The 937,926-nt window shown below is 39.8% G+C and overlaps 5 protein-coding genes, 2 long non-coding RNA genes and 2 pseudogenes across 17 annotated transcripts; 4 read left to right on the forward strand and 5 right to left on the reverse strand.

Annotated features, from left to right (window-relative positions):
- Positions 1 to 5,029: 5,029 nt before the first annotated feature.
- SLC25A13 (solute carrier family 25 member 13) lies at positions 5,030 to 208,160 on the forward strand. 3 transcript variants are annotated; one of them, XM_019927685.3, is made up of 19 exons: positions 5,047 to 5,192; positions 6,958 to 7,078; positions 37,165 to 37,218; positions 49,788 to 49,930; positions 94,830 to 94,945; positions 116,268 to 116,407; positions 131,839 to 131,985; positions 134,254 to 134,392; positions 135,150 to 135,243; positions 135,470 to 135,554; positions 138,898 to 138,985; positions 139,466 to 139,624; positions 152,451 to 152,503; positions 153,867 to 153,947; positions 177,359 to 177,499; positions 195,469 to 195,607; positions 206,399 to 206,557; positions 206,649 to 206,739; positions 207,012 to 208,160. In XM_019927685.3, the coding sequence occupies exons 4-19, from the start codon at positions 49,821 to 49,823 to the stop codon at positions 207,190 to 207,192; spliced, it is 1,923 nt and encodes a 640-aa protein (XP_019783244.1). In that variant the 5' UTR covers positions 5,047 to 5,192; positions 6,958 to 7,078; positions 37,165 to 37,218; positions 49,788 to 49,820; the 3' UTR covers positions 207,193 to 208,160. The 3 variants fall into 3 exon arrangements, with proteins under 3 accessions (XP_019783228.1, XP_019783237.1, XP_019783244.1); XM_019927669.2 differs by lacking the exon at positions 6,958 to 7,078 and having other exon boundaries at positions 5,030 to 5,192; XM_019927678.3 differs by lacking the exon at positions 6,958 to 7,078 and having other exon boundaries at positions 5,031 to 5,192; positions 138,901 to 138,985.
- A 4,876-nt stretch (positions 208,161 to 213,036) lies between these two features.
- Positions 213,037 to 244,937, forward strand: LOC109548720 (uncharacterized). Its single transcript, XR_002174860.3, has 6 exons — positions 213,037 to 213,470; positions 217,993 to 218,107; positions 229,003 to 229,102; positions 231,497 to 231,591; positions 237,429 to 237,620; positions 241,922 to 244,937. It is a non-coding gene; the product is annotated as an uncharacterized lncRNA (long non-coding RNA).
- Positions 223,993 to 612,671, reverse strand: DYNC1I1 (dynein cytoplasmic 1 intermediate chain 1). Of its 4 annotated transcripts, XM_073809694.1 has the most exons (19): positions 604,440 to 604,479; positions 603,944 to 603,999; positions 591,936 to 591,972; positions 530,496 to 530,612; positions 522,671 to 522,785; positions 519,855 to 519,945; positions 504,351 to 504,410; positions 468,535 to 468,650; positions 361,697 to 361,786; positions 355,320 to 355,482; positions 353,223 to 353,322; positions 345,527 to 345,652; positions 309,428 to 309,574; positions 305,371 to 305,484; positions 302,754 to 302,887; positions 298,962 to 299,106; positions 250,380 to 250,520; positions 246,196 to 246,321; positions 223,993 to 226,841 (listed from the first exon to the last, which is right to left on the reverse strand). In XM_073809694.1, exons 3-19 carry the CDS (start codon positions 591,936 to 591,938, stop codon positions 226,731 to 226,733), a joined length of 1,899 nt encoding a protein of 632 aa, XP_073665795.1. In that variant the 5' UTR covers positions 591,939 to 591,972; positions 603,944 to 603,999; positions 604,440 to 604,479; the 3' UTR covers positions 223,993 to 226,730. The 4 variants fall into 4 exon arrangements, with proteins under 4 accessions (XP_073665795.1, XP_073665796.1, XP_073665798.1 ...); XM_073809695.1 differs by lacking the exons at positions 603,944 to 603,999; positions 604,440 to 604,479 and adding an exon at positions 612,655 to 612,671; XM_073809697.1 differs by lacking the exon at positions 504,351 to 504,410 and having other exon boundaries at positions 604,440 to 604,480.
- Positions 612,672 to 613,993: 1,322 nt separating this feature from the next.
- Positions 613,994 to 765,669, reverse strand: LOC117313534 (uncharacterized). 2 transcript variants are annotated; one of them, XR_004528017.2, is made up of 4 exons: positions 763,989 to 765,669; positions 631,963 to 632,091; positions 628,517 to 628,580; positions 613,994 to 614,137 (listed from the first exon to the last, which is right to left on the reverse strand). It is a non-coding gene; the product is annotated as an uncharacterized lncRNA (long non-coding RNA). The 2 variants fall into 2 exon arrangements; XR_012333966.1 differs by lacking the exon at positions 763,989 to 765,669 and adding an exon at positions 734,491 to 734,626.
- Positions 698,687 to 698,787, reverse strand: LOC117313708 (U6 spliceosomal RNA; annotated as a pseudogene).
- PDK4 (pyruvate dehydrogenase kinase 4) lies at positions 723,957 to 736,850 on the forward strand. The gene is made up of 11 exons (XM_004322932.4): positions 723,957 to 724,325; positions 725,724 to 725,865; positions 727,048 to 727,119; positions 727,881 to 728,065; positions 728,234 to 728,320; positions 728,778 to 728,855; positions 730,387 to 730,463; positions 732,686 to 732,784; positions 732,985 to 733,095; positions 733,282 to 733,395; positions 734,580 to 736,850. Exons 1-11 carry the CDS (start codon positions 724,211 to 724,213, stop codon positions 734,721 to 734,723), a joined length of 1,224 nt encoding a protein of 407 aa, XP_004322980.1. The 5' UTR covers positions 723,957 to 724,210; the 3' UTR covers positions 734,724 to 736,850.
- A 14,586-nt stretch (positions 765,670 to 780,255) lies between the features above and the next one.
- ASB4 (ankyrin repeat and SOCS box containing 4) lies at positions 780,256 to 902,277 on the reverse strand. 3 transcript variants are annotated; one of them, XM_073809698.1, is made up of 9 exons: positions 902,141 to 902,277; positions 898,053 to 898,198; positions 897,227 to 897,366; positions 864,579 to 864,622; positions 863,188 to 863,330; positions 834,848 to 835,147; positions 799,819 to 800,309; positions 783,369 to 783,482; positions 780,256 to 782,458 (listed from the first exon to the last, which is right to left on the reverse strand). In XM_073809698.1, exons 3-9 carry the CDS (start codon positions 897,275 to 897,277, stop codon positions 782,270 to 782,272), a joined length of 1,332 nt encoding a protein of 443 aa, XP_073665799.1. In that variant the 5' UTR covers positions 897,278 to 897,366; positions 898,053 to 898,198; positions 902,141 to 902,277; the 3' UTR covers positions 780,256 to 782,269. The 3 variants fall into 3 exon arrangements, with proteins under 3 accessions (XP_073665799.1, XP_073665800.1, XP_033718943.2); XM_073809699.1 differs by lacking the exon at positions 897,227 to 897,366; XM_033863052.2 differs by lacking the exons at positions 897,227 to 897,366; positions 898,053 to 898,198; positions 902,141 to 902,277 and adding an exon at positions 881,514 to 881,571.
- On the reverse strand, positions 793,640 to 794,420 carry LOC141279606 (leucine-rich repeat-containing protein 27-like; annotated as a pseudogene).
- A 163-nt stretch (positions 902,278 to 902,440) lies between the features above and the next one.
- Positions 902,441 to 928,244, forward strand: PON2 (paraoxonase 2). Of its 3 annotated transcripts, XM_019927639.3 has the most exons (11): positions 902,441 to 902,579; positions 904,098 to 904,189; positions 904,927 to 904,993; positions 910,517 to 910,587; positions 917,383 to 917,438; positions 921,077 to 921,242; positions 921,779 to 921,905; positions 923,355 to 923,555; positions 926,122 to 926,203; positions 926,926 to 927,054; positions 927,626 to 928,244. In XM_019927639.3, exons 3-11 carry the CDS (start codon positions 904,953 to 904,955, stop codon positions 927,782 to 927,784), a joined length of 1,032 nt encoding a protein of 343 aa, XP_019783198.1. In that variant the 5' UTR covers positions 902,441 to 902,579; positions 904,098 to 904,189; positions 904,927 to 904,952; the 3' UTR covers positions 927,785 to 928,244. The 3 variants fall into 3 exon arrangements, with proteins under 3 accessions (XP_019783198.1, XP_019783187.1, XP_033718944.1); XM_019927628.3 differs by lacking the exons at positions 904,098 to 904,189; positions 904,927 to 904,993 and having other exon boundaries at positions 902,445 to 902,579; XM_033863053.1 differs by lacking the exons at positions 902,441 to 902,579; positions 904,098 to 904,189; positions 904,927 to 904,993; positions 910,517 to 910,587 and adding an exon at positions 910,728 to 910,959.
- The last annotated feature ends 9,682 nt before the right edge of the window (positions 928,245 to 937,926 follow it).

The following is a 937,926-nucleotide window of genomic DNA, read 5'->3' on the forward strand; positions in this document are numbered from 1 at the left end:
TTTTGCAGATGGTGAAGGAAGGTCGTGAGCCAAGAAACGTAGATGACTTCTAGAAGCTGAAGCAGCAAGGAAATGGATTCTCTCCTGTAGTCTCCAGAAAGCAACATAGCCCTGCTGATACCTTTATTTTACCCTTTTTTGGCCTTCTGAAATATAGAACTGTAAGATAATAAATTTATGTTGTTGTGGTTTTTTTAAATTGAGTTTTGTTTATTTACAATGTTGTGTTAATTACTCCTGTACAGCAAAGTGATTCAGTTATACATATATATATATTCTTCTTTTAAAATATACTTTTCCATTATGGTTTATCATAGAATATTGACTATAGGTCTCTGTGCTATACAGTAAGACCTTGTTGTTCAAACACTAAGTGTGTGGTAACTTATTATAGCAGCAATAGGAGACTAATGCTGCTCCTGAATACAAGTTCATGTGCCTGATGCACAGTGAGGCCAAACAAACCAAAACATTGGTGTTTGGAGCAGAGAAAGGTTTACTGCAGGGCCAAGCAAGGAGAATGGGTGGCTCATGCTCAAAAACCCCTAACTCCCTGATGGTTTTGTGGGAGAAGTTTTTAAAGGCAAATCTGGGGTGAGGGCTGCAGGGTGTGTGACTTTCTTCTGACTGGTTGGTGGTGAGGTAACAGGGAGGTGCTCCAGGAATCTTGTGCTGAGCCTGAAGTTACCATCTTCCACCTTGGTTGGGGCCTTAGTTCCTACAGGAGAACTCAAAGATATTGTTATGTATATTCCTTCAGGAGGAACTAGGACTGTGTTCCAAAGCTCTACAACTGTTCCTTGACTGCTCCTCCATTGTTTCTGCATTCCCTCCCTTCTCTGATTAACAACTGTTTATTATTTTTAATAAATAAATGAATAAATTTCTTTATTTTTGGCTGTGTTGGGTCTTCATTGCTCTGCATGGACTTTCTCTAGCTGTGGGGAGCAGGGGCTACTCTTTGTTGTGGTGCACAGCCTTCTCATTGCGGTGGCTTTCCTTTTTGCGGAGCACGGGCTCTAGGCGCGCAGGCTTCAGTAGTTGTGGCTCGCGGGCTCTAGAGTGCAGGCTCAGTAGCTGTGGCGCCCAGGCTTAGCTGCTCCATGGTATGTGGGATCTTCCCAGACCAGGGCTCAAACTGGTGTCCCCTGCATTGGCAGGCGTATTTTTAACACTGCGCCACCAGGGAAGCCCATTAAATTTTTTTTTTTTTTTTTTGGCTGCATTGGGTCTTCATTGCTGTGCATGAGCTTTCTCTCTAGTTGCGGTGAGTGGGGGCTACTCTTTGTTGCGGTGTTTGGGCTTCTCATTGCGGTGGCTTCTCTTGTTGGGACTTCCATGGTGGCGCAGTGGTTAAGAATCCTTCTTAGCTTCTGGTGGTAGCTGTTGACCCTTGGTGTCCTTTGGTTTGCACCTGTGTCACTCTAATCACTGCCTTTATCGCGTGGCTTCTCCTGGTGTGTTTCTGTGTCTTCTTATAGGAACACCAGTCATAGTGGATTAAGGGCCCATTCTACTCCAGTATGACCTCATCTTAACTAATTACATCTTCAGTCTCCAAATAAGTCACATTCTGAGGTCATGGGGATGTTTTTGGGGGGGACATAACCCATAACATGGCCCCTTCAGTCAAAATTCAGTGCCAGCTACTTTTAAACGGTAGGGAAGAGGGTGGTCTGGGGACAGGAAGGACAAGTATGACATAAGTCACTTATTAGGAGGGCACCTAAGCCTGGCAGGACAAGACAAAGTAGCAGGTGCCCAGCCAACTTATACTTCATCCTTTCAGATGATGTTTCACATTGTTTATAGGTCATGTGGAAATCAAGGAGCATCCTTCCTATTTCAGGGCTTTTGACAGTTTAACTTTTCAAAAATTTCACATTTTGAGGAATTCTAGAAGGAAGAAGAAAGCTTAATTAACTGAGTCTGACTCCAAATGTAGGTTGAAATACACTTTTATTCATATGTGGTTACATTTGCATCCATAGTGTGGTAGGTTTGGTGGGTGGACTAATGGCTCCCCCCAGATGTCCACATCCTAATCCCTAGAGCCTATGAATGTTACCTAATATGGCAGAAACTTTTTTGCAGATGTGAATACGTTGTTCATATGGAGGTGGAGAGACTATCCTGGCTTATCTGGGTGGACCCCAAATGCCATCATAAGTGTCCTTATGAGAGGGAGGCAGAGGGCTATCACAGACAGAAGAGGCAATGTGAGGGAAGCAGAGTCAGAGAGCGAAGATGTTATGTATGCTGGCCTTGAAGATGGAGGAGGGGGCCATGAGCCCCTGGAAAAGGCAAAGAAACAGATACTCCCCTAAACCTTCTGGAGGGAGCACAGCCCTGCCGACACCTTGGTTTTAGCCTCTTAAGACTCACTCTGAAACTCTGACTTCCATAATTGGAAGAGAATAAATTTCTGTTTTTGTAAGCCACCAAGTATGTGGGTCACTTTTTGAAGCAGCCATAAAAAACTTACATACAGAATGTGATTCCTTGTATTTAAATTCAAATATGACTCTCTCTACATACCCATATGAAGACATCAAGACTTGAAGAAAACAACAGTAAAATGTTAACAGTCGCTAACTGGTGGAAGAAATGTGAGTGATTTTCTTGTCATTGCTATGATTTCCTGAATTTTCCAAGATTTCTAGAAAACATTTACAGACTCTTGATTCTTTTTCTATAAAAGTTAAGGGAATATTATTCAGTCTTTAAGAGTCTTGCAATTCTGACACATGCTAAAAAACAGATGAACCTTGAGGACACTATGCTAAATGAAATAAGCCAGTCATAAAAAGACAAACACTATATGATTCCATTTTTATGAGGTACCCAGAGTAGTCACATTTATAGAGACAGAAACTAAAATGGTGGCTGCCAGGGGCTGGGGGGAGGGAGGAATGACAGTGGTTGTTTAATAGGCTTAAAGTGTTAGTTTTGCAAGATGAAAAGCGTTTTCGAGATTGGCTGTACTACCATGTGCATGTGCTTAACACTACTGAACTGTACACTTAAAACTGGTTAAGAGAGTAGATTTTATGTCATATATATGTTTATCAACATTGAAAGTTTTTTTAAAGTTCATTTATATTATAAAAGGAGAGCTTCAGTGATACCCTTAAAAATAGATATGCAGTATACGATGTGATCTTGGTTACATGAGGTGGTATTTTCTCTGCACCTTTTAAAATCCTTTATAGCAGCCAGGGCTACCCTGTAAGTGAGCTTTAGACTTGTCCCGCACTATCCTTTTCTTTATCAATTCTCCTGTTTTTGCTTTTGTCTTTATTCTTTCACTCCTTTCATGGTCTTTCTCTGCTGCCTATGAACACATTTGAGGCTTTTGGGTCTTTGTTAGACTTCTTGAGAGTATGTTAACAAATCACTCCTTTTTGAAATGCTTCTTTCTTTGGATTTTACAACGTCATTTGTATATTTCACATACACTCTCCTTACAGAGAAGAGGCACACACTTCAAAACACTCCTCCTGTATTACTGATGGCTGGAGTCTTTCTAACATCTACACCAGAGGCCACTGTGCAAGACTGGGTGAGTTCCTTTCTCTCTCCCACCCCCACATATAATCAGGCACCACGCTGACTAATTTTACGTCCTATATGTTCCTCTAGCCCTATCCCATCTCTGGTTTCAGGCCTTCAGCCTGTCTTATCTGAATATTCCAATAGTTTGGTCTTACCCCATTCTCTACACTGTAAGCAGAGGGATCCATCTATACTGTAACCCTGGCCACGCCACCTCCCTTAAAGCCCTTCAGTTAAGGTGCACACCCTTCACATGGCACCCAACATCCTCCAAGACATGGTCCCAACCTGCCTGCTCAGACTCTACTTCCACCAGTTCCACAGCCTGTTACCTTTCATGACCAATCACTTTCATAACTTGCTGTGTTTCCTCAGCAATTTCTGGACCTCCTGCTTCCCCTCCTTATTTTCTCTGGCTGGAAAACCGTTCCCCTCCACTTCACTGGACTGATGCACATCCACAGCTTAGGCATCCTGTACTCTAAGAGGCTTCCCCAGTCCTCAGCATTCCCATAGTGCCCTGGGAAAAGGTTGTTGCCTTAACAGTTTATATGGACATTAACTGTGTGCCCGCTTTCCCACTAGCTCTTTAAGGGCTGGGACCATCTCTCAAGTCATTCTGGGGTTCCAACTCCTAACACAGTGCCTGGCATATAGTAGGCACTCAGTCAGTGTTAATTAATTAAAATGATTAGTAATAAACACTTTTGTTGATAGGTTATATCCATAATCCACAAAACATTTAAAGCCCTTTTCACTGACCACCATTGCCTTAATTATAAATTTTGGTAGCAGGGACAAATGAATGAAATTCTTATAAAGAGGAAGAAGACCTCTGGGGATTGATTATACATTCGATTTTTCGATTAAAATTTTGACCTGTTTATTTTAGTAGGGACTATTTTGGGGCGTGTGTCTTTGACTTCTACAGCCCTACTATGCAGGGCTGAAATGAAGGAGCTCCATGTTCTGCACTACATACAGTCGAGTTTGCCAGATCTGACCTAAAAGTAGACTTGCCAGAGACATTATTTTGCTATTTCCGATAGACCAGTCAATGCTTCGGGATTCCTTATAGCAGACAGGAGCCCCTTTGAGAGGGAACACCTGGCTACACATGGCACCAAGTGTAGTTCTCAACTTCCCCAGGCTGTGTGCCCCGCCTGTGGGTCTCGAGGGCCCTGGAGCAGCCCCTAGAAGCAGCCGAAGCCAACAGCTTCCCTCGTGAGGCCACCTGATCCCAAGAGACAGGCTTGCACCCCGCCACCCGCCCTCGGCCCCACCACAGAAGTCGCGGCTGCTGGACAGCGGAGCCGGGGTCACGTGCGCGGGTCCAGTCTACCGCCCCCAGACCCGGGCCCGCCCCGGCAGAAGGGCAGAGGCCATCGGGATCACGCGCGCCCCGGCGGCCCTGGCCGGGCCCAGCCAATGGGCTGGCGGCGCCCGCATGACCCGCGCCGGCGGGAGGGCGTGGGGAGGCAGGCCGGGCGCGCACGCTGCCAGGCTGTATCGCCGCTCCCGCCGCCGTCGGGACTGGAAGTGAGCGGCCCGGGCCCGCAGCGCCAGCGAGCCAGTGAGAGCGTCCCGCAGCCTCCCGCAGCCCCCCGCACCCGGTGCAAAGCATGGCGGCCTCCAAGGTAAGCGTCGGCCCCTTGGCCGGTTGCCCCGGGGGGCGCGAGGGGCCCGGGCGTTCACGTGCCGGGCTGGTGCAACCGGGAAAGCAGAAAGAAAGGGGCGCGGGGCAGCTGTTCCACCTTGCAGCAGAGGGAGGAGGGAGGTGCCCGCCTCTCCCGGGCAGCCCAGACAGCCGGTGCGGAGAACGGGGACCGGGGCCCGACCTTGCAGCAGGAACTTTGCTGGCTGGACCCTCCCACTTGGCCCGGGCGGGGAGTCAGTGCCGAGCCAAAGCCGGTGAGCAGGAGCGGACACGAGCGCGTCCCGGGGCGTGGGAGTGCTCGGGGTCTGCAGGTCCGTACTGCTACCCCAGCGCACTCGCGCTCCTGACCCTGGTAGTTGTTGACCCGAGCTGCTTCCCGGGGGTCACAGCCCGCGCAGAAGCCTAATCCCATTCGGTTTCAGAGGCTCCGCCCTCTCACGGGTGGGGAAGTCACCTTAACTTCCGTTTTGGAGACTGCTTGAGAGAGTTGGCCTGGGCGTGTGTGCGTAAAAACTCCAAAGCACCCGCATCCCCCCAGGCCCCCCGCTTCTCGTCCTTCTCTCCGCATCTGACAACACTTACATACCGGCCTCTAAGCGTTTGAGAGGCTTCTTTTTAGAAATGATAAAACAGATTGCCTTGGGAGCCTGTAACTCCTGTGAAGTTCTACTTAAAAGGAATTCTGCGTAAGGTGACTCATTAACTAACCCAGAGGAAAGGGAACTCCGACAGCTTGACCTTTCCTCTTTTACCATTTCTTGAAACCTGGACACCATTTCAGCTTCTTTGGACTCCATTTCAACTTTTCTGGCAGAATACCATATTTAGTCCCAATCACTTGAATCATTGGAATTTATTGCTTTTAATTTTAAGTTCATGAAGGCAGCCCTTTAATCAAGCCTGTACAACTTCTTAGCTCATTTTAAGTGCAGTGAACTTAAATATACCCAACATTTCAAACATTTGTCCTTAATCAAAACTCTGTGATAACCCTCAAGAGGAAAACATGGCCAACACATCATATTCCTATTTATTTGAGCAAACTAATCACATTTGCAATGGAAATTGTAAGCAGACAGATATATTTAAATGCCGTTCTATGACTTAAGTTTCTCCGAGCGTCCCGAAATCTGCAGGCTTTTCGGTGTTCCTAGATTATGTGGCCTAAGTGGCCTTTCTCTTTTCCTTAATGACTCTGAGTTCCATCCTAAGGAGTGTGCTCTGGGTATGCATGTGCAGACACATGGGTATGTATATAACTGTTCTAGTTAGATTCCCTGAGGATCACTGGGATTCATTTTTGGAACCTACATTAGCCCTTTCAAACCCAATAGCCCTTGACCTTTTCTTTGCATTAAATTTGCATGCAATAAGTACAAGTCACCCTCAAGGTGACTTCTTCCAGGAGAGTAGGTGGGAGTAGATACCCATACTTTACTGTCATTTTTATGTCTATAGATGAGTTAAATAATTTTACTTAATTTGGAGATAAAGTGAGGAACTTAAATTGAGGAGTATGCATGTAAATGGAGTATAAGACTGATTAACTAGTTTGAAATAAAATAAATGACATGAAGGAGGTTTAACTTTTTGGTTGTATTTTTATTAAACTGTCACTTCATATCAATAAGTGCAGTTGAATTTTAGCCAAGTAGTGAGAGTCAGGGAAAATGAAACATTTCATTTTTATTCTTTGGGAACTTGTGTTTTTGTTTATTTATTCATTTAAACTTGCCTCTTTTCAGGATTTCTGATGGCTCATGTCATATATACATATATTTATAAACCAACAAGACATATCAAAATCAAGTCAAAGTAGATGAGAAAAACAGGATAAAGGGAAAATAAGATGAAGCCAGGACTAAGGTTAGTGGAAAATAAGGATGTATGTACTTGCTAGAGGTGACTGAATTTTCTAGCAGCCAAAGCAAAGAGGAAGTGATCAGTGAGGTCAGTTACTTGGGAGAGAGGTCTCCTTTTTCTGCTATCTGAGGGCAGTTTCTCCCCATCTTTTTTTTTTTTTTTTTTTTTTTTTTTTGCGGTACGCGGGCCTCTCACTGTTGTGGCCTCTCCCATTGTGGAGCGCAGGCTCCGGACGCGCAGGCTCAGTGGCCATGGCTCACGGACCAGCCGCTCCGCGGCATGTGGGATCTTCCCGGACCAGGGCACGAACCCGTGTCCCCTGCATCGGCAGGCGGACTCTTCAACCACTGCGCCACCAGGGAAGTCCCCCATCTCTTTTTATATCCAGTGAGCAAACTGCATTCAAAACTACCTCATGACCACAAATGTATGTTTGTGGATTCCATAAGGCCATTTCTTATAGTGTTTCTCATTTTAGCTCAAGGGTGGTAAATGTAGGTCCCCAAATGAGCTGTGCTGGTCCACCTTAGTCCAAGAATACCCCTTATTTAGTTGCCTTTGGACTCTGATTAGGGTGAGGTGATTCTGTCCTCTATTAGGCAGTGCTGGGCAGCCCCAATTCAAGCCATGCTCTTTGCTTTTTCCTGGAGCACAGATATTCCATATTGAACACAGAGCCATAGGCTTAGCAATCTTAATCTGGGGGTAGGATTGACATCCCCTCTTAAAACTTGAGGAACCTGACGAGAAGAGAATCCCATCTCAGTGGAGTGCCTAAGATCCTGGAGTGCCCAGAATCAGAAACTGGTCTTTTATTTATTCTTTTTTTTTGGCCACACTGTGTGGCTTGCAAATCTTAGTTCCCTGTTCAGGGATTGAACCCAGGCCCTCAGCAGTGAAAGCGCAGAGTCCTAACCACTGGACCTCCAGGGAATTCCCTTTTATTTATTCAAACGTAAGTAATTTTTCATGTCCCTCTTCCTTTAAATAGTATAATAGGAAGGCTGAGAATCTGTTCTTTGGTCTGCTTTTATTTTGATTTCTGCTTGATGGTTACTACTTAATGCAAAAGGTATTTGTTTTTTCATGAAGTAACATTGATCTGAAACTTGGTGTTTTGAGATGAACTTAGAAAACTTCAATTCTCTTGCTGCCGCCTTTTGTAGGAATAATCCTATGGTTTCCCTTGGTAGATGGTAGATGATAAGTGGTCTGCCTGTACTACTAGTGTTATTTTGAGTATTTCTTTAAAAAACTTCCAAGCTGTATTGAAATGAAAATGAGTTTTTTAAATTCTATTTTATATATTTCCATAAAAAATTCATTTTTAAAAAGTAGTGTTAGAGAGGCTATCCTTTTCTTGTAGTTGTAGTCAACGTTCCCTTTTCGTCACAGGTTGAGTTTATTATCCATTAAGAATGACGAAATTAAACTAGGCAAAACTGTTAAAAGAGATTGCTCACTGGAGTTCAGGTGTGAGAGATGTTCAGGTATAAAACTGGACTCCAATAATTTGGGTGAAATTAACCTAGAACTAAAAGAAGAACATTTGGAGACAAGCTAAAGCATTCATAATCATGAAAATTTGGTCTGTAGTGCTAATATACTTAGTATTGCTATTCCATTGTTGACTGAGTTGTTGCCGTGATCGTTTAGAATTGTGTGTATTGTGTTCTTTCTAATGTTGCAAACGGGAATAAACTAAGGGTATGAAAATGAACTGGACTCCGTTTGGACCTTCAAGAAAACCACAACCATACCACAGGCTAAATCCTCTCATGGAAGTGCCCCAGGTAGGGTTAGTGCCATAACAAGGGCTTATGGGAGCATCAGGGAAGGAGCCCGTTTCTGTCAGGGGAGGGGAGGGAGCATCTGAAAGGTAGTGGTATTTCAAAAGGAATAGTCAGAGGAAGGGGGAAGACCATTCCAGTGACAGGAAACAGCAAGTGAAAGAAAGAGAGGTGAGAGCACCTGCTGCGTTTAGGGGATAGCAGGTAATAAAATCAACTGGAGAGTAGCTAACACTTACTATTTACTAGATGTGAGATTCAGTTCTAAATGCTTTTCATTATTAACTCGCCTAATGCCCCTAACAGTCCTATGAGTTACATACTATAATTTCTGGTTTATAGATGAAGACTCAGACACCAAGGGGTGATGTAAGTGGCCTAAGATCTGATAATTAAAAAGTGAAGAAGCTGGGTTTCAAATCAGCCAGTCTGGCTCCAGGGTCTGTGCTCTTACCCTGTCCACCATATTGTCTGCCTGGTAGTTTAGCATAATGGAGAGTAGAGTTTATGGGAGAAGGGGGAGATGGCTTGGGAGGGGAAATTAGATGCCTCTTATTTAAGACATTTATTTAGGTCTTGTAACTGTAAACCAGACTTTTATTTTTGAGAAACACTTACACAGTGCTTACTGTGTGCGAGGCACTTTCCCAAGTGCTTTACAAATAATAACTCCTTTATGTTTCATAATACCAAAAGTAGGTGTGGTCTATTTTTGTCCTCATTTGACAGGTGAGAAAACTGAGGTCTGGAGATGTTAAGTAATTTCCTCACGGTTATATGGAGAATAAGCAATACAGCTTGGATTTGAACCCAGCCAGTCTGTGCTCAGAGTCTCTGCCTCACCTGCCCAGGCCTTAAAAAGAAGTTCCATTTGCAGAGGTGCATGTGAGAATTCACATGTTATCAGTTATGGGCATGTGTATTTCCTGATCATTCCAGTCCAGTAGTTTGTATCTGTAGAATGCTTTGACACTCAGTATATGCTTCATTGTTAAGTGGTTTTTGAACCAGATTGCACAGGCCAGAAATTGTCATATACTTTTTTTTAAACAACTTTATTGAGATATAGGTCATATGCCATAAAAGTCACCCATTTAAAGTGTACACGTCAGTGGTTTTTTGTATATTCACAGAGTTGTGCAACTATCATCACTGTCATTTACCTTTGTAAAAATTTTAACCCAGTGTTCACCAATTAGGACTTGGGCTATATATTTAACCTCCATGTTTTTCATGCTTCTCATCAATAATAATACCCTCTTCAGAGGTTTGTTACTCAGGATAAAATGTGATTGAGTTTATTAAGGATATTCTTCAGGTTGAAGGTGTTCTCTCCCATATGGTAAAAATGGCTAGGTATTTGATGGTATAATAATAGTATAATAAAACAGATTAGTTTTTTGTACTGGACAGGAAGGAAAGAATGTTTGAGTTGTTTTTATGCAGCCATGATGCTGGTAAGTTTCTGTGCTTCCACTGATGTTTGGATTTAGGGTTTCTTAAATTGATGGTGCTGGATGGGCCTTGGGGTTTACATAACACAATGTTCCTCACTCCTCCCTTCGTTAATCTTGTTCCCTTTTACCAGGTGAAGAAATGGAGTCCTAGGAAAGTTTGTAATTGGTCCAAGTTCCCTTGAAACCCGTTTGCTTTTTGCACTATTGTAGTCCAGGGGTTCTCAGCACATTATAGTCCTCTGGACTGGTATAAAAGTGCTGATGCCTGGGTCTCACCCAGAGGTTCTGATTTAATTGGACTTAGGTGTGGCCTGAGCCTCAAGGTTTTTGAAGGCTCCCCAAGTGAATCAAATCTGCTTCTGAGGTTGCCAGCCACTGCTCTAGGCGGTTTTCCTGCTCTTTGCTTCAGCTGATCCTCTGATGGTTCCTTCTTGGAATAAGGAAGGAATGCAGTGAGATCAATGCAAGTCTCTGGTGTGTCAATTCAAAGGAAGGATACATAGGGGTCCCTACAAGTTGTCTTCTTTCTTGACAATTTCTTTACAGTCCTTCTGCCTCGTTTCACCTTCGTGCTTAGGCATCAAGTTTATATAGTTTTGTAGTTATCCTAGAATATGGGTTTTATCACCAAATTGATTGAAAGCTCCTTTTGTCTTCTGTAAGTCTCAGTGGTTTTCTGTATCAGTGTAGGTGCTTGAGGGGGGAAGTGTTGCAAAGAGCAAGGTAACCCTGGTCTTGCAGCCTTTTCCCTGGCTAACCTAGTTGGGTGCCCATGTGTTGTCAATGTTCCCCAGTTGGGTCACAGGGCTTTACAAGTGTTGTTTAGCAAATAGAGAACTGGGGGTGGGGAGAGGGATGGGAAGGGTTGAAAGCCCTGTAGGGTAAGAAAATCAGGGAGCAGGTCTTCCTGGATATCAAGTTCTTCTGTAATTGCTGGAGTTGCTCTGACTCCTTCGGCCTCTTTGACCTTTTGTCCTACGACTGGCCTCTGCCTTTTTTTTTTAGTGGAAACACATTTTTAAAAAATTTTATTTATTTTTGGCTGCGTTTGGGTCTTCGTCGCTGCATGCAGGCTTTCTCTAGTTGCGGCGAGCAGGGGCTATTCTTCATTGCACTGCGCGGGCTTCTCATTGCAGTGGCTTCTCTTTTTGCGGAGCATGGGCTTTAGGCACGTGGGCTTCAGTAGTTGTGGCTTGCAGGCTCTAGAGCGCAGGCTCAGTAGTTGTGGTGCATGGGCTTAGTTGCTCTGCAGCATGTGGGATCTTCCCGGACCAGGGCTCGAACCCGTGTCTCCTGCATTGGCAGGTGGATTCTTAACCACTGCGCCACCAGGGAAGCCCCAGCCTCTGCTTTTGTTGAGTTCTTAGATGGAGGCATTCCTTCCTGTGTTCTCCACTATCTGTGAGGATTAGCTCTGCTGAGCGTGGTCCATTCCTACTCACCCTGCCCATCATTGGCTGCTTCATAGCACTTATCCTTCCCACCATGTTTTCTTGGATCCCTTTGTGTGAATCTGCTGGTGTGGTTGCTTCTGCTTGGGATGTGCCCTTGTCACAGTGATGTAATTCCCTTGGCAAAGTACTTAATAGCAACTGAGCAAACCCTGTTTTTCATGGCCTGTTTAACCAGACCCTCTTGTTAGGTCAAGTCAACCCCATCAATGGTGGCTCTGGTCTCTTAGCTCAGAATTATTCCCAGTGGCTGATTTGTAGAGTGGTGGTCTGGTTTGTTGGTTGGAAACGTTTAAAAGATAGTGTACTCGAACTCACCATTTCCTTTGGAAATTTGCTTTGTAGTTGCATGAGTGAATATAGGCCTGGTGATTTCTTTTGACTTTAGGTGCTGACAACATAGCAAAATTACCAGTGTTGAAATTCTTAGCAATTCAATGTAAATAAACCACTCTATTTAATGGCTGTTATTAGGCTGGTAGCTTTGTCTTGATTTCCACATGTAGTCACAGTTTCCACATGTTTTCCATGAAAACTGTTGACTTGATATGAAAGTCAGATATTTCAATATACAATTACTGTTTTATGGTAAAATGTCTTTTGCATAAGACATAAGACAGTAAAATTTGTAAGAAAATTGTCTAAGTAAGTGTAGGGGAGGAAAAAGTTTCCCTCAACTCTCTTAGGGTCCCTGGCTGGGTCTGAAAATTAAAACGACAAAGGCAGATTAACAAAAGAAAAGTATACAAATTTTGCTGAATTTTTATGTGTACATGAGAACCTTCACATGAGAATGAAAGTGACCAGAGCAGAAAGCTTTAAAACCCTTTGGACAATGAAAAATAAATTTGTAAAGAATTGACAAGACAAAAGGGAAGTAAATGGTGAAGAAGTAACTAGGAAGATAAGGGTGGGTTTAACAAGGTTTGTGTGTGCAGGGTTTTTGGCCCCAACTTCCCCATCTTTGGTGATGATTGTCTCCTCTCCTCCTGGAACAGGGATGGTACCTTTTGTAGGGGAGTTTATGACCTGTTTCAGGAAAGAAGGTTGGGGCTGTGTGTGGGGATGGTCAGGGTGACCTTCCTGTTGCTGCTGTTTTCTTAAACTCCTTCAGCTTAAGATACTGAATATGCCAAGGTGCCGCATTTTGGGGTAGCATGTCCTGAACCTCGTCGTAAGCCTGATTTGAACAGGTTTTTAGACCTGGGCTCATATTCAGTAGTTTTCCTGAGTTAGACATGATTTGTATCTGTCTGATCCCAGCCACAGTTGTAGTCTGAGATGTAGAGGACACCCAGCACCCCTTTCTCATGTGGGAAAACGCTTCAAGAACTTTTTTTTTTTTTTAATTTTAAATTAGTAGCTCTGGTTTAGTGAAAGAGCCCTGGACTAGAAGGCAGGAGAACCTGGATTACAGGTCCAGTGCTTCCACTGATGGTGAGAACGTGGACAAGTCTGACTTCTCTGGGCGCTCAGAATCCCCGTGAAGCAAACAGGGCCTATCTGTGACGTCTGTGATGAGCAAATGAAGTATAACATGGGAAAGCACTTTGGGGATTATGAAGTGCTATAGGGACTGTCAAGTGATGTCTGTTGGAGACTGTGGGACGTTTCTACCTAACTGAAAACTAGGGACATAGGTATTATTTGACCTACCTGAACAACAAATGGTGTGCTTTTCTTAAGCTCATGATCTACTAAATAGTCACCATAATGGCTAGACAGTCTGGCTGCTTCAGTAATCAGATTCTCTGAGTGGTGTGGTCCCTTCCTGGAGCCTTGCTATTAGAAGTTTATGGTCCAAGGACCAGGAACATTGGTTTTACTCGGGAGCTTGTTAGAATTGCAGCATCTGTAGACTCATCCCAAATATTCTGTTGCATCAGAATCTGCATTTTACATAGATCCCCAGGGGATTGTAGACACATTAAAGTTTAAAGAATATTGGTCTGGAACTCTCATTACTGTGTAATTAAATGTAGCTGCCTTTCTAAACTGAGGGTACAGTACTTTTTGATTTGGTTGTAAGTCAGTCCAACTTTCTGCAGAATTAAATACATAGTGATAAAACCCAGTATAAATTTTAGGATTCTTCGGGTTAATTTTGATTCCATTGGGGCCAGGGTATTATTTTGGATGGTGTCTCTGAATTATTATTTAAGGGTTGTACTCGTCTCCATTTCTTTACTACCCACCTGTACTTAAAATTCCTGAAAATGAACTTATGCCTATTCTAGTTTTTGACATTCTCTCCTTTGGGTCACCAGTAACCTCTGTTCTGAAACTGTTGGCCCGTCCTCCTTATCTCTGGCCTCACAGGACCCCGTGTCCCACTCCTTCCTTCCTGGAGCACCTTCTGTCAGCTTTCATGATGTGCCCTCTCCTGCTTGGTCCCTTAACTCATACTTATTCTCCTTGGCCGGCTTCTTTTTGTCCTTCTGCTCTCCCCTGAAATGTTGGTGTTCCCCAGGCCTCTGCCTCAGATCCTTTTCCTTCTGACAGGTGATACTTCATGGTACTCCCCTTTGGGCAGCTCTCTCAAGCACTGGCCTTGCGTTTTTGACTTTTTGTTGGAAATCTCAACTGGCTTGTCTCAAAGATATTCCAAACTCTGTTTACTAGAATTGAATTCATCTTCTTGGTCATTCCTTACTTTTAGCTGCAGTTTAACTTTCCTACCAGTTAAAGTTTCTGGTTAGTTCACTAAGTACTTGGGTGGGCAACCAGGAGAGACACCATTGGCAGGAACTTGGATATGGGCAAAGAGATGGGTCAGTCAAACCCTTCTCATTCCCTGGAGCAGGTGTGTCCCATCTCCTCCATTTATGTTCAGGTCCTCATTCCTTTTTAGGTCCAGCACTGCCATAGCTCCAAGCTGGTTTTGCCTTTGGTCTCTTCTCTGCACTTTCCTCTCCATTCTGCCCAGAACTGTCAAAGGAAGCCTGTAAGATTGGCCCTTGTGTCCCTGTTCAGAGCAGTCCTTTGTTCATGAGCACAGCACTTAACAGTTTTTAAAAAGTGCATTCAAGTGTGTTATTGATTCCAACTGCATGCCAGCTCCTATACTGAGTGCTGGGCTTCCTCAAACGAGTAAGCTATTGGATTTGTTTTCAGGAACTCCCAGTCTACAGAGATTAAAATGACCAGATAATGTGAAGACCCAAGCTTCATTATCTGATCTTTATAATCATCTGCAAGACAGCAGGGAAGGTGTCATAACCTCATTTGACAGAGAAACTTAAGGTTCAGAAAGGTTACGCAAATAACAGTGACAACAGCAGCTGACACAAGCCAGATACTGTTCTAGGCACTCTGTATGTGAAGTAATTTAATCTTCACAACAATCCCACGGCATGTAAGTGCTATTATTGTCTCCATTATACAGATGGGGAAACTCATCTGTACAGAGTGGTTAAGTCTCTTGAGGCACAGAGAGATTCCATGACTTGCCCAAGGTCACACACCTTTCAAGTGGCAGAGCTATGACTGGAGCACACGCAGCCTGGCTGCAGAGTCCATGAACATAACCACTGAACTACATTGCCCTCTTTAATCTACCTTGCTGCACAGTGTGGCTTCATTATGCCTAAAGAATAATATTTAATCTCATTAGTCAGTTTATGCCTCTTTGGTCTTGACTGTTGTCTAACTTTTCCAGTATTACCTCATGCCCATTCCCTTCTCATATCCTTCACAGCGGTTTGTAAATGTGCCATGTCCAACCCCTGTTCAGATCCTGTGCCATAAAGCTATGGCAACAGTGTAGCAGGAAAAAAGGGAGCCTGTTTGTTTGTTTCACTTAGAGCTCAGTCAGAGACAAGAATGTTTCTTGTCATTCCTCTATATTGGTGGGCGGATTTTGTTTGTTTTTTTAGTTCTTTCCTTCAGTTTTAGGGAAAGCGGTCTTAGTTTTATTCCCTCATTCCTTGAAGTATCTGTAAGGATGTTAAATCCCATGTCCTAGTTTTTATAGTTGGTTTGTTCTAATCAAGATTCAGACACAGTCTGCACATGGCATTTGGTCGATATTGTCTTTTAACTCTTGTTAATCTATAGGTTTGACTACCCATCTTTTTTTGTGTTTCCTTGAAGTTTATTTGATGAGTGAATTGGGACATCTTTCCTGTAGTTTCCCACAATTTGGAATTTGCTGATTGCACCCCCCTGATGTTCGTCTGTCCCTAGTGTTTCCTGACAATTGATAGTTAGGTCTGGATGCTTGATCAAGTTTAAGATTTTATTTTTTTTTATTTTTTGTCTTTGGCTAGAATACTTCTTAGGTGGTTGCTGGCTGCCTCTCTCAGGTTACTGGATCCTTGGTACTGGATACGCCCATCAGGAGGCACGTAATTCCTGGTTGTTTCCTACGTTGTTATGTTTGGTGAGTGGGTTTGGATGTTGCCTTTCTGCTGCACCAGCGTTTTGCGTAATGGTTTCTTTTAGTTGGCTACGTTTTCAGATTCACAATTGTTCTTTGTGGTGCATTGTGTTGTTCATCCTTTAAAAACACACACGTGTGCCTGTGTGTCTACACGTATGTATGTATATATACATATATATTACAATGAGTGTGTATCACAGTGACAGCAAATAGGGGCTATTAAAATCAATTGGATATTAATTAGTGGGCACAGAGTTTGTGTTTGGGATGATGAAATGGATAGTTCTCATGGTTGTACAACATTGTGAATGTCCTCAGTGCCGTTGAATTGTACACTTAAAAATGGTTAAAATGTTAAATTTTATGTGTTTTATCACAATAAAAACAAATCAATTGAAACTGGATTGTAACATACTGAATTTTTTTAAAAAATTAATCATTCCATGACTATTATTCTTTCCCAAAAAGAGTCCAAGTGAGATGGAGGTGGGGAAGTAAAATTCTTACTTACTGAAGAATCAACTAATCAAGTAGAAGGTATGATAGAATTAGAAAAAGAAGACAAATTATTTGGCAACCTGCAGGTAATTGATTCAGGCACGTGTCCTCAGTGGATGCTAAAACCTTCAATAAAAGATTGTTGGAATTCTCCCTGTCTCAAAGTATCTCCCTATAAATTACTAACTACAAAGGGGAAAAAGTACCGTTATAAGGGAGGGCTCGGCCTCAATCTGTGATCCAATTTAACATCATCAGAAGGAGGGAAAAGCTAGCATGGCACACCCACAGGTGTGATGCCATGAGAAGTATACAACGTGACCTTTAGAGATTTCTTGCCAAAAATGTTGACTCTGAATCTAATCATGAGGAAACAATTAGACAAATCCAGAAAATAGGACGTTCTGTAAGACCTCTGGCTTTAAAAATGCCAGTGTTATGAATGAAAAGGCTAGATTAAAGGAGGCTCCCGAAGAGACATGACAACCAAATGCAGCGCTTGAACGTGGATCCAAAATAAATAAAACAATGGCCCTGTTGGAGCAACCTGAATAAGGAGTTTATATTAAATTATACTGTAATAGTTGGCTAGGGCTGCCATAACAAAGTACCACAGAATGAGTGGCCTAAACGACAGAAATTTATTTTCACGCAAATCTAGAGGCTAAAAGTCCAAGATCAAGGTGTTGAGAAGGTTGGTTTCTTCTGAGGCTTCTCTCTTTGGCTCATAGATGGCCTTTGTCTCTGTGTGTCTTTACATGGTCTTCCCTCTGTGTCTGTGTCCTAATTTCCTCCTCTTATAAGGACACCAGTCTTAAGGGATTAAGGCCCACCTTAATGACCTCATTTTACCTTAATTACTACTTTCAATATCCTATCTCCAAATACAGATTCATTCTGAGGTACTGGGGGTTTAGGGCTTCAACATATGAATTTTGTGGGGACACAGTTCAGCCCATAACAGATATTAAATCATTTTTAAATTGTCTTGGGTGAGATAGTGATATTGATGTTCTGAAGGAAAATGGTCCTTGCTGTTTCTTATATTTTATGTTTTCCACTAGATTTTAAACTGATGACAGGGACCTCAAAGTACCTGTTACATAACATTCAGACACCATTTGTTGAATCGTTCGTTTACTTGGGGGTGCCACCCATGGCAACGTGAAAGCGAGCAGATTTCTGCTGCATGCGTGTGGTTTGTTGGAAACTTCTCTTTTTCTAATAACCATTTTCTCAAGCCCCTCCATCCCTCACTAAACTAAAAAAACTAATAATTTGGAATACTTGAGGAGTTGTGCATGGGTAGCCCCCAGGAGAGCGCATGGTGGAGAATCATAGCTGCGGAGTAAACCTCAGCAGGGGTTGGGCTGTTCAAGGTAGCTGAATCTCCATGACTACAGAGAAGCTGCTTCAGAAGGACGCTCCTGGAGAAATGTGCTTCCTTTTGACTAAGAAGGTCCAGCTGCATTATAGCGAGACATTCCCAGCAGGTCCCAACAGTATGTCTGCTGATTCAGACCAGCTGGTCCCAGTAGCATACTGCACCCTCCAGGTGGCTTGACAGGAAAGGCTGGTGATATATCCGGTCTCTTATCTGACTCTGCCAGGCCCACTGGCAAGGACTTTCATCCTTGTGTGTCTTCACGAACTTATTTTATTGCAGGTTGATGTTGACTCTGCGTTTCAAGATTCCACTTTCTTTCCATTGTGAACTGAGACGGGCATCTCAGTTCCAGAGTAAAAGCCCAGCTCCTGGTTTCCTTATGGTGCTTCTTGGAGGTTTTTGTTAGCCCATTTTGGTGTCCACCAGCAGTTTAAGAAGAGCCTGGTCTTGACCTTTGCCCAGCTTTCCATTGGGTTATTTGCCTTCTCATATTGACTTGTTCTAAGAGCGCTTTTAAATTAAGAACCTTGGCCTTTTGTCCTGTTACACATTATTTATATGTTTATTTTTTGCAGTTGTTTGGTGTTTAATGGGTTCATACGCACTTTTGATTTTTAGAACTTTTTATGTTACACATTAATTAATCTTTTCCTGTATGGTTTCTGCATTCTGGCTTGTCTATCATGTTTAAACACAGCTTTCCCTCTTAGCATTACATAAGAAACCACTCATGTTTGATGTCAGATGAAAGGTAGGAAACCAGTTTAATTTTTGTTGTTGTTGTTCAATCCCAGGAGGTCATGAACCTTCACTAGTGCCACTTCATCAGCCAGCATGACCTACTGCCAGCTCAGCCCAGACCCTCTGCTGGCTCAGATTCTTAAGAGGAGCTCTGATTAGTTCAGAAAGCCAAGAGAGCCTTCCCTTAGGGCTCAGCTGTCCACTGATGACTCAGTCAGCTGGGCCGCTATGAATATGGAAAGGATACAACGAACTGGCAAGCAAGGCACTGCTAGATTCTGTCCCAGAGTATGCTACTTTCATTCAATCCTGATTCTCATTCACTCTCTCTCTGTAACAGGTGAGAAAATAGGAAGTCATATTGCTGGTTAGCAGTAGAGTCAGAATTCAGACGTCCATTTGCAAAGTCCATAAAAGGTGTAAATAGCATTCTATGAGGGAAACCTGGTTAGAGAATCTGGAAAATCTTCCAGGAGGAATTGGCATTTGACTTAAGCCTTAAAAAAATAGTAGCATTTTTTAAACTTCTCATTATGGAAATTTTCCATAAAAAATTAGAACAGTGTAACAAACTCCCATGTCCCTCTCTAACCAGTTTCAGTAATTATCAGTTTATGGCAGATGTCGTTTAATTTATACTGCACCCTCTCTTGTCCTCTCATCGCTCTGAGTTTTTCAAAGCAGATCCCCAACATCATATCTGTAAATATCACTGTGTATCTCTAAAAAAGATTTTTTAAATGCACAACCAAAATATCATTGTCACATCTAAAAAAAATTTAGTGCTTCCTCAATATGATCAAATATCTATTCTGTACACATTTTACATATTTCCCCTATTGTCTTACAATTTTTTAAAATTGTTTTCTGAATTGTCATCTAAATAAGGCCCAGGCAATGCAATTGGTTGATATGACCTAATTTTCTTTAATCTCTAGGTTCTCTGCTTTCTTAATCTCCTGTTCTTTCTTTTTTCCTTCTGAAAGTCATGATCCCATATGATTAAAATCATGGACTCTGTTCAAATTATGGCTCTGGGCAAGTTACTCTTCCTCTGTCTACCTCAGTTTCCTCATCTGTAAACAGGGCATGATTGTTTTTACTTCCCGGGTTATTGGGAGGGTCAATATGCTCATGTTTCTAAAGCTCAGAGCCAGGCCTGGACATAGTAAGCTTTACAGAAGTGTGGGCTTCCAGAGGGGTGTGGAACCAGAGCACTTGCTCAGAGTCATGTTGAAAATCGTGGGAGAGGAAAGAGGAGGGGTTGCTCCGGTGAAATTGTGCCCAGTCTTTGGGACGAGGATCCCGGCTGTGCAGAGGGCTCCTGTGCATTTTCTTTTAACTTCCTCCCGGGTTCTTGACTATTCTTCAGTTATATGATGTTGATGCACAGCAGAATTTTGAACAGGTGAGGTATTATTTAGCGAAAGCAACTTTCTGTTGTCCTTTGATTTGCTGCTCTCTCTTCTCTGCGTCTAATAAGTTAGCTATTCTCTCAGCCATTTTACCTTTCTGTGGCGTTATCTGGGCTCCAGCAACTTGTGATCTCCTAAGTAGAACCTTTCAGCCCTTTATAAATATGTCATATACTTTTTATATTCCTTTGTTCCCCATCAGGAACATACACCCCAGTCTTCAGAACAGCACAATCAGTTTTTATTCATTTAAGGAGCAGTAGTAATTTGACACTTGCTAATGTGTAACAAATTATATTGGGAGTGGTAATTACAATTGCAGCTGGTTGCTAATTACACTGTAACCTTGATGCTTTAAAAAAACTGAGATGAGTTCAGCATATAATACTGAGAATAATGTTCTCCATTAGGTAAATCTGGCTTCCACTGAACCACGGGTATTTATGTATAATACCAAATCAGAAAAACTTTATTTTAAGTGGCTTTCACCTGTAATGTTGTCCAGTAGCACCATTCATAAGGATAGCTTAAAGTCCCCATCTTTGATTGCCAAATTCCTGGCACATCCTCCAGGTAGTACAATTAGTATGAAGATGACCTGGGCTCTAGGGTTATTTTTGGCTCCGTGATTTACTACTACTCATTTAAGACTAAGTGTCTTACATGCCACAACTTCCTCATCTGGAGACTGGGATGTTAATGACTTTTCACCTTGAATAGTTTTAGTAATGTTTAAGTGAGATCAGGCATAAAGCCTTTAGCACATGCCTAGCATAGAGTTAAGGGCCCAGTAAAAGTTAACTGGTCAGTGTGAACTGCTGTAATCAGTAATAAATAACCCAGCTCCAAGACCTTACCTCTGCCACCCCTGACTCCAAGAGCTAACCAGAGTTAGCACTCTGATTTGTGATAGCATATAGCATCACACACTTTGTACCAACCACTCATTGATAAGTCTGTTGTTCCCCCTCAGGGGGCAGGGTCTCTGGCTATTTGGCGTTGTCCCCTCAGTGCCTGGTACATTGGAAGCTTCCCATAGGCGATCGTGTTGCATGAACGAGCAAGTGGAGTGGCACTGTCTCAGGCAGTGGTTCTCCCCTGGGGGCAGGGTAGTTTTGCCCCCAGGGGAGATTTGGTAATGTCTGGAGACACTGTTGGTTGTCATATCTGGGAGAAGGGGTTGCTACTGGCAGCTAGTGATTACAGACCAGGGATGTTGCTAAACATCCTACGATGTGCCCGACAGCCCTCTATAACAAAGAATGATCTGACCCAAAACAGTACGGCCAAGGTTGAGAAGCCCTGGTCTAAGGCAACTTGACTGTATTAGGTTGTGGCCCTGGGGGAAAGACATGGGGCCTGGGGCCCATCAGCTCTTTGACCTGCAGTTTTCTCAACTACAAAGGGAAAGAATCCAACCTACTTCAAGGATTCAAAGAAAGGGAGATTATACAGATGTGTGCCTAGTGACTCTCCCTGCTTAGTTTCATCTTGATGGTCCTGGCTACCCATGATCTTTTTTAAAAATAGACTTTATTATTATTGTTTTGGAGTGGTTTTAGGTTCATAGCAAAATTTAAAGAAAGGTTCAGAGATTTCCTGTACTCCTCCTGGCCGCCCCCCGCACATGCATAACCTCTCCCGCATTATCATCATCCCCCCATCAGAATGGTACATTTGTTACAACTGATGAACCTACAGTGACATATCATTATCACTCAAAGTCCGTGGTTTACATTAAAGTTGACTCTTGATGTTGAACAGTCTGTGAACACATTTTATAATGATATGTGTCCATCATTATAGTTTCATACAGAGTCTTTTCACTGCTCCAGAAGTCTGTGCTCTGCCTGTTTTCCTTCCCTATTTGCCAAACCCTGGCAACTACTGATCTTTTTACTGTCTCCATAGTTTTTCCTGTTCCAGAATGTCATATAGTTGGAATCATACAGTATGTAGGCTTTTCCGATTGGCTTCTTTCACTTAGTAATATGCATTGAAGTTTCCTTCATGTCTTGTCATGGGTTGATAGCTCATTTTTTAGTGCTTAATGATATTCCATTGTCTGGGTAAACCACAGTTCATCTGTTCACTGACTGAAAGACATCTTGGTTGCTTCCAGCTTTTGACAGTTAGGAATAGAGCTGCTGTAAACATCCATCCATCCAGGGTTTCGTGTGGATGTAGTTTTCAACACCTTTGGCTGAATACTTAGCAGCATGAATGCTGGATCGTATGGTAAGAGTATGTCTAGTTTTGTAAGAAACCTCCAATTTGTCTTCCAAAGTGGCTGTGCCATTTTGCATTCTCATCAGCAAACAGTGCAAGTTCCTTTTGCTTCACATCTTCACCAGCATTTGATATTGTCAGTGTTCTGGGTTTTGGCCATTCTAGTGGGTATGTAGGGGTATTTCATTGTTGTTTTAATTTGTATTTTCCTGATGACCGAAGATGTGGAGCACCTTTTCATATGCTTATTTGGTATCTGTATAACTTCTTTGGTGAGGTGTCTGTTAATGTCTTTGGCCCATATTTTAATCTTAATTGAGTTGTTTGTTTTCTTATTGTTGAGTTTTAACAGTTCTTTGTATATCTTGGGTAACAGTCATTTATTGGCTATTCTTTCTTTGTTTTTGTTTTTGTTTTTGCGGTACGCGGGCCTCTCACTGTTGTGGCCTCTCCCGTTGCGGAGCACAGGCTCCGGACGTGCAGGCTCAGCGGCCATGGCTCACGGGCCCAGCCGCTCCGCGGCATGTGGGATCATCCCGGACCCCGGCACGAACCCGTGTCCCCTGCATCGGCAGGAGGACTCTCAACCACTGAGCCACCAGGGAAGCCCCATTTATTGGCTATTCTTGTGCAAATACTTTATCCAAGTGTTGGCTTATCTTTACATTCTCTTGACAGTGTCTTTCACAGAGTGGAAATGTCCATTTTATTGAAGTCCAGCCTATCATGGATCATGCCTTTGGTGTTATATCCAAAAAATCATCATCAAGCCCCAAGGCCATCTAAGTTTTCTCCTTTGTTGTCTTCTAAGAGTTTTACATTTAGGTCTGTGATCCATTTTGAGTTATTTTTGTTAACGGTGTAAGGTCTGTGTCTAGAATCATTTTTTGCATATCAATGTACAATACCATTTGTTGAAGAGACTATCTTTGATCCTTTGTCAAAGATCAGTTGACTGTATTTATGAAGGTCTATTTCTAGGCTTTCTATTCTGTTAGATTGAGGATTATTATGTCTTTTTGGAGAATTGACCCCTTTATCATTAAATAATGCCCCTGTTTATCCCTGTTAACTTTCCTTGCTTTAAAATGGGCTCTGTCTGAAAGTAATATAACTCCTCTGCTCTCTTTTAATTAGTGTGTGCATGGTATATCTTTCTCCGTTCATTTATTTTGATCTCTATGTGTCTTTATATTTAAAATGTTTTTTTGTAGATGGCATATAGTTGGGTCTTATGTTTTTGATGCATTCTAACAATCTGTCTTTTAATTAATTGGGACGTTGATGTTTAAAGTGATTTTGATTATCTTCATTGGTGTATCTGATCTTTGTGTATCTGTGGTTTGGTATCTGACATTGATTGGGTGGAAATTCTGAATCATTATTATTTCAGATATTCCTTCTGGTCCTTTCTTCTCCTTCTGGTATTCCCATTACACGTATATTACACTTTTTGTAGTTGTCCCATGGTCTTGGATATTGTGGGGTATTTTTGTTGTTGTTTTGTTTATTTGTTTGCTTTCAGTTTTTTTTCTCTTTGCTTTTCAGTTTTGGAGATTTCTATTGAAATATCATCAGACTCAGAGATTTTCTCCTCAGTTGTATCCAGTCTACTAATAAGCCCAGCAAAGGCATTCTTCATCACTGTTACAGTATTTTTGATCTCTAGCATTCTTTTTTAGTTCTTCCTTAGAATTTCCATTTTTCTGCTTACATTGCTGATCTCTTCTTGCATGTTGTCTACCTTATCCATCAGAGCCCTTAGCATATTAATCATAGTTGTTTTAAATTCCTAGTCTGATAATCTCAATATTCCAGACATATTTGAGTCTGGTTATGATGCTTGCTGTGTCTCTTCAAATTGTGTATTTTTGCTTTTTGGTATGCTTTGTAATTTTTTCTTGATAGCCAGACATAATGTACTGGATAAAAGGAACTGCTATAACTAGTCCTTTGGTAATGTGGGCATAAGGTGTGGAGGGAAAGGAAGTGTTCCTAGTCCTATGACTAGGTCTCAGTCCATTAGAGAGCCTGTGCCCCTGGACAGTGTACTTCACAAGTGTTTCTCAATTTTTTCTTCCCCTCAGGTGGGAGAGGATGGCTGGAGGTGGCTGGAGTTGGGTATTTGCCTTCCCTGTGGTCAGCTGGCTCTGGTATTACTCCAGTGGCTTAGACTCCTCTGAAATAACTTCTTCTGAGGCAGACCTTCTTATAAAGAACAGAATGCTCTGATGCATTTCACCTTGGTTCCTTTTCCTTTCCTCCTACTGGAAATGCCAGGTGATTTTTCTCTGACATTCACTGAGAACCAGGTTGAGTTCCAGGAGGTAACATTCACAAAAGTGTGGGGAATCCACTATGTCTAGGTCCACCTAGAGTTTTTTAAGTCTTTTCTTGTCCGCACTGAGCCTCCAACAATTGGTCATTGTGATCCTCTGGTTCTCCCTTTCTGTTTCTCCATGTTGCGGGCAGTGGTTTGCTTGTTGACATCACTCCTCTGATGGATCTGGGGAGAGTAGTTGATTTTTCAATTTTTAAGCTTTTTACTTATTTTTAGGACAGTCTGGCAACTTCTAAGCCCCTTACATGCTGGACTGGAAACCAGAAGTCTCCCCATCATCTTTTGACTACCTTTCCTATAATGGAGAAAATCCCCACATTACAAGGCCTGCCTGCTAGAACATATGAGTCAAAACTCAGTTCCCATCTTTCCCTGCAGCTAGGGCACAAGCATGTGATCTAGCTTTGCCAGTTGGATGCTCATGTGTGACTTTGATTTGGAAGACGGCAACACAAGGAAGCAGCTTGTGTGTGAAATTTCCATTTCGGCTGACATGATAGGCAGCCTAGGCAACCTGCTTTTGTTGTGGGATTGGAGGTACGTTTCTCATCAGGTGATTCTGGGATAGTTTTGGGCATCACTGGTGGTGCCTTAGCCTTAAGCTGATTCTCCAGGCTTCCCAACATGACTGTCATCATCCAATAGAATTTTAATATACTGTTCTTCTCCTTAGCCTGTTACCTTTTATTGCTTATTTCTAAGTTGGATACATGTTGGACCTACCTCCTCGTCTTCCTTTCGTATTGGGGATTAGAAATATCATATAACTGTGTTTACATTTTTTAAGAGTAGCTATTAATCACTACCAACCTTATGTATCATTTTAGGATTCACAGAGCACTTTTTCTTCATTCTGATGAATCCTTAAGATAACTTTATGAAACAGATACGTAGATTTTGTCATTTTGCCCTTTTTATAGATGAGGAAACTAAAACTTGGAGATGTTAACTGACTTGTCCAAGATCACCAAGTTAGCAATATATTGGAACCCAAATCTTTACTCTAAACGTGGTGATGTTTGCTTATGACAGGGTGAGCAAGCATCTTTTTCACCATAAGGAGTTGAAAATATAAACAGACAAATGTCTATTTCAGAAAAGACTTACACTGCCTCTTGTCAAATTTTTAGTCTTGGGAACATTTACTGGAATGTTAGCTTTAGCTTAATAACAATAATAATAAAATCTAAAATTAGAGCATTTAAAGTTATTTTGACCTAACAGAACCCACAGCTAAAATACCACCATTCATTTCTTAACTGCTGTACTCTTCTTCATACAGAATTTTAATGGTGATGGCTTTATTACTGTTTAATGTTTGTCTACAACATTTTACAAGCTACTGAATCGTTCTGATAAATATCTCCAGCATCCCTGAAATTACCCACTTGCATAATTACTCAGCAGGTTAACATTTGTGGTGTCTGGTGCTTTATAAGTAAACTGTTGAGTGATATGGACATTTGAGAGTTGATTACACAGTAAGGTTGTGCTTTGAAGAATGCTTAACATGGCATTTTGTCTGTATATTAATTTATATTTCAGTAACTTTTTTATAACGACTGCTCTTCATTTATTTATTTATTTTTTAACATCTTTATTGGAGTATAATTGCTTTACAATGGTGTGTTACTTTCTGCTTTATAACAAAGTGAATCAGCTATACATATATCCCCATATCTCTTCCCTCTTGCGTCTCCTTCCCTCCCACCTTCCCTATCCCACCCCTCTAGGTGGTCACAAAGCACGGAGCTGATCTCCCTGTGCTATGTGGCTGCTTCCCACTAGCTATCGGTTTTACATTAGGTAGTGTATATATGTACATGCCACTCTCTCACTTTGTCCCAGCTTACCCTTCCCCCTCCCCGGGTCCTCAAGTCCATTCTCTACTATGTCTGCATCTTTATTCCCATCCTGCCCTTAGGTTCTTCATGACCATTTTTTTTTTTTTTAGATTCAATATATATGTGTTAGCATACTGTATTTGTTTTTCTCTTTCTGACTTACTTCACTCTGTACGACAGACTCTAGGTCCATCCATCTGACTACAAATAAGTCAATTTTGTTTCTTTTTATGGCTGAGTAATATTCCATTGTATATATGTGCCACATCTTCTTTATCCATTGATCTGTTGATGGACACTTAGGTGCTTCCACGTCTTGGCTATGGTAAATATAGCTGCAATGAACATTGTGGTGCATGACTCTTTTTGAATTATGGTTTACTCAGGGTATATGCCCAGTAGTGGAATTGCTGGGTCGTATGGTAGTTCTATTTTTAGGTTTTCAAGGATCCTCCATACTGTTCTCCACAGTGGCTGTATCAATTTACATTCCCACCAACAGTGCAAGAGGATTCCCTTTTCTCTACACCCTCTCCAGCATTTATTGTTTGTAGATTTTTTGATGATGGCCATTCTGACTGGTGTGAGATGATATCTCATTGTACTTTTGATTTGCATTTCTCTAATGATTAATGATGCTGAGCATTCTTTCATGTGTTTATTGGCAATCTGTATATCTTCTTTGGAGAAATGTCTGTTTAGGTCTTCTGCCCATTTTTGGATTGGGTTGTTTGTTTTTTTGATATTGAGCTGCATGAGCTGCTTTTACATTTTGGAGATTAATCCTTTGTCAGTTGCTTCGTTTCAAATATTTTCTCCCATTCTGAGGGTTGTCTTTTGGTCTTGTTTATGGTTTCCTTTGCTGTGCAAAAGCTTTTGAGTTTCATTAGGTCCCATTTGTTTACTTTGTTTTTATTTCTATTTCTCTAGGAGGTGGGTCAAAAAGGATCTTGCTGTGATTTATGTCATCGAGTGTTCTGCCTATGTTTTCCTCTAAGAGTTTTATAGTGTCTGGCCTTTCATTTAGGTCTTTAATCCATTTTGAGTTTATTTTTGTGTATGCTGTTAGGAAGTGTTCTAATTTCATTCTTTTACATGTAGCTGTCCAGTTTTCCCAGCACCACTGATTGAGGAGGCTGTATTTTCTCCATTGTATATTCTTGTTTCCTTTATCAAAGATAAGGTGCGTGGGTTTATCTCTGGGCTTTCTATCCTGTTCCATTGATCTATATTTCTGTTTTTATGCCAGTACCATACTGTCTTGATTATTGTAGCTTTGTAGTATAGTCTGAAGTCAGGGAGCCTGACTCGTCCAGCTCCATTTTTCTTTGGGTATTCTCAAGATTGCTTTGGGTATTTGGGGTCTTTTGTGTTTCCATACAAATTGTGAAATTTTTTGTTCTAGTTCTGTGAAAAATGCCATTGGTAGTTTGATAGGGATTGCATTGAATCTGTATATTACTTTGGGTAGTATAGTCATTTTCACAATGTTGATTCTTCCAATCCAAGAACATGGTCTATCTCTCCATCTGTTTGTATCATCTTTCATTTCTTTCATCAGTGTCTTATTTATTCAAAGGTATTTTATTCTTTTTGTTGCAGTGGTAAATGGGAGTATTTCCTTAATTTCACTTTTAGATTTTTCATCATTAGTGTATAGGAATGCAAGAGATTTCTGTGCATTAATTTTGTATACTGCTACTTTACCAAATTCATTGATTAGCTCTAGTAGTTTTCTGGTAGCATCTTTAGGATTCTCTATGTATAGTATCATGTCATCTGCAAACAGTGACAGCTTTACTTCTTCTTTTCTGATTTGCATTCCTTTTATTTCTTTTTCTTCTCTGATTGCTGTGGCTAAAACTTCCAAAACAATGTTGAATAATAGTGGTGGAGTGGGCAACCTTGTCTTGCTCCTGATCTTAGTGGAAATGGTTTCAGTTTTTCACCACTGAGGACTATGCTGGCTGTGGGTTTGTCATATATGGCCTTTATTATGTTGAGGTAAGTTCTCTCTATGCCTACTTTCTGGAGGATTTTTATCATAAATGGGTTTTGAATTTTGTTGAAAGCTTTTTCTGCATCTATTGAGATGATCATATTGTTTTTATTCTTCAATTTGTTAATATGGTGTATCACATTGATTGATTTGCGTATATTGAAGAATCCTTGCATTCCTGGGATAAAACCCACTTGATCATGGTGTATGATCCTTTTAATGTGCTGTTGGATTCTGTTTGCTAGTATTCTGTTGAGGATTTTTGCATCTATGTTCATCAGTGATATTGGCCTGTAGTTTTTTTTTTTTTTTTTACGTTACGCGAGCCTCTCACTGCTGTGGCCTCTCCCCCCACGGAGCACAGGCTCCGGACGCGCAGGCCCAGCGGCCATGGCTCACGGGCCCAGCCGCTCCACGGCATGTGGGATCCTCCCGGACCAGGGCACGAACCCGCGTCCCCTGCATCGGCAGGCGGACTCCCAACCACTGCGCCACCAGGGAAGCCCTGGCCTGTAGTTTTGTTTCTTTGTGACATCTTTGTCTGGTTTTGATATCAGGGTGATGAGGGCCTCATAGAATGAGTTTGGGAGTGTTCCTCCCTCTTCTATATTTTGGAAGAGTTTGAGAAGGATAGGTGTTAGCTCTTCTCTAAATGTTTGCTATAATTCGTCTGTGAAGCCTTCTGGTCCCGGGCTTTTGTTTGTTGGAAGATTTTTAATCACAGTTTCAATTTCAGTGCTTGTGATTGGTATGTTTATATTTTCTGTTTCTTCCTGGTTCAGTCTTGGAAGGTTGTGCTTTTCTAAAAATTTGTCCATTTCTTCCAGGTTGTCCATTTTATTGGCACATAGTTGCTTGTAGTAATCTCTCATGATCCTTCGTATTTCTGCAGTGTTAGTTGTTCTTTTTCATTTCTAATTCTGTTGATTTGAGTCTTCTCCCTTTTTTTCATAAAGAGCCTGCCTAATGGTTTATCAATTTTGTTTATCTTCTCAAAGAACCAGCTTTTAGTTTTATTGATCTTTGCTATTGTTTCCTTCATTTCTTTTTTCATTTATTTCTGATCTGATCTTTATGATTTCTTTCCTTCTGCTAACTTTGGGGTTCTTTTGTTCTTCTTTCTCTAATTGCTTTAAGTGTAAGGTTAGGTTTTTTATTTGAGATGTTTCTTGTTTCTTGAGGTAGGATTGTATTGCTATAAACTTCCCTCTTAGAACTGCTTTTGCCACATCCCATAGGTTTTGGGTCATCATGTTTTCATTGTCATTTGTTTCTAGGTATTTTTTTATTTCCTCTTTGATTTATTCAGTGATCTCTTGGTTATTAAGTAGTGTATTGTTTAGCCTCCATGTGTTTGTATTTTTTACAGATTTATTCCTGTAATTGATATCTAGTCTCATAGCCTTGTGGTCACAAAAGATACTTGATACGATTTCAATTTTCTTAAATTTACCAAGGCTTGATTTGTGACCCAAGATATGATCTATCCTGGAGAATGTTCCATGAGCACTTGAGAAGAAAGTGTATTCTGTTGTTTTGGATGGAATGTCCTATAAATATCAATTAACTCCATCTTGTTTAATGTATCATTTAGAGCTTGTGTTTCCTTATTTATTTACATTTTGGATGATCTGTCCATTGGTAAAAGTGGGGTGTTAAAATCCCCTACTGTGGGTTGAGAATCTGCCTGCCAATGCAAGAGACATGGGTTCGAGCCCCGGTCTGGGAAGATCCCACATGCAACGGAGCAACTAGGCCCATGAGCCACAACTAATGAGCCTGCGCGTCTGGAGCCTGTGCTCTGCAACAAGAGATGCTGCGACAGTGAGAGCCCCACGCACCGCGATGAACAGTGGCCCCCGCTCGCTGCAACTAGAGAAACCCCTCGCACAGAAACGAAGACCCAACACAGCCAAAAATAAATAAATAATTGATTTTTAAAAAATCCCCTACTACGATTGTGTTACTGTCGATTTCCCCTTTTATGGCTGTTAGCATTTGCCATATGTTTTGAGGTGCTTCTATGTTGGGTGCATAAATATTTACAATTGTTATATCTTCTTCTTGGATTGATCCCTTGATCATTTTGTAGTGTCCCTCTTTGTCTCTTGTAATAATCTTTATTTTAAAGTCTATTTTGTCTGATATAAGAATTGCTACTCCAGCTTTCTTTTGATTTCCATTTGCATGGAATATCTTTTTCCATCCCCTCACTTTCAGTCTGTATGTGTCCCTAGGTCTGAAGTGGGTCTCTTGTAGACAGCATATAGATGGGTCTTGTTTTTTTAACCATTCAGCCAGTCTATGTCTTTTGGTGGGAGCATTTAATCCATTTACATTTAAGGTAATTATCGATATGTACGTTCCTATTACCATTTTCTTAATTGTTTGGGGGTTTATTTTGTAGGTCTTTTCCTTCTCTTGTGTTTCCTGCCTAGAGAAGTTCCTTTAGCATTTGTTGTAAAGCTGGTTTTGTGGTGCTGTGTTCTCTTAGCTTTTGCTTGTTTGTAAAGGTTTTAATTTCACCATCGAATCTAAATGAGATCCTTGCTGGGTAGAGTAATCTTGGTTGTAGGTTTTCCCTTTCATCACTTTAAATATGTCCTCCCACTCCTTTGTGGCTTGCAGAGTTTCTGTTGAAGGATCAGCTGTTAACCTTATGGGGGTTCCCTTGTATGTTATTTGTTTTTCCCTTACTGCTTTTAATATTTTTTCTTTGCATTTAATTTTGCATAGTTTGATTAAATGTGTCCTGGCATGTTTCTCCTTGGATTTATCCTGTATGGGACTCTCTGCACTTCCTGGACTTGATTAACTATTTCTTTTCCCATATTAGGGAAGTTTTCAGCTAATAATCTCTTCAAATATTTTCTCAGTCCCTCTCTTTCTCTCTTCTTCTTCTGGGACCCCTATAATTCGAATGTTGGTACATTTAATGTTGTCCCAGAGGTCTCTGAGACTGTCCTCAATTCTTTTCATTCTTTTTTCTTTAATCTGCTCTGCAGTAGTTATTTCCACTATTTTATCTTCTAGGTCACTTATCCGTTCTTCTGCCTCAGTTATTCTGCTATTGATTCCTTCTAGAGAATTTTTAATTTCATTTATTGTGTTGCTCATCATTTTTTGTTTGCTCTTTAGTTCTTCTAGTTCCTTGTTAAACGTTTCTTGTATTTTTTCCATTCTATTTCCAAGATTTTTGGATCATCTTTACTATCATTATTCTGAATTCTTTTTCAGGTACACTGCCTGTTTCCTCTTCATTTGTTTGGTCTGGTGGGTTTTTACCTTGCTCCTTCATCTGCTGTGTGTTTCTCTGTCTTCTCATTTTGCTTAACTTACTGTCTTCGGGGTCTCCTTTTAGCAGGCTTCAGGTTTGTAGTTCCCGTTGTTTTTGGTGTCTGCCCCCAGTGGCTAAGGTTGGTTCAGTGGGTTGTGTAGGCTTCCTGGTGGAGGGGCCTAGTGCCTGTATTCTGGTGGCTGAGGCTGGATCTTGTCTTTCTGGTGGGCAGGTCCATGTCTGGTGGTGTGTTTTGGGGTGTCTGTGACCTTATTATGATTTTAGGCAGGCTCTCTGCTAATGGGCTGGGTTGTGTTCGTGTCTTGCTGGTTGTTTGGCATGCGGTGTCCAGCACTGTAGCTTGCTGGTCGTTGAGTGGAGCTGGGTCTTAGGTTGAGATGGAGATCTCTGGGAGACTTTTGCCATTTGATATTACATGGAGCTGGGAGGTCTCTGGTGGACCAATATCCTCAACTTGGCTCTCCCACCTCAGAGGCACAGGCCTGACGCCCAGCCGGAGCACCAAGACCCTGTAATCCACACGGCTCAGAATAAAAGGGAGAAAAAAGGAAAGAAAGAAAAAATAAAGTTATTAAAATAAAAAATAAAAGATAATTATTAAGAAAAAATTTAAAGTAATGAAATAAAAGAAAGAATGAAAGAGAGAAGAGACCAAGCAAACCAAAAAACAAATCCACCAATGATAACAAACGCTAAAAACTATACTAAAGAATCCAAGAAAAACCAAAAAAATGGACAGACATAACCCTAGGACAAATGGTAAAAGCACAGCTATGCAGACAGAATCACATGCAGAAGCATTCACATACTCACAAAAAGAGAAAAAGAGAAAAACATATGTATATCGTTTCTCCCAAACTCCACCTCCTCAATTTGGGATGATTCGTTGCCTATTCAGGTATTCCACAGATGCAGGTACCTCATGTTGATTGTGGAGATTTAATCCGCTGCACCTGAGGCTGCTGGGAGAGATTTCCCTTTCTCTTTGTTCACACAGCTCCCGGGATTCATCTTTGGATTTGGCACCGCCTCTGCGTGTAGGTCGCCTGAGGGCGTCTGTTCTTCGCTCAGACAGGACAGGGTTGAAGGAGCAGCTGATTCGGAGGCTCTGGCTCACTCAGGCCGGGGCGGGGGGGGGGGGGGGGGGGGGGGGGGGGGGGGGAGTGTACGGAGTGCGTGGCGAGCCTGCGGGGGAGGGGCCCGTAGTGCGCGGCGAGCCTCTGAGGGAGGGGCACGGAGTGCGGGGCGGGTCTGCGTCGGCAGAGGCCGCCTTGATGTTGCACCAGCCTGAGGCGCGCCGTGCGTTCTCCCGGGGAAGTTGTCCCTGGATCCCGGGACCCTGGCAGTGGCGGGCTGGAGAGGCTCCCCGGAAGGGAGGTGTGGAGAGTGACCTGTGCTCGCACACAGGCTCTTTGGTGGCGGCAGCAGCAGCGTTAGCGTCTCATGCCCGGCTCTGGGGTCCGCGCTCTTAGGCGCGGCTCACGCCAGTCTCTGGAGCTCCTTTAATCAGCGCTCTTAATCCCCCCCTCCCCGCGCACTGCAAAACAGAAAGAGGCAAGAAAAAGTCTCTTGCCTCTTCGGCAGCTCCAGACATTTTCCGGGACTCCCTCCCGGCTAGCCGTGGTGCACTAACCCCTTCAGGTTGTGTTCACGCCGCTAGTCCTCTCCTTGCGCTCTGACCGAAGCCCGAGCCTCAGGTTCCAGCCCCGCCCGCCCCGGCGGGTGAGCAGACAAGCCTCTCGGACTGGTGAGTGCTGGTCGGCGCCAATCCTCTGTGCGGGCATCTCTCCGCTTTGTCCTCCGCACCCCTGTTGCTGTGCTCTCCTCCGTGGCTCTGAAGCTTCTCCCACCCCTCCGCCACCCGCAGTCTCCGCCCGCGAAGGGGCTTCCTAGTGTGTAGAAACCTTTCCTCCTTCACGGCTTCCTCCCACTGGTGCTGGTCCCGTCCCTATTCTTTTGTCTCTGTTTATTCTTTTTTCTTTTGCCCTACCCAGGTACATGGGGGAGTTTCTTGCCTTTTGGGAGGTCTGAGGTCTCCTGCCGGCGTTCAGTAGGTGTTTTGTAGGAGTTGTTAAACACGTAGATGTATTTCTGATGTATTTGTGGGGGAGGAACGTGATCTCCACGTCTTACTCTTCTGCCTTCTTGAAGCTCGGATCTGCTTTTCATTTATTAGAATGTAGGGAAACTGTAGGATGAGGAATGAGTGACTCACTGAAGTCAATGAAGAATTATTTTTCTTAAATGTGATGAGACCTCTCTTTCTTTTTTTCTTCTCCAGTTAATGGTAACTGTGTTTGGGGGCAATTTCTTTTAGAGTTACTGATTGTATCAGTCAAGGTTCACTTGCAGAGCACAGAATTCACGCTTTATCTCTCTGGTTTTCCTTGCCATACTTCCCACTGCCCCCCTTTTAAACCAGTCATTGAAGTTATGTTATTTTTGGCTGTTTTTATTTTTGTATTTGGGATGTACCTAGCTAGTATATGTGTTTTGCAAATGCTATTGCTGTTATTTATAATGTTTCTCTTATCAAAAATTTTACATATTCAGTGTTCTTCAGATTCTGCCCCGTGGAACATAGGTTTGGGGAATTGACCTGAAATTTCTATACTGTCTTTAAACAAAGGTTAACTTCTCCCAGTTTATGGAAAAACGTATACTGCATAGTTTTTCCAGTTCTCCCCCCCTTCTCCCTTAACCTCCACTTGGTGTGAATGTTATGTGCTTCTGTATAAAATTCTCTATTGAATTAAGTAGTAAATGGTGGTAATTCATAGTCATCTGCCAATAATCCTTTTTCTTCTCGGTGATTTACTCCCTATGTTTGAAAATTACTTTATTTAAATCTCTTGATATAAATATTTTGTTTTAATGGTGGCATCTATTCTTATAAACGCAAATTCAGAAGAGTAATGATAAAGCAAATCAGGCAATCAGATTGTAAGAATAGTATCTGTAAATATTTACATGCTGTTAGTATATGAGAAATATATACATGTATATAAAACAATGAAAATCAGCCTTTTGGAAAAAATCTAGAGTTTCGTGAATCTTCTGAGAAGCCCAATGAACTAAGGATTGTCAGGTGATGCAACGTGCGCTTGCTGAGCAGGTGTTCTGAGTTGGCTTAAAAAGGGAGGCTACGTTTCTTGGCTCCCTTTTTCCAGTTCACAGAACTTGCTAGCTCCTGGTTTTGCCACCAGGTAGACTCCATCTCAGTACCCCTTCAGAACGCTGGCATGTCTAACTGTAACTTAAGTGTAACTGTAACTTAACTGTAACTATGAAGTGTTCTGTACACATCAGGTGACCTGACTTAAAAGTGCTGGGCCACTATATGGATTGTTTTCTCCTGTGCCTTCCACCCTGGGAGAGTTACAGAGTGAAAGCTTTCTTTCTCTCACAGAGGTGTAGTCCTGGTGGTGCATTTTGGGATTAGTAAGTAAAAGAACGCTGTGGGAATTTAGGGCGGGGGAAGTTCACTCTGAAACTGTGTTGCCCAGGGAAGGCTTTATGAAGTATGTGGCATGGTGAATTAATTTGATTTTAAAGGATGTGTTATTCAGATGGAGCAAGAATAGTTCACTTTGTGGAAACTTACCTTTGCTTTTTTAAAAGGAAACCCAATTAAGTGCTGAGGGTCACCATAGGCCTTTTAAAAAACTGTTACGGTCTTGAGATGTAGAACTTGAAGGGAATTTCTTTGCTCTTAAAGGAGAGGATAGAGGCATTTCATGCTGGCTCATCTTCTCCAATAGTGTTTGTCCTACGCCACCTTTCTCAGAATATAGACCCAAAGGGAGGGGATCTTCTGAGACTCTTAGCACTATCATCAATCATAGGTTGGTTAGCAGTCTCTTTTCTTCTCGTTAATTGAACAGCAAAGAACACTCACTAATTGAGGATTTTAAAGAGATTACAAATTCTTCTGGATAAAAATAGCATTGGTGGTTACAAGTACTCAGCTGAAGTTAAGAGTTATCAGTCTTGCTTTGGGAAACAAGGTGACCAACTAACTGGTTTCAGGAAAACTACCTCTCCTATTCCAGTGATTAGTTAATAAAATTATTCCTGACAGTGGCAGGCCAAGAAGCTCAGGCAGTTACATATTTCGAGACAGAGAACCCATTGTCCAAAGGTCTCAGAAGAGCCTTTGCAAACACACAGAAAGGATTTAGAACAATTTGCATAAATCTCCCCATGGATAGCGACATGGCTCCAGTATTGGGGTGGTTCCAGGAACCCCTCCTTGGCTGTATCGTGGGGTGACGCTGTGCTTGGTGAGAACTCAGTCTCCTGACGGTTTTTGCCAGCAGGATGGGGTGATGGGACGCTGAATAAGCCTACTGTTTGGTTCCACATAAGGACTCTTTTGTGTTGGCCTGGGGCAGCCATATTCAAGTTTGTCTTCTTTTTCCCCAATGATGTTTTTGGACTTTGTGGGCTGGAGAATTAAGCACAACACCTATTCTGAGCTAATCTGTCAGACTTTGCTCTGAAAGCTAACCATAGCCCCTTGTATTCTAGAATGTGGTAAATAATAGTCATACATATGGAGACTTAGGCTTTTTTTTTTCGTTGAAGTATAGTTGATTTACATTATTAGTTTCAGGTGTACAGCGTTGCTATTCAACATTTTTTATAGATTATACTCCGTTTAAAGTTATTACAAAACAGTGGTTATATTTCTCAGTGCTGTATAATTGGAGACTTCTGGTTTCTTAAAAGTAGGGGAGAGGAGGAGACTGCTTGGCATGACCAGATAGCTGGGCATTCACACCTGTCCATTGTGGAACTGTGGGAAGTAATTCCCTTCTGTTAATATTGTTTGCCTTGCTCACTAACTTCTCTAAGAACTATGTTCTCTTACATAGTTAACGAACAAGTTGTACTTTAATATTGGCCTATGAAAGGTGTGGGTCACTCTGGAGTGTAGTTTAAAATGCCAGGTGGTTACAAATCTGTTTCAACTTTTCTTTTTTTCTTACTCATTTTGGAAAAACAATGGTATATATTAAACACTACATATTAGGAGCTTTACTGGTTTCTTGCACGGAATGTTATCATTCTAGAAGCCACATAAGGAGTCTTAATTTAAAATCCAGAGAGTAGTTTATGCACTGGGGAAATTTAGTGCTTTAAGTGTAAAAATGAAATCCACTGATTTCTAACCTGGAGTTTATTTTCTTTCCGTCTGCTAGCTTGATTTCTCAGCTTTGTTCTAATAATACAAACATTTTTATGTTTATTTATAGGTGGCTTTAACCAAGAGAGCAGATCCAGCCGAACTTAGAACAATATTTTTGAAGGTCAGTATAAAGGAATCTATTTTGTTTTTTGTTTGTGTTCTGTAACTTTGAAGATTATTTTTGAGCAGCTCTTAATTTCATTGTTATATTTAAAAAAAAATCCCGCAAAGTATCTTAAGACGTGTAAAAGAGATCCTTTACAGTTATATCTATTTTTAAAAATGTATCAGGTACTTGTAGGCGACTGTTTGTGATGGCTGCATTGTTTATGTTTTACTTTCTTTTGTCTCACACGGTATTAGGTATTGAAACAGAGTTGCCCGGGGTGGGGTGGGGGGGCTGTTCCGGAGTGGGGAGGGATTTAGTCTCACAACCCATTTACCTTTCCAGGGTTGACTTGTGCAGTTTGATGATACTAATACTTTTCCTCCTAAGAAGTTTAAAGCTCTTCGTAAACATCTTAGTAATCCTTCTTCCATCCAAAGGGGACCAGCCTTGTCTCTCCTTAGATAGAGCATTGTTGTTGCTCTTATCATCATCATCTTCATCATATCATTTTACTTCAACTGTGGTGCCCTTGAGGAGGCCCCAGTATGAGTAATAGTAGATACTACATCACAACAGACAGCACACAAGTTTACTTCCTCAGTTTCTTACGCTTGCACCTACTTTGTGATATTAGGCACTGAGTGATTAATACTCTAATAAAAGCCTACCTCAGGTTCCAAACACTGGACCACTTTTAAGGTTATTTAACTGGCAATGAAGTACTAAAAAAAGAAAGAAAAGGCCACTCTTGTAAAGAAAATTTTAAAAAATATATATGTGGACCTTTTCTAAACATGGTGAAAAGGTAGCTGTGCTATATATAAAGAGGATCAAGCCTTCAAGTGAGGAACTTATTATACTGCTGTGTATCAGATATATGGCTTAGGAAGTTATTAATTCTGTGAGCATCACTTTCCTCATCAAACTGTGTCACTATTAAAAAATTGAGGAATCAAGGAATTTGAATACTGATAGGATTATTTGATATTAAAGAATTGTTATTAATTGATTTTTTAGGCCAGGTAATGGTATTCCGAATATGGGAACTATAGAGTCTTTTTCATTTAGAGATGTACACTGAAGTATTTACAGATGAGATTATGATATCTGAGATTTGCTTTTAAATAACCCAGTTTTGGTGAGGTAGGAGAAATAAGTGGGCAGTATGATGGTAATTTTTGCAATTGAGAAATGGAATATTGGGTTTATTATACTATTCAGTCTACTTTGTATATATTGATATATGAACATTTTCATAATGTCATAAAAATTCGTAAAGATTAAATGAAAAAACTTATTTGAAAGTGATATGCATTAGATATGCACGTGATGTGCATCAGATATCGATTCAGTAAATGCTTGAAATTAAATAATTCAAAAAAAGAGACGGACTCCAAGAGAAAATGGTTAAAAATATGAGCAAAATATGAGAAAAAAATTTATAAGGTGGATTGTATTATATATAAGAAAGCAGAATTCTTTATAAATTTGTTTTTTGCCCAGAAAGGTCAATACAGTGTAGAGATTCTAAGGTGGAAAAGAATTCTGGATAACGAAAGTCCAGAAAACAGAAACACATTTCTTTCTCACCTAGACTAGTGTTTGTTGCTGTGCACGTTGGGCCCCCCGTGATTGGGCTGAGGTGTGTATGAGTGAACCATAGACATTTTAAAGGTGTGTATTTAAGGTCTACTCTCATGAGGTAATTCTGGAAGACCACTTGCAGAAGAGCACGTGAGTGGGTTGCTAAGGAGCCTAGAGAGATGCATACAACTGGTTAACTCTAGCTGGCAAAGTCATCATCATTCCTTGAACTCAGGATCTGTGTACTTCCCATCTTCTAAACCAGCAATAGCTGTGGGCATCCTTCTGACGGGAAATGGGAACAACTTAGAGTGTCTCAGGAGATGGTGCATCTTGGGTACTTACTGGTCTTTTGATGTGATCCAGTGCAAAGGTTCCGTGTAAAAGCCGTGCCCACCCTTTGATGGCACGTGGTGGCTGGTGAGGCTGGGTTAAGATTCTGCTTTGGAACAACGTATCTTTTTTCCAGCTGCCACATCTCAGTAGCAGGCAAGCCTTTACTGCAGACAAATGAGATTGGTCAGGTAGACCCAAGGAGGGTAGCAGTCCCTGCAGAGTTCTGGAGAGCCACCTGTGGGGCTTCTGCGTCAGCGGGCCGGAAGGCTGGGCTGGAACCTTTGGGACCAGATAGGGGAGTGCTGCCTTCTCTTGGCGTGGCTGGGACTACGTGGCTTTTGAGTGAGAGTTCCATATGACTTAGAGTCCGAGAGGATGATGTGGGGCAACTGTCCCCGAAGAAGACAGTGGTCAGCAGTTTCTGGAAGGGATTGTGGATCTGGCAGAGGTTCGGGTGATCTCATCAGGCTTGGGTAGTGTGGTACCAACACAAATCCACCTTGGCTCCGCACGCTGAGGAGCTCTTGTTTACTCTCTGCCGCAGACGCTGTTATGGGGGAAGAATAGGGAGAGAGGCGCCTGGGGGCTGGACCAGGCGTGTCTCTGCTGGGGCTGGGCTTTTCAGTTAATCGCGGATCAGCAGTGAGCATGCTGTAAACCTGACTGCTTTGCTGACTTTCTATGACTCTTCCTGACTTTCCTTATTTATAAATATCCCAACCTTCTCTCTGCTAAACTAGTTAGATGATTCTTCTGTAGCTTAGGGGAGGTGGAGAGAAGCTTCACTGTACCCTTTGGACCAGATGTGCTGGTAACAGGGGAGTGGCAGCTGTGAAGAGCAGAGAGAGCTAGCAGAACCAAAACAGATAAGGAAAGAGGGGTCCTGGTGGGCTAAAATGGGCCCAATTCTGGCTTATTTTAGTTTTTTGAAAAGAATTAAAATCAATTCCACTTCGTTTTTTTGAAGCTGCTTACTGTATGTTAAGTACAGTGTCAGGTGTTGGGGATATAAAGATGCATAAATCATGGCTCCTGCCCTTAACTATCTCACTGTGTGTGTGTTTAAGTGTAAAAAAATAATATGGTTGATCTGCATTATGTAGCATTAATTAGCAGGGAGATGATGTGGGGCTAATTACATCTTCCTAGAGAGGGTCATTAAAAGTTGCGGGAGGTGGTGATATCTGAGCTGGTATTTATCAGATGGAGAAGGTGGAGGAGGGTTGTGGAGCAAAGGAAGACTGTTCCAGGCAAAGGCAATAGCATGACCAAAGCAAAGAGCTCTAAGAGCTCCAGGTGTGTCAGTGGCCTGCAGCCTAGGGGCTTAGGCAATGGTACTAGAATGGTAGGCAGGGTGGAACTTGGCATAAAGCATCCCCAGCCTAAGGTGTTTGAATTTTTTTATGCAGGCTTTTCTAGTGATATGTGGCGGGTAATGTTTTGTCTGGATGTAGAAGTTGAGGTCTAGGTGTAGTCAGTTTTGTTTCTAACCTAAACGTTGACGTGGGGTTTTCCTCTGCCTAACACTTTCCGTGCTGTTTCATGTTAAACAGGTGTGTATTTGAGTGCTTACAGTTTAAATAAAACCCCATGGAAATTCGCAGTGAGTGGGATGTGCAGAAAAAGGAGACCAGATTTACAGGCATGCAGAAGGTAAAAAAAATCTTAAGTCAGCACAGTCAAGGGTCACTTGTGTGGTTAAAGCAAATGCCACAGGAAATGGGAGGAGGGAGCAGTCCCTGTGGTGGGGAGAGGTCAGAGAAGGCTCCTTGGAGAGGGAATTTGTGGAGCCCCAGGGTCGCGTGGGAGCTGGGCAGGCACTGAGGAGGGCAGCCGAGGCTTCTGGGAAACAGGACCACATTGGAGGGAAGGCCTGGAGGTGGGTTTGGGAGCAAACAGCCTCCAGATTGAAGGATTCCTGCTCATTCTTCAAATGTTTATTTAAATTCAACTCTGTGCCAAGGAGTCTGCCAAGTATTACAGTGTGTGGGTGACAAAATTAGAAAGAGAATTGGGAGTTTGCTATTTCTGCTAAACAATAGGAAGCCATTGAAGGTTTTCTGAGTTATCCAGCGACATGGAGTGTGGGTCTGAGATTTGATTGGTGCAGCAAGACCATGGGTTAGGCAGCGACGGATGTAATTGTGGTGTGAGACCCTAATAACTTGATGAGGGTTTTGGTAGCAGGGAGAATGGAGAACGGGCAAGTTAAAGACATTTTGAAGGACCATTTGGTTGAAAATGACCGATCTTTTATTCTTTGTCAACAAAAGCATAATATATACTTTAAAAAATGTTTGTAGGCAAAATTGGAAAAATAATTCCTTCTTTGAAAAACTTTTTTTCTTATGACAAAACAGTTCCTATGTTTTGAAAATTTAAAAGGCAGATGTGTATAAAGAAATGTAACTTGTGATCCATATATATTTATGTCTATATGTTTATATAGACATGTATCCATTTCCCTCTCCCTGTTTCTTTGTCTCTGTATATGAATATAATTATTTTCCTTAACAGGAAATACCATTTTGTATCCATTTTTTCCCTCACCTAAGATGTTATGAATACCTTTTCCTATAATTGAAAGCATTTCTGCATTATTTTTATTGCTATCATATTACTGTATATGGCTGTTTTACCATAATTTATCTAGCCACTCCCTATTATTGGATGTTTAGTTGTCTTCTCTGCTCTGCTGTCATTAACAGCACTGTAATGAATACCCTTGAAACTACATTTTTGCATATAGCTAGCATTTTCTTAGGATAAATTCATAGAAGTGGCATCGTTGGATTAAAGAGTGGGTTTACAACACTTTACAACACTTTAAGGCTTTTGGTTCTTGGCAGACTGCCTTTCAAGAAGATTGTATCAGTACACGTTTTTGGGAGTATGGAAGTTTTCATTTCTCCACATTATGACGTCAACTCAGATTATTTAAAAAAATACAGCAGCAGCAGTAAAAAACCTTTCTGCCAACTTGTTAGTTGAAAAATTGTATCTTTTAAATTTTTATCAACAGTAACATATTTTTCTGTATTAACTTTGTGATAATTGTATTTAAAATTTTTTGTTATAATTTACAAATATACAGAAAATAGAGTAGTACAGTAAACACCCACATAACCACCACTTAATTTAAATTAATATCTGTCATATAGTTTCATATATGTATTTAATGCTATATTTCAGTGTAAGTTAGCTGTCACCATGATTCAGCCGAAATACTTTGGCATACAGCTCCAAATAATAAGAACAGTTTCCCTCATGGCCATAATATATATCACTGTGCACTTAATGAAATTAATAGTAATTCCTTAATAACATAAAATACTTGATCCATATGCAAATTCTTAATTATACTTTATTCCACCCCTATAACAGGGAATCAGGGTGAAGAATGGTCAGACGTAGTGATCAGGTGTGCACAGCATTTCTCTGTGGCGAGAAAACAGTCAAGGAGAATTTGCCCTTCAGCCCTCAGATGTGAATGATTTGTGGCAAACATGGGTGGCTGGATGATTATAGTTCTGGTGTGTTCACAGTTGATAGACTATTTTGTTTAACCAGTGGTGAGCAGGCCAGTTAGGCTCCCTGGCCTCTGAGCATACAGTGTAGTGACACATTCCTTTCCTTTGCTACTGTATTCATTGGGTGTGGTGGTGCGTCTTCATGTTGACAGTTGGCTTATTAGTCAGGGTTCTCCAGAGAAACAACCAGTAGGAGATATCTCCATCTCTAGCTATTTATCTATCTAATGAGATTTATTGTGAGGAATTGGCTCACACCATCCATTTTAGAGGCTGAGAAGTCCCATGATATACTGTCTGTGGGCTAGAGACCCAGGAAAACCTGTGTTGTAATTCAGTCCCAGTCTGAAGGCCTGAGAACCAGGGGAGCTGATGATGTAAATCCCAGTCTGAGGGCCAGAGAAGACAGGTCCCAGCTCAAGTAATGGGGAAGGATAAAAGGTGTGAATTTTTCTTTCCTCCACCTTTTATTCTATTCGGTCCCCAATGGATTGGATGAAGCTCATCCATATTGGGGAGGAAAATCCACTTTACTGAGGCCACAGATTGAAATGTCACTCTCATCCAGAAACACCTTCACAGACACACCCAGAAACAATGATTAACCTGGGCACCTGTTGGCCAGTCAAGTTGACCCATAAAATTAACCATCACAATTAGTATTATACTAGGTTGTGCAAGGAATCCTAAAAGCCTTCCCATTTTATAAGTATATATGTTTAATCATATTAAAACTTCCAAAAATTGTAAGGGAGAGAAGCTTCAGGTCATTTGTAAAATCTATTACCAAAGAAGGATTAAATAACATTTCAAAGATGTGGTAGCTGTAAGGTATAGTCCACTCCCCTGACAGGGACCCTCTTTCCATCAATCTAAGGAAAACCTTTGACATGTTTACTTTAATCACAGGCAGACCACCCCAGCCTTGGTGATGAGCTGATTTTTAAAACTGCAGAAAACTGTGTTCTTTGTGTCCAAATTAACATGTTCTTACATTTAAGGGATGACTTATCACCTCTAAAAAAATGAGGCAGGTAAAATATCTGAGATTTTTAAATGTCAGCTGTTTCTTGAGGGTTAAGTGTAGTGCACAAATCATAAACGTACAGCTCCATGCATGTTCACAAAGTGAGTACACCCAGGTGCCCGGCACCTCAGAAGCCCTCTGACGCCCTTCCTAGTTAATACCCGCTCCTTCCAAGAGTAACTAGTTGTCCGCCACCGTATATTAGTTTGCCTGGTTTTCAACTTTATATAAATAGAATAACACAATATGTATTCTTGTGTCTAGTTTCTTTCACTCCTGCTTTATTTGTAAGATTCATGCATGTTGTCGTGTGTAGTTGGTATTAATTTATTCCATTGTGTGAATATACCACAGTTCATTTAAATATTCTACTGTTGACATTTGAGTTATTTTCCATTTCTTCACTATTCAAAATAATGCTGCTGTGGGGTGGGACCAGCTTAGTGCTGTGGCCCCGATCCAACCCCTCTGGCCCCGATCCAGCCTCTACCCAAGGTACACACATGGGGGAAAGAGTGAAACCTGCACAGAAATGCACCCCTAAAGCCCTCAGGCCCTGGCCATGTCCCAAACCAAGGCAGAGACTGCTGTCATACCCAAGAGAAACCCAGCTCCCACCCCCAATAGAGCTGTGATGACCACTGAGCGGAGAAGCCCTGGCTTGCACATGGCTCTGGCTCTAGCCCCTCCAACTCCAGCTCCACCTCCTACCAAGGCGGTAGCTGCGAGTACACCCTGGAGAAGACGCAGCCCGTGCTCACATCAGATCTTTCTGTCCCACCAAAGCCACTGGGCACGTGCAGACTGCATGTGGATGCTCCAAGGACACGCCTTCAAGGCCAGGAGAGGTAATTGTTTCACCTAATTTCATAGAGACAGAGAAAGTTAAACAAAATGAGAAGACAGAGGAAAACGTTTCAAATGAAAGAACAAGGGAAAAAGCCTGGAAAAAAACACTAATGAAACAGAGATAAGTAATTTACTTGATAAAGAGTTCAAAGCATTAGTACTAAGACTCTTAACGGGGGAAAAGAATAGATGAACACAGTGAGAATTTTAATAAAGAACTAGAACATATAAAAAAAGAACCAGCCAGCACTGGAGAATATAATAACTGAAATGAAAAAAAATACACTGGAGGGAATTAACAAGAGATGAGGTGATATAGAACATATAAGTGATCTGGAAGATAGAGTAATGGAAATTGCCCAATAAGAACAGCAAAAAGTAAAACATTGTAAAAAGTGAGGATAGTTTTAGGAACTTCTGGGACAACATCAGGTGTACTAACATTTGCATTTTAGGGGTCCCAGAAGGAGAAAAGAGAAAGGAGTAGAGAGGGTCTTTGATGAAATTATGGCTGAAAACTTCCCAGATATCCAGGTACAGGAAGCACAGAGGGTTCCAAACAAGATGAACCCAAAGAGACCCACACCAAGACATACACTTAAAATGGCAAAAGGTAAAGGTAGAGAATTTTAAACGCAGCAAGAGAAAAACAAAGTCACATTCAAGGGAACTGCCATAAGGCTGTCAGCTGATTTTTCTGCAGAAACTTTGCAGGCCAGAAGGGAGTGGCATGATATATTTAAAGTGCCGAAAGGGAAGAACTTACAACCTGGGATACTCTACCCAGCAAGATTATCATTCAAAATTGAAGGAGAAATAAAGAGCTGCTCAGACAATCAAAAACTAAAAGAGTTCATCAATACTAAATTGACCTTACAAGAAGCATTGAAGGGTCGCCTTTAAATGAAAAAGAAAAAGCTCCAATAAGAAATTACAGGAAGGGAAAAATCCCACTGGTAAAGGCAAGTATATAGTAAAGGCTGTAGATCAGCCACTTAAATAAGCCAGTATAAAGGCTAGAAGCCAAAAATTGTAAAATTAACTAAACTACAATAAACAGTTAAGAGACAGACATGAAGATGTAAGATATGACCTCAAAAACAAAATGTGGCAGGGAGGAATAGAAAATGTAGATCTTTTAGAATGTGTTTGAACTTATATGACTTAATCAGTTGAAAACAAGTAGATATAGTTATAGGTCAACATATATGAACTCCATGGTAACCACAAATCAAAAAACCTACAGTAGATACACAAAAACTAGAGAGAAGGGAACACAAATATATCCCTAAAGAAAATCATCAAACAACAAGGGACAAGACTAAAAGAAGAAGAAAAGAACAGAGAACAACTATAATACAAAACAACCAGAAAACAAGTAACAAAATGACAACATACTTATCAAAATAATATTGCTGTGGACATTAAAATGCTAAAGCATGGGGTTTTTGTTTTTTTGGTGTGAAATTGCTGGGTCTCTGCTTACGTGTATGTTCAGTTATAGTAGATATTGCCAAGCAGTTTTCTAAAGTGCTTCACCAGTTACATTTGCTTCACATTTTGCAAACATTGGTTATTTATTTTTAATTATCTTGTGTATGAGTAGTGGTATCGCATTGTAGTTTTAATTTCCATTTTCAGTGGAATTTTTTTTGGGGTCGGTAGCTTGACAGTGATTCTAAAGATCATTTGGGGAAAAATCAAAGAGTGATTATGGCCAAGAAGACTTGCAGGAGAAAAGTAATGCAATGTTTTCTTAATTTTTATTGGAGTATAGTTGATTTACAGTGTTGTGTTAGTTGCAGGTGTACAGCAAAGTGAATCAGTTATACATATACATATATCCACTCTTCTTTTAGATTCTTTTCCCATGTGGGTCATTACAGAGTAGTGAGTAGAGTTCCCTGTGCTATACAGTAGGTCCTTATTAGTTATCTGTTTTATATATAGTAGTGTGTATATGTCAATCCCAGTCTCCCAATTTATCCCTGCCCCCGTTCCCCCCTTGGTAATCATAAGTTTGTTTTCTACATCCATGACTCTATTTCTGTTTTGTAAGTTCACATTCATTCGGCAGATATTTATTGAACATGTTTCACTCTCTGCCAGGCGACAGTCTGGAACTTGAGGATATAGCAGTGAGAAAGGAGAAAAGTCCTGTCCTGGCAGAGCTTTCCCTCTAGTTATAGCAATTAAGATGCATGTAATCTTGCAAGAGTAGACAGGTCAATGCCTAGGATAGACCTGAAACATTTCCTGCTGTAGTGATGACAGGAGTTGTCAGCCCATCCTGGCATTCTCCCATGGAGTTTGGTCAGAGTACATCTTGACCTTAGGAAGCCATTGACGACCGATCAGAAGTGGTACTGAAGATGGACTTGCTTGCCAAGCCTTTCCCTGGTGACCATATGATAATTTAGTATGTGGTAAACATTACATCCTAAATGGGGGAAGAGAGAATGATTTGATGTATGATCCTAGGACAACCAAGAGAGTAAGTAGAAAAGACTCAAGGTGGAGGATACTTTTTCAGACCACATAGAAAAACAAAGTACCAATAATGTACTGAAACTTAAAGGTAAAAGATAAACCTATTCAAGAAAAGCTAAGAGAAAACGTGGGTGAATATTTAGTCTTGAGATGAGGAAGAACTAGTTTCTAAACTTAGAAGTAATGGAAGAAATTGCAAAGGAGATAAAAATCTACAGCCTCAATTATATAAAAATATTAAACTCGAAAAATATTTACAACAAGTATGATAGACAAAGGGGGAAAAGGCTATGTTCTCACACTGTTGGTGAGACTGTAATTGATACAATCTTTCTGGAGAGCAGTGTGTTAATAAGTATCAAGACCCTTAAAGCTGCTCTCCTTTGACTCAACAATTTCTCTTCCGGGAGCCTAGCCTTTGAAATTTGTCAGGAATTTGCACAAATGTTACATACAAAGCTGTTACCTTAGCTTTTTAAAAAATACCCCAAACTGGAGATAATCCAGTAATCTAATAATGTCTACTGATGGGAGAAGAGTTAAACTTTTTAAAATAAATTAAACTGTTTTTAAATAAATAAATTATTCACTACTATAAGCAAACATAGGTATAATTCTAAATCATAGGATTGCTGTAATTAGAAGTGACATTTCCTTTATATTTCAGTCTTATTTTGCCTCAGTTAGGAAAATCAAAGTACAATCCTTCTACGTTTGCAAAAAGCCAAATTCATTGCTAACTGAAGAATAGTAGGATTAGTGGGCTGTCTTTGAGCTTTTCTTTTGTACTGTGCTAAAAAATGTTAAACAAAAACCAATAATCTAGATCATTTATAAAATACCTGTTGTGTGTAGGGCATTGTGCTAAGTGCGTTACATGATTGTTCATTTATTTCTAGTATCAACCTTAAGAGCAGGTAGTGTTGTTATCCCCATTTTACGGGTGAGGAGCCAGAGGCCCAGAAAGCTTTAGTTACTTACCTGAGGCCCTCCAGGTGGTTAGAGGCAGAGGCAGAAGCAGAGCTCTCTGCAGCCCAGGCCCGACAGACTCTAAAGCTCATAACTGAGTATCTAACCAAGAGCTTATCCCACATTGGAATGACTGAAATGTAGAAATGACAAGTGACTTTTTTAAAAATTAATTTATTTTTATTTATTTTTGGCTGCATTGGTTCTTTGTTGCTGTGCGTGGGTTTTCTCTAGTTGTGGCATGCGAGCTTCTCATTGCGGTGGCTTCTCTTCTTGTGGAGCATGGGCTCTACGTGCGCGGGCTTCAGTAGTTGTGGCTCTCGGGCTCTAGAGCACAGGCTCAGTAGCTGTGGCGCATGGGCTTAGTTGCTCCGCGGCATGTGGGGTCTTCCCGGACCAGGGATCGAACCCATGTCCCCTGCATTGGCAGGCGGATTCTTAACCACTGCACCACCAAGGAAGCCCTGACAAGTGACTTTTTAAAACAGTTTTAACTGGGATTAACTGCAGTTACAGAGGGAACAGAGATGCTATCATTGCACCTCTGTTCACTGTGCTCTCCCATCACTGTGGCTGCTGTCACCCAACTAGCTCTCTTCTTGTAGTTCATGGTCCTCATCTCTCCACCCCCCAAATCACTGTTTGATCCCAAGGATCAAGAGGCCCTCCCCTGCTCCACAGGGATATGTGTGACCCCCATGTTGTTTCTCAGCGTTTCCCACAGCCCCCGGTCCTCCACAGAACAGAAATGAGCAGGTTCCACCTATGTGAACTGGAACGTCTTGCAGGCAAGACCTGGGGGGACGCTGTGAAAAAGCATGACATGCCACCTTAATCTCTTTTTTTTTTTTTGGCCACACTGCGCGGCACATGGAACTTCCCTGACCGGGGATTGAACCTGTGCCCCCTGCAGTGGAAGTGTGGAGTCTTATCCACTGGGCCACCAGGGAAATCCAACCACCTTATTCTTGTTAACCATTTCTGCTGTAGAATGGAGAGGACACTAACCACAGCAGCATTTCTTACCTGCTTCCATAAAATCTCCCAGCAGCCATGTTGTTAACAGTTTGCTCTCCAGCTTATCCTTTTTTTTTTTTTCAACGTTATTGCCTTTGAAACAGGAAAGGGGGCAAAAGAATTGGGTTGTTTTCATTCATGATTTCAGAATTCTACTTTTTTTTAAAAAAAACAACTGTATGTTCTTGCTAAAGAACAAGACAAAATTTGTCCTTCTAAATTTCTGTAAACCTGGGTTTCTCAAGCTCAGCGCTGTCGACAGTTGGCTGGGTGACTCTGTTATTGGGGTGGAGGGTCGTCCTGTGCACTGTGGGTATTTAACAGCATCCCTGGCCTGTACCAAGTACATGCCAGTTTCTGCTTCTGCCCCTCCCCCCAAGTTATGACAATCAGAATTGTCAGCAGACACTGCCAGATGTCCCCTGTGAGGAAACGCGAAAACAGAGGCAGCTCAGAGCTAGAGAACTCCACCCCAGAAAGTCAGGTAACGTACAGAGAAGACTCGTCCTTGTGCGTTGTGCTTGGCTATTGGGGACATTGGTGTATGTAAGCTGGACAATCAGGCTAAGCTGCCTGCAGTTGAGAACCGCTGGTATAAAAATAAAACTCAGCAAACTTAATGGGGTTTTGCTTTTTATTTGGAGCGATGGGAAATAACTGTCCTTGTAAAGAGTATATTGTCATGTCTGATATTTTATCCATTGAATATTCTCCGCTTTTTCACATATTGGTTATATACTTTTGAGAACAAAATATATTTTCTCTCTCTTTTTAAACAGTATGCAAACATTGAAAAAAATGGTGAATTTTTCATGTCTCCCAATGACTTCGTCATTCGATATTTGAATATTTTTGGAGGAAGCCAGCCTAATCCAAAGACTGTGGAACTTTTAAGTGGTGTGGTGGATCAGACCAAAGATGGGTATGTTTATTTTTAATTATCTCGTTTAATTGTTTTTTGTTTGAAACAGCTTTCTGTTGCTTTAATGATTAGGAAGTCAGTGTTTACCTTCCCATCTCTTAAGAGCATTTTCTCTCCCTATTACAATTAATACGTTATTTTAGAAATAATACCCTTAACATTTCCTTCAGTGTTCTTATCACAGTTGGGGATTCTATGTGTGTATTTCTTGACATAGTTTAAACAACTGTTTATAGTTTCACAACTCTTGCAGTTGAATGGTGTGAAGATGTACTCAAGTGTATGTAGTATATTGGTATTTTTGAAGGCCGCTGTAAAAATTGTGAGTAAATTTAAAACATAGCTCTGTGAACTTTTCTACAGTCTTTCTCTCTGCTCAAGTAACTTTTAAATGTCACATATGATTAAATGCTCGAAATCTAACAGACAGAATAATGATTCCAAATCCCCAAGAAGGGCATTCTGCCCAAGCTGGAAGAGAGACACTGGACCATCTAAAATTAAATAGGACACTTTGCAAAATGCCTTTGGATTTTTTTTCCCTTACCAGTCTTTTCTGTTTACATTTTTAAAAATGAGTCATTCCTAAGTTGTATAAGAATGCAGTTGGGGCTTCCCTGGTGGCGCAGTGGTTGAGAGTCCGCCTGCCGATGCAGGGGACACGGGTTCTTGCCTCGGTCCGGGAAGATCCCACATGCCGCGGAGCGACTGGGCCCGTGAGCCATGGCCGCTGAGCCTGCGCGTCCGGAGCCTGTGCTCCGCAACGGGAGAGGCCACAACAGTGAGAGCCCCGCGTACCGCAAACAAAACAAAACAAAAAGAATGCAGTTGGCTTTTACCATTAAGTGCAAAATTTTGGACTCTTGAAATATTGGTAATACGACCGCCAGTGTCCCCTAATAACCAAGTATAATATATAAAAAGTAGCCTTCTGTATATAAACTGTAGTAGATCCAGCCATCTGGCCTTGCCACGTGCCAGCACCCGCTTTGATAGATTAAACCACCTGCCATTCTGGGGTGGTGTTCTTTAGCTTTGAACATTCTCTGTCGGTCCTGTGTCTGATTTTCCCGCATGCGTGGGTTTGAGATGCAAACAAAGTAAACTCCAGCGCTGCAGTGCGAATGCCCTCAGTTTTACCAGCACCTTCCTTTTCTTGCTTATGCACCTGTTGTTCCATCATGCATGGAAGTAACCTCCTCTAAAGTGAAGGTCTTGCAAAGAGGGGAGTGCGGAGGAAATTGGCAGTTATACGTCTTGTAATATGCTGGCAGATTGCTGGATTATATTGTCTCTGTTCCAGTAGCAGTTACTTGGGCTACTTCTGTTTTCTACCCCCCCAAGGTGGGATTCTTTGCTTGATAGGAAAATGTCATGTATGAGCAGGTCTTCCTTCCCTCACAGGACCTCTCTGGTGAGGTGCAGGGTGAGGCAGAGGTATATTTCACAGTAGTCCATTCAGGCTAAAGCTAGACAGAACATAGATTTATTCTAGCAAATATATATATATATATATTTTTTTGAGTAAAGTTTGGTTGCTTCCACATACTCTGTGCTTACAAGATTCAGAAGAAGTGTGACCAAGCTCGTGTGCAATATGAATTATCAGACTCAATGTTTAAGATCATTTTTTTCTTATTTGATAGTTAAAATTTTTAAGCTACAGGAAATTGAAAGAATTCAGTGAATGCCCAATAGATACCTTTGATCTAGATTGACTGTTAACTATTTTTTTTTTTTTTTTTTTTTTTTTTGCGGTATGCGGGCCTCTCACTGTTGTGGCCTCTCCTGTTGCTGAGCACAGGCTCCGGACGCGCAGGCTCAGCGGCCATGGCTCACGGGCCTAGCCGTTCCGTGGCATGTGGGATCCTCCCGGACCGGGGCACGAACCCATGTCCCCTGCATCAGCAGGCGGTCTGTCAACCACTGCTCCACCAGGGAAGCCCGACTGTTAACATTTTTAACACCTGTGTGCCTTTTTTCTTTTTTTACACATACACTTTCTACACATGCACACACATTTCCTCTTTTGGCTGGACCATTTAACTATAAATTGCAGGCATCAAGATACTTCAGTGTTTGTCTTCTAAGAATAAGAACATTCTTCTTACCATTATCATACTTAGGAGGATTAACAATGGTGTGAAATATATAATATCCAGTCTATTTAAAAATGTACCAGATCTCTCCCCTCACTCCCCACCTCAAATGGCTCATTGCTTTTTGTTTTTTAAATCCAGGATCTAATCAAAGTTCTTGTATTACATTTAGTTGTTGTATATCTTTTAATCTAGAACAGAGCCTTGCCTTTTATTGTTCTTTCATGAAATTGACTTAAAACCCAGGTCCAGTTATTTCGTTGAAGGTCCCGCATTCTGGACTTGTCTGATTGTTTCCTCATGACTTGGATTCATGATAGATTTTGGGTGCAGGTTAGGAAAGATTCTACTACCTATTGTATCTCCTCAGGAGGTACCTCGTCCCGGCATTGATGACACCATGGGTATCCTGTTTTCCAAGCAGCCTTTGACCCACTCGTTTTGGCATCCATGGTGATCCTTTGCTGAATCAGTTATTACATTGATGTTTGAAAAGTAGTGATTTTTCTAACTCTTTGTTTGTCCTCTATTTGTTGTCTGCCATTCTTCAGTAAAGAAAAGCTTTCTTCCCTCCACTCCCTTTTCTTTCTCTCTTAATTTTTTATATCAGTATAAACTCATGGAATTCTTTATTTTAAATTCAGTCCATTATAATCTATTACTGTGTTCTCTGAGTTGTTCAGATTGTCCCAGTGAGGTCAATGGGAGTCCCTTTAAGCTGGCTTGTACCCTCAGCCTTTGAGTACTCTTCGCTTTTGGTAAATAAGATGTTCCAGGCTCGCTTTGGATTTGTCCTGCTTCTGACCGGGAAATTACTCTTTTCTCAAAGAAGTCCTGGTTCCTTTTGTTTGGGACTGGTGCTTGGAAACAAGGAGCTGAGCACTGGCTCGTTGTTACCAGGGTAACTTTTCAGTGGAAAGAGCTGGGAAATATACTTTTAAAAAGTTCATAATGGTATTTCCTATTTAAATTTAACATTTACAGGAGTTTTCCTTCTCTTCTATTTTGTACCTCTTTCTCTCAGTGAACATTTTGGTTCCTAGATGCATTAATTTTGTATAATTGTAGTATCTTGTAATGTACTTTGCTTCCTTTCCATCCCACCCCCATTAACACACATGCTTTTCCTATTTCTTTTTACATATACTCTTCAAAAATAGAGGCTTAAATTCATTAGACGTCAACAATGTAACATGCATTTAACATATATAAAGTAACATAACATGTATTTTTTTCAAGAGTTTATAACAAATATGAAACGTTAGCGTTCTTTTCCTGATTTCCCAGATGAGAACTGAGGGATCAAGCAGTTTGCTACCAAAAGGTGCCCAGGCTTGTTTGGCTCTAGTCCTAGGCCTTCCCAACTGTTCTGAGCTGCCTTTTCTCTCATAATCTCACAATCCTCTTTACCTTGACATTTTCTTTGTGATTTTTTATTATCTTAAATCTTAGCATTTTACTGTGACAGAGAAAATCTTAAATGGTCTCAATCCTTTGCCCTATGACTAACTTTTCTTTCTTTCTTTTTTTTTTTTTTTTTTTTTTGCAGTATTGACAGTGCATAGCTCAGGGAAAAGGGAAAACCATCACCCATAACCTTCTCAGCTTCCCAGATATTTTGAATTTTTTAGTATCTTCCATAATTTGTTAACCTGTATCAATGCTTTTCATAATTTGAATTCATTTTAATTGTAATTCTCTTTTATAATCTTTTCGACTGTATCAATTTTCCTATTTCCATATGCTGTTCATATGAACAGTGTTAAATAGCTTCATCATTTTCTATCAGATTAATATACCATACTTTATGAAATCATGCCCTTATAGAGTTATTTCAGTTTCTATTTTCTATAATAGATGCTATTGGAGTGAATATCTTCATGTATATGACATTTTTCCCTCTGTTTAATTACTTCCTTAGAAAGAACTAAGAGAGGGATTCCTGGGTCTAAGGGTAGAAATATTTTATAGCTCACCGTATGTATTGTGATAATTCTTGCCAAAAGGACTGAGCAATTGAAGAACTTGTCTCCGGTATTTAAGCTGACCGAGCTAGTAGCATAGGACCACTGTTTAAGACCCATGCAGATATTCCTGTGCTATTTTCCCTAACCCTGACACGCAGCTCCACAGTATTTACTTCAAAAATAGATATAATCATACATCTTTTCTCAGTGTAAAATGGTGAATGCCCTCATTTCCCCTTCCTTTACCTTTCCACAAGTCACACATCATCCTCCCAAATCAACTACTGTTCCTTGAAAAAATTACATGACAGAAGCCACGCAGTGGCCCACAAAAGCACAACGGCACACGCTGAATGAACAATGAGGAAGTGCTGGAGGACGTGCCATTGGTCTGGTCAGGCTCTTTTGGGGTGTGATCTCCTAGCTTGACTAGCCAGAGGGATTTTAGTGTATAACTTTATTAAAATTTAAAAAGCTATTTGTAAATTGACAACTTTAGGATTTAAAAATAATGACAGCTGTGCTGGCCCAGATGTCATGGTGATTTGAAATACTCATTTTTAGTTAAGTACTGGTCCCCCAGCTGTGGTTTCTTGAGTCCAAGGTCCAGGTCCTGCATATTTTACTATCTCCGGTGTCTAGTCCAATATCTGGCCTCTGTTTTGCATCAATTTGTTGACTAAACTTAGGTAAATGTCCTGAGAAGTTTTTGCCCCCCTTATGTTATGAAAGCCCAGGAGTGTTGGGAAATGGAAGCTTTAGTTCAGATTTCTAGGTTGCTCATTGTGGGAGGCTGAATTATGGCCACCTGAAGATACCAAGATATCATAATCCCTGGAATTTGGAAATGCGACCTTGTGGAAAAAGTGTCTTTGCAGATGTGGTTAAATTGAGGATCTTGAGATGAAGAGATTAGAACACAACACTGGCAGGGGCAGGAGGCATTGTGACCACAGAGGCAGAGATTAGAGTGATGGGGTCACGAGCCAGGGAACACCTGGGGCCACCAGAAGCTGGAAGAGGCAAGGAATGCTTCTTCCCTAAAGAATCTCCCTTTGGATGGAGCATGGCTCTGCTGACACCTTGGTTTCAGATGTCTGGTCCCCAGAACTGTGATAGGACGAATTCCTGCTGTGCTGAGCCACCCACTTTGTGGTCAGTGATTGTAGCAACCCTAGGAAATGAGTACCCTCACATAGGTATTTTCTTTGGGTAATGAGAAGGCCTGTAGTTGCGAAGAATTTTGGGGGGACAGAGACCAACCAGCCTAATACCAAAAGGGAGCATTTTTTTTCAATAGCTTTTGGCTAGAACCAGGCATTTTCCAGGCAGAGACCCCTGCTGTAGACTGTCTCCTTGAGGGATGGCCCTTTCCGGAAGGCTTCAGCTCTGTTTAGTGTTGGGCTGAGCTTTAGCGTGGAGGTAAAACACCTGTGCACTGCATGAACTTACGGACTTGTTGGCAAAGGGACCTTGTCTTTCTGGAGCCCTCTTGACACTAATTTAATGACTCATGAGGTTGTGGCTTGGTCAGCCTTCCACGCTGGGAGAATCTTGTGGAGGCCTGTCCACTCAGTCATTCAGCAGCTGTTTGAGAACCTCATCTCTGTGCCTGGCACTATTCTGTATGTGCAGGATACCATGTCAAGTGGGAAAAAGAGTGCTTGCCTGCTTGGTGCTTCTAATTTAGTGCGGCAGACAGGTGTTAATCAGAGAACCACAAATGTGAACTGATGTTGTGATGGGTGCTATGTAGGAGAGACATGGTGTGAGAGATAGCAAAGGGGGCTTCATGCCAACTGGGAGGTCAGGAAAGACTTCCACCGAGTGACATTTGAGCCATGGGAGTTGGGAAGGTGACAGGAGGTGGGGGACAGAGGACAACATTGTAGACAGAGGGAACAGTGGCTGCAAAGTCACATTCTGAAATGCAGGGGCTGGCAGGCCTGGAGCATGGAAGGTGCAGGGCATGGGGGGCGGGGGTTGGTGGTAGGCGGTGGCCAGACTGTGTGGGAACTTGTACTTCATATTAAGGATTGGGGGTCTTTGTCGTAAGAGCAATGGAGAGCCATCAAAGGATCGTGTGAGTCTGGGGATTGGCACGATCTGCCTCTGTTAAACGTGGTCCTCGCTGTTCATATTCTTTGATTTCACCAGTCCTTACTCTCCCTTCTAATAGCCTGTTGTGTTTAGATTTCCCTGCATTCCACTGTTTTAATAGATTTAATATGAGTGTAATCAGTTTGTGAAGTTCCTGGAGGGTGCCCAGGCCTGGAAGCCTTTTGTAGGTGGACCTCTGGGTGAGGAGGATTTTCTGAGCCTTGGAGGAGGGAGATGTTGGGTTTGTCTGTATAATTTTTGAGATATCTTTTACGTTTGGTTGTCATTACGTTTTTGTTTAAAATGGGAATGAAGCTTTTTTAACTGCAATTTTAATACATCGTTCACATAGCTATCTGCTAAGAGCAAGGGAAAAATAAATTGTGTGTGTGTGTGTCCCTTTGAGCTTCGCCAACATGTTTGTTTCTAGTTGTTGTTCATTAACTGAAGTCTCATTAGAGAGGCTGGGGCTCAAAAGCAATTTGACTAGTACCTGGCCTCACGTGGAAAGACTAAGCATGGCCTGAATAAGCCGGAGGTGTTGGCTGCCTGGCCTCTTGGGCTCAAGATGCTCTCTGCCTGTTACAGGTCCGACCCCTGTCTGTGTGGGGTGGGCACTGGGCAGCTCTGGTATCTAATTTGTTTGCTAGGATTGCTATTTTCCATCTCAAGTGTGGAATCTCTTTGCACTCCACGCAAAAACAAAAGTTGGTTCTTCTTTTGAAAAAGAGAATTTCAGAAATCCTGATTTCTTTGTTCTTTTTCTCGGACATTTTAATTATGAAAAATTTCAGTCATACACAAAAGTGAAATCCTGATTTCTTAGTGACAAGCTGACGCATTCAACTTAACACCTTGTCAGCCCCTATTCCTCATTGAATCAAAATGATAATGTAATCGTCATCCACAAATAAGTCTTTTTAGAGTACAGAGAATCAATCCTGGGACAATTCCCATTTTGAGGCATGAGGAATAAGGGTGTCAAAGAAGAAAAGAAAAAAAAAATCTCAGGTTTTAAAATGTGTGGCTATATAAAGTGTGTTCTCTGCCTTTCCTATGTTCGCTATTTATCCTTCTGAGAAGGAGAAAAAAAAGCTCCTTTAAATACTTCACAAGGTGAAGGAGGATATAATAATGTTGTTGATGATAAAAGCATTTTTATATACCTGTTTTCACTTTGCGAGGCTGTCGCGATGAAATCCAGGCCTTGGCCGCATGCTGGGAGTTAATGAGGTTTACAATTGGCAATGCTTAAAGAGTATTAGGATAATGTATTTAAACATCAGCAGTTCACAGTCTGAAATGCTCATCATCTGTCAAACACAATCCAGAATCAATAAGAGGAGGTCTTTCAGTCTGCTAATGAGGAAAGTTTTCTACACTACTGGGGTGGACACAGAGTTCAGATAAACACCTGAAATTCATAAACTGTAGAATTAAGCAAAGGCATTTCTTTAATTAAAAAAAAATTGGTACTAATCAACAGCAGTCACCTGAGAAGCTTAAATTTTCTTCTTAGTCATCAGACTCCCAAATTAATCTCCCAAAACAAAAAGCCTCATTAGCAGCTCTCGTTGAATCAGTGTCATTTTTTTCTTTCTCTCAAAGTGTCTGATTAACCCCCTTTCTTTTTGCATTACTCACTTTGTGTTAATATTTGATGTCTGAAATCATGGGGGGGGGGGGCGTGCAATGTGGTGGCTAGACGCTGTCTGTGCAGAGTAAATTAAAAAGAATTCTTAAAAAGGTTTGTATTATGTCGCTGGTATATTAGAAAACCTTTAGGAGTGTCAGGTGCCTGGATTTATTTTTCTTCTTAATTCCAGAAAGCATTGATTAGTGAGTAGGTGCTGATTTCACTCCTCATTCATATGTAGGGATAGCCCTCCTTCTCTTTCCCCTTCTCCTACTAACCAAGCCAGGCCCTCATTTGGAGACTTGATTTCAAGGGAAGGTGAGAAATGGGCCATAGCTGGAGGTGGAAGGGAGGTGAAAGGGAGGGTCTTTTTAAAATGGATAGAGGGCAGTGTAATGCATGCTGATGGGAATGACTACAGAGAGTGGAGAATTGACAGTGTAGGAGAGAAAAGGAGGAAATTCTGATACATTCTGAGAGGGAGGTGGCCTCTTGTGGTAACATGGAAAGTTCATCTAGAACAGCTGCTCTCAGAGTGTGGTTAGTAAACCCCCGGGGGTCTCAGAGACCTTTCTAAGGAGTCCGTGGGTTCCAAACTGTTTACATAAAAATACTAAGACATCATCTGCCTTTTTTTGTCCTGTTGTATTTGAACTGATGGTCTTAAAAGGCACGGTTTATAGAACTGCTGGTTAGCACCGATTCAGCAGCGACCCCAAGCCCAGCAGTATGAGCGGTCATCGTATGCTTCACTCACACGTGTTCACAATCATGGTAGGAACAGTGATGCCAATTCTGTTTCAGAGTGTCCTTGAAGAAGTAAAAATGACTGATTTTTTATTAAATCTCACGCTTGAATACATGTCACTTACAGATTCTGAGTGACTAAGTGCGAAGTATCCATAAAGACTGCTGGTTACTGTCCTGTGATGGTTGTCAGAGGAAAAGCAACTCAGGTGCTCGCTGAGTCAGTCATTTTTTAAATGGAACACACTTTTTGAGAGAATTAAAATTTTCACGGGACAGCCTTCTGATACTTAAAGCCTTTTCCGATATAATTAGTGGTGATAGTAATAATGTGGTTTTTCAATATAGTATAATGCAATGTGCCAGCGTTTGGAAGATCTGCATAACTGAGGGAAACATCTTTTCCAGTTGACCAGTACATGGTGTTAGAGAATCATGTATGAGTCAAAGGTCTATTCAAAGTGCAAGATAGACCCATGGATTTTAATGTAACAAGTGGGAAAAGTTCATTGGTACAGTTTCAGATTCCACATTGCAGCTAATCTTTAAGAAACTATCCCTTGTTGGGATGTGGTGTTGTATCATAGAATATCCACAAGTATCTAAAAAGGCTATTAAAATGCTCCTTCCTTTTCTAACTGTGAATCTGTATGAGGCTGAAATCCTTCGTATCCTTCAACCAGAAAAACATATTACAGCAGATTGAATGCAGCTGTCTTCCATGAAGTCTGATATTTAAGAGATTTGCAAAGACATGATACTGCTTTTTTCTCACTACGTTTTTTTGTTTTAGAAAATAGTTATTTTTCATATAAATATGTTATTTATATTGCCATATAATAGGCTTATTCACTTTTTAATGAATTAATATTTTAAGAATTTATCAGTTTTAATTTCTCACACAGTAAATATGATAGGTACACCCTAATAAATAAAAGCCCCTTGGGATCCTCAATAATTCATAAGCACGTAAAGGGGTCCTGAGACTTGAAAGTTTGAAAAATACTGAGCTAGAAAAATGGAAGATAAGGTACTATATGGGGCAGAGGTGTTGTATAGATGTGGTGGTGGGATTTGGGGGAAGTTTTCTTCTGATCTCCTTGGTTTTTCTCTGGGAGATAGATGAGACGGAGGATGCAGGTGAGGTATTGTCAGTTTGAGGAGAGAGGAGAATATACTACATATTCATTTAGAAGTGAATGGATAAAGGAACACAGCATGGCTGCTGGGTTGGACCCACTTGAGGTCCCACCTGAGGGCTTGTGGTCGTGAAATTCAAAGTGAGACCAGTTCGTGTGGCTGTTTGTTTTCTAGCTACCGAGGCCAGCTGCTTACCTGCTGGCATGGAGCGGGAAGTGTTGGCTATGACCGAGGTTGGGGGCTTGGCCGTTGATTAACCCAGAGTAGGTAAGGGCATGCAGGGGAGCAATTACAATGATTGACTATAGATTTAATCTGGATAAGGGGCAAAGAAAGGACATCGGAATAGCAGGCAGTGAGAAGGTGGTAGGCTCAGTGAATTGTTGATTTCAGTGAGATTGAAGATTGTTGAAGTTGGGGTATAGAAGGGAGTGAGCAGGAAGGCTAGAAGGTAGTGGCCAAAAAGTGAGATGCATGAAATTGAGAATAAGGAGGTACTGCAGTTGCTGGTGATGGCAGAAGTCTAGAGTCTCACTGTCGGACTGAGTGACCGAGAATGGATGGAGAAAAGATCATTGGGTGTTTCAAATTATTGAAAATATTGAGAATTAAGGTAGGAGTAGGGTTGGAGAGCATGTCAATGAATCAGGAGTTAAAACATGTTAGGGAGGAGGTATGAATCTGGAGTTATTAGGTGATAGAAACAAGTTGGGGTGCTGAGTGCTAGTTATATGGTGGGAGTATTTAAACTGGGGGTTAGGAAGGAAGGATTGGGGGATGGTCTGGGAGAGGCAATGGGAAGGAAGGAGTACACCTCCCCTGCTCGTAAGCTTGATGCAACCCAGGACTGCAGAGGAAAGCCCCTTGCTGCTTCAGGAACATGGAAGAGCCAGGTGTTGGTTACAGCAAACAGGTGAAGGGATATTTAGAGGACTCCTCTGAGAGGAGTTCCCTTCAGAGATGGGATTGAGGATGAGATTTTGCTCACCGTGTGCTGTGAATTCTAGAGGGCACAGTGGGGAGGGGTTTCTGGGAGATGGTGGGTGACAGAATAGGGAAAGTGCAGAGCCCCTGTGGGGATTAGGTGTGGGTGTTAAAGGGTAAACTGGGAATCTGGGGCTGCTGGCGGGCTGCTGTCGACATGTACAGGATAAAGGGCACAATGAGATTAGTCTTGATGAACTCCAGATTGTGCCTGCTGGGAGATAGGGATCTTTGTAGAGAGGCAAGGAAGCTTGGGGAGGGGCAATCTTATTACTTGAAGAATTTTTAAAGCAAAAATATTCTGTGGGATTAGAGCTCTGCTGATGTTTTTATCCTAGATGGTTAGATTAAAGGATGAAAGAAGCAAAGAGTTACCGAGCACATATAGGGTTCCAGATCTGGTGCTAACAGTTTCCACCCTTTCTCTTATTTAATCCTCATAACAAGTCCTTAAAATAGGTACTTTTACCTCTGCCAACCCTAACCTTACAGAGAGAGGTGCAGAATCATAAAGTTTAAATAATTTTCTTGAAGTCATATATCTAGTGCTGGAACTAGAATTTGGACCCAGTTCTCTTTGGTTTGTGCCCAATCTGCTCTGGAACTTTGTGTGTTTAGAGAAGAATATTAAAAATGGAGCTTTGGGGCTTCCCTGGTGGCGCAGTGGTTGAGAGTCCGCCTGCCGATGCAGGGGACACGGGTTCGTGCCCTGGTCCGGGAAGATCCCACATGCCGCGGAGCCGCTGGGCCCGTGAGCCATGGCCGCTGAGCCTGCGCGTCCGGAGCCTGTGCTCCGCAAAGGGAGAGGCCACAGCAGTGAGAGGCCTTCGTACTGCAAAAAAAAATGGAGCTTTGAATGAGAACTTTGCATATGTCTTTGCTTAGAAGTTGTGATTCCCTTTGCAAAATTCTTAGTCCCTAAGACTGATTATTTGACCAACTTAAGGTGGACCTAAAACCTTCATGAGAGCTATCCCAGCTATCATCCACACCCACAAACTTAGGGAAAACTGTCCTCACATTCCTCACATTTTTATTTTTTAGGCCAGGAATACTTTTTGGTATACTCTTCCCCTTTTATTTCTCACAGACTGAACCTTGAAAGTACCAGTGCACACCGTATTCTCAGAAGGCTCACCTTTATTATGCCAACTGAAAATACCAACCCTTCTTCCCAGCATGTCAGGATGCTCAGAAAATGTTTGAAGAGCAAATACTGTTCCTTCCCTCCCCCTTGCCTTGTTTGGTTGTCTGGTTTTGCTTTACCTGTACCATAGGTGTTTAAAATTCAAATCTAAGATTTTAAAGGAAAGGAAATCAAATGTAAGCTCTGTTTCCTGGCTACTTGCAAACATATTTCTCTACAAATGTCAGTGTCATTGACACAGGATGTGGCTGTTGCTTAAATTAAAAGTCTTGCCTTAAGCTGTGAGGAATTCCTGAAGTGAAATGTGAGGAGATAGTGCCTGTTAACTTTCCCTTTGATTGTGGCATAATTGTCAATGAGTCACTTCCTAATAAACAGAGTGAGATTCTCAGACTTTAATGAAGGTTTTGGAGGGTAAAGCTTCCATAGCAATCTGATGTAGAGATTTGGGGATCTTCAGTCAGGAAAAATAAGAGGTAAAAGAAGATAACTGTTTAACTTTCATAGAAATTCTAGAGAAACTTTATTATATTATTTGTTTATATTATTTATTATAGAGTCTCTGTAATAAAGGATATATGATAGCGTGGCTTTGTGTTCTATACCTGAGAGAACCTTGATACTTTAAAAATATGTCAATTTCAGATTTATTAATTCATTTAACAAATATTTATTGACACCAACTATGTGCCAGGCACTGTTCTAAACAAAACAGATAAACATTGCAGTCTTATGTAGCAAATAGACAGCGTAAACCAATAGACATATGTGATAGAGAGGCAGGTGGCTGTATCTATTTGTGCAAGGGAAGGAGATGGTGAGTGGCCATGCGCTCTGGGGTACTACAGTCGATAGGGTGGTCGGGAAGACCTCTTTGTTTTTGTTTTTGCGGTACACGGGCCTCTCACTGTTGTGGCCTCTCCCGTTGCAGAGCACAGGCTCCGGACGCGCAGGCTCAGCGGCCATGGCTCATGGGCCCAGCCGCGTCCGCGGCATGTGGGATCTTCCCGGACCGGGGCACGAACCCGTGTCCCCTGCATCGGCAGGCGGACTCTCAACCACTGTGCCACCAGGGAAGCCCAAGTGTGCTTGTTATCTTTGAGATAAGCAAGGAAACCAGTTTGATTAGAGGCTGGTAATGAACAGGAAAGTGGAAGAAGTCAGAAAGGTATCCAGGAGCCAGATTATAAAGGTACTGTAGTATTTTATTTCAAGTGAGGGAGAAGTCACAAGAGAGTTTTGAGCACTGACTGACGTGATCAGAATAACGGTTTGAAAGGATCTCCCTGGCTGATTTGCAAAGAATAGAATGAAGTGGGCAAGAGTGGAAAAAAGAAAAAAGATAGTAGGACTAGAGGGCTAGTTGTGGAGATGATAAAAGTGATTGGATTTGGGATTTTCTTGATAGATTGGATATGAGATATAGGAAGGAACAATCTAAGTGACTGAGGGGATTCTGAGGGAGGAACAGGTTTGGAAGCAAAACTAAGCATTCTTTAGGACATGATAATATTCGGGTGTCTATTAAACATGTAATTGGAGACAGAGACTGATAGATGTTGGGATCTGGATTAATTTTAGGGGAGAGGTCTGGGTTAGAAATGGGAGTCAACCAAATTAGTTCCTTCATCTGAGCCAATTTTCAGCATCAGGAGTTGATGTTGTAATAACTTCTGAAGGTTCAAAGAGTTGTGTGTTATTTTTTTTGTGGGAATGGGGGCCTTTTTTTATATTGAGTATTATGAACTCAAAGGGCTTTTGAGCATTTGGTATATTTTAAAAATTGAGGTATAGTTAATTTATTATGTTGTGTTTGAAGTGTACAGCAAAGCGATTCAGTTACACATACATATGTATGTGCATATATATATATATATTTAGATTCTTTTCCATTATAGGTTATTACAAGATACTGAGTATAGTTCCCTGTGCTGTACTGTTGGAACTTACTGTTTAATTATTTCATGTTTAGTAGTGTGTATATGTTAATCACAAACTCCTAATTTATCTCTTTCCCCGCCCTCCCGCCCCCCGCCCCCCCACTATCCCCTTTGGTAACCATAAGTTTGTTTTCTATGTCTGAGAGTCTATTTCTATGTTGTAAATAAGTTCATTTGTATCATTTTTTTACATTCCACAAATAAGTGATTTCATATGGTATTTGTCTTTCTCTGACTTACTTCACTTAATATGATCTCTGGGGCAATCCATGTTGCTGCAAATGGCATTATTTTATTCTTTTTAATGGCTGAGTAATATTCCATTGTATTTGTACACCACATTTTCTTTATCCATTCACGTGTTGATGGACATTTAGGTTGCCTCCACATCTTGGCTATTGTAAATAGTGCTACTGTTTACAATAGTGAACGCTGAGGTGAATGTATCTTTTTGAATTAGAGTTTTCTCCAGATACATGCCCGGGAGTGGGATTGCTGGATCATATGGTAACTCTGTTTTTAGTTTTTTAAGGAACCTCCATACTATTCTCCATAGTGGCTGCACTAATTTACATTCTCACAAACAGTGTAGAAGGGTTCCTTTTTCTCCACACCCTCCCCAGCATTTATTATTTGTAGACTTTTTAGTGATGGCCATTCTGACTGGTATGAGGTGGTACTTCACTGTAGTTTTGATTTGCATTTTTCTAATAATTAGTGATATTGAGCATTTTTTCATGTGCCTGTTGGCCATCTGTCTGTTTTCTTTGGAGAAATGTCTATTTATGTCTTCTGCCTATTTTTTAATTGGGCTTTTGTTGTTGTTGTTGTTGTTTTGATATTAAACTGTATGAGATGTTTGTATATTTTGGCAATTAAACCCTTGTCAGTAGCATTTTTTGGAAATATTTTCTCCCAGACTGTAGGTTGTCTTTACATTTTGTTTATGGCTTCCTTTGCTGTGCAAAAGCTTTTAAGTTTAACTAGGTCCCATTTGTTTATTTTTGGGTTTTTTTCCCATTACTCTAGGAGATGGGTCCAAAAAGATACTGCTGTGATTTATGTCAAAGAGTGTTCTGCCTATGTTTTCCTCTAGGACAGTGGTCCCCAACCTTTTTGGCACCGGGGACTGCTTTCGTGGTAGACAGTTTTTTCACAGATGGGGGGTGGGGGCTGAGGGTATGGTTCAGACGGGAATGTGAGCGATGGGGAGTGGCAGATGAAGATTCACTCGCTCACCTGCTGTTCACCTCCTGCTGTGTGGCTCAACTGTTGGGGACCCCTGCTCTAAGAGTTTTATAGTATATAAAAGTATATAGGGGCCTCCCTGGTGGTGCAGTGGTTGAGAGTCCGCCTGCCGATGCAGGGGACACAGGTTCGTGCCCCGGTCCGGGAAGATCCCACATGCCTCGGAGCAGCTAGGCCCGTGAGCCATGGCTGCTGCTGAGCCTGCGTGCCCAGAGCCTGTGCTCCGCAACGGGAGAGGCCACAACAGTGAGAGGCCCGCGTACCACAAAAAAGAAAATAATAAAAAAATTTTTAAAAGTTTATATATATATATATATATATAAAAGTATATATGAAGTATATAGTTTTATATTTAGGTCTTTAATCCATTTTGAGCTTATTTTTGTATATGGTGTTAGAGAATGTTCTAATTTCATTTTTTTACATGTAGCTCTCCAGTTTTCCCAGCACCACTTGTTGAAGAGAAGTGTTGAAGAGTCTTTTCTCCACTGTATATTCTTGCCTCCTTCATTGTAAAGTAATTGATCATAAGTGTGTGGGTTTATATCTGGGCTTTCAATCCTGTTCTGTTGATCTATATGTCTGTTTTTGTGACAGTACCATACTGTTTTGATCACTGTAGCTTTGTAGTATAGTCTGAAGTCAGGGAGCCTGACTGCTCCAGCTCCATTCTTCTTTCTCAAGATTGTTTTGGCTATTCAGGGTCTTTTGTTTCCATACAAGTTTAAAATTTTTTTTCTAGTTCTGTGAAAAATGCTATTGGTAATTTGGTAGGGATTGCATTGAATCTGTAGATTGCCTAGGGTAGTGTGGTCATCTTAACAATACTGATTATTCCAATCCAAGAACATGATGTGTCTCTTCATCTGTTTGTGTTGTCCTCAATTGCTTTCATCAGTCTCTTACAGTTTTCAGAGTATAGTTCTTTTGCCTCCTTAGGTAGGTTTATTCTTAGGTATTGTATTCTTTTTGATGCGATGATAAGTGGGCTTGTTTCTTTAATTTCTCTTTCTGATCTTTCATTGTTAGTGTATAGAAATGCAACAGATTTCTGTGTATTAATTTTGTATCCTGCAACTTTACCAAATTCATTGATGAGCTCTAGTAGTTTTCTGGTGGCATCTTTAGGATTGTCTATGTATAGTATCATGTCATCTGCAAACAGTGACAGTTTTACTCCTTCTTTTCCAATTTGGATTCGTTTTATTTCTTTTTCTTCTCTGATTGCTGTGGCTAGGACTTCCAAAACTATGTTGAATAATAGTGGCAAGTGTGGACATCCTTGTCTTGTTCCTGATCTTAGAGGAAATGCTTTCAGCTTTTCACAGTTGAGAGTGATGTTAGCTGATGTTTGTCACATATGGCCTTTATTATGTTGAAGTATGTTTCCTCTGTGTCCACTTTATGAAGATTTTTTATCATAAACGGATGTTGAATTTTATCAAAAGCTTTTTTCTCCATCTATTGAGATGATCATATGGTTTTTATTCTTCAATTTGTTAATGTGGTATATCACATTGACTTGTAGATATTGAAAAATCCTTGCATCCTGGGATAAATCCCACTTGATCAAGGTGTATGATCCTTTTAGTGTATTGTTGGAGTTGGTTTGCTAGGATTTTGTTGAGGATTTTTGTGTCTGTGTTCATCAGTGATATTAGCCTATAATCTGCTTTTTATGTGTGATATGTTTGTCTGGTTTTGGTATCAGGGTGATGGTGGCCTCATAGAATGAGTTTGGAAGTGTTCCTTCCTCTGCAGTTTTTTGGAAGAGTTTCAGAAGGATAGGTGTTAACTCTTCTCTAAATTTTTGGTAGAAATCACCTGTGAAGCCATTTGGTCCTGGACTTTTGCTTTTTGGGAGTTATAGAATTACTGATACAGTTTCAGTACTGGTAATTGGTCTGTTCATATTTTCCATTTCTTCCTGCATTCAGTCGTGGGAGATTATACCTTTCTAAGAATTTGTCCATTTCTTCCAGGTTGTCCATTTTATTGGTGTATAGTTGCTTGCTGTAGTCTCTTATGATCCTTTGTATTTCTGTGGTTTCGGTTGTAACTTCTTTTTCATTTCTGATTTTATTCATGTGGGCCCTCTGCCACATGGGCCCACATGAATAAAAAGAAAATAGTTTTTTTCTTGATGAGCCTGACTAAAGGTTGATCAATTTTGTTTATCTTTTCAAAGAACCAGCTTTTAGTTTCATTGATCTTTGCTATTGTTCTTTAGTCCCTATTTCGTTTATTTTTGCTCTGATATTTATGATTTCTTTCCTAAGAAAGAAACTAAGTTTGGGCTCTGTTTGTTCTTCTTTCTCTAGTTGCTTTAGACGTAAGGTTAGTTTGTTTATTTGAGATTTTTCTTATTTCCTGAGGTAAGCTTACATCACTATAAATTTTCCTCTTAGACCTGCTTTTGCTACATCCCATAGGTTTCAGTTTGTCGTCTTTTCATTTTCAGTTGCCTCTAGGTACGTTCTGACTTCCTCTTTCATTTCTTCAGTGATCCATTGGTTGTTTAGTAGCATACTGTTTAGCCTCCATGTGTTTGTGTTTCTTTACAGTTTTTTTTTTATCCTGTTTCTAGCTTCATAGCATTGTGTTCAGAGAAGATGCTTGATATGATTTCAGTTTTCTAAAATTTACTGAGGCTTGCTTTGTGGCCCAGCATGTGATTCATCCTAGAGAATGTTCCATGTACACTTGACGAGACTGTGTATTCTGCTGCTTTTGAATGGAATGCTCTGTAAATATCAATTAAGTGCATCTGGTCCAATGTGTCATTTAAGGCCTGTGTTTCCTAATAGATTTTTTGTGTGGATGATCTGTCCATTGATGTAACTGGGGTGTTACAGTCCCCCACTATTATTGTGTTACTGTTGAATTCTCGTTTTATGTCTGTTAACATTTGCCATATATATTGCGGTGCTCCTGTGTTGGGTTGTATTTGGCATGTTTTAATCAACTGTATGTATCTCATCTTTGGCCAGTGGGAACCTTTTTATATTTTCTCCTTTGTCCTTTTTGATAGGCTCCATCAGTATTGGAGTATTTCCTTGCTTTGTGGCAAAGCAGGATGTTATTCTATGTATTTCCTGCTCCAGACCTGGACTCAGCCACACATCCATGGAGCTGTATTCTTTTTCATGGGCAGCTATATATAGAGACCTGCTTTGAGGCTTTAGTGGATAGAAGGAGGAAAAAGTCTTCAGTTTATACTGGTATTTCAAAGTTAAATGGACAAAATTAAAGTCAAAATATGTTTAGTCTCTGATTTTTTAAAATTTATCTCTATTCTTTCACTGAAAATCTTGATTACCAGCAACATCACAGAATTACATATTTGCAATATGTAGGATATATTCAAAATAAAAACACCAGTATTGATGCTGACAGTTAGATACTGAGGGAAGCTTAAGATTTCTTTTCAACTTTATTTGTTCTTAGACTGCATCCCACTAAGTATATACAATGAAAATACTGTGTTCTAAGGTTATTTGAAATAATTCATTTCTCTGTGCGGTTTTGCCACCAACTTGATGTATATGGTTAGGTTCATTCATTTCAGTTTGTTTTCAATTTTTAGGGACTGCTTTTTTTTCTTTTAGATCTAATTTAATTGTTGCATATATAAAACAAATGTTTCCTAAGTCACAACTATATAATAGAGGCAAGGTATACTCAGAGAAGTCTGGCTGGAGATGCCTGTCTTCTTCCCCCTGTCTCCACCCTCCCCCTTATAGCTTACCCTTTTTTCCTTTAGTTTTTGTATTTTTCTTCCACAGGGTGTTTCTCCCCCAAATATAAATAAATTGGTATGCATGCATATTCATGTTCATATTTCTCTCCCCCTTCATACCCCAAACCAGCCATGTAAACTCTCACTATAGTGTATATATACTGTAGTATTTGAGTTCTTTACTACTGTATATGCTACAGTGTATATAGTATATGTGCATGTGTGTGTGTTTTAGTTAGGATTCTCCAAAGAAACAGAATTAATAAAGCATATCTGCAGTTGACCTTTGAACAACACAGGGGTTATGGGCACTGACCCTCCTAACAGTCGAAAATTTGAGTATAACTTATGGTTGGCCCTCTGTTCCTGCGGTTCTCCCATATCTGCAGTTCTGCACCCTTAGATTCAACCAATCTTGGATCATGTAGTACTGTAGTATTTACTTTTGGGGTGGGGGAACTATGTATAAGTGGATCCTAGCAGTTCAACCCATGTTTTGTTTTCGTTTTTTTTTTTCAAATAAAAGTCTCTCCAAATTCGTTACTTTCAGGCAGTAACAGATTGTCACATTTAGCAACTGTCTTATATACACTAAAGATTCCAGAGAAAAAAACAATTTGAAAAACTTTAATAAACGGAAAGAGAACTTTTCCCAGTTACCTTATACCATTTCTAAAATATGAACAGTTACATAGACTATAAGAGTAGAAAACAGTAGAAAATTGTAATGTATTGACTAAAATTATTAGTTCAGTGAATGGACATCTCAGTTTATCTAGATTATCTAAAATTCTTGGATCTGTGAAATATATAGAGAAATTTTTCACTATCAAGGCCCCCCAACATTTCACTGTGTTATTCAAAAAATTAACTGATTTTTCTTTTGTAAAAAATTGGATTTTTGAATCCTGATACTAGCAGATTTGCAGAAGTTTATTGGGTTGAAAAGAAAAGAAATTTTTTTAAAAAGCCAATTTTTTTCTGCTATTCCACTCAAATTTTTTTTTTTTTTTTTTTTTTTTTTCGGTACGTGGGCCTCTCACTGTTGTGGCCTCTCCCATTGCAGGGCACAGGCTCCAGATGCGCAGGCTCAGCGGCCATGGCTCATGGGCCCAGCCGCTCCGCGGCATGTGGGATCTTCCTGGACCAGGGCACAAACCCGTGTCCCTTGCATCAGCAGGCGGACTCTTAACCACTGCGCCACCAGGGAAGCCCTTCCACTCAAATTTTAAATTGAGTTTTACATTGTTTCTTTTTTTTAATTTTTTTTTTTATACAGTAGGTTCTTATTAGTCATCAATTTCATACACATCAGTGTATACATGTCAATACCAATTGCCCAATTCATTACACACACACACACACACACACACACACACACCCGCCGCTTCCCCCCTTGGTATCCATACGTTTGTTCTCTACATCTGTGTCTCAATTTCTGCCCTGCAAACTGGTTCATCTGTACCATTTTTCTAGGTTCCACATACATGCATTAATATACGATATTTGTTTTTCTCTTTCTGACTTACTTCACTCTGTATGACAGTCTCTAGATCCATCCACGTCTCAACAAATGACCCAATTTCATTCCTTTTTATGGCTGAGTAATATTCCATTGTCTATATTTACCACATCTTCTTTATCCATTCATCTGTCGATGGGCATTTAGGTTGCTTCCATGACCTGGCTATTGTAAATAGTGCTACAATGAACATTGGGGTGCATGTGTCTTTTTGAATTACGGTTTTCTCTGGGTATATGCCCAATAGTGGGATTGCTGGATCATATGGTAATTCTATTTTTAGTTTTTTAAGGAACCTCCATAATGGCTGTATCAATTTACATTCCCATAATGTTCTCCATAATGGCTGTATCAATTTACATTCCCACCAACAGTGCAAGAGGGTTCCCTTTTCTCCACACCCTATCCAGCATTTGTTGTTTGTAGATTTTCTGATGATGCCCATTCTAACTGGTGTGAGGTGATACCTCACTGTATTATTGATTTGCATTTCTCTAATAATTAGTGATGTTGAGCAGCTTTTCATGTGCTTCTTGGCCACCTGTATGTATTCTTTGGAGAAATGTCTATTTAGGTCTTCTGCCCATTTTTGGATTGGGTTGTTTGTTTTTTTAATACTGAGACTGCATGAGCTGTTTATGCATTTTGGAGATTAATCCTTTGTCCATTGATTCGTTTGCAAATATTTTCTCCCATTCTGAGGGTTGTCTTTTCATCTTGTTTATGGTTTCCTTTGCTGTGCAAAAGCTTTGAAGTTTCATTAGGTCCCATTTGTTTATTTTTGTTTTTATTTCCATTACTCTAGGAGGTGGATCAAAAAAGATCTTGCTGTGATTTATGTCAAAGAGTGTCCTTCCTATGTTTTCCTCTAAGAGGTTTATAGTGTCCAGTGTTACATTTAGGTCTCGAATCCATTTTGAGTTCATTTTTGTGTGTGGTGTTAGGGAATGTTCTAATTTCATTCTTTTACATGTAGCTGTCCAGTTTTCCCAGCACCACTTATTCAAGAGGCTATCTTTTCTCCATTGCATATCCTTGCCTCCTTTGCCATAGAGTAGTTGACCATATGTGCGTGGGTTTATCTCAGAGCTTTCTATCTTGTTCCATTGAGCTATATTTCTGTTTTTGTGCCAGTAACATATTGTCTTGATTACTGTAGCTCTGTAGTATAGGCTGAAGTCAGGGAGTCTGATTCTTCCAGCTCAGCTTTTTTCCCTCAAGACTGCATTGACTATTCAGGGTCTTTTGTGTCTCCATACAAATTTTAAGATTTTTTGTTCTAGTTCTGTAAAAAATGCCATTGGTAATTTGTTAAGGATTGCATTGAATCTGTACATTGCTTTGGGTAGTATAGTCATTTTCACAATATTGATTCTTCGAATCCAAGAACATGGTATATCTCTCCATCTGTTGGTATCATCTTTAATTTCTTTCATCAGTGTCTTATAGTTTTCTGCATACAGGTACTTTGTCTCCCTAGGTAGGTTTATTCCTAGGTATTTTATTCTTTTTGTTGCAGTGGAAAATGTGAGTGTTTCCTTAATTTCTCTTTCAGATTTTTCATCAGTAGTATATAGGAATGCAAGAGATTTCTGTGCATTAATTTTGTATCCTGCAACTTTACCAAATTCATTGATTAGCTCTAGTAGTTTTCTGGTGGCATCTTTAGGATTCTCTATGTATAGTATCATGTCATCTGCAAGCAGTGACAGTTTTACTTCTTCTTTTCCAATTTGTATTCCTTTTATTTCTTTTGCTTCTCTGATTGCCATGGCTAGAACTTCCAAAACTATGTTGAATATTAGTGGTGAGAGTGGACATGCTTGTCTTGTTCCTGATCTTAAAGGAAATGCTTTCAATTTTTCACCATTGAGAATGATGTTTGCTTTGTCATATATGGCCTTTATTATGTTGAGGTAGGTTCCCTCTCTGCCCACTTTCTGGAGAGTTTTTATCATAAATGGGTGTTGAATTTTGTCAGAAGCTTTTTCTGCATCTGTTGAGATGATCATGTGGTTTTTTTCCTTCAATTTGTTAATATGGTGTATCACATTTATTGATTTGCATGTATTGAAGAATCCTTGCTCCCTGAGATAAATCCCACTTGATCATGGAGTATGATCCTTTTAATGTGTTATTGGATTCTGTTTGTATTTTGTTTAGGATCTTTGCATCTATATTCATCAGTTATATTCTGTAATTTAATTTTTTTGTAGTATCTTTGTCTGGTTTTGGTATCAGGATGATGGTGGCCTCATAGAATGAGTTTGGGAGTGTTCCTTCCTCCACAATTTTTTGGAAGAGTTTGAGAAGGATGAGTGTTAGCTCTTCTCTAAATGTTTGATAGAATTCACCTGTGAAGCCATCTGGTCCTGGACTTTTGTTTGTTGGAAGATTTTTAATCACAGTTTCAATTTTATTACATGTGGTTGGTCTGTTCATATTTTCTGTTTCTTCCTGGTTCAGTCTTCGAAGGTTTATACCTTTCTAAGAATTTGTCCATTTCTTCCAGGTTGTCCGTTTTACTGGCATAGAGTTGTTTGTAGTAGTCTCTTAGGATGCTTTGTATTTCTGCTGTGTCTGTTGTAAGTTCTCCTTTTTCATTTTATTGATTTGAGTCCTCTTCCTCTTTTTTTTGATGAGTCTGGCTAATGGTTTATCAATTTTGTTTATCTTCTCAAAGAACCAGCTTTTAGTTTTATTGACCTTTGCTATTCTTTTCTTTGTTTCTGTTTATTTCTGCTCTGATCTTTATGCTTTCTTTCCTTATGCTAACTTTGGGTTTTGTTTTTTGTTCTTTCTGTAGTTCCTTTAGGTGTAATGTTAGATTGTTTATTTGAGATTTTTCTTGTTTCTTGAGGTAGCCTTGTATAGCTATCAACTTCCCTCTTAGAAGTGCATTTGCTGCTTCCCATAGGTTTTGGATTGTCATGTTTTCATTGTCATTTGTCTCTAGGTATTTTTTGATTTCCTCTTTGATTTCTTCAGTGATCTCTTGGTTATTTAGTAACGTAGTGTCTAGCCTCCATGTGTTTATGTTTTTTATGTTTTTTTCCCCTGTAATACATTTCTAATCTCACAGCGTTTTGGCCAGAAAAGATGCTTGATATGATTTCAAGTTTCTTAAATTTACTGAGGCTTGATTTGTGACCCAAGATGTGATCTATGCTGGAGAGTGTTCCCTGCGCACTTGAGAAGAAAGTGTTATCTGCTGTTTTTGGATGGAATGTCCTATAAGTATCGATTAAATCTATCTGGTCTATTGTGTCATTTAAAGCTTCTGTTTCCTTATTTATTTTCATTCTGGATGACCTGTCCATTGGTGTAAGTGAGGTGTTAAAGTCCCCCACTATTATTGTGTTACTGTCGATTTCCTCTTTTATAGCTGTTAGCAGTTGCCTTATGTATTGAGGTGCTCCTGTGTTGGGTGCATGTATATTTATAATTGTTATATCTTCTTGGATTGATCCCGTCATCATTATGTAGTGTCCTTTCTTGTCTCTTGTAACATTCTTTATTTTACAGTCTGTTTTATGTGATATAAGTATTGCTACTCCAGCTTTCTTTTGATTTCCATTGGCATGGAATATCTTTTTCCATCCCCTCACTTTCAGTCTGTATGTGTCCCTAGGTCTGAAGTGTGGGCCTCTTGTAGACAGCATATATATGGGTCTTGAAAAACAAGTACCCATTCAGCAAGCCTGTGTCTTTTGGTTGGAGCATTTAATCCATTCATGTTTAAGGTAATTATCGATATGTGTGTTTCTATTACCATTTCCTTAATTGTTTTGGGTTTGTTTTTGTAGGTCCTTTTCTTCTCTTGTGTTTCCCACGTAGAGAAGTTCCTTTAGCATCTGCTGTAGAGTTGGTTTGGTGGTGCTGAATTCTCTTAGCTTTTGCTTGTCTGTAAAGCTTTTGATTTCTCCATCGAATCTGAATGAGATCCTTAATGGGTAGAGTAATCTTGGTTGTAGGTTCTTCCCTTTCATCACTTTAAGTATATCATGCCACTCCCTTCTGGCCTGTAGAGTTTCTGCTGAGAAATGAGCTGTTTAACCTTATGGGAGTTCCCTTGTATGTTATTTGTTGTTTTTCCCTTGTTTTCAATAATTTTTCTTTCTCTTTAATTTTTGCCAATTTGATTATTATGTGTCTCAGCCTGTTTCTCCTTGGGTTTATCCTGTATCGGACTCTCTGCACTTCCTGGACTTGGGTGGCTATTTCCTTTCCCATGTTAGGGAAGTTTTCGACTATAACCTCTTCAAATATTTTCTTGGGTCCTTTCTCTCTCTTCTCCTTCTAGGACTCCTATAATGTGAATGTTGTTGCGTTTAATGTTGTCTCAGAGGTCTCTTAGGCTGTCTTCATTTCTTTTTATTCTTTTTTCTTTATTCTATTCTTTATTCTGTTCACCATTCTGTCTTCCAGGTCACTTATCCATTCCTCTGCCTCAGTTATTCTACTATTGATTCCTTCTAGTGTATTTTTCATTTCAGTTGTTGTGTTATTCATTTCTGTTTGTTTGTTCTTGAATTCTTCTAGGTCTTTGTTAAACATTTCTTGCATCTTCTTGATCTTTGCCTCCATTCTTTTTCCAAGGTCCTGGATCATCTTCACTATCATTATTCTGAATTCTTTCCTGGAAGGTTGCCTATCTCCACTTCATTTACTTGTTTTTCTGGGGTTTTATCTTGTTCCTTCATCTGGTACATAGCCTTCTGCCTGTTCATCTTGTCTGTCTTTCTGTGAATGTGGGTTTTGTTCCACAGGCTGAAGGACTGTAGTTCCTCTTGCTGCTGCTGTCTGCCCTCTGGTGGATGAGGCTATATAAGAGGCTTGTGCAAGTTTCCTGATGAGAGGGACCGGTGTTGGGTAGAGCTGGCTTTTGCTCTGGTGGGCAGAGCTCAGTATAACTTTAATCCATTTGACTGCTGATGAGTGGGGCTGGGTTCCCTCCCTGTTGGTTGTTTGGCCTGCGGCAACCAGACACTAGAGCCTGCAGGCTCTTTGGTGGGGCTAATGGCGGACTCTGGGAGGGCTCATGCCAAGGAGTACTTCCCAGAACTTCTGCTGCCAGTGTCCTTGTCCTCAGGGTGAGCCACAGCCCCCCACCTCTTCTGCAGGTCACCCTCCAACGCTAGCAGGTAGGTCTGGTTCAGTCTCTCCTGGGGTCACTGCTCTTTCCCCTGGGTCCTGATTCACACACTACTTTGTGTGTGCCCTCCAAGTGTGGTGTCTCTGTTTCCCCCAGTCCTGTCAGAGTCCTGCAGTCGAATCCCGCTAGGCTTCAAGGTCTGATTCTCTAGGAATTCCTCCTCCCGTTGCCGGACCCCCAGGTTCAGAAGCCTGACGTGGGGCTGAGAACCTTCACTCCAGTGGGTGGACTTCTGTGCTATAAGTGTTCTCCAGTCTGTGAGTCACCCACCCAGCAGTTATGGGATTTGATTTTATTATGATTGCGCCCCTCCTGTCGTCTCGTTTTGGCTTTTCCTTTGTCTTTGGTTGTGGGGTATCTTTTTTGGTGAGTTCAAGTGTCTTCCTGTCAATTATTGTTCAGCAGTTAGTTGTGATTCTGGTGTTCTCGCAAGAAGGAGTGAGAGCACATCCTTCTACTCCACCATCTTGGTTTAGGCTCCTCTCAACCCATGTTGTTGAAGGGTCAACTGTATAAAGGGATGAGGAGGAAAGGGAGGGGAGTTGGGGGTGGGGAGAGAGGGAGAGATTTATTAGGAGGAATTGGCTCATGCAATTATGGAGGCTGAGACCTCTCACTGTCCACCATGTACAAGCTGGAGACCCAGGCAAGTCAGTAGTGTAGTTCATTCTGAATCTGAAAACTTCCATGCCCTCTTCAGGCACACCACCCTCCCAGCCCTGTCATGTGCTCACCAACCTAGAAGCTGCCTGAACCCTGTACTTTTGAAATTTTTATGGAGGCCTCATGATCAGTTATTTAACTGCATATCTAACCCCTCCCCCTTTTAAAAATTGGAGTATAGTTGCTTTACAGTGTTGCGCTAGTTTCTGCTCTACAGCAAAGTGAATCAGCCACATGTATACATATATCCCCTTTTCCTTGGATTTCCTTCACATACAGGTCACCACAAAGCATTGAGTAGAGTTCCCTGTGCTATACAGTCTGTTCTCATTAGTTATCTGTTTTATACATAGTAGTGTATATATCTCAATCCCAATCTCCCAATCCATCCCACCCCCCCATTTCCCCCCTTGGTATCCATACGTTTATCCTCTACGTCTGTGTGTCTATTTCTGCTTTGCAAATAAGTTCATCTATACCATACTTCTAGATTCCACATATGTGCGTTAATATACAACATTTGTTTTTCTCTTTCTGACCTCACTCTGTATGACAGTCTCTAGGTCCATCCATGTCTCTACAAATGACCCAGTTTTGTTCCTTTTTATGGATGAGTAATATTTAGTACATCTTCTTTATCCATTCCTCTGTTGATGGACATTTAGGTTGCTTCCATGTCCTGGCTATTGTAAATAGTGCTGCAGTCAACATTGGGGTGCATATATCTTTTCAAATTATGGTTTTCTCTGGGTATATGCCCAGGAGTGGGATTCTTGGGTCATATGGTAGTTCTATTTTTAGTTTTTTAAGGAACTGCCATACTGTTCTCCACAGTGGCTGTATCAATTTACATTCCTGCCAACAGTGCAAGAGGGTTCTCTTTTCTCCACACCCTCTCCAGCATTTATTGTTTGTTGATTTTTTGATGCTGGCCATTCTGACTGGTGTGAGATAATACCTCATGTAGTTTTGATTTGCATTTCTCTAGTACTTAGTAAACATCTTTTCATGTGTTTGTTGGCCATCTGTATGTCTTCTTTGAAGACCTGTCTATTTAGGTCTTCCACCCATTTTCTGATTGGATTTTTTTTTTGTTATTGAGCTACATGAGCTGTTTGTATATTTCGGAAGATTAATCCCTTGTCAGTTGCTTTGTTTGCAATATTTTCTCCCATTCTCAGGGTTGTCTTTTCTTCTTGTTTATGGTTTCTTTTGCTATGCAAAAACTTTTAAGTTTCTTTTTTTAAAATAAATTTATTTATTCAATTTATTTTTGGCTGCATTGGGTCTTCGTTGCTGCACGTGGGCTTTCTCTAGTTGCGGTGAACGGGGGCTACTCTCTTCATTGTGGTGCGCAGCCTTCTCACTGCGGTGGCTTCTTGTTGCAGCGCATGGGCTCTAGGCACGTGGGCTTCAGTAGTTGTAGCATGCAGGCTCAGTAGTTGTGGCGCATGGGCTTAGTTGCTTTGCGGCATGTGGGATCTTCCTGGACCAGGGCTCAAACCTGTGTCCTCTGCATTAGTAGGCAGATTCTTAACCACTGAGCCACCAGGGAAGCCCTGCTTTTAAGTTTCATTAGGTCCCGTTTATTTTTGTTTTTATTTTCATTACTCTAGGAGGTGGGTCAAAAAAGACCTTGCTGCAATTTATCTCAAAGAGTGCTCTGCCTATGTTTTCCTCTTAAGAGCTTTATAGTGTCCGGCCTTACATTTAGGTCTTTAATCCATTTTGAGTTTACTTTTGTGTGTGGTGGTAGGGAGTGTTCTAATTTCATTCTTTCACATGTAGCTGTACACTAACAACAAAGATCACGAAGAGAGATTAAGGAAACAATCCCATTTACCATTGCAACAAAAAGAATAAAATAACTAGGAATAAACCTACCTAAAGAGGCAAAAGACCTGTACTCAGAAAACTATAAGATGCTGATGAAAGAAATCAAAGGCAACACAAACAGATGGAGAGATATACCATGTTCTTGGATAGGAGGAATCAACATTGTGAAAATGGCTATACTACCTTTTCCCCTTTCTAGAGAATAGGGGATGCCCTGAAAATTTCAAGCTTCTAATCATTCCTTGGCCTTTGTGGTAACCAGTTCCCATCCAGGAGTCCACCAAGAGATGCTTAGTAGAAGACTCATCAGATTGATTTCTAACATAGAGTCCATGTTCAACCTACACCAGAAAAGTTGGCAATGAACCAGCTGCTGGTAAAGATGATTAAAAGGGGAAGCAGGATAGCAAGTGTACATACTACTGTAGTTCTGCTTCATTTTATTTTTATTTATTTTTAAATATTTGTTTTATTTATTTATTTTCCTTAATTTTTTGGCTGCATCGGGTCTTAGTTGCGGCACTCGGGATCTTTTCATTGCGGCGTTGGCTCTTCGTTGTGGCGTACAGGTTCCTCTCTAGTTGTCACGCGCAGGGTTCAGAGTGCTCGGGCTCGGTAGTTGCAGCGTGCAGGCTCTCTAGTTGAGGCACGTGGGCTCAGTTAGTTGTGGCTCGCGGCATGTGGGATCTTAGTTCCCCGTCCAGGGATCGAACCCACGTCCCCTGCATTGGAAGGTGGATTCTTTACCACTGGACCACCAGGGAAGTCCCTGCTTCATTTGAATTTTCTCTGCAAGTTCATCTAAATGTACATTTTCAAAAAGAAAACTATATTAAATGAGCAAAAAGAAAAAAGGGAAAATATTAAAAGTGTCACTAATTCACCCTGTAACGGTGCAAATTCAGGCTCAGCACAGCTGGTGATTGGCACATGGCCCCCAGGTGGCTAGTTCTGTGGATTCATTCCTGGTGAATAATTGAACTCCCAATAAAGTGACTCTTCATTTTACATGATTTAGGTCTTTTGATTCCATTTGTAGCATTATGGAGGGATGTTACTCTGTATCTGGAAGGTGACCACTTCTTACCACCTTTGCTGAGAGGCATGACCATCCCTCGCTGAGATTATTGTAATGGCCTCTTAACAAGTCTCCCTGCGTCTATTCTTGCTTCCCTGCAGTCTGTTCAGCACAGCAGCCAGAGTGATCCTATTAAGACCTAAGTTGGGTCGTGTTACTCTCTGGCTCACACTCTTTTATGGCTCCCCATGTCACTCCAAGTAAAAGCCAAAGTCCTTACTGTGGCCAGCAAGACCTTACTGTGCCCACTCTCTCCTTCCCTCACCCTTCTACTTCATCTCCTACAATTCCTCTCCCCACTTAGTCTGTTCCAGCCCCAGTGGCCTTCTTGCTGCACCGTGAACACACCATGCTCAGTCTCACCGCAATGCCTGCGCACTTCCTCTTCCCCCAAGAAGTAGGTCTTCGTGCTGATGACAGCTTCTTAGGAAGGCTTTACCTGAACGTGCTGTTTTAAATTGTACCCCCAACATGCCTTTCTCCTTATAGGGCAGTGTATCTCATGGTGGTTATCTGGTCACATAAGGATTTTATTAATTGGTTTATTGTCTCCCCCTCTGCCTTCTCACACACACTTGGCTGAAGCTTCAGGAAGGCAGGGATTTTTGTCTATTTGGCTCACTGCTGAACCTGCAGATCCTAGACAGTGCGGCTGGCACACAGGAGCACTCTGTATTTAGTAAATGAATTTGAATGGATTGGACACATAAAGTGCTATGAGTGTGGGAGGTATGATTATCAAGCTGATAGGGGGATGGAATTCTCAGGCTGTCTTCTGGTTCCATATTGAAATTCAACATATTAAAACACCTGGTTTTCATTTTTTCCTAGGAACTCTATGACATTTTATGCCATCTCTCTCTGTAACAGGTGCTGAAACTTTTAGCTAATCTTTTTTCTTATCCTGTTTTCACGTTTATCCTCTCCAAATAGGCTGGTACCACAGTAGTCTGGGGTCATTCTTGTTTTTGTAAAATTACTGTGAGCGATTCTTTGTATTGAGAAAAACACCCATATGATTAGGTTCTTGATCCTTTTGAGACTCCTGCCCCTCCCCTTCAGCACCCTGTGAAGGCCAAAGAGTTGGCTAGCTGGGGACCGTTTGTCTCTGCCTCTCTCTTCCCTGCTTATGGTCTGGTGAGTCACAGCTTTCTTCAGCAGAGTCGAATAAATGCAGCCACGTCTCTCCTCTTTTAATAGATTTTAGTTCACACCATTCTTCCAGTTATTAACTTAGAATACAATTTTTACAAATTCACTAAGGGGGTTGCATTTCCATCTAGGGAAAACCTCCCTTGAAAGTACCTGGGATTCGCTGAACATGGAAAACCTCTTTTTGTGGCTTTATGATTTCCTGATTAATGCTTTCTTCTAGAGTTTTGTTTTGTTTTTTAGTTTAAATCAGGAAATAAAAGTTACCAATTAAGGAAAAAGCATTAAAATACTGATGTTGCTTTTCCACAATTAGCAGTAATTGTACCTAGAAAAAGCAAAAGAGTCTCAAAAGTCTTGTAGCTGAATTTGCTTTTGCAAAAATATAAAAGTACTCCCAACAGTTTCTAATTTTGATTATTATTATTTTTTTACAATTGCTCTTCTGTGTTGTAATTGCCTGCTTAAAAAAAACTTGCTATTATTATGAGACCTTTATAAATAGGACTTGTTAATGAATGCAGAGATAGTATAGAATAGGATGGGGCAACATATTGGACAGAAAATTTTTCTTGCCTTTTTTTTTGGAATTTATATAGGTTCTTCCAGAGAGTAAAATAAACTATAAACCTAAGTAGAGCAGGCTTACATAGCTATAATAAATGCTTTTGGTTATTTTAATGAGAATCTACGTTCATGGGTGGCCTGTGTTAATAGGTGTATTTATTGTGTTTTGTTAGTGATTATTTGTATAGCAAAACATAATTAAATATGAAAAACTTACATTTTTCTTTACCAGATCTTGTGCCAATTCTTAAGTGAATTATGTTCATGTAGTAAAATTTAAATTAATCTGTATCGAGGATAGGGGTGGAAATAGCATTCTGTTTATTGTAGGTATTGGGTAAAATCCAGAACTACTACTTAATCAGAATATTGTAAGCAGAAAACGCTTTTTGTGTCAATTCTCATTAGTAATGTTTCTTAAGTTTTTAGGCTACTTTTCTCAGCAATGACAGTTTATACAATTTAGTTTTAATTTTTAAGTTTCATTTGAAATCCTAGAGTGTCTTAGATAATCATTTAGAACATGAATCGTTATAGAGGCATCAGAGATGTGACTGAATCTGTACTGATCCCAGTATATCTTGAACATATTTTGCTTAAAGATTTACCTGTGCTATCAGTTTGTTTCTCATGATTTACCTCATTTCAGAGCAGAATGTTGAAACCAAAATGGGGTATACATTTAATATCAAATAACTTTTTCCTTGCCAACCACACCTCAGCCCCTGGACTGAACATAGTGTTTGAGGTTTTATTCAGTTATGTGAGTATTTGTGGAGCAGTGGGAGGTGTAAGCATGGCACCTGAGGCTAAGTCATTCCATTTTGTGTGGCCATTTCTTCCTCATTTTGAATTAGGAAACAGATGTGGGAAGGAGAAAAAAGATCCCAGTTCATCATCATAGTTCTTTCTGGTACCTCAAGCCTCACAACTAAGAACTTATTTGTTCTTGGCCGAGCTGTCTCTTTACTCTTAGGTTGACTGAGGACAGCTTTGGGGCTGCCTTCTGAACCTTACTTGATCAGTACCCCCAGCCCCACTTCCAGCGTTTTGGAGCCTGCCTTTCTCCTTTTCTGGGAAAGGTGAGAAAGCACGTTAGAGATGGCCGTGCCATTTGATGATTCATTTTCTTTCTGCATGTGTCCTTTAAAATTAACATTGCAGGGGCTTCCCTGGTGGCACAGTGGTTGAGAGTCCGCCTGCCGATGCAGGGGTCACGGGTTCGTGCCCCGGACCGGGAGGATCCCACATGCCGCAGAGCGGCTGGGCCCATGAGCCATGGCCGCTGAGCCTGCGCGTCCGGAGCCTGTGCTCCGCAGCGGGAGAGGCCACAACAGTGAGAGGCCCGCGTACCGCAAAAAAAAATTAACATTGCAGATTTAGAGGCCCTTTGTGATGCAGGTGATAGAGGACAAGTTGTTACTGTTTACAGGCTGAGAGATTAGGCTTACATGGAGTTGTGATGTGTCTCAGAAAATCGTAATTCCATGGTTTAGGAGCGATAATCTGCTTGGGAATGTGGGTGGGGAGGAGGAGACTCGAAGCATTGAGACTATGTTTGTGGGGCCAAGTACATTGTTTTTCTTAGACAAGGATGCGTATTTGGGGCGGCATTGGATGGAGGGCTGATGGAGATTATTGGGGACAGCTGCCATTCTTCATGCAGGCATTGCTCTAGAACATGCTGTATAAACTGCATATTACCACTTCTAAACTATAGAACACATCAGTAAATTTTTAAATTTAAAATATTTTAGATAGTGCATGATTTATCCCATACTTTTTCTTTCTTACTATGTGCCTTGATTTTAAGGATCTTATTCTTTAAATTAATTTTGTTACCGAACTTGAGTGCTTTCTCTCTCCTTGTTAGAAATGAGAGTAAAAGTATTTGATGGTCTGAGATGGAATTGATGCAGTTATTTTACAACTTTGAGTAAATTTAAGGTAAAATTTAGAAACCTAAGCCTTCTTTGCTTGCACTGAAATATTATGACTATATAGATGAGAAGTGTTGCCCCTGAAACTTGGTCTGAGTTCTCTTGTTAATATAAGAGAGATTTCTGCAAATTCAATTTGGAATCAACACGTAGGCACTTTTAAGATTTCTTTCTCATGGTCTTAAATACAGAAAACCATAATCTATTTTAAGCTTCTTATAAATGAGGGAGCACTTGTTTACATGTGTAAAATGACTCTATCTAAGTAGTGTATTGAAGTTCATGTTCATGTTTGCTATTTAATGACACCTAATGATATTCAACGAAGGGTTATGCTAAACCAAAGAGAAAATGTGTTACCCAGGCAACTGCCTCAGGCAGACTAGAGATTCAGGCATATGGCTCTGTAGTATACATTATTTCAGCATTTTTAAGCGTAAAGAACCACACATGTAATTGACTGTGAAAAATTACTGCTCAGTTACTGTATTGTATGGTCATAATAGAAGTAAATGAATACGTCATTGTTATTGGAACAAGTCTGTTGGGAACCACTTGTAGACTCTACTATTTAAGAAGCAAAAATACAATAAGAAGAAAATAGCTGGTTTAATTAACATGTAAAATTGGGTTAATTTGAATTCAGCTGGCACAGCAGATATTAATGTTGGCTTTTTTTGTGTGCGTGTGATATTCTGGCTTAAGCCTATGTACTTCTGTTTCTTTTGGCCACACCATAAATAATTTTATTTAAAAAAATATGATAAAGGCTATTTCAGTCATTGAATTTTTGCTTGCTAAGGGCTTATGTTCTGATCACATCAAAAAAGGTTTTTGCGTGTATCCATAATGTAAGTTTTATAAGTGAAAGAAAATGTTAAAATATTTGAGTATCTGATAATGTTTTTTCAAAGGGCAATCAGTGAAACTTGATTTCATGTATTTTTTAAAAATTTAGTTTACTGCTTTTTAGTCAGAGTGCCTAGCTGGACAGTTACTGCATTGGCAGATGCGAGACAGTAGCACATTTGCTCTTGTCACTTTTTGTGTGTCTGTGCTTATTTAGATGCTTCTTACTTGTTTCCGAATATCATTTTAATCATCGTCACCTTGCTTCAGAGTTTCAGAAAAATGCATTGAGAAAGGCATTGTGTTCCGATTACAAAATGATTTAACTCAATCAATTTTTTGTGTTTTAAAATGCCATTTGGGCAAAGAACACCCATAGATAGTACGGGCCTGCGAAGGTTGTTCCTTGAGCTGTCTACTGTGCCGTGGGTACTCACATAGTCTCTGGAGTGCAGGGCGCTTTTGTGTTTTTCGGCTTTAAACTAATCAAACTGGAGACTGAAGTCAGATATGCAAAGGGTTTGGCAGCATGTACTCGACGGGAAGCATTTAAAGTATGTAACTGGTTTCTAGTGGCAATCTAACAGCTAACCTGCTACTTTATGCAGTGATAGGCCAGTGTACGGTGGTCCTTAAAAAATGCTAGTTAACAAATTTACTTGCCTGCTGGCTTTCCAGTTACTGATTTATCGGGCTTATCTGCAGTTTATCTCCCTGTTATCCTTCTTCATTTGCCATTTTATTTATTTTCATTTTTATTTATTTATTTGTTTTTGGCTGCTCTGCACAGCATGTGGGATGTTAGTTCCCTGACCAGGGATCCCATGCCCCCGGCACTGGAAGCATGGAGTCTTAACCACGGGACTACCAGGGAAGTCCCTTTTTTAAAAATTTATTTTTATTTTTATTTTTTGGCATTTGCCATTTTAATAATGTTGAAAGCCTTCTCATCCAGCCTTGAAAGAATAAGGGAAGATCTAGGAAACCTAGATTTAAAAAAAAAAAAAAATCTACTTTGCTTACCCAAGTGGATTTTCCAGTATGGTTTATAACTACTTCTCCCTTTTTTCACCACTGGTCTTTCTCCTTTTCAACTTTTTCCCCCATTAAAGGCAATCCCCAATTTAAAATGAGTTGCTCATAGTGTTTTTAGTAACTTTGTATACATTTTATTTTTATAGTTATTATAAAATATTGGCTATATTCCTTGTGTTGTACAGTATATCTGTGTAGCTTAATTTTTACATGATAATTTGTACCTCTTAATCCCCTACCCCTATATTGCCTTTAACCCCTTCCTTGTCCCCAGTGGTAACCACTGGTTTGTTCTCTATATCTGTTGAGTCTCCTTCTTTTTTGTTATATTCACTAGTTTGTTGTATTTTTTATATTCCACATAAGTGGTATCATACAGTATTTGTCTTTATTTGTCTGATTTATTTCACTTAACATAATACCCTCCAAGTCCATCCATGTTGCTGCAAATGGCAAAATTTCATTCTTTTTTATGGCTGAGTAGTATTTCACTGTGTATGTATATTTGTGTGAGTGTGTGTGTGTGTGTGTGTGTATATCTCACCTCTTCTTTATCCATTCATCTGTTGATGGACACTTAGGTTGTTTCCGTATCTTGGCAATTGTAAATAATGCTGCTATGAACATTGGGGTGCATGTAACTTTTCGAATTAGTGTTTTCTTTTTCTTCAGATATATAACCAGGAGTGGAATTGCTGGGTCACATGGTAGTTCTATTTTTATTTTTATTTATTTATTTTTTTTGCGGTACACGGGCCTATCACTGCTGTGGCCTCTCCCGTTGCGGAGCACAGGCTCCGGACGCGCAGGCTCAGCGGCCATGGCTCACGGGCCCAGCCGCTCTGCGGCATGTGGGATCTTCCCGGACCGGGGCACGAACCCGTGTCCCCTGCATCGGCAGGCGGACTCTCAACCACTGTGCCACTAGGGAAGCCCTATTTTTAAGTTTTTGAGAAACCTCCGTACTGTTTTCCACAGTGGCTACACCAATTTACATTCCTACCGACAGAGTACACTTTTCTATTAACAAAAACCCAAGTGTTTGGATAGATCTCAAAATGCTGTTTACCCCATGATGTAATAAAGAGTATCTGTGGTACATATTACTGAACTCAATATTGATAATTATTCAGAATAGGAACAATGTAATATAAGATAGCTTTTTTTAGGTACTTTTTTACAATAATGATATATTGAAGAAATAACAGTATAGAGTCTTATGGAGATAGAGAATCTGATTTGTTTCTAGTTTTAAAAAGCCTGTGGTGGTTCTTTTCCTTGATGCAGCCTCACTCTTGTGGGGATTGTTCATGATTAAAGCTTTTCTATAACTCAAAGTTAAAAGATGGGAGGTTGGGGGAGGTGGCTGGACACAGGGACAGATTCTCCTGAAGTTCTTGGGCGGTATTATTTAACAGGGAAGGAAAGAAGCAATGGGGTGTAGAGCATGTGTAGGTGAAAGACACTTTTCAGTGTGTAACTGAGAGAGCTATTAGCAAAAGTGAAGTAGAACGGGGATGGATCATACTTGCTCGACATGTTTGATCCCGCTGATAAGGAAGAAAGTATTAGAGGTAGAAGAACACCCTGTATAAATGCCAGCAGTTGGCACAGTCCGCCTTGGGCAGCTCAAATACTGTTTGAAATGAACTGCAAAGCAGTGACCAGACAGGTAGATCTGGAAGCATGGGCATATCACTCACCGAGTTAAGCTCGTAATTACAAGAGCCTTTATATTTATCTTCTTTTGGCAATATGGGAGCAGTGATATATGCAGAGGTGGTATTTATAAGCTAAATTTATGATAACAATACAGTAAAATTGCTAATAAAATCTTTAATAGGTTTTTAAAGCCAGGCAGTAGCCTGCTTGTTTGAACAACATTCAAGCTGTCAGATTTCATTGGAGCCATTGAATTTAAATAGCCCCTTGGCGAACGCTGCAGTGAGATTTGAACCTGAATGCATGGTAGGGTTGAGGAACCCAGCTGGCCTCAGGACAGATGCACTCCTGGGAACGCCAGGCCGGTGCCGGAGCCAGGCTGGACACGGATCCTCCCTCTGACTGAAGACAGAAGAAAATGGGATTGTAGCGTGAAAAGCACTGGAGAGAGCACCTGTAAGAGATCAGGAAAGGGGGTCTGTTCCAACTTGCCCAGCAAGATCATGCTGCCCGTTAGGCAAGGGAAAACTACAACTCGAGCCTCTTTCTACCTTATTACTGATGGTTTTTAGAATATAAAATGAGGTAATAACTCATTGTCTCTTTCTAGAATGTGTTAAGAACAGTTGCGTTAAATTTACATGATTAGGGCCGTTGAGGCTTAGTTTGTTTGCTCACTGACCATCAACTGGAATATTAAATAAAATCTTTATTTATGACCTCTTTCATCATCTGCCTAAGTAGCGGTTTTTGTAACCTCAGTAACTTCGGGGCCTCAGAGTCTCTGCTTCTCTGGCGGCTGCAGGCACCAGGCATCCCAAGGGCACACATGATGTGCTCCTGGGCTTTAAAAACTGTGTGCTTTGACTTCTAGGACAAGCCCCCCAGCTCTGTCTAGAGAGCGTATCCTGGATTTGATCACTTCTGTTTTTCTCTCTCCTGCTATGACCCCGGTCCCACCAACTGCAGCCACTTCCAACTGGACTCGTGCTCCAGGGTTTCCTGAGTGTTCTTTCCAGGAGCTCACATCACCTCCCTGCATAAAACCCTCCAACATGGCTGTTTCCCATGTGTGCTTGGAATGAAATCCACACAGCCTGTATGCCCTGCACCCTCCTTCATCCCCGTCTCTCTCCCTGCCCCCCACCCCTGTACTCTCCAGCCACTCAGGTGTCTCCCTGTGCCATGGAACTTGGCAGGGTTGGCTGGTCATAGGTCCAGACCTCACACTGAGGTTTCTTCCACCAGAATACCCTTGCTCCAGATCTTCCCGTGCTTCCTCCTTTTCATCATTCAGATCTTAATACCACCCCCCAGAAGGCATTTCCTCACCATCTATGTCCATCATTCTCAAGTTTGGTTGGGTGGGAAGTTAAAAAACAACAACAACAACAAAAAAACCGGATGGTTGCTCTGATCCCTCCTCATACCCATTAAGTAGGCTCGCTGGGGCTAAGAAGCACTATCTTAATGTATTTCTCAATTTTGTCCTCCACACAGCAGTTATCTGATCTAGAACCATCTCATCTTTATGTAGGTATGTTTGAGCTCATTGTCTGCCTTCTCCACTGGAATGGAACTCCTTGAGGACATGGATTCTGTCAATCTTATTCATTTTCATAGTACCCTTAGCGCCTAGGGCATTGCCTGGCGTATGCTAAGTGCGGGGTACATATATGTTTGGGGCCCTGAACAATGAATATTTCCAGGGCATTTGGGAGGGAGATAAAAGAACTGGAAACCCCCCAAAGCTATTAAAGATGTTAAAGTCATGGAGGCCAAAACTGTTTTGATAAACTGGCCATCACAGGAGAGACCAGTTCTGTTTTTGTTTTTTTTTTTGTTTTTTTCGCTTGACATTCACACATACTTGAACCTGGGTGGTCTGGTGGTTGGAGCCCAGTTTTTGGAGTTAGATTTTACTTTCATCTCTGCCATTATTCCTGGACAGCTGTTTGGCTTCTGTTGTAACACACGGAAGAAGGTTATAAGGAGAAGTTATTTTTGTGAAGCACTCTTATGGTTAGGAACCTTAAGTAAAAGTGGTAATTGGATTTTGAGATGCTGCACTGTCTATTACCAAACTTCCTAAAGTCTAAACAGATCAGCTCCTTACGTGCAGTTGTTTAAACTTTCATAGCCACGGGAGTTGGCCTGGAGATAGGAGCCAGGCGGGAGATGAGAGGGACCACACAGGGTACAAGCCATTGCTGAGCGAGAGTAAGCAACAGCAGGGAGGAAGAGAACTGGAGCTTATCCACCTTGGATGGCCAGAGTGAGTGGGAGTCTTTCAACTGTTTGCTTCTTTTTTCAGCTCTCCCTACCCCCACCCATTTTGTTCAGTCCTTCTGCCACTACCCAAATTTAAGGTGCTTGCTGTTTTGTTTCATAGAAATTTTTATTCTCTTTCTTACTACACAAATAATTCAATATGTGTGTTATTGAAAAGATTAGAAAATGTGGACAAGCAAAAAGAAAAAACCTTAAATTTCTAGTATTTTAACTACCTGGAGATACACCCATGACTAACTCTTTGGTGTTCGTCCTTCAAACTCTTTGTGTGTGTGTATAAGATACGATTTTTGTCTATTTTTCACAAAATAGGCTTCTTTTCTACATACATTTGTGTAACTGATTTTGTACTTAATAACATGAATTTGTTTATTGCAGTTTGTAGTGGTTGGACAGTTGTCAGTGTCTGAATGATCCTTTATTTAATCAGTCATGAATTGTTGCATATTGAGGTTGTTTTCACTTGTTTCACTGTTATCAACAATGCTGCTTGAACATTCCTGTAGAGAAAAGAAAAGTTTGCACACATTCACTGATGATGTTTTAGGGTAAATTCCTGGAAGTGCGACTGTGGTGTCAAGGAGTGTGGGCGTTATCAAGACTCTTGCTGTATTGTTGGATTGTCCTCCGGAGAGTGTAGTGCCATAAACTTCTATCCCCGTGTCGTAAGGAGCCTTTCTTTCTCCTTCAGATCTTCATGATTCTTCCCTGGATTCAACCAACAATCTCCCCAACTCCAGGCTCTTCTCCCTCCAGTTCATTTAACTCTCCTCTGCCAGGTTGAAGGGTCTGAAGCCCAAATTCATCATGTCACTAAAAGTTCTAGATTTTATCTGCCATTAGGAACTCCATACCTTCCTTTGTGCTTGCCCTCCCTCCAGCACACTTGCACTTCTTGTGCCTCTTCATCTCCAGCCTTCCTTCCTTGGTTCCTGGCTCACCGTCTACTCCCCCAGACCTCCAGTTGTTTGGGGCAGAAATTGCCCTTTTCATCTATGTGTTCCCAGCACTGGCCTGTGCTCAGCACATAGAGCAGGTGCTGAATTGGAGTCAATGGCCTTTCCTTTCCCCACCTGCCATCTCTACTTGATCATCTCCCCTCTTTTACAAGACTGATGTTACATGACCACATGGTCACATCTTCCCTCTGATGTCACGTGTTCCTAATTTCACAGACTTTCTCCATCTCCTCCTTTTTCTCAATATAACAATAATCTTTCCCTCCTCTGAATTCATGGAGTAATTTATCTCCAGTTCTCTTATATTACCTACCATTTTTTCTATAATATCATAATTTTCCGTCTATATTCTCTGTTATAAGTCTTTCCAGGCTGAGAGCTTTCCCTTGCAAAGTTGAGAAGGGGCGGGGAAGGAAGCCTACAGTTATGCTAATGTAAAAAGCACTGACATCATTTTGGTATGTATCCTAGTATCTTCCTCTGTCCATAGTAGACATGTAATCTTACATCATCCTAAGCATAATGTCCAGAGGCACTCCACTTTTAATCCTTTCCTTCTTGGCTCAGTATGTGACTGCAGTATGTACTGCTGTAGCTGTTTTACCGAGACTTTAAAGGACTTGTAACATAGCTGCTGTTATAAATGTCTTTCAGAAGAACAATAGCTCTGGTGGTTTGGAGAACAAAAATGACTTGCTTAAAAAAATCTCTGCTCGTGTCAGAACCATGAAATAGAGTAGCTGGAAACCTACTCTCCCCTAATCTTTTTTTTTTTTCCACTGGTTTGTGCACTTTCTCGTAGATGTACTTTTTTTTTTTTAACATCTTTATTGGAGTATAATTGCTTTACAATGGTGTGTTAGTTTCTGCTTTATAACAAAGTGAGTCAGCTATACATATACATATATCCCCATATCTCCTTCCTCCTGCATCTCCCTCCCACCCTCCCTATCCCACCCCTCTAGGTGGCACAAAGCACTGAGCTGATCTCCCTGTGCTATGTGGCTGCTTCCCACTAGCTATCTGTTTTACATTTGGTAGTGTATGTATGTCCATGCCACTCTCTCACTTAGTCCCAGCCTACCATTCCCCCTCTCCGTGTCCTCAAGTCCATTCTCTACGTCTGCGTCTTTATTCCCGTCCTGCCCCTAGGTTCTTCAGAACCATTTTTTTTTTTTTTTTAGATTCCATATATATGCGTTAGCATACGGTATTTGTTTTTCTGTTTTTAACTTACCTCACTCTGTATGACAGACTTAAGGTCCATCCACCTCACTACAAATAACTCAGTTTTGTTTCTTTTTATGGTTGAGTAATATTCCATTGTATACATGTGCCACATCTTCTTTATCTATTCATCTGTTGATGGACACTTAGGTTGCTTCCGTGTCCTGGCTCTTGTAAATAGAGCTGCAGTGAACATTGTGGTGCTGTTTTTGAATTATGGTTTTCTCAGGGTATATGCCCAGTATTGGGATTGCTGGGTTGTATGGTAGTTCTATTTTTAGTGTTTTAAGGAACCTCCATACTGTTAGTTGCTGCAGGTGAGCATTAGTGTCATATCATGACTGTTCCTCTTAGACGCTAGATGTAGAGCTCATCAGAGTTGTGTGATTTATTTTAGAGGGCATCTAACATTGTCAAAGAAGTTTGGGAAGTTGAGGGCAGAAAAGGAACTAAGTGAGCTCACCAGCCAGGTCTGAACTTGATTAAGCTGGTATCCTTTGTTGTAACGTACGCTAATACCCATTAAATCTGCAAAGCAAGACTGGAATACTGTTTACACAAAAAATATGTATACCTATGTAAATGTTTTTAGATATCACGCTGTAAATGAATATAGTACTATATAATTATTCTGATAGCCTTCTAGTCAGATTACCTTGAAAATCCAAAATGATCTTGATGAACAGTAAAACATTATGATTTCATAGTTCATCTGTATACCTCCTACATAGATGTATAATACTTGTGTCTAACAGGATTACCAAATTACATACCTTTTTGGTATCTGTAACATGCCTAAAATACCAGAGCATTCATTGGCCAGTTACAGTTATGAAACCACAGTGACATTGCCAGAGGAGGATTTGTTCACCGATATAGATGGCCTTCAGGTTTCTCATACCATTTTGAGAGAGATGAGATTCTCTTTTTCTGGTATTTAAGCCTTCCTTTATTCAGATCATTACATTTAAGAAATGTCCTGGTTCTACATAACACGCTGTGTGATTCGCCTTAACTCACCCACCGTCTATGCAGAGATAATTTATCGATTGATACACTGGCAGCAAGTTCAGCTGATGAGTGTGTGGCTGTATGGTTGTTGGTGCTGCTCTGAGGAGGTCCTGGGGTGTGAGGAGTGGTGGCGAGAAGAAAGCAGCCAATCAGAAACACATTTCTCCTCTGTGCTGCTGCTTCAGTGGTCTGGAGCTGGGCGAGCATGCATCCCTAAGTGAAATGGTTCTGGGCGGTTTCATTCACAGCATTAAGTAGCCTTTGTTTAAAAACTCCTAGTTCTGTGTTTCCAATCTTGGCCTGTGTATTAATATTAGTTTGCTAGGGCTGTCATAACAAAGCACCACACACTAGGTGGCTTAAAGAAAAAACAAAGAATTTTATTGTCTCACAGTTCCAGAGGCTGAGATCAAGGTGTTAGCAAGGTTGCTTCCTTCTGAGGGCCTGTTCCATGCTTCTTCCCTAGCTTCATTCGGGTGGTTTGCTGGCAGTCTTCGGCATTCCTGGGTTTGTAGAAGCATCACCCTGATCTCTGCCTTCATCTTCACGTGGCGCTCTCCCCGTGTGCACGTCTGGGTCCAGATTTCTCCTTTTCATAAGGACTCTAGTCATTTTGGATTGGGTGCCCACCCTACTCCAGTAGGATCTCATCTTAACCAATTACATTTGCAACGATTGCATTCTGAGGTTAGGACTTCAACGTGGATTTTGGGGGGACATAGTTCAACCCCATATTCACCTTTTTCCTGAGGTCCACACTAGTTCTTTTGGCTTCCTGCTGGATACCATACTTCACTGTTCCATGGGTATCTCCAATTTAACACGGTTAGAATTGGTCTTACTCTCTCACAATTCCCTTCTTTTTCCTTTTTTATTTATCTTTGGTGGTGGTGTCATCATCCCACTCAATTATCTAAGTTAGAAGTCTTGGAGTAACTCTTTTCTGGCTGTCAGCCTCTGACCTCCAGTTGCTACCAAGTTTTGTCATTCCTGCCTCAGTTGTATTTCTCCACTTTTCCCCTTTCTCCAATCCTAGTGTTCCGGCTCTGGTTTAGACCCCTGCTGTCTCTAGCTGTCAGGCTGTCTCCCCACGTCTCGTCTTTCCTCTGTTAAATTCATCTTCCACAGCAGTTCCTTTTCTAAAATAAAGATATGAACCTGGTATTTATTAACCCTAAAAACCTCCAGTGACTTCTCACTGCCTGCAAAAAAAAAAAGGTCAGGATTCTATAACTGGCCTTTAAAGGCCTTTACAGGTGGCTGGCATGATAGCTCAACCACTCTTTTACTCAGCAGGACCATTAGATGCAGGGTCAGTAACACCTTTGTCCTTCTCTAAATACAGCACAGCCCTCTGTACTTAGTTCTTTCCTCAGTGTGGATCGTCCTCCCCCTACCCTTCTCTCTTCTCTCCATCCTCCCATACCGATTGGAATTCTGTCTCGGTCAAATGGGAACCAGGACACTTGGTTTTCAGGCCAAAATGCCAGAAGCCAGTTGTTTCACTGTGCATGAGCCATAACTTCTAATAGTTTTCTCAAAAGTAAAATGAGGAGGTGGAAGGAGTTGATCTCTAAGATCTTTTCAGCTTTAAAATTTGTTCTTTAAATGCCACAGATTCGTGGAGCATTCCTTAATTTCCTTAGATTTATTCCTTAATTTATTATTTATTTATTTATTCCTTAAGGAAGAATAAATCACTTCTCCTCTGTGCCCCTTGATACTTTATCTTTTACTTTTGATACTCAGCTCGTGTTCTGGCAGGGTTACATGCACGCGACTACCTCTCCTTCCCCCAGCAGGCTGTCAGCTCCTTGAGGCCAGCCGGGAACCTTCCACTCATATGTGTTTCCCTTGCCATCCCCACCTGCCCCTGGTCCTGCTCACACACACAAGATTCTCAGTGAGACAGACTCTGTAGCCGAGGAGAAAATGTTCTGGGTGAGTGTTCTTCTGTAATACGTGCCGTTCCTGAATGTTCCCCTGCGTTCGGAAGGATGTGTTTTTGGATGGTGAATGACACAGAGACCATGTAATGAACACACCAGAGTTTTCCTTTCTTTGTGGCATTATTATAATCAGGTGACATTCTGGGAAATAGCTAAGTTAACGTTGTAGCACTTACTTTCTATAAAAATGTGTTCTCTCTATAAGATTTTAAAAGTAATTAAGTGTTCTGTGAAACATGGGAAAGCACTTCTGTTTTCTTTCTCCTTCTATATCCTCGAGACTTGGACTATCCCAATGTATCATTGAAATATTTGTACATTTAAAATACAAAATAGTGGCAAAGAACGTAGTTCTAAGACAGCCTTTGTGGATTTATTTACTCCTTGGAAGTCAAAACATCTGTGGCCTGTTCTGCACCTCCTAATGGATAGATGTAATCATACCATGACCTTGCTCAGGAACTTGTATCTCTGAACGTCTGATCTCATTTCACAGTGTTCTCTTATGTACTTTTCTGTCCAGATAAAATTAGTTCCTCACATTTTCCTTGCACACTCCCTAGCTTTCTTGCACCTGCCTTTCTGCAGGCATTTCCCCTGCCTAAGGTGACCCCCTTTCTATGCCCATTACTGCATACCTGTATTTCACTAATTTTTCGAGACCCAACTCACATTCCATCTCTGCCACAAAGCTTTCTTTGGTTTCCTACCAAAATTCTGTTATCATCATCTTGGTTCCTGTCTTATGATTTGTCTTTCCTGTATAATATTCTAGACTAGTGTTATCTGTCTTACCAGACTAAAAGTACCTTGGGGTCATATTTCGTGGCCAGTTTATCTATATTCTATCCCCTGCCCCAATATCATCCTTTAGTTCAATCCTCATGTGGTCAGTGGATATCAGTAATGAATGAATCTTTGTGAACCATTTTTACATGGTGTAGGAAGGTATTAATGAATGACTGAGCTGGTCTGTTTTGTTGTTAGCAACCATATATTAATCTAAAGTGTCTAAGCTTTATTTTTAGAATTAATGTGTCACCATATCCTCAAATCTGTCGTGTCTTTTAGATTCTCTGTGTTATTTCCGTCCACTCTATGTAAAAGGAAATGCTAAGTGTTTATACATGTTTTTAGGTTTGAATTTTATTTTTTGACAGTGACGTTTTATTTTTTTCCCTTAGTGTATATTTGTGTATGCTTTTATCTTCCACAAGCTACTGACTTTATGCTTTGTGCTTGTTTTGTGTTGCAGATTAATATCCTTTCAAGAATTTGTGGCGTTTGAATCTGTCCTGTGTGCCCCAGATGCTTTGTTCGTGGTGGCCTTCCAGCTGTTTGACAAAGCTGGCAAAGGAGAAGTCACTTTTGGTAAGGGGCGTGAGTGTGTGCACACCTAAGGAAGTGCAGACCTGTGTGAGCGGTTTGGGTTTTTTTCCCAAGAATGAAGTGTATGGAAATGGTTTTAAGAAGTTAGCCTATCCCTTTTAACAAAGATATCTCGGTGTTTTGAGGCTCCAGTTCTTGAAAAAAAAGTCTCCCTTCGTGAAAAATTAAGTTTCTGGCTTAGTAGTTTAGATGCTCTGCTTTCGTTGTAAGGTGAGGGAGGATGGAGCACGACTGAGTCACAGGGTCGTAGAAGGTGAGAGACAGGATTTGACCGTCCACCTCATTCCCTTCACAGTCAGTAGTGCTTTCCAGGATTAGAATGAAGACGTTAATAAAGTGCCTAAGAACAGAAGGGATTCATGTTCCCAGTACCTTGTGTCCTTACCTTGTCCTCATGGAGTAGCTGGAGTCCAGAGGCAGCGCGAGAGATGGTAATTTGGAGCGGTACGTGGAGAACCCTGTTCTTCTCAATAACACGTTTCCCTCTGGCTGGGCTGGCAGTGTCTGCTGTGCTGCCCCCGCCTTTATTGGGGGACGCAGCACCATCTTCATGGGGCTCAGCCGCCAAGCTGCGGAACACCCTGAAGTCTCCTAAGCATTAGGAGAAAGGGAAAACCAGGACATGGTGGGGCAGTGGTATGTTCTTGTTTAAAAGTAAACTGGTTACTGAAGATACATTGGGCAGAAGACACCACATTTCCCTCGGACTGTGCCGTGTCCAGCGTATGTTATCTGTGCGTGTGAACCTGGTGTAGAAAGCATTGCTGTGGAGAATTTTGGAGCCCTTTTGGGGCACACAGATTGTGCATTTCAGGGGAAATGGGTAATGTACCCATTTTAAATGTCTTTGTTCCTTGTCTCTAATTTATTCACACTTCTTGGTCTTGTCTTACCTGTACGTCGTGAGGAATGTACAGATGGGGGAAATACAGATGGTGTAATAGAGCACCATCTGTTCTGGATGGTTCTGGAATTGGAGAGACTTAGCTCCTCCCAGCTCTGCCATTTTTGTCTCTGAGTCAAGTTAATTATCCTTTCAGGTCTTTATTTTCCTTATCAGAAATGAAGATAATAACTACATAAAGTACAGGTAAGGCAGCCTTCCCCTCCCCCACCCATTCCTCAACGTTCACTTGACATGACTGTTATTTAAGGCTAGATCAGCCAGGGCAGAGGCAAAAACACATATATTTACCTGGTTTTCTTTCATGTATTCTAGAAGCTCAGATGCTTTCCGTTAATACTTCACGAGGATTATTTGATATTTTAAAATCCCTAGAATAATTTTAGTTTTTGCCTCTCCCATCACCCAGTTCCTCTAGTGGGAATACCAATAAAAATGTTCCCACTAAAACCTCCAAATAATAAATGAGCAGCTAGCTCATGGTGGTGTTGATTTACCCGGTGGAAGTCAGTTTGATGAGAACGTTATGATGACGTTTCCTCGGGGTGAACAACAAGGGGAACCTGTAAGTTTGCGTGAGCTCAGCACGGGTGTGCTTGCTCTCTCGTCTTCCTCCTTTCTGCAGCAAATCTGGAGGGAGGGCTGGAAGAGAGCTGGATTGGAGATGGGGGGCTGAGGAACGGGTTTCCGGCGTTTTCCCGACTCCGATCAGTCTTCCGTTGTGGGCATAAAGTGGCGGGGCTGATGTTACCACCAGCACACCACTGGCCTGGCGGAGGAAAGAAGCAAGAGACTTTGCCAGTGCTGGGAGGGCTGTGTGTGTGTTAGTGTGGTTAGGAGAAAAGAACAGGTAAAGCAGCAGAATGTGGGAGATGGGAGTCATCTGTGAATTGTAGAAAGAACGTGGCATGACAACTGTTTCTGCTTCTCTCTAGCTGTTGGTTAATGGACAAGTCATTTCCGATTTCTGAGCCTTATTTTCCTTATCTACAAAATCAGGGTAATAACCTACCTTCCAGGACTATTGCACATAAACGGGCCATGTGGAAAACAAAGGCCTTTATAAAAATAATATTACTAAAAGAAATAATGTGAGAGAACAAAGGAGGATTTCCTTTTTTTTCTCCTTCTTTTTCTTGTTCTTTGAGAAGCCCTTTATTTTAACTTGCAGTTTAACCACTGGTCAGGTAGCTGGGAATTTTGCTTACTATCTGTGCTGTGTTGAACACTGTCCCATCTCTGAAGACATACGAGAGTGCGTAAGACATCAGGGCTTCCAGGGGGCTACGATTCTGCTTCTGTCCTCAGCTGCATGTGACTGTGGTGGAAGAGTGCATAGCCCATCTCTCGATACCCTGCCTTCTGCAGGTAATTTATTCCAGAATCTTCCTGTCTCACAAAACACAAACAGGGTATGTCCTGTATCTGTTTATGAGGAGCCAGTGGCGTCCTCACCCTGTGGGTGTAATAAAATGTAGCCTGGGCTTTTCTGAGCTGTTAATCCCCATTTAGGATTAAACTGAAAGAGCTATTCATAGTACAAAGAAGATACTCAAATGACCATCAAATTGCAAAATGATAGCTGACTTAACATTTTTCATGAGGTCGGGTAGAGTCATTCAGTGGAGGTGAGTGCTGTGTACAACAGGCTTTTGCCAAGTAAACACAATCATATGGGAGGTGTGGCAGCCTTAGGAGTGTTTTGTCAGCAGGTACCTTTAGAAGAAGCTAACAAATAAGTACATTTTTCAGGAAACTTGTAATGGGGTTGAAGAAATTTTTAAAAAAATGGAGTTGGGCAGAAAAGTGGACTTTCCTAGTCAATCCTGATCTCATAGCCCACAGTATTATAAGGGAATCCAGATCTGTGCCCTGGCTCTCTGTCCATATGAAGCTGTTTGAGAGACACACAGTGGCACTCTTTGCTCTGATTACTTCCTCAGCTCCCTGTAAATCCTTCACTCAAGAGTGACCCTTTTGTATATCAGAAGGTTGCCCTCCTGAGTGTGCATCTTTGGGAGGAGTAGGCATGGAGTGGCGAGAGAGGAAGGGCTCCTTTTTTAACCTCCCAGGTTGGCATGGTCAGCTGTGGTCACGGGGCGAGCACTGCGCTTGCACTAAACAGTGGGTCATCTGGGGCCTTCCCATGGGCTGCAGGGAAGGCTGGCAAGTGGCCTCAGATCCCCCATGCCTCCTGGCTTTGCATTTCATCCAGAGGAGAGCAGTTACACTATTTATCTGTATACATATTAGGTTTCCACATAAGAGCTCATCTGAAGCAGGGCTTCTAGGACTAAGTCCAGTAAGCACCGGTATTTGTCAACAAGCCGGCAGTGTCAGTGCTCCCACTAATGCTGATTCTGATACACACTAAACAAAAATCAGATGGAGCGTTTCAGTGTCGCATTTCAGTGAAGCCTTGCCCCCTGTTCTCTGAGGCCTTGTTTATGTTTACCGTATTTTCATGTCCTGATCACTCCCTGTGTTTGCTACAATGAAAAGATCTTGATGAGGCCAATTTTGTTCCTTTGATATCTAGTTCATTATGTTCTTCTGTTTCCTTTGAGGGAAAACATATCTCCACTATTCTTGTTCTCACCATGTTTTCTTATTTTGATACCCGGTATTTGTAAGTGCATTTTATGATGCCAACAGGTGTATAACATGATATCAGTATAAGTAGAAAATTCTGCTTAGCAATTTGCAATTCTGTGTGATTGGAGAGAAAAGTATTTTGTTCTAAATCTTTTCATTTGCATTTTTAGCCTATTTTATATGACAGTGATTTTTTACTCTTAATTTTTTCAAGTGTACTTTATTGAAGTAGAGCATACATGCAGAAGGATGCACGAATCCTAAGTGTACATTTTGATGACTTTGCACAGTGTACATACTTGTTTCACCACCATCCAGATCAGAAAGAGAATGGTACCAACACTCAGTAGGTCTCTTCCCAGTTACTGTTCCAATGGTAGCAAGGGATATTTATCACCGTCAATTGATTTTGCTTGCTTTTAAACTTAATAAAAATGGAGTGATACAGGATTTATTCTTTCATTCTCACTTTTGCTCAAATTTTATTTGTGAGATTCATCCATGTTTTTGCTATGTGTATTTTTATTTTGTTCTTTTTCTTTGCTGTGTAGTATTCCATTGTATAACTTTACCCTAATACGTTTACTCATTCTACAGTTGATAGACACTTGCACATTTCCAGTTTTGATTGCTACAAATATGCTTTGAACATTCTTTTATGTATTTTGGGGTGTGCATATGTGTAGGCATTTCTAGGAGTAGAATTGCTGGGTCGTAGAGAGCTTCCCTGGTGGTGCAGTGGTTAAGGATCCACCTGCCAATGCAGGGGACATGGGTTCGAACCCTGGGCCGGGAACATCCCACATGCTGCGGAGCAACTAAGCCCGTGTGCTACAACTACTGAGACTGCGCTCTAGAGCCCACGAGCCACAACTGCTGAGCCAGTGTGCTGCAACTACTGAAGCCCACATGCCTAGAGCCCGTGCTCCGCAACAAGAGAAGCCACTGCAATGAGAAGCCCGTGCACCGCAACGAAGAGTAGCCCCCACTCGCAGCAACTAGAGAAAGCCCACGCGCAGCAACGAAGACCCAACACAGCCAAAAATAAATAAAATAAATGAAGAAAAAAAAAGAATTGCTGGGTCTTAGAAAATGTATATATTTAGCTTTCAGTAGGTCTTACCAAACAGTTTTCCGAAGTGGTTGTACCAGTTTACATTCATACCATCAGTGTATGAGAGTTCTAGTTATTCTACTTCTTTGCAAACACTTGCTGTTATCAGTTACTTTCATTTTAGTGATATCTCACACTGTGACTTTAATTTGCATTTTTCTCATTACTTATGGGTTGTACAACTTTTAAAAAACTGTTTATTGACCACTTGAGTATCCTTTTTTTACTATGTGTCTATTTTCTAGATACAAGGGCTTTGTGGGTTGTATATTTCCAGATGTTTTTACTCTGTGACTTGCACTTTTACTCCACTTCATGGAGTCCTGAGGAATGTAAGTTCTTAATTTTAATGTAGTACAAATTACCAGCATTTTCTTTTATTGGTAGTGCTTTTTAAAAAAAAAATAATAATTTTTTCATTTTTGGCTGTGTTGGGTCTTCGTTGCTGCGAAGTAATTGAGTTGGCTTCTCTTGTTGTGGAGCACGGGCTTTAGATCAGGGACAGCAAAGTTCTTCTGTAAAGCGCCAAATAGTAAATATTTTGGGCTTTGTGGGCCATAGGATCTCTGTCACAACTACTCAACTCTGCTGTTCCTATGGGTGCATGTGGCTATGTTCCAATAAAACTTAATTTGCAAAGACAGCTGGTGGCCAGTGGAACATAGTTTGCTGACCCTTCCACCAGAGTATTAACAGGAGCATACACAAGTTGATGATAAGACTAGGGATTAAGACACTTAGTAGAATGGGTAGGTTGTGGTGATATTTGGATATTTACAATGAGCTATGAAACAAAGAACGTTCTCTTCTTTGTGTCTAATATGGTTTGGTTAGCTTCATTGAGAAAGTGACTTTTGAACACAAATTTGAAAGAAGTCTAAGGCAATTGATCATATAGAATAAGGAAGAAGGAGGGGAAGAGACTGTCCCAGGTGAAAGGAATGGCCTTTGCCCAGGTTGGAAGACTGGAGTGTTCTTGGCACATTTGAGGAACAGCAAGGAGGACTCATGAGAATTGAGTGAGGCAGGGTGTCCTGGTAGGAGAGGAACTCAGAGAAGTAATGGATCTGATCAAGGAAGGCCCTGTAGGCCAAGGTTAGGACTTGACTTTGATGGTAAGTGAACTGGGAAACCATTGCAGGGTTTTTTGTTTTTGTTTTTGTTTTTAGCAGGAGATTGTCATGATCTGGTTTATATTTTAACAGCATCATTCTGGCTGTTGGTTGAGAATAAACTATAGAAGGGCAAGAGCAGGAAGAGAGAGAACAATAATTCAAATGAGACATCATGGTGGCTTGGGTGGGAGTGAGGTTAGGGATATATTGAAGAGAGAATCAATAGGGTTCTCTGATGGGTTGGACATGGCCTGTGAAAGAGAGAAGAGGCAAGAAAGATTCTAAACTCTTTGGCCAGATCAACTGGAAGGGTGGAGTTATCAACTGATAACTTGGAGGACTGAAGGCTTGGGGATGGTGGGGGAAAGAAGAGGAGCTCACTTTTAGATGTGTTAGTTTGATGCCTTTAGATATTTAAGTGAAGATGTCAAATAGGCACTTAGATATCTGAGTGTGGAATTTGGGAGATAGAAATTTGGTAGTTATCAGAAAATAGTGTTTGAAGCCATTTAACTGGATGAGTGAGTTAGAAGAATAAGGAAAGATAGGGGTGTCTATTGAATGCTTACTATGTTGTAGGACTGGAGATATAGCAGTGGCAAGACTAAAAAGTCCTGATCAGATGTTTTAGGGAGAGAGACAGTAAACAAGTAGAACATGACATCATACTATATATTCTCTATCTACAAGGTAAAACAGGCTAGGTAGAGAGGAGGGATAGAAGCTATCCAAGCAGACCTGGAAGAGTCTGTGCACCAAGGTGACGTGATACAGGCTGTGTATTGCAGGAGATGGAGCTAGAGGGTCTGGAGGTGATGGTCACTTGAGAGGTGCTTCGACAGTCTAGGCAGGGGTAATGCAGGCCTGGACTGGACCCCACCAGGGCCATTCCAGAGGGTGAATCCTATATGACTTGGCTCCTGACGGACTGTAGTAAAAAGGAGATCAAAGGAAAGAAGAGGGACCCAGTAGTAGCTACTGAGTTTGTTCTGTTCCAATGACATGTGGTTTTACATGATCTCTTGAGAGAAGGGATATAGCTGTCATTTTAATCTTGAAGTTTATTGATCACTTACTACTGAACTCACCCTGAGCTAAGTGCTTTATATGTAATTGATTATTTAACCCTCAGAACCTAGGAGGTCTGTACTATTATAATTCTCATTTTTCTTATGAGGAAATGGCCTTGGGGAGGTTAAGTAACTTGTCTGTGGTCCTGGAGTTGCCTGTGGTGGAGCCAAGGTAGCAGCCAGAGGACGGCCAAGCGTTACTCACTGTTCCACACTGCCTCCCTCTGGTGATGGCTGTGCTCTGTGAGGACGGCCTGCCTTTGTAATCTAGATAGGTGCTGATTCATCCTTTGTGGTTTCAGTCTTTTTATCAGACATTAGAGGGATTTAATAATTTTTCATGAAGAAGTAAAGAACAATACACGAATGAATTAAGATTTTGTTTATATGACCGTACTGGAAAGTAATTATAAGGAAGAATGTACCTGGATTAGAGTTCTCAGTACATGTAGAAATTTGCCTTGGTTACAGAGACGTCCAAGGAATTTGTTGAAATGCACTTGTTGTGAGCTTTACCCAGGAGGCTTTATCTTTTGATGTGAGCAGAATTTTGAGTGGAGGGGGAATGACAGAGTGGTGGGAGGGGAAGGAGAGTTGGCCTTTGTGCAGGTTGAGGATAGTAGAGGAGACCCTTGATTGAAATGTGGGTGCTGGGAGCCAGGGCCCCATGTGATGGTGCACCCACCACAGCCCTCTAAGCAGGAGTTTTAATTTGATAGGAGAGGCAATTGGGAGTCCTGCAGGGTTGTTGAGAGGACAGGGACGGGATGCGAATGATGCTTGGAAAAGGTGAGTTTTGTTGCATTGGTTGGAGTGGGGCAAAGCCAGAGGCAGACGTGTCTGTGATCCTTGTGTAAGCTTCCCATACCGCTGTGAAACAGGCAAATGGGTGATCACTCCCATTTTGTGAGTGGAAGAACTGAAAGTCAGGGTTTGAAAGGACTTACCTGCCCTCTGAGCAAGTTGGTACAGGGTGGTTTTCCAACACTTCCATTTTCCCAAGTTTCTTACTTGTTGATGCTGGGAAAGCAAAGCATTATTGTTAGGAATTTTAAGAAAGTGTGTGTGTGTGTGTATTTAGTGAAACTGTTAATCTGATATATTTAGTGTACCCACCAGTGATTGTTTTTTTCATGATGCTAATTTAACATTAACTATTCCTATTTATGAATATTTCTTCAGTAGTTGTGTCTGCAGTAGGCGCCAGTAATAGCCTAACTCAATAGTAGTGGAGGACCTGAATCTTACCTTTGTCTAGCGTAAGTCACAATTGACCTTCTGAAAATTCAGAGTATGTTGTATACCAGAATACTTCCTCAAGTGGAAATATAAAATTTTTATTTGCTTAATGCCGTCACATGTTTTTCTTTTCCTTTGACTTATCTTTTTCATTACTCTTGAACAAAATTTCATGAAATGTTTTATATGCAGTTGTAAAGCTTCCATTCTTAGTATGTGAACATAAGCCCCCAGTGTCATTATTGTGGTGGTGGTGGGGTGTGTGTGTGTGTGTCCGCCTGCAATTTTTCATTGACCTTTAGCAACAGGGATTCTCAACTTTCTGGTTCTAGATAAGTGTTAGGAAGTCCATGAATGGCCACAGTTGTTAGTTGTGTTTTGTCTAAATGAGCATTTGCCTTTAGCAAGTCTGAAAGGAGTCCTGCCAAAGGGTAGGAACTGCTTTTTGAAGAGGGACAGCTGAATGAGTAGACATATATCTTATTTAATACTTTTCTAGCATTGCTGTTTAAAAACTTCAATTGTAAAATAGTCTTTGCCCTGAGCTACCCTGGGAGAGTTGGCTGCCTTGCTCCTTCGGCTCTGTCAGTTGGCCTGGAATCCAAAAGAAACGAGCACAGTATTGATTTTGCATTATAAGCTGCTGTGGCCTCTTGTCCTTTAATCTTAACTATTGAGTGATATTGTGAGTTTGGGTGCTTTAAAGTGGTGTCTCCTGTTAACGTTGTGTGAGAGAGGATTCTCCTATTAGACAGTCATAAGGCCCCAAAGTTTTAGTCTACGAAGGCTCTGAGAAGTCCTGCAGAAAATGTAAATTAACTTTGACAAACTATTTGAACAGAACCTACCTTTCTTTTGTATGTGAGACGTAAACAGAATCCACAGAACTAATGAAGCGATTTCTAATGTCCTTCTCTAGTTAATTCTTTGACGTGTATATTGGTGTTTGGAGGGGCCCTTCCTGGGTTCACAGTTGGATTTTGTGCAGGAACACCTGCTGTGATGAAAGTGAATTGGAATGCTCTGGGAAAACGGACAGGCTAGATGACACAAGGAACTATGTGGAAACAACCCGCTTCAGTCATTCTGATTCAAGTTGCAGAAAATGATGAGAGCTAGAAGTACGCAGATAAGTTTTGAAGGTAGACACTCAAATTTAATAATAAATGTAAAAAACTAGAGGAATGCAGGTATCGGAGTAGAAGAGGACAAAACTTTAGCCATAATTTTTGAAAGCTCACTACGAAGAAGGTCATTTATTAATACCTTTGTAAAGACACTTGGAAAATGAAATATTCAAAACGATAACTGAGGGGAAAATGGTTCTGAGAGTCAGAAGGACCAATTATTTGAGCAAAGTTCTTTGTTAATATTCATTCTGATTTTGATGTTTCACAAAAACAACAGGTTATTTTGGTGAGAGGACGTTATTGCCCGATAGTAGATTTTATTTCATATTTTGGGGGGGACCCACGTATATTTTCTTAAGACACATTCCAAAAGAGAATGAGAATATTGAGTAAGAGCAGTGTGAGTTTTGAGAGGAAATAACCTCAGCATTGATGAGGACTGCGGTGTGCCCAGGGACCGAGTGTCTTGTATGAGATCCTAGAGACTGTGCAGAAGCTGTTCCAGTTCATTGGGTCAAAAATCTACTACTTACGAAAAGCTAAATACGGATTTGCACGATTGACCATAATGGCTTCAATTTTGAAAGATAGTGGTATCAGAGAGCACTTTCAGTTGGTGGGATAATTTGAGAATCATCTATGCTCAAATGGCTAAAATAGTGTACTTTTTGCTACTTCATCACCCCATTTTAAAAATAGGGAGTGGGGGGGGAAAAGGCCTGTTGAGAAGGTGGAGGAATGTCAATTGGAGAGAAAATCACAATAACCATGTGAAGCCACTCCTTAGTGAATAACCGCCTGAAGGTTAAACGTTCTTTAGAAGACTGTCGGTATGGAGAGGTCGAATCAGGGGACGTCTGCCCCTGGGGGGGGGGGGTGGTGTGTGTGTGTGTGTGTGTGTGTGTGTGTGTAAGATGAAGGGAGAAGAGAACTTGTGAATAGGAAAGAAGGTGTGGAGAACAGAAAGCTAACGGTAAATCCTAAAACTTGGAGCACTGGGAAAATTTGACTATTTAAACAGTACTGCTCACTTAAAAATAGTAAAATTATACCATTATTCTTTCAGTATAAGAGGAGATAAAAATATAGTTTTTCTAAATTGGAAAATTTGCTGTAATCTTGCTGCTAATGACTGATTTCTTCCAACGGTTGCAAGGCTGTTTTTGCTCTGATAGGTTGATAAAGGAAACAAAATCAAGAATGTATTGGAAGTTCTCAGAGAAAATTACAGTTTAGGTATATGTTGGGGGTGGATAGTTAGACATTTTAATTGAAATAAAACAGTTTTATACTAATAAGGGATCACTGTGGGTGTACATTTGTAGTACATTTGCTCTTGAACATTTAAGTAGGGTTAAATGTATGTTAATGCTTTTGCAAGAAAATTATTTTTGATAACATCCGTCTAAGGAAACTAGCTTAGGAAATTGGTGTTTTAAACAATAGAGATATTATACTTGCATTTAGGGAATGAATTAGGATTCTTTGTACTGCTTTAAAATTTTCAAAGAGTTGGAGTCTTTTGGTGTGTTCCTCTCTAGTGGTAAGGAAAGTTAACAGTAATTAACACAACAGACGATTAAAGCAAGCTTACACGTCTGCACAGTGACCGCAGTCTGCTGTATACCTCCAAACACCATTTTAACTGACCTACTTTTTTTGTTTGTTTGTTTTGGTTTGGTTTTTTGCGGTACGCGGGCCTCTCACTGTTGTGGCCTCTCCCGCTGCGGAGCACAGGCTCCGGACGCGCAGGCTCAGCGGCCATGGCTCACGGGCCCAGCCGCTCCGCGGCATGTGGGATCTTCCCGGACCGGGGCACAAACCCGTGTCCCCTGCATCGGCAGGCGGACTCTCAACCACTGCGCCACCAGGGAAGCCCTGACCTACTTTTGATTTTATGAAAGACTGCTAATGATTTATTCTGTCCAATTGAAAATAACTTTTTTCTGGCAGATAGATTGAAAACATCTCAGTTGGCCTCTCTTGCTGTTTGATTTAGATAGTGCATGTGATAGAAGATTAATATCGAACGCTAAGTAGCTGCCAGCCTGTAACGTTTTTCATTGTTAACCAGCATTCACTATGATGACTTACATAGCGAATTAATCTTGAGGATTTATAGATCCATTAGGCTTTAGAATAGGAAGGGTTCTTATCAATAAGGCAGAGCACGAGTTCTCGTTGCAATAACATGGAGGGGGGGGTGTTCATGACAACTGCAGGCTCCCTGGCTCCATCGCAAATCTGCTGAATCAGAGTATTTGGGCGTGGGGCTTGGGAATGTGTTTTGAACAAGCTCTCCAAGGGAACGCGTTTCACACTGCAGCTGAACAACGGCTGGTGTCATTTATGGCTTTATTTCATGGATGTGGAAAGAGGCACAGAGAGGGGACGGTGACTGGTATCGTAGGAACCACAACTTTGTCTTCCAGCACTACTAGATGGGTGATGTTCTGTTCTAGAATGCCACGTGACCTCATATCAGGGTAGTCCCATCCCTCTCTACATACAGAACTGGAAGAGGTTTAAGTTAGCCCTAATTTCTACATGTACCAACACCATATATGACTTCGAAATAATATTCAGCTCAGCTCGACTGTGTGTGTGTACGCAAGCGCTGTGTCTGCCTGTGTGCTCATTTTTTTGAAAGATACTTATCACCACTGTACCCGCATGTTCAGAATGATAGTAATAATAATACAAAGTTTACAGGGGCTTATAGAGATCTCAATTTAATGAGAAGAGCTGAGTGTGTGAAGTACTTATTCTGTACTTACTCTGTTTTAATGGCACCCATTTTCCCCCTAGAACTTCCTTGAGCAAGTCTGAATTGTAGCCAGAATACTTCTTTCCTCTTCAGACCCTTAACTGTGATTAATAGAAAAAGGCACTTGTCAAAAGGGTTTGAAATGGCAAACCTTGATATTGGCCCATGTGGCAGTAGAGATAGGTCTGTATCCACTTACTCCATTATGCTATTTAACTTCCGAATTCAACAATTTGTCTTGTGCTCCCTGCTTAAAAGACGATGGCTGTATAAGCTGTTGTTAACCATATCAGCAGGGTGAAATATTATTTCCCTTCGAACGAAACCACAACTTTCTTTGAGGATTTAGCACACATTAGAAAAAGCACCCCAGTGAAGCTGCTGAAGAATAAAGGGCACTGTTCAGCAACTCTCCCTTTGCCTCTGAGAGGGATGGATTACTTTCGGGTTTAACTGAAACATCCTTTTTGTGTTTATTGTATTAATGAAATTTTTAGGATCCATGAGAGAGAGATTGTGGTTCAGTGTTTGAAATAATGTAGCTTGATGAACCTTTTTTATTTTAATGGGAAACTTGTTTTCCTTGATTTGCAGCTTCAAAGAGTGAATCTTTTGGAAATTAAAGTGCATTAACTTAGTTATTCTGTATGGAAACAAAAACATAGAAAGTAAAAATTTACATAAGTGAAGACCTCGATGATTTCAGATTATAGTGTGGTAGAGGTTAAGGAATAAGAGGCCATAGAATTTGTAAAAACAAATTCAGTCTAACCACTTAATGGCATGTGCAAGTAATTTGCCAATTAAATATTTCTAGTATCTGAAAGATCTTCAAAGTAAAGAGTGGTGGTTCTTAATCTTTCTTAATTTCATACTTTCAGAAACATAATGGAAAATTACTTAGTTTTTTTATCACTTTTCATTCAGAATTTTAATATATGAGCTAAAAGAGGATGATTTTAAGTATTTGAGGAAAATTACTGCTTTTTGAGATATGTGTAAACTATGATATTTCCAATCACTCTGTGCCTGATTCTTTTTTTTTTTTTTTGTATCTTTTGTAAATATTTGGTGCCCAGATAACAATCTTCATTATAATTAAGACGTTAGATTTTGGAATTTTACCATTTTAATGGTCACCTGCTATGTTTAGAACATTGTACTGGGCACACTTGGCTACAACCCTCGAGTTATTTTACTCCCGTTTTACACATTGAGAGAATGGAGTCAGGGTAAGTAATTTGCCTAATATCACTCATTAGTAGGAAGCAGATTTGAGGGTTCCAGGTTATTTTTAAAAACACAGCTTTATTTAGATATAATGCACCCATTTAAAGTGTATGATGCAATGTTTTTTCGTCTGTTCACATATTTGTGTAACCATCATCAGTTTTAGAATATTTTCTTCACCCCAGCAAGAAACCCCGTACCTTAGCAATCCTCACTCCCCAATCCCATTTTCCCCTAGCCCCTCCAGTCCTAAGCAACCACTAATCTACTTTCTGTCTCTCTGGATTTGCCTTTCATATACATGGAATCATACAACATGTGGTCTTTCATGACTAGCTTCTTAGTATAATGTTTTCAAGGTTCATCCATGTTGTAGCATGTAATAGTACTGTATTCCTTTTATTGAGGATGTCACATTGTTATAGATATACCACATATTGTTTATCCATCCTTCAGTTAATGGATATTCTGGTTGTTTCCACTTTTTGGCTATTGTGAATAATGCTGCTATGAACATTTGTGTACAAGTTTTTAATGTGAACATATGTCTTCATTTCTCTTGGATATATACCTAGGAGTGGAATTGCTGGGTCACATGGTAACTATGTTTAACTTTTTGAAGAACTACCAAACTCTTCCAAAGTGACTGTGCCATTTTTACATTCCCACAAGCAGTGTATGAGGGTTTCAGATTTCTTCACATCCTCACCAACACTTGCTACTTGTGGGGGTAAAGTGGTATCTCATTGTGATATCTCGTTTGATTTACATTTCCTTAAAGGCTAATGATTGGAACATCTTGTCATGTGCTTATTGACCATTTTGTCTTTGGAAAAATGTCTGTTCAAATCCTTTGCCCATTTTAAAAATTAGATGAATTGTCTTTTTGAGTTGCAAGAGTTCTTTATATATTCTAGAGTTCTTTATCAGATATGTGATTCGCAAAACTTTTCTCCCATTCTGTAGTCTGTCTTTTAACTTTGTCGATGGTATCCTTTGGAGTACAAAAGTTTTCAATTTTGAAGATGTCCAATTTATATATTATTGTCCTTGGTTGCTTGTGTTTTTTTGTTTTTGTTTTATTCTGTTTTTGCAGTATGCGGGCCTCTCACTGTTGTGGCCTCTCCTGTTGTGGAGCACAGGCTCCTGACGCGCAGGCTCGGCGGCCATGGCTCACGGGCCCAGCCGCTCCGCGGCATGTGGAATCTTCCCGGACCGGGGCACGAACCCGTGTGCCCTGCGTCGACAGGCGGACTCTCAACCACTGCGCCACCAGGGAAGCCCCTGCTTGTGTTTTTGATACTATATCTAAGAAACTATTTTCCAATCCAGAGCCATAAAGATTTATGCCTACGTTTTCCTTTAAAAGCTTCACGGTTTTAGCTCTTATATTTAGGTCTTTGCTCCATTTTTAAGTTAGTTTTTGTATATGGTGTGAGGTTGGGTCCCACCTTACTTCTTTTGCATGGTTGTCCCAGCACCATTTGTTGAAAAGACTAATCTTTCCCTATTGAATTGTCACCCTTGTTGAAAATTAACTGACCATAAATATAAGGGTTTATTTCTTGACTCTCAGTTCTATTCTATTTGTCTTATATGTCTATCTTTATGCCAGTACCACACAGTCTTGATTACTGTAGCTTTGAGGTAAATTTGAAATACAACTTTTTTCTTCTTTCTCAAGATTGGTTTGGTTATTCTGGGTCTCTAGAATTTCCATATGAATTTTAACGTCTGCTTGTCAATTTCTGCAGACACCAGCTGGAATTTTGATAGGGATTACACTGAATCTGTGTATCACTTTGGGGAGTATTACCATCTTAACAGTATTAAGACCTCCCATCTATGAACATGGAATTTGGATTTATTTAGATCATCTTTAATTTCTTTCAACAGTGTTTTATAGTTTTTAGAGTACACGTTTTGCATGTCTTTTGTTAAATTTTTTCCTAAGTATTTTATTCTTTTTGAGGCTATTGTAAATTGAATTGCTTTCTTAATTTCATTTTTGGGTTGCTTACTTCCAGTGTGTAGAGATACAGTTGATTTTTGTATATTGATCTTGTATCCTTCAACAGTGCTGGACTTAGTAGTTCTAATGGTTTTTACGTGGATTCCTTAGGACCTTGAATACGCAAGATCATGTCATCTATGACCCAGCTTTTAAAAATCACAACTGTTTCCACTGCAACCGTACTGTGTAGCCTGGGAAACTTATTGGGGGAAATCAGTTGACTTTTTGAGGTTATATTTAGGTAAGAAACGATTACCACTTTGTAATTATCTTTTTATAATCTTAAAAAAAAAGTGCAGCAGACTTTCAGGCTAGAAACATTTGTGGAGAAAGCAAAGTCCCCAAAAATAAACCCAAAGGCTCTTTGAGCTTATTTGGTGAAGTCTTGCTTTAAATACTATCACCATTATTTGGTGATATTATGGGAACTATAGACCTTCCAAACATAGTTTGTTTGGCACATATTGAAATAACAATGATTATACTTTGAGATAAGCACTCTAATTTGTTTTTACTTTCAGGAGGAGTTGGCTGAGCTAAGAAAACTATGATTTTAAATATCCAAAATATATATCTAGTGCTTCATTTATATTTCATTGCTAATTCAGTTTTGCTTCTTTGCCTACATGACCTCAACCTGGGGGTAAGATTTTAAGACCTTGTGCTTTAGACTAGGAGAGACCTTCTAATTTTTTTAAGTTAGTAATCTGCCAAGTGATGCTTATTTGAAAGCCATCAGCAGGTGCGTTATGAATTATAGTCGTATTTATTTGTTTATTAATTTGCTTATTTCACAGAACCAAGGGACCAAAAAGCGTAAAACATTTTTCTCTTTCCTCTCCAGGACTGCAAGTTAGGAAGTTAGGTTTGAAAAGCTCAGGGAATGGTAAAGATTTAGTGATAGGATGACCCTAAGATGGACTCCTAGAGTCTTTTATGGTAAAGCTCATGGAATTTTCCATGAAAGTGAGAGTACAGAGCAGTTTTGAAAATCACTTTGGTTTTTAGTTTCTGATTTTCCAACTATATGATGGAAGGAGTACTCTTACCTCTCATTGTCTCACCAAGGCATGGAGAAATCTTAAAACAATCAAATGTTAAGTGAGAAAGCTATTTGAACCTCCTAAAAGGAGAAGAGACTATTAACCTGAGATGATATTACAGTGTCTTCCAAAGTGAGGGGGGAAGTTCCAGAACCCATTGTGACTATTGGGCTTAGAGATGTTTGTTTGAATGTTTGAATGTACAGGAAATGTTTGAATGTACAGGAAAATGTTGAGGCCAAGCATTTCAGAAAATCAGTGCCCCCGAATGACTTCTTGTAGCGGGATGAAGTATTCAGACTTAAGAATCTATAAAATATTTTCAGAGAAAAAATGTGAGATTTCCAGAGTGACAAAATTTAATATTTTAATTTCTTAAAAGAGTTGATTAGCCTTGAAAATGACTATAGAAATATTGGTAGTTTTCCTCTTTATCAGTAATAATAATGCTCATATCATTTGGATGGTCCAGTTAGAATGACTTGGTAATCTTATGATATTTGAGTATTCAAGCCTCTGTTAGGTAAGTTAGGAGAGTGAAAAATAAATTTTGTAGAGATTGTATCAAGTGGTGAAAAACTCCAGGTCTTATTTTTCTGCAGAATTCCATGACCAACTGTTCTTCCCGTAGCAACCTTTTCTTCACCACAAATGTAGCATCAAGTCCTTAGGGTTTGAAAATAATATTTGCTGCTGGCAGGTGATGCCAACATCTGTAAGTGCCTAGACCAGGATCTGTCCTGTCTCAGTGGCTTTGGTCCAATATGTTTTGATTGGACCCTTAATTCACTTCAAAAGAAATGAACCCTTCTTCATGCTGTTGCTCTTTACTGAAAAACTCCCTCACAGGTTCATCTGAATAAATCCTCCACAGCCTTTAGGACCCAGATCAAGTTTTACCTTCTCCAGAAAGCTTTTTTTTCTCCCACTGTTGTAAATGCATCCTTCCTTAAAATTGTGTTTCCTTGCCAAGAGGAACTGTTGCTGTTTAGCACTTAATCCAGTATACTGTTTGGATGTGTTGTTTAGTTAGTTCTTGTGGATTAGACTTGGATTCAGCACCGTGTCTTCTCCTGCCCTCCTACTTCCCGCAGGACCTAATACAGTGCTCCCAGCTGTGCTGGCTAACTAAGGACTGACATTCTTACAGTGGCCAGTGTGTTAGAACGGCTGAGAACTGAAAATGGACCTCATTCTCAGGGTTGTGTAGTTTGTAAACTGTCCAACTCCAGGGAGCACTGGTCACATAGGCCATGAAGTGAATGTCAGTCACTGGATTGTACAACTTGCATGTCCCCTTGGGTCTACAAGGGGCCTGTGTGTACACTTACTGCATGACATTAGGTCTTCTGGAGAATCTTTCCTACCTCCTTCCTTTCATATTTTTTTGTCCGTTTCAGTGGGGAGTTTAAAAACGCTTCTATAAATCTTTAGAACAACGTTTTTCAAAATGAGGTTCTGGACCCTTGAATTAGAAAAACCCAGGAGGCTAATTAAAGTGCAGGTTCTTTAGTTCACTTGAATCAGCCTAGGCCTGGGGCTGGAGACATTAATAAGGAAGACTGACAATTCTTTGTACTTCACTAAAATCTTAGGAAATGATTGTTGAAATGGCTTTTCAGTAGGGTGGAAACTGTAGTGCCTCAAAGGGTTAATACCACTGTCCTTAACCTGTTGCACTATTGTAAACCTTTTCTTCCTCATTTAAGTTCAACCACAACTTAGTGAATAGTTGCTCTATGCCCACCATTGTGCAGGCACAAGGGGAGAAGCAGATGTGAAAAATACGGCCTTTGTTCTGAAGGTGCTAATAATCTATGTAGAAAGAAAAGATGTATAATTAATGTGTATACTCACGCAGACCTATCTGCATACCTATACAATACTATATAGAGATATCTTTTTAAAAACACATCAGTAGTTCAGGTCTGTAGGATTGACAGTTTGTACAGTTGAAACGTGTTTTAGAGATCACATATAGCTCTATACTTCAGGGGGACTAAATTTCAGTACTTCAGGCAGGCATTTGCATAAGAGAGACAAGCTCTCATGGAATAGTGGAGAAAGCTCTAGACTTAAGGTTCAAAGTTCACAGTTTTGAATTAAAGTCAGAGCTCTGGTAAGCAGTGAATGATAGTTAATTATAGGAAAAATAAGATTGTTGGTTAGAGTCCGTCACATTTTAAATTCATTTACTAAGTTTTGAGTAACCTAAATTTATTATATATATTTATAGTTTTATACCATATAAATATTAAAATGGATAATAAATGCCTTAGCTTTATATGCCAATATTGGGTTAATACCTTCTGTTACTTTTCTTTGTATTAATACATGTAATTTGCATATATTTAGCCTAAAACACATTTTTACTACTTCCAGCTGACACACCCTTTTTATAACATGCCTGCTTTTGTAAATGTCTCTCATCTTGCTTACGGTGGTAGCAGGAGATACGGAGGGTCTTTTTGGGTAACTTCCTCGTCACTGCTGTGGGAGTTCCTGTTGCTCATTGTAATAGTTTGCTGGGGTTGCCATAACAAAGTGCCACAGAGTGGGTGGCTTAAATGACAGAAATGAATTTTCTTACAGTTCTGGAAGCGAGAAGTCCCAAGATCAAGGTGTTGGCAGGATTGGTGTCTTTTGAGGCCTCTCTCCTTGGCTTGTAAATGACAGTCTTCTCCTTGTGTCTTCACGTGGTCTTCCTCTGTGCCTGTCCATATCCTAATCTACTTCTCTTATAAGCATGGCAGTCATATGACATTAGGCCACCCCCCCCGCAACGACCTCATTTTAACTTATCTCTTTGAAGAACTTGTCTCCAAAATATAGTCATATTTAAAGTCCTAGGGGCCATGGCTTCAACATACAAATGCAACACAGCACGTAGATCTCATGTCCTGTCACCTCTGAATTCTTCTATTACAACATACCAAACTTCATCATGAACTTCCGTCTTTCCAGCTCTATCACTAACTTCATCAAGGTTTCCAGTGTTGGACTTTTTGTTCTCCAGAGTCATCATTTCTTTATGACTTTTACTTAACCTTCCATCTACCCATGTCTCCAATACTGGGTTAACACCTTCTGTTACTTTCTATAGGATGTTGAAGGAAAGGTCAAGAAAAGGAAGGACCTCGTTTTTGACAGCTATCCCATGATTATTGCATTGAAAGGTTATTTTACCAGAATGCTGGGCAGAGAGGAATCTTTATTTCACCAGCTTGGCAGAAAAATGGCCACCAAGTCATTTTTGTTTGTATATTTCTCTAAAATTTTATTATAGTATAGAAACATTTTTTTATAGAGTAAAAAATTGTGTGTTTTTTTTTCTTTTGGTCACATCTTTGTCATTTGAACATCGTTTCTCATTAGATCATTTATTGGTCTTGATTAGAAGATTGATTAGAAGATTGTGGGCCTTCCTTGAATCTATCCTGGGCCTGCTTCATACAGAGGCATAGAAATTTAGAATGGGAAAGGAGCTACAGGTTATCTAGGTTAATATCTATTCTATCACATATAGCCACTAGAATAATACCTAGCACATGGTAAGTGCCTAAGAAATGTTAGCTACTATTAGTAGTAGAATTTAAACCCAAGTAATTGGACTTTCAGTTCGGTAATTCCTTCTCAGAGGTTTTAGAGCCAAAAAGAAACTTGCTGAGTCTCCTCCTACTTAGTTCATTTCATTCATCACTCCCCACTCAGATCCTCAATTCTTGATTCACTTCATTTTTCTTATGTCCTTTCTCTCTTTTTTTTCTCTTTTTTCCTAAAAGTGGAGAAGACAGAATAAATCCAAAGAAATTGAGGGTTATGCTTAAAAACTTCTTATTTTATTATCCTTATCAGGGCCAGCCTGAGGTTTTCTGCCATCTTTTATAAAATTTATGCCTGGCATAATGCTGATTTTTTACTGCATTCTTCGTGCAGATACACACCCAATCTTATACTGATGACAGCACTACTGTTTCTTCATGGCAAGACTTTTAAAATTTCTGGAAACTTTAAAAGCATGGAATAAAAACTTGTGAGTGTAAGGGTGGATGGAAGTAGGAAATTTGGGGGAAACCGTGGAAACACGTGCCAAGGTTTTTGGCACCCTTTAGAGAATTAAAGAATTTACCTCTTTTTTTAAATAGTTGCAAAGGGAAAAAAACAAGGTAACAGGCACAGTTTGCTCATAAAAGCGAACAGGGTTGGTAGATATATTTAAAGATGTGAAGGCCAGGACAAATTCATTAATATAACTTGTGTCCCTTTACCCTCCAAGCATACACTCATGTTGGGAGGCAGAGAGACTAGTAAATAAGAACGTGAAGCTTTAGAAAAGTACGGTTTTTCATATTGTTGTTTTCTGTTCTCTGTCAGTCCTCTTACAGTTTTGTGGTAGAGGCTAAAAAGAGGGGAAGAATCAATACTACAGTACATTTGGTAGCCCATCTTAAAAGCGGATTATTTGGACCATTTGAGAACGTCTGTCGAGCCAGAGTGTGCAGGATAAAGTTAAAGGATGGGGCTGTTGGCTGTTCTTCCCGTTACCTTTAAGTGTGGCCTGATGAACAGTGGAACTTTTTACAGCTTAAATAGAATCTTAGTGCGGTTGAATATATGCTTCAAGATTTATATCTAACTGATTTCTAAATCCTCAAAAACATTTTAACAGCTTGTTGAGGAGGACTATATTTAAGACTTGTGTAGTGTTCTATGTGTGTCTGTATGTATATGTGTGTTTCCTGCCACTAAAGATTGAATTATATCCCCTGTGCCTAGAAAATAATATTTGTTGAAACAAAACAGATGACGATATGAGATTTAGCTTATTACTTTGGTTTGTGACTGCCTTTTAGGGCTTTTTGTGTGTGTGTAACTTCTTGATTTTTTCCTTTTATTGGGTGGCATTATTAACTTTGACTTCATGAGACTCCCAGTTCTATTTCTGCCATGATTTTATAATCTGTATTTTTAAAGTTGAGTTACTTTTTATACAAAGAAAGTAGCAATATCCATTTAATAACAGGTTTTATAAGGAAGAACCCGATTTGCTTTGTTTTAATCAACCTTTCCTTTCTCTTTTCAGAGGACGTTAAGCAAGTTTTTGGACAGACCACAATTCATCAACGTATTCCATTTAACTGGGATTCAGAATTTGTGCAACTACACTTTGGAAAAGAAAGAAAAAGACACCTGACATATGCGGAATTCACTCAGTTTTTACTGGTGGGTCTAGCCCTTATAAAAAGCTTAAAAGAGTGAATAGGTAGAACTAGGATCGTGATGCACATTTGCTAACCCTGGCCAAACCATCCTATTTGGAAGTATTTCTTTATTAGTATGTAGAAACTATAGGATTAGATAGACTCTTACAGACTCTGCAAAACCCCTTCCTGCTTAAATGGAATACACATTGAGGACCCAGGAAATCAAGTGATGTGCTGAAAGGTCACATAAATCAGGAGGGACACAATCAGAACCTGAACTCTCGGCTTATGGCTGGTTCCGCCACTACTTACCAATATTTTGTTTTCCTTTGGGAAATGGACAGGTGTCATCATCAGCATCTAACCATAGCATCATTTCACCTGAGGCCTTTTTATAGCCAAGACACTGGATCTAGACCTTGACTGCATATTGGAATCACCTGGGGAGCTTTAAAAACTATTGTTGTTTGGGTCTCCCATCTCTAGAGATTAGAGAGAGAGAGAGAGAGAGAGGGAGAGAGAGGGAGGGAGAGAGAGAGAGAGAGAGAGAGAGAGAGTGTGTGTGTGTGTGAGTGTGTGTGTGTGTGTGTGATGGAGGGCAGGGAGGGACTGCTTGGGCCTTGGGGTATTTAAAGCTTTTCAGGCACTTCTATTGTGTTGCCAAGTTAGAGAATCACTGTTCAGAGCACTAGCTGTCCGTATCCGGGGTTCAGCTCTGTGGGAGTTATCTACATCTCTGGGACGCCCCTGGCCCAGTCCCTCCTGACTTCCTCTCTTCCCTCCCTGCTTCGTGATAATTTCACTAGGCCACTGATGATACTAACAGAAGGCTAGTAACAAAATATGATCATAGTTTAGTTTTCCTCCTGAAGCATAATTTTAAGACTGTGTTGATTCGGATATTGTTTAGTCACTAGAGATCAATATCTAGATAATGTGTAGGTCTATGTGATAAACCACTCTTTCTTTCAGATTTTTATGCATTTGTTTTGCTTCTCTAACAATTTTATTTTATTAAATATAATATTTAAAAGGCTTGTTTAAGAGAATTAGTTTGCTGTGTTTAAGTCGTGGGTCTTGAGGAAAAATTTGCCAAGGAAACCATCTTTTTCTTCTTTTTTTTAAAAATTGAAATGTAGTTGATATACAATATTATGTTAGTTTTAGGTGTGGTTTGACATTTGCATACATTCTGACATGTTCACCATGATAAGTCTGGTAACCATCTTTCCCCATACAGAGTTATTACAATATTGACCATATTCCTAATGTTGTGTATGACATCCTCGTGGCTTCTTTATTTTATTACTGTAGGTTTATAGCTCTTCATCTCCTTTGCCTGTTTTGGCCCCGCCCTCCCCGATCTGCCTACCCTAAACACTTCTCTTCTTTGTTACTAGTAACATCAGCAGTGGGTATCTTGGTGGCCCTGCATCCTTCGTGCACCTGTGACCTTGCCAGAGTCTTCTGAGGAGTGGTTGGAAGCACAGCTGTGGGGCGGAGGTGGTGGGTACAGGGACACACGTGCACCGTGCCCAGTGCTCGTTCACTCAGCATTTTGTGGTCTCCATTCTTAGGCACAGTGTATGTAATAGGTTGACTTTACTAGGTGCCTTTCTTTTTGACTTTCACTGGTATCGTTATGATATCTAAAATTTGTCACGCTTTGTAGTTTGCTTTTATTTTCCCAGTCTTTGAAAACTTAAAAAACAAGATGTCTTAAACATGCCTTTGTATTTATTTTAAAATGTGTTCATGTCTATGAATTCCCGTTTGCAGTTCTATATAAACATAAACCTGATTAAATAACTCAGGTGGAGAATGGAGTTGTTAGGTTTGTGCTCTTGTTTATACAAGACATCGCGCTGCAGTAGGAGATGGTATTCATTTTGATGAGGAATAATTACAATAATGCTATTGAGACAGATGCCTCCAATTGACTTTATGGAACACAGCCTAATTAACTTTTAGTCTTAATGGGATGTTAGCAGTGGTAAGGATGATCAGGTTTCCCTTTAAGCAAATATCAATTATGCCGAATTGAGTCAGCTGTAATCCACTCAGCTGCTTCTAGGCCTTCCTCAAGATATGGACAAGCCAGAGGCAAAGATGAGATGACTCAGGGATTACTGATTAGGTTCCCAGCTGCAGCTTGTGGGGCATTTACTTGTACTGGACTCCGTTCTATACTGGTGAATACGCTCATCCCTCAGTGTCCGGCATGGGACAATTTTGACTTTGTAGCCAGAACGCAAGTGCTAAACTTTTACTAGATTAAAACGGTCTTGGTAGGTAATTAGGGCTTTGCTTTTGTGTCCCACTCCAGGCCCAGAGTTAAAGGAATTAATGGATGTATCATGATAGACTTGCTATGAATGCCGATGAAATGCCAGTTTTGGTGTCTACCATTGGGTCACTGTCCCACTGCCCCCATTCAAATGCTTCCTTTGCTTCCTTTGAAGTCTTTTCTGAATGAAGGTAGAGCCTCAGACCTCAACTTCAAATACTTCGTTCTTTGGGGCTCTTTTCTGGATGCAGGGACCTTCTTAAAGATGTAAGTAAACGTAATCTCCTATGTTTGGGGCTCTTGCTTTATCAAGCATGTGCCCTCCTTTCTGCTGGGGAGCAGGGCTCAGAAACACAGGCACCAGCTCCCTGGCTGGTGCCAAGGTCGTGAAAGAACTGCCACCATGCATGCCACTTGCCTGCCACCTGAGGAGGAAGAGGAGCAGCCAGCCGTAGGGTCAACTTCACAGTGCTTGTGACCTCAAGGAGCCTGTTGTCGAAAACACCGGTCAATCCCACTGAAGGGCCTAGAAGGTATCAGCCTCACACTCTTGTGTGTTAACCTGTGCTTATGTATGTGCACGTGTTTGTGCCTGGTGAGCAGTGCAATTCTCTGCAAGGTCAGTTTTTTTCCCCTTCATTTAAAAAATATTTTATTTTATTTTTAATTAATTATTTATTTGGCTGTGTTGGGTCTTCGTGGCCGCGCACAGGATTTTCTCTAGTTGCAGTGAGGGGGGGCTACTTTTCGTCGCAGCACATGGGTTCCTCGTTGCGGTGGCTTCTCTTGCTGCGGAGCACGGGCTCTAGGCACGCAGGCTTCAGTAGTTGCAGCACGCGGGCTCAGTAGTTGTGGCTTGTGGGCTCTAGAGCGCAGGCTTCAGCAGTTGTGGCACACGGGCTTAGTTGCTCTGCGGCATGTGGGATCTTCCCGGACCAGGGATTGAACCCGTGTCCCCTGCATTGGCAGGTGGATTCTTAACTACTGCGCCACCATGGAAGTCCTAAAAAACATTTTACTATACGGAAGCTGGTGTGAGTTTGTTATAAGCCACCACGTGGCTGTGAGGGCTCCACATGTTCACATGTTCGTCTGGGTACTGTCTGAGGTGGTTGGTGCCGGTCGTGGGCATCTATTGGATGCTGAGCTGGAATGTTGTTTTCTGTGCTTTGGTTATAAAATTCATAAAGCGGTGAATCAGTTTGATATACTTGGAGCTAAATTTGTCTTGTTTGTATCTAAATGATATTGTTGAAGCAAGTAGCAGGGATGCAAAGGCTCCCTTGTAGAGTCTTGGTAGGGAAGGATTTCAGAAGGGAGTGGAACCACAGTCCTGTTACCCCCATCCTTAATACTGTTGCATCCACTGCTGCTATCTTTTTTGTGCCGGGTTCTATCATCTCCACTTAACTGCATGAGTGATGGTGTGTACGTGTAAATGTGAATATAGTTTTATACGTTGCAGTGTATGTGTGTGTATATTAAAATAGTCTATAAGCCTTTCCAACATATCTGTACTCTCAGCTCTTAGGGCAAAGCTCTAATTTTATGGTTACTAGTTGAAAAATGGATTTTAATATACTGAAAACAGTATATTTAGAAAACAGTTCTGAGAAATTTTCCTATTCTATACCTGCTGGAACTCCTGTTCATAAATGATATTAACATAGAACTCTCTACCCTGTTTTGAAGTATTTTTGTGATTGTTACTCGCATGAGGCAAGCCACCCAATGCATCTAATGTTTGCTGAGGATATGGGATTTGTCAAGAGGCCTTGTGCAAAAGGCTCAGAGGTGCAGAGGTAACAACTTTTGAAATGCTTATAATGTACAAGTCTGGGCGCGTGTTCCTATGTTTATTCGCCTGACAGCTCAAAAAGCACAACTGCAAACAGATATAAAATGTATGCCCTATGAGGATGCTCTTCTATACAAAAATCCTTAAGGGTTTGTAGCATAAACCCTTATGGCAGGTGTAAACCCGAAACCAACATTCAAAGTGTGGTTAGAGCAGCCGTCCAAAGTACAAAATTAAAGGGCCAGATACTACTATAAGGTCTATTTAACAGACCCGTTTTACGGATGAAGAGTCTGAGGCCTTTTACTTTAGAGTCTCTTAGCAGTATCTCATTTGTGATTTCGATTTGCATTTCCCTAATGACTGATGATGTTGAGCATCTTTTCATGTGCTTGTTGCCACTTGTACGTTTTCTCTGGAGATGTGTCTGTTCAAATCCATTACCTTTTTCTTATTGGATGGGAGTCATAGGCAGTTGTGAGCACAGAGTGAAAGAAAAGCCTCTTAAGTTTTTATGCCAAATTATTCTGTAGAGTCGGTACTGAGAGTCACTCTCAAAAAAAGTCATAATAGCAACAACCTTTATAATTTACAAAGTGGTTTTAAATATCCTGTTTCTGATGCTAGCATCCCCCAATACCCTGAGAGGTAATTATAGTTATTTCCTATTATATACAAAAGAATAAACAGACTCTAGGGTAAAATTTTGCATTTACAGGTAATTTTACGGGGAAATGCTCATGGTTTTCAATGGGGTCCCAAAGGAGTACCCCAAAAGAGTACAGACCCGCTGTTCTAGAGCTTAACTTCTTCCATAAGATCACAGACATGTGAGGGATTAAAAAATATGATGCCATTACCACTATACTCCACTATGTTGTCTCCAGGGCCATGGCTATGAAGTTAGTTTCTCTTCCTGGAAAGGGCCATGTTTCTGAATGGGGATGTACAGTCATGCATTGCTGGACATTTAGCATTCCTGATCCCGGCCATTAATTGCCAGATATGATTATAAAAAAGCCATAGTAGGGGGCTTCCCTGGTGGCGCAGTGGTTGAGAGTCCGCCTGCCGATGCAGAGGACACGGGTTCGTGCCCCGGTCCGGGAACATCCCACATGCTGCGGAGCGGCTGGGCCCGTGAGCCATGGCCGCTGAGCCTGTGCGTCCGGAGCCTGTGCTCTGCAATGGGAGAGGCCACAACAGTGAGAGGCCCACGTACCGCAAAAAAAAAAAAAAAAAAAAAAAGCCATAGTAGGGGTACCTGTTACGGTTGTTTCCAGTTTTATTTTATTATTATTTTTTTTTTTTGGCCACACCGCACGGCTTGCGGGATCTTAGTTCCGCGACCGGGGATCCAAGTGTGGAGTCCTAAGTGGAGTCCTAGCCACTGGACCGCCAGGGAATTCCCCTCCAGTTACTTCTTGATAATGGTTTATAATCATGGGTATATATTTCACATATAATTATTACATTTTAAAAATCATCTACACATAGGAGTTTCTAACGGCTCTGGTCTCAGGATAGAAAAGTCTCAGATTACTTCCCAATGCGATATGCTTGTTAACTAGAAAACTGTTGCTGTTAACTACCTCTCCTGTAGCATTTTCCAGCTTAGAAAGTGCTTTGGCTTGTGTTGGTCTTTACAGTTGCCTTAGGTGTTAAGCAGTTGCTATTGTTTCTGTATGAAAGATGAGCATGTAGAAGCTTGGAGGAGTTTTTTGTTCAAGATGAGACAGGTGGAATAGAAGTTGGTTTTACTTTTCCTAAATCTGTAGCAGTGTTTTCAAATTTTGTGTAAAATGTTTCTGAAGTGATTTTAAAAGGTGGTGCCCTGGGCCTCTGTCCCCACCAAGGGTCTGATTCAGTAGGTCTGGATAGGGCCTAAGAAATAGCCTTTCAAACAGGCGTCCTGAACTGTGATGTTCCAAATGGTCCGAGGGCCCCATGTTGAGAAACGTTGGTCTAGATGACAAAACCCTGACTGTTTAAAAGCACAGAATCTGGTGTTCAGGTCTCATCCTAAGGCTGACGGGGAGCTAGGAGAGGCAAACATGATCAGATTGGTGTTTCAGAAGGACTGCTCTGGCTGTTGTGTGGACAGTCAAATGGAGAGGGATCTGACTGGGAGAGGGAGACCATCTGGCCATTCTCCAATCCAAGAGAGAAATGACTATGGCTTGGGTTGGATGGTGATGGTGATGAGCTAAAGAAAATGGGTTCAAGAAAAGTTCAAGACATGGGCCTGTCCAGGCTTGGTGATCTGTTAGGATGGGGACAGTAAAGGATATGCAGAACTCATGGTTCGCTCCTGGATTTTAGGCTTGGGCAAGTGGGAGGATGGTGGTGATTTACCAAGACTGGGAGCACAGGGGGATGGGATGGAGGACATGTTGGTGAAGGCCTGTGAGGAGCGCTTTGCATGTAATCACCACTGATCATTTCATGGAGCCAGGAAATTTCTTCTGTTTTCAGAGCCCTTCCTCCTCTTACTGTAGGAAGAAGAGTCACGCACAAATCAACCACTCTCTAAATTGGTGACGAGGCCAGATTTTGAAGGTGGGATTCCATTAGTTAGCCAAGAAATGAGATAGCTGGCTTGGGAGGGAGTGGGACTAAAAATCCTCTCTAATATCTTCTCATCAGATAGAGTTTAAGGGGCTTCTCTGGTGGCACAGTGGTTGAGAGTCCGCCTGCCGATGCAGGGGACACAGGTTTGTGCCCTGATCCGGGAAGATCCCACATGCCGCGGAGCGGCTGGGCCCGTGAGCCATGGCCGCTGAGCCTGCGTGTCCCGAGCCTGTGCTCCACAACGGGAGAGGCCACAACAGTGAGAGGCCCCCGTAAAGCAAAAAAAAAAAAAAAAAATAGAGTTTAAGAATGAAGTTGTCTGATCCAACAGAAAGTCCTCATCACAAGGGTGTGAGTGTTTTACCATAACTTTATTCAGGTCCTCCTTTCGTCGGGAGATGGATGATGAGACCCAGAGAGGTGAATCGTAGTTGGTAGAGCTAGGAGTAGAACCTGGGACTCAGAGCTGTGTCTGGTGTCCCGACCAGCCATTCATATTTGTTAGGACCCTTGTCATCAGATCACGTGAGCCCCAAGCTAGCCCTGTTGGATGCCAAAGCATATGCATGCAAATAAGGCAACTGAACAGTTTTGGTTCTTTTCGTTAAATCAAACCAACCAGTATTTTGGCCTATGGGTCAACAATGGCATACAGACCAACCCAAGTCTTTTGTGTGAAATGGACATTTTGGTTTTCAGGTTCTGCGTCTTAGAGAGCAGAGTTCTGTAAGTCAGCAGCCCCAGGTGCTGGTGGTGTCCCACCACCAGCGTGTCCCTCTGAAGGCCAGAGATTTGCTGCTCCTAGTAGTGAGCTGTTCTGAGTCATAGGGTTGCGACTATGTATGTCAGGGTATCCTGGTTTAAGGCAAAACTTTCAGCACAAAAGCCTGTGTTGTTAAAAAAGGAATTGTTCCCCCTGCCAGCCCAACATCACCACCAAACAAAAGAAAACAGAACCTTCAACCATGGCAACATCAAATTCTCAAGCTTTGGAATTGAAAGAGCATTTCAGGTGTTAACAAAAAACAATCCTTTGTAGTAGAACTTGCTGAAGCCACAATTGTTTTAACAGGTCAGTGGACCACTAACAAAGTCCTTACTTAGGATTGAGTAACCCAAGCCATTTGTGCCGCCCCCGCCCCCAGGTACCCCAACTTGCCATCTGTATTAGTTAAAATATCTAGACCCTGGATCTTTAGTAGCCAGAGACCATGATTATATTTGCATTCTTAACATGGGTGTGATTTTTATGTTGATTTTAAGTTGGACCAGATGGGGTCTGTGATACAGCTTTGGTACTGCTTCATAAATACAGTACCACTTGATGTTCCAAAGTGAAATAATGAGTAAAGGCAGCTAATGTTGTTTTGCCCTCAGCTTCTCCAAGAGATGAGATTGTGTTTTGTGTCCAAATGGAAACCACTGCTAGTTTGGCGCCGAGTGACCAGAGATGGGGGAATAGCCTGGTCACTTGGAGAATTAGACACAGGATTCATTTCATTCGCACCGCACTTTCTGCTCTCTGGGCAAAGGAAATCAGAATTCATTGTGCTTTTGTGTCCGTGGTGTTCATCGGCTAGCTGTTTTGTTGAGTAGCCTGTTGTGCAGGCTTTTACAGTAACATCCTGGTGAAAATGAACACACCATATAGCTGTTACCCACTGTGAAGTTTAACGTTGAATCAGAAGAGCAAGGAAATTGAGATGGAAAAGCTCTGTAATGGTTGTTGTCAAGGTGTTGCTGTGTGTGCAGTGTCACGTGCGGCACTGGTACTAAAGACCCTTTTAATTAGAGACCCCACCCAGTGAATTGGAGATGAAATTTCACGCTGAACTCTGGAAGTCTGACTGCATAGACTGAATGTGGGGAGCACAGAAAAATGTTGAGAATGGGAACTACTTATCTCTCTACCTATTGCATTGCCAAGTTCCATTTTTCACTCAGTTTAAAAATATGTGGATCTTTATTTTAACTAGAATTTTTTCCTCTAAATTAGCATAGGATTATGAAAATGATACTTATATATTAAATGGTAGAGGTCCTGATACTTGATGTAATATAGAATTTATTTGAAATAGGGCCAAATATAATAGCATATTTTATAAGCAAACCTTCTTTATACATTTTTATTCCTCATTTTCATAAATAATTACCTGCATTTTCCCCAGAATTCTTCTACCACCACCCCTAAAAAGGAATTCTTTTGAATTATATCTTTGTTGATAACCCGTTATTAAAGTTTTAGATATGTATTTTTTAATTTCAAAACTATACAAAACACAAAAATGCAAAGTAGTCAGGGGTGTTTTGTGGTGTTCTTGGCTTTATAATATAAGTCTAATATAAATCATCTGGATCTGCTGCTTGTTTTGAGGGTCTGTTGGTCTTTTTTTTTTTTTTTTTTTTGGTTCCTGATAAATTGTTTTCAGGCTGAAGCACGAACTTGTGCGTCTGAATAAAGGTGGAGAGAATTTTTGCATTCAGAATGTACCCACTTGAAAATTGGAGATTATTAAGGAAATGACAGGCCTGGAACTCTTAGAAGCATGAATGTTAAACCAAAAGTGGTGTAACCCCTATATATGTGTATTTCTGTACAGCTAGCAACTCTGAAGAGTTTGATTTTTTTTTCCCCCTCCTGCAGCATTCTGAATGGATGTGTTAGAGTAGTTGGAAACTGCTACAGTAGAAGCCTAGTCCATTAATCATCCCGTACCGGAATAGAGGGAACAGAAAACAGCTCACTGGCAAATGTAAAGAGAAACTGGGCCTCCTTTCACGTGTTGGAGCCTTAGAGGTGGCCGTCCAGCTCCTTGCTTTGTGACCTCCTGGCCTTAGGTGAAGGAGAGCCCTTTCTCTTTACAGTCCTTCCTGGCTCCATCAACAGCGTTTAGGAAGCGCCCTGTGGCCTGTTACTGATAAGAGCTCTCTCGGGAGAGCCATGCCTTCATTCCAGCTCTCTGGGTTTTCCACAGGGTCTCAGGCCATCGATTTTATTGTCTGTACTCATTTAGGTATTGCTTCCATTTTTGTCATCTGCCTGCTCTTCCTATGCATTGTAGGATGATCTCATCCATTTTTACAACTTTTTTTTTTTTCCCTTTTGGTTTTTGGTAGGCCTTCCCCTAAAAGGAACGGGCAGTCCACGTAGGATAAGGATATGGCTCTGGAGCCAGACCGCCCGGCTGCATATCCAGTTTCATCCTTAGCGTCACGCGACCCTCAGCTGCTCTTTACCTAATTTTTCCATCTACAAAATGGAGGTGGTGGGTAATCCCACCTTATAAGGTTATTGAAAGATGAAGCAGGAAAATGCAGCTGTCCCTGGAGCATAGCCTGCGCTTAACAACAGTAAATGTTAGCCTTTGAGGGTTTTTTTTCCCCCTAAAATCCTGTTGTCTGCATTTCTCAGATTTACATTTCGACCTGTACCTCTGGCTTTCTTTTGTTTGTAGCTGGAGGCAAAGCTTATCTCACTCCAAGTTTCTCCCCGTGGTCAACTACCTCATCTCTTTCCCCTTAAGTATTTTCTTTTGTGGTAGATTCTCCTATCTCTCCCATCATCCAAGGTGAGAATTCTTTAAGAAACTCTTGTTCCATTTTTATATATAAATCACCACCCAAACTTTTCTTAAAATCTCTTTTCCAGTTATCTGTCCAGATCACTTATGATCCCCTTGCTTATGGTTTTACCCATGGCAGCATACGTTAGTGGTTGGAATCCGACAATACTTTGGTAGAGATCTCAGCCTCTCCCACCTCCTAGCTGTGTGACGTTGGACTAGTTACTTAACCTCCCTAAGCTTCGGGTGCCTCTGGGAGATGAAGGTGTTATCACTTCACAGGATTGTTGTGAGGCTTGAATGAAGTCCTGTCTTTGAAGTTCGTGGCAGAGCCCCTGGCCTGTAGAAGTGTTCAGGCACTCAGCTGTTACTGTTATCCTCCACCCTAACTGATCTTTGTCTCTGTTCCTGTTGTTGGTTCAGAATGACTTAGCAGAACTGTTCCTTACCTACTAGGTGATTTTTTTAAAGACTCCAAGAACTTATATTGGAACTGACTTTAGAGGTTTTTAAACCATTCACCTTGACCAAAATCAAAGCTACTTTTTATTAAGTGCCGGTCGCACGTGACGTCTAGTTTTTACCACTCGGTGCAGTCAGGTGTTGCTGAGGCTCTGAGATATAAACACACTTCCCTAAGCCCTCCCAGCAAGGAGCGCCATGACTGATACTTGAACCCTGCCCATTCCTGTCCCAAACTTCAGATTTGTCATTATAACAGATTGCTTCCACAACCCCTTGTATAAAATGAAATAAAATAGAATATGAAAAAATTAAAAAAATAAAATTCCTTGACGTATGTTTCTCAGCCAGTAGTTGAACAGGTATTTCCAGTGACTGGGAACCCCCTACTTTGCAAGGTAGCCCATTTCATTGCTGAATAGTCAGGTTAAATACTTCTGTGTTTTGTGCTGAAACCTGATCCCTCTATCTTCTCTCCATTGATTTTTTTTTTTCTTTAAGAAATACAGAGAACCAGTCTAACTTCTTTTTTACCTGATAGTCCTTTAAACCTTTAAATATTTGAACGTAACTATTGCGTCTCCGTCTCCCATTGTTCTCCTCTCCCCCGCACGAAGGACGAGTTTCTCCTTTCTGGTCCCTTTCGTTTTGGAAATGAACGGTAACTACCCATGCTCTAGACACCATGCATACCAAAAGCTCGCGTCCCAGCTTTACCCCTCTGGGCTCAGATCTAGGATGCTTCACTGTCTTGGTAGCCCTGAATAGGGTTAGGTTTTCCTTAAACAGCTGTAGAGGTGCCAATGGAGAGCTTTGATGTTAAGTCAGTCTACCGTGAGTAGTGAGCCTGGCTCTTTGTTTCAAAGATCATTCATTCTTGAATTAAGTATTTATAGAGTACCTGTATGTTAGCTCCCCCCCAGGCCTCCTTATTGGTCTTTCTCCTCCTCAATCTCTTGAGGTCGTGCGCAAGGCTGGGAGAAGGCCGTTTAGATTTGGTTTCTCTCCTCCATGGTCTCTGCTGTTGTTAGGAGGACAATCCTGGTGTTTGAGAGCGCATCAGAGACTTTTGCCTTAATGAAAAAGTTTGGGGAATTTTATTGTTTTCTCGTGAAAATAGGCTACAGAAAAATCTAGAGCACTGGAATACTTTAAAAGCAAATTGAATGTTTATCTTCTTATAGCTATGAAGACTCCTATGTGTCAAATAATATTTTGTAATGAAATTCCTGACAGCAGCATTATCCAGGCTTCCCATGCAGTGTAGTGGGGTATTAGGAGCAAGGTCAGTGCAGCGGCACTGCCTGGCTTTGAATTCCAGCTTTGCTGCTTCCTGTCAGTGAGACGTTCGTTTCCTCAACTGCTACAGTGGGGTTAATAATAGTTCCTGCCTCATAGGGTTGCTGTGAGCATTAAATCAGTTTATCACTACAGAGTACTTCAGAACACTGGCAGGTAATGTATGCTTACAAAATGCTGTTATCGTGGCTGTTTTATCATTTGAGGTAATAGTTTTCATTTCCTCATCCAGAAGAAGAAATAGTCATGACATAAACAGATGTTCTTCAGAAGGCAACCCCATCTTCAGTAAGCTACTTTTAAGTTTGGGGAGACACATAACTAAACGTTTTTACTATACTCGACTATTAGAGAACTACCTGGATCCACCTTGTTACTCATGGAATTTAGTGTCCCCAATCTTTAAGAACTGTTGGAAATGTGTTCTCAAGTTGTCCTTTGTTAGGGTTAGAAGTGCTTTTGTACCGTGATTGCGGGATTCCTGCTACTAGATGTTTAATCGTGCACAGAAGTGCGTAGTGATGCCACTTGTCCCCATTACAGACTCACCCCCTGTCCTGCAGTGGGAGCATCATCCCCACTTGGGTTTCTGTTTCCCAGTTAGACATTCTGGATGGATTGGTCTTAGTGTTCCGGCTTCCTGCTCTCTGAGGAGTTGGAGTGACCACGGAAACTGATACTGCTTTTGATATAATGTTCTGAGGAGCCCCGAGACTATTTCAGTTATAAACTAGGGGAAGTGGTAAATAACTGAACGCACTTTCTGGTATTGTTGAGAGTAATCTTGGCTTGCGATAGCTTTAGCAGTGGGTCTAGCGATTCAAAGACTGTGTTCGTTTACTTTCAATTGAATACATACTGTGGTCATTTTTCACTACAGGGTGTTTAACAGTTGGTTTCATCCTTCCTTTTAAATTGGAGACACTTGTACAGAGGACCCCTTTTTGTTCAATACATTGTAATTTGTCCACTCAGTTGGTTTTATACAGTACCTGTCACTGAAGATTATGTCCATGGTTTATTGAGTACCTGCTATATGTAAAGCATTCTGCCCACACCGTAAGTAGGATGAGCAGGACACAGTCTCTTTTTCCTGGCAAGGCGGGGGAAAGACAGGAATGTAAATAACTGATTATAATGTAGGATGGAGTAAGACAAGCCTTATAATTGCGGTTCAAGCAGGAGGCCGCATGATCAGATCAGTTATTTTCAGTTAGGAGGCCTGGTTATATTTACCTAAGTGGTGGCATTTGAGCCACCAAGTGGTAGGATTTCAGGAGCTAGAGCAGAAGGCTATAATCTCCGCCAGGTGGAGGGGAGAGTGTGGACAAAGGCCCGGATGTGTGGAAGTTTGTCCATGCTGGGCATGGGGTGCCCTAGACCAGGCTGAGAGTAACTCCTTGTAGGGTCTGGAGAGCCTTGCTTTGGAGATAGATCTTTACGATGAAAGGTTTCAGCTGAGGGTGACTGAAGTCAGATTTGAGATGCTGAAAGGCAGCTGTTGATGTGTGCAAGGTGGATGCAGAGGTCAGAGAGGAGTGCCAGACTGACAGTTGGGCCCATGGTGGCCATTCAGCCGTGGTCTGAGGAGGCCTTGAACCAGTGGTCAGGAATAAAAAGGAAAAGATGCATTTGACTGAACTTTCAAAGGTCCAAGTGGCTTAATGTAGTAACTGGTTTACTCTGGGGGAAAGGAAGCTGGAAAAATTGAAAATGACAGGTTTCTAGGGTAAGTGACCGGGAAAACAACATGCTAATAATTAAGCTTTGAACATGAGAGAAGGACCAGGTTTGAGGGCTGGGTGGGAGACATATAGTAGCGGATTTAGCGACGTGTAATTTTATGGCCTTTACAAGATACCCCCATGAGTATATTCACTAAGCAGTTAGAAATTCTGGCACAGCAGATAGGAGTGAGAGGCTTGGATCTGGGAGTCAAGCCTTATAAGAAATCTCATAAGAAGACCTAGCGGGGGAGGTCTTTGCCTAGGAGAGTTGAGTGAGAAGACCTGAGGACAGAGGGCTGACACGTGCCTCCTATTTAAGGAGCGAGTGGAAGAAATACTAGAAAGATGAGGGTCCCAGACGAGAGTTCCAGGCCGGATCAACACTGGCAGATGCTATAACCGAGAAGAGGCTTTTGAATAGGATAAGAACTCTGATTCTTATTATTGTTTTGTCTTTAAAAATGTTTTATTGTAGACACTTTCAAACCCCATAAAAGTAAGGATAAAGATATGATGACCCACTGTGTTCCCACTATACAGCTTCAATTATTATCAATATAGTCTTCCTTTATCTCCCCACCTCTCTGTGGGAAGAGAAGGGAGATAGGGTACTTCAAGGCATTTTCAGATTCATGTCATTTCTCCCACACTTTAGTTTGCACTACTTCATGAGGACAGTTAGTTTTCATAAAACTGTAAGTCATTATCTCACCAAAGTTAAAAAAAAAAGTTAATTCCTCAGTATCATCTAATAAAACTTTTAAATTTAAATAATTTAAAGTCCCTGAAAGCCACATCCGGGATGCCTTTTAATTTCATAGACATTAGATCTCACTCTAAGGGCCCATTTGGGAAATGGACAGAGTGTCTTGAGGAAGAGAATATAATACTCTCTGCAGAAGGGATGCTTCTCCTACATAGCACATGATGGGTTTTGACGGGAGACCGTGTTTTATTTTTTGATACACTTATCCCCTGAGAATAGCAATAGAAATCTAAGGTTGGGCTTCCTGTCCTTAGATCATATGAATTAAAACACATATCCAATGGCACTGCCACAGTTTTGCCACCTCTGATGCATGTACCATCCAGTCCCTAATTCTAGAGTATTGGTCCTCAATCGGGACATATGGTCCTCTCTGGAGACATTTTTGATTGCCATGGCCTTGCGGAAAAGGGGCTACCAGCATCCAGTGGAAAGAGGGTAGGGATGCATAGGACAGCCTCCATAACAAAGGCTTAACCTACCCCAAATACCAACAGTGTCGAGGAATGGCATATTCCTGAGCAGAGCCACCCTTTTCAATCTGCTGTTACATCACATGTGTGTGAACCAAGTTACCGTTAAACATTTTTCTCTGTTCTTTGGAGAGAGGTTAATGTCCCTGTAGGTGTTTTTCCTTTGATCATCTGCGTCCCCTAAGCAAGGTTTGTCCAGACCTTTGAGCCTGCCAAGCTTCATTCTAGGTTTTATTTTCCTTGTGTCTTTGGACTAGAGCAGAACATGGAAGTGATTTGGTTTCTTTGGGTAAGAAATTGAAGGAATGTACTTTCTCAAGACATGTTCACCAGTCTGAACAAAGTTCTCTCTTTGGAAGGAGATAACTTGGGAGTGCTATTGAACAAGTGTGGGGCTTAGTAAATCAAGATATAATGTATATATTTCTTCACTCCGATTTGAAATTGAGCAGTCATTGGTAGTAAATGGGAAACATAAATGAAGTACTTCACCTTCTTTGTTTGCAGGAAATACAGTTGGAGCATGCGAAGCAAGCCTTTGTTCAAAGGGACAATGCCAGGACTGGAAAGGTCACAGCCATTGACTTCCGAGACATCATGGTCACCATCCGCCCTCATGTCTTGACACCTTTTGTAGAAGAATGTCTTGTAGCTGTAAGTTGTTTTTTAATTTCTATTGGAGTATAGTTAATTTACAATGTTGTGTTTGTTTCAGGTGTGTAGCAAAGTGAATCAGTTACACATATATCCACTCTTTTTTAGATTCTTTTCCCACATAGGTCATTACAAAGTACTGAGTAGAGTTCCCTGTGTTATACAGTAGGTCCTTATTACTTATCTATTTTATATATAGTAGCGTGTATATGTCAATTCCAATCTCCCAATTTATCCCTCCTCCTAGGTTGTAACTTGCCATAATGAAATAGCTTATTCTACCTGGTGTAAGCTCAGTAAATAAGGGATTGTAAGAGCAGGTCTTACAGATTATGTTTAAACACTAACATTTTTTTATTTTCTTAGTGATATTGCATCCATTACCAAACTTACAGAGAGTGCTTTGCCAGTTTTAGTGGGTAGGTTAACTTGTTACCTGGATGATATGGACTATCTTAAAGAAATGTATTAACTGGCTTTTTTAAAAAGGAAAAACAGACATATAATCGCATATTAATTTGCTTTATATTTTGAGGTATGTCAAATGCTGATCTTTGCTTTTACCTGTTCTCCAAGGCAAAGTGGTTTTTGTAAGCAGGTAGTGCGCATAGATATGTTTGAGGTGTCAGCAGAACAGGAACTCTAACCCTTGGATTCACTCATTCATTCAGCATGTGTGTGGAGGCGACACTGGCACATGCAGTGGGCGGAGCCTTGCTGTCCTGTGTCGTGGAGCTTCCCTCCTAGTGGATGTCCAGCCACTCTGCTCCTTCATGGACCCTGAGGGTGTCCTGGAACATTCTGTGGTGGTGGTTCCCAAGCCTTGGTCACGGAGCTTAAGAATCATCAGGGATAGTTATTAAAAGTGCGGATTCTGGGCTTCCCTGGTGGTGCAGTGGTTGAGAGTCCGCCTGCCAATGCAGGGGACACGGGTTCGTGCCCCGGTCCGGGAAGATCCCACATGCCGCGGAGCGGCTGGGCCCGTGAGCCATGGCCGCTCAGCCTGTGCGTCCGGAGCCTGTGCTCCCCAACGGGAGAGGCCACAACAGTGAGAGGCCCGCGTAACGCAAGGAAAAAAAAAAAAAAAAAAGTGCAGATTCTGAGGTCTCTTCCAAGCCTACCCATTCACCATCCACAGGTGGTAAGGTCCTAGAATCTAATTTCTAATTTCTGAGGCTTCCTAGGCAATTGTGATGATCCCCCAGATTTGGGACCCTTATGCAATGGTAACTCTTCCTTTGTTAATCCCAGGGAGAGGACTTTTTGAGTGTTTTCACCATCACCTGAGTTTGCCCCAGTGCTTACCATAAGGGGAGCTTTTCATTTTTCCTCTTTTTCTTTCTGGTCTCTCTCTTTGGAGATGCGGTGATCTGACGAGGCCTTTTCCACTCCGGCACTGTTGTTAATCTCGCTCCTTTTCTTGGCCCCCCCTTCGCTATCCCAGCTCTCACATCAGCTATTTCAAACAAGTAGTAAGTGAAGATTTATGTGGTTGTTACCTTATAAAGAAGTGCTTTCCTAATAAAAATATTTTGCCTTGTTAGGGAAGGCAAGATATTTGAAACCTCAAACTGAAGTTCCATTCATAATGGACATGCTGTTTTCCTTGTCCCCGTGAAGAATTATGGTTTCTTACAAATTCTGATTATCAGAATTCTGACCAGTCTTAACCCTCATCAAAGCGTATGACATCTCATAATTTTACCATAATATGCTTGTTTGCTAGAAATCCTACCAATATAAAGTCTGTACTTAATGCTGATTTATTACTACTTATAAGTAACATGACAAATCATGATATTAATGTTAGATTGACCACTTCTCTTAGTATGTTTGTGTTGGTATAATAGAGTTTTGCATGTATAAGTATACACATGTGTGCATGTGTGTAATAGAGTTTTGCATGTCTAAGCTTTTAAGGATTGCTCATTAGATGAAATAAACAAACTTATAAAACATTTCCAATTGAAATTTGAACTCTGTAAATTACTACTGGTTCTGTTGTTATAATCCTACACATGTATTTAGTTTTCTAGGACTTTGTGGAGAGTACAAGTTCTGGTCATGATTAGTTGCAGTTACTTCTAAAAATCATTTATAGCTTTTTTTTAATGTGAAAGAAAAATGCTTATAAACATTTCTTTCTATACATGCTTTCTTGATTACTTCCAAAACTAGCATTTGATGTACATACTTCTGAATCTTCTTCATTCTATAAATGCTTTGTTTATTTTTCTTCTCCCCCCTCTTATTTTCAACTTATTTGAGGCTGCTGGAGGTACCACGTCCCATCAAGTTAGTTTCTCCTATTTTAATGGATTTAATTCACTCCTTAACAACATGGAACTCATTAGAAAGATCTACAGCACTCTGGCTGGCAACAGGAAAGATGTAGAGGTGACTAAGGGTAAGTGAGAATCTGAATTCTTGCCTGCAACTATCTTGGTGAGTTATTATTAGGGTAAAGAAGACAACTAGGAGTTTATGTTATAAATTTTTCTGTCCCACTGACACATATTAACCATATGGTACATGTGTGTTCTCCACCCTTAGATCAGACAAAACAATCTTCAGCACATTTTAAATAAACCCAAGACAGTCTTTGAATGGGGGAACCATGTAAAGTTTCTTAAATGTTTTCAAATCTTACTAAAACCTGAGCTAAATTGGCATCCTCTAAAGTGACCTTCAAAAGTACACAAGGAATTCCATAAACTTACACTGCTGACAGTGTGTGTTGATTGACTATCTCTGATCAAGATATCAGCATTTTAATGAGATTTTTTTTTTTTTTAAACAGAGAATTCCCTTCGGAATTCCACAGCTTCATTAATATTACGTCCTGGGACCTATGCATATTGAGTTTCATATCTCCTTCCTGGTTTTCCCTGACCCGCAATTTGAATGGCTTCCTGTGTCATTTATTCAAAGCCTTTGGATGACACCAAGCTTTTAGAGTCAATATTAGAGAAACTATTCTGTACACTTTTTCCAGATAAAGGAAAGAACTGCAAAAATTCTTACCCTGTTTGGATTGACTTGAATTCTGCGACTGTTAATAATAAAGTTTGGTGATGTTCGCTCATTCCTGTGCCTTGAGTTAATGCTGCATTTAGCGGCTATTCCTTCTTGAATCTTTCCCTTTTAACTCTTTTTCCATGCAGAGGAGTTTGTTCTGGCAGCTCAGAAATTTGGTCAGGTTACACCCATGGAAGTTGACATCTTGTTTCAGTTAGCAGATTTATATGAGCCACGGGGGTAAGTTGCTCTTTTTTTTTTTCTTTTTTTTTTTTTTTTTAATTAGCTTAATAAAGGGAGGTTAGGAGGTGGGGTAGGAGGACCGCAGCAAACCTGGAGAAAAAGAAGCCATATTAAAGATGACTCTGAAATATGGGAAACAAGAAAAGAAACGTTTTAAAATTCCATAATGTAAATTTTAATAAATTTGTATTTTGTTGTTGATTGTGCTCGCTTTTCCCTCTAGACGTATGACGTTAGCCGACATTGAACGGATCGCTCCTCTGGAAGAGGGAACTCTGCCCTTCAACTTGGCCGAGGCCCAGAGGCAGGTGGGTAAAAGGGAGCACACTTTCTTCCTGGTGTTTCTTTGATAGGGTCACCCAACCCCTTTTCACGTGCAGTTGCCTTTTGGACACTGGTCTCTGACCTACCATTTCTTTGTTTTGCACCAAAAATCCAGACCATTTCAAAAGACTGGAAAGAGAAATTACTTAGAGATATTCTGAGAAACAGATAATTGGCATTTGCTTTTCCTGTGAAAGATGGGGTGATTTCTTAACCGCCTTAGAAGCCTAACCCTTCCAAAAGAGGCAGAAGATCTTCTTCCCTCAATCTTGTGCTGGGAGAGGTGGGACTGGAGTCCCGTTTTGGTGTCACCGTCCCAGCGTCGTGTTGTGAAATGAAAGCTGGGCTCTGCCCCACAGAGAGGTACTTCATCAGGGCATCGCCCAACTGCCATGCCTGCCGGTTTTCTGAATATCAAAATGAGATAATTTTGTTTAGTCTGGAGTCATAGTTTGAAGGCTTTTAGACCTATTTTCTTTGTGAAAGGACTCATAAGTTATGTGGAAACAATTTGAGGAATGCTAAATTTTATTTTATGGTTAACAGAAACCAACCTCTTGAATTTGTGGAAGTCAGAAACCGAAGACCTGGGACCTCTTACATTTAACTCTTACTCGGCTTTCTATAGGTCAGGGTTATAGAATAAAAGCCTCCAGAGCATGTGTTGTGCTTACATGGTGTTTGTAAAATAAATCCGCTCACAGACGAGCATCGTTTTAGAAAAATACCTCCTTTAAGGCAAAGCCATCTCCGAATCCTGTGAGACTTAACAGTTTTTGGCTGGGAGCTCCGGGTCTGTACAGAGACGCCAGTTTGACCACAATGGGTTGATGCGGGCTGCATTTTTAGGACGGGCAGGCCTCGGGCCAGGACGCCCTCCTTTCAGCTCTTTCCCACCCGATGGCAGCGGCAGGTTTTGTGTGCAGCGTGTAACTCAGAACGGTGGGTGTGCACTCAGTAAACCGTAACTAGGCACCTCTGGAAAACCAGCTGGCTGCCGTTAAAAGAGGAAGCCGATTTCCCTGAGTGCAGGAGAGAGAACTGTATAATCACGTGCAGAGGTGGAAGCAGCTCCGCTCTCCCCCGCTTTGATTTTTAAACACTGCTTACCAGATGATGATCTCTTTCGTCTCTGCTACTATCTCCTGTAGAAATTTGGGGATTAAGAAAAAGGAGAGAATTTTTTTTTTTTTAAAGATTCCTCCTGTTCTTCAGCTGGCAGTGGTATCCCACAAGTTTTCCTCTACGTACTCTGCAGCTTTTGAGAGTTTCAGATGATGGGTGCTTGTGGATCCTGGCCATGAAAGGGTTAGATGAGATTGATGAGATTTATAGGAGGAAATGATTGGCTGCTGCTTAGAGGTTTAGAGCAATTCACTGGGGGCTTGCCTGGAATACTCTTTACTATGTGAACCCCAGTGGGCCTGACAACATCGACACTCTCAAGCAATGGAGGTCATCTACCTGGTAGGCTAGGTGCCAACATTTATCCTCCACAGAGTGCAGGAGGAGGAGTCTGTCTTGTGTCGTTTTGTGAGCACACCACATTTCTAGCTTTAGAAAAGTTAAATGAAAGTCTGGGATTTCATTTATTTTGTCTTTGGATGAGTTAGAGATAGTGGTAGGTTCCTCTCCCCACCAACCTATTATTTTCAAAGTATTTTCACTCACTGTTTTGATGCCAGCACCTTTCTAAGTACTGCATATTTATATCCATGTAAATAAAACAGTGCCTTTCCAACGGATGCTTCTGTCAAAATGAAGTTACTATGGTTAACAGATATAGATGGAAATCATCCATCTATACGGAGATAGCGTTGGATGCACCCCGTGGAATCTGCAGAAGAGATGTTTTACTTTCTTAAAGATGCATATTTCTATGTAAAGCTGTTTTCAGTTAAATAACTTTGAAGGAGATTCCAAATTATCTCATTGTATTAGAATTGTGCTACATTGACAGCAACTAAAACTCAGTGGGTTGATAGCTGGGATTGGTCATTATTTTCATTGTTCACTGATCTTAATTATCGTGGCTTTTGAAAAAACAAGTGTTACTGAATGTATTTATTCATTCAACAGGTATTTATTAAGCACCAGCTACATGCCACCCTCATGTGACAGCTCTGTGTGACATAAAATTGTTATTTTATTTATGTAGACAGAGAATGGAAATACTCTGAAATGTTCTGGCATCAAAAACACTGTAAGAATAATAGGTCAAAAGAACAATCATAATACAACTGACTGGCCTGAAGTATGAATTTAGAAAAGATGGACAAAAAAGGGGAGAAAGTATCAAATCACCACCTAGTAGTACAACCACCTAGTTGTAGCCACTGTAAACATTTGGATACCTCTGGGTGATGAGATAGCCAAAATGTTAGTGTTATTATTATATGCATATACATACCAAAATAACTTTTTAAAAAATAGCATATTCACACACAGTCTTTAACATTGGTTTTAAAAGATTATCATGAAACATTTCAAACATTTTAAAAGGTAAAGAAAATCATACCATGAATACCTGTCTACTCACCATATTCTTTTTAGCCTGTTTTTGCTTTATTATACCTTATGAACACTTTTTCTGAGCATCAAATATCTTTTACAATATTGCTTTTTAATGACATACAATTTTGTTTTAAAGCTATAGCATTATTTTTAACCAGTCCTCCATTATTGGACAGTTAGGTATTCTCAGAGTTTTTGCTCTTAAAACAGTACTGCTTTTTCATATTCTTGTAGCTTGATCCTTGTTTATATATATGATTATTTTCTAGCCTAGCTTTTTATAAGTAGAATTGCAGGGTCAAAGTTCAGGTACATTTTAAGGGCTTGGGTGCGTATTGCCAAGTTTCCCTTCAGTTTATGCTCGATTAAATGGCAGATTTGAGAAGCTCTGTTTTTTTATCATCTCTTACCAGGTTGGATATTGCCATTAAACAAACAAACAAAAAAACCCCAAACCTACCAATTTGACAATTTGATTGATGAAGAATGATATCTCATTAATGTTTTTAAATTTGTATCTCTTTGATCACTAATGAGAATTGAACATTTGAAAATGGGTTCATATTCATAACATTTTGGGGGCATATAACAGCTTTTATTATATTCAAAGTTGATTTTAAAAATTAATAGCAATAATTACTTTTTATTAATAAGAACTTACAAAATCTAATCATACCTTCCTCTTTGACATTTTAGTTGTATCATGAGTTTAGAACCCAGTTGTAACTTTTAAAAAATAGTATGTGCTCATTTTTGTTCTGTCTTCCTTTCTGTCTCCTGTTTTCTCACTCTGCAATTCCTGTGCGTGCAAAGAAGAAGGCCTCAGTCGATTCATCTCGACCAATTCTCCTACAAGTTGCAGAGTCGGCCTACAGGTTTGGTCTGGGTTCTGTTGCTGGAGGTGAGTCATGGATGAGTGCAAATTTTTCATTTTTGTTATTCCTCTTTTTCCTCTGATTTTCCACCTTGAAATACGGAAGGACAAAGCCTCCTCTGGTCTTTCCCTGAGCTAGTTACCAGTCTGTATCTGTGTGATAGGATAATAGCAAAGGGAACTTTTTCCTCATACCTACATCTGATCAGGGACTTAGAAGTGACTTTTTCTCTTATTTATCTGCAGACAGGCTTTCTAGAGACGGGTTAATAATGAGGTTAGGCTGTAGTGATGTGCATTTTAAAATTTGAACTGTCTGTGATATCCTTTTATCGGGAGAGACTTGAATGAAAATCCAGTTATTTATTAAGGGTGTAGAGAGTTTTAAAACTTGTATATACAAAATTTGTTTTTTTCTTCCATCCACATCTTCTCTTTGATGTTAACCAACTCCCCCTTTCCTCTGACCTTAATTTCTTCTGAAATATTGTTATTCCTTGATTTTAGCTGTTGGAGCCACTGCTGTGTACCCTATCGATCTGGTAAAAACTCGAATGCAGAACCAGCGATCCACTGGCTCTTTTGTGGGAGAACTTATGTATAAAAACAGCTTGGACTGTTTTAAGAAAGTGCTACGCTATGAAGGCTTCTTTGGACTGTATAGAGGTTAGTGCCATGTGCTAAATTCATGAAAGGGGAAATAGTAGTCAGAGGTTTGGTTTTTCCATCTGAATGCCTGAAATGTATTAGAGAGACTGTGTTAAAATGGAAATACAGCAGATTCTCAATTATCCATGCTAATGGGCGTAGGCTGGAGGCATCTAGGGCATGGCTAATCAAAACAGCCCATAATCTGAAAGCCATTTATATTGCTCTGCCATATGTTTTATTTCTTAAAAGTAATTATTTTCATAACCATCTCTAGTGAGTTTTTAAAAGGCTTGTATTGTTTGTGTTCTTGAACTAACTCTACTCACCACCTAACAGGGAAAGGCAGCTGGGGGACAGGACAGAGCCTACTTGGGACTAATGATTCTCCTCGAATATTCCACAAAAATGTCTATCAGGCCAGTACCCAGGGGTTCAGTGCAGCGCTCGTTCCTTGACTGTCTCTTTCTGAGTTAAGGTTGCCCCTTTCCCTTCCTCTGACTCTGAACCCAATGAAGTTAATTCACATACCACTCTAGCCAGGCAGTCCTTCTCTATCCAGCTGCTTCTGTAATCACCTAAGGCTCATTAATCAACAAGAACAGTAGCAAGAAGTATGTCATCACAAATGGAAAGGATCCCACAGACCCTGACTGCTTGCCCACCGGCCTAAAGGACATGACTTAACTTCCCAGCCACTCCCTCTGTGATTGCCTTCTACAGAGAGAAGAGAAGTAACTGTGTTTGCATCAGCTAAAATCCAGTATCGTGAGGCAGTTCCAGCTAAGCCACTTTGCCATATGGCGACTGCAAAGCTGACGGGGTCTTCCCTCCCTTCCCCTACCAGGAGATAGTATTTAGTACTCTGCAGAAACAGACCTTGAAGCCGTGTAAGCAGCCGTGTGAGCCCATGCCTCTAGGCCTCTTCTGCCATCTGCTGATTCTAGTCTTCCTCTTAAGCACCCAAGTTAAAAATAAAACAACAACAAAGACCCCTCTTGAAATCTCTCACCTTAGCAATGAGGAGGTTTCAAACCCCAGAGAAGTTCCATTTTGCAGGTTCTTTTGTGTAGGGAGATAACCTCCATCAAAGGCCTTTTGATCTTTCCTCTGCCCTCTTTCCCTCACCCCCTGCGTCTTCTCACAATTGGGAAGGTCTTTGACCCCAGGTGATTGATGATGACCCTTACAGGGTCACTGCCTTTCATTTGAAATACTTTTCCCTCCTGGTGACAACAAACCTCGCAAGTGAAATGTCTCCCGAAATGTCTCCCCGAGTAGTACAAGGTTAATGTCACAGTTCCTGCTTTGCAGTGATTCAGGCAAAGGCTACTGCTACCTGTTCATGTGGGTTGTTTTCTGTGGGCAGAGCTTTGAGCCTCAAAGCGGACAAATGTCTCAGCCTTGGCATTGCTTCACACACTACTTTTATGGGCTTCCCTTGGTGTTGGATTAAATGTCAAGGGTGCCTTTAGAATTGTGAGACATAATGTTTGTCCTGCTGAATGCCTTTAACATGCTTGTTTTGACCTGATTTGTTTGAATTTTGAGTCCCTTCTCTTTCCTCTTTGACCACACCTGGTGGGTTTTGATTCTTGGTCGCATCTTGAATTCCTTCCTCAACCTATCCTTTTGACCCCATGGACAAAACAGCTTAAAGCGTACCTGAGTAGTGAGCTACTGTGGGCCGTCCGGTAAACCTCATGCTGTTTCAGTTATATCAGTGAGACTGGCAGAACTGGTTTTAACTCCTCAGGGATGGGGAGTAAGCCGGCCTGTCAGGCAGACGTGGAGGCTCCCTTTGAACACCAAAGAGGCAGCCCCTCATCCTTTTCCTGGTTTAGAAAGAGCCATTTATCTAACCTGTTTTGGGTGCCTGATCCCTAAGGCGTTCTCTTGTCAGAGGATGATAAGTAGAGTGTGAATATAAGATGATTAGTGCTAGGAGTCACCTGTGTTCATTTCTCCCTGACTTCTTATCTCTTCTAGTAGACAATTTTAGAGCAAAAGATGTGCTATAAAGCTTTGTTTAGTTTCTGTTTCATAATTTGGATCTTGAGAGCACAGAGATTGGCAGTTTAGGCTTTTGAAAAAATGATATACGGTCTTGCTTCATAAATGAATTATTCCTATTCTTGATTGGTTGGGGACTAATTCCCTTTAGTGCCTTGCACATAGTCATTGATTAGTAATTGTGTGTAACTGTATATTTGTAAATGCTTATCATTGGACAAGAGAGGGATCTGATGAAAACGGGAAACTATCATTACCAGCCAAAAATTATAATAGAAACAAAAAAGACCCCAACTACTTCTGAGAATCAGTATCCTAACCTTCGTGTAGAAGGTCAAGATATAAAACACCCAGCATGTGATTCTTTGACGATAAATTTCTTATTAAATGTAATTTTGTTTAAAATTTTAATATTCCAGGGGAAAACAGTTAAATTTTAATTCTGAGAATTTAGAATTGCTGCTGTTCACACTCCACCTAGCAATACTTGAGAAGGTGACAGAGTACATCTCTAATTTATAAACATGTTTCAAAATATTGAGCCTATTTTTTCCTGTTATGGAATTTTGCTTAACATGTAATTTTTCTGCATCAAGACATATATAATTGCTAATGTTTCCCGAAGAGTATAATTTGGGAATGTTGCATAAGTAAGTTTTCTCCCCTATTGTAAAGCTATCTTTATGTATATTTGGAGGAAAAGTTGGCAGTTGGCCCTGAAAGAAGGTGCTTGCAGCATGCATCCTTATTACAAGGTTAATGTAGCATCGCTCTCCCTCTCTTTTTTTTCTTTCTTACAACAAGAATACGGAACTCTAAAGGAAGCGGTTTTGTATTTAGAAATAGTTCCCTGTGGAGCTCTGAGAGCGAAGGCTCTTTTTGAAGAACTCATTCGGCGCGAGTTGTTTTCCTCTGTCCTTTCTCTGGCAGTTGCCAGCATCTGTGCGCGGTCCTGGAAGTTATCCCATCATAAGCAGGGACCACATTTGAATCACGGCCCCGTCATCAAAAGGTGACTGATAACAGCTATGGGGATTTTTAGCACTGTCTTCAGTTGATGCTGAGTCCTAGGTATTTTAGTGTTGTGAGTTGGTGAGGTCTTCTCTCCATGTTTCTGTGCAGCTCCCTGCTTCTTTGTCTCTCAGAGCCTCTTATCTTTGGGGGGTAAGTTTGGTTGTTAGACGTGATCCCCTTAGAAATCCTATGAGACTGACTCTGCAACCCTTCTCTATAATGCAGACTACTTTCTTTATAAGAAAATTATTGATTTTCCTAGGTTTTTCTGTAATTTTTGAAATTCAGACCCTTTAGGCTAAGTCTATCTGTATCACAGGAAATAACACCCAAGAAAATCCAGATCTCCCTGAAGTCACTTGTAAAAGTCTTCCTCTATTTCCTCCCCAGTCTCCAGATTGATTTAATGCACTCAGGTGTTTAAAATCCTTAATGAATTACCTGACAGCTCATTTGGTTTGAATGAACTACATGACCAAACGAGTCAGTTATTGGCTAGCTGTAGACTTGGCATATCAAAGAGAAACAATTGATTGGGTAATCATCCATAATTAAATGCTCTTAACGTTCCAGGAATAACTAATTTCTGCCTCTAAATTTTTGCTACACTCTCCTCTCTCAGATGCTTCAGGTAATGAGATGAGTACCCTTAGAAACTGGAAAATGTTATGGGGAGGGAGGACCACGGGGAGAAAGATGGATTCAGGAGAAATACTTCCTAAAGGAAGGTTTTAGTTTTTATTTCTGTTCATGGGAAAAAAAGAAAATCTGCCAGAAAGGGAAATTAGATCACTTTGTGAATTAAACTTAATTTGGAGTACTACTTAGTCTTTGAGGCAGTTGGCAAAAAAAAAAAGAAAAAAAAAATTTTTTTTTTTAATCAGCCCATTGACCAGGCTTGCAGAGTTTTAAATGTGTCTATTTCGGGTTGTCTGCGTGATGCAAAAGCAGTCGTCTTCCATCCTGGAATGTTCTCAAGGTGACATCTAGAGGATATTGTGGTGATATCTCAGGAAGTTTTGTCAGATAGCTAGTTTAAGCTATGTCTCTTGGGTGGTTAATGGTTCTGTAGAAGGCAGTATCCAAATTATGTGGATCCACAGTGAGATTCCTTCTTGCTTAATTCTTGTAGATAAAAATAAGTTTAAAAATTCTATCACCAAAATAGAGCACTTGGAGGTTGTACAGGTCTATTTTGCATAACTTAAGAAGCCATGCATCTTGGCACAAACCACAGTGAATCTGTACACTTCACTGAGTCATGGTGTCCATTCGTGTCCACCAAAGCTTCTAATGAGTGCAGAATGGTTTGGTTTGAGTCGTATTTTCTTGGCCATTTCTGCACATTTTCATTTAGGGTGTTAAGCTGTGAGTAGATCAAAAAGCAGATATTTGGTTATAGAAAATCAAGTGAAAATGAGCAAAAGACTTGGACAGTTCCTGAGCTGGGTAATCAAATCTCCAGAAATCTCCCGTGAGCACAAAGCATTAAAAGGGGAGACTGAGGTGACACAGACTTGGAACTAAAGTGGGTGGGAGTATCGTCAGAGGCTTGAGAGGGCCGAATGAGAACAATGATGAGCTTAGAAAATTGGGAAAGATGGAACTAGACGTAACCTGGAGAAGAGAAGATTAATTAGTGAACGAATTAGTTCTAGACCTCAAGAATGATCATTTATTACCAGCTACTGCCAATGCTGAGACTGAGACAAGGGAAATAGATTAAATCTCAGCAGCAAGGAAATTTAGATAGAAGAGAAGATAACCAAGACCCTGAAAGTTGCCATATACCAGAGTGAAAACCTGAAGGAGGAGAGGGTATGATTCTTCTTCCCAATGACCTTCACTTCTAGAAATCCTCCAAATAGAGGAGTCACAGGAACCAAGGTTTTTCTAGACCATAACAGTATCATTCCGTCATGCTTTAACAATCAGTCTCCCAAAGGCATCTCCTGAGCCATAGCTAAAATAATAGATGGTTCTTGACATTTTGAGCAAAAATATTTAACCCAGATAAACAAGCATTTAAATCTTAATATCTGCTATGCCCCCAGCTCCACTGTACGCTCAGCTTGGAGTGATATCCTGAGAGCTGGTGGAAAACTGGATAGTAATGAGGGCCATGAAAGGGGATAGTGTAGTTGGGAGAGGAGGGGCGTGCCTCGTGCTTGGGGGCTGTGTGAGTCAAAAGCAGACAGACACAGGGGAGGGGCGGGGCGGGGAGGGGGGAGGGGGGAGAAGAAAGCTTGAACAAGTGAAGAGAGAAGGCCATGGAAATAGGAGCAGGAAGAAAAGCTGTGAGGCAGGGCACACAGAGTGCTGATAGCTCCAGAATGAAGGTTAATCTGATGTTGAAAGCAAGGAGGGCTCTCTGGGAAGATGGGGACAAGTGTAGGGGCCTCCACGGTGAGGTCAGGAGGCTAAGAATTTAACATCGGAGGGGTTGCCTCTGGGTTGAAACTAGATAACATAGAAAAGTGCTAGATGTGGTTTCAGCTACAGCAGTAGGAGTATTTTATGCATTAATATCCCCTACCAAGCTCTACTGCCTGTCTCTGCCCTGGATGCCTTGGATGCTGTCTTACGTGCTTTAAGCTACCTTTCTCAGGGCTGGGCTGGCCACTCTTGAACTTGTTTTCTGTCTGACCTGAGACAGAAATGCTGCTTGAATGATGGGTTTCTCCCTTGCTGTGGCCCGACATCATCTGTGCCCCTCCGTGTCTTGTCCAGTGTGGTCTGTTGGGACAGCTGCCGCATGGCGGTTACAGTTGTTTGTGGACCCTCAGCCCGGCTTCTGACCCGCTGCTTTCTCTGAGCCTCGTTCCCCAGTTGAGCCCTGACTCCCACTTGTCCACCAGGTTATAGTCTGCAGCTCAGCTCTGCAGGTCAGTGCCTTCTCCTGTGAGAGCCTCATATTCTCTGGAGAGAGAGACGTGGAGGCAGATGTACGTGCCCACCACATAGCCGCCCTCCTCTTACTGTGTGAAAGGGCCCAGCCCTGCAGCCTGCTAGCCCAGCGTGAGCCGGCTCCCAGAGAAAAGTTTCAGAACATTCTGGGCTGGAAAGAAATGCCTTTTTTGGCGCCATAAATCCACTAGAGTGCACAGGAAAAAGCTGAGCATTCCAGGGCCGAAGGGCCCTGCTTTGGGAGGCATCACGGACCCGAATTCAACTCAGTGCCACAGCACGGTCACCAAATGGTGAGGGACTTGGGAGAAGCTGCTTAGTCTCTCTAGAACCCAGTTTCCATGGAAGAAGGGGAGGATAGTGATGCTGATGAAGGTGAAGAACAAAAAGACACCTCTGTAGTACTTACTATGTGCTTGGCACTCTTCTGAGGGTTTTGTGTATATTAACTTGTTTCATCTTCGAAACTACCCCATGCACATGGTACTGTGTTTATCCCTATTTTACAGATGTGGAAACTAAGGTACAGAGAGGTTGGGTAACTTAACCACAATTACCCAGCTACTAAATAACAGTCAAAGTTCAAACCCAGCAGCCTGGCTCCAGACTCCATGCTCTTAAATCGCCCTGCTCTTCTACTCCTCAGGAGAAATTACATGGTAAAAAGTTGCTTATCATCAGAGGTTGAGAACTGTTTTAGTTCTTAACTGAAACATTTTATTTTAGCTTGAAAACATAGTTGAAGGTGTGGTGTTATGTCTGTACTGCTTCCTTATCTTTGCCTAAAGTAAGCGGTGCTGCTAGACACTGTCAGACCGCGTGTGCCCTCGCTGCTTGGCGACGGCTCTTCTAAGGATGGGCATAATGCCATGGCAAACAGCACTGTACTCCTAACCTACTTCCCTAGTTCCCATACTGCCATAGTCACCTAATTCCGGGCTGTGAGCGTTATTCAGGATGAATTGCCTCTTGTAAGCAAGAGGATAATCAAGAGTATGCCTTGAACAAATAGGTAGAAAGAAACTTTCATCACCTGTTTTGAATACATAATATAGGTTGTGAACAGTGTCTGGCTCCTTGTATACATTTACTGATATCATTTTCATAATAAACCGATGAGTCGTAATTGGCATCCTTGGTTTACTAATGAGGAACTTCGAGTTCAAAGAATAATGTCCCCAAGATCACTCAGCACAAAAGAGGTGCAGACCTAGGATTCCCGCCCAGGTCTGTCTACCTCCGTGGCCCGTGCTCCAAGCCATTCATTTTGCTGCCGAGCCACTGGAAACAAATAGCTTTAATTAGGCCAGCATTATTAATGAGTCTCTTTCGTAGTCCCTTCTAACTCTGAGATTCTAGAATTATATTTCTAAAAACGTAGTAGCCCTCTGATCAGCACACTGCTCTCGGGAACTTCCTTTTGGGGGTTCTGTGTGAAGCCTACAGTGGAGGTTCGTGGTATGGGCTTAGTTCCCACACCTCCAGCTCAGTGCTTTCTCATTGGGTTGCATGAAGGTTGGGAATCAGAGGGGATAGTGTGATTTATATCTCAACCCCATGAAATCTCAAGACAAAATACTGTATTAATATTGTACCCTGTAAATCTTTTCTCACATTAGCAGCCTTCTGGTGAAGTTTGCCAAGGAAGCATTGCCATATGTGCTGATGGAGCTGAACTAAAATGAGAAGATTAGAAAACTAACCACACTAATAAATTTCATTTGAGGCAGTTGGAAAACAGACTGCTGTTTTGACAAGTTAGAAACAACACACACATCCATTCTCTGTTTCTAATGGTTAAAATGAATTTCCAGAATCCAACAGAAACATCTTGTATTAGAAGCCTAATTTTTCTGCTGAGTTACCCAGACGTCAAACATACATGTGCTTTAAACTCCAGTGTGATGGCGTTGAAGTGTCTTCACCAGACTGGCTGTTTTAAGGCATTACCGGACCACACTACCCTTCCTCCCTCTGAGGTCAAGGAACCGGGAGGTTTATTGAAATTCCCACCTCTCTGACTTTCCTTGTCCTGCAGGTCAGGGCCCCTCCCCTCCCAACGGGCACTTGCCAACAACTAATGGTGTCAAGGCCCACATCTCTCCTGGCTCTCAGATTGTCATCCACAGCTACCCTTTGCTCCCTAGTTTGCCAGGGTTGTCACCACAAGAATGGTACTTAGCCAGTACCTCACTGAGTGCCAGCATCTGGCCCAGGTCTTAGGAATGGATTTGTACTTTGGTTTTGTTCTTACTGGGTTGAAGTTACTCACTTAATACAGTGGAACTCAGGGCCTTAGATTAAATTACTTTAACCTCCTAATTACTCTTCGTGCCTTGGGTCTCTGCCCTTACCGTCTGTCCTTCACCTGCCTCCAGAACTTTTTACTTTTTGAACTTGACTCTTTAAAAGTCACCCCATGTGTCTACAGAATTTTTTCCAACCCCCTTAGTGTGGCCTGGGGAGAAGCAGTGCAGTATACCGGCCAGGAGCGCCCCCTTAGAGCCAGACCACCTAGGGTTGAACCCCACTGCCCCACCTAACAGCTGAGCAACCTTGGACGAGCTCGGAGAAGTCTGCCTCAGTTCCTCATCTGTTGATGGGATAAAAATAACATGTGCTGAGTTATTGTTATTGACTACTTGTGGTATAGATTACATGTGTTGATTCATAAAGCGCATAGAGAGGTGCCTGGCATGTACTGGCTGTTGTCCTTATCGCCGCTACCATTGTTTATTACAATGTCAGTGATCTCACCACAGCCTCCAGTGACCTTGCCCTCACCCTGACTGTGCCACGGTCTTGAGAAATGTTGGTGCCTTTTCACGCTCTGTCCCCTCTGCCTGGATCACCTTGCCCTCTGTTCTACTCATGTCTCTCTTCTCCAGTGAACCTCTGCTTATCCTTAAAGAATCAAGTTAAGTATCTCCTCTTCTTTGATGCTTTTCTCCCTCCTGCAGGCAGAATAACTGGTTCTCTCCACTGTGTTCCCATAGTACTTTGGTGCCCCGGGGCTGTGATACTCAGCACTCTGTTTCTAGGTGGTGTGTCTCCTTTCTGGCACACAGAGACACCTAGGGCTCCCTTTTCTTCTGAACTGACACCGGCTCCAGGGGATGCCACAGACCTTACTATGTTCATCCCAGTTTCTTCCAGTACCAGGCACAGAAAGCATTTGGTAAATGTTTGCTGAACAAACAAATATTTGCTGCCCTATATATAGTCTTAAAAGCAGGGTTTTCTCTATTGTTTTGTTTTGCTCTCTGCTGTTCACAGTGCATTACTAAATTTATAGTGAGAAATACAAAACTCGATAGCTTAAAAGGCTGGCTGAAGTGGTTGCATCTAACGCTGTAGTCACTTGGCTCTGTGGGCTGTTTTTTATTAGTCATTTAAAAACACCATCACAGGGTAGTTAAAGAGACGGGAGATCATCATTTAAATCACAGTGCTATCAACCCATCCATGGCTTGGTCTACAATTTAATGATGAGAGTAATACATCTAGCAAGTAAATATTTAACTAAACATTTTGGTACTTGACCTGAATGCAGAGAGTAGAATGGAAATTGTAAATGTTAAGATGTAGTTTAACCAGCTTATCCCTGGATTTTACTGGTAGAAATTAATGTTGTACTTTCATAAAGTAATAATAAAGCCTTTCTCCTCATAGATGTTATCTCATGGTATAAGCAAAGGATTAATAAGTGAGCATAGTTTAGGAGGAGAGAATTCTTACTTTGAATAAGAACGTTTGCTTTGCCCAGATGGTTCCATATTCACATTTTCTGTGCTGTTTCGGTTCATTTAGATTAAAAAGAGTATAGCCCCCGGGCTTCCCTGGTGGCGCAGTGGTTGAGAGTCCGCCTGCCGATGCAGGGGACACGAGTTTGTGCCCTGGTCCGGGAAGATCCCACATGCCGCGGAGCGGCTAGGCCTGTGAGCCATGGCCGCTGAGCCTGTGCGTCCAGAGCCTGTGCTCCGCAACAGGAGAGGCCACAGCAGGGAGAGGTCTGCGTACCACAATAAAAAAAAATTTTAAAAATAAAAGAGTATACCCCATACTCAAGCTAGCAGAGTCATAGGGGAACTTTTGGTAAGAGTTCACATGAGAGAGAAGGAAATCCGAGATCTCATAGGGATCCCAGGGCAGGAGTTTCACTGGAATCTGGCCTCCGTGGGACCGGAAGATGGTCAAGGCCGTCCCTCCCACCTGTGCACCTTTCATGGGCTGTGTGTTTTCTCTCTCTCTGGTGTCTCCATTCTATTTGCTACACATTTTCTCCTGCCAGTCTTCTTCCTTTTCGTGTCATAGTTGCTACTTCCTTGTGGCATTATCACACATGTCTTCAGCTGGCCACTTTCCCCACTCCATCTGGCACCGTCTCAGTTTGCTCCTTTGTGCTGACTGACTCATCACCTTGTCACGCTCCTGGGAGAAGGGTCCTGACTGGGCAGCTCTACTCTTGGTGCCGGGTCACAGGGCCCAGGTTGCTGAACTCACTGGCTGTACATCTTTTAGGTGTCTTGCCCTTGGGGATGAAATAGGCTCAAAATATGGCTGCCTAGAGAAGACGTTGCAAACCCAACTGTTTATAGGATCCAGGCAGCTTAGTTATATCAGTGAACAAATGAGGCTGGTTGTGAAAGGCAAATACACATTTGCCTGTCAGGCAGAGGACAGAGTTGGGTGTTGTCTAAAGGCATAGACTCTTGAGGAAGATGGCTTAAATTTGAATCCCAGTCTCACTATTTATCATTTGGGTAACTGAGAACAAATTACTTAATCTCTGTATGCCTCAGTTTCCACTCTACAGGGTGGTTTTAAGGATTAAATGAGTTAGTAAAGTGCTTAAAATGGTGCCTGACACATAATAAATGATACGTTGGCTGTTTTTAGAGGAAATTTTGATTAGAATCAGCATCCTTATCATTTAGTTTTACGATGAAATGAGCTTTCTCCAATTCTGCCTAAAACATGAAGCTGTCTTGGTCTATTTAGTTTCTCCCTTTTTGTAAAGCCATAAGCCCAGAGAGATATTTCTCTATTGTGAGGATATCAACAGAGCAAGAAATGATGAACGATAATTGGCACTTGTCCTTATTGCCATGCTGGCATTAGGGCGTGGCGGGGACCTTGCTGAATTGATGCTTGGGTCCTGTCTAAAGGGCAGAGCCTCACCCAACTGGAGGTAGATTGCTGTGATGTCAGAAGGAGGCCCAGAGCTGTCACATCCATTAATCAATCAGTTGATCAGTCTAGTCATCCATTCAGCCATCTATCTATCTATCTATATAATCTCAAATTATGTTTAAAACCTGTGCTACTCAGCAAAACACATCTGCAAGCTGGATGCACACATCCCTCGAGCTAGTGACTTTTGGCTGTAGGCTGTTTCTTTAAGAAGATGATGTGGGGCTTCCCTGGTGGTGCAGTGGTTGAGAGTCCGCCGATGCAGGGGACACGGGTTCGTGCCCCCGTCCAGGAAGATCCCACATGCCACGGAGCGGCTGGGCCCGTGAACCATGGCCGCTGAGCCTGCACGTCCGGAGCCTGTGCTCCGCAACGGGAGAGGTCACAGCAGTGAGAGGCCCGCGTACCGCAAAAAAAAAAAAAAAAAAAGAAGATGATGTGGGCAGAGCTGGTCTCTCCAAAGAGGCTGAGGGTGGACCTTTTAATATAGTGAATTAGGAAAGTGTACTTACTGGTGACGTATAACACCATGAAGACCCTCCCAAGGACAGCAGCATGACACGGCAACAGTAGATTCTGATCCTTGGGGTTAGCTTACTGAGTGTTTCCAAGGAAAGGCATCTGTCTTTGATTTGATTTTCTTAGAACAGATGAAAAAGGTAACTTTTTTTTTTAGTTCAAATATGTAGGTCCACTACTGTCATAACTGCCTTTCCTAGAAGTGGCCCTTTCCTGTCAAAGACCACACCTCCTCCTGTGCCCTGATTCTTAATTTCCACTCCACCTATCGTGTCCAAAACTGAGCTCGGCCGTCTTCATCTGTACCAGGTGTTAGTGCTAAAAACTGAGCTCTAGCAGTCAGAGCCAGTTACACACACACACACATACACACACACACACACACACACACAATCACACACACACACACACACCCATCACTATACCCTGTTTTCTGCGCCACAGAGTGGTCTTTTGAAAATATGAGGTAGCACATCACTCTCCTCCTAATGGAAACCCTTCTTACCTAACTTGGAATATATCGGGCTTCGGGGTCCGGGTCTGCAGCGTGGCATCGGGCCCCACCTATGCCTCTCCCTGTGCCTGCCTCCTGCGAGGTGATGTACTGACACTCTCCCTCATTTTTGAGCACACCAGGCTTGTTCCCACTCTGCTGTCTTTGCCCCGTCTGTTCCCCTTCCCGAAATGCAATGCATGTTTCCCCAAATTTTTCAGCAAGGCCTCTCCCTTCCTTCCATCTGAGACCAGTCAGAGGGAGCCTCGTTTGTCTTGAGCTTGTCACAGAGTCGTAGTTGCTAAATGTATGAATGGCTGAACCGTGGGCAGTGTGTTGGGGGGGGAGGAGCTGAGAAAGGCGTTAGAGAAAAAGAGTATTTTCACTAAAGTCCACTGATTTAAGAGGCGGGAGGGAAAAAAGCAAATCTGTGGAATAATGAGATCTCCTGTATCACTAATACTGTTGATTTACCCAATGTGCAAACGATCCAGAACGTGAGGGGGAATTTACTCAGGCCTGATGTAGCTCTTAGACATTAGTACCTAAACATTCCATTTCAAGTGTTCTCGTTCAAGGTAAGAGCAGAAAGTGGCAGCAAAGATTGCCCCAGTTTTTACACTGTGATCCCCCTCTTTAGAGCTGTTGATGTGTTTAGTTAATGTTAATTTACTTAATATGCTTCTACTTTTTGTTGTTTCTCAGGTCTCTTGCCACAGTTATTGGGAGTCGCCCCAGAGAAGGCCATAAAACTTACAGTAAGTCTTTGATTTGATGCTTCCGATGAAGGGAGTTTGCACACACTCAGGAATCTAGCAGAGATTATTATGTGAAACAGCAGGTCTGTGTTTCCTCAGAGGCGCTAACTGATTTGAACATGGAGGTGCTCACCACACATAGCTTTTTATTATTCCCCATTTAACAGTGAACATCTGAAAATGTGATAATATACTTGAACAAGGTTTTGGGTGGTTGCCACCACCATCATCATTGTCATCATCACTATAGTAGTGGCAGCAACAGCAGCTAAATTTCTTTCAATACCTACCATATTAGGTGCTTTCCATGTATTATCTGTTACTGTTTTAATCTCAAGCAAGGTGTGACCCACAGTTTACAAGTCAGGAAAGTGAGGCCCACGGGGATTAAGTATTTACGTGTGTTTGCACAGGTCGTTAGTAGGAAGACTAGAATTCAAAACCAGATTTTTTCTGACTCCAAAACATATTGTTCAAGTACACATGCTATTTACAGAATTCGTGTTCGGGGTGTATTCTGTACACATTTGCCGAAGTGACATGTTTAGGGGTCTGAGTTCTAGTTTAAGTTGATCCTCCATCATATTGGTTCTCCAGTGCCTGACTCCTGTCTGACAGGTGGTAAGTATTCAGTATGTATTTGTGCAATGGATAAATAATTGCATTTTCATCACCAAGGTCATAAAGTCCCAGAAAGTTAAACTTCACTTTTGGATTGGGCTGTGTAGCATTGGTCCTGAAATTCTTCTTTTACCATCTTATTATGTGACCTTGGGACAGCTAATCTTTTGATTGATCCTTAAAATTGCTTGTAGTACATACCCTTTTGAGAATGTTATACTTAATTAATTAATGAATGCTCTTGATGTTCTCTCAGAAGCCTTGAGAAATTTTTTAAATACTGAATTTCTACTAAGCTAAAAGATCCGCTGAGCCAAATTTGTCTCGATGATGCTGTTTTAGATTAAATCTTGTTGGAAAACTTGAAAGTGATTTTTTAATCAAATCCTATAAAACAGTTTTTAAGTTATAAAATGTATGTTTTAATTTTGTCTCTGTTGTTAATATGTCTCTCTTTTTATGCTATTGTAATGGCAGGACATATTTGAATTAAGCTTGTAAGCCACCTCTCTTAATTGTTTTCTCCGTGAAACATCAGGAATACGTATTTATATATTTTACCTTTCAGTAACTATGTATATGCTATTAAGAGCAAACTCTTAAGATACTTCATTTATTCAGTTTATGATTACTCCAATACAGTGACAGAGAAAAGTAACATTTATTTACAGTTATATATTTATATGTGTTTAATGGCTTTCTCTATATTTTTCATCAGCTTCTGTAAATATTTTTCTTCCAGGTGAATGATTTTGTGAGGGATAAATTTACGCGCAAAGATGGCTCAGTCCCACTCGCAGCAGAAATTCTTGCTGGAGGCTGTGTAAGTACCTTTTGCGGATATCTACATTGAAAAGACTTGTTTCACATACATATCATGACCGTGCTACACAAGTGTGGACTAAGGCTTCTGTTCACCACAGGTCCCGTTCAAGGGCAGAGTCTACTAGGGCACCTCGGCTTCTCCTAGACAGGCGGACCACTCCTGAGGTGGAAGGGTAAACGTCTCTGGTCTTACTGCCTGTTAAGTCATGCCTGTTAAATTCGCCATTGCTAGCAGTTGGTTCTGCAGGAGAAGCCATTTGTGGCAGAAGTGTTTGACCTTTGAACAGATCTTTGCTAACCTATTTTAGAGTTTATTTTTCATACATTCTTTCCTCATGGCACCCTCTGCTGGGTCAGGCACTGAAATTTGTAGTTTGAAGTCAGCAACCATAGCTCTCTGCTTTGCTTTACTTCACAAATGCCAGCAACTCTTCAAGTTCCCCAGTGCTTCCAGGAGAAGGATGTGGGAGGTGACTGGCTGAGTGCGCTCCGCATTGTCAGAAATGCTTAGAACGAGTATTTCTTTATATGGATGAACAACCTGCATCTTGTTCTTGAGCTCAGCAAAACGTCATGTCTTGTTTTATTTCATGTACAGGTTTGTTCACGTGAATGTAAATACCTTATGTAAGTTAAACTCTTATACAAAGACTGGTGCTATTTAAAGATAAGGTTGGTTAAATAAATGGTCTTTGATCACTAGGGCAATAAAAATTTGTATATTTTCCATCTACACCTGTGTTTCTTGTACAAAAGATGAGGTCACTTTTTTTTTTTTTAAACTCACTTGTTCTGTGCAGGAAATGGTGTTCATAAAATGATCTTTTCTTGAAAAGTCCTTGAGTTTAGAAGTTGGGAAAACACCCGAGAATATTAAACCTTTGTCTGGAGAGGGCTTATTGTCCTAACATTGAATGGGGTTCCCTGAACGTAGCAGGAGCTACAGAGTCCTAGCTCCTGGTAATTCTTAAGAGATGGACGGAATTTGGCTACAGCCTGACTTTCTGTTTGATCACTGACCTGTCAGAGACAGCCAGGTAAGATCCCCTTGTCCTGTAACTTTAGGAGCATTCAGGGTGGAAAAAGGGAGCCTTTAATGTCCTAAATAAAAAGGGCACACAATAATAATCCAGAAGAATATTAGGAGTTGCAGAAATGGCGCTTGCCGGTAAGTACTCGTCCTTTAAAACAACTGTAGTTTCCAGTTGAATAACTAGATTTTCTGATTTTCAATAGGCATAACCATGGGCTATACCTAAGTCCATCCTTGAAGCTATTACAAGGGTCCCGAGAGAGTAGGGCATTTCAGTAGGTCAGGTGGGTTTGTTTTTTTTTTTAGAAGTCAGGTTTTAAACTTTCTGAAAAGACATGATTACATATCTCTGTAAGAATTTAAAATGGAAAACTAACTATATGATACTACTCAAGATTTTGGCAATAATCTTGAGGGTTATTTTCTTTTTAATGAAAGCATTTTGCCTGCACACAGCCCTGGGTGCCAAGGAGATTGGTCATGGCACGTATCGTCTGCTGTAGGTGGTCTTGTTTTCTCGTATGTGGTCGCCCATTCCAAACACAAAGCACCGATTGGCATCAGACGCGGTGCCTCGTTATTGCAAAGTGGTGCAGCCCTTTTCAAACCTGATCTAAACACAGGCTTAAAATTAGAGCCACTGGGGCTTTACAGCTACTTAAAATATCTGTGAAATGAGGTTTGCCATCCTTCATCTCAAAGGTGGGGAGTCAGTGGTCCTCAGTGTTTCAAGTCTCCTGTTTTTGACTGCCCCCTACTCCTCCCTCCCCCTGAGTCATTGCTTTGAGAAGTAAGAGTTTATTTTTCAGGTAAGCAATTCTGTTGGTGGCAAACAATCCAGGTCCTTTAGATCTCTGAGTAGTGGGATGGCTGGTGCCATTGCAGCATGTGTTTTTAAAGCAGTAGCAGCGTCTTTCTCTGCAGGCTCTGGCAGAGTTGTTGTCCCTGTCGTTCAGAGCCAGTCACACACCTCCTTAGAGAGTCCTTGTGAGTACCTCTGCCTCACTGTCCAGTTAGGACTACAGAGGGTTTAAAAGGTAGTGTTGCATGGGCAGTTCCCCTTAGTTCACCCAAGCATTGCCAGGCATTGCCTTTTAAGTCCCCGGGGAGCTCACCTTACTTTATTATCACCGAGAATTAGGAATATGGCTAACTTTTGCACTTATAACCTCAACTGCTGATTTCTTTGAAGATGGCTTTTTTGTTTATTTTATAATCTGTTTTCTACAAAAACAGGGAAAAGATGCAAGGAGGTCCTTGTCTGCTAACCTTAATCGTCTCCTAGCTAAACTAAGGCCTGTTTTATTATTTTTTTTCTTTAGAAAAACAACAAGAATGATAGTAAATTTGAAGGAAAATGTTGGAGGAAAAAGAATAAAATTGATCTCATTCATTAATTTTTGATATAATGAAATCTGTGACTGAAGAGCTTAAAAAACTCTTGTTAAATACTCTTGTTTCATTGGTGTATGTAAAAGGATGAATCTAGCATGAAACTTACTTTTTGCACTAGTTTAGAGCACTGTTAAAAATTTGACCAGTTTTCTGAGCATTTTTGTAGATTGACACTTAACAGTGGTGATATATTCAGCACAGCTCAAGGCTGCAGTAGGTGCCAAGACTGGGGTTTATAAACTCTCATTCTGAAAGGTGTCTTGTGGTTTGTGTTTTCTACATAAGTTGGTTTTCTACTTTCTGAATTAGACTAGGAGTTTTAGGAGTTTTGACAACTTGTTTGACAACAGTTTTGACAAGTTGTAGGAGTTTAGGTCTTTGACAAAGACCTGGAGCCTCAGGTGTCCCTGCACAAGAGCTCAGCCCTGGAGGGAGATGTGACTTAGGGTGGTCACTGTCAGCAACGGTGGAGGCTCCCAGTAAATGGGGCAGAGGACAGAGGGCCTGTCACCACTACCCATCTCCAGTTAGGTTCCCACTGACTTTAAACCTGACATGTTACCTCTGAGTACGTTGTTGTGATTGCAGTGTTGCTGCTACTTTAAGAAAAAATAACATATGTAATACCATGTGGTCTGTAGGTTACAGTCCTTAAATTCTACAAAGTAAGTCTTCTATGCCTCTAGTGGAATAGAGGATTGAACTCCTGGGGGCACTGGGATCTTTAGTTTTTGATCCTTTGATCTTAAGGTTGTCCAATAAGGAAATACAAATGGTGCCACGACTGGTTTCAGGGAAGATATAAATATGATTAATTTATTTGGCATGAAAATCTACATTGAAATGAAAAGAAAAGAAATGATATTCAGTGGGTGGAAAAATATGTCAAAAAAGGATAAACCTCTGTCTTATAAAGCTTGTATTTAGTAAAAATTATTTGTGTACCAATAAAAATTAATAGTATTCCATAATAATTTTTGGAAACACAAGTCAACATGCTTCCTGAACAATAGTCCTTTGATAATGGATCCACTGTATTTTTCTTTCTTTTTTATTTTAATTTTATTTTGGAGTATAGTTGATCAACAATGTTGTGTTAGTTTCGGGTATACAGCAAAGTGATTCAGTTATACATATACATGTGTCTATTCTTTTTCAGATTCTTTTCCCATTTAGGTTATTATAGAGTATCACGCACAGTTCCCTGTGCTATACAGTAGGTCCTTGTTGGTTACCTATTTTAAATATAGTAGTGTGCACATGTCAATCCCCAATTCCCAATCTGTTCCTCCCCTCTGGTAACCATAAGTTCCTTCTCTAAGTCTGTGAGTCTGTTTCTGTTTTGTGAGTAAGTTCATTTGTATCTTTTTTTTTTTTTTTAGATTCCACACATAAGTGATATCCTATGATATTTGTCTTTCTCTGACTTACTTCACTTAGTGTGATTATCTCTAGGTCCATCCATGTTGCTGCAAATGGCATTATTTCATTCTTTTTAATGACTGAGTAATATTCCATTGTATATATGTACCACATCTTCTTTATCCATTCATCTGTTGATGGACATTTAGGTTGCTTCCATGTCTTGGCTATTGTAAACAGCGCTGCAGTGAACATTGTGGTGCATGTATCCTTTCGAACTATATTTTTCTCTGGATATATGCCCAGGAGTGGGATTGCTAGATCATATGGTAGCTCTATTTTTAGTTTTTTAAGGAACCTCCATACTGTTCTCCATAGTGGCTGTACCAATTTACATTCCCACCAACAGTATAGGAAGGTTCCCTCTTCTCCACACTCTCTCTGGCATTTATTATCTGTAGGTTCTGTGATGATGGCCATTCTGACTAGTGTGAGGTGATATTTCATTATAGTTTTGATTTGCATTTCTCTACTAATTAGCAGTGTTGAGCATCTTTTTATGTGCCTCTTGGCCATCTGTATGTCTTCTCTGGAGAAATGTCTGTTTAGATCTTCTGCCCATTTTTTGATTGAGTTGTTTATTTTTTTGATATTGAGCCGCATGAGCTGTTTGTAAATTTTGGAGATTAATCCCTTGTCAGTTGCATTGTTTGCAAATATTTTCGCCCATTCTGTGGATTGTCTTTTCATTTTGTTTATGATTTCCTTTGCTGTGCAAAAACTTTTGAGTTTCATTAGGTCCCATTTGTTTATTTTTGTTTTTATTTCCATTACTCTAGGAGACGTATCAAAAAAGATATTGCTGCAATTTATGTCAAAGAGTGTTCTGCCTGCGTTTTCCTCTAAGAGTTTTATAGTGTCTGGTCTTAAATTTAGGTCTTAAATCCATATTGAGTTTATTTTCGTGTATGGCGTTAAAGAATGTTCTAATTTCATGTTTTTACGTGTAGCTGTCCAGTTTTCCCAGACATTTATTGAAGAGACTATCTTTTTTTTCCATTGTATAGTCTTGCCGCCTTTGTCATAGATTAATTGGTCATAGGTGCTTGGGTTTATTTCTGAGTTTTCAATCCTGTTCCATTGATCTATATTTCTTTTTTTGTGCCAGTACCATACTGTTTTGATGACTATAGCTTTGTAGTTTAATCTGAAGTCTGGGAGCCTGATTCCTCCAGCTCCGTTTTTCTTTCTCAAGATTGCTGTGGCTGTTTGGGGTCCTTTGTGTCGCCATACAAATTTTAAGATTTTTTGTTCTAGTTCTGTGAAAAATGCCATTGGTAATTTTTCCATCGAGATACATACATGTGCATTTGGGTGTGGGTATATGTGTAAATATATCTAATGCTTATGGGAGCTTATATTCATTTTAAGTGGGGAAAATAATTGACATGCTCACATCACTGGTTCTGAAAGGGATTGGTGAGAATATCACCATGGAAAAACATGGCATGAAGAGCAATCTTAATTGCTCTCCCTTGCAAGTAAGTGTGACCCTAATATTGTGGCCTATGTTCCCATTATTGTGGTGATTCTCATACACATGGTATTTTTTGCTTGTTTGTACAGCCATGTATCAGATACCATTTTTAAGGAACTTTTTTTTTTTTTTTTTTTGCGGTACGCAGGCCTCTCACTGTTGTGGCCTCTCCCATTGCGGAGCACAGGCTCTGGATGCACAGACTCAGCGGCCATGGCTCATGGGCCCAGCCGCTCCGCGGCATGTGGGATCTTCCCGGACCAGGGCACGAACCCGTGTCCCCTGCATCGGCAGGCGGACTCTCAACCACTGCGCCACCAGGGAAGCCCTTAAGGAACGTTTTTATAACTCATTTTTTTTTCTTTTGCATTACGTTCAATTGCAGTTAATTTTTATGATTTTTGAAAAACAAAAAGACAGACACCATGTGCCTGCCACTTAGCTTAAGATGTCAAACTTGACAAATGCAGCCAGAGGCCCTCTTGTGTTTACCTGTCCCAATAGCTTTTTCCTCCCTCATTTCCCAAGAGATAAAACTATCCTGAAATTGGTGTTTTTTTTTATTCTCATGCCTGTTTTTTTATACTTTTTGTGACATCTGAGTGTATCCCTAAGCAAGATGAATGTTTGCTTTTGGATGTTTCATTCTGACCCAATGCTACAGGAACATAGACCCAATGATTCCCATACTGATGCCTTTGCATTTTTTTCTTACTAGTGCCTTGCTTGGAAGAAAAGAATAGTAAATGGGAATATCATTTTCAAATGCTGTAATGTGGCTGGCATACAGTGAGTATGTCTTATAGATGTGTGGATTTATATGATTTTATATAAATATAGTTGGAATGGCATATTTATTTAACCAAGTTTTATGTAACTTGGAGTTTCTTGGCTAAAGTCATTTCTTCAATCCTACCATTTAAACTCATGACGAATACTGAGTAAATTTAAAATTGTAACCCTCCCCACTGCCAATACACACACTCCTTACCTGCCTTACTGTCCCCGCTCCTCCTCTTCTCCCTAATGGGAATATGATTTCAGCGTTTCTCTATCACTGAGGAGGAGAGGTGTTCTAGTTATCTATTGTTGTATAACAAGTCATCGAACAACTTAGTGGCTTCAAACAGCAATTTATTATTATCTCTCCTGGTTCTGTGGGCCGACTGGGTTCACCTGGGCAGTTCTCCTTTGTGATCTCCATGTGGTGATAGGCAGACAGCAGCTGGGGCTGGAATCATCTGAAGGCTCCACTGGAATAGATGTCCAGGATGGCTCACACTTGAGCTGGCGGTGATGCTCACTGTTGCCTGGGAGCAGCTGGGGCTGTGTTGCAGAGCACCTACTACGTTCCTCTATTATGTACCTTGAACTTTTCAAACCTCAGCAGCTTGATTCTAAGAGAAAGCTTCCCAGAAGCAAGCATCCTAAGAGTCCTGGGCAGAAACTGCAAAACTTGTTATGACCTAGCTTTCAATAGCATTTCTTCTGCATTCTACTCGTCAAACAAGCCACTTAGCCCAGCCCGGATTCAAGAGGAGAGAAATTAGACTCTACCTCTCAATGAGAAGAGTAGCCAAGAATCTTTAAACTACCACTGGAGGGTTCAATAAGCAGCGCTCTAGGATGGGAACATCCTCATTGCCCTCCAGTTTATGAAGATTTCATAGTTAATCACATGTCTTCTCCAAGGAGAAGACATGTTGCTGATTCTGGAACCCATTCCTGTCCCACATTGCTCTTGGTTGAAGGGAGCAGAAACTCACTAAAGAAAAGCAATAACTAAATGAAAGTCTCCCTGAAGGGTGTACATGAAATGAAATCAAAGGCGCTTGAGAATTGAGGCAGCTCTGTGCACTGGCAACTTTCTCTATTTTCTCTGGGCCTTCTTGGTCTCTCTCACAGGGACTTTGCATCTCTCTGCATATTTTTTTAAGACTTTACTTTCTTAAGAGCAGTTTTAGATTCACAATTTTGAGAGAAAGATACAGAGATTTCCCGTATACCCCCTGTCCCCACACGTGCATAGCCTCCCCATTACCAGCATCCCCACTAGAGTGGTACATTTTTTTTACAGTTGATGAATCTACATTGGCACGTTAGTCATTCAAAGTCCATAGTTTACCTTAGGGTCCATTCATGGTGTCATGCATTCTATGGGCTTGGACAAATGTATGACATATATCCATCATTATAATATCATGCAGAGTGTTCTCACTGCCCTGAAAATCCTCTGTGCTCTGCCTCCCTGCCCCACCCCTGGCAACCATTGATCTTTGTACCGTCTCCATGGTTTTATTTTTTCCAGAATGTCTTATGGTTGGAACCATACAGTTTTGTAGTCCTTGCAGATTGACTCCTTTCACTTAGTATTGTGCATTTAAGGTTCCTCCATGTCTTTTCATGGCTTCGTAGCTCATTTCTTTTCAGCACTCAGTAATATTCCTTTGAGTGTACCACAGTTTATCTTTTCACCTGCTGAAGGACATCTTGGTTTCTTCCAAGTTTGGGCACTTGTAAGTAAAACTGCCGTAAACAACCTTGTGCCAGGTTTTTGTTGAAAACGTAAGTTTTCAGCTCCTTTGGGTAGATACCAAGGAGCGCAATTGTTGGATCTTACTGTAAGAGTATGTTTAGTTTTATAAGAAGCCTCCGAGCTGTCTTCCAAAGTGGCTGTACCGTTTTGCATCCCTACCAGCAGGGAACGAGAGTTCTGTTGCTCCACATCCTTGCCAGCATTTGGTGTTGTCAGTGTTCTGTGCATCTTTTTACTTCGCTGATCCATTTCTTCTCGTCCTCATGGTGTTCACTTCCTCAAGAATTCCCGTGATGTTTTTACTGGCCAACTGGGCTCTCACCGTACAGTATGATCTTCAGCTTCTTTTCATCCTCAGCCCTAGCTAATTGCCCAGTTTTGTTTTTCATTTAATTTTTGAGAGGAAATTTGATTGGCAGTCCTCATCTTTGTGTGCCCGGTTGTAGAGCAGTAGTCATGACCCACCCAGATATTAATAACTTTGCTTAACAAATCCATTTGGTTCAACTATTTATAAATGTGTTCAAACCCTTCTTGTACCATTTTGGTTTTAGCTTGAATTCTGTAAGTATCCTGTGAATAGTAGTTTAGGTACTTTTGTTATAAAATATACCCAAAGCCTTATTCCTTATGTCTGAGCTTGAAATCACTTGAGATTTCAAACGCAGTCATATCAAACCAGGAAGAAAATTTCCTCATGTAATGAACACATATGCTCTGGCAATCAAAGTGTGTGAGTCAGAGTGCCTCAAGTGGATTTAAGTCGTACTTTTGTGATCTTTCTCTTCCCAGGGCTTTCTGTGGAGATGTGGCTTCATGGTGTAGTTTTCTTAGGGCAGAATTTTAGTTTCTCTGTGAAAGTCTCTGTGCACATATCCTACTTAATAAATATAGAATGATATGAGACTCAGTCATTAAGTTGAATTTCTGTGAGGTTGCTGCTGTGTAACGTGTCAAGTAGCCATGATTTATTATGTGTTATAATGATGCTATGGAAATAAGGTTATTATTTTTTTAATGCATAACATCATTATAATTTATTTGTAGTTTAATGAAAAGCTAATGGTTAGTTACATTGTTTTCAAATTTGTTATTATTATTTGGAGTATCTCTGGGAGATTTTTTTGCATACCCCCAAAATGTAAGACCATATTGTAAGGGGTTTTTCCCCCCAGTGGTAATATATAGTTTAATAGATGACTTCCAACAAGATTCTAGTGAATTAAATTATCCTTGTTTCATAAGCTTTACATTACTTAAAATACTTTTCATTCATTTCTGTATTTTTACAAACGAAAATAGTGCCAAACATACATATTTTATTTTATTTATTTATTTAATATGTATTTATTTATTTGGTTGCACCGGGTCTTAGCTGTGGCTTGTGGGCTCCTTAGTTGTGGCTCACCAGCTCCTTAGTTATGGCTCACCAGCTCCTTAGTTGCAGCACGTGAGTCCCTTAGTTGCGGTTTGTGGGCTTCTTAGTTGCAGCTTGCTGGCTCCTTAATTGTGGCATGCAAACTCTTAGTTGCAGCATGCATGTGGGGTCTAGTTCCCTGTCCAGGGGTCGAACCCAGGTCCCCTGCATTGGGATCGTGGAGTCTTAACCACTGTGCCATCAGGGAAGTCCCCAAACGTACATATTTTAGTCAAGATCATATAAACATTTTCTGTCTTTCAACATATGTTATAATTGTGATTATTAAGAAAAAAATAACCATATTAAAGCTAGGGTAGAAAACAAAGCAAAAGAAACTGCCCATAATTCTTCAATTCTCATATCATAAGTTTTCTTAATCTGTACTTATGCTTTATCCCTGACTTCCAGCTCTACTGACTGCAAGGCTTAGAGACTATATCAGGTATTATGTATGACTTGTTGTCTTTGTCACATGTGGTCCTGCTTTGCCACTTGAGCTTTTCCTTTGTAACTGTGCTGAAAGCTAATTGTATCCTGGGGACCTTGGGTAAATGTTGACAGAACTGAGACATCTATCAATGTGCAGGACAGGACCCCTGTCTCACTGTTATGCTCTGTATCTAGCCTGTGTCTGACACATGGGAGAGGCTTAAAAATAGTTGTGGAATGAATAAATGCTTGACTAGAAGGTGTTGGTGATGAGGGCAGTAAACGTAGGGTAGTCATTTGATACACTCTGTTGCTGTTACCTTCGTTACAGATGGGCAATGAAGACACAGTGCCTCCAGGGATTGCAGCAGAGCATAGGAATTGATGGACCTTAGGGAATAGCTGTAACATGCCTACATATGTACATACCCAGGATGTTTCACAAGTAATGTTTTCATTGGTCACTCAGGAAAGGAGCCAAAAAGCTTCTATTTATTTTATTTGGCTTCATTTCTAAGAATGGTAAATAAACTAACACACAAATATATGCAGAACCTTAAGAACAGGATGAAGACAAACAACTTGGGGCTCTTGGTATAACTTATTCATTATTGCTTATGGTCTTAGTAGAAAAGATTTTATCGAATGGTTAACGTGAAGTTATGTCAGAATCATGAAGGAATCGTTAAAAGAGTGGCTTTAAAAAAAAGACTAACAACAGTGAGATACCACTATACACCTTTTAGAATGGGTGAAATCCAGAACACTGACGATATCAAAGGCTAGTGAGGATGTGGAGCAACAGGAACTCTCATTTGTTGCTGGTAGGAATGCAAAATGGTGCAGCCACTTTGGAAGACAGTTTGGAAGTTTCTTACAAAACTAAACATACTCTCATAGTAAGATCCAATAATTGCATTCCTTGGTATTTACCCAAAGGAGTTGAAAACTTATGTTTTCAGCAAAAACCTTTACAACTGCTACAAACTGTATGGTTTGAACTATAGGACGTTCTGGAAAAGGCAAAACTGTGGAGACAGCAGAAGGATCAGTTGTTGCCAGGAGTTGGGGGGAGGGAGGGATGAATAGGCAGAGCACAGAGGATTTTTAAGGCAGTGAAAATACTCTATGATATTATAATGATGGTAATATGTTGTTAAACATTTTCCTAAACCCATAGAAGATGCAACTCCAAGAGTGAACCTTAATTAAACTCTGGATTTTGGAGGATTATGAAAATAATTTTGCTCCATCATAATTTGCCCAGTAAGTCTTCTGGGGGATAGGACTAAGGCACTGGGCTGCGATAAGAATTCTGTGGCCTGCCTGCTTCTATGAAAAGTTCTTTCTTCACACTTTTACTTGAACTTGGAGCAAAAATACAAGGTATCTGGTGACAGTAAGGGTTCATAGCACTGGCCTCCCTGGCTAAGGGCTGCCTTTGGTGGCTCAGAAATGTCATCTTACTAGAAGCAAGCCCGTCTCGTGATAGACACTGAGCCAGCCAGATGTCTCTCTTCTGTTTTCCTCCCTTCCCCTTCTTTGTGAAGGTCTCAGAGTTATTTGACTCAACACAGTTCAAACGCTGAACCATCCTTCTGGTTTTCTAATGAATAGGGGAGGGGGTTGTTACGATATGAAGGTATGAACAAAGATTCGGTCACAGCTTTCATACAGTTAAGATCCTTTAGATATTGAAGGTCTGTAAATCATTAAGAAATTCTGGTAGTAGTAGTCAAAATAGACACGTATAACAGGCAGAGCCCAAATGTGAACGTATTTGACAGCTCTGTAACTTAATTACTTTTTAATGTCAGTCGAACAGATTCCACTTTGGTTTCTTGGCCAGGCTTCTGTAGGCCTGTTAAAACCCTATGAAGTTGAAAATTTGAAACTTAGTATTCGTAAAACACGTAAACAGAGTACCCTTTTTCTGTCTTACCATGTAGTTAAGAAATTAAGAATAGGACATTTTATTGTGGTATCTGTCTCAAAAACAGTTAAGTGGTGAGAATCTATTTTCAAAGTTCTGAACAGTCAAGTCACAGATTTTTTTTACTTAAGAGCTTAATTTATACATCAAATCAAAGGAGAAAATCCCATACTGCCTTGTGTTTAGAGGCATGCATTTAGTCAGTTTAACTAGGTGTATTAGTTTTCTAGGGCTGCCATAGCAAAATGCCACAGGCTGCATGGCTTAAACAACAGAAATTTTTTTCCTCACACTTATAGAAGCAGGAAGTCCAAGATCAAGGTGTCTGCAGGTTTGATTTTCTTCTGAAGCCTCTCTCCTTTGCTTGCAGGTGGCCATTTTCTCACTGTGTCCTCACATGGTCACCCCTCAATCTGTGTGTTGTCCTTATCCTGATCTCTTCTTCTTCTAAGGACTCCAGTCATGTTGAATTAGGGCACACCCATATGACCTCGTTTTACCTTAATTACCTCTTTAAAGGCCCTGTCTCCAAATATAGTCACATCAGAAGTACAGGGTTAGGTCTTCAGCATATGAATTTTGGAGGGACACAATTCAGCCCATAACACTAGGGGTTAAGATAAAGATTCTTTTCTCAACTGCAATAAGGACTCAAGTTCTTGACTGAAGCAGGGTGATGACCCCTCGTGAGGGCACTGGGTCTGACACTTTCCCTTCAGAGCTTGATAGAGTGAGTGGCATCTCGGCCTCATGCCCCATTTGCCAGCTTCTCTGTGAGGTTGCTGAGCGCCTGCCTGTCTTCAGTGTTTGTGAACAGTAGCTGAGTGCTGTTGGGCACTGTGTTTTAATTTAATTCACCCACTGGTATTTGCGGAATATCTGTTTTGTACATGTGATCTTTATAGACCATGAGAATACCCGCACTGCGTACAAATTATTTTCATGTCTCCATTTAACATTGGAGTAGAGAGTAAATGGAAAATATGTTGAAGCTTAGATTTCTCAAGAAATCTTTGTTTTCCAATTTATTCAAATATCACATTCCATTATCACTTGAGTATTCATTTTGTATGTAATGTAAATCATTAGACATTTACTAGTGTAGACCTTTTTTTGTAGTTACAATTTTATTTGTATCAAAATAATCAAAATAAAGTACTTGGGTTTTAGTTTAAAAAAAATTAAATTCCATATCTTCATATTAATCTATTTTTGACACATTTAAGCACACATTTTAGAATGTCACTGTGCAATTAGATATTCTTAGCACATGTCACTTGTGAAAAGCACTTTAAATCTAAGTACATTCAATTGAGCATAATTAGAATATCAAGATACATATTCTTCGTATACATTTTGCCACTTAATTTTTTAAGTAGCTATAAGTATCTACCATGTGAATTCAAATTAAAGGGAGGTGATTAAATTACAGTTATAGTTAATGCTTTTAGTTTAAAATATAGCAGGAATAACACTATTTTTAAAAAAATACGCTGCTACGTTTTCTGTGGACAGCAGATTGATGACAGAATGGATTTGTTGTTGTTGTTGTTACATGCAAGACTGTTAGTATTCTCTGCATATTCTCAAGACTGTTGCCGAGAATGGTGGGGGAGGGAGCAGGCGTCATAAGGGCTTTTCCATCTTGTGAGTTCTTTTGACTTGACGGCCCCCCCAGTCCCTAGAAAGAATGTTCGAGGATAGTATCTTGGTTGGTAAAGAAGCATTAGAGAAAGGCTTGTTTAGTTCATAACAGGTGAGAAGAAATGGATTATAGGGAAATATGAACTGGGGTTCCTGAACAGATCTTTTAGATCATGTATTTAGGCTGCTGGTATGTCCCGTGATTGTAATAGTGAGCAGACGGCCTTGGCAAGTCATTTTTAATTTCCATGTAACTTTTTTTTTTTTTTTTGGTGGGGGGCCATGCCACGTGGCTTGTGGATCTTAGTACCGTAGCCAGAGATTGAACCTGGCCCTGGCAGTGAAAGCGCAGACTCCTAACCACTGGACCGCCAGGGAATTCCCTAATCCCATGTAACTTTAAAACTTACTTGTTCACAGTCATTGGACCTAAAGTATGTTAAGATCATTTTTGTGAAGATCACTGTTCTTGGAATACTTAGAGAAATTGGGCAGTACATTAAGATTCTGGATTATGTTGCCTTTCTAAATATTTGATTTCTTGAAATTCTCCTTTTAAGAAAGAAGTATCACTTCCCTCAGTAAAGTTAACTATGCAGAATCAGAAGTGTTAACGATGAAGTTAATCATTACATAATATGGCAAAAGGAATTTGGGTGACAAAAGTGGGAGATAGAGAAGAAAAAAATCAAGCTTACAGAAGCACCTGGGCACTGAGCAAAAGCTATGATAGAAGCCACGTTTCAGGTTCTTTGCAGCCTATCTATCTAGCCCATTAGGGGTATTAGAAGAAAAAACCTATATTTTACTTCAAGCCCTGAAGACCATGTCATGTGAAAAATTCGAGCATTTGGAAAGAGTGATGCTTTGTGTTGATAGAGTGCCATTCACCTGAGAAGCTTGGTGCTCGGACTTCATGCTGACATAGTTGTAGCTTCCACAGCCCTGCTTCCCTTTCCGGTTGCTCTCAGCCCTCCTGGATGCAAAGGTGAATTTATGAAGACCATGGACTTTAGGCAGGACTCACACAGCTAGAACTGTCATATGGAGATGTGCACTTTCATTTGTACTGGTGGCAAGATGAGGTGTCTAGCATCCACTTGGGATAGTTTTAAAGTCCAAATACTAGGACTTGATCTGGAACGTTAAGGGTGATTATGTTACCTTTTCCTTCTAGCGGTCGTATTACCTGGTTAGAAGGAGTGCACGGTGCGTCATTTTCAGCAGTGGGGAATCTTCTGTACTGTATCCTATCTAGTCTCTCTCTCGGTCCCTTTTGTGACTAGCAGTGCACATTTCCAAAGTGGCTTGCCAGTGTCGAGGGCAGCCCACACCTAAATGGAACAGAGATCAGTCCACAAACATGGTGTTGTAAATGATGCGGGTTATCTATCTGGCCGTTGTCATTTTTACCGGAACATGATTATTAACCATTTCTCAGTAACAAATTTTCAGAATTTAAAATACCCACAATTTATTGAATGTCATCTTGAATTTAATTAAATAAAATTGAATGAATTTAAGTTAAATAAAAACCATCTGGTTATGTTGAGCTCTACGACATCACCCATCACTGACTTACGTGAGTTCTTCTTTTTTTTTAATTAATTAATTTATTTATTTTTGGCTGTGTTGGGTCTTTGTTGCTGCACACGGGCTTTCTCTAGTTGCAGCGAGCAGGGGCTACTCTTTGTTGCGGTGCACGGGCTTCTCATTGCGGTGGCTTGTCTTTGTTGTGGAGTGCGGGCTCTAGGTGCGTGGGCTCAGCAGTTGTGGCTTGCAGGCTCTAGAGCACAGGTTCAGTAGTTGTGGTGCATGGGCTTAGTTGCTCCACAGCATGTGGGATCTTCCCGGGCTCGAACCCTTATCGCCTGCATTGGCAGGCAGATTCTTAACCACTGCGCCACCAGAGAAGTGCCACGTGAGTTCTTTTCTTCCTTTTTTTTCCTTTTTTACCTGATATAGCTGCTTCCTACCAGTCTTCAGTGTGACTGTGCTTTCCTCAGAAAGAAAGTTTAATTTGCAAGTTTCTAGGGAAAGAAAAATTTGAAAACTCAATTGTCCTGGCTTTGAAGGAGTTTGCTAAACTAAATTCACCTAAACAGAGTTTCGTCATGTATTTATTAATGGTAATCAGTACTCCTGATTGAGCACTGTGGTGTGCTAGACACTGGAATCAGTGCTTTATATACTTGTTTCCATTTACTCCTCACATAATCCTATAAATAACAGCTAGAATATGGGCTCCCTGAGGGTGGGGATCTTTGTCAGTTTTGTTCACTCCTATATACCTGCCTCTGGAGTTGGCACATTGAAAGCATGAAGAGCATTAATGTCCCTGTGTCCATTTTACAGGTGAAATAAGTTTGGAGTGTGTAGGTTGAGAAGTGTGTCAGAGCCTAGGCTGTCAACCATGGGCCATACTGACTCCCAGCGGTGCCCCCCATTTCTCAAGCAGCTGCTCTGTGTCAGGCACTGTGCTCGCTGTGGTACCTGCTACTTTATTTAGTCCTCACAATGCGTGTGTGAAATGCTTTCATCTCTTTGGTATAAATAAAGAATCTAAGTCTGAAGAATTTGTCCAAGGTCACATACAAGGAAATTATGAAGCCTGAATTAAAATCCAGGTTTCTCCGATTCAGTTGCTCCTATGCTGAACCACTGTGCTATATTTAGGTAAAACCCACACTAGTGTAATTATTTTCTGAGCCTGTTTGAATAAAATGGAAAATAGGTCACTAGCTATACATTTCTGAGTCTGAAATATTCCTCAAGGATTCAGATTTGGCATGACTGGGGGATTTTACCTCCTGTTGGCCGGGCTTCCTCGTGAAAAACTTGATGCGTCTGATGAAAATCAGTGATATTGTACCTGGGAGAAAACCTCTCTTACATATTTCTTGATGGACTCCAGTGTCTCTGAAGCATTTGCATATCTGGATCTTTTCATTTCTCTAGTCTTGGCTAAATTTTAAAAGTTACCGACACTGTAAATGCGTGTTAATGTGGCACAGGACTCTCCACGTGACTTTTTGTTCAGAATATTCCTATCTTCAAACATCTTCATGAAACCTGGTTGGGATTTTATTTAGGAAGACTGCTCTGAATTTTAAATTAGTTTATGAAAAAATTGACACTTTTACAACCTTGGACTATTACATTCATTTATAGGAAATTGACATTTTTTACATTTGCATTTAAAATTAATTTACAGATCAAATGACACCTTTATAACATTGAGTCTCCCAGTTTAAGGACAATACTTGTTTCTCTAGTATTCAATCTGTATGCCCTTTGTATTTTAAAAATCTATATTTTTTTTCATTTCAGTTCTATACATCTCATATTAGGTTATTTCTTGTTAATGCCACTTGTTAAAAAAGAAAAAAGTTAATGTGTAAGGTTTTTTGTTTGATGTAGCAGTTTCATATTTCTCCTCTAAAGATATATAATGTTTTTGAATGTCGGGCTCTGTTTTGTTTTTTTTTTTTAATGCTACAGAATTTTTTGTCACACTGATGCAGGTATTCAATACAAGTAGGCAATAAAATATTCTTGTTCAGTACCTGATAATAGCCTGGGTAAGAGTCCACATGGCGCCAAACTGAATCATTGCTCACCTACAGTCCTGTGCATACAGTCGGCTCTTAATAGAGAACCTAGAGAACCACTGTGGAGCTGCCCATGGCTCTGGGTACCCTGGGGCGGGCACAGATAAAACAGCCTGTTTTAAACACTGTTTAAACACGGGCTGCGTGCTGCATCTAACAGCCTGTTTCGAGTTGAGGGACAGAAGGCATGAGCAATTGCATTGGGCTCATCCTTAGACGTCATTGGCTGCTTCATCCTCTTGTCTGTGTTGCAAATCAGACTGACTTCACCCTAACTTCTACTTGAGAGCCAGAGTATAATTTTACTGTTGCTCCTGAGGGCCCTTTTGTTGTTGATTTGGTTACGCTTCAGAACTTTAGTTGTGGTTCCTTATGCCAAATCCTGATCCATTTGATTCTATTTTCTTTATCTTTGAAGCCTGTATAGTAAGACTAAGACTAATAGTTTCTGCTCTGAAACAAAATCATCCCACAGCTCTGCATGTGTCATTAAAGCAGATCTGCCAGCTTTACAAAACTGTCTTCCACTCTTCCTCTTCCTCCACTCAGAACTTGTGCTGTTTTGCTTAAGCGAAACACAATTATCCCCGGTTCTGTTTATCTTTTCACTCTCCGTAGATCTTTTCTCCTTAATTCCCTAAATTTTCATTCTACTTTGCTTGCTTCCATAAATGACTATCATTCTCTCTTTTCCACTTCCCTGGAGAAATGTGGCTTACAGGAGCTCTCTAATTACTCAGCATCCCATCCCCAATCACAGATCACCCCGTATGCTGGGCTTCACCTCCTCCTTGTGTCAGCAGCCGTTGTTGGCCGCCTTCTCCCTTTGGGAAGCCCCTTTCTTGACTTCTGAGCCTGCATCAGTGTGCACTGTGGTGTATAGCAGAAGACTGTCATCACTTCTTAGGTCTCCACTCTTGCTGTTTTGTCTTCGTCCCACCCCGTGTAAGCTCCCGCCTTCAGTTGGCACATATGTGGGGCGATGCCCTCATCTGCGTCTCAGTCCTTAATTCCCAACTCACCCTTCTATGGCCTTCTGGATGTGTCCTCTCTTTAGGTTCTTTTGTTCCCCCCTTTTACATATATGCAAAAACTCTGTTCCTTTCTTCAACCCTACCCACTCCTTTTGCCCCACATTCAGCATCCAAGCCCTGCTGATCTCTGTTGCATCCGCCCACCCCCTACTTCATTACCAATGTAATTGTTCTAATTCTGGCCTTCTTTCGCTCTCACCTAGTCTGCTAAAACCCTAATTTTTACCCCTGCCCCAGGGCTCTCCCTCCTAATAAACTCTCCCCTCTGCTGCCCGGTCATCCTTCTGAGACATAGATACTAGTCACAGCACCCTCCAGCTCCTGAGCGTCATTTGCCAGCTCTCTTCCCACCACAGGCACACACAGAGGCACTTCCCCGGAAGGCGGCCCCATTCCCGAGTGTAGCATTCCAGGCCTTCCGTGGTTTGGCCCCCGTAGTCTTATTTTTCACCATCCTCCTTCATACCCCTTCCAGGCCATCTGAAGCAATGATTCTTCCATGCTGCCACGATAAGCAGTGGAAATAAATGCTCAGGCTCTGGCATCCAGCAGGTATAGCTTTGAACCCAGGCTCCACCTTCCTAGCTGTGTGACGACCTCAGGCAAGTTACGTAACCTCTTTTCAGCCTTAGTTGCTCACTTATAAAACTGGAATAATATATTACCTACCTTACGACATTATGAGGACCAAAAGAGAAAATCCTTACAGAGCTCTTAGCACGATGCCTGGTACGTAGTAAGTACTCAGTAAATGCTACGGGATGATAATGTTGATCTCATCATAATTATCATTCTAATTAAAATCTCTTTGGGCAGATGTGGTGCTGGGTCTCTTTACCCTCTAAGTGTAGCAAGCTCTTGTCACTGTCGCTTTGTGTCATTCCTTGCCTGGATCACCTAAATCCTAATTGCACTTCAGTCACCAGTTGATGCATAATCTCCCCAGATTATCCAAGTCAGCAGAAATCTCTCCCTCCTTTGAACTGCCATGGCAACGTGTCTGGACTTTAGCTCTTATCTCACTTATCTTTTCTCACGTGCCATTTTTTGTATTCATAAGGAGTCTATTTCTTGGACTCAGTCTTTCCTCTGCTTGCTGGTTGTGTAGCCCTAAGGGTAAGTTGCTGTATTAGTTTGCTAGAGCTGCCATAGCAGATATACCACAGACTGGGTGACCTAACATAGTTTATTTTCTCACATTTCTGGAGGCTGGAAGTCGAAGACCAAGGTGTCAGCAAGGTTGGTTTCTTCTGAGGCTCCTTTTCTTGGCTTGAAGATGGCCGCCTTCTTACTCTGCCTCACATGGTCCTTTCTCTGTATATCTCGGTTTCCTCTAGTTGTAAGGACACCAGTCACGTTGGTTTAGGGCTTACTCATAGGATTTCATTTTACCTTAATTACCTTTTAAAAGGTCCTATCTTCAAATACAGTCACATTCTGAGGTACTGAGGGCTAAGACTTCAGTATATGAATTTCGGTGGAACACAGCGCAGCCCGTAATAGTTGCTTTAATCTTTCTATGCCTCAGTTTCCTCTTATGTAAAATCTGGAAAAACATATGTTTTGAGTAGACTGAAGATATGTATACATGCAAAGCAACACCCTAATAGCCTATGATGGATGCTTAAGGAATATTTATTATCTCTACTCCTGTTTCAAACTCCTTGAGAACAGGAATTCTTTCTCACTCATCTTGTGTCTTTATTGTTGCTAGGACAAACTTTGAACATGATTGCTATAAATATTTGGTGGATAAATATATGAACGAACGATCAAGTAGGAGAAGTGAGCCTGCAATAGGTATATGTGTTTCTCTTTAGATGCATCCAGATAGTGGATAGCAACTAAGATTTCAGTCACAAAGACGATACTGAGAAACCTGAAGACAAGTCAGTCTCCCCACTGTAAACATAATATGCCACACGGAGCCAGTTCCTGTATGGAAAATCGTCACCTGGCCTACTTGTCACAGACTCCAGAAAGTCACAGGGAAATGATTTGTGACAAAATTGCCCACATACAAAAAGCAGTGTCTTCACACAGCCAGAGCCTTCAAGTGATGAGGGACACAGAGACGTCACGTGCACAATAGGTGTTCCTGTCCACTGTCTGCAGATTCAGCTCTCTTTGATCTCTGCAGAGGAGGGACGTGGGTAAGGTACTGTGAATGGATAATAGACCAGGAGACTGAAGAGCAGCAGTAGTGCACTGCTCAGCGATCAAGTCACGATGGTGCCCAGACATCATGCATCTGATGATAAGCATCTTCTCTTGGTGCCTTGGAGTCTCTCATTTCCTTCCAGCTTGACTCCAAAGAGCCGATTCATCTTCAGCCCCTCTCCAATGTGCCACTTTGAGTCTGTAGGTTCTTTCTTTCTGAGCCCACCAGAGGTAACTAGTGCGACATTATTTTTTTCGTAGTATCACTGCACTCTTTCTTCCCACTGCCTCTGTTCCCTGCAGCTCTCTGAAGGGAACTTTTGCCTCATCCTTAGTGATTAGACAGACTTCACTGTGCGATGCTAAAAGATTGGTATCTGTCAATTGGCTTGGAGTCAAGGGAGTTGAGTATAATTTCTTGTTTTATTGTATATAATATTAACTTTTGTGGGTATTAGTTATGATATCAGATAATGAATAAGATAGCAATTCTATACCTAACAATCATACCCTTTAATAATGTTACCACTTGGAGATGTATAAAAGGTTTGTTACGAGGTCAGATGTAAAACATACAAATGTTACCCTCTGAAAGAATGTAGAAAACTAGAATTAGAAATCACAGCTTTAAGCCCTTTAAGCAGCCTCTCAGAGTTGAAAGGCAGCCTAGAGACGATGCAGTGAAGTAAAATGATTCTCAACTCTCACCACACGTTTTAATCACATAGGAAGGGGCAAATGTAGAAATCTTATTTATCAGGAGTAAGATCTAGAAGTCACTATGTTTGAAAAGCTCTGCAAGCAGTTGTAACATGCCACCAGGGAGGAGAGCCATCAGTTTAGGAGCTAGAGGAGAGGAAACCAATGTGTTTGAGCCCCGTGCTGGCTGCTGTGCATTGGCCGTCTCTTTGATCCTCGTAACAAGTGAGATGGTACGACCAGTAGTGACTGAGGATCACTTGTCACATGTGATACTCAACTGCCCCTTAGCTGCTGTTGGCAGCACTTGGTGAGTGTGCGTTGCATTCCTGTTCTGTTCTTCAAGAAGATCCATATATGTTTACGCTGACTGCTCGCCATTCTACCCGTGGTAGACACGGTCTTACCCACTTTTGAGCTTTTAAAAGTCAGCCTCAGGTTAATTCCAACTCAGCGAATCTTTCCCAGCCCTTCTGCCCCATGAAACAATTTTTAAAATTGTATTCATTTTCACAACATGAGAACTCAGGTCCAGAAGCACAGACATAATCCTTACTGTACCCTCAGTGCTGTTACTAGGCCAGGGCCTTTTCATCTCTTCATTATGGCTCCCATCAGCAACCCCCCCCCCCGTGTCGCTTGGAAAGACGCAGGTGCCAACTCACAAAATACTCAAGGGCTGCAGGGGTTGGTCTTCCCACCTGCCTGTGGGTCACAGCAGCCTGGGAGCAAAGCATGGCTCTTCTGAGCCCTGGGAGCAGTGGAAGCAGAATGGCTTCGTGTGGACCAGAAGAACACACCAGCCTCCCCTTCCCACTTTAGAAGGGCCTTTTGTGGGCCTTTTCGTGAATACAACCCAGGTTTTTCCTACCACTTCTGTAGAGTCACTCAGGAGAGATGAAGGTGATGGGTGAAACATGATTTAAGCAAGTACAGAGAGGGAGTCTGTGGCAGTCTAAACACAGGGGAATACTGCCTTCTCCATAGTTTGAATGTGTGGAGAGAGAGAAAATCCTAGTCTGTTTTTAGGAACAAATGTGTATTGACTAAGGTATCAATTTGGTAAAAATGGAAAAACGATTTGATTGAGAGAGTTAAAAGGATGAACATTTTTCTTTGTTTTTTTTTGGTTAACGTTGCTTCTCATATTAGATAAAAATGAATACTGCTACATGACTTCTTTATAGAAGTAACACATGATCTATGCAGAAGAAACAAAAAACACAGCAGAAAAGAAATCTGTAACCCTACCACCTCAAAAGCACTACATTGGTGTCTCTCTTCTACATGATGGTCAGGGATAGCAGCGGGAGAGGCGTACGTGCATTTACGCATCTGAGAGTTTTTACTTCACGATGTGTATTGACCATTTCCCACCTTATTTTTATTGGCTGCATAATATCTCATTTCAGGAGCATACTCAAATGCATTTAATCTATCCCTTCCCAGTGCATGTTTATGTTTCTAATTTTTATTTCCAGGTATTAAACTGTACTTTAAAGACCATCCTTACAGCTGGTTTTGATTAGCACAAGCCATTTTGTGAAGGCACGCACGTTGGTTGATAGGATCAGAGGATCTGGCGAGAAGTAGTTTGGTATGATATTGACCCAAATTGTGCATGTTACCATGATAGCATCTGCTAAGCTGTCAATGTCAGCACCATGTCTGTGGTCTGGTTCGGTGACGTCGCTGTATAATGAAGATTCTGAAGTACGTTCTGTGTCAGCCTTAGTTTAGATGATATAAAAATATATTTGAGACAAGGAATAACAAGTTGAAGTACAGTAAGAATGTAATTGCTTATAATAAATATAGGCTTAGCTTCAAAATAGCTAGCTTAAAATTCCCCTTACAGTGTGCACTTTAGAGATTTCCACTGATGATCTTAGAGGTGAGGCTCCCAGCCATTTGCTGGAATGAACACACATTGTTCACAGTTTGGGCTGTAATTGATTTAATGCATATTTTTACTACTTTGACATTTATCTTGTATGAAAAGAGCAATTCTATACACAGATAATATGTAAATATAATACGTAAGTCCATAAAACGGTGTTTGATGAGCGATCTGATTTTTTAAGAGAAGAAAAAGTAGCTTTCATCTAAGTTTGCATGTCCTCTGGCAGTTGTTGGAATATTGACAGAGTTATGAAGTACATCATGCGAGAGCCTGTGTCCTCTCTGCCCCCCTCCTGTTCTGACAGGCAGATTCGTGTCTCTTTATTTGGATACCACTTGACTTTCATGTTATGGCTGCCTTTGTGTGCTTGGCTTTGAGTCCTGTGGCGGCGGTTGATTGTGCTTCAAGGAATGTTTGTCATTTTCGTGTGAGGACTTGGGTGAGGCCAACAGAAGCCTCTCCGTGTTGGGCCAAGTCTCTGGTCTTTGCTCTCTTTCACCCTCCACATGAAGGAAATAGAGCCTGATCCAAGTCCTCCCAGGCAGTAACTATGTTTTGATTCAAACTCATAATCACTGTTTTAATTGATGGGACAAGGATTGAAACTACAGTCTGTTGAGAATAGAATATTCTGAGCTCCTTTGAAGAGAATCACTCATCTCTTACTGAACCACCCCGCGTTATACTAAATCTTTTCTTTTTCTCCCTTTTAGGCAGGAGGCTCCCAGGTGATTTTCACAAATCCTTTGGAAATTGTCAAGATCCGTTTGCAGGTGGCTGGAGAGATCACCACTGGTCCCCGAGTCAGTGCTCTGTCTGTCCTAAGGGACCTGGGCTTCTTTGGGATCTACAAGGTAACTCTTTTCAGTCATTTATTTGAGTATATGCTCATCTCCTAAACTAGTAACTGCTCATAGGCATGAAATTGATTCCTCACATTTCTATACCTAGAGAAGATCTTCTGCCGGAGCTCATAGGGTACCTTCATGCCAGTTAGAAGGAGGTGTCCTTTCCTGCCATCTGCCAAATAACTGTCCTTAGAAAACATAAATCAAGGATGAGTATGATGACATGACCCCCACAGACACTGTTCAGTGCACAGCTCTTTGCCGCAGCATTGGGTGGAGTTTTGTTTGGGTCTGTTACTGATATAAAAACCTAATTCTCAGTGCTGTTGTCTATGAAAGATAGCTGCCAGGGTCACAGGGCACCATCTTTCGGGAGATGGGCTGAGCTCGGTTTACCCACGCGCACGAAGCCCATACCAGATCAGGAATTTATGTTCCGATCCTGTACGTTCCAAACCTATCCCTATGTGTGCCTTTTCGTAATTATTCTGCATCTTAACCATTTATCATTTAGAAAACAGTTTTTCAGAATGATCGCAAAACCAAAATTATAGAAAATTCTTGAAATTTGTCATTTACACTCTTCTACCAAAGAAGTTGTAATGAACTAGAATTAGCTTCACATATGCCCTGTTATAAGGCTTCATCAGACATTAGGTGTTCACCAATTTTCAATGAGAAGATTAAAAAAAATGTTTCATGGCCAACTTGAATAAGTAAACCTTTAGGGATATAGGAAGGTAAGTCAAACAACTGCTTAAAATGTTGGTTTTCATTTATTTACACATAGATATATAAAATCACATTACATAAAATTAATATTGCTTTTTTCTATACACACATATCAAGAAATATTTTATTCAAGTTTCTCATGTGAATTTTGAATCAGCGTCTTGATCACCACTTAATTCACATTTTAAATCAGCCATTCACGTGGTTTTGGAAAGTCCATTGTCTTCATTTTCGTTCCAAGCTGTCAAGAGGAAGTCACTTCTGGACTCTGGGCAATATTGCCCCTAGAAATTTTGTCCCACAGACACATAACATTACAACAGTTGCTTTCTTTCTTTTCTATTCCCAATTTATCCTGAATGGATATATAATGGTCCCATATGTAACATATTGCTTTTTAGAGTGAACTTTAAATGCCTTGCTCTGACATTCAGCACAGCATTTGTAAAAGTATTCCCCAGGAATACTTTTTTACCCTTTTCTTTTTAACTCAGTTTTTTAGGTGACCTTGGTGAACATCCAGTGTTAGTAATAATTGAGGTTGTTTCAGGTAAATCTGCCTTCCCCAAATAGAGCTCTGTACTTCTCAAGGTCAAGTGGTTGGAAGAGTACCCCAAGATCTGAGACTCTGTGAGGATCAAATATTATGTGACACCCTCTTCTCTGAGGTTAGTTTTCTGGGGAACCTTGCCTTAGATTTAGGCATCTTGTAGCGTTTAGGAATAAGCATGCTGATTTTTTAAAGTAGCACTTAAAATGCTCAAGGTGATTGTGCGGTGGAACACAACACGATAGCTGTTTCATTTACCAAATTGTTATCCAGCTGTAAGAAATAAACAGTATTGTCATGAGGCATAGCATTCATCAATTTGAAGGAAAATCCTCTTCTGTTCTGCATTTTTAGTCTCTTGCAGACTATCACACGATGTCGCAGCATGTCAGTTTGACAAGCTGCCAGGCAGTCTTTCAGTGGGTTGTCTGGTAAAAAGCACTTAGGTACTGTGGCAGTGACTGCTATCGAAATGTCTAGATGGATAAAATGGTAAAAACTTGTTTGCTGACACAGAAACAGAGACTGTTAAACTACCTGCAAACGAAACAAGACTGAGTTTTAGTCCTTTTCATCTTCACAGTGTTTCATAATCTTAATCCCCTTTAACACCCCTTGGAAGTAGTTGGTCTCCTAATTTTGTAGTTAGGAGAATAGAGGTGCCAACGGTGGTATCTGAGCTGAAATTGAGGCTCAGAAGTTTCTTGTTTCCACTTTTGCACTAAAATGGCTTTCCTGAAATGAGCAGGATTGCTCAAGTTTGAGCAAGAGACCTCTCCCATATAAAGTTAGTTTAATTACTAGCCTGGTGGTTTAATCTAGTTCAGAGGCATTCCACAGGCCTGGGTGCTGCCTTTCAAAACACTGCTTTTGGTGTATTGGTAATTACCAGGTGAAGTCACTAACAATTTGAGCTTTGAGCTTCTGGAAACTTGATTGCATTGCGAGAGAGTGACCTGGCAGGCAGTCTCCTCCGTTCTGCTGGCCATTGGTATCATCAGCTAAACTCCCTGAGACCTGCGAGGCTGGACTTGATTCAGCAGAGTTCCCCTCTCCACTCAGTCTGATTGGTCTTGTATTACCACCCTAGCTTATCCTCATTTGTTTTATCCCACCTTCCAACCTCAGCTTTTGTAGTTTATCCTCATTCGTTTTATCCCATCTTCTAACCTCAGCTTTTGTAGTTTATCCTCATTCGTTTTATCCCACGTTCTAACCTCAGGTTTTGTTTCTTGTGAGTTTCCTTTCTCCAGGCTCACCTACCTTGCCCCACCCCTCCATGGTCAGAAATCACTTTAGTGGTTCTAGATCCCACCTTTTAGGGGCATCACAGCTTTAACATTGCTATGTAGTTTACTATGTTGTTGTTGTTGTTGTTGTTGTTTTTCCAGATAGCGCTCTTCAGTGATAAAGCTTTTCTCTGTTTCTAGTCTTGGTTGGGTAGAAAAATGCGAATGACCTGTGGTGACTAATACTTTTAAATCTGGTATGTGTCCCTCTGGGTGGGTCTTGAAAAAGAGAACTTCTATCCTAGTTTAAGGTGGGACAGGTAATCTTCATTTTCCCTCCCTTGGACCCTTTGTTTGCTGTTGTTAACATGACAATGCGGGACCCAGGAAGGGTTGAGTGTAGGCTCTGTCTGTGTGTTTAGACCTGCAGTGCTCAACCTCACTTAATTGGACTTAACCAGGCTTTCTGTTTTTCTCCTAAATTGACTTGCAAAATACCCAACTATTCTGCAACTTTCCAGTAAAAGGTAATTAGAATACTTGCTTTAGAAATACATTTACAACTGAAAAAAAAAAGTGGATGTGGTAAACATTTCACATTCCTAAAGTTAGAAATAGTTTAGAGCAGAAAGAGTGAACTCTGTAAACAAAGTACCCCCCATTATAGTGACATTGTTATAGCCCAGAGTAGGCAGGTGATTGAAGTAAAGGCAGGATAATTAATTGCCTTTGAAAGAGCTGTTTGAATATAATGTAGTTTTTTAAAATCTGCAACAGGTACTACTTTTCTTAAGAATATGTGAGGTGGTATTTCCCTTTCACTAGGTAACTTTTGTTTTATTACATAAGCCCCTAGAGTATAAGTAAAATAAATTCTTATCTAAGAAAGTGTTACACATCTACTTTTGAATGGTACCTTTTCCTTAGGAGCCAACAGAGCTTCAATGAGAAAGATTATACCTTCTGAGTGGAATAGAACTTATTTAACATTAAATGGCGGCACAGCTAAGATAGACTAAATGGTGCATGCATGCTTCTGAAGCAATGGAGTAGTTCGTGGCTATTTTTAAGAATGAAAAATGGTCAGTGAAGCAATAGTGGCAACAATCCATCAAGCTTTGTTGAAAATGGTTATCAGGTTGTGTAATCACAAATTAAACATTTCCATGTAAAGCATGGAAGGTCACCAAGGAATATGAGCTCTGTCCACTGTTTTCGAATCAAAGGCCTCTGTCCCACTGCATTTGACAGAGAAAGTCATCCCTTGGTACCCGTGGGGGACAGACGCTCAAGCCCCTTCTATAGAATGGCGTAGTACAATGAATAAGTTGGCCCTCCATATCCACAGGCTTCACATGCAGTTGTATTTTCATCCACATACGTGCGTGGTGTGTATGTGTGTTCATTCATCGTGTGTATATAAATGAATCATTGGAGCTACTGTTCATAATATCAGAAAGCAGGTGATGACACATGTTCTTGATTATTCTGCTAGTTATCTCACAGGGATATTGTTTGGTCTTTTAAAGTAAAATACAAGTTTATGTTTCAAAACAATGATATAATTCAGAAATGTCTTAAAGTAAAATTTTCTCTTTACCCCTTACCACCCTATTCTCTCTTTAAAGGATTACCACTGCTTACATTTTTTATATATCTTTAAGAAAAGAAAACCTTTCTATTTAAATCTGTATTTATTTCTCTCCTCCCTCTCTCCCTTTTCTCTATCAAAAATTGTACACACACACACACACATCAATGGTGTATCTGTGTTTTAACAAAAACAGAATCCTCCTAAACACACAATATATCTTAATTCTCTTTTCTCATTTTATTTAATAACTGTATATAAGTTTCTTTTAAGTTTGTTTGTTTGTTTGTTTTTAAAGCAGTTTCCTATTGATGGGTATTTAAGTTGTTTCTAGTTTGGGGACATCACAATGACAGGGTGAACATCCCTGCATATAGTGTGACATACTTTTGTGAGTATATACAATGAGTTCTTAGCAATCCCTGCATATAGTGTGACATACTTTTGTGAGTATATACAATGAATTCTTAGCAATGAACTTGTTAGGTCAAGGGGCATGTGCATTTTTTGGTGTTAGTAGATTTTGTCAGATTTCATCAGTTTATCACTTTTATCTTGGTAGCATACAAGTACGTAAGAATAATTTCTCAAGATAGCAGCTTTTAAAAATACCTGCTTTTATGAGCTCATGGCCCCATATGAAGAAAACAATTGTTTAGTCATGGCTTTGAGGACATCGTGCCATGCTAATTTTCTATCACTAAGGGACACTACATGGTTTTACAACCACCCGAGTGGCGGTTCTCTTCTGATTCATCCACCTTTCCCTTTCACCCAGACCTCTATGAAAGCCTCCTCATGGGTTTCTCTATTTTGATTCTTGACTCCGTCAGATCCGTGGTCCCCACAGCAGCCAGAGTGATGCAGTTAAAATGTAAGTCAGGTTAATTCAGTCACTGGATATACGTCTCTTGAGGTCTGACTGTGTGCCTGGCACTGGTCTAGCCATTTAGAATGTCACTGTGAAAAGCCAAGCCCCTGCTCACTTTGGTGGGTAGAAGTCAGCCGTCAAGAAACCAAATATATGACATCAGGTGGAGCTGAGAACCTTGAAGAAGAAGGAGGCAGGGTGAGGGGATGGAGAAGGGCGGAGGCTGGATGGAATTGGGATGTTGCCTTTTAATAGGGTGGCCAGGGAAGGCCTCTCTGAGGAGATGATATTTGAGTAGAAACCAGAGGAAATAAGAAGCTAGTGTGCCCTACAGAAACTGTGTCTCTGGTGAAAAACTGTCTAGCAGTTAGACTAGAACCTACTGCGCTTAGACTAGAACCCCAGCTCCATCCCTGCTGGCCCCGTCCTCTCCACCCTCCATTCTGCACCGCCCCCCTACTCTGCGAGCTATGCTGGCCACCTTTCCTTTTCAGATACTCCAGGCTCATCCGCTCATTTTCAGTTGCCTGAAGGCTCTTCCCCTCACATCTTAGCTCAGCAGATGCCTGTTCAGAAGGACACCAGGTCACTCGCTGTCACATCCCCCTCTTCCAGGTCTCTATGTAGCACCCATCACCATCTGATAGTTCCGTCTGTCTCTGTCTCTCCCTCATCCAGAGTGAACTGTGATACCAAAGACCTAGCTTACTCACTGCTTCTGGCACATAAGTAGACATTTGATAAATATTTGTTGAGCAAATAAATGGTAAGCAAAAGCCAGGTGTTTCCAAGTTACTAGCAATGATATGAAAGCATGGAGAGAGAATAAGTTGACAAGTAATGACCACAGAAGACCAGGATACTGGGGAGGTCAAACATAAAGGAAACAGCCAACTAGATGAAAGATCGCTTTCCCAGGTTCCGAGGCCTCCATTTATTCACCTGGAAAGCTCTGCCCTGGGCACTGGGAAAATGAAAGTGAATTATAGTGCATGTTTTTATAAAGAGTTTACCATCTCATGGGGGCGGTCAGACAAGTAAAGAGACCCTTGGAATACAACACATGCAGTTGAGAAGGGCTGTCAGAGTGCTGCGCACAGAGTTCTAAGAGGGATGGAGCAGACTCATAGCAAGAAAGCCAGGGGGCTTTGGAAGGGGAGATGGCATTAAAAGATGAGTCATAGTTAACCAGGTAGAAGGCAAAGACAAATGGCATGATAGGGTTTGTGTTTAAGGAGGGGTAATTCAGCGTCAGTGTGGAGAGTGCCACACGGGAGAGCAAGACAGAAGGCTGGGAAGCCAGTTAGGAAGATACAGACTGGGGATGGCAGGGAGGAGGGATGACCGTGACCTCAACCAGGGCGTCACGGTGGGGAGAGGCAGTAGGGGGATATATGTAGAGGATGTGCGAGAGTTAGACTCACAAAGTCTTGGAAAGTGATGAAAGGTGAAAAGAAGAGGAAGATTAAATCAGCCCAGATTTCTGGCCTGAGCACCTGGATGGACTGTGATACTGTAAATTTTATAATTTCATAATATTTGAGAAGCTGCAAGAAACTTAAAAGACCTTCTGTCTGGTGTTACCTTTATAATTGAGGAATCGAAGCCCAGAAGTCTTAGGAGAATCAGCTAGGTGATTGGTAGGCAGGGCACAGCTAGGCCTGACACTGTCTCCTGACACCCTGTCTGGTGTTCTTCTTACTCTGCCCTGTTGAATGTAGGACTAGAGCCTTGTCAGAGGGATGGGAACTTTAGACGGTCTTTTAAGGGTCATCCACCTGCATGAAGCTATGGGAGTGGGTAAGATCCCCAAGCTGATGGGACACCAATGATGGAACTCAAAAACTACCCTCATTAGGGTGGCAGGAGTTAAGTGAGTATGGGGGAGAAAAGAGCAGAAGCAGCTGTCAGGTGGAGAACCAGAAGAAACAGTGCTGTGGGAGCTGGTAGAGAGCTGAGATGTAAGCGGAAGAGGAAGAACTTGAGTAGTATCTAGTGCTGCAGACCAAGGGGACTGAAGTTCAAGAAAAGGCCTTTGAATTTAAAGATGGAGGCCACTGGTTATCCTTAAGAAGTCAATTTAAGGAGAATGGTAGAGGCAGAAACCTGGTTGAGAAAATATTAGCCGATACAGACCATTCAACCTAAAGGTTTTACCGTGAAAGAAACAAAAGTGAAAGCATACAGCAACTGGAAGAAAAAGTAGAGGCGAGGGATAACGTTACAGGGGAGAAGAGGCTGAGAGATTTGTGGTTGGTTTTAATTTGTTGGAAGAACCATGCCTGTCTGTAGACAGAAAAAAGAGTCACTGAAAAATGGAAGGATTTGAAACATCTGAAGATATAGCAAGATCAGATATGGTGCTAGGACTTTTAGGAGGGACAGAGGCAGGGTCCAGGCTTAGAAGCGTGTGTTTGTTCGCATGGGCGTGCAAGCTCGTTAGAGCTAATGTTTGATGAGGGCTCACTTTGTGCTAGGCCCCATGTTTAGAGCTGTATACACTTTACATCATTTAATCCCTACTACAGCCTACTGATGCTGATAGTTTTGTTTTTTTGTTTTTTTAGCTCCAAGTTACAGTTGAGGAAAAGAAGGCTTGATGGGTTTAGGTAATTTTTCTAAGGTCATATACCTTGTAAGGAAGTGGGAGGCTGGGTTTCAAACTCAATGCAATCTCTCTTTGAAACATGAGTTATCACCTAGAGATATCTTGAGCCAGATGAGAGAGAGCATGTGTCTGATAGATAATTCAGGGAAGTTCAAAGACAAGGTTCTATGCTACCCACGGATATGGAGCAGTTGGCAGTTTTGGTGTCATTGTTGATGCGAGCGTGCTAGGAAAATGGAGATGAAAAGATTTGAGAGGATACCAAACAGCACGAATGTGTGATAGCTTAGGTCAGGGTAGTTATATGATCATTTTTTCCTCATTCCTTTTAGTACCCAATACTTTTAAAAAATGTTAGTTAGAATGGCTCAATTTTGCTTTGTTTTGTTTTTTAGAATAAGCACATGTTACCTTAGATCTGATATCAACTCTTTAAATTATAGGAATTAAAATGATTTTATCCATTGCGAGGCAAGAGGGCCCTTCTGTTTCCTTAACTCTTGCATTAACCAGCATAGCAGTACAAACCTCACGTGCCCTGCAGAGAGCCACATAACCTGACAGTGAGCCAAGCTGCTACCCAAATGATAGCGATTTGTGTTCTTTGAAAAATAACTTTGTGGGGCTTCCCTGGTGGCGCAGTGGTTGAGAGTCCGCCTGCCGATGCAGGGGACACGGGTTCGTGCCCCGGTCCGGGAAGGTCCCACGTGCCGCGGAGCGGCTGGGCCCGTGAGCCATGGCCGCTGGGCCTGTGCGTCTGGAGCCTATGCTCCGCAGCGGGAGAGGCCACAACAGTGAGAGGCCTGCGTACCACAAAATAAAAAACAAAAAAAAATCTTTGTGCCTTCCTGATAACTTTGTCATAAATATCTGCTGTAAAATGAACATTTGGGGCATTTTGTCTTATTAAAAGACAGTTATTTTAGAAATTAATGAAAGGATATCAAGTACCTCAAGCGGCCAGGTTTTATATCTAACATGGTGTGAACTTGTGACTAATATTGGAAATGATGTAATACTGTCCCTATTCTGCTTAGAAGTTTGCATTTTAAAAAAAAAACTGAAAAAAAAAAAAGACTTAAAAAAACCTTTCTGTCCCTGTGTTTCAAATGCATTATTGGTAAAAGAGGATAGTAATGATACCTACATTTGGAAGAGCAAATAAAAGGAGACATCGTGAAAAATGTTATTTTTATTGAACAGTGCTGGAAGAAATGGAGTGTGCTGAAGGGGGCTGGAAAATATTCTTTAAAATATTAAAAAATAGTTAATTTTTTATCATTCTCCCATTCACCCAGCAAATATTTGTTGAGGGCTAACACTCTGAGGTGTGCTGAGTTACAGAGATGAGTATGGCCTTATTGCCTTCAAAGTGATCAATATTAAGGGAGGTGAGAGAATAATTCTAGTGCCATAAAGTTCTTTCAAAAGTTAATTTTAACAGGTAGTATAGCTTTTAAGAGAAGAAAATTCAGATATAAAAAAGTATGTAATAGTAAAACATTAGCCTCCTAGCCTCATGCTGTGGGTAACCTTCTAGAGGCAAACATTTTTATCCAGTTAGTGTTTTGTTTTGTTGTTGTTTTGTTTTTTGCTAAGTGCCTGCAGGATTGGTTTCAACAGCTCTTTTTTATTTTAGTTCATCTTTTGGAATATAATATGCTGTTCTTTTTTGTTGTTTTTGCGGTACGCGGGCCTCTCCCGTTATGGAGCACAGGCTCTGGACGCGCAGGCTCAGCGGCCATGGCTCACGGGCCCAGCTGCTCCGCGGCATGTGGGATCCTGCCGGACCGGGACACGAACCCGTGTCCCCTGCATCGGCAGGCGGACTCCCAACCGCTGCGCCACCAGGGAAGCCCTAATATGCTGTTCTTTATATTTAGAAGTATTGAAAGTGATGCTCCTACTCCACTGTTCATAGAGGGCTCTGAATATATTTTCCAGAAGTGATAGATATATTTCTACTAATCTGTCCTTATATTTCTCTGGTTTCTAATTGTGACCAAGTTCTGTATTTAAAAGATGGCTAATTTGAGAAATGTTCATCTACTGTAAAGTTAAGGAGATATGTCTTGTGACAGCCATAGTCCCATGTGGAGTATGATCAGTTTAGCAAACTAGTTTAAGCTTACTTGATAGGATTAGGTCTTCTGCCAAATAAAAGATTTGCTCTTAGCCTGATAAATGTAGAGCTCTCCTGTGATTCAGGTATGAAACCATATAGGAGTCACACTCCAGCTGCCAGTTGTTTAAAGACTATATCAGCTAATTCTGTTTTCCCCTCCGACAGGACAGTGTGCTTTTCGTTGATAATAGTAATTGTCTTTATATCACCACTTTTTATTGAAGATCCTTGTGCTAGGTATTATACTAGGTACTTTATATTCATCATTGAATTTAAATTTAATTCTTATGTCAGTACAAATATTACTCACTTTCTTTGGAGAGGAACTTGAGGCACAGAGATTTTAAGAACTTCGCCCAACATCAGGTAGCTAAGTGGCAGAGCAGTAATCTGAGCCCAGGTCTCTGACTCCAAAGTCTGTATTCTTGCTCCTGCAGTATCCTGTTGATGTGGAGTGGCGGAATTCAGATATAGATCCATATTTAAGATGATACATTTTGACACATATGTGTGTGTGTATATATATATATATATATATATATATATATAAAACTGAATCATTTTGCTGTACACCTGAAGCTAATACAATATTTAAATGAAATGTAGTTCAATAAAAAAATTTTTTTTAATGCTCCCTCATACTACCTGGACAGCAATGAAAATTGCTTTGTTTCTGAGTGGAGGGAGAGGGAAGGGGGAGGGGAAAACCCACCCCTAAGAATCAGGAACTCCAAGCTTGTCTCACATAGGTTTGCAGACTGAATTTATATTTCTTGAGTGATATGAAAACTCTCAAGCTGGGAATTTATTTTAAATAATCTTGAATTGGTAGTGCCTCCAGCTCCCTGGCAGAAGCAAACACAAGTTTCGTTAAGAGGAACCCACCTTCAGCCCAGATGTTAAAGAATTTTCATAGATAATGTTCCAAGGAAAATGGGCAGCTCATAAACAAAAGTCTCAAATCACACAAGGAAACAAGGCACTTTAAAAAGAGACGGCAAAAACAACTGACAGCATTTTAAACCTCCAAAGATTTAAAATTTAAAAATTATCATAGCTCTAAAGTGAATGTTTTTGTTTTAAAAATTTAAAAGGTGAATATATTTATGATGATTGAAATTTAAAATTCAGCATTTCAAAATTCTTGCTTTAACAGCAGATTAAACACAGCTGAAGAGAGAATTAGAGAATTACTCAGAATAGAGAGACAGAGAGTGAGACACAGGAAAGTGTGAGGAGGTCTAATGGGTATAAAAGAAAACCAGGAGGAAAGGAGAAATGATGGCTGGAAATTCTCCAGAACCATTGAAAGCTATCAATCCATAGGTTCAAGAAGTACAGCAAATCGCAAGCAGGATAAATAAAATTAATTCAGGCTAGACAGTCAGAATGAGACTGTTGAACGCTAAAGCTGAAGAGAAGCTCTTAAGTGGCTAGAGAGAAAAGCAGATTGTCTTTAAAGGGGAACAGTTGAACTGATGGCTAACTTAGAAACAGGAACCGTGGAAGCCAGAAGTCATTTGAATGGTATCTTCAGTGTGTAGAGGAAAAAACCTTTCAACATAGAATTCTATACCCTGTAAAAATGTCTTCCAGGAACAAGGGTAAAACAAAGACAATTTTTAGACCAGCAAAACTCAGAAGGCATATCACTGGTAGAACCGTACCAAAGGAAATTCTAGAATGTATTTCAAGTAGGAGGAAAGTGATTCCAGATGGTAGTTTGGAAGTGGAACAGGGGATGAAGAGCAAAGAAAAGTGGTAAATATTTAGTCTAAATAACATTGTCTGAATTTAAATGTATGTGTGTGTGTGTGTGTGTGTGTGTGTGTATACACATACACGTATATGTATGCATGTATGATGGTAATTACAATGCTTAATGTTATCTGAGCTAGAATTAAAGTCCATAACAATGGTAAGATGGAGGGGTTGCTTCTAATTTAAGTAGTCTAATGTGCAAGTATTATATAGGAGGAAGGTAAAGATAACAGACTGTAAGTTAAGTATTTATAGTAAAAATTTCAGTGTCTAAACCTTGGGACTAGAAACAAACCATGCAACTTGCAAATAGGTAGCAGGGAGAAGTTGGGGGGAAAGACAGCAAGAAGGGAAAGAAAAGAAAAATGGAAAAGATGGGACGTTTTTTACAGATTAGCTTTGTGAAGGGGACAAAGCTTCTCAGAGACCAAAATTCCATGTAATAAAACTCTGAGCCACTTACTGGATTTCCAGTCCGTCTAAATGATGAGCGTCATTGATGGCAAAGCAACATGTAATAGTAGAACAGTAGAGAATTAGACCTGGCACAGGAGTGGCATTTCCTAACAAAAAACCTTGAGTTACCAAGGTGCTTTTGTTAGAATTGCAATGAAATTAGGGAGACACCAATGATCTAAAAGTCCCTGGACTAAAGAAAGCAAGTAGTAGGCATTGATATTTTATATTCAAATTGAAGTAACTTCAGTGTCACTTACATGGAGTCTCCAATTGTTGACTGGTTGATTTGGCTTTAACGCCAGTGACACAACATAACGGAGCTTGGCACCAGTAATGTTTCTCAGCAAGATACTGAAATGCACCCTGTTCAAATCCCTAACTGTCCCTTGCCTGGGCAGGAGAGGTGCTGCCAGGCTGTGTATACAAGGGTTAACTCGCTTGGGAGAAACGAAGAGGAATGCTAAGGGATCAAGACATGACATGCTGCCCATTGTTTGTAGCTCCAGGATCAAAATATACAATTATACATGCCAAATAAATTCTAAACCTGTAAGGTAGGAAAAGAGGGGTGGCTCTGACTACAGGTGCCAGAAGCATTAAATAACCTTCCCAGACAAGGTGCACCACTGTTGTCTTGAATGCTGCAGGGTCCCCCCCGGTCTGGCCTTTTCCCCCATGCTAGACAATGTGCATTCACTGCAGGAGTCTCTGTTAAGCCTCTGTCTCCCAGACCTGCTGGCTCCTGGTGCCCAGCCCTGACACAGAGGTGCCTTTGTGAGTGTAATTACCTTCCCCTGTATTAGAAATAGTCTGTTTCAAGCTGTATTTGCAGGTACAGCTAGAGTAAGCAGGAATTAGCATGTGAAAAGACCTGCCCTGGCCCTGACTTCTTTATCAACCACCATCCTTCAGGATGGTTTTTTTCCCTCAGATTGATTGGGCAGGTGTGATACCATCCAAGATGAAGAGCTTTAAAAGAAGGAAAAAGACACTGGAGTTAGCAGTGTATGTGTGTAAGACACAAATCCTGTTGTGTTTTATCTTTTGACAATTTCATGCCAGACAGAGCTGCCGGAGTCAGCTTGGGTGGATGGTTCCAGCAACTTAAGAATTGATTAAAGCTCCTTTGGGCTTTCACCATAGTGTCCACATCCAAAAAAGCATGAGAAGTAAAGCAGATATTTCCTTTGCCATGGCGATACAGTGGCCAGCGTCTCTAAACACGTCTAATTGGCCTGTGTGCACCATGGACCACTGAAGTTAAATGAAGTTCCTAGACGTTAAATAGAATGGTGACGGAGAGACTTTGGAGGGATATGGAATTGGAACAGAGCCAGAGTTGATAATTAAACTAGATCTGAGTTTTGATTCAAGTTTATTCACATATAGGTCTCCCCTGAGATGCCTTTTATTGTTCCTGTCTGTTATTAGTGGGCCTTTTATTAAAAAGGAAAAGAATAATAATAATAATTTCCCCTTTTTGGAGAAAGAGTGCTTTAACGAAGAGTAAGAGATCAGATGATTGCATTTTTCATTTATTAATTTCCCCCAAGTGATTTTACTGTGTATACAAAGGAACTTCAGGGCCAACCGGGGAATGTCCAAGGGCAGGGCTGCCTAGAGCAGGGAAATGTGGGGATTTTTCTTAAGGAGAGGAACTTTTAAAGATTTATTTTAGGTGGTACACACTTCGTCATTTATTAATTTTTTAATGGCCAAAGTACTTCTTTTTGTGTTGCTGACGCAGGCTCTTGGGCAGCATGGAATGTTCCCCTTTATTATAAAGTTGCCTGTTCAGAATGGCTGATCACTTGGTAAAAATGGTACGTGGGGCAAGTAGAATTCAAGTCAAACAGGTTTATGTTTTGATGTAGGACTGGAGGATGGGTGTTCACTGAGAAGTGAAGGATTTATCAAGGAATCTGGGGAACATTCTCACTGTTGGAACTTTAAATGCCTTTCTCACATCCTGTCTCCCTTTTCATTGTGCCAAACTGGCACCTGCCTTTGTGCCTTAGGCCTGGAGGAAGTCGGGGGTGGGGGAGGAGGGGGGGAGGAGAGCAGGAAAATTTAATAAGCCTGTGCCTTTTTCTTCAACCCTTTGCAAAGTTAGCTTTCCTTGGGAACTGGGCTTTGATGCCTGGGGTGTGAGAGACACCTCATGACTCAGGAGAAGTGATGTGCTGCCGGGAGATGCCTGAGCAGGTGCTGGGCTGTGGGAGGATGCAGGCTCCAGGAGAGGCAGGGACCACAGACCTGCTCATCCCCACCGGCCCTCACGCTTGTCCTGGACTTGATACTTTACATGGGACTTTAATAATTATTTCCTCGTGTAGTCCTAAACCCCTGTCCCCCTCCCTGCCCCGAAGAAGGCAACCTTTGGCCATTTTGACAGGAGAGGAAGGTTCAGAGCTCTGTTTCCCCCAGTGCTCTTTCATTACACAGCCACACAGCCATAGAGGGGAGGGTACGTCTCGCAGGTCCCAGGGCTGCTTCATACGTTGCTCGGTGGAAATTAGAGTTTCTAAATGTTTTCACTTGCTGGCTAGATGGTCCTGCCTCTGTGAAGCAGAGATGGTGGCCATTCCACAAGGTAACTTTCTTCCTTCACTTTCCCTTTCCTTCCTGTTTTTCAGGTAATCAGAAACCAGAAATGTCTTACAGAGTCTCACCTTGGCTCCAGCATCCATAAATTATTTAAGCACATTGTCTGATCCCTGGTAGGAAAAATGCAGCATATTTCTGACCAGTGTAGCTCCGCCTTTTCCTTAGATGTGGTCTTTCTTTGTTTGTTTGTTCATCTGTGTTTTGATCAAGTCATTTTTCTTCGTAGTCATCTGGAACTGTTCTCAGACATCTCTTAAAGCATATCACACCTCTTATTAGGCTCCTATTCTCACACTGATACATGATTTACTGTCATGATTTCAGGAAAGCAGAGTTCCTTCTTGGGAGAACCCAGCTGCTGCTTCACTTGGCCTTACTCTTCTTGTGTCACAGGGATGTTTCTAATTTCAGGTCACATATCAGTGTATCCCGAAGCCTCTCATTTCTCTCTTTAGTTGTGGTGTTTTCTGTGGGAGTTGGCAAAGCCAAATCAGTGTCACCAGGAACATGTCTTAGGCCCTAACAGCCCAAGATTTTGTTGTTTTCTAAATTAAATCAGGCAGTAGTTTCTGGCTCCTGGTCGCCTACACTCTGAAATAGGCAACGCTGACGTAGGCAGATCTACAGCACTGAGAAAGTGTGGAGCCATGTGGAATCTACTCCTTGTCTATCTTCTACTTACTTGGAAAGGGTGGTGTTTGGGTTGAAATGAATGAAGAGGAGGTATTTAAGAGGTTGATGTGCCTAGCTTAGCAGTTATCAAAGACGAGGTAGAGTGACACGTGTGCCTTGATTGATCAGATGAATGGGGCATCGAGTAGCTTTACCTGAGAGGAATCAGGCTGACCAGGAGAGGAAAATGGGAAAGTGAGGTCATTACAGAGCTTTGACAAGGGTGGCAATACTGGGCCTAACCCACAGGACAGCCAAGACCATGATGATGGTGGAGCTTTTCAAACAGTGTATAGAAAAGAAATTTAGGCAGTGTGGCTGAGGAGACGTTAGGCCATACCGCCCCCTCACCCTCCCACAAAAAAGAAAACCAAAACACTGGACAGCATGAATTTAAGGAGAAGAAAAGCATAACTGAACCACAGAAGCATGACCCCGACTATGGAATGGTTGATAATATTACTGTTGAAGGCGATGCTGCAAAACATATATGGTGGTTGCAGTGTTTATCTCTTGCTGGTGAAAATTAAGGGCAATTTAAATTTTTAATACTTTACTTTGTCTGTGATAGGCACTTACTGTTTTCTAATCGGGGGGAAGAACATGTTAAACGGAAAATATTACCAGCAAAAAAAGAAAAAAAAAAAATGAGCAGAGCATCTAGACTGAAGTTCTGTAGATGCAGAAATTTGGGAGATGAGGTCCGTAGTAAAAACTAATAGATTTAGTTAAAAGCAGGATTCGTGTGAGGAGGAATTTTATCATCCTAAAAATTACTCCTAAGTGATTTGTTTAGTAAGTCAGTAATATGGCAAGTTTTTTTTTTACTATATTGAAGGAGCCAGACATGAAGAAGATTTAACTGATCTTAATATGAGTTGGTCATTTGGTGTTTAATTTGAATATCTCCTGGACAGACTCTGCATGTGAGCAAATAGCGAACAGAACTTATGGGAAGGTTTGTAGGCAAAATAAGGAAAAGGAAGTAAAAATAGACAAACAAATGAGTGATAGTATTACCCTTACACAGTAACTCCCTGGATTATAACTTTTTGAAAAACAAATCATCAGGAAAGGATTGGACGCTACATGGATACTGGTGCTATACTGTACTTTTTCCCTTTGAAAAAACTGGGAGAGGTGGAAAAAACTCGAGCCTCCTGAGTTTTGGACCTGTCTCTGGCACTGCCTCCAAGGAGGTCCCTTAAGCAAGCCAACAGCAAGGCCCTTAATAAACCTGCGATTGATAGGTTAACTGTCCTGGGCACCAATTTGCACATGTATAAAATGAGGAATTTGGGTGTGGTGAATTTTGTAGTTCTTCTTTTCAGTTACGCATTTAACAGTTTGGGTGTTAACAGAAGTGTGGGCTGATTGGCCATACGTGATGGGGGATCTGTACTCAAAGTGGCCAGAGGCAGCTTAACACATCCATGGGTGAGTTGATTGAAGAACAGCCAACATGACAGAATCCAGATTCCAAGCATTTGTTCTGGTTGGAAGGATGGGCCAAACTAGGATGAAGTTTAATAGGATTAAACACAAAGCCCTGCTTATGTTACTTGTTTAGGACAACTAATTAAGTTACAGTAGACCTAGGTTAATAGCGGTTCATATGAAAAAGACTAAGGGCTTTATTACCCGCAAGCTCAGTGTGAGTCAGGAGTGTAATGCGGGTGTCAGAAAAGCAAAGGCTGCAGTAACAGATGTGTAGTGTTAAGGAACTTTGACAGATTGGAGGCTGGCATCAGGCAAATACCCGAGAGCCAACATCACTAGACCTCAATAAATGTCGCTGGGCTTGGCTAGATCTGTGGAATCTGGATGGATTCATTATTTTCCTTGAAGAATCTCTAAATTTGATGAAAATTTTTAGGCATTAGAAATCTGTGAAAGAAATGGTATTAAATCGTTAAGTATTGAAAAGGGGGGCTTCTGAAGGTAGGTGGGTTTAGCCTGCCTAAAACACGGTATATGTCTTGTGGTTTTCATTAGAATTTTATATCGTATTTCTGGGCATACATCAATTTTCAAGCCCTCCCCATGGCATTATTTTGGCACCAGAAATTATTTGGTGAAGAGTTTGCCTTAGTTGCTAATTGTTCTACACAGAGCTCTTAAATATATAGGAATTATTATAAACATTTTAAGGCTTTAGGACAGGCATTTATCAATGTTTCATAAACCCTGGGGCAGTCGGGCTAAGTATATGAATAAATTGGGGGAATCCATGAACCCCTTGAAAAGGTGTCTAATTTTTTACATATGTGTAATTTTTTCTGGGAAAGAGTCCAGCATTTTCATCAGAGTCTCAAACAATGTGAAAAACAAACCCCTTCCCCTACCACCTTCATAATTTGTCCACTTCCCAGTGTGTAAACACAGAGGTATCTTGGTTGTTGTTGCCCATCTTCTGAGAACAGATCCTCCTTGAAATGCCAGCGACCTGCCATCAATTAGGGATTTAAAAGGATGTGGCAGGCAGAGTTCCGAAAATGTTTTCATCGAAATCTTACCATTAGAATAAACAAGAACTCTCCCCTCTCGCTTATACCACACAGTAAAATGTTTTATTTTAAAATACAAGATTCTGATTTATTACTTGCAGAACTTGGGTTATATATGTTTTTTTCTGTTCCCCTTTCAACTTGTTAAGTACAAATTCGGTCTTCTCCAGAAATATTTTGTTCTGAGGGAAGTTCCAGAGAAGCTTGATCTTCTGAATGGGATATGTGTTTCATGTGGTTTTTCTTCCTTTTCAAACGTACAGGGTGCCAAAGCGTGCTTTCTGCGGGACATTCCTTTCTCGGCCATCTACTTCCCATGCTATGCTCATGTGAAGGCTTCCCTTGCAAATGAAGATGGGCAGATTAGCCCCGGAAGCCTGCTTTTCGCTGGCGCCATAGCCGGTGAGTGTCCTCAGAGCTCTGTTCCCCCTGTGCCACGGCACTGGAATTTTTGCTTATCGCTGTCGACAGGGTACACGTGAGATGGCTTTAGATGGCTTTGAAGAGCTACTACAGTGAAAGGGAAAGAAATGAATCTTACTTCTGGCAGGTTAGACTATTAGACAAGCTTAATTTCTCAACTCCAAAAAAAAGCTCGTTAAAAGTTGGTGCGTTTGTACTATTGCTGGATTCCAGTTCAGGTTCCATGTCATTTCATAGTTTCACTTCATGGTGTAAGAACAAGAACTGTTGAGTCAGAAGTTTTTAAAAATGTTAATACTTGTGCCTTAAAGGTGTCTAACCAAAATAGTACATAAAACTTGTCCAGAATTTAAGCAGTAGTTATTGTCATTGAGAGAAAAGAAATGTAATAGAACTAGAAACAGCTTGGGTCTATTAGATACCTGATTCCTGCTAGCTGTGTAAGGTTGTAAGATTCGGGGTGGGGGTTGTATTTGAATCTCAGAGAGAAATGACTATCTTCTATAGTGCTACAGTGAAAGTATCAACAGAAGAAAATAGATGCAGACGTTGGCTTCTACATTCCCAGTGTAAATCCTTAGAGGAAATTTGATTATAGCCCCAGCAGGAATGAGTTCATTCTTTGATGCTTCTCCTTGTTTAGAGACCCTAAAGGCTAGAACAATCTGGATTAGCTCTCCAGGTGGTGACAAACATTTAATGAGTTAACAGACCCTAAGGCAGTCATGGGGTGCCTGGGTCCAGACAGTTTTGATACAGGTGTTGTTCTCATCAGACATGTGGCTTGAGCCTCTGGAGAACTACCCCCTGCTTTGAGAAGTTGTTTGCTATTTTGTGAGCCCCGTGTCCTGCCTGTAGCCTGGGGAGCCCTGGAGGCGGGAACCCATGGAGCTCCTCTGTAATTCTTGGTGAATCCCTTTTCTTCAAAGGTGGTGATGTTGGTGTATGAGGCAGGGCTGTCCTTTCCTGGCTGCTCAGGGAGCCTGGTATGAGTAGCAGTGAGACCACTCTACCTAAATCATAAAAGCATGATCTCAAGACTCAACCATAGAATTCCCTGTTTTAATCCCAGTTTGGCTGTTGACTCACTCACTGTGTCCTTTATATGTCATTTACAGATGTATAAACAATAATATCTTTTGAATCAAAAGGGTATAATACAACTTATTTCCAGTCATTTACTTGAAATCAGGTAGGACCTACTGGGGAGAACTAACATACCACTTAGTAGTATGTGACCTTGGGCAAGTTACTTAAGCTCCCCGGGCTTGGTTTCCTCAGCCATAAAGGGAGATGGTAATTGTACTGACTGGAGAGAGTGGTTGTGAGGCTCTAATGAGAGCACCCATGTGGAGGACTTAGCCTGTAGCCTGGCAGAGAGTAAATACTCAGTACATGTTATCCATCATTACGTTGAATCCAAGAGAATCTGTCTGTAACTCACTCCAAAACTCAATTGCAACATCAGAAGATAAAGCTCAAAGTCTAGGACATTCTCCAAGCTTTGTTTTCTTTGAACCACAAAAATATTGCTTTTAACTCTTCCCTTGGAGAAGATAGCTACCCAGACATAATTTTTGTCTCTGGGTACAAGTTTTCCTGGGTGATCCGTGCTGTCAGAACTGTAGAAATTATGAGTGGATTTTTTTTCTCTTTTAAAGTTTATTGTCTTCTATTTTTTGTTGGATTATGAAAATATTGACCATTGTAAAATATTTGGAAAGTATCGGAACACGTAAATAAGATAACAGTATCCATTATTCCATGACTCTAAGAAAATCACCATTTAATATTTTTGCTAATTTCTCCCCCCCTTGGACGGTTTTTAACACATTATGGGTATGTGGTTTTCACTTAGCATCGTTTCTGAAGCATTGTTCACCATCACTGCAAAATGGTTCATGGCATGTGCTGTGGGGTCAGACTATCCGGGTTCAAATTCCAGTTTCCCTGCTGAGAACTGTATGACCTGAATGAGTTACTTAATGCCTCTCGGCTTGTTTCTCCACCTCTATATGGAAATAAGAATAGTCTTAGTCTTGTAAGATTATTGTGAGGATTAAGTGAATTAATGGATATAAAGATCCAGGAAAGCACCCGGCACATAATAAGTATTTTTAAATGTTCAATAATAATGTTAATTTTCTTATGTCATTTAAAACTTTGGAAACAAAATTTTTAATTTGCTGCATACTTACATCACCTTCAATCTTAGAAAACAAACTTTTTTTTCAAAAAAAATTTAAATACATGGTATTGTTAAAAAACATCTTTGTGCATAAGGCTTGTCCCCCTATCCTGGATTGTTTTCTTGGGAGAAATAAATTCTCTGAAGTGAGTTTGCTGGTTAAAAAAAAAAAAAAAATTTATGATTGTTTTTAAGGCATTGCCTTGTCCTTCTTGAAAGTTTGAACTGCTTTACATCCCCATTCTACTATTATTTTAGCCCTCTAGCCATCCTGTTGTCTTTCAGAGTTGTTTTCCACATACCTTCTGTATTAGTTATTTGTTGCCACGGAACAGGTTACCCCAAACTTAGCAGCTTCAAACAACAAATGTTTATTATCCCAGTTTCTGTGGGTTGGGAGCAGCTCATCTGGGGACCTGTAGCTCGAGTTTGTCATGAGGTTGAAGTCAAGACGTCAGCCAGGGCTCTAGAAGGCCTGACTGGGGTCGGAGGATGCACTTTCAAGATGGCTCAGTCGCACGCACGGCATTGGCAGGACGCACAGCATTGGCAGGACCGTCAGTTCCTTGCCACAGGGCCTCTCCATAGGTCCTTGGGTGTCCTCATGACACAGCGGCTGGCTTCCCCCAGAGCAAGACCAGAGAGAGAGGGAGGAGGGAGAGGGAGGGACAGGGCAGGAGAAGTTGGGGGAGGAAGGTGAGAAGAAGAGGAAGCAAATAGAAGCTGCAGTGTCTTTATGAGCAAGCCTTGTAAGTCGCACTCCTTCGTTTCCACACCGTCCTATTAGTCCTACTGATCAGCCCTCCGTAACGTGCACGAAGACGATGCGGAGGCAGAGGTGTGAACACCAGCAGGTGAAGATCACTGAGGCCCCTTTGGGAGCGAACTGCCACGCTGACTATAGAACGTTTACTTTCATTTTATTGCCCATCTTCCCCTTCCCTGTAAGACAGGATAACATAAGACAGACTTTGTCATTGGATTTTTCTTGAAAGGACAGATAAGCCACAAAGCTTGATGGTCTTTATCTTCCACAAACCTGTATAAACTATGTAATGAGAACTAAGCTACTTTCTTAATTTCATAACAGATATCAGAAGCAATGGCAACTGTCATAACCTCTATTCTCATTAAAGTTAGGGATGTTTCTGTTATCCAGTTTTTTAGCCTTATTTGGAGGTTCCAGTCAATGTGGTGAATATGAAAAGGAAGAAAGAGGCATAAATATTAGAAAAGAAGAAATGAATCTATCGTTATTTGAAAATGATTGCTTACCTGAAAATCCAAATTAAAATGCCTAAAAATGTATCAGAATTAATAAGGAAGATTAGTAATTTTTTTTTTTTTAAGTAAGATAAACATAAAAATGTATATCCAGTGATAAGCAGTTAACTGATGTCCTGGGAGGAAGCAGGGCCACCATCTGCTGAGTGTAGAGCCTTGCAGGTGTGCTCAGCCAGGGAGCTGAATTCAGTATGGAAAGGGCAGAGGACTGTGGTCAGAAGCGTGCCCAGGGCAACACCATCAAGAAGGGCAGTGAGCACAAAATGCACCACACATGTGTGGGCTGTTGGTTGCAAGCCAGATCAGACCCCCATGTTCCTCTTGTGGATACCAGGGGAAGAAAGGCATTTCCTCAGGAGAGGACACAGTGATGGGGTGGGTATGCACAGAAGCCCAGGAGGTAGGTCCAAGGGCCAGAGTGATCTTTGTTGTCATTAAGAGAAAGGAGAAAAGCTGATCTCAAAATAAGCTACGAGGAACAGTAATTGACTTAACTAACTTATTATAAGAAATGTCTTAATGCTATTTTTATATGTTATATAAAATACACATTTTAATATAAAATATGATTTTTATATTTTATATTTCAGTTTATCTCTTACACAGGATACTTTTGTTGTTGTTGTTGTTGTTGTTGTACGCGGGCCTCTCACTGTTGCGGCCCCTTCCCCTGCGGAGCACAGGCTCCAGACGGGCGGGCTCAGCGGCCATAGCTCACGGGCCCAGCCACTCCACGGCATGTGGGATCTTCCCGGACCGGGGCACGAACCCGTGTCCCCTGCATCGGCAGGCGGACTCTCAACCACTGCGCCACCAGGGAAGCCCAGGATACGTATATTTTTTGTTGAACAATACTATTATACGTAAGATGGATCTGGGTTCAGTGAACATGATTTTACCTTTTATGTTTTGACAGGAATTTCAGTTATTCAGTAAGTATTACCTTACTTTCTCCAAAAATTTGATTTGATTTAAAGTTAGATTGCTTTAGTAATATACAGCTTTTTAACAGGTGGTTGTTAGTATCTTAAAACATAGAGAATATTAAATTTTTTTAGGTCTATGTATCTAGTGATAAACTGGGAAGATCTTTAGATGCTGGGAACATCTCCATTAATTCACAGGATCGAGTTAAGACCAACAGATATTTAAATTTATGTTCATTAGCCGAAGTGCCTCATGTGTCAGAAGGTGAGGGTTGAAGCAAGGGGCCTGAAATTAAGGAATCAAATTCTGACTCACTCTAAGTGTTACTTTTTTGATTAATGAAGGGCAATGCAATATGGTTTATGGATAATATCAAATGAAGGATATCTAATACTTCTCAAATGTTATAGAGTGACCGCTCATCCCAGATGATCTTGTCAGAGGGGTGAGGTAGAGGAACAAGTCAGACTGCAGTGATGGTCGTGTGATCTTGTCTTTGAATTAATTAGCTTTAGACTAAGTAGTAATTCAGGAATATCTGTTTTTTTTGTTTTGTTTTGTTTTGTTTGCGGTACGCATGCCTCTCACTGTTGTGGCCTCTCCCGTTGCGGAGCACAGGCTCCGGACGCGCAGGCTCAGCGGCCATGGCTCACGGGCCCAGCCGCTCCGCGGCATGTGGGATCTTCCCAGACCGGGGCACGAACCTGTGTCCCCTGAATCGGCAGGCGGACTCTCAACCACTGCGCCACCAGGGAAGCCCCAGGAATATCTTTAAAAGAGTTATGTGTGTGACTGATCATGATGCTTTTACAAATGTATTAGAAGAATTAAGTTAGGAGAAAAGTACCATTGGCACATAATTATATAAAATGTAACAATTTTTTAATTATGTGGACATAAAGCTTAAGATAATTTAAAAGCAATTCTTAGATCCTTAAAAAAAAAAAAGTAATGGAGAGGTTGGATCAAGGTAATGGACTGAGCATGTTGATCCATCTCTCCTCCCAAATACCTTAAAATGGTAGAAAATACATGTTAAAAAACTCCTTATTGGGCTTCCCTGGTGGCGCAGTGGTTGAGAGTCCGCCTGCCGATGCAGGGGACACGGGTTCGTGCCCCGGTCTGGGAGGATCCCACATGCCACGGAGCGGCTGGGCCCGTGAGCCATGGCCGCTGAGCCTGCACATCCGGAGCCTGTGCTCCGCAACGGGAGAGGCCACAACAGTGAGAGGCCCGTACCGCAAAACAAACAAACAAAACTCCTTGTTAGCACCAGCCTTCAGAAGATAGGAACCAAAACCTGAAACAAGTGAAAAATGCCACAGCCCAGAACACCGGCAGGAGAAATTACTTTTATTAATTTAAGAGCAAAACCAGATAATTTTAACCTCAGAGTGAACAATAGATAAAATGCCTTGAGTGTTGGGGGAGGTTTTAGGGTAAATAATTAACAAGAGTTAAGGAACTGCATTTACTGCGGGAAGGTCGGCTTGCTCCTCTCTCTTCTCCTTTCTATATGGAACTTCAGGCAACATTTGAACGGAGGCTAAAAGCCCAGAGCTGTATTCTAAAGGGAAGGGAACACTTGCCTGGAGAGGGTGATTGTAAAGAACTGAAATAAATCAGGGCAAGGCTTAATGGTAATTCCAGACCTTTACCACAGATGCAGGGGGGGAAGAAAAAAATGAACTAATAGCAGCTCTTCCAAAGAGGGGTAGAAAATAATTCCTTCTACCTCCAGAGTGAAGCACCCCGCATTGCAGGATTTGGAAGGTCCCTGCCCTGCCAGCCTATCTTAGCCCCTGCATGCAGTTACGGGCCTCACCCATTTCACAAACTCTCTCCATTCAGGAGAGAGGCCTGTGGGTGAGGCTGGCCCAGAGTGCGGTGGAAAGCTGTCCACAGCACAAATCAGCCTGTCCTTTGAACTTGAATGTCAGTAGACAGCCAGGGGTCCCCTCAGACAACAAGGAGCAATAAGGTAAGTAAATAGAAGAATTACAGAGAAAACAGGCAATTCAGGGAACAGAGGAGAACTTTTAAGAACTATAATTAGGGTCCTCAGATTTGAAAGAAACACTCAGTAAGGAGGCTTTCTTGAAAGTTAATAAAAAGATTGCCAAACTTAGAAATCCATAAAAAAAAAAACAAACACCAAATTTGACACATGGAAAATAAAGTCATGGGAGAAAACAAACAAAAAGCTCTAGAATATGGATCACAAATACATAGATGAAAAATAACAGAAAATTTAAGAGATATGTAGGATGAATCCGAGAGGTCTAACATCTGTTTAATAGGAGTTGTCCAAGGAGAAGCAATAAGAGAAAGAGGAGAGAAAACCAATCAGTAATGGAAGATTGGCTTCTCATCTGCGGTGCTGGCTTCCGTCAAAACGCCGAGGAGAGGAGGTCTTGATATGCAGTTACGTTCCCAGCAGGCACGCTTGCCTTCAGGAGCAGAGGCCAAAGCAGGGTAGTCCCTCCCAGCCAGGACCCACAGGTACCCCTCACAGACCTCTCGGAGGCAAAATGAAAAGTGAACTTACGAAAGAGGACACTGTGGGATATATGAAACAGAGCAGATAAAAGTTAAACCCAAGAGTCGGTCTGAGTGACTGCTAACCTTGGCTTATGTGTTTTTGTACAAGAAGCGTTGTTGGGAGGCAGGTAATAGAAAGGGAGACAAAGGGAGGGGGCACCTCAGCCTGCAGAGATGTCAGTGCTCATTCGTTGCACACACTGTAACCCACACCTGTGTAACAAACGCTTATGATATTTAGACAAATTGAATTAGTCAGGAAAGGGTGGAAATCACAAGGGAAACACCTAGAAGCAGAGAAAATGAAAACCGTAACTAACCCAGAATGGCAGAAATCAGTCTACGAGCCACAACTGAATGCGTTCAGTGCCGCTAGTAAAAACAAACACTTTTAGCCAAGTTGTGAAAGAAAATCTAGTCATCTGACATTCGAGGAAACAGTGACATAGAAAGATGGAAAGAGAATGGATTGAAAAATATGTACCAGGCAAATACCAACAATAAGCAAGTGTAGCAATATTAATGTCAAACTAAATGGAATTCAGGGTTTAAACATAGCATTCAGAAGCACAGAGGCATATTTTACACTTAGAAAAGATAAAGTTCACTAAGAAGCCTCTCTGTATTATCAACATAATATCGTCTTATAAAACCTCAAGTTAAAAGTATGACAAGAGGGCTTCCCTGGTGGCGCAGTGGTTGGGGGTCCGCCTGCCGATGCAGGGGACACGGGTTCGTGCCCCAGTCCGGGAGGATCCCACATGCCGCGGAGCGGCTGGGCCCGTGAGCCATGGCCGCTGAGCCTGCGCGTCCGGAGCCTGTGCTCCGCAATGGGAGAGGCCACAACAGTGAGGGGCCCGCGTACCGCAAAAAAAAAAAAAGTATGACAAGAATGTGGTATTTTCTCTTTCTAAATGAAAATCTTTACACTTTTCTTAGAAACTGATACATCAAGTAGATAATATAGATGAGGGTGCAAAGGGATTCTGGCAAACTTAACCTTGATCCAAAATACATAGATATTAACTCTGTGTCCCATAAACAGAGAAGCACATTTTTTTTTTGCAAATACTAACAGGATATTTGTGAAAATTAAGGCTGACTTACCCCAAAGTTGTATTTTTAGTCATATCTGTTCATTGGTCTTTGCTGGGTTGGGTTTTTTTTTTTTTTTGAGGTACAATATTATATAAGTTTCTGTTGTGCAGTATAGTGATTCACAGTTTTTAAAGGTTATGTTCCATTTGTAGTTATTGTAAAATATTAGCCGTATTCCCTGTTATACAACATATCCTTGTACCAAAGCTGTGTTTTGCCAATCATGCTTTCTTTTTGTTGTAAATGACCTTCTACTCTCTAGCTGCTGGGCACCCCCTTAAAGAGTTATAATTTTTTTATTGGCTGGAGAACACCCAAGTTGTTCCAGTCACACAGGTAGCAGGTGGCCCCAAGGTCTCACCATTTGTCTCATCTCTGAAGCACCAGCTGGGCAGCAGTCCCCTTCCTGTTGAGGAACCTAAAAGCTGCCTCCCTGTTGCCTAGCCTTGTCTTGTTCTCCCATCTTTGGGGAGAGAGAAAACTTGACCTCTTTTTGTTGTTGTTGTTCTTGTTTTTATTTGGTTGCACTGGGTCTTAGTCGTGAGACGTGGGCTCCTTATTTGTGGCATGCGAACTCTTAGTTGCGGCGTGCATGTGGGATCTAGTTTCCTGACCGGGAATCAAACCCGGGACCCCTGCATTGGGAGCATGGAATCTTAACCACTGCACCACCAGGGAAGTCCCAAGACTTGACCTCTTGCTCAGCATTGTCTTTACCCTTTTGCAAGCCGGAAGAGACCAGGCAAATTGGCTCAGAGTCTTTGCCATCCCTGACCCCCCAGATCAACACACCTCCAGTGGCCCAGCTCTTCCTGGTAGGTGCTGCTTTCCTGGCCTTGCTCTGGAGCAGCCTGATGCTGTCCTCCAGGTGAATTTAGCAAATCTCCACACCACAAATCCCCTGTCCACAGGGATATCCACAGTCCCTCCGAGGCCCTGGCAGCTGGCCTCCTAGGAGAGGTGGGAGCAGGGGGTGGAGAGGATGAGAGTCGTGCGCAGGCCGCCATGTTTCCAGTACCCCGCCCCCGCCAACACACACACCAATCACTTTTTACCAGACAACTTGCTAAACATCTTACACGTTTCTCTTGGCATTTTTATTTCACTGATCAATGTCCTTCCTCCCTGCCCTCCCCAGTACTTCTCTCTTTTTTCATAACAAGTAGCTATTTATGAAACCTGCCCGAACTGAAGGAAACCTTTTACCCATTTTATCGCTTGTGTGTCTTTCACATTCACACTCTGACATGCCTGCCCGCCGTCGTAAGGAGGATTTTATTGCGTGTCTAAAGCAGACAGCCTTGCTAAACTCTTTCTAAACCAGGAAGTGAAACAAAATTGGTGGTGTGAACACAGTGGGTTTCTAAGCATTTTTCATGTTTCCTTCCATTATGTTGGAGGATAAATTCCTGGCTCAAAGTTGAAATAATTCCTCTAAGCTAATAGGAAATTCAGTCTGACTTATCCAGTGAAGCAGTGGATATAAAGTGGGCTTTCTCACATGCAAAAACGTGATGCATTTTATAAAAACGGTTCAGATGAATGTTTGAGGAGCTTAGTATAGATGGAAGAGGAAAAGATACAGCTTAGTGATATAAATGCAAACGTGTACTCTGCAGATTTCCCCCGGGCACATACGCACACACTGTAACTTTAAAGCTGTCTGTTAGAAGGATGAGATGGAGTTGTGAGCCAGACCACGCTGGTTTGGACAGAAATTCTTACAGAATTATTAAGCCTTAAAAAAAGCAAAGGAGATTTATGCATCTGCATTTGACCAATTTGGTTTGGAATAGGTTCATAATGGAAAAGTAATAAAACCATAAGAGACAGTGTCTTCTGAGTACAGTCTCGCTTTTAAAAACTCTAAACATGGGCTGCCCCAGTTTGGATAAAATGACTGTAGAAAAATTTCCCATTGGTAATTTTGGGAGGGTTTTGTTGTTGTTGTTGTTGTTTCTTTTTCATTGATTATCGGCCAATCTAAATTTTAAGCTTTCTGTCATATGTTTTCTGGAGATGTCAGTCATAGGAAAGAGGAATCCTGAAGTGTTATCTGTGGGCGCCTCCCCTTCAGGTCACTCCACACACACACACACACACACACACACACACACACACACACACACACACACACACACACACACACACACACACACACACACACACACACACACACACACACACACACACACACACACACACACAGTGTTTGTTTAGCTGTCAGTAAAGTCTTTCTCTGATGTAAATGAAGAGGTGAGGGTTTGGAAGGTGGGGGGTGGTTGAGTGTATGTGACAAGGCACCTCCAGTGACTGCCAGAAAAGCAGGAAGAGGAGACGGATAACAAGCTTTACCTCTGAAAACTCAGACCTGGTAACTCTGATTTCCACGGGAAAGCAAAAGAAAAAACAAGCAAACAAACAAAATCTTTCTCCGTTTGTTCTCAACCACTCGAAGTCGCCGTCTTGATAATTCCTTCAAACTATTTAAGAATATAAGCGTAACAAACGGAGGTTGGTGATCTGGAGATGAGGCGTGTGCTCCTCTAGGTGTGTTGGAGCCTCCTTCACTGCGGACGAGAGTCACAGCTGTGCTTCCCAGAGGGGACAGCAAAGAGGCATTTGATTTCATCTGATTCTTAACTTTCTTTCCACGGCCGGCAGTTCAAAGCACAGTTCTTTTAATATAGGGAGAATGTGACCGGACTGCGAAGGTGTTGTCTTTCCTGCAGGTATGCCTGCGGCATCTCTAGTGACCCCCGCTGATGTTATCAAGACTCGATTACAGGTGGCCGCCCGGGCCGGCCAGACCACTTACAGCGGAGTGATAGACTGCTTTAGGAAGATCCTTCGGGAAGAAGGCCCAAAAGCTTTGTGGAAAGGAGCTGGCGGTATGGAAATAATTTGCTCTTAACTAAACCTTTGGTATCAGGTGAATTTTTAAAATCTAATTGCATCTGTTATTTCTTATTTCTTTCAAAGCTCGTGTGTTTCGTTCCTCCCCCCAGTTTGGTGTAACTTTGCTGACCTATGAATTGCTGCAGCGATGGTTCTACGTTGACTTTGGAGGAGTGTAAGTATCCTGCTAAATTTCAGCTGCTTCTGATACTCTGTTGTCATTGAGAAAGGTATGTCTGTTTAGTCCCTATGGTGAAGTAGAAAAGATGTAGGAAAATACTGAAGTCATGTTATCAAACTCATTTCAAAAGGGAATATACAGCTAACTAGAATTCCACAGTTCCTCTCTGATCCAGACTTCAGCAGTTTTTGAGCATTGTTTTTACCAAGTTAAAAAACAAAACAAAAACTCAGATTCTCGCTCTGTTTTCTCTCCTTTCCTTTTAGGAAGCCCATGGGAGCAGAGCCAGTTCCTAAATCCAGGGTCACACTGCCTGCTCCCAACCCCGATCACGTTGGGGGCTACAAACTGGCAGTTGCGACATTTGCAGGGATTGAAAACAAATTTGGGCTCTACCTACCTCTCTTCAAGCCATCTACCTCACAAGCCGTTGGTAGAGGCCCGTAGGACCATCCCTGCGCTATTGCTGTGGCTTTGTTGTTACTGCAATGAAGAATGCCCCAGCTTGGATTGAAGCAACACTTCATTCCTTTCACTTCCATCTCCTGTTTAAATTCAAGTCGAGGCTTTTTATAAGGTGAAATCATTTATTTTCCGTGTGGTTTCATAACCTAGATCATTGTGAAATTTTTCATAATTATTCTTTGGGCCTCTGCTCACAAACCTTTGTGTCTGACATTTGCTGGGATTTGGTCAACACTAACCGGATTTGGAGGAAGAAGCAAGTCTGAATACAAATTAGAACCGTTCTCCTTAGGATTAGGATTATAGTCCCAATGAGGCTATTGAGAGGGAATCATGGTGCTCAGAGCAGAAGTGTTCCGTGTGTCTATTTAACCTGGTAGGAAACTGGGTGCATATTTGTGAAAGTAAAAAACGCTGGAAGAAATGAAAACATTATCAGAAATAGGCAGCCTGGCTTCACGTTTTAAGCATGCACTAATTCTGTCTCTGGATTACATTATGAAGCTTTTATGTGAAACATGTTTTTTTGTAATGAAAACCACATTGAAGATGTTTAATAATCATATTCTGTTACTGGTACTAAGACTACTAGGGAGAAGTCTTTTGTGCTTTAGCGAAAGTACTGTTGGCACTGTACTCTCTAGATGGAGAAACCAGGATATGCAGCATCTCTCCTCATTTGGGGGAACCGCTCATATGAAGCACATGTGCTGACTGCTGCCTATTTCAATAAACACTGTAGAAAAACGCGTGCCTCCCTGTTACTGGTACCTACCCTCGCCCCCTCCCAGTCCCCTGTAATTGGCATCCATTTGCTTTTAAAACCCATTTTATCTTGAATCATGGAAGAAAACTACATTGCAATGTAAGTTTTTAATTTGTGGTGCCTTGCGCAATGGTCAGAAGGCTCATGTGTTTGTGAGGAAGGAAATAAACTATTTTTAAAGCTACTGAATTGTTTGCTCTTGTTATGTCATGTGGCGAATGACCGCAATAATTGTCATCATTGGACTCTCTGTGTTTCATTTTGAGGGTGATTTGTTCGTAGTGGCGCGGATATGTCCTCGTCTTTCAAGGTGACGTGTACCCTTGTCTTCGGTATGCCAGCGTTCAGCGTGAATAAGGGAAACTACACTTAACCCCAGACGAGCGAGGAACCTAGCAAACTGACACTTGTTCTAGTCGTTCTCGGTGCTTTTGGCAGTTTCTTACCGTGAGAATTAATGTAAAGCTTCACTGGCAGTTGGGCGTGAAAACTGGTATGAAATGGCAATGGTATTTTCTCATTTTCTCTGACTCTTCCTCATACCAAAACCATATACCACTGTGTCTGACCTTTGGTAATATTTGGCCAGCACTGTAATGACTGGTGGAAAGGTGTTAGTCTTGAACAGACCTCAGGGCTCTCCTTAGGCTGCAGTCGTGCTCCTGAGGAAGCTGCTGGGTAACTTATCAGCAGTGAGTTGGAACTTTCTGTTTCTCCGAAATTCACCTCCAGACGGCACAGCCATTTCTCAGTCTCCTGTCTTGCTGTAGATCAGCAGGTTGGCATTCAAAGTTATTGTTCAAAATTGGCAAGTGTGGACACCATCCATGAGTCTGTTTTGTTTTGTTTTTTTCAGTGAACAAAAGCTTTGCTATACTCACCAGAGACAGGACACATACACACATGGCTCCCTCATGGTTTTGGTTTGGCGAACACCAAAGAGAAACCCCTCCGTCTCCCTGAACTCACCCCTAATTCCTGCTCAAAGTGACAAGTGGTATTTATATTTTAATCTCAAAGACCAGTCACAAGACTCCAAATACGTCTTAGAAATTTAGGTGGTGTTACAATAACAAAGCACTCAAGCTTTGGTATTTTGAATGTGGAGAAAAGTCCCCCAGTGTAAATCACTGCATTCCTTTTCTTCACGTGCTTGAAATTTTATAGAAGATCGAATTTTCATTGTATAAACACTGACCCACGTCTCAGACGTGGTGCACTGCCCTGCCTGCTTCTTTAAGAGATGCTGCATTTGTTGGGAGAGTGTCCTGGTTTCCCTTAGACGTACCTGTAGCTGAGGGCGATTCTCTTTAGTACATGAGAAACCCGAGGTACCAGGAAGCCAGAGGAGATAGGGCCACAGGACTGTGTTTCTTTAAAATCCTCGGCTCACTCTGTTCAGGGATAGGCAGTGACTTGAGACACTTTGAAGGAGGCCTAATTTCCATCTGAGTTGTGCTCAGTGGGTGGTGTGACTGTGACATCCTTGAATAGAACTGCAATCACCGTGTGGTGAAAACCACGTCAAATTTGTTCTGGGTTTTTCTTCTTCCTGAAGTGACAGCACAATACGTTGGCAGTGCCGTGGCTGCCGTTTCTGCAGCTGCTCCTTTTCCTCAATGCTGAGGAACCGAGAGCCGTGTAACTCCCACCCATGGGGACCAGCCTCCCCCCCTGCCCGGCCAGCGCGCTGGAGTGTCTCCCTCTGCCCTGGGTCCACCTCATGATTGCTTGGGGTTGGGGAAGAGGCCTGACTTTTGTAGCAGCTTTTTTTTTTTCTAGGAGGGGAAAAAATGTGGAGCTGACCACAGAATGAACACACTGATTCTTGGGTTCCAGTCGTGGCTGGGTTTCTTGAGGCTGGGTGGCATGCTGTCGCCAAGCTCATGCTACACCTCATAACCCACAACCATTCGCTGTGCTCCCTGGGGTCGCCTTAATCCCAAGCAGCCGGGGTTGCACAGGGGAAAATAAGAATTCTGGCACAGAAAGGAGTCATTTAAATGCTTATTGCATTTCAAGCTTCAGTTTTTACTTAGCTAAAATATTTACCATTGCTGGAAAACAATGTTTAAAATTTTGTGCTTATATGTTATTTAATGGTGTGGCCTATGTAAACCTCAGGATGCTTACATTTTGACAGTCTTCTGGAAATGTTTAACAGCACATAACTCAGTGAGCAGGGAATAAAAACCGGGAACAAATTGTGCTTGAAACTTTGTAACCTCCCCTGGCTAGGTATTCGGCAAGGCACCTTGGAATTCTTCAGGTAGAGGCAGGGAAATCTCCAGTAATGGAATTTGGTGAATCCTGTCTTGTGGCCCCATTTGTCAACCTTCTGGATAAACCCTAAGGGTCATCATGTGCTTTTTACCGCAGAAGCCATCCTTGTGGGGATGAATTTGTGTCTTTGCCACTGAGCAGAATCCCGTTTTAAATTCAGGGTAATCAAACGCTTTCAGGATGTGGATTTTCCCGAAGATTTTTAGAAGACGCGTTCCCTGGTAAGAGCAGTGAAATGTTCTTTCCACAAATGGTACTGCCCACAAAGGGGGCGTGCCTTTTGTTTTACCTTTTGGGAATAACCCAACCCTCACCAAAGGGTTCTGTTTTTGATGTTATGAGGACCACGGTGGGGGGGGAGGGGGGTGTTTAATGGTTTCATTTTAAGGTCTGAGGCAGCAAAAAGCATTGCCACTTCTATCTTTTAAAACAGTGGCAGTCTTCAGCTTGAAAGCCCAGATTGGGCTCCATAAGGGTAGGGACTGTGCTTTGATGCTAGTTCCATAGCGCCTGGAACTTTTAGTAGACTCTTATTATTTGGATGGATGGATGGATGGATGGATGGATGGATGGATTTTTGAGAAATGGGTTTTTTTCCCAATGAGTAATCTCTATTATCTTCCTATTTTATAGGCCTTTTCAGTAGTGGTTTTAATGGCTGGAGTTAAAACCATAACTGAAAACAATTATAGTCTTATGTATTGTTCAGTTACTTTAGAAGTCATAAGTACTTCTTTTATTAGAGCAACTACAACTATTTATTTAAATTGGTCTTAATTAGTTGGTTACTTTGAGTCAGGAACTTTCATATAAACTATATGATATTTAAATTTCCTGGTCATGGTTAAAAATAAAGAGTTAAAAAATCATATCCTTTGAGATTATTGTTACATTAGGGTTGAGCTATATCATTAAAAAACAGTTTTTATCAATAAGTGTTAATTATTTAGAACTCATTCTCTGTTCTTCGCTGTCTTGACGTTTGTGTCCTTAGGAGCACCGTGGCGCGCTTCCCTTTAGAAGCTGCCGAGGACAACGGGAACTCTCTTTCGGAAGGGTTTGTTTTTAGCTAATGCATTAATTGACTCCGAAAAGTCCAAATGGAACACTCTGCTTTCATCTGCTGGGGTAACCTAATAAAATAATGTTGTTTGTTTTTAGATTCCCGGCTGTTAAGGGGGGTTAGCTCAAGGCAAAACCACAGTCCCCTCGAATAACTTTAGAAGGAGAGTTAAGAAGACACACTAATTGTGCCTGTCTGAGGTTTGCTCCTTCGAGGGCCCAGACACACCCCTTGCACACTGGTCTGGCCACCAGGGCTCCGGTGCCCACTGCTGAGTTGATTCCATTGGACAGGGCTCCTGCCCCTTTGGAAGATGCTTGATTTTGCTGTGAGCAGTTCTTAAGGGGATTTAAAAATGGACTAAGCTCTCGGAGCAGACTTGGGCAAGCACGCTGTATATGCTATCTGTCTGTCCTACAGAATGGAGAAAGGGAAACACAACTTAATGAAAGAAGACTGATTATAACATGCTCCTTACTTCCCATCACCCCCTCCCCCATCCTTTGCTACTTAGCCAAGCTCTTGCTCTGGTGTCTTATTGGGCTGCTTTCAAATGAGAAGGGGACAAGTAATCCTGTGCCCCCCGCCCCACCCCGGAGTTCTTTGGCCAGGAAGAACTCACTAAATATGAGTATTACATGCCAGGCATGCTCTCATTAAATCCTTCACACGTCCCTTGAAGTAGGTACTATTCTTTTCCCTGTGTCACAAATGAGGAAACCAAGACTCAACAGACGTTAAGTATCTTGCTCGTGGTCTCAGCTAGCAAATAAGAATGCTAAGATTTGAATCCAGGTCTGATGGCCCCCCAAGCCCTGTTCCATATGAGGATTTCTCAACAAAACTCAGTACAGGAAGTTTTTATGATAGTCTATGCCCAGAATTTCTTATTGTCCCCTGGTTCTCAGTATCAGATGTATCATTCCTAGCTTAGAGTAGAAGGGAAGGGTGATCTCAGATTATTTACCATTGTAAGTGCATTTGCTATCAGAGAATTCCACAGCCTGAGGACCTGGTGAATCCTGACAAGCCTTTTGAGGTTCATCTTAAACTATTTTACAGCCTATTAAAGTCAGTAAAGAGAGAATTAAGGTAAACTTGAAGTATTTGCCCCACCGGTTTAAAATTGGAAGGTAACGTGGAAAAAGCAGAGATAAATTTACAAACTGTTACAGTGCAATGTGATATGACGTGAACTGAATTGGACCATCTTAAAAATCTCTACTATAATTAGAAAATGACGTTCTTCAACAAAAGTTGGAAATAATGGAAAACCAACTTAAAAGTAAATATCTATGGGTACTTGGCTTCAAAGTGTGTCTGGAGGGAATGGAGACAGTTTACAGAATGTGGGATTTGCTGGAATTACTTTTGGACATAAAATCTCCATCACGCCTAATGGTGGAAAAGCCTTACTCTATTCCCAACAAGTTACCTGTTATCCCTAAAGTTAAAGGCGGATATCTACCACTGCGTTTTGCTGCCCCCTCACCCATTCTTAAATAAATGAAAGCAAATTACTGACTAACCCACACCAAAAATTTATAGCATTTTTTCTCCTGGACAAAAGGGATAAAAAATATATATATATATATATAAAATATACACATATAAATACATATATATAAAAACATAAATACATATACATGTGTGTGTATATATATGTATAGTGTATTAAAATGTCATATTCCTTTTTCAAAAGACTGATATATTTCAAAATGTGAATTTCTGTTTTGAAGCAGAATTTACCTATGTAAGTTCTAAGTATACAGATATGCTTTATCAGTTTGAGAATTTATGGAGAATTAGCCACTCCATGTAAGAGGCTGCTTTTTTTCTGATGACCTCTTCATTTGGGCCAGCTCCAGTGTTATAAAAAGCTTACACTCTGTTAGAGTAACATAAGAAATAAGAAAGATTGGGGATAGCGGAAATTGAAACAGGCATTCTTTTTTCTTCTGAAGACAGAAGTGAAGCGATTGCCCATGTTTGTTGAATTTTATTACAGTGAAAGCAGAGATTTCTCCACACTTTTGGTCTCAGCCTTTGTCCAGCCTCACTATGCAGTGTATGCATCACCTTCTGAACTAAAGAAGCAGTTCACACTTGACCTAGAACTTCAAGTTACCTGTGACCACTACTTATAAAGTAAGTGACTTCTTTCTTTTTTTTAAATAGTTTGTCTGAGAGTGAAAGTAGAGAAACCATCATTTCTGTCCTTTTCTGGGACTTGAAATTAAGTGTGGCATTTTTTCCTTTTACTCCATTTAGAAAGTGTCTTGATTGGCTTAATAACTAACCCTTCTAACACCACACATATCTGGCTAAGTTATTACAAATTATAATGGCATTTGACATGAGTTGGTTATAAAGGATAACCACTATCTTTTATCAAAGCTGTCTAACAATAAATTTCAAAATAATCATTATTTTCAGGGCCCTGAAGTAATTATTAAATAAATGCTTTAACCTCTATAGACAGTAAACTCTAGTTTACTTTTTTCTACCTTAAAAATTATACCTTTGGGAGATTTCTGCTTCTGGCCATGATGGAATAGTAGGGAAAACTAGAAAACTGGGTGAAACATATGACACAGTAGTTTTAAAACGTTAAATATGAGGCAAAATAGGACTGTGAACTCTGAGGTGGGAAAGGAAACACACAAGATGAGACCTACCATTGCACCAGCTTACTGCCTGGGCGCAGGTTCCAGACACTGTGCAGAGAAGGGGAACCAAGACAGGGCCCAGCCGTCTCCCCGAATTGAAAAGCTGGAGCTCAGAAATCAGGGGGCCAAGATAGCTAGAATTTTAAGACAAACTACCAAACAGGAGGGAGCTGCTCTGAGAGCTCTGGAGTTTTGCAGAGAGTTCCCCAATCTTTGAGTACTGATCTGTGCATTTGTGGGAGGAAACGATAGCAAACTTGGGAAAAAACCACTGGAAAGGAAGAAGCAGAAAAATTCTGGAGTTCACAGAGAAGAAAGAGTTTGTGTTCCCACCAGCAGGAGTAGAAATTCCTCCATAATACACAGAACATCAGGTAGAATCCACAGAAAAATGTCATATTATGAATAGCACTAAATAAGAACTACGATGAAGGCGGCTCTGCCCTTAACAAAGCTTAAAAGCAGACCTCACAAAGATCTGATTCCAAGTAATTTAACTGCTTGTCAGAACACAATTTGATACTAATTCAAACAATATAACAAAAAAAGCCCACAACCCACTATAACAAATTTAATTAAAAACTCACCTATCATAATAAGGAAAATATAAACCATAAAAAAGTGAAAAAATCAACCAACAGAAATGTATATCATGATGAAGATGGTGAAAACAAATGATAAATAGAAAATCTTAAAAGTTGCCAGAGGAAAACATCCCATAACCTACAAGGAAGGATGATAATAAGAGAAGATTTCTACTTGGGAACTATTTAAGACAGAAAGCCAGAGTAACATCTTTAAGGTATTTAAAAAACAAGGCCAACCAATAAATCTACACCCAGTGAAAATATCTTTTGAAAACAAAGGCAAAATAAGGTAGATAACAAGTAAGAGAATTCACCGGGCAGCTAGAATTGCACTAAAGGAGATGTTAATGATAGGTCATCAGGCAGAACCAAAGTGATATCAGATGGAAACTTAGATCTATACAAATAAATGTAGAGTTCCAGAATTGAAAATAAATGGATAATTAACTTTAATTTTTAATTCCTTTAAAAGATAATTAAGTCTTTAAAGCAAAATCAATAATGATGTATTGTGAGTTTTATAGCATACATAGCAGTAAAATGTACAAAGAAGTAAAATGTAAAAAGAAGAAAGGAAAATGAAAATACACTGTCAAAAAGTTCTACTACTACTATACATGAAGTAGTATACTATTATCTGAAGGTAAAGTGTAGTAAGTAAAAGATGTATGTTATAAACCCCAGAGCACACTAGAAGATGAAAACCAAACAGATTTAGTTAATAAGACATTAGTGGAAACCTTAAAAAAAGAAAAATCCGAAAGAAGACAGGAAAAGAGGAAAAAGTAAATAAAAAAACAGATGGAGTAAATAAAAAAGAGCAAGATGGTAGATTTAAACCTAACCATATTCATAATTACATTAACTGCAAATGGCCTAATCACTCCAATTAAAAGGTAGAGATCAGATTTGAGGGGGAAAAAAAAGCAAGGCCCACCTATATGCTATCTAAAGAAACTCACTTTAAATATAAAAACACAGATAGATGGGAAGTAACTTGACAGAAAAAGATATGTCATGTAATCACAGATTTCAAAAAAGCTAGAGTATGCTATGTTGATATCAGCCAAAATATATTTTAGAAAGAGAACTAGTAGTAGGGATAAAGAAGAATATTTCATACTGATAAAGATGTCAATTTATCACAGAGACACAAAATCCTAAATGTATATGTACCTAATAACAGTGCTTCAGATACATGAAACAAAAACTAACAAAATTAAAGAATAGAAGAAACACAATTTTACTTCCAAATTTCAATACACTCCTCTTGATATAACAGGTAGAAAATCTACAGTATATAGAAAACCTGAACAAATTTATCAAATAATTGACCTTATTCATATTTATAGAACACTCCACTCAACATCAGCAGAATACACATTCTTCTTAAGTACACGATAAATTTTACCAAGATTAACTATAATCTGGGCCATAAAACAAGTTTCAATAAACTTAAGAGGATTGAAATCACACACATAACCTTCTCTGGCCATGACAGAATCAAACTGGAAAGGAATAACTAAAAGATACTTGGAGGGGCTTCCCTGGTGGCGCAGTGGTTAAGAATCCACTTGCCAATGCAGGGGACACGGGTTTGATCCCTGGTCCGGGAAGATCCCACATGTCGCGGAGCAACTAAGCCTGTGCGCCACAACTACTGAGCCTGTGCTCTAGAGCCCACGAGCCACAACTACTGAAGCCCGCGTGCCACAACTACTGAAGCCCGCACGCCTAGAGCCTGTGCTCTGCAACAAGAGAAGCCACCGCAATGAGAAGCCTGTGCACCACAACGAAGAGTAGCCCCCGTTTGCTGCAACTAGAGAAGAGCCCGCGCACAGCAACAAAGACTCATCGCAGCCCAAAATAAAAATTAATTAATTAAAAAAAAAGATACTTGGAAATTCCCCATATATCTGAAAAATATATAGTTCCAAACAACACTTGAGTCTACGAAGAAATCACGAGGATAATTAGGAAATATTTTAAACTAAATGAAAAGAATATAACATATCAAAAATTTTACAATGAAAAAAATATTTTACAATGCATTTAAAACAGTGCTTAGAGGGAAATATATACTATTAAGTGCTTACATTAGAAAAGATGAGAGGTCTCAAACAATTATCTCATTTTCCACCTTAAAGCAAGAAAAAGAAGAGCAAATTAAACCCCAAAGATGCAGAAGATAATAAAAAGCAGAAATCAATGAGATAGAAGACAGGAAAACAATAGAAAAAAACAGTAAGATGAAATTGTTTCTTTAAAAAAATCCCCAAATTTAGAAACCACTAATAAGACTGATCAGAAAAAGACAAAAACAAAATAACAACAAAAATAACTAATGTGATTAAAAGGGAATGCTATGAACAAATTTATGCCAATAAATTAAACTACATAGATGAAATAGATTTCTTGAAAGATATATACTAGCAAAGTCACTGAAAAACAGATACTGTTACTAACTATTTCAATAATCAAATTCTTAGTTAAAAACTCTTGTCCCAAAGAAAAATCCAAGCCTAGATGCACATAAAAGGGACAATCCCTTATGACCAAATAGGGTTCATCACCAGAATATAAGTTAGGTATAACACTAAAAAAATATATACTATACTGATTAAAAAGAAAAATCATGATTTAAATTAGATTCAGAAAAAGAATTTGGAAAAATTCAACACCCATTTAAAAAAAAAAAACTCACAAGCCAGAAATAAAAAGAAATGTAATCTGATAAAGGGCATCTACAAAAAAAAAAGCTATAGCTAATATGATACTTCACGTGAATGATTCAATGCCCTAGGCAGTGCAACATGATAAGAAATAAATAAATAAATAAATAAATACACTGGGGAAAAAGAAGTAGAACAGTATTCAACTGCATATGAAGAAAATTTTAAGAAATCTACATAACATTAATTAGAAGTAGTAAATGAATTTAGCAACACCACAAGATACGAAGTCAGTATATAAAAATCCACTGTATTTCTATATAGTACCAACAGTATCTGAAAATAACATTTTAAATATTTAAAAAATGGGGAAATAATAGTCTTTTCTACAAATGTTGCTGGAAAATTAACTATGCATATACATAAAAATTAACCTTAGCCCACAACCACAGCATACACAAAATTAATTAAAGATGCATCATACACATAAATATGAGTTTAAACTATAAATATTTCATAAGAAAACATAAGAGAAAATCTTTATCTTATCTGTCAAAAAGTTCTATTTTTGCCTTGGATTAGGCAAAAATATTTTAGATGAGTCAAGATTTTAGAAAACATTCTTAATGAAGAAAGCACTGTCAAATTGGAATTCTATATCCAAAAAAAAAAAAACCTTCATAAACAAAGGCAAAATAAAGACATATTTAGACACACAAAAACTGAAATTATTCTCTTGCAGAATCTTACTACTGGATATGCCAAAAGAATTTCATTGGTTGAAGAGAGATAACATGAAATGGAAAGCCCAGATCTCCAGAAAGAAATGAAGAGAACCAGAAAAGAAAAATGTGAAAGTAAGTAGTTTTTAAAACCTTTTAGAATTATCTTTATTTTATAAATACTTTTAATTCATAAAACACTATTCACTGAAGCAAAAATAATAGTGTATTGTGGGATTTATAGAAAATACAGAAGAAAATACATGACAACACAGGAACAAAGGACAGAGAGAAGGTAAATGTATTATTCTGTTACATCATTTGAAGGTAGTCTGTTAGTAGTTAAACATGCATACTGCATTCTTGTGAAACCACTAAAAAGAATAAAGGTCAATAGATGAACTGTAATGCAATACTAAGAATTATTTGGACCATCAAAAAGAAGGCAGAGGGGAAGAATAGAAGAACAAAGAATGAATGGGATCAATAAAAAACATTTACTAAAAAAAAAAATAATAAAAAACAATCACTAATACAAAATAAAAAATTAACCATGCCAAAAATTACATTAATTGTACGTGGACTAAATCCTCCAATTAAAAGGCAGAGACTATTAGACTGTATTTAGAAAAAAAAAAAAGAAAGACCCAACTTTAAGCTGTTTACAAGAAACACACTTCAAATATATAGACTTAAAAAGATTAAAAATAAAAGGGTGGGAATGACATCAGCCAAAATGGCAAACTAAAAAACTCCAAATTCTGCCCTTCCATAAAAGCAATAAAAAACGGGCTGAAAGTCAAAATCAACTCTTGTTCTTGAACTCTGGAAATTAACCAAAGACTTGCATCAACTAAGGGAACACTGACTGAAGAACAACCCAGATTCTCTGAAAGAATCATGAACTTTGTGTCATTTTAACTTACTCTAGTCCCATCCCCCCTCTGTAGTCCAGCAGCAGCTCTGAAAATAACAGCTCACATTCCCAGTACGACAGGAAGCAGAAAGTACTTCATTCACAAAGGATTCTAATTATTTGTTCTGACCTGTCTGGTTCCTCCCTGGTAGACAAAATACATGTCTTTATTACACCTAACTTGGAACTGGTGTAGTACTAAGGCTGCTTCCTGATGCGGGGGTATTTGTCCAAAACATTCACAGGCTGATATCCTAGTTGCTGCTGGCTGAGGTAATAAATAACAGTTAAGATAATCAACAGACTAACAAAAAACTTGAGAGGACAGGCTAGGGAATGAGATCTTTGAGGGCTATGAATAGCTCTGACATACCCCTGGGAATCTGGACGAACACACACACACACATACTCAGAACTGTGCACATGCTCAGGAAAGTCCTAAGAAGGCCCTAAGATCTCACCTCCTGTTGTCATTGAGGCTCTGTAGAAACCGGAAGTGAAGGCCAATGCAGAATTGTAAACTGCCTGGCTGATAGGTGACGATGCACCTCAACAGAGAGACATACAGAGTCCTTTGCCATAGACTAGAAGAGTTTTTTGGCTCCAGGCATGTAAGGAGCCAATCATTAGCTAAACATTAAATTAACAGAGACTTCAGAGGCTGCACATACACAGAATACAGACTGCACAGAATTAGTTCAGAAAATTTGGTAAATAAACAACAATTACAATAAGCAGCAACAACAACAAATCCTGTGGAGGGAAAACATCTGATTTCCAGAGTTGCACATTACAGTATTATAATTACTGGATATATTACAATATTAAGTTTTCAACAACAAAAAAGTACACATGCAAAAAAATAACGAAGTATGGCATATACAATGGGAAAAAGTCAATAGAAACTGCCTGAGAAAGCCCAGATATTGGATTTTTCTAGACAAAGACTTTAAATCAGCTATTATAAATATACTCAATGAATTAAAGGAAACCATGTCTAAAGAATGAAAGGAGGGGACTTCCCTGGTCGTCCAGTGGTTAAGAATCCTCTTTCCAATGCAGGGGACGTGGGTTCGATCCGTGGTTGGGGAACTAAGATCCCACATGCTGCGGGGCAACTAAGCCTACATGCCGCAACTACTGAGCCCGCATGCTCTGGAGCCTGTGCGCCACAACTAGAGAGAAGCCCGTGCACCACAACGAAAGATCTCGCATGCCGCAGTGAAGATCCCATGTGCCACAACTAAGACCCGATGCTAAATAAATAAATATTTAAAAAATAATAAAAATAAATTAAAAATTTTTAAAAAAAGAACGAAAGTATGAAAATGATGTCTCACAAAATAGAAAATATCAATAGATAGATACTATAAAAAGAAGCCATGTAGACATTTTGGAGTCAAAAAGCACAGTAAATGAAATGAAAATTTCAATAGGGAGCTCAATAGCAGATTTGAATAGGCAGAAGAAAACATGAAGAATCAATTGAAAGTATGCAGTCCAAAAAACAAAAAGAAAAAAGATAGAAAATTTAAGAGACCTGTGGGACACCATCATGCATGCCAACATACACACAATGGAAGTTCTAGAAGGAGGAGACAGAGAAAGAGTAAAAAGAATGCTTGAAGAAATAATGGCTAAAATTTTCCCAAATTTGATGAAAAACATTAATTTATCCATTCAGGAAATTCCATGAAATCCAAGTAGGAAAAACTCAGAGATCCACACCTAAACACATCATAATCAAACTGTCAAAAATCCAAAGCTGATGAAGGAATCTTAAAAGTTACAAGAAAGGGCTTCCCTGGTGGCGCAGTGGTTGAGAGTCCGCCTGCCAATGCAGGGGACACGGGTTCATGCCCCGAGAAGATCCCACATGCCGCGGAGTGGCTGGGCCCGTGAGCCATGGCCGCTGAGCCTGCGCGTCCGGAGCCTGTGCTCCGCAACGAGAGAGGCCACAACAGTGAGAGGCCCGTGTACCACAAAAAAAAAAAAAAAAAAAAAAAGTTACAAGAAAGAAGCAACTCACTTTATCTGGAAACATAGACACCAAAAGGCAGTGGGATGAGATACTCAAACTGCTGAGGAAAAAAAAAAAAATTGTCAATGAAAAATTCAGCTTCTGACAAAATTATTCTTCAGAGATAAAGGAGAAATTAAGACTTTCCCAGATAAGCAAAAGCTGAAAGTTTATCCTAGCACACCTCCCCTACAACAAATGCTAAAGGGTGCCCTTCGGGCTGAAATGAAACACTAGAGGGAAATTTCATAATAATAAAAGGGTCAGTTTATTAAGAAGATATAATAAACTTAATATGTATGTACCTAGTAACAGCTTCAAAATGCAAAAATAAAAATGGAGAGAACTAAAGAACAAGTAGGCAAATTCAAAACCATAAGTGGATATTTTAATATCTCCTTCTTGGTCACTGATAGAATACATAGAAAACAGTAAGATTATAGAAGATTGAAACAATACTCTCAGCCAGTTTAATCTATTTGACATTTTTAGAACCACATACCCAACATACAAAGAATGCACATTTTTTCAGGTGTACATGGAACATTGCCTAAGTTAGACCATATCCTGGCCCCTAATGGCACGTGCTAATTCTTGTAACTCTTTTGGTGTCTAGTCTCTTTACTCCTTAATAGGTCACATGTCCCCAGCCAGGTTATGCTGGGAGAGCCATCAGAGAGTGGTGTCAATCTGACCCGAAGAAGGTGAGAGGGAAAGAAGGGAGGGAGGAAAGGAAAGGAGGGAAGGGAAAGCAAAGATTAGTCTTAGACTGAAGTACAGTTCCGAGAAAGTTTTAGCAATGCTGGCAGGGAGTCCTTGAGAACTCCTTTGAGTTCTCCTCGGAGAACTCTTACATCTCCCAGGAACAGGCCTGCCTTACTATCCCTGGTATGCTCAGGCTTGGCTGACAAGCATGACATTGGTCAAACATGCTGGTGTATTTTAGAGCAAAGCAGCTGGAGCTGTCAGTCAATTATGTTCTTTGCAACGAGATCTTAGAGGCAAATTGTCATGGCTACCACATTCCATCTGGGACATCAGCTGGGAGAACCTGAATGGCTGTGGGCTGCCTGGGTATCTTTCTCTATATTCACATGGCCACTCTGTGATGAGCTTAGGCCTTTGTACAGCCTAGAGGTCTTAGGGTAGTTGCCCTTCTTACACAATGGCTTGGGGAATTAAGAGTGAGTGTGCCAAGAGACCCAGAAGGAAGCTATGTCTTCATATAACCTTGTCCTGAACCCCACGTAGTATCACTTCCCACATATTCTATCATTACACAAGGTCATCCCAGGTTCATGATGGGGAAACACCACACAAGAAGTGGGAGACTGTCTTGGAGACTAGCTACCATGGTGGGATATACCCATATACAAGCTCTTATAATTCTTCATGTGCCTATTACAAGTGACTGGCCTTAGCACTTCATAGTCCTCACTCACTGAATCATTCAGACTTTGGTCTATAACAGCTCATGGCTTATTGATTTGTTCTAAGGTTCTTTAGCATATGTTTGAGAAAATTTTTTTCCCAGTACTTTTCATTGGATTGCTTTTTAAAAAAATTTTACTAGAGTATAGTTGATTTACAATGTTGTATTAGTTTCTGCTGTACAGCAAAGTGATTCAGTTATACATATACATATATTCATTCTTTTTTAGATTCTTTTCTCATATACGTTATCCCAGAATATTGAGTAGAGTTCCCTGTGCTGTACAGTAGGTCCTTGTTGGTTATCTATTCTTATATGTAGTAGTATGTGTCTGTTCATCCCACACTCCTGATTTATCCCTTCCCCACCACATTCCCCCTTTAATAACCATAAGTCTGTTTCTGTTTTGTAAATAAATTCATTTGTATCATTTAAAAAAAAATTAGATTCCACATATGAGAGATACAATATGATATTTGTCTTTCTCTGACTTACTTCACTTAATATGATAATCTCTAGGTCCATCCATGTTGCTGCAAATGGCATTATTTCATTTTTTTGTGGCTGAGTAATATTTCATTGTATATATGTACCATATCTTCTTTATCCATTCCTCTGTGAATGGACATTTAGGTTGCTTCCATGTCTTGGCTACTGTAAATAGTGCTGCAATGAACATTGAGGTGCATCTACCTTTTGGGATTATGGTTTTCTCTGGAGATATGCCCAGGAGGGGATTGCAGGATGATATGGTAGCTCTTTTTTTTTTTAATTGGAGTATAGTTGATTTACAATGTTGTTTCAGGTGTACAGCAAAGTGAATCACTTATACATATATCCACTCTTTTTTAGATTCTATTTCCATATAGGTCATTATAGAGTATTGAGTAGAGTTCCCTGTGCTATACAGTAGGTCCTTATTAGTTCTCTGTTTTATACAGTTGTGTGTTTATGTCAATCTCAATCTAGCTCTCCCACTATCTTACCCTGTGGTAACCATAAGTTTGTTTTCTACATCTGTGACTCTATTTCTGTTTTGTAAATAGGTTCATTTATACCTTTTTCTTAGATTCCACTATAAAAGCGATATATTTGTCTTTCTCTGTCTGACTTCACTCAGTATGACAATCTCTAGGTCCATCCATGTTGCTGCAAATGGCATTATTTCATTCTTTTTAATGGCTGAGTAATATTCCACTGTGTATTTGTACCACATCTTCTTTATTTCTCTCTTTATCTATTTCTATTTCTCTAAATGTCCGTCGATGGACATTTAGGTTGCTTCCACATCCTGGCTATTGTTAATAGTACTGCAACGAACATCGGGGTGCAGGTATCTTTTCGAACCATGTTTTTCTCTGGATATAGGCCCAGGTGTGGGATTGCCGGATCATATGGTAGCTCTATTTTTAGTTTTTTAAAGAACCTCCATACTGTACTCCATAATGGTTGTACCAGTTTACATTCCCACCAACACTGTAGGGGGGTTCCCTTTTCTCAACACCCTTTCCAGCATTTATTGTTTGTAGACTTTTTGATGATGGCCATTCTGACTGCTGTGAGGTGATACTTCACTGTAGTTTTGATTTGCATTTCTCTAATAATTAATGTTGAGCATTTTTCAGGTGCTTTTCCTTTTTTAAGATTAGCCATTTGTTTTTTTGTTTGCTTTTTTTTTTTTTGGCTGCGTTGGGTCTTAGTTACAGCACGTGGGATCTTCATTGCGGCATGTGGGATCTGTCATTGAGGCAGGCAGGCTCTTCGTTGTGGTGTCTGGGCTTCTCTCTAGTTGTGGCATGCGGGTTCCAGAGCGCACAGGCTCAGTAGTTGCGGCGTGCAGGCTTAGTTGCCCCACAGCACGTGGGATCTTAGTTACCTGAGCAGGGATCAAACCCACATCCCCTGCATTGGAAGGCGGATTCTTTACCACTGGACCACCAGGGAAGTCCCTCGTGTGTTTTTAGACCATCTGTATGTCTTCTTTGGAGAAATGTCTGTTTAGATCTTCTGCCCATTTTTTGATTGGGTTGTTCTTTTGACATAGAACTGCATGAGCTGTTTGTAAATTCTGGAGACTAATTCCTTGTCAGTCACGTCATTTGCAACTATTTTCTCCTAGTCTGTAGGCTGTCTTTTCATTTGGTTTATGGTTTCCTTTGCTGTGCAGAAGCTTTTAAGTTTAATTAGGTCCCATTTGTTTATTTTTGTGGTTTTTTTTTCCATTACTTTAGGAGGTGCATCCAAAAAGATGTTGCTGCAATTTATATCAAAGAGTGTTCTGCCTATGTTTTCCTCTAAGAGTTTTACAGTGTCTGGCCTCACATTTAGGTCTTTGATCCACTTTGACTTTATTTTTGTGTATGCTGTTAGAGAATGTTCTAATTTCATTCTTTTACATGTAGGTGTCCAGTTTTCCCAGCACTGCTTATTGAAGAAACTGTCTTTTCTTCATTGTATATTCTTGCTTCCTTTGTCATATACTAATTGACCATAGGTGCATGGATTTATTTCTGGGCTTTTATACTGTTCCACTGATCTATATTTCTGTTTTTATGCCAGTACGATACTGTTTTGATGACTGTAGCTTTGTAGTATAGTGTGAAGTCAGGGAGCCCAATTCCTCCAGATCCGTTTTTCTTTCTCAAGATTATTTTGGCTATTAGGGGGTCCTTTGTGTCTCCATGCAAATTAAAAAATTTTTTGTTCTATTTCTGTGAAAAATGCCATTGGTAATTTGATAGGGATCGCACTGAATCTGTAGATTGCCTTGGGCAGCACAGTCATTTTGACAATGCTGATTCTTCCAATCCAAGAACATGGTATATCTCTCCATCTGTTTGTGTCATCTTCGATTTCTTTAATCAGTGTCTTATAGTTTTCAGAGTACAGGTCTTTTGTCTCATTGGGTTGCTTTTAAACGTATTTTAGATATTCATATTTTAGCTTTAAAAATTTAATGTTTTTAAAGAGTTTCAATATTAACACACTGTATAGCACTTAGAGAAAAGCATATCATTATTTCAAAATTAAAAGAAATCTCATAGCTCAAGGAATCCCTACCAACAAAGCACCATGGAAATTCTCTTCCTAAAAAGCCAAAGACTGTCTTCAAATGTTTTTCATGACTCAGCCACTATTTATTTTCATTCTCTCTAGGCAAGAAATGACCTTTTGAAAAAACAAAATCCTATAAAGTTGTTTAGACATATTTCCTAGTCCAACAGTAATAAATGTAATTTTCTGGTATATATTAAAAAATAATGAAATGTGTGGAACAGTTGGTATTTGTTCATCTTAACCTGTTCTTCCTATTCCCAACACTTGAAATAGTCTTTGGGTTAGAGTGGCTCTGGCGAAGGAGACAAGAAAACGCTTTCCAGAAATAGCACACACGTTCCTTCATAAAAATAAAACCAGAGTCTTGGTTTAAGTCCAGCCAGGTTGGCTGCCTATAAATTCATTATCAATCTTTAACATAGCCCTAATGTATCTCCCCTACCCGCTGGCCACAGCAGAATTTTAATCAGGCAGTTCCCAAGCAAAGGATTTATCCACACTAGAGCAGACCTGGTTTGGAACATTTTATTGGCAATACTGGTGTCATATTTAGGAACCACAGACTTTTGTCAGACTGGGTTAGCTTGAATGACAAATATCAATGATCAACTATATTTGAAATATTGTTAAAGTACCTAGAAATAATAGGCATTAAAATTCATTCCATTCACTGCAACAAACCTCTAAAGATTTCATGTCCTCAGTGGAACCGGCATACTGTAATTGTTATTTGGAACTTAATGTAACCTCAACAGCAACAGAGAGACAATGCAGTCCTCTCATTATGCACATGCTCTAGGATCGTTTATTTTAATGCTTTCAAATAAATATGTTCCATGCAGCACACCACAATAAATAAGGAGCAGCAATGTTCTTCTAGTAAATCCATTCATAATGTGAGTCACCGTGTAAAACGCCACATCTCAAGTCTTTGGCCCTGTACCATAGCATGACACCACATCTGCACCTAATCATATCTGGCTTCATATGGATTTAATAGGACTATGCCAGAAGTGCGTGTAAGCACAAATTTAACCAGAGGTTTCCAGCTATTAAATACAGCTACTAAGTAGTTAAAAGGCAACAACTCAACGCAAAAAGGCTCCTACCTCCCCATCCCCACTTTTGAGACAGAAATATAAAGACAGAAATGCTCTGGCGAATTTCAGGTCAGTGGACAGTATACATCTGGAATACTTGGAGCAAAGCTGGCACAACATGGCACCCAAACGGTCACGGCAATACTGATACTGAATGGACACTGAATACAAGCGGACTTGATGACTGCAGATGCTGAGCTCTAGAAGGTCAAGGTGGGGACGGCTCATTTCCACTAGGCAGATAACTCAACGGTGCCTTCCTCCTCGCTGTCAGCTCTGTTCGCACGAATCTCCACGAGCGTCCTGGCAAATCGGGTCCACTCATCATTGTGGGGAACTGCAAGCTGCAAAACAAATTAACGGAAAATGGTGAACAAGATATCTTTCATGCTGAAAGCCTTGAAGCCTGCATGATTGTTCTTCTTGAAACAGATGATTCCCTTGGAATGTAAGGAAATCAGATAGTCTTCCTTGAATCAGATCTCTGAAGCGTTGCTCTTAAACTGGTAATTTAAGAGAATAATGTCACTCTCAAAAGCAAAATCGCACGTGGGATTTATAAAACATTAAAAATTTATGTAAACTATATAGTTCATACAGTATCCAAGTTAAAGCACTTGCAGTAAGAAGACCAGAATTACAGCGAACATGACAAAAACTGCATTACTAGGAATTTGAAATAACGGTGGTATTGTCTTCCTAAGTCGATGCTATTGATCCTTTTCTAAAAAGTGTTGCTAACGTGCCAATATATACATGACAAGAGTATAACGTACATATTCAAAGAAATCTTACTACTATAATATGACATTTTGGCTTTTCCAGCAAGATCGTATATGATGATGCCAATGAATAATAGTAACTAAGATTTACCAAGAGTTCTGCTCTAAGTACTTTACATGTATTCTACTTATTCCTCACAGCAATCCTATGTAGGATAATATTAGCATTTACATTTTACGAAAGGAGAAATTGAGGCACAGAAAGATTAACTCATCTTGCCAAGGTTGCATAGCCAGCAAATATCAGTGCCAATGTCATCTGGTTCCAGTAATTACAGGCTTAGCCAGTATGCTACACTGAATCACCAAAAAGAGGGATTATAAAATTTCCCCAAAATGTCTTCTCCTGTGCACAGTTCAGTAAGGAGAAAATTAACCCCACCTGACACAAACTGCATGTATGGATTTTTGTTAGGTGTTTTAAAGGATAATGATTTCTCTACATGGCATCTAAAAATGAATTGTCTAAAGGTATCATGCAAGTGTTTGGAATAAAAAAGAATTATTTGAAGATGAGAAGCAGGATCAAGTACAAGTCTGAATGGTTTTCATGTAATAAAATTTGTTTCGACTGTAGAGCCATTTTCTTGGAAGACTACCCTGTAAGATGATGTAATCCATCTACAGATACTAGTGCTACACATGCTATCCATATATTCCATAAACATTAATAACACACAATCATCCCAGTCAATATACATTTTCCAAAATAAAAAAGCAAATAAATCCAAACTTTGAGATCACTTTTACAGCTGAAAAATTTCTTACTATATCAAGCCAGACATTTAGGACTTTTTAAAATTTAATTTTATTTATTTATTTTTGGCTTCATTGGGTCTTTGCTGCTGTGTGCGGGCTTTCTCTAGTTGTGGTGAGCGGGAGCTACTCTTTATTGTGGTGCGCGGGCTTCTCGTTGCAGTGGCTTCTCCCGTTGCAGAGCACGGGCCCCAGGCACGCAGGCCTCAGCAGTGGCGCAGGCTCAGTAGTTATGGCTCGCAGTCTCTAGAGCACAGGCTCAGTAGTTGAGGCGCACGGGCTTAGCTGCTCCGCAGCATGTGGGATCCTCCCGGACCAGGGCTCGAACCCGTGTCCCCTGCATTGACAGGTGGATTCCCAACCACTGTGCCACCAGGTAAGCCCCTAGAACTTAAAATTTTTATTACAGTTGATGATATCGTCAGATACGATCTATCCAAGAAAACTTATTGGAGGGTGGCATCATCATCCTACAAAGTACCGTCCTTCAATTAGTGCTCTGTCCTGAGGTTAAATGTTTCAAGGATTTAATTCTGGAAATGATATACAGGTGGGAGAAGTAAGTTTTTTTTTCTTTTAACAACTTTTTTTTGGGTACTTCTTTGTTATTTCTTATTTGGAGAAACGGAGTACTAACAAGAACTCTCATTTAGTCGTATGAGTGAGTTCTGGATGGTTAAGTACTTCCCTAGTTATTGAAATGAATCCAAATTCCTTTTTAGACAGTGACACAAGTTCACAACAGTCTTGAATGGCACTGTTACCCCTTTGCTCAGTTCATTTTCTCTACTTTGAGTTATTTTCCTATGCTCCACTATTCATTTTTCTCTTCAATTTTACAAAATACTGCACTGGGGAAATGAAGTCCTCAAATTATACAAAGAGCTAACAAAAAGTATGAGCAGGAAAAGGTTGGCAACGTATTTATATGAAAGAATAGGTCCACCCTTTCTTGTCTTTCCTCCAGCTCCTGACCAAGCCCTCCCAGAAAGAACCACAAAAACAAAACAAAAAGCCCAAGAAGATACAAAAGCGAATCCTGATAACATAACTTTTTCTCATATAAGGTGAGAATCAAGTTAAATCTAAAATGCCTCGTAACTTCATGTAACGTTAAATATTGGGGAAAAAAAGCAGATCTCACTAGTAAAAGTGATATACTCGAGGGGTTTGGCTTCTAAACGTTAACACTGTACTTATTATTGGTTAAAATGGCACAAATTTAAGTTACTATATGATACCATATGTAATGTTTTATTGATAGCAATGTATAGAAACTATACTAAAACAAAACAGGTCAATGTGTTTACATAGTTTCATGTAGTGGTAATGGCAAGACTTAAGAAACAACTCTAATAAAAATTATGAAACATTAAGGGTTGAATATGTGTCCAGATACAGTCTGGGACAGAACTGAGTATCACTGATGACATATAAAATTGCACATCTAACTTTTCAAAGAAATTTTTTGGAAGTCTCGTTCCTTTATTTGTTAAAGAAATCAAAGTAGTAATTTTAATATTTACCATTAATAAAACAAAATTTAAAGGCTTTTGTAAGTAAAATCTTTGAGGTTTTTTAAAAAAATTGAAGTATAGTTGAGTTAAAAATTGTTTCAGGTGTGCAGTAAAGTGATTCAATTATATATACTTCAGATTATTTTCTATTTTATATTACTACAAAGTATTGAATATAGTTCCCTGTGCTATTCAGTAAATCTCTGTTGCTTATCTATTTTACATATAGTAGTTTCTGTCTGTTAATCCCATATTCCTAATATATCTCTTCCCACCCCCATCTTCCCTTTTGGTAACTGTACGTTTGTTTTCTATGCCAGTCTGTTTGTTTTGCATCTACATCCATTTGTATCATTTTTTAGATTCCACATACAAGTGATACTATGATATTTATCTTTCTCTGGCTTACTCCACTTAGTATAATAATGTCTAGGTCTGTCCATATTGCTGCAAATGGCATTATTTCATTATTTTTTATGGCTGAGTAATATTCCACTGTGTATCTACACCACATTTTCTTTATCCACTCATCTGTCAGTGGACATTTAGGTTGCTTCCATGTCCTGGCTATTGTAAATAGTGCTGCAATGAACATTGGGGTACATGTATCTTTTCCAATTAAGAGTTTTCATCTTTTCCAGATATATACCCAGGATTGCTGGGTATGTGGATTGCTGTGTGGGATTGCTGGATCATATGGTAGCTCTAGTTTTATTTTTTCTCAGGAACCTCCATACTGTTTTCCATAGTTGCTGCACTAATTTACATTCCCACCAACAGTGTAAGAAGGTTCCCTTTTCTCTACACCCTCTCCCAGCATTTAGTATTTTTTGCCTTTTTGATGATGGCCATTCAGACCAGTGTGAGATAATACCAAGTTGTGGTTTTGATTTGCATTTTTCTAATAGTTATGGATTTTGAACATCTTTTCATGTGCCTGTTGGCCATCTCTATGTCCTCTTAGGAGAAATATCTATTTAGGTCTTCTACCCATTTCTTTGATTGGGTTGTTCAGTTTTTTTTTTGATACTGAGTTGTATGAGCCGTTTGTATGTTTTGGATTAGCCCCCTGTCAGTAGCAGCATTTGTAAATATTTTCTCCCATTCCATAGGCTGTGCTTTGCTGTTACAGAAGTTTAGGTCTGATTTGGTCCCATTTGTTTATTTTTGCTTTTATTTCTTTTGCCTTGGGGAACTGATCTAAGAAAATATTGCTATGATTTATGTCAGAGGATGTTTTGCCTATGCTCTCTTCTAGGAGTTTCATGGTGTCATGTCTTATATTTAGTTCTTTAAACCATTTTGAGTTTTTGTATATGGTATGAGGGATATTGTAATTTCATTGATTTACATGTTGTCCAGCTTTCCCAGCCCCACTTGTTGAAGAGACTGTCTTTTCTCCATTGTATATTCTTGGCTCCTTTGTCACAGATTAATTGACCGTAGGTGTGTGAGTTTATTTCTAGGCTCTCTATTCTGTTCCATTGATCTATGCCTGTTTTTGTGCCAATACCATTGCTGTTTTGATTACTATTGCTTTGTAGTACAGTCTGAAGTCTGGAAGGGTTATGTCTCCTGCTTTGTTCTTTTTCCTCAGAATTCTGGGTCTTTTGTGGTTCCATGTACATTTCAGGATTTGTTCTACTTCTGTGAAAAATGTCATGGGTATTTTGATAGGGATTGCATTAAAGCTGTAGATTGCTTTGGATAGTATGGCCATTTAACAATATTAATTCTAATCCAAGAGCATGGATATCTTTCCATTCTTTGAATCACTTTCCTTTATCAGTGTTTTATAGGTTTTATATAGCATATACGTGTTTCACCTCCTTAAGTTTATCCCTAGGTATTTTATATATATATTTATATTATATAAATATATTTATTTATATATAAAATAAATAAATAAATATATATACTTTTTTTTTTGGCTGCACCCCACAGCTTGTGGGATCTTAGTTCCCTGACCAGGGACGGAACCCAGGCCCTCAGCAGTGAAAGCACAGAGTCCTAACCACTGGACCACCAGGGAATTCCTGGTAGGTATTTTATATTTTTGATGCTATTTTAAATGGGATTTTTACTTTCTCCTTCTGATATTTCATTGTTAGTGTAAAGAAATGCAACAGATTTCTATATGTTAATCTAAGAATGAATTTTATCAAATTTAAAAGTTTCTGATAAAAATATACCCTACTGTGGAACTACTGCAATACATTTGACCTTTTCCATGGTGATGGAAATAATAGTACTATATTTGTCCTTAAAAATACAGATGCACCCTCAAAAAATGTTTCACAGTATTCTAACATATCTTGTCTTTTTGATCTGTGAAAGTTTCATTTAGGTTGGGAAAATATTAGAAGTTTGTTTTTTCTTTTTTAAATTGCTCTGCATAATGTTAGAAGGTGAGGTGCACACTGCCCCATTTTTAGAGTTAAATATCACCATCAGGAAGCACTTTAAGTATAATCTTAGCTTGAATGTGTATTCACAGGCTGTTTCCACACCCAAAGTAATAATTTTTGGCATCTGAATTACTTGTAGGTAAGACCAAACAGGTATCCTAACACACAAGACCACCACTCTTTTCATTTTACATCTTTGGCCGTAAACAGCATCTGTTTGGACAGAACTGTGTCCTTCTTACCCTTGGCAGTTCCCGACTCTTCTCACCTGGTTCTCTCTTATTAGAAATGTCTAGAAAATAAGTTCATGAGCATAAGTGCACCTGAAACTTTCTCTAGGAGACTTTTAATCCAATTTTACCTTAATCATTAAGTAGGATTAAAAAACTCTGCTCTTTTCTTTAAGAGAAAGACTGCTGTCATGCCCTTCTAACTAGCATATATATATCTATTCAATACTGATTTAGTCATCATGGACTTAGTACCAGCTATATGGCAGGCACTGTGGTAGGACTAAAGATACAGTGATGAATCATTTTGGCATATGATGACTATAAATATTAATTATGGTGTTTTCTTAGGTCAAAATGTGTGAATACTGGCGTAGGTTTTTTTTTTTTTTTTTAAACTTTACTGATATTCAGAAAGTGAGTAGAGTAACCTAAAATTTACCTTCTTACAGTGATAACTGCAACGTTTCCTGGTATGTGTTGTGTGTCAAGCGAGTAGCAGGGAAGCAAATGGCATGTTAATGACATGGCTTCAGCATCTCTTCAGGTTTCTGTCAAGGCATTAAGGCTAAATCTAGACCATCACTATGGATTTTTTTCCCCCTGAAAATAAGTTTAGAATAATTTTCAAACAATTTAAATTTCTGATAGGAAGAATATTCACAAGTGTCTAATGGTGATGAACAATTTCAATTAATTTAAAAAACATATTTGAGAAGCACTGTGAAGGAAATAGCCCATAGTTATATCAAGGGACTACCATAAAAAAGGGCCCAAAAAAATTGACCAGTATTGTCCTGAGTCAAATTGGATCTGGAAACATTTTGGGCCTTCAGATTCATCCACCAATGTCCACATCCTAGGTCAGAGGTGACTCAGATTCTTCTACTGCTTCACCCAGGGTTCACCACTCGCCAGTTTACCACCCCCCTTCGCAATTGGATGATTGTTTTCTAACTTTTTGCTAACTGTATAAAGCATTTTTGTGTCAAAAGCACTCAGGGAGCCAATTCCTGAGATAACAAAGTCTTAGCTCTAAAAGTAGGTGCCTCTTATAGATATGATATGACCATACATTTACAGCCAAGGGAACTAAGGCCAAAGGTAGTTTGTGAAGCAGTAATTTGGCCCTAAGGAGGAGGTAAAATGAGCCTTAGATTTGGACAGGAAACTTAAGTCCTGCTTTCATCTTGGTTACTGGCCATGGTCAGGCACTTAACCTCTCATTGCCTCAATTGTAAAATGGGGATGATGGTGTCTGACCCATTTATCAAAAGAGATGTGGAGAGGATGAGAAAGGTAACCTAAGTGAAGAAAGTACTGTGAGTTCAACACAGAATAGTCATGCATTCTTGTTCTATGAACAGTTACTCAGATTGAACATGTTCCTAAAAATCACATATGTGAGTGGCATACGTATCAATTCGATATCATCTTTGTGGTTTTGCTTTAAGAATTAATTCTAATTTTGCTATGTGAGGACATTAAGAAGCAGACCTCTCTCTGACAGACAGGAAACAGAAGGACAGGGAGCTGAATGATTTGCTCAAGACCATGTAACTTACCGCATGTCAGTGTGGGCAATCAGGAGCCTTACCCCTTTAGGAAATGCCAGCATACCATGGCAGGCAGGTAATGTGTTTTGAGTCACCTGCTAAAAGATTCTAAATATTTTTAATCTTCTAAGATTCCTGGAAGATGTAAAGGTCAGAAATAAAAAGGAAACGTGCAAAAGTTGTGGAAAAATTCATGAAAATTGATCGTTTTCATCCTCCCCCTTCATCCCCCTAGTGCTGAGGCTGTGTCATGGGTCTGCCTCCCACCCTCCTGAATGGAATGGAGTATGCCCCTAGATCCTGCCCTACCCCATCGCCAAATAACTAATTAGGCTAACCACTGGGTGTCCTGCCTGGGCTTCCTGGGCTTCTTGTGTACCTAAAGGGAGGCACAGATCGCACGATAACTAGATTTTGAGAATGGAGCCAGGGTTGACTTTTGTCCACCTCAGACAGCACCCAGATGATATGGTTTCTTTCACAGCTCTGCCAATAATTTCCTGGGTGTCCTTAGGAAATGTATGTTTTAACATCTTCACTTCATTTGTGAGAAAAAGGAATTTTTCCACTAACTCCTAGGGCCATTGTGAATATTAAACAAGATCTCCCCCCAAATATAAAAAGCTTAAGCTCAGTGTTTGGCACATTATAAACCCCAGATAAATGATGTTGTTCACCCTATATTTTTCCTTCTTAATGTTAATTCCCTCTCCTCCAATTTTTTTCCTTTTTTCGCTTCCTTACCTATTTTCTTTCTTCCATTTTCTTCTTTTCACCTACATAGAGCACTGCATTTTTTAGAAGTACACCTTAGATTTGATCATATTTGCTTTCTTAAGAACCCATACAAATCATTTCCTACATAGCTATTATTAAATGTATGACTGAGTTTCACGAACTGGGTGTGGGGAAAGGGTTCTTTCAGATCACAAGAAAAATCCTGTCAGAGGATGTTTTGTTAATTTAAAAATCAAATTCCAAGTATAATTATTCCTTGTAAATATACACATACACATGCATCTTTTTCATTTTTCAAATATGACCAATACAGCTTTGTCAAACTATTTAATTTTTTTTTATAAATTTATTTATTTACTTATTTATTTTTGGCTGCATTGGGTCTTCATTGCTGTGCATGGGCTTTCTCTAGTTGCAGCCAGCACGGGCTACACTGTGTCGTGGTGCACAGGCTTCTCATTGCAGTGGATTCTCTTATTGTGGGGCATGGGCTGTAGATGCATGGGCTTCAGTAATTGTGGCACGTGGGCTCAGCAGTTGTGGCTCGTGAGCTCTAGAGCTCAGGCTCAGTAGTTGTGGTGCACAGGCTTAGTTGCCCCGTGGCATGTGGGATCTTCCCGGACCAGGGCTCGGACCCGTGTCCTCTGCATTGGCAGGCGGATTCTTAACCACTGCGCCACCAGGGAAGCCCAAGCTATTTCCTTTTCATGGCACTTTCTATGGTGGGAGTCTACATTTTTAGCTCAAGTTGTAAGGCCTTGTAACCACTGAACATGCTGTTATAAAAATCAAATGACTTTTTATAACCAGGGTTAAGCACACAAATATCATGCATGTGTCCCTTTTTATAAGCACATGGCTAACCATTCTAAACAGTCCTCAGTCAAGCCTCCCTCATTTGTTAGTAATTTTAAAGGGTTTATAGTACCTAGCAGCTGATTTTAAATAGCTGCATTATCTGCAGTAACTCCTACCAGCCCAATGCTGTATTTTTTATGTTAAAAGTATCTGTCTCAGGCACTGCCTAGTATAAAAGCAGGTTACTTTTTAAAAATATCTTGGATAATTAAGACAGAAAGGCATTCTGTAATTTCAGTGTGCCACGCTTAACGTATCTGAGAACCCAAGCAAATTGAAATGAGTAGGACTCCAGGTTTCAGGATGAATATTCCAGGATGTGTGGTTCGGCAGCATCTTTGTCATCTTTCAATTAAACGGAGTCATTAAAAAAAAAGTCTGAGACAATTACGTTAACCATGGATTCCAAAGAGATACACAATTCAGCTCCTGTATTAACCTAAAAATGAAAGTTTTCTTTAAAACGATATCTTACGAATTACCTTTTCACTGTAATGCACACTGATTTTGTTGTTCTTGTTGCTAATGCATTTAAAGAAACCGTGGACGTGAACATGGGTTTCCACAGAACAACTGCTAAACCCTTCTAAGCTCTAAAAGCTTTTTAAAAAGTACAACTGTTAATGGCACCCCAATTCAGGAGATTGCGAACTTACCGGTGTACAAACACACATTTGTGTTCAGAGGAAGCCTGTATTTTTTAGGACACTTCCCTTTGCCACACACACAGAAGGAAGCAAAGCGGGAGGTCATAAGCAATGAAACAGCTGCCAGAACAGAACGAGACCAAGCTCCACTGTATTTAACTCTTGGGAGAGTCTAGCATCACTGGTAACAATGGATGAAACCACGAACCAAAATTCCAAGCCAGAATGCAGTATACAGAGCGCATAAGTATACTACAGTGCTCCACCACGAAAAGATATACTGTGTGGTAACTTAGTATTTAGAGAAGTCCAGAAAGTAGAAGTTACATTAGTCTCCATTCTGTAGCATCTGCTGTTACCAGTCAGTAGGTCAAAATTTCTGTGAAATTTAGCATCATGCTAAGCTACGGTAGTCTGATGATATCTGATTATTTTTTGGTTAAGAAAGAATTTCTTTTTTCTGAAAATCCCATCTAAGGGAACCCTCTATCCACCCATGAAGCTTGAGATCTTTCTGCTAAAGTTCTCTTCCTAGTATCTTTAAATGAGTGTTTGCCTTTATAGCATGTTTGTTAGAACAATACTTTTAAAAAAATCCATTACCACCCAATTAAGGAAAAAAATTAAGTTAGGACATAAAAGTCAAAAGTAAACAGTAACAAATACGAGTCTATATCAATTTCAATAAGCCAGCAAACACTGAAGGAAATAATTTTAAACATTATTCTTAAAAAGTGAACATTTAGAACTATTCTTCATGTTAAAATTTAGCATCATGGGACGTGTGGCAAAATTCTGAAGTTTTTACCTGAGGGGGGAAAAACCCACACAGCTGAAAAAGAGTTAATTCACTATGGCTTAAAGATGACCTTGTTCACATCTGTATCAAAATCTTGTCACTCTCTTTTCTTTAGAAATGTCTTCAGCATTATTTTTCTATTATTTAGAACAATCTATTTCTCTGTCCAAAAGATGGAAAAAATTGCTAAAAACTTTGGCTGGTGGGCAACAATGGAAAATAAACTTTTTAAACTTCACTACCATTCTTTGTCCATAACACAAAAGATCAAGAAACTGACAGGGAAATGAAAAAGCATATGCTACTCAAACTGATCTCTCATACCAGCTGACTAAACATATATCCTTTCTCTTTCTGATATTTACTATAGGTTTTCTAGTAAATTTCTAGCAACCACTGCATCTAAGCAGTTTTGACAAAAAGAAGGCTTATTGCTAAACATCTTAAAAACATTTACCAAGGTAATAAAAGAAATGTTATTCCCTCCTACTGAATGTTTGGGCATAAAAGAGGTATTTTTATAATGTAGTTCATGATTTACCATATCTATAGTGTCCAAAAAAAGCAAAATGAAAAAGAAGCATTTTTCCAGTGGTTTGACGACTATTTGAATAAACTGTTCCTCTTCTGTTACCTCTAGTGACCAACTGCTCACTTTTAAAAGCAACGGAGGGGCTTTCCTGGGGGCGCAGTGGTTGAGAGTCCGCCTGCCGATTCAGGGGACGTGGGTTCGTGCCCCGGTCCAGGAGGATCCCACATGCCGCGGAGCGGCTGCACCCATGAGCCATGGCCGCTGAGCCTGCACGCACATCCGGAGCCACACAAAAAAACGGTAAAAGCAAAGGAGGGGAGAGTGACTGGGATAGAGACTGGAGAGGAAGGACAAGCACTCTTTTCTAAATATATTTTCTATGTATCTTTTACCATGCAAATATAGTCAAAGGATTTTTCCTGTCCATTCATCTATAGCCAATGTGGAGGCTGCCCTCTGAACGCTTCACACCATTAAGCTTTTCCTTAACCTTCAACTTTCACATGTGAAACATTCATTCACCGAATTATTTACTGAGTGCCTGTTATGTGCCAGGCACTGTGCTAGGCCAGTTTATCCTGTTCAAATAGACAACTGGCAAGTACCTATGTTTCTGTGGATGTGGCACTCTAAAATCAGAAAAACTCTACTGAGGAATGTGATAAGCCAAAGGAGGGCTGCCAGACTGATTTTTTCCCCCTCAGTCAAAGGGTGCCTAGTTCTTAGGATACTAGAAGATGTTCAGTTTTTTCCTAAGGGTTTTTAATGCCAAGACAAATAAAAATAGAAGATCCTGTCTAAATGTTGAGGACAAAGATCTCGGGGAATGGACCACGATCAGCTTTATCGGCCAGCCTAAAAAGTAAGAGTGCAAACTTTCTTCTACAATGTTAAGCTCTGACATTCCCTAAATGGTTGATCAATAATTCATGTTTTAAAATGGGAAAGATGTTCTGATAGCTGACATTCTCAAAAATTCATGCAGACCTTCCTTGAAAGTAGAATAGAATGATTCATTCACTTCCTCCCTTTGCAAGTCCAGCCTGTATGGCATATAAATATTTATACATCAACATGTATAGGCAGATATTTGATTTCATATTCTATTTTAGATATACCAATAGTAACACACATACTCGCAGAAGAAACAAATAACTTCATTTCTATACAGGCCAGTGTTAATCTAGACTCACATATGATTGAAGCAGCTTCATGCTCGGGCTGGTCTAAGCTGTGATTTGAGGCTACCGTTCTAAGCAGTAATTTTTCAAGATAAAGTTTAGCAGTTTTGAAATTCTAAAACTAAACACAATTTTGTTAGATATAAAAAAAATTAACACTATAATTAATGACTGCTTCAAAATCCAAACTGCTATTGAAGACGACAGTTTGAAACCACAGAAGAATCATAAAGATGATTAATTATACAAACTGATACTTGTTTTAGAAGGTTTATAGTCAAAGACCATTTATCACCAAAATGGGAATATATTAATTTCATTGAATATTGCAGATTACTCTGCACACATTTGGTTTTTATAAAATTAGATATTAGTGTTTTCACTTAATCAACTACTCCATAATATATGTCATTAAGTATTATCAATTCAGAAAAAAGTGGCTTGAAAATATATTTAAATCCATTTTTATACACTAATGCTACCTGAATAAGCACACTATTTATATAATAATTAGTTTAATCATGGTCTTTTACATATGTAATTATCAAAATAAAAGCCACTGTGACTACATTCACTATAAGATAATTATAACATTAATTGGAATAGCACTTTTCTTTTTACAACACTTTTCCTAGAAGAAATCAAGTTAATACTAAAATTATAATCGTCCATTTTAATCAGATTATTTTATTTCAAATATAATTTATTACGACATGGAAATGAATATATTATTTCAAAGTAGCTTATTTTATATAATTATATTTATTAGCACCCCAAATCTGCCCATGCAAATATATGCCTTTGTGCTTTTGACTTAACTGCACAGGTCTGTGGCTATGATAATAAAAATTCAGGTTAAAAACTGAAAAGTCCAGTTGAAAAATCCCAAATGTTTTGCTTCTATGTCATCAAATATCTAGATATTACTGGCAGAACTAAGTATCTGGATTTTCAGTTTTTATCTGGATTTTGGCATCACAGAATAGTTTATGCCAAAGTCTTTGCAATGGAGGGAAAAACCAAAAGAAGTGTTTAGTATCAGCAAAAGATAAAAATATTGTTTATCTACTGAAGAATAAGCTACTACTTAAAAGACCTTCAGGAGTCTAGCAACTTATGGCCACACTCATTTAATGAGAAACACAAGTGTTTTGGGTGATTATAACTGGACTCTGGTAAGCTGAGCCTAGCTCTGCCCTTCTCTTCTGGAGGCTCCCAGAGCTTAGCTATGCTATCAGGCTCGTCATCAGCAGGGGATAATGGCTTTCATAGAGCACAATAATTAAACCGACTGATTTCGAGTGCAGTTCTTTTTCATTAAGGAACTCTTATTTGAATCAACCCCCAAATTTCACTTTAACTTATTTTGTGTTCTGCATTCCCCCCTTCCCCACAGAGGGGGATTATTTAGAGCACAAATTCCTGTGGAAAACTGATGTAGGCACTCTCCTACTGGAAAACATGAAATCGTTCCACAAAACAAACAATTATTGCCTCCGTGTAATCGACTTAAAAACCATACGTGTATTGTTATTTATTTTGTGTTTTGCTCAAACCCTTTTTGACTCCCAGTACTTCCAGTTTATCAGGTGCTCCTACGTAGAACTGCTATTTAAGCTGCACGGAAAATGGCTCATGGAATCTCTTTGCTTTTATTCTTATTCTAGCCGGCTATGAGAATGGTTTGAGGCACATTTTAATAGTCCTCTTACATTATCATACCTTGACCATCATTCTAAAGTATATTGCACAGGTCATTTTTCCTATTGGGAATCCAAGTAAACTTTTCATTCTGATTTTTAATTTCAGCTTTAAAATATATTCAAATGAACATTTAGCAACTAAGATCTGATGCAGCCAAAAGTAAATAAATAATAAATAAATCTTTTTAAAAAATGAACATTTAAATTCATGCTTACGGGTTTAGCAGTTGCATTTGATCTCTCGTATTCTCCTGCCTTTTTCCTTTCTAAAAAATTTTCAAGGCCTTTTTAACACATTGACAAATGTCAAATTTATTGTATTTATTAAAATTTGTAATAAAATGACTGCCATTCTTTTGGCCCCAAAGAGTCATATCAAACAAGCTATATGAAATGTTGCCAAAGCTCAGGGTTAAACTTTAGAGATTAATACACATTTCCTTAGGTAATTAGTGAATGGGATACCAAGCAAATAAAGCTGGGACGATAAGATTTATTCATCTCCCAAATTAGTTTTTAAGTTGCCATTTTATTTTTCAGATTCTACTTTAGGCTGAAATGATTTTGGAATTTTATCATTTGACTACTGTAAAAACAATCAGGGATTTGAAACTTATGAGTATTCATCACAACTGAAAACAGTCTTCTCTAGAAGAGGTTAATGGAAAAAGAAATAATAGGAGGTGGAAGATAAACTGCTTCTTTCACAACTGGTGCTGCAAACAGCATTCTAACTAATTCAGATAAGCAGCAAACATAGTTGTTAGGGGATATTTATGACAGCTGCATCTGTGTGACAGCAATGAAGCATTAAAAATGGCAACGGGCTTGCTATAAAACACATCTGCAAGAAAGACAGGTAGCTAGGCTGACGATCAATCATCAGGACACGTGAATAATTCTATACTCACTGGCCCATGTGCTGGTAAAACCAGCTCCGTACGTATATATAAATAGAAAAGCTCGCTATTCGGTAAAGAGCCACAGCAGGGAGTAATTTTTATTTTTAATTCTTAAGAATATGTGTGTTCACACATCATTTTTAAAAATCCAACAATGATGAACAGGTCTCTGAGTGTATTCTGAAGAAGAATACACTCAACATTTTCAGGTTATATTTGTAGTTAATTTCTGACTTGTTATCTTACCCATCTTTCAATTAATTTAATGGGATCATACAGCTCCAAAACAAACAGATTGCATCCCACAGTTTGGGGAGCAAAATCCTGGAAACGTATTCAAGAGCTAGGCTCATTTTCAAGTGTAGATCTTAGAAAATTTAAATGGTGCATGCAACCACTGTCTATTTAAGTAACTTTTAAGATGCATGAATAGAACTAAAATTATAGCCAAATAATAAAAGGGGTCTTCTCTGTCTTTCACTGAATTCACATAACTTCCATTTACGCTAATGGGAGTTAAGCACCTGCTCTGCAAAGAAAATAGACCCCTATCTGTGAAAATAAACGTGTACAGTATATTTTCCAGATACAATGCTCAAATCAAACAACCAAAAATGTATGCTATATAAACAAAGCATCATGTGGCCTACCTGAAAACACTTGTTTTATATTTTACCTCCTTAGTCGTAGACCTTGAGATATTACTCATGCCTTTGCTATTTAAATGTACCAGAAAGAAAGAAAAAAAAAGGATGGACAGACTCAGTCTGATGGTTTCAGTGAGCTCATACACAATCCTCTGTTTACCCCTTCAGAAGTTCATAATAAATTGCATCAGTAAATCTGGATTCGAGCCACTGCTCTCTGCCATCATCTTAAAAGTCACGGAGGACAACTGTACATAAGAGGAGGGCATGATCATGGGCGCACTGTGCTGGGACTCCCTGCAGCAGCTGCAGCCTCGGCTGGGACAGGAGATGAGGCAGACGACTGTTAACGACTGTGACACCAGAGTCCCTTTCTGCAGCGCCCTTCTGGCTGAGTGTGAGGTCTCACAGGAAGGCACGTCTACCTGGACTTGAATGGAGCTCTCTCCATTGGCAGTCACAGGAGTCACAGAACCTCTATCAGGAGGTTCTTGACACCGAGGTGGACAGAGAAAGGCCGCCCCTCTCGACTCCACCTAAAGTAGGCATCATAGAGATCTTTCCCAAAACTCTATTATACTTTCAGTTAAAATTATGATGTGATCAGAAGAGGGTTGTGGGGAGGTAAATTAGAATATCCACCAAATATCCAAATATGATACTTAGAATATAATGTCATTGCTATTCTCATCCAACATTTTTGAATAGTCTTAAGGAATAGGTAATAATAATATCATATGGCATGCACTACATTTAACCATAGCTCTATAAAGATTTCTCCTTCTTCCTAATTGTCTAGGTCAAGGCCAAAATTTTAAATTTCTGATCTGCATTGTGAGTGGTATTGAAAGCAATACTCTTGTGGACAGGAGGGAATACAGAATTTGAGGGGCCCAGTGCAAAATGGAAACATGGAGCACCTTGTTGAAAAATGTCTTAACAATTGGAAGACAATGACAACAGAGCATTAAACCAAGCTCAGGGCTCCTCTGCACGGGGCCCTGCAAGACGGCACAGGTGGGACAACCATGAAGCCAGCCTCGCTCTGAAACAGGACCTTACAAAAGATAGCCTGCTGCCCCCTCCTCCCTTCTCCTCAGCCTAACAGAGGTCTCAGTCAAGTAAACCATGGGAGAATGAACGTGAGATGTCCTCCGGTAGACAGAGTTCTATGTACTGAGGTCCCGAGGAAAATGGAGCAACAAAGTGTCCTCTAAAAACTACCATTTACTTCCTTATACAGATTGTATTGTAAGGCTTATCGAAAAGTGTTCCATCTTCTTCCTAGAGGGTTCCACAAAGCAAGGTTTTCTGTCCAAAGGCCAGCATGACCCTGGTGATGGGCTCTGTTTTAATGGGGCCTGGAGGACTAGTTTTGGATACAGATAATGGTAGCACTGTCTCCTGGCAATCTGATCCTCAGTGACATATTTTTTCTTTCTCTGTATTTTTTTCCTTTTAAAATCACTTCCTGTTTAAACCCCTTCCCTCTCGTCAGTCGTGCACCAGCGTTGGATTTGACCTCAAATTCTAAATGGGCCAGGTTGCCGTGAAGGCGCTCCACCTGGCTTTCTGCAGTGTAGGTGATTAGGAAGGCTGGGGAAGCACTGTTTAGGGGGTGCCCTTCTAAGGACAGCTGTGCTCTGTCAGGTCTAGGTTCAGTGAACCAGACAATAGTAATTACAGTAATGGCAGCATCTGCCTATGAGCTACCATCTCTCCGAAGTGGGCTTCAGCTAAACTCAGCTGGAGGAGTTGTCTTTCCTTCTAGGAATGTGGAACCTCTACAGAGTTGGTCTTCAGAGAGTTAGAACAGGCTATAGAGGCAAGCAAAGAGAAACAGAAAAGGACCCCTTTATTTCTCCCCCAAAATACATATAAATATTTTTGTAAGGTATTTACAAATTTAAGAGAAAAACTATACTTACAACAAAATTATCTTGTAAAGTCTGAGTTTTTCTGAGCTATAGGTTACTTTTTAGGATCAAACAATACAGAAAGAACTGTTCAAACGTATAAGCTTATCCTGATTTTCGGTCGTTCAGAAAAGGGCTCGAAGATTATAATATTACCTACTCTCAGTAAAAGAGTATATCCCCCCCCCGTTTTTTTTTTCCCCCTGGTAGTGAATTTGTAGGGATAAACAACCCTACAAATTTGGGGGCCTATTATATGTCACAGAGATTTTTTTCTATAGCCTGTCTAGACTCCAGACAATAGGCGAGACTGGCCTAGAGTTGCAGACATTTCCATAGTCTGTAATGTCCCTTAGAAAAGTAAGGGCAATAATACTAAAATGAAAACCAGCCTGATCTGCTGGTACGATAGGAGAAATATGAGTATGACAACACTTTACAACTTAGAAATGATGACAACAACCTAGGAAGAAGTTTTAGCAGCCATATATCAGCCAAAGCAACTTCTACAAAATCATACATACTCCCCCAGTATGAGTCATATTCAAGTAATGTTGTCCAACGGCTATAAAATCACCTTATTGCAGAAAATTCTGTATATATGTTATGTTGTATTTTCTTATTGCCTAGAGGTGGTGTGTGTGAATGTATATTACATATATATGAATATATGACCACAAATTATTTGTGGTCAGCATACAGATTTTTCAAAATGCCTTACTTTAAATAAACCAGATTGTTAGACTATTCTGCTTTTCAGCCCTCTTGGATAAAACAATTAATGTTGCATATAATCTTAAGAGAATTAAGGGACGTTATGTATAAGTAAGGGAAGTGGAGAAAAGAGTTTTTAAATTTCATCTATTTTCTACCATTTCGTCTCTGAGCATGTCTCCACATACCTATTTTCTCTCCTACAATTGTACTTGTTCTAAACAAAGGAGAGGAGGAGAGAAACCTTTTGTTTCTTTATATTCTCCTTCTTTGCTACCTTTTAAATTTTTAAATAAACGAACCAATGTAGAATAAGTGTTTTTGTTGCTTGGTTTTATGATGATGAAGACCATGAAAAAGATGCACTGATTTTAAATATTCATTGAAGAAAATATTGCTTTAAAAATATTGGCAATATTTTTAATTCAGAGGGTATTCTCTTTCTCAAAGACTCCAAACTACGTCAGTAGTCACTGGACCATTTGCATCTTCACCACTGGGGATGAATATTAACAGAGTCTTTGTCACTGTTAGAATGACTCAGCTTATGACATCAGGAGTAGTTGAGGGGCAGCGGGGGGACGGCGGGGGGGGGGGGAGTCTAATGAAATAGACGGCATGCAGTGAAAACAAGAGATTCTTCTAGCTGTTCTCCTTAGAGTTGTACATCCCCAAACAGAAGACTCCCATCTCTGAAGTCATTTAGTTTCTGTCTCTGGCCGAATTAAAACACATACGTACACACACACACACAAACACCATCCAGCTTGTTTCAACACAACCAACTCTACCATAGAGCATCATCAAAAGTTCCATTGTAGAGCAAACCATCTAGGATTGCCAAAATTACAGAAAGCTCATTGATGAAACCATAAAGAACCCTTCGCAGTGTAATCAGCTATGCCCATCCACCAGGCACTCAAAGAGCACTCCCAAGGTCTAGGACATTATATACACAAATGCAGTATATTTTCCCCCGGAATGCAAATGTTAGATTCATATTACACGAAAACAATTTACACAACACTCTTGTTTTGCTTGAAAGTTCAATATTTTCTTTGTCTTTAAGAAAAAAACTCTTTAACCAAAATGAAGGTTTTTGTCAATACTTTCTCATAGAGTAAAAACAAACAGATATGCTTCTGTAAAATTGACTGATAATGTAACATTAAGTATAGTATGAATATTCAAGGAGATTTATATGAAAAAAAAATGTAGTTTTTTCTTTTGATATGTACCGTGATATTCAGAATGACTTTACATGTCATATAACAGGATAAACCGGAGAAGTACACACTGCACATAATAACTTTGAATACCATGAAAACGATATGAAGTTCTGATTCCCCTCAGCTTTTTTAATTGGCTACTTTTAATTAAAGAGTAATAGTATATACCTTTTAATTGAACACACCAACTAAAGCTTGACTTTTCAAAGTAAACAACAAATTCCAAATTCAATGTTCGCATGATGAATTTGGCAAACTTTTCATTTTCATGACGCGGGGGGGGGGAGTGCCATGCTCCATCACAGGATGGCTGGGAATTCTACAGCGCTCTGAAAGCCCGATCGCTAACTGACGCACGGCCCTGCACGTGGACGCGGAAGACCAAATTAGGCCCTGAGGAAGTCTCACTAAACTCCCACCGAAGTCAATGGAAATTTGCAAACGCACTCGAGAGGGCTCTCAGGGCCCACAAGGTGCTGTCAATAATTTCACTAGGTCTTCAAACCAGATATACAAGCAAAAACAAAACCAAAAAAACTGAACAACAAAAACAAAATCAACACCCAAACCAAATAACATGTACCTCTCCGACGTCATAGATCCAAATACGGCCTTCTGAGTCCCCAACGGCAACTTCTTTGCCACCTTGAGCCCAACGAACACGGTTTAGGGCGGATGCCCCCTCAATGGCCACACTTGCTGTTGGAACCTGCCAAAGGGGTTACGACAAAGAATCTCTGAATATGAACTTAAATATACGAATTCACAACGATACGTTTAACTGGATGAGTCACCACTGCCTGCATGTGCATTAAGTACTATATATCCCTTGTGCAGGAGTGAAAAGGATTCATTGTTCTTAAATCATATGCTCCACTGAATTAAAGAGTAGAGAGAAGAGACACTTGCACAAAAAAAGGAAAAGAGGGAGAGTCTTTTTCCACAGTCAATGGGCAGTGAGTGACATAAATATTTCTTCCGATTATGCAGGGTGCACAAACAACATACAAACACAGCAGCTAAATGTGATACTTCTTGATCAGGTCATGATTTATGGATCAATGGAGGGGGAGATTTCAGGATTTACCAAGATTAAGGATACCCTAAAAGGGGGAATGGGGTATATGGTGGGGAAAAAGTCATATTAAGGGTCTTCAGGGGAAAAAAATGTATTGATCCCTCAAAACCTCATCAGGGAGGGGATGCTCAGAAGAAGAAAAAGCAAGCAAAACTGCAAGTTCTCCTTTCTTTTTTCTTTTCTCACCCCCCCACCTTTTTTCTTCCTCCTAGCAATACCAAGGTATAGGAAGTTCTCCATAACTCTGAAAATGTCCTCAGGGTGATATCCTGATAGAATGTAGCACTTACTTGTAGAAAAGGCCTTACATCTCCTCTAATAAACACCTGAAATCTGACAATGTTGATAATTACAATATTAATCATTATTAAAGTGAACCAGAGGTGCTGAAATGGAACCTGCAGTATTTGTTACAAGAACCTTAATATTTGGAAAAAGAATTTTAGTGGGTCTGCCCCTCTTTTCATCATCAGTTGTGTAAACACTCATCTTGAAGGTTGGAAGTTTATAACTGATAGATCAGATCTCCAAGCCTTCTACAAGAAAGTTGAATAGGAAATGACAATAGCCCATTAAAAATGAAAAAAGGTAAATGTTAAAATAAAAAAGGAAAAAAATATATAGTGAAAAGAGGGCCACCAACATCATCTTATGCCACTGTTTTAAGACCTGTGTCTAATAAACATGTCCTATTAGGATGGAAACACCACATGTACTGTGCCTTAGCTCCCCTGGCATTCTGCTATTCAGGGAATTGAAACCATCTGTTTATATGATATTATTGACCCAATACCTATCTTTAAAATAGCAATAAAAACTCCATCATATGTAAGAATCTATGTTTAAACTTAATCTTGAAATCAATAAAAATTCTTTTACCTGCTTAAATCACTGTATGTCAATTGACAGCAAAAATGTCAAAAGTCCCCAGCTCATTTTTTTTTTAAATACACAATTTCTACAATAAAGGAACCTGCTGTGCAGTGCTGGAGACTGAATTTTTAACCAAACTTTTTAAAGGCCAAAACAATGTGAATTTAGTTTGGGCCATAATTCTGTCAATGCACTTTATTATTAGTGTGCTACTCAGCAAAGAAATCTGCGATTCAGCTATAGAGTTTCAGAGTTAACTTTTAACTCCATAACTTAGAGAGATCATACAGGATCCTACTTTCTCTAACGCTAGTTAATAACAGATTTTATCTGTGAACAATCTCAAAAATTGAATAAAAAGTATTTAATCTTAATATAATACTCAAAAGAAAGTGATTTTTTGATACATTTTAAATTATGCCTAAAACATTTTAAAGAATTTTATTTATTTGGAATTAAGTAAAGTAGCAAACTGGAACAATTAATATTTTAACCATTTAAAAATATCTTTTCATAGATACTATAAGTGGTTAAAAAAAAAAGGCTATCACAGTCTATAACATGTGCTAAAAGAATTATCAAATGCATGAAGAAAATGACAAAAATATATTTTATTAGTTTGACCAGTAATGAGCTTTCAGAAGTTGATGAATCTACAATGAAAATAATCCATATATTGTCTCTGGCTTTCTTACTCTTGTATCTCAGTTTCAGATATATTTTCATATTTTTTTTAAAGACTCAATCATTTTAATTGCAAAGACAGGATGTATATACATAATTTACTACATTGTGTAGAGGTGACACTGAAGTAGGTGAATATGAACTATCCTTGCATAGGAGCGGTCGGAATAACCTGGTTTAAAAGCACAGTATTTTGAACAAGGACAAAGAAACACTGAGACTTCAGTTTTTTTTTTTTTTAACAAATCTAATTCCTAATTGGACAAATATTTGAAAAATGTTATTCAACTTGATAGAAGGCAAAAATGAGTGTTTTAAAAAGTGTTCAGTTCACTACTGGATTTGAATCAGACTCAACGTATCTACTATTATTGTGAAAGCAGAACTACGATCACCGCAAAACTAAACGATCTGCATGCCAAGTAACCATTTTTAAAAATGGTTAACAATAAAACACTTATGTGGTTGTCTCTTGATACCTAGAGCGAGGGAAGGGAAAACACGTTTGGCAATGCTCAGATATTAATTTTGTTTTACCTAAAAAGCCGATTAAAACACAAAACTAAACGAGAAGAGTTACAGAGGAATTACTATGGAGTTGGTAGAACACTCCATTACATCATAGTTGAGTATCACCTGAACTCACTTCTACTAAATCTGATTTCTGACTGGGTCTCCTAAATCAATCTGGAAAATGTGTTTTTGGTTGTTTAGAGTGAATTGAGTTTATTCTAGCAGATAGAAACAATATGATTTTAATCAACGGTGATGAAAGACTTTGGGAAACCATCACATCGTAGAGTAATAACACCTTTCTATAAAAGCAGTAATGTTATAAACATTTCAACATCTGAAATGATGGGCACTGCACATATTCACGCCCTTTATTTCCAAAGATGCTTCATTACATAACTCTTGTCCTTGTCATACACTTCTGGTAGCCAAAAGGAAAAAATAGACGTAAATGGAAAGTTTTTTTTAAAAGACAACTATTTGGCAGTGGTTTTAGATGTATACAATCTTGCAAGATACAATGACTCAATAATAACACCTGAAGGATATTTCCCTGCCCCCTCCCAGAAAAAATACTAGGGGAGCCTGTTCCTCCTCATATCCTCCAGCTGTAGGCTTCCTAATTAAAAAGGCTGAGCTGTTTCCTGCTCAGAACACTTCAAAAGACCTCTCTCTCGTTCTCCACTTGACATGTAGTTTTCAGCACTTGTTCTTCTTACCTGTCCATTCTTATTGATGGAGAGCTGCCCTGAATCACAGACCAGGAGACGACGACGAGACCATTTTATTGTATTAAACTGAAGGACATTTAATATTCACGTTTAAAAAACCCAACCAAAAACTCTGCTACCTGAATTAGCACCTCAATAATTTTGAGAAAGTGTAAAAAAGGAAAAATATACGTGGCATAATTTTTAAAACATTAATATATATAGCAAAAATTTTTTAAAGACTATTTCCTAGTGTTAATTGCTTTTTGAAAACATTTTTCACTTGTGAAGGACTCTAAATGTGACATGTTAAAATCTCATTAAAAAATACTGAGTTTAACATACATGTTCAGAGTCTGAAACTTATAAAAGTCTGTCTGTGAGTTCGGTATCTTAGTCAAGGATTATTCACCTTGTAAATTTCAAATGGAGACTAGATCTAAACATAAACGGTCAAGAGAATCATCTTTTATGGATTTAAAACAGAAATTGTGCAAGTAGCAAACACTGGCAAATAGCCCTTTTTAAAAGCCCAATCTCAAGTCAAAGTCCACAAAAGCTTACTTTTCCAAGTGTTTGCCAATAGAGTTATTTCAACACCCTGAAATATGCCCGAGTGTCCTTTCCCGCAGTAAAAGGCGTGAACACGTATGGTTTTGCTCTTTGCAGAGAAGGGTCGTCAATTGTCCAAGATTCCGCCACGGTTTAGGGATGAAGTGAGATTAAATGATTTGGGGCCAACGCATCTGCCAATACCCTGCACAGCAGCGGAGAATGGGGGGTCGGCAGCCCAGCTGCAATTGGAGGGTCTGTCCAAAAAAGGCCATTTCAGAGAGAGGGGGAGACGGAGAGAGGCCGACGGCTCCCCCCTCCCAGCCCGCCCGGCCCGGCGCCTGCGCCGCCGCTCACCTCGGTGTCATTGTTGAGGTTCCAGAGGTCCAAGCGCCCCATCCCGTCCACGCAGGCAAAGAGCGCGGGATGCACGGGGGACCACATGACATCGTACACATAGTCTGCATTGTCTTCAAAGGAGTAGAGCGGCTTGTTGTGCTGTAAAGCAGAGAGACCGTGAAGACTTTGTGGCGCTGCGGCTGCCTCGGGCTGTCTAGCGAGCCTAATTAAAAACTTTGCACATTCACAAAGTGTCATAAAACTTCCCGAGATGAAAGTCCTCGAGAAGGTGGACCGCAGCTTTAATGTTACTAGAACTGTCCACTGGCATAAGTAAATACGGTGGGGGGAGGGGGGCGGGGGAGGCGGGGAGGGACTCTTAAGGGGCTAGGGGCTGGGGGCTGGGACGGGCGGGGGAAGGCGGTTTCAGACACAGTCGTGCGAGACATTCCAGACAGGTGGCCGGGGCTGCCCAGGAGCTCGGAGATCTCGCCGGGCTATGCTCTACGAGTCGCTCAGGGCCCGAACCCAGGCGTGCTCTGCCTGCCGGGATCAGACCCGCGGGGAAGGATCTGGAAGCCCCGGCGGTCCCGGAGACCCAGAACCCTTGGCATTGAAGGCAACGCCTGCCACCTCGCGGTCGTTTTCTGTAGCTGCAACTCTGCCTCCAATCCAACTCGAGGCCAAATTTATACTTTAATGGCTCCTCTGCGGCGGGGATGGGGATACATACTTTAAAGGGATTTGTAGCTCTTCTGGGAGGTGAAAAATCTCACGGTTCTGAGTCTCTGGTCTCTCTCTCCAGGGTCAGTTCACCCAAATCAGGTGGACTGGCGGGGCTCAATGCAATGCCCCTGAACCTTCGTAGGAGGCGGACCACGTTTTCTAGATTACTCAGTATTTCTAAGAGCCCTGAAATCGGTGTTTTTTGCGGAAAATGCACTAGCACACCCCTACTGCCTACAAATGCTTCCCCTTCGGAGGGATACAATAAATTAAAATGGCACTCTTGATTTCCTGTGAATATTGTCACATCAAAATAGCAGAGAAGTCAGAGGCAAGTTTGAAAGTACACCAGAAATAAAACGTAATTGGACTTCATGAATTATTCATTCCATCTGGCTTGTCTTATTCTAATTTCTGCATAATGGCTTTACTAATCCCTGATCAATTAATGTAAAATGAAATTTAAATGATAATGAAAGCCCTAGAGATAAAAGAAATTAAGCATTCTTATATCCTCTGACAGAAATCTAAACAATGGGAGTTTTTTCCCCCAATGTCTTCCTCATCCAGTCAGCTGTCTGTACTCCTTTCATGGGTTCAGCTGAATGCCTGTACAGGCCAGAGTAATAAGATCAAAAAACGGTAACATACAATATGAACAATCAAATACTTTCTGCAGAAAATGTTCAAAGAATGTATCTGTGGGGAATCAGCTCCAAATATTCGAGCAAACTCCCCAAATGTACTGTGAGTGAAAATAAAATGCACAAAATGCATGTGCTGAAATCAAGGTGAGAAAAATCACGGGAAGACAATAAACTCCCACAGCCTAAACCTAATGCAAAAATTTGTTAAGGTAGTGACTATACGTGATTTCTCTTTCCAGGAATTATCTTGCTTTGGCGTTGCTGAGACGTGAACACAACTGTAAGACTATTAAAGCAACGGAAGATTTTAGATGGGACATTGTATGTGTGGGGCGGGTGGTGTGTGTGGTCTTATTTTTAGTTTAAGAAGTACCTAAAACAAACTTGTGACATTGAGATCTCAAAAAGAATTAAATGGACATTTAGCCTTATAGTTTTGTATTTTAATACCCTATACCTCTTTTATGCCAAAAAGTTCATGATATCCCATATGTGTACTGTAATTTGGAGCTAAGATTATCTGCCTATTTGCTATTTATGTAGCTTTTTTCCTTCCTCTCACTGCTTGGATGAGGTGATTCAAACTACCTTCCTTCAGCAAATCTGAATACCCAATGACCTTAAATTAATAGGATTATATCATCTTTTTTCCTTATTAATATAAAAAAAGGCAGGGTGGAGTAGCTGCTCCTTCACTGACTACTTGTGAATATTAAATCCTAAGTCTTCATAGAAGATTATTCCTGCCCCAAATTCTTGATTTTGTAGCTAGCTAGTCACTATTTGTTAGAGAATATGAGTAACGCATTTTTCTTAAAATCAAAGAGTAGAAAAGACTTACACATGCTTTAAAAAGTCAGTTCTCAGTATCTTCTCTTAGTAACCCAGCTGATAGTATAACTGAGTACACAGAGGTCTAGACATAGATGCACGCATACATTCAATACACATAACTCATCTTCAGTCCTTGCTTTGATCAATTAGAAAACCATCTAGCTTTAAACAGTCATCTTCTAAGGAGTTGATATTATTCAATATGTTAATTCTCTCAAATTACGCTGCTAATCTCTAGTGTTATTTCTTTCCTTTTTTCTTTTGGTGTCTTCCTTTTGAAGAAACTTGGTCAAAACTCCAGTATATCCTGGAGATTTTACTTTTTAAACATCTGGAAATAACTGCCTTGTTCATCTTACCAAAAACCAATTTTCTCGTGTTTAACAGTATTGTATTGAAATGCTATTATTCCCTAGGTTTTCTTCAGCCCCCTTATCACCTCCCACCTCCAAGACTGAAGTCACTGTGCAAGTTAATGCTAAGCTACAGATTGTGCATGTTTGGGGCAGAGAGAAGGATTTATATTTTCAAAGGCTTTGCTCTAACCTTGATAAATTCACAGGATGAAGAAGTCTTGGTAGAGATTGAAGGCATTTTTAGGGTACCAAGGGGACCGACATCTATGAAGCAACAGTTCCCACGTTTAGAACGGCACATGCTATAGGCATAGGCTAATGCCACTCTTACAATAGTAAGCAGTGCTATTCTGAATATGAAGTGCAGTTTTTTCAATAGAGGAGTTTTCCATTCTATCTTAGTTGGGACTCAGAGGGTAAGCCGAAAACCTCATTGAAAATTTGTCTCAAACATTTAATATAAAACATTTCATAATTTACATATATATCATGAAATATTAACAAAATATATCAAAAGCATTAGGGTCTAAAGATTCTGTTTTTGAATTTTGAAACATATGTTTGTATCTACAAAGTTGTTATAGCTTGCTATTGCATTATCACCGATTTTAGAACACTACAAGTTTTGAAAAGGTGGAGCGTGTAGGGGCAAATGTGACCAATGATTTTTGAGGAGGATCCTATAATATCATTTATATATATTAAAGATACAGAAGCTTGGTGATTTTAAATATTAACCCTGCAAAATACTCAAGGTCATTTAGTAAATTAAATATCATTCCACTATGTGTTACCGTAGAAAGCGTTTTTTAAGACAATCAAATTTCACTAGACACAAACCCCTTCACTTGCGTGTTCTCTTTTCTGATGCCCTGTTTGGTATCAGAGACCCGTTAGAGAACAAAAAGGAAAACTGCCTTGTAACGCAGACTACGGCATGTGTGACACATGCCAATGAAATAAAGCTGCGACGCCCTGTGTTTTAGACGGGTTTCCAGAACTGTGCCAAAATGTTAAAATATCCAGACACCGACCAGTGTGATTTTAATGCCCTGATTCTCAGACAGAGCGGAGAAGCAGGCTACCAGTCACCTCCCAGACAGACTTGAAGGGCAGGAAAGGGTACATTATTGGGTGCTTGCGTGTGCCTGACTCTATACACACATTGTCTAATTTAATCCGCATAAAATCTCTGTAAGGTAGACGGTATTTACAGAAGAGAAAATTATAGTTCAGGAAAGTTAGTAACTTTCCCAAGGCCACGAAGGTTGTAAGTGGTGGTGTTGGATTTGGTTCTCGGGTTTTTCTAGCTGTTAAGCACATCCTCTATATGCCGGAACCGTGTGGTCCTCTATGAAACACAGTGAAGGTCTTCGGTCTTTACAGAAAGAGCAAAAGATCTGTTACCTCTCCACTTCGCTGTCCCCATCAATTCAACCAGTACTTACTAAGCTTACTAAGCTTACACTGTAACTTGTAGAAAGAGTTCAAAACTATCACATGCACAATGTTTCATTTCCTGAATCGGTTATTAATAATCCTGAAGATGTTACCCATACAATTCCAGGCACCCTCAGCACCCTGTGACACTAACAGAAGTCTTTCTTTCCTGAAAACTAGGAAACAGGATGGAAATAGGCCTTTAGCCAGCAGAGATTAAAGCAGGCCATGCATTAGAGAGCAGAATAAAATGATGCTAAGAGGCAAAGATCCGGGTTCAAGTTCACTGAATGTCTATACAACTTTGGGTGAGGGACTCATCTGATAGATGGGGATAACACAAGGAGTATGGAATAGAAAAGGAAGCAGGAGAAAGTGGAAAAACTACAGACGTTGGGAAATTGAATTTAACATTCTTGGATCTGAAGTTTATTTTTCATCTGTAAGACGGAAAGCTAGAGCAATTGACCTCAAGGGTTCCCACTGGCTTTGTGATTCTATGACTCTGTTCTGTGGTAAGGGCTGAGTGGAATAAAGCATGTGAAAGTTTAACAAAGAGTTATTCAAAACTAAGTATTATAATTAAAGCCATCTTCCTTGATGTTCTGTGGAATTCATATCATAGTGATTCTTTTTTACTTTGTATTTCACCAAAATACACAAAGATGTATGAGGGTAGTTTTCAGTGAGAAAAACTGAAATAATAAAAGAAGACCTCCTATTTGACCAGAGAAGGGGTAAAGACTATTAAATTTACAAAAGAGAGGCAGGTAGTGAACTCTGTTCAAAAATGAACTGTTAGGGACAACATCCATCAACGTTTTACCATAAAGACGATCTCTGGATTGAGCTTTGATTTTATAAGTATACTTCTGACAATGACTAGAGCTGCGTATTTTTCCAATCAGTTAACTGTAAAATGATTTCATGAGAGGTGAATTTCTGTTTCTGACGTTAGAAATGTACCAAAGTCACATCCAGGGAATATAGTGTTTGTTTTATTTTCCTCTATATGATTTTTTTTCCCTCCTATCAGGCAGCTCAAGGCATCCTAATGGGCTTTAGTTTTTTTTGCAGGTTGGTGAATAGGAAGATTTGTGTTAAAATGCCTCCTAACACCTCCAAACACTGTGGTTCTTGAGGTTGCATTTGCCTGTAAATGATTAGCTCTCAAAGCCAACTTAGAAATGCCTGCCCAAACCATGGACCTTTCTTTTGGTGACGGGGGAGTGGGGAAGGGGGTATTTCATGGGTAGGTCAGGTCGGGGTGGACAACTAACAGTAGAATTTCTATGTATTTATTCTGAAATAAAAGGAAAACAAATGGAATCTTACCTTGAAAACTCTATCTTGTTGGGGAAAAAATGATGACCAAAATACTAAACAATGAGTAATAAGAAAATGTCCTTCAAAAATTGTCATGTGGGTTCCTGTGAAGTAATTAAATAGCCAGCTAGTTCTTCCAGGAAACATTAAAATGTGAGACCACAATATCACTTTTTAAAAAACCACCAAAGGACCCCCAGACTTCAAGCTCACACAAAAATGGATGCTTCTACCATAAAAAGAAAGTGCTTAAACAAACAAACCAACCCAAACTCACAAACCAAACCAAACCAAACCACCAACTTTCTTGGCCCAAAAGAAGTGCTGCGAATTTGGTACTATGGCTGGAAAACATTATTTGCAACTTAATGTAGTGTCTTTCTAAAGCACAAAGTATCCTGTATTTATCTTAATTTCTGTGGCTAATATTGTAACAATACTCATGATACCCAAATCCTATCTTTACCTGCTTCTACCATGGTCAGAAATTCAGAATCAGGCATAAACACTTTGGATGAGCTATTCTTAACAGAAGATGTACAGTGGGTCTGTTTGTTGTTTGTGTACATTAACCAAAAATACATTTAAGGACTTTAACTTGAATTAGTTAAAAGAATTACAAAGAAGGTTATAGAAATCCAGGAATTTAGCATTTGCCTCTCTATAAATGTAGAAGTTTTGCTAAGTAAGTACTGAAGCCACATAAAAGGTGTTGTTTGCTGCACTACCTTCCTCTACGGCTTATTTGCATGGAAGAATCCTTCTAATCCAGGAGGCGCCAGCAATAAAGGGGATAAATCCATATAAAAGAATGGATACATATTCACAGGTTCTGACTAGCGTTTGAGTGTTTCAAGCCACGGAAAAAGCTACCAGCTTTGCCTCCCTCATTCATAAAAGGAGTTATTTCCCCACACTGGCACGAGTTTTATGCATATCAGCTCCACCTAAAGGTTCTCCTTTAAAACAGGCATTTTAGTGAAACAAATCTGTACAGAATCCTTGTGAAGACACTCAGCAAGCAGGGGTGCTCTTCTGAATTGAGCTGTTTGCATTCACCTCAGCTGCTAGGGCTCTTTTGGTAAGTTCTGCCTCCGGGCTTATTTGAGTGGAGGCAGGGCAGAGACGGTCACTCGACAGTTGGCTCATTGGTACCATGTGGGTGGCCATCCTCTGGACTGACTGTCTGTCTCTGACAGACTCTGTGGCTATAGAAGGAAGCAAGCAAGTTCAGAAGAGCCCCTCTTTGGTTACTGCTGCCCCAATTCTACTGCTACCACGGCCAAGTGGTTTCATATGCAACATGACGTTAGAGAAAGAAACATTCGATATGAAGATAACGTTCAGGTGGATGAGAGCCTGTATTAGGAGGCAGGCGGGACGGGATGGAGACTGGTGTGAAGGATTAGCCGGTGCAGAGGGCTGGACCTAGAAGCAGGGCTGGACCTAGGGCTGGACCTAGAAGCAGCTAGAAGTGTGGTTGTAGCCGTGCCTTGAAAAGTTAGAAGGCGGAGCCAGTATAGACATATTTGCAGGCTTAAGCAGCTTTATTTATTTGTTCCTATTGCGGGTTAAACTGCACAACTGCATTTTATTAGTGGGTAGATTAAGTGGCAGAATATTTCCACTCTGGTCCTTAAACTGTCCACCTCCATCCACTCTAGCATCTGGCTTATAAACTCTCTCCCCATTGTAGACAAATTTATATTTAATATATATTTATAAATTATATACATACATATATATATAAATATATAAATTTACAAACATATAATTCTTAAAAATTTAAAAAGATAAAGTTATAAACCTAGATCCATGGATTACACCTTGATTCTCCCTTCATAACTTATGTCTAAATTCCCCAGGTAAACACGTGCCAGTTCTCAGAGCTAATCTGACATTAGTGGTCGCACTACATTTAGTAAATATAACATTTAGACAAATTTCATGTCTTTTTTGAATTTTATATACACTAATATGTATAAAATGGATAATAAGAACCTGCTGTACAAATTTCATTTCTTTTCGAGAAGTCACATACCAAAATACCCAGGTTTAAAATCTAATGGTGGGCTTCCCTGGTGGCGCAGTTGTTGAGAGTCCGCCTGCCGATGCAGGGGACACGGGTTCGTGCCCCGGTCCGGGAAGATCCCACATGCCGCGGAGCGGCTGGGCCCGTGAGCCATGGCCGCTGAGCCTGCGCGTCCGGAGCCAAAACAGGAGAGGCCACAACAGTGAGAGGCCCGCGTACAGCAAAAAAAAAAAAAAAAAAAAATCTAATGGTAAAATTGTCTAAGTAATTAAATACTTCATTCTACTTGCTCAACAATCGAATGTATATCGTATACATTCAATTGTTATATATGTGTCCTACCTACATGTGAAGGGCACATTTTCAAAGGGTCAAGGCAAGTTTTTTGTGGGTCTGCACCCGAGTCTCCTGGTGTTAAATGCAATGTATCTTTTATATTATATTCAGGAGTAGGATAGCTGACAGTTGTGTTTATTTTAACGGTGGAGAGAACTGGCACAGAGAATCCCACATAAGCAGAAGTTCAAAACATTCAGTTCAGACGTGGAATACATTTGATATGCTTCCTGCTTTGCAACAGATTTGCTTACCTTATTTTATTTTGCCTAAACCAAACTGAAATTAACTTCTATTCAAAATGGAAACACCAGCTAAGCATGAGGTGAAGTGATTCAGGATACTAAAGATGGGCATGGGAAAATAACCTAGTATTAATTATGAACCCTGGACGATTTGCAAGGCTAAGAGGTCATATGAGGCTGCCCAAGACGGAGCTACGTTGGTCTGATGCAAACACAGCTCCTTTGGGGAACAGAGATGAGTTTTAATTTACCTTCCAACATCAGACATGACATGCGGGTTAGATCAGGAGGCGGGGGTGGAGGTATCTTTGAATCTCATAACTGTGTAGATAGTTGTATCTGTTATTTGTTATTCTCATTCTCTCTTCAAACATTAGTGCTTAGAAGGAGAAGGCTGGGGAGGGCAACTCACGCAGCATAGCCGTGAAATGAAAAGGCAAACATTTCCGCTCTGGTTAAAAGAGCAAAAGAAAGGATTCAGCAAGCCCTTCTCGCACAACAATAAAGCCCAGTCAGCTGGGTGAATTTTAAGTCTCAAAAGTGTTTGCACTTATATGGATTATTCACACATGGCTGTATAAATATTTAGCAGCTATAGTTACGTGTTGGTGGGTGAATGTTTGGCGGGGTAGCGGGGGGCAGCTCAGGTTGGGGCAGGGGTAAAAGGACAGGAAGCATGAACACAGGCTAAGTCTGGCTGTGACTTGATGATTACATTCTTGTGGTTTCTTTCAAAGTTAAAGTATTCTCCCTGGGTGAGCTTAAAACAGGAACCCCCTTCTTCCCCCCCAGCCCCCGCCAAAAAAAAAAAAAAAAAAAGGGAAGAAAAGAATCTGGTGACTGGCACAGGTAGTTTATTGAAAGCCGATTTTAATGTTTGCTACCTTATATTAGGAAGGGGGAGTGAAAATGAGGATAAGGGAAGAAAAAATAAGTCAGACACCACCTGAATGTCTTGTTTACCACAGAGGCAGCTAGCAGGGCTTTGGGCTTGTGGGAAAAAATGCACTCTGTCATCGGTCAGTGTTAATGGCAGTAAACTATTGATTTCATTAATCTTCTTGCTTGTGTTAAGTGTTATGCTTAGATACTGTAATAGCCAAATCTTTAACTTTTGATTTTTATTGTGTTTTCCTTCTTCTGATATTTTAAACATTTAACAAAATGCTAGCAGAAATAGATATACTCAGGGCCCTTTGTTAGAATTATGTAATTTTTAGGAAGTGTTTCCAACACAGCTTAAAATAATCTAACCTACCTTAACAAAGTACATTATTTCACTTAGGATATCTAAAAGTATTGATTCATCAACAATGATTTATTGAGGACCTGCCATATGCTTCCTACTTTGGGAAATCAATAGAAATACAAGATCTGGCTGTTCATAAGGACTTGAAATCCAGGTAGGAAAATGAAAATTATGAAATAATAAGAAGAAATTGTTCACTTGGGAGCCTATTTTCTCGTTTTGTTCCAAAAGGACTTATGTTGTCTTACAAGTTAAATATACTGCAAAATTAAGAATAAACACACAACAGAGGCAGATAGAATAGACAGCTAATACTAGGATCCTGACGATTACAATCTGGTAATGAATCAGCTCTAAATTTCCTGATAACTAAGACATAGGGGAAAACACATCGTGTCACAAGGAGGTACGTAGATTTCCCCATATGAAGAAAGAAAGAAAGAATATAAATTCCTCCTCAAAGACACATTCTTGGGAAAAACTCAAGGAGGAATTTACCATGTCTGTGAATCCCTGGAAGAGAGACTGGCTTTCTGGTTTGTTTATACCAAAGAAAGCAAACAAGTAGGTAGCCAGGTGCTAAATTCTGTGGTACAGATGTCAGGTGCCAGAGGAATTCGGAGACTGGAGGGATGGCATGTTGGTGGTTACCTTAGTCTGATGTGGTCAAGGAAGGTATTATCTAGGACAGGTGATGGGACCGGCCTTGAAAGATGCATAGACTTTGACAGATGGTAAGGAAGCCAGTCGGTGGGGAGGGGTTGGGGAGAAGCAAAGCATACAAAGACCTGGCTGTGGACATCAGCATGGAATTCCCAGGTGGAAGGTGAGAAGTGGGGACAGCCCAGTGGACTCTGAGGATTTGTCCTAAGGAATAATAGGCAATAGTTTTGGTTTGGATAGAGTCGGAGGTAAGGACATGTTATGAATAGTCTTGAGTATAGAGTTAAGACTTTTTAATGCAATAAGCTACTCATTTATTAAATAGGTACTGATAAACGTGCAGAACATTGTGCTACGTGCTAAACAGGTTCAGAGATGTCTAACATTCATGCAAGCGTTTTCAATGATAGAAAATAGAAGCAGCAGCAGAGTAGGGGAGGAAGATCTGATTTGTATTTTAAACATGGTACATTTGAGTCTCTGGAGATGACACTTAAGCCGGCAGCCGAAGTGTAGGTCTGGAATTGAAACAGGGGCAAGCTTGAAGCCTGTGCCAAACAATCATTGATGAGAGGTGCTGAGGGAGAGGAGAGTGTGCTGCAAGAATGAGTAGCAGACAGTATGATACAAGATGAGTACTAAAAAGAAGCCAGCACACTTGAAATTAGGGGTTTACCAATGGTCTTGGAGAGAGAAGTGTCAAAAGGCTAAGACGGTAGGTTGAGGAGTGGCTGGGAAATATGGCAGTGGTTGGTCTGGATGCATGTTGGCTCTTCAAGGGGCTTGGCAAGCTAATCCAAATTTTTGGACATGCCGGGACTTCCCTGGTGGCGCAGTGGTTAAGAATCCACCTGCCAATGCAGGGGACACGAGTTCGAGCCCTGGTCCGGGAAGATCCCACATGCCGTGGAGCAACTAAGCCTGTGCACCACAACTGCTGAGCCTGCGCTCTAGAGCCTGTGAGCCACCACTGCTGAGCCCGTGAGCCACAACTACTGAAGCCCACGCACCTAGAGCCCGTGCTCTGCAAGAAGAGAATCCTCCGCAGTGAGAAGCCCGCGCACCGCAATGAAGAGTAGCCACCGCTTGCTGCAACTAGAGAAAGCCCGTACGCAGCAATGAAAATCCAATGCAGCCAAAAATTAATTAATTTTTTTAAAAAAGAAACATTTTCGGACACGCCTGTGATACTTTAAGCCAACCCATCCAATCACAAACTACAAACCTCTAAGAGGATCCTAATATTACTGGTGTTTGAATCTAGATCTGTCTTCTTTAAGACCACCCACTTGCCATTTTGATGTAACATCCTTGACATTTTGGACAATCTCTTATGTGGCTTTATATCTCACACGTGGCATTGAGCCTGGCAAACACTGCATCTTGAGGTAGACAAGATGCACTGAAAGTGGATGCTGAAGCAGGCAGCATCTGGGTGCAGTCCCATCTCTGCCTGACACCTTTGAGCAGAGCCTTGAACTTCCCCCTGATCCTTTGGGCTTATGATTCTTTTTTAGTCTCCCCAGGGCTGAACCTCCACTTTGCCTGATGGGTTTTTGATTCAGCATCCTCCTTCGGCTCTTATTCTAGCATGCTACTTCAGTTTAAACCTTTCCCCCCACTCTGCTACCTTAAATGTAAACTCTAATGAAGACTACCCACTCATGGCAAAGGTTTCAGCATGTTTGTAAACCACTGGCAACGAACCAGACATAGGGGACTGTTTTTGTGGAGGAAGGTGATATGAAAAAGAGTAATAAAAAATTAGTCTTGGACAGTAGGAAATCTAGTCAGGCCTTCCTGTGTATTATAGGAACAGGGTATTGGGAATTGAATGTCTGATGAATGTTACCTCATTAAAAACAAACATGGGCTTCCCTGGTGGCGCAGTGGTTGAGAGTCTGCCTGCCGATGCAGGGGACACGGGTTCGTGCCCCGGTCCGGGAAGATCCCACATGCTGTGGAGCGGCTGGGCCCGTGAGCCATGGCCGTTGAGCCTGCGCGTCCGGAGCCTGTGCTCCGCAACGGGAGAGGCCACAACAGTGAGAGGCCCACGTACCGCAAAAAACAAACAAACAAAACTTATCCTGGGACGTAAAATATTAGTATGTACCTGAGATTCTTTTTAACACATACATACATTTCAGTTGGTGTGTGTGTCTGTGTGTGTGTGAGAGAGAGAGGAAAAGAGGAAGAGCAAGAGAGAGATATTGATCTTAGAAGGAGATTAACATGCTTTTTCATGGAATATCCTTACATGTTTATTTGTCTGGAGAAGAAGAGTGATGCCTGAAAACAAGAGAATGCTGTACTGACCATAGAAAGCCTGAATCCAAATCAGCACCACACAGTGACTAGATACCCTGCACCAGTTAATAAACGTATTCTGAACACGGTGATAATGATGAAACAGGTCTTTGGATTCAGCATCAACAAACTTATTTCTCTATAGAGCTACCATATGATCCAGCAATCCCACTCCTGGGCATATATCCAGAGAAAACCATAATTTGAAAGGATACATGCACCCCAATGTTCATTGCAGCACTATTTACAGTAGCCAAGACATGGAAGCAACCTAAATGTCCACTGACAGAAGAATGGATAAAGAAGATGTGGTACATATATACAATGGAATATTACTCAGCCATAAAAAAACCGAAATAATGCCATTTTAGCAACATGGATGGACCTAGAGATTGTCATACTGAGTGAAGTCAGTCAGACAGAGAAAGACAAATATCATATGATATCACTTATATGTGGAATCTAAAAAAGGGGTACAAATGAACTTATTTACAAAACAGAAATAGAGTCACAGATGTAGCAAACAAACTTATGGTTACCAAGGGGGAAAAGGCGGGGGGCTAGGGATAAATTGGGAGATTGGGATTGACATATACACACTACTATATATAAAATAGATAACTAATAATGACCTACTGTATAGCACAGGGAACTCTACTCAATACTCTGTAAGGACCATATGGGAAAAGAATCTAAAAAAGAGTGGATATATGTATAACTGATTCACTTTGCTGTACAGCAAAAACTAACACAACATTATAAATCAACTATACTCCAATAAAAATTAATTTTAAAAAACTGCAGAGATAACTACTTATGTTACTTCTGAGCTGTGGAAGAAGCTTCTATGCTATAAATCCAGGCATTTAAAGATGAATCTATTAATATAAGTCCATGATTTTCATGCAAAAATCACATTCACAAATGCCAGCAACTGGAAATTAAATGTATTAAAGTCCTGCAGGAAGCAAAAAAACCCCCACAAAACCCCAAAACAAACACAGTTACTTCTCACATTAACCATAATGCATCAACTGTTCCTGCAACTTTCCCTCAACATCCACGGGTCCTTCAGGGCTTTACTGCCCCTGGGAGCCAGCCTTGGAGGGACTGGAGTCCTTCAGGCACTAGGGGTGGGGTGTGTGTGAAAGAACCTCAAGAAAAGCTCATTACTGTTAACTTCTCTGTCCATAACCAAGGGTCAACTGTGATAATGAAATAACCTTAGTTTTTGTTACAGGCTGAATTGTGTTGGCCCCAAAAGTCATACGTTGAAGTTCTAACCCCAAGTACCTCAGAACGTGACTATTTTGATATAGCCTCCTTAAAGAGGTTATTCAGGTTAAATGAGGTCATATGGGCGGACTCTAATCCAATATGACTGGTGTCCTTTTAAGAAGAGGAGATTCAGACACAAATATGCACAGAGGGAAGACATAGGGAGAACACGGCCATCTGCAAGCCAAGGAGCGAGGCCTCAGAAGAAATCAACCCTGTCGATACCTTGATCTTGGACTTCTAGTCTCCAAAACGGTGAGGAAATAAATTTCTGCTGTTGAAACCACCCCATCTATGATACTTTGTGATGGCAGCCCTAGCAAACTAATATAGCTCTCAAAGGAAAAGAGAAGGAAGGCTCTCTTTCTCCTTGGCTTCTAAGGCACACCCACATGGGCACATTTACCCTACGATTCTGCATTTATGGAATTGCCCCCAAGAGCACAAGGCAGAATGCTGTTTCTTTTGCAGTCTTTTGTGCTTTACTGTGTCTTCCACTGGAAAGGGCCTGTGGTGAATATAAAGCCTCTCTGGAGGCAGCAGAGCCTCTTTTTAATTTTCAACTTCGCTTTACTTCGCACCTCCAGTTCTGCAATGTTGTTGGGACAACTGAGGAGGGCACAGAGTGGAAAACTCGATGCTGCCTCGATACCAACACGCCCAACCACTGCAGGGACCCAACTGAACGTGAACCAGAAATGACAATTCTGCCTGATTCAGCCCGTCACTTTTGCCTGGATAGAGAGCTGTTCCCCCCCCCCCCACCCCGCCCCCGAAACAAAGTCTGCTGTGCTTGAGATGAGAGTTTATTTTGGTTTAATTTTGTCACCCTCTGCAGGCTCCGTCTCGAAGTCCCTTTCTTTTAGAAAAGGTAGCTGGAGGGTGAGGTGCGGATGGGGTGAGAGGGCAGGAAAAGGCGAGGCAAGCAGGCAGGGTAGCTGAGCACGACATGGGTCCAAAAGCGGAGCCCTCTTACCCAGGGCCTGGGGTTAACCTTTCACCTCCAGAGCAGGCAGGCCCCTGCCGAGCTCTCCTTATCAGCCTCCTTAAAGGCTAATTCCTGCTGAATGGGTTCCTGAGGCTGGAGAAATTTCAAAGAATTTTTGAATACATCTCTACAGCCTCTTCTCTTAACAATAGGATCTATCAAACAGCAGGGGAAGGCTCTGTTTAAAAGCACCGACAGGAGATCACAAGAATGTGTTTGATTGCCAAAGTGACTAATTTATTTTTACACAGTATTAATGATGCTACAATAACTAATATCTATAGCCTGGTTTTGACAGCTTATTGCAAGCGTTCCCATTGTTTAAGAAAGAAGGAAAAGGAAGCAAAAAAAGAAAGTACGAAAGAGAGTGTTTTATTTTGCTACATTTCCATTTGTTAACAAAACTCTCCATAAGCAAAACCAGAGGTCATTAGCAAACAACCAAAACATGCCTGTCTCCAGAAGAATACAGTTCCCTTCATCATTTAAAATACAGCTCTGCTGAAAACCCGAATCAGGACAAATCCTTCACATGAAAAATTCAGTGCAGACGTGAAACCACCTGACTTTACTTTGGGTTTGTGCTCCTTAAAATTACCTAGAAAATACCATAATCTTCTCTTCGTGCGCTGGATGCGGGCCAGGGCCCTGGCTCCAGAGGCAAAGGGTAAAACTAAAAATCATGTCTGAACAGACAGCTCCACCCTCTCTCCCAAGTCCACTTGGCCTCCTGACAAAAAGTGACGTCTGAAGCACATTCACCCAGGGCCTGGGGTTTTGGCCAAAACTCAATACTCTTATAGGACAAACAAAAATGAAATCCAAAATGTTATCGCCCTCGCCTTTAGAAGTCAAATGAGCTTAAATGATTGTACTGCATACGGCGAGTGGTTCCCGTTTGCTATGTAATAGGGAACCGATAGAAATGTATTAAATTGTAGCTTTTTGTTTAGGAAAAGGATCCCTAGCTGAGAGTTTAAATTCCAAAGTGTTTTTTGATAATAATTGTGTGTGTGTGCAAAAAATGAGATAGAGAGAAATTGAAAGAGAGAGAGAGAGGAGAGAGAGATTTCCATATGGAACCAAACACTTTGGATTAAAGGTCAACTATGGGGGTGGGGTGGAGGGCACAGGGACCCCATGGTGGGGTGGGGCTGCTTGCCTGGCACGGGTGCCCCAGAATGTGGGTAAGCCTCTCAATGCCCTTCACTCTCCCTCACTGAACGCTTCAGCTTTTAAGGACTCTCCCCAATGCCCACCCACTCTGACACCCCTACTCTCCCTCACGCTTTGGATGGGTGAGAGCCAGGAGAGACTGTCAAGTAATTTTTACCTCCTGCTGAGCTAGTGACAGGCTCAGTACAAATAGCTACATCAAGAAAGTACCTCCACGCCACAGATCCCAGAGCCAGGGCTCTAACAAGACAGTCCGGGGCTATGAATACCACCATCTGATCCCACTGGGGCAGATCAGTGCTGAAACGGCAGGACCACGCGTTCCAAATGTGCTTTCCCCCTCGTCCCCTAATCAAAACCCTCTGCTCCAGCCAGTCGGCTGGGTTCACAATCCCCGCTGCACACTGGAACCCTTTTGCCCTTCAAGCCTTTACTCACGCTGCTGCTTTCTATCGCTGGAGAAAGAATGACCAACAAGGGATTAACCTCCAAAATATTCAAACAGCTCATGCAGCTCAATATCAAAAAAACAAACAACACAATCAAAAAATGGGTGGAAGATCTAAATAGACATTTCTCTAAAGAAGACATACAGATGGCCAAGAGGCACATGACATGATGCTCAACATCACTAATTATTAGAAAAATGAAAATCAAAACTACAATGAGGTATCACCTCACACCGGTCAGAATGGCCATCATCAAAAAGTCTACAAACAATAAATGCTGGAGAGGGTGTGGAGAAAAGGGAATCCTCCTACACTGTTGGTGGGAATGTAAATTGATACAGCCACTATGGAGAACAGTATGGAGGTTCCTCAAAAAACTAAAAATAGAGCTACCATATGATCCAGCAATCCCACTACTGGCCATATATCCAGAGAAAATCATAATTCAAAAAGATACATGCACCCCAATGTTCACTGCAGCACTATTTACAGTAGCCAGGATATGGAAGCAACCTAAATGCCCATCGACGGAGGAATGGATAGAGAAGATGTGGTACATATAAACAATGCAATATTACTCAGCCATAAAAAAGAATGAAATAATGCCATTTCAGCAACATGGATGGACCTAGAGACTGTCAAACTGAGTGAAGTAAGTCAGACAGAGAAAGACAAATATCACATGATATCACTTATATGTGGAATCTAAAAAAGTGGTACATACGAACCTATTTACAAAACAGAAATAGTCACAGATGTAGAAAACAAACTTATGGTTACCAAGGGTGAAAGGAAGAGAGTAGGGATAAATTGGGAGGTTGGGACTGACACAAACACACTACTATATATAAAATGGATAACTAATAAGGACCTACTGTATAGCACAGGGAACTCCACTCAATACTCTGTAATGACCTATATGGGAAAAGAATCTAAAAAAGACTGGATGTATGTATATGTATAACTGATTCACTTTGCTGTACACCTGAAACTAACACAACACTGTAAGTCAACTATATTCTAATAAAAATTAATTTTTAAAATATACCTTTACTTCATTCCTGAAGTGTTTGGTTTTCCACATATAGGATGGTTTTTTGTATTTGTGTTTTTAATTTTAGCTATTAGAGCAGTTTTAGGTTCATGGCAAAATTGAGAGGCAGGTGGAGAGAGTTCCCGTATACTCCCGCCCCACAGCCTCCTCCGTTATTAACGTTTCCCACAGAGCAGGACATTCGTTACAATCGATGACCCTATACTGACGCATCATTATCGCCCAAAGTCTATAGTTTATCTTAGTGTTCACTCTTGGTGTTGCACATTCTATGGGTTGTGACCAGTGTATTACATGTACCCACCATTGTAGTAGCAGAGTAGTTTCACTGCCCTAAACATTTTCTGTTAGAGCAAGGTTGGTCAAACAGTCCTGGAGGGCAGCAGATTTAATTCTTGGTGGGGAGGGATGGGGGACTCCTTGGGGTTCTCATTCACTGCTGGTGGGAACGCAAGATGGTACAGCCACTTTGGAAGTTTCTTACAAAACTAAACATATTCTTACCATACAATCCAGCAATGATACTCATTGGTATTTACCCAAAGGAACTGAAAACTAAGGCCCACACAAAGATCTGTATACGAATGCTTACAGCAGTTTTATTCATACTGGCCAAACCTGGAAGCAACAAAGATGTCCTGATGAAGTGATAAACTGTAGTATATCAAGGCAATGTTATTCAGTGATGAGAAGAAATGAGCTATCAAGCCATGAAAAGACTCAGAGGAACCTTCAATGCGTTTTTACCAAGTCAAAGAAGCTAATCTGGAAAGGCTATGTATTATATGATTCCCAGTACAGGACACTCTGGAAAAGGCAAAACTATGGTGACAGTAAGAGATCAGTGGTTGCCAGGAGTTGCGTGCGGGGAGGGAGGGATGAAAAAGCAGAGCACAGAGGATTTTTAAGGCAGTGAAATACTCTGTATGATGTTATAATTATGATTGTATGTTATACTTGTACAGACCCATACAATGTACAATACTAAGAATGAACCTTCAACTATGGACTTTGGGTGAATATGAAAAAAAATTCTAGACTGTTATTACATTCTTGCATGTTTCGCAATGATGACATGTAGGTTGATATGTAAACATTCATGTGTTCATGTTTGTACAACTGATTGGACAGAAGGGGCAAAAATCAATGGAGTAGAAAAGAGGTGATAAGCGGAGAATGCGATTGTCAAAAATATCAATTAAGAATGGACAGAGGTGTCTTTGCAGGTCCATTTGTGTTTGGGGTGCAGTTATGTTTCAGTCACTGGGGCACCTGAATGAGGATTAAAATAAATTTGCAGTAAATATAAAACTTCAGAGTTTATCCTATCATTCATCAGCAACATTACTGCTAGTGGCTTAATTTAATTTATATGTAATTGCTCAATAAGATAATCAGCCTGTGTTATATATTAACCATTTACTAGTCTGACTGAAAGCTGTGGGGAATATAGAATAGATGTGAACTATGACCACTGACCTCAAGAAGCTCATAGCTCAATAAAAAGAGGGAAACAACAAACAAATACATTAAAAGACATTTACATTATTTTAAAGTGCTGGGTTTTTTCCTGATGATTAAAATTATTTTATGAATAGCTTTATGACAATAGGGTGAGGCATCATTAAGCAAGAGAAAATTGCAAGATATTCCAGCACTACTCAAATAAAAATAGGTGCACAGGAGGAGGAACCAAGACGGCAGAGTAGAAGGACGTGCTCTCCCTCTTGCGAGAACACCAGAATCACAACTAGCTGCTGGACAATCACTGACAGAAAGACACTGGAACTCACCAAGAAAGGTACCCAACATCCAAAGACAAAGGAGAAGCCACAGTGAGACGGTAGGAAGGGCACAATCACAGTAAAATCAAATCCCATAACAGCTGGATGGGTGACTCACAGACTGGCGAACACTTATACCACAGAAGTCCACCCGCTGGAGTGAAGGTTCTGAGCCCCATGTCAGGCTTCCCAACCTGGGGGTCCAGCAACGGGAGGAGGAATTCCTAGAGAATCAGACTTTGAAACCTAGTGGGAATTGATTGCAAGACTTCAACAGGACTGGGGGAAACAGAGACTCCACTCTTGGAGGGCACACACAAAGTACTGGGCACATCGGGACCCAGGGGAAGAATCAGTGACCCCAGGGGAGACTGAACCAGACCTACCTGCTAGTGTTGGAGGGTCTCCTGCAGAGGCAGGGGGTGGCTCTGTTTCACCACGGGGACAAGGACACTGGCAGCAGAAGTTCTAGGAAGTACTCCTTGACGTGAGCCCTCCCAGAGTCTGTCATTAGCCCCAACAAAGAGCCAAGGTAGGTTCCAGTGCTGGGTTGTCTCAGGCCAAACAACCAACAGGGAGGGAACCCAGCCACACCCATCAACAGTCAAGTGGATTAAAGTTTTACTGAGTTCTGCCCACCAGAGCAACAGTCCCCTCTACCCACCACCAGTCCCTCCCATCAAGCCTCTGAGATAGCCTCATCCTCCAGAGAGCAGACAGCAGAAGCAAGAAGAACTACAATCCTGCAGCCAGTGGAACAAAACCCACATTCACAGAAAGATAGACAAGATGAAAAGGCAGAAGGCTATATACCAGATGAAGGAACAAGATAAAACCCCAGAAAAACAACTAAATGAAGTGGAGATAGACAACCTTCCAGAAAAAGAATTCAGAATAATGATAGTGAAGATGATCCAGGACCTTGGAAAAAGAATGGAGGCAAAGATCGAGAAGATGCAAGAAATGTTTAATAAAGACCTAGAAGAATTAAAGAACAAACAAACAGAGATGAACAATACAATAACTGAAATGAAAACTACACTAGAAGGAATCAATGGCACAATAACTGAGGCAGAAGAATGGATAAATGACCTAGAAGACAGAATGGTGGAATTCACTGCTGCGGAACAGACTAAAGAAAAAAGAATGCAAAGAAATGAAGACAGCCTAAGAGACTCTGGGACAACATTAAATGCAACATTTGCATTATAGGGGTCCCAGAAGGAGAAGAGAGAGAGAAAGGCCCAGAGAAAATATTTGAAGAGATGCTAGTTGAAAACTTCCCTAACATGGCAAAGCCAACAGCCACCAAAGTCAAGGAAGCGCAGCGAGTCCCATACAGGATAAACCCAAGGAGAAACATGCCGAGACACAGGGTAATCAAACTGGCAAAAATTAAAGACAAAGAAAAATTATTAAAAGCAGCAAGGGAAAAACAACAAATAACATACAAGGGAACTCCCATAAGGTTAACAGCTGATTTCTCAGCAGAAACTCCACAAGCCAGAAGGGAGTGGCATAATATACTTACAGTGATGAAAGGGAAGAACCTACAACCCAGATTACTCTACCCAGCAAGGATCTCATTCAGAGTCGATGGAGAAATCAAAAGCTTTACAGACAAGCAAAAGTTAAGAGAATTCAGCACCACCAAACCAGCTGTACAACAAATGCTAAAGGAACTTCTCTAAGTGGGAAACACAAGAGAAGAAAAGGACCTACAAAAGCAAACCCAAAACAATTAAGAAAATGGTCATAGGGACATACATATCGATAATTAAACGTGAATGGATTAAATGCTCCAACCAAAAGACACAGGCTTGCTGAATGGATACAAAAACAAGACCCATATATATGCTGTCTACAACAGACCCACTTCAGACCTAGGGACACACACAGACTGAAAGTGAGGGGATGGAAAAAGATATTCCATGCAAATGGAAATCAAAAGAAAGCTGAAGTAGCTATATTCATATCAAATAAAACAGACTTTAAAATAAAGAATGTTACAAGAGACAAGGAAGGACACTATATAATGATCAAGGGATCAATCCAAGAAGAAGATATAACAATTATAAATATATACGCATCCAACATAGGAGCACCTCAATACATAAGGCAACTGCTAACAGCTATAAAAGAGGAAATCGACAGTAACACAATAATAGTGGGGGACTTAACACCTCACTTACACCAATGGACAGATCATCCAAACTGAAAATAAATAGGGAAACAGAAGCTTTAAATGACACAACAGACCACATAGAGTTAATTGATACTTATAGGACATTCCATCCAAAAACAGCAGATTACACTTTCTTCTCAAGTATGCACAGAACATTCTCCAGGATAGATCACATCTTGGGTCACAAGTCAAGCCTCAGTAAATTTAAGAAAATTGAAATCATATCAAGCATCTTTTCTGACAACACTATGAGATTAGAAATGAATTACAGGGGAAAAAAACATACAAAACACAAACACATGGAGGCTAAACAATACATTACTAAATAACCAAGAGATCACTGAAGAAATCAAAAAGGAAATCAAAAAATACCTAGAGACAAATGGCAATGAAAAAACGATGATCCAAAACCTATGGGATGCAGCAAAAGCAGTTTTAAGAGGGAAGTTTATAGCTATACAAGCCTACCTCAAGAAAGAAGAAAAATCTCAAGTAAACTATCTAACCTTACACCTAAAGGAACTAGAGAAAGAAGAACGAACAAAACCCAAAGTTAGCAGAAGGAAAGAAATCATAAAGATCAGAGCAGAAATAAATGAAATAGAAACAAAGAAGACAATAACAAAGATGAATAAAATTAAAAGCTGGTTCTTTGAGAAGATAAAATTATAAACCATTAGCAAGACTCATAAAGAAAAAGAGGGAGAGGACTCAAGTCAATAAAATTAGAAATGAAAAAGGAGAAGTTACAACAGACACCGCAGAAATACAAAACATCCTAAGAGACTACTACAAGCAACTCTATGCCAATAAAATGGAAAACCTGGAAGAAATGGACAAATTCTTAGAAATGTATAACCTTTCAAGACTGAACCAGGAAGAAATAGAAAATATGAACTGAGCAATCACAAGTAATGAAATTGAAACTGTGATTGAAAATCTTCCAACAAACAAAAGTCCAGGACCACATTGCTTCACAGGTGAATTCTATCAAACATTTAGAGAAGAGCTAACACCCATCCTTCTCAAACTCTTTCAAAAAATTGCAGAGGAAGGAACACTCCCAAACTCATTCTATGAGGCCACCATCACCCTGATACCAAAACCAGACAAGGATGTCACAAAGAAAGAATACTACAGGCCAATATCACTGATGAACATAGATGGAAAAATCCTCAACACAATACTAGCAAATAGAATCCAACAACACATTAAAAGGATCATATACCATGATCAAGTGGGATTTATCCCAGGGGATGCAAGGATTCTTCAATATACACAAATCAGTCAATGTGATACATCATACTAGCAAACTGAAGAATAAAAACCACATGATCATCTCAGTAGATGCAGAAAAAGCTTTTGACAAAATTCAACACCGATTTATGATAAATACTCTCAAGAAAGTGGGCATAGAGGGAACCTGCCTCAACATAATAAAGGCCATATACGACAAACCCACAGCAAACCTCATTCTCAATGGTGAAAAATTGAAAGCATTTCCTCTAAGATCAGGAACGAGACATGGATGTCCACTCTCACCACTATTATTCAACATAGTTTTGGAAGTCCTAGCCATGGCAATCAGAGAAAAAAAAAGAAATAAAAGGAATACAAATTGGAAAAGAAGTAAAACTGTCACTGTTTGCCGATGACGTGATACTATACATAGAGAATCCTAAAAATGCCACCAGAAAACTACTAGAGCTAATCAATGAATTTGGTAAAGTTGCAGGATACAAAATTAATGCACAGAAATCTCTTGCATTCCTATACACTAATGAAAAATCTGAAAGAGAAATTATGGAAACACTCCCATTTACCATTACAAAAAAAGAATAAAATACCTAGGAATAAATCTACCTAGGGAGACAAACACGTGTATGCAGAAAACCATAACACACTGATGAAAGAAATTAAAGATGATACCAACAGATGGAGAGATATACCATGTTCTTGGATTGGAAGAATCAATATTGTGAAAATGTCTATACTACCCAAAGCAATCTACAGATTCAATGCAATCCCTATGAAATTACCAATCGCAATTTTTAAGGAACTAGAACAAATCATTTTAAGATTTGTATGGAGACTCAAAAGACCCTGAAAAGCCAAAGCAGTCTTGAGGGAAAAACACGGAGCTGGAGGAATCAGCCTCCCTGACTTCAGACTATACTACAAAGCTACAGTAATCAAGACAATATGGTACTGGCACAGAAACACAGATCAATGGAACAAGATAGAAAGCCCAGAGATAAACCCATGCACCTATGGTCAACTAATCTATGACAAAGGAGGCAAAGATATACAATGGAGATAAGACAGTCTCTTCAATAAGTGGTCCTGGGAAAACTGGACAGCTACATGTAAAAGAATGAAATTAGAACACTCCCTAACACCATACACAAAAATAAACTCAAAATGGATTCGAGACCTAAATGTAAGACCAGACACTATAAAACTCTTAGAGGAAAACATAGGAAGAACACTCTTTGACATAAATCACAGCAAGATCTTTTTTGATCCACCTCCTAGAGTAATGGAAATAAAAACAAAAATAAACAAATGGGACCTAATGAAACATCAAAGCTTTTGCACAGCAAAGGAAACCAAAAACAAGATGAAAAGACAACCCTCAGAATGGGAGAAAATGTTTGCAAAGGAATCAACAAACAAAGGATTAATCTCCAAAATATATAAACAGCTCATGCAGCTCAATATTAAAAAAACAGACAACCCAATCCAAAAATGGGCAGAAGAGCTAAATAGATATTTCTCCAAAGAAGACATACAGATGGCCAAGAGACACATGAAACGATGCTCAACATCACTAATTATTAGAGAAATGCAAATCAAAACTACCATGAGATATCGCCTCACACTGGTGAGAATGGACATCATCAGAAAATCTATAAACAATAAATGCTGGAGAGAGCATGGAGAAAAGGGAACCCTCTTGCACTGTTGGTGGGAATGTAAATTGATACAGCCACTATGGAGAACAGTATAGAGGTTCCTTAAAAAACTAAAAATAGAATTACCATATGATCCAGCAATCCCACTACTGGGCATATACCCAGAGAAAACCATAATTCAAAAAGACACATGCACCCCAATGTTCATTGCAGCACTGTTTACAATAGCCAGGTCATGGAAGCAACCTAAATGCCCATCGACAGACGAATGGATAAAGAAGTTGTGGTACATATATACAATGGAATATTACTCAGCCATAAAAAGGAACGAAATTGAGTCATTTGTTGAGACGTGGATGGACCTAGAGACTGTCACACAGAGTGAAGTAAGTCAGAAAGAGAAAAACAAATATCATATATTAATGTATGTATGTAGAACCTAGAAAAATGGTACAGATGAAACAGTTTGCAGGGCAGAAGCTGAGACACAGATGTAGAGAACGTATGGACACCAAGGGGGAAAGCTGCAGCGGGGCGGGGATGGTGGTGTGCTGAATTGGGAGATTGGGATTGACATGTATACACTGATGTGTATAAAATTGATGACTAATAAGAACCTGCAGTATAAACAAACAAACAAACACAAACTAATACTAAACTTTCTTTGGGTTATTTGTATGGAAATATGTTAATATAAATGTTTCAGACATTACATGAAATTTCTAAAATCTTATATGTTCTGGTATAATGTAAGTCATAATTCTAGTTATTACTTTAAAATGTATATCTCAGGAACAACTAAATTTCCTTGTCAATTGCATTATTATGAAATTTCATCAAATCTTTAACCGTGGTCATTTTTAAGTCAATTTTAAGATTCCTGGACTGAATGTCAATATTATGACATAGTACGAGTGTGTTTCGTGTTTGGTAATTGCAATCATTGTTGCTTTTGTTGTGGTCATCCATTTACAATGCTTGGTGTCAGTTTATTTATCTCTTGTACAAATAAAATACAGTGTGTGTGTGTGTGTAAAAAGAAATAGGTGCACAGTTCAAAATGTTAAAATCATTTTTTTTACATGCACTTATTTCTAACTGACTCAATTCCAATCAATGTGAGGTGGAAAAAATATGCAACTAAAAGAATATCTAAATCACTTCTCTCTACACACTGGTTTTCTTTCCTGTAATATTAGGGAATTAAATAGGGGGTCTGTAAAGTACTCCTCAGGTCTGATTTCTATGACTTAAGCCATATTTTCTTGTTGCTCTCCTTTCTTGTTTCCCGCCCACGGACTTTGGTTCTATAAAGGACATAAAGACTGTTTATAAGAAAATAAGTGGTATATTTATTTAATCATTATTCCAAGTGGTGCTGGCATCGTACCTGTCTTCATGGAAAGCTCCTTGCATAGCTTTCAGAGCCTGTCACGCCTCCATCTCTAAATACTATTTCTGGACATTTAATTCTTCCTTCCTTTCAGCCTCTCTCTCTCTCCCCTCTCTAGAAATTCAAGTTCATTAATATCTCTATACTTACTGATATTTTTATTTAATTGTTTGACATTATTACTGGAAAATGCAAATTGGAAAGAGTGCATTTAGAACTTGCGGGACTAATGGGTAGATGCTTGTCCAAGCGAGTGGAAAACCATGAAATGCAGGTTGAGGTGTTTGAAATGATTAGGAGAGCAAGTAGAGCGGTGTCCATCAGAGTTTCCAAAGGTATGTTCCAAGGAATACTGTTCTCCCACTATGCCTGGGTAAAAATGAGTCCCATACCCAGATGAGTTTGGGGACCTTTGCATGGCAAAAATCAGCCCATTCCTGAAGGATAAGTTAAAAAGGCCTCTCCGATAAACATACTTGTTCACTTTAACTCTTTCTGTATTGCTTTTAAATCATGGAACCTCTTCCCCTGCCTTTTTAAAAAAATGCCTGTTAAGATTCCACAGAATACAAACACTTACGTATTGTAGGAGATTACATAATGAAAGGTGTGTTTTATTTTCGGAAGAGGATTATGTAGGAAGAATGAGCATGGGGAGAGACCAACCTCAGAGAAATAGGTAAAAAATTTGTCATAGGGGCTTCCCTAGTGGCACAGTGGTTGGGAGTCTGCCTGCCGATGCAGGGGACACGGGTTCGTGTCCCGGTCCGGGAGGATCCCACATGCCGCAGAGCGGCTAGGCCCGTGAGCCATGGCCGCTGAGCCTGCGCGTCCCAAGCCTGCGCGTCCCGAGCCTGTGCTCCGCAACGGGAGAGGCCACAACAGTGAGAGGCCCGTGTACCGTAAAAAAAATAAATAAATAAAAATTAAAAAATTTGTCATAAATTTGATAAAGAAGACATGGTCATTCTCTGCTCTCAAGGAACTATTTTTTCAAATAGCCTCCTCTGGGGGACTGGGGAGGGCATTCTTAAAGGAGCGCATGCCTGTTCTAATTTAGTACAGATCTAGATACACACAAAATACTTTAAAAAGAAGAAACAAGATCACACACACACACTGACAGACATATAAAGACACACACCTTTCATGTTGGCAGTCCATGGATTGCAATACTGAAAAAACGGTCTTAACAGCAAAAGACTAGCAAACCTCAGTTCATTTACTAAATTTTGTTAAAGGAGGGCAACTGAGAGAGAGAAAAACCAAGCCAATCAGGCATAAATTAGGTTCCATAGGTGGGTGGAAGCCAAGAGTCTAAAGTATAAGCCTCCTCGATTGGGGACCCATTACAGCTCTTAACGCAGCTGGGCCTGGCAGAGTGGTAAAGGGGAAATCTGGTTTAAAAGTTACGTTTTTAATCATTAAGGAAGGTCCTAAGTGAGAAGGAAAATGACAACTTATAAGAGGCTTCTGACTTTTGACTTGGGTTTAGTTCAAGCCAATGAACAGAGGACAGGAGAGAAAACTATTTCACTCTACCGCCAATTCCACAACATTCCTCTCCAGAAACTTCCACAGCACTGGTGAGCTTCCAGTAGTAAACACTGAGGTCTGTTTCCCCAGAATTTATGAGAGGGCCTGTTACTCTACTTTGGAAGGAAAAATGAGAGTTTCCAAAGATTAATTATATTTATTTTTCCTCTACAAAACTTTTATTTATTCTTTACAAAGTACTACAAGAATGAGAACAATCTCCCAATTTGTATTGTCCCAAGTTGATACAGTAGTAATTTGTCCTAATGGTCAAATTCTACTCATCCTATATTGTGTGTAATACTGGCAAACTAACATATATGAGACACAGGATAAGGATGACCAAAGAAATATCCTTCTCTGAGAAAGAGTGTATCAATACATACTAAATAGACAAGTTAAAGAAATAACCCAGAAATTGTAAAAGTAACTGATATTAGAATATACTAAGAAAAATCCTCACATGTGCTTTCTTTAGCTTGCCATATTTAAATCACCTTTGAGAGGTCAGGACTCAGTGGGAAGCAGGGGACAGGTGTGAAAAGACTGTGGTGACAGGGTAGTTTGGAGCTAAGAAGGACAAGGACGAGAATGTATACTTGGCTCAAAAATTTAAAAACAATAATAAGTTGGTAAAAAGAAAAGTCCAGTTGAAGATACCACAGAGGAACAAGTAAACATCAAGCTAGCAGAAAGGTCAGATGAGACAATTAAGGGGTCACGTGGCAGTATGTTTACAAAAATATACTTAGTATTACCTGATATCACTGGTACAATGCCAGTCACATGGAAGTATGCAGTTGAATGCAACTTCTATTATTACGATGATTACTACCATTATAGTCTTTATCATCATGATTGGGCTTCATCTGAATATTTCAGTGTAGTAGTGAATTGGGAGGGGAGTCCCATGAAGGGCTGCAAAAGTAAACATTCTGGTCACTCGAGGTGCTACTACTGAATGTGGTAGAATGGTGAGAGTGTATATTAATAATTCAACCAACTAATGTTGAGATAAGAGAGATCTATGGGCTGAATCCAGGGGTTAATGTGAAACACAAGTATTGCTGGTAATCTGAGGAAGCGGTAGCAGATGTAGAACATGAGGTTGACCCTGTGGTTCAAAATCCTGAGGGGAAGGTGAGATGTCTTTACTGCCCAGTCTCACTCAGTATGACAACAAGAGGCAATGAGGCCCCACTTTATAAGCCATTGCCCTTGTCATTTCCAGAAGAACGTCTACACTCTATCGCATGGCACCACAGACTGCCTTTCATCCCCGCTTTTTGCCTCAATTGCTACCCTTTCATTATTCCCTTCCAGTCACCTTGAACCCACTGCTCCAGTTCACCTACACTTTCATATCCAAATAACAACAATAGCAACAATAACACTATTTAATAGTAATGACAGTAGTGCTACTTCTTTCATAGTGTTTACCCTGTGCCTGGCACTGTTCTAAGAGCTTTATGTATACTAACTCATTTAATCTTCACAAGTACCCTATGAGATAGGTAGTATTTAAATCCCCATTGGATAGATGAATAAACTGCAGCACAGAGAGGTTAAGTAACTTTCCGAAAGTCACACAGCTAGAGTGTCAACTATTCCATGCCTCTGACTTTGAATACTCTGTTCCTTTGCTTGGATTCCCTTCCCTTTCTCCCTTTACCTAAGTCCTTCAAACCTCACCTTGGATGTCACCTACTTTGAGAAGCTTCTTTACTGCATTTCCTTCTCTATCCCCTCCCCACTGCTTTAGTTTGAGTTAGGAATTTCTCTTATAAACTATGATTTAGAGAAGAGCTGAGCCCCCTTCTTTTGGAGAGAATCACTTCCCATAAGAGTCAGACTTTCCCAGAGGTATCTTTAGAAAGAGTGTTCCTGCATGTAGCAGTGAACCAAGGGACGACTGTCAGGCTTGTTTGGGAACCTCTTCCCTTGATCACCTGAAGAAATACTCACCACCTTGAGTGAAAGGGGTGGGTAAGGACACACACTCTGGTTGCCCCTCTCTTCGGATCATTCTTACAAACTAATTGGAATTCTAATCACCTACTTTGTAAGAAAAATATTAGGAGGTCACTCTACCCCTAGATGGTTGCCTTAGATTTTTTCCCCCAAATTATAGTTTCTTAAATATTTCCTAATAGGATTTTTAGGGCTTAACCTCAGTTTTCTAATTATTATATTTATAAGTTATGGTTATGAATTTTACTGCTCAAAACCACTGCTAACTAAATATTTGCTCCAGTATGTCTTTAATGGACATCTTTAAAAGATCCAGGGATTATTCATCCATGTATTAATTCAATATTTTATTAAGTGCCTTAGCAGGTGCCAAGCACTATGGGGATACAGATGGAATAACACGGGTCTACTCTCAAGGAGCTCACGGTCTTAGAGAGAAAGGGTAGAAATTCGACACATACTAAACGGGACTCAGGGAGCAAGACAGCTGTTTTTATCGTTGCATTATCTACAATATAGCCACATTTAACATTTATTATAACACCTAATCATTGTTAACGAATCCATTTTAAAGGTAATAACCAATGTTGTTCCTTAGAAACAAAATTTTTCCTATTTCTTTTACTCATGAAAAATTAAAATGATCATCCCTCTCTAGTAGTTAGGAGGGGAAAAAACCCAGCCAAGATAGTCATCTTATATTTTAACCCTGGCAGAGGATGTAAATGTGAAATAGGTGATATTTATTGATTTCACAGGATTGCTTGAAAATTGAAGATTATCTTTCAAATTTGTGCAAAGTCATCACCCTTCAGTCACTTAGAAAATTTTGTTCTCAGAGTCACTGCTTCGTTAAAAGCTTAGAGGACTGAGACGTATGTAAACTGCTAGGACAGATTATACAATGTCAAGATACACTCCGAGGAAGTCAGTGATTTCCATCAATCAAATGTGTGCCCGGAAAGGTTCTTGGATGATTGCACCCCAGGGTGCTGTCCAGGATCCACATCAAATACCAACATACTGACACATGGGTTAAGTCAGGCCCTACACCTGACCAGTCAACATAAAGGAATTGCATTTTAGAGACCAAAAGTTCTAGTGCAGGAAGGATTTAGAGAATATTATCAACACAAGTGACAGAAACGAGACCTTTGAGGTCTAAAGGAAGGGGCTGACCTGGCAAATACACGAATAGTATCAAGAACCCAAATCCTTGTGAAGCTGTACCAGGACCAAAATAAATATTAACACAATGTTTAACTGGAATCCACTGAAACTTTCCAAACTGGATGCAATGACAAAAAGTCCAAAGACTCATAACTTGTCCAGCCCCTAAACTACAGTACAGGAAAAAAATTATCCTAAACCTCAGCAAACAGAAAAGCTGAGAGGAATAATTGGATGTTTTAATCCAGCCAAGAGTTCATACTTTATTTCTAAGCATCAATTCCAGCATTTCTTGATGGATGGGAAATTTAATGTGCTAAGATACAATAAAAGGTAGGGGTTGATAGTCAATAGAATTATTCAGGCAATGCCTTTTTTTTATTGTTTAAAAGGATCATCAGGATAGACTTAAGTATACAGTTTTTTACTGTTCTCTTAAAAAGAGCTTCATTGATATATTTAAAGAAGAATTTTCCAAGGGACTAATCAACATTATTGAAACAGCAAAGTCATGAAAGGAAATGAAAATGGCAAAATGACCTTGGAACAGGCAAAGATGTCGGGGCAATCTGAAGGAGCAGGTTTGCTGGTGATCATGGGCATAAAGACAGTGTAGGAGGTAAAACTGCAGTTTGGTAGGAAAAAAAAAGGCAGAAGATAAACAGGATTGGAAAGGGACAACACGGTCAAAGGCGGGTATCTGTGTTTTGCTTTTTTTCCCCCAGTAAGCTGGAGGGAAGAAGATGTCAGGCATATAGAGAAAAGGGACACGATGCTAAGTGTGGGAATTCACATGGGAAGATCTCCCATGGGAGGCCTCCCCATGGAGAGGTAGAGCACCTACACTCTGTATCTTCCAAGCCCTGTCCCACACCCTGGCTGGGACAAATCTGATTGTTTGTTCTACTATTTATTTGGACTCTTCCGTCCACTGCCTATACGGTAGCCGACCATAACAAAACTATTTACTACACATGGTTGTATTTCTACGCTTTATCCACTGAGGCCAGGGTCATATAGTTTATTTCCTTTACCCCTCTTACAAGGGGTTAAAATATGTTGATAATTAAGGTGATAAACAAAGCTCCTCTCACTACTAAAAATGGTTGCATTCCTATGCTTTAAAAAATGTGCCTTTAATTATATTGCCTTAAATTTCTGATCAAAAAACCCCCCAAAACCCAAAACCCAAAACCGTCCAATGCCTCTGTCACTAACATGCAATTACAATTGACCCTTGAACAACACAGGTTTGAACTGTGTGGGTACATTTACACATGTTGCACCTGTATTTTCATTTTACAGATCTTTCAATTAACTAAGTGTGGGGAAAAGTTTGTGTTCAATTAGAGATCACAATATGTAGAATCTAAAGAACTAAGGTTTGAGTCCTGATTCTATCCAAACTTTCAGCTTTCTGCCCTTGGGTGAGTCATTTATCAAAAATTCCTTTTTTTGTTTTGCTTTGAGGCAGAGATAGCAGTCCTCAGATTTTCAACTGCGAGAGGGGTGGGTGGCCCTCACCCCCATGTTGTTCAAGGATCAACTGTACTTATTTTCTCTTAGTAAGTCAACTAAGCTAATGAAACTAGAAAGAATCGTTTAAACTTTTCAAGATTCTATAAGCAATGTGGTTATCTGGTGTTCATGAGCTAAATCACTCTTTGGGGGAATGTTTACTACTATGCTTTTTTTTTTCTGTGGTACGCGGGCCTGTCACTGTTGTGGCCTCTCCCGTTGCGGAGCACAGGCTTCGGACGCGCAGGCTCAGCGGCCATGGCTCATGGGCCCAGCCGCTCCGCGGCATGTGGGATCTTCCCAGACCGGGGCGTGAACCCACATCCCCTGTATTGGCAGGCAGACTGTCAACCACTGCGCCACCAGGGAAGCCCTGGGGGAACGTTTAGAAGCCCAAACCTCCAAAAATATGCCATATAATGTTCTTTCTTTAGGCTTTCCCCCAAATTTAAATAAAATCATAAAGTTAACGGGAATATTAGTTTTTCAAATCACAGAGTTGACAATGACTGCATTTTCCTCCAAATATACTTTTTAATTTAACTACAATATTTCTAAAATCGTGTGCAGAGGAATTTTATTTTTTAGTCTTGATCTTCAAAATCATAGCTTCTTCTAAAAGTGTGTGAAGTGCTATTGTCTCTTTGGCAATCACATTACTTATGCAAAGTGAATTGATATGGACTTTGCTACAGGCATCAAGATTAGATTCATTTCACTCAGGGTGCTAATTCCAGCATCACATTCTCCCCTGGAATACAGATTTTCTTTGCTAATACTATCTTTGTGTTAGAAATATAAATTCTTGGTCAGTAGAATGTACAAAATGCATGTCTGTGTTGCCAAATTTCCCTGTTGTTTGGTTTTCCTTTAAACCTTTTTTTTGGGGGGTATCCTTTATGAGCTACACGGTACTTATTTTTATGCACAAAGTATTATATCGAAGCCACTTTAAAAATCTGACTTAAGGATTCTTCCTTATGTTATTTAATTTGCAATCTGCTATGGTCTGAATGTATCCCCCCAAATTCATATGTTGAAATCCTAATCCCCACACATGATGGTATTAGGAGGTGGGGCCTTTGGGAGGTGATTAGGTCGTGAGGGTGGAGCCCTTGTGAATGGGATTAGAGCCCTTTTAAAAGAGACCTCCACAGAGCTCCCCAGGCCCCTCCATCAGTGAGGACATTGTGCTGGCTATGAACCAGGAAGGGGACCTCACCAGAATGTGACCATGCTGGCCCTTAATCTTGGGCTTTCCAGCTTCCAAAACTGTGAGAAGTGAACTTTTGTTGTTTATAAGCCACCCAGTCTGTGATATTTTGTTATAGCAGCCTGAATAGACTAAGACACGATCTTCAGTGTGAGGGTACCACTGACTCGATTATCGAGAAAGCCTCCACCATAACCTTCTTCACCTTTGTTTAAATGATTAAAGAAGTCTAAGTTATCCAATGAGTTTAAAATAAAGATTAGCAAGGTAACCATTATTGTCAGAAGGAACTAAAAAATAATTACCCATCTTATTTCTTTCTCTGCTCTACACCTATCTGAAAATTCTCATTGTCAACAAGAATTTTAAAAAAGCAAAAACCAAAAGCCTTGATTTCCAGTATTTTCAAAACAATATTTATATTTTCACTTTGCTCTTTTTATTAATATAAAGAAGGTTATGTTCAGGCATAGTCTTGCAAAAGTGACTAGTAATTTTAGGAGGTGTTGCTACCGTTTCCTTTAAATTTTATGTGTGCTCAGATTATGAAGAGGAGAAAAGACCCTACCTAATGCTGTCAAGAGTATCAAGTGTAACCATTGTTCCCAGTACATCACCACAAAAGGTTATGATTAATTTGGGGTTTCAAATATATTTACAGTACAAAGCTCTGGGCAGAACACGTAAGGTACTAATTATATCATGAAACCTGGCTGGGAAGTGGGAATTGGTTTTCGCTCTCCTGCCTGAATCCTGAACTAGCTCTCTAGTCCCTAACACAACCTTGAAGAGAAAGGAGAGACCCCTGAAAATAACTGAACTGCCCCCTCACGCCCCCTCCCTGGCTCTGCAGGATAGAGAATCTGAAACAGAACTTCATATTGGTTTAGAGCACAGCTCTTCAAATTTTAGCAGCATCAGGATCTCGTAGAGGGTTAGTTACAACACAGATTACCAGGCCTCACTCCCAGAGTTTTTGATGCAAAGTTCTGGAGTGGGGCCCAGAGAGTTTGCATTTGTATTAAATCCCAGCTAATGCTGATCAAGGGGCCACACTTTGAGAACCCTTGGTTTAGAATTGTAGACAAGTGGTAGATCTCCCACTCCTGAATTTGTCAACCTGCTATGGTAAGTTGGGGACAGGTTGGGGACAGTTACGAACGTCAGAGTCAGGAGGTTTTTGAAGACCTAAGAGATTCATCAACGACAATTTTCCACAATTCCTAGCATTCTTGTAAAACTGAAATTAGACATCACCTGTGAAATGCAATGACATCCTCTGGAGTCAGGGCCCTGTCTCATCTCTCACAAGACCTGATCTAAACCTTCCCGCTCTCCCTGCCACATCTCACTTCCCATCAGAGGTAAAAGTGTCTCTGACTTCACCGGAAAATAGGGACCTTCTGTCATTCTGCTTCCCCCTCCGCTACCATTACCTAAATCTATCCATAAACCTTTTTTCTCCAGTCTTCCCGGTGCCCTGCCTTTTCTCCACACCCCAACCCTGCATGGGCACCTGATATCACCGTTCTCGATTTTTCAAACCATCCACTGTTGATCTATACATTTCAATGGCTCCTTCTCTTCAGGCCACAAACATGCTCAAGTCTCTCAAAAAGAATAATAACCAAATCCTTCCTCCGCCCAGCCTTCCCTGCTGGCCACCACTGGATGTCCTTCAGTTCACAGCCTAATGGCTGGAAGAGCAGTCTGTATTTTCGATGTCTACTGTCTTCCCTCCTCACTCTGCTGCCACCTACAATCTGTCCTCAAGGATCCACTGAAATTGCTCACTGAGCTCCACACCACCTTCCTCTTGCCTTTTTTTTTTCTTTTTTTTTTTTTTCTTTTTTTTTTTTTGCGGTACGCAGGCCTCTAGCTGTTGTGGCCTCTCCCGTTGCGGAGCACAGGCCCCGGACGTGCAGGCTCAGTGGCCATGCTCACGGGCCCAGCCGCTCCGCGGCATGTGGGATCCTCCCAGACCGGGGCACGAACCCACGTCCCCTGCATGGGCAGGCGGACTCTCAACCACTGCGCCACCAGGGAAGCCCCCTCTTGCCTTTTTGATCTGGGTACTCCTCCTCATGCTGCAGCATCATCAGCTCCAAGGTTACACCCTTGTCATCTTCCATCCACAGTCTATTCAAAATTTTCTCCCTTGGAGTAAATGACTAACTATATGCTGATCACTGTCATAGCTGTAGTTTTAACTCCACTCTTGCCCCTGAGCTGCTGTTTTTGCAATTACCTTTGAGAAAGTTTCAGCTAATTTTCTACCCCAACTGAAGCCTGCTTCTCCTCCTCTATTTCCTGTCTCAGTCACTGGCGCCACGGTTCTTTCACTCAGATGCCAAAGGCAGAAACATCAGGATCGTCACTGACTCCCCTGTCAAGTCAGTTGGTCATTACGTGTGCTTGATTTTCTCTCTCAGACTCGTGTTCTCCTGCACAGGCTCACTGTTTCTGCCACTGCCAACATCATGGCTCTCACCGGGATGATCTAACTAGCCTTGTAACTGGATTTCCTGTCTCTAGGCTTAGTATGCTGGTGTGGAAAAGGACATGTTAGGGGGTCACACAAACCTAGGTTCGAATCCCAGTTTCCCCACTTTCTCACTGAGCACAGCAGGCATGTTATTTAAGCTCTGCCTTTTTCCTCTATAAAATGGAATAATACTGTCTACTCATAACTTTACTGTGAGGACTTTGTGGACTAACGTATGTAACACTGTATGTAACATTTAGCACAATGCCTAGCACACACTATGACCTCAATAAATGTTGGTCCCTCCTCCCCGACCCCTCCGAATCACCTTCCATCGAAAACTCCCTAAAATTAGATTTTGATTCATTCATAAAGTGAGGTGTCACTGTTTATAAAATAAAAATAAATCTACACAATCAAGTAGACACTGATCTTCCCAGCCTCACTGCATGTCATTTCCTAACCGGATACCTGCTTTCAGCCGTTTAGGTGAGAACAGCTGCACATTTGTTGATCCAGCTCCCAGGAATGCAACCTGGTCCACGGTTTGCCAGGTAAACTACTCCAATGAAGCTTCTGCTTCAGTGGGAAGCCTTCCCTGTCTGTGGTTTAAAGATGAAACTTGGTGGGGGGAGGGCAATGTAATGTGTTTTAATGCCCTCTCCCTTCATGCTATCCTCACTAGAATGTGCAAAATTAGCATCCTGTTTGGAATTCATTTTTTTCATCCTTCCTCCTCATTCTGGTGGTCTCTCTCATAGCATTTTCTAGAAATCTCTATTAGTACTTATTTCACCTGAACCAACCACTCACTGCTCCCCCTCTTTTCCAGATGTTTCCACCATGCCCTCCGTGTCTCATTCCGTAGTAAAGTCATGTGCCTGCATTCTCAGCCTTCTCACTGAAAACTCCCTTGACTGCCTGTCTCAAACCCATCACCTCCAGTGCCGTTTCCTCAGGTAGAAGCTGCTCATCACGGCGTATTCTATTTCACAACAGTGAGACAGACACTCAGCTTCTTACTTGCTCTCCAGGGCTGTTTCATGGCTCTTCAGCCCTCCAGGAAAAAGTCCTGCTTCTTTTAAGCTCAGGCCACTTGTCTGTACCACCTTTTACCTCTTTTGATCTCTCTTCCTAATTCACTGAAGACTTTAGCACCTGGGTCACCATCTTCTTCTCTATTCTTATTTTGCCATTATTATCCTGGCCCACTTCAAAGCACACAGCATACTAGAACCCTGACCTTTTATTTCCGTGACTACCTCATCTCCAGAGAACTACAACTTCACTGGACTTCAGCTACAGACATGACCACATCCTGGACCCTTTTTTTTTTTTTTTAATCACTTGGAATTATTTCAGTTGTGAAATGTTAAATCCAAACATCCCATTTTCTAACAATTTACTAATTCTAACAATTTCTAAAAATTTACTAATTCTCTTACCCAATTACTGTCTTCATAATGTTCTTTGATCTTATAGGGCCTTCCAACCCCCCTAATCCCTTTACTTTCTTTTTTTTTTTAATTTATTTATTTTTGGCTGTGTTGGGTCTTTGTTGCTGTGCGTGGGCTTTCTCTAGCTGCGGCGAGCAGGGGCTACTGTTCGCTGCGGTGCGTGGGCTTCTCATTGCGGTGCCTTCTCTTGTTGCGGAGCACGGGCTCTAGGCACGTGGGCTTCAGTAGTTGTGGCGCACGGGCTTAGTTGCTCCGCGGCACGTGGGATCTTTCCAAACCAGGGCTTGAACCCATGTCTCTTGCATTGGCAGGCGGATTCTTAACCACTGCACCACCAGGGAAGTACTACTTTCTTTCTCTTTTCATTTCCTTCCTGCTCCAGCTTAGAATCCTTAGTCTAACATCAAACACTGTCTTGTCCACATCTCCAAATCCTATGTTCTGTTGTCCTTCCATCATATTATGGCAAAGCTCCAGCCCAGGGTCCAACTAACTGTCCATCTCATCCCTGTCCATATTTGTGCTGCCAAGCTCTCTCAGAGGAAGTCAGCCCTGAAGACTGATGCCACTAAAACATCCTGGTCTCCAACCCAACTGGGTCCTCCACACTGCCCAAGTCCATCTTTGTTTCCCTCATCAGCCCTTTCTGTTCTCTTCTGTGACCAACTGAAACCTGCTCCCTTCAGCACCTCCCTTCTGCTCCCTTCAGCACTTCCCACTCAGCAGAACACTTCATCTCCTACCTCACTGAGAAAACAGAATCAATCGAGAGTTCTCTCTGCTTTCATCCACCAAACCTACACACCATGTATATTTGCCCCCATCCTTTCCTGTTCCTCTGTTACACCAGAAAAAGGTGTCACTGCTCAAATGTAAAACTCACCCCCTGCCTATGCTATGCATCCCATTCACTCCAACATTTTTGGGATCCTCTCTCTGCCTTATGCTTACAGGTTTTTTTCTACTCTTTTTCTTTACTGGCTCTTCCACAACAGCAATATCCTCAAGAGTCTCTACAGTCTTAAAAAAAAAAAAGGAAAGAATAGAAAGAAGAAGAAAAACCCTCTCTCCACTTTCCATCTTCCTCTCCCTGTAGCCAAGCTTCTGGATTTTTCTTCAGCACTTCCTGTTTTCCTCTCACTCCTTACCTCCTTAATCTGTGTTCCACTCTCAATGCACTCCAATGGGACTGTACTTGCCATGGGCACCAGTCGAGTTGCTAAATACAAGGGACATGTGACAGTCTCGATGCTACTTCTCTCAAGTATTTGTTACTGTTGATCACTCCCTCCTCTTTTGCCTTCTTAGTTTTATTATAGAAAATTTCAAACATATTTAGAAATAGAATATCCAACTTCAATATTTATCAATACATGGTTCATCCTATTCACCTACAACCACAAGCTCTCCCCTTCCCAAACGATTATTGTGAAGCAAATCCCTGACATCATGTAACTTCTTCTGTAAATATTTCTGTGTACCTCCTTCAAGGTCAAACCACTTAAAATGATCACAATATCATTATGACACCTACAATAATAATTCATCTCTATCAACAAATATTCAGACAATATTCACATTTCCCTAAAAGCCTTCTAATTTTTTAATGGAATGTTTGCTTGAATCAAGATCTTACACAGGATCCATATTGTGAGACTGGTTGAAATGTCTCAAGTTTTGTTTTGTTCTATTTTGTTTGGGCATATAGCTTCCACCTCTATTTCTTTCTTTTTCCTTGAAAAAAATTTTTTGGTTTTGTTGCTGAAATGAGATCAGTTGTCTTACAGATTTCCCCAGTCTGGATTTGGCTGACTGCATCCCTGTGGTATTATTTAACATTTTGCATCTGTATCTCCTATTGCCTCTAAATTCAGAGATCTGGTAGATTGATAAGATTCAGATTTGATCTGGGGGACAAGCCTACTTCAAAGGTGGTATTGTATACTTCCATAATTATGAAGGTGGTTTCTATTTTTAAGACGTTATCAGCAATACCCATTGCTTAGATCATTAGTGGTTGCAAAATGATAATATTCAAATCCTATCATTTCTTCTTCCCATAATAGCTGGAATATGTCTATAAAGAAAAACTACTCCCATCAACTACTTAGTAACCCTGCAACACAAATCACAGAAAAGACAGAACAAATCTTTGACTCTTTCAGAATGACTGATTCTTTGCTTTAGTTATTAGTGCTTTGTTTTGTTTTTTAAAATAAATTATTTATTTTTGGCTGCATTGGGTCTTCGTTGTTGGGTCTTTGTTGCTGCACGCAGGCTTTCTCTAGTTGCAGTGAGCAGGGGCTACTCTTTGTTGTGGTGCGTGGGCTTCTCATTGCAGTGGCTTCTTTTGTTGCAGAGCTCGGGCTCTAGGCACGCAGGCTCAGTAGTTGTGGCTCACAGGCTCTAGAGCGCAGCCTCAGTAGTTGTGGTGCATGGGCTTAGTTGCTCCACAGCAAGTGGGATCTTCCCGGACCAGGGCTTGAACCCCATGTTCCCTGCATTTGCAGGCGGATTCTCAACCACTGCGCCACCAGGGAAGTCCCTAGTTATTAGTTTTTAAAATAATCAGTTGGTCTCCCTGATATTCTCCAAAGATGACCAATGAGGTTTTATTTTTCTTTTTTCAGTATCATTATGAACTCAATCTATTACTTATAGACAGTAAAAGCTTATTCAGCTTGGCTTTCAAACTCTTTGACAAGAAATTCATAGCGTTTGCTAGCTTCCTTGTTTTCTATCATGATGAAATATTCCAAGCTCATTTTCTACATTTCCTGCTCCAGATCTAGAATCAGTAATTTCTTCCAGGATCTCTGGTTTCTTTTAGTGGAACTGGTATTTAGAAAGCACAATCTGGACCCCAGAAGAGTAAATGCCATTGGATTGGTCATTTGTTTCTAAACCTTTTTGGTAGATAGAGCTGTGAATATGTATTCTTTTGGATTTAGAGGTAACACACACCATGAGTTCTTACTGACAGGTCCAACTCCAATTTAGGATTATGACAGAGTTTTTACCTAACTTTGTGTATTTGCATCTCCTTTCAACCCTGCTGTTAATATGAATTCTCAATGACATCAACTCTCACAAACATCGATATCAAGATACAAATGCAACAGTATAAGAGACAGTAACAATATGACCGTCAGCAATATGAGTACTAGAAGTAGTTAAAGATTTTTGAGGGGAGTCCTGTTTATCCCTAAAATATATCTCGTTTGGAATGTAGAGTCAAAAATGCAGGGTTTTGAAGTCATTTAGAATTGTCCCACACTGTAAGGTTCTGCATCCAATCTGAGCCACACCTAAGCTGATTTCATGTTACTTCAATGAAAAAGAACCAATTGTAAAACTTATTTTGTTTTATAACTATGTAAAATATTTACATAGTTCTCAAACCAAACTGCCAAGGTATATTCAAAGAAGTATGACTGTTCATTTCAGCCTCCAGTCTCTAAGTAATCATTTGTGTGTGTGTGTGGTTCATCTTTCCAACTTTTAAAAATGTATATGTAGATATTTAATTTAGTGAAGGAGGCAAGATAGCAGAATAGAAGGACTTGAGCTCAACTCCTCTCACGAAAACACCCAAATCACAGTTGACTGAACAGCCATCAACAAAAAAGACTTGAACCTACCAAAAAAGATATTCTACACATAAAGCCAAGGAAGAAGCCACAGTGAAATACTAGGAGGGGTGCTTTCACAGTATAATCAAATCTCATACCTGCCAGGTGGGCAATCCACAAACTGGAAAATAATTATACGGCAGAGGTTCTCCCACAGGAGTGAGAGTTCTGAGCCCCATGTCAGGCTCCCCAGCCTGGGGGTCTGGCATCGGGAGGAGGAGCCCCCAGAGCATTTGGCTTTGAAGGCCAGCAGGGCTTGAGTGCAGGAGCTCCACAGGACTGGGGGAAACAGACACTCCACTCTTGGAAGGCACACACAAGGTTTCATGTGCACTGGGACCCAGGACAAAGTAGTGCCTTCATAAGAGCCTGGGCCAGACCTACCTGTGGGTCTTAGAGGGTCTACTGGGGAGGTGGGGATCAGCTGTGGCTCACTGGGGGGGCAATGACACTGGTGGCAGAGGCCCCAGGGAAAATTCATCTGCATGAGCTCTCTCGGGGGTCACCATTTTGGCACCATGACCTGTCCCCACCCAGCAGCCTGCAGGCTCCAGTGTAGGGATGCCTCAGGCTAAACAACCAACAGGGTGAATACACAGCTCCATCCATCAGCAGACAGGCTGCCTAAAGTTGTCCTGAGCCAAAAGCCACCTATAAACACACCCCTTGACATGGCCCTGCCCCTGTCACCAGAGTGACAAGACCCAGCTCCACCTACCAGTGAGTAGGCACCAGGCCTTCCCACCAGGAAGCCTGCACAAGCCCCTGGACCAATCTCACCCACCAGGGGGCAGACACCAGAAGCAAGAAGAACTAAAGCCCTGCAGCCTGAGGAACAGAGACCACAAACACAAAAAGTTAGGCACAATGAGACGGCAGAGAAATATGTTCCAGATGAATGAACAAGATAAAGAACAACTAAATGAAGTGGAGATAGGCAACTACCTGAAAAAGAATTCGGAGTAATGATAGTAAAGATGATCCAAGATCTTGGAAAAAGAATGGAGGCACAGGCTGAGAGAATACAAGAAATGTTTAATAAAGAGCTGGAAGCTTTAAAGAACAAACAGAGATACAATAACCAAAATGAAAAATACACTAGAAGGAATCAATAGCAGAATAAATGAGGCAGAAGAACGAATAAGTGAGCTGGAAGACAGATCGGTGGAAATCACTGCTGCAAAACAGAATAAAGAAAAAAGACTTAAAAGAAATGAGGAAAGTCTAAGAGACCTCTGGGGCAACATTAGATGCACCAATATTTGCATCATAGGGGGCCCGAAAGGAGAGGAGAGAAAAGACCTGAGAAAATATTTGGAGAGATAATAGCTGAAAACTTCCCTAACATGGAAAAGGAAACAGTCACCCAAGTCCAAAAAGTGCAGAGAGTCCCAGACAGGATAAACGCAAGGAGGAACACACTGAGACAAACAGTAATCAAACTGACAGAAATTAAAGACAAAGAAAAAATATTAAAAGCAACAAGGGAAAAGCGACAAATAACATACGAGGGACCTCCCATAAGGTTATTAGCTGATTCAGCAGAAACTCTGCAGGCCAGAAGGGAGTGGCACAATATATTTAAAGTGATGAAAGGGAGCTTCCCTGGTGGTGCAGTGGTTAAGAATTTGCCTGCTAATGCACGGGACATGGGTTTGAGCCCTCGTCCGGGAAGATCCCACATGCCGCGGAGCAACTAAGCCCGTGCGCCACAACTACTGAGCCTGCATGCCACAACTACTGAAGCCTGCTTGCCTAGAGCCCGGCTCCGCAACAGGAGAAACCACTGCAATGAGAAGCCTGCGCACCACAACGAAGGGTAGCCCCCGCTCGCTGCAACTAGAGAAAGCCTGCGTGCAGCAACGACGACCCAATGCAGCCAAAAATAAATGAATTAAAAAAAGTAAAGTGATGAAAGAGAAAAACCTACAAGCAAGAATACTCTACCCATCAAAGCTCTCACTCAGATTTAACAGAGAAATCAACAGCTTCACAGACAAGCAAAAGCTAACAGAATTCAGCACAACCAGACCAGCTTTGGAACAGATGCTAAAAGAACTTCTCTAGGCAGAAAAGAAAAGGCCATAACTAGAAACAAGAAAATTATGAACAGGAAAGCTCACCGGTAAGGGCAAATATACAGTAAAAGTAGGAAATCATCCACAAACAAATATGATATCAAAACCAGCAATCATGAGAAGAGAAAACAAATGTGGGATATTGGAAATGCATTTGAAATTAAGAGACCAGCTACTTAAAACAAACTTGTATATACACAGACTGCTATATCAAAACCTCATGGTAACCACAAACCAAAAATCTACAATAGATACACACACACGAAAAAAGAAAAAGCAATCCAAACACAACAACAGTCATCAAATCACAAAAGAGAACAAAAGAGGAAGGGAAGAAAAAAGACCTACAAAAACAAATCCAAAACAATTAACAAAATGGCAATAAGAACATACATATCGATAATTACCTTAAACATAAACGAATAAGTGCTCCAACCAAAATACAAAGACTGGCTGAATGGATACAAAAACAAGACCCATATATATGCTGTCTATAAGAGACTCACTTCAGATCTAGGGACACATAGAGAGTGAAAGTGAGGAGACGGAAAAAGGTATTCCATGCAAATGAAAATCAAAAGAAAGCTAGAGTAGCAATACTCATATTAGACAAAATAGACTTTAAAATAAAGACTGTTACAAGAGACAAAGAAGGACACTACATAATGATCGAGTGATCAATCCAAGAAGAAGATATAACAATTGTAAATTGTAAATACATATGCACCCAACATAAGACCACCTCAATATATAAGCCAAATGCTAACAGCCATAAAGGGAAAATCGAGAATAAGACAATAATACTGGGGGACTTTAACTCCCCACTTACATCAATGGACAGATCATCCAGACACAAAATCAATAAGGAAACACAGGCCTCAAATGACGCATTAGACCAGATGGACTTGATATTTATAGAGCATTCCATGCAAAAGCAGAATACACATTCTTCCAAGTGCACGTGGAATATTCTCTAGGATAGATCAAATGCTGGGCCATAAAGAAAGCCTTGATAAATTTAAGAAAACTGAAATCATATCAAGCATCTTTTCTGACTGCAATGCTATGAGATTAGAAATCAACTACAAGAAAAAAAACTGTGAAAACCATAAACACGTGTAGGCTAAACAATATGCTACTAAACAACCAATGGATCACTGAAGAAATCAAAGAGGAAAATTTTAAAAATACCTAGAGACAAATGACAATGAAAACACAACAATCCAAAACTTATGGGATGTGGCAAAAGCAATTCTCAAAAGGGAAGTTTATAGCAATACAATCTTACCTCAGGAAACAAGAAAAATCCCAAATAAACAATCTAAACTTACACCTAAAGCAACTAGAAAAAGAAGAATAAGCAAAACCCAAAGTTAGAAGAAGGAAAGAAATCATAAACATCAGAGCAGAAACAAATTAAATAGAGACAAAGAAAACAACAGAAAAGATCAGTGAAACTAAAAGCTGGTTCTTTGAAGAGATAAACAAAATTGACAAACCTTTAGCCAGAATCATCAAGAAAAAGAGAGGGCTCAAATCAATAACATTAGAAATGAAAAAGGAGAAGTTACAGCTGACATCACAGAAATACAAAGGACCATAAAAGACTACTACAAGCAACTATATGCCAATAAAATGTACAACCTAGAAGAAATGGGCAAATTCTTAGAAAGATACAATCTCCCAAACTGAACCAAGAATAGAAAGTATGAATAGACCAATCACAAGCACTGAAATTGAAACTGTGATTAAAAAACTCCCAACAACCAAAACTCCAGGACCAGATGGCTTCACAGGTGAATTCTATCAAACATTTAGAGAAGAGTTAACACCTATACTTCTGAAACTATTCCCAAATATTGCAGGGGAAGGAACACTCCCAAACTCATTCTATGAGGTATCACCCTGATACCAAAACCAGACAAAGACATCACAAAAAAAGAGACTTATATGCCAATATCACTAATGAACATAGACGCAAAAATCCTCAACAAAATATTACTAGCAAACCAAATCCAACAATACATTAAAAGGATCATACACCATAATCAAGTGGGATTTATCCCAGGGGTGCAAGGATTTTTCAATATCTGCAAATCAATCAGTGTGATGCACCACATTAACAAACTGAAGAATAAAAACCATATGATCATCTCAATAGAAGCAGAAAATGGTTTTGACAAAATTCAGCACCCATTTACGATAAAAAGTCTCCAGAAAGTGGGCATAGAGGGAACCTACCTCAACATAATAAAGGCCATATATGACAAAACCCACAGGTAACATCATACTCAATGGTGAAAAGCTGAAAGCATTTCCTCTAAGATCAGGAACAAGACAAGAATGTTCACTCTTACCACTTTTATTCAACATAGCTTTGGAAGTCCTCTAATCACAGCAATCAGAGAAGAAAAAGTAATAAAAGAAATCCAAGTTTGAAAAGAAGTAAAACTGTCACCATTTGCAGATGACATGATACTATATACAGAAAATCCTAAAGATGCTACCAGAGAACTACTAGAGCTCACAAACAAACTTGGTAAAGTTGCAGGATACAAAATTAATACACGGAAATCTCTTGCATTTCTATACACTAACAACAAAAGATCAGAAAGAGAAATTAAGGAAACAATCCCATTTACCACTGCATCAAAAAGAATAAAATACCTAGGAATAAACCTACCTAAGGAGGCAAAAGACCTGTACTTTGAAAACTATAAGACGCTGATGAAAGAAACTGAAGACGATACAAACAGATGAAAAGTTATACCAAGTTCTTGGATGGGAAGACTCAATATTGTCAAAATGACAATACTATCCAAGGCAATCTATAGATTCAATGCAATCCCTATTAAATTACCAATGGCATTTTTCATAGAACTAGAACAAAACTTTTTAAATTTGTACGGAAACCCATGAGACCCTGAATAGGCAAAGCAATCCTGAGAAAGAAAAACGGAGCTGGAGGAATCAGGCTCTCTGACTTCAGATTATACTACAAAGCTACAGCCATCAAAGCAGTATGGTACTGGCACAAAAACAGATATACAGATAAGTGGAACAGGATAGAAAGCCTAGAAATAAACCCATGCACCTATGGTCAATTAATCTACGACAAAGGAGGCAAGAAAATACAATGGAGAAAAGACAGTCTCTTCAGTAAGTGGTGCTGGGAAAACTGGACAGCTACGTGCAAAAGAATGAAATTAGCACACTCCCTAATACTGTACACAAAAATAAACACAAAATGGATTAAAGACCTAAATGTAAGATTGGACACTATAAAACTCTTAGAGGAAAACACAGGCAGAACACTCTGACATAAATCTCAGCAATATCTTTCTGGATCCACCTCCTAGAGTAATGAAAATAAAAACAAAAATAAACAAATGGGACCTAATGAAACTTAAAAGCTTTTGCATAGCAAAGGAAACCATAAACAAAACAAAAAGATAACCCACAGAATGGGAGAAAGTATTTGCAAACGAAGTGACCAACAAGGGATTAATCTCCAAAATATACAAATAGCTCATGCAGCTCAATATCAAAAAAAAAAACCAATCAACGCAATCAAGAAGTGGGCAGAAGGTCAAAATAGACATTTCTCCAAAGAAGACATACAGATGCCCAAAAACCACATGAAAAGATGCTCAACTTTGCTAATTATCAGAGAAATGCAAATCAAAACTACAATGAGGTATCACCTCACATCGGTCAGAATGGCCATCATCGAAGTCTACAGACAATAAATGCTGGTGAGGATGTGGAGAAAAGGGAACCCTCCTACACTGTTGGTGGGAATATAAACTGGTACAACCATTACGGAGTACAGTATGGAGCCTCCTTAAAGAACAAAAACTAGAATTACCATATGATCTAGCAATCCCACTCATGGGCATATATCCAGAAAAAACCATAATTCGAATAGAAACATGCACCCCAATGTTCACTGCAGCACTATTTACAGCAGCGAAGACATGGAGGCAGTCTAAATGTCCATCAACAGAAGAATGGATAAAGAAGATGTGGTACATATATATACAATGGAATATCAGCCACAAAAAAGAGTGAAATAATGCCGTTTGCAGCAACATAGGTGGACCTAGAGATTATTATACTAAGTGAAGTCAGAGAAATACAAATATCATATGATATCACTTATGTGGAATCTAAAAAAATGATACAAATGAACTTATTTACAAAACAGAAACAGACTCACAGAGTTCAAAAACAAATTTATGGTTACCAAAGGGGAAAGGTCGGGGGAGGGATAAATCAGGAGATTGGGATTAATGTGTACACACTACTTTATATAAAATAATCAACAAGGACCTACTGTATAGCCCAGCTCAATATTCTGTAATAACCCATATGGGAGAAGAATCTGAAAATGAACTGAATCACTTTGCTGTATACCTGAAACTAACAAAACATTGTAAATCAACTATAAAATAAAAATTAAATTTAAAAAATATATAAGTAAATATTAAATGGTGACAACATACTATTTACGTTTCTCATTTAAAAATATAGTGACCTCTATATTCTAGAGATCACTTCATAATAAGCATATGGACATCTTCATTTCTTTTCTACATCTGAATAGTACTCCTTCATGTGGATGTATCATACTTTTGATTTGTCCAGTGTCCTATTGATGGACTTTTGGGGTTTTTCCAATGTTTTGCTATTCAAGGTAGTCTTTGAACAAATATCCCTCTGCATAAGTCTTTTTCTTATTTATTGCTAGTACATCTTTGGCATAGAATCCTAGAAGCGGGAATTGCTGTCAATGAGCAAATATGCATTCATCATTTTTAGATATTGCCAAATTCCCCTCCATTAGCGTTGTATCATTTGCATTTCCAATGACAATGTATTAGAATGGTTGTTTTCTTTTGGTCTCCTCACAGAGTATGTTATCTTTTGGATTTGTGTCAGTCTCACAGTTGAGGTTTCTCAGCTTGGTTTGAGTTTGAATTTCTAAGTGTGGTTGTTTTTCATACAGTTAACAGCCAATTCTGTCATCTTGACACAGTCCTCTCCATTAATACCCAGGAAGCCCTATACGCAAACAATTCTAATTTTTTCCTATTTCTTGGGTTGTTACTTTTTAATCTTTTTTTTCTACCTCCATTTTTCCTGTTTATTTCCTAAATATTTCTCTTTCTCTGCATTGGGTTTTAGCATTTCTTTTAAAGTCCACTCCTTGGACTTAATAAACGTTCTGATTGCAACTAGGTCCGTATGAGCAGCCCAAAGCGCTCCCTCTGCTTCTGTCCCAATTATCAAACTGCGTAGTGAAGGCTGTGAATTGTGCCTCCCAGACACCTTAAATACGACCCGTACATCACTCCTCAGCAACATGCACCTCCTTGGGTGTTCTCCACCGCAATGAATGCCACTACAGATCTCCAGTTGCCCCAGTCTTAAACCTGGGTTTCTTCCTGCTGACTCCCTCTCTCACCTTCCTTGTATCAAATCAGTCACCAGTTTCTGTGGCTTTTACCTCATAAATGATTCTCAAATCCATCTACGTCTCTCCATTCCAAACTACTGATCTAAGCCACTGTCATTTCTTCCCTGGACTACTGCACCTTCCTTCCAGGTGGCTTTTGCTAGTTTTTCTTGCTCCCAAACATGGTCAGAATTACTTGTGAAAGCACAAATAGGATGGTGCCATTTACTAGCTTAAAAACCATCAACAACTCAAAAATAACCCAAAACCAAGAAACCCAAGTCCCAAGTCCTGTATTTCCATAGGTACAGATGTATGTGAGTAAGTACTGCAATGCTCTGGACACTCAACACTAAACTGATAGCAGAGGGTACCTGGGATGGAAGGCAATGAAGGCGATGTCAGGGGCAGGCTTAGTATTGGTGAAGGAGGACTTGTTTTATCATTATTTGCATTGTTTGAATTTTTACAATTAGAGTGTTCTCCAGTATTACTTATATATGTTAAAATAGATAAAACGGACTGAGAAAGTGAGGCTTAACTAGCTCTGAGGCAGGTCGGATTCACCAGAAGGTTGTACAAATTCCTAATGCCAGGTCTCCTGGAAGAGACTAAAGGTTCCCTACAACTACTCCCAAGAGACAAAATTGTCCTCTTCCCCTATGTATTTCCTGGGAATGTAAATCAAGGTTTTCTTACCTTTGTGGTCCACAGTTTGACGGTCCAGTCGAACGACGATGTGACAAACAGGTGTGAAAAGTCGATTGGGCCCACTGCCATGTGGCAGTTAATTCCTGTCACTGGCCCTTGGTGGCCTTCGAAGACTTCCCCAATACCTGCTTTGCTGCACAAAGACCACACAAGAGCAGAGTTTCAGTGACCTTCGCAAAGCACTGATTACTTTACAAAAACCAGGCTTGTTTCTGCGTGATTACTTCTCCATGATTTAGCACAGCCATAAACCATCAGACATGAAACCACTTTCGGTTACCCTGAGAGAAATAAATGCTAAACTACTCTTAGTGACTAAAAAGACAATATGGGGTGATACCATCTTTTTAATCTTCAGAAGTTAGTATCAAATTTTTATCATTTAACCCTTTTTCAGGAGTGCCTCAAAGCCCATCACTGTGGTTGCAGCTGCTTTGATGCAAAACACATACAGCCGGTCCTCTATGACCGCACACACGGAGCCCGCGATATGGAAGTCTGACTGTATTGTGCCGTTTTATAGAAGGGACTTGAGCATCCTCGGATTTTGGTACCTGCAAGGGCTTCTGGAACCAATTCCTCGTGGATTCGGATGCCAGGGGACGACTGTACACTCAGATCTCAAAGCTTTCATATTTATAATAAGATGATTCTACTCTCGTGGTGACTTTGACACAACTCCCATTTTAACTCCTTTCAGGGAGCCTATTGGCTATAAAACTCCATATATCCTTGAATACATGCATTTACCCTTTTGAGAAAAAGTTCTTAAACTAAGCTGACATACCTGAAAATGTAAAACTTTGTGGAAACCCTTGTCACCACAAAATAATAGGCAAAATAACTTAAATGTCATATGGAGAAAATGTTTTCACTGAAAGCAGAAGAGTAATTTACAAATCCGCTAAATGTAAATTCCGTAAGGGCTGGTGGCCTTGTTTAGCATGCAGTAAGTGCTCAATAAACATTTGTTGAACAAAACAGCAAAGAAAGAGGCAAACTTACGCCTTTTTCCCCAACAGGAGCACATTTGAGAAATGGCGATACAGTTTGAAAGTTATCCACAGACATATGTCGTTTATTTAACTAAGCTGGGATTGTTCCCAGCCCCTATTATCCCACAATAGTCTGCACACAATCACACCCAATTAGAAAATATACCAAAATGCTGTATTTTAAAAATTCACGTGCACAAGGTTATAAATATGACAAATACAGAGGGATTGTGGAATCCATATATTATGTCACAGAGAGTGAGAATGCATTAAGTTATTAAAGAATGTAGGCTTCTGGAGCACCAGTAAACGTCAGTGTGCTAAGGAAAATTTGAAATCATGAGCCAAGTGCTGCAGCATGTGTTCCATGTAACAGGCACTCAAAAATTATGCCTGGTCAAACTGCTAACAGCAGTTCCACACGTGATCATTTACATTTGTCCTAGAGAACATGAGGAACTGATCTTTGAAGTGGCCCCTGGTGAGACTCCATTTGCTCTTAACAGCATCCTGAAAGGGTTTATAGGGTGCAAAATAAAGAACTTATTTAATTTATGGAAGTGGATTTGCACCTTTTCCATGTTAGGTGAAACACAGAAATTTCGCACCTCTCCCCTGTAGCCCTAGGTAACCCACTTAAGATCACTATGAAGCCCAATGCCTACGACTTTACAACTCTACTGAGATCTGTATTTTATATTTCAGATAGATGGACCAATGTGAAAAGCAAAATCAAGCTCACTGTAAAATGATTTGTGGTTTGTACCTTAGGTACCCTTCCTTTGAACCACAGTGCATCTTCTGATTGTGTTCGAAAAGGACAATAGCCACAGAACAAAAATATTCACCATGTAAATGGTTATTCACATTAGAGAAAATTTTTTAAAATCTGAAAGTTATCAATGAACATGTTCTATAGCCCTCACAGATAATTAAAGCCTTGGGCTAAGTCAACTGAACCTGTGCCCTGTCGATTCTAAAAAGTATGTAGATAAACCTGTGAGTCTGTCTGGCCCACTGTTGCTCTCTGTGCCTCTCTCATGCCACTTACGACATTCTACCCGTCTTGCAGATGTTTGTGTGCTTACCTTTCCCACCATCATCAGTTTCTTGAAGATAGGAACAGGTTTAAATGATGTCTGCATGCCTGGCAACATCTAGCAATGCACTTTGCTGAGAGCAGTTGTGCAGCGAACGTTTCCATGAATGAACAACTCTATCAGATCTTTCTATGCTTTCATAAAACTGATGTGTGGTTTTAGCCAATACTTATGAAGTAGGACTATTGGGCATGGAATTATGAGGCACATCTTCCTAGTCATCTTTTACTCATGTGAGCAGGGAAAATACTGCTTGTTTCTGTGGAGAGCACAGTAGGAACTTCACAGCCTGTACTGTGTGAATGGAAAAATATAGCTGAGCCACGGATGCCTGTTATTTCTACAAATCACAAATACACTGGAGTATGAACCTCGAACAATTTCTGGTTCCTCGTTCAATCTAAATAGCCTGTGGTGAGTGCAAGAGATGAAAAATCAATTGAATTAGAACTACTAAAGTGAAAGAGAAATAACACACCAAGGTGAACGCAGTGAACCTTTCAAAAGCTGTGAGTCCATTCATTAAGTCTTGCATGTAATTTTATAACCCAGTCTAAATTATCGAGTTCCACTTTTTCCTGAGATTTTTCCAGGAGCATCTGCCAATCTCTCAACCAAGACAGGATTCTTATCACCTGGAATCTTCATTCTGCCTTATGTATCTCATACTATTTCAGCCTCTGATTGAAAGGAAGGGCCCTAAGGCACTTCTCTATATTATTTGGTTGTTGTCATTCTTTATTCCCCATATAAATTTTTAACTCCTCACTTACTATGTGCCACACACCAGGCAGGAAACCAATGACGAAATGGAAATAGTTTAGTAAGAGAAAAATGGCAGATGACTGAATAGTTGAAATAAAATGGGATGAATGCTAATGTAGAAGTGATACGAAAATATATAAAACAACAAACCTATCTGACAGCTTGTAGTCCTATCCCATTTATTCCACTTTAATTTTCTCCATAGTACTTATCATCTTACACCACATATTTACCTGTTTATTATTTTACTGTCATTCACCCTCAACCAGAATATGAACTCCAGGTGTTTTGTTCCCTACTGCATCCTTATGACATCGTGGTGCCTGGCACACGGTAGGTTCTTAGGAAATATTCCTTGAAAGAATGAATGAATAAAGGGAATGAAAATGCTACGGAAACATAAAGAGCGAAATGATTTTCTTTGTCCAAGAGAGTCAAGAGAGGCTTCAGCGTGGAAAGACCTTTGTTCTGGCTCTTGAAGGGTGAGAAGGAATTAACCAGGCCAAGATGGGAGAAATACCAGACCCAGCGGGAGAAACCGAATGTACAAACTCACAGAGGTGTGGTGGGATCAGCCATATTGGGGGATGGGTGCGTGGCTGGAGCCTGAAGGCTGAGGCTGGGAAGGGGCAGGTAGTCAAAGGTAATCAAGAATCTTCTATGATATGCTAAGAAGCTTGGACTTTTTTCCTTCAGGCAATGTGAACCATCAAAGGCTTACAAATGGCTAAAGCCTTACAAAGGCTTACAAATGGCATCCTTAGAGCAGAAGGATGCTATAAAATCGTGAAGACCTGAGGCTGTGATTTGCATTTCTTCAGAAATGCCTTTCTCATAACGCAAGGTGGTTATAATCCAGAGAGCGATAACAGACTTTTGGAAATGAAGAACACGTCATCGGTAAGAAAACAGAAACTCACCTTCCATGACGACAGGCCGTGTAGACTGTACCCTCCTCGCTGCCAACCACGAAGTTATTGACGTCTCCCGTTGGGAAAGCCATTCCGGTAACAGCCACAGGCTTGGACTTATTGTACACCAGCTCCATGCTCTCCTACCAAAACATGGCGTGGTTACATCCCCTCTGTCAACTCCTTGCCATGCCAAAGATAGCACGGAAAAATCATTCGACTAAATCGCCTGTTTGCTTTTCACACAGCGTTACAAAAGACCCCGGCTGTGCCAGAAACCACGCTTTACTGCCCCTGACATTCATGCTTCTGTGTATCTCTGGTTTCAGGCCGGCTGTATTTCATCAGTGTGTGTGCTGCTTCTGAAGTCAGGCAGAGATGACAGGTGAGAATTTTGAAACTAATGGTGCAGAAACTAAAGATAATACTGTAATGGTTACACTTGTCAGCCCCAGGCTCTAATACAACACACAATACCCTTATATTTACAAACATTTTCAACATCAATTGTTCGTGAGAATACACTTGTATTAATATCAGATGTACTAAGCACGTTTGTCAAAGCAGGAGTGTGTGTCCTCCATGGACTGAAACCAGAAAGTTGTCACTCAGGTCATAAAAACCAGATTTCAACAGGGACTAGATTTCATGAAGGGCAGACACTGGGTGTGTAGGCTCTAAGCCTGCAAAAGACAATGTTTAAATAAGTCTTTAAAATGGTAAATGAGAGTCTTTATTTTATCTAAAATGATTTTCAAAATTGGGAATTCAAGTGTATTTTAAAAGACATTCTGCTGAATTAAGTTTAACGACAGTGAAGAACAGTTAAGTATAACTAACATCCTTGAGTATTTCTGGCTATTTACATCAAACAGCCTGCTTTGTGCACCTAAAGTAACTTTAAAACAACATTCTAGGGGATCATGTCATTCTTTTTGGAAGTTTAGTCTTTTTTTATGCAAACAAATAAACCTAGTCATCGCAGCTAAGGAGTCCATAAATCGGAAGCACATGCTAACAGTCTGGGAAGCGCAGACCACGTGGTCATGTGACATGCCTGCAGTTTGTGAGATCCAGACGCAGCGAGTGCTTTAGTGAGGGGATGCTGTGACACTGTAATACAGAAACCTAGACCAACCGGGGGTCTGCTCCATGGCTAAAATTAGCAGAGGGAAGGTACAGTCTCTTGGTCACCCACTTGGGACAGAGAGGGAATAGGGCAACTGTTGTCTGTTCCCATGTCTGCCTGCCATCCACAGCCATGCCACGAAATGCTCCATCTCTGTACAGAGACAGGCATCTGCGGGCATGCCAAAACTAATAAAAATGGTCATGTAGCCCCCGTACGACTGGCTTTAACCTAAACAAACACACATTTAATCAGCAAAATGGGCAATTAAAAATTCCTAATTAGAGGGTGCACTCATATCTGTTTGCTTTTAAAAGAAAACAACATATTGCTGAGAAATTTAAGACAAAGCTATAAAACACCCACACACAACTCCCAACTTGTATAAATGTTAAAGATCAGCAAAAATAGAGGAACTTAAATTGTAAGGAACTTATTAGCTCTCCCCCCACACTAAAATTATAAAAAGAACTTCTTTAGTCTTAGTATTCTCTTCATCTGTATTTTGTGGAAACTTATAGCGAGGTTCCTTTCAGCTTCCACATTTCCTTATGTATCCTGAAACTTCTAATGTCTTCCAAAATTGTGACAGAGACATTCCAGCATCGTTATTCCAGGAAAGGGAATAGGAATGTTAAAATTGAGAAGTATATCCTAGATATCTTTTACAATTTTCTTGATGTTTCCTCACATTGTCAAAGGCTATAACAGGAAATTCTTCTCTGTTTTTAGCTGGAGGACAGTGAAGTACTTTTTTCCCAAGAAATGTGGAAAGAGTGTGGATATGTGTGTATTTATCTGTGGATATGAGTGGTGTCTTCCGTGTGAGTGTACATACATATATTCTGAAAGTTGCACTTAGATGCCTCCCCCCAATGGTCTCTTGCACTTCTGCTCCTTTGTTTAGCTCGCATTACTGTAATCAGGAGCAGTTTGGAAACCTTGGAACTTTTTCATTTTCAACTTCTTGTTTTTTGAGCAAGGAATGGCAGGAGCCCCCCTAAGAAACATTCCAGAGGAGAAAACAGATGGTTGGACAAATTCTTCAAACACACAAGGCAGTTGTCTAGGCTACAGATACAAGCGAGATCTTGGATTTCTGTTTTGCTGGGATACCTTTTCTCCAAGGCAAGGACCCATCAGGGATCGCTCCGCGGAGTTCCAACCCCGTTTATATTTGTTTAACAATGCTGTAGGGTAAGTACAATTCCTACCACAGCCAACTTCCATAATTACTATGCTTTAAAATGGATTATTTCATTTTCACTTGAAACTGACCTAAGGATTAACGTATTACAATAATTACATGATTTGCGGTAAAGGAAATGGGTTTGGCTTCAAGAGGAGGCTGCTGAAAACAGGCACCACTCTTTCAAGTGCACACATTGATTTTAGGTCCTATAGGATGTGAGAGTTTGGCTTTTAGGAACTCTGTTCCATTAGGCAGGTTATCTCTTTTAACCAAGATGCTTTATGTGTAGGGGAAAACAAACCCACCTGTGGAGTGGAGAGCATGTCCAGGCTCCAGGAACACATTTTACCATCAGTAGAGACAGTGATGAGGTTATGAGCATTCTGGGTCCCAACAACATTTACACAGTACACGGGATGCTGCAGAAACATAAACATGGAGGATCAAACCCTGATCCAAGAGGAAATGCTTACATCTGAGTGTCAAACACATTACTCTAAAACAAGGATTAAGGAGTGACATAATCCCACAATAATACAAGCCTCAGGTCATTTGCCACTTTTGATTTGAACCTGATTTCTTTTTAAAAGCTCTGGCAGCAACACGTCGTAGTGGAAATACTCAGAAAGCTTCACCTTGCTCGGTCAGATGCAGTACAATGGAGCTGAAGCAAACGGGAGCAAATGAGGATTGATGGGACAGAAGGTGCACGGGGAGGTGAATGTGTATTACTTGAATGAGGCTCCACCACATAGTCTGGCTTCTAACCTCACCATGAGTGACGGAAAAAGACAGTCTTCAAAAGGGTAGAACAACTGCCTTTTGGAAGGAGTGTTAACTAACTCTGGAGTTTAGTGCGTTATAGCCACAGTGCCAGACATTTGTTAACATGCTTTATAAAAAGTGGTTAATATTCATCAGCCTCTTTGATTTGAGGGAGAGATACCGGTGGTGGAAATTATTGGCACAAGGAACCTAGTAAGATTAAATTACGTTTCTTTATGTTGCTGTAAAACCTAGGATAATGATAGATTTATTTCTCAAAATATTGTTTAGGGTTGTACGGAGGCTTAGATTTGGCCAGGGCCTTGAGAAAGGTCCCTTAAACATCCCAGGAATCATAAGCAAGATGCTCTAACCTTTTGTCATAATGCAAGAAGGTTATGCTACTCTGTAGAATCCTCAATGGTAGGCTAAAATCATTTGCAGCTGCACATTAAATACTAAATGCAAGGTTAGCAGAAGCACAACGTAGCAGTAATTTGGGTTAGATTTCAGGCAGCTTAGCCATCAGTGGCCAAACCACAACTTAGTCGATGCTTCTCTGTGCAAATAGCTGACAGTCTGAGTCTTTCTCTTGATGAGTTACTGTCCATAATACCTAGCCACAACAACAATGAAACAATCTCTAATATTGCAAAGTTGGTATTATATAAAGGATGGTTCCCAAACTATTATTATCATATAAACTCCTGGTCAGAAGGAACTGTAATAACCATAAGTATAGCTGTTCATCTGCCTCTCCCAAGAGGTGGTCCAAACTCTGCTTAAACACCTTTCTTAGCCAGTTTTAGCACTAATTCTTGGGCAGTTCCTCCTTCTACCAATGGGGATGAAGAAAGCTCAAGGAAATACTTTCAGTGAAGTGCCCTCTGACATCATATACATCAAGTCAAATAATACGTACGGGTTGTTCTTATATTACCCCTCCTCCCCCCAGTCTTGTCTTGCTCTGACTAATCATCACCAATTCCTTCAAATGCGCTGAGGACCTGGTTTTCAATACCTTCCCCAATCTGGACACTCTCTTTTGAATACGCTATATTTTGTCCGAGTTCCCCTTCCAGTGAAGTTCTGAGAATGAAACATAACCGTCTATGTACATTCTGACAAACTGAATACAGAAATACAGGGAGCATTGAATTGTCACTTCTCATGTGATAAAAAAAAATGCCTGTATTAATGCATCTTAAGATTTACACTTGTTTTGGCAACTGCATCACCTCTTTTACCCATGCTGATGGAGAGTCAACCAAGTCCCTATGTCTTTTTCACACCACGTTCCTGCAGAAACCTGGACAGTGGTAAGTACGGCAGAGATCTGGAACGAAATATTCTTCTGATCAGGTCTCTAAATACCAAAAGGACTGACTGGTTGGGGGGCTGTGGACAATGCTTTTTCCCAAGTCTCTGGTGTATGTGGAACGTACAGCAGAGTACAAACTCAAGGGTGAGTCACATGGCGTTCTAAGCTCTGCACGCAAATAAACTGGAAGAATGGATGAGACACATTGTCGCCTGAAAATCGCAGACTCAGGAAACTGAAGAATGAGAAAGCAAGGTCCAAACATTGTTATGAGCCCCAAATCTGCCTAGTGTTTTTTAGCAAGAGTCCAACAGGGTTTCTTCTGTTAACCACAGAGCATCAACACAGATCTCCAAAACCCTAATGGATCGGGACTCCTAAGGGTGGGTGTAGTAGGGAAAGAAGGCATCTAGAAGGATGTAGAGAGCAAATGCCCTGAGAAGGAATGTGTGTGGTAGCCCCTCCCTGGCTTTAATCAGTACTACCGGCCTGTGCTTTCAGGAGCAATAAAACTCAGTTTAAAAGAAAAGAGAGATGTAAAGAAACCAGAACAGAAGCAGACACGTGGGCATGCCTACTTATACACACACATAAACACACATCACTCTGCTTAATGGAAAGAAAAAAGCAACGGTACTGCTCATTTTTCCAGTATAGAAGCCAGATTGTTTTTATTTATTTTAGGAATAAACTTACTGTGTGCCAGAAGGTTTTTGCTTTAATTAGGATTTCCTGTTGTCCCAAATGCATATGTGTGGTGGGTGTGAAAGGAAATTAGTGAGTAATCTGTGGTGGGACTCTCTTTCCTTAACCACTTTTGATCCTGGTACCAATGAGCCAAGCATGAGTGGAAGTTGAAAGACAAGGCACACAATTAACTGTGCTCTTTGAGCTGTGGATTCAACGAAACACAGCAAAAGAGAAAAAAACTGTTATTTTATTTTCTAACAGAAATAATGTCACTCTGTTTGATAATAACAGTATTTTCGTTGTGAAGATCACATCCTAAGTTGCTTGGAAAAGAGATGAATACTTTGGAAGAGCTCCTGCAGCATTTGGATTCTCCCCAAAAGCTTCGTGCTAAACGTTCTGATACCTGGATTTATAACTTTTTGAAATTTCAGGAGGTATGCTTACAAACGCACCAGATATACACACAGGGCCAAGAAATGGCTTCATGCTCCTTGAGCAAACACCTGCATCAAGCCCGTCTCCTCTTGGGTCACAATTTTCTGTTATTAGTTTGGAGAAATGGGGTAGGCAAGAGCAATTTTCCCAGATTCCCAAGAACTAGTTTCACCTGCATGTGGGTTAGGCCCAAGTCAATCAGAATTAAGGCTGACTTGGTATTTGTCATTTCCCATCGTCGATCTTACAAGAGTGGAAGAATTTTCCTCTTCGTGGTCTCGGCTAAAGCAGCTAGCAGTTCTTTTTCAAAGCTAGATGGTTTTGAGGCCAGCAGATGAAACAAATGAGGCAACCACATTAAGGAAATTGAAACAATAGCAGAGCTGTATCCTTGGGCATAATTTGGGCATCTCAGAGAAAGGACATCAATTCCCCTGAATGTCAGGGTAGCAGAGATTGATGGAGACATGCCTGTCTTCTTGTTCCTCCTAACAATTGCTAAACACACCTGTCATTCTCTTAAAGGAAATGACAGACTAGTTGTCTTACGAACACTATACTGAAACTCTTCTGCTAAATTATGGGTAATGGTTTTGAGATGTTGACTTTTAACCCTAGGGATTATACTGTCACTGTAGACTTTATCGTTGAGACTTACACCATGCATTCCAGAATTTAAAGTCACAGCACTCCCTCAAATCACAAGTGGAAAAGGCCTATTGGCAAAAGTCCCATATGCCATCCCTAGACAGAAAGTGCTTACTCTTTATGGTCTATTTGAAAATATGAGTTTCCACCTTATAATGTAAATGTGAAGAGTTTCTTTGGGAAAACGATTTCACAGATGCTTCTTCCAAGGTTTCTTCCTGTGGCATTTTTTTAGTTTTAAGCTATCCTCCCTGTAGCTTTATGGGACATCCAAAGAGATCCTTTCTATGTGTTAAAACCTGTAGACCGTTAAGAGTCCTCTAAACCCAGTGCTTCCTTCATCTACTTTCCACTCGGCTTTCCTTTAGTCAGTCAGAAAGCAATCACTGTAAGTTAGATACTTCGAAGTTGGAGTTGCTAACAACAGCCGTACTTCTGTCAGTTATCCCCTCTTTCAGGGCTTGGATGGCTGACCGGGATGTGACAAAAGCTTGACTTACTGTGTGTGCAGCAGCCGACAAGGGTGTCCGCTGGACTGGCGTCCTCCGATGACTGCGATTATCCCACAGGACAATCTGGCCCGAGTAAGTCCCACCAACTACCAAATTGGGATGGAAACGAGCAAAGCAGACTGACATCACGGAGGACTGGGGGAGGGAAGAGGAGAAAGGTATCGTGTGAAATGGTTAGAGGAGGCTTGTTTCTTCCTGAAGAAAAAAAACTGCTCATCACACAAACTCAGCACATCCTGGAAAACACAGAGCAAATGTTAAGTGCAGAGCGTGTAGGACATTTTGTACACAGACGCAGAATTTCCCTGGAGAGGTTAGCCGATGTTTACTCCTTGAAACTTGAAATCTGAAGTCTCGGCCACGTCATCAAATAGGCAAAACCCTATCTTACGTACATCATGTTTTGTGGTCTGTAAAGCTTGGGTTTGTGGATATTTCCCATTTATCAATAAAATCACATCAGAATTAATATTAATTCTCCATTAGTCTTTACAAAACAATTCTTTATTTAGGGCATGTCTGCATCCGTGTACAGTGCTGGCCAGGCTCTGAGGACTCTGAGACTGGGTACTTTTTTTTTCTTTTTGGCTTAATGTAGACTTCTAGGAAGTGTACTGATCTCAGACTGATCCAACTGGTTCCGCCCCAAATTCCCTCGCCTCCCATGGGCATTCTCCTGACCTTTATCCTGCCCACTTCAGACAATTCTTAATGTTATTCTTTGCCTATTTTAACAGTCAGAAACGGATTTCAGTCCAACTCTGCCATGGCCTGTCATAGCATCATGAATGTGGTTTCTAAAATTCCACAGAAGACTACCGGGCACTACATTTTATAGGAAATTACTTAGCTGAGCAGGAGCCATGATACATTTAAAATCAGACAAGCTGGCTGTTCCACATTTGCTAAGAAGTCCACTGTGACTCCTGTTGTGCTTTACATGGTTGCATTTATACACAGAAGTAATTGTTTTTAATAAACACATTTCACCCTTTCAGTTAAATTCAATGAGTGATCTTATGTATAAGGAAGGCATCGTACCAGGCATGATGAGAATACAAAGGTAGTCACTGCCCTCGACAAACCCGTGCCCTAGGAAAGAAAACTAAAAAGCATGCGTTCGGTGAACATGCTGCCGCTGGTCCCTACATGCTAGTCCACACCTTTGTATGGAATAAAAAAAGGTGCCTCTCTGCACAACATAGTCACGTGGGCGTGCGCCTTGGCAAGTGGGGAGGAAGGTAGATTTTTGTCCTCACTTGTCCCTTGGGTTTGAGATGCTTATGTAGGTCACAACTTGCACACACAAGCAGCAGCCCTGAAGGTGATATGGGCCATGACTAGGTCATAGGAGCGTGTGTGTGTGTGGCGTGGAGCGGGGTGGTGAGAAACGTTTGGTTTAGCTAGGAGAGGGGAAAAAAGAGGGGAGCGGAAAGGGTGGGATGGTTTAGAAAGACCTCATGAAAGGGAATGCATCACCCTTGATGTAAATGTGGAATGTTCAGCAAGCGGAGAGGAAAAGAAACAGTGATCCCTGAGAGACGGGATAATGGGAAGACAAGACTGGAGGCTCCAAAGCAGAGGCTGCTGAACAGCCACAGTCTGGTGTGGCTGAGAAGGAGCATGGAAGAAGCAGGGAGTAGGAAATGTGACTGAAGGGTTCACCTGGGCCGGACAAGAGTGGACCTTGAATGGCAGGCACTGTGTGGACTGTTTCCTGTGGGCAATAGTGAGAAACCACTGCTTTCTGAGCAGAGAGAGAGAGAGAGACAGAGACAGAGAGAGGATCAACGGTTTAACTGTTACGCCAGTAAAGCAAAGAAGTCATTGAAAAAGAAACGATAACCTCTTTGTGACTGGGAAGCTAACTGTCCATTAAAAAAAAAAAGTCAGATCTACTATCAGCCTAAGGCTAGCTCCTACTCAGAGTCTCAGATTCTCTGAAGTACAATAAAGAATGTAGACTACTTTTCGATGTCATGTTTTCCTAGTTTGAATGATTCTCAATTCCAATTCCTTGAGCACGATTCAATGGGGAGCATGCTTGTGCCCCAATCTGGTTTTCATAAAGTTCAAGAATAACTCTCAATAATGGTACTGAATTAAAGAAAAAGAAAATAATGCTGGTCAGCTTCTTGTTTTTACACATCTCACAGAAACGATTCTGAGCTTTCAATTGATGAAATTCTTTTTCTGCTTGAGCTATGTTGGAGACATTTTCTTTGAAACTTCAGAAAGACTTAAAATTATCCAGGTGGTATCAACAATTGAATTTACCAAAGCTCTCCAATGGATATAGATAAACGAATGTCATTAAATTTGAAAAATCCAGAATTAAACCACTTAATTGCTTTTGTGTTTCACTTAAATCTCAGCACATACTGCTCCAAACCTTACACAGTTTGTTAAGAGACTAAACTACAGAAAAACAGTGGAGGTATTTCTACAAAACAGAAATACATAGTTGGTGATCAACCAGAATCCAACACCACAAGGTGAGAACTTAATTCCTACTTTTTCATTCATTAGTGTGTCCACTTTGCATTCATTCATTAAACACACAGTGCTAAGTACTAACTAAATCATTTCAAAAAACGTTAAATGTCAGAAAAGCACCCCCATCTCAAATTCAGAATTCTCTTTACATTTGATAAAAAATCAAATTATTATGAAACAGAAACAGACTCATAGACATAGAAAACAAATTTATGGTTACCAAAGGGGAAAAGGGTGGGGGAGGGATAAGTTAGGAGTTTGGGATTAGCAGATACAAACTACTATATATAATATAGATAAGAAACAAGGTCCTACTGTATAGAACAGGGAACTACATTCAATATCCTGTAATAAAACAATGGAAAGAATATGAAAAAGAATATATATATATGTATAACTGAATCACTTGCTGTACACCAGAAACAAACAACATTGTAAATCAATTATACTTTAATTAAAAAAGTCAAATTGGTGCTAAAAAAAAAAGAGTAACACCACTTTGGAGCATCAGAGTTCTGCCATTAGAGTCTACTTTGTTTTGCTGAAAACCAATCTTTACGATACCTCCATGAGGAAAAAAGAGTAGAAATACTTATTTTATTTTATATCTGAAAGATTAGAAATGATGGAGAATTTGTGATTCACCAATTGCACTTATTTTTTTAAGCTCAGTATGTTAATTATAGTAAATATTCTATGTATTATAGACTATGTATAAATGTTAAAAATAGATCTCTAGGGTATGCCACATTTGACATAGTATTATTCATATGGAAACGCTAAGGCAGTATGATCACAATTATCTACATGTAAAGTTTAGAATTTAGTCATTTCTTGAGATGTTTCAAAGTACCCTGATGTTTGATTTAATGGTAGCAAACACTTGGTTGATTGACTGAATTTTTAATTTTTCAGCCAAATGTTTAGGTTACTTTAGACACATGGGAACAGTCCCCCAACTACAGTCCTGACAGAGACAGCTCCTCTTCTAATTTGGAAAGTCTGCATCAAACCGCGACTAGTAAAGTGTCTTAGAAAAATCCCTGCAACCTTGCACTGTTCATACAGCTACTGATCTAGTTGTTGTTGCCAATTGTCATAGAATTTATTGACTGTCAGCATAAAGAGCAAAGGATGATATCATCCTGTCAGTTATATCTATTGGGTAAAGAGTAAAAAAGCATTCCAGAAAAAGTGACTGACACTACTAAAACATGTGGCTTTCTGTTGTTCTCATATTTAACAGTTGTTGTTCTATGTTGTTCTCATATTAATATTTTCTGAAGACATATTCTATGAAAAACATTAATAATACTAATGCTATCTTAAAAATTTCATCACTCTCCTGGGCATTTAAAATTTTGTATTCAGTTATTCAGTGTCATAAATAAAGCATTACATGATTAATACAATTTAGACAAACAAATTGGAAACAAGAAGCTTCCCTACCCTTGTTATTCTTGGCTCTGTAAGAATACATATCTATATAGTTTGCAGTTTTAACTTTTTACCTATTTTATTTTTTTCTTTAAAATATTAGAGCCTTGAGGCCTTCCCTGGTGGCACAGTGGTTGAGAGTCCACCTGCCGATGCAGGGGACACGGGTTCATGCCCCGGTCTGGGAGGATCCCACATGCTGCAGAGCGGCTGGGCCCGTGAGCCATGGCCGCTGAGCCTGCACGTCCGGAGCCTGTGCTCCGCAATGGGAGAGGCCATAACAGTGAGCGGCCCGCGTACCGCAAAAAAGAAAAAAAAAAAATTAGAGCCTTGAAATTATTTTGGAAAATAACATATGGCCTTTAAACATTCAAATCAAGTAGTTTACATAAGTGGAAAAATAATGATAAAGATGATGAGAATTTTGGGACAATGCTGACTGTTTAATCAAAGTAAGTTTTCCCAAGACTACAGTCGAACTGTTTTAACACAGCTAGTGATTTCATTTACGTGGCCATGTTGATGGTCAAATCAGGCCCCAGAAATAGGATAAGCTCCTATTAAAAGCTTCGTGTAAAAGTGGTGAGCTTGACCGTCTATATTCCAATACAAGTAACACAGAGACATTATTACACGAGGAACCACTATTTCCAATAGGACGAGCATGCCATTTTGATTATTTTACATACTATAGTTCCCCCAAACCAGGACAAGCAAGGTGGTGAGACTATGTCTGGAGGATCAGGCTATCTCTACTGACAGTTTCTGGTGTCCTCCGCAGACGTGGGCACCCAGAGGCTCCTGAGGAAACTGTTTATTTTCTAATCTTGTACAGACTGCCTGGTGCAAAGGCAGCCCTCCTCCTTAACCATATTGCCACATGGCCATTTGCACACGAGCTGACCCACTAGAACAGGGTCCCACGCTCTCGTCATCTATTTCGAGACCAGGCAGTTAATTTCACCCCACTCACTAAGGGAATTCCACAGAGACGAGCCGGGCGGAGGCTCCATTCTCCACGTCTCCCTCCTCGCACTGCACACCAACTGCATTCAATTCCAGTCGGCCCCGAGCCCTCTTTAAGTGGCTGTGGGGCTGTTTTCTATTTTATAGAGTTAATCCAGGCCAGCTTAAGGATGGTACTTTCCCTTAACCACAGACCCAGATGCCCAGGGCAAACAGCCTTTGGTCACTGCTGGTTGGGCAGCTGGTGCCGTAGGTTCACATTTGATCTGGTCGCCCGGGTCCTTTTGTGTGTAGCACTCTGCCCGCTCCCCAGCCATCATGCCTGGGCAGGAGGGATAGGGGCCCTGCATTCAAAAGCATCTCTTATTTCAAGTACCATCTCTTCTGGGGAGAAGTTAATCCTTGAGAGGGAATTGCCATATTGTTGCCATATGCTGTTTAATGGTGGCTGACATTTTATTTGCCTAAAAGCTAATGCTTAGCTGTCAGAGGGTTGTGAGGCAGACAGATCAGATGCTTCTGGCTACTAGTGAGCTAGTATATATTTCTGCAAGTACCTAAGAAACCCTCAAAGATATTTCTTATGTTAATGGAAACAAATGTAATTGGAGAACACTGCTGTCAAAACACCTCTTACAGGCAATCAGGCAGCACCAGGCATCTGACAATGTAGAAGGTTGTGAAGGTGGAAAAACCAAGACATGAGTCGTGAGTTGGGCATTTAACTTTAATTGAGATGAAGGGAAAGGGTCTTTCCTCTTTCAGAGCTCTCTTTTCCTATGCCTAAGTCTCTATCCTAGGGTACACACGTCACTCTTCTAAACTCTACGAGTAACCATCTATGAAAGTTACCACCCCATTAGTAATGGGGTGGGCAGGAGCAAAAGCTGAATTAGCCTGCTTGCTACTGCTTGACTCAGTTTGTATTTTAAAAAAATTAATGTAAAGCAGCTGATTCTAAAATCTGATTTCTGGGAGATTAGAAACCACTCATTCCAATGACCTTTCTTCAAATCCCTTGGAATTTTCGTGCATCTCAGTATCGTGCGTCCCTAGACCTGGGCTGTGTGCCGAGTACACAAAAGTTAGTGCGCAAACCACAATGAGGTGCCACTTCACACCCTCTAAGATAGCTATAATTTTTAAATGTTTACATGTCAATTATACCTCAGGAAAGCTAAGGGAAGAAACAAACAAAAAAGGAAAATCATAATTGTTGGTGAGGCTACGGAGACATTGGAACACTCATACAGTGCTGGTAGGAATGTAAAATGAGGCAGCCACTCTGGAAAACAGTCTGGCAGTTCCTGAAACCATTAAACATAGAGTTAACATCTGACCCGGCAATTCCACTCCTAGGTATGTACCCAAGATAACCGAAAACATGTAACTACTCGAATTGTACATAAATGTTCATAGCAGCATTGTTGATAACAGCCAAAAAGTGAAAACAACCCAAATGTCCATCAACTGAGGAATAAACAAAATGTGGTGAAACCATACAATGCAATATTATTCAATAAAAAGGAAGGAACTACTGATGCGTGTTATAACATGGATGAACCTTGAAAGGACGCTAAGTGAAAGAAGTCACAGAAGTTCACATATTGTATGATTCTATTTATATGAAATGTCCAGAAGAGACAAATCCACAGAGGCAGAAGGAAGATTAGTGGTTGCTCAGGAATGGGGGTTGGGGGAGAGTGGGGAATGACTACTAATGGGTCTGGGTCAACTTTTTGGGGTGATAAAAATGTTCTGAAGTTAGACAGTGGTGATGGTTACACAACTCTGAATACACGCAAAAAACTGAATTGTACACTTAAAAATAGTGAATTTTATGATGTGTGAATTATATCGCGATTTTTTAATAAAATTTTTTTAATTAAAAACTTCTAAAATTTAAAAATATATATACATTGCTTATATGTGGAATCTAAAATATGGCACCAATGGGACTTCCCTGGTGGCACACTGGTTAAGAATCCGCCTACCAATGCAGGGGACACGGGTTCGGGCCCTGGTCCGGGAAGATCCCACATGCCGCGAAGCAACTAAGCCCGTGCGCCACAACTACTGAGCCTGCACTCTAGAGCCCGTGAGCCACAACTACTGAAGCCCACGCGCCTAGAGCCCATACTCTTCAACAAGAGAAGCCACCGTGATGAGAAGCCCACGCATCACAACGAAGAGAGTAGCCCCCACTCGCCACAACGAGAGAAAGCCTGTGCGCAGCAAAGAACACCCAACACAGCCAAAAATAAATGAATGATTTATAAAAAATAAAATAAATAAAATACGGCACAAATGAACCTATCTACAAAACAGAAACAGACTCACAGACATAGAGATCAGACTTGTGGTTGCCAAGGGGGAGGGGGCAGGGAGAGGGGTAGACTGGGAATTTGGGGTTGGTAAATGCAAACTGTTACCTTTAGAATGGATAAACAAGGTCCTGCTGTATAGCACAGGGAATTATATCCAATCTCCTGGGATAAACCATAATGGAAAAGAACATTAAAAAAAGAATGTACATATGTGTGTAAAACTGAGTCACTCTGCTGTACAGCAGAGATTGCCACAACACTGTCAATCAACTATCCTTCAAATAAAGAAAGAAAAAGAAAATTAAAAAGAATAAAAATTCAATCCATAATTAAAACTCTTCCAACAACAACAACAGAAGAGTCGGTGTGCTGACATGATCCTTATCTCATGAACCTTAACAACCTTATTTCTTATCTTCAGGACAACTGTCTGGACTACTTTGACCACTCTTTCCTGAAATAATTATTCTCTTTACTTCCCCCGAATAGCTTCTTCAGTTTCTACTCCCTGAGAGGTTCTGGAGGTGGAAAGGGAGGGTTGACACACTTGGAATCTCGAGACCTGACTTCCTGCTCTGATACCTACTAGTTGTATACATCCTCTAAGCCTTAATTTTTTTGCACATTTGCAAATTATTTATTTATTTTTAAAATTGTGCTGAAATACACGTAACATAAAATTATTAGCCATTATTAAGTGTACTGTTCAGGGGTATTAAGTACATTCACATTGTTGTGTAGCTATCACCACCATCCATCTCTAGAACATTTTCATCTTCCCGAACTCAAACTCTGTATCTATTAAACACACATCCCCCATTCCCACCCTCCTCTCAGCCCTTGGCAACCAGCAGTCTACTTTCTGTCTCTATGAATTTGACTACTCTAGGAACCTCATGTAAATGGAATCAGTGACATTTTGTGACATTTGTCATGTGTCACTTAGCATGTCATAAAGGTGTTATTATACCCAGGTAGCACTACTATTAGTGCATGCATGCTGTGGCATATAACAGAATTTCTTTCCTTTTTAAGTCTGAATAATATTCCATCATATGCATATACCACATTTTGTTTATCCATTCGTCTGTCAATAGACACTTGGGTTGCTTCTACTTTTTGGCTATTGTGAATAACGTTACTGTAAATATACAATATTTACAAATACTGTAATTGTATACAAATTATCTCTTCAAGATTCTGCTTTCAATTCCTTTGGGTGTATACCTGAGAGTGGAATTGATGGATCATATTCCATTTTTAAATCTTCGAGGGACTCTCATACTGTTTTCTATAGTGGCTGCACCATTTTACATTCTTACCTGTAATGCACAAAGGTTCCAATTTCTCCACACCCTTGCTGATTCATATTTTCTGCTTTTATTTTGTTTTATTTTATAGTAGCCATCCTAATTAAAGTGAGGTCTCATTCTACGCCTGAATTTTCAATTCATGGCAGCAGCACGAGAGTTCTTATCCTGCCTAGAAACAGGGCATTTTCTTTGCCTCTCTTCCCTCGGGGCCGTTGCAAGATTTGAATTAAGTAATGCAGTTTAAAGACGATAAACAATATTGCATGCCCCTATATAGACTTAGAAGTGACTTCTGTGATTTGAAGAAACACTTCCAGAGAAAACAAAGGTCCAGAGACGTTTTCATTTTGCTCAACCAATCTTTTCTAAGCAGTTCTGATAGTAATGCTAGGTCCTGCCTTGATGATCTAGGTTGAGAAATTGTCTCCGAGAAGTTTTACTGCACCTTTTGTTACATGTTTTAACTCTTTGGAGTCCTTATTTTGACAACCCTCTGCTCCTTCCTGGGACACTGAGTCTCTCTGGTTTAATGGATCTTCATGCTTGGTTATAGCTCCTGTTGTTGATGGCAATTCTAAGTCCTGACAATTTGCTGACTTTGGGTAATGAGGAAGAGGACGAGGAGGAAACTGTGAAATGTTAGCACCAGAGATAACTCTACAGTGAAAGCCAAGATGAGATTCATGCCACATTATTATTCAGGCATACTCATATTGCAAGCACTGCCAATTTAGGAAAATTTAGGCTCTGAATCTTAGTCCTTTCGGTGCAAGAACTTTTGAATACAACAAAATTCTAGGGCAATGGGATAATCTACACGCTGATTCCAGAAAGATTTCTGAAATGGGATTTTTCTTATGTTAACATATTTCACTTTTTTTTTTTTTTTTTTTTTGCGGTATGCGGGCCTCTGTTGTGGCCTCTCCCGTTGCGGAGCACAGGCTCCGGACGCACAGGCTCAGCGGCCATGGCTCACAGGCCCAGCTGCTCTGCGGCATGTGGGATCCTCCCGGACCGGGGCACGAACCCACATCCCCTGCATCGGCAGGCGGACTCTCAACCACTGCGCCACCAGGGAAGCCCCATATTTCACACTTTTGAGTCGAGCTGGGACTTACTTATCTGTGATGTGACTTTACATCTGATTATTATTCATCATTTGCAGGTGCATGGACCCCTCAAGCTATTTTCTAAGTCAGTGTTACTCCAAACTTGCCTGTACCTTAGCATCATCTGAGGACCTATTTAAAATTCCCCAGTACTCAAGCCACAAACCATACCAATTAAATAAGAATTTCTGGGGGTAGGACCCAGGCATCAAGACTTTTTAAAATTGCACAGGAAGTTCCCACGTGCAGTCAAGTGAACAGTACTGTTTTAAAGCAATGGTTCTTGAACTTATCTGAACATAAGTACTTAGTTTATTAAAAACACAGATTCCTGGGTCCCAGCCTGGATCTACTGAATCAGAATTTGAAGAGGCTTGGAGGTCTGTGCTTTGTGTCACTGAGAAATCTGGAGGACCTGCAAACAATGAATTAGTTGAGTATGGCTGAAGGTCACTGTGAGATGAATCTCCTTTTGCATCCATGTAGGCCATGCCTGGGATGTTTCCTTCATGGGGTCATGCACCCATTTGCACAACCTGGCCCACTGAGACACATATGATACAATAAAAGTTCCTCTGCCAAAGTGCCATTGCTTAATTTCCTTCAATTTGACTTGCTAGTTTTTACATCTCTCCTGGCTTCCCCTTCCCTCCTAAGTGATTAGGCTCTTAGAAAGAGATCACTGAGAGGGATACTAAAGGTTTAGGTCCCAAGTTCCCTTCAGCATCATGCTCCAAGCTGACACTGAACACCTGAGAGTTTTCTTGTTTAGTATTAGGAGGGCTAATGAACATTATCACTGTCACACTAGATTACATGGTTATTTACTTGTGGGGGCATTCCAAATTTTTGAGCACCTACAAAGTGCCAAGCACGCTGTATACATCTCTCTATCAGTCCTATTAGGTGGGTAATTTTGCCTCTTTTTCTTCAGATTAGAAAACCCAGACTCAGGCAAGTAACGTCATGGGCTTAAGTGGCAAAGCTCAAATCTGCTATGGCCTGGCTGATTTAGAAGTCAATATACTGTGAAACCTTGCATCTGAACTGAATGCAGGTGCACTTTCTCTTGGAGATATACAATCCTCCCCCTTCTGACTTCATGCCATGGGACGTGGGACTCGTGATCACAGACGACCTCATGCATCCCTACAGGGCAGAGAGGGCTTCTGGGCTCCCGTCTGCCACAGTGGCCTTGGCGTGGAGTCTCCAACCCCTTTCCAGCTGGACTTCTGTTGCCAGTATAGAGATCGACCACCTGACTCAACAGAACTAATTAGCACCAATTGTGGTGAGACCTACCATGAGGTGGGTTCTTCCTGCTGAGAACTGATTGCGACCAAATAATCATTTCATGGGAGTCTACTGAACAGCTAACAGCTGGAAACCAGTTGGGTCACTACTAACAAGCTCTGCATTCACTGTCACTGCTTTGGGAGAAAACGCTTTGTTTTCACCTTATCACTATGCAGCCAGATCAAAAATGCCATTTCAATACAACCTTCTTAAATGAGTGTTTATACCGCTAAATAATTATGCGAACTGTTATTAGCTCTTGTGAAAAGGGGAGAGTGCCCCCATGTGCTTTAACGAACAAAAGAGACTTCCTACCTAGAGGCACAGACACAGGAACCCATTCTTCTCAACTCAGGAAATATGAAATACACATACATTTTTAAAATAAGAGGTTCCTTAGGAGATGGGATCCTCTTGGGTAAAATGGTCCCATTTTGGAAATGAAAGGTAAGGATCGTGCTAAGTGAAATAAGTCAGACAGAGAAAGACGAATACTGTACTATATCACTTATATGTGGAATCTAAAAAATACAACAAACTAGTGAATAAAACAAAAAAAGAAGCAGTCTCACAGATACAGAGAACAAACTAATGGTTACCAGTGGGGAGAGGGCAATATATAGGTAGGAGGAAAAAAGGGTTATTATGGGATTATATGAAATCATCTGTGTGAAACTTCTAAAAACTGTAAAGCACTATAGATTTTAAAGAATCTTTCATTCAATAAAAAAATTTAAAAGTTAAAAAAAAAAGAGAAAGGGATGCCCTGTGTTAAGGAAAAAGTTCAGAAACAACAAATCAGTGAAAATTTTGAGATGTATTCCATCCTCACCTGTACCTGGAGAGTCTCTTAAAGATCTATACAATGCAAGACACATACAGAATGGCCACCTTTAAAAAGTCGACAAAAAAATGCTGGAGAGGGTGTGGAGAAAAGGGAACCCTCTTATACTGTTGGTGGGAATATAAATTGGTGCAGCCACTATGGAAAACAGTCGGATGTTCTTCAAAAAAACCAAATAACAGAGTTGCCATATGATCCAGCAATCCCACTCCTGGGCGTATATCCTGACAAAACTGTAATTTGAAAAGACACATGCACTCCTATGTTCATAGCAGCACTATTTACAGTAGCCAAGACATGGAAGCAACCTAAATGTCCACTGACAGAGGAATGGATAAAGAGGATGTGGTACATATATACAATGGAGTATTACTCACCCATCAAAAAGAATGAAATAATGACACTTGCAGCAATATGGATGGATCTAGAGATTACCATATTAAGTGAACTAAGAACGAGAAAGACAAATACCAGATGATATCACTTATATGTGGAATCTAAAATACGACACAAACGAACGTATCTATGAAATGAAAACAGACTTACAGATACAGAGAACAGACTTGTGGTTGTCGAGGGGGAGAGGGGAGAGAGAGGGATGGACTGGGAGCTTGGGATTAACAGATGCAAACAATTATATATAGGATGGATAAACAACAAGGTCGTACTACAGAGCACAGGGAACTATATTGAATATCTTGTGATAAACCATAATGGAAAAGAATATGACAAAGAATATATATGTATAACTGAGTCATTTTGCTGTATGGCAGAAATTAAACACAACATTATTATAAATCAACTATACTTCAATAAAATAAAATTTTTTAAAAAAGCAAGACACATACCAAAAATTCAAGGTGAAAATGAGACCTATACACACAATTTGTGTGTGTGTGTACATTCCAGCTAAAAAACTACCCAACAGCAAGATGGAGAGTCTTGGTAACAAGTTCTTCAAAATGCCAAGCCACTCTTAGGAAGTAACTGCTTCAGACTATCAAACACAGTGGTATTGAAAACCTTCCTTGTGCCAGGTGCCAGACTAGATATGACCCACGTGTTACTTTGCCAAACAGCTAGGAAATTTCTATTTCCTTGTTTGTAAAAGGAAAGTTTATTTCCCATAGAAACTTTATTTGTAAAAGGAAAAGTGTTTCTCACTCCTATGTCAATCCTCACAGCTAGTAAGAGTTCTGTAGAGAAATCAGCACAAAAATTATCATTCTTAATTTTTCAATAAACTTTTTATAACAGTTTTAGATTTGCAGAGAAGTTCTAAAGATAGTACACTTCCTATGCACCTCACAGGCTGTTTCACCTAATGTTAACATCTTCCCTGTTGCTACATTAGTATGAGTACATTTGTCACAACTAATGAACCAATATTGATGCAATATTACTGAAGGCCAAACTTTATCCATAGGTTCTTCGTTTTTACCCAATGTCCTTTTCTTATTCCAGAATTCCATCCAGGACACCACATTACATTTAGACATCATGTCTCCTTAGGTTTCTCTAGGCTGGGACAGTTTCTCAGACTTCCCTTATTTTTGATAATGTTAACTTCTTTGAGGAGTACCGGCAGTCAGGTATTTCCTAGCATGTCCATCAATTTGGTTTGATTTTTTTTTCCTTGTAATTAGGCCTAGACATAGATATTCTAGGTCTTAGAGAACATTTGAACAACAACAACAACAAATCCAAGAGTTTGAGATCAGTTGGTGAAAGGGGATTATAACACACCCACATTCAATTTGTATACATTAGGTTATTTCAAAACTTTCCTGTGAATAAAGCAAGGTGGAGAGATGCACCATTTTTTGACAGTAATGCTCAATGAAACATGCTCAGGTCAAAGAAGCTTTTTCAGTCTAGACTTCCAAACATTTACTAACCATTTAGCGTCTCCTTTTCGGGAAATATGAAACCCAGGTTGCTATGCCTAAACTGGAATAGGGGCGTGGTGTAAGCTGAAAGCAAAATTTTGCTTTATAAAAGGGACAAAAAAGAATAGGAAGAGATGAATATATGGTTGTTTAATATGTTAAAAAGCACCAGCTTTCTTCAAATCAAATGTCTAAATCCTGCCTAATTAAAAAAGGAAATTGATATTTGGATATGGCATGTGTTGACATCTACGCCTTTGATTTACATGAGTATGAACTAGAGAGAACAGATTATTCAAGAGAGAAGAAAAAGAGTTCCAATTTGACAGGAAAGAGTGTAGGCAGCATCAGCTTTAGTGCTTGTTAAAACATGAAGCATTAATAGCAAAAAGGGAGGGAAGAATTGTGACTGTTTCCAGTTTAGTATCTTCAAAAATGCTTGGGGTTTCTGAGAATGGCTCACCCAACCACATGAAAGTGATGCTAAGGGATTCAGCCACACGACTTCTCTAAATCCAGGGCTGGGACTGCTCCACTTTTACCATCAAACCATCTTACTTAAAGTGTAGCCACAAATTAAGTTTATTTTCTCTCGAAAAAGTACTAAGTCCTTTCGAAGGGGGCAAACACAGCATTCAGGAATATGGGTCTCCCCCCGCCCCGCCCCTGCTTCCTGCCTCCTACTCCCTCCTCGATAGAGTAAGTCACGAAAAAAAAAAGAGCCGGCTTCTTAGTCTATGAATTCTTCCTTGGCTATATAAAAAAGTCAACAATGGCTTTCAGCTGTAAAATTCAACAGAATTCAGTTACCAGGTTTTTTTTTTTTCTTTTTACAAACAAACAAACAATAGGCTAATCGGATTCAGAATTACTGTACTGGCAAGAAGGTCTAAAAACAATTGCATGACAGATCTGTGTCTTGCTTTGTGGGCAATTTCTTTCTGAATTTGTAGGATTCAGGTTTTGTGCTACAGGAGGTCCAAAAATGAGGAAGAAAATGCAGTCTCATACGTCACTCGACAACCCCCTGCTGATAAAATAAATCTACATTTGGAGGATCCACCCAAGGAGTCATGGGACATCCCACATTAGATCATTACCAAGCCACTTAGGTTAAAAATTACAGGGGGACCATTAAAAAAAAAAGACTAAAGTGTTCCACTACGCAGAGGCTCTTGACATGGTTTTTTTTTTGAGTTACTGTGGTGGTTTTTTTGCCAGCTGTGATGGTTCATGAAATCAGTTGGATTATTCTAAATTTAAGAAGGTAAAAGAATTTGTCAAGAAGAGGTGCTTGCTCACATTGAAACTATATGGTGAATACAGATCTCAGGGAAGCAAATGAAAAGTGAGGTCCTACAGCCAAGAAGCAATGTGGTACAAAGGCAGAAGCTGTCTTTGTCTCTTTTTATCTGCCTGGAATTACTTAGATATGCTTATGCCTAAGGCAGGGAGATGAACCAGATGACCTCTTAGGACTGTGTCTAGCTTGCTGGTTCTATTGATAAACTGCTACTTTGAAGTACTGAAAAGGACTAGAAAAAAACTGAGTTTAAGTGCTTGCTAAAAGATCAATGCAAGAGACAAGGGTAAACTGATTTTTGTGACTGTCACCCAATCCCAAGTCTCACCCATCCCCCAATTTCTACACCAATGCTTTTTTCCACTAAAGATTCTTTGATGTTTAACAAGAAACCCAACGACTGAGAGTGAGTAGAGTGTGGAAAGGGACAGAAATCTGTCCTGGTGGTTCATTTCTAAGCGGAGATAAATCCTCTTTTAACATAACATTTATGTATACTTAGAAGACCAATGGATAAATGGGTATCAATTCCCAATTGTTCAACCTGAGCTAGTTTTTCAAAGACGGACAAATAATAAACAAACCCACAGACAAACAAAAACGTATGAATAAAAATTCCTTTGGGATCAAATGATTAAATTTACAGCACTTGAGATTTTTCTGTCCTTTTTGTCCCCCAGGGGGAAAATCCTATCTCTCAAGACTTAGAATGCGCAAATTAAAGGCCATTTACATGGAGTTTGAAGTTCTCAGTTCCGGAATAAGAATCTGGAGGCACAGTCAAAGCCTTCTGTCAATAGAATTCTGTCTGAACCTTGTCCTTCATTGAATTCTATGGGTGATAGTACTGGTCAGCTAGAAGAAATGTGATCATACTTCTCAAACACATACGACAGAGTACACTCAATGTGTGTGTCAGTCAATTATCACAAGTGTGTAAATAAAAATACACAAGGGCTTCCCTGGTGGCGCAGTGGTTGAGAGTGCGCCTGCCGATGCAGTGGACACGGGTGCGTGCCCCGGTCCGGGAAGATCCCACATGCCGCGGAGCGGCTGGGCCCGTGAGCCATGGCCGCTGAGCCTGCGCGTCCGGGGCCTGTGCTCCGCAACGGGAGAGACCACAACGGTGAGAGGCCCGCATACCGAAAAAAAAAAACAAAAAAAACCCAAAACACAAGGACAATATATTTTCTCCTTTTCCCTAAAAAGGTAAAAAAGAAATGATTTTATGTGATGAATAGGAGCAGTTTTCACAGTAATCTGAGTTTTGTTTACAGACTTGTGATGATGAGTATTTTGACTTGGGAACCGGTGGCTCTAAGATTCACACAGTACCCAGTGTACTTTTCCAAGAGTTGAAAAACGAAAGGTGTCCGTCCCATGGTCCTGGAGAACCAGGAACAATATGAAACCAGATAATGAAGAGTTAAGAAAAGCTTCTCAGGCTGCTAATGAACTCCATCCTGCCCTGGTGAGACCACCCTCCTTTTAAGTAAGAGGTAATTTAATATGCATCTAACTCAGTTGTGTTTGGGCTTCATCCAATCTAAGAGTATCAGTGTGATAAATTATAATGAATTGTCTGCAGTACTTCACAAAGTGACTATAACAGACCTGAAAAACAAGATCTCTAAGCCTGATTTTCCAGCTCCCTTTGAATGCTTTTCGCCTGATTCCTTTCATATGCACCACTCCAAAACTTGAGAATGCTTCTTATAGCTCCTCCACGCGGAAAAGTTATGTGCTTCTGGCCCCATTTGATTAGATCCACAGTTGTTGGCTGTCTATTACACTTGAACATGACACCAACAGTGAGACCCTCCAAACACTGCAGCAAGAGCACCTTTCCTTTCCGAACAGTTTTTCTATGTTAATTTCCTTTCGTAATCCACACAGTGCGCTGGGAAGTCACTTAGTGAAACAGACTCGATTCATAGTTCAGATTCTGAAAAAGCAGCTGGATCTAGGCACCCTAGAGTCTGTAAGGAAAATGGGCAGAGACTGAAAAAGGGGTCAGGAAACTCAAGTTCTAGCAGGGCCTGGGACTATAGCTGTGTGACCCACCTCCTTTCGGAAGTAGTTTTCCTCATTTAGGTTAGCAGCCACTGCCCTAGAGAAAAGGCCACCTCCACTTCATTTCCTGACTTTAGAGAGTCCCAGCTCTTCAGAATGCAAAAGCAGGACTGTTATTCTATAGAAGATCCTTCACAAATAAAAGAGATTAGATTGGGGTTAAATGGTTTGCTGTGCTGGTCAGAGGACAGCAGCCTGTAGGGTAACACACAAAACTTGTGTGGGAGGGGCAGGATGGGATTGTTTTTTTCCTATTCATAGGATACAGATGTTGTTGTGTAAAGATCCATGGACTGGTAATCAAGATGATTTTCTGTGAAAATCACGTTAATTCTATCAGGCTTCATTTCTTCATGGGCAAAATAAAATGGGCATGTTGAACTTGTAAGCTTCACTCCCAAGGGCAGGGGATGTGCTTCTCTCTTCTGTGTTGTGCTTTGTGCCCAAGGCACTTCCTGAGGACTAGGAGGTATTTGTACTTGTTTCCTATTTTGCTGCTGTAACAAATTATCCCACATTGAGTGGCTTAAAACAATACCAATTTATTATTTTAGAGTTCTGGAGGTTGGGACTAAAAATCGAGGGGGAGGCAGGGCTGCATTCCTCTCTGGAGGCTCTAGGGGAGAATCAGTTTCCTGGCCATCTTTCCAGCTTCCAGAGGCAGCCTCACTCTTTGGCTCATGGCCACCTTCCACCTTCAAAGCAGCAATGGCTGGTTGAGTCTTGCTCACATCTCATCACTTTGATTCTCCTTCCATCATCACATTTCCTTCTAAGTCTGACTCTCCTGCCTCCCTCTTTCATTTATAAGGACCCCTGTGATTACACTGGGCACATCCAGATAATCCAGGACAATCTCCCCTTCTTAACAGCCTTAATTTACCACATCTGCAAAGTCCCTTTTGCCATGTGAGGTAACACACTCAGTTTTCCGGTATTAGAAGGTAGCCATTATTCTGGCTACCACATTGTTCAATAAATATTTGATCAACCTGTAAATATTTTGAGAAAATGGTAAGCTGAACACTTTGAATTATTTATAAGGTTAGCTAATTTCCATGGCTCATCACTAGCCAAAGTCGCGGTCACAGGTATACTGGACATTTCTGATCCCTCCCAGACACGCAACCTTCATGTTCATTCAAGTTTATGTGCACTTCACCCTGTTTTGGCTGTAAAAACGTACTGTGGTTCTATCCAACTCTCTTTCACCTGGTAGAGAGAACATAATCTGTTGTGACAGATTTTTCCCAACCAAGTTACGTGAATTGCTCACTGTCACACAACGATATAGCCTCTCCACTTCCCTTGCATCCCATTTCATACTAAACTCCTTTCTCCAATTACCATTTCAGACAAATCAACCAACAAAAAAGAGGAGGTGGTAATCTTCAGGCAGGAGTAAAGATGCACAGAGCATACTGGAATCCTACTAGGAAAAACCCAAGCTCTGTCATTATTAACACCCTGAGTCACGCATCTTCTTCCTCCAAAATGAATCCTTCAAATCTAAGTCACGATCAATGAACTACTCTCCCACTAGAGGTGCTACCAGCCATCATATCAAGATTCAGACACCATCTGTCAAAACTTTTTCAAATTTGTCCTCACAGCATTAAACATATGACAATAATCTACGTCCAACTGTCACCCAACCCTCCTCCCCCAATGCAGGTCAAGTTTCAGGGTGATTTTGGCAGGTTATCTAAAGGAACTTGAGTGATGGACAATTACATATTTTCATTTTGAAGTTTTTCAATTGTTTTAAAGCAACTGACATTTTATGCCTGTTAGGCTATCACTTGGGCAAACTTTTACCAGTTCTTAATCAAAACAATTACAGAAACCCTGTCATCTTTAACTTAACTGTAGCATTCAGAAAGAGATGACAACTCAATATTTGCCCTATTCCCAGTTCTATCAATGTATCATATATAACTGGTGTTAAAGAGTAATTGGGAATAATTGGAAATCAAACACTGTACTTAAGCATGTTGATAGAAAGATAAGTATTGAGAACTAGATTGACGTGAAACAACACTTCAGAATTTGATACCCCAGACGTTCTCTTCTTTTAAACCTGGCAAAGATACCAAATTATATCAAAGTCCACAGATTTACTTACTGATTATCTTAAGTACAAACAGAATGTCTCTCTGTGGCCTAGAGGAAATAACTGCACAAGACTCACAAGACGCAAATTCTCCTGAGCAATTTTTCCTGCAGTTCCAGTAGGTCATTAAAGATTTAGCACCAGGACTTCCCTGGTGGCTCAGTGGTTAACAATCCGCCTGCCAATGCAGGGGACACGGGTTCGAGCCCTGGTCTGTAAGATCCCACATGCCACGGAATAACTAAGCCCGTGCGCCACAACTACTGAGCCTGCGCTCTAGAGCCTGTGAGCCACAACTACTGAAGCCCGCGTGCCTAGAGCCCGTGCTCCGCAACAAGAGAAGCCACCGCAATGAGACGCCTGCTCACCGCAACTAGAGAAAGCCCTGGCACAGCAACGAAGACCTAACACAACCAAAAATTCATTCATTAATTTTAAAGAAGATTTAGCACCTACTGTTTGCACACTTAAACCTCCGGAGGTTGGTTTAACATAGCACATAGCTGTCACTGAAGAATGTGAATTTCTATGGGAAAATCTAGTTCAAAGGTAAACCAATCTGTAATACATTTTCTTTTTTCCTTAATTCCATATTCTTAAACACGAGCTTTAAAATGCAAAGAAACTGGGAAAACTGATATACATTTACTCTCAAGAAGCAAGACAAACACAAAATAAAGTTGAATTTCTAAATAAATAGCTGCTTTAGAGTCCGAAAATGTCATAACTTGGTAGCAATAATACCTTTCATATGGCAAATACAAGGTACTGTGGAAAGTTCTGCGTCTACATTTGCCAGGTCAAATGCAGAGTTGAAGAAATTGGTTGAAATGCCAAAAGAAAAAAAATTAAACTTTCTTCTAAGGCAATCAGACCGAAGAGGCAATAGGAGTTTCATTTTCCTGTATAATTTGAATAAACGACTTCAGTTTTACACACACACACACCCCCTTCCAAAATGTAGACAAGGGCTATATAGCTACCAACAAGTTGTCACACATCTGGAAGACTATTTTAAAACACATTCAAAATGTTTTGACTACATGATGCCAAGCATCTGGCAATACAAACTTCTCTTAGGAACTTTTCTTCTATAGAATTCAGTCTTGTGTATAGTCATTGTGCCAGATTTTGAACTACACGTTTTATTTGTGGAACGACTGTGTGTATATACATACACACACATATATGTGCAAAAATATATATACATATATTTATATGCAAAGGCAAGGTTTTCCTTATGATTTTGATTTAGGTAGATTTAACTTAAATGATGTTAACAGAGTTGCTATTGATTTTTGCGTTACTTGAACTACTCTCTAGCTGTGCCCTCCCCCTGCCCCAAAAGCCGTTCAGTGGCCTCTATTGGTCAGTCCCTCCCCAGGGTCATTCTCTCCCAAATGAACAGCACTCACTCCCTTGTCTAAATAGTAACTGACTTTATTGGTTTCATTCCTCAGCAAGGATGAGGAAAAGCGAGGCTTCTAGCTTTCCCTGTCTAATAGGAACCAGCCTTAGGAATACCTGTGGTTCACCAACCATCCCCAAACCATCTGCAGGATCTTGAGGTAGGAGGTAGGTATTCTTCATGTGAGGTCGCCTCCCTCCTCAGGCGAGCTAGCTCAGATTTCCAAAGGCCTTTTCCACACACTAACCTAACCATTCCTATCTCCACTCCACTTTCAACCTTTCACACTAAGTCCTAAGTCGGGTGACACCACGGTGGGAGTGTTCTGAGTAAAATATGCACCAATTATTTCAGTTTTGTAGATTGCAATGACCTCAGATCACTCACTTTTGCTTCTGACCCAGGCGAAGAGGGATAAATTCCTCATAGGCAGGTTACATGGTGCTAGGCATGATACGTGTCTGTTGAATTCTTCTGCATAAAAATGCAGACTGTCCCATCATTGAAGTAAAGATGACCGTACTTCAAACTTGAAATAAAATTAAACAGGTGGTCAGGTTTCAGCCTAAGCAGTGTTCACCATTTGGGTAGTTGTGAATAGCAGATTAATGGGGACAGGTTCACCAGAACTCTATTGGCATTAGGGTGCTACTGGTAAAATACAAAGACTGTATGTATGAGGAACTTTGGAGAGAGTGGGGTACCAGCTTGCCGTATTTAGGCTTCCTTGACACAAAGAATACACACTTAGGGGAGAAAATCATTCTGTCTCCTTCTTTACGGAACATGCCCTGACCTGACGGGCTTCAGTTCTAGAAGTCACTGGACTGTTCAGGGCCCTGAAGCATGGCAGCAACAATGATGCTGCAGCAATAGAAACCAGCACATGGTTGTGAAGCTCGCGCTGGAGGGAGTGAGGGCCACCCCTGAGATGTTTGATGGGGTCAGAGCATAGGGGAAGGTGGTGGGGCCTGGGTGCTGGAGCTCCAGCCAGCTGCCTTCAGCATCACAGGCAGTCCGTGGAACCTTATTCATGCACATACTTGCAACTTCTAGAAGCTTCCAGAAAAAAAGTGAGAGAATTTGAAGAACCTGGAAATCTCAAATTGCAGATGGGATGAGAATTATAGAAATACAGTTTATATTATAAACAAGACCTCATTTAACCAGTCTGGTGTGGCTTAGAAAAACCCGGGATTTGATAGGCAGATAGATTAATACACAGAAATAGGGACAATGAATTCGACGACATCAAGCAACATAATATATTGCTACTTGACAATATATTTAATAGCATAAGATATTGCTATTGCACTTTAAAATATAATCTAAATCAAGTTTTTGAAGGAGTTTCATGATCTGAAAATATACCTGAGAAAAATGTAGAAAGCCTCCTTAAAGGGTTAAAATACATTCTTCACCTGGGAATTATTAACTCAGAATTCCTCACGAAAAGCAGCCTTCGCTGCAGGTTTTACAAATAACAGCAGTTGGTGGCTAATATTTCTAACCTTTAGTCAGTTTTCTGTTGATGAAAAATCAGAATCAGGGATTATTACTTTTACAAAGAATGTTTAGACATCCCAGTGACATGATCACTATATAAAATATAATTCAAATTATCTCAGTTTAAACACTGACTTTGACAGTTAGTAAAATCATTTAATTTTCTGCTATGGAAACTATTTTAATAATTTTAACCACTTTTTAGATTATATCAATTCTTTGAGATGAAGCACGACGGAGAATGAAAATAATCTTTGTAAATTGAGCTCTATTGCAAAAAATGATTTCCATTCTGCAGCAGGGATATTAACGGATAACCTTTTGAGTGCCTTTTCCTTGTATTTCTCTTCTTCCTCTACCTCTCCTGTCTTCCACAGCTCAAAGAAAACCTAGCTCATGAAAACAGACTCTACTTAATGATCCCCTTCCCTCTGCCATTCTCTTTCATTCACATTCCCAACTTTGCATCTCTGTTCTCATTTTCCTTTTTTCTTTCCGGGGAATGACCACCTCAAAGGATTAATTCAGAACAGGCAGCAGAAAATGGTAACAAGAGTGGGCAAATCAGGATGTGGATTTAAAATCAAGAGGTATTTTAAAGGAGGAGAGTTACTCAAATTAAACATATGTTAAAAATATGGGTTTGTTGTTCATGGCATACCTGCTGCCTGCGATCCCACCCTCATCGGATCAGCCTTCAAGGGCAGAGCATTCCCTAGTGGAATAATAAATAGAGCGGCTTGAGTGGATACGGATCTGAGCAGCCCAGCGAGCTGCCTTTCCTCTTGGTCTGACGTCACTGTTGGAACACAGGTGGTAACTGAACTAGCTGAACTAGTGAAATGGATCATGGCCCCTCAGGCTCACTGCCAGAGAGAGAGAATAGAATTCAGGCTCCAAGTAATCAGGCTTTGGGCATAAAAAATTCTAATATAGGTCTTAGCATTTATACCAAACTTTGTTTTAACTGATATTGCCTGTTTTCCAAGGGATCATCTTTCTTACCTTGATGCATGTGAACTAGGCAGCAAAAATCCACTAGTCTTTTATTTTTTATTATTTTTATTTTTTTATTTTTTTATTGCAGTACGCGGGCCTCTCACTGTTGTGGCCTCTCCCGTTGAGGAGCACAGGCTCCGGACGCGCAGGCTCAGCGGCCATGGCTCACGGGCCCAGCCGCTCCGCGGCATGTGGGATCTTCCCAGACCGGGGCACGAACCCGCGTCCCCTGCATCTGCAGGTGGACTCTCAACCAATGCACCACCAGGGAAGCCCCCACTGGTCTTTTAAAAAATATATGCTGTACAGATGCTTACAGTGCTATAGTGCTATTCTTTGGGCTGACCTGTCATCAACTGAGGGGTGTGGCAAATTGTATTCTGCAGGTAAAAACAAAAAGACTTGCCCTATTTCTGCACTTTCATTCTCCCCAATGTACCATACTTTGCAGCTCTCTGCTTTCTCAGAATTATGCTCCCAAACATTACGGATATGAACTACCCACATCTATACTCATTAAAGGTTTTCAGTGGAAACTATGTAAAATAGCAATATATGATTTTCTCGCTCATTTATATCCTTCCTTGCTGTAGAGGAGTTTTGAAGTTGAGAGCAGCAATGTAAGATACTTATGGGTTGAATTCATTCCACTGATAGGCAAGATTCAACAGTCTTGAGTCTCTAAGGATAAGTTTCCATGATATGGACAACATATCCGTAAGGGTTTTGAAATAATATGGGTCTGAGAAGACATTGTTTCTAGAACACAAGAACTACCTAACTAGCTGTGAAATTATTACAGAATAATAGAGGCTAACTGGTTTCCCTTTATACTGTCTATGAAAAATACTACTTGATAATGAAATGAATAGTGTGGGGTAATAAACAGTTTCTAAGTCCCTCAAGCATTTCATATGTGCCCAATATAAACCATCATATACAAACAACAAAACCTTTTTAACTGTTCATTAAAGCAATCAGGCCCCCAATGTTTGTTTACTAGTTCAGGTTATCACATACAGAAATAAAAATATATTAACACCAAGAGTAACAATGCCCCAAATCAGCAGATATCATATCAGAGGACCTAATGTATATGAAAATTACTATTTGTACAAAGGATAGTTTGAAGGGTATGATTATTTGGTTTTCAAAAAATGCATTTAGTTATCCAGGTCTCCTCTAGCAAGCCATATCTGATTTAAGAACTGGCCTCCTTTCTCCAAGCTGTCCGAATTGGTGATGTTTTATAGAACTTGGCTCAAATGTCCCTCTTACAAAGGGGAGAACATATTGTAATGTTCTGAAGGCAGGAGGTCTGTGTTAAGCCTGTTACAGCAACTTTCGCTATCTAAAGGGGAAAATCAGGTGAAATCGAGTTCTGAAATTTAGCAAGTCCTCACAATTTGACCATATTAAAGAAAGTGCCGTGGGGCTTCCCTGGTGGCACAGTGGTTGAGAGCCCGCCTGCCCATGCAGGGGACACGGGTTCGTGCCCCGGTCCGGGAAGATCCCACATACCGTGGAGCGGCTGGGCCCGTGAGCCATGGCCGCTGAGCCTGCACGTGCCATGAAACAGGTATAGGGCATGATCAGAAGTGTGGCTTGGCAGGTGGGGGAGGTGGAAGGAGGTAGAGCACAGGTACAACCCGGTTGGTGGGCAGCAGGGAGAGCTTTTCCTAAGCACCTTCCTCCAAAGGGAAGTCTTTTCAAGAATTTTAATGGCAATAAGATTGACACATGTTGTCAATGTCTTTGATGACACGATGTGAAAGGAAGCAGGTGAGGACAAAGACGGAGAGACACATGAGAAGGTTGGGGCAGGGGGAGGACAGGCAGTATTGTATTTAAGTGCTTTCCCACTCCCAAAGCAACCCAAAGCCTGCTGCCCCACTCCCGGACTTGCTCCCCTTGACATTCCAAGGTGATTTTGCCTGTCTGTGATGAGCAGTCCTTTAGGGTGGAACGTCATTCTGCAGCAAGCTCACTGGGAAACTGCAGCACTGGCCAGAGACGGGGCGGTCTGCCCTGGGTCAGGAGCGTGAGCCATGTTCAAGCAAGGCAACATGATGACTTGGCAGGGGAAGAAGGAATCATTCAAGAGAATTCAGGCATGAATAGGTGGCTGGTCCAGAAAACCATGAAGGTATCTCCAAACCGTGAGATTCTACAATTCTACATATTGCTAGATCTCGTGGACAAAATATTAACTCATATGAGAAACAAACACCCGAAAAACAAAATGAAAACCAATCCCCTCCCCACCCAATACAGCAGAACACGGTTAGCCTATCTTATAATGGTAACTGGACTGAAATGGAAAGGCAAATCCCAGCTATTTAAAAAACTATTAGAAGGGCTTCCCTGGTGGCACAGTGGTTGAGAGTCCGCCTGCCGATGAAGGGGACACGGGTTCGTGCCCCGGTCCAAGAAGATCCCACATGCCACGGAGCGGCTGGGCCCGTGAGCCATGGCCACTGAGCCTGCGCGTCCGGAGCCTGTGCTCCGCAACGGCAGAGGCCACGACGGTGGGAGGCCTGCGTACCGCAAAAAAAAAAAAAAAACTATTAAAAGATGAAACAAAAATACAATCTCTGGTTCCAAATATTGAGTGAGTATGGATGCAGAACCCTGGATCAGTAGTTAAGATTGGCTAATACAATGTCTCTGTTACTAAAACAAAGTTAAATTAATTGTGAAAATCTCCATGAGCCCACACAGATTCTGTTCACAGGACCTGCCCACTCTCCCCGACATTTTTCTTTGTATGTGTGTATAAGGTGTGTGTGTCTGTGTGTGTATACTTTGCGGCTAAAGGAGCACATTTGCTTTGATTGTGGAGCTCTTTGCAGACATTAAAAGCCACAATTCTAGTTTTTATACCTAGAAAATGCCAAAATGTGTTCCTTTCTGGGGGAATGAAACACTGAGCCCCCTTTAAGGGCAAGCCCTTAGAAGCCCATCAACTGTTGTTTGAAAACTTCTGGCTCTATTTTTGTAGAAACTTTGTCCTGTATTTTCTGAAAGGCTCTTGGATGAACATTCTTCTAGTGCCAATTTTAACACAGCTGAATGCTTTTATTTGTGCTGCAGGTAGCACACATGGTAACAGACATCACTAAATGAATTTCGTTCCCACACAGAAGTTCTTTTCCAGAAGTTGTTTGCCGGCTGCCCAGCTGTGGGATCAGAGGGTAGGATACTGCTGATTTTAGACATAAGGAAGCGGACAGTAGGAGCCGGGCTTTTAGTGATGGAGCCTTTTGGGGCCCTGGGGTAACTGTTACACATCTCGTGCCAGAGAACACAGTGTGCGACATCACTGTTCACAGAGTCCCTACCAAGATTAAAAACCACATATACAGCAAAATACTTTACTATAATGTAGACCACGAGTACTTTCCTTTAGAAATAGTACGTGCAGGGGGAAAAGCTGAGTAAGCCCAAGGGAAAACCTGTGCATAAGCTGCTTATCTGTTACTCTTAGCAAGGTGAGGGGATCCTGGCCACACTTTGTGGACTCTAAGGACATTTTGGTCTTTCTCTGCATCATGCTCTGGAATTATTTTCTCCATTTTTTTTTCATGCTGCCTCTGTAACACAACCTCTTTACATAGTTTATCTCAGGAAATGACAATTGGCTGTCGAATCCCATACAAATTGATTGGATATGACAGCTTAAAGGAATAAATATTCTGCAGAGAAGAAAAGTTTTTCCTTAGACTCTTGTATTTTCAATCTTTTTTATTCCTTCTTAATTTTATTATTTCAATTAGATCATTTAAAAAATCAACACATCACATACCAACCTCCCCTAAGAGCAATCATAAGATTTGATGATTTTTCTGATACACAGGCTAGGGTTTCAAATTTGCATTATTTTATCTACTGAATTAACTATGAATTCTAAACCAAACTAATGCTGCCATGTGTTTTTAAACATCTCTAATCCAAACCATCTGGAGAGGCATGGTTTTGCAAAGGCATCCCTTCCAGGACACTCTGTGGATTTTGTCACTGCTTGAGGTTTTGGCAAACCATCAACATTACTATAATTCTCTTTTATAAAATATAGCTTTTGACTAGGATTTTAGAGTCTTGGGTGTGTGCGTGCAGACACTTTTTGCTCTTGTCCCTTTCTCTTTCCAGAAGACCATATTTAAAACAAACTTATTTTAAAGAAATAAAGGTTTTTTTTGTATAAGGAATACATTTAACTTCAACTATGCAACATAATGCTAGACAGCGTTCTCAAGAAGCAAAGAACACACCTTATTGTACATAGATGCTGGAAATACTTTTTAAAACAAGTCAAAAGGAGAAAACTTATCAACTTTAGAGAAGAGCAACTACAAAAAGTATAAATATAAAATGATTATGGCAACAATGATCTGTAGCATGTGACAAACTCCATGCATTTATGAGATTACAATAAAAAACTGACTAAGCTAAATCTTTCACCTAAGAAAAGCAACATCTCGTTTAATTCTTTGGCTACTAATGAACACATCATTTAAAAATTATACATCAGGGACTTCCCTGGTGGTGCAGTGGTTAAGAATCTGCCTGCCAATGCAGGGGACACGGGTTTGAGTCCTGGTCCGGGAAGATCCCACATGCCACGGAGCAACGAAGCCCATGTGCCACAACTACTGAGCCTGCGCTCTAGAGCCTGTGAGCCACAACTACTGAGCTCATGTGCCACAACTACTGAAGCCTGTGTGCCTAGAGCCCGTGCTCCACAGCAAGAGAAGCCACCGCAATGAGAAGCTCACGCACCACAATGAAGAGTAGCCCCCGCTGGCTGCAACTAGAGAAAGCCCGCGCGCAGCAACGAAGACCCAACGCAGGCAAAATAAATAAATTTATTAAAAAAAAATTATAAATCAGATGTAAGCATGCTAAAAGCAAAGGGTGGACCACTTGTCACAACAAACGTTAAAAAAAACTTTCCCCGGAAGTAAGGATGATTCTCCTTCCACAAATTCTCTTTGATAATAATGCTTTCAAATAATTTCAAAAGTTAAAGAATGGAAAGGTCAGCTTTTTTGTTGAGCCACTGTCTGAAATAAATTAGACACAAAGTAGAAGGTTTGGGGCAAGTTTATAACGGGGAAAAATGTCTATTCTTTAGAAGTAGATGGCCTGAAATCCAGAGTGAGTCTGTGCCTAGAATGTAAGGACGCCAAAAAAACGCACAGGCACTCACTCAGAGGTGGTGGCATCCTAGGACACTCCTGGCAGATGCTAACATGATCTGGGGTACCATGAGAGTCCACTCCTGGCTTCTGTTTCCTTTCCTAGAATGGGTTCCTCCACACCCACACCTCTGAGGGACAGGGCTGCCTTTCTGAGACTTCTTTCCTTTTAGACCACCTGGTATAATTTAAACCTGCTCCTGCCTAAAATGTAGGATAAAGGAAAAGCACAATCTGAGATTTCAGAGGATGGAAGATGGAAGCCCCACCTGGGGGGCCTGGACCCAAGTCTTTAGGAGAGAGAGCTCTTAACAGAGATGCTAATCTAGTCTTAGCTGCAAGTAGAACACTGGTCAGCCCCATCTTCCTTACTCTTGCTTCAAGGTCTACAGAGTGAGTCCAGCGTGGCAAGTGGCCAGCGAGTCTATACAGAATTCAGTGCAGCCATGTGAGCTATGTTAGAGACCCGTGGGTTCCGTTATGTAGCCTGTGCCTGAGGCAAACAATCAGTGTAAGTAATTAAGGCACGGAAGCAAATGCATCTGTACCCAGTACACGGTGGAAGCAGAAATAGCAAGGATGCTACTTCAGCCATGTGTACCGATACAACAGTACCAGTTATCAAAATACTGAGATTATTTTGTACTTGTTAGAAAACAACTAGGGCATGGCAGGGATGGGGGCAAACTGAAGAGTTCTTGTGGAGAGGGGACAGCCTCTTCTCAGCTCTAGCCTATTGTTGCTTGAGGACCTGGCCATACTGGGTACCCCATAAATGTCTGTTGAACGAATGAATCTAAGTTAGGTGAAATTGCTTTGCAAAATACTCAAGCAAGGAAAATAAGAATACCAAAGTTTAAGCTTCCTGCCATGGGATGGACTAAAATGCGGTAATAGGGAAACAACCAAATGTAAAGAGAATACTTTTATCTTTTCAAAGCATATTCACCTACTGCTACGCACAGAATTATGTTCCCCTAATCCCCAATGTGATGGTATTTGGAGATGGGGCCTCTGGGAGGTAATTAGGTTTAGATGAGGTCATGAGGGTGAAGCCCCTGTGATGGTATTAAGACATCAGAAGAGCTCACTCTCTATCTTCATGTGAGGACATACCTAAAAGGCAGTGGTCTGTAAGCCAGGGAGAGAGTCCTTACCAGAAACCAAAATGACTGGCACCTTGATCTTGAACTTTCCAGCTCCAGAGCTGTCAGAAAATTATTTTCTGTTGTTTAAGCCACCCAGTCTATGATATTCTGTTATGGCAGCCTGAGCAGACTAACACACCTATATTATCTCTTTTATCCTCACAATAATCCTAAGAGGTAAGGAGAACCCCATTGGTATTCAACCCAGACCCCTGAAAACACCCATTTCCCTTAGACCAAGCTCTTGTGACCTCAGTCAATGGCCAGGTAGCAGGGTGGTGAGCACAAGGGGAGTGACAGGCCGGAAACCTTGCTCATGCTGCTGTCTGGAGCTCGATGCACAGCACCAATAATTACTGGGCAATTCCTCGATGAAGCACAACCACAGAAAGCCCAGTTCAGACCGTTTTAGCACAGGGCACGGCAAGAGGAGGGAAGGGCATTTCGAGAACTGAATAAAATCTTCAATGTTGGGTTCTGTGCCTCCAACTCCCTTGCACATTAATGGGGCAGACCAAACGCTCTTAAGTCTTAGGTAGCTTTGTAATAATGTTAAACTTCAGCTTGAATTTAAAAACAATGTGTTCAAAGGTGGACTCTCATGGCATCCCCTGCATCTAATAGCTCACTTGGTCACGTGTCAGGTACACAGCTCCCTCACTGCTATTTCCAGATGAGGACTCGTCTCTGATACAACCTGTTGGCTGTAATGCTGCTGCTAACTCTAATCTCCCTAGGTGTGTCCCAATGATCAGTTTTGCTTCTTCTTAATTTTTGGAGAAGATTCTAGAAAGCAGGCAGATAAAGAATGAGAGCTGGCAAGGCAGTTTCTCTGCTTCCAGCTTCCTGAGCCAAAACAGAAAAAGAAGTTCCTGCTGTTTGGTTTAATAACAATCAGTGTCTAGCTCAAGCCTCGCTCGTCGGACCAGTCATACTCAATCGGCATAAAAAAAAGTGTTTCCGAGTGTCTGCATTTCATTTCAGCATGTACGTGTAAACTCCCTTTTCTTTTTTCCTAAAGACGCAAAATAGCCCTGCTGTGCTGCTCTTCTTGTCTGATCCATATAACCTGCATCTTTTATGTAAGAGTTTAATTCTACCTTTATTGTTGCATGTATTCCTTAATTATCCATAATTGTGTACTTTGAAATGTGTATCACAATCTATACAACAACAGTGAGGTTTCCTCTTTTGGGTTTCTCCATCCTGCAGTCCACCCAGCATTGCCTTTGAAAACTAGGTCTTCCATTACTTAGCACGGCCTTGTCTGTGGAGTTTATTCCGCAATTACTAAGCACCTATCACGTGCCCTCACTTTGTCATCCCAGGAACTCATATTGAATACATAACCCTAGTTGTCAAAGAACTTTCCATTCATTCATCCCTTCTCTTTTCCGACCTCTACGGAGTAACCACTCCTTGCCACATTGAAAAGAAAAGCTTAGAAAATGACTTCTTAAAAAAAAAAAAAAAAAAATCAGTCAAGCCGTAAGGATGTCACCTGTCCTTTAATTTAAAAAGAATCCTCAGGGCTTCCCTGGTGGCGCAGTGGTTGAGTCTGCCTGCCGATGCAGGGGACATGGGTTCGTGCCCCAGTCTGGGAAGATCCCACATGCCGCGGAGCGGCTGGGCCCGTGAGCCATGGCCACTGAGCCTGCGCGTCCGGAGCCTGTGCTCCGCAACAGGAAAGGCCGCAACAGTGAGAGGCCCACGTACCACAAAAAAAAAAAAAAAAAAAAAGAATCCTCAAGTCAAATTCTAACACTTCGCTGGTCATAATATACCTAGGAAAATTCATTTAATTTATATTTTTGTGTCCATAGCTGTTCTGTTCGTTTAGATTATAGCCCACAGTCTGAGCCGGGGGAGGAACAAAAATTGATGGGAGAAGAAATCAAGTTTAATGCAATAAACCTCACAGTTCCACCAGAGACTAGGGGAAGTCTTCTCTCCACGACATGACAACAATGCCTCAACAACTGTCCCAGGGTCACTCAGCAGTGTGGTCAGCTAGGAACAGAGCTGCCAGTCCTGCCTTTCTGTCCACTCCCCTCACCAGCAGCCCACATTCTCTCCCGGGTTCCCATCACTCCTCACAGCAAGGGTGGGGATGATGAGGTCAGCAGGCACTTCACACGAAACCGAGCACTGGATGGCTAACGCTGTAGCTGCAATCTCACCTGTAACCTTTATAGAATCTTAATGAGAAGCGAAGCCACACATGGGGGGAAAAGTCAGCTGAGGATTTTAAACACTGGCACAAATGAGGCTCGTTCACTTCACATTCTGCTTCCCACCCACCCACCCACCCCCCAACCCCGCCCCCCGCCCCCGAAATCAGAAGAGCTGCAGGTCTGTGTCAGTTTCAGGTCATTGTCAGATAATCCTCAAAAAGCCAATGCCAAGAACAAAGAAACCAAATCAGGAAAAAAATAAAAACCTCTGACCAAGCCAAGCCTCTAAATATAGCTTTTCCACTTACCTCAATGCAGATAATTCTAAGATATATATTTCTGATTCTATCCATTGCATTTAAAAGAGAAAGACCACACCAGGGTAAGCAATGCAGGGTGGTCAGACACATAATCTAATGACAGTGTGTGGAAGCCACTACAGAAGACAGCAGGAGCACTGCCAGATGGTGCGGTGGGGCTGAGTGGCTGATTTCTATGCAGAGTTGCCGATGTTTTCCAAGTACGGATGGCTCTCATTGAAATGAAAATAGAAAATGCAGGACCAGAGCCCACACTAAACATTCAGTTTAGTAAAGACAGAAAACTGCCCACGAAAGTGGAAGGTACTTGGCCTTGCTATAGTCTCAGTAGAGAGAGAGGAGCCTTCCTCCTGCAATCTTTTTACCGTTAGGCTAAAAGCCTGTCAGTCTTTGCAAAGGAAAACGGAACTGATAGCTGCGTCTTGTGCGTTTGTTTTCTAGGGCCTGAAACGATGCTTTTCTGAGCCATAGGATTTGTTTGCAACTATACACTTGGCGAAAAATATGAAGAATCAAGAGATCAGCAAGAAATGGCTAGCTAATGTGATCCTTCCAAAATGATAACATCATAAGGCACCCGTAGCTCCTCACCTCCAGTCCTCTTTCTTACTAAGAAAACGAATTTTGAAATTATTGCAACATCATAGGAGAATGTGGCAGCACATTCATTCTACCCAAGTTCAGGGAGATAATGTCTGGAAAGGACCAATTGTAGTAAATAAGCTTCACCAACGAACAGGAAGGATACAAGAAGAAAAGTGATAGGTCAGTGAGCGGCGGTTTTGGTTTTTCTCATGTCTATTTTAGTTCTGTGGGCTCTCCAAATTCCCCCCTGCACTACCATGGTTAGTGCACGGTAACCAAACTGCTCTTACTACTTTTTCCCTCCACCTCACCAACATCCACTAAGTCACCTACATCTTCCCTGGCTGCCTAAGTTATCCCTGCTTTGGCCTCCCAACAGCTCAGTCATACTCGGTATCACGGCACTTTTGTTTTCTTTTGGCAGCCACTGATGTTTACCTGGAGGTGATCCGAACTTCACGGAGATCAACTACAGCAAGGTGTGTCATTATCCCAAAAGAAAGGGCACTGTCCAATGCACGTTGGTCGTGTTCAATGGGGTCTTGAGTCCACTCCTGGAAAAACAACTCTGGGTCTTCTGACCACCACAGAAGCAGATCCCACCAATAAGTGAGCTCAAGGAAATAAGTATGTGTGGGAGGAGGGGTCGGGCGTGGAGGTCTCCACCTCCTCCACGTGAGGTGAAGCGGGAGGGGGAAGGGAGTTGGTAGGAAATTTCTCAAATAGGGTCAGGTGGGAAGGCATCAGAGTAACAAAGGCAAAAAACGCCACTCTAGTTTGGGCCAAAGGGGAAAAAGGAATGATGGCCATACTTCCAAATAAAGAAGCCAACTAGGTTCATCACCTATCATCCCCTTTCTTCATCTCTCCTCTACATTCCAGTGGTTTTCAACTATTGCTGCATCTTCAACTCACTTGGGAGCTTTGTAAAAATGACCAGACTGTGCCCCAGATTAATTAAATCAGAATCTCTGGATGAAACGCAGGCATCAGGAGGTCTTAAAGTCGCCCAGGTGACTGCAATGATCAAGTAAGATGGAAAACACATCTCTGTTCCACTTTTCTCTCTTCACTTCTCCCCAGACCCCCATGCCACACACCTGCGTGGTGTTAACTGGCTGAATTCCTGACTAGTGCAGCAGAAGGCAATACACAGGCTTCAGAGTAAATATGAGCTGACTTCAATCCTGGCTTTGCCATTTACGGGCACCTGCCCGGGTTCATGGCCTCTCTGAGCCACAGTTTCTCACCCGGGGAGTAATGGTAGCTTACCACGATGAATGTAGATTCTTAAAACATGTAAATATGTTTTTTATTTTCAGAGATCAATGTCACAGAGACATTCCCCATGTCCTCAAACTATTGTTTTTTTCTCACCTCTTAGGAAAGCTCCCACTCAAGGTCTAATAATTTCAAAGTTGATCACTCCAGGTATATTTGCTTATTAGCCCAAAATGATCTGAAATCAGTAGGACTTTAGGAGTTGTGAAAGCAATCTCCTGGATTGCTCTGAGGTGAAATCCAGGTATGATGCTTAATTTTATGTGTCAACTTGGCTAGGCTACAGTCCCTAGTTTTTTGGTCAAATACAAGTCTAAATGTTGGTGTGAAGGTATTTCGATGTGATTAACATTTAAATCAGTAGACTGTTCCTTTGCACATGTCACTTAACCCCAAAGTTTAGAAGTATTAGAATTCTCCCCTTTCTCAGTGAGAATGCTAGTAGAGTTTAGAACCCCCAGCTGCTTCTGGTCACCAGATGAAGTGAAGATAATAGTAGGAATCTGGGGAATACAGAGATAGTTTAGTCAGCATCTTTTGTTAGGATATTCAGAGTACTTCTGACTCTAAAAAAAAATCAAGGGTATATCTTCTAAAACACATATATTGGAGCATTTAAGGGGGCAACTAAAAATAAGGTTAAATGCATTTTGGTGAAGCTTTTAGTAAATGATCCCAAAGATACCAGGAGATGAAAGAATGCTCCTTTCAGTCAATACTTGTATTAACCACTGTGTGATAAAACAGATAATTTGAAAATTCCAGTTAATTCCGAAGACTTTTCTAAGTTGCCTCTTCACTCAGCATTATTAGTTCCTACTGACCTGCTGCTGTGCAGTGTTATGGACATTAAGCACATGATCGAATTGTTATTACCACAGGCTACCTTTCGTCAGTTAATATAATAAAATATTTAAATTATGACAAACATTATGTACTTCGACCAAAACAATATAGTGTCACTTCTTAAATTTAAAAAAATTCAATATATGCTTTATACAATACCCAAATAGCTTAAATGGCACTGTTTTTCAAAAAATGTGCTTCTGCTTATCCCATAATCCTTTTAGTATTTTCTTGGTAATTCAGCAAAACTCTTTAAACTGAATAAAATTAGGATTTTGTGCTTCTATGTTTACAGAAAGAGCATATCAGACTGACAAATTTGATAATCTAAAAAAAAAAGAAAGAAAAAACTGTTCTTATTTCAAAGGTTCAAAAAATAAAGGTTATTTACTATGCAGACCAGGACTTCTTGTTTTTAAGATCGCAAATTAGAAAAACATGGTCAGAGTTAGAGGTTACTCAATCAGGTTGAAGCTGGGACTTTTACTCCAGCAGCTCTTGTTCCCCAAATTATACCTGATAATGTTCTAAAGTCTAAACATATTTTAGTTCAAAAAGATACTCAGCTCTTAGATATAAAATGGCACTAAGCTTCCAAATATCAACAGGTTTACCCACCCTCTTCAACTAATGTATCTGTTTTCAGAGTAATCTGCCACTCAGGACCTCTGAATCATAATATTTGAGGAACTGAAACTTTGAGCTAAACCGTTTGTTTGCATTTTCCTGTGCATAATCACAGGAGAGGGGCATTAACAAAGGGGTTGGTGTATTGGCCACTACCAAGGCCTATTATTTCAGCAGAGTCATGGCAATAGGGCAAAGCCGAGTGTGTGCAACTGTGACATAATTTCAGCCTGTATTGTGTTGAATGGAAGAGAAGACCAATGTGTCAGCAGATACAAGCAGTAAAATATCCCAGACTAGTTGCAAACCGGAAACAGTATCTATATTTCTCAACAATTCAAGAAAGATAGTGATAAATCTTACCTTAAACTGGCTACAAAAGTATTATTACCTGTAAAGCAAGATGGTACCCGTAAACTTAAAATTGGCAAAATCCCATTGAACTGCATTTCAGAGAGAGGAGGGAACTTGAAATGGTACTGTTTTGAGGGTGTCCACAAGCGTGGGCAAGCATACGTTCCTGCTAAGCAGAGGAAGTGGTACACCCGGATTTCTTCCTAAGTGCGAGGTCTTTAGAAACTCATCCTCATGGGGGCTGTTTTAAACGGAAAGAAAATGACACACAGTCCCCAACTAGGCTTCTGAACTGTTTGCAGAGGGTTGCCACTTTCCCCAGACATTAGGTTACTGTGGGGGAATTTTCCAAAGTTGTCAACAATTCCATTTTTAAACTCAGTTCTTCCTCTCCACATAAAACAGATGCGAGGCAGCATGAGCTATATTTGGTCTAACAGGAGATACAAGGTTTTTTTACATTGCTGACTCCTACCTGACAGTGGAAGACGTATTCTGGTGTGGTTTTCTTAAACTTCATGTTCCAAACCAAGGCCACTCCATCTGGTTCATGGGGAGCATCTTCGTTGTTGTTGTAGGAAGCGACCATCAGCTCGGGGTACTGGATGGAAGAGGTCACAAGGATGGCTTATGCCAAGATGACAACACAAGGAAGACATTCTTATTCCAACAGACACATGCTATATTACATACTTTCAATGGCACTTTCTTTTTAAGCTGTGGCATACTTAATACCAACCTCACGTCTCAACCCACTGCAAGCTGGTTTCTACTCCCAACAAACGTTCCACGTGTGCTGCCACACTCACTAATGACCACTAAACTGCATGCTCTGCTGGATCTCTCTGGGTCATATGACATTTCGGCTACTCCCTCCTTTCTCCTGTGTTGGCTTCCAAGACATCTTTCTCTCCTGATCTTCTTCCAAACCACTCTTTTCAGTCCCTACAGTTTCTTCTATTACCTATATTCCAAGGGGGGCTGTGTTCTGCCCTTATTTGTCTCTATCGACACACGGTCCCTGGGTGAACTCATCAATAGCTTTAATAAGCATTAATACATTGACAATGTTCAAATCTTTATCTCTAGGCTTGATTTCTCTCTGAGGCGCAGATTTTACAGCTACTGGGGATTTCTCAAGGCTGTCCACAGACACGTCAGATGCAGTGCATAAGAAAGCGAGCTTGCTACCTTCTACAAAAACCTACTGCTCTTTCAACATTCCCTCTTCCGACATTCATCCCTTTAGTGCTTTGCACTGACATTACCTAGCTGTCCAGGCCAGACACTCCACGTTCATTTTTTACTCCTCCCTCTTTCTCATCTTCACACACTGTGTTTCACTACTTCCTCAATGGTAATTCAAATGCATGTTTTCTTTCTATCCTTAAGATCAAAGGGCTCCTAAATGAATTTCTTGTCTGGATGAAAACAGTTTTTTAAATGGCTTCCTGCTTCCAGGCTCGCCATGCCTTACCCTCACCTACTCCACTCTTCATCCTTTGTCAATATGATTTTACAAAACATACATTTGGCTAAGTCACTCCTCTGCTTAAAATACTTCAATGGCTCATCATTACTTTCAAGATAAAATCCAGGTCATATAGGATCCTTCATCCTCTGTTATTTTCTACTTTCTCTGCTTAATCTCTTACAACCTTCCCTCCCTCCTCCCAACCCCACTCTATGACCCAGCCTCACTGGGCTAGTTCTGAGGTTCATAGGTACAGCCTCTGTACCACGAGTCTGATACTCACTCTCATTGGAATGCCTCTTCTGTGTTGGTTACATCATTAACTTATTCGTTAAGACTCGATGCAGGCACCAAGTCCTCCAGACAATCCTATCTAACTATCCACCACCCCTCCTTGCCTCTCAGCAGCTCCCTTAGCAATTACGTGTGTCCCCCTATTAAAGCACCTGTCAAACTGTATTACGGCTTCTCCTGGTCTATGTCTATTACTAGATTGTAAGCTCTTTGAGTATAGGGACTTGTTTTTATTGACCTCTGAATCCAGAGTACAGTAAGTCCTAGCACAATAAACTTGTGCCAAAATCTGTTGAATTACAAATGCTCTTTCTTATGTTAGTAACCCTGTGCTCCGCGGCAAGACCTTATCTTTAATCCTTTGTTGTTAAATAACACCAACAATTAGAAGCTCAAGTAAAAGAAACACAAGTAGTAAAATAACAAAGAGGACTCTACAGTGAGTAGAAATACCTACTCACTGTACATGAACTCTATGCTGAGTGTTATAAATAAACTGAGGCTGAATCTCATGGCAGGTACTCAGGAGTTAGAGTACATTTCATGAAAATGTCATTCCTACCTGGGATTCCCATAAGGCAGCTCCGTTAAAAATAGCATCAGGATTATAGCAGATCATATCAGTCTTTGCTCACAGGTAATTTTTCCCTTCTTTTTCACTACACTGCATATATTTAACATAAGATTGTCTGTATAAATTTGAACATCAACTTTTTTTCTATCAAAAATAATTAAACCTAAGTCTTCTATGTGATTGTAGTCATTCTTTGAGCTCCCTCAACTTAAGAAAGCTGCAGAGAGTTACAACTCGCCAGTTGGTACAGAGAAAGTATAAGCCTACAACGACACACACGTATGTGGCCACCAGGGGAAAGTAATCATTCTTTATTAGAAAACACTCCTCAGCGGATGAATCAAAGGCCTGTTAAGAAAGGCCTTTGATTCGAAGCCCATTCAAAGAAACTAACATCCAGATAAACACAGAAGTCTCCAGACTGCCCATCTGAAGTTTAACTATGTCACATGTGAAAAGGCAACTCTATAAACATCAACACCACTACCACAGTGGCCAATGGACAGCCAGATGTGTCTGGAATAATATCCCACAGCTTCACATCTGGGTCTCATCGCTGGCTCCCACTTGCAGTTCTTCTTTTTTCATTAAAAAAATATTTTACATTATTGGGTTTAAAACTCCTTTAGAAAACAGGGAGAATTTCTGTAAAATACCAGTGAAATGCTTTTGGTGAAATATCTATAACTAGGATCAAAAGGCCTAAAGATACTGATTAACTCTTATCTCTTGAAAGTGTTTGTGATTTCAAAGTCTCCTCTAGTATGTTTGTTTGAACATGACTAATCATATTTTCTTATTTTCCAATAAAAAGTAGTAAATCTCTGCACGATTATTTAAACTTTAAAGGTTAAAATTATTACCTTAAAGGGAATATTACCTACTAGGAAGTTTGTGATTACTCACGGGGCTGAATTATCTAATATTTAACCTAGGAGAATTTTACCCGGAAATTACCAGATCTGCTCTCAAGCTGCTTTTTCTTATAAAGAAATAAAATCTGACATTTATTGGCGAGGAAGGAACCAACATGTTTTAAGTGCCATTATGTGCCAGACACTGGGCTGGGGAACATGTTCACTCATTTGATCCTTACAATTCTCTAAAGTAAGCAATGGTTTTCCCACTTCTACAGACAAAGAAGCCAAGGGTCCCTGGGTAAGGAACTTGTTCCAAGTTAAGTTGCTAATAAATGATAAAGTGAGACCCTGCTTGAAGTCTATTTGGTTTCAAAGACCATGTCCCTTCCAGCCCACTGTGGCATGCGTCAAGTGCCCCCTCCCCCCATGCATATGAGAGGCACTGGTGCCAGGTAAAATGGGGGACATGAATTTCAACAGTAACATGCTTTGCTTTATAGGAGCTCATCACTTAGCAGAGGGAGGTGAGACACATGTATGAATAACTACAACACAAATATAAAAGCAGAACATGCTAAGATGGAGATACAAAAGGAGTTCTATCAAAGCACAGAGGAGAAAATAACTACTTTAGTTGGAATGGGGTATGGTAGGGAGAGATATTGGAAAGGACTTCTGAGAAGAAATGAGACTTGACTGGGCCCTGTTAAATGGCTAGGTGATTAGGAGAGAAGTGAGAGGAGAGTACAGACGAGGGTAAATATTGTATAGTCAGGTAAATATTGATGCAGGAAATCTCTCTTGGGTGTCTGCCTGGTTCACAGTGATTCTCCCAATCTTTGGAGATTACCTCAATACACAGGTGTCTAACTTCCCAGGGCCAATTAATTCATTGCAGGGTTCATACCTGACCCAGCTGGGGCAATCACATTCTCTAGCTTGGCTACTGTAACTTTTGAGCTGAGACACAGAACCCATGGGCTGGCAAGTGAGTCAGCTTATGACAGCATCTTATTGGTGGAGCCTCTCGAGCTGCCCAGATTTATACTCCTGAGCCCCCGTTCTTCATCTCTTCCGTGGATTCCCTGAGCACCCTAGCAGCTCTCGAATAAATTTCCCTTCTTCCTGAAGGTAGCCAGGGGTAAAGTTTTCTTGACTAATGCAGTGGAGAACATATTCAGGAGACAGTAGGTTGTAGCACCTGGCTGGGAGGCAGGTGATACGAAGAGATGAAAAAGATACAAGGGCTGCAGATGCCTCAGGGCATCCTCACAGAAGTCACCGAGTACAGGCTAATGATTTTAGACTTCACTCTGGGAGACATACTCTGCAACTACTAATAGTACTAATTCTACTACTACTTTAACATTTATTGAGTATTTTTTATATACTAGACAGTTTTAAAACTCGAAGTGTTTTAAATACATTTACTCATTTAATACAATAAGCATGTGAGCTAGGTATGATTATCATTTTATGAGTGAGGAAACTTAAGCCAAAAAAAGTCAGGTAATTTGCTCAAGGTGACACTGAGAGCAAATAAGTAATCTTCACAAATAGTAAACTGGAAAAGTACTTACAATGACGCAACAGTGTAGAGAATTGAGGCAGGGAGACCAGTTAGGAAGCTATTTCCTAATATAAGCACAAAGTGGAGGCCATGACATAAAGTAGGTATCAACTCCACATGTAAGTGGATTTGAATTGATCGCAGTGGGGGTCTTTTTGCTACCGTAAATTTGATTGGGTTTTGCAATTAAATGAGTTATCAAAAATTACTTGAAGAGGGATGGGGGAGGAATGGAGTAGGAAGTTGGGGTTAGCAGATGTAAGCTATTATATAGAGAGTGGATAAACACCAAAGTTCTACTGTATAGCACAGGAAACTATATTCGATATCCTATGATAAACCATAATGAAAGAGAATATAAAAAGAATGTATATATATGCATAACTGAATCACTTTGCTGTACAGCAGAAATTAACACAACATTGTAAATCAACTTTACTTCAATTAAAAAAAAAAATGACTTGGCTTTGTATCTTGGATGACTCCAAGGTTAGAGGATGCAACTTACATATGAGAGGAATATACATGGTGGGAGTGAGATCGTAAGTCTGGTTTTGTATATGTCTGCCAAATCTGTCATGTGATATGTGGATAGTATTATTGACCCCCTGTGCTAAACAATATTCAGTGAATAGCAAAGTTGACATAATTCCCCAAGCACCCAAATGTCTTCCAAGGAATAATGTTTGGTGGATATTTTGCAAATATCGCAAAGTTAAAGTGTTCTTGTTTAAGAAGTACAAGAGGTCACAGCAAAGCTATGCAGGAATCTTACCGTTTCTTCCTTTTTTCCCCTCTGTTCCATTCTGTTCCACTCATAATCATCCTAAGCATACACGCCTCTACTAGACGCTAAGACTATGCCTCTATCCTTTTCTTCTTTCTTAATATCATTGGATTGCATGTAGATTCACTCAGAAAGTCTCTTCATTCCATACGTATGTCAACCTGGTCCTCTGAACCCCAAAATTGTTATGACGTAAGGGCTCTAATTCCTGTTTCTTATGCTCCAAAGAAAATACATTTTTCAGAAATGCAAACCCCTTCCCCACAGTGTAGATGGCAGGTTACACAAAAATGGGGAAAAACAGATGCAGTCTCTCTATGGAGGAGTTTCTGCCCTTTCCAGTTTCACCTCCTGCAACAAAAACGACACACAAGATCCTGTGTGGAAACAAACCTATCCACAGGCAATAGGGCCCACCACACGCTGAGGCCAGGCAGGGACCAGCCCCACGGTGAGCCCCCTGCTGCCTCCTCAGGGAGAGTTATCAGTGAAACCTGCCTTTGAGGAATGTGTCAGATAAGGTTCCTGTGTAATTTCCAGACTCTGAACGAGTGAACAAGCCGAGCTAAATGTCTCCTCAGCCATGGAATCTGCTTTCTGCACACACACCCGCGCGTGCTCACAGAGCACCCACGCACTGGCGGGAAGTGGCTGGGCACACCCTGCCTGTATTAGCCTCTGCACGACCATGCCCCGCGTGCTCTCTCATTTGGATGTAAAAAGAGATTCAAGGGGAGAGATCACTTGCCCACTTTGTGGCTGCTGACAGTCTGGTTGCAGGGATTTACATTCCTCTTCAGTGTTCCTGTTCTCAGCATGACTAAATGGGGCTCTTCACATCACCTGCTTTACTGCTCTGCCTAGAACACACTCTTCTCCCCTCCATTTGTCTAATCCCAGTCTTCTAAGATGCCCTGTCCAACCAGAGACAGACTCCAACCTCCACTGAATCCGGAAAGCACTTGCTCTCCGCCCTACGTCACTCAGCCCTTAGAACCTCTTTTGGTTTCAGATTCATAAGTCCTTTGTGGGAGGCACTGGTAAAGAGCATATGCCTGGAAGTGCTGAAAGACTTGGGTTCAAAGCCCTGCTGTACCACATCCTAGCTGAGTGACAGTTAGTAAGATACTTAGTTGCTCTGAGCCTCAATTTCTTCAGCTATAAAATTAAAATAGTAACAGTGGCTGCCTCACTTGATGTTGTGAGGGTGAAATAAGACAATGCCTCCAGAGCAGCTGGCACAGTGCTTAGTATATAAGAAACACAAATTAAAAGCTAGCCATGATAATTATTCCCAATAAAAGCATAGACTATAAGAAAACAGAAACTGCACTGTGTATAAATGCCCAGTACTTATCATCCCTATTTCCCTCATTGCTATTATGTCATTGTCATTACAGGAGGGGACGCAGCATGGTGATCAAGAATGTGAGCTCAGGAGTCAGACCACCTGAGTTCATATTCCGACCCCACCACAATTAGGCTGTGTGCCTTTATGTGCATTATTTAACTACTCAGTGCTGGGTAAATTATACACTAATTGAGTAGGCCATTCAATTGGCTTTTGGTAAATCTGCCTGCTTTCACTATGAATGCTACGCGAGGGAGTTTAGATTTTTTTTTTTTCTTGCAGGCAATAGGGAGTTTTAATCCAGGGAGTGAAGTGATCAGATTTGCATTTGTAGAAATATTATTTGGCTAGATGTCTACAGGGAAAACTATAGGTGGACAAGTTTGGATGTAGAAAGAACACAAGAAGGTTAGCAATACTACAGGTGTAAGATGATGAATATATGAGCGGCGAAACGGACAGTCTTGGTGACAGACCGGGTCTAGGAGATAAGGGAGAGAAAGTTTCTATAATGACGAAAGTTTTGCTTTAGGTCCTTGGGTATATTGTGATGGCTTTAACATAGAATAGAGGAAGCAAAAAAGGATTTCAGACATGTGGAAATAATGAGTTAGTGATTAGTTTGAGATTCTATGGGACACCTGAATGGATCTGTCTGGTGTGTAAAGTGGAATTCAGGAGGGAGATTGGGTGGGGGATAGAAAAAGGCTGCCCACGTGGTGGTTGAATCCATAGCAGTGGAAGAGATCTCCCACAGAGAGCATGTCGAGAAGCGTAAAGGTTGAGGGCATGACCACGAGGACCACGAGGGTAGGAGAGGAAAAAGAAGTCTTGGAGGAGTTCGAGAACTGAAAGAGAGTCGAGTTGTGGAACTCAGTGGAAGGATAATATTTTTAGAAGTATGGGGAAGTCAACAAAGCTGGATGACAAAGAGAGGTCAGGGCAGATTAAGGCTTAAAAATATTCACATGGATTTGACAAGTAGCAAATCATTGGTGACCTTAGTGAGAGCAGTCTCATGGACAGAATGGCCTGGCTCTTCGTCTGGTCCCTAGTAAGTACTCAATGTGTATGAATAATAGAGTGCAAATTTTAAACTGAAACTTCAGTAACATGAGAAAGCAAACCAACAGGCACAGAAAAAAATTGCAAGTTAGTGAACACATCCAAAATAGTGGAGCAATTCTCTCTTATTTTTTTTAAAATACAAATGCCATGAGAACACAAGTCCAGTTTGTCCCATCCCAGCAACAATTCTTACCTGGAGAGACCAGTCCATACAAGTGACTACTCGGTGCTTGGACCAATGCTCATCGTAGAACTGACGATTGAAAGAAAGGTTGGCTCCAGCCTGGACATCCCTAGGAGGGTTTAAACATCAAAGACAAATATGATGCTTCAAAACGGGGCTTTATCTCTAGTGCTCATACTGAAAGAATGAAATGGCAAGAGCATGGCGCACAATACTCTCTAAAGCCAAAGCATCGATCTAGACAGCAAACTCTGATCATAAATAAACTAAAGGTGATCTCCTTTCTGCAAAGCCCTCTCTAACCTGGCCCAGAAAAGGTTCCCACATGTTGTTCCAAGCCTGGTGTGAAATGTCAGATTTGTTTCAGGTTCCTATCTTGAGCAGTTCTAAAGCATTCTCCTCCCCCTAACAAGCTCTGCCTTGAATCAGAGTTTACAAGAAATTCCCCAGCTCGCAAGGAAGCGCAGCACATTTGGAGAGTCTTTGGTATCTATATCACCTTATCTGGCCTTAGACCAGAAATGATATGCATGTTTCTCTTTACCTGTAATTTCTGATTGAAGGTGGCAGTTGCCTCCTTGCTCAATAGCAAGTGAAAAGTTCCACCGTGAGACAGGCCTGCCGGGGAGTGAGGGATTCACCAAACACCTTAGATACTTAACATAGACCAAAACATCACCTGGGTGGAGGAAGATTACACTTTGGCTACTGTTTACCTGCCTGATATTCAACTGGCTGCAAAACCTCCTCTGAAGAACTCTGCACTGGTCGTGCATTCGCTCCACAAGACCGAGTGTTTAAATTGAGTCATACTTGTTCTGTGTCAGCATCTATGGGATCTGCATAAAAAGCTGCCTATACTCCTTGGGCTTCAGTTCAGGAATTCTTCCACACTCACCCTTTTTTTCTGTTCATTTGCTTCATTCCATTGCTTTGCACCCTGTATCACTTGTCCTATATAGTTCTTGTTCAGACTGGGTGACTTGACCTCAGATTAGGTACTTGGGCTCCAAGCAGCTGACTTATCATGACTTTTTTCCCCCCTGCTAACCTTTCCTCAGCTCCACCACTGCAAACTCAGGCAAGAGGTACGTGCACCCAAATATCTGCCAGGAACCCAGTATAACGCTGTGCCAGACACCCAGAGGGAAAGAGGACTCAGAAAACTAACTGAGCCATAGAGTAATGGCTTTTTAAAAGAAAACAAATAGAACACATATATTCCAAATATTATTCTCTTTGATGGAGTCTAACGATGCTGTCGACTGTTTAGAACATTTTTAGAACTCCCTTTTGAAACTGTTTTCAGAGCCACGGTTACATTGCCTTGAGCATCTTGAACGATGACAGGTTGGCCTTTGACAATGTATTTGAATTTTAGAAGTAGTAAAATGTCAGGTCTAATGAAAAAGGCAGGTAACCTCATCTTTTCATGTTGTTCTTGGCCAAAAGAAATTGGTGGCTAAAAACCAGCTCTATCTCTCACAGAGCTCATAAAGCGCCTCCAATTATCCACACGAAGATGGCTGACAGCCCCTGCCGAACGTAACACATATGCTGCAGTCACGGGGCAAGTCATTTGGGGCCATTTACTTCTAATGGTTAGTTGAAAGTAAATGGCACTTGTATTTCCTAAAAGGCATATACACATAATCTTATGGCATCAAAAGAGGAAAGAGTTGCCAGTCTCTGTTTGCTGTCTCCCACATCAGTTAAGGTCTCCCATATCTCATGTTTATTTTCTTCGGCTTCCTGTTTGCTTAGACATCAAAAATAGATCTACGGGATATAACACAAATCTCCTTTTGCTGCTTATGTTTTCTCAGAGGACAATGTACATGACTCTGCCAGTCTCTATCACCTGGGCTGTTCCCCAGATATCAAGTTCAAAAGCATTTCATGGAAGCACATGATAATTACAAGGAAACTCTAAGCCAGAAGTCATAACCAAAGCCCTTAGTCGAAGCTGTTCAGCAAGATCAGCTCTGGAATTTCATACTCCTCTGATTTGTTAGGCTTGGAACTTGCCTACTCAAAACATAAGTGAATTTAGAATCAACAGAGAACTTATCACAGTATTTTTTTAAATGCACACAAGAAACTAACCCATCTTTTTCCTCTAACTCTCGACCACTATAGTCAAAGAAGATATCGGAGTCTTCTGCCAGCGCTCTTTCAATTACCCGTATTGTCCGATCAAAAAAGATGAGAAATTCCTCTGAGTGAAGGATCTGCTGTTTTTCTTCCTCTGTCAGCTCCCTTGGAGGAGCTATTTATGTAAAAGAGATTGTTGGGAAAGAAAAAAAAAAAGGGATAATTAAAACATTTCAAGAGGAATCCAACTCTTGAAAGGCATTGCTTATCAAAAGAGTGATAAGACACAGTGAAATAAACCATTGTTAATATTAATTCTAAATTACTCTTAAATTCACATCAAAGGTTTTTGCAGATGTCTTCACTGACAATTTTACAAAAAGATTTCATATCTGGACTAATTACTATTTTGAAGAGTTGAAAAATATTACAAATGAAAATGATTGGTGTGTTTTAACAATGAGTTCTGAACATTATTTTCTTTAGAACTGAACTTGAAAAACAGCTCAAATAGTACATAATAGAGAAATCTATAAAACAATGTATATCAGATTGTACAGCTGCGCATACCAAACAATTAAGAACTATCTATAATGATCTAGATAGCACCTTTCCTCTTTCTGCTGATAAATTCATTTTATTTTAGATAGTTACTTGATAAGGCTGATTGACTGTTACATAGATTCTCCTCAAAAACTGAAACATGTCCTTCCACACGCACCTTTACCCAAGATATCTTCTGCTTTTAAACAAACACATGGAACAAATAAATGCTATAAGACACCTCATAATTGTTATTATGCCTTACTTTTCCAGCATGATTAAGCTTATAAGACTAAATTTGAAGATACAAAATAAGGCAAAGAGAGATTAAGTAACTAGCAATATGTCATAGTGTCTGAAAGTCAGCTCACCTCAGAGTCACGATTAGGTTATATAAACTGTTCCTTCAGTAGCAGGGTTTACATAAAACTATAGAGGAAGGATTAGGAACTCCCCCAGAGTGAGAAATCCCTAAGGGCAGAAACTGTCAGCTGAACCTTTGTGGTTCTTCAGGAACCCCAGTTCAACTTTTGTGCAGAGAGACTTCAATAAATGTTTGATCAATTACCCTTCCAGTAGGACCAGAAGCTCCTGGAGTTTAAGCTACAAGAGGAGGGTAGTGCATTAAAACCATAGGGGTCCCTGGTGGAATGACTCACCCACAGGATTTCCTAAACACTTCCACAACCACCCTCATAACCAGGACCGATTTCTACCTGGCCACATGGTCAGAGGAATGAATCATTTAGGTATAGCCACCTATAGCATAATGTTTTATGGAAGTGTTATTTGATTTGATTAATGGTATCTTGAAGCCACTGTCCTGAGAAATCTGAACCGTCAAGAAGCCCTCCTGCAGAGCCATGGAAGTAGATCTCAAGCTTTTAATGTTCACAATGTCTCTCCCCTTCTGGCCTCCCCTCCCCTGCCCCAGACTGAAAGGCAGAGAGGTCTGGAAAGACTCCAGGGTCTGTATTTGTACAAGAAATTAGAATGATTACGACGTAGTTGATTCACACCTTGAGAAGTGGAAAAACATGATTCATCCACTACAGCAGAAGATTATCTCCAAATACAGCTCACCCCGGTGTTTCTAGCAGCCCTAAATATAGCCGGAAATATTTCTTTGTTGCTGAAGTTTCCAGAGCCCTAAATGTGCCCATGTGTATTGGAACTCTCCAAAAACCTCCATCAACATCTGCTGAGCAATGCTGCACAGACACTAGTTTGAGAAATGGTGAAGTGGGCAATGTGTAAACTGTAAATAACAAGAACTCTACAAAACCAACCTGGAATCCAAGAGTTACTCCGCCATTTGCTAGCTTGGATTCTTTTATCAATGAAAGCTCTCTAAGCCGCAGTGTTATCCATAAAATGAGGCAATGATACCTAAACTTTAAGTCTGGTTTAAGACTTAAATATACTGACAAATAGTTCAGCATTCAATAATTAGCAGTTATATATGACTAGTCTACTTTCTAAAACACCCATAAATTAGGCATTTGAATTTTTTCACCCTGATATAAGTTCAAGAAAACAGTAAAACTACTAAATGTAACTAGGTAAAGGGGAAAACGCTAGGGTCCTTTTGTTTTGGTCAGTACTGTTATATAAATAAATAAACTTCACTAAACAAGGATGCTACAGGACCAAGAAGAATGTCTTACTTTAAAACCTTCACTCGGCTTTTGTCACTGCTGATGTATGACTTGAGACACACTTGAAATTAAGCAGAGAAATAGGAATTTTTTCCCTTTATTCCTGTTTTTACATTTTAAAAATACCTATTCTATTCTCTGTTTATCTTTTTGAGCTACTTGTATTCCACCTGTATATTTCCTTACAGGTCCATTACCTTGAATAAAAAACAGTTCCTGTGTAATTTTCTGTAATCTTTTTCTTCCCTGTAGCTTACTGTCATTTTGATCTCAGCTTTCAAGACATACAACTTCTTCTCTAAGAGAAACATAAATGGCTGATCAAAGCGTATTTGCAGAGGCCAAGTTCAGGTAAGTGAAGCAGTAGCGTCTCCAGATATTATGTTTGGCAATACAATATTTGGCTTGAAATTAAATTGCTACTGAAGCAAAACAACATATTTTATATTAAGCTTTGATGTCTAACAGGGATCAAATGACATGATTTGTTAGCACAAAATAATAAGATGCATGTGCAGATGAGTACTTTTTAAAAGTCATAAACAATATTCAACTTAGGAGTTAAACAGAGCTATAGTTATTTTCGCTAAAACCCCAAACCTCTCATATTTAAAAGTCTTTAAATTGATGTGTTATTACAATGTAATGAAAACATAATGGAGTATCCAGGAACCACAACCAAAATCTGTATTTGGAGGTAAAACCTCTGCAGACATCATATTTCATGAAAAAAAAATTAGTTGATTAATGGAGTCCACAAAATTTAAAATATAAGCATAAACAATTAAAATCAGAATTGTATTACCCCAAATTCTCCCTAAAATCTCTGTTTCTTCAGCTTTTCCCTATCCCTGGAACCTAAAGAATTATTTTCAACATCTTCTCTGCATAAAAAGGTAGGAAGTAATTTAACAGCAACAGGCCTAACAGTGCAAAACAAGGGCAATGATAATGTTTGATTTTTCTTACAAGTTAAGCAGAAATTGCTATTATAGCAGGTTTGTTGTTTGTTTTTGCAACATGGAGTATTTCTGCCAAGAGCTAACAATATTTTATGCATTTAAAGTGACCTTTTTTAAGAAATAAAGATTCTTCAGGAAAAGTAGTACACATGGATATGACTTACATATGAGCCAATGACAGCACAATTTTCAAACTTACCAAAATTTACCTGAACAGTTATATTTAGCTTGAATAAGAAGTACGAAAACAATGTACTAGAGTCATGAAACTCAAAGTTTAGAGAACTGCCTAATTCTATGAATTCATGGCCTGCAAAATTAAAATCTAGTATGAATTTTATTTTAGGGTCTCCTTTTAATTCTTTTTATTATAGAAATGTTAATTTGTCTTGGTACTGTACATGAAAATACTTTTTTATGTGTCTCTCATGTTGATTCTATCCTATTTGCTATGCTTCTTAAGTTTTCTTATTGACCTGAATGTGTACTTTTTCAATTTCTTTTTGATTTACTCTATTTACTAGACACTATATCTTTTGACTTTTAGAGTTCCTGGATGTTTTTTCTCTGTAAAAATGTAAAGTCTGTAATGGAATCCACAATTTATATTGAGTATCTTACAATCTCATCTTTAGGTCAAAAGTAATTTTTAAAATATCCATTTCAGAAATGTCTTGCCTTGTTTCAATGATATAGCTTTAAATTTCAATATAAAAATTACATCTTTTAAATATTTTTCAAGACTATGTCAAAAAGATTAAAAAATAAATAAGTAAACCCACATAACTTAAATATTCAATCAGATTAAATAGGGACAGTAGCTCTTACTGAATTTTACAGTGAAATCAGTTCAAAAACAAGAGGAAGAAAACGAAACCAAACTAATAAAGAATGATGTCCTTCTCTGAAGTTAATGTGAGGTTTATGAGTTAATGTGCATTTACAAGAGTCACGTTTCCAATTCTGTTGCTTTAAATCTCTAAACATGAAGATACTAGGACACTCACATATAGAAATTTCCTAAAATTTTATTAAAAGCTAAAAGCTACCTGCTGTTTTCCCTACTCTGATGTGGAAAAAAGAGTGAGAAGAGTAATAAATCAAACCCATATTTCTTTACTGTTTAATGCATTTTTGATGTCACATGGGCAAAAATGTCAAAAGCTAGTGAGCACTGATTTTTTTCCCATCTCCCCCTCAGCACTTTTTTTTTTTTTTTAACTCCAAAAAAGGCCAGATTTCTCAAAAATGTGTTCCCTGGTTTGAAACTGTGTATGTCAAGTTTCAGCCCAGAGCAAATGTTTATGGCTAAGTAATAAAGCCCTGAAACTCAGGGTTCCTATGGAAGTGCTGACACAGCCCTGACTACCATGCAGCTGTATGAATGGCGCCACGATTGTATCTGCTAGAGATTCTTTAAAAAGTTTGCAAAATACTGTCTTGCTTTAAAAAAAAAAATAGCCAGAGAGAGTTTGATGCCAACATAAACATGCTTTTAACCCATTATGTGCTAATTTGCAGAAAAGCCATTAATAGAGACTTAAGATGCACGGCGCGGCAGTAACAGGAAATGCGCTTTCAAACTTCTCTTGGACTTTTAACAGGACTTTAATCAATTCCATGAAGCATGAGTGAGAGTTAAAACTGGAGGGTGTTTTTGCTCAGAACTTAAGAAGGAGGTTGCAATGCTTTGCCAGAGAAGAGAATTTGGAGATTGGGGTTGGGGGGCACGAGGGAATCCGTGCCAAGACACACAAAATACACCCTGGCTTCTTATCACCCAGTACATCTTAAGGATATTTTGCAAAAAAAAAAAAAAAAAAAAAAAAAGAGGGTGAGGGTATTTTAGTAAACTTTGACTTATTTTGTCTCTTGCTACACCTGTGTTAATGATATTCTATTCACCAGCTTAAATATATACATGTTCTTAGTAGGAGGTTTAAATGTGAACTTGCTTCAATCAAATCCTTTTAGAATCTCTCAGAAAGAGGAACTTGTGCCCTCTGTGGACGCCACTGTTAAAGGTGCTGAATCTACTGCCTGCCTACAGCCGTACCCTAGAACTTGACAGTAATCCACCTCACTCAATGCCTGGGCAGGTTGAAGTGAGTCCCTATGACCACTCCTACAAAGTCCCCGGGGACAACCATGTGCCATGCACTTCGCCAGAGCCACGGGCAAATCGAAAATTTAAAAATCAAATGAAATTCTAATTAGACTTACGTTGCTCTAAACTTGGGACATTTAGTAGGAAATATGGAAGAATCTTTTTAATCTACACTCCATTCTCATGGACACTCCATTTCTCAATACGAATGACAATCTCAAAATTCTCTTTTTCTCCATAGGCTGAAAATCTCAAAGGGACACAAAATCAGATTTTTAGGGAAACATCAGCTATAGTATTTCTTGCCTTTCCCTTTCTTTTCTTTTTTCATGATTGCTTTCTTGGTTTTTGAAATCCAGTGCTATTACAGGAGGATGGCTTTGTGGGCAAGTGTATAGGCTTTGGAGTCAACTCCAAATCCTGGATCGTGTACTTACACATTATGTATCCATGGGTACATTTTTAAGCCTCCCTTTTCCTATTTCTCTACCTATAAAATAGGGAAAATAATAGTATCTGCTTCAAAAGGATGTTGCAAAGGGTACATATTATCTCTGGAGTGTTAAGGAGAGAGCCAAGTACCTAGTAAGCCCCTAATAAGTACTAGTCATTGTTATCACTGGAGCATGTAAAGGCTGCTCCTTCTGATATGGGCAGAGTGTGGAGGAAAACTTGTAATAGTATAGTTAATAGTGATGATCACGGTTAATGTTTCTCTGTAGATCACAAGAATAAACCTCAGAATTTAGTGACATCCTTTACTGTTATCATTAGGAATATATGATGGCGTGAACTAGATAACATGTCAATTGATAACAAGTGTCTTATTTTACTGCTATTTAGTAATAATTTTACTGGAAATGTGACTGGACTTGTGGATGGTTCGTGTTTTATTTGCTTCTGTCAGTCAAAAAAATAAAGGATTACAGTTTATGTTGCTAAATGTAATGTATTGATCAATCACAGAAAACCTTCCATGCAGGAGGTGTATGTTTAATTTTTACTTACCTCTATAGTCCCTTATGTTGGTTAAAAAGACAGCAATAAAAAAAATAAAAAAAATAAAAAAAAAAAAAGACAGCAATAAAATGATGATGCAATTTAGCTCCCACACCATACCTTCCTTCACCTCCTGTTTTTTGTCTTGATTTTCCAGTTCTGAATCCTGGCCAACTTTAGGTTCTACCATTTCCTCATCATCCTCATCCTCTAGAAAAAAGAAAGAGAAAAATGCATTATATTCTTTCCTTCAAATCAAAGTGTCTGGCTGATGGTGGGAGGTAGGGGCAGAGGGTAAAGTTCCAATCATTTAGGGCGGCTTCTAAGTAAATCAGTCCACGATGAATGCCCAAGACAGACGTTCATGAATACATGAATACATTATCTCCAAAAAGGGCCTCTTTGAAAGTACCCCACGCTTCTGAGAAAACCGCCCCGAGTCGGCACCTGCTACATCCATCTCCAGGCCCTCACCACATGGGATGTCTTGGAATTGCCTCTCTGACCTCTGAAGCTTCTTCGGAGATGGGCCAGGAACAGATCTTAAAATGTTTCCACCTGTAGCACATTCTCCACAGGGGACACCTGCTGTACAGACGACTCATTTCCAATTTCACTCTCACCAAATTAATTTGGTTTTGACCTACAGGAAAGGGTTAAATACAGGTCTGACCCCAGGTCAAATGCCACTGGCAAGTAAACAACCTGGGGTAGGGCCCCAAAAGTCATTGCCATTGGCCTGGAAGAAAGCAACCAACCTGAAATGGCATTTACACATTCAGAGCAGTTCATGCATTAATGTGAATTTAATGAGCACTAACAAACGGTACCAGTCGGCCACCACCACCAGATGTTACAGTGCCCTTCCTGCCCTACGCAAATGTGCTCCTACTCTCTCTCTCCTCCCAAACTGCCTTTCTTGGAGGTCCCTTTCAGTGCAGAGTGCTTGAAATCATCAGTCACAGTGTAGAGGATGGAGGGGCAAGACAAAGTGTCACAAGAAAGTCCAACTTAATGGAATAAAACAGTATAAAAAATTAAAACTTGCTTCCATGGTTTTTAAATACATTACCTTCACTCAAGTACTATATTGATTTCATTGGCTCAAATGGAGTTTAAAAGAAATGACTTCACTTCCTCCACCCCCATCATTCATTCATATATCCATTCATTCAACAAATATTGATATTTATAGATGTTCTATAAGATCCAAAGCTCTATGGAGAGTCCCATTTCCATCACAATAAATCCTGAGATTTATAGTAACTCAAAATTTCAGCTCTAACCACTTAGAGAATGCATTATATATGCATATTTAAATGCCCAAACAAATATGTATAGCCTGAAAAGCAGCTGTAAAAGTTGATTATATTAAGCAAGTGATTTGTAGAAGGAATATCCATTTTAAAAATATGGGTATGTAAATATAGTATTGCAATTTAGATACTGAAATACAGTAATCTACATGCATGTGTGTAGATTGTGGAACCAACATCATTACTTTATAATCACACTAAATACATATTGGAAAGAATGTAAAACACTTTTGAGGAAAACTGTCATTATTATTAACACATTAACACAGTTATTACTAATGCATTATTACTAACACATACCTGTGAGACAAAAATGTGCGCTTAAAATTTTGAAAAGTACACTGTTACCCAGACCTTTAGACAAATAGACCTTTAACGTGTTAAATTATAAATAACACATCTAAATCTTTATATATAAAGATATTTCTGCTATCTTCCCATTAAAAGCCAGCTTGGAAGGTCCTGAACAAAATATTCACCTCGACATGATGTATCTTCCTGACCCAAAGACCTAACACAAAGCCCAGTGAGGCACTAGCGGGAGGGAAGTTTCCTCTTCTGGTAAACCTTGGATGGAGACGCAATTTTCAGAAGACCACTAATCTGCTGGGAAGTAGCTCCATCTCTGAACCTTCTAGAGACAAGTATTTAAATCCAGTGGATTCAGCAGCCGTTCCCTGGCACTTACTAAATACAAGTAAATACAACAAATGCAAAGGTGACAAAGCCCACGTTATGGGTTGAACTGTGTCCCCCTCCCCAAATTTGTATGTTGAAATCCTAACCCCCAGTACCTCAGAATGTGACCTTATTTGGAAATAGTGTCATTGCAGATATAGTTAGTTAAGATGAGGGCATGCTGGAGTAGTGCAGGCACCAAGTCCAGCATGACTAGTGTCTTTATAAAAAGGGGAGATTTAAACACAGATTCACATGCAGGGAGAATGCCATTGAAGATGAAGGCGAAGACTGGGGGATGCTTCTACAAGCTGAGAAGTGCCAAGGCTGGCCAGTAAACCACCAGAGACATAGAACAGATTCTTCCTCATAGCCCTCAGAAGGAACCAACCCTGCCAACATCTTGATCTTGGAATTCTAGCTTCCAGAACTGTGAGACATTCAATTTCTACAGTTTAAACTGTCCAGTTTATAGGACATTGTTATGGCAGCCCTAGCAAATTAATAAAGTCAGTAGCGTGCCTTACCTTCTATGATCTTATAATCTAGTAGAAGAGATAATGAGATATACAATAATAACAACTAAAGCAGTGACGAATGCTTTACTTGTATCATCTAATTTATTTATCCAAACTTGGTACTACCCACCTAATTTTATAGGTGAGGAGACAGTAATTCCCCCCAAAGAAACTCCCAACCGTGTTGAGCTTCAAGGTTTGTCTGGCTCTGCATGTTTTGATCCGATCTGATCTTTAACCATTACGCACACTACCTCCCTACCCGCAGCTGTCATGAAACAGAAATGTCGTGGAGAAAAGCCTGAAGCACAGCAGGTGCGCTGCTCAGCTGCAGGGTAAGGAGGGGTGTGTGGAGGCTCTCAGAGGTGGACATCGCATGGTTCACTCTCCCAATTCCCGGAGGTCAGCGCATGTAACACTCAACTGAGGAGAAGTCAGGTTTCACACCCTTGAGAGCTAAACAGATGGGTTGCTTTATTTATCAAAACTATATATGCTACACCCACACTCTATTCTTATTTACTTTGTGGAATACACTCTCCTGAGACCTGACCAGCAACATTTACTACAAAGCATTGCTGTATTCCTTCAGCCAGACAGATTCGCAGCTTGCGTGGGAGCAACATTTCCAGGGAAGTAATTGGTCTGAGTTCAAGGCTGGAGTCTACCACTTGCCAGCCCCTGACTTTACATAGTTCGTAGAAACTCTCTGAGGCCTTTTTCCTCATCTGCTGAATTGGGATAATAACCCTGTCTTAAAACACAAATTTATTGTGAGAATAAACAAAAGTATTGATGTGAAATTGCTTTTTAAACCACCAGGAGAGTTGCAAACATCCATACAGAGAAACCGTCAAACAAATGTTGCCTTCGCTTGTATGTCAGAAAATATTTACTGAGCCCTTACTATGTGCCAGGTGCCAGGTGCCAGGCACAGGACAGGGAACAAGACAGACAAAAAAAAAAAAAAATTCTGTGCTCATGTCACGGAGCTTCCATGAGTTAGGGGAGAGAAACTGCAAACAAACAAATAAACAAACATACACTGTGTCAGGTAAGTGGGATGGGGACAGAGAAAGCTGAAAAGGGACATCTGGCATGCTGATAAGGGGAGGAAGAGGTGAAATTTTAAATAAGAGTGGTCAGGAAGGGCCACACTGAGCAAAATCTTCAAGGAGTTAAGGCGTGAGCCACGGGAAGATCTTGGGGAAGCAAAACTAACAACAAATAGATTCTTCCATCTCACTCCATAGACCCAAAGGGTGGAATAGGTCAAGGTCTAAATTACTTTATTATCAGCCCGTTTGACTATGGAAAACAATTGTGCTTTTTATTAGAACCACCTAGTTTGTACATTCACATTTTCTAGTTCTTAAAACGAAGTCAGTTTCACCAAATGACTTTGGCTAGTCAGCTTTAAATAGTATCAAGCTCTCACCTTTTTCAGCTATAAGGATTTTTGTTTTAAAAAATCCTGGAAGAATCAAAAGCAACATCATGACAGAAGCGCCCCTTAGAGCTTTTAGGAAACATATTATTCTATAAGGGCCTGGCAATAAAAAGGGCTAGACTGTGATAGAAGTGTGTTAGTCTATTTTTGAAGTAGGTGGGGAAATAGCAGGTTATCTAATTCTTTAAATACAAAATACTTGCCCAGAGAGTATGTTTTCAATGAGTTCTTTTTTTTTTCCAATGAGTTCTTAAATGAGTTCTTATAATATGTGCAAAGTCCCATAATGAGATACTGTGAATAAAAGAGAAATAAATTTAAAAAACAGTACCTGCCTTTTTAAAGTAGTTACAAACCAGTTGTAGGCATTAATTTTGAGTGGCCACAGAATTCTTTGTCTATCATCCTTTTAAAGACAGAACGTGAGTGTTTCAGTGGATTTGTTAAGGAAATAAAACACAAGAGACTGGTTTGTTTCTCTGCATACTGATATGTTTGCCTTGCTCAGCAAAGAGAGTATATTTTTCTTTAAGACTCTGGTTTCCTTTCTGGTGCAATTGGAATTACTTCTGTTGAAACCATTTTCAAAACAGTTAAATAACTTTAAAGAAAAGGATTTATGTAGAACCGCTACAGACTACTGATATATGAGTTGTGCTACTTAGTTCATACCCGGTTACATTTCCTCTGAGATTGGAGGGAAAAAAATCACCACCCATGTACAGTTTCCTGTACCAGGTACACAAGAGAAAATAAACTACTGGCAGAAGTTAATTGCCTGTCAGCCCAAGGGGCTAATTTCAAACAACAGCATCTTTTAGACATTATTTTATTTAGCACCCAAATTCTACCATCTGCAGTTGTTGCCTTCTTTCTCTCTAGTTGGAAAAAAGTTTGCTCATCACTTCTCCTTCCTTAAGGTTTTCTCAATGTCTAAACACAAGTAATTGCATGCCTGGCAGCAATTACACATAACACACTTAGTGCAAGGCCTCACCCCTTATATGAGCTCCCAAAAGGTTAGTTTCCTCCACCAGTGAGTGGCTGAGAATGAAGTCAATGTCACCCATTGGAATACGCCACAGTCCTCTGAGTGTTGAGCTGCTCTGATGGCCTCACACATTTGAGACTTTGGAAAGGAAGTGCAGGGGACCGTTCGTCACTGTTGGCAATACAACATCAAAATCCCTTTCTGTCTTGTGGGGGGGGCGGGATTCCCCTTGCACTACTGTTGTATTGGCGCCTTGCTGGACCCTACTTTATTCTCCTGACGTCCTGGGGAGACATTTTCCTGCTCTCCATTTCCTGGTGACCAGGACACAGGCAGGATCTGGGCAGTGTCCTAACAGGGGCTTTGCTCCTAACAGGGGCTCTGTCTCTGGAGCCAGGAGGCAAAGCTGAGGGGACAGTTAGGATTAACGAGGGGCAACATGCAGCAGTGTCTGACATCCTGGCCAGACTACTCCAGAGCTCCACGGTCTGGGTTCCCTTGGTCTTGCCCTTTTCCAAACCTGTTCCTTCTGCCTCCTGTTGATTCTGTGAGCACCAGATTTCCTTCCAATAAATCTCACTAGAGGTGGTGTCAGCACCAGATTTCCTCCCAATAAATCCCATTGGACTCGGTGCCTGTTGCTTGCAACCAGAATCCCGGGTGATATGGGGTGGCCCTCTGTGAAGAGAAGGGCTTGGGTTTTATGAGGTCAGTGGGTTCTCGCTTTCCCTGGCTCTTTCAGGGCCTGCAAAACCCCAGGATAAGAGGGTTCGAGTGCCTGGCCTGAGCCCTTGACACCCTGCTCCTGGCTTTTCACAAGGGGGCTGTGGCCTCATGGAGGACCGCTAAGTCAGGTCAGGGGGAGAAGGACAGCAGGGAGCAGAGTGGGCCATTTCACTACATCCTTCTCGAAAGGGGCAAGAACAAAGCAATTACCATATGACTTCGAATCGAACAGGCCAAAGACTGTAAGATACACAATTACTTTATGCACCACTAAGAAAACTGATTACTGCTAATTAAACTATAACATACATCAATTCTAATGTGAAAAATTGTGAATGTTGAAACTGATAAAATAATTAATGGCTTAGAAATGAATAGAACGCTAGCTTCCAAAAGATAAAAGGGATGGCAAGAACACAGAGTCAATTCCAAATCAAACTTACTACTGTGCTACTGTTGGTGAACAGACTTGGCGAGATACAAAAGCTCTTTTTTTGTTTTTTGTGTTTTAGATGTATTGCACTTAACTTACGAGCAAATGACCTAGTCACTTTTATATAAGTCTATGTATGACTATTTCAGATAGGGATTCTTTTTATAACATATTTAAAATTTTTTATAGAAAAACACAGTTAATCTCTCAAATTAAAATTTATTTTCGATTTAAAAAATAATTCACCTTAATGAAGATATTCTTTACAGTTCTGTCTTTGGCTTCATCTTTTCTCATATCAAATGCCACTCTGGATAATATTTACATCTGTCTTCCATCATCACCCACAAATGGATGTCTCCTGCCAAGATATCCTTTCTAAGCTTCAGATTCTGTATTGTACATTCCAACATGAATGTCCCCCAGGCACCTCACACTTGACATGTTCAAAGCAGAACTCCCACCTTCCACTGAGATCTGCTCCTTTGACTACATTCTCCATCACACCTAATGGTACCACCTTACACATGGGTTCACAGTTGTATATCACAGTACCACCTTTAATTCATCTTTTCCATCAGAGCTTATGGGGTCTCTAAGTCCTCTCAATTCCTCCTCCAAAATCTGTCTTAGGGCTTCCCTGGTGGCGCAGTGGTTGAGAGTCTGCCTGCCAATGCAGGGGACACGGGTTCGAGCCCTGGTCTGGGAAGATCCCACATGCCACGGAGCAACTAGACCCGTGAGCCACAACTACTGAGCCTGCGTGTCTGGAACCTGTGCTCCACAACAAGAGAGGCCGCAACAGTGAGAGACCCGTGCACCGCGATGAAGAGTGGCCCCCACTCGCCGCAACTGGAGAAAGCCCTCGAACAGAAACGAAGACCCAACACAGCCAAAAATAATATAAATAAATAAATAAATAAAGTGTGACTAGTGTGGCTAGGGAACTGGATTTAAAAAACAAAAAAAAAATCTGTCTTAAATCCACCTCTGTCTTTTCTGCACTGCCCTCATCCAGGCCATTGCCATCTCTCTCCTGGAGTATTACAATAGCCTTTTGACTGTTCTTTCTACTACTACCAGTCTTGCTCTGGATTTCTAGTAGTTTCATTTTTATTTAAAATATACACCTGTTTATCCTCTCTCCACCAAAAAAAATTCTGTAGTTTCCTATAAATTTCAGTATAAAACCCCATAACTTCTTGTCTCTTCTACCTCAGTTTGCATTTTGGACAATGCACAATCACCCAAAATCCCAGTAGGTATATGCCTCAAAGTCAATGCGCGTTATTTTTTTCTGCCTGTCCTGGTCTTCCCTCCAATGTCCAGGAGGTGATTATTACTAACTCTTTGTGACGCATCTCTGGAGCTTTAACACTTCCCCGCAAGCAGATCTGTTGACCCCTTCCATTGTTCCACACATTGACCCCTTCCACTGTTCCCCCTTGTATCCCTATGATAACACAGCCAAGACCACTTGAAATTAGGTTTCGCATTTATCTCCAGAACCAGACAAAAAGTCCCTCAAAGACCCACGCTTGTTTGTATCATCAACGTCAAGTATGAACTCTAGCAAGAGCAAGATGGGTGATTGTTCTGGAAAGGGAGTGTGAACCACACCATGTAGGACCTTGAATGACAGAACAAGTTTGGACTTCTTTCTGGAGATCAGTATCCCCCCTTTTTAATAAACATACACCTCATTTAATCCATAAATATTATTTAAATTTTCAAAAGGAATTCAAGGCACTGGAGATGCTAAATATGACTTTTGAAACCTCACTTATCTCCTTCCCAGCCAGCTCTTTATGTATATTCTAGTATATCTAAGGGGCGGTCTGACCTTTGATGAAAATTATTGCTGCCATCCAGCCCTGCAGAGAAACTGGAGGCTTTTAAAAATTCAAGAGACAAGGTCTGATTTTGTTTAAGAATATGGAGGCTGGAGGGGAGTGGGAGAGCCTGGAATGAGGGGGACAGTTAGAAGGTAAGCTATAGCCATAATCCAAGAAACAGATGATAAGAATTTGGCTTCAGTTGCCGGTAGGCGTGATGAATCGTACTGTGAATGTAGACATGTGTTTGTACAGCAGACAGCGAGGGCTCCCGTACAGAACTCACTCAAGTCACCTTATCCTTGGACCAGCTTCATGTACAGTTTGCCAATTTCACCAGGAGTCCAAGGAGAGGCACCCTCCCGATACGTATCACGGCGGCCAAAATAAAGTATAGCATGCACCACTGAATGCTTACACAAACCAAGGTGAGCGCCTCCGTACTTCAAAAATATGCGGCAAAGACATATTTTGTGGGATTTTCAGTAAGCACTTTGTTAAATATACTACATGCTAATATTTAAAAAAACCTTCACTTTCTGGTCTAGAAAAATCTGGCCAGAGTAAAGAAAACATACATTTCTCATCGTACAGAGCACTCCTGTTAACACTCTAGGCCACATCAGTTCTCTCCTAAGGCTCTAACATGACAGTACTTGGAAAGTTTACTTCCCAATGGAATGTCACACAAGGCATTGCAAATGGGAGGAAATGAAAGAAAATATTCAAAACAAGAGAGGAAGCCAGAGAATGGTACTTTTTAGCAGCTGTTTCTGAAACTTGTAACTGTGCTGATATATAATGTGTGTGCAGTAAATATGTGCTGAATTGAGTTGATGCGGATTAGTCAGCTTGCGTGGAAGGACAGAGACCAGGAAGGGAATGCCCTTCTAGAGATGTCCAGGCAGGAGCCCATGGATAACTTCAGCATTTGATGTTTGTGGATGGGAAGATGTGATTGATCTCTATTTCCATAAATTTTCCTGCTTAAAAACCATCAATGGCTCCCTATTTCCTAGAGCATCTCAACATTTAAGGCCAATTACTAGCTGACTTCAATTAATTCTCCAGCACTGCCCAGAGCAGAATAGTCCTTAGCTCACCTGTGTATGAAATAGGCCAAATTTGTTGCCAGAAACCACCCCCCGCATCTTTCCTCCCTTTATTCTTTGATATTTTCCAGGTCCCCATCTCCTAAGCTTTCTCAGGAAGTCATGGAGCTTTCAGCCGTGATCAGTTGAGTGAACTAATTCATACTAATGGATTAGAGAATGGTAACCCCAATAAATTAATGGTGCAGGAGCTGGCAGGAAGATTTTCAAACAGCCAAGTCACTCCTCAAATCGGTCCTCTGTTCTGCATCCTTGGAAGCAGAACCATCATTGCACAACTCCAGAAAGAGCACTCCCATAGTACTCTAAGTTAATAGGGACTCCTTGACTTGTACAGGGCACGGGTTCTATATTCTATATCTAGGTTTATTTGTATAGAGGCATAAACACACACACACACACACACACACACACACACACACACACACATTTTGGGCAATAATTCAAAACACTAGAAAATGCAATTCTTGTCTGCTTGGAGAGGGAGAAGGAACTCCTAACTTTCTTTTCCAGACTTAAATCCCTTTTGCTGCCTACTTTTGATTTTGGACAATCCCATACCCTTTTCTTTGTTTCCTCTATCACTTCTTCAAATGTGCAATTTTGCACTTCCTCTCAGTGGGAGCATGGCTTGTGAAAAAGAACACTGGGGTCACAGGGACAGGGATGTCATCATACCTAACTTTCAGCAGCAACTATAGCTATGTCCCAGAAAAAAGTAAATCTCAAGGACTCCAGGTACTAAAATGTCTGCTGTGTTATTCTAGCTAGTAAAAACAGAGTAAAATAAGTAGAAACCATTTAGAAACATTATTTTGCTTGTAAAGAGACTGTTCATAAGGAAAACATGGTACCTTTCATCTTTAAGCCTGTCAACTCTGACATTTAATGTCAGAGCAGTCATCACATCCACCACCGCACATAGATGTCATCCCACTATTACATGTTCTCTAAGTGACTCAGTTATACACACACACACACACACACACACACATATTCTTTTTCATATTCTTTTCCATTATAGTTTATCCCAGGACATTGAATATGGTTCCCTGTGCTACACAATAGGACCTTGTTGTCCATCCATTCTATACGTAATAGGTTGCATGTACTAACCCCAATCTCCCAGTCTATCCCTCCCCCTCCCGCCCCCCCAACCACAAGTCTCTTCTCTACGTGAGTCTGTTTCTGCATTCTTTTTGTTAACAAGAGAATCAAATCTTGTTAATTCTACCTCTTTGTATCCCCTTCACTTGCACAACTGCCTCTGTCCTCTCCATTTTTCTCCCTCCTTCTCTTTGGTAAAGGCACCATGGTTGTTCATGTGGCTTACTGTCAGGTCTCCTAGCTAGCATTCTTACCTCCAGCTGCTCTCTATGCCTACCCTTGACAGTGTATGACAATCTACACTGTCAGATTAATGCTCTAAAAACAGAACTCTGCTCATATAAATTTCCCAGTGAAAGCCCTTGATAGTTTCCATGACACGCAGAATAAAAGCTGGATTCCTTGGCCTAGTCTCCAAGTCTTCCAGGGTCTGACTCCAACGTGTGTTTCCTGCTGAATTGCCTCTACCATGTTAACCCCCTCTCACCCCTGTCAGTACACACACTCCAGTCAGCTGACACTGACACTGTGATTGCTGAACAAACTACCACATTCTATCTGTCCTTTGGTTCATGTTGTTCCCTCAGGCAGACTCTTTCCCTCCCTTCCCTTTACAAAATACGAGCACCTAATACGTGTCAAGCACTATTCCAGGTGCTGGAATTAGAGCAGTGAACAAAGCAGACAAAACCTCCTGTCTTCATGGCACTTGCATTCTAGTGGTGGAGACAGAAAATTGACAAGATAGACCAGTAAAGTCTACAGTACGCTAGAGAGCTGCAAGTGCTAAAGAGAAAAGTAACATGGGGAGGTGGTGGGTATCACAATTTTACATAGGTAGCTGGGAGGTCCTTACTGAGAGGTGGCATTTGAAGAAAAGACTCAAGGAACTCAGAGGTCAAGCTACATGGATAGCTGGAGAAAGCATTCTAGGTAGAGGAAGCAAAAGCACAAGGGCAGGATTTTGCCTGGAATATTCAAGGCCTTGAATACGTTTGTATCTTCCCCGCATGTAAAATCCATCTACACTTCAACCCAGCTCCTCAAATCTCTCCTGTTCACCCTTGTTGTAAGGGATTTCTTCCTCATTTAACCCTTCATAGCACTTGAGTCTGTCTTAACAACTTTCTTTATCCAATCAAAGAACTATCATGTTTAAAAGTATGACATTTATCATGCTCTACTCTATGTATATGTTTTTATGTTAAGCAAAGCACATCCCTGTACATGTCTGAGCTTTCTTCTCCATCCAAAATTCTGATTCTTGGGATTAGGATGCGTTAATTATTCCTATTTATTTGCCCCAATATGGGTGTTAAGTAAATATTCTTGGCTGTTTTAAATGTTAATAATGTCATTTCCCCAGTGTTCTAAAAAGCACATTTTCTCAGTGGTTTCTCCAGTGTTTTAACTGGATCACAAATCTCTTCACTCAATTTCACATTTTAAGGTTCCTGTCCTTGATCACTAGGTCTCATCATCATTGCCAGCAACTCTTCTCTAAACTTACCCAGCGAGTCCCTACAGTCACTGTGAGGCTCATGGTCCTTTACTTTGTTTGGTGTCCTGATCACTGGTCACTAGGTATTTGCTCACTACCTAATGTATGCTCAGATCTGTTCTAGGCATCATGGAAAAACAACAGTTAACAATTCACTGAATCATATATGCCAAGCTTTGTGGTAAAGGTTTTATTCCATTAGCTTATTTAATACTCCTAACAACTCGTGTATAGAGTTCTCTCTATACATGAGGCTTAGAAAAGAAGATGGTCAACAAGGTTAGAGCTAGAGGAAGAACAGAGTCAAGATTCAAACTCATGTTTTCCAACTCCCAAACTTCCTTAACTTGCTGCTAACTTGAAGCAAACAGTATAAAGGAAGAAAAGGGAACTGCAATGCATGTTGTGGCTCTGACCACCCAGAACCCACCAAGTCACATCTTTGACTAACAGTCTCTCTATTCTTCTTTGGTGGACCCATCCCTCCCCACTCTCAGCTAAGCAAATCCTTCCTAAGATTTAGAGGAACACTTTGTATCTGAGGCAGTGACCAATGAGACTGAATCTCAGTATTTCTCTTTGGACTATCAGCAGAGTGACCATAACATCTACTGTCCAAATTGGGATACTTCTCAGAGGGAATGGCGGTACAATTACTATTTAAGCAGGACTGGCAGGTGTAAACGAGGACAGTCTGGGCAATCCAGGATGTGTGGTCACCCCTACCACAAGGAAGTGGACTTCTCTGTTATACTGCACTGTGACTGTTCTAGCCAAAACAGGACACGTGGTTACTCTAACCATCAAGGAAGTGGACTCCTCTCCTCCATTGGATTGGGTGTCATACTAACAATGGAACCAAAGCTGTCCTGGCTCCCCATATGGAACTTGAAAAGAATCAATAAATAAAGCATGGGGACTTCCCTGGCGGTCCCGTGGTTAAGACTCTGTGCTTCCACTGCAGGGGACACAGCAAGCTGTGTAGCGCAGCCAAATAAATAAATAAATAAAGCATGGCCAAGAGATGGATAGTGGTAACAGTTTGAAACCTAAATTGAGCAGTAGCTGAAGCCAGCATGTCCCTAGAATCTAGGGCCTAGATTTATCTTCATTAAGAGCCAACAAACATTTTTTCAGCTTAAGTAATTTGGGGTTGGTTTCTCTATCACTGGCAACCAAAAAAGTATGATTGGTCAGGAACTAGTAACTACTGACTACCTACTTTGTAGGTACTCTCTATTTCTCTTCATGATCTCTTTTAGCATGCACACTAGCCTGCAAGGTAGCATAGGGTTAAATGCATGAGTCCTGCTGCCATGCTGCTCAAGTTCAGATCCTGTTCCTACCATTTAGTAGTAACCTTGGACTACTTACTTAACCCCTTGTGCCTCAGTTTTCTCATCTACTGATTACAAATTGTCCTCCTTGGTTAATGATGATTCTTTCATGGCTTAAGACACTTAAAGAACATTTTATTATTATTGACGAGGAAACTGAGACTCAAAGAGGTTAAATAAGTTTCTGAAAGTCAGACAGCTACTAAATTATAAAGGCAGATTTTTTAACCCAAGTTTTTTGACATACCAAATTCCATTCTGTTTCAACTGTGTCTACACTGTCCCAGTTGCTTGGACTAAGCTGTGAAGGATGGAGATGTCTCAATGGGTTTGGAGGTAAGAATAAGCATAGCCAGTGGAGAGGAAACGTCGTGGAAGAGGCAAAGCAGTTCTGGAGCACAGTTGCCACCCATATTCATTCACACAGACCCCAGCTTCTCTTGCCTATCCCAGTTTCAGTATTGTTTTCGCACAGTGAGTGGGTTGCTTCACAATCCATGTGTAGATTCAGAAGTGTTCCCACCTACTGCAGGGAGGTCTACTTGAACAATCTCGTTTCCTCCAGTACGAGACTATGCCTACAGGATGTGCCCTGCTCCATCTCTTACTAAATGGGCTACTCTGCCCTTTGCCAACACTGCTTCAACTGAGCTAGCTTTCTAGCTTTTCCTGATCTTGCCAAGAACTCTCATATCCCATAGCTTTTATACTTGCTGTACCCTCTACCTGCAATACTCTTTATCCAAATATTCACACGTCTTTCTCATGATTTTCTTAGAGTCCCTGTTCAAATGTCACATCGACTGTGAGGGCTTTCCTATGCAACCTACATAACAGAGCAACATGCCTCAGCCCATTCTGAACTGGCACACGGCACTTGTTTTCTCCTTATCCTAAGTTTTAAAAAACATCATAGCACTGATAACTATCTGATTTAGTACATTTATTTATGTACGTATTTATTGTATGTCTCCTACTACTTAGCACGGAAATTCTACAATGTCGGTGACTGTGTCTCTTCTTTGCTCTATACAAAGCACTTAGAAAATAGCTGGGTAGGTGGTAGGCGGCAATAAATACGTGTTGGACCATAAGATGACTGAATGCACAAAAGGACAGCAAGGCAGCACTGCATGTTGAAACCAACAACATATAATTCCTTAAGCCCGCAGAGTGATGGCAGTCCCTGTAATGGAAATCAGGGACCCCCCTCCCCCGACCTTGTTATGGATGCTTACAACCCCACAGATCTGGTTCCCTGAAATGAGAATTTTCTATCTCTTTAGCACTTTCATTCTCTAGAAGATGAAAAAACGGATCTTCTGAGTGCTCTTTGCTGACTTCCATTTCAGCATTTTCTCGTTCTGGTGTCCCACCCCCACCCCCGAGAGAACTGATATATTTTCCATCTGGAAATACATCAAAATTCATCACAGTCCAATTCTCAGGGAAGATCATTAGCACATTTGTTTGCTTTTATCCTGGCATTAACAACTCTATTTGGGGCTAAATTATTTTCCCTGGTTTCAACATCAAGTTTTCCCATTGGCTCAAATACGAAGTCCCTTGTCTGTCAATGTAATAATTTTCTATTAATTATGAAAGAAGAAAGCTAGCAGTTTGAGAGTCTTAAGGGAGGCATTTGCCTAATCCAAGAAACTGATTTTTCCAGTTACTTGGACTAAGTACAACTCTCAGTTGTGGTCAGATTCACAGATTTCAAAGTGCCCCTTGTTTTTACTTTCTGGTCAGTCTAGACAGACATGGTTCATTCCTTCATTTTTCAAGCTGTTGAAACATCAAGTTGGTCAAAAGAATCTGAATCTCTCGAGAATGAACTGAGCAGCACTTCACCAGAGACTTCATAACTTTCTATTGAATATCCCTTCAAACAGAAGAACCAACTCAGTGGTACTAGGAGAGATTTCACTTCAAAGGCTCAATGTGAGTGTGAGATTGAAAGTGTGACAACAAAAATAATGACCATTATTGTCCTATCCAGAATGGAAAAATAGTCTAGTGTTTAGGACATGCAGTCCTGAATTTTTTTGCCTGTTCTCAGCTATTTCAGTTTCATCTGGGTGTCCTCACCCAACCTAAACTGCCCCCTTTAATAATAATGCTTCTATTCGTTACAATTGGGCACATGCTCTTGAGAAGCTACCACGTGCAAGGCATAAGCTCCACCTTATGGGGCCACAGAAATGAATCAAGAGAGATGCTTGAACTCAAGGGTCCGGCATTTGGGCAGGGAAATGGCCACTGTATGTAAATATCTATATCAGAAGAGAGAATGCTTGGAGATCTGCTCTGGGAATTCCACAGGGGTAAAGTTATTCTCGAGGGAGAGTATGGGCAGGGAGAGACGAAAGGGAAGCAGCTTTTTCAAGGAGTTTAATTTGAGCTGGGTCTTGAGGAGTGGTGAGGTCTTCACAAGGATATAGAGATGGGAATGCAGAGTATCATTCCGGAAGAAGAAAGAGCATGTATGAGTACAGAACAATGGAAAGATGGGCACAATGGCAGGAAGTTCAGTAGAGGAAGTAATGGAAAAACCTTAAATACCAGGATAAGTACCAGGATAAGTAGAGTCACACACATTTGCTATTTGATTCTCAAATTGATTCTCAGCTCTGTTGAGAAGCAGCATTGTGAATTCACGTTGCTTTAGCTCATGTCAAAAGAGGCTTTTTAAGGATCCCTGGGTACTTAGCAGTGTCATGACTCAAGCGAACAATTTTCCCATCAGAAATTTTGCAGCAGGTAAATTACCTACATATGTTCCCCAGAGATAGCATAGGGAAAACATGGTCTTATTCATGACCATTTGCTATACGATAGGTGAAAGATAGGTTAGTTCCTTGAAGATTTATTTTCTCATCTGTAAAGCAGCGATGCTCATTTCTGTGCTACTTATATAACAAAGTTGTCGTGTGGAACAATGATATAATGGAGATAGAGATGTTTTGTCAGTGGTAAAGGGCCATTCATTACATGTTAGTTATTAAGGTAGGGTAATTGTAGTAATAATTACAGCTTCTCGATGGCACAAAAATGTGTGAGGTAGGAAGAAGGTTATGAAACAGAAAAAAGAAGGGCGACATTCCAGTTAGGGCTCATCATAGAAACAAAGGGCGGGAAAGATCCACAGAGACAGTTATCGCTGGGTTGTGGCAGAATTGGGGGATGCGTGTAAAGCAGCGAGCACAGTTCAAATAACAGAATACAAAATAAGGGCTCAAGTTGCCAAGGCTCTAAGTCTTGTTGACACTAGACAGACAGCACATGTAAGCTACGGATCATTAAGCATTTAGGTGGAGTCGGTGCTTACTGCAGGCATGATCTTGGCTTTAAAGGACAGGTAAGAGTGTGATGGGTAGGGGAAAGGGTGTTAGCATCTATATTATTTAGGTTAGGTGTTCTGGGCTCCCACTGCACCCTGTACTTCCATCTTTAAGGGTACATAAACATGGGAGCATTAAATTAAGTTCTCTCTGAACTACCAGCTCTCTGTCTAATAATTCACCCATAAAGGGACTCCTTACTTGTGTGTTGAATCAGGCTAGGTACATGATGGAGGGTGTAAAGTCAGGAGATAATGAGCACACATTCAAGGGTAAGGGAAGAAAAGCCATGTGAGAAGGGAGCAAGGGACAAGAGTGGTGGCAAGGCTGGAAGATATGTGATAGATACCTTGGAAGCGAGGCTAAGGCCTTGAGTTTTGATGGAGCAGAGAGAACAGGATAACAAATTGAAAATAAGTAATGTATGGTAGCCATGTACTGGACATGCTACTGCTTCAGCCCTAGCTGTAATGCAGTCGTCAGGTGGACCAACCAGGGGGAAAAAACCAAAACCATGACCACCACGATTCGATCATGGTATTCCAGTGAAATCGATTTTTCCACCACACATGCCAATCCCTACTCCTGTCCTCGGTCACTGTTGAGGCAGCCTCAAGGTTTTAAAACATTACCTCCTATTACACAGGAAAAGTTTGTCTCCATCTTCTGCCATTCCGTTTTATTCCTAGAGCTTTCACATTAACTCAGACTCATAAAATCATACAGCTGAAAAGATCCATAAAGACAGCTATGGAAGTATTGTGAGATTTAAGGACGGTGTGTGTAAACCACATAGCACGATGCTCAGAGAACTAGATTAAGAAAATAGGTAAGTAGAAATTTCTTCTTTTCCTCCTCTTCCTTTTCCCCCTCCTCCTTCTCCTCCCTCCTAACGATCTAGTGTAGTCTTTTCACCTAACGGATGCGCTATTGCCATCCATATAGTCGAAATCTCCCTAAGTTCACACAGCCAGCTAATGGCCAGGCTTGGATTAGAATACGGATTTGCTGGCTCTCTTCCCATTGCTCTCCCCACACCTCATGTTGTGGCAGCAAGACTGTCCCAGAGACAAAGAAAAGCCCCAGTTCCAACTAGACTTGAAGGAGAAATGTGTTTCAGCAGCGGATTATCTGACATGCCCTCAGCAAGCTTCACCTGTCAAGATGGCTACTACCTCATTTATTTATTCCATTTCTCAACTCCAAATCTCTCTTTCTGAATGAAGTCATTAAATTATGCAAAGTCATCAAAGCACCCTGTGGCTTCTGGCCAAGCCACTGCGGGCCATCCAACCCTCCCTCCTAGGGCCCATGCATGGCAGAGGGCAGTCTGCTAGCACAACTATGGGCCATCAAAATTCGAAGGTTCTTTTCGGGACAGGCTAATTAGACCAAATCACTCCAACAGGTCTAGACGGTGCCGAACGGAGTTCAGTAGCTGGATCAGAGCCTACTGTGCTCCCACGGGCTTGGCCGCTCCTATCCACTTGCAAAGGCACGTCCTTCCCTTCTTTGCAGTGTTGAGTGTTGGCCTTTTAAGGCAAAGTGAAACCTCCTGGACACACATTATCTGCAGCTGTAGAGAACAACTAAGAAAAAGGATATTTCATGCTGATATGCTTGGAACACCTCAAGTGGCTATCACTGTTTTACCTCCCCTTTACATCGAAGCAAGCCAATCAAGTTGACAAACTGAGTTTTCAATACACTTAAGAGGGAAACCAGAATAAAGAAGGCCGGTGGGAACTTTTCTACCCCCCCTTTCCTATGGTGTTAGTTCAGCCCTTCCAGACTGCTGCTGAAGTGATTATTGGGACATGAATACTGGGACATATCATCTCCCTGCTTAAAATCCCAGTATCTCCTCATTCCCCACACAGGATAAAGGCCAAACTCCCTAGCCTGGCATATACAATCTCCTGTGGTTTAACCCTTGCTAGTTTGCTCTCCTTATATCACACCACTCCCCTCGTGCAGGCTATATTCCAACCGTTTAATCTAGGTGCACTTGCCCCCAGGAGGCAGTATATTAGAATGGTTAGGAGCACAAGCTCTGAACTGAGGTTGGACTGCGTGGACTCAGGGTTGCTGCGCTGCGTAAGTCCCGAAGGACACTCTGCACACTGTTGCTAACATTAATTGACACTCACTAAATGCTAGGCATAGTTTTCCTGGTGGTCATCTCATTTCAACCTTATAATAACCTACCAAGTAAGTACTGTTATCAGCCCTCCTTTAAGATGTGAGGAAGCCAAGGCCTAGAGAAGTTGAGTCCAAGCAAGTTCATGCAATTGGTAAACAAGAGAAATGGGATATAAACCAGGTCGAATTTAATTTCAGAACTCAAGGTTTGAACCAGGCCATCATGCTGTTTCATTGTTCTCTCCCCCAAACCTCTCTTCTTCCTGGATTCTCTTATCTTTGGGATTGAGGACCAGCCACTGAGCCACCTTAGCTAGAAGCCTGAGATCCATCAGAAACGTCCCTTCTGTGTCAGGTTCCTATCTCCAATCAGCTGATAGATTTGATCTGCTTAATCTCTAAAAGATCTCCTCCCCCCACTCCCCATTAACCATGCCTTGATTTCGGTCCCTATTAATTTCCTCCTGAATTACTGCTGCTGCCTCCTAACTGGACTCTCTGTTGCTGGTCTGAGGTCTACAATGTTGCTGAAAGGAGCTGCCAAAAGGCCCTGTCCTGCCCCTGCTAAAATTCTGCCAGTGCGTCTCCACCGTGGCTTCCAGTTCAGCACCCAAAGCCCTGCAGGTTGTGGTATGTACTCTCTCACTTCACTTTACATTCCTGCCCCATAGGATCTCTTTGCCCAGGCATTCAGAGCCTCTCATAGTTCTCCATATTGTGTGGCTTCATCTGTCTGAATCTTCATACACATCGCTCCTTCTGCCTGGGGTGTCCTTGTTCACTTCTTCTTCCAGTTAACTCCTATTCATCCTTCAAAACATAGCTTCATAGCTTCAACTTCACCTCCTCTAGAATGCTTCCCCTGATACCTGATGTAGCTGCTTCTCCTCTGTGTAGAGCAACTTAGCCATGTATTATTTGTAATTGATGATTGTATGTCTGCCTCAATTATGCTCTAAACTCCTAAAGGAGAGTAATCACGTTTTATTTGTCTCTGATTGCCAATGCTTGGTCAAATGCCTGGCACATAGTAAATCCTCAATAAAGATTTCTGCATGTTGAATTAACAGACAAGTCTTTTATGGTACATTTTAGGACAGCGTCAATATTAATTTCTACTCATGTGTTTTTAATATGATTTATCTTCAGGTTCTCTATATGGCAAGAACTGTCATTGATCAGCTTAGAAAATTTATGTCTAGAGAAAAGAGTTTGATTGCTTTGTTTAGAACTCAACTGTGTCTCATACAAGTGAGTGCTTATACAATATAAACTTTTTGGTTATGACATAATGTATACATTCCTTAATCATTTTCCCAGAGACTCCTAGAAGAAAGTTACTGAATCTTACTGAGAAATGGCGGCACATCTGGAATCCTATGAGTGTCTCCATATGGTAGTGGTTCTCAACTCAGGGTGTTTTTGCCCACTGCCCGCCCCCCCCCCCCCCCGCCCCCAGCCCAGAAGACATTTGGCAATGTCTGGAGATGTTTCTGGTTGTTATCACATCTGGGGTCAGTTGCTACTGGAACCTGGTAGACAGAGGCCAGGGATGCTGCTAAACATCCTGCAATGCATAGGACAGCCCCCCACTGCAAAGGCTTAATCAATCCAAAATGCCAGTAACGTCGAGGTTGAAAAACTCTGGTTTATGGTATCCAGATCCACTCACTCTTTGAAGATATCCATCTGCAATTGTGATGAACTGGGTAACACTCAGACTACACTTCTTTCTCCCGGTAGAAGCTCTCATGATTGGTGATATTTGATGTGGGTGTGAATGTGGCTTAGAGACCAAGGCCAGAAGGATGAGTTCTATGATCTTGAGGATGGAGAACTTCACTTCTTTCAGCACCTACTCCTCTATGTGTCCTTTCCCGTAAATTCCATGATTAGCAAAACATTTTGTTGCTCAAAATGAGCCTCCAGCTCCTGACTGCTACAACCAGATGAAAGCTTCAGGCTGCAAGAGTCATTTCCCCATTCTGACACCTCCGGTTCATGCAAGGTAGTGGGCAGAGAGAAGACCCACATGTTTGCAAGGTTTCAGCTTCCTCCTTTCTTGGAGTGATAGGGCCCCCAGTCAAGAACTCCCAGACAAGACCCGAGCCCCCACGAGTGGGAGCTTCTGGATAATGAATAACTCTGAAATCCTGAATCAATGAGTAAGCAGCAGCAGACAATAAACAGCTTGAACAATTAATTCTTTGGGGAAAGAGTACTGATTTTAGGGGGACTTCTGTGAATCAAAGAAATAAAGGAGTGGGGTGAGGCAAACAGATTGCACTGAGATTCACATTCCAAGTACCAGGTTTTAGGAAGTTGCCACCGTTCTGAAAATCTAAGCAGCAACTCCCAACTTCTTCTGACACTAGAAAGTTTTACAAAAAGGTCCAATGAATACTGCCTAACTGCTGGCAGTAACATTTCATGCAGTAATTGTTTTAGCCTTGTTTCATAGTATTTACAATCATTTGTCCATTAAATCATCTCTAATGCAAACCAATATTACCATTTTAGAGGTAAGGAATAGCAATAACCCAGAATAAGGGTTTTTCTGGTTATGTAACAAGTCATTGACCTAGCTGGAACTTAAACTCAATCCATCCAGGACTACGGAACAACTAGATGAAGAAAATGTCAAGGTAGTAATTTGGTAGCACACTGAATGAACTAAATGACTGAGCTGCTCATTAACATGTGTGTCTTAATAGCATCTTGTAGTTCCAATAGCCAATTAAATGTGTACTCTTAATTGAGCATTCACTGTGCAAGTTGAGGAAGATAAAGGTGGCTGAACATAACTCCTTTCCTTGGAGAACTCGGGGTGCAGTCAGAGAAGCTAGCAAATAAGCACTTAATGCTACATATTATTTACTTAGCAACTCAACATGCATGTGCCATGCCTGTTGCCACATGCATGGTCTTTCTGCCGAGTGCACTGAGGTGTGACCAGGTACTCAGGGATGGAACTAGGACAAGGCTGAGGATCCTCTTGTTATAAGGTATCAGCTCACATCACAGAGAAATGTCTCCTTTGTGCTGAGATATCTCCTTTTTCAATTCAAATGCTGTAATACTTTTCAAATAGTAGTGACTGTTCCCAGCTAAAGCACAAATCTTCCCAACTTGGCCAAGTGTAATAAACAAGCACCACATTACTCTCGGTAACAGGCACCCGCTCCCCTTCTTCTGGTCTAAGCTCCCTGAGATAGAGACGGTTATACAAAAAATGGAGCTAGATTTACAGAAAAGAGCATTCAGCACTAACATCCTTAACACACATTGAAGAGTGAATGAGAAAACTACTACAGATTATGTTCACAGTTACGCCAAATAATTACATATTTAATATATTTTTTACTCTGAATTGAGCTTTTGCTCCTTTCATTTAAGCTAGTCCTGTCTGAAATTCTTAGATGAACTGTGTTTCCAAAGGCGAAACTTTTCATACATCTTTGCTTCTTAACTCTGTGTGGTGAAGGGCCAGTTTCTTTTGTGTGTGTGTGGTACGCGGGCGTCTCACTGTTGTGGCCTCTCCCGTTGTGGTGCAACAGGCTCCGGACGCGCAGGCTCAGCGGCCATGGCTCACGGGCATAGCCGCTCCGCGGCACGTGGGATCTTCCCGGACCGGGGCACGAACCCTGCATCGGCAGGCGGACTCTCAACCACTGCGCCACCAGGGAAGCCCGGGCCAGTTTCTTTTTTAAAAATTTCTATTCTGTCGCAGACCGATCTTTTCATAAAATACAATCAAGATGAATGACTGGATGTCGCAGCAATGCTGAATCCTTACAAAAATGTCTAAATGCATATTCTCAGTTTCTCTCCCTCCCTCACTGTAGATTGATAACTAACAGTTTGTGGACTAGACCCTCTGGGAAGCACATGTTACAAGGCACTGATATATAGATATTCAAAGACATTTAAGACAGCAAAGAAAGTAATTATCCATGCATCTTTAACAGGAAGATACAAAATCAGAACATGCGAGATGGAAACATGCTTAAATTGTAGCATCCGGCTCTTACTGCCTATATCTTTTAAGTATCTGATCAATGTAAAGGTGTCGAATGGCTAGAGACCAAGAGACATTCTACAAACACCATCTACACCAGCACTGGCCAAGAGAGATTTCTTGGCCATGGTGATGGAAATGTCCTGTCTGTGCTGTCCAGTGCAGTAGCCCCGAGCCCCACGTGGCTATCGGGCACTTGGAGTAAGGTTACTGAAAATGGAGGAACTCGATTTGAAACTGTATTTAATTATTTTAAGTTTAAACAGCCTCATGTGGCTAGTGACTCCCAGTCTGGACAGCGTGTACGTGTAGCTGACTTTTAAATGACCAATTTTTAAAAAGAGGTGGCATGAAAAATATGAAAAGAGTGGAACTGCTTCTTTCTAGAAGCATGACGCATCTGAATCCACAAGCCCTACCACTCCCTCCCCCCTAATCAGCTGCTCCCTTCTAGCCCTCAATGTTCTGGCCCTATGACTGCCTTGGAGTTCATGTTTTCTTTCCGCACCCACAGTGCTCTTGCCCTCTTGCCAGCCAGAGAAGTGAATGGTGACCAGAGAGCATGTGAACCCCTTTTCTTTGCAGTAGCTCAAATTAATGGGCTCTCTGCTGCTCTCAAGACAGTCAAGGCCGCCTGGCCGAAGTGTTGAACCTAGGTGTTTGTGCTTGCACAGAATTAAGTCACAAGTAAAGCACTTATGTCTGATGGCAGATTTATAAGAGGAAAAACTCAGCAGGAATAAAGAGTTGGAGACCCCAGCCACAGGCTTTTCATAAACTTTGCCTTGATTTAGTGGCTCAAACAACCAGCAAGAAAGGCAAACTGCAGAGGTAATCCTATCATCTTTTCTCCAACCAGCACTACTCCATCTTCTTGGCTTCCTCACGCTGCTAACGTGAATTCAAATCATCTGTGTTTAAAGTTAAACTCGGTGATTGACAGTTCTTTATAGTCTCAGTCCTATTGAAGATTATTCTAGATATCTATCAGTTATTACTACAAGCACAGTATGATATTCAATGCCGACAGTGAAAATTGTTTTTAACAGTGTAATGTCTGATCTGTTTTGAAAGCGATTTTAAAATAAAGAACTAACCATAACCAGGTGGTGAAAATCCAAACATGTTTCTTTTTTCTTTTTCTTTCTTTTTTTTTTTTTGCCTTTTTTTTTTGGATAGGGGCAAGGCAATGGGGAAAAGAAGAGAAAGTAAAACACATACTGCAAGAAGCTGTTCCACTAACGTAAAAAGAGACAAAAGTATTTCACTTTAGTTTTGCAGCATTTATTGCTTAAAAAAAAAAGATATATAAAATTGAACAAAATACTCACAGCCACTAAAACTTTTGGGATTTTATTTCTAAAAGATGTTAGAGTCACTTGTAAAAACTGCCATTGCCCAAGAGATTAGGAAAATGTATTGTAACATGTGAAGATCTGTGTGAAAGGACACTTGTCTGCTTTGTTCTCTGCAGTGTTCTCAAAGCTAGAACAGCCAGGCACATGGTACGTGCAAATATTTGCAGAATGAATGCATGAACTTGTAAAGACATGGACCAACTGCTATAATTCATGCTAGTGCTTAACAAAGGCCATTGGCTGCTCTGACCAGCACAATTCTGCCCCGTGGAGACCAGAGTAGTTTTGCGGCCAGGCTTTAAACAGAGCTCTGCTGGACGAGCAGACCCTGAAGGTATGATGTGATCAATCATTTCGTAAGCTTGCGCTCTGAACTCAACCACACACCTCAGCAAGGCCAAAACTGAAGAAAGGGCAACACGATGACTAAAAGAAGGACTGAGGAGGAAGGACGGGAAAGAGAAATAGGGCTGCAAAGTGGAAATACACTGAAATGTTGGTTTTTTTCTTTAAAGCTTATTATGTAGCATCTACAAATTTTATATCTCCATTTACATAAAAAGGTTTTTTCCCTGGTAGAGAAATAACATAGCATTTGCTTCAAAACAGTCTGCTAGGGAGAGAGCACTGAGCGGGGTAGTGCGTACCCCTGGGCTTGCGGAAGGTTTTCAGCTAGAATCTCCAGGTCAGGACATAGAAAGAGATTACTCAGGTTTTGCTAGTAAAGTGGGGATAAAAGGAGTGGAGGAGGGGACATCTAGGGATCCGGGCTTGAATGCACGTCTTCATCTTGATGAGGCATCTCTTGTTGCTGAGCTCCCAGTGGCATTTTCAAGATTCCTCTAATCACTAGTTGTCACTCTCCGCCATTAGTGAAGGAAGGGAGTTGCAAAGGGGAGGAAAATATAAGCTAAAAAAATCTACCACCTTATGTCAGAAGTGATAAATGCATTTACAGCGATTGGGAACAAATCTGAGAGTCAGAAGGATGAAAAGATTCCATCATGAGGTAAAGAACATAAGTGGGCGATCTGGGGGCAAACTGGCCTTAAAACAGCTAGAATGGGGAAGGAGGAAAGGAGACAAGGAAAGAGAGAAATGGGAGATGAAAGGAAAGATGAAAAGGAGGGAGGAAACAGTAAGAAAGATTCTTATGCTCTATTATCAGACTCACTCAGTTGGAGCACAGAGCACCATTTCAGAATCAAATAGGTGACCAATTCCAATACCCTGTTTGTCAATTTGCTTTTTTTTTTTTTTTTCCAATTTCAAATAACGAAACATAAATGATTCTGAGGGAAACTGAAAGGAATATGTTCCATGAGGCTGTGGAGAAACACAGAGAAACATACACAGAAAAAAAGCATCAGGGTGGGGTCCTTCCTGACCTCCGCTCGGTGTAGTCTCCAAGGCGAGAAGCATGAAAGCACGTACACAAGGAACCCTTCAGAACTGCAACTCTTTGCTGCACGAACCCACAACACAGAGAAAATCTGCTGTGTAGGCGTGCAGTCGATACTGCCATGTCACGGAAAGATTTTCCTTCTCATTTTGTGAGCTGGAGGCATTTGAAAAGTGGGTAAAGCATGAGCTTAAGACTGTGTCGTAAGAAAAGATATGTTAAACCTAACCTCTAATAAAAAGGTTATATTGGATGCATTGTTTAAAACTGTAAAAGACAAGTACTGGTAGTGAGGAAAAGGAAAAAGAAAAACAAAACAAAAAACCTCGCGGGTTCCAAGCAAACTTTCAAAAGCCAAATTCAGAGAAAACTACCCCATATTGATCCTCAGTTGGACCACCCCCTGGTTTTATCATAACTGTAAAAACATAAGCATCGCTGCCTCTCCCATAGCACATCTTAATTAGCCTTTGTAAATACTGTCCATGACCTTTAAAGCCTTAACAGTTTTGTGAGAGGAAAGCCAAGGCTATGTTAAGGACGAGATGGAGAGAAGTCATGTTTTCTTCACCACAGATTTGGGGCGGGCTCTGGGGGGAGAGCTGGAGCCTCACTGAAGAAATATCAAATATGCTGCTTAGCAAAAAAAAAAATCAATTTCAATTATATCACAAAACTTCTGGAACTGGTGCTGTCTACTGAGCAGAAAATAATGATAACAGTAAAGTGCTAGTTATGAAAACTTTAAAAGGTATAATCATTGTCACCAAAAAACACTGGTCTATTTTATTCAACCCCGTTCATTCTTAGCTCCATAGACCATTTTATTTTGAAGAGTTATGAGACAAGGCTCAGGGAGAGAAAGACTAGAAGAAACAGTGATGCTTTGCAACAGGTAATGAATTTTTCACATACCCCGAGGTAGAGGCGATTTGAACCTTTATTGTGTCACGATTATTCTATATTGGGTTAACTGTTATGGCCTTTATTGCTGGCCATTTTTTTTTGGTTTGCTTTTGTTTTGGTTTCTAGGCTGAACTGGTCCTGATTTTCACTTCTGTTTGATGGGTGTAGCTGCATTGGTACCCTTCCCAACTGACCAAAGCCTTGCTTCTTTATCCTTCACTTGTCTCTTCATCTGAGTCTGACCTGTTGACTCTCTGGTCATGACTCTTAATTCAGTTTTGCCAAAATCTGCTGTGACAGCTGCAGATGTCAGAACAGAACAATAATAAAGGAAACTCATGGCTCATCATTCTTTACTGGCAACATAAGCTACTTATTTATATAAGACTCAATGGCACATATTGAACAGGTACATCAAGAAGCATTTTCATTGATTTTCCCGCACGAAAGTATATTTTTGGTCAAAAGAATTAGATGTGGATAAGTTAATGCAAATCCATTCATGTTCACGGGAAAAAAACAAGTAAGCAAATGAAACCAAACACCAAAAAAAAAAAAACCCAAAGTGAACCAAAGCAAAACAAAACTTTCAAAATATGCCTGAAAAGGGTGAGGAGTAACATCTTCATATTCTAAGGATGGCAAGTGTTTACCATTATATGTCCCTAATGCTCTTTTAATAAGCATCCTTGTAGAAATATAAAAGTCTCACAGGACTCTTACGTTTTCTAAGCAACCATTTTCCCCATTTCCTTTATGGGACACTTCTTTCTATGACAGAAATAGCAAGTTGCCTAGGAGTGTGATAAACATTTGCCAAGGGGGAAAAAAAGGAAAGAATTCAAAGTGAGCACATCTAAAAATCAAGGATTTCTAACACGCCAGTTAAAGTATTTTGTAGAAAAGATTAGTGAAAAAAGAAAAGAAAGGTGAGAGATTAATGGCAAACCAGTCCAAGGCCCTTTATTAATCCTCAGGCCAAAAGAAAACTAACAGGTGCACTGTTTGTGGATTTATAGAAGACATCTGTCCATCTGGATTTCCACTATTCAGGTCCACCTTGGTTAGGATGGATGCAGGTTTTTAAAAGAGGAGGGTATTTATGTCAACTGAAAAAACTACATCTCCATCTCTTACACTTACCTGCTAATTATAGTTCCTGGCAGTAGTATAGAACAAGAACAAAAACCTCTTAAATCCTCTCTGGTGAGAGCTCCATGCTAAATGACTTTCATCTTGGCATTTAAAGGAAATCCAGTCAGGCTAGTGAACAGACCTCATCAACCAGTTCTAACAATTCCACGGAATTTGCTTTTCCCTTTTCCAACAATCTTAAGAATTTTTCTTGCAGGAAAGCAGTTCCTCATTAAAAGCCAGCCACTCTTGGGAGTCAGGCTTAAGTTAATGGCCATTGAAAGCCAAACATTCAAATGTGCAGTAAATTAGCTTTCTCCAAAGATGGTGTTTCCAGAAGGTGTATGCACCACTCCCCAACCCTTCAGCAGCCCCACCTAGGGCAGTAATGGGTAGCTAGTTGTTCTAAGGATTAGTGCACTTGCATAAGTGAATATATAAATTCCGAAGAAGAGTTATATGCACACTATAAGACCAGATCCTGAAATGGATCTCCAGAGCCACATTTTATGCCTAAGTACAATACAAACACCTGCTTTAAACACAAATTCTTTTACCTTGACCACATTCTCTTTTTGGTTCACCTCAATTTGATCTTTACTCAAATGCAAGCCTCATTTATTTCTCCACAAAGCCCAAGTTGTTCCCAACTTTCATCATCATCATATCTCACTCTTGCCTGGAGTGGGCTACATACCCTCCCATGCAGAGCAGAATTGCAAAGACAGAGGAAGACCTAGGACCTGAGAAGAAATGAACTGGGAGACTTTATGGTCCAAAAGGAAACATTAGACAGATGTAAATGAAATTACATCATCATCCTATCAGCCTGACGCAGACACTAGCATCTGTATAAAGCTAACAGCTATCTGCTATTAAAGAATGGGAGAAAATATCTGCAAATGACGCCACCGGCAAGGGATTAATCTCCAAAATTTACGAACAGCTCATGCAGCTCAATATCAAAAAAAACAAACTACCTAATCAAAAAACGGGCAGAAGACCTAAACAGACATTTCTCCAAAGAAGACATACAGATGGCCAAGAGGCACATGGAAAGATGCCCAACGCTGCTAATTATAAGAGAAACACAAATCAAAACTACAGTGATATCTCACTTCACACCAGTCAGAATGGCCATCATCAAAAAGTCTACAAACAATAAATGCTGGAAAGGGTGTGGAGAAAAGGGAACCCCCCTACACTGCTGGTGGGAATGTAAATTGGTACAACCACTATGGAGAACAGTATGGAGGTTCCTTAAGAAACTAAAAATAGAGCTATCATATGACCCAGCAATCCCACTCCTGGGCATATATTTGGAGAAAAACATGGTTAGAAAGGATACATGCACCCCAATGTTCAATGCAGTGCTGTTTACAATAGCCAAGACATGGAAGCAACCTAAATGTCCATTGACAGAGGAATGGATAAAGAAGATGTGGTACACAAATATAAAGGAATATTAGCCATTAAAAAGAAGGAAATAATGCCATTTGCAGCAACATGAATGGACCTGGAGATTATCATACTACGTGAAGTAAGTCAGAGAAAAACAAGTATCATATGATATCGCTTATACGCGGAATCTAAAAAAAATGATACAAATGAACTTATTTACAAAAGAGAAATAACCTCACAAACTTAAGAGAATGAACTTATGTTTACCAGGGGCAAAGGATGCAGGGCAGGGATAGACTGGGAGTTTGGGATTGACATGTACACACTGCTATATTTAAAATTGATAACCAACAAGGACCTACTATAAAAAATTAAAAATTTAAAAAATTAAAAATAAAAAAGAAGATGTGGTGTATACATAGCTACAAAGGAATATTACTCAGCCATAAAAAGAATGAAATACTGCCATTTGCAGCAGCATGGATGGACCTAGAGAATATTATGCTTAGCGAAATAAGTCAGAGAAAGACAAAAACTGTCATCATTTATACATGGAATCTAAAAAATAATACAAATGAATGTATATGTAAAACAGAAACAGATTCACAGATATAGAAAGCAAACTTGTGGTTACCAAAGGGGAGAGGGGAGGCAGGAGGGACAAATTAGGAGTGTGGGATTAACAGATACAAACTACTATATATAAAATAGATAAGCAACAAGAATTTACTGTATAGCACAGGGAATTATAGCCATTATCTTGTAATAACCTATAATTAAGTATAATCTGCAAAAATACTGAATCACTATGCTATACACCTGAAACTATTATTGTAAATCAACAATAATAAAGAAAAATGGAAAACAATTGCTGAATTGGCTGCTTCTTCAACTCCCATTTCTCCTCACAAAATTCCCCCTTAGTTCTCTTATTTATTCCATGTGTTCCAGTTTCCTAAAACCTATACTTGGGTCAAATTATGCCTCCTCATCAGGAACAACAATAACAGTACTTACCTCAAAGAGTTGTGAGAACTAGATGACTTAATGCAGGTAAAAGCCTGGCACAAGCCTTTCCTCACACCATATACTCAATAAATGTTGGCTTTAATATTATAGCTAAATGATGTATGGCCCTGGACACAAATAGTCCAATCACTCCCTTTCTGTTGTAAGGAATCAAAGATGTTGACTCAAGACCAAGCCAGTGAATTGTTGAAGTTAACTAAGCCATTCCCACTGGGCCACTGCTGAGTGTGGTCTTGGGACCTCAGCAATGCAGTTTGAGAATATGCTGAATGATAGGAGCACTGGTCCATCCAAGGACACTGACAAATATGGACATCTCCTGTCTGCTGTATCCATCATCTGGCCCGCCCAAAGGCCCTCTCAGAATTTCAGTTTCAGCCTGACTTTCATATTACCATCCCGAGAGTTCAGAGTCTTTGTTGGAATGCTGTCCAATGCAGGTGTCATGCACATGTGCTTGTCAACTGAGGTTATCCTCCTCCTGAAGATCAGTATACTATTGGCTTGCTACGCTCAATGCCCTTGAGAGACTTTTGAGAATTTCTCCAGGATGAAGAGATGGTCATCTCTGGCTCCCGCTGCCGGCCTCTGCAGAGTTCTTTCTCCCCCTACTATTAATCACAGGGCTTTTCATTCATTTCTGCCCTGATGTTGACCCTCAAATGGAACTCACCCCTTTTCTTTAACTACTACCCAAACGAAGCCATATACAAGGACCTGTTTTGTAGAAGACTTTATTGAAGGTTTCAGGAGATGAAAAGAATTTGTAATGCAGCAATGTAAACTTTTGGTCTTTTCTGTTCTTAGAAGATGCTTTTTGGTCTTTTCTATTCTTAAAAACTTCTAAGCCACACTGCCATAATACTTGGAGAAGTGTTCTTCTACATTCTTTTCTCTCTTCTCTCCCTCTCAGGTGTAAACCCCCATTCTGCTCCTAAATTTCTCCTATTCTTTTATGTATAGCATTTCAGCTGCCTTAGTTCCTGTGCCTGCCTAAGCTGGAAAAGAAGAAACTGGAGAGTGAGATCAGGGTTTAAAGGAGTACAGAATGGAGAATTTGGCCCACCCCCCTTTATGGAGGCATGAATTTCCTAGGGATGGATGGAACGGAGCTGGTCTGGAGCCCTCTTGAGCATAGCCCACCCCAAAACCTGCCATCTATAGGAGAAGATCTCAGCAGCAGGAGGCTCTGGGGTGGACTAAGAGTGGCAGGACCTGAGAAAGACAAGTGAAGCATGAAGACATGCTTCACGTAGTTGTTGTTCATGGATATCTTTACTGTATAACACAGTTGGTTGCCTTAGTGTTTTCTGTAGCACAAATTTGGTAATGACTTTGGCCTTAGTGCTTAAAAGACACATCACCTTCAAGGAAGAGAGACTATAATAATGCAGACAAGCACATACATCAACATGAACAGACATTTACAAAAGAAAGGCACTGAAGACTGACAGAGCACTCACTATGTGCTGGGCTTTTTGCGCACACTATTTCATTTAATCCTCATAAACCATCCTTCCCTACTGTACTGTTATTTCCATTTTGATCACAGAGGAAACTGCAACTCAGAGAACTCAGTTATCTTGGGCTGTCCCTCAAAGACACTAAGATTGCTACCTGCACCTTATGGTGAGCCTTTGCATCACCACTGCTTGGAATCATTCCCTCCAGTAATCCAGGGCTGTCTCTGTTCCTTTCTCCATGCCTCCGTTCTAACTTTAGCAGATGAGTGATGTTTTTGCTATCTATCGTATACAAAAGAACACCCTCCTTCCATCTGGCTTTCTCTAGCTCTATGTCTTTTACTCTGTTCTTTTCTCCTCTATAACACCCAATCACCATCTGACATACTCTACTTGTTTAACTTATTTATTGTATTTCTCCCCTTTCCTCCAACCAAGATGTAAGTTCCTTGAAGGCAGGGGCTGTGCCTGCCATGTTCACTATAGTGTCCTTAGCACCTAGAATAGGGCCTGGCTCGGGGTAGACACTTACTAAATATTTATTGAATGAATGAATGAGTCATACACCCCATTAATTCTTCACTAAAAACAAAAAAATAAACATCTACTCCACTAATTCTCCACTATGAAAAGACGTGTTCATTTCTCATGTATTATATGTCTCTTGGGTTACAAGATACCTGACGTTTAATGTTAAGAAAAAGAACAGTGCCAATTTAATGCTTTGGAAACGTGTCTATTTCCCAAAAGTATCTTTTAAAATGAAGAAAAAAAGGATATTCTGAAGTGAGTTTACCACATGAGACAGCTAGTCTTACATATGGCTCCTTCAGAACACTTACTTAAAAGGAGTGCAATTTCTCCTTTATAATCAAGACTCAAGAATGACAACAAATATGAATTTAAATTGAAGAAACAGTTATTGCAAAATTAGGAATCTTGAGTAGAGACTGAAAATGCTTTAAGTTTGGCAGAAATACTTTATTTAGAAGACTTTATTATTAAACTGCTATTGCATTTTACAATAAAATAAAATCCCTTCCAGATAATAAAATACAGAATAAACATTAATTTTCATTATAAAATTTTGTAAGCATACCTCTTTTTTCCCCTCTACTTCCAAATATATACAAATTATTTACAGTGAAAGGACGCTATCTGAAATGCATCTGATTAAGATCCAACTTTTATCCACAAGGAACTTGTCTTAAAATATAAATGTCTCAGTAGGATTACGCACTACTAATATTTCTCCTGCTATCGATACTATTACTATTTATGCTATTGCTACTAATTCTTGCTACTGCTACAACCCACATCTCCCCCACCATCACTAGCACTTTATAGTTGACAAAAAGCTTTTAATATAGACCTCATTAAATCCTTATAACAGATCTATGAGATTTCCATACATACCTCAAGATTCGTATTACAGATGAGAAAACTGGGCAGAGAGAATCGTAACTTGGCCAAGGTTAAAAAGCAGCAGAGCCATTATTTGAAGCCGAGTCTATTTGATGCCAAGTGGCCTTATTTAAAATGAGGATATTACAATAAAAATATTCTACATCCCAAAGCCATAAATTGCCATATGTGATTATTCCACATTTTCCCTAATACGCTAACCACCCCCTTTACCCCCAGTCTTTATCTTTTCACTATGAAAAGCAATCCTTTATTGCATTAGCTAAACTGCAATGTAGCCGCAAGCAATCAGCTTCTGTCTTTGGAGACTCAGAAACCTTATCAAGTTCACCACCACCATGAATGTTATTATAATTTGAGAAATAGGTAATTTATCAGATTAGCCTGCTAAATAAAGTATCGGTGAGCAAAGACATGCAGCCAATTTGTTATGTGTAAGATCTACCAATCTAGATAAAAATGCTCTTTGCCCTTCTAGGCTAATGTAAATGAGAGAAAAATGTCATTGACAGCATATATGATAAGAAAACATAACAAACTGCCAATGTCTCACCAAGAGGGAATTCAGACATACTCTAAGTTAAGCACACTTAAGGAAAGCCTCAGGCACAAGGAAGAAGAGGAGTACCCGAGTAATAACAAGTAAAACTCCTTTCACGAGAGATGAGAACAATAAATTACAGTTCATGCATACAATGCAACGCTATGTTCAACCATCAAAATGATATTATATGGTCAAGATGTTTAATGTGAAAAGACAATATATTTATATTACTAAAACAAAAATATGTATGCGTGTTACGTATGTATACATATGTTATAAATATATTAGTACATAATACATACTATAAAAGCTATATATACACATAACACCAAAGTGTTAGCAATGCTGGGGTAAGTTGTATTTATGGTTGTTTGTAAACACTCTTTTTTTGTTTTTCCACATTTTCCATCTCTTCTACATTGAAAATGGATTGCTGTCACAAAGAAAAAGTAAAATGTAATGAAAATTTTGCCTATTTTTGTTTTAATATTTTGCTGAACCTTTTACAATGTTTCAGATATCATCACACTTTCCTAATTCTTAATTCCAAATTACTTCAGCAAGCATCTCATAAAACAAGCACATTGTCCTATTAACCATAATACCATTACCACACCAAAAAAATTAATAATAATATCCCAATATTGTCTAATATCCAATCTATATGCATATATCTTTAGCAGTCCCTCAAATATCTTTCATAGGGCTTCCCTGGTGGCGCAGTGGTTGAGAGTCCGCCTGCCGATGCAGGGGACACGGGTTTGTGCCCCAGTCGGGGAAGATCCCACATGCTGCGGAGCGGCTGGGCCCGTGAGCCATGGCCGCTGAGCCTACGCGTCCGGAGCCTGTGCTCCACAACGGGAGAGGCCACAAGAGTGAGAGGACCGCATACCGCAAAAAATAAAAAAAAAAAATCTTTCATAGCTGCTTTCTTTTGGAACCAGGATCCAATAAAGGTTCACACACTGAATTTGGTTGTTATGCCTCTTTAGAATCTTTTAACCTAATAAAGCCCTATCCCTAATCTTTGTTCCACCCCTCCCACATATACCTTTTTTAAAATAACAGTCACTTTTAGTAGACACTCCCATTCTTATAGAATGTTTCATATTCTGGCTATGTCCAATTTTTTCTTCATGGAACTACTGTATTTTTAATTTATAAAATTCTTTCTTGTTCTCCATGCTTTTTCTCACATCATCTTATTCTTATTTTTAGGGTAGAATGATGTCTTAGTGCTCAAAATCTATTACTTATAGCACCCTTTTTTGGTAATTTTCTTCTGTTGCTTGAATATCTTTTTCCTGCAGATTATTTTTTTCTATTTGTTTTTGCCTCTGCTTTGGGTATACGTTTTTTAAACACACCCCATTTCACCTGAAAAACCAGCTACAGATGAAAACCCATCCTTCTGTGGTTGTCTCTATAAATCTGGACACTATCTTAATGCCAACTTCCCAGAGTCTATGAACATTCCAGTATCTTATTTTTAAGAAGAACTGTTTAGCTTGTAGCCATCTGTGACTATTATTGAGGCAAGTCCAGGGAAATAATTTTGCTAACAACTTAGCTACCATTTTGGCATTCTGGTGTCCCAACCAATTCCCTTTCCTTCTCAGCATATCAGCCATGTATATACTCGAATCATTTTCGCTTCCTTATTTTATACAGCAAACACATATACTTCACTAATTTCACAGTAACTACTTCCCTATAATAACTTTTTATTGCACATACACCATTCTTGACTTTAATATTTGCTTGCCTATTTAGTAACTGGAGAAGAGCATCATGGCAAATTTGGAGTATATGTGGTCACATCTGATTAGCTCCTTTAATGGGGAGGACGAATAGATTATCTGTGATATTGTATACTTCAGCTGAGATTTTTTTCAAAACACAAACAAAAAAGAACTTCAGTTTTTTTTAAACTTTGAGACGCTATGTGTACTTTTTTTTAATTGTAGTTTCATGTATATTTACCTTCTTATATTTTTCTTATGCTAATATTAAAAAGGGTGTGTATTCTCAAGTGACGGTGTGTGGTGAAGGCTTTAAAATTCAAGGAGTGGCAAGGGGAAGTCAGGCTGGGATTTTAAAAATTTATAAGTAAAATCCACCAAGTGGACAATATTTTTGATGATATTGGCATTTGACTAGGTGACCTTAAAGTCCCTTCCAGTTCTGGGGGTTCTTCGTTCTACGACTTCAGTATTTGATTCTATAACTTTGGTTTTATTCTATGAATGGTTGCCTTCATTCTCTGTCTACAGGTAGCCAAAACACCATAATTGTGTTCATAAGAAAGAACTATTTATCAGACCATTTTATTTGTGGACATATAACTGATTGGTTTTCAATGAGCTGTTTCATTATTTTGTATGTTCAGCCAGTTTTAAATAATGAAGCCTTACGAGTGTTGTTCCTCACCCTACTAAGAAGAAATTCCTACTTGCATGTTGATTACGGTTTGTTTGCCTTGCTTTTCCTAGTAAGGGCTATAATTTAGGAAACAAAGCTCTTGTCTGTAATTTAATACGTACCCCCTAATACCTAATAATGTACCTTACAGGAACTCTAGAAATACTTAGTGACCATCTATTAATCTGACAAAGTGTCCAACGTTGTTTCACGTCTTCCAGTCACTGAGACTAACCATAGCTGGTTGTTTTCAGTCTGTTTTCTCTGTCTCCACACGGTTTCTAGGCCAAGAAACTGAATAGCAGAGTTTGCTCTAGTCATTTCCCTCTTTTTCTCTATTCCAAGACAACCAGGCAATTACTACTGGCACTTAAACAAAGACAATTATCAGTGGCAAAAATCTCTTGTGTTCTACTGTAAAGAATACAGATTGTGACAGTTTTCTAGGCAAATCTTCCACTGGCACCAATGGTGACCCTAGACTGAACTTATGAATTAAGAAATAGGTGGTTCTGAGTATTGGGTATTTCGTATTACTTCTTTTACTACCACCAGGCTCAAAATAAATCTAGCTAAGAATAATGAAGAAAAGGCCATGAGAGGCTATAGCAAGAGAAACTTAAAGGTGAGAGTCTCGTCAACATTAAATATTTGCCTGATTTTATTATGTGAGGTTTAAAAAAAAAAGTGTTTGCTAAGTGAAAAAATTAGAGAAAGACAAACGTTATATGATTTCACTTATATATGGAATCTAAAAAACAAATGAACAAACATAACAAAACAGAAACAGAGTCATAGATACAGAGAACAAACAGGTGGCTGCCAGAGGGGAGAAGGGTGAGGGGGATGAGAGAAATAGACAAGGGAATTAAGAGGTACAAACTTCCAATTACAAAATATATGAGTCATGGGTATGAAATGTACAGTGTGAAAACACAGTCAATAATAATGTAACATCTTTGTATGGTGATAGATGATAACTAGACTTATTGTGGTGATCATTTTGGAATGTGTAGAAATATTGAAACACTATGTTCTGTAACAGGAACTAACACAGTGTTGTAGGTCAATTATACTTCAAAACAAACAAACAAACTCATAGAAAAGGAGATCAGATTTGTGTTTACCAAAGATGGGGGATTGTGGGTGGGGGGAGGAAATTGGATGAAAGTGGTCAAAAGGTACAAACTTCCACTTATAAGATAAATAAGTACTAGGAATGTAATGAGCAACATGATAAATATAATTAACTCTGCTGTATGTTATACAGTAAAGTCGTTAAGAACTCTTAACAGTTCTCATCACAAGGAAAAAAAATTGTTTTAATTTTTCTTTTACTTTGCAACTATATGAAATGATGGATGTTCATAAACTTACTGTGTTCATTTCATGATGTAAGTCAAATTATTACGCTGTACACCTTAAACTTATACAGTGCTGTATAATTATATCTCAATAAAACTGGAAGAAAAAACAAAAATTAAACAAACAAAAACCCAACATTTCACTGCCTTTAGTGCAGTTTCATGTCACCTCTGTAAGAGCTTAGATCCAAATGGTGTGTCTATTATGAACACAAATTGTGACATGTTTGAAAGACATGTCTTTGTGCAAATGCAGGTTTTGCCAGATGTTGGTGTCATTTCTAAGCTGCCAAAAATGTTAATTCACATGAGCATCAACTTATTTTTGCTTTACTAGAGGAAATGATTTCCTTAGAAGTCTAGAAAATATTATGTTTCTGTATTGGATTAACCCTGAGTCACATCAATGTGCTAAAATGACTTCAGCTGAGGATATCTATTTCTTTTCCAATGAGACCTTAATGTACACAAACAAAGGGCTTGACATTGTCAGGAACAAGAACTTCCAAACAGTTTAGGCCACGGATCAGTTTGGACTCTTTTTTTGTTGTGATGGCCAAAGGGATGACACCTAACATTTTATCAGAAACAAAACTACTGTCACATGAATTTTCAGTCTTAAATCATGTATTTGAAAAGCCTACAAATACAAATACGCTGTCAAAGTATAAAACCTACCAATGATGTGCTGCTGTAAGTCTTATTCTTCCTGAGTTTTGAAAATCAGGTATTTCACTTCTAGGTCACTGGAGTTGGAGTCAGTGGATAGGCTAAGTCATGATCAAAACCTACTACTATGACCTTGAATAAATCACTTAACCTTTGTGGGGCTCAGTGCCCTCATCTAAAACTGAAGGGGCTCATTTTATCATTGTAGAGGTTCCTAGAAGCTTGATGTTCAATGGTTTCATATTTCTAACACATACACCGTAATCTTGACATTTTCTCAGGCTACAGTTCAAGTGAGGGCAAGCTTACAAAACACCCTACCTAAGGACACTTCTAATGCCCTCTTATGTCGTTCAGTTCCACTCAGCCTTTTCCCAGGGTAGGTACTGCCTAGCAATGGGAAACATAAAACATCTGTCCTGAGTACTGCCCACTGTCATGTTTTTTAAGTCCCTGATCAAGTTAATTCACCCCCCCTTTCTTTTACATTAGCCATGATTACCATGCAACTTCTCTGTTGTGAAAATGTGCTACTATATTGTGTGTATGACTTTCCAGTATGGGTTGGGAAAAATAAAGACTTTTTTTGCCAGGTTTTATCGCTGCATTCTTGGACCTAGTCTGTCATACAGAGTGAAGGAAGTCAGAAAGAGAAAAACAAATACCGTATGCTAACACATATATATGGAATCTAAAAAAAAAATAAATGGTTATAAAGAACCTAGAGGCAGGACGGGAATAAAGACGCAAACTTACTAGAGAATGGACTTGAGGACACGGGGAGGGGGAAGGGTAAGCTGGGACAAAGTGAGACAGTGGCATGGACATATATACACTACCAAATGTATGTAAAATCGATAGCTAGCGGGAAGCAGCCGCATAGCACAGGGAGATCAGCTCGGTGCTTTCTGACAACCTAGAGGGGTGGGATAGGGAGGGTGGGAAGGAGGGAGACGCAAGAGGGAAGATATATGGGGATATATGTATATATATAGGTGGTTCACTTTGTTATAAAGCAGAAACTAACACACCACTGTAAAGCAATTATACTCCAATAAAGATGTTAAACGAAATAAAAAATAAAATAAAAGGACTAATTTCTGCTGGAAAAAAAGGAAAAAACTGAAAGTAAGCCCCATGTTCACCAACAGAGGGTAATAAAATAAGTTTAACTCAGTCCTACTATGGACAATATGCAACAGGTAAATAAACATTATGAGATAGAGCAACATGTCTTGATATGGATGACTGATCATGAAGGCAAATTGTTAAATGAAAAAATGTGAGGAATAGAACAAATGTGATATGTGATACCATCTATGTAAAAATAAAATTATATGTATATATGAACACTGCATATAAAATTCCTATTACTCTAAATATATAAAACTGCTAAAGAAAAAATATCTACTACAGGGGTCAGCAAACTTTTTCTGTAATGGGCAGTTAGTAAGTATTTTAGGCTTTGTGGGTCACATGGTCTCTGCTGCAGATGCATGACTCCGCTATCACAGTGTGAAAGCAACCAGGGACAATATGTAAACAAATAGGTGTGCCTGTGCTCCTATAAAACTTTATTTACAAAAACAGGCAGGGAGGGCTTCCCTGGTGGCGCAGTGGTTGACAGTCCGCCTGCTGATGCAGGGGACACGGGTTCGTGCCCTGGTCCAGGAAAATCCCACATGCCTCGGAGCGGCTGCGCCTGTGAGCCACGGCCGCTGAGCCTGCGCGTCCGGAGCCTGTGCTCCGCAACGGGAGAGGCCACGACAGTGAGAGGCCCGCGTACCGCAAAAAAAAAAAAACAAACAAACAGGCAGGGAGCTGAATTGGCCCTTCGGCTATAGTTTGCTGGCCCCTGATCTAGCATCATACATACTAACTAATGAAAGGATTATCTACTGGGAGGAAACCAGAACTGATGAGGAGTAGTCAAGGGGATATTTTTCTCTAACTGCATTGTTAGATTTTGATTTTACATTGAGAATGTATTCATGAATTACTTGTATAATTAAAGACATTTTAGAAGAATAAGAAAAATAATTAAAAGAATAAAAATCATTTCACCTGCCACTTAAAGCAGCAACACTCTGATTTGGCAAACTTTTCTAAGCTCTTCCCAATAAACATCCCATGAAGCAATCTTCCTGCCAAGGCTTTGTTCTCTTATCAGCTCTCTGGGGCACATTAAAGTATGGCAGCCCAGAGTCTGCAGAGCTAAAGGACAAAGAACACTGGGGCAGAATCCCACTCTAAAGAGCTCACGGAGCAACCAACCTCTGCAGTAAATGAGGACAAGCTGCCCTGTGTTATGTTTCCTTTTCAAATATTTCTTTTTACATCAAAAACACATTGCCCGGGAGTGAAGACTTCAGGGGCATCCTACAAAAACAGGCTGCATAATTCTGATATTGAAAGCCAGCCACGTTTTAATTGACTGCCAGTGCTCAGCCACGTCCTTGAGCTCGAGATAGCCAATAACAATCTTGTAATTTCTGAATGTGAACGCCACTCAGGTGGAGACCAAATAGCGAAGGTTTCAGCTTACCTCTTCAAATGTAAACATGAAATTTCAGATATCCATAGCAACGAGACCTCCCTCCGCCTTAGACACTTTCTTCAGAAAAAAAAAAAAAAGGGAGGAAAAAGCATTTCTGTGGTGGGTGGCATGTAGACAGTTGCCCATTAAAACGATAACATCGAAATATAAACAACCAAACCTTTTCATCATTTATTGACAAATGACTTATAAGACTGCTAGTGAAATCCTTTCAAAAACCTTTTCAGACATGTTGGAAATTAAGACACCAGCAGCAAGTTAAACTGACAAGTAATTACAATTAATGCCACCACAATCATTAGTAAAACACATTTAGCTATATATTTGTATGCCAATATTTAACAGCAAAACAGAATCCCAGGAATGCCATCCTGCCCAAAAGTGCCCTATCTGATTTTTACCAATTTTGCAACCAGCTCGGTTAGAACATAAAAAAGAATTCATGAGCAGCCGGGAAACCGAGGTATCCTGCTTCTGAAAGACCTTGTCAGCTCTGGAAACCAGGAGCCTTTAGTCACTGCTGTTTTCAAAGGGTGGGAAATCAGGGCTGCCTTTCTAGCATTCATAAATTTAACCTTCTGTCCTGTCATCCCTTCCTTGTGAAATGTTTCTCAAGAGGCAGACATCCGTATTCGAATTAGTTCACAAAACAGTTACTTTCAAGTGAAACTTCGGCAGCAGAATGAATAAATAAACAGGTTTACACAGTGGGATACTATATAGTCGTGAAAGAAAATGAAACACAACCAAACACAACAGTATGAATGAATCTGAAACATAATGTTAAACAAAAGAGCTAGCCATGAAAGAGTACATACTGTATGATTACATTTGTAGAAAGTTCATTCAGGCAAAACTAATCTATGATGTTAGAAAGCATGACAGTAGTTAAATCTTGGGGGAGCAGAGACTAAAGGTGAACCTCTACATTTCTCCTAATTGTCTCCTGATATTACTCCTAAGACTTCATCTGGAGGCTGGCTGCCTGGGTATGTTCACTTTGTAAAACTATCAAGCTGTATACTCTTGACGTGGGCACTATTCTGTATGCTTATTCTGCTTTCAAAGAATGTATAAGAACAACAAACAATCCCGATACAACAGGTATTGAGCAGCGTATGCTGCAACTAGGATAACTATAATAATCTCTATCCTCCAGAAATGTAGAGTCAAGTAGGGGAGATGAGTTTAAAAAACAAAACCATATTACTTGGTATGGCCCGGGCTATTAAAGAGTTAGGTGAACGGCACTACGGGAGTGATTTCCTCTGCTCTCAAGGTGAGGGGCATCCACAGAAGGTGACACTGGGCCAACCTTGAGCGACGAGCTCAGTCAGCACTGAGTAAAGGGCAAAGGCATTCTAGGCATGGGTACCACTGGCGCTCAGGGCCTGGGAGGATGATGGAAGAGCAGGATACACATCATGTTAGAAAACAACAATCACCCCGCCACCCGGGGTGCTCATCTTTATGTATTCGCTGAGTAATTCACAGTTTTTCAAGGAGCACTTTACTCATATCCAATTGCAAGGCTCTCATCCTCAAAGGAGCCGTATCTCTAAAAGACAGTTGAATCAACTATGCAACACCAGTTAGTCTGGGGAAGGAAGAGAAGGAGAAAGGACAGAAGCCAGGCTGCAAACATTAATACTCATGACAAGCACAACAACAATGGTGATAACCACCACGTACGCTTCCTACTTGATATGCATAGTCTGATACATTTAATTCTGACACCAACTGTACGAGCTGGGGACTCTCATTATCTCCATTTAGTAGAAGCTGAAACTGAGGCTTAGTGAGGCTCGCTAACACCCGCAGCTATATAGCCACTAAGCAGCAGAGTCACTATTGGAACCTGGCGGGTCTAACCCTGAGGCCTGTCTGCTCAGTGAAGGTCTTTGCACGGGGACCAGCCTCGGTTGTCAGGCACCGACTCTCTCCTCACAGCCTGTGCAGCACTGGGGCACAGGGCAGGCTCAAGACAGCTGCAAACCCACCTCGGTCAGGACTGCAGCTTCTCTAGTGACCAAGTGACCACCCTGGAGATACTGGGAGAGGCTGTGGATGATTTCCTTCCCTCCACATCCTGTCTTTCCATGCTTCCCAGCCTGAGCAAGAGAATCAACGTCAGTGTTTCTGCTTCCTGGAGCTCCCAGGTGGGAGCAGGGAAAGACGGGGGACTGGGCACACCTCTTCCCCGCTGCCGCTCTTAGCTCCTCGAGCTAAGGTGGGGCTGCTTTCCTCTCCTGGAACATCCTCACTCTCACTGTCCTCACACCCTGCTGAGGGATCTTTAAATTTGTAGCACCCTGGAAAATGTGTTTCTTGAATAGAGGTGGCTTGCGACGGTGAAGTATGTGAAGAGCTCGGGTCTGAGCCACACTGAGAAATTACCTGGAGGACATTATCTGGAGACCAGAGGTGAGGACTTGGCATGCTTTTGCTGAAGCTCCAATTTAATAATGATGACAGGGAAGGGACTGGAGTGTCATCTGGGAAATGTCTTTAAAGAAATGTGTGCTGGGCTTCCCTGGTGGCGCAGTGCTTGAGAGTCCGCCTGCCGATGCAGGGGACACGGGTTCGTGCCCCGGTCCGGGAAGATCCCACATGCCGCGGAGCGGCTGGGCCCGTGAGCCATGGCCGCTGAGCCTGCGCGTCCGGAGCCTGTGCTCCGCAACGGGAGAGGCCACGACAGTGAGAGGCCCACGTACCGCGAAAAAAAAAAAAAAAGAAATGTGTGCTATCCTGAGGGAGGACGCAAGGCAACATTCAAATGGAAGGCAGAAAGCTTTGTTTTCTAAGTCAGACTCTCCATTTTCTTTGTCCTGTTTGTTTTTTCCACAAGGAAGGGTCTGATAGCAAACTGCTCAAAGCAGCCAAATGTGGCTGGGCGGGCACGGCTTCCACCCCTCCACACGACACAGCCCTCCTGCTATTTCAGGCCTCGGGTTCCGCAAAACAGACGCCGCTGCCCTCCATCCTGGGTTGTGTGAAATTATGCGGTGGTTTGGTGAAGTCAACAAATAACTAGAATGAACCACATTTTGGGAAATAAAAAAGCAGCTGGCATCAGTTCTGGTCTTCAGAAGGCAGTAAATAAGGACAGCTATCCTCTGTTGCCTCTTATCTGAAATCTGGCTTTTGAAAAACTTTTTATTGAGAGATGATTTCAAAGGAGCGGATACGTTGCAAAAATAAAAATAGTACAAAGAACATCCATATGCCCTTTACCCAGATTCATCTACTGTTAATATTTTATCCCATTTACTTAATTATTTGTGCTGTCTCTGTCACCTCCACCCCTGCCACATACTTGTGTATTTCCTAATTAAATAGATATACTTGCACATACCACAGAACAGTTATCAAATTCAGTAAATTTAATATTAATATAATATTTTAAACTAATCTAGTATTGGTATGCAATTTTATCAGTTAGCCCAATAATGTCCTTCCAGCCCAACACAAATGCTACCTCTGCCATGATCCTATTCCTAACATTTCTCTCTTCTTTTGTGATACTTCTTTAGCACTGAGATTTCCTTTTCATGAGACTATTATGTCCTGCCTTGCACTGTATGGCCATTTACCTCTTCTATTAGACTGTAAGCTTCTTGAAGACAGGGCAAATATCTATTGGATGAATTGCTAGGTGTATATATGTGTGTGTATATACTAATATAAATGGCTGTAGAGTTAATTAATTTGTATTAGATGTTTCAAGACTTCCATGTCGTCATTTAAAAAAATGAATACCTTTTTGCTTCTTAGCCTAGAAAGATTCACACACAATAATAACCTTTAAAAAGAACCATTAAACTACAACAGTCTGTTTGTGAGGTGAGTTTGTGGAAATACTTTTACAAAAATGTCATAGTACTGTCACATGTTTTGAGCATATGAGAGGACAGATTACAATTCCAAAGCACCATAACAAATGAAAGAAGTATTTTGAACAGCACAGTCCATATCTGGCTATGCACTGAGCAGTCAATTAAAGATAGTATGTCAGGGGAATGATGTCAAATAGAATCTACATTGAAAGCATGTCAGGAGCGGGTGGGTGGATCATTATGATCATAAAAGATCAAGGTCAACAAGGTAGCTATTAAGGCAACTACTAGACAGAAAAGTTGGTTTGAATCACAAAGTAATTCCTTATATCCCTCGCCTGTGTTTTATCCTTACTACAATTTTATGTACCTTTTATTCATCTAACCACATATAGAGGGAGGAGGAAAACTTGAATATACTCAAAAAGAGTTTCAGGAAACTGTCTATGACCCAAAGTCGTTGCACCTTCTCAAACAGAAGGAATAAATAGATTTTTTTAAACCCTCACAATTCTAACATCCAGATATAACTACCATTAATACTCTGGCATAATCATTTCAGTCTTCCCTCTGCGTATGTATAAAATAGATATTATTTTATCAGTATCAAATCACATTCACATACATTTTTTAACCTGTTTATTTTGTAACCTGTTTTATTTATTTTTTTCCTCACTTAAAAGTATATCATAGGCGGGCTTCCCTGGTGGCGCAGTGGTTGAGAGTCCGCCTGCCGATGCAGGGGACACGGGTTCGTGCCCCGGTCCGGGAAGATCCCACATGCCGTGGAGGGGCTGGGCCCGTGAGCCATGGCTGCTAAGCCTGCGCATCAGGAGCCTGTGCTCCGCAACGGGAGAGGCCACAACAGCAAGAGGCCCGCGTACCGCAAAAAGAAAAAAAAAAAAAAAAAAGTATATCATAAGCTGTCATTTTTAAGCTAAATAGTGTTTCATCATATGCAGGCATCTTAATTTATGTAACTAGTTCCCAAGTAATAGATATTTCTAGGTTTTTAATTTTGCGATCAGGAAATTTAAAAAAGCAGCTGGCATCAGTTCTGGTCTTCAGAAGGCAGTAAATAAGGACAGCTATCCTCTGTTGCCTCTTATCTGAGAGCTGGCTTTTTAAAAATCTTTTTATTGGGAAATGATTTCAAATGAGCATGTAAGTTAAAAAATAAAAATAGTACCAAGAACACCCATATGCCCTTTCCCCAGATTCTTCTATTATTAATATTTTAAACAATGCAGCAGTGAGAATTCTTGTAGTTTAGTTAAATCTTTTCTCTCATTCTTGATTACTTCCCACAGGAATAATTCCTAGAAAGGAAACTGCTCAGTTTGTACATTGTTTTAAAGCTCATAATGATAAGTATTACCAAGCTGCCTTTCAGCAATACTGTGACAATTTTAAATCCTGAAGCAATGCCAGAGAGTCCCTTCAACCATACCCTTGGGAATTATCTTTGACAATTAAATATGTGCAGTGTTGCTCCTTGTTTAAATTTGGATTTCTTTGATTTATACATCAAGTTAAACATCAAATAACTTAATTGGAAATTTGTACTACCGTTTTATGAATTTGGGGTCATAAATATTTAAATGATAAAAAGAAAAACTAAAGAAGATAAAATAATATTCAAAGTATATTTCAAATCTAGAAAAATGCAATTCCACTCCATGTAATAAAACAGGCATAAGAAGAAACAAGGAGGGCTTCCCTGGTGGCGCGGCGGTTGAGAGTCCGCCTGCCGATGCAGGGGACACGGGTTCGTGCCCCGGTCCGGGAAGATCCCACATGCCGCGGAGCGGCTAGGCCCGTGAGCCATGGCCGCTGAGCCTGCGCGTCTGGAGCCTGTGCTCCACAACGGGAGAGGCCACAACAGTGAGAGGCCCGTGTACCGCAAAAAAAAAAAAAAAAGAAGAAACAAGGAAGGTATGTTCCAAGTGTAAGCACAAATGTCACTTGTGAATACAGCTCTTGCTCTGCATCTACGAAAGATCAGATCATTTCGTAAAGTGCCTGTCAAATTTTGGCTATTTTCTATTTTCTAGAGAGCTGAATGTTAAAAATCAATAGAAATGTTACAGCATTCATGCTGCCTTTAGAAGGGTTAGACAGACCCATGCCCACAACATTCAAAGCCATTTCTGTTTAGAATCTTGGGAAGGAACCTATTCCAAACTTCCAGAATCACAGCTGGCAGGCTATAATTTAGAGTTGCATACAGGATAATGTGTATTAGTCCATTACTAAGCTGTAAGTTGACACCAACCTTTGGAATTGCTTTCTCAGAGGAAATGTTGAAGAACCAATGCCTCAATCATTTCCAACGGGGCTGGAAAAAACATTCAGACAACCCATTAGATCCTTTCATCTCACATTTTGATGATTTTCATCAAAAGGGAGGTGGAAAGGGGGTGATTAGACACCAATTTTCACTCTGGTGAAAATCCAAACATGTATTTTTAAGCTCAAGACATTGATAACCAATTGGCAAGTTCTTTTCCCCACTTATGTGAACCCTAGCAGCCACCCAGAATATCCTAATGGTAATGAACATGTTCAGAAAGAAGGGATGGGCAGCAGCGTCTAAAGCAAATATTGCAATCCATATTGGACAAGCAAAGGGCATTTTTGTGAATACCAACAGAAACCTTAAGTCACCAGGGATTAGGTTTGAGACTTTCATTTGCCAAAGTCTAAGCTGAATTGCACTCTAGCTGTGAGATCGAAGGGCTGTTCTTTGATGATGTGTAAGAGTCTGCAGTGGTCACACGGGTTTGGCTAAGGCTGCATTAGAGTCAACTGAGGGACTCAGAAGAGCCTGCTTTGGAACAGGTCAAAGATGTAGGCCCTCTTCCTGCCCACGCCATCTGGGCTGATACTGCCACAATTCAGGATAGGACAGATACCCCGGCTCCAGACGCTACAAGCTGAACCACTGTGCCGTACTAGCTTTCCCCAGCAGCTAGCTCCAAGTTTTATCTTTGAAACAACAGAACTTGATCTAAATCTAAGCCTTCCATCAAAATGAGCTGAAATTTAATGAACACTGAACATTTTTTTCTGTCTGACCTAATGCGTTTCTTCTTTCCTCATTCTCATCAAAAGCAGAAAAATGATGTTATTCTCCGACCCAGCACTATCCAATAGAAATACACTGTGAGCCACAGATGTAATTTTAATTTTTTTTGTAAAACTTTAAACAAAATTAAAAACAAAAAATTTTAATTAAAAACAAAAGATGAAATCAATTTTAATAATATAGTCTATTTAACCTAATATATTCACCATGTTATAATTTCAGTATGTAACCAATGTAAAAATTATTGAGATAGTTTCCATTTTTCTCACTCCAAGTCTTCAAAATCCAGTGGGTATTTTATACTTAGAGTGCATCTCAATCTGGTCTTGCCACATTTCAAGTGTTCAATAGCGCCATGTGCCTAAGTGGCTACTGTATCAGAAGCAACACAGATCTAGAGATTAAAATGTGGATCAGGACCACCAAAGCAATATAAGGACAATTCAAGATGCAAAACACAGAAGACTGATCTCATGACGACTATGCTCACTTCATAAACACAGCAATGCAAAGAAATGGGAGATGCTCTGGAAATCATCCATTCAATGCCCACGTGTACTCTCTAACAAGCTTGATAACACCGTATTCTAATGGGGAAAATTTTTCTCAATAGTAGCCCCCAAATGCAAAGCAATGAGCCTCTCTTGTTTTTCCTTGGCAAACAGTTGTAAAGTGGTGCCCAATGTGAAGAATGTAAAGGTGAGGAACATATAAAATTGTTTCCATGCCATCCTGGTGCCAATTCCTGATAGCCATCATGCCAACCTTAAAAGTTCCTATACAGGGGCTTCCCTGGTGGCGCAGTGGTTGAGAGTCCGCCTGCCGATGCAGGGGACACGGGTTCGTGCCCCCGTCTGGGAAGATCCCACATGCTGCGGAGCGGCTGGGCCCGTGAGCCATGGCCACTGAGCCTGCGCGTCCGGAGCCTGTGCTCCGCGACGGGAGAGGCCACGGCAGTGAGAGGCCCGCGTACCGCAAAAAAAAAAAGAAAGTTCCTATACATAACTGTCATGCACAACCTGAATTAAAAATATATTAGTAATACTTCATTATAATTTCCCCCTTCACTCAAATGTCATTTGTACAGTGAAGTTACACAATTTCCAAATGTGTGCATCTTGTTCAAGGCAATTTAAAAAATGATGAACAGATATGAGAGTTTAAATTTCTTCCCCATAATGGCATACCATTGTTTTAACTGTGTAGAGAACCTTTGCAAATAAGCTATAAAATGCTGTTACCCCACAAAAATTATTCTTCAAGCACAGTCTTCCTCCATATAACACAACCTATAATTTAATAATAGTAATAACACTTTACAAGTGGATAGTCCTTTTCTGTTTACAAAGCATGGTTTACGCTGTCTCGTTAAGCGTCACAAGAAACCTTGTGAGGCATAGATGGCAAAATAAACAAAATACAAGTTCTTTGTCACTGGCTTTCTTCCAACATTTTACTTCCTTTGGGTACACTGACTATTTACAAGGTCAATGTAAGGAATTTCTCTTTAAAAAAATAAATACTATTAATGAATCTTTCAGATTGTTTGATAAGCTATGTCCTAGTAGTCATTTGGTTTTCACACTGAATAAGTCAAAGTTCTTGTCCTACTCAATCTTAGTCAAATAAATTCTACTCAAATCTCAAATAAAGCAATTCCCTTACTATTCAATTGACTCTAAGTTTTAAAAAATGGTGGGCTGGGGCTTCCCTGGTGGCGCAGTGGTTGAGAGTCCGCCTGCCGATGCAGGGGACACGGGTTCGTGCCCTGGTTCGGGAAGATCCCACATGCCGCGGAGCGGCTGGGCCCGTTGAGCCATGGCCGCTGAGCCTGCGCGTCTGGAGCCTGTGCTCCTCAACGGGAGAGGCCACAACAGTGGGAGGCCCGCGTACCACAAAAAATAAAAAATAAAAAAAAATGGTGGGCTGAAGTCTTGACCCAAACACAGATTTACCTTTACGTCGCACTATGTACAGACCTGCCTGGTGTAGGAACAGCTAAGCCTCTGAACAACCGCCGCCCCTCCCCCTGACCCAATCAAGAAAAAAGGTGTGAAAATAAAAGGCCTCTGAAGAAATTTAAACTCTGAAGTCAAAAGACTAACTTAAACTTTAAGAAAAATCTGCTATGAGATTAGAGTCAAGAGAGAGGTTTGATGAGAAGAAATAAAAAACTCAAACGGGAGCCTTTAGACACAACAGTGCTCAAGACCCGATAACGCAATCTTATCGTCAGGAAAGAACACATATAGGGAAACGAAGAAGGCTTTTAAAATGATAAATTAATTAATTAATTAAAGCTCCACTTTTTCTAGGTATTTAAACATTTTTCAGAACCTGGAGCCCCGGCTTGCCTGGGTGCTGCTTTTCTACACCTAGAAATCAAGGAAGAAAATTGGAGGGAGCGTGTTCGTGCATGGAATGAAAAATAGACCATCTTGTTAATTATATATCTATCTGCTACGTATGTCCCAGCTCGCTGTCTTACACATAAAATTGTGGGGAAAGTCTGGGTATCCCGAAAATAGCCCCTCTCCCCTAGCATGGAAATAGGAAGGAGTGAGAAGGGCCTGAACTTCATGTGTGGCTCCTACTTTCTCTTGTTGTAAAGGCCACACATGGAGTGCAGTAAGAACAACAGGCCAGGCAAGATAGGTTTTGGTTTCCTTAGTTAAACAGCTCAGTAGACTTGGCTGTTCCCTCATGCCAAAGCAAGCTAACTGATCAGTCCTTCTCTGAAGAGTTTTGCCTTCTGTGTCTTATAGAGATATAAAGGTTACTCACTTTGGAGGGACATTTGAAACACGTTTCAAAATAGACTGGAGCATGTTTAAGGAGCTTTTGGAATCACTGAAACCACCTTTTGACCGACTTATATTGAAAAAGAAAAGAAAAAAATTCCTGAAGAAAAATTTGATTTGTCATTTGATTTGAATGAAGATTAAAAATATAACATAGCAGCTGTTCAATTCTGTGTCATTGAAATTCCCATTTCATATTTTTTAATTGCTACTACGAAAAATTCTTTGATTGCACTTGATGAAATTAAGTTTTGCCTTTTTAATGATTAAACGGGAAAATTCAAGTGTGTTCTAGTTAAGAATTTAAATTATTGTGTGTGTTTAAAACATGAAGTTAAATCAAGGATTTACTGGGTTAAAGGAAAGGAAACTGTAGGATCACAATGCTCATAACCATATTGTGACAGGGTTGCTTTACAGATGGCAAATGACATATTTGTCATCAGTTGTTTTGTGACAACCCCGTGAGTCACTGGTCAGTTAACACACTCATAAACATGGTGCACATTCTGCTCCTGAGATTTCATTATGGAAGATGACCAAGGTGTTTGAAGACAAGAGAACAACCAGGGAGCCCACGGGCTGCTCAAAGGCTCCCAGATCCCATAAAGATTTTAAAGGATGAAACCCAGACCATGTGTTTATTACTGTAGGCAGAAACCCTTGTCCCAGTCTGCAGCTGAACGCTAAAATGGGAACAGTGAAAGGCGGTAGCCTCTGAATACAAAGAAGATAATGCATGTGAAATGGGACCACTGGACCACACAAAAGAGCTCTCCCAGAAAATGCCTCTTTGTCCTACAGGTGTATGGCATGTTTAGAGATGTGTAATATAGTTGAACTTTTTGCAGTCACAATAGCATGCTATTTATAGTTATGACATAATAAAGCCTCAAAATTTTTTGATAGGTTTATCAATAGCCACGATAAATTTTACATCTCTTATGAATAGTTACAATGTGGGGATGAAAAATTCATTACTTCATCTCAAAAAGAATATATTTTACTCTCTTTGAAAACACTGTACTTATTAATGCAAGAAAATACAGTGCAATTTTGATAATGACTATAATATAAACGATTTTTTGAAGGTAGCTATCATATTAGCAGGGATTGTGCAGAGAATGAGAGAGACCGTTTGATTATTATTATTTCTAAACGATCCACTGAAAATTATCTAACTCTTGACTGAATGCTAAAGTGGCCCCTCACCACTAAGTTACTCAGAGTTCCCTCCCCTGTGGGTGGTCATGGTAGTCCTAACTATGGAGAGCAAACTTTCTCATACCTTGGGTCCCTAATAAACACTTTTCATAAAGTAGAATATTGAGTCTTTTATAAGCAAAGGCAATCATGATATTCATAGCTCCACAAATGGCACCTTTAACAATTATAAATACATAAAGTAGTAAAGCTTGGAGAACATGTTTTATCCAATTTAAAGTCATCTCTTAAAAATCAACCCAGAGTTAGGAAAATAATTACATTGAGATGTAGGGCTAATATATGAAAATAAGGATTACTTTTTTAAAAACTTTACATTTCAAAATAGTTTCAGTTTTACAGAAAGGTTGCAAAGATAGTAGAGAGTCTTCTCGGATACCCCCAACTAGTCTCCCCTACCGTTAACTCTTACATCAATATGTCACTTGTCACAACTAGTGAACTAATCTTGATACATTATTATTATCCAAAGTCCACTCTTTATTCAGATTTGCTTAGTTTTTACTTGACGACTTTTTCTGCCCCAGGATCCCATCCAGGAGACTGCATTACATTTAGTCATCATGTCTCCTTAGGCTCCCCCAGACTGTGACAGTTTCACAGACTTTCCATGTTTTTAATAACATTGAAAGTTTCGAGGAATAGGGTCTGGTATTTTGTAGGATGCCCCTGAAATTCTATGTTTTTTCATGATTAGACTGGGATTATGTGTTTGGGGGAGGAAGCCTACAGAAATAAAGTGTCATTCCCGTGCTATCATAGTGGGGTACATGCTATCAATATGATTTATCACTCTTGGTGTTGACCTTGATCACCTGGCTGGGGTACTACCACCCGCTCCCCCTCCACACCATACTCCCTGGAAGAAGGTTACTGTGCATAACTGGCGATGAGTGAAGGGTTCCTCTCTACTTCCTTGAAGATGTAGTATCTACAGAAATTATTTGGGATTCTTTTGTATGGGAGATTTGTCTATTCTCCCTAATTATTTAGTTATTCCATCACTTATTTATATCGTTATGGATTTGTGAATAGGTATTTTATACTTTGAGTTATAATCCAATACTCAACTTTGAGTTATGAATCTAATCCAATCCAATCCAACAATTTACTATTTATTTTGCTGCTCAAATTATTCCAGCTTTGGCCATTGGGAGCTCTTTCCATTCCTAAATGTTGCTCCTAAATATTACTTTTTAAAAATGTAACTACATCTTCCCTGTTCTCACCTAATAGTTTTCCCCAAATTATATATGGGAAGAACATGCCAATTTTCATATTGATTTTCTACTGTTTAAAATGTCAAACCCAGATGCTTAACTTTGGTTTCGATGGCTCACACAAACAGGACATTGAGTTTGTTCCTTAGTTGGTAGACTATCAGATTCTTGCCTGGAGCCCAACTACTCCTCAGAATGAAGACAATGGACCATTCCAGCTTTTCTTGTAACTGTCGTAACTTTTTCTCTTTTACTTTGTTTTACATATTTTCCTGTGGAGTGTTGGCTACGCAAAGAAGCTGATTTTTAAATGTTTACAAATATGAAACTTATAAATATGAAACCTAATTAACCCTTTGTTTGTGGAATTAACCTGTATTTGTAAAAACAGAATGGAAATCACGTGACATTTAGAGCTGAAATGAACATGGCCTATTTCTAACTAGACAATCCAGAACTAGCTTTTTTCCCTTTCTTTGGAAAAAAAACCTCTAGGTTGCTGACATTGGGTCAATAATCAAATTCCATGTCTGGATTTTATTTTACTTCTTTGGGATAGTGTAACTTGTAGAAAATACTATTTAGGTATTTTGGTAGAATTAATTGCTAATTAAACAAGAATGTATGGCCTTATATAAATATATAAGACTATATATCAAAATTCTGAGTTTACGATTGAAAAAAAAATCAGCCTGAAGTAATTAAATTTTCATTTCACGAATATTTCTGGGTTGCCTGCACTATGCAGAAGTAACAGCTTTCTCAGTGTCCCACCACTTTTTTTTTTTTTTTTTTTTGCGGTACGCGGGCCTCTCACTGTTGTGGCCTCTCCCGTTGCAGAGCACAGGCTCCGGACGCGCAGGCTCAGCGGCCACGGCTCACGGGCCTAGCCGCTCCGTGGCACGTGGGATCTTCCCGGACCGGGGCACGAACCCGTGTCCCCTGCATCGGCAGGCGGACTCTCAACCACTGCGCCACCAGGGAAGCCCCCACCATTTGGTCTTTTAAGGCTAGAGTAAAAAGGTTTTAAGAGCAGTCTCTTTAAGAAGATCTCCCAAGATTTAAATTCTGGTACATTGCCTATTAAGATGGAAAAGGCATGAACTCAAGGAATTCTAGGCTGTCCCCCAAATGAAAACATTTATGGTATTTGTTTAAAGGAAAAAATGTGAGAGTGGGGAGATGGCAAACAAAAGCTTTGTCCTAACAATGAAGAATTTAAAATAAGCAATACAAAGGAGCATAGAGAAAAATCAGCTCTACGTAAATGTCCCCCAAGGCCTCAGAAACCTTCTGTTCACCTCTAGATAGTTCATTCTTCTTCCTAAGGAATTTTTTCAGCCTGACTGCTTTTAACGGTGCCAACAGCAGCAAACCATGACAAAAAAGCCAACTGCTAAAAGACACACACACACACACACACACACACACACACACACACACACACACACACACACACACACACACACACACACACACACCCCTGCTCCTGCCTTTCTCCATCCACACCTCCATAATTTCCCTCATGAACCCAGAGCTGTTCTATCTCCACCAGGAAGGGTGGGAGCACCTTAGACCTCTCCCTGGGAATCAATTTAGATTGATTCTCCTACGAAACAGAAAAGTCAGGTTTTCTGCCTTTTTTATTTTTTGGTTTGAAGAAAGGGAAACAGAGGCAGAAAGGTCAGTTGACCTTCTGAACACCACCCAGAGAGCCTCAGCTTGGGCCTCAGCTTCTCTTTAAAATAAAGGTTTACTTTAGATACTCAAATAGACGTTTTTTAAATGTGCAGATCTAATACCTCAACCACTGGACCCATGTTTACAGTTCAGGATTATACAAATTTCCCTTGGTCTTCTGAGGCCTCATCTAAGGGACTTGACTGATGCTCTCCTGCAGCCCCAGGACAAGGGGCAGGATGCTTCATGGAGAACACAGCCGTGAGCTAATGGAAGACATTTTTCATCCTGTGGAAGGATGGTCGACGGCAGCCAGCTACAGGGCCAGCCAAAAGTGGCACCTGCCAGCTATGAAGGACAGAGAGTCCCAGTGCCCATATGGCAAAGAAAAAACACATTAAGCAAAGTTCAGGTTCACCAAGAACTTTAACAGGATGTTTTGACACTGGCTGACACCACCGTAAAGGTGAATCGCAGATGTGACTACGGTGGCAGTTCGATATTTTCTATTTCTCCATAACATCTTAAACATCTTGTGAAAGTTTCCTGGTGGCTGGGGTGAGGGGAGGTCCTGCAGAAGATACCTATGTAAGTGTTGGAGGTTCTAGGATTTCTTTGCCGTAAAAGCTTAGATATAGCATTTTCTTTGGAAGGAGACTAGGGAGAGAGTTGGGTAGAAATTTTGACTTGAACCTGTGTTTGCATAGCAGTTTATAAAATATCGAGGGACTGTCAGTAGTTCATCTCAAAGGATGAAGGTGCTGGTGGAGAGGTAAGTCTCTTCCCAGATCACTCCTGAGCATGGCCACTGTGCGTAAGGGGGCGCCCCCAGAAGACAGAATGCCTCTGAGTCTACAAGATCGTGCCCTCCTCCCACTGACCTCTCCCTATCAAGGCCTCCAACCCCCTCCCCAGTCCACACCCTGGATGGCCAAGGTGGCACAGATATTTCCTCATCATTGTACCAGGTCAGGGGATAACTGGCAAGGCTAGTTGGCAAGTGAAAGTGTAAACAGGTTCTTATTTTCCCCTTCTTTTGGCTCTCTATGAATAGAACGTTCACATAAGAACCTCAAGCTGATGGAAAAATTAGATAATCACACCCGGCTGCCCTGAACTCATCCTTACGGTGGGTCAGCTAAGGGCTCTGTAGATGTGTGAAGGAAAACGAATTGCCCACTTTTATTGATGCCTTTGGGGAGATGAGATGGCAAAAGACATGAAGAAACAATTTTGACAAATTTAAGACAGTTTTCTCATCTTGATTACTTTGACTCAAGAAAAATAATTTCCATATATGTTTTTTAAAGTGCTGAAAACAGGCAGTGAGCCGTTTTCTTTAAAAAGTAAGCCAGCAACGCCCTCTGCTGGCTGTTTTTCTGCAGTGTCCAGGATCTAACACGGGGCAACGCGGCAAAAGTGGGTTTCAGAGACACAGGATAATGTTCAAGGGAACAGTACAGACATGTTTTGGAAAATGATCCATACTTGCATATTGAAGGTTAACTGTGAAATTGTAGCTGTTTCTAAATGTTCAAGTAAATACCATAAGATACAGGAAAACTAGACCCTTAGAAAAGAAAATACATAAAGAAAATGGATAACAACGTATTTCTAATAGAATACAAATGTCTACTGATTATTCTATCGTTTTTATAAATAAACAGATCCAAATATTAAACAAAATTTTCTCCTTTAGAGGAAACTGTACAAATAAACACACAGCGATATTTATGAAATTCACATAATTTGAGCCAGTTTTTCCACTCATATTTAAGCTCTGCTTACATACTCCAGTTTCAAATTTAAGGCAAAGAAAAGCTCGGCAATCAGAAGCTTTTATTGGCCATAGAAATAAAGTCCCAAAGCCCACAGCTAACTGACTTTATATGGGAAATATTTGATTTTGAGAAATGTTTTTATACTTGAGAAAGATAATTTTTAGTTAGAAACATTTCCATCTGCGGCTTGTTTCTTTTAAATAAATATTTAAAATATGGGGACCGGTATGACTTCTAAGTGTTCTTTGTTAGGCAGTTCAGAGACAATGTTATAGTACTGAGCATATAGTCCCAGAGAAAAATCAATTCCCAAAGCTTAGCCCACTCACTGATTCTTACAGTGGGGATAACTGGCTATTTACTCTAAGGCAAATCAATCTCCTTTCGCAAATCAATCTCCTTTCATTTTGGTGAGTTCACTGTTCTCTGTTGTTGAACACACACTAATGAAGAGACTACCAAGCACAGTTTGTTTCTCTGCCTGTGAGCTGGAATGCGGGGGGAAATCACCTTTTTATTGACACATGCCAACTTAAAGCAAAGAAATATTCTAACCTAACTGAAAAGCAGACAAGTACAAATATTCTGATTTTGTTAATGTGGGGATTAGTCTTATATAATTTTATAGGCTTGTAAAGTGAAACTTTCTGATCTCATTTCATTGACAAAAAGGAATTCTGTTCTATGAATGCACTGATCTTACTTGACTGCAAGTTGCCAGAGGCCAGTAGACAGCAGGCATTCAAGAACATACATTGAATGTTTTGAAAGTTTCTCGGGCAGGTCGGTTTATATAATTTTACAGTCGTAAGGGCACAAAAGGATTATCTGGTCTAACCCGGCTCCTTCAGAATGTGGCTCCACTTAGCAGCCAATATATTGTTTCAAAAGTAGCTTTTTCAGAAGTGTATAGAAATAAAACATAGATACTCATTAATAACTTAAAATACAAATTAAATCGAAAATTAAAAGCTTTGGAGATATATGGAGTTTCAAATCCCAGCATCACAACTCTTTCTAGCTATGTGACTGTGCATGTTAGTTAAACCTCTCTGATACTCCAGTGCCTGATCTGCAAATACTTGTCAGAATCTTTGTATTGGAGATAACACGTATAAGCCTTCTGGCACGTAAGTGCTCAATGAATGGTAGCTGTTACTATATCTGTTATGATCGTGTGTGTGTTCTCCTTGGCTCTCTTTGTGACTCTGCCAAAATCTCATGCTCTCTGAATTAGGAAGAGCTTAACCGTCTAACTAACATGGAAGGAAATGATAGCACACAGGACAGAGTGCATTCACTTGTCTCATTCAGGATATAACTGAGCTCACTCATTTCAGGGTCAATGTATCTCAGAGGGTGAAGAGTAGCAAATAAAATGCTGCAAGATTTTCCCTTGAATCAAAAATCTCATTCTGATGAAAAAGAAAACAAGTGAGTCACTTTAAAAGAAGTGCATGGGTGATTTTATTTGCTCAGTTTCCCTTTTAAGATGTGATCACCAGACTTCTGGCTGCTTGAACAACACTGCTATCGGCTACAAAACCACATGCCGCAGGCAGGCACAGCCAGCACCCAGAGGACAGAATACAGAGTAGACCTCATAAGGAATCTAAGGAAAAGAGGAATTAATGCACACACCAATTCCTGACAGGCAGACTTCATTCTCAAATTGCACACCAGTGGACACACTCATAAATTATCAGGTATCTTCATTTTGAAATGCTAGTCCAACCTTAATGTGACCATATGATGTTTTCAAAGGGATAATTATCATTCTCATCTTGCAGATTGATCATCACACTTAAAAAGGAACATCATTTCATATTATGACTAATATCATATTCGGTTGCCAATGTTAATAGGTGAAAATATTCTGTCTGCATACAAAAATGACATGACTGACCCAATATTGGCAAGGTGTGTGTATACAGTTTTCTTAATTATTTGCTCCCTCTTTTATCCACAACCCACACAAAGGATTTCAAGTGCCTTATAAAAAGAACCAAATTACAAAACCAGGGAAGTTCTAATGAAAGGAAATAATAAAGCCATGGACAAGAACAGCGACCACATCCTATCCAACCGCTAGAAGTGGCTCAGAGCTTCCTGGTGGGTTAAGGAAATAAAACATGATTCACAGTGGCCGTAAGATAAAATGTACTTTGATTTGTTTTTTTCCAGGAGTGACAGGTCAGCTGCTTCTATCAGCCTTCTTACCTATCAAGCCGGTGCCGCCTGGGTTAGTGTATATAGTTTTGGCCATGACATAGTCAAAGCCGAAAGGCTGGAAAGTGGATCCGATTCTGCCCAAGATCAGAGCTTCCTGGCTCATGTGTGACTCACAAGCATGTTGTGAGCTACTGACCTCCTCAGCCTGGGATGAAGATGGGTTACCTCCTCCCTCTACCCCAGTGTGCCACACAAATATTGTAATTTTGATGTGAGAAATACCGGGCAGCACAGCTCTAAACAACTGAGCTAATAAACCATCGCTTTATTTGTGAATAGAGTGAAAGTCAAACTCATCACCCCAAAGATCGGCTAGGATACTGTTCCCTTAATTCTGTGTGTTGGCCATGCTTGACATCCCTTATGAAGCTCTTTTTCATTACTCTTTTTCATTCCCTCCCTTTCAAGTTCTCACATCATAACTGCTTACTTGGAGGCAAGGGTCAGTTACGGAATAAAGGTCAAGGTTCAACTTCAAAAGAACTCACAAATAATATCCGTCTATTTGCAAAACTCGTTCTCATTTCGTGAACACGGGGGAGTAGTTATTATTTCCAAGGATCCATGAAACCAACCCATGGCCACAATAGGAACACACAGGAAATCCAGCTTAGTCTGTGCCCCACAGATCTCCTGCCCTCAGGGTGATCCTCCCACTTTTCAGAAGCTGATCCAAAGGCAGAGGAAGGACAACAGCTGTGGGATGTTAGCCCCTGATGAGGGCTGGTGCCAATGAGAGTCTTGACATAGACAAAGGCTCCTGCCTCCAAAGCTGGCTGGCACCTCACTTCACACAGGTCCAAAGAGAGGGGCAAGATCGTGTGCCTGGTTAGGACAGTTCCTTCTGCTGGAGAGCTGCCTGAGGGAGATGTTCTGGTGAAACAATCTTCACAAGATGAAAACAAGACTAGTCTCATTCTTCTGCACTCTTCACACCACTGCAAATCAAGAGGCAGGAAAGATGCACTTTCCAACCCGAGCCACAGGCATGGCACACCGTGAACAGGAGGGATTCCGTGTCACCCGTAGGCACACGTCTTCACGCTACGGGGTACAGAACAAACCAAAGTAACACCTTCATTCTAAAACTGCCTCTCCGCTCCTTTCTCAGCATCAGGATTTCCAAATGATGAGCGCAAAACGAGAAGCCTTAAAAACAGCCTGGATTACGTGTTCATGGAATTTGCCCTAGAGATGAAGGCTATCCTTTAGAACCTCTGAGGTCTCCTTATAGATGATTCATAACTAGTTTCAGTGGCCTTGAAACATTAGCTATATATATTTTTTCTAATTTTTCTTAATGGTAGTTTAGTCCCCTCTTAAGAGTATTGGTTCTCAAAGATCAGCTCCACCTGGCAGCTTATGGGACGGTCAAAGGACGGGACCAGCAACCTGGTTCTAACAAGGCCTCCAGGTGATTCTGATGCTCGCTCGAATTTGCTTCAGGGTATTCTTTCCTGTTTTACTTACGGCTTCAGATTACTTTGCTTTGGTCACTGACAAGTTCAAACCTCCAAACCTGTGAGCTTTCCCTAGCTTCAAGATCCCGCCGGGTCCTAATTTTTTGACAACTGTGGGATTATCTAGTTTTGCTTGCCTGCTCTTTATACTGTGTCTGCCCCCATAAATCTAACTGTTGGCTGAGCTCCAGCTGTACCCAACACTTGGGTGAGACCATCTGTCCTGATGAGACCTAAGGATGAACATCAGTGGGCCATTCTGAGAGCTAGAGAAAGGGTACGTTGGGTGGGGTGAATCAGGACAAGGGCCGTGAGTTGGGAAAGGACTTGGTGCATTCAGGAGGAACAGAACAGCAACCCGTGAAGATGGGTGATGGTGAGCAAGGGAGAGAGAGAGATGAAATAAGGATGGAGAGCAGAGCTCTGATCGGGCAATGCAGGCCTTCAAGGACATGGTAAGGAGCTTAGATTTGATTTCAAGGGCAACTTGAAGTCATGGGCTGGGGGCAAGGGGGGGTGGTAAGTAAGAGAGTGCTGTTATTTATTTATATTTATACAAAGCACTCCAGCTGCACCTCTCCTTCTGCCAGTTCCTGGTCGTTCTCCTTCCTCTCTTGTTCATGGTTCAGCATCCAAATTCGTTCACATTCCAGGACAGCAGAGAATGTGAGCGTGTCAGTATTACCCACCCTGTGTCCCCAACTCCCACACAGGGAGGCACGTAGAAGAGGCTCAATAAACACGTATTAAATAAATAAGGAACAAACTGAATCTGCACGTATCTTTGTCTTATATACAATCTGCAATGAGGTTCTTACAGCCAAGGATGTGGTTAGAAAACATCCTCATTCCTACTAGAAAAAAAAAAGTGGATATTTTTAGAGCTCGACTCCCCCCACCCCAAATGTCCCTAGAGTTTTCAGCTGTGCTCACTTTGCTGTTTTGTTACTGAACTCCTCTTCTCCTCCCTACGAACCTTTGTCCTGCCATTCTTTCCCTTTCACTTAGAATTGTTTTTATTCCAAGTCTCTTTGGTATTTCATCATTCCTTGCATCATCCCTTTTCTTTCTGTTCCCGTAACAGCCCCAGTCCACTGTCTGGAGAGCTGTGCCCTACTCTTTAATTTTTTGCCCTTGCAGTGCCATAGACCTTCCCTCAACCCCTACTCCCTCTCTTGTAATGCAGTTTATGTCTTGTCTTAAAAGAAGTCTTTTGGTTTTTTAAAAGTCAAGGTCACATTTAACAAGGTACATTTTACTAGTGACTCTTGATAGTGCAGAATGCTAGTTTTCCAGTACTACTCCACTGGGAGTCCCCTGCAGCTCACTACGTTATTTAACCCTGGCAGACTCTTTATAAGACAGATACCAAGGAGAATCACATCCAGGAATCCTAGATTCCTGGGCTGCTTAAGAACCCTCAAGGGTTGTGGATGCCCTCCTGTATCTGGGTGTGGAAGAAAACCTTTCACCCCCTAAAAGAGGCCGGATCACTGGCCTAAATCCTACAGATCAGTTAGAAAATTGCTACAAACATCAGAGTTGAAGAGTTGTTTAACCAGTAATATTTAGCCATTTGGTGTATTACTTCCTTCTGTGGAAACACCATGAGTCAGTTATTTTTTTATTGCTTTCTGACACAAAAGGCTGCGTTATTTTCCCCAAAACTCCTTTCATTATCTCTCATCGATAGTGCCTACCAATGCTTTTAAAATATTAGATATTTAAGGTTATAATATAATATGGATAGATGCCAAATCTATTTGTAGATCATTATTTGGTTGCTAAATGCTTGCTTTTAGGCTGAAGTGTGGAAAAATAACTTACTTGCTGAACTAGAGTTCTCAATGATATAGTCCAATAAACAAATACTTTTTTGTTTTATGAAACTATACACAAAAGTGTGTACATTCATATTAAAACTTCAGAAGAGTTATCAGAAACACACTCTCCCTGCGTGTGGTTGCTTTAACAAGGTTGGAGAATATTTCATTATTTTCTTCCTTAAAAATAAGATACTCAGGGTGGGATAGGGAGAGTGGGAGGGAGGGAGACACAAGAGGGAAGAGATATGGGGATATATGTATATGTATAACTGATTCACTTTGTTATAAGGCAGAAACTAACACACCATTGTAAAGCAATTATACTCCAATAAAGATGTTAAAAAAATAAAAATAAAATAAGATACTCAGACTGTTTAACTGACTTGACCCAACACCATTCTGTATTCATTAAAATACAAATTATAGAAAGTAAAAAATATTCCACCATTACAAAAATCTCCAGATCACATTTATTTGAATTTTTTTACTTGCATACTTTTCAAGACTGCTTTCATTCCTTTTTTTTAACTCTTCATCTTAAGCATATCTTGTTTAAAAAAACTGAACTCCATTTGCCTATGCTTTTCTAATTTTCTACCTGATAATTCTGTTAAACCATATTTACTGAGTGTTGAATATAGAAAACATTTCCTAGGACAAAAAAGTTAAAGACACATTTTTCCTCAAGTAGACTACATTTTAATTAAGAATTCACAGAACAAGGACCAAACTGACACAGTCATGGTGAAAGCCAGAGAACAGGGACATGAACTTGGACTAGGGAAGACTAGGAAATCCATGCGAGGATATAGGGCTTGGGCTTTGAGCAATGGAATGATTAGAGTTGGGGAAAATTAAACAGAGGGAAAAGCAATGGAAGAGTTGGGAACAGCAAGACCACAGGCACGGGAAAAAGAACATATGCCGACTTGAGTGAAGAGGCCAGACTAGCTGGAGCACAGGGCTCACGTGTGGGAGTTGAGGGGAGGTTAGGCAGGCAAACTGCAGAAGGTTTTGAGTGCCAGCTCACTCTCCTGGACGACAGAAGGCCTGCCATTTCTTCTCAAAATGCAGGGAGTCATGCTGGGAATCATATGATGGCTTACGAAAGCACTCATTACATGACCTTAACTCATTATCAGATATTCACTTACGTAACCTCATGAGAACAATGTCCCTTAAAACACTAAGACGTGGGGCAAGAACATGTGCTTTTATCCAAATATTTTCCACTGTTCTTGCATTACCTGAGAAGAATGGGACAAGATAAAGCAAGTAGCTCAGAGATCAACAGCCCTGTCTCTGAGTGAGCTGCAGATTTCAAAGGAGATGCTCTGCAAGCAGATCTCAGTAAGGAAGCTGGGAAGCACAGCTGCTTGGAGAGCTTAAGTGATTTAGCTTAATTCCTCTGTAAACTGTATTTTAAATGACTATGAAACCACATTTCTGTGACTGGTATTGTTTAAGGGGATGGAAGCCCAGCTAAAAGTCTTTGGTTTTCTTTCATAAATATTCAGGCTTATTCTACTGAGACTTCCTCCCACCCCCCTTAGTAGTCTCTGAGAATTAGCCCCTTGCAAGTTACGGAAAGACTGGATTGCCCACTGTATGTCTTAAGGGCTCTGTGTTTGGCACATGCATCTTATTTTCTTGGAGATCTAGTGGACTGTGATCTTTCAGGTTGCTTCATAAGGTGGTTTTCTATAAATAAAAGAAAAAAGAATGAATTCATTTCACCCCGATTCCCAAAAAGATAAATGTTACCCTGCCCACCCCCCCAAATATAAGCATAAAGCTTAAAGGTCTGTTTCTTACATAGGAATAAGTAGAAGATAAATCCTTCACCATGATCAGAGACCCACTGTGAGCACATGTTGGAAAACCTCTAAAGAAAGTGTTTTTAAAACCATCAGAAACTTTTCAGTAAAATAGAAGAGGAGCTACATCTGTGTGAAAAAAACAGGAGAAGGCATAAGAATTGAGCTTCTCTGTATCAAGTGATCAAGACCTTTTACCTACCTCTCATTTAATTTTCATGGCTATCATATGCAGTTTTCCCACTTACAAATGTGGAAACTACAGCTCAAGGAAGAAGATTAAGTAACAAGCAGATTAAGACATAGGAAGATTAAAACACAGCTTATAAGAGACAATATATTAATACTGAAGTGAGTGGTGGAGACTACAAAGTGATCTAGTTGAGAGAAAGGAGAGGTCCTTTTACACTGGGCTGGTCTGTGGAGAGGCTGAAGCAAAGGTGAGATTGGGCTTAACATTGGAGGATGGGCAAAATTTTAACCCGCTCACAATGCTGGCAGGATGATGAAATGTCATCAATGAAAAGGAAAAGACTAGGACACAATGGAGCGTTAGCAGGAGTCCAGTCCCAAGATCTGCCCTTAAGAAAGACAGAGCCCCCAGAGAATGACTCAAGCAATGAAGTGGGAGATAAATCCTTCATATGATCAGGAACCCCATGAGACAGCGAGGCACAAGTCAGACCAGAAGCAGGGCCAATACTAGAATGAATCTCTGAATCTATAGTTGCTAAGCCTGGGAGAAAAAAGAAAGTGGCCTCTTTAAGAAAAAGGGCCCAGAGAGTATGGGCCCACAGCTGAGTAGGTCTACAACTCAAATTACAGAACCCTTCAGCACTCAGAGTTTTAGTCCTGGGAGCTATCCAAGGTACTGACTGATTCCATACTAATTTCTGACCCAGTGGACCAAGGTCTGTCCTACTGTCTCTGCACATGTAACACATGAACCTCTTTACTTCAACCACTCTCCAGCTAACTGCTATTTGCAACTTCAGTTACTTTCCAAGCCAACTTACACCCTGTCTGTTGCCTGCCATGGTTTATGACTCTAGGCCATCAACTTTACACTCCTGTTGTCAATCCACTAGGTAAAGAAAATAGTGGAGCCATTATAAGCAAAAATAGCATTTTAAACAAAGGTCAGAAACAATAAATTGACCTATTTAAATAGTTTAAAACTATTGACTTTTATAGGGAAACTGTAAAAATGAACCTTGAAATGTAGGTTGAAAGTAGTTTATGAAAAGTGCTGATTTCAATGATAAGAAATTTTGCCTTGTCAAACGCAACAGGCAATTTCAAAGTTCTGAAAGTTATTGAATAGGACATTGATGTGACAAAGAAGTGTTGGGGAAATCAATGTGGAAGTGTCATGCCAATGGATTAAAAAGGAAAGATTCAAGAGGTAGGCAGATATCTCCTTCTTCGGGCTGAAATACTTTTTAGAATATGTATACACACACACACACACACACACACACACACACACACACATATACTGTATATACATATATTCCTAAAAAAGTCTTTTCAGGGATTTAGGATTTTAAGAAAATGATTTTCCAAAGATTAAAGATCACATTGAATGCTTCTGTGTACAAAAAGTACATTCCTGAATCTAAATCTAGTTAGATTTAATCAACTTTTAAATCCAAAAAGAATGTTCTGTTGTATCTGGTGCCTGTCACTGACTGATAATGCATCTTTGCATCTTCCAGTCTCCTGCCATTTTTCTTATAATCCAACCAATTTCTCAATGCTGGATATCTGTCACTACTGTTTGCAAAATTCTCCCCAGACAAAGCACATCGCTTATGGCTCATTGTTGTATATTCTTGAAACATTACTTCCTCCTCTTTCCAGCAGTCCATTGGGCAGTTGCCATTAAACCCAGGTGGCTCCATCCTCCATAGATGGCCAGGGAAAGAGGACCTGGGGATCAGGAACCTAAGGTCTGGCTACAGTCCAGGTCCTTGTTAACAGGACTTTGGAAGTGATATAGTGTGGATTCGGACGTTTATGACACTGTACCATAAGGTAGTTGCCAGATGTGGGGCAGCCTAAGTCCTATACATACTTTAAAATAAAGGGCTAACCAAACCCAGTTATCAGCCAAATAGTATCTATGTCTCCAGTATAGCAAGGCAAAACTGGACCCAAAATCTTTCATACTAGCCACAAAATGTTGCCAATCTGTCAACACGTCCTCAGGACCTCGCTGCTGCCACTCTCCAGCTGCCTTTGTCTCTAGGCAATTTGGGCGTTGCTTTCTGCCCTAAGTCAAATTCTCCCACAGGAACTGCCACTACTGCCTTGCATTCTGACATTCAACTAACTGCCCCTTGCCAAGAATGCATATTCCCATTCTTCACAGTCAAACAAAGAAGGATTCAAATTCTGCCTCTACTATTACTGGTTGTGCTCTTGGACAAGCTGGGCAACCCCACTAGGCCTCAGGTTCTTATCTATCAAAGAGGAGTGATCAGACTTACCAAGTTGTTGCAAAGATAAAAATCAAATAAGGGATACGAAGCACTTAGCGAGGTCTGGAAAAGGGACGCACACAATAAACTGTGAATTGTGGTGGGAATAAAATGCTATTTCTTGTTCTGACAGGACATTCACAGGAAGGCCAGTTTTCCATGGGCTGCAACACTTTAAACTTTTAAGTCTCTCCTCTAGTCTGCCTCCTTGTTTGTGGTTCCACCTTTTATCATAGCTCTCTATCTTTTCTTCATCTTTACTTCATCTGGGTTCCAGCCCTTGGCATGGATTACTCCTCAGCTAGAACCAGGTAGGACTGGCCTTGCCACTCTCTGCTGGGGGTAGATAAGAATGCTTCAGAAAATACAAGGTGCCTCACTCTTCAAAATGAACATTTCTCCATACAGGTTTAAAGCATCAAGGTAAAATAGGGCAAAGCACTTTGGAAAGACAGTTTGAACAAAGCTCAAAAAATGTGAAAATGAGACAAGGTAGATGTGTTCTTCTTTCCCACCTTCAGTAGCCTTACTACCAAAACACTAACTATTAATTAAATTGTCCCACACTTCAAGTTTCTTCTCAGTGGGGGTAAAGGTAGCAAAGAATACTTGCTACCAAGATATGGCTGTGGAATATTTTAATTTTGTACACTACAAGTGGGACTGCGCCACTGGGATATCTCATGTCCGTTAACAATTTCAGAATGCTCCTGACATAAATGAAGGTCCCTGAGTCAGCCTGGAAATAGTCAGTGCTTTTTTATAAACAAAAACACCGAACCAACTAGAAAGATAGCTTTCATACTGTTCTCCATGAAGGAACAGTGCGGTAAAAATTTCACATGTGAATTCAACCAAACTGAAATAAGATGGCCCATTGTTTGAATAAACTGAGGGCATGCAGCTGGGTTTTTCCTTGGCAGTAATTCTAATAGCCTAAATAAAGAACATGTTGAACTACCTACTTTGGGGAGAAAGCCCCTGGAATATTTCCTCAGGAAGAGGAGACAAGTGGATTTAAAACATATCATGTTTTTAGAAGACTAAGTTTCCCCTGCATGGAGGCACAGTATAAATATTACTTTAAAAATGCCATGTTTCTTAAAATGCGATGGTTTCCCCAATATATAATATGAATGTAAACAAGATTCCTGTCAAGCATGGCTATAACATACTGCTTAACACACCAAACTTATAATATGCACCTATTAGAGGCTTGGTTCTCTTAATGAGAGGAACTAAGGACACTGCATAAATTCTTCAACACATGTTTCATTTCTCCAGCTGCCTTGTGCTGTAGAACATCATGTTAACAAGAAGTGATGCTAACAAGAAGCTAAAACCAGTGTAGCAAATGGGGCATTTAAAATATATATAAACATACTGGCCTTCACAAAGAAAGGAGCTATTTGGGGGGAACTAAATGGATCCCTAGACAGACATATTTTAGTTTAATATTCCATGTATTTTTCTACATGCTAACCATGTCAGTTCTTCTCAATGGCAGAAAAATATTCTGTGAGAGAACAAGAAGCCAGCATGCAATTATCCCCTGGGCTCATACTCTAAACACAATCATTTGGGGGGAAGGGTAAAAGGCAGCCACCTGAATTTCACCAACTTTCTTTGGTGACTTTAGGGCCATTTTTAAATACCAATATTTGCAGACAGCAGCTAAAAAAACCAAAGCTTGCACTGCTTATTCTAAACAAACCACCTGGCAGCTTGCATGGATTCAGAGAAGCTGGTCATTTTATGCACTGGTCCACCAGAGCTGGAGAATCAGTCTAGACTCTCACTGCTTACTCTCCTAAATGCTCACCAGGGAAATCAGTTCTCATTGTTCACTGAGGCCAAATCTATATAGCAGTAATTTCTAGTATAAATTCAGAATGAAGAAATGACTGGTCTTTTAGCCCAAATCACCCAGGTGTTTAACCAACCCTGAAGCAAATGGTGGCCCTCATCTAACCATGCAAGGCTTCATTCGTCCACTTGTGTCCTCCAGGTTCCACAGCCTCCATCAGTAAGCGCTATCAGTAAGCAACTCTGTTGCAGAGAATGGAATATCTTCAAAATGGTATCGTTTGTCAATTAAAGCCAGCTTCATATTAAGAGGAGGATATGGGGTCCATATAGAGGCAATGTAATGAAAACAGTTCAAGAGCAACTGCTTGATGAGGGGTGGCGGCTGCCCGGAAAAAAAGTATAAACTATTCGTAAAATGAAATGACTGGTTGAACTTACGGGCTATTAGAAGTGATGTTGAGTATATATCCTACTTCAGCCTGAAGACTACTGAAGACTATACAGTAGAGCTCTCATTTGTTTGTTATTATTCTTTTGTACGGTAGATGAAACAGCAAACAGATGCAACAGTACATTCTATTAAACATTCAGAGAACTCTGTCCCTTTGACTACAGCCTGTATAATACCTCAGGCTCCAGGAAACTAGTCTGATTTTGGCCCAGCGCTCCACTGGCAGTCAAAGTTGGTCTGAACAGGTTCCAAAAGAACTCTGCTCCAACCCGACTGGGCATTGGTCAATTACTGCAGAGCACCATTTAAGTTGAAAGGGATAGTTATCTAGGCCTAAAATCAGCTGGAAACGGAGCTGCTGCCATGTCAGCAGTCTGCCTTTCCCGGAGGCTCCAGCACACTTAGGCTGGCTCTTTTGTCACCAGTCATCTGCATCCAACCTGACGTGGTTGCTTAAAAAGAGAGGATGCCAAGTTTGTTTGTCACACTTCATTTCTTTTTCTCCCTCCTCTACATCCAAGAAACAACCAAAGAGGAAATTAAAGACTCTTTTAATATTTAATATTTTTATACCAATTGAAAATGGGGAAAATAATACACTCAGTTTCTCTGGAGGGACCCAGAGTGAAGTATAAACTGATATTCTTTTAACAATGTACAGCTCATTCCCTATATGTTTACATTGAAATTCCCATGGAAGATACATGGTATGAATAAAACTTTTCATTCCATTTTTACTAGGATTTCTTTTAGAAATGGAGGATGGATGGCAAAGATTAAATACCATAGAACCTGCTTTCCAAATAAACCAAGACTTTAAGAAAAGCCCAAGTCTGTTTTGGGATTAAAACCCTTGTATTTTTCCTGCTCTGATATCATTCAAAATGAGTTTTATTGGTGAGCGGATAGCTTCCACGAGGCAACCATTTTCCACACAGATTTCCAATTCCAAATCTCCTTAGCAATGACCTCAGCTTGACTCCAAATTTAACTGTACACATCTAACCTCAAGTGCAGCTTCTCCAGCAAACCCCAGGTTGTCCTTATTTTGCTTTCTAAAGCAATGTGTGTATTGTAACTGGTCCATGATGATGGTGATTATTATATTAATAAAGCTACTGTTCCCTGGAGATGTGGCTTTGTGGTTTACAAAGAGCCTCCTACCCTAGCCAAAAAGGAGGCAAAATTCTTGTATGGGTTGTTTTGCAATGGTTTGTGGCACAGAACAGCAGAATGTCATAAGAAGGAAACAAGAATTAAAAGGGAAGGGAAATTTGAAGAAAAACACAAACTAGGATTCCTTTTCAGTGGGTATGCTGAACACAGGCTATGGAGTACTACTAGAAATAAAGTAGGATAACCCTCCCAATCCATGTAGCCTCAGGCACGCTCTATAGATGAATTTCCCAAGCTCGTGTCCAGAGAAGCCAATGGAAACGCATATGTACATTCTTTCTAGGTCTTTGTCAGAGCAAAATCATGTGCTCTGTGGAACAGATATATTCTGTGTACATACTACAGATGAGCCCTTACCATGAAAAAAGTATATCATTTACCTGCTATTTCTGCAAGCTGTTCGAAAATCAAGAACTTTCGTGAATAAGAAAGTGAGTGAGATACAGAGGTGGAGCAGAGGTCAGATAATAATGAGGAGTTAGAAATATCTGGGGGATATTCATAGAAAAAATAGAATATTCAAAACTTGCTCTAAGGAAGAAAAAAAAAAAAAAAACTAGTGATGTAGTTTTTCTTCCCTCTGCCCTGAATATTCTAACACACTGAAGACCTCAGATGAAAGCGGTAGTTTCTAACACACTCCGCATGTCAGGTTATCCTTACCTGTGATTTTCCTTTGTGTGTGTGTAGTTTATATTCCATACTTATTAATAGTGGACATCACAATATATTACATTGGATTTTAAACAATAACCTGTGTGTTTCTTATGATATACTTTTACAAAAACGAACAGAAAAAAAGCAGGCCAAAATAAGCTTTTGTTCTAGTCTCACAAAAGTGAACTATCAATGGAGAAGAAATGCCTTAAGTACAATAGCAATGGAAACAGATACCATGAGCACATCCCAGATAATATTGTCATCTAACTTACAGCAAGTAATTCCATTTGTTCTTCTTTTGCTAGGTTATTTTAAATTTTAAGTGATTTTTGTTTAAATTATTAGATGTCAGTTTTTAAAGATGATTAATATTTAATGACAGGATAAAATAGAAAATGGAGTTACAAGCTTTTCTCATTGACATTTAATGTAAATTGTACACTAGCCACATAGCATACTATCAAGTGATTTTACGGTAGAGATCAATTTTGGGGGGAAAAAAATAAAGTCATACTCTTTTTTCTTATCTTTGACTCCCTTCACCCATTTATCTCAAACCCCTGTCCCCCACCTTTGGCAACCATCAATCTGTTCTCTGTATCTATGAGCTTGGTTTTTTTGCCTTTTTTTTTTAATAGATTCCACATATAAGAGAGGTCATATGGTATTTGCCTTTCTCTGTCTGACTTATTTCATTTAGCGTAATGCCCTCAAGGTCCATCCATGTTGTGAATGGCAAGATTTCATTCTTTGTTTATGGCTGAATAATATTCCATTATTCATATATATATATATATATATATATATAATTGTGATTATATATCACAATTTCTTTATCAATTCATCTATCAGTGAACACATAGGTTATTTCCATATCTTGACTATTGTAAATAATGCAGCAATGAACATGGGGGTGGGGGCATATATCTTTTCAAGTTAGTGTTTTTGTTTTTTGGATAAATACCCAGCACTGGAATTGCTGGATCATATAGTAGTTCTATTTTTAATTTTTAAAGGAACCTCCGTACTGTTCTCCATAGTGGCTGCACCAATTTACGTTCCCACCAACAGTGCACAAGGGTTCCCTTTTCTTCACATCCTTGCCAACATTTGTTATTTCTTGTCTTTTTGATAATAGCCATCCTAACAAGTGTGAGGTGATATCTCATTGTGGTTTTGATTTGCCTTTCCCTGGTGATTAGTGATGTTGAGCATCTTTTCATGACTTGTTGACCATCTGTATGTCTCCTTTGGAAAAATGTCTATTCAGATCTGCCCATTTTTTAAAATCAGATTGCTTTTCTGCTATTGTATTGTATGAGTTCTTTATATATTTTGGATATTAGCCCCTTATTAGATATATGATTTGCAAATATTTTATCCTATTCAGCAGGTTGCCTTTTCACTTTGTTGATGATTTCCTCTACTGTGCAGAAGATTTTTAGCATGATGCAGTCCCATTTGTTTAGTTTTGCTTTTGTTGCTTTTGCCTTTAGTATTAGATTCAAAAAATCATCACCAACACCTATGTCAAGGAGCTTTACTGCCTGTGTGCTTATGTTTTCTTCTAATTGACCATATATTTGTGAGTTTATTTCTGAACTCTCTATTCTGTTCCATTGATCTATGTGCCTGTTTTTTATGCCAATGCCATACTGGTTTGATTACTATAGATTTGTAATATAGTTTGAAATCAGGGAGTGTGATGCTTTCAGCTTTGTTCTTCTTTCTCAGTATTGCTTTGGCAATTCAGAGCCTTTTGTGGTTTAATACAAACTTTAAGATTATTTGTTCTAATTCTGTGAAAAATGTCACTGGAGTTTTTATTAAAATGTTGCACTGCATCTATAGATTGCTTTGGGTAGTATGGACATTATAACAATACTGATTCTTCCAATCCATGTGTACAGAATATCTTTCTATTTATTTGCGCCTTCAATTTCTTTCATTAATGTCTATTTTTTTTAATTGGGTTATAGTTGTTTTACAATGTTGTGTTCTTTCTACTGTACAGCGAAATGAATCAGAGTTCCCTGTGCTATACAGCAGTTTCTCATTATTTATCAATTTTATACATATTAGTGTATATATGTTAGTCCCAATTTCCCAATTATTCCCCTCATCCGCTTTCCCCACCTTGATGTCCATACGTTTGTTCTCTACGTCTCTGTCTCTATATCTGCCTTGCAAACCGGTTCATCTGTACCATTTTTCTAGATTCTACAAGTATGTGTTAATATATGATATTTGTTTTTCTCTGACTTACTTCACCCTGTATGACAGACTCTAGGTCCTTCCACGTCTCTGCAAATGACACAATTTTGTTCCTTTTTATGACTGTGTAATATTCCATTGTATATATGTACCACATCTTCTTTATCCGTTCATCTGTCAATGGACATTTAGGTTGCTTCCATGACCTGGCTATTGTAAATAGTGCTGCAATGAACATTGGGGTGCGTGTATGTTTGTGAATTGTGGTTTTCTCTGGGTATATGCCCAGTAGTGGGATTGCTGGGTCATATGGTAATTCTACTTTTAGTTTTTTAAGGAACCTCCATACTGTTCACCATAGTGGCTGTATCAATTTACATCCCCACCAACAGTGCAAGAGGTTTCCCTTTTCTCCACACCCTCTCCAGCATTTGTTATTTGTAGATTTTCTGATGATGCCCATTCTAACTGGTGTGAGGTGATACCTCATTGTAGTTCTGATTTGCATTTCTCTAATAATTAGTGATGTTGAGCGTCTTTTCATATGTTTCTTGGCCATCTGTATGTCTTCTTTGGAGAAATGTCTATATAGGTCTTCCGCCCATTTTTTGATTGGGTTGTTTTTTTAATATTGAGCTCCATGAGCTGTTTGTATATATTGGAGATTAATCCTTTATCCATTGATTTGTTTGCAAATATTTTCTCCCATTCTGAGGGTTGTCTTTTTGTCTTGTTTATGCTTTCCTTTGCTGTGCAAAATCTTTTAAGTTTCATTAGGTCCCATTTGTTTACTTTTGTTTGTATTTCCATTACTCTAGGAGGTGGGTCAAAAAGGATCTTGCTGTGATTTATGTCCAAGAGTGTTCTTCCTATGTTTTCCTCTAAGAGTTTTATAGTGTCGGGTCTTACATTTAGGTCTTTAATCCATTTGGACTTTATTTTTTGTATGGTTTTAGAGCGTGTTCTACTTTTTTTTTTTCTTTTTGCGGTACGCGGACCTCTCACTGCTGTGGCCTCTCCCGCTGCGGAGCACGGGCTCCGGATGCGCAGGCCCAGCAGCCATGGCCCACGGGCCCAGCCGCTCCGCAGCATGTGGGATCCTCCTGCACCGGGGCACGAACCCACGTCCCCCGCATTGGCAGGCAGACTCTCAACCACTGCACCACGAGGGAAGCCCGAGAGTGTTCTAATAGTATTCTTTTACATGTAGCTGTCCAGTTTTCCCAGCACCACTTATTGAAGAGACTGTCTTTTCTCCAGTGTATATCCTTGCCACTTTTGTCATAGATTAGTTGACCATAGGTGCGTGGATTTATCTCTGGGCTTTCTATCGTGTTCCATTGATCTATATTTCTGTTTTTGTGCTAGTACCATATTGTCTTGATTACTGTAGCTTTGTAGTATAGTCTGAAGTCAGGGAGTCTGATTCCTTCAGCACCATTTTTTTTTTCCCCTCAAGATTGCTTTGGCTATTTGGGGTTTTCTGTGTCTCCATACAAATTTTAAGATTTTTTATTCTAGTTCTATGGAAAATGCCATTAGTAATTTGATAGGGATTACACTCAATCTGTAGACTGCTTTGGGTAGTATAGTCATTTTCACAATATTTATTCTTCCAATTCAAGAACATAGTATATCTTTCCATCTGTTTATGTCTTCTTTGATTTCTTTCATCAGTGTCTTAGAGTTTTCTGAGTACAGGTCTTTTACCTCCTTAGGTAGGTTTATTCCTAGGTATTTTATTCTTTTTGTTGCAATGGTGAATGGGATTATTTCCTTAATTTCTCCTTCTGATCTTTTGCTGCTAGTGTATAGGAATGCAAGAGATTTCTGTGCATTAATTTTGTATCCTGCAACTTTTCCAAATTCACTGATTAGCTCTAGTAGTTTTCTGGTGGCATTTTTAGGATTTTCTATGTATAGTATTATGTCTTCTACAAACAGTGACAATTTTACTTCTTTTTTTCCAATTTGTATTCCTTTTATTTCTTTTTCTTCTCTGATTGCTGTGGCTAGGACTTCCAAAACTATGTTGAATAAGAGTGGCAAGAGTGGACATCTTTGTCTTGTTCCTGATCTTAGAGGAAATGCTTTCAGGTTTTCACCATTAAGAATGATGTCTGCTGTGGGTCTGTCATACATGGCCTTTATTATGTTGAGGAAGGTTCCCTCTATGCCCACTTTCTGGAGAGGTTTTATCATAAATGGGTGTTGAATTTTGTCAAAAGCTTTTTTTGCTTCTATTGAGATGATCAGATGGTTTTTATTCTTCAATTTGTTAATATGGTATATCACACTGATTGATTTGTGTATATTGAAGAATCCTTGCATCACTGGGATAAATGCCACTTGATCATGGTGCATGATCTTTTTAATGTGTTGCTGGATTCTGTTTGCTAGTATTTTGTTGAGGATTTTTGCATCTATATTCATCAGTGATATAGGTCTGTGATTTTTTTTTGTAGTACCTTTGTCTGGTTTTAGTATCAGGGTGATGGTGGCCTCATAGAATGAGTTTGGGAGTGTTCCTTTGCAATTTTTTGGAAGAGTTTGAGGAGGATGGGTGTTAGCTCTTCTCTAAATGTTTGATAGAATTCACCTGTGAAGCCACCTGGTCCTGGACTTCTGTTTGTTGGAAGATTTTCAACCACAGTTTCAACTTCATTACTTGCGATTGGTCTGTTCATATTTTCCATTTCTTCCTTGTTCAGTCTCGGAAGGTTATACCTTTCTAAGAATTTGTCCATTTCTTCCAGGTTATCCATTCTATTGGCATAGAGTTGCTTGCAGCAGTCTCGTATGATGTTTTGTATTTCTGCAGTGTCTGTTGTAACTTCTCCTTTTTCATTTCTAATTTCATTGATTTGAGTCCTCTCCCTCTTTTTCTTGATGAGTCTGGCTAAAGGCTTATCTATTTTATCTTCTCAAAGAACCAGCTTTTAGTTTTATTGATCTTTCCTATTGTTTTCTTTGTTTCTACTTTTTTTATTTCTGCTCTGATCTTTATGATTTCTTTCCTCCTTCTAACTTTGGGTTTTCTTTGTTCTTCTTTCTCTAGTTCCTTTAGATGTAAGGTTATATTGTTTATTTGAGATTTTTCTTGTTTCTTGAGGTAGGATTGTATTGCTATAAACTTCCCTCTTAGAACTGCTTTTGCTGCATCCCATAGGTTTGGGGTCGTAATGTTTTCATTGTCATTTATCTCTAGGTATTTTTTGATTTCCTATTTGATTTCTTCAGTGATCTCTTGGTTATTTAGTAGCATATTGTTTAGCCTCCGTGAGGTTGTGTTTTTCTACAATTTTTTTTCCTGTAATTGATTTCTAATCTCATAGCGTTGTGGTTGGAAAAGATGCTTGATACAATTTCAATTTTCTTAAATTTACTGAGGCTTGATTGGTGACCTAAGATGTGATCTATCCTGGAGAATGTTCCATGCACACTTGAGAAGAAAGTGCAATCTGCTGTTTTTAGATGGAATGTCCTATAAATATTGATTAAATCTATCTGGTCTATTGTGTCATTTAAAGCTTGTGTTTCCTTATTAATTTTTTGTCTGGATGATCTGTCCATTGGCATAAGTGAGGTGTTGAAGTCCCCCACTATTATTGTGTTACTGTCGATTTCCCTTTTTATAGCTGTTAGCATTTGCCTTATGTATTGTGGTGCTCCTATGTTGGGTGCATATATGTTTATAATTGTTATATCTTCTTTTTGGATTCATTAATGTCTTATAGTGTTCAATATACAGGTCTTTCATGTCCTTGAATAAATTTATTCCTAGGTATTTTATACTTTTTGATGCAATTGTAAATGGGATTATTTTCTTAACTCTTCTTTCTGATAGTTTGTTATTAGTGTATAGAAATGCAACAGGTTTTTGTGTATTGACTTTGTAACCTGCATCTTTATGGAATTAATTTATTAGCTCTAACTAATGGAGTCTTTTTTTAATGGAATCTTTAGGGTTTTCTACATATATCGTGTCATCTGAAACATAGTGACAGTTTTACTCCTTCCTTTCCAATTGGATGCCTTTTATTTCTTTTTGTTGCCTAACTGCTCTGGCTAGGAGTTCCAATATTACACTGAATAAAAATGGCAAGAGTGGACATCCTTGTCTTGCTTCTGATCTTACAGGAAAAGCTTTCAGCTATTCACCATTGAGTATGATGTTGACTTGTCATATAATGTAGATTTGTCATATATGACTTTTATTATGTTGAGGTACATTGCCTCTATATCCACTTTGTTGAGAGCATTTATCACAAATGGATATTGAATTTTGTCAAGTGCTTTTTCTGCATCTACTGAGATGATCATATGATTTTTAATCCTTAATTTTGTTAATGTGGTGTATCACTTTGACTGATTTGTGGATATTAAACCATCATTACTTTACCTGTGATTTTTCAATTGGTTTGTTGTTTCATCTCACAATGTGCCTAAGAGAACAGTTCTGCTCTCTCCACCAACTGCTGTTCCCATCTTCATTTTTCAAGTATTGTTTGAGAGCCTCAAATTTACAAATTAAAAACATCCTGAATGATTTCTGGCTTGGTGGGACCAACAGATCAGACCCAGCAGTCTGGGGTGGAATAAGCCTAGGATTCGATCTCAAGGGTGCCTGGTGTGTGGAGAGGCTTACATCAGACATTCACATCATTTTAGCTGAAGAATAGCCAACAGAAGATTCTGATTTAATAGCCCAAGGAGGGAATTCAGGCATCAGGTTTTCATTTTTAAAGCTCCCTTGGTTATTCTAATGCACCAGTAGGGTTGGGATCCCTTTTTCAGAGAATGGTTGCTATGACTGGGGACTCTGTGCCTCCAGATATAACATGGTCCCTTCTCCATCACTTTGACACTTTCGAAGTCTAAAGGAATTCATTCATTTATTTAATGAATGCTAATTGAGTATCTATAATTTGTAAGGCACTGTCCTAAGTGATACAAATAAGCAATGAACAAAACAAAGTTCCAGACTTGTAGAGTTTACATTCTTGGAAGGTAAAATATTTTAAAAGTGCTTGGAGAATCACAAATTTTAAAAGCCTCCCTTTACTTGGGGACAAAAAAAAAAAGCATATTTGTAGCCAGATTGTTTTCAATAAGAAATAATTTTTTAAAAGAGATTCCCATTCCCAGGATGAAATCTTAGGCCCTAATCACCAGGATAAGAGAAACAGTCCTTATTGTTCAAGGCATTGAATTTAATCAATCTCCTTTTCAATTCCATGAAAGTTTCTTCTCTTTTACGTGCCTCAATATGAAAGTAGTCATTTTAAAAAGAAGATACATTCACGAATTAGAAGTAAATAAATAATTCACTCTGTGTAATCTCAGACTGAGGCAAATCAGGGATTCTTTCCTTTGCAAAGGCAGATTTTTTTTGGATTTTTCTTTCAGATATAAAACAAAACAACAACAAAGCACAATGTAGATCCTTCCACTGCCTACTGTTTTACCCACACCCTGAATTTTTGTAGCTGTCCTGGTCCACAGATCTGTGAGCAAGTGCCTGCTAGGGTATAGTATAGAACCACTCATCCTTCATACCCAATCACCTCAAGATGTTATATGTAAATAGCTCATGATCATGAAGCACAGCAAAGATAGAGAAATGGGTTTAGGAAAATTCAAGAATTTTAGTCATGTTATCTACACCAGGGACAGATCAGAAATACCACGGAGTCTTAGAATAAGAATCCAAATTAAACAGTGAGACCATCAGTTGAAAACTCTGTGGGACATCCTAAATTAACACAAAACCCAGAGCCCCCAGCAGGTGGCCATGTTTGACGTTTAAATCACTAACATTTTGTATGTGGAGTTTTTATTAGGACAAGTTTACCACATGATAGACAACCTGTGTATATTTGCAGATGTGTGCATGGCCGTCAAACCTGCATGGAGAGGATAATTCTCAGCAATCTCCACCTGACTGTTGTTGAAGGCAATGTCCAATCAAAGTACAGAGCTCAGCGAATAAATGAGTTGCTTTGACAGGAAATTCCAACAGCAATTTTAATTCTGATCAGGCTTCAGGAAATGGAAAGAATAAAAACACATCAATTATAGTGACAGGAAGTTTTAAATCACATGGCGAGCAGCTGCTGCCAAAAGACGTGTCTGCCAGCTTTGTTAAGGAGCCTGGTATTTTGGTGTGACCAAAATTTTACACCAAAATGTTAGAGGCTGACATCACTGCCTAATTGCACGTTATCTCTCTACAAGGGTAAAGAAAATGACACGCTACTGAAAGCATATTATTATTACAGGGAAAAGAAATCAACTTAACTGTAAGGGTTTGGAATGCATTAAAAAAAACGGACACATACAAATATATTCCTCTGCACAGAAAGCAGATCTGCCTGCCAATTAAGTCACAACTGTCCACTGCTAATTAAAATCTTGTTTAATCAACACTCAGGTATAAGTATTCATTTCATTTCATGACAAAGAGCTAGATTCTTCTTTCCTGCCCTTTGGGTCTCCTTTCTCTTTATAGTGTATTTCTTAATACTTTTAAGCTAGGTCACAGGGAAAGGATGTAGAGAAGAAATCATGAGCAAGAAGCAAGTCCACCCAGAGTGGTCCATACAGCTTGTCGGGGGGGCGGGGGAGAGGTGATTTTCTACACAGTATATCAAACAGGCTCTATCTTCAAAAGAGTTTTAACTCAGTCACTCTAGACAAGTTATAACATAAATTCATTTTCCTAGGATTTATAAAGCGCCTTTCTATAAAGTTCAAAGGGGGCTCAGAACTTTCTCTGGTTTGTTGCCTTTCCTGCTTCCGGCTTAGGAAACGGGATAGATGTTAATGACTGTGTGCTCATAAATGGCCCATGGAAGAGGTTATAACTCAAATTCTACTTTTCTTCACTCAATTAAAGGCTTCCCTTTTTCCTAAAATTTCAAGGACTCTGGCACATTCTTCCCTTCTTAACTGATAAAGTCCTGGTGTAGCCACCTCCATTAATAACATGAAAAAGTTACAGATTCTCCATATTGGTCTTACAAGTTAGAAGCAATGGCATCAGACACGTATTTCAAAATCCAACTTCTAAGTAATTTTCAATATTCTCAGTATGTTATACCAGTACAGTCAGTACACATAGCAATATTTACTAACATTTGACATATGTCAGGTTTTAGAAATTTAAAAGTAAGACCTTCAGTTGGATATAAACAAAGCAAACTTTACTTTTAAGGTTTTGTATAAGGCTAAATACAACAAACAGAATTGATGGGAAACATCGTGGATTGACATTCTAGGTTCCTGGAGGGTAGGTATAATAACTTACGGCCATTGGTAGTAACCACCACCTGTAGCAACCTATTATGAAATAATAAGCAACTTGCTTTCTGATCTCTCACTGGCCTTTCCTGTGTTTGTTTACAGGCCATATGATTTAGTGGAAAAAGTATGAGATACTGATTCAGACCGAGCTGTGTGCGAACCCAGTTCCAAGTGTTTAGTAGCTGTGTAACTTCAGGCAAGTTTCTTGTTTTCTCTTTGTCAGCTATCTGATTTGAAAGTGGGAATAATAATGGTATTTAACTCATAAGGTTGCTACGAGGATTCAATGAAACACTGAATTTAAAGTACTGAGTATAAGAGCTAACATATAGCAAGTATGACATTCGATGATATTACCACATTTATTGTTATTAATGTTGATATTAACAATCCCATCCAGTTTACCTCTTTGCCTCATATTTTGCTGTGAGGTTTATGATGTTCTCTAACTTGGAACACTTCTCCATGAACACCTTCCTTTTAGCTAAAATGACACTAGTTTAGGGCTCAGAGCTCTTCACCGGGCAATTCTTAGCCAATGGTCTTCCTGTTCTAGTCTCATCTAAATCCCCTACATGCTGTGTCTGGAACTGCCGGAGAAAGCAGCCCCCTGCAGTTAGCAAACTATTGCCAGCCCTAGTTTTCCTGAGGTGGCCCAGCTTCTGCTATAATTAGCACAGCAGCCAAGACTTCATAGACTGTGGAGGCTTAGTGCCTTCTGCTGGCTCTTCTTGCAAATCACTGCCTTATGAAGGGGAGAGTGCAGAAGATGGTTTCTCTAGCCTCCCTCTCCAGCTGACTCTGAACTTGGAGTCCTTCTCCAGGGCCAGCCAGCCCTGACTTCATTATGAAGCCCTCAGGTCCTAACTAGAATAAGATAGGATTCTTACATCATTATTACCTAGAAGAATGTCTGAAGAGATGGTCACTGATGAGATTTAGAAGAAGAGGCATACTTGTACACCCTATGCTTGTAGTGCTAAAAATTTGGGGTCTCCAAGGATGCTGGGTCTGGATGGATAAGGGACAGGCAGGTAGTCACAACATGTTAAATAGTGAGCAAATTTCTTCACGTGCAACAGCAGAAGACAAAACTCCAGGCTTCATCAGACATTCTACATTATTTGGCAAATGGTTATCCACAGAGGCACCAAATAAATTTTCCTTTCACTTCAAAAATCTTTATTTCAACCCTTCATAGGGCAGACTGCTTCAAGAGATTCCAAACCCAATTCTCCAAGTCCCAACCCAGTCAGCACATTGCTGTTTCATGTAATATTTTTGTTTCCTGTTCTTGCCACTTGGCTTTGTTTGACATCTGTCTATATTAACTATATTCTCCATTGATATTACTAGCTTTGGCAGGTCAAAGAAACAAATCTTTTGAGCCTGGCTGTGCTATTCTTCGGTATTTCCTAGATCTCTAGGTTTTGCCCCATCAGCAGTCTTTGATACCTAAATCTGTATGCTTGGAAGCTGACATTCATGGAGTGCCAGCGATGTGATGGACGCTGGACAGAAACAGGAGTAAAGCTCATATTCTTAGCTAAGCCAATTTATGAGACTCTAAAGCCCAGGCAACTTTTCTTATTACACTGAACTTCAAGGGAGTTATTGGGAGTAATGTTTCTTATGTGTCATTTTTAAACTCTTCAAGGACTAGACATTTACAAACCCAATTGTCTGATACCCAAAGGACCCTTTCATATAGTATCACTGATATTTCTCCTAAACAGACATCATGTACTGCCCGTCCTTCCCTGCTGATTATAAAACCAGTGAAAAAGGTCAAGAAATGAACAAGACATTCTCAAGTCACAAGTCCATTTGTAAGTGCTAATTAATATACTGCCTTATACATAGTTCTCCAATTATCTTCATATAATAGGTGAATTTTTTCTCTGAAAATCATAGTCCTTAAGGATGAATAAAGGTAAGTTACTTTGGAAATTAGCCTGCTATGAGAGAGTTCTAAAATATGCTAGTGTTTAGTAGCCAAAACCAGGAAGTTATTTTTTTAACCCTCCCTTTTCAAAACTCACTGTGCCAAAATATATAAAGATTATTAAGAAACTAAGAAAGGGTGAAACAAATTCAAGCACTTTTTTTTTTTGGTGGTACACGGGCCTCTGTTGTGGCCTCTCCCGTTGCGGAGCACAGGCTCCGGATGCGCAGGCTCAGCGGCCATGGCTCACGGGCCTAGCCGCTCCGCGGCATGTGGGATCTTCCCAGACTGGGGCACGAACCCGCGTCCCCTGCATCAGCAGGTGGAGTCTCAACCACTGCACCACCAGGGAAGCCCTCAAGCACTTTTATGATTACATTTCTCTCTGTTTGCTTCTCTTACTTTACTGCTGGTTCTGATTTTTCCTTAGACCAAATACAAAATGGTAAAATAAGCTTTCTAAATAGCTATTCCTTTTTGAAGTACACCATCTGTATTAGTTTGCTAGGGATGCCATATCAGAGTACCATAGACTGAGTGGCTTAAACAACAGAAATTTATTTCCTCACAGTTCTGGAGACTAGAAGTCCAAGATCAAGGTGTCAGCAGGGTTAGTTTTTTCTGAGGCCTTGCCTTATAGATGGCTGTCTTCTCCCAGTATCTTCACCTGGTCTCCCTTCTGTGTGTGTCTGTGTCCAAATTTCTTCTTCTTATAAGTACATTAAGTCATATTGAATTAGGGTCACCCCAATAACCTCATTTTAATTTCACTGCCTCTTTAAAGACCCTATCTCCAAATACAGTCACGTTCTGAGGTTCTGGAGGTTAGGCGATTTCAACATCTGAATTTTGGGGGTGACACAATTTAGCCCACAACACCCATTAAAAAAATCTTTTGCAGGTGTACCTTCTATTACATTATAGATTTGTTTCTTAAAGCTATGTTCAGGTGGAATTTTAATAAACAAGAAGTTCTCAACCTAGCAGCATCAACTTCACCAGAGAACTTGTTAGAGATGCAAATTTGGGGAACACACCTCAAATCTCTGAATCAGAAATTCTGAAGGGAGTAGGGGCTGAGCAACCTGGGTCTTAACATACCCTCCAGGTGATTCTGATGCATGCTAAAGTTTGAGAACCACTGGAATTAACCAAATGACAATTTAAACATACTATAAGAGGTATTTTGAATGGAATACTGCAGTAGATTTTTTTTATATAAAGCAAAGATCCTTTTTTAAAATGTGAATCATCACCTGCTAATTTTGGATTTTGGAAATTCTGAATTTTAATGCTAGCTTTTTTTCATAGGAAGGTACATTAGTATTTTACTTCATTAAGTCTAAGGCAATTATTTTTAAATATATATATATATATGTATATATATATGTGTATATATATATACATATATATATATGTAAACATGTATGTGAATATATATATATTGCTAACCCATATCTTTAGCTTATTAATTTCTACTAGGTTCACTAGTTACTGTCTCTCGTGTGCTGTTTCTATTTATTCAGGTCAAACTCCAATTGTAGCTCCCTCCAACTACTGCTCCCAAGCATTTCTCATTCCTTGAAAGGAGATCTCCCATGCTGAACTGAGCACCGATCAAAATTCCTTACATCATATTACCTCAGAATTACCAAAATTACAGATTTAAGTGGAGGTCCTTCCAGTTTTTTCCCCTTACATTCTAGAATTACAAATCAGTTCAATTGAGAAGACAGATGCTTTTCTAGCTATGTTGTGCCCAGGAATAGAAAAATTACTTCTAACAGCTACTAAGTCATGTTTTGATTGCTGTTGTTTTAGTCCTAAATATTTCAGCAACAAATAATGAAACATAAGAAACTCAGAGGTGGCCCATTGAAATTAATTTTATCCCTTTTGCAGACAACCAGGTCTTTGGCAATTTTTGGCCAAGAAAAACTATATTTTGGCAAAACACTCATACAACACACACACACACACACACACACACACACACACTCACTCATACATGCATGTGAGCACTTTTCTTGTGTGAGTTACTGGTGGACAATGGCAGGGCCACTATTCTTTTATCATCTAGTCAAGCTGGAAATTCATACTTTTCTGACTAATAACAAAAGCACCTTTAATGTGATTTTATTTTTTATTTAAAAAGTATTTAATCATCCAAATGGCAGATGCTGTGCTTTATTAGTCTTTAGACTAATGATAGTTTCATGAAGGCATTCAACCTAAACAGAGCTGGGTATTCCAAAGCTATGCTAGCATGGCAGAAAGAGAAATGAAACATTAGTGAACAGCAAACGGGACCACTGTCATCACCGCATGCTGAGTTAGGAAGATTTATTCTCTAGAACAGTAAATCTTAAGTCAATGGATCATAGATGGGTACCTTTGATACTCTGATTAAAACCACGGAAGCTTTCCTGAGAATAACACACCAGGCCCATACACCATTCTAAGTACCCTATCGGGGGCTCACAGACTCTAAAATAAAACTTTCATTATTATGGGATAGACCTTGAGTCTAGTCTCGGACTCAACACAGACATCATCAGAAACGGGAGGATGATGTTAACTCTTTTCTCCAAGGATCTGTGTAAAGATTTTTTGTAATATTTGAAATATATGTATTTAATTTTTAATTAAGACTTCAGTGCAAAGAAATCAGTAAAACTAGTTTCTGTTCATGAAGAAGGGTGATAGGAGGTTTTGATAGGAGATATAGATGCTATAATAGGAGCACAAGCACATTTTGTAAAGAGTTTAAATGAGAGATGTCATTCCACTAACGTGGACAGGGGGTAAGAAAAGCTTCAAGGCATTCGAGAGGGGCCTTACAGGATGGGAAGAATTTAAAAGATGTAGTTGTTCAGAAGAGGAGGTGGAAGGGAAGAAGAGAGAAAAGGTACTTCAAGAGAAGGGAAAAACCTCAGGAAAAAGAGTCGGGAGGCTGAAATAGTTTTCAGAATCTCCTTTGATTAGAGCAGTGATCCTTAATCCCAACTGTGCATTGTAATTACCTGGAGAGATTTTAAGATCCCACCCCAGACCAATTAAATCAGAATTCCTGGGGGTGAAGCCCAGACATGTGTATATTTTTAAAGCTCCCCACATGATTCTAACATGCAGCCAAAGTTAGGAACCACTGGACCAGAGCATGGAGACTGAGTTGTGGAGGGTGGGAGATGAGACTGACTAAGTAGGTTAGTGTCATATTCTGGAGGGCCCACATAGCATTTGCACATAGGCAGAAGTCATGGAAAGTTCTTAGGCATGGAGGTGGCATGATCAGAGCTGTCTTTTTGAATTATGTTTTGTTGAAAGCTGCCCTGTCATAGACATTCAACACTTACAGACTGAGTAAATAGAAATGGGCACTCTCTCCTCCATGTCTAGTTTCCATGGAAACAGGATACCATCACTCATAAAGGGCATGTTTCCCACTTGTTCTTTGTGACTATTGCTGCTCTCTTCCATATGTTCTTCAGTGAGACCGAGGTACCTTTTTGCCTATCATGCCTCAATTGTCTGGAGTTTCCTCAACCTTTTTTTCTACTTTGCCTTCTTGGCGAGGGTTTGGGCAGTCAGTCAAGCAGCACTGTTGGTCAATTCACTAAAGTCAACATAAGACAACCCTGAAAATGCCTTGAAAAAAATGCGTTTTCTTCAAATGGAAAGAGGCTATCTGGTTTGAGGCACAGTGATACCACGGGAAGAAGCTTAAAGTTAGGAAGTGCAGAGTATGAGTCCTGGCTTGGTTATTTGTCCTCAAGTTAAGCTCTCTGAATCTTAGTTACTTTATAAAATGTAGAATAATGCAATCTGTTTGGCAGAGGAGCGAGGACTGTAGAGAAACGATGTGGAGAGCATGTCATGCTTAGCAAGTTGGAGGGGCTCAATAAATGGTAGCTGCTACTATTAATTAATGTCACCCAAATCTTAAAATTAGGATTCATAATATGACTTTTGAAAGCTCACAGAGAAATTATTTTCATAAAAATTAGGGGACAAAATGAAGTGCAAGGAATAAATAGTTTTTAATGTCTTTCTTCCTATAACTCAACGAGATTTTGGAAAGAGATACGGCTACCTAAAAGGATTCTAGTTTTGAGAAGCTAAGACCAGGTGTATGTCTCAGAACAAAAATTCTAAAATAATATGCCATTCAGGTCTGGAGAAAATAAAGGGGTTCTAGAAGTGAAAGAATATTTGGTGATATTGAATAAATGTGTGAAATATTTCACGGAAACATTAAGACATCTAGTTAGAATGTGTGAAAATGGTAATTTTTAAGCTAAGATTTATGAATACTGATAACAAGTATTGTATATCAAGCATTTTGGATGGAATTTTATTTTTACATGAATTACATCTGATCTTCACTACAACCCTATGAGGTTTCTTGACTTGGAGAAACTGAGGCTCAGAGAAGTAACAGAGGACAGTGCCGTGTATGCAGCCTGTAAGCTGTTTTTGCCTTTATTATCCTTTTAACCTCTCTTCACTGTTCATGCCAACTGTCCATTTCATTGACTTCTCAAGAAACCACAGTCCTGGATTCCCATGGTCATGGAACCACTTCCTCTCTGCAATCTTACAAAGTCTTCTAACTGCGGTCCCTACTGCGTTCTACAAAATCATCAAACATCTTATTATGTATTTAATAGAGATGATATAAAAGACTGCATTCCTCAGTAGTATTTTACCATTTTAAAGGACTAAACATGGGGGGGACAATGGGTCAAGATGAGTGTTCTTCCCTGCCTTTCTCTTATCGTTACCATCAAAAATCAATTTCCAGAATCAGAATTTGAGTCTATTAAATCTCAGGGCTTCACTGACACCCTCCATAAAATTTTATTAAACAATTCATTCTTGAAAAATATTAAGAAAATGCAGATGCCTTTATATTTTAAAAAGACATTAAATACACAAAAAAAGACATTAAGTTCTATCATTGAAAATCCTCCAGCATTATGTTTAAAATTGATGCTGAGAACCTTCTTTATATATAATTCTTATTTGTTAGGGGAGAATCACTGAAACCACTTGGCCAAATGAACTAAATTTTAAGAGGAAATTCCATAATGGCCGGTATTTTTTTATATACTTCAAAGAATAATACATACAGCAGATCTCCCAAAGTGTTGCCAGATTTGAATTTCTTAAAAATCTTTCACTGTGAACATATTGCTGGTGTTGAAATACAACCCATGTCTCTCACAGCTTCAACAAACATATTTAACACACTTATGCATACATTAGTTAGTGTAAACATGACTCACTTAAGTAGAAAGGGTTTTTTTAAATTTTAATATTTCATCACCATGTCATTCCACGGAAACTACCTTGGGGCTACTATGAAGCAGTTTCAAACCTCTCTCATATAAAACATCATTCCACATTAGCAGAAACTCCATTCAGTCAAGAAGAATGGCATACTGGCTACAGGCAACTCTATAAACCGCATACAGTTTTAATTAAATTCATTAGAAATGCTATGTCTCTCAGTAGATTTGAGGGCAGATAGAACCACTTAACAATAGCCAAGACCTAATCCAGTTTGTCAGAACTAATAATAACACAAATGCAATTTCTCACACAGGGACACATCCAGAAAGTTCACGAATGAGCAATTGTGATGCTATTTTTTAAAGTAATATTTATAAATTATTGCAAGATGTTGCCAGCTTCAGACCATGGTTGCAATGTCTAATTCCAATGAGCTGATAAAAGGTGCTATTAATAAAAAGGCACATTTTGGGCAACTGACATAACTAATTGATCAAGTAATTTGAGTAAAAATACAAGATTTCACGAGGAAACCCGGACAGGGATGAAATCACTCAATTTACTGAAAGCCAGAAGGCCTTGAAAAAAGAGGAGACCACAGAACACTTTTATGTCTAACCAAAACCAAATAAAATGATCCCAACATACAAATAGGCTTCAGATGATATAATATGACGAGAGATTTCAACTATGTAGGCAAACCTTTCATTTTCTTACCCAAATATGCCAAGCCAAAGATTACCAAAATAGAGAGGGAGGGGAAAAGTCCCATTTCCTCAGTCTCTGTAAGAGTGGCAAGGAACATTTTTTCCCTCCTTTTCAAGTTTCACCGTACCTCACGAAACTAATGATCAACATTAACACTTGGATCTCAAGATCTGGGTTAAATTAAAACAAAATGAGATAAAATGGACCCAGATGAACGTGAATTTACCTAGGCTGACACTTCTAGTAATGGTTACTGGAAGACGCATCACCACCAGCCCACCCAAGAATCCCTCCATCAGCCCAAATCACTGCTTGTCTGGAGCACCTGAAGATGACTGGGACACTATGTAGTTCTGCTAGATGACTGTGCTGAGTTTACCACTGCACATGAACTGAGGAGAGAAGGAAACAGCTGCTCAAACTCTCTATTCAGGTGCGCTAAGAAATATGGAAACTCTCTCTGTCCTCTTTTTCTTGGGAAAACAGGCACATCCCCAAACTCATCATTATTAAGAAATCCCCAATATTGGCCAGAACACTGTCCTGGTCCATTTTAGGAGGGGAGAATTGGTATCATATATATATTCCTTCAGGCCTCCAGCAGCAAAATCAATGTCTATCACTGAAATAATAGTTTAAGGAAAGGCATCGTCCAATCATTTTCTCATTTCATCTTCATAACATCCTTTTACGGAAAGGGCTGAAAGGAGATAGGACTTTTTTGATGTCCAAACAAATTAAAATGGTGGTTTAAGAGAAGGACGATGCTTCTGTCAGTAGAGGCTACCATGGAGAAAACAGGAATGGGAGGAAATTACAATGGTATCCCTGAAGATAGGAAAACACATGCTAATGTGGGCGTCCTCAGCCAGGTATGGAACCAATGGGAAGTATAAGATCCATGATGCACAAAACAGATCTTACCCCCTGTGAACAGTTAATAAATTACAAACTCATACACATTTCATTAAGTTCACATACATTTCATCATATTTTGTGTCTTGCCTCGAACTGATTTTATCCAGTGTACCATGCATGCATGACCACATGCCTGTCCCCAAATGCTTACTTCATCAGGAAGTGTGAATGGGCTGCCAGCACCTGCCAAATGACACTAGAGAACAACCAGGCAGAGAAGATTAAAAGTTATCCTCACTTTCTTTGAGCCAAGGCTCAAGCCTTCTTCCCAGTACCAGAAAAAAAAAAAAAAAACCCGTCCTGAGCCTTCAGTATGCTAAACTCACAGTGAGAACAGCCACTTGCACTACTGACTACAAGAAAACAAATTTCACAAGTTTCAGGCTGTTAAATGAGATCGACTATTCTCCCACAGTCCAAAAGTGGCCTTATTTTATGAAAAGGAAAGGTTCTCCATCAGATACATGTTTTCCTGCAACAAAATCATCTGACTTGTTATCAAAACTGGAATCCTGTGCTGACAATTTTATAGGAAATCTTATTTCACATTAGGACTCTGTGATAATAATGATCGGGGTTTTGTGTTGTTGTTTGTTTTTTTTAACAAGTCATCAAGCATAACAACCTCCCTGGATCCCTGCCTTCACAAACCACTTTCTAATTTGCACGGTTAGTCCTACCACACTGGTCCAGCACTGACACACATTTATGGAGAATTAAAAGAAGTTCAGGGGCCAACATTAAGTTGACTTTACTACTGGTTCCACTCTGACCTTGAGATCCACTTCTATAAATGAGCTCTTTTCTCGTAGCTAGAAAGTAAACCTCTCCCCTTAACATCAGTTACTCTTTTTTTGTCTAGCTACCTACTATCATTAATATTATTTTCAGTACTTTGATCACTCCAGAACTGATACCTTGCCATGATTTTCCTAATACTTGCTGAGCTTCTTAGAGGACTGAATAAATTGCACCCAAATGAGAAATAAGGCAAACGTAACAATGGAGCGAGGCCAAAGTAACACTTTCATCACTGATGAAGACTGAGTGAGAAAGCTTACTGAGAAAGCCAAATGGACCTGCTAATTGATCTCCTAAATTAGGCAGATTTATTCACCCACTTACAGGTAAGACCAGACTTGACAGGCCTCCCCAGAGGAGTGCGACTCGAGTATGACCAAAGGCGCAGAGGAGCAAAAGGTAACTTGTATGCTTACAGGTAAGCTTGCTTCCCCCAAAAGAGAGAGCAGCTGGCTTGAAACAAGTCACTGTACCTCCTCTGGGGATGGAGGCTGGGGGGCGGGCAGGGTGAAGTGAGTAAAGGGGTGGCAAGAGGCCAGGAGTATTATACTAACTGAGCTTCATAGTGAAGGAAACATCAGATGTGGGCAGGAAATGCATTCAGTTGATGGAATTCTCTTATGTGGGAGGCTTGGATACGATTTTGAGGCTATGTACCAAGATGTTGGGGTCTTGAAGGGTCAGATTAATAGCACCACTCTTTCCTGTCCAAGTTCTGAATTAATTGAGAGATAAAACAAGAGACAAAACAAATAAAGCCCAAATTATCATCATTAATACTGATAAACGATATGTTGGCAGTTGTAACCTAGGTGTAACTTGCTGCACCTTTCCCCCAGATTCTAGACCCTGGGACAGTTCACATCTGACAGAGCCAGCACTTTTACATACGTCACTACCTCTAACTGGTGTGAGGATGACAGTAGTAGGAAGAGGTCAAATTTCCCCTCCTAAGGACCACTGATAAATTAGTTCCATCCAATCAAGAAATGTTGGCCAATTATTGTCCACCAACCTTCCTACAATTCTACCTCTATTAGGAGAAGAAAAGAAAGGCACAAGAATCAAGAGTTTTGAGGGAAGATCTTTCTTCCTGGAAACCAGAAAAGGGAAAGGTGGGCATTTCTCTCATACAGTACCTCCTCCCTCATGAAACCCAGTTCATATGGTTCAATTTCTAATGCCTTCAACTGGATGTCCCAGATTTCAACCCCTCAGCCTGTCTAAAATGTATGGGGACCAAATGGAGCTCTCTTGCCCCCATTTCCATGCCCTTGGCAAGTTATTTGTTTACAACTTTCTTTCTTGCTTTATGCCACGAGAGCTGACCATGCTTCTCTTTCTACTTTTTGGTCACTTCCTCTACTTTTGCAGCTCCTCTTCCCTGAAATTGTTTTTCCCTTCCTCACTATCCCCCAAATATAAGTCTCCTCTTCATGCAGGAGTTTTAATGCTAGTTACTGTAGACCATAGGAAATCAGCGAAGGAAAATAATACATAGGAGAATTTCTTTAAATAACAAGGTAGTCAAAAGAGTTATTCCATAGCCTATATATATAATAAAATGTAAACGATAACAACTCTGAGATTCTCATTGCCCCAGTCCTGACACTCTTTAAATTTTAACCAGTGTTTGCCAAAAAAAGGCATGCTGACTTCCCATCTCACGCCCATAGAAGACTTCTTTAATTGAGATGAGGTAGAATGGAGTCTCAGAATCCTTCTCAACACAGCAATCCACTTAGTCACTACCAACAGATTTCAGTTGACTCTCAAGATAAAACATATTTCTATTTTGGATAACTTCATACTGTCATTTTGAAAGAACTTTTCACCTCCCTTCAGACATTCTTGACACTATGCTACTTTCACAGGCCATATTTTCTGCCACCTTAGGATTTTCTCCATTTTTTTCCCCCTACTACTTTCCCAATACCTTTTTCTACTGCAAACTACATTTTCCTCCTGGTGCTATAGTCCACCCTGGGACATCTCTTTGCAGGCCACTGCATTATCTCTTTTGGTTGTAATTTGCTTGCCTGTACTGCTACTACATTCCGCTATCACCCGCACTTGTCCAGTATCTGTATCTTCTCAGCCAGGACCCCTATGGGTCCATATCTGGCAGATTTGGTTTCATCAAGGTGCCCACACCCAACCCCATCCCACCACTCACTAATATACTACAGTGGGATTTATAGATGACATTTTATTTTTGTCTTCTGTATGTCTTATGTCATTTTTTGTTCTTCTATTATTCTCTTATAGTTTTCTTTTACATTAAGTGAATATTTTCAAATATAGCACCTTAATTTTTAATATTTTTCCCACTAAATTTTTTTAAAGTTATTTCCTTAGTGGTTGCTCTACGGCTTACCATATGCATCTTACCTTATCAGAGTCTGCTTCAGATTTATACTAACAATTTCAATGAAATACAGAAATGTTATACCTATATAGCTCTATTCCCTTTCTCCTTTCAATGCTCTTATTGTTACATATATCTATATATGTTATAAAGCCCACAATGCATTGTTATAATTATTACCTCACATGACATTATATATTTTAAAGAAGTTGAGGGGAGAGCAATGATATACTTAGAGCTTTTGTTATTTAACCTTCGTATTTGGTTCTCTTCATTTCTTCCTGTGGATTCAAATCACCATTTGGAGTCATTTCCTTAGGCCAAATGCAGCTTTGCAACCTACTTCCTTTGTGTTATTACTAGCAAATATATTACATTTCCATATATTATAGGCTCAGCAATATAATTATATGTATAGTACTTTAGATAATGCTACTTAAATCAGTTAATGAAGAAAAAGAGGAAGTATACACCTACACTGTCATTTATGGTTACATAATTATCTTCACCTGTGCTCTTGGTTTTTTCCTGTGAATTTGAATTACTATCTGGGTTCAGTTGCCCCTAACCTGAAGAACTTCCTTTAGTGTTTCTTATAAGGTGACTCTGCTAGCAGCAAATTCTCTCAGTGCTTGTTTATTTGGGTATGTCTTTATTTCGCCTTCATTTTTTGAAAGAAAGCTTTGCTAGGTTCACATTTATTGGTTGACAGTTTTTTCTTTGAGAACTTTAAATATGTTATCCCACTGTCTTCTGGCTGCCATGGTTCCTGATGAGAAGTCAGTTGTTAATCTTACTGAGTTCCTTGTAAGTGAAAATTGATTTTTCACTTTCTGCTTTCAGTATTTATACTACGATCTGTCTTTTCTAGAACTCCTTACATTTATTCTACTTGGAGTTTGTTGAGACTCTTGGGTTCGTGAATTAAAGTTTTCATCAAATTTGAGAAGTTTTCAAACATTATTTCTTAGAGTATTTTTTCTATTTTTTCTACTCCTTCCTCTCTCACCTCTCCTTCCGGCACTCCCATTATGTATGCTGAGTCTTCTAATGGTATCCCACATTTCTCTGAGGATCTCTTCATTTTTCTTTTTTTGCTGTTGTGCCTTCTAATGAATCTTTCTTTTCAGTTTTTGTACTTTCCAAATCCTGAATTTACATTTGTTTTTGTTTTCTTTAAATAATTTCTACCTCTTTACTGATATTCTCCATTTAATGAAATATTGAAGTTTTTAATCTGTTTTCACAGGCAGTTTCTTTTGCCTTGTGAAACTGGCTATTTTAGGTAATACACTGTAGTGAGTCTGGGTACTGGTTGATCTCCTTTCCCTTCCCTAGGGGTTGGTTATTGTTACTTGCTTGTTTATTTGTTTAGTGACTGGATTATTTTGGTGAAGTCTGTTCTCTCCTCTCACCCCATAGTGTAAAGCCTCTGATATTGCTCCTCAGATGGTGCAGCCTTGGGCATCTGCACAGTCATCTTGGGAGGACAGTATTTTGCAGTCCCTTTAACTGTCCCTGTCCTTGACCACACCCAGCAGTTAAGTTCCATTAATTGCTGGCTGATTGCTCTGTTGTTGTCAACAGTGCCCTGGGACACAAGTTTCTCCACAGATTGATCCAATTAAACTCAGGCTCCTTTATAGAGATAGTTTTTGAGTTCAGTTTTTGAGATTTGTCTGATCCCAGGAAGGCTCTTCTTAGTTGTCTGTCTCCCTGGCTCTGGCAAGTAAACTAGCTGGCCTGTGACTTAGCTTATATCTTGTATGCATCTACCACCAGTTGACTCTGAATTGCTTTATAGCACAACCTCCATTGTTTTGAGGATGTCGTTAGGCTTGAATATCCCCACAGTCCATTGCAAATGAAGTCAGCTTCTTTGGGAAGAGATTCTAACCTCTCTGTTTTATGGCCTACTTCTTCCTCTGGGCCAATGCTCTGGAGCTGGGGGAGGGGACAGTGGCATACTTCTGAGTGACACCTATGCTTTTGGAGCTGGGTGCTTGGCAGAGTTGGGTCCTGCCATAGCCTCTGGTGTATCTGGCTTGCCTCTCCCTGAATGGAACCTCTGCTTTACACATGAGCTGGTGATTAGGGCCCCGGTATTTTTAGCATGCTGCCCCCAAGGTAAAGTCCCTATTTCTCAAGTCTGGGCTAGGCTGAAGAAGAGAATATCCGCCTCTCAGTTGCACTTGCTTGAAGCTTAGGCTCTGTAACTGGTATCTGGGGGCAGAAACGGAGATTGTAAAGTCCTGCCCCTCCCAGGAAGATACAGTAGCCCTCCAACTGGGAGCTGGGAGGACAGGCAGCTCTGTGTTCTTTTCTGCACCCACCTGAAGAAGAGTTTGCTCCAAGCTGAACTGGGAAGAGGGAGCATAGGAGTAGGCTGTGGTTCAAACACCGCAGACTCTTCCTGTTCTTACCAAGTTTTAGTTAAGTTTTCTTAAATAAATGTTTTTTCATTTGTTGTATGCCATTGGTACCATTTCCAGAGACTTGAGTGTTTTGGTTTTGGTTTTTTTAATATTTTCACTAATTTACTGGGAAGCAGATCCACAGAGCACTCCATGTTGCCATGCTGGAAATGGAAACTTTATATACTTCTTGACTTAGTCAACATATCAGTTGTATTTCTCCAAGGAATAAAAGGCTTGTTATACACTGTAATGTTCCTTAATCCTGATGTCTCTTGACTCTATTATTGATCAAGAGTGATGAACAAAAACAATATCCTGTTCATTTTGATGAGCAGTGAGAGTTATGTTTGAAAAGTATTAATGTGCTTTTCTATTTTTCTTTCTGAACATAATAATCTGCAGCCTAGTCTACCTAGGGCATTCATTTGCTAGTAGAGACTTTAGAATTTGATGCAGAATGAAAATAAAATGGCTAAGGTAACATTCAGCTCCCTTCTCAAAAACTGGATTTTGGAACCCCACAGGACGATGAGAGTCAGGATTAACTGAGGGAGAAAAGCCATTCCAAATTTCTTTTCCTTACCATTTAGAATATCAAAAAAGAAAAACAAACAAACCCATAAAGATCCACTCCTTCTGTCCACTTCTTTCCCCAATCTATGGGGGAAGTTAAACATGGGAGTTTATTTTTAGATAAGTGGCAAGAAAAGGAGCATTCAGGGAGAAGAAGAAGAGATAAGTTTTCAGATACATCTGGATTTCCACTTTCTGAGGAGAAGCATTGGGAAGGAGGAGTGTTAATAAACCAAGAAAAAAGATGAGCACAGGAACCACGGAACCACATTCCTTATTTGGGAATCTACGGAGACCACTATGCAACAGGTCTCGTTCACCACAAGGCAACGACCCAGCTTTGTTGGGAGTGGTTGGCATAAAACAGAAGAACCAGTGAGTGCTCCCAAGCCTCCATCAGATCATCTGAGGCACGGAAACTCAATGGAGAGCCAGTCTGCCACAGGGTCTGCTGTGGTGGATAAAAGGACTACATGGCCTGGGCTGGACATGGACTTCCCGGCCAGGGGTTGAACAGAAGGCAGGGCATTGACTCAAGTTCTAGAAACAATGAAAGCTGAGAAGAGACCAAGTCATCAAGAGCAAAATGGCCCATGCTTCCTGGAGACATTGCCAAGCCAAAAGAACAGAAACGGGCTTCCCTGCTGGCGCAGTGGTTGAGAGTCCGCCTGCCGATGCAGTGGACACGGGTTCGTGCCCCGGTCCGGAAAGATCCCACATGCCGCGGAGCGGCTGGGCCCGTGAGCCATGGCCGCTGAGCCTGCGCGTCCGGAGCCTGTGCTCCGCAGCGGGAGTGGCCACAGCAGTGAGAGGCCCGCAAAAAAAAAAAAAGAACAGACACAAGTTCACCAGCACTGGGTGCCAGTGCCCAGGTGGATAAAGGTCAGGGCAGAGAGAAGCAGATGTCAGCCAGCATACTGCCAAGGACTTGACCGAGGCCAGAGTCCCTCTCATCCCTCCCTACTCCACCAAGGCCATGAGATCATGTAACCTCTTCTCTCTCCCCTCCAGTTTGGCCATGATCTCAGGGAGAAAAGCAGGTGAGAGTGAGGTTCTATGAGGGCTGGAGCGCTCCAGTCAATTTTAACTGAACATACCAACTGAGACTGTTTACAGTAAGAGACTGCACTCAGGTTTATTGCATATCTTTTTTCTATTTTCCCCTAATAGCGAATAGTATTATAGACAGCTGAAGACAAGATAAAGGAGCTGCATTGTCTTTGCACTTCAGATTTGTAATCTGAGTAAATTCTGTAGCAACACTGCAAGAACAATAATGTTTATGAGTGCCCTGGGCATATAACACATACAATTTTTCTCTTTACCTCCCCTTTTTGCTTCTCACCAGAGTAGGCACTTTTCAAATATATATTTTTGGCTGCCCAGCATCCAAACACCCTCTTTTAGAGCAGGGTATACCAAAATAGATCAAAGTAAAGTCATGGCCTCCCCTAATATTATGGAAGCCAGGCTGGGCAGTTATTCCTCTGCCTGGCCCTCACAGCTAATTCAGCGCATGTAACCGAGGCCTGCCTAGTGGACCCCTTTAAAGCTCAAGGGAGCACCGTCAAGGTGCAGGGAGAAGTAGAGGGTTTCAAGGCAGCAGTGACAACAGAATTTAAATCCTGAGCCTAACGGCAGTGCCCAATGACAGGAAGTCCAGGAGGTCCAGGTCGCCTTTATCAACCTGATCAAGTTCAGAGGCATCACCTTGCCGTGTTAGCTGCTGTCTGTCTGCTCAGACTGCCACAGCAAAATGCCATAGACTGAGAGGCTTAAACAACAGAAATTTACTTTCTCACAGTTCTGGAGGCTGGGAAGTCCAAGATCAAGTTACCAGCCAATTGAGTTTCTCCTGAGAGCCCTCTTCCTGGCTTGCAGAGGGTTCCTCACTGTGTCCTCACATGGCCTTTGCTTGGTGCATGCACATGGAGAGAGAGAAACAGACCTCTCTCCCTTCCTCCTCTTATAAGGCCTCAATCCTATCAAATTAGGATTCTGCCCTGATGACCTCATTTAGCCTGAATGATGACCTCATTTTAGCCTAAAAGCCCTATTTCCAAATATAATCACATTGGGGGTTAGGGCTGCCTTCTATTTCTGACCTAATCCTTTAACTTTTAAAATCCATTCTATGAAGTATCTAATATCTTTCCAACAAATCCCTTTTCTGTTTAAGTTAACCAGAGTTCGTTTCTATTGTCGGCAACCATGAACCTAGACTGATCAGAAATTAGTATCAGAAGACAGTCACTCAGGAAATTGGTGTTGGTTATTCGCCCTAATAAGGGCTAAAGAAAATGAAAACTCAAGAGTTCAGGAATGGGAAGCTGTCAGCCGTAACAAATCGCTAGATAATTTTTCTTCTGCAGTGATCTTTAATGAAGTGTCCACTGAAAAGAAGGATTTAAGGGATCAAATTATCACTGCCATTGAAGAGTGTGAACGGCCTGAAGAATTTAAAGACGCTATAGGGTGAGATGGCTGCTTCTAATGAGACTGGACGGCTTAAAGAAGAGAGGACAAGCTCAGATCTCTATATTTTAGCTCAAGGCATAGACCCAGGGCATTTCTCTGGTTGTGATAAATGTCTTCATAAATGTCTGCAAAACTCAAATGAAAATTTAAAATTCTGTGGATGCCTGGATAAAGTCCATTGAATTTCCAGCCTTACCAAGTCACTTATGTGAAAGTGATAGTACTGATCAGGAAATGATGAAAAATTGAATATACAGGAGAATACGGAGGCCTGGAAGTACCCCCCCACACACACACACCAAGCCACACTCTATACCAAGCCTTGCTTCACAGCCAGAGAAGACCCACCTCATTTCTCTTTGCATCTTCAGCATCTTATATCAGGGTTGAGCCAGAGAGCTGGCTTTACCTACAGGCCTTGATCGTCTCACCTTCAGCACAGGGCATCATGCTAGCAAGACCTGAACAGTAAGCTGGATTGGTACCTTCAATACCTTGCTAAGACACAAGTAGGCTACAGGATGGGAGAAAAGTACTTGAAAATATAGAGATCTGCTACTTCAGGACAGTTGCTATGGGTCTAGTGATCATAAACTTCAATGTACATGGCAAATATCTTGTTTCTCTAATAGTAAGAGTTGTCATACTTGGTGGGCCATTCTGGCTTTTGCAGGTAACATATTCAACATTTGCATGTACTGAAACCCATTTACCAGGTGACTCAAAAGGCTTCTACTTTAAAAAAAAAAAAAGGCTTCTACTTTTAAATGGCTATATTACCTAGAAATTTTGGTCCAGCAGATCCAATGATGCCCAAAGGGTCTGTGGAAAATCAAAGAGCTCTAAAAGGGAAGCACAAAACAGGTCCCTAGATTTTAGAGCAACAGTGTAGCCCCTTTACTATGTTACTAGCCTTTTGAGGGATAGGTGTTGGTTTGCCCAACAAGCAGACCCAAGTAGAGATACCAGGTGACTACGGAAAATACGCATTATGAACTGGAGCGCTATCTGATCCACCTGGCCAGAAAGTCAGGTGGATCCACCGCTAGCTCGCTCATTAATGAGGACTATATACTGAGTTGTGACAAGCAATCTCCCTGAGCCCGCTGCTCTCACTCTCATGTTCTTACTCCTGCAGCAATGCCACTCCTCCTGCAGCCTAAAGAGAAGTGTTGGGTGACTAGCTGTCTGAAAACATTTGAGCCTGGACTCTGGAAATTTCTAAGTGATAGGCTGGCAAAAGCCAGAGGTGGACAGCTGACAGGACACCTCCATTTAGGCGTAGGCCTAAAGTTCAGTGGAAAAGAAAAACCACTACAATTCCACTTGGATGAAAAGAGTTTTGATCAGCATATCTCGTTTCCCACTTGAGCTGGAAGAGTAGACCGAGAAAACACTCTATCTAAAACTAAGCCATGAGCAATGACTGAAAGATCACACGTAGAGGCTACCAATGGCAAAAGATTTAGGAAAGAGGTATATGGTGGGACCTTTCAACATAGACTGACAGTGACAGAATATTTATGTACAATCAAAAATTATGCACTGTGTAACTAATAACGACCGACTGTATAGCACAGGGAATGCTACTCAATATGCTGTAATGGCCTAAATGGGAAAAGAATTTTAAAAAGAGTGGATATATGTATATGTATAACTGATTCATTTTGCTGTATACCTACAACTAACACAACACTGTAAATCAACTATACTGCAGTAAAATTTTTTTTTAGAAAATTTATGCACTGTGAAGGAGGCTTCTAATAATCAGGCGGAAGAGTTGATACATTCTATTCTACAACGCCAGTCATTCTCCTGTGTCCAGCTGCACAAGTACTTGCTCAATGGACTCATAAAGTATCTATAGCTACAAGTATGTACAGCTAGGCCATACAAGGACACAGTTGCCCCAACTCAAGATGCCTTGGCTACTTGCCCAACCAGAGATCAACTGAAACTCCCAATATTGAACCAGCCAGGTTGATCACATTTTTCTATTGTGTAGTGGGGAATCCAATTGTCTTCACTAGAAGAACTGCTTATCCTGGATGTTTTCCCCCTGCTTGGCATGCTTCTCCTAGGTTCACTGGTCACAGACTTACTGAAAATATTACGTACTGTAAGTTTGGGCTATCTTCTTGACAATTAGCTTCTCTGCCTGTCTTCTGAGCCTGCCTTTTCAACCTTCAGGTTGATTCTGTGATTTACATAATATCCTTCTACTCAAACTCTTTCCTGCTTAAGTTAACCATAGTTTATAGTGTCTGAAACTATAAATTCTGGCGCAGCTCCTCCCAGGGTCTTACTCTTTGACCTACTTCTCTTTCATTTCTTCCATCATCTGGCTCATAAGGCGAACAGTTGAGGCAACTCTATGACCTAAGCCAGGTCATCCATTCATTCCCACACCAAACATTAGGCACTATGCAGGCACTGGTGATACACAGAATCAATGTGTCTGTTACCAGGGATGAGGACCTATGAGAAGGGATGCCTTGGAGATCAAGGAAACTGGATACGTAAATGAACTTGGGAGAAGCAATCAGTGATCTATGATTACATATTAACTTGATATTAGGTCTATAATTTGGATATTAGTTCTTTTTTTAGTAAAACGTGCTTAGATCATCTACCTGCAATGTGTGAGCCTTGGAGTCAGACAAAAATCTCACAGCCCCTTTTGTGTTAATATGAGCTTCCAGGTCCTTAGCTTCAGTTAAGCTTCTTATTCATCTTCCTGCTCTGAAGAGGTTTTTAAAGATACCTTCCAGTTGTATGAAAAACTAAAGGGATGGAGTCATCGAAACAATATTAGAAGGACAATGTTTTTATTTTATGCAAAATCTTTCACTTCTGAATGCCATGAGTTTACAAAGCACATTAACCCTTGGTGGCCTAGAGATTGCGATATGTTGTTTAATTGATTCACTCATGTTTAAACAAAATTCTCAAACCATCTTCCTAAAATATAAGTTTGTTTTCTAGTACAGTACTGTAGCCAAGATATAATCCTATATTGAGCCTAAAGTTCACAGGATGCTCTAGGGCTAGTCTTCTCAATGGCCCTCCCCTCTCTATAGACCTGTAGATTACAGAGGTATAGTACATAAGACAGTGCCCACCGGCAGCAAGTCTTGCTCTGCATTTTATCTTTTTATTACATTTCTGGTTTCATTTTGAGTTGTCACGAAGCACCCTTTTGTTTTTTTATTAGAAGGAATATTTAGGCTAAAATGAGCTTATTTGACTGAGATTTGATTGTACCATCTCTGGCACTCTCACTAAGTACTTTTTAAAAATAAATTAACTTTTAGCCTGAGGCTTCTCTTCTGGAATATCAAGACCAGCTACAGTCTAAGCCAATATCTATTTTAGTGTCTAATATAAATCAAGAACTAAACCATGAAAGCTCTCCTGACCAATAGCTAGAAAGGTGGCTGAGAGATAGAGAAAACAATTTTTTTTAACTAGAAAATTTTGTCTATTTGATACAAATAATACTTAAAAAGTAATGTCTGAAATGTCTATGTTCCTTAGATCGCCCCCCACCCTTTTTTTTTTTTTTTTGTCTTTCAAGAGTCTTGCCAAGATGATATGAGATTAACATTGTTAAAGAAAACTAATATCCCAGGAGAGGATCTTGAAATCCCTGATCTTGTTAACAATGGGCCTGGAGGCTCTACAGTTTGTTCTGAGAGAGGATTAACACTTTAACCAAGTGTCAAAAGGGAAATAGCAGGCACATTCTAAGGAAGCAAACTGTGGCAGATGTCACTATCTCTCTGGAATAGTGTCAGTTCTTATCTTAAAAACAGAAGCTAAAAATAAGATTAGGTGTGTCATCTTCACTAGGGAGTTTTAATTTGCATTCAGATGCCACCATGGATTGTCACAAAACACATGGTGGTTCTTTAAATAGTAAGTTCAGAGAAGTGTGTTAAGGTCCCGGAAACTGATATCCAGTTGGAGAGTCAAGGTTATGACACCATACCCTGTTTTCTCCCAAGTCATCTCCAGGTGTTTCAGGATTGGCTTCCATTGGGAAATTATATCTCTAAGAACTGTCTGATTTCAAACTTTAGGTTCCAAATAAAAATTTCCACTTAGATCCTACAGTAGATGTCTTTATTGGGCAATTTTGTATCAAAGAATTATGTTCTTGGGACCACCAAGGTGTAGGAGGCCTTAGAATTCAACTATCTGCAGTTTAGAACTCAAATCTTAATTCTGATCTCTCATCACTTCATGCAGAAGGACAGGGGAGCAGCAGAAGTGTAGATAACTAACAAGGAGGTCATACACGGTCTTTAGAAGTCCTTTGGGCAGCATGAAGACAGGGTAGAAGGAGTGAATATTCTAGTCTCTAAACTGCGGACCATGAAGGGAGAACCCAGAGGGGTTCTCACAACTGCCTCTAATATGACAGGATGAGGCTTATTGGAGGACTTACCCTGCTGGGGGTACAATTTGGATTCTGTCCAATCATCTAACGCTTGCTTGGACACGGCTGACTTCACAAAAAGGAGGAGCATCTACAAAGTCATCATTTACCTAGAGGAGTTCTCTACACGTCAGGGAGGTCTCCTCACCCAAGTCCCTCTGCCCAGCCGGAGACCAGCCTGGCTTGTGGGTCTCAGCATCTGACCTGCATCATGAGGGGTCATGGTAGACCTGAGCTGTCCAATTCAGGAGCCACTAACCCCCTGCAGCTATTGAGCACTTGAGATGTGGCTAATGCAACCGAAAAACTGCATTTTAAAATTTAACTTTAATTAATTTAAGTTTAAACTTAAAAACAAATATTTGATACAATTATTGAACAGCTTTCAAATATGTTTGGAACAACAGTGGTATATGAACTTACTTTTTCAATTGTCAATTTTATGAAATCTTATTACACTTCAAGTATTTCCAAGGGAAATTTAGTGTTTGAATTGGGATATGCTGTAAGTGTCAAATACAAACCAAATTTTGAAAATATAATATAAAAAAAGAATGTACTATATCTCACTGATAATTTTTATATTGATTATATGTTAGAATAATAATTGTTAAACATACTAGGTTAAATAAAACATTACCAAAATGAATAATGGCTCATTATGTTTTTATTGGGCAGTGCTGGACTAGTTTATCCTGGGAAACTATCTCTATATTTGCAGCATCTATATTGAACATATGCCAGAGAGGATGGGAAGCCAAGGTAGAAATTCACCTGTTCCAAACTCAAAGTACTTTCTAAACAGTATCTCTGCACAGTACAAACTTGGTGACTGCTTTGCTCTTTCCTGGGCCAAGCCAGGTGGCCTTGGTGACTTTCTCCTTCAGTTCTCATAACTGTGTCATGTTGACGGCAGTAATGCCTGCACCAGCCTCGGGACGGAAATACAGGCCTGGTGGAAATAGAAACATTGAACTCCCCTCCTTACACACTCTCATGACTTTTCCTTAAAAACCCCATAAAACCAGTGCAGCCTTAATGCATGGATCATATTCCATCCTCCCCAGAATACAATGAGCATTTTCTCTTCTTTCTTATTCGTCTAGAATCATTTCATTCTTCATTTCTTCCACTGATATCTATTGAGCCCTTTCTTTGTGCCAGGCACTGTGTTGGGCAGGGAGGTAAAGAACACACACCTTCTAAATGTCCATCGATGGAAGAATGGATAAAGAAGATGTGGTACATATATACGATGGAATATTACTCAGCCATAAAAAAGAACAAAATAATGCCATTTGCAGAGACATGGATGGACCTAGAGATTGTCATAGTGAGTGAAATAAGTCAGACAGAGAAAGACAAATATCATATGATATCGCTTATATGTGGAATCTGAAAAAAAGGGTACAAATGAACTTATCTACAAAACAGATACAGAGTTACAGATGTAGAAAATAAACTTATGGCTAAAAATATTTTAAACGTAAAGGTAAAACAGGGAGGGATAAATTGGAAGATTGGAATTGACATATACACACTACGATATATAAAACAGATAACTAATAAAGACCTACTGTACAGCACAGGGAACTCTACTCAATATTCTGTATTGAGTAGAGAATGGCCTACATGGGAAAAGAATCTAAAAAAGACTGGATATATGTATAACAGATTCACTTTGCTGTACACCTGAAACTAACACAACATTGTAAATCAGCTACACTCCAATAAAGTTAAAAAACAAAACACACTGGCTTCCCTGGTGGCACAGTGGTTGAGAGTCCACCTGCTGATGCAGGGGACACAGGTTCGTGCCCCGGTCTGGGAAGATCCCACATGCCGCAGAGCTGCTGGGCCCGTGAGCCATGGCTGCTGAGCCTGCACGTCCGGAGCCTGTGCTCCGCAACGGGAGAGGCCACAACAATGAGATGCCCACGTACTGCCAAAACACACACACACACACACACACACACACACACACACCCCTTGTCCTCAAGGAGATCCAATCTAAAAGGAAGACATTTAAGTAACAATTAAATATATTAAATAAATTAAATAATAGCTTGATAAGGGGAAGATGGACTATGCCCATGGTATGAGGAGAGACGTCAACCATAAGTGGAACTACCAAGGAGCTGTCCCTTGGTTTTGGTCTGGAAGGAAGGCAAACAGGAGAGATGGCATTCCAGGCGGGAGACAGTAAGTACAAGCCTGTGGAGGCATGAGGCTGCAAGGCATGAGGTGCCTTGGAAAATGCAAGTGGGTTGGTCTCTCTTGGATGTAAGAAACAAGGCATAAGAGGGAAGTCAAGGGAGGCGGGTGGCCAACACGGGGCCACTAAGTTCCCATTTATAAGATATCACGGGGGCTTCCCTGGTGGCACAGTGGTTAAGAATCCGCCTGTCAATGCAGGGGACATGGGTTCAATCCCTGGCCCGGGAAGATCCCACATATCGCAGAGCAACTAAGCCTGTGCGCCACAACTACTGAGCCTGCGCTCTAGAGCCCGTGAGCCACAACTACTGAAGCCTGCCTCCTAGAGCCCGTGCTCCACAACAAGAGAAGCCACCACAATGAGAAGCCCACGCACCACAATGAAGAGGAGCCCCCCTCGCCGCAACCAGAGAAAGCCCGCGCACAGTAATGAAGACCCAACGCAGGCAAAATAAATAAATTAAAAAAAAAAAGATATCATGAAGAGAAGAGGAAGATCAGAGAACTCTTCAAATGATCAACAGGTTATGTAAGTTTCCTCCTCCTCCCTCCAGATTGGCTTACATTTTTCCAGCAAGTTAAGAAGTTCTCATTCTCCTAGGGGTCACTGCAGAACCTGGCGTTTCTAAGATGTCTGGCCTCATCCTTGTCATTCAACAGCATCTGTTGGGAGCCTAGTATGGGTCAGTCACTTTCCCACTATAATAAAGATGCAGAAGACTGGCTTCCTAACGAACCTCAGGACCTCACGGTCAGTCCAGCGAGATATTACTAACACAAAGCAGACGTAGTTTGGAAGGGAACCATTATTTTTTTCCTTCTTATGACCTGGGAATAAGAAGCACGTGTTTAAAGCGTTTTGGAGATAGAGATATCCTGCTCCCCAAATCACTGTTACCTATTCTCAGCCTTCTTTCTCTGCAACTAATGACCTAAGCAGAGAGGGAAGATCTAAACTTGTACTGAAAAACCAGTGTTTGTGCGGACCTCATTCCTAAATCTCCAGGGCTTAAATCATTCTCTGGACTGTTTCTCATACATAACAGGTCATTACGATCGCAAATTAAGAGAATGTTCATTATAGTACATAGTGGAGAAGAGAAGCTTAAGCTTGGGCAAGTCCAAAGTACCTTCCCTTTCATTTTCAAGAGTAAAATGAGAACATGTCAAAAACTGAACGCATAAGAACTCCATTAGATGTAGAACAGATCAATGCTCTGAGATCAACAGTTTGAATATTGTTAAATTTTCCATAGTCACATAATGACTTCAAAAATGATCAGCGTTCCTTCATACACCATGGGCAATAATGAGCTAAAACAGATCTTACACGCACCACAGCTTTACGTATTATCCATCCAAGAGCCTCATTGTGTCATGAAATTCAGTAGTTCATTGTTTCCTGACCCTGAACGCCTGCAGTCGTCATGAAAACACTGCCATGGCCCAAGCTCCCAAATTGGGAGCCAATCCAAACCCGCCACGTGGTAGAGCCTCCCCACTTCACTCAGCAGGTGAAAGGCAAGCGTGGGGCACCCACCCCCGCTGGACGACACCAGGCAGCCAGAGGTCAAGGAATCATCTGTGCTGAGAGGACGATTTGCTGAACTCAAATCCAAAGTTCTTCCTGTCTAAACCCATCGGGGATTGCTTTACTGTCTAGAGCTACGGTAGCTCACTTTGAGTTCAAATCTGTATTGTGGAATTTGAACCGTCAAAACACCCATCACCATAAAAACCCTCTGTGAGTCCTGTTAACAAAACAGAAAGAACTTCTGCCAAGAGCTGAGAAATAAATTCCTTCTTTCATGCTGCTTGGACCACAGCATAATGAGGGCTCCCAAGCTCTCTCTGCAGTAATAAAATGGAATGCCCAGGCTTCTCCTTTTGATGTGTTCCAGTTTAAAAGTTTAGAGTTGATGCCTTTTCATCCTTAATTTATCTTCCCTTGTAAATATTTCTGTACCATTTCCAATATCTAAAGGCTACACGTTTCCAAAAAATAATTCACTCCTTCTCCTATTTCAGTTGTATAACTTTATGTTATGGGTCAAATTTGGGGCTAAATAAACATACCTCAGGCTACAGCTCTGCAAATACCTCTGGCAGCAAATTAACTCAAACAAATGTTTTGGTTGGGTGACGAGGTTATTTTTAATGATCTTCCTGATCTGCCTAGAGGCCCAAGGATAGACTAGGTGAACTCCCAAAGGCTTTTCTAACTTTGCATTTTCTGCCACATTAATATACAGTTCTCAAGTTCATTGAAATAGTTGGTTTAAAATTTCACCACCAGAGGGTGCTACTTGTTTGCTTCTAAAATTCATTTCTTATCACGTGAAAAACAGAGGCCCTGCCACCAAAGAATCATCACCACGCCAGACAGCATTACCCAAGAAAGGTTTTCAGAAGGCCTGTAGACAGCGCTCTACTTCAAGGAATCCAATTTCACTTGTCTTTTGATGTTACGTGTTTAAAACCAAAACTGAAAAGCTCTGTAACTTGCACAAACCAAAGTGCACTGACTTATATATGCTGTAAACCAAGGACGGAATGCGAATCATTTCTCATTTTCATGGCTTTTGTTCAGTATTTACTACACAACAACAATGAACCCAGAATGCTAACATCCTCTTCACCACACCAGACAATACAATAACAAAGTAAAAAGAGAATTTGCTTAGCTATAAAAACAGTGCTATATTCTCTAACAATGCAACCTTCACTTATCCTATTTTAAGCGCACACATCTCCTGCTTCTGCTTTGGAGTAATTTTGCTTTGGTGTAATTTCTGACTTCTAGGAAGCATTTCGATTGATTAGCTTCAACTTCTCTTATTAGTGTATTTTCACAATTTATTGGGATTTGCACAAACATTTTCCACTTGATATTTTCAGGTATGCACGAAGGAGGCATGGAGTGAATTCCCATTCACGCACACGGAGATCGCACGGAAAGTCTTTTTAAATCGTGGTAAGAAATTCTAGCGTGTTGCCATCTGAATTGGCAAAGCAAGTCAGGGGTCAGCAAAGTTTTTCTGAAAAGTACCAGATTACGGTAAAGATTTCAGGCCATGTGAGTCATAAGTACTCAACCCTACCACGTAGCAAGAAAGCAGTCATATAGACACGCAGGACTGGATATGACTGTATTCCAAAACACTTTAATTTGAGGAATAGGTGGTTGGCTACAGTTTGCTGACTCCTGCAAATGCTGAATCTTAATGTACACTCTTCTTATCAATAAAATTCAGAGAAGTTTCTATTACATTATCCTTCGGTGATTTTCCCCCTCCTCACACAGTGTTGACAAACTGTGGCCTCATTAAGTTATCCATTTTAAAGTTCATGGGTCCTTTGGAGGAATATCACTGGGTTTCCTCTCCAGCGTTTCCAAAACCAGAGTCAAAGGAGACTTAAGCTTTTGGTGTGTCATTATATTCGTGTCCTGTGAAGATGTCTTATGGTAAGACATGAAATCAACAAGAAGGATGTAACTCCCTGGCAATTTCTCCAGAGATCATATGGAAAGTGAACAAAAGACATAGTTTACCTTCAGACTGATGTGTAGCCAGAGGAGTCTGGGTCTCCTTGGAGTAGGACACTACCTCCCTGGGCAGGAAATCCACTTGGGTAACCTTCGACACACCCAGCTTATGCAGTCTTCGTCTAAAAGTAACAAAGGACAAACGCTTAGAGAGGGAAGGCATTCCTTGCGGAAGATCTATCAGGAATAAAACAAACAAACCCCAAATACCCACAGCTTCTCAGTACAAGGGGCAGCGTCATGAAGTTGAACTGGCCCTGGGCTGCAAGTCTGGACACTGGGGTTTTGGCCCACTTTGCCCCTGTGCTGCTGGGTGGTGTCAGATAGGTCCCTCAGGCTGACCCTCAGCTTTTCTATCTGCAAAACCAGGTCTTGTCCACTTCAAATGAGACCCCTCCATTCTGAGCAACTCGGATTTTTCTTGATTAAAGGTTATAAAGGGAATTTTCATTTGTAATACAGGATTCTAGTCCCTTAGGCAAGAGGGACAGAAGAAAAGTAACGCTTCTCAAATCTGAAGAGAAAAGAGATGATTAGTGGAGTAATTTGTTCTCCATAATAGTAATGAGAGGATGATATTCCAAGGGGGAGTATAACATCTCCCATTTCTCCAGAAAAGAAACTAATACAGATCAGCATGTGAATTTGTTTAAAGATACGTTGACATAGCACAAATTGAGTGAAAAGGGTACTGGGCTAAGAGTGATAAAGTTTTAGTTTAGAATTCCCAAATGAGCCATGACCATGTAAAAAAAATCCTTTCTGAATATTTATGGAGCACATCAAGAATTTTCAGATGTCTTTCACATCCATCATGTCAACTGTCTTCATGACACCGCTATGAAGCTTCTGGGCAGATTATCACCATCTCCATTTTACGGATGAGGAAAGTGAGATTCAGTAGGAGACATTCCCAAGTATATGCAACTCGTAAATGGCAGAACCAGGGAGGAAATTCTGTTGGCCTGAGTCCTGGTCCAGTGCTTTTGCCACCAAGTCAAACTCCTACCTGAGGTTCTTAATGGCGAGCTCTGAGTTACCCCCCAGATCTGAAGTGCCTCCTGCGTCACCCAGGAAACATCCACTCCTGGAGGCAGCAGAGTGGTCGCTAATCACAGAAGACTAGCCCACACTTACCACTATGTGTGTGATCTTGAATAAGTTACCTAATCTCTCTGTGCCTCGGTTTCCTCAACTGTAAAATGGAGATATTACTAGTTCTTAGTACTAGGATTAGTATGGGTAATGTCTATGTACCACATACATATAATGCACATGCCACGTATATGTTATATATACATATGTACACAATTTACACACATATATATTTTAAAAGTTTCTGAAACATTATTTTAGTATATAGATTTAGTATCAGTATCAGACATATTTTACTATATTTCTTTAAAATTTCCAGGAAATAGAGTATATGTGTGTCTCTCTGAGAGAGAAAGGCAACATAACCATTTAGCCACAATTCCACATTCCCTAGCTCTCTAGGATCAATAGAAGCATACCGTTTCCATATTACTTTTTAAATTATTACTAGCAATGGCACAGACTCAGTGTATTTTTTTCAGTAGTAGTAATAATAAAATGAAAGAAGATGCATACCACAGCTGGGAATTGCCATGTACAATTTCCTAAGCATTCTAGGAAAACAAAAATTTCTTCCTTTCTATGAATCACTAAAATTGATGTAAAACCTAATATGAGCACAGAGTAGATACAAACAAACTAAGGCTGGTTTAGAAACAAGCCCAGCTGGCTGTCTCTGCAGCCCCACTAAGCTCCACTCAGGCCTGGGCCATGTGGGCCTCACTCACTCAGATGTCTGGACCACAGAGCGTACACGAGGGTCAGGCTGGGGACCCAGCACTTCCTCCAAACCTTCTCACACAGAATTAGGGGAAAACACACAAAATATACTAGAAACAAAATTACCAAACAAGGTAAAAGGCTCAAGGTTTCAAAGCAAGAAATTCAGGTATTATTTTAAGTCCTTCTTGGGTTAAAGAAGTATGTTTTTCTTCCTGAAATGGGTCTCTCTTGAAGCATCTGAAAAAGAAAACATGACTAGACACCCCAGGACTGCTTGAGACAAAGCCCCCTCTGCTGTTTAATAGCCTGGAGCATCTTTCTGAGGCCCCAAGAGGTTCATCTTCATCTTAGGCAAAGAGATGGAAAGGAAACATGGGCTGGTAATGTACCACCACCAATTCAAAATGGGGTCACACCCGGCATGGAGAGATCACCCTGGAGTTTAGACTTCCATGGGCATCCGTGTGAGGCCCAAAGATCTCCACAGTCCAATTAAGAAATACCTATACCTGCAGCCAGGGATTCCAGCGCCTCTTGCTAATAAGATGCAAGCGTAAGCTGTAGGCCTATCTTGCTGGGTGACCAGCCATAGGCACTGGACAACGGGAAGCTGATCTGTAATTCGATAATCCACAAGGCCAACTGAAACCAACTAGTGAGGCAGCATAGCATAATGGTTAAGCCACGTGCTCACACAGAAACTGGGTTCAAATCCCCTCTCTGTCATTTACCAGCTGAATGGTATGTAAAAGCTTTGGACAAGTGACAAACCCCTCTAAGCCTCATGTTTCTCATCTATAAAATGGGTACATATCATTGAACTGTTATGAAGATTAAATGAAGCTAATACTTGTAAAATACTAAATTTAGTGTCTGGCACATAGTAGGTAGCTCTACTTCTATCTTTTTGACTGATTATAATAATGCTTATATTTGTTTCAAAAAATCAGAGAAGGCAGATTTATGAATGCTCTAAACTGATTTTCTAAAACAGTAGATTCGAAGATTATCTCTGACAGTAAAACATAAGAATCACACTCCTAATTTCTTTGTATGGCACACGGGTAGGTTTTGGCTGCCTGGGAGAGTCCATTTGGTTTTCCTTTAACTTCTCGGTTTTCAAAACTTTGCTTAAAGTGGTGTGAGTACCACACAACTGTTCCCAGCCCTAGCTGTTCCAGAAAGTCTGGCAGAAGGTGGCGCCCTTCCACGGCAAAGACCTTCCTCTTAGGTGTGTTCTCCAACTGTGTCCCCACTTATGGGTCTCTCCCAGACCAGCCTTAGGGTCTGCACGTCTCAACTGATCAAGGATCTATCCATTCATACAAACCTGTGATAGAGACTTTGACCGTCCCTAAGATACTTCTACAATTTTATCATCTGACAAAATTATCATATAACTATGTCTACAAGAGGAAATATATAGTAGTTATTTTCTTTAAAAGTACAAACACGGGGCTTCCCTGGTGGCGCAGTGGTTGAGAATCTGCCTGCTAATGCAGGGGACACGGATTCGAGCCCTGGTCTGAGAGGATCCCACATGCCACGGAGCAACTAGGCCCGTGAGCCACAACTACTGAGCCTGCTCGTCTGGAGTCTGTGCTCCGCAACAAGAGAGGCCGCGATAGTGAGAGGCCCGCGCACCGCGATGAAGAGTGGTCCCCGCTTGCCACAACTAGAGAAAGCTCTCACACAGAAACGAAGACCCAACACAGCAATAATTAATTAATTAATTAATAAACTCCCACCCCCAACATCTTCTTTAAAAAAAAAAAAAAGTACGAACACTGAGCATTGTGTTTCTTATTTTTGCTCAGTCTTACCAGCTCATAATTCTTTTATTCAAGGGTGCAAATTAAACTACTTAGCAAAGGAGGGGGGGAAAAAGCCACATTGTATTGTAGAATTAATGCTAGTCTAATTCCTTTTCCTTCTAATTAGGCTCTAAATTTCATGCAGGCTCTTCTGTTCTGACTCTGGGATACCTTCTCCGCTGTCCCACCATCCCTCCTGCAAAGCTCATCCCTCCTGCAAAGCTCATCCCTCGGCACTACACACACACACACACACACACACACACACACACACACACTCTCTCTCTCTCTCTCTCTCTCTCTCTCTCTCTCTCTCTCTTTCTTCCACTATAGCCCCTGTTACATGTCACTGTCCTCTTCTCATGTCTGACTTGACTGAAACTTACTTATTTATCCCTGAGTTATCTCTGTACCCTGGGGCTTAGTTCTGTGTCAGGCACAGAGCTGGCACTAAATAAATGTTTGAGGAAGAAAGGGAAGGAAGAAGAGAAGAATGCAAGGAGAAGAAAGAAGCCATGATGCAGAAATGTAAATTGAGAATTCAATTATCTACGCCATGGCAGCCATGGTATTACTATTAAATTATAGGGTCCAGCAACTTGTGTTTTAATTACCCACCCCCACCTTCCCCACCGGTGATTCGGACACTCACTAAAGGCTGAGCACCACTGATTTAGAAATATTAGAGTGTAGACATAGAAGCTTCATTGTTTCTAGATTCACTTGGGCCTCTCCATCCTGCAGCTTAGAAGATGAGGCCTCAGTCCCACAGAGCAGAGATGATATCTCTTGACCAAGCTTATAAAGTTCTATGAGACAGGCTGGGAACAAAGGTGAACAAAGATGAGAGGGTAAGAGGATGAGTATCAGACTGCAGTGTGCAAAATATTAAGGGCCTGGCACAAGGGTCTTTCCTAGATCTAAAACTAAAATGTCAGGCAGGGGATCCCAGAGACGCTGGGCAATGGAACCACGGATCCCTTACTCGCTGACCTGGCCTGGTCCTAAAGTGACATGGGGCCCACATCTCCCTGGGCCAGGGCTGGACTCCCCACTAAAAGTCCCAGAGGCTTCTTCTCCAACTGGTCCTGTCAACTTGGCTGAGCAAGCTGGCTGAGCAAAGCCATATTGCACCAAAGTTGAAATGTTTCTCCCGAAAAGAAAAATCAGGTCTTGATAAAGAACAAAAATGGAAGGTATCTGAAGTTTGAGAAGGTTATTTGCCAGGGCTCAGGGTGTTGAGATTTATGATCCACCACTAGCATAGCCTAATTCACTCAGGTTTGTCCACCTGCCCTCAGTTAGACATTATGCATCACAAGAAGAAAAAAACTCCCTTACATGAATCACTGTCTCCATTCCCCTTTCTGGTTTACTTGTAATGTCTTTGCCTATCCACCAGAAGGTTAGCGTGACTTTCCTAGCTACTTTCAGAGTTTCATTATCCAAGGAAGATGAAGCTCAAAACGTGACTTCATCATGGTCTATGATGTCTACCAACGTGGAAGAAAGTTACGGGTTGTACAGACTTACTCCCAAATAAAAGGATGAGAAACATATACATAGCAGTTGGAATTCTAATAAATAGAAACTCTTTGGCTCTTCTCCCATTTCAAAGATGAAGGAAAATTTAAGAGAAACCTTACTGACATTTTAAAATGCAGTTAATATTTAAACATTATTTTTAATAATACAGAGAATAAATACTTGCAAAGCATAGATTTATCTACCAAAGTGGGATACCCTGGTTTTGTCCCTATTTTTGAAAAGACCTATATTCCTTGAAAGCCATGAACAACAGAACTTCAGCTTCTGATGTCACTGCATCTGTGACCTGAAAATATGCAGTCACTGTTTCATGTGCAGTGTGCTAAAAAAAAAAATGTGCGTACATGTGCAGTGCTAAAAAAAAAAAAAAACTAGATTTCAAAGAAACTACTGTTAAGCTGCCTTTAAGAATTAAATAGGAAAATTTTTTTTTTTTTTTTTTTTTTGCAGTATGCGGGCCTCTCACTGTTGTGGCCTCTCCCGTTGCGGAGCACAGGCTCCGGACGCACAGGCTCAGCGGCCATGGCTCACGGGCCCAGCCGCTCGGCGGCATGTGGGATCCTCCAGGACCGGGGCACGAACCCGCGTCCCCTGCATCGGCAGGCGGACTCTCAACCACTGCGTCACCAGGGAAGCCCAGGAAAATGATTTTGACACGACAAAGATATGGGTGGGGGTTGGTTTGGGATGGCAAGGATCAAAACGCAGAGCTCTCTGATCAGAGACTTAAGATCAAGGCTGTCTTAATTTTTTTTAATTGAAATGAAATTTACATACTGTAAAATCTCCCCTTTAAAGTATACAATTGAGTGGTTTTTAGTACATACACAAACTCGTATAACCTCACATTTGTAATTGCACAAACTTTTCGTTACCTCCAAAAGAAATCCTGTACTCGTTGGGAGTCACTCCCTCAATTCTCCCTCCTTCAGCCTCTGGAAACCACTAATCTACTTCTGTCTACTTTCATATAAATGGAATATTACAGTATATGACCTTTTGGGTCTCACTTCTTTCACTTAGTTTGTTTTAAGGTTCATCACATTATACCATGTATCAGAATGTCATTCCTTTTTATTGATAAATAATATCCCATTGTATGGATATACCACATTCTTTTTAATCCACCCATCAGTTGGTGGACACTTGGGTTGTTTCCATTTCTGTCTATTAAGAACAATGCTGCTATGAACACTTGTGTACAAGTTTTTGTGTGGGTGTACGGTTTCAATTCTCTTGGAATTGAATTCTTTTTGAATTGGTATATATCTAAGAGTGGAACTGCTGGGTTAGATGGTAATTCTATGTTTAACTTGTTGAGAAACTGCCACACTGTTTTCCAGAGTAGCTGGACCATTTTACATTCTCATTAGCAGTATACAAGGATTCCAATTTCTCTACATCCTTGTCAACCCTTATTATTATCTGTCTTTTTGCATTATAGCCATCCTAGTTTGTGTGAAGTAGTATCTCATTGGGATTTTGATTTGAACTTCCCTGATGGTTAATGATGTTGAGCATCTTTTCATGTGCTTATTGGCCATCTACATATCTTTCTTCAAGAAATGCCTATTTAAATTCTTTGCCCATTTTAAAATTTGGTTATTTGTCTTTTTATTGTTGAGTTGTAAAAGATTTTTATATATTCTGGATACTAGACCCTTATCAGATATATTATTTGCAAATATTTTATCCCATTCTGTGGGTTGCCTTTTCACTTTCTTGATGGTGCCTTTTGAAGTACAAAAGTTTTAAATTTAATGAAGTCTGATTCATCTATTTTTTCATTAGTTGCTTGTGCTTCTGATGAAATATCTAAGAAACCACTGCCCAAGGTCACAAAGATTTACAGCTACGTTTTCTCCTAAGAGCTTTATAATTTTAGCTCTTACATTTAGTGAATTAATGTTCCATATATGTGAAGTAGGGGGGTTCAACTTCATTCTTTTGCATATGGATATCCAGTTGACATGCTTAATTGTTCTTAATGTTCAGTGACAAGATTGAGCAGGGGAGCAGAGAAAGGCTTTGTCATGAATACTACTCCTTGGTGATGCCCATGGGCCCCAAGCAGGAGCCAAATCTGACTGTGGGAGGATAGATTCAAGAGGAGGCACCTCATCACCTGAGAGCTTCCCAGGGGTCATGAAAGCCTTCAGAGCACCTGAGCATGTCATCCATCACTGGCATTAGCATCATCAAATTCTTCCCGAATCAGTTAGACACAACTCATATTCTGATGCTCTAATTTTGGACCACAGTGAATTCTATACAGCAAACTTGATGTTCCTGCATTTCATACTCAAATAAGTGAAGGAAGCTGCACTAATATTACGGTACTATCTCTATTGGACTCATAAGGGAACCCAGTAATATCGGAGATCTGGCTCCAGACTACTAAAGTGTTAAGCAAGAGGCTGCTGTGGAGATTTCAGATGCCATCAGCTGATCCTCACAGATGCATGTGTATCAGAGTGGATGATTCATCTTCTAACCCATCACCAATACTGGGACGCTGACTACCCTCACACTAGAATTTCTGTTTTAATGTCACAGTACAAGAGCCTATGTGAAGACAAAGAAAAGCCACAATAAGAATATACCAAGCATAAGAAACTCTTCCAATTTTACAAATTGAGAATCACGAAGACTCTCAACAATGGTCTCTGAATAGCAGTCTCATAGTGTTCAGTGACTGGAAATTATAATGTTGAGGATACACTGGTTAAACCTGGTGGCAGAAGTGTGGGCCGTAAGGTGGCAGAGTCAGGAGCTCAGATCAGAAGCCAGGAAACAACAGGGGTCGTTGTACTAATGGGCAGTCTCTGGAGCAAGGAAGAAACCTGGAAGTCAAGCAGATAACACCAGGAGCAGATGTTCCCAGAGACAAGGAGTTATTTGGCCAGATGCCAAAGTAGGTCAAGGCCAAGGAATAAAAGAATGTCTGCACTGGGTCCAGATTCAACCCTGCTGGGTTTTATTCCTGCTTATTTGCATATGAGTATTTCATCCCCAACACACATTAACGGTGCTGCCAGTGACTTTCTTCTCCTGGTGCTGCTTATAAAATTCCTTGAGGTTTCTCAAAGAAGAGCCCCTTAAGACAGTGAAAGTGATAATGGTGCCACTTTCTTCGTTGTCCAAAAATTTTATGTGGGTACCCACAAAGGACTTGACAACTGGCACAGGAACTACTTCAGCCAACATCTTTATCAGCAACCACAAACCATTTCTGAAGCACAGAACCATGCCAGATCCTTACAATAAAGAGAGGATGAGGAGATTGAACATATACAACAAAAAGCAAATAAGAATGAAAGGTAATAAGAGCCAACATGAGCAATTCACATGATCAGTGGGACAGGAGAGTATAATAGGAAGATCACTATGTGTCTGGGTAAATGAAGCAAGTTTCACTGAGAACCAAAGGCCTGGTGTTAAGTCTTGAAGGATAGGCAGAACTCAGTCGTAGAAAGGAATGAGGAGGGTGCTCCAGGGAGGAGGCGCTATATATGCAAAGATCTAAAGACTGAATTCACATTTTATGCCTGAAAGACCAGGTTTTCAGAATAGAAGTTTTACACTGAGTAGCAGTGGAAGATCAATTTAGAGAGGTACACTAAGGCCAGATGATTAGAGGGCTTTAAATCTCAGGCTAAAGATCCTGCACTTTATGCTGTAGACAATGAGGAATTACTGAAAGTTACTAACAAGCTGACGGCTTCAAAGAGACATTTAAAGTGAGGCAACTATGTGAAGAATGGAGCCTCAGTCTCTCCCTTTGACAAACGAGCGACCAGAGTCTATGCGTGGGGCCTCAGAAGCTGAGGTGGAGAAAAAGGGGAACTGACAAAGGACCTACAAACAGAGGCCGGATAGGTTCAGTAACTAAACAAAGAATCCAGGCAAAGCACTAAATCAAAGTGGGAATGACTACTGGATTTGTGGAAACGTGGTCCCGGGTGATAAGAAGGCACTCAGTGGTGATGCCACTGGGAACAGAAAGAAAATGCTGTAGTTTGGTGATGTTGGAAAAGAATTAAAGCAGTTCATTTGGTATGGAAGGTGAAAGAAAAGGAATAAATTGGGGATTATATCAAGGCTTCATGCCTTATGGGAAGAAAGTAAGTAGTGTAACTGGAAGACATCGGGGAATCCCGAGAAAGTTCTGCTTTGGGATAAAAACGAGTACCTCGGTGGATGAGTTTATAGTGAGGAGTTTTCCAATTGTATGAAGTTTAAGACCAAAGCTATGAAAAGAAGACAAAGCAGAAAATGTGGTCCTGGCAACCACCCACCTAGAGCCACATGGGAAAATACTGCATCCATAGAAGAAGGGCATATAGAGACCTAAGGACATAGAAACTCATGAAATATGAAAGAAGTTTTTAAAAATGACAAAAGGTCAACTTGTTTTCCCAACACTGTATACTGGTGTAATTAGGTGTGACATACTGAGGACTGGCTCCTAGATTCGAGAATGGGACACCACACGGAGGAAAGGTGGAGACGGGGTACCACACGCAGGACGTGAGCCTAGCACTGAAGCCCCTTCACACACAATTTATCCCTTCTGTTCAGAGTGGGTGCTTTTCTCCAAGGCCTGAGAAGCAGCTTGATGGTTGACCTTTTCCAATTACCTCAAGGAGGATCAGTTTCCATTTTCTATGTTCACATTTAAAAAATCATTTGAGGAAGTATTTATCTCATTTCGATGATATTTGTCTCTTACTGTGCAGAGATATTAGTCTGGCAGCTAAACCATTTTTCCTGAACAGAAGCAAATGTCAAGTCTGGCTCAGTCAACAGGCACAGTTAAAGGGTCTGCCTTAAACTTCATCACACAAGTAAATCTTGCAAACTCCCGGGATGAGAGAAGAATCAAAATGGTCATGGTTATAACAGAGCTTGGCAATATTGGTGGGAGTTCTGCTATCAAGTGCCCACTTTACAAAGGAAACTGAAAGTTCAGAATTATAAGATCAGAAGTTACAGAAGTGCGTTTTCTCCAGTCTTGCATATAAAGGACAGCAATGATATAAAAATTTTGTAGATTGGCCTTTTATTGACTTGATATTTATGAAAAACCTTCTGTAGAAGTTGTAACTTCTAACTTTATAAAGCTATAAAATTACAGAAATCTTTAAGTCACTGAGTACCAAACTATAAGCATACATCCCTCCCAACTGACCATATTAATTTTTCTGAAACGGAATAATAAAAGGAATATTGTTTTATGAAAGTCCAGCTGCAAGTGTGGAACAGAAAATATCCCATAATTCCTTATTCAAGGTTCTTGAGGGTAGAGAACAAAGTCGAGCAGGTAACAGCTCTCAAGAAATGTTTGGGGACTTGATAAAGGAATATTATAAGAGGTAAACAAAGTGTTTTCTCCCTCTCTTGTGAAAAAATTTTTATTGGATCTGTTAAAACCAATTTATTGAAGTTTTTCATGGGTCAGAATTCATTCTATGCTTAAAGATTCCAAAATGCATTTTACCATTACCTTCTGATACATACACACACACACACACACACACACACACACACACACACACACACACACCCCCAAACTGCTATTTCATATTTTAATTTCTGTAGAAAGTGTGATTAGGTGTTATTGAAAAGGCAGAGATTGTCAGTTTGATAAAAATACAATCCACATCATTCTCAAGAAAATCGCAGGCACTGTGTCCATGGGAAACCTTAAAAATTAATTGAAACCAGAGATCTAAACATAATGCATAAGAACATTTGAAAAAACATGGAGAATAAGCCAAAGAGGCCTACTTTATCAAAGGCTAATGAGATTATTACTGTTCTGCTAGGCAAATGAAAATAACCTGAAAACATGAAAAGACCTCTAGAACTGGCAGGTGAGACTTTCTCAAACACCTACCACCATCTTGAAGGATATGTGTTTTCTCTGGTGCCTTTAGAGAGTTGGTTTAACTTCTATTCTTAACAGAGTGATCACTCTGTTCTGCCACAGCAGTATGGGATGGTGCGTGGTGGATTCAGGAGTAATACCCTCTCTTTCAGCCAAAACAAGAGGCAGAAGAGAAGGCTGAGAGAAGAAGAGGTCACCACCACCTTCTAACAAAGTCTCCCAAGGACTGAAGGAACCTCTAAGTTCCTCCTTGAGGGAAGGAACAGCCAAGTCCTTCACGGCTTCAGTTTTTCCTCATTCTCGCTTTGCTTCCAAATATTTCAAAAACCCTACTAAGGGTTTAATATACTAAGACATAGAGGAAATATAATTGTGAGGCTTCAATAAAATCAGAAGCCACTAAATATTCCTATATGTTATTGAGCTTAACAATTTGATGTGAAGGGCCACAAAACACTCTCATTACTCACTGATGTCTGCTCATCATTGAGAATCTCTGTCTCCCTCCCCGACTCCCCTTTTGCTGACTCAACACATCTCCCTAAAGACCGACAATCTCATGGTGGCATTTGCCCGTATGTTCCCTTCATAAGACAACAAAAAACATTTGAAATCTAACCCTTTCCTCAAACTTGCTCATTGCAACTCCAAATTTCAATGACATTTATTCACTTCCCAGTCAATATAAACTTTCTATCCCATGATCTTTTAACTTACTCTTTTTATCTCATTATTTCATTTTTTACTTCTACCATCTTCAATTCACTCAATCATTATAACAGCATAAGAAATAAAAGTATTTTGGGTACTTTCATAAGCAGCTGCCTGGTGAAAAATGAGTTACACTTGATATACAATTTTCTTGAAGCTATTTTTTTTTTCGCCCTAATTTCTCTATGTTACCACTTTTTTGCTGATCACATAGCTAACATACAAAGCATACAAAAGTGAAACATTTGTGCTCCTGGCCAAGATGGAGTAACAGAGACCAGATTTATCCTCCACCTGAAACAATCAAAAAAAAGGACAGCAGTTTGAATGAAACAACAGTTTGCAAGACACTAAAGGTCAAGCAATGAAGTAAAGGGATACATGAGAGCAGGGAAACGTATGATGAGTCCTATAATTCCCCATACTCACTGCACTGAGAGTTTTAAGGCCATCTGTGATGCAGGGAGAGAACCCAAGTGAAATCCAGCAGACTCATTAAGCTGAGGAGACAGAGCTAAGAGTCCAGGGAGACCACAGCAGCTAGACTTTACAGTACAAAATAACAGAGAAAAGAAAACTCACAAAGAGAAAACCTACACCTTCAGAGGATACCCCTGAGGATTCAGCTTAGTACTGATCAGTACATGTATCTGAGGAAACCACCTAAGGCCAAGGGAAGAACTACCTGAAGGAATTAGAGGTAACAGTTCTGGGCACTCACACAGGAACAGGAATGTGCCTGTTCCCACCCACCTGTTCCCAGGCAGGAAAACCTCAAGATGTATGGGGCACTGTATAGAATGCACATAAGGGTCTTGCCTCAATAGCAGAACTAATTAGCCATAGACTGAGTACTGCTCCAGTCCCAACTAACAAATCATAAAAACAAGACTTGAAAGAGTTTCCAAGTGAACTGACTGTATCTCAGAACAAATCTCAAGATGTATAGGAATTCAAATATATCTAACACCTAACCAAGTAATACTCACAATGTCTGACGTCAATCAAGAATCAGCAGACATGCAAAGAAGAAGGAAAACATAACTACAATGAAGAGAGAAGTCAATCAATTGAAACTGATCCAAAACTAATACAGATGATGGGACAGCAAGTGAGGATATTAATTAATAAAACTGTATTTCATGTGTTAAAAATTCGAGCAGAAACAATGCAAGATTTTTTTTAAAAGACACAAATAGAACTTTTAGAGATGAAAAGTACAATGTATGAAATTATAAATTTACTGAGTAGGCTTCATGGAATATTAGAAATTGCAAAACAAAAGATTAGTGAAGACAAAATATATCAATAGAAACTATCCAAAATAAAACACAGGTAGTAAAGGAAAAGTAGATGGAACAAGTTAACTGTGGGAAAACCTCAAGTTACCTCTTATATATGTCATTTGAGTCCCCAGGAGAGAATAGAAAAAAATTCTGAAAAAATTATGGACCCATTTTTCCATATTTGTTGAAAACTATAAGCCCAATGATCCAAGAATCTCAATGAACCCCAAGCATAGGAAGCATGAAGAAAACTACATCTAGGTATATCATAATCAAATTGCTCAAAATCGATGAAAAAGAGAACACTGCAAAAGCATCCAGGGAAAAAAAAGACATTATACTCAGAGAAATAAAGAAAGGGATGAGAGCATATTTCTGGTCAAAAACAATGCAAGTGAGAAGACAATGAAGCAACATTTCTGAAGTACTGGAAGAAAAAGACTGTCAACCTAGAATTCTATACTCAGTTAAAACATTATGTCAAAAATAACGATATAACAAAGACGTTTAAGACATAGAAACTAAAAGAATGCCTTAACAGAAGATCCTAACTATAAGAAGTGTTAAAGGATATCTACCAGACAGAAGGAAAATGATGCCAGATGGAAATCTGGATCTACACCAAGGAAGGATATCAGAAAAGTATTGACTACATGGGTAAACACGTAAGATATTTTCCTTATTATTTAAATCTCTTTCAAAGATAACTGGCTGGGAGTAAGGGAAGATGGCGGAAGAGTAAGACGCGGAGATCACCTTCCTCTCCACAGATACACCAGAAATACATCTACACGTGGAACAACTCCTGCAGAACACCTACTGAAGGCTGGCAGAAGACCTCAGACCTCCCAAAAGGCAAGAAACTCCCCACGTACCTGGGTAGGGCAAAAGGAAAAAAGAATAAACAGAGACAAAAGAATAGGGACGGCACCTGCACCAGTGGGAGGGAGCTGTGAAGGAGGAAAAGTTTCCACACACTAGGAAGCCCCTTCGCGGGCGGAGACGGCGGGAGGCGGAGGGGGGAGCTTCGAAGCCGCGGAGGAGTGCACAGCAACGGGTGCGGAGGGCAAAGCGGGGAGATTCCCGCACAGAGGATCGGTGCCGACCGGCACTCACCAGCCCGAGAGGCTTGTCTGCTCATCCGCCGGGACGGGCGGGGCTGCGAGCTGAGGCTCTGAGGCTAGGGTTTCGGTTTCGGACGGAGCGCAGGGAGAGGACTGGGGTTGGCGGCTTGAACATAGCCTGAAGGGGTTAGTGCACCACAGCTAGCCGGGAGGGAGTCCGGGGAAAAGCCTGCACCTGCCGAAGAGGCAAGAGACTTTTTCTTCCCTCTTTGTTTCCTGGTGCGTGAGGAGAGGGGTTTAAGAACGCTGCTTAAAGGAACTCCAGAGACGGGCGCGAGCCGCGGCTAAAAGCGCGAACCCCAGAGACGGGCGAGAGCCGCGGCTGAAAGCGCGGACCCCAGAGACGGGCGCGAGCCGCGGCTGAAAGCGCGGACCCCAGAGACGGGCGCGAGCCGCGGCTGAAAGCGCGGACCCCAGAGACGGGCGCGAGCCGCGGCTGAAAGCGCGGACCCCAGAGACGGGCGCGAGCCGCGGCTGAGCGCGCGGACCCCAGAGACGGGCGCGAGCCGCGGCTGAGGGCGCTGACTCCAGAGACGGGCGCAAGCCGCGGCTGGAGGCGCGGACCCCAAGGCGGGCGGGAGACGTTGGGGCTGCTGCTGCCGCCACCAAGGGGCCTGTGTGCGAGCGCAGGTCGCTCTCCACTCCCCTCTTCCGCGGAGCCTGTGCAGCCCGCCACTGCCGGGTTCCCGGGATCCGGGGACGACTTCCCCGGGAGAGCGCACGGCGGGCCTCGGGCTGGTGGCCGGACTTTGCCGCCGCAGGCCCGCCCCGCATTCCGTGCCCCTCCCTCCCCGCCGCCGGCCTCCGTACGCCAGAACCCCCGAATCAGCGGCTCCTTTAACCCCGTCCTGTCTGAGCAAAAAACAGACGCCCTCCAGCGACCTACACGCAGAGGAAGGGCCAAATCCAAAGCTGAGCCCCTGTGAGCTGTGAGAACAAAGAAGAGAAAGGGAAATCTCTCCCAGCAGCCTCAGAAGCAGCGGATTAAAGCTCCACAATCAACTTGATGTACCCTGCATCTGTGGAATACATGAATAGACAGCCAATCATCCCAAATTAAGGAGGTGGACTTTGGGAGCAAGATCTATGATTTTTCTCCCTATTCCTCTTTTTGTGAATGTGTATGTGTATGCTTCTGTGTGAGATCTTGTCTGTATAGTCTTGCTTCCACCATTTGTCCTAGGTTCTATCCGTCCATGGTTTTTTCTTAAAATTTTTTTTCTTAATAATCAATTTTAATTTTAAGAACGTTATTATACTTTACCTTCGTCCTTTCTTTCTTTCTTTCTTTCCTTCCTTCCTTCCCTCCTTTAGACAACGAATCATCCCAAATTGAGGAGGTGGTCTCTGACAGCAAGATTTATGATTTTTCCCCCTTTACCTCTTTTTGTGAGGGTGTATGTGTACGCTTCTGTGTAAGACTTTGTCTGTATAGCTTTGCTTCCAACATTTGTCCTAAGGTTCTATCCGTCCCTTTTTTTTTTTTTTCTAATTAAGAATTTTTTTAATTCAATAACTTTATTATACTCTATTTTATTTTTACTGTATCTTCTTTCTGTTTTCCCTTCTTTCCCTCCTTCCTTCCTTCCTCCCTCCCTCCTTTCGTTCCTTCTTGCCTTCTTTCCTTCCTTGCTTCTTTCTTTCTTCCTTCCTTCCTTCCTTCCTTCCCTCCTTCCTTCCCTCCTTTAGACAACGAATCATCCCAAATTGAGGAGGGGGTCTCTGACAGCAAGATTTATGATTTTTCCCCCTTTACCTCTTTTTGTGAGGGTGTATGTGTACGCTTCTGTGTGAGACTTTGTCTGTACAGCTTTGCTTCCAACATTTGTCCTAAGGTTCTATCCGTCCCTTTTTTTTTTTTTTTTTTCCAATTAAGAATTTTTTTAATTCAATAACTTTATTATACTCTATTTTATTTTTACTGTATCTTCTTTCTGTTTTCCCTTCTTTCCCTCCTTCCTTCCTTCCTCCCTCCCTCCTTTCGTTCCTTCTTGCCTTCTTTCCTTCCTTGCTTCTTTCTTTCTTCCTTCCTTCCTTCCTTCCTTCCCTCCTTCCTTCCCTCCTTTAGACAACGAATCATCCCAAATTGAGGAGGTGGTCTCTGACAGCAAGATTTATGATTTTTCCCCCTTTACCTCTTTTTGTGAGGGTGTATGTGTACGCTTCTGTGTAAGACTTTGTACAGCTTTGCTTCCAACATTTGTCCTAAGGTTCTATCCGTCCTTTTTTTTTTTTCTAATTAAGAATTTTTTAATTCAATAACTTTATTATACTTTATTTTATTTTTACTGTATCTTTTTTCTTTTTGTTTTTCCTTCTTTCCCTCCTTCCTTCCTCCCTCCCTCCCTCCCTCCTTTCGTTCCTTCTTGCCTTTTTTCCTTCTTTGCTTCTTTCTTTCTTTCTTCCTTCCTTCCTTCCTTCCTTCCCTCCTTCCTTCCCTCCTTTCCTTCTTTCTTTCCTCATACGTCTACTAATTCCCTCTACTTTTTCTCCCTTTTATTCTGAGCCGTGTGGATGAAAGGCTCTTGGTGCTCCAGCCAGGAGGCAGGGCTCTGCCTCTGAGGTAGGAGAGCCAACTTCAAGACACTGGTTCACAAGAGACCTCCCAGCTCCAGATAATATCAAACGGCGAAAATCTCCCAGAGACCCCCATCTTAACACCAGCACCCAGCTTCACTCAACGACCAGCAAGCCACAGTGCTGGACAACCTGTGCCAAACAACTAGCAAAACAGGAACACAACCCCACCCATTAGCAGAGAGGCTGCCTAAAATCATAATAAGGCCACAGACACCCCAAAACACACCACCAGACGTGAACCTGCCCACTAGAGAGACAAGATCCAGCCTCTTCCACCACAACACAGGCACTAGTCCCCTCCACCAGGAAGCCTACACAACCCACTGAACCAACCTTAGCCACTGGAGACAGACATCAAAAACAGGAGGAACTACGAACCTGCAGCCTGCAAAAAGGAGACCCCAAACACAGTAAGATAAGCAAAATGAGAAAACAGAAAAACACACAGCAGATAAAGGAGCAAGATAAAAATGCACCAGACCTAACAAATGAAGAGGAAATAGGCAGTCTACCTGAAAAAGAATTCAGAATAATGATAGTAAGGTTGATCCGAAATCTTGGAGATAGAATGGACAATAGAATGGACAAAATGCAAGAATCAGTTAACAAGGACCTAGAAGAACTAAAGATGAAACAAGCAACGATGAACAACACAATAAATGAAATTAAAAATACTCTAGATGGGATCAATAGCAGAATAACTGAGGCAGAAGAACGGATAAGTGACCTGGAAGATAAAATAGTGGAAATAACTACTGCAGAGCAGAATAAAGAAAAAAGAATGAAAAGAACTGAGGACAGTCTCAGAGACCTCTGGGACAACATTAAACGCACCAACATTCGAATTATAGGGGTTCCAGAAGAAGAAGAGAAAAAGAAAGGGACTGAGAAAATATTTGAAGAGATTATAGTTGAAAACTTCCCTAATATGGGAAAGGAAATAGTTAACCAAGTCCAGGAAGCACAGAGAGTCCCATACAGGATAAATACAAGGAGAAATACGCCAAGACACATATTAATCAAACTGTCAAAAATTAAATACAAAGAAAGCATATTAAAAGCAGCAAGGGAAAAACAACAAATAACACATAAGGGAATCCCCATAAGGTTAACAGCTGATCTTTCAGCAGAAACCCTACAAGCCAGAAGGGAGTGGCAGGACATACTGAAAGTGATGAAGGAGAAAAACCTGCAACCAAGACTACTCTACCCAGCAAGGATCTCATTCAGATTTGATGGAGAAATTAAAACCTTTACAGACAAGCAAAAGCTGAGAGAGTTCAGCACCACCAAACCAGCTTTACAACAAATGCTAAAGGATCTTCTCTAGGCAAGAAACACAAGAGAAGGAAAAGACCTATAATAACGAACCCAAAACAATATAGAAAATGGGAATAGGAACATACATATCGATAATTACCTTAAATGTAAATGGATTAAATGCTCCCACCAAAAGACACAGACTAGCTGAATGGATACAAAAACAAGACCCTTACATATGCTGTCTACAAGAGACCCACTTCAGACCTAGAGACACATACAGACTAAAAGTAAGGGGATGGAAAAAGATATTCCATGCAAATGGAAACCAAAAGAAAGCTGGAGTAGCAATTCTCATATCAGACAAAATAGACTTTAAAATAAGGACTATTAAAAGAGACAAAGAAGGACACTACATAATGATCAAGGGATCGATCCAAGAAGAAGATATAACAATTGTAAATATTTATGCACCCAACATAGGAGCACCTCAATACATAAGGCAAATACTAACAGCCATAAAAGGGGAAATTGACAGTAACACATTCATAGTAGGGGACTTAAACACCCCACTTTCACCCATGGACAGATCATCCAAAATGAAAATAAATAAGGAAACACAAGCTTTAAATGATACATTAAACAAGATGGACTTAATTGATATTTATAGGACACTCCATCCAAAAACAACAGAATACACATTTTTCTCAAGTGCTCACGGAACATTCTCCAGGATAGATCATATCTTGGGTCACAAATCAAGCCTTGGCAAATTTAAGAAAATTGAAATTGTATCAAGTATCTTTTCTGACCACAACGCCATGAGACTAGATATCAATTACAGGAAAAGATCTGTAAAAAATACAAACACATGGAGGCTAAACAATACACTACTTAATAATGAAGTGATCACTGAAGAAATCAAAGAGGAAATCAAAAAATACCTAGAAACAAATGACAATGGAGACACAACGACCCAAAACCTGTGGGATGCAGCAAAAGCAGTTCTAAGGGGGAAGTTTATAGCAATACAAGCCCACCTTAAGAAGCAGGAAACATCTAGAATAAACAACCTAACCTTGCACCTCAAGCAATTAGAGAAAGAAGAACAAAAAAACCCCAAAGCTAGCAGAAGGAAAGAAATCATAAAAATCAGATCAGAAATAAATGAAAAAGAAATGAAGGAAACAATAGCAAAGATCAATGAAACTAAAAGCTGGTTCTTTGAGAAGATAAACAAAATAGATAAACCACTAGCCAGACTTATCAAGAAAAAAAGGGAGAAGACTCAAATCAATAGAATTAGAAATGAAAAAGGAGAGGTAACAACTGACACTGCAGAAATAAAAGAGATCATGAGAGATTACTACAAGCAACTCTATGCCAATAAAATGGACAATCTGGAAGAAATGGACAAATTCTTAGAAATGCACAACCTGCCAAGACTGAATCAGGAAGAAATAGAAAATATGAACAGACCAATCACAAGCACTGAAATTGAAACTGTGATTAAAAATCTTCCAACAAAGAAAAGCCCAGGACCAGATGGCTTCACAGGCGAATTCTATCAAACATTTAGAGAAGAGCTAACACCTATCCTTCTCAAACTCTTCCAAAATATAGCAGAGGGAGGAACACTCCCAAACTCATTCTACGAGGCCACCATCACCTTGATACCAAAACCAGGCAAGGATGTCACAAAGAAAGAAAACTACAGACCAATATCACTGATGAACATAGATGCAAAAATCCTCAACAAAATACTAGCAAACAGAATCCAACAGCACATTAAAAGGATCATACACCATGATCAAGTGGGGTTTGTTCCAGGAATGCAAGGATTCTTCAATATACGCAAATCTATCAATGTGATAAACCATATTAACAAACTGAAGGAGAAAAACCATATGATCATCTCAATAGATGCAGAGAAAGCTTTTGACAAAATTCAACACCCATTTATGATAAAAACCCTGCAGAAAGTAGGCATAGAGGGAACTTTCCTCAACATAATAAAGGCCATATACGACAAGCCCACAGCAAACATCATCCTCAATGGTGAAAAACTGAAAGCATTTCCACTAAGATCAGGAACAAGACAAGGGTGCCCACTCTCACCACTCTTATTCAACATAGTTTTGGAAGTTTTAGCCACAGCAATCAGAGAAGAGAAGGAAATAAAAGGAATCCAAATCGGAAAAGAAGAAGTAAAGCTGTCACTGTTTGCAGATGACATGATCCTATACATAGAGAATCCTAAAGATGCTACCAGAAAACTACTAGAGCTAATCAATGAATTTGGTAAAGTAGCAGGATACAAAATTAATGCACAGAAATCTCTGGCATTCCTATATACTAATGATGAAAAATCTGAAAGTGAAATCAAGAAAACACTCCCATTTACCATTGCAACAAAAAGAATAAAATATCTAGGAATAAACCTACCTAAGGAGACAAAAGACCTGTATGCAGAAAACTATAAGACACTGATGAAAGAAATTAAAGATGATACAAATAGATGGAGACATATACCATGTTCTTGGATTGGAAGAATCAACATTGTGAAAATGACTCTACTACCCAAAGCAATCTATAGATTCAATGCAATCCCTATCAAACTACCATTGGCATTTTTCACAGAACTAGAACAAAAAATTTCGCAATTTGTATGGAAACACAAAAGACCCCGAATAGCCAAAGCAATCTTGAGAACAAAAAAAGGAACTGGAGGAATCAGGCTCCCTGACTTCAGACTATACTACAAAGCTACAGTTATCAAGACGGTATGGTACTGGCACAAAAACAGAAAGATAGATCAATGGAACAGGATAGAAAGCCCAGAGATAAACCCATGCACATATGGACACCTTATCTTTGATAAAGGTGGCAGGAATGTACAGTGGAAAAAGGACAGCCTCTTCAATAAATGGTGCTGGGAAAACTGGACAGGTACATGTAAAAGAATGAAATTAGAACACTCCCTAACACCATACACAAAAATAAGCTCAAAATGGATTAAAGACCTAAATATAAGGCCAGAAACTATCAAACTATTAGAGGAAAACATAGGCAGAACACTCTATGACATAAATCACAGCAAGATTCTTTCTGACCCACCCCCTAGAGTAATGGAAATAAAAACAAAAATAAACAAATGGGACCTAATGAAACTTCAAAGCTTTTGCACAGCAAAGGAAACCATAAACAAGACCAAAAGACAACCCTCAGAATGGGAGAAAATTTTTGCAAATGAAGCAACTGACAAAGGATTAATCTCCAAAATTTACAAGCAGCTCATGCAGCTCAACAACAAAAAAACAAACAACCCAATCCAAAAATGGGCAGAAGACCTAAATAGACATTTCTCCAAAGAAGATATACAGACTGCCAACAAACACATGAAAGAATGCTCAACATCATTAATCATTAGAGAAATGCAAATCAAAACTACAATGAGATATCATCTCACACCAGTCAGAATGGCCATCATCAATAAATCTAGAAACAATAAATGCTGGAGAGGGTGTGGAGAAAAGGGAACCCTCTTGCACTGCTGGTGGGAATGTGAATTGGTTCAGCCACTATGGAGAACAGTATGGAGGTTCCTTAAAAAACTACAAATAGAACTACCATATGACCCAGCAATCCCACTACTGGGCATATACCCTGAGAAAACCGAAATTCAAAAAGAGTCATGTACCAAAATGTTCATCGCAGCTCTATTTACAATAGCCCGGAGATGGAAACAACCTAAGTGCCCATCATCGGATGAATGGATAAAGAAGATGTGGCACATATATACAATGGAATATTACTCAGCCATAAAAAGAAACGAAATTGAGCTATTTGTAATGAGGTGGATAGACCTAGAGTCTGTCATACACAGTGAAGTAAGTCAGAAAGAAAAAGACAAATACAGTATGCTAACACATATATATGGAATTTAAGAAAAAAAAAAAAAAATGTCATGAAGAACCTAGGGGTAAGGCAGGAATAGAGACGCAGACCTCCTAGAGAACGGACTTGAGGTTATGGGGAGGGGGAAGGGTGAGCTGTGACGGGGCGAGAGAGAGTCATGGACATATACACACTAACAAACGTAGTAAGGTAGATAGCTAGTGGGAAGCAGCCGCATGGCACGGGGATATTGGCTCGGTGCTCTGTGACAGCCTGGAGGGGTGGGATGGGGAGGGTGGGAGGGAGGGAGGCGCGGGAGGGAGGAGATATGGGAACATATGTATGTGTATGGCTGATTCACTTTGTTATAGGGCAGAAACTAACACACCATTGTAAAGTAATTATACCCCATTAAAGATGTTAAAAAAATAAAATAAAATAAAAACATACTTGATGTGAAAAAAAAAAAAAAAAAAAAAAAAAAAAAAAAAGATAACTGGCTGATCAAGAGGGTGGAGTAGAGGGATGTGGAACTCACCCCACGCCATACACACATCAAAAACACATCTATATGTGGAACAATTCTCACTGGAAAGTAGCAGAAAGACTCCTGTACAACAAAGGCTGTAAGAAAGATGGAATTGGGTAGGAAAAGAAGAGACGCCATCAGGTCAGGACCTGTACTCCTGGGAGGGGGCTCAGAGGACAAGGGAGATTACATGGGTGGAGATCCTCCCTGGGAGTGAGTTCTTCAAGCCGCATGTTGGGCACCCCAGCCCTGGGGTCCAACACAGGGAAGATGAGCTCCCTTGGCTGGTTGGAGGGCCAATGGGACTGGCAGGAGGGCTGTGGGAAGCACAGACAAGTGAAGCATGAGGAGCACACGCACGAGTGCTTACTCCCAAAGCAAGGTAGAGAAGGCGTATTGGAACCGCGCAGGCAGCTGACTGGTTTACTGCAACTACCCTGGGTGCCTGCCCCTGCCTGAGCCAAGCTAATGCTCCAGCCCCACTTACTTCACAGGCAGCTCCACACTGGAGCGAGGGCTGCCACAGCTGAGGAGAGAGTTCAGCCGTCAGACACGGCGGTGGCTCAGACCTGAGGCAGCGTCTGAAAAGGGCAGGGGCAGCCATTACTGGCACTCGCACAGGCAGCGCATCAGAAGCAGCCCCGACCTCTGGTCATGGCCAGACCACTGCAGCCCATGACCTCTGGTCATGGCCAGACCACTGTAGCCCATGCCGCAACACATGTGAAGGGCCCACACGGGCACTGCCTGCCCTGCAGCACAGCTCCACACCAGGGTGGCAGTGGTACAGACTGAGGGAAGAGAATGGACGTGAAGGATAAAGAAGACTCAGACCCCAAAGCAGGGTCTGAGCAGGGTGGGGGCAGCCAGTACTGGCAACTGCACAGGCAGAGCGTCAGAAGCAGCCCCAACCTCTGTATGGAGCCACACTGCTGCAGCCTGTGCCCCATCACACCGAAAGCCTGCGCGGGTGCCTCGTGTTCCAGCACTGCTCCCCTCTGGGGCAGAAGTCCTGGTGCTGGGAGCAGGAAGAGCTCACACTGAAAGGGAACAGAACCAGCACAGACCTGACCCCTCAGAGCTTCTGCCTCAGCAAGTTGGGACCTGACCCTGCTCCCAGTAGGGTGGAGACAACCACTGAGCAAATGGTAAGCCCGGGCTCACACCTGACCCCAGCCAAAGCCCCTTTCTCCAGCTCCACTTCCAACCAAGGTGATACCTGCCAGCACACCGTGAGGAAAGACATAACTTGTGTTCACATCGAACCTAGCTCCCAACCAAAGCTACCGGGCACACATAGACAGTAGAGGGACACACCCACATGAGGACACCCCTTCAAGACTACAATAGGTAACTATTTCACCTAATTTCATAGAGACAGAGAAAGTTAAGCAAAATGATAAGACAGAGGAACTGGTCTCAATTGAAAGAGCAGAAGAAAAAACCTGAAAAAAATAAATAATGAAATAGAAATAAACAATATACCAGGTAAATAATTCAAAGCAGTAGTAATAAAAATGCTAACTGAATTAGGGAAAGGAATAAACAGAGTGAGAATTTTAACAAGGAACTAGAAAGTATAAAAAAGGATCAGAACTGACGAATACAATAACTGAAATGAAAAACACACTAGAAGGAATGAATAGCAAATTAGGCAATACAGAAGAATGCACAAGTGATCTGGAAGATAGAATAATGGAAATCACCCAATTAGGACAGCAAAAAGAAAATTAAAATTAAAAAATGAGAAGAGTTTAAGAGATCTCTGAGATAAAATGAAGCATACCAACATTCACATTATAGGGGCCCCAGAAGGAGAGGAGAGAGAGGAGGGGATCAAAACCGTATTTGATGAAATCATGCCTGAAAATTTCTCAAACCTGAAGAAGGAAACGAATATCCAGGTACAGGAAGCACAGAGGGTCCCAAACAAGGTGAACACAAACAGACACATACCAAGACATATCATAATTTAAAATGACAAAAGTAAAAGAAAAAAAAGGGAATTCTGAAGTAGCAAGAGAAAAACGAAGAGTCATATACAAGGGAACCCCCATAAGACTATCTGATGATTTTTCTGAAGAAATTTTGCAGGCCAAAAGGGAGTGGGGCATGATATATTCAAAGTCCCGAAAAGGAAAAACCTGCAATCTAGAATAGTCAACCCAGCAAAATTATCATTTAGAATTGAAGGAGAGACAAAGAACTTCTCAGACAAGTAAAAGCTAAAAGAATTCATCAATACTAAACCTACCCTATAAGAAATGTTAAAGGGTATTATTCTCTAAGTGGTAAAGAAAAGGCTATAACAAGAAGAATCTATAGGAAAGAAAAAAATCTCACTAGTAAAGGCAAACATATAGTAAATGCTAAAGATCAAACACTTAAATAAGCTAGGATAAAGATTTTTAAAAATCATTAAGTATAACTACAATAAACAGTTAAGGGATAAACATGAAAATGTAAAATATGACATCAAAAACAAAAATGTGGGAGACAGGAGTAAAAACAAAAATGTAGATCCTTTAAAATGTGTTTCAACTTAAATGACTACCAGATTAAAACAAGTACATATAGTTAAAGGTCAGCATATATGAACTCCATAGTAATCACAAATCAAAAACTTACGATACACAAAAACAGAGAGAAAGGAACACAAGCATACAACTAATGAAAAGTATCAAACCTCAAGGGAAGAAACAAAAAGAAGAACACAGAAGAACTACAAAGCCAACAAGAAAACAAGTAATAAAATGGAAATAAGTACATACCTCTTAATAATTACTTTAAATGTTAATGGACTAAATGCTCTAATCAAAAGACAAAAGGTGGCTGACTGAATAAAAAACAACACCTATCTATATACTGCTTACAAAAGACTCACTTCAGAGCTAAAGACAAACACAGACTGAAAGGGAGAGGATGGTAAAAGATATTTCATGCCAACAAAACTCGCAAGAAAGCAGGAGTAGCAATATCCATATCAGACAAAATAGACTTTAAACAAAGTCCATAAAGAAAGACAAAGAAGGACGTTATATAATGATAAAGGGATCAATACAAAAAGGATATTACACCTGTTAACATATATGCCCTCGGGCTTCCCTGGTGGGGCAGTGGTTAAGAATCCGCCTGCCAATGCAGGGGACACGGGTTCAAGCCCTGTTCCGGGAAGATCCCACATGCTGTGGAGCATCTAAGCCCGTGAGCCACAACTACTGAGCCCACGTGCCACATCTACTGAAGCCCATGCGCTCTACAGCCCGTGCTCCACCACAAGAGAAGCCACTGCAAAGAGAAGCCCGTGCACTGCAATGAAGAGTAGCCCCCCCCGCTCGCTGCAACTAGAGAAAGCCCGCGCACAGCAACAAAGACCCAACACAGCCAAAAATAATAAATAAATTTTTTTTAAAAAACATATATGCCCTCAATATAGGAGCACCTAAATATACAAAACAAATACTAGCAGTCATAAAGAAAGAAATTGCCAGGAATACAATAATAGTAGGAGACTTTAACACCCCACAGACATCAACAGACAGATTTTCCGGACAGAAAATCAACAGGGAAACATAGTCTTAAATGACACACTAAACAAGTTGAACTTAATGAAATCTATAGGACATTCCATCCAATAACAGCAGAATACACATTCTTTTCAAGTGCACATGGAATGTTTTCCAAGATAGATCACAACCTAGGCCACAAAACTAGTGTCAACAAATTTAAGAGAATATAATTATATCAAGCATTTTTTTCTGACCACAATATGAAACTAGAAATCAATTACAGAAAGAAAATGGGAAAAAAACAAACACAGGGGACTAAATAACATGCTACTAAAAAAAAATGGCAGGCTTCCCTGGTGGCGCAGTGGTTGAGACTCCGCCTGCCGATGCAGGGGACACGGGTTTGTGCCCCGGTCCAGGAAGATCACACATGCTGCGGAGCGGCTGGGCCCGTGAGCCATGGCCGCTGAGCCTGCGCTCCGCAACGGGAGAGGCCACAACAGTGAGAGGCCCGCATACCACAAAAGAAAAAAAAAAGGCTCAATGAAGAAATCAAAGAGAAAATCAGAAAATACCTTGAGACAAATGGAAATGGAAACACATGTTCCAAAATCTATGGGATGCAGCAAAATCACTTTTATGAGGAAAGCTTATAGTGATACAGACCTTCCTCAAGAAACAAGAAAAATCTCAAATAAACACATAACTTACCATCTAAAGGACTTAGAAAAAGAACAAAGAAAGCCCAAAGCCAGCGGAGGGAAGGAAACAATAAAGATCAGACAGGAAATAAATAAAATAGAGATGAAGAAACAATAGAGAAAATCAATGAAACCACAGGTTGGTTTTCTGAAAAGATAAACAAAATTGATAAACTTTTAGCCAGACTCATCAAGAACAAAAGAGAGAGAACCCAAATAAACAAAATAAGAAATGAAAGAGATGAAATAACAACCAACCACAGAGATAACAAAAAAATCGTAAGATATACTATGAACAGTTATATGCCAACAAACCAAGTGTTGTCAAGAACGTGGAGGAACTGAGGCTCACATACACTACTAGTGAGAATGTATATAACGGTAAAGCCACTTTGAAAACAGTTTGACATTTTAAGTTAAATATACATTCTCTATACAATTCAGCCATTATACTTTGTGATATTTCCCCAAAAGAAATGAAAGCATACTGCATAAAAATATTTCTACATGAATGCTCATAGCATTTTTATTTGTAATGGGGAAAACTGGAAACAACCCAAATGTACACCAAAAAGTGACCGGATAAGTGGAACCAGAGAGTTGGCACCGCACGCAATACCTTTGTGGACTGTGTGCTCCTCGAGGACAAGGAAATCAAAGCAGAGCAAAGTGCCTGGAACATAAGGTCTGTGCTGTTTCTCATTCGAGTCTGGATTTCTACCCACCAGAGTTATACAAACCTTAAAATATAAGATTGAGGTATTTATGCCTTGTGTCTTTTTTGTACCTTAATTCACTGGCAAGCATCCCTTGTACCAAGTTGACAGCCATGTGGCTGACAGGGTCTTGGTGCTCCGGCCGGGTGTCAGGCCTGAGGCTCTGAGGTGGGAGAGCCAAGTTCAGGACATTGGACCACCACAGACCTCCTGGCCCTATGTAATATCAATCGGTGAGAGCTCTCCCAGAGATCTCTGTCTCAACCCTAAGACCCAGCTCCACTCAACGACCAGCAAGCTCCAGTACTGGACACCCCATGCCAGACAACTAGCAAGACAGGAATACAATCCCACCCATTACCAGAGTGGTTGCCTAAAATCTTACTAAGTTCACAGACACCCCAAAACACACTACCAGATGCGGTCCTGCCCACCAGAAAGACAAGATCCAGCCTCATCCACCAGAACATAGGCACCAGTCCTCTCTACCAGGAAGCCTACACAACCCACTGAACCAACCCGATCCACTAGGGGCAGAAGCCAAAAGCAACAGAACTATGAACCTGCAGCCTGCAAAAAGGAGACCCCAAACACAATAAGCTGGGCAAAATGAGAAGACAGAGAAATACGCAGCAGATGAAGGAGCAAGGCAAAAACCCACCAGACCAAACAAATGAAGAGGAAATGGGAAGTCTACCTGAAAAAGAATTCAGAGTAATGATAGTAAAGATGACCCAAAATCCTGGAAATAGAATGGAGAAAATACAAGAAACATTTAACAAGGACCTAGAAAAACTAAAGAGCAAAGGAACAATGATGAACAGCACAATAAATGAAATAAAAAATCCTCTAGAAGGAATCAATAGCAGAATGACTAAGGAAGAAGAATGGATAAGTGACCTGGAAGATAAAATAGTGGAAATAACTACCACAGAGCAGAATAAAGAAAAAAGAATGAAAAGAATTGAGGACAGGGCTTCCCTGGTGGCGCAGTGGTTGAGAGTCCGGCTGCCGATGCAGGGGACATGGGTTCGTGCCCCGGTCCAGGAAGATCCCACATGCTGCAGAGCGTTTGGGCCCGTGAGCCATGGCCTCTGAGCCTGCACGTCTGGAGCCTGTGCTCTGCGCGGGGAGAGACCACAATAGTGAGAGGCCCATATACCGCAAAAATAAAAAAGAATTGAGGACAGTCTCAAAGACCTCTGGGGCAACAATAACTGCAACAACATTCAAATTATAGGGGTCCTAGAAGAAGAAGAGAAAAAGAAAGGGACTGAGACAATATTTGAAGAGATTATAGTTGAAAACTTCCCTAATATGGGAAAGGAAATAGTCAGTCAAGTCCAGGAAGCACAGAGAGTCCCATACAGGATAAATCTAAGGAGAAACATGCCAAGACACATATTAATCAAACTATCAAAAATTAAATACAAAGAAAAATATTAAAAGCAGCAAGGGAAAAGCAACAAATAACATACAAGGGAATCCCCATAAGGTTAACAGCTGATCATTCAGCAGAAACTCTGCAAGCCAGAAGGGACTAGCAGGACATTATTTAAAGTGATGAAGAAGAAAAACCGACAACCAAGATTACTCTACCCAGCAAGGATCTCATTCAGATTCAATGGAGAAATTAAAACCTTTACAGACAAGCAAAAGCTAAGAGAATTCAGCACCACCAAACTAGCTTTATAACAAATACTAAAGGAACTTCTCTAGGCAGGAAACACGAGAGAAGGAAAAGACCTACAAAATCAAACCCAAAGCAATTAAGAAAAAGGTAATAGGAACATACACATCAATAATTACCTTAAATGTAAATCGATTAGATGCTCCATCCAAAAGACACAGACTGGATGAATGGATACAAAAACAAGATCCATATATATGCTGTCTACAAGAGACCCACTTCAGACCTAGGGACACATGCAGACTGAAAGTAAGGGGATGGAAAACGGTATTCCATGAAAATGGAAATCAAAAGAAAGCTGGAGTAGCAATTCTCATATCAGATAAAATAGACTTTAAAATAAAGAATGTTACAAGAGACAAAGAAGGACAGTACATAATGATCAAGGGATCAATCCAAGAAGAGGATATAACAATTGTAAATATTTATGCACCCAACATAGGAGCACCTCAGTACATAAGGCAAATAATAACAGCCATAAAAGGGGAAATCGACAGTAACACATTCATAGTAGGGGACTTTAACACCCCACTTTCACCAATGGACAGATCATCCAAAATGAAAATAAATAAGGAAACACAAGCTTTAAATGATACATTAAACAAGATGGACTTAATTGATATTTACAGGACATTCCATCCAAAAACAACAGAATACACTTTCTTCTCAAGTGCTCAGGGAACATTCTCCAGGATAGGTCATATCTTGGGTCACAAATCAAGCCTTGCTAAATTTAAGAAGATTGAAATTGGACTTCCCTTGTGGCACAATGGTTAAGAATCCACCTGCCAATGCAGGGGACATGCGTTCGAGCCCTGGTTCAGGAAGATTCCACATGCTGCAGAGCAACTAAGTCCATGTGCCACAACTACTGAGCCTGCGCTACAGAGTCCGCGAGCTACAACTACTGAGCCTGCACGTCACGACTACTGAAGCCTGCACGCCTAGAGCCCATGCTCTGCAACAAGAGAAGCCACTGCAATGAGAAGCCCACGCACTGCAACAAAGAGTAGCCCCTGCTCTCCACAACTAGAGAAAGCTCGCACACAGCAATGAAGACCCAACACAGCCAAAAATAAATAAATAAATTATTTTAAAAAAGAAAAGAAAATTGAAGTCGTATCAAGTATCTTTTCCAACCACAACACTATGAGACTAGATGTCAATTACAGGAAAAAAAACTTTAAGAAATACAAACATATGGAGGCTAAACAATATGCTACTAAATAACCAAGAGATCACTGGAGAAATCAAAGAGGAAGTTAAAAAATACCTAGAAACAAATGACAATGAAAACACGACAACCCAAAACCTATGGAATGCAGCAAAAGCAGTTCTAAGACGGAAGTTTTTAGCAATACAATCCTACCTCAAGAAGCACAAAAAATCTCAAATAAACAACCTAACCTTACACCTAAAGCAATTAGAGAAAGAAGAACAAAAAAACCCCAAAGTTAGCAGAAGGAAAGAAATCATAAAGATCAGATCAGAAATAAATGAAAAAGAAATGTAGGAAAGATCCATAAAACTAAAAGCTGGTTCTTTGAGAAGATAAACAAAATTGATAAACCATTAGCCAGACTCAAGAAAAAAAAGGAGAAGACTCAGATCAACAGAATTAGAAATGAAAAAGGAGAAGTAACAACTGACACTGCAGAAATACAAAGGATCATGAGAGATTACTACAAGCAACTCTATGCCAAGAAAATGGACAACCTGGAAGAAATGGACAAACTCTTAGAAAAGCACAACCTCCCAAGACTGAACCAGGAAGAAACAGAAAATCCAACAGAGGAATCACAGCACTGAAATTGAAACTGTGATTAAAAATCTTCCAACAAACAAAAGCCCAGGACCAGATGGATTCACAGGTGAATTCTATCAAACATTTAGAGAAGAGCTAACACCTATCCTTCTCAAACTCTTCCAAAATATAGCAGAGGGAGGAACACTCCCAAACTCATTCTACAAGGTCACCATCACCCTGATACCAAAACCAGACAAAGATGTTAAAAAAAAAGAAAACTATAGGCCAATATCACTGACGAACATAGGTGCAAAAATCCTCAACAAAATACTAGCAAACAGAATCCAACAGCACATTAAAAGGGTTACACACCATGATCAAGTGGGGTTTATGCTAGTAATGCAAGGATTCTTCAATATACGCAAATCAATCAACGTGATACACCATACTAACAAATTGAAGGATAAAAACCATATGATCATCTCAATAGATGCAGAAAGAGCTTTTGACAAAATTCAACACCCATTTATGGTAAGAACTCTACAGAAAGTAGGCACAGACAGACCTTACCTCAACATAATGAAAGCCATATATGACAAACCCAGAGCCAACATCGTTCTCAATGGTGAAAAACTGAAACCATTTCCACTAAGAGCAGGATCAAGACAAGGTTGCCCACTCTCACCGCTATTATTCAACAAAGTTTTGGAAGTTTTAGCCACAGCAATGAAAGACAAAAAAGAAATAAAAGGAATCCAAATCCGAAAAGAAGAAGTAAAACTGTCACTGTTTGCAGATGACATGATACTATACATAGAGAACTGTAAAGATGCTATCTGAAAACTACTAGAGCTAATCAATGAATTTGGTAAAGTAGCAGGATACAAAATTAATGCACAGAAATTTCTTGCATTCCTTTACACTAATAATGAAAAATCTGAAAGCAAAATTTAGGAAACACTCCCATTCACCACTGCAACAAAAAGAATAAAATATGTAGGAATAAACCTACCTAAGGAGACAAAAAACCTGTGTGCAGAAAACTATAAGACACTGATGAAAGAAATTAAAGATGATACAAACACATGGAGAGATATACCATGTTCTTGGATTGGAAGAATCAACATTGTGAAAATGACTATACTACTCAAAGCAATCTACAGATTCAATGCAATCCCTATCAAACTACCACTGGCATTTTTCACAGAATTAGAACAAAAAATTTCACAATTTCTATGGAAATGCAAAAGACCCCAAAGAGCCAAAGCAATCTTGAGAAACAAAAACGGAGCTGAAGGAATCAGGCTCCCTGACTTCAGACTATACTACAAAGCTACAGTAATCAAGACATTATGGTACTGACACAAAAACAGAAATATAGATCAATGGAACAGGATAGAAAGCCCAGAGATAAACCCACACACATATGGTCACCTTATCTTACCTTTGACAAAGGAGGCAAGAATATACAGTGGAGAAAAGACAGCCTCTTCAATAAGTGGTGCTGGGAAAACTGGACAGCTACATGTAAAAGAATGAAATTAGATCCCTTTCTAACACCATACACAAATGTAAACTCAAAATGGATTAAAGACCTAAATGTAAGACCAGACACTATAAAACTCTGAGAGGAAAACATAGGCAGAACACCCTATGACATAAATCACAGCAAGATCCTTTTTGACCCACCTTCTAGAGTAATGGAAATAAAAACAAAAAATAAACAAATGGGACCTAATGAAACGTAAAAGCTTTTGCACAGCAAAGGAAACCATAAACAAGACCAAAAGACAACCCTAAGAATGGGAGAAAATATTTGCAAATGAAGCAACTGACAAAGGATTAATCTCCAAAATATATGAGCAGCTCAATTATCAAAAACACAAACAACCCAATCCAAAAATGGGCAGAAGACCTAAATAGACATTTCTCCAAAGAAGACATGCAGATTTCTAACAAACACATGAAAGAATACTCAACATCACTAATCATTAGAGAAATGCAAATCAAAACTACAATGAGGTATCACCTCACACCGGTCAGAATGGCCATCACCAAAAAATCTACAAACAATAAATGCTGGAGAGGGTGTGAAGAAAAGGGAACCCTCTTGCACTGTTGGTGGGAATGTAAATTGGTACAGCCACTATGGAGAACAGTATGGAGGTTCCTTAAAAAACTACAAATAGAACTACCATATGACCCAGCAATCCCACTACTGGGCATATACCCTGAGAAAACCATAATTCAAAAAGAGTCATGTACCACAATGTTCACTGCAGCACCATTTACAGTAGCCAGGACACGGAAGCAACCTAAGTGTCCGTCAACAGATGAATATACAAAGAAAATGTGGCACATATATACAATGGAATATTACTCAGCCATAAAAAGAAACAAATTGAGTTATTTGTAGTGAGGTGGATGGACCTAGAGTCTGTCACACAGAGTGAAGTAAGTCAGAAAGAGAAAAACAAATACCGTATGGTAACACGTATATATGGAATCTTAAAAAAAAAAAAAGGCTCTGAAGAACCTAGGGGCAGGACAGGAATAAAGACGCAGACATAGAGAATGGACTTGAGGACATGGGTAGGGGGAAGAGTAAGCTGGGACGAAGTGAGAGAGTGGCATGGACTTTTATACACTACCAAATGTAAAACAGATAGCTAGTGGGAAGCAGCTGCATAGCAAAGAGAGATCAGCTTGTGCTTTGTGACTACCTAGAGAGGTGGGAGAGGGAGGGTGGGAGGGAGACGCAAGAGGGAGGGGATATGGGGACATATGTATACATATAGCTGATTCACTTTTTTATACAGCAGCAACTAACACAACAATGTAAAGCAACTATACTCCAATAAAGATGTTAAAAAAAGAAAAAAAAGGGACCGGATAAACAAACTGTGGTATGTCCATAGAATGAACTAGTCAACAAAAATAAGGAATCAACTGCTGATACACACCTACATGAATGAGTCTTGACATAATTATTCTGAGTAAAAGAAGTCAGTCAAAAGAGTACCTACTGCATGATTTCATTTATATAACATTCTAGGAAATGTAAAGTAATGGACAGTGACAGAAAGCATATCAGTTGTTTGGGGGGTGGAGAGAAGCAGGAGCGAGGATGAAAAAGGCACAGGAGAAAACTTTTGGGGGATGATGAATATGCTTATTATCGTGATTGTGGTGATAATTTTATGAATGTGTATACATTAAAATTTATCAATTTGAATACTTTAAATGTGTGTCATTTCTTTAATATTAATCATACTTCAATAAAGGTGTTAAAAAAAAATCAAATGACAGAGCCCGTTAACCCCATGCCAAAGAGCAAGAAGAGGAAATAAAACTGTCACTAGAAAACTCTTGTCGCCTGAGGTAAACTTCATAAAAAAACTTCATTAAAAAAAAACTTCACAAAAAAAAACTGAGTTTTTGCCGGGAAAACAGATATAAATAGGAAAATTCCTAACTGTTCCACGCAAGCAAGTGTAATTTACCAGTGTCACAATCTGTCTAAAAAATCTGTTAATTTAAGTGCATAAGGTAAAGTCTCTGCCAGTTCTAGCCCTTTTTTTAGAAAAAACACAATGAAATATTGAAGAACTACAGTCTGAAATTCTCCTGAATAGTAACATACTATGTATTCAGGGTTTTTTACCATGATTTAAGCCATACTTCTTGGTTATTTAAATAATACAAATGGAAATAAAACATACAATGAACTACATAACTAAATAGCCAGAAATTTAGTAGTGTGAAAAAAAACAGTGTAGTTACCTGAAGTGTTAGGATATTACCTTGCCTTAGCAGTGTTGTGAGTCTGCAGAGAACTTTTGCATACATAGAAGGACACAGGCAGATGGCATTTAACCTAACATATAGAGACCCTTCAACCTTGAACGCCTACAGTAGGCACTGAAATTGATAGAAACCCATAGATACATGCCCAGGAATCTCAGAAATTCAAAATAAATAATAAATAAATAAACACCCACTTCAGGATTCATTAGGTTGTATTTAGAAAGAAACGTAATAGCTTCAGAAAATACTGTAATAAAATTTTTCACATACTGAGGTACCCAGTGGCGTGTTGGTAAATGTTCAATAACTGGCTTGAGGGAAAGGGAGCAAGCCCTGGTTTGCAGCATTTGCCACTTTTTGTGGTGTAAATACCCTCACCGTGGCTGGTTTCGGGCTGATCTGAATTCACCAGAGCAAGCTGAAAGGAGCAGCACACAGTCGGTGCTCCTGAGCTTGAGCACAGCTAGGACAAGCACCCCACTGGAAATATCTCAAGTGTGAATATAAGCTAACTCCAACCCTATAAGACAAATAAACTACGTTTCTAGGAAATGCCTGTGTGTTTTATTCTTTGTGGATGACTTTTCAATTCTGAAGCTACCTTTTAACACGACTTCCACTTGAAAAAAAATGATCTTTAGGATGCAGGAGACATTACCCATCATCAAATATTTGACATTTCTTAATACTGAGGCATTGAACAAATCTGCTGTTTCTTTAACAGGAATCTTTACACATTCAAACTTGATTCAAATTAAATGCTAACTGTGAGTCCCCGAAAAGTGAAAAGGAAACAAGATACAACATTTTCATACTGATTTTAGACAAGGATTAACTTAAGGTAACTTGTTAGTCAAGGGGAGGATGGTTAGGATTAAGTTAATCATCTCTGCCGTCGCAGAACTTGCGTGCCCCACCTTGCAGCAGAGGTGTGGGGATATGTTTGTCATTTTTGTTTTGGGGGAGGGCTGTTTTGCAATCATAGGAATTAGAAGGGCCATCTTTTTGTGGTGTTTTCCACAAAGAGACTTTCTTCAAAGCATAACTTCATAAGGAAAACTAACAGAAGGAAATAAACTTATCAAACTGGAAATTCAACAAAGAGGGAAAAAGCAAGAGCAACAACAGCTCCAGCATTTCAACACAACTGTAGCAAAGAAATAATAAAAGGAGTAACAAAAGAGCAGACATATACCCAAGTTCTGAGTCTGACTGCAGCTGGAGCACTGAGGGGTCTGTGTCCCACTGCAGGGTCCTAATCGTGCAGCACAAAGGAAAAAAAGAACACAGAGAATTAACAAAAGGGGAGGGAAACAAACCAAACCAAACCATGTCATTCATCAAGGCAATGGCATATACAATGTATACACAGAACATCTCCCCACTTTGTCACCCTGACAACCCCCAGGAGCCAGGAAGACCCCGTGAATATCAATTGACAAGAGAAAGTGAGGGGCTGTCCTTTCCTTTGAACAACTGTTTGATATTGGAAGCTATGGTTGTTTTCATGGAAGGAAGCCCAGAACTAAATATTCAAATATTCATCCACTCACACACACCCTTTTTGCTTTTGTTTCATTCTACACTGGAGCCTGATTGATTTCAGCATGTAAACTGCTTCATGTATACCCCAGAGCCCAGTCACACCTGGGAGCAACAAGCATCTCCCATGCAATGATGAGAATCAAATGCAAGGGTTCGAATGGGCCACAGCAGGAGCATCTGGGGAAGTCTGCCCAGGTAGAACACGACTGCAGAACCAGGAGAATAACTGGCTTCCTCGGGTCAGTTACTGCAAATACAACGCATTAGATTTCGAGGCTCATGGGTATTTTGTTGTTTCTTATTTATATATCACACCAAGATGGTGACCAACAATAATACCATTTGTCTCTAAAGATGCCAGGGATATCTTACACCTTCTAAATATTTCACAAGAGATAGCACGAAGTATCAATAGTTACCAAGGTTACCAATAATTATCAATTTCCCTTGTTATTTCTCCATCACATAAAAGGAGATAAGTAGCTCTTCCATGAACAGACTGCACACAAGGACCTTTCTCAGGCAGGACCTTTAAAGTCCCTGCACGTTAAGTAGTTACAGGTGAGTCAGGCATAAAGTTACCTGGTAGACAACCGATGGACAGTAGGGACTTTGGGGTCAGGCATCTGAGACTCAAATTGTGCCTCTGGGACTTACCAGCTGTGTGACATTGGACGTGTTGCTTAAGTTCTCAACCCCTGCACCCTTTTACTTGCTCTGAGTGTGGCCCACAGACCAGGAGCATGAGCGTCTCAGGGAGTTTGCTGGAAATGCCAAGACTCGGGTCTCACCCAGACTCACTGACTCCACGCTACAGTGTAATAAGGCCCCAGGTGATGTGATTTGTGGGCACCTTGAAGTCTGAGAAGCCCTGCTCAGTTTCCTTGTCTGTGAGGATTTCCCATGACTTATGAGACAATTCGTGACCTGGCTTGTAGCTATCTCCCCAGTTTATCTCTAAGTGCTGCCCCCTCCCTCACTGCGTCTTCCCTGATGTTCTTCCCCCAAAGAGCTGCGTGGCTCGTGCCTTTGCTTGTTTCTGTCTTTTGGCTCAAATGTCACCTGCCCAGAGAGGCTTTCCTTCTCTCACCACGCTACCCCAAGCAACACTTCCTTGTCACTCTTCATCCCGTTCTCTTATCCTGCTTTACTTTCTTCATAAAGTATCTTCACCTATGATTTTATTATACATCAGTTTATTTATGACTGTTTGTTGTTTAACTCTGGACTTAAGCCTCATAATGACAGGAGCAGCTATATCGCTACATTATAGGGATATATGCCTAGACCCATGCGTGGCATACACGTTTATATAATACAGTATTAGTTGAATGAATGGATGGATGGATGGACTCTCTCTGGATTTCTATAGGGACTACATGCAATTATACCTATAAAATACAAAGTAATTATTTGATAAACCGTAGCTGCTCTTACTATACCACATCCACTATAACTACTCCCAATGTTTCTTTGAGTCAGTGCCCCACGCATGTTAAGATCCCACCTAAGCTCCTCCTGTAGAAGTATCGGAATGCAGTTTCATAGCTTCCCTTATTAGTTCTGGTCATGCTCTTGTCCTCTTACCTAAATGCACTGAAAGATGACACCTGAAGTGAGAACACAAATTGGCCATTGTTTCTTCGACCAATGCTTCTCAAACTTTAATGCACAGATATCTGGGAACATTGTTAAAAATGCAGACTGTGATTTAGTAGGTCTGGGGTGGCCTGAGAGTCTACATTTCTAACAGCTCCAAGGGATGCAGATGCTGCTGGTCTGTGGACCACACTTCGAGTAGCAAGGTCTGGACTTAGATCAGTAGTTTTCAAATTCTAACATGGATCAGAATAACCTGGAGGGATTGTTAAAATACAGATGCTGATCCTCTAGCCCAGGAATTTTGGTTTCAGTAGTTCTGGGGTGGGGCCTGAGAATTTGCATTTCTAACAAGTTCCCAGGTAATGCTAACAGCTGACCCTGAAACCACCTTTAGAGAATGACGGGGCTAGACTATTGCTTCCATTAGTCAGCAGGCAGAAAGCATCACTGATCCTCAAATACATCAGTATCTAAACCAGTGATTAACTCAAGACTGGCCTAAGGCCCAGGCCGTTTTCAAACCAATTAAATCAGAATGTCTCTGGTGGGACCCAGGCATCTGGATTTTTTTAAACTCTCCAGGTGATTCTCATGTGCAGCCAGCGGTGAAAACTACTGCTCTGCACTCATTCTCTGTCCAAGGAAAGCAACTCTCCCTGGCTCTGCACGCTGATTCCGTCACCTCCTTTCAAATCGGGGAAGTAACCGAATCCATTACAGTGATTCGTCCTTGCTGTTCACGTATCACTGGGGATCAAACCTTTTATCTTTATGGATATTTCTTTGGCTATAGACAGAGGAGCAGCCTCTGGCTCTGGATCACTGTGAGAAACACTCCCTCATAAGGAATGGGATCAGCTCCTTTGCCCTCAGGTTTCTGATGGGACAATTTTATTGGCCTTTTCTCATTCCTCCTAGGCAGGTGAAGAATGTGGCAGCTCCCAGGTGGTCACAGCTATTCTGTTATTTATCCGACGGCTCACCTGAACTCACTGTATCCTTAAAGAAGTAAAAACGATGATTCTCTCAAATCACTCACTTCAGAAGTCCACCGATTCGCAGTGTGGAGTTTGCATTTTACTCAGCCAGAACAACAAAGGTGGTCTCTGGCACTAACCCGCAACAGTCCTGCCCGCTACCCCCGTCACGCATGTGTTCCCCAGTAAAAGAAATCATAGTCGTTGCCAGTAACGAGCAGTGTGGTAAGTAGTCAAGCCGAGGATGCTATCAAGTGTGCTAATTTTTTCTTCTCATTTTTCCCATTATTATCTGTGGAGTGGTCAGACTTACGCAGAATGCATTTTTTCTTTGAAAAGGAACTTAAAGTCAATCCACTGAATAAACAATGTGTTTCTGAGGGTAGCCTAGGAATGTGTATTAAACGTTTGCTGAATTCCTTCTGTGCAAACTTGCAGAAAAACTTCCCTGTAGGTAGCAGCACCTTGGAGAGGGCCTCATCTCAGCCTAGGGGTCCTGGCTTGTGTTCTGGGCTCGGCTCCACTGTGTGTCATCAGGAAAGGCTGCTGTCCTTAGCAAAAGGAGGGTGCAGGCCTAGAGGCCCTTTAGGGTTCTTTTCTGCCTGATATGTTAAAACGTCAGATGACTATTAAACTGCCCTTCTGCTTTCTCTTCTCCAGCTGGAAAACTTTTCCTTAACCAACTGACATAGTTCTTACTTTTTAACCATCTTATCATCAACTTACTGTATCATTGAAAGTAAAATGATGGTTTCCCCACAGCTTCTTGGACAGTTTGAAATCTTGCCAGGTAGTTTATTTTTTAAATGAAAGAAGTAGTAAAATTGTAAGTAAATATATGTGAACTTAATATATTATCACAAAGTATTTTCATACAGAAATCACCCTGTTTACTACAGTAATTAGTTCTAGTTATCAGTCCTCTCTGGAATGGACCAATCAATGCATGCAGGGACAGAATATTTTTATAAAAATATTCATTTAATTGTTCAATAAATTCCTATTAAGAGCCTAATATGTAAACTACTGTGCTAGAGGATTAAAAGAACTCCTAAGGAAACTGCAATTCTTATGGGGAGATAAAACATATAAATAGTTTCGCGGAACAAGGCAGAAAGTAAAACAAGCCCTGTAAGCACCACAGTCATGCTGTGGGACATGAGACTTGCACTTAAGAATCTCACATTTTAGTAAAGGAATGAGACCTATGAATATTTATACCTAATGATATGCATACTGATAATATATACAAGGAAAAAAGTAGTTCCAATCACTTGCCCAGGGCCTGGCAAAGTTTAAAGTTTCAGTCAATGTTAGCTGAAAAAAATAAGGAAATGCCATAAGAAAGATTAATACTAATGATAGCTATGATTTCCTTTCAATGAGTGTTTATTCTGTCCCAGCCAGCCAGGCACTGGACTACACTTTCATTATCCTTTGGAGGCCAGAGCAGGGAGACACCTTCCCTCTTGAAAAGATCAGAGATTCCATTCGACCGGGTTTTTGAAAGATGGAGCAGGACTGGGACATAAACTCATTTTTCATCAGTGCCTCGTTTATTTTAGGCAGCTGAGTTAGTCTACTAGTTCTAATAAGACTTCTAGATCTAGTAAGTTGTATTTTAGATGCCGATGTACCAATCTGTCATGAGAACAATAACTGACTGCCAGGCTGAGCAATTATACAAACCTGACAAAGTCTTCTCCCCTTGAAGACCAGCTTCCTGGGAAGCCAGGCAACTCTAGCAGCATCTTTAGAATTAGAACACGTGAAGCTGAACGTTTAACTATTACGGCTTCTCCCTGTCCTACGCCCATGTCCACATTCTTCAGCAACACCAGACATACCTCCCTCACTTCTGCCAGAGCCTCCATTTCCCCCAATTTCTTGGGATCACCAACAGAACCTGTTTTGATGAATGTAATCTTTCTTTAATTCTGTCAATCAGATTTTGTTCAGTGTTCCTGTCTGGGAAACCATCTTGGTTTTGTTTGCTTATTTTTAAGAACTGTATTTGTCTGCTCTGATCAATTGTACGTTGATGTCTTAGGTTAGCTCTCTGAGGGCCCAAGGGAGGATCTCTTTCATATGGAACCTGCAATTTGCACAGATCCTGAATAACCCAATAATTCCTTACCTAATCTGGCATCATCATGGCTCTATGGTCCCATGGTTGGATCGGCAGTTCTGGACACACCGTTTAAGGTCACATTTCCTAACTTTGTTTCAAAATTCTAGGTACAGGAGCTTCCCACACCATGGAAAATAATCATTCAACTATTTGATCCTAAACATGCCACACAATGTAGGCTCTGGCATCTCATCTAAAAAGGCCTACCATGTAACAGTTAGTTTATAATTTGGGGAAAATTTGTTTTTCAATATTTCTTTAAAAAAAGAATAAGCGAAACGCCAAAATTCTTCAAACTCGCAGTGACCTATGAAAAGACTAACAGAACTTTATATTTTAAACCTTTTAACAATTCGTCACTATCCAGCTTCTTAATAAAATTCTCCCTACATTGGCCCAATATTATTTGCTCAGTTTCAGTTTATTGGATAGAGGGAAGTGAAAATTCAAACGAAACAAACAAAACAAAACAATCCCTGGCCCTCCGCTGAAAGTATAACTTAGGAGTAAAAGACATGATGTCTGTTTTGTGTAACCTTGTTCTCTGATGAGTCGTTAATTTCTTCCTGTTCAGCAGCAAGTTAGTGGTTTCTTCTTCCCATCTTTTTTAGACTCCAGAGTAGACAGCCTTGATATTCTTCCCTTAAAGAATATCTTTGCTCTTACATTTTTTTTTTGGTTTTGGTTATAAGAAAGAGATGTCTGATAAATACTTGGAAGGCAGTAGTAAAGAACTGTCATTTGTAATGATAGTATTCAATGCGGCTGAGGCACGCTCATATACTGCTGGTGGCATTTTAAATTAGTACAGTTCTTTGGGAAAGCAATATGCCAATATGGAGCAAGAATCATAAACACAGAGTTACTCCAGGACTCGTTTCACTTCCAGGAACTCAGCCTACGGAAATAAAATAACACAAGCAATAATAACAAAAATGATGACGATGATGATAACAATGACCTCCAAATTATCAAATCCCAAGGCTAATTCTTCTTTCTCAGCCTTGATCTCTATGATTCTGGTGACTAGTTTCTCCTTCATAGCATGTTATTTCTTTTAGTCTTCCTGACCCTAAAAATCTTGTTTCTTTTCCTCCTCTCTCACTGTAACTTTGGAAGGGTCCTTATCCTGTCCATCCCCGTAAAGACAGACATTCCCCAACCAGGGTTATTTCTTCTCCCCTCACCTCTATGCTCTAACTGTAGGTGATCCCAAAGATGTTCATCTATCTTCAGCAAAAAATAACCCCAACGTCCTCATCACCCTTGAACTCCAAGTCCCACCTTTTCACATGCTTTTTGGACATATCCATCTGTAACACCAAAGCCATTTCACCCTTCCTTGTCTCATCTGTCTTTCCTTTCCTTCTCTATCGCCACAGTCCTCATTCAGACCTTCGGTCCTTTTTATCAGACCAATGGTTCCCCCAAACTCGTCTGCAAATCTTGAAAGCATTATAAAAATGCAGTGGCCCAGATCTCAACTCAGACCTGTGCCCTAGGTATCTGTGTTTTTAATAAGCTGCCATGTAAATTCAATAGATAGCCACCAGATATGGAAGCCAGGAATCTGAACTATCTCCAAGGCCATACTTGCCCCCCAGACTCTGATCTCTTTTCATACTGCCTCCTTCACATGCATTCTACATCCCATACTCTTCCTTCCCCCACCATTTTCCTTTGTTTTTGCCTCTCCCATTATCTGGAATGTCCTTTCTCCCACCTCTACTTGTCCAAAGCATAGGCACTATTTAAGGCCCAGCTCAAAGGCCTTGCTCTCTAAATATATTTGTCCTCAATAACCTCATTCACAAATAACTTGTCTCTCTATGAGACAAGAACGGAGAAATACCTGCACCTCTTATTTCAGTTCTCTTTGCCAACCTACAACCCATTTGACTCAATAGTAGCCCTGTACCACGCTTTAAGGACAACTCTGAAGATGGTCTAAAGGATGTAATATGCACTGTTACAAAGCCCAGGGGCCTCAGCATGAAGACAAACACACTGTTAGTCCTACCCTACCTTTTTGCCCTGATCCTAGTAATTGAATTTCTGCCTTGTTTCTGTGAGAAATCCTCGCCTTGTGCCTCAGTCCTCTAACCACTGCCAGTGGTTCCCCTTGAGTAAAGTCCACCTTCTGGCAACTAGCCCAGCAACCTTGAACTACCTTGCTATTACCTGGGTCCTCATCTCTCCACTCATCCTGCACCCATCCTATTCAGTTTTTTGCAAGCTGTGCAAGCGTGCACACACGTGCACACAAACACACACATCAATAAACATTTACCTAGTTCCTAATATGTGTCAAGACTCTAGGTAGGATAGTAATGAATCAAAAGCACTTGTCCCACAAGAATATACAAGCTAATTATAGATGATCTGGGAATAATGCTTTATGACATTATTGCTCATCTCTATGAGTACAAATATTTAAGAGCTGTAACTACATAGAAACATTTCCTTAGATGGCTTCAAATTAAATATGTCAATTTACTGGAAGTGGGATCTTTAGAAGTAAGAAGAATTCCTCCATCTTTGTATTCCTTGCAGGACTAGCATTTATTGTGTGTCATACAATAAATTCTCAACTATTTACTGAATGAATGTGACGAATGAATGAACAAATGAATGGTCTTTTGCCTTTTCTGCAGATGGGTGTGAATTGTGAGGGCAAGCTGATTCCCAAAGAAATAGTTTTTATTTTCTTTATTAAAAAATGAGAGAATAAATCAGGGCATGTCTGCCTAACTCCCTTCATCTCTACCAAGCCACTTACACAGAACTCAGTCTTGTACGGCATAATGTCACCACATGGTGCCAGGAGAATTTTCAGGCTCACTTCCACACTGAAGAAGGACAGCCTATCTTGAAAGTGCTGACCTCAAGGCATGAATGGATAAAGAAGCTGTGGTATGCACACATATATATATAATGAAATATTATTCAACCATAAAAAATGAGGAAATCCTACTGTTTGTGACAACATGGATGGACCTTGAAGACATTATGATAATTGAAATAAGTCAGACAGAAAAAGACAAAACTGTATAATCTCAATGATAGGTGGAATCCAAAAAAACCAAACAAACTCATAGAAAAAGAGATCACACTTGTGGTTACTAGAGGCAAAGCGTGGGGGAGCGGGAATTAGATGAAGGGGGTCAAAAGGTACAAACTTCCAGTTATAAGATAACTAAGTACTAGGGCTGTAACATACAACGTGATGATTAAAGCTAACACTGCTGTATGATATACAGGAAAGTTGCTAAGACAGTAAATCCTAAGAGTTCTCATTGCAAGGTGAAAATCTTTTTTCTTCTTTCTTTTTTTCTTTCTTTTCTTTTTATTGTACCCATGTGAGAAGATGGGTGTTAGCTGAACCTATCGTGCTAATCATTACACAATACATGTAGATCAAACCATCATGCTATGCACCTTGAACAGTGATGTATGTCAATCATTCTTCCATAAAACTGAAAAGAATGCTGACCATAATGCTAGTCTGTGCTGAGAATGAAAAGAAGTCCAGCTACCTTCTCTACCAATTGAACTTAGCAACTTTTGTTAGTCCCTGAAGCAACCACCTTGGAGCTCAAATTGTCATCTTCTTCTTTTCTCTTTAAGGTGGAGAGACCTCTCGAGGGCAGAATACCGAGCTCCCCTGAGTCCCACAGTTTCTCTGGACTCTTGTTCACATGTCTTCTCTTTCAAACAAATCACTCGTCACTAATCAGATAAAGAAAACAGTTTGGGCCAATGTGAGCACAGTGCCAAACAGAAAATCTCCAGTGAATGTCGTCCCCAAATTCTTCCTCTAAGTGCCATTTCCAAAAGTAATACAGTGAATAATAAGGACATTTTAAAATCCATCACATCACTCAAACTGTCAGAATCATTAACGTGATGTCAACTAATTAAAAATGACATTTAAATAATGAGTTAATGTTTTACTTCCCAGCCTCAATGATTTCCTTACTTTGGTCTAGCAAGGACAATGATAAAGATTTTTTCCAGTGTCAGCAGTAAAATTGGAACAGTGCAATACACACTCATACCAGGCTCTTTTTAAAAATCCTCTTTCTTCATTTACTGTGTGAGAATCTTCCCTCTGTTGGCTAAAGCCCTAACATGGAGCTCTGATACAGGCCACACTAAGCCATACAGGGAGTCCATCTGAGCTGAATTCAAAAAGAAATGCAAGACTTCCCAGCACAGAGCAAGGATGTGTTTTCCCCAAATCTTACACAGAGGACCTGCTGTCAAGCAGGCAGTCTCTCTAGAAGAAATCTCAGCAACCCCTTGATAAAAATAGATGTTTACCCTATAACTATAACCAGATGGGTATATACAGCACTCTCTGCCTGAGACAGAGTGACAGGATATCAACAATTTTTAACTAATCAGTCTACGTGCCACATAAAGAGAAAACCCTAGAGTGTACACTTTATTTTGATTTCCAAAGAGACTGACTTTTAATCAGCCTCAAATCAGTGATTTCAGTCTCCCTGAAGTCCAACTAGCTGGTAGCATCCTGTCGGCTTCTCTTTACATAATGATCATTTAAGGAATTTTGGATGCACAAAATCTTACTCGTCTTTATTAAATTTCCCCCAAGGTTTTGCATTATTGAATTGTACTTTTCTACCTTTACTAAAATTCCTCCTTACAGTCTTCCCTTTAGCTTCTGATTCATCAGGGAAAGATAGTGATGTTTTCACCAAAAAGAGTTAAAAATCCTTTGAGGTTCAGGTAGTGCCAGGGAATCCTATGGAGTTCAATTGTGGATGAAGTTAAAAGTCCTGAGGATTGGGCTTCCCTGGTGGCACAGTGGTTGAGAGTCTGCCTGCCGATGCAGGGGACACGGGTTCGTGCCCCGGTCCGGGAAGATCCCACATGCTGTGGAGCGGCTGGGCCCGTGAGCCATGGCCACTGAGCCTGCGCCTCCGGAGCTTGTGCTCCGCAACGGGAGAGGCCACAACAGTGAGAGGCCCGCGTACAGCAAAAAAAAAAAAAAAAAAAGTCCTGAGGATTTTCTGTCGGGCATTAAACCCATGTGGTCCCTGAGCACATTTTCCTCTCCTCAAATTACAAGAGAAAAGTGGTGACCAGGTGCAGCCAGCACAAGCTGACCATGAATAAATTATTCTAATTTCCTTATTTGTGAGTTCAGAGTTCACTAGGCAGTAAGCAGATCAGGGAAAGGCAGAGTTTATCAAATATCTGAATTTTACCCAAAGTATTTTGTCAACATCATACTTAATATTAACTATATAGAGACCTAATGTTCAAACTGAACAGGAGAGGATCTGCAGACATCTGTCCCAGTTCTGGTCTGGAGTCCACATGAAGCTGGAAGCCTGAAAGACCTCTAATCCACTCTGTACCTTTGTTCCCCTGTTCTTCTGTTGCTACATCTAAGGTCCCCTTGGGAGGGGCTTCACCTCTCTAGAGAAAATCTATGGACATAAGCGTTTTGGTTAATAGGTGCTGATGGCTGGAAAGACAGGCATCAATTTTAAATATAATGGGATTATGCTGGGAGCAACTGGGGAAATTTGAAGATGGTATAGATACTAGATAAGATGAAAATGTACTGAAATGGAAAAATAGAGATACCTGAATAGAAAAGTAAGTTCAACAGTTTGTACAGTATGATATCATTTATCGTATATATGATGACGTATATATTGTGTGAAAGAATATACACTAAGGTATTAAGAGTGCTAATGCATAGTCTCTGTAGGAATATGATTTTTTTCTATTTTTGCTTGTCTATATTTTCTAATTGTATAAAATGAACTGATACTGTTTTCTATAATAATAAGAGATTATTAAAAATAAAATGCGGTGGTACTTGAGTGTCCTTGATTGATTGGAAAGTAGAACTTAGTGATGGTGTTAAGGCTACAGAGGGTCCAAAAGGAAGACAAAAATCAACTGTATTACTATCTGTCCACCCCATGTCACTTGTCACAAAAGACAAGCATGAATAATCTCCCCTGGGACTGTTTTTTTAAGGAGGTTACGGGATGGGTGTTATTGTAACAAGAGATTGCACAATACGTTATCACACTGAGACACGTTTTACCCTTGAAATCCTTTTGAAAGTCTTCCTCTTGAATCAGGCTTGGGACAGTGTGTAGCCTATGCTCTGGTATACAGTAAACTTTATGATGTCAATACTCTCCTAGTTGCCACAGGCCAGTGCAGCCTCTAATTTAGTTTTGGAATCTCAGCCAAACATGAGAAAAGCCCTGGTGCAAAGTCCCCTGTGAGCCATCCATGTGAATAAGAATAAATGTGGGCTGAATGATTCTTACTTAGATTCATTTCTGGTTGAATACCTGAAGGTTAGGGATTAAGGGCTGGGCTAAATCAAAGTACGAAAAAAAGAACAGTAATGGCTAAAACTCACATATACTTAATATATGCCAGCCTCCTTTCCAAGGGCTTAACAGATATTTATTTGTTTAATCACAGTAACCTAACAGAGTAGGCTGTGTATCACTTTTATCGATTGTCGTTAGAGCTGATGTAGGGTTGAGGTATAGATTGTGGAAACTTGTATCATCCTGCCCAGGGTCAAACATAGCACTGTAGCTATGTCCTGTGTGAGCTTGAGAAAATTACTTATTCTCTCTGTGTCTCAGTGCCCTGATCTGTAAAAAGCAGGAGGATACTTGATTCATTCAACATTTAATGAATACCTACTATATGGATACAACCACAAATATCACTTACTCCCTGCTCTCAAGGACCTGACATTCCCTGAGGAAGAGAGACATGTATTCAACTAAGTCATTCTTGTTTAAGAGCTATAAAGTGCTACTGCTTCACTTGCATGTATAAAGGATGTAAGCTGTTGGTTTGAAATTAATATTCTTTATCATATTGAGAAAAATATTTCTATTCCTAGTTTACTAAGTTTTAAAATATGGGACTAGATGTTTAAGTTTTGCAAGTACCAATTCAGAATATACTGCAATATTTACTTTTCCCTCTTTGACCTTTTCCTAGGCTGAATTATGATAACATGTTTTCCTATACTAAAATATCCTTGAATTATTTAATCGATCCCAATTTTTGAGTCAATATCCCAAGCATAACATTGTATCCTTTTAATATTGTGTTGGATTCCAGTTGCAAATAGTATGTTTAGGATTTTTTTCATCTACTTTTATTTGTAGAACTAGTCTTTTAAATTTTTTATTAATAAATTGATTTTTTTGAAACCCAAGAGCTTGTTCTTTTGTCCAGTATATTTAAATGAGCAATGATTAATTGGTTCTACAAAAACTAATTAAGAGAAAGAGAAAAGCACCACAAATGTAAGTTGTAAATGAGAAGCAGGCCATAATAACAGAAGCAGAAATTGGAACACAAATAATGACACTGTAAGTTTAAAAATTAAATCACACTAGTATAATTGAAAAATTATTAGATATATCTATCTATTCACTCAATTTAGAAAATTTACTAAATCAATAAAAGAAAATTTTGTTATACCTGATTTTTTAAAGCACTATTCTAACCTTCTCTTTATAATAGGGTACATTAAGTATGCCCATTTCCAAATTAACCACTTACAGGGCTTATATAAGAAATGTTTCCCAATTTTGGCTCTGAAAAGAAAATTGTAGTTTTGGTTTGAAATGTTGGCAAATGAATGACAGAATTTATGTGCCCCTTTAGGTAGGACCAGATATGTTGATTTGACTCCTAAGTTATCTTCTGAAAGATTTTCCATTTCTCAAAAGGTCCAAATTCTACACAAATATGCAAATTTATGACTATAGAGTTACATTCTTAGGAATTACCAAGTTTTTTCTCAGCCTCATGTTTTATGAAGTGTTAGAGTTAATAGTAACTGTTTTCAAAAGATGTTTCTTCTACAGAAAAAGACATTCCAAGTGGAATTTTAAAAACTGAAATATAACATTCTTCTGAAATTTAACTCTCATATATATTTCATGGAAGCAAAAACATAAATTTGGGCGGAATGTTCCTAAGTTCAAAACAAGGGCAAGGGGCTTCCCGGGTGGCGCAGTGGTTGAGAGTCCGCCTGCCAATGCAGGGGATACGGGTTCGTGCCCCGGTCCGGGAGGATCCCACATGCCGCGGAGCGGCTGGGCCCGTGAGCCATGGCCGCTGGGCCTGCGCGTCCGGAGCCTGTGCTCCGCAACGGGAGAGGCCACAACAGTGAGAGGCCCACGTACCGCCAAAAAAAAAAAAAAAAAAAACAACAACAACAAGGGCAAGATTTACTAAGTTATTCCTAATGCCGTCTCAAGCCAATTTTATCCTTAGTTTTTCTGAAAATCATCATTTCCTCAATGCCAGTTTCCTTGCATTTCTATGAAACCTGCACTTAGCAAGGGAGATACTCATTGACTTCTAGTTGCCTACGCTTGCCAAAATGTTCCTATAAAGAATTGAAGCTAGTTGGAGTTTGTGTGGGGTAGGAGTAGACAGCACCTCTTCCAAAGTGATTAAGTTAAAAAATCATGTAAGAAGTGGAAAGAAATGAAATGATGTTCTCTCAGAAGGAATAACTGCTGCTGTCCCCAGAGTGCTAACAGCATAGGTCAGCTTTCTCTAGAAGTTTTCAAAAGGGCTCATCAACTATGAAGTCAGTAACAGTATTTAATGCTGCCAACTGCACCCGTTGACACTAAGCATCACTGACACAACACCATCGTTGTACAGAAACAGGCAAATATATTAACTTAATGACAGGCCAACGACCCCCTAAGGAATGTGATTATATTGTGCCTGCTCTTGTATAAATGTTAGATGGTACATGCTGTGTTATTATTACTTTTTTTCCCCCTCAAAGACCTTTTGAAGTGTTCAAAGCAAAAGATGAGAGAAGACGTGTGCTACCCCAAATCACAAAGGCTAACATAAACTAACATAAACCAGCCTGGTGCCCACAAAAGTCTCTACTTTCACTTTTCTCAAATTGAAAGCAGTATCCACTGGTTTCAAAAGGCCCTATCAAAACAAAACACTCAAGTCCGAAACACACCAACAGGCAGATATTGGTGAGATCAATTCAGTCTTACACGTTGGTTTCAGAAAGCAAAAAACAGGCCTACAGCACAGGCTAATACTATTCTCATTTCCATAGTTTTCTCTACCAAAATTGCCTACGCTTTTCTGGAAACAATGGACTTTCAGAACATAATGCTTGTGATAATGTGTTAACAGAGAAAAATGCAAAATTGTATACCTCTCCTCCAGGAACATAATATGGTAGCAAGAAATGTACACAGGTAGACAAGGATTGAAAGGTACATTGACAAGGCAAAGGCTGATTTCTCAGAATGGTGGTGTTGTGGATGACTGTTTCTTTTATTTGAAATTTTATTAAAATATTTCATGATTTTTAAAAAATTAAGAGTCAAAGAGAGAGGTCACAAACTGTCAACAAGATCTAGCCCACAACTACTTTTAACAAAGTCATTAACAGTTAACATTTAGGAGACTGTTGCACAAATACTTGAATTTTTAGCTTCTCATGAAAAACTGAAAGATGTGGAAGAACTGGGTCCATGTTCCCACCTGAGCTCAACCAGCCTGAGCTGTGAGGAGACATCTGACCTTTATAAAGGGAGTGCCTGCTAACCAGCTGCCACGGGCCATGTCTATCACCTGCCACTCATGTCTATCACCTGCCTATAGGCACCCTCGTGGGAATCCTGCTGAAGGCACCTGGATTAAGAAAGTTTCCATGACTCCATGCATATTAATGAGCCTTCTCCTTTCTCTCGTTACATCTTTACATTTTGGATGTCCCCTCAGTGGTCAAATTAGAGAATGTCTATATCCGCTTTGAGAAGCTAATTACATAATCTTGGAATATACCTAGTGTAATAAAAATTTGGCAATTGACAAAATCAGAGCAGTCAATCCTGATGATTATAATAATTAGTAATGATAATAAAAACACTTTGGGGACCCAGTTCTCAAATTAATCAACTCTATTAAGCAAATAAACAAGACTTTTGAAAAATTAAATTTAGGGTTAGAACATCTCAGTGTTCTAGTCGTAAAGATTCTCATGGAAACCAAAACCAAAGTGGAATAAGAAGAAGCTGGATATATATTCCATTTGTCTTTGGTCCTTCCCTGCTTTCTTGTAGGCCTAAGCTAATACATATGTCTGTGTTTGTGAAACAAGGTACATGGTGCTAAATTAGCCCATTCACGGAAGGATAATATATAAGTTTATCATTTCTAGGGTTCAAGTTCAATGCTATGCCACCAAAAATAGTAAGCCACCAGAAACGTAAACATAAAATGACTGATACGTTGAAGATGCATGCACATTTAACCATGTACAACGGAATGATGTGGTTTTCAGGCCTTTTTTTTGGCCGGGGTGGGGGCTTGTATTATTGACACCCCACCATGGCCTTTGTAAAGGGAAAATTCTTACCTTGTCAATGGTCCCAGGTCGCCTGAGTCTTGGCTTCCAGCTTCACTGGGAGTGCTCACTGATTTCGAGGAGGGAGACATAGGGGTTGGGACTAAATAATGAAAATAACAGGTATCCCATGTTAAAAAATGCAGCGACTGCACTGGGGAAGAGCAGCGTCAAACAAATCAAAACAAATGGGCCCAAATTAAAGTGGTTGTATGGCCAGGAGAGATTGAGATGGGATAAGGAAAAAAAAAAAAAAAAAAAGGAAAGAAAAGAAAAGAAAAGGAAGAAAGTCAAGTGAATTTTTCATATTTTGGAAATTAAAATTTGAAATGAATTTAGACAGAATTAACTTAGGGATTCTAAGGCCATGTCCACCTTAACAAAGTAACATGGAGAATCAAAACAGTTACCCAGATAATTCAAGTCAAATCTCTCTCTAGCATGAACTATCCAGATACTTCTAATTCTCCACTTTATTTTGTTAGTATAGATGTGACCTATTAAAAAATAAAATGAGGTGTCTATAAAACTTTAAAAGATTATAAAATAAGTGATTCTGAATAATTTTAAATGGTCACAGGGAGTCAGAAAAGGCTGTTGTATGTCTGCACTTGGAGGGATATCTATTGTCCACGGAGTATAAACTGCATTTGCTGTGAGAGACTAAGTGACAGATAGAGAAAGGGTAAATGTTGAACCTGGTAATTTAAAAATCTCTTTCAAAACAAAGCAAAATGCCAGGCTGCTTTATTTTTACACTTAATTAACAGTTCCATCCCGTTGTAATGTTTACTGTGTTTGTGAATTGTGTTCCTTTGCTTCTGGCAGCTCTAGAAAGCACTGCCATGTGCACATAAGCAAACTGCCGTTCTGCAGACAGGAGAAGCAAGTTCAAAGATCAAGGTCAGTGCAAGCTGAAAGTCTGAGAGCAAGGATAATAAAAGAAAAAAACTAAAGGAAATGCAAATGTATTTTTTTCTCTATCCTTCAGGTACAAGCCAAATGTCCTTCAGATAGAAGCTGCCCCAAATAGCCAAGGTGGCTGCAGGCCAGATGAGAACGGGTTCTCAGTATCACACATGCCAAAGAAGCCATATGGGCAGAAAGAAACTTCAATACGTAGTGTAGATTCCCATTTGGTTTCAATCATGTGCAATTTCCTTTTATTTATTCAATAAGGTAAAGGGTTTAACTATTTTGTCCAAATCCTATAACACAATGGCAGATCTGTCAAGTAACTAGGAATTTTCACGTGGTTCTACAATTAATTCACTGATTACCCTCTGCAATAAGTCAGAGGGTCAGTCGGAGACATGGATGAAAATTGAAAATGGAGTCCACCCTTGCCAGGGCCCTTTGGCAGGGATGCAGGGATAGTTCAGAATTTGGTCATGGTTTAGGGATGTTTAAACTGTTTTGCTCTTAAGGTTTAATTGCTGGCTTTATGCAGGTTAGGGGAGAATAGATATTCTACTATTGGGTTTAACCAGTGTTCACATTGCAGCAGAACTTCAAAGGCTACTTTGAGGCAAAAATATAATTGCAAAGTGTCTAATATATATCATTTGTCAACTAAGTAATAAAAAAATCTGTCAGCTCCTCAAAGAAGGTCCATCACTCAAATATCCCATAGTTTACCTCTTTCATACCACAAAGAAGCTAACAAAATAATCAACGTCTTATTGGGGTTTATTATATCATTGTTAGACATATGATTTTACCTACTACAAACTGAGGTTGAGTATAAAATGCCTTTTCATGGTGTTTTAGTTTTGTGTGTATTAAATTATATTCAGCAATACTTAATAATTTGTATGCTTATGATATATTGCTCTTTTTCTTATTTATAGTGATATAAACACTTGCCATTTTGTTGTACATGGGATATTTTTTATTGTTAAGTAATTATGGAAATACATGAAAATTTATTTTAATATAAAACCCAATGATGGAAATAAAAGAAGACAAACCACTGATAAAAGGAGACCTGTACTGCATTTATTTATATGTATTACTTTTAAAGTTTTTGTTTTACTATATTGGATATCACGTAGTTTTACAGACACCCTAGGATTACTCTAAAATGTATGGAAAGCAAATGGATAAAGAAAAATAAAATAACTTATCACATGAGTGATATATAGTTAAGTGACAGAGTAAACACATTATGTACAAGTTACCTTCAACACAAATAAAACAAATAGTTGAATATCCAAACCCTGGATAAAATGAGGTCATGGATAATTAACTAGGAGTGAATGAGTTGGAGGAAGGGTGCTGCAGTAAAAATGCCGATGAGCAATGAAACCAAGATATACAACAGAGTCAAAGAAATTTAAACTTGTTAATTAGCTGCTAATCTGTCACCCTTCTAAGTTTTCCTTCAAATTTACCATCGAGCATTCTATTTTCATCATGGAATAACTGTGTCTGTGGTGGTTATGAAATTCATAACCAGATTCACAGTATTTAGGTTGGCAGAGAGAGGCAGGGATTCAGCAATGAAAATGAAGAACAATTTTTTTTTCTTAATTTCGAGATTTCTTGTATTTACCATGTGGCAACTCATTTAACAAATAACACACAGTGGAGAAGGTTGACTGCAGAATCAGCCAATAAGCAGCAAACTGCTAACAACTCTACAACCTGTCCTCCTATTTCCTTCCAGCCCCCTCAATTCCAAAAATAAATACATCTGACCCATAAGCCAAAGCGTTTCTTACAAAATAAAAACAAAAATAGACGTAAAAGAATAGTAAATGCTGGACATGGTATATCCCACACAAGTCAAATCTGAGGAAATAGTAACACAAAGCACTTTTAAGTACCTAGAGGGGGCTCCGGCGATATCCCAATGCTTTGCAGCAAAGCCTCTGTCTCTCGGCGTTTGCGATCCAGGTCAGAGTCATCCTGAACTGGTTCCTTCTTCTGCTGCATATCAGCCTACAAAAAGTAGATGCCAGTAAGAAAAGTGAATAACAGAGTTAAAGGTATGCTTTTCCTGGCTGAACCTGGTAAATGCATGGCAGAAAACACCAGGCAAAAGCCCTAAATAGATATAATCATGTGTATAAAGGATGAAAAAACACTGTAACTGCTCCATTTAATAATCACTAACCCAGTACTTTCTCCTTTGGTTGAAGGCTTTTTCCTGTCTCTATCACAGGGTATAAAAGTTTTACTCACTCAGTTTCGGAAGAAACCATCACGGCAAAATATTTCTAACTGGGATGTGATTTTAAAAAAAATTCTGTCTGGTTTTTTAAACCCCCTTGTCCCTTCTGGGAAGACATATGATCAGTTCTTGATGAGTGTGTTTGTAATATTCATGGGTCATGTTTGGAATTATGCAAACAACGAATTATTGGGATCTGACTAAAAAGTAAAGCTAGTTATGAAAATCTGTTACTGTACAATACACTATTATATCAGTAATCTAAGTTTACCATGGTTTAAATAAACCAAGCTAAAATGTTTATTAAAGCATGTGAACAATACTGATGTAAGTATTGTTGCTTAATTCTGATTTTCTTTTTTTTTCTAAATATTGACATATGTCGTGAAATTTTTAAATTTATTTATTTATTTATTTATTTATGGCTGTGTTGGGTCTTCGTTTCTGTGTGAGGGCTTTCTCTAGTTGTGGCAAGCGGGGGCCACTCTTCATCGCGGTGCACGGGCCTCTCACTATCGCGGCCTCTCTTGTTGTGGAGCACAGGCTCCAGACGCGCAGGCTCAGTAATTGTGGCTCACAGGTCCAGTTGCTCCGCGGCATGTGGGATCTTCCCAGACCAGGGCTCAAACCTGTGTCCCCTGCATTGGCAGGCAGATTCTCAACCATTGCGCCACCAGGGAAGCCCAATTCTGATTTTCATAGGCTTCCATTATACATATTAACTCAAAGGAGAAAATTATCGTGTAGAAAAATACAAAACAAAAAATCATTTAGGAGAGAGACATTCTTTCCCCAAGTTCTATCTTAAAAACACATCTTATCTGAGCCTCTTATAGTCAGATCCAGTTTGTCTTTTTATAGGATAGCAACAAGTCAAAATACAGGTTAAAGAAGGTTAGTGGTGGAATTCTGGGGGGAATTCTCGGGTCTCTTTTCTTTTTCATAACACAATTACTACTTAAGACAAGGCATTTGCCCCACATCTGAAACACGATAACATCCTATTTGATGTGCAGCTACCTCCAAGGCTTTGTGAGTTTACAGGCATGAAGTTGTCTTAGAGCTTGTCAAAAGCCAATTATCCAGTTATCAGACACACCTTTCTCCCCAGGGGCAAGCTGGGCTCCCTAACAGACACATTACCTCTTTCAGGAGTGCAAAGTACATTTCAAAGCAGTAAGCATAATTTCTGTTGTGGCATCTAAAGCAGAAAGAGTTCATGCAACCTTGACTTACTCCCAGATGGTAACCTACACCCCAATTATAAGTAAAATGCATCTTTGCACATAGTGCTAGGCTCAAGGCTTCTGTTATTATTCGCCTCAGGCTTAAAATGCAGTCATATGTTTGAAGTCTACCTGTCATCAGAGGGAAAACTGCCATTATGGGGATCGATAAGGGCTAATGAGGATACTAGAAGATTCAGGCACTCTCATATAACCCAAAATTCTGAAGCGGCAGTTTAATCTTGGAAGATATCAAAGTTCACGTTCTTTCCCAATTTTAACATTTAAACTAGCAAGTTCCAAAGCTTATGCATACAACAGAGGCAAAGACAGAACTAAGATAAGAAAAAGGACCTTGCAGAGTGAGGATCTATATCAGTATTCACATACCATAAAGTTAAAAAAAGGACTGAAGGAAAAGGGGGAAATGAGAGAAAAGGGAATTATCACTGCCACTGCTAAAATACAAATGAAAAAATGAAGATAAGCAAAATTCATCTCAGGAAGCCAATGCAGAATAGCATGGTTTTACAGTGAAGAGTTAAGCCATAACTAGACTGTCAGCTTCACTGAGAGCAGATAACGTGTTTATTTTGTTCACCACTGTAACCACACATCCAGTTCAAGGCTTGACACAGTTGATGCACAATTATCAATAAAAAAATGTGTTGAATGAATGAATATTCTGCCTTTGGTAATTGCTCTTCTATAGCTATAGAATCTAAGAATTACACACCATTCAGAGCAGTTTCCACCAGCTATAGTCCATTCAGTAAGCCCCTTTACACCACCACTGTGAGGAGGAGTCATCTAAGTTTCCAGTGACCCAGTGCTCAGAACAAAGCCACTTTTCCTCATCCTTTCAACAAAAACTTATTTAAGGACAACGGAGTGCCGGTGGTGATGAACGCGAGAGATTCTAATGGAGCTTATGTACAGTGAACAGAAAAAGATCCATCTAATCTTCCTTTGAATAAACTTAGGGCATAATATCTATAACCTTCTGTCATGTATGTCCTGTGCAGAAAGGCACAGAATCTGTTTTTTTTTTAATTTATTCTAACTTTAATCATTTAAAAAAATAAATTTATCTATTTATTTTTTTATATTTATTTTTGGCTGCGTTGGGTCTTCGTTGCTGCACGCAGGCTTTCTCTAGCTGCAGCGAGAGGTGGCTACTCTTCATTGCGGTGCATGGGTTTCTCTTTGCAGTGGCTTCTCTTGTTGCGGAGCATGGGCTCTAGGTGCGCGGGCTTCAGTAGTTGTGGCGCATGGGCTCAGTAGCTGTGGCTCACGGGCTCTACAGCGCAGGCTCAGTAGTTGTGGCGCACGGGCTTAGTTGCTCCGTGGCATGTGGGATCTTCTCAGACCAGGGATTGAACCTGTGTCCCCTGCATTGGCAGGCGGATTCTTAACCACTGCACCACCAGGGAACTCCTAACTTTAATCCTTAAGCATTCAAAAAACATATTAGAACATAAACTGCGTGTCAACATGCATGGCCAGACACTGTGCAAAAATAGCACACCCAAACTCCACCTCCAATGTGTCACTCCCACGATACAAGGTGTCTCTACAACTCATTCTCTGCCTTCTGCCTTTTTTAATTCTTAAGGAAACAGACAATATAATGACAAATATTAGTAAGGATAAATGTCCATCTAGACGTAACAGAAGCTTAGGAAAGCTATCAACACTCAAAGTTGACCAGGAAAAATGCGAAGTTAGGTAACTGTGACTTATTGGAAATAAAGGCAGTTCCTAACTGTTACCAACTAGCACCTTAAACTAAACAATGTGTTACTTCATCCAAGGCAGTTATACCAAGCCCTAATCATGAAACCTCTGGTTTTTTCCAAGTAAATACTACAGAGTCCTAATACATTTTAATGACTCAACAAGGAGTTTTTGCATACTAGTGATTTAAAATATGCTCGGTGTCTCTCCCAGCAAATGGTATTTCTGTTTGTGAAGAGGCATCACAGCTGAGACCCAGAGAGGGTATGTGAAGAAAGAAAATTTGTCAGCTGAGAATTGTCAGTCATTTTTCCAAAAACAGCTGCATAGCTGTTAGACGAACAAGTGAGGAAAGGCCGGGAAGCCTCTGTCCATCTTACCTTGCAGCAATTTGGCAGACGGCCAAGGACAGGACGAAATTTCAGGGTGGCCTCATTAAGCACACCTCATTGCTTTAAAGCCAATTTTTCATGACATTGGCTCTGTGTCGTAAATGGTGACCACTATATTTATTTTAAAATCAGATTTCATCCGTAATACCACAACCAAGCAAGCAGTTGACATCCAAAGACGCAGAGAGTGTAATGTTATACATGTACACAGTTTTCTGGATTCTGCAGAGACAACCAACCTGGGTGGTCCCAATTCACACTAGTTTTCAGTCATGGCAAAAAACTGTCACTCAGATTAGCATTAAAGAGCATTTCGTTTCCTTTTATTCTAAACTTGTTTTATTTAAAATATAAGTCTAAATAAAGTTGGAAAATATCAAACTTATAAGCTTAAGGCTATTTCTAACTCTCTACAAACAACACAAAAACTAGAAAATCTTAAACTTAGGAGTCAATGACCGTGGCCAGTTAACTAGAGCATTCCACAGACTCGGGATCTGAAGCTTCCAAGGAAATTTGCAGAAAAAAAATTCCGGTCCTTGGAAAGAATGTCTGTGACCAGCATCTCAGACCTGCCCTAACTAGTTTAGGTGTTCATTCATTCATTCACTCGTTAATTCTATAACCCTTTATTGAAGGCCTACTGTGTGGCAGGATCTGTACTGGACATTGACTCAGTAATGAAAAAATACAACCCTGTCCCCAAAAGCTTGTGCTCTATTAGGAGAAAAAGACAAATGAACAAGCAAATGGTGCTAAATAATTTGATAAGGTCAAGGATAGGGTATAGGACTAACTCAGTCATGTGTTAAGAGAAAGGTATTAGAGAAGGCTTTCCAGAGGAAGAGACATCTGAGATGAGAACTGAAAGACATATGGTTAACAGAACAGCAAAAGCCAAGGGAAGAGAAAGTTCATAAACTTCCTGTCAACAGAGAGCATGGCCCATAAGGTGTAATGTAAGAAGCTGAGTCTGCCTGTAATGTGGATTTAGGGAAAAAGGAGATGGAATGGAAAGGGGAGAGCTACTGTGCCTGTCTAGGACCCATGATCAGTGTGAGCTGGAGAAGGGGTGGTGAAAGAATGACCCCAGGTTTCTGATTTGGACAACTGGCTTGGCTGGAAGAGGGGGTCCTTCCTGAGACTGGAGATAAAGGGGGACCACTTCTGAGGCTTAGCCCCCAGGGGCATAAGAGCATTTGAAAAAGAAGGATCAGAAGAGATTACTTCCAGGTTTCTTTCAGCTACAAAATGCCATCATCCCAGGAAACTAGGGGCCTTGAATTATAAGACCCTTCTAATAATGGGGCATTTTTGAATAACGGCCTCCCTAGCACTGATCCTGACGAATGTATGCAGCCGTTCTACGGGCCCCATTTAGGGCCCATCTCAGGGGCAGAGTAACAGCTGTTTCTCACCAACCAGATCCTCTGCGTCTTTCACTGCTTTACATCATCTCCTCGGATCCTCACACAACTCCATGAGGAAGGACCCACTCTTCTCTCCATTTTACAGAAGGGAAACCAGGTTCAGAGAAGTCCCAAAGTCACTCAAGGCCATTCTGCAAAGGGCAGAGCCAGGTTTCCTAGCCACATTCAACTTGAAAGCCTCTGCATAACCACTGAGTTCTACTGCCTCTGCCTGACAACACTGGCTTCTCAGAACAAACCAAGTCATCATAGTCTGACCGAAGGAAAGATCTTTTGTGGAGGAGATGTGGCTGTAGAGGGACAGGACTGAAAGCCAGGACACACCTTCAGGATGCTGCAGTGCAGTGGATCCCAAAATCTGGTCCTATTTAGATATTTCAAATCAAGAGACTCTGGGGAGGGGAGGCTGGGATTCTACATTGCCATGGGACTCCAAAGAGCAGAGTCAGGCCTCAACCACCCTGTCAATTTAGAAATGAGGAAACTAAGACTATGTAAAACTTTAATTCCAGAACTAGGTAGAGGCCCAGGAAGGCCCAGAGTCCAGGTGTCCCACACTCTCCACCACCTGCCGTCCCCAGTCTGCCAGGGCTCTGTCTGTTGCGTAACAAGCTAAATCCCCATCAAAGCTGCGTGGTATAGGAACAAAAAGGGTGGCCTGTTTCTACCAGTCTTGTTTGCCTGTAATTTCCCCCCCAAATGTGTAAAATGATGAGGATGAAGCAGACAGCATAATTTGGAACCAGATTTCCCATATCACTTCGCATTTTGTGGTAATTCTTTGGAATTCAAGTTGGATATTAGAATGTCAGTTTAAAAGGAAACCGGTTATTAGTAAAGGATAACAGGTGCTTTAAAACTACAGTAAGTGTTGACATCTGAAGGAAAGGGAGCATAATAACTTAATGCTTTTTTTGGCTTTGCATGGAAATGAATAGCCATTCCTTGTCAATTCTCACCTCTACTTCACTCAAGACTGCATATGTAACAGCAAAGATCTGTGAAGGAAAAACATTACGCTCGCTGTCAAGGACAAATAAACTATGACATCAATCAAAGTGTAATGGTACCAAGAGAAGCAAGATACCAGAAGGCTAGAGAACAACTTCAATTATGTTTTACTTTGTTGGAAAATAATTGTTAGAAACCTTTTTACCTTGTTCTCCCAGCCTTATAGTGTGAAATAGCACTTAGCTTGTAAGGCATCAAAACACATTCTTCTTTTCGCTTAAAGAAAAACTCTGGGGCTTCCCTGGTGGCGCAGTGGTTGAGAGTCCGCCTGCCGATGCAGGGGACACGGGTTCCTGCCCCGGTCCGGGAAGATCCCACATGCCGCAGAGCGGCTAGGCCTGTGAGCCATGGCCGCTGAGCCTGCGCGTCCGGAGCCTGTGCTCCGCAGCGGGAGAGGCCACAACAGTGAGAGGCCCATGTACCACAAAAAAAAAAAAAAAAAGAAAAAAGAGAAAAACTCTGAGTAGGGAAGCAGCTCTGGTTTGTATTACACACAAGCATATCACTCTGTATGTAGTTTCCTTCTTAGAAAACTACTCAAAAATATCTGTGGCATCTGGTTTTTGTACAAGATGTGGGCTATTTCTACACCACCACAACAAACTGGAGAATTAAAAATAAACTATTTGTTGGATTCTGACAGTAGAAAAAAACATGATATGGCAGCAAGGCATTGAACTGGGAATCAAGGGTCCTGGATTCGGGTCTAGCAGGCAGAAAAGCTACATTTCACCTCTGGATTTCTGCTGCTTTGTTGGCATAAAGAAGGGCCTTAGTGGAAGGGCTCTAAAATCTCTTCTAGATTTAACATCTCACATAGCGGGGTCTACTATACTATCCACCCCCTTAACCAAAGGAGAAGAATGCAGCTTTCCCTTTACCAGACCTAGGATTCTTGTTTACCCTGAAAAAAATATACATTTAAGAAATCATGGTAGTGGGATGAATTGGGAGACTGGGATTGACATATATACACTAATATATATAAAATAGATAACTAATAACCTGCTTCATAGCACAGGGAACTCCACTTTGCTGTACAATAGAAACTAACACAACACTGTAAAACAACTGTACTCCAATAAAAAAAAATTTTTAATAAAAATAAATAAATTGATGGAAAATACTTTTAACTTTAAAAAAAAAAAAAGAAAAGAGATCATGGTAATCCACTGGCATCATTGTCTATCTTTCTCCTAAAATGTTCTGGCCAGTAGTTTTTTTAAAACCTTCCCTTGACATTAACAATTATTAAGTAGTAACTATATCCTAGGTATTGCTAAGTGCTTTATAAGATTAACTTTTTAAATCCTCATGATCAGACAAAATAAACACACTGCTATTCCCATGTTAAGCACAGGGAACTGAGACACAGAAAGGTTAAGGAATTTCTAACAATAGCGATATCACAGGCCACTTTCAGGGTTCTATTCAAGTCTGGGGTAAACCAGGGGTTCGGGACCTCTGGACCAAATGCTATCTACCGTTTATGTGGTGCCTGGCCACTACATGGCAGATGTCAATGACTTTACTACTCTTCAGTATGTAGACATCACTCATGTTATTTAGGTATTGTAAAAGCATTCTTTTACAGGGTCCTCTTTATCCGTTTGACCAGCCTCTCGGAATCAAGTGATTCTCCTTTCCCCCTACCCCCCAACACCCCAGCACCCAGTACTTACCTCTTTCTTTTTCCTCTCCTCTTCCTTCCGTTTCTTCTCTTCTCTTATCTGTGCTAAGCGCTGCTTTTTGCGCTCTAGCTCAGCTTTTAAGTCACTTTTGTCAGACATGTTGGTTTCCTTGGAGCAAAAGAGGAAAAGAAGTGAATACACACAAACAACTTCTCTCTATTATCATCGCAAAAATCATTCAAAAGGAAATCAAGCTTGAAAATAGAACTTTCTGGCAATAACAGATTGTATACCTTAGCCTCTGCTGATGAATCAAATAAGTCAGATCTGGTCTCCCTCTATATAAAATCTTCCCTTTTCACGTATACATAAATATTTGAAAAATTACAGTGTTATAGTCTATTCTGGTCTGAAGAATAATAGCAACTTACTTCAGAATAAGTAACACATTTTCTGTACAAGTTTCTTAACAACTAAACAAAAAGTTAATAAGAGAATCAAAAAAGAACCATCACCATGACTTCCAATTTAGACGACAATGGACCAATTCATCCCCACACTGAGAAAAGAAAATAGGCTGTCATAAACTCTTAGACACATGCCCTGCTCAAATTTCTATGGGCTCAACAAACATTCCTCCACTGAGACTGGGCACATGGAGATTTCATTTTGCCTAATATTATATGCATCAGGGAAGACAGCCACTGAAGACCTAACATGTTAATCTTCTTTTCCTGTGAAACTCCTCCTGAACTGTCACAATTAATTTCATCTCCAGTACAAACCTATTTCTATAAGACTTTCATTTGCATACTGAATGCAACATTGCTTATCCTGGCACTTCCCCTTTTCAAAGCAAAAGATACTTGTGAACACATGAATGAGGAGACAACACCATGGCAAGTTCTTGGGACCATTTATCTGAAGAAGATTTTTAACGTTAATGGTGATGATGATCCTAGTGGTGATGGTGCCAGAAATTTCAAATAAAACGAGTTTGGAGAAGATTCTCACCAATCACAATGATTATATTTGCCTCTTTTCTGCTCCCAACTGGAAACTAAGAAAATGGAGACACTGAGACATGAAGAACTCCTCTCTGACCCAAATTCCTAAAATAAAGTAAAAAAAAAAAAAAAAAAAAAAACTAACCATAAATGTCACGAGTATTCATTTGCATATTACTTGTATGCAACTATGATGAATATATAATGTGTCCCTGAGTAGATGACAAAACGAGGGAAGGCAAAAAAAGGCATACAAAGCAATGAAAAATCCTCAAACTTACTGTCACTGTCTTTACAAGGTAATCAAGAACCTGCAGTCACCCTAAGACACTTTCAGATGAATACACACAGTTGGGAAGTGTACTGTGTTCCTACTGTCCTACCATACACATTCTGGCTCATAATGTGATGGCAAAGATTTGTGAACTAATAGCAATAATGCTCATGATAATCAATCTCTGCTATTCACGATCATGCTCTTCATTTTTCAACAAATATGTGTTGAATGTCTAATCTGTGCTAGGCATTGTCTAAGGTATCGAGTACAAAGATGAGCAGAGCCAGATTCTTTCCTTCAAGGAGTACATAACTCAACTTTGTGAGCATGTGGCGTGGCTGGAAATGCTCCTTGAGAGATCGGCTTACTGAGTGCCAGATACTTTACATTTATTATCAAATTTAATTACAACAATCCGAGGAGACCAATATTATTATGAATGCCTTTTTCACAATTCAGATAAAGGAGACTCAGCAAGACCTAAGACTGCACAGTCCATACATGGAAGGACGTCAATTCAAGCACGTCCGTGCTCTGCACCACTACACTCCACTGATCGCCAAGGTTCAAGTTCAGAGGGGATGCAGAACAAGAGAATAATCAAGATCTGGTGGAGTGGGCGAGGGTGAGCTTTAAGGAAGAAGTGGAATTTGAACTGGATATGGAAGGAGGTCAGGAACTAGCACAGGAAAGGGAGATAGAGACACACAAAGGCCTGCAGAAGAGAGAACCAGCAGGCTGTGTACAAGAGACGCAGATGAATCCAAGTCAAGAAATACAAACTTTAGTTGGTAAGAATGGACCTGTGGAGGCAAGTGGCAAAGACTTGAAAATACAGAAGAGTGAGTTCCATTGGGTGTAAAGAGGGTTGGGAAATCAGCAGAGAAAGTGACAAAACAAACACAGAATACAAATTTGCCTAAGCCTATTCTTGTCCCTGCCTGGGAAACAGATAGGAGCAGAAACTAGAAATACGCAAGCTGCGGGGAGGCTGGTGCCAACATCTATCTGGGTCGACTGCACCTGCACCGGGATGGTAGGTGAATGTAGAGACAGAATGTGCTGGGAATGTGGACTGAAGAGAGCCCAGCCAAGAAGGAAGACGTGACTCCTGGTAGCCTTTAGATGTGGAAGCACATGAGAAAGATTCAGTAACAATTCAACTTTGAGACTGTCAAGAGGATGTCAGTGAAACTGGGAAGAGAAGGCAAATAAGGAAGTGATGAAAAAACTTTCACTGTTTCATAATTTAAGTGTCAACAGGACTTCTGAGCAGAAAGAACGCAGAGATACAACACTGCAGGTGGGTTGAGAAGCTGGATGGGGACTGGGGCTGTGGAATGGAGCGTGAAGTCTCCTGCCAAGGCCTATTTAAACCTGAGTCACAAATTCATTGTCCTTACAGGTGCCAAGTAGATAACTGAGGAAACAAAGCAGTGGCTGAGGCCAGCCAGAGAGGAAACATTCTGCCTGTGGGAAGCAGTTCTATTCGGTTCCAATCTGATGGCTGACATGGAAGAACATGGACCCAAGCAGTTAGATCTGATTTTTTCCCCAAGAGAAGCCATACAACTGATAAAAGTAACATTTACCACTAAAACACTGTTAGCCAGTAATTTTCAACACCAAAAAACCTGACGGGAGAAAACTAGAACCTAATTCCAGAAGGCATCTGAGAAGTTACATATATTCTTCCCCAATGGGGGCCAATCTGATCTATGTTTTTGATATTTTTCTGCTGTCAAAAACGAAATGTCTGATCAGAAAAATTACTGTTAAAGCAATAGTTGTGTCATCCTATGTTGAAAGCAGCCAGTGGAGACTTCTTAGAAAAACTTTAGAATTCTCTAAGAAGTTTCCCTCTCCTCCACATTCCCTTTTATCTCCCTTTCCCAGTCCATCAAAAGTATCTGGCATGACTTCAGTTACATATTATGGTTGTTAAAGAGCAAACCATGTAATAGAACATCGTGTATTTGTTGTGATTTTCTTGCGAAGGACTTCATTCAACAGTGGGAAGTAAGGTGTATTCTCAGTACATTTTTGCAAAGGGCAAAGGTCTTCTTAAAACTGATAAATTTACCTGACAATGTTGGTCATTTAAGTTGGTGTTACCAGCCATAGAGCCAGTATTTTAAAAATAAACAACAATAACACCAAGGGAACTTTAAAAAAAATTATGTTATATAGTGACGTTTCAAATAACACTTAACTTTTTAAAGGCAGTAGAAGCACAACATTAAAAGACAGCTACAGAGTACCTTCCACTTATTGACTTTTGGATCTATTCCAAACTGGACACTTTGCATCAACACCTGGGAGAATAAGAAATCTCAAGAGAACACCTTGTAAAGGGTTTGGAAAGTACACATTAGAGTCAATGAATGGGCTTCACACACAGTGAAATGGCTCAAATAGTGGCACTAAATGCAGTGTCAGCACTGAACTCCACAGGCTTTCCCGGGGGGGGCTTGCCAGTCTGACCCACTAAATCTCCCTGCACATTAAACAAAGCAAATCGAGGAACGAAGAATGGAGGACATGAGTTATAGAGCTTCCTGGGGCTAATGTAGGTCATTGCAAAGGCAATTTTGGTGCTCGCAGTTTAAGAAAATAAGAGTCGAAGCTACCTGCTGTTAATTATTGCTCCCTTGCTGCACACACATAAAAAGCTGGTCTCTTTCATTTACAAATGGCAAGGGGTCAAGTAGATAAATCCAACCCACCTCTAGGTGTATATCGCCTCCCTGTCTGATCATCCACCTACTCTCCCACCCACCAGCCAACTACAGCTCAACTCTACCCTGGCTTAGGAACACTTACAGCTGTCTCGCCCCAGCTCCATCCATGGCGGGGTCAGCTGATGCACTGTTTATGATGCCTGCCCAGCTCTCCTCCTAGCAGAGTCCCATGTTCTGAATTTGCTTTCCAGGGTGACATTCCTTTTGCCCACATTCTCTCACAACCTACCTGCACTTGCCCGATTCATGCTCCTATTCCCTCCCACGTCTGCATCTCAGCTCTCCCCCTCCTGCAGGTTCTCCAGCTATCACTGAGTACAATCCAATGTCACCTCTTTTTTTTTCTTTTCTCATCCTGCAAATTACCCCTAGCTGACAACAGAAATCTCAACAGCTACTAATCTCAATTAGGGTATGGACTCCATACCCTAATTCCCAACTGTAACTTTTTTCAAATTTAAACTCCCTACTTCTGATTTCCCTCTCTTCCCCTGGTTCACCTTATATCCCCTTGTTCACTATGACTCATCTCCATCCAACCTCCCAAGTGTTTCAGTTCTCACATCTTTTGTTTCAGCCCATCTTTGAGCTCAGTAAACTGCCATTGTTATCATCCGAGTAAATGAATCAATATAAGTCAAGAGCTTAATACTGTGCCTGGCAAATATTAAACACCTAAGAAAAGTTGTTTGTCCTCTTCCTCCTTCTCTTTCTGCCCCTCTTCCCCTTCTGCCTCCTCCTCTTTTTCTACTATTATTATTAGCATTACTATTTTTTTGCCCAGCAAACTCTTTCCCCCAACTCCACCCTAATTCAATATCCAAAACCATCCCTCGAAATTCATTGCAAAGGATCTAAACCTAAAAAAACTTTAACAAGAAACAAACAAAACAAATCAAGCTCATAGACACAGAGAACATATTGATGGTTCTCAGAGCTGGGGGTGAGGGAATGAGTGAAATGGGCGAAGGTACAAACTTCCAGTGAGAAAACAAATAAATCATGGGGATGTAACATACAGCATTGTGACTATAGTTAATAACACTGTACTGCATATCTGAAAGTTGTTAAGAGAGTAGATCTTAAAAGTTCTCAACCCAAGAAAAAAAATTATATAACTATGTATGGTGACAGATGTTAAACCAGACTTATTGTGATCATTTCACAATATGTACAAATATCAAATGATTATGTTGTACACCTGAAACTAATATAATGTTTTATGTCAATCGTACCGTAATAAAAATAAATTAAATATTAAAAAGTTACAGTGAGAAATACATTAAAGGCATAGCATGCTTCTCAATCTAAATGGGTTATAAAATGGAATGCACGTGGTTAAAGAGATGTGACTCAAAGAAAAAAATATTTTTGAACAATTAAATGTAGTCATTTAGTAGTAGTAAAATTCTTCTCCATTTTTCTGTTGAACATAGGGATTACGTATCAAGCTGTCCCAGGCAGGCATCCTCCCCTATCTTACCCACTTCCCCCAGAGGATGGAGAGGCACATGGAGAAATGGTTTCTTCTCTAGTTAAGAAGTTGGTTACAGGGAGGGTCACTCCTGCTGTTCCATCATAAAAACGTCTCACGGTCCTAAGCCTCAAAGAGGAAAGAACGTAGAGAGGAAGGAAGGAGGAAAACACGAGAGAACACTCAGGAAGGTAAAAACAGAAGTCATCTCACACCTGCCCTTTTCTTCTCAATTCACCCTGCATCTCCTTCACATTTCTTACTCCACACACATCCATAAAGAAAGGAAAATGCTCGACTTTTCTCGAACCCAACAATGCGACCCATCACCTTCATTTCCATTTCTGCACATATGGTCATGGGATGGTTTGATCCTGTTTAGAACCAAGCGTCTAACAGAGGAGAAGCAAAGGGTTTAGCTCTGTTTACACAGCTGCCAAGCAACAGAACCTCCTGAGGCTTAGCTTTTCAACCGTCTAGATCTCTATTTCCTTTCAGTTGTCTAAGTTGGCAGCAGTCTGAGATTCCATTTCTAATGCTGGCATATGCAAATGTATTTTTAAGCTTAAAGTCAGAATCCTAGGAGGTTTAAGTCATTGCCCAGCTGTTTTCAGATGCATTGAAAAAACTACCTAGAAACAAGTTCTCTTTTCCTGCTTAAAAACAGTTGTTCCTGTCAGCTCTTCACTATCAGCTATTGAACTTTTCATCTGCCACTAGGTACATGTAAGAAATTTGATCTTTCACAACGTCCTTGCACCTGCCTGGCTTCTTATACAATATAGCTGCCTCCTTCCACTTGGATGGGAGGCCAAGGGATGAATGGGACCACAACCATTTTTACAGCTATATCACACTGTCAATAAAAAGAGGGTGAGAGAAATCTCAGGACTTGGCTGGTGAAAGATGTGGGAGGGTTATATGCTAAATTTGTACAGCCATCAGTATACTGGGAAAACAAACATTTTGATAAAATCCATCTCATTGGGGGTGCCCAGGCCTCGTCTACTCATATTGTAGATGAGTTCTCAAACGTTTGGTCTCAGCATCCCTTGGGACTCTTAAAAATTATTAGTGACCTCAAAGAGCTTTTGTTTATGTGGGTTACATCTATTAACATCAACCATGTTAAAAATTAAAACTGCTAAAACTTTAAATACCTAATAAGTCTATAATAACAACACTAACCTTTTACTTAACATAAAACTTTTATGAAAAAATAGGCACACTTTCCAAGACCAAAAAAAAATCATAAGAAGAGGGTATTTCTTTTATATTTTCACTTCTCTTTTTAATATCTAGCTTAAAAGAAGTCAACTGGATTCTTACAGGTGTTTGTGCATTCAATCTGCTGTGATGTGCTATTTTAGTTGTAAAGAAAATCTGGTCTCACATGAATGTGTATTCTGAAAAACAATGAGTATCTGAATAGCCTCTCAAAGTAACTGTGGATATTCTTTGATATTACACCAAAAATCAACAAATGGCAGTTACCAAAAGTTCAGTTGCAATCTTGAAATCACACCAGTCAATGAACTTTTATGTACTGTTACATTAAAATCCACTGGTCTGTTTTAAACTTTGAATGAATCTTTTATTCATGTATGATTTTATAACATTATGCATTGATTATTTAGAAAATTATGCAGACTTCTCAAATATCGACACATTCCATTGTACAACATCCAAAAATCACATTTGGTACTATCATTACCAAACTCTTCAGAAGGGTCTTTAGGTATGGTAAAGCTGTACAGCTCATGGTGGCAGATATAAGTTTCCCAAAACTCTAATTTTTGCTTGAAGCTCAAATTTTATCATTAGCAACAAATATTGTCAATTGTGTTCTTGAAGTGGCAAGCTCACGTCATTGATTTTTGAGAAAATTTCTGCCAAATAACCAAGCCTAAATAACCATGGTTTGTCTATGAATTGTAGTTTCAAGTAAAAAATAGTGTTTCTTGAAAAAAGGCAGCTAATTTAGCTCACAACTCAAACACTGCACAAATGCTTTTCTCTAGAGAACCACTGGACTTTGGTAAGCAGCAGAAGTGCCTTATATGCCCCCATTTGTCACACAGAAAAGATGTGTGCTCAAGGTTAGAGATTTAATGTAACTAGTATTTTTTTCCGCTTCATGAAGGATACTCTTAAGTGAAACTATTTGTCTTTTTAGCTGCAAGTGTGTGGCAGTGAGGTGCAACACCACTACTAGGAGTTTGGTGCCCTGTCTCAATTCATGCTAAGGTACTAGCAGTTTGACCTACCATCACTTTCACACAGTCCTTGCAAATGTCAATACAGTGGAAAAGACAAAAAACATTTTAGCATTATGAAAATAATTTTGACCTTTACAGACCCCTGAACACATCTTGGGATTCACAGGGATCCTCAAACCACACTTTGTCGTAATCTACTTCTGATAAGATGGAGTTGATTCTAAAGTCTATAGAGACATTTACTTAACAAAATTTTGCTAAGAGTTTATATTGGCAACCTAAACAGAGGGGGTTAGAGCTCTTTCTTTTGCAGAAAAGAAAAAGTAAAAGATAACAGGAATAAAATCACTGAGCACAGAAAATTCAGATTAGAGTCAAGAAACTACAATGATTTAGAAATATATTTATAATGATTTAAAAATACCAGGAAGATCTAAGACATCTGGATACATCATTAGAAAGACTGGATTTAGGGAGATGAGGCCTTGAAGAAAAGGTTCCATAAAACTTTGTGTGAAGGATTTCTTATTCCTCACTTGCCTACACCAGGTAATAGGTAAGGAAGACAAACTAAGAAGCCTTCTCTCACTCCCCATCCTCCTCCCCCCATAACACACACACACACACACACACACACACACACACACACACACACAATTAATGGGTCTTCTTCACCTTGCGAAGTGAACTAAGATGGTTGTTAATAAAGTGAAGGCTTCTCTGTTATATGAAAAGTTTTTATTCTTTTAATTTTGCTGCTTTCACAATTACAATTACACATGTTTCTTTCAAGATAAGAAACTTTAACGATTACATAATCCAGTACCAGTATTTTACCCATAAACAGGGAAACTGAGCTGCATTTATCTAAAGTGTACAACTATTAAGTGGTCGAGTCAGAACTGGAAACACCAAAACTCTTTATTTCTTGAATATTTTTCATTAAACAATGCTTCCTTTTCAGGGTTTACTTATTCAAGATTTCACTCCCTTTAGTCACAAGAACGCTCTTCTTAAACAAAAGGCACTTACGGTGGATCCTGATCAGTCTACTTTCGATCACTCTCTATCACCACCTGGTGGCAGCAAATGTAAATTGCATGGGAGAGCTGACAGGAGAAAAGACTTTGCCTCTGAAATTCCCAGCCAGACCTCTAAGCCAATACTGGGTAGTCCCAAGCACCACAAGAGCTTCATCTACATAGGAAGGATCTATTTATGTTAATAGAGAACAGGTTTGGAGGGAAAAAAATCTTCGTATATACATATAGTTAAATATTTATGTTGAGTTTTCGAGGCTCCTCTTAATTTTATTCATATTGGGTTGGTTCTTGACTAGGAAATCAGGCAATATTTCCACAGTAAGCTGTTAGTATCTCTCTTCTTGGGTTTGTGAGCTATATTTAAGATTGTGTTTGCATAGTGTCTCTAGCCCTACTTCCATCACTTCAAGATTCTAAGCTACCCAAATTGTACTGCCTCAGCTGTACCTTGAGCACCGGCAACTGCAGCGCATTAAACAGGAGAGCCTCTCCAGCACTCAGCACAGAGGCCCATGATGCTAGAGAGAAAAACCAATCCATAGGGTACCTGCCCTGTCATCTAGTTAACAGAATAGAGACGAGGGCTCTTCAATTTTAAAGGACTCAAAACCCATTGTCAGCTTTGCCAAAAGTTCTGGAAAATTTTGAGTCATTTCTGACCCCTACAGTGCATTCCATCCATTTAAAGACTCAACGTGCTTCTCTTTGGAAAAAGAATTGTTCCTCAATTAAGAGATTCACTCATTCATTTCTTAGAGCATCTTCCCTTGGGAAACGCTCAGATGATATCAAACGCTCAGGAAATGAGCATTTCAAGGACCATCCTTGAAAGAATATACAACTAAAGATGGAACAGTTAGGACACTGGAAGAGAAATATTTTGGCATTGGGTCCCAAAGAATCTGGGCAGAAAAGGGACTGGAAAATAGAATCAGAAGAAAGGAGATGGGAGCCTTCTGGACAATATCACAAGGAAAACTAGAGTGAAGAAAGAAGTGAGGCCTTACACAAAGGATTCTGTAGAACACCTAACCTCAGGTTAGGTTAGATGGGAAAGATGTATCACCTGCCTAGGCCAGGTACCAGTAAAGAAGCCAAACAAAGAAGGCTACCACCACTACTACACTTTATATGAGGTTATGTATCTGTGCTCCTAGGGGTTCGAAAGCACTTCAAAGCAAATAAAAACGAGCACTCTCAGGGAGCACGTGCAAAGTGGCAGCTTCTCCACAGACCCGATGTGAGCTCCCTTCAGCACTTGCACAGTGGCTCCTCAGCCTGCAACTGAGCTCACAGTAGACTTTCAATAAACACTTGCAGCTATATAAATGGGTTAAAGATGGCCCCTGTGTACTGGCCTCTATGTTGTTCACTTCTCATCAGGCTAGGACCACTAGATTTGAGCACCCACCAGCATCAAACACAAATTCTTACACGTCCAATCGCTTTAAATATAGCTCAAACGAGCACATTTTTAGCCACTTAGAGATCTTCTGCTTTGCATACCCTGCAAAGTTGCACCCACTATCTGCCAGTCATAGATAGGACAATGCTGTGGCTATGAGAGACCTTTAGCAGCCCTTCGGCGCTCTCGGATCCACAGGCTCCCCCGCTTGCTCCAAGCAGCATCACCAGAACACATGGCCTCCCTCTGATTCCCTCTTCCCTTTGTGGGTGGTGGCCCCATGCTGCTGTCCCTGGAGGGTGTCCTTCTATCAGGGGCAATCCCCTCTCATGCAGTCCCATCCAAGTGCTGCCCATGTTGTGCCACAATGCCACCTCGTGATCCTGTTTTTCCCTCCATCAGCCCTGAAATCCTTGAACTCACCATACCCCGCCCCCAGCCAATTTTCACCAGTCCTCCCAATTTTACACCTAGTATTTCCAAGCCTGCCCTCACCTATCCATGCCAATCCACACAGCCCAATGCCAGGCTTCACATCACTCGTCTGACAACTGCAACCCTGTCTCCGTGCAAACCTTGCTCCGCGATGACCCTCCCCATCCTCCACAGGGAGTCAGAATGAGCTTTCTGTCATTCAAATCTGATGAGTACACTCCCTTGCCTAAAACATGTCCATGACTCCCTTTTAGTTGCAAAATGTGTCCCAGCTCCCCATCACGGCCCTTAAGATGCTCTTACTGCCCACCTCTCGATCCACAGAGGCCTCCTCTCCCTATTTCACATTTTACTGGCACGTACCAAGCTGTTTCCTTCCTTTGTACCTTTGCAAATTCCAGAAATGCTCTTCTCACCATTCATTACATGATGATGCCTATTCATCTTTCTCTCTCGGCTCAATCACATCCCCTCCAGAAAGACCTCCTACGGTCTCAAGACTGGGCCGAGCACTCTCCCTGGCGGCCCTAGAGCACCTGAGGCTGGCCTGCTGAGACATGAACCACAGGTTCCACCTATGAGTGCCTCTGTTCTGTTCATACGATGCTCTCCTCCTGTTACACCAACAGCTCCTCTAAAGGAGGGGCCACATCTAATTTATCTCTGTACTTCTAGTGCCCAGCAGTAAGTGCTCAAGAATATCCCTTGAACTGCTAAATTACCATTAGACAGAAGTGTGAGATTTTCCACAATTTCACTATTGGGATTTTTCTAATCATCAGTATGTTGGGTGAGTGCACTAAGGTTTTCAATGATCCAACTCAGAAAAGTTCTTCCTTATTCTGCAACAAATCTTTATTTCCATGGGCGTGGGGGTGGGAATTGATTTTTTTCATCCATTAGGACACGTGCATCAAACCCACAATCCTAGCATTGCCTCATCCATTGTACCATCATTTCCTAAATCAGTACATCATATACCCATTGATATAATGTTCTCCTGCCTGGCTTACATTTTTAATCTCTGTTTTTTGACTCTAAAAGGATTATTTAGCAAAATCCATTCAATTTATAATTGACACCCTCCATTATCTCAGCCAAAAACTCAGCAATCTAGAAGCCCAAAATGCCTTGAGGATAAATCATCATGCTGATAGTTGGGCTTTCTCCTTAAAAGTGATGTAAAAATATCAGTGCTTAGAACAGAGCCATCCATTGCACTTGAAGTTGTATTCTCTGAGTTGCCAAGATGATAAATGAATGTGTCTAAAAATAAACGACTCTCGGGTAACCTGTGGGGCTGATCTTTAAAATAACTGATAACAAGCAAATCTTCAGACATGACTAACTTTAGCTTTGACTCCTTGCCTACCATCCCTATAAAGGGGCCAGATGTTCTGCACAGCAAAGTTAAATCAAGACAGCCCTGGCTGCAGAAGACCTAAATAGACAGTTCTCCAAAGAAGATATACAGACTGCCAACAAACACATGAAAGGATGCTCAACATCACTAATCATTAGAGAAATGCAAATCAAAACTACAATGTGGTATCATCTCACACCAGTTAGAATGGGCATCATCAAAAAATCTACAGACAAATGCTGGAGAGGGTGTGGAGAAAAGGGAACACTCTTGCACTGTTGGTGGGAATGTAAATTGATACAGCCACTATGGAGAACAGTATGGAGGTTCCTTAAAAAACTAAAAATAGAACTACCATACGACCCAGCAATCCCACTACTGGGCATATACCCTGAGAAAAAGATAATTCAAAAAGAGTCATATACCACAATGTTCACTGCAGCTCTATTTACAATAGCCAGGACATGGAAGCAACCTAAGTGTCCACCGACAGATGAATGGATAAAGAATATGTGGCACATATATACAATGGAATATTGCTCAGCCATAAAAAGAAACGAAATTGAGTTATTTGTAGTGAGGTGGATGGACCTAGAATCTGTCATACAGAGTGAAGTAAGTCAGAAAGAGAAAAACAAATACCGTATGCTAACACATATATATGGAATCTAAAAAAAAAATGGTTCTGATGAACCTAGGGACAGGAAAGGAATAAAGACACAGACGTAGAGCATGGACTTGAGGACACGGGGAGAGGGAAGGGTAAGCTGTGACGAAGTGAGAGTGGCATGGACTTATATACACTGCCAAATGTAACAGTTAGCTAGTGGGAAGCAGCCGCGTAGCACAGGGAGATCAGCTCGGTGCTTTGTGACCACCTAGAGGGGTGGGAGAGGGAGGGTGGGAGGGAGATGCAAGAGGGAGGAGATATGGGGATATATGTATATGTACAGCCGATTCACTTTGTTATAAAGCAGAAACTAACACACCATTGTAAAGCAATTATACTCCAATAAAGATGTTAAAAAATGTTATATAAATAGAAAAAAAACCCATTAGTCTATATATATATAGACTAATACATATATATATATATATATATATATATATATGTGTGTGTGTAAAGGTCACTACTTTAGGTGAGTATCACTTGTCCTACATACTAAAAGGTCACTGTGAATTTCATCACCACGCATGTTGGTGTCTCTAAAGATTGTGCACTCATATCTTTACCTGTTAAAATGAAATGACATCTATTTGTTTCAGATACATATATTATCATTTTTCAAATATTCATGGAGGTAGTAAATTCATATTTGTTTAAAAAGAAAAAAAAAAAAAAGACAGCCCTGGCCAATAGGGCTGCCTATTGAGGGCACTCTATCCTGATAGAGGATACAGGCAAATTCAAGCTGCCCAGAGGCTCTTGCAACTCACAAATGAGAACGAATTTAAACTATCATACTAAAGGAAATAAAATAAAGACACATTGATAAAAATAAGGGAAGGAAAATTTTAATGCTTAAATAATAAAGTCAAAATAGATTTTTCTCAATATATATGTTCACAAAGTCAATTTGTTTTTAATCTTCTAAAAATATAAGTTATTAAGATATCTCTACATCTTCAAACCACTTCATTCAATACCCTCCCAAATTAACTACAAAATACAAATTTGTAATTAAGCCTACCTAATTTTAAGGACGACTGATCTTGGTTGAAGTTATGATGAGTGGAGAAACTCACATAGAGAGGGACCTGCTAAGTAACACTCCACCCTCCCACCAAAGCAAACAGCTTGACACGTGAAAAGCCAAGATTCAAACCAAAGTCTCCAGTGGCTCTTAACTACTGCCTATGCCCACATCTTTATGTTTTTCTCGTCTTCCCTCACCCCACGCTATTGGCTTTAACATCTGTACTGGTTTATTCTATTTCCCTTGTATTCTTTCTCTGCCGTTGTCATCCACTTTATGTCAGCAGTTTCCCTTCTCACGTTTGTTCTACAGGTGATAAAGAATAAGACGGCTGAGAAAAACACAGGACTACTAAAGATCTTACAAGTCAACATAGTCTGTAGCACTACTGTGCTCACAAGAAGGCAATAAGAAGGCTCCACAGAGTTGGTGACTTAACAAACCATCCCAGAGGAAAACCAGACCTGCGGACAGCAGAAGGTGAGGGGTGCATCCCAGGCAGAGGGAAGCATGGACAAAAGCAGGGAGATAGGAAAGAGAATGGCCAGTCTGTGGGACAAGTAACTGGATATAAATGGGACACTCAGCGCAAAAGAAGATGGAGGAAGATGAGGATGGATGTGGATCTCACCTCTCAGAGATGAGATCCCAAAGGCTGAGTGACCAACTGTCCCAGTTTGCACAGAGAAAAGGGAGTTCCCTGGATGCAGGACTTTCAGCACTTCAACCAGGAAAGCCCCAGGCAAACCTGGACAAGCTGGGCACCCTACAGCCAAAGACCTGCTATGCCATACTTTAAAGAGGTCTGAACTTCTCTGTAGGCAGCAAGGAATTACCAAGGATTCAACCAAGTACAAAACTAGATCATTTATCCCTAGCGTGTAATACACACAGCCTTTTTAAACATGGGTTGCAACCTACTGATATGTTACAAAATCAAATTCGTTAGTAGTCATAGGGAGCAGTGTTTGTGATTAACATATTAGAACTACTAGAATGCACACTGCACATAGTAAGGACAACTATTGTTTCATGGAACTTGGTTTTGGACACACAAACATGCACTGTGACATATACATAGTATTTTTTTATTGTCAATTGGGGTTAAAAGAGACTGAAATATATTGGGCTACATCAATTGTAAAATCAATAAACTTTCAATTATAAACTTGTCTCTACCTTTGTCTTTTCTCAGCCAATATTTTGCAATGGCATGACACCCACAAATCATGGTGATGTTTGCACAGTACGCTGAGGTGAACAGAGAAAGCTGTTCACTACCACAGGAGCCTGACCCGGGCTCTGACTATCATGAGGGCCAAGAGATTAATATCTGGGTGCACATGCAACCTGCAATCCATTTGCAGGGCCCTGGAGAGGAAGCACTTCCACAGAAGGACCAAAGCAAGCTCAGCAATATTTGAGTCTACCAGAGGAAGAAAGTGAAAAAGATACCAAATAAATTCCTGCGTGCTTCAAGGCACAAACACATCAAGGTGGACGTACTTAGAAAGATTAACCCGCTTTTCCAGCTACCCTAGTATGCCCATAAGAGTGCAGAAAATCAATACTGTCGGGAATGCAGGACCAGGGCATATTTCCTGCACGCCATGTCAGCACAAATGCTGACTGACCCTAGGATTTGGGTGTCTGCCATTTGTCTCATCAGCACAACCTTTATATTCCTTTTAGAAAGCAAATACCCATCTGAAAAGCTTGGCTGCAGAGTCCCCAGCCTGGTCTGCACACAGCATTCTGCACATGAATGGATAACTCAGTGGAATGAGGCAGTATTCAGAACAGATTTCTCAACTAGTCCTTAAAGGATTAAACCCTTCTGATACTCATGTGCATTTTTTAAATTCAAGACTTCTTTTTTTTTAATTTAGCTAGAGTCAGTTTCAACCATCTGTCTCTTTGAGTGAAAATAGGAGTCAGGCTTGTATATATGAGCTGTTGAAGAAAACCAATTTTGGCAAAAAAAATTAAAGTGGAAGAAGAATTATATCTCCATTTTCGAGACCATGCTAAGGAGTAACAAAATATCCAAAGTAAGGAGGAGCTTACATGAACACATCTATCTCCTTTTCTGCCTGTTAGGCTGCCCCCATTCCTGACCGTTCCTTGACTGAACTTCACTGCAAGTAGACCTCTGCCCCCCAGTCATCGCCTTGAGAAGTAGCAGAGTAGAGACATGAAAGGGATTTCCTGGATTTGAGTGACAACATTTAGGGGTGTGGGAGACAATAATGGTAGGTAGTCCCCAAGAATTTGGAAATAATGGGACTAGAGCATGATCACTTTCTGAAAGTTAAACTACACCTTATCTTTTTTTTTTTAACTTTAAATTTTATATTGGAGTATAGCTGATTAACAATGTTGTGATAGTTTCAGGCGTACAGCAAAGTGATTCAGTTATACGTTTTCCCATTTAGGTTGTTACATAATATTGAGCAGAGGGCTTCCCTGGTGGCGCAGTGGTTAAGAATCCGCCTGCCAATGCAGGGGACACAGGTTCGAGCCCTGGTCTGGGAAGATCCCACATGCCGCGGAGCAACTAAGCCCGTGTGCCACAAGTACTGAGCCTGCACTCTAGAGCCTGTGAGCCACAAGTACTGAGCCTGCACGCCACAACTACTGAAGCCCACACACGGAGAGCCCATGCTCCACAACAAGAGAAGCCACTGCAATGAGAAGCCCACGCACACTGCAACAGAGAGTAGCCCCTGCTCGCTGCAACTAGAGAAAGCCTGTGCGTAGCAAAGAAGACCCAATGCAGCCAAAAATAATAAAAAAATAAAATTTAAAATATATATATATATATATTGAGCAGAGTTCCCAGTGCTACACAGAAGGTCCTTGTTGGTTATTCATTTTAAATATAGCAGTGTGTACATGTCAATAAACTAGTCCTTATCTTAAAAGACAGGACATCTCCCAAGTCGAAACGTCACACAGTGCCAGAACATCAAAGCTAGGATTGACCAAAGGTAATGCAAAACCACCACATAAATTAGCAGTGAACAATTGTAAATCTGTTACAGTTAAAGGAGAATGAAGTCTTAAATGACAGGAAAAGGGGGTGTGAATTTATCAGGTTTTCTCTAGTGCATCCAGGGAAACAGATGCTCTGACCAGTCAGTTGACGTCATCATTCCCGTGCATCTGTTAGGAGAGTCACCACGATGGCGCCAGGCTGCTACACTGCAGCATCAGCTGTGACAACTGCTCCCCGTGCTCTGGCCCCATGTACATCCAACCTTCGGTCTTCCACACTCCAGTTAAAGGCACCTCCAGCCTTCCAGTTAACTCAGACCAAAAATCTTGGAGTCATCCCTGTTTTCCCTTTCTGTCAAATCCCACATCCAGTTCAGTAGCAAATTATTTGGGCTCTACTTTCCAAGCATTTCCAGAATCTGTCTACTTTTTGCCACCTCCTCTGCCATCACCCTATCCCAGCCACCATCATCTCCCATCATATTATTGCAAAAGCCTCCTAAACGGTCTCCTTGCTTCTACCCTGGGCCTGTCCCCCCCGCTTTACAGTCTATTCTCAGCTGCAATGGTAATTCATTAAAACACAAGTCAAATTATGTCACTTCTCTGCAAAAAGCTCTCCAACGGCTCCCATCTCAGAGTAGAAGCCCAAGTCCTGCCATGGCCTCCGTGGTCCTACCCAATCCAGCCCCATCAATTTTCTGATCTCATATCCAGGCACGCTTCCCTGCTGTTCTTCAAGCATGTCAAGTACACTCCTGCCTCAAGGACTTTGCATCTACTATTCCTTCTGCCTGATGCACTTTTCTTCTCTAAAAATCCAAAAGATTTGCTTCTTCAAAACTTAGCTCAAATTTCATCTCGAGGTCTTACTTCGTCACTCTATTTAAAAGGGCAAACCCCTCCCCCCACTGCACACGCATCTCCAAGTCTCCCATTGCCTTATTTTTTTCATTATGTGTTATTACCACCTAACATATCCTATAACATATTTAAATATTTTTCATGTTTTCCCCTTCTCCTAGCTCCAATGAAGGCAGAGATTTTGTCTGTATTGCTCACCAATGTGTTGCCAATACCAGAATAGTGGCCAGTACAGAGTAGACAACAAATAGCTGTTGGACGAATGAACGAATTTGGCTTCAAAAATTGCCTGAGTGAGCTCCTTCCTTGCCTCCCATAAAAAGGGTCAAGGTTCCACTGGCTTTGAGATTCTCCTATGTCTGCTCCCTGACCCTCCCTCTCAACCCTTTCGCTGTGATCTGGTGTCCTCAATGGCTGTATCATTGCCACACCCAGATTCTACCTCCCTTCCTGGTCCTTTTGAATGTATTACATAATTATACCATCTGCTTGATTTTTCAATGCCCATATTACCTCTGGACTTAACCTTCAGGATAACCCTTAATGCCCACAGGCTAGTACTGTCCCAACCATACCCAGCTCGGACCTCTGAGTCCAAAGGCCTAAGAACCCAAGTTCTCAGGAGACTGCAGAATACTAACCTATAAGCAAGGACACAGTGATCCCATGGGAAGAAGTTAGGTTTCTCCTGGCAAGTCAGTAAGTTGGCATTTATGTTTGTAGCCTACTACATAACCTACGCTTGCATTGGGTTGTGTGACGTCGTCACTAAGTTGCTGGAGGATTTTGGCTACATAAGAACAATCTAATATCTATACCCACAAAACTGAGATTCAGACCTTAATCCTGCCTCTCCGTCTGTCTAGCTGATTGCTGGCTGGCCCTGATCACACCTCTGTCCCCACAGCTGCAACATGACAGGTGACTACAGATAAGAATGTTGGTGCCCACGAGTGTTGCCTGCTCACGTTCTCAGCACGTGAGCACGCACCCACACATATGCACACACAATCATCTGACCCCAAGTTCCTTCAGTAGATCAGAGCGTGCTTCTCCCCACCGCTGCAGCCCATGTTGCATAGTGACCATTTGCAGGAAAGAAGTAGGGGGCGGAGGGGAAGGAAGGGGGATGATTTACCTGATCGAAGGGGATGCGAGAATACCTTGGGTATCTGAGCAAGATCCCCATACATTTGTAAAGGAGGGAGAAGCACACTGATCAACGAAATTTTCTAATTTGCTAATAAGAGCCAGGAAACCCAAGTAGTTGGCTCCACGAAATGCATCTTTATGTTAATGCAACTTAATGGGTACTTACTGAGTCCCTATAAAGTGCAAAGTGCTGTTCTGCCTGCTGTGGGACTTACACAAATGATTAAGCGGAAAGTGACCAAAAGGTACAGACTCACAGTTATAAGATAAATGAGTACTAGACTACCGTTAACACTGCTATATAGTAAGGTTGTTAAGAGAGTAGATCCTAAGAGCTCTCATCACAAGGAGAAATTTTTTTTTCTTTTTTTATTGCACCTGTGAGATGATGTATGTTAACTAAACCTATTGGAATCATTTTACAATGTATGTAAATCGAACCATCATGCTGTACACCTTAAACTTATATAGTGATGTATGTCAATTATTTCTCAATAAAATTGGGGGAAAAAAAATCCCAGAGGCGAACACTGGGCTAAGTTGCCAGGCTAAGACACCCTCCCTGCTGGGAGTGTTTGGATAGGTAATACCAACATTTACCACGTACCTCTCCCTTCTTTACGCTTTCAAGGCTAACAAAGGGCACGTCTGATTTTTTAGCTATATTAATCTATGCAAAAAGTTATAATACAGCCTTTTGCCCTGGAAAACTACCCTTTGCTTTTGAGACAACAGGTTAGCAGTAAAAACAGTCTTATTTCCAGGTTCTCAGAGGATTTATTAATGTAGTGCCCTTGTCAGGTAATAATAAAAGTAACATATTCCTAATTGAGCTCTTACTATATGCCGGGCACTGCTGTAAGTCTTTTCCATGCGTTAACTCATTTAATCTTTTTATTAGTATTCCAGTTGGAAGAAGCAGGACTCAAGCCCAGGAAGTTTGGGTTTTAGACTTCCTTAACCACCAGTAGTCAACTTTCCTTAACTGCCATTATACTAATATGTAAAAGAAGAAAACAACAACAAGAAGAGCCTACGAATTTAATTTTTTCTATAATAAATATGTCTAATTTCTATAAGCAAAGGAAATCTGCTTTTAAAGGTTAACTTTTTGACTGCTTGTTTATGACCTGTCCCTCTTTACTCCAAATCAAAGTCCCTTGAGAGCCGAGACTTGGGCTGTCTTGGTCACAGCTGTATCTCTGGTGTCTGGAACAGACTTAGGAAGCGTTCATTAAATACATTAGCCATCCTTCTGTTTCTTCCTATTTTCCATTTTATTTCTTTTGAGAAAAAAAGGGCAGGGTCATGATTCGTACAGTGAATTATATGATCAACCTATCCATAAATATTTGTTGAATGAATAAATTATCTGAAAAAAAAAAAAGAGTCTGTCTCAAAAAGCTTATAATATGGTAGCTTCTGAAAACACTAGCTCCACCGCAAGGGAGAATGGAGCAAGTACAGGATAAAGGTTTAAAGCACAAAGGACAGCTTGCAGGAACCAAAGCACACAGTGGGCTTCAAGAAGGAGGGGCCACGAGAGCTGGATATGGAAATGTGGGTCAGATGGGAACTGGGAAAGCATTTCCTGTGGAAGGAGAGTGAGCATGAATGAAATGACAGGGGCAAGAAGCAGCAGCCGTGTTTGGGGAATGGCAAACAGTTCAAATGGACTGTGGTGTATGGTCAAATGGGCCCAAGGCAGCAGGGGTGCTACGGGAAACAAGCTGGAAAGATGTGTGTTTGGTGCAAAACTCTCAGGTCTTAACTGACCCAGGTCAGCCGTTTCTGCCCTTTGGTCTTTCCTCACTTTAGAAAAAAAATATTTATTTTTAAAATATGTAAGGGTCTTGAAAAAATCAAACATTTCCATGTTAAACCGAGCCAATCTATTCAAATGTGTTAAGTAATGCAAACAACGAGAATTAACACTTTCCTTGCGCATCACACCTTTGCTGTACATAATGAAAAAGTGAGAAATTAAGCGCTCAAAATAGGTACCTTAGCGTTTGTAATACATCCTTTGCATAAGATAAGCGTTCAGGGTGGAAACTATTCCCCAAGTAAACGCGTAGTTTTCTGTTCTTCACACTCCAAAAGGAATATGGTAGTTGGGGATTCTGGCAAATGCCTTTGAATGGACATATTTATCTAGGCTCTGCTGGCAGGATGGCTCAGACTTGGAACATCATCAGGGTACATTAAGAGATTACTGAAAGAACAAATAAATGAACAAATGAAAAACTGAGCCCTCACATGCATGATGATGTGGCCAGCTTGTGCAAGCGTTTTTTGTTTGTTTGTTTGTTTGTCTTTAATGGTTGTCACAAGCTGTTACATTTTCTTCAACCTGGCCTCACACTGCTACAGCATTCCCAATGTCTGGCAGGAGTTTAAGGAATATCTGTTAAATGAAGGAATGAATGAACGAATGTTACAAGTGGAACAGTTATGTGGGAAAGGAAGTAGACAGAGATTGTCGTATTTATTTTTCCAGTCTGGCACCTGCCGTCTTATTTACGCAGGCCCCAAGGGAATGGCAGAACCTGGCCAGAGATGAGAGTGATGCAAGGCTCTATCTAGTATACAAAATCAGAGCTTCTTAAATTTGGAGAAAAAATAATGTAGAGCTTACCAGAGGAATCTCTGGTCTGACCTCTCATTGGTGCAATAATCCCGTCACAGAAAATCTGCACTGGAGGTGGCACGTTTGAATTCTCCTGGGCATTGGGAACTCACTACCTTATAGGCAGCCCAGTTCTTTTCTGAACAGCTTGAATCAATCAACGGTTCTCTCCATTATGCTGATATGAACTCTCCTTTGGGGCTGCAATAGATAGGTGTCCTCATACCTACTTACCAAAGACAGGGTCCCCACGCCCATCCCTTCACCTGCTTACAGCCCAGAAGCTCTCAGCGGCACCACCTCAAATTCATCCACTTTGTATTCAAGGAGTAGTGGGGGAAGAGGAGAGCCAGAACAGAAGAGAGAGAGGGTGTGAACTGGCCGACATGAGCCGCACAGTCTCCCGCCCACCACACCCAGCCTCTAGCTCACCAAGCTTTTACCTGTGGTGCTGGCCCCAAGCACATGGACCTTTTAACTTTCTGGACTCAAGCAAGCAGAAGGCCTCCAGGATTTAGCCACAGTGGATTTGTATCACATTCGCATTTAATGTAACGTGACTTTGGAGTGGTGGAGGTAATCATGGGGTGGGGGGAGTTTAGAAACGTGTCCTCGGCAGACCTGAATTCCAAGATCAGAATAGAGGTCAACTTCTCTCAAGCTGCTTCCAGTGGGTAGAATAGGAAAGCATCTTTCCTTCGTGAATATATGTCATCTGGTGAAGAGAAATGGGTGTGTTTCTTGTACTTGAATAAGACCTGTTGTCTTTGTTGGTGAACTCACAGGTGCAGGAGTCACGTCTCTGTTTATGAGGCAACCACCACTCTCTGCTCTGCAATTCAGAGCAAACGCTGTCATAACCCATGTGCAGGTAGGTGCTCGGTAGCAGCTCTTAGAGACGAGGCTGAGTTAGAGGACCTCAGGGCTGAAAGGACCGTCAAGGTCAGCTGGTACCTCTTCCTCTCTCATCATGCTGTGACCCATGGAGGGTGACTTCCGTTAAAGTTCATTTGAATAGAGAATTAAAATAGGCACGTGAGAGTAATTAATTAAAAACTCACATGAACATAGTAGCCCCAAACAGAAAACAAGGCAAATGTCCATCAATAGGAGAATGGATAAACAAAATGTGGTATGTTCATACTTGGAACACTATCCAGAAATGAAAAGAACAAGTTACTGATTAAAAAAAAAAAAAAGAATAGAGGCCAACTTGATACTCTACAGGTCTCTGGACTAAGGTTGCCTCACAGGCCAGGAAAATGCTAACTGACCATCTGGCCCTTACACCGTACTCACCCTGATCTATTGAGCACAGAAAGAAATGCTCAACGTGATCCGGACTCAGGAAGGTAAGACTTCCAGAATCCTAGGAATTATCAAGCACACATTCATTCTGGGCCCAGACACTCAACAAGTGACACATTTCAGGAAGTCAGTGTTTGTACTAAATGCACCAAAATGATCCAGGGGGAAGTATTTAAACCCTATAAGAAATGTAAAATTAAGTAGTATTTATTCTTTCCAATCTCACCACAACACTAGGAAGTAGGCACTGTTATTACCAGTCCTGCTGCACAAATGAAGAAAATGGGGAACAGGGAGGCAAAGTAACTTGTCAAGGTCACGCAGCTAGTAAGCAGTGACACCGGGATTTGAACCTTGGCCCCAGAGGTCACGCTCTCGTACTAGCTCTTAATCACTGTTACAATTTGTTTGGGATCAAACCAGGCCCAAGAACAAAAGAGGAAGAATGAAGATAACACATTAATACTCATGGTTTTGCCTGGTTAACACTGATGTCTGGTCAGCCTACACATTCAAAGAAGTGATTATTCACTTAATTATTAACAACTTCCCTTGTCTGAACCTCCATTACACTGTTATACTTCTATTAGGTATTTACCACATTTTACCTTATACAATAACCATGTGATATATGTGATGACATAAAACCCTATGTTACGGATATTAAACTTTCCTATTTTTCTCGGATTAGACATCAGCCCCTTAGGTCTATACCTTGCTCATCTTCACGTGCCTACGAAGCACCAAGTCTGGCTCATGGTTGCCCCTCCCTAAGTACTAAAGAATGTTCCAGACTAGAATTGAAAAACTACTGAAGGAAGATACATTTCACCCCTACACATATTTATTTTATGCGTTATCATAAAATCTAGACTTCTAAGCCCACTGATTCCAGGACCCTGTTATCACTCATGATGCTGAAACCATTCAAATGCACTTTATAGTCTAAACGGGCATTCTTTCAGGTGCTACTGAAGTTGGGTGTTGCAACCACTACACATGTGATTGTATCTCGGCGAGCTGCCTAGGGATGTGGTCAGCAGCACGAGTAGGCAGAACTCCGGCAAGCCCCTCCCTTCCAGTCATTCGGATTAATTACAAACATTCCTATTCCCCTCCTCCAGGACCAGGCTTAACAACCCCTGTGCAGTCAAGGACAGCCATCTGATCTGCTCTGGCTAATGAAACGTGAGGGACTAGGGCACACTTACCAAGTGAAACCTCTCTCAGCGTAAGTCTCTGAGTGAACGTGGTCACCAGGGCCCCTTACTGACCCACACTAGACATGTAACACGAGTGAGAAAAATCTTTCCTCGTGCTCCTCCGCTCAGGTTTGGGAGTTGTTTTTTATTGAATCATGATGCAGCCTAACCCTATCAGTGCACTCCCATGGCCCCAACACACTCCAATGATCCAGCATTCTGGTTACTTTTCACCTTCCTTGATTTGGTGTTGACAGCTTCCAGTACCCTCCTTTACCACCCCCCACCCAAGCCTGCTGGGGACTGCCCTCTGAAAAGGGTGTCACAAAGACTAGACTCTGTCCTTGACCAAAGCCTAGACAGGTTCCTCCGAGTGGTTTTCAACTAGGCCCAGTCTGTGGGCATGTTCTCAAGAGCCCAATTTTAGCAAGAGTCCTGAGAAGTCAGTTTAGCCAGAATCCCTCCCCCGCGATATCTGAACACCAGCACCTGATTGATATCTGATGGGATTCCTCACACGCCACCACCTCCCAAGTGATAGCTGATCACCTTGGCCTGCCTTTATCAAGAATCCTATTAGGTTCGTTCAGCCTGAATCCCTGCCCTTATCCCTGATGTTTCCTCTTAATAACTTTCCATCCACTGATCCCCACCCGGCTACTTGGCTATAAATTCCCAACTGTCCTTGTATTCAGAGTTGAGCACAATCTTTCTCCCTGTTGCAAAACCCCATTGCAGTGGTCCTAATATCTATCACGACACATAGTCCCCCTGAATAAAGCCTGCCTTACCATTTCTTTAACAAGTATTATGAATAAATTTTTCTTTAACAGGTGTAAAGACTAAGAAAGCACTGTCATTATTAAACATATGGTTGTCAGAACACGTGTCCTGGTTAAAGTAACTTTCATTCTGAATTTTCCCCAAAGAGTTTACAAAATATTCTTTTCCACTTGCTGCCCAGATCTACCTTCCCAGTGTTTAGGAAGGCAATGGTGGGGTTGACATTGTCAAGGGGTGTTAAAAAAAAAGAGACAACAAGCCCAAAATTGAGTCACCTGTGCTAAGTCTATGTCACCAAACCAAAACTTGATACCTAACTTAATTAAAGTTTCAATCCCTCCCAGGAGCAGAATCTGAAACTAGTCAATCTGGAATTACCTGATCGGCACTAGTGAGGTAAGTGGGATGCAGCCTGATGCATGAATTGTTGAATAAAGCCAATAAGATCTTTAAAATTTACTCAGTTGAATTTTCTTTTTTAACAGACTTGGTGGCGGCAGTGGGATTCAAAAGAAACTTTTCACAGCTTCAGGGATGATGAGAAACACAGGCATGGTACCCACAAATCCTCTGAATTCTCTTGTTTCTCATCATCTCTGAGGGCTGTAAGTTCCTCTCAGTTCTCAGCTCTGCTGTCTTTGTGCAGAGGTCCCAATCTAACTGACTTTCCAGTCCAGGGCTTAGCCGGTCACCTTCAGCTGGCAGACAGTTCCGTCTGGAACCCAAGTCCCTACCCTTGCTTCAATCCACATTTCCCTATTTGACTAAAATCCCTAGTTCCATGTTGGGAACTGCTGGTGATTCAGTCTGCAATTCCTCATTTATTTGGAATCCTAGTCCGCAGTCACTATCTGTTGGGGTCTGCTGATTCAGTCCTTTCCCCAGTCTCCAGTATCACACTGAGAATTGCTGGTGGTACACACAAGGCCAGTCCACAGGAACATGTCTTTGGTGCTGCTGGTGTGCTAATGCGCACGTTTGTTTATCTCGTTTATACAGACAGAGGCTATTGCTAATGGAATCTCAGAAGCCAAAAGGTGCAAAACTGGTGGGCCTGGATTGAGAACTTAAAAGCTGTTAGAGTGCTCCCTTACTCTAAGACTCCTGTGCTAGATAAGTTGGTCACAGAATGGCTAGACTGACACTACTAGGTCACCCACTAAACCCAAGAAAATTTTCATCCAACAAGGTACATTGTAAAACACCACACAATCCCCGGTCTACCAGCACATCCCTCTTAGGTATTAATTTGGCTCAGAGAGACCCAAGACCTAACTAGTTTAAAAAAAAGGGGGGGGGGGATCTTTAAGTGCCAGAGTTGAGCATGCCACCTTCTGGCACACCTGCTCACTTTCTCTAAGAACTATAGTCCTGGAAACTGTATATATCTACAAAAATTGCAAAATCTTACTAAAAACAACCTAGAATTACAATGGCCATGATAGGAAATGTTCCAATTAGATTGACTGTTCATTTAAGAAGTACATTTGAAAGCAAGAGTTCCCAAATCAACAAACAGAATGGGATACCTATTTCAATTGGTATGCAGAAGCTTCCAAAAAGCTTCAAGATTCCAAAACAGCATCATTAAAAAATTCATTGCAAAAGGGTAATTAAAAATTTTAAAAGATGCAAGAGGTACCTAAAAGACAGTAAGACACGCAACTCCCACCGCTCCCCTCTATCCACCTTTACCTGAGCGTTCATGCTCTCTAATTCTCTATCTAAACTGCCTTTCCACCCTGGACAGTCACCTTTTAAAATAAACCACCCATCCAAGGCTGCAGGAGATCCTCCCCAGGTATCTTTCACTCCTCGGACAAAGACCAAGCTAAGGACCATAATTAAAGAATTTCCTAAACCCACGAGGATCCCCAAAAGTTTTCTGAAGTATTTAGAGTCCTCATTGGAGCCTATGATCTGGGGCTGCCAGATCTTTATCAGCTCGTGCACATGCTGGTAGGACCTGGTGAAGCCCAAAATTGTATGTGAGAAGCAGGATGGCGTAACCCTACTGATGATATTTGAGATCCTCGATCTTCATCACGGTCCCCTTACGGAGCAGAAAAAGCTTGCAAAATGCAGCTGATCTTCTAATAGCCATTCCTAGAGTCTTCCTTGCCCGCGATGATTGGCCTGTTATTCAAACATGCAAACAAAAAATGAATCTGTGGCCGACTTCAAAACCCAACTGGAAGCTCTCTTCCTAAGGCATCCTGGGTTCCATACAATATATGATGTCACCCAACCTGCTCTAGTTGCCCAACTTGTAAATGGATTATCTCCTGAGATTAGCAGATTGATAAAAAGGCAGAAAATAGGACAGGAGGCCACTGGTTTGACTGAACTCATGACCACTGCTGAGCACTTTGAAAGGACTTTGGAATAAGACCGTAAACAAAAGTCTGCCAAACTATTAGCCTTTACAACTACAATAGTTCCAAGGCCAGAGACCTAAAATAATACCTGGGCCTCCCACACTGCACCCTCCAAGAGGGTCCATCATCAAAACATTGGCCTAGGGATCCATGTCTCAATTGTAATCAACTGGGGTACTGGAAAAAAGATTGCTCTCACTGATCCTGTAAAAATTCTTCAACATCAACTTAAATTCTCTCATATCTTCCCCCAAAGCAGGGCCCTCATATGGGCCCCCTCCAAGAGTTGACAGGACTCCGACAGATTCTCTGGTAAACTGCCACCAGTAATTCCTTTACATAGCCACGGGGAAATTAAAATTTAATGGGAAACCTTGCCAAACTGTGATAGATACCAGAGCTACACTCTCTACTTTAAACCCCAGAGGACAACAAATGTTTTGGAGTGAAAAAGAAGTTTCCACAGTGGGTATCTAATAAAATTCTATCTCAATCAGTACAAATGACTCTGGGACCTTTCACTGAAAAACATTCCTTTTTGCTATGTGATACAGTTGTAGTCAATCTATTAGGTAGCAATCTCCTTTCTAAATTAAAAGGGCTAATAACAAATTTTGCTTCTCATAGAGACCTCACCTTAGAATGTCCTGACCAACCGGAACCTGATCTTTTATGTTCTTTACAATCTGTCCTTGATACAGAAGAGGAGGAATTCCAGCAAAAGACCTCTAACTTAATCGAGGTGCCTGAAAATATGTGGGCTACCTCTAACACTGACACTGGGAGAATAAGAAGTGCAGAGCCTATAAAAATTGGGAGAAACATAACTAAACCTCTTCCTAAACTGCCTCAATATCCATTAAAACCTAAGACCACACAAGGCTTCGTACCAATAACAGAAGACCAATTCACACAGGGGCTAACCATTCCCTGTACCAGCCCCTGTAACACCTGGTCTTATCAGTCCCAAAACCTAATGGGTGGGATGGCGATCTGTCCAGGACTTGAAAGCTATTAACGAGATTCCCCATTTTCCAGCTGTTCCATTCCCCAAAATCCTTTGTCACAAGTTCCATCAGACTCAAGATGGTTCACCGTTGTGGAGCTTTGTCTTCTTCAGCATCCCTGGGGACCCCAACAGCCACTATCTATGCATCTTTACTTGGAACAGTCAACAATATACCTGGACAGGCATGCCTCAAGGGTTCACTGAGGCCCCTTCTGATGTTTCCCAAGTGCTCCACCAAAATTTATGTACCCTCCAGGTTCCTAGGAAATCGACCCTTCTACAGTAAGAATATAGATGACCTTTTGCTATATTCAGTTACCAAAGAGGCATCCATAAAGAATTCCACTTACTTGCTACAACAGTTAGCTAAAAAAGGACATAAAGTCTCCAAGGAAAAATTACAATTATCTCTAGACACTACTCATTACCTAGGTCATGATCTAAGCGCTGAAGGAATCCAGCTGTCTCCAAAAAGAATTAAGCTAATCCAAGAATTCCCTAGGCCAACACCTAAGTGACAACTTTGTGGATTCCTAGGCCTGGCTGGTTATTGCAGACTATGGGTTCCTAATTTTTCTCTCGTGGCTTTCCTGCTCTATGAACTCACTAAAAACTCAGTCCCTGAACCATTTCCTGGGGAAGATAAACATGAGCAGGCCTTTATCAAACTAAAACAAGTGCTGCAAGAACCGCCTGCCCCAGGGCCACCCAACTTCAAAACCTTTCCCCTTATTTGTACATGAGAGAGAGAACCAACCCCTGGAGAATGCTCACACAAGAACACGGTAAGCACAGGCCTAGTGTTTATCACAGCACACAATCTGATGCAGTTGCTTGTACCTATCCCAACTTCCTAAGACTGTAGCTGCAAAGTTAGCAGAAGCCTCAGCAGATTTAACCCTAGGAAATGACATTTATTTACAAACTCCACATATCGTCCAAGGTCTTCTTAATTCTGAATTGACTCAACATTTCTCTGCAAAGAGACTAACCTCCTATGAGATCCTTCTGCTTTCACCACCTAAATTGCATCTAAACATTATAAGGTCCTTAATCCTGCTACGTTACTACCCCCACCTGAAGAAGGTGAGCCCCAAGACCTCGAGGTAATAACATCCCATTTCGTGACACCACGTCCTGTCAAGGAGAAGCCATCACAATGAGAAGCCCGCACGCCGCAACGAAGAGTAGCCCCAGTTCACCACAACTAGAGAAAGCCTGCGCACAGCAACGAAGACGCAACGCAGCCAAACTAAATAGATAAATTAAAAAAAAAAAAAAAAAAGAGCCCTTGTTCCAGACTTTTGCCACCCTGACATCCTTGCAACAGGCAACAGCCTGCTTCTGAGTCAGAGAAATCACGATGGGCAAACAATGGTTGTAAATTCAATGACCGGTCAGCGCTACAGGAAACCCAGATGGTGCCTGGCTCTTCCTGACTCCCTGGCAAACCCCATTTTTCGGTTTTTGCATTCCTTCACCCACCATGGTGCAAGTAAGATGACTGAAATCAGGAATAAACACTGGTGGAGGGCCTTCTATAAAATTATGAAAACAGTTTACCACCAGTGTCTGACCTGTCAGGTCCATAATCCTGAAAAAACTATGTCTGTTCCCAGAGGCCACAAACCTCCTCCCTCTGGACCCTCTGAACACCTGCAGCTGGACTTCATTCATCTGCCACCTAGCATGAGTTATCAATATGTTCTTCTTACTGTGTGTGTGTTTTCTGGATGGATTGAAGCCTTCCCCTGCTGCAAAGCCGATGCCTTCACAGTGGCAAAGAAACTGTTAGAAACCGTGTTTCCCACGTGAGGTGTACCTTCCACAATCTTCAGCAACTGGGGTAACCACTTCACTGGACAAATCATATAAGCTTTAACAAAACCTTGTAAACTTCTTGAAATAGTCACTGTCCCTATAACGCTCAATCATCAGGCAAGGATGAGAGAAGTAATGGATCCTCAAATTCAAAACCTCCAAACTTGCTCAAATTGTTAGAGTCCCTTGGCCTCAGGTATTGACTCTGGTTTTGCTGACTATTCGCAGTACCCCTTTTGGGAAACATAAACTTACTGCGCGTGACATAGTCACCAGCAGGCCAGTGTCTACTGTGTACAAATTTTCTGTTGCTTCCTTGTTATATCACATTAACATGACCAGCTATTGTAAGTCTTTAATGTCTTCTGCTGAACCTTATCACCAACAGATTAAAAAAAAGCTCTCCCAGATCCCAATTCAAAGGATCCTGTTGGCCACAGTATGGAGCCTGGTGACTGGGTATTCTGGAAACATCATCAGAGGAAGACAGCTCTTGAACTCAGCTGGAAGGGATTTTACCAAGTGCTCCTGACTGCTGACACCACTGCAAAACTAAAAGGCACTGATCCCTGGGTACATATCTCAAAGCTTAAGAAGGCTCCACCTGATATCTGGTCCTGTACAAACACTGGAGACCTGCAAACCAAACTGACTAGGAAGAGAAGTAGCCAACATCAAGATAGACTGCTTCTACCAAACACCAGATCAAGCCTTCATACCCCTTTCTTCTTCCCTGTCTTTCCTTCACTCTGGCATTGGCCTGGAAAGATAACGCCACCATCTGTTATCTTCCGGGCCATTGTGAAGGGGGATAATCTTTCAGACCGTTGCATTTGTCATCAGAATCTCTGATCTGTCCATGATGCTAGAGACCCCCTAGTCCTCCCTGTGACCAATTATTCTTCTATTCCCAACGTCACCACAAACTATAATTGACTCCCCTTAGAAGGCACTTACAGAGTCCAACTTTTATAGCCAGTGCTTGTTTTAACTTTCTCCACTGATAACTCTACTTGACCAATTAGGCATAAACACCTACACAAACTGTAGTACATTTGCACACTCACATTCTTATGATGATCTAAATCAGATCTTCCCCCAATGATGAAAAGATCTCACCAGCAGCACCCATTTTTGCAAGGAATTTAGAGCAACTTTTTATTTCAGGTTAGGAGATTTACCTCCCAAATGCACTGGGAACCTAACTGACCCTTGTCTTGAATGGGTAAATGCAACAATCCCTTCGAATGAATTCATCGACAGTGCCACGTTAGCGGAAGCGCTTTGTGTCCCCTCAGGATTTACCTTTGTCTGTAGTGGTTATTATTCTCCTTGGGCCTACGAGTGTCTGGATGGCTGGCATATAACTGGGTGATACCTCTTAAGTAACCTAACTGTGCCCCTAACTGTTCACAGGCTGACACAGCTCATTGGTCACCTCTCCTGAATTTACATCATTGAGTTAGAAAAGACCTACCAGAAGGTGCTCATGATTCTGGATTTGCTTCTGTTGGCAGGTCCCTACTTCCCTGGTTCAGAGTGAGTACAAATGAAGCTATGATTAAGAATCTCTCCTTGACTCCTGAAAACATTGCAGAATCCACCTCTAAAGCAAGAGCTGCCCAAGAAAAATCCTTAGACTCTCTGGCCAAGGTTGGTCCTGATAATAGGATAGCCCTTGATTGTCTTTTAGCTGAACTAGGTGTCTGTGCTATGGTCACCACCACCTGTTGTACCCGTATTCACACTTCTGGGGAAGTTGAAACTCAGCTATACAAGATCACTGAGCAAGTCAGTTGGCTTAAGAAAGTGACTACTTCAATGGGGTCTTTCTTTGACTTAACAGATTTTGATCAGTTGGGTCTTGAGGACCATGGCTCCGAAGTGCACTCCAGACATTGGGAATCGTCCTGTGTATAATAATCATAGTAATCTCCCCGGCATGACGCATTCTCACAAAAGCTTTAAATGCATGTTCGCAGCAGCCAACCACCAAGCAAATGATTTCTCTTAAGACTGGAATTTCAGAAAAGAAGCAAAGAAAATGACCGATGTAAAAAATGTGAACTTGAACTTGTGACCTGTGAATACCACAGAGAGGATGAGCAAAAACAAAACATGAGAACTTCAGAGTGGTAGCTGGGAGTGGTGCTAATGCCTTAAATTTTGATCACATCTCTCAGTAAAGCTAAGAGTCTGATCAAAAGGCAGGAATTGTTATTAAAAAAGAGAGAGAGAGAGAGAGAGAGACAACAGGCCCCAAACAGAGTCACTTGTGCTAACCCACATCACCACACTGAGTCTTAATACCTCACTTAATTACAGTTTCAACCTCTCCTGGGTGTAGAGACTTAAACTGGTGTATCCGGAATTACTGATCAGCACTAAGCAGGTAACCTGCCTCACAGACCCTGCCATCCCCTAAAGGAACGTGACCTTGCCACAAACAATCCACTCTTTCCCTAGTAACTTCCTTGTCTTGCTCCCTTCTGCCTACAGCGGTCTTTCATTTTGTAAAGCTCTTCAGAGCTCCTTTCTATCTGCTAGATGGGATGCTACCCAATTCATATTTTGCTGAAAAAAACCCAATATGATTTTTTTTTTTTTTTTTTTTTGCGGTTCACGGGTCTCTCACTGTTGAGGTCTCTGCCGTTGCGGAGCACAGGCTCCGGACACGCAGGCTCAGCGGCCATGGCTCACGGGCCCAGCCGCTCTGCAGCATGTGGGATCCTCCCAGACGGGGGCACGAACCCGCGTCCCCTGCATCGGCAGGAGGACTCTCAACCACTGTGCCACCAGGGAAGCCCCCAATAAGATTTTTAAAATTTACTCAGTTGAATTTTGTTTTCTAACTGAGGTGATGTTTCCAATACCCTCGCCCATCTCCCAAAGCAAAGTTCTACCCAGTTTACTGAGGTAAATGGCTCTGTCTAGGCACAATGTACTTGGGAAAGGGAACATTTGAAGAGAGTATCCTTCTCCTCTCCTATAACTGTTTTGTAACCCAACTTTTCTATCTACTTTAAACTGAAATCTACAACTTGGCCTTCAAATTTTAGTAATTCATATTTCTTTATTTTGAAAAACAAAGGGCTCTCAAAGGAAATGAGTACAATCCCCCCCTTTAAAGTTCATGGCAAAAGATATGAGATTTCATCCTTGCTTGATATGCCAATTACTTTTCAGCAGCATTCGAAAAATATTAAAAAGCTTAAAAGAGGAAGCAGGAAAATCTGTATTCAAAACCTCAAACCTGGCCTTTACAAAGTCCCTGGGTGGTCCATATTTGCATTGGGAGATTTAGTTTGGCATTTTAACTTAGGTAAATAGACTCTCACTTTCCTCTGAGCCTGAAAACATTCAAAGACAGAGGATCCTCTTTCGGAGCCAGTGGTAACCTATACCTTCTGAAAGTGAACAAAGTCACACTTTTCAAGGAAACAAGCAGAGAAGTTTTCTGTTATTCTTTCTCCCACAAAATACACACCAATTCCCACAACCCCTTGCTATTTTGATACTAATGGGGGGGATGGTGAAACAGGAGACACGCTTCATTTTAAAAGGGGACACTGTCAAAACACACATTCCCCACAGGGCCTTCTACCCTTTCAGCCACCCAAACCCAGCAACGACTAAAATCCCACAAGCTGATTCTGAGACAGAATCCCATGATCATCCTCTCCACATGGGCCCACTATAACATTCAACAACTCGATCAACTTTTAAAGGCTTACATATGTGTACAACAGGATCTAAACTACTTTCAAAAGGAGAGAACTTCATTCCGTTTCAATTACTAAAACCTCCAGCTTGTCAAACAAAGAAATGGGTACTATTTCAAGTTAGAGCGGGAAAATCGTACCCTACAAGGGAAACCATAGGCAAAGGATATAAAATATTGTCATCATTTATTCATTAGAGCTATTTAAAATACATGTGTTACTCTTGGTTTCACTCTAGATATTAGCATAAAATAGAAATCTGACAAATGTATCAAAATTTCCCCTCCCCCTCCCAGAAAGGAACCCAAGTACTGCCCTGCTCAGAGTGTCAGATCAAAGCCAGATCAAAAGAATCAGACCAAGGGACTCCTAAAGGAAAACACAAGACTCAAACCATCCTACAAGTCACTTCTAGAATGAAAGATTATTTTCCTCAAGACTGCCCTGCCCCCAGCAGAAATGTTCAATGTGATCCTGATTCAGGAAGGCAAGGCTTCCAGAATTCTAGGCATTACCAAGCCCACGTCCATATTGGGCCCAGACGTGCAATTGCGGCTACATTTAAGGAAGTGAATGTTTTACTGAACACACTAAAATAATCCACGGGGGAAAGAATTAAATCTTATAATAAAAGGAAAATTAAGTGGGATTTATTCTGGCTAATATTTCAGGTCAACAAAGCTCGTTGAGATCTACCACGTGTAAGACCCTCTGCTGAAAGATACAAAGGATGCCTCAGGGAGCCCAGTGTCTTGAAGTGGAAGGAGGCAGGTACATAGCATAATTCACTTGTTAAAAGCATACCTTTGGTTCAAAGCAGGGCAAGATCACACAAGTCCCTGAGAAGAGAAGGCTAGAGAGTGAGATCATGGCTGTTGAATAATAAAAAGTATCTTCCACGCATTGAGCATGTACCACATATTGGACCCAGTACTCTCATTATCTGCAATCCTTACAATAATTTTGCAAGCCAAGTATTGTTATCCCCATTTCACAGATGAAGAAACTGAGGCTTACACAGGCAGTCAGTGGAATAGCAGGCTTTTTCTTTCCTTTCCCTTATGCTGCCTTTTAAGTGTTATGCTCTTCTTATCTTGTAGAAGACCAAAGAAATGGACTTAAATTACAGCAGGGAAGATTTCAATAGAAAACCAGAACATCTAAAGCAGGGCTTCTTAACCTGGGCTGTTCTGTGCATTGTAAGCTGTCCAGCGGCACCCTGATCCTTCCCACTACAGATGCCTACAGCCACCCTCTCTCCCCAAATGCGATAACCAAAAATGTCTCCAGACATTGCCAAACGTCCCCTGGGAAGGACAATCACTCCTGGCTGAGAACCAGTGATCTAAAAACACTGGAATGGACAGATCTCTTCCTGTAAATCCCTAAACAGAAGAAAGACAACTATGCATACAGTCACCTGCCCGAGGGCAAGAGATGGGACCAGTGGCTCTGCTGTTCTTTCTGGCCCTGCCACCTTGAGTTTGAGCCACACGGACGAAGGCCATGGACCCGACTCCCGGCACTGGCCCCGCAGTGACCTGTAACACACAGCACCTGTGCTAGATAAATATGTGCTCTTCAAACTGGCATTGTGTGCCGCTGGCATCCATGAGGCTTTCTAAAGAGCATGCAGGAATGTTGTTATGAGCTAATAACATCGTAATTTCGAGATCCAGAACTTCTGTCTGTAGGCTTTCCAAAAACTGACCAACCAGAGAACACACCTGTGGTTGTACGATCATTCAGGGCCTCCTTTCCCACCTCCATTACCAGGGGAAAAAAAAAAGGAAACCCAAATCTTACTGTGATGCTTGACCACAGGGTATAAAAATACCCTTTTGTTGAAGAGCTTCTTCAGGTACTTTTTAAACAGAGGTTGGTATAGCACTTAGATTTTAATTTGGATTCAAAGAATGATGTCATCGTTTTATTTTTAAATGTCAAAGTTTACAATATTATGGAAATTACATTCATTGTGATTCTTTAAACTAACAATAAAAATGTTAGATACCAACCTAAAATGTGTGGGGGTGAGGGAGCAGTAAACTTTTTAAAAACCTTCAGAGGCTACAGGAGAGAAAAAAGCTTGAAGCATAATGAAGCACCCTGGTGTCTGTTCCCAGGCCAATCTGCTGATCAAAGGCAGCCATCCTCTACAGTGCCTGAGACTCATTTTTATTATAAAGAATGCTCTTGACTCTAACATAAATTTCTGCTTTATGTGTTTGCCACACTGATGGCATTAGCTGGTCTGTACCCAAAAATGGATCGCCGGATTGACACGAACCGAAAACTAAAGGACACGTAGGTCATCTGGTAAAAAGAGGTCCCCCCAGGACTAAGTACCAAGTTAGTGTTCCAGATCACGACGCAGCCACTATATCAAGTAAGCCCCAGAACACCGCATAGCTTACAACTCAGCTCTGAAGTAAGTTCATTTTTGCAACGAATAACGTCTTGCAGCTACCCCGGCAAAACCAACCAATCAATTCTCTGGGCTTGGGTGCAGACTGCTATGCATTTGCTGCTCAGCAAGATACCTGGGCACACCTGAGAATCAGATGTGTGGGGCATGAGCACACACCTCAAGGGAAAGCAGGGCCCACTTATCCTCTGCCACGCTGAGAAATGTCTAATTTTCTTGTTCCCGTTTGATAACACATTTAGGCTTTTCCTATCAGCATGGGAGAGTGTTCTTGAGGAACTCTGTCCTGCCACAATAAAAAGCTACACTAAACAGTACTTTTTGGCGTCCCACATAGAGAAACAATGAAATATGTCGGGAAGAGAATAAACAGGCTTTGGACTCTGGCCAACCTACATTTGAAACCCAGCCCTTCTACTAACTGGCCTCATGTGGCCTTGACCGAGTGGCTTAATGTTTCCAATCATCTGATTCCTTGTTTGTCAAATGCAGATAAAAATGTCAGCCTTACAGGGATGTTGGGAAGATTCGATGAACCCTAAGTGTGAAAAGGCTAAGTGCCTAGTGAATGGCGAGCAGTGCTAGGGCTGCCTGAGGTCCTCGAGACCTCACCTGGTTGCAGCATGCATGAGTATATGTTGTACTTGGACCTGGGCACTCTAGCATGCCTCTGTAGCGAAATACCAGCAATGTCCTGATAGCCAAGAACATTTTTTCTTGGCTGGTTCTAACAGGATAGTTTGCCTTGTTTCCAACGCATTTCAGCAGAATGGCCTCTGCTCCTCCCCCTTCCTAAGCAGTGCACTTGAACCAGTGGTTCTTAATCTCTTTTTAGTCACAAATACCCAGTCTTTCCCTAGAAAGCTGCATTTAGCACAAATGCATAAAATTTTGCATCAATTATATCGGGTTCGATGACCACCTGAAAACTCTCATATGCCTGCCCTCCATGGTGCCTATGACTCCTGCTTAAGAAGACCCCTCTAGTGCTTCCCTGGTGGCGCAGTGGTTGGGAGTCCGCCTGCCGATGCAGGGGACGTGGGTTCGTGCCCCGGTCCGGGAGGATCCCGCATGCCGCGGAGCGGCTGGGCCCGTGAGCCATGGCCGCTGAGCCTGCGTGTCCGGAGCCTGTGCTCCGCAACGGAAGAGGCCACAGCGGTGAGAGGCCCGCGTACCGCAAAAAAAAAAGAAGACTCCTCTAAACAAAGACTCAGGAGATGCTTTATAAACATGTGGCTCCTCAGCTGGCACCTGGGTAGTGGCGTCTATGTTACAGTGTAAGCTTCACGCTGACAGCCTGGTGCCAGGCTTCCTAAAGAGAAGCAAACGAAACAAGTACTGGGTACCAACGAAGAGCTCCCAGTCAAGAGGACTCATTTTTTACACGGACCTGGGCAATGGTTTATAAATTTCAGAGTAAAGAGAGTGGAGTTAACTTTAGTTAATTCTCAAAAGAAGTGAACCCTAGAAGTTCACGGTCCCAGCAAAGTCCCCAAAAGAACATACTTTCTCACATTTTCTAGGGAATGTAGAAGACGCAACAGTTTCTAGTAAAAGGGATCCCTGATCAGTGGAACAACTATTTACACGGTATTTGAGATCCACAAAGTATTATGGGGAATTACTAGTTTCATTAAGGAGACAGAACGAAGGCAATATCTGACTTCAAAAGAGCTATGGTCCTACTCTGGTTTTGCCGTATCATCCACGCCTACCAATCAACTGGCAAAAAAGTATGGCTACACTTAAGGCTTCAAAGAAACTGCAATGGCTCACAAGGAAAATGGGCAACACACCCAAAAGAAACAGACAAGCTCAGCTTTTTCGTTTCTCATAGGGAACGCTAGCTAAAATGGATGACTACTGGTTTTAGAGTCAGACCTGATTTGAATCCTACCTCTGCTATGTATTAAGTATATCACTTAACTCAGTTTTTCATCATATGTAAAATATGGATAATAATGTCTACTTCATAAGATTAATATAGGGATTGAAATGAGATAACATAAGAGCCTGGTATTCAATATATGAAAATTAACCAATATAAACTGTCCTATAGAAGAGTACAGGCAGATTGCCCAGGTTCAAACCCTGGCTCTACAACTTATTAGCCGAGCAATTTTCAGAAAGTTACTTGACATCCTCGTGTCTTAGTTTCCTTGCCTGTTAAATAGGATTACGAATAATATCTACCTCATCAGGTTTTTGTGAGGATTAAAGAAGTTAATACATGAGAAGTAGTTTAAAGTGCAATGCCTGGTCAAGTGCTCAGTACATTTTAGTAAATGTATTGGTAATGTAATACATTCAGCAAAGGCAGTGCAATACATTTAGGAAATGTACTGAGCACTGCTAAAGTGCTCGGAATATTATTATCAACCTTTGTTTTATTTGATGGGGCGAAGTATCGGGAGAACAAGGTGATGAAAGAATATACTTAAGTTTGCAATGCATGTGTGTGACCTTTACATTTGATGCTATTAGGTGACAGAAGGAAACAAGGTGACCAGGGAGGATGAGTGGCCCACTGATGTAACTGTTGATGAAGCCTGTACACATTTGTCTGTGCTAAGAGACGTGGCTGGGTTTAAAAACTTGGCATGTATTTTACAAGACTCATCTACATGGTTGTTTTGAATATGAACAGAGCAGCACCCAGGCTTTATCTCCAAGAATTACTTGACTCAGCACTGGAGTCAAGGAAAAGGCTCATTTATTAAATGTAGACTCTGGAAGGAATCTTTGGGGAAGTACGAGGGGTGGGAACAAAGTTCATAGAGCCCCCTCTTAGACATGAAACATGATGAGAAATGCCTGATGACTTCTTCTTACTATCTCAGTTCATTAGAAACTAGGGGCCAGGGACCACCACTTGTGACAACTCTGCTCCACTTTTCTGTCGGTTGAGTTTATCTTCTCTGCCCATATCTCTAGCGGTGATTGTACCTAATGATATAGACCTGTAACACCAAAAAAGCTTCAGGACTTATTTCTAGTAGGAGAGAAGGAAAGGCTGGGTGTGGGGAGGGGCTGAACCATCCCTCTCCTCCAGGGCACTGTGCAGGAGCTCAGCAACCCTGAGGTCCAAGAGAGAGGAAGCAGGTGCATCAGTGCCTGACACAGGGAAGAAAAAGAGAGATGTGGAAGATGTTATGGGCCAAAAATGGGGCCCAGAGCTGCACAGGCTGAAAAAAGCCTGCATTGGGCCCCCAACTATATTAATTAAACATACCAATGATGATGCTAGAAGATTTTTTAAAGAAATGGCTCTTGGAGCACTGGATCCTCAAACCTTAAGAAAGACTGGGAGTTGGCTCCTATGAAGAGAACATTTGATGACTTAGTGGTAGCAATGTACGATTTTATTTTACTAAGAAACATAGTGAGAAGAGCAGAGTTTGGGTCCTTTTTTTCCATGCCGAAACTTGCACTGAGTGCAAATTTCAAATTTACTAATACTGATCAACGTGTTTCTCTATAATTTCCGCAGTGAAAATGTATACAGAGGCAGTCACCCCTATCTGTGCTAATATTACCCATATGATGTCTTCTGCAGCTACCATGCCTTACTGTTGGTTATGCTTTCTGCTAATCTGGAATATTCAGAAGCAATTTTGCACAACCCTGAACTACAATAAGTCTACAATGCTCATTTGAAAGGCATTCCAGGCAAGAAAATGGCTGGCTACTTGTTCTGCCCCTTACCTAGATGCGGGCGAGTCCAGGATAACGAATATATTCCATCTGCTGCAGTTTGTTGAGCCTCTAATTTCCTAAGTAATTTCCTGTCCTGATCCTGGGTTTCTGTTCATCCTTATTACAAGTCATGAGACTTCCCGCACACTCAGTTCCCATCAGTGTCGCCAGGGTCACTGACCTTATGATGACGACGCACGGATTTATAAGGCCAGAGCGATGCGGTAGTGGGAGTGGGGGAAGGAGAGGCACGCGGCCGCGAAGGTGTTTACTAAAACACATCCCCCAGCCACACTTTTTTTTTGCAGCAGTGAGAGAAACTGGCACCTTCTTGCGTGTGTTTAATTAATGCCTTGCTGGAAGTATATTCGCTTCCTTCGACTTGGAGGATAGCAACAGCATCTAAGAGCTTTGCAGACAGCTTAAAATGTACTCAAACAGCATCCATTCCCCTCCCTCTGCAGCTCCCCCCTCCCTCGGGGGCCGTCAGCTGGTTGCCCTGAGGGGTGCGGATTTCACTGCCGCTAACCTTCTGCTCCCCAGGAGAAAACCGAGGCGGGCGCACTGGGACGCCCCTCCCAGCCCACAAGGTGATGACACCACTACTCACTCTTTCTCATCTGCCCTCACCTCCTGGCTCAGCCGGGAGAGCCGCAGCAAGGGGCTGCCGCTGCCGGGGGAGGTGGGGGGGGCGGGGTTTGGCCGCTTTCGGGCGCCGCGGAGCATGCAGGAGCCCGGGGAGGGGGCCGAGGCCAAGGTCCGGCTGCGGCTGCCGCGGCCGCACTACTGCCCAGCGGCTCCAGAAGCCGACAACCCGGGGGCGGGAGGGTTGAGGAGGGGCGCGGAGGCGCTGGCCCAGGGAGCGCGACCCCCCCTCCCGTTTACCTGGACGCGGTCGGCGGCGGCGGCGGAACTGCGCTCGAGAGCGCGGCCACGGCTCCCCGGCGGCGGCGGCGCTCGTGCGCTTCCCGAGGGCGGCGGTCCCGGCGCGCGCAGGATGTGCTGTCTCACGCTGCGCCGGCCGCTCGGCTCACGCTCCTCCGGGACCTACAGCACTTCCTCCCTCTCCGGAGCCTGACACTGACAGCTCCCTGCGAGCTCCCAGTCTGCGGCTCGCCCCGCCCCCGGCCCACGCCCTCCACGCCCCGCGCTCCTCCCGCGGGAGGGCCCTCCGCACCCGGGATCGCGACGAGCGGGGTAGCTCCGGCCCAGAGGCTGATGGCAGCAGCGGACCTGGGGAGGTCTATCCGTCTACCCCTGTGCCACCGGTAGGACTCGCCTAAGTGGCTGCAAACGGAAGAGCTTCAGTGTTGTGAGAGCTCCTGCCGACATGGAACAACTTTCACTCCCTGACAACTACTTTAGGTTATTTAAACAGAAATAGAGAAAGCTCAGATCCATCTGTTACGCACAAAGACTTATAGATTTAGCCTTAATTTTTCCCAGAGGAAAAAATATATATTCAGTTTGTCTCCACAACATTGCTTCTTAAAGTCCTAGCTTTTTAAAATCTGGATAGCAAAATATCCTCCATATGCTAAGTGAAATAAGTCTGACAGAGAAACACAAAGACTGTGTGATATCACTTGTATATGGAATCTTAAAATTACGAGGAACTAGTGAATATAACAAAGGAGCAGACGCACAGATACAGAGAAGAAATTAGTGGTCAGTGGGGAGAGGGAAGGGGGAGGGGCGTTATAGGGGTAGGGGATTAAGAGGTACAAACTATCATGTATAAAATAAGCTGCAAGGATATATTGTACAACACAGGGAATATAGCCAATATTTTATAACTGTAAATGGAGTATACCTTTAAAAATTGTGAATCACTATATTGCACACCTGTAACATAATATTGTGTAACCAAGCAGAACCGAACGGGGCCTTCCCAGGGACAGACCCTTCCCCCATATCCTCTGTTTTAGCTCCTCTGTGAAGTGCCTAGGTAACAGTATCTGATGCACATTTCCTGAGTTGTTTTAGAGATGCTAAAACCCCCAGGTGGAAGACATTAACTAGTTAACTACTCAACGACCAAGAGCACGCAGCCCCCAGGCCTATTGGCGCCTAAGGACAACCTCAAAACCGAAGGTTAACCCCTGTGACACCGCCCTGTTACCTCACCATTAACCAATCAGAGAATTGTGCACGAGCTGATCAGGTACCCTGGGGCTCCCCTCCCTCACCTTGCCTTTAAGAATACTTTGCTGAAACCCATTGGGGATTTCAGGCTTTTTGAGCATTAGCTTTCCCAGACTCCTCGTATTGTGCCTTATAATAAACGCTGACCTTTCTTTCCTTCACCACAACCAGCTGTCAGTAGGTTGGCTTTACTCTGCGCGGGCAAGCAGACCCAAGTTTGGTTCAGAACGATTGTATACCAACTATACTTCAATTTTTTTAAAAAACACATATGAAAAAGAAAAAAAATTTAATAAAAATCTGGGTAACCATTCTTGGACTCCCCCAAAGCTGCCATAACAGCCGAGTTTTAAGGCCCAGAAATGGATTAGGGGATTCAAATTGATGCAGGTTTGGCACCATTTTTAGGTAAGCTTTTCATCATGTTTCTTAGATATCTGTGGGGTCACTGTACACATTAGAATGAAAGTAGAGAGCAAGGACTATATCTCATTCACTGCGGTATCCCCAATATCTACAATGTTTGATGCATAAACGGGTGCTCAATAAATATTCATGAATTTATTTAATTGACAAGTACTACAGTATTTTCAAAATAAATATAGATCTGATTGGGAATACGATATCATACCTATCTATAAAATGGCCTTCCTTGTTCCAATTTTGCCTTGCTGACAAATGATTGCGAGCATAAGTATGGCTAAAAAAAGAGAGTTAAGATGTCTTTAGTTAGAAGGAATTCAAACTATTCCAGAAGAAAAATTCTATGAAACAAATACTTGCCACTGCCGTGTATTAGACACTTAACATGTCAAACTCTACAGATATTTTCCTTTAAAATTTTTCAGTAACGCTAAGTAACAGATACAGTGCCGCGCCCACAGGAAAGGAATCTGAGTCTCAAAGAAGTTAACTACCTTGCCTGAACTCCACAGCTACTGAGTGATTCACCTGAGGTCAGAATCCGTGTCCACCTGACTTCACAGCTTATACATTCCCACTTGGTATTACTGTCTCTCCACTATGAGGGTTGATGAATGTCCACTACCTGCAAAGCATTGTGTTATGTTAGGAGTTTCAGATGGTCCAAAAGTGAGGAGAATATAATCCCTTTTCACAAGTAAGGTTAAAATCCAGTTGAAGGTGGAAAAAGAGATAAAGACAACATATAATTAAAGACAAACCATAAGGAAATGGTCAAAGCCGTACAATGTGTTAAGAGTACTCAAATAAGAGCCCATCTGGTATGAGTGGGGGAGATTGTAGGAGGAAATTAGAATTATGAATATGGATAATATTTGAAATGGGTAGGTAAGGTTTTTAACAGTAGAAATGAAGAAGGGAGAACATTTTCAGGCATAAACAAAGCTCCAAAGAAGAGAAAGCACTATGTATACTTAGTAAATGTTGAGTGAGCCAGCTTTTTGGAGCATAACAGACTCATAGGGGAGCAGATTTGGGCCTTAAGGGATGCTGAAGAGCAGACAATGGAGTACCACAATTACAGATATTTGAGCAGGAAATGACGCTTGAGGAGAGTCATCTGAGGGTATCTAAGTATAGGGGACTGGAACAAGCAAAGGCTGAAGAGACCAATTGGAAGTTCATTGTAAAAATCCAGGCCAGGATTAAGAAGGTCTAAATTTGTCAATCGTATTCATCACGAAGAGCTTGAAATACATGCCTGGCACAAATTAAACCCTCAGTAAAAAGCAGTTGTAATTATTTTTATTATGTACTCAGGCATAGTACAGATATTGGGTGTGGGACTGGAAATGAATAAGAAATAAATGGTCTCTATATTCCAGAGACTCAAAATCTAAAGAAAAGACACCACTGGCTTTAACACCAAGCAGACTAAGAAAAGCAGAACAATTAAAAGCATTTGCCATGAGAGATCGAGAAGGAGAAAATGCATTCCACTTGGGAATTTTTGTTATCTGGAAGGTCTTGTTGAAGAGGTTCTGGGTGTTTGTGTTTAGTTAGATGCAAATTTTGACATATGGTGATATGCACTTGAGAATGAGGTTAGAAAACAGGCACAAAAAAAGGTATAGACCTTATGTTTATTGATAGATCTTAATTTTTTAGAGCATTCTAGGTTTACAAAAAAATTGTGCAGAAAGTACAGAGAGTTCCCACATACCCCTGACAAATTATAAACTGGTCATTGCAACTAACCTGTTTCACCTCTTAATCTAGCTATTGCTTCAAAGTTTGAAAGAAGGTCTTCAAGAACAGATTAAATGGCTACCAAAGAACATAGTGGGCAAATTCCTAACTTGCTATAGCCATCAGGAGATTGCTTTAGTGCCTCCAGAGAGACAGTGGTGTGGCTAAGCTCCCCAGTTCTGGAATTAGACTGTCTGGGTGTGAACTTGTCTACCACTTACTGCTTTTATATATTTGTACACGTTACTAGACTCCTCGAAGACCCACGTCTCCTAGAAGGAAAAAAGGGGCAATGAGTTAATCCATGTGAAGCACTTGACACAGTCCCTAGCATGTAATTATAAATGCTCAATAAATCTTAGCTATAGTTTGCCATAATTAATCTAGCCTGCATGAAAAGTACAAAAAGTAGAGCTTTGTACCCTCTAAATTCAGTGTCCAATCTTGACATAACCAGACTTGAGGTCAGACCTTAGAGTCACTACTAGCCTTCAAGACAGATTCCTTTGCCTTTGTGCACCTGTCATTCATTAGTGCTGAATACAGGCAGGGTCCCTCAGCTGGCTCCTTTGTCTGACTCACTCTCCTAGGGCCCCACTTCACACTGGTTCCAACGGAACTTTTGTACACCAGATGCCCTCACATCTGCCAGAGAATCTCCTCTGGAAGTTATTCCTCAGTTAATTATATCTTGGTTGCAGGAGATAAACTGAAAATCCACCTCAGTGGTCCAAAGGCTCTAAAAATACAGAAAAGAAATGAGCCATCCGAATCAGCTATTAAAAATGAAGGGGTCCCAAAGGAGAAAAAATGCTTGAAAATGTTCTCTAGTTAGGATGACATGTGCTCTACATCATGTTCAAAATAAAAACCTGTGAGGAAACTAAAGCACTGCCCAATGTCATACACAGTTTTGTATGGGATATATACCAGGTAGGATATATTTTATGTATTTTTCTATTATATGACTGAAGTTGGTCTGTTTGTGCCAAATCAAAACAATAATAGATGTCCCGAAACAGGTGCATTATTAGTGTCTGAAGATTTATTAGAAATTAAAGAGTGACTTATGGGGAAGTCAGTGATTCCAGTGTCTAAAGCAACTCCTGCTTTTTGTCTTCTGGACACTTTTCATCAAGGGACATTGCTTATGTTTTTATATAGTAGGTGCAAAAACCCTGCAATAAATAAATACACACACAAAATCTGCCTTCAGTTTTGGAAGAATGAATTCAGAGGTGTCTGCTGTATAGCTTTAGATTTCTCTAAATGCTTTTTGAATAACTTCCAAGTACAACACCAATTCTACTATAATTACCTATATTTGTAATATAATTGTATTATAATCACCCATACTTCCACCTCCTTCACTGTTGCCACCATGTGTCTTTGCCCCTCCCCTTCCTCCTTACATTTCCTTCCATCAGCTTTTCTTTTGAGGACGATGCTAAGCCAAAATGCATATGTTTTTAACAATCAATCATTAAATACAACCATGAAAATATCTGTACAGAAAAAATAGAAATCTTTGGATCTTAAAAAAATTGTTTTAAGCACTTATATGTATGGAGGAAAATCCAATGATTATAAAACATAAATTATTTATGTCATTTTAAATTCACATTCCATCAGTGTCTAAATATAAATCTTTATTTTTTCCAGCTGTGAAATCAGTATCTACATTCTTCCTTGTGTTCTACCTCGTTACATGTTATTTCAAATTTCTATTTCTAGGAATCAAATAACCTACCTTGCCAAAAGAAATTAAACCACAATTTTGGTAAATTACATCTCTAGATTATTTCCTAGAAACATATTTTCATAGTTCTTGTAATTGCTCCTTGGAAAGATTGATCCTAATAGCTCTCCCAACGCTTTAAAAAAGTCATCTGTGTTTTTTAAAATAAATAATTACATATGTATAATAATTACAATGTATCAATATACATTGATACTATGTGCCTTTAACCAGAAAGTCTGAGCATTTTTTACCGGTGCTTCATTATTTGTTATTTCTCATGTGCTAACTCTGAATATCAGGACCATTTGAGAAGTGAAATCTAAATATTTTATGTATTTTAGAATACAAATTTCGTATATTACGTTTCTCACTCCTCTTCCTTCATATGCTTACTTCATTATAGAGTTATACTTTAAGAAGGATTATAAAACACACCTTATAAAATACAATTTTCTAGTATTAAAGGCATGTATAAATCAGATTACATTGAAGTCAAGAACATAGGCTCTGGAGTCAGGCATACCTGGGTTAAGACTAGTGCCTATGATTCACTAGCTGTGTGATTCTGTGCAAATTGCTTAAACCTTTAAGCCTCAACGTCTTTACCTGTAAAATGGGCATCATAGGGCCCATCTCTTAAGATTTTAATAAGAACTGAATGTGATGATGCTTATAAAGAACTTGGTATAGTGATCAGCACCAAGTAAACACTAAATTAACGTTAGACATTGTTATTATTATGTGGATGCGCATAGAAAAAAGACTGAATGGTTACACACAAAAAAAGTTAACAGTGGCTATTTTAGATGATAAGATTATGGACTTTTTTTCTTTGGAATTTATCCTTACTTTCTAAATACTCTATAATGAATATGCATTATGTGTTCCAACAAGCCTGTTAGATACCAGGGATAGGCCAGTAACAGCATTCAGTCACTTAAAAGAATAGAGGTTTATATTATAACCTTCTTCCTTTTGAAATTCCCTAAAGGTACTTGAAATCTTATCATCTGGCAGTGGGTATGATGTACAATTTAGACATTAGAAACAATAAGCTGTGGATACATGAAGTGCTAAAAAAGGAGTCAGGATAAGGATGGAGCGAGGATGGATAGAGATGATTGTGCCCTCTCACTTCCTGGATAAATACCTACTATCACACACTGCTCTTCCTGCACACCACTTCTGGCACATACCACTTAGGTGGTTATTGTGACGCTCTGGTTCCACTGAGATGCAATGAGCCATGAAGGAATCCTTCCCAAGGGATCTTATAATGATATGCTACAGTCTTCTCTGGAACTGAAAATGTACACTGCCCTTGTCTATCCTCCAGGAAGGTGTCCCACATGGTAGGGATGACAGGATAGAGCCATGTGGCCAGTGGGTGCCCTTGTGACCTCCAGGTCCTTGCTCTCCTACATTTGCTAAGTATTCAGATTAAATTCTTTGTAGAGGGTATGTTGGAGGAGGTCATTGAGAGGACATGACTGCCTGTTGACACAAGAGCTGAAGGGAGGGAATCAGGCAATGGTAGGTTCCTCACCCAGTCCCTTGTCCTTGGAATGCATATTCTGCTCACTGTTCCCACAGTGGGAGCCATTTCAAGGACACAGCCTTGAGAGAGCAATGTATTGTTGAGGCCATCTGGACTGAATATGTGACCGAATCCAGTTAAGGGCTCTATATCAGCTTTTAAGATTCTGCCTGGTAGATGTGGAGATCTACTCATCTTGTGGCCACCAGGACAAATGCCATATGTAAGTTCCCTTGCTTATTAAAACTGCCACCTGCCAATCTGGAGTGGCCTCTGTCTTCAGTCTCTCCTTGCGCTCTGTGTTTGAGGACCAGTTTGGAAACAAAAGGATAATACAATTCACATTATTGGCCAGACTATTTCTAAAAATATGGCCTAACTGTAAAATATGGGAAGGTAGTGAAAGAGATCATCTTCCACTTAATAAGTTTTTAGCATGAAAACCAATTAACACATTAGAAAGCCTTTAATGTTTTAATATTCTCCTATAAGAACAAGATCTTAAGGTTCACGTGGAGCATTTCTTTGCCTCTTGGTTGTATCTACCATATTTTGAAAGATTTTCAAATTGATAGTTTGAAGCGAACTCGTTATTGTTGCAAATACACATGTATGTGTATTCAAATATTGAATAACAGTCTGAGGTTGATAAAGGATGATTCATAAATATTTTAAAAAGTTAGCTGTATGTCCATTTGTCATTGAGCCTTGGGGTCATCTTTCTGCTTTGCTTTTCTTACTTTGCATGAAACTATTTAACAACAGTAATGAATACATTTTTTCATAGTATTTTGAAAATTAGACTTCAACTTTTAATCTTTTGTTAGTGAAATTATATTTAACGGTCGCTTTTTAAAATATCTTTTCTTGTTAAGGTTTTCTTACCATATTGACTAAAAGTGAGAGAAGATAAAATATCATAAGCTGCCTAAAGCTATAGTATGTCTTTCATTACTTTGACATTCTTAATATTATATCATCATTTTTAAGTCAAACTTTCCCCCTCACCAAAGGCTCAGGTTGATGGAGATAAATTGCTGAACTGTTCAAATAGTTTCATAACATTCTAACTTGTCAAGTAGGAGTAAGGTCATACAAGAGCATGCTAAATGGGATGATTAGCCATTGTTAACAAGAGTCTGAAAATCTTTCTATTTTTCTTTACAGTCAAAGAACTACAAATATAGATAACTATGTGTATTTTGAGAAAACTCTTTTGAAATATTTCAGGTCAACAAATAGGCATCCAAGTAATTTTCAACAAAGCCAACAAGTAATATATTTCATGTTTCATTTCTGTAGTGGAGTGTAAAAAAAGAGAGACAGAAGATTTCCCAGAAAAGTTGGAAATTTGACAGAAGTTCCAAAGAATCATAACTAAAGAAAACAAAAGAAAAAAAATAGAGACAGGGAGTCAGTAAACTTTGAGATTAGCTCTTGTGTAAGATAAAGTACACAGCCACTTATTATTTCAAACACTTTTGTACATTGGATAGATGTTAATTGGCTTACTAACAGTTTTTAAATGTTCCCATCTCCTTTGGGAAGCTTATGGTTTGCTTTTATTTTCAAACATCAAGATTCATCATTAAACATTTTCCAATGGAATTCCAGGAATTTTACCCATCTGTGAAGAAATAACGTGGAGTTGACACATTCACGAAAATAAAAGTGTCCTGTTCAAGAATTTACTAGATACATAGCCTCAGTGGCCCTTTGAATTTCACAGTTCTTTAGGTTTCCTTTTTTTTTTTTTCCTGTGTGAAATCCTACATAGACGTCTCATACCACAATGCCTAAGGTCAGAATCAGAACCAACATTTTGAGCCATTTTCTCCAAATCAGATATAGATTTTTTTTCTACAAATATTCTATCAGGCATCATTTATGGATGAACATTATTTAAGGCAGGAAAAAAATTGGGGAAATCAGTATTTTAACCACTATTCATAAATTGCCACCTATTCTTTACAGCTTTGGCTATCCTGTAAATGAGCATGCTACTTGTGGCAGAAGGGAGAAAGGGAGACCATTTTCATTGGTTGAAACATAATCATCAAAGCAACAGCAGTGTATTTTATGCTTTAGGGATATGATACATTCATAAACCTCAAGTGTTGGAGAAATGAGGCGGTGTTGAAAGAGCAAAAAGGCAGTCAGGCTTGGCTTTAATAAATCACAATTTTGCTCCTCTTGTCACTATGTGCTGTTCTGTTATGGCAACTGACATTCAACAAGTATCTTCCAAGCACCTACTATGCGCTAGGCTCTTTCCCATGTGTTAGATTTCATCATCATCATTCCCAGACTCAGTGAGGTTAAGTAACTTGTTCAAGCTCTCACAGCACGTAAAGAGTAAAGCCAGGACCCTAAATCAGGATGTTTGATATAAGAACCCAAGTGCTTCACTTGCAATATAGCCTCCGTGTATCTTACTTTGGGGTTTTATCAGGACTGCTATGACTGGATTTTGCACGCAGACTCCTTAAAATTAGAATTTGGGCCAGGGTGCCTAATCATATAAACATTCACTTGACCTTGGACAAGTTACTTACGTTCTCTGTGCCTCAGTTTCTTCGTTTGTCAAATGAGGATATTAACAGTACCTACTTCACTGGGCAGCCCTGAGAATTAAATGAGTTAGCATGTATGAAGCATTAGAGAAACGTCGCATACATAGTGAGCTTTATTATTAAATCTTCTGAACTATTTATGATTTCGAATTATGTTCTTAGAATTGTGTTCTTATAGAGTTTCATGTCTACACGGATATTTGGTTTTTGTCTTGTCTTGCTTGGTTTTAATTCTCTATTTCTGATGTTGGGAGATGGTGAATAAGACAAAACAGTAGCAGCTGTTGAGCTGTTAGTGTTAAAGGAAGAAAGCTGCACAAAAAGGCGATGGGAAAACATAATTACTTCAAGAGATACCAAAAGGAAGGGGAAAAAAAGAATAATATCCCATGTCAGAAGGAGAGTTCCTCAAAACGACCCTAGAGTAACACACACACATGCATGCACGTCCTGATAATCGTCTCTATAGAAATCAAAACTTGGGGAGTTGCTGGTACAAATCACATTAAATCCAAGACAATAAATATGAGGGGTTGGGTAAAATGAGCAGAATATGATAATACACTCGCATCCTCAGAGGCCTCCCCTGCACTCACTCCCAGCCATTTCCTCCCTGCCACCTGCTCCTGTCCCTGAGACAGCCTGTTAGGGGCGGTGCTTAGCTGGGTCTCTGACCTCCCACTACCACATCTATATGCCGCCTGCAGTTACCCTCCCTCGCCGTCTAACTCCACCCCTTGCTTTACACTGGCCCTTTGAAGGTTTTAATCAGGCACCGATGCTGAAGTTTGTTATTCTTACCAATGGTGGTGATCAAAATCATGGGACGTACTCTGAATCCTAAACATGGTCAGCTTTGCAAACAATGTTTATGGACTCTTTTGTAGCACTGAGTGTTAAGGAAGAAAAACATCCCAATCCTATCTGCAAATTGCATGAGACTGGTTATGAATGATTAACCATTGCAAAGACAATGGAGAATGTGCTCAGACTCTCTAGAGGCAGTGGAAATTAACCATTAAAAACGGCCTCTTAGCAGAGGGCTACTTTTAACTTCACTCTACGTTTATTTTTTCAGTTTTTATTTTTTCATTTGTGTGATGAGCTTTGACCTTTTTATGCAGAGTTTTGATCATTCTCTTTAAATTCCTAACTATGGGGGCCTTTCCTTTCCACGTGAGAGTGTGTGTGTTTGTGTGCACCTCCCCCACATGTACATGCCCTTGGTAGGGGCAGGTAGAAAGATAATGACACTCTGATACATATTATTGAGCAAATTTTTGAGATCTTGGTTAGGTCACTTCCTCACTGAAGGCAGTATATTTCTTTTATCACTTTCAGAGCCAGTTTATATAATTTTTAAAAATATGAAGTATAGTTGATTTACAATGTTGTGTTAGTTTCCGGTACATAGCAAAGTGATTCAGTTTTATATATATATATATATATATATTCTTTTCCAGATTCTTTTCCACCATAGGTTATTACAAGATATTGAATACAGTCTCCTGTACTATACAGTAGGACCTTGTTGTTTCTCTATTTTATATATAGTAATGTGTATCTGTTAATCCCAAGCTTCTAATTTAATCCTGCCCAGGTTATATAATTTGATGGTTCTATGATCTGATAAGAGCTGTTCTCAAGATTCATAGAGGTGCTAAGCACCTCTACTCAGTTTCTGACTATAAAAAAATTTCAATGTCTTTGTTAAACTGAAAAAAATATATAGTCAATCATTTAGGTTACTAATTTACAAATAAAAAATCAGAGGAAAGTAAAATTCCCACCTGCCAAGTCACTCTACTTGGTGACTGTGTTATAAGCTTGGTCAAAGGCTGAGGCAGTAGAACCAAATGGTTCCAAAATACTGTGGTTTAAAGACAATGGAGGTATATTAATCTCACATTATATCTGTAGAGTGAGCACTCCAGGCTGGGGGGCTCTAGGTAGCTCTGGTCAAGGTGCTTACTCAGAGACTTGAGTTCCTTGCACCCTGTTGCTTTGTCAGAGCAGGTCTTCATCAGCAGAGTGGAAGCTGAGTCACAGGTGAGGGACCTATAGCTTGCAGGAAGTGAGAAAGTGACGTGCAAGTCCACTGTCTTAGGCTCAGATGTTGAAACGGCACAGGTCACATCTATACACACTTCACTGGCAAGAATTCAGTCACATGACCTCACCTAGCTAAAAGAGCAGCTAGAAAAAGTAGTCTCTAGTAGGGCCCACGGGAGGCCAGCCACAACTCTATTGTATAGAAAAGAGAGATTAGAGTTTGGGGGACAATCAGCTGTCTATGTCACATCCCCTTAGCTTCTAAAGCTAGAGTTTGGTAAATTTCTAGATATTATGAACCATATTTTTACATATTCAAAAATAGAATCAAATAACTGTTTTGGAAAAAATAATAATACCAAGTGTAAGATGTAGGATGACAGGAGCTGTATAAACAGACAATCTCATATACTCTGAAGGGTAAAAGCATGTTTTGTATCTTCTGTTGGATATCTGGCAATTATTCCAATACAACTTCCTTAATAGTGGAAGTAGAAGCGACACAGTCAGTTATTAAACAGCTGTGCTGCTTGGTTGTCAAACACACACATAGACTGAAAAGAAATATTCTGTATTTCACATTAACGCTGTATCTTCCAACACCATAGGAATCCAGAGGAGTACAGGAATTTGGAAGTGGCTCCTTTACGCTCTTCTATTTGTCCTCACAGCTACTTAGTATATTTATGATCTTTTATCTAGGCTGACAGGGCTATCCCATACGCCCGAGCCTTAATAATCCTTGGGGAAAACATCTCTCTTTCTATCCTCCTTCAGTCAGTGATTTGTAATTTTTACCTTTTTGACCCCTTTTCCCAGAATCTGGTTCCTTTAGCAAAGCAGACTGTCAATCATTCGGGTTCATCCAGATCCACTCTGGATGAGGTGAGGCTGAGTGAAGTACTGCAAATGGAGTACATGTGAAAAATCAATCAGTTTATACTGCCATATTGACCTCATCTTAGCATAACTCTTTTTTTTTAATTAAATTTATTTTATTTTAGCTTAACTCTTGTTCATGGTTTTGCTTTTAAAAAAGTTTCCTTCTCTTCCTCTGCGTTAGGTCTGACTCAAGGTTTAGAAATAGGTGAAGGAAGAGGGTGCAGAGTGACCTCCAGAGGCATACCCAGCTTATCCTAGGTCAGATTAGGTCTCGCTAGATTTCTTTCTGCCCCTTACAGGGAGCTGTCCTTTGTCCTCTGCTTCAGAATCGGAACCACCAACCCATCTCCAACAGTGCCCCACCTTTTTCTTTGTGCTTTTCTGCATCACACTGATTAGGTCCAACAAGTCTAAATTTCAGCAGCTTGAAATTTAGATCCATGGAAGAGGCCTGGCCTCCTCTCCTCGCTGGGGTGATAGTTATACCATCCTTACCCAAGGTTGAGCGTTCATGGTCCCCACATCACTCTCACCTTGCTCCTTGATACCATTCCTCTTCTAACTTCTCCTCACAGAGGTGAGAGGGGCTCCTCTTTGGCCTCACCGAGAGTGTATCAATTCTGTTATGGATGTTGGTGTCCTGAAGCCAGGTATTTTCCCTCTTTATCAACTCCCGCAGGGGTAAGAAGCGTCTATATAACAGACTGCACTTCAACTTTTACTTGTTAACATGGATTCTAATTAGTTTACTGTTAGGGCTCTCTCCTAGCAGTCAGGTATGCCCACCTGAAATCTTGGCACTTTTCCTGGATGACCAGGTATTTGATTTTCAGTGTTATATAGTCCTGTAGCAACCTCTTGGGGTTTTCTCTTAATTTAGTTATATACGAGAGTGAAGTTATTATTTTGTTCCCTTGTCATAAACAGAGTTTAAAGGAAAGCTGGTGCAACTTTAAGAAATTGAAAAGGAAACTAGAGAAATAGCTTCTTAGTAGCATTGTTTTCATGAACTAGGAAATATATTTATGAGTTTGTCTTTTTTTTTTTCCTGGATGAAGAGTTACTGTAGTTTTTTGGTCTTTGAGACTCTTTGGAATGATGAAGGCTAAGCTTGACCCTGGGGTACAACCTTGGATATGTTGTCTGCTTTCCAGTGTTGCTGGAAGCCTGCTCGTGATCTGAGCCAAGGTCTTTAACTTTCCTGTCAAATCTGTGAGCTACATAACAGAATTGTAATGTATATATTCCCTTTTTCTTCAGTTTAGCCAAAGTTCAGAGGTACAATCACCATGCATTTCCTAAGTACCCTGAGGTGATACTACTGAGAAAGTACCAGTGCTTTCCACAGCCCATTCACAAGGCATTCCAATACCTTCTAAAAACCCTCATTAGTGTTAATTTCTGCCATTCCCAGAGTAGGCTTCTGGCCTTTAGAGAAGATTTACCGTTTCCCCACTTGAAGACTCCACTACTTTCTGTCACCTTGAATCTTTTTGCTGGGCTCTTGGCCAGACTTCCCCTCTCATTTGGGATGACTGTCAAAGTTTTAGGTTACTGAATTCACGGCTGCTGATAGATACTACAATCTTCAGGATGCAAGTCTTTCCCATCCCAAATGGCAATAGAGAGAGTATCAGAGATTTGAGCCCAGCAGTGCAATGGAGCACCTACATTTCTGTTTTTCAACTTTGACCAATCGTAAGACCAAAAAGTTCAGTTTCTTGAGCTGCTATCCATTGCTGTCTATTCATGCCCAATTTGGCACTCATAAGGACATTCACAGCGGTTTGATATACATCTATACTATAAAAGGTATCGCAATTCATATAAATCTTAAACGTTGACTGCCGTATACTTCTTCACATCTAAGAATTTTAATTTATGAGGAGGTAGCAGATATAATTGTCAGGCTGGATCAACCTAGCTAATTCTTTGGTTTTTTCTATTTGAAGGTACTGCTGTTCTGAGACCACTTCAAGACTTCTAAATTGGCATTGATGTGAAATATTGTTAGGGTTGAGAAAATTCAATATGTAACACAAATGCTCAGAATGGCTGCTCTCAGACCTCTTCCCACCTCCCTTGCTGAAGGATCCAGAGGCTCTCAATATTCTGAACTCAGAAATCTTCCCTGGCTCTGGGCTTATCCCCAGTTGAGAAACAGTGGGTTCCTCATATGTCACAAAGTTGCAGCAGCAACTTTATCAAGATCAGTTCCAACCCTGCTCCTCCAAAGTCCTTCTGAGGACATCAGAAGTTTCACATAGTTTCTATCCCCTTCTGCTGATGAAAGGTTGCTGGGTCTTGGAAATACCTGAGTCACTCTCAAGACTGGAAAATTCTACCAGACATGAATTCTCTCTTCTCATTATTCTCTGAATTCATGAGTATCTGACAATAAACTTATATAAAACCAAAGATCCCAGCCAGCCAGTCTGTTAAATAAAGTACAGTTTATTGGTTAAGCTTTTGTTCAGTTCACGATATCTACCAAATCCTTATTTCTCCAGAGTTCATGCAAACCGTGATGATTAACTCTAAAGATTTCAAGACATGATTTTTCTATCTTTAATTAAGAATTTAAAGATACGATATCTTAAATCATTTATCGCAGGATGATTTTTCTAAAACGAATTTCCTATTGTGTTGCCCTGTTTTAAGTTCCTATACTGTACGTTTTCTCTTAGAGTGCAGGTTTAACTTTAATAATTTCCTGTAATTCTTTGGGCCCCAAGGAATTACCAAGGACAAAAACATCTAAACTAATGTCTGAAGGTCCTTTACAGATTCCCCGCCTCTACGTACCTTCTATTTGACTATAAGCACTAGTACACAGAACAGGTTCTGAGATTATGCTAACAACCAAAATAGGCTAACACTGAATGACATGTGTCTCAGCCTGGCTTTACTAGAAAGCAGAGCCTGAGAAAAAGGCTTATGTGCCAATACCTTATTGGAGAGTATGCCCCAGGGGGCAAGAATGAGAGACAATGGTAATAAAGCAGGAAGAACCAGAAAAAGAGATGCATCATTGAGTTGGCTCTCCCCTATGTGTGACTGGTTGCTCAATCCCGTGGGATCACCTAAAATATTAAATGTTAAATTTATTTTAATCTGATTCAATTTAAATGTTAAATTACTAGAGAATTTATCCTCTAGCCACAATGATACTAAATTAAAAATCAAAACAAAAACTGGAAACAACTCAGATATCCTTCAATGGGTGAATGGTAAACAACCTATAGTACACCCATGCATTGAACTACTACTGAGCAATGAAAAGAAACAAACCAGGGACTTCCCTGGTGGTGCAGTGGTTAAAGAATCTGCCTGCCAATGCAGGGGACACAGGTTTGATCCCTGGTCCGGGAAGATCCCACATGCCGTGGAGCAACTAAGCCTGTGCACCACAACTACTGAGCCCACGCTCTAGAGTCTGCGAGCCACAACTACTGAGCCTGCGTGACACAACTACTGAAGCCCGCGTGCCTAGAGCCCATGCTCTGCAACAAGAAAAGCCACCGCAATGAGAAGCCCGTGCACCGCAACGAAGAGTAGCGCCTACTCACAGCAATTAGAGAAAGCCCGCATGCAGCAACGAAGGCCCCACGCAGTCAAAAATAAATTAATTAAATTTTAAAAAAAGAAACAAACCATTGACACACAATGACTTGGATAAATCACTAGATAATCATGCTAAGTGAAAAAACAATTCCAAATTTTATAGACTGTATGATTCCATTGATACAACATTCTTGAAATGATAAAACTGTAGAAATGGAGAACAGATTAGTGGCTGCCAGGAGATAAGGAGTCTGTGGGTGAGAGAGGGAAGTGGATATGGCTGTAAGAGAGCAACATGAGGTATCCTTGTGGCAATGGAAATGTTCTGAGATTTGACTGTGACAATGTCAATATTTTGGCTCTTTTATAAGATATTACTATTGAGGGATAAAGTGTACATTGGATTTCTCTGTGTTTCTTACAACTTCATATGAATCTACATTGATCTCAAAATTAAAAACTCAATTTAAAGACATGACAAAAAAAAGGCCTCTCCACAATTCATATGATTATCATTATTCCACTACCATTCAAGTGCTAAAACCAAAGTATCATCCCCCAAATCTTACTTTCCACCTGTAACTAACTCCATTAAATCACAGATGAGAACCTTAGCAATTAAAATGCCACTGGCTGCCAGAGGTTATCACCATGCCACATGGTGGCATACTGGTTCCCCAATATACAGAGTCTGAGACAAAGCTTAAATGCCAATACTTACTGGGGAGTGAGATCCAGGAAGCAAAGGTAAGAGACAGCGAGAGCAAAGCAGGTAAAGATAGAGAGCTAACACAAAGATGGATTATCAAGTTGGCCACCACAATGTGTGACTGGTTACATGGCAGTCAGAATTCTAAAGATGTTCCTCTGAACACCCACCCTCTGATTATTCAGCCAAACACTAATCTAGGTACCACTGTGAAAGGACTTTGCAGATGTAATTAAGACCAATCAGTTGCTTTAAAATAGGGAGATTATTTTGGATTATCCAGGTGGGCCCAATCTAATCACACATGCCCTTAGGAGCAGACAACTTTCCCTGGCTGGAGATGGACAGGAAGAGGTTAAAGAGGTGGTGAAAGGTCAAATCAGGGAGATTCCAAGTGTGAGAAGGGTTCAACGTGCTGTTACTGTTTCTGAGATGTAGGGGCCCCTATGCAAAGACTGGAGAGAGGCCACAGGAGGTAAGAGAATCCTTCAGCTGACAGACAGCAAGGAAATGGGAACCTCAGTCCTGCAACCACCAGGAACTGGATTCTTCCAGCAACTTGGATGAGTTTACATTCAGATTCTCTCCAGAACATACAGAAAGGAGTCTAAACTAGCTGATACCTTGATTTTGGTCTTGTGGAGCCCAGGAAAGAGAAACCCACCAAGCCAAACTGGACTTGTGACCTACAGAACTCTCAAGACAAAAAATTTGTGTTGTTTTAAGTCATTCAGTTTGTGGCAATTTGTTTCAACAGCAATAGAAAATGAATATAGTTTGCTGCCTAAAACGCAACTCAGGACTATCTCCCTAGGGAAAGAAAGAAACACTTATCCACTGACTCCCATCTCATAATAGTGAAGGTCACTTATGAGTTATACATGCATGAAGGTCCAGCAGTTTCCTACCACCTTCCTGCAGCACAGCATCAATAAAAAGCCCTTGAACAGGAAATGGTTAAGTATGAGGGGCAGGCCTGAGGCAAGGTGCTGCCAGGCTGCACATGTAAGAAGTGGCCAGTATCAAAGTTGTTCTCATGCTCACTCCATAAAAATGAAGACCAAAGGGGAGAAAGAGGAACAGCTTTCTTTTTCTGGGTGCCAAGTTTATAATATATCCAGCTGTGATTCTAATATACCCAAAAGCACTATATATGCTAGCAGCAGTCCCTCTTAGGTGGCATAAGGCAGGTTGGTGGGGTCAAGAAGGCAAAGGTTCAAGGTGTTTGAAGGGTCATTGTTATGGACTGAATGTCTGTGTCACTCCAAAATTCATATGTTGAAATCTTAACCCTCAACATGATGGTATGAGGAGGTGGGGCCTTTGGCAAGTGATTAGGTTATGAAGGTGGAGTCTTCATGAGTGGAAGTAGTGCCCTTCAAAAGAGACCTCAGGAAGCTCTGTCACTCCTTCCACCACGAGAGGACATGGCAAGAAGAAGGCTATCTGTGAACAAGGAAGCCAGCTCTCACCAGACACCGAATTTGTCGGCACCGTGTTTTTGACTTTTTAGCCTCTAGAACTGTGAGAAATAAATCTTTACTGTTTAAACCACCAGTCTATGGTATTTTTGTTTTAGTAGCCTGAACGGACTATGACAGTCATCAAAATAGATCCCAGAGTAATTAAGGTAGATAGTGGGACATGGATGAAGAGAAACCTGAGCCAAAGAGCGACACCGTTTGGGCCCTAGCATGGAGTAGAAGACAGGGATGTTGTGAAGGTGGTGTCCTTACTGAGGCTGGCTGCTGGTGCCTGGCGTGCATTGTACAGCAGCGTCCATACCCTTTTTGAAGCACTGTGAGGTCAGGCCGACTTCCCTGGGCCCTCTGACGCATTTTGTTTCTTGTTCTTCCGCTTTGAATCCCCAAAGAAAGGTTCTTACTTGCGCCTCTTCTTTGACACAAATGTGCACATCTATGTCCATACAATGGGCTAGGTCCTGAGACCTGGAAATCCCCAGCCTACAGGAACATCATCTTTGGAAGGTAGATTGTCCTCTCCTGTGTGGTGGGGGGAGATACTTCATTGCTTCTCCTTTCCAGCCTTACCCTCATTTGTAGACTCAATGGGCTCCAACCCCCAAGTATTATGAACCTCCTTTTTCTTCTATTTACTATCCTAGGTCCATCATTTACTGGCTGGGAAATCATGGGTCAATCATCTGACCTTTCCTTGCTTCTGTTTCTTCATTTACAAAATGATGATAAAAACATAATTTATAGGGCTGTGGTTTGGCTTAAATGGGTTAATATAAGTAAAGTGTTGAGAACAGTGCCAGACCTAGAGTGTCTGCTATAATGACAACAACAATAATAACAACAATATTGCTATTATTAGATGGCAAAAGATCAACTCAACCTAAAATATGGAGAATTTATTAAATTAACTATAATAGAGCCATAAAATGGAATATCATGTAGTTTTTAAAAAATTAACAAGATTTATAAGATATATTAATCAGGAGAAGTTAGAGAAAAGCTTGTATAATACAGTGTAAAACAATATGGCAAAGTAATATATACTTACATTTGCTTGCATATGTGTAAAATTGCTTGGGGAAGATACACAAGAAGCTAATAGTAGTAGTTTTTCTGTTTGGGTCATAAAACCTTGGCAGATGGGTGACAGTGGTAGAAGAGAGATTTTTCAGTGTACATTTTTATACTTTTCAATTTAAGAACCATGTAAATGTATTATCTAGTCAAAAATACAGGCAATGCCTTAAGAATGAAAATATAAAAGAGAGAACTCAACTAATTCATTGGCGCTGGGGAACTCTAACCTATGTGTGAGAGTCGTGATCCTGAAATCTAGACTGCATAAAGGGCATGATCAGTCTTTTTTCTTCAAGAATTTCTGATCAGTTACACTACTGAGAGATGAATTCTGAGAGCTCAAAAGACCTATCTGGTGGCAAGGGTGACACCTGCAGGACAGACTGAGAATTTGTCGAATTATTTATCTTTGCTGAGCAGAACATTACACCTGGGGCATGGCTTAAGGCGGCTGATCATGGATTTCTCATAGGAATTGCTAGACAAAGAAGTTTGCATAAGTACCAATGGAAATACTGCAAACAAAAGCATTTTTATATAGGGAATCTAGGAAAGTCACTTCCGACTCTCTAGCTGTGTCTTTCAGCAAAGCCATTTAACAGCCTCGGAGACGTGGTTCCTTCAGGTGTAAAATACGGAGAATGAGGCCTATTTTTAAGAGTTGTATGGATTTGAAATAGGTATGTAAAGTTCATTGTTCAGCTCCTGGCACATTTTAAGTGTTCAGTAACTAGTATCTACTGGTATTGTTAATAGCCACTGTCCACTGGACTGATTCCTTCAGCCAAACACCCAGCTTGCTGCAAATCAGCCCCTTCACTACCTTCCAAATGAATCCAGTCACACTAAATACAACAAGAGTTTTGAGGTTATACTGCAGAGCCACAAACCAGATCACCTGGGCAGTGATAAGGATCCCATCCAGGGCCTTTCTCCCTTGTAGCACTTGGCCTCTGGAACTCCTGTGTCCTTGCTCCAAGATTTCCCCTGACACAGCAACTCCCAGTCTTTGCCTCCTTCTCTCCCTTCTTACTTATGCAGATCAATGTATCTCTCCTACTTTACACTTCTGTCAAATAAAAAGCAAATTTGGGGCTTCCCTGGTGGCGCAGTGGTTGAGAGTCCGCCTGCCGATGCAGGGTACACGTGTTCGTGCCCCGGTCCGGGAAGATCCCACATGCTGCGGAGCAGCTGGGCCCGTGATCCATGGCCACTGAGCCTGCGTGTCCGGAGCCTGTGCTCCACAACGGGAGAGGCCACAACAGTGAGAGGCCCGCGTACAGCAAAAAGACTATTGCAACAGTGAGAGGGAGACTTTGCAATAGGGAGAACAGAGCTCCTGACCCTAAGATCTATAAGCATCTCAGTGGTCAGGGAGAAAGATGTGTTTGTTTTATGGGGAGGCATAAACAAGGCCAGAAAGGACAGGAACTAAGGGAGTAGATGAGCAGGTGGCATGATCAGACAGTTAAGCAGGTGATGTCGTTAAGGAGGAATTATTCCACATTCCAGTGCGCAACCCCTGGGGCCAAATTTCAGGGCTCTGGGGAAGGACAGAAGCCTAACTAAAGTTTGGTTGAGGTAAGTTAGTGGGCATTTTGTTCAAATTGTTCAGTGGGGACAAACAGTTCAGCAAATCTTTTATGACAAAGAATGGGAATTTCGAGGGTTTGTGTCTGGCTTTGTCCTAAGTAAACAAGGCGGTGGTGGGGGGTCATCTTATTTAAGTCATATGGGGAAGGGTGTTCTTTGCAGTAAGTCTTTTCCCAGAACACGAGAGGATGAGAGGATTTCTTAATCTGCAGTTTTCCGGGAGCACAGAGATCAGGTAAAGGGCAATGTTATCATTTCCAAACGAGCAAGTCACATCTCACCTCCACTGCTGGCAATTTGGGGTCATTTACTCACCATTCTCTGTCTCTGTTTCTTCACCCATCTGTGTTTTCTAGGAAAAAAGTAAATTATTAAATATCTATATCTGTACCTCCCTTTCTCTGACAGCAAGAGAAATTTATCTATAAATCATAGAAAGTCGCATACATCACACACTTTACCCTGAATACTTCAGGATGCCTTTCCTAAGAAGAACATTCTTCCATATAACCACAATAACACTAGTCCACCTAAAAATTAACATCAATTTTATAATATCTTCTAGTATCCAGTCCACATTCTCATTTTCCTAATTGTCTTCCAAATACTTTTATTACTCCCCCACCCAGACCTCTTGAAACAATATCCAACCTAGGTTCACAGGTAACGTTGTATTTAATGTCATTTTAGTTTCCTTGAACTTTGCGACTCAAAGCGTGATCCATGAGTCAGTATTATCAACATCACCTGGAAAGGAGTTTGAAATGCAAACTATCAGGCCCTGCCCAGACCTAATCAGAAGCAGCTTTTGAACCAGATCCCCAGGTGATTCAAATGTGCCTTAAGAATTGAGAAGCACTGCTCTCGAACAGTGTTTCCACTTTCTCCCCATGATACTGAATTTTTGAAAAGTCTAGATCAGTTGTTTGTTTTTTTCATTACCACTTTTATAGTCACTTATCTGAATATAAATTCACTTACATCCATTCTAGAAGGTTTGGAAAATGGTGGTTTTGTTTTCTACTTCATACTTTTCTGTGTCTGAGTGTGCTTTAGTATCTTAAAAGCATCTTTTTCCTTTTTCTCCTTTCTTTGGATCATGTAAGCAATAAATGAATGAATTTTATGGTAAAACTTTACATGATTTAGACATCTACAAAGAAAAGTCTACATCCTCCTTTATATTTCCTATCAGTTTTATTCCCCTCCTCAGATGTAGCTACTATCAACTGATTTATATGTATCTGTATCATTCAGGGTTCAGTCATGGGAGCAGAACCATGATGCACATTTTGGAAAGAAGACATTTATTGCAGGAATTAGACCTTACAAAAATGCTGGAAGTGAGGAAGTGAAAGTCTGGAAGGGGAGTCAGAGATCAGGTGCCTGGAGCAGGGATGGGGAAGCCAAGCCCTGGAGCTTGTAGGGAAAGCTGTGAAGCCAGCCAGACATGTCCAACCCGCAGTGTGGGCTCAGGAGGGGACTATGGGAGGCTATTCCCTCTGTGTAACTCCTTCCCTGTGGATCCGTAGCCAAGCATCTTCTGAACAGCTCAGAGCTGCTATTAGACATAGGGCCAGAGATCAGGAATACCAGATGGACAAGGAGCTTTGACCCACAGTTCATCAACACATCTGACCACGGTGACCTTCTCAGAGTAATGGCTGCTGTTTTGCTTTTGCCTCCCAAATCTTATATAAGCTCCCTTATGGACAACTATAACCTGGGTTGGAAAAGAAGGCATAATCCAGCCCAGCATTCTACCCACCCTCTTTAAATAAGTATATATGCATACTCATTCTTTGTAGAAATGGAATCACATGGTACATATTGTTTGCCACTTTCACTTGTCACTTCAGTCTTTTGAGGTCTGTCAGTACATATTGCACAGTACACCAAACCACTTCTTTTTAGTTTGTGCAACCCCTTGAGGCAGCTTTTTTTAAAACCACTGGTGGCATCCCTTAGTGGTTCATGGAATTAACTACTGTGTCAAAGCACCATTAAAAAGTATGGGATAGGACAGAAAATATCAAAGTGCATCTCCCTCTGTAAAGATAACTACTGCTTTGTGAAACATTCATTTCAGTTAAATACGTGTTTGTGATGTGGGCACAGCCTGAAATATATAGCCTTCTGTGGGTAGCAGTGGTTAAAAAAAACATTGCCTTGGGATTTTGCTTTTCTTTCTTTTTTTCCTCTTCCACCACCTCTCCATTTTTTTGTTTGATTATTTATTTTGACTAATAACCTTAGTTTGGAAAAAATAGGGTGATATCTGGGGCTAAGGGTTTTTGAAATAGAGGGAGTGAGACAATTAAATTCACCTTAAAAAATTATGCTATGGTTATAAATAGCATCTTATCTATTGCCAGTACAAAGTTGCTAGCAAGCATTAGAAGAAGATGCCTCTTCAGTAACATGAATGAGAAAAGATTGATATGGTCAGAAAATCAAATTATGTTGCCTCAAAAGTGTAAAAAACCTTCAGTTTGTGAACTTCCGCAACCAACAGTAAAACATGTTCATTTGTTTGGTAACAGAGACCTCTAGAGAGCTCATATTAGAACTGTAGCAAAACCTTTTTAAAAATTATTTATTTTTTATTTTAAGAGCTGACTTTGGTTGATATCATAGATTTTTGGAACACAAAAAGAATTTAGAGATCATTTAATTCCATATACTTGGATGCTCCTAAGACTTATTACTTACCTTTTATATGCCAAGCACTTTTATAAATAATATCTAATTCGGTTTTCACAATTCTGTGAGGTAAGTATTACCACTTTCAATTTGGTTTTTAAAATTTATCTTTAAGTTTATTTTTAATTTAATTTTTATTTTATTCTTATTGAGGTATGATTGACAAATAAAACTTGTATATATTTAGATTGTACATTGTGATTTTTTTTTTACAGTGTATTGAAGTATAGTTGCCAAAGTGTGGCACTTTCATTTCATAAATGAAGAAACAAAAGACTCAGGAAGTAAAGTGACATGTCTAAAAGCAGAAAGCTAGAAAGTGGCAGGGCCAAATCTAAAACTCAGGATTCTGGATTTTCAGGCCAGCAGTTTTTCTAATATACTACAATATCAAAACAGTATATACTTTTAAAGTGAAGAGGACTTAGCATTTAGTTCATTTTCTTCATTTCTAAATGGAATGAAAGAGACACAAAAAGAAGAGCAAATTGTCTGGGGTTACATAGCTAGTAAAGAGCAGAGCCAAGGTTAGTATAAGTGAAACAGCTGGAGATTGAAGACCAGGAGACAGGCGTGCTAACCTGGTTTTCAATCTCCAGCTGTTTCACTTATACTACACGGACAAAATACATCCTACTTAATAATGTGGAAAGACCCATTTCTAGCAAAATGGCAGAATGGTTTAAAAAAATCACTTATTAGAAATTATTTAGGGAGGGTAAATATATCCATATGCACTCAAGTGAAATTAATTTTCTATAAATATGATTTTTTTCGTATGTAAAAGAAAATATATCTCAGAAACTGAAATGACAGAATAAAATAAGTGATTAAAGTGATGATATTGATGTGCATTGTTGATCAGTAATTTATTTGTTAAAATATACAAGTGCTTTTTACAATGTAAATTTGCCATTCAGCTTGAACACATACTATGGGCAAAAGTCAATGTACATGACTGGGAATGAAACTGAGAGAGGTGTGATTTTTGTCTCCCTGGACTTGCAGTCTTTGAGAGATATTTTTTTAAAAGCGCTCAAATAGCATTTAACTAATTGCAATTTTTGTAAATGCTATGAAGTAAAAGTGTAGGATACTATAGTTCTATTTTTAAAAAATCACTTCTTAGGAAAAAACTCTAGATAAAATATTAAAAAATAAATATTTAGTTCAGGAGAGTTAATTTCCTGAAATTGAAAGCTGAAAATTTTTAAGTGAAGGCAGGAAAGTATCAGAAAATTTCAGAGAGCAAAAAGGAGTGGAGAGGGTAATTAATCAAAGAGGTGAGGAATTCAGAGGCTCCAGCCTGCTCAAAGGGCACCTCAGAATTACGGTGACCTCCAGCTTTCTGGCTGGTGGTCTCACAGGACATCAGAGCAGGAAGCAAACCTTCAGGACTTCCTAAGATGGAAATTCAGACAGCACCCCCACTGCATTAAGCTGGGACCCCAATGGGTAAATCCTCAGTTGGAAGGGTGAATTGAAAAATCAAAGTCACTCCACAGATGGAAATAACGAAATAGTTTGCCTTTTTCAAACTTGGGGCTGGGTTGGGGGACGGGAGGAATGCCTCTCAAGGGAATTTTGTGTGTGTGCTTACTTTTGTGGTACGCGGGCCTCTCGCTGTTGTGGCCTCTCCCGTTGCGGAGCACAGGCTCCGACGCGCAGGCTCAGTTGCCATGGCTCACGGGCCCAGCAGCTCTGCGGCATGTGGGATCTTCCCGGACCAGGGTGCGAACCCGTGTCCCCTGCATCGGCAGGCAGACTCTCAACCACTGCGCCACCAGGGAAGCCCCTGTGTGTGTACTTTTTTTTAAAAGTCAGGTTTATGGAGGCTTAATTTCTGTGAAGTAAAATTCACTATTTTTAGTATGTAGTTCTATGAACTTTGATAAATGCCTACAATCTTGTAAGCACCACCTTAATGAAGATGGAGAACACCTCCATCACCCCCCAAATTCCCTTGTGTCACTTTCTAGTCCAACCTCCTCCCCTACCTCCAGCCTATGCCACCACTGATTTTTCTGTCCCCACAGTTTTGTCTTTTCATGAATGTCATGTAAATGGAATCATGGAGTATTGTAGTTTTTGAGTTAGCTTCTTTCACTTAGCCTAACGCCTTAGAAGTACATCCACATCATTTTTTCAGGAGTTTGTTCATTTTCAGCGGCATCCTGCTGCATGGATGTAACATGGTTTGACTGTGCAGTCACAACTGAAGGCTATTTGGGTTGCTTCCAGTTTTTGGTGATTATAAATAAATATTATAAACATTCATGATTAAGTTTTGTGTGAACATAGGGGTAGGACTGTTGGATTATGTGATAAGGATGTTAAACCTTATAAGAAACCATTAAAATGTTTTCCAGAGTGGTTATGGCATTTTGCATTCTCACGACCAATGATGAGAGTTCAAGTTGTTGTGCCTCCTCCTCAACACTTGACACAGTCATTTATCAAACGTTAGCCATTCTGATGTGCATGTAGTGATATCTCATTGTGCTTTTAATGAGTACTTCCCTCATGACTAATGATGTTGAACATCTTTTCATGTACCTTTTTCCCATCTGTATATCTTTATGGATATGTATGTTCAAATCTTTTTACCATTTTTGATTGGGGAATTGGTTCAATTATTATTGAGTTTTGAGAGTTATAATTATATATTCCTTTGCAGTTAAACTTTTATTTTGAGGTAATTGTAGATTCACATGCAGCTGTAAAAAGTTATAGAGCTCCTATGTGTCCTTTACTTAATTCCTCCGATTAGAACATCTTGCAAAATGTTACTGTATAATACAGTAGAGTAACCAAGACATTGACACTGATACACTCAAAATACAGAACATTTCCATCAACAAAAGGACCCCTTATATTGCCCTTTTATACCCACACTCACTTCCTCCTGCCTGCACCCCCTCCCTATTAGCCTCTTTTAACAGCTAATCTCTTCTTTTCTAAAATTTTGTCATTTCAAGAATGTTATATAAATGGAATTACACATTATGTAAACTTTTGGGATTAAGTTTTTTTTCACTTAGCATAATTTCCGGGAGATTTATCCAAATTGTTCTGTGTATTAGCAGTGCTACTTTTGTTTCATTTTCTCTATTGTTTTTCTGTTTCCAATTTTACTGATTTCTGCTCTTATCTTTATTATTTACCTTTCTCTGCTTCTTTATTTTTCTCTTTATTTCTGAGTTATTGAGGTGAGCTTAAATTTGATTTAAGTTTTTTCTTTTCTGATTTCTAATGTATGCATTTAGTGCTATAAATGAGGTTTGTTTGATGAGCCAGGACATTTGTATGTCTTCCATGTGCATTTAAAAAGAATGTGTATTCTTCTTTTGTTGTTTGGATTGTTCCTTAAATGTCCACTAGATCTTGTTGGTTGATGGTGTTGTTGAGTTCTATATCTTGCTGATTTTCTGTCTAGTTGTTCTATCAATTGTTGAGAGAAGTGTGTAACAGTCTGCAGCTATAATTGTGGGTTTGTCTAGTTCTCCTCTGAGTTCTTTCAGGTTTTGTTTCACATAATTTTCAGCTCTGTTGTTTGGTGCCTACCCATTTAGGATTACTATCTCTTTTCAGTGGATTGACCCTTCTATTGTTATATAACCGCCCCTCTCTGTCTCTGGTTATGTTCTTTCAGAGGAAGTCTATCTTATTTGGTATTATAGAGTCATTCCTGTTTTCCTTTGATTAATGTTTGCATAATGTATCTTTTATGTTTATTCTTTCAACCAGTCTGTATCTTTATATTTGAAGTGAGTTTTTTGTAGACAGACGATAGTGGGTTATGTTTTATAATTCACTCTGTAAATTTTTATCTTTTAATTATATATTTAAACTATTTACTTTCAATGTAATTATTTGTATGTTAAGATTAAAATCAGCAGTTTACTCTTTTTTTCCCCTTATTTCTGTTTTGTTTCTCTATTTTTTTCCTGCCTTCTTGTGAATGGAACAAATTTTAGAATTCTATTTTGAATTATTGATCATGTCTTTGAGTGCATCTCTTTTGGTATACTTTTTAAAGTGGTTATTCTAGATATTACATTATATGTATATAACCCATCATGGTCTACTGGCATCATCATTTTACCAATTCAAATGAAATATAGAAAACTTACCTCCTTTTGTGTTCCCTTTTCCTCTCCCATTTATAATGTAATTTAAAAAATATATTTTCTGAACATAGAGGACATATCAGACAGTGTTATAATTTTTGCTTCAACCATCAAACAGTTTAGAAAACTCAGTGGAGAAGAAAAACCTATTGTATTTACCCATATATTTGTTTACCATGGGGTTTTTTTGTTGTTGTCCCTCTTTCCTAATATTTGAAGGTTCTTTTTTATCATTTCCTTTCTATTTAGAGAGATTCCTGTAGCCATTCTTTTAGGGTAGGTTTGCTAGTGGCAAATTCTCTTAGTGTTCTTTCACCTGAGAATGTCTTGATTTCCTCACCATTTGAAGGATATTTTCACTTGGTATAAAATTCTGGGTTGGCAATTCTTTTCTTTCAGCACTTGAAATGTGTGGTGCCACCTCGTTCTGGCTTTCATGGTTTTTGATGAAAAATCCACTATCATTTGAATGTTTTCCTCCTGTAGGTATGGTGACATTATCCTCTGACTGCTTTCAACATTTTTTCTTTATCTTTAGTTTTTAGAAATTTATTTATGATGTATATTGGTGTGAATTTCTTTAGGCTTATCTTGTTTGGAGTTCACAGAACTTCATGAATCTATAGATACACGTTTATTGCCAAATTCAGGATTTTTTCAGCTATTGTTTCTTAAAGTACTTTTTCAACTCTGCCTTCCTTATCCTCTCTCTATATAACTCTGTTGGCACAAATGTTACCTCTTCTTTTATAGTCCTACAGGTCCCTCTGACTCTGTTCACTTTTTAAGTCTACTTTTCTCTGTTGTTCAGTTGGAGTAATCTCAGTTGTTCAATTCACAGATCTTTCCTCTCTCCTCTCCACTCTAGTGTTGAGCTCATCCACTGAATGAATAAAAATCCACTGAATTTTTATTTGTTACTGTATTTTTCAGTTCTAACAATATAATTTGATTACTCTTATCAATTTGTATTTCTTTGCTGAGACCATCCATTTCCTTCCTGAAGCTTTATATGTTTTTAAAATTTATTTTAAGCAGTCTCATGATTGCTTGTTGAAGCATTTTATCATGGCTTTAAAAATTTTTTTTTCAGACAGTTTCAACATTGCTGTCATATTGATGTTGACAACTATTTACTGTCTTCTTTGCATTCAGTTTGAAGTCTTCCTGATCCTTATCTGACAAGATTTTCGATTTATCTATTTATTTAATTTAAATTAAAGTATAGTTGATTTACAATATTATGTTTGTTTCAGGTGCACTGCATAGTGATTCAGCATTTTTATAGATTATACACCATTTAAAGTTACTACAAAATAATGGCTGTAATTCTCTGTGCTGTACCATATATCCTTGTTGCTTATCTATTTTTTAGATAGTAGTTTGTATTTCCAAATCCCATACCCCCTCTCTTGCCCCTTCCCACTTCCCTCTCCCCACTGGTATCCACTAGTTTGCTTTATATATCTGTAAGTCTGTCTCTATTTTGCTATATAATTTACTTGTTTTACTTTTTAAACAACACATGTAAGTGATAACATACAGTATTTGTCCTTCTCTGTCTTACTTATTTCACTAAGCATAAAAAATACCCTTCAGGTTCATCCATGTTGTTGCAAATGACACAATTTCATTCTTTTTTATGGCAGAGTAATATTCCATTGAATACATATACTATATCTTCTTTATTTATTAATCTCTTGATGGACACTTGGGTTGCTTCCAAATCTTGACTAATGTAAATTGTGCTACTATGAACATTGGGGAGCACGATCTTTTCAAATTAGTATTTTCATTTTTTTTTTCCAGATATTTACCAGGTGTCGAATTGCTGGGTCAAACAGTACTTCTACTTTTAGTTTTATGAGGAACCTCCATACTGTTTTCCATATGGATGCACCAATTTACATTCCCATCAACATTGTACAAGGGCTCCCTTTTCTCTACATCCTTGCCAACATTTGTTATTTGTGTTCTTTTTGATGATGGCCATTCTGACAGGTGTGAGGTTATATCTCATTGTGGTTTTGATTTGCATTTCTCTGATGATTAGTTATGTTGACCATCTTTTCACTGTTGGCCATCTATATGTCTTCTTTGGAAAAATGTCTGTTCAGCTCTTCTACCTATTTTTAATCAGGTTGTTTGTTTTTCTTTGAAACTGAGTTATATGAGCTATTTATATATTTTGGATATTAACCGCTTGTAGGTCATATCATTTGCAAATATTTCCTCCCATTCAGTAGGTTGTCTTTTCATTTTTTCATGGTTTTCTTTACTGTGCAAAAGCTTTAAGTTTAATTAGGTCCCATTTGTTTACTTTGCCTTTATTTCTTCTGCCTTAAGAGACAGATCAAAAAAAAATATTGCTACAAGTTGTCAGTGTTCTGCCTATGTTCTCTTCTAGGAGTTTTATGGTTTCAGGTCTTACACTTAGGTCTTTAAATTATTGTTCATTTATTTTCGCATATGGTGTGTGGAAATGTTTTACTCTCATTCGTTTACATGTACCTGTCCAGTTTTCCTAGCACAATTTATTGAAGAGACTGTCCTTTTAAAATTACATATTCTTGCCTCCTTTGTTATAGATTAATTAACCATAGGTTTGTGGGTTTATTTCTGGACTCCCTATTCTGTTCAATTGATCTATATGTGTCTGTTTTGGTGCCAGTACCATGTTATTTTGATTACTGTAACTTTTTAGTACAGTCTAAAGTCAAACAGCACGATACCTCCAGCTTTTTTCTTTTTTCTCAAGATTGCTTTGGCATCCCTGTCTTGTTCCTTTAGAGGAGAGGCTTTTCGCTTTTCACTGTTGAGTATGAAGTTAGCTTTGGATTTGTCATAAGTGGCCTTTTTTGTGTTGAGATATATTCCCTCTATACCAACTTTGATGAGAGGTTTTTTTTTAATCATGAATGGATGTTGAATTTTGTCAAATGCTTTTTCAGCATTGATTGAGATAATCATGTGATTTTTTTTATCCTTTGTTAATGTGTATCACACCAATTAATTTTCAAATATTGAACCATCCTTGTACCCCTGGAGTAATCCCACTTGATTATGGTGTATGAACCTTTTCATAAATTGTTGGATTTGGTTTGCTAATACTTTGTTGAAATTGAGAATTTTTTCATCTATATTCATCAAAGATATTGGCATATAATTTTCTTCCTTTTTTTACTGCCTTTATCAGGTTTTGGTATCAGGATAATGGTGGCCTTATAGAATGAATTTGGGAGTGTTCCCTCCTTTTAATTTTTTTGGAATAGTTTGAGAACAGGTTTAAGTTCTTCTTTTGTGTGTATGGTAGAATTCCTCAGTGAAGCTATCTGTTCCTGGACTTTTGTTTGCTAGGAGTATTTTTACTACAAATTCAGTTTCACTACTAGTGATCAGTTTGTTCAAATTGTCTGTTTCTTCCTAATTCTTAGCATGCTGTATGTTTCTAAAAATTTGTCCACTTCTTCTAGTTTATCCAATTTGTTGGCATGTGACTGTCGTAATAGTCTCTTATGATTTTTTTGTATCTCTGTGGTATCAACTGTTATTTTCCTCTTTCATTTCTTATTTTGTTTATGTGTGTCCTCTTCTCTTTTTTTTAAATGATTATTTTTTTAAACCATTTTTTTAAATTAATTAATTTATTTATTTGGCTGCATTGGGTCTCAGTTGTGGCGTGCGGGCTTAATTGCCCTGTGGCATGTGGGATCTTAGTTCCCCGACCGGGGATCAAACCTGTGTCCCCTGCATTGGAAGGTGGATTCTTAACCACTGGACCACCAGGGAAGTCCCTCTCTTTCTTCCCTTCTTGATGAGCCTGGCTAAAGATTTATCAACTTTGTTTATCTTTTAAAAAAAACAGCTCTTGCTTTCATTGATCTTTCCTTTTTTTGTCTCTATTTTACTTCTTCTTATCTCTGATCTTTACTATTTTTGCAATTATGCTGCCTTTGGGCTTCATTTGTTCTTCTTTTTCTAATCCCTTTAGATGGTAAGTTGTTTATTTGAGTTTTTCTTATTTCTTGAGAATAGGCCTGTATCACGATAAGCTTCCCTCTGAGAATTGCTTTTGCTGCATCCCATAGATTTTGGAAAGTTGTGTTTCCATTTACATTTGTCTTGAGGTATTTTCTGATTTCCTCTTTGATTTCTTCATTGACCCACTGGTTTTTTAGTAGCATGTTGTTTAGTCCCCATATGTTTGCAATTTTCCCATTTTTCTTTCTGTAATTGATTTCTGGTTTCATACCACTCTGGTTGGAAAAAATGCTTGATATAATTTCTAACCTCTTAAATTTCTTGAGACTTGTTTTGTGGCCTAGCATGTGATCTATCCTGGAGAAGCTTTCATGTGCACTTGAAAAGAATGTGTGTTCTTTGCTATTGGTTGGAATATTCTTTATATATCTATTTGGTCAACTTGGTCTAAAGTATAGTTCAAGTCCAGTGTTTTCCTGTTGACTTTCCGTCTGGATGATTTATCCATTGTTGAAAGTGGGGCACTGAATCCCTACTATTATTGTATTGTTGTCTCTTTCTCCCCTCAGATCTGTTAGTATTTACTTAATATATTTAGCTGCTCCAATCTTGCATGTGTATATATTTACAATTGTTATATCTTTTTGATGAGTTGATCACTTTATCATTAAATAATGACCTTCTTTGTCTCTTCTTACTATTTTGGCTTCAAGTGTAACTTTAAGTATAGCTTACATAAGTATAGCTACCCACACTTTCTTTTGGTTCACAGTTGCATGGAATATCTTTTTCCATCCCTTCACTTTGAGCCTATATGTGTCCTTAAAGCTGAAGTGAGTATCTTGTAGGCAGCATATAGCTGGGTCTTGTTTTTTAATCCATCCAGCCACTCTGTGCCTTTTGATTAGATAATTCAATCATTTACATTTAGAGTAATTATTAATATGTAATGACTCACTAATGTCATGTTGTTAATTGCTTTCTGGCCATTTTGTAGTTTCAGTGTTCCTTTTTTCCTCTCTTGCTGTCTACCTTTATGAATTGGTGATTTTCCATGACGAAAATTCTCTTCTCTTTATCTTTTGTGAATCTACTACAGGTTTTTGCTTTGTGGGTATCATGATGCTTACACAAAACATCTTATAGATTAACATTCCAGTTTATTCTGATAGCAACTTAACTTCAATTGTATATTAAGAACTACCCTTTTATTCCCTCCCCTTTTATATTTTTGACATCACAGCTTACCTCTTTTTATATTGTATATTTGTCAGAAATTATAGTAGCTATAGTTGTTCTTAATACTCTTTTTCTTTAACCTTTATACTATAGTTCAGTGGTTAACACACCATCATATTACAGAATTAGAGTTTTCTAAGTATGGCTGTATATTTAAGAAAAAGAAGAGCAAATTAAATCTAAAATAAGTAGAAGAAAATAAGTTATTAAAGTTAGAGCAAAAATCAATACAATTGAAAACATAAAATTAATAGAGAAAATAAATTATACCAGAATCTGGCTCTTTCAAATGTTCAATAAAACTGATAGGCCTCTGGCCAGGCTCACTAAGAAAAAAGGAGAAAGGAAAGAAATTACTAATATCAGAAATGAAAGAGGAGACATAACTACAGAGTGTCTTGATATTAAAAGAATAATAAAGGAATGCTATAAACAACTTTATGCCCACAAATTTGATAACCTACATGAAATGGATAAATTCTTTGGAAGCTTCAATCTGCTAAAACTCACACAAGAATAGACAATACGAATAGGCCTGTTTCTATTTAATCAACAATTGATCACCTTCCAAAAAAGAAAGCACCAGGGACAGATGGGTTCACTGGTGAATTCTTTCAAACGTTTAAGGAAGAAATTACACCAATACAATCTCTCTCAGAAGATAACAGCAGAGGGAATACTTCCTAACTCATTTTATGAGGCCAATATTTCCTAATACCAAAACCAGATAAAGACACTACAAGAAAGGGAAACTACAGACCCATACCTCTCACGAACAGATGCAAAAATCTTCAGTAAACTTGAAGATAGATCAATAAGAATTACACAATCTGAAAAAGAGACAAAAAGGCAATTGAAAAAAATGAACAGAACCTTAGGGACTTACAGGACAATAACATAATGTATAACATTTGTATCATCAGAGTCCTAGTAAAAGGGAGGAAAACATGTTGGGATGAGAAATTTTTTAACCAAAACGGTGAAAAACTTCCCAGATCTGGTGAAAGACATAAACTGCAGATTCAAGAAACTGAGTAAACCACAAACGAGATAAACCCAAAGAAGTTCATTTTAATACACATCATGATCAAACTTCTGAAAACTAAAACAAGGAAGAAAAAAATCTTAAAAGATCCAGAGAGAAATTACATATTTTAAATGACAATTCAAGTAACAGAGAAATTCTCATTAGAAACTATAGAGGTCACTGCTAATCCCTAACTCCCATTATAGCAGAGGCAAACTGTTATATATAGGCTGGATAAACAACAAGGTCATACTGCATAGCTCAGGGAACGATATTCAATATTCTGTGACAAACCATAATGGAAAAGAATATATATACAGTTATATGTATAACTGAGTCACTTTGCTGTACACAAGAAATTAACATAACATTATAAATCAACTATACTTCAATAAAATTTAAAAATATGTAAATCAACTATACTTCAATAAAAAAAAAAACCCACAGGGGTCATCAGGAAGTGACAAAATATATTTAATTACTAAAAGGAAACAACTATCAACCCTGAATTTTATATCTAGCAAAAATACCTTTCAATAATAAAAGGTGAAATAAAGACATTCTCAGATGAAAAAAAATAAAAGAATTTGTTGTCAGCAGACCTGATCTAAAAGAATTGCTGAAAGAAGTTGTTACAACAGAGAGAAAATAGTAATAGAAAAAACCTAGAACATCAGTAATAAAGCAAGAACAATGAAATGGATAAATATAACAGAATATCATTCTTCTTATGAGTCTTTAAAATTATTATTAGTTGAAAGAAAAATTATAATGTTGTCTAATATGTAAATATCTACTTAAATAACAGAGTAAGAAATTGGATAAAAACTATAACTAACTAAGCTATATGCTATTAACAGGAAATTCATTTTAAATATAATGATATAGTTAGGTTAAAAGTAAAATGATAGAAAAAGTATACCATTCAAATACTAATAAAAAAATGGGAGTGGCTATATTAATATTAGATAAAGTAGACTTTTTAGATAAGGTAGACTTCTGAGCAAAGAAGAAAGAAGTGGTACATTACACAATAAGGAGGGTCAATCCACCAAAAAGACATCACAATTCTCAATGTGTTTTCACCAAACAACCAAGTTGCGAAATACAAGAAGCAAAAACTGACAGAACTATAAAAGAGAAATAGATAAACGTACAAGTGGAGACTTCAACACTCCTCTCAGTAACTGGTATAACTAGTAGAGTGAAAATCAGCAAGGACATAGGAGAACTGAAAAATGCCATCAATCAATGGGATCTAATTGATATTTATAGAATACTCCACCCAACAACAGCGGAATACAAATTCTTTTCAATTACACATGGAATATTCACCAAGACCATACCCTTGGTCTTAAAACATGTCTCAACAAACTTAAAAGTACTGGAATCATACAAAATATGTTCTGTGGCTATAATGAAATCAAACTAGAAATCTATTAGAAGGAAAAGAGAAATATCTTCAAACCCTTGTAAATTTAACCACATGCTTCAAAATCATCCTTGAGTTAAAGAAGAACCCTAAAGGGAAATAAAAAATTACATTGAACTAAATAAAAATATCCAAATGAATGTGTGGGATGCAGCTAAAGAGTGCTGAGAAGGAAATTGTTAGCACTAAATGCTAATATTAAAAAAGAAAACAAAGTCTCAAATCAATAATTTTAGCTTCCACTTCAGGAAGCTAGGACAGAAGAGCAAAATTAACTTAAAGCAAGCAGAAGAAAGAAAATAATTAAGACAATGGATATCAATGGATTGAAAACAGAAAAACAGTAGAGAAAAATCAATCAAATAAAAATCTGGTTGCTTAAAAATATCAATGGAATTGATAAAGCTCTAACAGGACTGACAGAGAAAAAGGAGAGAGAAGACACAAATTACCAATATCAGGCATGAAAAAGGGAATATCACTACAAACCTTGCAGATATTAAAAGGATATTAAGGAAACCCTACCATTGGCTGTACACACATAAATTCAACCATTTAATGAAGGGAATCAATTCCTGGAAAACCACAAGCTACAAAAACTCACCAAAGATGAAACAGACTATTTGAAGAGCCCCATAATTATCAAATAAATTAATTTGGTAATTAAAAACTCCAGAAAAAAAATCTGCAGGCCAAGATGTTGTCTGTGGACACTGCTCCCAAACATTTAAACAAGAATTAACACCAATTCTATACAATCTTTTCTAGAAAATAAAAAAAGAGAAATCATCTCTCAACTCGTTTTATGAAGCTAGTATTACCCTCATACCAAAATTAGACAGACAGTACAAAACATGAAAACTACAAACACAAAAACCGTAAAAAAATATTAGCAAATTGTATCTAGTAATATATAAGAATTTTGTATCTTACGTACATAAGATATGTATATAAGCTATTTATAGCTTATGTGTATAATAATTGTGTATTACAACTAAGTAAGATTCATTCCAGAAAAAAAAAGGTTAGTTCAATACTTGAAAGTGAAAGTAATTCAATATATTAATAGGTAAAGAAGAAAACCCACACAATTATATAAACTGGTACAGAAAAGCATTGAAAAAATTTTCAACACCGATTCACAACAAAATTCTCAGAAAACTAGGAATAAAGAGGCATTTCTTGAACCTCATGAAGAGCATCTACAAAACCCTACAGCTAACATCATAGTTAACAGTGAAAAACCAAATGCTTTCCCTCTAAAATTGAGAATGAGGAAAGAATGCTCACTCTTACTGCTCTTATTCAACATATTGCTGTAAGTCCTAAGCAGTGTAGCTAGGCAAGAAAAGGATGTTAAAGGCATACAGGTTATAAAAGAGGAAATAAAATTGTCTCTATTTGCATATTACATGATTGTCTATATCACATCATAACCTTGTCAGCAACCTTTTTCTGAAAGGGACTAGATAGTAAATATTTTCAGCTGTAAATAGGCATAATGGTCTCTGTCACAACTTTTCAACTTTGCTATTGTAGCATGAAAGCAACCATAGGCAAAACATAAACAAATTAGCATGTTTTTATGAAAGTTTATTTACAAAAACAGACAATGGGCTGAATTTGTCACACAGGTATAGTCTTTAGAGACCTAGTCTACATTAAAAACACCCTATAACTAATAAGTGAGTTTAGCAGGTTCAATGGATATAAGGTCAACACCCAGAACTCAATCATATTTCTATATATTAGTAATGAATAAATTGGAGACCAAAATTAAAAAATCAAAACCAATCAAAATCTCTCAAAAAATGAAATACGAGGCACAAGTCTAACAAAAGAGTTACAAGACTATATGCTACAAAGTACATAATGTTGATAATATAAGAGAAGCACCAATAAAATGAAGAGAAACACTATGTTCATAAATTGGAAGCCTCAATGTAGTAAAAATGTCAGTTATTCCTAAATTTATCTATTGATTTGGTGCAATTCACATAAAAATTCTTACAATCTTTTTGTAGACATAGTCCAATCTTAACAAAAAATTCATATGGAATGGCAAATGAACTGGAGTTGGCTAAAATATTTTTGAAAAAGAAGAATAAAGTTAGAGAAATCAGAATACCTTGATTTAAGACTTACTGTATGGCCGCAGTAATCAAGACAAGTTTTTAGAAGTATAAACACATAGATCGTAGACCAGAATAGAGAACATAGAAATATACCTACACAAGTACGGCCAACAGATTTTTGACGAAGGTGCAAAACCAATGCAATGAAGGAAGGACAGCATTTTTAACACATTGTGCTGGAACAATTGAACCCTCATAGAAAGAAAAATGAATTTTGATGCAAACCTGTCACCTTATGCAAAAATTAACTCAAAATGGAACATAAGTCTACGTGTAAAAAGTGAAACTATAATATTTTTAGAGGGAAACTTTCAGAAAAAAAATCTTTGTGACCTAATGCAAGCAAAGAGTTCTTAGATATAATATCAAAAGCACAATCCATAAAAGAAAAATTGATAAAGTGGACTTCACCAAAATTAAAAACTTTTGCTCTGTGAAAAACCCTGTTAAGAGGTTAGAAAGATAAGCCACCGATTGGGAAAACATATTTGCAAATCACATATCTGACAAAGGTCTTGGATCCAAAAGATATAAAGAACTCTGTGAGTTTACCAGTAAAAACACAAACAATGCAGCTAGAAAAACAAAACAAAACCCACCAAATCCAGTTTGAAACAGACACGTAACCAAATAGGGAATATGGGTGCACATAAGCATATGAAGAGATGTCCAATATCACTAACCATGCTGAGTGAAGAAAAGCCAATATCCAAGGGTTACATACCATATGATCCCATTTATACAATTTTGAAATGACAAAATTATAGAGATGGAGAACAGATCAGTGACTGTCAGAGGTTAGGGAGGGGGTATGATTATAAAAGTGTAGAACAATGGAGGGTCTTTGTGTGATGGAACAGTTCCATATGTTGACTGTGATAGCAGCTACCTGAGTCTATACAAGTGATAAAATTTCATAGAACTGCTGTATAACATTGTAAAGAAATTATACTCCAAAAAAGATGTTAAAAAAAATCTGGTAAAGCAAAAAAAAAACTTCACAGAACTATACCCACACAGAAAAAGATCAGTACATGTAAAGAGTGATGCAGTCCAAGTAAGTTCTGTATCGTCAGTAGTATTGCGCCAAGATCAGTTTCCTAGTTTTCACATTGTACAGTGTTACTATTGGGGGAAGTTGGGTGATGGGTATACAGGACCTTTTTGTACTATTTTCGCAACTTCCTGTGAGTTTATAATTTTTTCAAAAACTTATCAAAAAGGAACCACTGAGATGCCATGACTGCTGCCACCTCAACAACAAAATTTTATGCCAATGCATTTGAAAACCTAGATGAAATGGTCAAATTTCTAGAAAAATTTCCCACAATAAAAGCACTGAATAAATTCTACAAAACTTACAAGAATAAACTTTATTCAAGGGAATAAAACTGTGACATTTCACAACTCAATGTGAGTAATGTCATTAGTACCAATTTTGCCTCTCCAATAGAACTATATATACTGCTAAATTGATTTTGTTTTCTCCAATATCTTGTAATTTCTTAATTCTGTCTGTTCCAATGACTCATTCAGAGTTTGGTGTTAAGGGATACTTCATGAATTCCAGTAAGGCAACAAGCTGGTGTTAGATCTCATTTGACCAAAACTCCTATTGATGTGGTTCTTCCAAACATTTTAAATCTTATCTTTTTCCTTTATTTATACTTGGCCATTTTTCCTGAAACTGTGGAATATTTTTCCTGATATTTTTTGATAATTTTTTTATAATAATTTCCTGATAATTATTCTGATTTTCCAGAACATTTTTCCTGATACCTGTGGTCACGTATCTAGTAATCCTAACGTTTTTAGTTCAATTACATTTTAATAGATTAAATAGAAAAACATTTTCTCTTTTTTTTCTTTCTTTTTTTTGCGGTATGCGGGCCTCTCACTGTTGTGGCCTCTCCTGTTGCGGAGCACAGGCTCCGGACGCACAGGCTCAGCGGCCATGGCTCACGGGCCCAGCTGCTCCGCGGCATGTGGGATCTTCCCGAACGGGAGCACGAACCCGTGTCCCCTGCATCGGCAGGCGGACTCTCGGCCACTGCGCCACCAGGGAAGCCTGAAAAACATTTTCTAATATGGGAAGATAAAACAATGCCAAGTCTCTAGTTTGGAGCTCTAGGTTTGCTCTTTATCCTTGTTCTAAGCTTTTCCCTGGTCTCTTTGATTGTGATAGTTCATTCCTTCTCTCTGGTTGTTGGAATGGCAGAGGCTCTTTGTTTTGTGGCTGCATGACAGCCATTTGTCCTTACGTGGTCTGTTGTTCTGTCTCAGGGGTTGCCTGTCCATAAGATAGATATAATGCTTTTCACGTCCGTAATAAAGTCCGCAGTGGGTGTGTGTGGGGTTGTCTTTCTATACTTTTCTCTTCTTGTTTTTTTCTTATCTTTTCTTGTCTTGTCTTTTCTAATAGATTTCTTATATGCTTTTTTCCTTCTATTTCTCTAAGTCTACTCTGGTACGCAATAATCTCCACATCTTTCAGCAGTCTGTGTCCTAACTGTGCCTATCTCAACTGGGATATCATTACACCCCACCTGTACTTTTAGTTGCTCCCAAAATTGTAATTATTTCCTGGGGAGATCCTGCCTTATAAATGTTCTGCTCTTCATTTCATCTCTGCTTGTCTGAACAACAATTTATTTTACATGTATTTTTTATGCCCAGGCTATCCTAGTTTCATCAGTATTGTTTTGCTTTTCTATAATCTTTCTGCAGTTTAGCTCTTAAACTGTTGTTTGGGGTCACCTAATTTTCCATCCTGTAAATACTGATTTCAGTAATGACTGTTTCTGTCTAGTGACTTTTATGGTACCTGAATGTCAACCCTCACTTTGTTTTTAACTTCAGTAATATCAAGGAACACGATATCCATATATGGCCATGTGGTTTATGATCCTCTAATTTGATGCCTGAATTCTTTAGCAATTTTTATCATTAATATCAATATGATATATTACTACTATATTTGCTGTATTATGTTTTCATTTTTCTGTGGTTGAGCCTATTTTATGTCCACTACAGCATAGATTTTCCAGTAATCATGACTAGTCACTCTCTGTAATTCCCGTCATCTGGAGTGTTGCAATGCCTCTTTAGAGTATCATTTGACCAGCCCAGAACCCCTTGGGTCATTAGCTTCATCACAATATTTATGACATGCAGCACCATCTGCTTGGAAACATGATTCTTTCTACCCTTGTTTTCTCTTAATTCTTTCTGGATCCTGCACTACTTCAATCATAATCATCACATCCTTTACTGTCTAGTTTTCTCTTCTCTGGTTGGTCTAAACATCATGGGAGCAGGGAATTACCCTCCTTCTATTTTAGGCTTAAACATAACTCTATATTTATTTTCTTTAAATAATCATTCCTGCCTAGTTTGTTACCCTAGTAAATATTTCTACTTACTGAATTACAGAACCTTTAAAATATATTCATAGTATAAAATTACTAATGAATTTCTCTCAGCTCTTGATCTCAGATTCTATTTTGCTTTAGCCTTACACACATACGAGAGCATGTCACTCTAAAAATGTGGTGCTGTGCATATAGACATAAGGCCAACAGAGATTCCGAAGAACCTTTATACCCTGAAGGTGAGGAAAGGTCAGGCTCAAGTTTAATTATGGTCCCGAAGGAGAAAATGTCATTTTATTACGTGGATAAATACATGTTAGTGTCAGTTAGGTTAAAAAATGTTTAAACATAATTCGTAGTATTTTTCCAGAAAAATGAAACAGACACACCAAGAGTTTAAAAAAATGACCCCAAATCATGAGTGCAGTGAGGAGTGGGGAGATGAGGCTATGCAGGTTTGATATTAAGAGATTCAAGAAAGCTAAATTGTGCTTGGTGTGATGTGCTTGCTTATGGAAAGTTGAGAAAAGCTGAACATGCATCAAAGTGGGGAGTGCGTTGAAACAGGGTGAGTCTTATAGGGAGGTCAGCCTCGTGAGTGCAATGACAGTGAAGGATACATAAAGTACAAGAACACACTGGCTACTGGCTATTAGAACTATGTGCCGGGCCCCATATCCACACATTACATGTATTCTTTCTAATATTACTCTAACTGTGCAAAAGGGCCAGGTTTGTGCGTATGAAGAAACTAAATATGTGAAGAAACTAATGCTCAGAGAGGCTGCAGTTCATTTACCTAAGGTGACACAGAGAAAACATTAAGCCACGTGTATGAGGCTCTGCAATCTGTACTTATCTCACTACTCTGCACTTCCTACCTGGTGTGACCTGTGTAAATACGTCTTTGAGATAATTTCATCAGTCCTTATTAAAACTTCTGCTTAGCTCTTCCACTGGGGGCTCAACATTCATTCCTTCCAAGCTTTCTCAGAGAAAAACTGAAATTGACAAACCAAAATTCTCAGTTTGTCCTGTAGGTGCCACCGTAACCGTAGAATGTCTCTTTCTTGCTCGTCAGCTCTTATTTCTCAGGGCTGCGATAGACCAGGAATTCTAGAAAAGAGAAGAAGTCAATTTACGTGGCTGATAGTTCATATTGGTAAGCCCACCCATGTGTTTAGAGTTCTGTAGCTCTAATATGCATTTTTTCCTTGTTTTAAAAGACTTTTCTAATTTTTTGAAGAGAGAATATTTTACATGATACCAAGATCAGAAAGTATAAAAAGGTACATAATAATCTCCCTCCCACTGCCACCCCCATCTGTCCAGTTCTTATTCATGACCCCTCAAAGCAGGTAACCACAGTTATTAGCCTCCTGTATCATTCCAGAGAGTTTTCACACACACACACACACACACACACGCATACACACACATAAATTTATAATCTTCCTTCTTTTTATTACACAAAGGGTAGCATATTATACAGACTATTATATAGACTATTCTGTACTTTGGGTTTTTTTCCCACATAAACACATATATAGGAACTTTCTATAGCAGTGCATAAAGAGCTTCTTTACACTTTTTAAACAACTGTACAAATGTACAATTTAAACACTGTACAAAGGTACAATTATTTATTGATGGGCATTTAGGTTGATTCCAGTTTTATTGTTTATTATCTTTTATTAACAATAATAAAAATAGCAATCTATATTTGTTTTTTGAGGCCGCCATAACAAGTTACCATAAACTTAGTGACTTAACTCCATTTATTATCCACAGTTCTGTAGCTCAGAAGTCCAGGTGAATTTGACGGGGTTCTCTGCTCAAGGACCAACAAGAACAAAGTTAAATTGTTGGCCCAGTGGGGCTTTTACCTGGAGGCTCCGCTTCCAGTCTTACTTGGGTTGTTGGAAGAATTCAGTTTCTAGGGGTTGTGGGACTAAGGTTCTGGTTTCTTCGCGGGCTGTCAGCCAGGAGCCACTCTCCGATCCCACATGTAGCACAATTCCTTTCACATGGCCCCTCATATTCCAACCAGCAGGGGCATGGCATCAAGTCCTTCTCACTCTTGGAATCCCTTTGACTTCCCTTTCTGCTATCAGCAGGAGAAATCGTTCTCCTTTTAAAGAGTCATATGATTGGATCAGATCCACTCAGATAATCTCTCTACCTTTTAGAAATTCTTCTTACCACACTATCACTCATCTTGCACTTATAACATTTTTCTCTGTGCTTTATTTATATCAGCTCACGTAATCCTCACCACAATCCATTAAGTTCAGTTGTTATTTCCATTTTACAGATGAATAATCTGAGACAGAATGGATAAGTACTTGCCTTCGGTCACAAAACCGTGAGTGATGGAATCAGGACCCAAATGCAGGCACTCTGTGACCAAACCTGTCCTCTGCGCACTTCCCCCTACTGCCTGTTGCAAATGGAGCCATAATGAATAATTCTTTGTTAGTCCTTGCATCAACCAGAGTCCTGCAGGAAACAGAGGATATGTTCAAAATTAACTGCTGAGAGTGTAATGAAGCAATGATTTACAGAGGGACGGGAAAGATTAAGGGAATCTGTAAGGGATGGTGAAGATCAGATATAAGCTAAAATCCACAGGAGGTTGTTTTACCATCCCTAAGCTTGACGTGAAAGAGAAGAAAACTGTGTTACTTGAGGCTGGCAAGAGCTGGAGCTGGGGAAGGTGGCTCCTTGCCAGGAGCTGTGACCATAGAGGAACATAGGCATTTCCAAAATCACAGCTATGCAGGGAAGGAGTAGGGGAAGGCAAGGATAAGCCCCTCACCTCCCTCTCCTCCTGACTTCCAGTGTCCTTGCACTGGTCAACTCCAAGTGGAAGCCAGAGGGCAAAAGGAAGCCTTGGTGATGCACTTAAAGCTTAAGTGCTTGGGCTCAGAGTAGGGTATAGAAGAGTAGAGAATGGTTATGAGTCAGGGGATTGGATAACATAGCGTCTTGGTGTCCTTTGGTCAGAAATTCAGTTTCAACCAGGGACCAGTAGCAAGCCAGGAGTGTTTTTTAAATGGATAATAGGTTGTGACCAAAGAGGCTTTCATTCAAAACCCTCCAGATCTGCCCTGTGATGTCAGGTCTTGAAGACCATTCATATAGCATCCCTATCTGTCACTGTCATGTACTAGTGGGTCTGCTGGACGGTAAGTCCCAAGAGCAAGGCAGTTACACCTTAGCCTTGATGTATGGTGTGCTGGATCTAGCTCATACTGGCTGGTGAGAACCAACATGTAAATTTTCAGGAATTTTGTGAGCTAGCTGATGTCACTTTGGTAGCTCAGAATTAGCCGTGATGGGAGTACTTACACCATAAAAGGTAGCAAATGCTACAAATCAGGCTTTTTTGTTTTTCTGGAGAGCTGGTTATTAAACACTGACCAGTACGCCACTGGCCTTGGCCTTGACCATCTCTTGCTCTAGGCCCCAATAAAACTGATGGTCTTATGGGTTACCCAAAAAGGGGGTCTGGAGCAATGCAGCCAAACGTGGAATATCTTGGCACTAAATTTCAAAGAAGCTCACTATATATATATATATATATATATATATATATATTTGTGTGTGTGTGTGTGTGTGTGTGTGTGTGTGGTACACGGGCCTCTCACTGTTGTGGCCTCTCCCGTTGCGGAGCACAGGCTCCGGACGCGCAGGCTCAGCGGCCATGGCTCACGGGCCCAGCTGCTCCGCGGCATGTGGGATCTTCCCAGACCGGGGCACGAACCCGTGTCCCCTGCATTGGCAGGCGGACTCTCAACCACTGCGCCACCAGGGAAGCCCAAAGCTCACTATATATTGTCCCTATTCATTTGCAGTGATGTTGCCAAGTGTAACAACTTGTATCTCACACAGATGTCCAGACCAGTTAATGCTGGAAACTTCATCCATAGAGCAGGCTTCTGTGCTTTCACGGGGTTTATCTCCTACTCTATGTTTTACTGTATGGCACCAGGTATCTTCTAAGGTACTTATAGTGCTTGCTACTTCCTCTTTACCAGCTCCAACTAGCCATGATATTTAATGGATCTATGAGTCAAAATATTCTGATTACCACCCAGACCCTGTGACTTATTAAAGTAATCATTCCCATTTAATCTCTGATGGTCAAGCAGAGCCACTTGGCATCTACCATCCCAGAATCTTCTTATTCCCATTGAAATCAGCACCAATTCTATAGATGCATATCTCATCATTATAACATGCCTACTAAATCTTTAAATAGTGCTTTTTGCTTTTGCACAGCAGAGGAAACCAATGACAAAACAAAAAGACAACCTACTGAATGAAAGAAAACATTTGCAAATGATATGACCAATAAGAGGTTAATATCCAACATATATAAAAAGCTCATACAACTCAACATCAAAAAAAAAAACAACCTGATTAAAAAATGGGCAGAAGAACTAAATAGACATTTTTCCAAAGAGGAAATGTAGATGGCCAACAGGCACATGAAAAGATGCTCAACATTGCTAATCATCAGGGAAATGCAAATTAAAACCACAATGAGATATCACCTTTCACCTGTCAGAATGGTTATCATGAAAAAGAACACAAATAACAAATGTTGGTGAGGATGTGGAGAAAAGGGAACCTTTGTACACTGTTGGTGGGAATGTAAGTTAGTGCAGCCACTGTGGAAAACAGTATGGATGTTTCTCAAAAAACTAAAAATAGAACTACCGTATGACCCAGCACTTTCCTTACTGGGTATATATCCAAAAAAACCACCAAAAATACTAATTCAAAAAAGATACATACGGGATCCGGAGGGAAGATGGCGGAAGAGTAAGACGCGGAGATCACCTTCCTCCCCACAGATACACCAGAAATACATCTACACGTGGAACAACTCCTACAGAACACCTACTGAAGGCTGGCAGAAGACCTCAGACCTCCCAAAAGGGAAGAAACTCCCCAGTACCTGGGTAGGGCAAAAGAAAAAACAGAGACAAAAGAATAGGGACGGCACCTGCACCAGTGGGAGGGAGCTGTGAAGGAGGAAAAGTTTCCACACTCTAGGAAGCCCCTTCGCGGGCGGAGACTGCGGGAGGCGGAGGGGGGAGCTTCGAAGCTGCGGAGGAGTGCACAGCAACGGGTGCGGAGGGCAAAGCGGGGAGATTCCCGCACAGAGGATCGGTGCCGACCGGCACTCACCAGCCCGAGAGGCTTGTCTGCTCACCCGCCGGGGCGGGCGGGGCTGCGAGCTGAGGCCGGAGCGCAGGGAGAGGACTGGGGTTGGCGGCTTGAACATAGCCTGAAGGGGTTAGTGCACCACAGCTAGCCGGGAGGGAGTCCGGGGAAAAGCCTGCACCTGCAGAAGAGGCAGGAGACTTTTCCTTCCCTCTTTGTTTCCTGGGGCGTGAGGAGAGGGGTTTAAGAACGCTGCTGCTTAAAGGAACTCCAGAGACGGGCGCGAGCCGCGGCTAAAAGCGCGAACCCCAGAGACGGGCGCGAGCCGCGGCTGAAAGCGCGGACCCCAGAGACGGGCGCGAGCCGCGGCTGAAAGCGCGGAATCCAGAGACGGGCGCGAGCCGCGGCTGAAAGCGCGGAATCCAGAGACGGGCGCAAGCCGCGGCTAAAAGCGCGGACCCCAGAGGCGGGCGGGAGACGTTAAGGCTGCTGCTGCTGCCACCGAGGGGCCTGTGTGCGAGCACAGCTCACTCTCCACACCCCTCCTCCGCGGAGCCTGTGCAGCCCGCCACTGCCGGGTTCCCGGGATCCAGGGACAACTTCCCCGGGAGAGCGCACAGCGCGCCTCAGGCTGGTGCAAAGTCACGCCGGCCTTTGCCACCGCAGGCCCGCCCCGCACTCTGTGCCCCTCCGTCCCCGCCGGCCTGAGTGCGCCAGAGCCCCCAATCAGCGGCTCTTTTAACCCCGTCCTGTGTGAGCAAAAAACAGACGCCCTCCAGCGATCTACACGCAGTGGCAGGGCCAAATCCAAAGCTTAGCCCTGGGAGCTGTGAAAACAAAGAAGAGAAAGGGAAATCTCTCCCAGCAGCCTCAGAAGCAGCGGATTAAAGCTCCACAATCAACTTGATGTACCCTGCATCTGTGGAATACCTGAATAGACAACCAATCATCCCAAATTAAGGAAGTGGACTTTAGGAGCAAGATCTATGATATTTTCCCCTTTCCTCTTTTTGTGAATGTGTATGTGTATGCTTCTGTGTGAGATCTTGTCTGTATAGTCTTGCTTCCACCATTTGTCCTAGGGTTCTATCCGTCCATGTTTTTTTTAAATTTTTTTTCTTAATAATTAATTTTAATAACCTTATTATACTTTACCTTCATTCTTTCTTTCTTTCTTTCCGTCCTTCCTTCCCCCCTTTAGACAACGAATCATCCCAAATTGAGGAGGTGGTCTCTGACAGCAAGATTTAGGATTTTTCCCCATTTACCTCTTTTAGTGAGGGTGTATGTGTATGCTTCTGTGTAAGATTTTGTCTGTATAGCTTTGCTTCCAACATTTGTCCTAAGGTTCTTTCCGTCCCTTTTTTTTTTTTTTTTCTAAATAAGAAGTTTTTAATTCAATAACTTTATTATACTTTATTTTATTTTTACTGTATCTTCTTTCTTTCTTTTTTCCTTCTTTCCCTCCTTCCTTCCTTCCTCCCTCCCTCCCTCCCTCCTTTCTTTCCTTCTTGCCTTCTTTCCTTCTTTGCTTCTTTCTTTCTTTCTTCCTTCCTTCCTACCCTCCTTTCCTTCTTTCTTTCCTCATACTTCTACTAATTCTCTCTACTTTTTCTCCCTTTTATCCTGAGCCTGTGGATGAAAAGCTTTTGGTGCTCCAGCCAGGAGGCAGGGCTCTGCCTCTGAGGTAGGACAGCCAACTTCAGGACACTGATCAACAAGAGACCTCCCAGCTCCACATAATATCAAACGGCGAAAATCTCCCAGAGACCTCCATCTTAACACCAGCACCCAGCTTCACTCAACGACCAGCAAGCCACAGTGCTGGAAAACCTATGCCAAACAACTAGCAAAACAGGAACACAACCCCACCCATTAGCAGAGAGGCTGCCTAAAATCATAATAAGGCCACAGACACCCCCAAACACACCACCAGACGTGAACCTGCCCACTAGAGAGACAAGATCCAGCCTCATCCACCACAACACAGGCACTAGCCCCCTCCACCAGGAAGCCTACACAACCCACTGAACCAACCTTAGCCACTGGAGACAGACATCAAAAACAGGAGGAACTACAAACCTGCAGCCTGCAAAAAGGAGACCCCAAACACAGTAAGATAAGCAAAATGAGAAGACAGAAAAACACACAGCAGATAAAGGAGCAAGATAAAAATGCACCAGACCTAACAAATGAAGAGGAAATAGGCAGTCTACCTGAAAGAGAATTCAGAATAATGATAGTAAGGTTGATCCGAAATCTTGGAGATAGAATGGACAATAGAATGGACAAATTGCAAGAATCAGTTAACAAGGACCTAGAAGAACTAAAGATGAAACAAGCAACGATGAACAACACAATAAATGAAATTAAAAGTACTCTAGATGGGATCAATAGCAGAATAACTGAGGCAGAAGAACGGATAAGTGACCTGGAAGATAAAATAGTGGAAATAACTACTGCAGAGCAGAATAAAGAAAAAAGAATGAAAAGAACTGAGGACAGTCTCAGAGACCTCTGGGACAACATTAAACGCACCAACATTCGAATTATAGGGGTTCCAGAAGAAGAAGAGAAAAAGAAAGGGACTGAGAAAATATTTGAAGAGATTATAGTTGAAAACTTCCCTAATATGGGAAAGGAAATAGTTAATCAAGTCCAGGAAGCACAGAGAGTCCCATACAAGATAAATACAAGGAGAAATACGCCAAGACACATATTAATCAAACTGTCAAAAATTAAATACAAAGAAAGCATATTAAAAGCAGCAAGGGAAAAACAACAAATAACACATAAGGGAATCCCCATAAGGTTAACAGCTGATCTCTCAGCAGAAACCCTACAAGCCAGAAGGGAGTGGCAGGACATACTGAAAGTGATGAAGGAGAAAAACATGCAGCCAAGACTACTCTACCCAGCAAGGATCTCATTCAGATTTGATGGAGAAATTAAAACCTTTACAGACAAGCAAAAGCTGAGAGAGTTCAGCACCACCAAACCAGCTTTACAACAAATGCTAAAGGATCTTCTCTAGGCAAGAAACACAAGAGAAGGAAAAGACCTATAATAACGAACCCAAAACAATTTAGAAAATGGGAATAGGAACATACATATCGATAATTACCTTAAATGTAAATGGACTAAATGCTCCCACCAAAAGACACAGATTAGCTGAATGGATACAAAAACAAGACCCTTATATATGCTGTCTACAAGAGACCCACTTCAGACCTAGAGACACATACAGACTGAAAGTAAGGGGATGGAAAAAGATATTCCATGCAAATGGAAGCCAAAAGAAAGCTGGAGTAGCAATTCTCATATCAGACAAAATAGACTTTAAAATAAGGACTATTAAAAGAGACAAAGAAGGACACTACATAATGATCAAGGGATCGATCCAAGAAGAAGATATAACAATTGTAAATATTTATGCACCCAACATAGGAGCACCTCAATACATAAGGCAAATACTAACAGCCATAAAAGGGGAAATCGACAGTAACACATTCATAGTAGGGGACTTAAACACCCCACTTTCACCCATGGACAGATCATCCAAAATGAAAATAAATAAGGAAACACAAGCTTTAAATGATACATTAAACAAGATGGACTTAATTGATATTTATAGGACACTCCATCCAAAAACAACAGAATACACATTTTTCTCAAGTGCTCATGGAACATTCTCCAGGATAGATCATATCCTAGGTCACAAATCAAGCCTTGATAAATTTAAGAAAATTGAAATTGTATCAAGTATCTTTTCTGACCACAACGCTATGAGACCAGATATCAATTACAGGAAAAGATCTGTAAAAAATACAAACACATGGAGGCTAAACAATACACTACTTAATAATGAAGAGATCACTGAAGAAATCAAAGAGGAAATCAAAAAATACCTAGAAACAAATGACAATGGAGACACAACGACCCAAAACCTGTGGGATGCAGCAAAAGCAGTTCTAAGGGGGAAGTTTATAGCAATACAAGCCCACCTTAAGAAGCAGGAAACATCTCGAATAAACAACCTAACCTTGCACCTCAAGCAATTAGAGAAAGAAGAACAAAAAAACCCCAAAGCTAGCAGAAGGAAAGAAATCATAAAAATCAGATCAGAAATAAATGAAAAAGAAATGAAGGAAACAATAGCAAAGATCAATAAAACTAAAAGCTGGTTCTTTGAGAAGATAAACAAAATAGATAAACCACTAGCCAGACTCATCAAGAAAAAAAGGGAGAAGACTCAAATCAATAGAATTAGAAATGAAAAAGGAGAGGTAACAACTGACACTGCAGAGATAAAAGAGATCATGAGAGATTACTACAAGCAACTCTATGCCAATAAAATGGACAATCTGGAAGAAATGGACAAATTCTTAGAAATGCACAACCTGCCAAGACTGAATCAGGAAGAAATAGAAAATATGAACAGACCAATCACAAGCACTGAAATTGAAACTGTGATTAAAAATCTTCCAACAAAGAAAAGCCCAGGACCAGATGGCTTCACAGGCGAATTCTATCAAACATTTAGAGAAGAGCTAACACCTATCCTTCTCAAACTCTTCCAGAATATAGCAGAGGGAGGACCACTCCCTAACTCCTTCTACGAGGCCACCATCACCTTGATACCAAAACCAGACAAGGATGTCACAAAGAAAGAAAACTACAGGCCAATATCACTGATGAACATAGATGCAAAAATCCTCAACAAAATACTAGCAAACAGAATCCAACAGCACATTAAAAGGATCATACACCATGATCAAGTGGGGTTTATTCCAGGAATGCAAGGATTCTTCAATATATGCAAATCTATCAATGTGATAAACCATATTAACAAATTGAAGGAGAAAAACCATATGATCATCTCAATAGATGCAGAGAAAGCTTTTGACAAAATTCAACACCCATTTATGATAAAAACCCTGCAGAAAGTAGGCATAGAGGGAACTTTCCTCAACATAATAAAGGCCATATATGACAAGCCCACAGCAAACATCATCCTCAATGGTGAAAAACTGAAAGCATTTCCACTAAGATCAGGAACAAGACAAGGTTGCCCACTCTCACCACTATTATTCAACATTGTTTTGGAAGTTTTAGCCACAGCAATCAGAGAAGAAAGGGAAATAAAAGGAATCCAAATTGGAAAAGAAGAAGTAAAGCTGTCACTGTTTGCAGATGACATGATCCTATACATAGAGAACCCTAAAGATGCTACCAGAAAACTACTAGAGCTAATCAATGAATTTGGTAAAGTGGCAGGATACAAAATTAATGCACAGAAATCTCTGGCATTCCTATATACTAATGATGAAAAATCTGAAAGTGAAATCAAGAAAACACTCCCATTTACCATTGCAACAAAAAGAATAAAATATCTAGGAATAAACCTACCTAAGGAGACAAAAGACCTGTATGCAGAAAATTATAAGACACTGATGAAAGAAATTAAAGATGATATAAATAGATGGAGAGATATACCATGTTCTTGGATTGGAAGAATCAACATTGTGAAAATGACTCTACTACCCAAAGCAATCTATAGATTCAATGCAATCCCTATCAAACTACCACTGGCATTTTTCACAGAACTAGAACAAAAAATTTCACAATTTGTATGGAAACACAAAAGACCCCGAATAGCCAAAGCAATCTTGAGAACGAAAGAAGGAACTGGAGGAATCAGGCTCCCTGACTTCAGACTATACTACAAAGCTACAGTCATCAAGACGGTATGGTACTGGCACAAAAACAGAAAGATAGATCAATGGAACAGGATAGAAAGCCCAGAGATAAACCCATGCACATATGGACACCTTATCTTTGATAAAGGTGGCAGTAATGTACAATGGAGAAAGGACAGCCTCTTCAATAAGTGGTGCTGGGAAAACTGGACAGGTACATGTAAAAGTATGAGATTAGATCACTCCCTAACACCATACACAAAAATAAGCTCAAAATGGATTAAAGACCTAAATGTAAGGCCAGAAACTATCAAACTCTTAGAGGAAAACATAGGCAGAACACTCTATGACATAAATCAAAGCAAGATCCTTTCTGACCCACCTCCTAGAGTAATGGAAATAAAAACAAAAATAAACAAATGGGACCTAATGAAACTTCAAAGCTTTTGCACAGCAAAGGAAACCATAAACAAGACCAAAAGACAACCCTCAGAATGGGAGAAAATATTTGCAAATGAAGCAACCGACAAAGGATTAATCTCCAAAATTTACAAGCAGCTCATGCAGCTCAATAACAAGAAAACAAACAACCCAATCCAAAAATGGGCAGAAGACCTAAATAGACATTTCTCCAAAGAAGATATACAGACTGCCAACAAACACATGAAAGAATGCTCAACATCATTAATCATTAGAGAAATGCAAATCAAAACTACAATGAGATATCATCTCACACCAGTCAGAATGGCCATCATCAAAAAATCTAGAAACAATAAATGCTGGAGAGGGTGTGGAGAAAAGGGAACACTCTTGCACTGCTGGTGGGAATGTGAATTGGTTCAGCCACTATGGAGAACAGTATGGAGGTTCCTTAAAAAACTACAAATAGAACTACCATATGACCCAGCAATCCCACTACTGGGCATATACCCTGAGAAAACCAAAATTCAAAAAGAGTCATGTACCAAAATGTTCATTGCAGCTCTATTTACAATAGCCCGGAGATGGAAACAACCTAAGTGCCCGTCATCGGATGAATGGATAAAGAAGATGTGGCACATATATACAATGGAATATTACTCAGCCATAAAAAGAAACGAAATTGAGCTATTTGTAATGAGGTGGATAGACCTAGAGTCTGTCATACAGAGTGAAGTAAGTCAGAAAGAGAAAGACAAATACCGTATGCTAACACATATATATGGAATTTAAGAAAAAAATGTCATGAAGAACCTAGGGGTAAAGCAGGAATAAAGATGCAGACCTCTTAGAGAACGGACTTGAGGTTATGGGGAGGGGGAAGGGTGAGCTGTGACAGGGCGAGAGAGAGTCATGGGCATATACACAGTAACAAATGCAGTAAGGTAGATAGCTAGTGGGAAGCAGCTGCATGGCACAGGGATATTGGCTCGGTGCTTTGTGACAGCCTGGAGGGGTGGGATGGGGAGGGTGGGAGGGAGGGAGACGCAAGAGGGAAGACATATGGGAACATATGTTTATGTATGACTGATTCACTTTGTTATAAAGCAGAAACTAACACACCATTGTAAAGCAATTATACCCCAATAAAGATGTTAAAAAAATAAATAAATAAATAAAATAAAATAAAATAAAAAAAAAAAAGGAAAATGGAATACAGTAGGAGCACTATAAGCATGTGCTAGAAAAAAAAAAAAAAAAAAGATACATACGGGGCTTCCCTGGTGGCGCAGTGGTTGAGAGCCCACCTGCCAATGCAGGGGACACGGGTTCGTGCCCCGGTCCGGGAAGATCCCACATGCCGCGGAGCAGCTAGGCCCGTGAGCCATGGCCGCTGAGCCTGTGCATCTGGAGCCTGTGCTCCACAATGGAAGAGGCCACAACAGTGAGAGGCCCGCATACCTCAAAATAAAAAAAATTAAAAAGATACATGCACCCCAATGTTCATGGCAGCATTATTTACAATTGTCAAGATATGGAAGCAACCTAAGTGTACATCAACAGGTGAATGGATAAAGAAGATGTGGTATATGTACATATCACAAAGGAATAATAGTATAAAAAGAATGAAAATTTGCCATTTGCAGCAACAGGGATGGACTTGGAGGGCATTATGCTAAGTGAAATAAGTCAGACTGAGAAAGATAAATATTGTATGACATCATATGTGGAATATGAAAATACAACAGTGAATATAACAAAAGAAGCAGACTCACAGATATAGAGAACAAACTAGTAGTTACTAGTGGGGAGAAGGAAGGAGGAGGGGCAATACAGGGGATTAAGAGGTACAAACTATTAGCTATAAAATAAGCTACAAGGATATACTGTACAACATGGAGAATATCGCCAATATTTTATAATAACTATAAATGGAGTATACCTTTAAAAATTGTGATCACTATATTGTACACCTGTAACATATAATATTATACAGCAACTATACTTCAATTAAAAAAATAAATCAGTGTTGCTTTCGAAGATGCTGATGCTCCCTTCATCAAGGCATTCCTTAATGCTTCAGTAAATAAATGTCTTCTAGTTCTCTTGCTGCTCATGATTGAGGATGGGAGGTGGTTCTTCAACCTATGTATAAATACAATAGATCCACTTCAACATTCTCATCAACTTAACCTTTGAAGTCTGCCCTGTACATCTTGCTCAAAAATTCCAGCATCACAGCCTCATGGTAGACCCATTGCCAAGGCTTCAGAGAACCACATCCAGGTGCTTGAGCCAACACACTAAACCACAAATCCTTTGTGAGGATTCATATCAAAACATTTGACCTGAAACAACCTTATGTTTCATCTAACACACTCAGAAGCAATACCTGTGTTTGTTTCCTAGATTCCTGCTAATACAAATGGAAAAGTATACTTTATCTCCTCCTGCAGAAGACCTTACTCTTCTCTCTTTGAGCTGTCCTGGCATTTAACTCTCACTATGGATCTGGAAGTAAATAAGGGATGGTGAGGATGGGTGGGGGAAGAGCTGGCTCCCCTTGTGAGGTGACTGTCCCAAGTTAAGTCAACATAGGAAATTTATGAAAGGAAAGCCAAGCTTCCTTGGGAAAGAGCTGGGCTGCTTACTCAGACAAGGAAGATCCAAGGAGATTTCAGTGTTCCAAATTTTCAGCCTCATGTCTAGTTTTCCAAATATTCCTATTCTAGGTCTCAGAATCCCACCCACCCTCATTAACTACTGCCTTGGGATAACTTGAAGAGGCTGAACATTTAAATAGTGCTATTTCTCTGTTACACATATGGTTAGTTTTTGGACCTAATTTTTGGTCATGTGTGCCCTGTAGGCCAGCATTGAGGCTTTTTGATTTTCTTCTTGTTCTTCGACTTGAAGGTTTAAGTCTTTAGGCTTGAGACTTCCCTGGTGGCACAGTGGTTAAGAATCCGCCTGCCAAAGCAGGGGACATGGGTTCGAGCCCTGGTCCGGGAAGATCCCACATGCTGCGGAGCAACTAAGCCTGTGTGCCACAACTACTGAGCCTGAGCTCTAGAGCCCACGAGCCACAACTACTGAGCCTGCATGCCACAACTACTGAAGCCCGCGTGCCTAGAGCCTGTGCTCCGCAACAAGAGAAGCCAGGGCAATGAGAAGTCCACGCACTGCAACAAAGAGTAGTCCCCCGCTCGCCACAGCTAGGGAAAGCCCACGCGGAGCAACGAAAACCCAACTCAGCCAAATAAATAAATAAATTTATATATTAAAAAAAAGTCTTTAAGCTTAGATTTTTCCTCCTTTTTGTAACCTCTCCAAGGCAGTCAGGAGCAGCCAGGCCACAAACTATAAACACCATCGTTGCCAGAGCAATTAAGAGCCTTAGTCATTTGATCTTGCCATCCACTTGTACTGCAACCTACAACAGCGCTATCTTGAGTAATCATGATATTGCTACATATCAGGGATTACTATTATCCTACTTTCCCCTGGGAGAGGATATCTGTGAGCTTATCAAAGATATGGGCAATGGAATCTCGGAATCCCATTTTGAGGGTTTGTTTCCTTGAGCCTTTTTTTTTTTTTTTTTTTGGTGGTACGTGGGCCTCTCCCGCTGCGGAGCACAGGCTCCGGAGGTGCAGGCTCAGCGGCCATGGCTCACGGGCCCAGCCGCTCCGCCGGCACACAGGATCCTCCCAGACCAGGGCACGAACCCGTGTCCCCTGCATCGGCAGGCGGACTCCCAACCACTGCACCACCAGGGAAGCCCCTCCTTGAGCCATTTTTAAAAAATGTATTCTTTTTTTTTAATTGAAATACAGTTGATGTACAGTATTATATAAGTTACAGGTGTACAAAAGTGATTCACAATTTTTAAAGGTTATACCCCATTTATAGTTATTATAAAATATTAGCTATATTCCAGGTGTTGCACAATATATCCTTCTTGTTTTTTAAAATTCAAGCATTATTCATTGCAGCACTATTTACAATAGCCAGGACATGGAAGCAACCTAAGTGTTCATTGACAGATGAATGGATAAAGAAGATGTGGCATATATATACAATGGAATATTACTCAGCCATAAAAAGAAATGAAATTGAGTTATCTGAAGTGAGGTGGATGGACCTAGAGTCTGTCATACAGAGTGAAGTAAGTATGAAAGAGAAAAGCAAATACCATATGCTAACACATATATATGGAATCTAAAAAAAAAAAAAAAAGGTTCTGAAGAACCTAGGGGCAGGACAGAAAGACGCAGATGTAGAGAATGGACTTGAGGACACGGGGAGGGGGAAGGGTAAGCTGGGACAAAGTGAGAGAGTGGCATGGACATATATACACTACCAAATGTAAAATAGCTAGTGGGAAGCAGCTGCATGGCACAGGGAGATCAGCTCAGTGCTTTGCGACCTAGAGGGGTGGGATAAGGAAGGTGGGAGGGAGACGCAAGAGGGAGGGGATATGGGGATAAATGTATACGTATAGCTGATTCACCTTGTTATACAGCAGCAAATAACACAACAGTGTAAAGCAATTATACTCCAATAAAGATGTTAAAAAAAGAAAAGAAAAAAAATTCAAGCATTAAAAGATACAAACATGAATAGCTTAGAAATGTGAAAGTTCCCTCATAATCCAAACCTCTGCTGATAATCACTGACAGCCATTTAGTATTTTTCATCTTTGCTAGTCTAAAAGAGCTAAATAGTATCTCCAGTTTTCTTTAATTATCCTTGAACCATTTTTGATACCAATTACTGTATTAGTCAAGGCCCCCACAGGAAAGAAATAGCATACTTGAGGGGTTTAACTGAAGAGGATTTAATGACGGAGATATTTTAAGAGGGATGATGTATTAGTTAGGGTTCTCCAGAGAGAGAGAGAGAGAGAGAGAGAGAGGGCAAATATATAACCCTAAGTAATACATCATCCCTCTTAAAATATGAGAGAGAGAGAGATATTTTATTACAAGGAATTGGCTCACATGATTATGAAGCCTGGCAAATCCAAAATCTGTAGACCCAATATCCCAGTTTGAGTCTGAAGGTCAGGAGCTGCTGTAAAATGAGGAAGAGATGATCTTCTATTTCGAAGACCTTTGGCAGGAGAATTCTCTTACCTGGGGAACAGGGTCAGCCTTTTATTCCATTCAGGCCTTCAGCTGGTTGGATAAGGCTCACCCACATTATAGAGGGAGTCTGCTTTACTCAGTCTACTGATTAAGCATTAATTTCATTCCAAAACACCTTCACAAAAACAGCTGGTGTAATGGTTAACCAAATATCTAGCCATTCTGTGGCCCAGTCAAGTTGAAGCACATTAACCATCACAGATGAGTAGAGTTAAGGGAACTGAAAAGAGATGGTGGATACCCAGAGATCAGCTGCAGCAGAAATGTGTTATCAGCATTTGGCCTACAGGGACGATGAGGAAGAACTGATGGCATCAGACTCTGGTGATGGCCATAGCCATGGAAGAGGCCATTTGATATTAGTGGTGGTGACAGAGAAACAAAAGCTCTTCCAGAATCACTCTTGTCAAAACAGGAGTCAGTGGAATGCATACCTTGACCTCTCTCTTCTTTCCTTTCCAATCTCTTGCGGATGGTCCACTCATACATTAATCCAACCTAGAAAGAAGTCAGAGGGTAGAAGAACCTGTGTGAAGCATTCAATAGAGGTCAACCTCTATTGAAAAAAAAAGAGTGAAAATGGAGATGAGGTGCAGAAGCAAACAAAGAATAACCAGAACATAGGTCTTTCTCTGGTACAAGTGTATGTTTACAATAAATTCATAGAAGTGGACTTACTGGGTCAAAGGGCAGAGGCATTTATAATTTTTATAGATTTTCTAATCTCCCCACCACTTAGGGATTGTAGCAATTTACATTCCCTCTAGTCCTACATGTCAATGACTTTTATCACACAGCTTGTCCAACCATGTGCTATCAAAAGTTTGGATTTTTGACAATACGGTAGGCGAAAAGTGTTGTCTCTGTCTAGTTGTATTATGTATTTCTTTTTTTAATGAATGAATATATCATCTTTTCATATAAGTTTATAAGAACTCATTCAAATTCAAGTGGTAGAAAACTCAGCTTAATCTGGTTTAAGCAACAGAGAAGAAATAAGATTCACATAAAAGTCAGTGAGTATATCTAGAGACATGCCTTGATCCAAGGACTCAAAGGATGTCATCAAACCTGACCTACCCCTCTGTCTCTGTCCCTCTGTATCTTTCGCTCTCAGTCTCTTTGTCTCTGTCTCTCTCTCTCTGCACTTTCCCTTTGCTTGGCTCTATTCTCAGACAGTCTCTCCTCTTGTAGTGGCCCCAGGCAGCACCAGGCTTTCATCCTCAAACTCCAAACTCAGCACAAATACCTATGTCTGACTTTCACTGAATTCAGTTGTATTATGTACCTGTCCTTGAGCTATCACTGTGGACAGAGGGATGTCCTGCTCCATTTGCCCAGGCCTGAGTCACAGGACCATACACCCTTCTATCCATGCATGTATCTTTAAAGACACCCATATCAAAATAATGCAGCTATACCAATCACAGTAAAAACTGTACTCATCTTCATCCCAGAAGGAGATGAGATAAACAACCTCAAACTCATAAATAAACTAGTTATTGCTCTAATCCAGAATCTCTAGGTTATGAGTATTCTTCTTGGTCGGGTCCTAATATGGCTTTTTGTAGTCCAGCAAACTGTGATTAAATGAAAACCATAACTCACCATTATACACTTATAGGGAGAGATAATGACAATTGAAATAAAACCTTCCATTTGAAAAAGAGGAAAGTGGGAAATTGCCCACAGTGGTCTCTGACCTGGAACACTTTCTAAGACCCCTGACCCTAGAGTGAAGTGAGCTCGTTAGTCATAATGTGGCCACTCCGGAAGGTTCTCTTTTCTCCTTATTTTCCTCGGCCCCATTTGAGGTGGTGACCTTAGGCAAGGATGCCCCTTCTATGGGTTGCATTTGTTTAGCATCTCATTTCCTGAAGGATTAGGTTCGAGGGCCTGGAATGACCTTGGAGATTGAACAATGGCAGGCTACTCTTTGTTGGGTTTAAGGTTTTTCTGGCTGTGAATCTCTCTTAAAACGTTATGAGGCAATAACCCCATAAGGTAAGTATTATTATTCTTATTTCATAAGTGTAAGTTCTATTGCTCAGAAATGTGAAGTGGCTTTGCCCAAAGCCATACAGCTGGGGAGTGACAAAGCCAATATTTGTAGCCAGAAGAGTCTACCCTTATCCCTCTATTTCATACTGCTTCCCTGTGTACCTTATATTAAAATAGTTTTGTTTGCAATACCTCTATCATTATTAGCAAAACCTTCATATCTAGAAACTCTAGTGGGAAATTCATTCTCACTGCCCTTCCTCCATGCACTACTAAATTTCTGTCAGTAGGAAGAAAATAATGAAAAACAAAAGAAAAATGGAAAAATTCTCAGTTTGTCCTGTAGATGCCACCCTCATCATAGAACATCTGTTTCCAGCTTTGCAGCACAACTCTCAGAGCTGCAATAGACTCAGACATTCTAGAAGGATTCAAGTTGCATCCAATTTATGCAGTTCAGTGCCAGCATCCATAACCTGTTTTTATTGTTTTGTATGTAGCTCCTGGGTTCTAGTTAGGACTTTTTCAATTTTTAATTCATTTAATTTTTGAACAGGTAATATATTTATAATGGCTCAAAAACAAATAAAAGTGTAAAAAGAATATAGTGGAAAAAACTTCCGTTTCATCAAGTCCATGCCAAAAGTTACCAGTTATTAGTTTATTTTGTACTTCCAGAGTATGTCTTATTCATATACAAGAAAACATATTTTTAAAAAACTACCTTGTTTTATTTTGCATGATAGCACAGTATAACATTTTTTCTCCATCTTGATTATTCCATTAATACTATATCTTGGAAATATTTTAAATCAACACATAAAATTTTTCTCTCTCTCTCTCTTTTTTAGAGCTTCAGAGTATTCTCACTGTATGGACGCACCTAAATTTATCCACTCAGGTCTCTAGCGATGAGTATGTAAGTCAGTTCTTTTGCCAGTAAAAATAATGCTAAAATAAGTAGCTTTGCATATAGTTCATTTTGCATGTGTATGAAGATATCTGAAAGTATTTGAGGATATATGCATTTGCAATGCTTACCGACATTTCCAAATTGCCCTCCACAGGGCTCATACCAGTTTATGCACCTGCCAGCCGTGTATGAAATTGTCTATTTCCCCACAGCTTGGCCAACACAGTGTGTTTTGGATTTTTGCCAATCAATCTGAGAGTGAAAAAAATGGTATCTCAGTTTTACTTTTTGTTTCTTTTATTATAAGTGAGTTTGAGCCTCTTTTGGTTTAAGAGCAATTTAAATGAGTTAGAATCCTTTTGATTGCAAGTGATAGGAAACCCAACTTCCATGGCCTCGGCAAGAAGATGTTTGTTTTCTCATGACTAAAAAGTCTGGAGGTAGATGTAGAATTTCCAGTGGGCCTTAATCCAAAGGCATAAATGTTACTGAGGCCTGTGATTTCTCTCTCTCACTCTCTCTTTTTTTCTCTTTCTGTCTTGCTCACTCACTTGCTTCCTTTCCCTCTTCCTCTCCTGCTTCAGTTTCCTTCTGTCTTGACCCTCTCCTCAAACAGGCTCTGATTGCCCCATGCTCACAGACCTGCACTGGACAAGGGATGCAGTGCTCTGACTGGCCAGGCCTGAGTCATGTGACAGAGCCCAAATCCCCCCAAACTAGATGGATTGAGTGAGAGGTGGGGATTCTGGCTGTCCAGTGAAAGGTCAAAGTGGTGTTATGTGGAGAAGAATCGATAGGCACTGGCTGGTGAACGTTGCGGATTTGTGTGGTAATCCACTCCTCTGACAGCTCAACATCCACATACCCTTCTATTCACACACACACACACACACACACACCCCTTAAAAAACAGCCATGCTGTAATTGTGACGAAGCCGTAATTTCATGCTGTGAAACTTCACTCACCCCCTTCCCAGAGGGAAACCGCACAGCAACTCATGTGGTTATTGCTCCAAGTTCAAGATTTCTGGGTGATGTGCAGTCTTCTTGGTCAGGTCCTGATGTGGCTCCTCCTGGCCCAGCAACCTGTGGTTCCTGTATAACCAAAAGGCACACATGAAAGGACAGAGAAAGAACAGAGTAATAACAACAAAACGCCCATTTAGTAAGGAGGAGAACGGGAAACAGCATAAAGTGGTCTCTGGTCCAGGATGCACAGGACAGGAAGAGCAAGGTGTCCCTGACCTGGAGGTAATGTGAGCTCCTTAGCTAACCTGACTGCTCTGGCCTGTTATCTGGAATCATCACCTTTGTCCTGTATTTCCACAGCCCCTATGAGTTGGAGACTATGGAGGAGGAAGTCCCTTCTGTGGGGTACATCTCATAAGCATCTCTCTCCCTGTTGGAATGGGCTTGGGGTGTTTAGGTTTGCCTTAAAGATTAAATAATCACAGGCTGTTGTTTGCCAGATTTTGAGTTCCTCTAGCAAGATATGTCTCCTAAAACACCGTGAGGCTCCTGGGCATATATTGGGAAAAAACTATAATTCAAAAAGATACATGCACTCCTATGTTCATAGCAGCACTGTTTACAATAGCCAAGACATGGAAGCAACCTAAATGTCCATTGACAGATGAATGCATAAAGAAGATGTGGGGGCTTCCCTGGTGGCGCAGTGGTTGAGAGTCCGCCTGCCGATGCAGGGGACACGGGTTCGTGCCCCGGTCCGGGAGGATCCCACGTGCCGCGGAGCGGCTGGGCCCGTGAGCCATGGCCGCTGAGCCTGCGCGTCCGGAGCCTGTGCTCCGCAGCGGGAGAGGCCACAACAGTGAGAGGCCCGTGTACCGCAAAAAAAAAAAAAAAAAAGAAGATGTGGCACATATATACAATGGAATATTACTCATCCATAAAAAGAATGAAATAATGCTATTTGTAGAATCATGGATGGACCTAGAGATTCTCATACTAAGTGAAGTAAGTCAGAAGGAGAAAGACAAATAACATATGATATCACTTATATGTGGAATCTAAAATAATGGTACAAATGAACTTATCTACAAAACAGAAATAGAGTCACAGATGTAGAGACCAGACTTGTGGTTGCCAAGGGGGAGGGGGGAGGGATGGATTGGGAGTTTGGGATTAGCAGATGCAAACTATTACATATAGAATGGATAAACAACAAGGTCCTACTGTATAGCACAGGGAATGATATACAATATTCTGTAATAAACCATAATGGAAAAGAATACGAAAAAGAATATATATATGTATAATGGAATCACTTTGCTGTGAAAAAATTAATACAATATTGTAAATCAACCGTACTTAAATAAAATAAATTTAAAAAACACCATGAGGCATTAACCTGCGATATATATAGCATATTTCTTCTTTTACAAGACTAAATACTATGGCTCAGAAATGTTAAGTGCTGTTACCAACAGCCATACAGCCGGGGAGGATCAAAGAGTGAGTGACAAACCCACTATCTGTAACCAGCTCTTAAGTCTAAGCTTTCAATATGCTTATATGAAAAATTATGCTCACAATAACTAGCAACTCTGATGAGAAAAATCACCATTCCTGCCCTGTGCCCTGTTAAACTATTCTGATATTCTCCCACCCATCCCCTCCTCCTCCCAGAAAGCACAAAGAAACAAACTGAAATATTCTGTTTTTCCTGTAGGTGCCGCTACTAACCACAGGGTATTTCTTTCCAGCCCTGCAGCCTGATCTCTTAAGGCTGGAAAGAATCAGAAATTCTAGAAGATGGAGTCCAGTCTACATACAATTCAGTCTAAGGACCCCCACTCACGAGTTTAGAGTTCTATAGCTCCAACATATAAGTTAGGGTTCCCTTCTCCTGAAATTATATTTAGTTCGTTTTTGAATAGCTTATACATTTGTAGGTTTCAAAAATTTAAATGTACATAAAAATCTTATTTGAAAAAAATCTCCCTCTATCCCTGTCTCTTATCCACCAATTTCCTCTACATAGCATTTATGATGGTATTCTTTTTTTGTCTATTCTTCTAGAGATTTTAATATGTATGCAACTATGAACATAGATTTCTTTCCCCTCCCTTTTTAATGCCAGTTATTCACATTCTTCTGTTCCTTTTTTTTTCTTTTCTTCTACATAGCTATATATTATAGAGAGATTTCCATTATCAATTCCTAAAGAAATTTATTCCTTTTAAGAGAGAGTCCTCCACTGTGTGGATGAAACTGATTCTCCTTTGAGGAACATTTAGTTTGATTCTTATTGTTTGAATTTCCAAACAATGCTGCACTGAATAACCTTGTCCATGCTTCATTTTGCAGGTGAGGATATGTATCTGTGGGACAAAGTACACAATAGTGTAATTACTGGGTCAAAGATACATGTATTTGCAGTTTAACAAATAGATTTTTACCTTCTTTAGGGATGATTAAACACATTCTCACTAGTAAAATAAAATATTTCCTCACAGTTCAGCCAACATAGTATGTGATCAATTTTAATTTAATTTTTGTCAATATAATTGGTGGAAACCGCTATCTCACTTTAAATTCATAGTTTTATTATGAGTGAGGTTGAGCAACTTTTAATATGCAGCATTAGAAATGATTAGGGGTCTTTCAATTACAAGCAAAACAAAAACAAAAACCCCTCAATCTGGCTTTAGAGAAAGGGATTTATTGTCTTTACAACTGAAAAATCAGGGATAAATCAAGAGTTTCCAGTATGCCTGGACACAAGGATTCAAACGGTGCCCTCACTTGCTTTCTCTCTCTTTCTCTCACTCTTCCCCTCTCTCAATCTCCCTCTCTCCAGTCTCCCTTCCTTTGCTGGCCAGGGGGGCTCGAGGACTGCATTCTCATAGCCTCTTCTGTGGGCTGTATTTATTTAGCATCTAACCTCTGTTGATGCAGGTTCAGAGGCCTGGGGTTGCCTTAGGCATTGAGCAACCACAGGCCATTTGGAGGGCAGCACTGATATTCCTGAGGTGACACAATTCACTTAAAATATTAGTAAGCAACAATATAACAAGGTCACAATCATCCACATTTTACAAGTGAAGAAACTATGGCTTTTAAAAGATATAAGTGCCTTTGCCTAGAGCTATGCAGACAGTAAATGATAGGGGCAGTATTTATATCCATGTGTATCTGACAGTAAATATACAGTGATTAGTAAACTGCTTTTGTTCAGGAACTCCAAGGGAAAATCAATCACCACCTCCATTCATGCTCGACCACCAACTCTCAGAATAAAAAAAAAAGAAAGAAAAAAACAAATGAAAGGTTCCGTATGTGTCCTGTAGGTGCCACCATTACCATGGGATATCTCTTTTCAGCTGTGTAGCACAGGTCTCTTTAAAGCTGAAGTTCTAGAAGGTGGAAGAAAACCTTCTCTTTCAATTTATGCGACTGACATTTCACGCTGGCACCTCACATATAATTTAGAATTCCGGAACTCTGCTGTGTTGTTATTGTACCTTTCTTTCTAAAAAATATGCATTGAAAACATTTGTGAAGAGTTTATGTAGTTCCGAATTTTTTTAAATACAGTAAAATAAAAGGTATACAGTGATAAAATCTCCCTCCCAATCTTGTCTCCTAAATCCCATGTTCCACTGCCCCTTCCCCATGGATGACTACTCCTCTCAGTATTTTTTCTCTTTCCTGAGACATCCATACACATACAAGCAAATATGAAAAGATATTTCCTTTCTCCCGCCTGTTTATATATATTACACAAATGTCTGCACTTAAAATTTTTTTCTTAACATATGTTGAAGATAAGTTTGTATTAGCCCAAAAAGAAATTCCTCATTCTTTTTTTTTTTTTTTTTGCTGTACGTGGGCCTCTCACTGTTGTGGCCTCTCCCGCTGCGGAGCACAGGCTCCAGACGTGCAGGCTCAGCGGCCATGGCTCACGGGCCCAGCCGCTCCGCGGCATGTGGGATCTTCCCGGACCGGGGCACGAACCCGTGTCCCCTCCATCGGCAGGCGGACTCTCAACCACTGCGCCACCAGGGAAGCCCTCCTCATTCTTTTTTTACAGCTTCATATATTCGCCTGTTTGGCTGTACCATATTTTTTCATTTATCCAGACCCTATTGGTGGACATTTACGTTGATGTTTTCCTATTACAAACCATGTTGTAGTGAATAAATGTTTCTTCATTGTATACATACAAGTGTAGTTGTAGAATAAATCCTAGAAGTGAAATTGTTGAGCTAAAAGGTAAATGCATTTGTAATTTTGATAAACATTTCCAAATTACCTACCACGTGGATTGTATCATCTAAATACTCCCACCAACAAAGTATGATAATTCCTGTTTCTCCATAAATTGATCAATTACAGGGAATTATCAAGATATTGGACATTTGCAAATCTGATAGGTGAAAACTTGTATGTCTGCGTGGTTGTATTTCCCACATTTTAAGTGAGATTAAGCAGCTTTTCATTTACTGAAGACCCAGTGTATTTAGTCGAGAGTTTTTCACTTGCGAGGTTAGAAATCCCAGCTCACGGAAACTGAAGCAAAAGGAAGAAATTCGTTATTCACATAACTGGACATGGATATTCTAGGATTTCGAGATCTCTCTCTCTTTCCCTCTCCCCCAGCCCTACCCCGCCCTAGCTCCTCTCTGTCTTAGACAGGCTTCTTTTATGTGGTGACCCCTGGCAGTTTCATACTTATAACCTCACAGCTCCAAGTTTAGCAAAAAGTTCTGGACCAGGGCTTCCCTGGTGGCGCAGTGGTTGAGAGTCCGCCTGCCGATGCAGGGGACACGGGTTCGTGCCCCGGTCTGGGAGGATCCCACGTGCCGCGGAGCGGCTGGGTCTGTGAGCCATGGCCGCTGGGCCTGCGCGTCCGGAGCCTGTGCTCCGCAACGGGAGAGGCCACGGCAGTGGGAGGCCCGCGTACCGCAAAAAAAAAAAAAAAGTTCTGGACCAGATCCACTTATTATTAAGTTGAATTGGATTATATGTTCATATTCTTGGGTGTAAAGATTACAGTGTTCTGATGGTCCAGGTCTGAGTCAATTTTTCTTTTTGAGCCAGAGATAGAGTCAACTTTACTCACACTATGTGGATTGAAGTTTAGGGTTAAGGTTCAGAGATTAGGGTTATGCCTATCTTGAGGAAGATTGGAGTTGTACAACAAAAAGGAAAATGAATGAGTACTGAAATGGGTATGCAGCGTGTCCATACTTATCCTTCTTCCCATATATACATCTTAAGAAATGCTCATATCTACAGAAAAATCTAAAATCACTCATCCCCTTGCTAGAGGAAGGCAACCTAATTTTCACATCTAGGATATCTAGGTCATATGCATTCTTGGTCGGATCTAGGCTTGGCTCCTCCCAAGAATTATAGTAATTTATAGTGAATAATAAATTATAGTAATTTATAGTGAATAATTATATTTACTGTACATAAAATATTATAGCAATTTATAGTAAATCATAACATCAATCACCCTCAAGAAATACCCACACTATTCACTGACAGAGAAAGGACAATATAATTATGATTAAAAACTCCACTGTAAATGCAGAAAATGGGAAACACAATAGTGATAACTAGAATATTACCCAAATTATGTCTTAGAGTGCCTTAATGAGATAATCTGGCCGTTCTGGTTCTTTCTTCTAGAAAGTTTTTCTTTGTTTGACGTGGTCTTTGTTGAGCTCAGTTCCTGTTGGAGTGAGCTTGGGGGACCTGAGATTGTTTTAGGGGTTGGACATCACTGACCTGTAGCAGGTGCGAGCTTTAAATGCAACACATTTATAAAGATGGTAATATTATCTACAAGCGAGGAAACTAAGGCTTGAAGAGGTTAGGGACTTTTGGCATGAGTGACAAGGAGAGCATCAGAATCCAGGTATATTTTCTTCTTCAGCACACTGCCATCTCCATCTGCTCTCTATAAAGTGGCTTTGTTTGCAGTGCTTACATCAGTAATTATCAAAATTTTATTTCTAGCAACAGCAAAGAGAAACCCCAAGCATATGTTCTAAACTCTTCTCCCTTTAAAGGGGGAACAAAGTAACAAAAAATTCTCTGTTTGTCCTGTAGGGGCCATCTTAATCAAGGAATATTTCTTTCGGGCACTGCAGCCCTGATCATTCAGAACTGCAATAGACCAGAAATTCTAGAAAGTGGAAGAAGCCTGATAGGACAATATATATCATCAACCGTTCAGTGCCAGAATCTCTACACACATCCTTGTTCCGATAAATTAGTTACGATGCTATTATCTTCTTTAAAAGGAAGTTACCGAAGTTTTGAATAAGTAATATATTTATATGGCTCCAAAATAAAAAGAATAAAGGAATATTCAGTAAAAAAATTCTCCCTTCTAACCTTGTCCCCCATCTGCTAAATTCCCATGCCTGCTCCTCAAATATGTAATGACTCATTAGGTTCATGCATATCCTTCCAGAGATTTACATATATATGAATATATATTCTTCCTTTTTTACAGAAGCAATAGCATAAAATTAATTGATTGGCAAAACAACGTACCTTAGAAATATAACACGTCAAAATAAAAATTCTAGAATTTTTAAAAACATCTTTATAGTGTTCCACCATATGGATGTGCTATACTTTATTTAACCTCTTGATGGGCTGATTCATATTTCTCAAGAGGTTGATTCATATCTCTTATTGTTACAAACAATATTGTAATGAATATCTTCATCATATGATGTTTTTCAGATGTGAAAATATATTAATAGAATAAATGTCTAGAAGTGGATTTGCTGGGGCAAAAGTTCACACATTTTTAATTGTAACAAATAGTCCCACATTGCCCTTTGTAAACATTGCAAACACCTTATACTTCATCAGTAATGTATAAGGGTACCTACTTCCTCACAGCAGGTCCAACATAGCATGCTATTGAATGCCTGGATTTGTTAATCTTATAGTTGAAAAATGGCATGTCTTTCCATTTCAATTTGTTTCTCTTGTTTTGAGCAAGATTGAACAATCTTTTATAAGTTTTAGAGGCAACTGAAAAAGCCCTAGCTTTTTCGATTGACAGTGTCAGAAAACCAAACCCATTTGGCTAAAAGAAAAAAATGATTTTTTGATAAGTCCATGTAGATATTTCATTTTACCTTTCAGATTTCTGAGGCCTTGACTCTAGGTAAAGGAGACCTCTGGGAAGCATCTAGGTTCGGTCTACCCCTCAGCCCCTGTGCTAAAGGACAATGATGCCTTCTTGATCTGGGGTTGCTGTTCTCCCAGATATTGATGGTCACCACCAATGGTGTGACTCTGGGGCAAACAGCTTTCATGGAAGTTTGAGAATGAGCTTCATACATGACTCATTCCACTTAGGAGTGGATTTTTCTACCCTTTCCTCTGCTTCTCCTCCACCTGTAGAGGAAATTCCTTGCAGAGTGAATATACTCAGTCCCAGGCTCCAGTTCAAGATGGTTGCTGTAGTCACCTTGCCACCCCAAGATAAGGTTTTCTCTTTATCCTGAACTGAGCATAAGTAGAATCCACTGAAATTTTTCTATTTCATCTGTTCTCTTCCCCAGAATATGGTCTTCCTTTCTTTCTTTCTTTTTGGTCAACCATTTCTGCACTCATCTCTTCCCTCCATCCACATTGTCTTGCATTTCTTTTCAAAATCACCACAACATACATTTATCATCATGTATATGCTGTTGTATTTATTACACAGAACCATCTCCACTTGCTTGCTTTACTTATCTAGTTCCTATAGCTGCCTGTCCTGGTGACCTATAGTTCATCTTTTGTGTAATTTGAGGAAGCAAAGCACAAGAAAAGCCACACTTTTAAATTCCAAGTCCAAATGGAAAGAGGTAAAAACATTCCTGGAGTGTAAGGCTATGCCCACATTGATGCCAAATTAACTATTTAAAAAGAAAACTGGTGTCCCTCCAAGAAATTTATTTCTTTTTTACCAAATTGGTTTAATTGACCAACTGTTTTGCTTTTAGATGAACACAACCTCAGAATGCTGTTTTATAAGCAAGTTAGTGGTCACAGACTAATTAGAAAAAACAGGAAATCCATGACAAGCTAGAAAATACTTCAAAGTACTAGAGGGGTTTGCTTTAAATGGCATATTTATTATAGTCTCTTCACAAATCATCTTTGTTTAGAAGTTGTACATGTTAGTGTGGGAAGAGCATGAGATCTGGAGCCAGCAAACCTGGCTCAAACATAGCCTTGGTCACATTTTTTTTTTTTTTTTCTGTGATGCTTGGTAAATTATCAAACTTCTCCAAGCCTATATATAAAATAATAATCTTTTTCATCCCATAAATATTAATTGAGTCCACCACAGTGTAAGCTCCATGACATTTAGAACATAGAAGGTAGGCAATAATATTTGTTGTAGAGTCAACTATACCCCAGACGTTGTGTAAAAGCCTACATAAACAAGTGTCAATAAAGACACAGTTCCTTGCATCCAGGGAAGTTTAGGAACTATTTGGTCAATCAGCTAAGAAAGCAGGACGTTTTAGTACAACTGGGGGGTGGGCACAGAATTTAGGAAACTACCAACAATCCCCTATACCTATACGGCAGCATAAGGGTGGAAAGGAATAATGAGCCGTGAGTTCAGAGAGGTAAGGCAGGGGTATATCATGAAGGATCTGGAGGTCCAGGCAAAGACATTTGGCTTCCATGCCAAAGCAAAGGGATGGAACCCTTAGAACCCCTGAAGGGTTCTAAGCAAAGAGGTGTCATGATTGGGTGTGTGTTTTAAAATGTTCACTCCAGCTGCTTTGCAGAGAAGGATTGGAAGGGGGCAAGACTCCGTAGAGAAACCAGTATAGGCAAGAAATAACAGTAGCTTTAACCAGGAAATGGCAGTGGAGATGGAGAGAAGTGAATGAAGGTGAGAGACATTAAAATGTAGAAATTAAGTGTTAACAATTGATTATATAGAGTCACTAAGAGAATGAGGGGAAGAGGGGAGGAAGCTGAAATTTCTAACTCTTATAACTATTCACACAGATAGTAAACACAGGAAGAGGAACAAGAATATTTAGGGGAGGGTGAAGAAATAATTAAAATTGCATGCAATAATCATGAGTTGTCAATGGCATATCTATTGGAGCTGTCCAATTGGCTGTAACATATATGGGTCTGAAGTTCAAGAGAGAGGTCTAGAAGATATCAGTTTGAAAGTCATCAGTATGTAGATGCTTACTGAAACTAGGAGCAGATGAGATTGGTCTGGGTGAACGTGCAAAGCAGAAAATAAGAGTTTAGAGTCTACAATGGCCTTAGGCCCAGCAGTACTGAAGGCAGTGTCTGTGAACCATGGCTGCATGCTAGAGTCACTAGGAAGCTTATAAAGAATCGTGATGCCAGGACCCCACGCCACACCAATTAAATCAGAATCTCTGGCCTAGGCACTACATTCTTTCAAAACTTCCCAGGTGATTGCAATATACAGCCATGGTTGAGAGCTATGATTTAAGGAATAAATAGAGGCAGAGGAGAGTTTGGATAAAAACCCAGGTGATATGGTGTCACGGAAGTCCAAAGGAGAGAGTATTTGAAAGAAGAGGAGCGGTCAACAGTGTTATATGCCTCGAGGAGCAGCAAAAACTAATCACTTGAACACCATTAGGAAGGAAGGAGGATTTGCAGATTGCAGTAGAATATTAGTTAGGACTATGATGCTAAAACCCTCCCAAGAGCATTGGCTTAAATAAGACAGAAGTATATTTTTCATTCAAGTCTAAGAAGTTGGGGATAGTTCAGTCCAGAATGGCTTCCATTGTTTCAATTCCCCAGAGCATTCTATCTTGTTCTTACGTCATGTATGTTTCCATTCCCAAATTTATCTCATGGTCTATGTCAGCTGCCAGTGTCTCAGCCATTTCATCCACATTCTATCAGCAGGAAGGAAGGGCAGGACAGGAATAAAGACGTAGACATAGAGAATGGCCTTGAGGACACAGGGAGGGGGAAGGATAAGCTGGGATGAAGTGAGAGAGTGGCATGGACATATATACACTACCAAATGTAAAATAGATAGCTAGTGGGAAGCAGCCACATAGCACAGGGAGATGAGCTCGGTGCTTTGTGACCACCTAGAAGGGTGGGATAGGGAGGGTGGGAGGGAGACACAAGAGGGAGGAGATATGGGGATATATGTATATGTATAGCTGATTCACTTTATTATAAGGAAGAAACTAACACACCATTGTAAAGCAATTATACTCCAATAACGATGTTAAAAAAATCTAAAAAAAAAAATAAGAAAGGTATACTGTCTCTTTAGAACATTTCTCCAAAGATACACATATCACTTCCATTAGCATCCATCGTTCAGAATCTAAAGTCATGGACACACAGAACTGCAAGAGAAGCTGGGGAAAATAGTCTTTAGGCAGTCAAGTGCCCAGCTAAATTGTGTAGTATAGAGATTAAGTGCTCCCTTACTCTATATAATGCTTTCCAACTTTGCCATGCCTATACATAATCCAAGGTGCTTGCTACAGACAGATTTTACCTACTTTCAGAGACTCCAGGTCAATAGATTTAAAGGCAAGGTCCATATATTTTTTAAGCATTCTAGATGATTCTGATGCAGTTGGTCCATAGACAACACTGAGAAATAATGTCCATCTAAGCCTGTTTGCAATTGACATCCCTGCTGCCTTTGCTATTCTACTTGGTATACCTGGAATTCCTCTTTTCACCAATCGTTGACTTAAAATCCCAGTCTAATACCAATTTTTCTAAGAATTCTTAGCTATCAAATTTACTCCATAATTAATGTACTTCTTCAGCATTTTGGTAGAGATGCCTACACAATTAAATGCACAGTGGTACCCTGTGCTTCCTCGTTATGTCATGTGAAATTACATTCCCCAGTCTCCCATCACCACTTTAGACTGCAATCTCCCTAAGCATAGGGACACTGACTCTGACCAGAGCACTCTTTGATGCTGGAAGGTGCCCAGTAACTATATGAATAAACAAATAGATGAACAAATATGAAAATGTACAGACTCAAAAAACAGAAAAATTGATGGGGTTACCGAAAACAAGCAGTGTAATGGAAAATAAAGATGTGAGAAACAGAATAAAGTAAAGAAAAAAACCAGGTTTAGCAGGAGGAGAATCATTAGAGCCTGGAAGCAATGTGGGTGATTTAATCATAAATAGTTTTAAGAAGCATGGGAAAAGGAGTCTACCGGCAACGTGAAATAGACTCTTAAGTACCTGACAAACCTGAGAAAAATAGGTAGTGAGAAAATCAATGCATCGAAACCCAACAAAGCTTCAATGTACCATCCCTTTTGAATCACTTGGAAGGAAAATTTTGTGTTTAGTACATCCTCTTTCTTCATATTTGGACTTTTAAATAGGGTATTTGGATTCACAGATTGTACTCAGCTCAGATCGTTTCTCCTTCCAGCACACTGCTGTACTTTTTAAATGACACCAGGCTTCCAAGCAAGATTGATTGTAAACCTGAAAAGGTTATATGTGATGTAATGAATACACATGCTACTCCCTCAAGTGCATCTCTGGAACGATACATATCCAGGATACTGTATGTTCTCATAGTGTAGAAAAGATTGGGAAGAGATCTTGCAGGCAAGTACCAAAAGAAAATTTCCTATTATGCTCACTTAATAAACTGCTCTATCTTGAATTCATTCACTCAATGAATACACAGTAATTAAAAACTGACTATTTTTGGCATTCCATAAATGTCTGTGGATGAATGGGTAGATGAATGGATATAATGTGCCAATCAAAGTTCAAGGTGCTATGAGAATAAAATAACTCCAACATGGGACCTGCTCTTAATAGAGACTGCAGTCGAGTAAGGGAATCGAGACATCAATAACCCCTTTTGAGAAAATGTGGTAAGTGCCACCCCAGAGGTATACATTTTACTATGAGAATACATAATCCAAAGGAAGAAGAGATTGTTTCCAAGTGGAGTGCTAGCAAAGAACTTTTGCAAGAAGTTGTGTTTAAGCTGAACCTTGAAAAATCTAGATGTGCAGATTTTGGGAAAAGATATTTGGGGCAAAGAAAGAATATGAGATGGACTGTGTTGATGTGTGGAAGATGGAGAAGAGTTTAGTTTGGACAAGAGCTGAAGTTTATGAAGGACAATATTGGGCAACAATGTTGAAAAAGTACATTGAGAGTCTGCATGGAGGTCTTTAAAGTTTTTGATGACTTAGCACAGGATAGTTAATTACTAATATTTATTGAACGCTTACTATAGGCCAGGCACATTGTAATTACATAAATTATCTTAATTAAGGTTCACAATAACCTCCTATGTAGGTTCATGAGGTCCTTCTTATCAAAATATAATTGATGCTGGGAAAAACCAGTTAAAAGATCTCAGTTGAAGTGGAATTTATGATTTCATGGCAAATTACAGGGGGGAAATGATTAGAATATTATCTTTAAAAATGATTAACATTATGACAAACATTTAGTTATCTTTCGTCAACAACACATATATATTATAACTGTAAGTTTGCACTAATTCTTAAAATTAAGGAAGAATAATTCAAATGGGTTTTTTGGGGGAAAGGCATATTTTTCCAAGAAAACTACATGATTGCATAATACAATATTCTTCACTTTATATTTTCAGCATGATCGTAAAGACGGTTGATTATTATAGCAAAATTATTTTAGTTTTTCATGAATTTCCTCAGAACTTTGATATCAAAATTATTCTCCTTTGAAATACCTATCATATTATTGTTCTGGTTAATTTTTCCCCCCCCCATGGAGTGTTAACATGTTTTTAACTCTGCCAGTTATTTGTCTGTGGCTTTGTGTGTAATTCAAATATTTTTCCACTTTTATTGACATCATGACATCTTGCATCATTTGTACCATTTGCATTTTGATTTTACAGTCATTTGCATTATGATTCCTAATGGTTATTACCGTTATCTGAAAATGCAGACGTTTTGTACACTCAGTGAGAGTCTGACCTACATTGATGGGAAGGGCCAAAGTGCTTGAGTGGGAGGTTAGTTGAAGAGGTAACTCATTAGTCAATACTTTCATATTATGACACATTTTATTTTCCTATAAAATCTTGGATAATAAATACCAGGATGATGAGAGCTTCGCATGTTTTATGATTCCTATTTTACAAATGAGAAAACTGAGGCCAATGGAAGTCAGTGTGCCCATAGCCACATAGCTCATAAATGATAGAACCAGAATTTGAAGGCAGTCTAACTTGAGTGTTTAACCATTGAGTAGTGTAGGTATGGGTCAAGTGCCTTTAGTTGTCAATTAGGGGTAAGTCACATTTACAAAGAATGGAAAGCTCATCTTTCCTGTGTTGCCTGCTGACTTGTGTTTTTTTCCCTACCTTCTAAAATTATACAGACGGATCTTAATTTTCAGTCTTTTCCCCTTAATATATGCAATTAATGAGTTAAAAGACTGTGTTAGGGCTTCCCTGGTGGCGCAGTGGTTGGGAGTCCGCCTGCGGATGCAGGGGACGCGGGTTCGTGCCCCGGTCCGGGAGGATCCCGCATGCCGTGGAGCGGCTGGGCCCGTGGGCCATGGCCGCTGGGCCTGTGCGTCCGGAGCCTGTGGTCCGCAACGGGAGAGGCCACAGCAGTGAGAGGCCCGCATACCGCAAAAAAAAAAAAAAAAAAAAAAAAAAAAAAAGACTGTGTTAGCCCCAACACACAAGTTTTGACATACAGTCTCTTCATTGACCCATAAATTATTTAGAAGTACGTTTTAAAATTTCTGAACAGAGAAGGATGACTGTCTTTTGGCTATTTGTTTTTCATTTTACTGCACTGAGATTTAAAATATCTGCATGATGTAGAAATCTAGATCCACTGGTGTTTGTTAAGACTTGTTTTGAAATCATTATGTGGTCAATTTTTGTAAATGATGTATAAGTGTTTAAAAAGAATGTGTGTTCTTCTACTGGGCATATACCCAGAGAAAACCATAATTCAAAAAGACACATGCACCCCAATGTTCATTGCAGCACTACTTACAATAGCCAGGTCATGGAAGCAAACTAAATGCCCTTTGACAGAAAAATGGATAAAGAAGATGTGGTACATATATACAATGGAATATTACTCAGCCATTAAAAGGAACGAAATTGGGTCATATGTAGAGATGTGGATGAATCTAGAGACTGTCATACAGAGTGAAGTCAGTCAGAAAGAGAAAAACAAATATCGTATATTAACGCATATATGTGGAACCTAGAAAAATGGTACAGATGAACTGGTTTGCAGGGCAGAAACTGAGACACAGATGTAGAGGACAAACGTATGGACACCAAGGGGGGAAGCGGTGGGGGGTGGGGGTGGGGATGTGATGAATTGGGCGATTGGGATTGACGTGTATACACTGATGTGTATAAAATTGATGACTAATAAGAACCTGCTGTATAAATAAAATAAAATTCAAAATTCAAAAAAAAAAAAGAATGTGTGTTCTTTAACTGTTGGATATAGAATTCTATATAAGTATATTAGATGGAACTTGTTAAATTTCTTGAAACACATTCTAAATCTTTACAATTTTTTATTTGCTTGATTTATGAATTGCAGAAATAATTGCATTAAAGTCTTACAATATGATTATGTATTTGTCAATTTTTTGTTGTAATTTTGTCAATTATTTTTATTATTTTAGGGTTATTTTTAAGTTTAGAATTTTTGTATCTTCTTGGTGTTTTTGTTCCTTATCACTATATAGTGTGCTTTTTCCCCTAATATATACATTTTAAATTTTACTTAAAAACTATTTTGTCAGATATGTTACAGTGATACCAGCTTTCTTTTGGTTAGCATTCTCCTAGAATGACTTTTCCCTCCTAATTTCAGCTTTTTTATGTCATATTTTAACTGCATCTCTTATAAGCAGTGGAGCTGATTTTTTAAAAACCCACTCTTTCTTTTAACAAGTGAATTTAATTTATTTACATTTATTATGATTATGGATATACATGGATTGATTTCTTCCACCATATGCATTCTATTTAGCATATTTTTTTGTTTCTTCTTATCCTTTTCAGGAGTCTACTTAATTGATAGTTTTCTTTGTCACTGCCCCTGGTTTAAAAGTTATACATTCTATTTCTCATCCTTTAGTGATATCTTTAAACTATTAACATGAATTATTTACATAGCAATATCTAAACTCAGTCAATATTTACTCTCTTCTGAAAATTAAAAGGGTCTTAGAATGCTTTAACTTCAAACTTGGGGGGGTTGCATTCTATAGTTTTCCAGTATTTCTGTTTTGCTTTGTTTTTATATCCTTAAATTTGTCACTATTGTCATTGCTGATGCTTAGATATATCCATATGTTTATGAATGTAATTTTCATTACTGTTTCTTTTATCCCACTCCTTCTGCATGAATTCAACTGATTTCTTTATAAAGTATATAATTTAGTAGTTCTTTTTAGCAAGGTCTGTAAGTGATAAAATTCTCTAGTTCTTTGCTTGAAATAGATTCTCAAATAACAATTTAGCTGAGTATACAAATATAGGTTGATAGTTACTTTCCCTTAACACTTTGAATGTATTATTCCACTGTTTTCTGACCTGTATTTTTGCTATTGACACATTTTTGTTTTTGTGTAATTTTTGTGCCTTTGTTGGTTAAGTGTCTCTTGTTTGTTGCTGCTTTTAAGATTTTAGGTTCTACTGCTACACTGTGATGTATTTAGGTGTAGATTTCTTTTTTCTTTATTGTTTTTGGAAATCATGTGGTTCTTGATTCTATGGATTCATGTATTTCTTCATTTCTGGAAAATTCTCACAGACTTTCAAGAGTGCTTCTTCCCCCTTTTTCCTATTCTGTCCTTCTGGAACTCCTAATAGGTGTACGGGGACCTTCTATTTCTACCTTCCATGTTTCTTAAATCTGAATCTGTTTCCTTTTCCATCTCATAATTTCCCAGTGCTACATTCTATTTGAGATCCTAGTTAGAGCTGCCAGTTCACCAGTCTTCAAATATCTAATCTACTGTTCACTCATCAGTTTTAAATAAAATTATCTATGTTTTTCTTTCTTATTCTTTTATCTAATGTATCTATTTTTTCATATTTTCTTGTTCCTTAGAGTTTCAATTCTTTCATGTCTTAATCATTTTAAACATAATTTACATTCTGCTTCAGATTATCATTCTATTATCTCAAGTTTTGGGGTGATAATTCTGCTGTTTTTGCTCACTCTCACTCATAGTGAATGTTTTCCTTGTGTGGGCTGTAGTTTTTTTATCATGAGCTCTCTTCTTCAGCATGACTATTTTTTCCTATGAGAACTCCGTATGACCTGTATTGTGGGAGTGTTTCTTTAGAGTGTTTAGTTTGGGGCAGGAACTTGGGGTACTTTTGGCCTAGGGCCAGTTTTATATTAATTCCTCAACCTGGGGTGAGAGTTTAACCTTCTTGCATAGGCTAAGTTCAAACTCTAAATCTATTTGAGGCACAGGTTTGATCAGAGGTAACGCTTCTGTTTTGATTTCTCTACCCAGAATCAAAGTGGAAACATATATGAATGTATCTATTGTCTCCCTTTGCTAGGGAACAAATATATTTCTTAGTCCACCCTTTCACTTATGATGCAGTCTTTTCAGGATATCAGCTTTATGTGGGAAGTAGTTCCAACTTTCTTTCTTATTTGATCCCTGTATTAGTCTACTCAGGCTGCCATAGACTGGGGGGCTTAAACAGCACAAATTTACTTTCTCAGAGTTGGGGAGATTGGAAGTACAAGATCAGGGTGTCAGCATGATGAGGTTCTGGTGAGAGTTCCCTTCCTGGCTTACAGATGGCTACCTTCTTGCTGTGTCCTCATATGGCAGAGTAGGGGGTGGGGTGGGCGGGGAGAGAGACGGCGGGGGGAGGGGGGGGGGAGAGAGAGAGAGAAAGAGAGAGAGAGAGAGAGAGAGAGTGGCAGTGAGCTAGCTCTCTGATGTCTCTCCTTAAAAGGACACTAATCTGGGCTTCCCTGGTGGCACAGTGGTTGAGAGTCCACCTGCTGATGCAGGGGACACGGGTTCGTGCCCCAGTCCGGGAAGATCCCACATGCCGCGGAGCGGCTAGGCCCATGAGCCATGGCCGCTGAGCCTGCACGTCCGGAGCCTGTGCTCCGCAACGGGAGAGGCCACAGCAGTGAGAGGCCCGTGTACCGCAAAACAAAACGAAACAAAACAAACAAACAAACAAACAAAAAAGGACACTAATCTGATCAAACTAAGGCCCTACCCTCCTGACCTCCAAATATCTCCAAATACCCCATCTCCAAATACCATCATATTGGGGGATAAGCCTTCAACATATGAATTTCAGGGGGACACAAACATTCAGCCTGAAACAGGCCCAATCCTTTGTCTACTGTCCTCTTGTGTATATTAAAGACAGACTTCTAGTTTACCAAGAGCAAGGTCCTCACTCACCCCACACCCTGCTGCAGCATCAGCTCACAGCAGCAGTTTAGTGCTCTAGTCTTCTGTCTCCACTACATTTCTGGAACCTAGGGACTTCATTTCTTTCTTTGAGTCAACTATCCAACATGTCTAGGATTTTTCAGGTCTTCTAGTGTTGTCTTATTGCCAGAAGCAGAAGTCTCTCACACCCAGCTTTTTCCTTTCATTTATGTGATCTAAACAAGTCATCTGAATTTCCATTCCTTTCCTATTAAAAAAGGATGATGTATACAAGTATAATTTTCATTCATCTCATACAGTAATTCTGAGAAAGAGCAATTAGAGATAGAAATATGTTGCCAATTAAAAATGTTAGATATAGCAAAAGCAAATAGAGATTCTCTAATAATGCATTTTAATTATAATGCATTGATATTAAACTTTTTATTTGAGGATATTAAAGTATATTATAACTACATTATAATTCCTTGAAGAGACCATGAATGTTTCCAACCCAGCAATCACAGAACAATGAAGGACCATTTGAGATTTGATTGTAAATTTAGTATCATTGGCTCCCTTTTTAAAGATTATAGGTACAATTTCTAGAATGTTATCCTATTGCTACAGAGAAGGGCATTTTTCTCAGGACATGAGTTGAACAATTATAGTGGTTTATTTCAAAGAGGGCTCCTACAGGGCGAACAGTTCTGGGAAAAGTGAGGAGTTAAATATAAAAATGATCTTGGTGGGAGGCAGTATAAACATTGGTACTCGAGGGCCTTGGAGTCTATTGTCTTGCTATATCCCAATGGCTCTGGGACAGATCATATTCTCCTGTGCCTTCATTTTTTCCTCTAGAAATAAAGAAAAACAAGACTCATTGAAAAAATTATTTGTTATTAACCATGAGGTCAAACCTAGCATGGTTAGTACCTGGAGAGGAAGGAGAATGGGGAAACTGAGCTGGCCTTCTTCATGATTTACAAAGGCAGAGTCCGTCTGGGAGTTTAGATCCATGGTTAGGTAAATAAGAACAGGGCTAATATCATGGAATCAAACTGGCTTCTACGGTATCCTCCAGCACAGGAGTTAGTTCAAACGCAAGCCAGACCTTCCTTTGGAAACAAGTAAGGCTCAACATTAAGGACTGGTTCCCAAAACTGTCTGGGAAAGGAGCTGATACTAAATCGTAATGCCAGCTTATGAAATCCCTCAGGCATTCTCCCTGCTGGTTTTTAAGGGAGAATGCTCCATTCTAAACACATAGGGGTGATATTCAGTCAATTATAAGGCCGTATCAGTTGTGAAAGTATAGAGACTTCTACACTAGTTGGTAAAAAGCAACTGTCCTGAGTGTCCAGAGTTCCCTGGTCACTTAGGCCCATTTTAGTTTCCCCGCACCTTGTAACCCACGTCTCTCTCTGCAATAGATCTGCTCCTGGCACAGCAGCCCCAGAGTCCTACGCAAGCACTAGAGCCAGAGTCTGCTCTGATAAGATGGTGCTGTATTGCTGATAAAATGTTTTGCCTGTTGTCCTAGCCTAAGCCTGTAGGCCTGAACTGCACCAGAGCCTCCAGGTTCCAACCTTTAGTGCTTCCAATGTATGTATCTGAACAATCTGACTTCATGGGCATTCCAGATTTTTGGCTTAATGGCCTGTTTGACTTCCTATCTTCCTGACCATTACTGCATGTTCTCAATACCAGTGGATCCTAGAGTTTTAGATTTGACACGTTAAATAAACAAATATCAATGTTTAACTATTTTGCAGACCGATATAATCCAATCCACTCTTTATTTTGCCAAGTAAAGACCATTAATTTTTTAAAAATCATCTTCTGCTACCATTATGCTATGTAAGAGCAGAAGGACACAAATTCAGAATAAACCCCCTAAATAATTTATCCTATGAAAAACTCACTATATTGTCTTTCTCTTTCTCATTTTACCAAAGACTAGTGATAAATTAACCACGGACGGGTAGTGATCAGTGATATTTGCAAACCTGCACTATACTCCCTATACTAATGTTTCCAAGCTTAGCCCTAATGCAGCTCACCTGATTCACTTGTTTTACTTGCTCCGGTCTGGTCTGGTGTTCCAGACCCTGGACTGCACCCTGATTCTAAAAACTGAAGTATAAAATGAAGACAGTCTTAGCATTGGTTAAGTCCAATCACTTCTTCCCACACTACTGGGGATGAACAGGAGCGCTACAATTCTAACATTTAATCTGGTTCTCTGTCCTCAGGCTGCACAGAGTCCAATATTTTATAGCTTGTCCTTTTCTCCTTTCCATATAACACACTGGCATTGTATATTTATTTACATGTGTACTATCCAGTAATATTGGTGCTTTCCTGGTAACATGAATTACTTCATTAACACTATGCAAATCTGTAGTCAGGGCTTGATACCAGGCAAAATAGTCAATACCTATCCTATAGAAAATAGTTCTCTGGCTTTGAATAAAGAGTACCTCTAAGGACCTTTCATCTATATACCCAACAACATCAAAGAATGAGTGCTTCAAATGCATATTATAAAACTACAGAAAAAGTTTTATCTGACACTTGATAATTTTACTAAACTATGGGTGGAGGAAAGAAAAGGCTTCAGTAGCAAAACAGAAAGACATAATTGATTACACTATTAGGAAGCTGTTACAACATGAAACAAACATCATAAGATCATAAGAAGACTCAGCTAATAATGTATTTCTGACATCAATAAAATTAGTTGTTTTACATCAATGTTGTGAAATTTCTGATTTGTTTTAGCCTTGCGTATTATTCTATTATGGCATGATGATTCTCATTATGTTTCCCTAAGTCCTATCAACAGATAGAGTCTAGACTCTATCTCTATATATTTAGTCAAAATAGTCAGGCTTCATCTGTTTTCAGAACAGTTAATGTATTTGGCTTATTACTCTGAAAACACTGAGTACAATTTAGCTCCCTAAAAACGTATCCAGCATTAGCTTATGTAAGAAGCATTAAGGTCCACTGTGCGATGATTTTATTCTTTTCCTACGGCAGTGAGTCAGGAAATAATAGCTATTATTTTTGATCACTTATAATGTACCAGACACCGTGTTCACCTTTCATATACATTATTCACTTAGTTCTCACAACAAATTATTATTCCCATTGTATACGTTTAGAAGCTCACCTAGAGTCATGCATTTAGGAAGTGGCAGATGCAGGACAGTCTGATTTCAAAGCCTGAAGTCTTAACCACCATATTATAAAAAGTACTTGATTCCATAGACTCAAACTTTATGTCTGATGTTTGTATAGACCACATACAGTTATGTCCTCAAAGAGATGGAACCTAGTGTTTCCAACCCTGACATAAGGCTACTTTGGACATGAAGATGGCATTCATTTTTATTTATTTCTCCAGGAGGGTTATTCCCGTGATCAACATCCTTGAATGAATCTTCACTGATCTTGGATAAAAATTCCAACATCTATGAGTTCCTGGACACTTGGCCTCTCCTCCATTCCAGGCTCCTTTACTTACTTGGTTCAACTACTCTGGCCTTCCACGGTCCCTCCAACACTCCACACCATTTCCTTTCTCAGGGCTTTCTCCTATCTTCCCTCTGACTCAGACATTCTCTCTGCTCCTACTCATACCTCCAGCCTTAGTTAAATGTCATTTCCAAAGAAGCCCTTCTGGACTTTACAGCTTACATCAGGTTCTCCTGTACTGTTTTCCCATAAGACCCTTTGTAGTCATCATCACAGGTTATAAATGTATCCTTAATTTTGTGATTATTACTTTTTCATTATTTTCTGTTATTTTTTGTAGTTTTATTGAGATATAATTGGCACATATCACTGTATAAGTTTAAGGTGTACAACATAATGATGTGTCTTACATACATCATGAAATGATGACCACAATAGGTTTAATGAACATCCATCATCTCATAGAGATACAACATTAAAGAAATAGAAAAATATTTTTTCCTTATGATGAGAAATCTTAGGATTTACTCTCTTAACAGCTTTCATACATAACGTACAACAGTCCTAATTATGTTTATCATGTCGTACATTATATCCCTAGTACTTACTTATCTTATAACTGGAAGTTTGTACCTTTTGACTACCTTCATCTAATTTCCCCCTCTCCCACTAAAATGTAAGATTCAGTAATATCAGGGGCTGTGCTGGTCTTGCTCACCGTCATCCAGCCCCTGAATCCTGCCCCCATACTTGTTGCTAGGGATTATTGATTGAATAAATGAATTAACAAATGAGTGAAAGATTAGTGATGGATTTATGTACTTCCATTGTATTTTTTTTTTTTGCGGTTCGCGGGCCTCTAACTGCTGTGGCCTCTCCCGCTGCGGAGCACAGGCTCCGCACGCGCAGGCCCAGCGGCCATGGCTCACGGGCCCAGCCGCTCCATGGCATGTGGGATCCCCCCGGACCGGGGCACGAACCCGTGTCTCCTGCATCAGCAGGCAGACTCTCAACCACTGCGCCACAAGGGAAGCCCTCCATTGTCTTTTTAAGCAGATACAAGCTAAGGTTAGTCTGTATCCATGGAACTGAGCAAAGCTGTACGGTTCCATGTGCTTGAGTCTATGCTTTTTGCTCTGGCACTAGACTGAACATTTTAGTTCATTCCTGGGCCATTTCTCTGAAACTGCTTTGCAAGAAAACAAAAATAAGCAGAGGACTAACTATTCTCAGAAAGTTTCTGTAGTGCTACGAGCATGATGGAAGAGGAAAGAGAGGAGACTCTGCTTTATATTTTTAGAGATGGAAACCAGAAATGTCACATTTCTTCAATACTGATCACAATGGTTAAAGAAAACATATAAAAAGCTAATTGTTAAGGTGGCGATGAAGAAGATATGTTTTTAAATCCTGAGACTAATTTCTTCATCATTGCAAATAGCCAAAATAAAGTATGTATATGTAGGAATAAATAACTATATATAGGATTATAGAATCAACAGCATTTTTAGAGAATCTGATAGGAACAAAAGGAAATTGGTGGCTTTGAGGTAATTCATTATTAATGCTGAAATCTATAAGCTTTGAACATTTTCTATGCCTATTAAACATTAACTGTTATTTTACAGGTATAACTGGGTTGAAAAGGAGCAGAATGAAGGGAGAAATACTCTGTTCAAATCTGTTTCATAATGCACACTCCCCTCAAAAATTAGCTTTTTTTATTACAAAGATAATTCATCCTGATTATAGAAATTTTAGAAACACTGAAAAATATGAACAAATCATTCAAATCCCAACAATTTCCAGAAAATCTTAGGTAACATATGCTGTATTTCTGTTCAGTCTTTTTGCTGGGTATCTTTGTAACATAGTTGCAATAAATTTGCATCATACAAGATTGATTATAGTTTTTAAAGTTTACCTTTTATGATTTATGACAGGAAATATGCCTGCAATTATAAAATATTTTGGGAAAATAGATAAAGAAAAAAGTATTACCGCATATGGCACTACCCATAGATAACTACTAATAATATTTTGGCATATGTTCTTACAATCTTTTTCTAGGGTATTTTCTTAAGTTGTTATATCATGTATATTGATTTATAACAGAGTTAACACAGATATTCATAGATCCTAGAATGTTGCAAAATAATTTCTAAGGGCTAACAATTTGCTGCCTATTTCATTTCACCTGAGTCTACTAACGTGGCTCAATGAATAAAGCATTCTATGGCACCATGCATTTAATTTTATAACTCTTTTTATTGATTTTTTACTGATTTTATTGATATGAGTGGGCTAATACACAAGATCACGTTGTCAAATCAGACTCACTTGAAGACTGCTTGTTCAGTAACAGACTTTACTAATAACTGCAGGATATGGGCAATCAAGAGGCATGGACAAAGCAGACAGAAGGCTGGGACATCAAAGGTGGCTCCATGGGTCCTTTTACCCCACATCAGACATGTTCTCTCTGACCCAGAATAATAGATGAAGTTTCAGATAAGGTTTTGCAGGTTTACCTCATACAGCATGAGGAGTGCTTAAGTCATGAAATATCTTCATTTTATATTCCAGAGAGTTGTATACGTCATGTGAGATTCTTCAGGGAACCATGCATCCTAGATCTAGATTCTAGGTTTATTTACTAAGTGATCCTTAGCAAGGACATTGTGCTAAGGCTTTCTATGATAAGAACCCTTCCCTTTAGCAAATATTATTAGTGTATTTATCTGGAGTTCCAGTTGACAAAGAGATTAGACTGGATTACCCTGCCTTTTTCTTTCCCCTGGAGTTTCTCTCAACACCCTCAAAGAAAGTGAATGGATCCCTGACCAGATGTTAAAACTCTTTCATTATCATTAAGCAATAGGAAAAGAGAAAAACAGTCTCTACAATTTAGCTCCTCATTTTCCACCCCTAATTCGTGCACAGATGTAATTTTTTTTTTTTTTTTTTTTTTGCGGTACGCGGGCCTCTCACTGCTGGGGCCTCTCCCGTTGCGGAGCACAGGCTCCGGACGCCCAGGCTCAGCGGCCATGGCTCACGGGCCCAGCCGCTCCGCGGCATGTGGGATCTTCCCAGACCGGGGCACGAACCCGCATCCCCTGCATCGGCAGGCGGACGCTCAACCACTGCGCCACCAGGGAAGCCCCACAGATGTAATTTTTAGTGGGCGCATAGTCAATGGTTCTATTCCTCCAGTACCTTTTTTCCCCACCTTCGTTTTTGAAAAACTCTTAGCCATTCCCCCCCGCACCCCCAAATTGTCTCTAATCTGTTCTCTCTTTCCTATGCCAATTAAATTCCGATAAAAAGGATGTTAGAAACTCCCAGAAGATAACAGAAGAAAGAACCTAGATGACCTTGGGTATGGTGATGTTCTTTTAGATACAACACCAAAGGTACAATCCATGACAGAGACAATGGATAAGTTGGACTTCATTAAAATGAATGAAAAAGACACTTTTCTGCAAAAGACAATGTCAAGAAAATGAAAAGGCAATCCATAGTCTGGGAGAAAATATTTGCAAAACACATATCTGACTTATCCAAAATATATAAAAAACACTTAAAATTCAACACTAAGAAAACAACCTGATTTTAAAATGGCAAACAACCTGAACAGAAACTTCACCAAAGATTCAGATAGCAAATACACATATAAAAAGATGCTCCACAGCCTATGTCATGAGAGAATTGCAAATTAAAACCACAGTGAGATACTACTGCACACCTATTAGAGTGGCCAAAATCCAAAACAAACAAAAAAAACCCCAAAATGCTGGCTAGGATGTGGAGCAATAGAAACCTCATTTATTGCTTGTGGGAATTGACAGACACTGGGAAGACAGTTTGTCAGTTTCTTACAAAACTAAACATACTCTTACTATACGATCCAGCAATCATGCTTCTTAATATTTACCTAAATGAATTGAAAACTTACATCCACACAAAAACCTGCACATGAATGTTTATAGCAGATTTATTTGTAATTGCCAAGACATGGAAGCAACTAAGATGTCCTTCAGTAGGTGAATGGATCAATACATGCTGATACATTCAGACAATGGAATATTATTCAGCATCAAAAAGAAATGAGTTTTATGCTGTGAAAAGATATGGAAGAAACTTAAATGCATATTACTAAGTGAAAGAAGCCAATCTGTAAAGGCTCTGTACTATATAATTCCAACTATATGACATTCTGGAAAAGAAAAAAAACTATAGAGACAGTGAAAGGATCAGAGGTTACCAGGGGTTAGCAGGGAGGAAGGAATGAATAGGTATAGCACAGAGGAATTTTAGGGCAGTGAAACTACTCTGTATGATTCTATAATGGCGAATACATGTCATTATACATTTGTCAAAATCTATGGTTTACATTAGGGTTCACACCAAAAGTGACCCTAATGTAAACTATGAACTTTGAGTGATTATGTCCATAGTTCACGTTAGGACTCACCCTTCGTGTCTTGCAGTTCTATGAGTTCTGACAAGTGCATAATGTCATGTATCTTCCATTACAGTAGTATAGGAATAGTTTCACTGCCCCCATATCCCTTATGCTCCACCTATTTATCCCTCCTCCTCACTCCCCACCCTTGAGCCCCTGGCAATCGCTGATTTTTTTACTATCTCCACAACTTTGTCTTCTCCTAAATATCATATTTCAGACTTACTTCCTTCACTTTGCAATAAGCATTTAAAATTCTTTCATGTCTTTTCACTACATAAAACCTCATTTCTTTTTAACCTTGAATAATATTCCATTGTATGGAAGTACACATTTTATCTGTTCACCTACTGAAGGACATCTTGTTCACTTCCAAGTTTTGGCAATTATAGATAAAGCTGCTATAAACATTTGCATACAGGTTTTGTGTGGACATAAGTTTTCAACCCATTTAGGGAAATACCTAGGAGTGCAGTTGCTGGACTGTATGGTAAGACTATGTTTAGCTTTGTAAGAAACTGTCAAACTGTCTTCAAAGTGGCTGTATTATGTTGCATTCCCACCAGCAATATATGAGAGTTCCTGTTGTTCCACATCCTAGACAGCCAGCATTTAGTATTGCTAGATTGGGATTTTGTCCATTCTAATAGGTATATAGTATTATCTCATTGTTGTTTTAATTTGCAATTCCTTAATAACAAATGGTGTTGAGCATCTTTTCATATGTTTATTTAGCGCTTGTATATCTTCTTTGGTGAGGTTTCTATTCAGATCTTTTTAACTGTGTTGTTTGTAGTTGAGTTTTAAGAGTTTGTCCATTTAGTTGTTAGTAATTGTTATTGCAATTTCTATTTCTAAAAGTTATATTTGATTCTTTTAAAAATCTGCTATGCTAATTTTTTAGTTTCCTATTCCCTGCAGGTATTTGCCAACTTTTCCTTTATTTATTTAAACTTCTACAACATAATTATTGTAAATTATTTGCTAAAAATTCTCATTTGCTGTCTTAAGTCTCTGTTTCTGCTATTTTTTTCACTTTTTCTCATGGATAATAACTTGTTTTCTTACATGCTTTGTGATTTTAGACTGTGGGCTGCATAGTATCTTTGAAACATTATTTGTGGAGAATCTTTGAGACCTTGAATGAAGGTACCTTCTTTCAGAAAGCATTTTCATTTATACTTCTGTCAGGATCCTAGAGGCATTACTAGCCTAAGACCAATTTAGATTAAAATTAAACTAAATTCACAGCTTGATATTTTTTGAACTACTTAAATGATGTGAATGCAGACTGCAAATCGGCACAAGGACCACTTTGTAAACATAACTTCAAAGTGAAAGATTTTATTCCCCTCTGGCAGGTAGGTACCACCAATACAGACACTTGGGGTTATCTTGGGTGGTCATGGTACATGAGTTTACCTCTTGTCACTGTTTCTACAATGATGTGGCCCTTTGGAATCTCAGCTTAATGTGGGGAGGGATCCTATTCGATTCTCCCCATTGAGCAAGCCCTGGGACTTGATGTCAAAAATCAAAGTTCAAGTTTGCAGAAACTGGCAAACGCCCTGAAGGCAATGGCACTGAATCTCCGGGTCCCCATTTTCCTCACAAGGCCTCATAATTCTTTATTTTATTTATTTTATTCTTTATTTTAAAATTCTTTATTTTATTATTTTAATGTCTTTAAGATTTTAAAAGATTATTATTGGATCCAGAATTTTCAGTTGTGGGAGTTCTTTATATTTGATATAGACCGCTAGTTCAGTGAGGTATTAGTCCCAACAAATTGATCTGCCTTAGCCCCAGAAATGGAAGTCTCCCTCATGTCTTCTGTGTCCTCTAGCTCTCCTTTCACCCTGCAAAGTTGTTATTATCCAGGTTTCCGTCTTTGGCATTCTTTTCTATTAGTATGTTTCCTCCCTTGGTTTGGTGACATCCATTGGTATGGGTTAAATTTTCTTCTCCCATGTTATATTCCTGACTTCCACTCTGAGTTAGACCTTTCCATGTGGATGTATTTGCTTGCACCTCTATCTTTTCTATTCTGAAAAGAAGAATCTTTTCTCAGGAACCAGTTCCTCCTTCTGCCATAGTCATCTGTGAAACAGCACTATTTTCCCATGCATCATTCTCAATATGAAAAATCACAGTTGATTTTTGTTCATCCTGTGTAATCAGTGCCTGACAGTTCTTTCACAGGATTGACATCTCCCAACTTAGTCAACTCTCACCTGAGCCATTACTACCTTTCTCCTGGACTCCCGCCCTGTGATCTTCTACCTCTGGTCCATTCTGGGTATTGCCTCCATTATTTAATGCCCTTTATAAGAATCCTTCCATGAGTTCACATTTCTCAATAGAAAAAGCCCAGCCTCCTTAACCAGTTGTTGTGTAAGCCCCACATGAACTTACTCTAGGCTTTCTTTTCAGGCTTGTATCTCACTCTACACAGGCATCAGGCCAACTCAACAACTCGCCAGTCTCTGACACATTGTATACGTTTCTACTTCTATACTCTTGTACATCCCATTTATGTTCTGGAACAGAGCCCTTACTGTACCTCTCTTGAAATCTAATAATGCCAAGCCAAATTCTAAATGTCACTATGTCCAAAACAACTTCCCTCTTCACGCTAGCCATTTTCCCCTAATACTCTCTTATATATCAGATTGAACCATATGAGATTGAGGTTTTTATGGGTCAAAAGTGGTTGTATGTTGGCAATTTCATGTGAGTCAAACAAAAACCTAGTTCAGGGCTTTGCATAAAATTAGCATGTGTCTAATAAATATTCACTTAAATGAGTGAGTGAACATTTTGACAAAAATAAGCAATATAGTCAACAGTGAAAGAAGATAAGTCTAGCTGAGAGTAAGAAGAATTAAAAATTTTATGCTTTTAAATGTATGAAGAATTGTCAGTGTATACGCATACATACACACACACACAGAGTAAATGAAATTTGTCAAAGAAATCAGAAATTACTACAACTAGAATTCAGAGAAGAATAAGGATAATAAAAGTATCAGAGTTACCAATGTTTGCAGCTCATATTCATTTCATGAGGCTGGATGGAAACTGATAACCTAAGTATAACCAAATCCACTTTGAACTAATTGAATGCAAGGGACTCCTTAAGAATAAACTGTTATTATTGCAACTATACTATTGAAATCATCATGTGGTAATTGGAAAATAAAATCAGGAACTGCAATTTACCTTAAAAATTAAAGAAAATTCATTTAAGAGCTCTCTTGGCATTTCACTTCTTGTTGCTAAGAATCTACTTTTAAAAGCCAAATTAACCAGATTGTCCATTAACATTGATCACATTAGCTAGATAATTGCCAAATCTCCATCTTACTTATGCTGTGTAAACGCAGCATAATGTGAAAGTAAGGACAATGTATCTTGATGCATAAAATACCCTTTCCACATAAACTTCTTTTACAATTTTAAAGCAACCCTCTCTGCCATGTCCCTAGCATTGGCACTGCTTTATATTACATAAGCATGGGCATAGCCATTAGCAAAGACTTCGCTGACGTCATAAAAGCAGTGCCTCTGCTTTGCCCTCTCACGTAAGGAAGGACAGAGTTCACAGATAAATATGAATGGGATTGCCTTAGTAGTACCTATAATAAAGACTCTAAACTGGAAGACAAAATCCTCCTCCTTTCGCTGAATTGGCTACTTCAGCTGGCAGAACTGTCCTTAGGGCTGCGGCTTTTTTATCACTGGGGAAACGAAGAATGTACTTTGGGCTCAGTGCTAATCTTCTGCAACTCTCCCTCTTAAAATAAAAGGAGTACATTTTGTACCACCTGCAGAACAGGAGTAATTAAACAATAACTGAAACAGATGATAACAACTTTGATACGTTAGTCAATGAACTGATATATATCCAACTCGAAAATCAGGAATTTTACCTTTGACAGAATATTTTTTAAAATAATTATGGTGATGTTTTTATTTTTGTGTGATATTGTGTTTAGTTTGCTTTTAATTTGCTCAGGATTGTACCATTGGTGGAGAAAGGCTATTTCAAATCAGAACTCTCTGATGTATAGTTAATGACCATCCAGAATGTTCACAGTGTTGTATAAACTTTTAGAGCATGTCTGCTGGGGAAATATAAAAACAGAAACACAGAATCAAAGGCCTGGGTTTGATTCACCATTACTACTAATGAGGTATATAATCTTGAGCAAGGTTTTTAACCTATTTTTTAAACGTATCTCCCTTTCTATAAGATTAAAATGAGACCATGCTCTTCCCACTTTATTAAGAGGTGTTAGGGATTAAAGTATATTTCATAAAAAACTCTTTATAGGGTGTTATATAGCTTGCATACATAAAATACATATTACTGCTGTAAATTTCTCTCCTAGAAAGATAAAAATGTAATGAGAACAAAGAATAGCTTGGGAACGATCAGTGTTATGCATCACTTACTAACAGGTTAGTTTTATTTCCCAAATTACTTTCTTCTGTTGTTCTGCTACTACATTATTCAGACCATTAAGGGAAGATGGTACATCCTGTGAACAGAATTATGTATGGCCTACTCTGTAATGCAAGTGGGAGCTCTGTTCTCTGATTGCAGCATTATAATCTCCCATTATAGCAGGCGCTATGAATCATCCTGCAGACAGAAGACAGGGCTGGGTCCTCAGGTAATCTGCGAGCAGTGACACTCTTTATAACAAAGTTACACCACTCTGTCCTAGGCATGACGGAGGTAGCTCCAGCATACATGGCACTACGTTTCCACTAGACAGTTAGATATAACGATCAATAAAAGGAGATCTATTTCTAGTCCATGGAGCAGCTTTTAAAAGGGGTACAATGACGACGATACACATTGAACAAAATATCAGACTGAGCACAGACGATACCAATCAAACTAACAATAAAATAATATCCAACACTTGTATGGCACTTTTTGGTAAAAAAAAAAAAGAGCCTTCCTGTGAATAATTTTATTTGATTTTCACAACAACCTCATGGGGTAGGTAAGCAAGTTAAACGTCCTGTCATTTTTACAGATATTTAGAGGGGTTAAGTGACCTGCTCAAGCTCACAGAAATTGCCTGATTCCTACTATAGTTCCCTTTCTAATATTTCTGATTATGCAAAAGGCAGACAAAAAACATTCCACTGATTATGTGGCTTTATTAACATTTTGTGTCACTTTTTCAAATGGAGTTTTGTGACTAGGTGAAGGTAATGAGAAGTGAAAGGACAGACAAAGAAAAAATGCTAAAATAGTGTTCTTCAAACTGTGTAACATTGTAATGCATTGTGTTCACACATTGGGTTTTGAAGAGTCATCTAAGATCAATGTGTGGTATGGACTGGATATTTTTCCTGTAATTAAAATTAATTTAATTTTGATAATTTTATTGTAACCTTTGTGTAGGCACCTTAAGAGACATTGAAATAAAAATGATCAATTGCTTGTTTTTAATGATTTCTCAATCTGGATACCTACGACCACTTTGCCATATATCCCTCCAGATATCAGATACTCATGCTACTTTCCATGCCACTCCCACCAAATAAATAAATGATAAACACTTGCATGCATGTGTTAAGAATTTACAATTGGTCAGATAATTTTCTAAGTTCTTTCACAAAAATTACCTCTTCCATGGCTTGAGGGAACCTTAGGTTTTTTGACAGAGAAGGATCTCTTCATTCAGGGCCCGAACATTTTGAGAAACAGTGGTTTGAAAGTGTTGAATGGAGGAAAAGTCGATGAATGAAGATAATAAAATCCATAACTCTGGGACTTCTACAACTAGACTGGGGGGTAGGTGTATGACAGTTTTTTCCTGAGTCTCTGCTCTTTAGACACCTGGCATGGGATAGGTGCTTGGTAATACTTGCTGAAGTTTGGTTAGATGGATGGATAAATTAAAGATGATACACTCCAGGTGTAAACTTCCTATAGAAACTGTATTTTAAATTTCTCTTGTACTTTTGAGTCCCAAAATGGGCCCTGCCGACCCTTCTTGGGCAAAATGATCAAAAATTAATATTGTTTTTCACTCACCGTTTATTTGCCTTCTTGTCTCTATGACCCACACAAAGCACTAAAGAACAAGTAGCATTTATTCATTTCAGTGCAGTTTTATATAATATCCTTATGACATATGAAGGGCAGACTTTATAATCAATACCTTTTCAAAGACTTGTAAACTAATGCTCAGAGAAAGTAGTGCAGCCAAGAATTTGATCCAAGTCATCTGAATACTCACCCTGTATCTTTCCTATCAGATACTTCTTTGCTATCTCAGGATCCTAGAATCTGTCAGTTATCTATCAATTAACCCTCTACTAGTTATATGATAACTAACAATAGGTGTTCAGACTTATGCTTCCCAGAGACACTTAAAAATCTGGAAAATGGTAATGTTTTTAAAAATACTTCAGGATCCAAAGGAATGAAATTATAAAGGTCAAAGGACAAATTAGAGAGGTTGATATGTTTAGCCAGGAAATCCTACACAATGCTCTTGTTACGTCACATTCTCAAAAGTACTTTATTGATTAACTTTGTATTTATGCACACAGGGAGGAAGGGCAACAAAAGCAAAACAAAGCAAAATTTTATTTACCTCTTTTTCTGTTGTTTTTTTTTGCGGTACGCGGCCCTCTCACCGCCCTGGCCTCTCCCGCCGCGGAGCACAGGCTCCGGACGTGTGGGCTCAGCGGCCATGGCTCACGGGCCCAGCCGCTCCGCGGCACGTGGGATCTTCCCGGACCGGGGCACGAACCCGTGTCGCCTGCATCGGCAGGCAGACTCTCAACCACTGCGCCACCAGGGAAGCCCTTATTTACCTCTTAATGTCACTTGCAGCTTCTAATCCTGACCCTACAGAAATATCCTTCATAATATTCTCAATAAAACACGTAATTCAGAGGGACCTCATAAAACAAAATTATATTTCTTCAGTTAATCAGCTTGTTTGTAAGCATATTACAATTTGAACTAAGGTTTTGTCTGGAAAACATGATCTATTCCAAATTTCAGCACTTTCTGTGTCTTCTGAGTATTGCTCATAAAGGCCACTGGGAAAAGGTTTGAACTTATTTTTGTTTATTTTGTTTCTTGCCTACTAGCTCCTCCCTGTCATTACATTTTTCTTTACCTCAATCAAGGCCACCTTGACTTTAAACTTGAATTTGGACTATGAAATCCTCAGGCAGCACTAGGTCTTGTACTAGTTAATGAATAAATATTTATTTAGTGCAGAAGTTGTTTGCATTAAAAAAGGAAAGAGGTAAGAAATTGGCAGATTTGAATAGTGTGTTTCAACCAGTAATATAAGATACGTTTAGAGATCATTTCCTGGGTTTCCAGTCATCTCTTTTAACTGCTGATGTTGAATTTTTGACTGGGTGACGTAACTAGTTAGCTGACAAAAATGGTGTAACAAATTAGTTGAGAAAATCAAACATCTCAGTGGATATTAATGTGTACTATGTCTTTCCCAGAATCTCAGTTTCACAGAGATCAAGCAAAGCAGCCCGAGTATTTCCTATGGCTGTGCAAACCACTTTGTGACTATGAACTAAATATCAAAGTTCAATCTAAAACACACACACACATACACAGAGCAATGTAGTGATGAGTTAAGATTTTCTTGAATCTTATTTGTAACAAAATAAATTTCTCTTCCTATTTCTCTTTCTTCTTCAAGGGTCTATGGATGTAATTTAGGGGTCCATGAACTTGGATGGGAAAAAAGCTATATTATTCTTTTCATTAACTTCTAACTGAAATTTAGCATTTTCATCAATTTTGAATGTAGGTAACAAATCTATTTCTTTTTCACCAATAGAAATCATAGTTATTTTCATATTATATTAACTTTTGGCAGGTATCTTAAAATATTGTTTGCATTCTTTTCGACCTCAAAACCACAGAAGTTATCAGAACTGTCACAAGATCTTGCTATTTAAAATATTTACTTAAAAAATACATACATTACTATACTACAAATGTGGTTTTTAATATTTTAATAGCAGTATTTTAATGTAGTTGGCTTTCTTTGTAATCCTAGGTATCTTACTCTATGTTTTTAAATATATTTTCCTGATGTAGGAGCCTGTCTCACACTGCCAATGGGTCCATAGTACAAAGTAGGTTAATAACTCTTGCTCCACATGCTGCAATATTATAGGTCAGACAGAAGATAACAGCTCCAAAACACACGTTTACAGAAACTTAGTAATGTAGACACAAAAGGGCTTCTTTGTTGTGGTGGTGAAATAAATTAATTTAAAATAGAGGCAGAAGAGGAGATTGGTTCAAGGTGGTGGAGTAGAAGGACGTGCGCTCACTCCCTCCTGCAAGAGCACCGGCACCACAACTAACTGCGGAACAACCATCGACAGGAAGACACTGGAACTCACCAAAAAAGATATCCCACATCCAAAGGCAAAGGAGAAACCGAAATGAGATGGTACGAGGGGTGCAATCACAATAAAACCGAATCCCATAACTGCTGGGTGGGTAACTCACAAACTGGATAACACTTATACCACAGAAGTCCACCCACTGGCGGGAAGGTTCTGAGGCTTCCCACGTCAGGCTTCCCAACCTGGGGGTCTGGCAACGGAAGGAGGAATTCCCAGAGAATCAGACTTTGAAGGCTAGTGGGATTTGATTGCAGGACGTCAACAGCACTGGGGGAAACAGAGACTCTACTCTTGGAGGGCACACACAAAGTATTGTGCACATTAGGAACCAGGGGAAGGAGCAGTGACCCCATAAGAGACTGAACCAGACCTACCAGCTAGTGTTGGAGGGTCTCCTGCAGAGGCGGGGGTGGCTGTGGCTCACCATGGGGACAAGGACACTGGCAGCAGAAGTTCTGGGAAGTACTCCTTGGCGTGAGATCTCCCAGAGTCCACCATTAGCCCCACCAAAGAGCCGGTAGGCTGCAGTGTTGGGTTGCCTCAGGCCAAACAACCAACAGGGAGGGATCTCAGCCCCAGGCAACAGAGGACAAGCAGATTAAAGTTTTACTGAACTCTGCCCACCAGAGCAACACCCAGCTCTACCCACCACCAGTCCTTCCCATCAGGAAGCTTGCACAGGCCCGTTAGATAGCCTCATCCACCAGAAGGCAGACAGTAGAAGCAAGAACTACAGTCCTGCAGCCTGTGGAATGAAAACCACATTCACAGAAAGATACACAAGATGAAAAGGCAGAGGGCTATGTACCAGATGAAGGAACAAGATAAAACCCCCAAAAAAACAACTAAATGAAGTGGAGATAGGCAACCTTCCAGAAAAAGAATTCAGAAAAATGATAGCGAAGATGATCCAGGACCTTGGAAAAAGAATGGAGGCAAATTTCGAAAATATGCAAGAAATGTTTAACAATGACCTAGAAGAATTAAAGAACAAACATCTAGAAGAATTAGAGAACAAACAAACAGTGATGAACAATACAATAACTGAAATGAAAAATATACTAGAAGGAATCAATAGCAGAATAACTGAGGCAGAGGAACGGATAAGTGACCTAGAAGACAGAATGGTGGAATTCACTGCCGCAGAACAGAATAAAGAAAAAAGAATGAAAAGAAATGAAGACAGCCTAACAGACCTCTGGGACAAAATTAAATGCACCAACATTTGCATTATAGGGGTCCCAGAAGGAGAAGACAGAGAGAAAGGACCTGAGAAAATACTTGAAGAGATGCTAGTTGAAAACTTCCCTAACATGGGAAAGCAAATAGCCAACAAAGTCTAGGAAGTGTAGAGAGTCCCAGGCAGAATAAACACAAGGAGTAACGTGCTGAGCCATGTAGTAATCAAACTGACAAAAATTAAAGACAAATTATTAAAAGCAACAGGGGAAAAATGACACCATACAAGGGAACTCCCATAAGGCTAACAGTTGATTTCTCAGCAGAAACTCTACAAGCCAGAAGGGAGTGGCATGATATACTTAAAGTGGTGAAAGGGAAGGACCTACAATGAAGATTACTCTACCCAGCAAGAATCTCATTCAGATTCGATGGAGAAATCAAAAGCTTTACAGACAAGCAAAAGCTAAGAGAATTCAGCACCACCAAACCAGCTCTACAACAAATGCTAAAGGAACTTCTCTAAGTGGGAAACACAAGAGAAGAAAAGGACCTACAAAAACAAACCCAAAACAATTAAGAAAATGGTAATAGGAACATACATATCAATAATTACCTTAAATGTGAATGGATAAAATGCTCCAACCAAAAGACACAGGCTCACTGAATGGATAGAAACACAAGACCCATGTATACGCTGTCTACAAGAGACCCACTTCAGACCTAGGGACACATACAGACTGAAAGTGAGGGGATGGAAAAAGATATTCCATGCAAATGGAAATCAAAAGAAAGCTGGAGTAGCAACACTCATATCAGATAAAATAGACTTTAAAATAAAGAATGTTACAAAGAAGGACACTACATAATAATCAAGGGATCAATCCAAGAAGATATAACAGTTACAAATATATATGCACCCAACATAGGAGCACCTCAATACATAAGGCAACTGCTAGCAGCTATAAAAGAGGAAATCGACAGTAACACAATAATAGTGGGGGACTTTAACACCTCACTTACACCAATGGACAGATCATCCAGACAGAAAACTAATAAGGAAACAGAAGCTTTAAATGACACAATAGACCAGATAGATTTAATTGATATTTATAGGACATTCCATCCAAAAACGGCGGATTATACTTTCTTCTCAAGTGCCCATGGAACATTCTCCAGCATAGATCCTATCTTGGGTCACAAATCAAGCCTCAGTAAATTTAAGAAAATTGAAATCATACCAAGCATCTTTTATGACTACAACGTTATGAGATTAGAAATCAATTACAAGGAAAAATATGTGAAACACACAAACACATGGAGGCCAAACAATACATTACTAAATAACCAAGAGATCACTGAAGAAATCAAAAGGGAATCGAAAAATACCTAGAAATAAATGACAATGAAAACATGATGATCCAAAACCTACGGGATGCAGCAAAAGAAGTTGTAAGAGGGAAGTTTATAGCAATACAATCCTACCTCAAGGAACAAGAAAAATATCAAATAAAAAATCTAAGCTTGTACCAAAGGGAACTAGAGAAAGAAGAACAAATAAAACCTAAAGTTAGCAGAAGGAAAAAAATCATAAAGATCAGAGCAGAAATAAAAGAAATAGAAACAAAGAAAACAATAGCCAAGATCAATAAAACTAAAAGCTGGTTGAGAAGATAAACAAAATTGATAAACCTTTAGGAGGACTCATCAGAAAAAGAGGGAGAGGACTCAAATCAATAAAAGTAGAAATGAAAAGGGAGAAGTTACAGACACAGCAGAAATACAAAGCATCATAAGAGATTACTATAAGCAACTCTATGCCAATAAAATGGACAACCTGGAAAAAATGGACAAATTCTTAGAAAGGTATAACCTACCAAGACTGAATGAGGAAAAAATAGAAAACATGAACAGACCCATCACAAGTAATGAAATTGAAACTGTGATTAAAAATCTTCCAACAAACAAAAGTATAGAACCAGAGGGCTTCACAGATGAATTCTATCAAACATTTAGAGAAGAGCTAACACTCATCCTTCTCAAACTCTTCCAAAAAATTGCAGAGGAAGGAACACTCCCAAACTCATTCTATGAGGCCACCATCACCCTGATACCAAAACCAGACAAAGATACTACAAAAAAAGAAAATTACAGACCAATATCACTGATGAATATAGATGCAAAAATCCTCAACAAAATACTCGCAAAGAGAATCCAACAACACATTAAAAGGATCATACACCATGATCAAGTGGGATTTATCCCAGGGATGCAAGGATTCTTCAATATATGCAAATCAATCCATGTGATACACCATATTAACAAATTGAAGAATAAAAACCATATGATCATCTCAATAGATGCAGAAAAAGCTTTTGAAAATTTTAACACTGATTTATGATAAAAACTCTCCAGAAAGTGGGCATAGAGGGAACCTACTTCAACATAAGGAAGGCCATATATGACAAACCCACAGCAAATATCATTCTCAATGGTGAAAAACTGAAAGCATTTCTTCTAAGATCAGGAACAAGACAAGGATGTGCACTCTTGCCACTATTATTCAATATAGTTTTGGAAGTCCTAGCCAAGGCAATCAGAGAAGAAAAAGAAATAAAAGGAATACAAATTGGAAAAGAAGAAGTAAAACTGTCACTGTTTGCAGATGACATGATCCTATACATAGAGAATCCTAAAGATGCCACCAGAAAACTACTAGAGCTAATCAATGCATTTGGTAAAGTTGCAGGATACAAAATTAAAGCACAGAAATCTCTTGCATTCCTATACACTAATGATGAAAAATCTGAAAGAGAAATTAAGGAAACACTCCCATTTACCATTGCAACAAAAAGAATAAAATACCTAGGAATAAACCTACCTAGGGAGACAAAAGACCTGTATGCAGAAAACTGTAAGATACTGATGAAAGAAATTAAAGATGATACAAATAGATGGAGAGATATACCATGTTCTTGGATTGGAAGAATCAACATTGTGAAAATGACTCTACTACCCAAAGCAATGTACAGATTCAATGCAATCCCTATCAAATTACCAGTGGCATTTTTTACAGAACCAGAACAAAAAATCTTAAAATTTGTATGGAAACACAAAAGACCCCAAATAGCCAAAGCAATCTTGAGAGAAAAAAATGGAGCTGGAGGAGTCAGGCTCCCTGACTTCAGGCTATACTACAAAGCTACAGTAATCAAGACAATATGGTACTGGCACAAAAACAGAAATATAGATCAATGGAAGAGGATAGAAAGCCCAGAGATAAACCCACACACTTATGGTTAACTAATCTATGACAAAGGAGGCAAGGATACATAATGGAGAAAAGACAGTCTCTTCAATAACTGGTGCTGGGAAAACTGGACAGCTACATGTAAAAGAATGAAATTAGAACACTCCCTAACACCCTACACAAAAATAAACTCAAAATGGATTAAACACCTAAATGTAAGACCAGACACTATAAAACTCTTAGAGGAAAACATAGGAAGAACACTCTTTGACATAAATCACAGCAAGATCTTTTTTGACCCGCCTCCTAGAGTAATGAAAATGGAAACAAAAACAAACAAATGGGACCTAATGAAACTTAAAAGCTTTTGCACTGCACAGGAAATTATAAACAAGATGAAAAGACAACCCTTAGAATGGGAGAAACTATTTGCAAATGAATCAAAGGACAAAGGATTAATATCCAAAATATATAAACATCTCATGCAGCTCAATATTAAAAAAACAAGCAACCCAATCAAAAAATGGGCAGAAGACCTAAATAAGACATTTCTCCAAAGAAGACATACAGATGGCCAACAAACACATGAAAAGATGCTCAACATCGCTAATTATTAGAGAAATGCAAATCAAAACTACAATGAGGTATCACCTCACACTGGTTAGAATGGGCATCATCAGAAAATCTACACACAACAAATGCTGGAGAGGGTGTGGAGAAAAGGGAACCCTCTTGCACTGTTGGTGGGAATGTAAATTGATACATCCACTATGGAGAACAGTATGGAGGTTCCTTAAAAAACTAAAAATAGAACTACCATATGACCCAGCAATCCCACTACTGGGCATATAACCAGAGAAAACCATAATTCAAAAAGACATATGCAATCCAATGTTCATTGCAGCACTATTTACAATAGCCAGGTCATGGAAGCAACCTAAATGCCCTTTGACAGATAAATGAATAAAGAAGATGTGGTGTATATATATACAATGGAATATTACTCAGCCATAAAAAGAACAAAATTGGGTCATTTGTAGAGACGTGGATCGACCTAGAGACTGTCATACAGAGTGAAGTAAGTCAGAAAGAGAAAAACAAATATTGTATATTAATGCCTATATGTGGAATCTAGAGAAATGGTACAGATGAACAGGTTTGCAAGGCAGAAACAGAGACACAGATGTAGAAAACAAACGTAAGGACACCAAGTTGGGAATGCAGGGGTAGGGGTGGGAGTGGAGGTGGGATGAATTGGGAGATTGGTATTGACATATATACACTAATATGTATAAAATAACTAATAAGGACCTGCTGTATAAAAAAATAAATAATTTAAATTAAATTAAAAATATAGATACAGAAGAGATATAATGTATGTAAACTTAGTTTGTAAACTGTAAAAGGGTTATGTAGATAATAGTGATAACAATAATATTGTTATCACTATCAACAATATTAATATTAAAGTGTGAATAGGGCTTCCCTGGTGGCGCAGTGGTTGAGAGTCCACCTGCCGATGCAGGGGACATGGGTTCGTGCCCCGGTCCGGGAGGATCTCACATGCCGCGGAGCGGCTGGGCCTGTGAGCCATGGCCACTGAGCCTGCACGTCTGGAGCCTGTGCTCCGCAACGGGAGAGGCCACAACAGTGAGAGGCCTGTGTACCGCAAAAAAAAAAAAAAAAAAGTGTGAATAATATTTACTACTTCTTGAAAATAATTCTTTTTGCCTAGCTTTATGAAGTTTCTAGAATTCCACTCCAGTAAAAAGAACATTTTAAAAGTTTATTTCATCTTCATGCAGAATAAAAATTAAGTTAAAAATTATATATATCCTTCTTTCTTACATAGGGCTTTTGTTCCCCCCCCAAAATAAAGGATTTGCATATATTAAATATGGTAATTTCCCTTTTTCAAATTGTGTGCTCCATATTCAGTCCCTAGGAAAAACTGAAGATTACAAAAATATTATGTAATAATATATCTAATTTAAAATATGAGATTTAAAAAACCATGTATTTCTCTATTCCTACAATTTTCTACTCTATATAAATGTTTTACATGTTAAAGTCACAGAACTTGATTTTTTTCTGCACTCATCCTAAAATATCTCAAGAAAGGGATTTCCCTGATGGTCCAGTGGGTAAGACTCCACACTCCTGATGCAGGGGGCCTGGGTTTGATCCCTGGTCAGGGAAGTAGATCCTGCATGCTTGCCACAACTGAGTCCAAATGACATAATTAAGAAGTCTGCATGCCGCAACTAAAAAAAAAAGATCCTGCCACAACTAAAGATCCCGCATGCCACAACAAAGATCCCATGTGCCGCAACAAAAGATGTGGCGCAGCCAAAAAAAAGAAAAAAATAATCTCAGGAAAGAAGACATAGATATCACTCTAGAAAAGAATCATTTCATGGAAGAAATGGAAGAAAGAGCTGAGGAACTCCTTAAATCCATCTACAAATTCAATGCAATCTATAAGAATTCCACCTGGGTTCTTTGCAGAAACTGATAAGCTCATATTAAAATTCATATGAAATTCAAGGAACTTAAAATAGCCCAAACAACAGAAGAAGAAAGTTGGAGAGCTTACAATTCTTGATTTGAAAACTTACTATAAAGCTACAATAATCAAGACAGTGTGGCACTGGCATAAGTACAGACATAAAAATCAATGGAATAGAATTAAGAATCCAGGAATAAACTCATTTATCTAGCCAACTGATTTTCCACTAGGATACCATAACCATTCAATGGGGAAAGAATTGTGTTTTCAACAAATGGTGCAGAGACACCTGTGTAGCCCATATGCAAAAGAATGAACTTTGACACTTACCTCATACCATATAAAATATTCACTTAAAATGGATCAAAGACATAAATGTAAGAGCCAAAACTACAAAACTCTTAGAAGAAAGTATAAATGTTAAGTGTGAATCTTTGTGACCTTGGGTTTGGCAATATGTTCTTAGACATGACACCAAAAGCACAATCAAGGAAAGAAAAATAGCTAGTTGGACTTCAACAAAATTAAAACTTTTGTGTCTGATGAGACCTCATCAAGAAAATGAAAAAACAACCCACAGAATGGGAGAAAATATTTGCAAATCATATATCTGATAAATGACCCATGTCTAGAATATATAAAGAACACTTACAGCTCAGTAATAAACAGATAACCCAAATCAAAAATAAGCCTGGGTGTGGTGGACTGAAAAGAGAAGAACTGGTTGAAGGACTGCACGAGAAACAATTAGATCCCCAGATTTGCTTCTAAAGCCTAAATTCCCTTGTCCCCAACCTGAGCAGAAGACTAGACACTTATACTTTGGTGAGAAAGACCAAAAGACTATGAATATGGAACTTCAGGTATAACTGAAGGCAAGAATAAGGCTCTGAAACTGAAAAGAGGAGTTTTTCAGGGAAAGCTTGCTGGACTCCCAGAATAATGGCAATCATGTTTATACCCCCAAGCAGGAAATTAGATTTCTCCCTAGGAAAACTGACCAGCCCAAGAGAAAATCTGAGGTACTCTCTTAAGATACAGTCAAGTTTTTGCTTCATTGTCCTAAGTGGAGTCCCACTAGTCAGCAAGCTGTTCCCTTCATACAGAACTTCTAATCACCAATCAGCTTTATAGTAACTTGTTCCTAAATGTATAAAAACAGGATCATCAGATATTTGAGCAAACTCTCTGCTATGAACAATTATACACAAAACCCTTCACACTTACACTTCATACCTACACACAATAACCCAACTGATAAGCTTAAAGATCTAAGAGAAAATATTAGTCTATGAAATAAGAACAAGTTGCTATAAAAAGGAACACTAAACAAATAAGAAAGAACCCATGGAAGTTCAAAAAGATGAAGAGAAAAGAAAGCTTTAAAAATTCAATAGAAGTCTTGGAGGATAAAGATGAGGAGGTCTCCTAGAAAGTTAAGTTTAAAAGATAAATAAGTGGAAGATGGAGAGAAAAGAAAGCTAGAAGATTAGCTCACAAGGTCCAAACTTTAATTACTAGGAATTCTACAGGAGAACAGAGAAAAAGGAAAACAGAAAACACTATCAAAGAAATACAAGGAGAAAATTTCCAAATACTAAGGTCATGATTTAGCAGATTGAAAGGACACATCCTACACAATGGATGAAAAGAGATATATATTCAGGCAAATCATTGTGAAATTTTAGAACATTGGTTAAAGAGAATAGTCTCCAAACCATCAGAGAGAAAATCAAGAATGAAGAAAACTTGAGACCCAGGAAACAGAATTGCATATGGGAGAGAGGTGAAAGGAAGTTTCAGGACAATAACTGTGCAGATGGCAACTGATCCATGTTGGAAGAGGAAAAGAAGAGCCTTCATTGGGACATCTCCAAGAAAATAAAACAAAGTTATAGAGCAGCTGACATGTTTGCCATATTTAGAAGAGTTTTAAAGTTCTATCAGAGAAAATCAGTGGCTGAATTAATAACAGGTACATAGAAAATTAAGCAAAATTTTTAAAAACACAATTATTAATCTTAGACAAATGAAACAGGTCACAAATGAGGAGGAATTTCATGGTGAATGGACTGCTCCAGCTCCCGAGGTTACTGCTCCTCAACCTGAGGCTGCAGACAGTGCTGAAGGTTGCTCAGGAGCCCCCAGTGCCCATCCTGCAGCTCCCTGCTGAGGACCAAATGGGCCTCAGGCCTTTGATGGAGTCAGGGCTACAGCTCCCACTGCTCAGGCCTCTGAACGCTGTGTGGCTGACAGGGTCTTTGTGCTCCGACCGGGTGTCAGGCCCGTGCCTCTGAGGTGGGACAACTGAGTTCAGGACATTGCTCCACCAGAGACCTCCCGGCTCCACATAATATCAAACAGTGAAAGCTCTCCCAGAGATCTCCATCTCAATGCTAAGACCCAGCTCCACTCAACGATCAGCAATCTACAATGCTGGACATCCTATGCCAAACATCTAGCAAGACAGGAACACAATCACACTCATTAGCAGAGAGGCTGCCTAAAATCATAATAAGGTCACAGACATCCCCAAACATACCACCGGACGTGGTCCTGCCCACCAGAAAGACAAGATCCAGCCTCATCCACCAGAACACAGGAACCAGTCGCTCCACCAGGAAGCCTACACAACCCACTGAACCAACCTTAGCCACTGAGGCCAGACACCAAAAACAACGGGAATTACTAACCTGCAGCCTGCAAAAAGGAGACCCCAAACACAGTAAGTTAAGCAAAATGAGAACACAGAGAAACACACAGAAGATGAAGAAGGTAAAAACCCACCAGACCAAACAAATGAAGAGGAAATAGGCAGTCTACCTGAAAAAGAACTCACAGTAATGATAGTAAAGATGATCCAGATTCTTTAAGATAGCAAACAGAGGAAGGAACCAAGATGGTGGAGTAGAAGGACGTGCTCTCACTCCCTCTTGTGAAAACGCCAGAGTCATGGCTAGCTGCTGGATAATCATTGACAGGACACTGGAGCTACCAGAAAGGGTACCCCACATCCAAAGACAAAGGAGAAGCCACAGTGAGATGGTAGGAGGGGTACAATCACAGTAAAATCAAATCCCATAACTGCTGGGTGGGTGACTCAGACTGGAGAACACTTATACCACAGAAGTCCACCCACTGGAGTGAAGGTTCTGAGCCCCACGTCAGGCTTCCCAACCTGGGGGTCTGGAAACGGGAGGAGGAATTCCTACCGAATCAGACTTTGATGGCTAGTGGGATTTGCTTGCAGGACTTCGACAGGACTGGGGGAAACAGAGACTCCACTCTTGGAGGGCACACACAAAGTAGTGTGTACATAGGGACCCAGGGGAAGGAGCAATGACCCCAGGGGAGACTGAGCCAGACCAACATGCTAGTGTTGGAGGGTTTCCTGCGGAGGCGGGGGGTGGCTGTGGCTCACCGTGGGGATGAGGACACTGGTGGCGGAAGTTCAGGGGGTTGCTCCTTGTCATGAGCCCTCCCGGAGTCTGTCATTGGCCTCACCAAAGAGCCCAGGTAGACTCCACTCTTGGGTTGCCTCAGGCCAACCACCAACAGGGAGGGAACCCAGCCCCACCCAACAGCAGTCAGAGGATTAAAGTTTTACTGAGCTCTGCCTGCCAGAGCAACAGTCAGTTCTACCTACCACCAGTCCCTCCCATCAGGAAACTTACACAAGCCTCTTAGATAGCCTCATCCACCAGAGGGCAGACAGCAGAAGCAAGAAGAACTACAATCCTGCAGCCTGTGGAACAAAAACCACATTCACAGAAAGATAGACAAGGCACAGGGCTATGTACCAGATGAAGGAACAAGTTAAAACCCCAGAAAAACAACTAAATGAAATGGAGATAGGCAACCTTCCAGAAAAAGAATTCAGAATAATGATAGTGAAGATGATACAGAACCTTGGAAAAAGAATGGAGGCAAAGATCAAGAAGATGCAAAAAATGTTTAACACAGACCTAGAAGAATTAAGGAACAAACAAAGAGATGAACAATACAATAACTGAAATTAAAACTACACTAGAAGGAATCAATAGCAGAATAACTGAGGCAGGAGAACGGATAAGTGACCTGGAAGACAGAATGGTGGAACTGACTGCTGTGGAACAGAATAAAGAAAAAAGAATGAAAAGAAATGATGACAGCCTAAGAGACCTCTGGGACAACATTAAATGCAACAACATTGGCATTATAGGGGTACCAGAAGGAGAAGAGAGAGAGAAAGGACCAGAGAAAATAATTGAAGAGATGCTAGTTGAAAACTTCCCTAACATGGGAAAGGAAATAGCCACCTAAGTCCAGGAATTTCAGCGAGTGCCATTCAGGATAAATCCAAGGAAAACACGCTGAGACAGATAGTAATCAAACTGGCAAAAATTAAAGACAAACAAAAAAATTATTGAAAGCAGCAAGGGAAAAAGGACAAATAACATACAAGGGAACTCCCATAAGGTTAACAGTTGATTTCTCAGCAGAAACTCTACAAGCCAGAAGTGAGTGGCATGATATACTTAAAGTGGTGAAAGGGAAGGACCTACAATGAAGATTACTCTACCCAGCAAGGATCTCATTCAGATTCGATGGAGAAATCAAAAGCTTTACAGACAAGCAAAAGCTAAGAGAATTCAGCACCACCAAACCAGCTCTACAACAAATGCTAAAGGAACCTCTCTAAGTGGGAAACACGAGAGAAGAAAAGGAGCTACAAAAACAAACCCAAAACAATTAAGAAAATGGTCATAGGAACATACATATCGATAATTACCTTAAACGTGAATGGATTAAATGCTCCAACCAAAAGACACACGCTTGATGAATGGATACAAAAACAAGATCCATATATATGCTGTCTACAAGAGACCCATTTCAGACCTAGGGACACACACAGACTGAAAGTGAGGGGATGGAAAAAGATATTCCATGCAAATGGAAATCAAAAGAAAGCTGGAGTAGCAACACTCATATCAGATAAAATAGACTTTAAAATAAAGAATGTTACAAGAGACAAGGAAGGACACTATATAATGATCAAGGGATCAATCCAAGAAGAAGATATAACAATTATAAATATATATGCATCCAACATAGGAGCACCTCAATACATAAGGCAACTGCTAACAGCTATAAAAAAGGAAATCGACAGTAACACAATAATACTGGGGGACGTTAGCACCTCACTTACACCAATGGACAGATCATCCAAAATGAAAATAAATAAGGAAACAGAAGCTTTAAATGACACAACAGACCAGATAGATTTAATTTATATTTATAGGACATTCCATCCAAAAACAGCAGATTGCACTTTCTTCTCAAGTGCGCATGGATCATTTTCCAGGATAGATCACATCCTGGGTCACAAATCAAGCCTCAGTAAATTTAAGAAAATTGAAATCATATCAAGCATCTTTTCTGACCACAACGCTATGAGATTAGAAATGAATCACAGGGAAAAAAATGTAAAAAACAAAACCACATGGAGGCTAAACAATACACTAAATAACCAAGAGATCACTGAAGAAATCAAAGAGGAAATCAAAAAATACCTAGAGACAAATGACAATGAAAACATGACAATCCAAGACCTATGGGATGCAGCAAAAGCAGTTCTAAGAGGGAAGTTGATAGCTATAAAAGCCTACCTCAAGAAACAAGAAATGTCTCAAATAAACAATCTAACCTTACACCTAAGGGAACAAGAGAAAGAAGAAGAAACAAAACCCAAAGATAGCAGAAGGAAAGAAATCATAATGATCAGAGCAGAAATAAATGAAATAGTTGCAAAGAAAACAATAGCAAAGATCAATAAAACTAAAAGCTGGTTCTTTGAGAAGATAAACAAAATTGATAACCATTAGCTGGACTCATCAAGAAAAACAGGGAGAGGACTCAAATCAATAAAATTAGAAATCAAAAAGGAGAAGTTACAACACACACCGCTGAAATACAAAGCAACACTATGACAATAAAATGGACAACCTGGAAGAAATGGACAAATTCTTAGAAAGGTATAACCTTCCAGGACAGAACAGGAAGAAATAGAAAATATGAACAGACCCATCACAAGTAATGAAATTGAAACTGTGATTAAAAATCTTCCAACAAAAAAAAAGTCCAGGACCAGATAGCGTCACAGGTGAATTCTGTCAAACATTTAGAGAAGAGCTAACACCCATCCTTCTCAAACTCTTCCAAAAAATTGCAGAGGAAGGAACACTCCCAAACTCATTCTATGAGGCTACCAGTACCGTAATACCAACACCAGACAAAAATATCACAAAAAAAGAAAACTACAGACCAATATCACTGATGAATATAGATGCAAAAATCCTCAACAAAATACTAGCAAACAGAATCCAACAACACATTAAAAGGATCATACACCATGATCAAGTGGGATTTATCCCAGGGATACAAGGATTCTTCAATATACACAAATCAATCCATGTGATACACCATATTAACACACTGAAGAAAAAAACCCATATGATCATCTCAATAGATGCAGAAAAAGCTTTTGAAAAAATTCAACACCATTTATGATAAAAACTCTCCAGAAAGTGGGCATACAGGGAACCTACCTCAACATAATAAAGGCCATATATGACAAACCCACAGCAAACATCATTCTCAATAGTGAAAAACTGAAAGCATTTCCCCTAAGATCAGGAACAAGACAAGGATGTCTACTCTCACCATTATTATTCAACATAGTTTTGGAAGTCCTAGCCACAGCAATCAGAGAAGAAAAAGAAATAAAAGGAATACAAATTGGAAAAGAAGTTAAACTGTCACTGTTTGCAGATGACATGATCCTATACACAGAGAATCCTAAAAATGCCACCAGAAAACTACTAGAGTTAATCAGTGCATTTGGTAAAGTTTCAGGATACAAAATTAATGCACAGAAATTTCTTGCATTCGTATACACTAATGATGAAAAATCTGAAAGAGAAATTAAGGAAACACTCCCATTTACCACTGCAACAAAAAGAATAAAATACCTAGGAATAAACCTACCCAGGGAGATGAAAGAAATTAAAGATGATACCAACAGATGCAGAGACATACCATGTTCTTGGATTGGGAGAATCAATATTGTGAAAATGACTATACTACCCAAAGAAATCTACAGATTCAATGCAATCCCTATCAAATTATCATTGGCATTTTTCACAGAACTAGAATAAAAAATTTCACAATTCGTATGGAAACATAAAAGACCCCGAATAGCCAAAGCAATCTTGAGAATGAAAAACAGAGCTGGAAGAATCAGGCTCCCTGACTTCAGACTATACTACAAAGCTACAGTAATCAAGACAGTAGGGTACTGGCACAAAAACAGAAATATAGATCAATGGAACAGGTTAGAAAGCCCAGAGATAAACCCATGCATATATGGACACCTTTTTTTTACACCTTTTTTTTTTTTTTTTTGCGGTACGCAGGCCTCTCACTGTTGTGGCCTCTCCCGTTGCGGAGCACAGGCTCCGGATGCGCAGGCTCAGCGGTCATGGCTCACGGGCCCAGCCGCTCCGCGGCATGTGGGATCTTCCCAGACTGGGGCACGAACCCGTGTCCCCTGCATCGGCAGGCGGACTCTCAAACACTGCGCCACCAGGGAAGCCCTGGACACCTTATTTTTGACAAAGGAGGCAAGAATATACAGTGAAGAAAAGATAGCCTCTTCAATAAGTGATGCTGGGAAAACTAGACAGCTACATGTAAAAGAATGAAATTAGATCCCTTTCTAACACCATACACAAAAATAAAATAAAAGTGGATTAAAGACCTAAATGTAAGGCCAGACACTATCAAACTCTTAGAGTAAAACATAGGCAGAACACTCTATGACATAAATCACAGCAAGATCCTTTTTGACTCACCTTCTAGAGAAATGGAAATAAAAACAAAAATAAACAAATGGAACCTAATGAAACTTAAAAGCTTTTGCACAGCAAAGGAAACCATAAACAAGACCAAAAGACAACCCTCAGAATGGGAGAAAATATTTGCAAATGAAGCAACTGACAAAGGATTAATCTCCAAAATTTACAAGCAACTCATGCAGTGCAATATCAAAAAACCAAACAACCCAATCCAAAAATGGGCAGAAGACCTAATAGACATTTCTCCAAAGAAGATATACAGATTGCTAACAAACACATGAAAGAATGCTCAACATCATTAATCATTAGAGAAATGCAAATCAAAACTACAATGAGATATCATCTCACACTGGTCAGAATGGCCATCACCAAGAAATCTAGAAACAATAAACGCTGGAGAGGGTGTGGAGAAAAAGGAACACTCTTGCACTGTTAGTGGGAATGTAAATTCATACAGCCGCTATGGAGAACAGTATGGAGGTTCCTTAAAAAACTAAAAATAGAACTACCATATGACCCAGCAATCCTACTACTGGGCATATACCCTGAGAAAACCATAATTCAAAGAGTCATGTACCAAAATGTTCATTGCAGCTCTATTTATAATAGCCAGGACATGGAAGCAACCTAAGTGTCCATCAACAGATGAAGGGATAAAGAAGGTGTGGCACATATATACAATGGAATGTTACTCAGCTATAAAAAGAAACGAAATTGAGTTATTTGTAGTGAGGTGGATGGACCTAGAGTCTGTCATACAGAGTGAAGTAAGTCAGAAAGAGAAAAACAAATACCGTATGCTAACACATATATATGGAATCTAAGAAAAAAAAAAAAGGTCATGAAGAACCTAGGGGCAAGATGGGAATAAAGACACAGGTCTACTAGAGAATGGACTTGAGGATATGGGGAGGGGGAAGGGTAAGCTGTGACAAAGTGAGAGAGTGGTATGGACATATATATACACACTACCAAATGTAAAATAGATAGCTAGTGGGAAGCAGCTGCGTAGCACAGGGAGATCAGCTCGGTGCTTTGTGACCACCTGGGGCGGGGGATAGGGAGGGTGGGAGGGAGGGAGACGCAAGAGGGAAGAGATGTGGGAACATATGTATATGTATAACTGATTCACTTTGTTATAAAGCAGAAACTAACACATCATTGTAAAGCAATTATACTCCAATAAAGATGTTAAAAAAAAAAAATGAAATAAAGAGAAAGAAGTGAGGCCAAGAACAGAAACAAGTCCTCATCTTCCTTATCAGGAAGTCAATATGTAAGTCCACAACTGAAAAATAGAAAGTAGCAGTATAGGAGTGCTTTTTATAAATAGGCTATTTTGTAAGTGAGTGGAGGAATAAAATTGAGTAGTCATTTACAGAAAGATTTTTCTTTCAATAAGAGGAATAAAGAATGGCTTCATGGAGGAGATGTTTTTGTTAAATTTCTTTTGGTTGCAAGAAACAGAATCTTGCCTGACTTGCCCAAGTAAAAAAAAAAGGGGTTGGGGCTTTTACTGTACAAGGATACAAGGGCAGTTCTTGGAACTTAAGTGTGGAAAGTACAGCTGAGCCTAATGAGAAACTGGAAGCAAGAATCTGTTGCCAAACAACAGAGGTTACTATAACTAGCCCATCAGTCAATAAGGTCTACAATCTTTGCTTTTCTCTGTGCATCTATCTTCATTTCTATGTATGGAATGGCTACTCTACTTCTGAGCGTGGTTCCTACAGAAAGACATCCTCAACCGTAAAGCCTACACCACCCAGGTCCAAGGCGGACCATTGGAGACTCACTAAAACTTCTGAATCCCAGTTCCAAACTCCAGAAGAGGGGATCTGAGTGTCTCAGCTTTGGTCAGGTGTCAGTCCTGGTCGTATTAGCAACGGTAAGAGTAGAAGCATCGTGTACAACAAGCAAAGCGGCAGGAGCCACTGCTGTGGTCAGAGGATGAAAGGAACTCTAAGAAGGAGGGGCATAGGCTAGGCAGAAACCCTAACAGGTGAACATCATATATTTTTAGGATAGATATGTTTTGGGCAAAAGAGATATGAGAATAGGTAGAGGAGAGGATTGAAGCAGAGCAAACAAGTGCAGGTCCTGTCTGGATACCAATACATGGCTCTGATTAGCCAGCAGGGAGAAAGTGAGGGAATGCAGTGTAAAATAAGTTTGGAAACATAAATTCTCTGACCTTCAGACCTAATGCCACTCCTCATCTTTGCCCCCTGTTTGAAGGAGCCAGGGTTCTGTTTGTCCTTTTCTGATGGTTGCTGTGTTTTGTACTGGTAGATTGCTTAGAGGATTTGAAAACCAACCTGTTCAGACCTGTCTGCAAAAGCTTATGGAGGTAAAGAAGTAAAAGGTTTGTATGAGCACCCAATTTGTCTCCTACTTAAGACTGTACAAGGGAACATTTAATATCCTAAATCCTCAATTAAACTGGTTTCTTAATTCCTTTTCCAAGTGGAGTTCTATCCAAATTTATACTTAAGAAGCATTTAAAGTACTTGTGAGAGAAAAAGTGATTTTTCAAGTGTCCAGTATAATATCAAATCCTGAATGCCATTGCTTGACAGAGGAAATAATTTTATAAGAGACTAGAAAAATTGCCTGGAAAAATATAAGGGTAAAAATATATCAATATTCTTTAACATAACAAATAAAATGGGCAAAGATATCTGAAGATAAATTTTTGAAAAGGTGAAAAGACACTAATAAACAATATTAGGAATAAAATAATCTATGATCCTTCAAAGATTAAAAAAATAGTAAATAGGCTAAGAGCCTACTCTATGTGATGCATTTAAAAACTCAGATAAAATGGATAGACCTCTAGAAAAAGTATGACTTACCAAAATTTACTTAGGAAGAAATAGGAAATGTAAACAGTCATAACCACAAAGAAAATTGAATCAGAAGTTAAAAATCTTCCTACATAAAAACGTTGTCTAGTCAGTGGGGCCAGCAATTTCCAGTAAACAGTCAAAGAAGAAATAAGTCTGCAAACATTCAAGGAAAAAAATTTCAATCTCACACAAACTATCTCAGTGTATAGAAAATTGGGGATATCCCTAGCTCACTTTATTAGGTTACTATAACTTTGATACAAAATCCAGTGAAGCATGGGAACAAAATTGCAGCTCATGAGCACAGATACAAAAATCAGAATATTAATAACACAATCCAGAAGTGTGTGTGTGTATGTGTGTGAGTGTTAAGATAATGCATGAGTTGGTTAATCCCAGGAGCGCAAGTTTGATTTTACATAAGAAATAAATTAATGTATATCACCATATTAACTAACGAGAGGAGAAATAATATAATCATCTCAATAGAAATCGAAAAAGCAGCTGATACAATTCCACATCCTTTTCTAAATTAAAAGAAAATAAATTAGAAATAAAAGAGAACATCCTTAAACTGACAAATGGTAGCTACAGAAAACCTACAGCTAGCATTGTATTTAATTATGAAATATTTAAAGAATTCCCTTTGAGCTTAAGAAAAAGACAAGGGTATCTGCTAACATTATTTGTATGATATTGTACTGGAGTGCTTAGCCAGTAATCAGACAAGAAAGAGTAATAAAAGGTATGAGAATTGGAAAGAAAGAAATGAAACTGTCATTTTTAATTTGTGGATATAATCTCTGTGTTAGAAACCCAAAAGAAACTACAGATAAATTACTAAAATTAATACGATAATTTAGCACAGTTACAAAATTTAAAACTCAATATGCAAAAATAAATTTCAACAAGCGTAAATGAAAAATTTTAAATATATCTACATCAAAATTATAAAATATCTAGTAATAAATATAACAAAATTGTTCAAGAACTTTATGAAGAAAATTATAAAACTCTACTGAAAGACAAAGAAAACCTAAGTAAACATAGATATATACATCATGTACATGGATGAAAAGACTTGATGCCATAGAAACACTAATTATTCTCAAACTGGTTGGTGATTTTGATGATATTCCTATTAAAATCCCAACAGGCATTTTGCGGTACTTGACAAGTCAATTTTAAAATTTATAGGGAAGAGCAAAGGGCCAAGAAGAAAAAGAAGAAGAAAAGGTACTTATTTTATCACATACTTAGAATTATTATAAAGCCATGATAATTAAGACAGAGGGTCTGATTATGGAACAGTCAAATGAAACAGAATAGAAAGTTTTAAACAGGTCTACTAGTATATGGATCTTTAATATATGACAGAAGGTGTGTAGCAGGTCATTAGAGAAAGAATGTACTTTTCAATAAATTATCTTGGCACACTTGGGTATCCACACGTGGAAAAATAAAATTCTATCCCTCTCGCACACTATATTCAAAAACCAGTTCCATTAAACTAATCTTAGATGAGAAAGGCAAAGCTAACAACAGAGGAGAGTGTTTTTATGACCTCCAAATGGGGAAGGATTTCTTAAAACACACAAACAATAAAGGAAAACTTAAATTCTATTGTTTTATTCAAAAGATATAAAAATAATTAAAAGAAAATACGCAAACTGGGAAAAATGATTTTTTGACACACAAAACCCACAAAAGATTAATCACCAAAATATGTTTTTTTAAAAAAATGTAAACCAAAAAACCTCTCTTACAAATCAATTAACAAGAAAGAGAACAATTCAAAAAAAAGGGCAACATTTTGAACAAGAACTCACAGATTAATAATCATAAATGAAAATAAACATGCGAAAAGATGCTCAACTTTATTAGAAATGACGAAGTGTAAATTCAAACTACAGTGAGATAAAATATCACACCCACAATGGAAATTAAAGTCTAGCAACATTACACACTTGTGAGGATGTGGGAAAAAGATGGATTTTATACAGCTGATAGAAGTGCCAATAGCTGCTACATCCACTTTTGAACACAATTTATATTCTAATAAACTTGAAAATGTGCATACCCCATGACCCAGGAATTCCACTCCTGGAAATCCATGCACATACATGCCAAGAGAAATACCCTAAAATGTACCTGGTAGTACTATTTATTATTTCAACAAACTCTGAGCAACCCAAATGCCTATCAACAATAGAATAGATAAATAAGTTGTGTGTTACTGCAATGAATTACTATGGACTAGAAATTTAATGGATTTCTGCTATATAAAACAACATGAATTTTTTAAAAGTTTGATAAAAAATAAATATTGCATGATTCCATTCATTTAAAGCCAATCTGTTGTTTAGAAATTCAAGGAAAAGGTAACGCTATTATGAAAAGAAATCAAATTATAAACATAAAATGCTGGGTCATCGTTATTTGAGAAAGGAAATGGGACACAGAAGAGAAAGGAACACACAGAAACTTCAACATTCTTGGTCATGTTCTGTTTCTTGCCTGGACAGTGGATAAGTGGATTTTCACCATATTTGTTCTTTACACTTTACACATATTCCATAAATATTTTTGTATTTATGGAACATCTCAGTTTTAAAATTCTTAAAAATTGTTTAGTATATCAAGCACAATAACAACTGTTCAACAGTCTACAGTAGCACTGTCCAAGAGAGTCAGTGCCCTGGTCCAAGGATTCAACCAGCCCAGGCCAGTGACAGCAAAGTTCCAAATGCAGAAATGGATGCATTGAACCATTGTAGGCTGTCACACCCAGTCACCTCAGCTAATTTCTCTTGTTCCAATTCTTATTTTGTTAATCCATATCCCAATTACAAATTTAACATCCCACATAGATTTGCCCACAAGAGAGAGGGTACTGATCAACAAACATGAGTCACCAGAAAGCTTGATAGCTCCATTCCTCACTGTAATTTAAAGCTGGCATTCTGGCTGATATTTCAAGTTCTGTAAACATCCTCAGGGACAATCTATGCCTGTCGAAAAGATGGAAAAATGAATCATTCCAAGGACAACTGGAGGGGGAAACTGAGAAGGAGGCAGAGAAACAGAAGGGAAGAAGGTGGTCGTCTAAGCCATGTTTCAGATGCAATAACAAGAGACTTTATTATAGGGGCACTTAAACTGGTTGCAGGCTGAAATTTGAGTGTTTACAAAGCCAGTATATAACTTATAAGGTAGTAAGTGCTATTACGAAAGACAGCATCTTGTAGTGGAAAAAGCAAAGTTTTGAGAGTCAAATGTGACTCACATATTGGATTCCTCACTCATGGTGTGCCTAAGTCTCTATATATTCACCTGTAAACAGAGTTAATAATATTGGTGATGATTAAAGATAATATACTGCTCTTCTCAAAGGAAGGCAGCTTGGTAAAATGGAGGTGCTCTGGTTTTGATCCCAGACCCCACCCAGCCTGATTCCAGCTTCACCACTTTCTGGTTGTATGCTTTCCAAGACTCATTTTTCTCACTGATAAAATAGGGTAATGAGACCTACCTTGGGGATATCGTGAGACCTAGAGATAATAAGCCCAGTATTGACACTTCAGAAGTGTTCAACATAGCTTACATAATATTATTGTTACTGGATGTGGATTTGCTTTTTTAGAAAGCAAAATCAGAGATGTTTAGAACAGAGAGAGAGCCAGAGGGACTCTGGGCGCAAGGAGGAGGTGTAGTTACTACAGTGATAGGCCATTGCCATGAGCTGAGATAGCGACATGGGGCTGGCTATGGTAGCGTAAGGAGGAAGTGGGCATTAGTGACTCAGACATGGAGACTTCTACCCAAGGACAAATGTCGATTCACTGGAAAGAAGGGTGGGAAGAAGCAGTACTGCCAGTCAGTCCCAGAGAAAATTGAGTAGCAGATGGGTAATCAAAATAAAAACTCTGATCCAGATGTAGCTCAGAGTCATATAATATGGGGACTTAGATGGTAGCATAAGTCAAAAAACTGTGGCATAAGTCAAAGCATTAATCACATATTCCAAAGCTAGAGGCCACAAGATCAGCGTAAGGCTGATAGATGCAGAGCTGGCTTTGGCTTCTTAAATGTTCCAACCAGGCTAAAGTAATCATTTTCTCCTCTGCGAAAGGAATGCTCAGGAGCTCTGGGCTGACCTGGGGTACAATGTCTGCGGAATTCATGCTGGCAAGGGGATGGAGCACTGCTTAACCTGGGGCTACAGTACGTAGAGCAAAGGGAAAAGTTCTGTGTGGCAGCATACTGGACAAAACCTAGATGCTGGCCAGCCACACCATCCAGAATGCCAGAACACCATCCAGGCAGAGTCTTAGGCATTAGGATGGAAAGCTGGTTTCAAAAACTGTGCTGGTAAAGGTTTCTACAAATGACATTTTATAGGATGTGGGGGCTTGAGAAACAACATGTGTATGGGAACAATCAAAGTCACAGAATTTGTTTGATGCCACTGTGCAAATGTCTACAAGTCCTAGTTATAAAGATGAAGGGGTTTTATCTGCAAGGAGCCAAGCACACCTCATTTTCAGAATGGCAGGAATTGGCAGTAAGGGTCCACTGTGGAATTGAGGCCCATGGCATGCCCCAGTCCCAAACCCACACTCTTTAGCTTTAGTTCTCTGCTAGTTCTCAGGAAAGACAGAGCAAAATGTTACTCACAAAGATGTCCGCCCCTGAGTTCCTGGCTATGCTGGATGCAAGTTTGGTCTTTAAAGAATAAAGATCAATTTCCTGAAAGAACTGTGTACGAAAGAGTGTGTCATTTCTAGGTACTGTGAAGAGTTCTATAAGTACTGTTGACTTGGAAAATCATTTTGAAGGGAATATAATTGTATTTCTTGAATGGGAAATTAATCCAATTTCAGAATAACTTTCAAGATCGTTTTTCTTCCCTACTTTCCTCTCACTGAGGACCTTAGAAACGTTCTAACATGGTAACAATCTGCTTTCAGCTGCTTAGGTTTACTCTAGAGCTTTAATTTCAACACATTCATCATGGTTTGAGTTGCAGTTTACTTATTGGCTTAAACGTGATTCCCTACTCAGGGCACCAAAGAGTGCTTTGATTTTACGTTTGGTAGGATCGGTAGTTCTTTCCTCTACCATTTGTAATCGCTTTACTTAATCATCAGCATCGCCCACACCCCGCCCCCCCAAGTATCACTTGGATGCTTTTGAGCATTAATAACAAAGGTCTGCTTTTTCCAAATGCCCTCGAACTTGAAATAAATCCCCTCAAATTCTACCTCCCACACCAGGGGATTTATTCCATCTCCAGTTAGAGTGGGGTGCAAACTCTTGGGGAAATAACTAGATTTTCTAATCCCAGTGTGAAAAGTTTAATGTCTTAGTGTACAACTCAAGACTTTTAATTAATAATACTGCTTTGTGATTCTTCTATTTACCCTTTCTTTTACCTGACTAAATATTCAATTCATTCTAAAATGTCTATTTATTTCACCAAATACGACATCTCTAAGCTGCAAGATTTTTAAAAAATTAATTAATCTATTTATTTATTTATTTATGGCTGCATTGGGTCTTTGTTGCTGCATGAGGGCTTTCTCTAGTTGTGGTGAGCGGTGGCTACTCTTGGTTGTGGTGCACAGGCTTCTCATTGTGGTGGCTTCTCTTGTTGTGGAGCACGGGCTCTAAGTGCATGGGCTTCAGTAGTTGTGGCATGCGGGCTCAGTAGTTGTGGCTCACGGGCTCTAGAGTGCAGGCTCAGTAGTTGTGGTGCATGGGCTTAGTTGCTCCGCAGCATGTGGGATCTTCCCGGACCAGGGCTCCAACCCATGTCCCCTGCATTGGCAGGTGGATTCTTAACCACTGTGCCAGGGAAGCCCCTAAGCCATAAGATTTGTAAGTAAAGTTATCATAATTGTAAATTCTGGTGTTTGTTTCTCTCTAGTACCTTGGGGGGAAAATTCTTATGTCCTTCTTTTGGTCTGGCTTGGACATAAGTTTAAATATTAAACTTATGTTTAAAAAAACATAAGTTTTTTAAACTTATGTTAAACTTAAGCTCTTCCATTAAAAAATCTATCTATCTATAAAAAATAAAAAATCTACCTATCTATAAAAAATCTATCTAAAAAATCTAAGTTTAAACTTAAAGTTTAAACTTAAACTCTTCCATTAAAAAATCTATCTGCACCAGGCTCAGCCTCTACGGCCATCCAAAGTCCTGACATTTCTCTGGAATACTCCTTGGGTTTCAAACTTAAACTAGCTCCAAGCCGAATTTAAAGAATTGGACTTTTGTTTATATATGAGGAAAACAAAATTGCCTTTTTTAAAAAAATTAAACACACTGGAGCTGTGTTCTGAATGAGTTGCAGGATTTACCGCTTTTATTTGGGAAGACTTGTTTCTGGGTCTTACTGTCATTCTGTTAAAAAACTGCTTGTGGGGCTTCCCTGGTGGCGCAGTGGTTGAGAGTCCGCCTGCCGATGCAGGGGACATGGGTTCGTGCCCCGGTCCGGGAAGATCCCACGTGCCGTGGAGCGGCTGGTCCCGTAAGCCATGGCCGCTGAGCCTGCGCATCCGGAGCCTGTGCTCCGCAACGGGAGAGGCCAAAACAGTGAGAGGCCCGCGTACCGCAAAAAACAAACAAACAAACAAACAAACAAAAACGGCTTGTGGGCTAGTCTGGAAGAAAGAAACTGAGAAAAAGCAGGAGCTAAACTGTGTTGCATTATAACATTACAGGGATTCTTGACTTGCCCTTGGCAACTAGAGGGGAAGGAAGTATTAGGAACCCCAGGAAACACGAAGAAGTGGGAAGATGGAAAATTGCAGACCCCAGCAACCTGAGGCATTTGCGGCTAAAGAGAAAATGGCCCTGATAGACTCCCCTGTGTAGGGATTGGCCGAGTTCTTTAGGAATAGTGAAGTCAGCCATTCAGTTAGCTTCTTCATCTGTGCTGGGATCCTTCTATTATCCCCAAATCTTTATTAAAATCCTGTGATAATAGCAGCTGTGTTGTAGAGCTGCCTTGAGGAATGAAGGAGAAGGTGGCTTATGCACATTTGGAGCAAAGATGAAGAAGGGAGAGATCAGGCAGCAAGAGTGGTGACGAAACATGCATGGGTGGCTAAGGCAAGGCCAGAAGAAGGAATTCTGAGGGACAGATGACAACCAGCAGCCAGAAGAATATACACTTCTCCCACCCCAGGAGCCTCACGAGTATTAAAGAAGGTGCTGAACTTCCCAAAGTTACATGGCAAGGGTATGTAGCTGAAATAAGACATGTACCCAGAATACTGGAAGACTCAGAGATCTATGAATTATGTATAACACACAAATTTCTTTTTTTCTCTTTTAAAAAGTCAATAGTGGGTTTCCCTGGTGGCGCAGTGGTTGAGAGTCCGCCTGCCGATGCAGGGGACGCGGGTTCGTGCCCCGGTCCGGGAAGATCCCACATGCCGCGGAGCAGCTGGGCCCATGAGCCACGGCCGCTGAGCCTGCGCGTCCGGAGCCTGGCAACGGGAGAGGCCACAACAGTGAGAGGCCCGTGTACCACAAAAAAAAACCAAGAAAAAAACAGGCCGTATCTTCAAATAAGGTCACATTCTGAAGTAATGGGGATGTCAGGACTTCCACAGATGAATTTAGGAGGACATAATTCAACCCGTAACAGTCAGATTCTCAAGATGGGTAGAAGGAGCTCTTCCTAATTGTACACAGAGCCCTGAAAATTCTGATCTGCTCTTCACATATTTCTTAAAAATGGACACATTTCTTCCCCTGCCTGCCTCAATCCCTAAGGGAGTATCCTGGCTTGGGAAGTCATGGTTACCAGTGAAAATGTGTGATATCTTTCAGGGGGTATTTGGGCAAAGCAGGAACCACTGGTCTTGGGGAATGTTTTAATAACCTAGACAATAAATATTTAATATGCTATTAAAATAAGATTTTTTTCTGTATATCAACTACATGTAGATGAAAAGCTGAAAATAATTTTCCTTTTTTTTTTTTTTTTTTTGCGGTACGTGGGCCTCTCACTGCTGTGGCCTCTCCCGTTGCCAGGCTCCGGACGCGCAGGCTCAGCAGCCATGGCTCACGGGCCCAGCCGCTCCGCGGCATGCAGGATCCTCCCAGACCGGGGCACGAACCCGCGTCCCCTGCATCGGCAGGCGGACTCCCAACCACTGCGCCACCAGGGAAGCCCTAATTTTCCTTTTATGGCTTCAGAACAAAGTGGAAAATTTACATGCAATGGCCATGGGATGGATTTATTTCCATAAAATGGCATTCTCTGCAGTTTCAATTTCATGCAAAGAATTCTAAGGGTTTAAAATGCTACTCAACAGATCCCTGCTTATTTGATGTGCAGTGAAGGAAACAGTTGTGAATTCTGGCTTAGTTTCCAATCTAAAAGGATTTCAGGAAAAGTGGTGTTTTCAGCTCTAAGGCTTAAAACTTAACTGTATTCTAGAATTAGATCAAACAGAAGACAAATTAAGATTTTCTATAGATTATATGGAGCCAGATTCAAAAGCTGATGTTAATTAAGACCATTTCACAGAGATTCTAGTGTACATTTTTAATGACGTGGACATGAGTAATTATCTTATTAAGTAGTATTGGGACCTTTCACAAACAGCTCAGATGTCAGAAGGGGGCCTAAATGCCTGTGTTCATCTATGCTCTTCCCATATCAACCTAGTGGAAACCCAGATTTGGAATTCAACCCCTTCCCAGATTTCCACAGGAATACCAATGACTTCAAGTATATATTTGGATATTGTACACACATTGAAGATCCAGGGATTACCAGGAGCTCTGAGCACAGCATTCTGCCAGTCCCTTTCCTCCTACTCTCTTTTCTGGCTTTCTCATTTTTATGTTTTCTCCACCCTCCCCCACCCCCGTCCCCAAGCCACACCATCCCTTCATTAACAATGCCAATTCCTCCTCTCAGTTTATGCACAGCATGAATTACAACATATCAAATTATTACCTCAAGTAAACACAGTGCTTTCCCTAAGAACAAACAGCAGAACAAACTTTTCTCTACTCCATTACACATTGACCATGGGTAACTTACTTAACCTCTCTAAATCTAACGGAATACAGTGAAAATCGCCCCATAAGATGAATTTGGCACATGACTGGCACTGACTTCCATCCTCTGATCAGCCCTTTCTTAATCAGGAAAAGCTAAAGTTTATTTGGGTGGGAAGAAAAAAATGAGTGACACCAGAAGAGGAAATAGTAAACAATCTCAAACCATTTGGGGAAAGCCGGAAAAGGAAAATAGACCTCTGAATCCCAAATATTCTCTTGGCCCAAACTGGCCAGTTAAATAGGAAACTTTAAAACACCAAACTTCAGCAGGCCCTGGGTAGTATGGATTGCACACTTGGACCCTGGAACTTCCTGCATTTCATTAATCATGCAATAAGATGACTTTATATTTTACACAACTGAATTTTTAGACCTCACTTATCATATTATGGTGGGGTTTTATATGAATATGGAATTTTTTTAGGCCTTATATATCTTATTAAACTCTCAAAATAACTACCCCACTTAACAGTAGAAAAGGAAAAAAAAAAAACCCAGACACTTCTGAGAAAGTAAGGGACTTAATAAATTGGTAACAAGAGTTGGGACTCCTACCAGTTCTTCTGATGGCAACTAGACTAATTCTTCCTGGACAGCATGCTTCGTTCCCCAGGAGACTTCATCAAGACTAGATAACAGAAAATTATTTTTCCTCCAAAACACTCGTTTGGAATGATACTCAGTTAATTATCTCATATTTCACCTGGCCTGTGTCCATATGTTTCAGAAACTTTGTGGGTCCATGCCTTCCTATTGGCGGCATCCAATTGCAAGCTGGGTCTAAAGCAATGTGGCAATATGGTGAAGTCAATCAAACAAGCAGTCATTTCAGTTAAATAAATAGAATGGGTAATTCTATGTCAGAACCACCCCCCCAGTGAAATTTTCATTCCGTACTGGTATAAAGAATTTTGCAATAACATCAAAGTTGAAAGTGAGGAAAAACTGGTTCTGTAGTGATTTACAGGCTAAGATGTATAATAGTAATAATAATAGTGAGAAGAATAGCAAGAGATTCCATTTATTGAGTGCTTACTTTTTTCCAGGTACTGTGCAAAACACATCGTAATTTAATCTTAATGAGAAAAAATTTTATAAATCTATTTTTGTCTTTTTCACTAGAAATGAAGAATTTTGCATTGATGATACAACAGCTAACATTTCCAAGAAAACTCTAGGCTTTGATGCCTACTCCCTGATCAAATAGGTAGATGTGAACAATTATGAGTAAAACTTCCAGTATTGCTGTCATATAGAAGAACAAGAACCACAAGAAATGACCACGATATCTGATTTAGTATTTGCTTCTTAAACAGATGCTGCAACATCTGTTTTCGCCATTCATCTACCCTGCAGGTGTAAGTTAATGTTTCTTACGTATTGGGTATTTCTCACATGACAGAAAATACTCATATATTTTATGGAAAAACCTCATTCAAAGCCAGGAGCAAGTTTCACCATGATACTCTAGTGTAATTTGCCTATGTTTATGGCATTGCTTTCTCCCTGCTCTCACAAATAACTTCAACCTGTCTTCTAGACAAGTAGAGATACTGGAGCAGTTTCAGTCTTAAAGTTCCTGTAGCATAATTCTTTAATAAGGACTTCTATATCTAACCCCGAAACCATGTAGTCTGTTGGTATGATCAGAAGAAGGATTTGGAAATCAGAACAAAAATACTGGCCATCAAGTGATAGACTACATGTTGGCATTTTGATGATAGGCAGACTGGGTTTGAACCTGCCTTCTGCCGTTTATTAACTGTGTGACCTGAGATGTTTTACCTGTCTTCTCTAAGCTTTAATTTTTCATCTTTAAAATGAAGATAAGAACAGTGTCTGTCTCATAGGGTCAGTGTGAAGGTTCAGGGAGTTAAGGCACATAGATGTGTTAACATAGTTCCTGGCACATAATAAGAGCCTAGTAAACATTACTTATTATAATCACTCCTCTCTCTGCCACTTTGTGCAAATTTGGCCAAGTCATTCAACCTCTCTAACCTCTGATGCTATAAGGAAATAGATTAAACTAGATGTCTTCTAAAATCTTTTTCTGCTCTAATTTTCTATGAGTCGAAATCATTCTGCACATTCATAGGAAATATAGTTAGCACTCACCAAATACTCAACATGTTCCTCTACATTTCTCAGCATTGTACTTGAGTTGAGACCTCATAACCAGTTCTGGCCAATGGAAATATGAGCATAAATGATGCCCAAGGCTTCTCTGGGTCCAAGGCAGTTATGAGCATGTGTGAATTCTTGCATTCCTGTTGTTGCAATATGGAAGCAGCTGGATCTCTGAGATACCACTAAAGAAAATTTGCCTGGCCTGCACTTGACTGTGACAAGAGTAAGAAATAATTCTTTGTTGTGTTAAGTAAATGAGATTTTAAAGTTTGACTGTTAAAGCAGCTAGCAGGTACTTGCCCTGACTTATATAGTACTCAAAGGCCTCCACAACCTATATCTTAAAATTGTTATGTAGGTAAAACTTTTTAAAAATAAGGCATACTATTCCTGGGGAGGGGGTGGAGTGGGGGGGAGAAGAAAGTGAATGTAATTAAAGATCAACATGTGGCCTGAGAGGCATGCATGAAAAACATGAAGAGGCCAAGAAGCTAAATAGGGCATTGTTTTATGTGTAGCTCCAGGCTTTTTTGGCATTTACTAGATGCCACCCTTTTTCCCATTAGCTTGGTTTATTTCAATTAGGTGTATTTCACTGTACAGGTAGGATGGCTCTGACTGTTAAGTTAGAAATTCCTGAGTCTGTTTTTACAACACCTTAACATTTCTCCTGGTTTTCACTGGGCATTGCAAAATTCTTAAAGCATAATTAATTTTACTATAATTACACTAATTATAAGAAGAAAAACATTTCACACCAGAGGTAAAATGGAAAGGCACACAATATCTGGTGTCCCTGCCTCACAAGATTGTTGTGAAGACCAAAGTAGATACCAGAGGTTGAAAATTATTAAGTGTCACACAACAAAGTGAGGTTACACAACAAAGTAAGTGTTACACAACAAAGACACTAGAACTTATGAAGGAGGCTGGATATCTGATATGGGAAACCTATATTTTTAAAGAGAAGACACTGGTGAGAGTCAAAATACGAAGCATGGTTAGAGATCTACACAGGAACTTTAATAAGAAGAGCCTAACTTCACGCTACAGAGTATACCTAATTTCACTAGCTATTCTCTTCCTTTAAAGAGAAAGCTACTAAACTTTATATTTGAAAAAATAATAACACCTTCTTCAGAATAATCGAAATTATAAGAGCAGTGAGAATGGCCTTTCTAAGCAGCTACATATTTACACATCTCTGGATAGTTTAGGGAAACTGGGATTCTCTGAGAGTTTGCATTCATATTTTCTTAACAAAGAATATAGCACTGGTAGGCACACATCAATGTCATTTTATTAATATTGATTTAAATGTGAATTTCAAAAGTAAATAAATACCAGTGATTCAGCTCTCCATGTCATTTATCAAGATGGATTTATCCAAGCCATTTGTGATTTGGATGGAATGTTGGAACAGGGACCACTGCTCCATAACAAACAGGATAGATGAAAATCTCAGATGACTGTTGACCTAATACAAACAAAATATCTCCTAGTTGCATTGGTTGTTGCCAAGTCCCAGTGGAGTGCTAAGAATAAATACAGCACAAGTGCGGAAAGGGGTCTGCTTGACTTTGTTTGTGATTGTGCAAGTGGATGAGAGATAGGACTGTGTGCTGATCTCCGCCACTGCATGGAAGCCACTGGATCACTGACGTCAGTGCTCAGAACGCGGTGTGCTGTGAAAGCAGTAGTCCCTCACAACATAAAAGGGAAAAGTAAATAATATGACCTGAAGAAGAGAACGAAGCTTGAGGCAATACATCAGGTCACTGAGGCAGGAATAATACTTCACTGTACCAACAGTTACCATCCAGTGAGGCCCTGCTTGGACTCTGATAGAGTGGGTTTTCCCAAAAGGGAATTGGTGGATGGTCCGAAGAAGCACTTAGCAGCATCACATTCATTTTAGAAGAGCAATGATCCATGTATTCTCCAAGACTTTGAGCAAGGTACATTGTGTAATTTACAGGAGACTTGCTTCTCCAAAGTCTGGCCAACAGTGGCCGGTTCATCTCATATTCAAGCTGTATATAAAGAGGCAAAAATTCAGGTTGAATCGTTGTCAGTGACTCTAGATTAGATGTAACTAATCGCCAAAATGGTCTCACCACATGGATATACTAAACAGCTTTTTTGCTCCTCACCCAGTGTCTAGCAATCAGTGAAGGGGTCACTGCCAATAGGGATAGAGAACAGGGAATGGGAGTGAGAAGAGTGAAGTGTAAGACCTGGAGAAGGGAGAGAGTGGGTGAAGAACCATGGGGGCAGCTCTGATCCGTGCATTTCAATAATTTGGTCTTCTGTGACCATAAATTCCCTGAGTGGAGGCAGGGAAGACTTGTTAGCAAACTGGACATGCGTCTCCCTGAAACACACACACACACACACACACACACACACACACACACACCCCTGAGGAACATGTTAAATATATCTCAGTTCCATCTTAAAAAATTCAATCTTTTCAAGCCAGAAAAAAAGATTCTCAATATAGCCTAAGACCCCAAATCTGTTCAATATCAAGTTTGCTCATATTGTCTGATACCTTGATATGAAATATAAGATGGTTGGATGGGGCTCGGTGACATTCTTATTTTATTCAGCACATGTACAATTTTGTTGTTTACTATTGCTTCTTGACTCCATAGATTTCTTCCAGGTTTAATTTCCTTCTTGCTGAATTAGATCAATCAGTAGTTCAAAAGCAAAGAGCTATGTGTAGTAAAAATTACTTTTTAGATGTCTGGGATGTTTCTATTTTAATTCTTCAATGGTAGGCTAAATAGTTAGAGTTTTAGGTAAAAGCTAATTTTTTTCTCGGCACTTGAAAGACGTTTCTTTGCTTTGTGGCACCCACTGATACTGAACAGAATTGTTTTGTCAGTCTAAATATCATTCCTTTATAAGCAATATGATTTTTCTGTTGATCAGCATTTAAGGTTTTCTTTTTGCCTATTCTGCAACTGCTCCTTCTCCATGAGCTCCTTCAGACTCGGGCTTTTGATCTATCTTAAGTCGTGGAAACTACTTAGCCATGATCAATTTTTTTTAGTATCTTCTTTTCCTTTATTCTTTATATTCTCTTTCTGGCACTCCACTAAGATATATGACAGAGATTCTCAAACAATGTATCTCTTTCATGTTCTCTGTTTCTGTGTTGCATTCAGAGTGATTTTCTCAGGTCTGTCTTTCAATTCATTAATTTCTTCTTCAATGAGTGTAGTCTACAGTTAATATATTATTAACTTTTTTTAGCAGGTTTATCAAAATATAATTCACATACCACACAATTCACTCATTTAAAGTGTACAATTCAATGGTTTTTAGTATATTCTCAGAGCTGTGTGAACAACAGCACAATAAATTTTAGAACATTTTCATCACTCCAAAAGAAACCATGTTCTCTTTAGGTATCAAATTTTAGAACATTTTCATCACTCCAAAAGAAACCATGTTCTCTTTAGGTATCACTTCCCAAACACTCCCAGCCCTAGATAACCACTGATTTACTTCTGTCTGTATGGATTTTTTCTGGACATTTCATATCAATCAAACAATATGTGGTCTTTTGTTTATGGCCTCTTTTGTTTAATATATTTTCAAGATTCATCTCTTTTGTAGCATGTGTCAGTACTTTATTCCTTTTTATTGCCAAATAATATTCCATTGTGTGGCTATACCACTTATTATTTATCCATTCATCAGCTGATGGGCATTTGGGTTATTTCTATTCTTTGGATATTATGAAGAATGCTAAAAAAAAAAAAAAAAAAGAATGCTGCTCTGATCTTTCATGGACAACATTTTTTGGTGGACATATGTTTTCTTGGGTGTAGGAATGGAGTTGCTGGGTCATAGGGTGACTATATGTTTACCTTTTGAGGAATTTCCAGGTTGTTTTCCAAAGCGTACAATTTTACATTCCTAACAGCAGCATATGGGGGTTCTAATTTCTCCATATTCTCTCCAATACTTACTCTTCATAAATTTGTGTCATCCTTGCACAGGGGCAATGCTAATCTTCTCTGTGTCATTCCAACTTTAGTATATGTGCCTCCCAAGCAAGAACTTACCCATATTTTTATTATATATATATATGAAGTGGTATCCCATTATGTATGGTTTTGATTTACCATTTGTATATCTTTTTTAGAGACATGTCTATTCAGACCCTTTGTAATTTTTAAAATTAGATTATTTGTCTTTTTTATTTTTGAGTTGTAAGAGTCCTTTATGTATTCTAGATGCAAGTCCCTTGTTAGATTTATGATTTGCAAATATTTTCTCCCATTCAGTGGGATGTCTTTTCACTTTTTTGATTATGTTTCTTGCAGCACAAAAGTTTTAGTTTTGATAAAGTCCAATTAGTCTATTTTTTTCTTTTGTTCCTTGTACTTCTGTTTTTATATTTCAAAAACCATTGCCAAATCCAAATCCAACAGATCTATGCCCACATTTTCTTCTAAGAGTGTTATATTTTTAGCTCTTACATTTAGGTCTATGATGCACTTTTACTTAATTTTTGTATATGATGTGAAGTATAGGTCCAACTTCTTTTTTTTTTTTTTTTTTTTTTTTGCATGCAGATATTCAGTTGCCCCAGTATCATTTATTGAAAAGACTATTCTTTCCCCCACTTAATTTTTTTTGGTACCTTTGTCAAAAGTCGATTGACTATAAATGGAGGTTTATTTCTGGACCCTTAATTCTACTCTATTGATCTATATGTCTGTCCTTATGCCACTGCCACACTGTCTTGATTATTGTAGCTTTACAGTAAGTTTTGAAATTGGGAAGTGTAAGTCCTTCAACTTACAACTTTGTTCTTCTTTTCCAAGATTATTTTGACTCTTCTAGTTTTCTCAAATCTCCATATGAATTTTATGATCAGCTTGTCAATTTTTGCAAAGAAACCAAGTGTAAGTTTGATAAGGATTACATCAAATCTGTAGATCAATTGGGGGAGTATTGCCATTTTACCAACATTGTCTTCTGACACATGCACATAAAATGTCTTTCCATTTATTTTCATCTTCATTAATTATTTTTAACAATGCTTTACAGATAGCAGAGTATAAGTTTTACAGTTCTTTTGTAAAATTTATCATATTTTATTCTTTTTTAAGCTATTGTAAATAAATTTCTTCATTTCATTTTAAGATTATTCATTGCTTGTGTATAGAATTACAATTAATGCTTTTAAATGAGGTATAGTTGATTTATAATGTTATATTAGTTTCAGGTGTACAACATGGTGATTTAAAATTTTCATAGATTATACTCCATTTAAAGTTATTATAAAATATTGGCTATATTCCCTCTGCTGTACAATATATCTTTATAGTTTGTTTTATACATAGTAGTTTGTACCTATTAATCCCCTACCCCTATCTACAATTGATTTTTGTATATTAATATTATAACCTGTAATCTTTCTGAATTTATCACTTCTAATAGTTTTTAGTGGATTGCTTAGGATTTTCCAAATACAAGATGATGTCATCTGTGAATAGAAACAGTTTTACTTCTTCCTTTCCAATCCTGAAGCCTTTTATTTCATTTTCTTGGTTAAATGCACTGGCTAGAATCCCCAGCACAATGTATACTAGAAGTGATGAGAGCAGACATCTTTGTCTTGTTCCTGACTTCAGGGGAAAAGTCTTCAGTCTTTCATCAACAAGTGTGATATTAGCTGTGGACTTTTCTCTGATGCCCTTTATTGGATTGAGAAAGTTCCCTTCTATTTCTAATTTTTAAAGTGCCTTTATCATGAAAGGGTATTGGATTATGTCAAATGGGTTTGCTTCATCTATTAAGATGATCATGTGGTACTTTGTTCTTTATTAATATTACATATTACATTAATTAATTTTCAGATGTAAAAACCAACTTTGCATTAATCCCACTTGGTCAAGGTATATAATCCTTTTAATATGTTGTCAGATTTGGTTTGCTGTATCTTGTTGAGGACTTGCATCTATATTCAAAGAGATATTAGTCCATAGTTTTCCTTTCTTCTGACGTCTTTTTCTGGATTTGGTATCAGCATAAAAGTGGTCTCATAAAATGAGTTGAACTTGTTCACTCCTCTTCTATTTTTTGGAAGAGTTTATAAAGAATTGGCATTAATTCTTTAAATGTTTGGTTAAATTCACCAGTAAAACTGTCTAGGCCTGGACTTTTCTTTGTGTATAGTTTTTTTGGTTACCAACTAAATTTATTTATTTATTTATCTTTTGTTACAGGTCTATTAAGATTTTATATTTCTTACTGAGTCAGTTTTGGTAGTTTGTGCCTTTGTATGAATTGGTCCATTTAATCTAACTTATCTAATTTATTGGCATATAATTGTCCATATTATTTCCTTTTAATCCTTTTTTGTTTCTGTAAAGTTGGTAGTGATGTCCCCACTTTCATTTCTGATTTTAATAAGTTGAGTCCTCTTTTTCCCTTGGTCAATCAAGGCTAATTTTTGCCAATTTTGTTAATTTATCAAAGAACCAATTTTTTATTTCATTGATTTTTCTCTATTGTTTTCCTATTCTCTATTTCATTAATTTCTGCTATAATCTTTATCACCAAATGAGAAGGAAAGCATAAGCTATCTTCTTTTTTTAACTTTTTATTTTATATTGGAGCATAGGTGATTAACAATGTTGTGTTAGTTTCAGGTATACAGCAAAATGATTCAGTTATACATATACATGTATCTATTCTTTTTCAAATTCTTTTCCCATTTAGGTTGTTACATAATATTGAACAGAGTTCCCTGTGCTATACAGTAGGTCCTTGTTGGTTATCCATTTTAGGGAGTTTGCGATTGACGTGACAAGCTATCTTTTTTGTAATCCAGTCTTATTAATGAAAATAAGCAAAGCCCCGAACTTGCACTATAGGAAACTAATTATTGCTTCAAACCATCTCTAGACCTTCAAGCACCCGCTGCAGAGGTTGGTTTATGTGTATAGGAGTCTGAAATCCAAAGACTAGGAGGAGGAGAAAAAAATGTCACCCTTTGACAGTGCTCCTCATCAAAATCGTCACATAATACAATAAGGCATTCTGCAGAGGTAGGACCTCCACCCTTCCTCTCTCTCTAAAGTAAGTTTGTAAATGCTTCACTAATCAGGCTAAATTTATTTCATCTGCTCCTACCCAGTGTCAGTGGAGTCTTTAAAAGATTTTGTCTACCAAATAAGCTTCATATACATTAAACAATAAACAGTTTGTTCTGCCTATATTATTACTATTTTTTGGTCAATGTTAATCCATTTTTCAAATGATTTATTAGCAGTAATATGATAGTATTATAAAATCACAAAAATTACTAAATCAGTGTGACCTGAGAAAGTTTTGTAACCTCTGGATTATCTATTTTCATTTTTCCCCCATAGTCTTATTAAGGATAACCGCATGGGTTTTATTAAACTTTCTGAAATATTAAAAAGAGCTCCAAGAACATTTCTAACCTCATGAGCCTCAAATTGGTAACTGATTGATGAAGGTGTCTCTAAAATCACACCAATAGAATAAAACCGTATTTTATTGGTAAGTACATGCTCCATGGTGATACCCTTATGGTGATATAATACCTCCTGCTCTTGATCACATTTCCCAAAGATATTTTTCTAGAGGTAGAGAAGGAGCAAAAGGTGCGATTAACTTGTGACACGTTTGGGAACACTTCATTTATTCTACAAAAATTGACTGAGCATACACTGTGGCATATACTGTGTGCCAGACATGAGTGAACAAAACAAAGAAACCCTGACTAATATTCTAAAATCTAAATGCTTAATATAATGTCAGATAATGGTAAGTGCCGAGAAGAAACATAAAAGAGGGGATTCACGGTGTCAGGGAGTGAGGTATGCTATTTTGAAAAGGATAGTCAGGAAAGGCCTTGGATATGAGAACATTTAAGTAGAGATCTGAATGAAGAGAGAGCCATATAAGTAATTGGAGAGAGTTCCAGGCAGAGGGTTCCAGCAGCTGTAAAGGCGAGAGCATGTATGGCATTCTAGATAGGGGTTTGCATCTTGTAAGTTTTAGTCTTTTGAATTTGACTCTCAGATAACAGTTAATTATAATATTAACTTTGTGAACTTACAAAGCCAAGAGCCACCTTCAGGCATGTGTCAGTGACTTGACTCAGATGCAGACACCCCATTAGGCCTAAGAGAAAAGCCTCCTATTACTTTAAAACAACATTTGTACTATACTAAGTTGCAAGATTGGATCTGAAGGACAGAATCAGATACTCTATTTTGTTAAGGTACTTTGGGAAAAACTTGTGATGTCATACCCGTTAGGAAATTTATAAGACATCGTTTTTTTCTGAGTGATGAGGCCAAAAGTGAATTGTACTTTCTTCTTTACATATATTCTATATCATTTACATTTTTATTGAGCATTTTTTTAGTAATCAGGAAAAACATCAAAGTCTTTTTCATATTCATTTAAAAAATGAGTTATAAAACAATACTATATGTAGCAAAATCCCACTTTACATAAAAATATAGAATGTGTATAACTGTGTGTTTCTACATTTATAAATGTTTTTTGTAGGCTTTTTTTTTGTAGGTGGGAGAAGATTGGCATCTATGTAGATTTACTTGTATATAAAAAGAAAAAAAATAGAAGAGCAGAGACCAAAATGTTAATAGCAGTTACACCTGAGTGGTTGAATTTTGGGTGATTTTTAAAAATCATCTTCAGTATCGTATTTTAAACTTTTTATTGAAGCATAACATGCATAAAGAAACAGTGTAAAACATAAATGTATAGGTCAACTAATTATCACATATAACTACCACTCTAATCATCAACCAGGTAAAGTAATAAAACCTGCTAGCACCCCAAAAACCCCTCATGCCCCCTCATTCCATCCCTTATACCTTGACTTGCTGCATTAAAGTTTAATTTTAACTGGCTTTGATAGTGAGATAAATGGTCATATAATATGTACAGCTTGGGGTTTAGCCTCTTTCCCAGTGCCTCTTTTTGTCAACTAGTCTTTTGTGGGTTGAAGCCAGCAGAATTGTCACAATTCTTTTCCATAATATTGGCACAAATTACTTTCAAATAACTTTACTTTTTGTCAAGCATTCACATAGATACACATTTCAGTGAATCTAAACAAGTATTCCTGTCATCATTACCCTCATTTTTTGAGGTGAGAAAATAGAGATGAGGTAAGTTGCCTATAGTCTCACAGCAAATTGTGGGTGGAGATAGAGGCTCCTACCTCTGACTATAAACCCCTTACAACAGCTAGAGAAGAATACAGCCTAATTCTCTAAGGAATACTGTGACACCCAACAAATTCCCCTTTTAATTTAGAAAACATGATTTTCCGACATGGCTAAGGGGGAAAACATCTTGTGAAATCTTCCTTGATCTGTACTGAACAAAGAAGAGAAGAGTTTGGCTAACCTTAGCCTCTGGGTGAGTATGTTCCTAGCCTCCTCCTGCCCAAGGAGTGCAGTATACAGAACATCTCACAATCTCCTACCCTTGCTAACTTCCTGTCCTTCCTTCCTTCCCTCCCTCTCTCCTTTCTTTCTTCTTTCTTCCACCAAATGCTTAATGAAAGTCTAGTATACACCATCCTTCTTGGTACTTATGATCCAGCAGGAAATAAAACAGACATGGTCCCAGCTTGCTTGAAATTTACAGACTAGCAAACTAGGGTCATTTGTAAACAAAAAAAAAATCCCAAGTGTGATAAGTATTAAACACTTGTGCAGTGAACCTGGCCCAAATTAAGAGATAAATATTTGATCAATGAATCAATGCTCGAATGAATGAACAAATGAAGAGATGAATTGACTGAACTTTAAGATGTTATTACTCTGAGATTCTTACTATAGCAGGATAATTATAATTTTTTTCTGATTCCGATTTTCTATTCCTATATTGCTACAAGTGAAAAATGTTGAGGAAGAATTAAACTAAATCTGTCAGTCAAAAAACTTCATAAGAAAATCAATTAACTAGCTCAAAATCATTTCTGTACTTTCAGAAAAAAAGAAAGCAGCTGCCTGATGATATTTTTAATTGAATTCAAAAGCTATTACCTATGAGAACCTTTAATTTATTCTTACTCAGTCAATCGAAAACAATTTAAGCAAAGCAGAATCTGTTTTCTTCTAAGTTGCAACTGAGCTGAGAGCTGTCATGCCAAGTTTCACCCAGTGTGAATTTCAGGAGCTGAATGATAAACACCAGTAAAAGAAACGCTTCCCTACAATGCCAGCAGGACTGCTTTGCTACTAGGCAACAATCTAAGAAAACCAATATTCTGTTGTAAATTACCCATCTAAAAGGCTAGAGAGGAAATTACAGAAAGAAGCAATCTTCATAGTAATTCCTCCATTACCCCATCCTGAATCATCTCTTACCCATGAAAGGGTGAATATAGTAAGTATTTTCAGAGAATCTCATTCTCATTAAAGTGAGGATTAGAGAGATTGCCCTCCTGAAGAAATGGGTTTAGCAACTCTATGCAAAGGCCTTACCCCCATAGAGTATTTACAAATGTAATGGGTGAAAGTGACAGAGGGAAGGCTCTGGAGGCTGAAGTCCTGGGAGCCACAAAACTCAAGTTGATGTCAATACTGTCAGCTACATTGCAGCCTAGTCTCTACTGGTTCATCCATTCATTCAACACATGTGAACAAGACAGAGAAGCTTAGAGTCTAATGTGGAAGTCAGATGAGAAATAGGTACACAAACAAACAAGATTGCCAAACATAATTGTGCCCTGAAGAATACTTCCAAGGTGATGTGATAGCGAGTAACTTGAGAAGACTTATTTAATAAGGTGGTTAAGAAAGGCCTTTCAGAGCATTCTTCTAAGAGCTTTACATATTACAAATGTTCTCTGTGTTCTTTTTAATAGGGCCTAACCATGCTCCTGTCACATTAGCTGATGTAGACTCCCAAGAACTGGAAGCTTACTGTCTTTTCCAGACAACTCATGATGAGTCCGTGGAAAGGAAGGGAACGGGGGAATGTCTTAACCCAATGGCTGGAATTAGCCAATACAAGAATACAAGGGGAAAACTCACTTCTTCCTTGACGACCATGGGGAAGGCAAAAAATTCCTTAGAATGGCTAAAAAAGCAAGAATATTAAAGAAAATATTGAAAAGTTGGATTATTTTCAAAATTTGAAGCTTTTGTTCTTAGAAAGACACCGTTTAAGAAATTAAAAAGCAGGCCACAAACTGGGAGAAAATATCTAATATATATCAAAAATATTATGAGTTTGTATATCCAATATACATGTGTGTAAACACATTGTGCATGCATATATAAATGTAACATATAGGACACATGTGTGTATCATATGTCATATAGAACATATAATGAACTCTTAAATATCAATAATAAGACAAACAACCCAGATTTTAAATGGACAAAAGATTTAAACAGGAACTTTGCGAAAGAGGATATGCAAATGGCCAACAGGACTCAAAAAGATATTCAACACCATTAGTCATCAGAGAAGTACAATGAAAGGGACTTCATTTTGAGCCAACAGGACTCAAAAAGATATTCAACACCATTAGTCATCAGAGAAGTACAAACTAAAACCACAATGAAAGGGACTTCCCTGGTGGTGCAGTGATTAAGAATCCGCCTGCCAATGCAGGGGACATGGGTTCGATCCCTGGTCCAGGAAGATCCCACATGCCACAGAGCAACTAAGCCTGTGCACCACAACTACCGAGCCTGTGCTCTAGAGCCCGTGCTCCGCAACAAGAGAAGCCACCGAAATAAGAAGCCTGCCCACCGCTTGCCGCAACTAGAGAAAGCCCGCATGCAGCAACAAAGACCCAACGCAGCCAAAAATAAATAAATAAAATAAAACCACAATGTGATACTCCTTCTCACCCACTGGAATAGCTAAGATGAAAAAGAGCAACCATATCAAGTGTTGGTGACGATGTGGAAAAATGAACTCATACACTGCTGGAGTACACACAAACTTGTATACGATGTTCATAAAAGCTTTATTTCAAATAGCTAATAACTAGGGACAGTCCTACTGCCCATCACAGATGAATGGATAAACGAACTGTGTTGTATCCATACAGTGGAATACTACTCAGCAATAAAATGAACTACTAATACATACAATAACATGGATGACTCTGAAAAACATGCTGAGTAAAATAAGTCAGGCAGAGAAGTACACGCGGTATGATACCATTTATATGAGATTCTAGAAAAAAGGAAATTTAATCTATAGCAATAAAGAGCAGATTAGTGGTTGCCTGGGGCCAGGGGTCAGAGCAGACTGACTGTAAAAGAGCATGAGGGAAATTTTGGGGGTGATGGAAATGTTCTATATCTTAATCGTGGTTGTGGTAAAAACTCTAAGAATGTACCCTTAAAAGGATCACATTTTATTGTATGTGAATAACAATAAAGTTGACTTTGACTCAATAAAGTTGATTTTTAAAATGGGTTCTTTCAAAAAGTGATCTTAGTGTTTGCTCATAGCACTGGTGGAGGCACGTCATGCATTATATCAATTCACAAAGTCTGAGGTTGGAAATCTAGGCAGATATGGAGCCAATATAAGCACCATAGCCCCAAAATATCCACTGACATGGTTTTACCAAATTTACCATAGCAGTCTTTTTTTAAATAAATTTATTTATTTATTTATTTATGGCTGCATTAGGTCTTCATTGCAGTGCGCGGGCTTCTCATTGCGGTGGCTTCTCTTGTTGAGGAGCATGGACTCTAGGCGCCTGGGCTTCAGTAGCTGTGGCACACGGCCTCAGTAGTTGTGGCTCGTGGGCTCTAGAGCACAGGCTCAGTGGTTGTGGCACACAGGCTTAGTTGCTCCGCAGCATGTGGGATCTTCCCCAACCAGGGATCGAACCCGTGTCCCCCGCATTGGCAGACAGATCCTTAACCACTGTGCCACCAGGGAATTCCTACCTTACCAGTCTTGAAAGATGCTCTGTGAAGAAGTCTCTGTAGTCCAGTAAATTGCAGAAAGACTGAATATTCTATAGATTCACATTATAACAATACCATAAATATGGTTCTGAAAGTCCTAGAGTAAATAAGTATTTATTTATGCCAGCCCTTCTTATTTTATCAAGGAAGATCTACTGGAACACAGTTTGGGAAATGCTAAATCCATTGATCAATGTCAATCTGGAGGGAAGTTTCTTGGAGATTTTAATCACCAATATGTATTTTAAGTCTCAAAAGAGCATTTTAGTATGTAGCATTTTCCACATGTATTTGAGCGTGGTACTCTATTTTCAGCTGCATCTTGCAAAATTGGTATTCTATTTTCTTCCAAAAACAGTTTTCTAGGGTTCTTCCAAAGAGCTTGGTCCTTGCCTCTATCTTCCTCATAAGCAACTTAGCCAAATGGCAAATACAGGATTGTCAAATTTTCAGATAACACAAACTAGTTTTCTTTTTAAAGATAGTCAATACTGGGCTTCCCTGGTGGCGCAGTGGTTGAGAGTCCGCCTGCCAATGCAGGGGACACGGGTTCGTGCCCCCGCCCTGGAGGATCCCACATGCCGCGGAGTGGCTGGGACCATGACCATGGCCGCTGAGCCTGCGTGTCCGGAGCCTGTGCTCCGCAATGGGAGAGGCCACAACAGTGAGAGGTCCGCGTATCGCAAAAAAAAAAAGAAAAGATAGTCAATACTACAGAATTTGAATTCACTGAGATCTGGACAGGCAAGATTGATGAAATTTTTTTAAAAAACTGTCGAGTTTGAAAAATCAATTAAGTGTATACATGTTTTATGGGGGACAGAGGGAAGCAAATTTTGGAGTTTTAGTTGGCAATAAACTCAACCAAAAGTATAATGTTGTGGCATCAAATGCTAATTCAACCTTAGTCTACACAATTAAGAGAATGGTGTTTAGAATAAGAGAACCATTGTAGGTGAGTACCACTGTCGATCTACAAGATGGTGAAAGAACCAGGAATGTCAAAGAAAGAGTGCCCAAATTCTGGGGAAAAGAAAATACATGTGGTATTTGCCTCCAAATATGGGGAGAAATTTCATGGAAAGTCACTCAAGCATCTTGATTGCCAGCTTCTAGACCTATTTTTAAAAGCTCTGATTGTACCTAACCAGGACTGTCTTAATCAGAATGGAAATGTGTCCACAAAATCCACAGGACATGGGAGGATCAGGTTCAGAAAAGATGGAGGGAGCTCTGGGATGGGGCAGCCAGAAGCCCCACCGGGGTTACACCCAGAAGAAATCCGGTCCTCACACCTGTGCCCCTAGCAGTAATGATGGATGAGCAGGACCTGCCCCTGTGTCCTTGCAGATGCAGCCTCGCTCAAGATTCAAAACCCCATTACAGAACATTCAATGAGCCGGACCAAAATCCTGTGCCTAGCCCTGGCTGGATTTATTTTGAGATATTCCAGAGAACAGAACTAGCAGCAATGAGATGGTTGTCGGTTCCAGACAATGTCAGAATGCCTCTGCTTAGAAAAGGAGTTTATACTAATTGAATACTTGCCAAAGATTTTTTTCTCAATGTGAGAAAGGCAGCAATTACTCAGACTCATTCAGTGAGAATTTTAAAAGTGATAATGGGCAAACAAGAGTGCAATGAACATTAGAGGTCATCTACAACAACTCTTGACCTTTACCAACATGGAAACTCATCTAGAGAGATCAAATGATTTTTTTGAGGGGCTCTCAGTGAGTATCAAAAGAAATGAACACAGGATCCCCGTGACTTCAACCCACCATTCTTTGTTATAAAATACTGCCTCCTTTTTCAACTGAACCATCTCAGTTAGTGACAGAATTGTAAAATTTACTGAGATCAAAATATTGTTGTGTTGAAATATCCACTCATTGGTGTTAACAGAATTAATGTGAACACAGGAAGTGTGATCATGTGGGTAAGGGAGAGGAGTTAAGGAGGAAGGTGGGGACAAGATGAAAAATTCATTCAAACCTAACTGAATTTATTTTTCTGATGTGACCTCTAATTTACCAACATGTTCTTGGTTTTGATGCTAACCTTTTCCAGTAATTAAAGTTTGACTGTTTAAGGAAGAACAATGCCTTTGACTACAAACAAGACTAGGAAAATGTCACTGTGAAGGCAAGTTACTTTTCATCTGCTTAGTAAACTTTTTGACTGATGAAAAGTCAGTACTTCACCAATTCTTCTTGCAGGTGTTGTTTGTCTGTTGTGTCTCCTATGTCATCTGGAAACAACAGTTTAAACACTACTTTAATGAGAAAAATTGCTGGTCTGGTTCTGCCTTAAATGGATTTGTAGCTGATCACTGACTGATAAGATGTTTGCTTTAAACATTTTTTGATGGACAAATCCATTATTTGTTGCCAATTTTTCCAAGGTCCACGGAGAAATTAGCTTTAATTATTCCTTTGGTTGCAGGAACATAGCAAATCTTCTGTTCTTAAGAAAGAAGGGTAAACACTACTAGTCATTGGTTTTCAGCAATTCTTTCATAAATCAAAATATTGAAACTAGTGAATCAAACACTTAGGTTTCTCTGAAGGACAGAGTATATTATATTAATTCTTCCTCCTCAATACAGAAGCAAAGAGTTTCCTGAAAATATTGTGTCAAAATATCAAGATAAAAAGTGGACACCTCAGTCATTCAGAGATTTCATGTATACCTCTAGTAACACTGTGGCCTCCCACTTCCTTTCAAATTGATGTAGGGTATAGATTCTCTAACTGCTACCATCCTGAAACATAGTGTCCACTAGCAGACAAGGAAGTAGCATAACCAGAAGCACTCACTTAAAAGAAACTCAAAAGAAAAATCAGAAAGAAGAAAAAAGGACATTAACAGGGAAAGAGGCCCCAAAACTGGAACGAACCCCTCATCACTATTCCTATTTTCTCCATACAATTTCTGGGTTTGCTCTCTAATAGCAACTTAACCATCCTCTATTGTGTTACTCATCGTCTCCAGTGGAGACACCCCTTCCTCTCAGAGTATGAATCCTACGATTTGGCTGATTCTAGGCATGGTCAGTGACAGCCTGTGACCACCCCATAATACCACAGGTCAGAAGGACTATCATGGCTGTGTCTTACCCAGATTGGTTTTCTTAGAGTGGAGCTCACACTGGCAAGGTTCCATCCAGACTTGTAAGCAACCAATTTCTTTCTCATTCAAATTTATCATTAATTCACCTTGAGATCTTGGTCATGACCTCCCTTTACATTTGTAATGTTTCAAGAGTAAATGTTCATACTGAACTAACTCTGGGAACCATGTGGGAGGAACACTGCACAGCGCTTTTCAAAATAATATCATGGCAGGCTTCCCAACTCACAGCCACAATACCCTGTGGAATCAACAAAACTATTTAAAACAACAACTGCTTGGAATCAGAACAATTCTGCGGAGGCTCAAGGCAGCAAAGCTTTTATTCCTAGACTCTAGAATACTGGTCTTCTCATATCATGACCCAGATAGATCGGAAACAAAAGTTTCGTCCCCCCACTATTTCTCTTATCACAAGCATGCTGTTTTTCTTTATTCGATTTCATTTTAATGCTGGTTATGACCCACTAAACTGATTTCATGGCCCACTGATTGGTCATGACCCACAATCTAAAAAGCACTGCTCTAGAACGTGGAGAACTTCTCTCCTTATCTGGAGTCATTTCAAATGGCCATGTTTTTAAGATTCTAAAGCGATGCTGCACATTAGATATACTCTATAAAAATTAAGATGGCTGGGTACCCCAGCTAGAGATTCTGATTCAACTGGTACTGAGCATCAGTCATTTGTAAAAGCTCTCCAGGTGGCCAGGATCAGGACCCATTGCTGTGGTCTAGAGCAGCTAATAAGAAAACCGTAAGTTCCTTTATTGCAGTATACTTTTTAAAAGAATCTCTTCTTATAAAGTTATTTTACATAATATGAATTAGCCAGTCAGTAGGCTGTGTATCAGTTTGCCACATTTGGTACAGGATAGTCTTTAAAGCACTTTACAATCTCTATTTTTCCACTTGAGCAGCAGAATTCCTAAAGGCCAGGAGGCCTGAGCACTTGGCCTCTTGCCTTGGACACAGCATCACAGCAGGAGTGGGTTATTACAGAGCCGCCTCTGGTCTGTTGACCTTTTCCCTACTGAGCTTTATTTCCCTGAACAGAAACTAGATGCCTGAGAATGACGCATGGAAAGTGACTGCAGTCCACAGCGGTGACCCTTCACCTACTAAACTTCCTTTGTTGATTCCACTGCCAGGCGAGGGCAGCTCAGGCTGTGAGTGTGGGACCGACCTTTCACCCAGTTAGCCTGCCAGCAAGAGGCCCAGCATCGGCTTAGCTTCTCTAGGATGGCCTAGGTGCTTTCCTCCAAACACGATGCTGATGAAAACTGTGCATGGCAGAGTAACTTTATTTTTAAACAAGAAATGAATTTATGAATTCATACCCTAGCAAAGGAAAATGATCCCTTTGCTCCAATACACAGTACATTTTGAGGTACCCATCTGTTGAAAGCAGAGGTGGGAGAACCCTACTGTGGAAGGGGTGAAAGAAAGAGCAAAGTGTCCTTTCTGGATTCAGCACTGACTACTGAAACACGGCAAGGCCCTTCATCAACCGAGAACATAACATAACCAGGTTGCTCAAACTCAGCATTGTCAAATCCTCAAGTTTATTTTCAAAAGGGAAGGACTGAAAGGGGAAAGGAGTATGTGTCTGTGTGATTACTGTTAAAGCTAAACATGGTCTAATTTCCTCTCTGGCAAAGTCTAACCTATACCCTACATATAAGAGGACACCAGAGAAAAAATCAGTGTCCTCGAAGAAACAAGCTGTTGAGTTTCCAGCATGTTTGGGGTTTTCTTTCCCCTCAAATTCAGTTTCACACAGGTGTCTGGTTTGGATCAAGAGAGCAAACAGGCGTTCTTAGTTCTAAAAGGTCAGAAAGGCTCTTGTGAAAAAAAATCTTAAAATTGCCAAGCCCCAGAATAGCATGGCAAAGATTTCCGTTTAAACTGAGATTTAGAAAACTCGTATTTCCTACTATCTATGTGACTTAGGTGACTTAATGTCCCCTCTGCCTCAGTTTTTCCTCTGCAAGTGAAAGTGCTGGATTAAACGAATGCTTTTTGTATTTGTCTTTGACAGTCTAACTAAAGGACAGTCCTTCCAAATGGAAATGGAAGGGTAGAGGCAGGGAGGCTGAAACGTGGAGGCCGCTTGGATCCCTAGCCCAGGAATAACAAGGGGTTGTATCTCTCAAACCTGATTCACTGCTTCTCTGATCTCTGGAGTGCTGTGTCAGAAAGAATCCTGAAGCCAAACCAGACCAAATAGGAAAGAATGTTATGATCTACAATTGGTGGTGTCAGCTACAGTTGGAGAGGGAGGGACTAACCACTTGCACAATATGTACTTGCTTAAATTGGCATTTTCAAACAAACAGAAAATTTTAGTATAACATCTGGGTATGTCTTTTTACTGCTAAGCACATAGCATTGCAATGCTATATTAATGCATTGCGTATACTAACAGGCCAGTACACATGAATTGATTGAATTAATCAGGTAGTATGGAATTATCGTGTAAATGACAAAATTTTCCCATTTTTAAGTGGATATCCAGTGGGGTGTTTATACAGTGTTGACCATCCCCTACACTGGGATAAGCAAAGAAATGACAAAAGGAAGTGACCTCTAAAATTTGTCTTCCAGATGACCTGATGCCTGATTGTGTCCTTTTATTATCTGGAACACCACTAAAAGGTTGTCTAAGGCAGCCAGGCAGTGCTACACAAACCAAGGCTGGACCTTGGCAAAACTTGGAGTTTTCCAAGTAAGAGATTTCTTTCTATTTGGACTCTGTTAGGGGGAGGGGGAGGGGAAAAGAAATATCCTGTTTGGTGATAATCTCAGGAAATGTAGGCAATGATCAGCAATCAGAGAAAAGGAACAAGTCACAGAACCAGAAGCAAAGTTTCAGCTGACAGTAGCTCGATACCAGTCTACAGGTGACAAAGGGCAGGAAGGATAAGGGAGAGAAAGAGCTGAATTCGGGCTTCTCAGGTGTGGAGCCTCCAAGCCTCTTGGTATGCCCAAGGGGTTAGTAGAAGGCAGGAGAGCGATTAACCCAATTCCCTGTCATGATCCTGCCTTCCAATTTCGTCGAAAGCCTATTTTAACAGATCTCTGCCAAATTCTTCTGCCTGTTCTTTTGCTACATATGTTTTTATTTCAACTTTCGAAATAACATAATTAAGAAGTAACACATGTTTCATTGTTTAACATTTGGAAAAGCACAAAAAAAGCAAACATAAATACTGATAATTTTACCACCCCAAAATAACCATTATGGACCTTCTGGGCTATTTTCTTTATACATATGTTTATGTATATGTTTGTGCATATAATATTCAAAATATTAACCATCTATGTTTTCCACCTACATTTCTTATTACCCCATGACCCCCTCCCTCATTTGGACAGCTCAACCATGACTCACAGAAGAAGCCCAAAATACTTAATACAAGTTTGGGAGATCCGAGAAATTGAGATATATGTTTTCTTTTTTCCTAAAAACCTATGTGTGGTTTTTATGATCCATCTACTAACTCCTTCTTAAGGTTCATTTGGGCTGTTGTCAAGTTTCCTTCAACTTTTATTTCCTTCAGTACTCCCCAAACCAGAGAATCTCTTCTAGTTTGAGAGGTAACAGTGGGAAACTTGATGTGATTTATTGCATATTCACTATACTCTAGATCCCTTCAAGGCCTGGGCCTTTGAAACTCATTTTCTGCACCAAGACCCTAGGAACACAGCAGGAGTAGAAATGGCTGCATGGAATATTAGGCAGCCAGGCAAGAATCAGCCTTCTACAGTTTCCTGTAGCCCCAAATGGTACAGTCACAACAGAGGGGCACTGAGGTAGATGGGGTATGAGACTAGGGTCCAGTATGTTTCAGGAACAGCAGGATAAAATGTTGCCCATGTAGCCAAGAGCAGAGACAGGCCAGAGAGAGAGAGAAAGAGAGAGAGAGAAACAGACTCAAATAGGTCTTTTAGATGGGAATGAGGGATGATATTGTAGCAGTTTACATGAACCAACAATCTAGAACCACATATAATGAGAAACATCTCGCTGGAAGCTAGCATGGTTAGATGACACCAGGCACTAGATCTCTACCTGCCCTGAGACCTCAGCCTATATGAGCTCCTGAGAACATAGATGCAGCCCTGAGGGAAAGAATGGTAAAATCTCCCATTAACCAAACAGACTTATTGATACTATGTATAAAATAGACAACTGATGGGAACACACTGTATAGCACAGGGAACTCTACCTAATGCACTGTGGTAACCTAAATGGGAGCGAAGTCCAAAAGGGAGGGGATATCTGTATGTGTATGGCTGATTCATTTTGTTGTGCAGTTGAGGCTAACATAACATTGTAAAGCAACCATACCAATAAAAAAAACCAAACCAACCAATAAAAATTAAACCAACCAAACCAACCAAAAACCAAACCAACCAATAAAAATTAAAAACAAAACAACAAAAAACCCAAACAGCTTTGTAATTGACATTAAGCTGACTTACAGAAAATTTCAACACTGGCACATCTGACGTTTGTGGACTGAAATTTGTACCCACTCTATATATTTTAAATGGCTTAACTAGGGTTGGTTCACCTAGTAAGAGAGAGAGAGAGAGAGAGAGAAGAGTTTTCCCAAGTGCATAATTATGGTGTTGGACCATGGAGTACATACTGGATACGAGGAGGAGAGATGACGTAAGAGGAAGGAAGGAAGGCAAAACTGGAGTCTCAGTGAGTTTGAGGTAATGTACGTGAGAAGATGGCTGAGTCAAATACTCTAGGACTATGGGAAGTGGTATACAGGGAGTTTTTGATATTTTACATGTGGTAGTATTACTTGTGAGGATAAGTTCTAGGGTGTATTCATGGGAATGGGTAGCTGAGGTGGGATATAGATAGATACTGACAAGGCAAAGAGACTGATGAATTCAGACTGATGAATACTGAATCCTTTCAGTAAAAGGATAAATGGATCATTCACAGTAGTGTTGAAATCAACAAGAATGATAACAGGAATCATACTGGCAAGGAAGTAGCCATTTACTCCATAAAAGGCAGTGATAAAAAAGTAGTAGGTGGTATTATCCGATGCCTGGTCTTCAAAAGTCCTGTGATTTTAAAGGAGAGTAGAGGAGTAATGTTTTGAATGCAGAGAGGTAACAAACAAGGTGTGGAAAGAGGAGGACACTCATCTCACCTTCAGGTCAATATACTTTGAGTTAAGGAAAAAAGCCACCTACACTTAAGAGGTTGCATAAGACATGATGTCCTCAGGTTGTGACAAGAATATAAAAATATTTAGAGAAGAAATTGGTGACATAGGAAGTTTGTAGACAAATGCTGAGTTCTAGAAGGCAAAAGGGAAGTATTTGGAAGAAGGGCAAAGAGTGTGACAGACTAGGTCAGACGGGGAGGTACAAAAAAAACAATCTGGAGAAGAAACTAGGCAAAGATGGATGAACTGAGGGGAAGAAATGTCAGGTGGTACCTGAGTTAAATCACGACTTGAGGCATGGCAGAACTGGTGCAGGTAGGCTCTGAGGTCCAACAGTACAACACAGAGTCCAGGGAATCATTTAGCCTAAACCATGTGGAACCAGATGGCCACGGCTCACTCCTGCACTGAGATGTGTTATGACAGGGGGTAGGATATAACCTGGAACACAAGACTTAGGGAAGGCCTGGGAGCTTACTATCTCCTACAGTGCTATGGTGTAGTAGACAGGGGAAAATCTCACAGATAAAATAAAGATGACTTTTCCTCAGTAAAGAGATAGTAAGACAGAAGCAACAGAAGAACAAGAAAGGGATAAAGGTGAGAATGAATCAAGTAATGATGCAGGGCATGTAGGGTGTATAGGGAAGAAATGGAAAACAGAAGATGAATGACATACTGTTAGCAAAGGGGAAGGTGAAAACCTGAAGATCTTCATGAATGCCATGACAGGATTAGAGAGAGCAAGGGAATAAGCCAAATGGAAAAAGAGGAGACAGTGGGTTGGGATCAGGGCCATTCATATTTTCAGAGGCAAGGTAGTCCTGACCAAAAATCAGATATGTGAAGTGGTCACGGGAATAAGTAACAGAAATAGAGTAGGTGTGAAGGTCACTGGGATTAAAGAATTCAAGGAACTATGAGGACAGAGAATTAGATAATTCATCCACATGGCTTTTGACGTTGCCTAGGATTACACTGCTTTCCAGAGCCCCAGTTCTACCTTTCAGATCAGTTGCAGTAGACCAATATACTCAGGGCTGGAGCATCACCACCCACTGCACAGCATTTATTTCTATAAATGCTCTCTCCACCTCACCCTCCCAATTTGTTGCACTCAGGCAAAACACAGTCACACAGGACCACTGGAATTGGCAGTAGCATAGTTAGAAATAGCAGTGGTCTAGTTCCCAGCTGCTTCAATCCACTGTTGCTTCATCCCCAAATCCCGTAGGAGAAGAAAAATGTACGGGCTAACAAGTGACAGGGAACAATCCTTCCCAGAGTGGTGTTATTTTATACACTGTTCATTCGGCCAAGAACTATCACTTTAGTGTATAAAGCACAAAGCCATGCATCGTGGAGAACATAATATGGAGTATAAAGGAAGAAGTGAGAGTTTCTCCTTCCACACACCCCCAATACCATGACTGTTTGGTGTTATTCCCTCCCAGACCCTTTACATGCATATAAGAAGCCATATTCAAATATTCAGTTTTTATTATTTTTTCTTTCTTTCTTAAATAAAAATTGGACCATACTATATACATATTAGTCTGAGACATGCTTTTTACAATTAGCCAAATATAGAGGACAATTTTCCAATATATAGACAATGTCAGTATAGGTCCTCTGGGACAAAAGTGCAAGAGGTTTTGGGTATTTTTGTCTGTTTGTTTTTGTAGAAACAAAAACATACACTCACCAAATCTGTGACTATATAATATGTACCTGGGACCATATTAATCTGCTCTAGAAAAAGTACTACATCCAGCACAGCAGTTTCCATCAGGGATGCTACTCCATTGGTTTACAGTAGTCCATAACCATTCTCAAAGAACCATCCAGTTTCCACAGATGAATTCAGTGGAGATATGATGGAACCACCACCCTTAAGATACTTATAAGAATGGAAGTAATCTCTCTCAATCCCACCAGGATACCATGTTGTTTCGTATTTGTTTCAGAAGCTTATACTTGGCTTTCCCCCACTTTGACAGTTCTAACCCCATAGGCCAAGGACTTACTGTGGAATTTTCCAGATGCCAACTGCCAAGTATGTAAATCCCAGTTATACACTCAAGGACCAGAGAAATTATTCTATCCCTAGGACTCTCCTAATGGGAAATGTTTGCTCCAGCACCCCCAACTGGGCTGGCTGATGGGTAGCCTGTGAAAGGCTAAGGGGGAGGAAGCAGTACTGGGTAGGGAAAGTTTTTAGATTGTGATGCATATATGGCACTTGTGAAAGAAAAGGGGACATGGGAAGCAGAACTGAGCAGGGACAGACTCAGACCATGATGCAAGTCTGACAAAACCACGGCCAACCCTGAGAGGTCCTCAGAGCAAAGGATTCCCATTAGCAAAGTCCCACATTGAGGAGAAATGGCCAGCCCTAGGTGCTTATCCGTCACAGGGGCTTACAGGGGAAAAGTGTAGCACTGATTCCTATACTATGTGGATCCCAAAGGTGCTGCAGCTGAATGCTGTCAGCTAACTGCACACCTTGCAACTAATAGCAAGTATTTTAGTTCATGAGTGTTATTTATTTATCCATTCCCCCATGAGTAGACAAGTTGATTTGTTTTCAAATTTTTGTTCTTACAGGTAAACTGCAATGAACAATCTTGTACATTAATCTTTATGCTTTCTGTTAGTAAAACTGTAGGATAAGTTTCTAGAAGTGGAATGGCTGAAACAGAGGTAACTCTCCTTAAAATTTTTATAGATTCTGCCAATTGCCTTCCAAAAAATATTGCCAATTTTACACTTCCACAAATAGCACAGGAGAGCATTCATTTCCCCAGGACTTGCCAACATCAGATGTTATCAGCATTTTTTATTTGCCAGCCTGACGGTAGAACAATGATGTCTCATTATCTTATTACTTTTTTTTTTTTGGTACGCGGGCCTCTCACTGTTGTGGCTTCTCCCGTTGCGGGGCGCAGGCTCCGGACGCGCAGGCTCCGGACGCGCACGCTCAGCGGCCATTGCTCACGGGCCCAGCCGCTCCGCGGCATGTGGGATCTTCCCGGACCGGGGCGCGAACCCGTGTCCCCTGCATTGGCAGGTGGACTCTCAACCACTGCGCCACCAGGGAAGCCTTATCTTATGACTTTTTATTTTCCTCCTCATTCATTAGTCTCAGAATGTTTCCACATGTCTGTTTTTTTTCTTTAGTTAATTTTTTATTTCCTTTGCTCACCTTCTCTTATTTTTTTGTAAATGCAAACATTAAACACAACTGAGAAATTTCTGGGGGGAAATGAACTCTAAGCCTGTATTTGGAGCTGAGGCAAAATTCTTGTTTTCCAGTGTAAAGTCAAGATGTGTTAGCTTCAGGATTCACTTGCTTTTTTTTCTGATAACATTGGAGCTACAGATGGAAAGAAAAAAAAAAGAGTAATAAGAAGAACACTTTTGCTTCTGTGTTGCTTTAGTTAAGGGAGGCATTTTGACCTTGATAAGTGTAGGGAGGCCAAGAATGAAACCAAGGGCTGCTCCAGAAGGAAATACTGTGCACAGAAAAAAGTGAGACATGGCTGTAGGCTAATAGTAGAGGGGAGCCCTGTGTAAAGAAAGTGGGGAGAGGCTCTTACTCACCTACCTTCACTTCTCTGCAGTGGCTTAATAGCCTTTGAGTTCTCATCTTCCCTTCACCAGTAATTACAGCCGCGCCTGTGGTTTCCCGTTAAAGTGTTCCCAAATTCATCATTTGTGTTCCTCCCTCCTCAGTCAACCTATCCTTTCCTCCTGACCCTTCTGACTTCTTGCTTCTATTGCTGAAATCACCCCCTCCCAGTAGCACAGGCTTAGAACATCAGAGAACGGTGTTTTCATTCTTCCTTCTCAGATTTGACAGAGCCTAGAGACTTTACCAACAAATGGCCCTTTTCATTTCCTTTCTCCATTGCCCCAATATCTTTCCTCTTTACCTGTGGACTTCTATTTTACCTTTATAACTCAGATGTGTCACCTCTTCTAGGAAAGTCTTTGCTGACTGCTTGCTCTTCCCCCAACTCCAACACACACTTTATATGCATCAGGCTATTTTTTTCTTTAGATTCAGTAAGTCCCCTCCATATGAATCTTCAAGTTGCAAACTTTCAAAGATGCAAATGTGCGTTCGCATGTCCAATCACGTCAGGTGTGAAACTGCAGCTTGCCCTCTGTCTCCTGTTGCTGACAATCCTTCAGCTCTACCATCTCCCACGTCCTTTCCCTCTTCCAGTCAGTAACTCTTCTTGCCTGTTCACTCGATGCCAGCCCCTGTATGCCAGCTGCTGTACTGTACTACTGTACTTTTCAAGGTACTGTACTGTAAGATTGAAACTGTTTTATTTTTTGGGTTTGTTTATGTTATTTGTGTGAAAAGTATTATAAACCTATTACAGTACAGTACTATATAGATGATTGTGTTAGTTGGGTACCTAGGTAACTTTTTTGGACTTACCAACAAATTGGACTTACGAACATGCTCTTAGAACGGAACTCGTTCGTATGTAGGGGACTTACTGTATTTACATGTCTTTCTCTAATCCTTGAAGAAAGGAACTATGCCATTTTCATTTTTATGTCCCCAGCACCTATCATAGTGCCTGGTACATAATAGGTGGTCAGTGAAGTTTAGTTGCATTGAATTGTTTAGCTGCTAACAAATTTGTGCAGGGAGCTCATTGCTTGTTGCCTAAAAGACTTCAACAGTTCCATGTTGCCTACTCCAGGAATAGCAAAGTCCTCATACCAGCATTTAAGGCTTTCATGATATAACCCAATGTTGCATTTCCTCCCCACTTTGGTAAACTAGTCATTATTTCTCTACTATATCCTTAGCTTGTACATCTGTGCTTTTTCTCTGGCTTAGACATCCTTCTACATTGTCTACCAGTAATTTGCCAAAAACTTCCTCATCTTTCTAAGGTTGTCTCAAAAGCCAACCCTCAGAGAAAGCATTCCCTGACCTCCAACATAGCTCTTCCTCCAAACACGCCTGAGCCCTGTTAGCATCACCGCCAGCTTGACACATTGATCAAATTTCTTTTATGAACTGTTTTCTAGTGCATTGATTGTAATTTTTTTGCTTTGGGGATTAAACAGAAGTCCCATAAATTAAAAAAAAATTGACCATTGTTTTCTATCACCCACTATTAGCATGCGATACTTGAGAGAAAATGGTTTTGCACCCACCAATGCATCCAGTCCAACTCCTGATACCTAGTATCCTCTAAAAGCACCAGTTGTAAGAAACATCAGAGACCAAATACTGATTGAGGCCTTGCTTTCCTCAATCTCTTCACCAACATGCTTTCACCAATATTCCCTTCTCATGCCCCAATGGAAGGCTGCTCCACCTCTTATAATTGTTACTTTCTCAGAGAGACATTCCTTGCCCACAAATCTAAGGTAGTTACAGCCAATTATATTCTTCATATGAATTTTCTTCATAACCCTCATTGTCCATTTGCTTTTGTAATGCCTGTTTCCCCCACAAGTCTAAAACTTCCATGAGGGAACAGATCATGTCTATTTTGTTCTGTGTTGAAATAGCCATTTCTTAAAAAATCATTTGTCTGTTATATACTTTGAAAGTATTTTCTCCAAGTATGCTGTTCATTTTTTTAACTTTAAATATTCTGTAGTCAAATCTGTTCATCTTTCCATCATGGCTTCTGAAGTTCCTGTTGTGTGTGTGTGTGTGTGTGTGTGTGTATATATATATGTATATATATATATATTTTTTTCTTTTGCAGTATGCGGGCCTCTCACTGCTGTGGCCTCTCCCATTGCGGAGCACAGGCTCCGGATACGCAGGCTCAGCGGCCATGGCTCACGGGCCCAGCCGCTCCGCGGCATGTGGGGTCCTCCGGGACCGGGGCACGAACCCGTGTACCCCGCATCAGCAGGTGGATTCTCAACCACTGCGCCACCAGGGAAGCCCCCCGTTATGTATATTTTTAGTTGCTTCCTTGGAATATGCTCCTAGAGGTGGAAAAGTTGAATGGGCTTCTCCTTAGGTCTTGATGCATTTTGTTCCATTGGACATATGCCCAGTCCTTTGGCAAAAGTGTGACTTGCACTCTTGAAGCTCTACCCTTTACTCAAATGAATGTGCAGATTTGTCCATATCCATTGCTCCTAAGTAATTCCCTTTCCTTTACTTTTATAGCAACTGGATCACCTCCAAGTTCTGAGGTCAGCCTGAGAATAGAAATGAAACTCTCTTTCCAGGTCACATTCTAATCACGGTAATACACAGCACCTTAGCCAACTGGGTACACAACCTGATCTGTCTATCCCAGCCCAGTTACCGTAACTGTTGCCAGTTCCTGTCATAGACATATGACAGAGAAGAATGTAACGTACTGTGAGAATAACCTGGTAAATATTGTTGGATGGGATGACATGCATACAAGTTTGGTGACCTCGGTTCACATTTAGCCCTTAGCTATCTCTATGAACGTCATATGGCTTCACCTGATCTTTAATCACCCCACCACACATACGGGAACACTGCGGGGGGGAAGTCAGGTCAAGTGATCAATGGGGCTTTCCTAAATTAAACCTGCTTATAATGCATCATTTCCATTGCCTTTCCTCTGCAGATTAAAGAGTAGAATTCTTTGTAATATATATTTTTGCCTATTCCAGATCCCACACGCAGGGTAAGAAAAGCAAATGAATGCTTTTCTTTTACTTCTGTTCTTAGGATATATTAAAGAAAAAGGAAGGGATTTTTTACCTTAAATTGCTTCATCAGAGAGTTTTATTTAGTCTTTTGACTTCTTGAACATTTTTGTTGTGGTTTCATGGAGCTATGCACATATGTAAAAAAGGATTCAGAATACAAAGATATAAATCATAGTGGTATCAAAACCTATCTCCAAGTGGAGATGCAATTTGGAACTTTCCCCATGTTTCCACAACTAAGCTTGAGTAGCAACAAAGCAGAGTAGGAATCAGAAAGATGCATCAGACATGGTCCCAAACCTGATCTCTTTCAGGGGAGAGGTTCAGAAAGGGACAAAACAAGAACATAAATAGCTACAATATAATGTCATAAGTGACAAAATCCATATTTGTAAGAAGGCACAGGGAGAGGCAATCAGGAAAGATATCTTGCAGCACATAGTTTGTGGTGGACATTTACTGGTATAAAATAATGTCTTAAGCAAAGATTTGGATAAAGCACGTTTCATACAGGAGGACAGAGTGAGCAAATTCTCTGGAGAAAAAAAGTCAAACTGACAAATTAGTCCCTTTTAAATCTTGTTTTTAATTAAAAGAGTTAAGCCTAATGGAGGGAATGTATTACCGGAAGGAAACAAACTGATGGCTTTTTATCGCCACAAGAAAAAGTAAACGTACTTTGGGCTGCTCAAGTCCCCGCAAAAGGAACTTCCAGTTCCCGACTTGCGCTATTCATCGATGGAGAAAACGCTGTAAGGACTCTAGGCTGTTTATTCTTTTCGCTGTCCAATGGCAGAGAAGCCCATACTTCTGCACGCAGCTGATTAGCTACTGTAAAAGCCCCGCTCCGAGCACGAACCAATGACATCTCCGAGCCAAGATTCTTGGAAACAGCTTCTGGCTTGGAATGCGTGACATTGAGACAGCCTCTTGCGTGTAAACAAGGTCGAGTCTGGGCTGGCCCCAGCCCACGCTGTCCGGGGTCCTGTCACAAATGGCTAATCTTGAGCCCACGTACCTCCTGACGGCCGCTTTGGCTTCCTGGTGTCCCCTTACCCCTCACAGCTTCGGGTGCCAGGCCTCCGCGTCCTGGAGGCGGGGCCCAAAGTTCTTTATCTGAGCTGACGGGCGCGGCTCCAAGCTCAGGAAGCTCTCCAAGTTCCAGTGGCTCCTCCCGGTTGGAGCTTCGCGGGCGGGGGATGCGGGGGGGGGGGGGGGGTGCCGGGAAACAAATAAAACCTCGGGAGGCGGCGGGTGGTGACAGGATACGAACTTGAGTCTCAAGCTACCTACTGCTCCATCGACTCACTGCCCGATTCCTCCACCGCGAAGCACCCCCGAACCTCAGCCCAGGCCGGGGAGCACGAGCCTGCCAGCCACCTGCTCTCCCCGTCCGAACGCGCCCCGCCCTTTCTAAGGCCCCAGGTCCTGCTCCCCGCAGCCTTCACCCCACACACCAGCCCCAGCTCGTGCCAGGACGGTGGTCATCAAGATGAAGGCGGCACGCTTCGTGATGCGCAGCGCCGGCTCCCTGGTACCCCGCGAGGTCGAGCATTTCTCGCGCTACAGCCCGTCCCCCCTGTCCATGAAGCAGCTGCTGGACTTCGGTAAGCGGGGACGTAGAGCCCGGGCGGGGACTGGGGAGCTGCCTTAACTTTCAGACCCGGTGTAGGGAGGGCTGGACTCATTACTTAAAACACCTGGGGTGCGCTTTCCTGCTGAACCCTGGAACCTCGAAGCCAGCACACCTTGCCTTTCTTAGATTTGCCTTCTCTCTGACAGCTTGTGCCTGCAGGTCAAGGCCACTTGCCGCCCCGCTGATGCTGGTTGGTTTGAGCTCATCTTTCCTATTCTGTTTCTGTTTCTATTTCTATTTCCTTTCTATTCCAAAGTTTTCAGTCAAAATAGTTTTTGCGTCATGAAGAACCTAGGGGTAAAGCAGGAATAAAGACGCAGACCTCTTAGAGAACGGACTTGAGGTTATGGGGAGGGGGAAGGGTGAGCTGTGACAGGGCGAGAGAGAGTCATGGGCATATACACAGTAACAAACGCAGTAAGGTAGATAGCTAGTGGGAAGCAGCCGCATGGCACAGGGATATTGGCTCGGTGCTTTGTGACAGCCTGGAGGGGTGGGATGGGGAGGGTGGGAGGGAGGGAGACGCAACAGGGAAGACATATGGGAACATATGTTTATGTATGACTGATTCACTTTGTTATAAAGCAGAAACTAACACACCATTGTAAAGCAATTATACCCCAATAAAGATGTTAAAAAAAAATAGTTTTTGCTTTCAGTCACCATTTAACAATGAACTAGAAACTTCATCCCCTCCTTCACTGCATAGTACTTCTTGGAGAAGATTCCTAATATTATAAAGTAGCTTTGAATTAACCGAGATTTTATCCTTTAGCCACCCTCCACCCCTCCACAGGGTTCATCTCTCTGCATTCCTAACATTTCCTAACAAAGATTTCTTTGTCTCTTTAGCTTTAACGTTATCTATATATTTGCATTACTGCTGAAAATATTTACAAACTTTCTGCACAAATCTTATAAAGAAAATTTCAAGGATTTAAATGTGGTATTATTTATCACTAGTCTGGAAACATTAGGACTCCCACCCCTCCCCTTTTCCCTTCACTACAGTTTCATATCTAGAACTCTGCAAAGGATGTTGTCTCCCTGACATTGTGATTTGACTAAATCCTGCATTCTTTTATGAATACTAAGAGCCTTGGGATATTATGACTTCTTGGAAGTGAATCCTCATCAAAAAGAGAAAACAATAATTCTCATATTTGGTCACTTTTTAAAAAGAAAGAAAGAAAAAGACAATAAAGAAGAAGATGCTTACTCCTGAATTATCTACAAGCAGTTACCCAACTGAGGGTTAAATATTTTGTAATATATATATGTGTGTTCAATATTGGAGAGTTAATGCTACTCAAATATATAATTTAGATATACTTTTTTCCAAAAACTAAATAGATGCTGTTTATTACAGGTTCAGAAAACGCATGTGAAAGAACCTCTTTTGTGTTTTTGAGACAAGAGTTGCCTGTGAGGCTAGCCAATATCCTGAAGGAAATTTATATCCTCCCTGAAGGATTAGTAAATACCTCTTCAGTGCAACTAGTTAAAAGCTGGTAAGTGGTGAACCATTCTGAAACAATCTCTAGTTTTAAGATAGTTATCTGAGTATGAATTCTTACAATATATTAACATCGTAATTGGAAAACAGGTGGTCTGAAGCTTAAATACTTTGAAAGATGTATTTTCTATTAATTTAGGGTAAGTTATCATAAGGGCAGTTATAAAGCTATAACAGACATTTTTACCCTGAAAGAGTAGATACTTTCACAATATAATTTTAGAAGGCAATATGAAAAATAATTGACAGTTACAATATTAGTTTGTGTTTAAAATAATAAAAGACAGTTTGATATTGCAAAAAGAATTCTGTCCTAGAAATAGATACAAATGACTATTACTTATAGAGGGCCTAATCTTTGTTACTTACAAACCAATTAAGAAAGCAGGCCCAGGATCAAATCATGCCTTCCTCTTTTCCTAGTTGTGGAATCCTTGCTTAGTGTCTTATCTCTAGGCCTCAATTCCCCCATCTATTATTGAGGAGAATAAAGTATATGTCTCAAAGGGATATCTGAGTGTAATTAAATGAGGTAATCCATTTTAAAAGCACTTAGAACAGTACCAGGCACACAGCCAGCACTGTCAGTAATTATCTCCTTTTGCAAATAAGGATACTGACTTAGAGAGGGTAGGTAAACCAAAGGAGCAGATTTTCAGAGAACAGAGCCAGGTTATGCACTGAGGCAGATATGCACCAGACCTTCACCCTAACCCACTGACTGTACAACTTTTTGTTTGTTGATTTAAGAAATATATGTATTATGCGCCCATTAAACAATTGCAATCTGAAACATATTCAATCCATAGTATTTACTGCTGCTTTCAAGACTTCTATTCACCTATGAATGAATACAGGAGGAAAAAAATATGAAGCCTTTCTGTAAAAGTAATTTCTAAATGCTTTTGCTATAAAAATAAAGACATTTGACAAACAAAACAGAAAACTGAATAGTGATCTAGGATAGTTAAACAGATTTTAAGTTAGCAAGTTGAGGGTTAAATTTGTAGCTTTCTTTTTTCTAAGACATATGTTTTCCAAATGTCTTGGAGGAAAGTTTTAATTTTAAACATAATACGTTCTCTCTTCAAATCATTTGGAAAAAAGCAATCTGTTTTCAGCCACTTGTAAGTGACTATTCAATTTTAAGACTTAAAGCCCACCTGTCGCTTTACAGGTATATTCAGAGCCTGATGGAGTTGGTGGAATTTCACGAGAAAAGCCCAAAGGACCAGAAAACATTATCAGAGTAAGTTTTATGCATTAGAATAAGTGTCTAAAACTTTGACTATTTCTAAACATCAGATTTTTTTCAGACCTCACTTAAAGGATAATTTATAATAGTATCCTGAATAATAAATAACTACCCCCTTACAAATGACAAGTTTTGGCTTGTTGGTTTTTTTTAAAAGCAATAGAGACTTATGGCATTGGAAATGATGCTGAGGATGAAAAGTGTAGAGGACTTTTTAAAAGAAGGAAATCTATTTTTACTCTAAATTTAGTATGATGATTAGATTTGTAGAAGGATTTACTGTTACATAATATCAATGCACGTTGGTGTCATTGTAGAGTACACATTTTCTTTCAGAGTAATTGACAGTCTCTAGCTATAAGAATGAGAAATAAAACTCTTTTCTAAATCTTACAAGAAATTTGAAGTTTTTTTCACAGTGGCATTCTAGAGCCATCTTAAATAGTACTTATTTTTTAAATTATTTTTTGAAAGAGAAAGCTTAGTCAACAACTGGAGTGAACCTACCACTCATAGAGCTGATATTTTACATGTAAGCTAGAAGCAAAATAAATCTGTTTGTGAAGCTATCTCCTCTACTGTAGTCAAAGAATCTGTAGTGAGAGTCTTAATAAAGCTTCGTCCAAACGTTGTATGATTTGATTTGTTTGGATGGGTACTTGAGAAAGGCTTTACCTTCTTTGACGTAATCTAAGAAATATAAATTAATGAAACTTATTTGAACTTCTACTAACCATGAATCTGTTTTGGCTTAGTTTTGTAGATACTCTCATCGAAGTTCGAAATAGACACCATAATGTAGTTCCTACAATGGCACAGGGAATCCTAGAGTATAAAGATGCCTGTACAGTTGACCCAGCCACCAATCAAAATCTTCAGTATTTCTTGGATCGATTTTACATGAACCGTATTTCTACCCGGATGCTGATGAACCAGCACAGTAAGTTAGTTCATCATGGTCATGATATATAGAGATGGGTGTAGAATACAAGCCATACTCTAAGCAGGTATTTCACTACTTGGTGGATCACGTTCTTTCTCAGAGGTAGTTCTAATCATTATTATCCTGATTTTTATAACAATATTCTTTGTTTTTACTTTTCAACAGTCCTTATATTTAGTGACTTACAGACAGGAAACCCAAGCCACATTGGAAGCATTGATCCAAACTGTGATGTGGCAGCAGTGGTCCAAGGTAATTTCTAGGTTTCTGCATTTCCCTTATTGAAAATGTACATTATCTGATTGACACATCTACTGTTGAGGTGACTCTGAGTGAATTACTATTCAGAGTGCTCCGTTTATGTCTTTATAAATACTGTAATGAAGGTCCTTTGTTTTTGAGAGTCAAGTGCTTAAATATTCACTTATAATATTATAAAAAATCTAAACGTCAATAGCTAATGTGCCATATTCTCATAGATTATAGTTGACATCTGACGTGCACATATTCCTATAGCAACAGCTATAACTTAAGCACTGTGTTCATTTTTTCTTCAATAAAATATTAAAAATTAATTTTTCCATACACATAAACTTGTACTCTAATGAATATTTTGGATTAAGGGTAGTGTATACACTGAAGATCACCTGAAAATTTTACTTGGCATAAATTCACTTAATCATTATGGAAAAAAAACCTTCCATTCCAGATGCCTTTGAGTGTTCCAAGATGCTTTGTAATCAGTATTATTTAACATCTCCAGAATTAAAGCTCACACAAGTGAATGGTAAGCTATAAATTAAATATATTTTTATCTATGGAAAACTCAGTGTTCTCCCAGTATGATTACTTCTTGTAAATACAAAGCAATGTCTGTGTTCCTTTTCTGCCTTCTGAACTTGCCTAGAATTTGTACACATTTTTTTTTGAAGCCAAGGTTCTCTGTATCTCAACTGGAAAGTTCCAATTGAGTATATTCAGTTGCTAATGAAAATTCATAAAGAAGAATGGTTTGAACAGATAATTTAGGATTTAGAGTAGCAGCTAAGTTTCAATATCTTTGATCAAAGAAAGACTGCTTACTACAGAATACAGGAATAAGGAGGTCAGATTTGGAGGAACCACTTGGTAGTGGAGATATGCTCCTAAAGAGGTTACTTATCAGATCTGAAAACAAAAACACTTTAAATTGCACTATAAGAAAAAAGCCAGTCATAGAAGGACAAATACTTGTGATTGCACTTATATGAGGTATCAAAAATAGTCAAGCTCATAGAAGCGGAGAGTAGAATGGTGGTTGCCAGAGGCTGAAGGAAGCAGGGAGATGGGGAGTTGCTGTTCAGTGGGTATAAAATTTCAGTTATGCAAGATGAGTAAGTTCTAGAGATCTGCTGTATAACACCATTCCTACAGTTAACAATACTATATTGTACACTTAAATATTTAAGAAGGTAGATGTCATGTTAAATGTTCTTACCAATTTTTTTTTTTTAATTTTCACTATAAGTATATATCACTGTTTTGGAAGCAGAGCATACTTCAATAGCTTCAACTCTAGGGTACCTAAAAGGATAAGGTCTTCCCACACTGAATGAAGTAATTACAGGATGAATGCAAGGCACTATTTTTATCTTATCCCATAGCTGCTTCTCAAAGCAAGACAGTACACTGAAATTGGAATAGCTTCCTTTCAACTCAAAGTAAACATCTTTTTCAAGTAATAGTTATACAGGAACAATGTTTGTTGGTGGTGAGAATTAAAATCAAGTTGCTCAAATTAAGAGTAGCTTAACTCATGGATTGGGGATAGGGAAATGTAATGGATTGCTAAACCAGAAGTAGGAGTACAAATAAAGACTGAAAAATATTTTTAAGCATTAACAGCATTGTTGCATAATACTTGCAGATAAACTGCTTGTACTGTTTGATGAAATAAAGAGGGAACTGTGCCAGACCTTGTTTTCTGATTCAAACTTTGCCAAGGCCTGGAACACCAAAGAATAATACTTTTATTTTTCTTTTCAGAGTATTATGAGGTTTTTGTTTCTATTTTCTTTAGCCTCTTGGTGAAATTTAAGCATATTTAGCCTATGGGATTTTATGTTTAGTTGATAAAAATCAAGAATAATCATTAATAATCAAGAATAATCAGTTGTGTTTACTGTTTAAAGGGAAGCTTCTAAGGTAGGACTTTAGAGTGAGGAGGATGGGGAGTATTCCAATTCTGTTTAAATCTAAAATATTAATCAAATAGATATGAAAGTTTATTTTAATGAAATATTTGTTCAGCAGTTCTAAATTAGCTTAATTTTTTCTAGGAAAATTTCCAGGCCAACCAATTCATATTGTGTATGTTTCGTCTCACCTTCATCATATGCTCTTTGAACTATTCAAGGTAACACACTTCACAATAATTGCAATTTTGTTTTTTTTTGTTTTTTTTTTTGGTTTTTTTTGCGGTATGCAGGCCTCTCACTGCTGTGGCCTCTCCCGTCGCGGAGCACAGGCTCCGGACGGGCAGGCCCAGCGGCCACGGCTCACGGGCCCAGCCGCTCCACGGCATATGGGATCCCCCCAGACCGGGGCATGAACCCATGTCCCCTGCATCAGCAGGCGGACTCCCAACCACTGCGCCACCAGGGAAGCCCTCAATTTTGTTTTTTTTTAAATGTTAACTGGTTACATTTTTATTCCCTTTTTCATTCCCTACTAAACAGGAGCCTCACTATCTTCTCCCAGGCATGCTTCTGTGTCCTAACAAAAAGAAGCTACAGTAATGTTTGAAAGGGTACATGCAGTTCCTGTAGCATCAACATGTATTTGAGAATGCACAATATGAGTCACTATATCTCAACGCTCCCTGTTCCCATTATTTTTTCAGGTGTCCAACAAAGCACTAGTCATTCATGCATTCATTAAGGGAGGTCGTGGGGTGAATGCTTCAGTGACTGAGGCCTTGTTATCTCCATCCCCATAGGCCGGTCCAACTCTAAATCCAGAGGTTCAGGTCCAGAATTACTGGAGGTGGCAGGGTCCCAACCTATGACTAGAATATACTCAAAGGACAGTCAGTTCCTTCAGTGATCTACTTTAATGTGCATATGAATCACCTGGGGGTTTTGTTAAAATTCACATTCTGATTCAGTAGGTCTGGAATTGGGCCTGAGATTAGTAACTTCTCATAAGCTAACAGGCGATGCTGCTGATCCATGGTCCACACCTTCCATAGCAAAACAGTAGGGTAGGGCTTCTCAAACGCTAGTGTGCATTAGAATCACCTAGAGAGCTTTCACAACACAGATTCTTACGCCTGTCCCAGAGATTTTGATACTCTTGACCTGAGAATCTGCATTTCTAACAAGCTCCTAGAGGATGTGGATGTTACTGGTCTGGGACAGCCAGGTACTAAGAATCAAATCCTGTCCCAGGTTCTAAGCCCAAACTGAAACGCTGTACTTGCACCAAAAGACAGAAAAAACACTTGAAGCTTTGTGATGGTTTCTAAGAGTCCCCTGGACTGGAGAGGAGGAAGTCGTCAAAAAAAGTGAAATCGGGCTTCCCTGGTGGCGCAGTGGTTGAGAGTCCACCTGCCGACGCAGGGGACGCGGGTTCGTGCCCCGGTCTGGGAGGATCCCACGTACCGCGGATCGGCTGGACCCGTGAGCCATGGCCGCTGGGCCTGCGCATCCGGAGCCTGTGCTCTGCAGCAGGAGAGGCCACAACAGTGAGAGGCCCGCGTACCGCAGAAAAAAAAAAAAAAAGTGAAATCCTCTTCTAATTCTGATGTAACTCTTCCCAGAACCTACTGTTTCCTAACTTATTGTAACGTTAATGCAATGAGGTAGTGATTGTACTACAAACATTTCTCTTCAGCTAATGCTTAGAGCTTAACATTATTATATAGAAACCAGAAAGCAGATAACCTATCAGAAGAAGGGTAGAGAGGAAAATGGGTAAAATAAACCAAAACTTTATCTGTATGAGATTCATCTACTTATCTGAAAACTTGTTTGAGCTTCTTCTCTGTTAAAGGACAAAAGATGCTTTTTTGTTGATTTACTTTTAAATTGAATGGTCCAACTCATAGTTATTTTGCCATCATTGGTAAAAGTTAAGATGATAATCAAACGCAAATTGAAATTTAATTTAGAATTATTTACTATCCTTTTAAATAGTAACAACCTTTTCCCAGCAAATTTTATAAAAGCCAATAAATTGGTTCAATGATTCACTGTTATTTGTTATGTAATAGTCTTTGGTGCTTAGATGTAAAATGTAATGGAAAGTCAGAAAAGAGAAAGCCAGGAAATGGACTATAAAAACCAATTTCTACATTTAAATTAAGCTTACAAATAAGAACTTGACAGCTAGCAGAATTGTTTTTCCATTAGACATTACTCCCAGTAGCTATATTACATGGTAAATGAATATTTTTCATTATACCTCCTGCATGACACAATCATAAATGGCTATTTACAGAGCTATTTTACTACTAACTTAAAAAAATAAGAACTTTGAATTACCCTCTGTGCTGCTTTCATTTTAAACATAAAAAACAGTTATTTATTGTCCCTCATCCTCCTGCCATTGAATTCCTTACGGTTTTGTTTTCTTTAGAATGCAATGAGAGCCACAGTTGAACACCAGGAAAATTGGCCTTCCCTGACACCAATTGAGGTGATCGTTGTCTTGGGAAAAGAAGATCTTACAATTAAGGTAACCATTCTCTGTTTTTCTTTTGAGTCTTTCTTAAGAGAATTTTTAAAAGAGTCAATAATAATAAAGCTCTCTGCTTTGAACAGTAGATCAAAGTCATGTACACCAGGTGACTTTTAAATGAAGGAAAGATATTTTTATATAAACAAATGCGTATTGTTTTTAATGTGTAGCTCTGATGACTGGTTTGTTTGTTTAAGATTTCAGATAGAGGAGGTGGTGTTCCCCTGAGGATCATTGACCGTCTCTTTAGTTACACGTACTCCACTGCACCAATGCCTGTGATGGATAATTCCCGGAATGCTCCTTTGGTAAGACCAATTATATGGCTAAATTCATCCCAACCACCTACTTCTAAATGTAGAGCAAGGATTACAAGGAAGTATTTAGGCAAGTTAATCAATTTAGTTAAATTGGGCATGGGGGTTATGAGAAAGCATTTTGTATTCCTATGATCATGTTCACCACTTTGTCAATAACTGATCTTTCCCTTCTAGGCTGGTTTTGGTTATGGCTTGCCGATTTCTCGTCTCTATGCCAAGTACTTTCAAGGAGATCTAAATCTCTACTCTTTGCCAGGATATGGAACTGATGCTGTCATCTACTTAAAGGTATCCTTTAAATCCAATAAAAAAAAAAATCATATTTCTGAAAAGACTGCTTCTTTTACAGCCCTGAGTGCTACGGTCCACAGTGAATACCCAAACTGAGTTAGTGCAAATAATGACAAGTCATTATATTTTCTATTTGGTATGTGTAGATATATTATTTAATATTTAATATGGTAACGTATCAAAAAGGAAGTGGGCCAGGCTACTTGCCTCAGTGAACCAAAATTGTTTCCCAAGAAGTGCATTAGTTTCTGAGTGAGGAGATGCTCATTTGAATTTTTTAAGGCAAATCCTATTGGCATCTTTAAGAATAGCCATACTTTTGTTTTACTTGGACTTGTGGGAAATACATATACGCTAATATTTCAGCCTAGAAAACAACTGATATCAAGATACTCAAGACCTTAAGCTGACCTTGTTAGAAATCCAGGGAGAGGAAAGCTGACTGCTCAGAAGCTATCAGTGGGGTGCCTGGCATTTCCTGTTTAAACTTTAAAATTTGGTACATGTTTTTTCCATTTCTGATAAAGCCTCAATTTATTTAAGGTCACTGTCCTGATGCTGTTAATCATTTGCCAACTATTTCAAATGAAAATATATTCACAGTTATTAACAACTAAAACATTAAGCTTCTAGGCTCCCATTTTTGTGCAAGGGAAAATGGGACCATTTGCCGCATGGTCTTAGAACACCTGAAATAGTTATTCATTTCTTAAATAGTAAAAATGTCTTCCAAGTATTGGAAAAGGTTAACATATTATAGATTTATAGTATCAGATTTTAATAGATCAATAGTATCAGGTTAGGACTCTCACTTTATCACACATACAAAGGTTTTGCCTGGAAAACCTATTTGCCTGTTGCTATTCAATTCTATGGCATCAGCAATATCCAAACAAGGGACATGTGTAACTATTGAACACAAATACTATTACCTGATTTATAACTGTATATATATTATTTCAGCCCCTATGGGGTGCAGATAATATTTATTTTTCAGTTTTCTTTTATACAGTGCCTAGCATACCATGGACTCTGGTGTGCTCTTATTAGTAAATCAATTAAAAGAATGTATTTGAATGTTTGAATACTTACCTCTGAATTTATTTTGAATAATCACTTCAGGTACAAATTATGTGATGAATAATTTCTTTGGCTTGATTTTTTTCTCCCCTTTCTTTCAGGCTTTATCTTCTGAGTCTATAGAGACACTCCCAGTCTTTAACAAATCAGCCTTCAAACATTATCAGACGAGCAGCGAGGCTGGTGACTGGTGTATCCCAAGCAAGGAACCAAAGAACCTGGCAAAGGAAAACGTGGCTGTGTGAGGAGGGACTCTCAGGACGCTTTAAGGGATCAAAGTGGGTCTATGCCAGTGCTGCTTCCTGAATGTTTGCGTGTGAACTCTTGTTTTCTCAAAAACAAACAACAGCAACAAAAACTCCTTGGTCAGAACACTGATGTGAAGAGGAAGAAAGCTCCTTTCTGTGACCCAGGCGAGCACAGTGCAGGACTACAGGAGTTCACGGCTAGCCAGCTCTTTATTCTCTTAACTTAGAATAATGTATGAGTTTATATCAAATCCTGGAGAAGAAATAAGCCTCAGTTTTCCATCTGTTTATCAGCAAGAATGGGAAAGAGTGAGAAGTGAAGATGTAGGCTAGCAGTTTCAATGACTGATATTTTAGGCCACTGGTTGATGTTATAAGATACTGGTATTTATGGATTATCAAGTGTCAGTGTACCAGTACTTTCCTATCACTCAAAGGACTAGGGCTTATTTTATACTATATGATTAGAAATGTATGTAAACATACATTTCATATATATCTATGCACTCTAGAGATGAAAAGCCAGTGACTGAAATAACACTTACTTTGAATGAGGAGGAATGAGCCAACACATTTTATTCTGAGTTGCAGCCAAGGCATGGGCCTATGTAAAAACTCAGAAGAAAGCCCCTTCTGATAAATACAGTGCCTTTATTATGCTGCTTTTCCTGTTCACACCTCAAATAAGAAGTGAACACTTATTGCCAGGTGCCTTGTCTTGGTTGAATTTTAAAATACGCACTGATTTCAGGACATTGGCGGTTGGAGGGAGAGAAGAATTACCAAAGTGATAGCAAAATCTCACCTTGCTTTGTTTATAAATGAAACAGAAGTAGATTGGAAAAACCAGTGTTAGGGAAAGAAATCATGCATTCAGAACCTAACTCAGTAGGAAGGGCTGTTCTCCACACTGCAGTGGTGGTAATCCAAAGGCATCTATTTTCTAGGCTTAAAAAGATGTATTTTTTATATATTTAATTATATTCTGTACACTTCACCATTAACATGTCTGATAAAATTTTGTAATTAACAAACAGCTCAAGAACATTAGAATTTAAATACTTCTTAGAGTATTTTTAACAAATAGCCTGCAAGTAAGAGGTTTTCATGCTATCGATGCTGATGCTTTCATTTGTGAATCATTGTGAATGAGAGCTAATGCATGAAAGCTGGAATGCATATGGAACTTTGGGGGAGTTCAAGTATAATATGCAGGTTGATGGGGCAGTCTAGCACATTCCTCTTAGAGAAGAAATGAAAAAAACAAAGGAAAGTAGGAAGGAAGGGAGGGAAGAAAGATGGGAAGCAAGGAGAGAGGGAAGCAGAAGGCAAGCATCTTGCTATATTCCCCACAAATTATTTCAAGGAATGACCCATATTATCATGGATAAATTATTTGCGAGAGAATGAATTGGTGTCTTTCAAAACAGTATGGCTTCTTTAAATGGTTCTCTCACTCTTGCAAGATAATAGGCTTTTATGAGATAATAAACTCTTCTGTGTCAAACTGATGTTTTAAACCGGGATATCGAAAAAACTAGCACTTCCTGTTTTGTAAAATAATCAGCACTGTCTGTATGTTGAATTTAACATTTGTGTTTAATTTTCTCATGGCCTAGTGGTGTGGTGCTTCTGGTAGTGGCCATAAAAGCCTCAAACTATTTGCTGTGGATTTCAGGTGTTATCATCACAAGTCCTGGAAGTGACTTTTCTTGATGGTGAGACTCTGGCTCATGCATTTATTGATTACACAGAACTATTTGCAATAGGTTATTTGACTTTTCAAAAATTTAAACATTTTTGCACGTAAATTCTTGTATTTACCAAAGATTAAAGCAGTTGATTAATAGTTAACTCAAACACTGTGAACTACCTTTAAAACACAAGAGAAAAAGAAATGTTGGTATCTCAATAACATCAACTGTGTAAATGGAGTTCTATAAAATAGAAATAGTCCACATTGGTATTTGTGAAATCTGTGGAAGAACTTTAGGATCCTAGTGGATGGAAACTGAATGTTCAGGCCCACTTAAATTATTAATGTATAAATTGTGTTTTTGTGTCTAGGTTATGTACAGAGAAATGTGACAATTTTTATAATAAATATTTTTTATTATAATGGTAGATGTAATCTTTTTTAAAGTTCTTTTCTCAAATTAATGGAAAGTACTAAGAAGAATTTGAGGTAAAGTTTTTCCTCACTTTACACCAAGTCTAATTTAGCTACATATGGGGTATAGCCTTTAAAAAACAAAACCTTAAAATCTTAATTTTTAAACAAAAGATACTTTATAGCATTCCAGAAATTTCTGGTTCTCCTTTGCTCTCTTGGTTATGCTCCAATAACACATAGTACAATGTGTGTTTATCTACATGAATAAATTCAAGAATTGTTTTTCCAATGCATGCACTCTCTACATTTTTTTTTGGTAAATTTACTTAAGAGTCTCACTTAGTGACTGTATTTACATAGCAAATACAGTGGAGTATCAAAATAATTACCTAGATAATTTAGGTTCCCAAACAATTTCTAGATTAAATATCTGAATAATAATAGGGTAGAAATAGGATAGGAAGTACTAAATTAAGTGGTGACATGTTTTATCTTTGCTATCTTCACACTGTCTTTCTTTACTAATTTAATCCTACTTTATCATTAGACAACATTCTCTGCCTACCTCCATAATGCCCTTATTGCAAAGTTTTGCAAAAAAACAAATATAAAAGGAATGGAGGGAGGAAGGAAGAAAGGAAGGGAAGGAGGGAGGGAGGGAAGAAAGAAAAGCAATTAGAATAAAATAAAATTAGTAGAATAAGTTTGTCATAACTAAATTCTAAAATCTTGTCAGAATAATCATATGTAAATAAAAAATGCCATCAACTATGGCATTAGACCCTAAAGAACCTATACTGAAGCCCTTCAGCCCTTCAGCAATGACATGCTTGTTCACTTGACTACCTTCATTTCTTCTTCTGTCAAGGAAGTACTGCACTGTCTAAAGGAAGCCCAAGAGCACACACATACCTACACACACGGGATTAGCTATACAGTTCCCTTGAATTAAGCAATTTGGGAGGTAGGGGGTTAGCATGTGCCCCGGGCTCAGAACCTTCATCCCCATTTCCACAAAAACTGTAAGACTTCAAGTCCCACAATTCTCCATTTATGGACATGTACATCTTTTCGACTCAATGTGTATACCCCCAAAGGATACAAATTTTCAAGTTCAACAAAGTTGGCTGAATTTTCATTAAAACTGTCTTTACACCATTTCTCCCAAATTTCAAATTTGGCTCGAAATGGTAAGAGCATTTGATCTTAACTACAATAACGTGTGCAAAGAGAGATTATTGTGACCTAGTAGTTTAAGCATTGGCCTTATAATTTCTTTATTCTACTACTATGCTTTTAGGTACAGTACTTACACTTAGATGTGTAATAACACTGCAAATGTATATGAAATCTCCAGGTCACTTTGGTCTGTCTTGATCAAAGTATTGAGGAATTTTCATAATTTCACAGGAGCTTATGTAAGAGGTCCCCAACCCTCCACCATGAACACTTAGAGCAGTAGGCTTCTATCTCCATTAACATGCTATCCATACATCTTTTAGGGGATTTTTTCACTTTTTACCTTGCATCACAGTTACTTAGGCACTCAATAAACATCTCCTGGATGGATACATGAATAAACACATAAATAAACCTCTGCCTTTAGAACAGCATCCCTGCGTTTAAAAGCAGATGGGAACTCTGTGTTAAACAAACATACATCAAATTTTATAAGATTTTATGCTTTAAATGGTATTCAAAAAGTTTTACAACATTGCAGAAACTCTGGAATATTTTTCCAAGCCAGAAAAATTGCAACTGATCTTGTTTAAAGTAGCTCTACATTGGTGGCCTTTGGCCATTAAAAATTATCACATATTTCAAAAGAAATTAAATAATGGATAAAAGTTATAACTAACTAATGAAATTTCTTGAGCAAATGGGTTGGTATTTCAGATTTTATTAGTATTATTCCTTCTTGTTCACCTTGGACTCAGATGAAAAAAATGTCACCATTCATATTTCATGGCCTCTTAATGGAAATGAGCAACTGTCTTTTAATGAGATTTTTCAGTTCCTACTAAAGTGCAAATAAACATAAAAAGCCACTCAAAATCAACAGAAATGTCAGTAGCCTTGAAAACATGTTGAATCTATTAAATGATGTGAAAATGATGTGAACTGTCTTAGTGATAAATACAGCAATGAAATAATAAAGTTTATCAGCAGATTAAAAGACATCATTCTCATGTTTACTGCTATTATTCAATGTAATGAAAATAACACAAACTGGTTGCTAGGAATTATTTATGAGCATATTATTTTCCATAAATGTAAAAGGATGCTTTAACATATAAGACAAATAGCCTATTAAATGGCAAAGTCTTGAGTTTATTTTATCAATTCCATTAAAACTATGCCCTTTAATGTGTTTCTAGCCCCCAAAATACACTTCGGTATTTGGCAGAATTGCCCTTAACTCAGTATTTTTCTTTTAAATTCACTTTTAAGAATAACAAAATATGTTTGAAATTATAGCTCTGTGACCTGAAAATGAAATAAAAATTTGAAAACAAAAATGAAAAACTTATACCATATTCTTAGGCAATTCTCTTTACCTATTTGAGTCCCAGTTTTCTCTTCTACCTACGTGAAATAACTAAATGAATTCTAGTGCTTAAGGAAGACACTTTTAATTCTAAAGTCTCTGAATCTATTCTCATAACAAGCAAAAACATTATTTCTTTAATTTTACATTTATATGAAATGATGGATGTTTACTAAACTTATTGTGGTAATTATTTCATGATGTATATAGGTCAAATCATTATGCTGTACACCTTAAACTTATGCAGTACTGTATGCCAATTATATCTCAATAAAACTGTAAGGGAAAAAATGAACTCTCACATAACTAAATGAATGAATGAATGAATAAAAGTTTTTTAAATACATTAACAGTGATGAACTTTATTTTTTAAATTTTAATTTTATATTGGAGTATAGTTGATTTGCAATGTTGTGTTAGTTTCAGGTGTACAGCAAAGTGATTCAGTTATACATATACATACATCTATTCTTTTTCAGGTTCTTTCCCCATATAGGTTATTACCGAGCATTAAGTAGAGTTCCCTGTGCTATACAGTAGGTCCTTGTTGATTATCTATTTTATATATAGTAGTATGTATATGTTAATCCCAACCTAATTTATCCCTACCCCCTTCCCCTTTGGTAACAATAAGTTTGTTTCCTAAGTCTGTGAGTCTGTTTCTGTTTTGTAAATAAGTTCATTTGTATAATTTTTAAAATTCCACATATAAGTGATACCATATGATATTTGTCTTTGATTTACTTCACTTAGTATGATAATCTCTAGGTCCATCTATGAATGAATGAATGAATGAAGTTTTTGAATCTATATTTTCTAATAATTCTTTACTGAATACCCTGCCTCCAATTTCTCTGCAGTCCAAACTAGGCTTTGCATAATATCACTGTCAAGCTCAGAATCTTTTGCTGCCTTCCCAGTGCCTAAGAATCTGATATTTATAGTTTTCTACAATCCAACCTACACAATCAACCTTACAACCTATACCTTCTGTTACTGAACTGTTTAGTATATTGTCTTCTAAACATGCAACCAACATTTTCCTTTTGATCATTGTAAATATGCCTGCCTGAAATGCCCTTCTTCTCTTCTCTGCCTTTTTCCTAAAAGCTGCTCAACCTTCTAAACCCAACTCAAATTCCCCCCTCCATGGACTGAGCATCCCAGTCCAAAGTGCCTTCTCTCCCAACTTCTTCCTCTAAGCTCTCACGTGGTCAGGACCATTTTAGTATTTAGCACGTAATTCTTCAGGTTGCTAGTTAAATGTTATAGAGAGGTATAAAATCCAGAAACCCAATTAGATTGTGTTTTCCCTGCAATCCAGGACCATGAATTACACATACCTATATGAAAACCATGATGTTAAGCCTGTCTCATGTATAGTAGACATCAAAAATATTTCTTGATTAATATATTTTTGATGAGTTGGGAAAACAGAGAAAAGCAATGAAATAATTCCTGATTGAGAAGATTATTCTACTGATCTAAAACCAACGTCACCCATCATAACATCAAGGGCCCTCAGCACTTCTTCTCCGTCTGGGAAGGATCCATGTTTATTTCCAGATGGATCATGCCTATAATATATACATACAAACTAACTTAAACCTTTTATTTCAGGCTTAAAACTAGGTCTGTGTCCCCAAGGAGCTTAGAGTCCTGTTGAAGAGTTAAAGAGACACAAACGTGTGAGAAGTTGAATCATGACCAAAGATTTTACTAACAGTTCAAGTCAACAGTAGAGGAGATGCCATAATTCCTAATATACATAGCCAGGCATATTCACTAACATTAACTGCTATAGAAATTTAAAGAAGGAAAGGTGATTTCAAGCTAAAGTGACTAGGTAGAAAGAGGACAATTTAGGGGAGGTGAGGAAAAGACCATGAAGAAACTATCCAGGGAGAAGGTGGGAAAGGTATATTGGAGCTCAAATAAATATAGTCTAATGTCTAGATGTGGTATCTGGGGCATCAAAGAGCCATTTACTAGGATAGTAAAAGGATCAAAACATTTCTGTGGACTAAAATCTTAAGATCGTATGTCTCACTGTCAGTTTATTTACAAAATACAGTGCAGCAATCAGCACAATCTTCTTAAATGAGAGATTAATTTAATATTTGAATAATTAAAGAGAGAATCTGTGGTATGTTGGCTGATGAGTGAAAACAGTGGGTTTTCACACAAGTGTCATACTGGTCAGACATGTAGGACTCTGGAGCCAGGCTGCCTATATTTCCATGCCAGCTCTGCCACTTAATAGCCATGGGAAGTTACATAACTTTTCTCTGCTTAAGTTTTCTGATCTGTGAAATGGGGATAATACTATAGCACCTTCCTTATAGGAATGCTGTGAGAATTCAAATGAGTTAATATATGTAAAGCATTTATAACATTCTTTGGCACATAATAAAATTTATATAGATATTTGCTATTTTATCAATAATGTTATTTAAGTATTAGATACTGGATCCTTCTATTAAGGAACTTCTATTAAGTTCCTATACAAATAAGTGGATAGCAATAAAAATAAAGTACTGTTCTTCAGACATGAAGTCATACAGCGTGAGCATGAAATATTAATGATAGTAACAAATTTGCTCCAATATGCCCTACTGCCCGATTATGACGCTGGGATTAGATTTTTAGGTCAAAGTATGGTCTATTGACCTGAAACTGCTGAGTAAGGCTAAAACCTGTTCAGGAAGGGATCAAATGCAGACCTTGACCTCTTTGGTAATGCTGTCTAACCAGAAACTGGGTGGATGGTGATGTCATGTGTTAGCTAATGAGATCCATTAACTCTTTTAGGTCCCTTTGAGAGCACTGCACAAGGCTGCACCTCCCAGAACACGGAGAAGCTGCTAGCTCACTGCACATTATAAACAAACATATAGCACTTTGCCCAAAGTACACTCTCAATAATTGTTTGTCGAATGGATGAAAAGAGACTTAAACCATAAAAATAACAATTAGGCTTCAGTTGTTCCCCAGGCAGCCTCTTGCCCCTTCTAAATATCATATTTCATCTTGTGAAAGCAGAGCTCCAAATGATAACAAAAGCAAGCACAAAACACGATTTTTAAAAAGCCTTTGAAAACAGTTCCCTGGCATATTGGAAAGTAGAATATGTTACAGTTACAGTTACAGTTCTTTGTAACTGAAAATATATCCTGCATTCTGTTTAGAGTCAGATGTGATTCTTATCTTCACCTAGTCCAGGTAGTTCCACACAGGATTTTACTTACCATGCACTAATTTGGGGGAAATTATTTTAGGGATAAAACTTGCCACTAACTTGAAGAAACAATTTTTTAACCACAGATAATCTATTGGTTATAATATTGACTTGATCTTTTTAAGCTATTATTTCCATTGGCAGAAAATATTTATTTCATGTATTAGAATACAAATTGGTTTCACTATACTTCTTTCTTCTCTCTCTGACCCCTTTTAAATTGAACATTAAGTAGGCAAAAAAGAAAATTCTACAGAATTATGTGAGATATTTTTCTAAGGATTTTACATTAATTAATTCATTTTTCCCTCCCAACAACCCTTATATTAACTCTTTTGCATAAATGGACTTTTACCCTCACAACATCTGTATTATCCTACCCATTTTACAGATAGAAAACTGAGCCACAAAGCAGTCCAGTAAGTTGTCCCTATCAAGGGACAAAGCTGGGATTTGATTCAAGGCACTCTATATACTTCAGAGCCTTTGCTCTGAAGAAACAGTCCTTCTTTGAGAAATTCAGGGAGGATAGCAACAAGTCAGAGTGATGCCTGAGGTCATGCAAATGTGTAACCCATAGCTAGTCTACAAGGCAGAGGGCCAAGGTCACTGACCTCATCGCAAGCAGCCTAACCAACCAGCTGCAGGTCCCTGTATTTCTTCAGACAGTATTTTCAGAAGTCCCTACCTACTTGCAGAGCCATCAGAAGCTTGGGTTGTTAGACCAGCTCACGCTTTCAACTGAATGACACTTAACCATTCTTCAGGCATTGAGGCAATTCACTTACTTATTCAACAAGTAATCAGCAAAGATTTCTCAAGCACCACATGCTGCCATGCACTAGGAATACCATAATGAATCACAACGATTCCTGTGCTCAAGGACATTATAGTCTATTTGTGAACACAGAAATTAGGTTTCTAAATATTGATATGTTTTAATATCTTTATTTATTCATATTATCCTGAGAGTTAGATACAAGATTTCTGGGACAGGGACAAACTATTTATACTTACTTACAGTAAAAACTACATCAGTTCCCCTGGCCCCAATCTTTCCCCCTTCTAAGGTGATTCAGTGAGAGCCAGACGTCACATTACACTTACTGGGATCTGTACTATAGGTGAAGAACCCCCCCAAAATATGAGCGTTTATCTGGAAGAGGAACAGCTGTCTCCCACTCCCTCCCTTTGTGAGACAGTGAGAAAAAACTTTGCTCCCTAATGTACACAAATCCTCCTTCAGGAAAGAAGGAGAATACCCTTTGGAATGTAAATAAATATTTCCAGGGGGCCATATGACAAGTTTTGTCCTGGCAAAGCCCACTAACAATTCCTGGGAAATAAAAATAGAATCTGGATAATAAAATAAAGTCTGACCTTTTTTTCTTTTCCTTTGTGCTTTATCCAGTTTCACTTGTTCACATGGGGCCGCATGCAGAGGCCTTGCACCTGAGGTTGCACACAACACTTCAGTTCAAGATGGCAGCCAAGGGCTGTGTGCAAAGACACTGCACCCGGCACTGCAATGTGGAGCCACGCCCAACCTGCCAGAACTCCACCCCTCCCCCTGCTGCGAAGAACCCTATAACGCAGCTGCTCCTACAACCTGTCCGGGAAAGTGTGTGCTCTAGAGCGAGAGCTTGCACCTCTCTTTTCTTTGATCAAACAATAAAGCTTTCCTCTGCTTACGAACAGAATTCAGTCTTGTTCTATTAGTTCGGATGACACCAGGCAGCAGGACCATCACTGGGGAAGTTTCTCTGGAAAGAACCCTGCGTAAGGGTCTTATTCCAAGACAACACTTGGAATGTCTCCAGGCTCAGCTTTGGTCAGGTGCCGTTTTCAGAATCAACCCATGTAAACATGGGGGTGAAATGTTCTAAGTGTCCAAGGCTTAATCATGTGCCTACCCACAGGGCTAGAGGAACGGGGTTGTGGTGATAATTGGTCCAATTTACACCATATAGACTGAGAAGGATAACACAAAATGAGTAGAGATGTTTCCCCGAAGGGAAGGATGGTAGCAAACCAAAAGCATATGTCCACTACAGCAGGAAAGTATGAGTCAGAGCACAGGTGGGGAGATTTTCACTAGGTAGGGGGAAAAACGTGTCCTCCATTATAATAAGAGGAAATCATGTGAGTTAGATCGCGTTTTGGTTGTTAAAGCTTATCTGTAGAGAAGGGAAAGATGAAGTGATCAGAGGCTTGAGGACAGAAAATAGCTTTAAAATAATTGCAGAGAGTAGGAGGATAAGCTATGAGAGAACATATAGTTAGGTACAGTGGGGAGAGGAGAGAGGTTGTTGACTAACCTGGTCAGTTGTGTGATTTCTCTAACCTACTCAAGAGTCTGGATTAGGGGTCAGGAAACTGTTTGTTTTTCCTGTCAAGGGTCAGATAGCAAATATTTTAGGCTTTGTGCACCACATATGTTCTCTTTCACATATTTTTCTTGGCCTTCTAACAAATCTTCAGAAATGAAAAAACTTTTCTTAACTCTTTGACTAGGCTGTAGTTTTCTGGTTTCCATGCAGGCAGGGAAAACATGGAGGGTTACGTACATCTATGGTTGTGAATTCGTCCAACAGGTAAAACGAAAATAAAGAGACAATAAAGTTTAGAGTATTTGTGAACGAGTGAATGAAACCGAGTCCACTAGACACTGAAGTCACCAATCACTCATTATTTATAGATAAATTCAATTAACATTGCTTAGGTGTCTGTCGTGTGCCAGCCACAAAGCTATGTTCTAGGGATACAATGGTAAGCAACACAGGCATGATCTCTACCTTCATGGGGTTTAGAGCCTAGTGGGCAAAGACAGATTCATTTTAAAATAACAAATAAAAATGTATAATTATACCTGGATCAGTGTATAGTATATACAAATTTTGCAGCATAAAAAATTCAAGAAATATAACATTCTTCTATTCTTCCAAGTCAAATTTGACTTGCTTTGAGTCTCTATACTATGTCATACCCCCATTCCAAATCATTATATGAGTTTCTCTCCCTTCAGGGTTGTACAATGATTCAGGAGTCAGTCCAAAACAGTCAACTATGGCCCTTTGGCCTTGGGATTACGCAGATAACTGCTGTTTTATCTGCTTTCCAAACCTGACTGATGACTGTAAAGGGAAGAGAGGAGATGGAGGAGATCTGTGCCTGCAGTGCAAAGCTTGAACCTGGAGATCTTTACGAGCGATCTCCCGGCAATTTCCTGTGTACAAACGCCTAGGTCACTCAATTGCCACCTGGACTGTATCTGTCCAAGGAGTCAGCTATTTCTACCTCACAAAATTCAGTGTCTTGTTTCCAGCCTCCCCAACTCTGGTACAGTGCCACGTAAGTCCAATGACTAGTCAAATATTTCTTAAATAAAAAAAAAAGAGGTGGGACAACACATGCCCACAAATTTTATTAACTTAGATGAAACTGACCAATTCCTTGAAAGACAGAAATTACCAAAACTCAGACAAGGAGGAATAGATATCCATCCCTACATTCATTAAAGAAATTGAATTGCTAATTAATAACCTACCAAAAAAAGAATGCACCAGTGTATATGATTTTACTAGTGCATTCCACCAAATGTTTAAGGAGGAAATAACATCAACTGTCAAACCACCTCTTCCAGCAGATAGAAGCAGAGGGAATACTATCTAATTCATTCTATGAGAGCAATATTGCCCTATAACCAAAACCAGATAAAGACAGTGAAAGAAAACAGATCAATATCTCTCATGAACATAAGTGTAAAAATTATCAATAAAATATTACCACATGAATTCTATCATAAATAAAAAGAATTATATACCACAGCCAAGTGAGACACACTCCAGGTATGCAAAGCTGGTATAACATTTGAAAAATCAATCAATATAATCCACCCTACCAATAGGCTAAAGAAGAAAAATCATATCATCACATTAACTGATTAAAGAAGAACAAAGTTGAAGGACTTATATTACTGGATTTCAAGACTTTAAGGACTCTACACCTACAATATAAACAATGTAGTGTGGTATTGGCAAAAGCATAGACACATGTATCAATGGATCAGACGAGAGAGCCCCCAAAATAGTCCCAAACAAATACAGTTAACTGATTTTTGCAAATGTGCAAAAGCAATTCCATGGAGAAAGGATAGTCTTTTCAACAATTAATGCTGGAACGATTAGAATTCATTCTAATGAAAAAAAAAATTAAGATATATCTTACATCTTGTACAAAAATTAATTCAAAGTGGACCACAGAACTAAATGTAAAACACAAAACTGTAAACCTTCTAAAAGAAAACATAAAAGAAAATCTAGGTGGCCTTGGGTTTGGTAGAGTTTTAAAATATACCAAAGCATAATCCATGAAAAAAAAAAATTGAAAAATGGAACTTTGTTAAAATTAAAACCTCAGCTCTGTACAAGATATTGTTAAAAGAATAAAAAGACAAGCCACAGACTGGGAAAATATGTTTGCAAAACACGTATTTCATAAAGGACTTTTATTCAAAATATACAAGAAACCCTTAAAACTCAATAATTAGAAAATAAACACATTTTAAAATGGGGAAAAAATCTGAATAGACACTTCACCAAAGACAAATGGCAAACAAGCATATGAAAAGACACTCAACATTATTTGTCTTTAGGAGAATGCAATTTAAAACAAGATACCACTGTAAACCTATTAGAATGGCTAAAATCCAGAATACTGACAATACTGTATGCTGGCAAAGATGTAGAGTAATAGGAACACTTATGGAATTTGGAAGACAGATGGCAATTTCTTACAGTGATAAACATAGACTTACCATGTGTCCAGCAGTCGCGCTCCTAGGTAATAAACCAACTGATTCGAAAGCTATGTTTACACACAAACCTGCTTGCAAATGTTTATAGCAGCTTTACTGATGACTGCCAAAAACTGGAAGCAGACAAAATGTCCTTCAACAGGTGAATAGATAAACAAACTCTGGTGCATTCATAAGATGAAATACTATTCAGCAATAAAATGGAATGAGCTCTTAAGACATGAACGAAAAGACATGGATGACTCAAATACATATCACTAAGTGAAAGAAGTCAGTTTGAAAAGTCAGCGTACTATCTGATTCTATTTATATGACATCTGGAAAAGGCAAAACCTTAGAAACAGTAAACAGATCAATGATTGCCAGGGATTTGGAGGTCGGGGCTGGGAGAGTTGAAAAAGTAAAGCACAGGATTTTTTAGAGCAGTGAAACTTCTTTGTATGAAACTACTTTGTATGTAATGGTGCCTACATGACAGAATGCCTCTGTCAAAGACCACAGAACTTTACAGCACACAGAGTGAATCTTAATGTATGCAAAATTTTAAAAAACATTTAGAAGGTCAGAGGAATTCCAGGATGGAGTGCAGAATATGATGCAGAAATCTAACTGTATTACTAATGTTAGTAATGAAACAACCTCACTGAAGAGGGTAGAGGCTAAGGTCTGCTCTAAGTGACTTTGGAAATAGAGTCTGTAAGACTAAAGGCAAAAGGAATAGTACATAAGAACTGTACTCTAGTTGATAAAGGTTTAAATTCTGAAACCACTGTACATGTATCAACAACTGAGTACAGGGATGACAGATGATGGTGGGAGGCAGATTTCTCACTGTTGGAGTGAGAAGTTACAGATAAGCAAGGGAAGAAAATTAGGATTAGAGTTAGAGATATAAACATAAACTCCTGATTAGTGTGATACAGAGGGATACATATTGGAAATATTCATATATATATACACGTGAGTATACACACATATATTTCTTTTCTCTGTCTGCTATGAGAGCCTAGAAGTAATGACACCCCAATAGCAATGAGCACACCTAGCACCCAGATCTTAGTTTCTAATTGGCCTTCAGTTAATAATAATGTACAAACATAACAATAATGTATCAATATTGGTTCAGTGGTGACAAATGTGCCACAAAAATGTAGCCTATTAATAACTGGGAAACTGAGTGTGGGGTATATGGAGACTATGTACTACCTTCAAAACTTTTCTCCAGACTTAAAACATTCTAAAATAAAATGGTTATTTAAAAAATAAAATATGGGAAATCTCTGTACTTTCCTCTTGATTTTGCTGTAAACATAAAACTGCTCTAAAAAAAATAAAGCCTATTTTTTTAACTTTTTATTTTATATTGGAGTATAGTTGATTAACAATGTTGTGTTAGTTTCAGGTGTACAGCAAAGAGAGTCAGTTATATATATATACATGTATCTATTCTTTTTAAAATTCTTTTCCTATTTAGGTTGTTACATAATACTGAGCAGAGTTCCCTGTGTTATGCAGTAGGTCCAGTAGCACAGTAGGTCCTTGCTGGTTATCCATTTTAAGTATAGAGTGTGTACATGTAATCCCAAACTCCCTAACTATCCCTTCCCACCACCCCTTCCCCCCAGTAACCATAAATTCCTTCTCTAAGTCTGTGAGTCCATTTCTGTTTTGTAAATAAGTTCATTTGTATCATTTTTATATCATTCTTCTTTTTTAGATTCCTCATACTGAGCGAAGTAAGTCAGAGAAAGTGAAATATCAGATGATATAGCTTATATGTGGAATCTAAAAAATTAAAAAAACAAAAATAAAGCCTATTTTAAAAAATAAAATAAGACAAGAAGAAGCTTAAGTTCTCTAGCCTAGTAGCACTTCTTTTAATTCAGCAACGTAAAAGTCCTTGAGCAAAAAAAATCCTAAACCTTGACCATATGTTTCGTTGGGACAGGGTGAGAATTCCCTATAGACATAAGAGCACACAAAAATTATTTTTTCAGTATTTTTTTCTGCAAAAAAGGCTATAAAACAAAAAGTACACTTTAATCTTACATAAAAGAGTACCTAATCTGGTCACTGTCAGCTAGGAAAGCCTTCCCTAAGAAAGGATGAACAGAAGTTAAGTAAAGTAGAGACTGGGGAAAGCGTTCCTGAGTAAAGGAACAACATACACCTGAGGTAGAATTAAGAAGACTCATGGTCCGTCAATGATGACCAGTGTGGCCAAAACACAGAGTGGGACAAGATGGAAGCCTGAGAAATTGTAAGCATAGGCCCATCACATGTGGCCCTGTTGACCAAATTAACAGCAACAGTCTTTATCAGAGATGCAGCAGGACTCTACTGATTAATTTTTAGGAGGGAGAAGGACATGATCAAATTTAAGCTTTGAAGGTAGCTCTCTGGCTGCACCACAAAGAAGGAATTGGAGCTGGGCCAGAGTTGAGGCAGAATAAGCATTAAGAGATTAGCTTATACTGTTCCTGATGATGGAATATAGTGACTTGAAATAAGGTAGTAGTAATAAATATGGAGGAAAATGAAAGATTTAATGGCTATTGAGGAGTTAAAATTGAAAGGACTTAGTTCAGGAGGAAGGCTAGGATTTCTATTCTTACCACTACTATTTAATATTGTGCTGTATGTTCCTAGCCAGTGCAATGAATCACAAAAAGATATAAAGGACATACAAATTGGAAAGGAGGAAATCAAACTATCTTTATTCACAGATGATACGATCATCAATATAGAAAACCCTATGGAATCTGCAAAAAAAAAAATTCTACTAGAATAAGTGAATTTAACAATGTTGCAGGGTATAAAATCAACATATAAAAATCAGTAGTATTTCTATATTCTAGAAATGAACAATCAGAAATTAAGATTTTAAAAAATACCATTTCAACAGCATCAAAAAAACACAAACTACTTCAGAATAAATTTGATAAAAGATGTACAGGACCTGCACACTGAAAAACTACAAAACATTGCTGAGATAAAATAAAGATGACCCAAATAAATGGAAATATATATCATGTTTATAGATCAAAAGATTCAGTATTTTAAAAATTTAATTCTCCCCAAATTGATATATACATGTAGATTCAATGCAATCATAACCAAAATCCCAGTAGGCTTTTCAATGAAAATTGACAAGTATAATTCATACAGAAATGCAAGGGTCCTAGCACAGTCAAAACAAATTTGAAAAAGGAGAACACAGTTGAAGGACTAACCAGTATCTGACTTTAAAACTTATTATAAAGCTATAGTAATCAAGACCGTGCGGTTTTGGCATAAAAATAGACAAAGCTGATGAGACAGGGAGTTTAGAAATAAACCCACACATATCTAGACAACTGATTTTTGACAAAAGTGCAAAGGCAATTTAATGGAGGGAGAGTAGTCTTTTAACAAATGAGCTGGTGCGACTGAATATCCATACGCAAAAAGTTAAATTTCAATCACAACATATCCCGAATTAACTCCAAATCGATACTGACTTAAATGTAAACCTAAAACTACAAAATATCTAGGAGAAAAATCCTTGTGTCTTTAGGTTAGAACAGATTTCTTAGAGATGCCACAGAAGCATGACTCGTTTTAAAAATGAAAGATTGGACATGATCAAAGTGACAAACTTCTGCTCTTTGAAAGACACTATTGAAAGAATAAAGAGATAAGCCACAAACTGGAAGAAAATATTTGTATATTATATATCTGATGAAGGACTTATATTCAAAATGTATTAAAAGCTTTCAAAGCTCAATAATAACAAAATATATAATCCAGTAAAAAGGGGGGTGATTTTGATCAGACACTTCATCAAAGAATATTTGTGGTAGCAAATATTCTCAGGAAAAGATGCTCAACATTAGTCATTAGGAAGTGCTAATTAACAACATAAGACACAGCTATATACATATCAGAATGACTAAAATTGCAGAGTCTAACTATACTACTTGTTGGCAAGAATGGAAAACAACTGGAACTCTGGTGGAAATGCATAAGCATTTAGGAAAATGTTAAACATACATCCACCCCATGTTCCAGCCTTCCCACTCCTATCTATCCAAGAGAAAAAAAGCAATGAATTTATGTAAAGATTGTATGTGAATATTTACAGCAAGTTTTTCTCCCATAATCTCCCCAAACAGCAGTCCTATCCAAACAGAAATGCCAGTCAACTAGTGGATGGAACAAATTTTAGTACATCCATACAATGGAATGCTACTCAACAACAAAGAGAAATGAAGAAATGATACACACAACAAGAATAAATCGCAAAATAATTATTCTGAGTGAAGAAGATAGTTCCCCCCCCAAAAAAGAGAAAGTATATATTTTATGATGCTATTAATATAAAACTCTAGAAAATGCAAACTAATCTTTAGTGAGAGAAAGCAGATCAGTGGTTGATGGGATGATGTGGGAGAAGGGGCAGAAGGGAGGAGATGACAGAAGAGTATGAGGGATAGTTGAGGATGATGGTAATATTCAACATCTTGATTGTAATGACAGTATATATGTATATTTTACAGATCAAATTGTACACTCTAAATATGTACAACTTATTATATCTCAATTTTTTAAAAGTGTATGTTCTCCTCCAAAAATTTTTTAAGACGATAATATTAACGGAAAAACCCGAACGCACTTTTTGGCCAGGCCAATAGATTGAATATGCTTGGAGAAGAGAAAGTATCGAGACTGATTCCCAGGCTTCTGGCTTATACACCCAACTGAATGATGGCACTATTTCTGAGATAAGAAGGAACAGAATAGAACCACTGGAAGTTCTAGGAATGGGAATGAAGATTATGAGTCTTGTGTATAGCATGATGTTAGATTTATGGTGGAGAGGAATACAAGGAGCACGTTCCAGTATGACAGGGACAGAGGGAGGTTTCCCAGAGACTGATGGGAGAGAGTAAGATAGGGGGACAGCGGTATATAAGCTGCAAAGTTTTAGGGCTTTTTCATGAAAGCTTGGGGGAGCTGTGCCACGGGGACATAAGAAAGGCATGAACCATGTACCCCTGCATTCTATCCCCCTTGTACCTGTGTCAGGAGACCTTCAGGAGAAGTGATTTGGAAGAAGTCAAGTTTGTATGAACGTAACAAAGTAAAGAAATGTTCAGTTAGCCAGTGTGTAGGGCTGAGTTCCAGAAGACACAACAAAAGAGTTTGGAAAAGAAATGATATTGTCAAAGGAGGTGAATACTATAAAGGTCAGAACACAGAAGATGATAAATTGAGGGTCTTGCCTCAAAGAATGACAAAGAACAATAGGGATTCTTCTCTTCTTGATCCACAGGGATGGTGATGGCTACAGTGGCTGCCAGTGGGCCGGATTGCCTTCATCTACCCAGGAGAAGGGAGTTGGTGGGCATTTTGCCAGGTAAGATTCCTCATATATGGGTGACTTGCATTGAGTCATTGCAGCTCTCTACAGAGAGATGGAAAGGGAGCTGTTGAAATTGATGTTTATTATGCTCCATCATGTGTCCAGGACTGTGAAAGATGCAAAGGAAGCTTAAAAAATTATAGCAGCCTGTATGTTCATAACAAAAATTAGAAAGCACTATGAAGTGGTATTTAACCAAGCACCAGAGAGCATAAATTTAAATAAGCAGCAGGAATAAGAAAATGGATGGACAATGTAGGTAAAGTTCATCAGAGGAGCTTCCTAGAAGGAAATGAAGCTTTTCAAGAAGTTTAGGATCTAGCTAGGAGGAAAAGATATAAGCAGACAGCAGAAAAGAGGAAAAGTGTAAGTAAAAGTCCCAGGCCAGAATATATACAGAGTGTGTGTGTGAGCATTTTGTGCATAAACCCATATGTGTTAGAGTTGACAGAGGGAGAGAAAGCCAATAAAACAAGGGAAATAAATTTTATGATGGGGTAATGTCAAATAAAATTTGGGATAGATAACTTGGGTACAGATTATCAAGGATCTTGAAAAGTGTACACATGACCTGAAAAACTGTAGGAAGCCATAATCAATTTGACCAAGGAGCTGTATGATCAAAGTAACACTTTATAAAAATTAGCACTGCACTTGTGTCCAGGATAGTCTGGAGAGGAGACAGGCAGTTTTATAGTTCTGAAAAAGTGTCTTTTAAAGTCAAACCATTTAAAAATCTTTGTAGAGCTAAATTGAAGAACTCCCCAAAACATAATATTTTCTTTCTTTCTTCTCAAAGGAATGCTGACGTAGCATGCTAAATAGTTTCATCGTGTCTTTGTGCTTTCTTTCTAAAAGGAATATTAAAGAATTGCTATACTCTTTTAATCTGAGGAGCTCCACATACAGGGACTTTAACTTCTATCTAGAAATTCTACTGTGGGAAGATTTCCTCTCAACATGCACAGTACTTATTTTTACTTGATGTCTTAATAATTCATTTCCAGTTTGGTGATTTTTATGTTAACACGGAGAAATTGACGAGGGCTCCCTGCCTAAAAAGTCAAATGACTAAAGGTTGAAAGCTAAAACCTTTAGGGTTAGAGGAACTATGGTTATCTAGTGAAGACTAGGGAATAACTTAAAACTTTTCCCCCCAGTGGACATAGATTTATCTTATTACATAGTTTTTAATCTCTTACTAAAGATAATGCAAGAACAAACACATTTTGTTTTGAAATATGTTTTCAAGGAGAGCCCAGAAAGAATTTCCTTACAGTAAGTTATACACTGGAGCAGATAGCAAGGAATGTTATAGATTTTCCTAGAAGAGTTTTGCTAAGGTTGTGGAGGTCCAATATGAGTTTAGGCAAGACTCAAAAGTGTTAAAGGCAGAAGTGGAAGAGGTCTAGGGAAATTAGGGTTAAAGAAATAGTAAAATAAATACCCTTTGACTTTTACCTTTAAAAGAGACTCCAATTTCAGGGAATGACTGATGGTCTATTCTGCAGGGTGATATGGCAATAAACCAGTTAAGGAGTAAGGAAACTCAGTAAAAGAAAGATACGATTTTGAAATTTTGAGTATAGGATGTTTTCTGTCACTCATATTTGTTTTCTAGCTCAGTTCCCACCAAATATATTTTTAAAAGATAAATGTTAAAAAATACTACAAATGCCTTGACTTTAACTTTTTTAAGCATTGGGTTCCACGCTGCACTGCTCTGGAACTCCTCTATCACAATGGTGAAGGTCCTCCCCCACTGTATGAGTTTCCAGGGACGGCTATAAGAAAGTACAACAATCTGGGTGGCTTAAGCAATACAAAGTGATTGTCTCACAGACCTGAAAGCTTGAAGTCAAAAATCAAGGTGTCAGAAAAGTTGGTTCTTTCTGAGGGATGCGAGGGGAAATTTGTTCCATGCCTCAATCCTAGCTTCTGGCAGCCTTGGGAGTTCCTTGGCTTGTAGATGGCATGATCTCTGTATCTTCACATTATCTTCCCTCTGTCTCTATGTTCACATTTCCCCTTTGTATAAGGACACAGTCATATTGGATCAAGACCCACCCTAATTACCTTATATTAAATTGATCATTGACAAAGACCTTATTTCCAAATAAGGGGGCACTCACAGATCATGGGGGTTAGGACATCAATGTCTTTTGTGGGGACACAATTCAATCCATAACACCCACCATCACGGACCTCACCACTCACCCTAATGCAGCTTTGGCACCAAGAGAGTGCTAGTACTTCTGAGGGGGAACAAATGCAAGTGTGGGAGAAGTGTAAGGTAGAACAGAAACAGAGGAATTGCTCGCAACAAATACAAATTTTTTAAAACATTAGGTGGATTAAAACCATTTGGTGGCTATCTAGGGACTCTCAAAGCCTATCAGTTTGAAAAGTCAGCAGCAAATTTTCCTAAAATCTACCAGACATAAAATACTTGGAATGCTAATTTGATACTTTTCTTTTAATGTTCCTGTTTTCCTTGCAAGACCTAGATGTGACTTTTTAAAATCCTTTATTTAAAATATATGAGGAGATTGGTCACGATTCACCATAAAATTTTGTTTACCTTGGAAAAGAAGGCTGTTACTTTAAAAGAAAATCTTTTTAAAGCTTTACTTTTCTCTTTCATCCCCCAAAGAGAAAGAAAATCACTATATTCATCAAAAATACGCTACTGGGAAGATCCTGTAATTAAGCCTAACTTATAGGAAACAACGAACAACAAGGAAAATATCTGACTCTCTGGAAAGTTTTATGAAAACTCATATACTTACATAAAGAAAAATCTACAGAACCTAACCCATTTTCTTTTTCTTTCCTTTTGTTCTCTCTCTTTTTTTTTTTTTTTGCCAGAAAAGGAAAGCACTGGGAGTTGAAACTGACCTTATAAACAGCAAAGCCAAAGTTTCTGTAAAGCAAGGCTGCAGTTTCTCACAGCTAAGAGGTGTAGAGGCCAATATCAGAATCCAGCTCTTGTAATCCTCTGTGTTGCCTCACTACATAGTGCCCTGAGCCAAACATTCCAAAACCTTTTGCACTTACAGAGCAATTCCCTGACTATAGTAAGCCCTCCTTATTTGTACCAGTTAGGAATACTTTCAGTAGCAAATAGCAACACAGTAGACTAACAAAATCTTAAGTAGATAGGGTTTGGAGGCAGGAGTGGTTTTTGCTTTGCTTTTTGCTTTGTTTTGTTTTTCCATAACCCACACTCTGAAGTAGAGTCCAGGACATGAGTGTTGATCCAATCTTGTCCTTAGGAATTGGGCTCTTTCTACGCTTCCTTTCCACCATTCTCAGCAAATTGACTTTTTGTCCTTATGTTTATCACTTCATGGTTTCAAATGACTCTCACAGCACAAGGCATCCTGTCTTTTAGGTTAAAAGAAGCAACACCAGGGACCAGTGAGCTACATTTTCATTTCTCTTGTTTTTTTAGGGAATAAAGGCTTTCCCATAAACCTCCAACTTATCCCTTTTTGGTCAGATCTCAGTCACCCTTAGTTAAAATGAGGATGGGAAATTCAGTACATGGTAAAGGGACATAAGATCATCATGATTTGCTTAGACTAAGGCTAAAAACATCATGACACTGAACCAAATCATGGTTCTGTAAGCAAGGAACAACAGAGAAAATGCCTCTGGGTATGCCAAAACAACTTTGGGGGTATTTCAGAAGGCTTTTGAGAATCCTTAAACCATAACCCATCACTGGAGTCTGAAGGAACAACAAAAAAGATGATTAAAACAATTAGCTACAAGAACAAATAAGAAAAAATAGGGACTATTTCTTACTTTGGGAAGCTCAAGAAATACCACTGGATAAAGGCAGAGTTCCTTATGATAACAACAAAAATTGACTAAATTAATAATCCACATAACAACAGCATTGATAGGGACACAAATAAGTATTTGCTGATCCTTAATGGACATTTGCCATAACATATTTAAATGCTAAATGGAATCATTTCAACAAGTGGCCTTATGAAAAATTTTACAATATCAAGAATGGGGCTTTGAAAACTCTAATGTGCTTACAAATCACATGGGAATATTGTTAAAATGTAGATTCTAATTCAGTAGGTCTGGGTAGGGCCAGAGACTGAATTTCTAACAACTTCCCAGATGGTGCTAATGGTTCTGGTCCATAGGCGATACTTTGATTAGTAAGGATCTAGAAAACAATTCGTATCTTTTAAATTATTTCAGCAAAGGGGCTTCCCTGGTCCCGCCAATGCAAGGGACACCGGTTCGATCCCTGGCCTGGGAAGATCCCACATGCCGCAGAGCAACTAAGACCGTGCGCCACAACTACTTAGCCTGAGCTCTAGAGCCCGCGAGCCACAACTACTGAGCCCACATGCCACAACTACTGAAGCCTGCATGCCTAGAGCCCGTGCTCCACAACAAGAGAAGCCACGACAATGAGAAGCCTCCACTCGCCACAATTAGAGAAAGCCTGCACTCAGCAATGAAGACCCAACACAGCCATAAATAAATAAATAAATTTTAAAAAAGAAATCAAAGAGGTCTAAAATAAATAAATAAATAATTTCAGCATGATATGAAGTTTATCTTTGGTTGAGATTTTTGCAAAAAATCATTCTTGCTTTGGGTGAGAATGTTTTTGTGAGGAAAACATTCCCTGGAATGTTAATAAAAACCATTTTGAATAATTAGTTACTACAGACGTCACTTTTGCTTCTTTCACATAGCTTCACTCTCAATCAAGTACTAGTCACAAGTGATTTTTCCTCTTAATATTATTGGAAAAAAAACCATTCTTATTTTCCGTCACGCCACATGGCATGTGGGATCTTAGTTCCCCAACCAGGGATCGAACCTGGGCCCCCTGCAGTAAAAGCGCAGAGTTTTAACCACTGGACTGCCAAGGAAGTCCCCATTTTTATTATAAACCCAAATGCCTTCTAAGGATAGAGAATCCTTAGAAATGGACTCAGAAACCCCCTTTGTTCTGTGAGCATTTTGATAGGTCTGGCTTTGAGGTTTTAGCCAGAAGCCCTTTAAATGCAGACCAATTATTTAATGCTTCTGGGTTTATTACCTTCAGCACATCTTCTAGATAAAGTATGAAATTAGGGTCAAGGTTTTTACTCATTTGTGTGCAGTTGCTTGAAAATGACCTTTCAGTCCCCGGCTAGGCAGGACTAGGGTTGGGGAGAGGAGGTCACAATAAAACAAAGTAAGGGATCAAGGTCTACTAGAAGGACATCAGAGGTTATGCAGAGCACACAGGCTGAGGCAGTGACCTAAGGTTTACCCCTCCCGAGTGTGCAGGGAAGACAGGAATTCCTCCTTGCATTACAACTCTACAGACACTGCATCTTTCCTTATCTCTGAACAATAAATTCCTTAACATGGTACACATTTTAAGGTTCTCTTAATGTTTGATGATGTCCAAGAAGTCAAATTCATTTAGGTACATTCAGGGTTCTGTGTTTCTTCATGGGTATTAGCTATAAGAATATGTGCTAAAAGTGACTATCAGATTTAATGACTGTGGGCCCTGAATGACATTGCATCTAAGGGCCAGAATTGATCTCCCTCGTTTTCTGTCTGTGTGTAATGGATGGAATATTTGTGTCCCCGCTCCCAAATACATATGGTGAAGCTCTAACCATCAATGTGGTGGTATTTGGAGATGGGGCTTTTGAGAGGTAATTAGAGTTAATTGAGGTCATGAGGGTAGAGTCTTCATGATGGGACTAGTGGCCTTATAAGGAGAGGCAAGACTTCTCTGGCAAAGCTTTAAAAAAATATTATAAGTGTGGCAATGGTTGTTTCCTCAGAATAGTATGCCCTCTAGCTGGTTTAAGCAAAAGAGGTTTTTGCTTTGTTTTGTTTTAATAGAGCAGTAAAAGGCTTACAGATTAATTGAGAAACAGTCTTGAGGTTGAGAAATTTCCAAAGCCACACCACACAACTGGGCCACCTGGGAGCAGGGCCACGATAGGAAGTCCGATTATGGCTGCTGACTACACACCCAGCACCTGCTACAACTGCGTCTTATGCCTCCTGCCCCATTTCCTCCAGTCCTGAATTCACGTTTTTCACGAGTGCGTCTTTTTGGCACAACCTGAATCATAGCCAGAACTCTAGCTGCTTTGGAGTCTGAAACGTGTTACTTTTAGCTTTCCAGCCTCTGCAGTTTAGGAAGGAGGTTGAAAAGATTATTAGTTAAAACCATAGTATCAGCCATAATAAGCAAAACAAAATGGGCAAAAGTCTCAAACTCACTTAAATCAACTTATGAAATTCTAGCTTTTGGCCCTTCAGGGAATGTCACCCTAATGACACACTAAATTACCCATTTGCCTAGGACCCATTCCCTCTAAACAGGCTTGGTTTTTCACCATCCGTTTTCATCCCTGTACCAGACCTACCTCCTAAGTCTCCTCACATCCTCGTGGCCTCATCTGTTCCCTACCTGAGTGCTGCTTGCCCTGATTCCTGATTAAGAGCAGGCCAGCAATGGCTGACTGGCTCATCCCATTCCAGTAGTTATAAAACCTTGAAGATTCACCATTTAACACTGGTTAACTCAGCCTCCACTGCAAATTCTGGGGAGAAAAGGCCAGGCTCTGATATGGCCTCCATCACTTTTATCATGGCAGAAACCACAGATGCTCCAGTAGCTGGTGGTCCAATCCCACCAGCTGTCCGGAGGGAAGATGGGAAAGTTAACACTGGCAAACCAGAGGTGAGAAACAGGATACAGAAAGAAGTCTGTAGATAGCCTGTTCACCCTTCTTTCCATGGAGGCCTGTTCTGAGATGCTGGTAATTCATGAGTTCTCTCTGGAGGTGTTCTGCGTAACTGAGCAACCATCTGAATGTCCTATAACTAGTTCTCCCTAACATGATTTTTAAAATCTATTTTTAGCCTGCCTTTTTGCCTCATTCTTGCTCCCCTAGGACTGCACTCCACAAGAAAACATGTGCTCATGAGATTAACCTCAGACTCTTTGCTCAGGAACCCAGGCTAAGATAACACCTTTGCATATAGCAGTCTCTCAGTATAGAAAGACATTTTCTTTTTGCTAACCACATCCAACTTCTTAAAATCTGGCTCAAAATATTCCCCTCTAGAGAAACCCATACTTCACTAATCATTTCATTACTTCCTCTTTTTTTTTGCCGTACGCGGGCCTCTCACTGTTGTGGCCTGTCCCGTTGCGGAGCACAGGCTCCGGACGCGCAGGCTCAGCGGCCATGGCTCACGGGCCCAGCCACTCCGCGGCACGTGGGATCTTCCCGGACCGGGGCACGAACCCGTGTCCCCTGCATCGGCAGGCGGACTATCAACCCCTGCGCCACCAGGGAAGCCCCAATTCATTACTTCTTATCCAACCTCATTTACTCTTAATTTTTTCCTGAATGTTTCCTATGATTATATTAATTTGTGCATTTCTTCACTTCATTTGTACATACGGTCACCGGCAAAGCCCACTGGGGTCCCAGAAAAAAATAAGACAGAATCTCGGTGGTAAGGTCTAACCTCCTCTTTCACGCTTCGTCTAGTTTCACGTACAGAGGCCTCAAACTCGGCACTTCATTCCAGAGTTTCTCACGAGAAATGGCCAACGGACACCTCAGCTCCCGGGTCCTGTGCGGAAGCGCTGTGCAGCTCACTGCAATTTAAGATGGCGGCGGCAGGCCGCGTGCAGAGAAGCTGCGCCCAGCCTTTGTGATCTCGCGCAGCGAGCACAGCTGCGCCCGCCTCTGAGAACTCCGCCCCCTCCCCCGCTGACGAGATCCCTGTAAAGCAGACCCACCCACCGTGGCCTGTCCCGGGGGGCATGTGTTCTAGGGGCAAGCTTGCACCTCTTCTTTCTTTGATCAAAGAGTAAAAAGCTTTTCTTTGCTCCTGATCCAAATCGGGTCTCGTTCTGTTGGCCCCAATGACACAGAGCAGGAGGACGCCTGTTGGAGGCAGACTTGGGAGGGTCAATAACAGTATTAGGTCTGATTTTCTCTTTTCCTCACGCTAAGAGCATAGACTGTCACTTTCTTAAGATACATTTTCTCAGTAATGCTTAATACAAGGGCTCTGCCACTAAGTGTGCCCAGTGTAAACGTGGTTTGAGGTTTAGAGTGGAGGTGTCCGTCCACCCTCTGGTGCTTCCCTGCCTGCATCAGCATTTCTTCTAAGCCCACTTTGTCTTCCTAAGGCAGCCCCAGGCTTTCCAGGGCCAATCTGCTGCACCTCCCCGCGGGTCCGACCCTCCAATAGGAATTATCTTCCTCCTGCATGCAGTTCTCTGTCCACTGCTCAGCCTTGAAAAACAACAGACTTGGTCTGGGTCCCATTCTTGACTACTCGGCTGATACACAATTTATGCCAAGTCACTAATGACTAAAGGGAGGACACCTGAGGTGAATTCATGTCTTTACGGATATACTGTAAACAGCTGCTTTAAATCGATGTGGACTTACTCTAAAAATGAAATTTAGACACTAAAGTAGCTTAATGAAGGAAAATTTTCTGAGCAAGATGATTTAAATTAAGTGACTGCAGTGTTGAATTGCAATATTCTAAAACTCCAGTATATCATGCTATTGATTAAGAACCACTCTTTTAGTTGGTGATGCCATTATTTTAGTATTTAAAAAATCTGAAATCTGAATTATTTACGTCTTGAGAAGTACCTAGAGAGTTAAACCCAGCATTGAAAGGGAGGCTTTACGATTTCTCAAGGTGTCTGGGCTAGTGAGTGAAAAAGATTGGAAGTCTTAACACAGATTTTCCCAGATCAAATTCTTTCTAGTTCTACTTCTTGAAAGAAGTATTTTTAAAAATTATTTTTTAGCATTAACCTGAGTATATAAAGGAGAGTCTCCCTAAAAGAGAATTATAAAGAACAAAGACTCAGTCTTACCCTCAAAATATCTGCACTTCGAATGGGGTCAGGTTGATAGCAAAAACAATCAGTGTTCAGTGGTGGAAACTCCTTATCTGTTTGATTGATTTGTTTTGTTTGCTTGAACAAAGGCTGTTTCATAGCAGAAATTAAGAACCAGGCAACTTGCAAATCAACCGCTGGGCCTTAGTAACAAAAACTACAGCTGTCAATAAAAATATTAAAGTCTTTAATAAAAAATAAAAATTTCTAAACTATATTAGCACATAAAGATAAGATTAGTTGTAGGTAAAAGATGAGAGAAAGAAATTTGGATTTAGTTTATATTTAGTCTCTTAACTATTCCTCCAGCTAGTATAAAATATGAAAAATAATTCCTAGGGGCTAGAATAATTTGCCCCAAAATAGGCTCACCATCAAAGATGTCACCATAGATACACATGGTTCTTAAGATCAAACCTGCAAAAAAAATCAAATAATTTAATTCATTTTCAATTTTCAGGATTTATTTTTTCACTTTTTGTAATGTTAGTTTATTTGGTATAAGTACTTTTTTATTGCATTTCCCCTGCTATTAATTCAAATTAGAATGGTAATGTATGTTTAATGTTTATATTTTTGAAATTTAAGTTTCATTTAATGTTATATGTTTATACATTTTATAGGTGACATCTGCCAAATATTTAGTTTCAATGATTTTTAAAAAATTTTCTGAATTCTGAACAGTTTTTAAATAAACAACAGGTATTAATACCAGGTTATCAATACATTATGAAAGAGACTTCCCTGGTGGTACAGTGGTGAAGACTTTGCCTGCCAATGCAGGGGCTGCAGGTTTGATCCCTGGTCAGGGAGCTAAGATCCCACATGCCTTGCGGGCAAAAAAAAAAAAACCCAAAACATAAAACAGAAGCAATATTGTAACAAATTCAATAAAAGCTTTAAAAATTGTCCACATCAAAAAAAATCTTAAAAAAATACATTATGAAATAAATATGAAATATCAGTATGTCATTCTGCTCCAGTAGTGTCATCATGATTTTCTGTGGCTCTTCTTAATAATGCCACTTAAATGACCACCAGTTCTAGTCGGCTGAATGTGCAAGTGAATGTTCAGTGTATTTTTTCTGATACCCCTCTCCCCAATGCCTCTCTCTCTCTCCTCTGAACAACTCATTATTTCTTCTTCCCAGGGGTGTCTTCTGACCCTGCAAACTCGGAAAGGGGAAAACAGCTATTTCTTGAGCATCAACTCTGTGCCTAGCACTGTGTTCCATGCTTTCCATAATCATCTCATTTAATCATCACAATTAACTCAGTGTGGTCCTTGTCAAAATCTCCATTTTATAGCTGAGGAAATGGACGCTAAGTGGTGTTGAATAGCACATGAGCTGTCACATTTCTGAGAAGTTGTCTGGCTCCTCTGTGCTGAGCCCAGTGTCCTCTTCCTTTTGCTTCACTACATCAGGACTCTCGGTCTCCGCTTTGTGTACTAAGTCTGCAGAAATTGCTTTATTGCACACCTACACAAGACACTTTGTTTTTAAAAACTTGAAGTACTTTTTCAATAATTAAATAGTATTTTATCTTCAACTAAGTTGGAGGTGGGAATAGATGGCCTTTGTGGTCTTCTCATTCCCTGAGGGGGTCTATGAAATGACAAAGAAGGCAAATGCCTAAAATAGCAAAAGGAATGTGGTGAAACAATCCAGAAAACATCCCGAGAAGGCCTTCATGAGGAAAACAGAAACTTGAAGACATAATGAACATATTATGCTTTCTCCTAAAGCAAAAATACAAATTGAGCATCTTACTTGCTCTTCGATATTGAAACATGTAGAGGTTTTCTGAATATTTATTCTCTTTAGGTGATTAGGATTAATGATATCTTCCATTTGTGAAGCACTGACTGTTTGCTAAGCACTTCAAATTTGTCAGCAGTTTACTGAACATTGTGAACTCGGCAGGATTCAAACTCCATAGGGTTTTATTTTTCTTCAATCACTGCTTTAAAACATGCTCCATCGAATCTCCCCTTCCCAAGACTTTATGGCGTCTCCGGCAGATGCCAGTTTTCTGAACTTTTCAGGTTGTAAAAGATATACTCCAGTGCCATCCACTTCCAAGGAGAGGGGGCATCTCTTGATGCTCTCCCCACTTCCCCACCCCACACATCTTCTGAGCCCTTTGCTGTGTTGAAGACAGGGAGACAGAATTCTCAAAGGGAGCGGAAATGTTTTTACTTACCGGTTGCCGCTGTGATCTCTGCTCTCTCCCAGGGCAACCATCCAAATCTGTACCTCTTGGGAGACACCTGATGATTCTCTGGAAGGCTCTTCTGCAGCCTCTTCACTGAGTTGCCACCTCTCATGGGAAATTAGCTCCAGTGGACCTTTTCCAATCTCCCCCAGCTCCCATCCCTATATAATCCATTCTACAAGCTTTTGCTGCTGGGGTCTCTTCTTAGTCACACGTTACGGTGGGGTTCCAGTAATTCAAGATTTCCATGGTATCCACTTGACCTAGAGAAGTCTCATGCATCTTTTTCCTGCCAGATAATGGAAATATGCCCTATTCCCCTACTGCTCATTTTCTCTACCCTGAGTTTTTTCCCTAATTCTCTTTCCCGTTGCTTACGTAGGCACAAAGTGCAGTTTAGCAAATCCATTCATTGCATAAGTAGGTATCCAACTGAAAAATGAGATTCCAGGCTCAACTTCTTGCCAGCATCCCTGTCCCCAATCTCTACAAATCATTCTCCTGGGGAAACCCGTTGGTTTATTTTAGAAGGAGCACCCTCCAAGGGTGGAAGGAAAAGACATGGAACTCTTTCTGAAGCTGGAGATTACAATTCAGTAGTTCCCTCAAGATTAGATTAGTGAGTAGAGAGTGATAACTGAGGCAGCAGAATGAATTTGCCTCTTAATAAATCTCAATCATCTCTTTGTCCACTAATTATCATCTATTTTCCCCAAGTTTGGAGCCAAGATGCCAGTTCTGAGACAATAAGAAAAGTCCCACTCAGTACCTTATCACAAATGCAATGTATACGAACTCCACACAATTCTGAATGATAGGTATTATTATGACTTAGAGTGAAGCTCAGAAAATAATCAGTGTTATGCTGTGAGGGGAAGAGAATTTCCATCATCTCATACCACGCTTGGCACTAGGGCTCAATAAATACTTATTGAATAAATAAATAATGTGACTGAATAGCCAAGGTCATGCTTAGGAAGTGGAGAAATGACATTCAAACTCAGTTCTTTTTGACTATCAACATCTCCCTAAATAAAGTGTCATCCTCACACCAACACTGATCATAACCACAGCCCAGTGTTATAACATCTCCTCTGTCTGACTCAGATGTATCTTTCAGAGAAATTATCTCATTTCTCTCCCCATATTGGAATCTAGCCCCAGGAGGGTTCCATCTACATACATGTGAAACCAATTAGCCGGTCCTAAGAACAGAATGAGCTTACCCAGCCTGAGCTTGGCTTTCTACATTTTGCAGTTGCATATGGTTGGTGAAATCACTCCATGGCAGAATCTTTAACTTTCACACAGATCATTCTCCCCTGAGCTTTTCTGTTTTCAGTTGCTTTATATGCAATAAGAACACACCATTGTAAAGCAATTATACCCCAATAAAGATGTTTAAAAAAAAAGCAATAAGGATCTGTGTGATATTTATCATCTCTTAATTACTGTAGGTTCTCAACTTCAGTGTCTTTATAAGGCTGGTGAGTTACTTATAGGGACTTTAAACTGAAAAAGTATTGGGTGGGTGAATGAGTGAATGGATGGATGGATGGATGAATTGGGTGAATGCCTACATTTCAGGTAGTTGACACCACGTAAATGTATCTAGATTGATCGGCATTCTGTAAACCAAAAAGCAGCTGAATCTTAGAAACTTAGAGAACTATGCAAACAGTGCTCCAACAAGAAGCTATACCCTATACAAATATAGGAAATATATGAAAAACTCACTTTAAAATACTTACTTAAAAATTGACACTTGCCAATTATAGAGGAAAACATAGTTTAAAATATTTGTTTATAGAGCTGAGCCAAATGGAGACACTGAGGATTTGGGAAGAGTACCTCTGAGAGAAGATAAACGTTTTCTTATCACTTTACCAGCACAGGTTGAATTTCAAGTAACCTTTGTGTTCCTTGCCAAAGCTACAGCAGAGGGCTAGCTTGGGAGGGCAGCAACTCAAACCCTGCCTGTACCTGTATGAAATGGGACAGGTTGGTGGTTATTCTCCTCGGGCACTGCTTCTAAGGTCCAGGGCCCAAGGCTATGAGATGCAAAATGAAGGAAAGTACAAGGAATGTATTTGCATTTGGCTTTGAATAGCATGATTACGGTGGCCCAAAGATATGTAGTGGTCTCTAACAATCATTTAAAAAACAGCAGAAACTAACACAACATTGGAAAGAAATTATACTCCAAAAAAGATGTTAAAAAAGATTTAAAAACCTAACCAAGGTGTTGAGAAGTGCAGGGAAACAGTTTGTAGGCTTGGTTTGGAAGGCTAGAGGATCAGGGAGGGGTGGTGGCCACCCAGCACCACACAGGATCCCCTTCTGAGAGGGGAGAGAAGCCTTGGTGTCTGTTCTTGGCATTGATCTGACTCTCTCGTAAGTTTCTGGCAACCTCCCAGAGAGAACAGCGTGTTCCCTGCTGAGCGTGTACAGCACTTCAAAAACATGTTTGTGTGTGCAGCCCAGTAGGCAGGGCCTGGCTTAGTCACTCCTTGCCAACTACTGCCTCTCTGGACTGTCAGGAGGAAGACTTGGGCTCAGACCTGCTGTGCAAGTCCTGGTGTTTCTGAGATGCCCAAATAATCGGTGCAGAGATCAATTTTTAGGGAACCTGAAAGTTCCTGTAGACCATGGTCTAATAAATATTCTGTTGCAAGGAGTAAATATAGACTGAGTTTCAGCTAACGTCCTATTATGGTCACAAAGGCCTCCTTTGGATACTTGCACCTGTTTTCCAGGGTTAGATCTTCCCGCTCGGCATGATTACTCACCCTGTGGAGGCTAAAATAATGCAGATTAGCTCCATCCCTGGGTACTGCCAGCCTGAATGGACTGACTCATTCCCTGCTCCTCACATGGCCTTTTCAGGAGAGTGAAATCTGAGCAGAAGAAAGGATTAGTCAGCCTGACCTAAGGGACCCCTGAGGGGGTGTTTGGGGTTTCCAGTAAACAGAAAAGGGGTTATCAGAATGGCATTGGGCTCCTAGGCCCTGTGGGCAGGCAACACAGGTCCACTTGTCTTGCACTCTTAACAGCAAACAGCAGCCAAAATATTGTGGAATATCTTAGGGACAAACTATTGCAGATCAAAAGACATCATCATTATAGACCTATTCTTTTTTTTTTTTTTCTTTTTGGGGTACGCGGGCCTCTCACTGCTGTGGCCTCTCCCGCTGCGGAGCACAGGCTCCGGACGCGCATGCTCAGCGGCCATGGTTCACGGGCCCAGCCGTTACGCTGGCATGTGGGATCCTCCCGGACTGGGGCACGAACCCGTGTCCCCTGCATCGGCAGGCGGACTCTCAACCACTGCGCCACCAGGGAAGCCCTATACACCTATTCCTGTAAACAAAGTAGGTCTATAAAAAAATGGGGGCCAGCATAGAACTTTCTGAAATCAACTGCTGGAATTTCTTCATCTTTGAATATAGCCAGCACTTTCTTTAACCACTCCTAACACATCTTTCCTAGTATGGTCTTGCACTGTAGTTTACTGAACATCCAGTCTTACCACACTCCCCTCTCCCCCTTCCCCTGACCCCCACCTCCAACAGGAACTCTCTCCTAAGTGTCATGACTCTATTGGACTTCTCCATCCCGCTGTTTCATTAGCCCCTCTAATTCAACTTGTCCAAAATTATTCTTGTCATAAGAAACAGTATAGTATAGTGGTTAGGAAGCAAAACAAATCATATAGGTATTGGTATGGGACCAAATGAGCTCAAATCCTGCCTATACCTCTTAATTAGCTATGTGATCTCAGGTAACTGCATAACCTCTCTGTACTGCAGTTTAACTGTCTAAAATAAACACAGAAGTACTTTCGTCACAGGGTTGTAGTGAGAATTAAATAAGTTAAAACAAGTAAAATGATTAGCACCATTAACTTTGCCATATTAGATTTGCCGTAAGTAATAGTTAAAAGAATCAATGAAGTAACACATTCAATGGTGAATCCAATATTTAAATGCTCAAGCTATTAATAACAAAAAAAGTCAAAAAGTGAAATTACAGAATTTGAGAAGCCCAGAGTGGAGCAGCGATTTTGACAGTTAGTAACCAGGTAACCTTGGTTAAGTCACATAACTTTTCTGATCTCCAATTCCACACATATAAAATAGGGATGGTACTAGCAGCTGACAAATGCTGGCTGCTGACTATGTGTCAGGCATTACTGAAGCACTTTAGAAGCATTATAAATAACTAGACAAAGCTTTAATAATCATTTCAGAATAATCACTGATGATAGAGAATGTAACATTCTTCTCTTCATTCATTCAATAGTTATGTTAACTCCTACTAAACGCTAGGAGTTGAGATTCAAAAGGAACAAATTGCAAAATATTTGAACAGGCAGTCCACCAAAGAAGATAAACAGCCAGTAAGCACGTGAGAAGCTGTTTAACATGATTAGCTCTCAGAGAAATGCAAATTAAAACTGCAAATACATATCACTGCACACCCATTGAAATAGCTAAAATTAAAAAGGCTGACACCACTAAATGTTGACAAGAATGTGCAGCAACTAGAACTCTCATATATTGCTGATGGGAGTGAAAAAATGTCCATCACTTTGGAAAACGGTTTGGCACTTTCTTATAAAGTTAAATATATGCCCACTGACTGACCTTTCGATTCCACTCCTAGATATTTACCCAAGGGAAATGGAAACATGTCCACAAAAAGACTTGAGCAAGAATGTTTATAGTAAGTTTGTCTATTGAGTTAGTCAAGGTTCCCCAGAGACACAGAACCACTAGGCTGTGTGTATATATACAGAGAGAGAAAGATTTATTTTAAGGAATTGGCTCATGTGACTATAGGGACTCTCGAGTCTGAAATCTGCAGGGCAGGCTGGAGACCCAGAGAAGAGTTAATGTTTCAGTCCTGAATCTGAAGGCAGTCTGGAAGCAGGATCCCTTCTTCCTCTGAGGACCTCGGTCTTTTCCTTGTAGGCCTTCAACTGACTGGATGAGGTCCACACATATTATGGAGGGTAATCTGCCTCCATAATATGGAGTAAAATGAGTTTGAGTACACTCAAAGTCTGATTTAAATGTTAATCACTTCTAAAAAACACCTTCACAGCACCATCTAGATTCGTGTTTGACCAAATATCTGGGTACCATAGTCTAACCAAGTTGACGCATATAATTAACCATCATCCATCATTACCCCAAACTGGAAATAACCCAAATGTCTGTCAACAGGAGAATGGATAAACATATTGTGGTACGTTCATACAATGGAATTATTACTAAGCAATAAAGTACTTCTGTACTAATAAAGAGGTACAAACTATTGATACATGGAAAAACATGGATGAATCTCCAAAATATTATGTTGAGAGAAAGAAGCCAGACCACAAAGAGCATATACCATATAATTCTATTTCTATGAAGTTCAAGAGCACGTAAATCTAACCTCTGGTGTTAGAAACAGCACAGTGTTGCTTTTGGGAGGTGAGGATTTACTGAAAAGAAGCAGAAAGGAACATTCTGGGGTAATACATGTGCTCTTTATCTTGATTAGAGTATTGATTACACAGGTAGATATGTTTATAAAAATTCATCCAATTATATATTTAAAGATTGTGCATTTTGCTATATGTAAATTTTACCTTAATCTTTTGAAAAACTGAAGAGATTACAGTTCTTTCCTTTAAGAAGGTTATAGCCTAGTTGGGGAGACAGTAGGCAGACTGATGATACAACATGGCATGATGAATGAGGCACTTAACCTAATTAGCTTACTAAGGTTTTCAAAAGACTCAGTGGGGAGTGAGCACAAGTATTTCTTAAAGTGCCCCATGAGGGCTTCCCTGGCGGCACAGTGGTTAAGAAACCACCTGCCAATGCAGGGGACACGGGTTCGAGCCCTGGTCCGGGAAGACCCCACATGCCGCGGAGCAACTAAGTCCATGCGCCACAACTACTGAGCCTGCGCTCTAGAGCCCACGAGCCACAACTACTGAAGCACGTGCACCACAACTACTCAGCCTGCACTCTAGAACCTGCACGCCACAACTACTGAAGCCTGCGCGCCTAGAGCCCCATGCTCCGCAACAAGAGAAACTACCATAATGAGAAGCCCGTGCACAGCAATGAAGAGTAGCCCCCACTCACCGCAACTAGAGAAAGCCTGCGAGCAGCGACAAAGACCCAACGCAGCCAAAAATAAATAAATAAATAAGTTAAAAAAATAATAATAATAAAAAAGTAAAGTGCCCCATGAGGTCTGGGACTTTGACTACCATTATTCACCTTTGAATCCCCAGCACCTGGTACAGGATCCAGCTCAACAAATACCTGTTGAATAAATTCTATACTTACACACACACACACACACAAATAAAAAAAAAACCTGTGGCAGTAATTATCACCTGCTTTCTACTTCTTCCAGGTTTTATTTACATAATGTATGACCATGAATCTGTGAGAACCTTGAGAATAGAACCCAGAGATGACAAAAAGTTTCCCCTTGTCTATCAACTCCAAGCACTTGGCAGTCTACACACCATGTTGAGGAGGACTCAGAGGCTGAGTCTGGGTTAAACAGAAGAGAATAACTTGATTGGTTAGAATTGCCTGCCACAGATGTGAAAAGTGATATGTCACACTTTTGCCATCTCAAGAGACCTCAGACTTAAGCACCATATAATATCTAAATAAGAAAGGTAAACTATACATATAGAGGAAGAACATGTTCAGTGAGTTAGTCAGCCCTGTCCCAAGGCAGAAAAAAAATGTAAGGACTATTGAAAACCAACTCAAATATCAACACATTGCAGGAGGGTCTATCTTGATTTATTAAGTTGTGTCCTGTGTTTAGAAATGGGCAGATTTCCTCCTGTGGGCTGCAACCCATACTGATGGCATATTCTTGAATAGATATATTCATACGTTCTATTCATTTCTGTTTGCTAGATGTGTGTGTGTGTGTGTGTGTGTGTGTGTGTGTGTCTAAACTTTTCCAGCATGTGTGGGGTCTGCGAGTTACTTATAAACATATAGAATTCAGCTGGAAAAGGCAAGTAGGGTATGATTATAATAATAATCACCATTTCTTAAAAGTTAACCATGTGGGCTTCCCTGGTGGCACAGTGGTTAAGAATCCGCCTGCCAATGCTGGGGACACAGGTTCAAGCTCTGGTGCGGGAAGATCCCACATTCCACGGAGCAACAACTCCTGAGCCTGCACTCTAGAGCCCGTGAGCCACAACTACTGAGCCTGCATGCTGGAACTACTGAAGCCCGCGTGCCTAGAGCCCATGCTCCGAAACAAGAGAAGCCACTGCAATGAGAAGCCTGCGCACTGCAACAAAGAGTAGCCCCCGCTCACTGCAACTAGAGAAAGCCTGCGCACAGCAATGAAGACCCAACACAGCCAAAAAAAAAAAAAAAGTTAACCATGTGCCTGGCATTGTACTAAACATGCTCATTTTATTTACTTTCCCATCAACTCTACAATGAGGTAATTACTGCCCCTAGTTGCAAAGAGAGAAATTGTCTCAGAGGGAGTGGGTGGCAGAGAGGAATTCTAATCCAGTGTGGATGACTTGGTTTGTTAGTCTGTGTGGCCAGCAACTCGGCTACATGATCTCCAGAAGCAACTCTTGTGCTTTTCCAAAAGAGAGTATCTTGAGACCTCACTGGTAGAGTTGTCTGATTGTGCAGCAATACGTGGGATGCTAGGAACCCAGACTGGGTGATCAGTCCCCCTCTCTGGCATTGCCAGGGCAGACAGACCAGAATTATGCAGGTCTTGTTTTAGAAATTTTCTCATTACCTCTCTGGTAGTTTTTGCTTCTAGCTTGACCCTGATCTCTAACCTGTAATCTATTGTTAAAAAGAAAACAAATTCTTCCATAATTGTGGCTTTCAGACTGGGCACAAAAAAATCAAAGAATTAGAGAGTGAGAAAGAAGTACAAATTGTCCGTTTCTGGATGACTTATGTGTCACTTTCATGCATCCAAAGCAAAGTTACAGAAGACACTGGTCTCATCAGTGGTTGACAGTCCCTAGGAATACACTAGCATGGCCTCTGCATGGCTCACACTGAGATCCTGGCCAAGCAGAGGCAAAAAATACACTCAAAAATGAGGAAGAGGGCTTCCCTGGTGGCGCAGTGGTTGAGAGTCCGCCTGCCGATGCAGGGGACACGGGTTCGTGCCCCGGTCCAGGAAGATCCCACATGCCACGGAGCGGCTGGGCCTGTGAGCCATGGCCGCTGAGCCTGCACGTCCAGAGCCTGTGCTCTGCAACGGGAGAGGCCACAACAGTGAGAGGCCCGCGTACCGCAAAAAAGAAAAAAAAAAAAATGAGGAAGAGAGATAAGAAGGGAAGGGAGAAAGAGAGAAAGGGAAGTAGGACAGAAAGAAATGAAATCAAATGAATGGAATTACTAATGAAACTGTCCGTTTCCTTGCTACACAGAGAGAAACTAAATGCAATTTTATTTTTCTTCCAGATTATGTAAACACAGGATAGAAACTGTGGTTCTAAGACCTCTTCCTGATTCCCAGATCTCTCTCCTATGAAGGGCAGAGTAGGTTTGTTTGAAACTGTAACCAGGAGATTAATGAAAGTTGCCACAGACCTTTTTGTCTTCCTTAAGCTTTCCGGTTTAGTTTTCTTCAGAGCTGCATTTTTTTTAAATTTTACTTTTTAAAAATTGAAGTACAGTTGATTTATAATGTTGTGTTAGTTTCTGGTACAGAGGAAAGTGATTCAGTTATTCATATAAATATATTCTTTTTCAGATTCTTTTACATTATAGTTTATTGCAAGATATTGAATATAGTTCCCTGTGCTATACAGTAGGACCTTGTTGTTTATATATTTTATATATAGTAGTGTGTATCTGCTAATTCCAAACTCCTGATTTATCCCTCCTTACCTTTCCACTTTAGTAACCATAAGTTCGTTTTCTATGTCTGTGAGTCCATTTCTGTTTTGTAAATATGTTCATTTGTAGCATTTTTTAAGATTCCACATATAAGTGATATCATGTGGTATTTGTCTTTTTCTGTCTGATTTACTTCACTTAGTATGGTAATCTCTAGGTCCATCCATGTTGCTGCAAACGGCATTATTTCATTCTTTTTCATGGCTGAGTAGTATTCCAGTGTGTGTGTGTGTGTGTGTGTGTGTGTGTGTGTGTGTGTGTGTGTGTGTGTGTGTGTGTGTGTGTGTGTGTGTACCACATCTTCTTTATCCATTCGTCTGTTGAAGGACACCTAGGTTGCTTCCATATCTTGGCTACTGTAAATAGTGCTGCTCTGAACATTGGTGTGCATGTATCTTTTCAAAATAGAGTTTTCTCTGGATATATGCCCAGGAGTAGGATTGTTGGATAGTATGTTAACTCCATTTTTAGTTTTTTAAGGAAACTCCACACTGTTCTCCATAGTGGCTGCACCAATTTACATTCCCACCAACAGTGTAGGAGGGTTCCCTTTTCTCCACATCCGCTCCAGCATTTATTATTTGTAGTCTTTTTGATGATGGCCATTCTGACTGGTGTGAAGTGATACCTCATCATAGCTTTGATTTGCATTTCTCTAATAATTAGCGACCCTGAGCATCTTTTCATGTGCCTGCTGGCCATCTGTATGTCTTCTTTGGAGAAATGTCTATTTAGGTCTTCTGTCCATTTTTTGATTTTTTTTTTTTTGATATCGAGCTGTTTGTATATTTTAGAAACTAATCCCTTGTTGGTTGCATCATTTATAAATATTTTCTCCCAGTCTGTACGTTGTCTTTTTGTTTTGTTTATGGTTTCCTTTGCTGTACAAAAGTTTATAAGTTTGATTAGGTCCCATTTGTTTATTTTTGCTTTTATTTCTTTCATTTTGTGAGACTGACCTAAGAACACATTGCTACAATTTACGTCAGAGAATATTTTGCCTATGTTCTCCCCTATAAGTTTTATGGTGTCATGTCTTGTATTTAAGTCTTCAAGTCATTTTGAATTTATTTTTAGAATTGAGAGCTGCTGGTAGTTCCACTGCTCTGATTCATGGCAGGGAGAAAACTCTCCTACACTGCCTCCTTCAGGCCAAACTGCCAAGAGCCAAGGACCGTTAACGAAGTCAGCCTGGAACAGTTTGCCTCAGAGAGTTGGTACCACAGGAAAAAATCATTGCAGTTAAAATGCAATAAAAAGCCCGTGGTCCGTGCCATGCATGTCTTAGAAACTCTATATGTCCTCAGATGTATTCCACACAATGTGTCCCACCCAGAAGATGCATGTACCATCTGAGCATTTATTAAGGTTCAACTATACACAAGACACTTTAGATGCTTTACATGCATCATTTCATTTAGTTCCCAAATCAGGTAGTTAATCACTTCTATCCAAATACAGAAATTGACACGTAGGTTAAGAAACTGGCCCAAGTTCACACAGTTATTAAGTGGCACAATCAAGATTAAAACCCAACTACTGAATTCCAAAACTCAGATTATCCCCCCCTGTGTCACACTGTATTGCTAATGCACAGGAGCAAAACTTTGCAGTTTCTTTGTATGTATCTTTATCACAGAACCAGCCAAAGTTACTCAGAAACAACGCTGCTGCCTAAGCTTTTCTCTGATGGATCATCCTAAGAAGAGGCCTTTCATTGTCCCTCTGACTTCAGCAATCCTGGGAGCTCTGGGGCTCCTGAAGGACTGTAATTATGTCAATGCTTCTGTAAACAATTTATCACTTGAACACTGCTGTGGCGAGAATTATAAATGGCGCTTGAACTCCAAATGTTGCCTCTGTCCCTTCATCCTCTTTTGCCCTGGAAGAAAGGTTTCCTCTTTTTTCTTTCATGCAATTAAAAAAATTCTTTAGCTTTTTGATATTAAAAAATGCAAGGCTATCATTCCTTTTTGCTCAAGTAAATTATTCCATTTGATTGGAATGTTTTACATGGTAAGAAAAGGGATTATTCATCTTTTGTTTAGATTTTTTTCACATCTAAATCTTCAGAATTGTATATATATATTTTGCCATGGAAGGAGAGTTGAGGTTAATGGTAAAGGCAGTTATCTGCATTAAGCCTCATAAGATGCTCTGAAAATCATATCATATAAATGTTATGTAGTTTTATCATAATTATTATTACTATAAAAGTTATAGGGTTGCAAAAGAACAATTATGGTAATAATAATACTCCATTGGTTTCCCATGCTGCTTCCCCATGGCTCAAGATGTTTCATAATTTGATCCCACCCAGTCCTGCCAACCTTATTCTCTACTCTCTACAACAAATGTTCATCTTCTACTTGTGTCCAACTTGTCTACTCGGTGACAGTGAATGCTCATTGTATGTTATAGCGTTAACCCTTCACTGAGGCTACTCACCTTAAACTCCACCCCTTCCGCTGTGCTACTTTTACTCAAATTATTACCCAACCCCACCCTTCTTCAGTTCACAGCTCAAGTCCACCTGCCTGACCACTGGTCCACAGTGACCCCTCTCTTCCCTCAACACTGACAGCACTTACTATGACCACCAACTGAGCTCTCACTGACTTATCACAGTCTTATATGTGTTTGTGCATTTGTCAAGAGCCCTATAGGAAATAAACTGCGTACTCAGTAGGGGTGATTGAAGAGAATTTCACCAAGGAATATTTATAGAAATGTAGATAGCAAGGAATGATGAAGCACCTGGGACAGAGGCAAGAAGAGGAAGCCTTGACTACCCTAGGTCTGAAGGAAAAAAGTGGAGAATGGTAGCTTAGGAGAAGGGCTCATAACAGGAGCTGTGGCCTTGAGAAAGGAATTCAGCCACCATCAAGAGAAGGCTCAGCAGGGAAGGAGCCTGGAAGTGTCCCCATCTCTGTCTCTTCCTGCTCTTCAGTCTCTGGCTGGTTTTCCCACTGAACCCACCAAGAAGCCAGGGGAAAGGAGTTCGGCTCATGCAGCCCCTGAAAGTCATCCTGCCAGGACCCTGAACAGGGGAGAGAGAGAGTTTGTATTTTGAAAGGCAGCTATGGGTTTTTGTCTTTCTTCCTGAATTAAATTGATTATAATCTCCATTGGTTCCCACCTCTTCTCAATTAAACAGGGTCAGGTTCCCTGAAATCTGATATGGGGCAGTGAATAAACGTCTTCCCTTGTGACTCTGGGCAATGTCTGGGCTCCTGGACCTTAGGAAGACCCCTGGTACCTAACTTCTACTTCAAAATCACCTTAAACGCCCCACGATGATAGTTCTGTTTTGTCAATTCTTCTGTGCTTGATTAAGCACTAAGAACGAATCCCCTGGTGTCTTTAATTTAAAAAGTACAAGGTAGCATCATTATTACATTTCCTTGGCTGGATTAGCATATATTTGCATAGTTGTTATACAATATCATTGAGGCATACCTCTATCTGAGAAAACCAATTACTAAAGAAGAAATTTCAGCACACCTAATCTACTTAGTGTCACTAAAATTTAAAAGAAAGAAAGAAAAAGGAAAAAATAAGAAAAGAAAAAATAATCAACTGCCTCTTGAAGGATGTTTTTGCATAGTTCATGCATTGATTCTCATCAGTGACAAGTGTGACCAAACATAGGAAGAAGGCAATTTATCAATGAAATATAAATTTTGAAAATCATTTCCAATCAACTATTTGATGGCAGGCTGACAGAAAAATAGCTCAGTTAGATAGCATCTAATTTTAAAAACCCACTGTATACCTTTTTTTTTTAACATCTTTATTGGAGTATGACTGCTTTACAATGTTGTGTTAGTTTCTGCTGTATAACAAAGTGAATCAGCTATACGTATACATATATCCCCATATCCCCTCCCTCTTGTGTCTCCCTCCCACCCTCCCTAACCCACCCCTCTAGGTGGTCACAAAGCACCAAACTGATCTCCCTGTGCTATGCAGCTGCTTCCCACTAGCTATCTATTTTACATTTCATAGTGTATATATGTCCACGCCACTCTCTCACTTCGTCCCAGCTTACCCTTCCTCCTCCCTGTGTCCTCAAGTCCATTCTCTACGTCTGCGTCTTTATTCCTGTCTTGCCCCTAGGTTCTTCAGAACCATTTTTTTTTTTTTAGATTCCATATATATGTGTTAGCATACGGTATTTGTTTTTCTCTTTCTGACTTACTTCACTCTGTATGACAGACTCTAGGTCCATCCACCTCACTACAAATAACTCAATTTCGTTTCTTTTTATGGCTGAGTAATATTCCATTGTATATATGTGCCACATCTTCTTTATCCATTCCTCTGTCGATGGACAGTTAGGTTGCTTCCATGTCCTGGCTATTGTAAATAGAGCTGCAATGAACATTTTGGTACATGACTCTTTTTGAATTATGGTTTTCTCAGGGTGTATGCCCAGTAGTGGGATTGCTGGGTCATATGGTAGTTCTATTTGTAGTTTTTTAAGGAACCTCCACACTGCTCTCCATAGTAGCTGTATCAATTTACATTCTCAGCAACAGTGCAAGAGGGTTCCCTTCTCTCCACATCCTCTCCAGCATTTATTGTTTCTAGATTTTTTTGATGATGGCCATTCTGACAGGTGTGAGGTGATACCTCATTGTAGTTTTGATTTGCATTTCTCTAATGATTAGTGATGTTGAGCATCCTTTCATGTGTTTGTTGGCAATCTATATATCTTCTTTGGAGAAATGTCTATTTAGCTCTTCTGCCCATTTTTGGGTTGGGTTGTTTGTGTTTTTGATATTGAGCTGCATGAGCTGCTTGTAAATTTTGGAGATTAATCCTTTGTCAGTTGCTTCGTTTGCAAATATTTTCTCCCATTCTGAAGGTTGTCTTTTCGTCCTGTTTATGGTTTCCTTTGCTGTGCAAAAGCTTTTACGTTTCATTAGGTCCCATTTGTTTATTTTTGTTTTTATTTCCATTTCTCTAGGAGGTGGGTCAGAAAGGATCTTGCTGTAACTTATGTCAAAGAGTGTTCTTCCTGTGTTTTCCACTGTATACCTTTTACTCTTACTACATAGTAAAAAACAAACAAGCGAACAAAAACGTTGAGCTACTACAAGTGAATCTTGCAGTGAACTGGTACCAACACTCCCCTCTTCCTTCCACATTTCGCACAGAACCACACACATATTAGTACTGAATAAATTCTTGAAAGTGAAAGAATAATTAAATGAAATCCACCAATCCTCCCTGTTCATTCATTCTGATATGCAGTAACCCTCACTGCTGGGAATCTCATTGCCAATCTATACTCCTCCTGCTACAAAGTTAACCTTCACCTACTCTTCCCTCCATGAAGATGGAAACAGCTGATCAACCCTCTTTATCCACAGGATACATTTTCAAGTGACTCCACAGCCTTCATTAAATAGTAAAAGGAGTGATTGCATCCTTGATAAACCCACTTACAAAAGGGCAAAGTTTCACAAATTAATCAATTTGCCTCTTTGCTAATCCTCCACATCAATGTTATTTCCGTCTCCATCCTCCACCTCAAAAAAGCCCAGGAAGGTCAGGGACCTGGTTTGCCTTGTTCCCCCTTTGATTCCCAGCAGCCAACAAAGCGCCTGGCACATAGAAGAAGCTCCAAAAGTATTTCCCAAAGTGAACAGAAATCTACCACGCATCACCTTTAGCTGTAGCTTCACTCTAAGAAAATATTACTCACTGGTAGAAAGCTCTCCCTAAATAATAACGATTATGACAATAACAAAGACAATAATAATATTAAAAAGCTAACTGAATGTCATGCTCTGTTCTGTGTGCTTTAATGTACTAACAATTTAACCCTCTGATGGGGCTCCAGACACACTGTTCCCATAGACAGCACCTTGGCGCAGTGTCTAATTTAAGCTGAAGGAGTTTAAGAAAACAGCAGAAGCAAGAAGATCACTCTGACAATCCCCTCCCCTTCTTCCCTGAAACAAATCATAAAACCCTCCTGTGGGAGGTGCCCTCCCTAAATCTGGAGGAAAGGAGCATCCTTATCTTCTAAGACAAACGGACACCAAGAGGAATCCTAACGAACAGGTCCGGGTTTCCCCCAGTTTACCACACTGATCTCATACTCCTTAACCTATCATATTGCTACACAACTGTCCACTCATCATCAAACCTCGCATAAAAATACTCAAGTCTGTTTCTTCAGGGTCTTCATTTCCTTATGAAGGCTCCTATGTCATGTGAAACTTATATTAAGTAAATTTGTATGCTTCCCTCCTGTTAATCTGTCTTTGACCCAGCCAAGGACCCTAAAAGAGTCAGGCAAAACTTTTTCCTCCCCTGCACCTCAAAACAATCATATAAAAGTTTTATGAAGTAGGTACCATTATCATTCCCAAAATGAGGAAATTGAGGCATGCAGCAAGCATGTCATTTTCTCTAGATAATGGGTCAAATAAGGATGAGAGTCAGGATATAAACCCGGATAGACAGGCATCGGAGCCAAAATTCTTAACATCTAACTGTAGTGAATCTGTTTATACTCCAAAGGAAGTGACAATGAATTCCTTCCATAGATTAGCTATGGTGTCTGTGTTTCAAAGAAAATAAGTGAATAACTGGATTTTTCAAAAAAGTTTTGAAAGTGTGCCGTTCAAAACTTCAAGAGTTCTTCATAAACAATCAGATATGTAACAAAAACATAAGGCTCAGCTGATTTTTCCAACATTGATGATCCACTGCAAATGGTTTGTTACTTTTCTCATCCTTACAATCAGCTTTTTACTGCTGTGTTTTTTATTAGAAGCCGCTGGGTTCAGGATGGAAGGACAAAGTGACAATGTAACACTAGGTGATTAAAAAATAGAACTCAAGTGTATCTACCTCCTGAAAAGGGAGAAAACTGGATGGGTGATCTTTCCCTCATATCAAAGATTCTTCTTCCCATGTAATCTACAGTCATTAAAGTGACTATTTACAAAAAGTAACAACGGTATCATCAGGATATAATTTCCTCTGTTTCTCCTGCCCATGGTTGATTGAATGGTGAGAATGAAAAGAAATTAGAAACCCAGGAGGACAGAGATAGTGACAGATGGAAGAGTATGATTCAGTACAATTTATTATTATTAAAATACTCTTGTTCCTATAGCAATAGCCTGTGTTTTATTTGTGTTTACCCTTTACTTTCCTTTGAAAGTATTATTTATTTACAGGCACATTTCCTCATTCTCTTTTTCTTTCCCAATGTTGAATAAAGCAATGGATCATGTAGAGTTCTTCAGTCTAACTGCTGAAAAGTCAGCTAGGAAAAAGTCTTATCGGCAAATAACTCACAAAGATGAAAGGAAAGAGAAGAGCTTTATTTAAGTCCTCTAAATGAAAGTTCAAAGATGAGGAGAAATAACTTTAAATCCACAAATAAACCATTCAAAGCAAGTAGTCCTGTATCATATGCTAGATTAGCAGAGAATGTTTAAGCACAGCAGGCCAACTGAGATATGTTACTTCCCCATGCAAGGAACATCCTCTCCCAGCACCTCTGACTGGCATTCTAGAATGTGTTCTAACACCACTTGCTGTAAGCAAACTGTTTTTTGAAGGATCATATTTTATATGAATGGTTCATACAAATACAGTATTCTATTCCATAATACAGATCTTATTTTAGTATAAAATATTTCTCCCAAAATATCTGAGTAGAACTGATACTTCAGAAAGATTATTGTATCCACTTATGATTTTTCCTACATGGCACCAGGAATATGCAAATCCCAGTATGTGAAGCAGAGTCTACGTGTCAGGCTAGTGGAATATTTGACATCATCTCTACTGCAAACTCAAGCATCTAAGGTTAAACAAGATGGAGAACCACACACACACCACAAAAACAACAACAACAACCACCAAAAAAAAAACCCCTGCTCATAACTGGCAAATAGATTTGTTTGTGCTTAATTACTTCTGCTGTAACCTCTAAAAGGCAATGCTAAGAGTCAATGAGCTTATCTAAAAGTGATTAGCAAGAACAAAAAGTGAAGCGAAGTTGGCCTCATAAACCATGAGGTCCAGAGGTTAATCATCTACGTTTCTCTTTCTGCAAACTGCTAACAAACCTGATTAACACACTAGTCTTTCCAAGTTTCTCAAACTTTTACCATTTTCACAAAGTCTTTCCATGTGCTTTCTGCAGCTGGCCATCACCAGCAAAGTGCCCCTTATCTTCTAGCCAAAATGCTCTGAAATGTCAGTCTGTTACATAAAAAGACAAAAGTAATCAACCTAAGTCTTTCCCTTCGCACGTTTCCTTGCACACATTTTCCTAAACTTCCTTGTCACACACACATGGGAGCCACTGAGTGTGCAATTTTTCCCCAGGGAGTCTGGGAAAGCACTACGCACGAAATCATTCTAAAATAAAAATAAGTACATGTGCCTAGAAACTTAAAGTGAATACATTTACATTTACATTCATAGCAGCCGGAGATCTCTCTACTACACACAATCCCTTCACTCTTTATCATCATGCTTCAAAGAAAACCGCACTTCATGTCAGAAACACGACTTTGAAAGGCAAGCATTAAGAATGAATCTGCACCTCTACTCTTGCCTCTGACATCTGACACTGCAGTTCCCTGCTTATATGTCCGGATCCTCTGCGAAATGGTGAGATCCTGGAGGGCAGGAGTCCTCGCTTCGGACTCATCTTTGCATCTCCAGTCTTTGGTTCAATGAGAGCGTTCAAATGTCCATTTTGACTTTCAAGTGGACTGATCTTTGTTTTTCATTTCTAATTTGACTCAAAGATTTCTTTGTTTTGAGTATGCTTGTGCTTTCTTCACTAAAAGTAAGTTGAGGAGTTTAGTATATGGAAAGGAGTTTGCAAAACTAGCCATAGTAATTTCTGCTAAGTGGGAGTGGGTGGAGGACACCAAGATTAAGAGGCCCATCCTAATGCCTAGCATTTTGCCAACTGAACGGTAATGTAAACTTATTACTGATAAGGGAGAGGATGAAATTGGTTGTAAGAAAACCTGGGTCCCATTTCAAATGAGATAACATATGAAAAATCTTATAAAATTATAGCAGGCGCCAAGTAAGAGCACTATACATATTAATTATTATTGTTATGTCAGGACCTTCTGGATACGCTCTTGTTTTTGAGACTACCTTAACTTTACCTCGTTTATTTCCCCTCACCGTGATATTCTAGGATTAATGACATAGTGTTTGTAAAGTGTTTTTAAATCCCTGAAGTGTTATAATCAACCCAAGTACCATTTTATTTATGCAAACTGTGTCTACTCAGCGAGTCCACTTAAACATCTAGGATTGGGATCTTCTGTCTCATAAGGCTTAATAAATGATTCCCTCTGGCTCTAAAAGCAAGTACTTTTTCAATGACAATGGGAGGGAAAGCAAAGGAATTACTCTGTGACATCTGCTGTGCAACGTTCTTCGAATGGCACATCTTGATAAATGCATGAGAGTCCTTGGAGAGTTACTGCACACAGTGAAGAGAGAGTGGTAAAAATCCCAGTATCTCTGAAAAGGAAGGCAGCACATGTTAAAGTCAGAAAAGCCTCAGAGTTTACGTCAATAGAAATCAATAGTGATGTGTTTAGTCCCTACTTTCCACGGTCTCTGATGGGGAGGCAAAATTAAACATGAATAATGAAGCTAAGGCAGGTTAAGTAACTTTTTAAAGCTAAGATAGCTAATAAGTAGCAGAATAAGACTGCACCTAAGCCATTAGCCTCTAGGCCCAGTGAGCTTTGTACTCTGTGCCCAACGTCTCTCCCGTGCTGGGGCCAGCCTGTGACAGCTAAAACCAAGAACATGAGGCTAGGTGGAAGGGCTGGTTCACAAAGGCAGCAAAAGTCCACACGCAGCATGAGGACTCAGCTTTGCCAACGGCTTTCTGCATGACTCATCACAAAGTTGTTGATACTCTGTTACCTGCCTATTACAGACTTCAGGTTATTTAAAAGTGAATGAAATAATCTATATAATTAATTAATCTATATAATTATTAATATTAATTAATCTATATAAATAATAGAGCAATTTTTTAAAGTGAGTGACATAATCTACACAATTTAAACTTCTGATAAAAATGCTATATGAACAATCCCAAATATTCTTCTTCTTATTATTATTAAATTCATCTAAATTGACGGGAAGAAAGTAAAACTGTCACCTTTATATAACTGTTCAACTTGCCCTTAGATGGAGAAACTCCCAAGATGCTCCTAAGCACTACCTACTTATTTATTTATTTATTTATTCTCACACCTGCATTTTATAACCCTTTGTCTTGTTGTATTTGTGTAGCATCCTCAAATTCTTAAAAGCATTCTCAAAACCCATTTTTTGAATTAGAATTTCCTGCACTTCCATTGCACTATGGAAGTACTTTAGAGCAAAACCCACAGGAAGTGAATTGATGCTTTACCTCCAAGTCATCATCAGGGATAGCTCTTTTCCACTTTACGTTCCACCTGATATGTTCATAGGCATTGACGACAACTTCGATTGCTTTGGGACAAGAATGGCAAGCCTGTATCACCTGCAGAGACACCATAGAGTTTCATCTGTTCAATGCACATATATGATTCATCTTTTCCACGCACAGAGACATCAAGACTTCATGGACCGATAAGCCTCTTTGGAGCCCTGAAATGCTTTTGAGAAGTCTCATGCCTTTGAGTATTCAAACACACTGTCAGCCCCCATGGTGGATGGGAGGATTAATAACATAAGACTAATTTCCTTCATCATCCAGGAGCAAGTGAAAAAGAGGTGCTAACAAAGAGGGTGGGGGCCTGACGAAATGCATCCCCTGCTCGTAAAAGCAATTTTGAGAGAGGCCCGTCTCAAAATACACTTCCAGCTGTCTGGGAAATTCTCCTAGTTCTACAGAAAATTTTATTAGCAAAAAGCTGAATGTTAGTAATCCAAGAACTCAAGCCTACTGGTGACTATGAGGTAAAACAAACTATAGAGTAACATGAAAGTTAACCAAAGCTGTCTTCCCAGTGCAGTGCTTGAAGAGGACTAATGTCACGTACCAAATCACCCTCACTGGTATTTTAACCTTCATCAGCAATAAAAGATCACATGAAGATTAGTTATTTCATTAGCACACTCTGTTCAACAGTTCATTGACTAACCAAATAAAACTGGAAAGCCGAGTCGAGGTGGCCAGCATTTCCATCAGGAGGCAGGAAGATTTAGCTTTAGGTTTTAGACTAAACTGGATATTTAGCCAACCTTTGATGTTACCATGAAATCCGGACATATCTGATTAATCAATCATGCAGCCTTTATTAAGTGACAATGGAGGGATATATGAGACATACCCCAAAGTAAAACACACTGGTTTCTGGTGAGAGGCTTACTGTAAGAATGAGAAGCAAAAACACGTAAATGAAAGAAGAGAAGATCAATGGAGATGTATGGTTGGTTCACATACATAAGTGTTAGATTATAGTGTTTGAAAAAGAGGAATTATAGAAACTCCAAGAGAGAGAGCTGAGTGAATTGCGCTAACCAGGAATGATTTCTTGGAGGAGATGAGTTCAGCTGTAGATCCTAAATGGTAGAAAGGTGCGTGCGTGTGTGTGTGTGTGTTATGTGCCTGCCTGCATACACTTACAGGCCTGTCTACATGTGCAGCATCAGCAAATGTAACAGTTGTGTTAAAAGAGAGGTACTTCAAAGGGTAAAACAAAAACACAGCTTCATTATCGCTTTCTCCTGCTCACACAAACCCACTGCCTGGAACCCTTCTCCACTCCTGGCATGATACCTCAGGCAGGACTCACACCTGTTTCTACTTAATTTTTCTTCTTTCTTTTTCTTTTCTTTTTTGCTGTACGCGGGCCTCTCACTGTTGTGGCCTCTCCCGTTGTGGAGCCCAGGCTCCGGCCATGGCTCACGGGCCCAGCCGCTCTGCGGCATGTGGGATCTTCCCGGACCGGGGCACGAACCCGTGTCCCCTGCATCGGCAGGCGGACTCTCAACCACTGCGCCACCAAGGAAGCCCTCTACTTAATTTTTAATAATAAAAAGTACTCCAGTCACTCTAGATAGGAGAAAAATGTCATTTCAGTAATAAAAATGTCTATTTTAGTTGAATAATTGAAACTCCAAATTTTATTTAAAAGTTTCTCCTCTCCCATAGCCTAGGCTTGTTTCAAGCTGCAGTTGGAAAGGAGGTATTTGTGGGTGTGGTATAATAAGAAATACATGTTTGGTCTTTGCCTCTGGTTCTTGACAAAGAGCTCCTTTCCACCATTTCAATTATGCTAATGAAGTGAGTCTTAATGGGGCTCCTAGAGAGCTTCATTAGGTGGACTGGTTACTGGAAAGACAAATCCTTCATTAGAGGATTGGAACGTTTACACACCTTGTCTCCTACCTCCAGGGAAAGAGTTTGAACTCAAACTCCAACATCCAGGGTGGTCTAGCATTGCATTTTTCAATGTGAGGTGGTAAGTACCCAATGTCTTGGGACTTCAGGCAAAACTGAGACAGAAGGATGAGTATTTTAATACCCAGTTGTGTGTATGTGTGTGTGTGTACCAAGGTCACCTGAATGAAGGGCCCATGTCAGGAAAGAACTAAAGTTAAGAGCAGGTAAGATGGAGTCAGCTGACAGTACACCTGGAAGGCCAGTCTGAAGAGCTTGGGATTGACTTAATAGGCAATAGGAAGCTATTATGTATTCTTAATAAGAAAGGGTTATATTCAATCAATTCATTCCATTGGGAAACCTTTATTGAGCACTGTGTTTAGCACTGTGACAGTAATTCTGAGTTTATGCCCTGCTTCTGTCTTCAAGGAACTTACAACCCAGTTGAAGATAAAAGACATAGGTATTTCAGAGTTCAGAGCAATATAATTCAGTAAATAATAAGTGGCTAACTTAAAGATCATCAGTGTCCATTGAGTACCATGAGCAAAGGCACAAAGGGAAAAACAAGGATATCAAGGGCAGGGAGCCCTGAGGAGGCTGAATGGGAGTGCACCAAACGGCTTCTCAGCTAGCTTCACCATTAGTCACGAGAACCGAAGCTGTGAGAAAGAATAAGTAGGGTTTAATGACTAATCAGATATAGGGAGTAAAGACTGCAACTCTGAAGCCTAAGATCAAGTACAAATAGGGGTACCACCGATGGAAATGAGGAAATAGGAAGGGCATACTAATTTGAGGATGGTCAGATAATGAGCAGGAGGATATTTCCTATGTTATGTCCTAATGTCAGTTAAAAATGTGCATGATGGATGCTCTAATGAGAAGGTCAAGATGGAGAGGGAGATCTGTGCATCATCAAGGAATGTGCTGGTTAGGTCAATCATACGCTAAATGGATATAAACGGAAAAGGTAGAGAACCATGGTCTGAAGCTTGATGCATCCTAATAGGCAGGAGAGAGGATGAAGGAAAAAAATTACAGCTACCATTTTTTGAGGACCTATCATGTGCCAGGGCCTGCGTTAAATCTTTGCATGTTTAGCTTGCTAAATCTTCAGACAACCTATGAGGTTAGTCGTATAATTATCTCCACTTCACAGATTTAAAATCAAAGGGTGAGAGAATTTAAACAAGGGTATTTAGCTAGTAAATGACAGAGATAGGATTCAAACTCAGGTCTGTGTGACTCCAAAAGTCAAAAACATGTTGAATAAAAATGGTGAGGGGCTTTCCTGGTGGCGCAGTGGTTAAGAAGCCACCTGCCAATGCAGGGGACACGGGTTCGAGCCCTGGTCCGGGAAGATCCCACATGCTGTGGAGCAACTAAGCCCATGCGCTACAACTACTGAGCCTGTGCTCTAGAGCCCACCAGCCACAACTACTGAAGCCCGTGTGCCTAGCGCCCATGCTCCGCAACAAGAGAAGCCACCACAATGAGAAGCCCGCGCACCGCAACAAAGAGTAGCCCCCGCTCGCCACAGCTAGAGAAAGCCCACTCACAGCAATGAAGACCCAACACAGCCAAAAATAAATAAATAAAATAAAATAAAATAAAATAAAATAAAATGGTGAGAGTGGGCATCCTTCTCTTGTTCCTGATCTTATAGGAAATGCTTTCAGCTTTTCACTGTTGAGTATGATATTAGCTGTGGGTTTGCTGTATATGGCCTTTATTATGTTGTGGTATGTTCCCGCTATGCCCTCTTTCTGGAGAGTTTTTACCACAAATGGATGTTGAATTTTATCAAAGGCTTTTCCTGCATCTATTGAGGTGATCATATGGCCTGGCCTCAGGAGGCATGGCCTCACCTGAGGACTGTGCCAGCCCCAACAAATAGAGCAACCAGAAGGGGCTCTACCGAATAGAGGTTTGAGTCAATGGTGTACTAGAAAATGTTCAACAACAGGCATTTTGTAAAAAAAAAAAAAAAAAAAGACTATGTATATATGTTTATAAGTATATTATAAGTTTTGCTAATATAAAGAATGTGAAGCCCTCAATTTACAAATAATAAAATACCCAATATAATTTATTTTCTATTCCATATAGCCAGTTGGTACTCTAAGAATGCTATCACTGATTTTTATATCAATTTTGTATAGATATGAGTTGTATTCATAGCCAACCTGTGTCTGCAATTGAAGCGTGCATGTAGTTCCTATGTTTACATTGGTTGACATTTTTATTACATTAAGGAGTAACTGTTTCACAAATGTGAAACAATGAAGACATATATTGGAAACTCACTCACTCATCAATGACATAAGTCACTTCTATGTGGAAGCGCTTAATAGTTTTTTGAATATTGGAAGCATATTTCTCAATTTTTTGTACTATTCACAATGTAATAGCTACAGACACCACACACTACAAATTTTTAAGTTTAATCTACATTAGTAACATTTTCTCCATCAATTTCTGAAGTCTAGACATCAACAAAGCAATAAGTTAAGGTCTGATTGGTAGCATTTGCTGATTTCTGTGGTGTAAACAATTGCATCATGGCCTATTTGAGGTCCCTGAATGTATGGTGGGGAAGATATGTATAGTAACATCATTATATAGTGTTTCCACCATATAGATCCAATATATGCAAATAATATCAGGAGCATAGATATGTAGAGTAAAATAATTGGCAGGTAGTGTGTTTTGAATATTTATTACCTTTGTTTTTAGTATACTTTGTTGTAGGTCTTTTTTTTTTTTTTTTTTTTGTGGTACTCGGGCCTCTCACTGTTGTGGCCTCTCCCATTGCGGAGCACAGGCTCCGGACACGCAGGCTCAGTGGCCATGGCTCACAGGCCCAGCCGCTCTGCGGCATGTGGGATCTTCCCGGACCAGGGCATGAACCCGCGTCCCCTGCATCGGCAGGCAGACTCTCAACCACTGCGCCACCAGGGAAGCCCTATGTTGTAGGTTTATACGACTTAATTTTTAAAAATCGTTGCATTTAACAATGCAAAATTCCTGATAATTTAACAATCAGCTCTCGTGAGCTACTGTGAGCCAAACTCTAGCACACAACTCCTTTTAATTGTCCCCGAATTTAAAAAGTGCAGTCATAAGCCATTGCAGACTAAATGTGTATATTGAAGCTCCAAACCAGTGAAGGCATCAGAACCATCCTGCCCAGTGGCTAGGTCCAAATGGGCACAACATAAATACTTGTTTAATGAGACGATCCATTCACATACATAGTCTGGGTACAGTGCACAAAGCTGACCTGCTGACAATGGCTTTTTCAGCCAGGTCTACTTAAATAAAGAGTAATTCCCTAAGGGGATAAGCAGGTGGGCTGGAGTTAGACATCCATTGCTGTGGGACCTCTGAAGAGTTAGAGTCAGCATTTCTGAGTATATGGAAAGTATGACTAGAAGGATTTCTCCATGGGTACAAGATGGTCAAGGTGGGCAGGTAATTTTTCCAGAGTCAGCATTTCTGAGTATATGGAAAGTATAACTAGAAGGATTTCTCCATGGGTACAAGATGGTCAAGGTGGGCAGGTAATTTTTCCAGAGTCAGCATTTCTGAGTATATGGAAAGTATAACTAGAAGGATTTCTCCATGGGTACAAGATGGTCAAGGTGGGCAGGTAATTTTTCCAGAACCTTGGTCTTGGGAAATTGAGGCAAATGGGGCTGCTCTTTTCTCTGCAGTTGGGATGAGGATGGCAGATATGTAGCTCTATGCAAAAGAGACAGACAAAACCTGAGGCTGACTAATCGCTTTGAACACTAGTTTATAAACTACCATAAGAGCATCATAGACTGTTAGAGTTGCAAAGGAGCCTAGGAATTATCTAATCCCCCTAACTTGGAGATGAGGAAATTGAAACCCAGAGAGGCACACAGTAAGAGAAAGCATGGTTTTAGGTCTTCATCTGAGTTTAGTGCTCTTTCAAATATATTCTGATGATCTTATTTTAATCCTTAAGTAAGGACCAGTGAAATGAATGGTTTAAAGACACAGATCCTATTGTACAGGTATTTAGAACAAGAAACACTCTTTACAAAGATATACAGATTGCCAACAAACACATGAAAGAATGCTCAACATCATTAATCATTAGAGAAATGCAAATCAAAACTACAATGAGATATCATCTCACACTGGTCAGAATGACCATCATCAAAAAATCTAGAAACAGGGGCTTCCCTGGTGGCACAGTGGTTGAGAGTCCACCTGTTGATGCAGGGGACGCAGGTTCGTGCCCCGGTCCGGGAAGATCCCACGTGCCGCAGAGCAGCTGGGCCCGTGAGCCATGGCCGCTGAGCCTGCGCGTCCGGAGCCTGTGCTCCGCAACGGGAGAGGCCACAACAGTGAGAGGCCCTTGTACCAAAAAAAAAAAAAAAAAAAAAAAAAAAATCTAGAAACAATAAATGCTGGAGAGGGTGTGGAGAAAAGGGAACACTCTTGCACTGTTGGTGGGAATATAAATTGATACAGCCACTGTGGAGAACAGTATGGAGGTTCCTTAAAAAACTACAAATAGAACTACCATATGACCCAGCAATCCCACTACTGGGCATATACCCTGAGAAAACCATAATTCAAAAAGAGTCATGTACCAAAATGTTCATTGCAGCTCTATTTACAATAGCCAGGACATGGAAGCAACCTAACTGTCCATCAGCAGATGAATGGATAAAGAAGATGTGGTACATATATACAATGGAATATTACTCAGCCATAAAAAGAAATGAAATTGGGCTTCCCTGGTGGCGCAGTGGTTGAGAGTCCGCCTGCCGATGCAGGGGACGCGGGTTCGTGCCCCGGTCTGGGAGGATCCCGCGTGCCGCAGAGCGGCTGGGCCCGTGAGCCATGGCCGCTGAGCCTGCGCGTCTGGAGCCTGTGCTCCGCAACGGGAGAGGCCACAGCAGTGAGAGGCCCGTGTACCGCAAAAAAATAAAATAAAATAAAATAAAATAAATAAATAAATAAATGAAATTGAGTTATTTCTAGTGAGATGGATGGACCTAGAGTCTGTCATACAGAGTGAAGTAAGTCAGAAAGAGAAAGACAAATACTGTATGCTAACACATATATATGGAATCTAAGAAGAAAAAAAAAAAGGTCATGAAGAACCTAGGGGTAAGACAGGAATAAAGACTCAGATCTACTAGAGCATGGACTTGAGGATATGGGGAGGGGGAAGGGTAAGCTGTGACAAAGTGAGAGAGTAGCATGGACATATATACACTACCAAACGTAAAATAGATAGCTAGTGGGAAGTAGCCGCATAGCACAAGGAGATCAGCTAAGTGGTTTGTGACCACCTAGAGGGGTGGGATAGGGAGGGTGGTAGGGAGGGAGACACAAGAGGGAAGAGATATGGGAACATATGTATATGTATAACTGATTCACTTTGTTATAAAGCAGAAACTAACACACCATTGTAAAGCAATTATACTCCAATAAAGATGTTAAAAAAATCCCACTCTTTACTATTATCATTATAGTAATTATAGGCTGGATTTTGTTGAAAGTTCGAAATAATTCCCTTTCTAATGCAAAGATGTTGCTAATTATATGAAAATAGCATCCATCAGACCTCTATACACATCCTTCTCTAAAGACCTCCAGATATATTCTTTCTAGAAGGATGAGCCATGTTGAAAAGTATGCTGGAAATCAGATGAGTAATCCAAAATGAAGATTTAAATTTAAGAGTTACCAGGACAGAGATGACAGCTGAAATTAATCCAAGGCCTGAATCAAGAATATACTTGTACTGGAATTTTGAAAACAGAGAGCATGGGAAAGTCAGAAGCTTGTAATGAGGCTCTGCACATGGTTTAAGTGTCCACTCAGAAAACTGACCTGTGCTCTGCATTAATTCCCGGGCTACACTCACTCTTCATGGAAACCACACTGGTTATGTTTAAAGACACATTGCCCACCTACCCAATGCAGGTAATCTGTCCCTAGGTATTCCTTACCTCCCCCTTCCTGCCAAAACCTTGTACACAGAGGAGGTGTGGCTAAAAGTTACTCTCCTCCTGTAACACATTATTTACTTCCCAACTAGGGTTTCCAGGTTTAGCAAATAATAATGTAGGTTACCAGGTAAATTCGAATTTCAGACAGACAACAAATAATTTTTAGTATAAATATGGCCCCAATATTGCATGGGACATATTTATACTAAAAATTACTTATTAGTGATGAATTTCAAATTTAATAGAGCATCCTGTATTTTGTTTGGCAACCCTATTCCCAGCCCCTATTCAGAAACAGCTCAAACCAAGTTATGTATACAGGAATATAATTCATTCATAGTTCAGGAGCCCAACTTCACACATCTGGTGCTTCAATTTGCACCTGGCACACTCCCATATATCACCTGGAGATAACCTTTCATTAGGATAAAAAAAATTGAGTAGTTCTTAACCTTCAGTCTTTAGATGCACAAAGTCCAAAGCTCCCACTGCCACATTAGGTTTTGCTGACACTGACTAGCAAATTTTCTGCTGACAGAAGACGGTTCTCACAGCAGGAAAGGCTCCTTTTAGCCTGACACTCCCAGCTCTCTTAACCGACACGCCTAGCTTCCAGAACGAAGACAGCTGATCGTGCCTTCTTCAGGCCTCAGCAATTATTTCACCAGGCAACAACAAAAAGAGACCCTTAAGAGAGAGCAAACTCTAAATAATCACTCTATGATGACTCCCAGGAACCTTGACCATCAATTGAGGAAGAACTGGTGGACTCAGAAGGCAGAAGCTTCTGCTGCTTCTTTGTAAACCTGGGAAACAGAAAAGGCTCAATGACCTTCGCCTTCTGTGCATCTCTGGGGTCTCTATTCTCCCTTCCTAGAAGAACAATTGGACAAAAGGTAGTGGTGGCAACTGGAGAGACCTTAAGACCCTTCCCCTCATCATCTGACCCCTAAAAGCATAAATTAGAAAACAGATTCAAGATAAATCTCCCTGCCACCCTTCCAGTACAAGTGCCACCTGTAAGCCACTTCACCAGAGAAAATCTAAAGCTACCTCTGCCCTTTTATATTGATATATTTGTGTGCAGAAAGGTACTTAATGATCAAAGAGACTGCTTATACCCTGGGCTTCATATACAGAACTGTTCAACGGCAGAAATCACCTTTACCTCCCCGAAACTTTCACATATCTTTCCCTCCCCTAGAAAAACGTCTTTCTTGCCCTACAAGAAAACCCAATCTTGGTTCCTGGGGTGTCACTTCCTTCTGAATTATGCTGAGAGAAAAAAAAATCAAATGTCCTTTTGTACCTTGGAAAGCAATTGCAGACCCTATAATTCTTTTTTTCCCCTTAGGTAATTTATACATCAGCTTTCAGTGAAATACACCCTCTACAAATTTGCTTTGTATTTGGAAGACAGCATCTTCAGCTCTGACCTTGTTCCTTGTAAATAAGGAAACTGAATTCCCCATCCACAAGAGAACAAATCACTTTATCTTCTGGATAAATGAGTCAGTCATTTACTTGCGTAAAGATGACTTTCTCATTGGAAAGTCGGGTTGTGAAGTAGTTGTTCTAAATCACTTTATAGCATCTGCATAGTAAATTGAATAGTTTTTCTTTAGTTTTCCTTTGGAAGGGGGCCAGTTCTGTTATACAGTCTATTGGGTAGCAACAAAAATGTTTAAAGTACCAACCATCCACGAGTAGCCAACTGAATCTTAAATCTCTTTAGCATACAGCCAACCTAGAGGAGCTCAGAGGAGCAAAACAGAACTGAATGAGAAGATGGTAACTGTGGATAGAGTGTTCCCTGGAACACATAATTGTATACTATTCTACAGGAGAGTAGAGCCACCAAAGTAAGGCTGGTAGGAAAGACTCCTACAATGGACCAAGAGTACATTTTGGGAGGAGGAGGAAAGGAAATGATTTTGTTGAGTACCTACTAGTCTCAGTGATTTACATGTCTTACTCACTCCTCAGACAATCCTGAAAAGTTGATATTTTTCTCTTCATTTTCTCTTGGATCTGAGAGATTAAGGGACTTCAAAATCACACAGCAAGTAAATGGCCAAGCTAGAATTCATATCCATGGTTACTAAGCCCCTGTTCCTACCCCTCCTCGCCGTTATCTCTCAGAGAACTGCCTTTGTGAACAGGACCTGGGGCCTTCCTCACTTTTGCAAGACTTCTTGCAGGAACAGAAAATCCATTTAAAGGCTTGTTGCCCCTAGTCTGGCACGTCTTTAAAAAGCACTAACTTCACTTTCAATGCAGTTTTTCATCATAATTGTCCTACAAACCTCAAGAAGTTGCATCTCCAGGGGAGGAGTGTTCTGCTACCCAGAGCCACAGGGAGGCCAGAATAGCTACCAATCCTTTGTGCACAATAAGCTGCAGGGGTTCACGAAGGCAATGTCTCTAGTTCAGTGCTTTTAATATAGTTACACTCCCCAGCTCCACAGATAACATTGTGATAGGATTTCTTTCTAAAAGTAAAGTTTTCAAATGCTTGTGCTCTCCAATCCCAGAAGGGAATTCATTCTATTATACCAGAGGTCTAGCCAAGTAAGTTTGGCAAGGAAGTGAAAGAAATGTTTAGGAATCAGGCAGAGGGCATGTCTTTGAAGAAGCAATTGTTTGAGGTTGGGAACTTTAAAGATCCTTCCTGACTGGTGAAGACCACGTTGACTCTAAAACTGATGAGGGAGAAACGATGAACACCCTTGGGAACGTCTTCGGAAGGGGAGGCAGGTGTGCTCCTAGCTTGACCACTGCTGCTCTCCAGATCAGCAGCCCCATGCGGAGCCTTGTAGGAGCCGCTTCCCTTCACCTGTGAGCCAGGAGGAAGCAATCCTCCAGGACCAGGCTCACCCTCCACAGTCCAGAGTCACCTGTGGCTCCACCCCGCCAGCACCACACTCCTGGGGAGGATAGCAGCAGCCCAAACCCTTAAGTGGCTCTTACAGGGGAATGGGGAGAGGGTCTTTTACTTACTTTTGCAGAGACCTGTTTCATCCATAGTCAACCACCAGGGGGCTTCAGAGTAAAACTCAACATTTAATCTCTGGGCATTCTCACACATTGTCTCTCCTGGTTGGAAAGGCCCCTGTGGGTAAACCAGGCCCAGGAGCACGGATTCTACTGCTCAACAGATATGTAATGATAACAGTTATAGTCATCTTTTGTTTAAAGGTTGCCATGACCAGAAATGATAAACACTTCCTTTGTTTTAAAAAAGATTTTTTTGATGTGGACCATTTTTAAAGTCTTCATTGAATTTGTTACAATATTGCTTCTGTTTTATGTTTTGCTTTTTTGGCCGTGAGGCATGTGGGATCTTACCTCCCCAACCAGGGATTGAATCTGCACCCCCTGTATTGAAAGGTGAAGTCTTAACAACTGGACAGCCAGGGCAGTCATGGTAAACACTTCTTAAATATTATCTTGTTTCATTCTCAGAACAACCTTAGGAGAAGGATATTATTATCCATGCCCTCTGTCCTTCTCTACCCTCTTCCCTGGAAGGAAGGTAGCCTTACAGCATAAATATACACAAAATTATGCATTATGAAGTGAGCTGTATTAGAAAGAGATCGATTGTTTGTCTTCTAGAAGTCCCACTATGAAGAATGACCACTCTAGTGAGATGTGGGTAGAGAAAAAAGGGGAGGTAGTCCAAGGAAGAGATATTTATAGATGCAGGATGAAGGCTGAGGTGAGGAATTGGGGGGGAGACTTTGTGAGGACTGACAGTGACTCCAGAAAGAGTAAGAAAATGTTTGGCACCATCCTCTGGGCTCTGAGTATATGTGTGGTGTGCTATGAGTAACATTAATTTCTTTCTAGTGAAGGACCTGGTCTGCATATTACTGCCAAGGCATAAGCGTATATCCATTTCACAGGGAAGGAAATTTAGGCTCAAGCAAGTAATTTATTCAAAATCACACTCTTAGGTGAGTGGCAGGACCCAAATTTGTTTGACATCCCCCTCCAAATTCCATGCTTCTTTATTCTTGACATGCATAGCATGGCAAGTCTAGAATGAATGAGTTATGAGTGATAAAGCAGAGGTAACATTTTTAAATAGGAACCATTTCATATGTAATTTATTTTTATTTTTTATTATTTTATTTTTTTTTGCGGTACGCAGGCCTCTCACTGCCGTGGCCTCTCCCGTTGCGGAGCATAGGCTCCGGATGCGCAGGCCCAGTGGCCATGGCTCATGGGCCCAGCCGCTCCGCGGCATGTGGGATCCTCCCAGACCGGGGCACGAACCCGCGTCCCCTAGCATTGGCAGGCGGACGGCCAACCACTGCGCCACCAGGGAAGCCCTTCACATGTAATTTAAAATGCTGGGTTGTATACTCACTCTAGAGATTGTTAATATCTATTGTTTCAGCCAAATCTAGATACCAGTGTGTATGATCCAGAAAATGGATGCAAACTAAGCAGTAGATATTCATAGCTAAAAGCTATGGATCACTGTACTTTAAATAAAAGTTGCTGAATTTTTCATAGAATATAACCATTTGATTTTATTTCTAAGGCTGAAATATGTATAACAGTTCAAGTAAGAAAATATTCCTTCGATCCAACCTTAGCATGAAAAAGTATTTTAAAATTCCAAAGCCTACTGATCAATGAGAAAATTGCAAGGAAGGTGAGAATTAACAACTGAGGTCAAACAACTACCTTCAACAGTAGATTTCATGAATATTTTTTCAGGCCATTTAGGTAGCAGTCTTTCCTCAAAATTTATAGAGAAAATATAAGGGTTAAGCGTTGTCCTAATTCTCGACCTTTTCAGACATACCTTGACCAAGATCCAGAGGCAAAAACAAGTAACAGCTAAAAACTTGGGAGAAATATAAAATTTGGTTTGGGAAAAAAGAGAAGCCTTAGGTACAAGCTGATACGGAGATTTAAGGATTTAATAGGATGCATATGAGTTATTCCAGGTCAGGAATAAGCAGCAGAGGATTAGTTTCGAATATTTACCAAAAAGAAAAAAAAGTGGGAGGGACTCAGGAGGGACTCAGGGGTGGGAGGGGGCGGTGTTCCAAAATCAAAGAGACACCCAAGGAAGGGAGTGCTGTAGAATCTGCCTTCATGGAGATTTGCAAATACAACAAGAGCACTATTTCTGCCTAGAGCCTTGAGAATTAAACAAAATGACCTCTTTAGGTCTCTTCTTGTGTTGTGATCCTTTAGGTTTAAATACATTTCCTGGGCAATGTCATAAAACACAGCAGAAGCTGCTAAATCTAAGGGCTTAGGTTCAGGAGTCAGACAGACCACATTCTGAATCAAACATATGACTATTAACTTTTAATGGGCTTGAGCCACCCAGCAATCCTATTACACTTCCCAAGTCCATTTGCTCCCCAAGGTAAACATCTCACACCTTCACCTTTGCCCTTAAGTCTTCAAACCTCTTCTCCAACCACTTCTCATTCTTTACTGAGAAAATAGAAGCAATCATAAGAGTACTTGTATAAACTCTCATTAACATATCTACCAACAGCCCTGCATCTGGGCACACAGGCGCTGCCTTCCCTCCTGCTATGATGCATGAACTGTCTGTTACTAAGACCAACACCTCCATTTGTGCACTAGATCCCATCTTCAAGATGGCGCTCCAATAATTACCTGCAGCAAATTTTCTCCCCTTCCTAGAACACTCCCATCAGCCAACAAACATATCAGCCATCATTCCCTTCTAGCTACTCTTGCATTACAAGAAAATGCCTCAAACCCCTCACTGTTTTCACTTCCTTTTATCCCTTTTTCCTTTGAATCCACTTTAATTAACCTTTTCTCACCAGTGATCCACCAAAATCACTCTTGCTGAGGTTCCCAATAAAATCCATGTTGTCTAGTCCAATGGCAACTTCTTAGCCCTCATCTTATTTGAAATGCCACCTATATTCAACCCAGCTGATTCCATATCTTCCTTCCTCATGTTCTATCTTGGATTCAAGGAAAACATTCCATCTTGATTCTCCTCCTAGCTCAAGGACTTTCTACAGTTTCCTTCACTGATTCCTTTTCATCTACCCAAACTCTAGTTGGAGTGCCCCATAGCCCAGTCCTCTGGTCACTTCTCCTCTCTCTCTACCCCACTTCCACTGTGGGTCTAAGCCACCCTTATCTCTTATCTAGATAACTGTACTGCCTTTGCCCCTCTCCCTCGTAGAGTTATTCTCCAAAAGGCAGTCAAAAGGAACTTTTTGGAACATAAATCAGACTTTTTTTTCCCTCACTCAAAATCCTTCAGTGACTTACTCTCTCATTCAGAATAAAAAACCAAGGATATCAGCACAGTCTACAGGGTCATATATATGGTCTGCAAATCACCCTCATGCTTCTCTGACTTCTCCTCCTCCTTTCTCACCCCACTTCAGGCACTCTGGCTTCCTCAGACATGTTTAGTCCTCTCCTACCTCAGGACCTCTGCACCTGGTTTTCCTTATATCTAGAATGCTCCCCCCACCACCACCCCTGCCCACCCCCAGCTATTCACATGACTTGCTCCTTCATATGCTCGTTTTCTCTAATTAGCCTTTGTAAAACAGCACATATATAAACACCAAAGAAAGCCCACATTCTATTATTATCTTTACCTTGCTTTACTTGTCTCCAGAGCACTTAACATATCAGAGTATATTTATTAGTTTGTTGTTTTGTTTTTCCCACTGTCTCCCACTAGAAAGTGTCTTCCATGAAGGCCTTTGTTTGGTTCATTGCTCTACCTCCAACTCCTAGAACAGTTCCTGGCACAAAGTAGTGCTCAGTGAATACTTGTTAAATAAATGAATGAATGAGTTTGACCACTTACTCTGTGTGACTTTAGGAAAATATCTGAATTCTATCACCTTTTAAATGAGGATAATGCCAGCCCCTACCTCAGAGATTATTATAAAATAAAATTAAATAATATGTATCAGCCTATTTAGAGCTCAACAAAGGACATTATTGTAACACTATTATTTGTTATCCTATTCCTAATCAACATAATCTTCTGAAATTTTCTATAAAATTAAAGTTCCAGGACATTATGAGTATTACATAAAATTTTAAGGAAAAAAATTACTTAATCTTTCATTAAAACACTGACAACCAAGAGAAAATTCCTTACTGAGATCACATAAATCATTGAACTCATCATGTCTACATTGGAACTTTCTGTGGGTTGTCTATCTGGAATTTTCTGCGTGCTCTCCCCTTAAATTCTTTAGTGGAACTTTTCTTTCAACTAAACTTCACACTGCAGGACTTCAGACAAGTCTCTGACATTTTACCAAGGTAGGAGGTAGAACTTGGCTGTGAATTTAGTAAAACTTCTATCAACTAGCTTTCTGTGACCCTACATTAGTTAGCTGGTTTATACATAAAACTCCTGTACTGCATGTTAATTAATTTTTTTTAAATGAGTGAGATCCTAGGTAAATTATCATTTGATTTCTTTAAGGTGAAATGCATTTTGGTTTCCAATTTAATGACCGTCATCAACCTAATGCAAGACTCTCTCTTTTCCATGTGCCTAGAGAACCCTTTATTCCTCTACCTTGTCATTTACCACGGAATATTAAAGTTATCTCTTTATGTGTTTGTCTCTCTCACTAGATCCTAAGCTAATTGAGGACAGTTACCATGTCTTAGTCACGCCAGTATTGGTAATATCTGGTCCCTCCTAGCCCATTAGAGATTATCATTAAATACTGTTTAAAATAAAGGCTGTGCAGTGTCATACTATAAAGCTAAACACTAGCACCAAATGAACCAAGGTTGAATACTGGCACTGCCTCTGTGTGAAGTCAGACAAATTAACTACTCTGTGCCTCAGTTTCCTCCTCTATAGAATAGGGGTGATGATATTATTTACCTTATCAGATTGTTACAGAATTAAATAAATTAAATTAAGAAGTGTAAAATGCTTATAACAGTGTGCTTAATAAATAGGATTCATTATAATAAATATGACTATTAGTTCTTAATAAATGTTAGCTTTCATTAAACTAGAAAACCGAGTGGCCCTTTCATGTCTACAAACTAATTCCAGAGCAGGCTCAATCATCTTTAGAGCAGACATTCTGCTTAAGAGACGGCAAGAGGGTGCCTGTGTCCACACCATTCACCTCTCCTGCAGATCTAAAGTGGCCTTCTGATCTTTTTCACTCAGTCCCCCAGGAAGCCACTACCAGTTCACTGGTGTTCACACAAGCCATGGAAAATTATCTACTATCTTGCTCTCCTTCTTTGCTCTCAGCCCCAGATTTCAAACAAACTTGGACTAGGACGAGATAGGTAGGGTTATATGTGTAAATGGAATGTCAGATTGTGGATCAGAGGCAGCCCAAAGACTCAAGCCTCAAACAAGCTTGAGTTACTTGGAGATTTCAGACCAAGCCACCCTTTGCGTCCCCATTACCCTGCTGACGACCCAGTTCTTCACTTGGTGCCCTAGGACGCAGCCTCACCTTGTGGAATTGTGGAGGGTATATTCGAGCCGCCCCATGGTTCAACAGCAGCTGGTAGCAGATCTCAGGCTGGGCGGCAGGTCGCACGGAGGTCACCTTCAGCACATACTGGATGGCAGCACAGCCATTGATATCCATGAGATTGGCTTCTGCACCAGCTTCCAGCATCATGTGCATGAGCACGTGGTCACAGTTCCAGGCTGCCTTGTGGAGCGGAGTTTTAAAGTCGTCATCCCGGGCGTTGACCTCGGCCTTGTAGTCCAACAGCATGCGGCAGATGAGGTGATGCTCCCTGCTGAACTCCTGCTCTTTAAAGCGGAGGGCCCAGTAGGTTGCGATAGCCAGTGGGGTCTCCATGTGGGCGTTCACACTGTCCACTATGGCCCCGTGCTCCACGTAGAAGGCCACCAGCTCCGGGAGGCCGAAGTGGGCAGCCGTGTGCAAAGGCGTCTCCTCATCCTGGTTGTTGGTCTTCATGTTCACGTTCGCCCCTAGAAAGGGAGAATGAGGAAGACAATTATTTAAACATATTTTGTCATTTTCCACAAGGTTCATTAAACAGGCCTTTTCTCGCTGCTTCCCTTTGAACCTCTTCCGCGGTATACCACCCATTTTTCCAAGTTCCATTTCTAGACCCCATGGAAGCCACTGCTTTGAAACAACAGCGCCACCTCCTGGACAACCAGCAAATGTACTGAGGTGATGGGAGAGTGGACCTGAGAGCAAACGATTTCGGCTGGGAGGCTGGAGCACTGTCTAGAGTTATAGTTCCTACCCCTAGGTGGATTTGGAAATACAAAGTGATTCCGATAACCAAGCAAATATCATTAAAAATGAAGGTTATATCACAATCTTGGAGGTTCATACATGTAGCTTTAAAAGTCTTCAGTCTCTTGATGAGATTTCTTCAAAATCATCTTTTTCTTTTCTTTCAAGGGAACTAAACCTAAATGTTTGGTCCAAGGGAACTTCAGTGGTATGGAAATTGCTCAGCCCTCTGACTGAAAACTGACAATATTAAGCTGCCGAAGTCTGTGAGGCTCCTTTGGAATACAACTGGGGCAAAAACACAAAACACAAAACACTTTGAACACCAAACTAGACTAAGGGTTATATTTTGAAAGGAAAGGGATAGAAGCTAGTAAAATAAAATACTCATTAAAAGAAAGACAATTAAAGACTGTATGTAACACGTCCAATTTATGGTTGACAAATGCTGTTTAGAAATACAGATTATTAGTGCTTGGAAATCTCCTTAGAAATTATTTAATCCAACCCACTTATCTAACAGACCAGGAAACGGAGTGAATTTTATTTTTTGATAGGGAAGTTAGGGAAGTTAGGGAAGTTTGATAGGAAGTACTAGAATGGTCAACTTGAGAAGCTGAAATTTTCCTTCTCAGCCTAGTTTAATTGGGGTGAGCTAAATGACCCCAGGGGGCCTATTTTGTGATCAAATCTACTGGAAATTTTTATAGTTACTTCAAGTATAAATCTGGAAATACTTTTATTAGTATCATTATTATTATTATGCCAGCAACTAATATTTATTAAGCACTTGCCATGTACAACATTCTGAGCTACATGCTTTTCACATATTGCCTCATGGAATCTTTCTAGCAACCCTTTGCAGGAGGTGCATTTTTTCCCTGATTTTACAGATGAAGAAATTTGTTTTTAGACTAATAACCATACCAAGCTAAGAAGCAATAGAACAGAGGTTTGAAAGCAGACAGCCTGGCTTCAAAATCTCTCACCACTGTGCTATTCTACGTCATTATTTTCCTAAAAAATTTTTTTCTGTACTTTGCTCTCTTTGGGTATTTGAAAACTTGAAAGTAACAGAGAAATAATGTTGCATTTTGTTAATTTAAAAAATCTGTTCTCTGTGTGTTGCTCCTTTATGCCCTTTTTTATGGCACCCTGTGATCATATGGAACACATTTAAGAAAGGCAATACTCCTACAAGCTTACTCGGTGTCAGAAAAAAGCCACCCCTCAGTGAGGTTTCTGAAAGCACATTGCTCTGTAAACTCAGAGCCTATCTCTGCTCCTAACTTTCAGGAAGCAGAATTATAAGTAAAACTCATCCCTCACAACAATCTGCCCTCTGTGTTCATCAGTATTCAGCCCTGGAGAAGTTCTGGGTCACATCTCCCTTCAGGTCAGCACTTCTTTGCTCTGGAGTGAAATGCGATGAATAAGAATGTCTTCCCAGAAGCTAATGCAGGGTCACTTCAGATGCTGGAGAATTTCCAGTAAGAAAGGGAATCAAAGGGTCAGGATGAAAATTTTATAGGCCAACTTGGAAGTAACCACGTCCTTTATTTTTTAATGTACTTGGACATTTACAATGGATCCCTGACCTCTTGCTACAACTAGATATACTGCGTAGTTTCCTTTTCTGAATAGGAGAGCCTTATTTTTATATTTGAATTGTGGCTTTGAGTGTAACTTTTCCAGGGACTACATAAAGTAGGATGATTTGACTACTTTTCTATTTTAGATTTTGTGATTCATTCAAGAAATTAGAGACCATAAACATAAATGCTTGGGAACTTAAAAAAATATATTTTTAATGTGAAAATGCAATGTATTAGTTTCCTAGAGCTGCCGTAACAAAGTACTGCAAAGTAGTACCGCAAACAACAGAAATTTGTTCACGGTTCTAGAGATTGGTAGTGAAATTACAGTGTTGATGAGAGTGGCTACTTCCGAGCGTTTTAAAGGAGAATCTGGCTCATGCCTGCCTCCTAGCTTCTGGTGATGTCCATCAATCCTTGGTGTTCCTTGGCTTGTAGATGCATCAGTCCAAGGACTGCCTCTATCTTCACATGGTTCTCTCTGTGTCTTCACATGGCTGCCTTCTTATGACACCAATCATACTGCATTAGGGACCCATCCTGCTCTACTCATCTTAACTAATTACAGCTGCAACAACCCTATAACCAAACAAGGTCACATGCTGAGTTGCAGGGGATTAGGCCTTCAACATATCTTCTTTTGGGGGGAAGGGAGGTGATACAATTCAACCCATAATATATAACATGCATTACGTAATATATAAAAATATATATGTGCAGTTTAAAAAATATTGTAAAGCTATCACTGATGTAATCACATCCCAGGTCCAGAAATCAAACACTCCCTGACCCGGAAAAGCCTTCTACTGTCCAATCTATCCTTCCACCTCACAACTCCACCATCCTGCTGGAGGTAATATTATTCTGACTTTTATGATAATCATGTCCTTGAATTTCTTTATAGTTTTACCACCCTTGTATATACCTCTAAACAAGATAGTTTAGTTTCACTTATTTTCCAACTTTATATAAATGTAATAATCAACACATATTCCTTCATGACTTGCTTCTTTCACTCAACACTATGTGAAAATGATCTATGTTGTGATGTCTAGCTCTTGTTTGTTCATTTTATTGTGTTCTATCTCACCGTACAAGTAATACTACTACTGACAGACATTTACAGTTTCAGACTATTCCAAACACTGCTGCCATGAGTATTCTTGTACATTCTTGTACCCTGGTGCTCATGGGCAGGGTTCATGGGGTGCTATACCTATGAGTGGAATTGCTGGGTCATCGGGTGTGCTTATCTTCAGCGTCATCAGATGGTATCAAATAGGTGTTGTACCAGTCTACACTCCCATAAGCCATGTGTGAGGGTTCTTATCAACATTTGGTATTTTCATTCTATTTAATTTTAGTCAGTCAGATGGGTGCATAGTGATATCTCATTGTTTGAATATTTATTTCCCTAATTAACAATTAGGTTAGACATATTTTAATATTTTTATTAAACAAATATTGCTTTTTATTTACTATTATAAAGCATTTCCATATCGTTATATTATCATTTAAAATATCATTTTAAAATAATGACATAATATTCCATAGTGAGTTTACCCTCCTGATGGATGTGAAGACTTTTTTCCAAAGTTTTGATCTTATGACTAATGCTACAATTGATACATTTGTGTGTAAATCTTTGGATTATTTCCTTAGCATAAATTCCCCCAAAATAGAGTCATTAAGCTGAAATATCTGAGTTATTTTAAGGGTCTTTATGAATAATTGAGGAAAGTTATATTTATCTATATCTCTCTATATTTATATACATCTCTCATTGATGCATGAGTGCTATTTTACTCACCAGTATGTAGTTACACAATTTAAAAAATATGTTTGCTATTTGGAAGTAAAAAATGGTCTCTCTTTTTCTTTTCATTTGAATTGATTTGTTTATTAGAGTTTGAACACTTTGTAATTATTAACTAGTAGCATTTCTTCTTTAGTTATTGTCCAAATTTTTGTCCTTTTATACTCTGAAGCCTTTCTGCTTTGTTTACATTTATATGTGTCATTCATTAAAATAATATTTAAGCCTATGCTCTCATAATTGGTATACATTTTTTATCCAGTTTATTTTGATTTTTCTTTAATACAACAATGTAAACTTTATATGGTCAAATTCTCCCTTTGTTTTTTTGTTTTTGCTTTTGTTTTTGGTATTAGAATGTCCTACTCCTCTCAGAGGTTTCATAACTTATCCAGATTAATTATAATTGGATTTTTAATAGATTTTAAAAAATGTTTAACATTTAATTCATGTGGAACTTATTGTGGTGTACTTACTGATTTAGGAAGAATTGATATTCCTATAGCATAGAGTCTTTTCATGTAGGAACATGGTCTGTTTCTCTAAAAAGTTTTCTTTACATTTCTGTAAACTATGCCCCCACAAAATTTGTAGCAATTTTCATTTTAGGGAAGACGGGTAAATTATTTCTGGGGTAAAGTAAATTTTAGTGAGAGAAGGCCCTTCATGAACCTTCTAATTTATGCAAGATGGACTCCAGAACTAGTCTGAAATGGTTGCAAATTAGATGGAGAAAAATTTTCATTTTCATTGCCTGATAAAGAACAAGAACTTTTCAGATTTAATCTGTGGGCAAAGGAGACAGAGATTTGGTTGCACTGAGAATATGATGAAAAGGGGACATAGGATAAGAATTGCACAGAAAGAGTGGGTGCTGGCCACAGAAATGGTACTGTGATACTCCTGAAGCCAGGAATATAGGGACACACTGCCAGTCAACATTCAATTTTTTCTGTTCTTCTGTACTGTATGATAGTATCCATTATTACCCTCCAACAGAGAGAATCAATTTCATGAATCCTAGTTATGAGACCTCACATTTCCTTACTTCTTTTCCCCAATAAAATTAAACTGCTTCCAAGTGCCCATTTGTTGGCTTGGCTGATCTTCCGAGATCAGTCATCATGTGGCTCCCTCTGCTGGGCTTTTCTACTCCCTACATCCTAAGAGTTGGCCCTCAGAGGCATCCTCTTCAAAGTATCCACATTCCCTCACAGTTCTGTCACGTCAAAAGCTACGTGAGAGTGGGGGCAGGTCTCTGTAGAAACTGTCACCTCTCCATCTTCCCACACTCAGGGAATCCACATCTTTACTTCATCCCTAAGCCCGCCCTGCCTCCCTCCCTGTCCTAATGAACTTGATTTCTCACAGAGCCTGTGTGTAAGTGGGGAGGTCAGTGGGGAGATGGAGGAGGAGCCTAGACCAGTGCTCTCAACCCTTTCAGGCATGCCTTTCCTATTCCGCGATGAAGTCGAGAAATAATATCATCTACCTTCATACATAATCTTTTAAAAATAAACCCAATGCCTAGCTAACATGTAAAGGCAGAATGAAAGTAGTTTCTAATAATTTTAGCTACATAGTTATGATTGCCACAAATAATATAAATTGCAATGATATAGTGTAAATTTTAATGTGTTATTGACTATACTAGATGACACAATGAAATGCTTATTTGCTTGAATCCATATGTGGACTCCTAGTAGCTACATCACTGAACTGACACAGGTGTTTTGTATTGTAATTCAAATACCACAGATGTCATTGCCGTAATGAATGTTATTCCAAAATGAGGAAATAAATTTTGGTCTGGTTTTGCCTTGATTTGTAGCATAGTTGCATTTCTGGAAATTTCCATATTTATTTACAATTCAAAAATATTTTGCGTTTATATGTAAAATGCAGTTAGGTTAGAAATCTACTGTGTTACTACATCTAAATATCTGTTATTACATCAGCACTAAATCTAAGATTTTTTTACAAATTATGGAAGAATTAAAAAAATACAGAAAATCTCAGAAAATATAACAGACATCTATATACCCATATTTGACAGATATTAATCTTTGACATATTCTCTTTGGTTTTCCAAGATAAAATTTTACAGGAAAAAACCAGCCCATTTCTCTTTTATTCCCTCCCTTTCTTTCTCCTCAGAGATAATTATTATTCTAAAGCTGACTTTGTCATTCCCTTTAAATTTTTGTTCTTTTATTACTCACATATGCATCCATAAGTAACTTATATACCATTATTTTGTGTTCTTAAAAACCATGTAAGTTGTACTCACTTTTGCAACCTGTTTTTACCAGCCACATTATGTTTTTGAGCAGAGAGCTGATTTTTTCATTTCAACTGCTGAACAGAATTACATTGCATAGTTAAACTACAGTTTAGCCATTCATCTACTAAAGACAGTTAAGTTGTTTTAGCTTTTTCGTAATAACAAATACCTTTCATATCATGCAGGAGTTTCTTTAGAGAGAGAAACCGAATTAGTGGGTAGTAGTATACAAACATTTTCATTACATTAAATTATACTCATCAGTGGTTGTGTCAATTCAAATGTCAATCGGTACAGTTTAAAGGTTCAGCATCATTTCCAACACTTTGTATTGTCACACTGTTTAATGTTTGCCAATTAGATGGTATGAAGTGATATTTTGATTTAATCTGCATTCCCCTGGTTATCAGTAGTGTTTTCTCATATGTCTATGGGGGCAACAAGATTTCCACTTGTATGAATTGCCTATTCATAGCCTCTGCCCATTTTTCATTGAATTGTTTGTGTTTTCCATATTTATTTTTTAGGATATAAACAAGATCTTTGTGGAGAAAATGCCTTTACTGAAGGCAAAGGACTTAAATGGAAAGTTCTGCTATGTTTGTGGATAGAAAGATTCAATAGTATAAGGATGGAAATTTTTCCTGAATTAACCTATAAATTCAATGTAATTCAAACATTTTTTACATAATTTTCAAAGAGTAAAGAACAAATCAATTTTGTAAAAAAAAAAGTAAAAGAATGAGAAGGAAAGAAGAATGATGAAGAAGGTGTACTTATCTTACCCGATATCCAAGCAAACTATAATTAACACCATTGGCGGGAATGTAAATTGGTTCAGACTTTATGGAAAACAGTATGGAGGTTCCTCAAAAAAGTAAAAATAGAACTACCATATGATCCAGTAATTCCACTCCTGGGTATATATGAAAATGAAGAAACTAATGAAAATGAAAACACTAATTTGAAAAGATACATATGCTCCAATATTCATAGCAGCACTATTTACAATAGCCAGGACATGGAAACAACCTAAATGTCCAACAACAGATGAATGGATAAAGACGACGTGGTACATATATACAATGGAATATTACTCAGCCAAAAAAAGGAACAAAATTGGGTCATTTGTAGAGATGTGGATAGACCCAGCATCTGTCATACAGAGTGAAGTAAGCCAGAAAGAGAAAAACAAATATCGTATATTAATGCATATATGTGCAATCTAGAAAAATGGTACAGATGAACCTATTTGCAGGGCAGGAATAGAGATGTAGACGTAGAGAATGGACATGTGGACATAGGGAGAGGGAAAGGGAGGGTGGGATGAATTGGGAGATTAGGATTGACATATATACACTACCATGTGTAAAATAGATAGCTAGTGGGAACCTGCTATAAAGCACAGGAAGCTTAGGTTGGTGCTCTGTGACGACCTAGATGGGTGGGATGGGGTGGGGGAGGGAGGTCCAAGAGGGAAGGGATACAGGTATACAGACAGCTGATTGACTTCACTGTACAGCAGAAACGAACACAACATTTTAAAGCAATTATACTCCAATAAAAAAAAAGTTTGAATTATTAGCCCTGAATGTTCAACTTTTGAATTGAGACTGACTTGTGAGACTTAAAGTGACGATGTAACTTTTTTGTACCTAAGAGTTACCAGAGAAGACACAGACCCACCTGAGTTTTCCTCTCACAGTAGGGGAGAAACTAGACCCTCTGAATAATTTAAAAAGACACTGGAAAACAAAAATAACATTGTTTTATGAATACATCCCATGATCCAGTTAATAGTCATGTGTCTAGTAAATTTTTTAGACAGGGCACCTTTTAGCATATTTTCTAAGAACTCAAATATTGGATACTATTTTTAATTGTCATCACACATTAAAAATAATATTCTTGGGTAATTTTCTCCAAAATATTCCATAAGTCCATTCTACTCTTTTTCTAATACTGAACATCATGGAGAAATGGGAGCCCACCAAATTTTTTGTTCCTTTATAAGCAATCTACTTTTTGTTTGTTTTTGTTATAGTGTTAAGTGATAGTGTTAAGTTTCCTACCTTCCTTTATTTACTGAGGTATAATTGACTTACTATATTAGTTTCAGGTATACAACAGTGATTCGATATTTCCGTAGATTACACACCATACAAAGTTATTATAAAATATTGACTATATTCCCTTTGGTAAACATTACATCTCTGTGACTTATTTATTTTATAACCGCTAGCTTACACCTCTTAATCCCCTTCACCTATTTCACCCCTTCTCCCCTCCCTCCCCTGTGGTAACCAGGGGAGGTTCTCTGTATCTGTGAGTCTGTTTCTATTTTGTTATATTTGTTTGTTTTGTTTTTTAGATTCCACATGTAAGTGAAAGCATACAGTATTTGTCCTTCTCTGTCTGACTTATTTCACTAAGCATCTCTCTCTCTCTCTCTCTCTCTCTCTCTCTCTCACACACACACACACACACACACACACACACAAACACACACACACACAACAGAATACTAGTCTGCCATAAAAAATAATGAAATCTTGCCATTTGTGAAAACATGAATGGACCTGGAAGGTATTATGCTTAGTAAAACAAGCAATCTACTTTATATTTATTCACCTATTTGTATACTTTTACTATTTTTATTGTTGAAAGTTGATGTCTTATTAAAGATATATCTAGGCTCAGTTTTTTTTTTATTGATTTTACCAGGAACCAAACCTACCCATTTCATCTCCACATAATTATCTGTTTTCATACAGGAATTTTTTTCTTTATCCTGTTTTTAAGTTTTGGTCATATTCAAAAAGGAAACATTTCTTTATGCATTGAAAGCTATAAAATATATTTTTGCTTAAAATTTTCATCACCCACTATCAAGTTACAGTCATTGATAAGAAAGCCCCCCCTCACAATTTTTTAAACCCGAATCCTCAAATGCATGAGTGAAAAAGTGGTAAATTACTCATGGCATTCTTTTTAACATTGCCTTTAAAAATTACACTTCTCAGGCTTCCCTGGTGGCGCTGTGGTTGGGAGTCCGCCTGCCGATGCAGGGGACACGGGTTCGTGCCCCGGTCCGGGAGGATCCCACATGCCGCGGAGCGGCTGGGCCCGTGAGCCATGGCCGCTGAACCTGCGCGTCCGGAGCCTGTGCTCCGCAACGGGAGAGGCCACAACAGTGAGAGGCCCGCGTACCGCAAAAAAAAAAAAAAAAATTACACTTTTCTTAGAAAAAGTGCTAAAACAGGGTGAACAGTAGTTAGTCTCACTGATTATAGTGGCCTGCAATATGCATGAGAACAGAAGGAAACTTGGAGAAAACATTATCATGGGTTATAATAGTAAGGATTTGAGAAGGAATTTTCTTCAGTTTATTAACTTCAGGTAGAAATTTAGAATCCTCAGTAGCTACTTGTTTTGTCTGAAATTCCGTCATCTCCATCAGCTTGAACTTCACCTGCCTCAGTTCAAAATCATGTTTGCACAGGCTTTTGTGCAGTGAAATCACAGTTGTTCAGTGTTCTTTTATGAAAATATTAATAATGCCTGCTATTTTTCAAGCACTCACTAGGAGTTTTACATATGTCTCACTTATGATTAACAGTAAGCATTCTTTAGAAACATCTGTTATTCAAAGATTATACTTCTTTTTTCATATTCAGGACTTTTTTTCCCTGCAAGTTCTGAGATTGTTTCTCTTCTGCTTCTTTGTCAAGGATGCAATTTTGTGCAGTGTCAAGTTTGTTATTAACTGTCACCAAAGTAGCCTGCTTTGTTCTAGTTTCAGTTTTGCCCTTTCAATCTACAATCTTTGGCAAATATATTTTCCTGTATCTTTCACAGTCTTATCTTAAATGAAATCTTAAAGGAAACACCATTTCCCCTAAGGCCCCATCCCTATATAACCACATTCTCCAAGGTCTGGAGTTGAGGACTACCTCCTTCTAGATCAACAGTGGTGCTTCTGAACCATTACTCTCTCAGCTTTGTGTACAACTCCTCATCAGTTAAGGTTTATGTCACCCAATGAAGTTACTCTTTATCCCTTTTCATCTGCGATCTCACAAATTCCCAGTCACTCTTCCATTTTCAACAAAGACATAGGTATCTGGCTCAGTCTTTATTTTATCTCTGTCCTGACATCACCCTGCAATACCGTTGCAGATGATGCATTCAACACATTTGCACTCACAATTCCTAAATCTTCTGGGGCAGATTGCATTACCGTTACCAAACATCTCATTGGTCCTTCTTGCAGTGGCTTCCCTGTTGAAGGTTCATACACCTCTACCCTGTTGAACTCAGTTTGAAATATGGGTTCTTGTTGCCCAGTTGCATCTCTATCCTTCCCTTGGTGAAGTTTTTCAACTCTTTCTTGATTGCCAATATATTCTAAATTTTCCTTAGGCTAGGACTTAATCAGGATAGACTAAACTATGGTGTTGTAACAAGACTCAGATCTCAGTGGCTGAATGCAATAAAAGTTTATCTCTCACTCTCACACTGTCTACTGTCGTTCCAGAACCAATGTCCTCTATTTGACCTCTCAGAATCCAAGCTACCTTGATCTTCTGGCTTCACCATCTCTACCTGAGGTTTCCTCCAGTATCACAACATCATGGGGAGAAACAGGTTTTAAATATCCTATGGGGGCTTTACATTGCCTAAACCTGGAAGTGGCTCATTTCTTCCGTTCACACTACATTAGGCAGAAAGGATATATGATCCTGCTGAACTGCAAGGGGACTAGACTAGAAAGTCTTCCATGAGCCTGGAGGGGAAGAAAACTAGATATTGATGAGCACTACTTATTTCTACCGCAGCTGACTTGAGTTTCCGTGAGTAACAGTAAGACAAACAAACAACAGTTCTGACTGAGTCAACAGCGACGTTTACCTTCTCCCTTTCACGTTAGGGAAGAGGGGTCTCTCCTCCAGTTCAAGACAAATAACTCCATCTTTGCGACTGACCATCTTCCCAACAGTCAAATGTTGCTCCACAAATAATATCTCTTTACTCCATATCAAACAGCTCTCTCTCCATCAACTTTTTGTCCTCCTCTTATAAGCATACTTAAGTTTCTCCCAATCCTTTTCTCCTGTTTAACTACCTTCCAATTTCTTTTGATCTCTTTTTAGCCAGACTTCTTGAAAGTGTGGTCTCTGCTTCCTGCACCCACTTCCTTACTACCTATGATCCCCTTGGTCCAACACAACCTGCCTTCTGTCCTCACCACTACACTGCTCTGACAAAGGTCACCAGTGGCTTCCAATTGATCATTCCTATCTACAGTTTTCAATCTTCATCTTACTACACTCCTTTGCTGCATCCAATGGTGTTGACAACTCACTTCTTAAATTCTATTTTTTCAACTTCCCTGGGATGCTTTCTCCTCCCTCTCTGGCTATTCCTTCACTATATTTCTATGATTTCTCTTCTCCTCAATTCCTAAATTGTGTTGTTTCACTTGGGTATCATTCAGTTTCTGCACTTCTTACTGTATGTAACTTCCTTGAGCAGTCATAACTACTCTTTTCACTTTATTTATGAACAGATGGCTCTCAAAATTATACGAACAATCATATATATAACGGACTTGTATCTGGAATATATAACTTACATCTCAATAGTAAAAAGAGAAGTAACCCAATTTAAAAATGGGCAAAGTATATACACAGTCATCTGTACACAGAAGATATATAAATGGTCGATAACCACATGAAAACATGCTCAGTGTCATTAGCCATCAGGGAAATGCAAATCATAACCATAGCTTGGGGGCTTCCCTGGTGGCGCAGTGGTTGAGAATCTACCTGCTAATGCAGGGGACACGGGTTCGAGCTCTGGTCTGGGAGGATCCCACATGCCGCGGAGCAACTAGGCCCATGAGCCACAACTACTGAGCCTGCACGTCTGGAGCCTGTGCTCCTCAATAAGAGAGGCCGCGATAGTGAGAGGCCCGCGCACCGCGATGAAGAGTGGCCCCCGCTTGCCACAACTAGAGAAAGCCCTCGCACAGAAACGAAGACCCAACACAGCCCAAAATAAATAAATAAATTTAAAAATAAATAAATAAATAAATACTCCTGTTCTCTGTTTAAACAAACAAACAAAAAAACATAGTTTGATACCACCTTATGCCCACCAGGATGGCTATGATCAAAAAAACAGATAGTATAAGGGGGAGGGGCAATATAAGAGTAGGGGAGTAAGAGGTACAAACTATTAGGTATAAAATAAGCTACAAGGATATATTGTACAGTATAGGGAATATAGCCAATATTTTATAATAACGATAAAAGAAGTATAACTTTAATAAACTGTGAATCACTGTATTATACACCTGTAACATATAATATTGTATATCAACTATACGTCAATGAAACAAGCAAAAAAGATAGTACCAAGTGTTCGCCAGGATGTGGAGAAATGGGAATTCTCATACACTGATGGTAGGAATGTAAAACGGTACAGCCACTTTGGAAAACAGTATGGCAGTTCCTCAAAAAGTTAAACACAGAGTTACCACATGACACTGCAATTGCATTCCTGGGTATTTACTCAAAGGAAATGAAAACAAATGTCCACACAAACATTTGTATGTAACTGTTCATAGCAGCATTATTCATAATAACCAAAACATGGAAACAATCCACATGTCCAGCAACTGGTAAATGGATGAACAAAATGTGGTATATAAATACAATGTAATATCATTCAGCAATAAAAAGGAACAAAGTACTAATACATTGTTTCATTTCATCACTTCAAAAATCATTGAAAACACTACGCTAAGTGAAAGAAGCCAGATATAGAAGACCACATATTGCATGATTCCATTTATATGAAAAGTCTAGAATAGGCAAGTTCATAGAAACAGAAAGTAAATTAGTGGTTGCCTAGGACTGAGGTGGCGGGGAATGCGAGTTGAAGGAAAATGGAGGGTGATTGCTAAGGTACAGTTTTCTTGTTGGGTGATGAAATGTTCTTAAACTGTGGTGGTGGTTGCATAATTCTGTGAAAATACTAAAAGCCACTGAATTGCACACTTTAAAATGGATAAATTTTACGTAAGCGAATTATACCACAATAAAGCTGCTAAAAAATATATGACCAGTCTTGGGCTGACCCCAGAGTTTCAGATCTATATCTACAACTGCATTCTGAACAAATTCAGTTGGAAGTCCATTGAGCGCTAAAACTTACCATGTCTTAAACTAAACTCTTTTCCTTCTTATTCCTGTTACTCATGTAAGCTATATTTCAATAAATAGCAATGCTATGGCTCCAGCAAATCAAACTGAAAGTCAGAAATTCACCTTCCATTCCTCCTCCTTTCTCACTCCCCTGCCCCTTTTCATCAGTCACCAAGTGTTGACACTATAAATTCCTATCCTATTACTACTGCCTAGTTTGTACATTTGCATTTCCCCCATAGGCTACCATGTGCTCAGATTCATCTTCCATAATTCTGAAAGTAATTTATTTATTTATTTATTTTGACAGTAATGTATTTAAAATGCATACCTGACCATATTGCTCTATCTCTTAAAATCCTGTAATGGCTTTCCATTTTCTATATGATACAGTCTAAGCTTTTTGCCATGAGAGATAAAGCCATTCAAAATCCAGCTCCTACCTCTCCAGCCTTCTATCCTGCTGTCCTTTGTCTCACACTTTGCTTTAATTACTGAGCATCCTGTAGTTCTGTGCAAACGCCTACGTGCCTTTGCTTATGTTGTTTCCTTGACCTGAAATGACTTGAATTTCTTCTTTGACTAATTAACTTTACTCCTCCTTCAAGGTCCTGTGCCATGTCTTCTAGAAAACCTTCCCTTACCCCCCGGCCGTGCTACTTGTCCCTCCTCTGTAAAAAATTTTATCTAGAGTGCTAAGGAAGAACAGGTTTGGATGTCTTGTTCCTCGATTTAAGATCCTTGAGAACTGATGCAATTTTTATTTGTCTTTGTGTTCCTAGAGCTTGGTACGTTCATTCATTCAGCAAATATTTGTTGAGACACTACTATGTACCAGCTTCTGTTAGAGGCTCTGGGAAGACCATAGTAAATAAGACAGTGTCCCTGACTTCATGTACTTTACATGCTAGCGAAGAAGATAGACAAAAAATTAACTCATATATTTATGTGTATATATATATATATATGATAAAATTATAGGTAGTGATATGTTGTGAAGAAAAATAAAGCTGGGTAAAGTGATGGAGAATGATGAGGGAAGAAGGTGAAGCTTTTCACGGAAAGGCTCTGACTTTCGTGCAGCAAAGAAGTAAGCCACCTGAACAACATGAAGAAAAGCTTTCCCGGCAAAGGGAAAACAGCAAGGGAAAAGGCTCTGAGGTAGGTAAGAACAACCTTGATTTGTTCAGAAAATGCAAAGACCAGCATCAAAAGACGTGAGTAACAGAGGGAGCGGTAGGAACTAGCATTGGTGAGGCAAGCAGGCACAGAAGGTCACAGGAAAGACTTTAACTTACATTCTAAATGGGGGAGGAAGCACTGGGGGGGTGAAATGATCTGATTCACCTTTTGTAAAGATTACTTACTCAATCAGGCTGTGCGGAGGGTAGACTATAAAAAAGGAAAATGTAAAAGCAGGAAAATTACTGGAGGTCTGCTATTGTAGCCAAGAAGAAATAAGGTGCCTTGGGTTAAGGTGGTCCCATCGTGGGTGGTTTGAAGTGGAGATACCACTTCCAATGGTCAGACCAGAGATACATTTTGATAGCATCAACAGGTCTTCTGGGATTGAGGTGTGAGGGAAAGTGAGGCAACACAGATCCCTTCTAGGCTTTTGGCTTGAGCAACTGACAGAACGGAGTTGCCATTTATTAAGACAGAGAGCATTAAGGTGGACTGGAAACACAGTTACAGTCTGGACATGGTCAGCTTGAGATGCTTATTCAACATCCAGTGGAGATGGATTATATATAGTCAGATAGGTGAGCTGACGTTCAGAGGAGCGGGTCAGGCTGGGAGATACAAACCTGGGAGTGAGCACCGTTTGAGGATATTTGAAGTTGTGAGACTAGATAAGATCACCAAGGTGAGTTTTGATGGGAAAAGCGTGTCTGACTGAGCCCTGGGCCCCCCCAGCTTTTTAAACGTGGAAAGGAGAAACAAATCCAGGAAACAAGACTGAAGAAAGGGCAATGAAGGAGTAGAAAAACAGCCTGACTTTATAAATGGCCATTAAACCAAGCTATTTATCACACAGTCTGTTCTCATAACCAGTTTCTTCTTCTTTAACAGCTACCTGTATTTTTTTTTAAAACGTACTGAAAACAGGAAGCAAATATCACAAACTATTTCCCTCTATCTCCTGAAGCGAATCTTTTTCATATCAAAGCTTAGCAGCCAACTCCTCCGATTATTGCTTCTCATCCCTTGGGATGCAGACTTCTTTTCATAGAGCCCATGTTTATTTATTCTTCTGTTTATTTTTAATTTACTCAGCCTTAAGGAAAAGACACCTTTCTAGACGTGAACAATCCACATGCAGGCACTGAGCTCAGTCACCTTATTTTTATTTTGTTTTTTATCTTTTTGATTCCAAGAAAAACATTGATTAAAATTTAGCAAAGTAACCATAGATAAGACTGAATAACTCAGAATTTGGAAAACATACTATTATCATATTATTTTGCTCTCATCTTGTGGTGCTCATGAAATCAGACCATATCTTGTGACTGGGATAATGTTTTCACCGAAGGAAATGAATGCTGCTATTGTCATTCAACTGACAAAGAGGTTAATCTTGGGGAAGACTGTTGAGCTTTTGCGGGTTTCTTTTTTTTTTTTAAAAGGAGAAAGTGAACGATGACTTCTTCCTCTGTCCAAGGACAAAATTCTGTTTGCTCTGGCCTCAGAAAAAGGGGAGGCCTGGATCAGCCTCAGGGGTGGAGGTGAATGGCCCTGGCTACATGGAGGCAGGACTGGAATGAGAAAGGGAGATGGTGATGTATTGATGGGAGTGGTAACCCCACTCCCGAGGCAGAATAAGGTGGGCGGGGGGGTGGGCAGCAAGTGGTGGGTTAGGTTAGCAGAAACCAACTGCATGAGAAAGAATTAGTCAAGAACAATGGGCCTTCCCTTTGCGGTGGCTGCAGGGCAACAAAGCACTGGTGATGAAGCCCTCTCTGGAGCAGCCAGCATACTGGACCATGAGTGAGGATTCCCTTAGTCCAGAGGGAACACCTTTCCACATCCAGTGGCTTACAGAAAGAACAATTGCTTGAACAGAGGTAAGTCACTGCTGGGGAGTCGTACCAGGAGAGGGTATTCAAGGGAGAGACTTCCTGCTAATACAGTCTGTAATGGATTAGAGTTGTTTTACCCTGGAGCACATATGTGTGATATTGTCTGTATCCAAGCTGGTGAAACTAGAGGTATGACTACATAAAGGTTTGGAACAGCCCCTGGGGTTGATGGATGGGGGAAATTATTGCCCCGAGCTCGCTTTGCATTTCTGCCTTTATCTCTGCTTAGGTTTCTTAGAGGCCATGTCCCCTTCAAACTTTGGATGGAATTAAGCAGAGGGCTTCAATCTTTCTGTTTCTTGCAGAAAGCAGTTGCAGAATTATCTTTTCCTGAGTTGTCAGGGTAACGTTCCTTCCCTGTGGGGCAGTGTATTTTTCAAAGACCCCCAGTTGGACTTCTTGTTACCATCTTCACACTTGAGAGCTCTGTAAGACAGGTAGTGACTAATCATCTGAGAATACAAGATCTTCTCTAATTCCTGACATGTTACATGCTGTGAGTTGTATTCTCAATGGATATAGACTGATGAAGAAGTTAAGGGGAGGAGGAATTTGTGAAGCCAGATAGTGAACATTAGAGTCAACTTCTTTCCCTAACCCTTGGGGGGCCACCTATCCTATTTTGTTTAAGAAGGTATACTATGTAGCATCTCCACAAAAATGTATATCCCAATCCAGTCCCTCCGATGATGTAATTAGTAGAAATTTCATTCATTCTTTGGTTTATAGTTTGCTGATATATTTAATTTACATAGCTGTGGCTAAATGGTTTTTTGTTGTTTGTTTTTCTGATAAAAATCTCGATTTATTTTACAATCATAGCCCATGAAAGGAAGACAATAGATGTATTTTTCCTAACTCCAAGAGAATCTGAAGAGTCCTTTATACTTGTTGAATTAATTACAATAAGATCAGTTATAGTTTGATGAGTTAATTCAAATTGAACTTCCTGTAACAAACAATGAGGAAATAAAATTTCTCAAAGCAAACAAGTAAAGCAAGCAGCATTGTCTCAAAATTAAGGATAATATAACAATAAACTATTGTAGTTAAAAATCAAGATGTAACTGGTGGGGACTTCTCTGGTGGTCCAGTGGTTAAGACTTCACCTTCCAATGCAGGGGGTATGGATTCGATCCCTGGTCGGGGAGCTAAGATTCCCACATGGCTCACGGCCAAAAAATCAAGATGTTAAAAAAAAAAAAAAACTGAAGCAATATTGTAACAAATTCAGTAGAGACTTTAAAAATGGTCCACATCAAAAAGAAATCTTTAAAAAAAATGATGTAACTGGTGAACTTTTTTTTTAACATCTTTATTGGAGTATAATTGCTTTAAAATGGTGTGTTAGTTTCTTCTTTATAACAAAGTGAATCAGCTATACATATACATATATCCCCATATCTCCTCCCTCTTGTGTCTCCCTCCCACTCTCCCTATCCCACCCCTCTAGGTGGTCACAAAGCACCGAGCTGATTTCCCTGTGCTATGCAGCTGCTTCCCACTAGCTATCTATTTTACATTTGGTAGTGTATATATGTCCATGCCACTCTCTGTTTTTTTTTTTAACTTTATATGTTTGTAGATAGTCACCAGTAAGCAGGGATTAGGTGTATTAGCTCAGGTGTGTGTTAGCTCAGAAGAACCCTGCTGTGTCAAACAAGTAATAACATTGGTGATACAGTAGTACCAGTCATCAACCAGGATGCCCAGGGTGAGGAGGGGAAAAAATGAAGTGAGATGGGGTTGGGACATCTGGATTGAGAGAGGTGTAAGGACCTGGAGTCACTATGTCAATGAAGATCTGGTAAGGTGTAAGTGAGGGGGTGACGGCTGAAAAGATAGGAAGTGAAAATAATGGAGCAATGTCAAGAGCCAGGATGCGATAATGTGAGTGGATGGCTGAATCGGAATGGGATGAAGGTTGTGAGCGTTGAGGAGGTCCAGGAGCTGTGGCTGAGTTTGGGTTGGTAATCTATGTCAGAATTGGAATCCACCCCTGATGATGGAACTAGGGAAATGCACCAAAACTGCGGGACAGATGACCAAGTCCTCAATAGGAAATGACTAGCATTACAGTTGATGGCAATCCTTATAATGGGTAGAAGGTGAATGTATTAGTTCCTGATTGCTACAGTAACAAATTATCACAAATTTAGTGGCCTAAAACAACACAAATTTATTATCTATGGCTCTGTATGTCAGAAATCTAACGTAGGTCTTAGTGGGTATGATGGTTAATTTTATGTGACAACTTGGTTGGGCCACAGTGCTCAGATATTTGATCAAACATTATTCTGGATGTTTCTGTGAAGGTGTTTTTTGGGTGAGATTAACATGTAGATCAGTAGACTTTGAGTAAAGCAGGTTACTCTCCACAATGTAGGTGGGCCTCATCCAATCAGCAGAAGGCTTAAGAGAAAGGACTGCAATCCCTAAAGAAGAAGGAATTCTGCTCCAGACTGTCTTTGTCTCAAACTGCAACTTTCCTGTACCTCTGCAATCTCATGAGCCAATTCCTTAAAACAAATCTCTCCTCTCCCTCTCTCTGTCTGTTGGTTCAGTTTTTTGGAAAACCAATAAAAGTGTGCAAAGATCAGGAGTCATTGTGGTTCTCTGTAGGAGAATCTGTTTTCTTGGGTTTTCCAGCTTCTAGAGCCCACCCACATTCCAGCAATGGTGGGTATAATCTTTTTCACATGAAATCTTTCTGACCTTCCTACCATAGTCACATTTCCTCGGACCACAGCCAAAAAAGATTCTCCAGTTTTAAGGAGATGGGCTGACTCAGACAGTCCAATACCATCTCCCCACCTCAAGGTTTTTAATTTAATCACATCTTCAAAATCCCTTTTGCCATATAAGGTAACATATTTATAGATTCCAGGGATTAGCATGTGGACCTCTTTGGAGGGTCATTATTCTGCCTACTGTAGTGAAATAGAATTTGCCCTCAGATGGGAAACTAGAGGGAAGACTGATGTACACAAGGTTAAGTGCAATGCCTGATGCACCAAATGTGAGTTCCCCTTCTAGCTACAGACTCCAATCTCATTCTTCTAAGCCATTATTTGCCAAAGCCTGTGCTGTGGCATATTAGTACTGTAATATTCATTAAAAATAAAAGCACTGTAGTTAAATAAATTTGTAAAATTTGTGTCCCTTGGTGTAGTCACAATTCACATTAGCATATGAAGGATTCTGAAAAGTCCTATGGTGAGGAAATCTGTCTAATTTAACATGCATTTTCCCAAACTTATTTGACCTAGAATCAGCTTGGATTATTATCAGTATCCCCATTTGGTAAATGAGGGCTGAGATTCAAAGAGGTTAAATCTTGCCCTCCCTCGCGTAGGTAGTGAATGGGGAAGGGGGTCAGAATTTGAACCCAGGTGATCTTACGCAAGAACCTACACTCTTAAGACTATACTTGAGTTCCTATTTTCATATCAAGTCATATTTGAGCTCCTTGGCTTGAATACCACCTCTGGTCTAATGGGCTGTGGTGGGGAAGGATCCAGTGCTACAGAACTTAACAACTTAAGCCTTCCCTTCATCAGGAGCTGTGAACTAGGCAGCTCTAGAAGGAGCTGAGGAAGCAGCTGGTTTATTGACTGACATGTCCAGCCTACAGCGGAGACAGATTCACAGAACAGGGCAACTGGGCAGTCTCAAGATTAAGTTACATTATTGGCAGGATTCTGAATAGCAAAGGAGAGGCAGCCCCACCTAGTGGAAAAAGCAGGTGCTCTGCATTGAGGTCAACCTGCATTCAAAACCTGGTCTTACCATTAAGCAACTCGCCTAAAGCTCAGTGCTTTAACCTGAAAATGGAAATAACAGTATTGCTCTCATAGGACAGTTGTGAGGATTAAATGAGAATATGATAAAATGCCAGGCATGCAACAGAAATGCCATATCCAGTTGTTGTTACTATTATTATTAAGCTCAAGCGGACCTTTCCCCAGGGCTCTTATACAGTCTTTTCCTCCCGCCCCAATCCAGGTTAATTCAACTCTGCTTGCAAGAAGTGGATTTACTTCCTGCCTTTACCACTTGGTGCTTTGCTTGGCATGGCCCTCTTAACTGAAGAGAGTTTCAGAGGGCTGCCGGTACTTCTAAGGCACAAGGAACCAAGGCAAAGGATGCTCTAGGGGCCTCCCCACAAGTATTCAGCCCTCAGTGGCTCTCAGTGGGGGTTGGCTAATACCTCTTCTGACTGCCAGGGAGATGTTTTATCTCAGAAAAGAGGGGATCCACTTTATTCTCTTCCCATTAGCTTTCTAATTAGTAGAAACTTTTTCAGGAAGCTGGCGTATGCTAGAATCTTAGCCTCCAGTTCTGATGCTTTTGCCACTTCCTCTATTTGGGTGTTTTCTTCGTTAATTTAATAGAAAACTGAGATGGAAGCCCCAGGCTCTTGTTTGATTTAACCATTTTACCTCCAAATCGGCCCTGGGAGTCTCCTATTAAAATTGTTTAGATTATCTTCCATAAATCATTACTTATGGAGATTACAAAGAAAACACTTACGTTTCTGTTTATAAAGCTGATATCTTTTGCTAAATGGTGTTTAAACTGTTCAGAAGATAATAAGATCCAGCCTCCTCTAAGTAAGAACAAATTAGAGAAGTGATGATAGAAAAAAAATAAAGCAGTGCAAGCCCAAGGAAATTTCATCCTTCAATTTCTGGTTTCAGATGCTGCTAGTTATAAAAACAAAGATAAAATATCCAGACAGAAAACTTACAACTCAGGTCACATATGGCCTTTGATAGGAGAATTTAAAGTAGAGAGAGCCAGTCGGAGAAGGAAACCTATAATACTAATGGGAGAGAGGGCTAGAATTAACACTTTCCTGCTGAAGAAACACTTGGGAATTGTCTGGGGCAGCAGTAAGCAGCCCAAATTTAAGAAAATAGACTTAGGATATTCGTATAGTTGAGACCAAAACAACCAGTATTTGAATTAAAAGAAATGGCTAACAGCTAAGTTTCGTGACAGGGATATTTAACTTGTACCCAGTTGTTTCCATATATTTTAAACCTTGCTATATTAGAAGCAGGAATTAGAAATTGATCAAATTAGAAATTGATCAAATTGCTGTATTAGAAGCAGGAATTAGAAATTTATCTTTTTAATGAAAGAATTTAATTTTAAGGAAAATGAATTAATGGATTTTTAATATATCTTTTTCTATCACTTATCTACACCTTTGTTGGAGCAAAGCCAGAAAACCCAAATAAAGGCATTATACTTAGAAGAAAAATATCAGCTTCTGTGTTAAGGATCTGCTTTGCAACTCTAGACCTTCTTTTTTTAATTTATTTTTTAGCATATATGGAAACATGTATATGTACATGTACCTATACTTGCATATAGCGAGTTTTCTTCTTCACGTCTTTTTTTTTTTTTTTTTTTCTGGTACGCAGGCCTCTCACTGTTGTGGCCTCTCCCGTTGTGGAGCACAGGCTCCGGACGCGCAGGCTCAGCGGCCATGGCTCACGGGCCCAGCCGTTCCGCGGCATGTGGGTTCTTCCCGGACCGTGGCACGAACCCGTGTCCCCTGCATCGGCAGGCGGACTCTCAACCACTGTGCCACCAGGGAAGCCCTCTTCACCTCTTTCAATTAAACACACGTTTAATATGCCCAGCTATCTTTTCGGGTTTTTTTTTCCAAGAAGAGCCTTTAAAATCATCTTATGATGGTGAAATTTTTTTAAGCTAATGCAATTCTAATACAGCATTTAAACTGCTCTTTTATATAGGTAGTCACCTTAGCACAAATTTTTCTCCTAATTTTTCAATTAGCCAAAAGTCCCAGAAGAATAAGCAGTATGCAATTTTCAGCAAGACATTGTAGGACCACCCTGGAGCCCAATTGGTTAGAACGGAGCCTGGTTAAATTCTACCAATCGTGTTAGCTGGGGCCTTATTTAACTACTCTGAGCTTCCAACTCCTCATCTATAAAATGAAGAGAATAATATGAATAATAAGAACAATCTCACATGGTGGTTGTGAGGATTAAATGAGACATTTTATTTTGAAGTACCTGACATTCCACATCACAGACACTTATATGTTTCTTTCCTTTCCATTTTCCCCTTCATATGCATATATACCAGCAACATCAATTTCCTTTATATGTAAAGCCAATGCTGTTAACTTTATTAGGCTAGATTTTCCATTAAGCATTTATCCTTATTCATTAGCTAGGAGGACTGATGCACAAAGATATTAAATTATTTACTCAAGTTTAATGAATGAAATTTAAAACCTTTCTCCCCTGCTTAACATGAATGTGCCCTTTTCAGTATGCAGAGCTTTGTTGCGTTTATTCAGAAGCTATTGCTAAGTGCTTAGTTTGAAACACAGGATTAATGAGCCCAGAGACAGGGCGCTGGTCACCATGGCAACCAAGCTAGCTTTGCCCTATTCCTAGCCGAAAGAAGTGATGCGGGATGCTTAACTCTGGCCTGCAGTATATAGCTGGGTGTCCTTTTTTATATCTCTGACTCCCCATTGATGCTTCCAATTTTTCCCTAATTCTCTTGAAAAAAAGAAAAAATAAAAAGAATATCACTGCTTCTTTGCGGCTCTGTTTTTTCATCGATACCACCTACCTTCCTTCCTGAATACATTTATCTCCCCATCAGTTTCTGAAGACTTTGGCACCTGACTCACATGATCCCTCTCCACACAAATTCTGGGTGGCTTTAACAATCACTCGGATGACCACTTACTGCCCTGTCTCTCAGTTTCTCGATCTCATTCTCTCCTGTGACTTTCTCCTCCTTTCCGATCTGGTGGCTCCCACCTGTAGACATACCTGGACTGAGTCATTACCCTGAAACTGATCAGTCTCCAGAAATCACGAATTCCCAAATCCAATTCTCTGACCAAAACTGCCTATCTTTGTACCTTGGTTTCATTAGAACCCCTCTCTGTGATCTCTTTGTCCATTAGACGGTCCTTATACTCCTTCCCTCCCCTTCCTATCCAGCTGAGTTCCATTCTCCATCATTTCAATCACTCTTTTGCCAAAACTTTAAACTACCTCCAACACTTCATAGCGCCTGCCTAGTGCTATGAATGAACTTAATCCTGAGTGAACCCAATTCTCTACTGTCTCAGCACCTGCACCCAAGCAGCTGCGAACTATATGGCAAAAATCACTACAGATGCAGTGCCACCTGTACAAGATCGGTACCACCATAAAGTCAAACATAAAAACGCCACTGGGTCCTTGAGACTGCTCAGCAAGCCAATGTTTCTCTACTCAACTTTTTTCCCCACTCTCCACCATAATAATTAAAACCTTTTTAACTTCCTCAATCTTTTAACCCTTTTCCCTCTCTTTTCACTCTCAGATCTCCTCACCTCTACTTTACATAGAAAATACCTTTCAGAGGGAAACTTCCTTAAAGTCTGACTACCCAGTGTCAACTCCCATCCTCTCTCATTTTTTGCCTTCAGCTACAATAGAACAGGTGTTCTTCTCTCTAGAGTCAATCCCTCTGCCTCGTTCTAGATCTCATTTCCCAAACTTCTCAGAATCCTCATACCATAAACTATCTCTCCTCTACACTCTGTCCTCAATATCTGCCTCCCTAGTGAATTCTGTCATCAGTTTCTTAAATGCTCAGGTTTCTGTTATCAAGAAGAAAACATTTCTCAGCACCTTTCCCTCTTCATCTGCCTTCTTGCCTCCTCTTCACAAACTCTTTAAAAGTCTTGTTCACACTCAGACTATCTCTTTTTCATTATCAGTCCTCTCTGTTCTGATTTCTGCATCTTCACTCAATTGATTGCTACAGTCTCCTTCCACGTCACTGAATCCAATGGAAAATTTTTAACTCTCAATGTACTAGATTTCTCAGTACTATTTGACACTTCTGACTTCTCCCTCCATCCCAGCTTGCTCTCTTCATATGGGCAAAGAATAACGCAGAGTTATTTTGACAGTAACAGTCATGGAATTGCCCTGGTTCAAACACACTTGTCCTCCCTAGTTCTAGTACTTGTTCTTTATTGAACATTCAATAAACAATCAACAACCAATCTGTATTATGCATGGGCTATGCTGAGCAAAACTCTGTTCTTATGAAACAGAGTTTAGTGAGGGGTGTAGCACTACTAAAAGGATTAAGCAAATAAAATATAGGTGCCACAAAGGAAAATTACAATGTGCTATGAGAATACAGAATAACATTGGGACCTAACTTAGTTTAAGGGAATTCAGGAAGAATGATCTTTGGAACTGATGTCTGAACTAAAGCCTTAAGTAGGAGTAGAAGTTAGCTCAGCCAGGCAGAGCATTCTAGAATGCATGTATACCACATTTGCATTCCAAGTCCTCTTCCCCACCTGGGAGCCTAGAATACTGGCAACCAGGCCTTGGCCCTCCAGAAAGAAGCCAGGTAGAGATTTCTTTGGAGAATCTGACCAGCCTAAGAAAAAATATCTAAAGATAATATGTCACCAAGTCCTCAAATTACAGGTCCCATTAGATCCCCTAGAGTGAAGTCAACAGTCAACTAACCCCACTCATACACGTAGATTCCAAATCAGTGTTTAGTCACTCAATTTTAAATATCAGCAGACAGCCAAAGATTATAAAACATCTAAGGAAAACCTTTAAGATGGTAGAGACAACAAGAAACTAAGAAAAATAATCGGGAGTAAATCTCCTAGAAAGTAGAGCATTAAGATAAAGCAATGTAAAACAGGAGAGACAATATAAGACAGTTAGAAGAACAGTCCAGATGGTACAATATGCAAATAATAGCAACTCAAGGAAGAGAGCATACAGGAAACAAAAGAAAAGAATTCAGGTAAGAAATAATTATGGAAGATTTCTCAAAACTGAGAGACATGCACGTTTGGGGGTTGAAAGAACCCAGTACTACAGGTGAAAATCAACCCATCAAGGCACATCATCATGGAATTTCAGAATGTCAAAAAACAAAAAGAAAATCCTAAACCTCTCAGAGAGGAAGATAATAAGTCACAAAGAAACCATGAGGCAATAAAACGGCCATGGAGAAATGCCTTCATCATTCTAAAGGAAAATGATGATCAATCTAGAATTCTGTGCCAAGTCAGGGTGAAATAAGTGCATGAGCAGTTTCTTGCACCCTTTCTCAGAAATCAACTAACGGAGGCCCAAACAGGCAACAAACCGAGATCTAGAAAGACCCAGGATCCAGGAACAGGAAATCTAACATAGGGAGAGGCAAAGGGACTCCAGGATGATGAGAGAATGGAGATTTCAGGATGACAGTGGTTGGAATAGATCTGAAGTCTCCAGGAGGGACTTTTTTCAAGAAAATAAAACTGATTAGATACCTGTTGAAATATTTTCAGAAAAGATTAAAACTATTGGCAAAACTTTTGGGGTTAAGAGAGTGGTGATTCATTAAAAAAATAAGTAAATGAATAAAATAAGACAATTAGCTTCAGGGAACACAAAATGTTGTACAAAGAAGGAATGGTTATCCTAGTTTAGTACAAGCCTCACAGCTATAATGTCATTATATTGTGAGGATGGAGGATAGGAAAGATACTTGTATGGGGAGGGCAGGGAGGAAAAGGAGCCAGATCCTCATCTTCCATTATGATAAATCAATAGATTATCAGAAAACTGTTTATGTTGCTACTTATTCTTTTCAATTTTATGCATAAATAAATGGTATTTATTTAGCAATATGGAGATAAATATCAAACTAATCAGCTAAAAGAAATGAAAGTGGCTGCCTCTGAGGAGCAAGTAATCAAGAAACACATTTTTTGTAATAAACCTTGAATGTGGTATCCTCTTAATGTCTTTTAATCAATTTTTATATTTCTTCCACCCTTTGCTGAATACGTTTTCTAAGTCCCTTAAATTTCTTGTGGTTTGGTAAATACATCTTTTCTTATTATAATTTCTCACTGCTTCTTTCTGGTATATAAAAATACAATTGATTTTTGTATATTGATCTCAAATGCAGTACCTCTTCTGAATTCAGTTATGAATTCTAACCATTTGACCTTAAATTTTCTTGTTTTTTTTTAAATCTAGACAAACATATAGTGTGAAATAATGGCTGTTTTGCTTCCTGCTTTCTAATCTTCTTACATCTTATTTATTTTTCTTTTCTCTTTGTGTCAGCTAGGACCTCCAGGACAAAGGTGTGAGATGTGAGAGCAGCAAACTTATTCCACTCCTGATTCTCAAGGGCAGGCTTCTAAAATTCACTACTAAATAGACCATCAACTTTACAAAGCCCTGCTTAAGGCAATGCCTTCCCAAGTGTGCTATGATTTTACATGGGACATTCTTTACTGGGCTGGAGCACCTGCTGCTTGCCTGGATGTGAGAAATGACCTGCAAACAAATTTCAAGTTCATTCATTCAGAGCAGAGGAATTGAAGATAATGCTTCTAGAAAAAATAGCAACCAAAAGATGAGGATTTTTAAAGTCATTCTCTGCCATTTGAGAAAAGAAGGTCTCTGGGTTGACAGAGGTCAAGAATTTGATTGCCCATTATTTACTGTTACTATTACCTTCTATGTACAGCAAGGGATTTTGGCATATTTTTTATAGTGACAAATTAATTTTTATAGTGATATAAAAGTTCCTTTAAAATTAAATAAGTAATGTCAATTTAAAGAAAATATTAAATTCTTATTGTACAGGTGTATGTCCCATACAGCATATGGGACAAAAATCCCCAAGGTTACTTGCAAGTGACTAGGAGGGTCAGATTTGTGCTATTACAATATATAACCTAAGAGATGGAAAGACAGAAGGTGATGGACTGGTGAGAGAGGTGTCTGTCAAGCAGGCATATCTATTTCTTGGCCAAAGTGAAGTCCAATGACATCTTGCCTTACTGTGTTCACATCATTGAATAGGGAATTTCCTAACGTGCAGGTAACTCGTGCCACTGTCACACCAAGTAGCAGGGGACAGTCTTTTAAAAGGCATGGTCTCCTTTACATTGCTCTCATGCTACATTCTGCTAGGAAACATTTGAATTTTTATGGCTTTCCTGCAGTAACAAATTTTCCTCCAACTGTCAGGATTTGCTTCATGCAGAGAAAAGCAAGCAGCTTTCATTTTCCTCTTACGAAAGGGAATAGGTAGAAATAATATGCTGCTTTTCAGCCAGCTAAACCTGACCTGACTCTCTTTATTTGTAGGGAAATGCAGGATTCACAGAAAGGACATTTTCACTGAGGTAAATAAGCCTTCTCAACTGATGAACACTATTATACTAATACCAAAGGAAACAAAGGCCAGAAGATGGGGGGCATTAAGTAGAAAGACAAACAAAAAAATAGCAGACAAAATCCAGCCTGAGGACAAAGCAGGCTCTGCAACATTGAAAAAATAGGGGAAAATCCTTTAAGAGAAAATTGCATGCAATTTTTTGGCCTCAATTAGCCTTTTCCACAAAGAGCACTTTTCCACAAAAAGCCCATTAAATAGCAAATGAAATCACATCGGTTTTCAGTTGCCATGGCATTGGTTTTCCTCTAATGGACTTCTCTGGTCCTGAGTTTAATGTTTAGCCTGACTTATTTTCCTTGTCTGTGTGCTGTCTCAATTCCCTCTGTCCAGCTACAAAGTGATGTATGTGACTTCTCAAAGTGCCTACCACATAATCCTGGAGAGAGAAAATTCATCCCTCAGCTATCTCCCTAGAGACTGAGAGAGTAAAACTGACCAACAGCAGCATTTAATTAACTGTGAACATAACAGTTTCCATTTACTAGATGGCAGTAGTTCCCTTCCATGCAGTCAGGGCTCCTGGAGCCATTCCCAGATCAGTCAGAGATCATTTATTGAGTACTTCCTATGTGCCAAGCACTGTCCAAGAAACTGAAGACATAAAAATGCAAAAGAAAGGCTGCAAGATGCTGACAGTCTTCTAGAATTTCCAGACTAGAAGATTACCTCCAAGCACTTCTCTTCTCCTTTCCTCCATTCATAAAATGGGTGAAATTTTACCCAATTACCTGATTTACAGTTTTATTTTGTTTTGAAAAATTTTCCAGGTACCACACTTAAAAAAAAATTTATTCTAAGAGTAAGGATCTGACATAACAAATTTGCTTTTTTGAAGTTACTTAGCTACAGCTAAATATTACTTATGCTATCAAGTTTGACTCATAATTCATATATTATTTTCTGATATGCATAATCATATATAATTTTTAGAAAAATAAGTTTATGCAGTTCATATACTCCTAGGAACTTATTTTTAAATCTTTCTATGTCAATAAACATTCTTTTACAATATCATTTTTAACGTCTGTATGGAATGGAGGTAACAGCTTAAATTTTTCTATTATATATAAAAATATTTTTTAAGTATTTCAGTAATATAAATGACTCTCTGAGTGCAAAAAGAAATCAAGCAACTTTTTTGAGACTCTAAGTACATTAAAAATTAAAAATGCCAATATATATCTTTTAAAATTGTGGTACATTTTAAATGTATTTCTTAACCAATCAAAGCTTTTATTGCAAAAATATAAAACAAAACACACTATAACTCCACTATTTTGAAGATTCTCATAGAATTAGGAGACGTCTCAATTTCTAGTGTACTACAGATCACGTGACCAAGCAAAATTCTGTTACACGATAAATGTCTGTCTTTCTCATCAGTTATCTCTGACTCAGTGTATAACCTTGTTTAGAGATATATCCAAAGTCTGAATTTGAGGCCCTACATCAATGAGAACCCTGAGTCAAAAGGTGCTGAATTAGTCCCTAATCCTAGAGGCAGAATTTCTGAGTTTAAAAAGGTTTTAAGCTTTTGATATTCCCCTCAATCATATGCATTTTCACTCCATTAAGCCTGTGTGAGAGCACTGCCCCACGTGTTTGTCAACATATGTACTATCATCTTTGATATCTTCGTTAATGTAATAAACACAACAAAACATCTAATTCTTATTTTTAATTGACATTTTACTGATTACAATACAAGTGATCATTATGTTACCTTTATTTGTCGTTTATATGCTTGCCTGTTTTTTTTCTGAAATACCTATTCCTGTTCTTGGTCCCTTTGTGCTTTTTTTTTTTTTCTCTTAGTTGTTACCCTCCTAACTTTAATTTTTAAAGTTTCTTTACATAGTAAGGATATGAGCCCTTTGTCATATAGTCCCAAATATTTTTCCCAGTTTTATGACTGCTTTTTAATTTTATAATCTGTTTGCCACACAGATGTTGAAACAAACATTTGTGTGTTCTCTAATTTATCTTTCTTGTTATGGCTTCAGCCTTTGATGACGTGGTGCTAAAGGGTCAGTTATCTTTAACAGACTTCCTTCTACTCTTCCTCTTGGGTTATCAGTCCAATTCCTTGTGTCAGCCTACAGGGGGCGTTGCTCAGTCTCCTCCTACCTCTTTACTCCTCCTTCTCTAGGTAGGCCTCCCTCTGTCGGCAGGGATAAAGCACATGGGGAATAACTGTGTCCTCTGGGAAAGCTGTGTGGTAACACCTCTGAGGAAAGACGAGGTCGGGAGCTCACTGTTATTCCGTGGTTGATGAAAAGGTAGTGATATAAAAGATCAATAACTAAACAAATATATAATTTCTTAACTTTCCAAAAATTTTGAAGATAAACAGCTTAAAAGTTTAAATTAATTAGTTAAAATGTAGATTAAAAAAACTAAATCTAAAAATAAATGTATAAGTAAATGTGAAAGGTGGTGATGGCCCCATGTGGGAAGGTAAAGTGGATAAGCTCCAATCAATGCCTGTCCTTCTCCAAGCATCTCTGCACTGGGCCCTTCCTCCCAGGGCAGGCAAGAAGGAGAATAAGCTGGGTTGATTTTTTTTTTCCCTTTAGTTCTCACAGGTTGAGAAGACCACAGCATCTTCAAGCATGTCCTCCCATTCTTTCCCCATGACCTTTCCATATCTTCCCCTCTCTCATCCAATTTCCAGTCTTTCTGCTCTCATTTTGGCTGATGACTTTGTACCAGATAGGGACTCCCTCATCTTACCACAACCAAATCTACAAGTGCTCTGGCATTAAAACCATCTTTTACTTTGGCTCACCTGATGAAAAGGAGGATGTGTCTCAAGGTCTCTGGATTTCACCCCATCTCAACTTCTCTAAGATTTGGACCTTTCAGTTATCCTGTTTCATGCATCTTCAACTGTTTGCTTTCTATAAATCATTTCCTTCAGTGTACAAACATTTCCTTTTTTTTTTTTTTTTTTTGGTCGCACTGGGTCTTCGTTGCTGCGCAGGGGCCTTCTCTAGTTGCGGCAGGTGGGGGCTACTCTTCGTTGCGGTGCGCAGGCTTCTCATTGCGGTGGCTTCTCTTGTTGCAGAGCACAGGCTCTAGGTGTGCGGGCTTCAGTAGTTGTGGCACACGGGCTCAGTAGTTGTGGCTCACGGGCTCTAGAGAGCAGGCTCAGTAGTTGTGGCGCACGGGCTTAGTTGCTTCGCGGCACGTGGGATCTTCCTGGACCAGGGCTCGAACCCATGTTCCCTGCATTGGCAGGCGGATTCTTAACCACTGCGCCACCAGGGAAGTCCCCAAACATTTCCTTTTATCTTCAACTGTAGATAATAGTCTCCTGTGACAAACGCCCCCCCCCCCCCAAACCCCCTTCAGCAATCATGCTACTCTTATGCTCACATTTGCAGCCAAATTTCTTTTACCAGTTGTCAGCATATGCCATCTCTAGTTTCTAACCTCCCATTCACATCTTCTGATCTGGCTTCTGCACCTACCATTTCATCAAAACTATTTTTGTCAGTGATAACTCTGTCACTTAATCTAATGAACATCTGATTAAACCTCTCAGTAGCTATCAATACAGCTGACCACTCCCCCATTCTTGAACCTGCCTTTTTCTTAGTTTCTCTGATGCCAAAAATGCTCTTGGATTTTCTCCAACTTCATTTATCAATCCATTTCACTCTTTTTTTTTTTTTAGTGTGGAATATTTTAACACATTCTTAGAAATAAAGAATTATAGAGGAAAGTGGTTATCACAAGGAAGAGAAATCAAAACCCTAGAATAATTTCACTCTCTTTTATTGCCTCCTCTCCATCCTGCTAACCTCGAAACATAAGAATTTGTCAGAGCTTGGTCCTAAGTTCTCTTTTATCTCTCTACACTGTTTATTCAGGTGAGTTCATTGATTTCCTTGGCTTCAAATACAATCTATAGGCCAAATGGCTCCTAAACTTACTGCTTTAGTTCAGAGCTCTTTTCTGAAATATATACTTTTATATCAAGTGCATCCTTGACTTATTCACTTTGATGTCTCAAAGAGGTCTGAAACCTCTCATGTTTAAAACTAACCTAGAAGGACTCACTCTATGTGCTTTTGAGACTTGATATAAAACAACCAAGTCAGTGGAGGATTAGCAAAAAATAGATATATAGATCAATGGACCCATACATATTTGGCCAATTGACTTTTTTTTTAAGATTTTTTTTATGTGGACCATTTTTAAAGTATTTATTGAATTTGTTACAATACTGCTTCTGTTTTATGTTTTGGTTATTTGGCTGTGAGGCATGTGGGATCTTAGCTCCCCAACCAGGGATCGAACCTGCACCCTTGGAAGGTGAGGTCTCAACCACTGGACCACCAGGGAAGTCCCGGCCAATTGACTTTTGAGAAAAATATCAAAACAATTCAATGGTGAAAGAATAATCTTTTCAACAAATGATGCTGAAACAATTGGCCATCCATACATGAAAAAGATGAACTTCAACCCATACCTCACACCATATGCAAAAAATAACTCAAAATCAATCAAAGACATAAAAGTAAAACCTGAAATTATAAAACTTCTAGAAGAAAAACGTAGGAGAAAACCTTTGTTACTTGGGTTAATCAAACATTTCTTAGCTAGAACACAGAAAGCACAAATCATTAAGAGGTAAAAATTGATAAACTGAATTTATCAAAATTAAATACTTCTGCTCTTTTAAAAACACCATTAGAAAAATGAAAATCCAAAGAATGAATTAAAATATTTGCAAAATACGTATTTGACAAAGGGCTAGTATCCAAAATATATTAAGAACTCTCACAGATCAATAACAAGAAAACAACCATTAAAAAAAAAAAAAAAAAAAAAGCGGGCTTCCCTGGTGGCGCAGTGGTTGAGAGTCCGCCTGCTGAGGCAGGGGACACGGGTTTGTGCCCCGGTCCGGGAAGATCCCACATGCCGCAGAGCGGCTGGGCCCGTGAGCCATGGCTGCTGAGCCTGCGCGTCCGGAGCCTGTGCTCCGCAACGGGAGAGGCCACAACAGTGAGAGGCCTGCATACCGCAAAAAAAAAAAAAAAAAAGCAGCAAAAGAAATGAACAGATATTTCACCAAAGTGAACACACAGCTGGCAGACAAATACATGAAAACATACTCAATGTCTTTGGTCATTAGAGGAATTCAAATTAAAAGCATAATGAGATGCTATTAATACTTATTATAATGGCTAAAACAATCTTTAAAAATCTGACATTACGAAGTTCTGACAAGGATGGAGGATAACAGGAACTCTTACACACTGCTGGAGGAAATGCAAAAGGGTAGAAGCACTTTGGAAAACAGTTTGGCAGTTTCTTATAAACTTACCATACAACCCAGCTTCCCATTCCTAGGTGTTTACCCAAGAGAAATGAAACATGTCCATACAAGAACGTGTATGCAAATGTTTAGAGCAGCTTTTTTCAAAACTGTCAAAAACTAGAAGCAATCCAAACGCCCCTCTACTAGGGAGTCAATAAACTGTGTTACATCTATACACGGAATACTATTCAGCAATAAAAAGGTCTGATTTACTGGTGAGTGCAGTCACATTGATGAATCTCAAATGCATTATGCTACACTGGAGAAACCAGCCTCAAAAGGTTACATATTGTATAATTTAATTAATATGACATTCTGAAAAGATGAAACTAAAGGGACAGAAAACAGATCAACAGTTGCCAGGGGTCGGGGGAGAGTGAGGGAATTAACTACCAAGGGCATCGGGGGATTTTTTGAGATAATTGTGGTGAATGGTTTCACGACTCTCTATTACTTAAAAACAGTGAACTTACGGTATATAAATTATACCTCTGTAAACCCAACTTAAAAAAAAATGGTATAACGATCTTCCCCACATACATGCTTCTTCCCCAAGTTTTCCCATCTTAAAAAATGGCATCACTATCCAGCCATTTTCTAAAGCCAGAAACCTAGCAATGATTCTTGAAACTTCCTTTTCTGTCACCCAGCCCCACCCCCACCTATATCAAATCCATCTCCAAGTCCCACCAATTCTGATTCTAAAACATATTGCAAACCCATTTTCTAATTTTCCTATCCAAGCTTTCCCCTTAGTGCAAATCATCATCTCCCCCACCTACACTATTGCCAGAGTTTCCCTGCTGGTCTCCCTGCTTCCATTCTTGGCCTTCTCCAACCCAGCTTATGAATGACCCCATATTGATGATCTTAAGTGAAAATTAAACCGTGTCATTGCCTTGCTTTAAACTTTTCAGTGGCTCCATTTCTAAACCCCACACTCGGCACCCATCAGGCCATATATGATCTGACACATCCAATGTCATCTGGCGGCACTACCCTCTACCCTCTTATCCCTCCCCCCCCCCCCCCCCCCATGATACTCTGGCCATACTGGCCTTCTTCCATGTGTTGGATATTCCAAGTTTTTTGCTCTCGTAGCAACTTTGCACATGCTATTCCCTATCCCTAGACTTTTCTTCTTTGCTCTTGTTTTTAATGGCCAGCTCCTTCTCATTATAAAGTTTCAGCTTAAATATTGTATCTTTAGAGAAGTTTTACACATTTTATAATAGTTTACTCCTGACGTTCTCTTTCATAGCACCTTATTTTGCTCCTTTCCCAATTTACAGTTATGTATTTATAATTTATTTCATCAATATTCATCTCCCCTACTAGAATATAAGCTCCTAGAAGTCAGAAACTATTTTCTCTTTTTACTTTCTTAGCACATTACCTGACATCCTAGAAGCTAATAAACATTTGTTAAATACATGTGTTAATTAACGAGACTCCTACAATTAAAACAGTAATAAGAATTCAATGTGATCATCACTGAATGACTGGGGCCAACATAACTATCTCTCTACATATTTTTAGGGCCCCCTGAATTAGGCTTAATGAATAGAGATATGTACTACATTGCCGGAGGTAAGTAAGGGTCACCAATTTTCAAAACCATGACTGGGCAAGTAGATGACAATGTCAGCCACCCAGAAAGACTTACCTCTCCAAACCAATTGCTTGGCACACAGGATGGAGCTTGGAGTTGTACAGAAGTGTAAAGCTGTGTGTCCACTTAAGGAGTAGCAATTGAGCTTTGCTCCACGGTCACAGAGAATCTTAACACAATCCAAGTTGGCCATTTCACAAGCCACATGAAGAGGGGTTTTCCCATTAGGTCTACAGTTGATTGTAGCATTGTGGTCCAGTAGCACCAGAAGACATTCCACGTGACCAAACAAGACAGAGAGATGCAGGCCCGTGGCCCAGGAAGACTTTAATTTGTAACTAGGCAACCAATAACCTGAAAAAAGAAAGGGAGAGAAAGTTTAACTTCTTGGCCTAGGATTTCTCCCTGTGAGAATTAGTGAGGATTTTTACAAAGTATTTTACTTTCGTCACATTTATAAAATTGGGGGATGATTTGGAAGTTGTAAACTAGTGGCTGATGAATCTGCAAATGTTTAGCCTAGTAGTGTATTTGGATTACTTAAATGGGACAGGGGCTTTCTACTCTTCCCTATTATCTTGGTCCTTCATTTACTTTACCTTCCTGGCTGTCCAAGGCATTTGTGTTTGAGACCTTCATTTATGCGACTGCATTTTATTTTACGTGATGATTTACAGGACATTCTTATTAAAGATTTTTTTAAACTCCCAATCATTGTCTTGAATGATTCCAAAGCTGTTACTTACAAGCTTATAATTTTCATTCCATCACAGTTCTTTTTCCCTCTAGTTGTTGCTATTGTCAAGCTAAGGTATGAATGTATTTGATGTCTTTAGAAAATTTGTCACACCAAGATTTTATTTGCCTATCAGTTTATACAACACCTCTTTCCGAAGAAGAATTAAGAAGAATTTATAGCAGCTTACAAATTTTACACAAGATTTTATTTTTAATGATCTAGAAAATAAGGGCAAAGGAAAAAATAAGGAAGGCAAAATAAGGAAGGAAAATAAAAAGAGGTCCAGGGTCAGATAGGTACCCAAAATATAAACTGTGTTGTATATATGCTAGAACCACACTGTAAATTTGCCTTTGAACTTCCCAGCAGCCAAAATAAACAGGAAAACATGATGTGTTGCACAATTAACTATGCCCACAAGCTATACACAGATTAATTGGTCAGGAGAAGCATAGCTGTTCCTAGAACTGAGATCTTAAATCCCATTAGCTGTTGAAAATCTCTCTCTCTCTCTCTCTCTCTTCTCCCACCCTCCCTCCCTCTCGCCCTCTCTCTCTTTCCTTTTTCCCTCTTACCTCTGACTTCTGAACACTGAACTAGTCCCTTTTTCCCAAGTGTCCAATGATTGCCATTTTGACAAGCTATAACAAAGCTAACTTTATAAATCCTTTTTCAATGTCAATACCCAGAGCCACGGCATTAAGCTCACTGTGAGTGGAGAATGGAAAACAGGTACAGAAAGATGAAATATTTAATGGCAAGATGAAGATGTAGATATAGCTCAACAGCTTAGAAGAGACTCTAGGGTGGAAACAACAATATAAATTTTAACATGGATAAATCAGAAGTTTGTTTTTACAATCGGTTGTAAAAATGCCACTATGCGAGTACAAAGTAAGCAGATTATGAGTTTCTTTATTTTTCTTAGATTTTTTTTGGAAAGATCGTCTTTATTTATTTATTTAATATTTTGGCTGCACCGCGTGGGATATGGGATCTTCATTCCCCAACCAGGGATTGAACACACGTCCCCTGCATTGGAAGTGTGGAGTCTTAACCACTGAACCACCAGGGAAGTCCCAGCAGATTATGATTTAATGGTAATTTATTTGAGGAAAAACCTAAGTATTTGGGTTGACAATAATCTAGAAATGAGCCAACAGTAAGATGAAGCTGCCCAAATGCTGATACAATCTTTAGCTACATTAATAGGGTATAGCACCCAGAACAAGAGAAGTACAAGTTGTATGCTTCACTGATTAGATGAGGTCAGAAAAATCTAAAATATTGTAAATACTTCTGCAACAAAAATGAGCACCTGGAGGGCACTCAGAGGATGATGACCACGTTAAAGGTGGGCCTGGTGATTAGGTATTAAAAGTCTCTCATTTAAGTGAAAAGAACTACCTACGCACCACTCCTGGGTATTTATCCTACAAGTACGTTCACTCATGTGTGAAATGCCAGATAAGGGCCACTGTATTACACAACTCCCAGGAACACTACTTGCATTGAACTCTTTATGAAGAGTATGAAGTTCCTGGGAGTTATAAATCCTGGTAACCTGGCCCAGGACAACAACATGCACTACACTACAGCATTGTTCTTAATGGTTAGTGATTGGAAACAACCTCAATCTTCATCAATAGGAGACTGTTTAAATAAAGTATGTACATCCGTACAGTGGAACACTATACAGTCATTACAAAGAAGGGGGCGGTTCTGTGTATACTGGTATGGAAAAAATCGCAAGATATATTATTGAATGAGAGAAGCAGGGAGCCGAAGAGTGTGTATAAAGGCTAACAGGTAAGAAAATATTTATAAACACCTAACACAAGAAACTGGTTGCACTGGTGGGGACTGGGGGACAAGAACATAGATTTACTTATCCTTCAATGCTCCCCTTGAGCTTTTAAATTTAGTACCTTGTGCGTGTATTACTATTTATAAAAATAAATAAAATTAAAATAAACTGTTGTGCTCCTGGCCAGGAGGAAAAATAATTTAGTTTAAATAGGCCATTTAGGGCTACCCTGGTGGTGCAGTGGTTGAGAATGTGTCTGCCAGTGCAGGGGACACGGGTTCAAGCCCTGGTCCAGGAAGATGCCACATGCTGTGGAGCAACTAAGCCCGTGAGCCACAACTACTGAACCTGCACTCTAGAGCCCATAAGCCGCAACTACTGAAGCCCACGCGTCTAGAGCCTGTGCTCCGCAACAAGAGAAACCACCGCAATGAGAAACCCGTGCACTGCCAACCCAACGAAAAGTAGCCCCTGCTTGCCACAATTAGAGAAAGCCCATGCACAGCAATGAAGACCTAACGCAGCGAAAAATAAATAAATTTATATTTTTTAAAAGAGGTTATTTATAGGGTTATGCACAATGCTGATTAATCCTGAGGGAATGAACGCTCCCAACCAGAATTTTGTTTTTCTATGGCCCACCCTCCAACCTAGACAGACAGACAGACAGACAGACAGACACACACACACACACACACACTTTAGTCTCTTTTCATCTCACTCAGAATTCTAGGGCTATTTTGCTTTCTCATCCTCCCAACTCTCCCCTTATCCAAAGTTGTTCTTTAAAAAGAAATCCAAAGTTAATTTACACTAAGGTCTAATAGACTGAGGATTGTTTAAAGTGTGACCCTCTTAGGATTATCTGAATTTATGTAGGAATCTGTATTCATACAATAGAATTAAGTTCTAAGATACTAATTCCAGATTTCAGACACTGAAAGGTATTTGGTGATATGGATTTTCCCTAGTAGAGACAAATAGTTTCACAGACAGTCTGGACTGGGGAGGATCAACCCTGTGCCTGTGTGTGTGTGTGTGTGTGTGTGTGTGTGTGTGTGTAAATAGATATGCACACACAATACATTTGTATATATCCATATATACATTTCCATTTAGCTGTGCACATTGAATCTGTGTTCCAAGCATAGTTTTTAAGCTATATGGTATGCAACCTGCTTTTGATAAGGAAGGAATCACTTAACACCAATACTTAGTCATCTTAATACTCAAGTTTCCTCTACAAGCAATTTGCAAAGACAGCCTCTTCTAACTCTCTTGCAAAGAAGCTGGTTCCAGATCTGAAAACTGGAGTGTGTTTTGCTTGCCAATTAACGGCAAAGATTAGGCAGCTCTATGCAGCAACTGATTGGAAACTCAAGTCTGCTTCTGTAGTGGTAAGAAAAATGATCTCAGAAAGGAAGCAGCAGAGAGCTGATTAAGAAAACACCATTTTGATGTAAAATCAAAGAAACACAGAATGTTAGCGCTGGAGGGAAGATTATCCAGTCCAAGCCTTTCATTTTCCAGATGAGAAAACTGCCACTTTTTCAGCCTGCTGGAGCCATAAGTCGTCTGCCTCAGTCCAAGCTAATGGACTCAGAATATCTGCAATGCAGGGTTTCCATCTGTCTTTGTCTTTGTGGAAGTAGTATAGGTTTAGCGCCAAGCCTGCTTCACAAATCATAAGGAAAGAAAGAAGATCCCGAATTCATCTCTATGTCACATCTCTGATATGGAGATACATTTGTTGATTTTTTTTCTTAAATTCCCAGTAGCACTTAGAGAATCTATCCTGCCTGTTTATTACATGAATCGGTCATCCTTGACCTCTCAATCAGTTTCATCTCCGTGTCCTATAATCATAATCATTAACCAGTAAATTGGGCTCAGAGATGGCCAGGTGTTGGAATTCAGCTAACCTCATAAATGAAATTGCGCCTACAACTCACCTCTCCTAGAAAGGAATGTGGGTGGTAGGAACGTAGATGGGTGGGTGGCAGCAAGATCCCTTAGCTGGTGCCCCTAGGGAGCTGAGTGGAGAGATAGGAAGAGAATAGATAGTCGGATACAGATCAGGGTCTGTCGCAATGTATCTTGAAGCTACATTGCAGAACTTTGGTGGGGGGTAACGGGGAGGAGTTTCTGGATAATTCAAGCCCTTGCAAAGCAGGAAAGCCCACTGAAGAGACAGAAGCAGTCCACAGCAAACAGGCCACACACATACAGTCACCACCTTTTTTTTTCTTTTTTTTTTTGCTGTACGCAGGTCTCTCACTATTGTGGCCTCTCCTGTTGCGGAGCACAGGCTCCGGACACACAGGCTCAGTGGCCATGGCTCACGGACCCAGCCGCTCCGCGGCATGTGGGATCTTCCCAGACCGGGACACGAACCCGCGTCCCCTGCATCGGCAGGCAGACTCTCAACCACTGCGCCACCAGGAAAGCCCCAGTCACAACCTTTAAATGACGATACGGTCACAGGTCACTGTGTACCAAGTGTGGAAACAAGCAGGAGTGTCCTTTCCACCACACCTACCCTCACTGAGGACCAAACCTGAGGTAATGCCATTGCCAAAAAACCACAGTGATGCAGCACCCATTAACACATTTGTGTCGACGCTGGTATGTCAAGAGATCAAAATTTGTCCTACAAAATGTAACCCCCAATGGTCACGGCATGACAGAAATACAGTTAACTAATCAGGCAGATTCATTTTGTATACTCTCCCTTCTTTCCACAGCAATATTGTCCCAGGGCTTCAGAACTCAAAATGTGATTTATTCTTCGCATTTGTCTTTCAAAGGGCCCCCCTCTGCTCACTTCTGCAGAGTCCAGGATGCCCTTTGACTGTGTGCTCAGATTGCCCAAAGGACTGTAAGGAGGGAGTAAAACCCAGGAACAAAGCCCTTGATGGGGCCAGACGTGAGGAAGGCACTGCTTCCCCTAATGTAAACTACTTGGTTCTCACCCTGGGTCTGCAGTCTGTGGGCAGTGATGCCTTCTGCTTGAGCTCTGCTTGAGCAATGAGCTTAACTGAGAAGAAAATACAGATTCTTTCTCCTAGGAAAACATCCCAGAGAGAACTCTCAAATATAGGCCACACCCATGTGGGTTTATAGCATCTACCATTACTTTTTACCTTCCCCAGACCATGACACTTAATCTGTTTATATAATTTCCCCTTCTAAACATTGAAGATTATCAGCATGCAGGAGATCTAGAGGGGGTCTTGACAAAGCCTCCACTTTACAAATGAGGATAAATATCTTGTAGAGATTAAGTAGCAGGAAGTGCCCATGTTTGTATACCTAGTCTCCCCCAAATCTGAAAGCTATATGCAGTCCACCTCCAAACCAATATCAATTCTCGGCAAAGTTCTAAAGGAATTTAGGAGTTATGCCCCTACAAAAATACAAAGACCAATCCTGTGTGTGTGTGTGTGTGTGTGTGTGTGTGTGTGTGTGTGTGTGTTTAATTTAAATCTGAATCCAGAGATATGCCTGAGTCACTGAGTAGAAAACCCCTGGCTCAGGAAATACAGTAAGGAGCGAAGTGTTTGGGCCACCTTTTGGAAGAAGGGTTGATTCTGCTCCAGTGTTTGGGGGGATATACACATCTCTGGTAAATCTTCAGCTAAGCTCGGCTCTGCCACAGTTATCAGCTGTAATGTTATCTGAGTCCAAAGAACCCCACACACAAGAAGCCTCTGTTATTACAGCCAAAGGTTACACACACTGCTCGTGGCTGGATAAGCAGACATTTGCTCTGCTGTGTCCACGTATTTACACAGTCCTGAAGGATTACAGGCTGGCGCACAATTCTTACCTACTTTTTAATAGCTAATATTTTCAGGATAAATCTCAGAGTTTCCCCAGGAGAGAAAAAAAAAATAAGCTTGAAATGTAAAATTTAAAAGAAAAAAATCTGAACATCTAGGAAAGGAAAAGAACCCTGGGATGGCAATAGGAAAGTAGGAGAGTGAATTTCTGGTAAAGAGGAAAATTAGGTGATAAGAAGATGACTCATTAAGAGAGTGAAAATAAGAGCTTTCAAGATATTTGGAAGGCAGTTGCTACTTAGTAAAGTAGATAGAGTACCTGCCAGAAAGTTTTCCAGTGAAATCATTCATTGGTTATTTTAATTAAAAATATGACTATCAACCAAAGAACCTGAGGCTTTGGGCCATAAACGAAGTACTTCAGGTGCATTACGCTGATTAACCTTGCTGACTAGGGAATTCCATACCAAAGAGATAAGTATGATATTCTGCCTGTAACATTAATGAGCCAAGGCTCATGCATCTGAAGGAGAATCAAATGTGTGGTTGAAAAACCTTTGGAAACAGCTTTATGGATATTCACGTTTCCCGTATGGAGATGGCCTAGTGAGAACCAATATGAATAGCTTTGCGTTTTCTTAGAGACCCACTTTCACTATAAATACTGTGCGCTTGGCTCATAACAAACTTTATATCATTGACATCCCTTGACTATTCAACTGCTAATTGCATTTGGCAGTTACAAGTTGTTCGTGTATTTAACTTTTCTTCACTTCATTCCCATTTTAAAGTGGTCAGCTGGTAGATGTAATTTTGCTTACTTGTTTTTACTTTTCAGACCCATGTATCTGCCATTCTCTAGGAGATAATGCAAATGCCAACCAGAATGCTTCTTTTTTTTAAAGAATGGCTTTTCTTAAAAATTTTATTTTATTATTATTTGGCTGCGTCGGGTCTTAGTTGCAGCACGTGGGCTTCTCTCTAGTTGTGGCTCGAGGGCTCTATAGTGCGCTGGTTTCGTTCCCCACGGCATGGGGGATCTTAGTTCCCCCACCAGGGACCATACCTGCGTCCCCTGCATCGGAAGGTGGATTCTTAACCACTGGACCACCAGGGAAGTCCCAACCAGAATGTTTTTAATGTTTGCTTTACAAAGTGTGAGAGAAATATTTTTAATGGATAAAACATAATTTTATCTGAAGATTTGATTATGAAGTTTAAAATAACTTGAAAAAATAGAATGAGATGTCTCAAACTTTAAGAATCATTATTAGGTGCTGGGGCTAGGCAGGGCTCGCCATCTGAATCTGGATGCTGGCTTCTAAATCTGTTCTCTGTCTCACAGGTGAGAGAAGTTACTCAATGAGACGGGGAAGCAGAAGTGAATTTCCAGACACTTTGTTCTACCTTCCTCACAAAGTCCATATTTTATACTTGCTTAGGAGGTCAACTTTTGATTATTAGTGTACCATTTAGATTGTGGATTGGGGGTTGCAATGTTTAGATTCCAAGCTGATTTCTTCACCAACAGACTTCTGAGTTGCCTTTACAAAAAGTATAAACTTGCATTCATACTGACTTAAACATACCATAATTAGGGGAGAAAATGTGGTCACTTTAAAAATCCTATGTCCTAAAAGAAACAAAAATTATTTGGGATTAAACGTACCACTGTTGATCTTCCACAGGACAAATGATGAATACAGATTACATTACTAATTACACAAGCAAATTTAAAGGTAGCATAGTATGTTCTAGATTTTACACATTGTCTTGCTTAGTAGGCCCCAAATTACTAAAACCTGAAGATTCCCACACTTTAAAAGTAAATAGGTAGGGCTTCCCTGGTGGCGCAGTGGTTGAGAATCTGCCTGCCAATGCAGGGGACATGGGTTCGAGCCCTGGTCTGGGAAGATCCCACATGCCGCAGAGCAACTGGGCCCGTGAGCCACAATTGCTGAGCCTGCATGGGCGATGAAGAGTGGCCCCCGCTTGCCACAACTAGAGAAAGCCCTTGCACAGAAACGAAGATCCATCACAGCCATAAATAAATAAAAATTAAAAAAATAAAAAGTAAATAGGTAATGTTCTATTTCTTCTTCTGGATGCTGGTTGCATATGTTTGTTTATTTTGTGAAAATTAACCAAGCTTCACACTTATGAATTGTGCACTTTTCTGTTGTAGAGATTTTGAAAAGTGCTTAAAAAAATCAAAAACGAATGCATAGCAATTCAACAGCATTCAACATCCAAAAAGTCTGCTGTGATTTAATAAAGTCTCACAAAGTTTAATCTAGTCACATACCCTTCAAGGCCACAAAGCGTCTCATTCCTTAGAATTATTCAGAAAGGAACTAATTCTAACTAACAAATGACCAGTGTAGCCTGCTCAGCTCTACACTAGTCCCTGGGAATTCCTCTGTGACTTAGAAACTGATGTAACCACTTAGGTCTACTCTGCTTGGCTAGCAACTAGGATTCTATGCATCACTTCCATTCCTGACTAAAATAAAAAGTCTGATAATGAGGCTGGAAGCCATGTGAAAATATCTGAAGAAACTGAAGAAAATGAGGCTTCAATCTGGGATTAAGATTGAAGAGACAGATTATTATACCCATATTCATATTAAACAGAGAGTAAGTGTATTTCTTTCTATACGCACACGTGTACGTGCACACACACACACACACGCACGCACACACACACACACACACACACACGATTTCCTGCATAAACCCTGAAGATATGGCCACAAATCCTAACATTTCTTCCATTCATCCACCTGGCATGCATAAGAATGTTACTGTTCTCTTTTTTTCCCCCCCAAATCCAGAGAGTGTAATTTGCTTTCTCCCTAATTGAAAGTCCCATCCCACAGTCCTATGAAAACACCCATTTGCATGAATGAAAATTTAGCTCTATGAAGACCATAGGGAGTCGGCTCATATTGACAGAAGGATTTTAAAATGCATTTTTTTCTCGTTCAGGGATGATAACACCATTGGAAGCAAGAGAAACAGCATCCTTCTCCAGAAACTGCCACTAAGACTTCCTTTCTCACAACCTCTGAACCTTCGCATGATCTATGCAATTTGGCATGCTCAGATGAGAAAAGGCAGTCGTCACAGCTCAGGGTCAAATAAATTACCTGCTGACTTGGACATAAGTATTTTAAGCTAGGCACGAATATAAGTTTTAAAAAATACCTTAAAAATGTATTAAGCATTCAGGCAGTCTTTCACTGAACAAATCCATAAGATGAAAGTAATCTGATCATATAGTATACATTCTTTCTTCTTAACAGAATCTCCATCAACCACTTTTTAAAAAACAGACCTCTTCTTTATTTTCCAATCAAGATAGCAATGCCAATTTATAATAAAACCCTCAAGTAAAAATCATAAACACAGTAACTGGCCTCAACTATTCCATCCTTCCTTCAGAACTGATAGTAAATTAATGTAGAAATATATACCATTAAGTATTCATTTCTGAAGATTGATGGTGCTGATGATTTATATACAAATGGAAAGTATTTTAAACATAAAAAAAGATCTCTCTTTCTCAGTGCTGTACACAAGACCTTATCACCTATTTTGTTTAAACAGAAGTGATGTTGAACATGGTGTTTGTTTGCAGTCCGCTTACCAGATGGCCTCGCTACTCAAATTTCCCATTAACTAGCTGATTTGGGAAATCAGAATCTGCTCACTTCTAATTTATTTCTGACTTATTAAGCATGGGTTCCAGAAAATCCCGTGATAAAAAAAAAAAAAATTCAGTTCTAATTTTTGCTATCCTTAGTTCTTCATAAGGCAGATACTCCATGTTAGGTAGATCTACAATTTTGATCTATCACTGTAGTCACTGAAAAAAGTTAACTTTTTGGCTTTTCTGGTTTCAGCTTTTCTGCCTGAACTGAAAACTCATTAAAATGACAAGGATCATAAAGGTGTATCACGGTACAGCCTTTCCCATTTATTAACCCTTCAAATAGGGGCAAAAATCCTCTTCTTCCTCCAGGTGGATGTAGAGATGATATATCTTTAAGTAGCCCTGTTAACAGAGGGCTGGCAGCCTGTTCCCAAGCCAGTCATACTGTCTGGATTAGATCTCAGCAATCTGTTTAGCCATAATCTAGAGACGGTTTCTTTATTCTATGTACTTATAAGAAGAAATAAAGTTAGAAATAGAGGAAAATTGCATTACTAAATATGATTATCCAGGATTTCAAATTCTAGGCACAGGGATACAGAAAGAAAAGAGAAGGAAAGTAAAGAGAAGAAAAAATATATTTATATATATACCAGCTCATGATCTTGTCTAGTTTAAAAAGAAAGAAATGATTACATTAGAAATATTTTTTAAGTATATATTTAAAGAAATAGTAAGAGCTACCGGTTTAGGTTGGGTGACTAATGCTGTGCATTAAAAAAACAAATCCATTTTCTATCGATTTTACAATTACACCTATAATTTTTACCTTGTTTATAAGATGCCAAAACCATATTCTCATCTTCAACTTCAAAAACTGTGTCCACATCTATTTGCCTTTGGATTAAAATGGCCTTCAATTTTCCGAAGTCATTTGACTTTACAGCCTCAAGGAAATTTCTCTTAACTAACTTGGCAGCTGCAGATTTAGTGATAGGGGCAGCCGTGCTGTCCATCCTTCCTCTCCCTCTGGAAGCTGTATTGTGATTTATCAGGAGAGCGGCACCAAGCTAACAGGCACATGCTAGAGAGCCCACAAACTGTCAGCTAATTTTATCCCAAAGTTATGCTGATCCGTTCTATTTATATAGGGACCATTTTAAACTTCAAAATATCCTTCTTGGCTGTCACTGCACTCTCAGGTCTTTTAAACTGGTTCTATACTAACTAATTCATTGAATAACATAGTGTATCAATACGAAGGAAAACCCTCACAATACATTTCAGAGAATGAAATGTCACTATTATTTCTTATACAATCAAAGTAATAATGTAAGATTTAAAAGCTCTTAACTTTTCTTTTTTTTCCCCTCAGTAAAAACATCTGGTGCTCAACTGGAGATCCAATGTCTTGCTCTGATTAACCAATAGCCACAAATGAAAATTTGTTACAGTGGCTGATACATGTGCTTCTGAAAACCTATAAAATTCTGTAATAAGAGCCTGCAAAATCAAGCATGGTCATGCACATTTGAAAACAAACAGAAGGTTATCAAGTGACTTAGACTTGAAAAATTTCAACATCATGAAAGAAAGCAGGGTAGGGTGATGGTGGTAGGGGATTATTTTAGGTAAAAAGAGCCTAAAGAGACAAAACAGCTAAATGCAATGACTGAGTAAACTTTATTTAATCTTGTATTTTAAAAAATCAGTTAGAAAAGACTATATTGGTACAGTTGTGGAAATATGAATATGGACTAGATATTACTTGATAATATAGAGTTATTGTTAATTTTTTAAGGTGTGGTAAAAGTATTGTGGTTATACAGAATAATATTCTTATTCTTAAGGGGTAAACTGTCATGATGCCTAAAGCTTCTTTTCAAATAATTCAGAAATACAAAAATAAATGTGTATATATATGTATACATATATACGTGTATAGATATGTGAGTGTGTGTGTGTATGTAAATAGAGACAGAGAGAGAAAGCAAATGTGGCAAAAAATTAAAATTGGCAAATCTAATGAGGGATTTACGGATGACCATGATATTATTTTTTCAGCTTTTCTGTAAGTTTGAAATTTTCCAAGAGAGAAAAATACTCAATTTTTAAATGTACAAATCATTACAAATTAGAAAAATTGTGATAGTAAATGTTAATTTGAACATAAAGAAATTACACTTTATATATTTTCTGTGGGAGTCAAAACTGGTGCAAACTTTCTGCAGAATAATTAGCAACATGAATTTAAAAAAACTAAAAATGATAATAGTATTCAATTCTTAGAATTTACATAAGCATATAGACATTGATGCAAATTGTAACATAGTATTTTAACTTATTTCATTGATGTGTAACACAAATACAAGAAAGTAGAAAGTGACAAGTCATAAGTATACGGCTTGTCCAATTTTTACAAAATGAACACACCCCTGTAACCAACCCCCAGGTCGAACCACAGAGTCGTTCAGGTACACTTGAAACTCCCTTTATGTCACTTTTCAATCCAAACACTCACCTGACCCCCAATGACAACGACTATCTTGACTTCTAATATGGTAGATTAACTTTTTTTAATGTTTAAGATTTTTGTTAATATTCTTAATTTTAAATCTTCAAGAAGATAAAATTTCAAGCTTAACATAGTGTAAAGTATTTGTCCTGAAATAATGGATGGATAAATGAATAAAAATGTATATATAGATGATTATATTGTTAACAATAGTAAAAAACATGGAAGCAATCTAAGTGACTGACAGCAAAAAATTTGATAAACAAATTATGTCATATCCATGTAATGAAACACCCTTCAGTCATTATGACTAGGTAGATATATACTGATTTTAAAATATCTATGAGATAAGTAATTTATAAAATAGTATATGTAGTATAAATATTCTTTAAAAATATCTATACTGGGCTTCCCTGGTGGCGCAGTGGTTGAGAATCTGCCTGCCAATGCAGGGGACACGGGTTCGAGCCCTGGTCCGGGAAGATCCCACATGCCGCGGAGCAACTAGGCCCGTGTGCCACAACTACTGAGCCTGCCCGTCTGGAGCCTGTGCTCCGCAACAAGAGAGGCCGCGATAGTGAGAGGCCCGCGCAACGCGATGAAGAGTGGCCCCCGCTCGCCGCAACTAGAGAAAGCCCTCGCACAGAAGCGAAGACCCAACACAGCCATAAATAAATAAATTAAACAAACAAACAAACAAAAATCTATACTTATATAATGTACAAATATATGTATATATTTACATAATTTGTCTCTATCTATATAATGTATAAATATGTGTACTAAATGCACACGTAGGAAGAAAACTCTGTACGCATGCGTCAATTCCCAAATATCATCAGCTTTTATCTCCTAATGCTAAGATTACATCTGATTTCTTCTTTATCGCTTTCTTATTTTCTGAAGTCATCTACAATGAGCACAAATTACATTTGTGATAAAAATGTATTTCTGCACTGAACGTATTAATAACGATAACTTGGTAACGCAGCATAAGCACAGAATTGTAGATTCCATAAAGTAAGGAACTAAATCATTCTCCTGCCCTCAGTGTTCAGTATGAACGAATAAATGAATAATGAATGAATAAAGAATTATTCATTGATTATTTACAACGTCCTTAGCACTATGCTTGGTTGAGAATAAGATACTGTTCCTTTTATGTCCACATGCGTGACTCAAGTATAGCAATTATTGATGGATATGTTTTGGCCCTTTTTGACAAACCTAAGAGAAAGAAAAGCATTCCCGGTAGAGGAAACAGAGACATAGAGTTTTACTTTATTGGAGGATAATTAGTCCTGGAAAAGATAACGAAAATTCACACTACCTAAAATTAAGACTGAATTTCACAGTTGGGGGGTGGGGGTGGGGTTCTCTTAATTCATCTTGAAAAAGAAAAGCAAAAATTATAGGGAACATATTTTCATCTAATATTTAACTTGTAGGCTGACAGTTACTTGTATAATTCATAGAACCACAAAATACAATGTTTACTATTTTCGGAGAAAGATATTTAATTCTTCTGATTCAATTTCATAATGACATGAAGCAACATACTTTACCTTTTGAATGGTTTTTGTCAAACTAATATATAAAAAGAATCATATTTACAAACGTACTCAAGAGCTTCAACAGATTTGCCAAGGGCCTTTCTTCATCCTTTGATATTCCAATGACATACAAACTCAATGGCTGGAGTTCCCTCTAAAACACCAGTCAAATCCTCACGCTCTCAAACTTTTCTTATGCAATTATTAACAGAAATAACACTGACAAATTGCCATTAGTAAATGGTTTTGTATGTGATTTGGGCAGTTCTCCAACGTTTTCATCAACCTCATGAAATCTTAGCTGATTTACAAAATTTGCAATTTCACTTTGTGATGGACATCAGAAAACCCAAGTGAGATATAGACCCAACAGTCAAGGGTATGTTCTCATATTTGAGTTTGCCACCTTGTGACCCGAGGGACTAAGATAATGGGTGATCAGTTAATAGGCTCCATAATTCTTACAGTAATAAAGTTTTTAATCTAACCTTACCGTTCCAAATTTTACATTTTCTGCTTTCAAGGATAAACAATAAGTTGAGAGGGAGGGAGGCAAATACCAATGAATATTGAAAAGGAAGTATCAGATAATACATAATTAAATCTCACATTGTGGTTCACAAAGCAATTCATTCCATTATTGGAAAGTTAAAGTCAGAGCTTCTTTGTTATATTGAGTCAAAATCTGCCTATTCATAATTTCTTCCCATTAAGTCTAATTATGAACATGCAATTACACATTTACAATTATACTCTTTCTAACATTTGAAAATAGCATTCTCTCTCATTAATCACTTTTTTCCTCAGGTAGTGTCAACTGTTTCTTTTTGGGGTGAGTTTCAGAATTCTCTTGTCCTGCCTGTTCTCTTCCGGATCCTCTTTAGTTGATTGATAAATGTCCCTCTTAAATTTTGGTGCCTAACATGGAACATAATATTCCTAGAGGGAGCTGAAAACAAAGGATTCTGATGGATGACACCAGGGACACTCTGCTTTTGTTGAAATTGTATTGGGATTCTTAGAGGGCACTTTGCAAGCTTGCCTCGTGTTACAGTTGTAATTCCTTCAACAAATACCTACTCAGACCTTCAATATGCCAGACACTTATTCAGAGCACTGCAGTGGACAACAACAACAAAAATCCCTGCCCATGTGGAATTAAGCTAATGGATTTAAGTAGTAATGAAGTCCCCAGATCTTTCCAATCTCCTGTACACTAGAAACTGTCACAAAGTTGTAATTCACTGAATTTCGTACAGAAATAATATAGCTTGTTTATATGCAATTAATTGATCTGGTCCCCCTTATGGGTTTTCTACATAACTTAGTGGCAAAGGGAAGGACAACTTAATTTTAGTCCAACTGGATATGCTTAGTCTGATCCAAATATTTAGCAGTCTCTTTAGGTGAATCCTCAGTCTCTTTGGATAAAAGTCTCTATCTTTGAGAATTTTGAATTTCCCTCTAATATGGTCATTTCCAATATGGATTTCCCTCTGAAAATATGGGATATGTATAGGAGCAATACTAATTCAAAATACTAATACTTAGCATCCAGAATCAATTAGAAGAGAATTTAGCCATAAATAACCAGTATGACTAGACCAGTGTACACCAGGTGAAGATCAGTCAGGGGTAGGAATGCAGCTTATATGACCTCATGAGAGGAGAGGCAGTCCTAAGATGAACTCATTGTCCTCTAGACCCTCCCTGATCTTCATAGCAGAGTGGCTCCTCTAAATTGGTCTTGTCTGGGTGTATTCAGGTTTCTGGCATCCACCACTGGAGAACGTGATCCTAGTCATTTGCCTCCAATCTTGATGTCCTCAAATACCACAGCCTCTGGCTATGTTAGTCCAATCTATGCTCTGAAACTCTGTGTCCTCTCTCCAGGCACACTGTCACTCTCTCACACTTCATACAGAGACCATGAAGAACCAGCAGCTTTCTATAGCCACCTTCTTGCCATCTTTTTGGGGCCAGAATGGACATGGACCTAAGCTGAGGGCTGGGGTTCTCCAGGGCGTCTACATTCTCCCCGATGCTGAGTCACTGCTCTCAGCATCTTCAGACCTCCTCAGGCATATCTTGTTACCAAGTCCCCTCCCCTCTCCATGGCTCTACCAACGTTCAACTCTGAAACAAGTGTGTGACTAGGGATGAGAACGTGGCATCTGACCCCTCCATCAACCTACATCTCTTCTCATAATCCCTCAAGACTTCCAGGCTTCCTGACTAAAAGGGTCCAGTTTCAGACTTCTTACTTCCTCTTTAACTTTTTGTCTCCCTAGGTCGGCAAGCTTGTTGACCTCCCTCCATAGGTGGGAGAGCTGTCATTGCATTGTGGAAGAAACTTTGGATCCTGAATCCTTTGAGCATGGTTCTTGATATACTAAAGAAGGAGATACAATTATTTAGAAGAAAATCCTCATTTTCTTAAAGCCTGATTTTCACAACTATTGCATTTCTAAAAGTCAGCATTGAGATTTAAACCTTATCAAAGGCCAATATATCCTAGGGTGTTCTCATACTTTCTTTCCTTGGGTTGATAAACATCAAGACTTGGCCCTGAAGGCTGAGGGCTACAAAGTACACGATTTAAGAATGAAAATTAAAAGCATTGATTTAATGTTTGGAAACAAATTTATAATTCTGACCTAAAGAAAGGACTTTAAGTTTTCCCACCAAAGCTATTTCGGTCCCATCCCATAACTATAAAAATAAATAAATGCAAATTCTGCAGAATATTTTGAGAAAACAAAGCAAATTTCCATGAAGAAATGCAGAAAATTGAGAAAGTCATCTGGATTATTGTGCTAAAAAATCAATTATTGACCAATTTATCTGAGCGGCAGAGGATAAAACTAAGAGATTATTATTTGCACTTAGAAAACAAACAGCAGCTTAATTAAAATACCCCTCAAGGTCATTCTAATATATAGGAAGTAAAGTGACCAATGCTAATAAAACACATTTGAGAGCTTTCCACATTATCCAGACCACTGCTTCAAGCCACCGTCTCTCTAGGCCTCAAGAGGCAAAATTACACAGAGACTATATTTCACTCTGTCTGTTCAGGCCCGTCAGAAATTCCTGTCTCCTCTGATCTTAAAAATAAAAACTCCCCATCCTGTAAGAAGAGTTTTTTATTAGTGTTTCGCAAAATGCTCAGGACAGTGTCCTCTCCTCTCGGAGCAAAGTGAAGAACCTTCTAACAAGGTGATGATATTGTGCAAGGGGCCTGGAAGACCCTCTTGTACTCTCTGAGGACCTATAGGGGAGGCAGCAGGCACAGAAGCCCAGCTGCTTGTTTTCTTGATGTCTGTGTACAACATAGTCTGACCACTTGGAGTATCTTCTCTGAAGCACAAATAGCTCCTTGGTCCCTGAAGGCATTTAAACATGAATTTGCTACTAAGCCAGCAACTACCTATCAAAGGCAACCACAGAGAAGAAATCAGAAGCCAAGGCTTCTAAGATATACCTACAGAAACCAAAACTTCTGTGAAAACAGAACCCCTTGGGCCTCCCTGACTTTCCTAGGCAGATGAATTAGGATGTCCTTGCCATCAGCCCACAGAAATTGTTGATAAGCTGATCTGGTATCTTTTTCTTCTTAGCTGCTATACTTAAGTCTACCATGCAGCATCTTACTGATTACATGCCATCTTGTTTTGTTTGTTATTGTGTCATATATGTTAGTGTTAATGTTTTGTATAAAGATTGCTTTTGGTTATAGGTAACACCAACAACTGAAACTGACAAATAATAAAAAAGATTTATCAGTTTACAGAATGGACAATTCCAGTTAAAGCATGGGTTTCAGGACAGCTCTGATCCAGGGATCTATAAAGTCATCAGGGCACTTTCAGGTTGCTGGGACTGTTAGTGGTGTAATTACAATTGTCATCATTATTTCTAGTTTACAGATTAGGAAAACTAAGAACGCAAAGACTGTAAGTGAATTATACAAGGTTAAATGACAAATAAATGACGGATCCAAGATTCAAGCCTACTCCTTGAGACTCCAAACCAATGTTGCTATTGGAGCAAAGGCTTCTTATAGAGTTTTGTGAGGCATTGTATTATGATCACTAAGTAGCCTAGGAAAAAATCTGCTTAATTTACCTCTTCATTCAATAAACATTGATTAGGAACTTACTATGGGCCAGGCACTATATTAGTCATCTTTTGCTACATAACAAGTAACCCCAAAATGCATGACCTTAAAGCAATAATAATCACTTATTATCTCTCATGGTTTCTATGGGTCAAGAATTCAGACAGGACACTATGGGAAAGGGAAAGGCTTGTCTCTGCTACATGGTATTTGAGTCCTCTGTTGGAAGACTCAAAGGCTAGGTGTTAAAAGATCCCCTTTCAGAACGGTTTGGTCACTTAGCTAACAAGTTGGTGCATGCAGTTTGGTTCCTGTCCATGTACTCCACGGGGCTGCTTCAATGTCCTCATGACATGGCAGCTGGCTTCCCCCAGAATGAAGAACCCGTGAGAGAAAGTTGGAAGCTGCAATGCCTTTTCTTACCTGACTTAGGAAGTCATACACCACCACTTCCACCATATTCTTTTGGCCACACTGAGCTGCCCTGATTTGATGTGAGATGAAGATAAAAGAAAAGCATGGGGGACTTCCCTGGTGGCCTACTGGTTAGGATTCAGGCTTTCACTTCAGGGGCCCGGGTTATATCCCTGGTCAGGGAAGATGCCACAAGCCACACAGTGTGGCCAAAAAAAGGAAAAGAGAAAGAAAAAGAAAGGCATGAATACCAGGAAATGAGAGTCATTAGGGGTTCATCTTAGCCACTGCTGGGGCTCTTCTTAAGCACTGTAAACACATGAAGAAAATCCCTACCTTTATGGAGCTTGTCTACTAGTGAAGGGATCATAGGGGAATCAGACAATTAAAAAAACAGTAAAAAAACATAGTTTGTCAGGTGGTAATACATGCCATAGAGAATAATAAACTAGGGAAAGTCTAGGATCCCAGCCAGCTCATAAGTCACCCATGTATATAGATCAGAAAAATGTATGTTCCTCTGGGCCAATAAGTGAAAAAAAGCACCCTCCACTTCCAGGCTAGCCCTGGGAAGGTGTTATGGCCTTGGAAAGCACGGCAATTTCAAATATATGATCAGAGAAGTCCTCACTTTCCCTGAGCAAAAACCTGAAAGAAGTGTGAGAGCAAGGCATGCTGATATCTAGGGGGAGAGCTTTCTAGGTCACGGAAGCAGGAGATGCTAGTGCCCTGAGATAAGGAAAAGGAGGTGACCCTAAAAGGCCATCCTGATTCAGATACCTCTACCTCTTTTCAGGTATTTTTGAAGCTCAATAAAGCTTAACAGTGTAACTGATGTATGTCATTTATTTCATTTCTTATACTTCTTGAACCCAAGTCCAATTCTCTAAGTTAAACTTAGAACAGCATTTTTGTATTTGCTGTGTGTCTGGCCTGGTAGTTAAGTTCTCAAAAATGGCTTATCATTGATGATAGTTTTATATGTTCCATAAATAAGCAGAAAAGTACACACTTCATTTTATTTGTGGATATTCAGTATTGAAGTGGAGCAAACACAAAAATTTCTCAAACTATATTAGGGTTTCAATTCCCTGTTCTCCAAGGTCCCTATATCACCCTTCATGTCAGGGCATGGCAGACGATTTATAACAGAGACCTTGCAAACTAGTACCATTACAGCTATACTTTTGTAACAATGCAGATCAAGTCTGTGTGCTAAGCATACTATTTCATAAGAACAATTTCCATGGTTGAAAGAATCAAACCAAACAATGTATATAAATGTGATTTGTACGTTGTAAAGCATTCCAGAAGCATTACAGGATTACTGTTGCTGCCGTTCATATCAGTGAGAGCTAACAGAACATCACAACTCTCCTGAGAAAGAAAACTCTCCTGAGTAGCTCCTGGTGTTACTGTAAAAGAGCACTGGACTGGGAAACCTGGTTGTGTTGCCAGCTCTGGTGATAATTAGCTGTGTGTGTTTCAAATAATTCAAAATACCTCTCAATGACTCAGTTTCCTCTAAATCAAAATGAGACCTACTAGACCCACTCCTCAGTCTTTAGTTTTTCTTTTTTTCTCTCATTGAATTCGGGGTCTCCTGGATATTGGCAAAGCTTGACAGTGTTTTACAAGGGCAGACGTCCGTGCCCCATTCTCTGAATGGGCTGCCCATTGCCCTTGCCCGCAGAGAGGGTCAGTTTCTGTCTTCAACCAGTTGGGGGCGCTGGAAGAACTCTTAATACCGTCTCAATTCTAAAGTTCTTGGTGGAATTACAAACTGGAAGCGTGTGTTTAGCATAAAATCTGTTTTTAAAAATCCCACAAATGACTGAAATGATTGCTTTGTAAGCAATAGGGCTCAAAATCCTTCTCAAGCATATCTTCACTTAGAACTCTATTTGTGGCCTGGCATCCTTCTCTTTGGAATGCTGAAGCCATTCTTTAGCCACTACTACACACTTGGAATTAATATCGGCGAGCAAACCAGCTGTCTTCCATGTGAGAGTATTTAGACTGAATTTGTAGTGCATCACTCGGAGCTTTTCTAGGGCTTCTTGGTCGCTGGCACCATGTTACATTGTTCTCTTTCATTTGCTCCCTTAATGAGTGGTGGATGACAGAATGGCTGGATTGACACAAGCAATAACCAAGCTCTGGTCCACCTGAATTTTGACAGACTACATTTAATGTCATCGTTGACTGTGAAAGACAAGGTTTCTTGAGATAAAACATCCCTGCGCACACAGGGGGGCACTGACTCTGTGCTCCAGGTCTCCTAGCAACTGGCCTGCATTTACATGCCCTTCCAGCATGGTTCAAACGCCCAGCAGAGCTTGTATTTCCATCCCTCACCCCGTTACACACATCACAAAATCAACTCGAGGGAATCATTTACCACAATTTTGTCTCATCAGAACATACACAGCATTTGCATCCGCTTTTTAATTTTGACAAATTTACAAAGCAAGAGGGAAGAAAACTGCCCTTCCCTTTCAGGTGTTAAAGACATCAGACTGTTCTGAGTTGTCTTTTCTAACATTCTGGAACGTCTATTAAGACCTACAGCTCTGGGCTTCCCTGGTGGCGCAGTGGTTGAGAGTCCGTCTGCCGATACAGGGGACACGGGTTCATGCCCCGGTCCGGGAAGATCCCACATGGCGCGGAGCGGCTGGGCCCGTGGGCCATGGCCGCTGAGCCTGTGCGTCCGGAGCCTGTGCTCCGCAACGGGAGAGGCCACAACAGTGAGAGGTCCGCGTACCACAAAAAAAAAAAAAAAAAAAAAAAAAAAAAAAAAACCCTACAGCTCTCAGAAGCCAGTAAGCTTTTTACCAATTAGAAAGATTCCTCAACTTTATTTTATGTTTGTGGAGATACTAAGCTGTGAATGCCCACAAAATGCGTGAAAGCTGTTTGTTCTGGAGCACTGCTGAACATAACACATAATCTCTGGGTTCTTACAGAGAAAATTTTGCATGATGAGTCATGCAGACAAAGCTTCAGTTACAGGAAAACCATAGGAAAATAATCTACCTAAAGAAAAACAGCATTCTTGCTTTTTCAAGAACTTACTTACTTGTCAAGTAGAATCACAGAATTTTAAACTAGAAAACAGTTTTGACTTAAGTGTATCAAACCTACTTATTTAAGGAAAAAAAGTACTGAGACCAGATAGCTTGTGTGACTTACTCAAGATTCCACAGTTAATCAGTGGCAAAGTGGGGGCTCAGACTTAGGGTCAAGCTTCATACTTTAGTTTTTGATGCTGCCTCCCTACAGTTCTCATTTTATACCTCCTCTCCCCAGTGGACTTAGCAGTGTGAAGAAAAAATAGGCAGCCACTTTAGTGCACACGAGAAAGTCATCCTACTCTCTTTAAAGTGGATAAATTTATGAAAACTTTACAAATTTGTAAAACAAGCAGTGTTCAATTATTATTTTATATATGTGATATTCTGTTGTGGTTGCTATGTATTCAGGGGATTCAAAAGCTCACACAGAGTTCATCCTTCGGCAGATATTTAAGAGTGCTCTCTTAGAAAGAAATCCACAAATACAGCTTCTAACAACAAAGCACATTTAAAAGCTGTGAACATCTTTCTGGAGAGAATTAAAGCTATGCTGTTAGTTGTCATTTATGTGCTGTCTTTAACACACCACGCCACATGATGGCAGTGTTCCTCGGTAAATGAACCTGGAAAAACAACTGCAGTATCCCCTGGAAAAAAAAACCCTACACCAATGCAGATAAAACTTGATCCAGATTAAATCATAAATATGGGTTAAATTTTTGGGGGTTTTATCCACTTAAACCCTATCTTTTATGATCATATTTTCCTACAATGAATTTCTCTGTTCAGAATTTGCCATGGGTCTATGATGTTATAGAATGAATTTCAAGATGTGAGTGGTTAGCAAATACATAAATATAAGTTAAACGTTGTTTGGAGGGGGAGGGTGGTTGTCGGTCTACTGTTTGTTTTCACTGCGATGGTATTAAGAAGAACACTTAAAATAATAAACTAAATATGTTTTGTACCGTGTCTTTAGATTCTTTCCAGACCGTTATTGTCTTATGAGTCTCTGTCTTTGGGTGTGGGAAAGCAAGGCAAGCTTGCTTCTCATGCTCAGAATTTTCCTCTTAGGCTGAAAATATTCCCTCTAAGACGAGAAGGAGATTTCCTGAGTCTCTTCTAAAAAGGCGTGAAGCCACAGATGGAGGTGAAAGCAGCAGCTACTGTCAGTCAAGGCTGCAGGCAAGACTGTGAAATCAAAGATTTGTTCCCGTTTCCCAGCCCCGGCCCTTTCTAGTGTCTCTTAGGCTGCCCCTTGACAGCGCCAGGGGGTAAAAGAGCTAGGCTTGTCCTCTAGATCTTTATTTCTTGATCCTTCCTAGGTGGATTTTGTATTTGAAACACGGGTTGTGAACTTTCTATAAATCTTACAAGAATGAATGTCAGTTACCTGCAAGGGAATATCTGGGGACAGGCATGCAATGTACACCCAACTCATACAGTGAACAGACTTGGCCGGAAGCTGTCAGAGGACTCTCTGGGCTTGCCTGGCAGTCCTGCCACCGCATACCACAATTCAACAACTATTGACAGAGTTATTATTTATGTGTCTGACAGTGGTAGGAGTGGCAGCAGGATGAGTAGCAGGATGCAGCCCCTGATCTCAAGAACTTACAGTAGAATCAAAGAAATGAGAAATACAGACTACACAACAGGGCAGAACAGAATATACTGTGAGAGTATTATGGAAGGAAGAGCTCACACCTTCTGATTGAAGGCTCAAGAAAGATTTCATAGAGGAAATGATATTTGACATAGGATTTTGATAGAAACCGAAAAACATTAGGTGTTTGGTTACACTGTGTCACCACCTAGGAATGTGCTCTCCCCTATATCTCCACTCACTGAAGGCCCTTCCCAGTCTTAACCTATGTCAACTATCCCTCATGGCAGGGAGTGAGGGCATAGGGAGAGAATGGTAATCCAATTTTACTAAAATAAAAAGAATCTCGGGGCTTCCCTGGTGGTGCAATGGTTGAGAATCTGCCTGCCAATGCAAGGGACACGGGTTTGAGCCCTGGTCTGGGAAGATCCCACATGCCGCAGAGCAACTAGGCCCGTGAGCCACAACTACTGAGCCTGCGCGTCTGGAGCCTGTGCTCCACAACAAGAGAGACCAAGATGGTGAGAGGCCCGCGCACCACGATGAAGAGTAGCCCCCGCTTGCTGCAACTAGAGAAAGCTCTCGCACAGAAACGAAGACCCAACACAGCCAAAAATAAATAAATAAATAGATACATTTATAAAAAAAGAATCTCAACCGGAGAAATAGAAGATAACACTGGACACCTGATTTGGGTCTATAACTATAGGAGGCCTTGAATGCAAATAGAGCAGTTCATGTTAAACCCCACCAATGATGGGAATCACTGAGGAATGCCAATACTCTGGGTTGTAATTTTATGTCCAAATTCTGTATCCAGCTGGGCATAGGGAGAACTATGTAAGTAAAGATAGTCATTAAATATAACTGATGACTTATTCTATTCTATTGGCAGCCTGAATTATGATAAGGGTTCTCAAACTTTAAGGTACTTCAGAATCATCTGGAAAGCTTGTTACATTGCAGACTGCTGGGCCCCAACTCTCAAAGTTCTGATTAAGTTTGGGTGAGACCTGAGAATTTGTTCAGTGCCAATGCTGCTGGTCTGGGGACCACACTTAAAGAACAATTAGTTTATGGGCTCTACAGAATATTTGTCAGGTTAGAGAAAGCTACCTCGTCCTAAGGATCATACCACAAAAATACCTCCTAAGCCCTTCCCTGATTATGGTTTCTATATTTCAATGATTGGGAACATCAGATAATTTTTATCTTAACCACATGCTTGTTCTGAATTTAAAAAAAAAAAATTTGCTGTTGAAAACATGGTATGCATATAATATAAAAATGAGTTTTTAGAATCTGTTTTATTTCCATCACAGACCTCATTGATTTGAAACTGTATGTTAAGTGATCATAACCAGCTATTGGGGGCTACAGTAACTTAGAATGTTGAAAGAAATATACAAAACCAAAGACCCAAGAAAAGAAATTTAAATGATAATGAGTGAGATGACTGACTATCCCATGTGATAAATTTTATTTCTTTAAAATATCAAAACATATAAGATATTATTAACTGCTATAGTCTATGTATATCCTATTTTTATATTTTGGCCAAAAAAACAGAGAAAAATACAAATGGCCGTTTATATATATAAACGGCTGGGGTAATCATTCAATTGAATAGCCAAGAAAAGCTAATGGGCTACAGTTCAGGACACGTATGCTCTTGGGAGCTAACGTGAGGTCAGGAAACTGTATCAACCTGATCATGTGATGTACAGTCTGGGCCCTATCTGTTATAGGTGTGCCTCTGCTTTTAGCAAATACCACACATAAAAAGCCAGCTTTACAGAAAAGGTCAGGATTCATTGAAAAATCCTAGAAGAGTCTTTGAGATAATTTATGGCTTTATTTTACAGTTGCTGAAGGTGAAGTATAAAGAGGAAATGTGTCCAAAGCCACCCAGTTTCTTCTTTCCATCCCCCATCCCATCTAACCTGATAGTCAGTGAGTAAACACCTTCCCTTCTCTGATTTCCCACACCCTTCGCTTCCACCAGCCCTTGAGTCTCTCACTATTGTTCCCCATCTGTTGGCTCTGTCTCTCCAACAATGATTGCAAATGCCTCAAAAACAGGAGCCGCTTCTTCATCCCTCTCCTGAATTCCCTATGGATACATTAAGGCGCTGATTATTCCATTTATTACAAAAAAAAAAAGAAGAAACCTCCAAATTACAAAAGCATTCACAATAGGATCTGTATTCTATAGGCTCTTTCAGGTTGCAAGAGCAATGGAGACCAGTCGTGCTTCCCTCATTAATGGGGGTTTATTGTGAGGACAAACAGGACGCAGACTCAGCAGCTGCACACACAGCCGGCCCCACCAGGAACTCCTCACTGCCTGTTATTGTCCTGGATGAACCTGTAGCTCCTACGGCCGAGGCCGCGCAGCTGCTCTCCTGACTTAACTGCTTACCCTCTCTGTGCCTCGGGTCCTTCACCTTTAAAATGGACATCATCATAATACCTACCTCGTTGGCTTGTTGGAAGGATTAACTGGGTTGACATACGTAAAGCTCTTACAAGGGTATCTGGGGCATAGTAAATGCTAGAAGATGTTGGCCATCACTATTAATTCAGCCCCTCCCCAATATCTCCTTGAATATGAGGGTTCTGGCTCCTCTGAAAGATACAGGCACAAAATTCCCTTTTTGTCTTCTGTGAGAAGTTGCCTTCCCCCCCCCCCCCCCACCACATAGTTTCTGCTCACTGGTATCATTACTGCCCTGGTACAGAGAATCAGCTCACTGCCCTTCACTTCAGAAAAGGCCTCAGGAGCGACTGATTCCATGGAAACTCGCCACTGGTGAGCCATCATTTATTCTAGTGCCAGACTGCTGGAGGGTTGAGAGAGGAAATGGAGGATTTATCAGATTAGCTTCCTTGTACTGAGGCAGTTTGAATTTTCTCTACAAGTTCTGGCAAATCTTGACTTAACTATAGCATGGCTAAATTCTACAAACACTGTGAGGAGGGAAATAGAAATTTCCAGGAGGACGTGAGCTGAAATTGTACAGTTGGACCCGTGTGAGTCTGCAGGAGCACTGCTTGGGGCTGGCTGCAAATCTAGCTGAGGTGTTAATGTTTTATCATTCTGCAAAGAGGCTCTCTTGTAGTTAGCCCCGCTGTTGAATCTGGAGTCTGTCCTGAGCCTTTTTGCTCAAGGTTATGCACGTGGACCTAGGCAGAACATCCTTAAAGCCCCTATTAGTGAGAGCTGACTGCTTTCCCCTGTGAAGACAAGCATTACATTGCAGTAAAATGCAAATCCACTAACAGGCAACTGCAGATTTACAGCACTGCAGTTCCAGAGGAATCACAGGAAATAGAACCTTGTCTCTCCTGGTAAATCGGAGGTACAGACTTCTCCAGATTGCTCAGGACTCCACGCAGGAATGGCTACATAATTTGCAAGGCCCAGTGCAAAGTGAAAATATGGGATCTCCTGTTTAGAAATTACTACGACTTTCAAGATGGTGACAACAGAGGATTAACACAAGTGCTGGATCTTTCAGAGCACAGGGCTCTGGGCAACTGCCCAAGTCACACGCCTATGAAACTAGATCTGATGCCAGGTGTCACTGAAAAGTGGCACTTACGGTTTAAACACATCATATGGCCTATAGGGAGAGAATATGAGTGCAGGGGTCAACCTTGTTTCCCCACCTCCTGCAGCCCTGGGGACAACCACCCCATCATTTGATTGACGGGGGTAGAATCAAAACGGACCGCATTGCTGAGCCCCGCCTAGTTTTACTAGTGATATTGTGTCATGCTCCTACCACCACACACCACACACCACCCTTTGCTGTGAGTCTGAGGACACTCACACTCCCCCTCTGGTCCTTGTGGTTTCTGCTTTGCATTCAGTAAGAGATTGAGTAGCACAGTGCTTGAAAGTACAGACTCTGTACCATGGCTAGTTGTGCAACCTTGGGCAAGTTATTTAATCTTTCTGTGCCTCAGTTTCTTCATGTATAAAAATGTGGATAACAGTAGTAGCTGTCTAAGAAAGCAAACTATGTTAGCACACATAAAATACTTAGAATTGTCCTGGGTACACAGTAAATGCTCTACGGTATTAGCTGTTATTAACCTGCCACCTTTGTCCCAATTGAAATCTTCTGTTGCTACCATCACTGTCCTCTGGATCCCTGAAGTTCATGTTGAGGGTTGGGGCATTCCTCCACTGAGGCAAGAGGGTACTGGGCCAGGACTTCAAATTCATTACAGGCCAAAAATTCAGACATTTGTTTATATTCCCAAATGAGGTTAGATACATGTGTTTACAGAGATACACTAACAGCATTGGAGGGCCTCTGTTCCTCCTACAAAAGTAATTGCTAAGTGTAAATATTTTAAGTTCAGTACAACCCTACTTTGGCATGTCTTCATTTTTAAGTATACCAGAGGCTGTGGAAATAGAGGGGGCCTCCTCAGCGTGTCAAGGGTCCTTGACACGGCCACTCCTGACCTTCCTCCTCTTTCCAGTAGTTAGAAAAGCAGGAACTGGAATCCACATTGTTCTGCAAAGGAGGAAGCCCACAGGAAAGAGAAGGGAAAATAACATGGGCCCTGAAGCAGGAGCTCTGGGGATCAAAACTGACTCAGACTCCAGCCCCGTTTTCTGTGAGGCCAGCCACGTTCGTTGAAGGGAGCATCTGTTCCTCTGTAGAATGGATTAAATGTACCTTCTTCCCTAAGTCACAGGGCTGCTGGCATTCGGGCAGGATAGATACTTCAGAAAACACAGTAAGAATGGAGCCAAAGGGGAAAGGAAAAAAGGAGACATTTCAAAGAGGCCATCAAGAACCAAGTCACTCTGGTGTCAATGATGGCTGAAAATGGAAATATGGCATAAAATAGGAGTTGAATTTAAAGCTCTAGAAGAAAACAAACAAAAGGTTGAGCTTACTTTGTAAACAGGGTCATATACTATGAGTTATGTGTGAATTTCTTTCTCTTGTTTGGTGATAGATTAGAAAGGAATTTTAAATAAAACATAAATATCTTTCCTAATTGGTGGCGGGGGGGCGGTGGAGAGGGAAGAAAACCCTACCTTTAGTTTCAAATGAATTAATGGATGGGGAAGTGCGAAAATTATCATCAGCCTGTCTTCTTACCGTCAGTCACCACAGCTGCAATGCCTGTCCACACAGCAAACAAGAAATGAGAAAGTACCAGCTGATGCAGCCTCTGCAAGGCTTTACTGTCCTCCTGGCGGTGCAGGGGTAGACAGGGAATCTTGAGCAAATCTGTGTACTCTCTGCTTGATAGATAAAAAGAGAATTTTATTGCACAAGGTTTATAAATGTGGCCCTTGCTACATGTGTTTGTTCATTTTTTTAAATTTTAATGGAAAAACAGTATTTTATTTGCTTAGATCTATGCATTTTAAGAGTCTTAAAAATAAGCGTAAAAGAGCTTTTACTGCAACATAAAGATCAAAGAGAGTCAATTTCCTCCCACAACTATTTCTTCAGGTGCTTTTTATTCTGAAATGTTATCTTCTTCTTTTCAAAATGGTGCCCAGAATGAAAAAGCGATCTGTATTTAAATATCTGCATTATATTTTCTTCGCTTTTCAAGAAACTGTGTGCCCAGACATTTAATGGTCAGATTACACTTATAACGAAACTAGAACAAAAATTCAGAAATTGTATACCTGTAATTTGGGGGAATGTGTTTAAAATTAAAAACAAAAACCAAAAACTTTTTCCGAGAAGAAGCTCTGTGCACTGTATTAGGATGGGCTACTCTGATTCAGAATCTGTTGCCATGGTGACCAATCTGGGTGCCTTGTGGGCTCTGTAAGACAGGCTAGTGTGGTAATTATATAAGCTGAAGTGCTGCTGAATAACCCCAGGAAGGCAGGACTGCCTCAGTGCAATTTCTAGGAAACCACTATTTTAAAATTCATACATCATAATGCCTTCTTCTTTTATATGGAAATCTACCATTTTGTATTTTTTGTATATAAATCTGATAAGACTGATAGAGTAGAAAATAAAATTTACTAACTTCTGAACATCAGAAATATGCCAAATTAACTGTATTTTATACTAATGAATTTATTTCCAACAATTCTATTTTTTTGTGACTGGACAATGAACCAGCAATTAAATGGCCTACTGTTTGTCATAATATGCCACGTGTGACTTAGTTTTTTTTTAAATATGTAATATATAATAATTATAAAAGTAGGTAATTGATTAGAACAATAAATCAATGCCATTTTTAACCTAAATAGACAAGTTAAATTAGTTAAGTGTGAAGTGCAATTAATACATAGATTTCAATAATTTCAATGAAAAATATATTTAAGAAGAAGATACATACAAATCTTATCAATCTTTTTCATATTTTACATTCCACATTGTCACACGTGGTCATAGGCCATGATTGTAAGAGATAGATCATTACTTGGCACACAGGAAATTGGTTTCTGATGATGATGTAATGTTCTTCCTTCATTCAGCAAACAGTTACTTAATGAGAAAGCTAGATATTTCACCTTAAACAAGTCTTTTCACCTCCTCGGGTCTTCAGTTTCCTCATCTGTAAAATAAAATTTCGTATTCAGGGCCTTTCCAGATCAAAAATTCCACAGTTCTAGAACTCACAAGATAAAATAGTCTTCATTATCAGTTGTCTAGTACTTTTACTTTGAAGAAAACTACTATTTATTCAATACTGACCGTATCTTGACACTGTGTTTGACATTTTACTTATATTACCTGTGGTACTACAAGGTAGGTACTGTAATCCCACTTAACAAATGAAGAAACAGGGTATATAATTTGAATCTAACTCAAATTTCATGTACTTTGTATTACACCATGCACATTAGTGAAGGATCTTCAGCTATCTCTATGGATGGAGGATATTTTTGTGATGATAAAAAAATGTAAAGTACGATTGTATAACATGTCAGAACTCTGAAAGCATTGATTTTTTTTAATTATTAAAGAACTCTGAAATCAATATGACAAAAGACTAAACTGAACTATCATGAAATAGGGACTTGCAGATTCTTCCAAAGGCAATGGGATGTAAGAAGTGGAAACTACTTAGTGCAAGAACAATGCTAAAAATGGGACTTAGACATTCTCTTACTGTTTATTAGTACCCCTTTTTGTCTAGTCATACTTAGGTGATTAATCATGGATCTAGGTCTGATGAATTGAATTTTATAAAAATTAAATGCTGGTAAAAATAACCATTGTAATGAGCACTTAAAATGACAGATATGACTTTCATTAACTTGAGTGTTTTTTCTACTACTCCTCAGAAAGCACTTTCTCTCCCCCTGTATTTGAAGATGAGGCTGATAATGAAGTGGCTATTCAGGTGTCCACATTTATTTGCAAAATCATCGTGTATTTCACAAACTCCCTCCATTACGTACATGGTCTTCTGTTCAGTAGTTTTACATACTTTTTACTGAATCAATACTGGCCCTTTCCTGTTCTGTCCAAAGAAGAGCCCCCCCCACCCCCGCCCAAATGCTTTATAACTCAATGAATGCAGTTCTGGCTCTTTATCTTGGAGACTTTTTTGCCTCAAGTCCCAATGTTATACCCCATCTTGTTTTCTGTTGTGTGAAAGAGGGGTCTGATGACAGATTTCATTTCCCAGAATTTATTACCTATTGTGTATATTGCGGTTCAGTCACAATGACCCCATCTGCATTTAGGTTGAATGGGGGGCCCCCACCCTGACCCAATTTAATAAAAAAATAATGAGGCCACTCAAAGCTCATAGATGTGTCAGCACTATGAAAAGGGTCTATAATCAATGCAAATGTGATGTTTTCCTGCTTTGTGGAGCACAGAGGTTTGACACCCATCTCTTTTACTGGATCAAATCAGACTCCCTCTTTGCTTTGAGAATCTAATGAAAGGTATGGACTTTCTTCTTCCCTCAAAAAAAAAAAAAATGCATGGGGCTGGATAATTTATTGAAATGTTAATTGGTGGGTTGTTTCATGCTCTATTTTTTCCTCCCTCCTGTTTCAGGAATGTGGTCAAGCCTCTTGAGATGCGAATTGTCCCCCTGAGGTTGTACAGAGCACAACCTGCCAATCCATTCATGGGAGGCCTCCCTGAAAGTTCAGGAAGCTTTGTATTGTCCAAGGATGGGGCTGGGAGAGTATCAGTAATGACTGAGCTTGGATTTCCTGCCATCCAAGGCAGAATGGGGGCTTGGGGTCAAGTTTAAGTTGATTTAAAGTTTATTGCATAATATGATGTTTTTGCACACTTGTGTGTAGATATAGGTTCCCATCCTCTCTATAATTCTATGTACCCACACATAATTTTACACAATATTTCTGAGGGTTTGTGACCTCCATCCCCCAATTCATCCTACCCCACTCTCTGAGGTCAATAATAAGAATTTTAACGTTTATTAAGCGGTTACTATTGAGTTTTAACACAGAATAATTCATGTATTTTTAATGAAGAGGAGTAAGGGTTAAGAGGTTAAATAACTTTCTTAAGGTCACACAAGCCGTATTGATGGAGGTAGGATTTGAACCCAGACACACATGGGGTAGTAGTAAGCTATACTGTTGCACAAAAGCCATTGCTCTAGGATGCTATCCTCAGGACTGACTTTTATTTCTTTTACCTTCCTTAGTTTCCTAAAGACACCCTTTAGTAATCCACGCCCCTGAACCTGGTCATAATGTAACAAATCCCCATACAGAGATCAGTCACCATTCACACTCTGACATATTAAATGAGGCCCCTGCTATATGCCATTACCTGTTGGACCCAGGTCCCCACTATGCCATCCCCACATCTTAGAAGAACTCTGTGGCTTTGACTGGCTATTTCACCTCTCCAAACTTCAGATTCCTTATCAACGAAATGGGGATGATAAAAATACCTATGACATGAGATTGTTGTGTGAATTATATCAAAAGCAGGGCACATTAATTACTTGGCATAGGATAGGGCCTAGTACATAAGAGTTCAAAAAACGGCAGCTCATTGTTATAATTAAACTGCATTATTCTAATCATGAAGAATTGCCCTCAGTTGATACTTCTTTGAAAGCAGACAAGGCCTGGGATCTGGAAGGTCTTCTGTGACTCCTTCAGGCTTATAAATTCTTCCTTTGCACTACCATAGTATTTTTTTTTTTTTTTTTTTTTGCAGTACACGGGCCTCTTACCATTGCAGCCTCTCCCATTGCAGAGCACAGGCTCCGGACGCGCAGGCTCAGCGGCCATGGCTCATGGGCCCAGCCGCTCCGTGGCATGTGGGATCTTCCCGGACCGGGGCACGAACCCGCGTCCCCTGCATCGGCAGGCGGACTCTCAACCACTGCGCCACCAGGGAAGCCCTACCATAGTATTTTGAACATACTTCATTGTTGCTTTTTGGATTCCATAAAAATTATGTTTTCACATATCTGTTTTCCATCACTGGACTGACAGCATCATATTGATTGTTGACATCTCAGTATCTAGCACAGGATCAAGCACTTAGGCTAGGAACTCCAGGAGTCCACCCCAGTTGTGCCTGGCTGTGACCTGGGTATGGCCAGAATAAAATATATCTATAATAATAATGATTTTGTATGTAGGAATACTAGGTATGAAATAATATTTGAAATGGAACAGAAAAGAATGAAGTACTATAGTTTCACATAATTTACCATTAGCATTTTCCCCCAGCTTTATTAGATATATAATTGACACATACATATTACTATGTTTCTTATTCTTCTCAGGGACTGTTTAATTTTTTTACTGTAACAGAAAACATAGAATATAGCAATATTTTAAAGGTAACACACATCCAGCCTTCAAGTGAACTAAAGATTTTGTTAGATGTTCTTTATAGAATTTAAGTTAGAATTTAATATTGGAAAAAATAACTTATCATTGACAATAAATATACGACTTCTTACCTTTCCCTAGTTTGTGTAAATTGAGATCATTTTAAGTAAAGATTGGTAGCATAAAATATCTTCAAAGCTGGTGCACAGAACTCCTGTACCAGTCATTTAAATGAGTTCTCAAAGAGTTGAAAAGAATCCTGATTTCATTCGATTTACTACTGATGTGTCTCATGGAGGGAAAGGTTGACTATTAACAAAACAGTTAGACTTGAGGAAAGGTTTTGAAGAAAGAAAATGAAAAGCATTTAAAATTTAAAATGTAAATCAAGTTTCTAGCTTTAGAATAGAGTATTAATTCAGGCCAGACTAATTTCAAATTTATGATAATTTCATTAGCTGCATTGAAGCTTTCCTTGATCCAATCTGTAAAAGAGTAGTTTGCTAATTAATAATTACAAAATATGGGAGATATTTAAGGCATTGTTTTCAAGCACTATTTGCATTTGTTGTTTTCAAGCACCATTTGCTCACAAGCTACTAATTATAATTTTAATTCATTTATTAACTTAGATCCAACAGAATCTTTGGTAATGTTTTACTATTCATTACTAATATTATTGTAATTACTTAAAAGTTATATAAATGCATTTATGTTCCAATAATATAATTCAGAATTTTTAAAGTAATTAAACTTCATTTTCTGGTATAGGTTACGTGTTAGCTTTTAATTTACTAAAAAAGACTTAATAGACAACCTCTAAATTAATACTTTCAACTATATAGTGAAGGACTGAACTGCTATGGAGAAGTAAATAAATAAAACATTCTTACAAGTATGGTGAAACCTGTCAATGTTTTTTTTTTTAAACTAAGCTACAAACTTTTTATCAATCTGTCTTAAACTCACACTAATCAGATAAAATAATTTGTATAAACTCTTTAATGCAATAGGGCATCTTTCCACTTTAATTAATATCCTTACATGCCCACAACGGTCATAGTTTACCTTTGTTTCTCAAATAGTCCATGTTAATTTCTGTGGTAAAATTGTAAGTAATAGTAATTATTATAATGGATGATTAAGTTGAAGACAAATATCAATCCATGGTTCTTTTCAAAATGGTACTATTTTTTTTTTCCATCTCAGTAGTTATATAGAGCTCACTGATCCTCCAGTCTTCCTCTTAAACCTCTGACAAATCTTTTTAGAAGTCCCCCTGAGACCCTTCTTCTTTCTCTTTTCTCTGGGTTTTACTTGGGATTCTCACCTAAGTTCTTTCTCTTCCCCCTTTGTATTCACCTTTCATCTCAACTGTTGCCATGGAGTCAACCATAGCAACGATTGACCAATCAATAGCTGTCTGATTTCTCAAAAGCAGCTCAATCCAATAGCTCACTTTGTCTCTGTGGTATTTCTTTATATATATAAAGCTAGAAAAAAAATCCCAGTTTTAATCATTTAAATGCTTTATTAATTGATGCATATATTTTTGCTGAAATTAGTATTTCTTTGCATGTAATTTTGTTATTCTCAATAAGCAGGATTTATTAAGAGAGTTTTAAATAATTTAAATTTTATATTTTATAAGCCCTTTACATAAAATAAATTCACAGAAACAAATGTTCTTTATACTCTTGTTCTAGAGGACAAACTGATCCCATGTGGAAGCTCTCCCTTCCATAGTGATTAACTAGAAATAACAGAAAAGATGTGTGATTTTAAAATCCATTACCACAGAGGGAAACATAAATGGGTAACTTCAGGGGAATCCTAGAAAAATTTTAAAAATGGAATTAAATATGAGGAAAAAAACCAAAGGGTGCTGCTCTGGAGACTGCTGGTTCCAGACAAAATGGTGTAAACACATTCCATTTTATTTCTCCCACTAATCACAGCAACAACAACCACAAAAGTCTTGGGGAAAAAATGTAAGACACTTATAGAAGACTCTAAAGGGAGGAGAAAATAAAGTGGAGTGGTTAGGGACCTTGGAACTTGAGGAACAACCTGGCAGTAAATTCTCTGAGTTTTTTCTTGCCTCATAAATACCTCAGCCTGAATGCTAGAGAACCTAGAAACATCAACAGTCACAGACAGAAAACAGCCCCAAGAAAAGTCTGCTTTCTCTAGCCAGAGGACCAGAAAAAGGTGATCCAACAAGACACAAACTCCTTAACCATACCTGCCTGTTCTGGGTGGGGGTGAACATTAGGAAAAGCACCACTCCTCTCCCCTACCACACTGGGCACTGCAGTGGCAGACCAAGGGGGCAGAGCTCTGTTTTCTACTCTGCCCACAGTAGTAACAAGGAGATGACCCTCGCCACATGAGTCAGAGGGTGAAACCCTGTCTTCCAAACTTGCCATGAAACAAAGAGGTGGTACCCTTCCATATACTCAGACAGTGCTGAGAGATTGTGGGATGCAGTACAGTCATCTGGGTAACCGAAGCAGAGCAGATCAGAATAGCATGGCAGAGTCTTGATAAACTAAACTGATATTTGAACTATAGTACACCAAAAGAGTAACAGGATATGCATTCTGAACCTAAATAGGTTGCTAAAGAAGATGACTTAATAGGAACCAAAGTCTCATAACACAATACTCAAAATGTCCAGGGTACAGTACACAATTGTCATACCAAGAACCAGGAAAGTCTAAACCAAATGAGAAAAGACAATCAATAGATGACAACATCTACATAACACAGATGTTGGAATTGTCTGAGCAGGATTTACAAAAAGCTGTCTAAAATGCTTTAACAAGCAATTGTGAACAATTTTGAAACAAATTTTAAAAAACAGAAAATATTGCAAAGAAATAGAAGATGTAAAGAAAATTTAAATGGAAATTCTAGAACTGAAAAATACAATAATCTAAATAAAAACCTCGCTGGACAGTCTCAATAACAGAATGGAGATACAAGGTAAGAATCAGTGAACTTTAAGGTAGTTTAATAGAAATTATTTAATCAAAAATACATAGGGAAAATGTTTTTTGAATAAACTGAGCCCTAGGGACCTATAGGATAATAACAAGAGATCTTAGATTCATGTTATCAAAGTCCCAGAAAGAAAGAAAAAAAAAAATGCAGTATTGAAAACAATTCAAAGAAACAATGGCTAAAAACTTCACAACTTTGATGAAAGATATAAACCTACAGATTCAGGTAGCTGAGCAAACCACAAACAGAATAAACTCTCCAAAATCTATACCTAAATACATCACAGTCACAGACAAGAGAAAAACTTTTCAAAGCAGTCAGGTAAAAATCAACACGTTACCTACAGAGGAACAATGATTCAAATAACAGCTGGTTACTCATTAAAAATCATGAAGGTCAGAAGAAGTGATACAAAATTTTTCAAGTACTGAAAGAAAAGAACCGTCAACCCAGAATTATATATCCAGTAAAAATATGCTTCAGGAATAAGAAGAATTAGAGGATAAAGAAAAAATTAAGAGAAATTATCCCCAGCAGAATGAAAGAATAGCTAAAGCAAATTCTTCATACTGAAAGAAAATGATAACAGAAGGAAACAAAGAACATCAAAAATGAAGAAAGAACAACTTAAAGGATAAACTATATGGGCAAGTCCAATAGATTATTTTCCCTTGCAATTAAAAAAAATCATGTTTAACAGTTATAACAGTGTCTGATATGGTTCTCAGTGTATGTAGAAGTAATATTTTAAGGCAACTATATTATAAAGAGGGAGAATAAAGTGACCTAAATAATGGTGATGCATCCACATTACACTTGAAGTGGTAAAATACTGATGATAATAGACTACAATAAGTTGCATATACTTATTGTAACACCTAGAACAACCACTTAAAAAAACTGAATGAAGAGACAGACTCAAGAGATAATACTGTAGATAAATCAAAATGGAATACAAAAAAAAAAAAAAAAAAAAGCTCAAGCAACACCGAGAAAGACAAGAAAGGAAAAATCAGAAGAATGAAAAATAAAGAGAATAAACAAAGCACATAATAAATGGCAGACATGAATTCTGAAATATCAATAATTACCTTAAGTATAAATAGCTTAAAACACATGAAAAAGGGAGGTGCAAAGTACATGAAGCAAAAACTTACAGAAATGAAAGAAGAAATAGAGAAATCCATAATCACAGTTGGGGACTTCAATATCCCTTTGTTAAAAGGTAGTAGAAATAGTAGGAAAAAATGTTAGGAAGGATTTAAGAGAATTAAACAATACCCAGCCAAAGAAATCTAATTGATATTTATAAGAACATTCTACCCAACAGCAGCAGAACACACATTCTTTTTAAGTGTGCTTGGGACATCCACAAAAGACTATTTCTTAGATCATAAAATGAACCTTAAGAAATTAAAAGAATTAAGATCACATAAAGTATGTTCTCTGATCATAATGGAGTCAAACTAGAATTCAATAACAGAAAGAAAGGAAAAAAATCACTAAACACTTAGAAATCAAACAATCTATTTCTAAATAATCCATGTGTCAAATAAGTAGTCCCAGGGAAAAACTTTTTAAATCAACTGAATTAAAATGAAAATACAGCACATCAGAACTGTAGAAAACCACAATGAGATATCTATCACTACATATTTACCAGAATGGCTAAAATAAAAAAAAAATAATAATGACAACACCATATCCTGGCGAGGATCTGGAGAAACTGGATTTTTTCATACATTTCTGGTAGGGATGTAAAATAGTACAGCTACTTCAAGAAGCAGTTTGGCAGTTTCTCAAAAAACTAAACATGCAACTATCACGTGACCCAGCAATTGCATTCCTGGGCATTTATCTTAGAGAAATGAAAACTTATGCTCACACAAAGACCTATAGATGAGTGTTCATGGAAGCTTTTTTGTTATAATCAAAAACTGGAATCAGTCCAGATGTTCTTCAACAGGTGAATGGTTTAACAAACTTTTACACTGTTACAGTTACACTGACCATGGAAAACTACTCAGCAATTAATTTAAAATGAACTATTGATATATACAACAATTTGGATGAATCTCCAGGGAATTATGCTAAAAAGCCAATCCCCCCAAATTGCATACTGTATGATTCCACTTATGTGACATTTCTGAAATTGCAAAATTTTAGAAAATGAAGACAGAATAGTGGTTGTGAGGAGGTGGGGAAAGGAAGGATGAGAAGGAGAGAGGTATGGCTGTAAAAGGGCAACATAAGGGACCCTTGTGGTGGTGGTAATGGAACTGCTCAGTGGTGGAGGATACATGAACCTACAAAGGTGATTAAATTGTATAGTACTTAATACACACACACATACAAATGAGTACAAGTAAAACTGGGGAAACCTGAATAAAATCAATGGGTTTCATCAATGTCAATAACCTAGTTGTGATATTATACTATAATTTTTCAAAATATTACCACTGAGGGAAACTGGGCAAGGTGTATGAGGGATCTCTCTGTATTATCTCTTACCACTGCATGTGAGTCTATAATTATCTCAATAAAAATTTCAATTAAAAAATCTGTGGTATGTAGCTCAAGCAGTGATACAGGGAAATTTATGGGAATAAAATGCTTAAACTTTAGCCTATGTTGCTAGTAATTTTTGCTCAGAAAGTCCTGATTATGCAGAAAGATGAAAATATTAGTTGCTTCTGGACAAATATATCACAGATTTAAATGTAATACTATAAAACTTTTAGAAGAAAACATGAAGAAAATCTTTGTGACCTAGAGTTGGGTAAAGAGTTCTTAGATATGACTCCAAAGGCATGATTCATAAAAGAAATAATCACTGAATTGGAGCTCATCAAAATTTGAAATGCTTGCTCTGCAAAATACCCTATTAAGAATATAAAAACACAAAACAAAAACTGGGAGAAAATATTTGCAAATCATGTATTCAATGAAACATTCATATCCAGAACATGTAAAGAGTATTTTACCTCAACAGTAAAGCAAACAATCCAATTAGAAATGGGTAAAAGATTTGAACATATACTTTACCAAAGGGAATGGAAAATATGTACACTCAAAAATTTTCAATACCATTAATGTGGTAGGCAGAATAATGGCCTCCAAATGGTGTCCACCTTCTAATTTCTGGAACCTGTGAATATATGATCTTACTTGGTGGAAGGGACTTTGCAGATGTGATTAAAGTTAAGGGCCTTGGGACTGCCCTGGCAGTCCAGTGGTTAAGACTTTGCTTTCCAGTGAACGGGGTTCAGGTGCAATCCCTGGTCGGGGAGGTAAGATCCTACATGCCTCGGGGCCAAAAAAACTAAAGCATAAAACAGAAGCAACATTGTAACAAACTCAATAAAGACTTTAAAAATGGTCCATGTCAAAAAAAAAATTCTAAAAAAAAAAAGTTAAGGACCTTGAGATAGGGAGATTATCCTGGGTTATCCAGGTAGGCCCAGTTTTATCATATGAGTCCTTAAAAGGTGAAACTCTTTTCTGGCTATGGTCAGAGATACACAACAACAGAAGGGTCAAAGATATGTGATATTGCTGGCTTTGAAGATGCAAGGAGGGCCAGGAGCCTCTAGAAGCTAGAAAAGTCAAGGAAATAAATCTTCCAAAAAGGAATGAAGCCCTGCCTACACCACAATTTTAGCCTCATGGGACCTGTGTCAGGCTTCTGAACTACAGAACTATAAAACAATAAACTTGTGCTGTTTTAAACTGCTAAAGTGGTGGTAAGTTGTTAGGGCAGCAATAGAAAACTAATACAATCAGTCATTACAGAAACACAAATTAAAACCATGATGAGATACCAATACATGCCCATTAAAACAGCTAAAATAAAAATTACTGACAGTAGCAAACACTGGAGAGGATGTGGAGAAACTGAATCCTCATAAATTGCTAGTGGGAATGTAAAATGATACAGCTACTCTGGGAAGCAGTTTGGAATTTTCCTTAAAATCTAAACATGCAACTATCACATGAGCCAGAAATTGTACTTCTGGACATTATCTTAGATAAATGAAAACTAATGTTTACACAAAAACCTATAAAGTAATGTTCATAGAAGCTTTATTTGTAATAGCCCAAAACAGGAAACAATCCAAACGTCCTGCAATGGATGAATCAATAAACAAACAGTGATATACCCATACTATGAAATAATTCTCAGCGATAAATAGAAACAAACTACAGACACATGCAACAACTTGGATGGATCTCAAGAGCATTATCTGAGTGAAAAAAAAAAAGTCAGTCTCAAGGACTTGAATACTGTATGATTCCATCTGCATAACATTCTCAAAGTGACAAACTACAGTGATGGAGAACAGGTCAGTGGTAGCCAGGGGTTAGGGTTGGGGAAAGTGTGTGACTATTAAGAGATAAAATGAAGGACTTTATCTGCAATGATGGAACATTGCTGTATCCTGGTTGTGAAGATAGTTATCTGAATCTATGTCATAAAATCTTATAGAACTACCCCCCCAAAAATAAACACAGTCTACAACAGCATCATTCATAAAAGCCAAAAAGTGGAAACAACCCAAATTTCCAACAACTGATGAATGGATACACAAAATGTGGTACAGCAATATAATGAAATGGTTTTTGGCAATAAAAAAGAATAAAGTACTGATACATGCTACAAAATGGATGAAAACATTAGGCAAATACACAGAGACAGAAGGTAAATTAGTGATTGCCTAGGACTGGAGGATAGAGAATCAAGAGTGACTGCTAATGGGTATGGGTTTTCCTTTTGGATGTAATGAAAATGGTCTAAAATTAGATTATGTTGATGGTTTTACAACTCTGAATTTACGACAAATCAGTGAATTGTACACTTTAAATGGGTGAATTTGTGGGATATGAATTGTATGGCATATGGTATATGAATCATAATTTCAGTAAAGCTGTTTTTTTAAAAAAAAGGAGTGCATGTCAAAACTGATGAAATCTGAATGAGGCCTGCACCTGAGCTAATGGTATTGTGCCAGAATGAGTTTCTTGGCTTTGACAACGTATAACATACATTGTACTGAGTGAAGGGTACATGGGAATCCTCCGTACTATTTGGCAACTTCTTGTGAGTCATAAATTATTTCAAAATTAAAAAATTATTTTTAAGGAAAGTGTGCTGCTTCGTGCACTTGGTTGAAAGACCTTTGAAGTAGGAGGGAGCCCCGGGACAATGGACAGAAAGATGACAGGGTTACTACAGCGGGAGAAGTCAAGTATGTCAACCACTCCATGGTTCTCCCTGTGTAAAGGAACAAGCAAGAGTGGTGCCCACCTTCAGACAGCAACAACACATGTAGAGGCCTCCATTGGAAAGGAAGGACTAGGATCTTGGAATAATGGTCACAAACAAGAGGAATGAAGAGTGTCCATCTCTCCTGTAGCTATAGGTACACCCCAATCAATATTCTGCCTCTCCCACAAGTGACTGCAAGCAGTCTGCCAGTCCACTCCCAGCATCATTTCATGAACCTCCCCCATATGTTGGCTGGAGTAAATTGATGGAGCTTTCCCAGGATGGCCAAACAGGGCAACACAAATACAAAGATACACACATGACCACTTAACAGTTGAGATTAGCCAGCATCATGAGAAAGAGGTACCATGCATGAAAGAATGCACACGTGAAGAAATAGTTACTAGAGCTGGCAGCACTGGACTTTAGACACCATCACTACTTTATTTAACACATATTTCCTCAGCTTCCCTGTTATGTACCAGGTACTTTAACTTCTGGAGATACCACAGTAAACACAACAGGCAAGGTTGCTACCATCATGGACATTTCAATTTTTACTGGTCGAGACAGACAAAAAAAATATAAACAAAAGAAAATATCAGAGCACAAAACGTGTTTTGGACAAAAATAAAGCAGGGTGGACCTTCCCTGGTGGTGCAGTTGTTAAGAATCTGACTGCCAATGCAGGGGACACGGGTTCAAGCCCTGGTCCGGGAAGATCGCGCATGCCACAGAGCAACTAAGCCTGTGCACCACAACTACTGAGCCTGTGCTCTAGAGCCTGCGTACCACAACTACTGAGCCCGCGCGCCACAACTACTGAAGCCCGTGCGCCTAGAGCCCGTGCTCTGCAACAAGAGAAGCCACCGCAATGAGAAGCCTGTGTGCACTGCACGAAGAGTAGCCCCACTCACTGCAAATACAGAAAGGCTGCACACATCAACGAAGACCCAACGCAGCCAAAAATAAATAAATTAATAAATTAATTAAAAAAAATAAAGCAGAGTAAGAAAGGAGTAGGGGGGAGAGAGAATATGTCTTTGAAGGTATTAGGTGCTGCTTTGGATAAGGTAGTCAGGGATTATCTCTCTGATGGGGAGGTAACCTTTGAGTGGAGATCTGAATAGTGGTGGGAGCAAGTCTTATAACGCCCGGCGGGGTGGAAATAGGGCAAGCAGGGGAGGGGAACAGGTATGTGTGTGTGGAGGGTTTGAAATTTTGACAATAGCAGGGAAACCAAAGTGTTTGGAGCAGAATGGGCAAGGGGGGGAGAGTTCAGAGAATCCACAGGAGTCTGATCATCTAGAACAATCTAGGCCATTTTAAGGACTTGTAATTTTATTCTAAGCTTAATTGATACAGTATATTCCAAGAGTATTTTAACCAGCAATTCTTTAAAAAGAATCAGCCAGCAATCGTGTAAATTAAAGGCTTCATCTTTGAAATGAATCATTCAATAGATGAGTAGAATAGCAGATGGGACACACAAAAAGAGCAAATTAGTGAGCTGGAGGAAAAACCCAAATATTTTTTTCCAGAATACAGGACATACACACAATAAAAAGATGTAAAGTAAGAAGAGGAAGACAGAATCTCAAACAATCCATCCAGAAGATCCAAATTTTATCTAATAGAAGTTTTGGAAGATACTATTAGAAAAGTCCTTTTAGGAAAAATGGAGAAGAGACAATGTTCAGAGCAATACAAATATAAATATATGCTTAAATAATACCATTAAGAAGTGTCAATTTATATGAAACAGAGCAAATTCTGCACCTAATAAAGACATAAATATTTATCAAAAATCCATGGATCATTACAAAATACGACCATATACTACACAACAAAAGAAGAAGACAGTTATTTTATAAGACTATTACAATCTCTAAATGTAAACAAGGCAAATCCTGCCCAAGAATAAAATTAGAGGTCAATTTCACTTAAGAACATAGAGGTAGAGTCCTAAATAAATATTAGCAAATCAAATCTGGCAGTGTATTTTTAAAAAATGATGAAGTAGAGTTCACTGTTTTTTAAAAAACTCTATATGTAATTTATTATGTTAACACATTAAAAGTTAAAGCAATATGATTATGTCAAATGACATAAGTAAAACTTTAGGTAGATTTCAACATTCATTTAAACTTTAATTTTTATTTTTTCAGCTACAAGAGATTTATTAAAGAAAGGCTTCCTAGAGACATTAAGCGAATGGGAGAAGGACAGGGAAAGGGAAGAAGCCAAAAAAGGATGTGATTTCATGTGAATTCCCAGCCTGATTCCAAGGGTAACTCTGGAGCATAAATTACTCCTTAGACCATGTCCTTCCTTGAAGCAGGGGAAGAGGGCTTGGTATTCTCTGCACTTCCTGCAACTGCGGTTTGGTGTCTGACATTAATTTGTGGTAAATCTTCAGTCATTATTACTTCAAATATTGCTTTTGTTCCTTTCTCTCTTTCTTCTCCTTCTGGTATTCCCATTATGCATGTTAGATCTCTTGTAGATGTCTCACAGTTTCTGGTTATTCTGTTCTGTTTTCTTCAGTCTTTTTTTCCCTTTTTTTTGCTTTGCTTCTCAGTTTTAGAAGTTTCCATTAAGATATCAAGTTCAGAGATTCTTCCCTCAGCTGTGTCTAGTCTACTAATGAGCCCATCAAAGCCATTCTTCATTTCTGTTATGGTGATTTTGATCACTAGCAACTCTTTTTGCTTCTTTCTTAGGATTGCCATCCTTCTGCTTACATTATCTGTTGTCTAGTTGTTCCATTAGATTCTTTAATATATTAGTCATAGTTGTTTTAAATTTCTGGTCTGATAATTCCAATACTCCTGCCATATCTGACTCTGGTTCTGATGCTTGTTCAGTCTCTTTAAACTGTGTTTTTGCCTTTTAGTATGCCTTCCAGCCTCTCTGGGAACCAGTGCCATGGTAGGAAAATTTGAACTGTAATCATTAAAGACTTGCTAGAGGATTAGTATGGACAAGTACGAAAGTTAAAAACTCCAAGGGGACCCAGTCATGGGGGGCTGTCCCACACTTGTGAATTTTATCACTAGGAGCTCCAATAGGTCCTCACAGTGAATATCAGAGAAAAATCCCTTTGTGCTTCTAGCAGCGAGAGGGGAAAAGCAACCTTTTTGAAATGTGTCATTGCATTCTATTCTTCTTAACAAAGGCTGCCCTTGGAGTAAACTATTTTACCAGAGAGAAACCTGGGGAAGGGAAACACTCAACTCCAGACTCCTGTAGCCATCCTCTCCCAGCTAAGAGCGGGGAGTGGGGGGCGGGGGGACTTAGAAGCACTGGTGAGGTTCACAGTGCAGAGGCAGAGGCTCACCAAAAGACTGAGACCTAATCACAGGACTATAGAACACCTCCTTTCTTCCCACACCTCACCACCACATCACTAAAGGCCTACTTACAACTGTTCCTTTTACTCAGTATACCTAAATTAGTGGATAAATACCAAGTTCACGGAGGGTAAGATTTGCCATTTTAAAGATGTCAATTCTCCAAAAATGAATCTATAAATTCAGTATATCCCACATCTAAGGTCAACAGGATTTTTCATAAACTTTTACATGCTAATTATAAAATTTATATCTTTATTTTTGCTTTAAAAAGGTAACTGGGCTGGGGCAATAGAATTCATTCAATCTAATATGCAATTGTATTATAAATATATAGTGATTTATTAAATTTTTTAAAAATTAATTAATTTATTTTTGGCTGCACTGGGTCTTTGTTGCTGCACGCAGGCTTTCTCTAGTTGTGGCGAGCAGGGGCTACTCTTTGTTGCGGTGTGTGGGCTTCTCATTGCGGTGGCTTCTCCTGTTGCAGAGCACAGGCTCTAGGCGCGCAGGCTTCAGTAGTTGTGGCACACAGGCTCAGTAGTTGTGGCTTGTGGGCTCTAGAGCGCAGGCTCAGTAGTTGTGGTGCACGGGCTTAGTTGCTCCGCAGCACGTGGGATCTTCCCGGACCAGGGCTCAAACCCGTGTCCCCTGCATTGGCAGGCGGATTCGTAACCACTGTGCCACCAGGGAAGCCCCTATAGTGATTTAAATAGCATTATTGTCACAATAAGAAAAAGAGATCAATTTTTTAAAGAATAAAAATTCTAGAAACAGACCCATGAATACATAAGAAAGTCAAATTGCAGAAGAATTACAAAGATAAATGAATATCCAAAAAGATACTTGGTCTCACAAAGATTCAGAAGCACACAAATAAAAAGGAAAATGAAATACTTTTTTTTATGCAACAGTCAGGCAAAAAATAAAATGTCCAATAACATCAATTGATTGGTAAGGATTAGAGGGAAAGGTATTTTCATATTGCTGTTGTGTTAACTTAGTATAGCCACTCTGGAGGACAATTAGGCAGTGTAGTAATGGATTAAAACTGAATAGATGCATACTCTAAGACTCAGCAAATCTATTTCTAGGCATTTACCCTACAGAAACACGTATACTTATGCACAAGAAATCACATGCAAGATTATTTATTGCATAATTATTTGTGATAGCAAAAAATCTGAATATCAATTAGAGTCAGTTAAATAAACTAAAGCACATTCGTGCAGAGGAATATTATGTATCAAAGAATAAAGTACTCCTGTGAGAACTAGTAACATGGAAAATATACGTAGGTGACCTCAAGTTCAGAGATATAATTTAAATATTTATAAGAGTTTTATGGGGCCTAATGATAAGCAATATTGATAGACAGCATATGAAAAGAATTCAGGTAGGATTCATGTAAGCTCAAAGATCTTTAGAGTTAAATGGAACTGCATTTACTTATTTTAGCCTTAGGAATGCAAGCTTTAATCAAGTGATGTTGCCCCCTGTGTAGGATTTCACAGTCTAATCTGATTTAAATGGTGAGTAATTAAAAGGTTAATTTTGTGTCAATTTGGCTGGCCCACAGTGCCCAAATGTTTGGTCAAACATTATTCCGGATGTTTCTGTGAAGGTGCTTTTGTGGGTTTTTTTCTTTTTTTTAGTTAATTTTTATTGGAGTATAGTTGATTTACAATGCGTTAGTTTCTGCTGTACAGCAAAGTGAATCAGTTAAACATATACATATATCCACTCTTTTTTAGATTCTGTTCCCATATAGGTCATTATGGAGTACTGAGTAGAGTCCCCTGTGCTATACAGTAGGTTCTTATTAGTTATCTATTTTATATATAGTAGTATGTATATGTCAATCCCAATTTCTCAATTTATCCCTCTCCACCTTTCCCCCTTGGTAACCGTAAGTTTGTTTTCTACATCTGTGACTCCATTTCTGTTTTGTAAATAGGTTCATTTGTACTAACTTTTTAGATTCCACATATAAACGATATCATATGATATTTGTCTTTCTCTGTCTGACTTAACTTCACTCAGTATGACAATCTCTAGGTCCAACCATGTCACTGCAAATGGCATTATTTCTGTGAAGGTGTTTTTGAAATGAAACTAACTTGGTGGACTTTGAGTAAAGAAGATTACTCTCCATAATGTAGGTGGGCCTCATCCTATTAGTTTGAGGCCTTAATAAAACAAAGACTGACATCCCCTGAGCAAGAAGGAATTCTGTCTGCAGACTGCCTTTGGACTCAAACTGCCCCTCTTTCCTGGGTCTCCAGCCTGCTGGCCCACTCTGCAGATTTTTGGACTTACCAAGCCTCCACAATCACATGGGCCATTTCCTTAAAATAAATCTCTCTCTATGTAACTATGTATGGCCTATTGGCTCTGTTTCTCTGGAGAACCCTGACTAATCCAGTAATGACAGAACTCGAATCCAGGCATGTAAGCTATGTCTGTGGCCAGCTTACTCTTGAAGTTTTGGAGTCCTTGGCTTTACAATTTTTCATGTAAGTAAGGACCAATGCATATCATCATTGCCACAGTGATCCAATTATGCAACTCTATAACCTCTGTTTGTTGCAAAACTCTATCAAGCAAAGAAAACAACCCCAAAATTATATAATAAAGTAACCCCCAAAATCATGTGAAATAACATAATTTTTCTTTAGTAGTAAGCATCTTTCAACCCTAAGAAAATTTGAAGGTAAATATATAAATGTCAAGATAAACAAATCTGTTTTCAATAATTTAGTGTTCAGAATTTTGCATAATTTTATATTTCATATACCTGTAATATTCAAAATTTGGTCCGATAGAATAATAGCTTTATTAGAACAGCAATCTTGTGGTTCTAATTTAAAATGTATTATATAATTTATTTAGGCTTGTGATTTTAATTTAATGTCTGTGCTTCATAAATATTAATGGAACATTAAGAGAATTTAAGAATCATCTATTTATAAGTTTAATTTATTTCATATACGAGCTATTTAACTACTCGGGAAAATTTTGTTTGTTAAATCAGACAATGTAGAACTTTAAAAGGAAACAGAATATTAGTTTCATGAATACAGTTTGGATAAAGAAGTTTAAATACCTAACTCTATAAATTGGTCTTAATATTAATCAAAGACCTCTTAAAGGGATTGTTGAAATTTGCTATGAATAGAATAATAAGATTTGTAATCTCTTCTTCAAGCATAAGATATAGGTTTCATAATCTATAACTAATAAATTATCAATTTTTAAAAACAAACATCACCTCTGAAGAGTGTTTTCTGTGCTAAAAAAGTCATCCTCAAGGCACCAGAAAAACTAGTTGACAATATTGCTTCATGAACACACACTCACGCAATAATACCATATGTTTCTATAGGTACATATATAAGAAAATAATAGACAAAGAAAAGAATACATATGAAACTAAGAAAAGTATCTTCCCATGGACAAAGGGTAGGGAGATTTTAATTTTATCAATAACATGTGAATATTCTGCAGTGTGAAAGCATACATGTGTTGCTTGTGTAAGAAAAAATAAATTAAAGAAAATCCTTTGTCAGGTCATGTGTACCCATTCCGGGTTCAATAATCAGGGGTCGATATACTTCTGACTCTCTATGTTGTCTCAAAATGAGTCTGTGTCAGGAGTTAACCTTGCTCCTTCCATACTAACACAAAGCCATTCTCCTAACACTACCATTTCCAACCACCCTCCTATTTGAGGGGCTTTATATAATGGGTAAAACTAAAAAATACAAATAAGATTCTGAATGTAATTTTGGTACTAATGTTGAGAGTTTTGTTGGATTTGTCAGTATCACCATGGCAAGAGGTGAAACATAATAGTTTAGGGAATATCAATGAAAGTAGGAGGGCATGCTTGTAAAAAGGCTCTGGGGTGGGGAGCTCCTGACATACAAGACCATATTTTCCAAGTGTAGCCTGGAGAAGAAACTTGTTATTTTCAAAGAACTAAAGGTAGAATTCCTCTTGAGGTGCTAAGACTCTTGTTTGTTTGCTAGAAAAGAGCCTGCAGCCAGGCTGGATGTGAAATGACAGGCTTTGAGACATGGTCTGGAAGAGAAGGCAGAACAGAGGGAAAGTGAAAATCCTTGGCATAAAGACTTCATTCTAGAGCAAAACTGGGAGGGCCCTAATATTGAAGTAGAGTGTACTTGGGTGAGTGTCCTTTTAATATTACCATGTATGATCCTTTCTTGAAGAACAAATAGGCAAAATAAAGTGGCATTACTGGAGCTTGTATACAAAGGTTTTTGAAAGATGAGATATTTAATTAAAATTGCTGCTATCCATTAAAAACTTGTTCTTAGAAAAGTTTATTAGGTTGCAAAATTATAGGGTTTTAAATTTTATTTATTATTATTTTTCTTAAGAAATAGGTCAGTAATGCATATTGTCTTTCCTGGCTAAAGCTCTAGTAATATCTGACATGACCATAAAACTCCTTGCTGAAATTATGTGTAAAAATTTGCTCAGCACAGGAGATAGTTCCACCCTGACCTAGAAACCAGAGCCAGGAGCTGAATGATCTGATCCAACCTTCCTTTGCTCCTACATGTTAAGCCTTAGAAGAGGGAAAGTCCCCAGATATCCAGGTGAGCTGCACGACTCCTGGGCAGAACTCAGCTCTGAACTCTGCAGGACCCCCAGGTAAGCAGTGGCTCTCCTCTGCCACCCTGCTGGAGGACAGTGTCTAGGAATGGTGGCAATAAAGATCATTCCTATTCCCACATAGTCAGGATGTTAATCATCAAAAGACCAGTTGGGATTATTACAGAAAAACATCCTTCAGTGCTCTCCTGGAACAATAAGAACACAAGGAGAATTCTGGTTTTACCCTTGGAAACCTGAGAGGGAGAGAGATGCTGGAGAAATGGACTGATGGCCCAGCAAAATGGTGAGACAACTGGGTGGAAGGAAAAATGAGGACAAGAAAGAAATGTCCAGTGATGAAGGTCACTGGGAGTTAGAACAAGGAGAGGTAGAATAAGGCTACTTAATAATTACTTTTATACTGTTTATTTGGCTGTACTGTGAAGTGACTATCCATCCCCCAGCTACCTGAATCTTCAGTGCCAAATGTATTAATTGTCTTAATGGTTCTTTGTAGATCATTAAAGGAAAGGGAAGGTAGCTGCATACTGCAGGGTGGAGGGAAGAGAAGAGACACAGGAAATAAGACACACAGCAAAGGTGGAGAATTTCAAGTAAACAAGAAAGAAGGGTGATCCAAGCCCCTGAACTTCATGCCAAGGAATCTTTAGGGGGACTTAGAGCAACCCATTACCTGAGATGGGGTTTGAGCAAGTTAAAAAACCTATTAAAAAGAAAGATAACTCCGAAGTTTAGAGGTGTGAGGACCACCCAGGAGGCTATCACATGTATTACACATCACTGACACCAGACAGGGAGAAATGAAGAGGTCAAAGACTGGTTCTATGTATTCCAGTGGACTCTGAGATTCATTATCTACTTCTTTGTCCATGCATCTATCCACCCATCTATCTGTCACTGATTTTATCTATCAAGTTGTTCACTCCCAGTTTTCCTCAATATCACTATTTCCTTTAAGCTTTGAATGGTTTCTTCAGTATTGAAGGGAATTTCTTTTCTAGTTAATAACAGGGGTAGAATTAGCAAGCACTAATGCAGTCTGTGACCCCAACCTAAAACCAACAAAACACAAAGAAAAACACAAAAAGAAAAAAGTGCTTTTTCTTGCTATTTCCCTCTTTGATGGCAAGAGGTTGCTTACTAAAGCTTTAGGAGATGGCCTAAGTGAGTTTCTCTGTAGCCCCCTGGGGGTGGGGGTGATGGGGACAACTTCCGGTCCCAGGTCAGCTCCACAGCTGCCCTTGGACTAGAGGAGTTCAGCTGTCAGCACGCAGGGATGATCACCAGCCTGGATGGAGTCTAGCAGAGGCTGCTGCCCCACAAGCCCACTGTCCTCTTTCATCCCTTCCACCTGTGTGCTCTTCACTGTTCAATTCTGTCCAATTTCCTCCACCAGGAATTTTCCATTATTCCAGTGGCCTGGACAAATTCCTGTGATTTCTCATGACCTATGGGCCTCTATGCAGTGCCTCATGTTGCTAGAATTGGCTTCATTTTCCACTTTTAAGATATTCAAGTAACTTCAATTTCTTCTCACTTAGAATAGTCACACGACTTACTTTCTGAATTTTGGAATGTAGGAGAGGTTACTTGAAATGAAATATAAGGTTACAAAGAATACTGAGGACTTAATTTAGCATCCCCCCTCCATCTCTGCAATTTAATCATATTTCATGTAAACAGTCATTATGTTTTCAAGTCATAAAATATTAAGTAAACATGGATGATAACCACTATCTGTGTTTGAAATAAGAAAGAGCCCTGCCCCTAATTCCCACACCAGAAGTGAGCTCATCTTCCCCCAAGGCAGCCAGGCAAATTCAAGCTCCAGAGCTTCTGTGAAATATACAATAATGAAAAGAAAATGCACAGGCTTAAAAAAAATAATGATGATAATAATAAAACACTGCTTGCAGGAAAAATAAATGAAAGGCAGAAAATGAAATAGGTCTCCAAAAGTAATTCCTTAAGACTCTTGTGTCAATTCTCCTAAAATAAAACGTACCAAATAAAATCTAAATTCCTCCTGCTTGCCTGTGCTGTACACACATAGTCCATTAGCAAAGGGGATGGGGTCCCTGGAAATGGAAGCATCAACCGACTGAGCAGTGCCTTGGTCTTTCTAGCGTTGCCTCTAGGGAGAAAGTTCTTGACCTCTCCCACCACCCATCACTGTCCCTTCTCTGACCCTAGAAATGGGTGCTTTCAACTTCCACTTGTTAAAATGCTGGCCTGTATTCCCAAGCTGCAGTTAGGTTCATGATGTCCCCTACAATGTCAAGGGCTGGCCCCAGAATCTCAGTATCTGTTAATCTTTACTTCTGTTCCTCAGATGTCTCCTTGAATGGGCTTTGAGTCTCTCGCCTAAAACTGTGACGCTCTTCCTGTTTCCTGTGGCAGGCCCAGTTCTATCACTTGCACCCCTTTTTGTCAGCCTGCATGACAAAGCTGTTCACCAGAACAAAGAATAAATGGCAGGAAAAGGTACTCAAAGGAAGAAATCATGAATTTTTCAGAAAACTTACCAACTTGACGAAATTATCAAAATTGTTTTTCAGTAGTTCTTACTAGATACAAGTATATGGTAGCCCTCAGAACTTAGGAAAAACATATATACTTACAGTCTACTACACTGGATTTATATATAGCTATTTCAGTGAAAAAGCACACTATAAAGAATCAGCACTATGCAAAGTGGAGTGTTTGGGGTGAAAGGCAACCATTTTTAAAAAGTCAGATATCAAACAAGGTCAAAGAATTTTTCAAAAAGTGGAGTACCAGAAGGAATGAGCTAAAAGATAAAAGATGGTAGCTGGAAAATGAGATCTTAAAAGTAAGATTTTAGAATTGTTGTGATTAGTGGTAATAGCAAAATCTTAAAGTATAACCATAGAAGTAGGCAGCGAAGTAGTGTAAAGACAAGGTCACTGGAGGAAAGGCAATTGTGGAACTGAAAATGTAAGTGTGGAAAGGTTACACACAAGGATGTTAAAATCATCGAGCATTTTGGCAGTATAGTATAAAAGGGAGTGATTGTGAGCGGGGGTAGAACCATCGAGGACAGATGAGGAAGTATCCTGGGGTTGGGGGGTCAGTAGATAACACAGAAAGTTGAAAAGGTATTTAGAGACGATGTTTCAGAACATAGGGGATTTTGTTAATGACTGACTATGGGTTTCAGAGGACACAACAAAAGTGTTTTGGAAGATGGGGGTGGGGGAGGATAGGGAGATGGGAGAAAGTACCCTGCTATATGGGAAGAGTCTGCAGGACGAAGGCTGACTAGGAAGCCTGGGCTTCTCCACGTGACCACATAACATAGGGATAAAAGGCCTAATGAGATGAAACAGATATTGGAGGTGAGGAGGTGAGTTGTTCCAGGGCTCTCTTGTCACTCTTGTCCATGGAGGTACAGAGGCCAGGAGAGGGGCTGTATTATGCCAAGCACAGATAACTCTGGAGATTTCTTTCCAATCCTCTATCACCTCCACCGTCCACATTGTTCCCAGTCCGTATAAAGGGCCAGATAGCAAATAGGTTGCATTCTCTATGGTCAGGGAAGGACTGCCTGGAGCACTGTGGTATAAAGAACTTCAAGGCCACATTCAGATTCAGGAGAAAAGGAAAATGATCACCTCTATGCCAGTATCTGCCTTCCCTAGCTTAAGGTGATCCCTAAAGCTCAGTTCAGTGTCTAATTCTCCATCCTACTTCCTACTTTTCAACCTGCCTCCTAGCCACTTAGGACTGTTACATATGTCACTCTGCTTCAGGCTACAACCTCAACCCTTCCTGAAGATCCTCTACACAACTTGCTGTGCTCTCTGCTAACGAACCCCACGTTTCCATGTCCAGACAAGACCTCATTCCTAAGCACTAAAAGCTTGTCTGCAATCTTCTCCTGGGCTTGGAGCACATCAAAGGTGCTCATCAATCTTCCCCTGTCCATGCCACCCCAATCTGTTCCTCTTCCATCCCAGTTAGTGTATCCCCATTTACACATCTGAACAACCCAAGTCACCTTCAATTCCTCCTTCTCCCCCACGTCTTATCAGTCACCTATTTCCACCCCTTCAATTTCTGAAATTCCTTAAACCTGCTCCTTGTGCTCCCTCCCCACGGCCTCAGCCTTGTTCACATCTTCTCTCAAGGAGACTTAGGAAGGAGACTCTACCCAACTCACCTTCCAACAGCCATCAGAGTGACCTCTGTGAAACACTGTTTCTCCCTTCCTTAAAAGGCTTTTGTAGTGTGCTCCAAAGACAAAGAAGATAAACTCAAAGGGCCAATATTGCCAGAACAAAGACTTACAGGACTCCTACCACTCTGTCACAATGTGACCACTGCAGTGTCCCAGGGCCCTCGCAAGCAGCATGCCCGCTCCCTTTCCCATCCCATTATAAGGAAAGATATTTGCCCCGTTTTTCTCCCTCTCAGCACACTGAATGTATACATACTCTGCCCAGTCAGCAAATGACTTGCACATTCCCTGGCTATAAAAACAGACAAGCAACCCATGCTCATTGTCGACTTTCCCTGGCTACCAGGAAGTCGGCCCGCTATTCTTGCAGCGACCCTTCTCTTTAATAAACTCTGTCTTCCTTACATTCTGCCTTGTGTCTGGAAATTCTTTTCCAACCTGTGCTCCAACCATGACAGCTTTAATGGCTTTGCAGCATATACAGGATAAAAATCAAAGTTCTTAGCTCTTGACAGATAACATTGTACATGTTTGTTCAGGTGCCTCCTCTCCCACTAGATTATGATCTCCACCAAGGCAGGAAGGTATGCCTCCTTTATTTTGAGTTCCCAGTAACTGCTTAGAGATGCAGAACATACTCAATAAATGTGAAGTGAAGTAGTACAAGCAGGCAGAGGAAAAGTATAAAAAGTAACCCAATTTTAAAGATGCTCTTTCATGAGAGTTGACACGAGCACATTTTCTATAACTCTCGCTATAGCTAATTCACCTCTGCTTACCATAAATAGCAAAGCAATAAAAATCTTTTAATTTGACAATTAACAAAAAATATAACAGGGTGGAAATAAGGGGTTTTATTTCTTTTGTGTTTTGGAAATGAGGTGTTTTTTGTTCATTTGTTTTTGTTTAACTTTTTATTTTATATTGGAATATAGCCAATTAACAATGTTGTGACAGCTTCAGATGCACAGCAAAGCGATTCATCCATACATATACACGTATCCATTCTCCTGCAGACTCCCCTCCCATCTAGCCTGCCGCATAACATTGAGCAGAGTTCCCTGTGCTATAAAGCAAGTCCTTGATGGTTATAATTTTTATTATTGTTTTTATTTTTTAAAACATCTTTACTAGAGTATAATTGCTTTACACTGCTGTGTTAGTTGCTGCTAATAAAAAAGTGAATCAGCTATACATATACATATATCCCCATATCCCCTCCCTCTTGCATCTCCCTCCCAATCTCCCTATCCCACCCCTCTAGGTGGTCACAAATCACCGAGCTGATCTCCCTGTGCTATGCGGCTGCTTCCCACTAGCTATCTATTTTACATTTGGTAGTGTATATATGTCAATGCCACTCTCTCACTTCGTCTCAGCTTATCATTCCACCCCGGGGCCCTCAACTCCATTCTCTACGTCTATGTTTTTATTCCTGTCCTGCCCCTAGCTTCTTCAGAAACTTTTTTTTTTTTTTTAGATTCCATATATATGTGTTAGCATATGGTATTTGTTTTCCTCTTTCTGACTTACTTCATTCTGTATGACAGACTCTAGATCCATCCACCTCACTACAAATAACTCAATTTTGCTTATTTTCATGGTTGAGTAATATTCCATTGTATATATGTGCCACATCTTCTTTATCCATTCATCTGTCGATGGACACTTAGGTTGCTTCCACGTCCTGCCTATTGTAAATAGTGCTGCAATGAACATCATCGTACATGACTCTTTTTGAATTATGGTTTACTCAGGGTATATGCCCAGTAGTGGGACTGCTCGGTCATAGGGTAATTCTATTTTTAGTTTTTTAAGGAACCTCCATACTGTTCTCCATAGTGGCGGTATCAATTTACATTCCCACCAACAGTGCAAGAAGGTTCCCTTTTCTCCACACCCTCTCCAGCATTTATTGTTTCTAGATTTTTTGATGATGGCTATTCTGACCGGTATGAGGTGATATCTCATTGTAGTTTTGATTTGCATTTCTCTAATGATTAGTGATGTTGAACATCCTTTCATGTGTTTGTTGGCAATCTGTATATCTTCTTTGGAGAAATGTCTATTTAGGTCTTCTGCCCATTTTTGGATTGGGTTGTTTGTGTTTTTGATATTGAACTGCATGAGCTGCTTGTATATTTTGGAGATTAATCCTTTGTCAGTAGCTTTGTTTGCAAATATTTTCTCCCATTCTGAGGGTTGTTTTTTCATCTTGTTTATGGTTTTCTTTGCTGTGCAAAAGCTTTTAAGTTTCATTAGGTCCCATTGGTTTACTTTTCTTTTTATTTCCATTTCTCTAGGAGGTTGGTCAAAAAGGATCTTGCTGTGATTTATGTCATAGAGTGTCTGCCTATGTTTTCCTCTAAGAGTTTTATAGTGTCTGGTCTTATATTAAGGTCTTTAATCCATTTTGAGTTTACTTTTGTGTATGGTGTTAGGGAGTGTTCTAATTTCATTCATTTGCATGTAGCTGTCCATTTTTTCCAGCACCACTTATTGAAGAGGCTGTCTTTTCTCCATTGTATATTCTTGCCTCCTTTATCAAAGATAAGGTGACCATATGTACATGGGTTTATCTCTGGGCTTTCTATCCTGTTCCATTTACCTATATTTCTGTTTTTGTGCCAGTACTACACTGTCTTGATTACTGTAGCTTTGTAGTATAGTCTGAAGTCAGGGAGCCTGATTCCTCCAGCTTCATTTTTATTTCTCAAGATTCCTTTGACTAAAAGCTGGTTCTTTGAGAAGATAAAAAAAATTGATAAACCATTAGCCAGACTCATCAAGAAAAAAAGGGAGAAGACTCAAGTCAATAGAATTAGAAATGAAAAGGAGAAGTAACAACTGACACTGCAGAAATACAAAAGATCATGAGAGATTACTACAAGCAACTCTATGCCAATAAAATGGACAACCTGGAAGAAATGGACAAACTCTTAGAAAGGCACAACCTGCCAAGACTGAATCAGGAAGAAATAGAAAATGTGAACAGACCAATCAGAAGCACTGAAATTGAAACTGTGATTAAAAATCTTCCAATAAACAAAAGCCCAGGACCAGATGGCTTCACAGGCGAATTCTATCAAACATTCAGAGAAGAGCTAATACCTATCCTTCTCAAACTCTTCCAAAATATAGCAGAGGGAGGAACACTCCCAAACTCTTCCTAAAAGGCCACCATCACCCTGATACCAAAACCAGACAAGGATGTCACACAGAAAGAAAACTACAGGCCAATATCACTGATGAACACAGATGCAATAATCCTCAACAAAATACTAGCAAACAGAATCCAACAGCACATTAAAAGGATCATACACCATGATCAAGTGGGGTTTATTCCAGGAATGCAAGGATTCTTCAATATATGCAAATCAATCAACGTGATACACCATATTAACAAATTGAAGGAGGAATACCATATGATCATCTCAATAGATGCAGAGAAAGCTTTTGACAAAATTCAACACCCATTTATGATAAAAACCCTGCAGAAAGTAGGCATAGAGGGAACTTTCCTCAACATAATAAAGGCCATATATGACAAACCCACAGCCAACATCGTCCTCAATGGTGACAAACTGACAGCATTTCCACTAAGATCAGGAACAAGACAAGGTTGCCCACTCTCACCACTCTTTTTTTTTTTTTTTGGTACATGGGCCTCTCACTGTGGTGGCCTCTCCCACTGCGGAGCACAGGCTCCGGACGCGCAGGCTCAGCGGCCATGTGTCACGGGACCAGCTGATCTGTGGCATATGGGATCCTCCCAGACCGGGGCATGAACCCATGTCCCCTGCATCGGCAGGCGGACTCTCAACCACCGCACCACGAGGGAAGCCCTCACCACTCTTATTCAACATAGTTCTGGAAGTTTTAGCCACAGCAACCAGAGAAGAAAAGGAAATAAAAGGAATCCAAATTGGAAAAGATGAAGTAAAGCTGTCACTATTTGCAGATGACATGATACTATACATAGAGAATCCTAAAGATGCTACCAGAAAACTACTAGAGCTAATCAATGAATTTGGTAAAGTAGCAGGATACAAAATTAATGCACAGAAATCTCTGGCATTCCTATACACTAATGACGAAAAATCTGAAAGTGAAATCAAGAAAACACTGCCATTTACCATTGCAATAAAAAGAATAAAATATCTAGGAATAAACCTACTTAAGGAGACAAAAGACCTGTATGCAGAAAATTAGAAGACACTGATGAAAGAAATTAAAGATGATACAAATAGATGGAGAGATATACCATGTTCTTGGATTGGAAGAATCAACATTGTGAAAATGACTATACTACCCAAAGCAATCTACAGATTCAATGCAATCCCTATCAAACTACCACTGGCATTTTTCACAGAACTAGAACAAAAAATGTCACAATTTGTATGGAAACACAAAAGACCCCGAATAGCCAAAGCAATCTTGAGAACTAAAAGCGGAGCTGGAGGAATCAGGCTCCCTGACTTCAGACTATACTACAAAGCTACAGTAATCAAGACAGTATGGTACTGGCACAAAAACAGAAAGATAGATCAATGGAACAGGATAGAAAGCCCAGAGATTAACCCACGCACATACAGTCACCTTATCTTTGTTAAAGGAGGCAGGAATGTACAGTGGAGAAAGGACAGCCTCTTCAATAAGTGGTGCTGGGAAAGCTGGACAGGTACATGTAAAAGTATGAGATTAGAGCACTCCCTAACACCATACACAAAAGTAAGCTCAAAATGGATTAAAGACCTAAATGTAAGGCCAGAAACTATCAAACTCTTAGAGGAAAACATAGGCAGAACACTCTATGACATAAATCACAGCAAGATCCTTTTTGACCCACCTCCTAGAGAAATGGAAATAAAAACAAATGGGACCTAATGAAAGTTCAAAGCTTTTGCACAGCAAATGAAACCATAAACAAGATGAAAAAACAACCCTCAGAATGGGAGAAAATATTTGCACATGAAGCAACTGACAAAGGATTAATCTCCAAAATTTATAAGCAGCTCATGCAGCTCAATAACAAAAAAACAAACAACCCAATCCAGAAATGGACAGAAGATCTAAATAGACATTTCTGCAGAGAAGATATACAGACTGCCAACAAACACATAAAAGAATGCTCAATATCATTAATCATTAGAGAAATGCAAATCAAAACTACAATGAGATATCATCTCACACTGGTCAGAATCGCCATCATCAAAAAATCTAGAAACAATAAATGCTGCAGAGGGTGTGGAGAAAAGGGAACACTCTTGCACTTCTGGTGCGAATGTGAATAGGTACAGCCACTATGGAGAACAGTATGGAGGTTCCTTAAAAAACTACAAATAGAACTACCATATGACCCAGCAATCCCACTACTGGGCATATACCCTGAGAAAACCATAATTCAAAAAGAGTCGTGTACCAAAATGTTCACTGCAGCTCTATGTACAATAGCCAGGACATGGAAGCAACCTAAGTGTCCATTGACAGATCAATGGATAAAGATGTGGCACATATATACAATGGAATATTACTCAGCCATAAAAATAAACGAAATTGAGCTATTTGTTATGAGGTGGATGGACCTAGAGTCTGTCATACAGTGAAGTAATTCAGAAAGAAAAAGACAACTACTGTATGCTAACACATATATATGGAATTTAAGAAAGAAAAATGTCATGAAGAACCTAGGGGTAAGACAGGAATAAAGACAGACCTACTAGAGAATGGACTTGAGGATATGGGGAAGGGGAAGGGGAAGCTGTGACAAAGCAAGAGAGTGGCATGGACACACATACACTATCAAACGTAAAGTAGATAGCTAGTGGGAAGCAGCCACATAGCACAGAGAGATCAGCTTGGTGCTTTGTGACCACCTAGAGTGGTGGGATAGGGAGGGTGGGAGGGAGGGAGATACAAGAGGGAAGAGATATGGGAACATATGTATATGTATAACTGATTCACTTCGTTATAAAGCAGAAACTAACACACGATTGTAAAGCAATTATACTCCAATAAAGAGGTAAAAAAAAAAAAGATTCCTTTGGCTATTTGGGGTCTTTTGTGTTTCCATACAAATTGTGACATTTTTTGTTCTAGTTCTGTGAAAAATGCCATTGGTATTTTGATAGGGATTGCATTGAATCTGTAGATTGCTTTGGGGAGTATAGTCATTTTCACAATGTTAATTCTTCCAATCCAAGGACATGGTATATCTCTCCATCTGTTTGTATCATCTTCAATTTCTTCCTCAGGGTCTTACAGTTTTCTGCATACAGGTCTTTTGTCTCCTTAGGTAAGTTTATCCCTAGGTATTTTATCCTTTTTGCAATGGTAAATGGGAGTGTTCCCTTAATTCCTCTTTCAGATTTTCCATCATTAGCGTATAGGAATGCAAGAGATTTCTGTGCATTAACTTTGTATCCTGCTACTTTACCAAATTCATTTATTTGGATGGAATAAGTTCCATTTGCATGGAATATCTTTTTCTATCCCCTCACTTTCAGTCTGTATGTGTCCCTAGGTCTGAAGTGGGTCTCTTGTAGACAGCATATATATGGGTCTTGTTTTTGTATCCATTCAGCCAGGCTATGTCTTTTGGTTGGAGCATTTAATCCATTTACATTTAAGGTAATTACAGATATGTATGTTCCTATTACCATTTTCTTAATTGTTTTGGGTTTGTTAATGTAGGTCTTTTCCTTCTCTTGTGTTTCCTGCCTAGAGAAGTTCCTTTAGCATTTGTTGTAAAGCTGGTTTGGTGGTGCTGAATTTTCTTAGCTTTTGCTTGTCTGTAAAGGTTTTAATTTCCCCTTCAAATCTGAATGAGATCATTGGTTGGTTGTAGGTTTTTCCCTTTCATCACTTTAAATATGTCCTGCCATTCCCTTCTGGTTTGTAGAGTTTCTGCTGAAAGATCTGCTGTTAACCTTATGGGGATTCCCTTGTATGTTATTTTTTGCTTTTCCTTTGCTACTTTTAATATTTTTTCTTTGTATTTAATTTTTGATAGTTTGAGTTATATGTGTCTTGGCGTGTTTCTCCTTGGATTTATCCTCTATGAGACTCTCTGCGCTTCCTGGACTTGATTGACTATTTCCTTTCCCATATTAGGGAAGTTTTCAACTATAATCTCTTCAAATAGTTTTTCAGTCCCTCTCTTTTTCTCTTCTTCTTCTGGGTCCCCTATAGTTCGAATGTTGGTGCATTTAATGTTGTCCCAGAGGTCTCTGAGACTGCCCTCAATTCTTTTCATTCTTTTTTCTTTATTCTGCTCTGCAGTAGTTATTTCCTCTATTTTATCTTCCAGGTCACTTATCCATTCTTCTGCTTCAGTTATTCTGCTGTTGATTCCTTCTAGAGAATTTTTAATTTCATTTATTGTGTTGTTCATCATTGTTTGCTTGCTCTTTAGTTCTTCTGGGTCCTTGTTAAATGTTTCTTGTATTTTCTCCATTCTATTTCCACAATTTGGGATCATCTTTACTATCATTACTCTGAATTGTTTTTCAGGTGGACTGCCTATTTCCTCTTCATCTGTTTCGTCTGGTGGGTTTTTACCTTGTTCCTTCATCTGCTGTGTATTTCTTTGTCTTCTCATTTTGCTTAACTTATTGTGTTTGGGGTCTCCTTTTTGCACGCTGCAGGTTCGTAGATCCTGTTTTTTTTGCTGTCTGCCTCCAGTGGGTAAGGTTGGTTCTGTAGGTTGTGTAGGCTTCCTGGTGGAGTGGACTGGTGCCTGTGTTCTGGTGGATGAGGCTGGATCTTGTCTTTCTGGTGGGCAGGACCACATCCGGTGGTGCGTTTTAGTGTGTCTGTGAACTTAGTATGATTTTAGGCAGCCTCTCTGCTAATGGGTGGGGTTGTGCTCCTGTCTTGCTAGTTGTTTGGCATAGGATGTCCAACCCTGGAGCTTGCTGGTCGTTGAGTGGAGCTGGGTCTTAGCGTTGAGATGGAGATCTCTGGGAGAGCTCTCGATGATTGATATTACGTGGGGCTGGGAAATCTCTGGCAGACCAATGTCCTGAATTTGGCTCGCCCACCTACGAGACTCAAGCCTGACACACAGCTGGAGCACCAAGACCATTTCAGCCCCACGGCAGTGAATGTGGCAGTCTCCATTATGAAGTCAGATTATGAGGGTCTACAATAGCTGTTCAGCTAGAACAGGCTGACTTGGGAGCAATTTGTCTATGAGGCTGTCTCCAGCAGCTCGTGTCTGAAAGAGTAGGTCTCCGCATGTGCTGCGAGAATCTTAAACGTTTATATAGAGGTCTTCACTGGGTTCAGTCTCGGATTCAGTACAGATGGTCTCTGAAGAACACCTTACTCTCTCAACGTTGTGTGCTTGCAACAGCTCCTAAGCCTCAGGGTCTACAAGCTGCAGGAAGACGAGACTGCCCGGGGTGGCCTGCAAGCCATTCTTGCCACGAGCCCCGCTGCTGCTGTCGTGGAATCCGGCTTCCCCCACCACTCACCCTGTAGTGAGTTTTCAGTGAAGCTTTCTCTCTGTGCTAGTGAGATTCATGCTACTTGAGTTGTGCAAAGCCACAGAGCGTGTAAATGTTGGGGTGGGGGCACAAACCCAGCAAATCTGGCCCCAAGGTCTGTGTTATGTCACCCAACAAGAGTGGGGAGGCCACGCTCCTAAACACCTCACCCCCACGAGCCAGCTCCTCAAACCCGCAACGCCACAGGTGGTTATCCTTTTTAAATATAGCAGCGTGTATATGTCATTCCCAAGCTCCCTAACTATCCCTTCCCTCCACCCTTCCCCCTGCCCCCGGTAACCATAAGTAAATTTTCTGAGTCTGTTTCTGTTTTGTAAGTACGTTCATTTTCATTTCTTTTTAGATTCCACACATAAGTGATATCAAACAATATTTCTCTTTCTCTGACTTACTTCACTCAGTATGACAATCTCTAGGTCCATCCATGTCACTGCAAATGGCATTATTTCTGTGAAGAAGATTACTCTCCATAATGTCGGTGGGCATCATCCTATTAGTTTGAAGCCCTTAATAAAACGAAGACTGATGTCCCCTGAGAAAGAAGGAATTTTTAATATGTATTTTCTTATATTGGATTCTGGTTCCACCATTTTCTAGGTGTGTAACCCTGGGCAAGATACTTAACCCTTGGCCTCAGTTTCATAACTCACAAATTGGAGATAATAACAGTAACTAATCCACATGGTTGTTATAGGAATTAAATGAGGTAGTATATGAAAAGCCTGTTGGAATGGGAAATGTTCAATAAGTAACAGCTGTGGTAGTTACTCTGAAAGAGGTTGCACATATGGTTTATTTATAGATAACTAGAAACATTATTGCTATTAGACAATGGGAAACATGCAGGTATTTCCTGGAATGAACAGAACATATCTTAACTTTTTCCATAGAGTTCAGGCCATACTGAGTCAGCCTCTGAAGGAGATGGGGAGTTTTTGTTTCTGGTCTCCCCAGCTTTTCTCTCTCCCAACATTTTCTACCCTCTGACCTCTCCATCTGGGGTCCAACTGCTCCTGGAAGAGAGGCAGCAAATCTGACAGCCCTCTGTAGAAAAGAGGCTTGGGTCTAGTGGACCATCTGGTTAACTTTCAACTTTAACTCAAAATTGTTTATTCATCTGTTCTAGAGATACATTGACACAATTGAAAAAACTCATTCTTTTTTTTTTTTTTTTTGCTTTTGAACTTACACACTGCTCTTTTCCTTTTAGCATCTTACCTTAAGAAAGTTTAAAGTTATCCAGTATCTCTGCTCTCTTCCCACATATACAAGAACATTAGGATGATTTAACACAGGTTCCACTTCCTCTTTCTTGTTCTTATCCAGAATTTTAAAAACTCATTCATTTTACTGGGCCACTCCTCCTGTAATAAACCAGGCATATTTTTTACAAAATGCATAATTATCTTGTGACTAGCACATAAAATTTTATTTTACGTTTGTGTGTTTTTGACCTCTAGAAACAGCAAGTTCATATTGTTCAACCTAATATTTGAAGAATGTTAATTTCTTGACTATAAATATTTTAAAATATATACAACAAGTTTCTGTTATGGCATTTCTTCACTTTTTAGTATATTGGAATTCTCAGAAAATGACTTGGTGGTGGGGAAGTCTCCTTTACCCTCCAAGAAGCCCTAGTGTGAAGCCTCTACAAAGTAAATCTTTCTTTTACTGATAATACTTATCTTTTATAACACCTTTTCCATGTATTTTTGTGTTAAAAGATCTAAAAATATGACTCCTTAAAAAAAAAAAGAGGTAAGGAGAGGAAGGAAATAAAAAGGATGTGGAGGGACCAACGCCCCATCATATATTATATAAAATGACAATAATCACAAGAAACCTATTTCACAAATTACTGGGAATATTACACGTGATAATATACTGCGAAGAACTTTAAAGAATTAAAAGTACAATCATGAAAGGCAGTCCACTAATGTGTTTGAAGAAACATTTTTGGTCTGTGAATGCTTTATTTCTGGTCCATGGTGACATAAGTATGAAAATTTGAGAGTAAGCATTTAGAAACTGTTATACGAATTTGACAAAGTCATTTTACATCTGTTGAATCAAATAATAAAAGATTTGGGCTTGTATTTTGTATGTCTGAATTTTTACTTCATTTTCTAGTAATTCACTTTCATTTTACTTTACAAAGGCAAAGAAACCCTGTCCTTCACCACACATAGTTTGAGAAGCATCGATAAAAGCTATTATTATTTCTGAAATTTTGCTTAACAACCATTAATTTCTAATTACAAACTAGTTATATGTCATTATTTGAGAAATACTGTCTCAAACCAAGTGTAAGGAGTTGCCAGCATACAAACAAGTTCCAAAACAAGTTTGTTTTGTATTGGGTAACATGGTTATTTGGGAGTCAGACACCATTTTTCCTATGAAATAACATTAGCCGAGGGTTAGGTTCTTGGTGTAGCCTATCAATCCCAGTTATCTCAAAAGATGGGTAAGCTATACAATAAAATGTGATCAACCATATATACTGTAAATTTTTTTTTCGCGGTACTTGGGCCTCTCACTGTTGTGGCCTCTCCCGTTGCGGAGCAACAGGCTCCGGACGCACAGGCCCAGCGGCCATGGCTCATGGGCCCAGCCACTCTGCGGCACGTGGGATCTTCCCGGACCGGGGCACGAACCCGTGTCCCCTGCATCGGCAGGCAGACTCTCAACCACTGTGCCACCAGGGAAACCCTATACTACAAAATTTAATGACCAGGCTTCTCCACCCTCTTACGATGAAGAAATTAGGCTACTGATTTCAAAATCAGAAAACATCCCTCTTCCCCACCCAGCCATGAGAAAAGGTGATTCTTAGCTCTGGCAGGGTGGTAGGGATAGGGATAAGGATGGAGTTACTTTTGCAAAAGTTGCTTCAAGAGCAACTCAGAAAGAGGAAGAGTAATGGAGCTATAGTACTCTTCACACAGAGAATGGAGGAATTAGGAGATCAAGTTTGAGGGAACTCACTGGTCGAGTTAATAAAATTAAACTGAGGATTCTCTAAGATTCTCTGAGAATGAGGTTTGGCAGGTTTTGCTGGACTTGAAAGCCTGGTTCTTTACCACAAATGCCTCTATCCTAAACCCCAGGGCATTGTGGTGGCCCAGGACGGTGAGTAGGCTTCATCCTGAATTGAAATCTGTTAGCGGCTACCTCAGAGATTTTAATTTTTCTTCTGTCGTTGTTTGAAAAGATGTGAGGACAAGTCTAGGCTTAGTGAGAAACATTGGTAGAATCAATTAGTGCCACGGGCAAGAAGGGAAAGTAAGCATAAAAGCTGTATTTCGCTACCCTGAGTATACCCTGAAAGAAACAGACCTTTGGCCCTTTAATTTCAGCTGAAACCAGGATGAATTATTAAGCACATGACTTTTTTAAAAGCCTGGGAATAGCAAAAGGGGAACAGCACACAACAAGGTAATCTTATTTACAATTTATGGTTTCCTCATTTTGTGATACATTTGGAAGACACAGGAGCCTAGCTCTTGACCCAGAGTCCAAGAGGAATAGTTTTATATACTAGTCACTAACCAGAAACCTTGGAACAAGACTCTCAGAACTAATACAGAAGCCCTGGCCACAGTCCCAGGCCTTCTTCTTTAGGTCCTCATTCTAAATTCTGATTTCATATATGAGATTCTTCTCTGTCCCCAAAGATTGACATTAAAAACGTCCCTAGAGAAGAGATCCCACCCACACGTATCCAGTCATAGGGTAACTATGGTGAAATTCTTAACCAAAATGGTCCATGGATAGAATCTGGGGGCTTCATGACCTTGAATGAAGGGAAAAAAATCTTGATTTCTAAAGGAATTTAACATTTCCTTCAATTATGAAAGTAGAAAACAAATCAAATCTCAGAAGCATTAGCAATACTTGTGACTTTGTTACTAATGTAAATAAGAGTTATGTTCATTATTTCATTATAGTGCTGCAGACATCTTGAAAAAACATTTATGCTCATCGCTATTTGAAAGAATGTTGCTAGATCTTGTTATTTAACGTGTTAATAATGTAGCACACATTACACTATTATATTACTATAGCACAAACTTTTAAAAGACTACTTTGATAATTGCATTTGACTGTAATTGGTCTCCTTTGCAATCTGCACCTTTTTAAAATAATTTTTTAAATTATTTATTTATTTTTGGCTGCATTGGGTCTTCGTTGCTGCATGTGGGCTCTTTCTAGTTGCGGCAAGGGGGGGTTACTCTGTTGTGGTGCGTGGGCTTCTCATTGCAGTGGCTTCTCTTGCTGCAGAACGCGGACTCTAGGGCGCGTGGGCTTCAGTAGCTGCGGCTCGCGGGCTCTAGAGTGCAGGCTCAGTAATTGCGGCACAGGAGCTTAGTTGCTCCGCGGCATGTGGGATCTTCCTGGACTAGGGCTCAAACCCGTGTCCTCTGCACTGGCAGGCGGATTCTTAACCACTGAACCACTAGGGAAGCCCCACACCTTTTATTGTATGCATTTATGTTATTCTGCGAAGGCATCTATAATTTCACTACTGCCAGAGGGGTTCATGACATAAAAAAAGGTAAGCCTCCAGGACTTTCAAAGTACAACTATGTTGCTATCTACCATGCAATATAACCTAATATCCTTTAGGACTGAATCAGAGACATACAGAAACTGAGGGGTCTCTTTTTTTTCTTGGTGCAGAACAGGTGAGAAATTGGCATTTGCTTTTATTTACTGGTTGTTAATAAAACCGATGTTTGTTGAAAATTGGCAATTGTGATCATTTCTGCCTACATACTACAGGGTGGCAATTAAGTACTGGCAACCATGAGAAGCTTGTTTCAGCCATACTCATATTATAACTGTCTCAATCTTAATGGGGAAGGTTCTCTTTTATACTTTTTTCTTTCTTTATTCACGTTATGATTGTTAAGTTTTAAAATGGGGTTTGCTTTTGGTGGGTTTTTTTTTTTCTTGTCTTATTCCCATAAACTGAGTTTGGAGCAAAAATAGTGTCCAGGTGAACTTCCCTGGTGCTCCCAATGCAGGGGGCACGGGTTCAATCCCCGGTCGGGATTCCGCGTGCCGCAGGGCACTGACAAAAAAATAATAATAAAATAAAATAAATAAAATAGTGTCCAGGTTTTGAGGTCTCTAGTCTAGATGAAGCATTACGTAATAGAATGTTTCCTTCCTCCCATCTACATCCTGTTATAAAAAGTAGTGATTCCAACATGACGTATTTACAAGACATGGCCCAGTATCTTTTCCTGTAATTAAAAAATATATATATTTAAAACTGTCCTCCAGAAGTTTCTTACCGGACTAGGACGGAAGGAATGTCTTCGAAGATTAATCGAGAACTGAGAAAGGCCTGCAGCCTGCTTGAGATTCCCGTGGGGTTGTCTGTTAGTGAAGGGAGGTGAAGGAATTCAAAGTGTCACGCCCTTGGCCTAACCAGGGGCGGGATAGGACGGTTCCCACTGCCGGGAAGGTGTCTCAAGAGGCAGGTTTGCGGTGACAAAGGCCAAGGGCCGCGCCGAGGGCGGAGCCGCCGCGGCCTGTGAGCAGGAACCGGGCTCGCCGACCTCGGGGCGGAGCGCGGCCCGCGCGCAAGAGCCGGACCGCGGGCACCGCCCACAGTGCTCCCGGGCCCGACCGAGCTAGGCGGCGCGGCTTCCGCGCCATGGGACGGTTGCTGTCTCTGAGCTTGCTGGGGATAGCGCTGGCGCTCCTGGGCGAGAGGCTCCTGGCGCTCAGGTAGGTGGGGGCCTCTCGGGTCCCCAGGCTCAGGGTGGCAGGGGCTGCGCGCGAGCGGGGACCCCGGAGCCAGCGGCCACGTAGGACCTCTGCATCGCTCTGCTCCTCGGCCGGCGGAGCTCCTCCACCCCAACCCCCAGCCGCCACCAAAACCCGGCAGTTTGGGCTGAATCGCGAGACTTCATAGCGAGTTTGTAAGCTTTTGCTGCGCACCCAGGTCTTTCTTACCTAAGTTGACAAGCGAGTACTTTGCGATTTACCCAGGGGCGAACCTAGTGCTTTAACTTGAAAACAAAACTATTACTCATTCACTGAAACTTTAATTATAAAGATTTATTTCAGGTCATTGGTGCTGCTTCTCTTTGTTGCCCGAACCAGCCTCCGTCTTTAATAAAGTTGTTTTCCGTCTCTTCCCTGCAGAGTTTGAGAAACTCTTCCTCTGCTCTCTAATCTTGGCACGGTTGATCAAAGATACTTGAGATATTCAGCTATTGTTCTTACATCACTTCCTTATTTATCTCTTCGTCTGGGAACACAGAAGCCAGAATGCCAAACAGGACACGCCTAGTCTATCCCATGTTTTAGTTATAAGGAAAAAACGTGGGTGATCAGACGTCATAGTCTCTAAATTATCAACTCAAATTATGTTAAGCCTCATGTGAAAGAATTCCAGAATGTTGAGCACCCTCTCTGTACGCTGTGCACTCTTAGCCTCCTGTAATAGAGTAAGGCACCGTCCTTACCTTTAAAGAGTTTACCCTATTAAAGGGAAAGAGAGAAATAAATCAAATAGATAAATTAGGATGTTCAGGACAGGTACAAACCAACCCCTGTTGGCTTAAGGAGGAGAAGTTACAACGCCTGAAGGTGGAGTTCAGGAGGAAGAGACATCTGACACTAGCCTTGAGGGATGGGTGAAACACAAGTGGGGATGAAGGAGGCAGTCCCAGATGGAGAGTGCCGCGTGAAGAAAGGGAATGGCGGGGGAAGTTTAGATTTGAGCGGAGCATAAAGTTAAGGGATGAGAACAGTAGGAGTAGGGTTTTGAGATGGTTAAACCTACGTTGAAAAATTGGGGCCTGCATAGATAGGCCAAGGGGAACTAGCAATGTTTGTTGTATGTGTTTTATTTTTTTAAACAGGAACCTGTTTAAACCATCTAAAGCATAACCAGTTGGGCTGTGTAGAGATGACCTGGGAGGCTGGATTGGAGTAGAGCAGTGGTTCTCAGTCCTGGCTGAGCCTTAGGGATCTACTGGAGACCTGCTGTCTGGGCTGCACCCCCAGCAGTTCCAATTCTGTTGCTCTGGGTGGGGCCCAGGCATGAGTATTTTTTATTTTAAAAAATTCTCCTGATAATTCTAACATGCAGTTAGAGTTGACAAGTACCAGAATAGAGAGCAAATAGACCTGGGGAAACTAGTTAAAGTCTTGCAGTAGTTTGGCCCAAACTCTGGAACCCCAGGGATGAGGGGTAAGGCCAAGGTGATACTACAGTTTCCAGCTCTGCTGTCTTAGCTGCAGCTTCATCTGCTCATAAAGGGATGCCAGGAGGAGGAACAGTGTCTATGCAACAGGAAGCATCAGAGTTGGAGGAGGAACATTTACTGGTAAGAAATGGACATGTTGAGCTTAATTTTCACATTGTATAAATGACCATCCTGCTCTGCAGAACGTTATTGAGTTGGGTGATTTTGTATGATCTGTCCAGCTCTTGGTTTCAAAGGCAGGACCACTAAAGTTCTCAAGCTCATTAAATTATCCCTAAACTTCAAACTACCAGTGTTTCCATAAGTTGAAGTTTTCTCAATTAGTCAACTTTTTCTTCTTACTAACCTTAAGGTTTTAAATTTAAATCCCTTTAAATGAGAAATGTAGATGCAAACCTAAGAAAAAGTAAATAAAGCTTATTTAATTTACATAGAACGCACCTGCTAGATGATTTAAATTTGAATGTATCTTTTCTTTATAAAGACTTGACTATAATAAACTTTATTGAGCAGTGACTTCATAGGGTTGTAACCTCATTGGACAGTTGAGGCCTTATAGTGGCTGATGTGAGAATGTTGGGGTGAATGATGGGTGGCTAGATCTAGCAAATAAAAATGTAGGACACCCAGTTAAATTTGTATGTCAGATAAACAACAAATCATTTTTTAGTATATGCCTATCCCATGCAATATTTGGGATGTAATTAGACTAAAATACTATTCGTTATTTATCTGAAATTCAAATTTAACTGGGCATCTTGCATTTTATCTGGCAACCCTATGAGCGCAGAGCATCAAGTGCCTGCTACTTACAAAGTTCGGTGGAGTGCTTAAATGCATAACATTTCTCCTTTCAGACCCTTAGAGTATTCTGAAAAGCAGCATGTTCCCACCTCCACATAAAGAAAGGCTCTTCAAAAACAGGTTTTTGGTTTGTTTTTTTCTCTCATCTGCTGCCTTCTATTTCATTATTCTATTTTTAGAGATGGCACTTTGGCACTCAGGTTATTTCTCTCCCCCAGGGTGCCCACTTAAATTTCAACTTGGATTTCAGGTAAACAGTGAATGATTTTTAGTATAAGTATGTCCTGCATGGATAAATGGAATCAAGGTTGTCTCCTTCCTTCTGAACTATAACTGGCTAAGGTTCCCAGGGGAGGATGGCATGTCATACCCAACTTTTCCACTCCTCCCTCATGGAGCAGTAAAGGAAAAAGTAGAAATACAAACATGTCCCCAGGCCAGTGCTCCCTGTTGCAAAGCACACACCCTTGAATGAATCATGAGACTTGAGTATATCAGAGACCTATGCCTGAGCAGGAACTCCAAATACAAGCGTCTGAACTTTTTGCTTGTTGCTTGACACCTTTTATGACAGCTCCACCAAGAAGCTAGCTATCCAGTCAGCTTTTGAACACTTCTGAAGGGGCAGACTTGTTTCCAGCCACCATCCTCCTTATTTATTGTATGACTACTGTGCGCTGGTCTTTGTGTTGAAAGTGTCAGCAGTTCATTATATTAAACTAAAACTTACATTTACTGACATTTGGAAAGAAAGCCCTTTTACCTTCCTGCCTTCTTCCAGTTTTCATATATGTCTTCCTTCCTATATTATACAGAATATTAACTGAGGCTTGGAGAGGCTGCCTAGTTAGTTCAGAAGTTAGTGCCAAACCTGTGCTCTAAGCCAGGTCTTCTGATTCCAAGTACAGTTTGTCCCAGCTCCACCATGGCCTCCTCTCTTCTCTGCCATTGGAGCAAACTTTCCCCAGCTTTACAAGCCTAAGCACACATTCTTAATTAAGTAAGAGCGTTACAGGGGACCAAGGGGTGAATTTCAAGGGGTTTTACAAGTCTGTTTGTGAAAAATAAAGCCCCAGTTTGTCTGAATTTAAGTCTGTACGTAAAAGATAAAGCCCCATTGGTGGTTTGTAGGTTCAAAGGCAGTGAGATATGGAACAGACCTGGTAGTAACACTGTGTTCCCAGTTTGCTCAAAGTATATTGGCACACCAGACTGGTGCATCCTTACTGCTACCACACGATGAGGCAAGATAATCAGTAACCGCCCGTGACCCATTCCACTTTGGATGGGTAATGCCTTTTCCTGAGTGAAGGAAATAGAGATTCATTTCATGGTAATGACTGTTGGTTAAGGGTTCATGCTTTGTAGCCAGGTCGCCTGAATTCTCCACTATTTACATGAGACCTTGGCTTTTATTTCACCTTTCTGTGCCTCAGTGTCCTAATCTGTAGGATGGGTATAATAGTACTATATGCTCCATATAGGAGCTGTAAAAAATAAATGAGTTCATTCTTGTAAAGTGCTAGAACAATGTCAGACATGTAGTAAGTGCTCAATAAAGTTACCTATGATGACAATGACGTTGGAGCAGGGGTTCTTAGACTTTTTTGTGCCATAGATCCCTTTGGTAGTCTGGTGAAGCCTTGACTCCTTCTCAGCAAGCATCATGTTTCTAAATGCATAAAATAAAATACATAGGATTACAAACCAAACTGAAATACTATCTAAGTTAATACTAATTTAAATACTTAAATTCTATTGCCAAACTATTTAAAAGATCTAATGTACTAATGTAATAACATGGCCTTCTTTATTAAAGCCTTAAGTAGATCTGGAAGTAGTTGAATACCTAACAGTAGATACTGTGAAGCAGAGATGAGTATAAATGGTATTTTGAGATCTCTACAACAACTAAAATGTGATGAAACAATGTAATTTCTGTTAGTGACAGAGTCACAGGTACTGCTAGTAGAAAGCTCAGTGGTTTGTTGCCTACACTCATCATCAAAAGAAATACTCAGTTTCAGTCAGAGGTTTAACTAAAGATGTGTTTTTCCCCCCCATCAGAATTCAGAAACCCCTGAATTTTACCCATGGACTCTTTGAGGGTCACTGGACCCCAGATTAAGAATCATGATGTACCTGTTTCTGATGGGGGTCATTGGAGGAATGATTACTGGCTCAGTTGAAGGAAGGCAGTATGCATTCTTTCCTCTATTATACCTATCATATACTCGTAACTAAAAGGAAAATAACCAAGTTCTAATGAAAAGGAAAAGGAAAGTGAGAAAAACAAAAGGAACCTAGAACAAAGAAAGCAAATAGCTTTCATCTAGAGTGTCCATTTTAATAGACTAGTAGTGGTGGCCTGGAACATTGTGTCTAAGCTGGAGCTGAGTTAAAGAGAAGGAGTGCTGTAATTGATTAGCAATGTCTGCATGACAACAGAGTGGCAACTGCCACACCATCTCTGATCTAGTACGTTCATAAGCATGCTGTGGACATAAAGTGTTAGGGAGCAAATAGGCTGCTGCAAAAATATGACTTATTTGTGTTTGTATCTCTTATTTATTTATCTGTTTTTGGCATTAATATATGTAGGCTTATTGATCTGCTAGTCCAAAGAGTTTGTATAGCTTTCATTTGTATATTCTCCAAACTTCTTAAATCTGTTCTCATTTAGGAGTGCTTTTAGCTGCAAGTAGCATACATCAAATTAATGGTAGCTTATACGTATTGAAGCTTGCTTTTCTCACTTGATACAAACTCTGTGAGTCATTCATCCTAGAGCTTGTCCATTGAGTCAGTGATCACATCAAGAAATTAGGTTCTGATGTTTTTGTTCTTTGATCCTCCACTGTTGGCTTTGTGTCCTCATACTTGTGTTAAGGATGCTGAATGACTGCTGTAGTCCCAAGTACCACATATATGGTCAAATCATGAAGAATGGAGGAGTGTTGCCAGTTAGCTCTCTTCCTATGTCTGCCTTTTCTACCAGTAATAAATTTATCTTTCCCAAAAGGCTGGGTCATATGATTACCCCTAAAGTACAAAGGGGGCTGGAAGCAAATATTTGGCTTGCCTGCTTCTGCAGTGAGAAAGAGCAAGGAAGAAAGGGGTGTGAATGGCTTTAGGTTTGTTAGCTAATAGGGTCTGCCACTCTGGAGTACAGAAGTCCACTAATGAGTAGGGAACTGATAGTTCTGCCAGGCAAAAAGCCTAGCAGTTTTCTACTGAAAGTCTGTGAAAGTCTTGATGGGCCACAAAGGATGGAAGCAAAATCCTCTCTCTTTAATCATAAAGGAAACACAAGAAAAAATGACTTGATTAACTAGTAACAGTCCTTGGGTTACTCTTCAGTTTTAATAGCAGGCAGTCTGCATATCTAGAGATGATATTGTACAACTGAACTAGCTGATGAAGATCGCCCTGTTAACAAAGTGTAATCATCAGTCATTGATGCAAACCTAAGTTGACTCTGAAAAATACCCCACACCAAAGTGTCCAAACACATATGAATTTTATTTTATCCATAGAATTTTTTGAGAAAGTTAGATGGTAATCAACATTACCCCATCTTTGTTTAGTCAAATGGGCATAAAAGTAAGTTGTATAAAATCGACACCCAAACCAGCACATGATACAGAAACTTGATGAAACTTCAGCTGTGACCTACTGGCTTAAATTTACATCTGTTTCTGGAATCACACAATGTCAATAAACCTTGGAGGTCATTTAGTCTCATCCTTATTTTTATACATAAAGAAGACTAAGGCCTGCAGAGATTAATTGACCTGCCAAAGGTCATGCAGTCTTGCTGCTATGACAGAAACGTGGTCTCTTCTCCCCTTTCTGAGAAAAATACAACAGCAGATTAGAGCCTCTGGGTGGAACTTCCTGGCTGGGTGCTGAACTTCAGGGAAGTCATTTTTCTCATCTCTAAAATAGGGATAATGGTACCTACTTCTTCGGATTGTTTTAAGAATTAAATGAATTCATTCAGGTAAATCACATAGAACAGTGGTAGGCTCAATACATGTTCTCCCTTCTTAGTATTTATTTCCTTTTACCACCCATGATTATCAGCAGCATCCTCCTCACTAGTGTTACTGCTACAACTTATGTTAGGCTAAGTGTACTTGTTCTCGCCTTTAAATCACTGCTGGGACTCGTAGACTTGAGATTTTTTTGTATTTTTTTTTACTGCTTTATTTAAATTTTTATATGTTATTTGCTTTATTTTTTCTATTACATTAATATATTTTATATCTTTTTTTTTTTTTTTTTTTTTTGCGGTACGCGGGCCTCTGACTGTTGTGGCCTCTCCCGTTGCGGAGCACAGGCTCCGGACGCGCAGGCTCAGCGGCCATGGCTCACGGGCCCAGCCGCTCCACGGCATGTGGGATCTTCCCGGACCGGGGCACGAACCCGTGTTCCCTGCATCGGCAGGTGGACTCTCAACCACTGCGCCACCAGGGAAGCCCTATATCTTTATTTTATTCATTTATTTTTATTTTATTGCTTTATTGCTATGTTGTTTCAAGAAGTTTAACAGTATTTGAGTTATATGATTCCAAATACATACTGATTAACAGTTTAATTGGAAACTTTCATATGTATATGGATATATAGATATATATGAATTGCCAAAATATATAGTTGCCACCACCTGTTGGTAATTCTGGGTTGTCCAGGCCTCGGCTTCTTCCATCTCGCCAAGAAACCAGTAGCCTTCCCCATATTCGGTGTCTAGAAGTCCGAAGCTGGCATGAATAGAAGAGAGACAGCTGGCAAATTGTCATGTCTCTTAAACGTGTGGTACCTGTGAACCACTTTGAAACATGTAAGCTACTCTGCAGGCACGCTTGTCATTCTTTGTGGATGTGGAGAACAGAAAGAGAAGGTGAGCCAGTGAGAGGAGGGAAAGCCTTCAAACAATAGAGCCCAGATGTGTTTGCCCACCCTGCTTGGTGGCCCTGTACTCCAGGGTGGGAAGGAAGAGGGAAGATGCTTTATTAGAATTCAACATTTTCTCATTATTCCTTCACTTCCGTTTTTATGAAATTACAACAGCAAGTAGTTTGGCTACAGTAGTTGGTGCTCTCCAACCTTCTCACCCCAATAAACAGTCATGGGGATGGGACTTTCTCCACTTGTTTCTTAATAACTATTTATGAGGTGTCTTCTGTGAGCCAGGCTCTGAACAATGCCACTTTCTCTCGACCTGCTTTCAGTCACTGTGTCATTTTGCAGAGGGTCTGGGCATTTTATAGCCCCTCTGGGTCCTCAGAAGGAAGACAGGGCTTCTGGTTCTACATCTGAAGCTCTTCCCACAACACAAGAGCTGTGAGAAATGGGACCTGGTGCCGTGTTTACATTTGCATAGGAACTTGCATTCCAAGTTGTATTTGTTGAATTATTGGCTTCCTTTTACGACCCATGTTCACATATAGAACTTTGTGATTTGCATTTTTATTTTAACTTCATTTCTGGTGCTATTTTATGTTCCTACCCTTGTTTTCTGTCTTCTCTTTTATCTGCTTTAGATTTATGCTGTGTTTTATGTATTGCTCTAAGCCTCTTTAAACCGTTTCTGCTACAAAGCAGGGAATATATAAACAGATAGATTTTTTTTTTTAACAGGAATCGACTTAAAGCCTCCCGAGAAGTAGAATCTGTAGACCTTCCAAACTGCCACCTGATTAAAGGAATCGGTAAGTCTGAGAAAATGCTTGTTACACAGCTTACATTCCTTGGCCCACAACACTAGAAAACTCATTAACAGTATTTTGGCACATAATTACTGTTTATCAGAGGAAAAGTCACATTAAATCAGCAAAAACCTTTTCGGTCAATCTCTTTTGATCTCATGCACCCTGTATTTCTTCTTCTCTCTTACTCTCACTGTGACTTATTAATTATTTGTACAATCCTATGTTTTAGACTTCTTGCCTGCTTAGTGACTTTGCTGAACTCGTTTTGTCATCTGTGTTCTGTATTTTGTCAAGTCTGTATTTTTGTCAGGTCTGGATTATGTGTGGCCACTGAATTCTGTGTACCATTAGCCCAGGAGTCAGCTGGTGAAGGTAAGTCAGAAGGAAGAGAAGTTATAAAACAGAAAATAAAAATCTCCCAACAGGGCTTCCCTGGTGGCGCAGTGGTTGAGAGTCCGCCTGCCGATGCAGGGGACACAGGTTCGTGCCCCAGTCCGGGAAGATCCCACATACCGTGGAGCGGCTGGGCCCGTGAGCCATGGCCGCTGAGCCTGCACGTCCGGAGCCTGTGCTCCGCAACGGGAGAGGCTATAACAGTGAGAGGCCCGCGTACCACACACACACACAAAAATCTCCCAACATAATCTCCACCCATGAAAAAGAATGAAATAATGCCATTTACAGCAACATGGATGGACCTAGAGATTATCATACTAAGTGAAGTAAGCCAGACAGAGAAAGATAAATATCATATGATATCACTTATATGTGGAATCTAAAAAAATTATACAAGTGAACTTATGTACAAAACAGAAATAGACTCACAGATATAGAAAACAAACTTATGGTTACCAAAGGGGAAAGGGAGGGAGGGATAAATTAGGAGTTTGGGATTAACATATACACACTACTATATATAAAATAGATAGGGGCTTCCCTGGTGGCGCAGTGGTTAAGAATACGCCTGCCAATGCAGGGTACACGGGTTAGAGCCCTGGTCCAGGAAGATCCCACGTGCCGCGGAACAACTAAGCCCATGCGTCACAACAGTTGAGCCTGCAAGCCACAACTACTGAAGCCCGCACATCTAGAGCCTGTGCTCTGCAATAAGAGAAGCCATGACAATGAGAAGCCTGCACACCACAATGAAGAGTAGCCCCAACTCGCCACATCTAGAGAAAGCCCGTGCGCAGCAATGAAGACCCAATACAGCCCAAAATAAATTAATTAGTTAAAATAAACTTTTAAAAAATAAACAACAAGTTCCTACTGTATAGCACAGGGAACTATAGTCAATATTTTGTAATAACTTATAATGGAAAAGAATCTGGAAAAGAACACATATATAACTGAATCACTATGCTGTACACCTGAAACTAACACAACATTGTCAACTATACTTCAATAAAATATAAATAAATAAATAAATAAAAATCTCTACCTCCCACAAAAATAACCTCAGAGATAGAGTTTCTGTTTTATCCTTTCTGGTTATTTCCAGTGCAAATGCAAACAAATATATGCATATACATTTATATCTATGGTTTTCACAAATGGCATCTTAGTATAAGATTATATTCTGTAACTTGCTTTATTCTGAACATAGTGTGAACAGATTTCCACATCAGCACATGTAGATCTACCTCATTCTTTTTAATATTTGCACGTACCATGATTATTTACCCAGTTCCTTAATGCACATTTGAGTGGGTATAGTTTTTTGCAACTACAAGCAAGTCAGTGAACTTCATTGTACATATAGCTCTTCCGTTTGTTTATCTGAAGGATAAACCTTTAATAGCGGGATTATTGTTCAGTTAGCACATATGTTTAAAGTTTTGATGGTCTTTGCTAAATTGCTCTCACATTGGCAACGCTAATAAACTCAATACCCCATGTTTATAACCACATTCACTCCAGACAGGATTCATTATGCTCTTTAATCAAAAACAAAGTAGTGAGCCTTTTCTGGATCACACAAAGAAGGCTTCCATTTCATGGAAACTATGTGTTTTCAGAGAAGCCTTTTCTACTTCAGAGCTTCTTGCTGCGCACTGCGCCTCCTGTACACATCTGTTTCCTCTGTGCTCTTGTCACCTTTTCCCATTGCTACTTCTGTACTTTTTCCCAGTCCTATCTCCCTTCACAAGACTCCTTGACTTCTTTCTCCTGGGGTTTCCCCTCTTTGTTTATTGCCCAAACACTTAGCAGGAGGATACAAACTCAGTGTCAAATACCAGATTGTCCAGATTGGAAAGGTCTGTGCTGGATAATGCAGAGCATCGTAGAATTAAGGTTGTCTGGAGTCCCAAAAAAACCCAGCAACTGCATCCTGCCTTCTGGCCGCAATCACGAAGAGCCGCCTTGGAACTGGTCACTAAGCAGAAGCCAGATGGCCTCTGGGAGGGACCTTGTACAGGTTGGGAGGCTGAGTCAGTGATCTCGGAGGTTACTTTTGCTACTGAGTTAATAAATGTCAAATTATTAAACAGCCCTTGGCCCTGTGAAGTCTACCTTCTGTGAATTCAAGTCTCAGAGTAGACAATAGGGCACAGCCAGACACATTACTGGACAAACTGCCAAGTGTATTGCTGCTACAACTCACTGGAATGGAGGGCACCTCAGAGAAAAACAAGTCCAACAACATTTGTATTCTGAACAGGCATCTGTCTATGTTTGTGACCTTTATGTTGTGATGTGTGTGAGCTGCTGTCTGGAATTGGGAAGAATGAGGAAATATGTCACCTATGGCCCCTCTTGTGAAGTGTTTAATGCCTCTGAGGCACTTCAAAAGGCAACAGAGCGAAGACGATGAGTGATTAGAAGCACATTTGGGATACATTTTTAGATCTCATTAGAACTGTGCTTTTTCTCTCCCCCTTCTTTGCTTTTGCTCTGTGGTTAGCATACACTATATGAACATTCGTTGAATGCTATGTCAGCGATGCATAATGGTTAATAATAGCTTGTGGTTATATGTTTTTAACAACAGTTGCTTATTCAGTGGTCTTTGACTACAAAGGAAAACAAGGGCATACTTTCCCATAGGCAAAAGCAGTGTCTCTTGGTAGGCAGCAGGAGTAGAGGGGTTCTCTTTTTTAGTTTCCACTTTGGAAACAGTAGCAGCCATGCAGTTGAGGCCAACTAATCCCTCCAAGAGGTAAGGGGACAGGTACATCCCCTGTCCCCCGAGTCCCCATCAAGACAAACATACACACACACACACACACACACACACACACATAAAATAAGGCTACATTCACCATGACTAGAAATGAACTCTTTGCAATTCTTAGGTGCTTTATAAATATCATATCATCTCATGTCTTTCTGTTTTAATAAGTAATAATCACTACCACATATCATACAGGATGTCTGCCTTCAGGGGGTCAGAAAGTAAGCTCACTATTTATTCTATTTTTTTGTATTCCTTTCCAATGTATCTAACAGACAGAAACTAACATTTGGTATAATATCGACGTCTAAATAATAAAAATTATAATTAAAGAGCTATTTAAAAGTTTAAAACATTTTAAAATGTCTTTGAAAATGCTGGCATTCAGAGTCCTGGACTAAAACAAAATTTTGAATGGATTATTTCTCTTGAGTTAATAAATGATTTTATACACTTGGCAGTCAAGATCTTTATAATAACTGCTGCTTGAGTTTTTTTTTTAAAAAGCATTAAAGTTTATAGCCCTTGTTGTCAAGTACTTTACAATCTACCTATGAAAAGGAAAACAGAAAAACCCACTATGTGAGATATAGACATATTTTTTCTTTTTACAGCAGATAAGGACCTAAGGCTCAGAGAGGTTAAATAACTTTTGCAATTTTTTTCCCAAAATAGTATTTTCTCCCAGAGTGATTAATACACACATCTGATTAATGAACCAAAAACGTGGAAAATAATAGGCTACATTACATTTTGGATACTCTGTTGGGTATGGCAACGGCTGATTTGCTGTTATAAAGTTACAATAAGTAACTTAGAGAAGAGAGAAATTGGTTCTCTTTTATGTGACAGTCCAAAGATAAGCAAATGACCTAGGGTGATTAGATGATTCTACTCCATGTGGTCATTCTGGAACAAAGGCTGATGAAGCAACACAGCTATCTTCAACATACTGCTTCCATCTTGGTACAAGACTAGAGCTCCTTTGTTGCCATTTCCCAGCAGGAAGGGGTAGAAAGAAAATTTACATGGATATTTTTATTTTATTTTACCCAGTAGTTGCAAGTAGTTTACCTTGTACTCTCATGTCCCATTAACCTGAACTCAGATGACTGGCCACCTCTATCAGCAAGAAGGGGTAGAAAATGTCTGTAGCTATGTTGCTGTGTACCCGTAGCTGAAAAAAAAGAAGGGGAGTATGGATACTGGGGAGCAGTTGGCCATCTCTGACACAGATAGATAATTGCTAAAGGATTAAGAAGGGATCAAAATCAGATATGCTAAGTTAGAAGACTTTCCAGAGAAAGAGTGTTTGAAAGAAAAGTACAGGATATGAATTGATGAAGATCTTGGTGAAAGGCATGGAAGCAAACATTTTGGGGGAGAAGCCAACATATGTAACTGACCACAGTTGGATTTACAAAGTAAAGTGTCTTCAGAGAGGAACCAGGGGATGGTTCTAACAGAGAAATTTCATTAAATGCTAGGTTGTGTTTTTTCTATGCACTTTTAAGTCAGAACAAAAGACTTGAATCCCAGCTTCCCAGTTTGTGACCTTGAACAATTTACTTAACCTTTCAACGGCTCCATATTCTCTAGTCTGAAACTAGAGATAATAATATTGCTTCTTAGAGTTACAAAAATTATACGAATTGACATATGTAAAGTACTTATAAGGAGCCTGGTTCTTGGTAAACACTTAATATATGTTAGTAGTTATTACTGTTACTACTCACACTACTACTATTTCTATTATTGAATTAGAGGAGAAAAAAATTAGGTGTTATGAGATGATAAAAGCCTACTGTCATAACGGCTATAGAAATAAAGATCGGGGAGTAGATCTGGAAAATATTCTAAAGAAAGCTACAGATATGACTTTTTTTCCTTGGAATTAGGCAACGGGATTAAACAGAAAGAAGCAGCAATGTGGTTGACATGAATATATCTTTTAAAAAACATTGTTCTTTTCTTGCTTATTAAAAGAATATGATTATTTGTAGAAATTTTTAAAACAAAGAAAAGTATAAAGAAGAAAATGAAAATCACTCATAATCCCACCACCTGAAAAAAATTGTTATTTTTTTCTACATCTTTTCTTTGTCTATGTGTGTAAGCATGCGCACGTTGAAGTTAAATTGTCTTAAATGATTTTTCAGGAACAACAAATTTTAATTAACTGAGCTCCTACTCAATGGATCTAGAAAGCAGAACTTAGACTAGAATTCTGTGTGCAGGTGTGTGTGTGTGTTCGTGTGTTTGTGTATGTATACATGGTGAAGTGTTCCTTGGTCCTTGCTCTTTATCAGTTGAGAAACACCATGGCACTAGAATCTAGAGGTTTTTAACTTTTGGGAGTATCACAGACCCTTTTTTTGAATCTGCTGAAAGCCAAGAACCTTGTTCACAGAAAATGTTCTTATCTGTACATACACAAGACACTTTGCATTGCATAGAATTTCAGAGGGTTCACAAACTCTTTGAAACCCATGTGTGGTTACTTAGGGATCCACAGACCTCAGGTTAAGAACTCAAGCATACAATACTTAAACTTTTATCTCTCTTCTTTCTGAGAAGCAAGCATATGGGTCATCTTTATGAAGAGAAGTTTTGGGCTTTTTTTTTTTTTTTTTTTTTTTTTGCTTTTCTCCACTATGATGGAGCCAGCAACACTGGAGGCGGCCAGCCAAATGCAAACTCAGGAATCAAAGTCCATATAGCTGGATAGATGCTGTTTGTTTCTGACAACCTAGAAATAATCGTGGAGAAATCCTTTGGAGAGGGCTTAAAGTGGAAGGTTGGATTTTGTGGACTCAGAGCATGTGTCATGATTTGGCTTAATCTAAGCCATTTTTATTCCTCTTTTCTTGTGTTTGGGTCTATTATCTGTCTGTGGAATTTACACAGTGAGACCACTGTCAAGGTCTTATGTCTAATTATTTGCTGTGCTGTGTGGAGTGTACTGCAGACGATCGATAAACAATCAATAGTAATTGTAGCCTGTTTCAGAGACACTGTTAGAAGTTTCACCTGGCTTAGGTGCATGGTATTTTTCATTAATCGTCTTTTGCTAGTTTTTTTCCTGTAATTTAAAGCCTAAATTTAAAGATTAAACAGAAAGCTTTCTTTGCTTATGAGAACAAGCAGGCATTGTTTTTTAAAGAGGGACTGTATAATCCCAGGTGTTTTATCTCTGTTAATGAGAGAGTCTGTGTTTGCTTCCGATTGAGTGAGCCGAGAAAGGGACAAGAATATTTGCATGGTTAAATGAAGATGAGCCCTTCATTCTGAAAGTAATATTCCCCTGATGTCAATTACTTTTGTACAGACATCTGGATGTTTATCATAAGAGTGTACAGATGTCAACTTTTTCAGTATTATAGCTGGAAATGTGGTGATTACTTGACTTTGATTTGAGTAGACATAAAATCTCTAACATTTAAAGTCAGAAGTTCACTGCAGGAAAGGATTTAGACTGACGTTTATTAAAGAGAGTGGTTCCTTGGAAGAAAAAATCGGAACCATTCTGAAAGATGCAGATACTGATAAAGTAAGCAAAGCTCTACCTAACAAGTCACAGAATTCGAACATGACATTTATCTATTTCTTGAACTTAACAGAAGCCGGCTCTGAAGATATTGACATACTTCCCAATGGTCTGGCTTTCTTTAGCGTGGTAAGTATCTTCCTTCCCCAGTCTCAGTGGAGGAGGTACAAGGGAGTTTGATGAGGCCTTCAGAGCAGTAACTTGTTTTTAAAGTTCCTCAGTTTCAAAAACAAAAAGACAGGTCAAACAGGATCTTGGACATTTTCCTCCAGCTCCTCTGAATGTAGGGATGAAAAAGTCTTTGCCAATTGATTTATTGCTCTTTATGTTCCCACTGGCTTGCACTAAAATATTCCAATGCAATCTGTCTTCTAAAAGTTTGTTATTAAAAAGGATATTTGGGGCATTATTGTGGATATTTGATACTACATTATGCTATTTTAAATACAGCATCTACCTTTCCATTAGATATTCAATTTGAAACTAGTATTCTTGCTGTTATTATTTATTTTCAAACAATATACCAACTTTCCTAGACAAAGGCCAGTGCTTTTGCTTTCTTTCTTTTTCCCCAAATAGCCTAACGTAAGTGGAATGTCATTGACTGAGCTTATTTATACCCTTCACTTTTGCCTTAATTTTTATAAGCTGAAAAATAACAACCTTTTCAGGCATACATTACAAAGACTTTAAAATTGATTGGCCTGAGTGATGCTAGGCTACACCAATATGCATTCTAATTAGAAAATTGTATATGTGGGCCAAGGAGGAAGTTCTGACCACCTCTCTCTTCTCCCTGGCGTGGGCCAAGGTGAGGGACCTTGGCATCTTCATGGATTCAGTTTTTCTTGAGAAAGAAGTATCCAACTTTGAAGGCAGCCTATAGTTATTCTGTTCCCTCTCAGCAGCCATTATTTTCAGGCACTGAGACTCAGGAAAGATGTGAAAAACTTGGAGATGCTTCAGAAGAGAGTCACAACACTAATAAAATAGTTGTCAGACTTATGAGAAAGGTGAGAGAACTCAGCTGAGATGAGAATGAGGGTTAGAACACTCTTCAGGTTCCTGATGGTTTTTATATGAAAGGCTGTGAGTGGCTGGTTATTTACCACAGAGGGAGAAAAGAAATACTGTAGACTTTAGCAGAAACATTGATATTTATATGGATTGGCCAAAAAGTTTGTTCGAGTTTTTATCACATCTTACGGGAAAACCCGAACGAACTTTTTGGCCAGCCTAATATTAAATTTTAAAACTATGGCTTTAAAAGTTTTAGTTAAGGGGCTTCCCTGGTGGCACAGTGGTTGAGAGTCCGCCTGCCGATGCAGGGGACACAGGTTCGTGCCCCGGTCCGGGAGGATCCCACATGCCGCGGAGCGGCTGGACCCGTTAGCCATGGCCGCTGAGCCTGCGCGTCCGGAGCCTGTGCTCCGCAGCGGGAGAGGCCAGAACAGTGAGAGGCCCGCGTAACGCAAAAAAAAAAAAAAAGTTTTAGTTAATTACCTACACACAATGAGTAAAATGACATTTCTAGGAGGACTCTGGGTTTGTGTAGAAGCACATGCTTGCACACATATCTTATATTCTTAGGAAAAAGCACTGAGACTCCTAGTCAACATTATTCATAACTAAAATGCAAATATCCAGAGTAGAGTAGAAGGCAGTTGCTTTTTTGTTTTGCAGAGAAGCTGTTTTCAGAGATTTGCGTAATCCAGAAGTCACCTATTTCAAGATTTTCTCCCCACAGGAATAAATCTGAATTAGGAGGGGTGAGGTCTCCAAGCACAAGACATCTATAGCCATTTTAGCTGAGAGGCTTAATATAGTCACAGTGATCTTGTAGCCAAGTCAACAGAATTTCTTCTGCTTGTTTTTCTCTTATCCTTCCTTGGTTATATGACTTTTCTTTTCTTTTCTTTTTTTCAAATTTAGAAACAATCTCATTTTACTGATTTTTTTTAATTTACTCAGCATTGTCTCTAATATTCCCCAGAATGCACTCCTTTCTAAATGAATACCTCCTACATCATAGCATTTGTTTATTCTTCCAAGCATTGTAGCCAATTAGCCCATCCTATTCCACAGTTACAGGCTTGAGGGGCATCTCAAAACTAACATCACACTTAATGAGGAATTAGATGACATAGAATAGAAAAAAGATTTAAATGACAGTGTGAATGTACTTAACACTAGTGAACTGTACACTTAAAAATAGTGAAAATGGTAAATTCTCTGTTATGTATATTTTACCACAGGTGGAAATAAAATAAAATTTGAAAAAGAGAAAAAACAGATTAAAATGATAGGGAGTATTACAATAACTCTGGAGAGTTATTACATCCCTGGTAGAGCTTCCTGAGCATTGAAACCCTATCATTTATGGGACATTAATAAAGAATAGAGATTATTAACCACTGAATTGGCACTGCCATGTAGCAATAGCATAATTGCAGTTTATTCTACTTGTTGGGCCTTGAAGTTGTGTAATTTTGATAGATATTTTTTAATTGGAGAAAATTTCTATTAAATACAATTTGTGCATAAAGTGAGATTTTTTGGGTACTCTTTTAAATTTGCATAAAGTATGACTTGAAAGATTTAAAAGAGAAAAGACCTCGATTATTTTAGTGAGGGCTGAAAAAGCATTAAATGAAATTCAACTCTCATTCCTGATTAAAAGCTCCAAAAAAACTAGAAGTAGAAGGAAACCTTCCAGAAACCTACAGCAAATACCATTCTTAGTGGTGCAACATTAACTGCCTTCTCATTAATGTTTAGAAAAGGAAGAAAATGCCCTAAAATACTGTAACCATCAGTAATCTACTAGAGTTCTTAATAACCCAAGAAAACAAGAAAAAGAAATTTGAGGTAGAAAAAAAGACAAAACTGACGTTATTTTCAGATAGTGTGATTACCTGTTTTTTGAACAGTCTAAGAGATTCACCTAACATACTCTTAGACCTAATAGGAGAGTTGAGTGATAGGGTTGTATTCAAAATGAACATATAAAACTCAATGGCTTTCCCATGCACTAGGAAAAAACAAACAGAAAATGTACTACTACTACTACTACCAGTAATTAATAAGGTTCCATTTGAACAGCAACTTAATTTCCGAAATTTATACAGAAAAATAAATGAGCAGAAATATTTAAGACTATTTTGGAAAGGTAAAGCAATGTGTGGGATGTGAGGACTTGCCATATATATATACATATTGTATCTTATAAATAAAGCTATAGTAATTAAAAAGTGGCATATTATCACAGGATTTAGACATGAGTCCAAACAGACCAAAATGTAAATAGGGATCTAGTACATGATAAAAGCAACACTTGGAAACAGTAGGAAAAGGACAGACTGACTACACGCCAAGCACTGATCCAGGTCTTGGGGTCTAGCAGTGAACAAATGAGACAAAGTCCCACCTCATGTTACAATGGGGAGAGAATGAATGTGTGTCAGATAGTGGCTTATCCCCGCCCTCAACTCTGTTATCTCCCAGTCCACCAACCTTCTGGTTACCCTCTGAAGAGACTAAACCCTTAGTCTTCTGCCTCAACTCAGAAATATCAGTTATTGTTAAGCTTTCAGCCTCCCAGCTTCCAATTATTATTTTTTTATATTGTTTCCTCTCTGCTCTCTTTGTGTTTGCAGGTTTATGCCACCACCTTTAGCCAAAGTCTCTATCATTTATTTATAGTTGCCACTTTAGTCTATAAAAATACTTAACCCTTTATATTTAACTTTTTCCTCTGTTTTAAAAAGGGTCTAAAATGTCCAGGCCTCCACAGTTTTGCACCAGATAAGCCTGGAGGAATACTAATGATGGATCTAAAAGAAGAAAACCCAAGGGCACTGGAATTAAGAATCAGCCGTGGATTTAATTTGGCTTCATTTAATCCACATGGTATCAGCACTTTCATAGACGATGGTAAGAGCTGATGAGCTACCAACATTAAAAAAACTTACAATGGTTTGCAAGTGACTCTGGAAAATCGATTTGGATCATATCTGTAGTAAGAGAACAATTAACTCATGAATTACTTCTGTATTCTTCATACAAATAAGTCCATTATTTGCCTCTTCAGCTGGCAGTAAGTTATACTACATTTAGAAATTTCTAATGGTTAACACCTGAAAGAATGTTTAGATTTCATAACCTTTTCAAATATCTATTATCATTACATTGAAAAAGAGCTATATTTGTGAATTAAACTATTAACAGATTATTCATGAATTCTGTATATGGAGTGGGAAACACTCTTTCTTAAAGGTCAGGGGACCAATGATCAGAAATAACACCAGACAGACAGTGATGGGAAAGACGGGGAAGAAGAATGATCTGTTAGGTCGTCTAACAGCTTATACATTCAACCTTTCCTTGCTCGTGGTATTTAAATGTCAGTGTCTGCCCAGAGGTCCTATGGTTATGTCTTGTAAATTAACTCTGTTCTTTCAATTCTTTAGATAACACAGTTTATCTCTTTGTTGTAAACCACCCAGAATTCAAAAATACAGTAGAAATTTTTAAATTTGAGGAGGAAGAGAATTCTCTTTTGCATCTAAAAACAATCAAACATGAGCTTCTTCCAAGGTAATTAGTCCTTTTGTTCATTCTCTGATTTATCTGTAGCATTTTCAAATATTCCCTATGATGGTCCTTTCACCTTTTGTAAGAGCTGAAATACACACATATATATATACACATAAACAAATACATGTATTTATATGTGTATGTGTGTATACATAGTTTCCTTGCAGAGCAGGGAAAGTCTATATCAGTGTTCTGTGTGGGCTCCCTTGAGAAATAAGGAAATGCTGGACTACCGAGGATTTGCTCTTCAGGGACATCTTGAGAGTAGAAGACAAACCTCACCATTTTCCTTCTGTCACCTCCCATTTCAGATGACTCATCATCCGAATAGTAATAACACCTGTCCTGCCAAGGAAGCGTAGTCTGCTTTATATGGCGTTTGTATGCTTAGTATGGGACTAACAAGAACTGTTTTCACAAGGTAGCTGTGGGCCAATGGTCCTGCAGAATTGGAAGTGGGTCACTGCTATTTCAAGAACATAGAGCTGGTTGATAATGTGACTAAAAAAGAATTATGTGCCCCTCCCCGGCTCAGCTGCATCTTTTAAGTTTGAACTTGATTAATATTTTTAATTTCTGTTACTTCCCTATCTAGGACTTAAGTGTGTAACTGCCAACCATTCTCCCAAAAATTCAATTCATAATAAACAGGAGCATGAGTACCATCCAGGCAGCCTTTGCGTTAGGGCGCTGTTTCAGAGAGGGGACCCACCTTCCCTGTAGCTCCGTTTTTCCTTTAACAAAGGAGAAAGCCGCTCTTTCAGACATTTTTGCATAGGGTAATTGGAATTTAAATTTAATAACACCCTTACCTAATTGGTTTTAAAAATGTAATTGTTTTTCGCATATAAATCTCTCACCTGAAGCATTTCACTATGGCAATTTCATCATTCATCTCTCCGCAAGTGTTTATTGAGCGCCTGTTCGTTCTTGGCAGGTCGCCTTTGTGAGTCAGGTAGAAATTGAACAGTCAACCTTAGTTTGACTAATAACTAAGCAAAGGAACTCAGGAAAATCCAGCAACTGAGAATATGGAAGCTACATAAATGTTATTGACAGCCCAATCAGCTCACCAGCCAATGAGGCTCCACCGAGCTCTCTCCCTTGGACAGCTCTGTCTTTTCGTATTGTTGTTAAACCCTACATTTCTTGCTGTCAAAAAACACACTCTGTTGGCACCAAGTTCTTTTTCCTTTTATAATAACCTGCCATAATTGCTAAATGACCTGTCTTCAAATTACCTGGTACCATAAAAAATTGTTCTCCAGCAAATGATATTATAGTAGATTACATATGACTATAGCCATGTGATTTTAGCTGAGTTTTTCCTGGGAAACCTCTCACCAAAAATTTAAAGCACATATTATGTAAACCTTCTGGAGACTTAATCTTTAATACTGAGACCAACTGGCTTTTTATATTCTCTCACATGTTATTTTTCTCTTCCAGTGTGAATGATATCATAGCTGTTGGACCAGCACATTTCTATGCTACCAATGACCACTATTTCTCTGATCCTTTCTTAAAGTATTTGGAAACATATTTGAACTTACACTGGACAAATGTCGTTTACTACAGTCCAGATGAAGTTAAAGTGGTAGCAGAAGGATTTGATTCAGCAAATGGGATCAATATTTCACCTGATAAAAAGTATGCTTTCTTATAGAAGTATTTTCATTTCTTCTCAGTCAAGGTGCTGGGCCAAATTCTTTACTTTGCTTTTTTTTTTTTAATGTAGAAATAGCTTACTTGATATTTTTGGTCTATGATAAATATACTATATATAATATTTACAAATATTACTATAATACTACAATATAGAATACATATATGTAATATATTATTAAATAGATAATGTTTTTTATAAAATATATATATGTACTATATATTTACATGTAATATATAAATATATATTTATATACAGTATATAAATTTGGTATATATCCTTGTAGAGTTTAATTTTATAAATGTAAATTTTTATAAAATGGGTTCATATTTATATATACATATTAAAGTATTAGGTAGGTGTTTTCCTTTTAAATAAATATATCATTGTTTTATTGGCTGCATATTATTCCATTTTCAGGATGATTGTAAACTAATTTAACCAATTCTCTATAAATGGATATGTAGGGGGGTTTTTTTTCTGTATAAAAACCATTTTTTATTTCTCATTTACCACTGAAACTTATCCAAATATTTTTAAGGAAAAACCCCCCAAGGGAGAATTACATACAGCATAGTGGTTAAATCTTCAGATTTTGGAGTCATATAGACCTAGGTTCAGATGCCCACTGGGCACTGGCTAAATGTGGGGCTATGAGCGCCTCCTCTTTGCACATTTGTGCAAGTGTTTCTGTAGAACAAACCCCTCAAAATAGAACTACTCACTTAAAGGGTGCTCCTTTTAAATGTTAACTTTAATAGATACTGCCAAATTGCCCCCCAAATTATCTCACTATTTTTATATGTCCAACTGTAACCTATAGGAAGGATATTAAAGTCTTTATTAACTTTCCCTTTTACTACCTTAGCACACTGAACAATTTAAACTACTACAAATATAACATGAAATAAATCTGGCATTCTGTGACAACTAAATGTCTATTTTCATGACAATTTCTTCTTTCTTGTTGATTACAGAAAAATGAATAGAGAATCATTTAATTTAAATTGTCTATAACTGACCCAATCCAACCTCTCCCACCAAATCTGTTTTTCTCCTCAACTCTCATCTTTCAGTTATGACAGTCAAACTTTCCAGTCACTCAAGCTAAAAATAATAACAATAGGGCATCCAGCTTTAACTCCATCTCTCTCACCATTCCTATTCAGCCATTGAGCAGGTCACACTGGTTCTATCTGTGCTTCCGTCCCTGACCCTCACCCCCTCTTCCTTCCCATTGACACCTGCTTGGTTCAGGTTCTCACCCTCTCTGGCTGGAGTATTACACTTTCTTCCCACTTGTTTTCAGTCCACTTCCATTTTTCGCACTGTTGCCAACTTCATCTTTTATATTCCCCTGCCCTTTCAAAATCTCCCAAAGAGGGAACTCAGTCTGCTTCATCTTTGAATCCTCATACTGAGCACAGCCAGTCACAAAGCACATGGTTAGTAATTGTTGAACTGACCATTTGTTATCATGCCACTCTGTTATTCCAGAAATTCAGTGGACCCCAGTTGCTTATCAAATCAAGGCAGGCTAATGGGTTGGACTTTCTTTAATAAGCTAGTTCCAACCTCCCTCTTCTACTGTTTCCACACTTACTATGCTTTAGACAAGAACTCATTATTTTGCAAAACTGCCTCTCTTATTCTTGCCCCTGTGCCTTTGTTCACATGTTTTCTTTTGCCTAAAAGGTGCTTTGTCCTCATATCCTCAAATCCAGTCTCTCTTTCCATGTCCACTGCAGAGGCCCCCTTCCTTTGTAAGCCCTTCTGTTTTTTTAGGAGTTAGAGATTTCTTCAGTTTCTAGACCTGAAATATGTCTTATGGTACCAATCATGCTGTATTATTTGTTTAATATGTCTAAACCATCTGATCACCCCCAACACACTACAAACTTTTCAGGAGAAAAGAATGTGTCTTCTTCATGTTTATATCTGTCACAATACTGAGTTCATGGCTTTACACACTATAATTGCTCAATAGAACAGTTGCCATGGAACAGGCAATTCAATGAGAAAAATTACCGTGAAGCAGTCCATTAATTCACCCTCCTTAGATATAGCCAGACTGTTCTGAATAGATACTTATTTCTAACTCTTACATTTCTCGATATGTTAATAAATATTTATTAAGTATTAATATTCTAATAAAATGTGTTCTGTTTTATACCATATGTTTCTACATGTAAATGATCCCTTGAAATATCAAATTATATTGTAGAATGTAAAAGTTTTTTGAAACCAAATATTTGTTTTACTGTCCTTTCAGTGGCAAATATCACAGACTTTATATTTTAAATGATGTCCCATATTATTTTTCCTTACAAACTTTTTGAAAAATAATTTAACAGTTCCATGATTGTTGTAGTAACACTGAATTGATTTTGAAAGCTTACTTTTTAAATAAAAATTGACCTTTATCAAGCATTCCTTGAGAGCCCATCATTGATTAACTTCTTGGCAGGTTATTAAGACTTATTCGTCATACTGTGTTAATGAAGCTTTATATTAGCCTGGGGCTCTAACCAGTATGTCCTTCCTGCAAAGGTACATCTATGTTGCTGATATATTGGCTCATGAAATTCACGTTTTGGAAAAACACCCTAATATGAATTTAACTCAATTGAAGGTAAAATATTTCTTTCTATATCTAAAGTAGACATTAATCTTGAAATTACATAGTTATACTATAACAATTCCTCACTTAGAACAGAATAGCCAGTGTTACTATTCTGGGTTTTTCACTGCTTCCTCTCTGTAACTGGCCAAGTCTCTTGTTTCCCCACAATCACAAGAACTGACTGATTACATGCAGCAGTGTGTTGGGAGGGATATTTGCATCAGATTTAGAGCCCATTCCATGAAGTACTGACGGCACCTGATGAATTCCAATAAGAATTTTCACAATTGAAAAGACTAATAGATGAATTCTGAAATGAAGATTTATACAAGTTGTCAGTTCTTTCAATAATAAATGAAGGTAGAAATTGGGTTCCACACCATTATTATTTTCTTCCTGCTTGAAAACACATATTTTAGATTGATTAAGAATTTCCTATTTTGCTTTGAATGAATTCCTTGAGCTAACTGATCACTGTGCATCTTTTAAGGGGAAAGGAATTCATTTTTTAGAGAGATTGATTACTGCCCCAGCTTTCTTAATTTTAGGAAAAATGAAAAGTGACTCTAAACCAGTGTATTAAATTTATTTTAAGCAATATTGGTGTTAAAGGGTGGAAGCAGGAGATGGGTGAAACATCCCCATATGCATAGGGGCAAGAAAGTTTAGCCCTAAATTATTTAATCAAATTTCTCATGGCATTTAGATATTGACATTTTTTCATTTGGAAGGTACTCAAGTTGGATACACTGGTGGATAATTTATCTATTGATCCTTCCTCGGGGGACATCTTGGTAGGCTGTCATCCTAATGGCCAGAAGCTCTTCGTTTATGACCCGAACAATCCTCCCTCATCAGAGGTGTTTATATTTTTTAGTTTTTCAACCTTAATTATTCAAGTCCTTTTAAACTAATAATACAATAAACTTATGTGGTGGTTGGTTTCGTAATTGCTTTAAGCCAATAATTGGCAGAATTTCACATTGTTCAAACACTTTTAGAAAGGTAGTCTTTTGATGTATTAAATTATGGTGGAAACTAGTCAAAAGACCTTTTTATAAAGACATGTGCCCTCCTTGTGTGGTATACTGGCAATTTTTTAAATACCTGGCTTACTGTCAGCTCTCCACATGTCACTACTTTTGTTCATGCTAAAGCAGTGAGAAAGTAGGCACATTAGTGTGGAAGTATTTCTATTAATGCTCAATTACTATAATAACACTCAATCCTGTGTTGGCATGCAATAACTAGATGGTTTAAGAAAGTACTTTCTTTGAAGGTTTAACAAAGTAATTTAAACATTAAAAAATTGGTAACTGCTATTTTCAACAGCATGTCCTCTTAATCATTGGGTCTTTGTGGAAGATTATTGGTGACTGAGTGACTGGGTGGATGGTGGTTCTATATTAATCGTTTGTATCTCCTGAATAGGTTCTCCGCATCCAGAATATTCTATCTGAGAAGCCTACAGTGACTACAGTTTATGCCAACAACGGGTCTGTTCTCCAGGGAAGTTCTGTGGCCTCGGTGTATGATAGGAAGCTGCTTATAGGCACTTTATACCACAGAGCCCTGTATTGTCAACTCTAAATGGTCCTTTTGCTATGCAGGCATGCTATCTTCTCTTAACAATTTTCTATGAATTGCTAATTCTGGGGGAGTTTAACCAGCAACGTTGACCCAGGAATGTATGACATGTATAGTAAATTTATTTCAGTAATGAAAGCCCCCCTTCAGTTCACATAGCACTTTTAACGCAAAAGGAAAGTGAACAGTTTTTTAAATTGCCAAGTAAAGGTGAGAGAAGAGAGCTGCTTTCAGTAAAGTGAATACACTTTGCATAAAATAAGCCTGCTTTCCAACTGCCAGAGCATGAATTCCACTGAAACAGGGTAGATTATATTTCCTTAAAATGTAAGTGACCTCAGCTCCACCAGTGTGACCACTGTGACTCAGAACTACTGATAGGTAACATGTTTTGATGTTTTGTACTTACATCTTTGTTTACTATTAAAGAGTTGGAGTTATATTAAAGACTAACTAAAATCCATGTTTTGTCTGTGCTTAATTCTCAAGGCATATCCTCAGCGGGGGAATGAGAAAGTGGCCACTTCTTTGTGGGGTTACCTTGGGATGTGCAGGCATGGCAATACTAATTTTTCTCAGTTGAAAAACTAAACTATTTGAATAAAATAAAACAAAGAATAACTAAATATGGCAACTGGAATTCTCAATTAATATGGAGTATTCCATCAGCTCTATTTCTTAATGGGAGCCCAACTTGCATACAAAGAGGAGATAACAGGTTGGAGCTGGAAGGTCAATCATGCCACCTCCTTATTGAACACAGCCGTGAACTTCATCAGGTGAGATGAAGCCAGCTATCCAGGCCCACATGGTTAATCCCAGCAATGACAGGATCAGGGTCTGCCTCATAGAGAAGCGTTCTTTCCACTCACTGTACCTCCTGTAAATTCATCTTAAACCCTGAAGAGAGACTTTCACATGTCTCTTTCCATTGTAACTTATCAAAGCACTTCACTTCTCATACGCTCCCCCATCTTTAGCATCATTATAATCAAAATATTTGTCATTTACTTATGAAGTGAAAGACAATGCATTAAAAGTGGTACATTCATTATCTCATTTAATCCTAATTACAGCCCTGAGGGAGTACGTATTGATATTATATCACTCTTAACATTTCACAGATGTTCCAGGTCACACCTGGTAAGGGGTGGCTCTCAATCTATTTCTGATGTCAGAGGCTGTACCATTATCCGCTGCATGATGCTTCTGCCATGGAACTAATGAGGATCTCGTTATTTACTCTTCTTCCTAATATATAGTTTCTTCTGTTTTTATAGTTATCAACTTGAGTTCTGCTTTTCGATGGATCATTTAAAGACTTAAATGTAAATTGCATAAGTATTCTTAATCTTGGCCCCTGTCCATTTGGCCTATGTTCTTATTTACATTTTTATATAGTCTGTTACTAATGTATATTGGATGTATTTCATGCTAAAATCATCATTTTCTCTGTTTGCATTATTCATGGAGAAGACATTAAGTCACAGGTGAATAAAGCAATATTAAATATTATTCATTAGGGATCCAAAACCAAGAAGCATATGTTTTAGATTTTAGACTATGAGCAATGCCTATCTAAAAAGCTACATTCACGAAAAGTACCAGAATACAGTAGGCATAAGATGGACTTTTTTCCATTGTATTTATTAGAAATTTTATTTGGACAAAAGTAAATAAAAGTTAATAGGCACATGTATTATTTATCTTAGAATTTTTAAAAAGTTTAAAAAAAATAAACTCTGGTTTTTGGCCTCTATGGGCCATGAGGGATTCATAAGTATATTGTGCACCTATTTATGGTGATCTTACTGGGATCATACACTGAGTTTAACAATTTGGTTGGTTATTAAGAGGTCCAATCATTCAAAAGGACTGAAACTGCAATTGGGATAGGCCACCACTAGGTGGATTTAGGTCTCAGGTGGGGGGTGTGTGTGTATATTTTAATTCTTTTAAATCTGAGATCCTGTTAAGTGACAATAAGTATCTTTTTTTTTTCTTTTTTTTTTTAAACAAAACCTCAGCTCTTTTACAACAGCTGAATGTGAACATGCATACCTAACACGGGGAGCAAGGAAAATTAAATATAAGCTATACTATTTCTTTTTCTCATTTTGTGTATGGATTAATTATTATTGACAACTAATCTAAGGCTGATCCTTTTTCTGGACCAGATTTGCTCAGTTTGAATGCTCTCTCAGAGACACAGCTTATCCAGGCTGATGAATATTTACTTGGCAAAACAATGAAGAATTAACAGCACCTACCAGCACACCACCCACATCCTCCTTTCTCTGGCCACCTGTAGTTTTCCTTACTCCCTCGGCTTTCTACAAAACATTTTTGGGTGTGAGAGGAGGGCTGGAAGAATCCCAGTAGTGCTCTATTAGCCTTCTGCTTCTGGTTTTCGAGATTTTTATTCCATAAAGCAGAAAGCAGAGAAGAAGGAAAAAGAGCCTAGTCTAATTTTTATAATTGCAAAGAATAACTTTCAGTTCACTTTAAAAAGTTTTTAATATACTGAATGACTTTTCTGTAACCAGCCCTGAGCTTGGTATTAATATACAACCATGAACCAGATACAATGCCTATATTCTAGTAGGAGATTCAACAAATGAGAAAATAGATGATAGATGATAGATAGATGGACAGATAGGCAGATAGGGTGATTAGAAGGAACTAAACATAGAAATATAATTAGAGAATAATTTAGGGCTTCCCTAGTGGCGCAGTGGTTAAGAATCCGCCTGCCAATGCAGGAGACACGGGTTCAAGCCTTGGTCCCGGAAGATCCCACATGCCGCGGAGCAACTAAGCCCGCGCGCCACAACTACTGAGCCTGTGCTCTAGAGCCCTCGAGCCACAACTGCTGAAGCCTGTGCTCCTAGAGCCCGTGCTCCGCAACAAGGGAAGCCACTGCAGTGAGAAGCCCGCGCACCGCAATGAAGAGTAGCCCCTGCTTGCCGCAACGAGAGAAAGCCCACGCAGCAACGAAGACCCAACACAGCCAAAAATAAAATAAATAAAGTTAATTAAAAAAATTAGAGAATAATTTAGAGAAACCTAATTTCCCCACCCGTACCACTTTTGACATGTTTAAACTCAGAGAAAAATTGAAAGGGTAGTTCAGTGACTGCCCATATACCCTTCACTTGTATTCACCAATCACCAGTTACCATTTTGCCACTTCTGCTTTACCTTTCCAAGTAAAGATGCTTTTATTTTTCTGCACCATTTGAAAGTAAGTTGGAGATATCATAAAACTTCACCTCTGCATACTTGAGCTTGCATCTTCTATCATAAAACTTCACCTCTGCATACTTCAGCTTGCATCTTCTAAATATGAGGGCATTCTTCTACATAACCACAATGTTATCATAACACCCACCAGCATCAGTGGTGCCATCTAATGCCTGACCCAGATTCAAATGTTCTCAGTGGTCTCCAGATTCCTTTAATAGTTGCTAACCCTCCCATCTCCCACCCCACCCCCAATCCAAGATCCAATCAAGAATCAGAATTCACATTTACTTATGTCTTACAAAAAAATCCTTCTTCATGTAAAACAGCCTTTCTATCCTTGTTTTTTTGTTTTTCATGACACTTTTTTTCAGTGCAAGCAAGATATCTTCTGGAATAACCTACGTTCTGAATTTATTTCTTCCTGGAGTCCTTAATTCAGTAGCACTTTCCTGTAAATTAGAAGTTACTTGAGGCTTGATTAGATTCAGGTTAAACAATTTTGACAAGAATACGAATAAGTGACATGTACTTCACATTGCATTGCATCGGAATATAAACACAGGTTGTTCCACTCTTTGTGATGCTAAATCTGAGCAACTGATTAAGCTGGTGACCACCAGATCAACAGGGTTAATTTGTCCTTTCTTTTTATAGATCCAAGCGAATATTCTGCTCCCTAAACCTTTTCGTCTGTTTGGTTTTAGCACCCATTAATGATTCTTGCCCAATTATTATTATATTGGAGTTGCAAATGGTGATTTTACTTCTACTATTTCTAGCATTAATATCGATAGGCAGTATTCTATTTCTTAAAAAATTCTCTGTTATTGAGCTCCCCTTCTCCCTCTTCTACATTCTCTCTCTTTTTTTTTCTGGAAATTATTTTCTATCAGTTTATAGAGAGCCATTCCTTACCTTTTTACAGATTTCTACCTTAATTTCTATCTCCAAAATCAGGATAATATTTATTTTGTAGGAAATTAGTACAATGATCTAATAAAACAGAAAGTCTCTATCCCATTTTCTTTCCCAGTGATTTAAAACTCTACATGGATAAATCCTCCAACTCATACCTTCTTAGTGCCTTGATTCTTCACTCCCAATACCCTTTTCTTCCACTACCTCAGCTATCCACTCCCATGGCCATATTCTGTATCAGAAACTTTCTCACTGTAAGACCTTTATTTCAAGTCTCAGACTCTCCAACAACCACCTCCTGCATTTCCAAGTCATTTGCTCGGGTAGCGCTATTGTTCTAAAATGTTTGAAATTGTTCCAACCTCAAATTCATTGACAACGCCTGCCTCAGAACTTTCTCCCTTTCCAACTGTCCCCACTCTGCGTAACATCTCTCCTTGTCCAATCTAGCTCCCATCCTTTAATCACTTCCTTGAATATACTCTCAATCCCTTTGTACTTCTTTTCTAATGTCTTGTGGGGCAAAACTCAAACCATTTCTTTACTTCACATACGCACCTGAGCAGCTATATGTTATTTGGGAAAATCACAAAACAGCTGAATGCTTTCTCTTGCATGAATGTCAAAGCTCATATTCGGTACTCAAAATGTCAAGCAATCCTCAATTTCTTTAGCAGGTTAGCTTTTCTCCTTTTAAGTTAATAATTTTATACCTCCTTTTCCTCAAACTTCCCACCATCCCTCATCTACTCACACTTCGGCTTGAAGGCCTTGCCTTATAATTCATTGAGAAAATGAAAGCAACCAGACATGAGTCCCCTCACGTTTCCCCACCAAATCTACACCTCTCACTATAGCTACATCCATCTCCTCCTATCTCTACTGTTAAAGTGGAGAAGGTGTCCTCCAGCTGTCCTTAGGATTTCATTTTTTCTATTATCCCTTCTCTCTTCTGCTTCATCAAACTCTTTCCCTACTGATTCATCTTCATCTTTCCCTACTGATTTCATCAGCACAAAGACATACTAATTGCATCTCCCACTTTAAAAACAACACTCCCTTGACCCTACATTTCTAACCACCACATCATTTCTCTGAACTCCACTGTGGTGGCTTAAAATATGTCCACAGGGGCTTCCCTGGTGGCGCAGTGGTTGAGAGTCCGCCTGCCGATGCAGGGGACGCGATTTCGTGCCCCGGTCCGGGAAGATCCCCCATGCCGCGGAGCGGCTGGGCCCATGAGCCATGACCGCTGAGCCTGCGCATCCGGAGCCTGTGCTCCGCAACGGGAGAGGCCGCAACAGTGAGAGGCCCGCGTACCGCAAAAAATAAATAAATAAATAAATAAATAAATAAATAAATATATATATATATATATATATATATATATATATTTATCGACAAATTTGACATTCCTCCCCAAAAGAGGAGCCTAATGCACTGCTCCTTAAGAGTAGGTTGGATTTAGTGGCTGACTTCTAATAAACAGAATAAGACAGAAGTGACATGTGACTCAGTCATAAAAGGCAGAGGCTTCCTCCTTGCTCCCTCACTCAGGTCACTCACTCACTGGGGAAAGCCAGCTGCCTTATTGTGAGGACATTTCTCAGGCAGCCCTGTGGCAAGGTCCACGTGGCAAGGAACTAAATCCTGCCAACAGCCATGCAAGTGAGTCATGTTGGAAATGCCTTCAGATGACTGCAACCTCACGAGTGACCATGAGCCAGAAGCACTTCACTAAGCTGCTTCCAGTTTCTGACCTACAACAATGCTGAGATAATGTATTTTAAGCTACCTTGTTTGGGGATAGTTTAGTGCATCATAACACATAATTAATACAGCCATGATAAGTAAATTATTCGAGACACACACTGCCTCCTCTTACTCATTACCCATTCACTTCTCAACCAACTACAGTCTGGCTTCTGTTCTTGCCACACAGAAACTGCTCTCATCAAGATCATCAGAGATCTTTGTGCTGTCAAATCCAATTACATCTCTCCCCACTCTCATCTCACTTGAGTTCTTAGCAGCATTTGGCATGTTCTCCTCTTCCTTCCTTCTTGAAACACGCTTCTGCCTTGGCTTTTGCAATACTATTCTCCTCTTTCTTCCCTTATTATCCCTTTTCTGACTCCTTTGCTGTTTCCTGTACCTCATCCAAATAGAAATGTAATGGTTCTTGAGGGCCAAAATTGGGTGCTTTCCTCTTTCCTCTCTCCCTTTCATTCCAATGGGTTTACATACCGCCTGTATGTAAAGTAATTTGGATTACTCCAAAATGAAGTGTATCTTTCAAATATTTTTATATAAATACAGGCAGATACAAATACATATTCTTGTTTTTCCCCTTTACTTCACAAAAGGTAGCAGACTATACACCGTTCTGCACATTTCTTTTTTTCAAATGTTCTAAAATCCATATTCTCTTTTTTCTGAAACAGCTTTATTGAGATATAACCACATTCTCTTTTGTGATGTGTTGCTCTCTCCCTCTATCACTCCTGGTCAAGATTCACTAATACGAATGATCGTTTTAAATTAAAAATTGTATGATAATAAACACGATGAAAATACATGGTTTAAAATGTTCAGACATCATAAGCCTTACAAAACAAAAGCAAAGTCTCCTTCCATGATCACTGACCTCCCCAATCTCCATGACCCCAATCTCATGTATCGACTCTTCAGTTTGTGTCACAGACTGTTTCTATGCATATCGTACACATGCAAAACAGAATTCCTCTAATTTTTCCACCATAGGATGATATGTATGTACATTCTGCATCCCCCTGAATGGTACTTTGATTATCCATGGTGTTGGATTAACTAGATTTAGGTACTGCACTTATTGTTTAGACATACATGCTTCCATTCGGTCCTATTAGTTCTTTGAGGAGCCCCACTGTATACGTAAGAAAGGCCCAGAGGGAATAGGTGATTTCTAAAGACTAAAGAGTCACTTCCACACAGAACTGGGACTTGACCTCAGGACTTTTGAATTCATTTGTCCTGCTCTTTCGATGACACTAAGTCCCTTTTTATGACACTGATGTACTCAGTGGTCTCTGCACCAAGCCAATCTGGCCTCTTGACAGGGTTTGAGTGACCATTACACTCAAAGATTAGCCTTCAAAGATTAGATACGGATGAGGGGCTATGGGTCCCTTTCCCCACAATCTCACTGCCAGACAGTATGTTTCAATAAACACAAAGCTCAAACTCAAATCTGTCACACACGAATGTTTATTACCAAGGAGGCATGAAAATCATCCTGTGATCCGTTGTTCTGTAAAGTCAGTGAAGTCCCAGCTCTGTCCTGTGTATTTCAATAAGCACATGACAGAAAGTTTCAGTCTGAGACTAAGTTCTGAAGGGAGGATTCAGCTCACTTCAGATCAGAAAGCAGAATCTTCCTTGGTCAATAGTGTGGACACAGCATACAACAGTGTTCTAGAGCTGGTGCTATGGTCTGAACATTTTGTCCCACCCCAGATTCATATGTTGAAGTCCTAACCTCCAAGGTGATGGTATTAGGAGGTGGGACCTTCGGAGGTGATTAGCTTATGAGGGTGGAGCGCTCATGAGCGGCACTAGTGCCTTTTTTTAAAGAAAAATTTATTTATTCATTATTTTTGGCTGTGTTGGGTCTTCGTTTCTGTGTGAGGGCTTTCTCTAGTTGCGGCGAGCGGGGGCCACTCTTCATCGCGGTGAGCGGGCCTCTCACTATCGCGGCTTCTCCCGTTGTGGAGCACAGGCTCCAGACGTGCAGGCTCAGTAGCTGTGGCTCACGGGCCTAGTTGCTCCGCGGCATGTAGGGATCCTCCCAGACCAGGGTTCGAACCCGTGTCCCCTGCATTGGCAGGCAGATTCTCAACCACTGCGCCACCAGGGAAGCCCACTAGTGCCCTTTTAAGAGACCCTACAGAACTCCCTTGTTTCTTCCACTATGTTAAGACACAGCAAAAAGACAGCAGTCTAGGAAGCAGTTTCTCACTTGACACTGAATCTGCCGGCAACTTGATCTTGGACTGCCCAGCCTCCAGAATGTGAGAAATAAATGTTTCTTGTTTCTAAACCACTCAGTTTATAGGTTTTTTGTTATAGCAGCCTGAATGGACTAAGATAGCCAAGAACCCACTTCACTGGTTTGAGTATGCTGGCTTCCTTGTTCTTGTTCTTACTCTAGGCAGAGCTGGAGCTGCTTAGATTGACACAATATGTCTTGCTAATCCACATATTTTGGACAAAACTAGCTTTACCTTGAATAATTATCTCTAATATCTCTTGAGTTAATGAGTGAACTCTCCAGGTGCAGATTTTGATGGTTATACATGATATGGTGATCTCCAAAGTTTGGACTTCTTTAATGCTAACTAACCAGGCTAGGGGTTTGAATCACTGATTATGGTATTCAGATGATAACTATCCACGTTTAAGGTTTAAAGTCAATACACACACACACACACACACACACACACACACACTCCTCTGCCTAACGTGAAGAAATTTAAAACAAATTATAGATGACACAGCACCTGCAATCAATTGCCCAAGAATATATCTCTTTTCTTACCCTCTTCTTCATGCTATGCTGGGAGCAAGCAAACACAGCGAAATAGGAACAAGTACTCTAGGGTCAGTAGGTCTCAATCCAAATGGAATTTCTGACACTTCTTAGTTATGTAACCTTATGTAAGTTATCATGTAACCTCTCTAAGCCTCACTTTCCTTATCTGTAAAATGAGGATAATAAGAAGTAATATGATAAAGCATGCAAAATGCTTAGTACATAGGAACAATTACTACTATTTCATCATCCTTTCTTTTTATTCTCCCAATATTTACTTCTCCCAAGTCCATATCTTGCATCCACCCATCTAATCAATTTTTAGAGGCTAACTATTAAGTGCAAAGTCCTGTGGCTGGCACTGGAAGACCCAGTGATCAATGGGATGGGGGTCTCTCCCTACAATTAACCTACACTCTCAGGTGGAGGAGGTTCAGATTTAAATGATGGTTAATGCTTATTGGCTTCTTACAATGTACCAAGCACAGTGGTGAGCACTTTGCTCTCATCATAACATTTGATTTTAAGCCACGTATGAGGCAGACATTCTTTTACAAAATAGGAATCTGCGGGGCAGGGAAGTTGAGCACCTTATCCAAGCTGGATAGAACCCAGGTAGCCTGAGCCTTAAACTCTGGATGCACGCCTGCACCACGCCTCCTGGCCCCTCAGCTTTGGGAGCACTCCTCTCTTCTTCATATCTCTCCTCCTATGTCCTCATGAAAACAGCATTCAATTCCTCCTCTGCTTGAACTCTTTTAAAATTAATCTTAGAAATAATGATCTTATCAATACAACTCCAGATGTTACAGTGTTCCTCTAGTAGCCCTTCTTCCACAGCACAGTTAAGGAAGGGCACAGGGTCTGGAGCCGGACTGCCTGACTCTGCCACTCTCCAGCTGTGTGACCTAGGGCAAGTTACACAGCTACCCTGTGCCTTGGTTTTCTCACCTATAAAATTGGGATGTTACCTACCTCAGAGAAATACCGAGAATCAAAAGTAGGCAAAGTTCTAAGCACAATCCCAGGCACATAGTGGGTGCTACATAAATGGAAGGCTTTATTATCCTACAGTAATTACGTATTCAGACTATATTCATGTATCCCACAGGTCAGAAACCTCCTTTTCTTTCCTTAATATCTCCAGTTCTGTATTCTCTCAAACACATTTACTCAGTTAAACTCAACAGATCTAGTACTATTTCTTTCTGTTGGTAAATAAAAACAGATCATGCTTGAAGATGCTACTTTGCTCTGCCCAAACTCAAGTCTTCCTCACCTTCCGCCCCTCTCCCTCCACTGGTCGTCATCCTTCCGTTTATCACTGCTCCCTGTGTCGAGGGATCAATTCGCCGTCTCATATTACTCCTTGCCTTCCACAAACGCAAAGTTTCGAGCTCTGAACTCTAGC

Source organism: Tursiops truncatus, chromosome 9 (assembly GCF_011762595.2).
Source record: "Tursiops truncatus isolate mTurTru1 chromosome 9, mTurTru1.mat.Y, whole genome shotgun sequence".
Classification (NCBI taxonomy): Eukaryota; Metazoa; Chordata; class Mammalia; order Artiodactyla; family Delphinidae; genus Tursiops; species Tursiops truncatus.

Bases quoted from the DNA above. Each gene is read 5' to 3' on its own strand.
- DYNC1I1 (XM_073809695.1), bottom strand. The intron at 504,411-519,854 runs GTAAGAATTTTC...CTGCACGATTAG, and splicing joins GACCTGGGACCATTGACAAG to GACCCTGCAGTGGGACACAG. The intron at 302,888-305,370 runs GTGGGTTTGTTT...ATGTTTTGGTAG, and splicing joins ACATGCTCTCCACTCCACAG to GAGAGCATGGAGCTGGTGTA.
- ASB4 (XM_073809698.1), bottom strand. From the start codon at position 897,277: ATGCCATTTGCAGTGACATGGATGGACCTAGAGATTGTCATACTGAGT. The intron at 864,623-897,226 runs GTAAGTCAGAGA...TTTATTTTACAG, and splicing joins AGATTGTCATACTGAGTGAA to ATGAGGAAACTGAAGACCCG. The intron at 835,148-863,187 runs GTAAGAAGACAG...TTCTTTTTTCAG, and splicing joins TGCAGCTGTGGTGACTGACG to GTTATTGGTTGCCTAGTTAC.
- PON2 (XM_033863053.1), top strand. From the start codon at position 910,743: ATGCACCCTGTATTTCTTCTTCTCTCTTACTCTCACTGTGACTTATTA. The intron at 917,439-921,076 runs GTAAGTATCTTC...TGTTTTAAAAAG, and splicing joins GTCTGGCTTTCTTTAGCGTG to GGTCTAAAATGTCCAGGCCT. The intron at 923,556-926,121 runs GTATGCTTTCTT...CTTCCTGCAAAG, and splicing joins AATATTTCACCTGATAAAAA to GTACATCTATGTTGCTGATA.
- SLC25A13 (XM_019927669.2), top strand. The intron at 135,244-135,469 runs GTAAGTTGCTCT...TTTTCCCTCTAG, and splicing joins GATTTATATGAGCCACGGGG to ACGTATGACGTTAGCCGACA. The intron at 138,986-139,465 runs GTGAGTCATGGA...CCTTGATTTTAG, and splicing joins TCTGGGTTCTGTTGCTGGAG to CTGTTGGAGCCACTGCTGTG.
- PDK4 (XM_004322932.4), top strand. From the start codon at position 724,211: ATGAAGGCGGCACGCTTCGTGATGCGCAGCGCCGGCTCCCTGGTACCC. The intron at 724,326-725,723 runs GTAAGCGGGGAC...TGTTTATTACAG, and splicing joins GAAGCAGCTGCTGGACTTCG to GTTCAGAAAACGCATGTGAA. The intron at 728,066-728,233 runs GTAAGTTAGTTC...ACTTTTCAACAG, and splicing joins GATGCTGATGAACCAGCACA to TCCTTATATTTAGTGACTTA.